Source organism: Lissotriton vulgaris, chromosome 10 (assembly GCF_964263255.1).
Source record: "Lissotriton vulgaris chromosome 10, aLisVul1.2, whole genome shotgun sequence".
NCBI lineage: Eukaryota > Metazoa > Chordata > Amphibia > Caudata > Salamandridae > Lissotriton > Lissotriton vulgaris.
Genome location: NC_141698.1, coordinates 22289951 through 23443383, shown reverse-complemented (window position 1 = coordinate 23443383; position 1153433 = coordinate 22289951). Strand labels below are relative to the sequence as shown.

Below are 1153433 nucleotides of genomic sequence, written 5' to 3'. Positions count from 1 at the left end.
CAGGCCCCCTACACCACTAGAGTTACAATAGTAGGTAGCCCTAGGATGGGATGGGCACACAGGTCGCCTTCGCCCCTGGGTGTCATGCTAACAGAGAGGGAGGCCTGGGATGGAATAGCATACAAGCCCCCTTCGCCACACCGAGTCACGCTATTAGAGAGGCCTAGGATTGAATGGGCACACATTCACCTCTAGGGGTGACGCTAACAGAGAGGGAGGCCTGGGATTGAATGGGCACACATTCACCTCTAGGGGTGACGCTAACAGAGAGGGAGGCCTGGGATTGAATTGGCACACATTCACCTCTAGGGGTGACGCTAACAGAGAGGGAGGCCTGGGATTGAATTGGCACCCATAATCATCTCCCCTCCCCTGCTGGCCTCGATGCCTTCAGAGCACCGGAGGACACGGCGGCGATGCTGGCTCCCAGCACCAGCTCAGTGGGCGAGGCACATGTCTTTCCGGCTGCCACACATGCACCTTCCAATGAGATCCTTTGCACAACAAAACGTGCACTTGAGGAGGTTTGCAGAAGAAAACGTGTCCTTTGTGTTGTGAGAGGTGCCCAGGCTGGAGTTTGCCCCCCCTGCCCCCCCTTCCCGTTGGCATGAATGGACAGCATCTTCCTCCTGGAGGTGCCAAGCACACAGTGTGCCACGTCTAGGCGGAAGTGCCACCGGGCTCCATCCGGGAGCAGGAGGAAGCCTGACGCAGGGGCCCGGCCGCCACCTGCTCCCTGCTGGGCTCTGACGTCAGCACGGTGTTTGCCCAGGAGGGTGCCCTGGCTGCCAGGCCTGGGCCAGGGCTGCCCGGGCACTTTGGACCAGGTCTCCGTGGCTGGTGCAGTCACGGAGCGCAGATTTCTGCCCTTCACTCCCTTTCCTGAGCTTTCCACGCATCACAGGTAAATATAGAAACAAACACAGCACGTTCATGAAGGGAGGAAAGGGGCGGGCTCGCGCGCAGGTGACGTCCGGCCATAAATGTAAGGGCACGGCGAGACGGAACATCAATACCCATGCCCAGCTGCGTCATTTCCGCAAGAATGGCCACCAAGGGCAGCTGCCACTCACTGATAAGAATAAGTTACTTACCGGTAACGATGGTTCCCCAGTAGGGCTACTGTCAGTAATCTGTCATACGTCAACAGGAATAAGTTACTTACCTGTAACAATGGTTCCCCAGCGCGGCTACCTTCAGTAATCTGTCATACGTCAACAGGAATAAGTTACTTACCTGTAACAATGGTTCCCCAGCAGGGCTACTGTCAGTAATCTGTCAAACGTCAACAGGAATAAGTTACTTACCTGTAACAATGGTTCCCCAGCAGGGCTACTGTCAGTAATCTGTCAAACGTCAACAGGAATAAGTTACTTACCTGTAACAATGGTTCTCCAGCAGGGCTACTGTCAGTAATCTGTCATACGTCAACAGGAATAAGTTACTTACCTGTAACAATGGTTCCCCAGCAGGGCTACTGTCAGTAATCTGTCATACGTCAACAGGAATAAGTTACTTACCTGTAACGATAGTTCCCCAGCAGGGCTACTGTCAGTAATCTGTCATACGTCAACAGGAATAAGTTACTTACCTGTAACAATGGTTGCCCAGCAGGGCTACTGTCAGTAATCTGTCATACGTCAACAGGAATAAGTTACTTACCTGTAACAATGGTTCTCCAGCAGGGCTACTGTCAGTAATCTGTCATACGTCAACAGGAATAAGTTACTTACCTGTAACAATGGTTGCCCAGCAGGGCTACTGTCAGTAATCTGTCATACGTCAACAGGAATAAGTTACTTACCTGTAACAATGGTTCCCCAGCAGGGCTACTGTCAGTAATCTGTCATACGTCAACAGGAATAAGTTACTTACCTGTAACAATGGTTCCCCAGCAGGGCTACTGTCAATAATCTGTCATACGTCAACAGGAATAAGTTACTTACCTGTAACAATGGTTCCCCAGCAGGGCTACTGTCAGTAATCTGTCATACGTCAACAGGAATAAGTTACTTACCTGTAACGATAGTTCCCCAGCAGGGCTACTGTCAGTAATCTGTCATACGTCAACAGGAATAAGTTACTTACCTGTAACAATGGTTGCCCAGCAGGGCTACTGTCAGTAATCTGTCATACGTCAACAGGAATAAGTTACTTACCTGTAACAATGGTTCTCCAGCAGGGCTACTGTCAGTAATCTGTCATACGTCAACAGGAATAAGTTACTTACCTGTAACAATGGTTGCCCAGCAGGGCTACTGTCAGTAATCTGTCATACGTCAACAGGAATAAGTTACTTACCTGTAACAATGGTTCCCCAGCAGGGCTACTGTCAGTAATCTGTCATACGTCAACAGGAATAAGTTACTTACCTGTAACAATGGTTCCCCAGCAGGGCTACTGTCAATAATCTGTCATCCGTCAACAGGAATAAGTTACTTACCTGTAACAATGGTTCTCCAGCAGGGCTACTGTCAGTAATCTGTCATACGTCAACAGGAATAAGTTACTTACCTGTAACAATGGTTCTCCAGCACAGCTACTGCCAGTAATCTGTCATACGTCAACAGGAATAAATTACTTACCTGTAACGATGGTTCCCCAGCAGGGCTACTGTCAGTAATCTGTCATACGTCAACAGGAATAAGTTACTTACCTGTAACAATGGTTCCCCAGCAGGGCTACTGTCAGTAATCTGTCATCCGTCAACAGGAATAAGTTACTTACCTGTAACAATGGTTCCCCAGCAGGGCTACTGTAAGTATTCTGTCATACCTCAACAGGAATAAGTTACTTACCTGTAACGATTGTTCTCCAGCAGGGCTACTGTCAGTAATCTGTCATACGTCAACAGGAATAAGTTACTGACCTGTAACAATGGTTCCCCAGCAGGGCTACTGTAAGTATTCTGTCATACGTCAACAGGAATAAGTTACTTACCTGTAACGATTGTTCTCCAGCAGGGCTACTGTCAGTAATCTGTCATTCGTCAACAGGAATAAATTACTTACCTGTAACAATGGTTCTCCAGCAGGGCTACTGTCAGTGATCTGTCATCCGTCAACAGGAATAAGTTACTTACCTCTAACAATGGTTCCCCAGCAGGGCTACTGTCAGTAATCTATCATACGTCAACAGGAATAAGTTACTTACCTGTAACAATGGTTCTCCAGCGTGGCTACTGTCAGTAATCTGTCATACGTCAACAGGAATAAGTTACTTACCTGTAACGATGGTTCCCCAGCAAGGCTACTGTCAGTAATCTGTCATACGTCAACAGGAATAAGTTACTTACCTGTAACAATGGTTCCCCAGCAGGGCTACTGTCAGTAATCTGTCATACGTCAACAGGAATAAGTTACTTACCTGTAACGATAGTTCCCCAGCAGGGCTACTGTCAGTAATCTGTCATACGTCAACAGGAATAAGTTACTTACCTGTAACAATGGTTGCCCAGCAGGGCTACTGTCAGTAATCTGTCATACGTCAACAGGAATAAGTTACTTACCTGTAACAATGGTTCCCCAGCAGGGCTACTGTCAGTAATCTGTCATACGTCAACAGGAATAAGTTACTTACCTGTAACAATGGTTGCCCAGCAGGGCTACTGTCAGTAATCTATCATACGTCAACAGGAATAAGTTACTTACCTGTAACAATGGTTCTCCAGCGCGGCTACTGTCAGTAATCTGTCATACGTCAACAGGAATAAGTTACTTACCTGTAACGATGGTTCCCCAGCAAGGCTACTGTCAGTAATCTGTCATACGTCAACAGGAATAAGTTACTTACCTGTAACGATGGTTCCCCAGCAGGGCTACTGTCAGTAATCTGTCATCCGTCAACAGGAATACATTACTTACCTGTAACAATGGTTCCCAGGCAGGGCTACTGTCAGTAATCTGTCATCCGTCAACAGAAATACATTACTTACCTGTAACGATGGTTCCCCAGCAGGGCTACTGTCAGTAATCTGTCATCCGTCAACAGAAATACATTACTTACCTGTAACAATGGTTCCCCAGCGCGGCTACCTTCAGTAATCTGTCATACGTCAACAGGAATAAATTACTTACCTGTAACAATGGTTCCCCAGCGCGGCTACCTTCAGTAATCTGTCATACATCAACAGGAATAAGTTACTTACCTGTAACAATGGCTCCCCAGCAGGGCTACTGTCAGTAATCTGTCATATGTCAACAGGAATAAGTTACTTACCTGTAACAATGGTTCTCCAGCGCGGTTACTTCAGTAATCTGTCATACGTCAACAGGAATAAGTTACTTACCTGTAACGATGGTTCCTCAGCAGGGCTACTTTCAGTAATCTGTCATCCATCAACAGGAATACGTTACTTACCTGTAACAATGGTTCCCCAGCAGGGCTACTGTCAGTAATCTGTCATACGTCAACAGGAATAAGTTACTTACCTGTAACAATGGTTCCCCAGCAGGGCTACTGTCAGTAATCTGTCATACGTCAACAGGAATAAGTTACTTACCAGTAACAATGGTTCCCCAGCAGGGCTACTGTCAGTAATCTGTCATACAGCAACAGGAATAAGTTATTTACCTGTAATAATGGTTCTCCAGCAGGGCTACTGTCAGTAATCTGTCATACGTCAACAGGAATAAGTTACTTACCTGTAATAATGGTTCCCCAGCAGGGCTACTGTCAGTAATCTGTCATACGTCAACAGGAATAAATTGCTTACCTGTAACAATGGTTCCCCAGCAGGGCTACTGTCAGTAATCTGTCATACGTCAACAGGAATACGTTATTTACCTGTAACAATGGTTCCCCAGCAGGGCTACTGTCAGTAATCTGTCATACGTCAACAGGAATAAGTTACTTACCTGTAACAATGGTTCCCCAGCAGGGCTACTGTCAGTAATCTGTCATACGTCAACAGGAATAAGTTACTTACCTGTAACAATGGTTCCCCAGCAGGGCTACTGTCAGTAATCTGTCATACGTCAACAGGAATAAGTTACTTACCTGTAACAATGGTTCCCCAGCAGGGCTACTGTCAGTAATCTGTCATACGTCAACAGGAATAAGTTACTTACCTGTAACAATGGTTCCCCAGCAGGGCTACTGTCAGTAATCTGTCATACGTCAACAGGAATAAGTTACTTACCTGTAACAATGTTTCCCCAGCAGGGCTACTGTCAGTAATCTGTCATTGGTCAACAGGAATAAGCTACTTACCTGTAACAATGGGTCCCCAGCAGGGCTACTGTCAGTAATCTGTCATACGTCAACAGGAATAAGTTACTTACCTGTAACGATGGTTCCCCAGCAGGGCTACTGTCAGTAATCTGTCATACGTCAACAGGAATAAGCTACTTACCTGTAACAATGGTTCCCCAGCGCGGCTACCTTCAGTAATCTGTCATACGTCAACAGGAATAAGTTACTTACTTGTAACAATGGTTCTCCAGCGCGGCTACCTTCAGTAATCTGTCATCCGTCAACAGGAATACATTACTTACCTATAACAATGGTTCCCCAGCAGGGCTACTGTCAGTAATCTGTCATACGTCAACAGGAATACATTACTTACCTGTAACAATGGTTCCCCAGCAGGGCTACTGTCCTACTGTCAATATTCTGTCATCCGTCAATAGAAATACATTACTTACCTGTAACAATGTTTGTCTAGCACGGCTACTGTAGGAAGCTGGCTGTCTATGTAGCGCTAGGAATAAGGCTTATCATAGGGTAGTGCTAAGCATTTGTAATACTGACAGAGGCAAGGAATGAGACACACACTCAAGAATAAATACGAGACCAATTTGCAAAAATAACTACATTTCGTATAATTTTTCAGACCTAGAACTTTGTTCTGCAGTAAGTACTTTTCAAGATATTAATTTTTCAAGTTTGGGAAAAGAAATCACTTTTGTACGCAATTATGCACTATTGAAGTCAATGGGAGAAAATAGAAAAATGCAAATAAAATCATACAGTTAGATTTTGAGGTTCTCCTACTGGATTTAGGTAAATAGCAAGGCCAGGTCAAATGTCCCACCAGTGGATTCTCGGGAGCGTCCTCAATTCAGGCAGGAGCACGGGGCTGAGGTTGTTGGAAGCTGGTGTGCTATGAAGAAGGGGGCCACCTGAAAACACACCGCATAAGGGGACTTAAAGGTAAGTTAGGGCAATCCTACTCAAGGGAGCAGGTCGTAAGGGTTTCAGGACCACAGGAGAACAGCTGAGTTGTTGGTACCCAGGCCGGGAGGGCTGGGTGCAGAGCAGATAGGTCAAGATATACAGGTTGTTGAGGCGATTGCGGGACAGCTGGGCCACTTAAGAAGTGGGTCTCAGGGGTCTCGACATGGGTGCTTGCTTTCTGGGCAGTTGGAGTCCAGAGTGGACTCTTCATGTCATTGTAGGTTGCAAGGGGTCGTGGTGTCTTCAAACTCAGTGGGAAGACAGATCTGACCCTCCCAAGTAGATGTACCGCTTTGTGCTTGGATGCTGCGTCGGAGTTTCCGGGGAGCAGCAAGTTGGTAAACCGGACTCGGGGTACTGCAGGGGCGTAGTTCCTCTACCCCAAGGGAGTTCTCTGGTGATTAGACAAGGACTGGTGGCGCTCTACGGTTCTTGGAGTCCTCACTAAGCATGGGCGAATTTTGCGAATCTGGCGTTCGCAAATTTTGCGAATTTGCGAACTCGCAATCCGCAAAATCCACGAATTCTCGCGAATTTGTGTTTTTTTTTGTGTTCGCAAGGATTTCTGCCAGTTCGCAAGGATTTCTGACAGTTCGTGAGGGTTTTGTAACAGTTCGCAATTGCGAACTTACATGTCGGCTCGCAACGGTCACGATTATGTTGTTTCTACGTCTGGTTCATCATCATAGGTTCCCAGCACCCTCTGTTTCACCCCTGCCACCCTCTGTTTCACCCATGCCACCCTCTGGTACATCAATGCCACCCTCTGGTTCATCATCACTGTAGAATATGGGGGGAAAAAGCAAGCACACCTGCTTGCTTCAACTGACATGAATTAATTTGGGGTTGATTTATTAATGTGTCACTGTTTTAAAATTCCAGTCTGGCACCTGCTTCCTTATCTGTAATTTGCTTTCTGTTGCAGTGCAATTTTTTTTTCCAGGACCTTTGTGGCCTACTTGTAGCTATTCTATGAGCCTGCTGTGAGGGTCAGAGCAGGGTCATACAATTGTTGCAACTAGCAACTGAACTCTGGAGGGGCCCTTGTCAGGAAGCACTACAGGGAACGGTTACTAATGATGAGTTTGAACTTTTGAACCTGCTTTCACTTTTGCAAAACTCGTTTTTCTGCAGAACAGCATTACAGCAACTGTAATGCCCCACCAAGCTTATATGAGAAAGTTGATTTCTAATCCAAAAGTTATCCAAAGAAAATCAAAAGGCCTCAAATCCAAAAAAGTGCAGGCAAATGTCAACCTGAGGATTTATTCTGATAAAAATCATCATTTTCAGAAGGTCTATGCTGCTTGCTAGTAGATTTCTTGTGCAGAATTGCAATTTTTGTAATTTCGCGAGTGCGAGATTGTTGCTGCCCGCCGCACCTACATGTTCGCAATTGCGAACTTACACCCCAAAGAAAAAAAAATCCGCTGCGTGCGAATTTGCGGATTTTCAGTAAATTCGCGAGCGTTCGCGGATTGCGAATTTACCGAAAATCCGCAAAATCCGCGAGCGTAATGGATTTTCCGCCCATGCTTAGTCCTCACAGCAGCAGGACGAGCCAGCACTCCCAGATTGTCGAGTTGGATGAAAAATCAGGAAGGGTTTTGTGTCAAAATTCTGCAGCAGGTCTTCTGTTCTCAGGTAAGCAGCTCTTCTTTGTCCGAATCTTCTTTGTGTCTGTCGAATCTGAAGTTCAGTGTCCAGGAAAGCCACCTAATACTACATTTAGGGGCGTTAAAGGGGGTGATAGGTAGTAGCCAATGAGCTACCTACCTTTTGGGTTGCTACAAACTCTTAGTGACCACTTCCTGTGGGAAGGGGCACTACCCTAGTCCTGATCGGTTAATTCCTGCCATCTTAAGACGGAGGAATTGGATAAAACATGCCCACTTCACCTGCCCCACCTTAGGGGTGGTGCTGGATGAATGTGGGCACACCTCCTAACTGAACACATGTTCCCGTCTGTCCTCCTGCCTAACGTGGAGAAGGACAGGGGGTTGGCATCCTCTACTAGCTGGAGCTGCCTGGGTTGCATTTCAAAGGTGGCATCGCCTTTGAAGGTTCCTGGCCTGGGGAGGGGTGAAGCTCCTTGCTCAAAGCAGGCTTTGTTCCTGGCCTCTGAGCGTGCAGGCTCTCACCCCATGAGCTCAGAAACATGTCTGGTGGTGGCAGTCTGGCTGGGACTAGTCAGAGACCACATCAGTGTTTGGTAGGTTTTCAGGGGAACCTCTAAGGTGACCCCTGTGTGTATTTATTAATCTAACACTGGCTTCAGTGAGGATTTATTAAGACAAGATGTTTGACACCAAGCATCTTAGGGTTCAGTGAAGCATCATGGAGCTAGGAAACTCGTGATGACAAGCATCCAGCCCGTATACGGTCTATGGCTTCCCTGTGCACTTACAATATCCACGAATGCACTAAGATATTGTAGGGTCGTATCTGTTCATGCAGCCATGTCCACACATGGGATATAATGCACACTGCCTTAGGGCTGTGAGGCCCGCAGTAGGGGCGACCTACGCATACCTCATGCAGTGTCTGCGGGCATGACACACAGGGCTGTGTGCCATGCGGATTCTTCAGTTTTCGAATCACCAAGACATGCAGCCTGCAATGGCAGTTTGCATGGTCGTGGTGAGGGGACCCTGGGGTGGTACAAGTGATGGTGCAGCCCTAGTTTACCCCCTTCTGTCCCAATGCCCTAGGTACCCGGGTGCCAATTGCTAGGGTCTTATAGGGGCTGCTGAAATTGTGCCAATTGTGGTACAGTTTTAGGGAAAGATCGCTGGTACTGGGAACCTGGTCAGCAAAGTTGAAACAAAAGCCGGGCAAAAATTGTGTGGGGGGGGGGCACTGCAACAAGAACCCAGTTTCTCACAGCTATGGTCAAATATCTGCCATCCGTCAACAAGAAAATGTTTCTAAAAAAAAAATAAGGCCAGGGCCTTTGCCAGGAGGCCACTGCAGCTGGCACTACCCATTGTCCCTGCCAGCGGTGCTGATGACATTATCAACACAACATCTAACCATCACGCTCCTACAAGTGTGACAGTTCAGAGTTTTACAGGCCCCCAAAGCTATAAAAATACCTTTGGTGGCAGGTATTGGTAGTTTTTAATGGACATTGAATTAGTGAACAACTGTTGTGTTTATTTATAAATCAGACAAACAGCTCCATTATGTGGCAGGCTGTCATAAGTGCTAGTGTTGACAATTAAGTGCCGGTGCTAAGCACCAGAAGCCACTGGCTTAAATTAAGCACTCGTTTCTTACCTGCAACAAGGGTTTTCCAGCATGGCTACAGTCAAAAATCTGTCAACCGTCAAAAGGAATAAGTAACTCACTTATAACAATAGTTCTCCAGCGCAGCTACTTTCAATAATCTGCCACCCAATGACATTTCCAGAGAATTGTCCTTCAAAGACCTGAATCAAACCAGGATTCTAAAAGGGGACTATAAATGAGTCCCGTTTATGACCTCCCAACACCCAAAATTGATTGTGTACATATCTATATGTATATATAATGTTTACGCAACAAGCACTCTCTGCACTTTGCACTATCTACACTAGACTGTTTCATATATTGTATAGCCGCGGCTTGTGGAGGTAAGAGCCGTGGGGTAGAGGGATTTCGACAGACGAGGATGAGGGAAAATTAAATAAAGAACTTGTTTTACCTCCTCGGAAAATTAAATAAAGAACTTGTTTTACCTCCTCGTCATTTGTCGACCCCCCCCCCCCAACCTGGCTCTATCGCTCTTACCTGCATGAGCCGCGGCTGGTATTGTAGCGTGATATGTTGAATAAAACACTGCATTTCAATTTGATCAGCGGCCCTTCGATTCATTGATTTGCATACTACTGCACCCTAATGTGATTGGCAGACTTGGGGGGAAGACATGCGGAGGCTTTTGACCCACAGGACCACTGTATTTACTGTTAGGTAACAACACAGACACCACTTGGACCTGTAAATACAAAAAAAAGTATCTGAGCGAAAACGTTTTTTCTCACAGCGGAGCAAGTGGCAACTACCAAACCCCCTGAGAAACATAAAAATAAAGCGCTTTTATGAAAGACAGCAAGGAAAGTGGAGGAACGCTGGAAGAAGGTGTTGGAAGGAACAACAGGAAGTGTGCAGAGCAACAGACAAGTTTTAGGTCAGGAGAGAGAATAAAAAAAGAATAACAAAAATCCGGAGTGGCAATGAAGTATGGCCGGTGGGGTGGGCATTGCATGGGAGCCGCAACACACAAGGCAAAGGGCATGTGGTAAGAGCAGGAAGGAACATGGATTGTGCTGTGGGCAAGAATATGAGAGGAGAAGCATCACACAGCGAGCACAAAACCACACTATTCTTATGGAGTGGTTAAAGCAAAAGAAAAAATAGTTCCTTGAATGTAAGCAGTGGAAGGATACATCCAGCCACTCAAAAGAATGGAAAGAGGCTTTTCTCCAGGGGAGGGGCAAACACAAGAATAGGAAGCAGCGCCATCAAATGAGAAGCAAGCAAATGAGAGATACTTTAAAGCCAACCAATCATAAGCAATGGGCGGGCTATAAGTCCACTGTAGCCTCATCTGAGCAGGACAAGAGGTCTTTCCTTTCACAGACAGACAGCTAAAAGCAGTCCAGAGGACAGACGTACACACGAATACCACAGCACCCAGAATCACCGTAAATGATTCTTGCTCTTTTAGCGCTGTAGGTTTCACCCTTTCCTTCCCATAAGTCATCCTAATCAGCCCCACAAAACACTTTATGTCTAGGTGGTGTAACCCCTCGCTAAAGTGTTGTCGGTAAGGCAGTTAGCGGGCCGTCAGTCTTTCATACTGGCCCACTGTACTTAAGATTTGGTGGTAATTACTGTGACAACTCTATTACTGGTAGCTGAACGCTGATGCAAAACAGCTTTGTAAAGAATCAAAAGTTGCAGCCGATATATAGCATTCTTACTACTGGTTATTCCACATTGTCACCTCCAATCCCCTGAGGAGAGCAGTAGCGGCTTGGGGCAGTGGCGTTGTACTAATATGTTAGTCTAACAGTGCTTTCGTCAAGGTGCTCTAAGTTAAATGTTGTTATTTACAATCGTTACTGACCAATTACATTTGCTGCTCATTTTACCAACCTTGAAAGAATGAAAGGTGGAGTCAGAGGTGCTGAGGTCTGAACCTTCAACCTGCAGGCAGCTCTCTGGTTAATCCCCATTTCCGAGACCTATATTTGCCTTTTGGTCTTTTCAGACATAAAAGCCATTTTAACATTTTCACTTATATATGATTTCTCTATCTACTTCCTGTATGAGAGCCTCCTGGGAGCACCCTTTCAACTCCCAGGGCTACCCCTGGGCCTCTTCCTCCCCAATACCACCTGAGAAGATCCCTCCGACATATAGGACCATCCAGGAGTGCCCCCCACAATTTACAGGACTACCTACGTGGGTCCCTTCTACTTACAGGACCCCAAATCACCATATCTGCCCCAGTTCACAGGCCTTTGAAAGGGTTCCATGCACAGAGACTCACCAGAGGACCTCCCCTATGTGCAGGACCAGCCATGAGTGTCCTGCATATGTACAGAAGCCCCTAAGACATCCTTCTATATAAAAACCCTAGAGAGCTCGGTTTAGCACAAGGTCACCCGAAAGGGTCCAGTCTGCATGCAGGGCTACCCAAGAGTATCTGACCTATGCACAGGACCACCCAGGAGGCTGTGTCCTTGTCAGCCTGCTTTGACATTCATTTTGCAGTGACAGAAAGAATTATGCTCTTAAAATTTTATGAATGAGCTTCCTACATGCATGTTTCTCTTCTGTGCCTTTGCACTTCGGAAAATAGGTGACGTAGAATTTACTTCATGGTACTGTTATTAGTCGAGTTGAAATGTGTTCATTTGTGTTCCTTGAGAAGGAAGCCATATGCAGAATGCTCATGTATGTGCAACAAATCCAAGGCTCTTTACTAAAGTCTACTCAAGCAGTTGTACTGTTTATCATTCTTATTTGTTGCACACATGTTGTGTTATTTTCTTCATCTTCAATGTATGCCTTAATAAGTTTATGCATGAAGGTAGATATTACAAAAAATTTCTTATATGATGTATCATATTTTCTTAAAAAACGGTTGGCTTATGAGTAAGTTACTTTATTATACATCCCTATGATGTCACATTTCACCATATGGAGAGTGTAGTTTTCACTTCTTAAAACCTATAAAATGTGTCCCTTCTGGGATGTGTGCCAGACCTTTTTGCCTTTCAAGCTGAGCAGTCTCCATGTCCTTATGCTTGTTTATTTATTCTTAGGCTTTTCTCACCCTTTTAATTGTGCTGCCTCTAAGCTCGTCTGTCTATTGATTTATGCTTAGACATTTATTGACTTATGCTAGTCCTCTTGCTGAACTATACTTTCGTTCTGGCTATTTACCTGCTTTAGAGTTATGTTTATGTTGATTTCTCCTGCATTTACATTCTTTGGAGCATTGTTGATGCTGGTTTGAAATTGCCTTCTGTAATGATTCTTACATTTGAAAAAGCATTCATAGCTTTGACTTAAAATTTTGCCCCGTGTAGGTTTTTTAGGTCTCGCCTGTCGATGCGCATGCGCATCGAGCTTGCGAGACTATGGGGGCTTAAACACTCTTTAACCAACTTGCAAGGAATCGTGGCGATTCCTTGCAGTGCCCGTGAAATTCAAGCTCAATGTGCATGCGCATTGAGCTTAAAAGCGCGTGCACATGCCCCCAGCCGCCTGCCTTGCATTTTTTTTCCCTCAGGCGCACTCCTCCCACACCCCCGCTCCGCCCCCTCCCCTGCCTGCCGTGTCGCATTTCGAATCGCCGTCTGTTCCCTCAGCCGCACTCCAGGCCCCTGCTGCTTTCACACCCTCTCCCCGCTCCGCCCCCTCCCCTGCCCGCCGTGTCGCATTTCTCCTCCCCCCTCCCCTTCTCTGCCTTCCCTCCGTCTTTACTGTTAATCAAAAACTCTGCTTTAGGCCTACGACTTTTACCTCGCTTCACCTAACCTCTTCTTTACTCCGTACATTAGAGTTCTACGTGTCCTCACCCTCAATTGACACAACACTAACTTTGCCCCTAGCCCTACACATTCTTGGCAAATGGATTCTCATTCCATAACTCCTACACCTTTAAGGTAACCGTTTTTTTCCAGTCTGAGCTATGAAAAGTACTACAACACTGGTTTGAAAATTTGCATGAATCAAATCCTTTACTTGATCACTCACTATAGTTGCTCGACCTTCTATTTTCCGTTGAGATTTGTTTGTACACAACTACTACCTCATCATCCAACTACTCACTCAGAGCAGCTTCAGCAGTTTAACTCCATTCCTTGGCCCCCAGCCGCCTGCCTTGCATTTTTTTTCCCTCAGGCGCACTCCTCCCACACCCCTGCTCCGCCCCCTCCCCTGCCTGCCGTGTCGCATTTCGAATCACCGTCTGTTCCCTCAGCCGCACTCCAGGCCCCTGCTGCTTTCACACCCTCTCCCCGCTCCGCCCCCTCCCCTTACATAAACAGCACTCTACTTGCACCTAGTCCTGCTACAAATGGCTACCCATTGAATATGCTCGGAAGTCCATATTCTGGAGTCATGTTTTTTTCAGTCGTTGTCTTGACGTGTAACACTGTGGCATGTGCGGGGTTTGGCGTCATCATATTGGCGTCTTGCAGACCCTGCTCCTAGGACTATGACTTACACTCCACTATCAGAGCCAGATATTGAATACAACCGTGCGCCAGATTTATTGCCACTCATCAGTGGCCTCTACTACAAACAAGTGAGATTTTTAGCACAGGAGAATTTTCTCTGCAAACTCCCACAACAAACAAAGAAACACAGCCATAATCACGCCAAAAAGTTATTTTTGGTTGTAAAAATGACTCCCATGATGTTACATTGAAACCTTTACTAGGGTTTTATACACCAAACACCTGCCTCTAGACACAGCATTAAGGGTCTGCTCACAAGTTGCACATACTGGGCAAACGGTAAAGTTGCATTAGAGTTTACGGTTGGCTTACGGTAAATCTGTAAATTATGAGTAAAATGCCATTGAATTACAGCATGGGATCAATTATTCAGATTCTAAAACCACACGGAATTAACAGTTCCCTGTGGTTTTAATACATGCATTTACCATCTTTTTTGCAGGTGGTAATGTATGGGGACCTGTGGGATGGATGTGGGACGGGAGCATGGGGCGCATGGGCATAGTAGGGGCGGAAAGAGTAGACTTTTTTCTGCCAGGGCGGCCCTGTATGCCCCCGCACACCCTCCCCACCGTAAAAAAACCAAATAAGAACGGGTAATGCGGCCAAAGCCTCATGCAATTACCAGCAATTACTCAGAGCAGCTTCAGCAGTTTAACTCCATTCCTTGGCCCCCAGCCGCCTGCCTTGCATTTTTTTCCCTCAGGCGCACTCCTCCCACACCCCCGCTCCGCCCCCTCCCCTGCCTGCCGTGCCGCATTTCGAATCGCCGTCTGTTCCCTCAGCCGCACTCCAGGCCCCTGCTGCTTTCACACCCTCTCCCCGCTCCGCCCCCTCCCCTGCCCGCCGTGTTAAGGTTAAGGTATTGGTTGAGTGTATGATTATTATCTATCAGCAGTATGTGTTATGAAGCATTGTATATTGTGGACCTGTATTAAGGCACATCCAGAACATGCGCTATTGCAGAGTTAAATGTACCGTCTTGATAGCTGGGTGCCCTCTCATTGCTTCCTCCCCTTTTCCTATCCTTTGATTCCTGGATTGCAAAAATAGGTGTGATACATGGCAGTTGTATTTGTATTACGAATGCAGAAAATAGACTCTTAGGAGGTGGGAACTATATGAGCTACTCCCAGCATATCAGTGTCGCTTATGTGGTCAGCTTTGTTGTATCAAAAGATGAAATTATAAATATCTAGTAAATCTTCTTTCCGGTTTCTCATTAGTAACCATTATTGTAAGTGCAACTACAAAAGTACAATTGGACTTTCATTTCTTACCATTTCTATTCCTTTGCTCAAATGTCCTTTTGTTACATAAAATCAATAATAGACACTAGACATAAAAAAGAACAACTTGTGTCAAAAAATTCCAAAAACAGTGGCAGCTTCATTTGATTCAGGCTGAACCAGGCCCCCCTCAGAGGTCTTCTCTCGTCTGATGGCAGTGCTTAGAGGTAGAGGTGGACAAGCCACTGACAGCTGAAGACAGGCTCAAGCCTGAAGCCTGGCTCCGGCTCAGCGTGAGGGGAAACATCCATTACAACGCATTGCTTTTACAACACAGCTGTTACAACGCAACTGCCTTTACATCGCATGCCATTACAATGCATGCCATTACAATGCATGTCACAGCAACGCATACCATTACAACGCATGCCATTACAACACATTATAAGGTAAGTAATGGAGATTTTTTAGTTTTAGGGTTGGTATGGGATTTGGGATGGATGGGAATAATAATTTTTACCCCACATTTTCCCTACTGTTGCACTCACTGGAGTGGGAATAGTACTTTTTACCCCTACACTATCCAACACTTGCCCTAATGTTGCCCTAAAAGTATTATGCATTGTAATGGAATGCGTTTTATTGGTAGGTTTTAAAAATGCATTATAAAATCATCCGATGTAATGGTAGTTGCATTGTAAAGGCATGCGTTGTAATTGTTTGCATTGTTACGTCATATATTCCAGCTTGAGGTTCTGTTGGAACCTCGAACCCATAACAAGCCAAGCTTTCAAGTGGCGTCTACCTGCCACCCTCTCTCTACCAAGGATGTTGAGGTAACGCTAGAGTTGCAGACTTTGGACTGGGTAACCAGGTTCGATTTTCAGCGTCGGCTCAACATCCTGCGATTCTGGAAAAAATCCCTCAATCTGCCCGTGCCTATAAAAATGAATGTGACCTTGTATAAATGCAACTGGTGCTCAGGGAAAGCACTCTAATACTTCTGGGTTGGGTTCACACTATTAAAAACTGTACAAAGAGGTACAAAAAAGCAGTAACATAAAAAGGAAGGACAAATAGGTATCCGTTTAGTGACTGATTTATATAAAGTGATACCAGAACCTAGATCAATCTAGGCTTTCCTTATTAAATTGTGTGATCTTAGGCAAGTATTTTGGTTCACCAAAACTCCTTTTTCATCATTATCGTGTATGAAAGCACTTTCAAATATGTGAGTTCAGAATACCATTTGCATAAAAACCTATTGTGTTTAAGACAATAATGTTTCTCTATCAAAAAGCTGATCCAGAAACAGGGTTTACTTGACAAGTGTCTTACCTATTAGTTCAATATTTAGAATCAGCATTACAAATATTAATTTGTTTATTTTAAAAACCTATCACTTTGGGAGACATGCGTGAGAGCGACGCAAGATGGACACCTACGGCACTTCTTTAAGCCCCTCAGAGGCTCTACATGAAGGAGGAGCGGACCTACCATGACTGGTCGCTGCTTGGAGGTCGGTGGTGGCTGCAGAGGTGATGGGGAGCTTCAGGTTCAGTTTTTAGACCTTTTCTATGTCTTTATGCATATTCACTGATGTCACCCACAGCTCCTTCGCAGCCGCATCCACCATTTTCTCTCTCCTGTTCTGTTCCCTCTCCACAGAGCCTCATCTCAAATTGTATCTGCATCCTGGAAAACACTTGCCTGATCACAGGAACTTTCCCTTGAAGGAACTTTTTTTTTTAATTTTTGGAAAACCTTTATTGACACAGTGCACACAGCTATTTAGCCGAACATCCCGGAGGCACGGCAGCAGACTAGAAACTCAAAACAGGTATGGCACCCACAGGATAATAACACCGGATAAGAGAGGTTTAATTTTTAAAAATAATACAGGATAATTACCGTAACGAATCAGTGAATTTCAGTATAATAAAAGGAGAAGGGAGGAAATAGAAACAGAAAATGGTAGGGAGCCAACGACAGGGACTACATCACATTTGACCAATGGGCAAAGTAGCAATACCATCCTCAGAAATGACAACAATTAACAAGCAATCAGTTGTGGGGGCCTTCTGGCACAAAATACACCCAGCTAACGCCCGCCCAATGCTTCCAGTGACAGGATAGGCTTAACAGCATGAGTCGTAGCATAACATTGAAATTCCAAACAATAACCTGTCGCCCAGAACCCAGAACCCGGAATGAGAGAAAGGAAAGACAGTCCATTTTAAACTAAAAGAAGAGAAAAGGGCCATAGTAACAGAAAAACGGTAAAACAATAATACCCCACCCCCCAACCCCACCCTGCACCCCTAAAGATGGCTACGGCCTACCTCCTAGCAGCGTGCCTATCGCCCAGCTTCCAAAACCCGAAATATAGAAGAAAAGGGAATAATAAGAAGAAGGAAAGAATAAAGAAGAAGAAAAAAGTGGAGGAGGAGGAGAAACACACATGCTCTCGGCCCCACTACCCCCGCCTGCAACGTACAGCCCCGGACATTGATCCAGCCGAAACACAAACAATTCTAAATACGACAGTACCCAGGGAGGACGCCTGGCTCCGCCTCACCACCCGATAACAAAAAATGGCGGATCCCCAGTCCTTCACACGCCCCAGAAATCCAAAACAATCCATAGCCTCACCCTTGACCCCTGCGAACGTGCACACAAAGTTCCGTAACCTGCACCAGCACATCTCCCGGACAGTGCAAAGTCTCAGCCAGCCCACGAATCCGTGTAGCCAGTCTGGCTAGACCCCTCAGTCCTCCACAACCAGCAGCCGCCATGACACTCGCCACCGTCAAACAAAGGTTCGAACTTTCCAAGTTCCCCAACAAGCCACAGCTCACACGATCGAAAAGTACTGGGCAAAACCGTCGGGTCTTGAAATCAATAGTTCCAGTTGAGGACAAGATGCGAACACAACCATCGACGGACACTTCAAAGATGGCGGGCGATGCTCCAAAACAATAAGGCCGGCCTCACCCAGCGATTCGGGTGATGGCATCAAGGCTACGACACAAGATGGGTCTAGATCACTTAGTTCCGGGAGTAGCTCAGGATAAGCAGCCAATTCAGGGGTACCAGACAGGCCAGGGTCCGCACACGATCGGTCCGTTACGATGGTATCCGCGATCGTCTCGTGGAACAGAGAAACCATACACGAGTGCAGGTCCCTAATGGCGGCCATCACGGTTCTCAAAGACAGCTCGTCTCCATCCCGCCGCACCTCCATTTGAGCAGCTCCAAACATCTGCGTGCCCTTCGCGGAACCCGATGCACTCGAGGACCGAAGTTCGAGTAGGGTGGGCGGGGACAGGAGGTGCAACGTAGAGCAACGATGGGGCCTCTCGAGCGGGGGCTCCGACCTGGCGGATCGGGCAGTCGCTGGGAAGGGAGCCCCCACCTCGCAGCCGCTTTCAGGATTAATGCACCTCCGTAGTACGTTTAGAACCGCGGGCAATCCACCAATTCAGGGACAGGTTACTCTCCACATCAATCGTCCGGACCGCGTCTGGGTCCCCCAGCCGCTGTTGTTATGCTGTAGCCCGGCAGGGCCAGCACTCGAGGTCCCGGCTCACTGACGGTGTCAGGCCAGGAACTTCCGCACGACGCAGCTCCGCCAATCCAGGTAGGAAAGTTTCCGGGAACACACCGCCGGTATCAGCAACAGTTAAGCCGCCCGGGGATGGGGCGTGAAAACAGGATTATCAACAGGATATTTAAGCAACAGGTGGAGGTCGACGGAGCCGAGAGCCATCGTTCATCGCTAGGCTCCTCCCTCCCCCTTCAAGGAACTTTAATAACTAAAGACACTTCATTGACTAACTGGTGGCATCTAATAAAACTGCTACTTTACTCACCTCGGTAGCCTGGAATTGTCGCAGTTAACAGTTTGTTTCCAGAAGTTCCTTCTTCAAAGCAACCCCTGGGGCCACATTATGAGACCATTCTCTTCCAAATTAATTAATTAGCTGCAGCTGCTCTGTTGCAAATCAGTATTCACAAACATACTGCTGGACTCTACTAGTGTCACTAGATATGGGATTGTTTGTTCTCCTCATAATGGATGCCCAACTTCCTACTTTTTCAAGGCCCTTTGCTCCCCTTATCTTCCTTACCAGTACCTGCAACCCACTGGTAACACCAACAAGTGAGTAAAACAAGACAGACATCTCCCAGAAAATCACTGTTACCCTTAACATTGGAGGGTATCATGGACAAACTTAAGAATATAAAGCCATTCGAAGTAGAGACAAATGCTGCTCTCCAAACATTAAAAAAGAAATGGTCTAATCTGGATTCCAGGCTTACAGAGGTTGAGTAGCTGGTTAGTGGTGTAATGGCCAAAGTAGAATTCCTGCCCAAAGAAGTTACTCCATCAAAAAAAGGACAGAAGACGTAGAAAACTGCAACTGATGCAACAATTTGAGAATCTATGGCATCTCTGAAAGTATGTTGGGTACCAACATCATCGTGTTCCCTAATGTCAACATCCCCAAGATAGTCTGCATGAAAGATTTGTTCTGAACTTAATATTCAAAGATCACATCATCTTGGCCCTTCACATATGTCATCTTCTCCTTCACCTGGATCATGAGGAATCATTGCCTCTTTTCTGCAATACTCTGATCTTCTGAAAGTCCTCCTAGCTGCATAACAACATAAACAATTAGTCAGAATGTAGCCAGATCAATGGCAGCCCACAGGAAAGAATGTTTTGATTTGCGTCCGGCTTTCCTCTACATTGACATGAGATATGGTGTTATTCACTGCTGTTTCTTTAAGGTTACATTTAAGGAAAAAACTACCACCTTTGATAACCTGGCGGATCTGAAACAATTCATCCATGCGCATAAGGGCGAAGAGATGGAACTTGTCATAACTTGGACGTTGACTTTTCTCTCTTGATTGGTTTCCATACCGGTACATAGGATTCTTCCTTCCTCTTCTCCGCAGGTTTACAGAATATCCATGATGCTTTGACCAACACGTTATGTAATCACATGGCCTTCTTCTTTCTATCTTATTGCTAAGTCATACTTCCCACATTTTGTATCCTATATACTTTTGGCCTCTGCTTTTAAACTTCACCCCTTCAACGTTTACTATACCGTTCATTTTCAATTCAATATTAACACCCATGGCTAAAGTCAATCAGCATTTTGCTACCTTTTCTCCACTAATATTAGGCCGTTTCTGTACCTCCCTACTATCTCATTTCCCTCTGAGTTTCCAATCTATCTCCATACTCTCCCCTTTCCTCTCTCTTTACTTTCATTCCCTACTGCAACATTTCCTTCCATACGTAGCCTTCTTTTACTGGAATGTTACCTGTTCATATGCTCTATATTATTTTGAGGTTATTGTATTACTCAATATTGGTATATTTAATGCTATAATAATTATCATTCTTTACCCGTCTCCTATGAGTAATATATGTGTTGTTTCTTGGAATGTTAAAGGCCTATGTAACCCCATTAAAAATAAAAAAAATAAAGAGTTGTCACCCATTTATCCAGATTAAAATGTCAAATTGCTTTGTTACAAGAATCTCACCTTAAAGGACATTGTTTCTCTGTGAAAATCTAGATTGGGCGTGCTTTTTGCTCCCCTGCCCTTAATACCAAAAATGGTGTGGTCATTCTCATTCATAAAAATGTGTATTTTCATATTGAGAATGAAGTTAAGGATGATGAAGGTAGACGGATTTTTACTCTTAGGATACACAACACCCATCTCTCTATTTGCAATGTCCATGGCCCCACAGGTGTTGAATAACAATTCTGGGAACACTTTTCAACTCAATTATTGTCTTGCCCATCTGATAATCTTATTGTGTGGGGGGCTGTAAATAGCTAATGGACCCCTTTCAGGGCCGGACTGGGAACCAAAACCGGCCCGGCAAAGTGCTTGGCTGGCCCCCCTCCCTACTCGGGGGGGGTTTGAGGTGCCGCAAAGCTCTTTGCCGCGGCCGGTTTTCAGCCAATTTTGGTACAGGGACGATTTTGCAGCTATGCTGCAAAAACGGTCCTGTAACAAAAACGGCCGCCAGTGGCCCAAAACCGGCCCCCACCTGTGCGGTGCACCGGGGGATTGCCCGGTGTCCGCTATGGCCAGTCCGGGCCTGACCCCTTTATTGATCAAAGTTCTCAGAATCGATATATAGCCACTAAAATGAAAAAAGCTTTAAAAAAACAATGGTCTTCAGAGGGTTGATTGATGCCTGGAGAGCTTCCCACCCTGATGTACAAGAATGTACTTTTTTCACCTTTGCACCATTCCATAGCTAGACTAGATTACATTTTCTTAACACAAAATGTTTTTCAATCCCTGGTACATGCTGATATTAGTCCTATCCTCATTTCAGACTATACCCCCATTTTAGTCAATTTAAATATATTAACAGAAACTCCTTGCTCCAATAGATGGAGATTTAATAAAGCTTTATTAGGTGATAAGAATTTTGTTGAACAATTTGATGTTTTTTAAATTAAATTTTTTATGTCAATCTCCCTTCCGACACAAATTAATTTTATTTGGGATGCCTTTAACCCCTTGCGTGCTGAAGACGGCTCCCGTCCGTCATGCGTCACAGTGCTCCTGTGCTGATGACGGCCGGGAGCCGTTATGACCACGCCCGCGATCGGAATGTCCAGCACAGGAGTGGAATTCCGGCCGCGGGCAAGGGGTTAAAGGGACAGCTGTATGCTTTACTATAGATTATGTTAAAACCAAATTGAAGAGAGCCCTTAAAGATAATTCAGAACTGCTTAAACAAATTAAAACTCTTCAACATGAATATTTTATATCCATGCAGGAAGAAACTTTAACAAGTATACTACGCAATCCCTAGAAAATGCATGTTGCACATTACTAAAATGTAATGCTAAATATTACATGGCTGGGATGAGGCTGGCAGTTTACGAGCCAATTACTTAAAAGTTAAGAAGCAAAAATCCAAGATTCAAATTATCACTGATAAGCATCAAACCAGACATTGCAGTGACTCAAAAAGTTTGGAATGTTTCCTAGAATACCACACTGAGTAATGCACTCCAGAGTCTTCCTTCACTGAGGATGCTGAGAATGTTTTTTTTTTTAATCTATCCCTAAAAACATAAGAATTTAACTAACCCTTCTTCCCTAGATAGGGAAACCTTGGTGGAGGAAATTATGAATGTGATTACTAAACTTTTAAAAGACAAAGCTCCTGGCCCAGATGGTTTTTCAGTCGAGTTCTATTCCCATTTTCCCATATTTTGTTACCAAAACTATTGCTCTTGATTCAATACTTTCTTTCCCAAGACAGGGCACATGGCACTTTTTCTGAAGCCATGTTATGTTTGCTTTCCAGAAAAGATAAAGATCCGTCCTAATGCTGGAGTTATAGACCCATCTTCCTTACAAGTACTGTTTTTAAGATTTTTGCTAAAGTACTTGCTCTGCATATCAACCGAGTCCTCCCATATCTAATTGGTAGAGAACAATCTGGTTTTGTTAAGGAAAGATTTTTATCAGACAACCTTTTAAATATTCTCCATAAGGCCTCCAAATCTACTTCCTCATCACAGTAAATAACACTGGATGCAGAGAAAGCATTTGACCGTGTTGACTGGGATTTCATGTTTGGAGCATTAAAATGGCGTGGTTTCATCCCTCACATCCTTAAGTATATTCAGCTATTATACTCAATACCTTCCACTCAATTTTCCGGTAATGTTAGGAAGTCACAGTATTTTCACCTGCATGGAGACCCTCATCATGGGTGCCACAGTTCCCTCTTGTATTTATTTTAGCTCTAGAACCCTTTTTGGAAATCCACAGATCTCTTACACTTTCTGTTTATGAATACAAAGACATTGAGGTTAAATTCACTTGTATATGCCGATGGCATTTTGCTTTTGCACCAGACCCTCAACATACCACTCCCCAATTTCCCTTTTTACTCAGTGACTACTCTGTTGTTTCAGGACATAGTCAAAATACACAAATCAGAAGTTCTCACTCTGAATAAATATTGTTATCAAGAGCTGTTTAAAGATACAGGATTTACATGGAGTCTAAAAGTATTAACCCCTTCCCTGCGGGGCATATTTCCCCGCTGTGCTGGGGGGAGGTGGGGGGCGCACGCAGCGCCTCGGTGCTCATGACAGGGGCAGCTCGTCATGAGCCACGGTGGTTGTGTGCTCATGAAGAGCTGAGCTCGTTATGACCACACCCGTTTCATTAGAACGCTCGCACAGCAGGGGAATTTGTCCAGCGTGCGAGCGTTCTAACGGTCATGACAAGCTCAGCTCGTCAGGAGCACATGAGCACCGTGGCTCATGACGAGCTGACCTCGTCAAGAGCATGCAAGTTGTTGAAAGCTTCAGCGTTTCATGTTCCAGCTTCATCAGAGATACTATATATCGGTTAACCTTAATGCAGCTAAATCAAAAATATTACCTCTATCTGACCTGATGTTCTCCCGTCTTTTTGTCTTGGGTGGAAAGGTTAGCTACCTTTAAAATGATGTTACCAATTATTCATTTCAACCTACCCCTGCTTCTTGTTATTCTCCCGCATATATTCTTAAAATCTCTTAATAGTTTAATGATACAGTTTCTATGGGATAAGCGGAAGCTATGAATTTCCTTAGCTAAGTTACAACAATCTGAAGATACTGGTAGGGTTAATCATCTGAACCTTAAAAAGTTTCATTCTGCCTTTCCTCTCAAACAGATCTAGACTTCTCTTTCAAAAGAACCACACTGCAAATTAACAATATAGTGAAAATTAGACCTTTCCTCAATTACTCCTTTTTCTGTTCAATACATGGTTTACATTTTACAAACTCCTAAATCGTTTCACACACCAATACCTACTCACTTTGTTTATTTAGCTACACGCTTGCTCACCTGTTCCAACTCTAGTTTGGAGAATTTCAAATGTTCCCCTGTCTGGTATGATGAACATGTCAATTGTTTTAAATAACATGGTCCTTTTTTCAAAACAACAGATTATAACAATAGGTTATCTTCTCTATGATGGGCTCCCTCTTAAATTTCATGAGATACAATACAAATTTGGAATTCCCTCCCATTATGCTGCCAGATCCGAACACCTCAAGGCAATTCTCCTACTTTTATCCTCACCCCACTTCTACAATTCTACAATTCAGCACTCAAACCTCATTCTCTCCCCTTAATTTCACCTCCCAAGTATACGTGTTCTACATCTAAAAAATCCTAACCAACTCCCCTGCTGACAAGCCCAAATCTGCTCTTGAATTCTAATGGGAAAATGATCTTCAACGGCCTTTCCCTCCACAATCTATGGAAAGAAATTGCTATAAAGTCCACTTCACGTTCAGCTAGTACAACACAAACATTATTATTTGTTCGTAACAGACTATATTATTTTACCCCGGTGTCTCTTTACAGGTTCAAACAATCCACTGAAAGGTGTTGGTCTTGTCTTAAGGACAATGGTGAAAGTCTACATATGTTTTTGGAACGTCCACCTGTACGAGTTTTCTGGGTTAAAGTTTGGGATAATATAAGTTAACTGAAATTTGTTCTCCTAACATACCTTTTGATAAATCACATATTTTTAGAAGGTTCTTCTTATATATGGCATTCTCAAGTTATGGTTGGAAAATGTGTTGACTTACTCATTGCTATTGCATCACAAATTATTACATCTAATTGGAGGGATACTACCAAAATGTTGTTTCTCGGATGGTGGAATTTGCTATGTCATGATCATAGATGGGACAGAGCTAATGCTATAACTACACACCAGATGATTAAACAAGACCTGCTATAGATGCCCCTCACATCCTTCTTAACTCTGTTACTTCATCGGTTACCACTACTATTTTTGATCCACCGTAAGATTACTAAGTGGATTTATGTATCATATTCATATTAACATTTTTTTAATTTCTTAACTTATATTGTGATGTATTTCTTTTGCATGTTTGTTCTCTCTCTTCTTTCTTTTCTTCATCTTTTAATCTCTTAAAATAGTAATATGCCAATTGATTGAATGAACTTATCATAGCAACATATTCGTACTTTGTATCCTTGTTATACACCTATTGGTTAATTCAGTTACATTTGTTTTGCTTCCTATAAGTGCTTTTACATGCTCCTTTCAACTGTAACACTTTATATCATGACTCTCTTCTATAAAGCCTTTTCTAACTTGAAAAAAATCTTTCACTTTTTAAAAAGTACTTCTCATTGCAATGCTATAGTGTGACATGTTAATGTTAAAACTTCCACATGTTAAATAAATACTTTTTGTAATGTTGAAGAGACTTTATCATATTTTATCTGATGTTTTTTGTTTGATTTACATAGCAAACATGTTCAGGGCTCGGCTCGTGCATGAACTCTAAGATCCGAGCCAGACCCTTGTCTCGGCTCTGCTTTTTAATTTGTTAGTTTGCCCATCTCTACTCACAGGTAAACGGTCCGGAACCCTGGCGCACTTAGTCGCCCCTCTGAGTCATAACTAGCAGATGCCCCTCTCCCGCTTGGCACGCACATGTGCACATATCAGTCTCCAGTCCTGCCAGCCGGCTGCATGGTCACCTGGAAAAAGGTGGCACCGCCTGGCACTGTAGATGAGAGCTGTCACTGCCAGCATCTGAGAAGCAAGGAGGCCATGGGTACAATGCCAGGTTTGCGGTAAAGAAGTCAGTTCTCGTCCCTACCGGATGTCTATGTGATCTTTGGCACATTCTTTCACTCCTAGGCATGTTTTGTAAATCAGCATCATTTTGCAGATTGGGGGCCCGATTCACAGAACTAACTTAAGACAAAATCATAAACTTACTACTTTTGGTATTCACAGAAGGCATTTAGTTTTCTTAAATTAGGATTTTGTCTTATTAGGATTTTGTCTTAAGTTACGATTTTGTCTTAAATTAAACTGAAGTTTTTAATTTAAGACAAAGTCCTAAATTAAGACAAAATCCTAATTTATGACAAAATCCAAATTTAAGACTACTAAATGCCTTCTGTGAATACCAAAAGTAGTAAGTTTATGATTTTGTCTTAAGTTAGTTCTGTGAATCGGCCCCAGGACGTGTAACCTCACACTTTTATTTGTAACTACAAGTCTGATGAATGAAGTCCAGAGGGTTGAGGTGCATCTGGAGGAGGGACCGCCTGCTCTGATTTCAAGGGCCACTGAGTGAAATCTTCATGGAAAGTCTAGCAGCGAAGAGCACGTGCGAGACACACAGTCCCTGAAGCACCAGTACTCAACACGAGAGGGTGTGTTCAGACGGATTATTGTGGGTTGGAAAATAACACAATTATGTAACGTTGAATGATATTGACATACATTCTGCCCGCCCTGACAGTGTTTTTAAATAGATGCACATTGGACGTGTAAACTCAAACTTTTAATTGTAACTACAACTCCTTGAATGCAACGTGAGGGTGGGGTGAGGCCAGAAGTCCCTGAACTGTCTCACACAAGTCACGTGGGGGATACACAGGAAGTAGAAGCCCTTTCACTGGATGGAACAAGCTTTGGCAATGCATCGGTTTCACCTATGTAATGAATGTTTTCATCAATCATCGTCCGGGAGCAGGATAGAGCTCCCTGACAGAGAACACAGGAGTGGAGGGGATGTGGCGCATTGGCCAGAGCTGCTGACTCGAGAGCTAGGGATCCCGGTTCGGTTCGAATCTCAGCGGCCGCACAACATCCTGTGATCTATGCAAATCCCTTACTGTCTTTGGGAGATACATTGTTATATAAATATGCTGCAATAGTAAAAGGAAAAACTTTACGAAAATATAGTTCCACCAAAGTGGATGCTAACAGTATTTCGGGGGCGGGAAACTGATATGGGAAGCAGATGAGGAAGAAGCATTGGTAAATGCAGGAAAATATGCTATAGCCAATAGAAATAGAGGAAAGGTAAGTGGCACGCTCAGGAACCAATTAGAAGCCAGGAAAGGGACGAAGCGTAATGTAAGTCCCTTTTAAGTTTATATTAAAAACAATAGATTTATCAAGCACAGAGCAAGCACTGTGCAGGCAAAACCCAACAACTAAGGAAAGGGATGAGAGGGATGGGGAGAAGTGCAAGAGAGAGAGCAAAAGTTGAGAAGAGAGAGAAGGCAAAACATAAAGAGGAGGGTGAGAGATGAAGGGAGCGGTGGGGTAAAGGTGAAGGCATGAGAGAGTTTAAAGGAAGGATTATGTCGAGAAGGAAGAGCAGCAAAGGAAGGAAAAAATCTCGAAAGAAATGGAGAGGGGTGACAGTGACAAAAGTTCAGGTTAGAAAGGAAGGAAAAGCAAAAGGAGAGGGATGAAATGGGAGGAGGGAGAGACAGAAGCAAGAGGGAGACAAGAGTGGGAAGGAAAGTGAGAGAAGTGATGAGGAAGAGAAGTTTGACGGGAGGAGAGAAGCACAAAAGGAGAAAGGAACAGGAAAGAGATCAAATGTGGGGTGTGAGAGGCCAGAGCAGGGAGACGCTGTAGGAGGGAGAGAAGAGAAGAGAAGAGAAGAGAAGAGAAGAGAAGAGAAGAGAAGAGAAGAGAAGAGAAGAGAAGAGAAGAGAAGAGAAGAGAAGGAAACACTGAGGGAGAAGGCAGGAACAAGGGAAAGGAGGGCAAAGGGAGAACAGCAAAAAGGAAGAATGTGAGTGAGTGCAGTGAAATGAAAGCCATTGGGAGAGGGAGAGAGTGAAGGGAGGAGGGAGGGAAGAGAAAGAGTAGAGGGAGGTAAGGACAAAGTGAGGGAATGAGAAGTGACTGACACAGGATGGGGAAGAGAGCGGGAGAGAAGGTGCTAGGGGTGTCCTGGGCTGTAAAGAGGGAAAGGGTAGCGGGTGCCCTATATACACTACCTTCGTTTGCTTGTGGGCCAGCAGTCTAGGTGCTGACGTAGAGGTGGGTTGTAGTTGAACATCCCAATTCCCGGGAGGAAGGGATAGATCTGGAGTTGATCCACCGGTGAACCCTCCTTTACCATAGAGGTATAATGGTAGAAGAAAACCTACATGTGGGCGGCCGGCGTGGGCTTGGGGTAGCCTGTATTCGTGGTGCCAGCAGCTCTACCTGCCTCTGTATCTGACCCTTGATACGTAGACATGCATCACGAAAGCACCACTTCCGGTTCATACATCCTCCATCTGCCGGTCTGTTGTCCAAGGGTCCCAAGTCATTGCACCCTGCAGCTCTGAGCGGCCACTGTTTCTCGTTGGGCCAACTGACCTCAGTTAACGTAGCCCACTCCAGGCCCTTCCCGACCATTACACTTGAGAAAACAATAATTCTAAGAATAACCTGTTTACGCAAACAAAATCGCCTTGTGTTCCACTCACGATAAAGTGTCACTCAAAGTGTCACGCATAAGGCATTGAAATGTCACTCAAAAACACACTGGAAATATGGAAATGTCACACATATGTCAACTGAAAACTTGGTAGCAATGTGTGAGGGACCTTCCTATGTACACCATCACCTGAAGGGGACCTGGCTATGCACATCATTGCCTGAGAGGAACCTGCCCAGAAACAGCATCACCTGAGAGGAACATGCCAATGCACAGAGGGACCTGCCTATGCACAGAGGCACCTGAAAGGGCTCTGCCCAGATTCAGCATCACCCGAACGGGCCCTACTAATGCACAAAGGCGCCTGAGAGGGACCGGCCTATGTACACCATAACCTGAGAGGCATCTACATAGGTAGAGAGGCACATCAATGGGACCCACCTATGCACAGAGGCACCTGAGCGGGCCCTGCCCAGATACAACATCACCCCAGAGGGACCTACCTATGCACAGAGGCACCTTAGAGGGATCTATCTATGCACAGAAGCACCTGAGAGACACCTGCCTGTGCAGCGCCACCTGAGAGGAACATGCCCATGTACCCATTCACCTGAGATGAACCTACCTATGCACAGAGACACCTGAGAGGGAGCTGCCTATGTACAGAGACACCTGAAAAGGACATGCCCAGATACAGCTTCACCTGAGAGGGACCTATCACTGTACAGAGGCACCTGGGAGGGACCTGCCTATGCACAGAGCCAGAGGGACCTACCTATGCCTATAGGCACATTTGAGGGACCTACCTATCCACCAATGCACCTGAGAGAGACTTACTAATGCACAGAGGTACCTGAGAGACACCTGCTTATGTGCAATGTCATCTGGGTGGGGCCTACATAGGCACATCAATGGCACCTGCCTATGTGTAGCACCACTTCAGAGGGACCTACCTATGCACAGAGGCACCTTAGAGGGACCTACCTATGCACAAAGGCACCTGAAAGACACCTGCCTATGTTTACCATCACCTCAGAGAGACCTACCTCTGCACAAAGGCACCTGAAAGACACCTGCCTATGTTTACCACTACCTCAGAGGGACCTCCCTATGCACAAAGGCACCTGAGAGACACCTGCCTATGTGTACCACTACCTCAGAGGGACCTACTAATGCACAGAGGCACCTGAAAGACACCTGCCTATGTGCAGTGTCATCTGGGAGGGACCTACATAGGCACAGAGGCACCTGAGAGGAACCTGCTCAGATACATCATCACCTGAGAGGGATCTACTACTGCACAGAGGGACATGAGAGGGACCTACTAATGCACAGAGACACCTGAGAGGGACCGGCCTATGTACACCATCACCGGAGAGGGACCTACATAGGCAGAGAGGTACCTCTAATTGGACCTACTTATGCACAGAGGTACCTGAGATGGGCCTTCCTAGGTGCAGCATCACTCCAGGGGGACCTGCCTATGCACAGAGGCACCTGAGAGGGACCTACCTATGCACAGAGACACCGCAGAGGAACCTACCTATGCACAGAGGCACTTGAGAGGGACCTACCTATGCACAGAGGCACTTGAGAGGGACCTACCTATGCACAGAGGCACCTTAGAGGAACCTACCTATGTACAGAGGCACTCAAGAGGGACCTACCTATGCACAGAGGCACCTTAGAGGAACCTATCTATGCACAGAGACACCTTAGAGGAACCTACCTATGTACAGAGGCACTTGAGAGGGACCTACCTATGCACAGACGCACCTTAGAGAAACCTACCTATGCATAGAGGCATGCGAGAGGGACCTACCTATGGACAGAGGCACGTTAGAGGGACCTACCTATGCACCGACGCACCTTAGAGAAACCAACCTATGCATAGAGGCACTCGAGAGGGACCTACCTATGCACAGAGGCACCTTAGAGGGACCTACCTATGCGCCGACGCACCTTAGAGAAACCAACCTATGTACAGAAGCACTCAAGAGGGACCTACCTATGCACATAGGCACCTTAGAGGAACCTGCCTATGCACAGAGGCACTCGAGAGGGACCTACCTATGCACAGAGGCACCTTAGAGGAACCTACCTATGCACAGACGCACTTGAGAGGGACCTACCGATGCACAGAGACACCTTAGAGGAACCTACCTATGCGCAGAGGCACCGTAGAGGAACCTACCTATGCACAGAGGCACCATAGAGGAACCTACCTATGCACAAAGGCCCCTGTTAGGGACCTGCCTAGGCACAGAGGTTAATGAGACGGACATGCCTTTGGGCAGCATCACCTGATCACGTGAAAAGGCCCTTTCCAAGATGGCTGAAGTGTCTGTGTACTTCCTGCCATGATGCTCTGTCAGCCAGAGCCATGAAAGACAGAAACCCATTAGCTGCCAACATGGGCTCTGAACTGGGAGGAGTAGGGGATGCTGCATGCGAATCTGGAGGAAAATAATGATCATGCGACAATTCATTGTCACGTGATTCTGACTTCATACATGTCCTTGGTAGAGTTCACATCAGAGAGTAGCTATGGGAGTGAGAGCATCAGAGAACAAGTTCCACCGGACACTCTCTGAATCCGATTGCTCAACTCAGGCACCTGCTCTGGAGTCTGTCTCGGAACAGGAATATTCGCCAAAGTTGTGAGAAGGTGGCCTAGTGTTTGCTTCGCAAACCTCAATAAAGTGCGCGTTGCGAAAGAGTGCGGCTCTTGGCAGCCTTGCCCTGTGTTGACGTGCTCTGTCGCCTTGCCCTTTGTAGGTCGGGACACATCGGGGGTGGAGAGGGTTTGTTTTCCGGTAGAACAATTTGGCACAGGCCTTCCTCTACCTGGAGGTATCAGGGACAGAAGCAGCTGTACCTTTGGCAGGACGCCCGGGGGCGGGAAGGAACCGCCTGGCCAGGTGAGCATCCTCAGTTCTGCTGCATGAATACCTGAACTCTCTCTTGGACCTCACTGTTTATCTACAACAGAAAGAATACAAGCAGAGAGGAAGAAGCCATGTCTTGGGTCAATTTGGGTCCAAGAGGTTCTCAAGTTGACCCTCATCAGGACCATGTTTACTGACCCTCATCTACCTCAAAACCTCAAAGCCTCCGTTGGTCGTCCAACTTCCGACATCTCGAAGTGGTCCTGGTAGATGAACATTCGCTGATCCAGATCCAAGCATCACCACCTCATTGAAAACCTCTAATCCCCCCCAAGACTTACAACTAAAGTAAAACCCAAGTGGTCCTGGTACCTGAGCTTCTTCTGCCAGAGAGCAAGCATTATTAAGAGTAAGGGCAATGCAGGAACGTCAAGAATTTAAGAGCTCCAGAATATATCAAATGGAAAAAATATTTCCATCCAGTAAGAATAATGCCAATTTTGCTGCCTCCACACTATCCTCAGAGGCGCTGCCTCACGCTCGATCCTCCACCTGAACTCCATCAACTTCTGCTTCAATCATTCCCTGCTCACTCTGGTCTTTCCACACATCACTCCTCTCTCCCGTCTCCTCCTCAATTCTGAAGCTCTCATCGGTTCACCCATGTTTTACCGCCATGGTCTTGAGAATTTCTTTGGCCAGGCAAGAGGAATGAACAATCCCATCGGTGCCGCCAAACCAACCAGAGGAGTCACCATAATCAGCCCATGAGCGACAAACTAACCTGAGAATATCCCACCCTCTGGGTGGACCAAGATTCACCTGTCTCTCATGCTAACCAGTGCCATATCCTTAACCAGAACCAGAATCTACCTTTACAAACTGTTATCTAATCTCAACCAGGACACCCTCTTCATCACCAAACCTGCTTAGGACCTGATGCTCCACATAAACTACCCGAGGTAATGCTTTGTATGCCTCAAGTTACCTACGTTTCTTTAGAAACAGTCCAAGTAAGTAGAGACCGGAGGCCTGGGGAGACACAAAAACACAGTAAAGAATCCCAGCAATGAAGTATCTTCAGGCTTGGAGTGCAAATCCTTACATGTTCGCTTCTCATCTGCCTTATCTTTTGTTGCCTCATTCCTCATCATCTATCGACTGCCTCACACAATCCGTCCTTCTCTGACGCTGGCCAAGATTCAATCTGGACTTTACTCTTCACCACCAAAATCTCTGTATCCTAAGAGATCGGAACAGGGCAACCTGGAGTTGTAGCCAACCTCATCGCTTCCCACTAACCATGAACCAGTAGACTCCCATCAACCAGTCACTGGGTCCCCACACTCCGGAGGCCACACTCTCAACGCTACCTAGGGGTCGAGAAGATTAATATCAGTCACAGGAAACAACGTCACCATCTGGAGTGGTCACAAAACCATCAATTCGATCTCCGCCGGTGCATGGTACCTCTTCTGCCAGAGGCTCTCTTACTAGACGCTGGAAGGAATCCAGTCTGAGATCCTTCCAAGCGGAAGTCACTGCTTTAGTACTCTGGGATCCAGTGAAGTGCCTAAAGCAGATCACTGCTGCATGACAAAGGTGCATGGCGCAGCGGATCCACTCAAAACAACTCCTGATCCGTCTCATTGGTGGAAAGCGTGATAGCTCCCTTCACATGTAAAGCTATGTCAATCAGAAGCCAGAGGACTCAAAGACAATATGTGCGATCGCGGAGAGTCATATCTGCGCCAAAGATAATGCAGATTCTGCAAAACTTCCATCAAGACAGCAGAGATTTCACTTCTCATCACATTTCAGAGGCTACGTGCCCACCTCAAGAGCTCCTCAGAATAGACCCAGATTTCCAAATCATCTTCACTTTATGCATCCTTTCTTGGGTCTGAGCTTGTTTCATACTGCTAGCTACAAGGAGGAGTTATGAGCCCGATTCATCATTGTGAAGTTTTGCGAGTCTGAAATAGCGATTATTAAGGAATCGCTATTCCAGACTCGCAAAACGGGATTCATGTAGGAATCGCAATATTTTTTCGGATTCCTACAGGTTCCTTATTTGCGATTAGCTAATTGCTAATCGCAAATAAGGAATAACTCCCCATTCATTCCTATGGGTTTAAAGGCCCATAGGAATGAATGGGGAGTTATTCCTTATTTGCGATTAGCAATTATCTAATCGCAAATGAGATTGCGATTTCAAGGGTGCAGGGGTGTCCAAAGGACACCCTGTAACACCCCTGAAATGTAAATTTACACAGATGTTACACACACACATGTCCAAAGGACATGTATGTGTGTAACATGCAACTTAGATAAATGCATTTAAATGCATTTTTCTAAGTTTTCGCTATTTACCACGAGGTTTGACTTCGTGGTAAATAGCGGTTCTAAATTGCGAATTCGCAATTTTCAAATGTTTCAAGAATAGCATTTAAGGAATCTCTAATAGAGATTCCTTAAATGCTATTCCTCGCAAATTTGCGAGTTCTTAAATAGCGAATTTTGCATTTGGGATGATGAATCCCAAATGCAATAATTGCACTCGCAAAGGGCCAGATTCTCAGAATCTGGCCCTTTGCGAGCGCAATTTCGCTTGATGAATCTGGCCGTTAGTCTTGACCTGGTTAGGTTTTAGCTAGTTCGTTGACATCCTGTTCAGTCTGAAGGTAAGGCACGTCTTCAGTCGCTTAATGTGATTGGTGGTGGTGACTTCCGATAGGGGTGCGTCTCTTAAACATATTCATTCTGATGATGGAGCATTGTACTTCTGGTGGTGCGGCCTCCAGGAGAGAAAACAGGGGCGTAGCGCAGGCCCCTGCAGCCCCTGTGGCACAGCCCCCCAACCCTTGAGATGTTCCTCATTCAATAAAAAGCCAATGAATATTTGTGAGCAATTGGAGAATCGGGGGCCCCTTATCACTTTCTAAAGGCAGCCCCAAACATAGTGCTATGATGAGCCCAGGGTTGGCCGTGTCATAGCGCTTTGGTTTATTTTGAGCCATGTTGCACAGCAGCCCACTGTGGTCAATGCAGGACGCACCATAGCGCTTTGGTTTTTATTTGCTTGGAGCCATGTTGCACAGCAGCCCACTGTGGTCAATGCAGGACGGACCGTAGCGCTTGGTTTTTATTTGCTTGGAGCCGTTTGTACAGCCGCCCACTCTGCTGTGCAACATCTTTAAAAAACACTGACAGCACTAATAGGTCTTGCTTAGGCGAATCTTATTGGCTTTGCCAATGTTTGTTACAGTTTGGGTGGTCTGGAATAGCCTGAATTGTCACACTTGTAGGAGTGTAATGGCTAGTAGTTGTGTTGGTACTGGCATTGGCAGCGCTGGCAGGCGCAACCCGTGGTGCAAGCTGCCGTGACCTCCTGAGAGGGGCCGTATGAGCTTCTCTCGACAGAGGACAACACCTGAACGTCTCCGCTGCGCGCCGCGGTGTGGCAAGGGTTGTCTGCACAAAGTGTTCTCACCAGGGTCTGACTGGGACGGAAAATATCCCCGGGCACCAAATTCAAAGTGGCCCCATTAGCCAATCAGATAGCTCAAAAAGTGTCTCACATTTGCAAATCTGGGCAGCTTTCAACTTGTAAAGACAAGATGTTAAGATGTTTAGCAAAGTGTGGGAGACTGTATGTGCTGGCTGTGGGCAATGTTTGAGGCAATAGTAGAGAAATCAAACATAAATCAATGTTGCGATACGGCCAGAGCTGCCGACTTTGGAACTGGGGAACCAGGTTTGAGTCTCGGCGTCGGCTCGAAAGCCTGTGATTCTGGGCAACTCGTGCAATATCCCTGTGATGAATGTGTCCTTGTGTAATGTAACTGGTGCTCACATAGGGCCCGATTCACAAAACTAACTTAAGACAAAATCCTAAACTTACTACTTTTGGTATTCACAGAAGTTAGGATTTTGCCTTAAGTTTGTCTTAAGACAGACTTGAGACAGCCTTAAGACAAAATCCTAACTTAAGTCTGTCTCAAGGCCCAGAAAGAGCTCCAGTACCTTTGGGTCAAGTTTGGTCTTTATATACAGCTGCAAAAAAAGGCCTACCAGCCCATAAATAAAAGCTCACAAACAACCAAAAACCAGTTCACACAGTGATCTTTCAGACCAGCCCCTCAGGCACTGCATGAGTGCCCTACAGGCCGGTCCAACCCTGCTTCTCACAGGATATTTTGAAATGAGACTCGAGAGCTGCAACGTCAGGTCATGTTGCCAAGTCAAAGATCTCGAGCTCCCTCAGCCTGGACTGAGAGTTCATAGTGACCACTGATTATTAATGTAAAAACATGATGAAAGATAAGTGTGTAGAGTTTGATTTAAAGGACCAGGGAAGTGCTATGAAGTGCTGCTGTGCCCTGGAGAACAGTCTGTACAAACTCACAGGCAGCTGCTCTGCAGCCATCTGTGCTTTATTTGTGCCGGTGCTTGCAGGTGGAGGGCACCGCCGCTCTTTTTTGGTGACCGGGACTTATTTGTCATCATTAAGCTTTGACCCAGAGCAAGACAGAGAAATGCAGAAAAGGGCTTAAAGAAGGAGGATGAGAAATGGAGGAGAATGGAGACAAACGGAGAAAGGAGGGATGAAAAAGAACATGTAAGAGTCAGATAAAGTTACATGGGGGGATACGTACAATGAAGTGGCGGAGCGCGGCGTTAGCCCCCTTGGCTTAACCACACGCTCCACCACTTCGGAAACGCAAAGCTGCACCATATTTACAAGAATGTGGTGCAGCCTTGCATCCCCAACGTACACCAACGCAGGCCCCCCTGCACCATAGTGCAAGGGTGTCTGCGTGAAGGGGAGGATTGGTTATGTGTGGGAAGGGGTCCCTGCCTGCACATAAACAATCCTAAAATGCCATTTTATAACTTTCATGTGCGCTGCTTCATGCAGCACACACGAAAGTGACACAATTGTATTTTTTTTAAAGGTTTGTTTATGTACATGAAGGGACACCTTCCTACACATAAACAATCAAAGGCATTTTGCTTTTACCATGTGTGCTGCTCAAGGCAGCACACATGGAAAAAGCAAAAACGAGGAGAAATAATTAATTTCTCCTCGTTTCGCCAACTTAAGACCAGAATTTTCCTGGTCTTAATTTTGGCGCTGCCTCCTATGTACGCCATCCTTGTACATAGGGGACTTGTCAAATACAATGGGTGTTGTGTTGGAACGCCCACCGCAACACCCACTGCACGCACCTTTCACGCTTAGTTAGCTTAAGTGGCTTAACACTGCCTTATACATAAGGCAAGGCCCCTATCGCCACGCTAATGTCACAAAAAGTGACGTTCCATAGCGATAGGGGCTTGTACATATGCCCCATGGTGTGTCTGGTGTTCTGAGAAAGAGGCCTGAGGTGGAACTAACATGAGCCCCAGCCTCAGTATCCACAACTCCGCATTGCACAGTGCTGGGGCAGGCTAACAAAAACCCTAGGCTACGGCACCTTTTGCTTTTGAGCAGTTGCACTTGACACGTCACCAGCTCTCCTGAACGCAAGGAGGCAGAAAAGAGAGCGGATGGGAGGAAACCATGGGACAAGAGGGCAGAGCAGGGAAAGAAGGCCGAGGGGAGTGAAACAGCGACAAGAGCCAGCAATGGCAGAAAAATAAAAAGGATTAAATGAAATTAAGAGATGGGGCAGTCAGATAACGAAGTCTGAAATGGGAAACAAAAGAAAAGAAAGAGGAAAATGACATGAAGAGAAAGTAAACATTATACAACACACAAAGGTTTGGAGATGAAAGGAACAGTAAGCAGAACGGGGGGGCAGAGCAGTACAAGTGGAACAGAAATAAAGAAATAAGAAAAAACATTTAAAAATTGAGGTAAGTGAAGAAGAGACTAGAATCAAGAGAAGCTTGAAAAGAGGTCGGGGAAGGAGAAGCAAAGGAAAGTAGAAAGACAACAGCAGACTAAGAAACGCGCTGCGAGTGACAGGTCAAAACGTAAGTGGGGTCGCTTCTCGGTCTGCCTATTGCAGAGTTCTGTTTGTAACCCCTGTTACCAGTGCTTGTGAGATAGCGCAGTGGGCTAAGGCACCTACTGCTTGAGTGACAGCTGCTAGTCCCGCACTGAACACCGCGACTTGATGCTCCTACAGCAGCAACTTGTCTGTAGCCTGCATGTCCGAGCGGTCAGTCCCGTGACATAGGGGCCGGTTCACAGAACTAATCTGGGATAAAATCCTAAGCGTACTACTCTTGGTATTCACAGAAGGCATTTAGTAGTAGTAAAGTTAGGACTCCTAACTTTACTCATACTAAATGCCTTTTGTGAATACCAAAAGTCGTAAAGTTAGGATTTTGTCTCAGTTTAGTAGTAGTAAAGTTAGGACTCCTAACTTTACTACTGCTAAATGCCTTCTGTGAATACCAAAAGTAGTAAGTTTAGGATTTTATCTCAGATTAGTTCTGTGAGCCGGGCCGTGGGAGCGAGCTCCCTAGTGTGAGATCAACATTTAAAAGGAAGAAATGTAACCAGCTCAGTGACTCATTTTACCAATGTCATGATCAAGGCTCCCTAAAACTCTGACGGACCACACGCCACTGCCTAGCACACACCTTCAACAAAGACCGAGGCTCCACCCTCTAACGGCTGTTGCTTATTTTCAAACTTAAAATACTGAAATTCAGGTTTTCAATCGGAATCCTGCAGGAGGCCAGCATTGCCTAGAAGGATGGGATTTCTGTCGTGTGGTAGCAGCGCCATCTAGAGTTATATAAAAGCATTACATCGTCATCAGACATCAACTGTCTGGTATTAGACATGCATTGCAAGCTGGTCAAGGTACAGTCCATTTGGGACCTAAATTAGCAATCGAAGTGCATTAAAAGAATATGGGAACTGTGACGCTGTGAGCATCCTCAACTTATAAAATTACACACAACTTAAATGAAAAATAAATGCAAGTTAAGCTAATCAGTTGGAAACGCACTGTCGAACATTATGAAACCTCTATTAGTTAATGCACTGCAGAGGTCTGTGCGTAACCAGAGAGCCACAGAATTTAATCTTGTTTGGTGCAGTGGAGAATAGTGACTTGTACTTGTTTAGTGCTACAAGGTCCATTCTGTGACAGAAAGCACTGTGAACGTGTGTGTTATTATTTTAAACTTGCAATACACAGATAAAGAAAATAGGCTGCTACAAAATAAACAAAAAGATTTAAGCTAACAAAAGTGTTTTCAAAATATAGTTTTAGTAATACCCAGACTGTATGCAGTGCATATTGTTTTTAGAACCGTCTTTTAAAGCACACACTTCACAGCTCAGCTGGTAACTCCCTTGCAGTACTACTTACAAAGATAAATATGTGTCATCAGGAAGCTTCAAGCGATGATTAAAGCCAATCCCGTCTTCAACGCACCCTTTGCATTTGCAGATTAACCAGTTGCATGCATTTAACTTTCTTGCAGGCAGCAGGCTCCCTGGCAGTAAGGATGTTTAGCTGTGTGCGGCTCCCTCGGCTTCACAGCAGAGGAGAGTCCCTGCCTTACGCTGCAGCTGAAGTGTTTTCAACCGTTGGAATTAACCAGGTAAAAGATCTTCAATTAGGAGGCAGCACACGGCGATACGTTGTGAAACAGGGTTTAATGAAAGCCCCTCATCCATCAAGTCGTTGTCAGAAGCTGCCACTTCTCCATCAGCCTGACCTTACATTCTGAGTTCCACATTCCATAGAATTTACTTTAGCAACATGTAATTGAGGAAGATACCACACATCTCCCTTCTTACATTAAAAAATAACCATGAAACATGTTGAGAGTAAATACAAAAAGACATTGAAATAGAAATGAATGTGTAAGATATTATATACAATATAAATAAAAACAAGAGAACAATTCATAAACACCAATAAGGCCTATATAACATAGTCCATAAGATAAGATGGGGGATTAGTCTTACACACACTTCGTCTAACATCCTGAATTAACAACCTGTCTGGGAAATTCAGATTGTTTTGAAAATAATTATCCGACTCCAGCTATGACTTGAGTACCACCACCCGACTCAGATTCCAAACCCTGCCATCTTCTACTTTAACAGCATTTTAAAGCATTTTATCACACATGTAGGTTTGGTGCATCTCGACCAAGACAGTGTACCTATAGTAGCTTTCACACGTACCCAATCACCTACACCTACAGCAACCTGTTTGCCGCTTTTTCTTTCATCAAAGTGTTTCTAGTTTCTTAACTGAACCCTTTCCTCCCTCTCTCTCCAAGCTCCTATACCATTATCCTTGATACCTTTACTCCAAGTCATCCAACCAGGACATAACATGGTGTACAGAATCCTGCTTTTGAATAACTCAAATGGTGATTTACGAGTCGTGGTATGAGGTGTCATATGATGAGCTGTGATACATTTTTGTCACTCCTCCTTCTAGTTTAAAACATTTGCCCTAGACAGTTGAATATTTTCCTTCATTACCCTATTATATCTCTCAACCGCTCCATTTGTCTCGGGATGATAAACTGAACACTTTTTGTGTGTTAATACCACACTTTGTCAAAAAATCATCCATCATCTTAGAACAAAATTGGGGACCATTGTCAGAAAAGAGTGTTTTTGGGAAACTTTCCCTTTTAAACACTTCCTGCAAAAACTTTATTACACATTCAGTAGACGGTAAAATACCATCACTCCGCATTTTTTACTCCTCATACTTTCACTCCTCATACCATTAGTCCGCAGGTACCTTTACTCCGCATTTTTTCATTCCGCATGCCTTCATATATTATATGCTTTTATCTCGCATGCTTTTATGACGAAAATCATTTTAAAAGCATGATTGGTAAAAGTATATGTTTTAAGGTAAGTTGTAAGGTAAGTATATGGGTTTAAGTTATGGGGTGCAGGGGTATTTAAGGGTTAAGGGGTACAGGGGTATTTTTAGGGTTCAGGGGTAGGTTTGCGTTTTGGGGTACAGTGGTATTTTTAGGGTTCAGGGGTAGGTTTGCGTTTTGGGGTACAGGGGTATTTTTAGGGTTCAGGGGTAGGTTTCCGTTTTGGGGTACAGGGGTATTTTTAGGGTTCAGGGGTTGTTTTGGGTTTTGGGGTACAGGGGTATTTTTAGTGTTCAGGGGTAGGTTTGCGTTTTGGGGTACAGGGGTATTTTTAGGGTTCAGGGGTTGTTTTGGGTTTTGGGGTACAGGGGTATTTTTAGTGTTCAGGGGTTGTTTCGGGTTTTGGGGTACAGGGGTATTTTTAGCGTTCAGGGGTTGTTTTGGGTTTTGGGGTACAAGTGTATTTTTAGGGTTCAGGGGTTGTTTTGGGTTTTGGAGCACAGGGGTATTTTTAGGGTTCAGAGGTTGTTTTGGGTTTTGGGGTACAGGGGTATTTTAGGGTAAAGGGGTTGTTTTGGGTTTTGGGGTACAGGGGTATTTTTAGGGTTCAGGGGTTGTTTTGGGTTTTGGGGTACAGGGGTATTTTTAGAGTTCAGGGGTTGTTTTGGGTTTTGGGGTACAGGGGTATTTTTAGGGTTCAGAGGTTGTTTTGGGTTTTGGGGTACAGGGGTAGTTTTAGGGTTCAGGGATTGTTTTGGGTTTTGGGGTACAGGGGTATTTTTAGGGTTCAGGGGTAGGTTTGGGTTTTGGGGTACAGGGGTAATTTTAGGGTTCAGGTGTTGTTTTGTGTTTTGGGGTACAGGGGTATTTTTAGGGTTCAGGGGTAGGTTTGGGTTTTGGGGTACAGGGGTATTTTTAGGGTTCAGGGATTGTTTTGGGTTTTGGGGTACAGGGGTATTTTTGGGGTTAAGGGGTTGTTTAGGGTTTTGGGGTACAGGGGTACTTTTAGGGTTCAGGTGTTGTTTTGTGTTTTGGGGTACAGGGGTATTTTTAGGGTTCAGGGGTATGTTTGGATTTTGGGGTACAGGGGTATTTTTAGGGTCAGGATGGGTTAGTGTTTAAGGGTGCTGGGGTATTTTAAGGGACTAGGGTGGAATTAGTTTTTAGGGTTTTAATATATATATATATATATATATATATATATATATATATATATATATATATATATATATATATATATATATATATAATATATATATATATATATATATATATATATATATATATATATATATATATATATATATGTGTGTATTATTAATATAGTTCTAAATATAATGTAAATTTAAAGACTAAATTCTTTTTATTTAAAATTATATATATATATGTGTGTATATATATATATATATATATATATATATATATATATATATATATATATATATATATATATATATATATATATATATATATATATTTAAAGATAAAGTACTTTTACAAAGTATATGACTTCACCAAACATGCATTTGCGTTATAATTGCATGCGGAGTGAAGTCATATGCTATGTGAAAATTGGCGGAATCATGGCATGAGGAGTAATGGTTTTTGCGGAGTTAAAAATGCGGAGTGATGGTATGCGGGATTTTTTTTTGCGGAGTGGAAAGACATATTCTCAGTAGACACTTCTCGTACACTTGAAACCTCCACCCATCTGGAGTATAGATCTAGCAAAAGATTTAAATCAAGTAGGGAGTAGCATGCTCACCTTTAAGTGGACCAACAATATCTATTGCCACATCTTACCAAGGAGCATCAGGTAACTTACAACAAACCATGGGCATGGTCCGAGGAGTTAACATTTTTCACTGATCTTACATTGCAAACAATCTCTAACCTCACGTTCAATTTCCAAATCTATATCCGCCCACCAAAAACTGTCTCTCAACCTTTCCTTAGTCTTAACTATACCTAAATGTCCTTGATGTGCTTCCTCCATTAATTTCTTCCTTAGCGACATGGGAGGAACCAACTTTGTACCCCTCAACAAAATGCCGCTATCTACAGCCAACTCATCAGAATTCAGCTGCCAATTCTTTGACAAAGTCCTATCTGCAGACAAACCAGCATGTATTTTATTTACAACCTCCATCAACTCATTGTCTTTTAACATCTCCTCCTTCCATTCTTTTTCTGTTACAACACCCAAAGTAACTTCGCATACCTTAACTTCTTCCTCTGGAATGTCTTCCACTAACATGTCTTCTTCATTATCAGATACTAACCTAGATAGGCAATCTGCTGTTATATTAACAACTCCTGGTAAAGGTTCAACAGAAAAATGAAAATCTTGTAGACCAATCACCCAACGCCTAATCCTAGAGGAAATAAAATCAAGACCTTTCTTTTGGAAAATCTCTTTGAGAGGTTTATGGTCTGAACACACCTTAAAACTGGTTTCTCCTATAAAATTCCAAAACTTATTTAACACCCAATAAATAGCTAAGGCATCTCTTTCTACTACAGAGTAATTTAGTTCTGCTCCTCGTAAACTTCTCGATGCACACGCAATGAGTTGTTCTTTGCCATCTCTGCTTTGTTTTAGAATTGCTCCCAAACCTTTTGAACTCACATCAGTTACCACTATAGTTTCACACCCTGGAACAAACGTTTGATGATTGAGAGCATCCTTCAAATTGCACAAATTCTTTTTCACATTCTTGGATCCACCTAAACTCCTTGGGGCATATTACCAAGCAATAGCGATAATTATCGCTATTGCTTGGTTAAAGATAAAAAATTATCGCCGAGCTGCGACGATTTTTATCGCAGATAAACCTTGGTATTACCAAGGGTTATCGCAAATGCGATAAAAATCGGCAATAATGCATGAATATCGCTGAAAAGTCAGCGATATTCATGCATTACTGAGCTAATGCTCTTAGCCATGTTATCCACCTCCCATTGGATAACATGGCTAAGAACTGCTCAGGGCAGGTGTTAGCTTTTGGAGATATTCGCGCTTAGCGCGAATATCTCCAAAAGTTGGTAATAGGAGATAGCGATGTTAGCGACTGTTTCCAGTCGCAAACATCTTGGCACGCCCACTTTGCATGTCATTAGTGATAAATATCACTGACATGCACAGCGGGGCCCAAATGGTTGCTCTCTCCTACTAGCTGTTGCTAACTGGTGTTAGCGACAGCTAGGTAATAGGGAGATCATTTTATCTCTGCTTTCTTGGCTTTTAAAGCCAAAAAAGCAGAGATAAATCCCCTTGATAATATGCCCCTTTGTTCTTTCCAAGTAGTTGTCTCATGTTACAGAATTTGCTCTCCAAATTTTCTATGAATTTTCCATAATATTGTATTGTATTGTATATAGCATTTATAAAGTGCAACAAACACCATACGGGTACCCTGGTGCTGTGGTACAAGATGCAACCCATCAGAACCTGAAGAGGGTAGAAACCGATTGGACAGCACTTAATGACAAGAGATCATTTTCTGGGGAACAATCACATTTGAATCCATTTCCTGAACAGAGACAAGGTGTTGCATTGTCTAATTTCAAGTGGTAGCTCATTCGATAGCCTCGCAGCAGCAAGGCTAAAAGCCCTCCCTCCCGTTCTAACCATATTGAATCCAGAGACCTTTGCCAAACAAGCTGAAGAGGAGCGGAGTCTCGGAGTAGGAGTGTACCAAACCAGTTTCTTCTGTAGAGGATTAGGGCCAGATCCATGCAAAGCCTTGAACACTATGCATAGGAACTTGAAGTGTATTCCTTGCAGCACTGGCAGCCAATGTAACTCGGCTAGACACAGTGATGCAGAAGAGTCTCGTGGTCTGGACAACACCAATTTTGCTGCCACATTTTGGACGTGTTGCAGTCGCTGAACCAGATACTTAGGTGACTCCAACAGTAGAGCATTGCAGTAATCAAGGCTGCTTAAAATAACGCCTCGTACTAGTAAGGCTCTGGTCGAGTTGGGAAGCAAAGGGAGGATCTTTCTCAGAGCCCTGATCAGACCAAAGCAACATCCCACCATTTTATTCACTTGTAACTCCAAGACAGGTTGGCGCTAAATGTGACTCCCAAATTTCGTGCCATTTTGGTCAGGGCCACAGGGGTAGAAGTTGCAAGGGGCCAGAAGTTATGAGGGAGGGCAGGGGGGCTGGAGGGACCTTCCCACCTGTACAATATAGGATTTTGGTCTTATCTGAATTAAATGGTAGAAACTTGTTCAGTAGCCACTTTACAGTATCAAGCATACAGGCATGAAAATTCTCCAGAGCGTTAGAATGGGTTCCATCCAAAGATAAGATAATCTGGGTGTCATCAGCATAGTTGACTAATTTCACATTGTGAGCCGGAATAATGTCAGTCAATGGGCTCAAATATATGTTAGGAAGAGCCACTACCTGACCCCTGCCAGAAAGATAGGATTGAAACCAATCCAGGGATATTCAGCCAATCCTGAACATGCTGCAACTTCCTCCTTAGAACTTGGTGACACTAGCTTTGTATTAGTATCTACCAGCTCTTTCTTTGGTGCAACACCTGTACCCGGGATAAGATATCCCAAATAGTTAATCTCTTGAACAGCAATTTTTCATTTTTCATTTTTTATTGTAAGACCGGCATTATGTAGTCTTCCTAGAACCACTCTCACTCTGGTGTCATGTTCTTTTTGAGTCATGCCAAAAATCAACAAATCATCTTGATAGCAATTGACACCTTTCAACCCCTTTAAAATAGAAGTTATCACTCTCTGAAAAACAGTGGTCGCTGACACCAGACCAAATGGCATTCTTCGGAACTTGAAAGCACCCACAGGTGTTATAAATGCAGTAAAGTCTTGAGAAATCTCAGTAAGTTCCACTTGATGATAAGCTTGTGTGAAATCAAGAGTTGTGAAAATGCTTGCCCCAGCCAGAGATGACACCAATTAATCTATATTCGGAAGTGAAAATGTATCCACCACCACCTCCTTATTTAATATCCTATGGTCCACACATAACCTGATATCACCATTTGCTTTGCTGGCAACGACAACTGGTGCCAACCATTCAGCAGTCTCCACTTGTGTTATAATTTGTAAATGTAGAGGTTTTTCCGATTCTTGTTCCACTTTTTCCTGCAGTGCAGCTGGAATTATTCATACTTTGGCTACAGCTGGAACTGCCCCTTTTTTAACTTTGTACAATGCTTATAACCTTTTAAACATCCTATGCCTTCTTTGAATAAGTAAGGAAATTCAGATACAAAATCATTAGACTTAGTTTCAATTTTCTGAATCTGCACCTGTGGCTCGGCATTAGGATTCAGTGTAACCCCCAATAAACGTTGATGAGACCATCCAAGCAAACCATCCCCTTTTTTAGATATAAATCTTACCAACCATTATTTCTTGCTCAACTCTATGCATGCATCAAAATAATCTAACATACTTATAGGTTGGCCCCCATACCACCCAGGACGTACTTCCATTTTATGCAATTTGTGTTTACTTTGAAACCACTAGCTATACGTTTCTTTTGAGATAACGGTAAGATGAGAGCATAAATCAAAATTAATCTCCAAATCTACCCCCTCAATTTTTACTGTACCAAGAGGATGATCCTGTCCCCCAGTATCGTTGACCTGATATACATTTCTTTCACATCTTTGTTCTGGTATTTTCTCTGTTTATTTCTACAAAATATTATAAAGTGTCCCCTTTTCCCACACCTATGACATATGGCACTCAATGCAGGACACGTCCTAGCATTAGCTTTGTGTCCACTTCTCCCATTGCAAACAAATTCAACTGAATTCTTAACTCCTTCTTCTTTCACCACCCCTTTATAATTAGACTTCTAATTTTTTATAACACATAAATTTTCCTCTAATTCTTCCACACTCAGTTGGCCCTTGTTTTTTCACTTTTCAACTCTGTAACACATTTTAGCAAATGTTCTACCCTTTTTGCTGTTAAAATCACCTCTTCCAAAGGAGGCTCATCTTTTAGCCATATTTCTTCACAAATTTTATCTTTTCTACACTTTAAAACAAACCGATCTCTATTACATTCTTCGTTATCTGCTTCAAACTTACAAGTTAACATAAGTTTCCTAAGACTGGTTAAATAATCTTCAACTGTCTCATCCTTTCCCTGTTCCATTAAACCAAAATTATATCTTTCCATTATCGTACTCACTCTAGGCAAATAATGCCTATCTAGCTGTGCAATACTGATTTCACACTCATTTAGCCCCCTTTGTTCTTCTGTACTTAACTCTGGGAGATTCTCTAGCACCGGTGTATGACATGACAACGCGTGGTATTACCACGCATGCCATTACAACGCAGGAATTACAACGGAAGTCGTTACAAAGACTTTCGCTGGAGGGCGCTGGATAGTGGAATAGTTTGATTTTCTATTCCAACTCCAGCCCACGTTGACAGTAGGGAAGGAGTTGGATAGAAAATTAACTATTCCCTATCCAAGAGTGCCCTCCAGCGAAAGTCGTTGTAACGACTTTCGTTGTAATTCCTGCGTTGTAATGGCAGTGCGGGGTAATCCCTGCATTGTCATGCTGTTCACCCCTCTTGTCCCTCACCACCTAGGCAATGTAGTACCAAAGAATGTTTCTTTTCTGTGCTTAAATTAGTACCACATACACGTGCTTAATGCCTAATTTTTTTCCATTTGCTCCATTTAATAACAGGTTCACCTGGACTATTCAGAAAAAACGGAGGAGCTGGTACATTTTGCATGTTGTTCCTAAATTGGAAATATAACCACACTGCAAGACTTGAATATGAGTTTAAAGAAGAATATTTTTTTTAAAGAATATGAAAGTGGTAAGAAAAAAAAACTGTTCATTATTATCCTTTTCTTCTTTCTAATCGAAACTGTTTATAATACGTTGTAGTCATCGCCATAAAATGATGTTCCAGTTATATATGTTCCTGTCGCCCATGCAGGCACCGATGTGCCTATCACAGCTTTTGTGCCTATCACCGATGAAGACACAGGTGTGCCTATCATCGCAGGACAATTCTTTCTTGAAGGTTCAAAAAGATCAAAGGTCAAATAAAGACTCCACAGTGTTCCATGCCACAATCAAAGATGCCACTATACATGAAACACTGACGTTGACAAAGTGACTTTTGGTGTGCTCATCACCAGGAGGACTTTGCTTTCAACCAATAAAAGTGCCTGGAAGAGTGTGCGCGTGGCTGCTCTTCACTTATTTTCTTCCGTCTTGCCCCCACGCAGTACTCCTCGCTGCCTCCACAAAGAAATTGAACTGGAGGTTCATGATAAATCCTGCTGTCCAACACCCAATGAAATAGGTAACTTGATTTATTCATTTAGTTAGTTTTTTAAGCATGTTGTCAGTTCCTTTTACTACGGAGCAGGCACCGTGACTCGTAGCACAAGCGCGCTGTGGTGCCGTTCCCTCGCTCCAACTGCTGCACCACTCAACAATGTGTGCGTTTGTGCTCCCTCCTCATGCTGCCTCCATTACACCTCACATGCTCATCGCCAGTAAAAGATTTTTAATTAGGAGGCAGGACACCATGATAAGTTGTGAAACAGGGTTTAATGAAAGCACCTCATCCATCAAGTCGTTGTCAGCAGCTGCAAGTTCTCCTTCAGCCTGACCTTACATTCTGAGTTTCACATTCCATAGAACTTACTTTAACAACATGTAATGGAGGAAGACACCACACCAGGACGGTTGACTTCTGGCAAAAAGTTGGGGAACTGTTTTCCTTAAGTTAAAACACGTATGGGCAGCCGTGACCCTCCGATCCCTCACACTTCAAAAACTGATCTAAATCATTAATTTATTTAAGATGCAATTTACATACGTGGGCTTACACCTCTGTTTGTGGACTATTTACTTGTTTCGGGAACTCCCCAAAAATTATACGCTTTGGTTCAGTTTGGAATTGGAGCACATACATTTCTTCTCCATGGATTGGTGGAGTGGGCGCCACTTTCCTATTTTCCCCCTGGAGTATCCCACTATAGATTTTAGATTTTTTTGTATCAGAGCACAGGACGTTCACATGTGTTCATTTGCGGCCCTCTTTGAAAGGACTTGAAAGATGAGGCAGCCAAGGAGGTGTTTTTGTGGTCCAGAGCAGCATGCCAGATGCACCACTTCTTTTCTGAGAACGTCTGCAGTCCTCCCTCCAGGCGGATGTGGGGGCAGACAATGGTTATTAAAACTAACCCTGGGCGTAGTTCGCATAGTAGCGCTACGCGTAGCTACGCGAAGTGCACTTCGCCCTACGCGAGCTACGCGTAGCTACATGAACTGCGTAGAGCACTGTGCAAAATGCTGTTCGCACTGATTGGACAATGCCGGAGGCTTGTCCGCACTGTGCAATCATTGCACACCGCATCTTGCACAGTGCAAGCGGTCGTTTTCTTCCGCTCGAGTAGATTTGTACTCGAGCAGCAGCTTTCTCAACGCGGACTGGTAGTTTCTCATCGCGAGCGGTCACGAGCCTACACGACCACTCGCAATGAGAAACCTGACCTCCCCGAGTTGAGAATCTCGCCGGGAGGTTTATTTTCCACTTTCACGATCGGCAACTTGATGTTGCTGATTGCGAACAAGGAAAAAGTCTTGCCAGGATGTTATTTTGCTCACTCGCGGTCACCAACTTGACGTTGAGGACCGCGAGCAAGAAAAAAATGCTGCTACACATTTTTGCACTGTGCTAAGTGCAATTCGTGTAGGGCGTAGTTGCGCAAACTATGCAAACTATGCAAGCGTAGCGTAGTCCTAGGCCCAGAGTTAATTGAGACAAGAGCAAGCCTTTTAGTTCCAATATCGGCAACTCACCCCACCAGCAAACACAGAAATAGTTTTGGGAGAAAATATTGCTGCAGGTTTATTTTGCATAAGAAATATGCCAATATTATGGGTCAACCTACTGGCATCAAAGGGCAGGCAACCCCTACTCGACCCTGCCACCTGATGAGCCAAACTGCACTGTGGCCTAACCAATCGGTGCTAACCATTTTGGGGGATTACCTCTTACATGCTGTGGACCACCAGTCCACCCATTTACTCACGCCCCTTGAGGGGGCGGAGCGTATCCAGGCAAGCCCCGGTTGATCAGGTTTACAACCGCCCGAAGGACTAACGGGGTGCCGTCATTCCTTCAGGGTTCTGCTGTAAGAACTTCCTGCGGTTGTTTGGCATTTGCACCCTTCATGTGCTCCTGAAGTGGGTACCATTCAGTCTCTGGATCGCCCTGTATCTCTGTCATTGGTCTGGGTGTGGCACCCTTCACATCCTGGGCCCCTCACCAAGGAAGGCATTCCTACCTACACCCGACTGACTCTAGGGCATCACCCCGGTCCAACAGAAACAGGTCCATGCCCACTCTACACTTCACTTCACTTTTTGCAGTAGCATCTATACGTTTTTCGGTCCTGATGAAAGCAATGGACTCGTTAGTCCCCAGAAGTTTGCTGAAACATGTCGACCAATTTAATATCAGGGTAGATATTTGTTGAAACTACCTATGCTGCTTTTTAATGTTGGCGGAGCGAGCATATGACCTAATAAAGTTTTCTTATTATTGCTCACTCACCCAATTTTATACATCTTCACTCACCCTATTCACACACCCCTTTTCACAGCACTGCAAATCAGTCACCCACCAAACGAATTGATGGGTAGTTTGTGACACTCACTTCACTTCACTTTTTGCAGTAGCATCTATACGTTTTTCGGTCCTGATGAAAGCAATGGACTCGTTAGTCCCCAGAAGTTTGCTGAAACATGTCGACCAATTTAATATCAGGGTAGATATTTGTTGAAACTACCTATGCTGCTTTTTAATGTTGGCGGAGCGAGCATATGACCTAATAAAGTTTTCTTATTATTGCTCACTCACCCAATTTTATACATCTTCACTCACCCTATTCACACACCCCTTTTCACAGCACTGCAAATCAGTCACCCACCAAACGAATTGATGGGTAGTTTGTGACACTCTACCACTATTTGGCCGCCACTTGGCTCTCAGGAGGTTATACCATCTGACCTCCCCTTGCCTGAGCCAGTGACGTACCAATGATTGTGAACAACAGGAATGCCAAATGATGAAGGGCGGTTCCGTGTGGTGACTGATGGATAACCTGTAAGTGATCACTGGTATCCAACAATTCTTCTTTCTGTTTTGGTTAGATGATCTGACACGGTTCTGTTAGTTTAATGACCCACACATAGATTAACTAGACCCTCTGACACTCTTTTGTTTTTCTACATGTAGCTAGGGAATGTGTCTTGGTCTTTAAAATCCCTCAGGCCCTCCTCCTACCTTTCTGTGTCCGTTGCCATGCCCACTCTAGACAAATGGACACCAGCCACATAAAACATTCCGTGGTCTTGGAGACTGTGTCTTATAAAACCAAAACCCTTCTGTTCTGTGAATTTGCACATGGCGCTGTTTATCCTCCTGCCAGAAATTTCAATGAACTCTCCAGACCTGACTCGTGCCAAACTAACCGTGGGGTGATCTTGGACCACCCTAACTCACATGTGCCTAATTGGTTGCTTAACTTACACATTGTGGAGTTCATTTTTTGCAGCAGAACCAATGAAAGTCAAGACCTTGCCTCTCCGGTGGATGACCAAGATGTTAGGAGGGGGTCCGCCTCCTGCTAGTCTGTGCCGCAGCGTCTACAGCCAGCTGTGGCATCGCATGCCTGGGAACCCAACCAGACTAACCCAGTCAGTCTCCTGCTTAGTTTATTCAAACTAAACTTCTGGTATCTACACCCTTTCCTTCTCAAAATGCACCATGAAAGGAGTTTGCAGTACTAGTCCCAGTGTTGAAATTAAATGACATCTGACGCAGTAATTGTCTGGGCATGTACTCACTCCCTTCGACCTCGTCCGCTGGGATACCTGATTTATTTATTTTTTTTGCTTAAATGCAGGATCCCGGTACCCATACTCATGTTTACAGAGTGCACCTCTTCTATAGAAATGGGCAAAAGGAAAACCTATTAAAACCCACTCTATATACAGGTTCCTGATAACTTACCCTTCTGCCCATATGTGGGCAAATGTAACACCTATAGCATTGCGGATCCCAACGCCCTACCATCTAATGCGATAATAGGGGGGCTGCACCCCTAGTATTCGGCTTCATTTCGTGTCCAGGGTGCATGCACCCCTCACCCTCTGACTGCGATATTTAAATGCTGTCGCCATGCTGATGTCCCCACCCTGGCGTGAGTTGCCCCGCGCCAACTTCTGCTAAGTATGCCAGAAGGCAGACACGTGGATAGATGCTCCTCTATGGTGAGAACCGGAGGAGAACAGTATGTACATCACCTGCCCTTTCTCAAATTAGGGGAAAGCCGAATGATTTCCAATAACTTGTAGCCTATGTGCTCCGCCCAGTGTTTCCCTGAACTTTGGATCCACAGCACACTTTCAGGACGACCAGCTCATGCAACCCGCCTAGCCGCAATGGCGATAAGGCGGACGGAATTTAGCTTAACTGAAGCAACCTGTAACACACACTTGTAACATAGCACATATGCTGTTGAAAAGTCCAAAACATTGGCACAGACAGTCTTATGATAAAACAATTGCAAACAAATTAATAATGTGTCAAACCCGGTTTCAGAAAATGTTTGTATTATGTGCCTTGGCCAATAAATACCTTGATTTGTTTTAGCTGTGTTAAAATAGTTGCTTCCGTCACATCTCAGGATTACACAAATCAGGGGCGGCTCTAGGCTCATGGCGGCCTTGGGCAGGGAGCGTAGGTAGGGGGCCCCAGCAACATAGTGAGTCTGAAGCCAATCAGGAACCAGGAGGAATGCAGTCGCGGAGGCCAGGGTGTTTGGAAGTGGAACAGTGCCGGAGGCCGCCAAATCCCTGCCAGGGGCCGCCACGCAAATATGTATCCATCCTCAGAGGATTATTATATTAAGGATGTATATTGGCGTGGAGGCCCCTGGGGTTTGGTGGCCCTGTGTGCAGGTGCACAGCTTGCACATGCCTAAGGCCGCCCCTGAACAAATGCTTAATCTATTGCTTTCTTGACTGCTGAGCGTGCCCAGTCCCTTCCCAGGTAACTTCTTACATTATCCACTTCTGACTGCAAAATAGAGGAGATAGTGTGATCTGGACTGCAATGACTATGCATCACTGAAGGCTGCGGCACCTAACACTGTCATAAATGATATGAACCATTTTTTTTTTTGTAAAAGATATGAACCATTTTACTCAGCATAAGACTGACAGTTGACCAAGCCGTCCCCGTCCTGTGCCCTTTGAAATCACCCTCTATCCTTCCTGTGCAGTGGCATTAGGCTAAAAATCTGGGGTCATATTATCAAGGGCTTAATCGCCGCTTTAGCGGCACAGTTTGCAGCTGAAGCGACGAAAATTCTATATCCAGAGATATCCCCCCAAAACGCTGCTATTGCTGGATTTTTTATCGCCCTGGTGATAAGCGTTGTTAATAATTCGCTAACCGGACGATAAAATCCAGCCGACGATAAATAAAACCACGCTAAATGCGCTTAGCGATATTCATTGGTATATGTATATAATAATATGCCCCGTGGTCGGTACATCCTTAGGCATGTTGGCGCTGAAACAGATGTTTGATACCCCCCACTCAATGATATTCATTTGAACGACCTCGGAAGGATGACAGGCTGAGAGCACCCACTCAGTGCGCCCAAAATGATGACAGGAAGTGCTGGATCCCGGAGGTGCAGGCACCAGACCCGTCGGGTTTGTGCCTATTGTGGCACTAAGGTGGCCACCCTCCTTTGGGGGCCCCCTGCGTGGGCCGCGGGCAGCCTCATTTACCTGGTTAACTTAACAGATTCTTTACACATAGGGTCCAAGGGATTAATATTTAAAGACCAGGCAGTATTCTGTCCCCATACTAAAACCTGAAAAAACACACAAAGAAATTACTGGTCTGGGAACAACGAGACAAGGACCGACAAAAAGGCCAATTCACTTCCGGCCGTGCTGCCACGTGCTATGAGTAACTCCTCGTGCTCAGTCAGCACCACTGTACCTCATTCAATCATTAGAAAGATGAACTTCAAACCTGTGCATGCTCTTGGCTAAGTATTCTCTGGAGCCCTCTGCCATCTTTACCGAGACTGCCTGGTCCTAATTTTATGTTAGTGTTCCTGAGCTCAGCACCGCGCGGGTTACCGACGGACAGAGCGGTGCCTCATTCCCTGAGGGTTGTATGTCATGACAACGCGTGGTATTACCACGTGTGCCATTACAACGCGGGGATTACAGTGAATGTTGTTACAACGACTTTCGCTGGAGGGCGCTGGGTAGTGGAATAGTTTAATTTTCTATTCCAACTCCAGCCCACGTTGACAGTAGGGAAGGTGTTGGATAGAAAATTAAACTATTCCCTATCCAACAGCGCCCTCCAGCGAAAGTCGTTGTAACGACTTTCGTTGTAATGCCTGCGTTGTAATGGCAGTGCGGGGTAATCCCCAGGTTGTCATGGCTGTTCCCCTTCCCTGAGCGGATCCCAGGCTAGGTGAGGATTACTCCAGTACAAAGACGGGAATCAACCCAAGAATCCTGTGATATTTGACCACATTTCGGGATACACAGGTCATGGAAGGGTGTATCGTACCAACCATTTATATTTTAATTTTCATTTTTATTTTGCACAGTTTGCATGCCAAATTTGCAGTAGTGTTGTAATGCAATGGTCCTGACGAAAACCTGGATTTAATCTGTCCTTTAGGCGGAAACATGTAGACCTGCCATTTCATCGCTCTTTGACGGTTATTTTTTCAAACCGTCCACACACTGATTTTATTTTTATTTTTGACACTAGGATAGCGTCTATTAAAAAAATGTTGTGTCCCAGTAGTCAATTTTAATATTTGCACGTTTTCTATTTGCACCTTTTTGCACTGCAAATCATCAGCACCACTCTCAAAAACAAAGTTTTGGCTCCACCAATCACTGGGATCTGAACCAAGCTTAGTTTGACATCCAGCCCTTTTGGTTGTACTAGCTTTGCAACCAAGAGACAATCCCAGAGGATGAGAGATGCCACTACGGTGGGCTGATGGGATTTCTTTTGTATTGTGAATAGGTATTTTCTTTGACCCAGACACATTGGCCTTGTTGTCGGTCCTTGTCTCGTTGTTCCCAGACCGGTAGTTTCTTTGTGTGTTTTTTCCTTTACCTGGTTCCCTCACCGTGAGAGGGCTCTCCTGCTCTTCCAGTGTGAGGGTTTACTGGTCCCTTTCACCTCCATCTCTTACCCTTTCCACGTGGGACGCGGATGGAGAAGGTATGTGCGCCCTGTGGGTAGGGGGCACAGTGAGGGTGAGGTATGGGGGGGCAAAAACCTCCTATGCAATGCTCTGCGCTTTTCAGTGCGTAACAACAACCCCCAGCCCCCCTCTCTTCACCCGGCCCACCTTCTCCTGCAGGCGCTGGGAGAGGTTTTTTGACATCAGGGGGCAGATGTATCATCCGTTTTTTTTGTCGCAAACGCTGCAAATCGCAAAAAAGCAGCGTTTGCGACAAAAAAATCAGCAAATACGATGTATCTAAAAATCGCACCGCAAAATTAAGGAATCGCAAAATTTGCAATTCCTTAATTTTGCACAAGCATTTAAGGAATCGCAAATTGCGATTCCTTAAATGCTATGTATGTAGCATTTAAGCTTTGCAAATTACCACCAACTTGTAGTTGGTGGTAATTTGTGAATTCTTTAAAAAAAGCACTTTTTGAAATTTGTAAAGTTGCCATGTGACGCGCCATATGCGCACACATGTCAATTTCAGGGGGTGCAGCAGGGTGTCCTTAAGACACCCTTGAAATTATTCTCAATTTGCGATTAGCAAATGCGAATCGCAAATTTAGAATAACTGTCCATTCATTCCTATGGGCCTCCTGGCCCATAGAAATGAATGGGAAATTATTCCTTAATTGCGATTAGCAATTTGCTAATCGCAATTAAGGAATTTTAAGAAATCACAAAAAAATAGCGAATTTCTAGATACATACCATTTTCAATTCTCAAATAGCGATTCCTTAAAAATCGCTATTTGAGAATCGCTAAAGGGTATCTTGATACATCTGGGCCAAAATGACTAGTGAAAAACATATTTTCTGCAACAAAATCCATTGTATTATTTTTTGTTATTTTATTTTGCAAATCTTTTTTCTTAGATCGGACGTGAGCTGTGAATTTTGCGACAAATTTGTAAATGTTTTTAGGGGCACCAACATAAAATTAGGACCAGCCAGTCTTGGTAAAGATGGCAGGGGGCGCCAGAGGGCGCCAGAGAACACTTAGCCGAGAGCATGCTCGGGTTTGAAGTTCATCCTTCTAATGATTGAATGAGGTGCAGTGGTGCTGACTGAGCACGAGGAGTTACTCATAGCCAGTGCTTGAAATGGAAAAATAGAAGTGCAGGTACTCTGGGGCAGACTGCCTGTTTCTGAAAAGTGCAGGTACTCTTCCATGAAAAGTATTACGTCACTCTTGAGAAGTGCCGGTACTCTCCCTCTCAAAATAAAAAAGTGCAGGCCCATTTAAAGCACTGCTCATAGCACGTGGCAGCACGGCCGGAAGTGAATGTGGCTTCATTTTTTCATTTCAACAGTGCTAAGAAAAGATACAGCGTTGATTGACTTTCCCAGTCCAAGGCCCCCGCCTTACTAGCCCCGGGGGCACAACAAACGAACACACCCTAGTCGATCTGACCCCCTGATGCCCCAAAGGAAGCCACTTGGAACAGCAGCAGCAGCTCTCACTCAAACACAATCCCTGACTACAGGGGGACATTGCGTGTCTGCCCTGAGCTCCACAGAGAGGTGTGGCGCAGTGGCCAGGGCAGCTGCCTTTAGAGCTCAGGGCTTCACGGTTCGATTCCCGGCTCCGGCGGCAGCTCAGCACCATGTGACTGGGCAATAGCTCACTTAATTTCCACAACAGCCCGAGTGCCTTAAGACCCGTAAAGGTGAGTAGTTTGCGCTTTACAAATACGGATTTACATTTACGGAGTGGCCTCAAGCAGATGCCAGCTCCACCAGCCTGATGCATCATCTGGTGTATGGCGATCATGCAGCTGTAGGGCACACACACATTATTAAAAGTGTAGGTCATGATACTTGGCACACCCGCGCGCTGCAGCTTCTGAATCGCTTCTTTACATTTTCTTGTTTTGCAGCTGCCCCCCCTCTGAAAGTTTATGTATTTCCCCCACCCCCGTCCGCACAACAAAGAGGGGCATTTCATATCGCCCTCGCTGCGCAATGAGAAGTACTGGAAGTGTCCTCTGCAGAACGCGCTCCCTGGTGGGCAGTGCTTAATTTATAGAAAAAAAGTACGTGCCAGGGCTCTTCTTGGAAGGCTACTGCCGCCTGCACCAAACATTGCCCTTGCCAGCGCTGCCAATGATAGTACTAACATAACACCTAACCATCACACCCCTGCAAGGGTGACAATTCAGACTACTCCAGGCCCCCAAAGCTATAAGAATGGCATGAGAGGCTGGTGTTATTCACGTTCAATACAATTTGCTGCTCATCTCAAAATTAAACAGACAGCACCACCATGTGGTGGACTGTCACTAGAGCTGGTGCTGACAATTGAGTACTGGTACCAAGAACCACAAACCACCAGCTCAAATTAAGCGCTGTGGTGGAGACACAAATCCCAGATGTTTAAAACAAGGAGTTGGTCAGATGTGAACATGGTAGACGCCTATCTTGGAACAATACTTAAAACTGATTAAAAAAGTTTGCCAATGCGCATTTTTTGTCAGAAAGAGCAGCCTTGCAGCAGATTTTAGCTGCCCAGCCCCCCTACAAAGAGAAAATATGAAAAGAAAGAACATGATGGAATGGAGTAGGGGAGCAGTAGTAGAGCATATGGGTGGTTAAAAGGTAAATACCGACAAGTTGCACAGCAAAGGGGCGTGAGGGGGTCCAGAGTGCATGGAAGCAAATGAGGAGTTAGGCGAGACCAGTGCTTAATTTGAGCCGGTGGCGTCCGGCGCTCGGCACTGGCACTCAATTGTCAACACCGGCACTTATGACAGTCTGCCACCTGGTGATGCTGCTTGTTAAGTTAAAGATGGGCACAACAACAGTTGTTGATTATTTCAGCAAACATTAAAATGACATATCTGCCGGCCACACGGTTCTTATAGCTTTTGGGGCACGGGACAGTCTGAATTGCTGCACTTGTAGGAGTCTGATGGTTAGTAGTTGTGTTGGTACTGTAATTGGAGGTATGGCGGGGGCAATCTGTGGTGCAAGCTGCCGTAGACTCCTGATAAGAGCCCCGCCCCTTATTTCTCTACAAATTAAGCTCTGGCGTGGGACGGAGTCTAAATTATAAATACAAGTTACTGGCTGTGCGGGACAGGGAGCGCGAACATTACCCGAAGGTGTCAGAGCGCTTTACATAAGAACCAGTTGTGATACATAAGGATTAAGGATTACATGAGTTACATAAAAGATGCAAACAGAAAAAAGTCACACAAGGAAGAGATAGAAACAAAAAAAATTGCAAATGTACAAGTGGTAAAGTCACACAAGGAAGAGATACAAGCAGAAAAAATTGCAAATGTACAAGTTGTAGAGTCACACAAGGAAGAGATACAAACAAAAAAATTGCAAATGTACAAGTTATAACGTCACTCAAGGAAGAGATAGAAATGGATAAACTCTAAAAGTCATACAGGGGAATCTACACGGGGAGACAGCAGGAAAACGCATGTACTCCCATGGAATGTTGAAAACAAAAGGTAAATAAAAAAACAGTTTTCTGAATGTGAAGAGCATAAGTCATCCAATAAAAAGGATGATAAAAAAAGGTAAGCTAAAGGGGAGGGACAAACTCAAGAACAGGCAAGGAATCATTAAATTAGACACAATCAAATGAAATTGAAAAGAGAGCCAAACAACTTTAAGTAATAGGCTGACTCCGAGCCCACTGTAAGTATTGAGGTTGTATACAATAAGCCATAGGTTAACAACAGCTACAAGCTGACTGAAACAAAACCTAAAAACTTACACCTCTGAAGGCTGAAATGTAATTTGTGTACAGTATTTATAGGTATGCAGTGCCCTCCAGTGTTAAGGAGTGGTACTTCAGCCTGCATTAAGGAAGCAAGGCCGGAAATATTAGAAGTGCATTAAAAGGAGGCGAACACCGTCAAGAGCCCGCACATTCCTGAACTGTTGAGAATTAATTCGTTTCAAATTTGGTATGAAATATGTAAAACAATGTTTTGGGTTTATGCAAACGACTGTGGCCTTATGAGTGGTTCGGAGTGGTATCTCCTCCTCAGACAATACCACCTCTACACTTTACCTAGTGTTATCCGGTGCAGGAACCATGAACGCCTGATTCACAAAGGCAAACTTACACTTTTGTGTAAGTTTACTATATTTTTGGCATTCACAAACTATGAGTTTACTTTGACTAACAGTAATTTTAGGACTGTAGCGCCTCTACAAATAAAAAGATAGGCCTGTCCTATTTATTTCTGTGTGCGGACTTCTCTGCCCCACACCGGAGACTCCGCAGTCATAAAATTACTTATAGTAAAATTAAACTCATAGTCTGTGAATACCAAAAATACAGTAAACTTAGATAAAAGTGTAAGTTTACCTTTGTCAATCAGGCCCCATATGCGGTAACAGCCCTCTAATTTAAGGTTTCGCTTGTATTTTCAGATTTTGGGCCAACAGACTATATTAGCCGGGAGCTGTTGAGGGGCTACCAGGATTATATGACGTCACAATGCAAACAATTACGACGCACATTCTTACAAGGCGGTTTTTACATCGCATCTACCATTACATCCCTTGATTTTACAACTCATTCCATTACAACGCATTTTTAAAAACTACCATTACAACGCATTCCATTACAACGCATAATACTTTTAGGTCAACAGTAGGGTTAGTGTTGGATAGTGTAGGGGTACAAATTACTATTCCCCCCTCGAGTGGGTTCAACAGTAGAGGGGGAATAGTAAGTATTGGATTAGGTAGGGGTAAAAATGACTATTCCCATCTACCCCAAAACCCATACCCACCCTAAAACGAAGAAATCTCCATTACTTAACTTGTTGTAATGGCATCCGTTGCAATGGTATGCGTTGTAATGGCATGCATTCTACTGACACGCGTTGTAATAGCATGCGATGTAAAGGCAGTTGCGTTGTAACATTTGAGTTGAAAAAGCAGTGCGAAGTAATGACTGCGTTCTAATGGATGTTTCCCGTCTACCAGCCTCATTGAGTAGCTCTGGGCGCTGAATTCACTCCTTCAGTAACAGCAGCCGGAGTCTCTGGGCAAAACACCTGGCTAAGCTGAGGAGTTACTGGGGGACTCAGACCTGGAATAACCATTGGCACCAGTAATTCTTCATTTTTCAACTGCCCCAAGAGTGCGACTTGCAATCTCCCTGGAGCTCCTCCGCTCCTTACCCCGGAGCTAAGGTTATCCTAGTGTCAGACAGTAAATGTGGTGGCAGTTACCAGAAGGACTGCTTGGCCGCTTGTAACGAGCGCCTACGAGTGTGGACATGGATGAATTACAACAGGAATTACAACATGGGTTGAGAGTGACAACACCCACACAATTATATATTACCAGACCTTGTGAAGAGCAGCATCCACGTCACAGAATGGAGAGCAGCCTGTTGCATCCCACCTGCACCTCCGGTAAGGCGATTAGTTCCACATATACACCTGAGTATTTCAAGCAGCGTCTGATGGGTTAGTGGGCGGGTCTGATGGCTTAATGGACTAATGTGTCTGCTGTAGGGGCCTGTGTTGGACCTCATGGTCACAGGTTCAAATCCCAGCAGGATTACTCAGCCTTTCATCTTTCTGAGGTCGATAAAATGAGTATCACTGAGTTGGGTAAAAATAAACATCTATTATTAGGCCCAAGGTGCCCTTCTGGGTGAACGTGTGCTTTACAAATACACGCTATGTTAGTCTATTTGTGTTGAGGACATTCTTCGCATCAGGTTAATTACAGCATCTCCACCCTCTTCATTATCCATCTTCAAACTTGGCGCACCTGCTGTTCGGCCTCCCACAGATCTGAGGAGGTAGATACCTTGTGCATAAATAATAGAGGAAGTTGTAACACCCTTATGAATTATGGAGCCTATTTTCTTTACATTACCTAAGAGGTAACAACAGAACTAGCACAATATAACAGAATGACGTCAAACCTTCCTTGTAATAGCTTGTAATGACTGGATTGTGATGTTGCAGTTTGTAATGCAGCACTGATGAACAGTGCAAGCCCAACTTCTCTCCTTGTGCAGAGAAAAAGAGAGGACAGGCCATGCAGACACCCACCTCATCTGAGGGTAAGGAGGCGTGCTTAATTTGAGCTGGTGGTTTCCGGTGCTCGGCACTGGCTCTTAATTGACAACACTGGCACCTATGACAGACTGCCACTTGGTGGAGCTGTTTGTGTAATTTAGAGATAAGCAGAACAACAGTTGTTTCCGAATTCAATATACATTAAAAACGACTACTACATGCAGCACCCAAGCCATTCTTATAGATTTGAGGGCTGGAACAGTCTGAATTGTCACACTTGTAGGAGTGCCATTATTAGCAGTTGTTTAGGTACTGTCGTTGGCATTGCTGGCAGGGGCAATGCACGGTGCAAGCTGCAGTGGCCCCCTGACAAGGGCCCTGGCCCTTATTTGTTTTCAAATTAAGCACTGGTAAGCAGTCGCGGCGACACGATTTGTGGGTGGGAGGCGCGGGGGGTCGCAAGGAGGGGGGTTAATTCAATAAAAAAATGGAGATATTTAAACTTACCTTTTCGACGGCCAGAACCTGCGTCTTCTCTGCTCTCCTGCTCTCCAGGAACAGGAAGCAGAAGCAGGCATCCAAGCTCCCTCCCTCCCCAAAGCCAATCACAATGCTGATCAAGCAGCGTTGTGATTGGTTGGGACGCCGACCAGCAAGGGGCTATGGGAGGGCATTTTCTCCATGTAGGCTGCCCAGGGGCACAACTGAATTTTCTTCCTCCAACTCGTCCTAATCTGCCCCCTCCCACTGGTGATCCTAGTGGGGGGCCCGCTCGTGCTCACAGGTGTCCCACTTGAATACGTCAGAGCAGTGACCAGACTGTGAACACACATTTGCACCTTGTCCTTGAACTAGAATCACCTATTCAGCGGCTAAACTGAAGGTGAAAGTTTATGGGATGGAGCGAGGGTGAGAGGGCGAAGGAAGGGAAAGTGCAAGAAAGTCAATCTGAGGGAGGCTAAGGAACGTAAAGAAAAGAAGATTGTATACCCAGCCTGAATGTATTGAACCAATGGAACCATTATTTAGGGCAACTCACAAGGTCAGCTGTGTGCGCCCCTCTAAGTCTTGGCACCCCAGGCATGGGCCCAGTTACCTCATGTCAAAAGTAGGCACCGCCCTTATCAGAGGGTCAGTGCCAAAGGCCTGGGTGGACCACATTCTTCTCCCTTAAATGAATCTCTGTATCAGTAGTGTGGCCACCAAGTCATTATTAGACTATTAAGAGTCCCCCAAATGAAGCTGGGGTGACAATAGAGCACCAGAAGGGAAACATGAATGATGCAGGCTTTGGGGGGGTGGGGGGCTCCACGCCCCTCCCCCTTGGATCACACTTTACACAAGTATTCACTGGCTGGTGTACACAATACCAGCACGTTGCTGCCAGTGGAGTCACAGTAAGAAGCCCCCAAAGGATTTCATTCCCAAAACACCTACCCTGTTGAAGTTATTCTGAAATGAACACTAATCTACCTTTCCCTCCACCTACGTTCTATTCTGTTTTCCCTCCACTTTTTACCTGATATCTGATGCACTTTGAGTGAATGTGCACTGGATTTCTGCCAATCAGATTCCCAGTGACTGTGTTCTGTCCCACAACTGTACCTTGGTTTCCACAATTGGCACACCTTTGGCACATATAGAAGTCACTTGTAAAAGATAGCATTGGTAACAAGGGCCTTGTGACCACAGAGGGTCCCTGAGGGCTGAGGCGTGTATTGTGCCACCCTCAGAGACCCCTCACCTAACACATGCACACTGCCATTGCAGACTGTGTGTTTTGGTGCAGATAAAACTTAAAAGTTGACATAGCACACATCCCTGTGTGCCTTGTCCACAAACACTGGGTTTGGCATTGGTAAGTCATTCCTCTAGCAGGCCTCACAGCCCTAAGGTAGGGTGCCCTATACCACAGGCGGGGCATATATGCATGAGCAATATGCCCCTAAGTGCATTCTTAGACACTGTAAGTGCAGTGAAGCCATTTTGAGTACATGGGCTGGGAGTTTGTCATTATGAACTCCACAGCTCCATGATGGCTTTACTGAATGCTTAGAAGTTTGGTATCAAACTTTTCAGGACAGTAAACCCACACTGATGCCAGTTCTGTATTTATTACAAAATGCACTCAGAGGGCATCTTAGAGATGCCCCCTGAACAAACGTCCAACTCCTTCATGCCTAGCTAACTGGTCTGCACTAGCCTGCCACAAACGGACATGTTTCTGACCCCCTGAGGTGGGAGCCCTTGTGCTCTCGTGGGTCAGGACAAAGGCTGCTTGGGTGGAGGTGCTTCTCACCTACCCCCAACCAGGAACAGCATTCAGGGCGGTGCCCTCCAAGACTGCCCGCCCTTTGTTATGCTAGCCAGGGCCTCTGCAGCCAGTGGAGATGCCCGCCCCTCTGACCAAGCCCCACTTTTGGCGGCAAAGGCGTTGGGAAAATTAGTAGCCAGGAGAGGTGTGTCCGCTCTCTGCCAGGACCACCCCTAAGGAGCACTGGACCAAGATAACACCTCCTTAGAAAATCCTCCACCTTGAATGGAAGGATTTTAGCCAATCAGGTTAGGGCATGCCCCCTCCCCAAAGGGAGGAGGCATACAAAGGGTGTAGTCACACTAAAAGCAAGTAGCCCATTGTCTACTATCTGCCAGTACCTGCAACACCCCTAAATTCAGTATTTAGAGGCACCCCTGAACTTTGAGCTTGAGATTCCTGCAACCTACGAAGAAGAAGGACGAAGAAGACGCCGTGCAGCAAGGCCTGAAGATGCCTACTTACTTGGCCCAAGTCCTACCAGCCTGTCTCCAGCCTAAAAAGCCTGCAAAGAAGACAACACATGTCATGTGGCCAGCGACTTCCAGAAACCTGAGGAAGTCTGCCCACTCTTCAACAAAGACCAGATCTCCCGAAGACAGCGGCCCAGTCCAGAAGAATCCAACTACAAGGACTCTGGATCCATCCAGATCGGAGTCTACTGCCCACTCTGCACCCGACGCCGTCGGCCTGAGTTTGAGTGGCTCACCTGCTCAGTGAAGTCTCCTCAGTGATCCTGACCTTGACTCCATCGGTGACTAATCTCTTTTGGACTCCACAAAGACGCCTGCAGCCTCATCACGAAGGGTCCCACTGAACACGACCGGCTCCGATAAAGAGAATCCAACACCTAAAGGCACCTCTGCATCCTCCGCCCCCAACTTTGGGGAGCCCTGCTGATGGTGCCCAGTGTCCTCTGACACCTCTACTTGCGTGCCCAGCTGTTGGTCACCTTCGTTCAGTCTCTTGGTCTGAGGCTGCAGCCTCTTTGTGCAACCGAGATTCCCATTTGCCTGCATTGGGGACCCACTGCAGATTTGCAACCTGTACCCGACCGTCCCTGTGCTGCTGGTGGTATATGACTGGTGCTGCCTTGTGGCCAACCCCGTGCTTGCTTGAACCCCCCAGGGACTTTGCTCTGAAACCGCTGGTACTTACCTACAACCAGCACCTCTTGTGGGTGCCCAGTCTCCAATGGCTAACATTGGGCCCAGGGACCTTGGCAGCCGGCCAACCCAGTGCCGCCGATGGTGTCTGACCCCTGCCATTGTTGGTCTAAACCCCCGAAGACTGGATGTGTAAGTCGAGTACTTACTGGTAAATGTACATAACTTTTTCCTTCCATAGGATTGCATTGCATTTCTGATTATTGCACTAAATATTACATTTGCTAAGTTTGCTGCTGTTTGATTGACATTGGCCAAGTATTTTTAATACTCCTGTAAAGCACTTCTAGGCCTTTACAACCCAATACCTTCTGTTTTTGAAAACTATTGTGATCCTTGAAACTGTTACTTACCTGCAACTGAGTTCATCTTGGATCTACAATCAAAATAAAAAAAGTCATAACTTTTTATACAAAACAATTGGTGTTGGATTCAGTCTTTGAGTGCGTCTAATCATTTCTTGCCTGTGTGTGTACAACAAATGCTTAACAAAGTCCTCTGATAAGCCCAACTACTCGACCACGCAACCACAAATAGAGCTTGTAGTATTATCTACTTGAGCCTCTGTAACCCTCTGGGGATTTACTAGACTCTGTGCACACTGCACACCATACCTTACTTTGTGATAGTATATACACAGCCATCTTCCTACACTATTGTTGTAGTGTAACTTTCTGTGGAAGGTGGAAACTGATTTTACCTCCTGAGAACTGAGGGCCATATGTATCATTCAAAATTGCGATCGCATACGCCGAAATTCGCAGAATTTCGGCATTTGCGATCTCAATTAGGCCTAATGGTATGTATAAAAGAAAAACTGCCTCCCAAAATAAGGAATGGCAAAATTTGCGATTTCTGATTTTGCGAATGCATTTAAGGAATCGCATTTTGCGATTCCTTAAATGGAATGTATGAGGCACACAAGTTGTGCGAATATGGCATAAGGAATCGCAAATTGCCACCAACTACAGGTTGGTGGTAATTTGTGATTTCCTTCAAAAATGCACATTTGTGCATTTTTCAAAGTGGCATACATGCCTTAAGGACATGTGTGTGCGCCACATGTGCACCCATGCTCATTTCAGGGGTGCAACAGGGTGTCCTTTTGACACCCTGGCACACTTGAAATTGCATTCTCAATTTGCGATTCTCTAATTGAGAATCGCAAATTGAGAATGTCTTCACATTCATTCCTATGGGCCTCTAGGCCAATAGGAATGAATGAGGAGGTATTCCTTAATGGTGAATTGCAATTTGCGGTTTTGCAATTAAGGAATATGTAGGATTCGCTAAATTTATTGTAAATCCTACATACCTAGCGTTTTGCGATTCTCAAATAGCGATTCCCAAAAATTCGCTATTTGAGAATCGCAAAACTATACTTGTTTTATTTTGTATTTCTAGAGATATATTTAAGTTTATTTATTTTATCCACATTTATTTAATTTTATTTAGGAGTGGGTATGGTAATCTTTCAAAGTACAACACTTCCCTATTGTGTATTACATTAGAGTGGGAATGGTAAACACCAAACTCCGGCACTTTCACTACTGGTACTTACGCTGGAGCGGCATTAGTATATCCAACCACACCAAACTCTGACACATTCAATATTTGTAGTTACGTTAGAGTGAGAATAGTAAATCCAACCACACCAAACTCGACACTTTAACTACTAGTACTTAAGCTGGCAGGGCAATAGTATATCCAACCACACCAAACTCCAACACTTTCACAACTGGGACTTACGCTGGAGCGGCATTAGTAAATCTAACCACTCAAAACTCCGACACTTTACCACTGGTACTTACGCTAGAGCGGCATTAGTATATCGGACCACACCAAACTCCGACACTTTCACTACTGGTACTTACGCTGGAGCAGGAATAGTAAATCTAACCACTCAAAACTCCGACACATTCACTACTGGTACTTACGCTGGAGCTGGAATAGTAAATCTAACCACTCAAAACTCCGACACTTTTACTACTGGTACTTACGCTAGAGCGGCATTAGTAAATCCAATCACACCAAACTCCGACACTTTCACTACTGGTACTTACGCTGGAGCAGGAATAGTAAATCTAACCACTCAAAACTCCGACACTTTCACTACTGGTACTTACGCTGGAGCTGGAATAGTAAATCCAACCACACCAAACTCCGACACTTTCACTACTGGTACTCACGCTGGAGTGGGAATAGTAAATCCAACCACACCAAACTCCGACACTTTCACTACTGGTACTCAGGCTAGAGCGGCATTAGTATATCCGACCACAACAACCTCCAACACTTTCACTACTGGTGCTTACACTGGAGCAGGAATAGTAAATCTAACCACTCAAAAATCCGACACTTTTACTACTGGTACTTACGCTGGAGCAGGAATAGTAAATCCAACCACTCAAAACTGCGACACATTCACTACTGGTACTTACGCTAGAGCGGCATTAGTATATCCGACCACACCAAACTCTGACACTTTCACTACTGGTGCTTACGCTGGAGCAGAAATAGTAAATCCAACCACACCAAACTCTGACACTTTCACTACTGGTACTTACACTGGAGCAGGAATAGTAAATCTAACCACTCAAAACTCCGACACATTCACTACTGGTACTTACGCTAGAGCGGCATTAGTATATCTAACCACACCAAACTCCGACACTTTCACTACTGGTACTTACGCTGGAGGGGTATTAGTATATCCGGCCACACTAAACTCTGACACTTTCACTACTGGTACTTACGCTGGAGCAGGAATAGTAAATCCAACCACTCAAAACTCTGACACTTTCACTACTGGTACTTACACTGGAGCAGGAATAGTAAATCCAACCACACCAAACTCCGACACTTTCATTACTGGTACTTACGCTGGAGTGGGAATAGTAAATCTAACCACTCAAAACTCCGACACTTTCACTACTGGTACTTACGCTAGAGCGGCATTAGTATATCCGACCACACCAAACTCTGACACTTTCACTACTGGTACTTACACTGGAGCAGGAATAGTAAATCTAACCACTCAAAACTCCGACACTTTCACTACTGGTACTTACGCTAGAGCGGCATTAGTATATCCGACCACACCAAACTCTGACACTTTCACTACTGGTACTTACACTGGAGCAGGAATAGTAAATCTAACCACTCAAAACGCCGACACATTCACTACTGGTACTTACGCTAGAGCGGCATTAGTATATCCGACCACACCAAACTCTGACACTTTCACTACTGGTACTTACACTGGAGCAGGAATAGTAAATCTAACCACTCAAAACTCCGACACATTCACTACTGGTACTTACGCTAGAGCGGCATTAGTATATCCGACCACAACAACCTCCAACACTTTCACTACTGGTACTTACGCTGGAGCAGGAATATTAAATCTAACCACTCAAAACTCCGACACATTCACTACTGGTACTTACTCTAGAGCGGCATTAGTATATCCAACCACACCAAACTCCGACACTTTCACTACTGGTACTTACGCTGGAGCTGGAATAGTAAATCCAACCACACCAAACTCCAACATTTTCACTACTGGTACTTACGCTGGAGTGGGAATAGTAAATCCAACCACACCAAACTCCGACACTTTCACTACTGGTACTTATGCTGGAGTGGGAATAGTAAATCTAACCACTCAAAACTCCGACACTTTCACTACTGGTACTTACGCTGGAGCTGGAATAGTAAATCCAACCACAACAAACTCCGACACTTTCACTACTGGTACTTACGCTGGAGTGGGAATAGTAAATCTAACCACTCAAAACTCCGACACTTTCACTACTGGTACTTACGCTGGAGCTGGAATAGTAAATCCAACCACACCAAACTCCGACACTTTCACTACTGGTACTTACGCTGGAGTGGGAATAGTAAATCCAACCACACCAAACTCCGACACTTTCACTACTGATACTTACGCTAGAGCGGCATTAGTATATCCGACCACACCAAACTGTGACACTTTCACTACTGGTACTTACACTGGAGCAGGAATAGTAAATCTAACCACTCAAAACTCCGACACTTTCACTACTGGTACTTACGCTGGAGCAGGAATAGTAAATCCAACCACACCAATTTACGACACTTTCACTACTGGGACTTACGCTGGAGAAGGAATAGTAAATCTAACCACTCAAAACGCTGACACATTCACTACTGGTACTTACGCTAGAGCGGCATTAGTATATCCGACCACACCAAACTCTGACACTTTCACTACTGGTACTTACACTGGAGCAGGAATAGTAAATCTAACCACTCAAAACTCCGACACTTTCACTACTGGTACTTACGCTGGAGCAGGAATAGTAAATCCAACCACACCAAACTCCGACACTTTCACTACTGGTACTTACGCTGGAGCAGGAATAGTAAATCCAACCACACCAAACTCCGACACTTTCACTACTGGTACTTACGCTGGAGCAGGAATAGTAAATCCAACCACACCAAACTCCGACACTTTCACTACTGGTGCTTACGCTGGAGCAGAAATAGTAAATCCAACCACACCAAACTCCGACACTTTCACTACTGGTACTTACGCTAGAGCGGCATTAGTATATCCAACCACACCAAACTCCGACACTTTCACTACTGGTACTTACGCTGGAGGGGTATTAGTATATCCGACCACACTAAACTCTGACACTTTCACTACTGGTACTTACGCTGGAGCAGGAATAGTAAATCTAACCACTCAAAACTCTGACACTTTCACTACTGGTACTTACACTGGAGCAGGAATAGTAAATCTAACCACTCAAAACTCCGACACTTTCACTACTGGTACTTACACTGGAGCAGGAATAGTAAATCCAACCACACCAAACTCCGACACTTTCACTACTGGTACTTACGCTAGAGCGGCATTAGTATATCTAACCACACCAAACTCCGACACTTTCACTACTGGTACTTACGCTGGAGTGGGAATAGTAAATCTAACCACTCCAAACTCCGACACATTCACTACTGGTACTTACGCTAGAGCGGCATTAGTATATCCGACCACACCAAACTCCGACACTTTCACTACTGGTACTTACGCTGGAGTGGGAATAGTAAATCTAACCACTCAAAACTCCGACACTTTCACTACTGGTACTTACGCTGGAGCTGGAATAGTAAATCCAACCACACAAAACTCCGACACTTTCACTACTGGTACTCACGCTGGAGTGGGAATAGTAAATCCAACCACACCAAACTCCGACACTTTCACTACTGGTACTCAGGCTAGAGCGGCATTAGTATATCCGACCACAACAATCTCCAACACTTTCACTACTGGTACTTACACTGGAGCAGGAATAGTAAATCTAACCACTCAAAAATCCGACACTTTCACTACTGGTACTTACGCTGGAGCAGGAATAGTAAATCCAACCACACCAAACTCCGACACTTTCACTACTGGTACTTACGCTGGAGTGGGAATAGTAAATCTAACCACTCAAAACTCCGACACTTTCACTACTGGTACTTACGCTGGAGCTGGAATAGTAAATCCAACCACACCAAACTCCGACACTTTCACTACTGGTACTTACGCTGGAGTGGGAATAGTAAATCTAACCACTCAAAACTCCGACACTTTCACTACTGGTACTTACGCTGGAGCTGGAATAGTAAATCCAACCACACCAAACTCCGACACTTTCACTACTGGTACTTACGCTGGAGTGGGAATAGTAAATCCAACCACACCAAACTCCGACACTTTCACTACTGGTACTTACGCTAGAGCGGCATTAGTATATCCGACTGCACCAAACTGTGACACTTTCACTACTGGTACTTACACTGGAGCAGGAATAGTAAATCTAACCACTCAAAACTCCGACACTTTCACTACTGGTACTTACGCTGGAGCAGGAATAGTAAATCCAACCACACCAATTTACGACACTTTCACTACTGGGACTTACGCTGGAGAAGGAATAGTAAATCTAACCACTCAAAACTCTGACACATTCACTACTGGTACTTACGCTAGAGCGGCATTAGTATATCCGACCACACCAAACTCTGACACTTTCACTACTGGTACTTACACTGGAGCAGGAATAGTAAATCTAACCACTCAAAACTCCGACACTTTCACTACTGGTACTTACGCTGGAGCAGGAATAGTAAATCCAACCACACCAAACTCCGACACTTTCACTACTGGTACTTACGCTGGAGCAGGAATAGTAAATCCAACCACACCAAACTCCGACACTTTCACTACTGGTACTTACGCTGGAGCAGAAATAGTAAATCCAACCACACCAAACTCCGACACTTTCACTACTGGTGCTTACGCTGGAGCAGAAATAGTAAATCCAACCACACCAAACTCCGACACTTTCACTACTGGTACTTACGCTAGAGCGGCATTAGTATATCCAACCACACCAAACTCCGACACTTTCACTACTGGTACTTATCTGGAGGGGTATTAGTATATCCGACCACACTAAACTCTGACACTTTCACTACTGGTACTTACGCTGGAGCAGGAATAGTAAATCCAACCACTCAAAACTCTGACACTTTCACTACTGGTACTTACACTGGAGCAGGAATAGTAAATCTAACCACTCAAAACTCCGACACTTTCACTACTGGTACTTACACTGGAGCAGGAATAGTAAATCTAACCACACCAAACTCCGACACTTTCACTACTGGTACTTACGCTGGAGCAGAAATAGTAAATCCAACCACACCAAACTCCGACACTTTCACTACTGGTACTTACGCTAGAGCGGCATTAGTATATCCAACCACACCAAACTCCGACACTTTCACTACTGGTACTTACGCTGGAGCTGGAATAGTAAATCCAACCACACCAAACTCCAACATTTTCACTACTGGTACTTACGCTGGAGTGGGAATAGTAAATCCAACCACACCAAACTCCGACACTTTCACTACTGGTACTTATGCTGGAGTGGGAATAGTAAATCTAACCACTCAAAACTCCGACACTTTCACTACTGGTACTTACGCTGGAGCTGGAATAGTAAATCCAACCACAACAAACTCCGACACTTTCACTACTGGTACTTACGCTGGAGTGGGAATAGTAAATCTAACCACTCAAAACTCCGACACTTTCACTACTGGTACTTACGCTGGAGCTGGAATAGTAAATCCAACCACACCAAACTCCGACACTTTCACTACTGGTACTTACGCTGGAGTGGGAATAGTAAATCCAACCACACCAAACTCTGACACTTTCACTACTGATACTTACGCTAGAGCGGCATTAGTATATCCGACCACACCAAACTGTGACACTTTCACTACTGGTACTTACACTGGAGCAGGAATAGTAAATCTAACCACTCAAAACTCCGACACTTTCACTACTGGTACTTACGCTGGAGCAGGAATAGTAAATCCAACCACACCAATTTACGACACTTTCACTACTGGGACTTACGCTGGAGAAGGAATAGTAAATCTAACCACTCAAAACGCTGACACATTCACTACTGGTACTTACGCTAGAGCGGCATTAGTATATCCGACCACACCAAACTCTGACACTTTCACTACTGGTACTTACACTGGAGCAGGAATAGTAAATCTAACCACTCAAAACTCCGACACTTTCACTACTGGTACTTACGCTGGAGCAGGAATAGTAAATCCAACCACACCAAACTCCGACACTTTCACTACTGGTACTTACGCTGGAGCAGGAATAGTAAATCCAACCACACCAAACTCCGACACTTTCACTACTGGTACTTACGCTGGAGCAGGAATAGTAAATCCAACCACACCAAACTCCGACACTTTCACTACTGGTGCTTACGCTGGAGCAGAAATAGTAAATCCAACCACACCAAACTCCGACACTTTCACTACTGGTACTTACGCTAGAGCGGCATTAGTATATCCAACCACACCAAACTCCGACACTTTCACTACTGGTACTTACGCTGGAGGGGTATTAGTATATCCGACCACACTAAACTCTGACACTTTCACTACTGGTACTTACGCTGGAGCAGGAATAGTAAATCTAACCACTCAAAACTCTGACACTTTCACTACTGGTACTTACACTGGAGCAGGAATAGTAAATCTAACCACTCAAAACTCCGACACTTTCACTACTGGTACTTACACTGGAGCAGGAATAGTAAATCCAACCACACCAAACTCCGACACTTTCACTACTGGTACTTACGCTAGAGCGGCATTAGTATATCTAACCACACCAAACTCCGACACTTTCACTACTGGTACTTACGCTGGAGTGGGAATAGTAAATCTAACCACTCCAAACTCCGACACATTCACTACTGGTACTTACGCTAGAGCGGCATTAGTATATCCGACCACACCAAACTCCGACACTTTCACTACTGGTACTTACGCTGGAGTGGGAATAGTAAATCTAACCACTCAAAACTCCGACACTTTCACTACTGGTACTTACGCTGGAGCTGGAATAGTAAATCCAACCACACAAAACTCCGACACTTTCACTACTGGTACTCACGCTGGAGTGGGAATAGTAAATCCAACCACACCAAACTCCGACACTTTCACTACTGGTACTCAGGCTAGAGCGGCATTAGTATATCCGACCACAACAATCTCCAACACTTTCACTACTGGTACTTACACTGGAGCAGGAATAGTAAATCTAACCACTCAAAAATCCGACACTTTCACTACTGGTACTTACGCTGGAGCAGGAATAGTAAATCCAACCACACCAAACTCCGACACTTTCACTACTGGTACTTACGCTGGAGTGGGAATAGTAAATCTAACCACTCAAAACTCCGACACTTTCACTACTGGTACTTACGCTGGAGCTGGAATAGTAAATCCAACCACACCAAACTCCAACACTTTCACTACTGGTACTTACGCTGGAGTGGGAATAGTAAATCTAACCACTCAAAACTCCGACACTTTCACTACTGGTACTTACGCTGGAGCTGGAATAGTAAATCCAACCACACCAAACTCCGACACTTTCACTACTGGTACTTACGCTGGAGTGGGAATAGTAAATCCAACCACACCAAACTCCGACACTTTCACTACTGGTACTTACGCTAGAGCGGCATTAGTATATCCGACTGCACCAAACTGTGACACTTTCACTACTGGTACTTACACTGGAGCAGGAATAGTAAATCTAACCACTCAAAACTCCGACACTTTCACTACTGGTACTTACGCTGGAGCAGGAATAGTAAATCCAACCACACCAATTTACGACACTTTCACTACTGGGACTTACGCTGGAGAAGGAATAGTAAATCTAACCACTCAAAACTCTGACACATTCACTACTGGTACTTACGCTAGAGCGGCATTAGTATATCCGACCACACCAAACTCTGACACTTTCACTACTGGTACTTACACTGGAGCAGGAATAGTAAATCTAACCACTCAAAACTCCGACACTTTCACTACTGGTACTTACGCTGGAGCAGGAATAGTAAATCCAACCACACCAAACTCCGACACTTTCACTACTGGTACTTACGCTGGAGCAGGAATAGTAAATCCAACCACACCAAACTCCGACACTTTCACTACTGGTACTTACGCTGGAGCAGAAATAGTAAATCCAACCACACCAAACTCCGACACTTTCACTACTGGTGCTTACGCTGGAGCAGAAATAGTAAATCCAACCACACCAAACTCCGACACTTTCACTACTGGTACTTACGCTAGAGCGGCATTAGTATATCCAACCACACCAAACTCCGACACTTTCACTACTGGTACTTATCTGGAGGGGTATTAGTATATCCGACCACACTAAACTCTGACACTTTCACTACTGGTACTTACGCTGGAGCAGGAATAGTAAATCCAACCACTCAAAACTCTGACACTTTCACTACTGGTACTTACACTGGAGCAGGAATAGTAAATCTAACCACTCAAAACTCCGACACTTTCACTACTGGTACTTACACTGGAGCAGGAATAGTAAATCTAACCACACCAAACTCCGACACTTTCACTACTGGTACTTACGCTGGAGCAGAAATAGTAAATCCAACCACACCAAACTCCGACACTTTCACTACTGGTACTTACGCTAGAGCGGCATTAGTATATCCAACCACACCAAACTCCGACACTTTCACTACTGGTACTTACTCTGGAGGGGTATTAGTATATCCGACCACACTAAACTCTGACACTTTCACTACTGGTACTTACGCTGGAGCAGGAATAGTAAATCCAACCACTCAAAACTCTGACACTTTCACTACTGGTACTTACACTGGAGCAGGAATAGTAAATCGAACCACTCAAAACTCCGACACTTTCACTACTGGTACTTACACTGGAGCAGGAATAGTAAATCTAACCACACCAAACTCCGACACTTTCACTACTGGTACTTACACTAGAGCGGCATTAGTATATCTAACCACACCAAACTCCGACACCTTCACTACTGGTACTTACGCTGGAGTGGGAATAGTAAATCTAACCACTCAAAACTCCGACACTTTCACTACTGGTACTTACGCTGGAGCTGGAATAGTAAATCCAACCACACCAAACTCCGACACTTTCACTACTGGTACTCAGGCTAGAGCGGCATTAGTATATCCGACCACAACAACCTCCAACACTTTCACTACTGGTACTTACACTGGAGCAGGAATAGTAAATCTAACCACTCAAAAATCCGACACTTTCACTACTGGTACTTACGCTGGAGTTGGAATAGTAAATCCAACCACACCAAACTCCGACACTTTCACTACTGGTACTTACGCTGGAGTGGGAATAGTAAATCCAACCACACCAAACTCCGACACTTTCACTACTGGTACTTACGCTGGAGCTGGAATAGTAAATCCAACCACACCAAACTCCGACACTTTCACTTCTGGTACTTACGCTGGAGTGGGAATAGTAAATCCAACCACACCAAACTCCGACACTTTTACTACTGGTACTTACGCTGGAGCTGGAATAGTAAATCCAACCACACCAAACTCCGACACTTTCACTACTGGTACTTACGCTGGAGTGGGAATAGTAAATCCACCACACCAAACTCCGACACTTTCACTACTGGTACTCAGGCTAGAGCGGCATTAGTATATCCGACCAACCCAACCTCCAACACTTTCACTACTGGTACTTACACTGGAGCAGGAATAGTAAATCTAACCACTCAAAAATCCGACACTTTCACTACTGGTACTTACGCTGGAGCTGGAATAGTAAATCCAACCACACCAAACTCCGACACTTTCACTACTGGTACTTACGCTGGAGTGGGAATAGTAAATCCAACCACACCAAACTCCGACACTTTCACTACTGGTACTTACGCTGGAGTGGGAATAGTAAATCCAACCACACCAAACTCCGACACTTTCACTACTGGTACTTACGCTGGAGCTGGAATAGTAAATCCAACCACACCAAACTCCGACACTTTCACTACTGGTACTTACGCTGGAGCAGGAATAGTAAATCCAACCACACCAAACTCCGACACTTTCACTACTGGTGCTTACGCTGGAGCAGAAATAGTACATCCAACCACACCAAACTCCGACACTTTCACTACTGGTACTTACGCTAGAGCGGCATTAGTATATCCAACCACACCCAACTCCGACACTTTCACTACTGGTACTTACGCTGGAGTGGGAATAGTAAATCCAACCACACCAAACTCCGACACTTTCACTACTGGTACTCAGGCTAGAGCGGCATTAGTATATCCGACCACAACAATCTCCAACACTTTCACTACTGGTACTTACACTGGAGCAGGAATAGTAAATCTAACCACTCAAAAATCCGACACTTTCACTACTGGTACTTACGCTGGAGCAGGAATAGTAAATCCAACCACACCAAACTCCGACACTTTCACTACTGGTACTTACGCTGGAGTGGGAATAGTAAATCTAACCACTCAAAACTCCGACACTTTCACTACTGGTACTTACGCTGGAGCTGGAATAGTAAATCCAACCACACCAAACTCCGACACTTTCACTACTGGTACTTACGCTGGAGTGGGAATAGTAAATCTAACCACTCAAAACTCCGACACTTTCACTACTGGTACTTACGCTGGAGCTGGAATAGTAAATCCAACCACACCAAACTCCGACACTTTCACTACTGGTACTTACGCTGGAGTGGGAATAGTAAATCCAACCACACCAAACTCCGACACTTTCACTACTGGTACTTACGCTAGAGCGGCATTAGTATATCCGACTGCACCAAACTGTGACACTTTCACTACTGGTACTTACACTGGAGCAGGAATAGTAAATCTAACCACTCAAAACTCCGACACTTTCACTACTGGTACTTACGCTGGAGCAGGAATAGTAAATCCAACCACACCAATTTACGACACTTTCACTACTGGGACTTACGCTGGAGAAGGAATAGTAAATCTAACCACTCAAAACTCTGACACATTCACTACTGGTACTTACGCTAGAGCGGCATTAGTATATCCGACCACACCAAACTCTGACACTTTCACTACTGGTACTTACACTGGAGCAGGAATAGTAAATCTAACCACTCAAAACTCCGACACTTTCACTACTGGTACTTACGCTGGAGCAGGAATAGTAAATCCAACCACACCAAACTCCGACACTTTCACTACTGGTACTTACGCTGGAGCAGGAATAGTAAATCCAACCACACCAAACTCCGACACTTTCACTACTGGTACTTACGCTGGAGCAGAAATAGTAAATCCAACCACACCAAACTCCGACACTTTCACTACTGGTGCTTACGCTGGAGCAGAAATAGTAAATCCAACCACACCAAACTCCGACACTTTCACTACTGGTACTTACGCTAGAGCGGCATTAGTATATCCAACCACACCAAACTCCGACACTTTCACTACTGGTACTTATCTGGAGGGGTATTAGTATATCCGACCACACTAAACTCTGACACTTTCACTACTGGTACTTACGCTGGAGCAGGAATAGTAAATCCAACCACTCAAAACTCTGACACTTTCACTACTGGTACTTACACTGGAGCAGGAATAGTAAATCTAACCACTCAAAACTCCGACACTTTCACTACTGGTACTTACACTGGAGCAGGAATAGTAAATCTAACCACACCAAACTCCGACACTTTCACTACTGGTACTTACGCTGGAGCAGAAATAGTAAATCCAACCACACCAAACTCCGACACTTTCACTACTGGTACTTACGCTAGAGCGGCATTAGTATATCCAACCACACCAAACTCCGACACTTTCACTACTGGTACTTACGCTGGAGGGGTATTAGTATATCCGACCACACTAAACTCTGACACTTTCACTACTGGTACTTACGCTGGAGCAGGAATAGTAAATCCAACCACTCAAAACTCTGACACTTTCACTACTGGTACTTACACTGGAGCAGGAATAGTAAATCGAACCACTCAAAACTCCGACACTTTCACTACTGGTACTTACACTGGAGCAGGAATAGTAAATCTAACCACACCAAACTCCGACACTTTCACTACTGGTACTTACACTAGAGCGGCATTAGTATATCTAACCACACCAAACTCCGACACCTTCACTACTGGTACTTACGCTGGAGTGGGAATAGTAAATCTAACCACTCAAAACTCCGACACTTTCACTACTGGTACTTACGCTGGAGCTGGAATAGTAAATCCAACCACACCAAACTCCGACACTTTCACTACTGGTACTCAGGCTAGAGCGGCATTAGTATATCCGACCACAACAACCTCCAACACTTTCACTACTGGTACTTACACTGGAGCAGGAATAGTAAATCTAACCACTCAAAAATCCGACACTTTCACTACTGGTACTTACGCTGGAGTTGGAATAGTAAATCCAACCACACCAAACTCCGACACTTTCACTACTGGTACTTACGCTGGAGTGGGAATAGTAAATCCAACCACACCAAACTCCGACACTTTCACTACTGGTACTTACGCTGGAGCTGGAATAGTAAATCCAACCACACCAAACTCCGACACTTTCACTACTGGTACTTACGCTGGAGTGGGAATAGTAAATCCAACCACACCAAACTCCGACACTTTTACTACTGGTACTTACGCTGGAGCTGGAATAGTAAATCCAACCACACCAAACTCCGACACTTTCACTACTGGTACTTACGCTGGAGTGGGAATAGTAAATCCACCACACCAAACTCCGACACTTTCACTACTGGTACTCAGGCTAGAGCGGCATTAGTATATCCGACCAACCCAACCTCCAACACTTTCACTACTGGTACTTACACTGGAGCAGGAATAGTAAATCTAACCACTCAAAAATCCGACACTTTCACTACTGGTACTTACGCTGGAGCTGGAATAGTAAATCCAACCACACCAAACTCCGACACTTTCACTACTGGTACTTACGCTGGAGTGGGAATAGTAAATCCAACCACACCAAACTCCGACACTTTCACTACTGGTACTTACGCTGGAGTGGGAATAGTAAATCCAACCACACCAAACTCCGACACTTTCACTACTGGTACTTACGCTGGAGCTGGAATAGTAAATCCAACCACACCAAACTCCGACACTTTCACTACTGGTACTTACGCTGGAGCAGGAATAGTAAATCCAACCACACCAAACTCCGACACTTTCACTACTGGTGCTTACGCTGGAGCAGAAATAGTACATCCAACCACACCAAACTCCGACACTTTCACTACTGGTACTTACGCTAGAGCGGCATTAGTATATCCAACCACACCCAACTCCGACACTTTCACTACTGGTACTTACGCTGGAGGGGTATTAGTATATCCGACCACACTAAACTCTGACACTTTCACTACTGGTACTTACGCTGGAGCAGGAATAGTAAATCCAACCACTCAAAACTCTGACACTTTCACTACTGGTACTTACACTGGAGCAGGAATAGTAAATCTAACCACTCAAAACTCCGACACTTTCACTACTGGTACTTACACTGGAGCAGGAATAGTAAATCCAACCACACCAAACTCCGACACTTTCACTACTGGTACTTACGCTAGAGCGGCATTAGTATATCTAACCACACCAAACTCCGACACTTTCACTACTGGTACTTACGCTGGAGTGGGAATAGTAAATCTAACCACTCAAAACTCCGACACTTTCACTACTGGTACTTACGCTGGAGCTGGAATAGTAAATCCAACCACACCAAACTCAGACACTTTCACTACTGGTACTCACGCTGGAGTGGGAATAGTAAATCCAACCACACCAAACTCCGACACTTTCACTACTGGTACTCAGGCTAGAGCGGCATTAGTATATCCGACCACAACAACCTCCAACACTTTCACTACTGGTACTTACACTGGAGCAGGAATAGTAAATCTAACCACTCAAAAATCCGACACTTTCACTACTGGTACTTACGCTGGAGTGGGAATAGTAAATCCAACCACACTAAACTCCGACACTTTCACTACTGGTACTTACGCTGGAGCTGGAATAGTAAATCCAACCACACCAAACTCCGACACTTTCACTACTGGTACTTACGCTGGAGTGGGAATAGTAAATCCAACCACACCAAACTCCGACACTTTCACTACTGGTACTTACGCTGGAGCTGGAATAGTAAATCCAACCACACCAAACTCCGACACTTTCACTACTGGTACTTACGCTGGAGTGGGAATAGTAAATCCACCACACCAAACTCCGACACTTTCACTACTGGTACTCAGGCTAGAGCGGCATTAGTATTTCCGACCACAACAACCTCCAACACTTTCACTACTGGTACTTACACTGGAGCAGGAATAGTAACTCTAACCACTCAAAAATCCGACACTTTCACTACTGGTACTTACGCTGGAGCTGGAATAGTAAATCCAACCACACCAAACTCCGACACTTTCACTACTGGTACTTACGCTGGAGTGGGAATAGTAAATCCAACCACACCAAACTCCGACACTTTCACTACTGGTACTTACGCTGGAGTGGGAATAGTAAATCCAACCACACCAAACTCCGACACTTTCACTACTGGTACTTACGCTGGAGCTGGAATAGTAAATCCAACCACACCAAACTCCGACACTTTCACTACTGGTACTTACGCTGGAGTGGGAATAGTAAATCCAACCACACCAAACTCCGACACTTTCACTACTGGTACTTACGCTGGAGCTGGAATAGTAAATCCAACCATACCAAACTCCGACACTTTCACTACTGGTACTTACGCTGGAGTGGGAATAGTAAATCCAACCACACCAAACTCCGACACTTTCACTACTGGTACTCAGGCTAGAGCGGCATTAGTATATCCAACCACACCAAACTCCGACACTTTCACTACTGGTACTTACGCTGGAGCTGGAATAGTAAATCCAACCACACCAAACTCCGACACTTTCACTACTGGTACTCAGGCTAGAGCGGCATTAGTATATCCAACCACACCAAACTCTGACACTTTCACTACTGGTACTTACGCTGGAGTGGGAATAGTAAATCCAACCACACCAAACTCCGACACTTTCACTACTGGTACTCAGGCTAGAGCGGCATTAGTATATCCAACCACACCAAACTCCGACACTTTCACTACTGGTACTTACGCTGGAGTGGGAATAGTAAATCCAACCACACCAAACTCCGACACTTTCACTACTGGTACTCAGGCTAGAGCGGCATTAGTATATCCGACCACACCAAACTCCGACACTTTCACTACTGGTACTTACGAGGGAGTGGGAATAGTAAATCCAACCACTCAAAACTCCGACACTTTCACTACTGGTACTCAGGCTAGAGCGGCATTAGTATATCCAACCACACCAAACTCCGACACTTTCACTACTGGTACTTACGCTGGAGCTGGAATAGTAAATCCAACCACACCAAACTCCGACACTTTCACTACTGGTACTCAGGCTAGAGCGGCATTAGTATATCCAACCACACCAAACTCTGACACTTTCACTACTGGTACTTACGCTGGAGTGGGAATAGTAAATCCAACCACACCAAACTCCGACACTTTCACTACTGGTACTCAGGCTAGAGCGGCATTAGTATATCCAACCACACCAAACTTCGACACTTTCACTACTGGTACTTACGCTGGAGTGGGAATAGTAAATCCAACCACACCAAACTCCGACACTTTCACTACTGGTACTCAGGCTAGAGCGGCATTAGTATATCCGACCACACCAAACTCCGACACTTTCACTACTGGTACTTACGCTGGAGTGGGAATAGTAAATCCAACCACTCAAAACTCCGACACTTTCACTACTGGTACTCAGGCTAGAGCGGCATTAGTATATCCAACCACACCAAACTCCGACACTTTCACTACTGGTACTTACGCTGGAGTGGGAATAGTAAATCCAACCACACCAAACTCCGACACTTTCACTACTGGTACTTACGCTGGAGAAGGAATAGTAAATCCAACCACACCAAACTCCGACACATTCACTACTGGTACTTACGCTGGAGTGGGAATAGTAAATCCAACCACACCAAACTCCGACACTTTCACTACTGGTACTTACGCTGGAGTGGGAATAGTAAATCCAACCACACCAAACTCCGACACTTTCACTACTGGTACTTACGCTGGAGCTGGAATAGTAAATCCAACCACACCAAACTCCGACACTTTCACTACTGGTACTTACGCTGGAGTGGGAATAGTAAATCCAACCACACCAAACTCCGACACTTTCACTACTGGTACTTACGCTGGAGCTGGAATAGTAAATCCAACCATACCAAACTCCGACACTTTCACTACTGGTACTTACGCTGGAGTGGGAATAGTAAATCCAACCACACCAAACTCCGACACTTTCACTACTGGTACTCAGGCTAGAGCGGCATTAGTATATCCAACCACACCAAACTCCGACACTTTCACTACTGGTACTTACGCTGGAGCTGGAATAGTAAATCCAACCACACCAAACTCCGACACTTTCACTACTGGTACTCAGGCTAGAGCGGCATTAGTATATCCAACCACACCAAACTCCGACACTTTCACTACTGGTACTTACGCTGGAGTGGGAATAGTAAATCCAACCACACCAAACTCCGACACTTTCACTACTGGTACTTACGCTGGAGAAGGAATAGTAAATCCAACCATACCAAACTCCGACACTTTCACTACTGGTACTTACGCTGGAGAAGGAATAGTAAATCCAACCACACCAAACTCCGACAATGTAACACACAGTTAGAGATTCCCAATGGGGTCGCAAATCGGCAGGCTCATGAATATTAAAGAGCCTCTCGCAATTTGTGCCCTCATTGGGAATCGCAGGCCCTCCCAGGTGTGGTGGCCTGCTGGGCTCAGCAGACCTCCATGTCTGGAATTGCTTTTAAATAAAGCAGTTTTTTTTTTATTTAAATGCAGCTTGTTTTCCTTAAAGGAATGAAACGTTTTTGTTTCATTTTTTAAGGACATGCAGTAGTCCAGGAGACCACTGCCTGGGTACACTGTCTGCCCTTAAAAAAAAAATGTCCTGGGCGTTTGTAAACGGGAAGGAGTTCCATGGGGACCCCTTCCCTTTTGGGACCCCCTTACCACCCCCTTGAAAAGGATGGTAATTTGCTAGTGTTTTGTGACCACAATTGCGGTTGCAAAACATTTGTTCATGGGGTTGCGCTCGCTATTAGGAAGGGAACGCCCCTTCCTAATAGCGACTCGCAATTCCAAAATAGTGAGTCGCAAATAAATTGCGATTCTCTATTTTTGTATGGTACATGCCGCTATTGGTTTTTGCATGCGCAAACGGGTTTGCAAACCTGTTTGCGTATGCAAAAACCGTCGTCTGTAGTTTTACCCCGTGTTGATCTTCTTCTTTTCCACAATTATTTGATTGAAAATAGTTCTGTCAATCGACCTAAAAAGTTATTCTATTGCTCGTAATTAATGGGGACATTGTCATCATGGACCACTACAGTTGGGGTTTCACACTGGGAACTCCTTGACAAATACAATAGGAAGGGATTTTACATTAAGAATGTAATATCAGACACTAGAGGAAGAGGCCTTATATTTTGAACTTTTTTACAAATTCAATAGGAATGGGTTTTAATTTGTCACCTTTTTAGGTCCGGCCACAGTACGTGCTTGGCGTCTCCAGAAAGAGAGTTAATGTTCATGTCCTTGAATACTTTGGGTCTGCTTAAATTGTTTGTTGGGCCTCTCGTTATTATGTCAACTCTTCGGCAAAAGCAATAGCAATACGTTTTTCATAGTGAGCCCTGGGTTTAATTCAATAGCAAGGGATTTTACATTGTGAGTTCTGGGCCAAACAAGGAGCTTAACCTGTTCAGCTATCTGACTAATCCAATAGGAAGGGGTATAAAGCGTATGTCCCTTTTCTTGCTCTGGCTTCGGAAAATGCGTGCTATCACGAGAGCCAGACTTAAGGTTCATGTCAATGTGTACAAGGAGTCAACCTAAAGTGCTTGATGGGACTCTCTAGGGTTAGACTGCACCATCACGCTTATTTATGTTCATATTAAAGCCAATAGGCTTGCTTTATTTATTATTAAATGTGGTGGCAACCACTCAAAACTGTGAAAGTTCTAGTTATACCTAGAGTGGAATATGGTGCTGTAACCTTATGTGGCCTCCCTAGGTCATCGACAGCCCCATTAACCACTTGGCTGCTAGGCGTTTTCCCCCCCCTGTGCTGGAAAATGCCATTTTAGTGGCACCATGACGAGCTCAGCTCGTCATCAGCACACGACACCCGTGGGTGATGACGAGCTGAGCTCGTCATCAGCATCGAAGGGGTTAAGAGCTACCATCAACTCTGCAGCAAGACTCATCACAGGCTCAAAGAGAAACTCACACATATCGCCTGACCTCAGAGCCTTCAACTGGCTACCATTGGAAGCCAGAATTCATCTTAAAATCGCTTGTATGACTCACAAAGCCCAGCAACAATTCCCCGCACTATCAAGCCCAGAAACTGGAGCTCTCTGCAGGCCGTAGATCCTCCAGGGGTGCCAAGACACTTCTTCTAAAACCACAACAATTTGCCAAGAAAAAAACCTATTCTCGCTCATTCTCTGGCATGGCTCCTAGGATTTGAAACACTTTGACCACGGAAACTAGAACAAACCTGTCCCCTGCCTCCTTCAAAAAAGAAGTGAAAGCGATCCTCATGGCTCAATTCACGTGATCTTGACCGTTCTGTTAGCTCTTGTATTATTGTACCTACCTCTTGTTTTTGCTACATTTTGGTTTCTGTCTTACATTGTACTTGTAAAGTGCTCTGATACTCGTAAGAGTCTTGTTCGCGCTATATAAAACCCTCAAAATAAATAAATAAAATAAAGGCAGTGGTCCTCTCATTTTACATTGTCTTGATTTGACAAAGATTATACGCTTAACCTTCTGATTGTGAAAAGCTTCCTGTTTTCTAATAGGTCCAAATAAGAGCATTGTTTTTTTTTAAGGATTACAGTCTGCTGCTACACAAAATAAAGGAGAGGGGAGAGTTGAAAGGGAAAGAAACTTTCTGGGAGAAGAGAGACTCCCAGACTTTCCAACTCACACAGTGGTACAGCGTGACGCACGATATAGGCTCTGTTCATGCAGTCACCAAGCGAGGGGCTGATATCACATGGTGGGAGACGTGAGCTGGAAACCCCTGCACAGAAGGGGTTTCCAGCCACTGTGTTGAGGCTGCACAGAGATGAAATCCATCTGGGGTTTTCCAACCTCCCTAAGACATCAGCAGCAGCCTCATAAAATGTTGTTGTTGGTTTGGGGTAAAGGGGAGGGTGTAGAGGCTCTCAGACATTGCTTGGGAAAATGCCCTGCTCCCTTTCCATGGCCCACCCCTCAGAAGGTCCCTATTGGCTGGTCAGAGTACTAGAGTAAGGTCCTGCTCCCTACCCAGACCCAGCCCTGCCCCTTCCTCTGACTGTGAGATTAGTGTTCAAAGTTGGAAGGTCGGAGACTGGAACAGAAAAGGAGGAGAACATTTCTGGGCTAGTTATAAAGGGGAGCTCAAACCAGAAGTGGGAGAGAGGGAGCTTCTGGGATAGGATAGTAGCCAAGGGAAGAGAAACTTTCTGGGAGAGGAAGTGCCAAGGGGAGCCCAGAAAGGTGCCCCAATGAGGGAAGACTAACCAGTTGAAGAAAAAAATTCTGGGAGAATACAGATGCAAAGGGGGGCCCAGACTGAGGAAAGGTGCCCTAATGAGGGAAGATTTACCAGTTGAAGAAACATTCTTGGAGAGGAGAATTGCAAAGGGGAGAGGACAAATGACAGAACAGCCCCCAAGTCAGAAGCTTTAAGAAGAGAAGAAAAACGTTCTTGGAAAGGAGATGTGTCAAGCGAAGCCTAGAAACGGGAGAGAGCCCTCGACAGACAAGATTTACTGGGGAAGACAATTTTTCTGGGGAGGATGGTTCTCAAAGATAGACAAGAAAAGGGAGAGCAGCTCCAGTCACAGGGGATTTACCAGGGGGAGGAAATATTTGTGGCAGAGCAGAGTTTCCAAGGTAAAGGCAGAAAGGGGAGAAAGGTCCTCAGGCAAGAAGATTTACGAGTGGGAGAGATAGTGTCTGGGAGGGGACAGTTCTCAAAGAGAGACCGGAAAGGGGAAAGTAGGTTTCCCTGGGGAAGGGACCCTATCTGAGAAAGGAAACATGCCAAGGCAGCCTAGGAAAATGAGAGTAGATCCTGTGAGAGGGATTTACCGGGGAGAGGGAACTTTTCTGGGAGGGGAGAGTTTCCAGTGGGAAGCCAGAAGGAGGACAGAAGCCCTCAGGAGAGAGGGTTTACAAGAGGAAGATGACATTTCAAGGACAGGAGATTTGTGAGTGTGCGCGAGTATGCATGTGAGTGCAGAGAAGAAGGCACTCAGTGGCTATGGATGGAATGCTGATGGAGCCGCTGTTGAGACAACAACAGCCCAAACCGTCTCCAAATGACAGCGAGTCAAGTAACCACAACAACAATGTCAACTGCAAAGTGACGAGAACTGATGGCTGCAAAAGGGCGGAAGGAACATGAACCGCTCCACTTACATTCCACAAAAAGAAGTGTTGCTTAGGCAAATAAGTGAACCTCATGATCTCAGAAGCAGTGTGGAAGATCAGCTTAGACCACGACACACACTCCAGATGAGAAACTAAAACAAATCTTCCTGAAGACCTGCCACTTGGCCTACTACCAACCACAAGAACATAAATGTACTTGAGGCAGGTGGCCACCATCTAGCCATTGCCATGTACACTACCCAACCGCTGCCAACAAAGCACTTAACCATGCTGTATAATAGGCTACAACCACATGGCAAGAGGAAAGAAAGCTAATCTGCAGATGCATTTATTTATTTATTTATGTGATTTGTAAAGCGCCTGAATCACCCCCATCGGGGTATCTCCGCGCTGTGACTGTTCGTGACCACTCAGGAGAGGATTCAGAATAGTGAAGTTTTGATCAGCCTTCTAAAGGCCATGAAGTTGGTATATAGGCACAACTGGATGGGGAGCTGGTTCCAGGAGCGTGGGGCAAGATTGGAGTAAGCTGTGCCCCCCATGCAGGATAATTTGAAGCGCGGGTGTGGAGGAGCGCTTGGGCCCATGTTGTTTAGGGCTTTCTAGACCATGCAACAGACTTTAAACATAATTCTCTTTTTTACAGGCAGCCAGTGTCGTTTTTGAAGTATCAGGACGGATGCAGTTCTGGGGGGGCATTAGTCACCAAATGGGTTGCGGTGTTTTGGACTACTTGTAGTTTTTTTAGGGAGATTTCCTTTGCAGAGATCAGTAAGGCATTGCAATAGTCCAGGCGGCTGATGATCAGTGCCTGGATCAGGGTTTTGCGTGTGGGTAGTGGCTGGAGAGGGAAGACCCTTCGGAGTGTGTGGTAGCATGCCCTGGCAGTAATGTTCACGTGCTCCTCTAATGTTCATTTCTGGTCTAATCGCACTCCTATAATTCTTCACTACTTGTTTAGGGGGGGGGGGGCTTATCCTAATTCCTCAGGCCACCAGCTGGGGGACCATCTTACTCTTGCATCTCCGAAAAACATGATTTCGGATTTTTCAGTGTTAAGTTGAAGGAAATTTTCTCGCATCCAATGCGCGATGCCTGTCATACCCTCTGAAAAGGTGAATTGAATGTCGGGGTCAGAGTATCGAAGGAGAGGAGGAGTTGCGTGTCATTGGCGTAAGGGATAGGGATAAAGCCTAATTTCCTCAGTAGGCCAGCCAAGGGGGTAACATAGATGTTGAATAAAGTGGGGTTCAAGCAGGAGCCCTGTGGAATCCCCCTGGTGACTTTGGTGGTCTGTGAGCGGAAAGAACCTAGATTGATGGTTTGGGTTTTATCGGTTAAGAAATTGGTCAACCATTTCAAGGCCTTGCCCGGGATGCCTATGGCCTTAAGACGTTTGAGCAGGATCTGGTGGGAGATGATATCAAAAGCTGCAGACAGGTCAAGCAGTACCAGAAACACTGCCCTACTATTGTCTACTAGCATTCGTATGTTGTCGGTGACTTCCACCAGCGCTGACTCAGTACTGTGCCTAGGTTGAAATCCGGATTGTGAGTGGTCAAGGTGGTTGGAGGATTCGACAAATTCGGATAGATTCTTGTTTAAGTGCTTCTTTAAGAGCTTACTCTGTAAGGGAAGCAGAGAGATGGGGCGATAATTAGTAACATCTTCTGGAGCAGCTTCAGGGTTCTTCCTGATAGGAATGATCTGGGCAGCGCTCCACTCTAAGAGGAGGATGTCTTCCTCCATGGATCTATTGAGGATAGTGCAGATGGGGGCAGCAAGTGTTTTGGATAGTGTGGCAGAGGTCTTAGCGGGTATAGGGTCAAGTGGAAACCCTGACTTGACTGTTCTTAGGAGAACATCCACTTTGATAGTCGTAAGAGCTGGAAAGTTTCCTAGCGTTAGAGCATCAGATGTGATTGAGGGAGGGTCTATGCTAGGTCCTGCCCGGGGAGGGTGGAAGTGGTGGTCTTTTGATATATGTTTTCTATTTTCTGAGAGAGATGGGTGGTAATGTTATTACATAATGTTTGAGAGGGGGAATCTTCAGTGTTACATGCCCTTGGATTAGTAAAGGTTTTTAGGACCTGGAACAATCTGCGCAGGGAATTATCCGCTTTTTCGATTAGTAGTGCAATGTGTGGTTTACGAGGAGAATTTAGGTTTTTATGGTAGTTACTACTGTGTGTTTATACAGTTTATTATCTAGTGGGTTGTAGGAGAGACGCCAGAGCCGTTCAAGTTTTTTGCAATGTCTTTTCTTGGTTCTGAGATTGGGGGAGTACCATGGGGTCTGTCGATGTTTGATGGAGGTCGGTAGTGGTTTCAGCGGGGCTAAGCGGTCGATGGTGGATAGCATATTGGCTGTTAAAGAGGTAAGGTATCCCTCTGCACTCTCAGATTCTGAATTTAGGGGAGGTATGTAACCTTCATGGTACTTTGTGAGTTTATGCCATGGTCTGTGTTTCCTAGCTGGGAGTATGTTAGGGGTTGAGTTATCTTTTTGGCCATTGATTTGTAAGTCTAAGCATTTACACAGTCTGGATGCCAAACTCCAACTAAAGGGGAAGTTGGCTTGTGTGATCCTCTGACAAGGTTGTGTAAATAGTTATGAGTAGGAAATGTCTCAAGAGAAAATCATATGCTGCAGAAACTGGAAAAAAGGCACAGTGACTCCATTCCAAGAGTATTAAAGAGAGACAATCTTTTAGGGGAACACTTACAAGTCCACAATCATCAGCATCAAGGGCGTGAAGGCAGAGGCACTGAACGCTAACGTCAATGCCCATAAAGCCCCAATGACACACATATATACTAAGGGAAACTGGGATTAGGACTGAACAGCAGTAACAGCAGCAGCCTGCCCCAAAGAGACCATTGGTGAAGTCGCAAGAACAGTCACAATGGGGCGTCATCCATTACCCAAGGGCTTTGAGATACTGAATGACAATGCTAATGGGGAGGGGGGCAGAAGACCTGAAAATTAAGGGGAGGGCGCGTCACAACACTTTCAGAACAAGCACGATAAAAGCTGGCAGAAGGAAAGTAAAAAAGGTAGCAAGTTATGCTAAAATCCTGCAAGTGGTCAGCACCCCCACCCCACATACTTGAGATTGTAAACGAAAGAGTAATATAACAAGTCTGGTTTACTTTTCAGATACTGGCGGTCTAAGCCTGGAATCAGCTTCCAATCATTCTTCGCAGGATCAAAAATGAATAGCATATTCGTAAGCTACTGAAAAGCTGACTCTTCGCATCAATATAATGGACCTTGATCTGCAATATCCATTGTCTTTTAGCACCACAACACTCTCTGGAGCAGCTGTGCACTTTATAAATATTTTCATTAATTTCATTCAGTCATTGATATGCGTGAAGAACGTTTTGTCCCACCTGCAAGTGGTGGCCTTTAAGAAATGTTATTAAAACTGTGCCTTATACCTCCAAAGGCAGTCTCCTGTCAAGTCAAGTCAAGTCAGTGAATTTATATAGCGCCCTACATACCCAGAGGGTCTCAAGGTGCTTGAAGAAGGATGGGGAGTTATTTGTCAAATAACCAAGTTTTAAGTTGCTTTCTGAATGCTAGGTGGTTCTGAGTCAGGCGAAGGTGAGTGGGAAGTGCGTTCCAGGCTTTAGCGGCAAGGTAGGAGAACGATCTACCTCCCATGGTGGTTTTGTTGATGCGAGGTACAGTGGCAAGGGCTTGGTTGGAGGATCTTAGCTGGCGAGGGGGGGAGTAGAAGGACAGTCGTGTGTTGAGGCATTCAGGTCCAATTTCGTAGAGTGCTTTGTGTGCGTGGGTAAGGAGCCGGAAAGTAATTCTCTTGTTGACGGGGAGCCAGTGGAGGTTTCTTAGGTGACCAGAGATGTGTTCTCTACGCGGGATGTCTAATACGAGCCTGGCTGAGGCGTTCTGGATGCGTTGGAGTTTTTTCTGGAGTTTTGCAGTGGTACCGGCGTAGAGGGTGTTTCCGTAGTCCAGTCGGCTCGTGACCAGTGCGTGGGTGACCGTCTTTCTAGATTCGGTGGGGATCCAGCGAAATGGTTTTTTGAGCATGCGAAGAATGTTGAAGCAAGATGAAGAGACGGCGTTGACTTGTCTGTTCATCGAGAGTGAGGAATCCAGGATGACGCCCAGGTTCCGTGCGTGGTCCGTCGGGATGGGTGCTTTTCCCAGGGCCTCTGGCCACCAAGAGTCATCCCAGGCGGAGGGGGAGGTGCCTAGGATGAGAACTTCTGTTTTGTCCGAGTTCAGTTTCAGACGGCTGTGCTTCATCCATTCTGCTACTTCTTTCATTCCTTCATGTAAGTTGGTTTTGGCAGTGTTAGGGTCTCTGGTGAGTGATAGGATCAGTTGGGTGTCGTCGGCGTAGGAGATGATGTTGAGGTTGTGTTGGCGTGCGATGGCCGCGAGGGGGCTCATGTATACGTTGAAGAGGGTGGGGCTGAGTGAAGATCCTTGTGGGACGCCGCAGATGACTTCAGTGGCTTCTGACTTGAATGGTGGAAGGCGGACTCTCTGGGTTCTTCCGGTGAGGAACGAGGTGATCCATTCCAGTGCTTTTCCTTGGATTCCGACGTTTTTGAGGCGTTGTAAAAGAGTGTTATGGCAGACCGTGTCGAAGGCAGCGAAGAGGTCGAGGAGGATGAGGGCGACAGTGTCTCCATTGTCCAATAGAGTTCGAATGTCGTCTGTTGCTGCGATGAGGGCAGTTTCAGTGCTGTGCTTGGCTCGGAAGCCGGATTGTGAGGAGTCGAGGGATTTGTTGCTTTCGAGGAATGCGGCGAGCTGGTTGTTGACCGCTTTCTCAATGACTTTGGCCGGGAAAGGCAGGAGTGAGATAGGGCGGTAGTTTTTGAGTTCGGTGGGGTCAGCTGTGGGTTTTTTCAGAAGGGCGCTGAGTTTGGCATGTTTCCAGCTTTCCGGGAAGATTGCGGAGTTGAGGGAGCAGTTGACGACGTCTCGGAGGTGCGGTGCTATGATGGAGTCTGCTTTGTTAAAGATGTGGTGAGGGCATGGGTCTGTGGGGGATCCTGAGTGGATGGAGTTCATCAGACGGATGGTGTCCTCAGTGGAGATTGTCTTCCAGTCATTGAGGGTGTTCAGGGGGGGAGGGGGTCCTGTGGGGGGTTGGGTGGGTTGGTCTTCGGGTCGGTTGTCGAAGCTGTTGTGGATGTCTGCAATTTTGCTGTGGAAGAATGAGGCAAGGGAGTCGCAGAGGGCTTGAGAGGGGGTGATGTCGTTGGAGTTGGCTGAGGGGTTGGTAAATTCCTTGACGATGTTGAATAATTCCTTGCTGTTGTGGGCGTTGTTGTCTAGACGGTCCTTGAAAGCGGCTTTCTTGGCCTTCCGGATCAGTTGGTGGTGTATGCGGGTGGCGTTTCTGAAGGCGTCCTTGGTGCTGGTGGTTGGGTCTTTTTTCCAGGTCTTCTCAAGAGAGCGGCAGAGTTTCTTGGATTTTTTAAGATCATCGTTGAACCAGGAGGCCTTCTTGCTGCCTAGTTTGATTTGTCGTTTTTTCAGTGGTGCTAGGATGTCGGCGCTGTTGGATAGCCATTGGGTGAGGTTGGTGGCTGCTTGGTCTGGATTTGAGGAGTGGGCTGGGGGATTTAGGAGAAGCGATGAGGAGATCTGGTCGATGGTGACTTTGTTCCAGTTTCTTTGCAGAGTCGGTTGGGGGTGGTTGTTGGATGTGGGTTTGTTGTAGGAGAAGTGAACGCAGCTGTGGTCAGTCCAAAGGAGGGCTGTGGTGTGGCTGAAGGAGACGTGTTTGCTGGAGGTGAAGATAGGGTCGAGTGTGTGACCTGCGATGTGGGTGGGGGCAGTGACGAGCTGCTTAAGTCCGAGGTTGGCGAGGTTGTCCAAAATGGTGGTGGTGTTGCGGTCGTTGTTCTTCTCCAGGTGAAAGTTGAGGTCTCCCAGAAGGATGTACTCCTCGGAGGGGAGCGCGTGTGGAGTGATGAAGTCTGTGATGTCTTCACTGAATTGTGCACGGGGTCCTGGTGGCCTGTAAAGGAGGGTGCCTCTGAGTGTGGTCTTAGGGTCGATGTGGATCTGGAAGTGCATGTGTTCGGAGTTGGCGAGATTGACGTCTGAGCTGGTAGAGATGCGAATGGAATTCTTATGGACGATAGCGATGCCTCCTCCTGTGTGGTCCGTGCGGTCCTTACGGATGATCTTATATTCTTCCGGGATGGCGATGGTGATGTCTGGGGCTGAGGAGGCGTTCATCCATGTTTCTGTTAGGAAGGCGACGTCCGGAGAGATGGTGTCTAGTAGATTCCAGAGGTCAATAGCGTGCCTGTGGACCGAGCGGGTGTTGAGCAGGATGCACTGTAGGTGATTGGGGTCGGACATCTGTTGTGTGTTCGTAGATGAGGGGTTGTTCTTGGTGTCGCTGAACTTGCAGGAGTAGCAGGAGATTGGAATAGTTGGAATAGTTGGCCACTGGTTACATGAACATTGGTAGGGTGGGTGGCTTGAGTGCGTAGTGTCCTCCCCAGCATCAACGCATGCAAATGAACAGGTCACACATGGATCTCTGTAAGAGCCGCCTTTATTCCTCCGCATACAATCACACTCTGCACTCTCATTACATCATCACAGTTAATAACCAACTCTTAACACCTCCCAGCAAGTTCCATACTTCCTCTGTTGAGTGCACCCAGAACCACAAGGGTCTTTGCGCTCATTGTCCCACGACACTACAGAGAGCACAGTTTATACCCAGAGACAGTTGTTCGCCACTTGGGTGGCCAGGTCTCTGGTCTACACACCAGTCTCTTTGCTTTGCTCTATTATTCTTCTGTCCTGCCTTCTCTTCCAGTGGTGGCTGCCACAAACAAAGGGTGATGGCACGGGTGGAGGGAACGCGGGACGAGTTGTGACGTGCCTGGCCTGACTCCCATCCAATCACAGTGTATGTGAGAAGTGCAGGGATTTGCCTGAGCGGGCTGAAAAGCCACTCCGCTCAGGTCAGGGAGTATGTGGGGTTTCTCCAGCCCAGCTACTCAATGCAGTCAGGCTGGAGAAACCTAAGTGCGCATGTGTGTTTTGGTCGGCCTGAGAACATCCTTTTATTTTTCATTTTCTGGCTCTGCGCGAGGCAGTAGGGTGACGCTCCTCCGCCATTGCGGCGGAGCCGCCGCTATTCTCTTCCTCACTTTCTCTAGTCATGTTTTGTTTTCCTCTTCCACTCGCCCCCTTTAATCCGGTTGCCCTCGCTTGAATCTGCTGCTCTCTTTTTATTCTACTTCCACATGCTCCCTATCTCCACCCTCTCCCTTTGCACACCTGCCCACTGTTCTTTCAGTTCTGTGACTATTCCCCTCTCTTTCCTAATTCTCACAACAGTACAATGGATGTAGTCTCTTTGTTTTACGCTTTGTGTGATGATGATGCTTAGTTTCTGTGAGGGAGGCTAGCACCCAGATATTGGAATTCCCTCCCCCTTGAAATCAGATGTTGCGCCAACCTCTTGAGCTTCAGGAATCTCCTCAAGACTTGGCTGTTTAGATAAGCATATGAGTAATTCACCATGGCTTCGTCACCTCTTCAGTGCCATGAAACCAATCTGGTGTACGTGCGCTTTACAAGAATTTGCTAACATAACATAACATGCTCCAGGTCTACCCTGCGTTGTTGACATGTGCTGCACGTTATATGAATGCACAACAAATGCATAAATGCACCCAGACAAGAGAGAGTGAACACAAAACGCCTCAGCGACAAGGCGAGGCCAGACAAGGAAGCCTGCCCCATCTGGCACAGGTTGGACAAGTTCTTCGACTCCATTCAGTATACCTTCACTGACTCCAGTGTTGCTAGGCAACAGGTTCATTCCTTTCAAAGGCGCTCAAAGAAGGCAAGCAAACAATGGTGTATGTAAATACACATGTCTTTGTTCAGTGCAGGAGTCACATCACAAACTGTTCTCTAGAAAGTTTCTAAGTATAACTTTCAGCCCCCCTTTCAGAGCCTGGACGTGCTCCCATCAGGATGTGGTAATGCCACCCATGCAAATAGCTCGTGCACCCTTCGAGGTGCACCAGCGTTAGCGCCAGCACATCTCGATCCAGCCGTTTTCGTGCCAGCAATGACGTTTAAACAAAAAAGAAGCACACATGCAGGAATATAGGGAGCTTTCAAGTTAATATAACCAACAATTCAATAGCATAACATAGGCCCCCTCAGTGCGGGGGGGGGGTCCCAAGCTCCAGTGACCCACTCAGCACAGTACCCTGACCTGAGAGCTCCATATTAAGATCAGAGGAGGCACTTCCATATACCTTGCAGGGGGACCCCCTCAAGTTTCATTACACCACTGCAACAATACCTGGGCGTCGATTACGGTTACGCCCATTCATGTAATTATGAGAAATTTGGCACAAAAATCCTACTTAAAGTAGCACAGGACCCACAAACTTAGCTGGGACAAGTGACTGCTGCTGTTCATGTTCTGTTGCATTTAACACTGAATTCAATGTAATTACGGTACAGTAAATTACGGGAGTTACACCCACCCCTAGCATAAAGCCACATCCTAATGCCATAGCAGAACAGGGTGGAGCAGGAGGACAGGTTGGAAGAGGCTGCGGTTACTAAGGTCGATTATACAACACCAGGGCAGAGGCTCTCCCATACAGGGTGAAACCGAAACAAGACGCACAACACACAGGAAATCAGCCCAGAAAGACTGAACATGGACTCCCCCAATGTCCTTAAAGAGAAAGAGGTAGCAATAAAAAAACGAAATAGGCATTCTGTCAGTGGCACTGCGTGGAGCACGTTGCCGCCCCTTGGACTGCTGTGTGTTGCCCCAAAGCCCACAGCCCACATTCTCAAAGTGGCTGTCGAAGACAGCTACCCCTCTGCCAATGGACCCTGCTCCATGTCAGGTATCAGCATCGGGTGTCTCTCAAACACAATATCCGTTGCAAACCAATGATGCATAGCATTGCGACTTGGACGAGGCGGAGGAACATGCCCCCGCGTCTGACAATCCGGTGCGTAGCAAATAGTATATTGCAAGCTGAAAGCTATTTCTGACTCACAGTGTGCCTTTAATACATATCAATTTGAATTGTTGTGGTTGTGAAGCCTGTGGTTTTGCAATTAGCAAAATTTGTGACTGCAAAATGGCTTCATAGAACAGGCTCACGAGTTGATTTTCTTCTTCTTGATCTGCAACGTGAAAATCTCATTTAGATCAGGTGAGTATTGTAAATTCATCTGTTGGAGGTGATGTAGCCTCGGGTTCTGGTCCACACAATTTCCTTCTGAAGTGGCAGCAACTGAAGGGAAACTATATGAGAAAAACCAGAGATTTCATCAACTCCAAGAGCAGATATTACCAATGAATGAACTGTTTTGGAAGCGTTGGCCAACTTTGAAAAGGAAACTGAGAAACTTTGCAGTCTTACTAGACTTCCACTCAGGCCTCTGACAAAGGCGGTGTTGTATGTCGAAAGAGGAAAGACCGTGCCATGTATCGCTAGAAGACCACAACTCTAGACATAGAAGCCTTGGAGACCTGGTTTATTTGGCAGCATTTGTAAGTCAAACTGAGCCATCTTTATGTCTTTGTGAGGAAGACCAGGAAAGCCCCACAGACTTGCATTAGGGGCAGTGTGCACAAGGGCATGTTTTTCTCACTGAGAGCACCACTCCCGCTCCCGCTTTTGATTCAGGCGGTCGAAATTGCAGCACAGCGACAAAACCACCCCCCTGTAACAAAACCAGCCCCCACCCTTCTGGCCCACTGGGAAAATGCCTGGTGCCCGCTACAGCCACTCCGTCCGGCCCTGAACTGCGAGCATCCCTTCACATGCCAAGGCTATTCCCATTCCCATGGGTGAACAGCTGTCACTACTGAGTTCCTGCATCTTGTTTTTAATGATGCACAGCTGAACCACATCCTATACACTTTGGGGATAGGTAGGTGATTGTTGAGAAGGAGAACAGGGAATAGTAGCACTGGAAACACCAAGAAGAAAATTTCCTTTGCTTGCGCAGATCCCTCTTACTTCTTACAAACTGGAAACACGATTTTAGCATTTGAACATACTTATGTTTTACACAGTGCTTCACACTGCACTTTTACTACTTCTAGGAACAATAAATAACAAGTGTTACTATTACCCAATTTAATGGTACTCAGTTTCAGACCCTCAGAAGGGTTGAAGTTTGACGTTCCCTGCTCGGATTCAGATTTGTGATCTACGGGTCACAGAAGTAACTCACTGAGCCACCTTGCTGAAGTGAAATTCACATAGTCAACTTCGAGCAAAGAATAAGTGTAAACATTTCCAGGCAAAAACAGCAAATATTTTAGAATATGACTTCTAAAGAGTAAAGTTTACAAAAAGTATGAGCGGCTCACGTTGCTGTCCTATGAACTGGGCAATGGATGCTGTAGGAACTTGCTAGAGCCCCAGGGCAGACAGTCACCACTGGACTCAGACTGGGCCAATCAGAGCCTTTTACCACTGATGTCCTGGGATCTTCCATTACTATTGTGCACAAACCTTAGCCAAAGAGACATCCCTTTAGCACTTAGCCCTAGGGCAGCAGAGTTGAGCTGTTCAAGTCCTATTTAGGGAAGTGGGCTGGTATCAAAGACTCTGAACAAATCAGTTATTGTTCAATGGCCAGCCAGCGATAACCCTTTGAAAGAAGAAGCACTTTACTCAACTCATAGACAACGCAATCTGTAACATTCCAGGAGGCATCAAATGATGCTGGTCATTACTGGTAAGTTTCAGCTGTTACTGGAGTGAGGGTCTGGGCTTTTCTGTGGCACAACCTATTTATGGTCAGCCTTGTGCACCCGTTCACAATTAGTCTCTGTGACAGTCCTCTGCTGGGGTGTGGAATACAATAAGTCTTTGGGGCGTCTGAACTGGTTGTGGGCACCTGTGATTCCTTCCTCCTGGTTGGTATGCACTTTGATCCTTGCTTCTGGATTCAGCCGAGTGCACAGTGCCTCTTGGTGTCCATTTGCACAGCAGGGACTGCAGACAACAGCTGCATTCTCTGGTGTTCAAGCAGGGCAGCGCAGGCCAGCAGGGTGTGCACTCAGGGCCTATGGAGAGCTGTGACCTCTCGAAGCCCTCCCAACTCGTGCAAAAGCAGCCTCTATGGCATAGACTCTCACAAACATTTCCCCAGGGGCCACAATGTATGGTCTGTGGTGGGCCTGAGGGCCGCATTGATGGATGGGAGTGATGCTTTGTTTTGTGGTTAAATGGTGTAGGATTCTTTATTTGCTTCTTTTACTTTCCTTTGGTTTGCTTTCAACTGAATTAGCATCTTTCTGAATGTTAGTGCTCTCCGAATTAAACAGCAGCCCCCCAGTGTTGCTGTTAACCCAAGGGCAGCATGTGAAGGTTGGGAGGGCCACAGGCGGCCCCCGGGCCGTACTTTGCGTATCACTGCTCTATGGCATGGTGTTACAGGTAAGATGTGGCAGCACCAGACACAGAGGCTCTGGTGGAGTTGAGGTGCTCACAGCTCAGTGGAACTTGTGCTTTGGGTTTGTTCCTCAGGACCAAGCAAAAACCTCACCTCCCAAACAAGTGAGAGGCCCCCCAGCAGATGTGGATTGCTGGTCTTCAGGACATTCCAGGGAACCTTCGTAGTAGGTCAGACTCCTGTGTGTGGAGGAGAGGAGGAAAAGGGCTATTTGAAGCGTAAGGAGTTTCTCCTGCCTTTTCCTGGCCCATTGTTCACGTCAAGGGCTACTCCCTCTCCCACAGGTGAGCAGGAAGGCACGTGAAGCAGCCTTCCTTTCTTTTGTACTATTTTGTTGAATAATTATGGAAAACCAATAAAGTTGTGATGTATTTTATTAGCAGCATGGCAATCCATCCACAGGTAACAGAGAACAGCTACAACTGATTTCTCCAACAGCAACATATCAGTTCCACTAGCATGTGGAATCCAGAACCCGCAGGTACAATCAATGTACATGTAATGAAACAAATTGTAAATAGTACATACCAGAATTTCAGCAAAAAATAAGCAAAACAGTGAGTTCAACACCACTGAAATCCATGCTGCTTAGTGGTGATTTCCCTCGTCGCCATATTTTGTTGAATAATTATGGAAAACCAATAAAGTTGTGATGTATTTTATTAGCAGCATGGCAATCCATCCACAGGTAACAGAGAACAGCTACAACTGATTTCTCCAACAGTAACATATCAGTTCCACTAGCATGTGGAATCCAGAACCCTGTTGAAAGAAAACATGTCGCATGCAGTGGCATGCGACAATGACCAAGCCACTTAAAGAAATACAACATGAAATGAGAATACAACACTTTGTTTTGGGTGTTTCCTTTCAGAAAGCTCCAGCAACAACCCATCTTCCTGCTGGCATCTTGTCATAAAGACCTTGGCTGGACCAGTCTGAGTGAAATAAACAAACGTGCCAACTGCCAAGAACCAGTCTCAGAGCTGCCTGTTGGAATACACAACGCCTGTCTCAACTTCAGCATAAAGGTAGAGCAGAAACTCCATCTTTAGCAGTTCTGTGTGTTTGCAACCGTGTCTTTCAACCTGACTGGCTGCAGTTCCTGGTCACTGCAGACTCTCAGGAATACACTAACCCTACACCTGGGTTTGTGCCAGATAAAACTTTATCAATTGAGGGACAACACATTCCTTTATTCTTTTGCCTAATGTCATGAATGCAGCTTATATTTCTTAAAGTCTTGCAGGCTATGCTGCCCATTGCCAAACATACCATAGATGTACATGAAGGTCCATCTTGGGGATACAGCAGGAGTCTAACTCAACCCAAATTGATCCGATCCTGTTTATGTTAGACAAGTCTGCACTTTTGCTCCATCTTTAGTTATGCTGATGATACTCAGCTGGTGGTGGGCCTCACTCAGCTGGCGGAACAACCTGAGGTGTTACACGACTGCCTTGCCAATGTTTATCGTTGGATGTCTATCTCCGCCCTAAAGCTTAATGGAGGAAAAACCGAGCTGATGCTCCTGGGCAATTCCAGCCCCTCCATTATTGCGAGCTGTTGGCCCCGGTCTCTTGGTGACCCACCATCCCCCAAGAAGGAGATCAAGTCCTTGGGAGTATGGTTGGAAGAAGACCTGTCCTTCAGGACTCATGCCAGGAAGACCGCAGGGGTTTGCTTTGGTTTACTGAGATCAGCCCGAAAGGTGCTTCCTCTGCTCCCTGATCCAGCAAGGAAGCTGTTGATACGTAGCCTAATTCTATCGAGGCTCGATTATGTGAATGCGCTGTTTCTCAGTGCTCCCGAAGCGACCTTCAAAACCCTCCAACAGGTGCAAAACGCAGCTGCGAGAGTCCTTATGGATGTTCCCAGAAGGCAGCCTGCTGCTCCGGCCCTCAAAGCGCTTCACTGGCTCCCCGTGAAGGAGCGGGTGAAATTTAAAGCGCTATGTACAGCCCACAAAATTTTACATGGCAAAGGCCCCCCCATCCTTGCTAACATGGCCCGTCCTTACAAACCCCCACGTCTGCTGCGCTCGGACCAAAAACACCTTTTGCAGTTAGCGAGAGTAAGAAGAGCTCGTTCTGGGGGCAGGCGTTTCTCTGTGCATGTGGCCTCTCTTTGGAACTCTCTGCCCCTCAAGATTCGCTCAGAGCCCAAGATCCTACCATTCAGGAAACTTCTTAAGACCCATGTGTTTCCATAGTAGTGATTAGCTGAGTCTCTCCTTCTGGTCTGTTGCGCCGGGATGCCCACCGGGTAAGCTGAGCGCATTACAAATTTCATATTATTATTATTATTATTTAGAGCCATTCAAGTAGTGAACAGGTCATCCAGTACACAAGGACCCCGAGCCTTGTGACTCAGCACTTTCCTGCAAGGATTCCAAGCCTGACTCAGCTCTTTTCTACAAAGAGGTACCATCAGATGCATGTGCCCAGATGACACCAGTCCTGGACAGTTAGCAGTGACCCTAGAACAGAGCAAGATGCCACCACACTTGTCCCCAGGCTAATAGTATCCCTGTCTTTACACAGCTTGGAAATGGCAGAAGTCTGGTTTGAAGACATACAAACACAACGTATTGTTGTTACTGGTTTTATCCTATATTCAGAGTCTCTCTTACTCAAGGATGAAAGGTTCCAGACCCTTCACAGTCATGAGTAGGAGAAGGTTTGCCAGGACCTTCTCCAAATTCAAATGCAGAAAACATAAGATCTCGCTCTATAGTACTCTGCTAGATGAACATAATTTAGATTAACTGGAGAGAACTTACCTTTGCACCCCATGCTTTGCTTATAGCCTTTCACCAAGATCACGTGGGGCACCTTCTTCCTAAGTTAATAAAAAGATAATCAAATTGAAACAATGCACATTCCAGGACAACGAGCCAGCAGAAAGCGAAAACTCAGTCCAAAAGGGTTAACATCAAGGGTGGGTGGCTAATCTTTGCTTCTTGATAGGTCGAAAACACACAAATTGGGTATGATCAGCTGGTAAAGCATAAACAATCAATGAATCCATGTGAGGAGGCAGAGCAGGATGCTAGAGAAAATCTTGTGTAACTCGGCTGGCCCATAAAAATACTGTTTGATGGAGGCTGGTATACCATTATTGGGCTAACAAAAAGAGAGTGAAGAGGTGGTAATAAGCATTAGGGGCAACATGGGCCAACTCAATGGATAACTTCAACTAACACCCATAAAAAGAACTTGTTTACTTCAAAAGGACAATATCCAATATAAAGCGCCGGGACACCCCTCGGGGTAGCCGTGCGCTCTAAAAGTACGGCTATAACATAACATAACAATGCCAACAGGGACTGCTGAAAGGGTTTGGGAGCGGTGAGAACATCCTTTGTAAAGTGCACATCAGTGGACCATGGACTTCAAGGGGTGGGCATGGGGGGCCCTAGGACACCCTTAATCAATGACAAAATAAGCCGGTGGGTCACAGGAACCCATCAGGGAAATGCAGGTCATGGGAGAGTATCAGGCCCTCTTGGGAATGGGCATGATAAGGTACCATCAACCCCTGGGGAATGGTACACCCGGAGACGGGCACTATGATGGGGCTGGACGTACTAGCATTGGGCATTGGAGGAGGAAAGACGAAGTCAGGGCCTTTTCTGTAGGGATCAGACTGGGGGAGTGTTTTTCCTGGTACCCCCTGCCCCTCCTTTGGCTTGTCACTTTATCTGTAGCACTTTCTTACTGATATCTCGCCCTGGGTATGTTCACCCTATTTGCCATAGTGGGCAGTTGCAATCCAATGCCGGGCGAATTAGCACTTGTATCCATGCGGTGTGTTATAGCTTGGCATACAGCTAAACTACAGTTTTTAGGGGTAGATATAATATGGCTTCTGACACGTCTTACCCATTGAATGAGCATGTGGAGCACCTTGAGACATCTGGCTCTTCCTACTACTTTCATGATGGCCTCCCTGACGCCACCGATTATATAGCGCAACAATCCATTCACCGGTAATGGCATTACCATTAAAACCATTCAGTCATTCCAGCCAAAGAGTGGAATGTCTTCCAAAGTTCCCTTCACCCCCAGCTTCAGAAGGATCTGGTCAGCCAGGTTAAAGGCAAAGTGACAATCTGACCCGCTCATTCACACGCCTTAGGAAGACTGAAGTCGGCCTTTCTCGCAGATCCAAGGGAACATCATACTGGAGCAGCCTACTGAGGTTGCGTACTCTGAGGCTAACTCCTGGAGTAAAAATGATGATGATTCAGACTCAGGCACCTTCAACCACTCACACTCTCAGCCATCTTCAGGTACCTTCTCTTCTGGAGCAAAAAGTGAGAGGGATCCTCTTAAAGAAGGCCAGAACCCTCTCCTACAACAGCTATCTTGCTGTCCCTCAGAACTGCTTCCATTCAACCGAAGGACATAGCACTGCACAGAATGGATGACTGGGTGCCTTTACTAGAAATGGCGGATCAAGCCCAGTTTTGCCATTTGACAAGGAGGTCTGTAATCAGCTCTATGCGGAATGCCCCAGATATTCATTCTACTCCTCAAAAGCTACTTCAACTCGCGCACAAGCTGTTCTACATTTCCCTCTTTGACTAGGTCCTTCAAGATGGACGCATGACTCTTTAAGTTTCCTATTCCATCCCGATACCAAACCTCAATGTTGTGTGTTATACTTGTGTGACTTTATAACCAATTAAAGCAGTATTGTTCAACTATTACTCTTACAAATCCCCTCATGTACCTCTTGGGAGCGTTATCACATAGCATGTAAAGCGCTCTGGATCTAGCTAGCGCTATATAAAACTCATAACAATAATAATAATATTAATTGAAGGGAAAGGTTGCAGTTACGCCAGATGCACATCCAAATAAGATATCCTATGTGAAGACTTTCACCCAAAATACTAAAAGGTTTACAGAGAGGTCGGGAAAGCTTTATAACACTCCTTTTCATCCGCTACCTCCAAGAACCCTCTCTTTCTCCCTACAAAATAAGTCCATCAACAACAAGGGAAAAACAAGATGTGTTAGCTAAGGATGCAATCTGTAAAATGCTTTTACACAGCAGCAACATGTTCAGCAACATCTTTAAGCCCAGACGAAAGGCAGGGGTTCAGGTAAGTTCTGAACCTTTGGGAACGCAATGGTTGCATTCTTTATCACCATTTCGAGATAGACAGTTTCCATCGTTTAAGAGACTTGCTAAGAGAAAGAGTTTGGAAGGTTCCCATGGAGCTCAAGGTGCATAGGTAGGGGTCCCTATATTCCATTTTTCCATAACCTTTCCTGGAGAGGACAAAAATTATGAGCTCACAGCCCTACCCCTGCTTATTCAAGGCAATGAACCGGTCATGGAATACTTAAGGTTCAAGGGGCGGTGGGGGTATGCATGTTAATTTATCTGGATGACATGATTCTTACATCACAGGATCAGCAGGAGGTGAAGACTTGGTTTCATCTAAAGGTCCAAGTGGCTTTCAGCCCAAATCAACAGATGGAGTTTCCTGGATTTCATATCGATTCTGTTTCAAATCATCTCTAACTTCACACATCAAAGCCAACATCTATCGAGAAGATGAAAGCAGTTCTGCTCCAGGATCAGATATTCCTACATCTCCTTGTTTGGTTTGCAGCCCTTTGGCATCATCGAGCTAAGTGTTCCTCCCTGTCCTCCAGATAAAGAAAACCTAAACTCTTCAAAAGGGTCTGTCTTATTTATTTGAAGGAACCCAGACAAGAACTTCATTGGTGGCTAGACCATACGGAGGCCTTGAATGGCAGGGCTAGTTTCTGGTCACTTTTAGATGTCATCATTGAATCGGATGCCAGCAGATGGGATTGAGGCAGCAGATACAACTCCCTCTCTACAGGTCGGTGGTCTTATGACGAGCTTGAGTTGCCCATTAACTATCTGGAATTGCTGGCAGCCACATTAACCATGAAAACCTTCTCCCCTCTCAACAAAATCTGCTATTTCTTCGAGAAGAGGTACAACCATTCCGCTATTTGACATATAAGCTGGGGCATAAGATTCTGACAGAGATCACAAAGGACTTTTAGCAATACCGCCTTTAACAATGGTTGTCAGTGACAGCAGACTAGGTGAGGTGAGGTAGTGTGGCTCACTGGTTAGAGGCGGCAGACCCGAGAGCAGAGGACGGCCCGGGACCAGGGTTTGATTCCCGGCGCGGCAGGTTTCTGGACCAGGGTCAGCGGACTCGATAATTCTCTCGCCTTGGTGCCCACTCTGATCAGCGATCACACTCGGCAACTCTGGGCATTAGCTTGCCTCATCCTCACTAACGGCCCCACCAGACCGCCGGGGATGCCTGGTCTCACCCTGGAGATACCCATTAAGGGACCATCTCTCAGGGAAGCCAGGAAGGGTTTCGCAGCGGTCGAAGCGCCTTGGGACCCTCCGGGTAAGTAGTGCGCTATATAAATGCCTATACATTTACATTTACATTTACAGACTACCTGAATGAATAAAACGTGTGTATAAAGTGCACACTTAGCACAGAACCAAGTGTCCATGCACTGCAATAAAGAATGGGAAATGCAGCTCCTAACAGAAGATATAGTTCCATTGAATTAAATTATGACATTGAACTGGTAGGTTTTTCATTGTTTTCTGAACTTTGCGAGAACAGGTTTGGTCCAAAGTGAGAGAAGTAAGGAGTTCCATGCCCAACAAGTAGTACTGGGTTAAACAAATGTGACTACAGACTGGGATGCCCAGAATCTGAAAGAACTAAGCGATTAGAGGCTGAAAGTGGACTTCTTCCAGGCGTTGATTTGGAGTTGGGGACATTGACCCATAGAGCTTTGTTACACCTTGCCTGAATCACAGGTTTCTATAATTTCAGGTTCATGCCAGATCCCCAGGCCCAAGCTACATGGTCCTCTGTGCAGCTTGGAGAAGGCTGAGAATGAGTCAGCAGGATGCATTCCCATCATTCCTGTTGAGCCCAAGAATGTCACAGCAAGTCAGATGGCAAAGGGTAGATCTAGCCTTACAGATACCAATCTAGAACGAACAGCTATAGTTTTCACACCTGCTAGAGATATCATGGAGTCCCCTGATTGACTTTCCAATTACACCAGACTGTATCTCTTTTAGTATTTCTAGGAGAATGAAATATAATGTTAAATATATTCCTTATCCAAATTTCCCACTTGACTCTAAGCTTTCTGTAGTGCATTGTCTCAAACTCTGTGAAGATTGTACCATTAAGTTCAGAACAAATTACAGGGGTCAACTCAGTGGCGGCCGCCACATACATAAAGTGATGGGCAGGTGGAGGGGGCGCAGTGAATGGGGCGAAGTGGGGGGGGGCACGGGCGGGAGTGCGTGGGTGAAGTTTAAAAATAATGTTTTTTAAACGTACCTGAAGCTGCCGGCCACCTCCCATGTCACGCCTCGGTGGTCTTCTTCCTTTATTCTTGTCCCGGCATGTACTGGGGCAACATCAAACTCCCTGTGCAATCCCCGCACTGCTCTCATGCTATTATTTTTCTTTGCGGGACTCCAGCCAGGTCGGGTGGGGTGGGGCTTGGCTCGCCGCCGTCGGAGGGAGCAGGAGTGGTTTGCACTCCCTCCCTAAGTGCATACGACGGCTTGGCTGGCCCTCTGGGGCCGGCCAAACAATCATGCGCACTTGGCATGTTCTATACAGGGCTGAGTTGCACAGCCCAGTGGAGAACATGCCCATCCTCCCAGGTACTGCCTGAGCAGCTAAACAGCCCGCTCAGACCAATCAAGATGCTGCTCCAGCATCGTCAGGATTTACTGGGAGAATCCAGGGGCCTGGGTGCTTACGGTGGCAGAGAATGAGGACGGAGAAGAGACGTGGGGCGGCCACCCCTCCGCCCCAACACCCCCGTACAGAGGCAGCCACCACTGGAATCCTTGACCCTGGGAACACATTTCCCCACTACTACGCTTACATTTAACATATCAATGCATTCTGGAACTTGTAGTCCTAGTTTGTTTCAGTTCAACCAAATGTACAACCACACTAAACAGCAATGATTTTTAAAATCCAAGACTGTAATTTTCTGTTGCTGTAACATGGAGCAATCTGATCATCATATGTACTTTCATCATCATCACATATGTGCTGCAATGTTACTGCATAGTTGCCAAGAGGTCCCATGCCATGTGTGAGACATTCAGCCAGTCCTGCTTTTCCCAACAACACTTTCAATACCCAAACCTGAAGTTTTGATTTCGTCATTCTACTGCCTGGATTAAAAAACACATGAATGGCTACTGCAGGTATGAAAAGAGGTCAGGACTCCCTAAAGGAGTGACATGGGCATCTATCAGAAGGCGTTTCCAAATAAAAACAAAGCATACCGAGACTATGCACTAGGTAGCTGGTGTCTGGTTAAGAAGCACACACTAAGGGCCCTATTATGTTGTGGGTCGGAAAGCCTCCAACCAGACATTTTTGAGTAGTACATCCAATTAAGTTTTGTTTTTCATTGCATTCTGGGATTTGTAGTCTTGTTTATCTAGTTATAAAATTGGATTAACCTATTTTCTGATAAAGTCTGAATAGATAGCATTTCCTTAGGCCATTAGAATGGCGCAGTGAGTTGCAAGCTCATTGGTGATCTACAGCAGATTACCAATAGATCAGTTCCATTTGTGAGTAGTACATCCAACTCAGTTTTGGTTTTTCAATGCATTCTGGGATTTGCAGTCCTGTTCATCCAGTTATAAAATTGGGTAAACCTGTCCGACAAATTAAAAATCAGAACCTTTGTCATTAAAGACTGACTATTTGTTTCCTCAGACACAAGCTAATTACCCAGCATTATATTCAAAATGGCAGCTTGTCAAGTGGTTACTGTGCCACCTACCACAGAATGGGAAAAATGGACAGAGATCTTTGAAAACTATTCAGAAGCACTAGGTGGAGCGAAACTGTCATTAAACAGGAAGAACGCGTTGCTTATGAGTGCGTTATGAAAATAAGAGCAGCATGATTGTACATATACCACCAGCTGCTGTGACTGTGCATGTGCATGAGATGTTGTAGTAGGTGTTTATAAAGAAGTCCAATTTAAACTTGAAACCAAGTTTGCAAAGGCAATCAATGTAAATGTAATGTAAATGTAATGGAGCCACAACACATCACAAAGTCTACACACAGCAAAAGAAACCAGACAGTGGAGGTGTTTGTGGGAAGGTTAAGAGAGCTTGCCATGGAGTGCCAGTTTGGCAACACAATGGCTGAATTGATTAAAGACCAGTTAAGTAAACAATGTTACTGGGAAAAGATGCAAGAAAGATGGTGGGCGGCAAGTAGTCCATCACTAAAAAAGGGGCCATTGCCATAGAGAAAGTTGCGGAAGAGTTGAACTTATTCATGAAAGGGATGGAATGCTAGGAAGGAAGAATACTAGAGGTAGGTGCAATGGAGACATGTCCAGAGACATATAATGGAAATATGACCAGGTGCTAGTGGCAAAGGGGCAGCAGGGAACAACAAAATGAACAACACACAATGATAGGTCCAAAGGTGTTCCAGGAGTGTGAGAGTAACTATCATAATCAGACTCTACAAATAGTTTTTCTGTGGGAAAAGAGAGTTGGAAGTAAGGGACGAGGGGTCACTTTGCCCGCATGTGCACGGTCGGGAGCAGGAACAGATTAGGTTTGGTGGGTGGAGAGAGTGAAGAGTCTGATAGGATGTTGTTTGTGGCTAATCAAGTAGAAAATGAAGAGCAGATCAAGGGCTGAGTTTAAGATTAAAGGATGCGAATAATCCTGATGGGGGATTAGGGGTTCATGTATACAATTATTTCTCAAGTCATGCTTTTGGGGAGGTGGCTTAAGGTTAAGTTTCAGACCAAAGATATAGACCTCAAAGAATATTAGGGGTGGGGGACATTGATGTGTTAGGATATATGTCGACCAACACTGTGCTCAGAGAACGTTGCACTGTGATAAAAAATACTTGTCCAGGACTGGATTGGTAATATTGGAATGGGTCTACCATTATGACCTGCATACATTAATCACAGGGCATCCGTTCAAGGGAGACTGGTAGAAAACACAAATCTCAATGATATCCTGTGTAATTCCAAATCTGTCTTCAGGGGATGGCTAAGATTCTAGAAGAGTGTGTTAAAAAATAATCTTGAAAGCGGGTGCAGAAACTATTAAGCACAAAGTTACGCGGGTGCCCGTCATTGCGTAGAAGGAGGTAATGTGAAAGTTGAAGGAGATAGATCAGGAGGCTATTATTGAGCCTGTGGAAGCCACAGAGTGGCTTTAACCAGTAGTCATCATTAAGAATGCTGGTGGCATATTAAGGTTTTACATGTATCTACAATCCCTGTCCTGGAATACAGTGCTGACAGTTTTCCCGAACTGAACTTCAATGAGACGATACTGTTATTAAAAGGTGGATGGTATTTCTAGAAGTCAGACTTGAGGAGTGCTTACTGCCACATCTAATTACATCAAGAACTAAGAGCCCTGACAACCTTTATTACAATGTCTCATTTCACAAGTCTACCTTTCTGCCTTTCTTCTGCAGCAAGAGACTTCCAAACGATGATATCTGAAATATTTTGGGACCTGGATAGTGTTATTTCTTTCCAGGATATCTTGGTGATTAGGTGGACCGCTGAAAAGTATTCCATGGATTTAAAGAGTGTATTAGGTGGGTTGGGGGAAACAGGTCTGACTCTATGCAAGTACAAGTATAAGTTCTTGGTGGAGGAGGTGTGTATCATAAATACACTATATTAGCTGAGGTCAAAGGAATGGTAAAACACTTGAGTTGGGGAGGTCCAAGATGATGTTTTCAAAAGAAATTAAGGAACCCATCATTAATGCCAATGTTCAGACAGGGACATCTTAATGATTTTGGGGGTTTGGGCCAAACGTATTTTGGAGTCCCCCTGTTTAGAACAGCTTTCAATTTATGATTCAATTTCAGCTCTTTCATGCCCTCTTTGACCATGAATGTGTTTACATCTGATATTTAGAGATAGTGACGTGTGCTTTCAATATTGCACTACAGCAGCAACTCAGTAATATTACTGCAAATAATATTTGTGACCGCCTTCCATTTCTCATATGTGAGGTCCTAACGTGTTCTAATATAAACTTTTTTATGGCTATTGCATGAAACATAAATACAACATTTCCCTGCAAAATGTCTGTAATTGACTCTCACACACCACCCACATTAAAAAATAAGTGAAAGGAAAATGGTATTTAAAACAATCTGTTTAATAATTATCGAAGGACTTTGGGCAAGACTCTCTGCAGAACAGAGCTGGCTTTATCAGAGGGCCCCCTGAAAGGCTGGGGCTCTGGGCCAAAGCCCACTTTGCCCATGCCTTAAAACGTCTCTGTGTTCAGATACCATTCGAGGTAAAGAAAGCCGCAGTTGTTACTGTAGATGCTAGTGGCATTGGAAAAGGTGTTTCCTTCCACAATATCAAAGTGAAACTGAGAAAACAGTAGCTTTTGCTTCTCAATCTTTGATCAAATCTTAAAGGAAACATTTGATTATCGTGAGAAGCATTGGTGGTTGCAAGGAGCATAGAATACTTTTGCACATGGAGTAGAGCCGCTTAGACTCCATACTTTACATGTTATCAATGCGCAATTATGCATTTGTATTTGACATTATATTTTCTGTATGCCTCAATAATATTACTGTGTGAGAACATTTAAACACAATAATGAAATCTAACCACTAAGAAATTGAAGCTTTATAAATGTATGCACTTATGTTCAGTTTAAACATGATTTATTCGGTATTCATATTTGCATTATTTATACTTTAAGTCACATTTGCATATATTCTGAAAATCCTATTTGAAAGTGTAATCATATATGCTTTCATTCACGTTTGGATTTGTTCTTGAGTTACATGTGCACCAATATAACGATGTATTTAAAGTGCACAATTAAAAATGTTTAGTGAAGGTTAGCATGACTGAAGACCTTAATTCTGAAATGTATTTTGCTTGGTTAGACTGTTCTTTCCTGTGCAGGTGTGTTCTCAATGTTTTATTAGCCATAGAAAAGAAGTATTGTTGTATGTATTCATTTACTGATAGTAAGGCCTGAAAAGAGGAATCTTGGCAAGAAATGTGAAGATCTAATGAGCAGCTAAAGCCTCCTATTCATTGTGTATGAGGAACGGGGAATTTTCAAGGTTGCAGAAACTGTACAAGTTCTGTTGGAAGGGAAATTCAAGTGATGTTGCAAATGCATACCACGAAAAGTGAAATGATTGGTTCGTGGTGAGCAGGAAGAGATATGGTTGCTGTTTTGTGGGTTTTAATTAGTGTTCACACTTAGAAGGCAGAGCAAATCCCCCTAGACTTTGAGAGGTAAGCACCTTTCTGCTTCTTTTATTCTTGCAAGTGTGAAGCTTCATGATAAACACTTATTCCAATTCTAAAAGACTTCAACTGGAGTCTTCACTATGCTGACACCTTCCCATATTTTAAATTTCATTGAGACCACACTCGAAAAACCTTTCTTCTTAGAACCTTGCTTAGATGAACTTTAGAACTTATTCATGTTTAGGGGAGATAATTGGTGTTTCTTTACAGAACACATATTTCCAATTCTCAGTTTCTGTATTGCAGTGGCTGTGATTATTTAGTCTCTAATCCTACTGAGACTGAACCGATTGCGATATTTGAGCTTGCCAACTGTTATTTTATATCTTTTTAATAATCTCCTGAAATGCATAAATATATTAGACTGATTATTAATTGGAAATAAAATTCCTTAACTTCAATAACCGATTCCAGGTTCTTATTGTGTGGCCAATGGGCTTCATAAAAGTTGAATTTTTATTATTGATAACTCCCTTGACATCTCAGTCCACTTCAAAAGATCCATCACACTTATATTTGGGGCATGTAAGTGATTTTTAAAACTGAACACAAGCCCCTTATGAGTGTTGCTTCCAGGAGGGGTAAGGAGCACCTTTAACGCCTTAACTGCAGCGTTTTTTCTGCTGCGGTGCGGGCATTCTAAAGGTGGGCGGGCTGCGTCGGCAGCACTTGGCCGACGGGAGCACGGAAAGGGTTAGAGGAGTGCCCTGAGGCAGCGGAATGTGACACTACGTCAACAGAGGTGGAAGTGTTTGTTACAATAGCCTGTCTGTGCTTTGTAAATGTAAATTGATACTTGTATAGCGCACTACTCACCCGCAAGGGTCTCAAGGCGCTTGTACGAATACCGCTGTGGAACCCATCCTGGCTTTCCCTGTGAGGCGTCCACTCCTGGGCACCCACAAGGTGGAGGCCAGGCATCCTTAGCGTTGTGGGGGCCCTTGTGGAGATTAAGCAAGCTATTGCCCAGAGTTGCAGATTGGGACTCCATGATTGGAATAAGCATCGAGGCGAGAACTATCAGGTCCGTGGAATTTTGGAGTACAAGACCCGCCGAGGCGGGGAATTGAACCCTGGTCCCGGGCTAGACCTCTGCATCAGGGGCTGCCGCTCTAATCATTGAGCCACACATTTAGTGCTCCCCTCCTCCAAAGTACAATATGGATAGGCAGGGCATGCAGGTCACCAACTATCCTGAAACCCCGCTATCATCAATGCCTAGTGCACACCTGAGTTACAACGTGCCAGACATGTAAACAAGAGCTATTGGCTTCCACTTCTTCAATGAATGCTTCCAAGTGAAGTGAATACTAATAAGCCGGGTTACACACATGCAAGATCCAGCTTATTTAATCAATCTGCACTTTCTGAAGCCATTTAAAACAGACCCTCTTCCTTTTACAAACATAAACATACTTCAAGTTGTGCTCCAAAAAGGTGCAGCACTTGAAAGGTGTCTCTTCATCAAATACAAAAGTAGTTTGCCTGCCTTTTGGAGCGGTATTCTCGTGTTTGTTTACTTTTCTTCAGGTTTTCCTGAAGCCGCTGTAAGCTATCCACTAACTTAGACTCGCTGGTCTTTTTCAGACGCTCTACCCCAAGCAGGACTCGTTTGCCTGCAATTCATTGACACAGGAGCCACTCTACACGTGCGTGGACTCGCTGGTGGGGTTCCTCGCCAGTGACGCGCGGATGACGTGGCACGCAAAAGCCGGAAGCAGGCGGTTGCCGAGGTGACGCCGCAGCAGGAGGAGGAGAGCCTCGGCTGGGGCTCTCAGTCGCCACCATGGCAGCGGCTGGAGCGGCCGGGAGAGGAGAGACGAAAGAGCCGGAGCGCAGGGAGACTGAGGGTGAGAGTCATGGGACCCGGGCACAAGCACAAGACGGAGGACCAGCAGCTGGGGGCGCCTGCACACTGACAGGGCGAGAGAAAGCGAGGAAGGACTGCACACACAGGGCAAGAGAAAGGAAAAAAGGACAAGAGTCACAGGGCAAGAGAAAAAGAGAAGAGACTAATAGAGTGGCAAGAAGGCAGTGCTGACATGACAAGAGTAAAAGGCAAGAAGGCAGTGCTGACATGACAGGAGAGGGCAAGAAGGCCATGCTGACATGACAAGAGGAGAGGGCAAGAAGGCTATGCTGACATGACAAGAGGAGAGGGCAAGAAGGCAGTGCTGACATGACAAGAGGAAAGGGCAAGAAGGCTATGCTGACATGACAGGAGAGGGCAAGAAGGCCATGCTGACATGACAGGCGAGGGCAAGAAGGCTATGCTGACATGACAAGAGGAGAGGGCAAGAAGGCTATGCTGACATGACAAGAGGAGAGGGCAAGAAGGCTATGCTGACATGAGGAGAGGGCAAGAAGGCAGTGCTGACAAGAGGAGAGGGCAAGAAGGCTATGCTGACATGACAGGAGAGGGCAAGAAGGCCATGCTGACATGACAGGAGAGGGCAAGAAGGCCATTAGTGGAGAAGTGTGGCTCAGGGGTTAGAGGCGGCAGACCCGGAAGCTGAGGTCGGCCCTGGACCAGGGTTCAATTCCCCGCCTCGGCGGGTCTTGGGCTCAAAAATTCCATGGACTCGATAATTCTCGCTCCGGTGCCTTCTTGACTCACGGGTTCACACTCTGCGACTCTGGGCAATAGCTTGCTTAATCTCCACAACGGCCCCTCGCGGCGGGATGCCTGGCTTTCACCTTGTGGATACCCTGCCGGGGTTATCTCACAGGGGAATACCAGGACGGGTTCCCTAAGCAAGCGCCGGGAAACCCTTTGTGGGTAGCTGTGCGCTATATAAGCTCAAATACATTTACATTTACATTTACATGCTGACATGACAGGCGAGGGCAAGAAGGCTATGCTGACATGACAGGAGAGGGCAAGAAGGCCATGCTGACATGACGGGAGAGGACAAGAAGGCCATGCTGACATGACAGGAGAGGGCAAGAAGGCCATGCTGACATGACAAGAGGAGAAGGCAAGAAGGCTATGCCGACATGACAAGAGGAAAGGGCAAGGAGGCTATGCTGACATGACAGGAGAGGGCAAGAAGGCCATGCTGACATGACAGGAGAGGGCAAGGAGGCTATGCTGACATGACAGGAGAGGGCAAGAAGGCTATGCTGACATGACAAGAGGAAAGGGCAAGAAGGCAGTGCTGACATGACAAGAGGAGAGGGCAATAAGGCTATGCTGACATGACAAGAGGAAAGGGCAAGAAGGCAGTGCTGACATGACAAGAGGAGAAGGCAAGAAGGCTATGCCGACATGACAAGAGGAGAAGGCAAGAAGGCTATGCCGACATGACCAGAGGAAAGGGCAAGAAGGCTGTCCTGACATGACAAGAGGAAAGGGCAAGGAGGCTATGCTGACATGACAGGAGAGGGCAAGAAGGCCATGCTGACATGACAGGAGAGGGCAAGAAAGCCATGCTGACATGACAATAGGAGAGGGCACGAAGGCTGTGCTGACAGAACAAGAGGAGAGGGTAAGAAGGCTGTGCTGACATGAGGAAAGGGCCAGAAGGCTGTGCTGACATGACACAAGGAGAGGGCAAGAAGGGTATGCTGACATGACAAGAGGAAAGGGCAAGAAGGCTATGCTGACATGACAATAGGAAAGGGCAAGAAGGCTGTGCTGACATGACAAGAGGAAAGGGCAAGAAGGCTGTGCTGACATGACAAGAGGAAAGGGGAAGAAGGCTATGCTGACATGACCAGAGGAAAAGGCTAGAAGGCTATGCTGACAGGACAAGAGGAGAGGGTTGCCCTGAAAGAGCAATTGAAGGAAAGGGGCAAATGGGGCAAAAAAATCCCAGAGCAAGAACAAACGAAACAAAGACAGGACAATGGGGGTGGGGGGGGGACTAGACTGGTTCGACCAATGAAAGATAACCATAGTTGCACTGATGGGAAGAAGAGAAAATGAGAATTGGCATAGCCAATAGATCATGCCTTTGGGACCTTGTGGCACCGCCAGTGGTTTTCAGTGATGCAGTATGCTAAGGGTGATCACAAACATTTTTCCCAGGAGCCAAAAACTATGACCTGATGCATGGTTTAAAGAAATTATGAGTCCAAACGTATCTTCGCTATTAAACTTTATAATGCCTATTGTCCATCCAGATGTCCTAGCTAATGTATCTACACTTTGCCTGATATACTGGGAACGTTTTGTTATGTACCGTATAACCATGCAGCTACGATATGATGTATATACAAAAGTTGATTTGTATTTAACCTGATGTGCAATTACCTGTACTTTGCAACTAAGAGACTTACCCTGTAAAGCGCTCTGATACCCGCAAGGGTCTTGTTCGCTCTGTATAAAACTTTCAAAATAAATAAAATGATCTGTGATGTAGCTGAGGGCTGCATTGATATCGTCAGGGTGGGGGTTTAGGGGAAAGGTGGATGTAAGTTGGGTGTATGTGAAGTGGAGGATGTACATGGTGTGGACTGTGAGTTGTAGAGTTATTTTGAGGGTTTCATTCCATACGTCTCTCTAAATTATGCCCCTACTCTATAGAAGAGACACAGATTTGACAATACTGTGCTATGCTGTTTGGAGCTGCTGTCCCTCTACCACATTCTGTGGTAAACTTGCTACCACTAAATTTAGCAATACAAATGTGCAAAGGAAGTAACTTGGTTAGCCTCTTATCTGTAAACATTAGGAATGCTTGGAAGCAGGCTCAGTTAAGGTAGCAAGTGCTATAAAAATCCACTGGTCTGTCAAGACTTACACTGTAAGTGTTTCTGGTGAAAAGAGAATTTTGGTTGATTCTTCTAATTGACATTTGAAATGCTCGTGCATGCACTTCCTTTATTGCTTTAAATTATAATAGTATAGCATTAGATTATTGTGAAAAGTCATCTGAATGTGACCCTGCGCTTATTTTCTGCAGATCCTAATTACATTTGTTTTGTTGTGATGTGAATTACAAATAATATAGTAATCTGTAAATATGCTTCACTGATGAAGACTTGTCTTTTTCAGAGCTGGCGTGATAACACTCAGCACTAAAGTAAAATCGCGCACCAGATATTTGAGTAAATGCTATTTAAATTATAGTACGCTACTTCCTTCAAGGTCTATGTAGAAACAGGATAGTTTAAAAGAAGTGTGCCAACAAAGGCTAACGTGTGAATGACCTTTCGCAATTTGCTATAATGAATTTCATTAGTGTTACATCACTTGTAGTCATAGGGATTGTGAAAAGTCCATGTCTTGCGCACAAAATCAAGAGTAGCCAATGTATTCATCAAGAGAGCGGTAATCATATACAAACATATTACTAAAGCAAGGTGGCTCATAAAACTAGACAAAAAAAGTGGGTTCCCTTTTCGTGTGGTCTGGAGGAGGAGACATTCGTCTCTGGGGGTTCTTTTTAGAAGGGGTTTGTGGTGAGCCAAAACACGTATTAAAGCTGTTCAGGGATCAACAAATTCACAATCAATTGCAAACTTCATTTACTAAACAACATTTTGCCTCTCTTTGGCCATAACATGAGGTAATGAGGATGTAAACACTATTTTTATTAAAAGAAATTCTTTATTGTTTTCTGTTCATACCATTTATTAAGGCAGGGTCATTAAAAAGATTCTTTAAAAACAGTTACTGTGGCGGTATACTCCACACACATGAGAAAAATCACAGTTTAAAATAATGGTTCTTTCAAAACAACAAATTTATCATAATAAAACAAAAACTTTGTCAAATTTATTACAAAAACACAAATTGTCGACGCGGCGTTTCAGTGATTCTATGTCTTCACCTTCTTCAGGACAGTGTGTAAGTTAAAAATTCTATAGAGTTAAAACACAAAGAAAACATTTTAGTGTATTTGGTCTGTGGTAGAACAGAAATTTCTTAAACTATACGGTATCTACAGTGTACATCCTATGTTTACACTAATACATAGTGTTTAAGCATTGAAGGCAGTAAGAGTGGTTACGATACTGCCTTGTTTTTGTAATAAATTTGACAAAGTTTTTGTTTTATTATGATAAATTTGTTGTTTTGAAAGAACCATTATTTTAAACTGTGATTTTTCTCATGTGTGTGGAGTATAACGCCACAGTAACTGTTTTTAAAGAATCTTTTTAATGACCCTGCCTTAATAAATGGTATGAACAGAAAACAATAAAGAATTTCTTTAAAAATAGTGTTTACATCCTCATTACCTCATGTTATGGCCAAAGAGAGGCAAAATGTTGTTTAGTAAATGAAGTTTGCAATTGATTGTGAATTTGTTGATCCCTGAACAGCTTTAATACGTGTTTTGGCTCACCACAAACCCCTTCTAAAAAGAACCCCCAGAGACGAATGTCTCCTCCTCCAGACCACACGAAAAGGGAACCCACTTTTTTTGTCTGTTTAAAAACCCCCTTCCCTTTTCAATAAAGGGTTTCTCCTTCTGAGATTTGAGGCTCATAAAACTATACAGCGCACAAACGGTACTTTGCGGAAATAAAGATGCTTTTTAATCTTGATTTTGTCTTGCCACATTTGCTTTGTGCTTCAAGATAGAGGTCTAATATTAGCTTATGTATTCTTAGAAATTGCTGCTGATTTTATCCTGGAGATTGTTGTTTAGTTTAGTCTGACTGCAAGTTTGAAAGATTTTGTAAAGTGAAAACTGGCTGAAAATCATGTTGGAGTACATGGAGCATAAAATGAAAGCCTGTAGGATGTCTGCATTTAAAAAAATGTTTTTAACACATTAACATTTAAATAACTTGAAAATATTCTGTATATATTTTCCAAAATATACTAGCTGCTATGAAAGCACATTTTATTGTAATTCTGATGTGTGTTGGAAGCAAAGATTGTAGTAGGATCAAAACAAAACACAACACTTTACTTTGTGATATGCAAATGATAAATATTTGCATAAACCCGATTTCCAAATATTATAGTTTTTACGCTACATAGTTTTATCTGTGAAGCTGCATTTTTCAGTGGGAAAGTTTTTGGTCATTTCAATGGAAAATTTGCTGTGTATAAATGACAGTGCTCTACCACATCATGCCTTAGTAATATATTGGTTAGAAGTGAGAAATGTTAAACATGAACTGAGAAATATTCCTGCTTCCGCCCAGAGGACAGTGCTAATAGTGACCTAAGAGGCAAGCCATGTGTACCCTATGTGGGCAAGATTCTTGTTGTACATGGAGCAACATTTAGGTCTATTAAATCAAACAAAAGAGTTGTGTGCACAGCATACATGCTAAACCTCATTTTTGAAGGTGCTTACATATGTGATAATAAAGAAAAATGGGACTCAGTAAAATAAAAGATTTGCCTAGAATCCTACCTATTTAGACCAGAAATATGGGCCAAGCGCATTACGGCTAGGTTGATTAGATTTGTTTCAAGTTAACAGACCTGAAAGTCTGGTTTCATATTTATGACTTCTCAAAGCCTGCATAAGCAATGGGCAGAATGCATTCCTAGGTTACTCTTTCAGCATGTCCCCAGTATGTCTTTGAAACCAGGCGGCTGCAACCTAAAAAGTGAACTATAAACTCCAGGAAATATAGACCCTCCCACCTCACAGGGTAAGAAAAAAGAAAGATCTGCACTGACAAGGCAAAAGAAGGAGAGGAAAAATTCCACTGAGGGCAATAGAAATTGAAAATATTTCAACTGTTTGTGCAAAAGGTAGTCAGTCACTCATGAAAAATATAGGAAGGGAATGCACTGACAGGGAAATGAGGAGATGAAAGATTGCACTGAGGATAAGAGAAGGGCAAATTATTATTTTGATAGGGCAAGAGAAAGAGAAGAGAGACCAACACTAGGGGCATGAAAGGGGGGGAAATATTCTGACATGGCAAGAGGAAAGAACTGCACTAATAGGGCAAAATAAAAGGAGAAAGGACCACACAGAAGGTGAGAGAAATTAACACAACTATACACTCGTATACGAACATGGAGAGACTACAGAGACAAGGCGGCCAGAAAATGGAAGGCTGCCATCCGACAAGAACACAGATCTACAGTGAGATAGTACTAAGGACAAGACTAACACTTACAGATAAAGAGGAAGAAAGAAAGGTATAGTGACGGGGCCAGAGGCGTTTTCAGACGTTGGTGAGATAAGAAACACTAGACACTATGATGGCTTGGCAAAAGGAAGAGAGAAAGGACTGGAAGTACAGTGCAAAAGAATAGAGGGCTTACACTGTGAAGGTGAGAAACTCGCTCAAGTGACAGAACAAGAGGAGAGAATGAACTGCAGTTACAGGGCAACCTAAAGGCAAGAAGTAGAGCAGCTACTCTGCATTGGGAATACAAGAGATGGTACCAAGGACTGAATTGACATAATAAGAAAAAGAGACCGGACTTAGCTGATAGGGCAATAAAGTATTTAAGAGAGGAGGGTCTCAGGGTGAAAGAGCAACTGGCAGGGTAAAAGGGGGACAGCTACTCAGATGATGATACAATACCAAACTACAATTAACAGGATCAGACAGAAAGGCAATTATAAAATGACAGCATTAGTAATGGAAGACAGACTAGAATGAGAGCAAGTCAGAAATGTATTTACACTGACAGTAGAGAGAATGAAAGATCAAGAACTAACTTGATAGAGCAAGAGAGCGTAACGTTTGGTGACACTGATCATAGAATAAACAAAAAGAAAGAAGGCACTACATTAGCTAGGCAAGAGAGTGTGTACTATACTGACCGGAGAGCTGAAAGTGAGTACAATATAACATACTTCAGTACTTCTTTAGAACAACGTAGCATACAAATATTACCCAACCTCATTTGTTACAAAATTCTTTTATATTTTAGATGCTTCATTTGTACATTTTATTTGAATAGGCATGGATCCAGTTCAGCAGTGTAGTATTTATTTACTATGACTGGTTTTCTCAGACCTTATACGGTTAAGCTTTTTTATACGAAGCCATGTTTTTTCGAATACCTCATGTTGTCACAAGCTGCTAAGTATGTGATGGGTTGTTGCTCATCTCATAGTTTTCACTTAGTAGCAGGAATCACATTGGAACCTGAACTACGACATCTATCACTTATTTCTGAAAGTCTGGGATTTCTCTGAAGCTGGAACTTCTTGATACTTCATATATGGTTCATAAAAGCCTAAGGGCCACCAAACATTTTACCTTCAATATAAGGTCTAGTAAAAGAAAAGCAACCAAAACGGAATTATAAAACACGTCTAATTTAGAGAGCACAGTATTTGAGCAATTGAAAACACTACACATTGAACTCTTACGTCAAGCTATTGTTAAGCAAAAGAAAAAAGAAGACCCTTCTGAAAACTCCTAAACAAAGGATGCCCTAAAAGTTGAACCGGAGATACTTGCAGTACTTTTGTTATCAACCTTGACTCTGAGAGAAGCCGCATTAGATGCACTTCTTCTCAAGGAAAGACCATCTCAGAGGCTTTTATGTAAGAAAACTTGCTAACTGCACAAACACGTCAAAAGAATGCCACAGTTTGGAAATAAGTCCAACCTCAAAACAAAATAAATAATCCTGTCAACAAATACCAACGGAACGTATCGGAGCATAGTGATGACAAGAATGTAGAAGAAAGTTAAGGTGAGGCCTGTGAGCTAACACCAGGCCCAGAGTAACCAAGCAATAAAGTACCCCTATAAGGAGCTGCAATCCACAGTTGCAGGAATCTTAAGCACCCAGCAACAGGCTCACTGAACACCTACTACCATGGCGTTCGAAGCAAAAACGTACGACCATTCTAAGACTTTAAGTGATTTTTTCGTGGCTCTTAAGGCGTTTACGAAAACATCTAACACGCATGAACATACCATTTGAAACTCCGGTGTGATAAGGGCAGAGGAGAGAGGCATCCCATACCATGGCACCAGCCTTACTGAACATATGAAAGAAAATAAAGCAATTGTTAACTTCACACTGTTCCGCCGACCCGGAGGTCACTATAACATCCCGAATAGAGGAAACATATTAAAAATGGATTAAATCACTTCCCAGGCTGAATGTTGGGATGATATCATTGTAAGGCTTCTTGACAAAAGAGCAGGAGAGGGTGGACAATCTAATGAAGCCCATTGTTCCACTCATAGTCTGGTTAAGGCCATATTATCACATGAGTGAACCTTGCTGAATTGGGGAGTAAAAATAGCCACCCCAGCCAAAGAACCCAATCTAGAAATATCTTCAAAGGAACAAAGAAACAGAGGATCTCAAAACTCGGTCACCTAGAGATCCACTCAAGGCTGAGCTTAAATCTTAGAACTATGAAAAAAGACGTAATCATTCTCAGAAAAGTGCTCTACAAACCCCAGGGCTCAAGTGGACTAAACCATGAAGAATAGGGGTGAATGGCTTTCTCTATGCTGTGTATACAGGACATCTCTGCACAGGATGCACCCTATCCTAGATATTCCCAGATACTGCATCAGGATCCGAGAGCATCATGGACCAACGATCCTAGAGACCTCAATAAACGTGCTAAGGTGGAATATTACTGGGTGCAACAAAAGCAGAAAGATAAGGATTGGAAAGCTTTATAAAAGTGTTTGATATAGTGTTGTTTTCAAGTTACATGGGCCCTGGAAGTCACCTTTATGGTTGGCTACACTTCTTATACTGTCCCAGCAATCAAGGGCAGGAAAGAAAGACCAAAAGATTGGCTTGTAATCTGAGTTGCTGTGGCCATTGTAGCCAAACTCTGTGAATACTCCGCTCTCAGAAATGATGGTGACAATAGGAAGCGGTGACTCGGTCCCTGATATCTGCAATGTATTTTATCTGCCAAGAAAACACACATGGCTCAACTTTCAAGACATTAGAAAATCAGACAATTAACTGGAAAGTAAAAAACAGCGGCTACGGACTTGGGACCATTTGTATCTGGGTTGACTTTTTAACACAAAAGTCTTGTTGGAACGGACCTCATGAAAAAAATTGAATATATGGAATTTACCTGAGCTCAAGATGAAGTGGTCCAGAGGATCCAAAAAGGGGAGTCGATTTGCTGCCCTCTTGACAAAACGCATCATAAGTATGTTAAATGGGTGCACTAATGGTGACACCCCAACAAGCAGTACCTTCAGGGGAAAAAACAGATCAGGCCTTTTTAACTATGTTAATTAGCATTGAGACCTGGGTAATGGTATTTGATATGAGTGTGCGGTAAAGAATAGAAAGTGACCATGACCCCCTCACTGTGCATCTAGATTTAGATGGGACTAGCAGCCCGCCCCGACCTTGTCCGGGAGCAATCAGGCTTCAGGGCCCCTGCCCGCCCGCCCCGACATTGTCCATGGGTCCCCCGGAGTAGCAGCCCGTCCCGACCTTGGCTTCAGTGCCCCCGCCCGCCCCGACATTTTCCGTGGGTCCCCCAGAGCCTTAACTCATCTGCCGCACCTCCCCGCGCTCCTGAGTTCACCGGTCCGCCGCTCCTCTCCACTCCTCCCAGCCTGTCCGCCGCTCCTCACCGCTCCTCCCTGCCTGTCCGCCGCTCCTCCCCGCGCTCATGTCCGCCGCTCCTCCTGGCGCTCCAGGACGCCGCTCCTCCCCGCGCTGCTGATGTCAGCATGCACGTCGCGGCCGGCGCTACTTCCATGGGACTACTTTTTTTTTCTCGTACGTTTTTTAAATAACTTATATTTTTATAATTTATATAGCCTATGTCCATCTGCACACCCTGACAATATCAACAATGTATCGGGTGTGTGGATTGGCGCTGTGGTTCCCGAGTTTACCCGCCTCAAAGGTTCAAAGTTCTTCTTTTATAATAGTAGTATAGATTAAGTAGTTGCCATCGCAGAAAAGTGTATCTGGCTGCACATGAGACGTACTAGTCGACTATAAAATTAAAACCGTAGACCTGTGATCACCTTAAACCATGCGTAGAGGGATCTTAGAAAGACAGTTAAGAGAAAATGTAGAGCGAGGAGAAAAGGTGAACCAGTTAGTAGCTGTTGTTTAAAAAAAATACTGTAACTTCTTCACTACTCTCACCAACTTGTAAGACAGCAACTACAAACAAAACCTATAATAGAATGGGAAACCTGGACTAGTTCGACAGAAATGCCTCCGGAAAAGCAGGATCTAACCCAGGCAATGAAATGGCGACTCACAACAAAGGCTTGCTTCAAACCATTCTTTTCTTCTTTATTAACGTTTTATACTCTTTCCTTCACAAAATTAACGTTGGTTTATCTGCCATTGTTTAATCAAGATCCGTTCCCCAAGAAGGACTTCCAGGGATCAATCCAAGCCTGTGGTATCCGGATTGGGAGACTCACGAAATAATAATGGACTTGTGGTAAAATCACCATTTTAGTCAACGTTTTGCGAGCCGTGATGGGCAGTTGCAGGGTCCCCCAGAAAGCCACACTGCTGCGCAGTCCACGCATCACTTCCCCTAGATTGCCCTCCCTGATGGGCATGATATACCTTGATTCCCAAATATTCAAGAGCTTGGGTTCCCATTGGTGTCTGAACCTAAGCAAGGTCGCATGCGACCCTCTCAAGCCCCATAAAGACTGGGAAGGGTCACTGCTTACTCCAGTTAACCCAGCTGCTGCACTGGCGTCTGTTCTGTGTGCGTGAGGAAACCTTCAGTACTGCTGCACATGCTGCGTCTGTTCTGTGTGCGCGAGGAAACCTTCAGTACTGCTGCACATGCTGCATCTGTTCTGTGTGCGCGAGGAAACCTTCAGTACTGCTGCACATGCTGCGTCTGTTCTGTGTGCGCGAGGAAACCTTCAGTACTGCTGCACATGCTGCGTCTGTTCTGTGTGCGCGAGGAAACCTTCAGTACTGCTGCACATGCTGCGTCTGTTCTGTGTGCGCGAGGAAACCTTCAGTACTGCTGCACATGCTGCGTCTGTTCTGTGTGCGCGTGGAAACGTTCAGTTCTGCAGCACAGGCTGTGTCCCGTGTGCGTGCGGAAACGTTCAGTGCTGCTGCACATTACATTCTGCTTGTGACGTAAGCATGTGCTGCTTCACGTTGTGTGTGATGTAAGCAGTTGCTGCTGCACATTGTGTGTGACGTAAGCATGTGCACCTGCTCATTCTGTGTATGATGTATGTGCTGCTGCACATCCAGTGTCTGTTCTTTGTGTGAAAGGAAACGTCAGTGCTGCTGCACATGCTGCATCTGTTCTGTGTGCATGTTGACACATTTAGTGCTGCTGCACATGCTGTGTCTGTTCTTTGTGCGTGCGGAAACGTTCAGTTCTGCAGCTGTTATTTATATGTGAGGGAAGCATGTGCTGCTGCCCACCCAGTGTCCTGTGTGTGTAAGGAAACGGTCAGTGCTACTGCACATGCTGTCTGTTCTGTGTGCTTGAGGAAACGTTCAGTGCTGCAGCTGTCCTTTGTATGTGAGGAAAGAATGTGTTGCTGCACACCCAGTGTCCTGTGCACTGCTGCACATGCTGTGTCTGTGTGCGTGCGGAAACGTTCAGTGCTGCTTTACATGCTGCGTCTGTTTTGTGTGTTTGCGGAAGCGTTCAGTGCTGCTTTACATGCTGCGTCTGTTTTGTGTGCGTGCGGAAACGTTCAGTGCTGCTGCACATCCTGCATCTGTACTGTTTGCGTGAGGAAACCTTCAATGCTGATGCACATGCTGCGTCTGTTCTGTGTGCGTGCAGAAACATTCAGTGCTGCTGCACATGCTGCGTCTGCTCTGTGTGCTTGTGGAAACGTTCAGTGCTGCTGCACATGCTGCATCTGTTCTTTGCGCGTGCGGAAACGTTCAGTGCTGCCGCACATGCTGCGTCTGTTCTATGTGCGTGAGGAAATGTTCAGGGCTGCTGCACATTCTGTGTATGATGTAAGCATGTGCTGCTGCACATACTGTGTCTCTTCTGTGTGCGTGCTGAAACATTCAGTGCTGCTGCACATGCTGTTTCTGTTGTGTGTGCGTGTGGAAATGTTCAGTGCTGCTGCACATGCTGTTTCTGTGCGGAAACGGTCAGTGCTGCTTTACATGCTGCATCTGTTTTGTGTGCGCGTGGAAACGTTCAGTGCTGCTGCACATGCTGTGTCTGTTCTGTGTGCGTGCAGAAACGTTCAGTGCTGCTGCACATGCTGTCTGTTTTGTGTGCCTGCGGAAACGTTCAGTGCTGCTGCACATGCTGCGTCTGTTTGCACGAGGAAAAATTTAATGCTGCTGCCCGTGATGCATCTGTTCTGTGTGCGTGCTGAAACGTTCAGTGCTGCTGCACATGCTGCATCTGCTCTGCGTGTGTGAGGAAAAGTTCAGTGCTGCTGCGTCTGTTCTGTGTGTGTGCAGAAACATTCAGTGCTGCTGCACATGCTGAGTCTGTTCGGTATGCGTGTGGAAACGTTCAGTGCTGCTGCACATGCTGCGTCTGTTTTGTGTGTGTGCCGAAAAGTTCAGTGCTGCTGCACATGTCGTGTCTGTTTTGTGTGTGTGCAGAAAAGTGTAGTGCTGCTGCACATGCTGTGTCTGTTCTGTGTGCGTGCAGAAACGTTCAGTGCTGCTGCACATTCTGTGTCTGGTCTGTGCATGCGGAAACGCTCAGTGCTGCTGCGCATGCTGTCTGTGTGCGTGCGGAAACGTTCAGTGCTGCTTTACATGCTGCGTCTGTTTTGTGTGCTGCGGAAACGTTCAGTGCTGCTGCACATGCTGCATCTGTTCTATGTGCGTGAGGAAATGGTTCAGGGCTGCTGCACATTCTGTGTGTGACGTAAGCATTTGCTGCTGCACTCCCAGTGTCTGTTTGTGTGAGCAGAAACGTTCAGTGCTGCTTCACATGCTGCATCTGTTCTGTGTGCGTGCAGAAACGTTCAGTGCTGCTGCACATGCTATGTCTGTGTGTGCATAAACGTTCAGTGCTGCTGCACATGCTGCGTCTGTTTTATGTGCGTGAGGAAATGTTCAGTGCTGCTGCACATGCAGTGTCTGTTCTGTGTGCGTGCGGAAACGTTCAGTGCTGCTGCACATGCTGTGTCTGGTCTGTGTGCGTGCGGAAACGTTCAGTGCTGCTGCACATGATGTGTCTGTGTGCATGCGAAAACATTTGGTGCTGCTTTACATGCTGTCTGTTTTGTGTGCGTGCGGAAATGTTCAGTGCTGCTGCACATGCTGTCTGTTCTATGTGCGTGAGGAAATGTTCAGGGCTGCTTCACATTCTGTGTGTGACGTAAGCATTTGCTGCTGCACTCCCAGTGTATGTTGTGTGTGAGCAGAAATGTTCAGTGCTGCTGCACATGCTGCATCTGTTCTGTGTGCGTGCGGAAACGTTCAGTGCTGCAGCTGTTCTTTGTATGTGAGGGAAGCATGCTGCTGCCTATTCTGTGTATGACGTAAGCATGTGCTGCTGCACATGCTGCGTCTGTTCTGTGTTGGTGTGGAAACCTTCAGTACTGCTGCACATGCTGTGTCTGTTCTGTGTGTGTGAGGAAACCTTCAGTACTGCTGCACATGCTGCGTCTGTTCTGTGTGCACGTTGAAACGTTCAGTTCTGCAGCACATGCTATGTCCCGTGTGCGTACGGAAACGTTCAGTGCTGCTGCACATTACATTCTGCTTGTGACGTAAGCATGTGCATCTGCACATTCTGTGTATGATGTAAGCATGTGCTGCTGCACATCCAGTGTCTGTTCTTTGTGTGAAAGGAAACGTCAGTGCTGCTGCACATGCTGCATCTGTTCTGTGTGCATGTTGAAACATTTAGTGCTGCTGCACATGCTGTGTCTGTTCTGTGTGCTTGCGGAAACGTTCAGTGCTGCAGCTGTTCTTTATATGTGAGGGAAGCATGTGCTGCTGCACACCCAGAGTCCTGTGTGTGTGAGGAAACGGGCAGTGCTGCTGCACATGCTGTGTCTGGTCTGTGTGCTTGAGGAAGCGTTCAGTGCTGCAGCTATCCATTGTATGTGAGGGAAGCATGTGCTGCTGCACACCCAGTGTCCTGTGTGTGTGAGGAAACGGTCAGTGCTGCTGCACTGGCGTCTGTTCTGTGTGCGTGAGGAAACCTTCAGTACTGCTGCACATGCTGCGTCTGTTCTGTGTGCTTGAGGAAGCGTTCAGTGCTTCATCTGTCCTTTGTATGTGAGGGAAGCATGTGCTGCTCCAGTGTCCTGTGTGTGTGAGGAAACGGTCAGTGCTGCTGCACATGCTGTGTCTGGTCTGTGTGCTTGAGGAAGCGTTCAGTGCTGCAGCTGTCCTTTGTATGTGAGTGAAGCATGTGCTGCTGCCCACCCAGTGTCCTGTGAGGAAACGTTCAGTGCTGCAGCTGTCCTTTGTATGTGAGGGAAGCATGTGCTGCTGCACACCCAGTGTTCTGTGTGTGCGAGGAAACAGTCAGTGCTGCTGCACATGCTGTGGTCTGTGTGCCTGAGGAAGCGTTCAGTGCTGTAGCTGTCCTTTGTATGTGAGGGAAGCATGTGCTGCTCCAGTGTCCTGTGTGTGAGGAAACGGTCAGTGCTGCTGCACATGCTGTGTCTGGTTTGTGTGCTTGAGGAAGCGTTCAGTGCTGCAGCTGTCCTTTGTATGTGAGTGAAGCATGTGCTGCTGCCCACCCAGTGTCCTGTGTGTGTGAGGAAACGTTCAGTGCTGCAGCTGTCTTTGTGAGGGAAGCATGTGCTGCTGCACACCCAGTGTCCTGTGTGTGTGAGGAAACGGTCAGTGCTGCAGCTGTCCTTTGTATGTGAGGGAAGCATGTGCAGCTGCACACCCAGTGTCCTGTGTGTGTGAGGAAACGGTCAGGGCTGCTGTACATGCTGTGTCCTGTGTGTGTGAGGAAACGGTCAGGGCTGCTGCACATGCTGTGTCTGGTCTGTGTGCTTGAGGAAGTGTTCAGTGCTGCAGCTGTCCTTTGTATGTGAGGGAAGCATGTGCTGCTGCACACCCAGTGTCCTGTGTGTGTGAGGAAACGGTCAGTGCTGCTGCACATGCTGTAGCCGTTCTGTGTGTGAGGAAATTGTGTAGTAGAATGTTTAGAACATGGCGGAGATTCTAACAAACCTTTCAAACATCCCAGAGTAAATGTAAATGTATGTAAATGTATAGGCATTTATATAGCGCACTACTTACCCGTAGGGTCCCAAGGCGCTTCGACCGCTGCGAAACCCTTCCTGGCTTCCCTGAGAGATGGTCCCTTAATGGGTATCTCCAGGGTGAGACCAGGCATCCCCGGCGGTCTGGTGGGGCCGTTAGTGAAGATGAGGCAAGCTAATGCCCAGAGTTGCCGAGTGTGATCGCTGATCAGAGTGGGCACCGAGGCGAGAGAATTATCGAGTCCGCTGACCCTGGTCCAGAAACCTGCCGCGCCGGGAATCGAACCCTGGTCCCGGGCCGTCCTCTGCTCTCGGGTCTGCCGCCTCTAACCAGTGAGCCACACTACCTCAGTGAGATTGCTGAATAGGTTTCCTTGTACTCGTGGGCCGCTATTTGAACTGATTCTTGTAGAGCGTGTGATTACCATCCTGCAACTCTTCGTTGATTCGTTTGTGCATTTTCTTGTTGACAAACTGACTGAAACTTGCAGAATAAGGTTTTGAATGTCCAGGGAATGGCAGTTTATTGCCTATTTTATGCAGCACCAACATGTCGTCTTCCAACTGGTTTTGAGTGCTTCGAGGCACTGTAAACCGACAGAGGCAGCAGCCAATAAGGGAATATATGACGAAACTAATCGTAGCTGTAGGATAGGGTTCCCAGTGGTCATTACTCACGACCAGCCAGTCATTTGTTTTCGAAGACAGTACCTCACAGTAACTGTTGTTATATTTTGTGAAATATCAAACAAAAATGACATATAGACAAACAAGATGTGTTAGCGTTGCTCCTCAGATACGATCAATAATGTAACGTCATCTATGTTAAAACTGATTCATTAACAAAAATATTTAAATACTTGATATAGCTTAATTTTTGTACACACGGGATGATGCACAATGTGCACATTTACTAGACAAAAGCAGCACTACAATTACATCACACTCCTAAACAAAGTCAAAGGACACATTGATTGAAGTGCGGTCTATTCACAGGTTTAGCTTCGAAACCTGCTCTCTCAGAACCAGAGAGCAGGGCCGTGTCCTTCACAAGGAACACACCTTTCGATGACGCGCCCGTCAATCAAAGCACAGCCTCCCAGGGAGTGGAACGATTGCACAGTAGCCACCTTTGTGCACTGTGTTCAGACTGGGGCTCGATTGAGAGCTCTGTGGCTGAGGCGGAAGGCTGTGTGAGTCAGTGGGCTGTATCGGTGCTCAGTTTTACAGGCTCATTCCTTCCTTGGCCTCTGCCCTGTGTGTACATAGTGATGGGTTGTAATCACCAATTCTGACTATTTACAACACATTCATTGTTGTCACTCATTTACATCAAACTGCGAACAAATACTCACAAAGCCAATATGTCTGGCTTGTTTTAGTCATGTTCATGGTTGTGCGATATTTATGGATGCAGTAGCCGAAAACTATCAAAAATGCACCTAAATACTAGCTAGGCAGCATGCTGTGTAACACACAGGGATGTTTAATGCAACATCCCTAATTACTTAGGCCGCACCTCTCACAGAGATCCACTTCAAGCACTGTAGTCCACAAAAGGCGTTTGCCTACAAGCAGCTAAAGCTGTTTCATAGGCGACGCTTTGAAATGATGGTGATGTAAACCTGTGGAGTCCTTGAAGACCAGTCTACCTCTGCGGCAGTCACTCTGCAGCGTCTGTAGGAGGGCAGCAGCTCAGCTAGTGTTAAGTGACAGAGGAGAAGTCGTGCACTTTGGTGAAAGAAAGCCGAGGGCCTGACCTCCTCCATAGTGAAAGCCGAGGGCCTGACCTCCTCCATAGTGACACCTGAGGCGTGATTCTAAGTCAAGGGCTCTTGGTGCCACTGCACCCTCTTGGAGCGGAGTTTTAGCATGTTTTCCCTTGTGAACATGATCCAGAAATTGATGCAAATGCTGTCACTCTGTGAGCTAGGCCAAAAGAAGGATACACAGGGGAGAGACAGCATCTTGGTGGGGGAGGCGGAATACCAGAGTATGGGGAAAAGGGCGGCGAAAGCAACAAGAGGGCAGGGCAAGCAGAATGGGGGCCCACAGGGGGTGGGGAGGGAAGAATACTAACAGGGAGAGAAAGGAACTTGGAATGGGGGAGGAAAAGTAAACTGGTGAGAGAGCAACAGAGTGGGCAAGGGAGAAGCACGCGTGCAAGAGGGAGGGAAAAACACTAGACAGACTGTTGGAAAACAAGCCCTCTTTTGGAGTACTTACACAAAGAGAAAAAAGTAAAATAAAAAAATATAAATTAAGCAAATTAAATCTTCAAAATCTGGGAACGGAACTGTTGCACAGGTATGAAATCCCATGTGAAAAAAGATAGGCCCCGATATTTTGTTTGTGAAACCTTGTTTATGAAAGAGCCACAGGACTCTTTAGCAGATAATGCAGTTCCAGTTAGGCATTCCTACGTAGACACATTTCAGAACTGGAGGCATTATCAGAGGCTCGCAGTAAAACAAATTCTGACATTAGATTATGATAAATGTATTAATAGAACTGCAAAAATGTAACATAGAAGTGTGATCGAGAAGATTTAAATGTTCATGAAGTTTAATCTTGCAAAGACAACAGCATCTATATTTGTCAACAAGCAACGGATAATAGGTCCAAAAAAGGGCATTATGGATCTGAGAAAGGTTTTGTACCAGTAGTTGCCGAGCGTACACAAGCTACACACAACAGGGTTGCAAAGATTGCTCCAGGAAGTTGGTTAAAAAAATACTTCAACTACTGTGTAATGTATTAGAAATGTGAATGTTGGAAGCGAAACGGAGTTAAAAGCGCTGTATTTACTGTACATGTTACAGTAAGCCTCGGGCGGGGCTGGTCCTGTTTTACCTGTATAGGTGTTCTCATTTAGAAGCCACATGTTGCCTTGGAAAGAAAACTAGGTTTTAGAAGTAAGAGTATTAAAAGTAACAACGTGACAGAAATTAATCTGGCCGAACAAATTGATGAACGGCAGATCAGGTAGTGAGCTGCTGGCCAGATATTGAAACTAGTATTAGCAAACATTTAGTTGTTTAAGACGATTTACCACTGCACCATCTCATGTGTATTTTGAACTGGAATTTGTAGTCCATTACATCGCCATCCATAAGCTTCAAAGCAGTGCTTGGCTCACTAACATGTGAGAAACCACGAGGCAAGGATAGTTTCTAAGCACCTAACCATAAGTGCTGGTCAAAGATTTCACAACCTCTGGATGGGACCCTTAAAAAGACTTTGATAATCCGCGACTACTGAAGAAGCTTCAGATTAAATCTCCCTTTCGACATATCAGACAAGTTGCAGATTCTCTTTCTTTGGCCGGACAAGATTCCTTAGAAATTCCTCTTCAGCGTCTCATTTTTCCCTCTGCATAGCCAACAAAGTCTGCAGAGAAACAGGTGGAACACTCACCAGTTGCTTTGCCACCTTTTGCTGCAACTAGGAGCACAGGAAGGACGATGTGTCCCAAAAGTGGACTTCATTTTGTTACTTGGGCAAAAGCTAGTCTTGAGCAAGTGGGTGCATTAAATTGTGGTTACACATGGTGGTATAAGCACGGATAGTTTGTAGGGCTCCAAACTCCTTAAACTTATTTTCTTGCAACAGCAGGCATTCCATAAACATGAAATTACACCTGCTTTCCTCTTATATTCGCAGTAATGTTTAGTTTTTGCACACCTGATTGTTAGATTAAATCAGAACACCATAGTCGCAAGCACCCATACATTCACCTTGTGGAGGAAAACATGCATGCTAATAGCAAAGAGACTGCAAGAACCTGCCAGGGAGCTTTGGAAGTTGTTAGACGGACCGGGAAGGTCGGCCGAGATTACGGGGAGAGGTCTCCGGGGAGAGCCGCCTCCAACGACTGTACAGACAAGTAACTTCCCCCCCACAGACGGACACCACACAAGACTGAAGGTTAACGAGACTTTATATGCAATTCTTAGGTTTACGATGGTATGATACAAGGAGGTCTGGACTCAGGGGTCCCCTCGACTCAAGTCTTTGGCTGAGGAAAGGGGTAGCGGGACAGTCTTAATTACCAATGAGTACGAAGTAGCTCTCAATCCTCGAGCTCGGCGTTGAGATGATCGGGCCGTGGAGGAGCCAAGCAGGTCCCGAGATGGATGAAGGAAAGATGACGGTCCGCGGCGGAGCCTGCAGGTCCCGGTGAAAGGTGACGGTTACAACGGTCCGCGGCCACGCCAGCAGGTCCCGACGACGATGAAGACTGTAGGTTACGACGGCTGTGGCAGCGCCAACAGGCAGGATGATGGTGCACAGGACAGAGCTACGGCAGCGCCAGTAGTCCGTCCAGGGTGAGTTCCTCTTTACGTCTCTCGACTCCAAGATACAACTGCCTTCCTGCTCTGGAGCTGCCCCAGTTATAGGGCTGGCGTGCTTTGATGTCCGGACCCTCGCACTTGGAGGTCGGGAGGTCCGGGATGAGGGAGTCCAGACACCCAGCAGGGGGGTGGAGCCAGCGCCCGGGGGGGTGATGGGCGAGCGGCACTTGGCGGGGGAGAGCCATCGGCACCTCTTTCTCCCATTGACTTGCCAAGTAGCCCGCTCACCTCCTGGGTGGAGGGTGGTGCCGGAATGTCTGAGGCCAGGCTAGGCCCAGGGTTGAGGTCAATCGGGGGCCAGGCGGCCTCGTGATGAGGTGTCCAAGATGGCGGCCCAGGCTGGGCGCGCGGGCCGGCAATGGATCGGGCCCACGAGGTCGATATGTTTGAAGGCAGGGGTCCCTGAGGGGACGGAGGACGTGCAATGGTGGTGTGTGGTACTTGCGTGACCGGGCTCGGGCCTGGTCGAGCCGGGGGAGAGCGGCCCTTCACGTGGCCTGTCCAACATGCGTCCCCCCCAGCTGAAGGCGGGGAGAGCTACCCATCCTCTTGGGGACTCTCCTCGTCGAGGCGGAAAAACCGGGACAGGCCATCTGCGTTGGCGTGATCTGGCCCGGGCCGGTGTTCGACTGTGAAGTCCATACCTTGCAGGGAGATGGACCAGCGTAGCAACTTTGGGTTTTCCCCCCGCATATGCATCAGCCACTGCAGGGGTCGGTGGTCGGTCTGCACCCGAAAGTGGGTGCCAAAAAGGTAGGGACGGAGCTTCTTGAGGGCCCATACCACCGCGAAGGCTTCCCTCTCTATGGTGCTCCAGCGTTGCTCCCGTGGTAGGAGTCTCCGGCTGATGAAGGCCACCGGTTGATCGAGGCCTTCGGTGTTCACTTGAGACAGGACCGCCCCAATGCCCTGGTCGGAGGCGTCCGTCTGGACGATGAACTCCCGGCTGTAGTCGGGGGCCTGGAGCACAGGGGCGGAACACATGGCGGCCTTCAACTGTTCGAATGCCGTTTGACACTCTGAGGTCCAGTTCACTTTCTTAGGCTGATTCTTTGACGTGAGTTCTGTGAGAGGCCCCACTATGGTACCATAGTCTTTCACGAACCTTCGGTAATAGCCCGTGAGGCCCAGGAAGGCTCGTACCTCGGTTTGGGTGATAGGGGGCTGCCAGTTCTGGATGGCGGCAATTTTCAGCTGTAGAGGGGCCACTAGGCCGCTTCCCACCTGGTGTCCGAGGTAGGTCACAGACCCTTGTCCAATTTGACACTTGCTGGCCTTGATCGTGAGGCCAGCTCGCTGAAGGGCTCGCAGCACTGCTCGGAGGTGGTGAAGGTGCTCGGTCCAATGGTGGCTGTACACAGCGATGTCGTCGAGGTAGGCGGCGCTGAACCCTTCGAGCCCCGCCAGGACCTGATTGACGAGCCGTTGGAAAGTCGCTGGGGCATTCTTCATGCCGAAGGGCATGACCGTAAAATGGTAGTGGCCATCGGGGGTGGAGAAGGCAGAACGTTCTTGTGCTCGGGGGGTGAGGCCGATCTGCCAATAACCTGCTGTCAGGTCGAAGATGCTGAGGAAGCGGGCAGCTCCCATTCGGTCGACCAGTTCATCTGCCCGGGGGATGGGGTGTGCGTCTGTTTTGGTGACTTCATTCAGGCCCCGGTAGTCGACGCAGAACCGGAGTTCTGGTGTGGCTCCGGGGGCGGCTGCTTTGGGGACCAGTACGACCGGGCTGGCCCATGGACTGTCTGAGGGCTCGATGACCCCGAGCGTGAGCATTTTGGCCACTTCTGCCTGGATGCAGGCCCGTACCCGATCAGGTACGCGGTAGGCCCGGTGGCGGATAGGAGAGCTGTCGCCGGTGTCCACATCGTGCACACACCAGGAAGTGACACCTGGGGTGAGGGAGAACAGACTGGCGAACTGTGACAGGAGGGCTTGGCACTCTTGGCGTTGTTCTCTGGTGAGGGTCTCCGAGAGTCGGACCCCATCCACGGAGCCGTCCTGCTCCTGGGTCCGCAGGAGGTCAGGGAGAGGCTCGGAGTCGTCTTCAACCCCATTGTCTGTGGCCATCAGTAGGCTGAGTTCTGTTCGTGCAAAGTGGGGTTTCAGTCTGTTGGTGTGGAGAACTCGGAGTGGGTTCCGGGAGGACTCCATATCGATCAGATAGGTGGCAGGGCCCTTGCGCTCGATTACCTTGAAGGGCCCCGCCCATTTGTCTTGGAGGGCGCATGGCTCCGTGGGGGACATTACCCATACCTGTTGTCCCGGTTCGAATTCAATGGATGAGGCGTTCCGGTCATACCATTTTTTCATGTCCTCTTGACTGGCCTCTAGGTTGGCTTTTGCTAGGTCTCTGAACCGCCGGGACTGGTTGCGGAGGGTGAGGAGGTACCGGAAGACATCTGGAGGGTTCTTGGCCGGAGGCATCTCCCAGCCTTCCTTGATCAGGCTGAGCGGCCCCCGCACTGGGTGCCCGTATAGCAATTCAAATGGGCTGAAGCCTAGGGATTTCTGTGGGACCTCTCGGTAGGCGAAGAGGAGGCACGGTAGCAGCACATCCCACTGGCGACGGAGGGGCTCTTCCAATCCCCCGATCATTCCTTTTAGCGTGCGGTTGAACCGCTCAACAAGTCCGTTCCCTTGGGGGTGATAGGGGGTCGTGAATCGGTAGGTGACCCCACACTGTTGCCAGAGGGATTTCATGTATTTAGAGATAAAGTTCGTGCCTCTGTCGCTGACGACTTCTCGGGGGAACCCTACACGGGAGAAGATCCCCATCAGGGCCCGGCCGACCACTGGGGCTGTCACGGTCCGGAGAGGAACAGCCTCAGGGTAGCGGGTGGCGTGGTCTACTAGCACCAGGATGAAGCGATGGCCTTGTTTTGTACGCGGGTCCAGGGGTCCCACAATGTCTATTCCGACCCTCTCAAATGGGGTCGTGACTACTGGAAAAGGTTGCAAGGGGGCCTTTAGTTTGCGGCCGCTCTTCCCACTGGCTTGGCACGTGGGGCAAGATCGGCAATGCTGGTGCACATCGTTTCTCATTTTGGGCCAGAAGAAGTGGGTCACTAGGCGACTGTAGGTCTTATCTTGTCCCAGGTGCCCTGCCAGGGGGACATCGTGGGCCAGGTTTAGCAGAAAGTCTCTAAAGCGGAGGGGCACTACTAGTACTCGGTTGGCCCCCAGCTCGGCGATTCTTTGCTCGCTGTACAACAGATCACTGTCCCAGTAGACCCAATGAGTTCCGGAGGTATCCCCTGCGCTTTGGGCGAGCGCTTGTTGGCGAAGTCCCTCTAGGGAGGGACAGGTCTTCTGTTCCTGGCGAAATTGCTCTTGGGTGGGCCCCCCCTCTTGGGCCCACTGGTCAAGGTTAGCGAGGTCGGAAGGTTGAGCAGGTTCGAGGGGGGTGTCATGGTCGGAGGTCTCGGCTGGGGCGACCGGAGGCGGTGGCGCCGGCCATTCTGGTTCTTCCGGGTGATGGTTGGCACGGGCGGCCATGGACCGGGTGGTGACGCACGCCCAGTCCGGGACGCCTAACATCCCCAAGTGTTCTTTTCGCTCCACGGCTGCCCACGGGGAGCTCTCTAGGTCATTTCCGAGGAGGCAGTCCACGGGGGCGTCGTCTCGGACCGTCACCTTCAACATGCCGGAGACCCCTCCCCACTCAAAGGGGACGCAGGCCATCCGACACAGACTTTCCGAGTTGTCGGCGGATCGCACAGGGCAGAGGATGTTCGGTAGATATTGTTCTGGGGTCACCAGGTGACAGCGGACGGCTGTCACACTGGCCCCGGTGTCCCGAAGGGCTTCGGCCCGTTGTCCATTGATGCTCACCCATTGGCTGTACTTCTGGGTGTTAGCTGGTAGGGGGACCCGCGGGACCATGTCTCTTCCCCCTAAGCACGCGAGAGTCATGGCGGCTGGCTCCCACTCCTGATACTCTTGCTCGCCTGTTTCTTGTTCCTCGGAGATCTGTTCTTCCCCGAGTGCCGCGGCGGCCACTTGGCGGGGTTTTGGACTCTGATACTGCGGGCAGCTTGGGTCGTTTGCGTAGTGGCCGACTCGTTGGCATCGGTGGCACGTGACATTGGCTCTGTACCCCGGTCGCGCCGGGGTGCTGCCCCGGTTGGCCGGGGGGGTGGTGCTGGTAGCGGGGGCGGCCGGAGTGTTGTCTCTTCCTCGTCCTTGGCCCCCTCCTCCTCCTCTGGGTCGGTAGTGACCATTGTTGTTCCTGCTCTGCTCGTAGGACCCATTCCGGCCCACTCTGGTGATCTCCCACCGGTCAGCTTCGGCTGCGAGCTGCCGGGGATCGGTTAACTTGCTGTCGAGGAGGTGTTGGCGTAGTTCAATGAAGCAATTGTTGGACAGATGCTCCCATACCATCAGATTGAACAGCTGCTCGTAGGTCGTGACGTTGTTTCCTTTGATCCAGCCTTCGAAAGCTCGGCTAAAGTACGTGACATAGTCCACCCAAGTTGTACCCGGGATGCGTGTGCAGTCTCGGAACCTCTGACGGTACATCTCGGGCGTGAGGCCATAGCGGGTGAGGAGGGCCGCTTTCATATGGTCGTAGGAGGACATCTGGTGGTCTGGGAGCTGTAACAGGGTATCGCGGCCCTCATTGAGGAATCTGCCCCATAGGCCGGCTCCCCAATCGTTTCTATCGATCCGGTGTGCAGTCATAGCGATTTCATAGGCCTTAAACCATTGCTGGATGTCGTCTTCTCGGAAATATTCTCGGACCACATCCTTGGGGATGTGTACCTTTTTCTCCGTGGTCCCTGGGGTGTGTGGTCTCTCGGGCACCCCTAACTCTTTATTCTGTTTGCGCAGGTTGATCTCGGCTAGGTTCCGTTCGTGCTCGTACGCCAGTTTCTTTTCCTCGAGCTCCCTTTGTCTCTGTTTCTCCTCTCTTTCTTCTCGGAGACGTAGGTGCTCTAAGTTGATTTTTTGTTCGGCCAATTTGAGTTCTACGTCCATCTTGAGTCGGGCCATTTCTAGCTCGTGTAGTCGGGTTTTTTCTCTTTCTTGGATTTCGTCTTGCGAGAGACCGGTTCTTTGCCCTTCCGGGGCCGTGCTGGTTTTGTTCGCGGTGCTTTGCTCAGGGGCTTCGGCATCCCTGGTCTCTGCCCAAGATTCTAGGGCATGCTTAAAATCGTCCTTGGTGCTTAGTCCGGTGGTAGCGATACCTAGTTCGATGCAGAACTGCTTTAGTTCACGATGACTGTATTCCTCTAGTTTTTCCCTTTGGAACTTCTCAGTTGATCCGCTTTCTTTAGTTGTCATTGTGGTTCGTTGTGGGGTGAGCTACTCTCTGTACGTTATGCGGTGATTCGGATCCCGTCGCTGGCCACCAATGTTAGACGGACCGGGAAGGTCGGCCGAGATTACGGGGAGAGGTCTCCGGGGAGAGCCGCCTCCAACGACTGTACAGACAAGTAACTTCCCCCCCACAGACGGACACCACACAAGACTGAAGGTTAACGAGACTTTATATGCAATTCTTAGGTTTACGATGGTATGATACAAGGAGGTCTGGACTCAGGGGTCCCCTCGACTCAAGTCTTTGGCTGAGGAAAGGGGTAGCGGGACAGTCTTAATTACCAATGAGTACGAAGTAGCTCTCAATCCTCGAGCTCGGCGTTGAGATGATCGGGCCGTGGAGGAGCCAAGCAGGTCCCGAGATGGATGAAGGAAAGATGACGGTCCGCGGCGGAGCCTGCAGGTCCCGGTGAAAGGTGACGGTTACAACGGTCCGCGGCCACGCCAGCAGGTCCCGACGACGATGAAGACTGTAGGTTACGACGGCTGTGGCAGCGCCAACAGGCAGGATGATGGTGCACAGGACAGAGCTACGGCAGCGCCAGTAGTCCGTCCAGGGTGAGTTCCTCTTTACGTCTCTCGACTCCAAGATACAACTGCCTTCCTGCTCTGGAGCTGCCCCAGTTATAGGGCTGGCGTGCTTTGATGTCCGGACCCTCGCACTTGGAGGTCGGGAGGTCCGGGATGAGGGAGTCCAGACACCCAGCAGGGGGGTGGAGCCAGCGCCCGGGGGGGTGATGGGCGAGCGGCACTTGGCGGGGGAGAGCCATCGGCACCTCTTTCTCCCATTGACTTGCCAAGTAGCCCGCTCACCTCCTGGGTGGAGGGTGGTGCCGGAATGTCTGAGGCCAGGCTAGGCCCAGGGTTGAGGTCAATCGGGGGCCAGGCGGCCTCGTGATGAGGTGTCCAAGATGGCGGCCCAGGCTGGGCGCGCGGGCCGGCAATGGATCGGGCCCACGAGGTCGATATGTTTGAAGGCAGGGGTCCCTGAGGGGACGGAGGACGTGCAATGGTGGTGTGTGGTACTTGCGTGACCGGGCTCGGGCCTGGTCGAGCCGGGGGAGAGCGGCCCTTCACGTGGCCTGTCCAACAGAAGTAAATAATGAATTTTGAGATTTAGTATAGAACACAGCTATCTTCCTAGTGTGTGCCCGAAGATTCAGCGATACGTCTATTGATTGGCCTGTCTACAGTATTTTGAGTTTGTATTCTGAAGTGAATTGTCCGACTATTGTTCAATATGACAATTTTGAAAGGGTGTGTTTGGTAGTCTGTGTCATTGCAGCATTCCAAATAGACCTTAACTCCCAGTCTTTAACTCTGAAACCAACCCCTGCTTATGTCTTCACATTTAAGCTAGAGAGATGGTAGTTTCAAGAAGTAACAAATAACAACTCAAGTAAGGGAATGGCACACAAGCTTATAAGGCTCTAGAGGTTCATCCTAGTAAATGCATGAAAACCTTGTAAGAAGTGGTGGAATGGAACAACCTGCACCCGGCAGGCTGACCGCAGAATGCGAACTTGTGGAGAAACCCTAAGGTGATGTACTATTTATCAACAAGCATTTGCAATGCAATAGGTCTCGCATTTGCAATAGTTGGAGCTATTGGCATTGTAAATCACAAAACCTACAAGCCATGCATAAACATGCACTTTGTACGTATAGTCCTTGCTTACGAGAAGCAAGGCTGTCAGTAAAAGAGACTGCCAGGTTTGCTTCTCATAAGCAAGGACTACAATTACAAAGTGCTTGTTTACGCACAGCTTGCAGGTTTTCAAACGCTTTTAATAAAAGGCATTGCCATTTACAATGCCAATAGCTCAAACTCTCGCAAATGCAAGACCTATTGCATTGCAAATGCTTGTTTTAATGAACTGTGCAGCTACAGATTTGACTCTAGTGAGTCACCCCCTGTGGTGGCGCGGAGTACTGTGAGCCACAGCATCCCAATGCTAGCCGTGCCAGGGGAAGGCCAGATTCCGACAGAGACTGGTATCCCTGAGACAACATAGAAGGAACAGTTCCACAGTGTCAGGAAGCCACCCGAGCCCTGTGAGCCACGGATTTCTCAAGTCACCAGAGCCTGTGGCCGGGCAGAGAAAAGCAGTGAGCCATGGTCGCACAGAGCTACCTTAGACCGTGGCAGGGCATCCTTTTAAGATGAAGTTTTGTGCAGCTCTGTCTTAAATGCACCAAAATGATTACAAACACAAAATTGTTTTTTTCCCCAAGGACTTGCGAGCCGAATAGGCACCAGAGAGGCACCAGTGCCACCGCATTCACACTTATAAACATTTGCATAGCTCCCACACGGTTGTCTCTTGAGAGGCGCTGTATCAGCTGTGCGTTTTCCTGCAGACCCCGGCCAGTATGCACTAGCTGTAGTGCAGTGTGAGGGCAGCAGCAGCCCAGACCCCTCTGCGGAGGACGCCCCCTGACCAGCTGTGCTGGGTTAACAGAATGCGGGTGGGATATTAAGCCGGCCTTTGATTAGTAATTACAGTTATATGGGAATCCCAGCATATGACATGATAATCCACGTTTGTAAAGCGGCACAATCACCCATAAGGGTCTCTCGGCACTGGGGGCCATCGGGAAGATTAAGCAAGCTATTGCCCGGAGTCATGATGGTAATTTGGAAACGTTACTATTGATGCCAAGCCCCTCCAGAGATCAGCCCCAGCCCGCTTTGAGAAGGTTGCAAAAGTCCCTCTGAAGCCCCCTCGAAGGGATTCCTCAGATCTTGCGGTTGTCGAAGTGCACATAAATCTGAAAGGCGCTGCTTCTGAGCGCTCCATAAAATCATAGCTTCCCGCACCTTCCTCCGGGAGAGCCCCCTCTCCTGACCATTCACCCACTCCCGCCTCGTGTTCATTTCTAGGCAGATGCATTCAGGGGCCGGTGGCGCTCAATGGGGCGGTGTGGCAGCCGCCCCTGATTGGCGTTAAAGCACTCAATACTTGGGAGCATATGCAGGGAGGGGGCTCCCAAGTCCCATCGAGCAGCGCACCCACCCGCAGGACCTCAACCCAGAGGGGAAAGGCAGAGCAGAAGCTGAAAGTCTCAGGATGTGAGGGAGCGGGAACTGGTACGGACCGAGGGACATTACTCCTTGTATTCCGCAGGTGTGGGAGCAGGAAGGGGGTTAATGGAGACCTGCCTTCCACAGGCAGAGAAATCTTGCTATAAGCCCCACAGGCCAGGCCACGAGGAAGGGCCAGTTGTTCTGCACTCTTGCTCTGCAGTACAAATGGGAAGGGGTTGGGGGGGATGCGCACCCCATGGGGGGCATCGATGGAAGGACATTACCCCTGCATTCCACAGACGGGGCCCAGTGAGGGGGGTTCATGCACAGGAACCCTCTACAGTGGGAGACATCGCGCTATAAGCCTCACAGGCCAGGCCAAGAGGAATGGGCAGTGGCTATGCACTCTGTAGTACAAATAGGAATGGGTGGATGCGCACCCCATGGGGGTCCTCGATGGAGGGACAGTGGTTTGGCTCCCCTCAGGCAAAGAGCCCGGAGGGGATCTTGGCGAGCTGCACTGTACAGGCAGGGCCTAGAATGAGGGCTGCGGGCATCGGACTGAGCGCCACACAGGCAAAGCCCCAGAGATGGTGCTTCAAGGCTTTGCGCCCACATGCAGGGGCCCAATGGGGTGTGAGGGGGCTCAATACCTCAGAGAAGAGGTCTGCTTGAATCTCACAGGAAGGGCCATGAGAGGCTGGGAGAGAGTTCCAGAGGATAAAGGCGGTGGTCTCACCCGGCATAAAGAGGCCACTAAACAGGGTGCATCCAGCTCAGAGAGCCTGCAGTGAAGTCTGCCCAACAGGTGGATCCAAGGAAGACAGGATCTCGCAGAGCTGAGGCAATCTTTTTTCCTCCTAAAACAGACTATAAATGGTAACGTTTGTCTAAGGCTATACGAGTAAAAAAATGTGCCATTCAGGTCAGAGTGAGCGTTGGAACTTCAGACTGAGGTGAGCTGGGGCAGAGCAGAAAGTGTGTCTCTCTCTTGAAGAAACCTAGGTTGGGATCCCGGCTCCCCACTTCATCAGCTTGTGTGATTCTTGGCCTATCGCGCCTCCTTGTATACAGCAACATTCGCAGCTATTTAAAATGTAAATATTCTTATCTAGCTAATTGAAAGCTTAGAGTGCATCAAACAAAGTTGGTAGACACTACTGAGAAACGCTGCAAGCAAATGCCGACCACAACAAGCAATGTACCTTTCTTGGATTGAGTGTTTCCGGTCCCTCTGCACGGGTGAGACACAGGAAGCCAGGCTGGACTGCCCGGGACTGTCAGCTTGAGGGCGGGGCCACCAGCACAGAGAGGAAGCGGACGGGAGCCTACCCCGCGCTCCTGTGAAGGGAAGGGAGCTAGCCGCCTACGAATCCCGTGCAGCGCCACTACCGCAGGACAGGACGAGAGGAGTATGAGAGACCCGGTGAGTGGGGGCGTCGGGGCACATTGACGGCTAGACTGATAGGCAGAAGTCATTAGGCGCGGTCATTAGGCACGTTCGGCACGTTCACAACACCAGAACTGCAGCGCCCAGGAGAGTCTGAACACGTGATGCGTGCCCGCAAGCTGAAGCGCGTCCTCGAGGTGAAATCGCTGAGGTTATGCGCGTAACCACCCCCTCTCAGCCATTCCCAGGAAACTCACTACAATAGGTCTTTGCTAACACCAGCGAGACCTAAAAAGAGGGAGTTAAAACTTACTACTACATTTATAGGTGTGAAGTTCAAACCTTTGAAACGAACGTAAGCATTTGAGATGGTAAGTACAGACCACTATTCAATAATACTTTGGATTATTCTCAGCTTCCAAAAGCAGTAGGTAGCCCTGCGGTGTTATTGTTAAAGTTGAACATATTTACATTTTTGGTAGGCTTTTAGGAGCATAAGCTCCTGAAAATGTCTAAAGTTTGCTCAGATGTTGTCATTGTTTTTGCCTCAAGAAGGGAGATGTGAGCCTCTATGTTCCATTTTAATTGAAGGAAATGCATTGAATTTATGGAAGTGCCAGAGATTGTCATTGGTGAGTAAGATAGCTATTGGATTGAATGCGTGTGCTGCCTGCTGAGAGTGGCGTTAAGGGGAGCCGGTCTGGAGAAAGAGGAGGTGAGATGTGTATGTGTGGTCTCTGTGAGAGACACAGTTCACCAGGAGTCAGTGTGGGGAATGAGGAGGTGAGATTTGTATGTGGTCTCCCTGTGAGACCCACAGCTCTTGTGTCCATTGTCAGGTGGACCAGCACAGTCTTTCATTGTTTTTGGGTAATGAAGAAAGGACTTTCGAATGCAGTAAGGCCGCCCCCCTGTTGCTGGTGGCAGTAGAGTATGTGGTGTGCACGCTGAACATGTCAATTATTAATATTAGAATCTCCTCTGTGGGAGGACAATTAAGCTTCTCTGTGTGTAGAGGGGTCGAGAGTACCTGCGCCTGTACAATGACAGAAGTGCTGGAGGAACTTGTTAAATGGAGGAAGTCGCCTGGTAAATGAGACCAGAACATGAACAGTATTCTCGTGTTTTTTTAAATTTTATTTTGTGAACGGGAAATAATGAAACTGATAGCCCGGTATTTTTTAAAGAATTTTCATCACTGTTCATTGCACTTGAATTACATCAGTTCGACATAGTCTTTGTAGAACATTGTATTTTGGGAACCTTCTCTATGGAATAGTCAGGGGTTCTCCAGTGTCTGTTACAGTACTTTCTGGTTGGTGGACCAAAGTAGGGCTGTGTAAAGGCTCTTTTGTAATTTATTCTGCGACTGGCAAACCTACTGAGGGACCTCTGTCTGCTAGTCTCCTGCTAGCTGCTGGCAGTCTCCAGCCTTGAGGAGTGGTAATGCTTATTCAAGCCCTCCTTTATTCTCAATGACGCCATCCTTATGCTACTTTTCAGAATGATGTTATAGGAAACCCAAGAGGTTGTGAATTTACTGTGAGAATAGCCCCTTCTTTTAAATAAATACCCAAGATATCCTGTTTTTGGAGTAGATGAGTATTAAGTAAGTGTGTTGGTTGAACAATACTAAAGAGAGGACAATTTCTTCAAGACGTGAATTTCAGAAGGTTCTCAAAGTTGTCCATCCAAATGAAATCTGTTGTTATGAGGACATCATCTGCTCTGAAGGTAGTTATTCAATTTAACTAGTTTTGCGGTGACTGCTCTGTCCTTTCTACTTAAAAGGCTCTTCTGCTCAGAATCGTTGTTCTTTTAAGGTGTTGAACCCCTATTTTGAGGTTCATAGAGATGTGAGTGAGACCTAAAGCATCAGGAGCACCTTTCTTTCAAAGCATCTTTAGTAATCACCAAGTCTGTTTTTTTTCAGGCTACTTAAGAGCTCAATTTCTAAGTGAAGAACTCTGGAATCGAACAAGTACAACTGTGAGATTTTCTCGGGAACAGGGAGATTTGCAGACTTGATAAGATAAGTGAAATTATTGTGCATTCTGAACGAAGAGCTCCGAGAAGTTGGCCGGCTCACTTAGGAGATTGTGATTGCTCATTTGCACCCAAATGCTTGCTCCTAGGAGCACTGGATTGTTCAATCAAAGTAAATCTTCCCAGAAGTATTTTGTGCACTTTTGGTGTCGTCCATTTGACTGTTGGCTGCTCTGCTAAGACTCAAATAAGTCTTTTCATATCTAGAAAAGAAGGAGAAATACTGCTAACGAATGTGAGACTCTGCAAGCACCTGCTCTGCCCTCCAGGTACCTCTTCTCTTCTTTGCAGTGACTCTTGTCTGTGGTGTGCAGTTCTCCCCAACAACCTCCGCTTGATTGTTGCATTACTGTACTCACCCAGCTGAATGCAGAGCGCTCTACTCCTTCTCTGACCGGGGTCCTTCGCTCAATAAATACCTCAAATGAAAACAATCGAATACATTTTATAAGTAATGATGTCAGAATGTGGCCACTCCTACTCAGACTGGTGAGCAGAAACGCTTTATTGTAAAATGTTAAACATTTAGCAAAGATGGATTTCTACGCCAAATGCAATCTGCCTGAAATGAGAAGCAGGAGATTGAGTCGAAAAAAGCCCAACATTCAATGTTTGGAGAGTTTTAATTAATATTTAGGTGCTAAGAGTATTTTTGTAGCATTCAATCAAGTCCTGTGAAGATCAACACAGTAATAATGAAAAATGCATTAAAATTGGCTAGCGACAGGACGGTATAGTTAAACATGCAAGTAAGCTGAGTGTTTGGTATACTGTATGACTAATGGGTTGTGAGAAATATTCAAACTTCAGTCTGGGGCCAAAGTGTGAGAGAGATCTGGTTACTATCTGGTGGAGCTTACCTTTTGAAGACCTTGTTCTCTCTTGGACTCTGCTGCACACACCGCTTTCTCTCTACTTCCTTAGTGTGAATGTTTTCGGTGGCTTACCCCTTGGAGATTTCTGTCTATTGTACTCCACTGTACATGTGGCTTTCTCTGTACTACGTTAGGTGTGGATGGTTTTAGTGACTTACCTTTTGAAGATGCTGTTCTCTCTTGGACTCAGCAGTGCACTCTGCTGTCTCTATATTGTCTTCGGTTTTGGTGGCTTACCTTTTGAAGCTCTCAAACTCTTTTGTGCTCCTACAGTACACGCTGCTTTCCTTCGTGTAAATGGTTTGGCGTTCAGTGGCTTACCTTTTGTAGATTTCGGTCCGTCTTGGACACGGCTGTACACGCTTCGGTCACGTTGACATAAGACTAGCCTAACAATGGAAAGGTTGGTTCGAAGAGAGCATGCAGTTATCCAGGGCATGATGCAAGGTACGAGCAAATGCCAGTCTGCTGCAAAGCTCTCCCTTGAAGCACCGTCGTTTGTCAACCCTTGTCGAAGTCTGCGTCCCCTTTCCTGAATGGGAGGAAATGACTGCCAAGCCCACAGTGAGGACTGCTGGCTTAGTTCAAACTTCCAGACTTCGCTCAACAGGTAAGGTCATGGCATTTACAAACACCTAATAAATATCCTTAGCGGCCTGTTCAGTAGAGCGATTGAGCATCCCGTGATTGTGTACGTGGCACCCATTCCTCCCTCGTTCTGCAATGCCCTTTATTGAACTCAGTGGCAAACCTATGAACCAAAGACCTTTGGTTCATAAGAGATGTCATTTGTGTTAATGTTGGTTACCTATTTCTCCAGATCTGGGTCCTCGGTTTGTGAATGGGGCTGATGTTGTACAGGGAGTCAAAAACGAATCGCAAACCTTTGTGTTTAAGAAGTGTGGTTTAAGAACCTGAAGTCGCTGATTCTCGAAACCAAGCATGATTGCAATCACTTTAGTTTCACAAAGCAGAAATCCTTAGAGTATAAGTACAGTGAAAGGTTCACAAACTGCTAGGTTAATTGTCCATACCTTTAAACTATTTGCAACAAAATATTATTATTGAAAAACCTATATCATCCAGTGGAAAAACCTTTAAGAGGCATAGGCTCTAAATACAAGTGACAGTATTCGGGTGGCTTTATGGCACAATAAATTTGTACTCAAATTTACAGTTGCCGGCAGCTCCAACCCTTTTTCTTGCAATTACAGGTTAACCCGATTGGAATGGGAAAGTAGTGTCTGCATCCAAATCCTCATGTAGTTTTCTCATACGGAATTACCACACTGTAAAATCTGGTTAGGTTCTACTATCCCTGGAAAAACCGGGTGTGGAAAAAACCCGACCTTTTCCGAATCGGGCAGAGTGGAATTCTGTGGGTCAGTTGTGCCTGGTCTGACTGTAATGAGGGCCTTTATGGTTTAAATCTAAGACACTTGGCTCACGGGTCAAACATGGATGTAATGAAGCTTGGAGTTGGGTTTCAGGAGAGTGGAGGTGGGCCAAACACCTTTAAAATTACTAGGCTGCTAAATTACAGGTTCCCAGCTGACTTCAGGGAACGTTATGGTGGTGTAAAATAATGGGATTCAGGTGCTGTTTGTGAAATAAAATAGGATTAATTCCAACCTAGATAGTCTTTTTATTTCTTGGCAGCCTTTCAAAGCTACCTTAGATTGTCAGTGTTTATCCAGGTGGCCAAGTAAATGGAGGCACTTGGATCACACACAGGTATTTAATTTCAGTATCTAACAGCACGTTTAATACAAGTAAAAGAAGCTGTGGTGGGTATGAAATGTGCCATAAACGTGTACTTTAAGGTTCTGTTCTAGGACACCACTCCCACTTTTTCACTGTGTGCCTACCTTGGAGTTCTGAATGAGTTGTCTGTGCCCTCTCCCCTCTGAATTAGTTGCCTGTGCCCTCTCCTCACCACACACCGTGTCAGTGTCCAGTACCCATGAATCCACATCTCTTCAGATTGTAGCTTGGCAGTCTACGCTCTGTCCCTTTGTTCTCTTGTGGTTTCTTGGAATCCCTCCTACTACCCAGGTTGATTTATGCGTGGGAAATTAATCGATGATCTTTTGAAATTGCAGCAGAGTACTTGCATTTTAATGGCATGGGCAGTTCAGATTTATCTTGAAACGTCACCTGTTTGCTAGTAAACAAAAGTGGTTAGCTCTGACTTTGGACTGGAACCTTTTATGCAAATGTCACTTGTGGGGGAGTAGATTCCCTAGAAGTTCCCTGTAAAGTGAATACCTGTGGTATTATTGCATAGAATGGAGTGTTTTCTGATGTGATGACTACAACTCCTGAAAAAGAGAAGAGGGCTTCCTGTCGAAGTGTCTCCTTGCCTTGCAACAATCTGTCATCACTCCGCCTGAACTGAGGGCTGAGCGGTGGATTATTATAAAAGGGGCATCAATAAATTCTCCTTCCTTGGGGCTTCCTGTGCACCTCATCTCCAGGGTCTCTTAGTGCACGTGTGCACCAGAACTACTGGGCAATAATGAGGCAACCCAGTGTGTGTTCCCTCTCAGGAAGACAGTGGACAAATGAAGCTACATTCTGACATTCCCCAGTCGTGCTATAAGAAGGCGTTATTAAAGATGTCTGAAGAACACCGTGCACCAAAGTGGTAATGAGAATGATCTTCCCACAATCACAATAGGGAACGCAATCTGAATTGAGCACGGCTAGCAAGGACAGATGCAGGTTTACCTCTGTGCCAGTTAAGCTCCTGAGGTGAGGAGATTTATGATTAATGTTAGGAGGGTGGATATAAATAAATATTCAATTAGGCTATTTGACTAGGGATTTGTAAGGAATCGTAGACAGGACGTGGTTTGAGTGAAATTAGCAACAAGATATAGTTTGCTTATTGTATTCTTGTTCAAACAATATTTGCATTCAATATTGTTCTCAAAAGAAAATATTTTATGGTGGTACACATGCATCTGTGGATGCTATGTAATTAAATACCAAGAATAAATACAAAAATCTCCCCTCAGTCTGTTTCTTTGTCCTCTGGTGTTTTGTGTCTGACTTTTCTACACTTTGTGTATCCTGTTGCCTCCTTTCCTGCAAGTCTGTTTTCTAAGACAGGAGGATAGAATGCAGGTTTGATCATTTTTATGTGTGTCCCATTTCCTACCTAATGTTACAGTGTTTGGCAAATTATGGATCATCTCCGCCTCTTATCAGTAACTTAAGGCCCTGCTCACATTTTTCTGGTCCCCCAGAGTGGGCTTTGGGATACAGGGACTGCTCCAGAATGGGCCAGAGATATTTCTGTATTTAACACTCCTATGCCCCCTTGCCCCCACTCATGCTTCTGGCCCTGACCCTGTGGCCTGCCCAATTTCTCTTTAGCACTTAATGCTTAGGAAAAATTGATCAGAGAAACGAAAGACTTCTTTTATTCATAATATTCTAAAAAGAAGCAACTCCTCTAAGGAGGTTTTATAATTTGTCAGAAGTATGTTGAACCTTCAACAATTAACTTTATTATAGCTCCATAGAACGAACACTGTAATTCCTCATGACTTTTTTTTCTATATCTGAATTTAAGACACCTGTGTCACATCAGTATTCTTAGTTTCACAACATTCTTGTGTTCTGCCTACTGGTGATGTCCCTTTCTAGAAACTCCTTCTCTCTCCTATCTACCTCTGGCACTACTGCCCTCGCCTGGTCCATCAAACCAGTATGCCCTCTCCATCTCTGTCCACCTCACATCATTAATCTAGTTCTTGATTCTGTTTTCCCTGTTCTGACTTCAGTGGTAAGGCATCATTTGCTACTGGTTAGGTTCCTTCTGTATTATACTTCTTTGGCAAAAACCTTCTGCAAACACAACTGTGCTAAGCAGCTACAAACCTACATTGCCTCTTTAGTTTTCCTGTTAATATCACAGAGAAAGAGGTCAACAAACAGCTTGCAGAATATATTGGAACTAGCCACCTACATGACATCTACCAGATGGGGTTCCACCCCACACATGCCACCGAAGCTGACATCTCATCGGATGACCTCAGATTATTGATAAGACGGCAGTGCTGTAGTGAGCCTACCAGATCTCCGTTCTGTTTTGATACTATTTCACACTGTTGTCCTTCAGCACCTCACTAAGTTGGGCATCGGAGACCAAGCCCTCCAATTGCTTACCCTGTCCTTGAAAAACAGATTCCAGTCTGTACACATAACTGCGTTTTACTGTTAACCAAAACCTATACCTTGCAGAGGTCTTCAGGGCTCCTCTCTGAGCCCCACTGTCTTCAGATTATATATGACCCTTCTAGCTCACCTCATCTCTCCCTTTGGGGTCTCACGTATGTCCTACATGAATGACACACTGATTAATGTCTCTTTCAAGGGCAGCCTGGGTGACCCGTTTTAAAGATTCAAGTAGTGTCTATCTGCAGTTGCATATCGATGAGCTACAATACTCTTAAACTCAGCAGTGATTAAACAGAAATTGATGATTCATAAATAATTCTTCAATCTGCTCCTCTCTCTGATGTCCTTCCCAATTCGGTTCTCCACTCTTGCCATCAGATTCAGTGAGAAATCTCTTTATTATATTGATTTTATGTAGTGCTTTCCACGCCCTGCCAAGGCCTAGAGGGCTTATGAAGACATTACTAATAGCAAGGCCAGTTTATCATTTGATCATAAGCCTTCATAGGCTCAATATCATAAAACACCAGTGTTACAAATACATTATGATTTGCAAATATAAACAATAGTGATATGCAAAATTATTGTTTGTTACATATTACAACTGTTAATAATTTTAGAACATTTATTGTAGAAATAGCTAATACATAAAAGTCAAAGTTAGTTTAGGAGAGCTAGCGTGATTGACTCCCTCGGCACTTGATCTGTCTGTGTCTGATCTTCAGGTTGTGCTGAAGGAGGAGGCTCGTCCCTCATTGTTCTTTCTCCATAGCATACATCTTACTTTGAAGGCCATTGCTATATAAACCACTACCCATCATCATATATATTTGAGGGTGTCCACCGGTAAGTTAACCCTATCTGGGAGGCCACTAAAGCACCACAAGGATGGGAAAGCTCTTTTTATTTAATTTATAAATGTTTAAACTATCCATAATTTTTGACATGTTGATCATTAACAAATTCACCAAATATGGGGCCGTAGTATATCATTTCTTTGTTAGAAGTTTTACATCCAGCATTCTAAATGTGTATTAAAGCCACTGTAATATTAAAGTCACTGTAGTAAGCCATGTTCTGAAACTTTTATTACGGCGAAAAGACCGAAGTAATTCCATTGCAACTAGGAAAATAGTTCAGAATAAATTCTACTTGTGTATAAAAAATCGTCATTCGAAAATCCGCAGGAACAAAAAATATCATAGCTACAGGATAACATAACTGGATATACAGTAATGTCCTTTACTTTTACTGCTCAAGATAACTCAGTGAATTGACTGGCTCCTACGGATATCACTGTGAGACCTGCAGATTAGATCCCAGCAGGCCAGGCACAGTATTTTAATCTACAATTTTACATGTTGTGGCATAAAGATACCTGTTGCTCAGGCGCTTAAGCCCAACTGTGTGCTTGGTAAATAGTAAGTGTTACGATGTTCTCATCAAGAAGCATGTGCTGATATTGCAAATAGCGTTTGCTCTTGCCCTGACATGTTCACTTTCACCGTGCTTCTAGTCGTATGATGATGAATGACTATCCTTCCAAGAAACAACTATGCAAACACCACCATTTAAAATAATGTAAAACTGTTGTTTAAACAAAACCTGTATGTCATGATCCTATGTTTCAATTAGTGAAAGATGATCCCTTTCGTGGGAATGTTCTTGGTGTCTTCATTTAGAAAGGAAATATAACAGAACTCAATTACGTTAAATCTGCAAAACACAGAGTTTGTTCTCATTAGGAGACTCACGACCAAGCACTTCTTGGCAAACTCAAACTAGAGGGTGTCCACACCTCTGTCAACACAGTATTATTTTTGGGTTCACAATTGATGATAATTAATTGCTAACACCTCATATCAACAAGTGAGCCAAATCCGAAAACCTAGCGGCTGTCTGACACCGTAAACATAAAGAAAAACAAGTGAGTGTCTGTTCTTGCTAGGCTGTGACTTCGCTGAGATGGATTTGATATTAGGCTGCGTACACACACGCCAGAAGCCTGAAGCACAAACTGTGCTTCTGCCTAAGAGCCACAAACTCAGTATCAAATAGCATCCTGAATAGGAATTTGTTTATATCCTGATTTTTAGGTCTCGCCTGTTGCCGATGCGCATGCGCATCGAGCAAAGCGAGACTATTGCGAGTTATCCACACTTTATCTGCACTGCAAGGAATCGTGGCGATTCCTTGCAGTGCCCGTGAGTTTTAAGGTCAATGCGCATGCGCATTAAGCTTATGCGCATGCGCATTGACCTTAAAAGTCACGGGCGCGTGCACGTCCGTCTTTGTTTACCCCTCCGCCCCCTCCCGCCGTGTCGCATTTCTCCTCCCCCTCCCCTCTCTTCCTTCCGTCGTGTCGCACCTCTCCCCTCTCCGCCCCCTCCCCTGCCCGCCCCCTCCCGCCGTGTCGCATTTCTCCTCCCCCTCCCCTCTCTTCCTTCCGTCCTGCCGTGTCGCACCTCGCCTGCACGTTTTCGGCAAGGAACTTTGCCAGCGCTTGTTGTCTGTGCAGTGACTCAAGATGCAAATGTGTGACGCTGTCTCACCATATGAAGGGTGCTGCTGATGGGCACCTAGTCTGAAGCGTTAGGATTTTAACAATTCACCCTTGCCGCATTAAACTACCTGCTGCCACCCGCTTTTCAGCGCCGCCTGACGGAATCGGCTGCCTCAGGGCGCGCATACACGAGAGATGCCAGTACAGCTGCTGCCTAGCGTGACCTATGTATTTGCACAACTACATAACTCTACGCTGTCTCACCATATGAAGGGTGCTGCTGATGGGCACCTAGTCTGAAGCGTTAGGATTTTAACAATTCACCCTTGCCGCATTAAACTACCTGCTGCCACCCGCTTTTCAGCGCCGCCTGACGGAATCGGCTGCCTCAGGGCGCGCATACACGAGAGATGCCAGTACAGCTGCTGCCTAGCGTGACCTATGTATTTGCACAACTACATAACTCTAAAATGTAAGATGCCTATGGGGGTGGCGCTCTACTTCATCAATTCTGCTATCCGCATTGCAAAGCGTATGTGTGCACATCACCTGCCCGTCTTTAGGGTAAAAAGGGTCAAGAGTGTTCGTACCTCAGTCCCTGTCAGCCACTGCGTCCTCGCCGACACTGTCACCCTTTCTCTCCACGCCGGCACTGTCACCCTTCCCCGTCCACGCCTGTCCGGTCAGCCTCCCCCTTCACGCCTGGTCCCAAGTCTGCTCCTGAATGTGGCACAGTGCATGCGCTCGCGCCCGGCCGGGACCAGGGGGCTGCGGCCACCTACCTGCCTCTGCGAAGGTGATGATCTCCGAGGTCTGCTCCAGCAGCTCGCTCCTCTCCGCCCGGCGCCCGACGTCGTCCTCTATCTCCACATAGCCGTCCTGGCCCACCTTGCCCACGTGCAGCTTCTTGATGGCGTTGAGCAGGGCCGCCTTGGGCACGGGCTGGGTGATGTTGGGCCGGCTCCGCATGTGCAGCATGCTCAGGATGTGCTTCTTGACAGCCTCCACCATGTCCGCCTGTGAGGAGGGAGCCGCCTTCTCCAGCCTGCCCAGGGCGCAGGACGGGCAGTCGGTGACCGAGCCCTGCCCCTCAGTCCCCGGGGTGGGGGAAGCCCTCGTCGCAATCCAGCAGAGCCCCAGCAGCAATCCTCTCAGCAGAAGCACGCGCAGCATCCTGGCAGCAGCCTGTGGTGAACCTCTGGCTAAAAAGTGCCTCGCTTTTTGGTGTAACTCCTCGCCCCACAAACACGCACAGGTTTCTCGTTTTCCTTCCTCACTCTCACTCACTCACCCTCACTCACCCTCAACCCCTCCCCCTCCCCCTCAACCCCTCACCCTCACCCTCACTCACCCTCACTCACCCTCAACCCCTCACTCACCCTCAACGCCTCACTCACCCTCAACCCCTCACTCACCCTCAACCCCTCACTCACCCTCACTCTCACTCACCGTCAACCCCTCACCCTCACTCACCCTCACTCACCCTCAACCCCTCACCCTCACTCACTCACCCTCAACCCCTCACCCTCAACCCCTCACTCACCCTCACTCTCACTCAGCCTCAACTACTCCCCCTCACCCTCACTCACCCAAAACCCCTCACTCACCCTCACCCCCACTCACCCTCAACACCTCACTCACCCTCACTCACCCTCAACACCTCACCCTCAACCCCTCACCCTCACTAACCCTCACTCACCCTCACTCACCCTCACCCTCACTCACCCTCACTCACACTCACCCTCACCCTCACACAGTGCTCACAGCCACCAGTCAGCCTCCGTCCTCGGTGCCTCCACACCATTGTTGCTGCGTAGCAGGATCGGTACAGCGCTGCCACCTCACCTCTCAATGCTGTAGGTCAGGGCGCAAGGTGCGTGTCCCAGCGGCCACTCCAGCATTCAGCACCTCCTCGCCTCACCGCCTCGGTCTGCCTCTCACCTTCGCCGGCATCAGGCCTCCGCCCGCATCCCATAACTGCCATCTTGGGAGCGTAGTGCACCACAGGAAGGTTAAGGCGATCTCGCCCTCCAGACTCCTCCCCCAGGACTGCCGCCTCCGCAGTTTTCCGCTGTGAGTCTGCACGCCGAATCGCCTCCCAGCCGCTCACAAACAGAGTGCACATCTCCCGTTGCCGCAGCCGGTGGAAGTCTCCCCCTCAGTGCGCTGCCGTCATTTTAGATGCGCAGCGCCCAGCGCTCAATCGGGTGATTTTGCTGCACTTACACCCTTGTAACAGCACCAATGCGCCCCAGCAGCAGTCCAGCTCATGCACCAGGATTTCCGCAACCAGTTTTGCAGTAAGGGGCCACCTTAGAATCGCCAACCCCTCACCCTCAACCCCTCACCCTCACTCACTCACCCTCAACCCCTCACCCTCAAACCCTCACTCACCCACCCTCAACCCCTCACCCTCACTCACTCACCCTCAACCCCTCACTCTCACTCACTCACCCTCACTCACCCTCAACCCCTCCCCCTCGACCCCTCCCCCTCAACCCCTCACCCTCACCCACCCTCACTCACCCTCAACCCCTCACTCACCCTCAACCCCTCACCCTCAACCCCTCACTCACCCTCACTCATCCTCACTCACCCTCAACCCCTCACCCTCACTCACCCTCACCCTCACTCACCCTCAACCCCTCACCCTCACTCACTCACCCTCAACCCCTCACTCACCCTCACTCTCACTCACCCTCACTCTCACTCAGCCTCAACTACTCCCCCTCACCCTCACTCACCCAAAACCCCTCACTCACCCTCACCCTCACTCACCCTCAACACCTCACTCACCCTCACTCACCCTCACTCACCCTCAACACCTCACCCCCTCACCCTCACTCACCCTCACTCACCCTCACCCTCACTCACACTCACCCTCACTCACACTCACCCTCACTCACACTCACCCTCACTCACACTCACCCTCACTCACCCTCACCCTCACACAGTGCAATAGTTCTCAGACCATTTCAGTTAGAGCTTTTAGAAATGTTTATGGCTTTTTTTATTTGTAATACTTTAGCATTGGCTACAGGAAACAAAAATGCTAAACATTTACAAAAAAAACCCATAAACAATTCTAAAAGCACTAACTCTAATGGTGCGAGACCTATTGCATTTCCAATGCTTGTTTAATACGTTGTTAGTCCGAGATAGAAGAGCTTGAGTCCTTTGGCAAGGGACTGGAGATCGGGAAAATAGACTGGAAATGTTTACAGTTTTAATTAGCAGGGTAGCGCCTTCTTGAATGTGTCACCAAGAGTCGTTTCACAGAAATACTGCAAGAATGTGAAAAAGTGTTCTGACTTACAAATTTTACATTTACAACATATGCAGGATAAAACGTTGCGAAGAGAAATGTATAAATGGCATTGGTAAAATACAGAACAATCTCAAGGCGGCTTATGACTTTTTGCTGTGAGACATATCAAACATTAAGCCAAATTGTAAATCAAGCGTGCTCAAACTAAATCGGAATCCGTCTGATCCGGCAGGTGTTTGGAATCTTTTATATAAAGTCTTCACATTGAATGAAATTATATTGTGAAGGTCTTCATGTTCTACCATCATGGCACTCACACTTCACAGATAGAGATGCAGTTATGGTTTAAAACCATAGTCGTCCACAAGGTCTTTCGTACAGCAAAAAGAAAACTGTCAAATAAACAATTTTTGAATTGGATTATAAGCATTATTTCTGATTAGGTGGGTGTAAAACTGCAGAGCCAGTTTGTACAAAAATAATATTAGAACGAGGTGCTATAAATAAGCACTCAACCAGGAACCTTCTCCTTTGGGAGGGAAACGAGGAAGGGTTGTCCCACTTCTCTTTACCTTGGCCGAGAGACGATAAAAAGGAACCCCTTCATAAGGGGATAGAGGTCATGCGATACCTTGGACGAGTGTATCTCGATTGCAGATGACATTCTACTCTATGATGCCAGGCCTATGTAAACTTTGGACCCAAAACGATATTTTCCTTGTAAGCTAAGTAATCCTGCTTTTGAATGAACCAGGAGAAATCATTGCTGTATTCCCTGAAGATGTGCTTCCCACCAAAATGTGTACCTAAACTCCCTCAAAATTAGGGGGATTTTTTTTAAAATTTTCGTCAGAATTTGAATAATAAATGATTCATATAATTTCTATGCAGATAATCTGACTCCACTATTGAATAGGCTGGCGACTGAAGTGGCACACTGGAGGAGGCCCTCTTTGTCTCTACTGGGTCAATCAGAACTGTTTAAGAAGATAGAGCTGCAGTGATCTTTATTTTGACAGAACATGTCCTATGAAATGGCAGATTCTTTAAAAAGCTAGATGAAATGTTCTGAACATCAATATATTTGGACAAACCCCACTCGCCGTTGCAATCAAGTGGCACTCATCACTCTACATAACAAATCTTTGCAGGCAGCATAGGGTTGCCAGATAATATATGGCATTATAAAGCAGCTCCGATATTGTTGGTGAATGAAAGGCCCTTTGAGCGACAAACTAAACTAGCTTAAATAAATGATGAACATGTCCTGGGTAAGAAAGGATATGGCTATTCATCATCTGAAGAAAGGCTACAGCACACCCTACCACCAGCCTCATTAGTGCTGATGACTCTGTGGCATTAATCCTGAACATAAAAAGCAAATAAGGTGGGAAGGGAGACTATGGCCCAAAATGTCATCATGGGTAGGATCCATCCTGCCGGGATTGAATGGCCTAAAGGGCCTTCAAGGGTGGGACACTACAGGACTCTTGACACTCTGAAATATATAAGCTGGACCTGCCCCAGTATGAGTCTTAAAACTAAATACAGATTACATATTGGTGAACTCACAGACATACCTTGATGGCCACAGAGGAAATAACTTTAAAATGTAGGCTCCTGGATTCACAAGTGACAAAAAAGACTGTATCTTCTACATGAATCCCCCTGAGGTCCAGTACCCAGGCAAACACAAAGATCTGCCAATACACTGTGAAAGATTCAGGGGAGAGTTAGAGGAGGCATGAGAAGAGGCCTTGATGAACCTCACAGGTTTCAACATGCTCAAATTTCAGACAGTCACAATCTAACACTTTACACAGGATCTATAATACAAGAGTCTAGATAATTACATCTGGCCGAGTTACAAGTAATGTCTGCCTAAGGTCTGTGGAGAACTGGGGACCTTCATTCTTATAATGGGAACCTCCCACTGATGGGGGGGAAATGCATAGCGGGCACCCAGAGTCCTGGGAGTGGTGGTGGGCATATGATTGAAAATGGAGGCTTACACAATATTACTCAAGATATGTAGAACACAGCAATTAACCAGACATAGCGCAGTTTGGTAATCAGAGCCTAGAAGTAGCAAAGGGGGACATTGAGAAAAAATGTGCATCAGAACTCTCAACGATCACAGACTGGAGGAGCAACATTGTCTGGTGACTAGCAAAAGAACATGTGCTACACAATGGAAGAAGTTGTCCAAAAACATCTGAAACGGTATACAGGTGAAGATGACGCAGTATGGGCTGACATGGGAAGGTTAGACTGTATTCCAGAGCCTATGGGTCTGTCAACATACATTAAATACCTCTAATTGAACCGTACGTGGTTTTAAAGGTAAACTTAAACATTCTCACTACCCTGGACACACTAGCCTGAGGACCCACGTCTTGCTTATTTGTAATATATTGCATACAATAAATGTGTGCACGTAAAATGTGGAATGTACATATGACAAATGTGCTGTGGTTGTCCTCATAACACTTGTTTCACTTCAAATTTTGTAGAAAATAACATTCTTAATATTTAATATTTTTTTTAAAAGATACTATCAAGGATGAGACAAGCTTTAAGCACATGGTGAATATATCTTGCCCATATCTTGGCAGGACACTTAAAAGCTGTTTATTTTCACCACATATTTCCTTTACAACAATTGCCACCGTCTATTCTAATGTATCTGCGGAGCCCTTGTACACATATACTTCTTGCTGCTTTAGGAAGACAAAACCTAACCGTGATTGGGGAAAAAAGGCATTTATTGAAAGCCAGGTGTTCAGCTGGCATCTAAAACAGGGTGCATTAGTTTCTGCCTTCATCTCAAAGAGAGAGAGTTCCACAGTTTGGCCACTGTATTGGAAAACAGACAGTCTCCACATGTGGAGATTGTTCTGTAAAGTGTAAGCAGTAGTTATTTCACAGATTGCTCTGTATGGTGTAAGCAGCCGTTATTTCACAGATTGTTCTGTAAGCTGCAGTTATTTCACAGATTGTTCTGTAAGCGGCAGTTATTTCACAGATTGTTCTGTAAGTGGCAGTTATTTCATAGATTGTTCTCTAAGCAGCAATTATTTGGCAGATTGTTCTCTAAACAGCAGTTATTTCACAGATTGTTCTGTAAGCAGCAATTATTTCACAGATTGTTCTGTAAGCAGCAGTTATTTCACAGATTGTTCTGTAAGCAGCAGTTATTTCACAGATTGTTCTCTAAACAGCAGTTATTTCACAGATTGTTCTGTAAGCAGCAGTTATTTCACAGATTGTTCTGTAAGCAGCAGTTATTTCACAGATTGTTCTATAAGCAGCAGTTATTTCACATATTGTTCTCTAAGCAGCAGTTATTTCACAGATTGTTCTGTAAGCAGCAGTTATTTCACAGATTGTTCTGTAAGCAGCAGTTATTTCACAGATTGTTCTGTAAGCAGAAGGTATTTCGCATATTGTTCTATAAGCAGCAGTTATTTCAGAGAGTTCTCTAAGCCGCCTTTATTTCATCGATTGTTCTGCAAGCAGCCGTTATTTCACAGATTGTTCTGTAAGGTGTAAGCAGCAGTTAGTTCTCAGATTGTACTGGAAGCTGCATTTTTTTATCCGATTGTTCTGTAAGCAGCAGTTATTTCCCAGTTCTGTAAGCAGCAGTCATTTCACAGATTGTTCTGTAAGCAGCAGTTATTTCACTGATGTTCTGTAAGCAATAGTTATTTCACAGATTGTTTTATAAGTGGCAATTATTTCGCAGATTGCTCTCTAAGCAGCAGTTATTTCATGTAAATGTAAATGTGTTTGTATTTATATAGCGCCTTCTACCCAGAGGTCTCTTAGCGCTGTATTCATACCACTGTGGAACCCTTCCTGGCTTTTCTGTGAGATGTCCACTCCTGGGCACCTCCAAGGTGAAGCCAGGCATCCAAGCGCTGCTGGGGCCGTTGTGGAGATTAAGCAAGCTATTGCCCAGAGTCACAGAGTGGGACCCATGATTAGACTAGGCACCAATGCGAGAATTATCAGGTCCGGGGAGATTGAGTCCAAGAGCTGCCGAGGCAGGAATTGAACCTCTGCATCAGAGTCTGCCGCTCTAACCACTGAGCCACGCTTCTCCATTTCACAGATTGTTCTGTAAGCAGTAGTTATTTCACAGTTCTGTAAGCGGCAGTTATTTCACAGATTGTTCTGCAAGGTGTAAGCAGCAGTTATTTCTCAGATTGTACTGGAAGCAGCAGTTATTTAACCGATTGTTCTGTAACCAATAGTTATTTCACAGATTGTTCTATAAGCAGCAGTTATTTCACAGATTGCTCTCTAAGCAGCAGTTATTTCACAGATCGTTCTTTAAGCAGTAGTTATTTCACAGTTCTGTAAGTGGCAGTTATTTCACAGATTGTTCTGTAAGCAGCAGTTATTCAACCGATTGTTCTGTAAGCAATAGTTATTTCACAGATTGTTCTATAAGTGGCAATTATTTCGCAGATTGCTCTCTAAGCGGCAGTTATTTCACAGATTGTTCTATAAGTGGCAATTATTTCGCAGATTGCTCTCTAAGCGGCAGTTATTTCACAGATTGTTCTATAAGTGGCAATTATTTCGCAGATTGCTCTCTAAGCGGCAGTTATTTCACAGATTGTTCTATAAGTGGCAATTATTTCGCAGATTGCTCTCTAAGCGGCAGTTATTTCACAGATTGTTCTGTAAGCAGCAGTTATTTCACTGATTGTTCTGTAAGCAATAGTTATTTCACAGATTGTTCTATAAGTGGCAATTATTTCGCAGATTGCTCTCTAAGCAGCAGTTATTTCACAGATTGTTCTATAAGCAGCAGTTATTTCACAGATTGCTCTCTAAGCAGCAGTTATTTCACAGATCGTTCTTTAAGCAGTAGTTATTTCACAGTTCTGTAAGTGGCAGTTATTTCACAGATTGTTCTGTAAGCAGCAGTTATTCAACCGATTGTTCTGTAAGCAATAGTTATTTCACAGATTGTTCTATAAGTGGCAATTATTTCGCAGATTGCTCTCTAAGCGGCAGTTATTTCACAGATTGTTCTATAAGTGGCAATTATTTCGCAGATTGCTCTCTAAGCGGCAGTTATTTCACAGATTGTTCTATAAGTGGCAATTATTTCGCAGATTGCTCTCTAAGCGGCAGTTATTTCACAGATTGTTCTATAAGTGGCAATTATTTCGCAGATTGCTCTCTAAGCGGCAGTTATTTCACAGATTGTTCTGTAAGCAGCAGTTATTTCACTGATTGTTCTGTAAGCAATAGTTATTTCACAGATTGTTCTATAAGTGGCAATTATTTCGCAGATTGCTCTCTAAGCGGCAGTTATTTCACTGATTGTTCTGTAAGCAGCAGTTATTTCACTGATTGTTCTGTAAGCAGCAGTTATTTCACAGATTGTACTGGAAGCAGCAGTTATTTAACCGATTGTTCTGTAAGCAATAGTTATTTCACAGATTGTTCTATAAGTGGCAATTATTTCGCAGATTGCTCTCTAAGCAGCAGATATTTTACAGATTGCTCTCTAAGCAGCAGTTATTTCATAGATTGTTCTGTAAGCAGCAGTTATTTCATAGATTGTTCTGTAAGCAGCAGTTATTTCACCGATTGTTCTGTAAGCAATATTTATTTCACAGATTGTTCTATAAGTGGCTATTATTTCACAGATTGCTCTCTAAGCAGCAGTTATTTCACAGATTGTTCTATAAGTGGCAATTATTTCGCAGATTGCTCTCTAAGCAGCAGTTATTTCACAGATTGTTCTGTGAGCAGTAGTTATTTCACAGTTCTGTAAGCGGCAGTTATTTCACAGATTGTTCTGTAAGCAGCAGTTATTTCACCGATTGTTCTGTAAGCAATAGTTATTTCACAGATTGTTCTATAAGTGGCAATTATTTCGCAGATTGCTCTCTAAGCAGCAGTTATTAAACAGATTGTTCTGTAAGCAGCAGTTATTTCACAGATTGTACTGGAAGCAGCAGTTATTTCACCGATTGTACTGGAAGCAGCAGTTATTCAACCGATTGTTCTGTAAGCAACAGTTATTTCTCAGATTGTTCTGTAAGCAGCAGTTATTTCAAAGATTGTTGTGTAAGCAATAGTTATTTCACAGATTGTTCTATAAGTGGCAATCATTTCGCAGATTGCTCTCTAAGCAGCAGTTATTTCACAGATTGTTCTAGAAGGGGCAATCATTTCGCAGATTGCTCTCTAAGCAGCAGTTATTTCACAGATTGTTCTGTAAGCAGTAGTTATTTCACAGTTCTGTAAGCGGCAGTTACTTCACAGATTGTCTGTAAGCAGCAGTTATTTCACAGATTGTTCTGTAAGGTGTAAGCAGCAGTTACTTCACAGATTGTTCTGTAAGGAATAGTTATTTCACAGATTGTTCTAGAAGTGGCAATTATTTCGCAGATTGCTCTCTAAGCAGCAGTTATTTCACAGATTGTACTGAAAGCAGCAGTTATTTCAGATTGTTCTGTAAGAAGCAGTTATTTCACAGATTGTACTGGAAGCAGCAGTTATTTCAGTTTGTTCTGTAAGCAGCAGTTATTTCACAGATTGTTCTGGAAGCAGCAGTTCTTTCACAGATTGTACTGGAAGCAGCAATTATTCAACCGATTGTTCTGTAAGCAGCAGTTATTTCACAGATTGTACTGGAAGCAGCAGTTATTTCACAGATTGTACTGGAAGCAGCAATTATTCAACCGATTGTTCTGTAAGCAGTAGCTATTTCACAGTTCTGTAAGCAGCAGTTATTTCACAGATTGTTCTGTAAGCAGCAGTTATTTCACAGATTGTTCTGTAAGCAGCAGTTATTTCGCAGATTTCTCTCAAAGTCCCGGGAAAAGAAACGTTTATTCATGGGCTACAATTCAAAACATATATTTATTACTTACTCTAAGCCCAAGAAAAAACTTTACGTTTTTTATGGTTAAAGTGGATGTTCTGTTTTAGTAAATATTTCTACAGTAGATCCAGCAATCTCTAGATGCCTCGTTCTGCAGCTGCATGCAAGGGCTAGAGTAGATAGAGGTGTGGGGGCCAGAAGTCAGCAGGTGACCAGTAAAAAGGAGAGGAAGTCAGCAAGGGGAAAGGGTTCAAGTATGGCAGCTGTGAGAAGGTTCTGGAATTTCATTCTTAGGATTGGAAGGCTCGAGATCACACATTGCGTCCGCAGCGTGAGCGAGTAGCTAACCCGAAATACACCTAATTTAAGGTCTCCACCCCATGGCCAAAGCGCAGGCCAGCAGCCTGTTAGTATGGCTTTAAAGCAGCCTGTGAGTGTAGCTTTAAAGCAGCCTGTGAGTGTAGCTTTAAAGCAGCCTGTGAGTGTAGCTTTAAAGCAGCCTGTTAGTATGGCTTTAAAGCAGCCTGTGAGTGTAGCTTTAAAGCAGCCTGTGAGTGTAGCTTTAAAGCAGCCTGTTAGTATGGCTTTAAAGCAGCCTGTGAGGGTGGCATTAAAGCAGCCTGTTAGTATGGCTTTAAAGCAGGTTGTGCTGCCAGAGTTGAAACATTCACATTTCCTGAGGGGACTCTGTAGCACAAGGGAAGCAATTCAGTTTTCTTGAGGTTTGTGTTTTTCATACGTGTTCACGGTTGCAGACAAGGGCTTCCTTGTAGTCTGTTAGTGAAAGGATGAAGTGAAGCCCAGGCACACCAGTGTATGCGGCCCTGGAGAGGGTAGACCAGCCTACTGAGTGAAGCTGTGGTGTGGGTAGGCCTCAGCCGTTATATGAGCACATCCAAGGGCTGTGTCCTCAAGCCATGAGGTGCAGGTATCCATATGAACTGATCAGAAGCGGTAGCCTGGCAGGCGGGTGTCCTCCTCAATGTGTCAGGGTCATCCGGTGTAATATCCAAACTATAGGTCGGTGCTCGAGGGTGACCAATGGGGTTTAAAATGTACAATAAATGTCCGTCCTGAAGATTCAAAGTAACATAAATGTCCTGACAGGAGTTGAGTCATTTCAGTTGTCTTTTATTGGACCCACAAGTGCTTCCTTGAGTCCATATCTCTTTACATCAGTCCATGCATAGAGGTAAAGCTTCTTAGTCACAACAGTGGGGGGAAAACAATCAAAAAAGACAACGCGGGTTTCGTCATAAGGGTAAAATCACCCCGAACTTCCTTAGGGCTTAAGCCTTAAACCTATAGAAGAAAACTCTGCCTCCTTTGTTCAGATGTTTTGAATCTAGATGCCTTCTGTGGTGAGAAGCTTTACCTCTGTCCATGAACTGATGTGAAGAAATATGGGCTCAGGGAAGAACTTGTGGATCCAGTAAAGGACAGCGGAAACAACACAACCCGTATTTGGACTTTGGATGTGTTACTTTCAATGCTCAGGACAATTTTTGTGCTTTCATCTAAACTGGCTTGGGCACTTTGCCCTCCCAGCCATCCACAGATCTTGCTCATGCATTGTACCCACCCAGCCATCCACAGATCTGGCTCATGCAATGAACCCCTTCCAGCCATCCACAGAACTGGCTCCTGCATTGTGCCATCTCGACCATCCACAGAACTGGCTTATGCACTGTGCCTCTCCCAGACATCCACAGAACTGTCTCATGCACAGAGCGCCTCCCGGCCATGCACACAACCAGCTAGTGCACTGTGCTCCTCCAGCCATCCGCAGAACTGGCTCGTGCACTGTGCCCCCTCCCAGCCATTCACAGAGTTGGCACATGCACTGTGCTCCTCCCAGCCATCCACAGATCTAGCTCAAGCACTGTGCCGCTCCGGCCATCCACAGAACTGGCTCATGCACTGGAATCAGTCCGCTTAAAAGAACAGGAAGGATGGTTCACATGGGAGAAGATGTTCCCTGACGATTTTAATTTACATCTGCTCTCTTCCTGTCCATCTGATTTTTATACGTGCATAGACGTGGAAGACTTCAGTGTCAACATTTTGGCTGCCTTTTCTAGTCTCACGAGATGTATTAAAGCCGCCCTTTCTCTGCCTATTACGGCGCACCCGGAAGTCCCATTTAAATGGTTTGACAAGATGTGATTGAAGGCTCAAAGAGTGATAATGGCTTCCCTGCCCAAGCAACCTTGGGTCTGTGAAGAAGCTAAAGAGTCTTGTCCTGAATATCACCTGGCACGTAACGAGCCAAAGAAAGCCCTAAAACAAGAGCTATGGGATCATCTTCTGGGAACTAGTGCCTTGCAGAATAGTGCAGCGACCCCCCCCCCCCCTTGTTGTATCTGCAGCAAACTTCGGCACAGACTCTCACCATTACCCCAGAGGCTTGGTTCTGTCATTGTGTGGCCATTTACAGCCTTGAGAAGCATTGGAGCTATAGGTTAGCAACTGTAGTCTCACCTTTCAGTGGGAGGAAGTAAGGAAAGTTGATTGTCCCTCCCTGATTGTAAGGACCCCAGGCCGGTGATGGACCTGATCTTTTCTAACTAATCCAAGTCCCATGTTATGGTTCTAGGACCTAGAAATACCAGCTCCAAAAAATGTGCCGTGAACCGTCACCCCCCTAGTAGGGTAGAGACCTTTTCTTATCTGGCCGTCCTACTGGACTCTCACTTTTCCTGGCAACCCTTACTTAAGAAAAATACCATGTTGTTTAAAAGGGTGGCGAATAGTATCAGTGCTTTTTCAAAAAGCCTAGGCCACACACAAATAGAGTGAATTCTTACGGTCTACGAGGCTAAATTAATTCCTGCCGCCAGCTTTGGGTGTGACATATGGGTTACATATCCCTGTTCCCTTGCAGGTGACAATTTTTCTGAGCGGTCTATTAAATGTCCCCCAAGGTATTGTCAAAGGAATAGTACATGAAGAATTAGGGGTGGGGGTACATCTCGAATCTCTGATCCCTTTTGCCTTTTTCCCCTGCCGTTATGGCTATCCCCTTGGCTGAAGGAAGAGTTCGATCTTAACAGATTCATAGTGCATGACTAAGAACCTCGATCACATGTCACGCACTCTTTGGCTATCATTCATCAAGATACACAAGATGATGGACGGAATGTTGCACAATGGCAAAACATTCACCCCCAGTCACAGAACGGGGTTAAATCCATCGTTATTTTGCTCACCAAGCCACCCCAGTTCAGACATGGCCATATGCATATCAGTCTTGAGCCTGTGCCTCATGGGAACAGTCCAGCTCAAACTGCCAAGCCATGTCTTCCCTGGACCGGAATCAAGCATCCTAGGACCGGTTTCTGGCTATCAGCCGTCATCAGCCAGGATAGCTTGACTCCAGCGGCCTAGTGAGCATCCCCTTTGGTAATGCTTTGTTCGCCCTAAGTTGGCAGGGTATGCCCAGACGTGGGTCCCTTGCTCACTATGCCACTGGATTCAAGTTAGCCTGGCTGATGACGTCTGATTAGCCTGAAAGCGGTCCCAGGTTGGTTGTTTCCGGGCCAGGGAAGACATGGCTTGGCAGTTCGGGCTGGACTGTTCCCATGAGGCACAGGGTCAGACTGATTTGCATATGGCCATGTTTGAACTGGGGTGGCGGAGTGAGCTAAAGAATGATGATGGATTAAACCCAGATCAGTTGACTGGGGTGAGTGCTTGCATTGTTCAACACTCCGTCCATCATCCCCTTTGGTATTGCTTTGTCATTCATCCAGAGACATTTTACTGAGTTGGGCTGACCGGAGATTTTTGTAAATCCTGACTATATTGTGAAAGGGGATATTGCGTGGCTGAAGCGGGCTTTTCACTCTAGGGTGGCAGCGGAAAAAGAGGCCATTGCTTTGACTAAGACCTCGATGCGCCATTTTATTATAGTCCAATCCTTGATTGGGATGCAACCATATTTGAATATGGGGTTATTCAGCTACCGCTGCAGGTTGTTGACCTATTTCAGGTTAAATTCGCTCAGCAGCTGATGTTTGCAAAGGAGGGTTGGATAAAGCTGCGCAGCCGCAAGCCTGTACTTGTGATAACTACTCACTCCCGACACTCTGCACATAGTAAGTACTGACATGTCCCACAGCTAATATTTTACGCCATCAGCGTGTCTGTCCGCTGCTTTCACCTTTGGATTTCAGTCGGGCGAGACCAGCTCTTCTGTTTTTAACACTATTACAATCGCCCGATATGTGCATTCTCTGTCACGTTTTTTTGTCTGCCATTTTACATTGCAATTGAGCTCCTTTAGCTTCCATTTCTATAGTTGAGCTGTTATTGAATGGATATTTTTGGGTGTTCTTCTGCTTGCCTCATAGTCATGTGAGCATGTGCATTATTTCTGATGACTGCGTTGTAACATTTGTTTGCTGTGGTGTGTTTTTTTTATCCGGAGGTGTATCTTCTCTGTATGAATGTATGTTTTTATTGTGTATACTTTAATGATGATAAGACAAAATCGAATAAAGTTAACATTGGTTGGTTGATTCGTGGATGTCAGGCGCGGGGTGGGGTGGGGTTCACTCTTGAGTATTAATGTGGTCGGTGCCACCCCCGTGCCTCGGGGGCCAGCGCTGCCCTCCTGGGCCTCCGTCGCAGGCCTCTCTGCACCGGTCCAGAGTCCATCGATGCCCCTCCGGGGGTGCTGACCCCGGGCACCTCCTGCAGATGCACGCACCGGAGCCCGGGCCCTGGAGGAGGCACGCCCCGACCAGGAAGCGACGGCGTGCCAGGTCCGGTTCGGCAGCTGCTGCCAGCTTCCTGCCTCCCTGTGAGCTGGCAGGTGCGGGGGCGGCCATTGTGCGGGGTCTCTGATAAGGAGACGGAGGCTTTAGCACAATCTCGGCCCAACCTTACTGTGATTGTGTGCTTGGGTGTGTGCGTGCCTGTGCGCTCGCTGCACGCCCAGCACGTGCCCAACATGCAGCTAGATACCTTAGGGGCTCTGTGGTCACTCCCACCACCTCAGTGCTGGCTGTGTACTCCAGTAACTTCAACTTCGTTTCCACATGTAAACAATAACAAGCATTGGAGCTGCAATAGGTCTCGCATTTGGTTGAGTTAGAGCCATTGGCGTTGTAAATGGCAATGGGGCTGATTACGAGTCTGGTGGTCTTCTGACCGCCAGACTTGCGGTGGCGCGGCAGTGCTGGTCCACCGTACTGCCGATTAAGACGTTCATCGTTCCATCGGCGGGTGGCCTGCCGGCTGCCCCAGGGAACAGTCGCTCCCTGGCGGTGGCGCAGCTGCGCCACAGCACGACGTCCATGCCGCGCTGGAACTTTTTTGCTGTTCCGTTGCGATGCCTGTTTTCCAAGCACCACCATGGAAAGGGCAAAGGACCACCCGCCGTGCTACCCGTTGAACTCATTTAACTCTTAATACAGAGGGCAGTCCTTGCGCGGGTGGAAAGCCGGCCCAACTGAGCCTAACTCTTAATCGCGCCCAGTGTATTTTACCCATGGGTTATGGAGTGTACGCATGTGGTGTGTTGTGGAATTATGTGTGTGGAATTGGAATTGTTAGTTGTGTAATTGTATTGGGGGGAATTGTTTGGTGTGGAGTGGATTTGTGTAGTGGAATTATGTGGCATGGTGTGCAGTGGAAATATATTGATAGTAAGTATGTGATATTGAATGTACTGGAATTATGTGGAGTGGGGTTGTGTTTTATGGAGTGTAATAATGTGGAATTGTTGTTTGTGTTGTGGAGTGGTATGTAGTGGAGTTTAATTACGTGGTGTGCTGTTGAATTTTGTGCAGAAAGAAAAATTGATGGACAGAATGCAGAACAATGTTATACATTAACCCCAATGCAGAGATCTGGGCCTAAATCCATAGTTTTTTTGCTCCCAACGCTATTCTAGTTTATGCCCAGCCATATGCAAATCAGTCTGACCCAGTTCTCCATGGGAACAGTCCAGCCGAACTCCCAGGCCAGGTCCTCCCTGGACTAGAAACAAGCATCCTAGGACCGGTTTCAGGGTATCACCCCATTTCAGCCAGGCTAACTTAACTCCAGAGTCATGGAGAGCACAGGACCCACGTTGGGCCATACCCGTCTCACTCGGGGTTACATGTGCAAAAAGAACAATTGATGGACAGAATGCAGAACATATCATACAATCACCAAGTACAGAGATCTGGGCCTAAATCCATACGTTTTTTTTTGCTCCCCATTTTGTGGCATGATGTGGATTGAATGTATGTAGTGTGTTGTGCAATTGTGGTGTTTTTTGTTTTTTTTTTAAATATATTTTTATTGCAGGAATTAGCAAATTGTTACATATTTGACCAGCATTATAGATCAAATAAAATCACTGAAATACAACCCTCTGTCCCCCAGTAATATGTACCCTTACACAGCCATTCAGCCCACAACCTAATGGTCGGGCGGCAAAATCCAATGGGGGTTCAACAGGAAGTCGAAGCTGGTCCGGATGATCCACTGTCCGTCATCTGCTTTTCTAAACAAGCCCACAAAACCAAAAGAAAACCCCTCCCTCAGAACACTGTAAACCGAATTAACCCCCGCCCCACCCCGCCATCAGTGCACGGCAACAACCGCAATAGGATCTGTGAGAGGACCCATGAGGAGAGTAACAGATCTGTAAGGTGTAATCGCCTATCGGGACTCGGGGCGAGCTGCTTCCTCACTTTCGGAGTCGCTGGGGGCGCACTAATCCCTTAGGGCCTGTACTAATGTCTCCCATTCCAGCGCTGCTTCCTGCGCCTTCTCGTTATGCTGTCTCCTAGCTAACTGATACCTCAGCGTGCTTTCTCCCGCTGCCCATTTCAAGAGTTCGCTGTGCCATCGGCCCCCCGTCGGACCAGCCCGTGCCTTCCAGTTCCTGGTCACCTCTCGTTTAGCAAGGAGAAGCCCCAAATCTATGAATTTGCTAGTAATTTTGTTTTTGGGGGTATGTGGAAACCAGTGGAGGAGTCCCACTGCCGCATCAACCAATAAGGACCTCCCTGTTACCTCCTCCAGGGTCTTCCCCACTTCCGTCCAGTATGAGGACAATCCCGGGCAGGACCACAACATGTGGAGGAGGTCTGCCTCCGGCGCCTGGCACCTGGGGCAGTCCGCAGAGCCCGTAGCAAAATACTGTTTGATTTTCGCCGGGGTCAGATATGCCCTATGAAGTACATAGTAGTGGACCAGTTGAAATCGGGCGTGACGCGTGCCCTTCCAGGCTCGCCGCACGAGTTGGGACCAGGTCGTCTCTGGGATCTCCTTACCTATGTCCTCCTCCCAACGGGTTCTCAAAGTGGTGAGGGGGGCCAGCCCCTCATTGATTAGTCTACCTTAGAGGCAAGTGACCGCCTTCACCGTACCCGCAGACATCATGACGTATTGGCACACCGGAGACGTAGGGGGTTCCTCTTGCCCGTGCTTTCAGTGTGCCTGGATCGCTCGGACCTGGGCCGAGTGCAACAGAAAGTCGCAGCGAGGAACCTCGAAGCGGTCAATGAGCTCCTGAAAGGGCAAAAGCGCCCCGTCCTCGTAGAGGTCCCCTACCAATTGTAGGCCCGCGTCCTCCCAGTCCGCTAACCGCGACCAATCACCGCCATGGGGCAGAGCTGTCAGCATGCCCAAAGGTATTTCGGGTGCATACGGTATTCGCAGTTGGCCCCGGGAGTGGACTCGGTTCCAACACAGGCGAATGGTCTTCTCCTCCATCGATAAGTCCTGTAAGGCCAAACGCTGTCGCAGCGCTATGAAGGAGAGAACATGTCTGGCCATCCCCGTGCCCCTCCTGTCCTCCGGGCCCCGGAATTCCCTGGCGATCTCCTGGGTGAGGGTCTGTAGTTGCGCCGCCAGGTAGTACTTTTCAAAGTCCGGCACCGCAAGCCCACCCTCGTCTTTCGACCTCATCAGGGTCTTGAGGGCCATTCTTCGGCGGCCCGAGCCCCAGAGGAATCCGACCATCATCGACCGTAAGAGTCTAAATGTGGCCGGCGGGACCCAGATCGGTAGCGCTCGGAAATAATACAGCAACCAGGGGAGCGCCACCATTTTGAGCAAAGCAATCCGCCCTGCCACCGAGAGCGGTAGCGTAGCCCAGAAATCCATACTACCCCATAGCGCTCGGGTGCTGCGAGCAATATTCCCATCCAGGAGGTCAGCTGGTTCATGGTAAACGTACACCCCCAGGTATTTAAAGCAGTCAGGTTCCCATCTAATCTCTCCACCGATAACCGGGCTAGGCGTGCCTCTGCGAACCGGGAAAAGACAGGTCTTAGCCCAGTTCACTCGAAGGCCCGAGACCTCCCCAAACGCCGTGAGCGCCGTCGCAGCCCCCTGCAGGGCAGCAACCGGGTCCTCAAGGAAGAGCAACAGGTCATCGGCGTAGAGCGAAATGTAGTGTGGGCCCGAAGGTGTCCGCAGGCCATTATAATGGGTTCCCGATCGGAGTAGCAGCGCCAGTGGCTCCACCGCCAACGCAAAGAGAAGCGGGGATAACGAACAACCCTGTCTCGTGCCTCTCTCCACCGGGTATTGTGAGGAAACCAGCGGGCCTGCCCGAACCCTGGCCGATGCCGAGGCGTATAGGACCGTTGTCCATCTGATGAAACCCTCGCCGAGGCCGAATCGCAGTAACACAGTGCGCAGGTAGTCCCATTCGAGGCTGTCAAAGGCCTTCTCTAAATCCACCGATAGGACCACCGGGCATGGGGCGTCCACGAGCGGTTCTCCCAGCAAGCGGAACAACCTACGGATGTTCATGGTCGTGTTTCGCTTGGGGATGAATCCAGCCTGGTCTTCGTGTACCAGGGAGCCCATGTGACCCAGCAACCTTGAAGCCAAGATGCTGCTCAGTATTTTATAGTCGACCGTCAGCATTGATAAAGGACGGTAGGACGCCGGATCGGACGAGTCCCTTCCCGGCTTGAGAAGGGGAACCACTAAGGCCTCGCACATCGAGCCGGGGAGCCGACCAAGCCTCTTCGCCTCTCTGTACACTATCAATAACCTTGGTGCTAGGAGGTCAGCATAAGCTGCATAAAATTCAACCGGAAGGCCGTCTAGGCCCGGGGTCTTATTCCTCGCCATCTTTTTAATGGTGCTGCGGATCTCCCCCAGTTCAATGTCTGACCCCAGGGCTTTCGCCACGTCAGGCTCCACTGTCGGGATCTCCAGGGGTCGTAGATAATCATCAAGCAGGTCAGGGTCTCTGGCAGAGTGACTGCGGTACAAGCGTTCCTAGTAGTGCAGGTAACAGCTCAGGATCTCAGGCTGAGTGTGCACTTCGGTCCCGTCCGCCATGCGCATGGACGTCGTCAGTGAGGCCTGGCGCGTAGGGTTAGCTAGCCATGCTAGCAGTGCGCTCGACCTATCCCCCTCCGCAAGGGACCTAACCGTATAGGCCTTGTAGTCGAAACAGCGCAGCCGTTTGACCTCCGCCGCCACCGCTTCCTTCGCCTCCACCGTGCGCTCCTGGAGTTCAGGGCGCCCGGGGCGGCGGAGCTCCAACTCACGGAGTTTCCGATCCGCAGTATCTAAGTCGTCAAGGATAACTCGCCTCCTGCCTACCTTCTTGGAGATGCAGTAACCCCTCACCACCACCTTAAAAGCATCCCATTCCAGCGCCCTCGAGCTCGCAGTGCCCCTGTTGAATGCGAAATATTCCGAGATCTTATCTCCTAGGTCCGCTTTGAATACACTGTCCTCAAGGATCTCGGGACGTAACTTCCAGGTGGGCACCGCAGGCACCCCAGGAAACCAGCGAAGGTCCAGCAGGAGGGGGTTATGATCTGAGGTGGTCCTGGTTAAATATTCAGACCGGACCGCCGCTGAAACCAGTCCAGTCGAGCCAAGAAATCCGTCTAGTCTAACGTGTAACTCGTGCAGTCCCGAGAAGTAGGAATAGTCTCTCGCGTCGGAGTGCTGCGCCCTCCAAATATCTGTCAGACCCCAGTGCGTCTGCCAGTCCCTACGACCTTTAGCCACACGGCGAACCGGAGAGTCAGGGAGGGGCGGATGCGAGCGGTCAGTCTCCACATCCACTACTGAATTGAAATCTCCACCGAGCAAGAGGGGCCCGGAGAAGAAGTGGGCCAACGAGCCCGATAACCTGGAAAAGAAGGCAACCTGGTCCACATTGGGTGCGTAAACACAGCAAACGTTTAGGTCCCTCCCCCCTAGAGTGCCCGAGATGGCCACATAGCACCCCTCCGGGTCCACCACCGATTTCGTGACCTGGAAGGGAACCCCAGCTCTAATCCAAATCAGCGCCCCCCTGGCATACGCGTAGTACGACGTGTAAAAGACCTGCCCTCTCCACCCACTCTGTAGCGCCGCCCCTTCCGCCTTGTTCAGATGGGTCTCCTGCAGCAGCGCCATTTGTACCCCTCTACGCACTAAATAAGCGTGTACTTTGTGACGTCTAGACATGGTGTGAAGCCCCCGCACATTCCAAGTAATACATTTCACATTAGCAACATCAGCCATTGTCCCATATTGTTCGTGCAAAGTCTCCCCATCTGGGTCCCAGCAAAGAAAGAACAACAAGCAACCCAGCACTGATGGCGGCCATTTTCCCCAACCAAAACTCAACAACCCCAATTCGACCCAAACCCCTACCCACCCTCCCCAGAACAGGACCCAAATAGCACCATCTAGTTCCCATCCAAACCATACCCTCAAAAAAACCCCTGTCCCCGACTAATCCTGCGGTCGCCACCGTAGGAAGGCCTTAAGGGCCAGGTGCGGGCTGGGCGTTGGCAGTGGGCCCTTGATGCTCTGGCTACCAGGACTAAAGCTAGCCCAAAACAGTACAGGAAACCCTCAGGGCACGAGCAAGGCACCCCACCCCCACCTCCCCGGGAATCATGATCAATCGTCGGTACCCGCCACCCCCACTTCGGGCCCCCACCCAAACGAATGCAGCTCACCCCGTCAACCCTGTCCATCCAGAAGGTCCTCAACCGATTTCGGTGTAACCACCGGCGTGTGGACGCTATCAGTCACCGACTCCTCCGAGTCCGTTGGTTCCCCCTCGTCACCAGGGTCCGCTTCCTCTTCAATGGTGCCGTCCCGTGAGCCAGACAACGCAGATAACACCTCCAACACTCCCTTCCGCTCCGTCAATGTCTCCGCAGTTGAGGGTCCTCCCGACCGGCCACGGCGACTCCGAATTCTCTTGGATCGCCGTCGCTGTCCCGGCTCCACCGCTAGCTGAGATGAGGAGCCAAAGCCATCTTTCCCGGCTCTATAAAGTTCAAGCCAGTTACAGACATCCTCCGGGGTATCAAAGAATTGAGTCTTGTCATCGACAATTATGCGGAGCCGTGCGGGAAATAGGAGCGAGTATTGGATGCCCTCGCTCCGGAGCTCGCGTTTGACCGCCAAGAATGAGAACCGCCTGCGTTGGGTCTCATAGGTGTAGTCCGGGAAGATGTTCACCTGGCTGTTCGCCACCTTGAATGGGCCATTATGTCTGGCGGCATTGAGGATGAGGTCTCTGTCCCGAAAGTGCAATAACCGTGCCACCACCGGTCGCGGGGCACGGCCCTGTTGCGGCGGCCTCGCTGGAACTCTATGCGCTCGCTCCAGGGTGTAGAAGGAGGATAGACCCTCCGGAGCCACCGTGTCTCGGAGCCAGGCTTCCAAGTAGGCCACCATGTCGCCATCCTCAATCTTCTCCGGCAGGCCCACCACTCGAATGTTGTTGCGCCTCTTACGGCCTTCCGCATCTTCCGCTCGTTGCTCCAGAGCAGTAATCCGGGATAGGGCATCCTTCATTGTCGCGGCCAGGGTGCGCTGCGCTGGCTCCAAGGTTTTCACCGAGCCCTCCACTTCCTTGACCCTATCCGAAAGCTTGCCGTGATCCGCTCTAAGGAGGCCCAGACTCGTCGCCACCTGGGCAATGTCCTGCTGGAGGGCCGAGCGTGTGGTCGCAATCGCCTCTAAGACACGGTCAAATTGTTGTTGCAATGGTGCGCCACCAGAACTCTCCGGATCTCTACGTTCCTCTTTGTCCGGGGCCTCTGAGTCTGATGCGGCTGGGGTAGTCCCCTTGGCTCCCCTTGGTTTCCCCATGTCGCAGGAATCACGCTGTGTGGATCCAGCTAGAGGCGCCACCGAGTGCGGGCTTCGGCTATGTCTCTCCCGGTTATTGGTCTTCGGGTCGAGGGTCGGCGATCCCCGTCTCCAGGGCCTGTTGGGCCTCCACAGCTTCGGCCCGCGCCACCACCACCACGTCGTCGGAGGGCACTGAGGAGGAGGCGGGGACAGTTGGCGCCAGGTCGGGCAGGCCCGCCTGGCTGATGAGTACCCGGAGCGAGGGTCACCAACACCACCGGAGACTTTGTGGCGCCTAGGGGCCGTGCCTCCCATGGGAGTGGGTCGATCGGGGAGATGCAGCCAAGTGTGGCCTAGGGGGGTCAGTGCCGCGGGCAGGGCCTCCAGGCGTCCGTGTGCCGAGGTCCACTATAGTGAGGGCATCCGATCCTCCAGGCGCGTTCCCTATTGCCTGAGTCCAATCAGATCTGTACCCAGACCCTCATATCGCAGGGAAACGAAAAGGTGGAGGGTGCACTGTAACTAGCGATGCTCCTCCAGTTCAATGGTCCCGTCCAAGGGGACAATGAGGTCCGGGCGCCATGTTGGGTCACACTCCGCGGATCCACAAACTTCGATTTTCCGTCGGATCACCTCATGTACGGGCTGCACCAAATGCCCCGGCAGGTCCCAGTCGATCCGAACAACAGTTTGCGGGGGTTAGGGTGCCCCACGGCCTCCGATTTACAGGATAATTCCGGGCTCAGTCCCGGAGCCGAGCTCTCAGGCGACCATCGCCATCGGCGCCCAAGCCACGCCTTCCTGCAATTGTGTTGTTGACTTGAGTTATGTAGTTTGGGGCTTAATTATGTGGTATGGATTAGAAATGTGTGGAGTTGGATCGTGTGGAACTGTGTGGATAGCGTTGCCTTTTTGGTGAAAAAATAATCGGTTGGAGTGAAGCCGGTTGGCTTTGGCCTGTTCAAAAATCAACCAGATTCCTGGGAAGAACCGAAATTGGTACCAGAGGCGGGCGTCCTGCTTTGACAAATGTGTGACTACAGGCTTTCGCCCCTTCCGGGATCTGCTTAAAGCTACTGCAACACATAGCTAGTGTTTTAAAAAAAATTCCAGTGGGTTCGTAATTACGTAGAAACCACCGCATGCACAGCACACCTTAGCTTAGCGTGTGTTCTGAAAAAATTCACACTTGGCATGTTTTTGCCACAATATCTCTTGTATTTCACGCAGTCTGGCCCTGAAGAAAGCCTCCAAATCCTTTTTGAAGAAGCAGAAACCTGTTGACCACATGGATAACTAAGAAGAATTAACCTTGATGTTGTCCTCATTCTGATTTTAACAGTGTCCTGGGCCGCTGGGAATAAAAAATCAATCAGTAAGGCTTCCCAGAGACATTTTTAATCTGCACCACTTTACCAGCAATTCCTTCACACACAACACCAATCCTGCTCCGCTGTAATTCAGGCGTTGATGCACAACCGGGTGGCATTGGGCTACCCGGTTGGGAACCCTATGATGAAGCATGGCAGCAACTAGGTTGGTTGGTTGAGGGTTCTTTTTACAAACCTAGTGGGTTTCTGGCACCTGGTGTCTATTTTGTTTAGTATTGTTTTACATTGCTGTATCTTTCCTTCTGCATCGCCTGTCCTGCTGTCTGTATTTTGTTTAGTATTGTTTTAAATTGCTGTATCTTTCCTTCTGTATCGCCTGTTTTTAGCCGCCCTCCGTCTTACCTCCCCGCTCCCCGCCACCACCGCTGACCCCGCCCCTTTTTTCTTTCTGTACCCTCCCCGCTCCCGCCTCCCAGCTGCTCCGCCCACCCGCGCACTTCGCCATATATGGCGACCGTGCGAATGCGCAGCGGTCACGCGCAGCGGGCGTGCCGATTGTGCGCCGAAAGCGCGCCAAAGGTAAGCCCGTCTACGCCCGTCCGCGCCTGGACCGCGCCCAGTGCCAGAACCCCTGGCCCACGAGGACCCCGACCTACCCGCCTGACGTACACCGCCGCCACCCTCATCGCACTCAACACCGGACGATCCCCAGGATGCTACCGAGCCACCCCACGTCGCTCCCACGGACCCTTCAGCTGTCACGCCTGCAAGTTCACCTGCATCCGGACCTGCCCTGCACCAGCACCTGCCAAGCCGAACACCAGCAGCAACCACCTCAAGTGCATCCTGCTCAACACCCGCTCCGTCCACAGACACGCCATCGAACTCTGGAACCTCCTCGATACCACAGCCCCTGACGTTGCCTTCCTCACGGAGACCTGGATGAACGCCTCCTCAGCACCCGACATCGCCATCGCCATCCCAGAGGGCTAAAAGATCACCCGGAGGGACCGCACCGCCAACCAGGTGGGAGGAGGCATCGCCATCATCCACAGGAACACCATCCGTATCACGACCAGCACCGACAACACCCTAACCACCGCCGAACACCTGCATTTCCAGATCCACACCAACCCGAAGACCATCCTCAGAGGCACCCTGATCTACCGACCGCCGGGGCCACGCACTCAATTCAGCGAGGACATCTCCGAATTCATCAGCCCGCACGCCCTCCCCTCCGCTGACTACATCCTCCTGGGGGACCTCAACTTCCACCTGGAGAACAACAACGACCGCAACACCAGCACCCTGCTCGACAACCTCGCCAACCTTGGACTCAAGCAACTGGTGAGCCCCCCCACCCACCTCGCCGGACACACACTCGACGCCATCTTCTCATCCAGCAAAGACATCGCTTTCAGCCACGCCACAGAACTCCACTGGACAGACCACAGCTGTGTCCACTTCACCTTCGAAAGAACGACGATCCACCATCACCAGCAACAGGTTGCCCGTAGAAGCTGGAACAAGATCACCGCCGACCAGCTCGCGACCGCCCTGAGCCAGCACCCTCCGGCCAGCTCAGCGAACCCCAGCCAGGCCGCCGACAACCTCACGAAGTGGATCAGCAACTGCGCAGACTAACTCGCCCCTATGAGGACCCCGCCCAGCAGACCCGGCAGCAAGAAAGCCCCATGGTTCACCGACGAACTCAAGAGCTCCAAGAAGAACTGCCGAGCCCTCGAGAAAGCCTGGAGAAAGGAACCCACACCGGACAACAGGACCACCCTCAAGCTCGCCACCCGGAAGCACCACCAACTGATCCGCGCTGCCAAGAAAACGGCTTTCAAGAACCGACTGGACAACAACGCACACAACTGCAAGGAACTCTTCAACATCGTCAAAGAGCTCTCCAACCCCAACGCCGGAAACAACTACATCACCCCATCGCAAGACCTCTGCAACTCCCTCGCCTCCTACTTCCACAACAAGATCGCGGACATACACAACAGCTTCAGCACCCAACCGACCCACGCCGCGACCACAGCAACGCCGCCCACCACCACCCTCCGAGCCTGGACTCCGATCAGCACCGAAGACACCGTCCGCATGATGAACTCCGTCCACTCCGGATCTCCGACGGACCCCTGCCCTCACCACGTCTTCAACAAAGCCGACGCTGTCATCGCACCCCACCTGCGGGACATTATCAACACTTCCTTCGACACCGCCACCTTCCCCGAGAGCTGGAAGCACGCCGAACTCAGCGCTCTACTCAAGAAACCCACAGCAGACCCCACCGAACTCAAGAATTACCGCCCCATCTCGCTACTCCCGTTTCCAGCCAAAGTCATCGAGAAGACCGTCAACAAACAGCTGGCCGCCTTCCTCGAGACGAACGGATCCCTCGACCCCTCACAGTCCGGCTTCCGAGCCAACCACAGCACCGAGACCGCCCTCATCGCCGCCACCGACGACATCCGAGCCCTGATGGACAACGGAGAAACAGCGGCCCTCATCCTCCTAGACCTCTCCGCAGCTTTCGACACGGTCTGCCACCGCACCCTAGTGCAGCGCCTCCGCAACGTCGGAATCCAGGAGAAGGCACTGGAATGGATCGTCTCCTTCCTCGACGGAAGAACGCAGAGAGTCCGCCTACCACCGTACAAGTCAGATGCCACCGAAGTCATCTGCGGCGTCCCTCAAGGATCCTCGCTGAGCCCTACCCTCTTCAACGTCTACATGAGCCCCCTCGCGGCCATCGCACGCCAACACAACCTCAACATAATCTCCTACGCCGACGACACCCAGCTGATCCTCTCCCTGACCAACGACCCCGCCGCCGCCAGAGCCAACCTGCACGAAGGGATGAAAGAGGTAGCCGAGTGGATGACGACCAGCCGCCTGAAACTGAACTCAGACAAGACGGAGGTCCTCATCCTGGGCTCCTCGCCCTCCGCCTGGGACGACTCCTGGTGGCCCCCCGCCCTGGGCACCGCACCCAAACCGACGAACCACGCACGCAACCTGGGCTTCATCCTGGACTCCTCCCTCTCCATGACCAGGCAAGTCAACGCCGTCTCCTCGTCGTGCTTCAACATCCTGCGCATGCTTCGGAAGATCTTCTGGTGGATCCCCACGGAGACCAGGAAGACCGTCACCCAGGCCCTCGTCACCAGCCGTCTGGACTACGGCAACGCCCTCTACGCCGGAACCACCGCCAAGCTCCAGAAGAGACTCCAGCGGATCCAGAACGCCTCGGCCAGACTCATCCTTGACATCCCACGAAACAGCCACATCTCCGGTCACCTGAGAGACCTGCACTGGCTCCCGGTCAACAAAAGAATCACCTTCCGGCTCCTCACCCACGCACACAAAGCCCTACACGATCAAGGCCCGAGCTACCTCAACAACCGAATCAACTTCTACGCTCCCAAACGCCACCTCCGATCAGCCAGCCACGCCCTCGCCGACGTCCCACGCGTCCGTAGAGCAACAACAGGAGGAAGGTCCTTCTCCTACCTGGCCGCCAAGACCTGGAACTCCCTCCCGGCCGACCTGCGCCTGACCCAAGACCACCTCTCCTTCAGGAAAAAGCTCAAGACCTGGCTGTTCGAGCAGTAACGCCCCCCCCCCCCCCCAAGCGCCTCGAGACCCTATGGGTAGGTAGTGCGCTCTACAAATGTCTTTGATTGATTGAATGCAAAACTGATTTGTATTTACTAGAAAGTTTGCCCACTTTGTTTATTAATGGTTAAAAAAAAAAAAGACAAGGATCGCAAACATTTAATTATTTTCACACCAATGACGTAATTAGGCCAACTCATGCATTTTCCAAGTTTCCACTGTCACCTTATGAAAACCTAGTTGTTTTTAAGAAAAGATTTGTTATGTGTATCTCTACATAGCTATGTTAAAGGTTAGGAAGGTGAATGAGTGAAAGGATGAATGTTAGGGCAGATGAGTGAAACAAAAAATAAATGAGTGAAAGAGAGGACAGATGGATAGCTGGATGAAAGGGTGGACTTATGGATGAGTGAAAGGGTGAATGGTTGGAAGGATGAGTGAGTAAAAAGGTGCATGAATGATTGAAAGGATACATGTATGGATAGATGCGAGTGAAATGGTGGATTACAGGTGAGCGAAAAGATGGATGGATACATGCATGGATGAATGAATAAAAGGATTGATGTAAGGATGGATAAATAAAAGGGGAAGGATGGATGGATGAATGAGTGAGTGAGAGGATGGGTGTATGAATGGATGGAGGTATGAGAGAAAGGCTGGAAGATAAGTGAGTGAAAGGATGGATTAGTGAGTGTAAGGGAAAATGGATGGATCGAGCGGATGGATGAATGGACTGAGTGGAAGGGTGGGTGGGTGGGTGGGTGGATGGATGGATGGATGAGTGAAGTAATGGATGGGTGAGTGAAAGAGGATGGTTGAAGTGCATGGTTGGATAAGGGAAAGGATGGATTTGTGTTGCGGATCGGTTTAAAGATAGATGGAGAGGTTTGGCTATGGATGGGCGGATGGGTAGATGGAATGGTGACAGACTAAATGTTGGATGAAAGACTGAATGGATGACAGAATGTAACGATTAAATGTGGATATCCGCATGTGGATGGAAGGATGAATAGTTGAATAGATAGATGCTTGGGTAAAAGACAAAAACAAGCTTTTCTAGGGAGAGTCACAATGACTTGCTTCGCCTGCTTTGTGCTATATAAGATCTTTGGTTGAAAGTGGGCGGGTGGGAGGGGAGGGGGTGTAGTTTTCTGGCTTATATCTTGATCTAAGGAATACTGGCTCCCCTTGCCGCAGTCTTCAGAGTCTGATAAATTCAAGTACTTCAATGAAATCTGGTCTTTAGTTTTGAATTGCTATAGGTTGGAAATGTGCGACTGCATTAATTATAGAGATTCTATCTCGTCTCCTTTGAAAAGTCATGTCCGTCAGAGTCCACTGTAAATGTTTTTATATAGCGCTTAGGACCCCTGATGAGGCAGTCTGGGCTGACTGGTGTCCTCTGTCTGTCCGCAGTCATTCAAACAACAAATGTCCTTCGTTGAAACTTGATAATACAGGGCAGTGAAAGGCAGTATGATCTCTCACTGGTCTGGCAGAAATACGATTACAATTTTTGCGTTTCTGCTCAGCGCTAGCAGAACATTACACAAATGTAGCATCACACTAGAAGGTGGTATAAACTCAAAATAACCATGAATTGCTTCAACAGCTCATTATTTTTGTAATGTTGGGAGGTCATGCGTAAAATCAGATCCCGCCCAGAATTTCTGTGCACTAAAGTAATGCACTGAGCACTAACTTTAAAAAGTCATTGCCCATCAAGCTTCAGACTGAGGCAGAATTTACAGAAGCAGTAGTAGTATGAGCTTTATTCGATATCATTTATCATAAAAGTATATACATCCAAAATTCATAAATTTAAAAAAAACATATAATACAATGTAATAAATAAGACCAATTGTACATCCTACATCTACGATTAAAAGTAAGTTGAAAATTTCCATTAAAATCATAAAAGCAATAATCAAGGCAGGTACGTCAAGTGACATGTGTGGGGGCTGCCGGGCTACTATTTCTCGCTAACAGCTTTGATCTTATTAGCCATGCCCAGCCCAAGTATTTTGCCACACCACAGACCATTGGTAAGGGAGGAGGTGTCAGTTTTTAAGATGAGTAGTGCCATCCGATAGTTCATGGAACCAAGATTTTTACAGACAGGTTTGAGCCATTTGGCTCTAGCCATCCTGTACGCTGGGCACGCGAAGAGGAAATGGTCAATAGACTCATTTGGAGCTATACAGCCTGGACAAGGGGTAGATGGTGAATTGCACCGGTTCCAGGCTGCTGTCACCTCATTTAGCGGGAGAGTTCCTATTCTCATCTTCAGATAGAGTGCCCTATCCCTAGGTATTTGGATAAAGTCGAGAAAGGATTCTAATTTACGAATGGGTTTATGCTCAAGGAACATCTCAGTGAGTTTCCTCATTTTAGGATTACGCATCTCTTCTGCCTGTACCCATTTGCCAATAGGCGCTTTTTAGGTCCTGCTTGGATGGCGGAGTCTGACTTGCCCAAGCCTCCCCAAACCCAATGTCAGTTAAAAGCTGTCTGAGATCGGTGATCCACTTGATCCTGTGTCAGCTGTTATTAATTCGCTAAGGGCGACAGCATAGTTGGACAGCTCAGGGGTCCTTCTTATGCGTGCCCAAAAGAGTAGGGGGCGCAGGCGTGCAATGTCCTTAATAGAACGTCTTCCCATATCCTGGTGTAAGGGCTTCAGCGGAGTGAAAGTTGGAAGAGAGACAAGATCTCTAAGAAACTTGTTTTCGGATCTTACAAGTTCGGTGGTATTCTCAAAGCCCCATAACTCGGCCCCGCATTGGGCTGAGGGTAGCGTTTCGCCATCGTAGACCGCAAGGGCCGGGGCGACTGGCCCACTTGCAGAAAGATGTTGCTCTCTTATGATAGCCCCAGACACCCGTTTATGGCTGAGGAGCATCTTGGCTCTATGAGAACTCCACTTCATGCCTTTAGAGACCCGGATTCCCAGATAGTCAAAAGACTCCACAGTGTTTACAGAAGCAAAAGCTATTGTTGAATTCGTCCATACGCGCAACTTTGTTAAAATGGATATTGGAATCCGTGAAAACACCCTTTCCACATACAGCATTTGTGAAAACAAAAAAGTCTCCCGATGTTATTCAGTACTACTATTTGTTATTAAACCTTGCAGGTATTGACCGTGAGGAATGAAATGGAGGCAGTGAGTGGTCGGAGGGTGCTTTAAGAGCTGTGTGTTTGTAGGAATGTTCCGGACTGGTGTGCTTGTGTAGGGTCTGTTTGCGCACAGCTGCATTTAGTGACTTGTAGTGCTGCCACTAAATAATTGTGGAGCACTGATTGAGGCTGTAAGGCAAAGCATCAGAGGAGCTAATAAGGTTTTCTAATACTGTATAGAGCTTCGCGCTGTCGGCTTTGCCACGGTGCTGGTTGCTTTCACTTCTACAGGTTTAGCTCTTCCTTAGGAGTGGATTTATGCTGGTTGTTTGCACTGTTACATTGTGTGCCCTAGTGTAGGGTTTGTATGTAGGCACATGGCCACTTTCGCCAAAAAAGGCATTTTGGTACATAATGTATATAATGTATTTAAGGAAGCAAGCACTATAAGAAAGTTATTAAAAGCAGCTGTGTGCATCAGTGTTTTGGTTTGATTGTAAACATGATTTTGATGCATACACGGGCACTTATTCTATTCTTAAATTCATGGGTATCAACTGTACCTCCTAGGAGGGATATGCTTATACTGTTTGTCGTACCCCACCCACATATGCGTATGATTATTCAAAACAATATGTAAAACAAACAATCGCAGCCCTGCCAAAGTATTCCCAAAGGTCACTTTCTGACCCACCTAAAAAATAAAAATGTCCATATTGTTTTCCACAGTATTATCTGTAATGTGTTTGGGAATACTTTTATTTTGAATAATCATGTGCATTCTCCATTAAGGATCGCTTTAAAATATATTGGTGGCCATGCATGTGCATATGAAATGACAAAGAGCAATGGTATTGGCCTTTTCTTTTGGCTGATGCTGCCCTGCATTGGCAAACAGAACTGGCAAAGTCAGTAGATCCAAGAGGTGAGGATTTGCCGGTGCCTGTTTCCAGAGCACCTTATTGGCTGGCTGGATGGCTCCGATTCCATGAGAGTGCACGGACACCCCAAAATCCCCGTTCTGCGGTGTATTATGAAATACTCAGGACATGAGGTACCATCTAAGTGGAGGCGCCCCACAGAGGAGAATTACAGAGAAATATATCCGATCACTCACTGGAATACAATGGATGCTCTTGTTCTTTCTGTCTTCAGCTGACCGCTGGTGCAGTTTGCCTTCCTGATACATAAAGTGAGTAGTTTAAATATTAGCAAGACTTTTTTTATGTGCTGAACATGAAGTGTAGTGCATGGTTATCTGTAGTCGCTACAGAGAGAACTACAAATGCGCGTGGTTTGTTCCACCCGCTCTCGCAACACCCATAGGGCTCAGAGGGCTTCGGCCCCCCTCCCCCGTCGTGTGAGTCATCCCGGCTGAGACAGCTTCCCGGGCACACACACAGACAGTTTTTCAGCTGCTGTGGGGCCAGCTGGTCTGGCGTCCGTCTTATTGCAGCCGTACATGAGTACTTCGCAGGTCTTTAAAAGACCATTTGCCTGCTAACGAGGCTTTGTTGCTTTTTCACCCCTTCTTAGAGCCCCCTGCATCTCCACTCTGCCTATTACTGAAAGAAGTAGCACCCCCCTGCGAAAGTTTTACTAGCCCCCCTAAATCTGGCTCTAGTGGCGCCTCTGCGTGTACCAAAGATGTCAGATCCCACAGCACACGCTGTGCCACCCTTTGGATTGCACCCTGGAAGGCAGCTAGGCGAGGGCATGTCCAGGCTATCTTTTTGTGCTGATTTATCCATAAAGAACATGTATTTTGTGTCACTCAGTGATGCAGGGGTCTGAGCCTGCACTGCACGAGCAGGTCCACAAAATCTCACTTTCGCCGCTTGTAAAGTGTTTGCATGTATAGAACATCTTATGAGCGTCATTCGAAGTTCCACGGAGGCAAGCATGGGCTAGGGCGAAACGTCCCTGCACCCAACAAATGTGTGGTTGGCTCAGAAATATCCTTTTCACTGTGGTGGTGACGTGTCCTTGTTCCTTGTCCACACCCTTATACGAGCAGGAACTGCTTCTAGTGTGTTATTTAAATACTTTAAGGAAGCAAAGTTGCTTCCTAAAGAATTTCAAGAAAATTTAATACCAGGGCCACCCTTTGTCCAGACTCCTCCATCAGCATTGCTTTCTCAGGCTTGCACGAACATCCTACTAACAGGCCTTCTCCGTTGCCCATCTCACCGCCTTCCTCAGGGTCCCTCTCACTTCTACCTTCCGCTCGTCTTACCTCTCCAGGACTCCATTCACCTCTCAGCTAGGCCTGTCAACCATCTGTCCCAGGACATCTCTCCTCTCCCTGCTCTGGCTGGACTCTTGTCTGACTGCCCTAGATCACCGCCTGCCAGTCTTCCCCAGGACATCTTTTGACCGTCTGCCCCATGATGCCGGCTACCAATCTGGCTTACCCACTTCAGCCCGTATTTTGCCTGCCTGCCCCAGGACACTCCTTGTCTACCTTCTATAGGACTGCTTGTCCACCCCCAAAAGAAACCCTCTTGATTGCCTCAGCCAGGGCCATCTGACATCTCTCCCAAGAAGCCTCTACTTCTCTCCCAAGAAGCCTTTACTGCTCTGCCCAAGATCACTGCTTGCCCCATGGCATTGCTTGCTCACCTGGCCATAGTCACCTCTTGCCTGTGTACCCCAAGATGCTCCTACCAAGCTGGCTTGCCCACTTCAGCTCGTACCTTGCCTGCCTGCCCCGGTACACGTCTGCCTTCTATAGTACCGCTTGTTCACCCCCCAATAGAATCCCTCTTGATTGCCTCAGCCACGGCCCTCTGATATCTCTCTCGGGAAACTGCTACTCCTCTGCCCAAGTACACCACCTGTCCCAGGGCACTTCTTGCTCACCAGCCCCAGGACATTTCTTGCTCACTTGCCCCTAGACACCTCCTCCTCACCGGCCACGGGACGCCTTTTGCCATCTGCCCAGGGCTCCTTTTGTTAATTTCCTTGAGGAGGCCTCTAAGGACCATCAGCCACCTCCTCCAGGACTTCATGGTCTATTTTGACTCTTGCAGGCGTGTTCATGAGGCCTCTTCCTAAATGCAAAAGGGTGTCTATGACCTGCCTGCACATGGTACATGTCGATTGCTTGGTTTGTCTCTTTTCCAGTACCTATTTAGCATTTCAGCAACCTTCCACAGGACTCTTTCTTGTCCACAACTCCAGTACCTCTCACACCTCTCAGCCTGCTGCTTAGGACCTTCTGACCTGCCTGCTTCAGGATCCCTCTTTCTTGCCTCAGGAGCCCTCGTGATTGCCGTCCTCAGGATCCCCCTTGCCTCCCCCAGGATTCCCCTGCCCCCTCCCCGTGACACCCCCTCTAGTGCTTCTTACTGAAGCCGCCTTGCCTGCCTCCCCAGTGCTGTCTTGTTCATCTCCATCATAAAGTGTGAATAGTTCCTGCCTGCTGCTCCTCACAGCACCCTCTGCCTGTGTTTGCTTTGGTGTGGCGCACTAGTGAACCATTGCCCGTGTGTACACTGCGGTTCACCAGCCAGGATTTAGTCGCCTCTGGTTCAACAAAGCACAGATTAGGTTTTGTGGAATGCGGTTTGTGCAGTTACATAGCCCGCCCCAGGTAGCAGTGTGTTCTGGGAAGCCTTTCTTTGCAAAGGTGGGCCATACATCATCTTTTCGTTTACCCCTGGCTCAGAGACTCTCTTTGAGTGTAAAACCTTTACATGGTGTACAGAAGGTCAGGATGAGCTTCCATCGTTTGTCACCCTTGGCACAAAGACCATTACATTGTTAACCGCTGGCATTGCGTTCACCGGCAGTCTCACCCGAGATGTCATCCACGCACCCCCTGGCACTTTAGGGGGTGCCGGGGGGAGAGGTTGGCACTGCTGTTTTCAGTGCCACTGAACGGAGGCCTTCTCAAGCCTCAGCAGTCCCCTGCTGGCCATTGACTGGCCAAGGGGCAGGCCCTCACTTCCTGCTGCTGCCCAGTATCCACCACACACTGGAGATATACCCCTCTGCCTCTCCATGCCCCATTTCATATAGGCGTCCTGAAGTCTGCCTCACTGACAGGCTCATGTCTCATAATCCCACTACCCCCCTTCTGAGTGGAGTGCAGTGACCTGTGCATGGAAGGCAGGTCCAGAAAGGGCGGGAGAACTACTTCTGGTGCTTCTGGACTCCTTTCTTGTGATGGCATACCTGACCATGTGAAACTGCACGTGGCCTATGCAGGCCACACCTGGCTTTGGGTAGGAGTCGTATAATGGTTGTACCTGGGCAGAGGCTAGCCATACCTTGGCCTAGGATCGTTTTACCTGGGCAAAGGATGGGTGCCCCTGGGTCTAGGATGGCTGTATCTGTGTACAAAATGGCTGTAATGATTGTTGTTCTTTGGCATAAAGGATAGCTTTGTTCTCTGTGCTTCAGTCGTGTAAGGGCTGCTAAGGCTGCTGGGTGAGGCTTAACCACGCATGGTATAGATACCCGTGGCATAGTTCTGCTGTCTGAGTCTGTGTCTGGTGCACAGCCCGAGGGATAGCTTTGTTCTCTGCGCTTCAGTCGGGTAAGGGATAGCTCTGCTGTGTGATGCTCGACCACTCATGGTATAGATACCCGTGGCATAGCTCTGCTGTCTATTTCTGGTGCACAGTCCGAGGGATAGCTTTGTTGTCGTGTAAGGGATAGCTCTGCGAAATGAGGTTTTACCATGCATAGTATAGATAACCGTGGCATAGCTCTGCTGTCTGAGTATGTGTCTGGTGTACAGTCCAAGGAATAGCTTTATTCTCTGTGCTTCAGTTGTGTAAGGGATAGCTCTGCTGGGTGAGGGTTGACCATGCATAGTATAGATAACCGTGGCATAGCTCTGCTGTCGGAGTCTGTCTCCGATGTACAGTCCGAGGGATAGCTTTGTTCTCTGAGCTTCAGTCGTGTAAGGGATAGCTCTGCTGTGTGAGGCTTGACCACGCATGGTATAGATACCCTTGGGCATAGGTCTGCTTTACGAATTTGTGTCTGGTGTACAGCCTGAGGGATAGCTTTGTTTTGCAGCCATAGCCTGCAATATCTGTGTAACTTTGTGGATCGCTTTGCTGTTTCACACCTGAACCTGTAAGGTATACATTCCATAAGGCAGTCAAGACCAGTGTCAGATATTTGTAGAGTCTGATAATTTGCTTTCCTCTCTGCAGCCCTCAAGGGATAGCTCTGTTGTATAAGGTATACCATACTGTACATTCCCTGAGGCAGCAGAGACCAGTGTCTGATATTGGTACAGTCTGATAATTTGCTTTCCCCTCTGCAGCCTCCAAGGGATAGTTCTGTTGTATAAGGTATACCATACTGCAAATTCCGTGAGGCAGCAAGACCAGTGTCGGAGTTTTGTACAGCCTGATAATTCGCTTTCCTCTCTGCAGCCCCCAAGGGATAGCTCTGTTTTATAAGGTATTTGCAAGTCGAGAAATAGCTCTGCCTTCGAAGGAGTGTGTAAGATTTACAACCTTGGTTCATAAATAGAAATCCCACGTCAGTCTAATACTTTAATCTTCTCAATTATGCACTGTAGGAAAGTGTCTCTTTTTGCCTGGTAAGCCCCCACTTTTGGCCTGATGTGATTTTGAACTGTAAGTGCACGGAGTCCCCGCTAACCAGATTCCCAGTGCCAGATCTCTTAGTCCAAACACTGTATCACGATTGGCACAACTTCTGCTCCCAGTGTAAGTCCCTAGTAAATGGTACCCCTGGTACCTAGTGCATGCATACTGATGAGAGTCCTCTGGCTGCAGCACTGGTTGTACCACTCCAGGGTCCCCTCACTAAGGCTATGCACTCTGCCGTTGCAGGCTGCGTGTCTTGGTGCTGAGAAATCCCAAGAGTCGACTTGGCACACAGCCCTGTGTGCCATGCCATCCATACACTGCATAAGATATAGGTAAATCAACCCTACTGCAGGCCTTGAGCCCTAAGGCAGGGTGTACTATATCCTATGTGAGGGGATATCAGCATGAGCAGATGTGCCCCTACAATGTCCAGTCAATTCTGAGATGTTGCAAGTGTGCAGGGAAGACATGCGGAGGACAAGGGCTGGATTCTTGTCCACACAAGTTTTCTAGCTTCATGATGCCTTCACTGATTTCGAAGATGTTTGGTACCAAACATCTTGTCTTAATACATCCTCACTGGTACCAGTGGTGAATTTATTAATAAATTCACACAGAAGACCCTTTTTACCATAACATAACATGTGTATTTGTAAAGCGCACGTTCACCCCAGCAACGGGGCATCTTGGCGCTGAAATAACAGATGATGTATTTTTTATTATTTATAAACATGGTCCCCTGAAAACCTACCAAGCACTGGTGTGGTACCGGACTTATTTTTGCCAGTCTGCCAACATCAGACATGTTTCTAGCCTTATGAGGTGAGAGCCAGCGCTCTCAGAGGACAGAGACAAAGTCTGTTTTGGGTAGAGGTGCTTCACACATCCTCCAAGACCGGATGGTCTTCCTGAGCGGGAAGCTTCAAATGCGATGCCACCTTTGAAATCCAACCTAGGAACCTCCAGATATTCGGGGAAGCCAAGCCCCCTTTCCTGTTCCACTTTTGGTGGGTGGAAAGGCAGCAAAATTAGTTAGATTAAGAGGAGGGTCCCCACTTAACCTGCACCAGTGCGGGGCAGGCAATGTGAACCCCTCTCCTGAAATTCCGCCATCTTGGGATGGTGAATAAACAACCTGTAAAGGCTAGGCTAGGGCCTCCCCTTGTAACACCCCTAAATTCAGTATTTAGGTGGCACCCCGAGACCTTACCATCAGATTTGTTGGACAAGAGAAGACCAGGACAAAGAAGATCCGCTGCATGAGAACTGCAGCTCTGCTGCGGAACAAAGAAAGGCGCCAACCCCCCCCCCCTGCTGCCTCAAGGAATTGGCAATCGCTACCTGTTGTGTCGTCCTGAACATAAAAGGACTTTAAGAAATCGAAGATAATCTCTCTTGGAGTAAAGGTATCACTCCCTGCAGACACCAATCCTGTGAAGTCCAATTTGTCAACTTGCTGCTCCCTGATGACCACCGAAGCAATAAAAGGTACAACCGCTCCGGAGGGTCAGATCTGACTCCACACCAAGTTTAGAGTGACCAGGACCTACCGGAGCAGTGGCAAAAACCAAGAGGAGTCCACCCTGGACTCCCAAAGATCCAGAAGAAAGCATACATTGAGGGACTTCATGACACCAGAGACCCATTTCCTGAGTGGCTCAGCTGTCCCGAGATCACCTTTTCAAGTTGCCCACACCTGACCGTGAATACCTCAAGATGCATGATGCCCGGCTGACCTGTATGTTCTGCACCTGGCCCCACCGGCCCTTGCACCAACCAACCAGCTGTACTCCTGTGGTGCCCAAGCGCTTGCGACCGCCTCCCTCAAGGAAACCCACCAACACTTACCTCTTAGTCCACCTGTGCAGCGTGTATTCAAGTGGCACCTTTCATCTTTGTCCACCCGCTTCCAAGACCCTCCGCACTCTGCTCTTGGCTGATCCATGATGATGCTCCCGAACTGCTCAATGCCTGTTTTTTTAAATGATTTTCTACTTTTTAACCCATTGTTTTCAATGGTGCGTAATTGCGCACAAAAGTGATGTATTTTCAGAAATTTGAAAAATCATAACTTCAAAAGTACTTACCTTAGGACTGTGTTCGTGGTCTTAAAAATTACATAAAAATCAACAGTATGTTTCTAAATTGGTCTCGGATTTATTCTGGAGTGTGTGTCTCATTTATTGCCTCTGTGAGAACAACAAATGCTTAGCACTACCCCTAATTAGCCTATTGCTCGTCCACACTACCACAAAAGGAGCATTAACATTATCTGCTTTTACCTCTTCTTACCTTTTGGGGATTCACTGGAGTCTCTGCACAGTGTACTACATTTTAGTAACTATATAGAGAGCTTGCTTCCTACACGCACAACCAGTGGTCTAATTCTGAGAGCCGAATTAGCTATTTCCTTTGTATATTTTTACCTTTTCCATCATATAGATCCATTTCATTCAGTACATTTTGTCTGACCACAAATGTCCCCTTGTGCTGCGAAACAAGACTGTTTGAGCCAAATGAGGGTGCACTTAATGAGTGCTGGTAGAGCATGCACCAAGCTGCACTGCTCACATAAAATATGCTATTCAACCAATAAATTAATCACCCAGACCCATTGGCTTTGTCTGGCGTTACTATTGTAGAGGCATCACCAACAGTGTCCAAGAGCTTCTTATCATATTCCAATACTTAGGTTGATTTGCTTTTTGGTTTCACACATTCTTATCTCTGGTTACTCGTAGTCCTGAGTCTTGGGCATAGGACTGACAGATGCATCTGGAACCTTCAAACAATGCAGATAGGAGACCAGGCTTGTGTACCCCATTTCAAGCTTTGAACTCAGTTAACTTTTCCAGGTAAACTGAAAGCATTGCAATGTATGTGGTGTTCCTAAAGTTGTCCTGTCCGCTCCTAAGTTAATTAATCCGACGTCCTTGTCTTATTAGTCAGGGGTAGGACATGTTTCAGATTTTTAAACTCCCTCTTTGTTGGACTCCAGTGTGCGTTTATTGGACTTGTGGGGTGCATGGTTTGTGCAAAGCAGTCTCCATTGGATGCTCTGTGGTACTCACTGTCTGTGTTTCCTTTCTCAACAGCCAACAGGAAGCTGAAGTACATCAGCCTGGCCGTGCTGGTGGTGCAGAATGCCTCCCTGATCCTCACCATCCGCTATGTCAGAACCCTGCCGGGGGAAAGGTTCTTTGCCACCACGGCGGTGGTGATGGCAGAGGTGCTCAAGGCCGTCACTTGCCTGCTGCTTATCTTCCTGCAGAAGCGAGGTAAGTGCCCTGCTGTGCATCCATTTTGCATCACCTGGCATCACACGCTTATCACTTCTATTGGTTTACACAGCCACTGGGTTTTGAGGTGTCGGCCTGAGCACGAGCCGTGTGGTAAAATCGCAAGGGAACTGTGTGATCACATTTCATCTTTCCCCGGCTCCCTAAGGGTATGTTTCAGCAGACACTGCTTCTTCAGGGAACCGGTATGTTTCAGCAGATGCTGTTTCTTCAGGGAACCAGTATGTTTCAGCAGACGCTGCTTCTTCAGAGAACCGGTATGTTTCAGCAGACGCTGCTTCTTCAGGGAACCGGTATGTTTCAGCAGACGCTGCTTCTTCAGGGAATTGGTATGTTTTAGCAAACACTGCTTCTTCAGGGAACGGGCATGTTTCAGCAGACACTGCTTCTTCAGGGAATGGGTATGTTTCAGCAGACACTGCTTCTTCAGGGAACTGGTATGTTTCAGCAGACACTGCTTCTTCAGGTAACGGGTATGTTTCAGCAGACACTGCTTCTTCAGGGAACGGGTATGTTTCAGCAGACACTGCTTCAGGGAACGGGTATGTTTCAGCAGACACTACTTCAGGGAACGGGTATGTTTCAGCAGACACTGCTTCTTCAGGAAACCGGTATGTTTCAGCAGACACTGCTTCTTCAGGGAACGAGTATGTTTCGGCAGACACTGCTTCTTCAGGGAACCGGTATGTTTCAGCAGACACTGCTTCTTCAGGGAACCGGTATGTTTCAGCAGACACTGCCTCTTCAGGGAACCGGTATGTTTCAGCAGACACTGCCTCTTCAGGGAACCAGTATGTTTCAGCAGACACTGCTTCTTCAGGGAGCCGGTATGTATCAGCAGGCACTGCTTCTTCAGGGAACGGGTATGTTTCAGCAGACACTGCTTCAGGGAACGGGTATGTTTCAGCAGACACTGCTTCAGGGAACAGGTATGTTTCAGCAGACACTGCTTCAGGGAACGGGTATGTTTCAGCAGACACTGCTTCAGGGTACAAGTATGTTTCGGTAGACACTGCTTCTTCAGGGAACCGGTATGTTTCAGCAGACACTGCTTCTTCAGGGAACCCAGACATGCTCATGCCCTGAATCCCTGTTTTCTTGTAGTTGCCAGTTTCCTACATCCCATCTGCTCTGTCCCCTTCTACCTCTGCAGTCAGTAACTGTGCTTTCCACAAGCAGTACTGCAGCCAGGTTGTGGTGTCCGGTGTTTCTTGCATAAGCCCAAGGTCGGTAGCTGGTGGGTGTGCTTCGCTTGCAGTGTGTGTGACAGGCTTGCAGTAGCACTCCCATTTTCTATCTATCTGACGGTGACTCAAAATGTGTTTTTGGGGCTGGGGAATAACTTAGTTCTGTAGTACTGCATAGGGTTGCACGGTTCCTCCTTGTGATTCCCTGAATACAGTAAATGTTTGTTCTTGTGAATGCCTGTCGATCAGGTTTCTGTGCCACTGGCTGTGACTTAATTGGTGTATGTTTGAGTCTGGCTAGAAGTCTTAACCTGGGGAGTCTGGTCACTCTGCCACAACCCCCTTCTTCTACCAACAAACAACTGCGGAGACGGCTGCAGGCTTTTATAAGACTGCATGCAGGTGGTAAATCTCCTGTATTTTCTTCACATTTCTGATATTTGTTACCTCTCCCTGGTGCAGACCAGAGCTTCACATTAGTCATCCTAGTCGATTCTTTAGCTCTGCAGCTTGGCTGTCATTGAGGTCTTTGTCTTGGGTCCTCTTATTGTAACCTGGTTTAACTTCATAGCAGTCAGATTGTCAGTGATTGCCTGCCTCTAACAAGGGCTGAGCTGCTAGTGCTGTCTCTGCTTTGGGAGGTCACCCTAGAGTCTGCTAAGGAGAGAGCGGCCCTCCCACGAGCCCTTTTCTGACCTGGGTGTCTTTAATCTGTACAGTCTGATTTATTTTTTTTCGCTATAAGATTTCTGCAACTTCCTTCTGTAGTTCATAGCCTGATATGTCCTTCTTTCATGAGTGGGTGGGTGGGACAAAGATTCTTTTCTCGCTAAGTGCACCCACTGATGCCTTCTGTTGGGGGTGTGGGACCATCTATACTCTCCCCTCTCGAGGAGTGATTGGCTCCCTTTGAGCAGAGCTGCACCTGCTGGCCCGCCCAGCTTGGCTACTTTTAGTGCCTGTCCTGGCTTAGTTCCCGTTGCCTCCTACTTCCCCACTTCCACCAGACACGCAACTCACATTCTTCTTACACATTACCTTCTCTTGTGTTCCACTTAATGCTCCTTCAGCTGGGGAGGGACACTGCCCCCATCCTGTGCATGAGTGTGGCCCATCCTCTGGGTTATGGCTCTGGCCCCTTGAGTTGTCCACTCCATGAATGCCTGGTCAAAGTCATCCTTATTTGTGCGTTTCACTGTGTCCTGGGAGCCCCTGGAGGGCCGCAGCGCCTAGTCAGGGGTCCGCGACTACTTGGAAAATGAAATAATATTAGCAGATTAATAAAGTGTATATAAATAGAGAAGCAAAATGTAAAACTTAAAACGTTAAAACATTCTGTAGACGTGATTGAGTTTGAAATTGGAGGCTTCAAATTAAGTTGGTATCCTCAGATTTGTTTGTGGGAAGAGTGAAAGTGCAACAAACACAATGTAGTATGGATGACGAGTGCCCACAATTTAATTTAGGAAAGCTCCACTTTTCCCTACTAAAATTAAAATGTTGATTTTCGATGTGTTTGTGAATTAAGTAAAATATTTAATGTTTCTTTAATAAATGCTTGTTTCTGAATTTTTGTGTACTGTTTTGCTGTTCAAATTATGGGAAATGCTTAGGCCGAGGCCCCGGGTTCCAGTACTGACTCTGTGGGGTTCCCCGGGTTCCAATAATAATTCAGTGAAGGACCCCAGATTCCAGTAATGATTAAGTGAGGTTAACACAGAAGTCAAAAGATCAAGAACCACTGCCTTATGGTATCCCCCTCCTATTGATGCTTGCCTCTGGCCTTCTCGGATAAAGCGGCGCATCTTTAAGGTTTAAGATTATATTTTCTTTTTCTTTCGGGCAGCTCGGTGTTCCACCATTTAATCAAGGACTTCTTTTTAGGACTCCTTTTCCTCACACAGCAGGGAGCCAGTAAGTCCATTGCCTTAGGTGTTGGGGCTCCTTCCCTCCATTACTCCGAGCACTTGGTAAATGTTTGCGGTAAAACCCAGTGGAATGGGGAAGTCCCTGTGGTTTTATAGTGGCAACATTTAGTTCCACTATGTTGTTCTCCGTTCTGTGGGGTTTTACTTGTAATTGCATGGTACTGGGGCAAATGTACCCATTGGTAACAGTAGACCATGTCCCTGGTACTGTAGAACATGGAATCTGGACCTTTGAAGCGTATCTTTCAAACCTGCTGGTAGGCCCAAAAAGAAACCACTACAGTAATCCAGTATTGATAGCTCACATGCAGCCACGACCAGGGCATGCATTGGTACAGGGAGAAAAGGGAATGCCCGCGTTTATCTATGGTAGGTTGTTAAAACTGGGACATTACATTGACTTGGATTGTGAACTAAATAAAAGCTTATTGTCAATCACCATTTATTCTAGTCTGTTTATGGAGGGTGACCATAATTTCAGCCCAGTTGCTATTGTTGCAGTGTTCATTGTGCTTTCACAATATGTGAATTTCTGTTTTATTTGCATTACATTTTTAAATGTTAAATGCCGTCCAACTCTGGACCTTATGAAGACAGTCATGTAATCAGTGCGCTGAATCTGATATCTTTTGATCTAACCAGATGATCATCTGCGTAGCCTCCACCTAGGATAAGGCAAGCAATTCATTTTGATAACGGTTGCATAGAGATATTAATAAGCAGGGCGGATGAGTGTGAGCTAGTGTGACCCTCACGGGCAAGTTCTAGCCTCGTAGTTAAAAGGCTCAGATCGGACTGCCTGTACCCTACCTTCCAAGAAGGACCGAACCCAGATCAGTCCACTGCCTGCAGTCATTCTCATTTACAAGACGATCTTGGGATAATTCGATGTCCGCGTCTATATCTTGAGTTTTAGAGTGAAAATGCTGAAAGCTTATCACAGAAAACTTGTGAACAGGGCAAAGAATATGCTGCACACTCGGGATTCACAAAGGCATTTGGGATCAAAATCCGCTTTTGTGTAAATTTATTTGCTTCCTCAATATATTTAGCTGGACAACCGGGCTGTGCTTTAATGGTGGTGTTTTTAGAAGTCAACGGCCTGGTAAATATACTACCATCCTCCTCCCTATGTGTTTCTGCCAACCTTTTTCTGCTGGTCTAGACCATAAACCCACTGTCAAAGACCTGGTTCTTCGAAATTAGCTCACATATTTCACCACCTAGTAGTTATTTTGTTCATAGATATGTAGATTAAAATCTCCCAGTCCATATATAAAATCTCCCAGTATATATGTAGATGCAAATGTAGATTAAAATCACCCAGTATATATGTATATACATATGTAGATTAAAATCACCCAGTGTATATGTATGCAGATCCATATGCAGATTAAAATCATTCGCCTATATGGCCATATTTATGAATGTGAGTGACTTTTATGGTATATCCATTTGTTGAAGGACGTGTTCTGGGTGTGAAGCCTATTACAATGATGTATAGAGAATTGCCCCTGGTGTTGGGCACAGAAGCACATTTGATTTACATTTGGGTTACTTCACTGGGTTTACTTGAAGTCCTGATGTTCAATGTTCAAATCTGGTCCTTTATGAATGTTTGTTTCTTCATCCGTCTGTCTGTAGGTAACGTAAAGCAGTTTGTCCTATTCCTGTATGACTCCATCATCCTACAGTATATGGATACCTTGAAGCTGGCTGTCCCATCCCTCATCTACACGCTACAGAACAACCTGCAGTATATCGCCATTTCCAACTTGCCCGCTGCCACCTTTCAGGTAAGCCGTGCCCTCGGTCTCTCACAGGGCCCCTGGGTCAAATGTGCTTCATTAGTAAATCTAGTCTGTTCCTAAAGTGGGAGAGACACGTTTGTAGATGTAGGAAGTAGCTTTCTAATTTCAAGTACCCTAGAATTTAAACATTGTATGATGTCCTGGAAATGTGTAGCCATCATGGAATAAGTATATTTTAGGGTACTAGAATATAAATAGCTAGTTACCACATTAACATTTCTACAACTTCTTGGGAGGGTGTACATTTCGTAAATGTTAGTATAGCCATCAACATTCACACTTCTCTTTCCAAGCAAATCTATAAATATTTTGCCTAAATAAGAAGGCTGTCATTAGTAATCAAACTAAGATTGAACAAATACTGCACAAAATGGCCACAGAAACAGTAGTTATCGACCAGAGTCCATGTAATCCTCTGCTTTATCCTTTATATCTGTGAAGCCACTCTGAGCTCTGCAATATGAAACATATTTGTCTGATAATCGCCCAGCTGTGTTGAGATGGTCTATCGCATATTTTTCTGATAATAGCCCAGCTGTTTTGAGATGGTCGATCACATATTTGTCTGATAATCGCCCAGCTGTGTTCAGATGGTCTGTCGCTTATTTGTCTGATAATCGCCCAGCTGTGTTCAGATGGTCTATCGCTTATTTGTCTGATAATCGCCCAGCTGTGTGGAGATGGTCTATCGCTTATTTGTCTGATAATCGCCCAGCTGTGTGGAGATGGTCTGTCACATATTTGTCTGATAATCGCCCAGCTGTGTTGAGATGGTCTGTCACATATTTGTCTGATAATCGCCCAGCTGTGTTGAGATGGTCTGTCACATATTTGTCTGATAATCGCCCAGCTGTGTTGAGATGGTCTATCACATATTTGTCTGATAATCGCCCAGCTGTGTTGAGATGGTCTGTCACATATTTGTCTGATAATCGCCCAGCTGTGTTGAGATGGTCTGTCACATATTTGTCTGATAATCGCCCAGCTGTGTTGAGATGGTCTGTCACATATTTGTCTGATAATCGCCCAGCTGTGTTGAGATGGTCTGTCACATATTTGTCTGATAATCGCCCAGCTGTGTTGAGATGGTCTGTCACATATTTGTCTGATAATCGCCCAGCTGTGTTGTGATGGTCTGTCACATATTTGTCTGATAATCGCCCAGCTGTGTTGAGATGGTCTATCCCATATTTGTCTGATAATCGCCCAGCTGTGTTGAGATGGTCTATCGCTTATTTGTCTGATAATCGCCCAGCTGTGTGGAGATGGTCTATCGCTTATTTGTCTGATAATCGCCCAGCTGTGTGGAGATGGTCTGTCACATATTTGTCTGATAATCGCCCAGCTGTGTTGTGATGGTCTGTCACATATTTGTCTGATAATCGCCCAGCTGTGTTGAGATGGTCTATCCCATATTTGTCTGATAATCGCCCAGCTGTGTTGAGATGGTCTATCGCTTATTTGTCTGATAATCGCCCAGCTGTGTGGAGATGGTCTATCGCTTATTTGTCTGATAATCGCCCAGCTGTGTGGAGATGGTCTGTCACATATTTGTCTGATAATCGCCCAGCTGTGTTGAGATGGTCTATCGCTTATTTGTCTGATAATCGCCCAGCTGTGTGGAGATGGTCTGTCACATATTTGTCTGATAATCGCCCAGCTGTGTGGAGATGGTCTGTCACATATTTGTCTGATAATCGCCCAGCTGTGTTCAGATGGTCTATCGCTTATTTGTCTGATAATCGCCCAGCTGTGTTCAGATGGTCTGTCACATATTTGTCTGATAATCGCCCAGCTGTGTTGAGATGGTCTGTCACATATTTGTCTGATAATCGCCCAGCTGTGTTGAGATGGTCTATCCCATATTTGTCTGATAATCGCCCAGCTGTGTGGAGATGGTCTATCGCTTATTTGTCTGATAATCGCCCAGCTGTGTTGAGATGGTCTGTCACATATTTGTCTGATAATCGCCCAGCTGTGTTCAGATGGTCTATCGCTTATTTGTCTGATAATCGCCCAGCTGTGTTGAGATGGTCTATCGCTTATTTGTCTGATAATCGCCCAGCTGTGTTGAGATGGTCTGTCACATATTTGTCTGATAATCGCCCAGCTGTTTTGAGATGGTCTATCGCATATTTGTCTGATAATCGTCCAGCTGTGTTCAGATGGTCTGTCACATACTTGTCTGATAATCGCCGATCTGTATCGAGATGGTCTATGACAGCAATGGAGCACTAATCGACAGGAGATCCAATAAAAACAAATAACATGGTGGGATATCCAATAAAAACACAGCGTGGTTGTCTATTTGAAGGGAGTCGATGAGCTGATCCCAGATTGCCCACAGAAGCTACAATAAATATGTTTCTTGTATTTTTTTATCCTCCTAGTTTGAGAAATGTTGTAATTAGCGATTAACTGCAACTCTTGGGGGAGCTAACAGGATCAATCTATTTTGACCCACAAACCACTAAAACAAAAGAATAACTCTTTCATTCCCCCCTCACAGTTTGAGTGAATCACTCCATACTTTGCAGTGTATTTCTTCCAGGCAGAAAAGCAGTTTGGGCCCCTTAGAACAGCATTTTCTGTTTTTAATGTTATCATTTTGTTTTTATTCATTTAATTACCTGTGGCAGTTGTTACCCAGCCTGTATGTTTTGAAGTGTTAATTCTCAAGTTTGTATGGTCTTTTTAGAATTTTTTGGGTGATTCTCTGTTTTTTCTTCAAGTCCTATTTCTTTTGTTTTCTCTGTCAAGTATGTCTGGACAAAAGTGCACGATGGATAATCGACAGCCACATCCTGCCCCCCTTTTGTGCATTTTGCATGGCCTCTGTTTTTGTTGCCCACTGGCCACATTTAGTGCCTACTCGAATACCTGCTATAGATGTAGTGTTGCTCCCTCAACAGTCTAGATACTGGTGGAATGGGTGTACACCCAAAGTGTACCTCATAAATTCCAGTTAGGACAGAAGATGTGGGGCAATTCATCAGCCTCTTACACACGAGATACCATCTCTTGGTTTCCACATGCAAGATGAATGTGGCTCCTACAGGTCTACTCGTGTAGATTTGTCAGATACTCTCCCACATCATCAAATATCCTCAGGAAAGACCACGTTGAACCCCTTCCTTATTTTCGCTTTTACTTAGAAATAATTGAGTCCCAACCGGAATCTCCATCTTCCAGGTCACCTCAACTGTGCAGTATGTTTTTTTCCATCGGGACCAGGCCACAGGCTCAAGGTAGTCATTGGAGAGCACCCCAAGTGTGTTGACACGGGCATTTACAGGTCTAGTGAGGACGCTGTTGTGTCAGTGGGTTTTGCAGGTCCGGCTGAGCATCACCAAAGTGAACATCCCTGGTCACCGTTTGTTCGACATGGGGCAGGTGATCACGTTTCAGCAGGTTATGTTAATTGTTTGGATGCCTGAGGATCGCGAGGGACGTCACATTTGGGCGACCATGGAGGAGAGGAAAGATATGAAACCTAGAAATAACTATATATGTGATCCTCAAAGGATCTTGAATAAATGATTGTATTCCCTCCTGCATTGTAGGTGTTAAGCTGAATAGTTACTGAATAACTGCCCTGTTTGTTTTTTAAGGTTTATCCGCATTTCATTAGCTTTTTATGACCTTCAAAGAATCCTACTCTGACGAGATGTTCTCCATTAGTGGATCTGGGGATTGTAAGTGATCTATCTAGCATTTGAATATTTTATTGTGATCTCCACATTGGATCCTTTCAGTTTATCGTGACGTTCTACTTTTCTTGCCTTAACTTTAGGCAAGTTTTTTTTCTGATTTCACTTCTTGCCATTTTTCAAATATATCATTCCAAGTGTGGGAGGAAGACGAGCAAAGACAACAAACACTACAGTGCCTTTTTTGGATATCAGATCACCATCAACGAGACGAAGTAACAGCAGTGAAGACATGAAATCAAAGCACCTTCAAGCAGGTTCAGACCACTTTGCCTCCTCAGACATCCTCTTCATCCACATTAAAAAAACAAAAGAAAGCAAGTCTTCAGCTCAGCCTCCTTATAAGGAAACCGGTTACATTTGTTGCAGTTATAAGTACACTTATGCTAAGCTTCTTGGCACTGAAAGGGTAACATAAAATAGCGGACGTCTTCGGAGTGGGAATGCTTGGTCTTCCGATTGAACAGCAGCACTTTAATTGCACTCTTGAACTTTGCTAAGTTGGGTTTTGCCCAAACAAGAACGCTGGAGTTCCATATTTTCATTTCAGCAAATGAGAAAGACATGCCATAGAATGGATTATAATCTGCCGTCTGCAGGGCTTTAGGCCCTTTCACATACCAATCACTGTCACTATAAGCTGGCATCATTTTTGTCCTCCATCATCCTTGATCCAGTTGTCATCGATGACTCTTGTTTGGAAAGAGTTTATGATCACAACACCGCCATCAAGGTGGTAATCTTCACTGATGGCCCAGTTGGCGTGGAGCAAGCTGTTGTCATCAAGAGAACATATCCTGAACAGATTTTGGTGGCCCTGGAGACACAAAGGAATCCTTGTTCAAAGACGCCCCACAAACATTCTGCTCTGCATACAAAACCAGGAGAACAAAAATCCTTACTAAGAAAAAAACCTGCTCATATGTAATCTCTGACTGTACAACACTTCCCAGGACCCTTAGCCCTTCCCATGTGAACACATGTTCAGATGGTTATGGGGAAGAACATATCATAAGGTCTCATCTTTATATTGGCAGTAGGCTGACTAAACTGTCAACTCCAAATAGCGTTACATCTCATACAGAGGTTAAAAGGAATGTGGCAGACTTGATACGTCCCTGGTAGAGCAACGGTCTTCAATTTTACAAATGTAGAATCCATCACCGAGCCTAAATATAATGGTCCTTTCCTCACAGTATGTTTGGCCAGCCGTGATGGATGAGTGATTATAAATCTCCTCTCAAGAATCCACTGTTTGAGATAACCTTCCTGCAGATTCGCTGTGGTTTTGGCAGCAAAAAAACAAAAAGAGCATTTTACTTGTCTAGAAACCTTTTGTTAACAGTGTGTGGATCCGCCTAATTGGAAACAACTGGGCACTGTCAGTACCTAAGCCCCAAAAGGGAATCGGGTTGCAAAGTTTTGGCAGATGGATATGAAAGGTTCCTCAGGGCTAAAACGGTGCAAATAATTCAACTTATTGTCAGTTATGTGGTTTCTGGCGCTTTAGGTGTTTGCTTATGGTCAAATGGTTCCAGCTGCATAATGAAAACGCAAGTAAACTCTGTGGATCCTCTAGTCGGGGACAGGGTGCAGAGTTGACACCCATTGGATAGTCTCGATGTCTGACTAAGAGGGTTCAAGCTGGTGGTTCAATAGAACTTCATCTGCCTGTTGCGCCCACGCAACACCCTTTTTTGGAACATGGGTAGGTATGCTTTGACTTGCGTAATTTAGTGTTAAAACTAGTCTGGTTGGAGACAAAGATGACTTTAGCAAAGATTTTCGTGTGAGAATGAAACACATTTTTTCTGAGGGTTCAAGCCCTCATTTATGCAGCAGCAGAGTCACCAAAGGCCTAGGTGCCCCTCTGGAAGAGTAAAGGTCCCACCAGTTCCTCCTCTGCTGAAACCTTTGTGAAAGCCTCAATCCAGCATCCTGGAGCCCAGTGACTACCATCTCCCAGCATTTAGCACCCTAGGGCGAGTGATGGCCTTCAAGGTATTCAAAGCGTACAGGCAGCTCATGAGACATTCGAGCGCTTGCTTTTACCCATATTATATAATGGGGACATTGCAGTTTAAGCCCATACCACTGAAGGTTGTCCGGTTTAGCACAGTTTCAGGTACTAATGACAGATTGTATCCTTTACATGTGCTAAGTGTCATAACTCAGGAGGCTGCCACTGTATGATAAGGTGGAATTAGAGAAAATTCACAGCTTCGATCAGAAAGCTGGAATGCACTCCGTTAGCACCCAAGTATACAAAGTTTTGACTGCATGCTTAAGATGTACTCTGAAACTAAGATGCATCGGGTTGATAAAAATAGAACAGTCCAGAATGAACTCCATGGAAAGCAAATAATTTGCTTTGTAGGGCGAACCACCGTCTCTCCTACACCTGCAGCAGGACGCCCTGAAATTTCAGGGGGACCTCGCAGCAGTCGCCGAGTGGATGACCTCCAACTGTCTCAGCTGAATGCCAACAAGTCGGAGGTGTTGTTGCTGGGCAGAGACCACGGTCTATGGAGTGAGCCCTGGTGGCCTAAGAGCCTAGGCACTGCCCCTGTCCCTAAGCAAGCGGTGAAGAACCTAGGGTCTGGATGGATGCCTCACTTAATTTTCAGACTCCGACAAAAAAAGTGGCGGGTTCCTGCTTCAGACTGCTGCGGGGACTCAAACCCATTCTGGGCTTCTTCGATGCCCCTACTAGGCAGAGCATCATCCAGGCCCTGATTATGTCACAACTGGACTATGCAAATTCACTGTATTTTTGGAGCTAATAAGTCTGACGTTCAGAGGCTACAGAGAGTCCAGAACGTGGCTGTAAGATCCCTCTTTGGTCTGCGCCTAGTCTCCTCAGTGACCATCGCCATTCGCCGTTTACACTGGCTACCTGCGGCTAGACGCATAGAGTTTAAGGCTCTTTGTATAGCCTTTAAAACTCTGAAACTGTCATCCCCTAAAATCTTAACTGACCTGCTTTTACCTTATGTCCCCTTTCGCCAGCTCTGTTCTGTGGGACAACATCTTGTGGTGGTTCCTAGAGTCAGGAGAGTTCGTGCTGGTGGTCGTTCCTTTCGGAACGGAGCAGCCATCCTCTGGAATTCTTTACCGGACCATATTCGGGGATTCACTAACTACCTCGAATTCAGGATATCTCTAAAAACCTTTCTCTCCCCCATTCCGTAGGTCCCTGGGCCTTTTATGTTCTGTCACCTCACTGCTGGTTAGCGCCGGGACGCCTTTTTGCTGGGGAAGCTGTTGCACTTAATAAACCCTGCTAACAACAATAACAATTTGAGTACCATCTTCAGACAAACTATCTGTGGTTTTGAGTCAAGGTAGATGTTCTCAATTTAGTGTGCCCACATTCAGCCTGCAGGCTTCCTGAGAAAGTTATCTTGTGCTGTGCTAGCTGCTCACCTCACTTAAGTTTCTGCTATACCCTACTTCCACTGCACTGCAGAGCGTATGCATTTCACTCTTTCATACTACACTCCGGATCAGGTACTTCCCCCCCACTATAATTGAGGGAGGTTCTCTGCCTCTGTGCTTCAGAATTGCCCTCTGTGGATGCACACCGAAGTGCTGGTCTACCTTGGCTATCCTAGGATTCACGTCATGTCAGAGTTTGTCAGGCAGGGTGTTTCATAAGCAAATCCTTGCATTGTGTAACCTGCACTACCCATGTTGGTGCGACAGACGTAAGCTTGACATAGCAAGGCATTATTAGAAAACCCTACGGTCTTGTTCTGTGTGTCATACAAAAGTTTGCTTTCAGGTAAGCAGGTGGAGACGCTTTCACACATTTATGCAATAGTCAAATCTATGTGAATTTGATGCAATTTTCCACTACGAGTGCAGGTCTCTCCTGGAATTTACTATGACATTAGCATTTGGGCAACTTGGAGCCTTTGCTTCCATATTCTGTCATCAATAACTGTCAAACGAAGGGGATTCCTGTAAGCAAGTCTCAAGCTACGAGGACCCCCACCACCAAGTGTCTGATGGGACTGATTAAGATGGGACTCTTCTTCCTTAGTTGACCTAGCTGGTAAAATAATGTTACTTGACATCCTGCACAATCTGTCCCCCTTAATAGATGTTCATCCAAAATGAATAATCCAGTAAGGATTGGTACGCTCACCGTGTGTGCCAGTTGTTTACATTAAAACGTTCATCAGTATGAACCATGGCAGCAATTGTCCCATCTGTAGCACACCTGGAGGAAAGATTGATATTGGAGTTGGGAAGATTCAGGCTATGATCCTGAACTTTGGAGAAGGGACTTTTGTGGCCCTGATGGCTCTGAGGCTTCTTGGTCTTCTGGACTCCTGCATCTTGGTGCGGCCTCATGCCCTTTGGCGCATGTGACCTCTGCAATGGAACCTTTCTTTTCAAGGGGCACAGCACTAGGGGCATCTCTCCGACTGCGTCCGTCATTTAGATGAGAGCCATTGACCTTCAGTAGTGAATGATGCCAACCGAACTGGAGGCAGAATATTTCCCCAGGCCTATTCAGAGCTCGCTGTGGTGACAGACATGTCACCTCCTGACTGGGCTGTCACTTGGATCCGAGGTCAAGGGAGCAGAGACATATCAGCCGCCTGGAGCTGCATGCAATCTCCCTGGGTCTCAAGACCGTTTAACTTTCCATCAAATGTAAACCTGCTCAGGTTATAAAGGAAACAGGGCAACCATGTGATAGTGCAGCAAGCAGGGCAGAGTGAGGTTGCAGGTGCTGTGCCAGCTGGCGCTGAGATTATGGTGATGGCTGGACCTTCATGGAATTTCCATGACACTGTGTCACCTGGCGTGCTCCCTGAATTCCCGGACCACCAGATGTCATCTCACCAGTGAGTGGCCTCGTTGTCAGAATGTGGTTCTCCGCCAGTGACAGTTCATCTCTGACTTCCCAGTACCTCCTAAGTTCTTCCTTGAGGTGTCTCTTTTCTGGCCACCCGTGGACCACGTACCCATTGACCAGGAAGTCACAGTAGCGGCAGGTCAGCGAGTGAAGGTGATTCATCCCGCACGCTCGTTCTAAGTGCCAGAGCTGCCTCTAATCGCAAAAAAAAACCCCAGCAACGAGGAAGGCTTTCACAACAATGGCGAGTTGGACGCCCGATTCCCAGCAGCCCGCGCACTTCTATTGGAAATACTAGTCTTTGACAATTCGGACCACGGGTCAAGATATCAAGCACTTGTTTTGGTCCTGAGGAGAACCCCACAACTGTCAGGGGTTCGAAACGCGTCGACCAGCTTGGTCCCGCATCTGGCTTAACTCTAACTTTCTACAACGGTCCCATAACAAGTTAGAGAAGTTAATTCTCTTGTTGATTGGCGTTTGAAAAGACTTTAAATATTGGCAAAACGCAAACGGATTTTCTTCAGTAGTTTTTAACAGACCAGATTTGGGGACCTACTCGTCTTTCTTATTCACCCATTTTTTGTTATTGTGTTTGAATGAGCTATGTATGATTGCTAGGCCAAGTATGTTTGTAGTGTGTATATCTTATTCGTTTTCATTATTGTAAATGTTGTATATATTGTGTACATAAAAAATACTTTGTATTTCCATGCACTAAAAAATAAGTGTCCTAAAAAGGTGAAGAAAACCAAAAAGAAGTATTAAAAATTTGTATGACGCTATGTTCTAAGCAAGTTGTTTTTGCTTTATTCAAAACAGCTATTTATTTGAATTATTCATTTGGCCAAGTGAAATTCTCAGTCATGGCGTTTGTTTTGTTATATTAGAATGTGGTTCAAGGCATGGTTTGCCTCGGATGGATCTTTTCACCACCGCAGAGAACGCTCACTGTTGTCTTTTGATTTTCTGCCATGGGGCTCTGTGGGAAATGTGTTCTGCCTTTTGTGGAACTCCAGTCTCCTTTATGCTTTTCTTCCTCTGCCACTGCTTTCCCTAGTTCTGTAGAAGGTCATTAAGGACCGGCTCGGCTCATTCTGATGGCCCAGACTGGGCTCAGAGAGTCTGGTACTCTGAACTGATGAACTCTGTTCCTCTGCACTTTACTCCACCCTCCTATTATGGAGGAACTGCTGTCCCAACACCAGAGCAGAGTTCTTTATCCAAACCTGCACCATTTACCTCTCCATGCATGGAAATTGAGCAAATCAGCAAAATGGTTTTGATCTGCCTGAAGAAATGGTAGAAGTGATTTGGCTGCTTGTCACCCGTCCTCCATCGATCTATTCTGGCCACTGAGCAAAATGTGTGGCTTTCTACAAGGGTTGTCTGGTTATTTCACTGTACATTTTCTGATGTACTTTTATTTGTTTTGTCCTTGGCTCAGCAAGGTTTTGCCATGGCCAGTGTTAAATGCTTACTTTCGATCATTCTGCACTTGCCTCACCACCAGTGATGCATGCTTTTTAAAATTATATATGTTTGCTTATGCGCCTTATCTTATTCCACAGTAAGACCTTAATTTGGCTCTTACATTCTTGACTTGCACACCTTTTGAACCATTGCACAGTTGTTCTTTAACATAGCTGATCTTAAGTCTGTTTATCTCATAGCAATCACTTTGGCACACAGCGTCAGTGAGCTGCAAATGCTCTGACTGCAACTGTGTGTACCATCTTCTGCCATGACTAGTTGGTGCTCAGGAATCTGGTATCCTTTCTTCCAAATGTTGTGACATCCTTGTATGTGTGGCAGTCCATCAGGTACCGCGCTTTCTTCTCTTGGACAAATTCAGAGAAGGAGAAGCTTCATCAGATAGATCTGAAGAGAGCCCTTAGTTTCTATATGGATTATACTAAGTGCACTGGTTGGAAGAACAGGCCTTTGTTGAATTCACACTTACAAAGAGATGGACCGTCCACTGTATCAAAATGTGCTCTACCTTGGCCAAGAAGGAGCCTCCTGTGGGCCTTCGGCTTCATTCCATCATAGCCAAGGCCGCCTCTACGTCTTTAGTATGTGATGTTCTAGTGCTAAACATCTGCCAGGCTGCTGCTACTTAGGAGTTAGTCCACACCTTCATCAGGCACTATTTTATGGACTTTTAGGTCCACAGACCGTGCCATTTTGCCCTTTCGGTCCTGCAGGACTTCTGGTGTAAAAAGTGTCTTCAAGTCAAAAGTGCATAAAGATTTCTAAACTGTTTCTTCAAGCGGTCCGTAGTTTTGCTCTCCCTGTACTGGCAGATAGTCCCAGTGCCTTTTTCTTGCTCATACTGTGAGGATCTCAGAATACTTTCTGGGTTTTGGTGCCCAATTTTTCTTATGATTTTTACTTCAGGATTGAATATTTTTTACTTTAATTCAATGTTTTTAAAGTCAAACATAATTCTTTCTGCACAGTGTGTCATCTGAGAGGAAATTTTTAATTCGAAATTCAAAAACGTCTGCTGACTCTCGCCCTGTTGGTGCTGTCTGTTTACCTGCCTGACACTCAATAAAGGAGTGTGAGTTTTGTCATAAAACAGAGTTCTTATGGTCAGGGAAGGAAGTCCCCTCAGAGGGAAGCTTGAGAAGCTGGGAGCAGAAGAAGCATGGGTAAACAAGCCAGAGAGGGGGTTCTCGCTACTGATACCAGACCTTCTTGTGAGAAAGAATCCCACAGAGGGGGAATGAGAGAGAGGAGGCGAAAAAGGAGTCACCACCATTCCAGACACTCGTGCCACACCTGGGAGCCCCAGTTGACGTTGAGACCGTAGTCAGCATGACTTATTCACCATCAAAGGGATTGACAACATTGCTACTGACATTGACCTTTGCCTTTTATACCCCACTCAACCAGTGTCTCCCCTACTGATGTCGAGGCCAGTGCTGACAACATAACCATCAACATCAAGACACTCCGCGGCAGAACATTCAAACCCTATTACATGTGTCAAGACTGTTGATTCCAGCAGACGACCCTGGGCAAGAAACTTTTGCACCTTTAGATCTTCCTCCAAGGCCTGCAACGTTTCTTGTCTTCCTGTTCCACCCAGGCCAGTCCAGCCTCACGGTTCAGTGCTAGCGCTAAGAGCTACTTCAATGTCACCTAATCCAGCATTGTCACCTCAACCGTCTTCTCTAAGACTGCCTCCACCTTGGAGGCACAAAGGAAGATCTCCTTTCATCTCACCTTCTTCTATGAGTCATTCAACTAACTCCTCTAAGTCTTATGCTCCAATATCTCTGGCAGCATCACCCATGAGATCATTGCCTGTGAATGACATTTTAGCTCTCTAGGATGAGTGGGGCAGAACATTGGCAATTCAATCGTAGGCTGTACAGACAGAGGTCTCTGTGATAAGAGACATTACAAAGTAGGGCTTCTCCAAGATCTACTATACCATTGGTCTTTGGCTTTTCAGAAATAGCTTTACACCAGCTACAATTAAGGTAGCAACTCTACTGCCCCTGAAAGATATAAAGCCTTTGAACAAGACCCGGTTTATTTGAGGGACGCTCCGAAGCTGGATTCAGTTATAGTATGGGCTGTCAGGAATAAAGGGGCCTCTGCACCGGAGACATAACTTATATCAGAAAAAGAAAGCTAAAGACTTGATGCAGGGTGACGAAATGTTTGTGGTACTGCAGCTGTGGCTGTTAAGACTACAAGTGCTCAGTACTTTTCAAGAGGTACGATCGAGCACTGTGGGAGTCTCCGATCTACTTTTGCAGATGACCTCCCTAAGGGGAGGAGACAAAGTTTAATGGAGATAGTTCAAAGAGGGGCAAGCTGTTTCCAACCAGCCCATCCATGTAGGATTGGTTCTACAGATCTTGAATTGCAGTGTTTTGTCCTGGCATTGTGTTCAGCAGTTCATCCTAGCTAGGAAGCCTTACTGGTGGAAAACCTGGGATTGGAGGAAAAGAAACCATTCACTGATCGTAATACAGACGAAGAATCGAGGCGCCAACCCAGACTAAAGGCTTTTTCCTCTCAGTATTCCTTCGATTCTTATGATCAGGGAGAGCAACAACATCATCAATCCCTGTACCATTGTAGAGGCAGTCAAGGAGTAGGCAAGCCACATTTGTTCATAATCCAAACACTGAAGATCCCACTCCCCTTCCTCTGTTTGCCATTGTGATGGGAATGAGTGTATCACACCATCTGGAGTGTGGAGGTTGATAACCACTGACCATTAGGTCTTGCAGATCATTCAGGGCGGCGACACCATCCAGTTCAAAGCTCCACCTCCACCAAAACCGGTGCCGAAGCATCATTTGCTGCAATTAAGAATGAGGTAACATATCCACTCTGGAAAAATACAATGGAACCAGTTCCTCCATCTCAAAGAGGAAACAAAATCTATTCCAGATATTGACTCCCAAGAAAGTCCCCAAAGGGTAATTCTGCCAATCCTTGACCTAAGACACGCTAACATGTGCATCAAGAAACAAAACTTTGGGATGTTAGCGTGCATTAGATCCCAGTTTATGAGGGGAGACTGGACAATGTCTGTGGATCCACAGGATGCTTACTTCCACATACCAATGGCAGTAAAGCACAGACCGTTTCTAAGATTCATAATAGGAAAGGCTCATTATTAGTAGAGAGTTCTTCCTTTCAGACTGAAATCTGTGCTGAGAGCATTTTCCAAATGCATGTTTACATTTATCCACAACTGGACGAATGGTTGATAAAGGCATGGTCTGCGCATCAGGCACATTTAAACTTCAACACCACGGCCAACTTATTACGATGCCTAGGCTTACGCTTCATCCTCAAATAAATCTCCAGTACAGCGTCTCGACTATCTGGTAGCTATTTATCACGCTCGAAAGGTAGAAGCGTGTCCTTCAGAGGAAAGAGTGAGTACCATTTTGCCAAAACTTCCCTGATTGCTGCAAACACCCCATCCAACGGCTCAACAGATTTCATCCCTGCTCTGATCAATGACCTCATGCATTTTTCCGGTCCCCAATTCCAGGCCTTAACATGTGACTATTGCCATAGTACCTGGAAGATTAGTGGTCCCTATCTAAAGACGATTGGGAAGACACGTTGGTTCTCATGACCGAAGTCAGACAGTCTCGAACATGGTGGTGTAAGAAGCGCAGTCTCTTAAAGGGAATTCCTTTCCATCAGGATCTACCATGTCAGACTATTGTGACTGATGATGAGATGCTCGCCTGCAAGATCTTGCTGTGCAAGGACTGTGGTCAGAAACTCAACAACTTTACCACATAGCTGTCCTTGAGCTGAGCAGCCCACCTAGCCTGGAAAGTATTTGATTCATCTCGGACTTCGAGCACGATCTTGATACAAACGTTCAATACAACTATCTAAAGCACTATTGAAACCAGCAGGGGATCTCTTTTTCCAGTCTTAGATCTGTATGTCTGTAAGAACTTGTACTTTGGCGAGTTCCCTGTCCTGTCCTGTACCACTTACCTTGAAAACCCACTGTCTCACCCAAGCCCCCAATATAACTGTCAATGCCATCCTTTGAAACAGGGTGGAGTAACAATACTTCCTAATGTGATAGTGAAAGCACTCCCTCCTCTTTCCCCAGGGGTCGAAAAAGATTATTAATACTATACAGCCGCCATGCAACAATTCTGAATAATCAATGTAGGGCAGTTCAGGTCGGGCTCTACGCTAGCAAGATTTGAGAGTTCTTTCCAGCCATCTTTTTCATACTCTTCGCCAGATGTCAACATGGGTCTTCATTTTCAGCTGTTTCCTTAGTCATCAGAATGGAGACTGAGTGAGACATTCTGATGTGAATTTCTCTTCACTCTTCAGTGTTTTAATCATGTGATTTGGAATCTTTTTGAAATAGTAGTACAAAGGGGTGGACCCGTCTGTGTTTCTCTCTCTGTTCGTCAATGAGCCTGTCATTTTCGCCTGAGAACCCAATTGTACAGTATGGTCTGGACATCCTAAGATAGTTGTAGCATCCAATTACTTTACCTGGTTGATTAACTGTCTCTGGAACATATCTTTCATTGTTGATGAGGCCACTTTTACTAGTATGTCTCTCAGGTGGGGTACTGGTGCCGTCCTTGGGGCTCCTTTTTTGTGGGCTCTCTTATGTGGATTGAGTAGTCCCTTTTCTCTTCTAGAATGTGTTGGAACAGTGGCTGACAACTATACTAGCATGTCTCCTGCATTTTTGCACATGTTCCTTACTCATAGGTTTTCTCGTCAAGACCCGTCTTCCAGATAGTTTCATTTGTCGCCGAGGTCTCTCATTTTGTCTTAGAGCTCTTCCATTTTCAGGCATGTCGTTTCTAGAGTTGTATCGGTTGCCTTGATGGAGTCTTCAAGGGCACTCACTCGTTCTCCAGTAGTTTGGACACCACAGAGATCCCAAATGTCATTTCTATTTTGTAATGCGGCGAGCCAGTCTGTGAAAGCCCTGCTCAGTTTCCCTTGGAGGTTGGATAGGCATGTTAAAAATTCTTCTTTCGTGTTGGTTCCCCTTTCTTCGTATTTCCTGATTGCGATCGAGTTTGACTCCACATCCTTTTTTGCTTATTTCCTTGTAGTGCCTACCTCCTAGTTAGATACCTGGTTGCGTTGGTTACCCTGATAACTGATTTCCTTGTGGGGTGTTTTGTTCCCACTTTTGTTCGCATTAGTAAGTGTCTATCTGCTCAGTGAGCACTTGCACAGGAGTTCGGAGTTCGATCTGCTTGATCCGAGCTAGGAGCGTCCCCCAAGAGATCTGGTAGAATCTAAACACTCTTAGAAGCCCACTGAAGTCTAATACATGTTTAATGCAAAAACAATTGCAAGCAGCAAAAAATTAAATGTGCACATTCATAATTTCATTGCACCAACTTTTCACTGTCTGAGTCACTTGAACATACAATGCGGGTTCACTTCCATTTTAATGTGGTGCACCATGAAACTCCCAATAGCCACTAACACGCAGAAGCCTATCCCTTCTTAGGGGAAGAATGCAAGAAGACCCTGGAACCTAGATACATGGATGTATGGTAGAATGCTGGCTTCACTAAATAAGTAGTCTATGCCAAGTTCAAAATGAGGCTACCCTTACTCGAGCAGTCTGGCTCAATGAGTAATGTACAATACTGAGAGACAAGATGGCGGAATGTGTGAATGAGCAATAAGGGAAAGGCCATCATAGCACTTCATGCAGGCTTAAGAATGATTTCACAGGGATTTTCGTTCTTAATGAATCCTGGTAAGTCTTTGAGGAATTCTTTGCTTCTCCATCACACCCGACCAGAACTATGTGGATTTCCTGGTTTCTTGCGTAAAGCCTGTGACGCAGGTGGGTGCCTTTAGAGTGATCGTTTCACTTTCTGTGTTTTTGTTTTTTTAATTCATGTGTTAGTTTAGGGTTGGAATCTTTTGTAGCTTTGGCCATCTTTGGCTGATGGCATTCGAAACTTAAGTGATTCCCTTTCTTTTTCTAGGGAGCACCTGGCCTGTTCGAATGTTCAGTGCGCACCCGCTCGCCTTCCCTTATCACTGCCCTGGAAAGAGTCTTTCCTCTAGACTAGTGCTTCTTGCTGCTGTTCCTTACTGCTGCTTCTGGCTGGGCAAGTCAAAGATGGCCACTGTCTGTCTACACCAGTACTTGTTACGTAGGGTGGACCCGCCAACTCATTCCCCGTGTGCACAACTCTTCTTTTATTGGTTCTGAGAAACCAGGGCCCTCATTTCTTGTTTCATTCCATTTACAGCAGCCTTTGCATCCTTGAAGCCCTCCAGAATAGGGCTTGGAGGGAGATCACTTTAAGGACTTCGTCCCCTAAGCTCCATGTAGGCAATCGGAATGAATGTATAACCTGGTGATCCTGGGGCGGTGTCACAAACACATTCTTTCTTTGGTATGCAGACGCGGAACAGGTCCATACACCCGTCTTTGTTCAAATGGTGCAGTCTGTAGCATAGACAACGAAACGCAGAGGAGCAGCTGTTACTTAGTGTGTCTCAGTTGTGCTGTCTGAAGTTCATACCCTTGCTTATAATGTTTCAAAGTTAATGTCTGCACTTTAGGCAGTGCAGTGTCATGCACCGATTCTGGGTCTATCATGGTTGATGTTCATGATATTGTCCATCTCCTTTTATATGATTCAGCTCCTATATACATGCTTTTCAGACATCCCAGTGAAAAACTGAGAACAGGAGCGTTGGGTACAGTGTCTATGGGAGGACATGGACTCTAGAGGCACCTATATGTACAATGATTTTTTGTTTTCACAATCTTGATACCCAAGTAAAATTTGGATGGAGAGTGAGCTGAAGCCATATGTGGGGAGCCATGCTTCCACAACTGGAGTGGGATTTGGGCCAATGGTCCACCTTGTGGATGGCCAAAGGGCCTATTAAGTGGCTTAACTTGGCTCTAGTGGGTCATAGCAGGGGCATCCATCACAGAAAAGTGCTTAGCTGTAGAGGCTGCACTTGTACTGCTTTGACACCAGAGATATCCGGAGCCGGAAACGTGTGGCAAAATCCAGCGTTTCCGGTTTCTACTGAAAAGCATATATTTCCTTCTGTGGTGTTTTATCAGTTCTAATCTGTTTTAATTGAAAACTGGAAACCCTAGTTATAGGTAAGTACTTCATTATCTGTCTAATAACCACCCTCTCCTATTGCCTCCACCTGTTGCTCGCCCAGCCTGTTCCCAGCACTTGTTTGCTGGCACCTTTTTGTGAGCAGGGAGGCGTCTGTTACAAATAGTGTTGGTTCAAAGAGAGTTTATCCAAAGTGTATTATTTTGGACTCTGCTGTTAGAAAATGCCTTTCAAGAAATTCATTGTGGCCTGGCATTGGGCCCCAACTCTGTATTTTTTTATTCAGATGGCATTTCTCTTGGGAAATCTCATCACCTCATGTTTCCACACTTCCTTTGTTGTTGTACTGCATATTGAGTAGCAACCAAATATGTACCTGAAATGAACCTCGTATGGCAGCACAGTGAGATGTCTCCAGCCCAGTTACAATACTTTTGCTTCTGAGGCCCTTCACACTCCCACACTGGAACTCTGGGATCATAGAGGATTTACTTTCACTGAATAAGCTGCGAGCTCTGCTTTTCAGGAAGTCACTTCATTTAAAATGCATAATCCTAGTGGGGTTGTTGACTGCATAGCGTGAATAGTACCTCCGCAGCTGATGATCATGTCTTTGCCTGTTACCATTGGCTGTTTTGTTTTCCAGGTCACATATCAGCTGAAGATCCTGACGACAGCCATCTTTTCTGTGCTCATGCTGAAGAAGGGCCTGTCCCGGCTGCAATGGGTGTCCCTGATGCTGCTCTTCACAGGCGTGGCCATCGTGCAACTTGAACAGACCGGCAGTAAGAAGGTACAGGCTGCAGACCAGAACTATCTTGTGGGCCTGTTTGCCGTTATTGTCTCGTGCCTCTCATCGGGCTTTGCAGGAGTCTACTTTGAAAAGATCCTGAAGGGAAGCTCGGCCTCAGTCTGGCTGCGCAATGTTCAGCTGGGCATTTTTGGCACCAGCCTGGGACTGCTGGGAATGTGGTACAATGATGGGCCCGAAGTGGCTGAACGTGGGTTCTTTTTTGGGTACACACCCTACGTGTGGACAGTGATCTTCAACCAGGCATTTGGCGGCTTGCTGGTGGCCGTGGTGGTGAAGTACGCAGACAACATCCTGAAAGGCTTTGCCACCTCTTTCTCCATCATCGTCTCCACCGTGGCCTCTGTTTACCTCTTCAACTTCCACATTAACTTGCTCTTCACTTGTGGCGCTGGACTGGTGATTGGAGCAGTTTACATGTACAGTCTGCCCAAGACTCCGGCACTGGCACTGCCGCTCTCCTCAGAGAAAGAAGGATTCCTGCCAAAGTCAGTGCTGGTGAAGTGACACTTCTCTCATTCTTCTTCTGAGCTGCTTCCTTCCTTCTTCTCTAGCCACCCTTAACCCTGGAGTCTGCCGCTCACTAACCTCCTTTCACACACCACTACATTCTCCTAACTGCATCAACAGATTAACCTTTCCAGCGTACTAAATCAGAAATCTGTTCTGGAAGGGAAGTATTTTCCAAGCCATAGGTGACCTGCTTTTAAAGGTCTCTGCGTTGAGAAGCAGTGGGGCTATGTGGCTGCAAAACTGAGCGAAGCAGGTTCAGGAAGAATCCTGTCTCTGAGAAACTGCTTTGTGCGGAGAAAAAGCCTGGTAATGGTTCTTCTCGAGGGTATAGACAAAAATCGGGAAAGGGGATGACAGATGTGGGTGTTTGAGTTTTCCTCCAGTTGTGGCAAATGCTGGCATTGGATACTGAGGCTTGTGCCCCCTCGACTGTTCTAAGAGCTGGAGCGTTACCAATGTATAGGGTTGGACCGAGGCAGAGCTGGGTGGCAACCACACTGGGACTTGGCGCCCTCCACTCAGGGCATGATCTCTGCCCCTCCCAATCATGGGAGGTGGTGCTTGAGTGACGGGTTTTACACACTCTGTTGAAGGTTTATCAAACGGATAGTTACATTGACTGCAATCTGGCTTTCAGCCATCCATTAGAAGCTGATCACAAGCCCCTCAAACAAACACTGGCTCTGATCACAAATGATACTGCTGCTGGGGAGGGCTGTGCAGGAGTGTACATGGTGCCACGCCCACCTCATGCAGCCCACAGAATCTGGCAGCAATGCATTGCAAGTGAGCGGCGTCTAAGACCTCTACGCTGGTTGCTGCTGGGTGAATCTCTTGCAGTGCTGCCTGGCCAACAAGTGGTGGCTGTGTCACCACGCCCCTCAGCACGTAACAGCCAATCGTACATAAGCATAGGAAGGAGTCCCATCTATTGACCCTCATGCCCTACCCACCAAACGGGCTCACGTGGGTCTGGAGCAGGCAACAATGTTGCTGTCCTTAAAAAGTGCAAGAGTTCCTTCCCACACAGGGGAACTGGGATTAGTATTTTTATGTTCGGCACATTTGCCCTCCCCACACTCCCACCCCATTGCCTCTTCCCTTGCAGGTCTGTATTGATTTCTGAGGCTGAGTGTGCTTTCTAAGAGGCAGGTCTCCTGTAGAGTGAGTGACTGCTGGGCTGTGCTATAAGTGACCAAGTTGGCACTGGCATTTGTATTAGATGAAATTACAAGAGTAGGTGGATAGGAGAGAAGGGGTTCGTAACACATTTAGAGTGCCAACACTCAGCAACGACACAAGCTGACCACCAGCAAGCACTACATGGAGGGAACATAAAAATAAAACTGCAAAATCACAACATATAGAGAGCAAGCCTCTTAGCAGACCATTGGCAAGACTAACAAAGCACACCCACCCCAAAAAGACTAAAACTAGGAGAAACTGGCACATGAAGACATTCTTGTGCACTCGTCCAGAAAATAATTACACCCACATCGCCTACCAAGGGTCCCCATAGAGTAGGACTGAGATGCATCCACATAATCAGACTAGAAGGGAAATATACTCTGAAGTAAGAATGCATGCGGCAGACTGGGAACCAGACAAAGAGCAGGGGCGATAAAACTGAAAGACAAGCCCTTCCAAGAGAAGTTAAAAACATGCTTGGACTGTGAAGCAAACATAGAGCTACATGATGACCAGAAAAAAAGGGGACTGATGGAAAACACACAACCATGGGGACAAGGGCCGTAGAACGATTGAGTGAGGAAGACACACTAAGCAAATAGCGGGAAGATCGTAAAATTTGAAAAAAAAACGCGCACAATCCTAAAAAAATAAATGTGGACATTTCACCTGACTATTTAAAGCCAAAAAGTGTTAGGACTGAGGAAATAATAGACTGTATGCAGAGGCCAGAAAGGTACAGGGCTGAAGGGACTACATGCATAACTGGCCTAGGACAAGAAAAGGGAAGGGCATATAAAACATGGAGTCACAAAGTCAGCTATGGTGTAAATAAAAAGAGGCTTGAAGAGAGAAGATACACATAGGACAGAATACAGCCCCTCTGCCCACCATAATCCACCTACCACTGACAACTCAAAAGGCGTAGAACTGAGGAACAACTGCACACACAGACACCCACACCACTGCCCTACAGCCCCTTCACTCCCCATCCAGATGTCACCGCTAGCGTGCACCCCTCTCCATGATAAGTCTCCAGTCAGTGCTACAGAACATCTCCATCCCCCCTGGGACCCTCCTCACATCACTCACTTCTAGTTGAGGCACCAATGCAGAAAATGCAGGAGCGGCTACACTGGGGTTGTTTGTTCTTTCTTTGGCCAGCAGCAGAGGTTGCGGGCACCTCCACTCTAATCAATCAACAATCAATGGGGTCTGTCTGTGGTTATTGTTGGCGGGGATGAATAATGTTCAGTGTTGGAATTGTTTCATTATGGATACTTGTGCCAACACCTTTCAGAAATAAATTTATTTCTATTTGTTAAAGAGTCAAGTGTTGCTGCTTTCACAAGGGACGGTATGTTTAGTTTTCAATCCAAGTGCCCAACAAGTACATTGGTGAGGTCTCTCCTAGGGTTTCTCTTGCCATTCATCAGCAGATGCTGTGGGAGGCTCAGTCACACCGCCTGTCAATATCTTGGATGTGTATGGGAACTACAGAGCACTACCACTGGGTTACAACACGTTGAATGTCTTTCACCATTTCAGACCATAACTCTTGCACCTTCAGGCCTTTCGCTATCAACTCTGACTGAGCTCTCTTCATTTATTACTGTTTCAGATCATAGCAGCTTGAAGGCTGTTCGCATCTAGGCTGTGCTCTCTTCATTCATTACTGTCTCAGATCATAGCAGCTTGAAGGCTGTTCACATCTAGGCTTTGCTGTCTTCATTCATTACTGGCTCAGCTCATAGCAGCTTGAGGCCTATTCACATCTAGGCAGTGCTGTCTTTATTCATTACAGTCCCAGATCATAGCAGCTTGAAGGTTGTTCACATCTAGGCTGTGCTCTCCATTACTAGCAAAGATCATAGCAGCTTGAAGGCTGTTGACATCTAGGCTGTGCTCTCCATTACTGGCTCTGATCATAGCAGCTTCAAGGCTGTTCACACCTAGGCTGTGCACTCCATTACTGGCTCAGATCATAGCAGCTTGAAGGCTGTTCACATCTAGGCTGTGCTTTCTCCATTACTGGCTCAGATCATAGCAGCTTGAAGGCTGTTCACATCTAGGCTTTGCTGTCTTCATTCATTACTGGCTCAGCTCATAGCAGCTTGAGGCCTATTCACATCTAGGCAGTGCTGTCTTTATTCATTACTGTCCCAGATCATAGCAGCTTGAAGGTTGTTCACATCTAGGCTGTGCTCTCCATTACTGGCTCTGATCATCGCAGCTTCAAGGCTGTTCACATCTAGGCTGTGCACTCCATTACTGGCTCAGATCATAGCAGCTTCAAGGCTGTTCACGTCTATGCTGTGCTCTCTCTTCATTCTTTACTGTCTCAGATCATAGCAGCTTGAAGGCTGTTCACATCTACCCTGTGCTCTTTTCATTCTTCACTGTCTCAGATCATAGCAGCTTGAATGCTGTTCACATCTAGGCTGTGCTGTCTTCATTCATTACTGTCTCAGATCATAGCAGCTTGAAGGCTGTTCACATCTAGGCAGTGCTGTCATTATTCATTACTGTCCCAGATCATAGCAGCTTGAAGGTTGTTCACATCTAGGCTGTGCTCTCCATTACTGGCTAAGATCATAGCAGCTTGAAGGCTGTTGACATCTAGGCTGTGCTCTCCATTACTGGCTCTGATCATAGCAGCTTGAAGGCTGTTCACATCTAGGCTGTGCACATCTAGGCTGTGCTGTCTTCATTCATTACTGGCTCAGATCATAGCAGCTTGAAGGCTGTATACATCCAGGCTGTGCACATCTAGGCTGTGCTGTCTTCATTCATTAGTGGCTCAGATCATAGCAGCTTGAAGGCTGTTCACATCTAGGCTGTGCTCTCTTCATTCTTTACTGTCTCAGATCATAGCAGATTGAAGGCTGTTCACATCCAGGCTGTGCACATCTAGGCTGTGCTGTCTTCATTCATTACTGGCTCAGATCATAGCAGCTTAAAGGCTGTTCACATCCAGGCTTGGCACTCTTCATTACTGGCTCAGATCATAGCAGATTGAAGGCTGTTCACATCTAGGCTGTGCTCTCTTCATTCTTTACTGTCTCAGTTCATAGCAGCTTGAAGGCTGTTCACATCTAGGCTGTGCTCTCTTCATTCTTTACTGTCTCAGATCATAGCAGATTGAAGGCTGTTCACATCCAGGCTGTGCACATCTAGGCTGTGCTGTCTTCATTCATTACTGGCTCAGATCATAGCAGCTTAAAGGCTGTTCACATCCAGGCTTGGCACTCTTCATTACTGGCTCAGATCATAGCAGATTGAAGGCTGTTCACATCTAGGCTGTGCTATCTTCATTCTTTACTGTCTCAGATCATAGCAGCTTGAAGGCTGTTCACATCTAGGCTGTGCTGTCTTCATTCATTACTGGCTCAGATCATAGCAGCTTGAAGGCTGTTCACATCTAGGATGTGCTGTCTTCATTCATTACTGGCTCCGATCATAGCAGCTTGAAGGCTGTTCACATCCAGACTGGATCCTCTTCATTACTGGCTCAGATCATAGCAGCTTGAAGGCTGTTCACATCTAGGCTGTGCTCTCTTCATTACTGGCTCAGATCATAGCAGATTGAAGGCTGTTCACATCTAGGCTGTGCTCTCTTCATTCTTTACTGTCTCAGTTCATAGCAGCTTGAAGGCTGTTCACAATAAGGCTGTGCTATCTTCATTCTTTACTGTCTCAGATCATAGCAGCTTGAAGGCTGTTCACATCTAGGCTGTGCACATCTAGGCTGTGCTGTCTTCATTCATTACTGGCTCAGATCATAGCAGCTTGAAGGCTGTTCACATCTAGGATGTGCTGTCTTCATTCATTACTGGCTCCGATCATAGCAGCTTGAAGGCTGTTCACATCCAGACTGGATCCTCTTCATTACTGGCTCAGATCATAGCAGCTTGAAGGCTGCTCACATCTAGGCTGTGCTCTCTTCATTCTTTACTGTCTCAGTTCATAGCAGCTTGAAGGCTGTTCACAAGTAGGCTGTGCTCTTTTCATTCTTTACTGTCTCAGATCATAGCAGCTTGAAGGCTATTCACATCTAGGCTGTGCACATCTAGGCTGTGCTGTCTTCATTCGTTACTGGCTCAGATCATAGCAGCTTGAAGGCTGTTCACATCTAGGATGTGCTGTCTTCATTCATTACTGGCTCAGATCATAGCAGCTTGAAGGCTGTTCACATTCAGGCTGGGCCCTCTTCATTACTGGCCCAGATCATAGCAGCTTGAAGGCTGTTCATATCTAGGCTGTGCTCCCATTATTCATTACTGTCTCCTATCTTAGCAGCTTGAAGGCTGTTCACATCAAGGCTGTGCTCTCTTCATTCATTACTGTCAAAGATCATAGCAGCTTGAAGGCTGTTCACTTCGTAGGCTCTGCTTCATTCATTTATTAATCACACGGTCTCCAATTATGAAAGCTTGAAGGTCGTCTTTTAGTATCAGATTATGACTCCATCTACCTACGGATTCTGCTGGGTCATGAAATGTTCAATTACGTTCAAACTGTTGTGCATTGAGAAGATTAGTTGTAGCCTGCTGGGTGTTGAAATGTTTAAATGCTCTCATTCTGTAGTGCAGTGTGAGGAGCCGTTCTGTGCCTGCTAGTGCTGCTGGGCCATGACATTTTTAATTATAGGCCTGGGGAAGTTTGTGGAGTTCTGGTGTATGGAACTCCCCGAAGTGCCGGAAAAACTCTGCTGCGCTCCAGAGTTCTGCAAGCGGCAGAGTGTGGTAAGTCACCCTGCTCGGGCTGATCTTTAGTACCAGGAGTATGTCCTGCGCTGGAAAATCAGCGCGAACTGCGCCATGCACCGCACAATAGGGCGCTGCTTCTTTTTGCCTCTCGAGTACATTTTCTACTCCAGCGGCAGCTTCCTCAGCGCTAGCGGCAGGATGCTCACCCGAGTGGTAGCGACCTGATGCAACTGCCCGCTTTGAGAAATCTCGCCGGGAGACGGTCTAGCTTATGGTGTTCGTTGGTGAGCCGCACAAGAGGATAAACTCAGTGTTCCAGAGTTTTTCGGAACTGTGGGCCAAACTGAGCGAATTCTGGTGGCGAAGCGGAGTTCACCGTCCACCCCTATTTAAATACTCTCATGCTGTAGTGCAGTGAGAAAAGCAGTTCAGTGCCTGCTGGTGCTGGTGATGAAATGTTTAGTTGCTCTCCTGTTGTATTGCAGTGTGTGGAGCAGATCTAAGCCTGCTGGTGCGGGTGTCATAAAAGGGCTAATTACTCTCACGTTGTAGTGATACGTGAAGAGCAGTTCTAAGCCTGCTTGTGCTGGGTGGGGAAATGTCTAATTGCTCTCATGTTGTAGTGCAGCGTGAAAATCAGTTCTGTGCCTGCTGGTGCTTGGTGGTGAATTCAAAATTTGCAAACATATGTGACAAGAATTTTCAATTCTATTAAGGACAAGGAGGCGAGGATTATGCTATCTCATTTCTTTAATGAAATGCTCAGCAGCCATAGAAACAAGTAGAAAACCACAATACCCATAAACACTTGGGTAACAACCATAGAGTCTTTGGTATAAAAGGCCATATAGAGAGTCACACTTCCTCTTTCTTTTGTGAAAACAGAGCCAGTAAACCTGAAAAATCCGACATGGAAAGTCGGGTAAGGCAAACTCCATCACCAATCCAGGAAGTCCAAGGAACAACAATCCTCAAAGGAGCAGGCAGGGAAATCCAGGCCTCCACGAAGAAACCTCACTTGGGTTCAGATCCTGAAAAGAAACAGAAAGCCGTAATACACAGTCTGTGCAAAATGACCATAAAAAGAAGGGTGGGTAGAAAAACAAGATCATTGCATTATATCAACAGCAAGGAAATATTGAACATGTGTACAGTAACAATAATGTATACAACAATGGGTGGGATAATCCTCGCCTCCTTGTCCTTAATAGAATTGAAAATTCTTGTCATGTATGTTTGCAAATTTTGAATTCTATTTCAGGACAGGAGGCTCCGATTATGCTTGTTTAACACCTTGGCTGCTAGGTGTTTTCCCCCCCTGTGCTGGAAATTGCTCTTAGGCTGTATTCATGACGAGCTCAGCTCGTCATCAGCACAGCTCAACTGTGCATCATGACGAGCTGAGCTCGTCATCAGCATCGAAAGGGTTAAAGCTGATCCACCACAACAGAAGCAACATGATCAATAGGCTTGAAGTAAAAAGTTTTAAAAAACAGAATCAGAGGACCAATCAGCAGCCTTCATAATATCAAACAAAGTGACACCCAACGAGAAGGCTTTAGAAGCCATAGCCCCTCATGCAGAATGAGCCCCAAACACAGATATATCAATTCCAGCTTCCGCCATGAGCCAACGTACCCACCGAGCCAAAGTAGCCGGGGTAACGGGGCGAAAGGGCTTCTGCAGAGCAATCAACAATTGACCTTGCATATCAGAACGTAAAGAAGAAGTACTTACTTTGTAATCTTTGAGACATTGAACGACACAAAGGTTAGGATGATCGGGGAAGGACGGATAAGAAATAAACGTAGTATTGGTCTTGGTACGCCTAGAAAGCCGAAACGTGACTCCCTCAGGAGTAAAACTACGTCCTGCAAGATCTAAAGCACAGACATCTGAAACCCGCTTGCAGGAAACTAGACACAACAACATAGTCAGTTTGGCTGACAGCTGTTTACGGGACAGTAAAGAAATGACTGGCCAGGCCTCCGGAAAACGTAAAATAATAGACACGTCCCATAAGGAAAACTTATTTAGAACGCGGAGGATTCGCAAGGCGAATACCTTTGAGCAATTTAGCAACTAAAGGATGGTCACCCGCCGTTTGCCATCCACCTGGAGGTGACCTGCAGAAATAGCAGAACGGAATTTGTTCACCATGCGATACACCAAACCAGACTAAGCAAGCGAAGCCAAAAAATTGACCATCACAGAGACATCAGCCGATGTGGGATCAACTTGCCGTTGAATACACCAGTCAGTCCAACGCTTCCAAGAGCCTCTGTAGCGTTTGTGGGTACCAGGAGACCAGGCGTCGCTGATGAATCTGGAAGCGTCCGCAGAAAGGCCTGGGAACGACCAGCGTTCCCCGAAATCCGCCACGCCAGAAGAAAGAGAGACCCTGACAGAATCAGGGGATGCGGAGTCTGAAGAGGATCTAGCAGGAGATTTTTCTTCTGAGGAAGAAGGAACGGTACTGCACAAGCCATTTCCAGGAGAACCGGGAACCACGCTTGAGCCCTCCACAGAGGAGAAATCAAGATCAACTCCGCTTGGTAGCGCTTCGTGTAAGCCAAGACCCTGGGGATCATCATGAACGGGGGAAATGCATAACACCGCGCTGACGGCCACGGTTGGAGAAAGGCATCCGTGGCTAGGACTTTCGGATCTGGCCTCCAACTGAAGAACAGTGGGAGCTGAGTGTTGAGGCGGGACGCAAATAGGTCTATCTGACATTGTCCCCAGGTCCGGAGAAGAAGACGGAACACGCGAGGATGAAGCCTCCAATCGCTGAAGTCCTTCAGGTGCCTCGAGTTCCAATCCGCAATGAGATTGTTGCAACCTGGGAGATACATTGCAATAACCGTGATCTTTTGTTGCAGACAAAAGTGCCAAAAATCTTTGGCAATCTCCGCCAATAATCGCGACGAGTCCCCCCCAGTTTGTTGATGTAGCGGACTGCCGATACATTGTCCATTCGGAGAAGTATGCAGCAGTTGGACCGAAGGGGAAAGAGGCAACGAATCGCAAAGGATCCCGCCAGGAGTTCCAGACAGTTGATGTGGAGGGAAAGCTCCTGGGGGGACCAACGACCCCCCCGTCGAGACCGGACCGCACCGGGCACCCCAGCCCCAACAACAGGCATCCGACTGGATCACCACTTCCGGCGTGGACCCGAACAGGGCTCGACCATTCCAAGCCTCCATATGATCCAGCCACCATGGCATCTCTGACCTCGTGTCCTCCGAGAGAGGAATTTGATCTGAATGAGGCCGTTCTGGAGATGACGAATCTTCAGGCGCTGCAAAGCCCTGTAATGTAGCGGGCCGGGAAGATCGCCTGAAGGGAAGAGGCCAAGAGACCGACAACTCCTGCTAACGACCTCAATGACACAGTCGGTTTCGTAATGATGGAAGTCCATTCCCTCTTGATATACCGAATCTTCTGATTGGGTAATAGAAGCTGACAGGTAAGTGAGTTGACTTTGAAACCCAAGAAATCTATCACCTGAGTCGGGTGCAACACAGACTTTTGAGAGTTCACCAGAAACCCGAGGGACTGCAAGAGCTCGATGGTCCACTCTAGATGAGACATCAGAGTGAGGGGACAATCCGCCAGAAGGAGGATGTTGTCTAAGTAAATGATCAACCGAACCCCTCGACTGCGAAGAGACTCCACGACCGGCCTCAACAGTTTTGTGAAGCACCAAGGTGCTGAGGAGAGGCCGAATGGGAGAACCTGATACTCGTACCAAGTCCCCTGCCTGTGGAACTGGAGAAAGGGGCGATGCGGGCGGAAGATAGGAATGGACAAGTATGCATCCTTGAGGTCCAGACGAACCATCCAATCCTTCTCGCAAAGAAGATCCCGCAACAGATGGATTCCCTCCATCTTGAAGTGTCTGTAGACCACACCCCCGTTGAACTCCTTTAGATTGAGCACCAATCTCGAGCCCCCTCCCTTCTTCTCCACAAGAAAGACCGTGCTGACGTACCCCTGTGGATGACGCACGGTCGGAACAATCGCCCCTAGTAAGAGAAGTGACTTGAGTTCCTCGGTGATGAACACCTGATCTTTTTGGGAAAAACAAAGAGGAGAAAGAGGATGGGTTTGACACAGGGGCTGATAAAACTCTATTTTGTACCCCTGGACCGTCTCCAGCACCCATGCATCGCTGGAGATCAAGCGCCAATTGTCTAGGAAAAAACGTATCCTGCCCCCCAGAACCACACTGCATGCAGGAATCAGGCTCACCTGAAGTTGTGGAATCTTGATATCCACCGGAGTGTCCACCGGAATGTCCTTTTTTGTATTGACCCTTCCTTGAGGGGTGTAAATTTGACCTTTGGGAATAGCCGGAATCTTGATTTCCTCCTCTGTGGGACTGATAACCCCTTTGATTGGGTTGTTGTTGACCACGGCCGAACGAGCGTCCCATGTTTCGTCCGGCCTTGCTGAAAACCGGACGAAAAGCTCGGCGGAGTGAAGCCTGTTGTTTGTCCAATCCAGTAAAGGTATTGACTGACTGAGTCAACTCTTTCAAGAATGGCTGACCAAAAAGTAAGCCCTGAGCAGCAGGACCCGATTCTGAGGTGGAAAGCTCTGCCAGTTTTGGGTCGAGCTTCAGAAGGATGGAACGACGCCTCTCCCTGGAGAGAGCGCAATTGGCGTTGCCTAGTTGGCAAATCGCCCTCTGAGCCCACTCGATAAGCTCATCTGGATCTACCATCGCAAATGACTCTTTGGCCATGAAGCCAAGATCCAAGATCTTAGTAAGGGGGCCCAGCATATCAAGGACCTTGTCCTGGCACGAACGCCATGAACGGTCTAGACCTTTCTTAGGGTCTTTGGCAAACTTACGAACATAAGTCACCATGGTGGGATCCACCTCTGATGTGTCTGCCAAGTTGTCCGCCATATCCGGTCTAGGGCACTCTGTACGGAGACGTGCACGGACCTCCTTTTCAAAAGGTTGACGGATGTGCTGCTGCACATACTCAGCCACCGCCGGGGACGGGAGCCAGGCTGTTGAATTGGGGTGGACAATGTCCGTGGGATCAAAGGTGAGGACTGGAGGATGAGTGGGGGCATCTACAAAATGTTCCTGGCACTTCTTCTTCTTTGGAGGTGGTGGAATGTGGTCCGAGGAAGAGAGCTGATCTTCGTCATCAGCGTCAGCTGCCACAGATGTGGACTTTGCAGCGGACAGAGACTTAGCCAACCGCTGAAAATCTGAAGCATGGGGATTCCCAGGGGAACTGGAAGACTTACGCGAAGCAGGAACCCAACCTTGTTGTTGAGCATTATGCGTCAAATGTCTCTTCAGAGGATGAATTGCACGAACCAGTGCCTTATTCATGGAATGTTGTACACCCTTATCAAGGGCTTCCACCAAATCCTGCTCAAGAGACTCAGAGGCCTCCTCGTCATAAGCAGCGTCAACTTCATAATAATATTCACTCATTGTACACTAATAGTGTAATTCTGCCCACAAGATGACGAAATAGAAATTTGCCCAAGGCAAAAGCTCTGGTTTAGTCAGACTCACGGAGCGCCGGAAATTCCCTACCGCGCATGCGCGGACACCGGATGCCTCAAAACGAGAGGAGCTCGTGCAGGCAGCGTGTGTCCTCTACAACCCCCAACTCCCACTCCACAGGCACAGGACACGGACACACAGCGCCCGGACCGTAAGGGAGGTGGACACACGCTCCCAGCCGCGCAATGCCGATGAAATAAATTGAAGGGAGAAACGGCACAAACGCGAGGGAACGCGGAATATCGCACGGCACCGAGTGCGCGCAAAGCGCTAATTAATATAGAAGCAAAAAACACAGCAAATGCAAGTAGGTAAGAATAAAGCACTAAACTGGCTGCGGAGCAGCAAAGAAAGAGGAAGTGTGACTCCCTATATGGCCTTTTATACCGAAGACTCTATGGTTGTTACCCAAGTGTTTATGGGTATTGTGGTTTTTTACTTGTTTCTATGGCTGCTGAGCATTTCATTAAAGAAATGAGATCGCATAATCGGAGCCCCCTGTCCTGAAATAGAAATGTTTCATGTTTCTCATGTTGTAGTGCAGCCAGGCGTGCAACACCCATTGGACTCACCGGGCTTCAGCGCCCCCCCTCCCCCCCCCCCCCCCCTCGTGGGATGAGACCGATCCCGGGCACACACAGAGCCGCACCCGAACGTTTCACAGGTCTTTAAAAGACCAATTGAATGTTAATTAGGCCTTGCTGTTGTTGTACCCCTTGTTGGAGGCCCTGCAGCTCCACTCTGCCCACTGATTAAAGGTTCAGCCCCCCATGCCCCCCCCCCCCCTCCCCGAGATTTTTTCCAGCAGCCGTCCGACGCATGGAAAAGGCTAATTGCTCTCATGTTGTTGTGCAGCGTGAAGAGCAGTTCTGTGCCTGCTTGGGGCTGGGTGGTGAAATGTTTAATTGCACTCACCTGTAGGAGCTGCTGGGCAGATGATAGGAGCTGTGGGCCTGGTGGTGGAGGGTGGTGAATATTGAATTGCTCTCATGTTGTAGTGCAGTGTGAGGAGCAGATCTAAGCCTGCTGGTGGTCGGGGGTCAGAAAAGGGTTAATTACTCTTATGTTGTAGAGCAGTGTGAAGAGCAGTTCGGATGAAGACGAGTTATGTCTCGCTTGGAGCCAATATGGCTCCTTGTATAGAGCAGTTCTATGCCTGCTGGTTCTGGGTGGTAGGAGTGAGGGCAGATGAAGAGGAGTATGGTTCTGCTGGTGGAGGGTGGTGACATTTAATTGCTGTGTGCGGTTGCAGGGTGGTGGAACATTTAATTACCTCTCATATTATAATGCAGCGTGAAGAGCAGTTTCTATGCCTGCTGCTGGTTGGAGGTGAAATGTTTTATTACTGCTTGTGGGTTTACACCCCTAGGAGGTTTTACTAGATAATTCCCATATGTGTGCTTGTGTGAATGAGGGGGCATGCTGCATCTAAATCTAGTACAAACACCGTTTCCACTCAGCTTTTGATTGAGGTAAAAATACTCACCACCACCATATAGGACTTCAAGGGTTCTCTTGGATCAGTCTCCCCTCAAGACTAGTCTTTTGTAAAAGAGAGATTACCAAAATAAGGCCAAACACTGCACCCAACCAGATCTGCCCAAGGCTGTGCGCAGCAGGGGATTTGTGCCCAAGGCTGTGCGCAGCAGGGGATTTGTGCCGCAGGGGATTTGTGCCCAAGGCTGTGCGCAGCAGGGGATTTGTGCCCAAGGCTGTGCTCAGCAGGGGATTTGTGCCCAAGGCTGTGCGCAGCTGGGGATTTGTGCCCAAGGCCGTGCGCAGCTGGGGATTTGTGCCCAAGGCCGTGCGCAGCTGGGGATTTGTGCCCAAGGCCGTGCGCAGCTGGGGATTTGTCGACAAGGCTGTGCGCAGCAGGGGATTTGTGCCCAGCAGGGGATTTGTGCCCAAGGCTGTGCGCAGCAGGGGATTTGTGCCCAAGGTAGTGCGCAGCAGGGGATTTGTGCCCAAGGTCGTGCGCAGCTGGGGATTTGTTCCCAAGGCCGTGCGCAGCTGGGGATTTGTTCCCAAGGCTGTGCGCAGCTGGGGATTTGTTCCCAAGGCCGTGCGCAGCTGGGGATTTGTGCCCAAGGCCGTGCGCAGCTGGGGATTTGTGCCCAAGGCCGTGCGCAGCTGGGGATTTGTGCCCAAGGCCGTGCGCAGCTGGGGATTTGTGCCCAAGGCTGTGCGCAGCAGGGGATTTGTGCCCAAGGTCGTGCGCAGCTGGGGATTTGTGCCCAAGGCCGTGCGCAGCTGGGGATTTGTGCCCAAGGCCGTGCGCAGCTGGGGATTTGTGCCCAAGGCCGTGCGCAGCTGGGGATTTGTGCCCAAGGCCGTGCGCAGCTGGGGATTTGTCGACAAGGCTGTGCGCAGCAGGGGATTTGTGCCCAGCAGGGGATTTGTGCCCAAGGCTGTGCGCAGCAGGGGATTTGTGCCCAAGGTAGTGCGCAGCAGGGGATTTGTGCCCAAGGTAGTGCGCAGCAGGGGATTTGTGCCCAAGGTCGTGCGCAGCTGGGGATTTGTTCCCAAGGCCGTGCGCAGCTGGGGATTTGTTCCCAAGGCCGTGCGCAGCTGGGGATTTGTGCCCAAGGCCGTGCGCAGCTGGGGATTTGTGCCCAAGGCCGTGCGCAGCAGGGGATTTGTGCCCAAGGCTGTGCGCAGCAGGGGATTTGTGCCCAAGGTCGTGCGCAGCTGGGGATTTGTGCCCAAGGCCGTGCGCAGCTGGGGATTTGTGCCCAAGGCCGTGCGCAGCTGGGGATTTGTGCCCAAGGCCGTGCGCAGCCAGGGATTTGTGCCCAAGGCCGTGCGCAGCTGGGGATTTGTGCCCAAGGCCGTGCGCAGCTGGGGATTTGTGCCCAAGGCCGTGCGCAGCTGGGGATTTGTCTCCAAGGCCGTGTGCAGCTGGGGATTTGTGCCCAAGGCCGTGCGCAGCCAGGGATTTGTGCCCATGGTTGTAAGCAGCTGGGGATTTGTGCCCAATGTTGATATTAACAGGGTTGAAAATTAAGTACATCATAAAGAACCACAGTTACAAACTGAGATCTGATTTAGCCTCAAATGTGTAAAACCATGACATTACCCTGTATGGTTATGAGCAAACCCACATGCATAACCCTTGCTGCCTGCCGTGCTCAAACACCAAATCTGCCAGTGGCCAAACAGAGAAAAGAGCGATCAAGACAACAACATGACTGGTGTCGCGAGGTATGGTGTCTCTTGCGTGCATTTTTAACCATAACGGGCGAATTTCGGTTGTTTTACTTGCTTGAGTCAGAACCATAACTCACTTTTTAACTGTGTTTTTTCTGGTGAATATACATATACGGAGAGCATACACAATGGGTAGCTGAGTTATATGGGCCTATATGGCAATCCTGTGGATTTTGTGACATGTACAAACCATAAGGCCGATGTGAGTGGTTTATACATGTCACCTGAACTCAGAGCTGACAATGCAGGGCCATATTACACGTTACTTGTTATTTGCTTTTTATATTACGTGATTTGTTAACTGATTTTAGTACTCTTTCGAAAGATTTATAGCACTTGAATGTCATAAGTTTAGTATTCATGGTTTTCCTGAGACTGCAGATATGTCCCTCAGGGTTTTAAGAAATTCATATTTCTGCTGGGGAAAACATGCTAATACTTAAAGGACCAGATGTATGACCAAGAAAATTGTGCATCGCAAATTGCGACTCGCAGTTTCTGATGTACAACAGTATTCCACACTGTTTGCGATTCCTTATGGGGTCGCAAATTGCGAGGCTCAATAATATTAATGAGCCTCTCTCAATTTGCGAGCCCATTGGGAATGACATCCCGCCCAGGGATGGTGGCCTGCTGGGCTCAGCAGACCACCATGTCTGGGACTGCTTTTTGATAAAGCACCTTTTTGTTTTTGTTTTTTAATGCAGCCCGTTTTCCTTAAAAGAAAATGGGATGCATTTAAAAAGGAAAAAGGAAACTTTTCAGTTTCATTTTTTTTAAGCAAAAGCAGTGGTCTCTGTGACCACAGCCCGCTCTTAAAAAATATTTTCCAACATACTCACAAAGGGGAAGGGGTTCCCTGGGACCCCTTCCCCTTTGCGAGTGGTTTACCACCTACTTGAAGTAGGTGGTAAACTGCGAGTGTTTTGCGGCCGCAAATACGGTTGCAAAACACTAGTACATAGCATGTTGACTCGCCGTCCCTTCCTAATAGTGAAAGTCGCAAATGCTATTTTGCGAGTCTGGGACTCGCAAACTAGCATTTGTACATGCTTTTACCCTTTTTTTGCGTCCGCAAAAGGGAGGTTCTCCCGTTTGCGGCCTCAAAAAAGGGTCCTACATCTGGTCCAAAATGTCTTTGTGCAACGATGTGTGTTTATATAAATCAAGTTCTAAATGTAAAGCCCATCGTAAGAAAATTAAACACTATTATTCTTTAAAATGTGCTATTCTTTTCAATACATTGATAGATCAGGTTTAACAAGACCTCTCAAGAGAGAAAATAAAGTGGCCTCTATTAACTGAATGCGCAGCATGGGGCGCTTGTAAACAACAAAAAATATTTGCAATGCAATAGGTCTCGCATTTGTAAGAATTTAAGCTATTGTCATTTACAATGCCAATACCTCAAACTCTTGTAAATGTGAGACCGATTGCGTTGCAAATGCTTGTTATAATGGTGGTACGATGGCTGTGGAGGGTGTGTCTTTGGCCTGTATGGTGTCGAGTCCTGTTACACCTGTAATGATGTCTCGACCCCTTATGCCTCTCCTCCCATGCCAGTCACTGACCAGCCCCTCTGCAAGGCTTGTTGTGTTTCTACAACCAGACCGATGAAGACACTAACTGGAGCCCAAGGTGCCAGGGTACCTGCTGTGCCGCCGTCCTTTAAGGAGACGCGGGTTCCAGTAATCACGAAGAGGCTGAAGGACGGCGCGTGCCTTGGTCCTCCGGTGTCCCCGGAGAACATCCTCACCTGAGTTATATCCTCTGGCGCCAGCCTTGCCGCATTAGGAATGTGCATCGGGCTCTTTTCATTAATTCATTTTAATGCCTTCCTTTTATAGCTAAATTCTTTGCATTAATGTGACCTTCCCAACTGATCATGTCTGCAGACGCGTATCAATTCCAAGCGACGTCTACTACCTGCCCCTTTCTTGAAAAACAACGTTTTCCCCGTTACTGCCGTTCAGTCCTTGCCGCAGAGTGGCTGCAGAGCCATTATTTTTTTAAAGTTTAACATTTTAGGGACTTTTGCTGACCGCTGTAAACAACTACTTCCGTTTTGACCAATACTCAACTTTTTTTTTTAATAGAGGCTCCCCTTTGCCTTTTTTGAGATATTCACATTTCTTTTATCTGTTGCTACTCTAGTCAGTCTTTCAGCATTCCCAGAAAGGAAAATGAAAGGGTAAGGGAGCTTATCACATTTCAATAGTATACGTTTTGCCTAATCGTTTTCTAAATGTTGAGAACTGAACAAGACTGATGTGATATGCGGAAGAAACTCACTCCCTGGACAGCGTCCTAGAATGATAGAAGCTCACTCCGTGATCAGTCTCTAGATTGTGAAAAGCACACTCCTTGAGCATCCTAGATTGCCAGAATATCACTACACGAGCAGCATCCTAGATTGCTTAGACACTCACTCCATGAGCAGCATCCTAGATTGCTTAGACACTCACTCCACGAGCAGCATCCTAGATTGCTTAGACACTCACTCCACGAGCAGACTCCTAGATTGCTTAGACACTCACTCCATGAGCAGCCTCCTAGATAGTAACAAGCTTCCTCCATGACCATCTTCCTGAATTGTGAAAAGCGGACTTTATGAGCAGTGTCCTAGATTGGCAGAAGCTCACTTCATGAGCAATATCCTAGTCGGTGAGAAGCTGTCTCTATGAGCCGTGACCCAGATCCGAGAAGCTAACTCCATGAGCAGCTTCCTAGATTACAAGAAGCTCACTCAACAAGCAGTGTTCTGGACTGCGAGAAGCTCACTCCATGAACAGTGTCCTAGACTACCACAACTTAACTTCACGAGTCTCCTCCTAGATTTTAAGAAGCTCACTCTGAGGAGTGTTCTAGACTGCGAGAAGCTCACTCCATGAGCAGCGTCCTAGACTACCACAACTTAACTTCACGAGTCTCCTCCTAGACTTTGAGAAGCTCACTCTGAGCAGTGTTCTAGACTGCGAGAAGCTCACTCCATGAGGAGCGTCCTAGACTACCACAACTTAACTTCACGAGTATCCTCCTAGATTTTAAGAAGCTCACTCTGAGCAGTGTTCTAGACTGCGAGAAGCTCACTTCATGAACAGTGTCCTAGACTACCACAACTTAACTTCACGAGTCTCCTCCTAGATTTTGAGAAGCTCACTCTGAGGAGTGTTCTAGACTGCGAGAAGCTCACTCCATGAACAGTGTCCTAGACTACCACAACTTAACTTCACGAGTCTCCTCCTAGATTTTAAGAAGCTCACTCTGAGGAGTGTTCTAGACTGCGAAAAGCTCACTTCATGAACAGCGTCCTAGACTACGACAACTTAACTTCACGAGTCTCCTCCTAGATTTTGAGAAGCTCACTCTGAGCAGTGTTCTAGACTGCGAGAAGCTCACTCCATGAGCAGCGTCCTAGACTACCACAACTTAACTTCACGAGTCTCCTCCTAGATTTTAAGAAGCTCACTCTGAGCAGTGTTCTAGACTGCGAGAAGCTCACTCCATGAGCAGCGTCCTAGACTACCACAACTTAACTTCACAAGTCTCCTCCTAGATTTTGAGAAGCTCACTCTGAGTAGTGTTCTAGACTGCGAGAAGCTCACTCCATGAGCAGCGTCCTAGACTACCACAACTTAACTTCACGAGTCTCCTCCTAGATTTTGAGAAGCTCACTCTGAGCAGTGTTCTAGACTGCGAGAAGCTCACTCCATGAGGAGCGTCCTAGACTACCACAACTTAACTTCACGAGTATCCTCCTAGATTTTAAGAAGCTCACTCTGAGCAGTGTTCTAGACTGCGAGAAGCTCACTTCATGAACAGTGTCCTAGACTACCACAACTTAACTTCACGAGTCTCCTCCTAGATTTTGAGAAGCTCACTCTGAGGAGTGTTCTAGACTGCGAGAAGCTCACTCCATGAACAGTGTCCTAGACTACCACAACTTAACTTCACGAGTCTCCTCCTAGATTTTAAGAAGCTCACTCTGAGGAGTGTTCTAGACTGCGAAAAGCTCACTTCATGAACAGCGTCCTAGACTACGACAACTTAACTTCACGAGTCTCCTCCTAGATTTTGAGAAGCTCACTCTGAGCAGTGTTCTAGACTGCGAAAAGCTCACTTCATGAACAGCGTCCTAGACTACCACAACTTAACTTCACGAGTCTCCTCCTAGATTTTAAGAAGCTCACAAGTCTCCTCCTAGATTTTGAGAAGCTCACTCTGAGTAGTGTTCTAGACTGCGAGAAGCTCACTCCATGAGCAGCGTCCTAGACTACCACAACTTAACTTCACGAGTATCCTCCTAGATTTTGAGAAGCTCACTCTGAGCAGTGTTCTAGACTGCGAGAAGCTCACTCCATGAACAGCGTCCTAGACTACCACAACTTAACTTCACGAGTATCCTCCTAGATTTTGAGAAGCTCACTCTGAGCAGTGTTCTAGACTGCGAGAAGCTCACTCCATGAACAGCGTCCTAGACTACCACAACTTAACTTTACAAGTCTCCTCCTAGATTTTGAGAAGCTCACTCTGAGCAGTGTTCTAGACTGCGAGAAGCTCACTCCATGAATAGCGTGGTCAAAAGACAACGTATTCTCGGGAGGTGTGGGGGGTGATAGTCGACTTGGAGTGGACCGCCAATCACCCACTCCCCTGGAATCTTGAGATGACCAATGACAATGTAAATGTGTTTTATTTAGATTATTTGTATGTAAAATGACCTTACTGTGATATCCTGAAAGTCTAGTATGGGTCTGCCCTCGTGGCCGCGCCACTCCTGCGCTCGACTGTCGCGCCTCTCTTCATTGCCAGTTCTTTCTATGAGGTGTGTCCTTAGATGGGGATTACAGAGCTGTTGCATGGCAGTAGTTCTAGATTGCATTCCAAGCAATGTGATTGGCTGTGCCACATATAGCAGACCAATGAATGCCATGATATGGACATTGGAGTGGTTCAATAAGGTTAGCGGTTGGCTCTCACCTCTCTTGTGACTCCAGACCTAACAATAGTACTAGCCAATAACTCAAACTCCTGCCTCGAGCAGTTCAACAAATGCATTGTGATTCACTTTGGAGTACTTGTAAGTTTAGCGATTGGCCCACACCTCATTGGTGACTCCAGACCTAAGGCTGGTGGCGTAAGAATAGTACAGTCAATAGCTCGAACTCCTGCCTTGAGCAGATCAACGAATGCACGGATGCAGCGTGATTCACCTTGGAGTACCTCAGTAAGTTTAGCGATTGGGATTGGCGCCCACCTCATTGGTGACTCTATACCCAAGGCTTGTCACATAATGATGACAACAGGCAATAAATAACATGAACCCCTGCCTCAAGCAATCTGCCTGGAACATTTCAGGACAAGCACGGTGCTTCTTTCGCTCTGTTAGCAGTTTGAGTAAGATTATATTAGCACTTAAAAATTGCAACTTGTAAATATTTTATATTGTTCTCGGTTCTACGATGAAACTAGAAAAGACTGTTTGAGTTGGGTGAAATAACATGCAGAATGCAGAGAAACCTGGTCACCTTTTGTACAAACATCAACGGCAATGAAACTGCAAAAAGTGCATTACCAGAGATCTATCAAAAGACTGGGCCAAGTACATTACGTGCAATCAAAATTGATACAACTTTAATTAATCAGTAAGTTTCATTCACTCATTAGAAGTTGTATTATAGTTTTGTTAGACTTCCCTTACAGCTATTGGCTTCATTCGAGGACTGGTTCCCTCTGGCCCAAATCCATGTTTCCAAACTGTGCTTGGAGTTCAGACGAATATAAAAAAGGATATTCCACTGCGCAGAGCTACAAAGGTCTTATTCGCGTGGACATACCCCCCAAAAGATTTAATTGAAATGCTATACCTGCAACAACAAACAATGTCCCAAGCCCCAGATGTCTGCAATTCCTGATTCAGAATGTGATCGAGACACCTCAGAATACTCTTTTTCACATTCTTTATCCAGTGAACTCGTTTTCCATCCAGTTTTATTGCACATTGCTTCTTTCTATGCACTCTTTTTCTACCAAAGGAGTTTACTCAAGTGTCAACAGTGTGCCTAACCACCGGGGGCAACAAAGTCCTTGACATAGTGTGAGACCTGGTTCGGTTGCATCCAGTGTAGTTCGAGTTTACCCTGCAACATGGGCTGGTCAGGATGAGTCATGCTCGTCCGCTGATGGACGGGGACGCCCTGTGCATTAAAACTGATGGAACCCTACAGAGTATTCCACAGAGCTCACTGCATCAGCAGGACTCGGGTCCTATGGCAGCTGGGCTGAAACCATGTTCTGTGGCAGCGGTTCTCAATTCTATTGAAACCATGGTTCTGTGGCAGCTGTTCTCATGGTTCTATTTAAACCATGGTTCTGTGGCAGCTGGGCTGGTGGTTGTATTGAAACCATGGTTCTATGGCAGCTGGGCTGGTGGTTGTATTGAAACCATGGTTCTGTGGCAGCTGGGCTGGTGGTTGTATTGAAGCCATGGTTCTGTGGCAGCGGAGCTGGTGGTTGTATTGAAACCATGGTTCTGTGGCAGCTGGGCTGGTGGTTGTATTGAAACCATGGTTCTGTGGCAGCTGGGCTGGTGGTTGTATTGAAACCATGGTTATATGGCAGCTGTTCTGATGGGTTAATTGAAACCATGGTTCTATGGCAGCTGGGCTGGTGGTTGTATTGAAACCATGGTTCTGTTGCAGCTGTTCTAATGGTTCTATTGAAACCATGGTTCTGTGGCAGCTGGTCTAAGGGTTCTATTGAAACCATGGTACTGTGGCAGCTGGGCTGGTGTTTGTATTGAAACCATGGTTCTGTTGCAGCTGTTCTGATGGTTCTATTGAAACTATGATTCTGTAGCAGCTGTGCTGATGGTTCTATTGAAACCATGGTTCTGTGACAGCTGGGCTGGTGGTTGTATTGAAACCATGGTTCTGTGGCAGCTGGTCTGATGGTTCTCTGACAGCTGGTCTGGTGGTTCAATTGAAACCATGGTTCTGTGGCAGCTGTTCTGATGGTTCTATTGAAGCCATGGTTCTGTGGCAGCTGGTCTGGTGGTTGTATTAAAACTATGGTTCTGTGGCAGCTGGTCTGATGGTTCTATTGAAACTATGATTCTGTAGCAGCTGTGCTGATGGTTCTATTGAAACCATGGTTCTGTGACAGCTGGGCTGGTGGTTGTATTGAAACCATGGTTCTGTGGCAGCTGGTCTGATGGTTCTCTGACAGCTGGTCTGGTGGTTCAATTGAAACCATGGTTCTGTGGCAGCTGTTCTGATGGTTCTATTGAAGCCATGGTTCTGTGGCAGCTGGTCTGGTGGTTCAATTGAAACCATGGTTCTGTGGCAGCTGTTCTGATGGTTCTATTGAAACCATGGTTCTGTGGCAGCTGGTCTGATGGTTCTCTGGCAGCTGGTCTGGTGGTTCAATTGAAACCATGGTTCTGTGGCAGCTGTTCTGATGGTTCTATTGAAGCCATGGTTCTGTGGCAGCTGGGCTGATGATTCTATTGAAACCATGGTTCTGTGGCAGCTGTTCTGATGGTTCTATTGAAGCCATGGTTCTGTGGCAGCTGGGCTGATGATTCTATGAAACCATGGTTCTGTGGCAGCTGTTCTGATGGTTCTATTGAAGCCATGGTTCTGTGGCAGCTGGGCTGATGATTCTATGAAACCATGGTTCTGTGGCAGCTGGTCTGATGGTTCTCTGGCAGCTGGTCTGGTGGTTCAATTGAAACCATGGTTCTGTGGCAGCTGTTCTGATGGTTCTATTGAAACCATGGTTCTGTGACAGCTGGGCCGGTGGTTGTATTGAAACCATGGTTCTGTGGCAGCTGGTCTGATGGTTCTCTGGCAGCTGGTCTGGTGGTTCAATTGAAACCATGGTTCTGTGGCAGCTGGGCTGGTGGTTGTATTTAAACCATGGTTCTGTGGCAGCTGGTCTGATGGTTCTATTGAAACCATGGTTCTGTGGCAGCTATTCTGATGGTTCTATTGAAACCATGGTTCTGTGGCAGCTGGTCTGATGGTTCTCTGACAGCTGGTCTGATGGTTCTATTGAAACCATGGTTCTGTGGCAGCTGGTCTGATGGTTCTATTGAAACCATGGTTCTGTGGCAGCTGGTCTGATGGTTCTATTGAAACTATGATTCTGTAGCAGCTGTGCTGATGGTTCTATTGAAACCATGGTTCTGTGGCAGCTGGGCTGATGATTCTATGAAACCATGGTTCTGTGGCAGCTGTGCTGATGGTTCTATTGAAACCATGGTTCTGTGGCAGCTGGTCTGATGGTTCTATTGAAACCATGGTTCTGTGGCAGCTGGTCTGATGGTTCTATTGAAACCATGGTTCTGTGGCAGCTGGTCTGATGGTTCTATTGAAACTATGATTCTGTAGCAGCTGTGCTGATGGTTCTATTGAAACCATGGTTCTGTGGCAGCTGGGCTGATGATTCTATGAAACCATGGTTCTGTGGCAGCTGTGCTGATGATTCTATGAAACCATGGTTCTGTGGCAGCTGGTCTGATGGTTCTATTGAAACCATGGTTCTGTGGCAGCTGGGCTGATGATTCTATGAAACCATGGTTCTCTGACAGCTGGTCTGATGGTTCTATTGAAACCATGGTTCTGTGGCAGCTGGTCTGATGGTTCTATTGAAACCATGGTTCTGTGGCAGCTATTCTGATGGTTCTATTGAAACCATGGTTCTGTGGCAGCTGTGCTGATGGTTCTATTGAAACTATGATTCTGTAGCAGCTGTGCTGATGGTTCTATTGAAACCATGGTTCTGTGGCAGCTGGTCTGATGGTTCTATTGAAACCATGGTTCTGTGGCAGCTGGGCTGATGATTCTATGAAACCATGGTTCTCTGACAGCTGGTCTGATGGTTCTATTGAAACCATGGTTCTGTGGCAGCTGGTCTGATGGTTCTATTGAAACCATGGTTCTGTGGCAGCTGGGCTGGTGGTTCTATTGAAACTATGATTCTGTAGCAGCTGTGCTGATGGTTCTATTGAAACCATGGTTCTGTGGCAGCTGGGCTGGTGGTTGTATTTAAACCATGGTTCTCTGGCAGCTGGTCTGGTGGTTCAATTGAAACCATGGTTCTGTGGCAGCTGTTCTGATGGTTCTATTGAAACCATGGTTCTGTGACAGCTGGGCCGGTGGTTGTATTGAAACCATGGTTCTGTGGCAGCTGGGCTGGTGGTTGTATTAAAACCATGGTTCTGTGGCAGCTGGTCTGATGGTTCTATTGAAACCATGGTTCTGTGGCAGCTGTTCTGATGGTTCTATTGAAGCCATGGTTCTGTGGCAGCTGGGCTGATGATTCTATGAAACCATGGTTCTGTGGCAGCTGGTCTGATGGTTCTCTGGCAGCTGGTCTGGTGGTTCAATTGAAACCATGGTTCTGTGGCAGCTGTTCTGATGGTTCTATTGAAACCATGGTTCTGTGACAGCTGGGCCGGTGGTTGTATTGAAACCATGGTTCTGTGGCAGCTGGTCTGATGGTTCTCTGGCAGCTGGTCTGGTGGTTCAATTGAAACAATGGTTCTGTGGCAGCTGGGCTGGTGGTTGTATTTAAACCATGGTTCTGTGGCAGCTGGTCTGATGGTTCTATTGAAACCATGGTTCTGTGGCAGCTATTCTGATGGTTCTATTGAAACCATGGTTCTGTGGCAGCTGGGCCGGTGGTTTTATTGAAACCATGGTTCTGTGGCAGCTGGGCTGGTGGTTGTATTAAAGCCATGGTTCTGTGACATCTGGTCTAATGGTTCTGGGGCAACTGGGCTGATGGTTCTATTGAAAGCATGGTCTGGGGCAGCTGGGCTGGTGGTTCTATTGAAACCATGGTTCTGTGGCAGCTGGGTTGGTGATTGCATTAAAACAATGGTTTTGTGGCCACTGGGCTAATGGTTCTATTGAAACCATGGGTCTGTGACAGCTTGTCTGATGGTTATATTGAAACCATGGTCTGGGGCAGCTGGGCTGGTGGTTCTATTGAAACCATGGGTCTGAGCTGATAGTTCTATGGCTCTGGTTCTATGTCGAGCAAGAACTCCTGACAAGGTGCATCACCAAGTCTTTTCTCTACAGACTGTTCTCTGCTTACTGCAGCAGCTCTTCTGTTATGGGTCTAAGTGTGGCCTTAGCGTGTTGTAAGAGGACAGGCACTGGCAAAGTGCTGCTCCTGGATCACAATTATTTATGCCAGACTGACCAGTTGGCGCTCTGGTACTTTTCGAATTTTACGGGGCCTCGCTAAAATCTGCATAGCCACTCCATTACACCTCAGCTTGGTGCCAAGCACAACAGGAGCCAGCCAGTCCAGCTAAGGCCAGAAAAAGGCCACATATCTTCTAGATGCAGATGAGGCTTGGCCTGAGAGGACTCTGACAGTGGCCCAGCAGCAAGCTTCACAGGGAGCACACGATCGCTGTATCTCCTCACTGGTGGAGCTAGGGTGGGAAAGTGAATCCACCAAGGGAGAGCTGCCAGGACAGTAGTAATCTGAGCAGACTGGCCCAAGGCCCCCACCGTTCTAGGTTGTCACCATGGGTTCCACCATGGACTCCGGCATGCACACTGCCCTTAACCTCTACCCACGACACAGACAACTTGTGTACACTCGTTCCATACATACCGGATGCATATGGAATCCTTTTATCCGGGGGGGAGTGCAGGGTTGGCTCCATCGGCGGCTTTCCTTTCTACATGGTCCTTGAAGGGAAGCTTGAATCCGCGTGGAAGGCCATGAACTTGCACCATTGGTGAGGCAAGGTGAGAAGTCCTCCAGGTGCACGATGTGGGGCAGAGGCTCGCTGGTGCATGCACAGCCCTGAAGAGACGGTTCTCAGAGCCACTTGGACCAGAAGCTGCAGATACATCCCTCTGGGCCCTTTTTAAATAAACCTAAACATCTGCAAGATACATCTACATCATTTTAATTTAATAAGATACTCCAAAGCCATCTGTTCTGTTTCCTCTCAACCTCTGTCTGCGCCTTCTTCCGCCCCCTTAGTGCTGACTGTTCATATTCCAGATGTTCTGACCCCATATTGTTGTTTCAGAGTAAAGCGCTCTGCTGTCCTTCTCAAAGAGGTTCACGGTATAAAACTGCACGTCGGAATGAATTGCGAATTACTTTTTTTTTAGTTATCTGACAGCAAGACTCACAGAGCAGTGTGCAGCAAGCATTAGCGAAGCCTATCGGTCTTGCCTTGGAGACCTCTTGGCTTTGCCAATCAATTTAGCAATGAGTTACTCTATTGCATTACATTCCTTCAGAAATGTCCTTGGTTTCCCACTGAGAAGCGCATAAGGTTTAAAATCTTACGTACAGTGCATAAGATCATGAATGCATTAGAAGCCCCCTTTCACTTTGGACTTGTGCAACCCCATTTACCCTCAAACCTATTGAACCCAATAAACCTGGAAGTGATTCCACGGTTCACAAGAAAGAGATTAGGAGGCCGCTCCTTTCAGGTTTTGGCATGGCCCTTTGGGATAGTTTGCACCTTAACTTGAGGGATACGCAGAATCCTCTACCTCTCTTTTGCTGCATATTTCTGTTGTGTGATCGCTTATTTCAATAGGAAGCCTCATTGCTGGTGCAGCCATGCGCTCTTTACATCTTGTTAATAGAACATAACATATTTCAATAAGTGAATACTTTGAATTTGTAAACTCAGCAATTTTGTATTGGAATTGGAGTTGACTTTACCAAGTGTTGGCAAAACCAAGAGGTTTGATTCTAAAAGGTTGAACAATCTGGTCTTCCAATGCTTGTTTGGGGCCGGTGACCGGAGTCTCTGGTGTCCGGGTGAGTTCTGGCTGAGTGAGCGTGTTCATAATGGGGCATGATTGCGAGATCTGGAGCTGGGCTGCAGGCCGTCTGAGTCAGTGGGGCCGTCACAGTGTTCAGATTATATTCTCATCAATCCTTGGCCTCTCTCCAGTGATGGCTACGTATGTACCATTTAGAATCAACAATTCTAATTATTTTCAACAAAATCATTGTTGTTACTCATTTATATCAAACTACTAGTAAGCACTCTCAAAACCAATAGTTCTGGCTTGTTTAATTGTTTGTAAGGATGCAATAGCAAAACACTTGCAACGAATCACCGACGTGCAGGTCAATCGCCGTACTATGTAAAGCCCTGGATTGTAGTTCACGTTTTAAGCCACACCCTTATGTACTTAGGCCACGCCTCTTTTGGAGATCCACTCCACTAATTTTTCATCCCAATAAAAACACTGTTTTCCACAATAGGCTTTTGGCTACAGACAGCTAGAAGCTGTCTTGTATGTGAGAACTAAAGATTGTGATGTAAAACTGTGGAATCCTTGGAGTCAAATCTAAAATTTGTGGAGGAGAAAGGAGGAGTGACTGCTTTACTCCTTTGCGGCAATTGATTCCTGCAGCAGCTCTGGGAGGGCAGAAGCTCATATGCTGTAGAGCAGGGGTCTCCAAACCGGTCCTGGAGGGCCGGATCCATGCCAGATTTTTAAAATTACTATATGTATCTCAAAAGGGATATCCAAAAAATCTGGCCTGGATCCGGCCCTCCAGGACCGGTTTGGAGACCCCTGCTGTAGAGCTTCAGAGGAGGTAAGGGGTTGTGCATTTCAATAAATGAAAACTGAGGGCCTGATCTCCACTGACGCACCCTAGGCCTTGGTTGTAGGTCCCAGGGCTCTTGATGCCACCATGCCCCTTTAAAAGTGGAGCTGTAGTATTTGACCTCAACAACATTGATCAAAGGGTTGTGCGAGGCAGGCAAGCGACTGCTGCGAGGAGCGTGTTTGGGGCAGGGGAGTAGTCCAGAGGGTAGAATCAAAGAAGATGGGGGTGGGGGGGCAACAGGAGGGGGGCGAAGCCACATGGGCTGTGGGTGGAGGAAATGCAACATGGTGGATGTGGGAAGGGAATCAAGCAAGTAAACCGAGAGAGCGAGCAACGCGGAGAAGGGAGGAAAAGTAAACTATCAAGAGAACAATGAGAACCTGGAGAGAGAACGCACACATGCCATGGAGTGAGCACAAAATAGAGCACTGAGAGGGGAATAAAAGCACACTACGGAGACTGCTGGTAAACATGCACTCTCCTAGAGTGTTTAAACAAAAGGAGTGCTGTAAAAATGAGCTGTGAAGACACAAGTAATGCGTCCATGCTCCAGGGGAAGAACAAATGCAGGAAGAGGAAGGAAAGCTCTAACAAGTGAGCAAATGAGTGACAGTTTAGCCAACCAATGGGCAGTCTCCAATCCCACTGTAAACTAACAACAGACATTGAATGCGCTGTTTAGAATGTGAGACTTAAGTAAGAGATGAAACAGAAAACTCCGGTTAATCCTGGGGCTTTCAATGCCTAACAGGGGGCAACAGTTTTAAAAAATGAAATGGAAAAGTGAAATTAATGAGTAAATTGAGTATTTATGCAGTAGATCAAATTGTTTTCCAAGCTGCAAAGAAAGCTGTTAGTGAAGGCCCAACTCATATAGTTATGGAGTGTGAGGAGGGAGGCTGGAGAAGTTGCGGTGTTCTCAGCCTCTGAGCAGACTGTACTGTACAAACCGCAAACAATTCTACGTAACAGACTAGACTGACCTGCTTGGAGGCCAGCAGCAAGTGGCCAATGCCACTAATGTTAACATATGGAGCCCAGATATGCCCATACCCAGAGTTGGATGGATGCCTACATGGCCAGACTCCTACTGCCAAAGGGGTAGCCCCCAGCTGATAGGAAACATGATCACCACATTACAGCTCTTTTTTGTCAGAAATCTAAAAAAAATAAACACAGGTTTCAAGGAGAAATTCAGCAATCCTAAGAAAGCCCCAACTGTTAACAAACTACACAATACCTTAAAGGTGACACAACACCCTCATCTGGGCTCAGTAACGCTATCAAAACGGGGGAAACTGTTCAGTAAGTGGTTCAACCTGGAAACTGGTCATTTTATGATAAGAAGGAATTTAGAGCACAAATAGTGAAGATTGCATTGAGAAAAGAACATGTAAGATCCTTGGTAATACCGTACAATAGCGAGAGGATGGAAATGCCACTCGTCGTGCGTATCTTGGAGGCCTGCAACCACACCATCAAACTCTTGGATAGACTAAAAAAATGTCCCAGTACATTGCAACAACTTGCTGAGATCTTACCAGTAGGGACCAAGCACGTGAAATTTGAGGGTTTTTGTTGAACTCCTACTTGTTGAGAATTCTTCCCTTCAGTCTGAAGTCGGCTTCTCTGGTCTCTTACCAAGTAGCCTTCCAGAGAAGCAAGTAACATCTAGCCGTGCCTGGAGGACCAGATAATTGGAGCACTCTCAAAAAGATTGGCACAACAAGCTAGAATGCCTGGATCTAAAATCTTTAGTAAGCACAGTGCTTCACTTAGGGCTCATTTAAGTATGAATGTCCTTTACTTGCTCAAAATGTTTTTGAATATCTTTGGATCACATTTTGTCCACTGACCATCACTATATTCAAGCATCTAAGTTTCTTTTATTCATATTAGGTAACCCTTGTGGGCTTACTATCGCTTTAATATCGGGCGTACATTGCAGCCTCGGTGATGTGTGAGGTCTAAAAGGAACTGGTCACTGGATCTCCTCTGTATGCTGCTTCTCTTGACTGATGGTCTTTTAGTTAAAACTCGTTGAAACGTTCCCATTTCAGATATGGGTTTGATCAGCATTTGGCCTGTGTGGCTCATACTGGAGAATCTGCTGTCGCAGCGCCAACTACTCAGGAGTTGAAAGTTCACTTTAATCCACTAGGACATGGAATAGTCAAATTTGTCTTCTCCTACCACTCCTGAGTAAAGAAATGTCGCCCACTTGCACATGGACGAAGATGATTCTTCTGCCCCCGGAATGTCCTGCTAGGAAATAACAAATAGGAATGTTCGTTAAGCAATGATTTGTCAAATCTACCAATCACGAGACCTGTAATAGGAGATAAGAAATTTGGACAACTTTTTTTGTTTCCTTAATTTTTGCAAAAAGATACTAGAATACATTTCACGTAGGTCCGATTATAAAAGTGCTGGAGGCTCAGCTCGGTGCTTTTCTATCTTTCCTGTAAGTAGTTGTAGCTTTAAAAAAACATAAACATGGTGTCATGGATAGCTAATGTTTAAAATAAATAAATAATGATCAGTAGAATAAGAAATCAATTCCTGTTTTCTCTGTTTACACTGCAGTTATAATTATTCTCTGGTACCTGCCTTGCGCGCTGGAGTCTGGCAGTACGCAATGTGATGTCAGAACTCAACTGTAGTAATATATTACATTTGAGTAGCACCACCTTTTCTTCATTTCATGTAACTATAGACGACATAACTTTGTTGTAATAAAGAAATTAAGACTGGCTTTTATGCAGGGATTGTGCACTGCCATGCAATATAAAATACTACATGTATGCAGTTAATTAAATGCTGAATCGGATTCTGTTGAACTCTGAACCCTCACCTATGGTGAAAATGTCTTGGAAACATCTCACTGCCTTCTTATCTTTTACCCGCACATCGTGGAGACCCTCGCCTGGGTCATACTGCACTGCTGTTCCACCTCACTTGTACACTACCTGATACTAGTGCCAAGTTCCATCTTTCTGTTCCTTAAAGCTTAACTCACGGCGGTGTCGCGTTCAATGGCTCGGAGACTTCCAGTCAGCGCAAGAAGGGAAACTCCACAGCGCTGTCCTCAAGCTGAGATTGCCCACCTCACTCCACACTCCTTTTTAAGTTTCCATAAATGTCAATGGCCAGGAAGGACAAAACGCCCACCATACACTGCATCGCTCATCCCGATGGTCAGGAAGAATGTTTCCATTCTTACGGAACATAGAGCCGTCCCTTCTCAGGAGGGCGGTCAGCATTCAAAGGCATCCCTATTCCAGGGACAGAATGATCCCCATTTTTCATGTTTTTTTCTGTTAGTGAAAGCTGTTGTACTGGTGACCAGTGAGTCTAAAAGGCTCAGATTAGAACAGGGTCCTGGTAAGCAGAAGAGGTTCTCCATGTGATGTTCGGTGAGACCCTTTCAATCTCATGTCGTAGACATCACATCACGCAGTATCCCCTACATGCCGCAACCACAAGGCTCTTCTTAAGCTGGTAGTGAGTAGTCTAAAAAAGGCATTTCAAAGAAACCAATGTTGCTTGCTTGTCATTGGCTGAAGACTTTGTGAGGAGCTTAAGAGACTTGTTCTGCCACTTGAACTCCCTTGAGAAATCTTACACCTCTCCTGCCTTTTTAGCTCAAAGAATCTTTGGGAAGGGCAGTCGCTCTCTTGAGGCTTGACTATACCGACTCTTTTTGTTTGTCCTCAGTAACAGCCACAAACCATTTAGGATGAACCATCCAGGCTAGTGAATCTACATGATCCCACTCATGGAGCACTGAAAGTAGAATCCGGTGAAAGCCGTATATAATTCACATATCTCTGGGTCACGTCCAGAGCCCTTAATGATCAATGCCTTTTATACCTCATGCCCAGGGCGACCAAACACCTGTCTGGATCACTCTGGTCTTCAGATACCCACCTCCGGGAAGTTCCAGGAGTCTGCTGGCAGAGACGGCATGGTCATAGCTTCTTGGTCTTGGGTCCAACATTATGGAAGCACAGAGCTGAGGCACGCGAGATTGACCTCATACTCAGGAAAAACCTTTCAAGGCCTCTCTGTTCAATTAACTCCCTGTTTCCCTACTTTGCATCAAATTCTTTTTGCATCACCAATTCCTTTCAGTAACTCCTGCATGCCTGGCGTTCCCTTCCACGCACTTTGTAGTAATTGTGTACGACTGCATGAGCATGCTACCAACAACTAATAAATAACATTGATGTTCCGTGTTGCCCTTCCTTCTTTGGAGAATGTGTGTGTTCTAAGCATGTTGTTTTATAGAACATGTGATTGATTCTCTCAAGAAGCTGCTTTGCCTCATTATCATCTACCTTTTGATATTGGTAATAGACTAGAAGCTTTAGATTGAGAATTTATGAGTATATTGTGTTGCGTGTTTGGACTTGAAATGAACCGATGGTTTATTTTATCATCTGCTCCCCACATATGAAATATTTGAATATATGTCCTCGGAAGAGTGATGTGAAGCAGGGAGTTGTGGGTGGAAGTTCATAGCCTCTGTCCTGTGAACGCCTCGTATCTGAATATGAAAGGCTTTCTCTGCAGCGTCTCGACGAGTGCCTCTCATGGTAGCCGAGGATCTGCTGAGATCTGTCGTATGGGAATGTTATTTGTGCCAGCCTTGATAGCCCACCACAAGGATGCCTTAGAGGTCCCTTTACAGCTAGATTAGCCAGCACCTACCATTAACCACTAAATGTCCCGGAAACGCCGCCCTAGTCAAGTGCATTGCCACAAGCATGCTTGAACCATGGTCATCCTTCTTTTAGTGGGTCTATTACAAGGTATCTGAGGTGGTGCTGCCGGACATTGAGAGGTTGATTAGAGCTGGTCCTTGGAAAAGGCAGTGCTTTCTTCCCCACCCTACTCTTCCATTGTCTTTATCTCACTCTTTGAGGGTGTTCTTAATCCTTACTTTCTTCCTTTGTCTCTGTTTTCCTTTCTTAGTCTTTCTCCTTTCATTCTTTTCAGCGCCTTCCTCTCCCTTGCTATGGTTGAGTACTGTGGGGTTGGGTCCTCCCAGTACCCAAAAGGGTGCTGGCCTCCTGCAGCCACTGGCATGAAGGAAGCTGGATAGCTCTTCCATGCCCCACCGGTAATCTGGGTGTTGTCTTCAGAGTGCTCAAGCAGCCTTTAATTTAATATGGGGTCATGCCATTCTTGTGCAGGCGTTGTTATGAGTTGTGCACACAAGTTTGCCAGTAAGTTGCAGTCAATAGAGCAACCCGTCATGTAATTCTGGCCTTATCCTGCAAGGCCTTCGTAATCTGGAAACGCAAATTGGGAATGGGCAGGGGAAGGGAACTGCACTGATTTCAAACCATTGCAAAATTATTTTCAGGGTAAGGATCATATACAATTCCACTACAAAATGAGCCTCTACTGTGCTAAGGGATCACTCTACATGGATGTTTAGCCCTTCACTTGTTGTAATCCCACTCTTGGTGCTGATTTTGTACTGTGACAAACTACGACTAGAACTATGGGTTATAGAAAGTGGAAAAGGGTAGGAAATGTCTAACATTCAGTGAATACTACGAAGAACAAAGAGGGGAGTGAAGAGGTAGTGCCCAAAAGGAACTCTGGAGGTGGGTACGTCCTCCTCTAGAAATGTTTCACAAACAAGATCCACCGATAGATACACTTACGGAATATAATGTACTCACAGGTCATGTGCGTTTCCTACAGTGGTTGGAAGCAGATGGGGTTTCTTTAAATACCCCTCACACACCAAAACTCTTTTTTCCCCTCCAGATTATGTTCCAAAACGTGGTTAGGCATCACTTTCTAAATCGCTGAGAGATAAAGGTGTGGTGCCTTGTGGCATCACAATCGAGAAAGGGCTTTAATCCAATACAGTATTCTCCAACCTAGACATAATCGGGATGACGTTGCTGACCGCAAAAGTTCCGTGGCCTAATAAAGGCAATTGGACTATTGTTCTGGGCCCTCGTTTAGCCACCGAACTTTGTAGAGACTTGCTAATATCCTGATTGTGTTAAGGTTGGGTGCTTCATCTGCTCTTAATCAGCCGATTATTGACAAATACTTTAATGTGTTTCAAATTCTTTGACCACTTGCAAGACATTTTTGCTTTTCACATGTGATTTGGCTTTCAGGGAAACATCTCGATGGCCAAAGACGCTCTGTCAGTCACATAGCCAGATGTGATACTTGCTACGCCGCAGCTTCACCTGCAATTTCAATGGCACCAGCCTCTTGTAACTTATTCTCATATGGAGGAAGCTACCTCTGTGGATGGGAAGTCTCTAAATCCCCTTTGGTTGAGCCCTGTACTTTGACAACTCTGATATGGCCTAAGAACCGCCATCCATTACCTTCAGCCTGTACGACTACATCGCAGTCACCGAGAGCACGACTAGGATGTCTTAGAATCCTACAGCTGAATAAAGTTCACAACTTTACTGAAACAAAGCAAGAAAATCCGATTAAGAACATGAAAAGGGGAAGAAACCAAGTAAAAAAATAGGCACTTTTGTTTTTCATTTAACCATTCCAATATGTCTTCCTCTTTGGAGAGTGATAGTAAGTTACATTGGGAAGGTCAACCCTTCGGAATATTGGATTTCATCCAGTCCGGCTTGAGACGCAGAGAAAGATGAATTCCCTGGGTAATATTGATAATGAAAATCTGGTATCCTAAGTCTCTTCTTCCTACTTATACCACCTAATCTGTGCCGACACTAACTAATGATGTAATGTGTTTTTTTGTGTTTTGTTTTTAGTAACATCTCCAAACAGAAAGGCTCCTAGTCCATGGACTCATGGTGCACTTCCAAGCAGTCTCTGTCAGCTCTCAGGATATCTCCGCTGTCTTCCTGATCACAGCTGGCCAAGAACCCAAACTTTTGCCGCTCTGCCTATTTTACAGTTCAGTGTTATGGCTTCTTCATTTCAGGGTGAAACATTCACAATGTTATGATCACAAGTACTGTTGAACCTCTGTAGCATGGTCAATCCCACAATGTGACCATGGGCATGGTGTGTCTCACACAAGTGATGCTGCATGTGTAGAATACTAGACGCGAAGGCTCACGTGTCTGTAACATGCTTGTACATCTATGATATCATGTTATGGGTTCACAGATTGTTACATTCCTGCAGCAGCCTACAGTCACGTGACATTTAGTGATAGTATTCATGGGTGCTAGGCCTGTCACTCCTCACATGCTCCATTCAGCAGATGATGTATTGCCTTATTACGTATAGAAGACCTGTCCTACCTCTGCAACGCACTCTGTTTATCTAACAGCGCAAACGTGAAGCCATTGTATACGTATGAGAATTAGCGCAAGACGAACACAGTCCACTCATTTGACGATGAAAGCCTGACTGGCATCTCTCGAACATTCACGGTTTTGATGATATTAAAGTGTCATCTTACTGAGTTGCCACATTTGTGAAGCGCACTGAATTCTCCTGGTGTCACGGGAGTGTCAAGTGATGGCCATTAAGACTGACACGCTCTGTTTTCCCATTCATGTAGAAGTATCTTTGGTACAAGGAGTGACACGTACGTGCAAACACTCTATTCTTCTGATTGTATGGAAGGGTTATGTTACGGGCATCATGACACCACATCTATGTAACACACGCTGCTGTCCTTCCAATGGCTTGAAACTACGAATGGTACGAGGAGTGACTGCTCTGTAGCACAGCCCATCCTTTGAATAGCTGGTAAATATCACCTACCAATTCCACAACCATGTTCTGCTGTGAGTACAAGTAGAGATAATCTCTGTAGCATACTCCATTCTTGTAGGGTACTTTAAGTGTCATCTTATGAGTAGTAGGACAGATACATCTCTCTAACACACTCCATCTCTGATGACATGGGAGGTCATGAGTACTAGGACAGATGCCTCTCTCTAGCACACTCCATCCTTCCGATGGCATGGAAGGCCATGAGTACTAGGACAGATCCAGCTCTGTAGGACACTCCATCCTTCCGATGGCATGGAAGGCCATGAGTACTAGGACAGATCCAGCTCTGTAGGACACTCCATCCTTCCGATGGCATGGAAGGTCATGAGTACTAGCACAGATGCATTTCTCTCGCACACTCCATTCTTCCGATGGCATGGAAGGTCATGAGCACTAGGACAGATACATTTCTCTAGCACACACTATCCTTCCGATGGCATGGAAGTGTCATCTAAGTACGGGGACAGATACATTTGTGTTGCACACTCCATCCTTCTGATGGCATGGAAGGTCACGAGTACTAGGACAGATACATTTCTCTCGCACACTCCATTCTTCAGATGGCATGGAAGGTCATGAGCACTAGGACAGATACATTTCTCTAGCACACACTATCCTTCCGATGGCATGGAAGTGTCATCTAAGTACGGGGACAGATACATTTGTGTTGCACACTCCATCCTTCTGGTGACATGGAAGGGTCATTTAACGAGTACGAGGACAGATGTCTCTGTAGCAACTCCATCCTTCCTATTCATTGGTGTTGTCAATCTGGAGACATGCGACTCACTTCCCTGTAACAGGTTATGCACTCCACATGGCTGAAGGAACTCAATATAAAAGCTGGATCTCCATGAGATTATCTTGCAGTGTAAACACACCTTTACAGGCCAACTGCATGCATAATATACCACAGGAGTATTCACTGAATAGGACTCAAAAATCAGTGTATTCTTGGTAAAGACGTAGCCAATTTCTACAATCTCGAATTATAGAATTTACGGTCTGCCTCCGATCAATCCTCTAAGTGCGAACAACAACTTTTTGTATTTTATCAAATGTTTTTTGTTAAAGTGTTTGAAATCTAAATAAGCAAAGGTGGGTTTCCAATTTGTAACCAATAGGTCTTCGCATACATTATCTTGGATTTGGTGTACAAGTGAAAAGTATGGGTGCCTTGCATACAATTTGACAAGTGTCTCAAAGCATCAGGACAGATTTTGCCAGACGAGAAATTGGCATAATCTGCCTTTTCTCCAAAAGCTTCATATTGAAGAGTTTTGCACGGTAGCCGTGTGGCATTTGCTCTACTCTTACTGCTGAGGCACCAGAACTCCAAATCTTTACCCATTCTTGAGTTCCAAGCACATATATTTCCTCATCTCATCATTGGCACTGCTTTTTTCTTTTTTTAGGGAGTATTTATAAAGCTCTGACCTACTCCAATAGGACAGCGGAGCACTTTACATAGGACAAGGAGATATGTTCTACCATGAACGTGGTCTTTGTAGTGCTTGGTACGGATAGAAGATCAATTTTCTTCTACAAACGTCCCACTCTCTTCCCGGACTTTGGTTTACGTTTTAAGCTGATTTGTCAGCTTTCGATGTACTTGATTTACCAACGCTTTCCAGAGTGAGAACTGAGCCCTTGTAAACCTCTCTAATCCTCATATATTCAATTGTTTTTCACTGAGCCATTCAAAAGGATGTGTTTGTACGACCCATAACAATGGCATTTCTAACTGCAAACCTCAATGAATATTTTGTGTTTTTATAAGTTGACATCAGCCTGTTTTATCTATATTTACTGCAGGGGAGATAGTGTTTTATGTTTCATGTGAAGTTTAATTTGAATTTGAAAGGAAGGTACACCATTTATTGTACTCCCAGCACAAGTGCCTTCTACCTCTCCTTCGTTTGTAAAAAGTGACCATCTCAGGCTAGCACCGCAAACTCCTAAAAATATGTCCGCTTCTGGTGGTGTCCCACAGCCTCTTATATCATTAGTCGCTCTTCTGAACTGCCACCTTATTCAACCCAACCATAAAAAGCTGGTTGGCAATTAACAGGAAACTAGTGAAGACTTTTCCCTTAGGTAAATGCAGTGGGTGCTGGGTCAGCAATGGAGCCCCAGAAGAAGCTCCCTTGGCACCACAGTAACCATCCAATTGTTCATTGCAGAATTCTCTAAGATGCTACAGCGCCGAACAGTTTAAGCCGACATACCCTTGATTCCACAATCCATCCAGTGCAAGTTTGATAGGGTGCCATCAATAACTCTAAAAAAAAAAAAAGAATTTGCTCTAAATCACACCTGGATGTAAAACCATCCGTACATCACTATTGATGCACCATACATGCTCCTGGTCTTTTTAACTAATGGCAATCTGTAATTCTTTCATCTATGACTTGTTCTACTCAACCAAAAATGTTTTTTTAAAGCATCCTTCGAAGACCGTACAGCTAATGATCGAAGAAGACCATTGCGTGTGGGTTCACGGCCCAATACCTAAATTGCACATACTCAAATCTATTGAATTCTTTTACCAAGTGTGACTTGCAAGTTTCAAAAGAATCGTGGCACCAGCATAAAACATGTTGCTTGGCTTAAGGCAGTGTTCCTTCCTCTAGCACCCAAATCTGCATCTCTTTAATCCAGAGTGAAGTTGGAATTGTCGAATAACAGCATAAAAGTGAAGCGGAACGAGGTAACTGTGGTTAATCTACTCACCCAGTCCTGAGATTCCAGAATCACTTTGACTTGTATCCTTTGGAAGCTGAAGGTATCATGGTTTCATTTCCCTCCAATAGCTGCACCAGAGCAGAGTATCGACCAGGGAGTGCCTTTCCTTATCTGTGCCTGCCTTACGCCACGCCGCCATATCCTTCACCGTGTGGCAAGGCCGTATCTTCTCACGCCAGGGACTATGTACACTCCTTCCTTCCACAAACACATTAGTAAGCTCAGAGAAACTAGGTCTAGGAAGCAGGTTGATTTGAAAGATGGCGATCCTCCCAAGCCACGAATGGGATTGGATAGCCCATGTTTCAACCAGTTCTCCGTAATACTAACCACGTACATAATAATCGAAAAGGGTGTTCTTGCTTATTTCCAGTATAACGCTTCTGTTTACATGGCAAGAGCTTCTTTTAAAATATTGTCGTTTATGACCATTAGGAGATTTTTTTATTGATTGTCTTTAATGACAGTCCTGTCCGTTTGAACTGAAAGCATTTTTTGTATCTATTGTTTATTGTTAACATATCTGTTATAAGAGAAGATTATCTGTTTACTGATGGGTTCTTATATTAAACATATGTGTATTAATTAAAGTGTTTTCTTTCACCATTACAAGTATGTGCTTTACTCAAAAAAGAATCTTCCAACCTGCACTTTTTATTAACCTCGTCCCTTTTGAGATGTGGTGGAGTGTGGGATGATTGCACATTATGATAACTTTCTTTATAAAGATGGAATAGGTATCTTTTTACTGAATGTCCTACATAAAGCTATTCAATTCCAGAGATGTGGCAAGTTTTAATAGATATTTGGTAATTTGTAGTGAGTCTGTTTTCAAGGCAGTACATTTTTACACATTCTCTTAAAACATGTTAGTTACTAAGAGAGTACCTTTTTACCGGATTCTCTGTTAGAAACATGTCCGTTGCGGAGAGTACCTTTTTACTGATTCGCTATTAAAAATGTTATTTTTTTAAGAGTCTTTTTACTGATTCTTCGTTACAAACATGTTAGTTGGCAAGAGAGTAGTTCTTCACCTATTCTCCGATAAAAACATGTTTGTGGCTAAGAGAAACCTTGCTTCTGCTTCTCTGCTAAAGCATGTTACTTGCTAAGAGAGTAGTGTTTCAATGATCCTCCATAAACACATGTTACTTGTTAAGGCAGTGTCTTTTCCAGATTCTTCACCAAAACCTGCTAGTTGGTATGTTAGTTGCAAGGGGCGAGTATTGTATTCACTGCCTATTGTAATTGTCCATTGCTATATCAGTATAGGCAGAAAATAGTCTCTGTACCCTCGGTTCCAGGTATGGTCCTGCCTTGATGCACTTTCTTACCTTACGCTCAATGTTTTAATGTAATTTGAGGTGGAACGCCTACTTATTTCTTCCTCACATTCCCTACTCTGAGAATCATGTGTAGTAATGTGGCCGTCCGGAAAACATTCATAGACTATTCAAAAAGTATGAGACCAATCAAGGTATTGTTTACCCCTCTTTTCGCAAGAGAAAGTGTATAGCGTACATTCGCTGTTGCTAGAACAGAATTCGCCCCAATTTCTAATGGTCAACTCCTTTGAGGGTTCGAGATTTCTAGGTTTTACCAGGGAAATATTTGTGAGTTACAAATATGTGTAAATCTACACCCATGTGAGGTCATAACCCTACAGGTATTGTTTCTCATTCAACAATAAACTCTACCGTCTAGTCCCACCTCCCTCCTTCACCAGAACAGTTGACTGGATATAGCCAGTGGCGTAGGAAGGGTGGGTGCGGCCCTCCCAGGGTGTTATCACCGAGTTTGCAGTTGAAAATATTGTACTCGAAAGCAAAACGCCATTTTTGTCATGGATACTACATTGATAGTCAAAGGTAAAATAGACTCTAGTAGTAGATGTAAAACGTATTCTAGTTCATAAAGAAATTATATCTATACGGGTGAATAGTTCTGCCTCAACTTCAAACCATGATTGAGTTGTAAGAATCCTAAGAATATCCAAAGCGGGAACTGGCATTTACTCAAAATCTCGACGCTGCAATGTGACCAAAGGCCTGATTTCGAGTTTGCAAGTGTGCGACAGCTGGCAAAAATTTACAGAAGCCCTGTCCGCCCTATTTAGAGCGTAATCATGCCTTTGACCTCTAAGGCCCTCCTTGCGAGCACTCTTGTTAATTGGGATGTATGATGTAGCTGCTATTACATATCGCAGTTATGAGTTTCGACATAAATATCGACAGGTCAAACTTGATATTTATTGGGGGGGAAATCGCCTTATTTACCAGAACATTGAGGTAAACACCAGAATCCGCATGCTAGTCACACAAAACTTGTAATTGGGTTGTTTTTATCAAACCTGATAAATGCCGACTTGGCGGAGTCCGATTTTATTTGTTGCGACAGATGTAATAACACGAGTTACCGGGCTGCTGGTAATGAGGGCTTAAGTAGGAGAGATGGGATATTTGCCAAGTTTATGGCAAACATCCTTCTGCGCAACTCAGAATTCTCTTGTATCAGTTATGGAGTTGAAAAAAGATGTGTAGAAATCAACAAAATGGAAGTTGCCTCAAAGGAAAAAAATATTTGGATGAGTCCAGAATCTTGAGGCACCTCCTAGGAGAATAGGGAGCAAGAAGAGACCACAGAAAAGATGGCCGCTCTGGGGAAGAGAGAGGTGCATTAGTGAGGGATGTCAAGAGTAGAGAGAGAAAGTTGAAGGTGGTGAGGTAGAGAAAGGCTTGAGAGAGAGGTATGGTAGCAGAAACATGGATAGTTAGTTGAGGGATAGTTAAAGATGATGTGCTGTGAGAAGTGAAGTAGATGGAGGAGAGATACAGGGAGATCAGATGGAAACAGAGCAGTAAGGTACAAAGAAGAATGAGGTACAGAGGTAGCCAGAGGGGGAGTCGAGGGTGATAGGTCTAGGCGAGGTAGAGAGAACTGAGGTAGCCAGAGGGGATCGATGTAGGTGAGGTGGAGAGAGTTGAGGTAGAGGGAGATCAAGGGGATAGATATAGGTGAGGTAGAGAGAGTTGAGGTAGAGAGAGCGGGGTCGAGGGGATAGATATAGGTGAGGTAGAGAGAGTTGAGGTAGAGAGAGGGGGATCGAGGGGGTAGATATAGGTGAGGTAGAGAGAGTTTAGGTAGAGAGAGTTGAGGTAGAGAGAGGGGTATCGAGGGGATAGATATAGGTGAGGTAGAGAGAGTTGAGGTAGAGAGAGGGGGGTCGAGGGGATAGATATAGGTGAGGTAGAGAGAGTTGAGGTAGAGAGAGTTGAGGTAGAGAGAGGGGGATCAAGGGGATAGATATAGTTGAGGTAGAGAGAGGGGGATCGAGGGGATAGATATAGGTGAGGTAGAGAGAGTTGAGATAGAGAGAGGGGGATCGAGGGGATAGATATAGGTGAGGTAGAGAGAGTTGAGGTAGCCAGAGGGGGATCGAGGGGATAGATATAGGTGAGGTAGAGAGAGTTGAGGTAGCCAGAGGGGATCGAGGGTGATAAATATATTTGCAGACACAGAGGGAGGAGAAGGTTCATGGGAGAGAAAGAGGTGAAGGTAAGTGAGATATAGTGGATATTTTGAGGGAGAGGAGAGGTAGACAATTGAGGTAGAGCGAAATGAAATAGAGGGAGAAGATGAAGGCACATAGAGAAGTAAGTAGAAAGAGAGGGGAGTTAAGAGAGAGGGTTAAGGTAGAAGAGGTGAGGTATGGCAAGGAAACGACAGAAACATTATTTTCCTACTGAATTGCCACCAGCTGCCTCAGAGTGTGAGGGTTAAGGCTGGCCAGGCCAGACATGCATACTGGGGGGGGAGGTGTATTTTAGCACAGCGCAGCGCTGCACTGCAGCCTAAGTTGCTGGGCTGCATTGCACTAGGGGCGGCAGCAGTGCAGAGGCAGATTTATTCGAAAACGGCCTGCGGCTGCTCACCACCCCTGCGCGGGCGCACAAACCGGCTGCCTAGTGCCGGCCACAAGCTTTGTGTGAAGTGTACCGTTCCAGTACAAAATCCTGCACCTGGAAAACCTTCTTAAACCTTCCATACATTGCACGTGTACTGCACTGTAGAGCACATATACAACATGTTGTATGTTATGAAGACATTTAACCATTTCTCGTGCGTCAAGGAGTCACTATTGTTTTACAGAAATCCCGCTTTTGGCAGATCAGGCTTTGCGTCAAAATATGATGTGCGTTTGGACTGATCCAACCGAGTTACAGCCATGGAATGGCCCTTGGTGCAAAGTGGAGCAAAGCGGTGCAAAACGCCGTTCGCACTGAGACAAGGGCACCTTTGGTGCTGGAAAGTGAATAACCTTGCCAGAGTTTTTGCTGCTGTGCATGCCCCAGCGCAAACCCTTAATAAGTCTGACCCCTACCTGTCTGTAAAGCCTGCTCAGTTGTCAAATTAGAACACGCTTTGAAAATGCAATAGGTCTCGCCTTTGATTAAGTTAAAGCCATTTGCTTTGCTAATGGTATTGTATAGCAAAGCAAATGGCTTTAACTTAATAAAAGGCGAGACATGTTGCATTTTTAATGCTTGTTGGTGATGAGGAGGTGAAGGGGTTCTTTGGCACAGGTACAGGTTACTTTTTGGGGCAACATCTGTTAGAGCGGACGGGGACTTTTACATTTTGTTTTCAATTAGTCTGCATAGTGCTGTACAGTGTTATGATGTGGTACTGTTACTTACATCTCCCACAACTTGCCAAAATATTAAAAGCGGCGAAAAAAAAATCCATAAAATGATGCATAGTGTGGATGCGGTGCTTATGCGAAGAACGGATCCGCTATGGACAAGTGGTTTCTGTTTATTTCTTTGACTTGCTTGAAGAACACTTTGCTGTATTTGTTTGGGGGCTGCATGTAGACAGTGAGCCTAGCGCTGTGTATACAGTTTACAACAATGTCTGAATAACTCTCTGCACTTGCTGGCCTCTTCACTGCGGACCGCGACCGGCCCACGCCACCAGAGCTTCCCCTGGTCACTGTGACCGGACACCCCTTGGCAGCTCTGCACTCTTAAAGTTTTCCAGGTAGCCTTCACGCTTACCTGGGTACGATTTGTGACTGGCACAGAGCTCAGTGCTGTGTTTGAAGTGTTTGTGCTTTCCCTGCTTGTCCACGAGCCTCAAGGAAAGACATTTGTTTAATTTTTAGCCTCTTGCATTTTTTTACAACCCTGAATTAAACAGAGTCCTGAAGCAGGAAGGCGATCTCAAGGGCAGTTTCCAAGAAAACAATATGTCATAAATCATGACCCTGGGTCATGACAAAGCTCTGAGATATCTATGTGCAGAGGAAAAGTGAGCCGCGACATCGAACAAATTAAATAAACATACACTTGCCTATGTGCATTAAAAATAAGCTAGAAAAGAAAGCGCCGTAAAAAGCATGGCATATCCAGTGAAATATTATAGCGGCACATCAAAGCTACGCACTAACCGGAGAACGAACAAGATATCACCGCACAGATGCCAGTCTACCTGTGTGTCCATAAGCGGAACGTAAACAATAAAAAAAAGTATAAGCTTGTGTGTGCACACCTGAGCAAAAAAATACCAGGAAACAAAGATCGACACTGTACAGCGGCACGATGAGATAAGCGGCACTGCGAAAAGCTATACCCAAAAATGTGCTTAGCTGCTAATTAAGAGACAATGGGGTCGATTCCGTTCGGAAAAAAACGCTCCGAATAGCCGTTCGGAGCGTTTTTCCCGTACAATTCGTTCCCTGCCACGTCCCCCACATGTACAATGAAGTACGATTCTTACCGGAGCAGGACTCCGTACGAATCGTACAAAGACCGTACCATTCAAATCTTCGCACGATTCTCCCTCTGAACCCGCTGTGCGCGACATCCGTACGGTTCGCGGCTGGTTTTTCCGACCTAGCAAGTACGATTCGTGTCGGGTACGCACCGTACGACCGATTTCCTACGTCAGCCGAAAACAGCCGTAAAAGCATAGTTCGCCTCGAAACAGGTACGGAACGGTCCCCCCGGGTACGGTGCCTACCCCCCATGATCGCAGGGGTACAGTGCATACCCCTGCGATCATGGGGGGTACGCACCGTACCCCGCGATCATGAGGCGTACGGACAGTAACCCATGTTCGCACAGTACGGTGCGTACACCCTGCGATCCCAGGGGTACGATGCATACACCCAATGATCGCAGGGGTACGCACCATACCCCGCAATCATGGGGCGTAGGGACCGTACGGTGTGTTTGTGATTGTGTGCTTTTCCGTACGGATCGCCCTTTCCTGACGTGGACCGTATGAATCGTGTCCTCATCCCCCGTTCTGGATCGTACTCGACGGGTCATACGGCATGTGTACGAGTCGTACGGTTCACGGTTTCACCCTTGCAATACGTACGGATCGCGACAATTCTGACGGATTCACGAAATACGGATCGTACTACGCGACTCGGACTGACAGGTACGATTCGTACAGATAGGGCTCCAGATACGATTCGTACGGACGTTTTTTCTCCCGAATCGGAATCGACCCAAATGTCTCACACCGCCAGTTAAAGATCCAATCCCGGTGTGCAATTTGGCCCCGGTGGTAATCAGGAGGGACTAAAAATCCTCCTGGACAATCATAACACCCGGTTTTGCATAATTGGTGATGCAAAATGACGCACACAAATGGAAAACACGGGCAGAGCAGAAAGTGAGCTTCTGAAATCTTATTGATTCCAAGAAGCCTTCGCATGGCGAGAGCATTGCATGCATGCTGCTAACGCCAGGCAAGACCTAAAAAGAAGAAGCTTTTGTGAGCAACATTATTATGGCTGGAATTTTGACTCTTACACTCACTTTATCAGGGGGCCTTTCGGAAGGTGGGGGCCCTGTGGCTTTATTCTAAAGTGTGAGACTCTCCTATTGTGTGAGCCCTCTTTGCCTATGAATAAAGGGTTTCTGGGTTCAAGGTAGGCCAGGAGTATTTTCAGATTGCTAGACTCCCCCTTTGGCCTCACCAGCGCCCCCTGATGTTTTTGAAAATGGTGGCAGTGGTCCCAGCCAATCTTCTGAGCCCAGGGGTCCCTGTATTCAATGACTGGCTGCTGAAAGCAGGCTAGCTGTAATCCGTTGTGGACCACCTTCCGTCAACAATGGAACTCAATGCATGAAGAAATGGTCATTGGTATGGGGGGCTTGGAATACCTACCGGAGGGAGATCTGTAACCCACCGCATGACTCTTCTATTGAAGACCTGTCATCGCTTTAATTTAAATATTCCAGATATTGTTACAACCCGGCTCAACCCTCACTGTGATCAATATTGTAACTGATTGTCGTTTCCTCCCATGTGTATAATGTCAATTTTATACATGCTAAATTGCTGTTATGTGTTGATTAATAAAAATAAATATTTTTATAAAAAAGAATGAATTTTTAAGACATTCTTGGGTTTCACTGTGAATAAGTTGAAGATACACCTGATTCAGTCTCTGTGGCTGCTGTTCAATCTGGTAAGCCTGCACATGGTGGAGCTCAGGAATGTTCCTCTGCAGCAGAGAATCCAGAACATTCAGGCTGTGTTTCTGATGTTTCAGGCTCGGTGGCTCTGAGTCTTGTGCGTCGTCCTCGTCAGCTATGTCGGCTGACGTGCACGCCCTGCACTGGAATGTCAAGTTTGCAACAAGGAAATAAGCACGGGTGTGGCAGGGGTGGGGTGGAGAAGAAAAATTAATTAAGAAATGACTTCCCTTGCTGCCAGACCGCCGCCTCGTCTCATGTCGTCCGCTTCTGTTCCTGCTTGAAGCAGGAAGCACACCCAGGCTCCCCATAGCCATTCAGAGATTGGTCTAAGCGTCGTGGCTGGCGCTCTGACAGGCAGTGGGAGCCTGTGCATGTTCCTCACCAGGCTGCGTAATAAAGCCTGGCGTGGAACATGCTAAATGCGCTTGACTGTTTGGCCGGCCAAGCCGTCATGCGCACTTAAGTGCCCACCATGCCTCCTCTTGCTGGCTGTGACGACAGCCAAGCCCCACCCCGCAAACCTGAAGGACAACGGAAAAATAAAATAAGTGTTATCATATTATTTTTCCTTTTTCCACTGCTCAAAATGCAGTGGGGTGGCGCTCCTTCGCCTCAGCAGAAGAGCCGCCGCTGCTTGGTACAGTATGTTTGCAAACATTCCCCCCACCCACCCTTTCCACACAAAACCACATATACCACTGTTCAACAACCAATGTACTTCATTTGATGTCAGCAAGATCCTAATTGTTCCACAGTTGGCACAGCAACCATCTATAGTCTAAAGATGGCGGCAATGAACCGGTGCATTGTGGGTCTACAGTTGACCTCATGAAGGCCAGGATGGCTCAGGCCATGTTGATGTCTAAAAGTAATACTTTTATTTCTTTGTAGAATATTTTACAGACCCAACCTCGAGAGAGCCGAATAATTCACAGAATGTGAATCTAGAAAGATTTCAGCTCCACAACTATCGTAACTGATATGTATGTTGTTTATAAGAGTATAACCATTGCTAGTGACCCTATTAAAGTCAAAGAGATCACCCACAAAAATGTGACTGTGTTCCAAAGTGTGAGACTCACTCCTAATGGGTGAGCCTCAGTGATGAGATAGAAGTCAGACAAGCCGGTAAAACCATTTTCTGTGATATTTGAAGGGTAAGTTTTCCATTTGGCATCAGCGAGCTGGCGTACGTCTGAAACCCCCCTTTCTTAGTTACACAAAATTAGGAGATTCATAGACACTTTCTCACAAGCCTGGAATTAGCCTGACACATTACCTCTGAATGCTGTGTGTGGTTTGGGAGAGTGGTAAAGTGTATGTGAAGCTGCTTTCTTTCCTCTTTACAATGGGGATGCAGGGGGGGGGGGGGGGGCTCAGGGGAGTTGCATCCTAGTGTGCAGTTATCCCGTAAGGCATGAGGAGATGTGTTCTTGCAGGCCTGGTGCCAATCTGACACCCTCTGTCCTTACCATGTTTTGGGATATTGCCCTGGGGGATCAAAGAAACATCACCACAGTCTTGGTAAAAGGATCACACATTTTCTCTTTGTTAGAGGAACACAGGGAGTCTGAGACATATCCTCAAAGTCCCAGTGTAAACTAACTCTTCTCTTTGCCCTACTAGGGGGAAAGAGAGGCGCAAAGAAGTCCCCACATCCCTGTTTTGAAACTGGCACCTTCGCTCTCCTTTTTAGGAGAAAATGGGAAATGAGACACACTTACTTGCAGCCATGATATGAAGCTAGAACCTCTCCTCTTTATTAAGGGAACCAGATCCAATTTATCAGAAAACCGGTGTGAAGAGACCTTATCTCTCTGGTTGAGGACTCAACGGGGACCGACAAGCCTTTCATCCCCTGTATTGAAGCGCTTAGACCACGCCTGCAAGCACCCATCTCTCAACTCCTGAACGGACACCTATTGACCGTGCTGTAGGGGCGGCACATGCAGACGTTTTCATGTTTTTATTTAGTATTGCTTTTAGAGCTCTTTAAACTTTTTTACATCATATGTGGTGGTGGTGACGCTGCTCCATCGTGTTACGACTCATGTGTCTGGTTTATTGGGCGTACGTCCAATCCTCATGAACTTGCTAAAGAGTGTGGCCTTCACATAAAGGTCGCTCTCCATCTCTTGGTATACCTCTTTCATTTCTTCATCCTCACCCTCTTCTCCCTCCTTCCAGCCATACACAGGGAATGCCACAGTGGCCTCCTCTTCCTGACCCACTGAGTAAGAAGCTCCCAGCAGGCTGGTCCCTGGATCTTGGTTACTTGGGCGTTTCCTCCTTCTATTACTGGTTTGTGTTGGTCCCTTTTCCCTTTGAAATGTCTCAATTTCATGTGCTGGCTCTTCTCTGCTGTAAGAAAAAAGTTGCTCTTCTACAACCGGCTGATTGGTCCTAGCGCTTGGATATTCTGGACTGTTGCTAGTTGACATTTGGACATTTTCCTCCTGTGTTTCCCTTGGTGATCTTCTTTTTTCCTGGACTTCCCTTGGTGATCTTCTTTTCCTTTCTGCTTCCCTTGGTGATCTTCCTTTCCTTTCTGCTTCCCTTGGTGATCTTCCTTTTGTCTCTGCTTCGCTTGGTGGGCTTCCTTTCCTACGGATGTCCCTTGGTGAGATTCCTTTCTTCTCTGCTTTCCTTGGTGAGTTTCCTTTCCTTTCTTCTTCACTTGGTGTGTTTCTTTTCCTCTCTGCTTTCTTTGGTGAGCTTTCTTTCCTTTGGACATCCCTTGGTGAGCTTCCTTTTCTCGCTGCTTCCTTTGGTGAGCTTCCTTTTCTCGCTGCTTCCTTTGGTGAGCTTCCTTTCGTCTCTGCTGCCTTTGGTGAGCTTCCTTTCCTATGGTCTTCCCTTGGAGAGCTTCCTTTCCTCTCCGCTTCCTTTGGTGAGCCTCCTTTCCTATGGACTTCCCTTGGAGAGCTTCCTTTCCTCTCTGCTTGCCTTGGTGAGCTTTCCTTCTTCTCTGCTTGACTTGGTGTGCGTCCTTTCTTCTCTGCTTCCTTTGGTGAGCTTCCTTTCCTCTCTACTTGCCTTGGTGGGCTTCCTTTCCTCTCTGCTTGCCTTGGTGAGCTTTCCTTCTTCTCTGCTTGACTTGGTGTGCATCCTTTCTTCTCTGCTTCCCTTGGTGAGCTTCCTTTCCTCTCTGCTTGCCATTGCGAGCTCCCTCTCTTCTCTGTTTCCCTTGGTGAGCTTCCTTTCCTCTCTGCTTGCCTTGGCAAGCTCCCTCTCTTCTCTGCTTCCCTTGGTGAGCTTCCTTTCCTCTCGGCTTCTCTCAGTGAGCTACTTTTCCCCTGCGCTTCACCTGATAAGCTTCCTTTCCTGTGGACTTCCCCTGGTGAGCTTCCTTTCCTCTTTGCTTGCCTTGGTGAGCTTCTCTTCCAATGGACTTTCCTTCGAGAGCTGCCTTTTTCCTGGGCTTCTCCTGACAAACCTTTTCGGAGACCTACTTGCCTCCCTTTCCCTGCGGTGATGGTTTCTATTGTTCCGCTGCAGGCAACGGGGGCTATTTTGTCCCCTGAAAATTGCAGACTAGCAGAGCTTGTGGAAGAAGTTCCTGGGGAACTGGAAATATGATTCCCTGAAGCAAAAGACAGGTTGGTCTGCTCTCCCGGGTCTGAAAGTCCTTCGCGGTCCTTACTCCAAGAGCTCAATTTGTTGCTAGAAGATGAAAAAAGGTTATCGTTCGGAGAGCTTGGGTGTGGGCTGATTGGCTCCTTCTGCAAGACCTCATCCTCTAGGATGGTAGGGAGGCCAGAAGCTATCCTGGATCCAGCCAGAAGGGTGTCAGGTGAGCTGGACAAAGAACTTTCCTGGAGATACTGAACTCCAACACTTTGTTGTCCTGGGTTTTTCTTGCACCATTCTTGAGCTGACTTCTGCTCTTCCAGAGGGCCTGGTGGAACAACTGAAGACACTGGATTGGATTGCTGCAGTGAGACAGAATCTAGAAATAGAGAAAATGTAGGTTGTTTTTACCCCAAAACTTACTGCTGGTTCACTTTTAACCAATCAAAGCTGTGTAAACTCCATGCATGCTCTGTGAGTACCCATTATACCTCTAACCTAGCACCCACCCACCTCCGCTGCATGGGGTGACCTCTTTCCCCACACTGGCTCTCTCAAGGTGTCTGTTACCCCATGAGGTATGCATGCATCCTATACTGTCTGGGAGGCCTTTCTTTACCATACTATTCTCATTGGGTACAAGTTAGTCCTATACCCTTCCATCCCCACACGTCTACTGTATGGGATGTCCTCTGGCAACATACTGCCCCTTTCTCGGTATCTATTGCCCCATGACCTAATATACATACTTCTCCTACGCTGAGCGCGGCGCCCTCCAGTGCCATAGCATGCTCCTTGGGTACCTGTTACTTCTGTACCATAATGTCTGCATGCCTAACTGCATGATATACCCCCCGGCACCATACTGCCTCAACGATGTTGGCTTATTCATATAATGTATGGACACCTATGCTATACAGTTTGCCTTCTGGAACCAGACAGCCCCTCCCTGCGTGCCTGTCACTCCGGTATCATAATGTCCACTTACCATGCCGGTGAGATGTCCTCTGACACCACACTTCCTGTGTGGGTACTGGATAGTCCTAATACATGTTGTTTGCACACCTATATGATGAAAAATGTCCTCTAGCAGCATACAATTGTGATTGGGTACATGTTATTCCCATACCATAATGTCAGCATACATGCTATGATGTCTGGACACGTCGTGGACTGTTCGGGATGCCATCTTGTGCCAAACAGCCTATCTTTGGGTACTTCATCGATTACAGGTTACCTACTCTAAAACATTATATTCCATCTGTGGGTTTTCACCATACACCAATCTCCTTTAATGCCACACTTAAAGTCCTTGGTAGCTGTCACAATACAGAGAATAACTATCCATGCCATACAGTCCATAGTTAGCTTATTACTTTCCCACATGTACAAAAGGTCCTCATTCAGAGTGCGTCAGACGTGCTCTGCCAAAAACATGCCTGAATTCTGTGCCTGCCAAACTCACCAGCTGACCGTGGTATTTAGCGTTGGGTGGGCTGTCATGTTTCAGCCTGATGTGCCCGTGCAGACTCTGCTGGCGGTAACTTTACACCTGTCGCCCTATTTAGCGCGCACCTTCTGATGTAAGTTTTTTAGGTTGAAGCCTACGAGACCTACGAGACAAAAAGACCTATTGGATCCATAGGAATGCTTTCCGCCCATTGCTTATGATCGGATTTGTGTTTCGTAAATCAAATTTGCTTGCTTTCTATTTGCAAGCTTTGTTTTAGCTGTCTTTGTCCCTCCTGTGAAGCATACCCTGTTTACCACCTCGGTGACTGACTCCTTGCATTCCACCACCAGTGTTTGCTTTCTGGAAACTCTTTTTTTCTTTTTCACTAGGCAATCCATGGAAGATGTTTCCTGGCTCCTCTCTTTCTGCTGGACTGATTCTAGTTATCTTAGCCACTAATCTTGTCTACCTGTGAGGAACAATATTCTGTGTGGGATCTTTTCAATTTCACGACCATTCTATAGGTGCTGAAAGTAGGGATGGGGGGGGGAGGTGCTGTAGCACCCCCAAATAACCATGCTTGTGTTCAGAAGTGAATAAGCAATAAGCAGGCCGTAACGCCTTTACATTTTAATTTTATCTTGTCACATTTGCTGTGCATTCAAAGACAGGGGTCTTCCAGGGAGCTTGTGTTTATTTTTCTTTCCCTAACTGCTAAGTGAGAGGATTTATTTGACAATCTTCTGGGGGAATGGAAATGTAAAAAGGCCGTAGGATGTTATTTTTTTCTAGCACACAACAAAATATAAATGCCTGTAAATGAACTGTACAAATATTCCAGAATTTATCAGAATTAGGAAAACACAAATGAAGTAATTTTTGGTGATTCTGAAGTGGAAACAAATATTTTAAAAGGATCAAAATAAATTAATACATTAGGTGAAGCTGATTTACACATTATTGTTTGTGTTCTGAAATGGTCATTTAAATTTAAAATGTGTTAGTGGTAATGGCAATACTCTACCACACCATTGATCACCCAACTCCACTCTATGACACTCTGTGACACTCCACTGTATGGCACTCTTCATCGCTCCACTCTGTGTAACTCCACCCTATGCCGCTCCACTCTGCGGTAATCTACTTTACTCTCTGCAAATCCACTATGCCACTCCACACCCGACCACACCCCATGACACTCTACACCACTCCACTCTACACCACTTCACTCTACTCCACTTCACTCTACTCCACTGTATGACACTCTACTCCACTTCACTCCACACCACTTCCCGACACTCTAAGTCATCTCCACTCAACAGCACTGTATGCCACTCCACTTTAAGCCACTCTACTTCACAACAGTCTATTTCACTCTATGGCACTCCACTTTACGACAATCTACTGCACTCTACACCACTGTACTCCACGACACTCTCCCCTACACCACTATCTTTTAGCTATCCTGAACAGCAGCCATTCGGATGTACTGAATGGCTAAAACACATTGGCAAATCTAATCGCTCTTGCTTAGGCAAAATCTATTTGCTTTGCCAATGCTTGTTTAATGAGTATGCTTGCAGGATTGTTGGCTAATTCAGTGAATTGTTCACATGCACTGGTCGAAAGAGAGTTTTTCTGTTAGGTGGTCAGTTTTTGCCTATGTACAGGCTTGAGGATGAAGCAAAGGGGCTTAAAATTGATGTTTAGGGGAGAGGGACATTGGGTCCAGTTCAGGTTCTGAGTGTGGGAGTGATGAGATTGCATTCTTGTTCTCCAGTGATAGTGGGAACAGCTGCACGAGAGGCAGGTTTGAAAGGGATGAACGTGGAATCAAAAGGGCAGGGAGCAGGTACTTTCATCCCCTCACCCCCAGCGATACTTGAGAGAATTGGGATTGGTACCATTGTGCGGAAAGTGGGTGCTGGAGGAAGTAGGTTTACCTTGTGATGGAAGCTGATCTAGTAAGTCTGTTTTGTTGACCAGGTCTCTGAAGGAGCGACGAATGTGGAGTAGAAACCCAGGGCTTTGGCATTAGTTGAGAGGTATACGGAGAATGTGTCTAGTTGCCTTTCCACCAGCCAATCCATGATCTGTGGTTGCAAGGTCACACAGTAAATGGACGTAGTGGTATCTCAACTTTTCATTGTAGCCAAAGGAAGACGAACCTCCGTAGTTGTAGTTAAATCCTGTGAAAAACTTGCTTTAAGGCAACTGTAACACTAACATGCATTGGATCATGGAAACTTGTGGATGGAGAATAAAAAATATTTCTCCTGTTGATGAGAATCAGTAAAACATTGGACATTTGTGGCCTTCCACCTTCTCTCATCATCTATCCCTGTTTTTTTGATTCCTGTTGCAGTTTGAGGCGTCGTAACCTGGCAGATGGACGGCCAGGCCGCGTGCCGTGAATCTCCATGGGGCTGGAAGGTCAGTGGAGGCACATTGTTATTAGGCCTTGAGATTTTCAACTCCTATTTGAGAGAGGTTGAGATGCAGAAATCAGGAGACCACATGAGCACTAAAAAGGAGAGGAGCTGAGGCAAGATTAATTCATCAGCATTGATGCCTCGCAATGGACTAGACCAGTGGCTGGAGGGTACGTTGGCAGCTGAAAGTGCCCACCCCCCCTGTCCTTTGGGTCATTGACCATTCTCAGGGATGTAGAGGAATGCAGAACTGGACCCGAGATCCTAGTGACTGCTAAAAGATGTGGTTTCAAACACCGGCTTCACATATTGAGCATCTGGCTGTGGTGCGAAACAAACCACAGGAGATGTTTGACCTGACCTCTTGGTGCACGGAGTGGGAAGCGTGACCTCTCTTATCGTTCTCTCTCTCTCTGCCAAGAGGCAGCAGGCAGCACTTGCAAAGACTTGATATCTCCCTGAGCTCACATGAACAATTGGATGAGATGGACACAGCGCTATATGAGACCATTAAAACTATGCTCACCATCTGAATGAAGTTCAACTGTGTGCAACAAGCTTCCTCTTTGCGACCTCCTTATCTGGCTGGAGGGGACTGAAGTAGGCACAATGACATATCACATAGATTGGGTGTTTAAGGATGCCTGCAAAACCTTGGCACTGTGATAGTAGTGAACAGGGTACACTGTGACTGTAGTAGATAGGGCACACTGCGACAGACTTGTTATGCGGAACAGGTGGTACTGGTACCAACTGCTCTGAAGTACAGGATTTAACTCTCCTATTTTCTCCCAACTTGCATTAGCCGTGAGCAAGATACAGGCTCCCTAAATCTATGCTGTATTAATTCACTATTCTAGGCATAAAGACACGATCCCTAAGCTTGTGTAGCAAAAGGCCGATTACTGTTAAGATATGGAGTTTGTCAATGCGTCAGTGGTAGAAAGCAAGTGATACCTGTTTAACTTATGCAATGTGAAGTCCTCCGGCCAATCCAGAGTTCGAAAACCATATTAAAAACCAAAGACAACTGGTGTTATCTTGACCTAAACTTGCTTAGAGCAAACATGACATAGGTCATGGAGTGTGTGCACATGACGGACGCTATGGTGTATCATGACACAAACAATCTAGGGACGCTATCGAACAACTAATGGATTTGACAAAACACCTTGAGTATGTTTGGAGGACACAGAAGGAAGATTGTGGCACAACAATGTATGACTCACTGGATTACCTGAACAAGTCAAAGTCATTGACCTTTTCCTTGAATTATGAATTAAGGACTCTGTCTCTCTGAACCAAAGGAACATTAGTCTCTTGACTGTTCCCAAGACCTGCAGCACATATGTTCGTGGGCTGGCTGGCCTCCCTATGAGTTCAACCCTCAAGCTGTGTTCTGTCTCTTTGGAGCACTCGCAAGGTTTGGTGGGCTCCAGTTGCTAACCGGCCACGCACGACCCTCAACCACTTCCTTCTTGTTGGGGTCTGTATTCAGGCCTTGTTTTGCATCCAACAGGTAGCGAGCTTCACTGCCTGAAAGGTGCCAGTGTAAATTTGGAACTTCTGTCGTAAAAGCCAGAAGATATAGCAAACCTAGCAAAGGTGTGTGTGTGGGGGGGTGTCTGTACTACTTTCTTCCGCCCAATCCACACCCACTCCTTAGTAGGAGTTTGCTGAGCTTTGCTATGCAGAACTCTATGAAGTGACCAAAAAACTCTGCCGCGCTACGCAGAGTTCCTCAAGTGGCAGAGTGCGTTAGGTTGCATCGTTTACACTGATTTTTAGTGCCGGTGTTTGTCGCGCGCTGGAAAGTTAGCGCAGACTGCATCATGTGCAGTGCAAGAGGGCACTGCTTCTTTCTGCCTATGGCCTAGGTTTTCAACTGGAGCGTCTGCTTCCTCGACGCGAATGGCTGGTTTCTCAAAACAAACAATCGTGACCACACGCATTCAGAAATCTCACTGGGAGGTGGTCTAACGCTGGATTTCCCTTACTCGTGCGCACCCACTTACCGCTGGCAATCAAGGAAAACGCTTTGCGGAGTGAAGTTTTTTTGGAACTCTCATGCTCCGCGGAGTGCGGGGAAACTCTGCAAACAGAGTTCTCCGCCCAGTCCTACTCCTTAGCTTCCTACAGGTTTCTCAGGTGAGGCTAAAATTCTAAAAAGTGAGTGGTCACTTCTAAACTTTCAAAATGCCACAACTGTTAACACCTCAACCATGGCGGCAATTCCACTGCGGTACGGGCGTTCTGATGAGTGGGCGGGGCCGCGTCGGCCAACGAACGTGCGCAGCCCTACGGAGGTAGTGCTCGCGACGGCAGTTGGCAGACAGGCGCAACAAAATGGTTAACAGTAGAAAGTGGAATGCACCTCACAAAGACCGTCTACGTTCATTTTCTGCCACGGAAAATGAATACTGGTCTGACCTAATGCAGTTTGAGGACCCATGATCCTATATGTGTATAGCTCTCCTTTCTGCCCTCCCGTCTCCCTTTGTCCTCCCTGTAGCAATAGGCCAGCCTCAGCACTAATGTCCAGGGTTGGGCAAGAGGCCCCTGTTGATTAGTACAAAGGGAATCTTCCTAGCTCTCCTGCACCTCCCTCATGCAAGGAAGATACTCCATGGCTGCAGCAGAGACGCTAAATAGAGTGCATTTCCCTGCAATTACAAGCACCCATACCATGCATGTTAACAGTTCCCTTAACTTTTTAAAGAGAACAAGTGCACTGAGAAAGCAGCTAGGGATTTCTCGATTCACGTACTCAAACTACCAGCAATATCTCTGAGACAAATGAGGGGAAGCGTGTGAAAAAGTGGATTTTTCCTCACCAGTGTTCGCAGCCAAGTTGAAGATGGTAAAAGACAGAATGCCCCACTTCAGAGAATATGAGACAGCCTGGGACTGCCTTGGGAGTTGGGCAAGCCATCATCTATATGAATGCAAACATCAAGAACTCATGGGAGTGCCAGGAAACCCCACCCATGACCTAGCACCACCCGAAGATACAGAAAGGAGGAAACTGAGCAAATGGCCCATTCAGAGAACTGCTCAAACACACCTACAAAGCCCTCCAAAACACCGGACCCCAATATTTCAATGAAAGAATCTCCTTTCACACCTCCAAGAGAAACTTCAGCTCTACCGACTTCACCCTAGCCACCGTCTCCTGCATCCACAGAGCCAGAACGCGTGGCAGATCCTTCTCCTACATCACGGCCAAGACCTGGAACAAACTCCCCCTCAGCCGAAGCACAACACTGCACCTATTCAGAAAGGACCTCAAGACCTGGCTCTTTGGTTGACCACAGAGCTGCCCGCACCGCCCCCCACCCCCCCTTCCACCTCATTGCCTTAAGACCCTCACGGGAAAGTAGTGCGCTCTATACATTTCTGATAGATTGATTGATTGAACTAAACATTGTGTCCACTCAGGGAGATGGCCAGCTTTCATCCCCTATTGGGGCAGACTGACGTTCTTGACAAGCAAACTGCAATGCAATGACTGAAATCCTGCTCAGCTGGGGCGGACTGGAGAACGGTGTCCCTGAGGAAATATCCGTGTTATGACTGCCACACACACATATATACAGATAGGTGTAGTGAGATAATATTCAATGATTGATTGTAAGTTGCAGTACAGTCTAAGCAAAGTAGACCAAAAATGGAATTCAGGATGAGGGGCAAGAGACTACTTGGGAACTCTCCTCTCCTCTGACTGATGGAGGTCAGGGACAAGACACTACGGGCCCAATTCACAGAACTAACTTAAGACAAAATCCTAAACTTACTACCATTTTGGTATTCACAGAAGGCACTTAGGAGTCCTAAAGTTAGGACTCCTAACTTCTGTGAATACCGAAATGAGTAAGTGCCTTCAGTGAATACCAAAATGGTAGTAAGTTTAGGATTTTATCTTAAGTTAGTTCTGTGAATCGGGCCTACTTGGGCACTCTCCTCCCCGCTGACTGATGGAGGTCAGGGACAAGAGGCTACTTGGCACTCTCCACCCAGCAAATTACACCCATTTTTCTGAGAGAGCATCCTTTGCTTCTGAAGTAAATCAGGCAAACTTATACACATATATGGCCGGCCTGGCTTCCCTGCTGATGTCAGATCAGCTACGGACGAAGGGTGTCGATTTTTACCCTTTTCTCCTTCCTTTCTACTGTTTGTAACTATCACCTACAATGCTTGAGCGTTGCAGGACACATTTTATTCCTTCCTTTCGCTACTCATTGCACATCTCCTTTGTCGGTGTACCCCATTTCCTCTATCTAAGTGTGTGCTGGAGGTATATGCAAATTTTGGGCATGCACCCAACACTCACATATGTATGAGGGGTTGGTCAGCACCACACTTGAAGTTTCTGGCCGGTCCCCTCTACACTAGGTGAACAACGTGCAAGTTACGATTGCGAATACGGGGGCATATTTACAAAAAACGTCATGCAGAGCAGCAAGTCGCCTTGCTGCTCTGCGTGACAGGGAAAGGGACAGGGAAAGGGCATCGTATTCCCTGTCCCTTTCCCTGAGTGACAGGGAAAGGGCATTGTATTCTTTTAAATATTTAAAAGAATACGATTCATTCCTGTCCTTGTCCTGGCACTTGCGCCATATTGTCGGCCTAGCCCCAATGCAGGCACCCTTGCACCAGTGCCTGTGTTGCAGACAGCATTGTTGTTGAGCCGGAAGGGATACCTTCCTGCACAAAGAAAATCCTGGCGTGCATACTCCTCTCTCTGTGTGTGCTGCTGAATGCAGCACACATAGAAAGGGAGTAACAAGGAGAAATAATAAAGATATTCCTTCAAATTAGGCCTCCCCTGGGAAGGCGTAAGATTTTGGTGCACTCTCAGGTTTACAAGTTCTTTTCAATCTAGCAATACTTCAAAATTCATGAGCGTTGCGTGGGAACACCCACGCAACGCCCATGGAATGCCTACCCAGGGCAGAGTGGCGCAGAGCAGAGATTTGCGCTGAGTTACGCTACTCCAGATTCATGAAGCCACTCAGACTACGCAAAGTGGCGTTGCATGGCTTCATAAATGTGTTGCGTTGCATTGCGCATGTACCACGTTGCGTGGTGCAAACGCCAAGCAAGCCCCACAGTGTTTGCACAGTCTGACGTCTGAGCTTAGGAACCAGGTCCTACAAGTTCCAAGGTTACTAGAGACACGTGCCATTTCCTCCTTGTGTTGAGTTTTGTGTTGTTTTGTTTCTGGGCAGTGGGTCTGTCAGAAACCGAAAGTACCCGAGACTGGACGTCCCACATAAAAATAAGGAGCGCTGAAGACTCACGGCTTCTTGGGCATGCCGGCTCCGGATCCTGTGAATCCTGTGGGTGCTGAAGTGGGCCCATCTGCGCCTCACAGGAAGTGTCCGCCTTCACCAGGAGGGACAGCAGTATATCAGACCTTGTGATGCCCACTGCTCCACTCTGGTCCACTCTGGTGGAGGGATACTCTTTAGCCGGCAGATGTTTCTCCTCCTCCGTCACCTCATGCGACAGAGAAGCTGGTTCTTGGGAAGATGCCTCGTGGGAGGTTTGATGGAATTGTAAAGGTTGGTGAGATGCCACCGTCTGTGTGTCCTTTCTATTCAATGCCTGTGTTGGAACTGGCCCAGGCGTAGGCTGCATCTCTGATTCTTTTCTGATCCCACTCTGAAGGATCCGCCAAGGTCCACCTGCAAATTGTGATTCAGAGAGTGTTGGAATATTGGGGTCTCTGGGCAAGGCGGGGACGTATGTCCCACCCGACCTGCCGCTACCTGTATCACTTATGACATGGTTGACTAGAGATCGCTGTGGGAAGCCTTCAGCAGGATCTGTTCCTCCATCCTGACCACATGAGGTCCACGGAGAAAGTGCACTCCATGTTCTTTCAAAAGCGTGCACCAGCTTCACTGTTGGTTGTTGGGCATGGCCTTGGGATGTGCTTGTACTCCTATCAAGGCTAAATGATTCTTCAAGGACGGTTGTGGGCATGTCCTGCGACCGGTGCACTGGTGTGTGGCTTGGCAAGGCGTCAGATGGTCCTGCAATTTCATCAAACCTTTGTGAAGGTCCTGGAGTCAGCATGCTGTTAGTTCTGTCGAGCACCTGTGGTTGGTTGAACACTCCATGTCTGGGGAACCATTGGGATGGGTTATCAGTTTCACCAAAAGACCCTTGCAGGTGAATACCCCCAGCACTAACCAAGGCCTGTGTGTAGTTCACTGGCCGCTGCCCTGGAAAAAACTGGACGGGGCCAGCAGTGCTGCCATGGGTTTGAGAATTCCCAGGGATCAGTTGATAACCTCTGGCCCAGGGATGCAGATGGAATTTCATGGGTTGTCCTGAGTAATCTTGTGATGGGCCAGCGGTTTCTTCATGGCTTTCTAAAGTTGCTTGAACAAGGCTACATCCGATTGTGTCCAAGAAGGGTGGTTGGGAGGTGGTTGGTTGTCTTGCAAAGGTTGGAGGTGGAACAGAGCTTTTGTGGAGACTTTGAGATGTTCTTGGGGTTGGAATATAACCAGATCTGTCCATATCTTCAGGTACAAGTCTGTTACGGTGTTGATCGAGATATCTTTCATCAATATTTCGTAAGATTCCCGGGAAGAGGGTGTGATAAGTGGCATGAGGCCGATACACTGATGCTTGGCCAGCATGTTCATCTGTGCTATGGAAAGGCTCTGGGCCCAAATCTGTCTCAGTTCTCTCCCTGTCATGAGACTGGTACACTTCTGGCTTCCCTGGAAAAGCTTGGGAGGGCATAGAAAAGGTTTGGAGTCTTTGAAAAGGCCCTGAGATTTGGCTCTGGAGACTTCTAGGCATGGTCCCTTGCTGGTAATCAGATGCATGATGTCTTGGAAAGTCTGGGACTGGGCGGACTGTTTCATTGATATTTGAAGAGCCTTCGGTGAGGTCATACCCAGGTGTATGATGGTCCTGCAAGTGTCTTAGGAACGCTTGTGATGGGTGAGTAGTTCTTTCAAGCCTTTGGTAAGTTCCTGCAGTCCCCCTGGTTCCATCCACATTCTGCTGATCGGACGCGGTCTGTTCTCTTCTTAAGTCTTCTACACCAGGTTCATCTGCGGAACAAGAATTGCATTATATCATGTTACCACCCGGGACATGTGTCTGGTGTGGATGTGCTTGTTTCTGGTAACCCGTGAGGTTCAGTCCCCACCCAGCGAAAGTCTATGACCACAGGCTACACGGCTCTGTGGTATGTCAATGGGGTAAACTGCTTAATAAATAATGTCAGATGTATGGGAGGGCTGCAGGTCTGGGCTGAGGTACACTGGCAGAGCTAAGCATAGGTTGCAGTAATAGCACTGGAACAAACTGGAGTATAATGTAAAGGGATGCTTCCTCCCTGCAAAACCTGGTGAGATGTCCCTAGAATTTCACTGATGATGGCCTCATAGATATCCAAACATCTTGGGTGTAGTGGGGGTGCAGCAGTTCAGGATTGAGGTACAATGGTAGAGCTGTGTCTTGCATCTGTGTGTGTGAGTACAAGGGGTGGAATTCCTAGATGATGGAGATGTGGGTGTTTGCCCATGGAAGCTTCTGGCTGGGGATATTCCTGGCCAGTGGGTTCACCTATCTTCCATCAGTGTCAGATCCCTTACCTCTACTTGCATCTCTCAGTAACCTCTGGATCCTGGTCAGCTCTGGGTGGCCATCTTTGGTTGGGTTGTTTGAAGACATTTGGATGGATCAGTACAACAAAGCCACGCACATGTAACGAGGGCGCTGGAGACTTTGAGGCTCTACTGGAAGGTAGAGCCCTCAGGAACCCAGGCCTGCGTGACATGCGTGTGACATCACAGAGTGCATTGTGGCATCACTTCCTCTGACAGCAGCCTGGTTCAGCAGCAGATCAGCACCCCCAGCAGTACTTGTTGTAATACAAGAATGTCCAGTAGTCCAGGTAAATTATGTAGGTTGATTTATTAAGATATATGCTAAGTTGAAGAGCCCCACCAGGAGCAGACTTCCTGCTGCTCAGCCCATCCCCCAACTGACACCACACCCATCCAACATTCCACAGCATCACCACACCAACATTCCACACACACAGTCACACTGGCTCAGCAGCAGGTATATCAATACTGCAGTGAAATGACATTGTGTAGGGTTGAGGAATGTAATACCAAGCTGGTGGTCGTCCTGCAATCACCGCATTCCTAACCGGTTTTGCATTAACCTTGGGCACAAGATCCAATGGAAGCGATGTCCTTTTCCGTCTTTCACCATCCCTAACAGTGGGATCACTGACACAATGTTGTGGTAAATAATATTGTTGACAACAATAGTCTGTCAAAAATATCGTTTACCACAATATTGTGATCCTATATTTATAATGGTAAGTACAAAAATATTGGGAACAAATTTCATTAGCATCAACATCATCCAAAAATAGTTTTTTTTTACAATAGAGTCTAAAGTAATATATGTAAAATATTTGAATAGATAAATTTAATATAATGTAAAATAAATAAATTCAGCTAATATTTAATACTATATATCTATACTAATATAATAAAGAGAGCCCAAACCTTTGAGGCGGGTAATCTCAGGAACCACAGCACCAATCACAACACCCAATACAGCGTTAGAAAGGGTAGTTGCAGCAGAAGGACATAGGCTATGCAGACGCCCACCATATACATTTAAAAGGTAAAAGAACCGTGCCAGCAAAGTAGTCCCTTGTGGGCGTGTCTGCATTGTGCTGTGTACATGTGCTGGGGGCGTGACAAACGCTGGGGGCGTGTGGTACGTTCTGCCCCTCATGCCATGTCTCATATTGTGTGCTGTGGGCGTGTGCTGGGGGCGTGGGCGTGTGCGGTGCGCGGGATTACGGAAAAAAAAGCGAGCTTTGTGCCCAATATTTCATTGTTTTTTCTTCCCAGGTTCTGTACATTCCAGCTCCGGGTGTGCTTGCCCCGCACTCCCAGTGACGTGCACCTGCTTTATTGTTTGGAGGTCAGGCATTCCCAAGGGCAGGAAGGAGCGCAAACAGGGGCCATTGTGCAGGAAATGTAATCTCGCCTTAACTTCTGGTGACGCCTGAAGCGTGCACTGGAGATTTTCCACTTCTGTTGCGCACAGGCCTCGCGCCACGCACATCCGGACACAAGGCCTGCCTCCACGGAAATAGCAAGAAAGGGACTATCCCTCCCCCGGGAATATGTGATGATATTCCACAAACCAACATCCCAAATAGCATCACTCCACAATTTTTATAACGCGGGACTATTACTCCGCAAAGACATCATTTCTAAAACTTTTACAATACATATGACTTTATCACGCATGGCATTATAACGCAAATGCATGTGTGGTAAAGTCATATTCATTGTAAAAGTACATTATTAAAACATCAAATATATGTTTGTATATATGTATATATATATATATATATATATATATATATATATATATATATATATATATATATTATTAATTGTGGAAAGTTTAGAAACATTGATAGTATTTTTTCTGTTTCTAACCCATGTGATGGCACATTGCACTTTAAAAGGGTGATCAGCCCTCGTGACGTTGTCATGTGATCAAGGCTATCTCTAGCCGAAACGCGTCATGGCGGACTGGTGCGGGCTAAAATACTAAAATAAAAAATATTGCACCAAACTACGGGTCTTGCTGGTTCCTGTGTCTTCAGATCGGCTGAATGCTGTGAGTTGTCTAAGGAGCGCCACGTACCTCGTATCTCAGCTGGGAAGCTTCCCTGGCTTGTTGCGAGACCCCTCCTCGTGCTGGGCGAAGTTGCAGCAAGAAGCAATCTTCCTTTCAGGAAATTTCGTAAGCTCCGTGTACGGAGAAGCTGCCACGCCCCAGGGTTCGCTGGATCTGAATGCTGCCGCGATCGTGAGGAAAACCCGGAAGTGGTTCGGAGGTTTTGAAACCAGCGTCGGTTGGTCCGGACTTTCTGAGCCTGCTGAGTGAGTACCAGGAGCGGTTGCTAATCGGACCATACGAGTGCCCTGTGAGGAGTTCCAGAAGCGCTACTTTCACGGACTACCGGTAGGACGTGCTTTTGAGTGTGCTTGTTGTTTCTATTGCCCGAGAACACCATGTCCGCAGACACGTTAAGGGGGCGCATGGAGGCGTCTAAGGGAATGTTTACGGACCCCCCGGCTGGGGAGTCCGTCGTGCGTCCGAGTTCCAGTGCTGCACCGGAGCATTGCCCCGGGCTAAAAGAACTGTTCAAAAAACTGGAGAAATGCAGCAAAAGTGAGCAGTCGAAGTGGTGGGAGCACACATCACTGTCGGGTTATCTAGAAGTGGGACGGGTGCCAAGGGGCCTGCGAATCCTATTAGCCCCATCGTATGAGAAACCGGACCCCCAAATGCTAACCGACTGGGCGCAGTGTAACTTAGAAAATTCGAAACGCTTGATGGGGATCCTGATACAATACGCTGAAAGTGATAGGGTCAAATTGTTGGAAGAAATCGACACCATTAACGCTGAAATCGATAAATTTCCCCCATCTGCCGAGATAACTAAGTATAGAGAAGAAATGGCAGTAAGGCTCAAACGCGAGGAGGAAATTATAAAGAAGAGGAAGGCATACAAGTTCCAGCGTGATCGGCTGGACTACGAAAATGGCCAAATCTTCACGTTTGCCAAACGATATGACAAAATCAAGCAGCGCCATGGTAAAGAACTTTCCAACACTGCCGCCACCACTAAGGCTGACAAGAACGCAACTTCAACAACTCGACAAGATGAAGTATCTTCTGTTTCTGGTGAGAGTTCACAGTATGAGAGTGAGTCTGAAACGGAAATCAGGCGTCAACAAATGTCGGGGTTTTGCAAATTTACCCCAGGGGAAGAAATGGAGATGGTAACCCAAGACCGAAAACTTACCCTCCGCTCTGGGACTCAATCGGCCGGCGCCAGCGCAAAAATAGGAAACGCGCAGAAAGGCGGGCCTGCAACAAACGCCGCAAATGCAACTGGCAAACCGCGAAAACAGCGCGCGAAAAAGCAGTGGAACAAACCACCGGTAGCCCAACAATAGTAGCTACCCTTGAACCTCCACATGTAAACTCGCAGGCGGTTATCAACCTTTCAGATGTGAACCTTTCACCTGAGGAAATTTCTATACTCTCGTTGGGATTATCGTATAGTCCTAAAGCCAATTTTGACTATGCAACCACAAAAATTGATGTTTTTAAGTTTGTCCGGAAGCTGAAGTTACGAAAACACTTCGCATCCCGGACTAGCTCCAGCGGGAATCTTGCAAATATCAGTGAGGTAACTGTACCTACCACCAATCTAACTGGTAGTGAGGCTGATACTACCGTGTTGGGTGCAGCATTAACGCAAGAACTCTTGGAACTGCATCAAGTTGAATTTGGTACCAATACCGAGAGTCAAGAGGCACTGGGGGGCGAACCATTGCCAATATCTTGTGCAACTAATTTCAAATTAAAATCGAAATTTTGCCCTCTGATGCTTAAGGATAATATAGATATTTTCCATGATCGTGTTGTTTCACAACTCAAGGAACTACAAATCAGAACTGCAAACCAAACCAAACGATATGACCACAGAGACAAGGAATACCATATGTTAATCAAAAAATTGAAAGCCAACAAGAACCTGGTGATTAGACAATCAGACAAAGGGGGTAACGTGGTCCTTTGGCCACGTAAAATGTACCTAGAGGAAGCCCACAAACAACTCAACGACAAGGAGTGTTATCGTCGTATCTCCATGCAAGAGGCATCTAATTCGAGGAATGATATTTACCTCAAATTATCCGCTTGGAGAAGCAAGGGCCTCATCACAATGGATGAATATAAGTTCCTGAAAAAAGACCATCCGGTGACCCCGGTGATATATTTCATCCCTAAGGTGCACAAAAGCATACATAAACCCCCTGGTAGGCCCATAATATCTGCTTGCAACAGTCTACTGGAGAATATGAGCAGGTATATTGACTTCTTCCTCCAGGAACATGTGAAGGGCCTACCGTCTTTTCTTCTTGATACCAGTGACTTGTTGAGTAAGATTCAAGACTTTATTTGGAGCCCCAATTATATCCTTGTATCAATGGATGTAACCTCGCTGTATACCAGCATATTTCACATTGATGGTTTGAGGGCTGTGCAACATTTCTTGGAAAAACGTAATCAGGGTTTTCATGATCACTCTAAAATGTTGCTAGATATGATCAATATATGTCTTGAGAACAACATCTTTCTTTTTGCTAACCAGTTGTTTATCCAGACCAGGGGAGTGGCAATGGGGGCCTGCTTCTCTCCCAGTTACGCCTGTCTTCACATGGGGTACTGGGAGGAGCAGGTCCTGAGGAAGCAATATGCCACCGTCATGAACACCAAAGTTAAACTTTGGTTAAGGTACATAGATGACCTGGTCTTCATATGGGATGGATCTGAGTCAGAGGTAACTTTGTTTATAGAGGAATTGAATAACAACAACCTGAACATACAATTCACTAATACTGTGAGCAAAGAATCCATTGTTTTCCTAGATGTGGAACTATATGTTTGTGATAAAAAATTGCATACTAGACTATTCCGCAAACCAACGGCAGGAAACACATTGCTACATGCTGGAAGTCACCACCCAGCACACCTGATACGCAGCATCCCTTATGGGGAGATGCTGCGTATCAGACGAATTTGTAGCAGTGAGGATGAATGCCGACTGGCACAATTAGCATGCAAGGCCAGATTTGTTGAGCGGGGATATAAAACAGATACGATAGATAAAGCCACTATTAGAGCTAATAGGATGGATAGAATTGCACTCCTGGGGTCAGGAAAGGCGCAAACTGATTCTGTAACTGACAACACCAACAGTGAGACTAGACTGATTATGGCTTACAATAAACAACATAAATGTATCCATAAAATAATCAAGGATAACTGGTCTTTAGTCTCCTGTGATCCTGTAATAGGACCACTTATCAGCAGAAATCCTAGCATCACCTATCGTAAAGCCCACTCCATGAAAGATAGTCTAGTATCAAGCAGTCCTGAAGTGGTCTCTGGCACATGGCTAAGTGACAATAAAGGCTTTAAAAGATGCTCAAGCTGCAAAGCTTGTAAGCATGGCATCAGTAAGACTGAGGTATCCACTCCTCTCTCACCCTTTCCAATAAAAATCCAACAACAATTAAATTGCAAGTCAGAATTTGTTGTATATGTCTTGGAGTGCCCATGCGGCTTAAGATATGTTGGCAGTACTAGGCCACAAGTACATAAGCGCATACTCCAACATCTGCGAGCGATTACTCACGCAGATCAGGCTTACCCAGTAGCCAGGCACTTCGAGAGTAACCATGGAAAGGATGCGTCTTTACTGAAATATTTTGCGATAGACTGTGTTCCTCCCCAAAGGAGAGGCGGTGATAGAGAGTCACTTTTAAGAAAACTGGAGACTCGCTATATAATCCTTTTAGATTCTAAGGTACCGTCTGGTCTAAACATAGGGGAGGATTGCCACACCTATCTATGATTCTGTTCTTTAATATACAAGACCTGTTAAATGTGCCATCTATGATAATGTTAGTTGAGTTGTTCAAGAAAAGTAACTGTATCTCCAGTTATTGCATTCATATTAGAAACTGTGGATTTTCCATTCTGCACTGATACACTTTATTCCCTTTTTCCCTCCATGACCTACTGAAAATATTCTTCAATGTTGATTTTTAATTGATTATCATGCACTTGGTAGCACTTTTTATGCCATCACCTATGTTGCACTTTAAGCCAATTTTGCACAATACCGAGTATATATCTCAGGCTATGGGACTTGCCCACTGGGGCATCATTGCACTTTAGGTTTGATCCGTGATAATGTATATAAGGATCAAATGTGTAGATATATGAATTAATATTTTAGTTATATTTTATATGTATATAACTATTTATGAGCTTTTAACTTTTATATCACATTTTAAAAGTTTATACTACCTGTGCCTGAGTGTGTAATTGTATTTAGACATGTATTTTTTGTACTCCAATAATGTGCAGAGTTTTACAGTGTATCCAATAATAACGCGAGATTATGCTGTTCTTTATTGTGTAACATATATAATATATAGGCATTCATGCCGTAATTATTAATTGTGGAAAGTTTAGAAACATTGATAGTATTTTTTCTGTTTCTAACCCATGTGATGGCACATTGCACTTTAAAAGGGTGATCAGCCCTCGTGACGTTGTCAGGTGATCAAGGCTATCTCTAGCCGAAACGCGTCATGGCGGACTGGTGCGGGCTAAAATACTAAAATAAAAAATATTGCACCAAACTACGGGTCTTGCTGGTTCCTGTGTCTTCAGATCGGCTGAATGCTGTGAGTTGTCTAAGGAGCGCCACGTACCTCATATATATATATATATATATATACATACACACATTTTTTAAATTTAATTAAAACATTTGGGGCCAGATTTAGGTCGGTCGGTAACGGCCGAAAATCGGTATTTTCGGCCGTTACCGACCGGTTTACAATATTTGGCATGTAGGGGGCAATATTTTACCGAATCGGTAAAATTACCGATTTGGTAATTTTACCGATTCGGTAAAATAAAAAATCGGTAAATTTACCGATTTGAAGCCACCCATATGTAGGTGGGATTCTTCAGAGTCCCAGGAGCCTTTACGAATCGGTATTTTACCATCAAAACCAATTTGATGGTAAAATACCGATTCCGGTGTGCATGCACATGTGTGCATGCTCACCTATGTCATGTGACAGGCAGACCTGCCCTTAGGGCAGGTGTGCCTGCCACATGGCACCTGTGCCTGTTTTGGGGGTGCCAGAGGGTGTCAAAGTGACACCCCCTGCACCCTTGTGAATTCTTTAATTACCGATTCGGTAAATACCGAATCAGTAATGCCTAATCATTCCTATGGGCTTCAAAGCCCATAGGAATGAATGGGCATTACCGATTCGGTATTTACCGAATTGGTAATTAAAGAAGTGTTAAGGATTCGGTAACGAATCCAGATGTTGACACCTACATACCATTTACCGATTTTGAAATACCGAATCGGTACAATTCGGTATTTCAAAATCGGTAAATGTTTTTTACCTACATCTGGCCCTTATTCTTTTAAATTGCATTATTTATATTATTTGTATTCATTATTTTATTTTATTACCCTTTACACCCTAAAAACGAATCCCACCCTGCTCCCTTTAAATACCCCTGCACCCCATAATCATAACCCACCCTTACTCCTTAAAATACCCCAACACCCTAAAACACTAACCCATCTTAACCCTATAAATATACCCTGTACCCCAAAACCCAAACCTATCCCTAAACCCTAAAAATACCCCTGTACCCCAAAACCCAAACCTAGCCCTAAACCCTATAAATACCCCTGTACCTCAAAACCCAAACCTACCGCATAACCCTAAAAACACACCTGTACCACAAAACCCAAACCTAGCCCTGAACCTTTAAAATACCCCTGTACCTCAAAACCCAAACCTACCCCTGAACACTAAAAATACCCCAGTACCCCAAAACCCAAACATAGCCCTGAACCCTAAAAACATCCCTGTACCCCAAAACCCAAACCTACCCCTGAACCCTAAAATACCCCTGTACCCCAAAACCCAAACCTAGCCCTGAACCCTAAAATACCCCAGTACCCCAAAACCCAAACATAGCCCTGAACCCTAAAAACATCCCTGTACCCCAAAACCCAAACCTAGCCCTGAACCCTAAAAATATCCCTGTACCCCATAACCCAAAACTATATCTGAAGCCTTAAAATACCCAAACACCCCAAAACATATACCTCAGTACCCCAAAACATATACCCCATACCCATACTTACCTTGTCCAAACATTTAAAAAAACATGCTTTTACCATTCATGCATTTACAACTAATTTCGTTGTAAATGTATGCATGGTAAAAGCATATAAAATGTAATGCCATGTGTTATAATGGCATTGCGGAGTCATGGTACTTTCGTCATGAAAGTATGCAGAGTGATGGTATGGGGAAAGAAAGTTGCGGAATAATGGGTGTTTACCCTCCCCCGGTAAGTACATTGGTGGCACGGCGGCCCACATCTCCAGCAACATACTCATATTTTTTCACCACCCATTTGAAAAATGCACAGGTCTCTCTCATTGATGGCCAGCACCGACATACACTTTTAGACACACCTCCCGCCACAAGTTCTAGATTTGCGAACTTTAGAGCTGGGGAGCTACGTTAGAATCTCGGCATCAGCTCACCATCCTGTGATTCCAGGCAAATCGCTTTGTCTCCCCGTGCCTACCACAAATGAATGTATTCTTCTGTAATGTAAATTGTGCTCATGCCATGTTGTCGAGTTCACACTATATAATATTGCAAGGAAAAATAAAGTAGGGAAACTCGAGTTCACACACTACTGAACGCACACTCTTAAGTGCATCAGCAGTGCACTGTGAATCGGAGCGTTTCACAGGCCTGTCACAGATAAGAAATGCTATCAAAACGAAATACTACAAAACAATATACTACTGGCCGGCAGCAATTCATACCCGGACAACGTCGGGACGGGCTGCTAGTAAATATATACTTATAGAAACACAAACACATGTTTGAATTTATATAAATAAATATATAGTGTAACATAATAAAAATATTTATTTTAAACATTGTATTAATTTATTACTATAAACACACACATGTATATATTATGTTTTCACTGAAAAAACAAAGGTTACAGGGACGTTATAGTTAGGCTGAGATTTCACTCGTACAAAACCAGTAAAATTCAGCAGTTATTTTTACCTGAGCTAACTTTAACTTACGCCCCACAAGGCACTGCTCATGACCTCACATAATACATCACTCATGACATGGTCAGTGACATCTCAAATGACATCACTGATGATATCAAATGAGTGTGTTTTCAAGAATTTATGGGTGTTAAACATATATACTAACCTACTACAAAAGTTAGATTAGTATACTATGTGCACTACTACTTAGTGATACTACTTCTATAATATTATGTGAGTGGTTGTGTGACTGTATGTATCCTCATGTGTATGTGTGTGTAAGTGGCAGTATGGGTGTATACGTTGGTGAGTGAGTAGCTGTGTGAGTGATATGCTGCGTGAAGTGTGGTATTGGTGAGTAAGTGGGTGTTTTATTGGCTGTATGAGTGAGCGAGTGGTGGTGTGAGTGGATCTAAGGGTAGGTAAGTGGATGTGTAGTGACTGTATGAGTGAGTGAATGGGTGTCAGAATGGCTGTATGAGTGAGTGACTCAGTCTGTAAGCGGCTGTGTGTGTGAGTGAGTCAGTGGCTATTTGAATGGGTGTTTGCTTAATTGTGAGAGGCTGTATTGAAGACTGTGTGAATGACTGTATTGGTGAGTGAGCGGATGTGTGAGTACTTGTATTGATGTGTGAATGGGTATGTAAGTGGTTGTGTGGATGGGTGTGTGAGTGAGTGAGTGTTTGTATGGGTGAGCGAGTGGCTGTGAAGAGAGGCTATATTGGTGAGTGAGTGGGTGTGTGAGTAACTGTATAGGTAAATAAGTGAATGTGTCTGCAGCTGTATGGGTGAGTGCGTGGATATGCGAGTGACTGGTTATAAGAATGGCTGTATGGGTGAGTGAATGATGGTGTGAGTGGCTGCGTGAGTGAGTGAGTGAGTGGGCATGTACCTGCCTCTATGGAGGAGTGAGTAGATATACGAGTACTGGTATGGGTCTGTGAATGGGTATGTGAGTGGTTGTGTGGGTATGCCAGTGGCATACAAGAGGTTCTATGGGGGTGTGAGTGGGTGCATGGGTGAATCTGTGGATGATGTCATCAGTGATGCTATTTGAGATGTCATGAGTGATGTAATATATGAGGTCATAAGCAGTGCATTACATGGGGCATAAGTTATAGTTAGCTCAGGCAACTATAACTGATTTTGTACAAGTGAAATCTCTGCCTAAATTTAACGTCCCAGTAACCTTTGTTTTTTTTCAGTGAATTTCTAAAAGATTTTTAAATTCTATTTCCTAACTATAACGTACCTGTAACCTTTATTTTACTTTTTTTCAGTTAATTTCTAAGGGTTATCACATTCTATTTCCTAACTATAACGATCATGTAATCTTTATTTTTTTAAGTGAATTTCTATGGTTATTCACTTAGTAGTTGCATCATGCTCTATGGGACTTACTGGAGGTAACAGGAGGGGTAGTTGGCCCCCAAGATCCCTCTGGAACCACGAGGGATTCATCCCCGAACCAGCAGTGCACGAAGAGGTGCGTTTGCAGAGTGGTGGAGAAAGGAGGCGTGACCTCCGATAACCTCTCAGCAAACCCACTGTGTGGGACTTACTGGAGGTACCAGGAGGTGGAGTTAGTCCACAAGGACCCTCTGGAGCCAAGGGGACTTCATCCACCTTACAGCAGTGTGCCATGAGGTATGTTTGCAGAGTGGTGGAGAAAGGGGGTTTGGCCTCTAAAGTCCTCTCAGCGGTCGGGTGGTGTGGGGCATACTGGAGGTAACAGGAGGGCTTATTGGCCCCAAGACCCTTTTGTACTCAAGGCGACGTCCTCACCAACCAGCAGTGCACCAGGAGGTACATTTGTAGAGTGGTGGAGAAAGGGGGTGTGGCCTCTGAAGTCTTCTCAGCGATCAGGCTGTGTGGGACTTACTGGAGGTGACAGGAGGGCTTGTTGGCCCCCAAGGACCCTCAGGACCCAAGGAGACTTAGGGGCATATTATCAAGCATGGCGTTAAAATTATCACAGTTTTAGTGGCAGAAAACTACCGCTAAAGCGGCGAAAATGGGCTTGATAATATGCCCTTGAGAATCCCCATAGAAGCTCATGTTCACACCAGAACATGAGTTTCTATTTGAATTCACAAGGCCATGTTATCAAGCCCATTATCGCTGCTTTAGCGGCAGTTTTCTGCAGCTAAAATGGTGATAATTTTAACGTCATGCTTGATAATATGCCCCTTAGTCCCCCAACCGGCAGTGTGGTAGGTGGCTAGTTTGAAAAGTGGTGGTTTAGGGTGCGTGACCTCCAGCGACTTGCCTGAGGGTTTTTTTCTTTATTTTTTTAAAGGGGGGGGGGTGGGGGGTGAGCAGCCCTCCTCCTAGGCCATTGTCCGCCCCAAGGACCCCATACCCTTTTTATCTTATTTTTTTTTTAAAGGGAGGGGGCCAAGCAGCCATCTTCCCGGGCCTATTTTGGCCCTGGGAACCCCATTCCCTGGAGCCGGGCCTCTAGTCTGGGTGCCCTGGTCTCACCCAGGGCACCCAGACACTTTATTGGGGACCACAGGGGAAGTCTGAAGGCCCTCACAGTCCCTGCCGGCTCCCCGCGCCCTGTGGTAGCCTTTTGGACTAACCCTGCAGCTCCCTCGGTCCAAAAGCAATTCTGCTCCGCTTCTGGTAGGTGATAGCATTTTCCTGCTTTTGCTTATTCGGAGCAGAGCAGAGTTTGCTAAGTCTTGGCGGGAGTGGAGAAGCTCCCGCCGAGCCATAGCAAACTGCAATGTCCCGGTGTTGGGCACCCTGGGACATTGCAGGACCTGGCCCCGGGGGGCTGCAGTCCCCAGACTCATCTTTGGTTCCAGGAGCGGGAGTGTGCCGCCTTCCTCCTTTGTTTGATGTAACCCCCAGGAAGCGGTGGTACCCAGGGCCAGGGATACGCAATGGACCCCTCCATTATGTCGGTTGAGCCCCAGGGAACAGGCGGTCACAAGGACTGTGGGGGGGCCGCACGGTCCCCACATTACTATGTTGATTGCCCCAGGGAGGTGCCAGTCCTTGGGGCTGGAGGGAGTCAGGGCAGCCCCTTCATTTTTTAAAGTTAAAGCCCCTGGGTGGTGATGGTACCTGGGGTCGCAGGGAGGCTGCATGGCCCCCCTGCATTTATTGTGAATGAAGCCCTGGAGGCGGTGGTCCCTGGAGCAGGGGGGTCCACGTGGCCCTCCCATTATTGAAATAAAGCGCCGGGAAGGTACTGGTACCCAGGGCTGCAGGGGGCATACGGGCCTCTCCTGCATCAGTTTACTGGTTTGCTCCGGGGAGTTGACAAACTCCGGGTTGTGGGGGTATGCCACATGGGCACCCCCTACATTATTATAAAACATGCCCGCAGGATTTTGCCCACCTCATTCAAGCTGAGTCCCAAGATGGCTGCCCACACTTCCTAGTTGAAGTGTTGGCAGCCAATCAAATTTTAGTAGGATCTGCTAATCCTCTGCTAGAACTCGCGTCTCAAGATATCTCTATATATTTTTAAAGGTAAATACCTCAAAAACCAATGAACGGATTTACATCAAATTACAAAAAGCACACTTTATGAACCAACACCTAGCTTTCTGCCAAATTTGGTGTAATTCTGTTCAGTGGTTTGGGCTGTAGACGTGTTCAAAAAAGGAAAAATCCCTATTGACATACCATGGGGAAAACTTGTTTTGGGACCCCCCTTTTTTCTCGGCTCCCGCTTAACCGAGCACCCCAAAACTGTCAACGCAGAGCTGAACCAAAAAAGAGGCCGTTTTTTGAAAATTTTGTGTAGATTTGTCAAGCTGCGTTAAAGTTATTGACAAAACAAAAATAGCTTTTCCTATTGAAGCTTTGGTCCTATCTATAACTATCTATAACTACCTACTGGCGACTGCCAACATACATATGAATTGTAAGGAAATCACCTGATGTATTTTACCCATAATTACAAGTCCATCTGTGTTCCTCTAGATATATAAATCTATCCCTAGGAACAGAGACGGAGTCATCGATCAAACACTTTTATTAATTATGGGTAAAACACATCCGGTGATTTCCTTACAATTAATTTCATAACTCGTTTTGGACCAACACAGTCCATGTTCACAGGTAATTGTTTGGTAAACCTACAAAACTGTTGCAGATTACTAAATTAACTTGCACAATACGAGTCTTGCCCTCTGGTGAGCCTCTAAGTGGATTACCAATGCATTCTGGAATTTGTAGTGACGCACAGTTCAATTCTTACCCTTCAGTGGGTTTGCGGTGCCAACAGTCCTTTGTTATTGAAGTTATCCGCGCCCTCCAGTGGGATTTCAAATCTTATTCAGCCAGTTCGTTGAAATACTTGTTTCTCTGCCCAGCTTAAACGCTCCATTTTGTGGCTGTAACAAGTTCCAAGCCAGTACAGACCCATTATAGTTCCTTACGGTGGTGCAGTCTCCATGGCAGGGCCGCCATATTACTTCCCCATGACAGTGCCCAAGGAACGGAGATCGCGATCAGATCATTCATAACGTAGTGCTTAATTTGAGCCAGTAGTTTCTGGTGCTCGGCACCGGCACTTAATTGTCAGCACCGGCTCTAGTAACAGTCCACCACATGGTGGCGCTGTCTGAGATAAGCACAACAGCCAACTTTATGAAATCAAATGGCATTGAAAATGAATAATAACAGCCTCTCACGCCATTATAATTGCTTTGTGTGGCATGAAATAGTCTGAAGTATCGCACTTGTAGGAGTGCGATGGTTAGGTGTTATGTTGGTACTATCGTTGGCAGCGCTGGCCAATGCGTGGTGCAGGCTGCAGTGGCATTCCGAGAAGGGCCCTGGCATTTACGTTTTTTACAAATTAAGCACTGTGATACAAAGTCCACTGGAGGAAGCAAATTGTTTAAATCATGATCAATGTCATCGAAGGACATTTGTGAAATCATGTATATCACAAATACCAGCATACACTACGAGGTTTTACGGAATGAGTGAAGGGAATACTTGGACTTCCACAAAAAGTGCTGTGTGTGGAATGATTAACATCAACGCGTTGCACGTTTTGAAACGTGGCGACGTAATGACGCGTTTTATCATTTTAAACAGACCTTTATGACGCAGCATGGTTTAATAATATCAAGTGGATACAAAGATAACTAATGATTCCTGTGTACAAGGTCCAGGTGGACCGAAGCACGTTAGGAACTTACCGGAAGTGTATTACTGGATTTACTTCAGCCTGAATCAAAAAATGGTACACCCTGAATGAGGAGTTTGTCTCAGTCTTTGGCCTATTGCATTTGAGATATATAAATATACTCTGTGCAGATGGGTAGGGTTAGCCCACTGAATAAAAAGAGTGTGCGGCTCCAATGTGTTGAAGGCTCCGAAACGCATTGTGTCCTCGTTGCTGAACTATATCAAATAAACCACACTTTGAATGCATTGAAGCCGCGGCACTGTTTTCATTCTGTGGGCTAACCCTACCCGTCTGTACAGAAAACAGCACTGGTGGATATTTATAGATCGCTGCCCCGCCACGAAGCTCGCCGCAACAAGTGGCCTGGGATTCAGCGATCTTTAGAAGTAGGAATATATATATATATATAGAGAGAGAGAGAGATAGATCTATGTAAAAGTAGGAAAAGCGTAGGACTGCAGAGGGGTTACATTTACTATTCCCACTTCAAACAAGACAACAGCAGGGAAAGTGTTAGATTTCAGAGGGGTGAAATTTACTATTCTCACTCCAGACATTGCAATAGTAGGGAAAGTGTTGAACTGTGAAGCGGTTAATTTTACGATTCCTACTGTAGTCTAATCAAGAGTGGGGAAAGTATTTCACTTCAAACACATTACATATATAAGCAACACCATGAATGTAGAAAAAAATTAAACTCAATATAAAAATTATTAATTACATGAAATATATTTGAATTTTTTTAAACTAAAAACATTACTCAATTTACATATTTTACTATTCAATTAAACATTATCCATTAATAAATAACTTCCCATCCTAAACCCCTACAAGCCTAGCAGCGCATACCTAAAATATAACACAAAAAAAGGTATTCCAAAATGTACATATTTAAAATCAATAATTAACAACTAAAAGGATAGGACACCCAGTACTTAATCACATGCTCAATGAACAAAAAATAAATAAATGTTCATTATTTCTTCATTACCTTCCCAGCTTAGAGCCCTACAAGCCTAGCAGCTAGCAACTAAAATATAATTACAATAAATATGTATTCCATAATGTACATATTTATATAATTAAATATTTCATTTCTATAATAATTTATAACTGTAATAAATAGAATAATAATTATTAGTTAATTCATTATTACTTAATTTCCCACCCTATACCCCTACAAACCTAGCATCCTGCAACTAAAATATAAATAAAATAAATCAGAATTCCACATTTTACATAATTAATTATTTAATTAACAATTAATATTTCATTTTTTATTCATTACTTAACTTCCCACCATAGACCCCTACCAGCCTTTCTGCCTCCAACTAACATAAAAGTGAAAATAAGATATATTTCATAAATTACATAATTAAAAATCAATTAAATAATTAAATTAATAATGAACACTTAAATAATTGTTACTTATTTACCTTCCCACCCTATACCACTACAAACCTAATAGCCTGCCAGTAAAATAGAACAAAAGGAAATCGGTATGACATAATAGACATAATAAATACAATCATGTAATTACATAAACTGTATTAAATAATTCATAAGTAATTATTACCTAATCAACTTCCCACCTTATCCCCCTACAAACCCAACAACCCGCTACAATGCTGTAAATTACTATTAAATACAAAATTATAAATCCCTTAACATTACAAGCTATATTTTAAAAGAATTATAACATTTGTATGAACAATAGTAATACATAATATTAATAAATCAAATAAAAAACATTTAAATAATTATAAAAGGATATTTATTTAAAACGATACTAAAAACATCGAAATTATTTTAAACTATATTACTTAACTCAAAAAACGATATTTTTGTGAACAATATTTCTGCATGACGATATTTATGTTTCACGATATTTAATTTTCTTCGTTCCCTCTCAAAATATTTTTACGTGGATATTTTGTCCATGCACACACCAGTGAACACATACTCAGAAACCTGAGGGCTAGTCGTCGAAGCTGAGGAAGGGCGAGTGGGATAAGAGAGAAAACAAACACAGAATCAACACACTGCCTCGTCAGTTCTGGGGTCAAGAAGGCTGTCGGGCTTAATGGATCTCTACAGGATAAGAGACGTCTGTAGAAACTTGTCATATGTATTGTCTATATATAATAAAATCTCTATGCTTTGACAGGGTCCTGAGAAATCCTGAATAAAGACAGACACACACACACCTTCCCCTCCTTCCCATTCTCCTTTCTTTGGAATAACTACCTCAAGCTGTGTCACTCACAAAAGGTAAACATGATTTTTAGTTGTCTCTGTAAACTGAAAACATTGATAACATGAACATCCTAAGATTCCCTACACTTAGCGATATATAAGCACACTGAAATTCTAATAGTTTACATACTGTATGCATTAACATTTGTATGCACATGAAATTCCCATTAAGATTCCTGTTCTTGTCGCAGAACTTGTAACCCCAGTCTTCAGAGTTGAAACAAGTGCGCAAAAATAGTTCAGAGTTTGTTTTCAGATCACACAACTTCAGGACATTTCTGTAAAGAACAAAATGTCTCTAATCCAAACCTTAGAGAATTAGAGGCCGTGCACTTGAAAACCGACATCTATATATTGAGGTCCGGTTGTAGCAACATTGTAGCTCAAATTGCTTAACAAGCATTCCACGGACCGCAGAGGAAGTCATACCTGTAGTTCCAAGATGACACCTGTCTGTCTAGTCGGTCGATAGTCCATGGTCCACCGGAGACATGTTACACGGGTGATGGGCTGTCACGTGGCATGTTGCCAGCACTTATGCGGCTTGAATCCAGGCAGCTCCCTCACTCCGACTTGACTGCAAGCCTTTTTAGGTCGAGACTAGCATCAGCACGCAAGCGCTGCTCTAGGGAAGATCTGTGGTAGGTCACTACTAAGAAAAGCCCTGCCCACTGCCCTGCCCATTTTTTCATTGACTTGTGTCTTTGTCCTTCTTAAATGCTGTCTTCTGATTGGATATGAGGCTTGTTAGTCCCTCCTTATTATGGCCATGTCCTCATTTGACCCCTCCAATGGCTACTAGCCCCTTTACTTCGAGTGTTACATGGTACAGTTCTTGTTATTTAGACTGTGAGCACTATTTTTTTCCGTGCCTGCTCACTCCCGGTGTCTGTGCCTTCTCAGCCCCTTCTCCTCCCTCCACTGCCCGCCCTCTCATTGCCCCTGCTCACCCCGCCCGCACTCTTGCGTAAATGCGAGTCCTATTGCATTGCAAATGTTTTTTGTGGAAAGACCCTCAGCACAGATATCCTCAAGGCACTGCTTCCTCGCACACGAACCAAACATGATGGCAATCAGCACTTCCAGCCCTAATCCCTGACAGTGACCCTCCCAGAGCGGCATATCGATGATAGCGCTCTTGTTTTATCTGAAATTTTAACACATATTTAGGCTGCAATTTTGTTTGAAACAAAAATTCTTGGTAACTAACCAGACTTTCTCACCAACAACAAACTGAGGTGCGTGGCTTCTCTTCGGATCAGCATAAAACCTTGTGTCTGTAGTTGTTTTCAAAGTCTCCTGGGCAGAGTTCTAGGTCGCAATTAATCTAGTGAAATGTTCTTCCCCAAAGGAACAGAGTAGACAGAGTGATCCAAGGGGAACTTATGAGGATGGTGTCCACACATACTGAAGGAAGAAGACCTTCCAATAGGGGACTGATGTTGTGTTGGGTGTTGACTCTAGCACACCAACACTTTGCCACAGTGCCTTGCGGCATTCATCCTCTTGTGTTCAATCTTGACATCTTAGACACTGTTCTACACCCTGATTCCAGCTTTCAGCCTGCCCATTGGTATGCCAGGGTCTAGGTAGAACAGGTAAAGGGCTGAACAATTGCACTGCTGCATACCTGCCAACTCACACAGTGTCACTATGTGTTACACAATTTTGGCTCCCTTAACACGGTCACCAGGCGAGGAGCCGAAATCACATGGTGGCAAGAAAAACAGCTAGAAACCACTGTAAACAGTGGATTTCCAGCTCGTTTTTGGAGGCTGAAAGCAGCCAATGTCCATTAAAAGGTGTAAAAACACCCCAGGACATCGGCGAAAGCCTCGCCGACCCTTTGTTTTTTTTATTTTTTGGGTGGGCGGCTTGGTGAGGGGAAGAGTGCCTCTTGATAGCTCTCTGCACCAGGCCCCTCCCCCTCTAAGGCCCTTGCCCTTCCTCACACAGTGAAGTTATTTTGTACGTTTTGGAAGGTATCCTGGTTTATTAAGTGAACTCTAGACTTGGGCACACATTGTAAATGATTGTACACGTCTCAACAGCAGCATACATACCCAGGAAGCACCAATGATATATTTTTACTGCAGACAATGTTTTTTTATTTCATGGTATTCGTAGAGCGCAACACTCATCTCAAGGGATATCAAGGCGCTTATACCAGTACTGAGACTACTGCGAGCTGTACTAAGATGAATATTAAAATTTGGGGAATAGGTGGGTTTTTAATTTCTTTCGAAACAAAAGGTAATTGGTGGTAAGCCTTAAATCAAGGGGGACTCATTCCATTTCTTTGCAGCCAGATAAGAGAATGAGCGTCCACCAGTCCTAGCTTTATGTATGCGCTTAGTTCTTGCTAGGGCAGACTGGAGGGAGCGTAGGTTCCTAGTAGGGACATAGAGTTCAATCTTTCCCTGGAGGATAATGGGGCTGGTTTTATAGAGGGCCCTGTGGGCATGGCAGAGCAGCTTAAAAACAGACCTTTGAAGCATGGGCAGCCAATTAAGTTTTTTAGGCATTCCGAGGCAGAATCGAACTTGCCTTTATTGCATATGAGTTTGGCTGCAAAGTTTTGTAGTACTTGCAGACGTGTAAACTGGTGCTCATTCATCCCCACGAAAAGCGCATTACCATAGTCTAGACGACTAACCAGCAAGGCCTGTGTAACAGCACGTCTGCACTCCAGGGGGATCCAGGGAAACAGTCTGGCTAGAAGTTTCAGGATTGCGAAACCTTGCCCACAGAGAACTCGCACATGCTCTTTCATGGATAGGGCGTCATCCATAATGACACCTAGGTTCCTAGCGTGTTGTTTCGGAGTTGGGGCTGATCCTAATGAGGGTGGCCACCACGTGATGTCCCACATACGTTTGGCGCCACCAAATAGTAGGATCTCGGATTTCCCGGCATTCAGCTTTAGACAGTGTGAATGCATCCACTGTGCCATTTCTGAGAGACAGTTGTGCAATTTAGGTTTAATAATCTCCGGTTTTTCATCCAGAGCCACCATCAGTTGCGTGGTGTCTGCGTAAGAGCAGATGCCAATGCCCCACTTTTTTCCAATATCGGCAAGAGATGACATATAGACATTGAAGAGAGTGGGGCTTAATGAGGCACCTTGGGGGACTCCGCAACCGATGGGGCTAGATTTGGAGTACGATTGCTCAGAAAAGAGTGTAGCCAATTTAGTGCGATGGATTTAACTCCCTTGCTGCGGAGAATGTTCAACAGGCAGTTATGGGAGGCCGTGTCAAATGCCGCTGACAGGTCAAGCAGTATCAGCGCCACTGCCCCACCTTGGTCGGTGGCAGATCTGATACTGTACGGTACTGCCAGCAGCGTTGCCTCCGTGCTATTATTAGCCCTAAAACCTGTCTGATGGGTCTAGGAGAAGGTTTGTTTCTAGGTATCTGGTCAGTTGTCCATTGACCAGCTTCTCTAGGACTTTGGAAAAGTAGGGGAGCTGGGAGATGGGTCGATAGTTTTCGGGGTTTGAGATGTCTGATCCAGCCTTCTTAAGGAGGCAGGGCCGGTCCTAGGCATGGGCAGTATGGGCAGCTGCCCAGGGCCTCGCGCTCAGGGGGCCCCGCCGCCAGCCCCACAGAGTAGACTAGACCGCAGAGCAGGGCCCAACTTGAAAATGCGGGAAAAGCGCTGTGCGCACTCACGCAGGCAGTTAAGTTAGACAGTAGAAATGCACAGTCACCGTGCGCGGGGGGCGTATCGGTTTGATGTGGGTCCCAGGGCCGTCAATCTGGTAGCGCACGAAAGCACTACCAATGACAGCCCTGGACATCATTTTGGCCAGCCCCCGCGCGCTGTGCGCTGTGCTGCTAAAATTCAGTGACGCAGCACGCACGCTGCACGCGCTCCCTTGCCTGTGCAGTCTCTTCTTCAGCAGTGGAGTCAGGAGTCGGTTCGGCCGGGCCGGGCCGCGTTGCCATAACGTCTTCTTCAGACAGATGGTAAGTCACGGCCCATGCCACTTTGTTAAGGAAACGGAAGGGCTGAGACCAGTTCGTTGCTCCTGATTTTGTCAGTTTCTCTGTTTCCCCGTCAACCCGCTCCTCGGCCCCTCTTATGGTGTTATCTTTCGATCCTCCTGCCGACGAACTCCATCAGTAAATGCGGGGTGTGCAGACGAGTGCGGCCACCGGTAGTCCCATGATGATGGGTTCTGTAATGCCTATGGCAAGTATATTTAAAGATTCCTTAATGTGAAAAGCGTCAGCATGGTTCTATCAGTAGGTGAAACATTTTGATCTTATCGTCTCACTTCCTCACTTCACATTGGGTTGAATTTAGGATTCTAGGGGTGAGTGCAGATATGATTTATGGACTTTCAAAGCTTTTTTGTCTCGATTTAAAGAATATCAGTAGGCCCCCACTGTTGTGGTGCTGTGTAAGTGGTGTTTTAAGACTTCAGGATAGTCAGCCGGTGGAATATATTGAATATTCCCATTGCTTCGTTTAGGATATTATCTCATTGCCCCAGGATCTTATTTACACATTTTACATAGTGTTCTGTCTGTCTCTGTTAAAACGATGCTATTGTTGTTCCAATTTAATCCCATCCTTTTTAGGTTGTTGAGTCCTATGTTGAACCACTTCACTTGTTGGCTGCTTTGTATTTTATGTTTTAATGCGCACCTTTTTCCTGTGACTTGATCATATTGCAATTGAACGTGCCACATCTGTACCCTGTGTCAGTTGTATCTCTTGGTTCTAAGTGTAAGACGGAAATGGTCTTCTAAAAACCATATTCATGTTTTTGTTTTGTTATGTAACCTAAGTGACTGGTGGAGGTATAGATTTGCATGGCTGTGTTGTACTTGTCATGTCTGACAAAATCCTAGTATGTGTTTTGACCATAGCTGGCGTTCTCATGAGGTTGTTGACTTTAGCACTGCATCTGAGGAGTAGAGCCTGCGTTTTACCTGCTGTATGAATAGGACTAACCACCATTTAGTTGACGCCCAGGCCTCCATATTTTCTAGGAAAAATGTATTGGAAGAAGCACACTGAAAGGTATAATTGTCAATTATAGTTTACTTAATATTGAAATATCAACACCAAATGTTCATGGTTTGTTCTTTTTGTGTAGATATTAATATGGTATTGATCTGACCTCTGGTGTTGCTGAAAGCCATCTTGATAAATATTTTTGGGGAGGTATGTCTGTAGTCATGGTCTTCCACTGCAGTGTATTTGAATATGGGATAAAGTACCCCCTGTCATATCTTTTTTAAGTTATTGCAATTCACTGAGGAGTTCCAAGACCATATAGAGGAATGAAGCCATAGGCTGTGTTCCTTTATAAGGATATGGAACTCTGAGGTTACTTGTAATATCCTTATGCTCGGCAGATGTACAAATCTATAGTCGCACCATCATGTTTCCCACAAACCATATATCCTTAGTATGTAACTTTTTCATAAGAAAGTCAGAGCATGTTTGCAAACCTGAAGAATAAGTAAAGAAATCTCAGGTGCATAATTAAACACATCAGAAAAGCTGGTAGATAGTTATTGCGAAATGATATTAGAATCAATGTAATCCAAGCCCATTAATAAAAAGGCATAGGCGGGTCAGAATTGATGGAAAGTTGCAGAGAGATTCTAACTTTTCTGTAAAAACGTAAGGATGTTACACTCATGGATATTTGCTCACCTGTTTTCCATCCCCTCTACTTTTTGTCCATGTTACTGATATCCACATTAGTTTGCTTCAGTGATGCCAAATAACTAAGATCAAAAGTCCAGCGAAGTCACTTTCTGTGATGTCACTTCTTGCGACGCAATATGCAATTAGTGGGGCCTCACATCTTCCCTTTCGCCCGGGGCCTCAGAAGGCCTGGGACCGGCTCTGTAAGGAGGGGTACCACTGATGCGTGTTTCCAAGTGTCCGGGAAAGTAGCAGTTTGTAGGGATTTATTAAATAGTTGTGTAACCAGGGGACAAAGTGTAGGGGCAATTTTTGAGAACACAAAATGGGGACATGGATCCAGTGGGGAGCCGTATTTAACTGTGCGCATAGTTTTTAGGACCTCATCTGTTGTAAATGACTCAAAACTGTTTAAGGTTGGTATAGGGTGTGAGTCTGGGGGATCTAGTGCAATTTTAGATGTGATCACTGTCTCAGGAGGCTTTCCATTGTTACTTTGGAGATGTTGGGGAGTGAAGGTCGAATAAAATTTCCCTATTTTTTCCGTGAAGAAGGTGTTTATTCGTTCGCACGCCTCTACTGAGGGGACAAGTATTTGAGAGGTGCTAGCGGGTTTACTGAGTTCCTTCACTATTTTAAAAAGCTCCTTAGCTGAGTTGCAGTTCTCATAAATGCGTTGTGAGAAGTGATTCCTTTTCATATTTTTTAAAGTAAGGTTGTAAAGTTTCCGCTTGAGCACGTAACTTAGCTTAGCTGCACTATCTTTGGACTGTCTCCATGAATGCTCAAGTTTTTGGCATTCTCTTTTAAGATTTTTTAATTGGGGAGTATACCATTTTTCCATGTGTGTTCGTGTCCTGGATTTCCTAATAGGGGCTAATTTGTTTAGCACTTGAAGTATTCCAGAATCTAGTGATGCTGCATCCGAGCATACTGATGAGTCATCACGGAGCTCGATGTTCGCCTCTTGGAAGTGCATATCAAAGCTAGCCTCATTAATCAATCTCCAAGCTCGTTTTGAAATCAATTGATCTGTCCTAGGTTTAAGTGATTTGGTCGGTAAGTTTAACATAAAAGTTATGAGAAAGTGATCAGACCAAAGTATTGGCAGGACCTCCACAACAGTAATGGTATCAATGTTGGTGAACAGCAGGTCTAGTGTATGACCCGCTATGTGAGTGGGGCCTATTACCTTTTGTTTGAGATTAAGAATTTCCATGTCGTATTCCAGTTGGGTCACCGCTGAAGTCTCCTTTTTCTCATGATGAATAATAAAATCCCCGATTATTACATAATTTTTATGTTTTAAACAGAGAGGTAGAAGTTGAGTAATCAATTTAGCACCAATATTGGCTTGTTGTCCTGGAGGGTTATAAATTACCGCTCCGGCTAGAATGGTATGGCCTTCAAGGAGTACTTGAAAGGAAAGGGTTTGATGTTCGTCATAAACTGTTACCGGCTCCGAAAGGCAGGTCAGATGATCTCTGAAAACAACAGCGAACCCCCCCCCTCCACGACTTCCAGATCTGTCCTGCCTAATGATTTTGTAGTTCATGGGGACCGCATTTGATATATCTGGAGCATTACTGTCAGATAGCCAGGTCTCAGTAATAAAGACCAGGTCAGGATTTTTCGAATTAAGTAGGTCCCAAATGTCCAGAGAGTGTCTGGGTAGGGATCTTGCATTAAGATATAGGCAAAGAGGTTAGTGTTGTTGTACTTGGACTGGTGGCCAAGTTGGGATTGCCCCATACTGGACAATCTGCAGGAGCGACATGAAATGGGTCCATGAGCCATGCCAGGGCCAATCTGAGTGCTAGACCCCTCGTTGTAGACCCCTTTATTCCCTTTATCCTAAAAAGAATAAGAGCTCACTACGGGAATAACGTACATGTGCGGGCAGGTTTTGAGCAACGCCAACAGGGGGTATGGCCCCTGGTCCCGGTCGGGCACGGACGGGCGCGGACGGGCGCAGACGGGCTTACCTTAGGCGCACCTTCGGCGCGCCATTAGCGCACCCGCTGCGCCCGTCCGCTGCGCCTCGGCCAACACATTGCTTTAAATGGAGGGGTAACAGGAGGCGCGGGCTCCTGGCTCCGCCCTCCGGCTTACAGGGATCACGCTGGTTGGTCCGCCTGCCTCCCAATGGCTCTCCACACAATCGGCACACAGCCGTGGTGGACCGGAGCCCGGTTTGGCAGTTTCAGGATGCCCGTCCCCTTTATGATCATGAAGGCAACTCCTGTCTGTATTCTGTATATACAGAGAACAAGGGAGGCTGAGAGGGACCCTAAGTAGCCATTTAATAATCCCATTCAATAGAGAATTTGGTTTCATGATCCTTACTTGCCCCAGTATTTTGGCGCCATACATTGCAGCTGTCTGGGCCCGTGGGTTAGACAAGTGACTCTTTCACTTTTTATTTGGTTAAACCTCTGTCCTTACACAATCCTGCAAATTTAGACAGTAAATAAGAAAGTCCCAATGGGGTCATCTGTGAATAAAAGAATACGCATCACCCTGCACCCTGAGGGCCTCATTTATGGGATTTTGGTGTAGGGCAGAGCATCATGGCCCCTTGCTGTGCTGCCCTACGCCAAAGTGCAGACGTGCGCCCTATTTAAACAATACGATGCATTCTTGTCCTTCATGCCTGCGCTGGCACTGTTTGGAAGCCTTGTGCCAAAGCAGGCACCCTTGCACCATGGTGCAGGCAGGATTGTGTTTGTGCCTTCCTGCACGAAAACAATCTTACGAGGCGCTTTTCTCTTTCTTTGTTTGCTGTAGAATGGAGCACACATGGGAAGAGGAAACAAACGAGGAGAAATAAACATATTTCTCCTCGTTACGGCTCACCTCAGGAGGCCTAAGATGTGACGCTTCTCCAGATTTCAATCACTTTGTAAATCTGAGGCAACGTCAAACTCCATGGGTTTTGCGTGGGAAACCCCATCGCAACGCCCATGGAACGCCTCTCGGGTGCAGAGTAAGGTGACGCAGTGATTTGCGCTGCGTCACCTTACTCGTGATTTCTGAGGCCACTCAGGGTGGCTCTGCGTGCCTTCATAAATCTTTGAGAGCCTTGCGTAATGCTTGCACCATTTTACGTGGTGCAAAAGGGACGCAGGGCTCTCATAAATAAGCCCCTGAGTCTCAAGACCAGGCACGAGTACCCATCATGGCAGTTGTGGAAGAAGGGAGATTGGCGCACTAGTGTTTGGCACTGGGCTGGTTCACAGGGAACTGGTGCTAATGACTTCCAGGTAACACATGGGAACATTTCTGGGGCACAAAGAGCAGAGACAGGCTAAGAAGTCCCACTTTCATAGTCTTACAGCTTGGCAATCGCCATTTGTGGGTTTTCTTGACACTTCACTGAGTTTGCGTTCGTTCTTGTGTACCTGCACATTTCTTTTGTTTTCTCATGGGGCAGTTTCCGCCTTTTTGGTCTTGACCCTTCTACCTTGCCTTACAGGTCTCAAGAAGACTCCTCCTGAGTGTGATGTTGAATATTCTGGATTTACCTCTTCTGTGGTAGCTCAGCAGCTGTGCTCCAGTCTTGGGGGCAGATTTCCAAGACCCTTGTGTCACTGGTGCATCACTTTTTGTGACACACCAGCAGAGCATTTTACTGCCACACATTTACAAGGACAGGAAAAGCCACCCTGCGTCAATTTTCCTGTCCTTGTAAATATGGCCCCTTTGCACTCAGCGCTTTGCGTGAAAGGGGCGTTCTATGGGTGTTGCTGTGGGTGTTCCAACGCATCACCCATGCAACCTGGCACATTTCCAGATGTACGAGAAATCGTAAATCTGGAAATACGTCTGAATGCTACGCCTCCCCAGGGGAGGCGTAGGAAGGCACAACGAGGAGAAATGTTTTCATTTGGCCTTGTTGTTTTCCTCTCTCTATGCGTGCTGCATTCTGCAGCACGCATAGAAAGAGGAAATCACCTCTGGTGATTGTTTATGTACAGGACGGGAACCCCTCCTGCACAAAAAGGGGCAGATTTACAAGAACTGACACATTTCTGCATTTTAGCAGAGAAGCGTTTGTTTAATTGCGTCATGCAAAAAAACAATTGTGCCACCATGGATACGTCGCATTTACATGGTGCAAGGGCGCCTGCACCGGCGCATGGCAGCAGTTCGTGCGCCAGTGAAAGGGGAAGCACAGAGATGCGACATATTGTTATAAATTTGACGCATCCCTGTGCTTTGACAGTGACTCAGTCCGGCGCAGCCAAAGGGCTTGCAGCACCCACTGAGTCACTTTCCTCGCAAATCTGCCCCTTAGTTTACAACTCCAGCCCACTGTCGCCCTGTTTATTTGCCTAATTCCAGGTGGGATGGGGACTAGTCGCAGCGTCACGCACTTCCTTTGATTGTAATTTGTAAGCCTGGTGATCAGTGCTTTAAATGGGCCGGTACTCACCGGTACGGAGTACCTGCACTTTTTATTTTTAACCTCCCGAGTACCTGCACTTTTTCATCGCCACGGAGCGTACCGGTACTCATTACAGGTAGGCTCAGTGGTACTTGTGCTGCTGTGGATGAGGCTGTCTGAAAGCCACTCTCAGCCAAAGCGCCTTAGTAGCCCTGTGCTGAGCCGCTGCTGAATCATTCAGTGTGGCTCATGTTAGTGTGGCAAGCTCGGTATCACGCTGGGAGTGACAGGGTCCGATAGGCCCCGCACTTTAGCTCACAGGTGTGAAATTTCGCAGCCACTCAAGGTCCAGCCAACTGGCTGACAGTGTGCAAGAAGAAAGCCGTGGGAGGTAGGAATTGCCAACAACGTTTGTAATTCTGTTTAATTCTGTGGTGAGCCTTTTGTGTCAGTGAATGTCTGCTTTTGTGTGAGAGAGCGTACGCGACAGAGAGAGCATCGTACGCGACAGAGAGAGCATCGGGACATTATGTGGAGGTATTTTCACCGAAAATGAGGGGAGTGTTTTGTGCGTGCATGTCTGCTTGTTCTTGGGCCTGTGTGTGAGTGCGTACTCATGGGCAAGAGAATATATGAATGCTGTCTGTAATACAACAAATAAGAACTGAACCTGAAAATATAAAAAAACGCAGAAGCTAAAGCATAACACATTGTTTGGCCTTGATGTAATTTTTTGTGAGGAAATACCCACTTTCTGTTCATACACTTATCATGTTTTTGGGTGTGTGATGAAACTGCTGTAACTAACACATTCCTTTAAATGCAATGAACAGCTTACTCAGTTGAAAGGGGCATATAAGGAGACAGGTTATCAATTGCCTACATATGCCATGCCCACATGTGCAGAGGTCATTTGCACACGCAGGCAATTTGAGACTGTTGATAGGGCGTAATTTAAGGGCAAAATAATGACTTGACAGATGGCAGTAGTGTCTTTGTATAATTATGCCCCACCCTCAGCTCCGCCCCGTGCCCCGCCCCCTAGCTCAATTTGATGAGTACCTGCACTTATTTTTCCCCATTTAAAGCACTGCTGGTGATTCTTATTCACTCTAAGTGCTGTTAAAGTGTTTCCTCTCCCACCCTGTTGCTCACCTCTCCTCCTGCTCGCTTTAGGCTGCCTGTAATCGCTGCTCTGAGAAGTGCTCGGTCCATTCCTCTGTTCTGAAGCTCCAGACGGGCTTCAGATGGATGAATGTTGTGTTGTTTCTCTCTCTTCCCATCTTGGCCTCGTCGCGTTGCATTAATTCTTGTAGACTGGACAAATTAAGGAAATACTGCTTTAAGAGTGGTAAGAGGTGCAAATGTTCGTGATCACAGTGTGGAGGTTAATACATCCCCTTTGATTGTTCTTCCATTATTGCAAACAGCTAAGTTACTACAAGGTTGATTAGTAATTAGTCTCCAGTAACAATTTGGCCCAGAACAGGCTGCATCGCTCAGAGATTGAGTAGAGAGTGAAGGCGGGTCGGTCATTAGACACTAGAAGGGCCTTGTCATCTGCGCCTCGGCCGCTGGAGGGCAGCGTTGCACCGCTGATGTCTCCTTGGGTACCAGGGCCGTCTCCAGACGCGATGATGATGGTGTGTGCGTCCAGGCCTGTCAGGGCAGACATCACATCACACCACTGATGTCTTCTGACAGGAAGACACGAATCCAGCCCGGGGCTGGGGGGGTCGGGGCTCACCGGGGCTCGAATGCGAGGAGCAAGAAGGGAGGGACCGAGGGGGAGAGGAGAGGAGACGGGAGCGGGGCCCTGGGCAAGATAAGGGATGGACAGGGAAAGGAAGGGTCACGGAGAGGGGGGGGGGGGGGGGGGGGGGGAGATACGATGAAGAGAGAGGAAGGCAGAAGAAAAGACAAGGGAAAGTACCAGGTGCGCAGCTGCAGGGGGGTGTTAGGGATGTTACACCCTCCAATAAATGTATTCTGTAGTAAATAGTTGGGCGCAGGTGCTTTAATTCTCCTGTGGTGAGGTGTTTGTCGGGTTTCACTTCGGATTGTTTATACAAATGAGGACAACAACACAGACACAGACACACTCTCGTGTCTGTTTCAAAGGTCTTAAAAATGGTTATTTTACAAAATATTGAGTCAAAGATACCCCTCGCAATCCGCACTCCTGTCCCCTCCTGCTTCTCATTTAGGCCCCTCCCGCCCTGCTTCTCACCTTACTGCCCAAGCCACGCCCCCGACAAATAAGCAGATGAAGAGTGTGAAAGGAAGACAAAGGAGGGGATAAAGAGTGGATAAAAGGAGGAGAGGCGGGGATGGAAAGAGGAGAGTGGATGAAAGGAGAAGAAAGGATGGGATGGAAAGAGGAGAGTGGATAAAAGGAGGAGAGGCGGGGATAGACAGAAAAGAGCGGATGAAAGGAGGAGAGGCGGGGATGGAAAGAAAAGAGCGGATGACAGGAGGAGAGACCGGGATAGAAAGAGGAGAGCAGATGAAAGGAGGAGAGGAGGGTGGATGAAAGGAGGTGACAGGGAAAGGAGCAGAGAGAAAAATGAAGATGAAGAGGGAAAGATAGGAAGAGGAGAGAGATGAGTATAGGAGAGATGAATGGGAGTGTAGGGGGGAGAGGAGGAGTGAAAAAGAAATGGAGAGGAAAGGAGGCGAGCCTGGACCCCAGTAACAGCAACAAAAGAGGGGCCCCCGGATGGAAGGGAAGGCGCTAAATGCGGCGCACCCCGCAGCATTTTAACATAAAATGCTATAATTGGGTGGACTTTACTGAGCACAAATACAATTTCTGTATTGTTTCATCCCGGCCCCGATCCTCCCCAGGGAATATTTGAGAACATTAGCAGGGTGCGGTTTTAGTGGGTCTTGACACAATGATTACAACTGAGTGTAACCACAGGAGGGCGCTGTGGGTCTCCCGGTCAATGGTTCTCGGCAGCCTGAGTAGCAACGGGTACAAAGAGCCGATAACTTCAGCCAAAAGTGGTCAGATAAAGGCAGATTTACACGGTAGTTTATGGGACACGTCGTCCTAAGCAACGGATATCTCAGCGCTAGGCCAGTGGAATGAGATATGCCAGCGCTAGGCCAGTACAATTAGATATCTCAGCGCTAGCTAGGCCAGGCAGTGGAATGAGATATCTCAGCGCTAGGCCAGTACAATTAGATTTCTCAGCGCTAGCTAGGCCAGGCAGTGGAATGAGATATCTCAGCGCTAGGCCAGTACAATTAGATTTCTCAGCGCTAGCTAGGCCAGGCAGTGGAATGAGATATCTCAGCGCCAGGCCAGTGCAGCATTAGGCGAGTGCAATGGAATATCGCAGCGCCTCCCAGTGCAATGAAATATCGCGGCGCTAGGCCAGTGCAATGGAATATAACAGCGCCTCCGAGTGCAATGAAATGTCGCAGCATTAGGCCAGTGCAATGGCACATCGCGGCACCAGGAAATATCTCGGCGCTAGGCCAGTGCAATGAAATATCTCGGCGCTAGGCCAGTACAATGCGACATCACAACCCTAGGCCTAAAACATGCACAGCGGGCACACTGCACAGCAGGGGCGCGGCTGCTATCATTAGTAACTCTAATTAGTCATTTTAGCATGAGTGAATGCAAGCACAATTATTTTGTTTAAAGCCCACTAAAAATAGGTGCGCACAATGGACAGTGATGCGTCCCAGTGAAACGAGAAACAGACAGAAACCACAGAAAGCCCCCCCCCCCCCCATCCCGTGCCCGGCAGAACACAGCGGTCTACAAGGGAAGGGGTAACGCACCGGCTGCAACACACGAGGGATCTGTGTGGGGCGCAGCAGAGAGACCGCCGGGCCTCACATTTATGGGGTACGGTACCAGAAGACGTGGCAAATGTACAAGTAGTAAAGTCACTCAAGGAAGAGATACAAATGGATATACTCTAAGAGTCACATAGGAATGGTAGAGAGTACAAAGGTCTACTGCATATACTAGTGATTAGAGTTATCTCTATATACATAGGGAAGGGCTACGAATGGATATACTCTAAGAGTCACATAGGAATGGTAGAGAGTACAAAGGTCTACTGCATATACTAGTGATTAGAGTTATCTCTATATACAGAGCAAAGGGATACAAATGGATATACTCTAAGAGTCACATAGGAATGGTAGAGAGTACAAAGGTCTACTGCATATACTAGTGATTAGAGTTATCTCTATATACATAGGGAAGGGATACGAATGGATGTACTCCAAGAGTCACAAAGGAATGGTAGAGAGTACAAAGGTCTACTGCATATACTAGTGATTAGAGTTATCTCTATATACATAGGGAAGGGATACGAATGGATATACTCTAAGAGTCACATAGGAACGGTAGAAAGTACAAAGGTCTACTGCATATACTAGTGATTAGAGTTATCTCTATATACAGAGCAAAGGGATACAAATGGATATACTCTAAGAGTCACATAGGAATGGTAGAGAGTACAAAGGTCTACTGCATATACTAGTGATTAGAGTTATCTCTATATACATAGGGAAGGGATACACATGGATATACTCTAAGAGTCACATAGGAATGGTAGAGAGTACAAAGGTCTACTGCATATACTAGTGATTAGAGTTATCTCTATATACATAGGGAAGGGATACACATGGATATACTCTAAGAGTCACATAGGAATGGTAGAGAGTACAAAGGTCTACTGCATACACTAGTGATTAGAGTTATCTCTATATACATAGGGAAGGGATACACATGGATATACTCTAAGAGTCACATAGGAACGGTAGAAAGTACAAAGGTCTACTGCATATACTAGTGATTAGAGTTATCTCTATATACAGAGCAAAGGGATACAAATGGATATACTCTAAGAGTCACATAGGAATGGTAGAGAGTACAAAGGTCTACTGCATATACTAGTGATTAGAGTTATCTCTATATACATAGGGAAGGGATACACATGGATATACTCTAAGAGTCACATAGGAATGGCAGAGAGTACAAAGGTCTACGCATATACTAGTGATTAGAGTTATCTCTGTATACATAGGGAAGGGATACGAATGGATATACTCTAAGAGTCACATAGGAATGGTAGAGAGTACAAAGGTCTACTGCATATACTAGTGATTAGAGTTATCTCTGTATACATAGGGAAGGGATACGAATGGATATACTCTAAGAGTCACATAGGAATGGTAGAGAGTACAAAGGTCTACTGCATATACTAGTGATTAGAGTTATCTCTATATACATAGGGAAGGGATACACATGGATATACTCTAAGAGTCACATAGGAATGGCAGAGAGTACAAAGGTCTACGCATATACTAGTGATTAGAGTTATCTCTGTATACATAGGGAAGGGATACGAATGGATATACTCTAAGAGTCACATAGGAATGGTAGAGAGTACAAAGGTCTACTGCATACACTAGTGATTAGAGTTATCTCTATATACATAGGGAAGGGATACGAATGGATATACTCTAAGAGTCACATAGGAATGGTAGAGAGTACAAAGGTCTACTGCATACACTAGTGATTAGAGTTATCTCTATATACATAGGGAAGGGATACGAATGGATATACTCTAAGAGTCACATAGGAACGGTAGAAAGTACAAAGGTCTACTGCATACACTAGTGATTAGAGTTATCTCTATATACATAGGGAAGGGATACAAATGGATATACTCTAAGAGTCACATAGGAACGGTAGAAAGTACAAAGGTCTACTGCATATACTAGTGATTAGAGTTATCTCTATATACAGAGCAAAGGGATACAAATGGATATACTCTAAGAGTCACATAGGAATGGTAGAGAGTACAAAGGTCTACTGCATATACTAGTGATTAGAGTTATCTCTATATACATAGGGAAGGGATACACATGGATATACTCTAAGAGTCACATAGGAATGGTAGAGAGTACAAAGGTCTACTGCATACACTAGTGATTAGAGTTATCTCTATATACATAGGGAAGGGATACACATGGATATACTCTAAGAGTCACATAGGAACGGTAGAAAGTACAAAGGTCTACTGCATATACTAGTGATTAGAGTTATCTCTATATACAGAGCAAAGGGATACAAATGGATATACTCTAAGAGTCACATAGGAATGGTAGAGAGTACAAAGGTCTACTGCATATACTAGTGATTAGAGTTATCTCTATATACATAGGGAAGGGATACACATGGATATACTCTAAGAGTCACATAGGAATGGCAGAGAGTACAAAGGTCTACGCATATACTAGTGATTAGAGTTATCTCTGTATACATAGGGAAGGGATACGAATGGATATACTCTAAGAGTCACATAGGAATGGTAGAGAGTACAAAGGTCTACTGCATATACTAGTGATTAGAGTTATCTCTGTATACATAGGGAAGGGATACGAATGGATATACTCTAAGAGTCACATAGGAATGGTAGAGAGTACAAAGGTCTACTGCATATACTAGTGATTAGAGTTATCTCTATATACATAGGGAAGGGATACACATGGATATACTCTAAGAGTCACATAGGAATGGCAGAGAGTACAAAGGTCTACGCATATACTAGTGATTAGAGTTATCTCTGTATACATAGGGAAGGGATACGAATGGATATACTCTAAGAGTCACATAGGAATGGTAGAGAGTACAAAGGTCTACTGCATACACTAGTGATTAGAGTTATCTCTATATACATAGGGAAGGGATACGAATGGATATACTCTAAGAGTCACATAGGAATGGTAGAGAGTACAAAGGTCTACTGCATACACTAGTGATTAGAGTTATCTCTATATACATAGGGAAGGGATACGAATGGATATACTCTAAGAGTCACATAGGAATGGTAGAGAGTACAGAGGTCTACTGCATATACTAGTGATTAGAGTTATATATATATATATACATAGGGAAGGCATTCAAATGAATATACTCTAAGAGTCACATAGGAATGGTAGAGAGTACAAAGGTCTACTGCATATACTAGTGATTAGAGTTATCTCTATATACATAGGGAAGGGATACGAATGGATATACTCTAAGAGTCACATGGGTCCATGGAGCACTTGCTGTGCCTCTTATCTCACTCTCCCAAGAGGGGGTTAATTTAGAGCTGAAATGCTTCAGATGCACTGGGCGAGGGGTCTCCTCTGCTAAAACCAAGTGTGTCTGTTTGTTTGCTTTTGGTTTTAGAAGAGGAGACTCCTTGCCTCCCACTGCAGCTGAAGCTGTCTACCCCATGAATTAACCCCCTCCTGGGAGAATTACCCAGACAAAAGCACTGGCAGGTAGTGCCCCGTCGATTTCACCTCCCTCCTCCCTTCAACCATACCAGAGTTCTCCAGGAAGAGTTACGATGAACGCAGAGAACAAAGGGATTAGGGAGGAGTGGCACCCCCCCTGGGATGGTGTCGCGCCCCCCCGGGGGGGCACGCCCCACAGTTTGAAGAACTCTGACCTGAAGTATGTCCTTGTGGTTGTTTGTGCCTTTTCCAGATGGATAGAGGCCTACCCCCTCAAGGATAATACTGCTTTATCTACAGCCAAGGTTTTGCTCAAGGAATATTTCCCTAGATATGGTTTGCAGAGAATGGTATGGAGTGACAACGGAAGTGAATTTGTGGGTCAGATTATAAAGAAAGTGTGTGCGGGTTTGGGAATCAGGCAGAAATTTCCTGCTGCGAATCACCCCCAGTCAGCTGGTTTGGTCGAGTGCTACAATGGCACTCTTAAACTTAAATTGGCCAAGATACAAGCAAGCACTGGACTTACATGGCCAGACGCTTTACCGTTGGCATTTTGTCCACAAGAACGACAGTACATTCTCGTGTGGGACTTAGCCCATACGAGATTGTTTTTGGACACCCGGCAAATGTTTGGGGTGTGCCGAGGCCGAATGAATATAGCTACATCGAGTACCCTATGTTGGTTGATTACTTACATGACTTGACTGCTAAATTGCGTGTTCTTCACCAACAGGTGCATGATACTTTACCTTCAGCCTCTGTGGATGCAGGTCACTCGATTCAACCTGGCGAGTGGACCCTGGTGAGATACTTTCAAAGGACAAAGAATCTGGAACCGAGGTGGACAGGTCCATACCAGGTGTTATTGGCGACTCTGACTGCTGTCAAGGTTTGCGGCAAGAAAAATTGGGTGCACGCCACCCATTGTAAAAGGGTACCCTTACCCTTACCATATGACCAGTGGTATTACCGATTCTGAGACTGAAAGAGTTCCGAGATTTGTGCCTTTTAGTGACGCACATTTGAAATGGACTCAGTCGGAACGTGCGGATGACGAAGTTCTACAAGAAGCTGTGCCATCACATTTGAGACTTGACACTACGCAACCAGAGACACTTTTCCGGGATCAGACGGTGCCTGGTAAAGAACGCTATGATCTGCGGTCTAAAAAGGACAAATAAAATTTGAATTTTTTGGAGAATTATACTCTTTCAGACAAGAAACTTTTTTGTTCTATTTTTCTTTTTTGAGGTACCATCCGAGCTCAGCTGCAGGGTCACGGTATAAGTTCTTAAGGGGTGACCCGCGTATTGACGAAAGGTCTGCGGTTCTAGGGACGTCTAGGACGCCTGGACGCACACTTTAGTGAAGAAGGAAAATTGCCGTGAGCAGCACGTTAGAGGATGGAGTTTTTTGTAACTGAGAGAGTTGTTGAGAAAATGGATTTTAAGACAAGATTTTGCACATGAATACGTAGCAAATGTTTTATCATATTGTGTTCTTTTATGTTTTTAAGTATCACATTAACTTGTGTGGGTTGGATTGTTTATGCTACACCACTGAAATCTGCACCCACCTCCCAACCTATGCTTTCCTCTACTACTGTTTCTTTGCATCAATTTTATACGTTGGCTGAACATGAACAGACAAGGCGGTCAGAATTTGTCAACAATTCGTTTATACAGATGTTGAATCAGCATCAGTTGGTAGTAAATACCACTAATTGCTGGGTTTGTGGTCTTATGCCTCATACGACAGATAGAGGTATGCCATATTTAGTTTTGCCTTTTTCTTACAATGGGTCTGTATGGGCTTTTCAGACTATGTTCATCTATGCGAATGAGGTATATCCCTTACGTTCCTTGAAAGACAATCCGAGTAATAGTGCCTTGATAAAGGGAATAGTGGATATGATCCGAGATATTGATGCATATAAGGCTATCCCTAAGGATGAGGTGCAGGCTTATGTTGGTTGGAACATGACTGGATATAGTGCCAGCTTGACAGAGAAGGAGAGACAAAAAAGGTCTCCCCCGATTTGGATTGTACCACATCGAGGCCACTTTTGTTTGCAAGGTAGTGGTCGAAATCCGAGAGCTCAGCTAGGTAAGAGTGTGTGTGCTCAAACCTATGTTTATTCATCCCAGACTTCTCCTCCATTCGTGCCAGCTAAAGGCACGTATTTTGTTTGTCACGACAGAGCCTACACATGGTTGCCGCCTGATTTTTCAGGAACTTGTTATGTGGCATTTTTGCTTTCCCCTACATACACTACTACTCCAGACTATCATAGGACAAGATATGGTAGAGGTGTCTTCGATCAGGAAGATACCGCAGCACAGGAGGTAGGAGACTTTTCCAAGGGTTTCCTACCGTTTTGGGGTCCTATGGCTAATAGCAGGAATATACGACAACTTACGAGAGTGGTTGAGGCCACTATGAGAGTGGTTGAGGCCACTATAAATGAAACTGCAGGTGCCCTTAGTAATATTACTGCTGAGCTTCAAGCGGATCGTCTTATGACGTTACAAAACCGTATGGTTTTAGACATCATACTTGCAGATCGAGGAGGGGTATGTAAATTGATCCAATCTAGTTGCTGTGTTTTCATACCAGATAATGCCCCTACAGTATACCAAGCCATCTCTAGACTGCATAAGACTTCTGAGTCTATTCATGTAGACAAAGGAGACTGGTCATTGACTGGATGGTTTTGGGGACTACTGTCTAAATGGGGATGGAAGATTCTGATATTCTTTGGTATGGTTTTAGCTATCCTTTTCTCTTGCTGTTTTTGCATCCAGTGTAGTCCCGCCATTTGTAGTCTTTGTGCTACCTTGTGTGTGCGGAGACCTGTTTTGAGAGAAGTGGAGAGCAGTAGGATGATGCTCCAGCAACACCTTGATGATCTGATGAATATTGATATAGACCTAGATTCAGATTAACATGAGTTTGGGTTATTGCTTTCGTAATGGCAAAAGGAGGGTCTGAGGTTCTGTAAATTCTGTCTTGTCCCGTGAGGTTATGGTTCCGTCATGATTTTGGTGATGTTGTACCGTATTTAGTAAGTGCGGCTAATATGGAGTGAATTTGTCACGTTAACTAGCGAGTTCATTACGTATTCAGAGACTTCGTCTCGAATATGGGTTCCATTTTGTCCGTGCCTCCATTTTGTGTTGCCATCACGTAGGCCTGTGGAGGTAACCAAACCAACAAAGTTGCATGGGCTTCGTTGTTCATGCACTTATTAACTAGGCCTCTTCTTGACTTGTGAGTGAACTGTAAGAAACTGACCCCTTCACCTGAAACTGACCTCGCTAAGCCAATTTCCTTGCTTGATCATTGTCTGAGATTGCCAATCAATGTTCAGGACATCGTTAACTTTTAGGTTTTTTACACATGCCTTATCTTTATTTATTTATTTTTATTTGGCACATTTGTAGAGCGCTCTGTTACCCGGAGGTGTCCTGGCGCTGGTATGATAGGGCTAACGTGAGTGAGCATGCTTACTGAGTGAAGAGCCAAGTTTTAAGTCCTCTTCTGAAGGCCATCAGACCCTGAGATTGTCTGAGCGCAAGTGGGAGTTTGTTCCAGGCCTCTGCCGCCCCAAGGGAAAAGCTCCTACCTCCCCAGCGAGCTCTTGATTCTGGGGACCGTAACCAGAGCCAATTGTCATGACCTCAGGGTTCTTGCTGGTTTGTGCCAGCGAAAAAGCGATTTCAAATGTCTAGGGCCCATATCCTGAAGGGCTTTGAAGACCATGCATAGTGCCTTAAAAGTAATTCTCTTACGAATTGGTAGCCAGTGTAGTGCCACCAGATCCTGAGATACCGAAGCAAATTTGGGCGTGTCGGTGATCAGGCGGGCGGCTGCATTTTGCAGCAGTTGAAGTTTATTAAGTACACTCTGTTGGGCGTTTAACATCAGGCTGTTACAGTAGTCTAGGCGTGAGAGCACTAGACCTGTAACAATCGTTTTCCTGTGTTTCTTCTCCAGATACGGAAGGATTTTTCTGATGGTTTTGAGGGTGTAATGGAGAGAGGAAGAGAGTGCGTTCACCTGGGGTTTGAAGGTCAGGGTGGTATCCACCAGTATACCAAGGTTTTTGACTTTGTCAACCGGCACGGGGAGTGGTCCCATTTCGTCTGGCCACCATCTCGGGGACCAGAAGTTATCCCTAGCTCCAAAGAGCAGGACCTCTGTCTTCGAGGAGTTTAGTTTAAGGCAGCTTTGTGCCATCCAGCAGCCCACTTCGTGCATACAGTTTTTGAATTTGTCTGCTGTATTATCAGTGTTGCCGGGAAGGAGGGACACCACAATCTGTGTGTCGTCGGCATAAGCCGTGAGTTGAAAGCCGAACGATCGAATCACCGGGGCGAGGGTCGACACATAAACATTAAAAAGGGTGGGACTTAGCGAAGATCCCTGGGGGACTCCACAAGGTAGTACAAAAGAATGCGATTCATGACTACCTAGTGCCACTGTCTGGGTTCTATCAGACAGGAAAGCCTGTAGGATTTTTAGTGCCTTTCCCTGGATTCCACAGGCCCTCAACCGGTCCACCAATAAATTGTGGTGGACTGCGTCGAAGGCCGCAGATAGATCCAGCAGGATCAGGGACGCTCTGCCTCCTGCATCCATCACCTGCCTAATGTCTTCCATAGATTTAATCAGGGCGGATTCCGTGCTATGTTCCGCACGAAAGCCGTGTTGGGAAGAATCAAGATGATCCCCTGATTTTAGAAAGGCGCTTAGTTGTGCATTCAGGCTACCTTCTATTATTTTGGCAGGGAGGGGGAGTCTAGCGATCGGGCGATAATTGTTCATCTCAGTGATGTCTAAGTTTTTTTTTTTAGCAGGGGTAGGATGGAGGCTCGCTTCCATCTTGAGGGATATTCCCCTTTCTCCAGCATCTGATTGAAAAGGGGGGTGAGACCCCTGGCAATGGCCTCTGGTGCTAGTTTGGCTACTGCAGTGGGACAGGGATCATGAGGGGAGCCTGATTTGATTTTTAGTATGCGTCCCATCACTTCCTTTTCCGTGATGGGCTGGAAGTGTTGAAGCGTTGTCACAGGTCTAAGGGGATCAGGGACCTCGCTCGGGGAGGAAGTCTTCACTTGACTGTCTAGGGAGAAAAAGATGTTCCCCACCTTTTCACGAAAGAAGGTGGCCAAACTTTCACAGAGTGAAAGACTACCGGGAATTTCTGTGGACTTAGGATTGGCTAGGGAAGAGATGGTTTGGAATAGTTCTTTGGGGGTATTGCTGGCATCTTCTATCTGTCTAGTGAGAAAGGCTTTTTTAGCTTGTAGGATTCTTTCTTTATAGCGTCTTTGCTCCGAGTTGAGAGTTTGTTTATCCGATTCGCTATAGTTCATTCGCCAGATTTTTTCGAGCTTTTTGCATCTTGTTTTATGTTCCCTTATTTGATCTGTGAACCACGGGGCGGTGGGCGTAGCCCGAGTGGAGTGGGTGGTTTTGGGGGGGGGGGGGGGGGGCAATAGTAAGCAAGCCTGGTCCAGCCAGGCTGTATAGGTCCTAGCTGCTTCCTCCACGTTGTTGGGAAGAGGGGTCAGGGAGTTATTTAATATGTTGTCTAGGGTGTCCCCTGTAATGTTTTTCCATTTTCTCAGTTGTCTCGGGACGTTTCTCATGCTAGATGGTTTTTCAGGAGAGGTAAGGGGAATAGCAAAGTAAATTGCTGAGTGATCAGACCAATAGACTGGTAGAACCGAGGTGACTTTCAGATTGGGCTGATTGGAGAAAATCCCGTCTAGGGTGTGTCCTGCTCTGTGTGTGGGATCAGATACCAGTTGCGCCATGTCGATCCCCAGCAATAAGTCAATTAATTCTCGGGTGTCTGTGGCTGCATTGCATTCCAGATGAAAATTAAAATCACCCAAAAGAGTGAACCTTTGGGTGCATGCTGCTGCTTCTAGCAGTTTACTCAAAGCTGCTAAAAATCTAGTTTTCTCACCTGGAGGCCTGTAACCAAGGCAGCCTGTAAAGGACAGGTGATTTGAGAGGGTGAAGTTAAAAAGCAGAGATTCATCAAGGTCAGCGGGACCGGGTTGAAAGGAGCCTCTGATGTTTTTATGGTGGATGATGGCTAGGCCACCCCCTCTCCTCTTGTCCCTGTTTTGGGTGTGGCAGACAAAGTCCTGGGGGGTGGCTTTAACTATATCTGGGCCTGATGCTGCATCAGTCCAAGATTCAGTAATGAATGCTATTTTTATGTCTTCATCCTGGATAAGCTCTGCAATTTCCGAACTGTGTTTAACTAGCGACCTCGTGTTGAGAAGGAGGCAATTCACCAGAGGGTCTTTAGTTCTAAAGCAGGTGTTTTGGTCTCTTTGGGGTGCTATAGGTAGCCAGAGGAATTTAGGCAACAATATAGAGCAGTTGGCGCAATGGGAAGATGTAAATGGGGATTTTGTCCCAGGTTCCCATGGTTTACATCCCTTGCTGGAAGATTTGTTGTTTATGGCTAAAAGCGTCTCTCTATTGTACGCCTGTTTGGGTGTAGGGTTTGGAGTGGGAGAGGCAGGGGGTATGGCCCTGGGCGCGGGTCCGGCGCGGACGGGCGCAGACGAGCTCGCCTTTGGCACGCCGCCGGCGCGCCCACTGCGCTTCCTCGTGAGGGGGGCCATTTAAAGAGGAAAGGGCGGGAGGGGCGGAGCACTGCACTGCTCTGCCGGCTCCCGACCCAAAATGGCGGGACCCACGGGAGCAAATAGCCTCCACTGAAGGGTTTGAGTCCACAGTACCACAGTGGCAGTAATTGTTAAAATAAGTCACACGCTAACACAAGTGTGCTTTAAGATTATTAAATACACAGTTAAAACAACGCAGCAATCGCAGAGTTTTTCAAAGTGTTATTGTCCCGGCTTCCGCCTCAGGACACTTACTTCACACGCTAGAACTTTCAATCAGTCGGAGGCGTGGAGCGACAGAGTTTTAAAGAGGAAAGGGCGGGAGGGGCGGAGCACTGCACTGCTCTGCCGGCTCCCGACCCACAACGGCGGGACCCACGGGACCAAATAGCCTCCACTGAAGGGTTCGAGTCCATAGTGCCACAGTGGCAGTAATTGTTAAAATAAGTCACACACTAACACAAGTGTGCTTTATCTTGCTCGCTATCTGTCATTGTTTCTATGTTTCTTCATTACATGCATTGTGCTTTCAATTATGGGTTTGTCCGGCTTGTGGAGATTGGATTTGGGACATTCCTAATAATTAACTTGTGGGTTGGGACAATGTAAATTGAGGTTTTTGCTATGTGATGCTGCGTGGGAAAATGTACCTTATTGGCTAGAATTTTGTGAAGTGTGTGTGTTTATAATGTGAATATTGGGTATAAAAAGGGATGTTTCGCCTTACAAAATTGAACAGTTTCCTGAGTTGTACACCATGTTGTATTTCTAGGATTTCTGTTACTAGCTGCAGCTAATAAATTTGGTCTTTGACGCCACCCAGAATTATTCTGTGTCTCTGTATACCAAGACAGGTGAATCCGAAGACTTTTGGCGTGCCCCTGGCACCGCTGGGTTTAAAACCCGGTTCTTCAATCCACTTCAAGTAAACCAGTTACCATCCACAGATTGATGGGCAGACCAAATGACTCAATCAAACTATTGATTAATACTTATGGTGCATCACATCCAACCATCAGTAGGATTGGGCGTGTTAGTCTCCCTACCTAACTGCACCTATACCAACTCCTTACACAGCTGCTTAGGACACTCCTATTTGATCTGTACTTATGAATTTCACCCCAAGATATTGCCTATATTTTTCTCCTTGCAATGTGCCCTCTGTAAAATAACTTGTTCAAACACTATCACAAGTCCAGAAGTCAGTGATCAGGAATGTATTTGCAGTCAATGTCTTTTATAAGAAATTTGCATACAAGCCTCAATACCAACACCTTCCTATAAATGTGGGGACTTGGGGCCCGATGTAGGTAAATCTACATTTACCACTTCATAAATACCGAATCATACCGAATCGGTATTTATGAAGTGGTAAATTAGAGGGGGGGGGAGATGTAGGTATTTCAGATCCGGTAAATACCGAATCTGTAAGATTCGGTATTTACCGATTCTGTAAATACCGATTCGGTATCCCCCATTGCTTCCTAGGGGCCTTGAAGCCCATAGAAATCAATGGGCATCACCGAATCGGTAATTACCGATTCGGTCATTACCGATTTGTGCAAGGGTGCAGGGGGTGTCACTTTGACACCCTCCAGCATCCCAAAAAAAGGCATGTGAGCCATGTGGCACACAGACATGCCCTAAGGGCATGTCTGTCTGTCACATGGCATAGATGTGCATGCACACATGTGCATGCACACCTGGATTCGGTATTTTAACACCCAATTGGATTGGGTGTTAAAATACCGAATCTGAAGGGCCTGTGGGACTGAAAGTAGTCCCACCTACATCCCAAATTTAAAAAGTCGGTAAAATTACTGATTCGGTATTTTTGCGATTCGGTAATTTTACCGAATCGGTAAAATACCGAATCGGACAAAAAAAGGTCCCCTACATCTCAGTAGGCCAAATACCGGTCGGAAACGGCCGAAATCGGCCGTTTCCGACCGGTATTTGGTACCTACATCGGGCCCCTAGTCTGGCTTTCCACTATATATTTTACAATCCCATGGTCATTGCTCAATTTGTAGGGCCATTCTTGATTGAGGAACTAGTGGGCTCTGCAGTGAATAGAATTGAGTTACCTCAGTTATGATAGATCTACTATGAAATTCATATTGTAGTTTTTAAGCATGAGCTTTGACAAAAAAGTACCAAAATACAAGGCTCACTCATAAACAACAAAGTAGCTAAAAGACCTGGACAGCATAGAATACTAGTTTATAGAGGCTGTGGCTGAGTAGAAGGGGGGCCTTAAGGGGCAGAAGGAGAAGCAGGAAAATTACAATAGCAAAATCACTAGGGGAATATATCCAAGGCAGCATAAGAAATGTCAGTATCTGAACCATGTTGTCTTGCAACTTTCTTGATTGTAGGGTTCCCGCTGCAGTTAGTTCATTCACTGTTTAGTTCCTGCATATTTGTTGTTGTCCCCTTCCTTTTCTGTGTCGTTTTGCTTCCCTTTACCTTTTCAGACTTCGCTTTCCCCCATCATGGTTACCTGTGTTAGCTAAGACATTTTCTTACCAGAATTCATCCAGTCCACATTCTTGTCAACTCCTCGGCTTTGGTATCCTGGTGCTGCCAAGCCCGTCTGGTTTTCCGGGTACCTCCTCGAATCAGCATGGCTGTCATCATTGGACCATGGGTATAAAGCTTTACGCATGGGAAAGGAGACTGAGGCATATATATGATCCAAGCCTCAATTCATATAGGTAACCATTGTGTATTTCTTATCGACAAACCACCACACACATCCATAATGACTGACTTGGTCTATAGCCGAAGGACGAAGCCTATGAGAAAAGAGCTGAGGCTCTTGTGTTTCTCTATCCTCCCCTGCACCCTGTTCCTCATGTTTCAACTGAGAATGTTACGTGACTGCGGTGGATCGCATTATCCTCCCTGTTGCTTTCTGTGTGAAAGATTGGAGGATTATCGTATGAGTATTTTCCCTTCACACCCAACATCCATCCCAGAATCACGGCAGTCGGTGATCTCGCTACTTTTTCGAACAGTTGATCATCACTACATTTACTTTTGATCCAAACAAAATTCCACTTCTAAATGTTCTATATTTGGTGTTAGTGGTGATGGCTAATAGAATGAACACATGTATTCACATCTGTCTGTGATTCCTATGGAGTTTGGCAGGTGATCCATTGGTCTGTACATGTGTCACAAGATCCTGGAAATCTATGTGTGTTGGAAATATGGTTTGGTAGGCAAATGTTAAAACATTTTCTGGATGTAGTTTTGCAATTTATCTTTGTGGGTTTGAAAGATCAAGAGGAGCAGGAGGTCACCTATGTGTCACCCCCAAAATATGTCATGTGCTGTGTTGCTCATGAAGACCACATGCCATAGCTATGTCTGTCAATATATCCATGGCCCCCATTTTGCACCCATTCTCCCGCCTTGTTACTGTAGGTAGATGGTATTATTGAGAGTGAAAAACCATTGGTAAGGCTAACATGGAGAATGTCAAGCATTAGGATAGTTGATGCTGTTAAAAGCATTGATCTGATATGAAGGGATTGTTGTATTTCTCTGATGCAAGCCTTGCCTAGCGTAAAGGCACACTATGCCAAAAGCTGCTAGTATGAACTTTCCCTACCAGTGCATGTTTTGAATTTTACAAAAGATAAATATTTTGAATGTTGGTCATATTAGGGTAGTTGTCCTACAAACAGGTGAAGCTGCTCTCTCATGCACCCAGAATTTCCCGGTTGCTAGGGTGCCTCTATCGTCCTCAGCTGCCAGTCATGGCCGTCCTCTTATGTTCTGCTTGGATACCGGTTGCTCTGGGTGGGCAGATGGTACAGCTGCCAGGCTCAGCGGAACTGGTACATCTGGTTGTGCGACCCTGGATGAGGGATTGGCACAGCTGGTTTTGCAGCCAGCGATGGGTACTTGACTCGTTGGAGTGCGGCAGGTGGCGGCAGGAGGCTGTGCTGCCAGGGTGGGGGAGTTGATGCAGCTATTTCTGTAGCCGAAGATGGGGAAGTTGGTGAAGGTAGATTTGCTGCCATGGATAAGAAGTAAGTACAGCTGTTTGTACTGCCAGGCTTGTGGGTATTGGTCAAAGGGCACTGCCAGTTACCTCAATGGGAAACATCCATTACAATGCAGTCATTACAGCGCACTGCTTTTACAATGCAACTGTTACAACGCAACTGATTTTACATCGCATGCGATTACAATGCATGTCACTACAACACATGCCATTACCACGCATACCATTACAACGCATGCCATTACAACGCATTATAAGTTAAGTAATGGAGATTTTTTCGGTTTAGAGTGGGTATGGGTTTTGGGGTGGATGGGAATAGTAATTTGTACCCCTACACTATCCAACACTTTCCCTACTGTTGCACTCACTGGAGTGGAAGTAGGATTTTTTACCCCTACACTATCTAACACTTACTACTGTTGCCCTAAAAGTATTATGTGTTGTAATGGAATGCGTTGTAATGGTAGTTTTTAAAAATGTGTTGTATAGGCATGCGTTGTAAAATCATGCCATGTAATGTTAGTTGCGATTTAAAAACCACTATGTAAAAGCATGCATTGTAAATGTTTGCGTTGTAACATCATATATTCACCTCACATGCATACGCTCTGCATTTCTGCTCGAACTTTTTTATCAGAAGTCAGCTTTCGGCACTGCTGAAGGTAGGAGTTCCCAGATGCCAAGGTTGTTTAGTCTGGATTCCTCCTCATACCTCTTTCATCCTCCATCCTCCATCCTACAGTCCCTGCCCCTTGATTTCACTCTTGCAGATTCTTTTTTATGCCCCTTTCTCCCTGTTTTTTGTCTTTCTCTCCTTCCTTTTCCCCGTTAGTGCTTTTATCTCTTTTGCTCTGGGCCGATATCAGCCGAGGAAAAGTGCCTGCTAATCCCCAAAGGGAGTGCTGGTGAGCCCCACTTGTAACCACCAGTTCAAGTTAAGCACTGTTCAAGAGCACTAAGGCCTTCAGCTTAACTTGTAACAGAATAAATGCAGAGGGGCCCAAATGTACAATGGTTCCACCTACATTGCCCACTGCCGGCATATACCAGTACAAATGTTGTTGCACCCCCGTACATATTGTTTCAGCCTTTCCACTTTCCTAGTTTCTATGTGTCCATGTTGCTTTGGCTGGTCTTCATTACTCCCCAGTTACAGAAATAACAAGCATTTGCAATGCAATAGATTTCGCATTCCCGCATTACGTGAGACCTATTGCATAGCAAACGGTAGTCATCACCGACAATGGTAGGGAGGGTGGGATTCGTAGAAGGCATGGACAATGGGCGGGCAGGGGCAGGAAGGCACAGACAATGGGAGTGCGGGCGGGGGAAGGGCGGAGAACACAGGACAACGTGCGGGCGGGAGTGAGAAGGCACTGACAACAGGAGTGCGGGCGGCGGAGGGAGGAGAAGGTAGGACAACGGGCATGTGGGGTGAGAAGGCACAGACAACGCGAGTGCCGGCGGGGGACGGGGGAGAAGGCATGGACAACGGGAGTGTAGGCGGGGGAGGAAGGAGAATGCAGGAAAAGGGGCATGTGGGGTGAGAAGGCACGGACAACGCGAGTGCCGGTGGGGGAGGGGGGAGAAGGCATGGACAACGGGAGGGGGGAGTAAAGAAGGCAGTAGGAGAACCTCATTAAAGAAAATAGTGCTCACAGTCTAAATAACACATACTGTGTAATACTCAAAGTAAAGGGCAAGTCGCCATGGGAGGTGACAAATGAAGAGGAGGCAGGACTAACCCAGCGCCTTGAGACCCGCACGGGTGAGTAGTGTGCTTTACAATCCCCCTGATTGATTGAACAAGCGTATTGACAAATCAGAAGTCAGCATTTAGGGCAGACAATGACACAAGCAAATGGCAAACATGGGCGGAAAGTGGGCAGGGCTTCTATTCGCTACTCGTCTACAATAAGTCTTGCAGAGCAGCGCATGCGTGCTGGCTCAGGCTCAACCTAAAAATAAATGCATTGTATTTTTTATTTCTTTTCATAAGTGGCGTTCCATATGCATGTAAAGATGGATTTATTCCAACTAAGCTTTTCCATGCCTGAAACGAGTGACTTTGTTCACGAATCTTCCGGGACGCAAACCCCGCCTGCTCCCAAACTTAGCCCTGCCTGCAACACCTGCAGCCTCAGCACTGGGAAACCTCTCCTCAGCCCCCAACCCCACATAGCTCTGACAATGCACTTTGGACTGGCATTAAGCACCCCGGAACCCTGTAAACAGAATCCCAAGGCATCTCAAACCTGACCTGTAGCTCCCCTGTTTCAAAGCTTATCCCAAATCAGCGATTCTTAACCCCTGGTCCGTGGAACCTTGGCGGGCCACAACGCCTACTCCGGGGGTCCGCGCCAGTTTAGAATAATAAATGGTATTAGCAGATTAACAAATGATTTATAAATAAAGTAGCAACATTTAAAAATTTAAAACGTTCAGTAAACGTGAAGGAATATGAACTTGTAGGCAAAAAAATAAGTTGGTGTCCTAAGGCTGATTGGTGGAAGCAGCCCAAGTACATCAAGCAGAAATTACTACGGAGCATGGGTGGTCTTAAAAGAAGCACCGGCAGAAAGAGAGCCCGCAGTAGGAGCAAAAAGAACAAAGTGACATCATGTATGCAACATCTTAGAACAGGAAAGTGGGAGATCTTGAAAAACAATATGGGGAATGTATTTTTCTCATTGACTTCTATTGAAGCAGAGACAATATTTATTGGGTGGAAGGCAGGTTAAAAAAAAGCTATTATTGCCTTCAAAAATGGGAGGGCCTCCTCCTGGATCAGGCCTGCTGGATTAAAAATCTAATTTAGAAAAGCTCCAACCTTCTCATTAAAATTGAAAAAATGGTGCATTGCGAACGAAGTAAAATAGTTAATCATTTATTTGTTTTATGTATACATGTTTTTATATTTTTGTGTATTGTTTTGAGGCTCAAATTGTAGCAATTGCTTAGGCCGGGGACGGTGTTCCCAGCCTCCACCGATTCCAAGGATGATTCAGTGGGGGGGGGGGGGGGGGGGGTCACCGAGGCTAAAAGGTTAAGGATGCTGCTTTAAGTAAGATGGGCTATAAACTCGCCCTCCGAAAGCTGCCATCTTTCAAGCCCTGTGACGCGTTCTGCAGTTTTAGAGCCGTCCACTTCATCACTGTGGCACGGTACAAACTTTTAATGTCTCTGTCAGCGGGAGCGTCAGTCTGGGAGAGACGTCTGTCCCCCCCTCCGCCCGCCCCCACTTTAACCTTCTTCCCAGCACCGGGCCTGCATACGGAATGAGCTCTGACGAGATGTAACAGATCGCCTTAAAAGCTCGGGATCATAATTAATCTTTATAGACCCGTTTTTAAGCTTTTCTCTCGGATTCCCATTAAAAATCCGCCACCAGGAAGTGTCAGCGCGCGCAGATTTATGGGCGCTAAAGTGGGTGCGGGTGGCGGGCGCCCCCCGCATGACGTGGCCGCGCGCCCATCAAAATATAAAAGGATTAGAATGTTTAAAAAGCCTCTTTAAAGAAGCTCCTTTCCAGAAACTGCTGCATTTCCAGAATGTTCCATCAGCCGTGTGACAGCCGCTTTAGCTGCAAGACTGGGGCGTGCCCGGCAGAAGGGCGCATGGCACGAACTGTGTGACCTTCAGCCTTTCCTGTGGTCTGGTGCCCCTGCAGGCAGAGGGAGCAGACACATTTCAGACCTGGCCTCGTCCCCTCCAGGGCCCACCATGGCCTCCCTCCAGGGCCTGGGCAGGTGCCAGCATCTTTGCCATCCTCCCAGGGCCAGACAGGCCTTTTATTCCAGCGGGCATTTCACCACCTGCTCCACCAAGGCAAAAGGGGCCATTTTTTTCAGGATGCCACAGTTACCAGATTGGGTACTCAGGGCCTCATTTATAAATTGATACTTGTATAGCGCACTACTCACCCGCAAGGGTCTCAAGGCGCTTGTACGAATACCGCTGTGGAACCCGTCCTGGCTTTCCCTGTGAGGCGTCCACTCCTGGGCACCCCCAAGGTGGAGGCCAGGTATCCTTAGCGTTGTCGGGGCCTTTGTGGAGATTAAGCAAGCTATTGCCCAGAGTTGCAGAGTGGGACTCCATGATTGGAATAGCACCGAGGCGAGCATTATCAGGTCCGTGGAATTTTGAACCCAAGACCCGCCGAGGCAGGGAATTGAACCCTGGTCCCGGGCTAGACCTCTGCATCAGGGTCTGCCGCTCTAACCACTGAGCCACACTTCTCCACCATTTATGAGGTTTTGTCATAGATCAGCGCCGCAGGCCTTGCCGCTGTGCTGCCTTACGGCAAAAGAAAAGGGCAGCAATGAGCCGTATCTATCAGATACGACGCATTCGGTCCTTTTTCGCCGGCGCACAACTGGCTGCCGTGCGCCAACGCGGGCACCTTTGAACCAAGGTGCAAGGCTGCCTGCGTTGCAGGGGTGATTATTTTTGTGCAGGAAGATAAACCTTCCTGCAAAAAAGCAATCACAAGAGGCTTTTCCCTCTTTATATGTGTGCTGCAGAATACACACATGCACACATAGAAAAAGAAACAAGCATTGGCATAGCCAATAGGTCTTGCCTTTGGGGCCTTAGAAGTGTTTAGCCATGCAGCAGTTGATGTTGTTGCACCAAGGATATTCTGCTGCATAACTAAATACTTGTAAGGTCCCAAAAGTGGTCACCTCTACATGCATTCTATCTTTATAAACTACTGAAGTGGCCTCTAGTTGGGTCTGCTGGGCTCCACCATTAACAAATGATAACATATTCAGACTTTGACAGGATTAAAAGAAGATGACCTTAGAAGATTTGATTATGTGCCAACTGAAAAAACAAACATCGCTGACTGCTTTTAACCCCTTGGCCACGGCGCGAATTCTCTGCGGCGCTGGGGGGTGAACGCGGCGCTGCCATGCTCATGACGGAACCACGCCGTCATCAGCCACGGGCGGTGTGTGCTCATGACAGCAGGGTTCCGTCACGGCCCCGCTCTCTCATTAATTCACCGGCACAGGTGGGGAATTAATGCCGCTGGGTGGAGCGGCCACAGCATGACGGAACCACGCCGTTATGAGCACACGCCACCCGTGGCTCATGACTGCGTGCTTCCGTCATAAGCAGGCAAGGGGTTAAAGTTGAGGGTATAATTTAAAACCCTCCACCTCAAGCAGAAGATCTACTATGGGCTAGATAATTAACATCTTAAGGAAAGATTTCTCAAGACCTCTGCCGCCTCCTCTCCGATTCTCATCCACTGATGAAGATTCCGAGGTTGCTTAAGCGGAAAAGCAGAAAATTACCGACCACTTATCTCAGGATAGTGTCCAATCACCTATCACTTAGGAAGGCCCTTAAGACCTTTATTGTATGTTTATCCCCTACATATCTGTTCTCTCAGTACTGAACAGACTTCCTTCCGCGCTACGATGATCTCTGGGTTACCAAGCGCTTTATAGGTAAATACTAGCCATAAGAGTACTAATCCAAAATAGGTGGAGGGGGCACTATTTACCTCAGCCCAGCAGGCGGGAGACTTTCATATGCAGCTGCCAGGGGGCGGAGATTCCCTCTCTCAGGTGAAGAGGCCTGTGGAGAAATCAGTGGCAGCAACAAGGGTTCCAGGGGTTCTAACGTGCCCCATGAAAACGGCCTTCAGCCCCAGTTTGGTAGTAAAAAGCAGACACATTTGGGTGCAGTGGCCCCCTCACAACCCTAGAACCCGGTGTGAATGCACCTGCTGCACTCTAGCTAGCTACACCCCTGGAAGAAATTCAGAGAGTTGAATGACTCTTCCTTGCACCAGGAGCCTCTTAAGAAATCTCCCAATCTAGTGCTTTGTCCAATCCACTCCTATCGAGGAGGTCAAAGAGTGCAGGGAGCTATTTACAAGTTATTATATGGCAACTATACATTATTTATCCCTTGTCTACATTGAAATTTAATGAATACCAGCCATTATCAAAGAACAGGATGATAACAGTCCAGGTTTCAGCTCTTTCTTGTAGGATTAACAAACAAAAAAAGCGCCATGTACGTTGATAAATAATAATAAATGCTGCGCCTCTCCAAGAAGTTTGTTTACTTGCCATTATAAACATTGTCAGAAACTGCTGGCGCTGCATCTGGGAGGAGCCTATTCCGTGCCGTGACTATTCTCACTGCCAAAATTATTTCATCTGACTGTGATTGGAGGTATTCCTTTTCGACCGATTATATGTCCAATGTATACAGATTTTCTCTTACCCCCAAAACCCTGCAAGATGTAACAAAGAGTTTAGCGATTGCTGCTGAAGTGAGTTATTTGCAAGTCACAACATCTAATCAGACAAGCCCAAATCAGCCTTCCATCCTTCAGTGGTTGCCAACATAAATGTCAATTTAAAAGAACAATACTAACTTGTTACTTACAGCGCTTGGAATCAGCAGGAAAGAGCTGTATAAACAATCAGTTATTATCTATACTACTATTATAAAGAGAGAACTTGCACCTTTTGGCCAGGTAAACTCGGGAACCACAGCGCCAATTTACACACCCGATACATCTATGAAAATGTCAGGGTGTGTAGATGGACATAGGCTATATAAATAAAAAAAAAGTAAATAAAAAAAATTAAGTTTGTAAACAAAGTAGTCCCCTGAAAGTAGCGCCGGCCGGGACCTAGTGCTGGCCACAACGCGACGTGCGTGATGACGACAAGGAGGAGGGCGGTGCAGTAATGCCTCGATTTCAGTCTCTCAGGGCCGTGTCTCTCTTCTATGTCTACGGCTCTGCAGCGAGCTGTGTGCGAGATGGCGACAACGGGGGAGCCGAGTGCCGGGCTGGAGAGTCCGAGCGATGAGTGCGGTGGAGCGGAGGGTCCGCACTTGAGCGCATTGCCCGGAGAGTTGCTGGAACGCATCCTCTGCTCCCCAGGACTTACTGCCACTGACATCTGCCGCGCGGCTCGGAGCTGCCGAAGGTTGCGGGATCTTTGCGGGGCCCAAGGAAAGGTGTGGAGGCAGCAGTTTCGGAGGAGGTAGGGGCGCGAGTGAGTCTGGCTGGGAGGGGGGCGCGAGTGAGTCTGGGAGGGAGGGGGGCGCGAGTGAGTGTGGGCAGGAGGGGGCGCGAGTGAGTCTGGGCGGGAGGGGGGCGCGAGTGAGTCGGGGCGGGAGGGAGTCGGTGTGGGAGGGGGTCGGGGCGGGAGCAGGTGTACTGCCCCCAGCCCCTTTCTGCCCCAGGCAACGCTGGGGCGGGCTGCTAGTTATTTATAAAGACAATATTAAATCTAGACAGCAGGGTTCATGTTTTAAGACCTACACTATTATTGTCTTGTTTCTTATTTTCAAGCCTATATTTCCTACTTTTTTAAAGCTCTGCGTGTCTACTTTTGGTTACCTCAAAACGCTAATGCATTTGTGGTTATGTAGGCCTCTTTTATTATCCGTTATCGAAGATGATCTTGGCTAGTAGCTAATTTGGACAAAGCACACAGATAATGTTTTCTAACAGGGACCAGACACGCACTGCGTTTCACTTGCGGTAGCAAGCAGCGGCGCCATCTGTTTTGAAAGCGCAATCAAGATAATTAAAAACAGATGGCGCTGTTGCTCGCTCCGGCAAGGGAAACACCAAATGTCAACGGGTTGCAATACAAACAATGCAAAACATGCATGCGTTTAACCAAAAGTCCTGAGCGATTGCAAAAGGTCCTTGCGCGCTGCGTAGTCGAGACCTAAAAACGAGGAGGAATAAAGATATTTCTCCTCGTTGTACTGCCCTTACAGCTTTTGCCGCTGCCTCAGACTTCCAATTTCTCGTAAAACTGGGGCAGTGTAAAAAAGAAACATGGATGTGGCTGGGAACGTCCACAGCAACACCCTTGGCACACCCCTTCTTTCTGCATGAAAGGGGCACATATTTATAAGGCCATGAAAAGCCACAAAATGAAGCTTTACGTGGCCATATAAATATGCCAGTGGTACATTGCGCCACCGGAATGTCAAAACAGTGACGTTCCGGCCACGCAATAGTGCCGGTAGGGACTCATAAATGAGGTCCTCAATGTCCAAAGACACCGTCAAATTTCAATATCTTGTTTCCGACAGACACATGTCCACAGGAGTACCCAGATTTTTAGAACTGGGAAGAGGAACGGCAGATGCCGGGGCCATCCAAATGCCCATTCTTAGGCACATAAACATCTCATACCAGACCCATCAATGCAAGAAGCTGGAGACACATTCAGGTGTTAATTACTACGCTGAACATCTCATACACGACTCACATATGCAAGAAGCTGGAGACGCAAAACGAATACATTGAGGAGTCAATCACTACGCTGAACGTCTCATACACAACTTGCAAACACAAGAAGCTGGAGACACAAAGTGACTGCATTCAGGGTTCAATCACTATGCTGGACGTCTCATACACAACACGCAAACACAAGAACCTGGAGAAGCAAAATGACTACATTCAAGGGTCAATTACTACGCTGAACATCTCATACACAAAGCTCAAACTCAAGAAGCTGGAGACGCAACATTACTGCATTCAGGAGTCAATCACTACACTCAATGTCTCATACACAACCCACATACACAAGAAGCTAGAGACACAAAATTAATGCATTCAGGAGTCAATCACTATGCTGACCGTCTCAAACATGACCAACATGCACAAGAAGCTAGAGACACAAAATTAATGCATTCAGGAGTCAATCACTGTGTTGAATTTCTCATAAACGATTCACAAACACAAGAAGCTGGAGAAACAAAATGACTGCATTCAGGAGTCAATCACTATGTTGAATGTCTCATACACGATTCACAAACACAAGAGGCTGGAGACACAAAATGACGCATTCATGAGTCAATCACTATGTTGAATGTCTCATACACAATTCACAAACACAAGAAGCTGGAGAAACAAAATGACTGCATTCAGGAGTCAAACACTATGTTGAATGTCTCATACACGATTCACAAACACAAGAAGCTGGAGACACAAAATGACTGCATTCAGGAGTCAATCACTATGCTGAATGTCTCATACACGATTCACAAACACAAGAAGCTGGAGACACAAAATGACTGCATTCAGGAGTCAATCACTACGCTGAACGTCTCATACACGATTCACAAACACAAGAAGCTGGAGACACAAAATGACTGCATTCAGGAGTCAATCACTATGTTGAATGCCTCATACACGATTCACAAACACCAGAAGCTGGAGACACAAAATGACTGCATTCAGGAGTCAATCACTATGTTGAGGGTCTCATACACGATTCACAAACACAAGAAGCTGGAGACAAAAAATTACTGCATTCAGGAGTCAATCACTACGCTGAACGTCTCATACATGACCGACATGCACAAGAAGCTGGAGACACAAAATGACTGCATTCAGGAGTCAATCACTATGTTGAATGTCTCATACACGATTCACAAACACAAGAAGCTGGAGACAAAAAATTACTGCATTCAGGAGTCAATCACTGCGCTGAACGTCTCATACATGACCGACATGCACAAGAAGCTGGAGACACAAAATTAATGGATTCAGGAGTCAATCACTATGTTGAATGTCTCATACACGATTCACAAACACAAGAAGGTGGAGAAACAAAATTACTGCATTCAGGAGTCAATCACTATGTTGAATGTCTCATACACGATTCACAAACACAAGAAGCTGGAGACAAAAAATTACTGCATTCAGGAGTCAATCACTGCGCTGAACGTCTCATACATGACCGACATGCACAAGAAGCTGGAGACACAAAATTAATGCATTCAGGAGTCAATCACTATGTTGAATGTCTCATACACGATTCCCAAACACAAGAAGGTGGAGAAACAAAATTACTGCATTCAGGAGTCAATCACTATGTTGAATGTCTCATACACGATTCACAAACACAAGAAGCTGGAGACACAAAATGACTGCATTCAGGAGTCAATCACTAAGTTGAATGTCTCATACCTGATTCACAAACACAAGAAGCTGGAGACACAAAATGACTGCATTCAGGAGTCAATCACTAAGTTGAATGTCTCATACCTGATTCACAAACACAAGAAGCTGGAGACACAAAATGACTGCATTCAGGAGTCAATCACTACGCTGAACGTCTCATACATGACCGACATGCACAAGAAGCTAGAGATTCAAAATGACTGCATTGAGGAGTCAATCACTGCGCTACAACTTTCGGTTGCTGTTAAAAGCAGAGACTTTTTAAGACATGGGCAGAGTGGGTAATGTTATGAACCGCTGTTTTAAGTTATGTCGACTATAAACTTGCACTCAAAAAGCTCCGAAGTGGTCTCCTGGGGAAATTAAATGTCTCTCTATTTGACCGCTCCACGGAAGATTTTTCTATCTAAACCTCTCTCCCTCTCTGCTTAGCTCCACCTCGGACTTTGTCTCTCTATCCTGTGTCATTTCAAGGATTTTCGCAGTTCGGAGCGAGACATATTTCAATTGTTTTTGTGTGACCCTGTTAAAGTTTAGCACAAATTGTGTTTGGCATCATGCAGCTTCAATTAGCAGGAAAGGATCGCTGTCAGAGTATCAGAAACTGAAATATCGTGTGAGCAGAATATCGCGTCAAAAATATCGAGAACCGAAATATCGAGAAGGTAAGTGCAAATAGCTAGATTTACTATTCTTTTTAAAAAAAAATCTTTTTATTATAAAATCGGCTCCAAACAATACACATCAATCAGCATCAGCAAATCATTGGCGACTGTAAATAAATTGGACCATTAGCATCCCTCCCAGTACCCCGATCGGCCTAAATTTACTATTCCTAACTCCACATATATGTACCTTGACATTGGGAAATCATCCCAATATAACCTACAGAAGAGTAGAGAACCTGAAGGACAAATTAGTACACAGCCTCCATCAAACCCTCAAAAATCAAAGGGAATGGAATGGTTGAAAACAAAGGAGTTCAGAAAATGCCATAATTGCGAGGTGTGCCAGATTGCTAAAAACATGAATCAAGTAGCATTACCAAACAACAAAACATGGCAAATCAGGGATCTGATAACTTGCAAGAGTCAATTTGTGGTTTACATGATCGAGTGCCCGTGCTCCCTCAAATATATTGGTAGTACTATATGTGAACTGAAAAAGAGAATTTTGGAGCATGTGCGGGCAACGGTTAACAAGGACCGCAGCAACGCGATTGCTAAACATATGAGGATGGAACACGAAGGGGACTGGAAGCTTTTGACTTTCTGGGTACTTGAAATGGTTCCCCCGAGTGAGAGAGGGGGAAACAGAGAGAAGAAATTGAGACAAAGAGAGTCAAGGCAAATTCTCAATTTCAGGACGTTTACTCCGTTTGGTCTGAACCAGAGTGAAGAACTGTATATTCATTTATAAACTGAGAATTGTTTGTTAGAGTACAAAGAATATTCTTCTGTAGTACCTTTAAACAAAGTGTGAAATGGTGGGGGTGATAAAATTCCTTTACACACATTGCGCAAAGTTTACATACACTTATACACAAAAAATCATAATAAAAAGATTAAAACAAACACCCATAAGTTGCTAAATTTACTAGAAATTGGTTAAATTGACCCCTATTTACTTAAATCGTACTGCAACATTTAAAACGTAATAGTAGCCAAAGATATAATTAATAAGGTTTTAAAATGCTGGTTGAATAAACGATGGACAGTTATGCCCACCGGGGGGCTTCATTCCATTATATCACTGCGCACAAGTTAATGATTACAGTGATAACAAACATCTTATAAAATGAATAAGCTTAGGCTTCATAATATAAACATGTATCAGGGGATACATGGAAAATGCGCAGCGATATAGTTTATCTATTTAAATAAACCGAGGCTAATAAACAACTGCACTCATAACAGAGTGCCGGTAGTGACGCACTCTGTGTAAAAAATTGAAACTAACATAATATATCGCAGTACTAGAAGTAACAAATATGTCGACACTAAGGAGTTGTACAGATTTGGCCAACAATGGGTAATGTAGTAATAAAACGTAAAAATGCAAAAAAATAGCAACAAATATGGGTGAAAAAAGGTATTCATACATGTTATAATAATTGTCACACAAATATGCACCGGCGGATTAATTATAAAACCCCAATCAACTGAGCACATTAGTCAATGTGACATTTGAGCAGACTACATTTCCCACAAAACACTATGTAAATGTAATGACCACCACTAGTCACATGATGTTTTGAAAATGTTTTTATTGGTCGAAATTATTGTTTCAAACTTGAACCGTGAACAAGCTATCAGGGATAGCAAAACGCGTCGGTTGTCTCCGTAACCTTTGGATGTGTTTGAAATAAAACAATTGGGTACTAAAAAGCCTGCAAGTGCGTTATTGAAAAGGAATTCGCAAGGATTCGATGTGGAAATGTTTGTCGGCGTGGCTCTGCCAGGAATTCCGGACCCGACATAGAAGCGCCCGGGGTCCGGGAAAAGTGAGCCATAACTTGGTGAATGAAAAAAATATATATATATAGTGTGAAGGTACATATATGTGGAGTTATATATAGTAAAACTTTGCTTACCCATTGAAACTTACCCTCACAATATTTTTGTCCTCTGTATTCTTGACACAATATTTAGTCCACAAAATATTTTTTTCTGATATTTTTTCTAAATACCAGCAGAAAATGAACAATAAATTACTTTTTTTCCTTAGAGGGGCCCCCAAAACATGCCTTTCCCAGGGACTCCCAAATTCCTTGGGATGGCACTGTTTAAAAGTGGTCACCCCTACATTTGAAAATGTCACTAATAAATATGGGGGAAACCCCCTGAACAGACACCTGAAGACAGCTGACCTGGTCTCTGGCAAAAAGTTGGCCTGGACAGTTTTCTCCCAGGTTGGCGGCTCTGCCACTATAATTTGGTGACCAGATCTTCACAACTGCAAGAAGAGACATTCCACAAACATAGAAGTAGATCCAGCTGAGGTTCCTCCGTGGGTGCGGAGGAGCGCCCCCCCCCCCCCACACACACACTGCTGGGCAGAAAGTAAAAATGAAGCCATTCATCGAGAACCCAGACCTCAAAACTTCAGTTTAGTCCTTAGTCATATCAGGCTGGAGTACGGATGTTCTACCCTCTCAAGGCTTCCCAAAATCTCTACCGCCCCTTAAAAGCCTGTCTTAACGCCGCAGAAAGACTCATAACAGGATCTAGGGAATTTGACCACATATCACCACACCTGAAGGCACTCAACTGGCTACCCTATGAAGCTCATATTCACTTAAAGATGGGTTGCATCACTCACAAGGCGCTACACCACAACACCCCGCAGTACCTAGCCCAAAAATGTACACTATCTGGAGAAAATAGACCTTTTAGGAGCACAGATAATCTATTCCTGAAACCCTCACGGTTCAACTAGGCTAAAACCTCCAACAGAACATTTTCTAGAGCGGCGCCAAGAATTTGGAACTCCCTTCCGTCATTCATCAGAAAAATCACCTCAACACCTCTCTTCAAAAAGGAAACAAAATCATTCTTGATGAGCAAATTCCTCCCTTAAAATCCACACAAACACCACGCCAGCTTACAACTTCAAACTCGTCTATACTCTCCGTCCACTGATATTTCGAAGCTGAGACGTGCACAATCTCGAATTGACTCCTTTTGCTCAGAACAGTTCTCTACTCTGCCTTTATCCCCCGAACTCTGTTATGCTTTGTTGTTACTTTGTACGTGTTGTTTTTGTATGCTTTGTTGGTACCAAATGTGCTATTGATACCTTGCTCACTATGTAAAGCGCTCTGTTACCCTACCTTGGGTTTGGTTCGCGCTATAGAAAAGTCTAAAAATAAATAAATAAATAAATAAATAAATAAATAAATAAAGTGTCAAAAACGAAATGGTAATAAAATGATTTTATTACTATTTTATTTTTGATACTTTCTGCCAACAAACTGAGTGTGCGGGCAGGGCGGGCATGTGCATCACTGCTGCCCGTGATTGGCAGCAGTGAGGAGTGGCCACCTGAGTGTGCATTGCGCATGTTGGTTTGGCCGGCTACCTTGCAACGGCCAAACCGACATGCTCCATTCAAACCTCTCCAACCCAGCTGTCTTGGACAGCTGGGTTGGAGAGCAGGTACAGACCAACAGTGGCTTTTGGAGTGTGGAGCCAGCCCACTCCAGCCAATCAAGACGCTTTAGAACAGCGTCTTGATTGGATGGGAGTTGGCTGTGGGCTTTGCGCTCAGAGGACATGCTGCCTGCAGAACAACCAGGAAGTGCTGCAGAACGAGCAGCAGTCTAAGGTAAGTGACTGATTTTTTAAATGTGTATATTTGTGTTAATGTGTATATTATTGTGTATTTATTATGTGTATTATGAGTATGTGTATATGTATGTGTATATGTATATCTTTGCGCCCACCAGTGTGATTTGCCACCCACCACCACTGAATAGAACTACAAATTGTAATCGAATAAAAGGCACAGAAGGATTTGATTGGCGGCTCTTACCAACATAGGAAACACAGACCATGAGAAAGTAGCAAGACTTTTGAATGCAGTTTCTGCACACGGTATAATCTGGGTTAGTGAAATTGCTGTCTGCTTGCAGTTGCTATCTAATCTGCACCTCAACATATGAACATTTGCCTCCCTCTGTGTTCAGTCGACCCTCTCTGTACACCTGGAACATGTGTTAACTTTACTGTAATTTGCAAGGACAGAAAATGAAAAGCCAGGGCGGTGCTGACAAGTCCAGGACGCCTGGTCACCCTACCATATCACTGGGTCAGAAAGTACCCCCACTGCGACTATGTGCTATCAGGACTGGACTGGAAACTGCAAGCAGCCGTGAAATAAAACTCAAACCAGCCCACACTGCAGGGGGCCCAGACTAGAAGGGGGCAGCCGGGGCAGGGCCGGCTCATGCCAGCCAATCATGCTCTGAACCCGACACGTTAGCCTTCAGCCTTCCTGGGAAATACCAGAGTGGCAGAGCGGCCAGTTCCATCCTACCTTCTATAGACTGACCTGATGCCAATGGCGGTGGAGGGCACCTCTTTAGGGACCTGCAGCCCTTTCCTCCATGTGCTGACGCAGTGACGTCATCAGACCAACGCTGGCCTCAGGTAGTCATTCACCAGGAGGGTGGAGCGGATCTCTGGACCGCCCCCGCCACACCGCCCCCACTAACAAAGACCTCAGGTCTCAGTGTCACACAACAATAATTCAAATTAGTCAGAGAATCAGCTGTTGCCCTGGGCTGTATCTCACACGTAATCAGCATTGTGTACTCATGAAAGCAGCAACCCTGTTTCTAAGCACCCTGGAGCACTGGGAGTGTTTCCGGATGCACTTTAGTCCTTTTTAGGTCGAGCCTGGGCAGCGCTTGCACTGCTCTGCAAGACACGCTGCGTATGAGTATGGACTTGAAGCTCCGCCCACTCTCTGCCCATATTTTTCATTGGCTTGTGTCATTGTCCTTTGTAAATGCTGGCTTCTGATTCATTAATAGGCTTGTTAGTCCCTCCTTACTATCGCCTTGTCTTCATTTGTAACCTCTCAGGAGGACTGGCCCGTTTACACGGAATGTCTTATTTAGTCTGTAGGCACTATTTCCTTTAATGAGTTTCTCGTACTGCAAGCATGACATGCTTTGCTGCAACATTCAGCGCGCCATGGACGCTTTCATTTTCCAAGCACCACGGGACAATGGCGCCCGCTTCTTTGAAGTGAAATAGATCTAGCATTTACAAAAGTTTGAGCTATTGGCATTGTAAATGGAAATGCCTTTTAATTATGTGTTAATTATCAAAACGGATAAATATACAGCATTGTCATTTAAAATGCCAATAGCTTAAACTCTTGCAAGTGCGAGACCTATTACATTGCAAATGCTTGTTTTCAATCATGAGGGCAGTGCTTGTAAGCAACCTGGAATGACTGGCCAGGGTTGGCTGAGCAGTTTTTAGCGCAGGAGCCTGAACCCGCCCCACAGCCCCCTCCCCTACAGGTACTTCAGAGGATTGGGTTCAAGGGTTGGGACCCAAGGGAGACATTCACCTGCTTCCTCAGTTTACGTCACAGCTGGCACTCTGTGGGTGAGGGACAAATTAAGTGTGTTGGTTGCAGGAGACGGTAGGTGTCAAGCGGGTGCAGGGCGTTGCGGGCGGTGTGCCATTGTCACCCCACCCACCTCCTGAGACCTATGGGGCGTGGATCGGTTTTTGTACAAACTATACAGGTTCCTCTAAAGTAGAGGTAATTCCCACAACTTGATGGTTTGTTTTTCTGCACAATTTTTACACAGTCATTTTTAACTTTCACGTCCTCTGGTAGGGTGGACCTTACCGCCCACACCGCCGAGGTACACAAAAACATGGTCCTGAAGAAAGCCCAGTAACTGTACACATAAGGGCTGAAACATGTTGACCCCACCTTAAGTGGAAATAACCAATACATTAATTGGCACATTTCCCTACACATATTTTAACCTTGTCAGGCTGACCACTGAATAAATTTTTCTTTCTGGTACAGCTCTTTGACAATTTTAATATCACGTTTTTTTCATATCACTGTCACAAAAATCCTGCTCCGCAGTAATCTGGCGTTGTAGCACACCAGGGAGGCACTCGGCTTCTCCTGGTGGGCCCGATGATGAAGCATGTCACCACCCAGGGTGGTGAGTGAGGGCTTCTAATAAATCCTAAATGATTTCCAATGTGAATCCGACAGGAAGATCTTCATCTCTGATTTTGTGCTATTTTTCTTTATAATTTTTGACACTCTCTTGTTGTTTAACTGGACAAATGAAGTTACCACTTGGAAGTTTTTTTCACTGAATGACCAGTATTTTCATGCCCCAGGTAATATGAAAAGTTGGAAAATAAGTGTAAGCTGGTATGTTTCCCCTTTTCTGTATATTCTTGAAATAGCAAATAAAAGCTGAAAGACTTTAAATGTGTTCTAGAGCTGCCTTGATGATCCCTGACTCATAGTTAAAGTAAACAAAGGCAACATGTTTAAAATGAATACAGACACATTTGTATAAAGTCCTAATAACCTTCATGTCCATGAATGTGTAAAATCTTAAAACATGAACAAATGGTCACTATTTTTCTCTGGGAAAGGCGGTACCATCCTGCTGCTGCCAGGTCCTGATCCGTAAGATTTACTACCGTTAGGCCTCAAACTGGAGGTGGCTGGGTCCAGGCCTGTCCTACTGCACACCACAGCATGCCCACACTGGAGGCAGCAGTGGCCTGTCCTTATGGCGAAGGGTCCAGCCCCACCACGATTTGGCAGACATGAAGAGTGTCTGTCAGCAGACACTCTATGTTCAGGTCAGGCAGCCAGGCGCTAGACATGCGCTAAATGCATAGGTTCTTGGCTGCCTGAAGTGAGCTTTGCTGGGCGGAAGTGGTCACAGCCTTGTGGGCGTGACCTTCTCTGCCCAACAAAGCCCTTGGAGGAACTCCCCTTCATGATGAGGGGGAGCGTAACAGATAGCCTCAGACCTGGTCACTTCAGATCTGTGACTGGGGGTGAATGTCTAGCCATTGTGCAACATTTCGTCCATCACCTTGTGTGTTTTGCTGTTCACCCTATGTGGGAAGGGTATGTCCAGACGTTGGGCCCGTGCTCACTAGGCCACTGGAGTCAAGCTATCCTGGCTGATGACGGCTGATAGCCAGAAACCGGTCCTAGGATGCTTGATTCCGGTCCAGGGAAGACATGGCTTGGGAGTTCGGCCTGGACTGTTCCCATGAGGCACAGGGTCAAGATTGATTTGCATATGGCCATGTCTGAACTGGGGTGGTGTGTTGAGCAAAATAACGATGGATTAAACCCAGATCTGTGAGTGGGGGTGAATGTTTTGCCAATGTGCAACATTCCGTCCATCACCTTGTGTTTTTTGCGCTTCAGTTTTAAGCCCCGAAGTGCCCAGGTCAGAGTGACAATCAGTGACACTAAGTCACTGAATGGGGTGCTGTCAGCAGGTCTCATTAACCTCATCCCACTCCATGACGAATACGGTACTGTTGCCTCCTCTCATTGGCTGAACTAGGGTAATGTAAAATGTAATGTAAAATAATATATATTGCGCAAAACTGTCACCCCGCGGGTATCCTGGCGCTTAGACTTCTCCTGTTATCAGTGTGCATGTAGAAAGACCTACCTAAAGAGTGACAGAACAGTTTATATAACTCCTCCCTCGGGCAGAGCCGGGTCTTCAGCCTCTTCCTGAATGGGAGTAGAGTTTAGATTTGTCTAATATTTACGGGGAGATCATTCCATAACCATGAGGCTGCGACGCCAAAGGCTCTCCCACCAGTCCTAGTCTTCTTAAATCTCATGGTGATCACCAAATTTGAACTTGATGAGAGGAGATTTCTCCTGGGAGCGGACCACATGATTTTTTTCTGCAAGGATTTCGGGCCCAACCCCTGTACCGCTCTAAACACCATACAAAGGGATCTGAGTTGTAATCTTTGACAGATTGGCAGCCAATGAAGGTCCTTTAAAGCCTGCGATGTTGAGGATCAACACTGCCTGTTCAGAGCCAGTTTGGCTGCTATAGTTTGAATCCTTTGCAACTTCAGTATGACTGAGTTGGGTGCACCCAGGTATAATGAATTGCGTAGTCCAACCTGCGCATTATTACACTCCTCACTACTTGTGGACTGGTAGTAGTGGGAAGCAACGGAAGGATTGTTCATAAACCTCTGATCAGGGAGAAACAAGTGGCCACTGCCTTATTAACCCCTTGGCTGTGGGGCATATTCTCCTGCCGTGCTGGGAGAGGGGAGGTGTGCGCACAGCGCCCCGGTGCTCATGACGAGCTCAGCTCGTCATGAGCTACGGTGGTTGTGTGCTCATGACGAGCTGAGCTCGTCATGACCACACCCGTTTCATTAGAACGCTCGCACAGAAGGGGAATTTGCCCAGCGTGCGAGCGTTCTAACGGTCATGACGGGCTCAGCTCGTCATGAGCACACGCGAACTGTGGCTCATGACGAGCTCAGCTCGTCATGAGCGTGGGAGGGGTTAACTTGTGACTCCAACTGGAGGTTATCATCCAGCATAACCCCCAAATAGCGTACTGTTTTAGCTGGAGTCAATAGTTTATCCGTGGGGGTGAGCCTAAATTCCAAAGGAAAGGGACGGACAATTTTGGTCATGGCGCAGTAGACGATCTCTATTTTGTCTCCATTGAATTGCAAAGCGTTATCTCTGAGCCAATCTGTGGTACTTTTCATACACTCCTGGAATTTGTCCAGAGAGACTAACTGGTCTCCTTCTAGAGAAAACACCAATTGTGTATCATCTGCATAGTTGACTACATCAATGTCACAGGACTTGATAATAGGGATAAGTGGGCGCTAATAGATATTGAATACAATTGGGCTGATTGCTGATGCCTCTGGTACCCCATGGCACACAGGAGTCTTTGGGAATGTAAAAGACAATGAGAGGAGGCGGCCGGCGAGGTGTTATTTTGTAATGTTTGGTGTACGTGATGTGAATGGGTTTGTGTGTGTGTGCATGTGTGCTTGTGAATGATGGGTGCATGTGTGCACGCTTGTGAATGCATGGGGTGTGAGTGAGAGTAACAGGGAGTTTGACTCTATAATCCTTTGGCAGCCCCCTGTGGAGCTGGCCGCCCCCATCACAAGGAGAAGTGAGAAACGCTTCTTGGTAAACACAGGAAAGAACATTCATTGAAAGAAAACCAAGTCTACAATGACTCTTAATGACTAATGGCAAATGTCTGCCTCTAATTGTATTAAAACATAATTGTGAGGGTAAATCAATACAGCAGTCTGCTGCCAGATATGAGCCACTTGGACCTGGCATGTGAAATGCCAACACAATCCCACAACAAACTAAAAAGAGAACAAGTATGCAACACCCAATCTGTAATCGGTTTCTGAATGCCCAGCGGCTCTCATATTACTAGAAAATAATGTATCACATTGGAGGGGTGAAAACAAGGCCATTAATGCACAGAGACAACTGGCCCTTTCTCTGGAAGAGGCTAATGGATTCCTTCTTTTGTCCTGCAACTGTGGGTAATGGACTAGAATTAAGCGACAGAGGAGCACCAGATTATGCGGCAGAGTTGACTAAATTATGCGGCAAGAAAAGGCACATTATGCGACATAATGCGGCACATTTCTTTATAGTATCATTTCTTTTTTCTGTAATCTTTACACGTGGTAATACTGTCTATGCAAAGATTTCACCTCATTAGTTCCAGACTAACAGCCAAATACAGAAATAAGCAACTGAAAGATGACCAGTCAACCTTCGCAAAGGGCCTTCCACTTCGCATGAACATGTTGCTACATTTTTTATTTACATCTGTAGATTATGCAGCAGATGATGGATTATGTGGAGAATGCGGCAAATCCGTAATTATGAGACAAAAGCAGCAGCATCGCGAGAGAGAGGGGAACAGGGTGTCTTCAGTTCTGAACCCACCTTATTGCAAGGCCCAGGAAATAGTACAGCATCACTGCAAACCTGAGGTCTCTTCGGTGGCTTCGCCTCAACATTAGGTTCCAAATTAAGCTGGGCTGCTTCATTTTAACATACGATTCTGAAGTGCTTGTCTAGTTGGCCTTAAAATGTGTGCTTTAAGCAACTACTGCACTAGCCAAAGGGAGGAGCTTTTATGTCTTCCGACCTAAGCGCAAGTTGTGTAGCATGGGGTTATAGGGTACGGTGCAGGGCCGGACGGGCCGTAACGAGCACCAGGCCTTTCCCCAGTGGGCCGTCAGGGTGGGGGCCTGTTTTGGGCCCCTGGGGGCTGTTTTTGTTACCTTGGTCCTGCAATATCGGCCCCCGGTAAAAAAAAATCGGCAATTGCAAAGAGCTCGGCCGCACCCCCTCAGCTCCCCCAGGGGGGCCTGCCCAGCAGTTTGCCAGGGCTGGTTCTGGTTCCCATGGAGAATTGGCTTTTAATGCACCTAATATCGCCTGGTTTGCCATTTTTATCACTTTTCCTCCAATACAATTCAGCAGGTTCGACCTGCCGCGGTATGATATTTATCACACAACTTGTAAATTCAATCCCTGTGCAAGCTCCTGTTCAGAATTTAGCGCTGGACTTGGAAGCAGGGTCTCAGTGTCCCATGAGTTTCTAATGCCAGAGTTTGATGGGGAGATCCTTTGGGCGTCAAGATAGATCAACACCTTCTGGGCAGGATCTGGAGGGGCTCCTCTCACGGGGCTGCTGTTTGAGATCAATCAATCAAGAATTTATAAAGCACAGCAAATCACCCGTGAGGGTCTCAAGGCGCTAGTGTGGCGGGGAATTGCACTGGAGGTTCTGACAATCAGGTGGAGCCCTTCTAATGAGCCACGCCCTTATTCACACTGGAGCACAGCATCCCCCAGGCCTGCAAGATGCTAACAGGTCCCCATCTCTAAGGTTGGAGCTGCATGCCATGGTGGCGGAGCGGTGGCTTGGGAGGATCAAACTGACCGCTGTGGACCTCCACTTTGGGGGTCCCCCTGGAACTTTAGGGGGAGAAGGAGACCACTAGGTCCCTGCATCACGGGTGAGTGGCAGAGGATTGTTGTTCCACATCAGATGGCATTCCGTTCAGATGTTGGTAGAGTGCATAATTCTGTTTTGCCATAACCTGTGACCTGGGGTACCCTAAGATATAACCCTGATAGTGATTTGTGGGGAGACGAGGAGACCCTTAAGTCTCTGATAAGGGTGACTGTGCGAGACCTTCAGTGTGCAATATGTTTATGAGATTTTTATTGCGCGCAAATACCCGAGGGTGTCTCGGCGCAGATCGGACTCCTGAGATGAAACTACCTTAAAATCATTGATCAAATAACCACGTTTTCAGGAGTTTTCGGAAGATAGTGAGGGTTGGACTGGTGTTTATGGGCAAAGGAAGGGAATTCCACAGCCTGGGGGTGGCTACCAAGAAACGCCTGTCTCCCCAGCTGGTGGTTCTGGTACGCGGGAAAGCAAGAAGATAGGTGCTAGCAGAACGAAGTTATCTTTGTGGGGCATAAATTTGAAAAGCATCTTTAAGGAACCTTGGTCCAGAGTCATGAATGGCTTTGTAGGCAATACAAAGTGCTTTAAATTTTATACGACTCTTAACTCTTAACCAATGCAGATGGCGTATGGCCGTGGAGGTGGAGCGGCGACTGGGGATATCAAGCAGAATTCTGGCCGCTGCATTTTGCGCAGACTGCAGTTTAGATAGAATCTGTTCCTGTGTGCCAAGGAAAATGGCATTGCCATAGTCCAATTTTGAGAAAACAAGAGTGGTAATCAAGGTTTTCCCTGCTCCTGACGGGAAATATGGCAGCAGTTTTCTGATTTTCCTTAGCATGAAGAAAGATGAAGAGACCACCTTATTCACATGATGTTTAAACACCAGCTTATCATTGAACAGAACGCAGAGGTTTCTGACCTTGGCAACCGGGGTCGGGGGTGGTCCCATTTCACTGGGCCACCAGCTGGAAGACCATTCTGGTGCAATATTGCCAAAGGTCATAACCTCGGTCATGGCCTATCGAAACGAAGATATCAGTGTTGGTCAATGCAATGGAGGCCTTAGGGAGCGGTGTGACATTGACGTCAATGCACAACTTCCATGAGGTGCCAATGCACAGCGAGGATTGTGAACAAAGTACATGTGCGTCAATACTCCACCTAAAACCAAAGCGGAAACCCCTGAAGATCAAGCCAGCACTTATAAAGTCAGAGTCTTGGGGATGCTTGACGGGACCGTAGAGGGCGATTTGACAGCTGAGGTAGAATGCGCTCTTGATTCAGTGGTCCTTGAGCAGCCAGTTGATGCCCAAGGTAGAGAGCTGAAGCCACTCACCTGCAGTGAGAGACTCGGGCAGAGGGGCAGAAGGTAAGAGGTGCAAGGACAGTGGTGGCTGATTTAGGGAACCCTAACCTGAGGGAGTTAGTCACCGGGTGACATTACCGTGGAATGAAGGGTATAAACGGCTCAAAAACCGATGTGTTTCCAAAAGATGGGGTATTTCTTTCTCTAGTAATGACTGGACCCAAAGAGAGAGAAAAATAATTGATCACTAAGGGACTGGATATCTCCCTGTTGCTTCAGAACTGGCTACGGGTCCATGATGAGGAGAAGATTCATTTATTTTTAGGTCCGGGTTTAAAAGCGCATCTTTCAAGCTGACCTAATGCAAATAATACACATACAGTGGGCTTTGGATCCAGCCCTTTCAACCATCCACTTCCTTCCACAAGCCTCTTTTAGCCATTGGCTTGAAACTTTGTCAATCAGGCCTTGACTCAACCCAGGAAAGTACTCATCTCTCGTCTAATGCTTTTGATTGTTTGGGTGTATCCTTCCACCTCCACTTGAGTGCACGCATTGAACTGAAAGAGGGACTTCTTTACAGCTATAGCCCTCTCTTTCTGCTCTTGCTGGGTCCTTTATCTGTGTTTCGCTGTATTGCGCTAATGCTTGTTTAAAGCCAGAAGCTGCTGTATCCACTGAGAATTTGTTAACAAGCATTTACAATGCAATGGTTTTGCCTTTGTTAAAGTTAGAGCTATTGGCATTGCTCTTGACATTATTTTAATTTATGTTTTTTTTAACATAAATAAATGGCATTGTCATTTACAATGCCACTAGCTTTATCTCGCAAATGACACACACAAACACCCACAGAGAGCCCCCCCAAACACACACAGAGCCCCCCACACACACACCCACACAGAGCCCCCCACACACACAGCCACACAGAGCCCCCCACACACACAGCCACACAGAGCCCCCCACACACACACAGCCACACAGAGCCCCCCACACACACAGCCACACAAAGCCCCCCACACACACAGCCACACAAAGCCCCCCACACACACAGCCACACAAAGCCCACCACACACACAGCCACACAAAGCCCCCCCCCCAAGTATAAGGTACTTAAAATGAGTAATTTTGTCAAAATGACACGTCATGTGTAAGATTATAATGTGTTATTACGCATGCTCCGTGTGTGCGCCTGGTATTGTTTGGCATTAAGATGTGATACAAAGTGACGCTTGGTTAGTACGTCTTACTTTGTTTCAAGTCCATGGGATTTTTGCTGTCCTCCCCGATGGCCCTTCACTGCATTTTGGCCTCTTTGTATACATTAACCTGAGTTTGGTGCTTTGTGATGCAAGGCCTTTTTGGGGCTACACTTGCCTCAGCTTTGGAGACACAAAGACTTTTAGAGCGAGTAGGCCATTGGCATCTAAAAGAAAAAAACACACAGATACATGTAAACCCATTCTTAAAGCAAGATGGGAGAACAGGTTCAAACAGGCTGAAGAACTCCCTCAGTAGCCTTGGATCAGTCGAACAGTCCACGTAGCTCCCCCTAGCAAATTAGGAGGCGAAGCACTATCCATTGTGCACCTTTACAGCTCCCCGCGTGGGATCTTTGGTGTGTGGCTTAACAACATTGATGGATGTGCTCGTCGGCACTCTCCAACAGATCGCACGCATTTCACGAGATCTTGAGCTCTAGCAAGTATACACTTTCGGACCAATGAACCTTAACATTCCGGAAGAGTGGTAAACAGTGCTGAGAGACCGAAAAGTTTCACAGGCAGTTATGGCTTGAACTACCCTAGCAGAATCCCACAATAGAACACATTTTAAAGCGCAACTGTGGGAAAACGTGCACAATCAGTCATGCCGATAATGTTTAAATGAGCCAATACAACCTCCACTGCCTGCAGAATATTTTCCCTTCAAGTATCGGACGTCTGTGTGCCACCCTGCCTCGCGCATGCAATTAAACCGTGTTTGCTAACAGATCCTGAAAGTCCCACTAAGCAACTCCATGCATCAGCAAGCGAGTGTGCAACACCACTAAAGCACGGACATTCTTACCTGGTGCGGTCCATGATAGGAGGCTCGTGGGTGCCTTGTCAATCACCGGTGCGGCTCTGCACGGAGCTGCCCCGAGCCGTGATCCCCCGCATGGCTTTAAGGGGCTCCCGAAAAAAACACACAGATACATGTAAACCCATTCTTAAAGCAAGATGGGAGAACAGGTTCAAACAGGCTGAAGAACTCCCTCAGTAGCCTTGGATCAGTCGAACACTCCAGGTAGCTCCCCCTAGCAAATTAGGAGGCGAAGCACTATCCATTGTGCACCTTTACAGCTCCCCGCGTGGGATCTTTGGTGTGTGGCTTAACAACATTGATGGATGTGCTCGTCGGCACTCTCCAACAGATCGCACGCATTTCACGAGATCTTGAACTCTAGCAAGTATACACTTTCGGACCAAAGAACCTTAACATTCCGGAAGAGTGGTAAACAGTGCTGAGAGACCGAAAAGTTTCACAGGCAGTTATGGCTTGAACTACCCTAGCAGAATCCCACAATAGAACACATTTTAAAGCGCAACTGTGGGAAAACGTGCACAATCAGTCATGCCGATAATGTTTTGAAGGAGGAGGCGCACGGGACAGAGGCGCAGGGGACATGGTGACTTCTACTACGGGGGGAGGGGCGGACACTGACAATGTGTCCCGACGCCCCTCTCCCCTTGCAGGCACTCACCGGGTCCGGCGGCTGCTGGACGAGAGCTCCCGCTCCTCGGGACTCTCCGGGGCCACGGAGGGACGTTCTCTTTCCCCGGGGCTCCTCCTGTGCAAGCAGATCGACTCACCTGCACCTTGCGACGGCGGCACTTCTCCGGTCTCCCTTTTCGGCATGGGAGACCGGCAACGTCGACGGCGGCAATCTCTCTGGCACTTCTCCGGTCTCCCTCTTTGGCATGGGAGACCGGCAACGTCCTCAGCATCTCCCGGGGCGCCGCCATACTTCTTGCCGTCTTCCTTCTTCCCCCGGCCCCGGGCCGCGGGGGGGCGGGCACTTGCGGCCGGCCGCGCTAGGATTGGCCGGCCGGCGGGTCACTTCCGGGTCGCCGCGGGCAGCGCGGCGGCCGGAGGGAAATAAGTTCTGTTCAGAACTGCTAACGAAGGCGGGCATCAGGAAACAAGCGGGAGGGGGCGGGAAAGGGGGAGGAGAGGCCGGAGCACGAAGGCGGGCACCAGGAAACAAGCGGGAGGGGGCGGGAAAGGGGGAGGAGAGACGCTGACGACGGCCGGGAAGGCGGGCACCAAGAAACAAGCGGGAGGGGGCGGGAAAGGGGGAGGAGAGGCCGGAGCACGAAGGCGGGCACTAGGAAACAAGCGGGAGGGGGCGGGAAAGGGGAGGAGAGACGCTGACGACGGAAGGCGGGTGCCGGCAATGTCGGAACAGATTCCGGGGCGTTCCCGGCTTTCAGCGTGACGTCGGCAAAAGCCAAAGAATCTCGGGAACGCCCCCGTGTCTCCTCCGGCATTGACGGACAGGCCCCTCGTCCAATGGCTAGGCTCCATTTATGGAGCCAGCCAATGAATGACGAGGGCCGACCCAAAGCCACACTACAGTTCTCATTAGGTTTTCGCCTGCGCGAAAAAGCTGCGCAGAGCGCAGCTTTCGCCAGGCAAAACCTAAAAAGGGATAGCGTGCAATCCATGGCAGCTGGGGAGAGACTCCTGAGCGGTGCACACATTTAAAATTGTATATAGCTATTGAATTATTGTGAACTGTCTTGATGACCGACTCGCTGTTAGGCAATAGGGACTTGCCACAACTTGCTTCATCCATATCTGCTAATATCTAGATATTATAGCATGTGCTGTACAGTTGAGATTCATACTGGTTGAATAATTGTCAGGGCCACTTGAATTATGTGGTAGGGGAGCACCAAATTATGCGGCAGGGTTGAAAAAATTATGAGGCAAGAAAAGACAATTTATGCAACATAGGTGGCACATTTTGTGATGGTATTTTGTCGTTTTTATATTTGTTAACACTGCCTAGACATTGGTTGCATCACCTGAGTACCAGTTTAATACCCAAATATAGCAATAAGCAGTCGAAAGATGACCAGTCAACCTTTTGCAAAGGGCCTTCCACTGTGCGGCAAAACGTCTCACTGCATTTTTAGTAACTTTTGAACCGTTTCAACTAGAAACAATTTATTTTGTTAAAATCTAAAGACTATGTAGCAAGTGAGGGATTATGTGGCAAATGCGGCAAACCTATAATTATGTCAAAAATGTTGCAGCCGCACAATCGCATAATTCCTGAGGCCCTGGTAATTGTTCATATACACTCCCACACATCCTACCAGATTGGGGGAGGATCTATGACAAGATTGACAGAGTGACGTTCCTATCAGAGAATTTGTCTGGTAAAAGGTGGCCCTGCGGTGTTTTTGTTGTGGTGATGGCCTCTAGATGGTTAGAAAGAAAGCGCTGGTGTGGTGGTTGTTCCTCATTCTTGTAATCACGGCACCTTGAGTTTCGATCTCGTTCCCCTCCACTCCATGTCTATGTCTGGAATTAAATTAAAATGGAGCTGCCGCCCATTGATTAAACTGTGCGATGAATGGTCATTGATTTTTGATTTTTTTTGAGTGCTGTAATTCTGTTGTCAATTTTACAGCGCAGCGCTCAACGGGCCATTTTGGCGCGGTTCACACTCAATAAACGGATGAAGAAAGCACGCCCTCTTGTGTGGTGTGTCCGTCGCTGTGTGAAACACGTTGTGCTCTCGCGTTGCGTGCTCTCTTCTGCTCCTGTAGCGCTTCGCCCCACAGCCTCGTTTTCATAGCACACTCTGTGTTTTTATCTGTGCCTGACACTCCGTTATGCTTTCCTGTACCCCTTAAGTCCCATCCAGGGCACAAGTCCTAAACAAGCATTAGAAATGCAATAGGTCTCGCAGCATTAGAGTTAGTGCTTTTAGAATTGTTTATGGGTTTTTTTGTAAATCTTTAGCATGAGGTTGAGGGTGAGTGAGGGTGAGTGAGGGTGAGGGGTTGAGGGTGAGTGAGGGTGAGGCTGAGGGGTTGAGGGTGAGGGTGAGTGAGGGTGAGGCAGAGAGGTTGAGGGTGAGGGTGAGTGAGGGTGAGTGAGGGGTTGAGGGTGAGGGGTTGAGGGTGAGTGAGGGTGAGGGGTTGAGGGTGGGTGAGGGGTTGAGGGTGAGTGAGGGGTTGAGGGTGAGTGAGGGGTTGAGGGTGAGTGAGGGTGAGTGAGCGAGTGAGGGGTTGAGGGTGAGGGGTTGAGGGTGAGTGAGAGTGAGGGGTTGAGGGTGAGTGAGGTTGAGTGAGGGTGAGGGGTTGAGAGTGAGGGGTTGAGGGTGAGTGAGGGTGAGTGAGGGTGAGGGGTTGAGGTTGAGTGAGGGTGAGGGGTTGAGGGTGAGTGAGGGTGAGTGAGGGTGAGGGGTTGAGGGTGAGTGAGGGTGAGTGAGGGGTTGAGGGTGAGGGGTTGAGGGTGAGGGGTTGAGGGTGAGGGGTTGAGTGTGAGTGAGGGTGAGGGGTTGAGGGTGAGTGAGGTTGAGGGTGAGTGAGGGTGAGGGGTTGAGGGTGAGTGAGGGTGAGGGTGAGTGAGTGAGGGTGAGGGTGAGGGTGAGTGAGGGTGAGGGGTTGAGGGTGAGTGAGGGTGAGGGGTTGAGGGTGAGTGAGGTTGAGGGTGAGTGAGGGTGAGGGGTTGAGGGTGAGTGAGGGTGAGTGAGGGTGAGGGTTGAGGGTGAGTGAGTGAGGGTGAGGGGTTGAGGGTGAGGGTGAGTGAGGGTGAGGGTGAGTGAGGGTGAGGGGTTGAGGGTGAGTGAGGGTGAGGGGTTGAGGGTGAGTGAGGGTGAGTGAGGGTGAGGGGTTGAGGGTGAGTGAGGGGTTGAGGGTGAGTGAGGGTGAGGTTGGGTGAGGGGTTGAGGGTGAGTGAGGGTGAGTGAGGGTGAGGGGTTGAGGGTGAGTGAGGCTGAGGGGTTGAGGGTGAGTAAGGGTGAGTGAGGGTGAGGGTGAGCGAGGGTGAGGGGTTGAGGGTGAGTGAGGGTGAGAGAGTGAGGGTGAGTGAGGGTGAGGCTGAGGGGTTGAGGGTGAGTGAGGGTGAGTGAGGGGTTGAGGGTGAGGGGTTGAGGGTGAGTGAGGGTGAGGGGTTGAGGGTGAGTGAGGGTGAGGGGTTGAGGGTGAGTGAGGGTGAGGGGTTGAGGGTGAGTGAGGGTGAGGGGTTGAGGGTGAGTGAGGGTGAGTGAGGGTGGGTGAGGGGGTGAGGGATTGAGGGTGAGTGAGGGTGAGGGGTTGAGGGTGAGTGAGGGTTAGTGAGGGTGAGGGTGAGTGAGGGTGAGGGTGAGTGAGGGGTTGAGGGTGAGTCAGAGTGAGGGTGAGTGAGGGTGAGGGTGAGTGAGGGTGAGTGAGGGTGAGTGTGATTTAGGGTGAGTGTGAGTTAGGGTGAGTGAGTTAGGGTGAGGGGTTGAGGGTGGGTGAGGGTGAGGGGTTGAGGGTGAGTGAGAGTGAGTGAGGGTGGGTGAGGGTGAGTGAGGGTGAGGGGTTGAGGTTGAGGTGTTGAGGGTGAGTGAGGGTGAGGGCGAGTGAGGTGTTGAGGGTGAGTGAGGGTGAGGGGTTGAGGGTGAGGGTAGGTGAGGGGTTGAGGGTGCAATCGATAGAGTGAGGGCGATAAATAGATACATATAGTGAGGGCGATAGATAGAGTGAGGGCCAAAGAGTGAGTGCGATAGATAGATACATAGAGTGAGGGCGGTACCATCGGACGCTTGTTCAATGTATGCTGCCTGAAAAAAAAAAAAAAAAGAATACCTTGCACAAAATTCTGGAAATATCGAACACTATTGGGGAATGTGAGAGTAAGAGAAGCAAGTGAAATATATACATGAATGACAGATAATTTAAACTTTTTTACACTCATTGTTCAACATTCGGTGGGTCTTTCTGCCTATAAAATAAGGACCTAAATACAGGGCCCCAAAAGGGACCCGTTTCAAAGTCCTGAGAAGAGAGCACTGTCCTTGATTTTCGCCCTGTATTTCAAAACAGTATTTTAACTCTAAAAATGCACCACTTAAAAAGCACTAAGGACCTTCATCTCTATAATGGTCGCTGCTCTCATGCTTTGCACTTGTCCTAGATTTCATCATAAGCAGCAGTGCACTACATTTTTGAAAATTTGATTTTATAAACCAGCACTTGCATCTTACATTTTCATAATGCACTGTCCTAGATCGTTCAATGAGTATCTGCACATCCATCTCTATAATAGTCTCCGTTTCCTCAGATTTTACCTTTCTTTTGATCATATAATAAGCACTCGCATTTTAAGCTGAGTAGGGTGCAGATCTCATAAGGGTGTATTCAATCTGCCCCCACCAGCCCTGTACTCGAAACAGAGCATCCGCACTTTAACTCTTAGCACGCCGATGCACAGTCTGATGATGAAGAGGCTGCCGAGGCTGGAGGGAAGGCTTTAATTGAGTTTATTGCTATGAATTTAAGTTGACGGTTCCATTGTATATATTATGGGTTTAAGTTGCTCATCGTGTATTACACTGAAATGGTTTTTATTAATCAAGCATCAAAGAATTATATAATAGTCAAGTCTGTTTTTAATGACTACCGGGTCTGACAATCGGACTACTTAAAGCCCTGGCTGTCTGAATGCACACAAAGAACCAGTACCAAGTCAGGCGATGCAACAGTGCCGACATGGTAAAGGTTCGCTCCTGGAATTTACAAAGCAAACGATGCACTGAGACGTGCCGATAAAATGGAGTGATTTGGCACTTCGAGAAAGAGCGCATTTCCATCTTCTGTCCCGAGTTCTGCCAGAGGAGTGGATATGTCGTCTTCTACACTGCCAGTGTCCTACACCACGAGGGTATGCCATGCACCCTGTCACCGTCAGAACACACTATCCATTAGCCACTGCAAGAACACTGGCCACCTTCGTTAACCTGCACAAAACTACATTTCAGCGAGTGGCTCTAAGCAAGGCGCAGTGTCAGTGTGACTCGCACCCTGTCTGATGCACTATATAAAAATAAAAGAAGGTTTGTAAGCTATAACTCCACTGACCTTGGCAATCGATCGTAAGTTAAAGCGGCCAGCAGCCATAGTAGTGCTTGGGGTGGGGGTTGAGGGTGGGAGGGGGGGTCACCGAGGAACTTCCTGTGTATTGGCAGGGCACAAGAACGTTCGTCACCGTCTGGTATGATAAGTGATTGAAAACAACTTCAGCTTTAAAACAAGCGCTGGCAAAGTTCCTTGCCGAAAACGTGCAGGCGAGGTGCGACACGGCAGGACGGAAGGAAGAGAGGGGAGGGGGAGGAGAAATGCGACACGGCGGGAGGGGGCGGGCAGGGGAGGGGGCGGAGAGGGGAGAGGTGCGACACGACGGAAGGAAGAGAGGGGAGGGGGAGGAGAAATGCGACACGGCGGGAGGGGGCGGAGGGGTAAACAAAGACGGACGTGCACGCGCCCGTGAGTTTTAAGGTCAATGCGCATGCGCATAAGCTTAATGCGCATGCGCATTGACCTTAAAACTCACGGGCACTGCAAGGAATCGCCACGATTCCTTGCAGTGTGTCTAAAGAGTGGATAACTCGTAATAGTCTCGCTTTGCTCGATGCGCATGCGCATCGGCAACAGGCGAGACCTAAAAAGAAGTGGGGGACGCTCCATGTTAGGTGGTGTCACCGGAAGTGACGTCATGACAGGAAGTGGCATCACGAAAGGCGGCTTGCACCATCAGACTCATTGCCTCCCCTCGCTCACCCCTTATCGCATCAGAGAAGCCAGCGTGTGAGCAGCGTTCTGAATGAGCTCCGATCTCGCCCCAGAGAGGCCAAAGAGTGAATGTGTGGCTCCATTTGCTCCAGTTATCGAGCTCTCACGTTTTCCACTGTCATGTAGGCGATGTCAGCCAGTCCTGGTTTTACAACTCTCCTTGCTTTGCGTTATGCATAATATTATAATAGTAATAATGCAGGTAAAATTCCAATCGCAGGGATCTCTGGAGTCATTGGGTAAAGGGAAATCGACGGGGGGGGGCCTACGGGCAAGTAATGCCATAATTGAAAGTCCAGCTTTTGGGCAGGGGGGACGGCGTCCACCTGGTAAAAACCCGGTAAAATAAGTTGGGGGACGCCGTCCACTCGCGTGGTACCCAGACTCGAGCCCTGGTCCCATCCAATGACAGGCCAGGGCGGAGCAGCCTTTTCACTCCACAGGCCCTCGACACACCCTTGAGAGGCAGCGAAGGGTCCCCACTGTGGCCCTTCCTGCCAGGGTCGGCTTTGTTCACCAGCTACTCAACGATGGAAAATGTCCAGTGCTGAGAATGTGGTTCAATGGACTGACCGCGCCCCAGCCCTGCATGCCTGTCATAAGCTATGCCCTGCAACGACCCCATGCGAGTTACCTGCGGGCCAGGCTACCTCTGGGGAGAGAGAGTGGAAACATTATACAGTGCTGCTGGCAAATGGGACATGTGAGGACGGGTGAGTTCACTGCTGCTAAGTGGACAGGACAAGAAGGGATGCGCCTTCTGTGGCCCTGGGTTTAGCATTGCTTAATGTGGGGGTCTGGCCCACTCACTGGCATGATGCCAACTCACCAGACCAACAGGGGTCTGTTTTCGGCCCGAGCGAGGCACACCGACCTTACACAAGGTGACCACTCACAGCCCAGATGGTGCCCTCTCACGGCCCAGAGGGTGCCCACTCACACCACAGAGGGTGCCAACCTACAGCCCAGAGGGTTCACTCTCACAGCCCTGAGGATGCCACCTTACAGCCTAGCGAGTGCCCCCAGCTGACCCAGAGGATGCCCCCAGCCGGCCCAGAGGGTGCCCAACTACAGTCCAGATGGTGCCCCTTTGCAGCCCAGAGGGTGACCACTCACACCCCAGAGGCTGCCCACCAGTTCCTGCAGGATGCCCATTCACAGCCCAAAGGGTGCCCCCTCACAGCCCAGAAGTTGCCCACTTACAGTCCAGAAGGTGCACTCTCACAGCCCTAATGGTGCACCCTCACATCCCTGAGGGTCCCTCCTCACAGCCCAGAGGTTGCCCGCTCACAGCCCAGAGGTTGCCCCCTCACAGCCCAGGGGGTGCCCCCCACAGCCCAGAGGGTGCCAACCTGCATGTGAAGTGTTGGTGAGGTAGAGTGTGTGGTGCGGGCTGCACGTGACAGAATTCTTTCTCAAAACCTACTGCTGTTCATCGCCCCAGGTACTGCGTGTGCCCCTGTGCCAGTGGTCTCCAAACTGTTACGTGCCACACCGACCCTCGTGCACAAAATCTTCATCAGACCCAACAACAGGGCATTATGTTACAGCCTCAACCGAAATGTAAATCTGGCCTCAACGCCCTTGGAGCACCTGTAGGCCCAAACCATGAGGGGCCACAATTCAGCCGAAGGGCAATGACTGTCTCAAAGATATGGGGGATCCTTCTCCCACCATTTTGTGTTACCCTCTCCTGTCCTCTCTGTTCTTCTATCCCCACCTTTCATTCTGCCCGCTCTCCTCTCCTACATCTTGGCATCGGTCCCTCTCCTTCTCCTCGTGCACATCTCTGATCCAGTGCTTAATTTGAACCTGTGGTTTCCCGTGCTGAGCACTGGCATTTCATTGTGAACTCAGGCACTTTGACAGGCTGCCACATGGTGGCGCTGTCTCTGTAATTTAAAGATGAGCAGAACAACAGTTGTTTATTATTTCAATATACATTAAAAGATCTTGTTAGCTGCCAACCACACAATTCTGATAGCTCTGGGGCCCTGGAATAGTCTGAATTGCCACATTTGTAGGAGTGCGATGGTTAGTAGTTGTGTAGGCACAGTCACTGGCATCGCTGGCAGGGGCAGCGGGTGATTCAAGCTGCAGTGGCCACCCGACAAGGGCCCTGGCACTCATTTCATTACAAATTAATCACTGCGTCTCTCTCCTGTTCGTCCTCTCTTTTAATGTCTCCCCCTCATTACCTAGCACCCCTCCATTCTCTCCTGGAGGCGCACGTGCACCCCACGAGAAGAGCCATCCATCACCCTCTGCGGTCCTTTTAAGACAGAAATAATAAAAATTCATTTACGAGTCCATTAGTGCTGTCTTAAAAATTAAATCACCAAAAACGAGGCAAGAGCTAAAAATATGAGGCTGTGTCTCCGCAAAGACTTCTGGAAAAGTGCTGCTTCTTGGCATGTCTGCAGTGCGCGTGAGTGTGTTATTGGATCAATGTGGCCCGCGCGCCTCATTCAAGGTCCTAGTGTCAGGGGGAGGAGGGTGTGGCAATGGGGGGTGGACGGGGCGTCAATGCGGAGGAGGGGGTAACAGGGGTTAACTGGAAACCTCTGTACACGGCTGACATAAGAGTGAACGGGCCTGCCGGTTCTACCAACACGCGTTTCGTCCCATAGGGACCTTCTTCAGGGCTGTACTTCGTGCGTGATGGTCCCTCCAGTTTCGCTCTGCGGGTGATAATTCCGACCCGGCTGGTCTAAAGGAGTACGTCAAAATTGTGCGTTTTTTAGTAGCTGAGTATGTAGAAAATAAGGAAGGTACGTAAAATCTGGTACATTCATGGGCCGGTAGCATGCGGTAAAATCTCTGCAGCACCTAGCATCTGTGTCAACGAGTAGACCGTTGTCGTGCCAAATCCGATATGTGGTCAGGTGTCTTATATAACAATCCTGATCAGCAGCGAGTGCGCTGATGTCCGTGGCAACAACGGGGGTGTTCCCTGAAGAAGCCGCGGGATACTTCCCTATGTGACGAAACACGTGTTGGCTGGTTTCTATGAATTAAAAGACAAAGAACAGATCCGATCGAACTTTTTGTTGATTTGGTCATTTACACGACCACACTATCTTTCATGAATTACTCTCATACGTGTGCATAGGCCCTTGTTCTAAAGCACCAAATGCTGGTTTTGTATTTTGTGCAATTATGTGTATTTTCGCTTAATTTTTCTGGAATTTTGCGTAATTACACATTAGCAAATTAGGCGAACTCCGCACACCCTTGCTTAGAGTCCTCTAGAAGAGGGGAGTCCGATGTGACGAAGGGCGTGGCCTAATACATATGAAATAGAATCTTCTGCTTTACAAAGAATAAGAGAAATGTAACAAGTGATATAGGAGCCCCGTCCGGCACGTGACCAGGTACATATATAAGTTCAGGAATACTTATTAATGCAAGTGTACAAAGGGGATAACTTGGTTATTCAACTGGAATGAAATAGCATTGTAGGCCTGGACACCAATAGGAAACAAGCATTGGCAAAACCAATAGGTCTCGCCTATGCAAGAGCTATTGGCTTTGCCAATATTTTTAAGCCATGTTGTACCCCAGCGTGGCTGCTGTTCAGCATGACAAAGTTAGTGGGATTAAGGAGAGTGGCGTGCAGTGGAGTGGCGTAAAATGCCGTTGAGGGTGCTGCGTAGAGTAGAGTGGCGTAGAGCGGAGTAGATTGTCGTGGAGAGGAATAGAGTAGTGTTGTAGAGTGGCATGGCAGAGTGGAATAGAGCTGTGGAGTGGCGTAGAGGGTCGTAGGGTGGAGTGCGGTAGAGTGGCGTGGAGTGTAGCGGGGTGGTGAGAGTTTCACTTTACGCTTCATACTCCTGTGTACCTTGCCTCTGCCTGGACATCGAGTCTTTTTATCAAATGTTGTATTTATTCTCACTCTACTTCTGTCCCCTCACACTTCTGATGGACGAGTTCAAGGCGCCCGCTCGTGCATCTCTTCCAAAGTAGTGTAGTGTGTAGGGTGGGTTCGAAGGACTTTCTGCCCATCCGAGTTTATTCTAAACTTTTTATTCAATGGCAGATTGATTTGATCGAACTTGTATGTCCGCCCTTTATTTACAATCCCAAAAATTGACGATATTCTGACAACTACACATTGACCGCCTCCTCATACCTGCAGCTGCTCGGTGACTCGCTTCAGGGGAAACAGAACACTTTGCTCCGTTGCCGCATGGGCCAATTGCATTCCGCTTACCTGCCCAGGAGATAGGAGCATCGCTGCCTGTACCAGGGACCCCACGCTGTCTGTCACCCCTGCCGCCGCTGCCTGCTTCACAGTGCGGCCGCCGAGGGGGAGAGACTACAGCTCCCAGGTAGCAGGGCAGTAGCAACGCCCACTTCCGCCCACCATCGCGCCCGGAGGCGCTCAAAAGGAAGGGGCAATTCCCGCGTCGCGGGACGCGCGCGGGCGGAGCCCGGGCAGAGGGCGGGCCGTCTTAGGCCGTCAGTGGCCGGAGGAGGCCGGGCTGGGCCACCCCCCCTTGGCTGCAGGAACGAGTAAGTGACCCGACGTCCGTAAAATATGTACTGCGGCTACCGAGGAGGTATTTGTGTGTTGTGTGGTTCCTAATTCTCCACACTTCTTTTGTTGTTACCCTGGCCCATTACTGTGGAATAACAACTTATAACAGTCTATAATGTCGATACAAACCACCTTAACGGATAATTATTTGCTCAAAGTTGTTAGCAGGATCAACAGTGAGAGAAGAAAATCTCTGGGGCAAAGTAATTTACCTGAGCCACAACTTGACTTAAACCTGGAATCCGCCAACGAAATTAACAACTCCCCCACTGTGACAGTTGAGTCTAAGGACACTAGTTGTAACATTGGAACTACTTCTGTAGAAATGTTAGATGACTCTATCTCTGTGGAAAACCTACCGGAAAGTACTGACGGTACCCCGCAACCATGCACAAGGGCTACACGTTCTATGAGAGCATGCAAGAAACTAATTACCAAGCGGGGAGGCCACATGTCCAGGAAAAAAAAGGAACCTACACCCAAGAAAACTATCTGCGACAAAGGGACATTAACCAAGGACAATTGCGTTACTTTAAATACTGAGCAATTCGATCTGTTGGTGGGTTGCATCGACAGTAAATTGAGGCTGATTGTTGATCCACTATTTGTTAAAATTGATGCCTTAACAGCAGAAGTATTAAGATTGGGATCCCAGCTAGATGTGTACGCAGCCAAGTTATCTAATATTGGACCGGCTAGTAAGGATGCCCTTAGCATTAATTCTGCCCCTAAGCCAGTTAATGGGAGGTCCTGCTCTACGAAAAATGCAACTTCTGGCCCCAATATGACTAGTCTGACCCCGCAGGTCCCATCTGCCTTACCAAGTACGAGTATGTCACCAGCATGTCATCCAGGGAGGGTAATGCAGGCACCACCCGTGACGGCTACGGTTGGTGGATCTGCTGTGGGACCTTCTAGCAATATACCAGTTCCTAAGGCAGGCGGGGCAGCTCAGTTACCTGCAATGCCAGCCACGGCCGCAGTTACTGAGTCTGTAGGGGCCTCTGCTGCCTATAATCGCCCGGTGGACCTCCCACCCGAGTGTGTGCCTTACGTTGTGGTTCTAACGAACGTCCCATCCTTACCACCCAGCCAGGCCTCACCTCCCCATGAGCCGCGGGACTCGTTAAAGAACAAAACGGTCGCCTGGCTACATAGACACTGTGGGTTCCCCATCAATTTCTCGGACCAAATTCTTTCTACTAGAAGGGTTACATGGGTTGGTAACATTAGAAAGAATTGTGGGGGAGACTGCGTGATTGTTAATTTCAAACCCCCCCAGCATGTGGCGACGGTCCTATTGAGAGCTGCTGCAATAACCCAGTATGAGACCGACGTAACCGCACGTCCTTTGGGCTATTTTTACAATAATCTTAATAAGTTACCGCCTTCCATTAGTAGAGATAGGACTTTTACCCCCAACATTGTATCCAATAGCGAGAGATCCTTTCAACCTAACCCTAATTTTGCTCCAACTGGTAATAGATTTTTCCTGCCTACACCAAACCCTATACCTACTGTGGATAGTTTTTTTTCATCCAACCCCTTTTTTCCATCTAATGATGTTAGATCTTTTCCACAAACCCAGGGGATGGGGATGGTTTACGAAGTCCCTGTCCAGAACAGGTATCAACTCCTGAGTTCCCTGGATCAGAATGATTGACTCCCTAGGAGACTTGGCCTTGAAGGGGATGCCAATAGGGGTGCCATTCTGATTAATTCCAGTGAGGTAAATGTGGACATTGAGAGTCAACAGTCTAATGATATCTTGGGCAATAATTGTAGTAGGGCAAACGTGTCTTATGCTGCTGTGATCTCTGAAGACCCCGTGAAGGATGCTGATACCAATAATGGGAGGTCCACAAATGAACATTGTAGCAAAGGCAAGAATCCTAATAATGCAGGGGATAGTTCTAATAATGACCTTACCATGGGGATTTCAATTGTTAGTTGGAATATTGCCGGCTGGGCTTCTAAGGCACATAAAATGGAGTGGGAGGGCATTATAAGGTCTTATGACATTTTATGCCTACAGGAGACATGGTGTGTTGCCAAACCAAGTTTTGAAGGGTATACATGCTATAGTCTAGAAGCTACTGAATCAAGGCATGGGAGGGCAAAGGGAGGTTTACTTTTTCTAATTTCAGTGGATCTAAAATTGACAATTATTAAACATCTGTTAGTCGAACCCCACTCGCAAATTCTTTGGGTCCGTACAAAGGACGGCACTGACGTGCTTTTAATAAATTTTTATAACAATAATTTTAACAATTTACGGCACAAAGTAATTGAGGAGTTAGATTGTGCCCTCATGAAGCTGATATCTGAGGCAAAATGCACTTTTACTTATATTTGGCTAGGGGATTTTAACTTAACAGTTTGCAGTCTGTCCTCGTCGAGGGCATGTGGGATTCAAACCAATAGTGGGGATTGCATGGCACACTTCCCACACCACGCCTATGGGGAAGCTATTAATAATGTGATGGCTTCCTACGACCTTGAGCTAGTAAGTGCTGACCTAGGGGGTAGTGATAGTCCCATCCCAACCTTTATTGGGCGGAATAGTGGATCCATAATTGACCATATTATGGTTTCATCTAATCTGGTACCTCACTGCCTGACCATGGTAAGGGATGCTTCTTCCCTGAGTGATCACAACTATATCACTATGCAAATTACTATATGGGAATGCAGAGTAGAACTGCCAACAAAGACTTTGGGGGGTGTTGAGCCACACAGGGCTAATGGGACCAGGCTAAGGTGGAAAGGGGAAAAAGCATCTATAGTGGAACCCATTATTGTAAATAAATGCCGTGCGGATATAGATATTATCCTGACTCCAGGATGTCCGCCTGCCTCTGTTATGACTCATTTTCTTAACATTAACAACATCATCAATAACATCTTCACGGGGACCAGTTCGGATAGAAGCGAAAAAGGGATAGGCTGGTTTGACCATACATGTACTGCCCTCCTTTCGCAACTTAAACACGCTCTAGCCCCTACACCGAGAGATAAGAATAGAGTCAGACTTTTAAGAATTGAATACAAAAAGGCGTTATCTAAAAGGAAGAAGGAACTACAGCAGGAGGCCTGGGATCTTCTAACCAAGTCTGCAGAAACTGCTGACAGCCGCTTATTTTGGTCCACCATTAACTCCCCTTTCCTCCAAGATGATAATAACCCACAGCTCTCCTCCAATGTTGGGAGTGAGGAATGGGTGAAACACTTTTCCGCAATCTTTCAGGAAGATACCAACACGTCCGAGGACCAAAGGCTTTGGCCTGTGGTGCCTCTAGATATCGCCCTGAAGGAAGTGGAATGTAGTATTAAATCTAGCAAGGGTGGTAAGGCCCAGGGGCCAGATGGAGTCCCAATTGATGTGTTCCGGGCTCAGCCGCAGCTCTGGGCACCAATACTTACTTTGGCACTCAATGCTGCGGTTACCACTCTGATCCCGCCTTCTTGGGGTGATTCCATCATTGTCCCCATTTACAAAAAGGGAGATAAGGCATCAGCTTGCAATTATCGGCCTATTAGCCTGCTTGACTCTTCGGTTAAAATTATGAGTTGAGTGTTGTTATATAGATTAGAAGAGTGTGCTGATGAGAATGGGATTCTTGCCGATTCACAATATGGATTCAGGAGGGGGCGGGGGACGTTAGACCAGTGCCTGAATCTTGAATTGTTGATTGGCAAGTATACTAGAGCAAAGCCCGGAAATTTATATCTCTGCTTTGCTGACCTAAGCAGTGCTTTCGATTTGGTAAATCATTCTCTCCTGTGGTCAGTTCTGCTAGATATGGGTGCCCCCAAAGAGATTATTTTTTCCTTGCTAGATTGTACAGTAAGATGCAAACATGTGTTCGCTATGGGGTTGGTGGGGAGTGTACCCCAAATTTTAACGTTAAACGAGGGATTAGACAGGGATGTGTCCTTGCCCCCTTGCTGTTTAGTCTTTTTATTAATGGGGTTGACTCTGCTTTGAAAACTGTTAAGGCTGATGCCCCACAGGTTGCTGGTAATAGTGTCCCTGTTCTGCTTTATGCAGATGACGCGGTACTTCTGTCCCGAACACCTGTTGGCTTGCAGCGCCTGATGGACAGGTTTACACTCTTTATTGGGAGTAGGAGGATGCTGATTAATAAAAACAAAACTCACACTATGACCTGTGGGACAAAGACGGGAAAAAATTGCGCCTTTTTTATAGAAGGGGTAAAGGTTCAGCATGTTAACAGCTTTTGCTACCTGGGGGTTACCTTTTCTAGCGATGGTAGCTGTGGGCAAGAATTAACCAATGTTAGGACGAAAATGAGAAAAAGCTCCTTTGGTATCTTCAAATTTGCCTCTAAACTGGGAGATAGGCGAATTAAGGATATGATGGAGATCTACAAGGCGCGCAGTGTATCTATCGCCCTTTATGGGGCGGGACTATGGGGTTATTGCAACGTTGAGCATCTGCAGAGGGAAGAGAATGACTTTATAAAGAAATTACTATGTCTCCCTAAATCTGCCCCAACTGAGCTGATACACAAAGAGGTAGGGGTCGCATACTTGGGGGACCTAGCTTTACTTAGGCCTCTACTACTCTATCGAGCGACCTGGCTCAAGGAAGAGACAGAGTTTAATCAACTTGTCATTAGGGATTGCCTTGGTTTAGACAACTGGTCGATGATACCATGGCTTAAATACGTTGTGGACAGCTATTTGAGCATTTTTGATATTAATTTGCTGTTAGACCACTGTCCCCCACAAGGTCTTGTCAAACAGGACATGAAAAACACCCTTAAGTCCTATAGAACTCTGAAACGCTCAGCTGTGACCAATACCCTTGTTACTGTTAATCTCTACAATAAATATATTGCTACCGAGGGATTTCAGAATTACCTGAATGTGGTAACTAGGTCGGCGCATCGATTTGTGCTAACTAGACTGAGAGCTGGAATCGCCCATGTTTTGGTGGCCTTTCCACACCAAAAAAAGCACCCGGTTGGCCCTTGTCCCTGCGACGGGCATTCTAAACAAAGCACCATGCACTTTATGCTTATCTGTACGTTGTTTCAAAATGCAAGGATTGCATATTTGAAACCAATATTTCTTAGGTATGGTATTCGTACTGTGGAGGATGCAATGTGTATTTTATACAATATGGACTGCCCTTTTATATGTTTTTATGCTGCGAGTTTTATTTGTAAATCTATGACTTTCAGGAAAAGTATGATTTTTTAACATTACTGTCACTTACTGTATTTTATCTTGTTGCATTTTGCTATGTGCTTTTATGGTCATCGATTGTTATGATCCGAATAAAGCTTCATGAAATGAAATGACGATATTCTGACAACTACACATTTGTAGTGCCAAGAAGTGCGGCTCCTCCTGCGCTTTAGAGAACATCTGGCAAAATGTGTGCTAATTAATTGCATGAGACTGACTGTGCTCCATTTCTTATGGCCCAAACGCATCCGTGTTCGGTTATATTGCGCTTGCACCCCCGCTTCGAGGCGCTCTGCCGGGTCTCGTCTCTGAAGAGCGGATTTCTTTATATATGAACTCGCCACTCCGCCCAGCCTCCGCGCTGCAGCCAAGCAGAGCATTGATTTTATTGCACGTTTCACCCGTGCGAGCCCTGGGCAGCGGCCTGTGCCAGCCAGATTTACTGCTCAGGTCACACGTGGCGACGAGTATAAATCCGGGACATCAAAGGCGCCAATTACAGCCGCTGTGAATGAATTAACCGCTCAGACCCGCCAGGATTGGATATATGTGGCGGCCGGGGACCCTGCGGGTGCAAGGTTCGACTCTGGGCCGATTTAATACCGGCTCCTGGAAGGCAGCGCCTGGAGGCGACGTCATCAGAGGTGGTGACGCGCTATAAACCTATAATCTCAAGCGAAACATGCGCGTGAACAGGAGCGGGCAGGTCTACATTCTAAAGACCCACACGGGTCCTTGAAGGCAGTAGCGGCTCACACAGGTGAGAGCGGTGGGTCGGGGGACGTGTGCTGGTCATGTCCCCTCTGTCTCTCAGGACTGGACCACCGCAGGAAGACAACAGTAGCGGCTCACACAGGTGAGAGCGGTGAGGCGGGGGGACATGTGCTGGTCATGTCCCCTCTGTCTCTCAGGACTGGACCACCGCAGGAAGACAACAGTAGCGGCTCACACAGGTGAGAGCGGTGAGGCGGGGGGACGTGTGCTGGTCATGTCCCCTCTGTCTCTCAGGACTGGACCACCGCAGGAAGACAACAGTAGCGGCTCACACAGGTGAGAGCGGTGAGGCGGGGGGACGTGTGCTGGTCATGTCCCCTCTGTCTCTCAGGACTGGACCACCGCAGGAAGACAACAGTAGCGGCTCACACAGGTGAGAGCGGTGAGGCGGGGGGACGTGTGCTGGTCATGTCCCCTCTGTCTCTCAGGACTGGACCACCGCAGGAAGACAACAGTAGCGGCTCACACAGGTGAGAGCGGTGGGGCGGGGGACGTGTGCTGGTCATGTCCCCGCTGTCTCTCAGGACTGGGTCACCACAGGAAGACAACAGTAGCGGCTCACACAGGTGAGAGCGGTGGGGCGGGGGACGTGTGCTGGTCATGTCCCCTCTGTCTCTCAGGACTGGATCACTACAAAAAGACAACAGTAGCGGCTCACACAGGTGAAAGCGGTGTGGCGGGGGACATGCGCTGGTCATGTCCCCGCTGTCTCTCAGGACTGGGTCACCTCTTCCTGCGGTGACCCAGTCCTGAGAGACAGAGGGGACATGACCAGCACACGTCCCCCGCCCCACCGCTCTCACCTGTGTGAGCCGCTACTGTTGTCTTCCTGCGGTGGTCCAGTTCTGAGAGACAGAGGGGACATGACCAGCACACGTCCCCCGCCCCACCGCTCTAACCTGTGTGAGCCGCTACTGTTGTCTTCCTGCGGTGGTCCAGTCCTGAGAGACAGAGGGGACATGACCAGCACATGTCCCCCCGCCCCACCGCTCTCACCTGTGTGAGCCGCTACTGTTGTCTTCCTGCGGTGGTCCAGTCCTGAGAGACAGAGGGGACATGACCAGCACACGTCCCCCGCCCCACCGCTCTAACCTGTGTGAGCCGCTACTGTTGTCTTCCTGCGGTGGTCCAGTCCTGAGAGACAGAGGGGACATGACCAGCACATGTCCCCCCGCCCCACCGCTCTCACCTGTGTGAGCCGCTACTGTTGTCTTCCTGCGGTGGTCCAGTCCTGAGAGACAGAGGGGACATGACCAGCACATGTCCCCCGTCCCCCGTCCCCCGCCCCACCGCTCTCACCTGTGTGAGCCGCTACTGTTGTCTTCCTGCGGTGGTCCAGTCCTGAGAGACAGAGGGGACATGACCAGCACACGTCCCATGGCCCGCTGCCAGAAACCAGCCCAGGGTCCTTCAGTACTGGTAAAGAGAGGTAAGCAGCTCACGGGAACCAGTAACACAGACCGGCCTAGTGGTGTGACTATGGCAACAAAGCCCATCCTTTCCTTGCTTTTGACTGGCCAGCACCTCCTCCTCCTTCCTGCTTCCTCTAACACTTCCCGTCCCTGCCGTGGAGCATGGACCTAGTACCGCTTCTTATCTGCAGCCAGCGTCGTTCTACTGGCTGCACACTCTTGCAGGCACTTTTTTTGTTTTTTTACTTTTCAGCATGTATTGTCGAAGGGTGCTTGTCTGCAGTCCATCTCACAGCCCTCCCTTGCGTTGCTTGTCCACCGCCGCCCTCCTCCCTCTGTCCATTGTGTTGCTGCCCCCCCTCCTCCCTCACATTTCCCTCGTGTTGCTTTTGTTTATTTTTATTTTTTGCATTTTAAATATAGTGTAAGCGTGGGCGGTAAACTCCGCTCCGCCCTTGGACTTTGCAGAGTTTTCCTCAGTCCACGTTTCGTGGAGCTTGTGGAGTTCTGAAAAACTCCACAGAGCAGAGTTTTTTCCACACTCGTGCTCGTCAACGTCAAGTTGGCAAGCGTGGAAAATCCACCTCCCAGTGGGATTTTACGTCGTTTGTGATGGTCAACGTCAAGTTGGCGAACGTGAGCATGGAAAATCAACCTCCCGTGAGATTTCTGAACATAGGAGTTCGGATTTCTCATTGCGAGTGGTCGCGTAGGCTTGCGGCCGCTCGCGCTGTGAAAGCTGCTGCTCGAGTAAAAAATCTACTCAAGCGGCAGAAAGGAAGCAGCGCCCGCTTGTGCTGTGCATGGGGCCGTTTGCAATGATTGCACAGTGCAGACAAAAGCACATTTCACAGGAAAAACATCAGAGTGGCATGGTGGGGGGTTTCACAGGTTTAAATGGACCTTTCTTTCAAATGAGGAGAGGCCGTTCAATGCACCGTTTTGTATTCCTATTGCACTCACCCTGAGCATCAGAGTCACATTGGCCACTGCGTTGAACGCTGCGCTCAGGTCAAGACGGATAATGGCCATAAAGCTTCCTCTGTCCAGCAATAATTTCAATTTTTCCGTTATTGCTAGTAGCGCGGTCTCCATGCTGTGCTGTGGGATGAAACCAGAGTGGAGAAGAGAGCTTCCCTCCAGGAATAAGGAGAGGTTTTGATTAATATGTTTTTCTAGTTCCTTCCCCATGACTGGAAGCAGGGCCATAGGTCCATAGTTCCCGGGACATGTAGGGTCAAGATTATTTTATTTTTTTTGGCAGAGGCTAGACCAGGCATGTCTCCAGGCCCTGGGAACGACTGCAGTGGAAAGGGATAAATTAAGGAGATCTACAATTATGGGGAAAATGCCTTGGGTTCCTTGTAGCAGAGTGCAGGGTGGCACTTGATCCAGAGTGCAGGGTGGCACTTGATCCAGAGTGCAGGGTGACACTTGATCCAGAGTGCAGGGTGGCACTTGATCCAGAGTGCAGGGTGGCACTTGATCCAGAGTGCAGGGTGGCACTTGATCCAGAGTGCAGGGTGGCACTTGATCCAGAGTGCATGGTGGCACTTGGTCCAGAGTGCAGGGTGGCATTTGGTCCAGAGTGCAGGGTGGCACTTGGTCCAGAGTGCAGGGTGGGTGGCACTTGGTCCAGAGTGCAGGGTGGCACTTGATCCAGAGTGCAGGGTGGCACTTGATCCAGAGTGCAGGGTGGCACTTGATCAAGAGTGCAGGGTGGCACTTGATCCAGAGTGCAGGGTGGCACTTGATCCAGAGTGCATGGTGGCACTTGATCCAGAGTGCATGGTGGCACTTGATCCAGAGTGCAGGGTGGCATTTGGTCCAGAGTGCAGGGTGGGTGGCACTTGGTCCAGAGTGCAGGGTGGGTGGCACTTGGTCCAGAGTGCAGGGTGGCACTTGATCTAGAGTGCAGGGTGGCACTTGATCCAGAGTGCAGGGTGGCACTTGATCCAGAGTGCAGGGTGGCACTTGATCCAGAGTGCAGGGTGGCACTTGATCCAGAGTGCAGGGTGGCACTTGGTCCAGAGTGCAGGGTGGCACTTGATCCAGAGTGAAATGAATGAAATGAAATGAAATGAAATGAAAAATTCCACTTATATAGCGCATAACTGCCCGGAGGCCTCACAGCGCTGTGCAGGGTGGCACTTGATCCAGAGTGCAGGGTGGCACTTGATCCAGAGTGCAGGGTGGCACTTGATCCAGAGTGCAGGGTGGCACTTGGTCCAGAGTGCAGGGTGGCACTTGGTCCAGAGTGAAATGAATGAAATGAAATGAAATGAAATGAAAAATTCCACTTATATAGCGCATAACTGCCCGGAGGCCTCACAGCGCTGTGCAGGGTGGCACTTGGTCCAGAGTGCAGGGTGGCACTTGATCCAGAGTGCAGGGTGGCACTTGATCCAGAGTGCAGGGCGGCACTTGGTCCAAAAAGGATCCAGATTTAACTTTGCCAAATAACACTGGAAGTGACTCGATTGTGTGTCAAGGGTGAGTTCTGAGACTCATGCTCTCTCCTCGTGCAAGACATGTCTCTCCGGCAGGCTAGACAAAGCTTATTTTGTCTGATGTAGATTACTATAAATAACAGAGACTTTATCTTGAAAATACGCAGCCAGTTCATTGCAGCGTGCGACGGTGGCGGCAGGCAGCGTGGTTTCAGCGTTGGGAGTGGTAAGGGATTTGACAGCGCGGAAGAGTTCCCTCGGGGCATTGGCGGCATTCATCATTACAGCTTCATAATTTGATGCCTGTGCCTTTTTAATTTTTTGATGGAAATGTCTAATGGCTACCCTATAGGAGAGTTTTTTTATTTTTCTTCATAAATTTTTCTCTATTTTCTTTCTCAGATTTTACATTCTTTCTTTAAAGAGGCCAGATGAGCCGTGAACCAAGGTGCCAATTTCTCTTTATTTGCCTTCTTTATGGTAGTAATAGGGATCATGTCATCAAGTGAGTTCTTGATTCACACGTCTACTATGGAGTTTGCTGCCCCAGAATGTTTCCCAATGGCCAGTTTAGTAGATACTAATGAATTCATCCATATTTCTTTACTCAGTTTTGACCATCTTTGGCCTAAACTGATAGTGCAATTGTTGTCCGGAGGATATGGGATGCCCTTCAGTGCGAATGAGATCAAGGCTTCGTCTGTCCATGCCATCGGACGTGGTTTTGCAATTTTTTAAATAAGGGTCATTACTGAAAACTGGGTCTAAAAGATGCCCTTTGTTATGAGTGCAACCTTCTACTCTTTGGGTAACTGAAGACTGACAAAATCATGGGAAATACTAGTCACTGTGAAATTGTTGATCTCATTAAAATGCACGTTGAATCCCCTAATTTCGTAAAATTTGCTTTTTCGATAGCAAGGCTCCATACTATCTCAGGTAGGGCTTCCACAAACTTTGTACGGGGGTCAGGGGCTCCTGAAAAGGAGGCCGTGGGTGACCAGTTTATAGTAAAAGAGAGATTTTCACAATCTGGAACGGGCCGGGGATTATACGTCCATCTACATGTATCTTTAAGGATGACCGCAATACTCCCACCCCTTCTATGAACATGGGCTCTCCTGCATTAATAATATCCCAGGGGGAGCACTTGATTAATGTCTGGTGTAGAAATATTGTGTAGCTACACTTCTGATAGAAACAGGACATCCAGCTGTTCGTCCTCCATTAGTGTACGTCGCTCAGACTTATGGCGTGACAGGGATCTTGATACAATTGAAGGAGACCCTTCAGAAAACGGTGTCTCCGTCCTCATTCTGCCCAGGCTGGGCTACTGCAACGTCCTTTTCGTCGGTCTTCAGAAGGGGCTGTTGGCCAGGCGTCAGGTTCTTCTTGAAAACATGGCTGCCCGACTATTGTTAAAATTCCCAGGCGGCAGTCCGCTCGACCAGCGCTTGCTAACCTTCTCTGGCTTCCTATGCAAGCTAGGATCAACTTCAAAGCCCTCTGTGCTGCTTCAGGAGTCTTCATGGGGCTGGTCCCGAGTATTTTAGGCATGTGTTCTCCTGGTACACTCCTCAAAGAGAGCTCGATCCTCCTCTGGCAACCTAGCTGAAGTCCCAAAGGGCCGGCTCGAGAGCTGGGGTGGGAGCTTCGTCTCCGCCAAGTCCGAATTTATGGTGCTCCCTGCCTCCTCACCTGAAGTTAGCTTCTGATCTGCTAGCTTTTAGGAAAGCACTCGAAACCTGGCTCTTTATTCAGTAACATGGGTCAGTTCTTATCCCAATGCCTTTTTTGTGGTTATCTTTTGCTCCTCTGCGGGTTTCCTTTTACTTTCTCAGTGTGGATAGCGCCTAGATGTCTCCGGGTATCAGTTGCACTCTACAAATACAATCTCTTATCATATCAGGTTCTATGTTTTGGGCCCAGGTATTTTAACTCTGACTTCCTCTGGGCTGCAAAACTAAAAAGCATTTGCAATTCAATCGGTCTCGCCTTTGGGACCTTACATGTATTTAGCTATGCCGCACATTAGCCTGGGTGCTGAAACATCTACTGGTCTTTAACATGGAGGGAAAGTAAGCACCAAACTGCGCGACACACCAGGTATGGGAACACATGGAGAGAAATATTGCCTTTCAGCAGGAAACAGTATAGTCCAAAGCTGTTTTTAATATACAATCAGGGCCTTCGGTGGAGATGTCACTGAAAATACAAGATTTGAAAAAAATATTGTCTACGGATGCTTGTGGAAGAATTTCTATGGACTGGAATCTAGAGAATGCTAAAGTGATTCAGGTATTTTATTGACCTCTGCTGGTCGTTTTCGATCAAGAAAGTTAAATAGAGGCAGTAGAACAGAAAAATAGTCCCTAAGTGGAAGCAAAGAAGTCCTAGGGCTGATCTCCAGAGTCCACAAAGAACATACACGTATAAGTATATACTAAAGTATATACAAGATGTCTCGAATGCTCGACCTAAAAACTGCAGAAAGGGCACTGCTGATCCCCGTTCCCTGGTCATAATGAGTGGCAGGTGTGCAGGGAGAGTTCAGGCCAAAGTAAATATAAGGATTGAGCTTCATAGCTTATTTTCTTTGAGGGGATTCGGGCAGGGTTCCTGGCCACGGGTCCTGTCCGGCCGCAGACAGGAGCAGACAGCCTTTTCTTTGGCGCACCTTACCTCCTGCCAGTTAATGCAGTGCAAAGGAACACTAGAGCGCCAACCTCACTGGTGACTCTATGGTCAAAATCCTAAAATGCAAGTGTAACTCTATGATCAGCGACCAAGTTCACAGTCTTCAAATATTATCTGCTTCCCCCTTTCAATACAATTCTCCTTCACAGTTCACATTCAATATTTCAATTCCCGCTTTTAAAATGGTCATTCAATTGGTCTTCAAGTCTAAAGGAAAAACCACTTTGTTGCTCGGTTCAAAACTCCAAATCCTCCTGGCGAAAGTTCCTTGCTTCCTCCCACCCCCTCCATCTTCATATGCTCCTGTCCCTGATCCTACCTCACTCTCAATTTACCATCTCTCCCTCCCCACTGGCCTCACTGCAGCTTCTCCAACTCATTCCCATTCCTGCATTTGTCTCTTCTGACTCCTGCCACCTCCACATCAAAGCTATGCACCTGCACTCACCGTCCCTGTGCACTCAACCCCACAAGGGCGGACCTCTGCTCCCAAACCTTCGTGCGCTGTACTCTTAACTCTCTACTACCACACCTACCCTACTTACCCAACTACTACATCCCACAAGGGCTGATCTCTGCGTATAAACCTTCAGGGTCTTTACTTTTAACTCTCTCCTACAACCCTTACCCTACGCACCCTACTACTCAACCCCACAAGGGCGGACCTCTGCTCCTAAAGCTTTGTGCGCTTTACTTTTAACTCTCTCCTACAACCCTTACCCTACGCACCCTACTACTCCATCCCCCAAGCCCTGATCTCCACGGCTAAACCTTTATGTGCTTTACTTTTAACTCTCTCCTACAACACTTACCCTACTTCTCCATCCCACAAGACATGATCGTCACTCCTAAACCTTCATGTTCCTTACTTTCAACTTTAACTCACCCACAACACTTAGCCCACTTACCCTGCTACTCCATCCCACTAGGGCTGATCTCCGCTCCTATACCTTGGTGCACTTTACTTTTAACTCTCTCCCACAACACTTACCCTACTTACGAACACTAACTCCTTCCACTCAGCAGCAGTCTCACTCACAGCCCTATTCAGCGACCCCCCCAAAGTGCACTACCTGACTCCCCCATACCACCCCACCCCAACTCGCTGCCCCATCCTGCCCACCCCCTTCATCCCTCAACCAACTTTATTCTCCATACAGGGTGCTCTGTAGCCAATGGGAAGACTGGCAGGACCTGGCACCCCCAAAATAATGCTTACCCCCCTCAATGTTACAGGCAGCAGGCCAGAGAATGCTTCCACAAGAGCGGCTCAGCCCATGTTAACCCCTCCCCCCCCCCCATCCCCCCCAGACTATGTCCAGCGCTGGACTGTGAAACAATCTTCAAACATTTCATTGTGAAACAAACTTCAAATCACATCTTTAAATTTCAAAAGATCCGTAAAACTGCTCCTCAGGGTCACCTACAAAAATGAGCCTGACGTGGGGCGATCATAGCGCGCATGAGTCACTTTTAATGCACGCATTAGTGCATTTCATGATTTACTTGTCAACTCTCATTAGACGTGTCTGGCTCTCTGTGGAGAGAATCTTATTTTACATCTTCATTTCCAAGATATTCTTTCTAAACCCTCATCCACTCCATCCGGTTTTATTTCACCAGATTTCTTGTTCTACTTGATCTCATCCCTTCGGGCTCCTCCGTCATCTAGCGCTTTGAGGTAGAGCTAAGAAGGTGTAAGCGCTTTAGCGCTTTACAAGTAAATAATGACATCAGGTAGTACACTACGGTGAACACAATGACCCAAGCACGGGGCACCAACAATGGCACAGTGGCATCGACAGAGGGGGCACGCGGTCACTGGCACACTGCCCCCCCTGACAAGGGGACACTACGAGGGCGATGTAACCAAGTGGCGCATTGCTGGGATGTGTCTGAAAACAGACGCAACTGCAGCAATGTGTCCTTTCACGTGGGACAAGCAGCATGTGAAAGGGCCTGCGTCACCCCTACGCCTGCCATGGCGCAGGCGTAAGGTTTTGATGCAATGGTGTCCTAGAAGTGGCGCACTGAAATCTTATAGCTTGGATGCGGGGGAACGCCCACCCTGCACACATTATACCTGGCGCAAGTAGCACAGGGGTTTACGAGGTGACGCATCTGACGGTAATATCATGTTAACATTCCCATGTCAGTGTTGGTGCACATGTATCAGCGCCCAGGTGCCAATCCTTGTGACCCGTGTCAATGTTCCAGTGTGAGTATGTCTATGTTAACATCCCCATGTCAGTGTTGACGCATCTTTTTCCGTGTTCTGGTGTCTGGGTGCCGGTGGCAACATGCCAGGCTCAGTGTGTCCGTGTCACTGGCCTTGTGCCCCCTCATGGTAGACACATATCTGTACACCAGTGTCAGTGTACCTATGTTGCGTCACTATTCTGAGATTGTGTTTGTATTGTGTTTGTTCTGTCATGGTTTTTGCAAACTTTTATTGTTGGAAACCTGCCTTTCCATCAACAATCCATCAGCATTTGCAAAGCGCACTCTGTCACCACTAGGGCTATCTGGGCGCTGTGTCTCCGCCCAAGAGCCAGGTCCTGAGTCTTTCTGATGTCTGCCAGCGAGGGGGCCATACGAAGGTGGAGGAGGGGCGTTCCAGGTCTTGGCTGCGATGTAGGAAAAGAAGTGGCCACCGCTGCGGCAGATGCGGGCGTGTGCGAGGGCAAGTGAAGAGGAGAGTAGGTGTCCTGCGGGTTGGTGGAAGTTCAGTCGATGGTTGAGACAGGCAGGACGTGGGTCATGCAGGGCTTGAGTCGGGGTACCACGCGGGTGGACGGCGTCCCCCCACTTATTTTACCAGAAGCTCGATTACTGGAGTAAATGGAGCCACACATTCACTTTTTGGCCTCTCTGTGGTGAGATCGGAGCTCATTGCAATCGCATCTAAGGGGTGAGCGAGGGGAGGCAATGAGTCTGATGGTGCTAACCACCTTTCGTGACATCACTTCCTGTCTTGACGTCAGCGTCCCCCCAACTTCTTTTTTTAGGACTTGTGCCCTGGGGTCATGGATGGTTTTGTAGGCGTGTGTGACGACCATAAATAGAAATAAAATATTGATGCATGAAAAAATATTTTGGGTCTCTAAAAGCACAGATTGTCATGGTAGCCCATGGCACCCAAGGGAACCGCTTTGCGTTCAGAAGTGCTTCTTGTGACATGGCGGAAGGCTGTCACTCACAGTGAGGCTAGCCAATGGCTGGCCAGGTTCCCCATGCTGCCTGCTATGGTGGGTATAGAACAAATGCGAAAGACTCAATAACCGACCAATGGGTGAAGAGGGCTGGCAGAAAGCAAGCCCCTTACCTGTAATGACATTACAAATATCATTTTAGTAAATTCAAAAGGTCTTGGCAAATGCCAAACCTTCAGAGAGAGCATTAGAGTAGAAAAGTGAAGCATGCGTTCAGTAATGCATAGCTCACAGTGACTCATGCGGCGCTATAATTATCCCCGCATCGTGCTATTTTTGTAGCTGACCACGCAGGAGCGGTGTCTCTGATCACAGGAAACTTAAAGAAACGGTTTGAAGTTTGTTTCACAATATAATGGCTGCTGCTAGTGGGAACAAGACATAACATGAGCGGAGGTTTTGTTTTGAAAGCAGTTCCTGGCCTGCTAGTGCTACCAGTTGCTTTTAAGGGGGGCGGGGCAACCATTATTGTGGGGGTGTCCAGTCCTGCCAGACACCCCCCAACCCCGCCCCATCCCCGCGGACTCTCCTCAGTGCCTGGAAGCCCCTGGCGCTGTCTCTGAGCTGCATCCCTCCGTCAAACATTGCTAATTCAGACCTCAGACAGCTCGTCTTTATAGGAGGCCACTTTGGGAGATTAAAGTCCCCTTCCCCCTCCCTCTACAAGCCATCAGCCCCCCCCCCCCCCACGCCGCAAGCGGCGCTCTGCGGATCCGTCAGTGTCTCCTCTAATCGCGTTAACCTCATCCCCTAAAATAAAACATCTCTCTTCCAACTACGGAGGCCGAGAGAGACGAGACAGCGAGCTTTCATCGACTGCAGCCCGGCCGGGAGGAGAGGGGGCAGCTTGGGGGCTGGGGAGGAGGGAGGGGGACACGGGACATGGCATGGGGTGGATGGAGGCAGTGCTTAATTTGTAAACAACATGGTGCCGGGGCTCTCGACAAGAGGACACTGGAGCTTGCACCATCAGTTGCTCCTGGCAGCGCTGCCAGTGACAGCACCAACACACCACTAATCATCACACTCTTAAAAGTGTGACAATTCGTACTATTACAGCCCCCCAAAGCGATAAGAATGGGTTTGGAAGCACATACTAATAACTGACATTGAAATTGAAATAATAAACAGAAGTTGTTGTTGTGCTCCTACATTGGCAGACGCCACTACCATGTGGCAGACAGTCATAAGCCCCGGTGCTGGCAATTAAGTGCCAGTGCTGAGCATCGGAAAGCACCGGCACAAATTAAGCAATGGCGGGGGAGAGGTGAGAGAGGGCCATCACAGGAGCTGTGGATCACAGGGGGGCAGCTCAGGGGTTGTGGAAGAGGGAGACATGGGACAGAGAAGTATGGTGGAGGGGAGAGGGCCAGCACAGGAGCTGTGGGGGAGGGAGGGGGACACGGGACATGGCAGGGGGAGGAGGAGAAGAGGTCCAGCACAGCACAGGAGCTGTGGAGGAGGGGGGGCAGAGAGCCTGTCTCTCATGAGCAGGGCCGTGCATGCATGGGAAGCGTGCAGGGTCACAACAGAGAAGGGTTACATACATCAATCCATGGCAAGGCCTGCCTGTGGGGGCGGGGCGCTGCAGAGTGATGCATGGGGCTGCATGGATGGTTTGAGGGTCACAGGAGAGAAGGGTTACATGCATTCCTCCACTGGGGGTCCCCAGAGAGCCTGTCACTCATGAGCAGGGCCATGCATGCATGCATGGGAGGTGCAGGGAATCTTAGCCGCGAGGAGTATGGAAGGCTACACTAATTGGCCTGAGAAGAGGCGAGGGCTGCAGGTCCATGCCTGGGAGCCTGGGCATAGCCCCCCCTCCCCGATCAATAGCCTGAGGCAGGAGCCAGATGGGCTGCAGACTGGATTAACACTGAGGAGAGGGGGCTCTGGCTGTCTCTGTGGGACCAACTCATCTGCTTCTTTGCACTGCTCCCCCCCCCCCCATGAGGACGGAGCAGTGGGAGAGAGCCTCCAATGTGAATCTCCGCCAGTCCAATTTACCCCCCTCCATTCCAATCTGCTCCACTTGAAACTCCACTGCAATCTATCAAACTCTTCACTCCAATCTACCTTACTCCAATTTTATCCACCACAATCTACCCCACTCCACTCATATCTACCACAATCTACCCCACTCCACTCATATCCACCACAATCTACCCCACTCCACTCATATCTACCCCATTCCACTTCACTCCTGTGTACCCAACTCCACTGCAATCTATCAAACTCTTCACTCTAATCTACCCCACTCCAATCTAATCCACCACAATCTACCCCACTCCACTCAAATCTATCTCATTCCACTTCACTCCTCTGTACCCAAATCCACTCGACCCTTATCTACCCCACCACACTCCAGTGTGCTCCTCTCCACTCTACCCGCTTGACTCCAACCTACCCCAATCCACTGAATCCTCTCTCCCTAATCTACCCCAATGTATACCCACTCCAATCTACTCCACTCAATCCCAATCTACTCCACATCACTCCATCCTACCCCCAATCTACCCCACTCCTTCACATTCCACTGCACCTAATTCTACCCCATTCCAATCTACGACACTCCACTCAAATCTACCCCATCCAATCTAACCCTCTCCATCTCAATCCACCCACTCCACTCCATCTCATCCCAATCTTCCCTGCCCCAATGTACCCCTCCCCAATCTACCCCTATCTCTTCCACTCCAATCGATCCCACTCTACCACACTCTTCCTCAGTCTACCTCACTTCACCTCACTCAACCCCACCCTACTGCAATCTACCCCGCCACACCCAAATCCACTTGCCTCCACACCAATCTACACCTGTCTACTCCACTCCAATCCTCACTACTCCACTCCAATCCTCACTACTCCACTCTGATCTCCACCACTCCAGTCTATCCCACTCCACTCCACCCCAATCTACCCTACTCCACTGCACCCCAACCTACCACACTCCATTCTACTCAACCCAATCGACCCCACTCCACTTCACTCCATACTACCACATGGCACTCAAATTTACCCCACTCCAGTCCAATCAAACCCACTGCAGTTCATTCCACTCCACTCAATCTACCCCACTCCACTCTACCCCAAACTACCGTCCCCCAATCTACCCCAATCCAAACAACCCCAATCCAATGTACCTCAATCAAGTCTACTCCACTCCAATCTACACCACCCTAACCCAGTCTACCCCACCCCTTCCCAATCTACCACACACCACTCTAACCAACTCCACTCCAACCTACTTCACTCCAATCTACCCCACTCCTGTCTATCTCAGACCAATATAACCCACCCCATTCCCATCTGCCCCACTTCACTCTAATCTAGAGTACAATAATCCATCCAATTTATCTCACTCCAATCTACCCCAGCTCACTCCACCCCACGCTAATCTACCCCAATCTGCTCCTGTTCACTCTAATCTACCCCAATCCACTCCAATCTACTCCACTCTACCCCGATTTAACCTACCCTACTCACTGACCCCAAACTAACCTTCTCCAAACTACCCTATATATCCCCACCCAATTCCATTCTACCCTGCTATAATCCACTCAATCTACCCCACTCCAATCTACTCCACTCACCTCCAATCTACCCGATTCCACTCCAGTCTATCCCACTCTAATCTACCCTAATCCACCCCACTTTTCACCAATCTACCCCACTCCACTTCAGTCTATCCCACTCCAATATACTCCACTCAACTCCAGCCTACCCAAATCAACTCCAGTCAACTCCAATCCACCCACTCCACTCCACTCTTCCCCAATATACCCCACTCCAATCTGCCTCAATATCTCTCCAACTCTACCCAAATATACCCTACTTCTATCTACCCAAGTCCAATATACCCCACTCTAATCTACCCCAATCTAGGATACTTCAATCTAACTCACTCTTCCCCAATCTACCCCACTCCACCCCAATGTTCCCCAATTCAATTTACCACACTAATCTACTCAACACCCCCATTGCAATGTACCCCACTCCAATGTACCACACCCAACGTCAATCTACCCCATTCCACTCAACCTCACTACACTCTACCCCACCGGACTCTAAACCACTAACTTTTAGCCATGCTGAACAGCAGCCACACTGGAATACAACATGGCTAAAACAAATTGCCAATAGCTCTTGAAGGTGAGATCTATTGGCTTTGCCAATGCTTGTTCATTCTATGGACATTTGGAGAAAAACAATGCTCCACCCCAGTGACATCTCCAAAAATGATAGTACAGGTCATAATCTCCTCACCCTATTGATCAAGAAGGGGGGGACTCTAGGAGCAAGTTAAGGGTTCCAGTGACTCGTGCTCCCCAAATTAAACTCATACCAAAAGGGAGTCACTGTTCCTTAGTAGAGAACGAAAGAAATAGAAGTAAGATGTACTCTCGTCGTGTGCTACTCTAGCTGTGGGGGACAGTGTGTCCTCTTGTTGCCCTTACACACCCCAAAGGATGTCTTGCTTCATCAGTGGGCTTTGCTCCTCGTCGGGCCGGCGTTGCAATTCCCTACGGGTCCCCTGAAGGGTCTCTTTATCGGAGATCTTTTGATGAAGCCGTATGGGTGCGTGTGTGTAAGTGACAGTGAAGTCCTAAAGGGTGCATTAAAAAATGGCTTGAGGGAGAGTGATTAATTTTATTAAGGTTATCCCTCTGTCATTAATAAAACAAAGTGTGTGGTGCGGCTCTAAGGGGTATTATGTCCCTTGGTAGGTGGGTCAACCATATGTTCCTAATGGGCATATGTTCTGGTCAACATGTTTCGCGCTTTTTTGTTCTCGAGAGGAGATCCAGAGCGATTCGTCAGGACCAAGTAAGAAAGTTAAATCTACAGTGACCCGACGGTTTCAGTGCCGCTGGATAAATGAAGGGAGTAAAACTTCCCTTAGTAAGTAGGGTAAGACCCCATGAGATCAGTGAGGGTCACTTGAGAGGGTTCACCTGTGTGCCGCTCGCTATCTCCGCCGGCCATATGCCCATTAGGGACATATGGTTGATCCAGCTACCAAGGGACATAATACCCCTTAGAGCAGCACCCTAATGGGCGTTAACAAATGGAGACGAGGCGGTACCAAAGAGGGACTAACAAGCCTCATAATGAATCAGAAGCCAGCGTTTACGAAAGACAGTGACACAAGTCAATTAAAAATATGGGCAGAGAGTGGGCGGACCTTCCACTGCATTCTCTATTACAGCATGCCTCGCAGAGCGAGCAGCTCATACGCGCTGCCACTAGGTGCAACCTAAAAAGTGGCAATTCCAACATTAGTGGTCTATTTCTGGCCCCATTAGGCAGTTAGCGCCAAGACACCTTAGTGTATAAGTGCACTTTATGAATCTCATTTCATTAACCACAAGAACACTGCAAAGAATAAGGAAACATGACACACTAACAAGCAAAGTTTACTAAGCATTGAAATTGCACTCCTGGGGGCGTTGAGTCAAGAAGCTTGACATCACCAGCCAAGAATACATAAGAACAAATGCTTACGGCACAATTAAACAGTCGACCTGGAGAGGCAAATCCAACTGAGCACGCTTACCTGATACAAGAGGAGACTGTGTTCCTTGAGGATGAATCAGAGTCCTGATGAGTACCTCGGAGATAATTCCACTCTGTGTAGTATAGAGGCCGAAACGTGTCGACAATACCTTGGAGAATATACAGCTCAACAAGAAGGAACTTGAGTTGTGGGACTCTGTTTGAAGAGGACATACATATGATCAAATAAAACATAAGGGTTTCTTTTATGCACCTCTGCGGGGTGCAATTAAAATACTAACAAATGCGTTACACTGATCACTATTTTTAAAAAAGGTCTGTTTTCCACTGATCCTCTGAACATGGAAAGATGAGAAATACTTTTTGCCTTTGATCTCAGACATCTCAATTTGTTTTGTTTTATTTGGGCACAGACAACTTGTTGGGTGAAGCATTAGCCTCACTTGAACACAAAATGCACGCTTTTTCACTCATAATTGAGGTGGTCAGGAAATAGGGTCAAACCGCATAGTGAAGTAACAGGGCACATGGATCTTCTGGACTATATAGACCATCATCCCCTGCTGTCCATATACCATATGCACAAGTTACATACCTTCGGTAACGATATATCTGTAAGAAACAGTAGTTAGTATTAGATTTCTTACCTTAGAATATCCCCAGGCGTCAGACTGGATCCGGAAACTTTTGCGTAGCAGTACCCCTGCGCATCGGTAGGCGTCGTCTGCGGCTCCGCATCTGTCGTCTGCGTCGTTGGCGCCGGGATGACGTCGCCGGAGTACTTACACGCCGCCCTTCTTTTTTCCGCGCCGGCTAGCACAGATCCGGAGAAGTAGTACCCTTTAGTCAATTTTTGAGTAAACTTTTTGGATCTTTTTGATCTGTTTTTTCGAGTTGTTTGACTCTGACGGTGTCGGTAGGGATGCCCGGGTTCAAACCCTGCGTCGAGCACACCCGAGAACCACAACAGACTTAAGGGTCATTGTTAAAGAGTGTACAAGAGTTTTGGAAGGAGGGTCCGCTGTGTGGGTTCTCTTGGGTCCGAGCAATTGCTTAGTAAAACTGTTTACTTGTGAACCATGTTTATCCTCCCCCTTATACCCAGGTTCTGCGGGACACAGGGATTCCCCATTATCTCTAATAGTCACCCAAGAACCGCCTCAGACCCGATGGTCATTGTCGAAGAGTATGCAAGAGTTTTGGAAGTAGGGTCCGCTGTGTGCACACCCGAGAACCACATCAGACCTGAGGTAATTGTCAAAGAGTGTAGGAGTGTCCTGTGTGTGCACACCCAACAACCACATCAGACAAACAGTCATTGTCAAATATTAAACAAGAGTTTTCGAAGGCGTGTCTGATGTGTGCACACCCAAGTACCGCCTCAGGTCATTGTCAAAAAGTGTAGGAGGGTCCGCTGTGTGCACACCCAAGAACTACATCAGACCTGATGGTCATTGTCGAAGAGTATGCAAGAGTTTTGGAAGGAGGGTCCGCTGTGTGCACACCCAAGAACCACATCAGACCTGAGGGTCATTGTTAAAGAGTGTATAAGAGTTTTCAAATGAGTGTCCGCTGTTTGTACACTGGTGCAGAGGTAGAATATTGAGTAAGAAATATTGAATTGCACAAATATCGCGGTTCAGGAATATCGGCAGACAAATTGTTGTGGTGAAGAATATCGATTTTAGGTAAGTAATACCGATTCATAAAATATGGAAGCGTTTAATATTGTTAGCAAAAATATAGGGGCCCATTAGGATGTAGGGTGGATCACCACCGCCATGCGGGCGATGGTGATCCGCCCTACATCCTACCCTACATCCTAGCCCGCCCGCCACCCATTTCCCCCCGCCATATTAGTATGACTGTGAACAAAGGCTTTAGGGAGCCAGAGGGGATTTCAAACCCCTCGCGCTCCCTGAAGCCTTTGTTTCATTTGTTAGAACATTCTGCCCTCTCGTAACAGAATGTTCTAATAGCCTTATAGCCCTTCGTAGCTGCCCTATACCGGCTATTACAGTCCCGCTCCCTTGTTAAAGGCCCTCGCCTGCGGCTCGGGCCTTTAACGCTGGAGCAGACCTTTATTAGCCAGTACAGCACGCTACGGCAGGCTATAAGGCTATATTATTTTGCTATTCAACATTTTCCCTACTGTTGCATGTATTGTACTGCTAAATGTACGTTTTAATTTTTTTTAATAGTTTAATGTTTTAATTAATTATAGAATGTTTGAAGATGTTTGAAGATGAAGAAGCATGGTGCATTTGCAGTCTGCGGCCTTCTCGAAAGCCTCGAAACAGTTCTCCAAATCTTCCACCCATGTCTTCCATTGCGCAGCTTGGGAGGACGGGGGATCTGAGACTGTGAAGGGCTCCAAAGCAGGGATGGAGGCCATTGAGCCATCAGAAGAAGATTCTGAAAGAAGTGTCCACTGAATGGGCCGAGGCCTGGCGCGACAGCAGAAGCGGCAGCTGGAGAGCAGGGAACCCAGGCCAGGGGCGTGTGTGTGTGGAGGGCCACAAGGGACCAGGAGGCAGCTCGGGCTGCAGTAGCCTCCTGGCAGCCAAGTCTTGGACCTTAGGCAGGGGAGAACCACTGGGTTACCGCAGGGGGTGGACCTGAGGCAATGAGGTACGTGCTGGGGTTGCCACAGGGCGAGCATCAGCCACTGACTTGGAAACAAGTTACTCAGTGCAGGACTTGAGCATGCAGAGGCCACGTGCTCCGATGGTCCCAGAGTAGTGCACAGGCAGCTGATTGACAGGCCAGGCAGGCAGGACAGGATCAATGCTCCGAGCCCTGATGGGAGGAGGTGGAAGCGGCATGCAGACACAGGCTGAAACAGGCAGTGGCCGCCGATGGCAGCGAGGGCCACTGTGCGAGGCAGATGAAGGCACTGTAAGGCAGGAGACAGCTGGCTGCCACAGGTAGAGCAGGCAGCTGAATGAGGCAGGCATCAAACGCCAGTGAAGGGGTGTAGCAGACCTCTGATGGCGGTTCAGTTGAGGGAGGCACAAGCGGGGTGAAGCGGGCCTACTCGTCGCCAATGTAGTGTACACATGGTGGGTCTTGTACGCTTAATAATGACACATACACATGGGTGTTTAGAGGGTAATCTTTTCTCTAACCACGCCAGAGTCGCACAGGCACTTTATTTTCTTTCTGACGTGCACGTCAGACAGGACCAACTTATCTACCCCTGCGGGAATATGCACCTGTTTTCCCCTAGCTCTGCAGGTTACGTGTTGCCCCTAAATATCACAATGCTACACTTTCTGACAATAAAGTTTTGCCCGCCCATGACAAAAAAAAACATTGACAAAGTCCAAGGGCTGGCAGCTAAAGTCAGACCTAGGGCTCTCCAATGCTTGTTTTAATATGAGACGTGCAATACCGTCTTGGGTGACATATTAGCTTACTTGAGGGTTCCACGTTGTATTGGGGACACAAGGAGGCGTGTATTGTCTTCCAAGCTCCGTGGTCCTGACTCGCAGCACCTCATTTTCACGTCACTCAGCTTAGCCGATGCTGTTTGGTTGGACTCACAGCAGGGGTATGACACCGAGCAGGGTGGCACTCACCCTTCAAGCCCCTGAAAGTGTTGGGCCCATAAGCTCTGGACCTATTCTAGAGTGACAATCCAATGGTTCTGTTTAGCAGCATGGAAGCGTAGAGGGGAGCAAGTCATTAATACTGCCAATCAATTCAACAGGAATTTCTCTGGACACTTAGTAACCACAGACAACTACGTAAGGTTACTTAATTTATTACAAAGGCAAAAATAACCAGACATAAAGAAACCTCAAGCTGAGAGTGTATAAATACTTCGGAATCCGCACGAAGCCAGCCCTACGCGTCCAGTTTGGACGATGCAGCATAAACAAAACAATTCATTCAAGAAGCAGGATGCAGAGGATCAGAAAGCATGAATCCAAGTTTCCCTGCTCCGAGGGTTGATGAATATAAAGCAGTAATCTATCCCTCCACTAATGCAAAAGTGACATCCATATTTAAGCATCTTCGGGAAAAAGAAATAAAAGGTGTCAGCATGTGGAGTCGTCCCGAAGAAGTCTGTCCACCATCGATGGGTCGGATGGCATAAAGCTTTTGAGACAGTGCTTGTTCTAAGGTTCTCTCTATGCGAAGGCAGAAGGAGAAGTTGTGTTTTCCCTCCTCCCAGCAGTGCAATATTGAAGAGAACGTTCCCAAGATCCTTTGCAGGTCCCGCCATCCGCTCTGGGTACCGTCCTAAAGGTGGTTTTCCACGGGACGAAGTTGTTCTTTTTCTCACCACATTTGTCCTTGGTTCCCAACTTCCCAAGCCTTCTCCTGTGCGGAGGACCACCGCCTTTTTTTATCGATTCAGACCCCACGATGTAACTTTTTCTCTCCTTGCGTGACTAATAAAACAAAAACATTATTCTAGCTAACAAGAGCGCTTCTTTCCCCTGTAACATAAAACCTGAGAAAGCCTTAATACCCCAGCACACCCGATATACAGCGATTAATTATAATGCGAGAGTTTCCAAGGAAATGCATTTCAGGCCTACAAGGTTCGGGACGGGTAACGTTAGAAAATGGCATGTGAGCTTCACGAAATTGCATAGGAAAATAAGGCACATTCGATTAATGCATTTATCTACATGGAGACAACAAATTAAAAACACATCTAATAAATAAATGATTGTCAGTTACACAACACAAACTCTTCATGTTAATGTTTTCTGCCACTTACAATCACGTTCCAAGTTAATTCTCCAAGTTACTATGCAATGGCCTAGACACGTCACACGTTATTACGTTTCGAAATTCTAACACTTCACGTTAAAACGACAAAGGAATATATGCAGGTGCGCTCTACACGTGTGATTATAATGCACCCCTACAAATAAAATGTGTTTCCCACTACATCACCCCCACCCCAATTCAAGGGCCACCCTTGAGCCCAAGACTTATTGGGGGGGCATTTTGCGTCACTGACCCACAGCGCCCCCTTTAGGACATGCAGAAACCTACATAGCCTGTCTGGCGCCCCTCCTGTTTACATTCTAAGCCTTACACACAGCTCTGCCAATGCTCTCTCCCCCCCCCCCCCCCTAAAATCCCTGGATCCCTCTGCAGCCTCGCAGCAGGGGCGGGGGCTCCTGGCGCTGCCGAGAGCCACCGATTCACCGGATTGACACCCCCTGCGCCTGAAGTCACGTCTGAAATGTCACAGATGGCACGGTGCGCTGCAGGGAGCGCTGGGATTCAAGAGACCCTGGGAAGCCGGGGAAGGGAGGCTGTAACTAAAGAGAGGCATCAGCAGGCTGCGCTCTAATGAGGGCGGAGTAAACAGCTCTCTAATCCCTGCACCGTTAATTAATAATGGAGGATGGTGTCGAGCTGGGGGCGGGGCGGGGCTGCTGCTCCAAGAGCGCTCGGAGGAGACAACGGGGTCTGTTTCACGCGGTGCCTTGGTCCAAGATGAAGTGGGGGGAGGGAGGGCAGAATCCACTGGACACACCTCCACTGTGCAAAAGAATTTGTGTAAAGGTTCGGGATCCACGTCCCTTGATTCCATGCTTGATTGGGAACCAATCCCGGTTGAGCTCTGCATTCTGGGAATTGTAGTCCCAATGTATAATGGCACAAACGGGACTACATATACCAGCATGCAAAGGAGAAACCTGGCCTAGGTGAGCTACTGACCCAGAGAATTCGGATGATTTGTCGCGGAAACCCCCGGAGGGAACCAGGGCCAATTCGTCCCATGACCTTCAAGACACACAGTAACGTAATTGTATTTATATAGCGCTTGCTAGGCGTCGAAGCGCTTTTCGGCGAGAAGTAAGCTTCTGGGTGGGAATCTAAAAAGAATTAGTGGTGGATTAGTATAGGGAAATATGAGTTAATTTGAGCGCTGGGTACGCAAAGTCTGTCAGTTGTATAGAATAGGATAACAGGGGGAGAGTGTGTATCCTTATGGCGAGAGCGGTGGACCTCGAAGCTGGGGTACCGGGTTCGAGTCTCGGCAACGCTCAACTACCTGTGTTTTTTTTTTTTGTTCCATATTTTATATAGCGCGAACTCGACCCGAAGGTATTGGAGCGTTTTACATGAGCACCGTATTTACATTACACATTCAGGCACGGGGAGATTACGTGATGTGCCCAGAATCACTTATTCTCCCGGTGCCTGACAAAAATGAATGTGTCCGTCTGTAACGAACCTGGTGCTCGTGTAAAGCGCTCTGATACCCGATGTCGCGGCGCTGTATAAAACTCTAAAAAAGAAAGGAAAGCACTGAACTCCCCACACCACCCGACCACTAGAACAACGTTCCAAGCTGAGGCGCAAAGATGCTCACGGTTGCTAGGCAACTCGACCTGATCACGTGTTCCCCTCCTGGGCTTTCGGTTCACACACCTGTGCATCTGGCGTGTTACCCATGGAGGTGACGTCAGACCGCAACTCCCAGTGGTGCACGGCGGCTGGTGCCCCTGGTGACAGACACGTCTCCTCGGCTGCGGATGGAATGGACCAGTTTGTGATATTGACTGGTCTGACTGGAGCGAAGAGGAAGAGGTTCAGAACACGCAGCATCAGTGCAAACTTCACTTGCACCCAGGGGGCAGCAGTGTTTGTGACACAAGTACAACCTGGAGAGCAGCACACAGCCACACGCACTCTGCAGGGTGCAGCAGTGGTGCAAGGCTGTGTGTCACACCTGGAGAGCAGCACACAGCCACACACACTCTGCAGGGAGCAGCAGTGGTGCAAGGCTCTCTGTCACACCTGGAGAGCAGCACACAGCCACACACAGGCTGCAGGGAGCAGCAGTGGTGCAAGGCTCTCTGTCACACCTGGAGAGCAGCACACAGCCACACACACTCTACAGGGAGCAGCAGTGGTGCAAGGCTCTCTGTCACACCTGGAGGCAGCACACAGCCACACACACTCATCAGGGAGCTGCAAGGCTCTCTGTCACACCTGGAGAGCAGCACACAGCCACACACACTCTGCAGGGAGCTGCAAGGCTCTCTGTCACACCTGGAGAGCAGCACACAGCCACACACACTCTGCAGGGAGCAGCAGTGGTGCAAGGCTCTCTGTCACACCTGGAGGCAGCACACAGCCACACACACTCATCAGGGAGCTGCAAGGCTCTCTGTCACACCTGGAGAGCAGCACACAGCCACACACACTCTGCAGGGAGCAGCAGTGGTGCAAGGCTCTCTGTCACACCATGTTAGACGGACCGGGAGGGTCGGCCGAGATTACGGGGAGAGGTCTCCGGGGAGAGCCGTCTCCAACGACTGTACAGATAAGTAACTTCCCCCCCACAGACGGACACCACACAAGATTGAAGGTTAACGAGACTTTATATGCAATTCTTAGGTTACGATGATATGATACAAGGAGGTCTGGACTCAGGGGTCCCCTCGGTTCTAGTCTCTGGCTTAGGAAAAGGGGTAGCGGGACAGTCTTTGTTACCAATGAGTGGAAATTAGCTCTCAATCCTCGAGCTCGGCGTTCTAGATGATCGGGCCGCGGCGGAGCCAGGCAGGTCCCGAGATGGACGAATGAAAGACGACGGTCCGCGGCGGAGCCTGCAGGTCCCGGTGAAGATGACGGTTACAACGGTCCGCGGCCACGCCAGCAGGTCCCGACGACGATGAAGGATTTGAAGGTTGCGAAGGCTGTGGCAGCGCCAACAGGCAGGACGATGGTGCACAAGACAGAGCTACGGCAGCGCCAGTAGTCCGTCCAGGATGAGTTCCTCTTTACGTCTCTCGACTCCAAGATACAACTGCCTTCCTGCTCTGGAGCGGCCCCAGTTATAGGGCTGGCGTGCTTTGATGTCCGGACCCTCGCACTTGGAGGTCGGGAGGTCCGGGATGAGGGAGTCCAGACACCCAGCAGGGGGGTGGAGCCAGCGCCCGGGGAGGCGATGGGCGAGCGGCACTTGGCGGGGGAGAGCCATCGGCACCTCTTTCTCCCATTGACTTGCCAAGTAGCCTGCTCACCTCCTGGGTGGAGGGTGGTGCCGGAATGTCTGAGGCCGGGCCAGGCCCAGGGTTGAGGTCGATCGGGGGCCAGGCGGCCTCGTGGCGAAGTGTCCAAGATGGCGCCCCAGGCTGGGCGCGTGGGCCGGCAGTGGATCGGACCCACGAGGTCAATATGCTCGAGGGCAGGGGTCCCTGAGGGGACGGAGGACGTGCAATGGTGGTGTGTGGTACTTGCGTGACTGGACTCAGGCCTGGTTGGGCCGGGGGAGAGCGGCCCTTCATGTGGCCTGTCCAACATGCGTCCCCCCCAGCTGAAGGCGGGGAGAGTTACCCATCCTCTTGGGGACTCTCCTCGTCGAGGCGAAAAAACCGGGACAGGCCATCCGCGTTGGCGTGATCTGGCCCAGGCCGGTGTTCGACTGTGAAGTCCATACCTTGTAGGGAGATGGACCAGCGTAGCAACTTTGGGTTTTCCCCCCGCATATGCATCAGCCACTGCAGGGGTCGGTGGTCGGTCTGCACCCGAAAGTGGGTGCCAAAAAGGTAGGGCCGGAGCTTCTTGAGGGCCCATACCACAGCGAAGGCTTCCCTCTCTATAGTGCTCCAGCGTTGCTCCCGTGGTAGGAGTCTCCGGCTGATGAAGGCCACCGGTTGATCAAGGCCTTCGGTGTTCACTTGAGACAGGACTGCCCCAATGCCCTGGTCGGAGGCGTCCGTCTGGACGACGAACTCCCGGCTGTAGTCTGGGGCCTGGAGCACAGGAGCGGAACACATGGCGGCCTTCAATTGTTCAAATGCAGTTTGGCACTCTGGGGTCCAGTTGACTTTCTTGGGCTGATTCTTTGATGTGAGTTCTGTGAGGGGCCCCACTATGGTACCATAGTCTTTCACGAACCTTCGGTAATAGCCCGTGAGGCCCAGGAAGGCTCGTACCTCAGTTTGGGTGATGGGGGGCTGCCAGTCCTGGATGGCGGCAATTTTCAGCTGTAGAGGGGCCACTAGGCCGCTTCCCACCTGGTGTCCGAGGTAGGTTACAGACCCTTGCCCAATTTGACACTTGCTGGCCTTGATCGTGAGGCCAGCTCGCTGAAGGGCTTGCAGCACTGCTCGGAGGTGGTGGAGGTGCTCGGTCCACTGGTGGCTGTATACGGCGATGTCGTCTAGGTAGGCGGCGCTGAATCCTTCGAGCCCCGCCAGGACCTGATTGACGAGCCGTTGGAATGTTGCTGGGGCATTCTTCATGCCGAAGGGCATGACCGTGAAATGGTAATGGCCATCGGGAGTGGAGAAGGCAGAACGTTCTTGCGCTCGGGGTGTGAGGCCGATCTGCCAATAGCCTGCTGTCAGGTCGAAGATGCTGAGGTAGCGGGCAGCTCCCATTCGGTCGACTAGTTCATCTGCCCGGGGGATGGGATGTGCGTCTGTTCGGGTGACCGCATTCAAGCCCCGGTAGTCGACGCAGAACCGGAGTTCTGGTGTGGTGCCGGGGGCAGCTGCTTTGGGGACCAGTACGACAGGGCTGGCCCAGGGACTGTCTGAGGGCTCGATGACCCCGAGCGTGAGCATCTTGGTTACTTCTTCCTGGATGCAGGCCCGTACCCGATCTGGCACGCGGTAGGCCCGGTGGCGGACAGGGGGGCTGGCCCCGGTGTCCACATCGTGCACACACCAGGAAGTGACACCTGGGGTGAGGGAGAACAGGCTGGCGAACTGTGACAGGAGGGCTTGACACTCTTGGCGTTGTTCTCTGGTGAGGGTCTCTGAGAGCCGGACCCCATCCACGGAGCCGTCTTGCTCCTGAGTCCGTAGGAGGTCAGGGAGAGGCTCGGAGTCTTCTTCAACCCCATTGTCCGTGGCCATCAGGAGGCTGAGCTCTGTTCGCACAAAGTGGGGCTTTAGTCTGTTAGCGTGGAGGACCCGGAGAGGGTTCCGGGAGGATTCCATGTCGATGAGATAGGTGGCAGGGCCCTTGCGCTCGATTACTTTGAAGGGCCCCGTCCATTTGTCTTGTAGGGCGCATGGCTCAGTGGGGGACATCACCCATACCTGTTGGCCAGGTTCGAATTCAATGGATGAGGCATTCTGGTCATACCATTTTTTCATGTCCTCTTGACTGGCCTCTAGGTTGGCTTTCGCTAGTTCTCTGAACCGCCGGGTCTGGTTGCGGAGGGTGAGGAGGTACCGGAAGACATCTGGAGGGTTCTTTAACGGAGGCATCTCCCAGCCCTCTTTGACTAGGCTGAGCGGCCCCCGCACTGGGTGTCCATATAGCAGTTCAAATGGGCTGAAGCCTAGGGATTTCTGAGGGACCTCTCGGTAGGCGAAGAGGAGGCACGGCAGCAGCACATCCCACTGGCGACGGAGGGGCTCTTCCAACCCCCCGATCATCCCCTTTAGCGTGCGGTTGAACCGCTCAACAAGTCCGTTCCCTTGGGGGTGATAGGGGGTCGTGAATCGGTAGGTGACCCCGCACTGTTGCCAGAGGGATTTCATGTATTTAGAGATAAAGTTCGTGCCTCTGTCGCTGACGACTTCTCGGGGGAAGCCCACACGGGAGAAGATCCCCATCAGAGCCCGGCCGACTACCGGGGCTGTCACAGTCCGCAGCGGGACAGCCTCAGGGTAGCGGGTGGCGTGGTCCACTAGCACCAAGATGAATCGATGGCCTTGTTTTGTGCGCGGGTCCAGGGGCCCCACAATGTCTATTCCGACCCTCTCAAATGGGGTAGTGACCACAGGGAAAGGTTGCAGGGGGGCCTTTAGTTTGCGGCCGCTCTTTCCACTGGCTTGGCACGTGGGGCAAGATCGGCAATGCTGGTGCACATCGTTCCTCATTTTGGGCCAGAAGAAGTGGGTCACTAGGCGACTGTAGGTTTTATCCTGTCCCAGGTGCCCTGCCAGGGGGACATCGTGGGCCAGGTTTAGCAGAAAGTCTCTAAAACGGAGGGGCACCACTAATACTCTGTTGGCCCCCAGCTCGGCGATTCTTTGCTCGCTGTACAGCAGATCATTGTCCCAGTAGACCCAATGAGTTCCGGAGGTATCCCCTGCGCTTTGGGCGAGCGCTTGCTGGCGGAGTCCCTCGAGGGAGGGACAGGTCTTCTGTTCTTGGCGAAATTGTTCTTGCGTGGGCCCTCCCTCTTAAGGCCACTGGTCGAGGTTAGCGAGGTCGGAGGGTTGAGCTGGTTCGGGGGGGATGTCATGGTCGGTGGTTTCGGCTGGGGCGACCGGAGGCGGTGGCGCCGGCCATTCGGGTTCTTCTGGGCGGTGGTTGGCACGGGCGGCCATGGACCGGGTGGTGACGCACGCCCAGTCTGGGACGCCTAACATCCCCAGGTGTTCCCTTCGCTCCACGGCTGCCCACGGAGAGCTTTCAAGGTCATTTCCAAGGAGGCAGTCTACGGGGGCGTCGTCTCGGACTGTTACTTTCAACATGCCGGAGACCCCTCCCCATTCGAAAGGGACGCAGGCCATCCGACACAAACTTTCCGAGTTATCGGCTGATCGTACAGGGCAGAGAATGTTCGGTAGATACTGTTCTGGGGCCACCAGGTGACAGCGGACGGCTGTTACACTGGCCCCGGTGTCACGAAGGGCTTCGGCCCGGCGTCCATTGATGCTCACCCATTGGCTGTACTTCTGGGTGTTAGCGGGTAGGGGGACCCGCGGGACCATGTCTTTCCCCCCTAAGCAGGCTAGAGCCATGGCGGCTGGCTCCCATTCTTGATGCTCCTGTTCATATTCCTCTTGTTCCTCTGAGATCTGTTCCTCCCCCAGAGCAGCAGCGGCTACTTGGCGGGGTCTTGGGCTCTGGTACTGGGGGCAGTTTGGGTCGTTTGCATAATGGCCGACTCGTTGGCATCGATGGCACGTAACGTTGGCTCGGTATCCCGGTCGCGCCGGGGTGCTGCCCCGGTTGGCCGGGGGGGTGGTGCTGGTAGCGGGGGTGTTGCTGGTTGCGGGGGCGGCCGGAGCGTTGTCTCTTCCTCGTCCTTGGCCCCCTCCTCCGCCTCTGGGTCGGTGCTGACCATTGTTGTTCCGGTTCTGTTCGTAGAACCCATTCCGGCCGACTCTGGTGATCTCCCACCGGTCAGCTTCCGCTGCGAGCTGCCGGGGATCTGTTAACTTGCTGTCGAGGAGGTGCTGGCGGAGTTCAATGAAGCAATTGTTCGACAGATGCTCCCATACCATCAGATTGAATAGTTGTTCGTAGGTTGTGACGTTGCTTCCTCTGATCCAGCCCTCGAAGGCTCGGCTAAAGTAGGTTACGTAGTCCACCCAAGTTGTACCCGGGATGCGGGTGCAGTCTCGGAACCTGACGGTACATCTCGGGTGTGAGGCCATAGCGGGTGAGGAGGGCCGCTTTCATATGGTCATATGAGGTCATCTGGTGGTCCGGGAGTTGTAGCAGGGTATCGCGGCCCTCATTGAGGAATCTCCCCCATAGACCGGCTCCCCAATCGCTTCTATCGATCCGGTGTGCAGTCATAGCGATTTCATAGGCCTTAAACCATTGCTGGATGTCGTCCTCTCGGAAATATTCTCGGACAACATCCTTGGGGATGTGTACCTTTTTCTCTGTGGCCCCTGAGGTGTGGGGTCGCTCGGGCACCCCTGCTTCTTTATTCTGCTTGCGCAGGTTGATCTCGGCTAGGTTTCGTTCGTGTTCGTACGCCAGTTTCTTTTCCTCGAGCTCCCTTTGTCTCTGTTTCTCCTCTCTTTCTTCTCGGAGACGCAGGTGCTCTAAGTTGATTTTTTGTTCGGCCAGCTTGAGTTCAATGTCCATCTTGAGTCGGGCCATTTCTAGCTCGTGTAGTCGGGTTCTTTCTCTCTCCTGGATCTCGTCTTGCGAGAGACCCGTTCTTTGCCCTTCAGGGGCCGTGGTGGTTTTTTCTGCGGTGCTTTGATCGGGGGTTCCGGCAGCCCCGGTCTCTGCCCAAGATTCTAGGGCATGCTTGAAATCGTCTTTGGTGCTTAGTCCGGTGGTAGCGATACCCAGTTCGATGCAGAATTGTTTTAGTTCACGATGGCTGTACTCCTCTAGTTTCTCCATTTGGAATTTCTCGGTTGATCCGCTTTCTTTAGTTGTCATTGTGATTTCGTCGTGGGGTGAGCTACTCTCTGTACGTTATGCGGTGATTCGAATCGCGCCGCTGGCCACCAATGTTAGACGGACCGGGAGGGTCGGCCGAGATTACGGGGAGAGGTCTCCGGGGAGAGCCGTCTCCAACGACTGTACAGATAAGTAACTTCCCCCCCACAGACGGACACCACACAAGATTGAAGGTTAACGAGACTTTATATGCAATTCTTAGGTTACGATGATATGATACAAGGAGGTCTGGACTCAGGGGTCCCCTCGGTTCTAGTCTCTGGCTTAGGAAAAGGGGTAGCGGGACAGTCTTTGTTACCAATGAGTGGAAATTAGCTCTCAATCCTCGAGCTCGGCGTTCTAGATGATCGGGCCGCGGCGGAGCCAGGCAGGTCCCGAGATGGACGAATGAAAGACGACGGTCCGCGGCGGAGCCTGCAGGTCCCGGTGAAGATGACGGTTACAACGGTCCGCGGCCACGCCAGCAGGTCCCGACGACGATGAAGGATTTGAAGGTTGCGAAGGCTGTGGCAGCGCCAACAGGCAGGACGATGGTGCACAAGACAGAGCTACGGCAGCGCCAGTAGTCCGTCCAGGATGAGTTCCTCTTTACGTCTCTCGACTCCAAGATACAACTGCCTTCCTGCTCTGGAGCGGCCCCAGTTATAGGGCTGGCGTGCTTTGATGTCCGGACCCTCGCACTTGGAGGTCGGGAGGTCCGGGATGAGGGAGTCCAGACACCCAGCAGGGGGGTGGAGCCAGCGCCCGGGGAGGCGATGGGCGAGCGGCACTTGGCGGGGGAGAGCCATCGGCACCTCTTTCTCCCATTGACTTGCCAAGTAGCCTGCTCACCTCCTGGGTGGAGGGTGGTGCCGGAATGTCTGAGGCCGGGCCAGGCCCAGGGTTGAGGTCGATCGGGGGCCAGGCGGCCTCGTGGCGAAGTGTCCAAGATGGCGCCCCAGGCTGGGCGCGTGGGCCGGCAGTGGATCGGACCCACGAGGTCAATATGCTCGAGGGCAGGGGTCCCTGAGGGGACGGAGGACGTGCAATGGTGGTGTGTGGTACTTGCGTGACTGGACTCAGGCCTGGTTGGGCCGGGGGAGAGCGGCCCTTCATGTGGCCTGTCCAACACACCTGGAGAGCAGCACACAGCCACACACAGGCTGCAGGGAGCAGCAGTGGTGCAAGGCTCTCTGTCACACCTGGAGAGCAGCACACAGCCACACACACTCTACAGGGAGCAGCAGTGGTGCAAGGCTGTGTGTCACACCTGGAGAGCAGCACACAGCCACACACACTCTGCAGGGAGCAGCAGTGGTGCAAGGCTGTGTGTCACACCTGGAGAGCAGCACACAGCCACACACACTCTGCAGGGAGCAGCAGTGGTGCAAGGCTCTCTGTCACACCTGGAGAGCAGCACACAGCCACACACAGGCTGCAGGGAGCAGCAGTGGTGCAAGGCTGTCTGTCACACCTGGAGAGCAGCACACAGCCACACACACTCTGCAGGGAGCAGCAGTGGTGCAAGGCTCTCTGTCACACCTGGAGAGCAGCACACAGCCACACACAGGCTGCAGGGAGCAGCAGTGGTGCAAGGCTGTCTGTCACACCTGGAGAGCAGCACACAGCCACACACACTCTGCAGGGAGCAGCAGTGGTGCAAGGCTCTCTGTCACACCTGGAGAGCAGCACACAGCCACACACACTCTGCAGGGAGCAGCAGTGGTGCAAGGCTCTCTGTCACACCTGGAGAGCAGCACACAGCCACACACAGGCTGCAGGGAGCAGCAGTGGTGCAAGGCTGTGTGTCACACCTGGAGAGCAGCACACAGCCACACACACTCTGCAGGGAGCAGCAGTGGTGCAAGGCTGTGTGTCACACCTGGAGAGCAGCACACAGCCACACACACTCTGCAGGGAGCAGCAGTGGTGCAAGGCTCTCTGTCACACCTGGAGAGCAGCACACAGCCACACACAGGCTGCAGGGAGCAGCAGTGGTGCAAGGCTCTCTGTCACACCTGGAGAGCAGCACACAGCCACACACACTCTACAGGGAGCAGCAGTGGTGCAAGGCTCTCTGTCACACCTGGAGAGCAGCACACAGCCACACACAGGCTGCAGGGAGCAGCAGTGGTGCAAGGCTGTCTGTCACACCTGGAGAGCAGCACACAGCCACACACACTCTGCAGGGAGCAGCAGTGGTGCAAGGCTCTCTGTCACACCTGGAGAGCAGCACACAGCCACACACACTCTGCAGGGAGCAGCAGTGGTGCAAGGCTCTCTGTCACACCTGGAGAGCAGCACACAGCCACACACAGGCTGCAGGGAGCAGCAGTGGTGCAAGGCTGTGTGTCACACCTGGAGAGCAGCACACACCCACACACACTCTGCAGGGAGCAGCAGTGGTGCAAGGCTGTGTGTCACACCTGGAGAGCAGCACACAGCCACACACACTCTGCAGGGATCAGCAGTGGTGCAAGGCTCTCTGTCACACCTGGAGAGCAGCACACAGCCACACACAGGCTGCAGGGAGCAGCAGTGGTGCAAGGCTGTCTGTCACACCTGGAGAGCAGCACACAGCCACACACACTCTGCAGGGAGCAGCGGTGGTGCAAGGCTCTCTGTCACACCTGGAGAGCAGCACACAGCCACACACACTCTGCAGGGAGCAGCAGTGGTGCAAGGCTCTCTGTCACACCTGGAGAGCAGCACACAGCCACACACACTCTGCAGGGAGCAGCAATGGTGCAAGGCTCTCTGTCACACCTGGAGAGCAGCACACAGCCACACACACTCTGCAGGGAGCAGCAGTGGTGCAAGGCTCTCTGTCACACCTGGAGAGCAGCACACAGCCACACACAGGCTGCAGGGAGCAGCAGTGGTGCAAGGCTGTGTGTCACACCTGGAGAGCAGCACACAGCCACACACACTCTGCAGGGAGCAGCAGTGGTGCAAGGCTCTCTGTCACACCTGGAGAGCAGCACACAGCCACACACAGGCTGCAGGGAGCAGCAGTGGTGCAAGGCTGTGTGTCACACCTGGAGAGCAGCACACAGCCACACACACTCTGCAGGGAGTAGCAGTGGTGCAAGGCTCTCTGTCACACCTGGAGAGCAGCACACAGCCACACACAGGCTGCAGGGAGCAGCAGTGGTGCAAGGCTGTGTGTCACACCTGGAGAGCAGCACACAGCCACAAACACTCTGCAGGGAGCAGCAGTGGTGCAAGGCTGTGTGTCACACCTGGAGAGCAGCACACAGCCACACACACTCTGCAGGGAGCAGCAGTGGTGCAAGGCTCTCTGTCACACCTGGAGAGCAGCACACAGCCACACACAGGCTGCAGGGAGCAGCAGTGGTGCAAGGCTGTCTGTCACACCTGGAGAGCAGCACACAGCCACACACACTCTGCAGGGAGCAGCAGTGGTGCAAGGCTCTCTGTCACACCTGGAGAGCAGCACACAGCCACACACACTCTGCAGGGAGCAGCAGTGGTGCAAGGCTCTCTGTCACACCTGGAGAGCAGCACACAGCCACACACACTCTACAGGGAGCAGCAGTGGTGCAAGGCTCTCTGTCACACCTGGAGAGCAGCACACAGCCACACACAGGCTGCAGGGAGCAGCAGTGGTGCAAGGCTGTCTGTCACACCTGGAGAGCAGCACACAGCCACACACACTCTGCAGGGAGCAGCAGTGGTGCAAGGCTCTCTGTCACACCTGGAGAGCAGCACACAGCCACACACACTCTGCAGGGAGCAGCAGTGGTGCAAGGCTCTCTGTCACACCTGGAGAGCAGCACACAGCCACACACAGGCTGCAGGGAGCAGCAGTGGTGCAAGGCTGTGTGTCACACCTGGAGAGCAGCACACAGCCACACACACTCTGCAGGGAGCAGCAGTGGTGCAAGGCTGTGTGTCACACCTGGAGAACAGCACACAGCCACACACACTCTGCAGGGAGCAGCAGTGGTGCAAGGCTCTCTGTCACACCTGGAGAGCAGCACACAGCCACACACAGGCTGCAGGGAGCAGCAGTGGTGCAAGGCTGTCTGTCACACCTGGAGAGCAGCACACAGCCACACACACTCTGCAGGGAGCAGCAGTGGTGCAAGGCTCTCTGTCACACCTGGAGAGCAGCACACAGCCACACACACTCTGCAGAGAGCAGCAGTGGTGCAAGGCTCTCTGTCACACCTGGAGAGCAGCACACAGCCACACACACTCTGCAGGGAGCAGCAGTGGTGCAAGGCTCTCTGTCACACCTGGAGAGCAGCACACAGCCACACACACTCTGCAGGGAGCAGCAGTGGTGCAAGGCTCTCTGTCACACCTGGAGAGCAGCACACAGCCACACACAGGCTGCAGGGAGCAGCAGTGGTGCAAGGCTGTGTGTCACACCTGGAGAGCAGCACACAGCCACACACACTCTGCAGGGAGCAGCAGTGGTGCAAGGCTCTCTGTCACACCTGGAGAGAAGCACACAGCCACACACAGGCTGCAGGGAGCAGCAGTGGTGCAAGGCTGTCTGTCACACCTGGAGAGCAGCACACAGCCACACACACTCTGCAGGGAGCAGCAGTGGTGCAAGGCTCGCTGTCACACCTGGAGAGCAGCACACAGCCACACACACTCTACAGGGAGCAGCAGTGGTGCAAGGCTGTGTGTCACACCTGGAGAGCAGCACACAGCCACACACACTCTGCAGGGAGCAGCAGTGGTGCAAGGCTCTCTGTCACACCTGGAGAGCAGCACACAGCCACACACACTCTGCAGGGAGCAGCAGTGGTGCAAGGCTGTGTGTCACACCTGGAGAGCAGCACACAGCCACACACACTCTGCAGGGAGCAGCAGTGGTGCAAGGCTGTGTGTCACACCTGGAGAGCAGCACACAGCCACACACAGGCTGCAGGGAGCAGCAGTGGTGCAAGGCTCTCTGTCACACCTGGAGAGCAGCACACAGCCACACACACTCTGCAGGGAGCAGCAGTGGTGCAAGGCTCTCTGTCACACCTGGAGAGCAGCTGTTAGACGGACCGGGAGGGTCGGCCGAGGATAAGGGGAGCGGTCTCCAGGGAGAGCCGACTCCAGTGACCGTACAGACAAGTAACTTCCCCCCCACAGACGGACACCACACAAGGGTAAGGTTCAACGAGATTTTATAGGCGATTCTTAAAGTACGATCAAATGGTACAAGGAGGTCTGGACTCAGGGGTCCCCTCGATTCTGGTCTCTGGTTTGGGGAAAGGGTAGCGGGACAGTCTTGGTTACCAAAAGATGGAAATAGCTCTCAATCCTCGAGCTCGGCGTTCTAGATGATCGGGCCGCGGCGGAGCCAGCAGGTCCCGAGATGGACGAAGGAAGCGACGGTCCGCGGCGGAGCCAGCAGGTCCCAATGAAGATGATGGTTGCAAACGGTCCGCGGCCACGCCAGCAGGTCCCGACGACGATGAAGGATTCCGAAGGTTACGAAGGTTGCGGCAGCACCAGCAGGCAGGGCGATGGTGCACAAGGCAGAGCTACGGCAGCGCCAGTAGTCCGTCAAGGATGAATTCTTCTTTACGTCTCTCGACTCCAAGATACAACTGCCTTCCTGCTCTGGAGCTGCCCCAGTTATAGGGCTGGTGTTCTTTGATGTCCGGACCCTCGCACTTGGAGGTCGGGAGGTCCGGGATGGGGGAGTCCAGACACCCAGCAGGGGGGTGGGGCCAGCACCCGGGGAGGCGATGGGCGAGCGGCACTTGGCGGGGAGAGCCATCGACACCTCTTTCTCCCATTGACTTGCCAAGTAGCCTGCTCACCTCCTGGGTGGATGGTGGTGCCGGGATGTCTGAGGCCTGGCCAGGCCCAGGGTTGAGGTCGATCGGGGGCCAGGCGGCCTCGTGGTGGAGTGTCCAAGATGGCGCCCAGGATGGGCGCGCGGGCCAGCAGTGGATCGGGTCCACGAGGTTGATATGTTCGAAGGCAGGGGTCCCTGCGGGGACGGAGGACGTGCAATGGTGGTGTGTGGTACCTGTGTGACCGGGCTCGGACCGGGTTGGGCCGGGGGAGAGCGGCCCTTCATGTGGCCTGTCCAACATGCATCCCCCCCAGCTGAAGGCGGGGAGAGTTACCCATCCTCTTGGGGACTCTCCTCGTCGAGGCGGAAGAACCGGGACAGGCCATCTGCGTTGGCGTGATCCGGCCCAGGCCGGTGTTCAACTGTGAAGTCCATCCCTTGTAGGGAGATGGACCAACGTAGTAACTTCGGGTTTTCCCCCCGCATCTGCATCAGCCACTGCAGGGGTCGGTGATCGGTCTGCACCCGAAAGTGTGTGCCAAAAAGGTAGGGCCGGAGCTTCTTGAGGGCCCATACCACAGCGAAGGCCTCCCTCTCTATGGTGCTCCAGCGTTGTTCCCGTGGTAGGAGGCGCCTGCTGATGAAGGCCACTGGCTGATCAAGGCCTTCGGTGTTCACTTGAGACAGGACTGCCCCAATGCCGTGGTCGGAGGCATCCGTCTGGACGACGAACTCCCGGCTGTAGTCAGGGGCCTGGAGCACAGGGGCGGAACACATGGCGGCTTTCAATTGTTCGAATGCTGTTTGACACTCTGGGGTCCAGTTGACTTTCTGGGGTTGATTTTTTGACGTGAGTTCTGTGAGGGGCCCCACGATAGTACCATAGTCTTTCACGAACCTTCGGTAATAGCCCGTGAGGCCCAGGAAGGCTCGTACCTCGGTCTGGGTGATGGGTGGCTGCCAGGACTGGATGGCGGCAATTTTGAGCTGCAGAGGGGCCACCAGGCTGCTTCCCACCTGGTGCCCGAGGTAGGTCACAGATCCTTGCCCAATTTGACATTTGCTGGCCTTGATCGTGAGGCCAGCTCGCTGAAGGGCTTGTAGCACTGCTTGGAGGTGGTGGAGGTGCTCGGACCAATGGTGGCTGTATACAGCGATGTCGTCTAGGTAGGCGGCACTGAACCCTTCGAGCCCCGCCAGGACCTGATTGACGAGCCGCTGAAATGTTGCTGGGGCATTTTTCATGCCGAAGGGCATGACCTTGAAATGGTAATGCCCATCGGGGGTGGAAAAGGCAGAACGTTCTTGGGCCCGGGGTGTGAGGCCGATTTGCCAGTAGCCCGCCGTCAGGTCGAAAATGCTGAGGTAGCGGGCAGCTCCCATGCGGTCGATTAGTTCATCCGCCCGGGGGATGGGATGTGCGTCTGTTCTGGTGACCGCATTCAAGCCCCGGTAGTCGACGCAGAACCGGAGTTCCGGTGGGGTGCCAGGGGCGGCCGCTTTGGGGACCAGTACTACAGGGCTGGCCCAGGGGCTGTCTGAGGGCTCGATGACCCCGAGTGTGAGCATTTTGGCTACCTCTTCCTGGATGCAGGCCCGTACCCGATCTGGCACGCGGTAGGCCCGGTGGCGGATAGGGGGGCTGTCCCCCGTGTCCACATCGTGCACACACCAGGAAGTGACCCCTGGGGTGAGGGAGAACAGGTGGGCGAACTGTGACAGGAGGACACGACACTCCTGGTGTTGCTCTCGGGTGAGGGCCTCCGAGAGTCGGACCCCATCCACGGAGCCGTCTTTCTCCTGAGTCCGTAGGTCAGGGAGGGGCTCGGAGTCCTCTTCAACCCCATTGTCGGTGGCCATCAGGAGGCCGAGTTCGGAGCGCACAAAGTGGGGTTTTAGTATGTTAGCGTGGAGGACCCGGAGGGGGTTCCGGGAAGATTCCATGTCGATGAGATAGGTGGCAGGACCCTTGCGCTCGACTACTTTGAAGGGCCCCGTCCACTTGTCTTGCAGGGCGCAGGGTTCGGTGGGGGACATCACCCATACCTGTTGCCCAGGTTCAAATTCGATGGAGGAGGCATTCCGGTCATACCACTTTTTCATGTCCTCTTGACTGGCCTCTAGGTTGGCTTTTGCCAGCTCTCTGAACCGCCGGGTCTGGTTGCGGAGTGTTAGGAGGTACCGGAAGACATCTGGTGGGTTCTTTAGAGGGGGCATCTCCCAGCCCTCTTTGACTAGGCTGAGCGGCCCCCGCACTGGATGTCCATATAGCAGTTCAAACGGGCTGAAGCCCAGGGACTTCTGGGGAACCTCTCGATATGCGAAGAGGAGGCACGGCAGCAGTACATCCCACTGGCGACGGAGGGGTTCTTCCAACCCCCCGATCATCCCTTTGAGCGTGCGGTTGAATCGCTCAACGAGTCCGTTTCCTTGAGGGTGATAGGGGGTCGTGAATCGGTAGGTAACCCCGCACTGTTGCCAGAGGGACTTCATATATTTGGAAATAAAGTTCGTGCCTCTGTCGCTGACGACTTCTCGGGGGAAGCCCACACGGGAGAAGATCCCCATTAGAGCCCGGCCGACTACCGGGGCTGTCACAGTTCGCAGGGGAACAGCCTCGGGGTAGCGGGTGGCGTGGTCCACTAGCACCAGGATGAACCGATGACCTTGTTTTGTGCGCGGGTCCAGGGGCCCCACGATGTCTATCCCGACCCTCTCGAACGGGGTGGTGACCACGGGAAAAGGTTGCAGGGGGGCTTTTAGTTTGCGGCCGCTCTTCCACTGGCTTGGCACGTGGGGCAAGATCGGCAATGCTGGTGTACATCGTTCCTCATTTTGGGCCAGAAGAAGTGGGTCACCAGACGACTGTAGGTTTTATCTTGACCCAGGTGTCCCGCCAGGGGGACATCGTGGGCCAGGTTTAGCAGAAAGTCTCTAAAACGGAGGGGCACCACCAGTACTCGGCTGGCCCCCAGCTCCGCGATTCTTTGCTCACTGTACAGCAGGTCATTGTCCCAGTAGACCCAGTGAGTGCCGGAGGTATCCCCTGCGCCTTGGGCAAGCGCTTGCTGGCGGAGTCCCTCGAGGGAGGGACAGGTCTTCTGTTCTTGGCGAAATTGTTCTTGCGTGGGCCCCCCCTCTTGAGGCCACTGGTCGAGGTTAGTGAGGTCTGGAGGTTGAGCTTGTTCTGGGGGGACGTCACGGTCGGTGGTTTCGGCTGGGGCGACCGGAGGCGGTGGCGCCGGCCATTCGGGTTCCTCTGGGCGGGGGCTGGCACGGGCGGCCATGGACCGGGTGGTGACGCACGCCCAGTCCGGGACGCCTAACATCCCCAGGTGTTCTCTTCGTTCCACGGCGGCCCACGGGGAGCTTTCAAGGTCATTCCCCAGGAGGCAGTCTACGGGGGCATCGTCTCGGACCGTGACTTTCAACATGCCGGAGACCCCCCCCCATTCGAAAGGGACGCAGGCCATCCGACACAGACTTTCCGAGTTATCGGCTGAACGTACAGGGCAGAGAATGTTCGGTAGATACTGTTCTGGGGTCACCAGGTGACAGCGGACGGCTGTTACACTGGCCCCAGTGTCACGAAGGGCTTCAGCCCGGCGTCCATTGATGCTCACCCATTGGCTGTACTTCTGGGTGTTAGCGGGTAGGGGGACCCGCGGGACCATGTCTTTCCCCCCTAAGCAGGCTAGAGCCATGGCGGCTGGCTCCCATTCCTGATGCTCTTGCTCATATTCTTCTTGCTCCTCGGAGATCTGTTCTTCCCCCAGGGCAGCAGCAGCCACCTGGCGGGGTCTTGGGCTCTGGTACTGTGGGCAATTTGGATCGTTGGCATAGTGGCCGACTCGTTGGCATCGATGGCACGTAACATTGGCTCGGTATCCCGGTCGCGCCGGGGAGCTGCCCCGGTTGGCCGGGGGGGTGGTGCTGACCGCGGGGGCGACCGGAGCGTTGTCTCTTCCGCGTCCTTGGCCTCCTCCTCCTCCTCGGGGACGGTGCTGACCATTGTTGTTCCGGTTCTGTTCGTAGGACCCATTCCGGCCCACTCTGGTGATTTCCCATCGGTCAGCTTCGGCTGCGAGCTGCCGGGGATCGGTTAACTTGCTGTCGAGGAGGTGCTGGCGGAGTTCAATAAAGCAATTGTTCGATAGGTGCTCCCATACCATGAGATTGAATAGTTGTTCGTAGGTTGTAACCTTGCTTCCTTTGATCCAGCCCTCGAAGGCTCGGCTAAAGTAAGTTACATAGTCCACCCAAGTTGTACCCGGGATGCGGGTGCAGTCTCGGAACCTCTGACGGTACATTTCGGGTGTGAGGCCATAGCGGGTGAGGAGGGCAGCTTTCATATGGTCATAGGAGGTCATCTGGTGGTCTGGGAGCTGTAGCAGGGTGTCGCGGCCCTCATTGAGGAATCTCCCCCATAGGCCGGCTCCCCAGTCGTTTCTATCGATCCGGTGTGCCGTCATAGCGATTTCATAGGCTTTAAACCATTGCTGGATGTCGTCCTCTCGGAAGTATTCTCGAACGACATCCTTGGGGATGTGTACCTTTTTCTCCGTTGTCCCTGGGGTGTGGGGTTGCTCGGACACCCCTATTTCTTTATTCTGCTTGCGTAAATCAATCTCAGCTAGTCGTCGCTCGTGTTCATATGCCAGTTTCTTTTCCTCGAGCTCCCTTTGTCTCTGTTTCTCCTCTCTTTCTTCTCGGAGACGCAGGTGCTCTAAGTTTATTTTCTGTTCGGCCAACTTAAGTTCAACGTCCATTTTGAGCCGAGCCATTTCTAGCTCGTGTAGTCGGGTTTTTTCTCGTTCCTGGATCTCGTCTTGCGAGAGACCCGTTCTTTGCTCTTCAGGAGCCATGGTGGTTTTTGCTGCGATGCTTCGATCGGGGGTTCCGGCGACCCCGGTTTCTGCCCTAGACTCTAGGGCATGCTTGAAATCGTCTTTGGTACTTAGTCCGGTGGTAGCGATACCTAGTTCGATGCAGAATTGTTTTAGTTCACGATGGTTGTACTCGTCCAATTTCTCCATCTGGAATTTCTCGGTGGATCCGCTTTCTTTAGTTGACATCTTGATTTCGTCGTGGGGTGAGCTACTGTCTGTACGATTATGCGGTGATTCGGATCGCGCCGCTGGCCACCAATGTTAGACGGACCGGGAGGGTCGGCCGAGGATAAGGGGAGCGGTCTCCAGGGAGAGCCGACTCCAGTGACCGTACAGACAAGTAACTTCCCCCCACAGACGGACACCACACAAGGGTAAGGTTCAACGAGATTTTATAGGCGATTCTTAAAGTACGATCAAATGGTACAAGGAGGTCTGGACTCAGGGGTCCCCTCGATTCTGGTCTCTGGTTTGGGGAAAGGGTAGCGGGACAGTCTTGGTTACCAAAAGATGGAAATAGCTCTCAATCCTCGAGCTCGGCGTTCTAGATGATCGGGCCGCGGCGGAGCCAGCAGGTCCCGAGATGGACGAAGGAAGCGACGGTCCGCGGCGGAGCCAGCAGGTCCCGATGAAGATGATGGTTGCAAACGGTCCGCGGCCACGCCAGCAGGTCCCGACGACGATGAAGGATTCCGAAGGTTACGAAGGTTGCGGCAGCACCAGCAGGCAGGGCGATGGTGCACAAGGCAGAGCTACGGCAGCGCCAGTAGTCCGTCAAGGATGAGTTCTTCTTTACGTCTCTCGACTCCAAGATACAACTGCCTTCCTGCTCTGGAGCTGCCCCAGTTATAGGGCTGGTGTTCTTTGATGTCCGGACCCTCGCACTTGGAGGTCGGGAGGTCCGGGATGGGGGAGTCCAGACACCCAGCAGGGGGGTGGGGCCAGCGCCCGGGGAGGCGATGGGCGAGCGGCACTTGGCGGGGAGAGCCATCGACACCTCTTTCTCCCATTGACTTGCCAAGTAGCCTGCTCACCTCCTGGGTGGATGGTGGTGCCGGGATGTCTGAGGCCTGGCCAGGCCCAGGGTTGAGGTCGATCGGGGGCCAGGCGGCCTCGTGGTGGAGTGTCCAAGATGGCGCCCAGGATGGGCGCGCGGGCCAACAGTGGATCGGGTCCACGAGGTCGATATGTTCGAAGGCAGGGGTCCCTGCGGGGACGGAGGACGTGCAATGGTGGTGTGTGGTACCTGTGTGACCGGGCTCGGACCGGGTTGGGCCGGGGGAGAGCGGCCCTTCATGTGGCCTGTCCAACAGCAGCACACAGCCACACACAGGCTGCAGGGAGCAGCAGTGGTGCAAGGCTCTCTGTCACACCTGGAGAGCAGCACACAGCCACACACACTCTACAGGGAGCAGCAGTGGTGCAAGGCTGTGTGTCACACCTGGAGAGCAGCACACAGCCACACACACTCTGCAGGGAGCAGCAGTGGTGCAAGGCTGTGTGTCACACCTGGAGAGCAGCACACAGCCACACACACTCTGCAGGGAGCAGCAGTGGTGCAAGGCTCTCTGTCACACCTGGAGAGCAGCACACAGCCACACACAGGCTGCAGGGAGCAGCAGTGGTGCAAGGCTGTCTGTCACACCTGGAGAGCAGCACACAGCCACACACACTCTGCAGGGAGCAGCAGTGGTGCAAGGCTCTCTGTCACACCTGGAGAGCAGCACACAGCCACACACAGGCTGCAGGGAGCAGCAGTGGTGCAAGGCTGTCTGTCACACCTGGAGAGCAGCACACAGCCACACACACTCTGCAGGGAGCAGCAGTGGTGCAAGGCTCTCTGTCACACCTGGAGAGCAGCACACAGCCACACACACTCTGCAGGGAGCAGCAGTGGTGCAAGGCTCTCTGTCACACCTGGAGAGCAGCACACAGCCACACACAGGCTGCAGGGAGCAGCAGTGGTGCAAGGCTGTGTGTCACACCTGGAGAGCAGCACACAGCCACACACACTCTGCAGGGAGCAGCAGTGGTGCAAGGCTGTGTGTCACACCTGGAGAGCAGCACACAGCCACACACACTCTGCAGGGAGCAGCAGTGGTGCAAGGCTCTCTGTCACACCTGGAGAGCAGCACACAGCCACACACAGGCTGCAGGGAGCAGCAGTGGTGCAAGGCTGTCTGTCACACCTGGAGAGCAGCACACAGCCACACACACTCTGCAGGGAGCAGCAGTGGTGCAAGGCTCTCTGTCACACCTGGAGAGCAGCACACAGCCACACACACTCTGCAGGGAGCAGCAGTGGTGCAAGGCTCTCTGTCACACCTGGAGAGCAGCACACAGCCACACACACTCTACAGGGAGCAGCAGTGGTGCAAGGCTCTCTGTCACACCTGGAGAGCAGCACACAGCCACACACAGGCTGCAGGGAGCAGCAGTGGTGCAAGGCTGTCTGTCACACCTGGAGAGCAGCACACAGCCACACACACTCTGCAGGGAGCAGCAGTGGTGCAAGGCTCTCTGTCACACCTGGAGAGCAGCACACAGCCACACACACTCTGCAGGGAGCAGCAGTGGTGCAAGGCTCTCTGTCACACCTGGAGAGCAACACACAGCCACACACAGGCTGCAGGGAGCAGCAGTGGTGTAAGGCTGTGTGTCACACCTGGAGAGCAGCACACAGCCACACACACTCTGCAGGGAGCAGCAGTGGTGCAAGGCTGTGTGTCACACCTGGAGAGCAGCACACAGCCACACACACTCTGCAGGGAGCAGCAGTGGTGCAAGGCTCTCTGTCACACCTGGAGAGCAGCACACAGCCACACACACTCTGCAGGGAGCAGCAGTGGTGCAAGGCTGTGTGTCACACCTGGGGAGCAGCACACAGCCACACACACTCTGCAGGGAGCAGCAGTGGTGCAAGGCTCTCTGTCACACCTGGAGAGCAGCACACAGCCACACACACTCTGCAGGGAGCAGCAGTGGTGCAAGGCTCTCTGTCACACCTGGAGAGCAGCACACAGCCACACACACTCTGCAGGGAGCAGCAGTGGTGCAAGGCTCTCTGTCACACCTGGAGAGCAGCACACAGCCACACACACTCTGCAGGGAGCAGCAGTGGTGCAAGGCTCTCTGTCATACCTGGAGAGCAGCACACAGCCACACACAGGCTGCAGGGAGCAGCAGTGGTGCAAGGCTGTGTGTCACACCTGGAGAGCAGCACACAGCCACACACACTCTGCAGGGAGCAGCAGTGGTGCAAGGCTCTCTGTCACACCTGGAGAGCAGCACACAGCCACACACAGGCTGCAGGGAGCAGCAGTGGTGCAAGGCTGTCTGTCACACCTGGAGAGCAGCACACAGCCACACACACTCTGCAGGGAGCAGCAGTGGTGCAAGGCTCTCTGTCACACCTGGAGAGCAGCACACAGCCACACACACTCTGCAGGGAGCAGCAGTGGTGCAAGGCTGTGTGTCACACCTGGAGAGCAGCACACAGCCACACACACTCTGCAGGGAGCAGCAGTGGTGCAAGGCTCTCTGTCACACCTGGAGGGCAGCAGACAGCCACACACACTCTGCAGGGAGCAGCAGTGGTGCAAGGCTCTCTGTCACACCTGGAGAGCAGCACACAGCCACACACACTCTGCAGGGAGCAGCAGTGGTGCAAGGCTCTCTGTCACACCTGGAGAGCAGCACACAGCCACACACACTCTGCAGGGAGCAGCAGTGGTGCAAGGCTCTCTGTCACACCTGGAGAGCAGCACACAGCCACGCACACTCGCAGGGAGCAGCAGTGGTGCAAGGCTCTCTGTCACACCTGGAGAGCAGCACACAGCCACACACACTCATCAGGGAGCAGCAGTGGTGCAAGGCTCTCTGTCACACCTGGAGGGCAGCACACAGCCACACACACTCTACAGGGAGCAGCAGTGGTGCAAGGCTGTGTGTCACACCTGGAGAGCAGCACACAGCCACACACACTCTGCAGGGAGCAGCAGTGGTGCAAGGCTCTCTGTCACACCTGGAGGGCAGCAGACAGCCACACACACTCTGCAGGGAGCAGCAGTGGTGCAAGGCTCTCTGTCACACCTGGAGAGCAGCACACAGCCACACACACTCTGCAGGGAGCAGCAGTGGTGCAAGGCTCTCTGTCACACCTGGAGAGCAGCACACAGCCACACACACTCTGCAGGGAGCAGCAGTGGTGCAAGGCTCTCTGTCACACCTGGAGAGCAGCACACAGCCACACACACTCGCAGGGAGCAGCAGTGGTGCAAGGCTCTCTATCACACCTGGAGAGCAGCACACAGCGACACACACTCTGCAGGGAGCAGCAGTGGTGCAAGGCTCTCTGTCACACCTGGAGAGCAGCACACAGCCACACACACTCATCAGGGAGCAGCAGTGGTGAAAGGCTCTCTGTCACACCTGGAGAGCAGCACACAGCCACACACACTCTTCAGGGAGCAGCAGTGGTGCAAGGCTCTCTGTCACACCTGGAGAGCAGCGCACAGCCACACACACACTCGCAGGGAGCAGCAGTGGTGCAAGGCTCTCTGTCACACCTGGAGAGCAGCACACAGCCACACCCACTCAAAAGGGAGCACCAGTGGTGCAAGGCTCTCTGCCACACCTGGAGAGCAGCACATAGCGACACACACTCACAGGGAGCAGCAGTGGCGCAAGGCTATCTGTCACACCTGGAGAGCAGCACACAGCGACACACACTCGCAGGGAGCAGCAGTGGTGCAAGGCTCTCTGTCACACCTGGAGAGCAGCACACAGCCACACACACTCTGCAGGGAGCAGCAGTGGTGCAAGGCTCTCTGTCACACCTGGAGAGCAGCACACAGCCACACACAGTCTGCAGGGAGCAGCAGTGGTGCAAGGCTCTCTGTCACACCTGGAGAGCAGCACACAGCCACACACACTCTACAGGGAGCAGCAGTGGTGCAAGGCTGTGTGTCACACCTGGAGAGCAGCACACAGCCACACACACTCGCAGGGAGCAGCAGTGGTGCAAGGCTCTCTGTCACACCTGGAGAGCAGCACACAGCCACACACACTCGCAGGGAGCAGCAGTGGTGCAAGGCTCTCTGTCACACCTGGAGAGCAGCACACAGCCACACACAGTCTGCAGGGAGCAGCAGTGATGCAAGGCTGTCTGTCACACCTGGAGAGCAGCACACAGCCACACACAGTCTGCAGGGAGCAGCAGTGATGCAAGGCTGTCTGTCACACCTGGAGAGCAGCACACAGCCACACACACTCGCAGGGAGCAGCAGTGGTGCAAGGCTCTCTGTCACACCTGGAGAGCAGCACACAACCACACACACTCTACAGGGAGCAGCAGTGGTGCAAGGCTGTCTGTCACACCTGGAGAGCAGCACACAGCCACACACACTCGCAGGGAGCAGCAGTGGTGCAAGGCTCTCTGTCACACCTGGAGAGCAGCACACAGCCACACACACTCGCAGGGAGCAGCAGTGGTGCAAGGCTCTCTGTCACACCTGGAGATCAGCACACAGCCACACACAGTCTGCAGGGAGCAGCAGTGATGCAAGGCTCTCTGTCACACCTGGAGGGCAGCACACAGCCACACACACTCTGCAGGGAGCAGCAGTGGTGCAAGGCTCTCTGTCACACCTGGAGAGCAGCACACAGCCACACACACTCTGCAGGGAGCAGCAGTGGTGCAAGGCTCTCTGTCACACCTGGAGGCAGCACACAGCCACACACACTCATCAGGGAGCTGCAAGGCTCTCTGTCACACCTGGAGAGCAGCCCACTGCCACACACACTCATCAGGGAGCAGCAGTGGTGAAAGGCTCTCTGTCACACCTGGAGAGCAGCACACAGCCACACACACTCACAGGGAGCAGCAGTGGTGCAAGGCTCTCTGTCACACCTGGAGAGCAGCACACAGCCACACACAGTCTGCAGGGAGCAGCAGTGGTGCAAGGCTCTCTGTCACACCTGGAGGCAGCACACAGCCACACACACTCATCAGGGAGCTGCAAGGCTCTCTGTCACACCTGGAGAGCAGCACACAGCCACACACACTCACAGGGAGCAGCAGTGGTGCAAGGCTCTCTGTCACACCTGGAGAGCAGCACACAGCCACACACAGTCTGCAGGGAGCAGCAGTGGTGCAAGGCTCTCTGTCACACCTGGAGAGCAGCACACAGCCACACACAGTCTGCAGGGAGCAGCAGTGGTGCAAGGCTCCCTGTCACACCTGGAGAGCAGCACACAGCCACACACACTCATCAGGGAGCAGCAGTGGTGCAAGGCTCTCTGTCACACCTGGAGAGCAGCACACAGCCACACACCCTCGCAGGGAGCAGCAGTGGTGCAAGGCTCTCTGTCACACCTGGAGAGCAGCACACAGCCACGCACACTCGCAGGGAGCAGCAGTGGTGCAAGGCTCTCTGTCACACCTGGAGAGCAGCACACAGCCACACACAGTCTGCAGGGAGCAGCAGTGGTGCAAGGCTCTCTGTCACACCTGGAGAGCAGCACACAGCCACACACACTCATCAGGGAGCTGCAAGGCTCTCTGTCACACCTGGAGAGCAGCACACAGCCACACACAGTCTGCAGGGAGCAGCAGTGGTGCAAGGCTCTCTGTCACACCTGGAGAGCAGCACACAGCCACACACACTCATCAGGGAGCAGCAGTGGTGAAAGGCTCTCTGTCACATCTGGAGAGCAGCACACAGCCACACACACTCATCAGGGAGCAGCAGTGGTGAAAGGCTCTCTGTCACACCTGGAGAGCAGCACACAGCCACGCACACTCGCAGGGAGCAGCAGTGGTGCAAGGCTCTCTGTCACACCTGGACAGCAGCACACAGCCAAGCACACTCACAGGGAGCAGCAGTGGTGCAAGGCTCTCTGTCACACATGGAGAGCAGCACACAGCCACACACACTCGCAGGGAGCAGCAGTGGTGTAAGGCTCTCTGTCACACCTGGAGAGCAGCACACAGCGACACACACTCGCAGGGAGCAGCAGTGGTGCAAGGCTCTCTGTCACACCTGGAGAGCAGCACATAGCGACACACACTCGCAGGGAGCAGCAGTGGTGCAAGGCTCTCTGTCACACCTGGAGAGCAGCACACAGCGACATACACTCGCAGGGAGCAGCAGTGGTGCAAGGCTCTCTGTCACAACTGGAGAGCAGCACACAGTGACACACACTCGCAGGGAGCAGCAGTGGTGCAAGGCTGTCTGTCACACAGGTAGAACCCGGAGAGCAGCACACAGCCACACACACTCACAGGGAGCAGCAGTGGTGCAAGGCTCTCTGTCACACCTGGAGAGCAGCACACAGCCACACACACTCGCAGGGAGCAGCAGTGGTGCAAGGCTCTCTGTCACACCTGGAGAGCAGCACACAGCCACGCACACTCTTCAGGTAGCAGCAGTGGTGCAAGGCTCTCTGTCACACCTGGAGAGCAGCACACAGTAACACACACTCGCAGGGAGCAGCAGTGGTGCAAGGCTCTCTGTGACACCTGGAGAGCAGCACACAGCCACACACACTCGCAGGGAGCAGCAGTGGTGCAAGGCTCTCTGTCACACCTGGAGAGCAGCACACAGCCACACACAGTCTGCAGGGAGCAGCAGTGGTGCAAGGCTCTCTGTCACACATGGAGAGCAGCACACAGCCACACACAGTCTGCAGGGAGCAGCAGTGGTGCAAGGCTCTCTGTCACACCTGGAGAGCAGCACACAGCCACACACAGTCTGCAGGGAGCAGCAGTGGTGCAAGGCTCTCTGTCACACCTGGGGCGCAGCACACAGCCACACACACTCATCAGGGAGCAGCAGTGGTGCAAGGCTCTCTGTCACACCTGGAGAGCAGCACACAGCCACATACAGGCTGCAGGGAGCAGCAGTGGTGCAAGGCTCTCTGTCACACCTGGAGAGCAGCACACAGCCACACACAGTCTGCAGGGAGCAGCAGTGGTGCAAGGCTCTCTGTCACACATGGAGAGCAGCACACAGCCACACACACTCGCAGGGAGCAGCAGTGGTGCAAGGCTCTCTGTCACACCTGGAGAGCAGCACACAGCCACACACACTCGCAGGGAGCAGCAGTGGTGAAGGCTCTCTGTCACACATGGAGAGCAGCACACAGCCACACACAGTCTGCAGGGAGCAGCAGTGGTGCAAGGCTCTCTGTCACACCTGGAGAGCAGCACTCAACCACACACACTCGCAGGGAGCAGCAGTGGTGCAAGGCTCTCTGTCACACCTGGAGGGCAGCACACAGCCACACACGCTATGCAAGGAGCAGCAGTGGTGCAAGGCTCTCTGTCACACCTGGAGAGCCGCACACAGCCACACACACTCGTCTGGGAGCAGCAGCGGTGCAAGGCTCTCTGTCACACCTGGAGAGCAGCACACAGCCACACACACTTGCAGGGAGCAGCAGTGGTGCAAGGCTCTCTGTCACACCTGGAGAGCAGCACACAGCCACACACGCTCTGCAAGGAGCAGCAGTTATGCAAGGCTCTCTGTCACACCTGGAGAGCAGCACACAGCCACATACAGGCTGCAGGGAGCAGCAGTGGTGCAAGGCTCTCTGTCACACCTGGAGAGCAGCACACAGCCACACACACTCGCAGGGAGCAGCAGTGGTGCAAGGCTGTCTGTCACACCTGGAGAGCAGCACACAGCCACACACACTCGCAGGGAGCAGCAGTGGTGCAAGGCTCTCTGTCACACCTGGAGAGCAGCACACAGCCACACACACTCGCAGGGAGCAGCAGTGGTGCAAGGCTGTCTGTCACACCTGGAGAGCAGCACACAGCCGCACACACTCATCTGGGAGCAACAGTGGTGCAAGGCTCTCTGTCACACCTGGAGAGCAGCACACAGCCACAGACACTCGTCAGGGAGCAGCAGTGGTGCAAGGCTCTCTGTCACACCTGGAGAGCAGCACACAGCCACACACACTCATCTGGGAGCAGCAGTGGTGCAAGGCTCTCTGTCACACCTGGAGAGCAGCACACAGCCACATACAGGCTGCAGGGAGCAGCAGTGGTGCAAGGCTGTCTGTCACACAAGTAGAATCTGGAGAACAGCACACAGCCACACACACTTGTCAGGGAGCAGCAGTGGTGCAATGCTCTCTGTCACACCTGGAGAGCAGCACACAGCCACACACACTCATCTGGGAGCAGCAGTGGTGCAAGGCTCTCTGTCACACCTGGAGAGCAGCACACAGCCACATACAGGCTGCAGGGAGCAGCAGTGATGCAAGGCTCTCTGTCACACCTGGAGAGCAGCACACAGCCACACACACTCATAAGGGAGCAGCAGTGGTGCAAGGCTCTCTGTCACACATGGAGAGCAGCACACAGCCACACACACTCGCAGGGAGCAGCAGTGGTACAAGGCTCTCTGTCACACCTGGAGAGCAGCACACAGCCACACACAGTCTGCAGGGAGCAGCAGTGGTGCAAGGCTCTCTGTCACACCTGGAGAGCAGCACACAGCCACACACACTCGCAGGGAGCAGCAGTGGTGCAAGGCTCTCTGTCACACCTGGAGAGCAGCATACAGCCTGTTAGACGGACCGGGAGGGTCGGCCGAGTAGAAGGGGAGAGGTCTCCAGGGAGAGCCGTCTCCAGCGATCGTACAGACAAGTAACTTCCCCCCCACAGACGGACACCACACAAGGATAAGGTTAAACGATATTTTATCAGCAATTCTTCGAGTACGGTCAAATGATACAAGGAGGTCTGGACTCAGGGGTCCCCTCGGTTCGGGTCTCTGGTGGGGAAAAGGGGTAGCGGGACAGTCTTGTTACCAATTGGGTGGATGGATAGCTCTCAATCCTCGAGCTCGGCGTTCTAGATGATCGGGCCGCGGCGGAGCCAGCAGGTCCCGAGATGGTGGAAGGTAGCGACGGTCCGCGGCGGAGCCAGCAGGTCCCGATGAAGATGGTGGTACAAACGGTCCGCGGCCACGCCAGCAGGTCCCGACGACGATAGTTCACAAGGTTGGGCTACGGCAGCGCCAGTAGTCCGTCAAGGATGAGTTCTTCTCTGCGTCTCTCGACTCCAGGATACAACTGCCTTCCTGCTCTGGGGCTGCCTCAGTTATAGGGCTGTTGCCCTTTGATGTCCGGACCCTCGCACTTGGAGGTCGGGGGGTCCAGGATGAGGGAGTCCAGACACCCAGCAGGGGAGTGGAGCCAGCGCCCGGGGAGGCTGGGGGCGAGCGGTACCTGGCGGGGGAGAGCCATCGACACCTCTCTCTCCCATTGACCTGCCAAGTAGTCCGCTCACCTCCTGGGTGGATGGTGGTGCCGGGATGTCTGAGGCCTGGCCAGGCCCAGGGTTAGGGTCGATCGGAGGCCACGCGGCCTCGTGGTGCAGTGTCCAAGATGGCGCCCAGGTCGAGCGCGCGGGCCAGTAGTGGATCGGGCCCAAGAGGTCGAGATGTTCAGAGGCAGGGGTCCCGGAGGGAACGGACAACGTGAAGTGGTGGTGTGTAACACTCGGGGGACCGGGCTCGGGCCTGGTCGGGCGGAGGGGGAGCGGGCCCTTCATGTGGTCTGTCCAACATGCGTCCCCCCCAGCTGAAGGCGGGGAGAGTCACCCATCCTCTTGGGGACTCTCCTCGTCGAGGCGGAAAAAGCGTGACAGGCCATCCGCGTTGGCGTGGTCTTGTCCAGGTCGATGTTCCACAGTGAAGTCCATCCCCTGTAGGGAGATGGACCAACGTAGTAGTTTTGGGTTCTCCCCCCGCATCTGCATCAGCCATTGCAGGGGTCGATGGTCGGTCTGTACCCGAAAGTGTGTGCCAAAGAGATAGGGCCGGAGCTTTTTGAGGGCCCATACCACGGCGAAGGCCTCCCTCTCGATGGTGCTCCAGCGTTGTTCTCGAGGCAGGAGTCGCCTGCTGATGAAGGCCACTGGCTGATCAAGGCCTTCGGTGTTCAATTGAGACAGGACCGCCCCGATGCCGTGGTCGGAGGCATCCGTCTGGACGACGAATTCCCGGCTGTAGTCGGGGGCCTGGAGCACAGGGGCGGAGCACATGGCGGCCTTCAGTTGTTCGAAGGCGGTTTGACAATCTGGGGTCCAGTTGACCTTCTTGGGTTGATTTTTGGACGTGAGTTCTGTGAGGGGCCCCACTATGCTACCATAGTCCTTCACGAACCGTCGGTAATAGCCCGTGAGTCCCAGAAAGGCGCGTACCTCGGTCTGGGTGATGGGGGGCTGCCAGGACTGGATGGCAGCGATCTTGAGCTGCAGAGGGGCCACCAGGCCGCTTCCCACCTGGTGTCCGAGGTAGGTCACGGACCCCTGACCAATCTGGCATTTGCTGGCCTTGATCGTGAGGCCAGCCCGCTGAAGGGCCTGTAGCACCTCTCGGAGGTGGTGGAGGTGGTCGGACCAGTGGTGGCTGTATACAGCGATGTCGTCAAGGTAGGCGGCACTGAATCCTTCGAGTCCGGTCAAGACCTGATTAACGAGTCGCTGAAACGTTGCTGGGGCATTCTTCATGCCGAAGGGCATGACCTTGAAATGATAATGGCCGTCAGGAGTAGAAAACGCAGATCGTTCTTGGGCCCGGGGTGTGAGGCCGATCTGCCAGTAGCCCGCCGTCAGGTCGAAAATGCTGAGGTAGCGGGCAGCTCCCATGCGGTCGATTAGTTCATCTGCCCGGGGGATGGGATGTGCGTCTGTTCTGGTGACCGCATTCAAGCCCCGGTAGTCGACGCAGAACCGGAGTTCCGGTGTGGTGCCGGGGGTGGCTGCTTTGGGGACCAGTACTACTGGGCTGGCCCAGGGGCTGTCTGAGGGCTCAATGACCCCGAGCGTGAGCATCTTGGTTACTTCTTCTTGGATGCAGGCCCGTACCCGATCTGGTACGCGGTAGGCCCGGTGGTGGATAGGGGGGCTGTCCCCCGTGTCCACGTCGTGCACACACCAGGAGGTGACACCTGGGGTGAGGGAGAACAGGCTGGCGAACTGCAGCAGAAGGTCTCGACATTCTTGGCGTTGTTCCAGGGTGAGGGCCTCCGAGAGTCGGACCCCGTCCACGGAGCCGTCTTTCTCCCGAGTCCGTAGGAGGTCAGGGAGGGGTTCGGAGTCTTCTTCGGCTCCATTGTCTGTGGCCATCAGGAAGCTGAGTTCTGAACGCACGAAATGGGGTTTCAGTCTATTAGCGTGGAGGACCCGGAGGGGGTTCCGTGAGGATTCCATGTCGATGAGATAGGTGACAGGGCCCTTGCGCTCGACTACTTTGAAGGGCCCTGTCCACTTGTCTTGCAGGGCGCATGGTTCGGTGGGGGACATCACCCATACTTGTTGGCCGGGTTCAAATTCGATGGAGGAGGCATTTTGGTCATACCACTTTTTCATGTCCTCTTGACTGGCCTCCAAGTTTGCTTTTGCCAGCTCTCTGAACCGTCGGGTCTGGTTGCGGAGGGTTAGGAGGTATTTGAAGACATCTGGAGGGTTCTTTAGAGGGGGCATTTCCCAGCCTTCCTTGACTAGGCTGAGCGGCCCCCGTACGGGGTGTCCATACAACAGTTCAAACGGGCTGAAGCCGAGGGACTTTTGGGGGACTTCTCGATATGCGAAGAGGAGGCACGGCAGTAGCACATCCCACTGGCGACGGAGGGGCTCTTCCAACCCCCCAATCATCCCTTTGAGCGTGCGGTTGAACCGCTCAACGAGTCCGTTTCCTTGAGGGTGATAGGGGGTCGTGAATCGGTAGGTGACCCCACACTGTTGCCAGAGGGACTTCATATATTTTGAAATAAAGTTCGTGCCTCTGTCGCTGACGACTTCTCGGGGGAAGCCGACGCGGGAGAAGATGCCCATCAGGGCCCGGCCGACTACCGGGGCTGTCACAGTTCGCAGGGGAACAGCCTCGGGGTAGCGGGTGGCGTGGTCCACCAGTACCAGGATGAACCGATGCCCTTGTGCTGTACGGGGGTCCAGGGGCCCCACAATGTCTATCCCGACCCTCTCGAACGGGGTGGTGACCACTGGAAATGGTTGCAGGGGGGCTTTTAGTTTGCGGCCGCTCTTCCCACTGGCTTGGCACGTGGGGCAAGATCGGCAATGCTGGAGTATATCATTCCTCATTTTAGGCCAGAAGAAGTGGGTCACTAGGCGGCTGTAAGTTTTATCCTGACCCAGGTGTCCAGCCAGGGGGACATCGTGGGCCAGATTGAGCAAGAAGTCTCTAAAACGGAGGGGCACCACTAGCACTCGACTGGCCCCCAACTCCGCGATCTTTTGTTCACTGTATAGCAGATCATTGTCCCAATAGACCCAATGTGTTCCGGAGGTATCCCCGGCGCTCTGGGCGAGGGCTTGTTGGCGGAGTCCCTCGAGGGAGGGACAGGTCTTCTGCTCTTGGCGAAACTGCTCCTGTGTGGGTCCCCCCTCTTGATGCCACTGGTCGAGGCCAGAGAGGTCCGGAGGTTGAGCTGGTTCTGGGGGGACGGCACGGTCGGCGTCTTCGACTGGCGCGACCGGGGGAGGAGGTGCCGGCCATTCAGGCTCCTCGGGTCGGAGATTGGCACGGGCGGCCATGGACCGGGTGGTGACGCACGCCCAGTCCGGGATGCCTAACATCCCCAGGTGTTCTCTTCGTTCTACGGCTGCCCACGGAGAGCTTTCAAGGTCATTCCCCAGGAGGCAGTCTACGGGGGCATCGTCTCGGACCGTCACCTTCAACATGCCGGAGACTCCTCCCCATTCGAAAGGGACGCAGGCCATCCGACACAGAGTCTCCGAGTTATCGGCTGAACAGACAGGGCAGAGAATATTTGGTAGGAACTGTTCTGGAGTCACCAGGTGACAGCGGACGGCTGTTACACTGGCCCCGGTGTCACGGAGGGCTTCGGCCCGGCGTCCATTGATGCTCACCCATTGGCTGTACTTCCGGGTGTTAGCGGGTAGGGGGACCCGCGGGACCATGTCTTTCCCCCCTAAGCAGGCTAGAGCCATGGCGGCTGGCTCCCATTCTTGATGTTCTTGCTCATATTCTTCTTGTTCCTCGGAGATCTGTTCTTCCCCCAGGGCGGCGGCAGCCACCTGGCGGGGTCTCGGGCTCTGGTTCTGTGGGCAATTTGGGTCGTTTGCGTAGTGGCCGACTCGCTGGCATCGGTGACACGTGACATTGGCCCTATATCCCGGTCGTGCCGGGGTGCTGCCCCGGTTGGCCGGGGTAGTGGTGCTGGCAGCGGGGGCGGCCGGAGTGCTGTCTCTTCCTCTTCCTTGGCCCCCTCCTCCTCGGGGACGGTGCTGACCGTGGTGGTTTCGGTTCTGTTCATAGGACCCATTTCGGCCGACTCTGGTGATTTCCCACCGGTCAGCTTCGGCTGCGAGCTGCCGCGGATCAGACAATTTGCTGTCGAGGAGGTGCTGCCGGAGCTCGATGAAGCAATTGTTTGACAGATGCTCCCACACCATGAGATTGAAGAGCTGTTCGTAAGTTGTGACATTGCTTCCTTTGATCCAACCCTCGAAGGCTCTGCTGAAATAGTTAACGTACTCCACCCAAGTTGTACCCGGGAGGCGGGTGCAGTCTCTGAACCTCTGGCGGTACATCTCGGGTGTGAGCCCATATCGGGTGAGGAGGGCCGCTTTCATGTGGTCATAGGAGGTCATCAGATGGTCCGGGAGCTGTAGCAGGGCATCGCGGCCCTCATTGAGGAATCTCCCCCATAGACCGGCTCCCCAGTCGCTTCGATCGATCCGGTGGGAGGTCATAGCTATTTCGTAGGCCTTGAACCATTGTTGGATGTCGTCCTCTCGGAAGTATTCTCGAACGACATCCTTGGGGATGTGTACCTTCTTATCTGTTGCTCCCGGGGTACGGGGTGTCTCGGTCGCCCCTGATTCCTTGTTCTGCTTGCGTAAGTCTATCTCAGCTAATTTGCGCTCATGTTCATATGCCAGTCTTTTTTCCTCGAGCTCTCTTTGTCTCTGTTTTTCCTCTCTTTCCTCTCGGAGCCTCAGATGTTCTAAGTTCAGTTTCTGTTCGGCCAACTTGAGTTCACCATCCATTTTGAGCCGGGCCATTTCTAGTTCATGTAGTCTTGTCCTTTCTCGTTCCTGGATCTCGTCTTGCGAGAGGCCCGTTCTTCGCTCCTCGGGAGCCGCGGTGTCTTTTTCTACTGCTGCGATATTTTGGTCCGGGGGTCTGGCGGCCCCGGTTTCTGCCCAGGACTCCAGAGCCTGTTTGAAATCATCTTTGATACTTAGACCGGTGGTAGCGATACCTAGTTCGATGCAGAATTGTTTTAATTCACGATGGCTGTATTCTTCCAATTTCTCCATCTGAAATTTCTCGGTGGATCCGCTCTCTTTGGTTGTCATCGTGATTTCGTCGTGGGATGAGCTACTCTCTGTACGATTATGCGGTGATTCGGATCGCGCCGCTGGCCACCAATGTTAGACGGACCGGGAGGGTCGGCCGAGTAGAAGGGGAGAGGTCTCCAGGGAGAGCCGTCTCCAGCGATCGTACAGACAAGTAACTTCCCCCCCACAGACGGACACCACACAAGGATAAGGTTAAACGATATTTTATCAGCAATTCTTCGAGTACGGTCAAATGATACAAGGAGGTCTGGACTCAGGGGTCCCCTCGGTTCGGGTCTCTGGTGGGGAAAAGGGGTAGCGGGACAGTCTTGTTACCAATTGGGTGGATGGATAGCTCTCAATCCTCGAGCTCGGCGTTCTAGATGATCGGGCCGCGGCGGAGCCAGCAGGTCCCGAGATGGTGGAAGGTAGCGACGGTCCGCGGCGGAGCCAGCAGGTCCCGATGAAGATGGTGGTACAAACGGTCCGCGGCCACGCCAGCAGGTCCCGACGACGATAGTTCACAAGGTTGGGCTACGGCAGCGCCAGTAGTCCGTCAAGGATGAGTTCTTCTCTGCGTCTCTCGACTCCAGGATACAACTGCCTTCCTGCTCTGGGGCTGCCTCAGTTATAGGGCTGTTGCCCTTTGATGTCCGGACCCTCGCACTTGGAGGTCGGGGGGTCCAGGATGAGGGAGTCCAGACACCCAGCAGGGGAGTGGAGCCAGCGCCCGGGGAGGCTGGGGGCGAGCGGTACCTGGCGGGGGAGAGCCATCGACACCTCTCTCTCCCATTGACCTGCCAAGTAGTCCGCTCACCTCCTGGGTGGATGGTGGTGCCGGGATGTCTGAGGCCTGGCCAGGCCCAGGGTTAGGGTCGATCGGAGGCCACGCGGCCTCGTGGTGCAGTGTCCAAGATGGCGCCCAGGTCGGGCGCGCGGGCCAGTAGTGGATCGGGCCCAAGAGGTCGAGATGTTCAGAGGCAGGGGTCCCGGAGGGGACGGACAACGTGAAGTGGTGGTGTGTAACACTCGGGGGACCGGGCTCGGTCCTGGTCGGGCAGAGGGGGAGCGGGCCCTTCATGTGGCCTGTCCAACACAGCCACACACAGTCTGCAGGGAGCAGCAGTGGTGCAAGGCTCTCTGTCACACCTGGAGAGCGGCATAGAGCCACACACACTCATCAGGGAGCAGCAGTGGTGCAAGGCTCTCTGTCACACCTGGAGAGCAGCACACAGTAACACACACTCGCAGGGAGCAGCAGTGGTGCAAGGCTCTCTGTCACACCTGGAGAGCAGCACACAGCCACACACACTCGCAGGGAGCAGCAGTGGTACAAGGCTCTCTGTCACACCTGGAGAGCAGCACACAGCCACACACACTCGCAGGGAGCAGCAGTGGTGCAAGGCTCTCTGTCACACCTGGAGAGCAGCACACAGCCACACACACTCGCAGGGAGCAGCAGTGGTGCAAGGCTCTCTGTCACACCTGGAGAGCAGCACACAGCCACACACACTCGTAGGGAGCAGCAGTGGTGCAAGGCTGTCTGTCACACAGGTAGAACCCGGAGAGCAGCACACAGCCACACACACTCGCAGGGAGCAGCAGTGGTGCAAGGCTCTCTGTCACACCTGGAGAGCAGCACACGGCCACACACACTCGCAGGGAGCAGCAGTGGTGCAAGGCTTTCTGTCACACCTGGAGAGCAGCACACAGCCACACACACTCGCAGGGAGCAGCAGTGGTGCAAGGCTCTCTGTCACACCTGGAGGGCAGCACACAGCCACACACACTCTGCAGGGAGCAGCAGTGGTGCAAGGCTCTCTGTCACACCTGGAGAGCAGCACACAGCCACACACACTCGCAGGGAGCAGCAGTGGTGCAAGGCTCTCTGTCACACCTGGAGGGCAGCACACAGCCACACATGCTATGCAAGGAGCAGCAGTGGTCCAAGGCTCTCTGTCACACCTGGAGAGCAGCACACAGCCACACACACTCATCTGGGAGCAGCAGTGGTGCAAGGCTCTCTGTCACACCTGGAGAGCAGCACACAGCCACATACAGGCTGCAGGGAGCAGCAGTGGTGCAAGGCTCTCTGTCACACCTGGAGAGCAGCACACAGCCACACACAGTCTGCAGGGAGCAGCAGTGATGCAAGGCTCTCTGTCACACCTGGAGAGCAGCACACAGCCACACACACTCGCAGGGAGCAGCAGTGGTGCAAGGCTGTCTGTCACACCTGGAGAGCAGCACACAGCCACACACACTCTGCAGGGAGCAGCAGTGGTGCAAGGCTCTCTGTCACACCTGGAGAGCAGCACACTGCCACACACACTCGCAGGGAGCAGCAGTGGTGCAAGGCTGTCTGTCACACCTGGAGAGCAGCACACAGCCACACACGCTCTGCAAGGAGCAGCAGTGGTACAAGGCTCTCTGTCACACCTGGAGAGCAGCACACAGCCACACACACTCGCAGGGAGCAGCAGTGGTGCAAGGCTCTCTGTCACACCTGGAGGGCAGCACACAGCCACACACACTCTGCAGGGAGCAGCAGTGGTGCAAGGCTCTCTGTCACACCTGGAGAGCAGCACACAGCCACACACCCTCGCAGGGAGCAGCAGTGGTGCAAGGCTCTCTGTCACACCTGGAGAGCAGCACACAGCCACACACACTCGCAGGGAGCAGCAGTGGTGCAAGGCTGTGTGTCACACCTGGAGAGCAGCACACAGCCACACACAGGCTGCAGGGAGCAGCAGTGGTGCAAGGCTCTCTGTCACACCTGGAGGGCAGCGCACAGCCACACACACTCTGCAGGGAGCAGCAGTGGTGCAAGGCTCTCTGTCACACCTGGAGAGCAGCACACAGCCACACACAGGCTGCAGGGAGCAGCAGTGGTGCAAGGCTCTCTGTCACACCTGGAGAGCAGCACACAGCCACACACACTCGCAGGGAGCAGCAGTGGTGCAAGGCTCTCTGTCACACCTGGAGGGCAGCACACAGCCACACACACTCTGCAGGGAGCAGCAGTGGTGCAAGGCTCTCTGTCACACCTGGAGAGCAGCACACAGCCACACACCCTCGCAGGGAGCAGCAGTGGTGCAAGGCTCTCTGTCACACCTGGAGAGCAGCACACAGCCACACACACTCGCAGGGAGCAGCAGTGGTGCAAGGCTGTGTGTCACACCTGGAGAGCAGCACACAGCCACACACAGGCTGCAGGGAGCAGCAGTGGTGCAAGGCTCTCTGTCACACCTGGAGGGCAGCACACAGCCACACACACTCTGCAGGGAGCAGCAGTGGTGCAAGGCTCTCTGTCACACCTGGAGAGCAGCACACAGCCACACACAGGCTGCAGGGAGCAGCAGTGGTGCAAGGCTCTCTGTCACACCTGGAGAGCAGCACACAGCCACACACACTCGCAGGGAGCAGCAGTGGTGCAAGGCTCTCTGTCACACCTGGAGGGCAGCACACAGCCACACACACTCTGCAGGGAGCAGCAGTGGTGCAAGGCTCTCTGTCACACCTGGAGAGCAGCACACAGCCACACACCCTCGCAGGGAGCAGCAGTGGTGCAAGGCTCTCTGTCACACCTGGAGAGCAGCACACAGCCACACACACTCGCAGGGAGCAGCAGTGGTGCAAGGCTGTGTGTCACACCTGGAGAGCAGCACACAGCCACACACAGGCTGCAGGGAGCAGCAGTGGTGCAAGGCTCTCTGTCACACCTGGAGGGCAGCACACAGCCACACACACTCTGCAGGGAGCAGCAGTGGTGCAAGGCTATCTGTCACACCTGGAGAGCAGCACACAGCCACACACAGGCTGCAGGGAGCAGCAGTGGTGCAAGGCTCTCTGTCACACCTGGAGAGCAGCACACAGCCACACACACTCGCAGGGAGCAGCAGTGGTGCAAGGCTCTCTGTCACACCTGGAGAGCGGGGTATGGAAATGGGGTTTACCCAAACATAGTCACTGGGACCTGGGTTCGATAGGTACTGAGAGGAAGGGTCCCAGTGTGAGTATAAATTAATGGAACAAATGCAAAAAAATTATTAGCAACACAGTAGATGAGTCCACATTGTTTTATTCACAATGGGACTTGAGTATAATTAATATACACACGAACAAATCAATGAGTACAATTGGTTGTACAGTGCCCCAGGAAGGATAGGGAAAGTGTAGTGGCATGTGATCAGGTGAGGATGAGGTAGTGGATAGGAATAGGTGACAGTAAAATCAATGAATCAGAGACGCTGTATTTATGAATCATATACAGTATGATTGACTGATGGTTCATGGCACTTTAGTTAAAGGATCATACTTCACATTGAAAAGTGAATGATACAATTGATGGCGTGAAGTTGATACATAGATGGGCAGTTGTCGATGTTTCGACCCTCTGAGTAATGCAGGGATTAGTTGGGCCCTTGCTGTGGGGTCTTCATCAGGACATGAAAAGGGGCAGGCAACCTTTATACGCGGTGTACGAGAGCAAGGTCTCAAGCCACAAATCGGTTATGTCACGTCATGCAAGAAGTGTCATGCGGTAATTATCAAAGTTGTAACTGGTATGCAGTGAAGTGAAGTTAATGCGGAAGATGTGATACCCGAGATGGGGAAGACGCGTCAGGGACCGGCTGTAATTCCTGAATCCGGAGGTTTGGTACACTGCCGAATGGATCGGACAACGGGCGCTGCTCTCACTTGCTCTGCAGGGAGCAGCAGTGGTGCAAGGCTGTCTGTCACACAAGTAGAATCTGGAGAACAGCACACAGCCACACACACTGATCAGGGAGCAGCAGTGGTGCAAGGCTCTCTGTCACACCTGGAGAGCAGCACACAGCCACACACACTCATCAGGGAGCAGCAGTGGTGCAAGGCTCTCTGTCACACCTGGAGAGCAGCACACAGCGACATACACTCGCAGGGAGCAGCAGTGGTGCAAGGCTCTCTGTCACACCTGGAGAGCAGCACACAGCCACACACACTCGCAGGGAGCAGCAGTGGTGCAAGGCTCTCTGTCACACCTGGAGAGCAGCACACAGCCACACACACTCGTCAGGGAGCAGCAGTGGTGCAAGGCTCTCTGTCACACCTGGAGAGCAGCACACAGCCACACACACTCGCAGGGAGCAGCAGTGGTGCAAGGCTCTCTGTCACACCTGGAGAGCAGCACACAGCCACACACACTCGTCAGGGAGCAGCAGTGGTGCAAGGCTCTCTGTCACACCTGGAGAGTAGCCACACACGCTCTGCAAGGAGCAGCAGTGGTGCAAGGCTCTCTGTCACACCTGGAGAGTAGCACACAGCCACACACACTCGCAGGGAGCAGCAGTGGTGCAAGGCTCTCTGTCACACCTGGAGAGCAGCACACAACCACACACGCTCTGCAAGGAGCAGCAGTGGTGCAAGGCTCTCTGTCACACCTGGAGAGCAGCACACAGCCACACACACTCACAGGGAACAGCAGTGGCTCAAGGCTCTCTGTCACACCTGGAGAGCAGCACACAGCCACACACACTCGTCAGGGAGCAGCAGTGGTGCAAGGCTCTCTGTCACACCTGGAGAGCAGCACACAGCCACGCACACTCGCAGGGAGCAGCAGTGGTGCAAAGCTCTCTGTCACACCTGGAGAGCAGCACACAGCCACACACACTCTGCAGGGAGCAGCAGTGGTGCAAGGCTCTCTGTCACACCTGGACAGCAGCACACAGCCACACACACTCGCAGGGAGCAGCAGTGGTGCAAGGCTCTCTGTCACACCTGGAGGGCAGCACACATCCACACACACTCGCAGGGAGCAGCAGTGGTGCAAGGCTCTCTGTCACACCTGGAGAGCAGCACATAGCGACACACACTCACAGGGAGCAGCAGTGGCGCAAGGCTATCTGTCACACCTGGAGAGCAGCACACAGCGACACACACTCGCAGGGAGCAGCAGTGGTGCAAGGCTCTCTATCACACCTGGAGAGCAGCACACAGCCACACACACTCTGCAGGGAGCAGCAGTGGTGCAAGGCTCTCTGTCACACCTGGAGAGCAGCACACAGCCACACACACTCTGCAGGGAGCAGCAGTGGTGCAAGGCTCTCTGTCACACCTGGAGAGTAGCACACAGCCACACACACTCATCAGGGAGCAGCAGTGGTGCAAGGCTCTCTGTCACACCTGGAGAGCAGCACACAGCCACGCACACTCGCAGGGAGCAGAAGTGGTGCAAGGCTCTCTGTCACACCTGGAGAGCAGCACACATCCACACACACTCTGCAGGGAGCAGCAGTGGTGCAAGGCTCTCGGTCACACCTGGACAGCAGCACACAGCCACACACACTCGCAGGGAGCAGCAGTGGTGCAAGGCTGTGTGTCACACAAGTAGAGACCTTGGAACAAGTATTCACTGGATCTCATTTGAAGAAAAGATTCCTAACATCACAGACTGTAGAAAGGCGCTATATTTTAGCGATTTCTTAAAATTCCTTAATTGCGATTAGCAAATTGCTAATCGCAATTAAGGAATATTTCCCATCATTTCTATGGGCCAGGAGGCCCTTAGGAATGAATGGGAAGTTATTCTCAATTTGAGATTCGCAATTTGCTAATTGCAAATTGAGAATAATTTCAAGGGTGCAGGGGTGTCCAAAGGACACCCTGTTGCACCCCTGAAATATGCATGGGTGCACGTGGCGCATATACATGCCCTAAGGGCATGTATGTGCGTCACATGGCACTTTGAAAAATGCAAAAATGTGCATTTTTCAAGGAATTTTCAACTTACCACCAACTAGAAGTTGGTGGTAATTTGCGATTCCTTAAGGGCATTTTGCTAATTTTTTTTGCTACATACATTGCATTTAAGGAATCGCAAAATTTGCGATTCCTTAAATGCAATTGCAAAATAAGGAATCACAAATTTAGCGATTCCTTATTTTGCACCAGATTTTGCTCCATACATTCCATTTAGCAAATTCGCATTCGCAAATTTCGGCCTTTGCAAATGCGAATTTGCTTGATACATCTGGCCCTTAATCTGCGTGTATTTGGCCTGGTTAAGAACCAGGACACCAGTACGCACTACTCAATATGAATTTGAACACTAGTACATTTATTTTGAATTTTCACGAAAAGTCAACTTAGATCAACATACACGTTTCATTTGTTGCAAAGCAAATTTTTTATCATCTACATGTATATTGCTGTCTTTGTACATATACCATGCATTTCAATATCAATACATTTTATCTACACCCAATGCATTTCGGGGCGCGAGCCCCTTCGTCAGGGGTCTGTATGTGGAGAAGAGAAAGAAAAAGAAAAGGAATCTCATTACTATTGATGCACTGCTATATATAAGTATAGACTTCTACGCTATGCATGTTTCTTACCGCAGGTGAGGTAGAGTCAATTATGGGTTGCAGTAACCAAAATGGATATTGGAATGGCCTAAACGTAGAAAAAGAGGGGAAGTTGTGTATAAGCATCATAAGTTGAATTGATTTTATTTGAAAACCTTTAAGTGAAATTTCACATTACCTGTGCGCTTTGCTATATCTGGTCTGAAAAATAGGAATAGGGGGGGTTAGGAGTAAGAATGGTGAAGGGAGTGCATGTTGTTCTCACTCAATAAACATGGGACTGATTTGACTTTGTCTTACGTGATATATATTAGTCCTCACCTTATTTAAGTAGACTTTAAAACTGGAGCCTATGAGGGAACGTAAAAAATCTCCATCATTAATGCCCTCAGCAAATGTGTCATTAATTCTAACTCCATTAGAAGTGGAGTTTACCTGTGAGTCCTGCATGATGAAAGTCGGGCTCAGCAGATGCTCAAAAGTGAGGGTGGATCTGCCAAATAAAACATAGTATTTCTTGTAATGCTGGCTAATATCCGATCTGTTTAAATGCCGTATGAACGAATGTTGAAGAATCCTTACCGGAGCGAGGTGCTCTGTAGACCCGTCACAACGGTTTCCGAGAGTCAGCGTGAGGACGAGTAGTCCTGCTTTTAATATAGTAAACACTAGCTGTGTAGCTATCGACGACGGACTTCCGAGTTTCGGTGTAAGGACGCGTAGTCCTACTTTTGATATGGGGATCGCTAGTTGTGTGGTTATTCACAGTAGACTCTCGCTGATTTTTGATGTTACTGTGATAGTACTCTCGCAGATAAAAACTATTGGCGTTCAGGAAAATGCATTAAGAGATTTTTAGAATTACGAGGACGCATGTGTAATGAAAAGTCGGCTATTTTATGATAACGGCCGCCATATTGAAGTGGTGGATTAGCGGCAATGGTTTGCTATGTTAACAAATATGTAGATCGAGTCGAGTCGAGTCGAGGCTGCGTGAGCATTTCAATTCAAGATATTTTCAAGACAGAATTGGTCTTGTTTTGATTAAATCAATGTAGACATTATTTCGAAAAGAGAGAAGCCAGTGTTCTGTATTGTATTTCAATTCAGCAGAATCAACTTTTTTTGTCTTAGAAAAACAGCTGTGCCATCTCAGACATTTGTGAAATATGTGAGTGAGAAAAGATGTTGCTTGAAAAGAAAAAATATGAATAAATAAGAAACAATAACCCCCAAGTGAATGAAAATGAAAACAGAACTAAGAGGAAACACAATTGTGAATGATGTGAACACATGCAGTATTTCGGTTATTCACTTACAAGACAGCGAATTGGAGTTAATACACGACAGAACACAGAGCATTTTATCACTGTGCCACCTTTACAAATACAAAAAACACAAAAAACAATTTGATGGACAGAATGTAGATCAATGTCTTACATTCACCCCAGTACAAGGATCTGGGCCTAAATCCATCGTTTTTTGCACTCCACACCACCCTGGGTTAGATAATGGCTTTATGCAAATCAGCTCTGACCCTGTGCCCCATGGGAACAGTCCAGTCCGAACTACACAGCCATATCTTTCCCAGACCGGAGTCAAGCATCCGAGGACCGGACCGGTTTCGAGGTAACACCTCTCATCAGCCCGGCTAGCTTGACTCCAGTGGTGTGGAGGCTCTGGGACCCACGTCTGAGCTACCCCAGTACACTCAGGGAGAAAATTACAAAAAACAATTTGATGGACAGAATGTAGATCAATGTCTTACATTCACCCCAGTACAAGGATCTGGGCCTAAATCCATCGTTTTTTGCACTCCACACCACCCTGGGTTAGATAATGGCTTTATGCAAATCAGCTCTGACCCTGTGCCCCATGGGAACAGTCCAGTCCGAACTACACAGCCATATCTTTCCCAGACCGGAATCAAGCATCCGAGGACCGGACCGGTTTCGAGGTAACACCTCTCATCAGCCCGGCTAGCTTGACTCCAGTGGTGTGGAGGCTCTGGGACCCACGTCTGAGCTACCCCAGTACACTCAGGGAGAAAATTACAAAAAACAATTTGATGGACAGAATGTAGATCAATGTCTTACATTCACCCCAGTACAAGGATCTGGGCCTAAATCCATCGTTTTTTGCACTCCACACCACCCTGGGTTAGATAATGGCTTTATGCAAATCAGCTCTGACCCTGTGCCCCATGGGAACAGTCCAGTCCGAACTACACAGCCATATCTTTCCCAGACCGGAGTCAAGCATCCGAGGACCGGACCGGTTTCGAGGTAACACCTCTCATCAGCCCGGCTAGCTTGACTCCAGTGGTGTGGAGGCTCTGGGACCCACGTCTGAGCTACCCCAGTACACTCAGGGAGAAAATTACAAAAAACAATTTGATGGACAGAATGTAGATCAATGTCTTACATTCACCCCAGTACAAGGATCTGGGCCTAAATCCATCGTTTTTTGCACTCCACACCACCCTGGGTTAGATAATGGCTTTATGCAAATCAGCTCTGACCCTGTGCCCCATGGGAACAGTCCAGTCCGAACTACACAGCCATATCTTTCCCAGACCGGAATCAAGCATCCGAGGACCGGACCGGTTTCGAGGTAACACCTCTCATCAGCCCGGCTAGCTTGACTCCAGTGGTGTGGAGGCTCTGGGACCCACGTCTGAGCTACCCCAGTACACTCAGGGAGAAAATTACAAAAAACAATTTGATGGACAGAATGTAGATCAATGTCTTACATTCACCCCAGTACAAGGATCTGGGCCTAAATCCATCGTTTTTTGCACTCCACACCACCCTGGGTTAGATAATGGCTTTATGCAAATCAGCTCTGACCCTGTGCCCCATGGGAACAGTCCAGTCCGAACTACACAGCCATATCTTTCCCAGACCGGAGTCAAGCATCCGAGGACCGGACCGGTTTCGAGGTAACACCTCTCATCAGCCCGGCTAGCTTGACTCCAGTGGTGTGGAGGCTCTGGGACCCACGTCTGAGCTACCCCAGTACACTCAGGGAGAAAATTACAAAAAACAATTTGATGGACAGAATGTAGATCAATGTCTTACATTCACCCCAGTACAAGGATCTGGGCCTAAATCCATCGTTTTTTGCACTCCACACCACCCTGGGTTAGATAATGGCTTTATGCAAATCAGCTCTGACCCTGTGCCCCATGGGAACAGTCCAGTCCGAACTACACAGCCATATCTTTCCCAGACCGGAATCAAGCATCCGAGGACCGGACCGGTTTCGAGGTAACACCTCTCATCAGCCCAGCTAGCTTGACTCCAGTGGTGTGGAGGCTCTGGGACCCACGTCTGAGCTACCCCAGTACACTCAGGGAGAAAATTACAAAAAACAATTTGATGGACAGAATGTAGATCAATGTCTTACATTCACCCCAGTACAAGGCTCTGGGCCTAAATCCATCGTTTTTTGCACTCCACACCACCCTGGGTTAGATAATGGCTTTATGCAAATCAGCTCTGACCCTGTGCCCCATGGGAACAGTCCAGTCCGAACTACACAGCCATATCTTTCCCAGACCGGAATCAAGCATCCGAGGGCCGGACCGGTTTTGAGGTAACACCTCTCATATTCCGCCCTAAGTGCGCTGGGGATGCTCAGACGTGGGTCCCAGGCACTACACACCACTGGAGTCAAGCTAGCCGGGCTGATGAGAGGTGTTACCTCGAAACCGGTCCGGTCCTCGGATGCTTGATTCCGTTCTGGGAAGGACATGGCTTTTGTAGTTCGGACTGGACTGTTCCCATGGGGCACAGGGTCAGAGCTGATTTGCATATCGCCATTGTCTAACCCAGGGTGGTGTGGAGTGCAAAAAAAACGATGGATTTGGGCCCAGATCTTTGGACTGGGGTGAATGTGTGACATTGATCCACATTCGGTCCATCAATTGTTTTGTTTGCACCTTTACAAATACAGCCTGTCTTGAGGTGTCTGTCCAACGTGTTTCGGCCCTGAATCCAATATTAGGGTCTCATCAGGACTGAATAAGCTGGCATGGCTGGCTGTAGTGGTCCTGTCCACTCAGTTGGGGACCCCTATGGGTTTGGTAACAGAGTAATGGGCAGGCCCAGATATGAGGTGCACTGGTGGGCTCAGAAAAGTCGGGGCAGGAGGTGCCAACTTAGAGGGGCATAGGGTCCCTTGTTGCTTCCACAGAAGTTTCACAATTTTCACCCACAATTGGCATTTCCTTGATGGTTTTCACGATCTGCAGATGAAAGTGTAAGCGCACACCCTGGTCCCAGCACTGCTCACTGTGAGGTCCGCTCTGCGCGTCCTGCGTGAGGTCAGAGGTCAAAAGTATCTATGTTGGGCACTGTCGTGTACCCTACTCCAGTGAAGGCAGGGTGTAGTGTAGGGCTATCCTGTGGGGAGGGGCTGTGACGTCTTCAGTTCACCCTGGGCACCTGTCGATCCTGTAGGGTTACAATAGGGTTCGGTTCTGAAGTTACAGAGGGGAGGTGTCAGAGGGGGGCTGCAGTGCACCCCATAAGACCCACTCTCTTAGTCTGGGGATTATGAAGGTTAGCTCGGTGGGTCTGGGCTAACACTGCGGTGCCTGGCCCAAACCTAAATACCTCCCACCCTAAACTGAAGTGGGAACACAAACACCACTAGAAGGGGTACTGGATGAAAGAGGGAAACTGGACTGCCGCCCCAGTGACACAGGGGCCCGGTAACAAAACGGGGACAACTAACCACGGGATGCAAGGGATATTTTGAAACAGGATGGCACCCCTCTGTTCCAGAGCACGTGGGACCTCTCTCGCCTGACTGACTGCGGGAATGATTGTGAATGTAGTGGCACCACATTAAAGATGGCACCCGTCGAAAACAGGAGTACCCTAGGTAGGGCCACAGCGACACTGGCCCTTGAAACTGCAGGAGTAGTAGTAGTTTCTAGTCTCTAAGTCCCAGAATGATGGTTCTAATGGCTCCAGGTCAGAGGGGTGAAGCCCCAGCAGTAGGGCGACCACCTCACTCCATGTCATCACGGACACTACTTCCAGTCAGACCTGAGTTTTAACCTACACATCATTGCAGTCAGTTGCGCCAATCTAATTAGTTCAACTGGAGCAGATCAGGGCTACAACACTCAGAATGCACCTGGCGGACACAGAAAAGCCCAGGACTGGAAATGTGTCCGTGAGGGCGCGGAGTGGAGAGGACACCTACAACTCTGTGAACCATATTATATTAATATGGGATGCCTAATGAAGGGGTGGCGATCCTTTTGTCGTCTTGAATCCCAAATCAGGAGAAAAACACCCCACAAAGTGAAAAGCTTGTAGCTAGACACACTACCTGCTCTCTGAGCCACCATGTTGGGTGCGGATAGCCTCACGGGTGACTAGCCACACGTTGCAAATCCACATAACACAACATACAACATAACACAACACAACACACTAGCAGGCACCACTGGACAAGGGGGCATAGCCGAATTATTGTATTCCAATGTTTTCCCTGGATAAAAGGTTACTATCGGACCTCCATTATGGGACCGCCTTTAGGGTTGCCAGGGCGCAGTGTAACAACACTGGAGAAGTGGAGAAGTGTGGCTCAATGGTTAGAGGAGGCATACCCGGAAGCTGAGGTCAGACCCGGGACCAGGGTTCAATTCCCGACGCGGCAGGGTCTGAGCCCAAGTGTCCACGGACTCGATAATTCTCACTTCGGTGCCTACTCGAATCACGGGTTCACACTCTGCAACTCTGGGCAATAGCTTGCTTAATCTCCACTACGGCCCCCCGCGGCGGGATGCCTGGCTTTCACCTTGGGGATGCCCGGTACGGGTTATCTCACAGGGAAAAGCCAGGACGGGTTCCCAATGCAAGCGCCGGGACACCCCGTTGGGGTAGCTGTGCGCTATATAAGATACACACAAAAAAAAAAAACCACCCAGAACACAGAGGCCAGCACAGACCTCCCGGCCTCCCTTCTGAGGGCCAAACATGCCCAGTTCTGTTTCAGAAAAGACGCAGCGATGCGCGGCTTGATGTGAGGCAACGTGCAGACAGCACAGCATCAAAAACCTGTAAAAGTAAAGACCTGAAAGCTTGGGGCATTGCACAGATGATCTCCAGAGCTTTGCCTTCTGGTGAAATGCACTTTAAAGCTCACAGCGCGAAGCTTCTTCCGTATTGCACGGATCTGGGCAAGAACGGCGCAGCAGCGCCAGAGCTGATGAGCCCTGTAATCGCGGCAGCTTTGTTTCTTGCCGCACTCAAGCTTTTAGCTTTCATTTCTTCTGGGAATCTCATCGACCTGTTGTGCTTGTTTGTGCTTGGTTAGTGAATATTGGTTTGTAAATCGGATTAGTTAATAGTAGTTCTATTGGTAAATGTCAAAAATAAAATCTGTGTGATCCCGTGAGGGGTCTGTGGAGAGTGTGTGTGTGTGTGTGTGTGTGTGAGTGGAAGTGTGTGCTGAAGGGCTTGGACATCCCTTTTTAGGTCGAGCATTCGAGACCTCTTGTATATACTTTAATATATACTTATATGTGTATGTACTTTGTGGGCTTTGGAGATCTGCCCTAGGACTTGTCTGCTTCCGCTTAGGGACTTTTTTTTCTGTTCAAGTGCCTCTATTTCACTGTCTTGATGAAAAATGACCAGCAGAGGTCAGTAAAATACCAGAATTGCTTTCTACGGAGGGACTTTCTTTTTAAAAAAAAAAAAAAAAATATATATATATATATATATATATTTTATTTTTTTCTGGCAACTGCCTCTATTTAACTTTCTTGATAGAAAACGACCAGCAGAGGTCAGTAAAATATTAGAATCACTTTAGCATTCTCTAGATTCCACTCCATAGAAATCGTCTGCCACGAGCACCTGTAGACAATCATATTTTTTTTAAAACTTGAATTTTCAGTGATATGACCACTGAAGGCCCTGATTTTATACTAAAAACAGAGCTTTGGACTATACCATTTTCCGCTGAAAGGCAATATTTCTCTCCATGTTTTCCCATACCAGGCATTTCACGCAGTTTGGTGCTTACTTTCCGTCCATGTTAAAGAACAGTAGATGTTTCAGCACCTAGGCTAATGTGCGGCATAGCTCAATACATATAAGGTGCCAAAGGCGAGACCAATTGCATTGCAAATGCTTGTCTTCCACTGAGGTGACTGGCTGTCTCTTGTTTGTCCCAGGTGAACTGTTATCAGGAACTGCTGGACAGTCAGTCATCTGTGCCTTCGTGCAAGGGTTGCAAATGAGGAGACGGATGTTAGCGCTAATTTCTTCCAGTGGTTCCAAGGTGTGCGCTGGTCTCACCACAGGGAGATGCTGTCGAGGTGGCAACACTTTGTCACATGTGTGGCCCTGGAGCTGTGGTGTGTACACATGGTGTCAGGTGATCTGTTTCACCTGTTGTGTTGAGTTGGAGTGGACTGTAAGTATTTCTGGGCAGGACTGACAGATGCATTCTTGGGTACCAAGTGATGTTGGGATTTTGGGGACAGCTGCAAGGCCTACCTGGCCTGTGTTGGGTGCAGGTGACTAGCTGGGTCCAGGGTGGACTGTTGGGGATTGTCGGTATTTCTTCGGTTTGGCTGCTGTTGGGAGGAGTCTGGTAGCCGACTATACGGCATATCTGTGTTGGAAGCACATGATGTGATCTGTCTGTGCTATTCTGTGGGAGTTTGGCGGTCCTGTGGGAATTAATAAGAAATACTGGAAGATTTACAAATATACCTGCAGAGGATCCCAGTGCAGTCATTCAGTTCATATAAAACACTAAATTAGGAATTGGTACGTCAGCAGTCTTCCATACTGTGCTCCTATAACTGGGCTTTGAGATGTGTTGTTGACGTGTGGGAGATGCTCTGCTGGTGTGTTGTGTTGTACGTCCGTGTCTGGCGATTCTTGGTGGCAGTGCTACGGCCTTGAGGTGGCAGTCTCCTGATCGCGAGAGGATGCGCTGGGTGTCGTCCGAGTTGGATATGATGTTCAGTCCATGGGCTCTGACGATGTTTGCCAGGGGAGTCATGTAGGTGTTGAACAGTGTAGGGCTGAGGGACGAGGTGTTTAGGAATGCCACAGGTGATGTTTTAAGGTTCAAAGGTGAACAGAGGCAGGCGGATTCTCTTGGTTCTTCCTGTGGGGAAGGAGGCGATCCATCTTAAGGCAGGCGTCTCCTTGGATTCCAATGTGGTGAGGTCTCTGGGTAAGGGTAGGGTGGAGTACGGTGTTGAACGCTGCTGAGAGGTCAAGTAGGATCACAGCCGCTGTTTCTCCCCGGTCTAGGAGGGTTCTGATGTCGTCGGTGGCACCAAGGAGGGCAGATTCAGTGCTGTGGCTGGAGCGGAATCCAGATTTGGAGCAGTCCAGAAGGTTGTTATTCAGGCCCGGACTGGCCATAGCGGGCATCGGGTAATCGCCGGTGTGCCGCAAGGGTGGGGGCCGGTTTTGAGCCCCTGGGGGCCGATTTTGTTACAGGGCTGCAAAATCAGCCCTGCAACAAAATCGTCCGAAAACCAGCCCTAGTAAAGCGCTCGGCTGCACCTCCAACCCCCGCCCCCCCCCCCCCCCCGAGTGGGGAGGGGGGGGGGGGGCGGTTGAACACTTTGCCAGGGCCGGTTTTGGCTCCCAGTCCGGCCCTGCTGTTATTCCGCCGGTGTTCCGTGAGTTGATGGCTGATGGCTTTTTCAATGGCTTTGGTGGGGAGAGGGGAGCAGAGAGATGGGATGTTACCAGTCTTCAGGGAAGGTGGCCGAGGTGATGGATGCGTTGCAGATGGTGGTGAGCTCATCGCTGATTATCTTGCTCCCTGGGTTGAATAAGTGGTAGGGACAGGGGTCTGTGGGATCTCCGGAGTTGATGCATTTCATGATGGCAGTGGTATCTTGTGTGGTGAGCTGGTCCCAGGTGGTCAGGGGTTGCCTCAGTGGATACGAGGTAACTGAGAGTGTCAGCAGCGGTGGGATGGAGTTCAACATTTTACCTAGACAATTTATTTTTTGTAGGACAATCTGCAAGTTCCTCAGACTTTCAGCAAATGGTGGACAGTTTTAAGTAGCTCACGGGTAGTGTGTGGGTTACTTGTCAGAAAAAAAACTGTGGGGAATAGCACAGGACTGACATTTCTGGGCAATGAGATTGCTGCAGGAAAGATGGAGGGAAGGATGCCGGCTGATGAGAAAGGGGCTATGGTGGACGGGGATCATCGTTTACGATGCAGTTTTTACACCGCAGTGCCTTTACCCTGCAGCTATTACAACGCAAGTCGTTACTACGACTTGCGCTGGATGGCACTGTGGGATAAGGAATCTTGCAATTTTATATTCCAACACCTTCCCTACTGTTACGGGGACTGGTGTTGGAATATAAAATTATAAGATTCCTAAATCCACGCCCTCCAACGCAAGTCGTTGTAACGACTTGCATTGTAAGACTTGCGTGGTAATGGCATGCGTTGTTACAACATGCGTTGTAACAACGTACATCCATGATGGACTTAATTGATATGATGCTGGTGAAGAAGAAAATGTTGTTGCGAGAAATTCCAGTGTTATTACGACATTTGAAGTTCGCTTGTAGAGTAGTTTGGGTGGCGAGGACGTTTTGTGGGCGGTTGGGCTTGGTATTGTCGGCCTGTCTTTACCATAGAGTGAGGTGGAAGTGAAAGAGTACTTAAGAATGGGGTGTTCCTTTTTGGAGCATTTCAATGGCATATTCCTGACAAGTTTTGACGAAGAAACGTTCTGGAGGGTCCACATTTTTCAGGTGCAGCAGGAGGGTTGGGGTTTGGACTATATTGGCAAGGACATTGGTGTGCAGAACAGTGGTCCAAGGAGCGGCGGCATGGGGTAGGATTTTTGCATTTTTGGAGTTCATTCCACTGGCAATGGACGTATTAATGTGGGGCGAGCAATTTTCAACAAGAAGGTGCTGTTTCGTGTAGATTACATAGCTGTGGTACACATTGTGAACAAGCAATCAGCAAGAAATACCTAGCTGCTGACATTATTGAGGGGTTTTGCATTTATGGGAACATAGGACATATAACAAAGTGTTTAGAGCCCACCACATACCCGGGATCATAGCAGACACCGTCGCGTTCTTAGTGGTCGAGGTTCCCTGGTCCTGCTTTGGGAGCAAATAGAGGCAAACAGAGACAAGACACAAATGCCGGAAGATCTGTGGTAGATCAGCATAAAGGGTGTTGCACTTGGTAGCTGTGTCCTGGCAAAGTCTACTAGGGGTGCATATGGGCAAGTCTGGAAGAGAACTTCGAGTCAGGAGCAGAGGAGAGAAACTGAGAAGAGGAACAGTGGTTGGGAAGGGAGAACGTGATACCCTTCATCATGGGTACGATTGAGAAAGTTGACCAACTTTTTGCCAGGTGTTAATATGTTGACCAGAGTTGGCAGCAACGAAGAAGAATATGTGCTCTTTTCATGTGTATAGAGTTGTACATTTTTTGGGGCTTTCGAGAGTCAGAATTGCTGGGAAAGAGGCAGGTAGGAGGTTTGTGTGGGCCCGAGGTGTGGATGACCAGTGATGGTTTGAAGTTACACATGGGAAGGACAATAACAGATACAAGAGGAGGAGGAAGTATTGTGCAGCTCTGGTGTGCTTAGAAAGTAGATGCTGTCCTGTGTCCTGGTTCCAGTGGTTGTTGGAGAAAGTTTAGGAAAGAGAAGGAGAGGTTTTCAGGCATCAGATGGGGTACAAGGCGACTGCGTTCGAGTTGTCTGTGTTGTGCAAGCCTTTAAACAGTTTGAACCTGCCTTCAAAGGATTATGAGACACACTCATTTCAGACAGAGGAAGTGTTGGACATGGCACTTCGTAGGGGAAATTAACCCCAACCTTTTAGCTTTTTCTGCCTTGTATTTGCCGAGCTTAGGAATCTGGGCACCTTCCCCCTCTACTGCAGAGGGAAGGTGTGCACGCGCCGGGCAGGAAGTGCGTACGTGATGGGTTTAGGTGTCGTACCTCAGTGCACCCCATAAACAGGTACACCACATACCCGGGTCGGGTACGGCACTGGCTAGTAGTAGGATGTCACACATGGGGGCCGATTAGGATGTCATCAGGAAAGGCTCTGAATGGCATTCGGATTCTGCTAATCCGATTCGGGACCTATGTTCCTGACCTAATCGGTCACCCTTTCCGGTGTCCGAGTACGATGTAAGGAAGCCGTCCGGGCTGTCCGAATCGGTTCCAAACAGGATTCAGGCAGCCTGCGTCATTCAGAGCCGAATCGTACAGCCCAATAGGGACGGTTTCGAACAAGAGAGTACGATGACCGATTCGGTCAGCCGTTCGAATACGTTTGGCTAAGATGACACAGCTGTGGAAATTGGACTTTGGGGGCCTGTAGCAGTTCCCCCGTTACTCGTGGGCCTCCGGATGGGGTCTATGGGGGTACCAAAGGGACCTTCCTTCCTAACCATGCACAGTGTGGCAGGCAAAATGGGGTACCCGCCACAGGGTGCAAGATTTTCCCCACCCACCCATTTTTTTCAATGGGAGCCTGTATTATTTTACATACAAAAAACATATAGCATGTAATTTTTAAATATAACAAAATACATATAAAAAAGTATCTTAAAAATATTTATTAATACATTTAATTGATAAAATTAGTTAAGTTATACTTTCCTCCCACTATATACCCCTATAAATCCCACAACACAAACCTAAAATAAAAAATACTAAACTTAATTTATCAATTAAATAATTCATATTATTAACAATTAATTACAATTAAATATCTTACAACCCTGTACACCCACAAATCCCACAGCCCACTCATAATTTTTTTAACTTACACTAACGTGATTAATGATCAATTAAATAATGAACATGAATTAACAACTAATTAACTATTAAAATTAAATGAAATAACTTTCCAACCTCTAACCCTATAACTCCTCAACCCACATATACAAATTAAATTAAAAAACATTTACAATATTAACATGATTACCAATTAAATAATAAATATTAATTAACCATTTTGAAAAATGAAGTACACAATTACCAACATTAATTGTCATTTATTCTTTAAACAAATAAAATGAATTAAAAACATAAACATTAATTTATTTTAATTAAATTATTTCCCACCTGTACCCTATAAAACCCACAACCTGACACGGTGCCAAAAATAATAAAAATTACTTCAATATACATTTAATAACTACTAAAAAATTTACAAATATTAAAAAACATAAACCATATTTAAACCAAAAAAACGACATCATATACACATAAAATATATAACAAAATAAACAACAAAAAAATTAAATTGATATTACTTAACTTAAAATCGATATTCTTGACAACGATAGTCTTGCACTTGATATTTCCATTCCATTATATTTTTCACTCAATATTAATGTCAGTAAATATTTCTCACTTAATATTCCCTCTCAACACCAAAGTGTGCTTTCCAAGGACCCATCAGTGGGTCTCCTGTTCTCTTGGGGTTCTCAGGGTCAGCAAAGATCTCCCAAGATGGACCAACACCATGTACCTGCCATCTGGAGAGCGGGGCCCTCTCAAGTACCCACATCGGCTACTAAATCCCAACGAGTAGCGAGGTCTGAGCCTGGAACTAACAACCTATCAAAGGTGTGTGGTTCCTGTATTGCAGGAACCCTAACACTCATAAGCATCTAGTTGGTGGTGGGCGGATTCACTGGTTGCCGGATCCAAGGTGACCCAATTCTTCGATTGTGCCGCAGGTCTCTTGTGGACACGCTAATTGCATGCTCATTGCGTGCAATGTGCAATTCACAGGGTGCAACCCTTGAAGGTGGGGTGTACCCATAGTGGTGCCTCATTCTATCTCAAGTGGCTCTGCTGAACTTGTGCCTGTGTGAGTGACCGGATTGGTCTGGTGCAACCTGGTCATCATTCACCAGACGTGGTGCCTCCTTTCCAGGGAGGTACAGATTATGCAACTCTTTGTTGTGTGTGACCGGAAATTGCCTGGTGCAACCCATATCAATATGCACAGGTTTTAGTGCCTCATTTCCACGGAGGTAAGGAATTTGCAACTCATCGTGTTTGAGATCTAAAGTGGCTGGTGCGCCTCATACCAATGAGCACCAGACACTGTACTCGGATTGCTTGGGCACAACCCTGATCATTGTGTACCTTTCGGGTGATTCATCCAATCAAGAGGCGCCTCTGTGTTACTCCCTATTCATTGGTTGTTCACTTTGTGATCCTCATCGTTGCAAACCAACAGCCCTCTTCACACCTGGCCCCTCCTGAAGACATCTTGGCGCCAGGTAGCAGCAAGAGAGATTGACTAGGGTGAAGGAACGCATCTGAGACAGTTGACCAAGAGACTGCGTGACTCCATTGTGTTTTGAGACCTGTGGGTAAACTTCCTGCGTGGCTGCTGAACTCCCCATTTTTACATCTACCCCCTAATTAAAACTTACTACATATTCCCACCTGCTTCCTGAGGACCAAGACTAAGGGGGTAACTAGCAGTGCTGGGACCGGCCGCCAGACGTGCAGCGGTCCCTCACCGCTAATTAGGATGTAAACGCTACCCTGGCGGTCGCATTCCGGAATTTTTACATTGCAGCGGGCGGTGCTGTAAGCAGCACCCGCCACAATGCCAAAGTGCCATGTTGTGCATTGCCATGCACAACATGGCAGGCCCCGTGTAGAGCCTGCCACCTTGTGCATGGCAATGTAGGGGCGTACCATAGGTACCCCCAAATGCAGCCCCCACCCCCCTGGGAGTCCGCAACAGGCTCCCAAAGCAATTCCCCGCCAGCCTTTCCATGGCAGCATCGCCGCCATGGAAAGGCCATTAAGGCCATTAAGAACACACATACTAATATGGATGGCAGTGCCTGCTAGGCACCACCACCATATTAAGGCCCAAGTCCGGTCGACCGACAATCGGAATGATTGCCGACAGGCGGAAAAGCGGCGGACGCACTTTGCGTTTGCAGCAATAGCCCCCGCTATTATAATATTGCAGGGAGTAAATCGGATTGGGATGGCAAGCGGTTCGCCACTGCCGGGCCGGCGGTAGCGATCTGCTTGCCATCCTAATCACCCCCTTAGTGACTTTGGCTGCGCACGGCCTAGTGTGAGGGAGGCGGAGCTGGTTATCTTCCACCCGGGGTGTAGGACAATCAGGGTGAACTAGAGAGAGGAGTGAGGCTGGGGCCACGGAGTCTGCAGAGTGTTATCCATTAACCTGCTGGGTACCAGTGGCGCCGCATTACGGTGCTGAGTGCACATGTGCAAGAGCTTTCTATACGGACTGAGCCGAATACCTGTCGCACCATGTAGCAGTGCGGAGGGAGTGTGTGCGAGTGAAAATGATAGTTTGAGGACCGACTGTGATTCATGACACTGGTCAGCAATGCTGATTTACACGTTGATTTCCTCCCAAAAGCGCAATACATTTGACGTTGGGTTTACCCGCATGACTCCGGCCCGCTGTGGTGCTAAACCTTTTTCTTGTTTTGTGTATATGTATTTTTTTTATATTGTTGTGACCGGTGGTGTACAATATAACTATGTTGGACTGTGTTATCAGGATTGCCAGGGTGGGCCTGAGGTGGACAGCGTGTCGCACTGCAAAGAGTGCTCTCTCTGTGGGGGGAGGGGTTAGATTAGGAATTGCCCACAATGTGCATACTATTTATCTCATAACAATACGAGTGGGCCTAGTACTGCTAGTAATGTTTCCAGATGAGTTTTATGCCCAAAAGTACCTGATGTTCATGTTATAAGGATTGCCTATGTGTGTGTTGAATGCAAACATTTTTACATTCATCCTGTGTGAAGTCTCCTTTGTGACACTCAGTGTAATTATCGTGACAGACTGCTGTGCCATTGCCTCTGAATTAAGCCTGGCTGCTCAGTGCCAAGCTACCCAAGAGTGAGCACAGGTTGTACAGCGCGTGTAATCACCCACCCTTGACGGGAGTGGTAGGTTCTGCCTGGCTGAGGGCATCCCTTCAGCCAACCAGACAGTGCTGGGGGCAACAGAGAGGAATAGGTTGGGTTTGGGCAAAGACAAAATAATGCAATTGGGGAGGTGGTCATTGGACGTCTATAGGCGATATATGCAGTAGGTGGAAATGCAAAGTGTGTATCGTCTGATTGTTATGTTGTTTTATCTTAGGTCTGTTCGGGGTCCGACGAGATGACCATCTGGATTGTGGGACACTCGTTTGTGAAATGGCCGCCGAGACAAGTGAGAGTGAGAAGACGTGGGATGGGTTTGGGTCTGGGGGAGTAGGTGCTGTAGGTGCGTTCCCAGGGAAAAGAGTGTATGTCATGGCTGGCCTTGTTGCCTCAGGTCGCCACGATGCTGAGGGTGATTGTTGTCCTAATATTTTAGCTGTTCACTTAGGGGAGAATCACCTTGTGCAAGACAAAGGGTTGGCATTGATGGGAGCCAGGAAGGAAGACTTGAGACAGGTACAGTGATTCTGGGCCTGGACGCATGCGCTGTGGACCGAGTTGATTCCCAGGAGAGAGTAGAGAGGGGTGGAGAGGTCTGCTGACATAGTCAAGGGTAGAAAGAAATTGAGTAGAGAGCTGCGTAAAGTTTGTAGGGGGGATGGAGAGGCTGGCATTGCTCACTCAGAGTTAACGTTTGAGGCGTTGACGTTTTTTCAGCGCGATGGAGGACACCTGTCAATCTTAGGGATGGACCTTTATTTGATGCAGTTATGAGAGACGTTGTCAGTAGCCTCAGGCGTCAAGTTATGATAGGCAGAAGGAGTCAGGATGGTAGGCAGAAGGAGTCGGGATGGAAGGCAGAAGGAGTCAGGATGGTAGGCAGAAGGAGTCGGGATGGAAGGCAGAAGGAGTCGGGATGGAAGGCAGAAGGAGTCGGGATGGAAGGCAGAAGGAGTCGGGATGGAAGGCAGAAGGAGTCGGGATGGAAGGCAGAAGGAGTCGGGATGGAAGGCAGAAGGAGTCGGGATGGAAGGCAGAAGGAGTCGGGATGGAAGGCAGAAGGAGTCGGGATGGAAGGCAGAAGGAGTCGGGATGGAAGGCAGAAGGAGTCGGGATGGAAGGCAGAAGGAGTCAGGATGGTAGGCAGAAGGAGTCAGGATGGAAGGCAGAAGGAGTCAGGATGGCAGAAGGAGTCAGGATGGAAGGCAGAAGGAGTCGGGATGGAAGGCAGAAGGAGTCAGGATGGTAGGCAGAAGGAGTCAGGATGGAAGGCAGAAGGAGTCAGGATGGTAGGCAGAAGGAGTCGGGATGGAAGGCAGAAGGAGTCGGGATGGAAGGCAGAAGGAGTCGGGATGGAAGGCAGAAGGAGTCAGGATGGTAGGCAGAAGGAGTCAGGATGGTAGGCAGAAGGAGTCAGGATGGAAGGCAGAAGGAGTCAGGATGGCAGAAGGAGTCAGGATGGAAGGCAGAAGGAGTCGGGATGGAAGGCAGAAGGAGTCAGGATGGTAGGCAGAAGGAGTCAGGATGGAAGGCAGAAGGAGTCAGGATGGAAGGCAGAAGGAATCGGGATGGTAGGCAGAAGGAGTCGGGATGGAAGGCAGAAGGAGTCAGGATGGAAGGCAGAAAGAGTCAGGATGGAAGGCAGAAGGAGTCAGGATGGTAGGCAGAAGGAGTCAGGATGGAAGGCAGAAGGAGTCAGGATGGAAGGCAGAAGGAGTCAGGAAGGAGTCAGGATAGAAGGCAGAAGGAGTCAGGATGGAAGGCAGAAGGAGTCAGGATGGAAGGCAGAAGGAGTCAGGATGGAAGGCAGAAGGAGTCAGGATGGTAGGCAGAAGGAGTCGGGATGGGAGGCAGAAGGAGTCGGGATGGAAGGCAGAAGGAGTCGGGATGGGAGGCAGAAGGAGTCAGGCTGGTAGGCAGAAGGAGTCAGGATGGTAGGCAGAAGGAGTCGGGATGGAAGGCAGAAGGAGTCGGGATGGAAGGCAGAAGGAGTCGGGATGGAAGGCAGAAGGAGTCGGGATGGAAGGCAGAAGGAGTCGGGATGGAAGGCAGAAGGAGTCGGGATGGAAGGCAGAAGGAGTCGGGATGGAAGGCAGAAGGAGTCGGTGTCATGTGCTTATCTAGGTTCCTGATCGATACTGTGACCTTATGCCCCTATTCGGCTATAAAGCCCTTTGTTCCCTATATTGGCATAACCGTTCAAGTACGATTTTCTGTAAAGTCATCTCTGGCCTCACACGAGCAGAGCCACAGAGCCACATTCCAGCATGACTCTCTGCTACTTCCTTTGCGACCAATTAGTGCAATGACAGAGCAGCAGTCACTATCTGATATTCCTAGATAACACTCCGAGTTCTTCAACAAGATAAAAACTTAGCAAACCTGGAAATCCCCGCTTGCTATGTTTTGATTAGTAATAGAACTCTAATGAGCAACTGATAGCTGCCACTTCCTAGTGACATCTTTAATTGACGTCTTATGTCCAGCAAACTTGCGTCAAACCCGGCACCTGTCAGGTATAAATATTACCAACGTTGCCTTAAGCAATGCGAAGCTAGCTGCTGTTGAGCGAGCGAACATGTTGCTGATGCCAGCTGCCTGCATGACCCCGTGTTGGTAAAAACTAGCACTCTGTCGCTGCAGCCTGCTATCCTGTGGTGGTGAAGCTACTGATTACCATTATCGCCGCTACAGCGCGACCTATGGTGCAGTACGCTTGAGGAGCCGTGCAGCCGTCCTCTGCGAAGACATCCAGCCCAGCTGCCCGCGGACGCTGTCACCCCTCCTTCCTCCAGACGCGCTGAGAGAAGCCGCTGCCTTTCTCGTGCAGAGAAATCCAGTCCCGGCGCTTCCGGTTTACCCTCGCGGGTGACTGGGATATCGAGAGAGACCCCTGAAGGAGATACCAATCCTCCATCATTCTATTCAGAGGTATGGTGTTGACTAAACCCTTAGAAGAGAATTCTTGAAACAAACCTTGGCAAAACCAACTTAACTTAAGCTACTTACTTACTCCCCTTCTCACGTGTTAGGCCTAGGTCAGGCACACTGGGGTAGGCTTAGTTAGAAGCACCAGTTGAGTATGTTAGCCTAATGTATATATGACTGTATATATGTTTTATTACTTTTAAACCATTGTATGGCTAAGAAACCATATCAATGCTTTTACAGTTCTATTTCGCTATTCTTATCTTACTGTACGTACTTTTCATAATAACAGTTATTGCAATTGTGGCAATACATTTCTCTTGTACGAGAAGAAAGACTGTTCAATAAATGTTACCCTTTATTGATACACGCCCGTCTCTCTATTCTCTACATACTGTGAAAGTAAACTGCACTAGACTGACTGAGTGAAATCTATGTCTATTGTTTCACACGACCCTAGAGATCGACTCTTGATCTGAGGAGCAAAGTTGTCATGTTGCACGGTTGTTGGAAAGCTGAATCCCTTCTTGTCTGTGCCAAGGAAGCTGATCACTTCCTATGCAGAGAAGAAAGTTTCCAGTGACCTCTGAGCTAGTTGGTAACACAACCCAATTAAGTTTAGCATAGTCAGTGGAGGCCTGGAATATAGCCAGTTCCACGTCGATACTACTGTTTATGTTATTCCAATGCGCAGGGCCTAGTGGGAAACTAGGAACTACACTACATGGCGCCCTAACGTTTGGTAAGGCGATAAACTAACGCAAGACTTGTAGAGTAACTCAGTCGTGCATATTTCACACCCCTTTCTCCCTTAAATACTCCAATAGACGTCTGGAGTGGGTGAAAGGTTAAAATCCGCCCGACCTTAGTAGGAAGAGATTCCTATGTAAAGCTCTGGTTTATTCAACGTTGAAGGATACAGTGTTCCAAAATATTGTGCATCTAATCTTTGTCTCCTTGGAGACCTACTCTGCAAAAACTGCATTTTTAGAATGTCAGTACAAAACAACGGCACCACTGGGGCCGCAGCAGATGCGACTCAGCAAGGTCCCGAATACACAGACCCGGGTGCAATTATCATCCCGGTCCAGTTAACTAGATCTATAACTTTAAAACTTATAGAAAACGGACTGACACCTCAAGGTGGTACAGTAATTTTCGTGATAGAGGCTCACGAGTATCGGCAGACAGAGGTATTCTATTCATGGATAAACTTTCCAGCGGTAAACGCTATAACACAAGAGTTTCACTATTACAAAATAGAGGAACCTCCGGATGAGTACGCCCCTTTCGAGGAGGTTGAAATTCCACTTAAATTTCAAGAGCACCTGCTCTGGTTTAATGGCGCCCTAAAACACAATGATCACATAACCAGGCTCGGTCCACTAGGTAGACCAGGAGCCACGTGGCCGGTTCTAGCCAGCTACACACCACATCCTGACATTATAAAAATGTCTAGAGAAGAGCTGTTAGCACAGCTAAACACATTAATAAAAATACATAGGCAATTAGTCCAATATGTAATACGGACTGCAACAGTCCAGCCAGCTGTTAATTCACACCAGCTGACCCCTCATCAGGGGAACACAAATAAAATTACACCACAGAACATACAGTCATGTCTTGGTAAAACACCCGTAAAACGGGAACAAATTCCTTTCTGGTTAGCCCAGAAAATTACTCAAATAGAGGCAGTATTTCCTGATACTTCCCCTATTGAGAAACACAGAATCTTGACCATCTGCCTTCCTATGGGAATCGCACCACACGTGGAGGACTGTGACACTTGGGGTACAGTCTTTGCTTCCATTTACACAAAAACACACGGTGTTCCGTCTATGGCGGTAATACCAGATGTGCTAAAACAGATTCAAAATGAATTCGGTCCAGAACCAGCTTTAAATCTAGGTATGAAATTACTGAAAGACTTCAAGCAGGTCACGGCTATATTATTAGCCAATGTAAAGGGAGAAGCAGCATCTGTGGCGATTCGCCAGAAGTTGAGGGAAACAGATATAAAAGATCCTGTTGAGCTTGCAAAAATCATAGAAAAATGCTATGAAGAATTAGGTAGAGACAGCTTGGGTGGAAAACCAGTAAAGCCCCAACTGCTCGAAAATCCAGAAAAATTATTCATTAAAAATAATTTAAACACTCCTAAAAAGAGCTGGGATGGAAATAAACAATCCACTCCCAAGGAAAAAGTTTTCCAGTCCAGAGGAAGGTCTCCTCGACGGAGGGAAAGAACTCCGACTCGAGAACGCCAGTCTCCCCAACGGGAGCCCTCTGAGAAAAGATATAACCTTAGAAATAGGGATAATATAAAAAAACCTGATAGATATCAAAGTATTGATACACGTCCCTCTCGATCTTTTCCACAGAATTCGGAAAGAAGAGGACGGTCAGACCCAGGAGAGCACACCAAGTCCAAAGACAAGGAACCTGCTCAAATTAAGAAATCTCAATTTCAGAAAAAGAAGGTAGCCAGTATTAGAGTAATCAACCATGCCGAGAATACTGAGGACACAGTTGAAAAACGGGGAGTGGGCATTGACAATGTTGGACAGTGCAGCAGAAATCAGTATAGCGCGCAAGATCTTGATGAGTCATCTGGAGACAGTGGACACGAATGAATACATTCAGGTTGAAACTGCCGACGCCAGGCTTAGCGAGCCCCATAAAATATACGAAATAACATTGCGTATAGAGGGTGATAAGACTAGGAAAATTAAGGGTCTGTTTTGGGATAAGCTCTCGAAAGGCTATGATATTCTGTTAGCTGAAAAAGATTGGCCCCCAGAGTTTGTCAGGGAGTGCCCTCGTGGCGAAGAGGTAATTATGCCTGCCTTCTCGAATCACATACCGATTCACAAAAAATACACATATGCAAGGAAATGGGCTGTAGCCCAGGCACCTGCATTGTATAAAAATCATGTAGGATGGGATGAGGATTCTCCGCCTCACAAAATCCAACTAAAAAGTGAACCAACTGCCCAACGGCAGTATCCCATAAAGCAAGAAGCTAAAAAACAGGTCAGGGAGATCTTAGATCAACTTGAGTACCAGGGGGTGATTGAAACATGCACCTCTCAAATGAACAATCCTTTGTTTCCTGTCTCCAAGCCAGACAATTCATATCGTCTAGTTTTGGACTACAGACATCTTAATACATGTTGCAAAACTTTTGCAGTACAAAACTCGCATAGTGCAGCCCTAATGAATAATATAGTTAGGAAAAAATATAAAACGACATTAGACATTTCTAATGGTTTCTTTTGTCAAAACATTGCACCAGAAAGCAGATACTTGACCGCTTTCTCCGCATTTGGGTCACAGAAAAAATTCTGTCGACTCCCACAGGGGTTCAAGAACAGCCCAGGACTATTCTCAGCTAGGGTAACAGAGTTACTACAAATCTATGATGATGAAGCATTATCTTACGTAGATGATATTTATCTCACAGACGACGACTTGGATACTCACTTGAAAAGAGTGAACACCATTATACTTGGGTTCGCAGCAGAGGGTTACAAATTCAACTTTAAAAAGTCCCGAATTGCCCATCTGACAGTACTGTTTTTAGGGTACGAATTATCAAGTGAAGGGAAAAGCCTAGCGGACAACTTCTTAGAGAAGTGCGCTGTACTCCAAGCTCCAAAAACGCTGAAGAATTTACAATCAATACTAGGTTTTCTGAATTTCGGAAGAACTTACATCCTAAATTACGCAGAGAGGGTTAAACCTCTCTACGAACTAATAAAACCTGATTTAAAACAAATCAATTGGACTCAAAAACACACAGAAATTTTGAGATCACTGCAAACAGACATGTTAGCAAAAACAAAATTAGATACACGTGACAACACGATCGATCTTGTAATCCGAGTCATCCCAGGAAGATGCGGATTCACATACCTAACCTCTAATGAGGGAGAAAAGGTACCAATTTCAATTAAATCTCACTTGTACACACAAGCAGAAAAAACATTCAGTCGCACAGAAAGAACTGTGAACGCAGTGCAAATCGCATTAGCAAATGAAAGAGAACTAGCACACGGCAAACGGATTAATATCCTTACAGCGGAATCCGCCTTCGAGGCGCTATTCAGCCCAGTAAACCTGCCTACAGTGTCACTGGATCCAAAATGGATACAGTGCATAGATTCTCTAGCAGCGGAAGATGTGAAATACTATTTCGCCCCGCAATACGAAGAACTGAATGATTTAGAATATGAAGAAGAATATCCTCTGCCAATCGAAATCCTGCCTCTCCCACAATACGCATGTATAATCTATACAGATAGCTTTGTACAGCATTTTAATGTAGAGAGAAAATCCTACGATGCAGCATGTGCGATTATTAAAGGTCGTTGGCTGTGCGGTAAATTCAGACCGAAAGTAACAAAAACTGAATCTGTAAGAAACTGTTCGGTTCAGAGAACTGAAATCAGATCTTTAAAGATGGCGCTCGAAAATGCAGAACGCGAATTCCCCACACTTATCGTGTGCGATTCTCATTTTTGCGTCAATTCTTACAACAACAAACTGCAGAGTTGGATCGAAAACGACTACAAAGATGACACAGGTGCCACAATAAAGCATAAATTGCTTTGGGAACAAGTAGCTCTTTTACACAAAGAACTACAAAAGACTCACGTGATTCACGCACAGAGTCTTCAGCGTGATGGCGTTCACGTTGCAGGGAATTCATTGGCTAATACAGCCACCACGGAAGCAACTAAACCGGCTTCCGTAGCCACAAAAAAGCGTACAGATAAGTATATAGACGGGGAAACCATGCTAGCAGTAAAAACGACCGTAAAAGGCGACTGTGCAGCACTACCCGTTAACTATCCACTCAATTATGCATACATAATCGATGCAAACTCCGTTCCTTTTGCTCGAATCCCTGGAGTGGGGGATAGAGTAATTCCAAACAGGAGCAGGAGGGGCTTCCTATTAGTGGAAGCACACATGGGGTTGGGTCTGAAACACCAAACAATCAAAGCCTCTCTGGAAGAATTGCAATCAGAGTACTGGTGGCCAGGAATGAGTATAGATATTCAATGTTTTGCTCAAAATTGTGAAGACTGCAACAGAGATCGCAGTAATGAACAGGCCAGTGTAGTTTCAGGATCCCTTCTAGACAGCATAAGGCGGTCTATCTGCGCAATCAAAGAAGAGAAGCGCGTCCCAGTGTACAACGTTTAAGACGAAATGCACTTAAAAAAATGAGGCCACCAGCACTCGGCTGACGCCTAGAACGGTTATAAAAGATTAGCGAGTCCATGTCGGCACATACGCAATTACCACGTTCCATTCTGACCAGGGTCCTGCTTTCAGCTCTCGAGCCTATAAGGAGGCCATGGCCAGCATGGGAATTGGGTTGCGGTATTCTTGTCCGTCGCACAAGTGTGATAGAAAGAAAAAACCGGGATATAAAGCAATCTATAACAGCGAAGGTATTAGGTTCAGGCGCTGGGTGGGTCAAACATTTAATAAGTGTCCAGACTAGTCTTAACAACATGCCAAGAAATTCTCTAAAAGGTTTCAGCCCATACGAACTATTGTTCGGAATAAGAATGCGCGTTCAGGACCTCGATAGTCAGATGTCAGTGGTACAAAAAGAAACAAAGCAGTTTGAAGTAAAAGACCGTTTGGCTGTTTTACAGGAACTGAATGAAACAAGAAAATCATTAAGCAACATAAAGTTAAAGCAACAGCCAAGTACCACTGACGAGGCACCACCCGCAACAGCCCCAGCAAGGCCTGTCTGGATTCCAAAGATTGGGGATCTAGTCAGAGAAAAGATCGCGGTTAAGAAGGAATTTGGGCCTTCTTACAGAAAAGCAGTACCTGTCTTAGCAGTCACCGGAACAAGATCAGTTGTGCTACCGCCCCTTGCTGGTAAAAAGGAGAACAGAGTCGTGTCCATCGACCTGGTAAAACCACAAGCATGTGGCCTATAATCAACAGTAGGCCCAGTGGACTCCCAAGAAACAACAGAATACCCAAACTTGCAACAATCCAAGAGGTTCAAACTGAAAGACTAATCACATTCGATCAGCCTGCAGTGCACAATGAAGGACTATGCAATAATGCCATGGAACTCGTGCCTCTTGAAACACAGATTGAAACAGTTCGTCAAGAAACAACACCAGTCTACAATAATGTGGCATCAGAAAGTGCTACCGAGAGACAGATTGAAAGAACAATCCCATCAATTGACAGAACTGCCTCTGGTTATTTCATCAACTTCGACAACTTCTCTGAAGATTTAAATGACCCGGAAGTGATGCCAGAAACAAAAAAGTATTCTAAAGAAAATACAGCAGGACTCCTTCAACAAATCAAAGAACTTTATCTGGATTCGCCGTTGATTGAGCATTGGATTATCACAGGGGTATTCATACTCCTACTCTGCCTAATTTTAGTTTTAATTTTAGGGAAGTTCATTACAATTGAATGGACACAGCAAGTCAGAACATCAACCTAGTCCTGAAACCACACAGATCATCCCACGTGAAGAAAAGAGAACTGTCAACAGTAAATGTCACAGCAATTCCAATACCTGGTGGGGTAGTATGGGAGAAAACAGACTATGAGATCTATGGTCCGGTCGAAATCCTGAAGTATCCTCATCAACTAAAGGTTTCCTTAAGTGACTTTTTGACACCAAGTACCTTCTCTGATGATTGGGACTTTAACAGTATTAATGACATGATGTCTGATTTAGTAATGTCAGCTAGATTCACAGATCATGATTATTTACAAGGTTCATCTAGTTATGAGCAGTTATTCTGTTACACCCACTATGGGGATCATTACTTGCATAAATCTGCACAGCCTAGAAATGTTTTTATGTATAACCAATGGGAACATTGTTCTACACCACCTAAAAGCAGTTCTAAAGCATTTTTTGAGAAATTCAAATATTTTTCAGGGTTTAACACCAGTGATGCAGAAACGTTTTATTATAAACTGTTAGATAAAACAGGAATGAAAACAATGCTGACAAATTCAAAATTGATATATTCAGAAGCATTTTATGACAAAATGATGACATTTGGTTTTGATTATTGGAAAAATAATATTGAAACGAAAACAATTTGGGGTACAAAAGATTGGCAGGTGCAAGGCATAGAAGCACTATTTAGAACCTGCATGATACCAGAACAAATGTTATTTTTAAATGACACTGTACACCAAACATCTTGTCTTGGCCTAGCCAAAAACAAAGAAATGAAAACACCGTCTATACCAAAGCCAATAGCTGAGAATGCAACTGCAGATAATGAGTTAGACGTGTCACACATTTTACATTTCAACAGAACACATCCTGATTGGAAAAAGTGGTTAATCTGGCCTACAGACACAAATAACTGTCAAGATAGATTCCTGAACAAAACACAGGGTTTAAAAATGACCAGATTAGACTCAAGATATTCCCAGAGACAACATCCAGGAATTATAACTACATACAGTGTAGGCAAACTCTGCCTTGAATGGCTAACTACATCCACACTGGCTGAAATTAAGCAACACTTGTCTTTATTAAAAGATGGTGCTGATTTGCGCGATTTCATTCTTGGACCACGCAAACAGCGTCAAAAGCGTTTCATAGCGACCAGCATCTATGCAGCTTACAACGAGGCTTGGAAAGTAAAGCAAATTGAAACTGCTGAAAAGATACGAGAAATTGATCGTATTAATTTGGAAAAATCACTTTCTGTGGTAGACAATGGGTTAATGACTCTGTCTTCCAGAATATATTCTTTGGACAATATTGTATCATCTGCCTTTGATGTGATAGACAGAGATTTGCTAATGTTACAACATGGCCAGTCTCAATTACGCTCTATTATAGAATTAGGCTGGACGCTGCAAAATCTTCGTTCAGGCTATGTGCCTTGGCGTCTGATAAACACAACGTCATTATTTTCCATTTTTAACCTTACTGATAAACAGATCAGTTTGGCACAGAAAGGAGCAGACTATACAATCTTGAGCATCGAAAAACTCGAGAGATTATCATTGACAATGTCAGAGAGCCCTGTCATTGAATGGATAATACACGGAATTATCACAATTCCGATAACAACTTTCCGCTTTAAAAAGTGCCTTGAATACATACCTGCTGGCCAATATGAACAATTGGGTAAGGGATATGTTAAATCCGAATGGAAATTACCATACACTCATTCTTGCTATAGTGACAGCGACAAAAATGTATTTCTCAGTGGTGACAACTGTAAACACTCACTAAGCGGTATACTTTTGTGTCAGGGTATTAATTTACACGGAGCATGTGATGGCAATTCAAACAACCTTTCATGCCACCAGCTAGTCACACCTGCAACTCAGATAGAGCCCTTCTTTATGCAACTCGCAAACGGGAGTTACATTCTAAGAACGGATCACAGGTGCTGTGGCCTCGCGCCCGGACTAAGTTATCTAGTAGAAGTAACGTCCATGGTCAAATGTTGTATGCAAGCATTGTTTCCGAGCGGGCCTCCAGACACAGTGACTCCCCTCTGGCCTCGTCTGAATCTCTATTCTATACGAATTGATACATTAAGCAAAATGAAATCTGTGCTTTTACAGACAACAGTGCCTATAACGTCATCTAAAGAGACGTATGATCTTCTAGTCGCAAGGACGGCTACAGAAGTCCATGACCTTTTATCAACAAATTGCCCCGTGCATTTCGTACAAATGCTCGACCAACTCCTTAACATGTCTAGTGCCACGAGCATCCCAGGCATATTTAAGACAGTCTTTACGGGACTGCTAACACCCTTCCAGGCGATTTTGGGAATCTTTCCTAATTTTGTGCACTCCATCTTTGGTGGTATTCCACTATTTTTTGGACTCATTGCAGGGATTCTATTTTTGACCCTCCTGCTACGTTATGGCAAACCTCGGCTCAGACATAGCTCCCATGGGAATGGAAGAGACAATCCTAGCAATGCGCTACAGGGACAGGATAACTAACGTCCTCGGATTGGCCAGGCTGAGAGATCTAAACATGACCTGGTTCCTTTCATTCAGACCAATATGGCAAAATTGCATTTTACCTGTGCTACGGTGTATGCTTTGCGGCGATGAATGCGTGTTGGACATCTGTCTTTCACTTCCATCAGCAGTACCAATGGACGTCGATACTTTGCTAAGTCCAATAACGGCTCACGCATTGTGTTGTCCCCAGCGGCTACCAATCCTGATGACGGCATTCGTGGAGACTCCTGTACTACAGCCAAGTGGTAACAGTGGAGCGAGTGACAAAAGCAACATCATCCAGGTACAACGTTCTGTGAGCATTGCTGATCCTGCCTTCGATGACAGCAATCATTCTCACACCTGCCAAGTTACAGCGCTATCTAATTTGGTTGAACTATCACCTGATTTTGTAGACCAATTCTTTGCGAGCCTGTCTGATACGATGTTCTCACCCATAGAGAAACAATAACTTTTGAGAAGCTTTCCGACACACGGCGTTCCCATGAACTCTGAATTCGGCCTTCAGTTTTGATCAACAAAAAAACTGCCAGGAGCTTTGGTAAACTGATTTTTCTTTGAATTGGACAATTTTTCAAATATTGAACCTTTTTCCTTTTGGCACGAACAATTCTTTGCTTAGCGTAAAAACTATTCTTAGAGAACAGAAGCTTCACACTTCTATTTCTAAAACACATCTAGAGACATAACAACATAACACCAGCCTCTAGCACACATATTATTACAATGCATTTTTATGTGATGATTTATCTCGCATTTCTTCTGTCAGAGATACTTCATGTGTAATTCTTTATGCATAATCGTTCATTGATTTCATATGCAATAATTTTTGAATGATTACTATGCTTTTAAAAAAACGTACAGTACCTAAATTCCATGTATTACAAGTACGCCTATTTCGAATGCATTTATGTATTTTGGGGTGGGCTATGTTACACAATGTTACACATACATCTAATTGCTTAGTTTTAGTAATTTTGATGGACATGAATTCGTGGAGTGGGTGTCATGTGCTTATCTAGGTTCCTGATCGATACTGTGACCTTATGCCCCTATTCGGCTATAAAGCCCTTTGTTCCCTATATTGGCATAACCGTTCAAGTACGATTTTCTGTAAAGTCATCTCTGGCCTCACACGAGCAGAGCCACAGAGCCACATTCCAGCATGACTCTCTGCTACTTCCTTTGCGACCAATTAGTGCAATGACAGAGCAGCAGTCACTATCTGATATTCCTAGATAACACTCCGAGTTCTTCAACAAGATAAAAACTTAGCAAACCTGGAAATCCCCGCTTGCTATGTTTTGATTAGTAATAGAACTCTAATGAGCAACTGATAGCTGCCACTTCCTAGTGACATCTTTAATTGACGTCTTATGTCCAGCAAACTTGCGTCAAACCCGGCACCTGTCAGGTATAAATATTACCAACGTTGCCTTAAGCAATGCGAAGCTAGCTGCTGTTGAGCGAGCGAACATGTTGCTGATGCCAGCTGCCTGCATGACCCCGTGTTGGTAAAAACTAGCACTCTGTCGCTGCAGCCTGCTATCCTGTGGTGGTGAAGCTACTGATTACCATTATCGCCGCTACAGCGCGACCTATGGTGCAGTACGCTTGAGGAGCCGTGCAGCCGTCCTCTGCGAAGACATCCAGCCCAGCTGCCCGCGGACGCTGTCACCCCTCCTTCCTCCAGACGCGCTGAGAGAAGCCGCTGCCTTTCTCGTGCAGAGAAATCCAGTCCCGGCGCTTCCGGTTTACCCTCGCGGGTGACTGGGATATCGAGAGAGACCCCTGAAGGAGATACCAATCCTCCATCATTCTATTCAGAGGTATGGTGTTGACTAAACCCTTAGAAGAGAATTCTTGAAACAAACCTTGGCAAAACCAACTTAACTTAAGCTACTTACTTACTCCCCTTCTCACGTGTTAGGCCTAGGTCAGGCACACTGGGGTAGGCTTAGTTAGAAGCACCAGTTGAGTATGTTAGCCTAATGTATATATGACTGTATATATGTTTTATTACTTTTAAACCATTGTATGGCTAAGAAACCATATCAATGCTTTTACAGTTCTATTTCGCTATTCTTATCTTACTGTACGTACTTTTCATAATAACAGTTATTGCAATTGTGGCAATACATTTCTCTTGTACGAGAAGAAAGACTGTTCAATAAATGTTACCCTTTATTGATACACGCCCGTCTCTCTATTCTCTACATACTGTGAAAGTAAACTGCACTAGACTGACTGAGTGAAATCTATGTCTATTGTTTCACACGACCCTAGAGATCGACTCTTGATCTGAGGAGCAAAGTTGTCATGTTGCACGGTTGTTGGAAAGCTGAATCCCTTCTTGTCTGTGCCAAGGAAGCTGATCACTTCCTATGCAGAGAAGAAAGTTTCCAGTGACCTCTGAGCTAGTTGGTAACACAACCCAATTAAGTTTAGCATAGTCAGTGGAGGCCTGGAATATAGCCAGTTCCACGTCGATACTACTGTTTATGTTATTCCAATGCGCAGGGCCTAGTGGGAAACTAGGAACTACACTACATCGGGATGGAAGGCAGAAGGAGTCGGGATGGAAGGCAGAAGGAGTCGGGATGGAAGGCAGAAGGAGTCGGGATGGAAGGCAGAAGGAGTCGGGATGGAAGGCAGAAGGAGTCGGGATGGAAGGCAGAAGGAGTCGGGATGGAAGGCAGAAGGAGTCAGGATGGTAGGCAGAAGGAGTCAGGATGGAAGGCAGAAGGAGTCAGGATGGCAGAAGGAGTCAGGATGGAAGGCAGAAGGAGTCGGGATGGAAGGCAGAAGGAGTCAGGATGGTAGGCAGAAGGAGTCAGGATGGAAGGCAGAAGGAGTCAGGATGGTAGGCAGAAGGAGTCGGGATGGAAGGCAGAAGGAGTCGGGATGGAAGGCAGAAGGAGTCGGGATGGAAGGCAGAAGGAGTCAGGATGGTAGGCAGAAGGAGTCAGGATGGTAGGCAGAAGGAGTCAGGATGGAAGGCAGAAGGAGTCAGGATGGCAGAAGGAGTCAGGATGGAAGGCAGAAGGAGTCGGGATGGAAGGCAGAAGGAGTCAGGATGGTAGGCAGAAGGAGTCAGGATGGAAGGCAGAAGGAGTCAGGATGGAAGGCAGAAGGAATCGGGATGGTAGGCAGAAGGAGTCGGGATGGAAGGCAGAAGGAGTCAGGATGGAAGGCAGAAGGAGTCAGGATGGAAGGCAGAAGGAGTCAGGATGGTAGGCAGAAGGAGTCAGGATGGAAGGCAGAAGGAGTCAGGATGGAAGGCAGAAGGAGTCAGGAAGGAGTCAGGATAGAAGGCAGAAGGAGTCAGGATGGAAGGCAGAAGGAGTCAGGATGGAAGGCAGAAGGAGTCAGGATGGAAGGCAGAAGGAGTCAGGATGGTAGGCAGAAGGAGTCGGGATGGGAGGCAGAAGGAGTCGGGATGGGAGGCAGAAGGAGTCGGGATGGGAGGCAGAAGGAGTCAGGCTGGTAGGCAGAAGGAGTCGGGATGGAAGGCAGAAGGAGTCAGGATGGAAGGCAGAAGGAGTCAGGATGGAAGGCAGGAGGAGTCAGGATGGTAGGCAGAAGGAGTCAGGATGGTAGGCAGAAGGAGTCAGGATGGTAGGCAGAAGGAGTCAGGATGGATGGTAGAAGGAGTCAGGATGGTAGGCAGAAGGAGTCAGGATGGTAGGCAGAAGGAGTCAGGATGGTAGGCAGAAGGAGTCAGGATGGTAAAAGGAGTCAGGATGGTAGGCAGAAGGAGTCAGGGTGGAAGGCAGAAGGAGTCAGGATGGTAGGCAGAAGGAGTCAGGATAGAAGGCAGAAGGAGTCAGGATGGAAGGCAGAAGGAGTCAGGATGGAAGGCAGAAGGAGTCAGGATGGAAGGCAGAAGGAGTCAGGATGGTAGGCAGAAGGAGTCAGGATGGTAGGCAGAAGGAGTCAGGATGGAAGGCAGAAGGAGTCGGGATGGAAGGCAAAAGGAGTCAGGATGGTAGGCAGAAGGAGTCAGGATGGTAGGCAGAAGAGGTCAGGATGGAAGGCAGAAGGAGTCAGGATGGAAGGCAGAAGGAGTCGGGATGGGAGGCAGAAGGAGTCAGTATGGTAGGCAGAAGAGGTCAGGATGGAAGGCAGAAGAGGTCAGGATGGTAGGCAGAAGGAGTCAGGATGGTAGGCAGAAGGAGTCAGGATGGTAGGCAGAAGGAGTCAGGATGGAAGGCAGAAGGAGTCAGGATGGAAGGCAGAAGGAGTCGGGATGGAAGGCAGAAGGAGTCATGATGGAAGGCAGGAGGAGTCAGGATGGAAGGCAGAAGGAGTCAGGATGGAAGGCAGAAGGAGTCGGGATGGTAGGCAGAAGGAGTCAGGATGGAAGGCAGAAGGAGTCAGGATGGTAGGCAGAAGGAGTCAGGATAGAAGGCAGAAGGAGTCGGGATGGAAGGCAAAAGGAGTCGGGATGGAAGGCAGAAGGAGTCAGGATGGTAGGCAGAAGGAGTCAGGATGGAAGGCAGAAGGAGTCAGGATGGAAGGCAGAAGGAGTCAGGATGGAAGGCAGAAGGAGTCGGGATGAGAGGCAGAAGGAGTCAGTATGGTAGGCAGAAGAGGTCAGGATGGAAGGCAGAAGAGGTCAGGATGGTAGGCAGAAGGAGTCAGGATGGTAGGCAGAAGGAGTCAGGATGGTAGGCAGAAGGAGTCAGGATGGTAGGCAGAAGAGGTCAGAATGGAAGGCAGAAGGAGTCAGGATGGTAGGCAGAAGGAGTCAGGATGGTAGGCAGAAGGAGTCGGGATGGGAGGCAGAAGGAGTCAGTATGGTAGGCAGAAGAGGTCAGGATGGAAGGCAGAAGAGGTCAGGATGGTAGGCAGAAGGAGTCAGGATGGTAGGCAGAAGGAGTCAGGATGGTAGGCAGAAGAGGTCAGGATGGAAGGCAGAAGGAGTCGGGATGGAAGGCAGAAGGAGTCGGGATGGGAGGCAGAAGGAGTCGGGATGGGAGGCAGAAGGAGTCAGTATGGTAGGCAGAAGAGGTCAGGATGTAAGGCAGAAGAGGTCAGAATGGAAGGCAGAAGGAGTCAGGATGGTAGGCAGAAGGAGTCAGGATGGGAGGCAGAAGGAGTCGGGATGGGAGGCAGAAGGAGTCAGTATGGTAGGCAGAAGAGGTCAGGATGGAAGGCAGAAGAGGTCAGGATGGTAGGCAGAAGGAGTCAGGATGGTAGGCAGAAGGAGTCAGGATGGTAGGCAGAAGAGGTCAGGATGGAAGGCAGAAGGAGTCGGGATGGGAGGCAGAAGGAGTCAGTATGGTAGGCAGAAGAGGTCAGGATGGAAGGCAGAAGAGGTCAGGATGGTAGGCAGAAGAGGTCAGGATGGTAGGCAGAAGGAGTCGGGATGGTAGGCAGTACTCAGTTACAGTGGATTATCTTTGCAGGGAAGGGGGCAGAAAAACTCTAGAGGGGAGTTTTTCTGCGTGGGGGTTTGCTGAGATGTTTCCATAGGTTGGGGTCGATTTTATTGTTGTTGGGGAAGGTCAAACCGTTTGAAAGGGAGGATGAGAGTGAGTGGACGCTTGCAGAAGGCAAGAAGTTAAAGGTTTACAGTTTTAGGAACTACGTCAGTTCAGGAAGTGGAGTAGAATAACAGTGACAGGCAGTTGAGGTGTGGTTATTGGGGGTGGGAGACAATTGGGTGGGGGGGATAGGCCAATGTGGTAGGCAGCGAATGATGTATAGCGAGGGTCATGGTTTTGTAAGGCATGTTGCCTACGGATATATAAGTATTTGTGATGTGCACCTGTTTCATTAAAGTGGCCTTTTCCACACCTACATCGCGCCAGTGTTCCCTTCAGCCCAACACGTGTCGGCATCAGTAGGATCTTCGTAGGGTGCGGAAGGGGTGACTGCATGCCCACAAGCGTTTCAGAGTCTAGAGACTGCTCAAAATATGCCCGCGAGGACAACCGGGGCGAGAGGAGGTAGAGGAACAACGCCCTGCGCAGTATTGATCGGAGCAGCGCAGAGCGAAAGCTTCTTTCCCGCCGCTTCCAGGGCTGCCCAGGGGCGCGCGTCCCCGCGGAGCGAGGCAGCCATTAGAAGAACATTTGACAAAGTCTGTGGGAATTCATCAATCACCGCGCGGGCTGGACTTGCGGCAGCACATTTTTATGCACCTTAATTATAACAGCGCATCTGCCAAGAGAACGAAGAGGAACAACGGGTTCCTCGGCGTGTAAATGCGCTGCTCCGACGACGCTGCCAGCCGGGCCTCAGCAGACACTGAAACTGACACAAAATGGCGGCACTTCCGGGGCGTGGCCTGACCCCGGATCTTACGCTTGGCTTAGTCTTGTCTCAACCATGCAGGAGGACCCTCAATCGTCAGGGTTCAGTCTCTTGCCAGCTACCCCGCAGGGCAAAAAAAATACATCAGATAATTCAGAGCGCAGCAGTGAAAAGGGATTCTTGTCACTGGTAGAGTGTGGCATTGACAACCATCATAAAACCACTGCAAAGCCGGCAGAAATAACCCGAGGCCTTGCTGGACACTTCTGAATCACTTAAGATTCTTCCCATAGAAGTTGCAACATTCTGAAATGAAAACAGCGAATTATTTAACAGGGCTGAAGATGAATTAGATTGTGATGTGCTAACATTTTTGTTAATATCGAGGTTGAACTCATAAAAACTGCTAGAACTGTTTGCTTGCAGGAAGGTGGGGAGTACTCTTCTGTACTATCAGGGCCCCTGGAGTTAAAGCTGCTAGAACTGTTTGTGTGCAGGAAGGTGGTGAGTACTCTTCAGTACTATCAAGACCCCCGGAGTTAACGCTGCTAGAATTGTTTGCTTGCAGGAAGGTGGTGAGTACTCTTCTGTACTATCAGGGCTCCTGGAGTTAAAGCTGCTAGAACTGTTTGTGTGCAGGAAGGTGGTGAGTACTCTTCGGTACTATCAGGGCCCCTGGAGTTAAAGCTGCTAGAACTGTTTGTGTGCAGGAAGGTGGTGAGTACTCTTCTGTACTATCAAGACCCCCGGAGTTAAATCTGCTAGAACTGTTTGTGTGCAGGAAGGTGGTGAGTACTCTTCTGTACTATCAGGGCCCCTGGAGTTAACGCTGCTAGAATTGTTTGCTTGCAGGAAGGTGGTGAGTACTCTTCGGTACTATCAGGGATGCTGGAGTTAACGCTGCTAGAATTGTTTGCTTGCAGGAAGGTGGTGAGTACTCTTCGGTACTATCAGGGATGCTGGAGTTAACGCTGCTAGAACTGTTTGTGTGCAGGAAGGTGGTGAGTACTCTTCTGTACTATCAGGGCCCCTGGAGTTAACGCTGCTAGAATTGTTTGCTTGCAGGAAGGTGGTGAGTACTCTTCGGTACTATCAGGGATGCTGGAGTTAACGCTGCTAGAATTGTTTGCTTGCAGGAAGGTGGTGAGTACTCTTCGGTACTATCAGGGATGCTGGAGTTAACGCTGCTAGAACTGTTTGTGTGCAGGAAGGTGGTGAGTACTCTTCTGTACTATCAGGGCCCCTGGAGTTAACGCTGCTAGAATTGTTTGCTTGCAGGAAGGTGGTGAGTACTCTTCGGTACTATCAGGGATGCTGGAGTTAACGCTGCTAGAATTGTTTGCTTGCAGGAAGGTGGTGAGTACTCTTCGGTACTATCAGGGATGCTGGAGTTAACGCTGCTAGAACTGTTTGTGTGCAGGAAGGTGGTGAGTACTCTTCTGTACTATCAAGACCCCTGGAATTAAAGCTGCTAGAACTGTTTGTGTGCAGGAAGGTGGGGAGTACTCTTCTGTACTATCAAGACCCCTGGAGTTAAAGCTGCTAGAACTGTTTGTGTGCAGGAAGGTGGCGAGTACTCTTCTGTACTATCAGGGCCCCTGGAGTTAAAGCTGCTAGAACTGTTTGTGTGCAGGAAGGTGGTGAGTACTCTTCTGTACTATCAAGACCCCCGGAGTTAAATCTGCTAGAACTGTTTGTGTGCAGGAAGGTGGTGAGTACTCTTCTGTACTATCAGGGCCCCTGGAGTTAACGCTGCTACAATTGTTTGCTTGCAGGAAGGTGGTGAGTACTCTTCGGTACTATCAGGGATGCTGGAGTTAACGCTGCTAGAATTGTTTGCTTGCAGGAAGGTGGTGAGTACTCTTCGGTACTATCAGGGATGCTGGAGTTAACGCTGCTAGAACTGTTTGTATGCAGGAAGGTGGTGAGTACTCTTCTGTACTATCAAGACCCCCGGAGTTAAATCTGCTAGAACTGTTTGTGTGCAGGAAGGTGGTGAGTACTCTTCTGTACTATCAAGACCCCCGGAGTTAAATCTGCTAGAACTGTTTGTGTGCAGGAAGGTGGTGAGTACTCTTCTGTACTATCAGGGCCCCTGGAGTTAACGCTGCTAGAACTGTTTGTGTGCAGGAAGGTGGTGAGTACTCTTCTGTACTATCAAGACCCCCGGAGTTAAATCTGCTAGAACTGTTTGTGTGCAGGAAGGTGGTGAGTACTCTTCTGTACTATCAGGGCCCCTGGAGTTAACGCTGCTAGAATTGTTTGCTTGCAGGAAGGTGGTGAGTACTCTTCGGTACTATCAGGGATGCTGGAGTTAACGCTGCTAGAACTGTTTGTGTGCAGGAAGGTGGTGAGTACTCTTCTGTACTATCAAGACCCCCGGAGTTAAATTTGCTAGAACTGTTTGTGTGCAGGAAGGTGGTGAGTACTCTTCTGTACTATCAAGACCCCCGGAGTTAAATCTGCTAGAACTGTTTGTGTGCAGGAAGGTGGCGAGTACTCTTCTGTACTATCAGGGCCCCTGGAGTTAAAGCTGCTAGAACTGTTTGTGTGCAGAAAGGTGGTGAGTACTCTTCTGTACTATCAAGACCCCCGGAGTTAAATCTGCTAGAACTGTTTGTGTGCAGGAAGGTGGTGAGTACTCTTCTGTACTATCAGGGCCCCTGGAGTTAACGCTGCTAGAATTGTTTGCTTGCAGGAAGGTGGTGAGTACTCTTCGGTACAATCAGGGATGCTGGAGTTAACGCTGCTAGAATTGTTTGCTTGCAGGAAGGTGGTGAGTACTCTTCGGTACTATCAGGGATGCTGGAGTTAACGCTGCTAGAATTGTTTGCTTGCAGGAAGGTGGTGAGTACTCTTCGGTACTATCAGGGATGCTGGAGTTAACGCTGCTAGAACTGTTTGTGTGCAGGAAGGTGGTAAGTACTCTTCGGTACTGTCAGGGATGCTGGGTTACGCGGCGGTGCACCTGCTGCACTTTCTGCCTCTTTTGTACTTGATGCACCTTCCACACATTTCACCACGAGCTGTATGTACAGTTTGTTGATTTTAATAACACCATTTTGTTTCTACCTCACACGATCAGAAAGTTACAAAAACAGCAACGCAGGTGGGACAACGTGGCCAAAGTCGGGTTACAGAAAGGAATTGGTCGCCTTTCGGCAGAGAATTTCTGCTTTCAGGTATTACTTGGGTACTAATGGGGTGGGGCCTTTGCCCAAATAATACTAATGTCCCTAGTTGATGGACTGGGGAAGCACTTGTGTCCTCGGTGTGAAAGGAATCCTTTTAGCACCAGCAGGATTGTCAGAAGGACTGTAGTCCACCTCCTTCCAGGTCCCTACTGACACTGTCTCCAGGGACTGTTGTATCGATAGACAACAAAAGTACAGATAATTGAATGTTGATTTTATTTGATAGATATCATTTAAATAAGAAAACAATAAGTAGGTAAAAGAGGAAAGCTTTAGATGAGTTGCTGGTCAGTCCATGTCCAGAAGAAGAATGCCAGAACAGCAACGCATCCAAGGAGAACACAGAATGCACAACATAGAACATGTGCAATAACAAAGACTCTACAGAATTAAAGGCATAGGATATAACATCTTCCTTTCATAACCAAAACAAGATTAATATAAATAAAAGTCTTTAAATTTAGAAGGAACTACAATATTTCTTTTAGTATGAATCAAATCAGAACTATGACCAGAATTGCAATCACCATTTTCTTGAATACTGTTTGAACCAGAATTAAATTAATCACATTCCATTTGTTGATTAGAAGAATCAGATACTTGTTCCAAACTTTCATTGACATTGTTAAATTAATTATGAATTACATTAGAGTCTATAGATGGATTATTTTCTACTTCTGAAGGATAATTTCCAAAACATAAAAATGAGGAATTCATCAACTTTTCAATCTCACTTGTTTTCTTTTCAGTTATGTCCTTTTGAAAAGGCTCAATTTGAATGACAGCACTCTTATTCCACCAACCTTTGTTATTGACCATGACTGATGAATGCGAAACTCTAACCACTTGTTATGGTTTACTATATTTGGACTCTCCCTTATACACCGTATAAGGTTTTTACCACTGTTGCCATCTTACTGGTGGTTTTCCAGGATTTTGCAAAAAAGGATTTATTTGGTATGGTTGTATTTGATATGCCATGTTAATTTTTTTAATTTTTTTTATTTTAATATATATATATATATATATATTCACTTTCCTCATTAAATGACTCTGGTTGTTTTAAACTTGTTACATTATTTTGAATCCTTTAAATTCTTACTTTTTCTTTAAAACTGTAAAAAGTAGTACCAGTAAGTATCGTTTTATTTCATCTGCACTGTCCTCCATGCTCCGTTGCAGTTGCTATGCACGGTTGCTATGATGATAATATTGTAAGATGGCCGCCAGTATAGGTTATACATATAGTTTGAATGTATCCCTCTCCACCTTCTAACGCCATCTTGAATGTACCCCTCTCCACCTTCTAACGCCATCTTGAATGTACCCCTCTCCACCTTCTGACGCCATCTTGAATGTACCACTCGCCACCTTCTAACGCCATCTTGAATGTACCACTCTCCACCTTCTAACGCCATCTTGAATGTACCACTCTCCACCTTCTAACGCCATCTTGAGTGTAGCCCTCTCCACCTTCTAACGCCATCTTGAATGTACCACTCTCCACCTTCTAACGCCTTCTTGAATGTACCACTCCCCACCTTCTAACGCCATCTTGAATGTACCACTCTCCACCTTCTAACGCCATCTTGAATGTAGCCCTCTCCACCTTCTAACGCCATCTTGAATGTACCCCTCTCCACCTTCTAACGCCATCTTTAATGTACCCCTCCTCACATTTTAACGCCATCTTGAATGTACCCCTCTCCACCTTCTAACGCCATCTTGAATGTACCCCTCTCCACCTTCTAAAGCCATCTTGAATGTTCGCCTCCTCACCTTCTAACGCCACCTTGAATGTACCACTCTCCACCTTCTAATGCCATCTTGAATGTACCACTCTCCACCTTCTAACGCCATCTTGAATGCAGCCCTCTCCACCTTCTAACGCCATCTTGAATGTACCCCTCTCCACCTTCTAACGCCATCTTGAATGTACCCCTCCTCACCTTCTAACGCCATCTTGAATGTACCCCTCTCCACCTTCTAATGCCATCTTGAATGTAACCCTCTCCACCTTCTAACGCCATCTTGAATGTACCCCTCCTCACCTAACGCCATCTTGAATGTACCCCTCTCCACTTTCTAAAGCCATCTTGAATGTACCACTCCCCACCTTCTAACGCCATCTTGAATGTACCCCGCCTCACCTTCAAATGCCATTTTGAATGTTCCCCTCTCCACCTTCTAACGCCACCTTGAATGTACCACTCTCCACCTTCTAATGCCATCTTGAATGTACCACTCTCCACCTTCTAACGCCATCTTGAATGCAGCCCTCTCCACCTTCTAACGCCATCTTGAATGTACCCCTCTCCACCTTCTAACGCCATCTTGAATGTACCCCTCTCCACCTTCTAATGCCATCTTGAATGTAACCCTCTCCACCTTCTAATGCCATCTTGAATGTACCCCTCCTCACCTAACCCCATCTTGAATGTACCCCTCTCCACTTTCTAAAGCCATCTTGAATGTACCACTCCCCACCTTCTAACGCCATCTTGAATGTTCCCCTCTTCACCTTCTAACGCCATCTTGAATGTACCCCTCTCCACTTTCTAAAGCCATCTTGAATGTACCACTCCCCACCTTCTAACGCCATCTTGAATGTTCCCCTCTTCACCTTCTAACGCCATCTTGAATGTACCACTCCCCACCTTCTAACGCCATCTTGAATGTACCCCTCCTCACCTTCTAACGCCATCTTGAATGTCCCCCTCTCCACCTTCTAACGCCATCTTGAATGTAACCCTCTCCACCTTCTAACGCCATCTTGAATGTTCCCCTCCCCACCTTCTAACGCCATCTTGAATGTACCCCGCCTCACCTTCAAATGCCATTTTGAATGTTCCCCTCTCCACCTTCTAACACCATCTTGAATGTTCCCCTCTCCACCTTCTAACGCCATCTTGGATGTACCCCTCTCCACCTTTGTGAGAAGTTGGCCTGATATGTAGTGTTTCCAATTCTGGAACCACTGGGTATCAGTCCAAACAAACCCCAAAGATGTCAGGTTGTAAGTCAACCTTGTAGACAAGCTATCCTAGTGGTAGCATGGACTAAGCAGCCTTAAAGGCTTAACTTAAGAGGTCGTGTTAAGCGAGCTTGTTTTACCACATACAATCCTGTAATCAAATGAAAGGACACCACACAAGTATATATTGGTAAAAATATATGTATTTATTTCTAAATTACTCCCCAGTACTCTTTATGAGGAAAGGGGCACAAGCGTTAAATCAAAAGCACTGTTAAACATATAAAGTTGGCACAATTATGGCTGAGGGCGGGGGGCCACTCAGACCATATACTAAAAAACTGGTATAAGTAACACTTATCGAGCAATGGTTAGGCCTAGGGCCTAGAGATTCGCTGGGAGCAGTCAGGACAAGCAATGAAGAAGTCGGGAGTAGCCCACAGGATACGGGTGCAGCACGGAAAGTGCGGCGCGCACCAATGTAAAGTCAATGGTGCGTAAAAGTTAGTTAAAGTGAATTAAATGATACTTCCGCTGAACCTAGAAACACAAAACTTCAGACACAGACCCTAGAGGTGTGTGCCAGTGTAAGGACACCGGCGTTGCAAAGTTACCTCACCCACAGGCCGTGGGTGCACAGGGTCGAAGTGGCGTCGGGTTCTGTCACGCAGGTTCTTGGTGCTTGGAGCTGTTGCAGCTGCAGGCGCTGTGAAGCAGAAGTGTCCGGTGCGATCCAAGGGTGGATCGAAGTAGAAAAGTACCTGAAAGCAGAGGGGACAGAGTCTGGGTCACTCAGCAGTGACCAGGGTGGAACCAGGACGGAACCAGGCAATGTCGGGCGCAATCAGGCGGTTGTCGATAGGCTTCTCTCCGCTGTCACGTGGGCTCTGGGGCATCTGCGACGTCCAGGAGCAGGTCACGATCTGTCCCACGTAGGCTCTCGCCGTCAGCACCGTCGGCTTGAAGATTGTAGCAAACAGCACTTGGCAAAAGCAATCCACGCGGAACCGGGAGATTGCTTATCACTCGAACCAGGAGGGTCAGAGTGGGTGCTCCTTTTCACAGGAGCTGGTGCAGATCTGGAGCAACCAGAAAAGCAAGTCGGTTTTCAAGTTTCGTCGGCACAGGGGCCACAAGCCAGCTGGCAAGTGACCGGGCCAACGCGTCGAGCACACACAGGCAGAAGGGCCCCACGCAGCACTCGTCGAGTGTGGAGGGGTGAGCTTTGGTGCAAGTGGAGCTCGGGGCTGGGGCTTCTCAAACCCCGGTGTACAGCTTCGAGGGTCACTCGTGGGCTGCACGGTCAGCGTCTCGTGGCCTTTTCAAGATGGCGTGCCCCACGCTTCCGGTCGCCTCCACGGGTCTCAGCTCTGCAGGGACTGTGGATCGGGCAGGTAGAAGGCAGGCAAGCTTGATCTCGTCGATCTCTGTCGCTCGAGTTCCGGCGGGAACTGCAACAAAGCAAGGGTCGAGGGCTGGATGGTGCCTGTTTGCACAGGGTGGTCACTCCTTGACCACAAGGGAGATTCTTCAGTCTTCTCACGTCGTGTAGAAAGTCGAAGGGTCCAGATTTCGTTTCTTATGTTTCTTCAGGATGATCTGAGGTCCGTTGGGACTGCTCCCCCTCTTATTCGAATCTAGGGGGTTGGACATCCTGCTAGGTCCCCTCCTATGGGTGGGACCCAGGAAGGGGGTGGTTACACCCCTCTCCTTTGATCCTGGCCGCGCTGGGACAGGGGCTGGGAGGCCCCAGAACCGGTTTGGCCGGATCCTGCCAGGGGCAGCCTTGTGCTCCCCAGGCAGTGTCTGGTTTCTTTGAAACCTCCCTATTCCAATCCACTATCTCCTGTCTGGGGTGGTTTGACACCGCCCTGTGACAGGAAACTCTTTGTCCAGGCCTCCTCTGCCGGGTTTCGGTCAGCAGCAGGAGGCCAGACCCGTGTCTGTGGCAGGGGCATCCATTTTGTGGATCTGAGGCTCATTTTAAATCAACCGCGTTTCAGTAAAGTAACATGTCTTCTCCCTCTAGAAGGGTGGAATGCTATCCCCGTCGCCAGAACTGGCGAGGGGATAGTATTCCAATTCGTATGACACCTTACACGACATGTTTTGATAAAGCCAAACCAAAGTTGCTATATAACCGCGAGGATTATAATGCGCTTAAGAGTATATGGTATGGCATTATCCCGGATCAGCTTAGGGAGTTGTTCCCGACAGCTGCAGACAGGCTCAGCTCATGCCAGAGCACCATCTCACATAAAACCACGCACTCTGCCTCCAGGATTGATGAGGCCTTCCATAGGAGTGGCTCACAGGTTATATATGTGTCCAGATATAGGTTTAGATATAGGTATACTATATCTAAGCAAGGGGTGATTACACCCACTTGCCCCAGCTGAGTGATCAGCCAGTTGTGTCAATTTAAGAACCAGCCAGGGGTGGCAAAAGCTATGCTTCAGCCCCTGGTAGGCCTTGGTGGCACCTATGCCCTGAGCACCTATAGTGCATGGTACAGGGGCTGACAAGGAGTCCATTTCCAATTGTGGTATGTACCTATAGCACATGTATCATAAATTTAGAGAGAGAACAGCAGGCTGGGGGTCTGATTAGCAGGCCCACAGCCTCAGTAAGTCGAAAACCAGTGAAGCAAAAAGCAAAAATTGGGGTGACCATAGGATAGCAGCCCCTACTCTCCTACATAACCCCCCCCCAAACGCAGGGACATTAAACTTAACCTTGACCAGATAAGTCTTCATGTTCTAAGTGGAAGTACCTGGAGAGACCATCTGCATTACCATGGTCAGTCCCTGGGCGGTGCTCCACTGTAAAGTCCATCCCCTGTAGGGAAATGGACCACCTGAGTAGTTTGGGATTTTCACCCTTCATCTGATTTAGCCACAAGAGGGGCTTATGGTCTGTCTGAATTAGGAAGTGAGTACCAAACAAGTATGGCCTCAACTTCTTCAGGGCCCAAACCACAGCAAAGGCCTCCCTCTCAATAGCTGACCAACGTTTCTCCCTGGGGGTCAGCCTTCTGCTAATAAAAGCAATGGGCTGGTCTTGACCATCTTGATTAAGTTGTGAAAGCACAGCTCCCACCCCCAACTCAGAAGCATCTGTCTGTACAATGAACTGTTTGGAGTAGTCAGGACTCTTCAGGATAGGTGCAGAGCACATGGCCTTCTTCAGGTCATCAAATGCCTTTTGACAGCTAACTGTCCACTGAACCTTTTTGGGCATCTTCTTGGATGTCAAGTCATTCAATGGTGTCACAATGGACCCATAGTTCTTTACAAATTTTCTGTAATACCCAGTCAGGCCCAAGAAGGCTCTGACTTGTGTCTGGGTAGTTGGAGGAGCCCAGTCCTGTATGGTCTGGATCTTGCTCTCCAGTGGTTGAACTTGACCCCCACCTACTAGGTGGCCCAAGTACACAACCTTGCTCTGCCCTATCTGGCACTTAGTAGCCTTGATAGTCAGGCCTGCCTTTTGCAGGGCCTCCAGAACTTTCTTCAGGTGGATCAGGTGATCCTCCCAGGTGGAGCTAAAGACAGCAATATCATCTAGATATGCTGCACAAAAGTCATCCAACCCAGCAAGGACTTGGTTCACCAACCTTTGGAAAGTGGCAGGTGCATTCTTCAAGCCAAAGGGCATTACCACAAATTGATAATGTCCACTAGGGGTCGAAAATGCTGTTTTGGCTTTTGACTCCTCCGCTAGTCTGATTTGCCAGTAGCCAGCTGTCAAATCAAATGTGCTCAGAAATTTGGCAGAAGCCAATTTATCAATGAGCTCATCTGCTCTTGGAATGGGATGAGCATCTGTCCTAGTGACAGCATTGAGACCTCTGTAGTCCACACAAAACCTCATTTCTCTCTTCCCATCTTTGGTATGAGGTTTTGGCACAAGGACCACTGGGCTAGCCCATGGGCTCTCTGATGGCTCAATCACTCCAAGCTCCAACATCTTTTGCACCTCAGCCTTTATACAATCCCTGACATGGTCAGGTTGCCTGTAGATCTTATTCTTCACAGGCAGATTGTCACCAGTGTCCACCTCATGGGTGCACCAGTTAGTCTGACTGGGTGTGAGTGAAAACAATTGTCTGTGGGCCTGCAACACCTGTCTGCAGTCCACCTGTTGCTGCTCAGTGAGGCTGCCTGCCAAGGCTACTCCATCAACTGAACCATCATCAGGGTTCTGGGAAAGCAGGTCTGGGAGAGGGTCACTCTCTTCCTCCTGTTCCCCATCTGTGGCCATGAGGAGACTCATGTCCTCCCTGTCAACAAATGCTTTCAATCTGTTCACATGGAGCACCCTGTGGGGGCTCCTAGGGGTACCAAAGTCAACCAAGTAGGTGACTTCTCCCTTCTTTTCAATGATAGGGTAGGGTCCAGTCCATTTGTCCTGGAGAGCTGCTGGCCCCACTGGGTCCAACACCCACACCTTCTGTCCTGGCTGGAACTCAACCATGACAGCCTTTTGGTCATGCCAGGCTTTCTGTAATTCCTGACTTGCCTCAAGGTTTTTGGATGCTCTCTCCATGTATTCAGCCATCCTGGAGCGGAGACCAAGTACATAGTCCACAATGTCTAGTTTAGGCTTTTTGAGAGGTAACTCCCATCCTTCCTTCACCAAACTCAATGGACCTCTTACAGGGTGGCCAAACAAAAGTTCAAAAGGGCTGTAGCCAACCCCCTTCTGTGGGACCTCTCTGTAAGCAAAGAGCAAGCAGGGTAAAAGGATGTCCCATTTCCGCCTAAGCTTCTCTGGTAAACCTTTTATCATTCCCTTTAGGGTCTTGTTGAACCTTTCCACAAGCCCATTGCACTGTGGATGGTAGGGTGTGGTAAACTTATAGTTTACTCCACACTCTTTCCACATTGCTTTTAAGTATCCAGACATAAAGTTGGTACCTCTGTCTGAAAGAACCTCCTTTGGAAAGCCCACTCTTGAGAAAACTGCAATGAGGGCTTTTGCCACCACAGGAGCTGTGGTGGTCCTCAGGGGAATTGCCTCTGGGTACCTGGTGGCATGATCCACTACCACCAGTATAAATCTGTGCCCAGATGCTGTTTGAGGATCCATGGGACCCACAATGTCTATTCCAACTCTTTCAAAGGGTACCCCCACCACAGGTAGTGGTATCAGGGGGGCCTTTGTTGTGCCACCTGACTTACCACTGGCTTGGCAAGTGACACAGGAGCGACAAAACTCCTTGACATTTTCTGACATGTGAGGCCAGTGAAAGTGTGGAACAAGCCTGTCCCAAGTCTTATTCTGGCCTAAGTGTCCTGCAAGGGGAATATCATGGGCCAAGGTAAGAAGGAAGCCCCTAAACTTCAAAGGTATAACCAACCTCCTGGTGGTGCCAGGCTTGGGGTCTCTAGCCTCTGAATAAAGGAGCCCTTCATCCCAATACACCTTATGGGTACCTTGAGCATTCCCTGCAGCCTCAGCAGCAGCTTGCTGTCTGAGGGGTTCAAGTGAAGGGCAATCTAATTGGGCCTGCCCCAGGTCTGCCCTTGAGGGTCCCCCTGTCCCCAGAAACTCAACCTGTTCAGGTTCAAGCTCATCTGAGACAGTCTCCTCTTGGACTGCAGAATCAGTTTCCTGTGAAACTTGATCCTCAACCTGGGGCAAGTGGGAAGGCACAGCCTTAACCCTCTTGCTCCTCCTCTTGGGTTGTGGTTGGTCTATTGTTTCAAGATCCACCACTGGTTCAGGAAGGCACTTCTTAGCCTGAGACCTTGTCACTGCAAGGACATGAGCTGAAATCCCTAGCATTTCTGCATGAGTCCTGTACTCCACTTCTGACCAAACTGAGCTTTCAAGATCATTGCCTAACAGACAGTCTACTGGGAGGTCTGCACTCACAACAACTTTCTTTAGGCCATCTACCCCTCCCCAGGAGAAGTTCACAACAGCCACACTATGGGAAGTAGTGGAGTTGCTTGCATTGGTCACTAGGTAACTTTCACCTAGTACAATCTGTCCAGGGTCCACAAAGCCAGGTGCCACCATTGTGACACTGGCACAAGTGTCCCTGTAGGCCTGAGCCAGTTTCTCATTAATTAAGGGAGTCTGCCTATATTTGCCCAGGTTACTGGGGCTTACTGCAGTGGGCAAAGATATGTCCACATCATATAGGAGAACTGCCTGTGTGGGGATTCTGACTAGGCCAGATTCCACCTCAGTACCCAGGGTCAACCCTACTAAACCCTTTGGCTGTGTACCACCACTGCTGACTGTACTAGGGGGTGCAGTTGCTTTAGGAGCTGCAGTGGTGGGGACTGGATTTTTCTTAGTGCATTCACTGCCCCAGTGTGAAACTGATTTGCAGGTATTACACCAAGGTTTCTTTGGGCCATCATTCTTCTTTTTCTTGTTTCCATTTTGGGAACCCCCCTCCTTATTGCTAGTTTGGGGGCCTGAAGACTTCTGGTCCTTTTCTTTATCTTTCTGATTCCCACCCTTCTGGTCTGTTTTCTTCTGGTCACCTTGGTTCTGGTTTTTCTGCTTAATCCTTGTTCTGACCCATTTGTCTGCCTTCTTTCCCAATTCTTGGGGAGAGGTCAAATCAGAGTCAACAAGGTATTGATGCAACAGCTGGTTCTGACAGTTATTAAGGATCTGTTCTCTCATCATAAGATTGTACAATCCTGTATAGTCTGAAACTTTACTTCCCTGCAGCCAACCCTCCAGAGCCTTAGTGGCACAATCTACAAAATCAGTCCAGTCCTGAGTCTGTGCTTTTTGGGTGTCTCTGAACAACAACCTGTATTGCTCAGTGGTTAGGCCAAACCCTTCAATAAGAGCACTCTTCAGAACAGAGTAGTTTTTGGCATCCTCAGGTCTAACAGTGAGGAGCCTGTCCCTCCCTTTCTCAGAAAAGGAGTACCATAAAATTGCTGCCCACTGATCCTCAGGGACCTGCTGTACCATGCAGGCCCTCTCAAGAGCAGTCATCCATTTGTGGATATCATCCCCTTCCTTGTAGGGGGGCACAATTTTTGTCAGGTTTCTATTGTCATAGGCCCTGTCTTTTTCTTTAGGAATTTTGCTGCCACCAGTGGCATCTAAGCCACTTATTTTTTTCTCCCTTGCCAAGGTAAGTTTAGCTTGTTCCAAAGTAAGCTTAGCTTGAGCCAGGGCTACCTCTTCCCTCTCTATCTGGAGTTGGACAGCCCTCATTCTGGCCCTATGCTCTTTTCTCTGGGAGGAAGTCATCCCTCTTTGAGATTCTCTTGAGGCACTAGAAAGGTGAGAGTCCTCTGATGGAGATCTCTCCCTTCTATTGCCTGGGAGAATTTGGTTATGAGATCTGGGGTGGTGCTGGCCCCCCCCATTCCCATGTAGGTCCAAGTTGGCCTGGTTAAGGCTGGCAACCTGTACCTGGTTTCCCTGCTGATCCTGATCTTCAGGCTCTTCTACATCAGAGCCTTCCTCTTCCTCTTCCTCCTCCACTACATCATCATCTGGAAGATCCTCATTCTCAGGGGAGTTTATCCCTTCCTCTGTTTCTAAGGGAGTCTGACTCACCTTATCTAGGTCATCCTTTTCTAGGAGAGCTATTAGGGAAGGAATGGTAGGGCCTCTGCCCTTTTTTAGCCCCCTGGCTGTGCACAAGGCACTCAGGTCTTTGTGGCTAAGGTTGTCATATCTGGATGTTGTCCCTATAGGATCAACTTCTACAGGAGCAGAACCTGAGGGTCTACCTGTATCAGACATGACTGCTAGTGAGGTGTAAGTGGTGCACTTACCTACACTAAGTGGTTTCCTACTGTACCTTGCTAGTGAGTTGTAGTCAGGGTGTGCTACTCCCTTTTATCTACAACTACTAAGTTCAGTAGAACTTAATATGCTAAGCTTTTGATTTATATGTACCTAGAGGTACTTGATGTGATCTTTCAATTTGATAAAGATTGCAATGGTAAAACAAACAGCAAGCTCAAATCCGCACCGCTGCACACCAATGTGAGAAGTTGGCCTGATATGTAGTGTTTCCAATTCTGGAACCACTGGGTATCAGTCCAAACAAACCCCAAAGATGTCAGGTTGTAAGTCAACCTTGTAGACAAGCTATCCTAGTGGTAGCATGGACTAAGCAGCCTTAAAGGCTTAACTTAAGAGGTCGTGTTAAGCGAGCTTGTTTTACCACATACAATCCTGTAATCAAATGAAAGGACACCACACAAGTATATATTGGTAAAAATATATGTATTTATTTCTAAATTACTCCCCAGTACTCTTTATGAGGAAAGGGGCACAAGCGTTAAATCAAAAGCACTGTTAAACATATAAAGTTGGCACAATTATGGCTGAGGGCGGGGGGCCACTCAGACCATATACTAAAAAACTGGTATAAGTAACACTTATCGAGCAATGGTTAGGCCTAGGGCCTAGAGATTCGCTGGGAGCAGTCAGGACAAGCAATGAAGAAGTCGGGAGTAGCCCACAGGATACGGGTGCAGCACGGAAAGTGCGGCGCGCACCAATGTAAAGTCAATGGTGCGTAAAAGTTAGTTAAAGTGAATTAAATGATACTTCCGCTGAACCTAGAAACACAAAACTTCAGACACAGACCCTAGAGGTGTGTGCCAGTGTAAGGACACCGGCGTTGCAAAGTTACCTCACCCACAGGCCGTGGGTGCACAGGGTCGAAGTGGCGTCGGGTTCTGTCACGCAGGTTCTTGGTGCTTGGAGCTGTTGCAGCTGCAGGCGCTGTGAAGCAGAAGTGTCCGGTGCGATCCAAGGGTGGATCGAAGTAGAAAAGTACCTGAAAGCAGAGGGGACAGAGTCTGGGTCACTCAGCAGTGACCAGGGTGGAACCAGGACGGAACCAGGCAATGTCGGGCGCAATCAGGCGGTTGTCGATAGGCTTCTCTCCGCTGTCACGTGGGCTCTGGGGCATCTGCGACGTCCAGGAGCAGGTCACGATCTGTCCCACGTAGGCTCTCGCCGTCAGCACCGTCGGCTTGAAGATTGTAGCAAACAGCACTTGGCAAAAGCAATCCACGCGGAACCGGGAGATTGCTTATCACTCGAACCAGGAGGGTCAGAGTGGGTGCTCCTTTTCACAGGAGCTGGTGCAGATCTGGAGCAACCAGAAAAGCAAGTCGGTTTTCAAGTTTCGTCGGCACAGGGGCCACAAGCCAGCTGGCAAGTGACCGGGCCAACGCGTCGAGCACACACAGGCAGAAGGGCCCCACGCAGCACTCGTCGAGTGTGGAGGGGTGAGCTTTGGTGCAAGTGGAGCTCGGGGCTGGGGCTTCTCAAACCCCGGTGTACAGCTTCGAGGGTCACTCGTGGGCTGCACGGTCAGCGTCTCGTGGCCTTTTCAAGATGGCGTGCCCCACGCTTCCGGTCGCCTCCACGGGTCTCAGCTCTGCAGGGACTGTGGATCGGGCAGGTAGAAGGCAGGCAAGCTTGATCTCGTCGATCTCTGTCGCTCGAGTTCCGGCGGGAACTGCAACAAAGCAAGGGTCGAGGGCTGGATGGTGCCTGTTTGCACAGGGTGGTCACTCCTTGACCACAAGGGAGATTCTTCAGTCTTCTCACGTCGTGTAGAAAGTCGAAGGGTCCAGATTTCGTTTCTTATGTTTCTTCAGGATGATCTGAGGTCCGTTGGGACTGCTCCCCCTCTTATTCGAATCTAGGGGGTTGGACATCCTGCTAGGTCCCCTCCTATGGGTGGGACCCAGGAAGGGGGTGGTTACACCCCTCTCCTTTGATCCTGGCCGCGCTGGGACAGGGGCTGGGAGGCCCCAGAACCGGTTTGGCCGGATCCTGCCAGGGGCAGCCTTGTGCTCCCCAGGCAGTGTCTGGTTTCTTTGAAACCTCCCTATTCCAATCCACTATCTCCTGTCTGGGGTGGTTTGACACCGCCCTGTGACAGGAAACTCTTTGTCCAGGCCTCCTCTGCCGGGTTTCGGTCAGCAGCAGGAGGCCAGACCCGTGTCTGTGGCAGGGGCATCCATTTTGTGGATCTGAGGCTCATTTTAAATCAACCGCGTTTCAGTAAAGTAACATGTCTTCTCCCTCTAGAAGGGTGGAATGCTATCCCCGTCGCCAGAACTGGCGAGGGGATAGTATTCCAATTCGTATGACACCTTACACGACATGTTTTGATAAAGCCAAACCAAAGTTGCTATATAACCGCGAGGATTATAATGCGCTTAAGAGTATATGGTATGGCATTATCCCGGATCAGCTTAGGGAGTTGTTCCCGACAGCTGCAGACAGGCTCAGCTCATGCCAGAGCACCATCTCACATAAAACCACGCACTCTGCCTCCAGGATTGATGAGGCCTTCCATAGGAGTGGCTCACAGGTTATATATGTGTCCAGATATAGGTTTAGATATAGGTATACTATATCTAAGCAAGGGGTGATTACACCCACTTGCCCCAGCTGAGTGATCAGCCAGTTGTGTCAATTTAAGAACCAGCCAGGGGTGGCAAAAGCTATGCTTCAGCCCCTGGTAGGCCTTGGTGGCACCTATGCCCTGAGCACCTATAGTGCATGGTACAGGGGCTGACAAGGAGTCCATTTCCAATTGTGGTATGTACCTATAGCACATGTATCATAAATTTAGAGAGAGAACAGCAGGCTGGGGGTCTGATTAGCAGGCCCACAGCCTCAGTAAGTCGAAAACCAGTGAAGCAAAAAGCAAAAATTGGGGTGACCATAGGATAGCAGCCCCTACTCTCCTACAACCTTCTAACGCCATCTTGAATGTACCCCTCCTCACCTTCTAACGCCATCTTGAATGTACCACTCTCCACCTTCTAACGCCATCTTGAATGTACCACTCTCCACCTTCTAACACCATCTTGAATGTACCCCTCCTCACCTTCTAACGCCATCTTGAATGTACCACTCTCCACCTTCTAACGCCATCTTGAATGTACCCCTTCTCACCTTCTAACGCCATCTTGAATGTTCCCCTCTCCACCTTCTAACGCCATCTTGAATGTACCCCTCCCCACCTTCTAACACCATCTTGAATGTACCCCTCCTCACCTTCTAACGCCATTTTGAATGTACCACTCTCCACCTTCTAACGCCATCTTGAATGTACCACTCTCCACCTTCTAACGCCATCTTCAATGTACCACTCTCCACCTTCCAACGCCATCTTGAATGTACCCCTCCTCACCTTCTAACGCCATCTTGAATGTACCACTCTCCACCTTCTAACGCCATCTTGAATGTACCCCTCTCCACCTTCTAACGCCATCTTGAATGTTCCCCTCTCCACCTTCTACCTCCATCTTGAATGCACCCCTCCTCACCTTCTAACGCCACCTTGAATATACCCTTCAAGAGAAGAGAAGGGGTCAGCAGCAAGGAGAGAGCCGCCGATCTAAGCATCCTGTGTAGGGGTCCAGGCGCTCCTACATTTTGAGGACACTACAAGGCAGTCGTTCTGCAGTGCTCTGTCAAGTTCAGCTGTGAGACTTCAAGGGTGTTCCACGTGGTCATCCACATGGTTTCCAAAGGGTCCCATAGGGTTTGGCAAAGATAAACCACCTTGTTTGTCCAGAGAAAATGGACCAAGATGGGACAGGCCTTGGGCTGCATCCCTCCAGCGGTGTGGCCGTTACTAGTTGCTTAATTGCCTTCGTTTTCCAAATTAGGAAGCGCTTAGAAACGGCCTCCACGTCGGGGTACAGCACTACCTATGCTCATACCTGCGCGTGCACGTGAAGATGCACCTGGGGTTCTCTGCAGCCCTGAAGGCGCCTCCTGCAGGCGGAGCTGTTCTTGGGCAGCGGCCTGTCTTCGGAGAGCCCGCGGGGCACGGGCCAGACCTTTGGAAGAACGAGAAGCCTCGGGGATCTTAAAGAGCAGACATCACAGGGGGGCTCCTGAGGGCAGAGACAGCTCCCACTGCAGAGCTTCAAAGGGAGTCTGCGATGGACTTGAAATGCCACTCTGTCTGGGCACCGTGGCGCTGCCGGGCACAGCAGCAGCGCGAGAGACCGCGCGTGCGGCCCCCATGAGGGCATGGCGAGTGATGGGCAGTACTTCTGCTGCCTGGACAGAGAGCTAGAGAGGGTGCTGCAGAGACAGAGTCAGAGAGGAAGCGACAGAGACAGAGAGTAAGTGACAGAGACAGAGCCAGAGAGGAAGCGACAGAGACAGAGAGGAAGAGACAGAGACAGAGTCAGAGAGGAAGCGACAGAGACAGAGCCAGAGAGGGTGCTGCAGAGCCAGAGAGGAAGCGACAGAGACAGAGCCAGAGAGGAAGCGACAGACACAGAGCCCGGAGGGTGCTGCAGAGACAGAGCCAGAGAGGGTGCTGCAGAGACAGAGCCAGAGAGGAAGCAACAGAGCCAGGGAGGGTGCTGCAGAGACAGAGCCAGAGAGGAAGAGACAGAGACAGAGCCAGAGAGGGTGCTGCAGAGACAGAGCCAAAGAGGAAGCGACAGAGACAGAGCCAGAGAGTGTGATGCAGAGGCAGAGCCAGAGAGGGAGCGACAGAGACAGAGAGGGTGCTGCAGAGACAGAGAGGAAGCGACAGAGACAGAGACAGAGAGGGTGCTGCAGAGACAGAGCCAAAGAGGAAGCGACAGAGACAGAGCCAGAGAGTGTGATGCAGAGGCAGAGCCAGAGAGGGAGCGACAGAGACAGAGAGGGTGCTGCAGAGACAGAGAGGAAGCGACAGAGACAGAGCCAGAGAGGGTGCTGCAGAGACAGACCCAGAGAGGGTGCAGCAGAGACAGAGCCAGAGAGGGAGCGACTGAGACAGAGAGGGTGCTGCAGAGACAGAGATGAAGCGACAGAGCCAGAGAGGGTGCTGCAGAGACAGAGACAGAGAGGGTGCTGCAGAGACAGAGCCAGAGAGGGAGCGACTGAGACAGAGAGGGTGCTGCAGAGACAGAGAGGAAGCGACAGAGACAGAGTCAGAGAGGGTGCTGCAGAGACAGAGAGGGTGCTGCAGAGACAGAGCCAGAGAGGGAGCGACAGAGACAGACAGGGTGCTACAGAGCCAGAGAGGGTGCTGCAGAGACAGAGCCAGAGAGGGTGCTGCAGAGACAGAGCCAGAGAGGGTGCTGCAGAGACAGAGCCAGAGAGGATGCTGCAGAGACAGAGCCAGAGAGGATGCTGCAGAGACAGAGCCAGAGAGGGTGCTGCAGAGCCAGAGAGGGTGCTGCAGAAACAGAGACAGAGAGGGTGCTGCAGAGCCAGAGAGGGTGCTGCAGAAACAGAGACAGAGAGGGTGGCTGTAGCGACAGAGAAAGAGACTGTGCTGCAGAGCCAGAGCCAGAGAGGGTGCTGCGGAGACAGTGACAGAGACAGTGCTTCCTAACAGAGAGGGTGCTCCAAAGACAGAGAAAGAGACTGTGCTGCAGAGACAGGGCCAGAAAGTGTGCTGCAGAGACAGAGACAGAGAGGGTGCTGCAGAGACAGAGACAGAGAGGGTGCTGCAGAGACAGAGTCAGAGAGGGTCCTGCATAGACAGCGATGGCTTGGGAGAGCCAGACAGGGTGCTGCAGAGGTAGAGATAGAGACAGTACTGTATAAACAGAGGAAGAGAGGGTGATGTCTAAACAGAGGAAGAGAGGGTGATGTCTAAACAGAGCCAGAGAGGGTGATGTGTAGACAGAGCCAGAGAGGGTGATGTGTAGACAGAGCCGGGGTGCTGCTGAGACAGCGCTTTCAAGACAGAGCTAGAGAGAGTGCTGCATAGACAGCAATAGAGACAGCGCTGTCTAGACAGAGTCAGAAAGGGTGTTGTATAGACAGAGATGGAGACGGTGCTGCATAGACAGAGATAGCACTCTCTAGACAGAGCCAGAGAGGGTGCTGCAGAGACAGAAACAGTACTTCCTGGACAGAGTTAGAGAGAGTGCTGCATAGATAAGACAGCGCTGTCTAGACAGACCAGAGACGGTGCTGCACAAACAGCGATAGAGACGAGGATGTCTAGACAGACCACAGAGGGTGCTGCATCGATAAAGATGGAGTCGGTGGGGTCTAGACATGGAGGGCGCTGTCTAGACAGAGATAAAGAAGGTGATGTATAGACAGAGCAAACACAAGGAGATGATGGACGGAGCGCTGAATCTTTTCAGACACTCATCCCAGTTACCGATCTGTGTTGAATCCATCATCGTTCTTTATCTCACTTCGCCACCCCAGTTCAGACCCAGCCATATGGAAATCAGTCTTGACCCTGTGCCCCATGGGAACATTCCAGCTCGAACTGGCCAGACGTGCTCACTTTGCACTGGATTCAAGCTAGCCTGGCTGATGAGGGGTGATGCCCCAACGCCGGATCCAGGATGCTTGTTTCCAGTCCAGGGAAGAACTGGCTGGACTGCTCCCATGGGGAGCAGGGTCAAGTCTGGATTGCCGTTGGCTGGGTTTAAACTGGAATGCCATGGGGAGCAAACAAAGGATGGATTTAGGTCCAGATCTCTGCACTGGGGTGAATGTTGGAATTTGTTCAGGATTCTGTCCATCAACGTTTCTTTTGCATTTGTCACCCGAGTGGGACAGATTGGGACAGGTACGCCCAGACCTAGGTCCCTTGCTCACTTTCCCACCCCAGTTCAGACCCAGCCATATGCAAATCAGTCTTGACCCTCTACCTCATAGGACCAGCTTGAACTGCCCACACATGTGCTCACTCTGCCACTGGATTCAAGCTATCCTGGCTGATGAAGGCTGTTAGCCCAAAACCGGTCCCAGGATGCTTGTTTCCGGTCCAGGAAAGACCTGGCCTGGCAGTTCGAGCTGGACTGTTCCCACGAGGCACAGGGTCAAGACTGATTTGCATATAGCTGTGTCTGAACTGGAGTGGCGAAGTGAGCTAAAGAAGGATGATGGAACAACCCAGATCTGTGACTGGGGTGAGTGTCTGAAAAGTTTCAGCGCTCCGTCCATCATCTCCTTGTGTTGGCTTTGTTCGCCCTAAGTTGGCAGGGTATGTCCAGACGTGGGTCCCTTGCTCACTGTGCCACTGGATTCAAGCTAACCTGGCTGATGAGGGCTGTTAGCCCGAAACCGGTCCCAGGATGCTTGTTTCCGGTCCAGGGAAGACATGGCTTGGCAGTTCGCACTCCGTCCTGTGTTTGCGATGTCTAGATTGAGCCAGAGAGGGTGATACATCCACAGATAGTCACAGTAATGTCTAGACAAAGCCAGAGAGAGTGCTGCATAGACAGAGATAGAGATGGCGCTGTCTAGACAGAGCCAGAGAGGGTGCTGTCTAGAACAGAGATACGGATGGTGAAGTCTAGTCAGACCAGAGAGGGAGCTCCATTGACAGAGATAGAGACGGTGCTGGAGAGACAGCGAAAGAGGCTGTGCTGTCCAGACAGAGCCAGAGAGAGTGCAGATGGTGCTGCATTGACAGAGATAGAAATGGTGCTGTCCAGACAGAACCAGACAGGGTGCTGTCTAGACAGAGATAGAGACAGTGCCATCTAGAAAGTCAGAGGTGGTGCTGCATAGACAGTGATAGAGATGGTTCTGTCTAGACAAAGCCAGCGAGTGTGATGCCTAGACAGAGACTGTGCTGTCTAGGCTGGACTGTTCCCATGAGGCACAGGATCAAGATTGATTTGCATATGGCCATGTCTGAACTGGGGTGGCGTGGTGAGCAAAATAACGATGGATTAAACCCCGACCTGTGACTGGGGGTGAATATTTTGCCAATGTGCAACATTCCGTCCATCATCTTGTGTGTTTTGCTGTTCACCCTATGTGGGAAGGGTATGCCCAGATGTGGGTCCCGTGCTCACTACGCCACTGGAGTCAAGCTATCCTGGCTGATGAAGGCTGATAGCCAGAAACCGGTCCTAGGATGCTTGATTCCGGTCCAGGGAAGACATGGCTTGGCAGTTCGGGGTGGACTGTTCCCATGAGGCACAGGGTCAAGACTGATTTGCATATGGCCATGTCTGCACTGGGATGGCATGGTGAGAAAAATAACGATGGATTAAACCCAGATCTGTGTCTGGGGGTGAATGTTTTGCCAATGTGCAACATTCCGTCCATCCAGAGAGGGTGCTGTATGGACAGCGATAGAGACGGCACTGTCTAGACCGAGCCAGAGAGGGTGCTTTAGAGACAGAAATAGAGGCAGCGCTGTCTAGACAGAGCAAGAGTGGGTGCTGCATAAACAGAGATAGAGATGGTGCTGTCTAGACAGACCAAAGAGGGTGCTTTCTAGATGGAGAGAAAGAAACAGTGATGTATAGACGGAGCCAGAAAGAATGATGCACACATAGAGATAAAGGAGGTGATATCTAGACAAAGAGGTGCTGCGTAGACAGAGATAGAGATAGAGACAGTGCTGTCTAGACAGACCAGAGATGGTGCTGCACAGACAGAGACTGAAATGGTGCTGTCTAGACAGACCAGGGAGGGTGCTGCTTGGACACTGATGGAGATAGGATTGCATCGACAGAGATGGAGACAACGCTGTCTAGACAGAGCAAGTGAAAGTGCTGCATAGAAAGCGATAAAGATGCGCTCTAGAGAGAGCTAGAGAGGTTGCTGCATAGACAGAGATAAGGTTGGGGTGGTCTAGAGAGAGACAGAGAGGGTGCTGTCTAGACAGAGCCAGAGAAGGTGATGCATAGACAGACCTAGAGATTGAGACCGTGCTGTGTAGACAGAGCCACAAAGGGTACTGCAGAGGCAAATATAGAAATTGCGCTGTTTAGACAAAGCCTGTGAGGGTGCTACATGGCACAGATGGAGACAGGTCTAGACAGACCAGAAAGGGTACTGCATAGACAGAGATAGAGAAGGTGTTGTATAGACCGAGCCAAAGACGGTGCTAAATAGACAGAAATAGAGTCGGTGTGGTCTAGATAGAGCCAGACCGGGTGCTTAATAGACAGAGATAGAAATGGTTCTGTCTAGACAGACCAGAGGGTTTGCTGCATAGACCAGATAGAGCTAGAGACAGCTCTGTCTAGACAGAGTCAGGCAGGGTGCTGTGGAGACAGGATTTCTAGTCTCAAGACGCTGACTTGAGACACAGCGAGAGATGGACAGAGATTGGGTACCTAGAGACAGTAGTATGCGGTGATGCACCTAGAGACAGTCACACGCGGTGCCGCACATAGAGACAGTCACACACGGTGCCGCACCTAGAGACAGTCATATGCCGTGCCGCACCTAGAGACAGTCGTACACAATGCCGCACCTAGAGTCAGTCGTACACAGTGCTGCACCTAGAGAGTGTCATACGCTGTGCCACACCCAGAGACACTCATACGCGGTTCCACACTTGGAGAGAGTCGCACGCGGTGCTGCACCTAGAGACAGTCGCACGTGGTGCCGCGCCTAGAGGGAGTCGCACGGGGTGCTGCAAAGAGAGAGTTGTACATGGTGCTGCACCTAGAGACAGTGATACCCGGTGCCACATCTAGAAACAGTCACACACGGTGCCGTACCGAAATACAGTCACACAGGGTGCCGCACCCAGAGACAGTCACACAGGGTGCTGCACCCAGAGACAGTCATACTCTGTGCCGCACCTAGAGACAGTCACACACAGTGCCGCACCTAGAGGGAGTCACAGAGGGTGCCGCACCCAGAGACAGTCACACGCTGTGCCGCACCCAGAGACAGTCACACAGGGTGTCGCACCTAGAGGGAGTCACACAGGGTGCCGCACACAGAGACAGTCACACAGGGTGCTGCACCTAGAGACAGTCACACATGACGCTGCACAAGAGAGACTCACACACGGTGCTGCACCTAGAGACAATCACACACGGCGCTGCGCCTAGAGACAGTCACACACGGTGCTGCACCTACAGACAGTCACACACGGTGCCACACCCAGAGACAGTCACACACGGTGCTGCACCTAGAGACAGTCACACATGGCGCTGCGCCTAGAGACAGTCACACACGGTGCTGAGCCTAGAGAGTCACACACGGTCCTGCGCCTAGAGACAGTCACACATGGCGCTGCACCTAGAGACAGTCACACACGGTGCTGCAATTACAGACAGTCACACACGGTGCTGCGCCTAGAGACAGTCACACATGGTGCTGTGCCTAGAGACAGTCACACACGGTGCTGTACCTAGAGACAGTCACACACGGCGCTGCGCCTAGAGACAATCACACACGGCGCTGCGCCTAGAGACAGTCACACACGGTGCTGCGCCTAGAGAGTCACACACGGTCCTGCGCCTAGAGACAGTCACACACGGTGCTGCGCCGAGAGAGTCACACACGGCGCTGCGCCTAGAGACAGTCACACACGGCGCTGCGCCTAGAGACAGTCACACAAGGTGCTGCACCTAAAGACAGTCACACACAGTGCTGCGCCTAGAGAGTCACACACGGTCCTGCGCCTAGAGACAGTCACACACGGTCCTGCACCTACAGACAGTCACACACGGTGCTGCGCCTAGAGACAGTCATACACGGTCCTGCGCCTAGAGACAGTCACATACGGTCCTGCGCCTAGAGACAGTCACACTTGGTGCTGCACCTAGAGACAGTCACACTCGGCACTGCACCTAGAGACAGTCACACATGGCGCTGCGCCTAGAGACAGTCACACACGGTGCTGCACCTAGAGACAGTCACACACAGTGCTGCGCCTAGAGACAGTCACACTCGGCGCTGCGCCTAGAGACAGTCACACACGATGCTGCACCTAGAGACAGTCACACACAGCGCTGCACCTAGAGACAGTCACACACGGTGCTGCGCCTAGAGACTAGGCGTGGGCGGAAAATCCGTTCCGCTCGCGGATTTTGCGGATTTTCGGGAAATCCGCAATCCGCGAGATTTGCGAATTTCCTGCAAAATCCGCAAATCCGCGAGCAGCGGATTTTGCTCGCACTGCTCGCACTGTTCGCGTGAGTTCGCGCCTCGCGAATAAGTGCGAAATTGCAGAAATACGATCTAAGCAAAACTGAAAGTAACTACTTACCAGGTTCAAAAGTTCAGGCACATCATTAGTAGCCATTTCCTGTAGTGCTTCCTGAGGGGCCCCTCCAGAGTTCAGTTGCCAGTTGAAACTATTATGTGACCCTGCTCTGAACCTCAGAATAGTTACACATATGCCACAAAGGTCATGAATTACAGCTAAGGGAGACAAGCAGGAGCCAGGCTGGAAGTTAAAATCCATTAATCAGCCCCTAATTCATTATTGTCAGTTGGGGCAGGGCAGGTGTTGTAACTAATTTTGCAACAATGAAAGCACTTAGCAAGTGCAAAAGATCACTAATCAGGGCGCACTAAGGAAGCAGGTGCCAGCTAAAAAAATATTCTGTGACACATTAATCAGCCCCAAATTAATTCAGGTCACTTGAGGCAGGGAAGGTGTGCTTTGCTTTGCCGAAAATAATGTACACTGGACAACCAGAGGGTGTGGTGATGAAACAGAGGGTGGCATGGGTGGGCCAGAGGGTGGCATGAGTAGTCAGAGAGTGGCAGTGGTGACAGAGAGTGGCAGTGATGAAGAAGAGTGTCCCAAACAGGTTGGACACGTAGAAACAACAAGTTCGCAAAACTTGCGACCCGACAGGTAAGTTCGCAAATTGCGAAATTGTAAAAACCCTCGCGAACTGGCAGAAACACGGGCGAACACAAAAAAAAAAAAAATCAGCAAATTCGCGGGAATTCGCGGATTTTGCGGATTGCGAATCCGCAAATCCGCAAAATTCGCGAACGCGAGATCCGCAAAATTCGCTCATGCTTACTAGAGACAGTCACACTTGGCGCTGCCTGACACTTTGTTGAGATGTTTACATTCTGCGATGTTCTCAAGGTTAAAACAACCTGATATATTATTTCGGTTTTAAATTTATCCTGTTGTCATTTAGAATTAACACAGCTGCAACCCTAAAATGACAATTATTGGATCTGACAGGCAAATCCAATGCGTTATTGACTTACAATTCCATTTACCTTTCATCATACCCGCTGGCAGTTACTTAGGCTGCTGCACAGTAATAGGGTGTGCAGGGCTGGTGCTCGGGGGTGCACGGAGTGCAAGGCTGGTGCTCGGGGGTGCACTGAGTGTGCAGGGCTGGTGCCCGGGGGTGCACTGAGTGTGCAGGGCTGGGGCTCCGGGGTGCACTGAGTGTGCAGTGCTGGTGCCCAGGGGTGCACTGAGTGTGCAGGGCTGGGGCTCCGGGGTGCACTGAGTGTGCAGGGCTGGCGCTCAGGGGTGCACTGAGTGTGCAGTGCTGGTGCTTGGGGGTGCACTGAGTGTGCAGTGCTGGTGCTTGGGGGTGCACTGAGTGTGCAGTGCTGGTGCTTGGGGGTGCACTGAGTGTGCAGGGCTGGTGCCCGGGGGTGCACTGAGTGTGCAGGGCTGGCGCTCGGGGGTGCACTGAGTGTGCAGGGCTGGGGCTCCGGGGTGCACCGAGTGTGCAGTGCTGGTGCTTGGGGGTGCACTGAGTGTGCAGGGCTGGTGCTCGGGGGTGCACGGAGTGTGCAGGGCTGGGGCTCCGGGGTGCACCGAGTGTGCAGTGCTGGTGCTTGGGGGTGCACTGAGTGTGCAGGGCTGGTGCCCGCGCATGCACTGAGTGCGCAGGGCTGGTGCTCGGGGTGCACTGAGTGTGCAGGGCTGGTGCTCGGGGGTGCACTGAGTGTGCAGGGCTGGTGCCCAGGGGTGCACTGAGTGTGCAGGGCTGGTGCCCGGGGGTGCACTGAGTGTGCAGGGCTGGCGCTCGGGGGTGCACTGAGTGTGCAGTGCTGGTGCTCGGGGGTGCACCGAGTGTGCAGGGCTGGTGCTCGGGGTGCACTGAGTGTGCAGGGCTGGTGCCCGGGGGTGCACTGAGTGTGCAGTGCTGGTGCTCGGGGTGCACTGAGTGTGCAGAGCTGGTGCCCGGGGGTGCACTGAGTGTGCAGGGCTGGTGCCCGGGGGTGCACTGAGTGTGCAGGGCTGGTGCTCGGGGTGCACCAAGTGTGCAGGGCTGGTGCTCGGGGGTGCACCGAGTGTGCAGGGCTGGTGCTCGGGGGTGCACCGAGTGTGCAGGGCTGGGGCTCCGGGGTGCACTGAGTGTGCAGGGCTGGTGCTCGGGGGTGCACTGAGTGTGCAGGGCTGGTGCCCGTGGGTGCACTGAGTGTGCAGGGCTGGTGCCCGGGGGTGCACTGAGTGTGCAGGGCTGGTGCCCGGGGGTGCACTGAGTGCAGGGCTGGTGCTCGGGGGTGCACTGAGTGTGCAGGGCTGGTGCCCGGGGTTGCACTGAGTGCAGGGCTGGTGCCTGGGGGTGCACTGAGTGTGCAGGGCTGGTGCTCAGGGTGCAGGGGCTGGTGCTCGGGGGTGCTCTGAGTGTGCAGGGCTGGTGCTCGGGGTGCACTGAGTGTGCAGTGCTGGTGCTCGGGGTGCACTGAGTGTACAGTGCTGGTGCTTGGGGTGCACCGAGTGTGCAGTGCTGGTGCTCGGGGGTGCACGGAGTGTACAGGGCTGGTGCTCTGTGGTGCATTGAACGGGGTGCTCTGAGGGTGCAGTGCTGGTGCTCGCGGGTGCACCGGGCATGCAGGGGTGGTGCATTGAACGGGGTTGCACTGAGTGTGCAGGGCTGGTGCCCCAGGGTGCACCGGGTGTGCAGGGGTGGTGCATTGAACGGGGTGCACTGAGTGTGCAGTGCTGGTGCTCGCTGGTGCATTGAGTGTGCAGGGCTGGTGCTCGCGGGTGCATGGACCTGGCTGGTAGTTGCAGCTTGTGGGGTTTCAGTGGTTGGTGCTTGGGAGTGCATTGAACGGGGGTGCACCGGCTGTGTAGGGCTGGTGCTCGGGGGTGAAGGGCTGGTGCCCGAGGGTGCAGTGCTGGTGCTCGGGGGTGCACCGGGGGTGCAGGGCTGGTGCCCGAGGGTGCAGTGCTGGTGCTCGGGGGTGCAGGGCTGGTGCCAGAGTGTGCAGTGCTGGTGCTCGGGCGTGCAGGGGTGGTGCATTGAACGGGGGTGCACTGCGTGTGCAGTGCTGGTGCTCGCGGGTGCATTGAGGGTCCAGGGCTGGTGCCCGGGTGGTGCAGGGAGCTGGCAGCCGCGGTGGGCAGAGGCGTGCTAAGGAGCTGGCACCCGCAGGACGCCAGCGCCGCCGCCAAGCCTCGCACCGACTTCTAACTCCACTGAGTGAAAAAAGCCATTAGAGCGGATTTGTTTGTTTTTTCCAAGTGACAGATCAGACAGCCTTTGGGGACTGTAGAAAAACCACTTAGCCCGTGCGTGTGGGGGTCCCAACCCCCCCACACTGCAACCCAGCATGCCTACCGGGAGCCACCTGGAAACCAGGGCAGGGGGCTGGGAGGAGGTGAGAGAGGGTTAGGGGCCTGGGTGTGTGACACAGCCAACCACCACCAGCATGCCAAGCACCAGCACGCCAACCAGCAGCATGCCAACCATCACCAGCACGCCAACCATCACCAGCACGCCAACCACCACCAGCACCCCAACCAGCAGCATGCCAACCACCAGCACGCCAACCAGCAGCATGCCAACCATCACCAGCACGCCAACCAGCAGCACGCCAACCAGCAGCACGCCAACCAGCAGCACGCCAACCAGCAGCATGCCAACCAGCAGCATGCCAACAAGCAGCGTGCCAACCAGCAGCATGTCAACCACCACCAGCACGCCAACCACCAGCACGCCAACCACCAGCACGCCAACCAGCAGCACGCCAACCACCAGCATGCCAACCACCAGCACGCCAACCACCAGCATGTCAACCACCAACACGCCAACCACCATGAGCTTGCCAACCACCAGCATGCCAACCACCAGCACGCCAAGCAGCAGCATGCCAACCATCACCAGCACGGCAACCACCACCAGCACGCCAACCAGCAGCACGCCAACCAACAGCACGCCAACCACCAGCATGCCAACCATCAGCATGCCAACTACCAGCATGCCAACCACCAGCACGCCAACCACCAGCATGCCAACCACCAGCATGCCAACCACCACCAGCATGCCAAGCACCAGCACGCCAACCAGCAGCATGCCAACCATCACCAGCACGCCAACCACCACCAGCACCCCAACCAGCAGCATGCCAACCACCAGCACGCCAACCAGCAGCATGCCAACCATCACCAGCACGCCAACCACCACCAGCACGCCAACCACCACCAGCACGCCAACCACCAGCACGCCAACCAGCAGCACGCCAACCAGCAGCATGCCAACCAGCAGCATGCCAACAAGCAGCGTGCCAACCAGCAGCATGTCAACCACCACCAGCACGCCAACCACCAGCACGCCAACCACGAGCACGCCAACCACCAGCATGTCAACCACCAACACGCCAACCACCATGAGCTTGCCAACCACCAGCATGCCAACCACCAGCACGCCAAGCAGCAGCATGCCAACCATCACCAGCACGGCAACCACCACCAGCACGCCAACCAGCAGCACGCCAACCAGCAGCACGCCAACCATCAGCATGCCAAACATCAGCATGCCAACCACCAGCACGCCAACCAGCAGCATGCCAACCAGCAGCATGTCAACCACCATGAGCTTGCCAACCAGCAGCATGCCAACCACCAGCACGCCAACCAGCAGCATGTCAACCACCATCAGCACGCCAACCAGCAGCACGCCAACCAGCAGCATGTCAACCACCAGCACGCCAACCAGCAGCACGCCAACCAGCAGCACGCCAACCACCAGCACGCTAAGCAGCAGCATGCCAACCATCACCAGCACGACAACCACCACCAGCACGCCAACCAGCAGCACGCCAACTACCAGCACGCCAACCACCAGCAAGCCAACCACCAGCACGCCAACCACCAGCATGCCAACCACCAGGACGCCAACCACCAGCACGCCAACCACCAGCACGCCAAGCAGCAGCATGCCAACCATCACCAGCACGACAACCACCACCAGCACGCCAACCAGCAGCACGCCAACCACCAGCACGCCAACCATCAGCATGCCAACCACCAGCACGCCAACCAGCAGCATGCCAACCACCAGCATGTCAACCACCATGAGCTTGCCAACCACCAGCATGCCAACCACCAGCACGCCAAACACCAGCATGCCAACCACCAGCACGCCAACCACCAGCATGCCAACCACCAGCACGCCAACCAGCAGCATGCCAACCACCAGCATGCCAACCACCATGACTATGCCAACCACCAGCACGCCAACCACCATTACCATGCCAACCACCAGCATGCCAACCACCACCAGCATGCCAAGCAGCAGCATGCCAACCACCAGCACGCCAACCACCAGCACGCCAACCACCAGCACACCAACCACCAGCATGCCAACCACCAGCAGGCCAACCAGCAGCATGCCAACCACCACCAGCACGCCAAGCACCAGCATGCCAACCACCAGCACGTCAACCACCAGCACGCCAACCAGCCGCATGCCAACCACCAGCATGTCAACCATTAGTACGCCAACCACCATGTGCATGCCAACCACCAGCATGCTAACCACCAGCATGCCAACCACCCCGTGGGTAGGGAGAAGTCAGCGCCTACTACACCGAGAACACCCCCTTCCTCTTGGGGAGGGCAAGAGGGTTGAGAGCAGAGATGAAGCTGTCAGCGCAGCTGGGCCAGAATGCCCTGGCTGACCTGGGCCCCCCTTGAACCAGTACTACATGGGCCAGTGGTGTCTCTGGCAGTGAATTTGAGGGGGTGCCCACATGGGGCCACAGATAAAACTGGTGGGGCCGTGCACCCACTCTAAATGACCACACATATGTATGTATATACACAAATATTTATGTGTTCGGTTTAAAAAAATGACATCTGACTTTTTATACGTATATTATTAGATTTAGATACTTACACATCGATACAGAGTCAGATGTAAACATTTTAAGCAAACAGCACAGCTTTGGACTCTAAACCCTAGAAAGGAATACTTTACATTCTGTGGCCCTTACAGCCGCAGTGCCACCGACCTCTCAACCCTTGGACTGTAAACCTCCCTTCCTCAAGCGCCTTGAGACCCTCTGAGTGAGTAGTGTGCTATACAAATTTTGGAACTTGAACCCTGGAAAGGAATACTTTACAGTCTGTGGCCCCTACAGCCGCAGTGACACAGACCTCACAGCCCTTGGACTGTAAACTGAAGAAGTGAGTACTTTACAGTCTGTGGCCCTTACAGCCGCAGTGACACAGACCTCTCAGCCCTTGAACTGTAAACTGAAGAAGTGAGTACTTTACAGTCTGTGGCCCTTACAGCCGCAGTGACACAGACCTCTCAGCCCTTGGACTGTAAACTGAAGAAGTGAGTACTTTACAGTCTGTGGCCCTTACAGCCACAGTGACACAGACCTCTCAACCCTTGGACTGTAAACTGAAGAAGTGAGTACTTTACATTCTGTGGCCCCTACAGTCGTAGAGACACAGACCTCTCAACCCTTGGACTGTAAACTGAAGAAGTGAGTACTTCACAGTTTGTGGCCCCTACAGCCGTAGAGACACAGACCTCTCAACCCTTGGACTGTAACTGAAGTGAGTACTTTACAGTCTGTGGCCCTTACAGCCGCAGTGACACAGACCTCTCAACCCTTGGACTGTAAACTGAAGAAGTGAGTACTTTACAGTCTGTGGCCCCTACAGCCGTAGAGACACAGACCTCTCAACCCTTGGACTGTAACTGAAGTGAGTACTTTACAGACTGTGGCCCTTACAGCCGCAGTGACACAGACCTCTCAACCCTTGGACTGTAACTGAAGTGAGTACTTTACAGTCTGTGGCCCCTACAGCCGCAATGACGCAGACCTCTCAACCCTTGGACTGTAAACTGAAGAAGTGATTACTTTACAGTCTGTGGCCCCTACAGCCGTAGAGACACAGACCTCTCAACCCTTGGACTGTAAACTGAAGAAGTGAGTACTTTACAGTCTGTGGCCCCTACAGCCGTAGAGACACAGACCTCTCAACCCTTGGACTGTAACTGAAGTGAGTACTTTACAGTCTGTGGCCCCTACAGCCGTAGAGACACAGACCTCTCAACCCTTGGACTGTAAACTGAAGAAGTGATTACTTTACAGTCTGTGGCCCCAACAGCCATAGAGACACAGACCTCTCAGCCCTTGGACTGTAACTGAAGTGAGTACTTTACAGTCTGTGGCCCTTACAGCCGCAGTGACACAGACCTCTCAACCCTTGGACTGTAAACTGAAGAAGTGAGCACTTTGCAGTCTGTGGCCCCTACAGCCGTAGAGACACAGACCTCTCAACCCTTGGACTATAACTGAAGTGAGTACTTTACAGTCTGTGGCCCTTACAGCCGCAGTGACACAGACCTCTCAACCCTTGGACTGTAAACTGAAGAAGTGTGTACTTTACAGTCTGTGGCCCCTACAGCCGTAGATACACAGACCTCTCAGCCCTTGGACTGTAACTGAAGTGAGTACTTTACAGTCTGTGGCCCCTACAGCCGTAGAGACACAGACCTCTCAGCCCTTGGACTGTAACTGAAGTGAGTACTTTACAGTCTGTGGCCCCTACAGCCGCAGTGACACAGACCTCTCAACCCTTGGACTGTAAACTGAAGAAGTGAGTACTTTACAGTCTGTGACCCCTACAGCGGTAGAGACACAGACCTCTCAACCCTTGGACTGTAAACTGAAGAAGTGAGTACTTTACAGTCTGTGGCCCCTACAGCCGTAGAGACACAGACCTCTCAGCCCTTGGACTGTAACTGAAGTGAGTACTTTACAGTCTGTGGCCCCTACAGCCGCAGTGACACAGACCTCTCAACCCTTGGACTGTAAACTGAAGAAGTGAGTACTTTACAGTCTGTGGCCCCTACAGCCGTAGAGACACAGACCTCTCAACCCTTGGACTGTAACTGAAGTGAGTACTTTACAGTCTGTGGCCCTTACAGCCGCAGTGACACAGACCTCTGAACCCTTGGACTGTAAACCGAAGAAGTGAGTACTTTACAGTCTGTGGCCCTTACAGCCGCAGTGACACAGACCTCTCAACCCTTGGACTGTAAACTGAAGAAGTGAGAACTTTACAGTCTGTGGCCCCTACAGCCGCAGTGACACAGACCTGGTTACCCTTGGACTGTAAACTGAAGAAGTGAGTACTTTACAGTCTGTGGCCCCTACAGCCGTAGAGACACAGACCTCTCAACCCTTGGACTGTAAACTGAAGAAGTGAGTACTTTACAGTCTGTGGCCCCTACAGCTGTAGAGACACAGACCTCTCAACCCTTGGACTGTAAACTGAAGAAGTGAGTACTTTGCAGTCTGTGGCCCCTACAGCCGTAGAGACACAGACCTCTCAACCCTTGGACTGTAAACTGAAGAAGTGAGTACTTTACAGTCTGTGGCCCCTACAGCCGTAGAGACACAGACCTCTCAACCCTTGGACTGTAACTGAAGTGAGTACTTTACAGTCTGTGGCCCTTACAGCCGCAGTGACACAGACCTCTCAACCCTTGGACTGTAAACTGAAGAAGTGAGTACTTAACAGTCTGTGGCCCCTACAGCCGTAGAGAAACAGACCTCTCAACCCTTGGACTGTAACTGAAGTGAGTATTTTACAGTCTGTGGCCCTTACAGCCGCAGTGACACAGACCTCTCAACCCTTGGACTGTAAACTGAAGAAGTGAGTACTTTACAGTCTGTGGCCCCTACAGCCGTAGAGACACAGACCTCTCAGCCCTTGGACTGTAACTGAAGTGAGTACTTTACAGTCTGTGGCCCCTACAGCCGTAGTGACACAGACCTCTCAACCCTTGGACTGTAAACTGAAGAAGTGAGTACTTTACAGTCTGTGGCCCGTACAGCCGTAGTGACACAGACCTCTCAACCCTTGGACTGTAAACTGAAGAAGTGAGTACTTTACAGTCTGTGGCCCCTACAGCCATAGAGACACAGACCTCTCAGCCCTTGGACTGTAACTGAAGTGAGTACTTTACAGTCTGTGGCCCTTACAGCCTCAGTGACACAGACCTCTCAACCCTTGGACTGTAAACTGAAGAAGTGAGTACTTTACAGTCTGTGGCCCCTACAGCCGTAGAGACACAGACCTCTCAACCCTTGGACTGTAACTGAAGTGAGTACTTTACAGTCTGTGGCCCTTACAGCCGCAGTGACACAGACCTCTCAACCCTTGGACTGTAAACTGAAGAAGTGAGTGCTTTACAGTCTGTGGCCCCTACAGCCGTAGAGACACAGACCTCTCAACCCTTGGACTGTAACTGAAGTGAGTACTTTACAGACTGTGGCCCTTACAGCCGCAGTGACACAGACCTCTCAACCCTTGGACTGTAAACTGAAGAAGTGAGTACTTTACAGTCTGTGGCCCCTACAGCCGCAGTGACACAGACCTGGTTACTCTTGGACTGTAAACTGAAGAAGTGAGTACTTTACAGTCTGTGGCCCCTACAGCTGTAGAGACACAGACCTCTCAACCCTTGGACTGTAAACTGAAGAAGTGAGTACTTTGCAGTCTGTGGCCCCTACAGCCGTAGAGACACAGACCTCTCAACCCTTGGACTGTAAACTGAAGAAGTGAGTACTTTACAGTCTGTGGCCCCTACAGCCGTAGAGACACAGACCTCTCAACCCTTGGACTGTAACTGAAGTGAGTACTTTACAGTCTGTGGCCCTTACAGCCGCAGTGACACAGACCTCTCAACCCTTGGACTGTAAACTGAAGAAGTGAGTACTTAACAGTCTGTGGCCCCTACAGCCGTAGAGAAACAGACCTCTCAACCCTTGGACTGTAACTGAAGTGAGTACTTTACAGTCTGTGGCCCTTACAGCCGCAGTGACACAGACCTCTCAACCCTTGGACTGTAAACTGAAGAAGTGAGTACTTTACAGTCTGTGGCCCCTACAGCCGTAGAGACACAGACCTCTCAGCCCTTGGACTGTAACTGAAGTGAGTACTTTACAGTCTGTGGCCCCTACAGCCGCAGTGACACAGACCTCTCAACCCTTGGACTGTAAACTGAAGAAGTGAGTACTTTACAGTCTGTGGCCCGTACAGCCGTAGTGACACAGACCTCTCAACCCTTGGACTGTAAACTGAAGAAGTGAGTACTTTACAGTCTGTGGCCCCTACAGCCATAGAGACACAGACCTCTCAGCCCTTGGACTGTAACTGAAGTGAGTACTTTACAGTCTGTGGCCCTTACAGCCTCAGTGACACAGACCTCTCAACCCTTGGACTGTAAACTGAAGAAGTGAGTACTTTACAGTCTGTGGCCCCTACAGCCGTAGAGACACAGACCTCTCAACCCTTGGACTGTAACTGAAGTGAGTACTTTACAGTCTGTGGCCTTTACAGCCGCAGTGACACAGACCTCTCAACCCTTGGACTGTAAACTGAAGAAGTGAGTGCTTTACAGTCTGTGGCCCCTACAGCCGTAGAGACACAGACCTCTCAACCCTTGGACTGTAACTGAAGTGAGTACTTTACAGACTGTGGCCCTTACAGCCGCAGTGACACAGACCTCTCAACCCTTGGACTGTAAACTGAAGAAGTGAGTACTTTACAGTCTGTGGCCCCTACAGCCGCAGTGACACAGACCTGGTTACTCTTGGACTGTAAACTGAAGAAGTGAGTACTTTACAGTCTGTGGCCCCTACAGCCGTAGAGACACAGACCTCTCAACCCTTGGACTGTAAACTGAAGAAGTGATTACTTTACAGTCTGTGGCCCCAACAGCCATAGAGACACAGACCTCTCAACCCTTGGACTGTAAACTGAAGAAGTGAGTACTTTACAGTCTGTGGCCCCTACAGCTGTAGAGACACAGACCTCTCAACCCTTGGACTGTAAACTGAAGAAGTGAGAACTTTGCAGTCTGTGGCCCCTACAGCCGTAGAGACACAGACCTCTCAACCCTTGGACTGTAAACTGAAGAAGTGAGTACTTTACAGTCTGTGGCCCCTACAGCCGTAGAGACACAGACCTCTCAACCCTTGGACTGTAACTGAAGTGAGTACTTTACAGTCTGTGGCCCTTACAGCCGCAGTGACACAGACCTCTCAACCCTTGGACTGTAAACTGAAGAAGTGAGTACTTAACAGTCTGTGGCCCCTACAGCCGTAGAGAAACAGACCTCTCAACCCTTGGACTGTAACTGAAGTGAGTACTTTACAGACTGTGGCCCTTACAGCCGCAGTGACACAGACCTCTCAACCCTTGGACTGTAAACTGAAGAAGTGAGTACTTTACAGTCTGTGGCCCCTACAGCCGTAGAGACACAGACCTCTCAGCCCTTGGACTGTAACTGAAGTGAGTACTTTACAGTCTGTGGCCCCTACAGCCGCAGTGACACAGACCTCTCAACCCTTGGACTGTAAACTGAAGAAGTGAGTACTTTACAGTCTGTGGCCCCTACAGCCATAGAGACACAGACCTCTCAGCCCTTGGACTGTAACTGAAGTGAGTACTTTACAGTCTGTGGCCCTTACAGCCTCAGTGACACAGACCTCTCAACCCTTGGACTGTAAACTGAAGAAGTGAGTACTTTACAGTCTGTGGCCCCTACAGCCGTAGAGACACAGACCTCTCAACCCTTGGACTGTAACTGAAGTGAGTACTTTACAGTCTGTGGCCCTTACAGCCGCAGTGACACAGACCTCTCAACCCTTGGACTGTAAACTGAAGAAGTGAGTGCTTTACAGTCTGTGGCCCCTACAGCCGTAGAGACACAGACCTCTCAACCCTTGGACTGTAACTGAAGTGAGTACTTTACAGACTGTGGCCCTTACAGCCGCAGTGACACAGACCTCTCAACCCTTGGACTGTAAACTGAAGAAGTGAGTACTTTACAGTCTGTGGCCCCTACAGCCGCAGTGACACAGACCTGGTTACTCTTGGACTGTAAACTGAAGAAGTGAGTACTTTACAGTCTGTGGCCCCTACAGCCGTAGAGACACAGACCTCTCAACCCTTGGACTGTAAACTGAAGAAGTGATTACTTTACAGTCTGTGGCCCCAACAGCCATAGAGACACAGACCTCTCAACCCTTGGACTGTAAACTGAAGAAGTGAGTACTTTACAGTCTGTGGCCCCTACAGCCGTAGAGACACAGACCTCTCAACCCTTGGACTGTAAACTGAAGAAGTGAGTACTTTACAGTCTGTGGCCCCTACAGCCGTAGAGACACAGACCTCTCAACCCTTGGACTGTAACTGAAGTGAGTACTTTACAGTCTGTGGCCCTTACAGCCGCAGTGACACAGACCTCTCAACCCTTGGACTGTAAACTGAAGAAGTGAGTACTTTACAGTCTGTGGCCCCTACAGCCGTAGAGACACAGACCTCTCAGCCCTTGGACTGTAACTGAAGTGAGTACTTTACAGTCTTTGGCCCCTACAGCCGTAGAGACACAGACCTCTCAGCCCTTGGACTGTAACTGAAGTGAGTACTTTACAGTCTGTGGCCCCTACAGCCGCAGGGACACAGACCTCTCAACCCTTGGACTGTAAACTGAAGAAGTGAGTACTTAACAGTCTGTGGCCCCTACAGCCGTAGAGACACAGACCTCTCAGCCCTTGGACTGTAACTGAAGTGAGTACTTTACAGTCTGTGGCCCCTACAGCCGCAGTGACACAGACCTCTCAACCCTTGGACTGTAAACTGAAGAAGTGAGTACTTTACAGTCTGTGGCCCGTACAGCCGTAGTGACACAGACCTCTCAACCCTTGGACTGTAAACTGAAGAAGTGAGTACTTTACAGTCTGTGGCCCCTACAGCCATAGAGACACAGACCTCTCAGCCCTTGGACTGTAACTGAAGTGAGTACTTTACAGTCTGTGGCCCTTACAGCCTCAGTGACACAGACCTCTCAACCCTTGGACTGTAAACTGAAGAAGTGAGTACTTTACAGTCTGTGGCCCCTACAGCCGTAGAGACACAGACCTCTCAACCCTTGGACTGTAACTGAAGTGAGTACTTTACAGTCTGTGGCCCTTACAGCCGCAGTGACACAGACCTCTCAACCCTTGGACTGTAAACTGAAGAAGTGAGTGCTTTACAGTCTGTGGCCCCTACAGCCGTAGAGACACAGACCTCTCAACCCTTGGACTGTAACTGAAGTGAGTACTTTACAGACTGTGGCCCTTACAGCCGCAGTGACACAGACCTCTCAACCCTTGGACTGTAAACAGAAGAAGTGAGTACTTTACAGTCTGTGGCCCCTACAGCCGCAGTGACACAGACCTGGTTACTCTTGGACTGTAAACTGAAGAAGTGAGTACTTTACAGTCTGTGGCCCCTACAGCTGTAGAGACACAGACCTCTCAACCCTTGGACTGTAAACTGAAGAAGTGAGTACTTTGCAGTCTGTGGCCCCTACAGCCGTAGAGACACAGACCTCTCAACCCTTGGACTGTAAACTGAAGAAGTGAGTACTTTACAGTCTGTGGCCCTTACAGCCGTAGAGACACAGACCTCTCAACCCTTGGACTGTAACTGAAGTGAGTACTTTACAGTCTGTGGCCCTTACAGCCGCAGTGACACAGACCTCTCAACCCTTGGACTGTAAACTGAAGAAGTGAGTACTTAACAGTCTGTGGCCCCTACAGCCGTAGAGAAACAGACCTCTCAACCCTTGGACTGTAACTGAAGTGAGTACTTTACAGTCTGTGGCCCTTACAGCCGCAGTGACACAGACCTCTCAACCCTTGGACTGTAAACTGAAGAAGTGAGTACTTTACAGTCTGTGGCCCCTACAGCCGTAGAGACACAGACCTCTCAGCCCTTGGACTGTAACTGAAGTGAGTACTTTACAGTCTGTGGCCCCTACAGCCGCAGTGACACAGACCTCTCAACCCTTGGACTGTAAACTGAAGAAGTGAGTACTTTACAGTCTGTGGCCCGTACAGCCGTAGTGACACAGACCTCTCAACCCTTGGACTGTAAACTGAAGAAGTGAGTACTTTACAGTCTGTGGCCCCTACAGCCATAGAGACACAGACCTCTCAGCCCTTGGACTGTAACTGAAGTGAGTACTTTACAGTCTGTGGCCCTTACAGCCTCAGTGACACAGACCTCTCAACCCTTGGACTGTAAACTGAAGAAGTGAGTACTTTACAGTCTGTGGCCCCTACAGCCGTAGAGACACAGACCTCTCAATCCTTGGACTGTAACTGAAGTGAGTACTTTACAGTCTGTGGCCCTTACAGCCGCAGTGACACAGACCTCTCAACCCTTGGACTGTAAACTGAAGAAGTGAGTGCTTTACAGTCTGTGGCCCCTACAGCCGTAGAGACACAGACCTCTCAACCCTTGGACTGTAACTGAAGTGAGTACTTTACAGACTGTGGCCCTTACAGCCGCAGTGACACAGACCTCTCAACCCTTGGACTGTAAACTGAAGAAGTGAGTACTTTACAGTCTGTGGCCCCTACAGCCGCAGTGACACAGACCTGGTTACTCTTGGACTGTAAACTGAAGAAGTGAGTACTTTACAGTCTGTGGCCCCTACAGCCGTAGAGACACAGACCTCTCAACCCTTGGACTGTAAACTGAAGAAGTGATTACTTTACAGTCTGTGGCCCCAACAGCCATAGAGACACAGACCTCTCAACCCTTGGACTGTAAACTGAAGAAGTGAGTACTTTACAGTCTGTGGCCCCTACAGCTGTAGAGACACAGACCTCTCAACCCTTGGACTGTAAACTGAAGAAGTGAGTACTTTGCAGTCTGTGGCCCCTACAGCCGTAGAGACACAGACCTCTCAACCCTTGGACTGTAAACTGAAGAAGTGAGTACTTTACAGTCTGTGGCCCCTACAGCCGTAGAGACACAGACCTCTCAACCCTTGGACTGTAACTGAAGTGAGTACTTTACAGTCTGTGGCCCTTACAGCCGCAGTGACACAGACCTCTCAACCCTTGGACTGTAAACTGAAGAAGTGAGTACTTAACAGTCTGTGGCCCCTACAGCCGTAGAGAAACAGACCTCTCAACCCTTGGACTGTAACTGAAGTGAGTACTTTACAGTCTGTGGCCCTTACAGCCGCAGTGACACAGACCTCTCAACCCTTGGACTGTAAACTGAAGAAGTGAGTACTTTACAGTCTGTGGCCCCTACAGCCGTAGAGACACAGACCTCTCAGCCCTTGGACTGTAACTGAAGTGAGTACTTTACAGTCTGTGGCCCCTACAGCCGCAGTGACACAGACCTCTCAACCCTTGGACTGTAAACTGAAGAAGTGAGTACTTTACAGTCTGTGGCCCGTACAGCCGTAGTGACACAGACCTCTCAACCCTTGGACTGTAAACTGAAGAAGTGAGTACTTTACAGTCTGTGGCCCCTACAGCCATAGAGACACAGACCTCTCAGCCCTTGGACTGTAACTGAAGTGAGTACTTTACAGTCTGTGGCCCTTACAGCCTCAGTGACACAGACCTCTCAACCCTTGGACTGTAAACTGAAGAAGTGAGTACTTTACAGTCTGTGGCCCCTACAGCCGTAGAGACACAGACCTCTCAACCCTTGGACTGTAACTGAAGTGAGTACTTTACAGTCTGTGGCCCTTACAGCCGCAGTGACACAGACCTCTCAACCCTTGGACTGTAAACTGAAGAAGTGAGTGCTTTACAGTCTGTGGCCCCTACAGCCGTAGAGACACAGACCTCTCAACCCTTGGACTGTAACTGAAGTGAGTACTTTACAGACTGTGGCCCTTACAGCCGCAGTGACAGACCTCTCAACCCTTGGACTGTAAACTGAAGAAGTGAGTACTTTACAGTCTGTGGCCCCTACAGCCGCAGTGACACAGACCTGGTTACTCTTGGACTGTAAACTGAAGAAGTGAGTACTTTACAGTCTGTGGCCCCTACAGCCGTAGAGACACAGACCTCTCAACCCTTGGACTGTAAACTGAAGAAGTGATTACTTTACAGTCTGTGGCCCCAACAGCCATAGAGACACAGACCTCTCAACCCTTGGACTGTAAACTGAAGAAGTGAGTACTTTACAGTCTGTGGCCCCTACAGCCGTAGAGACACAGACCTCTCAACCCTTGGACTGTAAACTGAAGAAGTGAGTACTTTACAGTCTGTGGCCCCTACAGCCGTAGAGACACAGACCTCTCAACCCTTGGACTGTAACTGAAGTGAGTACTTTACAGTCTGTGGCCCTTACAGCCGCAGTGACACAGACCTCTCAACCCTTGGACTGTAAACTGAAGAAGTGAGTACTTTACAGTCTGTGGCCCCTACAGCCGTAGAGACACAGACCTCTCAGCCCTTGGACTGTAACTGAAGTGAGTACTTTACAGTCTTTGGCCCCTACAGCCGTAGAGACACAGACCTCTCAGCCCTTGGACTGTAACTGAAGTGAGTACTTTACAGTCTGTGGCCCCTACAGCCGCAGGGACACAGACCTCTCAACCCTTGGACTGTAAACTGAAGAAGTGAGTACTTTACAGTCTGTGAACCCTACAGCCGCAGTGACACAGACCTCTCAACCCTTGGACTGTAAACTGAAGAAGTGAGTACTTTACAGTCTGTGGCCCCTACAGCCGTAGAGACACAGACCTCTCAACCCTTGGACTGTAACTGAAGTGAGTACTTTACAGTCTGTGGCACTTACAGCCGCAGTGACACAGACCTCTCAACCCTTGGACTGTAAACTGAAGAAGTGAGTACTTTACAGTCTGTGGCCCCTACAGCCGCAGTGACACAGACCTGGTTACCCTTGGACTGTAAACTGAAGAAGTGAGTACTTTACAGTCTGTGGCCCCTACAGCCATAGAGACACAGACCTCTCAACCCTTGGACTGTAAACTGAAGAAGTGAGTACTTTACAGTCTGTGGCCCCTACAGCCGTAGAGACACAGACCTCTCAACCCTTGGACTGTAAACTGAAGAAGTGAGTACTTTACAGTCTGTGGCCCCTACAGCCGTAGAGACACAGACCTCTCAACCCTTGGACTGTAACTGAAGTGAGTACTTTACAGTCTGTGCCCCCTACAGCCGCAGTGACACAGACCTCTCAACCCTTGGACTGTAAACTGAAGAAGTGAGTACTTTACAGTCTGTGGCCCCTACAGCCGTAGAGACACAGACCTCTCAACCCTTGGACTGTAACTGAAGTGAGTACTTTACAGTCTGTGGCCCTTACAGCCGCAGTGACACAGACCTCTCAACCCTTGGACTGTAAACTGAAGAGGTGAGTACTTTACAGTCTGTGGCCCCTACAGCCGTAGAGACACAGACCTCTCAGCCCTTGGACTGTAACTGAAGTGAGTACTTTACAGTCTGTGGCCCTTACAGCCGCAGTGACACAGACCTCTCAACCCTTGGACTGTAAACTGAAGAAGTGAGTACTTTACAGTCTGTGGCCCCTACAGCCGTAGAGACACAGACCTCTCGACCCTTGGACTGTAACTGAAGTGAGTACTTTACAGTCTGTGGCCCTTACAGCCGCAGTGACACAGACCTCTCAACCCTTGGACTGTAAACTGAAGAGGTGAGTACTTTACAGTCTGTGGCCCCTACAGCCGTAGAGACACAGACCTCTCGACCCTTGGACTGTAACTGAAGTGAGTACTTTACAGTCTGTGGCCCTTACAGCCGCAGTGACACAGACCTCTCAACCCTTGGACTGTAAACTGAAGAAGTGAGTACTTTACAGTCTGTGGCCCCTACAGCCGTAGAGACACAGACCTCTCAGCCCTTGGACTGTAACTGAAGTGAGTACTTTACAGTCTGTGGCCCCTACAGCCGCAGTGACACAGACCTGATTACCCTTTCACTGTAACTGTAGAAGTGAATTATTTACAGTTTTCGGCCTCTTCAAGCCTCAGTGCTATTGACTGGGATGTCTTTGAAATCTAAACTATATAAGTGAACACTCTATGACTGCAGTCTCCCCAAACCTGTTGCCTGTATTCTTCTCAGACCGTACGCTGCTGGCTGCCTACTTTGGTTTTATGCTCTGCTGATGGATTAGTAGTGGACGGCAGATGACCGGACATTTGTTTCTGGCCCGTATTATATTTACCAAGCCGGTTTCTTGGGGCCCCTTACAAACACGGTTGGGCGTCAGAATACTGTACCCCAAAACACAACGGGCAGACGCTCTTAAGATCAACCCATCAGGAGTAGGGATGGAGGACACGATATATCGATCAGGATAAACTATCCGGGCACCACAAACGCAGGATCCTGCGGAGCGGGTTTATATTTATTTACCATCTTCCTTTTATCGCTGCAAGCTTTTCAAACATCTTGTATTGGCTTTGATACATCTCAGGGCGCTGGAGGTGGTTTGTTGTAGCCTGAGAGTGTAGGGTCCACCCTACAAATCACTTTCCACAGACCCAGCGCTCTGTCTGACGGCCGCCCATCCCATCAGGATTAATGTCCTCATCACTTCTGGAAAGGACCTTCTCCTCCCAAGGACACTCTGCTCTTTAATAGTCCTCCGTAAACTCAAGTTGGGTTTGTGTTGTCCTCTTGGACATACTCTGGGGTGCAGCGGCGGATCTGGGCGAGGAGAGTGCGGTGTGTCCCTGTACATTACCATCCAAGCACCTACATCTTCTATGTTAGGTATTGACCTCTTGAAGCGTCTCTTAATTCCTCCTTCCCTTGAAATGGATTAAATCCAGACTCTTAATTGCTGAAACTAAAGCTCTGTTTATTTATTTATTTATTTAGAAAGTTTTATATAGCGCAAACAAGATCTTTGTAGATATCAGAGCGCTGTTGAAGTGCATCTGAATTTTTTCAGACTTTCACTTTGTTTTGTGATGTCTGTAAATGTCTACATGCTCACATGCTTTCTACCAACTGGCTCAAAGGAGTTGGAAATTGATTCTTTTTGGCCAGGAGGCTAGGGAGGTTGAGAATTCAGATGTCTCAGGGTTTCTTTTAGTAACATACTCTGAGAGCCGAGTGTATCGAAGAAGGCGTCTTCTCTGGTCCTGGTCTTATTCCCAGCTTGGATGTTGATAATCAAAGGCGCCATAAACATTCTAGGATCTTTGCACTTGATCATGGACCGCCTTGTCTGAATCCAAAAAAGGAATTGTTTCATAACTTTACATACATTAGTAACATTGTCAACATGCTTCCTTTACTCTTGATAGGAATGTTGGGAATCCCAGCTAGAAATCTTAAACGTGCCTTGGAACAAATAGATTCAAGCGAGCACAGGAATTACAACCTCTATAGGTTGCCATTAACCCCTTCCGTGCTCGTGTCGGACGTTGGACGGCGCGATCACTACCTGCTGGTGCTGCGCACGACCGTTGGCCGACGCAGCCCCGCCCACTCCGTCGAACGCCCGCACCGCGGCAAAATGTTTGGTGTGGTAAACAGGTTAAGTAAATGTGAAAACAGCGTCTGCGCCCTTAAAGGCCCAGAGACCACCAGTATCCCATAATGCCCAGCAGGCAGCAGTTGCATCAGTTCTTTTTGCAGAGATGTGACAGTCTTAGGCAGGTTCAATAATCGTATTGGTCATCTCCACCAGGGAGGCGGGAGCATGGTTTATGACTTCAAAGGAGAGTCCCCTGAGAGAAATGGGATTACAGGGAAGAAACCCTTCCTTCTCTCTCAGGGGAGCTCATTGATCGTCATGAGCACTGAGTAGAGTAGCAGGCCCATTTCCACCAAAGAGCGGTGGAAAAGAGAAAAAACTATCAACCGACAAGATTACGCAAACCTATTTCTCAGGGAAGGGAGTCCTGTCCTACTGGAGTATCTGTTCTAGCATCTGAATCCAAACAGTAATGTTTGGTAAAAGTGTGAACAGATCTCCATGTGGCTGCTTTACAGATCTCAGCAACTGGTATATTTCAAAGCAGCCGTAGCCACTTTCTCTGGTGGAATGAGCTTTTGGTCTACCAGACAGAGCCTTATTTGCCTTCTGATGGCATAACAGAATGCAGGACGCTATCCACCGGGATATGGCCTGTTTGGATGTGGCTAAACCTGCATGGACTGGCCCTTAGTTTACAAACAATTGGCCCGACCTAGGACTATCTTTTGTTTTGTCCAGATAAAACTTTGACTCACTTGATGTCTAAAGAACGGAGATACCTTTCAGCTGGTGTAGAAAGGTGCTGAAAGGAGGTAAGTAAAGAAATGATCTGATTAACATGAAAGTCCTCTCACCACCTTACTCGAATGAAAAACTTGTATGGTTCGTGAGAACATAACGCCTGAATTTCTCTAACCCTACGTGCTAATGTGATCGCCATGAGGAAAGCAGCTTTCCAAGAGAGATGTTGCAACGAGAATTAATGAATGGGCTTTAAAGGGACCTGCATTGGTGTAAAAAGACTATTCAGCTCGCTGCGAGGAGGTGGAAGGTGTACGGGAGGGAAAACCGTTTTCAAACCCTCTAAAAAAAATCCCCGATAACGAGAATTTTGAAAAAAGGTTTGTGAAGGACATTTTCTGTAGGCAGTAATTGCAGCCAAATGAACTTTCATGGAAGAGAATTGTGAGACTTATTTGGCCAGATGAAGAAAATCTGGAAGAATCGCATCTTCTTGACAGGTCATTGGGTCTATGTTCTTGTCAGAACCCCAAATACAGAATCTCTTCCATTTAAATGTATAAGCTGAACGTGTTACAGGTTGTTTAGAATGTTCAAATGTCCATATTGCACTAGCTCAGGAGCCATGCTGCCAACTCAAAGAGGAGAGGTTGGGTCGAGCCATCTGGCCTCCAAACTTCATGAGAAGATCCGGTCTGCTTGGCAGCTTCACATGTGGACGCTCTGACATGTGCAGAAGGCCTGTGAGGCACCAATGTCGGGGCCACTCTGGAGCAATCAAGAACCTTCAGGCCCTCAAATAAGACAGTGATGAGAACTGATGGAATTAGGAGGATCAGAGGCAAGGCGTAGCCATAAAGAAATTTGCTGAACCAGTCAATCCATAGGGCATTCCCTACTGTATCCTGGTTGGAAGTACCTCAAGGCAAAGCCAGGGCATTTTTTGTTTTCTGCAGTGGCGACTATATCTATGTGAGGAGTGTCCACATGCTGAAAATGGTGTGCACAATGCCGTCGTGAAAGATCCATTCATGGTTTTCCTGAGGGACTCTACTTAGGGATTCTGCTTGAACATTTTTAACACATTTTGAACACGAGTTGCAGTGATCCGTGGGTCTCTGGTTATCAACCAAATCCAAATTGTCTGGGTTTTTTAAGACAATGGTCTGGGACCTTAATCCCCCTTGCTTGATGAGGTTGTACATGGTTGTCATGTTGTCTGTCTGAACAAGCAGGGATTGCATCTTGAAAGATGGGCGAAAAGCCTTCAATGCTGAACCATTCGTAGCTTGAGGAGATCGATGCGATAAGTCATCTCTTTCAGGGACCATGTGGATTTGAAGGTGACCCATATGCGCTCCCCAACCGAACAGAGTGAGAGGGAATGTCCCGATGAACTGGCATCCCTTGAAGTAGGTTTGTCGGAGGGTACCACTATTCCAGGGACTGCTTTGCTTTGGGAGAGAGTGTGAACTTGTCCTCCCAATCATCCGAGTATTGACCCCAGTGATCCTACAGGCATTCTTGTAGAGGTCTCATGTAGAGACGGGTGTTTGGAGTCAGAAAAATACAAGAAGCCATCAAGCCGAGAAGAGATGACACTTCTCATTGTGGAGTGAGAGATTTTCACGAGAGAGTAACTTCAGACGGATCAATAACAGTCTCTCCTTCGAAGGATACACTCTTGCTTGTATGTGGTCAATGGTGGCCCCCAAGTAAGGCAGGAATTGGACTGGAGTAGAGGTTGAATTGTTGTTGACATGCAGTCCTAGTCAGTCAAGAAGACTGCTTGTCAACTGGTAATGCCGTTGGGCTTATTGAGGTGTTGACGCCTTGATGAGCTAGTCGTCTACATACGAGTAGATGAATATTCAGAGTTTTCTGAGGTGTACATCTACCACTGCCATACACTTTGAAAAAGTTCTGGGGGCTGATCTGAGGCCAAACAGAAGCCCGTTGTACTGGTAATGATCGAGACCTATGACAAACTTCAAGATTTTGCGGCACGTTTCGGCTATTGGAACATGAAAGTATGCACCCAGGAGGTCTATAGAATACTGCCAGTCTCCCTGGTGTGTTTGGGGATAGATCTGATGCAGGGCAAGCATTCAAAACTTCTCTTCAAACCCATTTGTTGGCTAGTTTTAGATCAAGGATGAGTCTAAATTCGTTTTTGCAGCATTTCTTTTTCACCAGAACAGAACGTGAATCCCCGTGCCTCCTTGTTTGGTAGGAACAGTCTCCACTGCATGCTTCTGCAGAAGAAAATGTACTTCAGAGCGCAACATCTGCAGATATTGATTTGACGGTTTTGGTGGGATATTTGGCAGAAGACTAGTAAACCTGAGACAATACAGATTCTGTACAACATTTAAAAACCAAGGTGTCTATCGTGATGGACTGCACCTCTGTCGGGAAATGAGAGATTCTTTCCCCTACCGGATCGGGTAACAGAAGAGGAGGAAGTAGAGATTCATTGTTTAGAGACTGCTGTAGGTTTTCCCATTTGAGCAGGCTGTTGGCTAGCTCTTCCTCTGGGTTAGCGATGTTGTTGGTAAGGTCTTCTTTGTTGCTGTTGTTGGCGACCTTAGTACCATTGAGGGGTTTGAACCCTCTGCGGGTAAAAACTTTGATAAGGCTTGTATGTGCGCTTTCGTTGTTTTGTTTCTAGACCACGGCCTTCAGGGTCTCCATCTCAGACTTCATTGGAGCCATTTCATCATCGGTACGACTGCCGACTAAGGTGGATCCTGAGAAGGGAAGATTAAGAATTCGCAAATTTCTTCACAGATAAGACTAGTAAGATTGAAATTGAACTATGAACGGCCTGTAACCACCTGTCGATCAGTCCACCAACCCACCTATGCCCACCTGGTAGGGATTTCATGGTCCCGGCGCAACCACACCTCCCCAAAAACAATGCCTCCTGGAGTCTCTTCTAAACCTTGGATGAATACGCTATAAGAAAACGTTATAGACTCTGAAACCTTCCAACCACTACAATGACCCGCTGCCATCAAACCTTTTCCCAGAAGTTCGAACCTCCCTACTAACATTTATGGACTGCGGCATCACTGCGGCAAGGTGCTATACCAGATTGCCTAAAAATGGGTCAAGTCACTCAGATTTTAAAGAAACTGAGTGAGAACGGCTCCCCTTAAGGCATCGGTCTTCAAACTGGGGGCGCAACCCCCTGGGGGGGAGGGGGGCGGCGCAGCATCCCCTCAGGGGAGGGGGCGCGCATTCCACCCTACCACTTCACCTTTCATTGTTGCTTCCAGGCGCCAACTCCTATTAGGCTGGAAGGGCTTCAGCCGCTCCTTTGTGTGTCTCAGCTGCTGCAGCTGGAGCTGCTGGGGGCTCGGCTGGGCAGTGTCTGGAGTCTTATCTCGGTACGCCCGAGTTTCACAGGTCTTTAAAGACCATGTGCATATTTTTACATAGTATTGTAAACTGGTTACAGTGGCAGTTTGTTTCCAAGTTTCAGTTCCCCCTGGGCCCCCATTCTGCTATTCCTTACGTTTGACAGCAAGGCGGACTTCGGATGCAGTGCCATTGTGCGCATCAGTTTTTACACGGAAACGGCAAATGCGAGTCTTGGAAATCCACTGCTCTCCTTATTTAATACGGACATCGGATCAGGTATATTTATTCACAGGGGCGGCGAAGGTGTCAGACTTCTATTGGGTGCCTACGGCTGGGGTATTTGTTTGTCAACTGCCTAGCTGGCTATCATCTTTGTGTGCCTCTCCTACCCTAAAACGTCTTTCATAGGGTAGGATAGAAACTAGATACAAGGGTCTCATGTACACTGTGCACCATATGTCTCAGGAACAGATCAATGCATGTGCGCATACTTTAAGAACCCCTTATGGGCTACTCAAGTTGTGAAGACAAGCGCTTCAATGCCTCAGTAGTAAGCGCTATATAAATGCAATTACAATACTACAAATTAAATAATTCTAAAGCTGCTAGATTCATTACAGCTGTCAAAAACGCTTGGTGCACCGAGTCGCCAACTGTGGCGGACAAACTCATCCTTGCTGCCCTTTGGCAGGAGTCCAGGGGGGCAGAGCTCTGCACCATCAACCCCTGTATGACATCTGGACTAGGTTGGGGGAACCACTGGAGACAGCTGGAGATCCAGCATATTAGTTTCTCCATAGAGGTCAGCGTTAAATAAAAACACTGAAACGGACCATGTTTATTTTTTTAGCTTCAGTGACTATCCAAATGCCTAAAGCAAAGAGGGACACAAGGGACAGGTGCACAAAGAAGGGGAATTCTGGGAATGTTTGTTTTAACGGAATTCCCACCAGCCATCAGGGTCAAAGTTCCTGCAAATGCCTAGTATGCCGACACCGAGTAGCATGGTGTTTACATGCAGGCCTGGGTTCGCACGCGGAAGTTCACACTGACGGAGATCATTTGCTGTTTCTGAAAAAGGCCTTTGTTTCAGAAGCGAGTTGAGTGCACAGACACAATAGCCTTCAGTTTAGACGTACATTCTAAACTGATGTAACTACATCCTAACATGGTCAAGCCAGCCCATCTCGTCTCCCTGATACACCACTCACACACCAATGAGGTTGTAAAATCCATCTTTCAACGTCAACTGCAAAAATATGTCTACCGTTTAGCCTGCCGTTTATTTCCTCAGTCTTGAATTCCTTCCAAATTCCTGTCCAGCCAGCCCACGCTAGGCCCACACTGGGCCCACAATGCATCCTCTTGCTCTTTTGGTAGGATCTCTCCTTCACTTTTCTGTTTCTAACCTGTTCCCCTCGTAAATTGTAAATTGTGTCTTGTAAAGCGCACTGCTACCCGCACCGCAGGCCTCGTAGCGCTATAGACCGCTGGGGAACCCGTCCTGGCTTTCCCTGTGAGATAGTCCCTCCTGGGGGTCTCCAAGGTGAAACCAGGCATCCCCGGCGTTTGTGTGGGGCCGTTGTGGAGATGAGGCAAGCTAATGCCCAGAGTTGCCGAGTGTGATCCCTGGTCGGAGTAGGCACCGATGCGAGAATTATCAGTCCGCTGATCCTGGTCCAAGACCCTGCCGCGTCGGGAATCGAACCCTGGTCCCGGGCCGTTCTCTGCTCTCGGGTCTGCCGCCTCTAACCAGTGAGCCACACCTCTCCTCGCTCAGTCGGGGCTCTCTCGTCTCATTTGCCTCTTGTGACAAAATGTAATATGCCAATAACCCCCCTGCCCAACCAGTTTGTAACATAGCCTGTCACTCTGTGCCAGAGCGAGAGTTTGCCTTGGCTCCTTCGAGGGATTGTGAGCATCCCTCTATGTAGGCAAGAGAAGTTCGGTATGCCGAGGGATTGTAATAATCATTCTGTGCATGTGTGGGCTTCACACACATGCACAGATGTGCATGTGTGAGGCTCAAAGACACAGATACCTGTGTCTTTGAGCCCTCACATCTCCAAGCTGAAAGGAAAATGCTACTTACCAGTATGTATCTGTTCTTGGCATGTAGAGCTGCAGAGTCGTACACTTAGCAATAGATCGCCACCTGGTGTTGGGCTCAGATGATTGCAGGTTGTTGTCTTCTTGGAGAAGTCTTTGTAGTCCCGATAGGTGACTCCTCCCTTGGACAATACTGCGCATGGGCATCGGCTCCATCCTTAGATTGCTTTTCTCCATGATGGGAAATGATGGAGTTAGTAGAGATACAGTAAGAAAAAAAAAAGTATGCGTGTGCATCTAAGTAAGATGATAACTGGAATGGATACAAGTCTGGGGAGGAGGGAGGGCGCGTACAACTGCAGCTCTACATGCCAAGAACAGATGCATACTGGTAAGTAGCATTTTCCGTTCGAGGCATATGAGCTGCAGATCGTACACTATGCATCGATTGTGCAGCAGTGTCTCCCCTAGCGGTGGTCACTTGTATCCGTTGCAGTAGTCTGAAATAGTGTTCTAAGGACAGCCTGGCCTACTGCAGCTTGCTGCTTTGCTTGCACATCAACACAATAGTGTTTAGTGAAGGTGTGTGGTGTAGACCATGTTGCTGCCTTGCATATATCCTTTAATGGTATATTTCCTAAGAAAGCCAGAGAGGCTCCTAGCTTGCGAGTGGAGTGTGCTCTAGGAGGAACTGTTAGTGTGCGTTTAGCTTTTTGATAGCATATCTGTATGCACTTAACAATCCACCTGGCAATCCCACCCTTAGAGATAGGGTTGCCTTTGTGTGGAGGAGAGAAAGATACAAACAATTGTTTTGTCTTTCTAAAGGATTTAGTTCTATCTATGTAGTATAGCAGAGCTCTTATAACATCTAACGTGTGTAAGGCCCTTTCTGCTACCTGTCTGGGTTTTGGAAAAACACAGGTAGCTCTACAGATTGGTTTAGATGAAAAGGTGAGATAACCTTTGGAAGAAATTTTGGATTAGACCTGAGAACCACTTTATTAGGATGTATTTGAAAGAATGGTTCTTGTATAGTGAACGCTTGTATTTCACTTACTCTTCTGAGAGAGGTGATGGCAACAAGGAAAGCAGTTTTCCATGTGAGAAATTGCAGTTCACATTTATGCAGAGGCTCAAAAGGGGGTCCCATGAGTCTCGTAAGGACAAGATTTAGGTTCCATACTGGGGAAGGTGGCCGCCTGGGAGGGATTATTCTTTTTAATCCTTCCATAAATGCTTTGATTGCATGTACCCTAAAAAGAGACAGGTGTTGTCTATTCTGTAAATAGGCTGTAATTGCTGCAAGATGTAGACGTATGGAAGAGTATGCCAAATTAGACCTTTGTAGATGTAACAGGTAACAAATGAGTTTTTGGATGGAAGCATCCAGTGGATCAATGTGATTATTTTTGCAATATATTGCAAATCTTTTCCATTTAGCAGCATAAAACGCTCTTGTAGTAGGTCTCCTGGCCTCTTTAATGATATTCATGCAGTCTGGTGGTAGGTTAAGATAACCAAACTCCAAGACTTCAGGAGCCAGATCGCCAAATTCAGTTGGTTCGGGTCTGGGTGTCTGATTTCTCCATGGTTCTGTGTTAACAGCGAGGGTGTGAGCTGTAACTTTTGATGTGGAACCAGAGAGAGATCTAGTAGTGTGGTGAACCACGGCTGGCGTGCCCAGGTGGGAGCTACTAGAATGAGCTGAGAGACTATTGTTTGAGCTTGCGCACCACTAGTGGAATGATGGGGAGAGGCGGAAAAGCGTACGCAAGTCTGCCTGACCAGTTCATCCATATTGCATTGCCCTCTGACCGTGGGTGTGGGAACCTGGAGGCAAAGGTTGGGCATTTTGCATTTTCGTGGGTGGCAAAGAGGTCTATGTGTGGGTGCCACCACTGTAGGAAGAATGGTTGAAGAACTTGTGGATGTAGTTCCCATTCGTGAATCTGTTGTGACTGCCGACTTAACAGATACGCTATCTGATTGTGAACCCCTGCAAGGTGTTCCGCTAACAGATATATGTTTTGAGGAATGGCCCATCTCCAAATGTTCTGTGCGAGCTGGGACAGTTGCAGAGAGTGTGTCCCCCCTGTTTTTGTATATTGTATATAGTACATTGCTGTCATATTGTCCATTCGGATTAAGACAACTTTGTTCTGTAATTGAAGTTGAAACGTTTTGAGTGCTAAGAATATCGCTAGCAGCTCTAGATGGTTCAGGTTGATATGTAACAGCTTTTGTGGGTTGTTCCATCGACCATGAGTAGTATGGTGTAAGAGATGGGCTCCCCATCCTGTGAGGGATGCGTCTGTTGTGAGCACTATTTGTGGAACAGGCGCGAGGAACGGCCGTCCTCTTGTCAAGTTTTTGGTGTTCCCCATTGCAGAGAGCGATGCGTACGGCTGTCTACCAACACCAGGTCTGTGAACTGACCTTGAGCCTGATTCCACTGTTGCGCCATACATTCTTGTAATGGATGCATTTGCAGTCTTGCATGTGCACTATGAATATGCAAGACGCCATCATGACTTTTAATCTCATGAACAGTCTTGCTTGGAGAGACTGTTGGTGTTGAAAAGTTGAGACTAAGGCTTGAATGCTGTACTGGGATACGCTAGAGCTGTAGACGTGTTTATGGTAGCTCCTAGATACTGATGCACGTGCGAAGGCTCTAGGTGCGACTTTGTGTAGTTGATCGTAAACCCTAAGTTGTGCAACAGTTGAATTGTCTGCTGAGTGTGTACACATTGGTGGAATGATTTGGCTTTTATGAACCTATCGTCCAGGTAAGGGAAGAGGTGTATCTGTTGTCTTCTGAGATGAGCTGCCACTACTGCTAAGCACTTTGTAAACACCCGTGGAGCTGTTGTGACACCAAATGGAAGGACTTTGAACTGATAGTGCTGTCCTTGTATGACAAACTGTTGGTACTTCCTGTGAGCAGGATGTATAGGAATGTGAAAATAGGCGTCCTTTAGGTCTAGTGTTTAATGAAAGTCCCCCTGTTGCAATAGTGGGAGCACTTGTTGCAGAGTGATCATATGAAAATGATCTGATTGTATGTAATGGTTGAAAGGCCTGAGGTCGGGAATTGGTCTCAGTGTCCCGTCCTTTTTGGGAAAGTGCTAGGACTTCTTGTTGAAGCAGAGTCAGGTGATCTGTAGACATAGGACGCTGCCTGGGTGGTATGTTTGGGGGGGTTGCTGTGAGTTCTAGGCAGTAGCCATGTTGGATAATCTGTCTCACCCACCTGTCCGTTGTGATGGAGTTCCAGACGGGCAGGAAGTGTGTTAAACTGCTCCCCACAGGAGTGGAATGCTGTTGGGGGATCAGAGGGAAGTCACTGTTTAGTTGTGGAGGAGGAGTGATTGCTGTTGTTACCGCGACCTCTTCCCTTGTTATTATTGCCTTTGTATCCAACTCTAAAATAGCCTTCGTTAGAGGAGGTTTGTGTTTGCGTCTTGAAAGATGATGTTGTGTCTGCCCCAGTTTGCTTGGAGCCTCCTCTATAAAAGGAGCGACGAAAAGAACCTCTAGTCTATGTGGACTGTAGAGCCCCTGAGCCATACACAAATGCACTTACATTGCCATGGCCTATAGCTATCTGATTGCTGAGACCTATTGCTTGTTCTGATATCTTGTCTAGAGCACGGATGTGGTACAACAGCCATAGCTGATGACTGTGGAGCTGGGGAACCAAGTTCAAGTCTTGGTGTCTGCTCAACATCCTGTGATTCTGGGAAAATCACTTTATCGCCCTGTGCTTACAAAAAATGAATGTGTGCTTGTGTAATGTAAAAGATGCTCTTTTAAAGTGCTCCAATACCTTTGGGTCATGTTTGCGCTACATAAAACTGCAAAAAAAATATTACAACATTTTGTGGCCACTCCAGTTTCCAGGTACTGCTCAAGACTGGAAGTGGAGCTCTTTATTTAATATTATTTGACCTTGCAACCTGGGCTCCGCAGGAGGGAATGGCCATCAAGGATGCAGAGTACCAGCTTCCAGAACTTTTTTTGTCAGGTGTAAAAAGGTTTAGATGAGGGGGCTCAACCGACAAAAGTTTGAAGACCTCTGCCTTAGGGTGACCTTCAATGCTGCGGCCAGGCTCGTAACAGGCACAAAAAAATTCAACCACATCTCTCTGGACCTGCTAGTTCTGAAATGGCTCCCTTATGAAGCTCGGATAGAGCTGAAAATTGCACACATGACACACAAAGCCATCCACCTCAAGACCCCGATGTACCTCGCTCAGAAACTGGAGCTCTCATGTGGTTCAAGAGCCTCCAGAAGTGCCAGCACCCTCTTACTCAAACCACAAAAATTCAAGAAAAAAAAAAAAACTATAAACGAACATTTTCAGGTATGGCGCCAAGGATCTGGAACTCTCTTACCCCCGAAGTCAGGGTGATCCCTTCCTCTGTCCTCTTCAAATCAGGAGTTAAAGAGCTCTTGATGAAAACATATCTCCCTCAGTCTTCCTTCCCCACTTGACTCCCGGGCCATTCGACTCGGTTTTGTGTCCTAGATGCTAGGCTCTTGAGAATATTGGACATTCTAAGTCTATGTACTTGTCAATATGTTGATTTTTTGTGTTTGCATGTACTCGTCCTACTGCACAATCTGTAAAGCGCTCGGATACCCTCGGTGGTCATGTTCGCGCTATATAAAACTTTCAAAATAAATAAAATAAGAATATGTTGTTGGGCTCTTGTTTAAGGGCTGTAAGACAAAGCCAAGCGTGCCTTCTCAGGGCCACACCATGACAGTTTTTGTGGGCTGTCAATAATGAGGAGGTGGCAGCAGCAGCACAAATGATTTGGTTGGAGACCATCACGCCCTCATTTACCATCTCAATGAAGTCCTCTTGTCAATATCTGGGGACGTTTTCTGCAAAATTTTGTAGAGTCCCACGAGGCTCTGTCATACCTGCCCAGTAGGGCCGATGACCACTTGCCGCTTTTATGGTCCCCCAAACCTTGCGCCCCACTGAATCTAACTTCTTATTCTCTGTCTGGTAGCACTGTAGATGGAGTAATGAAATGCAGTTTCTTTACGGCAAGAATAACCACAGAATCAGGGCGAGGGTTCAAGCAGAGAAACAGCTGGTTCTTCGCTGGAGGTCTATATTTCTTTTGTAGCCTCAGATTTGGCTGCAGCTGGTGTAAGGAATAGCTCCATGCATAGTTACAATAGTACCGGAACCAATGCTAGGAGAGGTCTGGACGCCGTTCGGTGGCGAAGCGTCTCGAAAAATCACCAATGTGATGGAGTGGGAGCCGGCATTGGAATGTTCAATGTTGATGCGTCTCTCACAAGTACCTCCTGAAAGGTGTTCATGTCATCCACAGGAGAGACTTTTGGTTGGGGAGAGTCAGACAATGTGGTGAATATTTGCCAGTGCTTGATTAGGAAGATGAATAGTAGGTCAAACGCCGTCTTGATCGTGTTCTGGACCTGGACACATGTTGATGAAGTGTGCCTCAAGAGAATGGCCACGATGAGGAACGGCGGGACCTGTGATGCCTGAAATGTTGTAAACTATGTTGACATCATGTACGTGATCGCCAAGGAGAAGGTAGAGGCCTCGAAAAAGGGGCTTCCACAGGTTGTAGTTGTGGAAGCGGTTTATGCCAGAGGTGGATGAGGTGGTATACACCCGTTACAACGCATCTTTTACTCCACACTACCATTACAACGCGACTTTTACTCCGCATACCATTACAACGCATTGCGCTGGGGGGCGCTCTAGGATAGGGAATAAGTATAATTTACTATCCAACACCTTCCCTAGGGTCCACGGGGACTGGAGTTAGAATAGTAAATTATACTTACCACTATCCAGCACCCCAAAGCGCTATGCGTTGTAATGGTATGCGTTGTAAAAGTCGCGTTGTAACGGTATGCGGAGTAATAGTATGCGGAGTAATGCAAATGCTACTTACCAGTATGCATCTGTTCTTGGCATGTAGGGCTGCTGACATTCATATCTGTGCATAGATCGCCGCCTAGTGTTGGGTCCGGATGATTGCACATTGTTGTCCTGGAAGAGTCTTCGAAGTATCACAAGATAGGTGGCTCCTCCCCTGGACTACAGTGCGCATGGGCATCGCCTCCATCCCCAGATTGTTTTTAGCCATTGGCAGAGATGGAGTGAAGTATGTGAGTGATGACCATGCTATGAGCATAAATATATATGAATACTGCAGCTGCTACAGGCGCCGGGGAGGAGGGTGGGCGATATGAATGTCAGCAGCCCTACATGCCAAGAACAGATGCATACTGGTAAGTAGCATTTGCAGTTCGAGGCATGTGGGCTGCTGAATTCATATCTGTGCATAGAATACATAGCAGTCCCTCCATTAGCGGTGGCCGCCCGTGCCAGCTGCAGCAGTCTGAAAAAGTGTTTTGAGAACAGCCTGACCAACAGCTGCCTGCTGTTTGGAGTGCACGTCTACACAGTAATGTTTAGTGAAAGTATGTGTGGTAGACCATGTGGCTGCTCTGCAAATATCTTCTAAGGGAATGTTACCTAGGAAAGCCATAGAGGCCCCCAACTTCCTGGTTGAGTGGGCTCTTGGTGGGATAGTGAGAGTGCGTTTAGCTTTAGCGTAACAGATTTGAATGCATTTCACAATCCACCTAGCGATCCCAGCTTTGGAGATAGCGTTTCCCTTGTGGTGTGTGGCAAAAGCAACAAAAAGCTGCTTGGTTTTGCGAAAATCTTTTGTCCTGTCCACGTAGTACATTAAGGCTCTCTTAACGTCAAGGGTGTGGAGCATCCGCTCCGCCAGCGTCTCTGGGTTTTGGAAAAACACCGGCAACTCAATTGTTTGGTTTATATGGAATTGAGATACAACCTTGGGTAAGAATTTAGGGTTAGTGCGGAGCACAACCCTGTTAGCATGCACTTGGAAGAAAGGTTCTTGGATGGTGAGCGCCTGCAGCTCGCTAACCCTCCGTAGCGATGTAATTGCTACCAAGAACGCAACCTTCCAAGTCAGAAACTGAAGCTCACAAGAGTGCAGTGGCTCGAAGGGAGGACACATCAGTCTTGTAAGAACCACATTGAGGTTCCATTCTGGAGCTGGTGGGGTCCTTGGTGGAATGACTCTTGAGTCCTTCCAGAAAAGCCTTGATAGCAGGGACCTTAAAAAGTGACAGGTGTTGCCTATTCTGGAGGTATGCTGCCATAGCAGACAGGTGAATGCGGATGGAAGAGTACGCCAAATTGCATTGATACAGGTGAAACAGGTAACAAATGATGTTTTGAATGGAAGCATCTAGCGGGTCAATATTGTGGTTAACACAGTAAATGACAAACCTTTTCCATTTAGCCGCATAACAGGCTCTAGTAGTGGGCTTCCTTGCCTCCCGAATGATGTTCATGCAATCGGGAGGAAGATTGAGGTAGCCAAACTCTAGGACTTCAGGAGCCAGATCGCCAGGTTGAGCTGTTGCGGATCTGGGTGCTGAATGTCGCCATGGCTCTGCGTCTGAAGGCTGGGAGTGAGATGAAGCCTTTGATGCGGTACCACGGAGAGTTCCAGAAACGTGGTGTACCACGGTTGGCGAGCCCACGTTGGAGCAACCAGGATGAGAGTCATCGAGTGCTGCCTGAGCTTGCGTGCCACCAGCGGTATCAGAGGTGCTGGGGGAAAAGCGTACGCAAATCTGCCTGACCAGTTCATCCACATCGCATTGCCCTGTGATTGCGGGTGTGGGAACCTGGCGGCGAAGCTTCGGCATTTTGCGTTCTCCTTTGTGGCGAACAGGTCTATCTCTGGATGACCCCACCTTTGGAAGTACGGTTGGAGTACTGATGGATGTATCTCCCACTCGTGCATCTGATGGCTGTGCCTGCTGAGCAGGTCCGTCATCTGGTTGTCCTTGCCCGGGAGATGCTCTGCCATGAGGAAGATGTTCCTCTGAATGGCCCACTTCCACATGCTCTGAGCCAGATGAGACAGCTGCGGAGAGTGTGTGCCTCCCTGCTTCTGAATGTAGTACATGGCCGTCATGTTGTCCGTCCGGATCAACAAAACTTTGTTGCACAGATGTACTTTGAACGCCTTTAAGGCCATGAAGATTGCCATCAGTTCCAACACATTGATGTGCATCTTCCTTTGCTGTAGTGTCCATAGTCCCTGCACTGTGTAGTGGAGTACATGCGCTCCCCATCCCTGGAGAGAAGCGTCTGTCGTCAGGATAATCTGTGGCACAGGCTCTTGGAATGGTCGGCCCTGGCAAAGGTTTTGTGGATTTCACCAATGCAGAGAGTTGTATGCCCGACCGCTCACCAACACTAGGTCTGTCAGTTGCCCATGAGCCTGAGTCCACTGACGTGCTAGGCACTCCTGAAGCGGACGCATATGTAGCCTCGCGTGCGGGACAATGGAGATGCAGGAGGCCATCATGCCTATCAACTGCATGAACACTTTCGCTGGAAGCGAGTGTTGGGGTCTGAATCGTTGGATCAGCGTTTGGATACTGGCGATTCTCACTGAATTTGGCTGCGCAGTGGCTGCCAGAGTTTATTGTCGCGCCCAGATATTGTCGCACATGGGCGGGCTGGAGATGGGATTTCGGGTAGTTCAGAGAGAATCCCAGATCGTGCAGGAGATGAATGGTGCGGGACACATGGTCGACGCACTGCTGTTCTGTTCTTGCTTGGATGAGCCAGTCGTCCAGGTAAGGGTAGACGTGGACATTTTGGCGTCGGAGATGCGCCGCCACAGTCGCCAGGCACTTTGTAAATACCCTTGGCGCCGTGGTGACCCCGAACGGCAGAACCCTGAACTGGTAATGCTGGTCTTGAATCGTAAATCTGAGATACTTCCTGTGGGAAGGATGCAGGGGGATATGAAAATATGCATCTTTCAGATCCAGCGTAGCCAGGAAGTCCCCCTGTTGAAGCAGAGGGAGTACTTGCTGTAACGTGAGCATATGGAAGTGCTCCGAGAGAATGTACCAGTTGAGGGGCCTGAGGTCCAGGATGGGCCTGAGGGATCCGTCCTTTTTGGGGATTAGAAAATACAGGGAGTAAACCCCTGTTCCCCTTTCTTGCAATGGAACGAGCTCTATTGCCCCTTTTTGCAGCATGACTTGAACTTCCTGCTGCAACAAGTGCAAGTGCTCGCCGGACATAGGACGGCTCCTTGGGGGTATGTTTGGTGGAGTGGAAGTAAGTTCCAGACAGTAACCGTACTGGATAAGTGACTTGACCCACCTGTCCGTGGTGATGGATTTCCACGCGGGCAGGAACTGCTGGAGTCTCCCCCCGACCGGTGTTGTATGGTCGGGGGGCAGTGACAAGACGTCACTGCTTGTTGGCGGTGGTGGACCTGGAGCTGTTGTTTCCACGTCCCCTGCCCTTGACGTTGTTGCCTCTGTAGCCACCTCTACCTTTGTTGGTGTATGAGGTTTGGGTGTTACTTTTATAATACTGTGTGGACTGCGATGCCTGACCCCTTGAGGTGCCTCTGGAATTGGAGCGGCGAAAGGAACCACTCCGAAACTGCTGAGACTGGAGGGCCCCCATAGACTTGGCAGTGTCTGTATCTTTTTTCATTTTTTCCAGTGTCGCATCCACCTCTGGGCCGAACAGGTGGTCAGGATTAACTGTTTGGTTCAGGATTGTCGTTTGTATATCCGGTTTGAACCCTGAGATCCTAAGCCAAGCATGCCTTCTAAGCAACACGCTAGTGTTGATGGCCCTGGAGGCCGTATCAGCCACGTCCAGCGCACATTTGATGGAAGCGTTTGTGATGAGCTTTCCCTCCTGAATTAACATTTCACCTGCCTCCTTGTACTGGTCAGGCAAGTGTTGCAGTAGTGATTCTAAGGTGTCATAATGAGCCCTATCGTAGCGTGCAAGTAGGGCCTGTGTGTTTGAGATTCGCCAAATATTAGCTGCCTGTGCAGCAATCCGTTTCCCTGAGGCCTCAAATATTTTAGACTCTTTGTCTGGGGGAGGAGCGTCACCAGTGGTCTGCGAGTTCGCCCTCTTCCGAGCGTTGGATACAACCAACGAGTCCAGTGGCAAGTGTCCCTTGATGTATGTTGGATCCGAGGGCGCTGCCTTATATTTCTTATCAATGCGAGGGTTAATGACACGCGCCCGGGTGGGCTCTTTGAAGACCTCCGTTGCGTGCTTCAGCACTCCCTTAAGCATTGGCAGTGTTTTGACTGACTTTTCAGCCACTGAGAAAGTGTCAAATAAAAAGTCCACATCCACAGGGTCTGAGTGCAGCTCGACATCATGGTTAGCTGCAGCTCTCTCAATCAAAGCGTTGAAGGCTGCCGAGTCCTCCGTCGGTGAAGTCTTGGCCGCAAAAAGCTGCGGTTCCTGGCCCGACTGCGGGTCCTCTGGGTCGCCTTCGGCAGACCAAGGTTCATGCTCCTCCTCCGGATCCGAGCGCCGGATAGTTGTACTCGACGTCCTCATTGTCAGCATCCCCTGCATTGGAACGCGTTGGCGAGTGTTCTAAGGCTTGTGGAGACATAGGCTCTATCGGGGCCGAAGTCCCCGCAGAGTCCCTCTTATTCTTGAGAGGAATCCGAAAATGTTCCAACACCGGCTCCGTGGTGATTTTCCTTTTGAGGAGAGACAGTTTCCCAGTATTGGTGTCGATGATGACCTCTCGATGCTCTTCTTCTGCAAGTGGCTGGAGCCAGGGCTTCGACACCACTAATGCCGCTTTGGGCGTTGATACCTCCTTCGAGGGCCCGCCTGCCCCATGCTTCGGAGCGAAAGCCTTTGGCGTCGACTTCGGCGGCAGGGTAAAGCGGATAGGCGTTTGCGCCTTCGCAGGCTTAGGCGTGTGCTTCGGCGCCACGTTTCGTGGTTCGGGAACCATAGCGTCCTTCCGAATCCGCTGCAGGGATTCTGCGACCTTTTTGGTTAAGGCTGGAGAGGGCTTGACTGGCTCGAGCGATCTTCCTGAGTCGGGAGTCGGTTCGACGAAAGGCACCCTTTTCGGAGCCGACACCTCACGTTCTTTGTCCCCGAGGGCCGGCGCCGGCTGAGGCTGGGCCGCGGCGTCGCCCTGACGCTTCTTCGGAGCCGTCTTCGGGTCATCGACCACGACCATCTTCGGCGCCGACGCAGCCGCGTCGGTCGACTTCGCCTTCGGCGTCGACCCCGAGGGCTTCGGGTCGGCCATTTTGGCGTGGCTCTTCAAGTCGGCCATTTTGAATTGTTTGGCAGTTGACGCCTCCAGAGCCTTCTGCACCAGCGCAACTTTCACTTTCGGTTTCGAAACCGGGGGAGTGGATCCCGATGGCTTCACTTTCGTTTTCTTTAACGGGAGTGGCGCCTCAGAAATGTCAGTGACCGGGCCCGGAGGCGGGGCTGTTGGACTAGTAACGAGGTCTTGGGTAAGGCCCGAAGGCGATCCCTCGACCTGGGCCGCATGAAGGGGGTTGACCCCTGAGTCTGTTTGGGGATGCTCTTCCTCCGAGCTATCCCCCACGGTGGCAATGGCCCCATCGTCGTCCCCTACCTCGTCGCCGGCTTCGTCAAAGTCCTCATCACCCGCGTCGTAGGCATCCCCCTCGGACGCGGGACTAGAGTCCGAAACTTGTATGGCGTCGTCGTCTTCAACAAATTCTTCGAAGATGTTGTCTGGTGGGGGCGCCGGGGTAGCCGATAACTGGGCCTGGAGTCTAGCGGCCCGACGAATCTTGAGAGTTTTCTTACACCGGAACTTCGAACATGCCATGCATCTGTCTTCGTCATGGTCCGGTGACAGACATTTGTTGCACACAGGGTGCACGTCGAGGTGTGAATACTTGGAGGTACACACCGGACACCTCTTGAACGGAGTTCGTTCCATAGCTGGAGCGTAGAGTAGGCCCGTCCGCGCCGAGAGCACGCGGATGGGTAGCAAGAGTTCGGAGCTGAGAGACAGACAAGAAACCCGAACGAAACGATACCGACGCTCAGCCTAAAGACCTTTTGGTCTCGAGTAGAAAAGTTTAACAACTATCGATTCCGACAGAGGGAACCGAGACACATCCGAACCCAATGGCGGAAAAAAACAATCTGGGGATGGAGGCGATGCCCATGCGCACTGTAGTCCAGGGGAGGAGCCACCTATCTCGTGATACTTCGAAGACTCTTCCAGGACAACAATGTGCAATCATCCGGACCAAACACTAGGCGGCGATCTATGCACAGATATGAATTCAGCAGCCCACATGCCTCGAACCATGGTACATCCGGATGAGGTGCCAGAGGAGGTCGAGTAAGCGGAGTCAAAAGTGGACGAGGAGCAGGAGAGTCTGGAAGCAGCATAGGTGACCATGGAAAATATACCGTGGAGTATTCAGAGTCAGGAGAGGATGGTAGATGTATAGGTCTTAATTTTCTGACTTTCTCAACAGGTCTGGATTGTCTAGACGTGGACAGACTCCGACATCGAACTTCTCCTGTGCCTCGATGTTGCAGTCTCTTTCAACATTGACCTCCTATGTCTCAATGTTGAAAGTAATTTCCTCTTTGAAGTCGACCCAACCCTTAACTGTGAACATGTAGGGATTTACATCTATGCTCTCGATGTTGACTTGGAATTACGTTTTTGATGTGGGCTTCGCTTTTGCGATCTCCCATGCCTGGAGTCCCCAAAAGAAGGTGGAAGAGACCTGGTAGAGGACTGGCCCTCTTCTCGCTCTTTTGAAGTCCCACCTTCAGACTGCGCCTGCTGCCTCCGTCGCTCTGCTGTGTCATGGAGGCAAATCTTCTCCCTTTCCCTCGGGATACGTCTCAACAACTTCCTGCAGTGTTGGTATTTGTCAAGACCATGGCTCTCAGGAAGGCAGATGATGCAGGCATCATGAGGGTCTGACTTGGCCTTCTTTCTCTCCACAGGCAGGACACTTTACATATAAAGATAGCATTATATTTGACTACATACCAAAAATTAGTCTGAAAAAACAGAAAACGAAAGGGACAGTAGAACACAGTTAAATGAAACAGTTGTCACAAAAATCTATGTGAGATTTTTTAAGAGAAAAATCCAAAAAAGGCTGAGCTCAGTGCTCCAAGGTCCTATCACCAGGAGCTGTAAAAAAAAGGATGAAACTGCCACCCCCTCAGCATGATGGGATACTTGTTGACTCTGGGCCCTAAAAGGCACAGACGTTGTTTTTACACTCACATAGTGACAGCCTATAGGGCTACCCTATCCTGCTATGCTTCATCTCACTACTTTTATTTTTTTTTAAAGAGTTTGTGAAAGAGATTTAAGCTGCCTACAAATGTATTTGGCTATAAATACTCATATATATGCCCCCCCCCTTTTTAAGTACAATATGAAGAATTTAGCCACTGTAGCCTTCTTTATATGCTGCACAATGTTCTTAAGTGTTTCTACAGGCCTTCCTGAAGAAAGGCCAACATCTGCAATTAAGACATGCTAAGGAAAGGTGCTCCGTGATCCCCGTACGTAGGCGGGACTATTCAGTGGTTATGATTATCAATGGAGAGCCCCTGAGAGAGAAGCAGGATTAGCAAAATATTCAGGCCACCGGAGAGGGTTGATGCCTCGATCACACAGTAGATCACTCGAACTACTGTGAAGCACATGCAAGCGGGCACAACGAGCCAGTCGACCGTATGGGGCATACGGAAACCTGTGAATGAAATGGAGCAGGCTGAAGTGGATCCAGTCTCAATGATCAGTGATACACCCCAATCTTCTCTTAAAGAAACAACATGAGCATTTTAAGATTTATGCACCTTTTACTAAATATTACATCTCAAAAGAAAAAAAGAACAGAAGGCCTTGTAAAAAATATTATGTACAATATATATTTCTAAAAAAAGAAAAAGTGAGACATGGCTTTTTGGAAACAGTGACGCGTACACAATACAATTTCATTTCTCTGTGAGCGTGTAGGTTTCTGTCTTCTCTTCTTAAAGACGTGATAGGGGCAATAATTTAAATACAATAAATAATGAGAGGGAGTCATAAATAAATGGTGGCGCGTGTCATTCCTGTACCCGGTGCAGTCTTGAAATGCATCCACGCAGCCGCTGGACCCCGGTTGCTGCCTGCTCCGGCCTCTGAGGGCAGCCTGGCCATCGCCTGAATGTGCCTGTCCTTGGTTCATTAGTGGGAATGTGAAAAGTGTGCCTGTGTGTGTCCGCATTCACATCGATACAGGTATGTGGGTTTGTGTTGTGGGATTGTTCAAGAGGCTTTAATGCCAGCACAGCTTGGTTTACATGCAAGACATAAAACTAATTATGTGTCAATTCCTGGGACATGTGAGGTTCTCATGTAGCGTATGATGTGAACCCTCTCTTAAGACGCCCAGCCACGAGTGGCGATTACTGAGTTTGCACATTAGCAAGAGTTCAAGATCACACTACACGAGCTCGCACTGGAGAGGTCCCTTGCGTACAAACATGTCTCTCGCCAGCAGCATGTTGCAAGTGAGGACACCCACTGCATGAACAAGAGGAGACAGGAATTTCATATACACAATGGGAGGCAGTGCAGGCCTCACACTAGGGATTGGTCACTTATCAAGAGTGCTGTAGTAGAGTTCAATGCATCCTCGCGAAGGGTTTGGTCCAATGTGACAGGTGATGCTGGAGAGGAACAAGATTAGTTATTTGAGAAAAGTGACCATGCAAGTCTGGCACAACAGAACTGATCAACTACGGAAAAGTGGTGAGGACCTACGCCGTGCGCGAGCACACAACACATACAGAGAGCTGCAGAGCTAGTCACGCCACTGGGTGTGCGGTGAAGCTTGGCTAACAAACTCCCGATCAGCCCGATCACTATATCAGGGGATAGATACTCTGGGGGATGGAAGAGAAGTCCTGGTTACTTTCACAATGCATTTGTTCTACCTTGTGACTTCTGTCGGCTAGCTCTCATTTTCAGGTATGACCAAATGTGGCATCAGTGCGGTGTACACCGCTAAACTAGTGGTCAATAACTGGATTAATGCACAGTCTCTTTTGAGGGAGGGCACGTTCTACTTTTTCATGGAAAAAAGGGAAATCAACTTATACTCCTAACACATACCCTCCCCCAACGCACGCCTGTGTATTCGTGCAAATGACAAAGTTGCTGTCCCTGACCCATTGAATGGGTGGGCCATTTGGAAAGTCTACACCACCACCCCTACCTAGCAGGGATGCTGAGCAAACTGGGGTTCCGGAGCCCTGGCAAGAGGGTAAGTGTGAAGGGGAAGGTTTGCGAACTGGCAGGCTCGCTTGTATGGCTGCGGATAGGAGACGGCAGCACGGGCGTACCACACTCCTGTGAAATGTGTGAAGTGCTTCCTGGGGGCAGCCCTTTAGTGGAAGGCTGGTCATCCGAAGAAGCCAAGGATGAGTGCTCGACATGTGAGCAGCCGAAGGTGCATTATGGGAGAAGCAGCGGCCATCTGAGTTCAAGAAGCAGGGCAAATTTCAGAGTTGGGTTGAGGCACCGGGATGGTGCTAACAGGACTCGTTCAAGCAGAGGGCCTTGGCTCTTGCTGCCTTCAGGGCCTGGCCTTACTCCGTGTGCGCGCTAGATCCTACTAGGGAACTACATGTCAGTGGCACGTACTACCGTCACTCAAGACAGAACGCAACAAAAGGCACTAGAAATACAGACACTGATCCTCTATAAATACATCCCAGCTCCCTTCCTCCCCCCCCACCCTCCCAGGAATGAGACAAGAGGATCACCAGGGTTAGAGCTCGTCTCCCCCTATCCACCCACCAAAGACCTTAGAACAGGCAGTGAGGGAAGCCGAGATTGCTCAAGTTGTTGCATCGTTCCAAGGACCACCAAAGGATAGAAGAATCCATTCCACATCCAGCCCCCAGGAGACACGAAGAACTCAGAACACAGCCCTACACTCGCACATCAACCCGATCCGGTGCTGGTGGCAAATGGTTCATCTTATATCCTGGTGGCCGGCAAAGTCCATTGGATGGCCAACCATGGGGGATAGACGACTATGAACAGTCTTGTGCCGCTGTCTCGCATCCTGCCTTCAAAGTGCTTACACGAGCAGCTACCTGCACCAAGGGAACAAAAGTCTTCCTCCAGGGAGATGCTGCGCACGTCTTAGGCAAAGAGGAGGCTGGCGAAAGATAGCACAATTCGCCATCAGGACTATGATCCTCAACCAGTCAAGTGATATGTTCATGGGGTAAAAGTAAAAAAGACAATAAAAGGAAATGTGATCTTCCTTCCTCTGCAGGAGGATAAAGGAACCCTCCATCCTGATTTGATCAGACAAGCAGCCAGCAATGCACCCTAAGACACTGATTGATACGCTATTGGGCGGCCAGTGCCGCAGACAATTGTGGGGTGTCTCACCGACACGCCTTCCAAGAACCCCCTGAATTGCCCCCTCGGCATGGGCTGGAAGGGGCTTTAGCAGGATCTCGACTCCGTTTTCGGCGAGCGGAGGTGAAAGTTCACGATTGCAGCTTTCGCCCGGTCTCCGATTGTTGAACTTATAGCTAGAGTTTCATTAATATTGTCTTTTTGTTCCAATGAAATGCGTTCTCCCGTTTGAAGCTGCAGTCCACGCGTGCGCTGGCTTCTGGGACCTGCCATGGTGCCGGATGCCCGTCCGCTCAGCTGTTGCTTGAAATCAAGCTGATGACTTGTTCCAGCTTCTGGCGCAGCTTATGCTTCCGACAGTAGGCGTCCCGGTCCAGTGCAGTGAGAATCTGGAAGAGGAGGGAAGATCAACAGGAGAGTTATGGAGCAGCCAATCAGGAAAGGCCTGCTTCTTGGACAATCTAGGCAGTACCACTTATGCACAAAGTTACGCTTCCTCCACCCCTTGGAGGAATCAAGGGCGTGCAGTGCAGATCTGAACACCAAGAAAAAAGTAAAGGATACAATGAAACACTCAGGAATAGCCAGAAGCCGACTACAGTAGGCGCGCATGCGCACACTAACTTTTGGTATATTGCAGTGTTACAGCAGAGAGGGCACGCACCTACTAACTCCCCCCAGAAGCTGTGAGACACACTCCCAGGACACATGCAAGCACAAGGAGAGACAGCATGCAGGGGAAAGCAGGTACAAGCAACACCGCAGGGAACAGGAAGTGAAATGCAACTAAGGAATCTGTAGCGCTGAATCCACAGTAAGACGCAGACCCAGTCCTGGAGGAGTAGGACTCGGGACCACCCAACGGGTCAGGGTGTTGTCTGAAGTTCACATGACCCTAATTCCTGTGCTGCTAGGGGGAGTTTTGTTGTCAGGTTTCTACTTCAAGACTCTTTATGAATTAACAAAAGTTGGTTGGGCAGTGAGCTCCTTGAAGGACATGATTTTCTGAGCCCACTTGGTACCAGCTTGAAGGGATTGTGGGCTTATTATACAAATGTCTCTCCATCTCCTTGATAAACAAATGGGGGTCCTCGGTGGCTTACAAAAGGTCCACCTCACAGTATGAGCCTTTTATTCAGTCAGGACAATCCCGACAAGTCCTTCGGTGAAGCTGGGAAGCTCTACTGTCCTCTGATGGGACTCTCATTCGCTTTTGGTCACGCACTGTCTTTTGCTCTTTTGGAAGCCTAGGATTGTCTCTGGGCATCCTTTCAAAAGGTTACTGGTTCCCTGGGCATTACAACGGATGCTACAAGCATTCTTGGCACCCTCTGTGAAGGATGGGTGACTATGCTGCGAATGGAAGGAAAGGTTATTAACTAGTTATGAAACACACAAAAGGTGATGGGAGGAAAGCTTGCAATTTGTCTAACCACTGGCAATCTCTCAGGGTAACGTCCCAACCCATCGTTCTTTTGCCCACAATGCCACCTCAGTTTCCTATCAACAAGTAATCCCATCAAGGGTTTCAGAAGAGGTCTCTGTGCACATTCAGTATCCTCAAACACAAGGAACTTTACCCAGAAAATGTAGTCAACATTTTAGCACAATCAGCCAAATGAGACGTGTAATGGTGCAACTGACTGAAAGCGCAACTCGGGGCACGTGTTTTTCATTTTAAGGAGAATGGAGCTCACACTTATGATATACAACAGAGATGATGTTTTGCCACTTTGGAAAGCTGTGTGTCCAGTAGAGTGACCGTGGCAGCTTATTCCATTCAAGCAGGGATTCTGGGCATTTCTGGCTTCTATATAGAGCTGTTTGACTGAAAACTAAGTTTTGTTCCAGGGGCTGTGTTTACTTGTCATCTAATGGTCAGGCCTGGGCGTAGTTTGTGCAGTTTTGCTACGTGGAAATCCGCAAAATTACAAAAAAACTCTGCAAAGTTCAGCGAGTGGCGGAGTGCAGTGCGAACTGCAGTTTGTGCTGGTATTCCAGCCGCTCGGGTAGAAATTCTACCCGAGCGGCAGCTCACGCTCGTAAACTTACAGTTCTTGATCGCGAGCGAGGAAAAAACACTGCTGCATACCGTACAGCGGAGTTTCCTGCACTCAGCAAGCTCCGCGGAGTGCATAAAACTCCGCGAATGGAGGAAAGTTCACCGCCCAGGCCTACTAATGGTGCCTACTAGGTTTTCAACCTTTCTTACACAGCTACAAAAGAATCTTCTATATTTCTGCTAAGGGGTTTTCTTCCATCATTTCCTCTTTCTGTCTGTGTGCTTGATTTTTTTGTCAGCGGGTGCCCTCTTTGTAACGAAATGTGAAAGAAAGAGGGCACATCGTGTAGTCATTGGTTCATCATGACCAGACGTGCAATGGCGTGCAGACACCATGGGAAGGCGGGATTGCAAAGCATGCAGCTGTGAGGAGCCACTCACCTCTTCCCTGTATTTATTGATGTAGAAGTAGAGCTCGCTGAGTGCACTCAGAGACTGGAACTCGCTGGCGTGGATGCGGGACTGCTCCACCAGGTACGCATCCATATCCTGGTCGCTGATGGCGGCCATCTTCCCGATGTCCCTGTAGTACCTACCAGAGGAGAACAAGCAAGGACAAATGAATGCATGAAACAAAGACTGAGGGCTTTTGTTTACTCTGCCAGAGTCTGGCAGCACAGTAGGAGAAGGGACTGGGGAAGAGAAAAGGAGAATATTTCAAACCAGTCTCAAAGCTTGAACCCCTCGGGTCACGGAGGGCAGCGCAGCAAGCTCTCGTTTCAGAGAGCAGAGGGAACCCTAAGGCCATACAGAATACACTGGCTCAGCAGCTGTGTCAGCATTCAGGCCACACAGATCACACAGGCTCAGCATTCAGAAAGCAACTTGTAGGAACAGGTGTCAGAATGAGCTATCTCACAGGTTAAACAGACTTTACAGGCTCAGGCACCACAGCACACACCTGTCTCTTAGGCCATACAGATGCAGCCGTCTCTTAGGTCATACAGATGCAGCCGTCTCTTAGGTCATACAGATGCAGCCGTCTCTTAGGTCATACAGATGCAGCAGTCTCTTAGGTCATACAGATGCAGCCGTCTCTAAGGTCATACAGATGCAGCCATCTCTAAGGTCGTACAGATGCAGCTATCTCTTAGGTCATACAGATGCAGCCGTCTCTAAGGTCATACAGATGCAGCCGTCTCCAAGGTCATACAGATGCAGCCATCTCTAAGGTCGTACAGATGCAGCCGTCTCTTAGGTCATACAGATGCAGCCGTCTCTAAGGTCATACAGATGCAGCCGTCTCTAAGATCATACAGATGCAGCCATCTCTAAGGTCGTACAGATGCAGCCGTCTCTTAGGTCATACAGATGCAGCCGTCTCTTAGGTCACACAGATGGAGCCGTCTCTTAGGTCACACAGATGGAGCCGTCTCTTAGGTCACACAGATGGAGCCGTCTCTTAGGTCACACAGATGCAGCCGTCTCTTAGGTCACACAGATGCAGCCGTCTCGTAGGTCACACAGATGCAGCCGTCTCGTAGGTCATACAGATGCAGCCGTCTCGTAGGTCATACAGATGCAGCCGTCTCGTAGGTCATACAGATGCAGCCGTCTCGTAGGTCATACAGATGCAGCCGTCTCGTAGGTCATACAGATGCAGCCGTCTCTTAGGTCATACAGATGCAGCCATCTCTTAGGTCATACAGATGCAGCCATCTCTTAGGTCATACAGATGCAGCCGTCTCTTAGGTCATACAGATGCAGCCGTCTCTTAGGTCATACAGATGCAGCCGTCTCTTAGGTCATACAGATGCAGCCGTCTCTTAGGTCATACAGATGCAGCCGTCTCTTAGGTCATACAGATGCAGCCGTCTCTAAGGTCATACAGATGCAGCCATCTCTAAGGTCTACAGATACAGGTCTTTAAGAACAGAGCTGTCCCCTCAGGCTACACATCTCAAGGCCAAGACACAAAACTGTCCGACATGTTTCGGCTTCTTACCGTTCCACCCAGGTCTTGTAGTTCGGGATGTCCTTGGCATAGAGCAGCTTGTTGCTGGGCGAGTCCTTGCCCAGGCGGTGCTCAGAGGTGGAGCAGGAGTCCATGAAGGTCTGCGCCACCACCGAGAGGCAGGCATCCGTGATGCTGTTCTTATGGATGTCAAAGACGAACTGTGGGTTCTTGATGACGTTCACCCAGAAGCGCAGGGGCAGACTGGATAAGAGACAGAACAGGTAATGACATGCATGCTACCTTCTCCAAGCATTGGAAATGTCACAGAAAAAAACCCACTGAGAAATGCCTTTGTTGCAGCTATGGGTAAGGCTCAATAAGTCTGAATAAAATCTAGGCTCGCTGCTCGTCTGCATGGCACTCTTAAAGCAGCTTCTCCTGGTAATCATGGCGGGCCAGGCCCTAACCTTTCTATTCACACCCAGCAGCTCAGTAATGCCAACTTACCAGTTGCTTTTCCAGGTGTGACGCACGTCAGGGTCGGTGATTTGACGACGGTCGGCCTGTTCGTCCAGAAAATCGAACATGTATTTGATGGCCAGGGGGAGGGCACTGCCCCGATGTGCAGTGCTGAAGACCGTCTCGAAAAGGTCGTCCACAAACTTCTGCAACGTGCCCTGGAGGAAGAAAGGGGTGCATGGCTTAGTGGCAGTGAATGCATTCTCCCAATGCAAATACTGTGCAGAGGCCACCAGTCTTGTAGGAGAGATCAGGTTCTTTTACGAGATAGGCCAGGTAACTGGCAAGAACTCAATTCTGCTAATGGAACACATAGTGGGCTGCAATTCCAGGATGTGGATAAACACATTTGACCGCCGACACCCGAACGCTCTGCCAATGCGCCTCAGTCCTTCTCTGTAACACTTCAACTATGCCTGCATTGAGACTAACACAGAAATATTCCAATGCATCTCATTCCTGATATACAACATTACACCTGCGTAGCCAGCATGGAAACCCACACACAGCCCCGTCAATGCACATCACGCCTACCACGTAGCTCCCTTTGTGACTGCAAGACTTATTACCACAAACCACATGCGCCAAAGCACGTATCACCTGCCATGCAGCACCGGGTCACACAATCTACTTTAGTATACAGAATAGAACACCTCCATACTAAGGCTTCCAAATGGTTGGGTATTAGTGGCCTTTTATAGAGCCCACTTTTAATTGAAAGAACGCAATGGGTATTTTCATCAAACCTAATGTAATCACCATCTGTCACCGCTGTAAGGAACGTAACAGATTACAAACATCAAAGGTGTAATTCCATGTCTCAGTGCGGTATACAGGTGTGTTCCGCTGACTTTAGTCTTCAATTGCGTGTGAATCTTTCAGATTTTTTATTCTGGTCCTGGCATCATGCTAATCTAGGGAATGTGCACAGGTCTAGGCCTATCCCCAATTATGCAAAGTCAAGGACCTATACTACTTTTAAAGTGGACAGAATACTCTTGCTGCCATGGATGTTGTATTTATATACAACGTCCAGGGCAGAAAGAGTGCGTAGAGGTGTACTGTGGGTTGCAATTTTGTAGTCGACCGTCCTTTTTAGGTCGAGACTGGGTAGCGCATGCGCTGCTCTGCGAGGCATGCTGTAGTCGTATGTACTTGAAGCCCCGCCCTCTCTCCGCCCATATTTGTCATTGGCTTGTGCCATTGTCCTTTGTGAATGCTGGCTTCAGATACAAACACCAGCTTGTTAGTACCGCCTTGTCTTCATTTGTACCCTCCCATAAGGACTGGCCCTTTTACTTTGGCTGTTACACAGTAGGTCTTATTTAGTCTGTTAGGATAATTACTTACCTGTAATCCTCGTTCTCTTCCAGGGGTATCCTCATATTCCCGTCCGTGCACGGGGACCGTCACCGTGCAGGAATATTCAGTGCTTATGACTATTGATGAGGATCCCCTGGAAGAGAAGCACTATTTTCTTTAATGAGTTTCTCCTACTGCGGGCATGACATGCTTCCCTGCAACATTCAGCGTGCCATGCTTGCTTTCACCTTCCAAGCAGTGGCAACCGCTTCTTTGAAATGCAGTAGGTCTCGCATTTACAAGAGTTTGTGACAATGTAAATGGCAATGCCTTTTATTTGTGTGTTAATTATCAAAAAAGATAAATAAAAGGCATTGTCATTTACAATGCCAATAGCTTAAACTCTCGCAAATGCGAGACCTATGTTCATTGAGTGTGGTCCGCCGGCCCCCTCTTTTTGTTGTTGTACATTTCTACTTTTCTCACCCAGGACATTGGCCTGACATCACATATGCAAGTCAGGTGTGTGCTTGTGTAGAGTGATCCTGTGATGTAAGCATGCTAGTACGGCAGCTGTGCACTGAATCCGCTAGGATCCATTCTGGATGCCACTGGTTTGGAAAGGTGACCAGTGGATGATGGGTGCAGCTTCCCCAAGCAGTGGTAATGTATTACCTGCATTCACGTGGCTATAGGGAGGTGATCCGGATACTGAGATGGACATGCAAGACAGGGCTTTCTTCAGAAATTCCATGAAGTGGATTAAAGCACCAAGAAATTGCTTAGGTCGGTGAGAACTTTAGTGCGGGAGGAAGGACGAGTTACTTACCTGTAATCCTAGTTCTCTTCCCGGGGATCCTCATCAATAGTCATAAGCACATGAATATTCCCGCCCATGCACAGGAATATTCATGTGCTTATGACTTTGATGAGGATACCCCTGGAAGAGAACTAGGATTACAGGTAAGTAACTCGTCCTTCCTCCCGCACTAAAGTTCTCTCCGATATAAGCAATTTCTTGGTACGTTAATCATCTGTACTGATGGCAGAGGAGCGAATCGAACACAGGGGCTTTTAACAATTTTCTCCCAGTTGGGGGAACCCCTAACATCAGTCTCTTTTAATCCTGTGCAACAGCCATCTCAAAATGAGGTGCTGCATGTTTTATGTGCCCCAGTTCCAGCCACCTGCTAGATAGAACTGTAAACTGTGGACGGTTACTCACCGCAGGCCGCGTGAAACCCACGCATCCCTCTCAGTGCCACTTGGCAAAGGCAGCTCATGAGCCCTGCCACTCTGGATATGCAGCTTAAAATAGCAACCGGAGCATCCAGGAAACACCCCACAAAATTCAGACTGATGCAGAGCGGCGCTGCCAGCGTCACCGGTCACTTGCCTCTGCTCTATTACCAAATGCATTTGTTCCTCCCTTACTAAAAACACATAAAACTGGGAAACAAGTAACATGGGGAGTATTAAACACATGGCACATTCTCCTTGATTGCGCTGGGTGCTCCTTTTAAAACGTGCGCCAGGCGCAATCAAGTAAAAATGCGCTGTATTAGGGGGAATGCGCTGCATCAAGGGCTGCCGCAAACCCGCGCTGCCCCCAGGGCAGTGCATTCACGTGATGAACAGAGCAGCTGTGTTTTCAAATTGCAGGTGGCACCCGCCTGCACTTTTAAAGGGGATTCGAGATCCCCATGCAGGCAGGTGCTGTAGTGACTGTACCCACCTGTAAGGGGATGTCTAGGGGTTCCATGGGACCCTCTTTAACCCCGCCAGAGGGCTGCAATCAGGGGGCACACTATCAGTGTGCCTTCTGAGAGCTTCTTTGACTCTGCACCCGCTTCTGTAATACAGTGCAGGCACAGAGGCAAAATAATTCCCTCATTTGCATGGGGCCACGCCCCCATGAAAATGAGGAAACGCACTCTGAGGAAGCGCTGGTGATGTATGTGCACCAGCGCCCCGTGTGTAATATCCTCGGGGGCACACAAAGCGGGCGCAAACAGCTGTTGCACTCCTAGGGCACTTCTACAATATGGCCCCAGTGCCTGTATTGCACAAAAAGCGCCTTTTCATTGTTTGCACCGGGCGCAAATTTTAAAAGGTGTGCCCAGCGCAAACAATGGAAATGAACTGTATTTTGGTGTATGCACTGCCCCCAGGGCAGCAGTGAACTCATGCTGCCCTGGGGGCAGCGCATTCAGGTGAAAAACAGAGTGGCTGCTTTAAAGTCGCTCTGTGCTTTCACAGTGCAGGCAGCAACCTGCCTGCACTTTGAAGGGCGATGAGAGCTCCCGGTGCAGGTGGGTGGGTGAGTGAGTGATTGCACCTGCCTGCAAAGGGATGTCTGGGGGATCCATACGGCCCCTTTTACCCTCTGCAGAGGGCTGCCATCATGGGGCTCATTGACAGCATGCCAGGTTTTAGATGGCGCACTGTCAGTACGCCGCCTGAGAGCTTCTTTGCCTCTATGCCTGGACTATGGTACGGGCGCGGAGGCAAAAGGAACCCCCCATTAGCATGGGGCACTCCCCATGCAAATGAGGAAACGCCCCCTGAAGATAGTGCTGGCGCTTTATGTACGCCAGTGCTCTTGGTATTACAGAAGGGGCCTGTAGCCCCTCTTTTATACCAAAGTGCCCCGAGGAGCACAAAGCAGGTGCAAATGCCCGTTGCGCCCCCGGGGCACTTCTATAATACAGCCCCAGATGTTCAATCACAGCAGCAGGATGCTCCCACGAACCGTTCAGTCAGTTGACAACAATCTATGTCTAACCAGACATCAGAGCTTCGAACATTGAAGGGCCGATTCAGTCTTTTATCCTTAAGGGGTGGGTTAAGTAAAAATCATGGATAGCAACACTTGCTCTTTACATCCTCTGACGAAGATGTTTTTACGATTCTACACACACTTTTGCAGCCATGGAGATGTGTCCCCCCCCCCAATGGGGCTGCAAAAGAGACATTAAAAATCCTGCCAGAGTTGTACTCAACTTACTCAACTTAGTAAATGAAAGGCTCTGAAAGGGAAGCATCCAAGTCATTCAGCGAGGATTGGGGTGCGCAAAACAAAATCACAGAGCCTGTCAGCTGGGAGCTCTGCTTGAAACCTCCAGTAATGTTCCCAAGGCAGGTCTTACTTTGGTAGCCAGCAACCTGGTGAGGTAGATCTCGGACACCATCTTGCTGCCTCGGTCGCCTTCCTTGTGGTCACTGTGGTCATGGTTCTTCACCAGGTGCCAGAGCTTGGTACCCGTCTCCTGGTCTGGAGTGATCATAGGTGCCCGTGAGCGCAGACTGTCTGGGCTGCTTGAGGTCCGCAGAAGGCTCTCTACAAGAATCAGAGGGTGAGCACAAAATCAGTGGACATATCACAGCACCAGGGAACAAGCCACCCGTCAGAAGTATGTGTTCAGGTGCACACCTGGAGAGACAGTCTATGCTGGGAAACAGCCAGCTCAAACCAAGCTGTGCCGTAACAACGCCATCCAAACCACGAATGTGTCTGACAATGCATTCCTTTACCACGCAAGTCATTACGACTTGATTCGGACCTTGGTGTGAAGGCATGCGTGGTTCCAAAATACCCTGTGTGGTTCCAACATACATTGCCACTGTTGTGATACCGTCCGCCTATCCGATCCACTGTTACACAGAGATCCAGTCCCTGCCAAATAACCAGCCCTTCCTTCCGTGCGGACTTACCATATCGGCTGAGCGACCGGGTAAAGGTGAAGGAATTGGCAATGTTGTAGGCAGACACCTGTTTAGGAATAAGAGCGACGCAGGAGCCATCTGTAACCTGCAGTGAATAAAAGACATTATTTACAATTTAGCATTTCACTTGGTCACAAGGATGATGCTGGAACCCCGGCAACTACCCACAAAATCACCATAAATGCCAATGTAACTAGTCGTAACCCCCGCAAGCCATTGTTATGAGTATCCTGGAGCTGGCAGGTAAACCCACCTGGTAATGTGCAAGGGTGTTCAGTCGCTTCCAGTCACACTCTATCTTTGTGGTAACGTCTTCATCCTGCAGGATAATGCGAGTGATGCGGCCCTGGCGCCACTCTGATGAGAGAAAGCAGAGGAAAAAAATCAGGATTAGAGACCCATAGTCTATGCGCGATACAGCATCATCTGAAACTGCACTTCTGGGCACAAGAAACAGTGATGGGCTCTTACAAAGATTCTTCAATGCGCTTGTCCTCGGTGACACATGCTTGCTTGGAATACTAATAAAAATCCAGGGTGGTTCCCAAACCACATTTGTGTGCACTGGCAGCCTTTAAGTAGCCTAACCTAGAGATTAAAAATGAAGGGCTAGATGTACACAGACTTCAGTGTGTGATTTCCCAATAGCACATTTTTGCGATTCGCTATTAGGAAATCACAAACAGCTATGTACAACAGTGTGTTTTACACTACTTGCAATTACCAGTGGGTAGCAATTAAACTACCTCATTAATACTCATGGGGTAGGTCGCTATTTGCAACGCATTGGGAATTGCTAACACAGGGATGGTGGCCTGCTGGGGACAGCAGACCACCAGGTCTAATTTTGCTTTTAAATAAAGCAATGTTTTTTTTTGTAAAAAACATGCAGCCTGATTTCTACTCTACTGATGGGGTTTGTAAATCTTTTGATGATTTGGTTTTACAGTATGGTATCCCTAGAACACAATTTTTTTTAATATTTGCAGATTAGGGATTTTTTTGTTTCGGATTAAGCTTAATATGAAACCCCATTCTCTTACAGAAATGGTTAGACGACAATCTAGAATCGGAGCAGTATATCAATTATTATTAGCCGACAGACCTGATGATTTGGATAAATATAACATAAAATGGTTAAGGAGCTGGGAGTGGCAGACATTAGGGTTGAGAAACTTATTGCAGCTTCTAGGGAGATATTAATGTCCGCAAATCTGAAGGCCTAATTTTTTAAGTCCTTTTTTGATTTATATTATACCCCAGCACGGATGGCTACATGGGGGGCCTGAGTTTGATGGCAAGTATTTTCGCTGTGGGCAGGATAGTGTGGATAGCGTACACAAGTGCGATAAATTGTTTAGATTTATAACTGATATAGAAAAGTTTTTGTCTTTGGTTATGAATGTACACTTGACTATCACACCCGCTATTATGTTAATTGGGAAGGGGCCTGAAAGCAATATGGTGAACCCACTCTATGTTCATCGACAGCTAAAAAAAAATTCCATGACTGTTGCACGTTTATGTATTGCTGCTGAATGGCTTCAGGTAGATCCACCTGCATTTGAATTGAGGCGGCGAAAATGTATAATTTTTGTAAGCTATAATGGGGTTTGTTTTCTGTCAGAGGATCATAGAAACGTAAGATTGGTTTAAGTATCTGGGGTGCCTTTAGGGATTATTTTGAAGGGTGATCTATTGATTGACTTAATTATCAATGTATTCATTGTTCAGTATTAATTGCCATTAACTGATATTCTGAGTCAATTTCACATTGCTTTTTTGTAATCTCGCTGCTGTGAATTTATAAATAAAAAAAAACTTTAAAAAAACAACAACTGCATAAAATACACCCACTTTGTGCAGTCCACTCCACCTAACATACTATGTAATCCGGAATAAGTATCAGAAAAAAACATCATTAATCAGTTGAATCAGCGCTGCTAAGTCCTATATTATGAACTCTTCAAAATTGCATTATTTATTGCATCCGATAAATAATGGCAACGCCAAGTTTTGACCCTCAAAATGGGGCATAATATGCAGATTTTGCTTGTTACTGCACCAAAATCCGCATGTCTGTTTTTTTTTTTATAAATCTTATTCACCAAATGCATTTCACCAGATTTGACCCGATGAAATTTATCTGGTGAACAAACCGACTGTCGTATTGTTCTGACATACTCATAATTCCGACACGTGCAAATAACACACTGGTGTGGGAATTTTAAAAGGCACTCGTAACAAAGTGTGTGGACACTGACAGTTTGAGAATTACAAAGCAGAGATAAGGCCCTACAGCCTTTATGGATTCCCTGTTTAGAGGTAAGACACTTTCTGCGAGGTGCCTGAAGTGTCTGTATATACATACTACTCACTAGGCCTGGGTGGTGAACTTCGCTCCGTTCACGGAGTATGCAGAGTTTTTGGCACTTCACACTCTGCGGAATTTGCGGAGTGCAGAAAACTCTGCTTCGCGATGTGCAGCCGAGTCTTTTCTCAGCTCACGAACGGTAAGTTCAAGAGCGCGAGCTGCCGCTCGGGTATAATTTCTACCCGAGCGGCAGGAACACCAGCACAAACTGCAGTTCGCACTGCACTCCGTCACTTGCGGAACTTCGCAGAGTTTTTTTATGTAACTTCGTGGAGATTTTCGCGTAGCAAACTACGCCCTGGCCTGCTACTTACACAAACACACTTAATTTGGGTTTGGAGAACCCATGGGAGCAAAGGAAGCATACTAATAGTTACAGCGACCAAGTGGTATAGATGCTGATGTGTCCAAGCAACATGAGATGAAGCTATGCCTCCTGCAAGGTGAATAGCGGAATCTTGGAGCACAAATCTATTATCAGATGTGCAAGGCTAACAATTGTGCTAGTCAGATTCTTCCCTGAAGCACAACATCCTGCCAATGACCTACACTGGACCTTTATAGAAACAATTATTAACTCACGGAAAGAGCAGGCTGCAAAGCACCAACACCGCTTTAAAGAACACCAATGGATTTTTGAACTGCCCACTGGTGCTATAGGCTTTAATGAGGGGGTGGAGCGGCACTCTTTCGAAATACCTCGGAACATGCAATACAAGTGCAACTTTACTGGAACAGCAGGGCTTCGGATATGGTTTCACACACCCATGAATATCTTAGCAGGGATTACAGGACAGTACGGACATCGTAGCTCCAAGAAGGCTATAATTAATCCAAATATCTGTTTGGCACCCACTCCTGTAAAAGCAACACCATATTTCCCGGAGAGTATGGGTTCCGGTTAGCCAAATACTCAAGGACGGGTAGAACAAGTTACTTACCTTCGGTAACGATATATCTGTAAGAAACATTAGTTAGTGTTAGATTCCTTACCTTAGAATATCCCCAGGCGTCAGTCTGGATCCGGAAACTTTTGCGTAGCAGTACCCCTGCGGCTCCGCGTCCGTCGTCGGCATCGTGCGCCGTGATGATGTCGCTGGAGTATATAGACGCCGCCTCCGCGCGCTGACGTCAGTTCTTTGTACACAGCTTTTCTGCGCCAGGAGACGCAGAGCCATGAGAGAACCAACACTGGTGCCATGTAAAACTAGGGCCCTGAAAGGGATGTCCTTAACCCTAGGTATCAGTTTGCAGAACGGGGAGGATGGGCGGGTTCGGTAAGGAATCTAACACTAACTAATGTTTCTTACAGATATATCGTTAAGGAAGGTAAGTAACTTGTTCATCTGAAAGAAACACGTTAGTGTTAGATTCCTTACCTTAGAATAGATACCCCAGCAATACCAACCCCGGTGGTGGGTCTGCGAACCAATACATTCCTACACCAGAAAGTCCTGGAGGACAGAACGGCCAAAGAAGCCATCCCTCCGGACTTGACTGTCCAGGCAGTAGTGCCTCGCGAAAGTGTGCAGCGAGGCCCACGTAGCCGCCTGGCAAATGTCCTGCAAAGGGACTCCCCGGCCCAAGGCAGTAGTAGCCGCCGTGGCCCGAGTGGAATGGGCCCTCAGCCCAACAGGAGGCTCCTTCCGAGCCAAAGAGTAGCACGCTTTGATGCAGAGAACGACCCATCGAGAGATGGTCCGTTTATGGACCTCCCGTCCCTTCTTCGCACCCACGTAGCCAACAAACAGTTGGTCATCCACCCGGAACTGGCGTGTGTGATCCATATAAAATGAAAGCTCACGTTTTGGGTCCAGACGATGGAGCCGCTCTTCATCCTTCGAAGGATGCGGAGGCGGGAAGAAGGAAGGGAGGGTGATGGACTGCCCGATGTGAAAGGCCGAAACAACCTTGGGCAGGAAAGAAGGTCTAGTCCTCAGAACCACCTTGTCAGGATGAATGGACAAGAAAGGAGGTTTGACAGAAAGAGCCTGGAGCTCACTCACCCTCCTGGCAGAGGTGATGGCAACCAGGAAAGCCGTCTTTAAAGTCAGGAGACGGAGAGGGCAAGAATGAAGGGGCTCAAAGGGAGCACACATCAGAAAGGTCAGAACCAGGTTCAAATCCCACTGAGGCATCACAAACGGAACAGGTGGAAACATGTGATTGATGCCCTTTAAGAATCGAGTGATAATCGGGGATTTGAACAAAGAAGGCTGATCAGGAAGCCTTAAAAAGGCTGAAAGGGCAGAAAGGTAGCCCTTGATAGTTCCCAGAGCAGAGCCCTGCTGGGCAAGAGAGAGAAGAAACAGAAGAACCTCGGAAAGAGGGGCAGAGAGTGGATCCACAGCCTTTGCTGTGCACCATGCCACAAATCTGTTCCACCGACAGGCGTATACCGACTTAGTGGAGGAACGCCTGGCTGCCAGAATCACATCACAGACTTCAGGAGGCAAGTCAAATGGCCTCAACTGCCGCCGCTCAATCTCCAAGCATGGAGGTGGAGACTGGACAGGTTCGGGTGGAGAACCGTCCCCTGCTGCTGCGACAGAAGGTCCTCCTGAAGGGGCAGGCGGATCGGGGGACCGACTGACATGCTGAGTAGCTCGGGATACCAGTACCTTCGAGCCCAGTCCGGGGCCACAAGAATGACTTGGGCCCGGTCGCGCCTGATCTTCTTCAGCACTCTGGGCAGAAGTGGTATAGGCGGAAAGGCGTATAACAGACCGCAACTCCACTCTCGCCGAAAGGCGTCGCCGTGCGAGTGCCGTCTTGGAAACTCCAACGCGCAGAACTGATGACATTGCGCGTTCTCTTCTGTGGCGAATAGATCTAATCAAGGCTCTCCCCATCGCAGAAAGATGCCTAGTGCCACGTCCGAGTTCAGACGCCATTTGTGATCCATCGAGCACCGACGGCTGAGTTCGTCCGCCCTGGCGTTCAGAGAGCCTGCCAGGTGTTGAACCGTCAAGGTCACGCCCTGACGTTCCAGCCACTGTCAGAGGCGCAGGGCCTCCTGGCAAAGGGTCCACGACCCCACTCCGCCTTGTTTGTTGCAGTACCACATGGCGGTGGTGTTGTCGGTGAACACCTGCACTACACTCCCGTTGACAAAGGGGAGGAATGCCTTCAGTGCTAGACGAATCGCCCGCAGCTCCAACAGGTTGATATGGAGCCGGGACTCCGCCGGAGACCAGATGCCTCTGATCTCTGCCTCTCCCAAGTGGCCACCCCAGCCCTGGAGGGACGCGTCCGTCACGACAACGTGCTCCGGTTGGGGAAGGGAGAGGGATCTGCCTCTGACCCAATCGCGGTCCGTAAGCCACCACTGCAGTTGTCTCGCAGTGCCCTCCGAGATCAAGACGTGGTCGGACAAGTTGCCCTGATGCTGGGCCCACTGAAACTTCAGGTCCCACTGCAGAGCCCGCATCCGCCACCGGGCGTGATGCACCAGAAGGATGCAGGAAGCCATCAGTCCCAGCAGCCGCAGCGTCAACCTGGCCGAAACCCAAGATAGCGGCTGAAAGATTGGAATCAAAGCCTGTATATCCCGGACCCGCCGTTCCGGAGGATAAACCCGAAACTGCGCCAAGTCCAGAACCGCTCCGATGAAAAGGAGCTTTTGGGAGGGACACAGGTGTGATTTCGGCACATTGATGGAGAACCCCAGGTTGTGCAAGAGGTCTGCCGTGATCTGAAGGTGGTGGACGACTGTCTGGGGCGAGCCCGCCTTCAACAACCAGTCGTCTAGGTAGGGGAAGACTGACACCCCCAACCTGCGCAGATGGGCTGCGACCACCGCCATCACCTTTGTGAACACCCGTGGGGCGCTGGTAAGGCCGAAGGGAAGCACGATAAACTGAAAGTGCTCCTGGCCTACCGTGAACCGCAGGTAACGCCGGTGGGCCGGCAGGACGGGGATGTGAAAATAGGCATCCTGCAAGTCCAACGCTACCATCCAGTCTTGTGGGTCTAGAGCAGCCAAGACCTGAGCTAACGTCAACATCTTGAACTTCTCCTTCCGGAGGAAGCCGTTGACGTTCCTTAGATCCAAGATAGGACGTAGGCCCCCCTTGTCCTTCTTGGGTACCAGAAAGTAGTTGGAATAGCAACCACGCCCTACTTCTGGCCCAGGAACGCGCTCGATGGCCCCCTTGGCCAAGAGGGCCGTAACTTCCTCCTGCAGAAGTGCCAAGTGGTCCCCCGACACACGGTGGTTCTGCGGTGGCATGGCTGTAGGAGCGGTCTCGAAGGGGAGGGAGTAGCCCCTTCGGACGATTTGCAGCACCCACCTGTCCGAAGTGATCGTGCGCCAGTGAGCGTGGTGATGGCGAACCCTGCCACCCACTGGCGTCACATGGGGCCGAAAGCACGGACTAGGAGGATTTTGAGGCAGATGCTGCGGGGGGAGGTGTGGTCTGACCCCGCCGTTGTCCCCGACCGCCACCACGGCGGTTTCCACGGCCGCCACCGCGTTGAAAGGATTGTTGTGGCGCGTGGCTGGCAGCACGTGTGGGGGCGCCCCTTCCTTGGCCACGAAAGGGACGAAACGAACCCGGTTGCTGACGCTGGGTCGAGAGACCCAAGGACTTGGCCGTGACCCTGGAGTCCTTGAAGCGTTCCAGCGCGTGGTCCGCCTTGTCACCGAACAGGTGACAGCCATCGAACGGCATGTCCATCAATGTATTCTGGACATCTGCCGAAAAGTTGGCGGATCTCAGCCAGGCGTGGCAACGAATCGCCACCGTCGTTGACATAGCTCTGCCCAGCGAGTCGGTCGTATCAAGACCACACCGTATCGAATATTTAGCTGCATCTCGGCCCTCAGCCACAGCCTGACCGAGTTTAGCCCGCACCTCCATGGGGCACTCTGGCAGTAGTTCCGCGACCGTATCCCACACAGAGTGGGTGTAGCGGCCCAAGAGGCAAGCGGTGTTGCAAGACCGCAGGCCCAAACTAATGGACGAGAAGACCTTCTTGCCAAACTGGTCATACCTCTTGGATTCCCGGTCGGGCGGGGCCGACGAGAATGCGGACTGGGAGGTCGAGGCCTGGATCACCAGACTCTCAGGAGTGGGGTGGGTAGACAGGAACTTGGGGTCGTCCGGACAAGGACGGTGGCGCCTGGCCACGTTCCGATCAACAGGCGCACCTGAAGCGGGCCTGGACCACGTGCCCAACAGAACGTCTGACAAGGCTTCATTAAACGGCAGCAGTGGCTCCTGTGGGCATGACTGCGGTTTGAAGACCTCGGTGAGGATGTTAGGCCTCACGGCCGCGACGGGGAGCTCAAGGTTTAAGGCCTTGGCAGCCCTCATCAGCACCACTGAATATGCAGCTCCCTCCACCGATGCCACGGAAGGAGGAGAGATCAAACCAGGGTTAGGAGAGTCGTCCGAGCCACTGGCATCCCCCAAGTCACCTGTCCAGTCCGGGTCATACTGGCACTCGCGTGACAGAGGGTCCTCGGACCCCTCCCAACCTTCACCAAACTCTTCATCCTCTCTGTATTCGGAGTCAACGATGTAGACCGGCTCCTCGGGGTTCATGGGCCCCACCGGCGCCGAGCCCGGCGTCGAGCGACGCCGGTCCGACTCCGCGTCCGGCGTCGGTGAAGGTAAGGGGACGGCGCCGCCCGGAGCCGGCGTCGGAGCCCCGTTGCCGGCCGGAGCCGGCACCGGAGAACCGGCGCCGCGCGGGGACGGCGTCGGGGGTAACCCCGATGGTAACGGCGCCGGAGAGGCCGGAAGACCAGCCGGCGCCGATCCCGAAGGCCCTTGCGGCGCCGGGGTCGGAGCCGTCGGTGGCGCCGGAGCACCCGACGGCGCCGAGGCAGGGACACCCGAACCGCTAGGGCCCCCAGACGGTGGCACTGGGCCCGAAGGCGCCGTAGGCCCCGTCGGAGAACCGAGCGCTCTCATGGCCATGAGGAACGCCTCGATCTCCTCAGGCGTCGCGCCGTGCCCAGGGACCGGAGGGTATGAGGCAGGCCGCGCCGGCGACTCTCGCGGAGCCGCGGGGTTGGGGTCACCCGAGCCCCCGGCCGCATCGCGCGAGCGTCGGGGGGGGGAGTCGGGGGTACGATGACGATGCCCCGACTTCTTGTGCTTCCTACCTGATGAGCCCGATGAGTGGTGTCGACTTACGGAACGCTCGGCGCGGCTCCGCGACCGCTCCCTCGAACGCTCTCTCGACCTCCGGCCGGACCGGGACCGCTCCCGGTCCGACGTGGGGCCGACACCCGGAGCTCCAGCAGCTTGCGGGACCGCTCCCGCCTAGCCTTGTTGGTGAGGGCCCGGCAGTCGACGCAGGAGTCCACGTCGTGGTCGGGGCCCAGACACCGGAGACAGAGGCGGTGATGATCCGTGACCGACATCGTGCGCTCGCAGTCATCACAGTGCTTGAACCCAGGCATCCTATCAGGCACAAGGAGTGAAATAACAATTCGAAAAACTTGGTCAAAGACCGGAGTACTGCTCTTCAGATCTGCGTCCACTGGCGCGGAAAAAAGAAGAACTGACGTCAGCGCGCGGAGGCGGCGTCTATATACTCCAGCGACGTCATCACGGCGCACGACGCCGACGACGGACGCGGAGCCGCAGGGGACGCCTGCAGACGACGCCTACCGACGCGCAGGGGTACTGCTACGCAAAAGTTTCCGGATCCAGACTGACGCCTGGGGATATTCTAAGGTAAGGAATCTAACACTAACGTGTTTCTTTCAGATAATAAGTGCACCTTGTGCTTCCACTTTTTGACATTAAATGGCTTTTACCACTGAACAGTCCAACGATTCTCCAAGGATTCAATATTGCTTTGTATGGTGCCATATGAACAAAATATGCCGCTTTGAAAAATAAACATTCTATGTTTCCCAGCCGGCTGAAAGCATCTCAACCGGTACCATTCTGCTTCTCATACGTGCATCCTGATGAAATGACGTTTTGACATGTGCGCTGCTGCTTCTATTGATCTGCACCCTTCCCGCAGTATGAGGTACGGACGGGAAAAGCACCAGGAAAACACTGAAAGCGGCCTTGATTGGGTAGGAGGCTACTAAAATTGGACACCGACACAAATTTTATGCCATATAATGTAATGGCAATTTTATATACCCAATTACCAAAAATGGTGTCCTAAGGCTAACTGGAACACAATGGTATTGAATGTGGTAGTATTGACATCCTGTTTCGCTATGGTCTGAAATAACATTGTAGAGAAAGGGCACAAGTGTCTTCCTGAAGGTTAAAAATTGCGGCGCAGCCCATAGCTGAAGCAGCATTGCATTCCAGGCCTTCACTGCGACTAGCCAAAAGCTTGCCCAGCTAGTCTGGCTTTGTTACCTCCAGGAACACTTACGAACAAAGCTTCAGAAGATCCCAACTGCTGGGCAAGCATATATTTCTGGAACTTAGCCTAAAAATATCATGGACCTAGGCTGTAACCTCAGAAAAACAGACCCAGCGCATTAAAGCTGACCATGCGAGTCATGGGAAGCTAGTACAGCTTCCCTGGTGCTGCAGCGGAGGTCAACTCCTGAAGACGTTGGCGAGCCAGTTTGGCTGCCATATTCAGATTTCTGGCGAATACAAAGGCAGATGAATCCAGAAATTGCAAATTACACCAGTCCAGTCTGCTTAAAATTGTGGCTTGAACTATTAAAAGGAGAGTGTGTGCTGGTAAACCAGGCACAATCTTGTGTTGAAGCCCCGTCAGAGGAAAACAAGAGGAAGAAAGACAAACAGACAGTTCACAAGACTGGTGAGAGTAGTTTTATCATCAAGAAAAACACATTGGCTATGAACTGTGGTAGCTGGAGTCGGTCTTGGGCCAAGTTACTCTGGCCAAAAGCTGAAAATAGGTAAGCAACTGTGGGCTAATAAAAGAAGAATCACCATCTTATCTGGATGACATGTAAGGCCAGTTCATCACTGCCCCAAGCAATTTTGAAAATTGAACAGGGCACTAGGATCCGAGCCGGACTGCTCCAACAAAAGGATCGTCTGCATAGCTCTGAAGACTAAAGTCAAATCAAAGTAGGGCAAATCGGCAGACATATGGCGTTAACAGCTCGAGTTTTAAAGAAGAGCCTTGCGGTACTCCCTATTTTAAAACCTTAGACTGAGAAACAAACGGCTGTGGACAGACTGCTTGCTGGTGTTGTGAAATATACGATTTACTCTGCTCCAGAGCTCCAGCTTGTACTCCAGTCCCTCTCAGTCGAAGTAGCAAACACTCATGGGAGACGGTATCAAATGCTGCGGACAGAACAAGCAGTGCTCGGGTAGGCTACCATCCACAGATCATCAGGCAGAGGCCAGCTCGGCTCCATACTGTGACCTGGTCTGAAGCCAGACTGTGCCTCATTAACCCTTTCCTTGCTGCCGTCGGCCAACGGCCATCGCAAGCACTACCTTGGTAGGGCTGCGCACATTTGTTGGCCGGCGCGGCCCCGCCCACATAACAGAACACCCCGCACCGCGGCGAAATTATCGCAGCGGTAAATGGGTTAAAGAAGGTTGGTGCTCTTCGAGTACCATGACGATTCCTTCTTCGCCCATTTCTCCAAGATTTAACGGGATAAGTGAGTTATTAAATTGGGTCGTAATTGCTCAGTATAGCAGGGTTTGCGGTCTATTTATTTTTAGTAGTGGTACCACCATGGCTTTTTACCAGGCCTGATAAACATCTGCTTGAGGCATAGATATACTGCCCATCCAATGTACTTCGTCTGCCACCATTAGGACAGATTACAAATGTTAGGAGTGATGGGATCAAAAGAAGAGCCGGGGAGATGGGTTTAGAGATGTGTACAGCCTCCCCAATTGCCACAGGAGTAAATTCAACCAGTTTAGGAGAGTCACAGCCAAGCTCCACTGCCCTCTCCTCCAGCATAGTCCCAACAGCCGCGTTAGACAAACGGGTGAAGAAATCTGCGATTATAGAGATTTTTTTACTTTAAAATAAGTTGTCAACTTATTGAAGAGCAACTGCGAGTGCTCTATAGTTTGTGATATGCAGTCAGGTAAGCGAAGGATTTAACTCCTCAAAAAGCTCTTTATTAGCATCGCGGGCTTTTAGTATTTGCTCTACAAAATAGTTGCTATAGCAGCTAAAATCTGCGGTTTATAAGATTTTAATCTGTTTCCAAGTTTGAAGGATCACGGGCTTTACGCGAGCTCTGTTCTATATGTTTGCAGTACAGCACAGCTACTTTCAGGAAGTTATGTCAAAAGAGCGGAGGACATGGCTGCGATGAGTTGCAGGGGAACCAGTGGTAGCAGAACCTGTGAGTAGCCCTCTCTGACCAAGAGGTCAAGTCTTGTAATCCTGATCCAAAGTGAAGTCAGCCCCAGGAGGACCAGGAGATTCCAGCAAGCTGCTAAACTTCTCCAAGTTGGTTCTGGACGAGACTTGTGTCACTGTCTTAGTCCTTTGGGATTTAATTTGCACATACCCATCTTTTAGCAGGATCTGAAGTTTAATTCAATCATGGTCAACCCGGACCATTGACAGGATCCACCCACAACTGATACAACCGAGTCATTTCTCTGTTACCCAATCCTGCCTTACAACTCTTCCCTCAGAGCACAAGTAGTGTCTGACAATCCCACTACTTGTCCAGGGAAGAGATCAGTAATGACAGCCTAGGTGAACCTCTCCACGCCTTGGCATGTTCCACAACTTCTGCTTGTGTGTGACTGCGGTGCACGTGATGGATGACACAGCTCAGCGTTGACGCACTTGCAGGGTACTTACAATAGGAGTATTTACTCCTCCTGTGTTTGGATGGTACAACATCTACCATAGTACTGTAATAAGTTTAGCTTTGATCATTTAATATTCTATTTTGATTATTTCCCATAGGACACTATCCTAATGACATGACGATCCATGTAGTTGCCTGACAAACAGGTAAAATTCTGCTTTAATCCTCATTGCACAACGCACAGTACACAATTAGTTGGTTATTGAGGCACAGCCAGGTATAGGTTTCCCACTTGGTCCTGGTGAAGCCCTCAGACTGTCGAACACCTCTGTTTAGGGCAGAAACATGATGACCTTTTCATGTGGGAAGTGTACTAATTAACCAAAATATCCCATCCACATTCGATTTTAATCTTGTGGAGGTGTCGGAGACAAATAAATTTAACTATTTCAACTTACGAAATGGTAGTTCTAAATCCCCTCCCCCCACCTTGTGACACAGGGGATACACACAATAGCGAATGGACTGAGGTGGGCAAGGAATTGACGTAAAGATGAAGCATACCGTCGAGTGTGAGTGAGGATACACGGCCTATTTAGGTACTACGGGTTGGTTTTCATTTCGACGCCTTGGCAATCGAGGACAACCTCACCTTCACAAGAGTGGCACAGCCTTATGTGGTGTGTTTTGATCGTCCAAGGACATACAACAATGTGCTTTCAATAAAGAATTGCAGCACTTGAAATATCTTAGTTGAGAACAGCACTCTGAACACCGAATGAGCTTCTGTTTTGGTGGCAAATACTCTAGGGGTGCCTCAACTGAGGACGACTACATCTACACCTGTTGATGTAGTGTCCGTTCAGCAGAGCGTAGGGGAAAATCCTGATAATGCCCAACAGAGGGAATCAAATACATCTGCAAAGGACAAGAGTGTTCCGCTGCCCTTCTCGATGATGGGGAAAACGATCTATGGGCGGTCCATGACCTCTATGACATCACGGGAAAAGGGACACACGCAGTGTTCTCCTCAATGACGAGAAGAAACTCCAAATAGTATTCTTCCTAAAGTTCTTGGGGATACAATTCCAAAGATGTAAAATAATACAATCACTACCAAATAATATGCACTATACAGCACTTTACTACGCGTACTTCTGGCCTCAGTAACGTTTTAAGCGACAGCACTGTATTTTAATCTGTGAACTAATGATTCTAGTTAACGCTCACACCGTCAACTTTAACCACCGTAGAGCATTTTTTAGCACTCGTTTTATTGATGTTAATGGTGTACAATATCAATTCTATGCCTTTTTTTAAAAGTTGCAATGGTTTTTAGTAACTATGCAAATAAAATAAACTTTAAACAATCAAACATGTGAGCTGTGGCTGAGACTACAGACTTGGCTGGTACCTGGGTCATTTTCTTGGGCCTCGGTTGGGCGGTGCCCAAGGGTGGTGGAAAGCATTATGCTGTCAGCGGGCATGTGCCTCTCTGTGAACCAAGGACACGGTTTCACCTCGCCTTCGTCGCCTGCGCTTACAGGCAGACCGGACTCTAAGTGACTTACACCTGGACTCTTTGCATGTCCTTGGCCCCTAGGTGAGGAGGGCTTGCCTTTGCTCTGCCCTGCTGGTAGGGCTAGAAGGTCTGAGACAATCCCTAGACCAGGGAAGATCAGTAGTCCTGCTCTTGCTGGATTTGAGCGCCGCATTTGATACGGTGGACCATCAAATACTATGCAGAAGGCTTTCAAATATTGGGGTTCAGTGCACGGCACTCAAATGGCTGTCTTCATTCTTGAATAAAAGAACATTCAAAGTACAGGAAAATTCCACTCTCTCCAAAACCATGCTGCTGAAGTGCGGCGTTCCACAGGGATCCGCATTGAGCCCAACCCTTTCTAATGTGTACACGGAGCCCCTTGCCAAGATTGTGCAGGAATTTGACATATCCATGACCTCGTATGCCAACGACACGCAGCTGGTTATCTCTCCGGATCCAAAAAATAGTAGAGACGGGGAGAAACTGTCAGAGTGGATGACTAGAAGCCGTCTAAAGTTCAATGGGGAGAAAACCGATATATTAGGTCTCGGAAACAAATCAATACCCAGGCCCATCATAGATTGGCCCGCCTAGGTAATCCACCTACATCCACAGAAATATTAAAAAGCCTAAGATTTTGGCTAGAAACAGACCTCTGCGTGGCAAAACAGGCCAAGAAGGTTGTCGCAACCTGTTATGGCCTATTGAGAAGCATATGGAAAATGCTGGATAGGGTGCCAATACAGCTCCGGAAGACTGTGGACCACTCTCTGGTCACATCTCGACTAGACTATGGAAACTCACTGTTCTTGAGGGCCCCAAAATATGTCACGCACAGATTGCAGATAACACAGAATGCAGCCGGGAGGCTGCTTTGTAACGTTCCCACACGGGAATCAGTAAAAAAGCACCTGGTGGGTCTCCATTGGCTTCCGATAGAAGCAAGAATAACATTTAAAGTCTTGATCATCACTCACAGAGCACGCCATGATAAAGGTACGGAAAAAATGAGGAAGTTAATACTCCTTATATCCCAAATAGGCGGCTACGCTCCATCACAGAGGAACGCCTAATACAAAGGCCAGGAGGGAGAGATGGGAGGAAGGTCCTTCTCCCATCTGGCTCCCAAACTCTGGAATTCTCTGCTGTTGGAATACAGACTGATAGACAGGGAATTACAGTTTCGAAAAGAGATCAAGACCTGGCTGTTCAAGCAATATCTCTAAGTCACGGTTATCCTGCTCAGTTTCCGATCATGCAGCGCTGGGAAGCCTCAGGGCAGCCGCGCGCTCGACAAATCCCCTAATAATAATAATAAAGTCAGCCAGAGAGTTGGAAATATATATTAAAACATCCTGTGGCACTGGGTTATGAGTTTCCCAAGATGTGAGCCTGCGCCATAGCGAGGTCAGGCAAACCACCGTGTCCCCCTGGTTCCCACTCACCCAGGTCCATGTCTTCCGCCTTGGGCCGCTGGGAGTAGGGGATGCCCTTGTAGGCCGCGTCCAGCAGCTTGTCCTTGGCCTGGGTCACCGTGTCGCAGTTCAGCACCTTGACGGGGATCTCGGTGCTGCTGTCCGTGTTCTCCGGGCACACACAGTTCAGGGTCTGGAGAAAGAGCAGAAGGAACAGCACAGTGAGACGGTGGGGGTGAACCATCTTTGAATACCGCAATCATATCACAAGCAGGAAGAGGGAATGAAACAAGCCCCCCCCTTACTTTTCCCCTATGGCATGTTTACTTTGATCAACTTTTTTAATTCTTTTTTCAAAAAGAGTTTTATATAGAACAAACTAGACCTGAGACATCGGGTGTCAGAGTGCTTTACATGAGCAACAGTTTCATTACAGAAGGAAACATTCATTTTTGTTAGGCATGGGGAGATTAAGTGATATTTGCCCAGGATCACAGGATGTTGAGCGTTGTTGCCGGGACTCGAACCCGGTTCCCCAGCTCAGAGGTCGGCAGCTCTAGCCGTTAGGGTACATCCTCTCCCCCTCTATCTGAAGTGCAGATTCTGCTACCCTGTCCTTCCTAGACCGCCTGACCCCCCTGAAACAGAAAGCTCACCCTCCCGAGAGAGCATAGATCTTTCTTCCCCTTCTATCCCTCCGCTATCCTTCTCACTCCAAATAACGGACTAATATCCACCACTCAAATTACTTTCATATTCAACCATACTAATTCACCACTAATCCTTTATGGGTTTCCGGAGTAGCGTGCTACTCGCCAAAAAAAGCGCTTCAACACCCCATCAGTGGTTAGAAGCGCTATATAAATACAAACCTTTGTCCTCCTCTATCCTTCTGCTATCCTTACAAATCCAAATAACTGACTCACCTATCCACCACTTAAAATGTACTTGCATGTTTCACTATACTAATTCAACACTAATCCTCCATGGGTCCCGGAGTAGCGTGCGACTCGCCGAAAAAGCGCTTTGACGCCTCGTTAGGGGTAGTAAGCGCTATACAAATGCAATTACAATACAATACAATAGAGAAGTGCCTTAAAACACCTCTGATTTTAAACAAGAGGGCGTGCTTAGAACCTCCATGTGACTCCCTCTTGACGAGCGCCCTGAGGTCAGTCCAAGGCGCTGCCCTGCCCACAGCAGCCGGGCTGGGGAAGGAGCGGCCACAAATGGCTGAGGCTGCCCCCACGCTGCAGCAACGACCCCCCCTTCCCCCGGGGTAGGGGTTACTGCTATCTGCGTGGTCCTTTGAGCCCCAAAGCGCTAGCCAATGTGGCAATGAGACGCCCCTCTGTGCCCCAGGAAAGTGGTTTACAGGCGTTCCTGCAAGGATGGGCTAGCAGTGGTACGTGAGACGCACGCACAGGTGGGTGCACCCCGCAGCTCGGACCGTGGGGCTTTGAATCAAAAACTGGACGATGCCGGAAGTTCCACAGTGAGCCGCGAGGCAGGGTGGGGGTACAGCGTTGGGAGCGCGTGAAGCTGAGGTCAAGGCGGGGCCCCCTGCACGGCGGGGTCTGGGGGGTGGGGGGGGGGGGGGTCTAAGGTGGGCCATGGAAGGGACCCCCACCGTCTCCTTTGTTTGCTCACAAGTGTCACAATTACCTTGTCTACCTCATGTATTTTTGGTTTCTCACAATTTTTACTACCTCATGTATTCTTGTTTGCTCACAATTATCACTTTACCGTATGTAACGTAACGTATGCCTCTGCAATCTGTTGCTCGTGTAATGTTCTCAGTTTGTATCATTTCTGTGAAGCGCTCTGACACCTTCGGGTAAAGTCCGCGCTATATAAAATTGCATAAATAAATAAATAAATAAACTGAAAGGGTCCAGATATGTAAACTCGGAGCAGTGGGGGAGGGGTGCAGTGCAGTGTGCCTGAAGGGCTCCCAGCTCAGGGCTCATCGTTGAGCGGGGTGGTACCCTAGTCGGGACACCGACCAAGCTACATTCTTCACTCCCCTGCGTCCGCCTAGTTATACCATACAATTCTGCAGCTGACAAAATGTCATCAAATGTGGCTTTTCCATGTCTTCCGAGCAGGATGAAAGGCGGCGCCGTCTGCCCAGGAGAGGGCGCCCACGGGCCGTCGCTGCCCCGGGCCCGCAGCCCTATAGATGCTGCGCGGGGAGGAGACGGGGCGGGCCCGGGGCGGCAATCAAAGGCCCATTCGGCCTCTCTCCTCAGCATCCTCCTCTCTCTCCTCAGCATCCTCCTCCGCCGCGCCCCAGCCCCCACGCACGAGTGCCACAGGTCTGTGCCCGAGGCTGTGCACGTGCACGCACGAGGTGCCAGGACCCACGCCCGGGGCTCTGTGATGAGCGCACACGAGGACCCACCTCAAGGGTCTGATGTGCACACAGGACGAACCAGGACCCACCTCAAGGGCTTTGTGATGTGCACACACGAGGAACCAGGACCCACCTCAAGGGCTCGGTGATGTGCACACACGAGGAACCAGGACCCACCTCAAGGGCTCTGTGATGTGCACACACGAGGAACCAGGACCCACCTCAAGGGCTCTGTGATGTGCACACACGAGGAACCAGGACCCACCTCAAGGGCTCTGTGATGTGCACACACGAGGAACCAGGACCCACGTCAAGGGCTCTGATGAGCACACACGAGGAACCAGGACCCACCTCAAGGGCTCTGATGAGCACACACAAGGAACCAGGACCCACAGCAAGGGCTCTGTGATGTGCACACACAAGGAACCAGGACCCACGGCAAGGACTCTGATGTGCACACACGAGGAACCAGGATCCACCACAAGGGCTCTTATGTGCACACACGAACCAGGACCCACGTCCAGGGCTCTCATGTGCACACATGAGGAACCAGGATCCACCACAAGGGCTCTGATGAGCACACACGAGGAACCAGGACCCACCTCAAGGGCTCTGATGAGCACACACGAGGAACCAGGACCCACGTAAAGTGTCTGATGCGCACACACGAGGAACCAGGACCCACCACAAGGGCTCTGATGCGCACACACGAGGAACCAGGACCCACCTCAAGGGCTCTGATGAGCACACACGAGGAACCAGGACCCACGTCCAGGGCTGTGATGAGCACACACGAGGAACCAGGACCCACGTCCAGGGCTCTGATGAGCACACACGAGGAACCAGGTCCCACGTCCAGGGCTCTGATGTGCACACACGAGGAACCAGGACCCACCTCAAGGGCTCTGATGCGCACACATGAGGAACCAGGACCCATGTAAAGTGTCTGATGTGCACACACGAGGAACCAGGACCCACGTCCAGGGCTCTGATGTGCACACACGAGGAACCAGGACCCACCACAAGGGTCTGTTGTGCACACACGAGGAACCAGGACCCACCTCAAGGGCTCTGATGAGCACACATGAGGAACCAGGACCCACGTCCAGGGCTCTGATGAGCACACACGAGGAACCAGGACCCACGTCCAGGGCTCTGATGTGCACACACGAGGAACCAGGACCCACCTCAAGGGCTCTGATGAGCACACACAAGGAACCAGGACCCGCATCAAGGGATCTGATGCGCACACACGAGGAACCAGGACCCACCTCAAGGGCTCTGATGCGTACACACGAGGAACCAGGACCCACCTCAAGGGCTCTGATGAGCACACACGAGGAACCAGGAGCCACCTCAAGGGCTCTGATGTGCACACACGAGGAACCAGGACCCACCTCAAGGGCTCTGATGCGCACAAACGAGGAACCAGGACCCACGTAAAGTGGCTGATGTGCACACACGAGGAACCAGGACCCACCTCAAGGGCTCTGATGAGCACACACGAGGAACCAGGACCCACGTAAAGTGTCTGATGTGCACACACGAGGAACCAGGACCCCTCTCAAGGGCTCTCATGTGCACACGCGAGGAACCAGGACCCACCTCAAGGGCTCTGATGAGCACACACGCGGAACCAGGACCCACGTAAAGTGTCTGATGTGCACACACGAGGAACCAGGACCCACCACAAGGGCTCTGTGATGTGCACACACTAGGAACCAGGACCCACATCCAGGGCTCTGATGTGCACACATGAGGAACCAGAACCCACCTCAAGGGCTCTGTGATGGGCGCACACCAGGACCCGCATCAAGGGCTCTGTGATGTGCACACACGAGGAACCAGCACCCACCTCAAGGGTCTGATGTGCACACACGAGGAACCAGCACCGACCTCAAGGATCTGATGTGCACACACGAGGAACCAGGACCCACCTCAAGGGCTCTCATGTGCACACACGAGGAACCAGGACCCACCCCAAGGGCTCTGATGAGCACACACGAGGAACCAGGACCCACGTAAAGTGTCAGATGTGCACACACGAGGAACCAGGACCCACCTCAAGGGCTCTGTGATGTGCACACACGAGGAACCAGGACCCACCTCAAGGGCTCTGATGTGCACACACGAGGAACCAGGACCCACCTCAAGGGCTCTGTGATGAGCACACGTGAAGAACCAGGACCCGCATCAAGGGTCTGTGATGGGCACACACAAGAAACCAGGACCTACGTCCAGGGCTCTGTGATGAGCACACGTGAAGAACCGGGACCTGCATCAAGGGTCTGTGCTGGGCACACACGAGGAACCAGGACCCACCTCAAGTGCTCTGATATGCACACACGAGGAACCAGGACCCACCTCAAGTGCTCTGATATGCACACACGAGGAACCAGGACCCACCTCAAGGGCTCTGTGATGAGCACACACGAGTAAATAGGACCCAAAACAAAAGTCTCTGTGATGTGCACACACAAGGAACCAGGACCCATCTCAAGGGCTATGTGCACACACAAGGAACCAGGATCCACATCTAGGGCTCTTTGATGTGCACACAAGAGGAACCAGGACCCACCTCAAGGGTCTGTGATGTGCACACACGAGGAACCAGGACCCACCTCAAGGGTCTGTGATGTGCACACACGAGGAAACAGGACCCACCTCAAGGGCTGTGATGTTCACACACAAGGACCCAGGACCCGCGTCAAGGGTCTGTGAAGTGCACGGACGAGGTGCAAGGACCCACGTCCAGGGTTCTGATGTTCACACACAAGGAACCAGGACCGAGGTCCATGGTTCTGTGATGTGCACACACGAGGAACCAGGACCCACCTCAAGGGTTCGATGTTCACACAAAAAGGACCCAGGACCTGCGTCAAGGACCGGTGATGAGCACACACAAGGAAGCAGGACCCACTTCAAGGGTCTGTGATGTGCACACACGAAGTACCAGGACTCACCTCAAGGGCCTATGATGTGCATGCACGAGGTACCAGCACTCAACTCAAGAGTTCTGTAATTTTTCATTTTTTTTTATACGTTTTATATAGCGCTAGCTAGTGTGTGCACACACACAATAGACCAGGACCCACGTCAAGGGTCTGATGTGTACGCACAAGGAACCAGGACCCGTGACAAGGGTCTGTGATGTGCACACACACACAACGGACCAGGACCCATGTCAAGGGTGTGTGATGTGCACTTCCGAGGAACCAGGATCCACGTGAAGTGTCTGTGATGTGCACACACGAGGAACCAAGACCCACGTCAAGGGTCTGATGTGCACACACAAGGAACCAGGACCCACGTCAAGGGTCTGATGTGCACACACGAGGAACCAGGACCCACGTCAAGGGTCTGATGTGCACACACGAGGAACCAGGACCCACGTCAAGGGTCTGATGTGTACACACGAGGAACCAGGACCCACCACAAGGGCTCTGATGCGCACACACGAGAAACCAGGACCCACCTCAAGGGTTCTGATGCGCACACACGAGGAACCAGGACCCACCTCAAGGGTCTGATGTGCACACAGGACGAACCAGGACCCACCTCAAGGGCTTTGTGATGTGCACACACGAGGAACCAGGACCCACCTCAAGGGCTCGGTGATGTGCACACACGAGGAACCAGGACCCACCTCAAGGGCTCTGTGATGTGCACACACGAGGAACCAGGACCCACCTCAAGGGCTCTGTGATGTGCACACACGAGGAACCAGGACCCACGTCAAGGGCTCTGATGAGCACACACGAGGAACCAGGACCCACCTCAAGGGCTCTGATGAGCACACACAAGGAACCAGGACCCACAGCAAGGGCTCTGTGATGTGCACACACAAGGAACCAGGACCCACGGCAAGGGCTCTGATGTGCACACACGAGGAACCAGGATCCACCACAAGGGCTCTTATGTGCACACACGAACCAGGACCCACGTCCAGGGCTCTCATGTGCACACATGAGGAACCAGGATCCACCACAAGGGCTCTGATGAGCACACACGAGGAACCAGGACCCACCTCAAGGGCTCTGATGAGCACACACGAGGAACCAGGACCCACGTAAAGTGTCTGATGCGCACACACGAGGAACCAGGACCCACCACAAGGGCTCTGATGCGCACACACGAGGAACCAGGACCCACCTCAAGGGCTCTGATGAGCACACACGAGGAACCAGGACCCACGTCCAGGGCTGTGATGAGCACACACGAGGAACCAGGACCCACGTCCAGGGCTCTGATGAGCACACACGAGGAACCAGGTCCCACGTCCAGGGCTCTGATGTGCACACACGAGGAACCAGGACCCACCTCAAGGGCTCTGATGCGCACACATGAGGAACCAGGACCCATGTAAAGTGTCTGATGTGCACACACGAGGAACCAGGACCCACGTCCAGGGCTCTGATGTGCACACACGAGGAACCAGGACCCACCACAAGGGTCTGTTGTGCACACACGAGGAACCAGGACCCACCTCAAGGGCTCTGATGAGCACACACGAGGAACCAGGACCCACGTCCAGGGCTCTGATGAGCACACACGAGGAACCAGGACCCACGTCCAGGGCTCTGATGTGCACACACGAGGAACCAGGACCCACCTCAAGGGCTCTGATGAGCACACACAAGGAACCAGGACCCGCATCAAGGGATCTGATGCGCACACACGAGGAACCAGGACCCACCTCAAGGGCTCTGATGCGTACACACGAGGAACCAGGACCCACCTCAAGGGCTCTGATGAGCACACACGAGGAACCAGGAGCCACCTCAAGGGCTCTGATGTGCACACACGAGGAACCAGGACCCACCTCAAGGGCTCTGATGCGCACAAACGAGGAACCAGGACCCACGTAAAGTGGCTGATGTGCACACACGAGGAACCAGGACCCACCTCAAGGGCTCTGATGAGCACACACGAGGAACCAGGACCCACGTAAAGTGTCTGATGTGCACACACGAGGAACCAGGACCCACCTCAAGTGCTCTGATGAGCACACACGCGGAACCAGGACCCACGTAAAGTGTCTGATGTGCACACACGAGGAACCAGGACCCCTCTCAAGGGCTCTCATGTGCACACGCGAGGAACCAGGACCCACCTCAAGGGCTCTGATGAGCACACACGCGGAACCAGGACCCACGTAAAGTGTCTGATGTGCACACACGAGGAACCAGGACCCACCACAAGGGCTCTGTGATGTGCACACACTAGGAACCAGGACCCACATCCAGGGCTCTGATGTGCACACATGAGGAACCAGAACCCACCTCAAGGGCTCTGTGATGGGCGCACACCAGGACCCGCATCAAGGGCTCTGTGATGTGCACACACGAGGAACCAGCACCCACCTCAAGGGTCTGATGTGCACACACGAGGAACCAGCACCGACCTCAAGGATCTGATGTGCACACACGAGGAACCAGGACCCACCTCAAGGGCTCTCATGTGCACACACGAGGAACCAGGACCCACCCCAAGGGCTCTGATGAGCACACACGAGGAACCAGGACCCACGTAAAGTGTCAGATGTGCACACACGAGGAACCAGGACCCACCTCAAGGGCTCTGTGATGTGCACACACGAGGAACCAGGACCCACCTCAAGGGCTCTGATGTGCACACACGAGGAACCAGGACCCACCTCAAGGGCTCTGTGATGAGCACACGTGAAGAACCAGGACCCGCATCAAGGGTCTGTGATGGGCACACACAAGAAACCAGGACCTACGTCCAGGGCTCTGTGATGAGCACACGTGAAGAACCGGGACCTGCATCAAGGGTCTGTGCTGGGCACACACGAGGAACCAGGACCCACGTCCAGGGCTCTGATGAGCACACACGAGGAACCAGGTCCCACGTCCAGGGCTCTGATGTGCACACACGAGGAACCAGGACCCACCTCAAGGGCTCTGATGCGCACACATGAGGAACCAGGACCCATGTAAAGTGTCTGATGTGCACACACGAGGAACCAGGACCCACGTCCAGGGCTCTGATGTGCACACACGAGGAACCAGGACCCACCACAAGGGTCTGTTGTGCACACACGAGGAACCAGGACCCACCTCAAGGGCTCTGATGAGCACACATGAGGAACCAGGACCCACGTCCAGGGCTCTGATGAGCACACACGAGGAACCAGGACCCACGTCCAGGGCTCTGATGTGCACACACGAGGAACCAGGACCCACCTCAAGGGCTCTGATGAGCACACACAAGGAACCAGGACCCGCATCAAGGGATCTGATGCGCACACACGAGGAACCAGGACCCACCTCAAGGGCTCTGATGCGTACACACGAGGAACCAGGACCCACCTCAAGGGCTCTGATGAGCACACACGAGGAACCAGGAGCCACCTCAAGGGCTCTGATGTGCACACACGAGGAACCAGGACCCACCTCAAGGGCTCTGATGCGCACAAACGAGGAACCAGGACCCACGTAAAGTGGCTGATGTGCACACACGAGGAACCAGGACCCACCTCAAGGGCTCTGATGAGCACACACGAGGAACCAGGACCCACGTAAAGTGTCTGATGTGCACACACGAGGAACCAGGACCCCTCTCAAGGGCTCTCATGTGCACACGCGAGGAACCAGGACCCACCTCAAGGGCTCTGATGAGCACACACGCGGAACCAGGACCCACGTAAAGTGTCTGATGTGCACACACGAGGAACCAGGACCCACCACAAGGGCTCTGTGATGTGCACACACTAGGAACCAGGACCCACATCCAGGGCTCTGATGTGCACACATGAGGAACCAGAACCCACCTCAAGGGCTCTGTGATGGGCGCACACCAGGACCCGCATCAAGGGCTCTGTGATGTGCACACACGAGGAACCAGCACCCACCTCAAGGGTCTGATGTGCACACACGAGGAACCAGCACCGACCTCAAGGATCTGATGTGCACACACGAGGAACCAGGACCCACCTCAAGGGCTCTCATGTGCACACACGAGGAACCAGGACCCACCCCAAGGGCTCTGATGAGCACACACGAGGAACCAGGACCCACGTAAAGTGTCAGATGTGCACACACGAGGAACCAGGACCCACCTCAAGGGCTCTGTGATGTGCACACACGAGGAACCAGGACCCACCTCAAGGGCTCTGATGTGCACACACGAGGAACCAGGACCCACCTCAAGGGCTCTGTGATGAGCACACGTGAAGAACCAGGACCCGCATCAAGGGTCTGTGATGGGCACACACAAGAAACCAGGACCTACGTCCAGGGCTCTGTGATGAGCACACGTGAAGAACCGGGACCTGCATCAAGGGTCTGTGCTGGGCACACACGAGGAACCAGGACCCACCTCAAGTGCTCTGATATGCACACACGAGGAACCAGGACCCACCTCAAGTGCTCTGATATGCACACACGAGGAACCAGGACCCACCTCAAGGGCTCTGTGATGAGCACACACGAGTAAATAGGACCCAAAACAAAAGTCTCTGTGATGTGCACACACAAGGAACCAGGACCCATCTCAAGGGCTATGTGCACACACAAGGAACCAGGATCCACATCTAGGGCTCTTTGATGTGCACACAAGAGGAACCAGGACCCACCTCAAGGGTCTGTGATGTGCACACACGAGGAACCAGGACCCACCTCAAGGGTCTGTGATGTGCACACACGAGGAAACAGGACCCACCTCAAGGGCTGTGATGTTCACACACAAGGACCCAGGACCCGCGTCAAGGGTCTGTGAAGTGCACGGACGAGGTGCAAGGACCCACGTCCAGGGTTCTGATGTTCACACACAAGGAACCAGGACCGAGGTCCATGGTTCTGTGATGTGCACACACGAGGAACCAGGACCCACCTCAAGGGTTCGATGTTCACACAAAAAGGACCCAGGACCTGCGTCAAGGACCGGTGATGAGCACACACAAGGAAGCAGGACCCACTTCAAGGGTCTGTGATGTGCACACACGAAGTACCAGGACTCACCTCAAGGGCCTATGATGTGCATGCACGAGGTACCAGCACTCAACTCAAGAGTTCTGTAATTTTTCATTTTTTTTTATACGTTTTATATAGCGCTAGCTAGTGTGTGCACACACACAATAGACCAGGACCCACGTCAAGGGTCTGATGTGTACGCACAAGGAACCAGGACCCGTGACAAGGGTCTGTGATGTGCACACACACACAACGGACCAGGACCCATGTCAAGGGTGTGTGATGTGCACTTCCGAGGAACCAGGATCCACGTGAAGTGTCTGTGATGTGCACACACGAGGAACCAAGACCCACGTCAAGGGTCTGATGTGCACACACAAGGAACCAGGACCCACGTCAAGGGTCTGATGTGCACACACGAGGAACCAGGACCCACGTCAAGGGTCTGATGTGCACACACGAGGAACCAGGACCCACGTCAAGGGTCTGATGTGTACACACGAGGAACCAGGACCCACCACAAGGGCTCTGATGCGCACACACGAGAAACCAGGACCCACCTCAAGGGTTCTGATGCGCACACACGAGGAACCAGGACCCACCTCAAGGGTCTGATGTGCACACAGGACGAACCAGGACCCACCTCAAGGGCTTTGTGATGTGCACACACGAGGAACCAGGACCCACCTCAAGGGCTCGGTGATGTGCACACACGAGGAACCAGGACCCACCTCAAGGGCTCTGTGATGTGCACACACGAGGAACCAGGACCCACCTCAAGGGCTCTGTGATGTGCACACACGAGGAACCAGGACCCACGTCAAGGGCTCTGATGAGCACACACGAGGAACCAGGACCCACCTCAAGGGCTCTGATGAGCACACACAAGGAACCAGGACCCACAGCAAGGGCTCTGTGATGTGCACACACAAGGAACCAGGACCCACGGCAAGGGCTCTGATGTGCACACACGAGGAACCAGGATCCACCACAAGGGCTCTTATGTGCACACACGAACCAGGACCCACGTCCAGGGCTCTCATGTGCACACATGAGGAACCAGGATCCACCACAAGGGCTCTGATGAGCACACACGAGGAACCAGGACCCACCTCAAGGGCTCTGATGAGCACACACGAGGAACCAGGACCCACGTAAAGTGTCTGATGCGCACACACGAGGAACCAGGACCCACCACAAGGGCTCTGATGCGCACACACGAGGAACCAGGACCCACCTCAAGGGCTCTGATGAGCACACACGAGGAACCAGGACCCACGTCCAGGGCTGTGATGAGCACACACGAGGAACCAGGACCCACGTCCAGGGCTCTGATGAGCACACACGAGGAACCAGGTCCCACGTCCAGGGCTCTGATGTGCACACACGAGGAACCAGGACCCACCTCAAGGGCTCTGATGCGCACACATGAGGAACCAGGACCCATGTAAAGTGTCTGATGTGCACACACGAGGAACCAGGACCCACGTCCAGGGCTCTGATGTGCACACACGAGGAACCAGGACCCACCACAAGGGTCTGTTGTGCACACACGAGGAACCAGGACCCACCTCAAGGGCTCTGATGAGCACACACGAGGAACCAGGACCCACGTCCAGGGCTCTGATGAGCACACACGAGGAACCAGGACCCACGTCCAGGGCTCTGATGTGCACACACGAGGAACCAGGACCCACCTCAAGGGCTCTGATGAGCACACACAAGGAACCAGGACCCGCATCAAGGGATCTGATGCGCACACACGAGGAACCAGGACCCACCTCAAGGGCTCTGATGCGTACACACGAGGAACCAGGACCCACCTCAAGGGCTCTGATGAGCACACACGAGGAACCAGGAGCCACCTCAAGGGCTCTGATGTGCACACACGAGGAACCAGGACCCACCTCAAGGGCTCTGATGCGCACAAACGAGGAACCAGGACCCACGTAAAGTGGCTGATGTGCACACACGAGGAACCAGGACCCACCTCAAGGGCTCTGATGAGCACACACGAGGAACCAGGACCCACGTAAAGTGTCTGATGTGCACACACGAGGAACCAGGACCCACCTCAAGTGCTCTGATGAGCACACACGCGGAACCAGGACCCACGTAAAGTGTCTGATGTGCACACACGAGGAACCAGGACCCCTCTCAAGGGCTCTCATGTGCACACGCGAGGAACCAGGACCCACCTCAAGGGCTCTGATGAGCACACACGCGGAACCAGGACCCACGTAAAGTGTCTGATGTGCACACACGAGGAACCAGGACCCACCACAAGGGCTCTGTGATGTGCACACACTAGGAACCAGGACCCACATCCAGGGCTCTGATGTGCACACATGAGGAACCAGAACCCACCTCAAGGGCTCTGTGATGGGCGCACACCAGGACCCGCATCAAGGGCTCTGTGATGTGCACACACGAGGAACCAGCACCCACCTCAAGGGTCTGATGTGCACACACGAGGAACCAGCACCGACCTCAAGGATCTGATGTGCACACACGAGGAACCAGGACCCACCTCAAGGGCTCTCATGTGCACACACGAGGAACCAGGACCCACCCCAAGGGCTCTGATGAGCACACACGAGGAACCAGGACCCACGTAAAGTGTCAGATGTGCACACACGAGGAACCAGGACCCACCTCAAGGGCTCTGTGATGTGCACACACGAGGAACCAGGACCCACCTCAAGGGCTCTGATGTGCACACACGAGGAACCAGGACCCACCTCAAGGGCTCTGTGATGAGCACACGTGAAGAACCAGGACCCGCATCAAGGGTCTGTGATGGGCACACACAAGAAACCAGGACCTACGTCCAGGGCTCTGTGATGAGCACACGTGAAGAACCGGGACCTGCATCAAGGGTCTGTGCTGGGCACACACGAGGAACCAGGACCCACCTCAAGTGCTCTGATATGCACACACGAGGAACCAGGACCCACCTCAAGTGCTCTGATATGCACACACGAGGAACCAGGACCCACCTCAAGGGCTCTGTGATGAGCACACACGAGTAAATAGGACCCAAAACAAAAGTCTCTGTGATGTGCACACACAAGGAACCAGGACCCATCTCAAGGGCTATGTGCACACACAAGGAACCAGGATCCACATCTAGGGCTCTTTGATGTGCACACAAGAGGAACCAGGACCCACCTCAAGGGTCTGTGATGTGCACACACGAGGAACCAGGACCCACCTCAAGGGTCTGTGATGTGCACACACGAGGAAACAGGACCCACCTCAAGGGCTGTGATGTTCACACACAAGGACCCAGGACCCGCGTCAAGGGTCTGTGAAGTGCACGGACGAGGTGCAAGGACCCACGTCCAGGGTTCTGATGTGCACACACAAGGAACCAGGACCGAGGTCCATGGTTCTGTGATGTGCACACACGAGGAACCAGGACCCACCTCAAGGGTTCGATGTTCACACAAAAAGGACCCAGGACCTGCGTCAAGGACCGGTGATGAGCACACACAAGGAAGCAGGACCCACTTCAAGGGTCTGTGATGTGCACACACGAAGTACCAGGACTCACCTCAAGGGCCTGTGATGTGCATGCACGAGGTACCAGCACTCAACTCAAGAGTTCTGTAATTTTTTATTTTTTTTTATACGTTTTATATAGCGCTAGCTAGTGTGTGCACACACACAATAGACCAGGACCCACGTCAAGGGTCTGATGTGTACGCACAAGGAACCAGGACCCGTGACAAGGGTCTGTGATGTGCACACACACACAACGGACCAGGACCCATGTCAAGGGTGTGTGATGTGCACTTCCGAGGAACCAGGATCCACGTGAAGTGTCTGTGATGTGCACACACGAGGAACCAAGACCCACGTCAAGGGTCTGATGTGCACACACAAGGAACCAGGACCCACGTCAAGGGTCTGATGTGCACACACGAGGAACCAGGACCCACGTCAAGGGTCTGATGTGCACACACGAGGAACCAGGACCCACGTCAAGGGTCTGATGTGTACACACGAGGAACCAGGACCCACCACAAGGGCTCTGATGCGCACACACGAGAAACCAGGACCCACCTCAAGGGTTCTGATGCGCACACACGAGGAACCAGGACCCACCTCAAGGGCTCTGATGCGCACACACGAGGAACCAGGACCCACCTCAAGGGCTCTGATGCGCACACACGAGGAACCAGGACCCACCTCAAGGGCTCTGATGCTTACACACGAGGAACCAGGACCCAACTCAAGGGTCTGATGTGCACACACGAGGAACCAGGACCCACGTCAAGGGTCTGATGTGTACACACGAGGAACCAGGACCCACCACAAGGGCTCTGATGCGCACACACGAGAAACCAGGACCCACCTCAAGGGTTCTGATGCGCACACACGAGGAACCAGGACCCACCTCAAGGGCTCTGATGCGCACACACGAGGAACCAGGACCCACCTCAAGGGCTCTGATGCGCACACACGAGGAACCAGGACCCACCTCAAGGGCTCTGATGCGCACACACGAGGAACCAGGACCCACCTCAAGGGCTCTGATGAGCACACACAAGGAACCAGGACCCGCATCAAGGGATCTGATGCGCACACACGAGGAACCAGGACCCACCTCAAGGGCTCTGATGTGCACACACGAGGAACCAGGACCCACCTCAAGGGCTCTGATGTGCACACACGAGGAACCAGGACCCACGTCAAGGGTCTGATGCGAAGTCTCTCTAAAACATCTGATAGTGCAGGCGAGGTAGGGGTGAAGGCTGCCCCAGACGTGGGCGAGGGGCTCTCAGTCAGCAGGGTCACTGGGTGGTGATGCTCAGGCTGGACAGCTGCTGAGCTGAGAAGGCTCGTGTGACCCTGGCTGAACCAGCACAACCGACGTCTGCAGACTGCAGGTGACCACGAGGTCAAGTTAGGGCACACGTCCAAAGGAAGATAGGGTTGAATGCATTCACGATGACGTCAAAGGAGTCCCTTAAAATAACCCTCACTTAAAAAGTAAGGGGCCTATTTTCCAAAGCAAATTAACATTATTTTCAAGCAGACCTTTGGAGCCAAAATACGAAGTAATTCCATTTGAACTGCTTTCCGTGAGTCAACAAAGTGTGCTGGCCGCGTGCTGTAAACAGGAAGCCCGCTGTGCATGCTGCTGGCGACCTTGACCAGCTTCAAAGCACACAGGTGCTTCACACTGGCTGTGTGTCTGCAGCAGGTAAGAGATGATACTATAACCCCCTCCTGGGCCATCCCCAGACCTGGGATGCTGCTGGCGTGAGGGTGATTCACAAGAATCCTGAGCCCAGGGGCAGGCACACCGGTTTGCAAAGGCGAGGGGCTGCACTGCTGGGCCAGAAGGGGGCGCCTCTGAGCATAGGACGAAGGGAAAGGGAAAGGGAAAGGGAGTCCTCATTCTTAATAGGTGGGGGACTCCGTCCACCCGACTTGAGCCCACGTCAAGTGAATGATAAGGATGTGGGCTGTGGTGAGGGCTTTCTGTGGGAACTTAATTTCCAACGGGGTTTCAATGTTTTTTTTTTTTTTTACAGAGTTTTATATAGTGCGAACTTGACCCGGTATCGGGTATCAGAGCGCTTTACATAGCACCAGTTGCATTACATGAGGACACATTCATTTTTGTTAGGCACGGGGAGATTAAGTGATTTGCCCAGAATCACAGGATGTTCAGCGTCGTTGCCGAGACTCGAACCCAGTTCCCCAGATTCGAGGTCTACCGTCCAAGACATTAGGCCAACTCCTCTCCCAATGCTCTTTGAAGTCTGTTTGGAGGCATCATCACCCCGAGTTTTACCCCCACCCCCCCTGGCAAGGCTATATCCCCTTTGCAGTATGTGACTGCCAGGAGGCATGAGGACTTGTATGTATGCATGTAAAGGATTTATAAAGCGCAGGAACCACCTCTGGAGGGGTATCTCCGCGCTATCTTAACGGGAAAGTCAGACGAGCACGCGCAGATAGAAATTACACTCTGGATAATGCAATTTTCAGGAGTTTCCTAAAGCGTAAAAGATTGAAGCATTTACACAGGTCCACAGGTAGGCGGTTTCAAAATTTCGAGGCCAGATGGACAACAGTTTTGTTGCCTGTCCTAAGCTTCTTAAACCGGGGAACCACTAACAGCCTTTTCCCTTCCGATCTAAGATGGCGGGCAGGCGTGTCCGAAGGAGGTAGCTCGTACCACTCGCGAGACAGACAGTTCACCTTGGCCAGAGACGACCCTTGCCCCCAAAGGGAAGTGCTATATGAGGGCATGGACGAGTCTTTTTTCGGCCCAGGAGCACGGGTCTGCTGGAAAAGTAATATAGCACTGCTGGGGATTGGTTTGAACAAAAGTTGCCAATCTCACCTGATGATGGAACACAACAGCTTTGCAACGTAAAAGTGAAACTTTAGCCACAAGAAGCTTAATTAAAGCCATGCCATATTGTGGTCTACACATGGAGAGTGAGCGTGCGCACAGCTCGCGCGCACTCCTGATACTCCATGATGTGCTGCGCCTCTCCCAGAATGACTGTACGGCGGGGCTCCCCGAGGCCTTCAGGTACTCCATGATGTGCTGCGCCTCCCAGAACGACTGTACGGCAGGGTTCACCGAGGCCTTCGGTTACTCCATTATGTGCTGCGCCTCTCTCAGAACGACTGTACGGCAGGGTTTACTGAGGCCTTCGGTTAATCCATTATGTGCTGCGCCTCTCCCAGAGCGACTGTACGGCAGGGCTCGCTGAGGCCTTCAGGTACTCCACGATGTGCTGCGCCTCTCCCAGAACGACTGTACGGCAGGGCTCGATGAGGCCTTCAGGTACTCCACGATGTGCTGCGCCTCTCCCAGAACGACTGTACGGCGGGGCTCCCCGAGGCCTTCAGGTACTCCACGATGTGCTGCGCCTCTCCCAGAACGACTGTACGGCGGGGCTCCCCGAGGCCTTTAGGTACTCCGCGATGTGCTGCGCCTCTCCCAGAACGACTGTACGGCGGGGCTCGCTGAGGCCTTCAGGTACTCCATGATGTGCTGCGCCTCTCCCAGAACGACTGTACGGCGGGCTCCCCGAGGCCTTCAGGTACTCCATGATGTGCTGCACCTCTCCCAGAGCGACTGTACAACAGGGCTCCCCGAGGCCTTCAGGTACTCCATGATGTGCTGCGCCTCTCCCAGGATGACTGTACGGCAGGGCTCCCTGGGGTCTTCAGGTACCCCATGAAATGCTGCGCCTCCCCCAGAATAACTGTGCAGTAGGCTTGCCGAGGCCTTCAGATACTCCATGAAGTGCTGCGCTTCTCCGACACTGACTGTACGTCGGGAGAGCTGGGCTCTAGGCTGGCACGGGCTCTCACAGACTTGGTACAAGCTATTTGAAACGATGACAAACATTGTGCTGTTTATTCAGAGTGAAACGCAGTGCGCTGGAGCACCTCTCTAAAATATTTACAGGCTCTCCGCTTCCAATTCTCGGTCAGGTATGAATATTACTCGCGCGGATGCCTGGAGGGGAATCATAGTTCTTGGCAGTTAATAGACCTGGTGACATTTTATGGTTTCTGGGTTTGTTCCACCCGAATCTGAAAGGCTTGAAGAGTTAGTAAGTGGAAAAAACACTTCCCCCAGTCAGTAATGCACCACAGATCAGCCAGACTGCAGGGAGGCGCACGGCAGGTATGTACCACAGAGTCACACAGGCTCCAAGGGAGGCTGGGGCATGATTTCAGTGGGTTCACCTGCCACCTATGTATCCATCCCAGAGGCACCCTGGCTACAGGCAATGTTCATGGCACGCAGATCATGGTATATTGTAGACATCGACATACCACTGAAGGGCCTTGGCTAAAGTGGAGCACAGAGGTACGAAGAGCATGTGATACTGGAGTCACTTGCGTATGTGCCACAGGGACGTTTGCAGCACCAGTGGAGCCCAGGGTGGCATGAACAGCATGGCACAATGTAGTCAGCCACGTACCACAGAGGTGGAGTGGCACAAACAGTTTATGATGCTGAATTCACCCGAGCACTATCCTTGGGCAGAGTGGCACGGAGATCAGTGACAACCTCTTGGTGCTTGTACTGCCAACACTGACTGGCCATGAGCCAGAGCCATACGGCCATGCCACTGGCAGCCCGGGCAAACAATATATGCTGTGCCTGGCTGCCCAGAAACAAGGCACAAACAAGACTTGATAACGTAAAGTTCACATAAAGGAAAGGCAAGCAAAAAATAAACTCTAGAGGAGAAAAGAAGAAACATTATGGCTTGCAAGCAAAGCAGAGCAGAGTCCTGCTACCAAGAAACGTGGCTTTTGGGTTAAAATAGCCAAAACCACTGTAGAAAACAGAATACAAAAGAGTACTAGAATGGGACAAAATCACGTGACGGGAAGATCTAGAGTTCTGTCTGAAGGCTGGAGGGCAAGTGTATTAATCTAAAGGCAAGGGGTATGAAAAGGATGGCATTGAAAAATCCACAGTGTCGGAGTTTAACCACGTAAACTGATATTTGAGGATACCTTGACCATCACCTACCCAGCTGGACATTAGGCATAGTTCTCATCTCCCCTTTTTGTCTCCCTCCAGCCCCTCGCTCCGATGAACTACTGTTAACTGTTCTTTTTCCTGTGTTCTTATAATGCTCTTGTAACAGATGTAATTTGTAACTTGTAACGCAACGATCCTCATGTAAAGTGCTCCGATACCACCGGGTCTAGTTAGCGCTATATAAAACTCAAACGAAGAAATAAATAAAATACCAAGGCATAGCGCCTGCTCACCGAGTCTCGGCACTCTGCATCGGAGCACTACACATCAGAGCTGCTGGATAGAGCTATCTGTGTGCACCGAGCTCCGCAGCAGGCCACAGCACATCTGTCACCTGGAGAGTGACCTGGGGGGCAGGTGTCCCAGGGGCACCTTCTGATCTTTGGAAAGAGCAGCTTCTGTACGTACCAATGACGTAAATCATCTTCCATTATTCTGCGCACAGCCCATGTCTCACTGGCACATACATGACCCCAGGGCAGCGCGTTCGTTTTTTTAACACAACAGTGGTGACGTAAGCTGTTCTGCGTCATTAAATTCCTCTTCTTTACTCACTACCCTCCTTCGTATAGTAATAGTCCTAAGGTCTGAGTATCTTAGGTTCTCTATGTACGAACCTTAAGAAACCCGAAGTAACGCGCATTAAGAGACTTCAAACCCTGCGTTATGTTATGTTAATGAGATTTATGAGCGCGCGAATACCCGAGGGTGTTTTGGCACTTAACAGTAAGAAGACGGCAAAGCCTGTGACACCACATGGGTGATATCAAAGGCCATGCCAGCTCCATCCCAAAGCCATCTCGCCTCCTCTGCAGGGACTCACCAGCGTCTTGTAGTCGATCTGCTGCCGGATGAGCTTGTCCTCGCTGAGCGAGTAGCGGGCCTCGCCGGTGATGGAGTCGATGGGCCCTTTCTCCATCTGCTGCTTGATGGCACAGTACAGCATGAAGAGAGGCTCGCCGGCACACTCCTACAACGGGGACATGGGAGAACAATGGGTAAAAGAAGCAGCAGCGAGTCCTATGATCCGAACCCTGAGCTGAGGGACAGGGCCCGAGCGCCCTGAACCCATCATGAACCAGGGACAGGAGGAACTCAGAACTGAGGGGTAAGCACTGTCTTACCAAACCCACCATCATAACCCACAAACAAGACACGCTTTAAAGGTGGAGAGCAGGACCTGACATCAGTGAAGACTACCATCAAACCTAGAGAGAAGGCAACCCCTAGAAATGAAAGTGACATCTGGCCCTTCTAGACTCTACCATCATAACCCAGAAACAAGACAAGCCTTAGAGGTGTGAAACCGAGTCTGACCTTGGTGAACCCCACCATCATAACCCAGAGAGAAGACAACCCCTAGAGCTGAAAAGAGAAATCTGGTCCATCTGAACTCCACCCATCCTAACCCAGAAACAAGACACGCCTTAAAGGAGAGGAGCAGAGTTTGAACCTGTAGAGATAAACGGATCCTAGACCTGAAGAGCAGGCTCAGGCACCGGACCTCCTCTGCCCCATCGCACCAAAACAGAAGCTAAATCCTAGTGGTAAAGATGTGAGTCTGAACCCTGCTGAGCCCTATCACCATAGCCCAAAGAGACATCCCAAATGGCTAAAGGAATAGGAGTGTGACCGTGCTCAGCTCCAGGTAGCTCAAGAGAAGCTCAAACAGATAGTTTATGTGGTGGAAGTCTGATTATACCGAGCGACCATCATAATCCCAAGAAGACAACCCCCAGAGCAAAGAGCGGAGAGACTGGCCACTGCGCTTTTTATAGACCCCTACACTCCTGACATGCACTGAACTCCATTCCCATTTCACTCTCATTTGGGATTTTGTTAGCCACTGGATTTTTCTTCTTCTTCTCCTGCAAAACTGCCTTCCCCTTTGTCTCTCCTTCACTCTTAGAATCAAAATCTCACCTTGAGGAATCGGTACAGCAGGAAGGTAAACCAGTTTGTCAGCATCTTCTCCGCCACGGACTCCGTTCTGCAAAGAAGATGAATTTGGTGAAGACGTTCCCTTTGAACTTCAAAGCAAAGAGCCTTATATATCCATATTCAAGACAGACTAATGATTCTTTGAGGGAATGGTTCAGGAATCCTTGGGGTATTTCTTACCTGCGGAGGAGCAGCTTGGGATGGTTTTTGTTCTCCAGGTTCTTCTCAATCAGGTCTGAAAGCAGCTGCTTTAGCACCACGGTGGCATACTCCATCCTGCCTTGCAGTGTCACCATGGTGAGCGATGCCACGTTTCCACGGTCCCGCATGGAGAAGCTTCGCTGCGCCTCTAAGGTGTGGATGAAGGTCAGCAGGAAAACCTTATTGTTGAGCAGCTGCCCGAAGAGCCGGAGCGCCTTTTCTACGTTCGGAGGAGTCTAAACAGAAGCAGGAAGAAGGAGTACGTGATCGTTATGGGCACTTTCATGGATCACATTTGGTTGGACATTTGTAGATACTCGCTCACTCTCACTTGAACATAGATGGATGCCCGCTTCAACAATCCTAAAGAATGAGCATCTTCAGGGGCCAGAAGCTGCTCCGAACACATCTAATGACTTGGCGCGAAACCCCCCAAAACACAAACAAACGTCCTACTTCATCATTAGAAGAAGTAACTTGGTTTCCTACAGAAGGGCACATTTTCTCCAGCCTCCAAGTACCGTGTTCATTTCCCTTCTGTAGTAAAAGGAGGATAACGCCAACCTGGAGCACTCCAAAAAGGCGAGGTCGGGAGGGCGGTTTGATTCTCTGAAGACAACACTCATGGGTCCCCCCTCACGACTCAGAAGAGGGGGATTCTTTATCTAGTTCTGCTACTTTATGCAAAGGACTATCTCCTCCAACAGCACCCCGAAGGCTACAAAGCTTCTCTCGCCAGTTTATTTATCGGTTCATCAAATACAGTATAGGCGCACAAGTTGAGCCCACAGAGGCATCTAGGCACTGTACAGGGAGGCATGCACGATGGACAGAATCAACAAGAAAGAAGGCAGAGTCAGTACCAATGAAAGGACATCCAGCACCAGAGCCGAAACAAAGGGCACAGTTGTCGAGCATTTATTGGTGAAAAGAGGGCAGAGTGACTCTGCCTTCCGGATGGGGAGGCCTCGATTCAGGGAAGAACTCTTTCTCTGGAGAACTTAGACTACCTGTAATGATCATGGGGTGTTGGAGAGTCTGACAAGTAAAACATGAAACCTGAAAAGGCAGCATTGCTAATCAAGAGGTGATCAATGCAGACTGGGAGGTACAACTGTAACTTTTACCGCAGACACAAGCTCGACGGCACGCCGCGGCACCTGGGCGAGAGGAAGTGGTGGTGCAGACTTGGGGAAGCCATCTACTACTGCGTTTCCACACTGCGGTGCTATGCGACAAGCGCTTGGACCACAGCGTCCTAACCAGTGCTACAATCACATGAGGCCCTTTTATGAGCAGAGAAGTTTGTGATCAGTCGACTCCCAAATGACCAGGGTTTGATATCTCAAGTTCAATGCTTAGTCGAACACCAAACCTAAAAATCACACTCGGACAACCAAGACCAGAGGGGCACTTTCCTCTGCAAGCTTCTCTCACTCATACCAGAGAGTACATTTGGCAGGATGGATTTGCAGAGAGCGCGGTGCTGCTTTAGATGTGTTGGTGAAATGGACTTAGTTGGAGTTGTGGGTGTAAATGTCCTCAGGAATTTTTGTAAGAGACCCAGGATAGGTCCCAAGATAAACTTTACTGCTATAAAAAAAAAAAACGTCAAAAAAATTATGATAATCCACTGAGGTTGTCTGCGCGCTGGTTTCTCAACTGTGAGTCAACGCCTTGGTATCAAAACCGTGGTGGGAATAGAAATTGAAAATCTAATTGAGAGTTGTCGATGGTTGGATTTCAGATTTGCAGTACTCCCTACTGAAGCTCTGTCTGTCTCCAGATGTGTCAAATTGTTTGTCGTCCCTCTGGAGGAAGAAGACAGAACACAGGAGGAGGAAGGAGGGTTGTCTTTCAAGGTAGAGTAGTTCTTTGCTTCCGCTTAGACACAGTTGCTTACTTTGTTTCCGTTGAAGTGAACAGCACAAACAAAATGCACCCAAGTGGAGTTGTATTTCCAGATGACGCAGAAGGGGCCTAGACGTTTCTATGAGAAATTTGAAAGGGGTAAGGTTCCAGGCAAGAGAACAGAGATAAAATATTTTCTACTTTAATTCATAATATGTTTTGCTGCAAATCCTGTTCTGACTTTGTTGATGTTTTCCATAAAGGCAGGCTGAAGTTTAAGGATGCACCGCCTCTGTCCCAGGGTCTCGGAACGGAGACTTCTAATCCCTGGATGCAAACTTGTGAAGGAACACATTGGTTCTAAGACAGATGTGCCTGCTTGTTGCATAGTTCACTGTGAAACGCCTGCAATGGCAGATGTGTACAAAGAACTATACCAGTGGAGCAAGGGTTGTCTCTAGAAGGAACAAGGCCATAGTTAAGAGTGCCACCCATGGAACGGGCAGAGGAAAGGCATGGCTTGACGTGCTGCTGGAAATCATCAGACAAGATTCCTTAGTCGCTTGGGTGCTGTATTTTGGAGACAAATCTATGGAATTTTATTCTGTAGCTAAATAATTGAAGGAGTTTCCAGAGGATTCACCCAGCCACTCATAACTAAGCCTGGACGGTGAACTTCGCTCCGCTCGTGGAGTTTTATGCACTCCGCAGAGCTCGCGGAGTGCAGAAAACTCTGCTTCGCGATGTGCAGCGGAGTTTTTTTCCTCGCGATCGAGCTGCCGCTCGGGTAGAATTTCTACCCGAGCAGCAGAAATACAAACACAAACTGCAGTACGCACTGCACTCCGCCACTTGCGGAACTTCGCAGAGTTTTTTTGTAACTTCGCAGAGTTCGGCGAAGCAAGACTCCACGAACTACGCCCAGGCCGACTAGTGACTACATTCATTTAGAAGGATCCTTACACACGACTGACCCTTTCTGGGAGGACTACATTTTAGGGACACATTTTAGTTCCTCTGCATTTTTTGCAAAGAAGAAAAATGAAAGCTTTATTGCTACTCTGGTACTGAAAATGCTTCTCGAAAAAGGTTAAAAAATATAGTCACCAGCTTAGCGGGTCGTTAAGATCTTTTCACTCTCACGCAGTTACTGAGCATGAAGAGGTAGGTTACAGAAGAACTAGATATAGTGCTTATCAAACACTTGAGGAAAAAGTAGGCCATGTCTATACCTACCAGTGGCCACTGGTTGTGGGATTCACAATTAAAACTTGGACAAACCCCCTTAAATCTGAATAAGCGATGCTGTGTGGATCTGTCGGTCTCCAGGAGAACCCCCATCCATGTGGATTCTGGGGGCGTGGGGTGCTGTCTCTGCAGTAGGTGCCTCTTGACATGAAGTCTTTGCTGTAAACAGCCATTTGCCTTCTTGTTGATGAAACACAGAGAATTTGTAGCCAGCTGCCAGTGACAGCTCGTACACAGGAATAGGGCTTCTTAGAAGACACTATTTATGCCAGGAAATTGAGTGAGCTCAAGGCCTATCTGAACCACACAAGTTCTGTCAACATCTGCCACTTTGAGGACACCTTACTGGCATTCTTGGGCTTGCCAAATACCCATGGATAGAATAACATGAAATTGTTGCGATGGATTTTTGTATCTTATCAGACTGAATATTCTTTAAGCGCTCAGCCTTCGACCAACAAATCCTCCTCCGAGTGGCCTCAAACTAGCAAAACCCACGAAGACCCTCAAAAATCACACGTTAACCCGAGAGAAGTAAGGTTTGAGATTTTCTTCTCACCCTGTTGCCAATGGTGGGTGCTCCACCGTGGAACTGAATACTGAAGGCATATAATCACCAGAATCATAAAATATTACATAGTACTTTGCTAGAGAAATCCAAGGGTCTTCTGCTGCTGAATGAGAGGTTCAAGGGCTTGAGGGAGAATGCTGCAAGGGGTTAACATACTGGTGGCTTCTCAAGGGAACATTTATGCTACTGGTATCTCGGTGCACACAATACATAACAATCAACATATAACCACCCTCATTTCTATCATGCACTGCTCTGCACCAGAGGTACAAGCACATCCACCATCAAATCCCTGTAGGTACATCTTATGTCCTACATCAAAGGGATACCAGCTCCAACCTTCTGCCCACGGGTGTAGAAACTGTATCACAGCGTCCTCCGTCCCAGAGGGACAAGCACATCCACAATTCAACCCACACAGGTATCAAAGGGATACCAGCACTTACCTTCTGTCCACGAGTCCAGAAACTGTCACAGCGCGTTCTGCCCCAGAAAGACAAGATTATCACCCCCTGCCCCCCCACCCTTAAAAAACCTGCTGTGCAGTTTTCTGCCCAAAAGGACAGCGAATCGATAGAAAAACAGACTTCGCCCCATCTCTAGAACCAGTCAAGTACTGGTAAGGATAAACAGGGCAAGAACATAGCCCTCAACATCCACGGTCACCTTCTTGCACCTCAAGACCACAAGCGTGATCTGCCCTAGAAAGACCTGGACATCAGCCAACCTCGCCCCACAATAAGAACCGATCACCAGTGCTCGGCTCCAGAACGACGCGAACTTTGAGCAGCAGGAGTGCGGTGACCGGGCAGCCAAAGCCACCATGTTGGGAACAACCCTGGTTTGCCCAAGACTGTATGGCTGTAAGTCTTCCACTCTGGTCAAAGACCCCACTGGGCAGTGGTTGTCTTTTGGGGAGTTATCGCCCTTCACCCCCAAATATAAGGTAGTGACTTGTAGGGGACCAAGAATAGGCTTTGTATAGGCCATTGTTTTTATCCCAGAAATAAACAGGAACATTAAACGCAGTAGAGGAAATGAAGCTAAGAAAGAGGGGCTCACATCCAGCTCTTTAAGGACGGGGTGCTCCTCGATGCCGGGGAACAGCACCCTCATGGCGTACGTCTTGTAGTCCAGGAAAGGGATCTTCACGCCGTCCATGTTGTTCGTCAGCTCGTTGATGTCGGTCTGAAGCTCGGCAAAAGCTGGAATAGAAATACAACAAATCCTTAAGGCAAGCACCCTGATCCAACAGCTTAACACCGAAGAGGCAGTCTGGGCTCGCGAGAGGCGCAGCACATGGCAGCGTTGGCACGGGCCATCATTTCGATTAATTAACACAAATAAACAAGAGAAGGCCAGGCATGGGAAGGAAAAAAACAATTTTTACAAAAGGATACGAAGGACGTACAATGACAGAACTGAACTCGCACAACCGTAGGTTTTGGATCCTTTGCTCAGCCCTCTGCTCCATTTCCCACGTGTACCTCACAAGGGCCTGAACACAACCTGAAGTCTGCTCCGAGCTGCAAAAATAGTTTCTATGACCATCTCGGTCTGCTCGCCCCGTCCTGATACGACTCGCGCTCTTCTCCCTCCTAGGTTTTCACGGGTTACAGCACATCCCATGTTTTTTTTACTTCTGGGATATACAAACCGGTTCTTGGGTTCCATCTCTACTCCTACCCATGACACCCACTCCGACACCGCTCTAACCGGCCTCCTAATTAACTGCCGCTCAGCAGTAAAGCATGCATCCGATGTCGCCAATCTCATCCAGAGCCAAAAATCGGACCGCTCGATCCTGACTGAATCTTGGCTCAAGGAATCCTCATCACCCTACCTGGACCTCTTAGTCCCGCCCAATCACAACACTGTTAGGCTGGACAGGCATTCAAAGAAAAAAGGAGGAGGCATTGCCTACATCTACTGCTCTGGCCTCCTTGTTACTGAACTTCTGGCGGACCCTATAGACTCCTGTGAATACCTCGCACTCTCCATTTCCAACAACTCCTCCCCAACTGTGCAGACTTCACATCTTTTACCACCCCCCAGGCAAGAATGACACCTTTATTGACCACCGCTTGAAAATCATCACAGCCAAGGTTGTCTAATGACATCTTCCTTGGCGACTTCAACTTGCATTGGAACGATCTTAAGGACCCGCAGGTCAACGCCATCCGAGACTTCCTGGCCGAACCAAGCCCTTACCCAATCATGCTCTTTCCTCACTCATGAGAAAGGTGCCACCCTAGACTGGATCATCGCTAAGGAGCCAGGGGTCAAACTTATCTCTATTGACCCATGTGATTGGTCTGACCACCACGCTATGACCTTCCTCCTGCCCAGCACCCACAAGACACGGACAACCCAGCCCGTGATTCCCAAACGATGGGTTAGAGACACCAAGAACCTTGATCTCGGGAATCTGGCTGCCTGCTGTGAGACTGCCCCCCCTCAGTGCAATTCAGTTAACAACCCCGCGGATCATTATTCCTCAACTATATCCGTTATTCTCGATGATCTCGCTCTGCTAAAACTAAAAAGAACACAGATCAAAGACCGGAGTGCGTGGTTCAACTGGTCCCTCAACAAGGAGAGGAGATCCCTTCGGCAGACTGAACGAAACTGGAAACAGCACCCTTCAGCAACCCACCTAAAGCTTCTCCGACAGGCCAGAAATGCCTACAATAGGAAAACCCTCAACTCTAAAAAAGAATTCTTCAGAGCAGAACTAGAAAAAGCCAAGAACAGACCTCGCAATTTATTTGATTTGGTCAAACACCAATCCAACAAACTAGCAAAAACCTCCAAGGAAACGCCTAAACCCCTAACATCATCCTTCTTCTGCAACAAAATCTCTGCCCTAGGAAACAAACTTATGTCCGCAACTCGCCACCAAAATACATTGGGTCTATCTCTTCTCTCCGTGCTGCCCTCCCAAACTGCACCCAAAAAATAAGCGCACTGGTCCAACTTCAAAGTCTATGATGAACACTATCTCAAACATTATAGCCTCCTTTAACCTGAACAATCACTTCATTGATCCTCTCCCCTCTAACTGCCTAGCTGCCGCCTCAAGCGATCATCCCTTCCTGGACTGCAATAATCAATGCCTCTCTCCTACAGGGCTCGATACATGACTCTCTTAAAGTTGTACATATATTTAAAAAACCTGCGTTGGATCCTGCCTCAGTCGACAACTATAGACCCATATCAAACATCCCACTCATTGCCAAAGTTCTGGAGAAATGTGTGCAACTTAAGTCTGAGAAAGATTCCCTTTGGGGTATTCTCTAGTCATACAATATGTCCAATCATACCTCAGTATTCAACAACTCTACAACACACTTATTGGGTCAGTACCAACAACACCAGAAAATTAATAATTAAACAGAAATTATTTTCCATGAGGAAAAAACATTTTTATTATTATTACACTTGTTCATATAAAATTATATATTAAAAAATCTTGCTAAAAATAGCACAACAATATACACATTAAAAACATCGGTAAATACCAAATCACAAAATACACAAATATTAATAGCAATCTTCACAATAGTATAGCACTTATGTAGGAAGATAATGTACAGATACATTCAATAGTTTGTGAGCAAAAAAGACAGCAACGCGTTTCGGAGGATTGTGTTGATCCACCTGTGTGCAACAGCAGCTGAGCCTACACATCACAAACTTCCACCTTCTAGATGACTTCCAATCCGGGTTCAGACCTGGACACAGCACGGAAACCACCCTCCTCCACATCATGGCTGACACTCTCCAAGCCCTCGACCAAGGCAAAACCTGTCTCCTAATCCTCCTAGACCTATCCTCGGCATTCAATTCAGCTAACCACGAAATACTCATTGAACGACTCAAACTCAGGATGGGTTTGGATGGCACCGTCCTTGAATGGTTTATATCATTCCTCGAAAATCGCTCACAGAGAGTCCTCATCAACTGTAACCTATCCGCTCCCTCTCCGATCACGTTTGGAGTCCCCCAAGGATCAACCCTTTCCCCCACCCTCTTCAATCTTTACCTTGAGCCGCTCACCGAGATGCTACGCACCGCCAATATCTCCAGTCTCATGTATGCTGACGACACACAGATCTACATTAAAATCTCTTCCCATGAAGACATTCTCTCCCTGCATGAGGCCGTGAAGCTGACCACTGGTTCACCGCCAACCAGCTCAAACTGAACGCAAATAAAACTGAGTTTCTTCTAATCTCCCCACCCAAAACAAATCCAGACATCAAAGAATGGATCAAGGCTATCACTGCGCTGAACTGCCCTCCTACCATTGTGGACTCCGCGAAATGCCTTGGAATAACCCTTGGCGGCAGCTTGAAAGTGCGGGGCCATATCAACTCGATGACCAAAACTACCAGAGTTCACCTGAGTTACCTAAGAGACCTGAAACCCTTCCTCGACGCCTCCGACCTAAAAACGGCAAACCAGGCACTAGTCATTTCCAGACTAGAATATGGATGCTCAACCCTCGCAGGTCTTCCCAAGAACTCTCTGGCCCCATTGAATGCCGGCCTCAACGTCGCAGCCAGACTCCTAACTGGTTCAAAGGAACCCAACCACATCTCTCCCCACCTCGAAGCTCTGAACTGGCTTCCCCTTAAGGCCAGAATCCAACTTAAACTGGCCTGCATCACTCACAAGGCGCTTTACTCCAACTCCCCCGCATTTCCCGCCCAGAAACTTGTGATATCCGGAGGAGCCATTAACTCCCGATCTGCCAGAGACCTGTTGCTCCAACCAGCACGCTTCAGGAGAAAAAAAAACCTACATTCGGGCCTTCTCTGGGGCCGCTCCAAGCATTTGGAACCCTCTCCCGCCCGCTATCAGAAGACTTCAGTCTTTGGCTCGCTTTAAAAAGGAGACCAAAATGTTCCTAATGGGCAAATGCCTCGCATAACGATCATATTACAATTACGACAGCGACCTGTTCCACCCTCCACCTCGGCATTATCAATGGCTTTTATGGATACTGTCCCTGCACTCCTGGGTATCCCACTCAAGAGTTCAGACTGCGTGCCTTCCTGTATAATGTATCTACCTGTTGTTTTTATCCCAAAGGTATCAGGGACTTTGCACTGCTTGTTTTCCTTGTATATTGTATCTACCTATTTTTACCCCACTGTTACCCTTCCCTCCTAAATCTTTGTATACCACCCTTCAATCTGGTAAAGCCCTTTGATACCCTCACAGGTCTGGTTCGCGCTCTATAAAACTTTCAAATACATTTCATTTCCAGGCTCCTTATACTAGTCAAGCGTACCACCCTCTCTTCAACCCTACTCTGGCTGCTGCTCACCCTCCAGCCTCCGCCGGCTGCTGCCCACCTTCTGCGCCCTCTGCCAGCTGCTGCCCACACTCCACCCCGTCCGCCAGGCTGCTGCCCACACTCCACCCCGTCCGCCAGGCTGCTGCCCACACTCCACCCCGTCCGCCAGGCTGCTGCCCACACTCCACCCCGTCCGCCAGGCTGCTGCCCACACTCCACCCCGTCCGCCAGGCTGCTGCCCACACTCCACCCCGTCCCCCAGGCTGCTGCCCACACTCCACCCAGTCCGCCAGGCTGCTGCCCACACTCCACCCAGTCCGCCAGGCTGCTGCCCACACTCCACCCAGTCCGCCAGGCTGCTGCCCACACTCCACCCAGTCCGCCAGGCTGCTGCCCACACTCCACCCCGTCCGCCAGGCTGCTGCCCACACTCCACCCCGTCCGCCAGGCTGCTGCCCACACTCCACCCCGTCCGCCGGCTGCTGCCCACACTCCACCCCGTCCGCCGGCTGCTGCCCACACTCCAGCCTCCTCCGGCTGCTCGCTCTGTCTTACTTCCTTACTGCTCTTCACCTTCCTGTTTTCTACCAGCACCCACTTGCTTCTCTATGCCCACTCTCCAGCCTCCTCTCTCCCCTCTAGATGAGTGGGTCGGGCCTCCACCCTGTGTCTGCCTCCTGCTGGCCCATCGGGCGGGGCCCCTGCCGGGTCTGCCAGGTTAGCTGCACATGAAAGCTGCCCGGCCGGTGCAGCGCCTCCCCGAGGGCTCTTCAGCCCAGTTCAGAGGACTAATGGACTCTCTGTAGTTTCTGCTCTGGGGGCTCCAGAGTGCTCCTCATTCCTCTGCTCCCTCCTTTCATTCCGGCCTCAGGAGGGTTGAGACGCCTGTGAGAGAATCACCAACTCAACTGAGGCGCACTTAATGGAGAAAGAAAACAAACAGGGACGAGCTCGAGTGACTGCATCTCTCTCAGGCATGATACACGCTGCCATCTTTACCCCCTATCCACCTACAAGCTGCTGCATGGTGCGGTCTGTGCCTCCAGGCTCCACCAACCAATGTCCCTGCATGTATGGAGGAAGCCTCTCACTGCACACCCAGGTCCTGCCACCCTCTCACTCCACCTACAAGCTGCCACCACAGTGGCTCCCTGTGCCTTGGCCCACTCCGACTCTACGTACATGTGAAAGCGTCTTTCACGGGGGCTCCCTGTGGGCCTCCCAGGTGTCTTCTCTCTACTCTCACTTCATCTCTATGCGAGAGCTGCCTTCACGGTGGTCCCCGTGGCCCCCCCTCCCCCTTTGCCATCGCACACATGGAGAAGTGTGGCTCAATGATTAGAGCGGCAGACCCTGATTCAGAGGCCTAGCCCGGGACCAGGGTTCAATTCCTCGCCTCGGCGGGTCTTGGGCTCAAAATTCCACAGACCTGATAATTCTCGCCTCGGTGCCTATTCCAATCATGGAGTCCCACTCTGCAACTCTGGGCAATAGCTTGCTTAATCTCCACAACGGCCCCTACAACGCTAAGGATGCCTGGCCTCCACCTTAGGGGTGCCCAGGAGTGGACGCCTCACAGGGAAAAGCCAGGATGGGTTCCACAGCGGTATTCGTACAAGCGCCTTGAGACCCTTGTGGGTGAGTAGTGCGCTATACAAGTGTCAATTTACATAACAATTTACATTTACACATGGGAAAGCTCCCTCCTTGGAGTCACAGTAACAGAGCAGCTCCTCTCCCGGGCTCTGTATGGTGTGTACAGAAGGACAGCAGTGATCACCGAGCCATTCCTCTGACTGTAGCATCACAAAGAGGTGATCTGTACTGTCACACACCCATAAGAGTGCACGCTTCTCACACCCCAGGCCCCACAGCTCACATTCTTTGCACTCCACAGCTCACCTTCTTTGCACTCCACAGCTCACCTTCTTTGCACTCCACAGCTCACCGTTCTTGCACTCCACAGCTCACCTTTCTTGCACTCCACAGCTCACCTTTCTTGCACTCCCAGGCACCACAGCTCACCTTCTTTGCACTCCCAGGCCCCACAGCTCACCTTCTTTCCACTCCTAGGCCCCACAGCTCACCTTCGTTCTACTCCCAGGCCCCACAGCTCACCTTCATTGCACTCCCAGGCCCCACATCACCTTCTGTGCACTCCCAGGCCCCAGATCACCTTCTGTGCACTCCCAGGCCCCACAGCTGACCTTCTTTGCACTCCCAGACCCCACAGCTCACCTTCTTTGTACTCCCAAGCCCCACAGCTCACCTTCTTTGCACTCCCAGACCCCACAGCTCACCTTCTTTGCACTCCCAGGCCCCACAGCTCACCTTCTTTGCACTCCCAGACCCCACAGCTCACCTTCTTTGCACTCCCAGGCCCCACGGCTCACCTTCTTTGCACTCCCAGGCCCCACGGCTCACCTTCTTTGCACTCCCAAGCCCCACAGCTCACCTTCTTTGCACTCCCAAGCCCCACAGCTCACCTTCTTTGCACTCCCAGACCCCACAGCTCACCTTCTTTGCACTCCCAAGCCCCACAGCTCACCTTCTTTGCACTCCCAGACCCCACAGCTCACCTTCTTTGCACTCCCAGGCCCCACAGCTCACCTTCTTTGCACTCCCAGGCCCCACAGCTCACCTTCTTTGTACTCCCAGACCCCACAGCTCACCTTCTTTGCACTCCCAGGCCCCACGGCTCACCTTCTTTGCACTCCCAGGCCCCACGGCTCACCTTCTTTGCACTCCAGGGCCCCTTAGCCCCCCTTCTTTGCACTCCATAAGCTCACCTTCGTTGCACTCCCAGGCCCCACAGCTCACCTTCTTTGCACTCCCAGGGCCCACAGCTCAACTTCTGTGCACTCCCAGGGCCCACAGCTCACCTTCTTTGAACTCCCAGGGCCCACAGCTCAACTTCTGTGCACTCCCAGGGCCCACAGCTCACCTTCGTTGAACTCCCAGGCCCCACAGCTCACCTTCTTTACACTCCCAGGGCCCACAGCTCAACTTCTGTGCACTCCCAGGGCCCACAGCTCACCTTCTTTGCACTCCCAGGGCCCACAGCTCACCTTCTTTCCACTCCCAGACCCCAGAGCTCACCTTCTTTGCACTCCCAGGGCCCACAGCTCAACTTCTTTGCACTCCCAGGCCCCACAGCTCACCTTCTGTGCACTCCCAGGCCCCACAGCTCACCTTCTTTGCACTCCCAGGCCCCACAGCTCACCTTCTGTGCACTCCCAGGCCCCACAGCTCACCTTCTTTCCACTCCTAGGCCCCACAGCTCACCTTCGTTCTACTCCCAGGCCCCACAGCTCACCTTCATTGCACTCCCAGGCCCCACATCACCTTCTGTGCACTCCCAGGCCCCAGATCACCTTCTGTGCACTCCCAGGCCCCACAGCTCACCTTCTTTGCACTCCCAAGCCCCACAGCTCACCTTCTTTGCACTCCCAAGCCCCACAGCTCACCTTCTTTGCACTCCCAGACCCCACAGCTCACCTTCTTTGCACTCTCAGACCCCACGGCTCACCTTCTTTGCACTCCCAGACCCCTCAGCTCACCTTCTTTGCACTCCCAGGCCCCACGACTCACCTTCTTTGCACTCCCAGGCCCCACGGCTCACCTTCTTTCCACTCCCAGGCCCCACGGCTCACCTTCTTTGCACTCCCAGACCCCACGGCTCACCTTCTTTGCACTCCCAGACCCCTCAGCTCACCTTCTTTGCACTCCCAGGCCCCACGGCTCACCTTCTTTCCACTCCCAGGCCCCACGGCTCACCTTCTTTGCACTCCCAGGCCCCACGGCTCACCTTCTTTGCACTCCCAGGCCCCATGGCTCACCTTCTTTGCACTCCCAGGCCCCACAGCTCACCTTTCTTTGCACTCCCATGCCCCATGGCTCACCACCTTTGCACTCCCAGGCCCCACGGCTCACCTTCTTTCCACTCCCAGGCCCCACAGCTCACCTTCTTTGCACTCCCAAGCCCCACAGCTCACCTTCTTTGCACTCCCAAGCCCCACAGCTCACCTTCTTTGCACTCCCAGACCCCACAGCTCACCTTCTTTGCACTCCCAGGCCCCACGGCTCACCTTCTTTGCACTCCCAGGCCCCACGGCTCACCTTCTTTGCACTCCAGGGCCCCTTAGCCCCCCCTTCTTTGCACTCCATAAGCTCACCTTCGTTGAACTCCCAGGCCCCACAGCTCACCTTCTTTGCACTCCCAGGCCCCACAGCTCACCTTCTTTGCACTCCCAGGGCCCACAGCTCACCTTCTTTGCACTCCCAGGCCCCACAGCTCACCTTCTGTGCACTCCCAGGCCCCACAGCTCACCTTCTTTGCACTCCCAGGCCCCACAGCTCACCTTCTTTGCACTCCCAGGGCCCACAGCTCACCTTCTTTGCACTCCCAGGCCCCACAGCTCACCTTCTTTCCACTCCTAGGCCCCACAGCTCACCTTCGTTCTACTCCCAGGCCCCACAGCTCACCTTCATTGCACTCCCAGGCCCCACATCACCTTCTGTGCACTCCCAGGCCCCAGATCACCTTCTGTGCACTCCCAGGCCCCACAGCTCACCTTCTGTGCACTCCCAGGCCCCACAGCTGACCTTCTTTGCACTCCAAAAACCCCACAGCTCACCTTCTTTGCACTCTAGGGCCCCACAGCTCACCTTCTTTGCACTCCCAGGCCCCACAGCTCACCTTCTTTGCACTCCCAGGCCCCACAGCTCACCTTCTTTGCACTCCCAGGCCCCACAGCTCACCTTCTTTGCACTCCCAGGCCCCACAGCTCACCTTCTGTGCACTCCCAGGCCCCACGGCTCACCTTCTTTGCACTCCAGGGCACCATAGCTCCCCTTCTTTGCACTCCCAAGCCCCATAGCTCCCCTTCTTTGCACTCCCAGGCCCCACAGCTCACCTTCTTTGCACTCCCAGGCCCCACAGCTCACCTTCTTTGCACTCCAGGGCACCATAGCTCCCCTTCTTTGCACTCCAGGGCCCCACAGCTCACCTTCTGTGCACTCCCAGGCCCCACGGCTCACCTTCTTTGCACTCTAGGGCCCCACAGCTCACCTTCTGTGCACTCCCAAGCCCCATAGCTCCCCTTCTTTGCACTCCCAGGCCCCACAGCTCACCTTCTTTGCACTCCAGGGCACCATAGCTCCCCTTCTTTGCACTCCAGGGCACCATAGCTCACCTTCGTTGCACTCCCAGCCCCCAAGGCTCACCTTCTGTGCATTCCCAGGGCCCACAGCTCACCTTCTGTGCACTCACAGGGCCCACAGCTCACCTTCTTTGCACTCCCAGGCCCCACAGCTCACCCTCTTTGCACTCCTAGGCCCCACAGCTCACATTCATTGCACTCCCAGGCCCCACAGCTCACCTTAGTTGCACTCCCAGGCCCCACATCCCCTTCTGTGCACTACCAGGCCCCACAGCTCACCTTCTTTGCACTCCCAGGCCCCACAGCTCACCTTCTTTGCACTCCCAGGCCCCACAGCTCACCTTTGTTGCACTCTCAGGCCCCACATCACCTTCTGTGCACTCCCAGGCCCCACAGCTCACCTTCTGTGCACTCCCAGGCCCCACAGCTCACCTTCTTTGCACTCCCAGGCCCCACAGCTCACCTTTGTTGCACTCTCAGGCCCCACATCACCTTCTGTGCACTCCCAGGCCCCACAGCTCACCTTCTTTCCACTCCAGGGCCCCACAGCTCACCTTCGTTGCACTCCCAGGCCCCACAGCTCACCTTCTGTGCACTCCCAGGACCCACAGCTCATCTTCTGTGCACTCCCAGGCCCCACAGCTCACCTTCTTTGCACTCCCAGGCCCCACAGCTCACCTTCGTTCCACTCCCAGGCCCCACAGCTCACCTTCTTTGCACTCCAAGGCCACACGAGACTCCAAGTTGTCCATCTGCATCTGCAGCCGCTTGAGTGTGCGGTCAGCGTCCCTCGTCTTGCGCTTGTAGGCAATAAGCACGGCGATGATAGCGAAGAGCAGCAGGCCGCCGCCAGCTCCAATGCCAATGATGGCGGGCAGCGTCAGGGCGCTGTCGGCGTAGATGTGCAGCGTGCCCGGCGAGTACTCCAGCCCTCCAACCAAGATCTGAGGAGAGTGGTGCAGAGAAGGTTAATGAGGCTCCATGCAGGCGGATTATATGAGCGAGCGACCATTACCAGCCTATGACCTTTGAAGAGCTCTCAACGCTGCTGGGACAGACTGATCAACCAATGAGGGGCGGGCAAAGAGTCTGGGATGGAGGGGAGCCTGAAAAGAGCTCACACAGAACGACCCCCACCCTTCCAAGAGGTCACTGAGCCAATGACCCCCACCCTTCCAAGAGGTCACTGAGCCAATGACCCCCACCCTTCCAGGAGGCCACTGAGCCAATGACCCCCACCCTTCCAGGAGGTCACTGAGCCAATGACCCCCACCCTTCCAAGAGGTCACTGAGCCAATGACCCCCCACCCTTCCAGGAGGTCACTGAGCGAACGACCCCCACCCTTCCAGAAGGTCACTGAGCGAACGACCCCCACAGTTCCAGGAGGCCACTGAACAAATGACCCCCACCCTTCTAGAAAGTAAATGAGCAAACGACCACCTCCCTCTAATACTAAGGAGGACACTGCTCCTGTCCTCAACTAAATGAGAGGAAGCCGCCACCGCTGCACTTTGTAGAGCACAAGCCCTCCGGCCCTCAACCAGAAGGAGCTCAGCACAGTGTACTAAGGACAACCCAAGTGTATATGATGGAAGGGCTCACTACTGCACCCTGGTCATAAGAGGAGACCTCACTCATCTCAGACAAGCACTGCCGCCCCTATATTTCCTTACCCCCTTCCCCCCGCCCCGGGAGGAGGGCGGCCCACCAGGAGGAAGCAAGGTCTGCATCTTTCAGGAGCACGCCGGGGCTTGGGCATCTGACGGACGCCTCTAACTAGGAGCAGGAGTCTAGTGTTCGACAAGGAAGGAACCGTAGGTAGAGCCGGCCCATGAATAGTACTACTGAAGACTAAGATGTGACAAGTATCGCGCCCTCTCCTGGCACAGGCCCAGCCTTCGGCGGGCAGTTACTGACAGGGAACGGCTGGGCACGCTGAAAAGTGCGCATGTGCAAAAACCACTATTTTGTCGAGGAGATGGTTTGCATATGTTGAGAATCGCACATACTGGGGTGCTTTTCTAACGACCAGTAAATGGCCACCAGCTGCTGCTGCAGAGAAGGGGATGAAAAGCTCTGTGCTCCTGCCAGCACCGAGCAAGTCTGAGGTTCCTGGTGAGGGGTGGGTAGGGCGCGGCCGGGTGTTTGGGGGGGCTGCAAGGCTGGAAGCCTTTGAAGACTTGTGCATGGAGCAATAGGAAGACCCTCAAGTGTAAGACAGCGGTAAGGCAGTCAGTGGGAGAAGAACCTACAACTGGAACAAGAACACAAAGGAGATGAGAACAAGGGGGCGGTGCAGAGGGGGAAATGGAGCACTCCCTGGGCATAACCTAGGGGAGCAGGCAGTGGAAGGGTAAGAGGGAGGCCACCAGAAGAGCAAGGAGGAGCTGGAGGCGCCACGCCTAGAGTCAAAGCACTGCCAGCAGGGCTCAGGGCCCAACAGGCCGAAGGCAGCGGAGAGATAAGGCTGATAGGATATAGATCAGTCAGAGGCTGATGGAGCCTAGAGGTTGGAAGAATGGAGAAAGGTGCAAGGGTTGCGTCAGTCGAGAGAAGCTATCGAAAGCAGAGCGGTCTGAATTCAGTAGGCTGAAAGAGGGGGTGCTGGGGAGCGCCAGTGTGAGGGGGGGGGCAATCACACAGTCCAGAGGGCTCTGCAGTCTGGTTTTGTAGTACAAGTACAACCGGTGCTGCGAAGGGTCAGAGGATGAGTGCTGAGCATGGAGATACCCCTTCGGGGGCGATTCCTGCGATCAATAAATTCTGTACATACATACATACATGAGCCAGAGACAAGGGAAGAGTGACCGAAGAGAGTGGAAGGGAAGTTCAAGACCTTGGACGTGGCGTCTGGAGGTTTTATTAGATGATGGGTGAGAGGACTGAAATATGAAAGTGACAACTTAAACGATTATCGTACAAAATCTGCTTTTTCTCGTGGTTCCCATCCATCCCTGCCAAATACTACAGGCATTATGACACTCTATACACTGATAAACAACTCACTGGTGTTTCTCAGTCCACCTGTTTTTTTCATAACATCAAGAGACATTATAAAACTGGTTATGGGTGCTTGTCAAGGAGTGTGAAAGGCTGTCTTTAATTATTCAGAGCTGCAGTTTGGCATTTAGAGGACTTCATGGCGGCCTGCAGAAAGCATCAGAGCGATCTCTACCGAAGAGTAAGACCAGAGGACCAGGACGTAGCTTGGTCAGTACGACGGGAGGGGGGGGGGGGGGGGGGAGCAAGCTTCATATTTCCCAACAATCACGCCGGCATATCTTGTTAAAATACATTATGAGAAGTAGGACACGAGGGGGCTTGCAAGGCAGGGGAAAGAGAGAGGAGTGCGGATTGTTAGGGGCATTTAAAACACAATAGTTTTCAAACTAACCAAGTTTTAAGGCAGAGATGAGAAGGGGAGTGTGTGCATGTAAACATCCTGGGTGAAATCCAACAGACACCTCACCATACCCGACTGAAAGCAACTGTACCCAACTATTTAATATAGCCGGTATAGCCCGCCGCTGCGGGCTATACCGGCTATTAAAGGCCCTCTCCAGTGTTAAAGGCCCGCATCGAAGGCAAGGGCCTTTAACAAGGGAGAGGGACTTTAATAGCCGGTATAGCCCAGCTACGAAGGGCTATAAGGCTATTAGAACATTCTGCCACTAAAGGGCAGAATGTTCTAAAATAAAACAAAGCCTTCAGGGGTGGTGAGGGGATTGGAATCCCCTCGGGCTCTCTGAAGCCTTTGTTCACAGCCAGAGCTGTGAACAAAAACATTGGAATGTTGGAGCTCCGGGCTTTTACCGGTCATTATAAGCCCGGAGCACTCCATTGTTTTCAATGGAGCTCCCAACATTCCAATGTTCTAACACAGAATACATTTTTTTGGGGGGGTGTAACACCCCTTAATCTACGCCCCTGCAGAAGACACCTGACCAGTTAAGGTGAGACCAGCGCTGGTATTGCATGGGAGGGAATCACTGTGAATGGGATAAACACAGGCAGCCTAATGTTGTAGATGACCAATGCCATCTTCTGAAAGCTTTCAACTCGCCACTCATTGAGCCTCGTCGCCATGCAGTAAGCTGGGGAGTAACTCAAGGTGAAGAATCAGAATAAGGGTGCACCTCCCCCACCACCCAGCCTCTGCTAGCTATCCAATGGAGTCCAGATGGAAGCTTGCATTTGCCCAAACATACGTCTGCTACCTGTGGCTTGTGAGACTAGGGCACCGACCCCCCCGAAGTGCTGGAGGGTGTGCAAGTGGGCGCTGCTGTTCACCACCGGAGCGAAGACGAGAGAGGCTCCCAAGAGACAGACCCCAGCAGGATGTCTGACCACAGGGGATGGACTACCAGCCTTGCACACCTGTAAGCTGCAGGACTTGGCGGTGGACGAGAGACGTGTAACCCACCCCAACCAGGCCTGGCACGTCATGCTTTGCTCTATGAAGGGTTCTTTGTATTAAACAGTGGACCTTGTTAAAGCAAAAAATAGAGAATGAATATAGAACGCAATTTATTCTATATAGTCTACCCAGTCGGGTAGATAGTTTAATATAAATGAATAAGGTTTCTGTCCGAGGACAGTTGCAATATCCAGTAGGATACAGTACTGTATCCAGAGCAATACATATACAGTGTGACAAGGTGAAAAGGGTGACAATTTAAAGACATGAAATTAAAAAGGAAAACAAACCAAAATGCAAAACAGTCAGGCGAAACAGGAGGACAGCTTGTTCATAAATATACATAATGTGACAAGCTTAATATGAAAACACAGACGTAACACATTGAAATACAGTTATTTGTTTGTACGCTGTTTTGTATGGTCGACAACGTTTCGACCCCTATCATGGGTAACTGGGATCATCATCAGGACAATAAAGGATTACAGTAAGCCTGAGATAACACTATTACATGAAAATCAACAAGGATGAAGAAATGGGAGAAACAAGGGGGGGGGGGAGAAAAAGACAAAAAAGGATTAACAGTTATAACCGTTTGGTTGTTGAGGTTGTCAGTCATAAAATTACGTAAACCCATAACTGATGTGAACACCATGAAGCTTTGACGAAGTGCTAGTAAGAATTAAGGCCAAATGTAGCGTGGATAGTGGTTGAGATAACAAGGTGGGCGCCTGGTGTGACTTAGAGCTTCCAAACCGGTTGAAGGGAGACCTGGAACACGGGGGTGGGAGTATGCACGTTCTGTCGGCGCAGGCAGGATATTAATTACAGTTACTGCATATCGCAATAAGTAACCTGGTCGAAAGTAAAAAGCGGTGCCAGGCGGTGAGCTAGTAAGAATAACTGTAGTGTGCATAGTGGTTGAGATAACAAGGTGGGTGCCTAGTGTGACCTAGGGCGTCCTCGCCGGTTGATGGGAGACATGGAACGCGGAGGTGGGAGCATGCACAATGTGTGGTACAGGTACAATATTAATTAAAGATACTACGCATGGAAATGACCTGGTCGAAAAATATATGCGGTGCACGGCGACGATCATACATTGAGCGCGATTAATGATTTACGATGGGCTCGGGAAACCTAGTGAGTACAATCCATGCGGTAACGTAGCAAAGAAGATAGGCGGGTAATATTTAAATTACCTATGAATGCGAAGTAACCGGACTCTGCGGTCCGAAATTGGAATTAAATTGTTCCGGTCCCTGAGTTGACAGGGTGCTAGGGTGGATTGAAAGAAAAATTTGATTAAAATTAAGGCTGGAAACCAGCGTGCTAAAATGAGGGGTTATTTGAAGGTCGAAAAGCAATACCTGATAAGGAAAACAAAGGAAGGTCTGAGCGGGATGCCGGTGACCTGTTGGGTGAAAAAACAAGGTATCGGATTGTAGAAATTATATACTAAGGGGGAGGAGAAACTGGGCGGCATGTAAACCCAAGGACATACCTTATGGAAGCTGTTGCCGCAAGGCGCCCGTTGGCGGGGGGTCAGTGGACACTCGAATGGTGTCGCGGAGTAAGGGAATCGGTGCAGTGGATTGGTAGATTCTGTTATCCGGCCGTTTCGTGGGTCAAAATTGCGAGAGCACGCTAGCTCAGTGGTGACTGACAAACGTGAGAAAGGGAATGCCTATAAGCCAGAGTTACTGAAAAGGAATGCAAGGGTAGCAAACACCGGAAGTTAAGGGGTGGCAAGTCGGCGGCCATCTTGGGTGTGGGTCACGAGTTGGGACAAGGCAAACAAATTAATAAGCACTCATTGAGGGAAATGACGCTAATGATGAACCTGGAATTAAAATACAGTATAAATGAAAATTGAACATGAACCTAGGTACATAAACCATAAGCGAGCAAATTGCATATGAATATGAACACAGGTTGCTAAAAACCAGAAGTGATAATAGTGGCAAGTCAGCGGCCATCTTGGGTGTGGGTCGCAAATAGGGATATGGGGATAGAGATTGCTAAGCACACAAAGGGACATGAAGCTAATGGTAAGTGTGGAAATATATTAAAATAAAGATGCAACCTAAACAAGAAGTTAGGTACATGAATAACCAAGCCAAATGCATTTGAGTGAAACCAGATTACGGTGGGAATTAAAATGCCACAGAGAGAACTGTTGTTGGGAAGGGAAAGACAGCATTTGATTGTAGTTCGTGGAAACATAATGCTTTAAAATTCCATGCTGTAACTAGAGCTAAGTAGTTGAACAATTATTTGAAAAAGGAAACATTAGATAGAAGCTTAAGTAATAAAGGCATTAGAGTGGACACAAAAAGTCCTGTTAATGTCACTGAGCATCCGTCCTGTGGATTGGTCATGATTGGGGAGTTGTGTAGAATTCTTCATTGGATGGCATGACAACAACGAAAAATAGAAAATTAGGAGAAAGTGCAAAGAAATTACAGTGAAAAGCACAAATTTCAAAACAAACAAACTTCATAATGTGGTGTTGACATGTAGTTCAATTATGGTTCTGTTAAGGAAGCCATCGGTATGGTTTTACAGAAGAGTAGTCCAACCCTCGGTCCTGTTGAGGCCATTTTTCATACTTTGAGTGCGCAAGATCCATTTTAGCTCCTCTTTGTTAATAGGCTTCCAATATCTGCTCCCCTGGGTGGTGGTTTGATCTGATTGATGATTGTCCATTTGATGTCATTTTCATCATGTCCATGATTTGAGAAATGAACAACCAAGGGTGTGTTCGGCCTCCTGCACAGGACACGGCTGCGGTGTTGGCATATCCTGCTCCGTTCTTTCTGAGTTGTTTGACCTATATAGATTTTCTTGCATGGACACTGCATCACATAAAGGACATTGCAGGAATTACAATTTGTATAGCTGTTTGATTTAATGTGTACATCATTAAAAGTGAAATCTTGGCCTTCGATAACTGAAACACACGCTGCAGTCGCCACACTTTATGTCCCATCAAGGGTGTGAGACCCCAGAGTTCAGTCAGTGTGGAAGGTGAGTTGGTAATGGGGAGAGCAGCCCTGACCAGATGGTGTTTTATATTGCGTCTTTTTCTGAAAGCAAAAAGAGGGCGATCAATGGTCATAGTTCTTGCATTCAGTATAGTCCAATGTTTCAGGATAGATTTGCGTATGGCGTGAGATACTGGCGAAAAGGTGGTAACACATATTATGCGTTCTTGGTCTATCTTTGGTTTAGGAGTGAGTAGTACTTCCCGTGGACAGTACCACGCTCTTTTTCGAGCATTTCTTACCAGTCGTTTGGGGTAGCCACGAGCATGTAGCTTCGTCCAAAGTATGGATGCTCCTTGGAAGTAGTCTTTCTTTTGATAACAATTCCTCCTAAGTCGTAAGAATCGTGAATAAGGGAGTGAGTCACGGAGTGCTCGGGGGTGATTGCTGTCGTATTTTAGTAATGTATTTCTTTCCGTGGGTTTGCAGTATAATTTAGTGAAAATTTCGCCATTATCATGGTAGATGGTAAGATCAAGGAATGCTATGGACGATCTGTTGTATGTGAGTGTGAAAGTGAGGCCCTGGCAGTTGTTGGTAAGCCAATGGAGGAACTGGGAGAGATTTTTTTCAGTGGAATGCCAAATTAAAAAAATATCATCAGTGTATCATCCACTTTAAAATGCTTTCAAAAAATGGATTACTCTCGGTGAGAATTCTAGATGTTTCCAGATGGTCCATATACAGAATTGCTAAGTTTGGAGCAAAAACTGCACCCATTGAGGTGCCCTTTACCTGCTGATAGAATTCAGTCTCAAAAGAAGAAATTTCTGGTAAGACATTTCCAGTAGTTGTAATATAAAAATAGTGGGGACGTTTTGTGGGCGTGGTCTACTATCCAGTACTTTTTCAATGATCAACATCGCTTCTATCTTTGGTATATTGGTGTAGAGCGATTCTACGTCTAATGTACACAAAAAATCAGATCTTATGTCAAAGGGATGGTGTTCCATCGGGTTGATCATGGACATACTAACCTTTACGAAACATTCCGTGAGTGGAGCAAAGTCTTTTATGAAGTAGTCAACAAATTGACCAAGGGGCTCCAAAATTGAGCCACAACCGGAGACTATGGGGCGTCCAGGAGGTGTGGTTTCATTTTTGTGGATTTTAGGTAAGCAATAAATTACTGGAGTGTGGGGGGGACTTGGTGATGAGAAATAGGAATTCCTTTTGGCTTAGAAAACCTTGGTCTTTACTGTCCAAAGGTTACTTGGAGGATCAATTTCTGGAGTTCAGTCGTAGGGTTGGTGGGGAGCCTACAGTAATGATCTGTGTTGGTGAGCTGGCGTAGGATTTCACCTTTGTATGCATCTATTTCCTGTAGGACAATTCCTCCGCCTTTGCCGGCAGACATGATTACCAGTGAGTGATTGTTTTTTAATGTATGAATGGCTTTTTTCTCCTCGAGTGAGATGTTATATGGAACGAAACATCTGGTGTTTTCAAGGGAGGATAAATCCTCCAGAATCATTTTTTCAAATGTGACCACCTCACTGGGGATCATGCTGGCACTTGGGAAGAAGGTAGAGAGTGGACGGAATGGAGTATTGCCGGAGACAGTAGGGGATGGGTTTTGTAAAAAGAAAGCATGTAGATGTATGCGTCTAAAAAACCGAAGTAGTTTGTTTTGGAGCTCGAGATAATTAGGTTTGATGGTGGGTACAAATGAAATCCCCTTGCTTAATAAGGATAGTCCAGAAGAGGCAAGAATATGTTTTGAAAGATTGTAAATGGGTATAGTTTGCGGTATATTGGAATCCATTACCACTGGTAGAATCGCCGGCATGTTTGACGTTCTCCTGGGGGATTGCACCATTGCACCTTGCCTCTGCCTCTAATGTGGCTCTCTCCTCGGCCTCTGCCTAAAAAAGTTTGATTCAGAGGGCGGGTCGATGGGCCAGGGGCTTCCCCTTGGTCGGAACTATCTGAGCATTCAGCAGAAGTATCGGAAAAGCCCACTAAGTTGTTGTGCCTGTTAAATCTACCCCAAGGTCTGGTGTTTTGAGGATTAGAGTAGGAGCGGTTGTTGTAGTAATCTTTCTGTAAGTAGGGGTACGTTCTTTCTACCACGTATGAGTTGATATCCTTCTTGACTGTGACTGATTGATTGTTTTGTTCTAGCCTATAGAAATCCTCAATAGTTTTTTCTACCTGCTCAATTAGTTTCTTACCCTCAGTAACTGACTTTGTGTCTTTTATTTGCCTCTCAATGTCAAGTATTTCTAACTCTAGAATTTTCGAAGCTTCTGTGGCTGTATCGATTCTTAACACCGTCCAGTGTCTGGAGCAGGTTGAACCTATGTAGCTGAAGCTGTTAATATATTTTGGGTTATCAGTGAAAACTCCAGGGGTGTTGCGCACCTGTAGGCCCACAGGTATCACGTTTGCTTTTAAATTGTCAGTGTGCATACGTATCATAAGTTGTAATCTCACAATCTTTTTCCTAGTTTTTTCCAATTGTTCAGTCAGGGGTATAGTGGCTACACCACCAGCTTCTGTTGAGTCTGTAAAAAGGGAGGGACCTTCAAGTATTTTTTTGATGTAATCATCAGTATAGAGGGGTGCACGATCTGACATAATATTTAGGAAGGGAGATAAAGGGGACCAGGAAGTACCCACTAGAGACCAGGGGAAATGAGTTAGCCAACCCTTGCAATCCTGCGATTGCGCTCAATATGTTTGTTAGAAGACAAGGGAACCCTAAAGGTAGCCAAGGACCTAGGGTAACAATTCTTTGTATTAAACAGTGGTCCTTGTTAAAGCAAAAAATAGAGAATGAATATAGAACGCAATTGATTCTATATAGTCTACCCAGCCGGGTAGATCGTTTAATATAAATGAATAAGGTTTCTGTCCGAGGACAGTTGCAATATCCAGTAGGATACAGTCCTGTATCCAGAGCAATACATATACAGTGTGACAAGGTGAAAAGGGTGACAATTTAAACACATGCAATAAAAAAGGAAAACAAACCAAAATGCAAAACAGTCAGGCGAAACAGAAGGACAGCTTGGTCATAAATATACATAATGTGACAAGCTTAATATGAAACCACAGACGTAACACATTGAAATACAGTTATTTGTGTGTACGCTGTTTTGTATGGTCGACGACGTTTCGATCCCTATCATGGGGTAACTGGGATCATCATCAGGACAAGAAATTTTTACTGTAAGCCTGAGATAACTGTTACATGAAAATCAACAAGGATGAAGAAATGGGAGAAACAAGGGGGGGGGGAGAAAAAGAAACTAAAGGATCAACAGTTACAATTGTTTGGTTGTTTAGGTTTTCAGTCATAAAATTACGTAAACGAAACCCATAATGGATGTGAACACCATGAAGCTTTGACGAAGTACTAGTAAGAATTAAGGCCAAATGTAGCGTGCATAGTGGTTGAGATAACAAGGTGGGTGCCTGGTGTGACTTAGAGCATCCAAACCGGTTGAAGGGAGACATGGAACATGGGGTGGGAGCATGCACGTTCTGTCGGCGCCGGCAGGATATTAATTACAGTTACTGCACATGGCAATAACCTGATCGAAAGTAAAAAGCGGTGCCAGGCGGTGAGCTAGTAATACAGACCCCAGCAGGATGTCTGATGACAGGAGATGGACTACCAGGATTGCACACCTGTAAGCTGTAGGACTTGGCGGTGGACGAGAGACGTGTAACCCACCCCAACCAAGCCTGGCATGGCATGGCCTGCTTTGCTCTATGAAGGGGTCAGTACCCCACCTTGACCAAGCCTGGCCTGCTTTGCTCTATGAGGGGTCAGTAACCCACCTTGACCAAGCCTGGCCTGCTTTGCTCTATGAAGGGGTCAGTACCCCACCTTGACCAAGCCTGGCCTGCTTTGCTCTATGAGGGGTCAGTAACCCACCTTGACCAAGCCTGGCCTGCTTTGCTCTATGAAGGGGTCAGTACCCCACCTTGACCAAGCCTGGCCTGCTTTGCTCTATGAGGGGTCAGTACCCCACCTTGACCAAGCCTAGCGTGCTTTGCTCTATGAAGGGGTCACTAACCCACCTTGACCAAGCCTGGCGTGCTTTGCTCTATGAAGGGGTCACTAACCCACCTTGACCAAGCCTGGCGTGCTTTGCTCTATGAAGGGGTCAGTAACCCACCTTGACCAAGCCTGGCCTGCTTGGCTCTATGAGGGGTCACTAACCCACCTTGACCAAGCCTGGCCTGCTTTGCTCTATGAGGGGTCAGTGTCGACTGATCTGAGGGTAGTTCACCGGGGCATAACAGAGCGCCCAGAAGAAGAGCCTCTCTCGTGCAGCTGACCAGTTGTGTAACCAGTCTGGCACTGGAGTTACTGGAACCTGTTGGATTTTAGGTTGTAACTGGAAAGTGAGTGACCAGTGGGTGCTCGTGTGGCCGGCGCGATCCAGGGTTACAGCGAAGGGTACAAGGGAAAAGAAGGAATTGAAGGATGCATGGTCACTGGCCAGTGGAGTCGTCACACGACACCCGCCAGGAAGTGCAGTCGGCCAGCCTCCATCTTGTTTCGTTTTGGGAAGGTCTGTCGGGAGGAGGCCGACATCAGGAGGCAAGGACTTTGGGGGTGTGGCGGTGAGGCGTTGGCAAGCATGTAAACGAGAGAGGAAGTGGTTCCTAACCCGTGGTCCGGGTACCCCTGGGGGTCCGCGAAGCCTACTCAGGGCGTCCGCGACTGCTAAGAAAATTAAATAATATTAACATATTAGTCGAGTGTGCATAAATATAAAAGCGTGATGTTTAAAAGTGAATTTTACAACGTTCTGTAAATGCGAACGAGTTCAAACTGGGGGCTAAAAATGAAGTCCGTCTCCTCAGATTGATTCGCGGGAGCAGTGCGGGTGCATGGACGGCGAGTGGCCTCAACCAAACTTAGAAAAGCTGCAACCTTCCCATTAAAATTTACATTTTCTTTATATTGGTTTGTAAAATAAACAAAACATTTCATAATTTCTGTATTTTTTGTGTATTGCTTTGCAGTTCAAATCTTCAACAATGCTTAGGCCAGGTCCCTGGCTTCCATAAGGACTCTTTGGGGTCCCCTAGTTCGAATAATGATTCTGGGGGGTCCCCGGCTTCCATAAGGACTCTTTGGGGTCCCCTAGTTCGAATAATGATTCTGGGGGGTCCCTGGGTTCCAGTAATGATAAGTGGGGGCTCTCAGAAGTGAATCGGTTAAGAACCGCTGGTCTAAGGGCAGAGTCTCTGGTGTGGGAGGCAGAGAAGAAGGCATCGTCGGGTGAGTGGGGAGTCGGGGGGGGGGAGGTAAGTCGTCGTACACTCTTCCTTCTTGTTACACCCTCTGAGGGGGGGGGGGCAGGGATCTGGCCCCTCTCTGCCGAATAACGTTGGGGGGCGCTCTCGCCTCTCTCCGCTGCCGATCGGACATGGATGGAGTGAGGGGGGGGGCTCCTGTCCCTCCCCCAGCCCCCGTTTCCAGGGCTGTTTCTTGCCTCCGCGGCTGCGGACATGTTTTTGCCGGATGCTGCTGGGTGAACACATCAACAAGAGCCAGGCTGGAGGACACGGGTCTCCATGGCAACACATCACCTGGGGTGTGGGGGGTGCACAGAGCCTGGCGCTGAACTCTCCTCCTCGGCTGCAAACATGGGGGGCTGGGAGAGGGCTGCGTGCGCGCTCCCGCGGACGGGCATGTATGTACACACATGAGACAGGTACCAGTCGGGCGTGTGTACTGTCGTGAGGTGTGCGTGTGTGCACCCTGAGAGCACGTCCTGCGACGCTGCATGGAGGTGACATGCAGGGCTGGCGGCTGTGTGCGCGCTCCCGCGGCTGAGAGATGTATGTACACATATGAAACAGGTGCCAGTCGTATGTGTGTACTGTCGTGAGGTGTGCGTGTGTGCACCCTGAGAGCACGCCCTGCGACGCTGCATGGAGGTGGCATGCAGGGCTGGCGGCTGTGTGCGCGCGGCAGGGACATGTATGTACACATATATGACAGGCACCAGTGGGATCATCAGACGTGTGTACTGTCGAGAGAGGTGCGTGTGTATTGTGCGTGTACCCTGAGAGCACGCCCTGTGAGACGCTGGATGGAGGTGGCATGTAGGGCTGGTGGGATGTGTGCGCGCGGCAGGGACATGTATGTACACATATGAGACCGGTACCAGTCGGAGGTGTGTTCTGTCGTGAGAGGTGCGTGTGTGTTGTGCGTGTACCCAGGGAGCACGCCGTGTAGGACTGGCGGCCGCCGCCTCTCAAGGCACACACATACGGGTCATTTGTTCGTGTTCCGACAGTCTGGGAAGGCCACGAAATGGGACTTAAATTAAAAATCATGTCAAATCCCCAGATCAATCTCAATGCGGCAACTCTGACGTCATCCATCACGAAATATTCAGACAGCCATAGAATAGTTTTAGGTGATTTATTTCATCTGCTGTTTAAACTATAATAAAAGGGAGAACATGCCGGCTTTATATGGTTTTTCCGAATCGTTTTATCGGTGTTGATGTAAAAATACTGGACATACCAGTAAAATAATGGCCAGGTGGCAACTGTTTCTAACTGGGCTTAATTTATAAAAGACATAAGTGCCAGGGCCCCCCGCCAGGCCTGCCCCACCCACGGACACTGCCAGCAGACACTAACCACCACACTCCCGCAGGAGTGACAATTCAGACTATTTTATTCCATTCCCCTAAAGTTATGAGAATAGCCCGGGCGCCAGGGATCCGCTATTGCATATTAAATTAATTATAAGCTGTTGCTGTGGTCATCTAAAATTAGACACACAGCGCCACCTTGTGGCAGACTGCCATAAATGTGGATGTTGACAAGTTCAAGTGCCGAGGACCAGAAACCACCGGCTCAAATTAATCTCTACTGCCATGCAAGGGCTGTGTGAGTGAACTGAGAAGAGAGGGGTCTGGAATGTGCTTGTGCGCGAGTTGGTTGCCCAAAGAGTGTCTGCAAACGCAATGGTAACAAGCATTGGCAACTCTTACAGGTCTCTCTTTGCCAATGCTTTCTGGCCTCCGCAGTTGGCTTTCATGACAGATGTCAGGATTCTTACTCCACCTGGTAGCCTTTGCAAATAGCAACCAGGGGAGAGGAGTTGTCCTAATGGCTACAGTGGTCGACCTCGAATCTGGGGAGCCGGGTTAGAGTCTCGTCAATGACGCTGAACATCCTGTGATCCTGGGCAAATCACTTAATCTCCCCGTGCTATGTAAAGCGCTCTGATACCAGATACAGGGTCAAGTTTGCGCAGTATAAAACTGTTAAAAAAAAAAATCTCATGCTACGTCACGCAACATCGGCCATTTTGAAAATCTAGAAAACATGATTGGCAATCATGTTTTCTAGATTTTCAAAATGGCTGGCATGTTGCTTGACGCAGCATGAGATGTTTCTCTCCTCGCTCCACCCCTTTACATATCCACCCTCTTTACTCTGACTCTACCCCCTTTCGCCTCCACCCCCTGCTCTCCCACCATTCCCCCTATCACTACCTTTATGTTCGCTGTTGATACTCTCTTCTATGCCCTGAATTCTCATCCATTTATATTATTTAGTAGTTCATATACTGCTAATCCGCCCAGAATTTTTGCCCCAACTGAACTTAAATGTTGAGCTCTACCTGCGTGTTTTTGTAACATTTGTCCAGTTTCTCCTCTTGATTGCCCCTTCTCATGTAAATTGCTTTTTACCCCCTTTTTTAACTCAATCGTGGTGTTGTTCTCGCCTGTTTATTTTTACCCTGAACAATAGTTTTTTTCTTGGACTGTTTCAGCTCTTGTGAAGCGCTCCGATACCCACGGGTCTAGCCAGCGCTATATAAAACCTATCAGTTCAGTGCATGACAGCCCCGGGCGCAGAGTGTATGCATGCTGTATGTGAGGCTTTTACAGGCTGTACTGAGGTGAGTAAGTCTAGGACAGGCCCTTCGTGACCAGAGGCAAACCATTATAAAATGTAACGAGGAAGATATTTCCATATTTGGCAGTGAGACCTACCGTGACCCGTTGCCGCCCGGTCTGTGTGGGCGAATCGCAGAGCAGTTGGATGTCGGAGACGGTCAGCGAGCAGGGCTTGTCCCCGATCAGCACGGTGTAGTTGAGCTTTGCGTTACCAGGTGCAGCCGGGATTAGGTTCTTTCCCTGGAGGAGAAGCAGAAACGGTCAGTATGGTCTGGTGCTGCCCAAGACCCCCTCCCATTAACAGGCGATATACTCCTGGGAAATGGGGGCCCTCCCAGCTCCCGTGGAGGCTCGCTGCCCCCTTCCCCCCCCCAAGGCAAACAATGCAAACACCACAACTGTTTGGATTAGGGGTCGTAGTAACCTCGGGTGTATTTTATTACATAAAACCATCAAGAAACATTAATATTATTTACATTATGTACAATACGCAGAAAGTCCAATACATTGATAGGTGCAAGGTGTCCATTGGCTAACCTTAACATGTTTTTAGTACATAGCCATTCCTATCGTAATATAAGCGATGAAGATATTCTCTTTCTGCGTATCCCTGTTCGAGCCTACGGCAGGGTCAATGGCTGGCAGCCCCAGATCCCAGTCAAGCTAGGTCCCAAACTCCTACCGGAGTGACCTTGCGTATGGGGGTCCAGCTTACCGGATGGATACCCGGGTGCGGGGGCCCGGCGCAACCACCATATTGGCGGCCTGCCCGACTGGCCCGCCTTGCAATTCAGTGAGTGTGCCTGCTAATGCCCGCCACTCCATTGCCACGAAGGAGATGGAACTACGCTAGGGACAGCTCACTACGTTACCAGACGCCCAGACATGAAAGCACACTCTGGCCGTCACAAGACGAGCTTCCGTCTCTTATTTGGTTATTTATTTCCAGCAGTACATCTCTCATATCTATTTTCTTTTAATCAAATCTATTTGGGGCGCATCAGGCTGTCACTGTGATGCAGCCCCGCCTCCTCGCGCCTTCGTCTGCAGGCTGATGGGCAGCTCCAGAGGCAGACGCTGATGACAAATGATTAGTCTGGGGCACTTTATCATTCATCTCCTGCACTAGCAGCATCTGTCACACAGCCATCACGGCTGCAAGGCAGAAAGCTAGGCTGAGAGTGGGAATCAGCAGCCGGCATCAGGCCCCAGGCATGGGAGCACTTCTTGCCATGTGCATAGAGCTGGTACTTACTAACATGTGCGGACAGGCCTAGGATGTCTGCGGTGAGCAAGCATTGCATTTAAGCATGGGCGAATTTTGCGAATCTCGCGTTCGCGAATTTTGCGGATTTGCAAACTCGCAATCCGCAAAATCCGCGAATTCTCGCGATTTTTCTTTTGTGTTCGCACGGGTTTCTGCCAGTTCGCGAGGGTTTTGTACAATTTCGCAAACGCGAACTTACCTGTCGGGTCGCAAGTTTTGCGAACTTGTTGTTTCTACGTGTCCAGCCTGTTTGGGACACTCTTCTTCATCACTGCCACTCTCTGTCACCACTGCCACTCTCTGACTACTCATGCCACCCTCTGGCCCACCCATGCCACCCTCTGTTTCATCACAGCACCCTCTGGTTGTCCAGTGTACATTATTGTGGCAAAGCAAAGCACACCTTCCCTGCCTCAAGTGACCTGAATTATTTTGGGGCTGATTAATGTGTCACAGAATATTTTTTTAGCTGGCACCTGCTTCCTTAGTGCTTCCTGATTAGTGATCTTTTGCACTTGCTAAGTGCTTTCATTGTTGCGAAATTAGTTACAACACCTGCCCTGCCCCAACTGACGATAATGAATTAGGGGCTGATTAATGGATTTGAACTTCCAGCCTGGCTCCTGCTTGTCTCCCTTAGCTGTAATTCAGGACCTTTGTGGCATATGTGTAACTATTCTGAGGTTCAGAGCAGGGTCACATAATAGTTGCAAGTAGGCAACTGAACTCTGGAGGGGCCCCTCAGGAAGCACTACAGGAAATGGCTACTAATGATGAGCTTGAACTTTTGAACCTGGTAAGTAGTTTCAGTTTTGCTAAAATCGTATTTCTGCAATTTAGCGCTTATTCGCGGGGCGTGAAGTTGAACTGGGAAGCCGCGAACTCACGCGAACAGTGCAAGCAAGCCATAAAATCCGCTGCTCGCGGATTTGCGGATTTTGCGGGAAATTCGCGAATCTCGCGGATTGCGAATTTACCGAAAATCCGCAAAATCCGCGAGCGTAACGGATTTTCCGCCCATGCTTAATTGCATTGAGGCGGATTTATATCTTTGCGGTATGAATACTCTGTCGCAAAACGTTACGATTTTGATGTGGGCAGACCTTAAGTTTGGCTACGGCAGTGACTACTCCATCACCTCCTTATCCAAACTTGACTGACAGAGTAACAGCCGTCAGAGTCAAAGAAATGGCTATACGTCTGCCCACCCAATTATGATGGGCGGACATATAGCCATTTTTTCACTGTCCGTCACTGCCAGGCAAACCCTTGCGGTAATTGCCAGGAAAAAAAGGAATAATGACCCGCTCGCTATGGGAGTCATCCCGTTTCAGGATTTTCTTTTTGAAAATAAAAAGGAAAACTGTTTGATGCGATGCTCCATCATGCAGGCGGAGCCCTGCCTGCTTTGTCAGCTGAAGCAAGACCTCTGGTAAAGAGCATCCGTCGCAGGGCCTGGTTTGAGGGTGGGAATGCCTATCTCTTCGAATCATTTCAGAGGTCCTACAGCGAAACAAAAGCAGGATACTGCCAGCTTCTCTAAGAAGGACGGGCAAACTTTCACAGAAGGCAGTGTGAACATGGCGGAGCCCTTGGCTAGCAACTCAACACTCCCCACAGACAGCACTGTAGACTAGGTTCCTAGAGTGTGGACCACTCCCTGCCCCCCAAGAACAGAGAAGCCTCTTTGACAGACACATGTTTCTACCTTTAAGATGATGTGGGAGCCTGGCTTCAGTTCCATCACCCCAGACGGGCCGAAGGACTCGAAGGACGGATCAGGGTAGTAGGTGAACGTTGTCCCGTTGAGCACCAGGAGAGCACGCACGTTGTCCAGGATGAAGCCGAACTCGTTGGGTAGCACCCCGTCCTCCGGGACGATGCTCTTCTTGCCGTACACAATGCCCGGAGCCTTGCACAGCATGGTCGTGTCGTTCAGGATCTCGCAGGTCTGTGGAGAAGGAAGAGCAAGGATTGAAGAATAAGAACAAAGTATGCTTACAGGGATAGAACAGTATAATAATAATAATAACGGTATTTGTAAAAACACAAACAGCTACCTCAATCAATCAATCAATCATAACACTTGTATAGCGCGCTACTCACCCGGAAGGGTCTCAAGGCGCTTGGGGGAAGGGGTCCGCTACTGCTCGAACAGCCTCAAGTAGAGGTGTCCCGGCGCTAAAGCAAGACAGAAGTGTGTGCAGCAGGAGCTCCTTACGCTGGCTCAGCCCTTCGATTCAAGGCCAAAAAGCCAGGTTTTTAGGGCTTTCCTGAGAAGTGGCTCAGATTCTATCTGTCGCAAAAAGTTAGGCAAGGCATTCCAAAGCTTAGTAGCCACAGCCGTGAAGGATCTCCCTCCTATCCGCACTTTCTTGAACCTCGGGCCGCAAAGTAGGTTCAAGGAATTGGATCTCGGGAGCCTATTCTGTTTATAGCTACATAAGCGCCGCTTCAGATAGCTCGGACATTTACCATGAAAGGAGCGGAAAGCAAGTGTTCGGCTACAGGAGTCGATCTTCCGTCGACAAGCACCACTGCTGTCAGTCTGAGCGGACAAGGAGATCCAGAGCGTCCATCCACCTTGTGCTCTAGACACACACAACTCAATTTCCCAAACTCTCTCTCTCACACACATCCTACTCACACACGGGCAGACATCCACGGAGCCTCGCAGAGAGAAGTGAATGTGGTTGGGGGAATGACCACACTTAAGGCCGACTTACTGCTGAGGGGTAATGGCAAACCCGCCACCGTCCAGGGGATGTGCTTTTCTGGTGAGAAAAAGTCTAGCTAGAATTTCCTCCATCATGGGGGATAGGAAGGTGGAGAAAGTTCCGCTTGAGGAATCTCCTGCCGATTTAGCATATCCTATAGAAATTAGACTATGTACTATGTCCATTGCTACAGGGCTCCGAATTGGGCCGGTACGTCTTACAATAGGAAATAAAAACATTCATTCTTTTAAAGAGGCTCTTTCAAGGTAGTGGTTCTGGACGCCTTCAAAAAAGAAAATAAGGGTAGGGTATCGTGGTAAAGCGCAATAGAAGTGGCGTAAAGAAGACTCACGTTGATGTTTTCAACCCCGGCAAACTTGGCTCTCACCCTTGGCTCCTGGATGGTGAGCAGGTTCGTCCCAGAGACAGTGATCAGGGTGCTGCCGCTGAGGAGGGAGAAGACAAACAGGGTTGGTAGGATGGTCCTACGGCTATGAAATCTAAGGACAGCAAGACCACACTCTTTAAACTAGCTTGGAAACCATCAGACACTAGGGCACAATTCTCCTTAAATCAAGAGCTGGTTCTTCTGCCCATGAACAGACTAAACTGAGAGACAACAGCTGGAAGGGGCTGTGCACACTGGAGAGGGTCACTCAAGCAGGACTCCTCTGTGGAGGGCTGATCTTCTACAAGGGGGCTCCAAGGTTGGGTCCCACCCTCAGGCACCCACGCACTGCCGGGGCCTGAAAGCTCTTACTTGAAGATGCTCCACTCCGGCTCGATCCTGGAGATGGAAGGGTCCTCAGAGTAGGTGTACGCGACGTCCGGGTTGGAGATGTTGGCTTGGTCTATGCTGAGGGTGATGGTGGCCTGGCTGGGACCTAGCGACGATGGTGGTGTGATGCAGACAATCTCTCGGAGGCTTCGTCTACAGGGAGGAAGCAGAATAAAGCCATCACAGATGCACTCACTGACATTTCTACAGTAATCAAAAGAGAGCGAGCCAGGTCGCTGCTGCAAACAAAGACAAGCCTAAGGCAGAGAATGGATGGAACAGAAACCCACCAATGACGCCCATAAATAGAGGTTGAAGGCTCAGGGACACGTCGGACAGGTATACACCACTGATTATACACTGAGACCTCTCTAAGAGGTAAGGTGAACCAACAGACCCAAGTCACTGAAGAACACGCTGAGACTTCTCTTAGAGGCAGGGTGCACCTGACTGAGGCATGCATTACTGTTGAATGCACACACACACCTGGGGGTAGAAGACAACCTAAAATGCACATTGTTGTTACCCAGAGACGTCTAGAGGGGTAGGAACATCTAGTTTACAGCTGCACACACTGGCTTGGAAGAACATACAGCCACATGCCACTGTTTCCTACCCAGACTTGTCCTGGAGGTGGGCTCAGGGCAGAACAGACAGTGTACAATCACTGACATACAAAACGAGACTTTGCCCAGAGGGGCAGGGCAGAACATACATACGTACATCACAGAAACACAGACAGACTTGTCCCGGAGGAGGGGGCAGAACTAACAGTCACATCACTGACACACACCTCAAGATTGTGCCTAGACTGGGGAAGAGCAGGCCAGGATGAAGTCCTATCCCTTATGCACACACTGACTTGCCCCGAGTGGGGGCAGAATGGACTGGGAGTCATATCGCTGGTGCACACAAAGACTTAATCCATAAAGAGAAAGGACACAGGAGCAACAAATGTCTCAGAAGAATAACCACGTGTTACAACTGTGCCCTTTCGTCAGTGATAATCAGTACATTCTTCTAAAGTAGGAGTACATGCCCGGGGTCACCAAATAATTGTCTGGCTGCTGATTCTGAAGTCCTTGTTGAGGCAGAATGTGAAATGGTGCTTTTTAACACTCATTCCAGGGGATAGCCAACGCTTGCCCTGTGATCTGCAAGGACGCAGAGGGAGCAGTGGTTCCAGATTTCTAAGTGTAGTGTTCTCAGTGGGGCACACATGTAGAAGGGTGGCCTCTCCATAGAGGACCCGTTTAAATCCATGAGCACTGACCATGTTGGAAGGCCTTATTTCAGTGGTTCTCAAAGTACGGCCCTTGGGCCACTGGCGGTCCGACACACTTTCCCTTGATGCCCTCAGGTCTTCCTCCGAAGTGTTGTAGCAGAAAAAGCTGCTGCTTGAGTACCGTTTTGTTTGTTGCTGGTGTTAGCCAAGCAACATTGTTTTGTACTTCTGGGCTGCTTTCTTCAGTTAGTGAAGCTTGTTTTATGAGCAGGGCTCACCTGTTCATAAAACAAGCTGAAAAGGCTGTAGAAACAAAAGCCCAGAAACAAAAAATGATGTTGTAAGGGTATATTTTGTGATATTTTAATAATACAGGCACCTTGACTGAACAAGCATTGACAAAGTCAATAGATCTCACTTAAGACATATTGGCGTTGCCAATTATTTTTATGTAACTTACAACAATGTCTCTAAGGGTGTAAGTTAAAGGTCAATTTCAAGCAGCACAAATAATCGCTGGAAGTGGAAGGAGAAACCAGGGAGGCAAGAAATGTTTTGACATCATAGAATAGAGTTTAGTAAATGCATATATTTGTCATATTTAACTTCATATATTCAAATATATGTAAGGGTAGCACTGCGTTACATTGAATAACATGTAACTTGTGGGATACTGTGCACAAGTGCTCGTCTAAATGGTGACGTCGCAATGGACACGTGAGGAAGTATGCACAGCGACAGGAAGGGGCGCAACAAACACAAATGATGGTGAGATTTACATAGTTGGGATACCCAAACAATAAAATCAAGCTGGGTATCCATGAGGAAATAGCGTCGACATTTCGCTGTAAAAGTCGACGGCGTTTCAGCCTGTTGAAGTGTTTAGGCCATCATCAGGACCAGTCACTTTTTTTCTATAGCAGTGGCCCACGCATCGCAACTGAATTCCCAATTGTCGTGGAGGAGTGTCCCGGAACAGTCCAGGTACAACGTGGGACACCTCTGCTAGTCAAGGGGTTCAGAGGAAGGGATGGAGGGAGGTCCCTGGAGGGTGGTCCAGAGAAGGTCCAAGATTTATCGCATTGGAGAGTGAGTTGGGGATGGGGCGTGCCACTGTATAGATGCGGCCCTCGGGAACAGCCCACAGTGTACCTTATGGCCCCAAGAACATTTTTGTGAGTACCCATGCCTTATTCTATCTAACGCTGCACAGGGGCAGAGCTTCATGGCCAGGACTGCGCAAGGAGACAGCAAGAGTTTAAGAAGACCCCATCGAGTACCCCAACTCACCTGACGAACTGACACTCCTCTTCTCGGACCAGGATGGAGACGGCGCTGCCGGAGTCCAGGTTCCTTCCAGTGATGGTAATTCTAGTTCCGCCTGATGCCGGACCCCGTGATGGACTCACTTTGTTGAAACTAGGCGTCTAGAAGAGGACAGAAGCTTATGAGGAGCTACAGCATTGACTCTGGACCTCCATATTTCCGCTGCCTCCCAAACACCAGCCCGTGTACATCATCTAAAGAACGGCCTTTCTGGATAAAGGGAACGTCAAAGCTACATATCTCTGACAGAGGCCATCTCTAGGGCGCTCTCACCTGACACCGCCTTCAAGTGTCACTTGCATCTAGTGACAAGCACAATGGGGTCTTAAGGGCAGGACAAACCTGATCCCTGCATTCGTGCACCACAACAGCCACCTACAACTTCATTCCTAGTGCTAGGCACCCACCGAAAACCCCCAGACGAGTCCTGATACAGAAGACTCTGTCAGAGACTGGAGCTATTGAAGGGGAGAAGGGAGTATGAAGGAAATGAACAATACAGTAAAGAGGGGGTGGTGAGCGAAGAGACGAAATGAGAATAAGTAGGAATAAGTAGAGAGTCCAGAACTAAATGGCAGAGCCCTAGAAGGGGGATGAGGGAATAGAAGTGACAGGAAAAGGGAATGGCAGTAAGGGAGGAGAGAGAAAGAAGAGGAGGAAAACAGAGGTGAAGTGGCAAGGAGTAGAAACACAGGAGGAAGATCGGATACACAGTAGGGGGTTTAAGAAGCATCACCTGCTCTGGCCAGGCATCTGCCACCTTTAATATTCAGCCTGGCTGCCCGCCAGACAGGCCAGGCACAGCCTCGCTGCCCGCCAGACAGGCCAGGCACAGCCTCGCTGCCCTGCAGACACACAGCCTCGCTGCCCTGCAGACAGGCCAGGCACAGCCTCGCTGCCCGCCAGACATGCCAGGCACAGCCTCGCTGCCCGCCAGACAGGTCAGACACAGCCTCGCTGCCCGCCAGACAGGTCAGACACAGCCTCGCTGCCCGCCAGACAGGTCAGGCACAGCCTCGCTGCCCTCCAGACAGGCCAGGCACAGCCTCGCTGCCCGCCAGACAGGCCAGGCACAGCCTCGCTGCCCACCAGCCAGGCCAGGCACAGCCTCGCTGCCCTCCAGCCAGGCCAGGCACAGCCTCGCTGCCCTTTAGCCAGGCCAGGCACCGCCTCGCTGCCCTGCAGACAGGCCAGGCACAGCCTCGCTGCCCTGCAGACAGGCCAGGCACAGCCTCGCTGCCCGCCAGACAGGCAAGGCACAGCCTCGCTGTCCGCCAGACAGGCCAGGCACAGCCTCGCTGCCCGCCAGACAGGCCAGGCACAGCCTCGCTGCCCTCCAGCCAGGCCAGGCACAGCCTCGCTGCCCTTTAGCCAGGCCAGGCACCGCCTTGCTGCCCGCCAAACAGGCCAGGCACAGCCTCGCTGCCCTCCAGACAGGCCAGGCACAGCCTCGCTGCCCTGCAGACAGGCCAGGCACAGCCTCGCTGCCCGCCAGACAGGCCAGGCACAGCCTCGCTGCCCGCCAGACAGGCCAGGCACAGCCTCGCTGCCCTCCAGACAGGCCAGGCACAGCCTCGCTGCCCTGCAGACAGGCCTGCCAGACAGGCCAGGCACAGCCTCGCTGTCCGCCAGACAGCCCAGGCACAGCCTCGCTGCCCGCCAGACAGGCCAGGCACAGCCTCGCTGCCCGCCAGACAGGCCAGGCACAGCCTCGCTGCCCGCCAGACAGGCACAGCCTCGCTGCCCTCCAGACATGCCAGGAACAGCCTCGCTGCTCGCCAGACATGCCAGGAACAGCCTTGCTGCTCGCCAGACATGCCAGGCACAGCCTCGCTGCCTGCCAGACAGGCCAGGCACAGCCTCGCTGCCCACCAGACAGGCCAGGCACAGCCTCGCTGCTCGCCAGACAGGCCAGGCACAGCCTCGCTGCCCGCCAGACAGGCCAGGCACAGCTTTGCTGCCCGCCAGACAGGCCAAGCACCTCCGCACTGCCCGCCAGACAGGCCAGGCACAGCCTCGCTGCCCTCTAGACAAGCCAGGCACAGCCTCGCTGCCCTGCAGACAGCCAAGCCAGGCACAGCCTCAATTGTCGCTGCCCCTCCAGACAGCCAGGCCAGGCACAGCCTCAATTGCTGCCCTCCAGCCAAGTCGGGCACGAGCTGCCATCGAGGACTTACCACAAAGGTGTAGATCTGCTCGGACTGCGTGCGGTAGTCGGCGCTGCAGTCTGCCACGCACAGCTCCACCGGGCCCGGAGCAGGGTTCGGGACCAGCGACTCATCCATCCGGCACACAATCCTGGAGGGCGACAGAGAGAAGAGACCTGGTGAGCACTGAGGGTGCTAGACTGAGCTGGAGAGGGCGCACACAACTGTCAGCAACACAAACTCCCTCGCATACTAATTAGCAAACTGTGTGAAGTCAGGCTGAGGGCAGCAGAACATGTCTGAAAGATTGACTTCTAAAGACGACATTAACACCCCCTGGTCCTGCTCAACTCAGATTCCATGCGCAGCAGGTTGGTGAGTTGAGCACTGAGGTATTCTGTAGAGGAGACGAGGGTGGGCTAAAGTGACTATAAAAATAACTACTACAGGTACCGCACCAGTGCTTAATTTATAATATAAGAGCCAGGGCCCTGACCAGGAGGCCACTGCAGCCTGCACCATAAAGTGCCCATGTCATCGCCGCCAATGAGAGTACCAAGACAACTACTAACCATCTCTGTCCTGCAAGGGTGACAGTTCAGACTATTCCAGGACCCCAAAGCTATAGGAACGGCTGGGGAGGCAGGGAGTGATATTTTTTAATGTACAATGTATTCATAAAAAACCTTTGCTGTGCTCACCTGTAAATTAAATGAGCAGCGCCACCACCGGTTCAACTTAAGCACTGCTGACGCCCTAAGGGTAAACAACGTTTACAACCCATCGTTTACAATGTATGCCATTACAACGCGAGTCGTTACGACGCATTGTTACACCGCATGCCATTACAGCACAAGTCGTTACAAGCACTTGCTGAAGGGGCAGAAGATGTTGGATTTTCAATCCAACACCTTCCCCACTGTTGCACACACTGGAGTTGGAATAGTAAATTATACTATTCCAAACTTCAGCGCCCCCTACAGCAAGTCGTTGTAACCACTTGCGTTGTAATGGCATGCGATGTAACAACACGTTTTGTGGCGGGTCAGGCCCCATGCACACAGACCTATATGGAACACATGTGACGGGTCAGGCTTCATGCATACTGTCCTTTATGGAACACTTATCAGGTAAGGCCCCATGCGCACTGTCTTATTTGGAACACATGTGGGAGGTCAGGCCCCATGCACAATGTCCTTCATGGAGCACATTTGGCGAGTCAGGCCCCATGTGAACTGTCCTTTATGGAACACATGCTGCAGGTCAGGCCCCATACACACTGTCCTTTACGGAACACATGTGGCGAGTTGGGAACCATGCACACTGTCCTTTATGGAGCATATGTGGAGAGTCAGGCCCCATGCGCACTGTCCTTTAGGGGAACACATGCGGCGAGTCAGGCCCCATGCACACTGTCCTTTATGGAATAAATGCTGCAAGTGAGGCCCCATGCACACTGTCCTTTACGGAACACATGCAGCGAGTCAGCACTATGCACACTATCCTTTATGGAGCATATGTGGAGAGTCAGGCCCCATGTGCACTGTCCTTTTTGGAGCAAATGCTGCAAGTGAGGCCTCATGCACACTGTCCTTTATGGAAAGCATGCGATGAGTCCGGCCCCATGTGCACTGTCCTGTCTGGAACACGTGACGGGTCAGACCCCATGTGCACTGTCCTTTATGGAACACATGGGGCGGGTCACTGTCCTTTATGGAACAAATTCTGCGAGTGAGGCCTCATGAGCACTGCCCTTTATGGAACACACAACAAGTGAGTCGCATGCACACTGTCCTTTATGGCACACGCGACGAGTGAGTCTCGTGCGCACTGTCCTTTATGGAACAGGCAACGAGTGAGTCTTATGCGCACTGTCCTTTATGGAACACGCGACGAGTGAGTCTCGTGCGCACTGTCCTTTATGGAACACGCGACGAGTGAGTCTCGTGCGCACTGTTCTTTATGGAACACGCGACGAGTGAGTCCCGGAACACGCGACGAGTGAGTCTCGTGCGCACTGTCCTTTATGGAACACTTTCATTATGGAACACATGCGGCGGGTCAGGCTGATCCAGTTCGAGCCTACTGAAGGAAATACGCTTTATAGCATTTTAATTAGCAAGAACGAAAGGGGATTTTTGGCGTTCATCATAAAGCTGCCCTCTGATTAATGGTTTATTTACCCTCTCCTAATTAGCGCTGTAGCTTGGAGGCCAAGCCGAGCGTTTACCTCGTCAGATTTGATTCATGCTCCATGCATTATCTGTGCATTTACATTTTTTTATGTACTACGTCAAAGTGGCTGCCTGTATTTCTGCCTCTGAAATTGGCCAGATATTATCTCTGCCGCCAGATGGTCCCGTGGAAGGCCTGCTCATGGCCTGCGAATCAGACGCAGCATAAAGACCTGCCGGGGGAGGACACAGGACCGTCCAAGCGGTTACGAGCCGCGGCACAACCATGGCAGGTGCCGTGCTTAGCCGTGCTGCCTCAGGGGGTGCTGCCGCGCCTATCTGTGCTGGTGATGAAGCTGTGCTGAGCTGTATTCTCTCTGGTGGTGATGCTATGCTGAGGCGTACTATCTCTTGATGGTGCCATGCTTAGCAGAGCTATCTCTGGTGATGGTACCGTGCTAAGCAGTACTATCTCTGGTGATGGTACCGTGCTTAGCAGTGCTACCTCTGGTGATGGAGGTACAAAAGGGGGTGGTGATGGACGGAGCATCTGAATCAATCAAACACTCACACCGAGTCAAAAGATCCGGGTTTAATCCATCACCGTTATTTAGCCCACTCTGCCACCCCAGTTCAGACATGGCTATATGCAAATCAGTCTGACCCTGTGCCTCATGGGAACAGTCCAGCCCGAACTGCCAAGCCATGTCTTCCCTGGACCGGAAACAAGCTTCCGAGGACCGGTTTCTGGCATTCCAGCCGTCTTCAGCCCGGCTTGCTTGATTCCAGTGGCCACATATGTATGCTGGTAATTGTAGTCTGAGTAGGTGAGTATTAGTGTCCAACCTATCGTAGGCTCCATGCTTCTGTGTATTCTTTGTAGCTTTTGACCTCCTTTAGTAGGAAAAAGACTTCTGGCTTTGTATGTTTATTTGGCTACAAAAAATACACAGAAGCATGGAGCCTACGATAGGTTGGACACTAATACTCACCTACTCAGACTACAACTACCAACATGCATATGTGGCTGCTTATGTAAGCCACGCCCACTGTGGGAGCGTGTAGCCAATAAAAACGAGTGAAATTATAGGTGAGCCTTTCAACGCTTCTGAGAGCAGTCCATGATTAAGAGTCGGATCCTCGAAACGCGTCGGACGGACATGTTTTAAATTGAAGACATTGGCGATGTATGCTGCCTCGAGGTAATCACTGTTGAAGGCGTCGTGAGTGCACGCCTGAGCGCCTGCCATTAAATTCTACATGGACCAGCAAATGTGGAGTGTCGAGTACATTCCTTTCTTTACAATGGGAATTTGGATTGAATTTATAGGGTGACCGGGAGCCTTACCTCGACCCACCCGTGAGCGGAACTGGCAAGTTTACCGGAACGGTTTGAAAAAATATATATATTGAGCAAGCCTTATCGGCGAAACGCGTCGCACTTTTTCACTCTGCTAATAAATTTTGCAAACGAACTCCGTGTGTCCTGGTCTACTTCGGAACAAAGGAGGTAATTGGGAGTACATATATATATATATATATATATATATATATATATATATATATATATATATATATATATATATAGTGATCCAGACCACAGCTGTGGTCGAAACTTGTTGTTTTTCTACCTAAATAAACATCCTACAATCGACCAGTGGGCTCGAGAAACATCTTTCCGAGTGATTTACCGTATGCAACATATACACACAAATATATATATATATATATACACACACACATATATATATATATATATAGGCACATATATACATATATATACACACATACACAAACATATATATATACACACACTTGTTTTGTTTTATTTTTTATATATATATATTTATTTTTTGCACTGGCTAAACATGCTTTCCTTCTCATATATTACAAGGAATAAACTGCGTCAAATTTAATTTGATGCCTTTAAGTGCCTGGTTTGACAGTTTACACACGACAAAATGCACACTTGAGCACTCCCTGTTTTTAATCCCTTAAACCCAAGAGATACTTGGAACCCCAGGCTGGCTGAGCAGCCAACGGTGCCAGAGGAGGTCTAAAGCTATGCACACACGTCACACCCAGAAGATCCATCACCCTGGAAGGGACTTTTTATAATCCGCGAACAGCGCAGCCATACCTCTCGGCACTGATGTACTCGGACGGCAGTGAGGTGCACTGGACGCCAGCCACCTGCACCCACACCTCATTGTAACGAAGGCCCAGGTTCTCGCCAGTGATGGTCACTCGAGTACCTCCCTCCTTCGGTCCAGTCAGAGGACGGATCTGTTTGGAGAAGCACAGTATATCCCACATCAGCTAAAAAGGCACAACAGCAGTGTTTCACTCTAGCATACTGCTGATTTAGCACATTTCATGCACACCACATCACAAGGCACTTTACAACCACACGGACTGACAACGGTTAGTTTTTTTTTTTCAATTCAAGAATTCTTTATTTCAGCCAATATGACCATAAAAGCACAAGTAAGAAAAACAAATTCATACATATAAATTCCAAAAAGTAACGTGCATGTGCAATACAGTATCAAATAATTCCTATTAAAAGTTATAAAATGTACTAAATACATTAAAATAGGCATTGAGGGTATTTAAAATTTTAAAAAGGGTGAGGTTGATAACCGTATAAAATCACAAAAAAGTAATGGAGTGATCAAATTAAGCAGAGCCTGATTTTAAAATAGCTCGGCCGCACACACCACATGGCGAATAGGTATCGGGAAACAGAAAACACAATGGGCATGCTAGTATCATATTTTAAAATCCTACAGGCCTCCGCACAATATTAGTTCCAAGGTTTCTGCATGTCTGTACTAGTTAGTACAACTAGAACTCAAAGCACACCATGAACATATTAACCAGCACCTCCCACAAAAAACGTAATCCCAAACTGAGCCCCAAGGCACTACCCGGACTGTGCCACCACACTTTACAGACACAAGGCAGACTATAAGGCCTTACCTGGGCCACACGCGGGTTGCTGCAGCGGGTGTTCCGCTTGCTCAGGTGCATCCAGTTGGCTTTGGGTGTGGGGCAGTCCTGTCGAAGCAGACACCTGCCCTCCGAGACGCACCAGCCACACTCGAAGCGGGGGTCAGCCTTCAGGCACAGGCCGCAGCTCTTCCGCTGGGCAGGGCACTTGTACAGCAGGGCTGGGGTGAGAGAGATGACAGATTCAAAGTTAGGGTGGTGGTGTCATCCACAAACTGATGCCCCCTCCGTTATCCTCTCTTAGAACCAGCATATGGTATAGTGAGGACAGGTGGGCATCAGCGCCGAAGGCAGGGGTTTGAATCTCATGCAAACAAATTAGTCAAGACTCCAGAAATTATTGATATTACAGACTTTAGGAAATCCACCTTTTTTGTCTGGTCACCCGGATATGTTCTTTTGCTGGACCCTATATTTGTGTTTGCTTCAGAACTCTGTGCACTTTACCTCTGCTAACCAGGAGTAACGAGCTTGTGCTCCCCGTTTGAACATGGTTGAACTTGCATATTCCTAACTGGTATGTTTAACTTGGCTACAAGTCCCCAGTATATGGTACAAAATGTACCAGGGCCTGGATGTTAGATGCCACTAGAGCTAGAAAATAACTAAACAACTATTTTTAATAGTTATTATAAATACAATTGAATGGTGAAGTGAGATTATTAATAAATATTAAGGAAAATTAACATTTAGAAAGTTACCTTTTCTCTATCTGAAACTCCCGGAGGCTAATTTTAATTTGCTCTCCAAAAAAGTCTGCATGACAGGTCTGCTGGGTTGACAGAACACTTTGGGGTGCATTTGAAAGGAAAGAAACACAGTGTCAAGACAATTCTTGTGTATCCAGTCTCTGGCGGCTGGAAATCCCTGCTTTTGTCCTACCAGATTTATGACTCTGGGTTTATTGTGGGTACAATGACTAATTCAAGCTGGATTTTGACGTTAGATGTGGGAGGACAATAGTGATACCAAAAGTACACTCCCAGATACACTCCCAGTGCCAATGTTTAGTGTGGCCCAAGACTTTTGTAATCCTGAAATACCAGAAGAGGGTAGGGTTAAAACCAGGAACTTTTACCCTATTGGTTAGGACATACCCAGGAGTCACTCCCACCTACTAGCTTGTGCCAGACATAAATCTAGCACCCCCAGCACCCATTTCAGAACACTGGTGGAACCGAGGAAGAAATGAAGGGAACTGAACCTGCTGTCTGTGACCTGAGAGGAGCCCTGAAGGACTGGGCCTGCTCCCTCTTGTATCCAGGACAAAGAAGTGGGCTTCAGGGGTCATAAGGCTGACCACCTGTTCAAGTTACATTGATGCAACAGGATACAAGAGGCCTGTATTGCCACTGGCCTGGTGACCAGAGGCAACTGTCTTTCTCCACTTGTAAAGTAGGTAGATTTAAAGATGATCGGACCCTTTTGGCTTGATATGTTTGGTTTTGTGCAAGGAGGTAAACTAAGATAGTCCATTTCCTCGGATGCCTGTTAAGGGTCTCAAACTTACAAAGTAAAATGTTGATCACCAAAAATTTGCAACACAAAGATCGACATATGATAACGTCAGCTTTGGTAAAGTTCCAAGATTTTTACAAATAATAAGGAAATTGAGCCACTTGTGATACCAAAGCATTGGGCACCACACTATCCTTTTTCAGATGTTTCTGCAAGCCGACAATAAGAACACAGAGCGCCCTCTTGCACGATATTCACAGATCGGGCCTGGTGTACAGTGCCAAAAGTGATTATATATGGTTTATGAAGTGTCGGCGAGAAACCAAGCATAGCTTTAACACTGGGTGTAAAATGTGTTGAAGGACACGAGCAGAGCTTTAAAATGGAGCTTAAATTGTTTGAAGGAGCCAATCAGAGCTTTTAAACTGGATTTAAAATGTATTGACTGAGCAGAGCTTTAAAACTTGGATTAAAATGTGGTGGAGGAATAGAGCTTTAAAACTGAGCCAACAATGTTTTGAAGGATCCAAGCAGAGCTTTTAAACTGGATTCAACATGTACTGGTGATGGAAGCCTCCCTTGAAGTAAACACACACGCTTTGTTAGGAACACTGTTTTGTTAATCATGCGGATAGTCTCTGTTGATCTTGGTAAAACGCTGGTTGGGATGAAGAAGCATGTATGTGGTACTGTGAGAAGTTGGCCTGATAGGTAGTGTTTCCAATTCTGGAACCACTGGTTATCAGTCCAAACAAACCCCAAAGATGTCAGGTTGTAAGTCAACCTTGTAGACAAGCTATCCTAGTGGTAGCATGGACTAAGCAGCCTTAAAGGCTTAACTTAAGAGGTCGTGTTAAGCGAGCTGTTTTACCACATACAATCCTGTAATCAAATGAAAGGACACCACACAAGTATATATTATAAAAATATATGTATTTATTACTAAATTACTCCCCAGTACTCTTTATGAGGAAAGGGGCACAAGCGTTAAATCAAAAGCACTGTTACACATAGAAAGTTGCACGTTTATGGATGAGGGCGGGTGGCCACTCAGACCATATATCAAAAAAGTGGTATAAGGAACACTTTACGAACAATGGTTAGGCCTAGGGCCTAGAGATTCGCTGGGAGCAGTCAGGACAAGCAATGAAGAAGTCGGGAGTAGCCCACAGGAGACGGGTGCAGCACGGAAAGTGCAGCGCGCACCAATGCACTGTCAATGGTGCGTAAAAGTCAGTTAAAGTGAATAAAAAGATACTTCCGCTGAACCTAGGAACACAAAACTTTAGACACAGACCCTAGAGGTGTGTACCAGTGTAAAGACACCGGCGTTGCAAAGTTACCTCACCCACAGGCCGTGGGTGCACAGGGTCGAAGTGGCGTCGGGTTCTGTCACGCAGGTTCTGGGTGCTTGGAGCTGTTGCAGCTGCAGGCGCTGTGAAGCAGAAGTGTCCGGTGCGATCCAAGGGTGGATCGATGTAGAAAAGTACCTGAAAGCAGAGGGGACAGAGTCTGGGTCACTCAGCAGTGACCAGGGTGGAACCAGGACGGAACCAGGCAATGTCGGGCGCAATCAGGCGGTTGTCGATAGGCTTCTCTCCGCTGTCACGTGGGCTCTGGGGCATCTGCGACGTCCAGGAGCAGGTCACGATCTGTCCCACGTAGGCTCTCGCCGTCAGCACCGTCGGCTTGAAGATTGTAGCAAACAGCACTTGGCAAAAGCAATCCACGCGGAACCGGGAGATTGCTTATCACTCGAACCAGGAGGGTCAGAGTGGGTGCTCCTTTTCACAGGAGCTGGTGCAGATCTGGAGCAACCAGAAAAGCAAGTCGGATTTCAAAGTTCATCGGCACAGGGGCCACAAGCCAGCTGGCAAGTGACCGGGCCAACGCGTCGAGCGCACACAAGCAGAAGGGCCCCACGCAGCACTCAGCGAGTGTGGAGGGGTGAGCTTTGGTGCAAGTGGAGCTCGGGGCTGGGGCTTCTCAAACCCCGGTGTACAGCTTCGAGGGTCACTCGTGGGCCGCACGGTCAGCGTCTCGTGGCCTTTTCAAGATGGCGTGCCCCACGCTTCCGGTCGCCTCCACGGGTCTCAGCTCTGCAGGGACTGTGGATCGGGCAGGTAGAAGGCAGGCAAGCTTGATCTCGTCGATCTCTGTCGCTCGAGTTCCGGCGGGAACTGCAACAAAGCAAGGGTCGAGGGCTGGATGGTGCCTGTTTGCACAGGGTGGTCACTCCTTGACCACAAGGGAGATTCTTCAGTCTTCTCACGTCGTGTAGAAAGTCGAAGGGTCCAGATTTCGTTTCTTATGTTTCTTCAGGATGATCTGAGGTCCGTTGGGACTGCTCCCCCTCTTATTCGAATCTAGGGGGTTGGACATCCTGCTAGGTCCCCTCCTATGGGTGGGACCCAGGAAGGGGGTGGTTACACCCCTCTCCTTTGATCCTGGCCGCGCTGGGACAGGGGCTGGGAGGCCCCAGAACCGGTTTGGCCGGATCCTGCAAGGGGCAGCCTTGTGCTCCCCAGGCAGTGTCTGGTTTCATTGAAACCTCCCTACTCCAATCCACTATCTCCTGTCTGGGGTGGTTTGACACCGCCCTGTGACAGGAAACTCTTTGTCCAGGCCTCCTCTGCCGGGTTTCGGTCAGCAGCAGGAGGTCAGACCCGTGTCTGTGGCAGGGGCATCCATTTTGTGGATCTGAGGCTCATTTTAAATCAACCGCGTTTCAGTAAAGTAACATGTCTTCTCCCTCTAGAAGGGTGGAATGCTATCCCCGTCGCCAGAACTGGCGAGGGGATAGTATTCCAATTCGTATGACACCTTACACGACATGTTTTGATAAAGCCAAACCAAAGTTGCTATATAACCGCGAGGATTATAATGCGCTTAAGAGTATATGGTATAGCATTATCCCGGATCAGCTTAGGGAGTTGTTCCCGACAGCTGCAGACAGGCTCAGCTCATGCCAGAGCACCATCTCACATAAAACCACGCACTCTGCCTCCAGGATTGATGAGGCCTTCCATAGGAGTGGCTTACAGGCTATATATGTGTCCAGATATAGGTTTAGATATAGGTATACTATATCTAAGCAAGGGGTGATTACACCCACTTGCCCCAGCTGAGTGATCAGCCAGTTGTGTCAATTTAGATAGCCAGCCAGGGGTGGCAAAAGATATGCTGCAGCCCCTGGTAGGCCTTGGATGCACCTATGCCCTGGGCACCTATAGTGCTCTGTACAGGGGCTGATAAGGTGACCCAAGCCAATCTAGTTATGCACCTAGGGTACATGGAATCCATTTTACAGAGAGAGCAGATAGCCTGGGGCCCTGATTAGCAGGGAACCAGGCCAACTAAGTCGAAAACCAGCTAAACACAGGGCAAAAAATCTGGGGTAACCATAGTCAGGTAGCCACCTTCCTACATAACCCCCCCCCCCAAACGAAAGGAGATAAGGCTATCCTTGGCCAGGTAAGCCTATATTGCCTGAGTGGCCATATAAGGAAGTACCTGCACTAGCATGGGTACCCCCTGTCTCATGGTCCACTAAGCAGTCCCTCACCCTAGGGGTATTAGAGGGTCTCCACCATAGGGAATCACTACCTTGGGTGTGTTTATGCAAAGTTAAAGGCTGGTTTGGATATGGAGTATTGAAGTGAGGCTCCACTATTTTTGGGCTCAACTTCCTCCAATTATCTTCCACCATATGTGCCTTTCTTTCTTCAACTGAGTTGCACTGAGCTCTCAGGGTCAACCTCTGGCTACCTAAAGCTGGAGGCTGGGTCCCTCTGTTTGGCTTGCTGGAGGGACAGTTCAGGTTTGGGCCCTTTGGGTCCCAGGTTTGGCTGTGCCCAACAGAATCCATCTGTGGGAGGTCCCTAACTGTTTTTAAGGGGGCTCCCTCAGGAGTTTTTAAAGTTTTCACCTTACTAGGCCTACTAGTTTTGGTGCCCCTAATCTGTTGATGGGGGTGCTTTATTTGACAGGGGGCCCTCTGGGTCTCACTGTCCTTCTTGTCCTCTGCAGCCCTGGGCTGACTGAGGCAAGGTTGAGAGGGGCAGGTTACCTGCTCCAGACTGGATCCCACCTGAGAAGGGTCCACTGCCATCAGAGGCTCTGTCAGGCCAGGCCTAACAACCTCTGGGGCAGTTCCTTCATCAGGGGTAAGATCAGTTCCCTGAGGAGGCTGATCCTGTCCTACTGTCTGGTGAGGGGGAGATTTCTCTTCCTCCTCCATGCTCTCAGTTTGGGTGGAGTGATCCATCATTTCAGGCTTCACAACACACATATCTGTTTGAGTTTGGGCTGTGGCCATCACAGCCCCACCAACCTTTTCAGGAGGAGACTCAGTTTGGGTTTCTGCTGTTATCATAACAGCTTTGCTATTCTGTCTTGGAAGAACTTCTGGTAAAGATGGGGCAGAGAGTTGCTCAGCCCTACCAACCTTTTCAGGAAGGACATCTTGAATTGGGGCTATAGCCAGTACAGCCCCACTAACCTTTCCATTGGAATTTACCATTCTAGAATGGATTTCCTGTTCAACCTCAGCCCAGGCTGAGATTTCCAAATCATTACCCAGTAGACAGTCTACAGGCAAGTTTGGTGACACTGCCACTCTCTTTGGGCCAATGACACCTCCCCAGCTGAGACTTACTACTGCCATGGGATGATTTGTTTGGATGCCATCAATGTTTGTTACCTGGTATGTGGCACCTGGTAAAAGTTGCTTAGAGGGGACTATACAGTCAGCCACCATGGTGATGCTAGCCCCTGTGTCTCTAAAAGCTTCAACTTTCAAACCATTGATGATGGGTTCTTGTCTATATTTGCTCAAGGTATTTGGGCAAACAGAGAAGTTGGCAAACCCCATGCCAGTCTCATAGACAAGATCATTTGGGGATGGGGACCTGGATAGGCCAGGGTCCTCCTGGGCTCCAAAAGTAAACCCACCCAGATTCCTGGGTGTGCTCCCACTTCCTGGGGTATTACTGCTGACAGTAACAGGAGGTGTTGGAGCTGGCTTTGGAGGTATGTTTTCTTTATTGCCATTCTTGGGACAACAGCTGTCTGTTTTGTAATGCCCAACCTGTTTACAGGCATGGCAATAAGGCTTTTTCTCTGTTGAAGAAGTGTCTTGGGACCCACCCCCCTTCTTGGAGTTTTGGGGCCCTGGGGAAGTGTTTTCTTTACTTTTATCCCCACCCTTATCTTGAGGCTTGGTAGACTCCTTCTTCTGGTTATTGTCCTGATTCTTAGGCCTAATCCTGGTTCTGACCCATTTATCTGCCCTCTTTCCCAATTCTTGGGGAGAGGTCAAATCTGAGTCCACCAGGTGCTGGTGTAAGAGCTGGTTCTGACAATTACTAAGGATCTGCTCCCTCATAATCAAATTATACAATCCTGTAAAGTCATGTACTTTGCTGCCATTCAGCCAACCCTCCAGAGCCTTAGTTGCACAATCAACAAAATCAGTCCAGTCCTGAGTCTGTGTCTTCTGGGTATCTCTGAACTTTAACCTGTACTGTTCAGTGGTTAAGCCAAACCCATCTATCAGAACACTCTTCAGGACTTTGTAATTGCTGGCATCCTCATGTCTGACAGTGAGGAGCCTATCCCTCCCTTTCTCTGAAAAGGAGTACCATAAGATTGCTGCCCACTGTTCTTCAGGAACCTGCTGTACCATGCAGGCTCTCTCCAGAGCAGTCATCCATTTGTGGATGTCATCCCCTTCCTGATAGGGGGGCACAATCTTTGTCAGGTTTCTACTATCATAGGACCTGGCTTTTTCTTTAGGAACTTTGCTGCCACCAGTGGCATCTAAGCCACACAATTTTCTCTCTCTTGCTAAAGCAAGTTTAGCTTGAGCCAAGGCTACCTCTTCCCTTTCTATTTGGAGTTGGACAGCCCTCATCCTGGCCCTATGCTCTTTTCTCTGGGAGGAAGTCATTCCTCTTTGAGATTCTCTTGAGGCACTAGAAAGGTGAGAATCCCTTGACAGAGATCTCTCCCTTCTATTACCTGGGAGAATTTGGTTATGAGATCTGGAGTGGTGCTGGCCCCCTCCATTCCCATGTAGGTCCAAGTTGGCCTGGTTAAGCCAGGCAACCTGTACCTGGTTTCCCACCTGATCCTGATCTTCAGGCTCTTCTACATCAGAGCCTTCCTCTTCTTCTTCCTCCTCCACTACATCATCTTGAAGATCCTCATTCTCAGGGGAGTTTATCCCTTCCTCTGTTTCTAAGGGAGTCTGACTCACCTTGTCTAGGTCATCCTTTTCTAGGAGAGCTACTAGGGAAGGAATGGTAGGGCCTCTGCCCTTTTTTAGCCCCCTGGCTGTGCACAAGGCACTCAGGTCTTTGTGGCTAAGGTTGTCATATCTGGATGTTGTCCCTATAGGATCAACTATTACAGGAGCAGAGCCTGAAGCTCTATCTGTATCAGACATGACTGCTAGTGAGGTGTAAGTGGTGCACTTACCTACACTAAGTGGTTTCCTACTGTACCTTGCTAGTGAGTTGTAGTCAGGGTGTGCTAATCCCTTTAATCTACAACTACTAAGTTCAGTAGAACTTAATATGCTAAGCTTTTGATTTATATGTACCTAGAGGTACTTGATGTGATCTTTCAATTTGATAAAGATTGCAATGGTAAAACAAACAGCAAGCTCAAATCCGCACCGCTGCACACCAATGTGAGAAGTTGGCCTGATAGGTAGTGTTTCCAATTCTGGAACCACTGGTTATCAGTCCAAACAAACCCCAAAGATGTCAGGTTGTAAGTCAACCTTGTAGACAAGCTATCCTAGTGGTAGCATGGACTAAGCAGCCTTAAAGGCTTAACTTAAGAGGTCGTGTTAAGCGAGCTGTTTTACCACATACAATCCTGTAATCAAATGAAAGGACACCACACAAGTATATATTATAAAAATATATGTATTTATTACTAAATTACTCCCCAGTACTCTTTATGAGGAAAGGGGCACAAGCGTTAAATCAAAAGCACTGTTACACATAGAAAGTTGCACGTTTATGGATGAGGGCGGGTGGCCACTCAGACCATATATCAAAAAAGTGGTATAAGGAACACTTTACGAACAATGGTTAGGCCTAGGGCCTAGAGATTCGCTGGGAGCAGTCAGGACAAGCAATGAAGAAGTCGGGAGTAGCCCACAGGAGACGGGTGCAGCACGGAAAGTGCAGCGCGCACCAATGCACTGTCAATGGTGCGTAAAAGTCAGTTAAAGTGAATAAAAAGATACTTCCGCTGAACCTAGGAACACAAAACTTTAGACACAGACCCTAGAGGTGTGTACCAGTGTAAAGACACCGGCGTTGCAAAGTTACCTCACCCACAGGCCGTGGGTGCACAGGGTCGAAGTGGCGTCGGGTTCTGTCACGCAGGTTCTGGGTGCTTGGAGCTGTTGCAGCTGCAGGCGCTGTGAAGCAGAAGTGTCCGGTGCGATCCAAGAGTGGATCGATGTAGAAAAGTACCTGAAAGCAGAGGGGACAGAGTCTGGGTCACTCAGCAGTGACCAGGGTGGAACCAGGACGGAACCAGGCAATGTCGGGCGCAATCAGGCGGTTGTCGATAGGCTTCTCTCCGCTGTCACGTGGGCTCTGGGGCATCTGCGACGTCCAGGAGCAGGTCACGATCTGTCCCACGTAGGCTCTCGCCGTCAGCACCGTCGGCTTGAAGATTGTAGCAAACAGCACTTGGCAAAAGCAATCCACGCGGAACCGGGAGATTGCTTATCACTCGAACCAGGAGGGTCAGAGTGGGTGCTCCTTTTCACAGGAGCTGGTGCAGATCTGGAGCAACCAGAAAAGCAAGTCGGATTTCAAAGTTCGTCGGCACAGGGGCCACAAGCCAGCTGGCAAGTGACCGGGCCAACGCGTCGAGCGCACACAAGCAGAAGGGCCCCACGCAGCACTCAGCGAGTGTGGAGGGGTGAGCTTTGGTGCAAGTGGAGCTCGGGGCTGGGGCTTCTCAAACCCCGGTGTACAGCTTCGAGGGTCACTCGTGGGCCGCACGGTCAGCGTCTCGTGGCCTTTTCAAGATGGCGTGCCCCACGCTTCCGGTCGCCTCCACGGGTCTCAGCTCTGCAGGGACTGTGGATCGGGCAGGTAGAAGGCAGGCAAGCTTGATCTCGTCGATCTCTGTCGCTCGAGTTCCGGCGGGAACTGCAACAAAGCAAGGGTCGAGGGCTGGATGGTGCCTGTTTGCACAGGGTGGTCACTCCTTGACCACAAGGGAGATTCTTCAGTCTTCTCACGTCGTGTAGAAAGTCGAAGGGTCCAGATTTCGTTTCTTATGTTTCTTCAGGATGATCTGAGGTCCGTTGGGACTGCTCCCCCTCTTATTCGAATCTAGGGGGTTGGACATCCTGCTAGGTCCCCTCCTATGGGTGGGACCCAGGAAGGGGGTGGTTACACCCCTCTCCTTTGATCCTGGCCGCGCTGGGACAGGGGCTGGGAGGCCCCAGAACCGGTTTGGCCGGATCCTGCAAGGGGCAGCCTTGTGCTCCCCAGGCAGTGTCTGGTTTCATTGAAACCTCCCTACTCCAATCCACTATCTCCTGTCTGGGGTGGTTTGACACCGCCCTGTGACAGGAAACTCTTTGTCCAGGCCTCCTCTGCCGGGTTTCGGTCAGCAGCAGGAGGTCAGACCCGTGTCTGTGGCAGGGGCATCCATTTTGTGGATCTGAGGCTCATTTTAAATCAACCGCGTTTCAGTAAAGTAACATGTCTTCTCCCTCTAGAAGGGTGGAATGCTATCCCCGTCGCCAGAACTGGCGAGGGGATAGTATTCCAATTCGTATGACACCTTACACGACATGTTTTGATAAAGCCAAACCAAAGTTGCTATATAACCGCGAGGATTATAATGCGCTTAAGAGTATATGGTATGGCATTATCCCGGATCAGCTTAGGGAGTTGTTCCCGACAGCTGCAGACAGGCTCAGCTCATGCCAGAGCACCATCTCACATAAAACCACGCACTCTGCCTCCAGGATTGATGAGGCCTTCCATAGGAGTGGCTTACAGGCTATATATGTGTCCAGATATAGGTTTAGATATAGGTATACTATATCTAAGCAAGGGGTGATTACACCCACTTGCCCCAGCTGAGTGATCAGCCAGTTGTGTCAATTTAGATAGCCAGCCAGGGGTGGCAAAAGATATGCTGCAGCCCCTGGTAGGCCTTGGATGCACCTATGCCCTGGGCACCTATAGTGCTCTGTACAGGGGCTGATAAGGTGACCCAAGCCAATCTAGTTATGCACCTAGGGTACATGGAATCCATTTTACAGAGAGAGCAGATAGCCTGGGGCCCTGATTAGCAGGGAACCAGGCCAACTAAGTCGAAAACCAGCTAAACACAGGGCAAAAAATCTGGGGTAACCATAGTCAGGTAGCCACCTTCCTACAGGTACAAAACACAGGAGGCTACTATGCATACAAATTGCAGGAGATGGCGACCGTGAAATCGAGCAGTAAGGTGTGGAGCGATGGAGGCTTGCAATGGCCAGCTGCAGGCTAAGGTGGGGAGTATTCTGGTTTTGGCTGACAAGGGTACCTGTCCTCAGTTTGGTGGTGAAGGGAAGCAAGACGGTGGCCGGAGAGCATTCAACTCCATCGTCTTTCATCCACCGTCCCCTCTAACTGGAGCAGAGACGACTAAGCAGGAGATCCGGGAGACAAGTGTGGTGACAGAGGGAAGCAATCATGTGGTCATTCACGAAGCACAACAGAGGAGCAGAATCCAGCTAGGAGGAAGCTGGTGGAGAAGATGAACCGCCACTCGCAAGGCCTGAAGGCGAAGTGCTTCGCAGTATGAGTGCTTTACATACAAACGTTTAAAGCTAGGACCTCTGTTGCATTGGAACGTCCGACCCAACAAGGAAATGCAGATCAGCAAAGTCCAAGGAAGGTAAACCTACCTAAACTACTGGAGGTTGAATGCGACAGCCCTTGTTCGAGGGCTACCTCAATCCTACGTTGAAAACCCGTGAAGTCTGGTTGACTTGTGAATAAGGCTAAGAAAGCCTCCAGAAGCAATTAAATGCCTAAACCCAACCAAAACTGTTTTACTTAGTTTTGCGCCAGATGTGGGGACACAAACAACTGTGCCAAGGAGCACACTAATAGCTGGGGCCTGAAGCTCAGAGCCGTGATTTACATACAAACTCTGATGTTGTGGCCTGCTACAACCATCTCAGCATCTTAAGTTGAAGCTAGGGCCATCTGCCAGACAAACTTCATAACTTTCTGTGGAAGCCGATATCTGCAAGGCGTGAAGAGTCGAGCACCCTTACATCACATGAATATTCAGACTCAATTTCTGAACACCAGGAGAATGCATAACAGTAAAAGATATGTACATTTCGGATTTTATCTTCAACTGAGAGGTTCTGTACTTCTGTGTTTCCCCAGGCGCTTCATCTGGTTGAAAGATATTGGTTTCCTGGTAGGGCGCCAACCACCTGAAATGTAAACCTGCACTAGGAAGCGATTCAGTGACTGTAGCCAGGCAAAGGAAAGCATGCGCTGCCCTCACTGAAGACATCTCTTCTGGAGCTTAGGTTTTGTTCACTTTCTCAACTCACTGGCTGAGAAAGATTGTGGGGAACTCTCATTCGAATACTACATATCGGTGCAGAAATTCTCTAAAGATCAAAATACAAATAAGGACATTTACCGCACAAAAAGGGACCAGAACTGTCGCCTCGAAATGAGCCCCACTTGCTGCCCAAGAATTTGGTCGTTTTGCTGGAGAAATTCATATAAGTAGCAGTTTTTTACTCAATCTTTTGATGGCAAGGCAGTGTAGGGCATGTAAACATAGAACCCATTCATGCAGTTAACCCTTTCGATGCTCATGACGGAACGGTTCAGTCATGAGCGTCGGTTGGCCTGTGCTCATGGCGGAACGGTTCCGTTCAGCACAGCGCAGGAATCTGCGCCGCGCGGATGTGGTTAAACCCAGGCTTACTGCCCAGTGTTTTGCATGCACCATTACTACTCTGGTAAGCCAGCTGGTTACTGGGAAGACGAGTGCGGAATCCTCGGGTTCGAGTCCGGCATGAGTAGCTGTGGTTGGTGGACGAGAGGGACTTACGCAAGCTTCTCTGTGTAACCGCCCGCGCTGCCTGTTTACGGTGCATACGGTAGGATCTGTAGACAAGAGTCAGAGCACGAGTTGTCAACTTAAAAAAAGGTGCTCAGTTGAGGCCCACTCTTAGTGGTTATGCAAGGTCTAGTCTATATGTCTGAGCCGTATAGGTTTATCGCAGCCGCCTTGATCGGTTCCGGCTGCTCGTGGTCAAACACCCCCTGACGGATATGAATCATAGAACTGCCCGAGCTGAACCTCACCATCCATACTACTTAGTGAATTATTTAATATCATCCGACCACTCTATAATTCAGAAAGAATAGGGCTCTAAGAGGGTTGCATTGATCCCAGGATACTGGTCATTAGACCTTTTGTACAAATACCGATGCTGTGCAGAATGCTTTGCCAATTTCACGATCACAAGTAATTCATGAGCTGTCGGGATGCAATGAAGTTTACAAAGCAAAGTTCTGGAAGACCTTTGAACGGACAGTGGTGTTGAGCTAGGTGAAACGGCGCCACTCAGGAAAAATTGCACATATATTAGTTTCAATAGATCCTAAATTCTGAACGGTGCTGTAGGGTCAGGTGAACCACCAACCTCCCCCAAAATTGCGGCCAAGGCCACTGAATACACAAAGGAAATCCTCAGCACACGTCTGTGGTGTATCTAAACATTTATCTGCACATTGCATGCATAAATATTAACTAGGCCTGGGTGGTAAATTCCGTTCCGCTCGCGGAATTTGGGTAATTTTGCGTTCCGCAGAAAATCCGAAATTTCCCAAAATTCTGCATTCCGCTACTTCGCGAAATTTTTTGCCCGCAACTTTCTCAAGGCTCTACAATCTTTGTATATTCTTTTCTTATGTGGTGATAACTCCAACCCACAAACGGTAACATATCGGTCTTCTGCTTTAAAATTGGTTTTTCATTCAGGAAAAGTCTCCGTCTGACCAATCCACGAGCTCGAACGGACAGCTTCCTCACCAACGTAGTCCAGAAGCCGTGACTCAAGTGGTTTGGAATTATCACCACATACGAAAAGAATATAACAAAGATTCTAGAGCCTTGAGAAAGTTGCGGGACGGTTTACCAGTGTATGCAACGAAACACGTGTCAGCTGAAGAGATACATAATAAAGAAAGAAAAACAAGAAACTCAAAATACTGTGTTCATATTTATGCATGCAATGAGCAGATACATGTTTAGATACACTACAGACGTGAGCTAAGGATTTCCTCAAAGTTCTAGAAGAGTCCACAGCAGATTCAATGATCATAGTTTACTTCACCACTGCTCAGGAACACACTACACTGTCTAATTAGTGACTATTCGCACTACACGTAATGCTGACCAACATTAGAGTAGTGCTAGTCTTTGATAATGGAGGTTTCCATTGGCAAGACTCGGAATCTAGTCAAGCCTCTCGCAACGATAGAGCGGCCGGTCCAATCAAAGCCCGGAGCCCTTTCGGGAATGATCCAGACGCAACCGCGGAAAAAGAATCTGAAGATGGCGCCAAAGAGTGGGAGCTTCCGCAGGAAGCGTGCCGACGTCACCGGAAATACACCAAAAGGTGGGACGTCGACACCGACCTGGGCTACGAAAAAAAACAACAACAAAAAAAAAAAAAGAAAAGACTACAATTCCGGAACCAACCACCAGACCGCAGAATAATGCACAGCATAGCGAATCCAGAAAGATTCACGCTGCAAAACCCCCAAACACCGACCAGACACCCCCGCGAGTAAATGCAGGACCTCGTGCAAGGGTTTAAGGCTGGCGGACAATTGTTTCGAGCAGAAGAAAACAGTCTGAAGAAGCATTGTCAAAGCTAAAAGGTCTGCCCTTGGCCAGCATGCACTTCCTTTACACACATATACAACATAATAATTTTTTTTTTTTTTAAATCAAATTAAGTCAAAGTGCTGGTGTGTAAATGTGGAGGGCATAATCTTGCGCAGAAAAGATGTAAGACATTGATCCTCACAGTGGGATGCCCTTCTTCAATTATAGTGCCTACTCTACACTTCTCTCTTCATGCAGTGACAGACACAAGGTCCTCCCTACAGAAAAACTGTTCCAGTGAACATATGGCCTGAATGCTGAATTCACCCTGGATGCAATCAACTCCACCCTTTTCAACAGCGACCAAGGGTGAGACGGTGGCGCTTCGAGGCTCCAGCTCACAAAATGCTGCCAGGAATGGTCTCTTAATGGCTGCTTCAAGATATCATGGGAGTAATTTTTGAAGATTTATCCGCCTTTGTGTTTTTTCAATAGAAAAGCAAAACTCTACTGGTGGTGGATGAGCTCAGCTCCTTAAAGCGGTCAGATCCCAGACCAGTCTGCAAAGGCGTGAATCCCAGTAAGAATGACTCCGCCTTTCATCCTTCTCTTGTCAATAAAAAAGACTACCGTGGACGGCAATAATAGTGTAAGATGTAAGCCTCTCTTATTATCGATCCTTGTATGTATCCACGCGAAAGGACGGCTCCATCCATCAGGCCCACCCGAGAGGCACACGCGTGTGTGTGGGCAGTAGATGCGGGCATACTGCAGCCAGCTGAATCCTGGGTGAGGGCGCAGGAAAGATTGTTCGTAGTGTCCTATTAAGCAATGTGAACACTGAATTATTTTTTTACTGAAAACTGGTATAAACAAGATCATTCATAATATGACTGTGAAAAAACAAGCTTTTAGTAAAATTAATAAAGACAGTCCAAATGAAAGGGACCTACAAGAATTTTGGGAACGTTTGCAAATACACGACGTTCAAGTGCCACTTATTTAACCAGAATTAGTTAGTACACTGCTTTCTTAAACGACATCCAGAACGACTGAACAAAGTGCAAAAGGTAAACAAAATATAATATCATTAGTGTATAGAAACATAAGAGGGAGGACTCACAGCAACCAGTGAAAATGTAAATGTGTCATTTGTAAAGCACTATATAGTGAGCGAGCATAGTTTTTATTGTGTACGAAACCAGCACTTCTACCGGGCTTCGGGCCACCCATTGTCGCCATCGGCTTTCTCGGCAATTTCGTTGCTTGCCTCTTATTGGATGGCTTCCCTACCTCTGGTTGTATTTCGCTCTCCCCTGGAGGGCAGCTTTCTTTCCATCCCTTTACCTGGACAACTTGCATCCTTTCACTGCTTAGATTACAGCAAATATGTTGTCTTTCCTTTCCACGTTCCGTGGGGGTGCATGTGTTTTCCTGCTCTCCCTTGTGTGACACTTCTCTCTGCAAATCCTCACCCCTTTCTCTGTTGCTCTTTCAGTCACCCCAACTCATCAGTTGGTTCCCCAGCCCTTTCCCGTCTGGCTTGTTTTGCTATTTTTCCACTGCTCTGACAACTTTGCTCTCCCATCCTCTCGCCCGCTCCTCTGTTGTATTTTTTTGTGTTTTTTGTTTTGATGGGCACAGTAGCTACACTTTGCTACGAAGCTGCGGTTTTGTTTTTGAAGAACTACTGTGCATATTTTTTTATTTCAAAAGATTTTATTAGAAGAAGTATGGTATATACAGACAGGTGAAGGCATAACATGTTTTTATTTTACTACTCAATGGTTTGTGTCTGCCATCTTGAACGTGTAAATTACAAATAAAAAAATACCACCAACCAAGATCCGCCTAAAGCCCAAGGCTGAGGACCTCACACCGCGCCATAGCTGCTTGAAGGGCAGACTGGCTTGTGGCCTGGTCCACCTAACTTTAGCCCTTGTGACAGAAGCATCTCCCAGGCCTGCCTCAAACAGGGGATCTACCAATCCATAACCAGCAGAAGAGATGCTCTACATGGTCTAATGCTCGGAGATAAAAGCATATTGATTAGGAAATCTCCCAGCCCAGTGCCCACGGCCAGGCACAGAACTCTTCGCGGCCGAGCAGAAGTGACCCAATTGTTAACACAGGGTGAAGCTCCATGCCTGCGGTCGGGTCAGACCCCGATGCCATAAGGCCTTGGGGCAGAAGAAATCCCTCCCCTGGTGTCTACGAGGGACAGTTCTCAGTGGGCGGTCAGGGGCCATGATGTAGGTTCGACTCTACAGGGATCTCTCTACAGGAAGGTCACTGGTCACAGTAAGGTGGAGAGTACAGCCCTGGAGGAGACAGATCAGCAGGTCTGTAAACAGTAGAGGTCAGTCTACTGGGGGCAGGGACAGTCAAGGGAACTAGTACAGAGGGGGCAGGTGTGAGGTCGGGGAGCTGGGTCTTCTGGGGCAATACAGGAGTCAGGAAAGGGGAGAACTGCAGCTTGGGCAGATCTATAGAGGCCCGGGCCTCCTACAGACAGCAGGAAGGGCTCAAGTACAGAAGCGGGGCCTTCTGGGGCAGAGTGGTGAGAGGAGGGCCAAACCTACTAGGGAGGGCTGCTCTTCATGCTATAAATAAGGAAGCAGAGAGGGAGAAGGGGTAAAGGAAAAAAGAGAGAAACCTACTGCATTCAACAGGCGGTGTCTTTAGTTGAGAGGTCAAATGAGATGCGACTAGGTCAGTGTAAGGAGAGGGACCATCGACTGGGCATGGCTTCGAAGCCTGCTCCCTCTTGCAGGATGTGGCATAAACACCCAGTGCCTGGGCTTCATCATGATACCCAAGTCTGCCATTGTTGGTGCTACTTTTACAGGAGTGACAACAAGTCCCATTTTAAGGTGAGGGAGAGAGATTCATCTTTCAGTACGGTGTACCTGTTGCCCGTCTTGCCAGGTGTCTGCAGCATTTATCTTTCTTACTAATTGGGGCTTTTTAGCTGCCCTTGAAGCGTCTTGGCATTAAAATCAGAACACTGATGTCTGAAGCTTTGGAAAGTGAGCATGTGGCTTAGATTTCCACTTTGGCAACCCACACCGGTCAAGATCTCTGTTCCAGTCACATCCATGCAAGTCTGCGAAGAGTCAGGCGTCTAATGGCGAGGAGAGACCAAACGTACCTCTGAAATTGGCTGGTTTGTCGATGTAGAAGTCTCCGTCCCACACGATGGAGAAGTCCACGGAGATATCGCCCGATTCATCCCCTTCATAAACGTACTGCAAGAGAGCACGAGACAAGAAACTGGTATTAATAGTCAGTTTTGAGACACTCCACCTCACCTCTTTCACCTTCATATGCACACGAACACAGCATGTTGAGGCACAAAGTAGCAAGCATTGGCAAATCCAACAGGACCGACTTGTATTTGCTAACTAGGCCACAAGTAGACCGGTGTTGTCTTCATGAAAGCTTAAAAGCACAAAAAAAACAGACTGAATGGCTTGCCAATTCGGACAATCGAATGAGCAAACAATATTGCTTTAGATACAGAATGCACATAGGAGATAAAGAACAGTATGTGACTAACAGCGCAATGATTGAATGCACTTTCAGATGTAAAACAGTCATTCGGGATTTCCAATGGAAGCACTTCCTAGAAGGTGGACTGATGCACAAAGCAGAGAACAGCATGAAGTGAACAAAAATGATGGATCCAAAGGCCGCGTTATGTATATTTTCAATGCGTCCCAGGTGCGCCTTCAAGCTGAACCGGAACACTTAGGAGACACAGACCCACTGCCAGACCATGCACTAGATTGCAGAATAATGCTCAGCATGTGGCCCCAGAGCAGTAATTGTTCTTCTCTTTGCAGCTCGGCTTAGGCCTGGAAGTCACACGTCGTCATCGAATGGGTGATTTTGCAGCTGGAGTGTATGCTGAGCAGGTTGGGTGTTGCTGTTGGCGCGGAGTCATTCTCAGCAACCACAACATGTCTTTCTAATAAAGTCAGTACTCCTCTTTGTACCGGAAGTAGCCCAGATTCCTGCTTAACCAATGGCCTTGAGAGATTGGGAGCCTGTTCATCTCGACCCGATTGGGAAGTTGAGTAACACCTGTTCCTTGGGAGCATTCACTTTGAGATGTTGACAGAGTGCAGCCTTAGTTTAAGGTGAGATGAGGACTTTTTTACGTGAACACAATAAACAAGAGAAGGGATACACTGAAATGGGAGTGAAGAGGAGAAAAGGGTTCATAGGTTGGATCAATGAAAGGAGACCGTGAATGATCACTCCATTTATAAACACAAAAACAATGAGCAGAGAGGCGCTTATGGCAGTAAGACGTATGCTTGTGGGTGATTCCGAAACAAAGATTGAGAAAAGAAGTGCGGTAAAAAGGCGAGGAAAGGTGCAATCTTGCTAGGATTAAAAGGAAGGCGTTCCAGTCGTAGTCGCTGCTCCTGTAAGGGGCAGCTTTCTGGCTAGAGAGGTCTTGATTTTGAGGGTCTCAAGGAGCAGAGTCCTTGCATCTTAAGCCACTGGATGTGTCTGAGATTGTCCTGCGTTTGACCAAGAAAGGATGGACTGTGGTTGTTTAGAGCCTTGTTGGTGAGATGCAGAGTTTGAAGCAAATCCGAGCTGGATGAGAGGGCCGAGTGAAGGTCACAGGACCGGAATGATGCGGCTGGGATACTACTGAATTGGGAAATACCGCCTGTGATTTAAGATTCAAGAAACAATGTGCTTTGTGTGGTGTTACATCATTCGAGCGCCACTTCACCTAATGCCTTAAAAGGCCGTGTTCAGTGCAGGCTCTGCGGGCCATGCCAGTCTTGCGTATGTGTGGGGTTATTGTCCTGGCGGTCAGTGCCTCAAATGCACATCTCAAGATACGCAGGTGGAAGCAGGACAAGGCTTGCCTCTTGCTTCACCACTGGGAGCCTCGAGGGACCCCACTCCCTGAGTTCTGAAAGTGTGCAGTCCTGCCACCCTCTAGAAGGGGCTGGGCTGGATAAGACGAGTCTCAGCCCCGAAGATGAAGCAAAGCTAAAGAGACCTTCTTTAGAAGCACCACAGACTCATCACAAGGGACCAGAGAGGTTCACCCCATGCGCATTACTCGCAGATGGCTTGCTGGAATGCTTGGAGAGAGAAGGCAAGACTCCAGGCGATGTGGAAAGCATCGAGGGGTTTCAGCCGACATACCTGCAAGAGATCGGTGGACACGGGTGGGAGCCATTGTACACAGGGGTGTAATGAAAAATGCTGCCTCCCGGGCAGAATATACTGTGGCCCTTGAGGTTCCCATATCTCACATAAATTCATTGACCGTAAGCTGGAGGGAGGGCCCTAAAATGGTAAGGGCTCCCCTGGGCCTCAGAGGTCTGTATGAAGCCCTTGTGCATACACGGACTTCCTTAGGTTTCACCTCGAGGAACGGAGCCTGCTCGACACAGGATCTATTTCTTCTTCGTCCGAGTCCATCATCTTCACCTCGTTGCCCGTCTGTGCTCCAGCAGCTAGTTCTAGGCAACCAACATTCAATGCTTTGAAATGACGTCCATACTGATACTGCAGCCAGAGTCACTGGAGCCAGTCTGATGCGTAAACGACCTGTTCCTGTGAGAATAGACAACATTCCGAGCAGGTAAGACGGCCATCTTGATGCAGGGTTGCGTAAGCCTGCCCCAGTGGGCTCAGGGTTCGTTCTGACAACAAGCGGTCTTCGATCAAACTCCGAGCGACTAAAAAGATACAGTTAAACGTCTGCTGAAGGGTTTCATGACTCCAGTTGTCCTTCAGGGTCAGTCTTATATTTTAAAACTCTGCTTATGGGCTTTTCAACTTTACATAATCCAAACGAAAACCAAATAAAGCCACAACAGTAATTGTGTGTACATGCATCCAGACAATAAAAACCGACCACAACCTTCAGTCTGGTTGAAGTACAACCGATACAGGCAGAATGATCTTCGGGTGCGCACCATGCACCCCTCAAGTTTAGTATTTGCCTGGTGTGCCTAGTCTCCTGATATGAAAGTGATCCCACGCATTTCGGACCGTTAGGCTCGTTAGCCGACACGCTGCCTGCGGCGCTTTATATCAGAGTATCTTCACATCGTTAGGAGCATACCGCTGGCCTTTCATGCGTTGAACTCATCGTCCTTCATGATGCTTCACTCCGGTTAAAACCGCAAACAGTTTTTGAAACGTCCCATTATTATGTTCGAGCTTCATCCTATCTAGAACGGTAACGCCAGCCTGTTGAATTGAGTAACAAGAAACTTTGAAGCGTCCGTCTACAGCATTTTTCAAATATATAGTACAATCGGTCCGGTATAGTGACTGTTGTCTCCAAAACCAAGTCAAGACGCTTGTGCCTATCTGCTTTTCGACATGTTTGTTATACCTTTTATGAAGGACATTTGAAGCCGTAATACATCCTGACTCTTCTCTCGAATTGGGCTTCTTTGTGCAATAGACGGCTACCTGATGAAGGCATGTATGCCGAAACGCGCATTGTGAACATCTGCCGCACTGCCTGAATCAATGCTCCGTCCGTTATTGGATTTGTATATATTGACTGTTAATATCTGCTTTATAAAACGATTGTATATGAATCATAAATTGTACATTTGATGATAAACAACATAAAATATAAAATGTTATACTTCTAAATTAATAAATATATCACTATATCCTCTGTCCGTGTCCATATTGTGTTAATAGGGTGTCCCTTGTTTTATATGATAATTACTTAGCTCACTAGCAAGTTGGTACAGATATGTAGATAGATATCATTTTCTAGCTATTACCTTTCTTACTTTAGTTAATTTACCCCTATGGTATAGCTAGCTATTCATGTAGGGGTCCCTTGTTTTCCTTAATATGAAAGTGATCCCTCGCCGGGGTCCCCAAATCTCAGTGCGTTTCTGTGGGAAGCCTCTTGCACACCGACTCCTTCATGATCGAGCAGCAGCCCATCCCCCGAAGCCGTTCGGAAAAGTAGGGGTCCCCTATAGAGCAGCAGTGGGGGGCTAGGTCTTGCTTAACAATCGTGCATCCAGTACCTATCAATTGGTTCTGACCATGGTGACCATTCCAATTTGGGCGACACCCTTAGACCAGTCATCTTCGGGTCGGTTTGAAATAGCACACTATTGATTCTAGTGTATCCAGAATTATGACCTTATATATTTGGATAAACGGGCAATCCCAAATCACGTGCAACAAGTTGCCCATGTCCAATTTACATCAAAGGCAGTGTGGGTCCTCCCCTTCTCCGTCTTCCACAATTTGTGCAGGGTGACGTAAAGCCTATAGAAATACTTGCATTGGAGGAGTGGTAGTGGGCAGGGGTCACCAACTTTCTAGCGGCTGTCTTAGTTTCTGCCCAGACTTCATCGCCCAACTCCCCAAGTCGGCTTCCCATTTTTCGTTTAGTGACACCATTGGGTCAGGGACATTTACTACCGGGTGTTCGGTACAGATGGGAAAGACCCTTTTCCCCAGTAGTCCCCACAGTGGGCTTGGGCTCCAACAGGTGAAATTCCGGAACTGAGACCAGCGACTGTTATAAGTTTCCAATGCATGTCGTAGTTGCAGATAGACGAAGAACTGGAACCTGGGAACCCAAATTCTGCCGTCAATTGGTGAAAAGACAACATGTAGCTATGAGTCCAAACCTCGTCCATCTTCGAGAGCCCCAACCGGTCCTAAGTCTTAAATCCAAGCATTTTGGATAGTTCACCCTGCCAGGACCCGTTCCATAGTGTTGTCAAACTCTTCTTGCCTTCCCTCCATTTTACGGCCCTGTGCCGACACTCCATGGGGACTGCCGTTCTAGGAGGCGTTGTCGCCAGAATGTTGTTCCTCTAGAACCATGCCCAAGGGGCGGGCCAGTCAGAAGAGGCTCCCTCGAGCCTTGCTGCTGTGTGAACATCCGTGGGGCGAGAAAGCAAAAGACACTCAATTGATGGACAGATTGCAGAACAAATCAAAACATTCACCACCAGTCAAGAGATCTGGGTTAAATCCATCATTCTTTTGCTCGCCATGCCAACTCAGTTCAGACCCAGCCATATGCAAATCAGCCTTGACCCTGTGCCTCATGGGAACAGTCCAGTCCGAACTGCAGAGCCAGGTCCTCCCTGGACCGGAAGCACTGAGGAAATTCTTCGATCTCCTCCCGCTGCCAGCCAGAAAAACGGTGGCTGTGGCTTTAATTAACTCCAGGTTGGACTACTGCAACGGCCTGTATGCTGGAGCTAACAAATCAGTCCTGCACCGATTGCAGATGGTCCAACACGCCGCTGCGCGCCTAGTACTACGCTGGCCACGTAGATCCTCAGCCTCAGCGGCCCTGAAGGCGCTACATTGGCTGCCTATTAGTAAAAGGGTCTTATTTAAGATACTTGTCATCACGTTCAGGGCGTTCCAACAGCAAGGACCTAAATACCTCTGCAACGGGTTTAAGAAATATCACCCCACCCGCTGTCTGAGATCTGCTAGCCAGAACTTGCTTACTATCCCTCGCTTCAAGCTGACTACAAGAGGTGGCAGATCCCTCTTCTTTCTGGGCGCTAAGGCCTGGAATCAGTTACCACCCTCCCTAAGAGCATTATCCCAGGAGACCCACTTCAGGAAAGCATTAAAAACTTGGGTCTTTTCTTTAACCGATGTCGCCTGCAGAGCCTTGATCTAGTAGTGTGATGCAATAGGTCACTCATCATCTTGCCCCCTACCCGTCCATCTGGGTTGGTTAAGCGCCAAGATACTCCCTGGAGTGATAGGAGCGCTATAGAAATGTGCTTTACATTACATTACAAGCATCCTGGGACCGGTTTGGGGGTTTCACCCCTCATCAGCCAGGATAGCTTGACTCCAGTGGTGCGGAGAGCACGAGACCCACGTCTGGGCATACCCGTCACACTTAGGGCGAGAAAGCAAAAGACACATCTGTGTCCGTCTCATTAACCTATCCTTGTGCTCACACCTGCACACGTCCTCAACATGAACGTGCATGGAGTTGCATAGACATCTTTTAGCTTCGCTGCGTCCCAGCTCGGAGGCAGCTTTTTTTTAGTCGTTTCATCCATTTGTAGATTATAAAATGCTGCTACAACCCGTGACCTGCTGAGCATAGATTTCGCAACCTCCGGCGGGTATGTATTTTTGGAAAAGGCTAAGATCTCGTGGACTCATTTAGATATCTGGCCCCGGCGGCCTGGACGTGGCCGTGGAGTGGGGGCGGTGCGGGGTGAGGTCAGGGGTTCAAGTGCTGGGGGAGGGGTTGGAGCCTGTTTGTCGTTCGCCTCCTCTTCGACTTGGAGACGTTGAAGACTCTATTAGGGGTTAAAAAGAACAGAGATGAACTGCGGAGGTCTCCGAGGTTACTCTGCAAAAGCTGCCCCCTCGTCGCCATGGAAACAGACGAGGTCTGTAACATCCCTTCGTCGCTTAGCAACCGCCTCCTCTCCCCCCGCCGCGAGGGGACTCTTCCAGGCTCTCTCCCGCCAGGGATGCCAGCATCACGTCTGGACTCAAATGGAGGCACCGGGGGCCGGAGGGTCCGTCTCTGGGGGCGGCCATTGTGCCGCCCTGGCGCGGCTCCTGCCCTCCCGGCGGCGAGGCCATTGAAGGGAAAGGGCAGACGTTTCATCCTCGGGGGACCGCAATAAAAGAGCGCTTATCTGCGCTCCACAGGGACGTCGGAGCGCTGAGCGTCGGTAAAGAGCAGCATCGCTCACCGGGCGGGGGGCACCGGCACTGTACTGTGTGCACCCCACCCCCTCGGCACTGGCCGGGGCTCCAGCCCTGCCAGCGGATTGGCGCGCTCAACAGCCAGAGGCTGGAAGGGGAGAGAGGCTGTGTTGGACAGAGCAGAGGGGACAGAGCAGAAGGGACAAAGCAGAGGGGAGAGAGGAGGCAGAGGGGAGTCGGGGAGAGAGGGAAGAGAGGGGGGACAGGGCAGAGGGGACAGAGCAGAGGGGACAGGGCAGTGGGGACAAGACAGAGGAGACACAACAGAGGGGACAGGGCAGAGGGGACAGGGCAGAGGGGACAAGACAGAGGGGACACAGGGGAGAGAGGGGACAGGGCAGAGGGGTCAGGGCAGAGGGGTCAGGGCAGAGGGGACAGGGCAGAGGGGACAGGGCAGAGGGGACAGGGCAGAGGGGACAGGGCAGAGGGGAGAGCGGGGACATGGCAGAGGGGACAGGGCAGAGGGGAGAGAGGAGACAGAGGGGAGAGAGAGGGCAGAGGGGATAGAGCAGAGGGGTATGAGCAGAGAAGACAGAGCAGAGGGGACAAGACAGAGGGGACAGGGCCGAGGGGACAGGGCCGAGGGGACAGGGCCGAGGGGACAGGGCCGAGGGGACAGGGCCGAGGGGACAGGGCCGAGGGGACAGAGCAGAGGGGACAGAGCAGAGGGGAGAGAGCAGAGGGGAGAGAGGGGACAGGGGAGAGAGGAGAGAGGGGACAGGGCGGAGGGGACAGGGCAGAGGGGACAGGGCAGAGGAGACAGGGCAGAGGAGACAGGGCAGAGGAGACAGGGCAGAGGAGACAGGGCAGAGGGGACAGGGCAGAGGGGACAGGGCAGAGGGGACAGAGCAGAGGAGACAGGGCAGAGGGGACAGGGCAGGCAGAGGGGACAGGGCAGAGGGGACAGGGCAGAGGGGAGAGGGGACAGGGCAGAGGGGACAGGGCAGAAGGGGCAGAGGGGACAGAGCAGAGGGGACAGAGCAGAGGGGACAAGACAGAGCAGAGGGGACAAGACAGAGGGGACAGGGCAGAGGGCTGCCGCTCACATGAGGGTTACTGGGTGGAGGGCCGTGTGGCCCCCATGCCCCTCACCCGGGGAGGGGGCACTAGAGCCCATGGTGCTGCCACCAACCACTGACTCATGCAAACAGTTTAGGGAGCACCATGTCCCTGACTCACTCTCCCCGGTCCAGGGAGTCCGCGAGGGCTGGCCGGCCATTAGATGGAGTCACTGAAAGGCTGCTGTGGCCTGGGAGGACAATCACTGACTCCCCCAACCCAACCGGCCTTCCAGGGGCGCGGCATGAAGAGAAAGGATCCCATTGGCGGCAGCCTCGACGGTCTCTGGTCCTATGGTAACCACGTGCATGCGCCAGGCGTGCACGAGCCCAGGGGTTTTATTCGTACCCCCGATCCTTTATACCCCATTCCCCGCTCCCGGGGGTCTGCTGTGAGCCCCAAGCACCAGCCTGGCAGAAGGCAACATAGCGCCGCCCGGGAGTCCAGAAGGTTTCCCCCCCTGGGCTGAAGGTGCCCCCCCCCTATCTCTACTGCCCCCCGGGGACCAGGGAGGGGGCACAGGCCGCACTTGTGACGTAAGAGGGGGCTACAGTCGGCTGCGCATACAGACACAACCCATAGGAGCCGGCTGCCCCCTCGTATGGCTCGGGCCTCGCGAGTGTATTGCTTTACAAGCCCCCGAAGGACGGGGAGGGGGCCGCTCATTGAATTAAATCTGTCCAGCAGCAAGGGTCATGGGGTAATGGACGACCTTTGACCCCTGAGGGCTCCTTGGAGTGCGCCGCTCCATTAGCGCACCTCGCAGGGGGCCATTATCCGGATGACAGCAGGGCCGACCCCGCTCCAGGGCCGCGGGCCAGGGATGGACAGAGCCCCTGTGCCCCGCGGGGGCTGCGGGGCACCCCACAGGGCCAGGACACTACCCACAGGACCGGGACACTACCCACAGGGCAGGGACACTACCCACAGGGCCGGGACACTACCCACACGCCCCCCACTCCCACCTGCGGCGGCAACATCCACAGGCGGACGGGCCTGCAGGGCCATCACCAAACCCAGCGACAGGCCACGGAGTGAGGTGCACCAGGCTGGGGCGGGGTCAGTCTCCACAAGAGCTCCCTCCAGCCGAGCCGACACTGCGAAACTAAACCACCTCAGGGTCGGACTGGGAACACAATGAAGCCGGCACCGAAACAAAAAGTGGCCCACAGTTCCTTTTTATGAAACGTTGATTAGTGTCGGGAGACATTTTGGGAAAAATCTGTGATACGGTAAGTTTTCTAAACTTGCAGGGTATTGGCCAAGACTAGACCCCAAGAGAAAGACCACGATTCCACTGCAATTCACCCCAGGTTTCCCCGGATCTTCAGGCCTGCACATTTCTGTATTTCTGAATGTTAGACACCTATAGGGTCCCTTAGTCTGTGTCCCCCCATCCCATAGACTCCTGAATATCCTGTATTATACCAGGCTAGGAGTCAGAGACCCATGCGTGCCCTTCCTGCCTGTTCACCCCCACGGAACCAGGGGTCTCTCTCTTGTGGGTGTCACTCAGGCGCCTCTCTGTAAGACACGTCTTTGAGGGTTGTGTGGGAAGCTGGCTCGGTCTATACTATACCAAAGTGAGGTATAGTGTGCACAGAGTCCAGGGAGTACCCAGGGGTTTAGCAGAGGCTAAATCAGATGTGTACTGACCGCTCTCTTCGAGGTAGTGTGGGCGAGCAGTTACACTTATCAGGAGGGCGCATTAAGCATTTATTATATTCACTCAATCAAGGAATGATTACACGCACTCAGAGACAGAATCCAGACCGATTGCTCAAGAATAAAAAAAAGTATACTTATGCTTTATCTCTAGAACCAGGCACAACTTGCTACAGGTAGGTAAAATGTACTTTCAATTGCAAAACATTACAAGGAAATGCAGTTGGGAATGGAATTGTAATCGTTACAGGTTTGTATTTGCTCTTAAAACAGGTTAAATTACATAGAAATTACTTTTGATTACTTTTGCGCTACTTTTGGATTATATCGACTACTCGGGTGATATCCCACCGTGGAACCTACAATACAAAGGTAAATAAGACACTTTTTGGTTTAAAGCATGGTTACTTTTCTTTCATACAAAAACAGTTCAACACTTTTTAGGAACAAACACTCGTAACATTGGTGCAGGGAAGTAAACGACCTGCAAGAACGGGTGCACAGTGCAAGGGCCCGATGTTAGGCACTGGGGCTAAGAGGGCCTTCGGTCAGGGAGTGCTTACGAGCAGGCCACTCGGGTGTGAGAGCAAAGCTCCTGGAATCAGGATCAGCACTGCAGTGGTCAACAATCAGCACAGGCGATGCACCACCAGCGGCACAGAGGCGACCAGATGCAGAGTGCCAAGAAAACATTGGGAGCCCTGTGGTTTGCAATGGAGATCTACGGGTTGAAGAAAAGGCAGCAGAACCCGGATTCAGGTGGCTCAGCGGTAAAGCACCACTCTGCACAAAACACCCACAGCCCGAGTTTGAGTGGCCCAACACCACAAGGAGGTCTCCCCAGCGAATCGGACCTGGAATCTGGTGATCCCTAACCTACCTAGAGCTCCAGACTGACACCTCCAGCCTCAACCTGAAGGGTCCCCCCGACCGCGATCGGAGCTGGTGAGAAGATCCGGTGCCTAAAAACACCCTTGCACCCGACACCCTACAGCCTTGGGTGGCCCAACCAATGGTGTCCAGGCATCCTCCAAGAATCCAACTTGCCTCTTCTGCCAGTTGTCACCTTCAGGAAACCTCTTTCACTGAGCCTGCAGACCTCTGAAGCTTCCCCTTTGTGGACCGAGCCCACAACATAACTTATCGTAGAGGATAGCTACGAAGCAGAACATGTCCTTGTGAGCGCCACTCTGGAGAGCTTCGAAGTTCAGGGCCTGGCTAACTGGGTCTGCTAACAAGAGATGGTTTGCTCGCTAATGGAAATCCGCTCTCTGAAAGCCCATTTCCAGGGTCTTGGGCTGTCCTGTGCCAGAGAGGTACTGGCGCCCTTACTGGGCCTGCTGACCATCCAGCAGCCAGGTGCCGACTCAGCTGGTCCTGTGAGTTATCCTGGAGTATGTTAGTACCACAGGCCCAAGTACTGACCATGAAGCGCTATGAAGACATTGTTCTGACTTTTAGCTTTGGCTGAATTTTCCACATCTTTGGATACAAGACCAAAATGAAAAGTTGCGAATGCGGAGATAATAACTAGTAAAATATAAAAGTTGATGTTTCTCTCAGAAATAAATGGCAGGTTAAAGGTAGAAGTGTTCTGTGGGAGCCGCGTCTTGTAAAACAGAAAAGGCCCTGAAAGGTGGCAGCCTGGCGGCGACCCAGCAACCCAGACTCCCCAGACGTTTTAAAGATGGAGGCCTGTAATTAGACGTGGGGTTCCGAGGTCCTCGTGCGGTTTACCCTTCATCCCCCTGGGGCTGACTTACTAAGTATCCCTCTAAAGGGTGGGTCGTTCTAGCGCCGGCCGAGCAGCCTCGGATGATGGTGAACAAACTCAACGAGACAGGTCATCAATAAGGCGAGGTGAAAGCTTTCAAAGGCCCATCAAAGCCCGGTGCTAAAAGGGACAGTTTATCAGTGAGCGCTGGCGGCCCAGCACTTAAAAGGCCAGGATGCTCAATCCTAGCACTGGCGGACCAGCACTTAAAAGGCCAGGATGCTCAATCCTAGCACTGGCGGACCAGCACTTAAAAGGCCAGGATGCTCAATCCTAGTACTGGCGGACCAGCACTTAAAAGGCCAGGATGCTCAATCCTAGCACTGCCGGACCAGCACTTAAAAGGCCAGGATGCTCAATCCTAGCACTGGCAGACCTGCACCTAAAAGGCCAGGATGCTCAATCCTAGCACTGGCGGACCTGCACTTAAAAGGCCAGGATGCTCAATCCTAGCACTGGCAGACCTGCACTTAAAAGGCCAGGATGCTCAATCCTAGCACTGGCAGACCTGCACCTAAAAGGCCAGGATGCTCAATCCTAGCACTGGCGGACCTGCACTTAAAAGGCCAGGATGCTCAATCCTAGCACTGGCAGACCTGCACCTAAAAGGCCAGGATGCTCAATCCTAGCACTGGCGGACCTGCACTTAAAAGGCCAAGATGCTCAATCCTAGCACTGGCAGACCTGCACCTAAAAGGCCAGGATGCTCAATCCTAGCACTGGCGGACCAGCACTTAAAAGGCCAGGATGCTCAATCCCAGCATTGCCGGACCAGCACTTAAAAGTCCAGGATGCTCAATCCTAGCACTGGCGGCCCAGCACTTAAAAGGCCAGGATGCACAATCCTAGCACTGGCAGACCAGCACTTAAAAGGCCAGGATGCTCAATCCTAGCACTGCCGGACCTGCATGTAAAAGGCCAGGATGCTCAATCCAAGGAGGGAGCTGGAAACCCACTTTGCGACACACTGGCACTTTTAATGCTCTCAGAGGTGACATGGACATGAGCCAGTACTGGAAGTGGCGATGTCCCACACTAAACACACTTCTGTACATTTAGATCTCCTCTACCTGTGTCCAGTTGGACTCGGTCCACTCCCAAACCATAACAACTTGCTCGCATGCACGGTGTAAGTCTCACAGGGCAGCGCGTGGCACAATGTTTTTGGAGTTCTAGCCGCTCCTTTCCTGCTGTGGAACTTGAAAACCTAGCTTTAAACCCACCCCTCTGCAGATGATCAAACTTGAGCTATTACGAAAAAACACTTCAGCTTCACGTGCAGAACTTTGCAAAAATGGGTCTAATTTAAAAGAAGTCCCAGGTACCTGCACTCCCTCTCCTGTTCCTGCATCCGATCCTGACTTCTCGATTGGTCTCAGGAGTCTCCGATGTTCTACGTACGCATGTCTGGGGTGCTCTTGCCTGGACACGAGCCTCTGTAAAGAGCCCGGTGGCCCCAGGAGCCACGGCCGCCATATTACAAATGCAAGAAAGCATCGGCACTGGTAAAAAGCATGTGGGCATTCCTGATTTGACAGGACTGCTGGTTCTTCAGGGATCCTTGTTGGGTAAAGCGGTGACTATCTTGAATATACCACTGCTCCAGGCCTGTCCATGAATCCATCATCTAACAGATGGTCAAAGAAGGGGATGGGAGGAGCCCAAATAAGGTAAACCGAATCGCCCCAAAAGCTTCCCATGAAGAACCCAAATAGACCCTGTGCAGCTATAAAGGATGAGAAGCGTCCCCCGAGGAGCCCACGACAGACCTCGTGGTGCTAAGGACGAGACGAGCATTCACTGAGGAGTCAGGGGTACACCATGTGGAGCTAAGCTGGGTGGGAAGCGCACAGCTTCTAGTCAGAGTTAGAGCTTTGAAGCCAAGCATGGTACAAGCATCCGCCCCAGGGTCTGGGATAGACCGGGCGGGGCTACTCGTGGTAGGGAGCCTCTGCCTAGGGGTATGACACACAAACCCCGTGTAGCCACACATAGTAGAAACATCTGCAAAGTGTTCGAGAGACCCTGTAGGACCACCCATGGCAAGAAGCATCCACCAAAGGGTACAAGATGAGCCCTCTGGGAGACAAAGCAGAGAAGCTTGCCTCCATTAAGGGGTCCAAGATAGAGCGGGCAGGGAGCAGAGCAAAGGCATAAGGCACGCAATCTTCTAACGAGAGAGGCTCTTCACCAGTGAAGATCCAAGAAGATCACACCGGCACCGTGGCAACTTTAGACATTACCCGTCCCAAGGCACCATCACTCCCATACGCTTGATCTCCTACCAATGGCTTGCGGCGGGCACTTACCGACGTGTTCTGGCACTGCACACTACTGCTGTTGAAGCGCACGGCGGGCACGCGCTGCAGCTTGCCCTGGATGCGGAAGACGCACTCGTAGTTCTTCTGACCAGACTGAGGCTGCGGCAGGTTCTTGGCACGCAGGGTGATGGGCTGGACCACCCCCTCTGGGATCAGGATCTCACCCGTCGGGATGATTTCTGGGCACCCCTGAAGGAAGAGAAGACATTGCAACATTAGCACATGCTTGAGCCGTGCGAAAACCACACAAGGCATTCAAATCACAGGCCTGGAAAGGAAGGGAAGGACCTGTAGGGTCTGGTGTACACATGGAGTGAAGTGTCCACTCACACTCAGGGACCAGAGAGGCCAGAGCACCATCCACACATGAGGCGTGAGAGGCACACACCTGTGTGACCCTCAGTCAGAGCATCTTGGGACGGCCACCATTGTGGAAAGATTGGTATTTACTATGTACTCAAATTATCAATAGGGTCCCGGTTTTATGGTATTTATTATTTTGTCATTTCCGTCTGTATTTACACATACTTATTTGTTGTCAACTTTATCTGTATTTATCCCTATTTATTATGGGTTTTGTGAAAAAATGTCAAGCTAAAACTGGTATATTTCCACTTTTTGTTTAAACAATAAATATGCGCTCATGCTTGAATGCCTGCCAGGTTTCAGTGCTGTGAACACCATCAGAAGATAAATCAATGGACTTGTATGAAACTATGCACATTTCAGTATCAGCCTTGTGCATAGCAACTGCTGTTTAAGGCTTTTTACTAAAATGCTTTTCTTTTTTAACCCCCTTACCTATCAATCCACACAGTTATTGGCCTGGCAGTCAGGGCAAAGTGTATTTAAATCACTCAAAAAGCACCCAATTTCCATTTTTCTCCACATTGAAAAATAAATACAGACAAGAATATAAATGGCTTTCTGTAAAAATCAGTAAAAACGGAAAACAGGGAGCCTTATTTATCAAGCACTGAGAACTACTGCCACCAAGAGAAGGGATAAGAAACTGCTTCTCAAATAGGTTAGGAGAAAAACCATGTGTGGCTACTACCATGTATTCCCAGCCCTTGGAGCCCTCCTCCTGAGCCACCCAGCCGATGGTGAGGGGGAACCGGAGATATTTGTAGGAGAGAGTCGATGGAATACTTCAATCCAGGCTGGTCTCGATGTCACAGAGCGCCAGGAGAGGACAGAGGCTTGGCATCAAGACCATGAGTAGCTATGTAAATGTAAATCCGTATTTGTAAGGCACAAACCACTCACCCTTATGGGTCTCAAGGCGCTGGGGGCTATCATGGAAATTAAGGGAGCTATTGCCCAGAGTCACATGGCGCTGAGCTGTCGCCGGAGCCGGGGGGGGTGGAACCGTAAATCCTGTGTTCCGAAGTCAGCTGCCCTGGCCGCTGCGCCACACCACTCCATAAGTCAAAATGTTTGTCTCCGAATGAAGCAGTGTGCCGGGTGGCAGACCAGCTGATGTGAGTGCTTTGAAGGGCAGTAGAAGTCTGTTCTGAATTCATGGATTGCCCCTTGAAAAGCCTCCACCCCCACCCATATGGCACTGTGTGTGATGCAAGATGATAGCCATCTGAAGATGGCACCCCCTTGGACCACAGTCTGTTCTGAGGCATACCCTCGTCACAAAGACCCAGAACCTCTCCACTCCCAGTTCTGTCGTGATAATACTTAAACACGTATGATACTGTGGCTTTGGACAACCTTTGCAGTTCTTGCTCAGTGTCACATGTGAAACAGACTCTGAGGCGAAGGTTACTCAGGAAAAACTCGGACACCCACAGGAATAAACACAAGGTGTCAACAACAGACAACCTCATACGAAAACCATAAGGTGAGGATTGAAAGGTGGAGTGAGCCTAGGGCGCACGGACCCTCCTGGTCCATGTGATAGCCACTGAGAAGGTTGTCTACATGTAAGCAGCTTTGCAGTGGTGGCTGGTGACATTTGAAAGTGGTGAGGCGTAAAAGTTGGGTGTGACATGTAGCGAGCGAAGCGAGCAAACTCAAGAGAAACATGATTTGGGTGGGGTGGGGGAAGAGTTATCCTCCCGAGAAAAAAAATTGAAAAGAAAGATTGGGAAATGGTGCATTTTAAAGCAAATGAATTTAGTGAGAAAGCAGGGTTTATAAAGCAGTGGGAACATATAGTTTTGAAATATAAACACATTAGCCCCATAGCATACTGCATTAATACGTTCAACAGTTACTGCACTGTGCAATTGTACAATGCACCAACGTCAAGCTCTTTAAAGAGTGTTCTTGTCCAATGCCTTGCACTGCAAGCGGCATCGACCTTGGAAGAAAATGCTCTAACCAGGCTTTGGGAAGCACACACAGCTGCTGCCTGCAATCAGCCATACAGAAATATATGCAGACAGGTCCTTAAGTGGAATGAAAAAAGTGGGAGGCTCTCTAAAAGTGAACATGTAAAATACATTTCTGTGATCCCCACAGTGTGTCATTCAACCAGTATTTTCTTTTCTCTCTGAGGTGTTATTGCACCATATACATCTCTATATATATAGAACACAACAACTGACATACACCTGGAGCCTGCCAGTACTGTTGGTTTTGTCAATGGTTATTAGCCATTTAAGATAAATGAGTGACAATGATTTGTTGTATATAATAAATATTGGGATTGTTTCAATTCTTAAGAGACTGTGAATTAATATTGCAGACTATTTAAGGAGTATGGGCCTTCAGCTATGTGTGCTTTATGGGAGTATGGGCCTTCAGTTGTGTGCTTTATGTTACACGTTAGGTTAAGGAATTTATTGAGCGTCCGTACACCAAACTGTTTCATGGCGCTACACGTGTGCCCCTTTTCTCTGCACATCTCGTCCATCCGCATGTCTTCAACCTCATCCGTTTCCTCTTCAGCCCCCTCTTTTCACTCTCCCCTGAATGCCCTGCTTCTCATCTTCCTCACTTCACCACCCCCAACCATACACTGCACTCACTCGATTACTTTAATTTATTTTTCCTTGTAAATATTTTGACATCGGTGTACTCCCTTCACACACCCATTTACACAGAATTCCAACTGCAACTGGAAACATGACCATTGCTGTGTGTGCTCTGCAGAGAGGCCAGCCCACTGGCGGGCACTTTGTTTTGCCTTCAGCTTCAGTGCCAGAGCTCTCAGTCAAAACCCCTCCAACACTTGGGACAACTGAAAATATGCACTATACAAGAGTATCAAGATGCAAGAAAAAAATACAGAGACACAACAGGATATCCGCTGTTCCCAAATCAATCCATTAATGTTAAGGACACGAAGATCCGGCCAGCAGTAACGCCGGACAGCATGTAAGTGTCTTAACCATAAACACGTCTTTCTCCCTTTGCGCTGGACTCGGATATTTGGATGGATTTTGCAGGCCAGCAAAATACCTACTCCTCTTTTGGGTCAATTTTCAGGGGGGAACAATACAGCAGCTCCACTTTTAAAAGGGCCAGCGACGTGCAGACAGGGCCGGGTTGTCACAGTGGGGAGGTTAAGGGACCAGGGGTCTCAGCACAATATACACAACACAAGATTAGAATTATACCACTCACCATTACCAACGACAAGGTGCTGAGTCACATGTTTGCATCCAGTCCTACCCCCAGGGGTGGGATCTACGCCTGTGAATGAGAGTCGCCTGGCATCACGCAGGGAGGCAGCCTCCGATGCCCGAAACCCCGACGCGGACAGCATCACTGCCCCGCAGTGCATACCACCATAGACCACAATGACAATGAACGGCTTTAGAAGGTTAAGCTGCATTGCCTGACTTCCGTCTCCTGCTTCAGAGCGAGGCGGGGCAGGCAGCCTGGGACAGGCAGCCCAGTCTTAAATACATCGATTTCATAATAGAGAAAATGTATCTCTAAATAAATCGACCTATTTAATATTTTTTTGGGGTAAACCTGTATGAATCTTGAGGGGTGCAGCCCAAAGTCCTATTGGAGAAACCGCCCCTACAGCTTCAGTTCAAAAGTGGTCGAGGGTTCAAACTATCTGCTCCCGTCCATGGCTAAAACTAGACTGTGGTGCAGGGAAAGGGGCCATCGTACTAAAACAAACTATGCGCCTTGATGCCCTTGGGCTAAGTTAGCGCTTTATAAATCTAATATTCATTCATTCATTATGATCGCAGGAAAGGGACTTAAGGCCTATCCTGGATTCAGTGCTTAATTTGTAAAAGACTACATGTCGGGGTTCAGAGTTTCATCCATAAGGGGAGAGGAGATGGCCTAACGACTGGGGTGGTCGTCCTCGAGTCTGGGGAACTGGGTTCGAGTCTCGGCAACGACGCTGAACATCCTGTGATTCTGGGCAAATCACTTAATCTCCCTGTGACTAACAAAAAAAATGAACGTGTCCTCATGTAACGCAACTGGTGCTATGTAAAGCGCTCTGATACCAGATTCGGGTCAAGTTTGCGCTATATAAAACTCTGTAAAATAAAGAAATAAAAAATGGACGCCTGTGGCTGGTGCCATCAAAGGTCTAGGTGGCGAATACCAAGGTGGCCTGGTATCGATCCCATCTCATGCCTCTTTAATAAGGCGCCATACACCGCCTGCCTCTTAATTTCACTTCTCAAGGTTCTTTTTCAATCCTGCTTTCTCTTTATTGCTAGTCTTCCATCTTTCTCATCCGCTGCCTTTACGGTTAGTTTTGTCTCCCTCTCTTGCTCTGGATTCAAATTGATTGAGGAAAAATAAGTGCCAGTCCCCAAAAATAAGTGCCTGTGGCCCGCACCCGCAACCACTGGGTCAAATTAAGCACTGCCGGAAGTAGGTCTGTGACGTCACTGAGAGTAAACAAGACGCCTACCATCAGACAGCAGCACACAGTGGACCTGCCCTCTACATTTTGATGTGGTGGACCACTTTATTGATGCCAAGCTGAGCTATCAATGTGCCCTTTAAGAAAGCCTCGAATCTCTTCTTGGAGGGCAGCGGGTGGGAATGTTGTTCAGGCAGACAGGAGCTTGGTAGGTAATGTGCTGGCTCCAGAGGGCCTCTGCTTAAGAGCACCGCACACCAGAACAAAAGCGCCCTCAGAGCTAGGGCTATCTGACAAACAAATCATGAATTCTGCATGCAGCCGGGCACTGCGTTAGGTGCAGACTGAACTTGAGGCTTGCATGCTGAAGCATTATAGGACCAATGTCTTTCGGCGACCACCTGGCCTGCTTCCAGATAGGGCATAGAGACCAGCTATCTATGTCCTGTCACAGTGGAGAAGTGTGTCCACGGACTCGATAATTCTCTCTTCGGTGCCCACTCTAATCACAGGTTCACACTCTGCAACTCTGGGCATTAGTTTGCTTAATCTCCACAACGCCCCCCCCCCCGCGGTGGGATGCCTTGCTTTCACCTTGGGGATGCCCAGTATGGGTTATCTCACAGGGAAAAAGCCAGGACGGGTTCCCAAGGCAAGCGCCGAGATGCCCTAGGGTAAGTCGAGCGCTATATAAGAACATACATACATACATAACGCACAACCTGCTCCCAGAAGGGCAAACGCCCGCTTCTTGTGACCACAAGACCTGCTTCAGCTGGGAAGGCCTGGTAAGCATCCTTTGACCGCATGTCCTGCTCCCAGATAGGACACGTGACCCCTTCTTGAGACCACTAGAACTGTTCAAGCTGTCAAGGTCTGGTGTCCATGTCCCGTGCCCACAGGACCTACTCTCAGGTGGGCAAGTGACCTCTTCTTGTGACAGGTGGCTGCTTCAGGAGCAGGTCTGACATCCTTGTTGTGCGACGACAAAAAACAGGATTAGGGAGTGAAGAGGTGATGCTGCTCACGGGCACTGGGGTGGATACCTCGTCCTCAACAGGGTTAATTCAAACAAAAGGATCCACCTCAAAGGGGTTCAAAGGAAAGTGACCGAAGCTTGGCACGGCATGCACCGTGTTTGCTTATATACCCCTCACACACCAAAAGGGCCCTTGGTGTCATGCTTCATCATAGGGGTCATCCCGCCCGCTGCGGGACGCGGGAGCACTGATCTTACAGTACTATGATGGGAGTGAGAGAAAGGGTCAGGGGTGGATGAGGTGAGTGGGTGAAAAGGTACCCACCTTACAGACTTAAAGAATGCAATAGGTCATAGGCTGGCACGGTTAAAATGGTAATTCGAGATATCCCGCGTTTTAGTGTGCGGATACTCCTGGGCAAGTCAACATGTTTCGAAGCATCAAGGCTTCTTCATCAGGACTAAAGATGGTCCCTTCAGTGCTCACTATGCTGCTATCAAATGGTGCAGAATAAAAAAGTGCTACGGGAGGAATTGGCCACTGTGATTTAGTGGTTAAGAAGTCCTCGCCTCGCGCCCTCCCGCGGCTCCGTGGGATGCCGCCGACGAGGAGGCACCGGGTGTGTGTGTGTGTGTGCGCGTGTCACATATATGTCTCTATTAGGTGACAGCAGCTCCTGGTTGGAGACCCACGTGACAGACAGGGCTATTCTCCCAACATTCTGTGAGGAGGCGCCTCGCAGTGGGAGTCTGGGCGCATCACGAACCCGCTCAATACCTTTCCCCGCCGCGTCATTTGCTGCTCCCCCCTCCCCCACCTCCCTGGCGTGATCTTACAAACCAGCCTCCCCAATTACAGCAAACCTTATTAAAAGCACTTTCATTACAGCCTGAACCCTCATTAGGAGTACAAGGCCCTCGGCCTCTCCAGGGAGCGCCCTCGACCTTACTCTGTGGGTTTACACGCGCACGGCTGACACAGGTGGTGGGCCAGGTATTGTACGACAAGAAGGGGTCAGCCCTAATTGTTCTCCCCACGTGGAGCACCCCTGCCCTGCCCCATCACTTCTCGGGCCCACCACGGGTTGTTCATCGGCAGATGTCTCTCTCTTCTAGCTCACAAAAGCCCTGTTGGAGACCTGCAAGCAGCCAGGCGACCCAGACGCAATTGTACGGAGTAACGTGAGGGAACGTGCGGAGGGGGTCGCGGAGTGGGGGTCTCGAAGGCGCTCGAAGGCGCTCGAAGGCCCACTCAGCTGCAAGCAGCGCTACGGGAGCAGACCGAGACCTCCTATAATTCCTCGGAGGCTGGGCTTAATTTCTCAAATAAGTGCCGGAGCCCGAGTTTTTGTCAGAAGCCTGCGGTGGCCTTAGCGAGGTCGGGCAGGCGAACAACAAAGCGGCACCGTCTTCAATGCGCTTCTAACCCCGCAGCTGACACTCCGGCATCGCCCTCACCCTCGGAGGGTCCTCTCCATTTTTATTTATTTGTTTTTCTTTTAAAAGTTTTATATAGCGCTAGCTTGACCCGTAGGTATCAGAGCGCTTTTCATTCACACTGTAAAAAATAGAAGGCCCTCCGGTCTCCCTTTGTCGCCCCTTTTGTTTCAGCCTTCTCTGCTTCCCCCCTTTGTATGTCTGGCTCTCCTGCCCTGCATCAAAGTTTGTGAAGGAAAAACAAGTCTCGGTGTTTGGTTTCCAAAGCCCGGCCAATCTAACTTATTGGTAAATAAAAAATCAGCGACATTCCAAAGACGCAGAAGCAGGGCCGACATTTTGTACGACTGGAGGCCACAGAACGACTGAAATGACACAGAAAATGCCTGTTTCAACTATGCTTTTCAGTTCTGTTCTTCTACAGCGCCAATAGGGGCGAGTTAAAGATCTACGTACCCAACTAAGAAGGGCCCCACTACCACGGTCACTCTGAACACAGGCCTGACCGAGAGTGGACAGAATTCACTGTGAGAAACTGGATTATTTGTGAGAGCGGATGACCACTCACAACAGGGAATAATCACAACTCTTGTTGGGGGACCCTCAAAGACACTAAATTAACCTGGCTCCACCCTCTGGTATCCATGTCACAGAGCAGGCCGGCTTAACTTGGGGCAGTGTGTAAATTATGTATGCAGTACCAAAACCGTAATAAAATCTGAATAAAAATCCCAAACCCAATCAATAAGATGAAATAAACAAGACAAAAATCCTGTAAAAGGAACCAGAGAGATGAATTTTTAAAGCGTTGGGTAGGAATAGCGCCAAGAAACGCATAGTGGCAATGCTAGTCCACGGTTGTGGTAGACCGGGACTAAGACAACTCGACATTGACCACGATAGAGCGCAATCCAGATCACCAACCAGGTTTGTCCAGGGCAAAGATTGTACCCTCTGACTTCGAGTCCTTTAAGTCCCAATCAACACCAGTGGTACACTCCTAAAGCCCCCAGGACCTCGGACGAGGCACTTCGAGACTCACAGGGTGTTAGGCCAACAGCAGGACCAGTCTTAGTCCAGTTGCCACTTGTCAGCTGGGCCATTGCAGAAAAAGGCCTATTGTAACATACTGTGTCCCTGTAGCTTTCACAGGAGGGCCGCCTTATGATGGATGGAGTCCCCTTCTTTGTCCTAGGTGCAAGACGGAGCAGGTCCACTCCTCAGGGGTTCCTCTCGCGTCACAGACAGGAGGTCCAGGCAAATTCTGACCTTGCTCAGGTGGAGTGTTTTGAAGTGGGTGCCTGGAGATGCCACATTATACCCAGCGTGAGCTAATGAGCGGGAATGACTCTGGGCACGCCCTATTCAATGGGGTCAAAGTTTCCTGGGCATTTTCAAGATGGCGAAAGTCTTTTACCTCTCTCACTTGGGCTGGGTGCGTATCTAGGGAGTGAACTAGGATACACCGTTCGCCCTCCCACATCTAACAATAACAGTGTTTGGGGCAGCCACTGAACCCACAATAAACCCAGAGACAGAGGTCTGGCAACACAAAGTAGTGTTTTCCAGGAACCATGCAGTGGATACACAAAAACTGTTTAGGAGCAGTTTCCTTTCAAGTGTGCCCTCTGTGTTATATGAAAAAAAAAAAAACAGAGAGACGTCTGGTAGGGCAATGAAGGGTTTCCCAGCAATCAGATAGTAGGTATCCAAGAACTGTCTTGCCTTCCTGTTCTCTGCTTTTCAAGTGTACCCCAAGTGTTATATGTAAACCCAGATGACCTGTCAAAGGATTTGACACTCTGATGTAAAAAGGATGCACACAGTCCTCGCCCAACATTTTAGTTGAGGGTTAGAGGAGTAGTTTTTGCTTTTTAAGTCAGTCTATCTTTTTCTCCTGGGAAGCATTTCACACCAATTCAAATGCTATTACCCGGCTGCAAGAAGTTTGAGAGCAAATGCAAATTAGCCTCCAGGAACTTCAGGCAGGGATAAGGTAACTTTCTAAAAGTAAATTTTCCTGAATATTTATTAAAATTTCAAGTTCACAAATCAATAGGATTTTTATTAACATTAAAAATAGTTGTTTCATTATTTTTCCAGCTCGTCCCAATCTTGAGATACAGTATCTATATTTTAATCTGTACTCTGTTTTTTTACGTAGGACACTTGGGCCTCCCACAGATAAAAACAGCTTTTGGGTGCCTGTCACTGTAAGGACATGTTAAAAATAAACTTTTACGCGTCCTACTTTTAAATACCATGCATTCTACCTTTAGTCTACAAGGCCTACAATGAGGTGCCTATTTAAAATTTAAAAGGGAGGTTTCAACCTGCCAAATGGGTTCATTTAGACAGATCGAACTGCAGTTTTAACACTACTACAGCTAAGCTACCCAAAGTCATGTTGGCACTACCACTGAAGTGGATTGCACAATAGGTGCTGCGGTCACCAGGGACATTTACTAAACAGTCTTTAAGTTTTGTACCATACACTAGGGACTTATAGGCAACTTAAATATACCAATTAGAAATATTTGCAATCCAACCATGTTTAACGGGGGAGCACAGGCACTTTACCACTGGTCAGCAGGGTTAAAGTGCAGAGTTCTAATAGCAGCAAAAATATGGAGTTCAGCAAAAGGCGAAAAATAAGTGGCCGCGCAGAAAAGGCCGATTTCCTACAATCCCCCTCACAAAATGGGGGTGCACTTTGGATGTTCCCCTCAAAATCGAAGCTGAGCTTTGAAGTCTCTTAGTAAATAAAGAGTAGGATTCACATGGAGCTCGCCTGATTGTTGAGCTTGCAGAAGGAATAATGCACAGGGGTGTTCAAAAGCATGCAAGTGCAGAAGATTAGCAAGCCTTGCAGATTAATTTGCCCCCAAAACACGTCCTGTTCTGGAACAATTGGCACATTTTCTTTTCTCATAACAATTCTAGTCTGAAAATGTACCAAAATTAGCTTACACTCATCTTAAGCCATTATTTATACTTTGAGTAGAACAAGAGTCCCGTTTACTAGACCCATGCTTGAAAGGGATAAGGTTTGTGAAAGTGCTTTATAAACAAACGTTTATATTTTGCGCTTGAGCTTTCTGCGCTCATGTTTGCCCACTAGGGCCAGGATTCTGCCAGGGCTCCTCGGCTCGAGCTCTTGGCTAATGCCAGGCAGGACAGGCTCTAGGGCACCAAGGAAGCAGGAAACCAAGGTCCCACAAGCAAGGGGGGTGAGACGAGAGGGCCGTGCTGTTTCAGAAAGCAATCAAGGCCCAGTTGGCAAAGGATGGCATGGTAACAAGCATTGGCAAGAGCATTTGGCTTTGTCAAGGTTGTTTAACCACAATCTTTAGCAGCATAGCTAAAAGTTTGAAAACATATCTAACACTTTGGCACGGCTAGCACTGGCCACGCCATAGCACATTTACTTTTTAGTGCGACAGGAGGGGCAAGTACAAACTAGGGAAGGAGAAGGAGGCAGAGGGGGCAAACAACAGGGGCAGACGGGGTAGTCAACAGGGGAGGGGGCAGGGGGATAGTCCAGCAGGAGTGCTGGAGTGGAGGGGGGGGACAGAGCGAGGTACAATGCAAGAGGGAAGCTGAGACTAGGGCAAGCAACATTATGGGAGGGGGTAGGAGGGCAAAGCAAGCAACAACACAGGAATGGGTGGGGGGGCAAGTGACAATGCAGGAAGGGGTGGGTAGGACAGGGCAAGCAACGACACAGGAATGGGTGGGGGGGGCAAGTGACAATGCAGGAAGGGGTGGGTAGGACAGGGCAAGCAACGACACAGGAATGGGTGGGGGGGCAAGTGACAATGCAGGAAGCGGTGGGGGGGCAGAGCAAGCAACAATGCAGGAAGGGGTGGGTAGGACAGGGAAAGCAGCAACACAGGAATGGGTGGGGGGGGGGGGGGCAGGGCAAGTGACAATGAAGGAAGGGGTGGGGCTGGGCAAGCAGCAATGCGGGAGGAACTGAGCAAGCAGCAGCCAGGGAAGGAAGGTATGGGCAAGCAAGAATGCAGGAGGGGGACGGGAGAAATTGGGGAGCAAGTAAGATAAATAAAAGCACCTCTAAAAGCAGGAGAAGTGGTAGGACACTAGGCAAGGAAACCGTACTAGGGCAAAGTTCCAGGGGAGGAACAAACACATGAATAGGAAGTGAAGCTGGCACAGACTGACCAAAGAGAAGCAACGAAATATGAGTGACAATGAAGCCAACCAATGGTAATGTCTACCAAAGCTAGCTGACCAGTAAGAGTCAGATTGTGCTAAGGATGATTTCCTGCCATTTTTTGCATATTGTCACTGCTGAATCGCCGCAAAAGGCCAGATGATGACCAGTCTAGACCACCCTGGCAGGGATCGCCAGTAATACTCCGACTCTCTCTGGCAGGGCTCAGATTAATATCATGATTGTCGCTCTCTGGCAGCGATCAGGAGGTGGCATGTCTTTCTCTCTTTGGCACTCCTCTGCTCCCACATCGGTCTCTTTGGCGGGGCTCGGATATTATGGCTGTCTCTCTCTGTCAAGGCTCAGATAATCACATGGACGTGTCAAGGCCCCGATATCATGGCTTCCTTTCTCTGGCAGGAATCACCCGATGCCGCGACTGGGTCTCCGGAGGGCCGGATCCTCTTTCTTCCATGGCTCACTCTGGTACAGCTCTTGCAATGCCATAGCTGGCAGTTTGGCAGCCAAAGCTCTGATATTATGGTTGACACACTGGCACGAATGACGCCAGGGCTGGCTCTTTAGAATAATTCTGAAGTAACTGGCAACTAGAAATCAATGCCAGTGCGGTCTTTGGCAGGGTTAGCCCACTGGCAGGGCTTTGGTGTCATGACAGCTTCTCTCTCACACCACCATCACCTCTCGGCTTGCCTTTTTGGCACAGTAGGTATTATACCAGAGCGGACTCTCTGGCAAAGCTTGTATAATGCCATGGCTGGCTCTTCGGCAGGGATCTGATGTCATGGCTGGCTCTCTTTGGCAGGGATCTGATGTCGAGGCTGGCTCCGTGGCAGGGATCTGAAGCCCTGGCTGGCTCTCCAGCAGGGGTCTGATGCCATGGCTGGCTCTCCGGCAGGGGTCTGATGCCGTGGCTGGCTCTCTTTGGCAGGGATCTGATGTCGAGGCTGGCTCCGTGGCAGGGATCTGAAGCCCTGGCTGGCTCTCTTTGGCAGGGATCTGAAGCCCTGGCTGGCTCTCTTTGGCAGGGATCTGATGCCGTGGCTGGCTCTCCGGCAGGGATCTGATGTCATGGCTGGCTCTCTTTGGCAGGGATGTGATGTCGAGGCTGGCTCCGTGGCAGGGATCTGAAGCCCTGGCTGGCTCTCTTTGGCAGGGATCTGAAGCCCTGGCTGGCTCTCTTTGGCAGGGATCTGATGCCGTGGCTGGCTCTCCGGCAGGGATCTGAAGCCCTGGCTGGCTCTCTTTGGCAGGGATCTGAAGCCCTGGCTGGCTCTCCGGCAGGGATCTGAAGCCCTGGCTGGCTCTCTTTGGCAGGGATCTGAAGCCCTGGCTGGCTCTCTTTGGCAGGGATCGGATGTCGAGGCAGTCTCTCCAGCAGGGATCTGAAGCCCTGGCTGGCTCTCTTTGGCAGGGATCTGAAGCCCTGGCTGGCTCTTTGGCAGGGATCTGAAGCCCTGGCTGGCTCTCTTTGGCAGGGATCTGAAGCCCTGGCTGGCTCTCTTTGGCAGGGATCTGAAGCCCTGGCTGGCTCTCCGGCAGGGATCTGAAGCCCTGGCTGGCTCTCCGGCAGGGATCTGATGTCGAGGCTGGCTCTCCGGCAGGGATCTGATGTCGAGGCTGGCTCCGTGGCAGGGATCTGAAGCCCTGGCTGGCTCTCTTCGGCAGAGATCTAATGTCGTGGCTGGCTCTCCGGCAGGGATCTGATGTCATGGCTGGCTCTCCGGCAGAGATTTGATGCCATCTTGTTCTCTTCTGTCTGTTTTTCTTCTCACATAATCAGTACCCGGCTGGGTGTCCTTGTGAGTATCTCGTTTTCCTTTTCCTCTTTCACCCACTGTTGGCACGTACAGCTCACGCGGCTGCGCATTCTACCTGCCAGGTACTTTTTGATTTTATGACCTTTTATCTAAGTGGTTGCATTTGTGCCGGTACATGGGCCATATGCTCATTTTATTCTTATTTTCTAGATGTCCCTAAATCCATAGGTCTTGAGACTCTAGATCACACATAGGGTTGAAATGTCGTCAACAAAAGAAAGCAACCCATTAACAGCGCGTATTATTGTATATAGCTGCTGTATATTATGCATTAGTTGCTAAATGGTCGACTTTTTAAAAATACTTTGGAAACCTTGTAAAATACGGTCACAAATATGTCACCAATATTTTAGGTTCCAGTTTTTCACTGGGGACAGGACGCATATTTCTTTTTCATTGTATATAGAGTTTTGTTTGTCAAATATAAAATATGACTGTATCAAACTAAAACCATAGGTGTATGTGGTTTCTTCGCCCTCTGACACCATTTTAACCCTTCCATTGCGATTGTGCACCTGATTATCTATATTGATTCTATTATTCCACAGGAACCACTGTTTCTGACAATAATGGCTGGCTCTCCGGCAGGGATCTGATGTCGAGGCAGTCTCTCCGGAAGGAATCTGATGTCGAGGCAGTCTCTCCGGAAGGAATCTGATGTCGAGGCAGTCTCTCCGGCAGGAATCTGATGTCGAGACAGTCTCTCCGGCAGGAATCTGATGTCGTGGCCGCCTCTCCGGCAGCGATCTGATGTCGTGGCCGTCTCTCCGGCAGCGATCTGATGTTGTGGCAGTCTCTCCGGCAGCGATCTGATGTCGTGGCCGTCTCTCCGGCAGCGATCTGATGCCGAGGCAGTCTCTCCTCCAGGAATCTGATGTCGAGGCAGTCTCTCCTCCAGGAATCTGATGTCGAGGCAGTCTCTCCGGCAGGAATCTGATGTCGAGGCAGTCTCTCCGGCAGGAATCTGATGTCGAGGCAGCCTCTCCGGCAGGAATCTGATGTCGAGGCAGTCTCTCCGGCAGGAATCTGATGTCGAGGCAGTCTCTCCGGCAGGGATCTAATGTCGTGGCTGGCTCTCCGACAGGGATCTGATGTCGTGGCCGTCTCTCCGACAGGGATCTGATGTCGTGGCCGTCTCTCCGACAGGGATCTGATGTCGTGGCCGTCTCTCCGACAGGGATCTGATGTCGTGGCCGTCTCTCCGACAGGGATCTGATGTCGTGGCCGTCTCTCCGACAGGGATCTGATGTCGTGGGCGTCTCTCCGACAGGGATCTGATGTCGTAGCCGTTTCTCCGGCAGCGATCTGATGATGTGGCTGGCTCTCCGGCAGCGATCTAATGTCGTGGCTGGCTCTCTTTGGCAGCGATCTGATGTTGTGGCTGGCTCTCCGGCAGCGATCTAATGTCGTGGCTGGCTCTCCAGCAGCAATCTAATGTCGTGGCTGGCTCTCCGGCAGCAATCTAATGTCGTGGCTGGCTCTCCGGCAGCGATCTGATGTCGTGGCCGTCTCTCCGGCAGCGATCTGATGTCGTGGCCATCTCTCCGGCAGCGATCTGATGTCTGGCCGTCTCTCCGACAGGGATCTGATGTCGTGGCCGTCTCTCCGACAGGGATCTGATGTCGTGGCCGTCTCTCCGACAGGGATCTGATGTCGTGGCCGTCTCTCCGACAGGGATCTGATGTCGTGGCCGTCTCTCCGACAGGGATCTGATGTCGTGGCCGTCTCTCCAACAGGGATCTGATGTCATGGCCGTCTCTCCAACAGGGATCTGATGTCGTGGCCGTCTCTCCGACAGGGATCTGATGCCGTGGCCGTCTCTCCGACAGGGATCTGATGTCGTGGCCGTCTCTCCGACAGGGATCTGATGTCGTGGCCGTCTCTCCGACAGGGATCTGATGTCGTGGCCGTCTCTCCGGCAGCGATCTGATGTTGTGGCTGGCTCTCCGGCAGCGATCTAATGTCGTGGCTGGCTCTCCGGCAGCAATCTAATGTCGTGGCTGGCTCTCCGGCAACGATCTGATGTCATGGCCGTCTCTCCGGCAGCGATCTGATGTCGTGGCCGTCTCTCCGGCAGCGATCTGATGTTGTGGCCATCTCTCCGGCAGCGATCTGATGTCTGGCCGTCTCTCCGGCAGCGATTTGATGTAGTGGCCGTCTCTCCGGCAGCGATCTGATGTCGTGGCCGTCTCTCCGGCAGCGATCTGATGTCATGGCCGTCTCTCCGGCAGCGATCTGATGTCGTGGCCGTCTCTCCGGCAGCGATCTGATGTTGTGGCCATCTCTCCGGCAGCGATCTGATGTCTGGCCGTCTCTCCGGCAGCGATTTGATGTAGTGGCCGTCTCTCCGGCAGCGATCTGATGTCGTGGCCGTCTCTCCGGCAGCGATCTGATGTCGTGGCCGTCTCTCCGGAAGCGATCTGATGTTGTGGCCATCTCTCCGGCAGCGATCTGATGTCTGGCCGTCTCTCCGGCAGCGATTTGATGTAGTGGCCGTCTCTCCGGCAGCGATCTGATGTCGTGGCCGTCTCTCCGGCAGCGATCTGATGTCGTGGCAGTCTCTCCGGCAGCGATCTGATGTTGTGGCCGTCTCTCCGGCAGCGATCTGATGTCTGGCCGTCTCTCCGGCAGCGATCTGATGTCATGGCCGTCTCTCCGGCAGCGATCGGATGTAGTGGCCGTCTCTCCGGCAGCGATCTGATGTCGTGGCCGTCTCTCCGGCAGCGATCTGATGTCGTGGCCGTCTCTCCGGCAGCGATCTGATGTCATGGCCGTCTCTCCGGCAGCGATCGGATGTAGTGGCCGTCTCTCCGGCAGCGATCTGATGTCATGGCCGTCTCTCCGGCAGCGATCTGATGTCATGGCTGGCTCTCTCTGGCAGGGATCTGATGTCATGGCCGTCTCTCCGGCAGCGATCTGATGTCGTGGCCGTCTCTCCGGCAGCGATCTGATGTCATGGCCGTCTCTCCGGCAGCGATCTGATGTCATGGCCGTCTCTCCGGCAGCGATCTGATGTCATGGCTGGCTCTCTCCGGCAGGGATCTGATGTCATGGCTGGCTCTCTCCGGCAGGGATCTGATGTCATGGCCGTCTCTCCGGCAGCGATCTGATGTCATGGCTGGCTCTCTCTGGCAGGGATCTGATGTCATGGCCGTCTCTCCGGCAGCGATCTGATGTCGTGGCCGTCTCTCCGGCAGCGATCTGATGTCATGGCCGTCTCTCCGGCAGCGATCTGATGTCATGGCCGTCTCTCCGGCAGCGATCTGATGTCATGGCTGGCTCTCTCCGGCAGGGATCTGATGTCATGGCTGGCTCTCTCCGGCAGGGATCTGATGTCATGGCCGTCTCTCCGGCAGCGATCTGATGTCATGGCTGGCTCTCTCCGGCAGGGATCTGATGTCATGGCCGTCTCTCCGGCAGCGATCTGATGTCATGGCTGGCTCTCTCCGGCAGGGATCTGATGTCATGGCCGTCTCTCCGGCAGCGATCTGATGTCATGGCTGGCTCTCTCTGGCAGGGATCTGATGTCATGGCCGTCTCTCCGGCAGCGATCTGATGTCATGGCCGTCTCTCCGGCAGCGATCTGATGTCGTGGCCATCTCTCCGGCATGGATCTGATGTCGTGGCTGGCTCTCTCTGGCAGCGATCTGATGTCATGGCTGGCTCTCTCCGGCATGGATCTGATGTCGTGGCCGTCTCTCCGGCAGCGATCTGATGTCGTGGCCGTCTCTCCGGCAGCGATCTGATGTCATGGCCGTCTCTCCGGCAGCGATCTGATGTCATGGCCGTCTCTCCGGCAGCGATCTGATGTCATGGCTGGCTCTCTCCGGCAGGGATCTGATGTCATGGCTGGCTCTCTCCGGCAGGGATCTGATGTCATGGCCGTCTCTCCGGCAGCGATTTGATGTCATGGCTGGCTCTCTCCGGCAGGGATCTGATGTCATGGCCGTCTCTCCGGCAGCGATCTGATGTCATGGCTGGCTCTCTCTGGCAGGGATCTGATGTCATGGCCGTCTCTCCGGCAGCGATCTGATGTCATGGCCGTCTCTCCGGCAGCGATCTGATGTCATGGCCGTCTCTCCGGCAGCGATCGGATGTAGTGGCCGTCTCTCCGGCAGCGATCTGATGTCGTGGCCGTCTCTCCGGCAGGGATCTGATGTCATGGCTGGCTCTCTCTGGCAGGGATCTGATGTCGTGGCCGTCTCTCCGGCAGGGATCTGATGTCATGGCTGGCTCTCTCTGGCAGGGATCTGATGTCGTGGCTGGCTCTCTCTGGCAGCGATCTGATGTCATGGCTGGCTCTCTCTGGCAGGGATCTGATGTCATGGCTGGCTCTCTCTGGCAGGGATCTGATGTCGTGGCCGTCTCTCCGGCAGGGATCTGATGTCATGGCTGGCTCTCTCTGGCAGGGATCTGATGTCATGGCTGGCTCTCTCTGGCAGGGATCTGATGTCATGGCTGGCTCTCTCTGGCAGGGATCTGATGTCATGGCTGGCTCTCTCTGGCAGGGATCTGATGTCGTGGCCGTCTCTCCGGCAGCGATCTGATGTCATGGCTGGCTCTCTCCGGCAGCGATCTGATGTCATGGCTGGCTCTCTCTGGCAGGGATCTGATGTCATGGCTGGCTCTCTCTGGCAGGGATCTGATGTCATGGCTGGCTCTCTCTGGCAGGGGTCTGATGTCATGGCTGGCTCTGGCAGGGATCTGATGTCATGGCTGGCTCTCTCTGGCAGGGATCTGATGTCATGGCTGGCTCTCTCTGGCAGGGATCTGATGTCGTGGCCGTCTCTCCGGCAGCGATCTGATGTCGTGGCAGTCTCTCCGGCAGCGATCTGATGTCGTGGCCGTCTCTCCGGCAGGGATCTGATGTCATGGCTGGCTCTCTCTGGCAGGGATCTGATGTCATGGCTGGCTCTCTCTGGCAGAGCTCAGATAATACGGACTAACTCGATTGTTAATAAATTATCAAAGGTGCTCATCTGCGTCTGCCCTCGCAGCCTGCACAGCTTGCCAGGAAATGAGAGGCCGGCAGGCCTTCCAGCTCCGTCGCCATGGCGACAAGAGATTGTTTAATTGCTACTTGGTACCAAAGGGAGGAGGGGGATGATGCTGTAAATAGAGCGGCTTTCTTTAGCAAAGGGTGTGCGGGGTGATGCCCGGGCAGGGAAGCATGTGTGTGCCAGCGCGTGTAAGCAGCCGCGCATGTGCCTGCACGTGTACCTGGGTGCAAGAAATGCGTGTCTACATGTGACTGCAAGCTGCACGACATCTCCATGCGTGCAACCAGTACATACCTACATGTCTACCCGCATGTGTGAGCAAGTAGCTCATGATTATGGGCTCGATTGTAGTGCATATGCGAGTCCAGGAAATCTGTACGATTCCATGCGTCTACACCATGTTTAAGCAAGTGTGTGTACAGCAAGCGAGTGCAGGTGAGCGCAAGCAGCGAGTGCGTACATGATAACTACTGTGCAAACGATTGCAGAACGATCCACATCTGTAAGCACAAGCAGTGTGCAACAACTACGTTTGTTTTGTTTTTTACAGGTTTTTTTTATATAGCGCTAACTTGACCCGAAGGTATCGGGTATCAGAGCGCTTTACATGAGCACCAGTTGCGTTACATGAGGACACATTCGTTTTTGTTGGGCACGGGGAGATTACGTGATTTGCCCAGAATCACAGGATGTTGAGCGTCGTTGCCGAGACTCGAACCCGGTTCCCCAGATTCAAGGTCGACCGCCCTAGCCGTCAGGCCAACTCCTCTCTCCTCCATATGGATGCATGTTCTGTAACCGCTTGATCCACATGTGAAACCAAATACAAGCCCGGTATGGCTATTTTAAGGAAGTGCACTTTTCATTCAAATTATACTTGCAACAAACATTGACATGGCAATATATTATTATTTTTGAATGGCGTATAGAGAATATGTTTTATTAAACTTCACTAAAAGGTAAGGCAGGTGTAGCAGAAGTAGCGGGGCGAGCTTTTCTAGCACAGTAAAAGCAGATTGACTAATGGAAGTGTGAGTGGCAGGGTGTCTGTGTGTGAGTGTGACAGAGTGCAAAGATACAAAAGAGTGTCATCGATATAGTGAGAATGTGTATGTGTTTGTGTGTGTGTATGTGCATTATGCGTGCGTGTATGTGCGTTATGCGTGCAAGTGTGCTGCTGGTCTGGCATACTGGAGGTTGTTCTTGCCTTCTGGACAAGTGCATTAATAACGTATGGATGGGAGGTGTTACGTATGGAAACTGCAGGCCCGGACATGCTTCTATGAAGACACATCATTGGCTGTGGGGACTTGAACCGTCTAACTAAGCAAGACACTAGCCCGGCCACACCCAGCAGCAGGAACACAGAACACGCGCTGATACACCTGGCCGAAGGCCAACATTATGCACGTAATTCTTAGCATAAGGGGTGGTGGATCCATAGCAAAATGATAGAACTGATATTTGAGGTAACTCTTGTCATAAGATTTCCTGTACTCATTTTATAGGGGGTGTCCATAGGAAAATGGTGACCCTTGTGTACCAGAGGTCATTGTTTGAGGTACCCATGGCTGTGGCTGAAGTACCCATTGGTAAATGTCATGCACTGTCATACTGAATGTACTCCTTGGCATAAGGGGCTCACCCATGAAAAAATGATCACCTTGGTATAGTGAAAGTAATTTCTGACTTAAGACACTTGAAAAATGGTGATCTACTCATAGGAAAGGCCAGGGTTCCCCGATGCACCATGACAGTACTGGAATATTTCATGAATGCCCACAAGGGTCTACGGCGTTTTAGACATTTTTTCCCCAAATCGTCAAAACATTCTCAAGGGAGGAGTCTACTTTCCCTTAAATCATCTACAAGAAATCGGTTACATTATTTTGCTTGTTGGAATTGGGGGGGGGGGGGGCGTGGGCAGGGGGGGGTATCACACCTCACCTCCTACATAGATCTTTTTCCTCATATAATGCCTATGAGGTTAGCCCTGAGACCATTTCTGGAAATGCTTGTCCTGCCCCATTGCTGAAGGCGGGACTGGCTTTGGGGCGGCGTGACTCATGCAGACTTTGGTGGGGCGCACAGTGATTAAAAGTCCTTTTTCGTTTCAAAGCGCACAGACTTGCTTGTGAATCAGGTCGTTTTCAGGCAAAAATAAAAATGTCAAGATAACTCTGGTGATTAATGTTCCTACTACTGAGAGTTCAGAATTTTGTCTAGTGGTAGTTTCGGCTCACCGTAAAGTAGCGCGGAGGGTTAATGCGCCTGCTGCAAAGAATGTGTACCAAGCAGATCACAGAACTGAGTCAACTATGAGTAGCGCTATAAAAAAATGAAAGGTTTGTCAAAGAGAGGATACCGAGAGAGATGGGGCACTGTTGGAGAGTTGCAATGAGGGAATTCAAGGAGAAGGAGGTTATTGAGGAGGAGAGCACCAAAAATGACTGCCATAGCTGCCGCCACCAGCGCTGGAGCTGGCCCTGGCTGGGAGGTATAGCCCCCCTGCCCTTTAAGTTCCGGTCAAGTTACCCCCCGCTTACACATGCACACAGTCACATGAACAAGCAGCCACACCTCGGCCACTAGCCGCTTAACCGCAGCGGAATTGCGGCTGCTTTGATGAGGGCGGGGCCGCGTCGGCCAACAGACGTGCGCTGCACTACGGAGGTAGTCCTTGCCGACGGGCGCATGGAAGGGGCTAGAAGGCCCAAGTCAGGCAGGAACAACCCGGCCCCAGCCTGGCGTGTTTCGAGACCATAACAAGCATCTAGGAGCTCAACATATCAATATCTCGTTGTAAAGATTGTCTCCCTGTTGTTCTCCTAACTGGATAATGAAACCCTTCGTCCAGCCACTTAACTCCATTAATGGTCGGCCATATTAGATTGTGAGAAAGGAAATGCGCCTGCTACAGGGCTGCGGGATTATTGGCGGTTTGTCTTCTGAAATTGATTTAAATCAAACTACTCCTCTGTGAGCCTGGGATCACACTGCGCTCTGTCTGCTCTTGTATTGCGCTGCTGCCTGCACCTGTTCTTTGACAGCAGCTTGCACTGCATGTGTTTCTCTGTAAGGAGCTTGCACCGCTGCTGCCTGCACTGTACCTGTCTTTGACAGCAGCTTGCACTGCACGTGTTTCTCTGTAAGGAGCTTGCGCTGCCGCCTGCACTGCACCTGTCTTTGACAGAAGCTTGCACTGCACGTATTTCTCTGTAAGGAGCTTGCGCTGCCGCCCGCACTGCACCTGTCTTTGACAGAAGCTTGCACTGCATGTGTTTCTCTGTAAGGAGCTTGCGCTGCTGCCTGCACATGTTCTTTGACAGCAGCTTGCACTGCACGTGTTTCTCTTTAAGAAGCTTGCGCTGCCGCCCGCACTGCGCCTGTCTTTGAAAGAAGCTTGCACTGCACGTGTTTCTCTGTAAGGAGCTTCCACCCGCACTGCACCTGTCTGACAGAATCTTGCACTGCACGTGTTTCTCTGTAAGGAGCTTGCACCACTGCCGCTCGCACTGCACCTGTCTTTGACAGAAGCTTGCACTGCATGTGTTTCTCTGTAAGGAGCATCCGCTGCTGCCTGCACTGCACCTGTCTTTGACAGAAGCTTGCACTGCATGTATTTCTCTGTTAGGAGCTTGCACCGCTGCCGCCTGCACTGCACCTGTCTTTGACAGAAGCTTGCACTGCACGTGTTTCTCTGTAAGGAGCTTGCGCTGCCGCCCGCACTGCACCTGTCTTTGACAGAAGCTTGCACTGCACGTGTTTCTCTGTAAGGAGCTTCCACCCGCACTGCACCTGTCTGACAGAATCTTGCACTGCACGTGTTTCTCTGTAAGGAGCATCCGCTGCTGCCTGCACTGCACCTGTCTTTGACAGAAGCTTGCACTGCATGTATTTCTCTGTTAGGAGCTTGCACCGCTGCCGCCTGCACTGCACCTGTCTTTGACAGAAGCTTGCACTGCACGTGTTTCTCTGTAAGGAGCTTGCGCTGCCGCCCGCACTGCACCTGTCTTTGACAGAAGCTTGCACTGCACGTGTTTCTCTGTAAGGAGTTTGCGCTGCCGCCCGCACTGCACCTGTCTTTGACAGAAGCTTGCACTGCATGTGTTTCTCTGTAAGGAGCTTGCGCTGCTGCCTGCACATGTTCTTTGACAGCAGCTTGCACTGCACGTGTTTCTCTTTAAGAAGCTTGCGCTGCCGCCCGCACTGCGCCTGTCTTTGAAAGAAGCTTGCACTGCACGTGTTTCTCTGTAAGGAGATACCGCTGCTGCCTGCACTGCACCGGTCTTTGACAGAAGCTTGCACTGCACGTGTTTCTCTGTAAGGAGCTTCCACCCGCACTGCACCTGTCTGACAATCTTGCACTGCACGTGTTTCTCTGTAAGGAGCATCCGCTGCTGCCTGCACCTGTCTTTGACAGAAGCTTGCACTGCATGTATTTCTCTGTAAGGAGCTTCCGCTGCTGCCTGCACTGCACCTGTTCTCCTTTGACAGAAGCTTGCACTGCACGTGTTTCTCTGTAAGGAGTTTCCGCTGCTGCCTGCACTGCACCTGTTCTCCTTGACAGAAGCTTGCACTGCATGTGTTTCTATGTAAGGAGCTTACACTGCTGCCGCCTGCACTGCACCTGTCCTTGACAGAAGCTTGCACTGCATGCGTTTCTCTGTAAGGAGCTTGCGCTGCCGCCCGCACTGCACCTGTCTTTGACAGAAGCTTGCACTGCATGTGTTTCTCTGTAAGGAGCTTGCGCTGCCACCCACACTGCACCTGTCTTTGACAGAAGCTTGCACTGCATGTGTTTCTCTGTAAGGAGTTTCCGCTGCTGCCTGCACTGCACCTGTTCTTTGACAGAAGCTTGCACTGCACGTGTTTCTCTGTAAGGAGCTTGCGCTGCCGCCCGCACTGCACCTGTCTTTGACAGAAGCTTGCACTGCATGTGTTTCTCTGTAAGGAGCTTACACTGCTGCCGCCTGCACTGCACCTGTCCTTGACAGAAGCTTGCACTGCATGTGTTTCTCTGTAAGGAGCTTGCGCTGCTGCTCGCACTGCACCTGTCTTTGACAGAAGCTTGCACTGCATGTGTTTCTCTGTAAGGAGCTTCCGCTGCTGCCTGCACTGCACCTGTCTTTGACAGAAGCTTGCACTGCACGTGTTTCTCTGTAAGGAGCTTCCGCTGCCGCCTGCACTGCACCTGTCTTTGACAGAAGCTTGCACTGCACGTGTTTCTCTGTAAGGAGCTTCCGCTGCCGCCTGCACTGCACATGTCTGACAGCAGCTTGCACTGCACGTGTTTCTCTGTAAGGAGCTTCCGCTGCTGCCTGCACTGCACCTGTTCTCCTTTGACAGAAGCTTGCACTGCAGCTGTTCTTTGATATAAAAAGGTTGCACTGTATGCGTTTGTGTAAGGAGCTTACACTGCACTGCCTGCACTTGTTCTTTCGTAGAAGATTGCACTGCAACAATCTGTGTGTGAGTGCAAGACATCAGCACTGCTGCAGCCTGCACTGCACCTGTTCTTTGACAGAAGCCTGCAGTGCACATGTTCTTCGACAGTAGTGTGCACTGCATGTGTTTGTGTAAGGAGCTTACACTGCGCTGCCTGCGCTTGTTCTTTCATAGAAGCTTGCACTGCAAATGTTTGTGTGTAAGAAGCTTCCACTGCAGCAGTCTGTATGAGTGCAAGATGTCTGCAATGCACCTGTGCATTGATAGAAGTGTGCACTGCAGGTGGTTTGGTATAAGGAGGTTGCATTGCTGCTGTCCGAACTGCACCTGTGCATTGATAGAAGTGTACACTGCACGGGTTTTGGTGTATGGAGGTTGCATTGCTGCTGTCCGGACTGCTTTGATATGAACACTGCAGGTCTCTGACAGAAGCAGGCCACGCCGTGGGATTGGTGCTTCCTGGACACTGCAGCCTCACTGCACACAGGAAGGATGCTCACAGAACACTGCAGGTCTCCGACAGAAGCAGGCCATGCTGGAAGGAGGGTGCTTCCTGGACACTGCAGCCACACTTCACACTGGAAGGATGCTTATAGAACTGCAGGTCTCAGACAGAAGCAGCCCACGCAGCGAGGATGGTACTTTCTGGACACTGCAGCCACACTGCACACAGGAAGGATGCTCACAGAACACTGCAGATCTCTGACAGAAGCGGGCTAGGCCGCGAGGGTGGTACTTTCTGGCCACTGCAGCGACACTGCAGCCGCACTGCACACAGGAAGGATGCTCACAGACCACTGCAGGTCTCTGATAGAAGCGGGCCACGCAGGAGGGATGGTGAGACATGGACACAAACTCCACCCCTGGCGTGGCATTAGCACAAGAGGCAGGCCTCCCACAGATTGCGCTACAGAACACGGCAGGCAGGGGGCAGTGAATGAGGCAGCAGAGCTGGGAGGAGCCGGGTCACGAGGAGGGGGGGGGGGGCGTTCAGAGGGAGCTTTCAGGGAGCTTTCTGCTACGATCTAGATTTCTTCTGTCATGTAGAACTACTGCGTGCAGGAAATCCTATGTGACACAATATTCATGTCGCGAGTACCACTAAGATTAGATCAAAATAATCAGGGTCCTCCGAACCGCCAGTTCTAGGTTCACTGTGGGCATGAAGAGGGCCAACAATCCGCCAATGCAAAGGGCTCTATTTATAGAACAATCAAACGTGACCTTCTTCTGATCTCCCTGGAGTGGATCCGTTATTGTTGGAGACGTTTCTGGAGCTGTGGTTTACTGCGCATGGACAGGAAGCTCCACGCACGTGCAATTAAGAGCTGCGCCTTTTATTGGTGAGTAAATACAATTAATAATAACCAGCGGAATAAAATATGGGAGCGCCCCGGATCCTACTGGCGTCCGTCGCCGGCGCGTCTATGCGAGGCGGGCTCTGTAACGAGCCTTTGGACCCCTCGAGCTACGCAGCCCTACCCCCCCCCCCCCCCCCCCCCCACCCCAAGAAGATGCGCTCAGGGTCCCAGCGCACCTGACAAACTTGAAGCGAGTGAGCAGGTTAAAAATGCCTCTAGCATCCTCCTCCGGACGTGAAGTATTGTAATACTAAGGTCCCGATACAAGGTAAAAAGGTATAGGGCAGATAGCTTTCAGATTAATTTGGTCTTTAATATCCTGATGATGCTCTACATGTTTCAGCCTTTGTACCATACATGTATAGGCTTTCTTCAGGACCAAGAGTGAGTTTGAGGACAACAAGCCTCGTGCAATGCTAGTACACACAAAGGTGTACTATCCAAATGGGGGTGAACCCCTTACAGTTTTTCACCTTGAAATATGGTTATCTTCGTTGCTGCTAGATCGTAGCAGGGATCCTGGCAGGGGGCGGTGCCTGAAGTCAAACTCACATCAAGATTGGCCGTCCTCCTGGAAACCTACTGCGGTCCAGCGGCCACGTGCGCATGAAAGGGAGCCCTTCTCAGAAGAGGTGCTCAGGGTCACAGCGCCCCTGAACCCTGCAGTCATGGAAGGGAAGAGCGCTGCGCTAGAAGGAGATGGCACCAGGCCTACAAGGCGGCGGCCATTGGTGTTCATCAAACCACGCCACAAGCGCATGAAAGGCAGTCCTTCTCAAGAAAGTGGTGCTCGGGGTCACAGCGCACCTGAACCCTGCAGTCCTGGAAGAGGAGAGCTCCGTGCTGTCATTGGAAGGTAAGGTGTGGCTGGCAAAGGGTGATAGAGGTCATCCACACGCTGCATTGCTCCCTCCCAGAACCCAGGTTATCTTCAACATATCTCAGGAAGGTTTGGGTGGATAGGACAGCCCCATTCCGAAACGGTGCGCGAGTGTGAGGTTGAGCAGGAGGCGCTAGCTATGCTGAAGAGAGGGTGAGCAGGAGGCGCTAGCTATGCTGAAGAGAGGGTGAGCAGGAGGCGCTAGCTATGCTGAAGAGAGGGTGAGCAGGAGGCGCTAGCTATGCTGCAGGGTGAGCAGAAGCTTGTTTCCTTCCCAGTATAAGAATTGGCTTGGTAGTTTAGTCTGCCCTGTTCCCATCATGCACTGGGACAGGAACAGACTAATTTGCAAGTAGCCAGGTTCTGAGCTGGGATGGTGCAGTGAGCTATAAAACGGTGATGGATCAAGCCCTGATCTTTGGACTGGGTAAGAGTGGTCTGCTTAATTCAGACACTCTGTTCATCACCACCCCCTTTTCTGAAGCAGGATGAGATTAAAGCACTCTCGAAACTGGGAAAGAAATGCAAGAGTGAGCTAGAGAGAGAGTGACAATGAGCCGAAGTACTGGCGCGAGCTAAGCTAGAGGCACCAGCTGTGCTGGAGGGAAAGAGTAAGGATGAGCTGGAAGCACTACCTATGCTGAAGAGATTGCGAGGAGAAGCTGGAGGCGCTAGCTATGCTGAAGAGAGGGTGAGCTGGAGGCGCTAGCTGTACAGGACATGGAGAGGGTGAAAGGTTGAGCCGGAGAGGGTGAAGGGATGAGTCGGAGAGGGTGAAGGGATGAGTCAGAGAGGGTGAAAGGATGAGTCCGAGAGGGTGAAATGATGAGCCTGAAAGGGGGGGGAGGAGGATGAGCCGGAGCGGGTGAAAGGATGAGCCGGAGAGGGTGAAAGGTTGAGCCGGAGAGGTTGAAAGGATGAGCCGGAGAAGGTGAAAGGTTGAGCCGGAGAGGGTGAAAGGTTGAGCTGGAGAGGGTGAAAGGATGAGCCGGAGAGGTTGAAAGGATGAGCCGGAGTGGGCGCCCCTCCGCTATAAGGATGAGCCGGAGCGGGCGCCCCTCCGCGATCCCCCAGGCTGCGCCCGCGGGCGGCGGAGGGAGGCGCCCGGATACAGATGGCTCCCGAAGGCCCCGGGCCGTGTCGCACTCGGTGGTTCCCGCCTGCAGCTCTCAATAGGTTTATAATAGAGCCATTTGTGGCCCGAAGCCAGGCGAGGCTTGAACTGCAAGGTGACCGTCTTTCGGGTCTTCGGAAGCGCAGAGAACGGGTTGTATTAACATATATCATTTTAATTACAAACCGGACTGATTAACCCGTCAAAGCAAAGCAGGGAGAGCGCGGGAAGGGCGGGAGGCTGGCAGCGCTGCCCCGACGCCGGCGGCAGCGGGGACTCCGTGCAGGCTCAGGCATGTGTCCCAAGAGCAGATACCGTGGACCAGCCTGGCTCTAGCGCCCAGAGGGCCTCCGTGAGGCGCATGAAACCAGAGACCTCGTCACTCGTAGAACAAGCATTAGAAATGCAATAGGTCTCGCAGCATTAGAGTTAGTGCTTTTAGAATTGTTTATGGGTTTTTTTGTAAATCTTTAGCATGAGGTTGAGGGTGAGTGAGGGTGAGTGAGGGTGAGGGGTTGAGGGTGAGTGAGGGTGAGGCTGAGGTGGTGAGGGTGAGTGAGGGTGAGTGAGGGGTTGAGGGTGAGGGGTTGAGGGTGAGTGAGGGTGAGGCTGAGGTGGTGAGGGTGAGTGAGGGTGAGTGAGGGGTTGAGGGTGAGGGGTTGAGGGTGAGTGAGGGTGAGTGAGGGTGAATGAGGGTGAGTGAGGGTGAGTGAGGGTGAGTGAGGGTGAGGGGGTGAGTGAGGGTGAGTGAGGGTGAGGTTTGAGGGGGAGTGTTCGAGGTTGAGGGTGAGGGGGTGAGGGGTTGAGGGTGAGTGAGGGTGAGGTGTTGAGGGTGAGTTTTTGAGGGTGGGTGAGGGTGAGGCTGAGGGGTTGAGGGTGAGTGAGGGTGATTGAGGGGCTGGGGTTGAGGGTGAGTGAGGGTGAGTGAGGGTGAGTGAGGGTGAGTGAGGGTGAGTGAGTGAGGGTGAGTGAGTGAGGGTGAGTGAGTGAGGGTGAGTGAGTGAGGGTGAGTGAGTGAGGGTGAGTGAGTGAGTGAGGGTGAGTGAGGGTGAGTGAGGGTGAGTGAGGGTGAGTGAGGGTGAGTGAGGGTGAGTGAGGGTGAGTGAGGGTGAGTGAGGGTGAGTGAGGGTGAGTGAGGGTGAGTGAGGGTGAGTGAGGGTGAGTGAGTGAGTGAGGGTGAGGGGGTGAGGGGTTGGGGGTGGGTGAGGGTGAGGGGTTGAGGGTGAGTGAGGGTGAGGTGTGCAGTTGTTTTCAGCACTTTAACAGACACCGCATCAAAAAAGGGTAGACTTTTAACAGAGAGGCTAACTGGTACCAAATTTACCTCATTTTGATGTAAACGATACGTAGATAAAACCAAGCATTCCTGTTCAAATGATTCCAAATAGTTGCCCTCCGACGCAGAAGCATGTAAGGCAGTAGATGAATGACAGGTGGGATGAACCAGAGGAGGACTCTTGAGCTGGGGTGGGGGAGAGGGTGGAACATGGGACAATGACTGTCAGAGGCTAAGCCTGAAATCTCGAGAGGAGTTGGGAAAACGTGTTTTGTGAACAAAGTGCATGGATTAGCATTTATGGCCAGAAGTAGTGATCACATAATGCTCCACTTGAACGAAAGGCTGCCCTGGTAATCGGCAGCAGCTATGGCTTATAATACACTGGCAACTCTACCTTTAAGAGCACAAGATACAAAGCATTCGCTAAGCTAATAGGTCTAACCTTGGAGACCAATTGGCTTTGTCAATGGATTTTAGCCAGGCTGAACGGCACCATGAAATGTGCAGCATGGCTAAATAAAAAAAAATACCTTGATGTGACCAGTTGCATCATTTAGTTGCTGTGCCCGCACACTTGCATGCCTACAAAATGACGCAGATAGTTTCAGGTTTTTTTTCCGTTGTTCTTTTTATTACTGATCCGAGCTGGATCAACAAGTTAAAAGAAAATACGTATGCAAGTGTTTTGTGATTTTTTGAAGTGCAGGTGGCGGGAGCTGGTGTGGCAACACAGAGTGCAGGTGAGGGGAAGCAATGGGGGGTGGGCAAGAGAAGCAACAAGTGACAACAAAGGAGGGCAAGGTGGGGAAGCAACATGAAGGGCCGGGTGACAAACACAGAAAGCCGTGGTGGGAAAGAGAAGCAGGGGGCAAGTAAGCAATGTGGAGTAGATGGGGGAGAAGCACACGAGCAAAAGCTCAACGGGGAGGACACAAGAGTGTGTGCAAAAACATGGAGGCGGGGCAGGGAGAAGCACACAGGTAACAGATAACTACAAAGACTGCAGAGGGATAGAGGTACATGACGGAGACAGGTGGAAAACACGTACACTCTCATGGAGTGCTCAACCAAAAAGAAAAAAATAGTGCTTGAAAAGCAATTGGGGTGGGGGCAAAAAATCCAATCAAAAGAGATGGTAAAGAGACTTGGCTTCATGAGAGGGACAAAGACACAAATGACAAGCTGGGACACAAAGACGCTGAAAAATGAGGGTGACAGGAATGCCAACAAGTGGTAACCAACGGGCAGGCTTCAATCCGATATGTATTTTCATAGCAAACCAACAATAAGTCTTTTGCAACCAGAAAGCTACGATGTCTGGCAGGCACGACCAAAAACCGGAATATGATTGGAAAAAAAAAAAAAATAAATAAGTCTGTAACAAATGCAATACCGGTTGCTCATTTGCAACGGGCCATGGGGAAACTGGTCGGGTTTCGACATTCAAGGTGCTTAGGAAAAGAGCAGCCAGGGAACATAGAACCATCTCAATTCTTTCGCGCTCACAAACAGGCAGAGAAACACACGCAGAACCGGAGCTTGGCCCGTCTCAGCATTTATCACACAACTGCAGCAAACGGTATCAACTTCTTGTCATAGACGGAATAACAGAGAGTTACCAGAAGCCAGAAGGTACACATGATTGGTGGAAATGTTGGAGCCCGTTTCGGCCGCCGTCCTCGGATGGAGTACCGCGAGCTAGTGGGATCTCCGTCTGTCCTTCTCCAAATAGACACGGAAGCGGAGAAGGACACAGAGAGAAGGCAGGTGGTGACGGAGGAAAGCGCCAGGGTGGACAAGAGGAATGGAACGAGATGGGGCACACGGAAGAGGAGAGGGAGAAGATTAGCGGGAAAAAGAAAGGGGCAGAGTATTAAACACTGAAAGTAGCAAGAGAAAGAGGAAGGAAGGGCAAAGAAAACAAGTAGTGAGGGGGCGGAGCTGGGGGAGGGTGCGAGAGAGTAGGCAAGGCTAGCGGCAGGCAGGGGAGGAGAGGAGGAGGGGGGAGGTGGGGGAGGGCGGGTTTGGAATGACGAGCTCGCGAGGCGGTGTTGGCGGGGAGGGTGTGTGTGAAACGAGATGGAGGGGAGAGAGGGGAGGGGGAGGAGAAAGAGAAATGCGACACAGCGGGAGGGGGCGGAGCGGGGGAGAGGGTGTGTGTGTGTTGTTAGGAGACGGACGTGCACGCGCACGCGCTTTTAAGGTCAATGCGCATGCGCATAAGCTCAATGCGCATGCGCATTGACCTTAAAAGTCACGGGCACTGCAAGGAATCGCCACGATTCCTTGGAAGTTAGATAAAGAGTCGATGAGCCCCTATAGTCTCGCTTGCTCGATGCGCATGCGCATCGACAGGCGAGACCTAAAAACTCTCAAAGAGCGGCTAGCCTCCCACTACACGTCTCGAGAGCAGACATCGGACCACCCCGGCTCTGGCGCCCACAAGGAGGAGACGAGAGACCTGGTCTGTGCAGGGAGGCGGGGAGGAGTCCCGGGCCCTGGTCTGTGCAGGGAGGTGGAGTCTCGGGCCCTGGTCTGTGCAGGGAGGCGGGGTGGAGGAGTCTCGGGCCCTGGTCTGTGCAGGGAGGTGGGTGGAGCAGTCTCGATCCCTGGTCTGTGCAGGGAGGTGGGGGAGGAGTCCCAGGCCCTGGTCTGTGCAGGGAGGTGGAGTCTCGGGCCCTGGTCTGTGCAGGGAGGTGGGGAGGAGTCCCAGGCCCTGGTCTGTGCAGGGAGGTGGGGGAGGAGTCCCAGGCCTTGGTCTGTGCAGGGAGGCGGGGGAGGAGTCCCAGGCCCTGGTCTGTGCAGGGAGGCGGGGGAGGAGTCCCAGGCCCTGGTCTGTGCAGGGAGGTGGGTGGAGGAGTCTCGAGCCCTGGTCTGTGCAGGGAGGTGGGGGAGGAGTCCCAGGCCCTGGTCTGTGCAGTAAGACGGGGAGGAGTCCCAGTCCCTGGTCTGTGCAGGGAGGTGGGGAAGGAGTCCCAGGCCCTGGTCTGTGCAGGGAGGTGGGGAAGGAGTCCCAGTCCCTGGTCTGTGCAGGGAGGTGGAGTCTCGGGCCCTGGTCTGTGCAGGAAGGTGGGGGAGGAGTCCCGGGCCCTGGTCTGTGCAGGGAGGTGGGGGAGGAGTCCCAGGCCTTGGTCTGTGCAGGAAGGCGGGGAGGAGTCCCAGGCCCTGGTCTGTGCAGGGAGGTGGGGGAGGAGTCCCAGGCCCTGGGCTGTGCAGGGAGGTGAGGGAGGAGGCCCAGGCCCTGGTCTGTGCAGGGAGGCAGGGGAGGAGTCCCAGGCCCTGGTCTGTGCAGGGAGGCGGGAGGAGTCCCAGGCCCTGGTCTGTGCAGGGAGGTGGGTGAAGGAGTCTCGAGCCCTGGTCTGTGCAGGGAGGTGGGGGAGGAGTCCCAGGTCCTCGTCTGGATTGCACCCGCGCCACTACAAACCCTACAAACTAATTACTGCAATATCAGACTTTGTTCCATCACAACTACGAAGGCTGGTGGAGGAGACTAAGCAAACACAAGGAGATGATGGACGGAGCCATTGGAGTCAAGCTATCCTGGCTGATGAGGGGTGAAAGCCCGAAACCGGTCCTAGGATGCTTGATTCCGGTCCAGGGAGGATCTGGCCTGGCAGTTTGGTCTGGACTGTTCCCATGAGGCACGGGGTCAAGGCTGATTTGCATATAGCCATTGTCTGACCTAGGGTGGTGTGGAGTGCAAAAAACGATGGATTTAGGCCCAGATCTCTGTACTGGGGTGAATGTGACATTGTTCTGCATCCTGTCCATCAATTGTTCTTTTTGGAGGAGACGAAGAGCCGCCCGTGTATACTCGGAGGTTAAATACAATAGTTTATAAAACCCTGGAGAACGATGCCCTGAAATGTGTCAAGAGGACACGTCCTAGCTCCAAGAAGCCAAAACCAATATCTGCCGGGGTGCAGAAGCTGTGGACCCGAATTATGAAAGAAGTATTGGCAAAGTCAATAGGTCTTGCCCTGCCTGTCAATGTTTTGGCTATGCCAATGCTTGTTTTGTGTTTATTATTTTGTTGGGAAAACTTTATTGCAAAAACGATTACAAAAAAAGCCACCTGTGTGTGTAAGTGCATGAGCATGCGTAGATGGCCCTCGTTTAAATGTTATCAATGTAATGGCTGCCGACGCAGGCACGCGCATGGCCGGACAACTTTGAAAGGTCTTAGTTTAAGAAGACTTTGAAAGATTGTCACTTATGTGTGCACACGCGGAGGCAGCTTTCCTTGAATAGGTTTTAAAAAACATTAAAAGATGGTTCCTCACAAGGTCTTGACTAATGCAAGTCTTAAAAATACAGCTTAGGTGCTCAAAGTGCTTTCGAGAGGTATGGACAACTGTTCAGCTTCTCTGCAGAAGGACAACTGGATGAGGCTAAGGGACCTAGGCGCTCCGAAGTTAGGATTATCTTGCAGTTCGCCTGACGATGCGCTATCTGGTCTCTCAAAGATCCCATCAAGCCACTGGTCAAATTCATTAGCACCAGCGTTCTAGGGTGTTCCAATGAATGCAAGTGACAAAGTGTACGACTGCTGCCCGTAGACTCATAACTGGATATGGCCAAGGAGCTGAGCCTCAGGTACAGATCTGAGATCTTTCGAGGTCTGCCTGCTGTCGTAGCGTCTCGCGGTATGCGAGCCTCCAACATCGGACACCCAAGCCGCAAAATACCAGAAATGCGACTATTCTTTGATGGCACATGTCCCTTCCTTCCCCATATCAAACAAGTCGCTACGGAAGCGTAGAACAGCTCTGCGGCTGAACTTTCCTACTCTACCCACAAAGGTTTGATCACATCCCAGCGAAAACCCAACGCCGCCTCTAGAAACATCACAGATGCAGGGCAGCATAGCGCCTTTAACTGCAGCAAACCCTTCATGGAACTGAATACCTCCTTTCATTTTAAACCCATCGAAGCGGTCATATACAGACTGGGTCTACTTTAATATTTGTACATTTTTAGCCTTCAAAGTATGAGGCGGGACGCGTACGGGGCCTACTAGAAGCGAACGGAGCTGGTATTTGAACCTATTGCAGCTGCCATGTTCAGACGAGCCCAAGTCCCTTCGTTTACCTCCTTCAATGCATGAGGCGTTGAAGGAGACGGGTCTGACAGTAAGAGACAGAAGAGCCACAATAGGACCCTATTGAACCTGCCTTCCATGGACGGTCCACGCTCTATGTTGATGGTGTCGCCTCCTTCAATGAACGGTGCCGAGCTGGAATGTGGCTGCAGAAAAGCAGCTTTTTTACCGGGTTCTCTTCCCTTTTCCTGTGCTATGTACTGCTGGCATTTTAACTCTGTGCAGTAAGAGACCATTAACTGGCTTCGCTGTGCCTGGCCAGGTCTAAACTGGGGTGGCATGGTGAGCAACAGAAGGATGGATTTAACCCAGATCTCTTAGCTGGGGGTGAATATTTTGATTTGTTCTGCATTCCGTCCATCAATTGTGTGTCTTTTGCTTTCTCGCCCTAAGTGCGCCACGTATGCTCAGACATGGGTCCTGAGCTCACTGTGCCACTGGACTCAAGCTATCCTGGCTTAAGAGGGGTGAAACCCCAAAACCGGTCCCAGGATGCTTGTTTCCGGGCCAGGGAGAACCTGGCTGTGCAGTTCAGTCTGGACTGTTCCCATGAGGCACAGGGTCAAGCCTGATTTGCATATGGCCAGGTCTAAACTGGGGTGGCATGGTGAGCAAAAGAACAATGGATTTAACCCATATCTCTTGGCTGGGGGTGAATGTTTTGATTGGTTCTGCATTCCGTCCATCAATTGTGTGTCTTTTGTTTTTCTTTATGGTGCATACATTCAATATATTCAGGGTCGTAGTCCAGGCGCACAACCTGTCCGCTCTTTGCATGAGTGGGTGGGCTGCAGAAGGGCTGTTGCAGGACCGCACAGGGATTTGCATTCTTAAGAAAGAGTTGGTGATAGGAACTTCCTATGAAGCGCCGGAGCAGATATCGGATGGAAGCGCGGGCAGGGCTAGGCCCGGCTCAGGGAAGCTTCAAAGAACTAGTGAAGTTGAGGTCCTAGGATTGGGACAGAGGTTTTCAGCCTGCTCACCACTGATGCCTGAGATCAGAGGTCACCAAACCACTGAAGGTCAAACAACCGTAGTATCCTCCGGGAGGGGGGTCCTTGTACGCGGCCATGCTGGGACAGGGCAGTTTTTGAATGTTCCTAGTTTACACTTATGAAAGCTTCAAACTGACCACTCAGCAGAGTTTCCACCACAACGAGGAGACTGTGGTAAATTACGGGTGTGGGTATTCTCATTCAACTTGCGAGGTGGTGGCACCAGGGTGGCATTTCGGATTGAAGGGTGGGGTTTTCCACAGGCACACTTCTGTTGCATGCCAGGGCGGGACCCAGACCCCCTGGTCTAGCTGGAAGGATGCTTTGGACCGGCTCAGGCCTCTGAGGGTTTCCCGAGACAGAACACAGCTGGGTGTCTGACGGAGGACCGAGGAAGAACACATCAACATGAGGTGCAGGACTGCCTAGTGGACAAGTCACAACTGGACTACCTGGATGCTCGGTTTCTAAAACACTGCACTCGCTTCACTGGCTTCCTGTAAGCCAGAGGATTAAATTCAAGGTGCTCTGCCTGGCATTTAAAATCCTCAAAGGTACGTCTCCACAAATTTTGGCAAACCTTTTAACTCCTTATGCCCCTTCGCGATCCTGGAGATCCATGGGTCAGAACTTGACGGTGGTTCCACGCTTCAGGCTGAGTAGAACTGGCGGCCGCTCCTTTCGAGTGCTGGCCGCGAAGTGGTGGAACTCCCTTCCTGCTCAGATCAGGGCAATAGATGATCTATTTCAGTTTAGGCGGGCCATTAAAACTTTTCTGTTTGTTCAATTCCCGACTGTTTCTTTGCTGTTATTTGATGTAGTGTTGTGTTTACCTTCTCAGAGCGCCAGGACGCCCCTTCGCTGGGGCAGCTGTGCGCTGTACAAAAAGTAATAACATAACATAACTGAGGTGGGGAGTGTCGCCGAAGCCAAGGCTTGCGTTTCATTCCACGCACGGACCGGGGTCGGCTGATCACTGTGTACCTCTCCAAGTCCTAACGGAGCCCCCAGAAAACTCTACTTGGAAAGCAGAATAGAAGCCCTGATGGAACTGGTCCCCCATTGGGCTTGGGGAGGATTCTTGGAACTGGGACGCGAGGGAGGAAGCTAAGATGCACTCACTGTGGACTGCCATCCAGAAAGAGGATGCGCCAGAGGAAGGCAAGGACTTGGAAGCAAACACGAAGGACTGACCAGGCAAGAGGGAAGGAGGGGTGTATGCACTGACCCAGGCAGACTTGGAAGGGACAAGAGACCCTATGTGCCAAGGCGAAACAGGCCAGGCACCTGAATTTGGAGTCTGAACTGTGCTTTCCTGCACAAGGCGACTGACTCTCACCCAGCCCCTCTGCCAGCCTCGAGCTGGGAGTGGTGCTGTGTGTCTGCAGTGGGGAGAGGCCTCCAGAGCCCACCTGAGAGTCCTGCTCAGGAACCTTCCTTGGCTGTCCATGCAGAGAGGGAGCCATGCGGAACGGACAGTATCTCTGCAGCGACCGGTCCCTGCTTCTCATGTTGGCCTTGATCTAAACATAAAATTCTTTTTGATTTCACTAATTGGTCTGTGGGCTTTACTGAGTGGTTTATTGATCCAAGGAGTGTGCGCATCCTCCGAAGCAGCAATCTGTCTCTGTCCGGCCTTATTAAGGGGTGCATGAGGCTGCCTTGGAGACACTGTTCACCGGAATGGGGGCAGATTTTACAGAGTGGTGCTAGGATGCTCTCCACTGGGCAACAGGGCTTGTTAACAGGTGCTTAAAGATGGCAGATAGCAGAGCCAATACCTGGGCCTATCACATCTGTCTTGTATACACTGGCCAATGATACTCAAGGATGGACCGGGGGGGGGGGGGGGTGGGGGGTGGGGCGCATGCAGCCGTTCTGACCTTTACATGCCCCCCTCCCCCCCAGCTGCACTGGGCTGCTGTTCACTCGACTCAGCACTAACATTAAAAAAAGTTACATGTACATCAAGCACTTATTTAAAGGTTAATTGCAGTTAAACAAAGGGAAGTAACTAGGCCCTTAACTGTAGGAACACCTTTTTTAAAGACAGCAAACATGCAAAATACTATTGTCTTTTCAAAATTCAAAGAGTGTATTTCATTGACCTGCAGAACCATTTCACCGTAGTAAATCAAATTATAACAGTGCATTCAGAAGTATTTTTTTAAAGAGATGGTTTTCAAACATGAATGTAGACATGGTCATGCTTCCTAACCCCCTGACAACAATGCCATTAGTGAATATATCCAAGCAGAGGAGATGGTTTTGTATAGCATGCATCCTGACGTCATGTATTTCGAGGTCCTTGTATAGTGATGATGAAGAAAAAGGTGGGAAACTGAAATAGAATAATTGCCCAGGATGACACAATTTAGTCAAGCGTAGACGCTGGGATTCATTCCAGGTTCTCTGGTTTCACATTGCGCAATGGAATTCAGCCAGTAGTTATACAACCTTCACTTCCCCTACACACACTTTACACCCCCCACACTCCCCAGCGGGCATCAGTGTTGCCCTCGCTCACATCAAACACCAAACTTTGCGGGCCGTGAAAATGCTTGCGAGTACCCATGCGTGACTGGCCCGTTTATACAGTCATACGCACTTCAAAGCAAATAGCTAGTAGGGGCCTAAAGGTGAGTCGATATTTGAACCTATCGGAGCTGCCTTGCATAAACTGACCAGTGTCTGCGCTGTAGCCTTCACAGCATGGGACTGGGCCGGTGCGGCCCAGAGACAGTGGGCAGTAGAGCGGAGATCTGTACCCATCATAGGTCTGTTGTACCGACGGCACCACGCCCTGTGTTCACCCTCATCTCATTTAGTGATGAAGCAAAAATGATGGACGCAATGCTTAATGAATGAAACATTCACCCCCAGCCAAGAGATCTGGGTTAAACCAATCGTTCTTTAGCTCACTTCGCCACCTTAGCTTAAACCCAGCCATATGCAAATCAGTCTTGACCCTGTGCCTCATGGGATCAGTCCACCCCGAACTGCAAGCCAGGTTCTCCCTGGACCGGAAACCAGTATCCTGGTACTGTTTTAGGGCATCACCCCTCATCAGCCAGGCTAGCTCGAATCCAGTGGCAGGGAGAGCACGGGACCCACATCTGGGCACACATCCCACCTTACGGCAGACAGTGGAGGGTGTAACAAGATCTGTCCCGATCATAGCTGTGTTGTACAGACTGGGCCAGGCTCTGTGTTCACGCTCTCACCTCATATAAAGCATGGAGTCGAGCTGGTAGAGGGAAGACAGGATACCGATCGAACACCTGTAGTCTGAATCTACACGTGCTGCCAGGCATGGACTCGGAGAAGTTCTGCATTTATAGGGTCATCTTCAAAGCATGCGGTTTAGCTGTTAATGGGCCTAGCTAAAGGCAGAGGATGTAGAGAAAATATCTAAATCTATAGTATCGCTCTTGCATGGACGGTCATCTTGTTCTAAGCATGTAGTTGAGTTGGCGGGCCTAAAGATAGAAGGCGATAGAGTTGATATCTTAATCTATCGTACTGCTCTTGTATAGACTGGTCTGAGCCTACATTCATCCAGTCATCTTGTACTAAGCATGGAGTTGAGTTGGCGGGGCCGAAAGATAGAAGGCGATAGAGTCGATATCTTAATCTATCGTACTGCTCTTGTATAGACTGGTCTGAGCCTACATTCATCCAGTCATCTTGTACTAAGCATGGAGTCGAGTTGGCGGGGCCGAAAGATAGAAGGCGATAGAGTCGATATCTTAATCTATCGTACTGCTCTTGTATAGACTGGTCTGAGCCTACATTCATCCAGTCATCTTGTACTAAGCATGGAGTTGAGTTGGCGGGGCCGAAAGATAGTAGATGGTAGAGTTGATATCTATACTATCGGTCTTGTATAGAATGGTCTACGCCTACATTTATAAGGTCATCTTGTTCTAAGGATTTAGTTAAGCTGCGGGGGGGTGGGGGGTGAAGTTAAAGGACGGTAGAGTCAATATCTTAATTTATAGTATCGCTCTTTTATAGACTGGTCTAAGCCTACATTCATACGGTCATCTTGTACTAAGCATGGAGTCGAGTTGGCGGGGCCGAAAGATAGAAGGCGATAGAGTCGATATCTTAATCTATCGTACTGCTCTTGTATAGACTGGTCTGAGCCTACATTCATCCAGTCATCTTGTACTAAGCATGGAGTTGAGTTGGCGGGGCCGAAAGATAGTAGATGGTAGAGTTGATATCTATACTATCGGTCTTGTATAGAATGGTCTACGCCTACATTTATAAGGTCATCTTGTTCTAAGGATTTAGTTAAGCTGCGGGGGGGTGGGGGGTGAAGTTAAAGGACGGTAGAGTCAATATCTTAATTTATAGTATCGCTCTTTTATAGACTGGTCTGAGCCTACATTCATACGGTCATCTTGTTCTAAGCATGGAGTTGAGGTGGTGGGGCCTAAAGACAGAAGACGGTAGAGACATGTCTGCCTACTCTAGACTGTGTGTGAGAAAAAGAGGGTATCCCCGACTAGAGTTCCTAATTCGGGATAGGTATAGTATGTGGAAGAAGGGTAATTAGGAACTGGTTTGAAAAGGAGGGCAAAGGCGGACAATTGACAGCAAGGACTAGTAGAAAGATATGATGCAGAATTATGACTTTTATTTTATTCAATTATGGTAAAAAACATGAAAAAAATTTTTTGTTTGGATGAATTTATAAAGATTATTTGTCATGCGCCTATCTCCACTATACATGTGACTTGTCAATCTACATATATATACACATATTTTTACAATTTATACATATCTTAAAGTGGTTCATTTATACTCAAAAGGTGGAGAAAAACATTTGTTTCAGCACATTATATATAAAAACATGGCTAAGTATGACATCTACGCGCGTTTCGGCTTGGGGCCTTCATCAGGGAGCCATGTGAGTATCCAAATGGACCTGAATAGATGGATGAGGACGATTTTCACATCGGGAGGAATGGCAGAGAAGGGGTGGAATCACGGGATGCTTTATGTTTAGACCTTGATGACTTATTTGTTGGTTCTGTTCCGTGGGTCTTTTATTAAACTCAGAGGGCGCTTCACTGATTTTAAACTTATCGAAACGGTCGCTTGACTTCACAGAATACGCTAATTCCAATCGTGGAATAAAGGTACAGGAGGTTGCATCGGTGACCTGTAAGGATTGTTCACAGGCTTCTTAGGTCGTAGTCTTTTGGGCCATTCTTGTTATGGAGTAATCTTTGAGCTACGTTTGCTGTAATGTGTAAATCAGGGTCTCGCTGCTTCTAATGATGCTGACCGTCTTTAAGTCTCGCCCATGGTGTTTTCAGTGGGGGTCTGCAAAGCTCCTTATGCTTGATGTGTCGTTATCTAGACGACGGTGTGTAGCCAATCTAAGCTGGAATTCCAGCGTACCGAATGCCGGCAGACCCCACGATCGGAATACAGACAACAAACAACGCTTAGATTGGCTACTACCACCTAAGAAGCTACGACCTAAGAAGCCTGTGAACAATCCTTACAGGTCACCGATGCAACCTCCTGTACCTTTATTCCACGATTGGAATTAGCGTATTCTGTGAAGTCAAGCGACCGTTTCGATAAGTTTAAAATCAGTGAAGCGCCCTCTGAGTTTAATAAAAGACCCACGGAACAGAACCAACAAATAAGTCATCAAGGTCTAAACATAAAGCATCCCGTGATTCCACCCCTTCTCTGCCATTCCTCCCGATGTGAAAATCGTCCTCATCCATCTATTCAGGTCCATTTGGATACTCACATGGCTCCCTGATGAAGGCCCCAAGCCGAAACGCGCGTAGATGTCATACTTAGCCATGTTTTTATATATAATGTGCTGAAACAAATGTTTTTCTCCACCTTTTGAGTATAAATGAACCACTTTAAGATATGTATAAATTGTAAAAATATGTGTATATATATGTAGATTGACAAGTCACATGTATAGTGGAGATAGGCGCATGACAAATAATCTTTATAAATTCATCCAAACAAAAAAATTTTTTCATGTTTTTTACCATAATTGAATAAAATAAAAGTCATAATTCTGCATCATATCTTTCTACTAGTCCTTGCTGTCAATTGTCCGCCTTTGCCCTCCTTTTCAAACCAGTGCCTACTCTAGACTGCTCTGGCTTGGTTACCTCCTTCAAAGCATGGAGCAGAGCAGACACGAGACCTGACGGAAGCTTGATGGTCCTGCTCTCTGCACCTAGTCTGGGCAGAGTTCAGACTCATGTGTGTTCAATATTGTGTCGCTCCCTCTACAAGCATTTGGAACTCCAAAGTGAAACACAGACACAAATCCAGCAAGGCTAAGTTGGGAAGTGATCTCTGCGGTGCATCTGGTGAAGGTGGGGGTGTGTGAGACCTTTTTCCAATGAAGCAGAGGGTTGTGGTGTAAACCGAGCGTGCCTGGTGGCTTGGGTGAGATGCCAGCGGATGGAGGTGTGAGGCTAGACATGGGAAGTGCCACACAACACCTCAAGCACTTCTCCCTGCCCAGCCTCTTGGATTCTTTTTTTGTTTTTACCAATCACAGAGCTGGGGGAATAAGTGAGATCCAGCTCAGACCCCGCCCACCCCGACAGAGCCATCACTCAGGCTGCTCCTGGAAGTGGCCATGGACGGGCCTCCGAGCTTCAGAGGCCGGGTGGGGGTCTGCTTCCGGCACTTCACAGCAATGAATTAGTTGTATAAACATCCTGGGCCGAGATAAGAGCCCCCCAACGCCCATTGTTTGTTTCCTTGGGCCTGCGAGGTGTGTTTGTTATGGTGCCGGCGGCGTGGACTACACGGCGGGCGAGGCGGGCGCGGCCGAGCCCGCGACGAGGGATGGGGCAAACAACCCTTTAACAAGCCTGGTGTTGGTGGGAATTGGCAAATTCCTTTAAAAATGCCCCTTTTAGCATTTTTCTAAGTGGCACATGCACGTTTTGAGGGGTGCAACAGGGTGTCCTTTTGGCACCCTTGAAACTGCGCATGCAATTCTTTCTATTCATTCCTATTGGCCTCTAGGGCCATAGACACGAATGGGAAGGCATTCCTTAATAGCAAATCACAATTTGCGATTCGCTATTAAGGAATATGTAGGATTCGCAAATGTTTTTGCAAATCCTACATACATTGCATTTTGCGATTCTTAAATAGCGAATCGGTAAAATTCGCTATTTAAGAATCGCAAAAGCAATTCTTGATACATCTGGCCCAAAGTCCTCCTGCAAAGCAGAAAGGAAACAGTGTCTCTTTTCCAGGGAGGCTTCCAACGTGGTTTACTGTAGTTTCTGCACCTTTGGGGCAGTACAGGAGGAGGTCAGCTGCAGAGGGAAGGAAGAAAGTGGCCAGGGGGGCTGGGGGCACATTGTGGGGGTCCGGCCACAGCTAGTGTTATATAACGTAGCCTTGCAAAGCCGTGTCAATACATACAAGCACACAGGGGCGAACTAGACCCGAACTTTGAGGGGGCTAACACTCCCAACCAGGGCTGGCCCTAGGACTGGTCGCACACAATGCAACAGTCTTTTTTGGCGCCCCCCCCCTCCCCCGTTTCCACCTTCATGAATTCCCTCACTGCCACTCACCAACAATGCACCTCATCTCTCTATAGCACCTTTCTGACCAACATTTAATTTTTTTTATAGCGCTACTCATAATTTACTCTCACTCAGTTCTGTGATCTGCATGGTACGCGTTCTTTGTAGCAGGCGCATTAACCCTCTGCGCTGTGTGGGTGGCAGGAGTGCCCATGTGAGTACACAGTGAGTGATGCAACAGTGTGAGAGTGGGGTAAGAGGAGTGACTGCAGGGTGAGTGAGGTGACCATATGAATGTGGGTGGAGATGTAAGTGCAGAGTGGGACGAATGAATGCATGGTTAGTGATGGGCTTGTTTGAGGGAGATTGCAGATTCATCAGTGAGGGGGACAGGTGAGTGAGTGAGTGTAGTGTTCCAATAGTGCAAGGGGAGTAGTGTGCTTGTGTGACTGCAGGGTGAGGTATAGGGCGAACAGCACAAGTGCATTGAGTGATCACTGAGTGCAGGGTGAGCGGGTGAATGGTGCGAGTGCATTATGCTCGCTGTGAGTGCAGGGTGAGCATGAAAGTGAATGAGGAGTGAGTTGTCTGAATGCAGGGTGTATTCCCAGACACTTGAAGTAACTCAGCATGTTATTGACGGCGGCGTAGGGTTTCAGATACAAGTTACACTATTGCTATTAAGGCATTAATCAGGGATCGAGGGTGGAGGAAATAAATAATGTGCTGATCCGGCAACAAACTTCGAGACTTTTTATGAGTTGCCAGCTCATTATTTTTGATGTCCCAGACAAAAATAGGCAGTCACCTAAAGCTGTATTTTCAGCACTTTTCTGTGCATACTTCGAACAGCAAATATGATTAGAAAGCACTTTTAATTGTGTTCTAGGGCTGCATGAATGATCCATGACTGATCATTAAAAAGGACAAAGACAGAGAAGTTACATTACAAATGAATACATACTTTTATATTTCTATGGGGAGAGGAGTGGCCTAACGGCTAGGGAGGTCGACCTCGAGTCTGGGGAACTGGGTTCGAGTCTCGGCAATGACGCTGAACATCCTGCGATTCTGGGCAAACCACTTAATCTCCCCGTGCCTAACAAAAATGAATGCGTGTCCTCATGCAACGTAACGGATGCTATGTAATCAAAGGTGAGATTTCTTACTGCAGTGAAACAGTCTGAGGGAAGAAAACAATCATATGGAGATTGTGAAGGAGTGCAACGACAGCACGTACACAACTGATAACCACTGCACTGCTACAAGAGTGACAAATCATACTAGGCCCCCAAAGCTGTAAGCATGGCTCAGACAGCGGGTATTGGTCGGTTTAATATATGGAATTATTAAACAGCTCTTATTGTACTCCTCTCTAAATTAGATAAACAGCGCCACCATGAGGCAGACTATTAGAAGTGCCAGTGTTGACAATTAGGTGCTGGTGTATAACACCGGCTCAAATTAAGCACTTCTTAATTTGTTGCTTCTAAACATGCATGAGCACCAGCAATTGGCAGATTCTGCTCCAGAAACTCAGTATTTATGTGTAATGCCTTGTATGGTTAACAGTCAGGTGTATAAATGCATCCTGTCTCGACTGGGAGCCATTTTAAGGAGAGGACAGGTGTGATATTGTCGCGTTATGCGAGCTGGAGACCAGCATTGCTGCAGCATGAAGGCAGCCTAGAAAGTAGCAGGGATATCTCAGAAGTCCAGTGAGAGTGGGAACTGACATAGCCAGGCGAAGAGGACGGGGTGCTGAACTCTGGATTTTAGGCTTTTGATATCAGGAAAGGTTTGCAATTACAAAGTAATTTGTGTTGGAAAAATGCAGCTCTAGCAAGATTTGTGAGGGGGATTTCAAGGTTTAGTTTCCCGTCTAATATGTCTGAGGATTTGGCCGATTCCATAATTTAAGGCTGCAAGCCTGCAGACCGGATTGCTTTAATCCAATTTTCATGCACATGGAAGTGGGGAGTAGTGAGAGAAGACATTCTGCTTTTAGTTCCTTCGGTTCAGGTGCCTACTTTACACTTATTTCTGAGAGAACCAGATTGAGTGAACAGAGGGTGTTGACACCATCCGCAAAGAGAGAATACTGAATTCTTCATCGGTTCGCCTGGACCCAAGGGACTCCATAAAGAGATTGAACAGGAAAGGTGATAATACTGAGCTCTGAGGGACATGAAAAGTAACAGGAATTAGATAGGAGTCCGTTTTAGGTCTCGGCTGGCGTTAGCAGCGCGCATGCGCTGCTCTCGCAATGCAAGGCCTTTTGGAATCGTTACGGATTCCAAAGCGTGCACGCAGACAGTCAGAAGATGTGCACGCGTACGAGTCGCGGCATCCTGTCTAGTTTTACCCTCGCCCACCTGGACTGGAGGCTTCACTGTCGGCGTGACACTCTTGGCACTTTTTGGGGGGGCGGGGAGAAAGCAGGAATACATAAAACCACCATACAGACTTTTTAAACTGGTCTTCCACTGATCTTCATACAGGGCAAGGGTTGGACAAAAAGAGGTCAAAAAGATGCTACCTATTTTGGAATCTGACTTTAACTTCCCTAGACTCTGCTTCAAATCGAACTTTAACTTCCCTAGACTCTGCTTACGCAATGCGTTTGTACAAATCACCACAAGATGGTGCGCAGCACTCTATAAACTAACTCAATGAATACAGTGCCCACTTTTTACTTTATATATATATATATATATATATATACACGCTGTTTCTATTATAACCGTGCCAACTAGCATAGCTTCATACATGTTCCATCATCCAGCAATATCTATGCATTTAAAACTCCGTGTACATTAAAAACTACATACTAGACAGAGTTAGCTTTGTCTGTTCTCCTTGTTTTAGTCCAGCGACACAAGCACAGCTAGTCCGAAATGTACAGCAAGTGATGCATAACGAAATTTGTGTTTTTCATGTAAAATAATGTTCAACTGTACTTAGATTACAACATTCCATGTTGCTTATAAGTGCTAGGAGGACGTGCCGATATTTTCAATGCAGGGTGATGTTGACTCCCTATGATTGGCTGGTAGCTCGTGGGAAAGAAATTGCTCTATTCACAAATGGTGTCTTTTCTTAAGGACTGTATCGGCCGCCGTTGACTTACAAGAACAAGCATTGAAAATGCAATAAGTCTTGCCTTTGATTACGTTAAAGCCATTTGCTTTTCTAATGGTATTGTATAGCAAAGCAAATGGCTTTAACTTCATAAAAGGCGAGGCCTATTGCATTTTCAATGCTTATTTACTTATTGACTTGCTGGCAAGATAGTATTCAAAACAGTGAAGTACTGTCCGATTGATGTCATGCCTTTGTTTGAGGGTATCAAATGCTGAGAAGTGTTCAAGAATTAGGATGCACCTACCAATGTTGTGGAAGATTCTTATGGTTCCACCTGCCACTGCCACCGAGGACGTTTCCGTGCCGTGTCCGCAGTGAAAGCCGGATTTAAAGTCACCAGTAAGGGTCTTTTATTGCAACTAATCTCTAAGCCAAGGTGCAGCACAAATTCCCATGATCTTCATAAGAAATTGTAGCTCTGGAATAGGTGAAGTTCTCAAGGATGTTTGGCCTGCTCTTGTATTTTTCAGGTGACTTCTAACATGTCCAGTATTCCAGAGGTCAGGAACAGAACCATGTCCCCAGTAGTAGGATGGTCATTTTACACAACTTGGCATTAGAGCTTGAGAGGTTTCTTTGAGCCTGGTTTGGAAGTATTGGCTCTGCCTCGTAGCCGGAGGGTTTCGTGCAATACCCCACGTCTTTGGGTGGATCTTCGGTTGCTAAAATGAGTTGCAAAGTATTTGTTTTTTAAGTGACGCAAGTAAGAGGTATTAGGAGTGAAGGACAAGAATTTCTTTCTAACTTGACTCATTTTATTGTGGAAGAACACTGCAAATGCATCGTACATGTCTGCATTCATTTCATGATTATTTGCTGGCGTGCGTTTCTCTTTCATCATTTGGAACAGTTGACTAGGTCTCCTTTAGCCGCATTCAGCAGGTGGATAAAGTAGTTCATTTTGGTCAATAGAACCTTCTTCCGAGCAGTTCTTTTAGATTTTAAAGGATGCATATTTAAGGCAGATTTCTCAATTTTCTTTCAACGTCTGAGAGTTTTTCATCTCTTAGCTGAGCAGAGTACCCAACAGGGGACCTTTAACCTTTTTCAGAGTATGTGGGAAACCTTGTCGAGTGAGGATACTACAAGGTCCCTATGGTGAGAAAAGTGAGGTGTGATTGGACACCCGATTGGCCACCTTCGTTTCAGAGCAAGCAATTGCACTTAGAGCTCAAATCCCCAATTGTAACTCATCGGGGCCCAGAGGTCTTTTGGCCAGAGACAGAGTATGAAGGATTGACGTGTATATTTAAGAGCCGGAAAGGAAAAGGGATCACAGAATGGTCTGGCCTCCAACCCTTAGAAACCTAGGTCTGCAATGAGCAGGTCAAGAGATCCTCCTCTGATCTGCAGGGGAGTCCCAATAAATTGTGTAGATTGAGATAAGGACTGCATCTGTGCCCTCCACTGACTCGAGGCTCTTGTCACCTGCCTCGTCACCGCCCTCCAATAAAGGCCCTGGATGCAATCACAGAGGCAGGGTGAACAGCAGCTCCTCTGATCACCGCAGTGTTTGAGAACGGCGTACACGCATGCACTTACAACGCAGTTTTCACATCGCAACATCCTACAACGCATAACACTACATCGCATGTCACTACAACGCAGGCATTACAACGCATACCATTACAACACATAGTACCCCTACACTATCCAACACTTACCCTACTGTTGCACCCCCTAGAGTTAGAATAGTAATTTTTACCACTACACTATCCAACACTTACCCTACTGTTGCACCCCCTGGAGTTAGAATAGTAATTTTTACCCCTACACTATCCAACACTTACCCTACTGTTGCACCCCCTGGAGTTATAATAGTAATTTTTACCCCTACACTATCCAACACTTACCCTACTGTTGCACCCCCTGGAGTTATAATAGTAATTTTTACCCCTACACTATCCAACACTTACCCTACTGTTGCACCCCCTGGAGTTAGAATAGTAATTTTTACCCCTACACTATCCAACACTTACCCTACTGTTGCACCCCCTGGAGTTAGAATAGTAATTTTTACCCCTACACTATCCATTACTCACCTTCAATGCAATGTAATGGTATGCGTTGTAATGGTATGAGTTGTAAAGGTAGTATGCATTGTAAAGGTAGTTTTTTCAAATGGAATGTAGTGTTATGCGATGTAATGGAATGCGTTGTAGAGGATGTTGCGCTGTAAAAACTGCTTTGTAAGTGCATGCGTTGTAAATGTATGCGTTGTAACATCATACATTTGTCTCTGAGGCGCGTCCTGTCGGACAGCTCAAGAGAGGAAGGACTCACGGTCATACATGGACAGACTTCTGCCTCCAAGTCCAGTAACTGCACAAGAAGTCCAGACAAGGGAACCTGATCGACTTCAAAGCCTGGAACCCAAAATGTTCAATCAAGAACACACACACTCCATCTGCATGGGGCCGCGTACCCAAGGCCATGCTGGAGAAATGCAAGACTTGGACTCAAGAGAGCGAGCATTCTGCCTCACCAGACAGAGCGCAGCTCCACTCTTCGCACAGCAAGTGTCTTCTCCAGAGCCGGAGCGGCTTTTCGTTTTATCGAGAGCTGCTCAGGTGTGCAGGGCCGCATGCATCTTGGGTATCCTCCAAATGGTAAACGACAGCCCCTTAGGGCACCATCTCCTGAGACCACAATGAAGATATTACAAACTCTGCTACAGTCGAAGGAAGTCAACACACCGCCCCCTCATCCTGCAGCGAATGCTGCTGTCAGATGCCGGAACATCTCTTTTGTGGAAGTAGGACCGAGGAGAAGCAGGCCTGGGAGTCCACAGGAAACAAATGGCTGCTTCTGAGCCCTGCCTTCAGCACAGTCTTGGAACTAATAAAGGTGCACTCCTCTGCTAAGGTAGAGCGCACATAGCGCAGGCTGCCCGAGCGACCCCCGACGAGGAACAGGGGCACCTCTGGATAGCTTCCAGGATTACCACAGAGCTGGTAGTAGGTGTGCAGAGATCTGGGCCCTACGTTTTGAGGCGGAATCACCTCACTACACCTGCTATGAGAACGGTTGTGCCGTCCCTATGGTTCTGGAGGGATTGTGAGCGCCAGGATGATGCGTATTCTTTTCAAGCCGGCATAGCATGTGCAAGGAGGGGGCTTTTATCAAATGAGCAACATTCCCGACTCTGGGGCATGCAGCAGACGTGGCTGGTTATTCATAACGTGTGTACTACCACCAGGGTTTACTGTGGTGCACTGACGCTAATGCCATACTGTGGAATGCCCAACTTGATTTAGGCCTAGGTGCCTGTACCAGTAGTTCCTGGTTGTTGCATAATGTGGAATGCCCAACTTGATGAAGGCCTAGGTGCCTGTACCAGTAGTTCCTGGTTGTTTTATTACTTACCTATTCTACTGGTGATGCCAGGGGCCTGGTTGGCCCTGTAATGTATATAATCCCCTGTAAAGTAATACCTGGTACAGGTGGCACAGTGCATATATATGTGATTGTGTTCTAATGTGTTTTATGAGTAATACAAAGGCTAGTTTTATATAACCTTGTGTGAGTTTCTTTTGTGGTGTGCCTAGTGTGTCACTGCTGTGTGAGTGTGCTGCGCAAACGCTTTACACATTGCCTCTGGGATAAGCCTGACTGCTCGTGCCAAGCTACCAAGGAGGTGACGGGGGTTATCTTTGGTGTGTAACTCCCTTGCCCTCACTGGAGTGGTGGTTTCTGCCAGGCCTAGGTGTTTGCTCTAGCCAACCAGAAATCCCATTTCTAACAACCAAAATACATACAATACTAAAAAGTGTAACTGCCAATTAATATTTGCCCATCAGCTCACACCTACATATGCAAATCCTTAATATCAGGACTGCAGCCTTTTGTGCAAGCGGGGATAATGGGTGAGAGTTGCCAGCCGAGAACGTGCAGACTCAGACAATGCCTGTGCTATTTAAATAGAAGTTCAGATTACACAAAATCATACGGTGTGAAGAGAACAGAAAGGCCATGCGTGGACCAGGAGCCACGGGGAAACCTTTGCGGCTACATTCAAGATGGAGTGTGTCGGCCCTAGGGTGCGCTGGTTCCACCTAGCCCTCAATCTAGGGTGCGCAGACTCCTTTTAGCCCTCGACCGACAGACTGTAGGTCGAGGGCTAGAAGTAGCCAGCACAGACTGCACTGGCCCCTAGCACTCGACCTACAGAGTGTTCTAGCTACTCTAGCCTTCGATCAATGCAGTGCGTTGGCTCCTTCTAGCCCTCGACCAACAGACTGCGCTGGCTCCTCCCAGCCCTCAATCTAGGGTGCGAGGACTCCTGCTAGCCCTCGATCTACAGACTGCGCTGACACCACCTAGCCCTCAATCTAGGGTGCGAGGACTCCTAGCCCTTGACTGTCGACTGTAGGTCGAGGGCTAGAACGAGCCAGTGCAGACTGCACTGGCTCCTTCTAGCCCTTGACCTAAAGTGTGTGCTGGCTTCTTCTAGCCCTCGATTGACAGATTGCGCTTGCTCCTTTCAGCCTTCAACCTACATAGTGCGCTGGCTCCTTCTAGCCCTCTACTTATATAGTACAGTGCTTCCTTCTAGGCCGTGACCTACAGATTGTGCTTGCTCCTTTTAGCCTTCGATCTACATAGTGCGCTGGCTCCTTCTAACCCTCGACTTAAATAGTGCACTGCTTCCTTCTAGCCCTCGACCTACAGACTGTGCTGGCTCCTAGCGCTCGACCTACGGAGTGCACTGCTTCGTCCTAGCCCTCTACCTACAGACTGCGCTGACTTCTTCTAGCCTTTTGAACTAGGGTGCACTGGCTCCTTCTCGCCCTTGACCTACAGACTGCGCTGGTTCTCCTAGTCCTCAATCTAGGGTGCACTTGACTCTTTCTAGCCTTCAACCTACAGACTGCAGGTCGAGTGCTAGAAGGAGCCAGCGCAGACTGCACTGGCTCCTTCTAGTCCTCGATCGATTCTGTGCACTAGCTCCTTCTAGCCCTCGACCTACGCAGTGCACTGCTTCCTCCAACCCATCTACCCGTAGTCTGCACGGCGTCCTCCTTGCCCTCGACCCTCATACAGACTAAGCTGGCTCCTTCTAGCCCTCGACCCACAGACTGCGCCGACTCCTTCTAGCCCTCGACCCACAGACTGCGCCGACTCCTTCTAGCCCTCGACCCACAGACTGCGCCGACTACTTCTAGCCCTCGACCCACAGACTGCGCCGACTCCTTCTAGCCCTCGACCCACAGACTGCGCCGACTCCTTCTAGCCCTCGACCCACAGATTCCTTCTAGCCTTGGACTTAGGGTGCGCTGGCTCCTCCTAGCCTTCGACCTACAGACTGAGCTGGCGCATTGTAGCCCTCGACCTACAGAGGGCGCTGGCTCCTTCTAGCCCTCGGCCGACAGAGGGCGCTGGCTCCTTCTAGCCCTCGACCGACAGAGGGCGCTGGCTCCTTCTAGCCCTCGACCGACAGAGGGCGCTGGCTCCTTCTAGCCCTCGACCGACAGAGGGCGCTGGCTCCTTCTAGCCCTCAACGGACAGAGGGCGCTGGCTCCTCCTAGCCTTCGACCTACAGACTGAGCTGGCGCATTGTGGCCCTCGACCTACAGAGGGCGCTGGCTTCTTCTAGCCCTCAACGGACAGAGGGCGCTGGCTCCTTCTAGCCCTCGACCTACAGACTGTGCCGACTCCTTCTAGCCCTCCACCTACAGACTGCGCCGACTCCTTCTAGCCCTCCACCTACAGACTGCGCCGACTCCTCCTAGCCCTCGACCCACAGACTGCGCCGACTCCTTCTAGCCTTCGACTTAGGGTGCGCTGGCTCCTCCTAGCCTTCGACCTACAGACTGAGCTGGCGCATTGTAGCCCTTGGCCTACAGAGGGCGCTGGCTCCTTCTAGCCCTTGACCAACAGAGGGCGCTGGCTCCTTCTAGCCCTCGACCGACAGAGGGCGCTGGCTCCTTCTGGCCCTCGACTTAGGGTGCGCTGACTCCTTCTAGCCCTCGACCTACAGAGGGTGCTGGCTCCTTCTAGCCCTCGACCTACAGACTGCGCCGACTCCTTCTAGCCTTCGACTTAGGGTGCGCTGGCTCCTCCTAGCCTTCGACCTACAGACTGAGCTGGCGCATTGTAGCCCTCGGCCTACAGAGGGCGCTGGCTCCTTCTAGCCCTTGACCAACAGAGGGCGCTGGCTCCTTCTAGCCCTCGACCGACAGAGGGCGCTGGCTCCTTCTGGCCCTCGACTTAGGGTGCGCTGACTCCTTCTAGCCCTCAACCTACAGACTGCGCCGACTACTTCTAGCCCTCGACCCACAGACTGCGCCGACTCCTTCTAGCCCTCGACCCACAGACTGCGCCGACTCCTTCCAGCCCTCGACCCACAGACTCCTTCTAGCCTTGGACTTAGGGTGCGCTGGCTCCTCCTAGCCTTCGACCTACAGACTGAGGTGGCGCATTGTAGCCCTCGACCTACAGAGGGCGCTGGCTCCTTCTAGCCCTCGGCCGACAGAGGGCGCTGGCTCCTTCTAGCCCTCGACCGACAGAGGGCGCTGGCTCCTTCTAGCCCTCAACGGACAGAGGGCGCTGGCTCCTTCTAGCCCTCAACGGACAGAGGGCGCTGGCTCCTCCTAGCCTTCGACCTACAGACTGAGCTGGCGCATTGTAGCCCTCGACCTACAGAGGGCGCTGGCTCCTTCTAGCCCTCAACGGACAGAGGGCGCTGGCTCCTTCTAGCCCTCGACCTACAGACTGTGCCGACTCCTTCTAGCCCTCCACCTACAGACTGCGCCGACTCCTTCTAGCCCTCCACCTACAGACTGCGCCGACTCCTCCTAGCCCTCGACCCACAGACTGCGCCGACTCCTTCTAGCCTTCGACTTAGGGTGCGCTGGCTCCTCCTAGCCTTCGACCTACAGACTGAGCTGGCGCATTGTAGCCCTCGGCCTACAGAGGGCGCTAGCTCCTTCTAGCCCTTGACCAACAGAGGGCGCTGGCTCCTTCTAGCCCTCGACCGACAGAGGGCGCTGGCTCCTTCTAGCCCTCGACCGACAGAGGGCGCTGGCTCCTTCTAGCCCTCGACCGACAGAGGGCGCTGGCTCCTTCTAGCCCTCGACTTAGGGTGCGCTGACTCCTTCTAGCCCTCGACCTACAGAGGGTGCTGGCTCCTTCTAGCCCTCGACCTACAGAGGGTGCTAGCTCCTTCTAGCCCTCGACCGACAGAGGGCGCTGGCTCCTTATAGCCCTCGACCGACAGAGGGTGCTGGTTCCTTCTAGCCCTCGACTGATATAGTACGGTTGCTCTGCAGTCGCACAGGGGTCCTTCCAGATGTGCACAGTCCTGGATTTTATAGCTCTGTTGATCCACATGGTGTTACTATCACAGAGGGATTTAAAGGGAGCCCTACCTTTATGGATTCTGGTAGCCGACTATGCGGACCCAAACGTCGCTGATTCCAGGCATGGTGCTGGCTCAGATTCCACATGAGCCTGCATCCAGAGATGCCGCTACTTGGTGGATCCTGATGGCTGCCTCGGAGGATGCGCAGGGCCCTGGAGCCAGACAGGGTTGCTGGATCCCTAGACTTCCATGGCCTGTGATATACACAGGGTAATGGTCTGTGGATCCTCAGGGCTCTGGATCCACCCAGCGCTGGAACCACAAAGGGGCTGTTCTGTGTTGCAGCACAGCAAGGGATCCATCTCAGGGGCCCCCTTTGCAGATCCACGTGGTCCTTGGTCCACATGATCCGGCTGCATGTTTACTTTCTGATTCTTGGCAGCGTCTCACCCTTCATGAGGATGGGTGAATCAGCTCTCACCTAGCACCGTCGGTTCATGGTGGAGCTCAACATGAGGCCGGGATATCCTCCTCTGTCGACACTGCTTCCCCTACACAGGAGGTTTACGTCCTTTACGTGGGGTCCAGGCTGCCGTACACAAGGGTCAGGGCATGAGACACGTCACCTTCCTCGGTCTTCTTCATGAAGTGTCTGAATACAGACCCACAATCCTCCGGAAATCCCCCCACTGACCTCATTGGAGGACTGAGCTGTCCCTTCAGTGACCTCTGGAATCCTGAGAGTGGGTCCCTCTGTACTTCACAGGAAGGGTCCTGCCCCCCCCCCCCCCCTTCACCCCACAAGGTCCAAGACCCCCACAACACACGTACTGTCCCTTTATTCACCTTACAGAGCTCAAGGACCCGCAGTACACACCGTACTTATTTATTTTATTATTTTAAACGTTTTATATAGCGCTAGCTAGACCCGTAGGTATCAGGGCGCTTTACATACACACTGTAAAAAAAGAAGGAAATTGCGTTACATAGTAGGAAGGCGGTAAGGAAGCAAAACAGAGATAAAAAATACAACATGAAAAATGGGTAAACAGTGCAGCGGAGGGAGAGAAAACAAACTAAGGTGGTTAACACAGCCCGGTCACCAACTATCCTTGAATGTCAAGAGAGAGAGGAGTCAACTCGGATATTGAAGTCTAGGTTAGTTGACGTTGGTCAGGAAAGTATTTAAGGAGATGGTGTTTCAGGTCCCTTTTGAAACAAGAGAAGGAGGGGTTGCATCCGAGGACTCTAGGGGGAGCGTTCAACATCCTGGGAGCGTTGCCAGAAAACGATCGGTATTGGGTGGTTTTCTTATTCAGTTTCAGAGGGATAAGAAGGAGTGAGTTGGAACATCTCAGCCTTCTGGATTGACCTGCTCTTACCAGTTTGTTGTTCAGGTAGTTGGGGGCCAGAGAGTGGAGGGTTTTGTATGTGATGCAGGCCAGCTTGTAAATACACCTCCCTTTCATGGGAAGCCAGTTGAGGGAGTTGAGAGCTGGAGTGATGTGTTCAAAATCTTTTCACTCCAGATAGGAGTCGAGCGGCCATGTTCAGCACTGCCCTTAGTGGGGCTAGGGGAGCTTTTGGAGTCCCTGTTAATATGGCGTTCCCGTACTCTATTTTGGAGAGAACTAGGGATTGAACTACTGTCTTGAGGTCATCATGGGGAAGAAAAGGTTTCAATTTCTTGAGGTTTTTTAGTGAGAAAAGAGCACGTTTTGCAGAGTTTTTGATGTGGGCTTCCATTGATAAGTTATTGTCAAGGGTGATGCCTAGAGATTTAACTGAGTCGGATAGGACAAGGGGGTAGTTTAGGGCAACCAGATTCTTGAGCCACTCTTGGATTGGTCGATGGTTGCTTTTTGGAAAGAATAGGATTAGTTCCGTTTTATCTGGGTTGAGCTTTAAGTGGTTAGCGTTGAACCAAGATTGGATCTCGGTTAGAGTGACATTGAGGTGTCGGATGTTGCTGGGGGACTGGATTTTGAAATAGATTTGGGTGTCATCAGCGTAAAGGTGGTAATTCACTCCCGCTTTCTTCAATATGATTGTGAGGGGCTCCATGAAGAGATTGAGGAGGGACGGGGAGAGGATCGAGCCTTGCTGGACCCCAAGTGTGACTTTAGTAGGCTTCGAGAGACAGGAGTTGATTTAAATTTGTTGCAAGCGATATTAAAGGAAGGAGGTGAACCATTTTAGTACTGTGCCATTAATGCCGGAGCGTGTCGACAAGGTCTCCAGAAGAGCTGGATGATTAACTGTGTCGAATGCCGCAGATAGGCCAATAAGGATGAGAAGGCAGGCATCGCCTTCATCTAAAGCCTTGTGAATATTGTCAGATGTTGAGCATAGCTGTTTCCGTGCTACAGCCTTTCCTGAATCCCGATTGAAAGGTGTCGAGGAGGTTGAACTCATCAATGTGTTTGTTGAGTTGGTGGAGAACACATTTCTCCATTGTTTTTGCAAGGAACGAGAGGCTGGAGATAGGTCTGAGGTTATTAAGATCATTAGGCTCGGCCCCAGGTTTCTTGAGAATGGGCGTGATTTGTCCTAGTTGAAGGGAGTCTGGGACACAGCCTGAGGTGAGAGGCGTTGATAATTTTTGTCCAGAAAGGGGAAATGGTGTGGTTGAGTTCTTTTATAATTGGGGAAGGGAGGGGGCCCATGGTGTGGGAGGAAGGTTTTAGGTTAGAAATTACACTGAAGACCTCGTTTTCCGACATTAGCCCAAAGTCAGACCAATGTGCATTGATTTTTAGCTGGAGGCAGACCCGATTGTCCTTGGTAAGAACTTTTTCTGATTGGTCAAGGGTGTTTAAAGGGAGGCAGGTTAAGAGGGGAGGAGGGTTAGCGGTTTGGAGGAAGGATTGATCAATTTTTGTGATTTTATTAGTGAAGAAGGTGGCAATTTCTTCATCTCTCTTTGGTGGCTGTGATTTCGTGAGAGGGTGTGCAGTTTGGCTTTTTGACAATGTTGAAGAGTTCCCTCCGTCTATTTTTCACCAGATCTAGTTGGCTGTGGAAGAAAGACGCCTTTTCACTGAAAATGTGTTTTTTGTAAGCCCGCCACGCAGATCTAAGTTGCGCTAGGTGCAAGGTCAAGGGGTTTAGTCTCCAAGACCTTTCCGTTTGTACTGTCCCTTCATTCACCCTACAGAGATCAAGGACCCCCAGTGCATACCGTGCTGTCCCTCCCTTAACCCCACAGATCTTCAGGACCCCTAGTACAGAGTGCACTATCCCTCAAAAGTCTGTCCCCTTCAGCTGAATGATGTGCACGGACGCCTTTAATTGGTGGCTGTGTTAACGAGGTGCGTGGCGCGCCTGCTCGTTAGTTTATATGCAAATCTACTTATTAACAGCTCGGCGAGGTATGTGCTGCTCGCCTGTGTTGTGTTCCTGATCTGCATATTCATGCCCTTGCAGCTTAGCGCCACATTATCCCGTGAACCTTCATTACTGTGCAAGCGCCCCGTGCACGAGACGTCGGCAGCAGCCCAGTCCAGCCCCTCCAGCCTCATGAGATGCAGTGAGTGTGCTCTGCCTGCAGGGGGTGTAGCTGAGGATATATAACACAAACTACTCTGGTCTGTGCTAGCATGAGGCCAGTCTTGAAAAAGAAAGAGTGAATCAGTGTCTCACAAGAAGCCCCAAAGGGGAGTCATCCCTCCCTCACCCACCATAGGTGGCATGCTTCCTCATATGGGCTTCTCCTCCCAGTGGGAAAACCTAGTCCCACTGAGGGCTACAACTCCCTCACTGAGGCAGCGGAGGAGGCCAGGGCGGTCTGTCCTGAACCCTCTCTTCTCAGAGCTGAGAAGCCTCCACAGATGGGATGCACTGTGGTCGAATCTGTACACCTAGTGGCAGCATCTTCAAGGGCAGGGTGGGGGCTCAGTACAACTAGTAGGAGCATCTTCAAGGGCAGAGTGTGGGCTCTGTACACCTAGTGGCAGCATCTTCGAGGGCAGAGTGGGGGCTCAGTACACCTAGCGGCAGCATCTTCGAGGGCAGAGTGAGGGCTCAGTACACCTAGTGGCAGCATCTTCAAGGCAGAGTGAGGGCTCAGTACACCTAGTGGCAGCATCTTCAAGGCAGAGTGGGGGCTCAGTACACCTAGTAGCAGGATCTTCAAGGCAGAGTGGGGGCTCAGTACACCTAGTAGCAGCATCTTCAAGGCAGAGTGAGGGCTCAGTACACCTAGTAGCAGCATCTTCAAGGCAGAGTGGGGGCTCAGTACACCTAGTAGCAGCATCTTCATGGCAGAGTGAGGGCTCAGTACACCTAGTGGCATCATCTTCAAGGCAGAGTGAGGGCTCAGTACACCTAGTGGCAGCATCTTTGGGGGCAGAGTGGGGGTCAGTACACCTAGTGGCATCATCTTCAAGGCAGAGTGAGGGCTCAGTACACCTAGTGGCAGCATCTTTGGGGGCAGAGTGGGGGTCAGTACACCTAGTGGCATCATCTTCAAGGGCAGAGTGAGGGCTCAGTACACCTAGTGGCAGCATCTTCAAGGGCAGAGTGTGGGCTCTGTACACCTAGTGGCAGCATCTTCAAAGCAGAGTGGGGGCTCAGTACACCTAGTGGCATCATCTTCGAGGGCAGAGTGGGGGCTCAGTACACCTAGTGGCAGCATCTTCGAGGGCAGAGTGGGGGCTCAGTACACCTAGTGGCAGCATCTTCGAGGGCAGAATGCAGGCTCAGTACACCTAGTGGCGCATCTTCAAAGCAGAGTGGGGGCTCAGTACACCTAGTGGCAGCATCTTCAAGGCAGAGTGCGGGCTCCGTACACCTAGTGGCATCATCTTCAAGGGCAAAGTGAGGGCTCAGTACACCTAGTGGCAGCATCTTCGAGGGCAGAGTGGGGGCTCAGTACACCTAGTAGCAGCATCTTCGAGGGCAGAATGCAGGCTCAGTACACCTAGTGGCAGCATCTTCAAAGCAGAGTGGGGGCTCAGTACACCTAGTGGCATCATCTTCAAGGCAGAGTGCGGGCTCAGTACACCTAGTGGCATCATCTTCAAGGGCAGAGTGAGGGCTCAGTACACCTAGTGGCAGCATCTTCGAGGGCAGAGTGGGAGCTCAGTACACCTAGTGGCAGCATCTTCAAGGGCAGAGTGAGGGCTCAGTACACCTAGAGGCAGCATCTTCAAGGGCAGAGTGGGGGCTCAGTACACCTAGTAGGAGCATCTTCAAGGGCAGAGTGAGGGCTCAGTACACCTAGTGGCAGCATCTTCAAGGGCAGAGTGGGAGCTCAGTACACCTAGTGGCAGCATCTTCAAGGGCAGAATGAGGGCTCAGTACATCTAGAGGCCATCTACAAGGGCATAATGGGGGCTCAGTACACCTAGTAGGAGCATCTTCAAGGGCAGAGTGCGGGCTCAGTACACCTAGTAGGAGCATCTTCAAGGCAGAGTGGGGGCTCAGTATACCTAGTGGCAGCATCTTCAAGGCAGAGTGAGGGCTCAGTACGCCTAGTGGCATCATCTTGAAGGCAGAGTGCGGGCTCAGTACACCTAGTGGCATCATCTACGAGGGCAGAATGCAGGCTCAGTACACCTAGTGGCAGCATCTTCAAGGGCAGAGTGAGGGCTCCGTACATCTAGAGGCCATCTACAAGGGCATAATGGGGGCTCAGTACACCTAGTAGGAGCATCTTCAAGGGCAGAGTGCGGGCTCAGTACACCTAGTGGCATCATCTTCAAGGCAGAGTGAGGGCTCAGTACACCTAGTGGCAGCATCTTCAAAGCAGAGTGGGGGCTCAGTATACCTAGTGGCAGCATCTTCAAGGCAGAGTGAGGGCTCAGTACACCTAGTGGCATCATCTTGAAGGCAGAGTGCGGGCTCAGTACACCTAGTGGCATCATCTACGAGGGCAGAATGTAGGCTCAGTACACCTAGTGGCAGCATCTTCAAGGGCAGAGTGAGGGCTCCGTACATCTAGAGGCCATCTACAAGGGCATAATGGGGGCTCAGTACACCTAGTAGGAGCATCTTCAAGGGCAGAGTGCGGGCTCAGTACACCTAGTGGCATCATCTTCAAGGCAGAGTGAGGGCTCAGTACACCTAGTGGCAGCATCTTCAAAGCAGAGTGGGGGCTCAGTATACCTAGTGGCAGCATCTTCAAGGCAGAGTGAGGGCTCAGTACGCCTAGTGGCATCATCTTGAAGGCAGAGTGCGGGCTCAGTACACCTAGTGGCATCATCTATGAGGGCAGAATGCAGGCTCAGTGCACCTAGTGGCAGCATCTTCAAGGGCAGTGAGGGCTCAGTACACCTAGAGGCAGCATCTTCAAGGGCAGAGTGGGGGCTCAGTACACCTAGTAGGAGCATCTTCAAGGGCAGAGTGAGGGCTCATTACAACTAGTGGCAGCATCTTCAAGGGCAGAGTGAGGGCTCAGTACACCTAGTATCATCTTCAAGTGCAGAATGAGGGCTCAGTACACCTAGTGGCATCATCTTCAAGGGAAGAGTGGGGGCTTAGTACACATTCTTGTGTGGCCAAGGCCCGCGGCAATCTATACCTTGGGTGCAGAGCCCGATGGACCAGCTCGTAGGCCAGACGCGTTTGCCACATTTTTACTCATACTTGTTATTTACACCCGGGGCCAGGGCCAGAGGTCCTGAAGCCCCAATAGCGAGGCTTCTTGCAAGAGTCCAGACCTGGTCTGTGGAGAGCATCAGCACAGCAGAAGCACAGTTCCTGGTAATGGGTTTGCTTGAGTCGTGAGCCCAGACAATTCAAGGATACCCAAAGGATTGAGACTCACTGGGCCCATATGGGCCTCCTGTAACGCTTTCGGGTGGATACCCGGTCTAACCGCAGAGTCCTCACTTTTTTTTTTTAACTTTAATTTGCCCAGGTGCCAGGCAGGATCTGGCAATTCTCCCTAGTAATGGCTCCTGCATTGACTTGGCGGCAAACTAATTAATCTCCAAAAGCGACGGCGCAGAACAGTATATAGGCGCAGTTTACTTTTGAACTCTTATGCACCCTCAAATGCAAATTGCCTGTGACAATAGGTGGAATAACAATGTGCAAAATCTCTGGTGGGATTGTTGTAGAACTCTAAAAGTTCACTCCACAGAACAGGGACAAACGCAGGATGGTGAGGAATCGGAGGTTAGGTAGAGTATCCACTAGAGAGAGCTTTACCGAAGGTAAGCAACTTGTTCTTCTGATAGATTCTTCCAATCGCAGATTCCTCACCTTTTGATTAGATACCAAAGAAGTACCTTCCAAAATGTTGAGGGACCGAGGAGTGGACTTGCACCGGGAAGTCCTGCTGGACCAAGTGGGCAAAACGGCCATTCGTTTGGACCAGGCTTTCCAGACAGCAATGCTTGGTGAAGGTGTGCATGGTCACCCATTTTGCAGCCCAGTAGATATCCTTAAAGGCAACATCTATTGCCAATGCCGCTGTAGGGGTATTGGTCAAGTAAATGGGTTTGAAATAGGCCTGGGCGGTGAACTTCGCTCTGTTTGCGGAGTTTTCTGCACTCTGCGGAGCTCGTTAAGTGCAGAAAATTCTGCTTCACGTTGTGCAGCGGAACAGTAAGTTCGCGAGCGCGAGCTGCTGCTCGGGTAGAATTTCTACCCCAGTGGCACGAAAACTAGCACAAACTGCAGTTCAGACTTAGCCACTCGCAGAAGAAGTTTTTTATTTATTTTGTTTAACTTCGCGGAGTACCGCATAGCAAGACTTTGCGAACTACGCCCAGGCCTAGTTTGAAGGCCATGAGGACGCTACTTTTTCGGCCTGGGCACAGCATATCATGCACAGGCCAGTGCACGTGGACAAGGTTCCCTTTTGGACTGTGCATCCTTTCCTAGCAAAAGGAAAGGAGACAATAAGCTGTGCCTCTGCCTGATGCACCTTTGTGAGCTAAGGGTAAAGCTAAGAGATATTTTCAGATCCGCACGATGAAGCCTCTCCTCTTCCTCAGAGGGGAATGACAGAGTAAAAAACGCAGGGAGACTGATGGGCTGTCCCACATGGAAGGACAATGCCACTTTCAGGAACTAGGAAGTGCGAGTTCCCAGCACCAATTTATCTGGGGGGAAGGTGGTGAACCGGCACCTGCAGCTCACGGGCAGTGTGCAGGTGTAGTTGCAATAAGAACTACTGTCTTGATAGCTTGTAATCTCAGAGAAGCACCGGATATTGACTCAAAGGGAGTTTACGTTAAGAACATAAGGACCAATGTAAGGTCCCATTGAGGCATGAAGGGGGGCACAGGTGGGAAACACGTAAGTGGCACCCTTCGAAAAGGCAACACAACTGGTGACTCGAATAATGATGGTTGGTCAGGCAAAGGCGGAAAGGGCCAACAACTAGTCTACGGCAGTGCTCACCACAAGACCTTGCTGGCCGGAGACAGGCCAACTAAACATCTGACAGTTGGGCCTGAAGGGGGTTAACTTGACTTCTCGCACTGGGCCACACACACATCACACAACAGCCTCAAATACATTTGCAAGATGGGGCCTAGATGGAAGGACAAAATCTACTACATCAACAAGTAAATCAGATCCGCTCAGTTAGAGCTTCTCAGTCTCCACAGAGGAGGGTGAAGGTTTTTGAGTTTCGGGTGCGGGACCCCGCTCTATCGCGGAGAGGAGAGGTCCTCTTGAAGAGCTAACCAGATCAGGAGGAAATTGCTCTGGCTCAACCAATCAGGGACAACCATATTGATCCATGACCCCACATTGCCCCATTTGTTGCAGTAGCAGACACCAGTAAGACCTGAACCCGCTTCTCTCCGCTTGTACCCAAATGTGCCCTTAATAACCACCAAGGGCAAAGTCCAGACCCTCCTCTGCTTTTCAGCAACAATGGGTGTCACGGCTGAATTGTTTTGGTCGGCCAAGTCATTTCTGTCTAATGCCCCCCCCCCCCCATGCCTCTCCCATCCTCTCAATCAATCAAGGACTTCTAAAGCACGTCACATCACCAGTAAAGGTCTCAAGGCGCTGTGAAGGGCTAGACCCATTACCTCTTATACCGGTGCCCAGGTCAGCGGGCACAGCCTTCCCTGCTTCCTATCCTTGGGCTGCGCCACCTATGAGGAGCCTGCTGAGGTGTGGCGCAGCGTCCAGGGCAGCTGACTTCAGAGCACAAGGTTCACGGTTCGATCCCCGGCTCCAGTGCAGCTCAGTTCAGCTCAGCACCATGTGACTCTGGGCAATAGCTCACTTAATTTCCGCGACGGCCCCCACCGCCTTGAGACCCGTAAGGGTGAGCAGTTTGCGCTTTACATTTTTATTGACATTTTACTGATGCTGACAAAGGGATGTAGGTTAGTCAGCGGTGAAAAGGACATAGGCCTTCTGCTCTGTCATCAGGCCGCCCCATGAGCAGGTCACTAGTGTCCGGTCCAGGGACACCAGGACAGGTACAAAGTGCTGCTGGCGGAGGAGACCCTGACTCAGCCTCAGAAGCATCCTGTTCCCAGGGCTGACCACCGCTCCCAGTCAGTGCTATAATTACGCCAACTCTGGACAAAGAGTTGACTGGAAGACAAAACACAACACATCAACAGGAAGCAGAGGAAGAGGAAGGCCAAACCGATGAAGCCAGGGCTCACTGAGCAGGTGCAAGACGCAAACACCATTGAAATGGCTTTGCTGAGAGAGAAGGACGCAGACCGAAGCGGGAAGAGCGCAACTTCCAGTGATTTCCAAACAGACTGTGGTTCCACCAGGGCCTGTCGCCGGCATGCATTGGGACACCGACAGTGTTATGGTATGTGATGCTTAATGCACAAATCACCACTCCAAATAGTCTATTGATGCTAAAAGTGGTACAAGAACAAAATATAAATATTCCTTGAGGAATCATTTAACTATGACTTGATATTTTAAATCGTCACACAAGTAAAAAAAATATTCAACAATCAGTGAATTTCTCATACATTAGTGTTTTTTATATTTGATTCAATCAATTTTATCAAAAAATAGCAAAGAATACTTTTATCATATCATGTACGTCAACACATTTACTACTGACTCAGTATATATTTGGAGACACTTTTTGTTAAAGATTCATGGTGCAACGTTAACGCCCTGAAGATGGTCTTGTGGATCTTATAGACCATTAATGAGACCGAAACGTCGAAGCTACTACATCTTTGTTTTCATTTATGTTTGCTGATGCATAATTAAATTAATGTAAACAATCTATTGATTCCAATGTATGGTTGATTCTATGTACTGCCCATACGTTTGTTCAAAACAAAAGGTGTTTGCTACTACTGTGTTTTATAGATATACTGAGTCAGTAGTAAATGTGTTGTCGTACATGATGTGATAAATGTATTATTTGCTGTTTTTTGATAAAATTGATTGAATCAAATATAAAAAAAACACTAATGTATGGGAAATTCCCTGATTTTTGAATATTTTGTTGATTTGTGTGACGATTTGAAATATCAAGCCATAGTTAAATGATTCCTCAAGCAACATTTGTATTTTGTTATTATTACCAGTTCCTTGGGGACTAGTTGGTTGCCCTATTTATGTTCTAAAAGTGGTACAACGTCACCTCAAGAGGATCCGAGGAACGCACTCACCACCATCCCAAATGTACAGCGTGACGCTCGCCCAATGCGCCCAATAGTCCTTTTCAACCGCTGCAGCTCTTGAGCCGCGGTTAGGCGGGAAGCTGGGCAGTGCCACGTTCAAAGCTGTGGTGGCACAACAGCCCTTATCCTGGCAGGTATTGTCCCTGAAGGGGAGGGACCATCCCCTAGCTCCCAGACACCGCCGAATGCAGTGTACAGGAGACAGACCCCACCAAGAGACATCCCTCCACCACCTGGAGGCTGGTACGAACCAAGTCACAGTTGCGCCAGGACCCCACTGCAAGCATGGAAGACAGATTTCAAGATCTAGAGCAACTATCTGATAGGAGGTCTGTCATGCCAGTGAACTACGACCCCAAAAAATGCACACCCCCTTAAGTGTGAATCGGGTTCCACGTCAGACAAGCAATGACTTCTCTATTTTATGCATCATTTTTATTAAGGTTGAACCATCAACCGTTTTAGTGCCGGAGGGCTTTTTGGCAAGAAGAGAGAGCAAAGACTAAATCAAACATCAAAAGCTGAACCCAGCAACCTGCAAACAATTGGGCCCTGCTGTAAAGCCTAGACCCGATCCAGGAAAAATCAAAGTGATGTCAGATAGCCCCAGAAAAGGTGCTTTTCATTCCTAAGGGGATAGAAAGAAAGAGCTAGAGAGACCGTGAATTCTACACAATCCCAATGTCTTCGGACACATCTAGCACAAGCTCCTCTTGTCAGATGCCTAGAGGTGTTTTCCGTACAGGATACAAAGAACTACAGAGACAGTTGCTTTCTACACAACATTTCTATAGTTACTATTGAAACAAGCATTTGCAATGCAATAGGTCTCGCATTTGCAATAGTGGAATAGTGTGGCTCAGTGGTCAGAGACGGCAGACCCGGAAGCTGAGATCGGCCGGGACCAGGGTTCAATTCCCAACGCGGCAGGGTCTTGGGTCAATGTCCGCGGGCTCGATAATGCTCAACTCGGCGCCTACTCGAACCTTGGGCTCCACTCTGCAACTCTGGGCAATAGCTTGCTTAATCTTCACAACGGCCCCTTCAACGCCGGGGATGCCTGGCTTCACCTAAGGGTGCCCAGAAGGGACCATCTCAAAGGGAAAGCCAGGACGGGTTCCCCAGCGGTATACAGCGCCGGGACGCCCCGGTGTGGGCAGCTGTGCGCTTTACAAGTATACCACATTTACATTTACGAGGGTTAGAGCTATTGGCATTTACAATGCCGAAAGCTTAAACTCTTGCAAACGCGAGACCTAATGCATTCAAATATTTTTCGTGTGATATCGCCCCATGCCGCACTTTCACATTAATGACGGCTGCACACCTTTTTTTAGACACGCCGTGCCTAAAGAAAGGGGCGTGGCTGACATTAAAGTGAAACCGTGGTATAGGGGCTTTGACAGAAAAAAAGCATCTGCTTGTCAAGTTGACAAACCAATGCTTTTTTATGTAAAAACGCCCCATGCCGCGCTTTCACTTGAATAGCGGCTGCGCACATTCCTTTAGACGCGGCTAGTTAACAAAAATAATAAATAAGCACTGCTGCTATACTTAAAGCGGACCACACTGCTAAAATAGAGAAAGAAACACGGCTGCTATAGGTAAAGCGGACTGCCATTAGTAATTAAAATAGAAGCTGGCGGCGTGCTGTGACGTAGTGGGTGGAATGGGGGCAAATCATTTAAGAAAACAGTGCTCACCGACGACATAAAGCAGACTGCGTAACAAGATAAGTAAAAAGTCCAGTCTTGATGGGAGGTTACAAATGCAGACAAGGCGGTGCCAAGGAGGGACTAGCAAGCCTATTCAGGAATGAAATGCAATGAATTCGAAAAAACAGTAACAGGAGCCAATTGAAAAGATGGGCGGGACATGGGCGGACCTTCACGCCCCTCCCTGAATACAGCAGGCCTCGCAGAGCAGCGCCTGGGCTGACCAGGAAAATTGTAATCACAGTTACGCCGTTGTTTTTTCTTTTTAATACTGGGACCAAGTAAATCTATTCATCTCAACATTTGAAGCGTTGAAGGGATTTTTATATTGTTTAATGAGCCTTAAGCATGTGGAAGTCTCATGCTCACTGTCCCAAGTCTACCCATGAGGACCTCTCACATCCACAGCACTGGTGGGCTACAGACAAGCTTTACACACATGGAGAATCCACAAAAACAAAGACTTCACAGTACACCCACCAGGGTCTCACGCCACCATGAATCGGCGTCTCGATCAGAGCTTTGTAAATGCGGTGAATCTCACACCGCCCTTGCCAGCGCCCAGCACATGCAAGGAGGACCGCTGCACGGATCATGCTCCTCCCAGCCCAACTCAGCACATGTAAGGAGGACCGCTGCACGGATCATGCCACCCTAGCCCAACTCAGCACATGTAAGGAGGACCGCTGCACAAATCATGCCACCAGAGCCCAGCACATGTAAGGAGGACCGCTGCATGGATCATGCCAGCAGAGCCCAGAACATGTAAGGAGGACCGCTGCATGGATCATGCCCCCCAGCCAAACTCAGCACATGAAAGGAGGACCGCTGCACGGATCATGCCACCAGAGCCCAGCACATGTAAGGAGGACCGCTGCACGGATCATGCCACCAGAGCCCAGCACATGTTAGGAGGATCGCTGCATGTATCATGCCGCCAGGGCCCGCAACATGTAAGGAGGACCGCAGCAGGGATCATGTCCCCACCTCAACTCAACACATATGGGTATCTCACGCAGGTGCAGGAATCACGAGTGCTGGGAGTTCTGTGCGTGCTGACGCGGGAACCACTGTTCTCCTCAAAGCACTACACACGAGGGTTTCACACATGCATGGTCATGGCTGACCCCCTAGCAGGGAGGTCAGTGCTGCTGGGGCGCGTCATCCTGGTACACATCCAATATGCCAAAGTCCATAGGCTAAAGGGAGGCTGCTTAAGTACCCCATGAACCCGCATAACCTTTAACTTCCGGGTGGTAAGACTTGAACAGTGGCCTGGGCTCTGGTATTATAAGTAGGGCTCCCGGTTTTATGGTATTTATTTTTTTCAAATTTCCGTCTGTATTTATCCATATTTATTTTTTTGCCCATCTTATTTGTATTTATCCATATTTATTTTGTGGTTTGTGAACAGATGATATGATAATATGTATATTTCCACATTTATTTAAAGGATAAACGTGCAAATTACACAGCCAAAAATAATACACACATCAAACAATTGACACAATAGCACAAATACATGTTGATATATGCAATAATTAATTTGAGCTAATCTCAGTGAGCTTTATAACTTCCTATGCCAATATGCACAGCTATTGCCCATGCTGCCAATATGTACAGCAACTGCCCTGAAAGTCAATTATTTCAGCATTGAGAATCACTGAAAAGAAGCCAATTGTCTGTATTTTTCCACTTTTAAAAATAAATACAGACAGGAAACACAAGGTTTTCTGTCTGTATTTATCTGTAAAAATCCGTAAAACTGGAAAACAGGGAGCCCTAATTATAAGGTACTTAGGAGCAACAGCTTTCTAGGGTCTTCAACAAACGCAGCACCTCTGCTCAGCCTAGAAAAAACACCAGGAGACACAACAACAGCATTTAGGGAAAGTGATGCCTCCAGGGAATGCATGCACCGCGGACCTGATGTTGAAGCTTAGCGGGTGACACACAGTTTTATCTGGTTACTATATTCGTTTTTTTAATGCATGGCATTATTGTACGAGTGAATGGTATATTTTAATACATATACATACTATTCACACAAGCCCACAGTGAACGCTTAACTCATGGAGCAACCTAAAAGGAGGAGGCAACACAAGGCAGCACGAGGGAAATGAAGTGTGAGGTGCACAGAGAGCTGGAGGTAGAGAGAAAAGTATAAAACAGGAAGTGGCTATACAGGAGAAGAAGCTACTCGAAGAGGAGGTACAAGAGCAGAGCGAGGAGAAACACAGGTAGGGAGGATAAAAGAGAAGAAAGCAACAAACAGGGGAGGCTTGAAAGCAAACAGGCACATTCTATAAGGAAACACAGGGTCTCTTCACACCCCAACATTCCGTACACCGGATAAGGACTCCGTTTTCACAATATTAGGAGGGCAACCTAATTCCCTTATTCCCATTGACCTTTCCAATTCGAATTGCATGCATCTGTTATCACTCTTGTTTTCAATTAATTTCCATATGTCATGTGTCAATGAATTTCCAGACGTTGGTGTCTTTTTCCATAAAGTTCTTTTTGTTAAGTATCCAATTCCATCGCACTTAAAACAGACCCAGCCAACGCATTTCATCCCTTATAGGGACTTCATCAGGGCCTAAACAATTCTCTCTTTTTTTTAAACATGTAATCAATACCAACAATAATTTAAAAAATATATATGTTTTTTATTGTTTTATGTTTGGGCCCTGATGAAGTCCCTTTAAGGGTTGAAACATGTTGGCTGTGTCTGTTTTAAGTGTGATGGAATTAGATACTCTGTTACACCCCCACATGGTGCATGAACCTACAGTACAACATTCCATACACCAGATACGTACTCCGTCACACCCTACGGTGTGCATGAACCCACAGTACAACATTCTCTACACCAGACACAGAGTTTGTAACACCCCACATGGTGCATTTACCCACAGTGCAACATTCCATACACCGGATATGGAGATTGTCACAACATACACGGTATGAACCCACAGTACAAGATTGCATAAGCTGAATACGGCCTCTGTCATACCCTACATGGTGCATCAAACCCACAGTACAACATTCCATACACCCGATACGGACTACGTCAAACCCCACAAGGTGCATGAACCCACAGGGCAAAATTGCACACCCGATACTGAGTTTGTCACACTTTACATGGTGGATGAACCCAGAGTGCAACGTTGTATACACTGGATTAAGACTCACACCCTAAATGGTGCATGAACCCACAGTACACCATTCCATACACCGGAAATGAAGATAATCACCCCCTACATGGTGCATGAACTCACAGTACAACATTCTGTACACCGGATACGGACTCGGCAACATCATACATATTGCATGAATCCACAGTACAGCATTCTGTAAACAAGATACAGAGTTCCCTACACCACAAATGCTGCATGAACCCACAGTACAACATTCCGTACACAGGATATGAAGTTGTCAAGCCCCCATGCTGCATGAACCCACAGAACAACGTTCCGTACACAGGATATGAAGTCGTCAAGCCCCCATGCAGCATGAACCCACAGTACAACATTCCGTACACATGATATGAAGTCGTCAAGCACCCATGCTGCATGAACCCACAGTACAACATTCCGTACACAGGATATGAAGTCGTCAAGCCCTCATGCAGCATGAACCCACAGTACAACATTCCGTACACAGGATATGAAGTCGTCAAGCCCCCATGCAGCATGAACCCACAGTACAACATTCCGTACACAGGATATGAAGTCGACAAGCCCCCATGCTGCATGAACCCACAGTACAACATTCCGTACACAGGATATGAAGTCGTCAAGCCCCCATGCAGCATGAACCCACAGTACAACATTCCATACACAGGATATAAAGTCGTCAAGCCCCCATGGTGCATGAACTTACAGTACAAGATTCCGTACACAAGATATGAAGTCGTCAAGCCCCCATGGTGCATGAACTTACAGTACAAGATTCCGTACACAGGATATGAAGTCGTCAAGCCCCCATGCAGCATGAACCCACAGTACAACATTCCGTACACAGGATATGAAGTCGTCAAGCCCCCATGCAGCATGAATCCACAGTACAACATTCCGTACACAGGATATGAAGTCGTCAAGCCCCCATGCAGCATGAACCCACAGTACAACATTCCGTACACAGGATATGAAGTCGTCAAGCCCCCATGGTGCATGAACTTACAGTACAAGATTCCGTACACAAGATATGAAGTCGTCAAGCCCCCATGCAGCATGAACCCACAGTACAACATTCCATACACAGGATATAAAGTCGACAAGCTCCCATGGTGCATGAACCTTCATTAACTGAATACAGAGCCCCCCCCCCCCCGGTCCCTGCGGTGCCTGAACCAACAGCAGAACAATATTAAGACTGAATAGAGCCTGCACAACCCACACAGCTTATGAGCCCAGAACACCCTATTCCATAAACCAAATAATGATCCCCTCACAGCCCCCATGAGCGCACAGTCTAACATTTGATGAACCAAATCCAGAGCCAGTCACAACCCACACAGCGCACCACCACCCAACATACCCCCCCCCCCCCCACACGGACCACCTACCTCTGTGGTGTTGACTCGTCCCTCCTGGAAGGAGCACTCGGCGGCATTGTTGGTGCAGACATGTCGATACTTGCACCAGTGGCAGGAGTACTGGCTGCTCACACAAGAGAGGCACCTGGGCAGAAGGGAGAGACGGCAAGTCACCAGGTCAGTCTGGATAGATCACAACGGGACAATGTTTGCGTGTCAGGGTGTCACTGCAGGGTCATGGCCAGCACTAGTCTTGTCCACCCTAAACACCTGTTTCTTTAACGCCAACTTCCCGAGCACCATGTCCAAATCCTCACCCCTTGAGACCTCAGTTCAGTAGGTGCCGGCCCAAGCTGCAAGGCTTTGACATGTCTTGTACTCATCCGTGAAGGCCTGTCCCTGACCCGCACGAAGCACCAAACGAGGAGACAAGAGCTGGCCCACAGGCATGCCTGCTGTACCTCTGCTCTTTGAACACATTACCACTTCTCTACCCGGGTGTTGATTACCTACCTGTAACGACTACTGTCATTTCTTCGGCAGAGGGCCCTTGGACTTGGGCAGGTGATGGTGCAAAACAAATGTTATGAAACAAATCTAAGGCTCCTTTGGGAAGAAAGCATGTGCACCGAGGGCAGACTCTCCATCTATGTCCTGCTCCCCACTCGTGTTCAGACACTACAATGGCGGCAAGGCATCGGCAAATTAGTCCCTGGCTTCCCTTGTGGCAAGAGCTGCAATTTGTGGACCATGCAAGGATTCAGCAATAGCAGGTTTTATGGAACGCAGGGTACTTGCATGAGCCAGAAGGCAGGAGAGCTTGCTGTAGCCCCTTCCACCACCCCGTGAAGAAAAGAGTGAAAGGGCACTGGGGCATGTGGATGAAAGGCAGCAAGGCAGAGGATGGGGAAGCAACTAGGCTTACACTGCAGGGGTCAACCACCAGATCAGTGTTTTGTATCCCACCCAAAAAGCTTTGCAACTGGGACTCAGCAGGCATCTAGTGGCAGGACAACTAGACAGGTCAAGAATCGAAGGAAGAGAGTGTGATCCCCTGTCTTCCCTAAGTGCTGATGGCGCAAGGGCTGAATAGCAAGAGTCCGGGTGATGGAGAGGTCATGGACTGAAAGCACGTGTAGACCAGGCTCCCTTTCCATGGAATAAGCCCAGGCTCTATGTATAATAAGCGCGCAGTCGGAGACGCCATGCGTGTGCACATCGCCTGTCCGGCGGCGGGCGCGCACATAGTTTGTCTCCCTTCGCAAACGAAAGCGACAATAATAGAGGCTCGCCAAGGTGACGCAGCACATGCGCTGCCTTCGCTAGGCAAGACCTAAAAACACTATGTGTGCATGGAATCACTTCAAATGACACTCAAAGTAAGCAGGGAAGGGAGCCGGATGATGGTCAATGGAGCCTGTGATTGAATGTTGGGTCTATTGCTTCATGTGATCTTCATGATTAAGATACTCTAGCCTGGTTCCAGGGGGAGGAGGAAACACACCCATCTCGGACATAGACTTATGCTGAAGTGACTGGCCCAGTCTCAAACGTCTAGCAGGTCAGCAGGGGGAGGAGTGGCTTGAGATAGTTGGAGACTATTGGGTGGTTGCCATGAAGGAAATCACATTAGTTTAGAAGGCAGCAAGGACAAGGGAGTCTTCAGATCTCTTCAGAAATCCAGGAGGTTTAATCCTCAGGGTCAGTAGGAGCAATTTCAGAAACAGGACTCTGGCACCAGCAGTGACTTCCTCCCAAAGGTCTTGTATATGAGCATAGCGAGGCTTGAAGAAGTGCGGTGGCCCAAAGCCAGAGCAGATCTTGGATTGTGCCCTTTCCTCAATCAGAATAATAATAATAATAATAAGGCATTTATTAAGCGCGCAGCTACCCCAACGAGGTGTCCCGGCGCTATCACAGACAAAAAGAGGGCCACTGACCAAGCTTAGACTAGTCCTGACGACTGAATAGCCAAGTTTTAAGGGATTTGTGGAACAAGGGTCCCGAATGAATGAGGCGCAGGTACAGGGGAAGTGTGTTCCAACATTGAGTGGCGCCCACCTGAAATGATTTACCTCCAGATCTAGCTTTTTGGAATTTAGGGGTGGCCAGCCGGCATCGAGTGTTGGACCGTAGAGTTCTGGTCTGAGCACATGGACGAAGTCTCCTTCTGAGATAGACCGGCCCTAGCCCTTTGCGAGCACGAAAGGCTAGAGTCAGAGCCTTGAAGCTAGTTGGGCGTCTTTAGTGCGTGCCTGCTGCACTCAATGGAGTGGAGGAGGAGCGGAAGCAGGGCTAAGTGGTTATGGGTCCCTAGTGTGTGCAGATTGTTGTGGTGGGGAGTTTGATGCTGATGGTATTACACTTCTTCAGATGGGATATCACCTCTGAGGAGCAAGGCATATATGTTTCAATAGTCCACGAGTGGAAAGACACTTTGTAAATGGCAGATGTGATGAAAGACATTTATGAATGATTTGTTAACTTGGTTTTTGAAAGGTAGGTCCTCCTAAAATAATACCCCTAAGTTTGATGCCTTTTAGAAAGGACCTAGTGACGACGCAAGGTGACAGACCAGTTGAAAAGGGGCCCCGGACAAGGCCCTCTAACAGGGTTTCTGTTTGTGCACCACTCTGCAAAGTCATTTTGAGTCATCCCTAGAGATGGGTTCTATTCAGAGAGGTCATGGATAGAAACATGAGGACTAGGCCTTCTTTCAATATCTGCGAGGAGAATCTTTCAGAGGAGAATCTTTCAGAGGCTAAGGAACGTATGCAAACTTAGACCAGGCCCCAAGATCTGCCCTCGAGGTGATGGTCCTGGACTGAAACATGAGGACTAGGCCTTCTTTCAATCTCTCGAGGACATTCTTTCAGAGAAGCTAAGGAAGGCATGCAAACTTGGACCAGACCCCAAGATCTGCCCTCAAGGTGATGGCCATGGCCGCCTTTCAATCTCGAGGAGATTCTTTCAGAGAAGCTAAGGAATTAATGCAAATTTAGACCAGGCCCCACAATCTGCCCTCGAGGTGAGCCGTTCAGAGCGGCTGCAGGCTGGATGGGCCCCAATTCTTTTCCCCGGGCTCACTACCTCTGGCTGGCTTTGTCCTTCTACCAGTTTCCTGCGTCTTTGTGCCTAACCCCGTGTCCTCATACCAGCTACCTAGGTCTGTCTCTGGATGACTTGGCTGCTTCTCCCAGCTTCCCTGGTTTTGCCATTGACTGGACTCTTCTCTAAACTCCCCTGGCCTGGCCCCTTCTCCCATCTCCACTGGATTGGATCTCTCTCTCTCATCTACTTAAGCATCTACTGAGAGCAGGACTTGCTCCCTGTACTTCCATCACTATCTAGACGTGCTTCCCCTTCCAGGGCCCAGTCTCGCAGACTCTGGCTGGCTTGAGCATCTCCCAGTTCCCAGTGCTGCTACCTCCGGCTGACCTGGCTGCTTCCGCCAGTCCCCTGTGCCTCTCCACGAGCTGGTCTGGCTCCCTCCCCCAGCTCCTTGGGTCTCTGGATGGTCTAGTCAGTCTCTCAATTCCTTGTCTCTGCCTGGAATCATATCCCACCTCCCAGGATCTTTACCACTGTCCAGCTTGGCAGAATCTGCCATCTCCCTTTCCAGCTGGCAGTCCCAGCCCTATCTCCCATCTCCATGGTTCCCTAGATCTGGTCGGCCGGGCACCCTCACCCTCGGCCCCTACCTCTGATCTGGCTCCATTTTTCACTTTCTTCGTTCTCTACCTCTGGCCAGCTGTGTCCACCTCTCTGGTTCTCTGCCTCTGGACAACTACCCTGTGTTGTTTTTATTGGATAAAAACAACAGGGCTGTTTGTAGTGGGATTGGTGCTCAGTCGGTGAACAGACCGAGGACTAGGCTGTGGGATACCCTTTATATGGTAATTCATGTCCCACCTCCCTGGTTCTTTAACTCTTGCTGCTCTGGCTCCATCTCCCGGTTCCCTGGTTCTTGACGTCTGACTGGCCCGGCTCCTGCTCACATGTCCCTAGTTCTCCGACTGCGGCTTGTAAACTCCGTTGCTCGTCCTTCTTGGTTCTCTGACCCTGGATGTCCTGGCTCCATCTTCACGGTCCTGGTTTTCCATTGTTTGCTGTCCTGACTATCTCCCAAGTCCATGGTTCCCTACATCGGGGTGGTTTAGATCCTTGTCCGACTTACCTTGTTTTATCCATATGGCTGGCCTGGCTCCCACTCCCGCCTCCCCATGGATGGCCCGGCTCCCTCTCCCGCCTCCCCATGGATGGCCCGGCTCCCTCTCCCGCCTCCCCATGGCTGGCCCAGCTCCCACTCCCGCCTCCCCATGGCTGGCCCGACTCCCACTCCCGCCTCCCCATGGCTGGCCCGGCTCCCTCTCCCGCCTCCCCATGGCTGGCCCGGCTCCCACTCCTGCCTCCCCATGGATGGCCTGGCTCCTACTCCCGCCTCCCCATGGATGGCCCGGCTCCCACTCCCGCCTCCCCATGGATGGCCCGGCTCCCACTCCCGCCTCCCCATGGATGGCCCGGCTCCCACTCCCGCCTCCCCATGGATGGCCCAGCTCCCACTCCCGCCTCCCCATGGCTGGCCCAGCTCCCACTCCCGCCTCCCCATGGCTGGCCCGGCTCCCACTCCCGCCTCCCCAAGGAGGGCCCAGCTCCCACTCCCGCCTCCCCATGGCTGGCCCGGCTCCCACTCCCGCCTCCCCATGGCTGGCCCAGCTCCCACTCCCGCCTCCCCATGGCTGGCCCGGCTCCCACTCCCGCCTCCCCATGGCTGGCCCGGCTCCCACTCCCGCCTCCCCATGGATGGCCCGGCTCCTACTCCCGCCTCCCCATGGATGGCCCGGCTCCCACTCCCGCCTCCCCATGGATGGCCCGGCTCCCACTCCCGCCTCCCCATGGCTGGCCCAGCTCCCACTCCCGCCTCCCCATGGCTGGCCCAGCTCCCACTCCCGCCTCCCCATGGCTGGCCCGGCTCCCACTCCCGCCTCCCCAAGGAGGGCCCGGCTCCCACTCCCGCCTCCCCAAGGAGGGCCCAGCTCCCACTCCCGCCTCCCCAAGGAGGGCCCAGCTCCCACTCCCGCCTCCCCATGGCTGGCCCGGCTCCCACTCCCGCCTCCCCAAGGAGGGCCCAGCTCCCACTCCCGCCTCCCCATGGCTGGCCCGGCTCCCACTCCCGCCTCCCCATGGATGGCCCAGCTCCCACTCCCGCCTCCCCATGGCTGGCCCGGCTCCCACTCCCGCCTCCCCATGGATGGCCTCCGTTCATCTGACATCTCCCTGGTCCTCAACTCTGGTTGGCTGGGTCCATCTCGTCTCTCTAGTTCTCTACTCGACGCTGGCCTTGCTCCAATCTCCCAGATTAGGAGACTCTGGCTGGTTCTGCTCCATTTCCACACTCACTGGTTCTTGGAGGGGCTCCACCGCTCACCTCACTGCTTCTCCGGCTGGACTTGCTCCACCTCCCTGCTCTCTGACCCTGGCTGGCCGGCTCCCCCTGCTTCTCTGACCCTGGCTGGCCCGGCTCCACCTCGGACGCCTCCACCTCTGGCCCGGCTCCACCTCTCCCCGGCTCCACCTCTGGCCCGGCTCCACCTCAGACGCCTCCACCTCTGGCCCGCCTCCACCTCGGACGCCTCTACCTCTCCCCCGGCTCCAACTCGGAGGCCTCCACCTCTCCCCCGGCTCAACTTCGGACGCCTCCACCTCTCCCCGGCTCCACCTCGGACGCCTCCACCTCGGACGCCTCCACCTTGGACGCCTCCACCTCGTGCGCCTCCACCTCGTGCGCCTCCACCTCTGGCCTGGCGACGCCTCCGCCTCTGGCCCGCCTCCACCTCGGACGCCTCCACCTCTCCCCGGCTCCACCTCGGAGGCCTCCACCTCTCCCCGCCTCCACTCTCTGGCCCAGCTCCACCTCGGAGGCCTCCACCTCTCCCCGGCTCCACCTCGGACGCCTCCACCTCTGGCCCGGCTCCACCTCTGGCCCGGCTCCACCTCGGAGGCCTCCTCCTCTCCCCGGCTCCTTCGCCTCTTTCTTCCACGCTCGGCGCTTCCTGCCCCGGTTCCGAGAGACCTCCAGGGCCCCGGTTCGCAGCGCAGGTTCACAGTATTGTTTCCCAGTGAAGTGCCTCTTTCTGACCTCGCTTCCGGCCATCAAGCGCCGGGCATTATTTACTACTTGTTTACAAAGGACGGAAGCCGCAAGTCTTTGAGCGGAGACCTTTGTCCAGGAGGGCGGTCGGTCTCCCACGAACCCTTCACAGAAGGACCCGGCCGAGCCTTCAATGAGGCGCTGAGGGCTGGACTGGGGGCCGCAGGGGCGGGGGCACTTCCAGCCCTTAAGTAATAAGACGCCATTTCCTACTATTTGCCTCTGAAAAGCGTCTTTTATTTGGGTTAGACCTCCGGAGCAGCGCCCCTGGTCCAAAGCTGCGCTCCGCCTCGGCGGCGGGGCTGGGGGCCATGTCCAGGCCCTGCTTGAACCTTTCTGTGGCAAAAGGAACCCAAAGGCGAGAAGCAGCCGGGCTCTGCGAGGCCACGTGATGGTCCAGGGGCCACGACTGCTAGGACGAGGCCTGAACATCCACCTTTGGCCAGGCTGAGCTGGGAGCTTTAAACTTCCAGTCCCAGCCAGGACTAGCCTGGGATGATGTATAACCACCACTTTTGGATGGGGGGGGGGGGGGCAGGTATGAGGGGAACACGCGTGTAGAACTAGGGTCAGACCTCAGGATGGCGTTGCCTGTAACTGGCTGCGCATCCAGAAAGACACATCCCGGGGTAGCACCGCCTGTGGGAGTAGGGACAGGTGCGAGGGTAGCACCGGCTGCGCATCCAGAAAGACACATCCCGGGGTAGCACCGCCTGTGGGAGTAGGGACAGGTGTGAGGGTAGCACCGGCTGCACATCCAGGAAGACACATCCCAGGGTAGCACCGCCTGTGGGTGTAGGGACAGGAGTGAGGGTAGCACCGGCTACACATCCAGGAAGACGCATCTCAGGGTAGCACCGCCTGTGGGAGTAGGGACAGGTGTGAGGGTAGCACCGGCTGCACATCCAGGAAGACACATCCCAGGGTAGCACCGCCTGTGGGAGTAGGGACAGGTGCGAGGGTAGCACCGGCTACACATCCAGGAAGACACATCCCAGGGTAGCACCGCCTGTGGGTGTAGGGACAGGAGTGAGGGTAGCACCGGCTACACATCCAGGAAGACGCATCTCAGGGTAGCACCGCCTGTGGGTGTAGGGACAGGTGTGAAGGGTAGCACCAGCTGCACATACAGGAAGACACATCCCAGGGTAGCACCGCCTGTGGGTGTAGGAACAGGTTGGAGGGTAGCACCGGCTACGCATCCAGAAAGACACATCCCGCGGTAGCACCGCCTGTGGGAGTAGGGACAGGTGCGAGGGTAGCACCGGCTGCACATCCAGGAAGACACATCCCAGGGTAGCACCACCTGTGGGTGTAGGAACAGGTACGAGGGTAGCACCGGCTGCACATCCAGGAAGACGCATCTCAGGGTAGCACCGCCTGTGGGTGTAGGGACAGGTGTGAAGGGTAGCACTGGCTGCACATACAGGAAGACACATCTCAGGGTAGCACCGCCTGTGGGAGTAGGGACAGGTGCGAGGGTAGCACCGGCTGCACATCCAGGAAGACACATCCCAGGGTAGCACCGCCTGTGGGAGTAGGGACAGGTGCGAGGGTAGCACCGGCTGCACATCCTGGAAGACACATCCCAGGGTAGCACCGCCTGTGGGAGTAGGGACAGGTGAGAGGGTAGCACCGGCTGCACATCCAGGAAGACACATCCCAGGGTAGCACCGCCTGTGGGAGTAGGGACAGGTGCGAGGGTAGCACCGGCTGCACATCCTGGAAGACACATCCCAGGGTAGCACCGCCTGTGGGAGTAGGGACAGGTGTGAGGGTAGCACCGGCTGCACATCCAGGAAGACACATCCCAGGGTAGCACCGCCTGTGGGAGTAGGGACAGGTGCGAGGGTAGCACCGGCTGCACATCCTGGAAGACACATCCCAGGGTAGCACCGCCTGTGGGTGTAGGAACAGGTTGGAGGGTAGCACCGGCTACACATCCAGGAAGACGCATCTCAGGGTAGCACCGCCTGTGGGTGTAGGGACAGGTGTGAAGGGTAGCACCGGCTGCACATACAGGAAGACACATCCCAGGGTAGCACCACCTGTGGGTGTAGGAACAGGTACGAGGGTAGCACCGACTGCACATCCAGGAAGACACATCCCAGGGTAGCACCGCCTGTGGGAGTAGGGACAGGTGTGAGGGTAGCACCGGCTGCACATCCTGGAAGACACATCCCAGGGTAGCACCGCCTGTGGGTCTAGGAACAGGTGCGAGGGTAGCACCGGCTGCGCATCCAGGAAGACACATCCCAGGGTAGCACCGCCTGTGGGTGTAGGGACAGGTGCGAGGGTAGCACCGGCTGCACATCCAGGAAGACACATCCCAGGGTAGCACCACCTGTGGGTGTAGGGACAGGTGCGAGGGTAGCACTGGCTGCACATCCAGGAAGACATCCCAGGGTAGCACCGCCTGTGAGAGTAGGGACAGGTGCGAGGGTAGCACCGGCTGCACATCCTGGAAGACACATCCCAGGGTAGCACCGCCTGTGGGTGTAGGAACAGGTTGGAGGGTAGCACCGGCTACACATCCAGGAAGACGCATCTCAGGGTAGCACCGCCTGTGGGTGTAGGGACAGGTGTGAAGGGTAGCATCGGCTGCACATCCAGGAAGACACGTCCCAGGGTAGCACCGCCTGTGGGTGTAGGGACAGGTGTGAAGGGTAGCACCGGCTGCACATCCAGGAAGACACGTCCCAGGGTAGCACCGCCTGTGGGTGTAGGGACAGGTGTGAAGGGTAGCACCGGCTGCACATCCAGGAAGACACGTCCCAGGGTAGCACCGCCTGTGGGTGTAGGGACAGGTGTGAAGGGTAGCACCGGCTGCACATACAGGGAGACACATCCCAGGGTAGCACCACCTGTGGGTGTAGGGACAGGTACGAGGGTAGCACCAACTGCACATCCAGGAAGACACATCCCAGGGTAGCACCGCCTGTGGGAGTAGGGACAGGTGTGAGGGTAGCACCGGCTGCACATCCAGGAAGACACAACCCAGGGTAGCACCGCCTGTGGGTGTAGGGACAGGTGCAAGGGTAGCACCGGCTACACATCCAGGAAGACGCATCTCAGGGTAGCACCGCCTGTGGGTGTAGGGACAGGTGTGAGGGTAGCACCGGCTGCACATCCAGGAAGACACATCTCAGGGTAGCACCACCTGTGGGAGTAGGGACAGGTGTGAGGGTAGCACCGGCTGCACATCCAGGAAGACACATCCCAGGGTAGCACCGCCTGTGGGTGTAGGGACAGGTGCGAGAGTATCACCGGCTACACATCCAGGAAGACACATCCCAGGGTAGCACCGCCTGTGGGTGTAGGGACCGGTACGAGGATCGCACCGGCTGCACATCCAGGAAGACACATCCCAGGGTAGCACCGCCTGTGGGTGTAGGGACAGGTACGAGGGTAGCACCGGCTGCACATCCAGGAAACACATTCCAGGGTAGCACCGCCTTTGGGTGTAGGGACAGGTGTGAGGGTAGCACCGGCTGCACATCCTGGAAGACACATCCCAGGGTAGCACCGCCTGTGGGAGTAGGGACAGGTGCGAGGGTAGCACCGGCTGCACATCCAGGAAGGCACATCCCAGGGTAGCACCGCCTGTGGGAATAGGGACAGGTGCGAGGGTAGCACCGGCTGCACATCCAGGAAGACACATCCCAGGGTAGCACCACCTGTGGGTGTAGGGACAGGAGTGAGGGTAGCACCGGCTACACATCCAGGAAGACACATCCCAGGGTAGCACCGCCTGTGGGTGTAGGGACAGGAGTGAGGGTAGCACCGGCTACACATCCAGGAAGACACATCCCAGGGTAGCACCGCCTGTGGGTGTAGGGACAGGTGTGAAGGTAGCACTGGCTGCACATCCTGGAAGACACATCCCAGGGTAGCACCGCCTGTGGGTGTAGGGACAGGTGTGAAGGTAGCACTGGCTGCACATCCTGGAAGACACATCCCAGGGTAGCACCACCTGTGGGAGTAGGGACAGGTGTGAGGGTAGCACCGGCTGCACATCCAGGAAGACACATCCCAGGGTAGCACCGCCTGTGGGTGTAGGGACAGGTGCGAGAGTATCACCGGCTACACATCCAGGAAGACACATCCCAGGGTAGCACCGCCTGTGGGTGTAGGGACCGGTACGAGGATCGCACCGGCTGCACATCCAGGAAGACACATCCCAGGGTAGCACCGCCTGTGGGTGTAGGGACAGGTACGAGGGTAGCACCGGCTGCACATCCAGGAAACACATTCCAGGGTAGCACCGCCTTTGGGTGTAGGGACAGGTGTGAGGGTAGCACCGGCTGCACATCCTGGAAGACACATCCCAGGGTAGCACCGCCTGTGGGAGTAGGGACAGGTGCGAGGGTAGCACCGGCTGCACATCCAGGAAGGCACATCCCAGGGTAGCACCGCCTGTGGGAATAGGGACAGGTGCGAGGGTAGCACCGGCTGCACATCCAGGAAGACACATCCCAGGGTAGCACCACCTGTGGGTGTAGGGACAGGAGTGAGGGTAGCACCGGCTGCACATCCAGGAAGACACATCCCAGGGTAGCACCGCCTGTGGGTGTAGGGACAGGAGTGAGGGTAGCACCGGCTACACATCCAGGAAGACACATCCCAGGGTAGCACCGCCTGTGGGTGTAGGGACAGGAGTGAGGGTAGCACCGGCTGCACATCCTGGAAGACACATCCCAGGGTAGCACCGCCTGTGGGAGTAGGAACAGGTTGGAGGGTAGCACCGGCTGCACATCCAGGAAGAGCCATCCCGTGACACCCCTGCATGTGGGTTAAGACCTATCCTATGGTAGCCCTGCGTCTGGGTGTAGGGACAGGTTTGAAGGTTGCACATCTATGAAGAACCTATAGTAGCCCCGCTGTTGCAGGTAGGGACAGGTAGGAGGGTAGGACCACCTGCACATCCAGGAAGACGCATCGCATGGTAGCACTGGTTCTAGGTGCATGGAGAGGTACTAGGCTATAGTAAAACTGATGATTTCACTCAACCACGAATAAGCATTAGCAAATTCAACTAATTTGCCACTTAGAAACTTTTTCACCAATATGTTTGGCTAGTTGGAATGCGGTCACTTAGAATCCCTTCATGCAACCAACTCCAATAGGGAGCCCGTCAGGGGGACCAGCAAGGTCCTCGGACACAGTTACCTCAGCAGGTGAATCCGTCCACAGACATTGGCAGGCACTTCTATCCGTTGCGGGGCTTTCCTAGGGAAGTGGTCCTGATGCAAGGGATGAAGGATGCTCACAGGACGCTGTAGATGGGATGCTACTACTTCTCGGTCCATGGAGGGGGTGAGGTGGTACCGGTAAAAGGGTTTAGGTCCCTCTAAGCCCTCTCAGTGCTGGCAGAAGTCCAGTCACCACTGGACTACTGGCCGTCCAGTATCATGGTCACAGGCCAACCCTTTCTGGGTTGATAACTCGTCCTCTGCGGGTCCCCAGCTACACCTTGACGATACTCCCATGCTCAGCGAACTCTGGTGCAACTCTGTGTCGAACCCTGGTCCTCGGGGCGGCACAGCAGTGGTCGGTGTTGGGTTGAACACTTTGAGCCACCAACCTGCCCCAGCAGGCTTCCCAGCTGCTGTGTACAGTGGGCCATCTCACTGCCCCTCGGAGTCTCTTGGCTTTGGCTGGGCTCTGAAGATGGCTTCTCCTCCAGTAGGACACAGCAGGCTCAGCCCCTCTCCTTTTCTAGCCATCAGGTTCAGCGGGTGCAGCTCGCGCCGTCCAGCCTCTCTTTGCTGGTGGCTGCTGCGTTAGGCAACATGAAGGAGCAGGGGAGGGGTGGCAGGTTTAAATCGTGCTGCCCAGTACATCAGCATGAAGGGGCTGTGGCCGTTCTCGGTCAGGCTAGAGTGTAACCTGTGTAAGCATTAACGCAGGAGGAGATCGGAATCTTGCAGGGACACCTGGGGGAGGTGGAACCTCCGGTTTGCGAAGTACAGCAGGAAGCCACGAACGGTAGCCCATCGCTGTAGCTGCGTAGTCACAGACCGTAGCCACCAACAATAGGCCTAACAGCTTCTGGTAATAGTAGCTGCCAGATGGGAAGTGTTGCTGGTTTGCCTCAGACGGTAGCTGTTGACAGTATCCACTAACACTGGCTCCTGATGGCAGTCCCCGATCGTATCCATCGAAGGTAGCCCCCGACGGTATCGGTCATCTGTAGCCAGTGACTGACTCCTGATGAGTCGCTGACAGCAGCCAACTGACTATAGCCTGTGACGCTGGCTTCTGATGGTAGCCACTGACTGCAGCTCCGGGCCGCTGCGGGTGAAAGCCTCTGGCTGTAGCCACTGTGGACAAGTCTCTGGCTTTAGCCCCTGATGGCTGCAGGTGGTAAACGATGGTAGCTGAAGGCTGTACCTACAGATGTTGGCTCCTGACCTTGGCTGCCGACGGTAGCCACTGACTTACAGATGGTAGCCATTGATTGTAGACCCGGACATTTACTGATGGGAGTCACTGACTGTAGCCCCTGAAGGTAGCCACTGACTGCAACCCATGACCTTGGCTGATGAAGGAAGCCACTGACTGCAACCCATGACCTTGGCTGATGATGGAAGCCACCGACTGCAACCCATGACCTTGGCTGATGACAGTAGCCACGGACTGTAGACCCTGACCTGGGCTGTTGAAGGTGGCCACTGTCTAACTACAGATTTGCCTCCTCGCTGTAGCCAATGACTATAGACCCTGATGTTAAGTTTCTAACCATAGCCACTGACTGTAGCCCGTTACCTTGGCAGCTGACAGCTGCAACTGACTGTTCCCCATGATTTTAGCCTGTCCAACAGTAGCCCGTGACTAACCACAGATGCTGAATCCTGCCTGTATCCACCGACACAGCCCCTGACAGCCGCCGACTGTAGCCACTGACTGCAGCCCCTGATGTTGTCCCAGAAGGTAGCAACCGACTGCAGCCCCTGATGTTGTCCCAGAAGGTAGCCACCGACTGCAGCCCCTGATGTTGTACTGGAAGGTAGCCACTGACCGCAGCTCCTGACAACTGCTGGCGGTAGCCACTGATCTTGGCCTCCGACAGTAGCCACCGACTAACCACAGATGCTGGCTCCTGAGGGTGAACAAAGAAAAACCAAAGGGGATGATGGACGGAGCGTTGACAATACAAACACTCACCCCCAGTCAACTGATCTGGGTTTAATCCATCACCGTTCTTTAGCTCACTCCACCACCGCAGTTCAGACATGGCCATATGCAAATCAGTCTGACCCTGTGCCTCATGGGAACAGTCCAGCCTGAACTGCCAAGCCATGTCTTCACTGGACCGGAATCAAGCATCCTAGGACCGGTTTCTGGCATTCCAGCAGTCTTCAGCCCGGCTAGCTTGAATCCAGTGGCAAAGTGAGCAAGGGACTCACGTCTGAGCATACCCTGCCAACTTAGGGCGAACAAAGAAAAACCTAAGGCCCCAGATCTCTGTACTGGGGTGAATGTATGACATTGTTCTGCATTCTGTCCATCAACTGTGGTTTTGTATTTGGCTCCTGAGGGAAGCCACTGACTGCATCCTCTGGTGTTGACTAGACAGTAGCCAGTGACTGTAGCTACAGACAGCTGCTGACAGTAGCCACCGACTAACCACAGATACGCACTCCTAACAGTAGTCACAGATTGCAGCCTCTGATGTTAGCTTCGACGGAAGCCAATAACAGCAGCCCCTGAAAGTAGCCCCTGAAAGTAGCCCCTGAAAGTAGCCACGGACCTTGGCTGCTCGGCAGTAGCCACCGACTAACCACAGATGCTTGTCAGGAGCATGTAGGGACAGACTGTAGCCCCTGACAGCTGCTGACAGTAGCCACCGACTAACCACAGATGCTGGCTCCTGACGGTAGCCACTGACTGTATACTCAGATGGTGGCCCCGATAGTGGCCACTGACTGTAGCCCTTGATAGCTGCTGACGGTAGCCCTGGACTAACCACAGTTGATGGCTCCTGACTGCAGCAGAGTGTAGCAGCTGATGTTGGCCCGACGTAGCCACTTGAGAGCAGCCCCCGACAGCCGCTGATGGTAGCCACTGACTAACCACAGATGCTGTTTTCTGACGATAGCCACTCACTGCAGCCCCTGGTGTTGGCCAGACGGTAGCCACTGACTGTAGCTCTCGATAGCTCCTGATGGTAGCCACTGACTGCAGCCCCCGACAGCTGCACATGGCACCCACCGACCAACCATAGATGCTGGTTTCTGACAGTAGCCGCTAAACTGAAGCCCCAGATAGCTGCTGACGGTAGCCACTGGCTAGTCATTACCCCTGGTGTTGTCCCGACGGTAGCCACTGACTGCAGCTCTCGATAGCTGCTGATGGTGGTGGCCATCAACTAATCACAGAGGCTGCCTCCTAACTGTAGTCCATGGTGTTAGCCCCGACGGTAGCCACTTGACTGCAGCCCTGGCGGCTGCGGATGGTAGCCACCGACTAACCACAGATGCAGGCTCCTGGCGGCAGCCACTGACTGTAGCATCCTCCGCCGGATCCGACGTCTGTCAGCCCCTCTGGGCTCTCGTGGGAAGGGTGCAGCGACGACGCCGACGGCCTCCAATCAGGCCGTGCACAGCGCCGCACAGAGGGGAGGAGCCCCCGAAAAGCAGCGCATCCTCCAAACAGGAAGCCGGGGCCGCCGAGCCTGCCCGGCAGGTAGCCCGCCTCCCGTTGCCATGGTAACGGATGAGTGGAGGATGCCGCACTTGTCTGGAGGCACAGGCCTGGGATGTGTTGGCAGGAGGGCGCAGGTGAGCAGACACCCTGTGTGATCTGCGCCTCTCCTGCAACATACACCGCGCTCATTCATGGCTCTGGGGTAAGACGGGGCCCCTGCTTCTCGCCCCCTCCCCGGCCTGGTATGTCTCCTCGTGACGTGGTACCCGCAGCGTGACCCTCCATGCCTGGCCTGGCACTCCTCGAGTGGCTCGGGCCGCCATTTCCGGAGCTTTGTCCGCCCTTGCATTGTGCAGAGCGCTCCCAGGCTCGGGGGACCATTGTGTGGGGCCCCATCTGCATCCTGCGGGGAGGGGTCAGGCTGGTGGGGCTGCTGTTGGCAGAGGCGCCGTGCCCATGGGTGCTGACAGGGCCCAGTCCAGAGCCACCCATGTGTAGGGAGGGCCCTCTGAAACCATTACTGGGTGGCACGCGCGGAGCCCATGGGTGCTGCCAGCCGGAGGGCTGGCAGAAGAGAGGTGCTCAGCCCCCATCCCAGGGCACCCACGTGCAGGGAGATTCTGAATAAACCTCAGGGACCCCGGCCCTGCTTTCGATAGGAGAGAACAGCGCATGCGCGTGAAGGCGGCGCCCTTCCCCCGAGGGCCACTGGCATAGGGCGACCAGGAGAGGCGCTGTGCAGGTGACAGGGGGATGGAGAGGCCCCGAGTGCAGGGAGCAAGGCTACCGGGTGCTGGAGGGGCGGGGGAGAGCCCCACCAGCGGCTGTGGATACCGTCTGGAAGAGGCACCCCTCAGCAGTAAGCTTTAAGGAACCCACAGGGGTGCTGGCACAGCTCTGCAGCGCCATGGCTATAAGAGGACTCCAGCCCTCCCTCCTCTAGACCCACAGCTCCCTCCATCCTGACAGGCCTGTCAGCAGCAGTAATATCCCTACTGGACTTCGGTTCTTCAGGCCCCTTCACAGGCAGGTGTCCATGAGGACGCTCTTCGGACCCCAGGCGGTCAGTGGCGACTGGGCACAGCAAGACTGCGACCACTAGAGCCGGTGCACTCCAATCCAAGCATCAAGTTATTCCCTTCCGGTTCTTGACTGCCGGGGTTGTGAAGCCGAGCAGTCGAGGATCAGTCCAGGAAGTGAGGTCAGGTAGGAGCGGCCTTTCAGACTGCCAGGTATTTCTCTGGTGGGCTTCAGTAACTTCTTCAGTGCCTATCTGTGACTTGCATCTGCTGGAGGTGTCTGAATACCTTCTTCCTATCTGTGACTTGCATCTGCTGGAGGTGTGTGACTACCTTGATGTTATCCGTGTCTTCACAACAGCACAATACAGCAGTAAGGCCCTTAGGACTGTGGTTGGGGGTAAGCGTGGGGGGTGGAGGGGGCAGAGTGAAGGAAAAGGTCTAGTCTAGCAAAGCTGGCACACTGGCTCAAGGGGGTAGAGCTGCCCAGCTCCAGCAAACAGCTCTTCTGTTCACTTCACTCCAGATGGCCAAGGAGCTTCCCTAGCTCCGCTGCCAGCGCCAACCACTTCTAGCAGCTAGGTGTGCACTGGACTCCGTCTCGGACGGAGCAGCCTTCCTCGCTTCATCTGCAGGAGCCCAGAGGTGGCCAACAAGAGCACGGGTGCTGCTCGGCCCCAGTCAGTGGTCCCTAGGCCTCCTCCGGCCCCTCGGACATGCTTTTCAGAGGTGGCGGCAGCACAGAGCACGAGGGGGAGACATCAAAGAGCCAGCGACTAACAGCATTAGCAGCTCCGGGGATTAGAGAGATTCCAGCGAATGCTCATCTGGAGGCCGCTGCTCACCCCGAGGAGGCTGGGGCAGCTTGCGATGGGAAGAAAGTGGAGCAGAAGGAAGAGCTTATCCCTCTCGCCCTCCCTCGGATCACAGGAAGGAGGATGAGAAAAGAAGCGAAGTTGAGGTGGAGGATGGGCGACAGCATGAACCCGGGAAGGACAAATTATTTCCCTGTAATCCTAGTTCTCTTCCAGGGGTATCCTCATCAAAGTCATAAGCACTGAATATTCCCGCCCCTGGAAGAGATTCTTGATTCCACGATCTCCCCTTGGTCACCACTCGCCTCCTGGCACGCTTTCTCGAAAGAGTGCCAGGGCAGGCAGCAATGCCCATGGGAGCCGCTGGGAGCATGGAACCGAAGCAGTCCTTTCCAGAAGTGGGTCAGGAGGCCGCATGCATGGGTAGGGAGTGGGGTGCGGATAGAGCCACTGTTTATGGAGCCATCCAAAGGCCACCATCTCTTGACTCCAGCTATAAAAAGATGCTCCGTGGTACCAATCCTCCCCCAGCCCCTGCACCCAGGGACATATACCCCACAGCACCGTACCCCAGAACGGACTCTATTGTGAGCACAAAGACGCAATCCAACAGGAGTCACAGATACCCTCCCAGAATGCACCGTTCATTCATTGGATGATGACTGGAACCCAAGGGCTGATGCAACAAAAGTGTACCTGCATTCATTTTCTCTCTCTCTCCTGTATTTTTAAGTCTTACCTACCAGACCGCTCCAGCCAGGCTGTCTGGTTGCTAAATACCTATTGTGATCTTGGAGTGGGCTCATTGCTTATCATTGGTTGTCTTTATTGTCACTCTTGTTTGTTTACTTTTTATCCAATGGCATGCATTCCTGGTTTATGTTTGTCCCTCCCCTGGAGCATTGCCACTTTATGTTCCTTTTAATTGACTGACTTGTAAGCCTTCCACTGCTCACATTAAGAGAACTATTTTTTTCCTTTTTCAATCAGCCCTCCATGGGAATACATGTTTTTTCTAGCATTCTCCCTTGTTTGTCCCAAATACCACCCGATGTCCCCACTCCGCACCTGCACTGTGTTGCTCCCCAGCCCTCCCAGCTGGTCTGCAAGAGCACGACAACAAGGCTATTTTGGTAAAAGAGCAGATTTTAAAGGCTGTATTTGTTTTTTTCTCATGCATTCCACATATTGCATTAAAGCTCACGCTTTGTCATAAAACAGTTGTGGTGCTGGGGCAGGACATCTGCGGCATCACTCAGCGTCTGAGGCAGAAGGTGTACTTAGCATGACACTTCTCCTAGAGACCCAATAATCTGCTCACTCTGCTACCACAGAGGAACAAATGGATGGACCCTGTGGGAAAAAACGAGGCGCTGGCAAGCCTTTCCTTTTACATTCGGACACTTCCTTATTCTTTTTCAATTCTGTTCAGAGTGAAACGTGTTTGAAAAGTGTTTAAAAAGATTGAAACTATTTAATTCAACAGAGTTTTGAGATACCTTAAGATGAGTTTGCTTTTTCTCAAGAACGATGATTTTTAAAAACTTTTTTAAACAATACTTTATAGACAACCATTGACAAAGCCAAAAGCTCAGTACACACATTATAGGCGGGACTTATTGGCTTTGCCAGTGGTTATTACTTAAAGTGAGCGAACATCACGCAGACCTCAATAAGCGGCTGAGCTCAAGGTCTGCACGTGCTGCTCCTAGGGCTAATGCAGAGTCTGCAGACTGAGGGGGCCAGTGGGGGGCTAGGGGGGGTCACAATCTCTTCTGGCTTTCCTGGCCTTTGAGTACCAATGGGAAAAATGAAAGATTCTGCAATCAGTGCACTGGTGCTGGGAAGGTGCACAGCAGCTGACACGGGGCAGAAACAGAGCTTATGGGACCGCAAGACCAGTCTGGCCCAAGACACAATGTCATGATAACATTCATTCACAAGTAATAACCCACTTTCACGTGCACAAGAGCCGTAAAGACTCGCCCTTCATGAGCCAAGTCCTGCAGGGGACTAACTCCAGAAGCAGCAAGCAGTCCTTCTTCAATGGGGTAAAACTCCTCAACTCCCACGCATGAGTAACAGCAGAAGTGTGCCCACCCCCTTACATGCATGAACAGCACTACAGTCCATTCTGCACCCAATGTTGTCGTCGAAGCGGCGTCTGGCAGTACTTACGACTGGAGGACGCTGCAGTTGTAGAACACAAAGTCGGTGCTGGCAAAGGTCCTGCCCGTCTCCTTGGACTTCAGATGAAGCTTCACAGCCCGGGTGTCCCCTGTAGAGATGGAAGGGCCGAGTTAGAAGCAAGCATAGGAGTAGCACTCGAGCCACTCACACTTACACGGGTCTCACACTTACATGGGTCTCAAACCTCAACACCGGTCTCACACCACATTACGGGTCTCGCACAACACGGGTCTCGCACAACACGGGTCTCGCACAACACGGGTCTCGCACAACACGGGTTTCACTCTTGGACTTCATGCACGCCAAATCTAGCATTTCAGCTTATAATTAGAAACAAGTTTTAGTTTCAGTTCTGAATGTTGGTAAGTTTGGGACTGTATTTTCATGTTCATGTTCTTACTCTTGCTAATGTGGTTACCCTTCAGTCTGGGTCTGATCTCGCAGCAGTGGCTGGGATGGGCCTTCATGACAATGTTTTGTTTCAGTTTAGGATTCTGATCAGCTGAAGATTTCACTTTTAGTTTCAGTCTTATACTTAAGTTCCTGTTGGGTGGATACATATTAGGTAGGGGGTTTCCAGTCCAGTTTGGGAATTTAGTTTTAGCTTTAGTCACAGATTGTGATTTTTAGTTTTTAGTAAGATTTTACAATTTGATTATGCTGGTAGTTTTAGACTAGATTTATGTGGTAGACATTTAGTTAGCTGGAGTGGCAGGTGATTCAGTCTTGTATACAGTTTGTTCAAAATTAAATTCACTTTTGGATGAAAGTTTAATTATGTTTCATATTTAAATTTCAGATTCCAGGGTTAGCGGGCCAAAGGGCTTGGTTTTTCGTTTGTGCTTTTAGTTTGTTTTTCCTTGCATTGGCACCAGTTGCATTTTCAGCCTGGCACTGAAGTCTACATTTATAGCCTTGATTTTTAGATGCAGCTGTTGGCTGGAGTGGGTGGGGAGGGCGAGGTCTGATGCTGCCCTACATGGCGGCGTTTGGGCAGTCCCACGATTTTAAGGCACTTTTAGTGTGAATATGATAGTGTATACCACATCCGACTGGCTGTTCTCTGGTGGAGCACTGGAACAGGCGGCGACCATCTTTCTTCACTAAGAGTCTCTCCTCAATGGCACCCTATGTGACCTCATTCAGTTTTCCTATACACTTTTGAAACGGAAAACGACCTGTACAACGCGGTCGTTACACCACTGTATGTTTACATCGCAGGCGTTACAACGCAAGTCGTTACACCGCAGTATGTTTACATCGCGGGCGTTACAAGGCAAGTCATTACAACGATTTGCGCTGGATGGCCCTCCAAGCTAAGGAATAGTATGCTATACTATTCCAACCTTCCCTACTGTTACGTAAGCTGGAGTTGGAATAGTAAATCATACTATTCCCAAGTCCAGCGCAAGTCGTCGTAACAACTTGCGTTGTAACTAACGCGATGTAAAATACCACTTTGTGAAAGAGCTGTCGCCCTCTGATGGAGGGCCAGAGAGGTTGTCTTCTCTGTGAAAAGTCACGTGTCAGTCGGGGCCCTCGGAACAACAACTGGACGTTGCATCAGTGGTTTGTGGGGTCTAAAGGGCCCAAGTCTAACATGAATGTCTCAGATGTGCGTTCTGTTGTCCCTATGAATAAACAGATTGGTTGACTATCGATGGGTCTATAAACCAAAGAAGGATTCTCAGATTGTCCTGTGTACACTGTATAGGATGAAGCTTCGTCTCTCGTATAAGGTGGATGGAAGTTCACTCTTGTAGGACTGACGCCCTTTCACTCTGGTAGGACATATGCCCCTTAGCAGGCCGGCAGCACTGCACCCCAAGGAAGCGCTCACCATAGCCCCGGGTGACGGAGGGCACGTCCCGCAGGGAGGGCGAGAAGCAGTGCACCTCTCCGTGCTTGATCACGGCCTCTCGCTCAGCGATGTCTTCGAAGGAGCAGGTGACGCCAGCTGAAAGATCTGGAACATTCTTCACAGAGAGAGTGAGCTGGAAAAGAAATGTCAGAGTGTCAGGTGGCACAGGCTGGCAGCACAGAAACCTGGCAAGGACAAGCGAGAAAAGTGGCCAACTGAACACATTCAACCACCCCGGGGCAGTGCATCTGCCACATTCCCAGGCCTAACAGATGGTGCCAGGGTGGGCAGGGCAGTTCCGACCGTCCACAGACCACAGCGGAACCTGGACTGCTGTATATTCTGGAGACAAACTATTACATGAGTCTTAATGTAGTGTTGACACGGAGTGCTATTCAGGCAGGGGTAGATTTCGATGCCCTGGGACTCCGCACTGTGTAACACAACAAAACCAGGTCTCTTGGCAATGCAAGGTCCATTGTGAGCCAGTGGACCCAAAGAGCTACAAAAACAGAACGAATGGACAGAACGGACACAAAGAGAGTGACAGCTGCACACCTCAAAATCAGCAAGAGGGAAGCTACGGTGCTGTGCTCCTAGTCTTCAATGGTGGGTGGGTATGTGAAGATAGCTTCAGACACTTTAACTCTCAGTGGAGGCCTTAGCTCTACAGGAACTTTACAAAGAGACTGAACAGCGGGATTGGGTATCACTTTTAGGAAGGTGTGATGGGCGTGTGATTAGGTCCCCGGCCCAATCCCACTCAATATGGCCGACACATTGGCTGAAGTGGGCACGTGTAGTCACCACTGGGACTGCAACCCTGTGGATGGCATGAAGACGGCAGCACTGGATGGGCCTGCGAAGCAGACAGTACCACATGGCACTTTGAGGGAGGTTCCTCATTGGGTGGTAGTTTCTATCTTTCTAGGAGTGACCTTAGCATCAAACAAGATAGGACGGGATGCCTCTCCCTCACTCTGTGGATCTGGGCTACAGCAGTAAAGATCACTTCTGATCGCAGTGAAGACTCCCTGGACCTTCCGCCACATGGGCCTGCCCATTTACAAGTTCTGTATCCTTCAGCCCCCGTTGCACCCCGAGATAACTTACCCATAGTTCGGGGATAGTAACAGACACGTTGTTGGGGTGCACCTCGAGCTGCACACAATGGTTGAGCTCAGCAGTGAAGCGGTGAGGCTCGTCAGCACGTGGGCAATCACTCAGACGACTGCACCTGAGGAGAACAAGAGAAACCTTGAGAACGAGGGTCCCCGCAGGTGCCATAAAGTACCTTTACAAAAAATGTAGCATCCCTCCCCATAGCCTCAGCTTGCCCCTCCTTATGGAAGAAATGTTTGGAACAAGAATATACCAATATCAATCCATGAGTCGGCACACACCTCCTTATAGAATTAGTTCTAGTTAAAAGAAAAACACCGGAAAATAACATTTATCATAAGAGTACCATTTCTTCCGAATATCAAAATTCCTCTGATAACTTTTTCTTTTCCCCATGACCCACTCCCACGTTAGCTTCGGCTAAAAAAATATTTTGTATCACTTTTCCACTAAATGACGTTCACCCAATCAACCCAAGTCTAGTCATAGGAATGTTCTTATTGAGAAAACCAAAAACAGAACTTTGACGTCACGCAGTGAAAGCCGTGCCCAGACATTCTGGACTCCCAGTGATCAAGGTCCAAGTTTTAGCGACCACCCACCCCAGGGCTTTGGTGCCCACTGTTCTGCCGGAAGCACTTCCATGAATCAGCGCCCGCCGGCAGACATTGTTCATGAAGCAAGCCCTAGTCTTGTGTCAGCGCTGGGGGTTAAACTAACCCCCATGTCGGTACCTCAACCTGTCGTCATACTTTTGGAGATGCAACCCTTTGGACTGACCACAGTACTCCAGATGAGGTGTTCCCACTGATGTGTTCAGGTTGGTAACTCAACCGCCCATTTCTACATCCCTGGGGCTGTTTATGCACTGTAGTTGTGCCGCCACCCTCCCTGCAAACTGGGCACATCGTTCCACCTCTGGCATTATCCAGTATGATCATTCACAGGCCCCATCATTCTTGTTTCAGAACATGGCATGCTTTGCAAGGGATTAGTAACGTGCATGGCTACACGATGAGCCTCCCGTCGCCTCGCTTCTTGGGGTTTTGCATCTGGCTGCTTGGAAACCAGGCTGCTATCTCCCAGAGGAGGCTCCATCAATTTTGGAAGGTGCTTTATTTTTCCACGTGGTCTTCGGTATCACGCCAGTGACCCGTATTATCCACGTCCAGACATGCATTTCCTATCCTCTCTTCTGCTTTGTTAATTATGAAGAGTGAAGAACACATATCCTTAAAGTTTCCCACTTTTGAAGTCTGTGACACCCATCACTCACACAATGGCTTTGCCATTTGACCATTGGGGCCGCCATCCCAGGGATGCCCCATTTACTCTTTAGTCTGTGTGGAACTGTAGCAAAGGTTTTCTGAAATCAGAGTACACAGATACCACCCATTGGTCTGCCTCAATCCTTATGGCATGTCACTCAACAGAAGCCGCGTAGCCACACCTGCCCCCGTGGGCCACAAGGCTATGGATCCTGGAGCCGCGCCAGCTCAAGGAATCTAAGGTTTCTTCTTTCAGATTCGAGCCTGTGAATCCCGTGCTCTCGGGGTAATCTGGCAGCTTGCTTCTAAGATCACTCACTCCTAGCACCACTCTTCCACACACTCCTGGTCTCCAGGGACCAAATGAAGAGAGTGGGTGGCAAACCGCTCACAACTTCTTGAACACCCCGAGCTCCGGCCAACCTGGAAAGGTTGCGCTCTGCACCTCTAGTGTTCACAGACTTCTGTTAAGGTGCTACACCCCCCCCCCCACCCACCACCCCCCCACTTTCAGCCGTCTTATGCATCTCATCCTGAGCCCTTGCTGCTTTCACTGATGGAGGGCTCCAGAAATGTGCATTTCCTGCTCCCCTTCTGTTCGGTCTTATGAACAGCGCTGTCGATCTTCCCTTCAATAACACGCAGCCAGCACATATGTGTAGCATTTTCTCACTATATGCCTTTGCCCTGTACACGGTTGCTGAATGTACTCATTCTATGCCTCTGCCCTGTGCATGGGTGTTGTGTATGCTCGCTCTTTGCCTCTGCCCTGTACATGGGTGCTGTGTGTTCTCGCTCGATGCCTCTGCCCTGTACATGGGTGTTGTGTGTTCTCGCTCGATGCCTCTGCCCTGTACATGGGTCCTGCATGCCCTCGCTCTATGCCTCTGCCCTGTACATGGGTGTTGTGTGTTCTCGCTCGATGCCTCTGCCCTGTACATGGGTGTAGTGTGTTCTCGCTCGATGCCTCTGCCCTGTACATGGGTGTTGTGTGTTCTCGCTCGATGCCTCTGCCCTGTACATGGGTCCTGCATGCCCTCGCTCTATGCCTCTGCCCTGTACATGGGTGTAGTGTGTTCTCGCTCTAGGCCTCTGCCCTGTACATGGGTGTAGTGTGTTCTCGCTCTAGGCCTCTGCCCTGTACATGGGTCCTGCATGCCCTCGCTCTATGCCTCTGCCCTGTACATGGGTGTAGTGTGTTCTCGCTCTAGGCCTCTGCCCTGTACATGGGTGTTGTGTGTTCTCGCTCGATGCCTCTGCCCTGTACATGGGTCCTGCATGCCCTCGCTCTATGCCTCTGCCCTGTACATGGGTGTAGTGTGTTCTCGCTCGATGCCTCTGCCCTGTACATGGGTCCTGCATGCCCTCGCTCTATGCCTCTGCCCTGTACATGGGTGTAGTGTGTTCTCGCTCTAGGCCTCTGCCCTGTACATGGGTGTAGTGTGTTCTCGCTCTAGGCCTCTGCCCTGTACATGGGTGTAGTGTGTTCTCGCTCTAGGCCTCTGCCCTGTATATAGCTGTTGTGTGTTCTCGCTCTATGCCTCTACCCTGTAAAAGGGTGTTGTGTGTTCTCGCTCTATGCCTCTGCCCTGTACATGGGTGTAGTGTGTTCTCGCTCTAGGCCTCTGCCCTGTACATGGGTGTAGTGTGTTCTCGCTCTAGGCCTCTGCCCTGTATATAGCTGTTGTGTGTTCTCGCTCTATGCCTCTACCCTGTAAAAGGGTGTTGTGTGTTCTCGCTCTATGCCTCTGCCCTGTACATGGGTGTTGTGTGTTCTCACTCTATGCCTCTGCCCTGTACATGGGTGCTGTGTGTTCCCGCTCGATGCCTCTGCCCTGTACATGGGTGTTGTGTGTTCTCACTCTAAGCCTCTGCCTTGTACATATGTCACATTTTCTCACTATATATCTCTGCCTTGTACATGGGTCCTGCATGTTCTTGCTCTATGCCTCTGCCCTGCACATGGGTGTTGCATGTGCTAGCTCTATACCTCTGCCCTGTAAATGGATGTTGTGTGTTCTTGCTTGATGCCTCTGCCCTGTACATGCATGTCACATGTTCTTGCTCTAATCCACTGCCCTGTAAACGGGTGTCACGTGTTCTCACTATGCCTCTGCTCTCTACATGTTTTTTTTCTTTATTTATGTCGATGCTGTACACTCCAATGAATATATAAATATTCAGTAATGGCGTTCGGAGTTAAAAAAGAAAGTAAATAAATATATAAAGCATTTCATGTATAAATGAAACGAGGCAACATGTTCCTCAGAGTCCATACACCCCCCCCCCCATACACCCCCCCTTTCAACTCTCATTCCTCGTATACATATAATATTGGTGCCTACCACTTTTTCCTAATTTTGACTGGTTTTTATAGCGTCCCTGTACGATTTCCGTATAGGACTTCATAGATATATACTTTATGCCTCTTATTCATCCACTGTGAAAATGTAGGGGCTTTATCCGATTTCCAATTAGCTGGGATCACCGATCTAGCCACCAGCGTGGAGATAAAAAATAACTGTTGCTGTCTAATTGATAAGTCTCCTTCGTGGACCACTAGCCCAGAAAGAGCTCCATATGCATCCGGTGGGATATGAACTAATTTATAATTAGATATCTTGCCAAAATTCCCTTACATGGCTAATGGTAAATCTAACATGGAGCCCGTCCCCGTTCCGAATATTGCATCTAAAGCCATTCGGCGCCACCTCAGGATACAATGTATACAAGTTAGCTGGAGTGTGATACAGAAGCCATTTGCTATAGAATTACATTCCACTGTGCAATATCCACTTTACATCTGATAGAGGATTAAATTCGATGTTCACTGAATAATCCGAGCAATAGTAAAACCATTCATCCATGTCCAAACAAGGTAGATAAGTAGTAAATCCACTTTAATCCATGTATGAGTCAATAGGTAAACAATCCAGCAGACCTTCGCATCAGATGTAGATATCCATACAATGAAAAGGCTTCCGATGATAATGGAATTGTGTATCCGTCAAGGAAAGTCAGACAACACGTAAAAATTTTGTTTGTACATGTATACAGGAGTACTCTCCGATCAAAACTATTGTGTTGTGATGAAAGTTTCCGGGTCTTGGAATTCATTTTAGACTACAAGTATGCCGTTTTGACCATGAACTTCAACGCTGTGTAGACATATAATCTATTTTCATTTATTAGATGCAAGTCGCTATTCAGTAGAGCCCTGATGAAGTCACGGAACTACTTACCTAATGACGAAACACGTGTTGGCTGACTTTTCCTTGACGGATACACAATTCCATTATCATCGGGAGCGTTTTCGTTGTTTGTATGGAAATCTACATCTGATGTGAAGGTCTGCTGGATTGTTTGCCGACTGACTCTTACATGGATTAAAGTGGACTTACAACTTATCTACCTTGTTTGGACATGGATGAATGATTTTACTATTGCTCGGATTATTCAGTGAACATTTTTTGCCCCGTGTTTGAGGAGCTGTTTTGGGTTGTTTGGTACCCGGCCCTTGTCATTGAGCACCAATTATAATATGTATTCAATACACAGTACAGAAACTGCTATGACGCACATAATTGACGACGCACTTCAAATGCTAGACCAAAACGACACCTGCCTCCTCATCCTTCTTGATCTCTCTTCAGCATTCGACACCGTTAAACATGAGAATTTACTAGAACTATTAAACACAAGAATGGGTTTATCTGGAACTGTTCTCAAGTGGTTCACTTCCTTTCTTCACAACAGGTCGCAGAAATTCAAGAGCAACAACCTGATGTCCTCGCCAATACCTGTATCGCTAGGCGTCCCCCAAGGATCCTCTCTATCCCCAACTCTGTTCAACCTAGTTATGGAACCTCTCACCACCTTGCTACAAGCATCCAATGTACACTTTCACATGTACGCCAATGACACCCAACTTTATCTCAAATTACAATCCCCCAAAGACATTTTGCTCCTGAACTCAACGATCAGAAGCACCCAATCATGGCTGGCCGACAATCATCTCAAACTCAATGCCCTGAAAACAGAGTTCCTTCTGATCTCACCTCCAGCGAAGATCTCCACCACTCAAATTTGGCTTAAACACCTAACCGCACTCAATGTCCAACCCACCATCGTGGAATCAGCAAAATCTTTAGGCATAACACTCGACACCAATCTCAACATGCAGCAACATATCAGCAAGGCAACAAGGGAACGAACTTCCAAATCAATACTCTGAGGAAACTTAAACCCTTCCTCCCAGCCAAAGACTTCCAAACCGCAGTACAAGCACTAGTCATCCCTCGAATAGAATATGGCAGCATCGCCCTCTGCGGACTCCCCCTAACTACTACCGCACCCCTAAGAGCTTCTCTTAACGCTGCAGCGAGACTCATCACTGGGTCAAAAAAGCACTCCCACATTACCCCTGACTTGAAATCCCTGAACTGGCTGCAATTTGAAGCCAGAATACACCTGAAAATCGCCTGCATGACACACAAGGCGGTACACCTGAACTCACCCGGCTACCTCGCTCAGAAGCGGACTATCTCTGGCGGAGCTAGAAACACTAGAGGCACAAACAATCTTCTGCTGAAACCTCGAAGATTCCGGAAGGAAAAAACCTATAAGCGCTTCTTCTCAGGAATGGCGCCTAGGATCTGGAACGCACTCCCTCCAGAAACCAGGCTCATCTCTTCCACCACACTCTTTAAGAAAGAAGTAAAAGCTATCCTCATTGCTAAATACACTTGAACTATTATCTCGAACTCTTTAAAGACTCTGCACCGATCTGTACTACATGTTCGACCCCTTTGCTTATTTGTATTAGTTGTCTTAATGATTCACATGATTGGCTTTGCATCCACCTATTTGTACTGTTAGATCTATTGATTTATCTGCTTGACTATGCTCCCTCATGTACCCCTTCTACGTAAAGCGCTCTGATATCTGCAAAGATCTTGTCCGCGCTATATAAAACTTTCAAATTAAATAAAAATAAAAACCTTCCCTATAATGATTGAAGAGCACCTAGTGCTGTAGACCTAGTTACCACAATATTTAATTTGATATAGTATCTCTACTACCATAGTATTCTTGTCTTTGGAATGCAACAGTTTATACCAATTTCCTCTACCCATTAATTTATACAAAAAATACTCTTAAGGAATTCTGTAGAACCCCCACCTCCATTGTAAAACCGTCACAGTACATGTCTCATGTTCTAGCTCTATGCCTCTGCCTTGTACATGGGTGTTGTGTATTCTCGCTCTATTCCTCTGCCCTGGACATGGGTGCTGCGTATGCTTGCTTTATACCTCTGCCCTGGACATGGATGTCTCATGTTCTCGCTCTATGCCTCTGCCCTGTACATGGGTGATGTGTGTTCTCGCTCGAGGGTTTAGATACAACTTTAAACTGTTTTAAGAACAAAGTAAAGCTTCACAAAATAGGATTTATAGAGTGGACGCACCCCCCTTGAACCACACACGGGCAGAGACAGGAGCACGCACGGGCAGAGACAGGAGCACGCACGGGCAGAGACAGGAGCACGCACGGGGCAGAGACAGGAGCACGCACGGGCAGAGACAGGAGCACGCACGGGCAGAGACAGGAGCACGCACAGGAGCACGCACGGGCAGAGACAGGAGCACGCATGGGCAGAGACAGGAGCACGCATGGGCAGAGACAGGAGCACGCACGGGCAGAGACAGGACCACGCACGGGCAGAGACAGGACCACGCACGGGCAGAGACAGGAGCACGCACGGGCAGAGACAGGAGCACGCATGGGCAGACAGGAGCACGCATGGGCAGACAGGAGCACGCATGGGCAGAGACAGGAGCACACACGGGCAGAGACAGGAGCACACACGGGAAGAGACAGGAGCACACACTGGCAGAGACAGGAGCACACACGGGCAGAGACAGAACGACACCGTGCCATAGCTAGACTCCATCAAGGATCCCCGGTTGAACCCTGAAGTCCTGTCTGAGGCTCTGACAGGAAGATGAGGGAAAGAAAGGACGGGAGGCCGAGGCCTTACTCCGCTTCGCTGCTGGCTCGCGTCAAGGGTGGAGGGGAGGTCAGACATCTTGGATGAAAAGCGCCTGTAGGGGTGTAGTGCCGGGTCAGCAGCGAGTCACTGCCGCTGACAGAAAGCAGCAACGGTGGCATCTGCTGTCAGACTGGACCACGGCCCTACCCCACCCCCTCTCAGCCCACCCTCTCACCTCGACCTGCCCACCCCCTTCCACTCACGCGGGACAGATGCCTGCAGATGGACAAGGCATCTTCATGCTTTAAAAGCCCCTAGAGCAGCCTCATTGCCATCAGGGGCTCCAGAGTGCCCTCCGGATGTCCCGCGTAACATGGTCCTGCCATCGCTGAGGTATGCCCAGGCGTGGGTCCTGTGCCCGCCATGCCACTGGAGTCAAGCTATCCTGGCTGAAGAGGGGTGAAACCCCTAAGATGGTCCCAGGAGGCTCATTTTCAGTCCAGGGAGATCCTGGCCTGGCAGTTCGGGCTGGACTGTTCCCATGAGGCGCAGGGTCAAGGCTGATTTGCATATGGCTGGGACCAAACTGGGTGAGGTAGTGAGCAATAAAGGGTGGATTGTTCCCCAGATCTGTGACTGAGGGTGAATGTTTGATTTGTTCTGCATTCCGTCCATCATTTGTGTTTTTTGTTGTTGCTTTTTTGCCCTACATGGGAAGGGAATGACCAGATGTGGGTTCCTTGCTCACTATACCACTAGATTCAAGCTTGCCTGGCCTGGCAGTTCGGTCTGAACTGTTCCCAGGGGGAGCAGGGTCAAGACTGATTTGCATTTTGCTGGGTCTAAACTGGGGTGGCGTGGCGAACGAAAGATTAATGGATTCAACCCAGAACTGTGACTGGGGGTGAATGTTTGATTTCTTCTGCATTCCGTCCATCATTTGTGTGTTTTTTTTGCATGGCTGAGGTAGCCGTAAATACCACTAAGAGTTGGAGAAGTTAGGAGACTTGCCTCTACGTGTCCCAGGCCTGGTCCAACCACAGTGGAGGTAGCCGTGAATACCACCAACGGCAAGAGACGTTAGGAGAATTCGCTCTATGTGCTCAAGGCCTTGGCCAACCATGGTTGAGGTAGCCATGAGTACCACGAAGGCCAGGAGAAGTTATGAGAATTCTCTTTCTGTGCCCCAGGCCTGGTCCAGCCACCGATGAGGTAGCCGTGAATACCGCCAAGAGCAGGAGATGCCCCTCTTTTTCCCTCAGGCCTGGTCCAGCCACAGCGATTCCACAAATGTCAGATAAAATTAAAAGAGTTCATTGTAGGTGGGGGACTTCTCAGAGGCCCCCACAACTGGTACAGTGAGTTTCTTCTTACATGCATGTCCTTGACATGTCTCAGACCCTTCCTTAGTCTTACCAATGTTTAAAAGGCCCTGACTTCAAGGATTTCTCCTTAATTCTGTGTTAGTCCACCTCCCCATCTGATCCTCTGCTCAAGCTCTACAATATACCACAACAAAAAATGTTTGCAAGTTCTAGACTCCTGCCCCAACCCGCCTGCACCTCGCGCAGGCTTTCTCACCTTCTTTAACACCAGGGTTTGTGAGATCTTCGCAGATGCGCGCGGTTATATATAAACACACAGCAGGAAAAGGTGGCATCCCTTGCGGCAGCTAATTCCGCTGCGACTTCTCTCACTCAAATGCGTGAATGCAGCAGTAGGAGCCCACCTCTCCAATCTTCTCCCTGTACCCCACCTTCCACCCCACATGCACTGGCGAGAGCCCAGAGTGCACCACTCCCGCTTCCTGCCTTCCCTGCCCTCCTGTATCCCATGGGGCGAGGTCCAATTATGGTCCTCTGTTTAAGGAGGCGAGTCCGCGGGATGAAGGGAGTACCACCTTCAATCAATCAATCGGGTGTTTGTTAAGCGTGACTACTCACCCGCAAGGGTCTCAAGGCGCTGGGGGAGGGAGGGGTTAGCAGGCTCCATTCCATCAAGGAGGGGGTCTGTCGAAGAGCCAGGTTTTAAGGTTTCTTGCGAAGATGGGGAGCGATGTTGTTTATCTGAGGTGGAGCGGAAGGGCGTTCCAGGCCCAGACTCAAGATGCAGTGAGTTGGGAAAACCTACTCAAGGCCAGAGAGTAGTAATAGCAATGAGCTCTGAGAGGTGCAACGCAGTGTGGAGGGCCATCAGATAGGTGGTCCGAGAGATGCAGTGAGTTGGGCCACCAAACACGAGCTCAGCACGATTCAACAGCTTGGGTTATATTGCCATGGTACGTGAGGTCCAATGAGAGTAGCCGTCAGACGTGAGGTCTAAGAGATGCGATGCAGGTTGAAGGACTATCAGACAGGAGGTCCAAGCGGTGTAGTGCAGTGTGAAGGACCAATGGCCAGGAGGCCCGAGAGATGCAGTGAGTTGGGCCATCACACACGAGGTCAGCAAGATTCAATGGCTTGAGCCGTCACCATTGAACGTGAAGGTCAGAGATGTATCTACAGACAGGAGAACGAAGAGAAGAGGTGAAAGGGGCCATTCGAGGGGAGGTCTGGGAGATGCACCGAAAGGGCCATCGGAAGTGAGGTCCGAGAAATTCAGTGAGCTAGGTCATTTGGAGATGGGTCTCAAGAGATTAAATGAATAGAGCTGCATTGGGTTCAGGACCAAGAGATTCAGTGAAATGGACCCTAGAGTGACAGGTCAGCGCAATGGACCTTAGAGTGACAGGTCAGCACGATGGACCGTAGAGTGACAGGTCAGCACGATGGACCGTAGAGTGACAGGTCAGCGCAATGGACCGTAGAGTGACAGGTCAGCGCAATGGACCATAGAGTGACAGGTCAGCGCGATGGACCGTAGAGTGGCAGGTCAGCGCGATGGAACTGTAGAGTGACCAGTCAGAGTGACTCAGTGAGCTGGGCCACTGTGTGCCAAATCACAGAGATACAGTAAGTTGGATGATTTAGAGGCAAGGGCTTGGGTAGATGAGTTGGCCTAATGGCTTGGGCGGTTGACCTCGAATCTGGGGAACCGGGTTCGAGTTTCTTCAATGACACTGAACATACTGTGATTCTGGGAAAATCACTTAATCTCCCCGTGCCTAACAAAAATGAATGTATCCTCATGTAATGCAACTGGTGCTATCTAAAGCGCTCTGATACCAGATTCGGGTCAAGTTTGCGCTATATAAAACTCTGTAAAAAAAAAAAACATAAGGGCCAGAGATGCACTGAATAGGGCAAGGGGACACAACTTCAAAGAGAAGCAGTGAGTTGAACCTCAGATACAAGGTCCAAAAACGGCTGGGAAAACAGTCACTGGTCGCAAATTCAATGAAATGCGTTGAGCTGAGAGAATGGAGGGTGAGGTCTGACAGAATCAGTGACTAAGCCCCTCAGGGCATGATGCAGCAACAGGGGCCATCGCGAGACAGGTCTGAGGGATGGAGTGAGTATTGTAACTGCATTTATATAGCACTTACTACCCCTGACGAGGCATCGAAGTGCTTTTTCGGCGAGTAGCACGCTACTCCGGGACCCATTAAGGATTAGTGTTGAATTAGTATAGTGAAACATGCATTTACACAGTTGAAGCACACTACTCCGGAAACCCATAAAGGATTAGTGGTGAATTAGTATGGGGAAATATGAAAGTAATTTGAGCTGTGGATAGTAGTCAGTTATTTAGAGTGAGAAGGATTGCGGAGGGATAAAAGGGGAAGAAAGGTTTGCATTCCTATAGCACCTGTTACCCCTGATGGGTGTTGAAGCGCTTTTCTGGCGAGTAGCACACCACTCTGGAACCCATAAAAAATTTGTGTTGAATTAGCATAGTGAAATAGTGATTCAATCTAAACACAGGAGACGGGTTTGTACAGCTCGCATCCTCAAGCCATGTTTTCCAAGGTCCTCTCATATGTGATAATGAAGAATAAGGGGTTAAAAATTAAAAGAAACCTGCCCAGGATCACATCATTTGCTCAAGTGGGGAAGTCTGGATTCACCCCAGATTTTCTGGTTCCACATTGTGCGATTCAGTTCAGCCACTGGATGTCCATGCTTCGCTTCCCCACACTTACTTTACGCCCACACACCGACCACCAGCCTGTTTGTGCTTTACCCCAGACAAGGTCACCGGGGGGGAGGCTTCTGGTGACTCAGAGTGGGATGTAGGCCCCTGCAATCCCTCAAAAACACTCTTGTATGGCCTGCTCCAGCTAATCTAGTCCCTGGCTCACCATTGGCCGGCGTAGCCCCGCCCACTCTGTAGAACGCCCGCACCGCAGCGGAATGTCTGTCAAGGTAAACGGGCAAAGCCAATAGATTTGGCCTACGTGAGATTTATAGGCATTGGAATCTTTCCTTTTTTTACGCATGTTGCACAGCAGCGCATGCTGCGGTCTATTGAAACCCAATCAAATTTCCTCTAGCTCTTATGACCTTATTAGGGAAAAATGTGAATGTGTGTCTTGTTATGGTATGCTCGCCCTTGGGGGGTACGTCACTCCTTCCAAACCCACTACAACGCATTTAAAAATGAGTTGGAACTCAAGACAAATACACACCATAAAAAGTTTCCCTGCAGGACGCAACCGAGCCAGTTTTATCTTTGTGTGATAGTTTGCATAAAATCTGATTCATCAATTCAAACTCCCCCCATTCAGTGACTCCTGCGATTTTTAGTCACCACATATTACAGCAATCCAGGACACGAGCATTCACCGGTGCTTGTGATCAACAGACTTTAGTTATTAAAAACATTAGTGCTTTGGCCACAATAGAAGGCTACTGACCGACAAAACCTGTACAGAGGCCGAGCGTCGCGCAATGTTCACCAATGAGGTTGGCGACGAATTCCTCTGAAACATCTGAAAACCACCCACCCCCCTCGGTCTAGGGGCCGCGGTTGAAACCCAATCAATTCTCTCCACGTTTGATGAAATGGGGTGCATTATATGATGCAGTTGTGCGACCTCATGATGTAATATACTTACCAACCCCTTTAGGACCCTTCGGTTTTGTTTGTCAACCCTTTAGCTCAACCCTGGGGAGCTGCGGCTCTGAGCAGCGAGGCTCACACAAAGGAAGGAGTGTAAACCACTCCAACAGCATCAAAAGAATCCAAGAAATCAACAAAGAAATCCTACACTAATGTATAAAATAGAGCGCATTGTTAGACACCAAAACGAAAAAGATCCACCGGAGGGTTCCAGAGTTATAGAATTTACAAGGTATAATACATCAAAGCATTTCACCCAACCATGAACAAGCGTTGGCAAATTCAACTAATTTGACACTTGGAAACTTTCACAAAAAAGTTTTGGCCTGGTTGTCATGTGGTCAGTTTAGAAAGTCCAGTAGGGAGGCAGACAGGGGAACATGGCAATGCCATGCACACTGGGTAGCCTCTGTGTAGATGGCACACGGATGAGAACACAGTACCGTAGCAGTGTGCATGGATGGTGCATGCAGAGCCCACGTGGATGGCACACTGGTGAGAACACTGTTCCAGCCCCGTGTGGGCGTGGAGGGGGCATGCACGCCTCTGTGCATGGCACAGTGTGTTAGGAACATGGGACCTTATATGTATGGTTGGATGGTGCATGCAGTGTGCGCGCGGATGGCACACTGACGAGAACACGGTTCCACACTGTGTGGGTGGTCGATGTATGCCACTCGGCAGCCTGTGTGTGTATGGTGCAATTTGACAAGAAGACGGTGCCATGTTTGTGTGGATGGTTGGTGCATGCAGTGCCCTGCACACTGTGCAGTGCCCGCGTAGATGACACTAATGAGAGCACGGCCCCACCCCGGGGTGAGCGGGTGGTGCACGGACGGCTCTGCGGAATGTGTGCAGTGGACAGAGCAGCGAGCTCATGCTGCATGGTATCAGGGGCAAAGGTTGGCACGGGCAGGCCAGAAGGGGATACCATGCCAACGCCGGGGGCACAGTAGGCACCAAGAGCGCATTACATGTACCCCCCCCCCCCCCCGTCCGTTTAGCGGAGCGAGGTGAAGTGCAGTGGGAAAGAAAGCAGGGGGCGGCTACTGGGGGTAGGAAGGTGTGTGAAGTGGCGGATTTCAAACGAAAGAACAGGATCCAAGGTAAGTGCGAGCACAGAGGACGGTGCCCAGGGCACCCCTGCATCGGAGCAGACGGCACAGGAAGAGCCAAACCACAGAGCAATGGGTGATTGGGGAGCATTTAAGAAGGACTCTTACCTCAGAGAGTGGGAAGAGATGCACGGGCCCGGAGCATCGCACAATACAGAGGGGCGCAACCATGAGAGAGGATTCAAGGGGCCCCCTACAGAAGGGCCAGAAACACACCACGGGGGGGCACAACCATGAGAGAGGATTCAAGGGGCCCCCTACAGAAGGGCCAGAAACACACCACGGGGGGGCACAACCATGAGAGAGGATTCAAGGGGCCCCCTACAGAAGAGCCAGAAACACACCACGGGGGGGCACAACCATGAGAGAGGATTCAAGGGGCACCCTACAGAAGAGCCAGAAACACACCACGGGGGGGCACAACCATGAGAGAGGATTCAAGGGGCACCCTACAGAAGAGCCAGAAACACACCACGGGGGGGCACAACCATGAGAGAGGATTCAAGGGGCACCCTACAGAAGAGCCAGAAACACACCACGGGGGGGCACAACCATGAGAGAGGATTCAAGGGGCCCCCTACAGAAGGGCCAGAAACACACCACGGGGGGGCACAACCATGAGAGAGGATTCAAGGGGCACCCTACAGAAGAGCCAGAAACACACCACGGGGGGGCACAACCATGAGAGAGGATTCAAGGGGCACCCTACAGAAGAGCCAGAAACACACCACGGGGGGGCACAACCATGAGAGAGGATTCAAGGGGCACCCTACAGAAGAGCCAGAAACACACCACGGGGGGGCACAACCATGAGGGAGGATTCAAGGGGCCCCCTACAGAAGGGCCAGAAACACACCACGGGGGGGCACAACCATGAGAGAGGATTCAAGGGGCACCCTACAGAAGAGCCAGAAACACACCACGGGGGGGCACAACCATGAGAGAGGATTCAAGGGGCCCCCTACAGAAGAGCCAGAAACACACCACGGGGGGGCACAACCATGAGGGAGGATTCAAGGGGCACCCTACAGAAGAGCCAGAAACACACCACGGGGGGGCACAACCATGAGGGAGGATTCAAGGGGCACCCTACAGAAGGGCCAGAAACACACCACGGGGGGGCACAACCATGAGAGAGGATTCAAGGGGCACCCTACAGAAGAGCCAGAAACACACCACGGGGGGGCACAACCATGAGGGAGGATTCAAGGGGCCCCCTACAGAAGGGCCAGAAACACACCACGGGGGGGCACAACCATGAGAGAGGATTCAAGGGGCACCCTACAGAAGAGCCAGAAACACACCACGGGGGGGCACAACCATGAGAGAGGATTCAAGGGGCACCCTACAGAAGAGCCAGAAACACACCACGGGGGGGCACAACCATGAGAGAGGATTCAAGGGGCACCCTACAGAAGAGCCAGAAACACACCACGGGGGGGCACAACCATGAGGGAGGATTCAAGGGGCACCCTACAGAAGAGCCAGAAACACACCACGGGGGGGCACAACCATGAGGGAGGATTCAAGGGGCACCCTACAGAAGGGCCAGAAACACACCACGGGGGGGCACAACCATGAGAGAGGATTCAAGGGGCACCCTACAGAAGGGCCAGAAACACACCACGGGGGGGCACAACCATGAGAGAGGATTCAAGGGGCACCCTACAGAAGAGCCAGAAACACACCACGGGGGGGCACAACCATGAGAGAGGATTCAAGGGGCACCCTACAGAAGGGCCAGAAACACACCACGGGGGGGCACAACCATGAGAGAGGATTCAAGGGGCACCCTACAGAAGAGCCAGAAACACACCACGGGGGGGCACAACCATGAGGGAGGATTCAAGGGGCCCCCTACAGAAGAGCCAGAAACACACCACGGGGGGGCACAACCATGAGAGAGGATTCAAGGGGCACCCTACAGAAGAGCCAGAAACACACCACGGGGGGGCACAACCATGAGAGAGGATTCAAGGGGCACCCTACAGAAGGGCCAGAAACACACCACGGGGGGGCACAACCATGAGAGAGGATTCAAGGGGCACCCTACAGAAGAGCCAGAAACACACCACGGGGGGGCACAACCATGAGGGAGGATTCAAGGGGCCCCCTACAGAAGAGCCAGAAACACACCACGGGGGGGCACAACCATGAGAGAGGATTCAAGGGGCACCCTACAGAAGAGCCAGAAACACACCACGGGGGGGCACAACCATGAGAGAGGATTCAAGGGGCCCCCTACAGAAGGGCCAGAAACACACCACGGGGGGGCACAACCATGAGAGAGGATTCAAGGGGCACCCTACAGAAGAGCCAGAAACACACCACGGGGGGGCACAACCATGAGAGAGGATTCAAGGGGCACCCTACAGAAGGGCCAGAAACACACCACGGGGGGGCACAACCATGAGAGAGGATTCAAGGGGCACCCTACAGAAGAGCCAGAAACACACCACGGGGGGGCACAACCATGAGGGAGGATTCAAGGGGCCCCCTACAGAAGGGCCAGAAACACACCACGGGGGGGCACAACCATGAGAGAGGATTCAAGGGGCACCCTACAGAAGAGCCAGAAACACACCACGGGGGGGCACAACCATGAGAGAGGATTCAAGGGGCCCCCTACAGAAGGGCCAGAAACACACCACGGGGGGGCACAACCATGAGAGAGGATTCAAGGGGCACCCTACAGAAGAGCCAGAAACACACCACGGGGGGGCACAACCATGAGAGAGGATTCAAGGGGCACCCTACAGAAGAGCCAGAAACACACCACGGGGGGGCACAACCATGAGAGAGGATTCAAGGGGCACCCTACAGAAGAGCCAGAAACACACCACGGGGGGGCACAACCATGAGAGAGGATTCAAGGGGCACCCTACAGAAGAGCCAGAAACACACCACGGGGGGGCACAACCATGAGAGAGGATTCAAGGGGCACCCTACAGAAGAGCCAGAAACACACCACGGGGGGGCACAACCATGAGAGAGGATTCAAGGGGCCCCCTACAGAAGGGCCAGAAACACACCACGGGGGGGCACAACCATGAGAGAGGATTCAAGGGGCACCCTACAGAAGAGCCAGAAACACACCACGGGGGGGCACAACCATGAGAGAGGATTCAAGGGGCCCCCTACAGAAGAGCCAGAAACACACCACGGGGGGGCACAACCATGAGAGAGGATTCAAGGGGCACCCTACAGAAGAGCCAGAAACACACCACGGGGGGGCACAACCATGAGGGAGGATTCAAGGGGCACCCTACAGAAGAGCCAGAAACACACCACGGGGGGGCACAACCATGAGAGAGGATTCAAGGGGCACCCTACAGAAGAGCCAGAAACACACCACGGGGGGGCACAACCATGAGAGAGGATTCAAGGGGCCCCCTACAGAAGGGCCAGAAACACACCACGGGGGGGCACAACCATGAGAGAGGATTCAAGGGGCCCCCTACAGAAGAGCCAGAAACACACCACGGGGGGGCACAACCATGAGAGAGGATTCAAGGGGCCCCCTACAGAAGGGCCAGAAACACACCACGGGGGGGCACATACACGAGAGAGGATTCAAGGGGCCCCCTACAGAAGGGCCAGAAACACACCACGGGGGGGCACAACCATGAGAGAGGATTCAAGGGGCCCCCTACAGAAGGGCCAGAAACACACCACGGGGGGGCACAACCATGAGAGAGGATTCAAGGGGCCCCCTACAGAAGAGCCAGAAACACACCACGGGGGGGCACAACCATGAGAGAGGATTCAAGGGGCCCCCTACAGAAGGGCCAGAAACACACCACGGGGGGGCACATACACGAGAGAGGATTCAAGGGGCCCCCTACAGAAGGGCCAGAAACACACCACGGGGGGGCACAACCATGAGAGAGGATTCAAGGGGCCCCCTACAGAAGGGCCAGAAACACACCACGGGGGGGCACAACCATGAGAGAGGATTCAAGGGGCCCCCTACAGAAGGGCCAGAAACACACCACGGGGGGGCACATACACGAGAGATGGGATTCTGGGGGGGCACCCTACAAAAGGGACAAACACAGCACGATACAGAGGAGCACATCCACTAGATAGGGGATTCAAGGGGACCCTGCTGTCTACTGGCCTCGTCCCCAGCCCCATCAATGCACCCGACACTGCCCTGCAGACTGTCCGTGACCTGGGCTTCGTACCCTGCCCTGCCAATGACCCAAAGCGGTACAAAAGGGGGTGGTGATGGATGGAGCGTCTGAACCAATCAAACACTCACACCCAGTCAAAAGATCTGGGTTTAATCCATCACCGTTCTTTAGCCCACTCTGCCACCCCAGTTCAGACATGGCTATATGCAAATCAGCCTGACCCTGTGCCTCATGGGAACAGTCCAGCCCGAACTGCCAAGCCATGTCTTCCCTGGACCGGAAACAAGCTTCCGAGGACCGGTTTCTGGCATTCCAGCCGTCTTCAGCCCGGCTTGCTTGAATCCAGTGGCAAAGTGAGCAAGGGACTCACGTCTGAGCATACCCTGCCACACTTAGAGCGAACAAAGCGATACCGCTACGAATGTACGCGACACTGCCCTGCAGACTGTCCCTGTCCTGGGCCTCGTACCGAGACCCGCCACTGCTCCTCAATCTTGCCCACAGCAGCTCCTCTGCCCGGCTGTGCACCCCCTGCCCTCGGTACCTGCGCCCACGTCGCTGTGGTGCTGCTAATGAGCCGAACCCCTCATTCATCTCTCAGGGACGACGGTACAGAAATCTGGCTATAATTAAAAGGGGGCGGGAGAGTGGCTGCTGCATGAAATAAAACCCACATTTCACCGCGTGGCGCTGCCCCCGCCCAGAGGGGTCTGACAGGCGTAAAGTAAAGGTTGGCCCGTGTGAGCGATGGGTCTCCGGAGCATCCCGGGGAGATCCGTCTTCCCGCCGCCCCTCACCACGGCAGAGTGCATCCCACACTCCTGGCTCCCGGCGCCACAGCAGGGAACAGTCTGCCCTGGGAGCGGCGCATCAGGGCAACGAGACAGACCGCTCCATCATACGGCCCACCAAGACCACCATGAGGAGGGACCGGGGAAGGAGGGACCGAGGCAGGAGAGACCGGGGTGGGAGGGACCGGGCGGGAGGGACCAGGGCAGGAGGGACTGGGACAGGGGCAGGCCGCGACTCCTAGCCGAGACAGGCCATTGTGTCTCACAGCGAGACAGGCTAGAAACACCCTGGTGTCTCACAAGCCAGGGCTACACAAGAGTCCCTGATGCCCCAGGATGGCAGGACCACGCCTTGAGACTGCCCCACCAAAGGCGCGGGCACCTCTCCCAGTGAGAGATGCTCCTGTGATGCCCATGCATCCTGTGGAAGTCGACTGTGGTGGTACTAATACCAGCCTGGAAGGGGCAGAGCTCAACCCCTCTGCAGGTGGCCTTGGCCTAAGGGTCTGAGGGCCCCACTGCACCTCAATTACAGCAGGTCTCTCACATCCCCAATTGTGCGTCTCTTGCCTTCTCGCCCTGAGTGCGCCAGGTATGCCCAGACGTGAGTCCCGTGCCCTCCATGCCACTGTAGTCAAGCTATCCTGGCTGAAGAGGGGTGAAACCCCGAAATCGGACCCAGGATGCTTGTTTTCGGTCCAGGGAGGACCTGGCCTGGCTGTTCGGGCTGGACTGTTTCCAGGAGGTACAGGGTCAAGACTGATTTGCATATGGCCTGGTCTAAACTGGGGTGGCAGGGTGAGCAAAAGAATGATGGATTTAACCCATATGTCTTGACTGGGGGTGAAAGTTTTGATTTGTTCTGCATTCCGTCCATCAATTGTGTGTCTTTTACCTAAATGTCACATGCAGACTTGCAATAAATATAAAATTAAACACAGCAGCAAGCAGCTGCCATGCAATTGCAATGAACTTAGTGACTTTTTTCTATGTTCAAATGGCACCCATGTTTAGAAGCAAGTTGTTGGCCATCTTGGAGTGGTAAAATAACACTATGGACAATTTCATTTCAAAATGGCTTTCACTGAGCGGTGATCATGGAATGGTAGAGTACATAGTGTACTGTTGCACCGATCCAAGATGGCCGAAATGATGCTTTAAAACATGGTGGCCATCTTGGAAAAGGAACAAAATGATGTACTCTGGGCAATATCACTCCAAGATGGCCGCTCGGTTTAGAAGCACCAGCTGCATGTGATGCAGTGGACTGCACTCGAGCGGTGTCAGGAGAAATGAGGGGGCAGAAGGGAGCAACAAACGAGAACAGGGTAATGCATTATGAATAGACACTGCAAAGCTGAGAATCTTTATAGTAGGTTTCATGTTGCTATGTGGCAGCTATTCACACTACAGATGCTAAATTAGTCGGTTAATGCATGTTGGCTCCATAAAGGCATCTTCATACTCTGTAGGGTGCCCTTTTTCATGTACAGGATCTTTTTGCCAGTGATGTGTCTTGTGTCCCTAGTTTCACCCCATGAATCCCCCTGTGACTCATAGCTCAGCGTGATGAACAGGTGCACTTCCCTTTTTCGAGTTGGAAATCCAAATCAGATGTTTAAAAAAAAAATGAAATGGAGACAGAATAAACTTAAAAGCATTCGAGTCCAGGACACGTCATCTCTGGACATGTGAGGCTGCAAGCATCCACCACAAGAAAAACAAGGTCCAAAAGCCACGAGGTCGCCAGGGTGGCTGGCGTCCAAGGCACCCGTGGAAGACTGAATCCGATATGAATTTCAAGCAGGGGCGCCGCCGCCAGCAGCAAATGTTTTCATCTAGAGGGAATAAAACGTGCACACTGACTCTGCAGTGAAAATCAAAGGCCTGATGACAACCCCCGGCAGCACAGACTGCCAGGAAGGAATGGGAAAGCCCTGCTCGATGCATTTCACTTTACTACAGAAATGTGTGGCAGCGTCACACGGCCTTCTCATTACTATGGGAAGACGAAGAGGGAAGGCAGGTGATGGAGGGCGCCTGGGGACAGGTATCCCCCAGGTCTGTGCATGATGCCGGGACACCTGGACCGCGGGGGCTGTCGAGTGTGCTCTAGGAAGACATCCGGCTCTGGAGGGATGATTGTGTGACATGTTCTCTTTAGGAGGGCTCATGTGGGTGAACCTCCCTCAGACTGTGTCAATCAATCGGGGGTTATTAAGCGTGCTACTCACTCGTGAGGGTCTCAAGGTGCTGAAGGGGGGGGGGGGGGGGGGGTACGGATCAGTTAGCCGAAGAGCCAGGTCTTGAGGGTCTTCAGGGAGGGGGCGCGTCTGATGTCTGCCAGGAGCTCGTTCCAACTTTTGGCCGCAATGTGAGAGAAGGATCTTCCACCTGCTCTGGCTCTGTGGCTGAGCGGGGTTCAGCCAGTCCGAGGTTGGAAGATCGGAGCTTTCTTTTGGGTATGTGGAAGTTGATTCTGTCGTTGAGGTATTTAGGTCCGGTGTTGTGCAGGCGTGAGTGAGGATTTTGAAGGGGACTCTTTTCTCCACGGGGAGCCGGTGGAGTCTTCGTAGGTGTTGGCTGATGTGTTCTTGCCGGGAGATGCCGAGGACGAGTCTGGCAGCGGTGTTCTTTATCGTCTGGAGTTTTCGGAATAGGGACTGGTTTATGCTGGCGTAGAGAGCGTTTCCACAGTCCAGTCTGCTGGTGAGTGCGTGGGCGACAGTCTTCGTGGACTCCGGTGGGATCCATTTGAAGGTCTTGCAAAGGATGCAGAGGGTGCTGAAGCAGCTGGAGGTGACGGCGTTGATCTGTCGGTTCATGTTGAGGGATGAGTCGACAGATCAACGCCGTCACCTCCAGCAGCTGTAAGATGCTCTGTTCAGGAGGGCTCAGTGAGGACAGATATCAGTCTAGGGCAGTACTGCAGTGAGAGGTCTGGGTCAGACCTCCGGGTTGAGCTGTTTGAGCCATCTACGTCAGCAGGAGTCCTGTGGGGATGATCGATCGGGGCTCCCTCCCCTTGGGAGCTCCATCGATAGGGGAAGAGGCTCAGTGAGATGTTGAGTTCCTCCGTGGGGAAGCATCGTAGTCAAAAGATACTGCTATGTTGGATTGAGCAGTGCTTCTGAGAATAGGTCCACAAGCCCAGGCAGTCCTCTGGGAAACGTTGGACTGAAAGGGCTGAACCCGGGTCGAAGCTGTGTGACATGTCTAGTTTAGCATGGCTCGTGTGGAGATGGCACGAGGTCTAGTCTGCTTGAGATGTTGGAATCAGCCTTGGGGCTGAACCCCATTCTAAGCAGACCGGAGTAAGGTGTCCGATTTAGCAGTGCTCCCGCCGGGATGGACTTTGTTCTACGCCTGTGTGCGGTACCCAGTTTGGGGGTGCTAGACCTCTCGAACTAGGTTGGGCGGTAAGATAGGTCCAGCCGGAGAAATGTGGTAGGACATTTCTCCGGTATATAGACACACACATACACGCCACCTAAATGTCACATGCAGACTTGCAATAAATATAAAATTAAACAGCAGCAGGCAGCTGCCCGTCAATGGCATTAAACTTGGTGCCTCCTTTTTTCTAAGTTCAAATGGCACCCATGTTTAGAAGCGCACGGTGTTGGCCATCTTGGAGTGGTAAAATAATAACACTATGGACAATATTTCAAAATGGCTTTCACTGAGCAGTGATCATGGAATGGTAGAGTGCATAGTGTACTGTTGCACCGATCCAAGATGGCCGAAATGATGCTTTAAGTTAAAAACACGGTGGCCATCTTGGAAAAGGAACAAAGTGATGCACTATGGGCAATTTCACTCCAAGATGGCCGCTCGGTTTAGAAGCACCAGCTGCTTGTGATGCAGTGGACTGCACTCGAGCGGTGTCAGGAGAAATGAGGGGCAGAAGGGAGAAACAGACAAGAAAAGGGTAATGCATAATGAATAGACACTACAAAGCTGAGAATCTTTATAGTAGGTTTCATCTTACTATGTGGCAGATAGTCACACTACAGATGCTAAATTAGTCGGTTAATGCATGTTGGCTCCATAAAGGCATCTTCATACTCTGTAGGGTGCCCTTTTTCATGTACAGGATCTTTTTGCCAGTGATGTGTCTTGTGTCCCTAGTTTCACCCCGTGAATCCCCCTTGACTCATAGCTCAGCGTGATGAACAGGTGCACTTCCCTTTTTCGAGTTGGAAATCCAAATCAGATGTTAAAAAAAAATGAAATGGAGGCAGAATAAACTTAAAAGCGTTCGAGTCCAGGACACGTCATCTCTGGACATGTGAGGCTGCAAGCATCCACCACAAGAAAAACAAGGTCCAAAAGCCACGAGGTCGCCAGGGTGGCTGGAGTCCAAGGCACCCGTGGAAGACTGAATCCGCGATGAATTTCAAGCAGGGCGCCGCCGCCAGCAGCAAATGTTTTCATCTAGAGGGAAAAAAACGTGAACACTGACTCTGCAGTGAAAATCAAAGGCCTGGCGACAACCCCCGGTAGCACAGACTGCCAGGAAGGAATGGGAGAGTCCTGCTCGATGCATTTCACTTCACTACAGAAATGTGTGGCAGCGTCACACGGCCTTCTCATTACGATGGGAAGACGAAGAGGGAAGGCAGGTGATGGAGGGCGTCTGGGGACAGGTATCCCCCAGGTCTGTGCAGGATGTCGGGACACCTGGACCGCGGGGGCTGTCGACTGTACTCTAGGAAGACATCCCACTCTGGAGGGATGATTGTGTGGCATGTTCTCTTTAGGAGGGCTCATGTGGGGTGAACCTCCCTCTGAGACTGTGTCAATCAAATGTGGGAGAAGGATCTTCCGCCTGCTCTGGATATGCGGATGTACTGCGTTTCGGCCAGTACGGGGTTGGAAGATAGGAGGTTTCTTTTAGGTACGTGGAAGTTGATTCGGTCGTTGAGGTATTTGGATCTGGGGTTGTGTAGGCATTTGTAGGCGTGAGTGAGGATTTTGAAGGGGACTCTTTTCTCCACGGGGAGCTGGTGGAGTCTTCGTAGGTGTTGGGGGATGCAGAGGACGAGTCTGGCGGCGGTGTTCTGTATAGTCTGGAGTTTTCAGAGTAGGGACTTGTTAATGCCAGCGTAGAGAGCGTTTCCACGGTCCAGTCTGCTGGTGAGTGCGTGGGCGACAGTCTTCCTTGACTCCGAGGGCATCCATTTGAAGGTCTTGCGAAGGATGCGGAGGGTGCTGAGGCAGCTGGAGGTGACGGTGTTGATCTGTCGGTTCACTGTGAGGGATGAGTCGACAGATCAACGCCGTCACCTCCAGCAGCTGTAAGATGCTCTGTTCAGAAGGGCTCGGTGAGGACGGATTTCAGTCTAGGGCAGTACTGCAGTGAGAGGACTGGGTCAGACCTCCGGGTTGGGCTGTTTGAGCCATCTACGTCAGCAGGGCTCCAGGAGAGACAGACCTTATTCTGCGAGTGAGAGAGAAAGATCTAGTCCAAGCAGACATTCAGTGGCGTGGGTCTCAGCGTAGACCCGTATGGGACAGACCACTGGTGCCCAAAGCATGGTGGGCACCTATGCACCGCCGCCACGCGCTGTCAGCCTGCTCGAGGCAGGTCAGGTGAGAGACGGGTGTCGTGGCTCTGAGCGGCACAGACCCCCGCCTGATGAGATTAAGAGGTGTGTGTCAGAGCTCGATACACCAAAGCCTCTGATCCATTAGCGCCTTGACCAGGCGGGAAGAGAGGCAGCCTGGAGGCGCTTGAGCTGCCAGCCTGAGCCCAGCTATCAGTTCCACTGGTTTATCCCAAGCTCCTATTAACACTCCCTGTCAAACCCCTCAATGTGTCTCCAGCATCCCCACCTTCGAGCGCGAGCCACGGCAGGCCACACGTCACACTGCACCCCTGTGGCATCAGCCCCGAACAGGGCTGGAGCTGTCTGTGCTTGTTTAACATCTTCAGGGGATGTCTTACTCCGGCTAACAGACCTAAGATCTAGATACTAGTTTAAGGTTGCTTCGAATCCTCGGAGAAGATAAAACGCGGGTGTTTCCCCGCAGGAATATGCCTGCCTGGACTCTGGATAAAGTCTCCGGTGCGGGCCTGCTGGAGCCGGCGGGGAGGGCCACGAGGGATGCCGCGGGGGTCACGGCCCCGGCCGGGCCTGCAGCAGGGGAAGACGTGTGTCGGGAAGAGCAGCAATAAAAGTGTCAGGTGCCTCCCGGAGACGATGCACAGACACCCCCCGGCGCCCCCCTGCACTTCCGCCTGCTTCATCACAAGCAGACAGGGGCCTGGCCCGCATCTCTGGGGGGACAGCAGTGAGCGCAGGAGGGGGGCCAGGTGCCCCCCCCCCTCTCGTCAGGACTTAATATTCATGTCAAACTCTGGCCCTCATGACGAGCCCCCATGATTCCGGAGTTACAGATTGTCTGCAGGTGAGTTGGGGGGGCAGTGTATGGTAAGCACTGAAGGTGACTGAGGTCACAAACAGGGCTTTAAGTGGGATGAGAAAACTGGGGGGAGGGGTCTCAAAGGGGCGTGGCCAGTGTAATTAGGAGCGTGGCTTTAAAACACTAAAGAAATCTGTGCCACCCGACTTGTATTTTGCGGTTTCTGTCAGTGCATCCAGATATGTTATACAGGTAACAACATACCTACAACACGTAAGAACTATTGGCTTTGTCAATGGTTATTAGTTGCATAAGATAAATAAGCTGCAACTATGGCTTGTTGTATATAATATTAAAAAAGCTTCCACTTGAAGCCCTCGTGCCCCTACCACAATGTTGCTGCTCCTGAGTTTCAGAAAGAGAAGGGAAATCCGGAAAGAAAATGACTCTTGAAAGGATTTCCCTTCCCCCACAACGCGTCATGCCAGCTCTTCTTCACTTGTGAGCAGTGAGCAGCGCACATCGATGTACTGCTCATGTCTCGAAATGGGTTTCTATGGGTCTCTATCCGGCTGTTTTGCGCCCTGGCACTTTTTGTCTGGACCGCCTTTGCCAGGGATCAAAATAGAGCCCGATAGAGACCTGCTTCAAGGCCCCCTTTAAAAAACTGCTGGAGCTCAGACTCCTTGAGACCCGGCCCACTTAAAGCCCTGGTCACAGGTCTGCACATACCGCTCTCCCTGAAGCCCTGGCAGTGTATGGTAAGCACTGAAGGCCTACATGCATTGGAGTGCTATCTAGAACTGTATGTGGGATAACAATGTTTGAGGGGGTTCTCTAAAAAAGGCATGGGTAAAGAAGTGTAACTTGGAATATTTTATTTTGTTGCCTTGGTAATACAAAACACCATGAGTATATGCTTATAATGCCTTCATCAGCTTCATCCCAATTATTTTCAGGAAGAAAAATGCAATTACTCCAGAGGCCGGTCTTACATCCCCCGCCCACCACCCTCCCAAAAAAATTAACAGTGAGGAGCTACGGCCAACAGCCAATGGGTCAAGGGAGCCGTGAGTCGAAAAAGTTTGGGAATCACTGACCTAAAGACACAAAAGACGTGTTCCTGGGTGACCTCAGTTTCCACTGGAACGACCCAGAAGACGCCACTGTCCTGAACCTATCCAACCTACTGGAAATATATGGCCTCAAACAACTCTGCAATAAACCAACTCACATCAAAGGTGCAACACTGGATGCGATCATAACCAACAACGAACTGGTCTCTCTGAGAGCGATCTCTCCCATTGACTGGTCCGACCACCACCTCATTCTGATCCAGATTGACGCACTGGTCAGCCACTAACCTATTTGTGATGACAAACCTAAGCACTGGACCAGAAACATCAAAGAAGTCCCTTTACCCAAACTTGAATCCAGGATTCATGCCCATCTTCAACTCCATCCCTCATCATGGATGGCCGATGACCTCACGTCACCCTTTAACTAAAAAATGACAGAGGTTTTAGACCAAGTAGCTCCCCTCAAACTCAAACAATTGAGGCGAATCAAATCGAAACCCTGGTTCAACGTGGATCTGAATAACGAAAGGCGTCAACTCAGACAAACAAATGTCTTGGAGACTAAACCCCTTGACCTTGAACCTAGCGCAACTTAGATCTGCTTGGCAGGCTTACAAAAAACACATTTTCAGTGAAAAGGCATGGTACTTCCGCAGCCAACTAGATCTGGCGAAAAACAGACAGAGAGAACTCTTCAACATTGTCAAAAGCCAAACAAACTGCACTCTCTCTCAAGAAATCACAGCCACCAATGAGCGATGTGAAGAAATTGCCACCTTCTTCACTAATAAAGTCTCAAAAATTGATCAATCCTTCCTCCAAACCGCTAACCCTCCTTTCCTCTTAAACTGCCCCCCTTTAACCACCCTTGACCAATCAGAAAGAGTTCTTACCAAGGACAATCAGGTCTGCCTCCAGCTAAAAACAATGCTCATTTGTCCGACTTTGAGCTAATGTCGGAAAACAAGGTCTTCAGTATAATTACTAACCCTTCCTTCCACACCATGGACCCCTCCCTTCCACAATTATAAAAGAACTCAACCACACTATTTCCCCTTTCTGGACATATATATATAATACAAACATAAACATAATAATAATCTCACCTCAGGCTGTGTCCCAGACTCCCTTCAACTAGGACAAATCACGCCCATCCTCAAGAAAGCAGGGGCCGACCCTAATGATCTGAACAACCTCAGACCTATCTCCAACCTCCCGTTCCTTGCAAAAACATTGGAGAAATGCGTTCTCCACCAACTCAACAAACACATTGATGAGTTCAACCTCCTCGACGCCTTTCAATCGGGATTCAGGAAAGACTGTAGCACTGAAACAGCTATGCTCAACGTCTCAGACGACATTCACAAGGCTTTAGATGAAGGTGATGCCTGCCTACTCATCCTTATTGACCTATCTGCGGCATTTGACACAGTAAATCTTCCAGCTCTTCTGGAGACCTTGTCGAAGCGCTCTGGCATCAATAGCACAGTACTAAAATGGTTCACCTCCTTCCTTCAACACCGCTCGCAACAAATTAAAATCAACTCCTGTCTCTCGAAGCCAACAAAAGTCACACTTGGGGTCCCAATGGCTCGTTCCTCTCCCCGTCCCTCTTCAATCTCTTCATGGAGCCACTCACAATCATCTTGAAAAAAGCCGGAGTGAATTACCACCTTTACGCGGATGACACCCAAATCTGTTTGAAAATAAAGTCTCCCAGCGATATCCGACACCTTAATACCACCCTAACCGAGATACAAACTTGGTTCTACCTTAACCACTTAAAGCTCAACCCAGACAAACTAATCCTATTCTCTCCAAAAAGCAACCATCGTCCTATCCAAGAGTGGCTCAAGGATCTGGTTGCCCTCAACTGCCCACTCGACCTATCAAACTCAGTTAAATCTCTAGGCATCACCCTTGACAAGAACCTGTCAATGGAGGCTCACATCAAAAACTCTGCAAAAGTGCTCTTTTCTCACTAAAACACCTCAAGAAATTGAAACCTTTTCTTCCCCAGGATGACCTCAAGACAGTCGTTCAATCCCTAGTTCTCTCTAAAATCGTCTACGGGAACGCCATCCTAACAGGGACTCCAAAAGCTCACCTAGCCCCTCTAAAGGGCAGTGCTGAACATGTCCGCTCGACTCGTATCTAGAGTAAAAAGATTAGAACACATCACTCCCGCTCTCAAATCCCTAAAATGGCTTCCCATTGAAGGGAGGTGTATTTACAAGCTGGCCTGTATCACATACAAAACCCTTCACTCTCCGGCCCCCAAGTACCTGAACAACAAACTGGTAAGAGCAGGTCAATCCAGAAGACTTAGAAGCTCCAACTCACTCCTTATCCGTCCAAAACTGAAAAAGAAAACCACCCAACACTGATCGTTCTCTGGCAACGCGCCCAGGATATGGAACGCTCTCCCTGGAGTCCTCAGGTGTAACCCCTCCTTCTCCCGTTTCAAAAGGGACTTGAAACTCCATCTCCTAAACAAATACTTTCCTGACCAATGATATTCAAGGATAGTTGGTGACAGGACTGTGCTAACCACCTTTGTTTGCTTTTCTCTCCCTCCGCTGCACTGTTTACTTATTTTTCATGTTATATTTTTTTATCTCCGTTTTGTTTCCTTACCGCCTCCCTACTATGTAATGCAATTTCCTTCTGTTTTTTACAGGGTGTATGTAAAGCGCTCAGATACCTACGGGTCAAGCTAGCGCTATATAAAACTTTTAAAATAAATAAAATACAATTTTCTTAAACTCATCGGCCATCATATGGGAGTGATTAGGAAGCAGTACATGTCACATGGGTCCTTCAACAGAGGGTCCCGAGCCCTGACCACAGCTCCGCGCACGCCTCCTCCAACGGTCGGCTTGCGACCACAAACCACAAGGGCATGCTCTCCCAGCATGGGGGGAGGCGGGGGGGGGGGAATCTCAGCTAGTGCTGCTTATGGCTGTGTGGGGGGGGGGGGGGGAGACAAATATATGCATCGCACGTGAGCCCCCCTTGAAGGGGTGGGCTCAGTTAGGGGGGGCAGCCTTCCTCTCCTCCACTAAAGGGGCGGTCTCTACCGCGGAGGGGTGAGGCACAACCACAAACACTAGATGGGAGGAGGTCATTGGTGCTTTACTGCAACCTCAAGTCCTGGCTATTCTTCCAGTGTGGCGGGGTGCAGGGGGTACAACCACAAATCTCACCGGCGCACTTGTGGTGGGCAGGAAGTAGCAGCCGCCAGGCTCCTGTGACTAGACCTCCACCAGGGAGCAGGAAGCAACCCTCACGGTGCCACTGCACATGCCCACGCCACCAGAGAGCCTTGGCTACCCTCGGCCCACCGAGGCACCAGGTCCTAAGTGAGGCGGTGGGAGAGGGCTCGATGCCCAGCAGTGAACCGCTTCTTGGCAGCAAGACTGTCCCGGGGATGTGGGGACGAAGAGCGACGTTTGGACCTGTGTCTACTAAGCGCAGCTTTCTTCAGAATAAAGTCAGGTTCCCGGGGAGAGAGGGCTTCTGGGAAAGGGGTCAACCCCCTAAAAGCAGGACCCCAGTGCGGAGGTCTGAGAGGGGACACGGGTGGGGGAGGAGATGGGCCAGATTAAGACCTTTAGAGGCCCTGAGCGCTTTGGTGAACCCGAGTGGATCTAACTCAAAATATAAACAATAATAAACTGTAAAATAAAATGTTATTTTTCTAAACAAAACAAAACTTACAGTAAGATGGGAAATAATGTTCCTTGTTGTATACTTCCAGTTTATTTAGAGGTTCAGCTGCACCAGTTGCACTTTTGCACCATATGGTCCAAGGTAAATCCGGCAATGGCAAATTCCGTTGGTGCCCCCCCCCCCCCCCCTTGATGCCTCAAGCAGGTGATTAATTTGCTTAATGATTAATCCAGCCCTGGGGTGCGGGTCTCGCTCATGTGGGCCCTGGGGTGGGGGGTCTCACGTCAACTCTGGGGTAGGGGGGTCTCACTCATTTTCCCACCTCCCCCCCGCCTTGACGCTGTACCATGGGGGCAGGGGGCGGTGGAGATAAGGCAAACCCTCTTTCTCCATGGGCCAGTGGCTGTGGTGAGAAGCGTATGGGGGCAACTAGCACAAGCGGGTCTCAGGGGCGGGCATGGCCCGCCTCCCCAGGCTGCCCAGTCCGGCTCCCCCCGCGCCATGTAGGGCCAGCGGCCATGAGACGCGTCTGTACCCGGATCCCAGGCCGAGCAAACTGCCAAGCCCTGGCAGCAGAGGGCCCTGGCAGCAGAGGGCCCTGGCAGCAGAGAGCCCTGGCAGCAGAGAGCCCTGGCAGCAGAGAGCCCTGGCAGCGGAGGGCCCTGGCAGCAGAGGGCCCTGGCAGCAGAGGGCCCTGGCTGGCAGCAGAGGGCCCTGGCTGGCAGCAGAGGGCCCCGGCGGCAGAGGGCCCCGGCGGCAGAGGGCCCCGGCGGCAGAGGGCCCTGGCTGGCAGCAGGGGGCCGGCAGCAGAGGGCCCTGGCAGCAGAGGGCCTTGGCAGCAGAGGGCCCTGGCTGGCAGCAGAGGGCCCTGGCTGGCAGCAGAGGGCCCTGGCAGCAGAGGGCCCCGGCAGCAGAGGGCCGGCGGCAGAGGGCCCCGGCAGCAGAGGGCCCCGGCAGCAGAGGGCGAGGGCCCCGGCAGCAGAGGGCCCCGGCAGCAGAGGGCCCCGGCGGCAGAGGGCCCTGGCGGCAGAGGGCCCCGGCAGCAGAGGGCCCCGGCGGCAGAGGGCCCTGGCGGCAGAGGGCCCTGGCTGGCAGCAGGGGGCCGGCAGCAGAGGGCCCTGGCAGCAGAGGGCCTTGGCAGCAGAGGGCCTTGGCAGCAGAGGGCCTTGGCAGCAGAGGGCCCTGGCAGCAGTGAGCCCTTGCTGGCAGCAGAGGGCCCTGGCAGCAGGGGGCCGGCGGCATCTGCACATGATTACTGGGGGTGAGAAGTGCTGAGGGCTGACGGAGAGCCGATCCCTGGCCCGGACACCCCTGGCCCGGCCAGCCTTGGTCCGGAGGCGCGGGGCACTTTGCCTGCGCGGTGCTACCGAGTGAGGTCTGGCCAGCGGCGCCCTGCTTTGCTTTGCTTTCTCGCACCAGCTCCGCTACTTGAGCCGGATACACCCCCTCAGTCCATCGTGTTCACAGCTCAGCGGGGAGAAGTGCCAGGAGCAACACGGGCGCCCTGGGAGTGCGCCTGCCCAGGAGCACACCGGCCAGACGCCGCGCCAGGAGCAACACGCGTGCCCTCTGCCCTCCGAGGGCTCCTGCCCCGGAGATCACCTGTCGCACGCTTGAACTCGAAGGGGAGAGGATGTGGTTATCGGAGGAGATAGAGCCCCCCCCCCATATGGGACTATCTTTGCAGCACTGACCTAACAGGAGACTGGGGCAACTAACAGGTGACATACCCAGAAACCGGTCCTAGGATGCTTGTTTCCGGTCCAAGGAAGGCATGGCTTGGCAGTTCGGGCTGGACTGTTCCCATGAGGCACAGGGTCAGACTGATTTGCATATGGCCAGGTCTGAACTGGGTGGGGGAGTGAGCTAAAGAATGATGGATTGAACCCAGATCTGTGACTGGGGGTGAGTGTTTGCATTGCCGGCAGTCCGTACATCATTTGTTGGCTGTAACATGTTCGGTGGCGGAGCAGTGACCGTTATAAGTCCTTGTCTACGGCTGTTGCCTCAAAGGTGACGCTCAAACACACACCCACAAATTCCACTTCGGGGCCTGTGGTGAGGAAGGGCCTACAATAAGGAATGGATCTAGGGTGAGTGTGTTTGCTTCTCTGTGACCCAGGCTGGGCGGATCCCCCAGGTCATCACCACCTGTGCAGGTGAGGGTGTCAGTGGTAGCCACACTTAGATGTAAATCCATCCGCCTCGAAGTCGACACAGGAAAAACGAAGGGGTGATCTTTGGAAGGAGAGCATCTGCTTGGGACTCCACCTGGTGGGCAGCTGACCTGGGCCCACACCTACCCCCACCACCCACGCCAGAAACCTGGGAGTCACCCTAGACAACAAGCTGTACACAACAGCAAAGTAGACACACTGACCTCCGCCAGCTTCCACACCCTGGAGGCCATGAAACACCTTCCAACGACGATCGGACAACAGCAGCAAAATGGTCACCTAGGCCCAGATTACCAGCCAGCTTGACTACACCACCAAGAAGCCCCGGAACAGGTTCCAAATCATCACATATGAGGCAGCATCTCATCCTCAACCTGCCGCGCCGCTCCCACATCAGCCCCTGGAAGGCAGGTCGGGTCCGCGATATAGAGATGCCCATAACGTAGATGACGCAACACGTATACACACCATAGTGAGTAGGAGCAACGCAGAGCGGGCAGGGAAGAAAGATCACAATAAACTTTCCAAGGACAGAGAGAGGCTCTGGACTGAGAAACCTCATTAATCAGCACAAATAATCATTGATTAAGACAAGCTATCGATTGCCCGCTCATTTCAGGCTGAAAGGACAGCAGCATCCATCTGCCACTTCCCTCTGATCTACGCTATCACTGGGAGCACACAGGCTTTCGTCGGTCAGGGGCCGAGTGCCCCAAGCAGGAGCATCACTTTAATATCCACATTGGGCCCTTATTTCGAAGCAAACCATGACTCCAAGGCCCAAGGACCACTGCGGGCCCAGTTGGGCCTAGGACCCAGCTACTCTGATCCGCCTCTGCGCCTAGACTGCACTCCTGAGAAGACTTTAATTTGCTGACCATGTGTTTTATAAAAGCAGTTTAAATGTTTAGCCAAATTCTTCTCAGCAAAATCATGTATTTTGCACACATACAACATAAGTGGAATATGCAAATAAACCAAATAGCTGATGGGAAACCTAAACCTGCAGCTTCCAAGGAAATGAGCTTCCTGTGATCTGTGCTGCTTAGAGCTGGCGACTGCTGTTTTAACGCGTCACAGTTCTGTGATATCGAGTGGCGGTAGTACCTAAGTGCACCGGCTTCTTTATCCCAAGTATGAAAAGCTGAGTTGGCCCTGCGCGGATTCAATCACACATCCAGCAGAGGTTGCACACAGCTGTCAGCAGCGAGTGTTCAACTCACTAAGATATCCTACCTCATTTTCTTCACTGCATGCTGAAGTGGAACAGTTTGATGCTGCATATGGCAGGAGCCGGCAGATTGTGAGGAGACTGGTTATTAAACGTGTGTGGAGGCAGAAAGAGTGTGGAACGCCGTATATGCCCCGAAGTGGATATTGGTAAAGGAATTAGCGTACCACGAGTGACAATAGGACTTGAAGCAAGCAGTGGAGTGATAAATCCTGTGCATTTTATGTATGGGTTGAATTTGTTTCCGATTGCGGGTTACCGCGACTTTAAGGTGATGTAATTATCGGCTGGTTCATTTGAAATTACCACAGGTGCAATTGGGTTGCTCAGAGGCTTATAAGTCCGTTATATTCGCCTTCGTCAAGTTTGTTTCCTTACCCTTGTCCTGAGGAAGCCAAGATGTAAATGAAGGCCGAAACGCGCCTGCGTCGACAGTTCTTTTGACAAGAGGAGTCCAACTGAAATTGACAAAACTTTCTACGACTGAATGCACATTTGAACTAAGGTCCTTAGAGGGGTGGTAACCTTGTCTGCAGGTAAGACAACCTCACAGTGTATTGCTTTTATTTAATATGCAAACACTGATTAATTTTTCAATGAAGTGGTCAGAAGGAACTTATAAATTCCGTTGCCTTTTTTTGTATTTGTGATGTGTATTTATATATGTTGTTTGCATATATGTTTGTATGTTTTAAAAGAAAAACAAAATAACGATGACTGAAGTCCCAAAAATGTGTCTGTGCTATGTGATTTGTTGTTTGGAATAAGGTATATGAATTAATGACAGAACTATGTACTGTTAATAGGGTAATATGAAGTCCCCTGTGTTTAAGTAGATATAGATATTTTTTCCTCCTTGCCATTTCTTCTCTTTCTACCTGCTGCATAGGGCATGGCATAGGACCCAAAGGCATAGGGAGGCTTGACTGGCACCGAGGCAGGGGGTACTGGGTCCTATGGGATGGCATGCGCTGTGGCGCCTCTGCTGTGGAAAGGACACGCGACTGAATGAGCCTCTTCCCACGGAGGCCTCCCCACTGGACTAATAGAAATGTGTTTTTTGTTTAGGCCTAAGCTCTAGTTGGCAGGACAAGTGCCTTGAGGTGGTGACTGGTCACAACTCCTGCCTGTTCCAGTCTCCTCATACCACGTCATATGAACACTTTAGTAGGCTTAGGGTCCCCGAGGGGGTAAAAATCCCCCATGACCAGGGGTCCCCCTCTCTTGTCACGAGAGGTGTCCGGCCCACTTGGTGACCCAAGGATGGGTGAACACCTGTCAGGGCAAAACGTAAAAAAGAGAAGTGCGCAAAAACTCTGCATTGTGTTTCTGTACCATGTACATAGGGTGACCAGGCAACCTGGATTTGCCAGCACAGTCCGGTTCTTGGCTCATGTCCAGGTTTTTAGAGGAGGTCGACTGAAACCAGTGAGAGGCACTTATTGGATGTTCTAAAACTGCTAGTTAGCAGTTGTTATAAGTAAGCAATTTAATTAACAGGTAGGATGCTGGTTTTATAAATAAAATTTTCTTAGCGCTTCTTCTCTCTTCCTATGATAAGAGCGGTCCTTCTGCGCTGCTCCGTTGATGTAAAATTGCAAACCTTCTCTTTTTGCAAAATGTCCTGGTTTTTAGTTCTCAAGGCCTAGTCACCCTACATGTATACCCTCACTTCTTCCAGGCGTGAGGGCAGCGAACGATGGCTGCATTGCACCGCAGGAGGAGCCAGGAACTCAGTGCTATCCTGGAGTGAACTCCACCTTACTAGCATAGGCCTGGTGGTGCCCATGGTGCTTGAAGGAGGTGGTTCCCCGGGGGGCTGAGCAGGGATGTAAGGCTTGAGGCCAAAGTAGGGCATGCAGAAGCCTTAAGCAGGAGGCACGGAGGGGTCAGAGATGCACAGGTGGGCCAATGGTGACCAAGGAGGGACGTAAGACTGAAGTCTGAGTCACCCAGGTATAAAGAGGCGTCTAAAGAGCAGTCTCACGAGAATCCTGCTCTCGGTGAAGCTCAGCAGTGTCCGGAGACCGCTCCCTGAGCTGACTGAGTTTCCTCTCCCAACCTCAGGGCCGGACTGGGAACAGACACCGGCCCTGGCAAACTGCTCAGCCGGTACCCCCTGGAGTGAGGGGGAATGCAGCCGAGCAGTTTGCGAGGGCCGGTTTCGGCTGATTTTGATAAAGGGGGACGATATTGCCGACCCCCGGTAACAAAAAACTGCCCCACAGCGGCCCAAAACCAGCCCCCACCCTAGCGGCCTACCAGGGAAACGCTCGCTATGGCCAGTCCGGCCCTGCCCAACCTTCAGACGGTAGGTTAGCCCCCTGGCGGCCTCGTAGACCCTCTAAAGGGTCAACCGCTCAAGCTCTCTGGCGTTATCTACTCACTCGGGCTGTGTGCCTGTGTGATGGGCGAGCCGAGACCATGGGGTGTGATGGGATGCGGTTAGTGATGGAAGCGGGCGGGATCTGAGGGGCAAGACCTGCCCATACTTTTTAATTCAGGAAAAACAGGTTCTGAACTGTTGGGAAACAGAACTGTTCCAGTTAATTCCGAGAGCTGAAATGTTTCAGCTGCAGTGTAAGGCGGGCAGTCTCCTGTGCTGTGCAACCGAGGGAGGGGCAGAGAGCTAAACAAGCCTTCCTGCCAGGGTGCCTGCTTGTCTGAAAGAAATGTAAACATGGGTAGCTGGTCAGTCTGCAAATGTAAAGGGTGCTTGGAAGCGGGTATTGGCTTTAATTGATGGAACCTTTTGAAGCTTCCTGACGACACACATTTATTCTTTTTGAGTGGTATTGTACGGGAGCTACCAGCCAAGCCGTGAATCTGCCTTTTAATGGGCAGTTATAAAAGAAAATTGCACTATGTACAGTCTGGGAATTACTAAAATCTATATTTTGAAAGCACTTTGCCCTGAACATTTTTGTGCGATTTGTAGCAGCCTTTCTTATACTGTGTGCAATGCAAGTTTAAAATGATGACTATCATATTCACAGTGCTTTCTGCCACAGACTGGGACCTCGTAGCACTAAACATACATAAGCCACCATTCTTCAGTGGTCCAAGCAGGATTCAAATCTGTGGCTCTCTGGTAGAGACCCATGCAGTGCCATAACTAATAGAGGGTTCTTAATGTACCATAGTGCATTTCCCAATTACTAATTTAACCTGCATTTATTTTTGATTTAAGCTGTGTCTTATTTCATAAGTAGTTACTTGATGGTAAAAGATGGCACAAAGTTACAGAATATTTTGCTTCTCTAGCCACGCCTTTGGTCCCGCCCCCTTTGCGTGCAGGATCACAGTTCCCATGGACTTCGACCGCTGGCAGCCGGGTGCCGCTGCGTGCTAATGCTATATTTACCAACCTATGTTAGTAGTGTTGCCCTCAATCTTGAGCCGGTCCACGTTCCTGCATATGTGCCCGGTTCCTCTCTAGTCGCACAGTGTGCAGACTGGCTGCATTAAGACATGCTAATTTAGGCTCAGGCGCCTCATGGCCACAGGTAGTCGCAGGCTTTGCAGGTAAGCCTGGTGGGGTGGTGGGGCACAGCGGCAGAAGGGGGTGGACAGAATAGGAAAAATTAAATAAATTAAACCGTCTGTCCATGCTCCCCCGCCCCACCGTGCTTACCTGCACCGGCCGCGACTGGTCACATGTTCAAATCCAGGAGGGTCCACTCAGCCTCTGATCCTTTTGAGGTCGATAAAAGGAGTACCATTGAGCTGGGTAGCAATAAACATCTGTTATTCAGCGCCAAGATACACTTCAGGGTGAACGTGCGCTTTACAAATACACCTTATGTTATTCACATCAAACACTAAACCCTGCGCAGAGGGGGTTCTATCTGCGAACCAGGATAAACATCTCGATGCACCGTGCCTGCAGGCATTATGAAACAGGTCATTCTTGAAACGGTAGAGCCACGACCAGTGCATGTCGAATGCGCCCTGCTCTTCAGCGGCAAGGCCCAGAGTTCCACAAGAGCACAACACATAATGAGCTTCATATCTAAAGCAGTGAAGAAGAGACAAGCACTGGACGGTGCAAAGAAGTGGAAATAACAGTGTCCTGGGTGCAGAATCCGGACTGTGTGACCCCAGCTCCAATCATCCCCTCTCCGACCAGCTTTTGTACTGCCTTCGAGACGAGCCTTCCCGTCATGCAATCAGCTGGAGAACATGTAGCGCAAACTTGAGCCGAATCGGGTATCAGAGCGCTTTACATAGCACCAGTTGCATTACATGAGGACACATTCATTTTTGTTAGGCACGGGGAGATGAAGTGATTTGCCCAGAATCACAGGATGTTCAGCGTCATTGCGGAGACTCGAAACCAGTTCCCCAGATTCGAGGTCGACCGCCCGAGCCGTTAGGCCAACTCCTCTCCCTTTCAATAGGCTTCTTTTCCACCCAGGCCAGTAATTCTCTCAGACCTCACGCTATTGGCCGTGTGGTGGATCAGTCCTCCTCCTCCTGTAGGGTGGACGCTTTGCATAGCGTCTGGCGGCCCAGTTTACATTTCTAAAGCACACTAAATCATCACAAAAGTTATTTATCTCATAAATGCGTTGTACACGGAAAACAATTGTTGTATTGTATTGTAGATTTATATAGCGCACTATCACCCATTGGGTATCCTGCGAATTGTTTGTTTTGTTTCTCTGTATCCAGCTTTTTTTTTTAATGGTAGTCCGGATTGAAATTCCTGGCTAAACGGTTTGGCTTTGCCAAGGTTTGTTTTGCTCAGTGTCTTAACTAAGAACAGAACATTAGTCAACGAAGAAATACTTTTGTTCTGGGGAAGAGCTGATTGGGTGGACCCAGTGGACCATCAGCATATTTCCTTTGTGTCTCCCATCATTGGAGCATCGTCTCTCATGCTCGGCCGCCATTGGGCAATCTCCTTCGAAGGTGACGTCCACAGCGTCCTCGGTGCAGACACCATTCCATCACATGTGCTATGGACCGTCCGCTTGCAGTCCAGGCTCAGAGAGCCATCACACACCACCATCACCGGGGACCATAGCACCTTTAACCCCTTCCATGCTGATGACGGCCCCCAGCCGTCATGCACTACGGGGCTTGTGTGCTGATGACGGCTGGGGGCCGTCATGAACCCGCCCACTCACGATTCTGCCGCACAGGCGCAGAATCGCGGCCGCATGGAAGGGGTTAATACATTCACCCACAGGCAAAAGCACGCTGTCTTCCAGCCTTGCACCTCCGACCCCAGGCCAAGGTCCCTTCACCGTCGCCACTTGTGCCTTGAGCACCACTGCACCCACCGCAGAAAGACTTACTTGGAGTAGGTCTTGCTGCCCAGAAGGGACTTGTCATGGCTGAGTTTTCATTGCTCAGGGCCCATCTTAAGCCCAAGGGGCAGCCTGACGTGGGAAGCATGCGCACGTACTGGTGCACAAGTACCCCCCCCCCCTTATAGGACACCAATAAAAGTGCAAGCCTTACTCCAATGGGGCCATGAGACACGGAATGAGAGGCCTCGAACCCTGACAGACCCTGATGGGAACTGATCTCACAGACTTAGACTGTGAAATTCCTACTCGCCGCCTGCAGCTTCGGGGCCACTGCACACCACTGGTCTGTGCCTTGCCGGGACCCCAGATGTCATACTTGTCAGTGGCCTTGTGGATGCTACGAGGGTGTCATGAGTGGGTAGGCCTGGGCAAACAATTCTGCTCCGCTTGCGGAGTTTTCCCTATTCTACATAGAGCACTTAGTTCCAAAAAACTCCACGCAGCAGAGTTGTTCCTCTCTCGCGGCTCCCCAGCGTTAAGTTGGCAAGCCCGACAGAGGAAAAACGCACGCTAGGCCACCTCCCGGCGAGATTTCTCAACGCGAACAGTCGCGGCAGGTCGCTACTGCTCGCGTTGAGAAGCCTGCTGCATGCGTTGAGGAAGCTGCCGCTCGAGTGGGTCACCTGCTCAAGTGGCAGAAAGAAGTTGCGCCGTCTTGCGTTGCGCATGGTCCATTCGTACCGATTTTGCAGCGCGGGACAAACTCCTGGCACTAAAAATCAACGCAACTTACCTCACTGCTGCTTGCGGAACTCCGCGGAGCGCTGCAGTGTGGGGTCTTTTGGGGGGGTTTTGGGCACTTCGTGGAGTTTTGCATAACAGAACTCCACGAACTCTGGCCAGGCCGAGCCACTGGTCCTTGAATCGCCTCTGTGACGGGGAGGCAGCAGCAGGAGAGGCCCCTCCCTCGAGTTTATCCTTCACTCTGAATAACCATCCGCACTTGGTCTACAGCTAGAGGGCAGCGTCGGAAGAGGCTGGGCACACTGCCCCAGGAGGAGGGCAGCGTTGCTTCTGTGCTACAGCTAGAGGGCAGGCTTGGCAGGGGCTGGGCACACTGCCCCAGGAGGAGGGCAGCGTTGCATTGGGTCCTGAGTGCAATTTACGCCGGCACTGGCTGGAGAGGGCGGGCGTTACCCTGACTCGGGAGCACGGTGTGCGGTGCAGGTGGAAAGAGCAGCGTTGGGCCGACGAGCCCGCAGTAGGGCTGGGTCTTGGGGGGCACTAGAGGCACCCGGCTAGCACCGAGCCGTGGGGAGGCCGGGAGGGGGGCCCGAAGGCCACCCCATCAGACCCCACCGTCACACTCGGCCAGCGCCAAGCCGGGGTAGGGGGGGGGGGAAGGGGTCCCCGGAACGCACCCCATTGGATCCCGGGGGTCTTACGAGAACCGGTTCGGAAGCACAGACCCCCTCCCATTGCTGAGGGCAGCTGGGTAACCCGCAGGCCGGATTCCGGAGCGGTCAGAAACCCTCAAGGCCTGCACCGGGGCTTCATCAATTGCAGTGAGTGCAGCCGGCTGGGGGGGGGGGGGGGGGGTGCGGGCCGGGGCAGGCACCTTCACACGGCAGCCGGAGATGCAGATGATGCAGGCCGCTCCGGCGGGGCAGGAGGACAGTACAGGGAGGGGGGGGGGCAGAAGGACCAGGGACAGGCAGGAGGGCAGTACTGGGGGCAGAAGGACCAGGGACAGTCAGGAGGACAGTAGGGGGGGGGGGGTGGCAGAAGGACCAGGGACAGGCAGGAGGGCAGTACAGGGGGGGGGGCGAAGGGGCAAGGCGGGCAGGATGAGAGGGGTAGGTAGAGCCCGGAGAGGGGTAGAGGGGGGTAGAGGGGTAGGGCGCGGAGGGTGGAGAGTACAAGGAGGAGGAGGGGGAAGGCCCAGGCATAGGCAGCATGGGAAGACCCGGGGAGAGCGAGGGCAGAGGGCACCAGAGGGGCGACGGAAGCAGATGGCAGGGGGCCCATGGGAGGGGGCACGGGGTGAGCAGGGCCGGGGTGGGTACACCCCCCAGAGTGCTCCAGACTCGGCAGAAGGGGAGGCGCGTCTCATTTTCCCAGACCCCGCACGCGCCCTCCTCACAGAAGCCTCCGTCTGGCCGCTTTGACCCGGCACGACCGCCGGAAGTCGCTGCGACTGATGGGTGTGGAGCACCGAATCACACCTCGTGTCCGGTGAGCAGATCTTGAGAACCGAAACCGGGACGTTTTGGAAAAAGATTGGAAGCACTACATTTTTCATCCAGGGAAAAGCGCAGAATGACAGCTCTCATCGACATAGGAGCACAGACGAGGCATTAAGAAAATAAAATATAATTTAAAGGAAGCATCGAAAGGGTTAATTGCTTACTTATAACAAGCTGCGAGGGAGCACAGCTTTAGAACACCCAAAACAGTGCCTCTCGCTGTTTTCAGTCAAGAACGCTGCAAAAGGTGCGCTCTACTCTCTAAAACACCTCAAGAAAATTAAACCTTTCATTCCCCAGGATGATCTTAAGACAATTGTACAATCCCTAGTCCTTTCTAAACAGGACTATGGGAACGCCATCCTAACGGAGACACCAAAAGCTCACCTTGCACCACTAAGGTCAGTCCTTAACATGGCAGCTCGACTCATAACTGATGTAAAAAGATTTGAACACATTTCACCAACCCGCAACGCAACGCTCTCAACTGGCTTCCCATGGAAGGGAGATGCATTTACAAACTGGTCTGCATCACACACAAGGCCCTTCACACCCAATCCCCCAAACTACCTATAGTGTAAACTAGTAAAGGCAGGAAAATCAAGAGCTCTGAGTGTTAAAGATTAGACTGCAAATGTCAACATTATCGGCGCCATCTTGCCCCCTTTTCAAGCCCATTCGTGCGCGTAAGCGGCAGCCATTTTGAACACCATGGCCTCCCTGCCCCTCGCTGATAGCCAGCGCGTCTCTCTCTCTCTTAACCTCGCAAGCATTCCCCCCACACATTGGCAACCCCCGCTCTCTCATGCCTTGGGTCATAAACCCCCCTTCAGCGCAGCTTCAACACAGAATCCCATCCTGTTCCCAGCGCGACACCTCCCCTCATTCCTTTCATGGCCACAGATCCTTTTGATGCAAACCCCCTTTTCCTGTGTCCCCGTTTGTCTTCCTTGTTCCCAGGCCACCACCTGGCCCTGCGGATACTGTTTATTACCCCGTACAGTAGGAAGCTTCCCCTCCCCATCAAAAGACCCTCGAGCCGATCAAAGCCCCCACCCTATGAGATCCGATCAACCCCATGCATTCCGTGAATCGGCGGAATGCCCTGCTGTGCGGCAACCATCACCTGTTGTGACCGGGGTGGGGAATCCAACTGTAAATGTATGTGGGAACGGGCCTGAAGGGGAGATTCCGAGGATGTTCTTTCAACTATCAACGTGTTGCGAGAATGTGTTATGTGCAATAAAGGTCATAAACCCTAGTATAAGAGGCCAGGCCTCAGAGATGTGGTTAGAGCACCTCGTGACGATACTTGCTGTCTGAATTGATGTGTTCTCCTCCGGAGAGAATAAAATCCTCGTTTTCTGCCTTCCAGTCTCCAGCGCCTGCTTCTTCATTGATTAACATTGGTGGGTCATAGAGGCGATACCGCCGGGCAACAAAAAAGGGTCTTTGGTTACTGGTTGTCTTTGGAACCCCTTTTTTAACAATTGGCGTCCCAAACGTGGGGCCCATCAGCGACTCGTGGATCCAGTGGGAGAGGTCCTGACGACAGAGTGAACGACTGCAACGATCGGAAGGTACCCTGTCCGATAGACCCTCGTCTGACAGCCGATCATCCGAACTTCACTGGTTCCGAACAGACCTCTCTCGAGTGATCTGCGGTCCTGACTGGGAACCATCAGGAGTGCCACGAGAAGTACGAAGAGAAGAGGACGATCGGGCGCTGGATTCGGAAGACAAGAAACTGTCCATGCGGTCCGGGTAAGGTCGTGTAAACACGACGAATTGCGAAAGTGATAGATAATTGAAAGTGATTGATAATTGTTGAGAAAATACTAGTATTACTTTTTGTTAATTTATTTGGAGATTCACTGTCTGCAAACGGAGAAACAACAGGCTCTCCCTTTATAAACAGCGAAGGATAGGTACGCACCCGTCGGACCTATCTTTCTCCCCCATTGAACAATTGCCCCCCACCCCCCATTGATTAACTGTTATAGATTGTTTTCTGGAGATTCTCTGTCTGCAAACAGGGAAGAATAGGTCCCCACTTTGCAGATAGTGAAAGGGTAGGTGACGCGAACCTTTGCGAGCCTACTTATTCTCCCCATTGACCATATTGATTTTTTATTTTTGACCTAACATTGATTGCTCAAGATTGGTTCATGAGGTATTCACTACGTGCAAACAACGTAGAATAGAAATATTCTGTCTAGTCTTTGCACGCAGCGATAAGATAGGTAGTGCTGACTATTATCCCATTGTGATCCGTCATGCCTGTCTTCTCCCCACTGGTTAGTAGCCTGTTTAGCCCGGACCGCTTATTAGAGATGAACCATCCGGCTCCGCTGGAGGGCACCCCTAATAAGGACATGTTCATGAAGCATGGATTAATCGCTATAGCCTATAGCCAGCTGTGGCATAAATATACGAAAAAGGATCGAGAAAGTCAGTGGCCACTGGTAGGATCCTTTGAAGACGATAAAATAAACACACTAGAAACAGCCCTTGGTAAAAACAAGACGACGCCCACTATGCTTGATAGCTTCGGCATGTGGCGAAAAGAAGCCGAACAACGTAAAAAGAGAACTGAGAGTAGGTTGGGAAAAGAGCTGCGGAAAGCAGCCCACCTAGCGGCTCAGAAACTAGAGAAAGAGATAAAAGAAAGAGAGGATACCAAACAGAAGCTAGAAATAGAAACATCAAGCCAGTGTCTGGTTAGAACACCCTCCACGCTCTACCCTGAATTACACTCGAAACAGCGAACCAACGATGATCTGCTGCTAGGTCCTCCGATCATCCACATGCCCCCTCCATATGCCCCTTCCCAACCCTTAGCACAGCACCCACTACCCCCAGGTACAAGCGAGAGTAGCACCACGGCTTCAGCCCCCATGGCCTCTGTGCCGGCTGAACTCCTTGTATTAGATGCTACGCAAACGACAACGTTGGGCGACCCAGAGGCCCGAAGGGTTGGTCCTGCAAGAACATATAGACTAAGCAAACATGAGCGAGCAGGGGTCGACAAGATAGCAAAGATACTGGTAGAGAAGAGGGAAGATGAGGAGTCCGTCACAGATGTGTTTAATTCTTATACTGGGAGTCACAGACGACACTTTACTGTACAACTGTGTTACCACGTCTTAAATGCGTACGAGGACCGATATCAAGAAAAAGGTCCCCAGAGCCTAACGACTCTGTACCGGAAGGTTGATATCGGGGACGAGAGTGAGAGTGATGTGACGGACCTCCTTACGCGTACGCTTGAGGTTTTCCGCCACCTCACTGAACAAAAGCCGAAAATCGAATCCACAACATCCGTAGCAACCGAACCACAAACTGAACGATCTAACACCATGATGCCGATACGAGAGGCTGCCCCTTACTGGGTTCCTCCACGAGGTGAAGGGACTCACGATGACGCAAACAACAAAGATGCAAAGGGAAGGGTAGTGTACAATTGGGTCTACCAACCATGGGACCGGCAAGAGATTCTGACCTTCCGGAAATCTCTGCCTGACCTACGTAAAAACCCCACTGCCTTCTATACTGAGTTGGGTACAGCTCTCGGATCGACGATTATGACTCTGGCTGGCATCGACTTGTTTTTCGGGTTATGTCTACCAGCTGATGTGTGGAAGCAAATCCGGAAAGTCGACCACTCTGAGCTGTTTGGACATAACTGGTCACAACTCGATGGCATTGACAGACAACGAGAAACCGGACAAAAGCCTTTGAAAGCCATTTTAGACCTCCCGGATAAAATCGTACAGAAATTAAAAACCCTGATCCCAGAAAAGAAAGTGGACTGGTCGATAGTAACGGCTTGTCGCCAGAAACCTCAGGAGGATGTATCGGAATACTTCTCCCGGTTTGAAACGGTGTTCTCCGATTACAGCGGCCAGGATCTGACCACTGCAACCGGACACCATCTGTTTGTCCAGAATTACGTTAAGGGCTTATCACCGGAGGTCTCGCAGAAACTACAGGCCAGCGAAAGTAGTTGGGCAGCCTCCAAACCCACGGCTATCCTCCAGATGGCCCAATATTATGAACATCAGAAAAACGAAAACGATAGAACAACAGAGAGAAAGAAGAAAGAATTAAAGGAGAGGGTGATGATGGCTCAACTGCAAGGGGTGACTCTGGGACGAGACCAATACCGGGGAAACCATCAGATGAACGTCCCTAAAACGGCACCTCCCAAAGACTGTACTTCAACTCCCCACATTGGACGTACAGACATTAGAGAGGACCAGTGTGCCTTCTGTAAAGGATCGGGCCACTGGAAATCTCAGTGCCCAGTTCTTTTGGAACTCACCAGAAATAGAGATCCTAGAGATTCAGCAAACGAACCAAGAAATAGGGGACCACAGCGAGGACCCCCAAACAACGCAACTAATGATAGATCAAGTAGGCCAAACACATTTGATCGACCCCGACAGAACCAATGCCAGCAATCTGACTACGACGATGTTCATGACTTTGCATAGGACTGCCTAGGGCAAGGGAGGGATCCAGTCGAGCTCCATGTTGACCAGCAAGGCCCTTATGTCACTGCTAAGGTCTTGGGTACAAAGTCACCATTCCTGGTAGACACTGGCGCAACACGTAGTGCATTATCTAAATGACTGATTCCAAGGGCACCTTTGTCTGGCTCACTAATAACATCGACAGGTTTCGATGGGACGCCCTCCACTAACCCTTTGTCCGCCCCAATCCTCTTTGACTTAGAAAACAACACCACTGACACTACGTTTTTGCTTTCCTCCAATAGCCCTGACGCAATTATGGGACTCGACTTATTGAAACACTTCCGAGCAACGATTAGATGTTCCCAAGATGGAGTCCGAGTTTTCCTTTACGACAATCCTGTTCTGCTTAGACATTGCCCCCCCAGACACATGTTTTCCATCACCGACGCTGACACTTCCCTGCTTGACACTCTGCCTCCGTATCTGTGGGCCAAAACGGATTCGGATGTAGGGCGCATGATGATCGACCCAGTGCACATTACTGTTCGACCAGATGCAGCACTCCCAAAACTTCCACAATATCGGATATCGCCCGAGGGCGAGAAGGCATTGGTAGAAATCATCCAATCACTGATAGACGCAGGAGTGGTAGAGGAAGTAGTTAGCAACGTTTGCAACAGCCCAATCTTGCCCATCATTAAGAAACAGGGAGAAGGAGACGAGAAAGCATACCGCTTCATCATTGACCTTCGAGAGATCAACAAAGTGGTGGTACCCCAGTACCCTGTGGTCTCGGACATTACCACCATCCTGACTTTGATTCCCTCCACTGCCACCACCTTCACTGTCATTGACCTCAAAAACGCATTCTTTTCCATCCCCATCCACCCAGACAGCCGATATCTCTTCGGTTTCACCCTAAAAGCCCGCTCATATAGGTTCTGCCGAGCACCCCAGGGCTACACAGAAAGCCCTAGCATCTACAGCCAGGCCCTCAAGAGACAACTGGATCAAGTCCAGTTACCCGATGGAGTGGTGTTAGTACAATATGTCGATGACATCCTCTTGGCAGCCGACACCACTCCACTAGCTGTCACAGCCACCATTCAACTCCTGCATTTCCTTGCAGAAAATGGCCACAAGGTCTCTAAGAAGAAGTTGCAATTCTGCCAACCCCAGGTCACTTACCTAGGCCACCTTTTGTCCAAAGACGGGAGGAAATTGACTCCTGACCGAATCCAAACCATTCTCGACACCCCCGTCCCTAAGACCCAGAAACAGGTCCGCTCTCTAATAGGCCTCACCTCCTTCTGCCGACAGTGGTTACCCAACTTTAGCCTTGTAGTAAAACCACTGCTTTCCTTGTTAGCAAAGGACATCCCTCTCCCACTCCCTTGGACCCCTGAGTGTCAGGCTTCTTTCATGCAACTACGAGATGCCCTCTGCTCGGCCCCTGTGTTGGGTACCCCCGATTACACAAAGCCCTTCTCCCTTTACACCCATGAAAGGGAGGGGTGTGCTTTATCTGTCCTGACCCAGTCCATCGGCTCAAAGCAACGACCATGCGCTTACTTCTCAGCCACTCTCGACCCTGTAGCCAGAGCCCTGCCTGCTTGCCTTCGAGCCGTAGCTGCTGCCGCGATCTCTATCCGACAGAGTGAGAGGATCGTGCTCTCGAATTCCCTCACAGTACTGGTACCCCATGCAGTTGACACCCTCCTAAACCAAACCAAAACACAACACCTGACAAGTGCACGACTGACAGGGTACGAACTGACTCTGCTCGCACCCCACATCACTCTGAAGAGATGCACCACACTGAACCCAGCAACCCTGCTGCCCTTACCAGAAAACGATCCCAATGCACACCCTGTACACGACTGTGTGACCCTCACAGACGAACAGACCAGAAGTAGGGTTGACCTCAGAGACACGGCCTTTCCCAACCCCGACGGAGAGCTGTGGGTGGACGGTTCTTGCATCAAACTCCCCGATGGCACCACTTCAGCTGCCTATGCAGTCACCACGGCTCGAACTGTAGTCGAGACAGCCCGCATAACACAACGATCTGCCCAGGCGGCGGAACTGATTGCCCTGACACGAGCCTGTATTCTAGCAGCAGGAACCACAGCAAACATTTACACCGACAGTCAGTATGCCTTTGGGGTGGTTCACCATTTTGGGCTCCTTTGGAGGGAGAGGGGATTCTTGACCTCACACGGCACCCCCATTTTGCACGGGGATCTAGTCTCCGCCTTGATCGAAGCCGTCCTTCTCCCCAAAAAGCTAGCAGTCATCAAATGTCAGGCACACAAAAAGGTGACAGACATTATTGGACAGGGGAATGCACTAGCCGACATCACTGCCCGAACGACAGCTGAAAATAGGACGACAACACGCATGTACGTGACCAGGTCACAAGCAGAAAAATGGTCTGACGCTAGGGACACTATTAGGGACATTCAAATGGCTAGCACACAACACGAACTGACTGAATGGACACGGGTGGGATTGAAAGATGACGAAGGCTGCTGGCGGACAAAAGACACAAACAAATGGTTGTTACCTGACTCATATCTGATTCCCATACTGACTATGGCACATTCCCCTGCCCACATAGGATCAGCCCCCATGATTGAACTTGTCTCCAGAGTTTGGCACAATGATAAGATCACAGAGTCCGCCAAACGCCTGGTCCAACAATGTTTGATATGCCTGCAACACAATCCTGGGAAAGGAACTGGAGTACCCCGGGGAGGGTTTGGGGTCCCGAATCACCCGTTTGAAGTCCTGCAAATGGACTACATCCAACTAGACAGATGTCAAGGCCTGAAATATGTACTTGTGGTGGTATGCGCATTTAGCAAATGGGTGGAAGCATACCCAACCCGTGACAACACTGCTATGGCCACGGCAAAAGTATTAAAGGAGTTTTTCCCCCGTTACGGCCTTTGTAGAATTTTGTGGAGCGACAATGGCCCCCACTTCGTAGCCGAAGTTATCCAACTCATTTTGAAGGGGTTGGGTGTAAAACAAAAGTTCCATGCAGTCTTCCACCCCCAATCTGCTGGACTAGTTGAACGACATAACGCCACACTGAAACTAAAATTGGCCAAAATAGTAGCTACCACAGGACTGAAATGGCCAGACGCGCTCCCCCTGGCATTGCTCTCAATGCGTTCCACCCCTACCAAACACCACTTGACACCATACGAGGTTGTCTTCGGCCGGCCTATGAATGTCTGGTCTGCACCGAAACCAACTTCCATTCATGACGTCCCGGACGTCCTAATGTCTGATTACTTATGCCAGTTGACTAAAACTCTGTCTGTTATCCATCAACAGGTGCTGCATGCCATCCCTGACACTTCCAGGGGTCCCGGGCACACCATCCAGCCTGGGGACTTCGTCCTGATCCGGAACTTCCAGCGTGCCAAGAGTCTGGAACCCCGGTGGACGGGCCCCTGGCAAGTCCTCATCACCACCCGAACAGCACTACGGGTGGAGGGAAAACGCAACTGGCTGCATGCACACCACTGTAAGAAGATCTCTTCGACCCTGACCTCGACCGAAAACATCGACAACCAAGAAGAGCTCCTGAACAAAGACCGACCGTCACTAACCTGTTATCCTGATACCGAAACACTTGAACTTTCAAAATTCTCTGATCCCACAGTGCCATCGAAAGAAGGGTATTTCCTGCGTCGAAAGGAGGGAGCCTCGGCTAAGTAGACCACGGACTGAGTTAAATCTCAGAACGGTGACCTAAACACTACCAAGGGTTACCCGGAGAGAAGCAAAACAAAGTCTGTGGTTCTGCCCGCTACCGAGCACCTTGAAGATGATGGAAGCGCCAGATAAGAAGATGATGGAAGCGCCAAATAAGAAGATGATGAAGGCAACAGGAAATACCCACCGCAGAAACCCAAAAGCAGACAGACTCCATAGCCCAAAGACTATTGCACTCTTCATCACGATCCTTTTCTGCTTTCTCCTCATGACCACACTCTGGATTGTGGAAGAAAATGCACCTGCTCACGAAACATTCCTGACCACTGTCCAGCCTACCACCATGAAGGAACATTATCTGATTTCGCTCTCTCCCCAACTCAGAGAGAGACGAAAGGAATTTTGGAATAACTCCTTCGTACAACTACTTCACCAGCACAACCTTGCCACAAATGCCACCAACTGTTGGATCTGTGGGTTGCTACCCCACGCCACTGGACACTCGATACCATTCATCCCTTCACCTTTCTCAGTTCACGGCTCCTGTCTTGCTTGGCTGATGCTTCTGCAAGAAAGCTTTAAGGACAATGTCACCTCCAGCAAAACCGTAACGCATTTCTACCACGGGGTCTGGCGGAACAGAACAAAGACGCACTTCTGCCCGCAGACCACCAACAACACAATCCACTTGGACATCCCTGCTAAAGAACAAGTTGAAATGCAAGTGTTCAATAATCCAACCAGAACCACCTTCTCTTACCTGCGAAAACGAACGGCTGCCACTCTGACTGTGGCCCTGTCAGTCATCAACGTCACCGGCCACATGTGCATGGAAGGGCTTGGGACTCAGCTGGTAGGCCACAGTGCTTGCCGGTTTTCCAGAACTCTGGACTCCGCCGACCCACCTTCCTTTGTGGCATCTCCAAACACGTATTTCGTCTGTGGCACGAAGGCTTACACCTGGCTCCCCAAAGGCTGGGGGGGCACTTGTTTCATTTCCTTCATCCTTCCTCCGACTTATGTGGCACCAGCAAATCATCACAGACAAAAACGAGCCAAGGACATTGAACAAGCCGACTCAACAGGAGCGCAGTTCATCGATGCTATGAAAGGACTTGTCCCCCTCTGGGGCCCGATGGCAAACAGCCGTGCCATCCGACATCTGACTCAAGCAGTTGAGACAACAATGAACATCACGGCTGGTATCCTTGCTAACAACACCGCTGAACTTCAAGCGGTCCGCTTGGTGGCCCTCCAGAACCGCCTTGTCCTAGATGTGGTTCTTGCGGATCGTGGTGGGGCATGCCGCATTATTGGGTCCAGCTGCTGTACGTACATACCGGACAACTCACCCTCAGTGTACAAAGCCATTGAACATCTTCATAGACTCTCTTCAGAAGTCCACCAAGAACAAGAAGAATGGTCGCTTGGTGGGTGGTTCTGGAGCACCGTTAAGAACTGGGGCTGGAGACTATTCACCATTATCCTGATTCCTGTGGTTGTAATATGCGGTTTATGCTTAGGAATTCAATGTCTACCACCCCTGTGTACATTATGTATAAATTGTATTTGCCCTAAGACTGTGGACTTTGGAAACGAACATATGAGAGCAATATATGATGCCGAGGTTAGGAATTTGATGAAGATTGACATTGAGTAAGCAAGTTGGCTAAGATATGTTGAAAAGGGAGGACTGTTAAAGATTAGACTGCAAATGTCAACATTATCGGCGCCATCTTGCCCCCTTTTCAAGCCCATTCGTGCGCGTAAGCGGCAGCCATTTTGAACACCATGGCCTCCCTGCCCCTCGCTGATAGCCAGCGCGTCTCTCTCTCTCTTAACCTCGCAAGCATTCCCCCCACACATTGGCAACCCCCGCTCTCTCATGCCTTGGGTCATAAACCCCCCTTCAGCGCAGCTTCAACACAGAATCCCATCCTGTTCCCAGCGCGACACCTCCCCTCATTCCTTTCATGGCCACAGATCCTTTTGATGCAAACCCCCTTTTCCTGTGTCCCCGTTTGTCTTCCTTGTTCCCAGGCCACCACCTGGCCCTGCGGATACTGTTTATTACCCCGTACAGTAGGAAGCTTCCCCTCCCCATCAAAAGACCCTCGAGCCGATCAAAGCCCCCACCCTATGAGATCCGATCAACCCCATGCATTCCGTGAATCGGCGGAATGCCCTGCTGTGCGGCAACCATCACCTGTTGTGACCGGGGTGGTGAATCCAACTGTAAATGTATGTGGGAACGGGCCTGAAGGGGAGATTCCGAGGATGTTCTTTCAACTATCAACGTGTTGCGAGAATGTGTTATGTGCAATAAAGGTCATAAACCCTAGTATAAGAGGCCAGGCCTCAGATGTGGTTAGAGCACCTCGTGACGATACTTGCTGTCTGAATTGATGTGTTCTCCTCCGGAGAGAATAAAATCCTCGTTTCCTGCCGTCCAGTCTCCAGCGCCTGCTTCTTCATTGATTAACATTGGTGGGTCATAGAGGCGATACCGCCGGGCAACAAAAAAGGGTCTTTGGTTACTGGTTGTCTTTGGAACCCCTTTTTTAACATGAGCAGCACCAACTCGCTGCTTCTCATCCCTCCGAAATTAAAAAGGAACGCGACCCAGTGCCGTTCTTTCTCTGGTAATGTTCCCAGGATATGGAACACACTCCCTACTGACCTCAGATGCAACCCCTCCTTCCCTGCTTCAAAAAGAGGACCTGAAACTCCTGCTCCTAAACCAATACTTTACCGACCACTTCAACCAACCAACCTAGACATCAATAGGCTACTGGACTCCCCTCTTACACGAGCTTTCAACAATGGGGTTATCGGACTGTTCCAACCACCTGCGTTTTTCACTCCTTCACTGTATACTTAAGTGTGCTGTCTTTGCTTATATATTCATGCATCCTCATGTACTGCGATGTAGTGCAACTTATTCTTTTCCTTTGCGTATATAAAGCGCTCTGATACCCACAGGTCGAGCTAGCGCTATATAAAACTTTATAAATAAATAAAAAATAAGTAGCTCCGAGGCATATATTTAACATTTTGCCACTGTGTAATCTCAAGGCAGTGCGTGAAAAACTGCAAACAAACGCGTTGTCAGGTGGAAAGATGAAAGAGGTGTCCACGGGGTGTTACACTGGTCCTCTTCATAAGCCACCCACTCCACGGGGAGCCCATCTCATACCCACAGAGGCCTCATCACCCCGACGACGAGCAGCCCCAACCGCTGGTGCCACACTGGAAAACGTGCAGAAAAGGAGGGGGGTGGGGACCCAATAGACCCTTGGGTAATTAACGTATCAACAGGTAAAGGTGTCTACAAGGGATTTATTTTTATACTTGATTTAGTGTTTTTCTACAGATCGTCAATGTAAGCTCTAAATAGCAGATTACATCCAATTATTCACGTAAATTAATTACTCATTTTGACAGATCAAAAGAAAAACTGTGAAGGAACAAAATACAAGCACATGCGTATACTATTTTGAGATACAAATTTATATTGAGAAAGAATATTTTGGGGGGCTGGGGGTACATAAAATGGTATACATATAAACACAGTGACCGAGATCTACAGATGTTTTGTTGCCACTAATCTGTGTCACTAATGTGGTCACCATTCCATACAACATCTGTAACAAGAAATGATAGTGTATCATACAACAAATAAGATGGTCTAGCAGATATATTCACCACGTACACCGACACGTCTACAACTTCACCCATTTTCTTAGTGATTTTCACCATAGGAATTATTTGTTGTACGATACAGAAATTGGGACGACATTGACCCCTTGGATGTATTGAGACCAGAGAAGCAGCAAAAATAAACCAGATTAACCCAAACAAACTTTGGCCTCGTGAGCTGTGGTGTCGGATGACGCTCGTAGCCCAATCACGATTCGACTCGGATGCCCTTCAGAGGGACATACCGAGGCCAGGGCTCGCGACGGGGTACCACGCGGGTGGACGGCGTCCACCCACTCATTTTACCGGGTGGACGCCGTCCCCCCGCCAAACAGCTGAACTTCACTCGTTGGCCTCTCTGGGACGAGATCGAGCGCACCTTTCGTGATGCCACTTCCTGTTGTGACGTCACTTCCTGTCGTGACGTCACTTCCGGTGACGGCGTCCCCCCACTTCTCTTTTTAAGACTCGTGCCCTGACCGAGGCCATGAACAGTTCAATGATTCAATGAAGACTCAGTAAGGACCAGGGAAGAGGAGCCCGTCCCCAGAATGCTTTAAATGGTGCATATGTTATTGGTCTCACATCATATTTGTTTCCAGAAGACTATAGAAATGCTTAGTCCTATAGAAGGCGGCGGAGGTCGCATCCGAGTCACCTTGTAAAACCATATACTGTCCGCTGTGCTCCTGGACACTGTTGACCCCCGGTAAAGAGTGAATACCAGCTGTCTGCTTAAAACATGTGAAACCTGCTATTACATCATAGGACGTGACATCACCACCGTCCAATGAAAGAAAGTCAGACCCCTTCTATTACATTACGGCAAGTGACATGTGCTTCTGCCTTTGTATCCTAGCAAATAAAGGTCCAAGTTATCTACAAAAAAGGATTACACCCTACACTCCCAATAGAAGCCTACGATCTGAAGGAAAGTCATTGGTACTAGTACCCAGATTTAGGAAGGCCAGGCTGGGAGGCTGCTCTTTCAAATACCTGGCAGCACAACATTGGAATTCATTACCAATGGATTTGAGGAAAGAGCCATGTGAAGCAGCCTTTAGGAAAAGGCTGAAAACTTGGTTTTTTCCCCCCACCTATAAACCTTAATAGACCTTGAAACATTACAGCTAGGGCTCTCCTACTTATCTCGTGTCATTTCTGAGTTTCTGATCAGCGCGGGGACACACCGTTGGTGTAACCGGGCGCTCTACAATTGATGATGATATCACTACAATCTGATTACACATCGTAAGGTCGCTCCTATGGGACCATGGATGTGACAACCGGAGGCGGCCTCAACTTGGAGTAAGGAAGCCACAAAACGACTGTCGAGCTGCAGGAAGCACCGTACCGAGCTGCGTCGTGCACGTAGGTCGCCGAACTGCACCGAACCACACCGTGCTTTGCCCTAGCAAGTGAAGGTATATTTATACCTTGATGGTGTTTAGGAATGCTAGCTTTGAGGTAAAGTCGGACATATGAACGTCAAGAATGAACCCCTAAGGAATAGATGTTCATGTATAATAACTGAGTTCTTGGAGAAATCAATATCCAAGCAAGGGGAAGTCCCTACCAGCCTTAGAGTCTGGTTTTTCAAGAAATCGTTGTGACGTAGATGAACGGATGGAAGTAGCCATGCCTGTATTTGGGTATCATGGGCTATGCCTCAATAAGGACTGGAATTCTATGCCTATATAAGGGCAACGCGAATTGTACCTATATAAGAGCATGAATAAGGAAAATCCATACGGAATCTAAAACGCCATACAACAGGTGGATGCTTGTGAACTAGTTCTCAGTAGAAGCTATTTCCAGTTGTGTTCCTCACGAGAGCAGCTATGCCCCCACTTGTTCTCTTGGACATAATCCATACCAAGCGCTATTTGTGTTGTAAGGTACACATTTGGGTTCTGCGTCTTCTCGGGAAAGTCTTAGGGGTTCAGACAATTCCATTTTGGAATTAACACTTTCAGACGCAAGCGAAACGCGAGATGGACTTTTCTTCCATCACACAATATGACGTCACCTCTCTCAGCTATTCAAAACTGAAATCACAACTTTCAGATTACAGGATATTGCATCACAACTATAAGATTTCAGACTGCGGCAAGGAGGGGTCACTAAATCACAGGAGGCAAGATTTACGTCATCAGGTGATAAACACGACAAAACAATCACTTAATAGCAGTGTTTGCCAGGTCTGTTATGAAAGGAAGTCGTACCACACTTATCAGGCTACAGGAAGACATAGCCCTGATATCGGATTACATTTGTATTTTATGGTTTTCGGTTCTTTATCGTGTATACTTACACAACCACTGTGGAACCCGAAACATACATTTGAAGTAAATCAACTATTCGGAGGCCAGGCGGTGTTATCAAGGTTATTATCTACCGCAGGATGTTACGTAATGGCTGTCCAGGCTGAGGCCATGGGTGGCTACTGTCCACCTACAGGAGGCAACATCATTGGTTTCAGCTCTCCGCAGTGGATGGGGCCTCTATAAATGACAAGAATTGTGTAACCACCAGGTTACCGGAAGTGACATCACTGCTAGCAGATGGTCATTAATAAACAATGACATTGCTACTATTGGACTGCAGTAGAGGGGTGACGTCACGGCGATGAGATACCAGGAATAGACAGCACTTTTGCCCAATCACAGGCTGGGACAGGCCCGATTTCGGGCCCTAGAAGTGACGTCACTGGTGTGACGTCCCCACTAGGTCACCATGGAATAGTCCAATGGAAGCACCGAGCCGCCACCCGCGCACCTGCAGAGGACACGTCACGGCTGCATGTTTCATGAGGGCCTCGGCTGCCCCTTTCACCCCATGATGCAAATAACAGACTCCGTCTGAATGAACCGTGGGAAATGCCCACAAGGAAAACACGCGGCTGCCAAGGAGCAGGAACCGCAGAGGGCCCGCCAGAGAGGCCTGCCCGGGCACCCGCGGCTATTTATACCGGGACAGAGGGGCCCGGAGCCGGAGAGCCCAGACCAGGGGAAGAAGGAGGGGAGAGCCCAGACCAGGAGCAGGAGGAGGGGAGAGCCGAGACCAGGGGAAGGAGGAGGAGGGCAGCGCCCAGACCAGGGGCAGGAGGAGGAGGGCAGAGCCCAGACCAGGGGCAGGAGGAGGGCAGAGCCCAGACCAGGGGAAGAAGGAGGGGAGAGCCCAGACCAGGAGCAGGAGGAGGGCAGAGCCCAGACCAGGAGCAGGAGGAGGAGGAGGGGAGAGCCCAGACCAGGGGCCGGAGGAGGGCAGAGCCCAGACCAGGGGCAGGAGGAGGAGGGCAGAGTCCAGACCAGGGGCAGGAGGAGAGCCCAGACCAGGGGCAGGAGGAGGAGGGCAGAGCCCAGACCAGGGGCAGGAGGAGAGCCCAGACCAGGGGCAGGAGGAGGGCAGAGCCCAGACCAGGGGCAGGAGGAAGGGGGCGACCAGGGGCAGGAGGAGGAGGGCCGAGCCCAGACCAGGGTCAGGAGGAGGAGGGGAGAGCCCAGACCAGGGGCAGGAGGAGGAGGGCAGAGCCCAGACCAGGGGCAGAAGGAGGGCAGAGCCCAGACCAGGGGCAGAAGGAGGGCAGAGCCCAGACCAGGGGCAGAAGGAGGAGGACAGAGCCCAGACCAGGGGCAGGAGGAGGGCAGAGCCCAGACCAGGGGCAGGAGGAGGGCAGAGCCACCAGGGGCAGGAGGAGGACAGAGCCCAGACCAGGGGCAGGATGAGGAGGGGAGAGCCCAGACCAGGGGAAGGAGGAGGGGGGCAGAGCCCAGACCAGGGGAAGGAGGAGGGGGGCAGAGCCCAGACCAGGGGCAGGAGGAGGAGGGGAGAGCCCAGACCAGGGGAAGGAGGAGGAGGGGAGAGCCCAGACCAGGGGCAGGAGGAGGAGGGGAGAGCCCAGACCAGGGGCAGGAGGAGGAGGGCAGAGCCCAGACCTGGGGCAGGAGGAGGAGGGGAGAGCCCAGACCAGGGAAAGGAGGAGGGCAGAGCCCAGACCAGGGGCAGGAGGAGGAGGAGAGAGCCCAGACCAGGGGCAGGAGGAGGGTAGAGCCCAGACCAGGGGCAGGAGGAGGAGGGGAGAGCCCAGACCAGGGGCAGGAGGAGGGCAGAGCCCAGACCAGGGGCAGGAGGAGGGGGGCAGAGCCCAGACCCGGGGAAGGAGGAGGGCAGGGACAGGAGGAGGGGAGAGCCCAGACCAGGGGCAGGAGGGAGCAGGGACAGGAGGAGGGGAGAGCCCAGACCAGGGGCAGGAGGAGGGCAGAGCCCAGACCAGGGGCAGGAGGAGGGCAGAGCCCAGACCAGGGGAAGGAGGAGGAGGGGGGAGCCCAGACCAGGGGAAGGAGGAGGGCAGAGCCCAGACCAGGGGCAGGAGGAGGGCAGAGCACAGACCAGGGGCAGGAGGAGGAGGGCAGTCACACACCAGAAACAGACAGGAGGAGGGCCGGGGCAGGAGGAGGGCAGAGCCAGGAGTAGGGCAGAGCCAGGGGGAGTGCAAAGCCCAGGTCTGCCAGGGGGAAGACCGAGCCCAGACCAGGGGCAGGAGCAGGGCCGAGCCCAGGGCAGCCAGGGGAGGGCCGAGCCTAGATCAGAGGCAGAGGGAAGAGCCAAGCCCAGACCAGAGGCAGGAGGAGGGTTTGCTCCAGACCACAGGCAGGAGTAGGGCCGAGCCCAGAAACCCCAAAACCGGTCCCTAAGCCACCAGATTCAAGCTAGCCTGGCTGATGAGGGGTGAAACCCCGAAACCAGCCACCAGGGCCAGACTGGGAACCAAAACTGGCCTTGGCAAAGAACTCGGCCAGCCCCCCTGGGAGCGGCTGAGCTGTTTTCCAGGGCCGGTTTCGGCCAATTTTGTAATAAGTGCCGATAATGCAGCTATGCTGCAAAAACGGCCCTGAACAAAAACGGCCCCACAGGGGCCCAAATTTGGATCCCACCCTAGCGGCCCACCGGGGAAATGCCTAGTGCCCGCTACGGCCAGTCCGGCCCTGCCGGCCCCATGATGCTTGTATCTGGTCCAGGGAGAACCTGGGCTGGACTGTTCCCATGGGGAGCAGGGTCAAGACTGATTTGCATATGGCTGGGTCCAAACTGGACTACAAAGGATGGATTTAACCCAGATCTGGAACTGGGGGTGAATGTTTGATTGGTTCAGCAGTCAGTCCAGCATCTGTTCTTGTTGCAAGAGGCCAGGTCAGGGGCAGGAGGGCCGAGCCTAGACCAAAGCAGAGTGATCACACACCAGACGCAGGTCGGGCCCAGATCAGAAGTATGGCAATCCCAGGCTCAGAGACAGGAGGAGGGCTCGTCTCAGACCAGAGGCAGGAGGAGGGCTCGTCTCAGACCAGAGGCAGGAGGAGGGCTCGTCTCAGACCAGAGGCAGGAGGAGGGCCGAGCCCAGAGGCAGGAGGAGGGCTCGTCTCAGACCAGAGGAAGGAGGAGGGCCGAGCCCAGAGGCAGGAGGAGGGCTCGTCTCAGACCAGAGGAAGGAGGAGGGCCGAGCCCAGAGGCAGGAGTAGGGGAGTCCTAGATCAAATGTAGACCAGTCCAAGACCAATAAAGACATCAGCCCCACATCAGATGCTGCCAAACAGTGGCAGGTGGCCAGCCGGTACCAGACCAGTGTTAGAGGCCGTTCTATACCAGACTAGAGGTAAGTGGCGGGCCGGGCCCAGATTAGAGGCAGGGGCAGAGTGATCCTAGACCAGAGGTGGGCACAGATCAGATAAAGGTCACAGATCAGTCTGAAACAAGAGGCAGCGCATCCCAGACCAGTGGTCGTTCCCAGATATCTCAGACTCGCTTAGACACACCTTTCTTTTACCCCACAACTTTCTGAAATCCTCCATGCGCATATTTCACACGTCATCGCCTTCCTTGTCATCCTCAACTTTCCCCTTCCGCATGTACTGCCTCCCCTCGCCTCCTGTTCATCATTGTTTCAAACACATATCTACACAGACACAAACATCCTCTCACCTGTAAATACAGCACTTTATTTTGGTTTGGTACGGTCAAAATGTTAATAGCTGTGTATCCCTGTCAAGCACTTTCACATAAAATGGTAACTACAATCAGCATGTGTGTGACCATCACAAGCACTTTTCATATAAAATGGTAACTACAATCAGCATGTATGTGACCATCACAAGCACTTTCAAATAAAATGGTAACTACAATCAGCATGTGTGTGACCATCGCAAGCACTTTTCATATAAAATGGTAACTACAATCAGCATGTGTGTGACCATCACAAGCACTTTCATATAAAATGGTAACTACAATCAGCATGTGTGTGACCATCACAAGCACTTTCATATAAAATGGTAACTACAATCAGCATGTGTGTGACCATCGCAAGCACTTTCATATAAAATGGTAACTACAATCAGCATGCGTGTGACCATCGCAAGCACTTTCAAATAAAATGGTAACTACAATCAGCATGTGTGACCATCGCAAGCACTTTCATATAAAATGGTAACTACAATCAGCATGTGTGACCATCGCAAGCACTTTTAATATAAAATGGTAACTACAATCAGCATGAGTGACCATCGCAAGCACTTTTAATATAAAATGGTAACTACAATCAGCATGTGTGTGACCATCGCAAGCACTTTTAATATAAAATGGTAACTACAATCAGCATGTATGTGACCGTCTCTCTGCAGAGAGGCCAAAGATTGGATAAGCATGTAATCTGCCCCTCTTTGTGACCCACTAACAGAGTGAGACACTCACACAGCCTTTCGAAACACCAGAGCTCTCATCTGTGCCCATCACAAACATCAACCTACAATCTGAACTCACCCAGACACCTAGGGCAATTCAGTTCCCAGAATGCACTATACAGGAGTCATGACAAAAACCACTTTAAGAACATATGTAACAAGTAAATACTCTCGGGGAATGCACGTGAAATGTAAACAGGAACTGCAAAGGTGACGCGGATAACTTTAAAGGTTTTCACAATGCTTTTTGAGAAACTGATCAGTGTCTTTGCTTCTGAAGTTAAGGACATGAGGATAGAGCTCGAAAGGGACCAGTTTACAGTTAGTTTTATTTACTGCCAAGTCTAAGCATTAGCAGGACTTGTCCCACTTCAAACTCTGGGCCTAGTTCGGGATTCTGTGGTTTCACTAGGTACCTTGCAGTTAATGTCAGCAGGCCTTTGGTGTAAATTTGCTTCTGTGATAAATCTTCAAGGGAGGCGATGCATCCTAGTTTTTGAGAGGCCATCTTTACGAAGGGCGTTCAATGGCTTCCGCGAATAACTAGTGAACTATTTGTATATTGATCTGTCAACTGAATATTGTGCATATAGAGTTGCCGATGTGAACCTTTACTGGTGGTAGCCCGCACACCCACTGCCACAAGTCCATAAAAATAATATGAAAACCGTGCTTAATAGTCAAGTTTAAGCATCTGTGCCCCCGAAAATGTGCTTTAGTGATGCTAGGTGTGAAGCACGCGCATGCATTGGATCGAGGTGAAAGGCGACCATAGCAAGGTACGAAGCGCTATACAAATACAAAACAGCTACTTCCTTGTGGTGCTGCTTCTGCATGGTAGCAATCCTCATTAAAGCCATACACATTTGAATTCCCAGCTGTGTGCAGGGACCCCAGAGGACTTCAGATCAATAAAGACATTCATTTATCAATAGAACGGGGGAAGAGTCCAGCATGTGCAGAAGTTGCACACAGCCCCCCAAAGCCTAATACAGCAAAGATTTCTCAAATTTTAGGTGGCAAATATTAAAAAAACATTCTCAAAATCCACATCGTAGCATCCCCTCACAGAAACGGCTATCTACATTTCCTTGGTCTGGCCAATGCCTTCAGTTCTTTTTCAAGCAAATCCTGCAGACTAGGGATACATTTCAGACGTTTTTATTTTGGAACCCCCACAAATAAACCGCAGGGAAGGGAGGGCCGTTTAGGACTTCAATGAAGATTCCTATGATGCAAAAACAGGACAAATAATCTTTTCTTCTGCAACGTAGAATCCTCATTAATAGTCCCAAATGTCAAACTAGAGTAGCAAGGTAAAGGCATTATAATTAGAAGTGGGCGGAATTTGCGAAGTCACGCTATGCAATGCTCAGCGAAACAGTGAAAAATCTCCACGAGCACGCAGAGTTTCGCGAACACGTGGAATTGCTTGTTCCGCCCGTTCGTGGTGCTTTTTTCCTGTTCGCGAACGCTGTTTGCGTGCTCATGGGGAAATATCTCACGAACACGCAATTTGAAAGCGCGAACAAGCAAAAAATTCTACGAAGACGCGGATCGCAGAATTTTTGGCAATTCCGCGTTATCTGCAGAACACGAAATTACCCAAATTCCGCGAGCGGAACGGAATTTACCGCCCAGGCCTAGTTATAATCCTCATTGCCCTATGAGCTATGATTTATGACAGAGTTAGCCAAAGGTTCCTCATAGCAGCTTGACCAATACTATAGTCCTCCATTAAAACTGAATCTAGATGTCTTTTTGTGAAAAGTGTGGACTGATTTCCAAGTAGCTGCCATACATACGCCTGATAAAGGAATGTCTCGCAGGCTGTAGTGGCAAACTTCCCTCTGATGGAAGGAGCTCTATGTTCTCCCTGGAAAGGGTTATAAGAAAACTGACCGCGCAGAGCGATGCCGGCTACAATCTAACACGAGATGAGCAATTGTGAAGTGGCCAGACCTTGCCAAATGTAACCGTAGTTTATTTGGTTCGATGTGTGTACAGTCTTGTTTAAACTAGGTAAAAACTGAGAATTCCCCTCCAATTTAGTGTGTAAAGAATGCTCCTCTGAAGGCGATGGGTTGCAGAACTAAACAGGAGGGATAATCGTGTTTTTAATGTATAAGTTTGAAACTATCTTGTGTAGAAAGAAAGGCTGAAACATTTACAAGGTTCAACAGCTGAACGGCTTGAATCTCACCAACCCTTGGAGCTGAGGTGACGGCCAATAGAAAAGCAAACATCCCAGTAAGATGCAGCAATGAAGCCCTGTTAATCAAAGGGTTGACCCATTCATTTTAATAAAATCAAACTGATCTCCAAAAGGGACAAAAGTTGCCCTTACAAGGCAAAATACTTTTTTCCAGGCCTTCTAAAAAGTCTTTAATAACAGGAAATTTACAAAAGGATTTTGAGTTGGTATTTCCCAGAATCGGTAATAGCAGCACGACTGACGTAAAATGCAATATTAATGAAGCTAGATGTAGTAGTTCCAGAAGAATCACTTCCTCTTGTCAGGTGATGTGGTTGTAGCCTCCTGGTTGACACCATAAACAAAACCTCTTCCATTTGAGGGAATAGCAAAATTGAAAGACGTATAGCTTTCTACAGAATAGCCATGCATCACTGACGGAGATTTAGATCCATCTTTTGATAGCCCCAATGAGGAAGGTTTTCTGAAGAATGCAGTAATCCAATTTTTTAAAAATATTCTTACTAACATCCGCTTTAAAAACCTGCCTGATGGTTTGTGGTTCCTGGTAAGTGAAATGTTTTTATTGATGCTACCTGGCCAGTGCTCTCAACCAGATTTTCTGCGTGTTCCGTGATAGAGGTCTTCATCTCGTGCGGCCTTCTTTGTGCAGGTAGTCCAAGGTCATTACGATGTCGGTTCGTATAAGAATCTTGCTCGTATTCAGAGATGGTGGGAATGCTTTGACAGCTATGTGGATTTCCACGACTTGCCAGTAAATGATGTGGTGAGAACTCTCCTTCTCTGATCGACAACCTCGTCCAAATAGCTCCTGGCGAGGTCCCCATCCATGCACACTATTGTCCAAAGGAGTCACCTATCTTTTGACTTCCAAAGACTTATTCCAAGACAACAACAAAGTGCAAACATCCGGGCCCAACACCAGATGGCGATCTATGCACAGTGTGTGATCTGCAGCTCATACGCCTTGAACAGAGGCATATCTCTTACAATAATTTGGGTTGGAGTGCCTTTGATAATGGGACACCTTAAAGTAGAGTGGCTCTTTTGCACCACCACCAATGAGACTGCTTCACTGTTATTGAGAGAGACCGCTATCCAGTTGTTGTCTTTCCGAGACCACTAATTCTCCACACATTTTTAGAGTGGGCTCATATGTAATCACACATTCTGCACATCAGAAATGCAGCCCATTGCATGGAAGAAATGTTATGGGTCAACGGATTGGAGGTCTTCCGAAGCTAACATTTCTTTCAGATCGACACTCTTGCTTCGAAAGTGTCCTTCCACTGTGCCAAAAGTTGCCCCAAGATAAGATAGACGTGTATGAGACTTAATTGTTTTAGAGTTCTCCACTTTTGGGAGGCTGTTCACTTTTATCAACCAATCATCTAGGTAAAGGATAGATAAAAATTCGATGAAATTGACAGATACGTCTTGCAATGGGAATTAAGCCATAGGTACAGCTCCAGTGCACATCAAACATCCTTGCCTGAGGTGGGGAACATTTGATAAAGGGCAAGTATTCAACGTTTTCCCCTTTTTACCCAATTACTGCCTTTTTCGATGATTCAGGATTGGTTTGTATTCCTTCTTCTGGCCTTTTTTCACAACCAGAACTCATCCTGAATAGATGCTTCCTCCCCGGAGAGGGACACAGACTGCTTCTGGTGCATGTCAACAAGGAAATCTTATACACGATTGTTAGTTGGAATTCTGAAGCAGTAGCAGGTGATAGAGAAGCTTGCCAATAGTCTGTACCCTTTTGTCATCTGTGACCTTTCCTCACTCTTCCAGATGTTGTGATATCACCCACTGGAGAGGTAAATGGAGAGTGGGTGACGTGATTGGTCCTAGAGAGCTTTCCTAAAGAGTTTCTGGCTGCGTTTGAGCTTATTTCTCCTTAGATCCTCTTCTTTGACAAGGGTGTCCCTGGATTCGCAGAGGATGCTGCTGCTGTTGGGACTGGCCGGGTTAAAGAGGGGATTGAACCCTTCAAGAATGATTGCAGACTCTGGGCCTGCACCGAGACCCATTGCGTTTAAGGTCTCAGCTTCAATCTTCATCCTCATCATTCGTGAGCTGACGGAACAACGAAGGCCCTGAAAATGGGAGGATACGAGTTTATTTGTGTCAGGCTTCCAAGTGATCCAGCACAAGCAGGAAGAGCAGAGTGATGTCACGGCAAAAGGCACAGAATAAACCATCCAGAATCAATAGTGGCCTGTATGACTTTATTTGAGATAAGAGGAGCTTCAGGCACCATCTCCTCAAAATCCTTCTGACAATGTTACGGAGGATCATCTGTGAGGGATTTAAGGCCCACCACAGCCATCAAACTAGCTACCTTTTGTGTAGTGACTACAGTACCACATTTTCTTTCCAGCCAGATCCATCCTCTTACTTTCTTTATCAGGTGGAACCGATGTCTCAGATGCCAACGCATCCCTCCTTGTCATAACCAAGACTACAACTGAGTCCACTTTGGCGAAAGACCTCAAGAAATCTGGACCCACCTCACAAGGCTGATCTTTTTTGAGGAGACCTGGAGTTTACTCTTCTCTGGCCGGTGTTGTGGAAAATTAACTCAAACTTGGTGAACATTATCGGCGTCATCTTGCCCCTTTTCAAGCCCATTCGTGCGCGTAAGCGGCAGCCATTTTGAACACCATGGCCTCCCTGCCCCTCGCTGATAGCCAGCGCGTCTCTCTCTCTCCCTTAACCTCGCAAGCATTCCCCCCCGCACACTGACAACCCCCGCTCTCTCATGCCTTGGGTCATAAACCCCTCTTCAGCGCAGCTTCACCACTGAATCCCATCCTGTTCCCAGCGCGACACCTCCCCTCATTCCTTTCATGGCCTCAGATCCTTCTGATGCAAACCCCTTTTCCTGTGTCCCCGTTTGTCTTCCCTGTTCCCAGGCCGCCACCTGGCTCTGCGGATACTGTTTATTACCCCGTACAGTAGGAAGCTTCCCCTCCCCATCAAAAGACCCCCGAACCGATCAAAGCCCCCACCCCATGAGATCCGACCAACCCCATGCATTCCGTGAATCGGCGGAATGCCCTGCTGTGCGACAACCATCACCTGTTGTGACCGGGGTGGGGAATCCAACTGTAAATGTATGTGGGAACGGGCCTGAAGGGGAGATTCCGAGGATGTTCTTTCTAATACTAAAATGTTGCGAGAATGTGTTATGTGCAATAAAGGTCATAAACCCTAGTATAAGAGGCCAGGCCTCAGAGATGTGGCTAGAGCACCTCGTGACGATACTTGCTGTCTGAATTGATGTGTTCTCCTCCGGAGAGAATAAAATCCTCGTTTCCTGCCTTCCAGTCTCCAGCGCCTGCTTCTTCATTGATTAATATTGGTGGGTCATAGAGGCGATACCGCCGGGCAACATAAAAAGGGTTTTTGGTTACCGGTTGTCTTTGGAACCCCTTTTTAACAATTGGCGCCCAACGTGGGGCCCATCAGCGACTCGTGGATCCAGTGGGAGAGGTCCTGACGACAGAGTGAACGACTGCAACGATCGGAAGGTACCCTGTCCGATAGACCCTCGTCTGACAGCCGATCATCCGAACTTCACTGGTTCCGAACAGACCTCTCTCGAGTGATCTGCGGTCCTGACTGGGAACCATCAGGAGTGCCACGAGAAGTACGAAGAGAAGAGGACGATCGGGCGCTGGATTCGGAAGACAAGAAACTGTCCATGCGGTCCGGGTAAGGTCGTGTAAACACGACGAATTGCGAAAGTGATAGATAATTGAAAGTGATTGATAATTGTTGAGAAAATACTAGTATTACTTTTTGTTAATTTATTGGAGATTCGCTGCCTGCAAACGGAGAAACAACAGGCTCTCCCTTTATAAACAGCGAAGGATAGGTACGCACCCGTCGGACCTATCTTTCTCCCCCACTGAACAATTGCCCCTTCCCCCCATTGATTAACTGTTATAGATTGTTTTCTGGAGATTCTCTGTCTGCAAACAGGGAAAAATAGGTCCCCTCTTTGCAGATAGTGAAAGGGTAGGTGACGCGAACCTTTGCGAGCCTACTTATTCTTCCCATTGACCATATTGATTTTTTATTTTTTGACCTAACATTGATTGATTGCTCAAGATTGGTTCATGAGGTATTCACTGCGTGGAAACAACGTAGAATAGAAATATTCTGTCTAGTCTTTGCGCGCAGTGATAAGATAGGTAGTGCTGACTATTATCCCATTGTGATCCGTCATGCCTGTCTTCTCCCCACTGGTTAGTAGCCTGTTTAACCCGGACCGCTTATTAGAGATGAACCATCCGGCTCCGCTGGAAGGCACCCCTAATAAGGACATGTTCATGAAGCATGGATTAATCGCTATAGCCTATAGTGAGCTGTGGCATAAATATACGAAAAAGGATCGAGAAAGACAGTGGCCACTGAGAGGATCCTTTGATCTTGACAAAATAGAAACGGTAGAAATAGCCCTTCGTAGGAATGAAACAACACCTATTATGCTCGATAGTCTCGGCATGTGGCGCAAAGAAGCCACACGACGAAGGGAAGGCGACGAATTTAGAAAAGATGAGGGGACACGACGGATAACCCTCCAAACGTCTAGTAGGCAAAGGGGAGGGCCAGCGATGGCACAGTCCCGAGGAGTAGACATGAAAAGAGAACGGTGTAAAGGGGTGTGCCGACAAGTCAACCCTGGAACACAACGACCCGAAGGTAATCCCCCGGCACTATGCACAGGACGAACAGATGTAAAACAAAACCAATGTGCTTTCTGTAAATGTCTTGGACACTGGAAAGCCCAATGCCCGACTCTGCAGAGCATAGGTAAGAACGGAGGGTCGGCAGAAAGAACAGGCCGACAGAAAGGGAAAAGGCACGAGATAAAAACCAATCAGACTAGTGCAGACAGGACCACCCCGTTTGATTATGCTCGATGGCACAGATTTCGTCAGACCAATTTTAACGACATGTAAGAGTTCTGGGACTGATTGCTCTCTGTTGCTCCCCCACTCTGAAAAACAAACACAACTGCAGGTCAGTGTAAACAACCCCCTGTTAGAGAAAAGACTCAAGAAAGCCAAGCGTCTATTATATAACTTAGGATTTAATTACGGTAAAACACACAACCAACAGTAAATAGAATAACTAGTAGAACTCTCTCTAAAACAAACTTTACTAATAGGAAAAATACAAAACATATTATGCTCACTCCGGAAGTCCTCCAATGTAACAGTTCGATGGTCCCGCCCATCCGAAACACATAGCACGTGTGGGGCGGGGCCTGCCAGCAGCCATGGGCCAAAAGAGATCGCTGGCGAGAAGGTACTGGAGACTCCACAAAGCAGGCAATGAAATGGTCTTTCCATACTACCCTTCCAGGGATGGCGTCCCCCGGGCCGCGAGTAGGGAGGGGGCGGCTGCAAATGACCCCCTCCCTCTTATCTCCTGGTCCGGCCATCACGAATTCCTCCATCGAACGGATGCAGGGTGGGCAGGGAGGGAGAGGCGACGCGGACGAGCCTCTCCCACCTCCACAGGTAGGAGGCTTCCCTGCCCTGGCCCGGCGCCGATGTCCTCCAGCCGGGCGGCGGCCATATACCTACGCTGCACAGGAAATATAATACCCGACTGGTATATTTCCGCAACACAGGACATACAATGCCCGACTGGTATATTTGCGGAGCACCGGATGTACAATGGTCCCCCAAGAGTCGGAATCAGGGGTGTAGGGTGGTCATCATGTGCACCCCTGATTCAAAAGGGACGGCGTGGGATGCACCGGGAGAGGGAGACGGCACAGACAAGCCTCCCTCACCTCCCCAAATGAAGGCTCCACTGCTGCACCCTGGCGCCCCGAACCAAAAATGTCCTGCTCCAGCAACATGATGCTCCGTCTTTCGCCATCACAAGAAGTTTCTTCCTCTCCTGATAGATACGACGAAGGGCGGTTGCTGCAGGGTCTCAAAATGGCGTCTGGGCCCTCGAAAGGCGGGTCTAGGCCGCTGGAGTAACTTTGTCCGAAATTGCAACTCGGGCACTTGCCCACCTGGGCGCAAGCCCCCACCATCGACAAACATCCCCTCGACTTTGAAGATTCTACCAAAGTCCCAAGAGCCCTCAGCCCCTTCAGGCTTCCGGTGAGGAACAGTTGCATTGATCTCAAATGAAATAACCACGGCACAGCAACAAGATGGCGGTGCTCTCGTGTCTGCATCAGCTTCCGTCTGAACCACCCAGGAACATTATGGGCTAACGAACTCGAGCAAGTTCCGGCTGAACATCAACATGACCCGGTAAGAAAGACTCTACCCCCTCCCTCTCTTGATTGACGGTCCACACCACCAGCCCCTCTGTTAGCACAGTTTTTTGGACTACCGAAAGGGACCCTGGTCCAACCGCCAATCGTCGGGGACATTTTTTTTTTCCTCTGATGCTACTTCCGGATTAAGCCGGCCTCGCCCAAAATGGCGCCGGTATCAATGGAAACTAACGGATGCCTCGTGGTGTTCCTTAACTAATGAAACTTGATGTACTAAGATATATATACAAACCATTGTGCGCTCGATGGGAAAGGGAGGAGGGTTCACTTGGCGAACGTTTGAGAAGGGGTTCCGTAAAAATGTTGATTTCAATGAACGATTTATTTTTTTGATATTTATTGTAACTGGTACATAACGTCGCTTATGATGCACACTCACAGTTTACATCTAGGAAATGTGATTCCGATGAGGTTGACTGTGTTTCCATTTATGAACTGAAATGCCCCTGATTCCCTTGTCACGCAATGAAATGTTTTCAGTTACTTGCAAATAATAGATTAGGCCTTTTTACATGTTCTTGTGTTACAAAATAACCCCCTACTGTATGTGCTTCCATCGACGACATGTCAGGCCAAAATATGAATTGCGCTCTCACATTTTACGTACTGAATAATTCTACAAATAAAGGTCTTAAAAAGCTATGAATAGGCATCGCATACTTTTGTAAATGCGGGTATCGGTGGGAGGGTTTTTCTGTGCGCAACCGTTCTGCTCTTTTTTTAAGGTTATCCGAGAAATGGTTGTTCGGCCCCGGATTGATGATCGGATCCCAGGTATGATACGTTGCCTCCAAAATATGCGACTAAGCTCAGGGACTAACATATGAAGAAGGACCTCGACTTCTGAGAATGGGTAAAGTAAAGCGGGGTGATTGATAAAATGTTATTAAGATATGGTGGTCGAAGGTACTAAGGTACCGGGTTAAAACGAAGAACTGATATGCCTTAGAACCTCACAGCTTTGGGAATGATTTAAGGATCCCGAAGGCCGGATACATCTACAAAACCGGGTACCTCACGCTAGGCACCTCTGATTCCTTTTTAAGCGTTTCTCTACACACAATCCTTAAATGCCATCCTCGAACCTCCCCATAAAACCACCTATCACATTGCCCGCCCCCCTTGACTTTCGGAAACCAAAACCCTAAGGGATTATATCCCGAAGAGATAAGTACGAGTATGCGGTAAGTAAAGGACTTTCGTGCCCGTACATTTGATGTGTTCGAATGTTGTCCCCCCACCTCCCCCTTTCCCTCCTTTTTCCCTCTGCAGGTTACATTAGAATCCCGATTAGAGTATCGTAAGGGATCTGGAACCACGTCACGCCCGATGCATGAAAACGGACTTGCGCTGCAAAACGGCACAACAAGGACGCTCTACCTAATGCACGACCTTTCTGTACCTAATCTAATGCTCTTCTGTCCCAAAACTGCATGCTTCCTACATCCTAACACAGACCCGAAACGTCTAACGTTGGGTAACGCACTGAATAGCCCAAACAGTACACAGTCATTCTCCATGTCCCATGTGTACTGTTTTGGCCTATTGTCTCTCTCTCTCTCTCTCTCTCTCTTTCTCTCTCTCTCTCTCTCTCTCTCTCACTCTTTCGCCCCTCCACACTTTCCCTCTTCCTAGCGACTGGCACCTAATTGACGAACCTGGTGCACCTCCTGATTGGCCCCAAATACCACAAGTATTTGCACAAATTTGTCCTAAAATAAAGTTGTATCGGTACCACGTCACTACCTCTCCCTTTCTGCTAAATATGGATGAAATTTAAATTGGCCAATAGGAAAGGGACAGGTAAGACGACTGAGGTTCCCTAAATTTGACCCACAGCCAGGGAACTATTTGTCAGTGGCTTCTATGATAAAATATGTCTGTGGTAATGCGACCATCCCCATTCCAAATTGTCCCCATACCCCAAACAGTAAGATATGATCAAGACACCCCCGTCTTCCCAAAATGCCCCCAGTTTGGTGTCAGCTGCCCTGAACGAGAGCTTGAAAAACGCCCCCTGCTCTAATTCACTATGTTCCTAATCGTTTTCCATAAGATCCCACCTTTCCCGAGGATAAGTTTAATAATTATCGCAAACCACCCCCCCCCGAGTTTTTATAGCAACCAGGTTGCGAGGACTTATATAGAAAGTTAGAAAGATGTGTGCAAAGTTGAAAATTAGATCGAAAGTCGAAAGAATTTGTTGCAGTAAGCCTTGTCGAAAATAAGATGTTTTTAGGTAATGCAGACTTGTTTAGCCTATGTTCACCCCTCAGAAGGATGCCTATCAGACTATGGTGAATAGCACGTTGCACTTTTTCGTAAAATACAAGGTCCTGAAGACCAGCCTAGCCTTGCAAGACTCGTACTAGGGAAATAGGTCTCTACCAGAAGAACTGACATCTACTATAATAGACGTATGCAATAAATGAGTACCAGACCTCGTACCTATTACAAATGAACGTAATAACCATCAAAGCGCCAAAGAATTAGCCAGCGAAAGGAAGTTGTAAGGAATCCAGCAAACCCATCATCAATTGTTTATACGTTAGCCGCAAGAATCTCCAATGTAGCGAGTGCTTACCCCAGTTGCTTGGTGTTGGGAGAGAAATAGATTTATGTACTTACCTTCTTCTGCAATATCTCTAAAAGACTGTCTTTTCAAAACTCATTTAAGGGTATCGCTGTCGGAGGAGAAAGAGACCGGATGTGGGAGCACGCGGCCTGACTGCGGATTGTGGAACATCAGCGACGGAGGCCGAGGCGAGACCACAGCAGTAAGGAGACGCCGGACGGGGCACTGTTTCAGACAAAGCTAAGGAAAGGGCTGACCTGAAGCCCCTGCTCTATGATCAACGTGTGCCAAAAAGCCCCCGCTCTCTGAACATGGTTACGGACTCGCCTGTCGCAAACTCTCCGCCTCCCCCTGATCTGTTCCCGACTTGGCCTTGCTCCATCCCCTCCTCCTCCGACCTACCATAAGGACTGTTCACACCCGCACCTTTCCACACGAACTCCCAAGTTCCTCCAAATCCTACTGAGCTACCCAGAGAAGAGTACTCCCTGCGTCAGAAGGGAGGGAGCTCCGACTAAGTAGACCACGAACTATGTTAATCTTAGAACGGTGACCTAGAACTCCACCAAGGGTCGCCTCTAAAGAAAAGATGAACGAAGTATGTGGTTCTACCCGCTGCTGAACGCCTCGAAGATGATGGAAGCGACTGGAAATGCTCACCACACAGACCCAAGAAACAAACAGATCTCACAATTCAGGAACAATCGCATTTTTTATTGCAAATCTATGCTCTGCGTTACAAAAGAAAGTGCACCTGCTCCAAACCCGTAACGCATTGCTCCTATGAGGTCTGACGAAACAAGACAAAATGTACCCCTGCCCGCAGACCTCCAACGACTCAATCCACATGAACATTCCTGTTGACAGACCGAATTGTAATCCAGGTGCTTAACAGTGCCAACAGAAGACGACAAAAGACAACGAGAACTCTGATATTTTTACTATCTCTCCTTTCTCTCCCAATCACCATTGGACTAACTATGCACCCGCCGAATGCAAAGAGGACTTACTTATATGATAACTTACCAGCTCCTATTTCGAATGACTATAAGCATCTATGATCTATACCCAACGCCCTCGCTACGTAATTCTAGTCTGATATTGCATTACGATGACTTTTTCTACAACCAACTTAACGATGAACCCGCCTACTAGATGATGAGATTTTTCAATATAATGTTTATAATGTGATGTTTATGTACAGCTCTTTTGCCTAAGTCCCCTCTCCCTTACTTATGATCGCTGCATATAGGTATAGATAGGAAATAGGCCAGCAAGATGTCTTGGAAATGTTAAAGGGAGGACTGTGGAAAATTAACTCAAACTTGGTGAACATTATCGGCGTCATCTTGCCCCTTTTCAAGCCCATTCGTGCGCGTAAGCGGCAGCCATTTTGAACACCATGGCCTCCCTGCCCCTCGCTGATAGCCAGCGCGTCTCTCTCTCTCCCTTAACCTCGCAAGCATTCCCCCCCGCACACTGACAACCCCCGCTCTCTCATGCCTTGGGTCATAAACCCCTCTTCAGCGCAGCTTCACCACTGAATCCCATCCTGTTCCCAGCGCGACACCTCCCCTCATTCCTTTCATGGCCTCAGATCCTTCTGATGCAAACCCCTTTTCCTGTGTCCCCGTTTGTCTTCCCTGTTCCCAGGCCGCCACCTGGCTCTGCGGATACTGTTTATTACCCCGTACAGTAGGAAGCTTCCCCTCCCCATCAAAAGACCCCCGAACCGATCAAAGCCCCCACCCCATGAGATCCGACCAACCCCATGCATTCCGTGAATCGGCGGAATGCCCTGCTGTGCGACAACCATCACCTGTTGTGACCGGGGTGGGGAATCCAACTGTAAATGTATGTGGGAACGGGCCTGAAGGGGAGATTCCGAGGATGTTCTTTCTAATACTAAAATGTTGCGAGAATGTGTTATGTGCAATAAAGGTCATAAACCCTAGTATAAGAGGCCAGGCCTCAGAGATGTGGCTAGAGCACCTCGTGACGATACTTGCTGTCTGAATTGATGTGTTCTCCTCCGGAGAGAATAAAATCCTCGTTTCCTGCCTTCCAGTCTCCAGCGCCTGCTTCTTCATTGATTAATATTGGTGGGTCATAGAGGCGATACCGCCGGGCAACATAAAAAGGGTTTTTGGTTACCGGTTGTCTTTGGAACCCCTTTTTAGGTTTCGCCTAGCGGAAGCTGCGCTCTGCGCAGCTTTTCCGCGCAGGCGAAATCCTGTTGAGAACTGTAGTGTGGCTTTTGTTCGGCCCTCGTCCTTGATTGGCTGGCTCCGTAAACGGAGCCTTGCCATTGGACGAGGGGCCTGTCCGTCAATGCCGGACCAGACACGGGGGCGTTCCCGACATTCTTTGGCTTTTGCCGACGTCACGCGACGCCGGGAACGCCCCCGTGTCTGGTCCGGCATTGCCGGCACTTCTGCGTCTCTCCTGCCCCGTGTCGCATCTGTCCCTGGAGAAAAGCCGCCACCGAGACTATCATCGGGCTCGGGGCCCGCAACGTTTGTTTCCCCCCTTGGTTTTGGGGTTGCCAGCCTGCCTGCAAGTGCCAAGGTATTGTTGATATCCCCCGCGGTGCGAGCCGCCCCTTCCCGCTGACTCGCACCGCTCTGTGTCTCTCTGCCTGCCTGCAGCTCCGCGCTGCGAGAGCGCTCCAGCCCCTCCCGCTGGAATCCTTTAGCGGTCGGGTCCAGCAGGCTGCAAACGAAGCCCCCGCCCGCGTGACTGAGGCGGCGCTGGGTCCTTGGGCCTTCCCTCCCCCTGGATAGCCCTGAGGTCGGTGGTTCCCCCCCGAGTGGGTCCTGTAGACCAGGGGGGCCATCCGCTCTACAAGACCCGACCGGGCCGATCGCGTCTCACGCGGGAAGCGTGAGACTTGGCAGGGAGTCGGGATTTCACCCGTCCAAGGCACCGCGAAGCGCGGCAAAGTCCCTCATCCGCACCGGGTTCTTGGCTGCCGCTCCGCTGCCCACCTCCTGCCCCTCGAAAAATTAAAAGGAGAAATAAACGCGCGGAGAGTGGTGTGTGATCAGACTAGTTTGAAGCGGCAGGACAAGCTGCCGCCAGCAATCCACTTGCGGCACAAGGCCACGTATTCACACTGGCCAACCAGGGACTTTTGAACGCTGTTGGAAATACTATTAACTGGTGTCTATTCTACACACTCAATTGGACCACGAGAGAGTGCGTGTACATATAACTAGATAAAAAGGCAGGGAAAGTCTAGTGGTAAAATACGAAATAAAAACGGCACAAAACTTCCGTCTGCTTGTAGTGCGACATCACAAGTTGGTGGCGAGCAATTCCTCGTGTCCTTTGGTAGGTGTGGTCCATTGGCCGCCCTCCGTCTCCTGCTTTGCTTGTTTTTCGTTCTGCCTCGAAAGGGCGTATGTCCATAAACTCGCACCATGTCTCTTTAATATTTTTTGTATCGAAAATATATGTTTCTGGACCCCACCCATTTCACCATAACACACGTCAGACTTTAAAGCACAGACAACCCTTACGGTAGCACCAGAACAAACGAACAAAGTGTCTGGTAATTTTTCAGAATTTTAGCAGGTGCCATAATCGCCTAGAGTAGACGGGCAGGTACTTACGAGTACCAACAAGGCGTCCTTAATAGACGCGGATTTGTTTTTTCCCCGTTAGAACACATAACGGCGCATGCACATTGTGGGACTTAAAATGTCCTCTTTTGCTACACGGGGTGCACATTTCCTGTTCACACAAACGTTAGTAGGTTTTTTCCCCCTCACTAAAAACGTCGTTCTGTACAAAGCATCGAACAGCTTTTAAAACGAAAGCACTTACAGGGAGCACCGAAAATGTTGCATTTATCTTTGCAGGATTAAAAATCAGAACATGAAAGGTTTTTTAGATAATTTACCGTACCTCAGTGAGCCCTACTCTCCGATTTGCTTTTTGATTGTTTGCGGATTTTACAGCCGCACACATGCCTTCTTTAAACCCAGTTCTGGGCAAACACTTCTTTTGGGCTCTCTCCCCCTTCGAATTTTGTTTGCACTTTGCAGTTTATTGTTCGTGATGTTTTTCCCTCCTTCACTTACAGATTAACGCGGACACTTCCACTACTTCGAGAGAAAGCCCCAGGCTGCTGAAAGGCCGGTGTATGTTGGAAAAAAAACAAATAGGGCTTAGAAAAACAAACGCCTCTCTGCGTGGCTTCCCGCCGGTGAGGGGCGAGGGCGCGTTTCGCCAGGGACCCCCATTGTCATGCGGGAATGTGCGAGGGACTTTCTTCTCATTAGGAGGTGGGGGGTGGAGCGGCCGCCGGGGCAGGGCGTGGTGCTCGGCAGGAGATGCAGAGATAGAAAGAGAAAGGGGGCTCTGTGCCCTTTTCCGAGCCGGGCTAGCCTTCTCTTGTCACTCACCTGGGAATATTTTAAGTGCGCAGTATGGAAATTAGCGAAGACGCTCGTTTTATACTCGAGTTTTATGTTCATAAAGCGCCTCTTTGACCCATACGATCGGCATGCTTTATTTGTATTCCTTAATACGTGTATGGCGCAAGAGGTGGGGTCGGAGAACTATTGCGAAATATTTTAATGACAGTATGATTATCATTATTATTATTATGACTACTGTTATATTTATTTTTACTTTTATATATATTTATCGTTATTCCCACCTACCTTCTGCCTAATATTTATCCGATCAATATATAATTATAGCACCTGATGCTATTTATTCCCAGTATTTATCACCGGTCTGTTCGATATGTGCGATGACCAAACATCTCGCGTATACGAATTTTCAACAAATCACAAATACATTCATATTTGGCCGAAGCAACATTCCCGTGTTTACAATCAAAATGTTCATCATAATTAAAAATAGCCGCTTGGCGACCATAGCACCAGTAGCCATTTTGACAGATACATGAAATGTTTGACTATCTTTGAGATTTTGTCACCACTTCCTAAGAATCCATATAGTAGCTCATATGGACACATTTGTGAGAGAAGACATGTTTTATAGCGCCACTGAATTTTAGTGCAGAGTAGTAATCTATCTACATGTTATTGCACAACTTGTACCAGAAGGTTGGCTTTGAAATTGACTTAATTTGATGTGATTACAATATTGTTTTGCAGCAATTACAAGCTACATACCTTTGTGTTTATTTCCTCAGAACCCTCTTTTGCATGTTAAATGCATTCTACATATTATTCTGCATATTTGCAAATGGAAAATATTTAGCATCTTTCAGCCTAGTACTGAAGGTGGATATTCAGTTATGCCTCCTATTGCAATTTTGTTGGTCTGTTCAATGTGGGGAAAATAGTATACCCACAGGCCTCTATAAGAATATAGCAGAACGTACACAACATCCCATAAGTTTCCTTAGTAATATTTTTTATGGCGTCCTTTTTCTATTTCTATAAAGAGAAACAAACAAGGCAAAAGTCAACTAATAGCCTCATTCCAAGTAGGATAGAAGACTAAGCAAGGCAGGAGAGGCTTAGAAACCAATGGATGCAAACTCAGTGGCAGCTTTGCACTGTTTGTGAGCGAGCACAAAACAAGCCAATGTGATTTTAAAGAACACACTTGCACGTTTCTACCCCTTTTTAGGTTTCGCCTAGCGGAAGCTGCGCTCTGCGCAGCTTTTCCGCGCAGGCGAAATCCTGTTGAGAACTGTAGTGTGGCTTTTGTTCGGCCCTCGTCCTTGATTGGCTGGCTCCGTAAACGGAGCCTTGCCATTGGACGAGGGGCCTGTCCGTCAATGCCGGACCAGACACGGGGGCGTTCCCGACATTCTTTGGCTTTTGCCGACGTCACGCGACGCCGGGAACGCCCCCGTGTCTGGTCCGGCATTGCCGGCACTTCTACGTCTCTCCTGCCCCGTGTCGCATCTGTCCCCGGAGAAAAGCCGCCACCGAGACTATCATCGGGCTCGGGGCCCGCAACGTTTGTTTCCCCCCTTGGTTTTGGGGTTGCCAGCCTGCCTGCAAGTGCCAAGGTATTGTTGATATCCCCCGCGGTGCGAGCCGCCCCTTCCCGCTGACTCGCACCGCTCTGTGTCTCTCTGCCTGCCTGCAGCTCCGCGCTGCGAGAGCGCTCCAGCCCCTCCCGCTGGAATCCTTTAGCGGTCGGGTCCAGCAGGCTGCAAACGAAGCCCCCGCCCGCGTGACTGAGGCGGCGCTGGGTCCTTGGGCCTTCCCTCCCCCTGGATAGCCCTGAGGTCGGTGGTTCCCCCCCGAGTGGGTCCTGTAGACCAGGGGGGCCATCCGCTCTACAAGACCCGACCGGGCCGATCGCGTCTCACGCGGGAAGCGTGAGACTTGGCAGGGAGTCGGGATTTCACCCGTCCAAGGCACCGCGAAGCGCGGCAAAGTCCCTCATCCGCACCGGGTTCTTGGCTGCCGCTCCGCTGCCCACCTCCTGCCCCTCGAAGTCCTGGGATGTGTGGCCGCTGACTTTCTTGCACCTCTCCGGACACCTTCAAGCTTCCCTGGGACTTACTGCACCTTGCCAGCAGACCTTTACAACCTTAGGCATTTTATCTTTTTTTTTAATTCATGCAATCTGGGACCTGGAGTTTTTGGCTGGTATAGGATGGGTTCTCATTTAGGTAAGGAGTCATGGGGGGGGGGGGGAGGTTGTTAATGCTTAATTCGTGCAGCACTTGTGTCTCACAATAAAATATTGTCCAAGCAGAGTTATTCATTTTATGAAAAGATACGACTTTATGTTCGTATATCCTTAGTAACTTCAAGAAGCGTTCTAGCATAAATCAATATTTCCAGTTACTATCGCAGTTTATGTATAATTAGTTCTGAGGGATGGTAGAGCTGTACTATGGGAAATAGTCACGGGTCCGTGAATGTGCGATGTCACAATCTAGTATGTGTCTCGGTCTTGAGGCGGAAGCACATTTAGAGCACACCCAGGATCAACACCAGGAGTCCCCGCTGCGGGGCCTCTCTTCCGGGTTCCTGTGCAGCTCTGGAGGCCGCAGCACTGAGGTGGCGCGCGCAGGTTTCGTGAAGGACAAACGGGTGCACGTGGCAGGCGGGGGTTCTGAGACCTATCGCCAGCTGATGCCCTTGGTGATTAAAAACACTGAGGTGGCTGCAGCCAGGTGGGGCTGTCGGGCCGTGCCAGAGGGGCCGTTGGCGCCAGTTATATCTGAGGCAAAACAGCGCTGCCACGTTGAATCTTGGACGTTCGCGTCAGACTTTCATTGCAAAGGCTGAAGGCAGAGGAGCATTGTCCTCTTTCATAGAGCAGCAGTTGGGGGCAGCGCCCAGGGGCACTGGACTCGGGCTATGTTTTAAGACCAGGCTAATTTTTTATGTTTTAAGACAAGGTTAATATCCCCGCCATGGTCTTTTATTTACTCTGTTCCCCAAAGAAGACTCCTCCAAGGAAGACAGCCAAAAATTCTGCCTGTTGTTTGAGCCTTCCTGTGCACAGCTGTGCAAAGCATCTTTAGGAAAGAGGTGATCCGTGGTCCTGATGGGGCTCAATTTTTGAGGTTGACGGAAGGCACCTGGGGGCTGAGTAGGAGCCAGCATGAAATATTATTTACAGCGCTTAATGTTGCACTTTTTGCCACCAATAGGCGCTGTACATAACAGGTGTTACTATCACCCGTTTGCATGATGGTTGGGGTATCGACCTCGGAAGGATGAAACGGGGAGTTCGCCTTTCCTTGATTCTAACTGCTACAGGTTAATCAGAGAGCGAGTAAAGAGATCACATATTGTACACAAGATACACACCTGAAGTAAAGAGGTTTAACGCAGCCCGTTTGTAGTATGGGAAAATCAACTGGAAACCAAAGTAGAGAGATAAAACTTTGACGGGAGTTTTAGAAACACGTTTCTGAAGCAGACGGTTCTGTGTATGTATGCAGGAGAGAGATGCGTTAATGTAATTTAGCACATTGAACCCGCACAGACATTATGGTAATGCAGGTGTTTTTTGGCAGACATTGGTGTAGGGCCACGCTGTAACAAAGGCTGGGTGGGGGGTTCCAAATGCCAACCTTCCTTGGGGGGGATGTTTTGTGTGCCTTAGGTCACCCCTTGGTGATCCGGGTTCAGAGAGTGCGGCCTGGCTTTGTGCGTGCTGGCCGGGGTGTCGCGTAAATGGCGGCAGGTGCTGGTGGGCTGCCATGGTTGGCTGACCTCCTGAGTCACTGCCAGCCCATTGGCCACACGGAGAGCCATTTATTTCCTCACAAGTGACAGATGTGCTTGGTGCACGCCAGGCCTGCTAGTTGTGACACGCCCCCCGCAGGGGGCAGGGGGCATGGAGGGGCGAATGCCTCTCTTTGTTGAGGTCTTGAAACCGTCCCTCTGCGTGAAAGAGATCGCCACGCTGTGCCCCTGTGCCACCCTCCAAAGTAACCTGGATGGCATGTGCCATTTATGGAGCATGACAGGGGACCACCATGGCAAAGGACGCAGCTGCCATCAGCAAGTGGTCTTTAAAAACGCATTACATATTTTTTCTGGAATTTAATTAAATAGTGGCAGGATTAGCAAACTGTTTCGATGAGTGAGTCGTTAAAGCTTTGGCCCATATTTACTAAGGTACAAACAGGTCTCCTACATACAAGGTCCCTACAAAAATACAGTAAATGCTAAACCAGCTTCGTCTTAAGTGCACTTTGTAAAACGACTACTATACCCAAGCTCTGTCACACAGTGTGACCTTTAGCACACAACCTTCTTTTTGAACCCAAAGCTACTCTTTTTGTTTCTGAAGGAGGGATTTAATTAAGCTATTTGTATTCCAATAAAACACATTTTAATACATTTATAGTACAGATCCAGTAAAAAAAGGTAGCATTCTTCATATATTTGATTAGGCAGGAACACACCCAAAAAGTTCACACTAGTAGTTTAAACTCACTATTTCTAATCATGCATCTTTACTGCTGTTCATCTGTAAAGCTGTAATCATACATATTTTTTGTATTTTGCTGCTTTCACGCTGAGACTATATTATACATAGGGGCCCATACGTGCTCTTGAATATACATTGCGCCACCTGGCAGCTCTGCGACACGAGCTCAGAGGATACTGCCACTACAGTAGCTCGGAGTGTAGTCTGTAAACAGAAAGGTGGGAATAAAGCAAGTGTCAATTGCAGAATAATTGGTACCACTTGGTACCACTGCACCAGCCACACTACTTCCCTACTGACCGTTCTCCACTTCAGCCCCGTCTAAATTACAATTCCTGCTTGTGACCCTTTTGCCTGCTTGTGCTTGTTTTCCTGACCCTGTTGCCTGCTTGTGCCTCCGTGTGCCCCTGTTGCCTGCTTGTGCCTCCGTGTGCCCCTGTCGCCTGTTTGTGCCTCAGTTTTCGTGCCCCTGTTGCCTGCTTGTGCGCCCCTGTTGCCTGCTTGTGCCTCCGTGTGCCCCTGTTGCCTGCTTGTGCCTCCGTGTGCCCCTGTCGCCTGCTTGTGCCTCAGTTTTCGTGCCCCTGTTGCCTGCTTGTGCGCCCCTGTTGCCTGCTTGTGCCTCCGTGTGCCCCTGTTGCCTGCTTGTGCCTCCGTGTGCCCTTGTTGCCTGCTTGTGCCCCTGTTGCCTGCTTGTGCCTCCGTGTGCCCCTGTTGCCTGCTTGTGCCTCCGTGTGCCCCTGTTGCCTGCTTGTGCCTCAGTGTGCCCCTGTTGCCTGCTTGTGCGTCCGTGTGCCCCTGTTGCCTGCTTGTGCCTCAGTGTGCCCCTGTTGCCTGCTTGTGCCATGTGGGTGTGTGTGGAGGGCTCTGTGTGGCTGTGTGTGTGGGGAGGTTTGTGTGGCTGTGTGTGTGGGGAGCTTTGTGTGGCTGTGTGTGTGGGGAGCTTTGTGTGGCTGTGTGTGTGGGGAGCTTTGTGCGGCTGTGTGTGTGGGGAGCTTTGTGCGGCTGTGTGTGTGGGGAGCTTTGTGTGGCTGTGTGTGTGGGGGGGGCTCTGTGTGTGTCATTTGCGAGAGATAAAGCTAGTGGCATTGTAAATGACAATGCCATTTATTTATGTTAAAAAATACATAAATAAAAATAATGTCAAGAGCAATGCCAATAGCTCTAACTTTAACAAAGGCGAAACCATTGCATTGTAAATGCTTGTTAACAGTGTTAGGAATGGGACTTCCACTGCTGCCAATAAGCCTGACTCCAGTGGGAGAGAGGATTTTGGAGATTCTCAAGGTTGGAGCGTCTCCATTATAAATCCCTCCAATGGAATGTCCAATTTAGATGCTCCCCTCCTCCTAGCGTAAAATGAGGCGATGTCATCCATGGGAGGGATGCTAGATGCTGAACCTGCGCGAGAGGAGGGTGTTTACGAGCCTCTTGAGACCAAGAGTGTGTGCAAGAATGAGGAATGGGAGGAGATGGTGACCGGATTCTTCTGCACTTCTTTGATGTGCATAGATACTCTGCATCCCGTAAGAGATGGAGGTGACCTACGAAGGATCATGCCTCCAGGAGATCTAGGTATCAAAAGCAAAATTCGAAGTAAAAATATCAAAGTCTGCCTTGATACCATCCTCAGGGGAGGTGGAAGATTTAGAAGTTTGAGGAGTTTACTGAGAATCGTCTGCCGGTATTACAAACCCTGGGGGGTCCTAAAAGTGGTGGGGTACCGACTCAGCAGCGACAAACTCAATATTTTCTTTGATGTATGCTCCACCTCTGGTGTAAAGATCAATATTTTCAACGCTGATTTGGGTGACATCAAACGGTGTCCTACCTGCTTCAGTGCCGCAAGTGATTGATGTATTGACATCAACCAGAGGGACACAATCTACATCAAAGGAGACGCATGTGTGTGCCTGGAGTACCTTCAATGGTGAATACTTACTGATTCGCTTGGAGAAGTTTCGACGTCAAGCTAGCTCTCGAAGGAGAACATGTTTGGTCAATGTCTTCCGTCGACACTTGGGGGATGACATTGATGCAATGGGAATATGAAGTACAGTTTTGTCCTTTTTTCCCCTTTTTCTGAAATCCTTTCCCTGGATCGCCATCTGTGAGCATCCTTAGGGGTTGTAGACACCATCGCAGTGGTAGCAAAGCATTCCCTGTAGAGCTTTTTTAGCCTTTATTCTCTTTTTCAGCTTTTCAAATTTGCCATGCAGCCTTACGCCCTTATGGTCCTACAGGGTACTTTTTGACATGTGTGGGTAAAATTCACATTCCTCGACAAAATGTGAAGATGGCAGGCACAAGGACACTTTACAAACAAAGGAATTCTGACCAGAACATTTTGAGGAATAGGCGAAAAAGGTTTTAATTTGCCGGCTAGATGTTAAAAATGTAGAGACAAGAAAATAGAATGAATTCGGAAAGGTATTAAAAAAAAATGTGTTCCAGGATCTCAGGCAGAAAAAAGAACTGGCTGTGAGGTAACTTCCAGAACAAAGCTTCATTGCAGTGGTACTTTAACAAGGTAAGCCTATCATACTACGCGTTTCCTCATTACTTAGGCATGTAGGTAGCTGCTTCTGTGCGGGGTACTGCAGTGTACATTTGGGAATGGGATTTTGGTGGTACATACAATCCAAAATTCAGAAAATCGTGCATGTAATAGGATTTTCGAGGGCGCTATTCAACATCTGGGCATGCTGGACTTTTCACCCTTTGCATTCATATTTGGATAATTATATTGATATGAAGAGTTCCGGGGTCCCCTCAAGCATTTTAACATTTAGCGCCATCAATGTAGATCCTATGATGCATGAGAGCCTACTGGAAGGGAACTAACCTCCAACACCACAAACCTATGCAGACCTGGAGCTGAGCACTCCAAGATAAACCTTGGTCCAATAAACCTTTCCTTCTTGCAAGAGGGCTTTCTCATAACAAAGTACCCTGGATCATCAAGTGATCAATCCACAAAGACAAGCCACGGAGAAATGCTGTGCCAGCTTAAAACAGCAAAAGAGGTCTCCTCGAGAGGATGTTGACCTTAAAGAATGCAAAAAAATGACAAAGAGTGCAAAAAAATGACAAAGAGTGCAAAAAAATGACCAAGAGTGTTGGAGAAAATAAGATAAAATGACGACACATTATTAAATAGTAATACTATTATTAATATGATTTTGAAAAACGCTTAAACAATTACACCACAATGAAATCTCCCAAAATCTCCGAATTCAAAGTAACTTTAAAAACCTCCTGTAAATATTTTAAACATGAAACAGAAACTAGAATGGAAGAGTAGCTCTCTCCTCCCACAGTCCCCTACCTGAAACAACTTCACCCCTGGACTCAGGAGGGTCTCTACGTGCTAGTGCCTTTTACTAGTACAAAACAGCTTCAATATACATTTTTTGGAATTCCATTTGGTCGCCATTTTGTAGTCTTTGCGTTCCAGGTTGACGTGTCTGCCGGATACTGAAATGGTATGCCGAGATGTAGGCGGCCTCTGGATGGGCTAGTAGTCAGTGTTTTACAAATAAGGGGTGCAAGCTTGCACTTGGGGGTGCCTGGTAATGCACGTAGCGCAGCAGCCCTAAGCACTTACTTGTTATGGAGGACACACCAGCCGCAGTGGGGGTCCCCGGACCCCAGGCAGTCCGAGCAGGTCTGATACTGTTCACACTGTTCCACAGGAACCCGGCTCACCTGAGGAGTGAGAGAGGGGGCGTGAGTTAAACTGTCCCTCATTATCCTCACCTCACACAACATTTCAGCCAGCCGGTCACGACAGGAGTCCAGGGTCCCAGCACATGCATCAATGGGCCGAGCTCCCCTGACCTCCGACTGTCCCAACACGAGCATTAATCCACCCATACCATAACACCTCCACTTGGCTGCGAGAGCCCTGGCACAGGTGTTAGTTTATACATTCCAAATGTACCCAACTTCTGAGCATCGTGGCGCAGGTGTTAATTCACACACACCACCCTCGGCTGGCCTGAGGGCACTAGCACAAATGTTAAATAACACACACATCACCCTTAACTCACCTTAGAGCACCAGCACAGTTGTTTAATCACACATACCACCCTTAGCTCACCTTAGTGCACCAGCACAGTTGTTTAATCACACATACCACCCTTCGCTCACCTGAGTGCACCAGCACAGTTGTTAAATCACACATACCACCCGTAGCTCACCTTAGTGCACCAGCACAGTTGTTTAATCACACACACCACCCGTAGCTCACCTTGGTGCACCAGCACAGTTGTTTAATCACACATACCACCCTTCGCTCACCTGAGTGCACCAGCACAGTTGTTAAATCACACATACTACCCTTAGCTCACCTGAGTGCACCAGCACAGTTGTTTAATCACACATACCACCCTTAGCTCACCTTAGTGCACCAGCACAGTTGTTAAATCACACACACCACCCGTAGCTCACCTTAGTGCACCAGCACAGTTGTTAAATCACACATCCCACCCTTAGCTCACCTGAGTGCACCAGCACAGTTGTTTAATCACACACACCACCCGTAGCTCACCTTAGTGCTCCAGCACAGTTGTTTAATCACACATCCCACCCTTAGCTCCCCTGAGTGCACCAGCACAGTTGTTTAATCACACACACCACCCGTAGCGCACCAGCACAGTTGTTTAATCACACATCCCACCCTTAGCTCACCTGAGTGCACCAGCAAAGTTGTTTAATCACACACACCACCCGTAGCTCACCTGAGTGCACCAGCACAGTTGTTTAATCACACATACCACCCTTAGCTCACCTGAGTGCACCAGCACAGTTGTTTAATCACACATACCACCCTTAGCTCACCTTAGTGCACCAGCACAGTTGTTTAATCACACATACCACCCTTCGCTCACCTGAGTGCACCAGCACAGTTGTTTAATCACACACACCACCCGTAGCTCACCTTAGTGCTCCAGCACAGTTGTTTAATCACACATACCACCCTTAGCTCACCTGAGTGCACCAGCACAGTTGTTTAATCACACACACCACCCGTAGCTCACCTTAGTGCTCCAGCACAGTTAATAAATCACACATCCCACCCTTAGCTCACCTGAGTGCACCAGCACAGTTGTTTAATCACACATACCACCCGTAGCTCACCTTAGTGCTCCAGCACAGTTGTTTAATCACACATCCCACCCTTAGCTCCCCTGAGTGCACCAGCACAGTTGTTTAATCACACACACCACCCGTAGCTCACCTTAGTGCTCCAGCATAGTTGTTTAATCACACATCCCACCCTTAGCTCACCTGAGTGCACCAGCACAGTTGTTTAATCACACACACCACCCGTAGCTCACCTTAGTGCTCCAGCACAGTTAATAAATCACACATCCCACCCTTAGCTCACCTGAGTGCACCAGCACAGTTGTTTAATCACACACACCACCCGTAGCTCACCTTAGTGCTCCAGCACAGTTGTTTAATCACACATACCACCCTTAGCTCACCTGAGTGCACCAGCACAGTTGTTTAATCACACACACCACCCGTAGCTCACCTTAGTGCTCCAGCACAGTTAATAAATCACACATCCCACCCTTAGCTCACCTGAGTGCACCAGCACAGTTGTTTAATCACACATACCACCCGTAGCTCACCTTAGTGCTCCAGCACAGTTGTTTAATCACACATCCCACCCTTAGCTCCCCTGAGTGCACCAGCACGGTTGTTTAATCACACATCCCACCCTTAGCTCACCTGAGTGCACCAGCAAAGTTGTTTAATCACACACACCACCCGTAGCTCACCTGAGTGCACCAGCACAGTTGTTAAATCACACATACCACCCTTAGCTCACCTGAGTGCACCAGCACAGTTGTTTAATCACACACACCACCCGTAGCTCACCTGAGTGCACCAGCACAGTTGTTTAATCACACATACCACCCTTAGCTCACCTTAGTGCACCAGCACAGTTGTTTAATCACACATACCACCCTTCGCTCACCTGAGTGCACCAGCACAGTTGTTAAATCACACATACCACCCTTAGCTCACCTGAGTGCACCAGCACAGTTGTTTAATCACACATATCACCCGTAGCTCACCTTAGTGCACCAGCACAGTTGTTTAATCACACATACCACCCTTCGCTCACCTGAGTGCACCAGCACAGTTGTTAAATCACACATACCACCCTTAGCTCACCTGAGTGCACCAGCACAGTTGTTCTAATCACACACACCACCCATAGCTCACCTGAGTGCACCAGCACAGTTGTTCTAATCACACACACCACCCGTAGCTCACCTGAGTGCACCAGCACAGTTGTTCTAATATCACACACCACCCGTAGCTCACCTGAGTGCACCAGCACAGTTGTTCATTCACACCAATCCTCCTGAACTGACCTCGAGTGCCCCAGCAGTTAGTAACAGATACACAGCATCTGACGTGTAACTGCCAGACTCCGAGTCCCAGACACAGGTATTAATAACCGATAACCTTTGCCCTCCTCGACCACCCCTCACCCCACTGAACCCTCCGGGGGGGGGGCTGTATACCACCAGTGATGCAAATGTCGCTTAAGGAGGCAGCGGCAGAGTTAAAGGGAGCCCAGGTATTACTTCACAAGGCTGGAGATAACCCCTGCGCCCTCTGACCTTTGATCTCGGCGCACTGCAGCTGAAGTACTAACTCACATTAGCGATAATCTAGGATAAATCGAGGCCCTGCAAGAGGCCACCGATTCAATCCCACGCTGGCGACCCCTCCTGCTAACCCTACATACGAGTCCACGCCTACTCCACCCCACAGGCCCTGGACAAACAACTCCCAGGGCAGGAACAGTACGGATTTCAGGGGAAATCTATTTATTTAGTTATCTTAAAATTCCTACTGAGTGCTTCCATCAAAAGCAGTGCATACAGCTTCAGGGCTCGTTAGCAACAAGCAGTCCAGACAGGGAGTGGCCAGAGAACAAAGCCCAGGGAATTACACTGCGCCTTATGGCGGGGGTGGAGCGAGTCTTTCTTCCATTTCCATGGAACCCTTCATTTGAGACCAGGCCGTCCTCGCGCCCCCACAGAACCCGCTCAGCCCGCTGTGCACTCCATGGCACTTAAAAGGCCTTGAGCTGTGGGGCGGCTTCATTCAGATGGTATGCGTATTTGTATAGCGCATAGCTCACCCGTGAGGGTATCCTGAAGCAGCAGCTGTACAGGCCGAGCCAGGGTTGGGGCTAGGGGAAGAACCAGGCCTTCAGCTTCCTGCAGAATTCAAGAACCGAGGAGAAGGTAGTGAAGGGCAAGTCACTCCGGGCTCTGGCTGTGACGTAGGAGAAGGCACCATCGCTGGATCTGGGTATGCAGGTGGTGTGTGTGTGTGGGTAGGAGTTTGGTTGAGTGGAGGGGTCTGGTAGGTTTGTGGAAGCTTATGCAGTTGTTGAGGTACGTGGGGCCAGGGTTGTGTAAGGCTTTGTATGTGTGTGTGGGTGCTCGTTTGAGGGCGGAGAGCCTCCGGAGCTCCTTGAGGTGTTGGGTGATGCGAGTTCAGGGTGGGCGGTTGGAGGCGAGCCTAGCTGCAGAGTTTTGCATGGGCCGGACTCTTCTGGTCAGTTAAGCGCCAATTCCAGCATAAACTTTGCGGCTGTAGTCCACCTTGCTGGAGACGAGGGCTTAGGTAACGGTTCTGCGAGTGTTGGTTGGGAGCCATTTGGACATTTTTGAAGCATCTTGAGTGGTTTGAATCAGGAGTCTGAGCCTGCATTCACTTGGTTGGTCATGGTAAACGGGTTGTCGATCACCATTCCAAGGTTCTCTGCTTTGGTGGTTGAGAAGGATGTACGCCCGAGTTTGGTAGGCCACGAGGCGGAGTCCCAGAGCGGGATGTTTTTCCTGAAGATTTCCACTTCATCCTGTCTGTGTTGAGGTAGTTGGCTTCCATCCACCGGGTGACTTTAGTCAAGCAAATAAAGAATTTGGTTGTGGTGTTTGGCATCTTGTCGGAGGCAGAATATGGGGTTGATTCCGTAGGGTGCGGCTGATGATGGCGAGTGAGGCTCCACAGCTGAGGTTGGCGGCATCTGAGGTGAAGGGAGCCAGGCTGGCAAACTGGGTGCGGCCTGTCAGGAAGGAGCAAACCCAGCAAAGTGCCGGACCTTGGATGCCGGCTTCAAGCAGTTGTTGGATAAGGATGGGGTGGGAGATATGGTCGAAGGCTGTGGAAAAACCCAGTAGGATGAGGGCTGCCGCGCCACCTCTGCCCGTGATCAAAAATGGATTTAGGCCCAGATCTCTGTACTGGGGTGAACGTATGACATTGTTCTGCATTCTTTCCATCAATTGCTCTTTTTGCATTTGTCACCCCAAGTGCGCCGGGTATGCCCAGACGTGGGTCCCTTGCTCTCCATGCCACTGGAGTCAAGCTATCCTGGCTGATGAGGGCTGAAAGCCCAAAACCGGTCCTAGGATGTTTGTTTCCAGTCCAGGGTGGACCTGCCCTGGCATTTCGGACTGGACTGTTCCCATGGGGCACAGGGTCAAGACTGATTTGCATATGGCTGGGTCAAAACAGGAATGCCATGGGGAGCAAAAAACGATGGATTTAGGCCCAGATCTCTGTACTGTGGTGAATGTATGACATTGTTCTGCATTCTGTCCATCAATTGTTCTTTTTGCGTGTTCATCGGGATGTCAACCATGGTGGTGGACGCATGGTCTCTGTGCTGTGGTTGGGTCTGAATCGTGACGTGGGCATTTGTTTACCATCTTTACCATGACTTTTGCTGGGTAGGGTAGCAGTGAGGGTTACAAGGGTGCTCCAGAGTGTATCCACTGCACGGCTGTCGCGGTTTCTTAAGTAGTGCCGGTGGGCCAGAGGTCAGGGTGGTTCTCTTATGTTGGTAGAGATGGACAGGAGCGCTGCAAGGGTATGGTTCGCTAGTCCTACGTATTACATGCTTCTTATAAGAAATGTGCAAAGAAAGCTTTACAAAGAGGGTGTGAACCCAGCCCTTCTGGCTCACCAGATACACAGACCGTCGTAAGTAGTGGTAATCGTCAGCGGAGAGGGCTCATGTTCTGCATGGACAGACTCTGATCCTAGAACAGGCTAATGATGTCAGTAACCACTGGTCGTAGGGAACATTTGAGGCATCGTTCGAGGTCCAGGATTCGCACTTGGAGTAGAGCGAGACGAAAGGTGAGCCGTGAGCAGGTCAGCAAACAAGACGGGATCCACTGTCCGGAGATTTCACAATAAATGTAAATCCGTATTTGTAAAGCGCGAAGTACTCACCCTTACGGGTCTCAAGGCGCTATGGGCCGTCGTGGAAATTAAGTGAGCTATTGCCCAGAGTCACATGGTGCTGGGCTGAGCTGCCACCAGAGCCGGGGAATCGAACCGTGAACCCTGTGCTCCGAAGTCAGCTGCCCTGGCCGCTACACCACACCTCTCCACTTGTAATACTTTATTACACATCTGACCAGTTGAGATTGGGGTCACTGTGCAATAGCAGGACGGTGACATTACAGAATGCATCTCACACTCTGTCCTAAGACGCCGGTGGCACTTCGCTTCTGAGGACATTTGGACAAAATATGCTGGGCTGAGCGAGCACACAGAGGGGTCCTTCGCGGCAGGGTCCCCTTCAGAGACTGGCTCTAGGCCAGTGCATCCCGGTCAGGAAAGAAACCTGAACAGTCACCGAACAGAGGGGTGCACAGATAGCCAGTTTCCAAAACTCCTCCCAGGCTTTTTAAAAACGCATTTGTGTGAGTCACGTGGTCGGTGGCTCAGGGGTTTTGCCCCCTTGTTCCTTTATTGATCGGGGTGTTTGTAAACTCCCTCTTGCTATCTGTGCCACAGAGGCCTCCGAGACACATCTATATGAATTTACTTTGTGTCACACTGTGAAGCCCTGAAGCAGTCTCTTTGGGAGACGAAACGCTTGGGCTCTGAATCTTTGCCTTTGAGAAAATAAAGAAAAATCATTTAAAGAAAAATAAAGAAAATCCTTCTCAGGAAGCACGTCTTGGATTTGGATGTCTTTCCGTGTGCTCACGGTCGTGAACTTTGATGTGGAAACTGAACAATATGCTGTATAGTGCTGGACCTCTATGCATTTAACTACACTTTAATTTGGTTTAGAAGAACTGTCTCTGCTCCTGCCAGGGCCTGCTGGCGCAAAAGTCTCTTCAGGACACAAAACCACCACAAAGGACTGAGCAGTTCATCTGATAATCAATCAGCCTAAAGCTTGAAACTCTAGCCTTGGCTTAACTGATCAATACAGTGGTTAATGATATCCCCCAGGCTCTGTGCCCCCCTCCCCCTGCGGGCTCACCTGCTTGTCACTCAGGAGATAGATGGACAGATGGTCCGGGCTGAACACCATGTCTCTCAGGATGGGTCTTCCCTCCACCACCGGCACCGTCTCGTACAGCAGGGCGTCCTGGGGCCCGTCCACGCGCACCTGCGAGAGAGAAAGGATGCGTGAGATGGGGAGAGGCGCGTGACACGGCCAGGGCACGCGCTACAGGAGGGGGTATCAGAGGGGTCACGGCCTGCTGAGGGCAGGAGGAGGTATGTGCAAGAGAGGGCACACAAGGGTGAGAGGGCAGAGTATGGACAGAGAGGGTGAGAGAGGACAGAGAAGGATGAGAGAGAGGGCAGAGAAGGATGAGAGAGAGGGGGCAGAGAAGGATGAGAGAGAGGGCAGACAAGGGTGAGAGAGGGCAGAGAAGGATGAGAGAGAGGACAGAGAAGGATGAGAGAGGCCAGAGAGGGATGAGAGAGAGGGCAGAGAAGGATGAGAGAGAGGGCAGAGAAGGATGAGAGAGAGGGCAGAGAAGGATGAGAGAGAGGGCAGAGAAGGATGAGAGAGAGGGCAGAGAAGGATGAGAGGCTAAAGAGGGATGAGAGAGAAAGAAGAGAGGGGTGAGAGAGAGGACAGAGAGGGGTGAGGGAGGGCAGAGAAGGGTGAGAGAGAGGGCAGAGAAGGGTGAGAGAGGGCAGAGAAGGATGAGAGAGAGGGCAGAGAATGGTGAAAGAGAGGCCAGAGAGGGGTGAGAGGACAGGCAAGGGTGAGAGAGAGGGCAGAGAAGGGTGAGAGAGAGGGCAGAGAATGGTGAAAGAGAGGCCAGAGAGGGGTGAGAGGACAGGCAAGGGTGAGAGAGAGGGCAGAGAAGGATAAGAGAGAAGGATGAGAGAGAGGGCCGAGAAGGATGAGAGAGGCCAGAGAGGGGTGAGAGAGGCCAGAGAGGGGTGAGAGGCCAGAGAGGGGTGAGAGGACAGGCAAGGGTGAGAGAGAGGGCAGAGAAGGATGAGAGAGGGCAGAGAAGGATGAGAGAGAGGGCAGAGAAGGATGAGAGAGAGGGCAGAGAAGGATGAGAGAGAGGGCAGACAAGGGTGAGAGAGGGCAGAGAAGGATGAGAGAGAGGACAGAGAAGGATGAGAGAGGCCAGAGAGGGATGAGAGAGAGGGCAGAGAAGGATGAGAGAGAGGGCAGAGAAGGATGAGAGAGAGGGCAGAGAAGGATGAGAGAGAGGGCAGAGAAGGATGAGAGAGAGGGCAGAGAAGGATGAGAGAGAGGGCAGAGAAGGATGAGAGTGAGGGCAGAGAAGGATGAGAGAGAGGGTAGAGAATGGTGAAAGAGAGACCAGAGAGGGGTGAGAGGACAGGCAAGGGTGAGAGAGAGGGCAGAGAAGGGTGAGAGAGGGCAGAGAAGGGTGAGAGAGGGCAGAGAAGAATGAGAGAAGGCAGAGAAGAATGAGAGAAGGCAGAGAAGGATGAAAGTGAGAGGGCAGAGAAGGATTAAAGTGAGAGGGCAGAGAAGAATGAAAGTGTGAGGGCAGACAAGGGTGAGAGAGAGGGCAGACAATGGTGAGAGAGAGGGCAGACAATGGTGAGAGAGAGGGCAGACAATGGTGAGAGAGAGGGCAGACAATGGTGAGAGAGAGGGCAGACAATGGTGAGAGAGAGGGCAGACAAGGGTGAGAGAGGGCAGACAAGGGTGAGAGAGGGCAGACAAGGGTGAGAGAGGGCAGACAAGGGTGAGAGAGGGCAGACAAGGGTGAGAGAGGGCAGACAAGGGTGAGAGAGGGCAGACAAGGGTGAGAGAGAGGGCAGAGAAAGGTGAGAGAGGGCAGAGAAGGGTGAGAGAGGGCAGAGAAGAATGAGAGAAGGCAGAGAAGAATGAGAGAAGGCAGAGAAGAATGAGAGAAGGCAGAGAAGAATGAGAGAGAAGGCAGAGAAGGATGAAAGTGAGAGGGCAGAGAAGGATTAAAGTGAGAGGGCAGAGAAGAATGAAAGTGTGAGGGCAGACAAGGGTGAGAGAGAGGGCAGACAATGGTGAGAGAGAGGGCAGACAATGGTGAGAGAGAGGGCAGACAATGGTGAGAGAGAGGGCAGACAAGGGTGAGAGAGGGCAGACAAGGGTGAGAGAGGGCAGACAAGGGTGAGAGAGGGCAGACAAGGGTGAGAGAGGGCAGACAAGGGTGAGAGAGGGCAGACAAGGGTGAGAGAGGGCAGACAAGGGTGAGAGAGAGGGCAGACAAGGGTGAGAGACAGGCCAGAGAGGGGTGAGGGAGAGGCCAGAGAGGGGTGAGAGGCCAGAGAGGGGTGACAGAGAGGGCAGAGAGGGGTGACAGAGAGGGCAGAGAGGGGTGACAGAGAGGGCAGAGAGGGGTGACAGAGAGAGAGGGCAGAGAGGGGAGAGAGAGAGGGCATAGAGGGTGAGAGAGAGGGCAGAGAGGGGTGAGAGAGAGGGCAGAGAGGGGTGAGAGGGAGGGCAGAGAGGGGTGAGAGGGAGGGCAGAGAGGTGTGAGAGAGAGAGGGCAGAGAGGGGTGAGAGAGAGGGCAGAGAGGGGTGAGAGAGAGGGCAGAGAGAGGGCAGAGAGGGGTGAGAGAGAGGGCAGAGAGGGGTGAGAGAGAGGGCAGAGAGGGGTGAGAGAGAGGGCAGAGAGGGGTGAGAGAGAGGGCAGAGAGGGGTGAGAGAGGGCAGAGAGGGGTGAGAGAGAGGGCAGAGAGGGGTGAGAGAGAGGGCAGAGAGGGGCGAGAGAGAGGGCAGAGAGGGGCGAGAGAGAGGGCAGAGAGGGGCGAGAGAGAGGGCAGAGAGGGGCGAGAGAGGGCAGAGAGGGGCGAGAGAGGGCAGAGAGGGGCGAGAGAGGGCAGAGAGGGGTGAGAGAGAGTTCATTCATTGCTCCCAATACTGCTGAGTGATAATGTGGTGGTGCTGAGTGGTGTTGTAGTGGTGCTGAGTGGTGCTGTGGTGGTGCTGTGGCGGTGCTGAGTGGTGCTGTGGCGGTGCTGAGTGGTGCTGTGGCGGTGCTGAGTGGTGCTGTGGTGGTGCGGAGTGGTGCTGCTGAGTGATGCTGTGGTGGTGTTGAGTGGTGCTGTGGTAGTGGTGCTGTGGTAGTGGTGCTGTGGTAGTGGTGCTGAGTGGTGCTGAGTGATAATGTGGTGGTGCTGAATGATAATGTGGTGGTGCTGAATGATAATGTGGTGGTGCTGAGTGGTGCTGTGGTGGTGCTGAGTGGTGCTGTGTGGTGCTGAGTGATGCTGTGTGGTGCTGAGTGATGCTGTGTGGTGCTGAGTGATAATGTGGTGGTGCTGAGTGATAATATGGTGGTGCTGAGTGATGCTGGGGTAGCGCTGAGTGATGATGTGGTGATGCTGAGGGGTGCTGTGGTGGTGCTGAGTGATGCTGGGGTAGCGCCGAGTGATGATGTGGTGATGCTGAGTGGTGCTGAGTGATGCTGGGGTGGCGCTGAGTGATGCTGGGGTGATGCTGGGGTGGCTCTGAGTGATGCTGGGGTGGCTCTGAGTGATGCTGTGGTGATGCTGAGTGATGCTGTGGTGGTGCTGAGTGATGATGTGGTGATGCTGAGTGGTGCTGTGGTGGTGCTGGGGTAGCGCTGAGTGATGATGTGGTGATGCTGGGGTGGCGCTGAGTGATGCTGGGGTGGCGGTGAGTGATGCTGGGGTGGTGCTGTGGTGGTGCTGAGTGGTGCAGAGTGATGCTGGGGTGGCTCTGAGTGATGCTGGTGCTGTGGTGGTGCTGTGGTGGTGCTGCATGATGCTGTGGTGGTGCTGAGTGGTGCTGTGGTGGCGCTGAGTGATGCTGTGGTGGTGCTGAGTGATGCTGTGGTGGTGCTGTGGTGCTGCTGAGTGATAATGTGGTTCGAGACACAAAGAAAGACAGCTGGATGTTGTCAAGGCACAGGGACGGGTGACATGAAGGACATCAAACTATAGAGACACACTGGGGCAATTGTACTACACTGTAGGCAGCAGGCACTTGCATTGTTGCAACTTTAGCTCCAACGCACTCAATCTGTTGTCTTTCAGAAGGTGATCACACTGAGTAAGCACTTCTGCAAACACATGCCACGCTGCAAAGTACTGTATGTGTGCCTTTTTATCTTAAGGGTAGGGACACCTCAAGATAGCTAAAATCTACAGTGGTCAATACAAGAACTTTCTAAGCTGCTATGGTCTGATACAAGCACTGTCAATCTCAATATTATGGTCAAAATAGATCAGGGTCAATAATTTCCTTCCTGAACATCACCAATTAAATCTGTTTATTATCCAGACTTAGTTTACTATATAGCGTATCTGCATTACTCACAGCCAAAATAGGCCTTCTACACTTTTTGTTCCATACCGTTGGCACCCCCGCCCATACAAGTCAATCACTCATTTCTGGAATATCATTTCACTACCTCTCACAACAAGGGCAACACATTAACTGCTTAAATCAATGCAAATATTCTCACATCCACATACTGCCAACAAATCCTTCTACTTTTCACAGCCAGTCGAACCAGGGGCTTCCTGAGATTACGCCAGAGAAGGCAAAGGATCAGGGAAACTGCAACTTTTTCTGAAAAGTGTTCGAATTTAGAGGTGAATTTGAAATGGTGGGAGAGGTGTGACACATCCGCCAGAACAGCTGAATCCAGAGCGCAGAGCTCTGGATTCAAGCCTCGGCACCGGCAGCAGCTCAGCATCATGTGACTCTGGGCAATAGCTCTCTTAATCTCCCCGACGACCCCCAGCACCCTGAAACCTTAAGGGTTGAATATCCTGCAACACCTACCGCCAAAAAAAGTTATGCCGGCAGGCACTCCTGTTCAGAGGCAGACTGCACTAAAGACTGCAGTCTAGGAATTAGTTAAAAGACATGATTTGTTCCTGAGCTTGTACACTCCAGGCTCCACCCACTCCGTATTCTTCACACAAAACCTAATTGATTTGAACCAAGAATTCAACTACGAACTACAATGCTCCCTTTCTCTCGGGGATGCCAGGATGTAAGAGTTAAATGGATGCTCAGATTGGCTATGTGTATACTTTCAGCAAAAGATGTAAGCTACCCGCCGTTTAAACATTTGCAAGAGGAAAAAAATGTAATACTGAATAGTCCAACTGTAACGTCAGAAGTGAAACCCAGTCTCCCTCGTCATCAGCTCCGAAAGCAATGTAATACAAGATGTGCGTGTGCACTGGCAAAAACAAAACCTGTGGTGGGGCGGGACTTCAGTCTTCTGAAACCCGCACCCACGTAGTGCCTGGCCAGAGAAGCAGTGGAGACGCGGGCTCCCATGCCCGAGGGAGAGCCCCGCAGAGGCTGAAGAAGTCCGGAGTGGGGTTGAGTGGGGCTTAGTTGTAGGGGGAGGGGGTCGGCGGGGGGGGTCTCTGTGCGCTTGTGTATGCGCGTGCGCGTGTTTGTATGTGTGCGGCGGGGGGATGTCTCTGTATGTGTGCGTGCGTGTATGTGCGCTCGTGTGTGTGTCTCTGTGTGTGTGTGTGTGCCCGCATGCGTGTGGGAAAGCAGGGGGAGGCTTGGCTGTGTGTGTTGTAGCTTCCCAGGAGACAGGAGATGTGCACACGCACGCGCGCGGCCCGCTCCGATCCGATTATGCGTGTGGCCATCTCTTGACTTCTGGGAAGCTGAGCCGGTGACTATAGGTCTCTGGCGAGACCACGCTTGCGCTTTCGTGTGGTAATCGCCACGAGACCTAAGAAAGAGAAGAAATACTCCAATGCCGGACCCAACCACTAGATGGCGGAATAATGCACAGCATTATGAATCCAGAAAGATTAACGCTGCAAAACCACTGTTTATGACTCGGGAACATATAAGTATTGATAAGGCTTAGTGTAGATTCAAGGCGGTAAGGTACAAGGTGAATCAGATAAACTAGGAGATCTCACCAGTCTTTCACTAGTTTACCCTAAACAGGAACCCTAACTGCTAACTCCTAAGGTAAAGGGCATCTCCACTTCGAGAAATTACAAGGAAGCCTCTAATACCTGCAACAGTCCTGAACCCCAACCTCTCCTTAAATGGCTAGCAATGCTGAGCTGTGGACCTGTTGGGCTCTTAATCACATCCGTGCTGCCCAGATTTATCCCCGGTGCTGAGCACTAATGTTAATGGGCGTGGTCATGATGGAACGGTTCCGTCATGAGCACAGCTCAACCGATACTCATGACGGAACCGTTCCGTCATGAGCATCGAAGGGGTTAAGATAGTTTCCGAGGAAGTTGTTTACTTTGGAGTTGAAATGTGTTCTCGGGCTGATTTCTGCAGACTAAGCAGGTGGGTTGTGGACAAAGCCCATGGGATTCTCTTTCGAAAATTGACCAGCTTCCCCATAACTAGCTCCGGAAACATATGGCATCCCATACTGACTGGGCGGGAGCTCTCCCTTTCAGGACTAAGGGCCAGATGTACAAAATTCCATTTTTAAATAGCGAACCCTAAGAAACCGCTATTTATGAAATGTAAAACAGAATGTACAAATAGCGATTTCCTAATAGCGATTACTACAGAGTAGGCATCACTTATCAGGAAACCGCTATTTAGGAAACCCATTCGTTCCAGTGGGTCTAAGGTCGAAAGGTACGAATGGTTTTGCATTTCCTAATTATTGATTTACTAATAGGAATTAAAAATTTTGGGAATGCAAAAGTTTTTCTACTGATGGGCCTAAGGCCCCCCTAAATCAAAGAGGGAAAATAGAATGGTGCTCACGTAGAGCGCTCAAATGCCCTTGGGGCAAGTGGTCACTCTATGGCACAAAATAAAAAGCATTTAAGTGAATTGTCAAAATTGCACATAGTTACTATCAACTTGGAGTCGATGGTAATAGCATTTCCTAAATGCCCATTTCGCATTTAGGAAATGCTCTATACAGGTGATTAAAAAAAACTGCAAACAGGTATTCCCTATTTGCGATTTCCTATTTAGAGAATCGCACAATGCGACCACCTTTAGGCCTTTGTAGACGCCAAAAGGCTTACGTCCCGAAATAGCGATTCGTTCCGATAAGAAATGCTAAATAGCTTCGAACATCTGGCCCTAAGAGCCGATATACATTTGTCTCCTGTGTTCCATCTGCAGACAAGGCTGCCACAAGCAAGACTTGGGGGAGCACTGGAGCTCAGCCACATGGAGCCAGCTCCAGTGGCCCCTTCTCCATGCACTCCAGCGACGGGACCCAAAGTGGGATCATTTATGGGGGCACTCGCTCCAGTGCATCCTTGCCCAGACTCATCGTTCTGCACCAGCCAGCTGCTCTCGCTTTACCTCCACTCCAAACTTTTACTTACCCAAGTGAGGTTTGGGGTTATTGAACACATACTAGCTCAACCACAAGGTTTTCCTATACCTTTCAGGTCCACCTGCGCAGCCACCAGGCCCCTTCACAGGCAGAGAGAGGGTTCACAGACACCGGGCCCCCTCAGAAGGGAAGAGCGAGGGTCCACAGACACCGGGCCCCCTAACAAGTGGAGAGCGAGGGTCCACAGACACCGGGCCCCATAACAAGTGGAGAGCGAGGGTCCACAGACACCGGGCCCCCTCACAAGCGGAAAGCAAGGGTCCACAGACACCGGGCCCCCTCAGAAGGGAAGAGCGAGGGTCCACAGACACCGGGCCCCCTAACAAGCGGAGAGTGAGGGTCCACAGACACCGGGCCCCCTCACAAGCAGATTGCGAGGGTCCAGAGACACCAGGCTCCCTCACAAGCGGAGAGCGAGGGTCCACAGACACCGGGCCCCCTCACAAGCGGAGAGCGAGGGTCCACAGACACCGGGCCCCCTCAGAAGCGGAGAGCAAGGGTCCACAGACACCGGGCCCCCTCACAAGCAGAGAGCGAGGGTCCACAGACACCGGGCCCCCTCACAAGCGGAGATCGAGGGTCCACAGACACCAGGCTCCCTCACAAGCAGAGAGCGAGGGTCCACAGACACCGGGCCCCCTCACAAGCGGAGAGCGAGGGTCCACAGACACCGGGCCCCCTCACAAGCGGAGATCGAGGGTCCACAGACACCAGGCTCCCTCACAAACGGAGAGCGAGGGTCCACAGACACCGGGCCCCCTCACAAGCGGAGAGCGAGGGTCCACAGACACAGGGCCCCCTCACAAGCGGAGAGCGAGGGTCCACAGACACAGGGCCCCCTCACAAGCGAAGAGCGAGGGTCCACAGACACAGGGCCCCCTCAGAAGCGGAGATCAGGGGTCCACAGACACCGGGCCCCCTCACAAGCGGAGCGCAAGGGTTCACCTGCGCAGCCACCGGGCCCCATCGTGTGTAGGACTAATTTGCCCAGAGCCCTCGTGTGGTGCGGCCCTACCCTGAACCAACCCTCCAGTTGACTGAAGCTCGTGAAAAACACACAGCAGGCCTTCCACTCCGCCTTCGCAACGCACAGGAATCCACACTCCACCTTCCACCCGAGCAGTGAGCGCATCACACAGTGAAGCCCGGCAGCAGACAACCTGCCGAGCCGAGATCTCACACCTTCAAGATAAAAATAAGACCCAGACACACCCGCGCGCCAAGTGCAAATGAGCTCGTCACGTGCAGGAACGGACTAAATCAGACACGACGGATGCTCGTGAGCGCAGGACGTGTGCAAGAATGAATGAATATTAGATTTCTAAAGCGCAAACTTAGCCCAAGGGCGTCAAGGCGCTGTGCATCAAAGTGCCTGTGTTCGGCATCATGTGTTGTCACTTGTCTTCATGAAACAGGCGAGTCCATTAGGATTGGCTCTGTTGACACTCGTCTCAGCAAGCCAGACGAGATGGCAGGAGCAGCTCACCAGGCCACAGGCGCCCACACTCATTGTGTGGTACTAGAGACACAAGCACAGCTGAAGCACTGTACACACGATGGAAGTACATGGTAACAAGTGTCCGACGTCACGGGTGGCGTGTGCGTAGGACGACTGGGAGCCGTCCAATTTGTGCATGCGTGAAATTTTCCCGCACTGCAGGAAAATTTAGACCGCATCCAAAGGGTTAACAAAATAGTTTGCAAGTATTGCTTGAAGGACACTGACTTCACAGATTTCCAATCAGACTCAGGGAGTGTGGTAGAGAGTACTGGAAACAAGTCACCTTAGTGGTTCCTGCACCTGGGAGAATGTACATGTGTGCCACCCTGGGCTAGCCGCTCCTGACCCTGCAATCGAGGCCACTCGCCTTAAAGCAAAGGTGGCCTTCCAGGGACAGCCTGGGCAATGGGACCGTCAGAGATGGTACGGTGGGTTTCTTAAGAAGGTGAGGAAATGCTAGCTGCAGGCACACCAGGGGCTGGAGCCAGGGCCAAGGCTCACTGGTGACAAATGCAAAAACATCAATTGATCGAATGCTGCACAATGTCATACATTCACCCCAGTACAGAAATCTGGGTCTAAATCCATCGTTTCTTTGCTCACCATGCCATTCCAGTTTGGACCCAGCCATATGCAAATCAGTCTGGTTCCTTTTCTCTATAAGAACAGCCCAGCCCGAACAGCCAGACCAGGTTCTCCCTGGACCATAAAGAAGCATCCTGGGACCAGTTTTGGGGTATCACCCCTCATCAGCCAGGTTAGTTTGACTCCAGGGGTGCAATGATCACAGGACCCTGAGCATACCTGTCCCACTCAGGGTGACAAATGCAAAAAGAAAAATTGATGGACAGAATGCAGAACAATGTCATACATTCACCCCAGTACAGAGATCTGGGCCTAAATCTATCGTTTTTTGCTCACCATGCCATTCCAGTTTGGACCCAGATATATGAAAATCAGTCTTGACCCTGGGCCCAATGGGAACAGTCCAGCCCGAACAGCCCGGCCAGGTCCTCTCTGTACTAGAAACAAGCATCCTAGGACCGGTTTTAAGCTTACAGCCCTCATCATCCAGTGGCATGGAGAGCACGGGCCCTCGTCTATGCATACCCGCCCATCATTTGTTCGCGTAGCACTTTTTGCCCTAAGTGGGATGGGTATGCCTTAACATAGGTTCCTTGCTCGCTGTGCCACTGCATTTAAGCTAGCCTGGCTGATGAGGGATAATACTCCAAAACCCGTCCCAGGATGCTTGTTTCCGGTCCAGGGAAGGCCTGGCCTGGCAGTTCGGGCTGGACTGTTCCCATAAGGAACAGGGTCAAGACTGATTTTCGTATGGCTGGGTCTAAACTGGGGTGGCATTGTGAGCAAAAGCACGATGGATTTAACTGGGCTGAATGCATGATTTATTAAGCTTTCTGTCCATCATTTGTTTGCATAGCACACAAAGCTCACTGGTGCAGCAGGACGCCATCTTGAGTAAGTGTGCTTCCAGGGGTAGTAGTTCACGTGACATCACCGTGGAAGGTGCCAGGATGCACTGGACAGGCTCAGTTAGTTATGCATTTCCATCAGCTAGTTCACTGGCCTCCAAGGCCACCTCTTCTGTTCCCAAATCAAAGGCTGGAATGAAGCTTTGGACTTTTCTCCAGAGTTGGTAAATGGACAATGTCTGAACTATGCACGCCTGTTGCGATGCCAACCTACAGGTGATTCCAGAAAAGAGATCACACTGTGCTGGGAACCATGTGGCCAGTTCAGCCGCCCACCAATCAAAGGGGATTTGGTAATGAAGAGAACTCCAGACAGAGGACGTTTTATCACAGGCTAGACATTCACCTGCCTGTGACGAGCAATCAGTATGGAATAATGGGGTCGCCCAGTTGCGTGCAGAACCTGGGGACTTGTACATTACAGGAACAGTGGTTCTGCCACATATTCGCTTCAAAACAGCGTACAACCTTATTTCAATTTTGTCCCTCTATGAAGATGAGACTGGCACTTAATGAGAAATATATATCTCCAAATTGTGTCCAAACAAAAAAGAAAGGGGTCGAAACGTCGACGCTTAATATCGATTGTAAATGGTCACCCAGAATAATTGAAACTAAGTAGATAGATTGCCAGTTGGGTTGAATCATAAAAAAATACCTCCCTCTGTTTAAATGTTTCTCCTGAATATATGTTCATTTGTTATGTATATAATGTGTTGTGATATGTAAATATATTTGTGTATTCACTTCACGTCACCAATTTAAGTGTAAATGTACAGTGTATATTTGATATTTGTGTGTGCTTATATTTGTTCCAATTCATATATATATATATATATATATATATATATATATATATATATATATAAATATATATATATATATATATATATATATATATATATATATATATATATTTATATATTATTTTTTTTTACACAATTCATTCTAATTTACTATAAAACCAGATATTAATTCAGAAGTAATTGAGTTTTCTTTTTTGTTTGGACACAATTTGGAGAGATATATTTATCATTAAATGTCAGTCTCATCTTATTAGAGGGACACAATTAAAATAAGGTTTTACGCAGTTTTGAAGCGAATAAGTGGCAGAACCGCTGTTCCTTTAATGTGATAAGCACTCAGCAGCTTTTGAGTGGTGCCTCGCGGTGCACAAGAGAGGCACTCACACTGCTGCACCGCAACAGCACAGCGTGTGCCCACAACCACCCCTTGCGGCGTCATGGAGATGGGAAAGCCATGGCAAGTCAACAGGGGAGACTCCAGAGCAGCCATCTTGGTAATGTAGGAAAGGGAACAAGCAAGCCCCTTAGTGATGACGCCTGGTGCTCTCAGAGTCCACCAGGGAGGCTGTTGCGCACTAAACTGGCCGCTTTCTATTTGTTGCAGCGTTACTGGGCATACGAGTTCCATCAAGAAAATTGGCGAAGTCAATGTATTCGTTAAACACTTAACTCCACAACTAAAATTCGGTAGGACCTGTAAAATTCTTCATGAAAACAAGCACACTTCTCAGCTTGTGCATGAAAATAAGCACCCCTCCCCACAGTGACGTCAGAAGAATAAGCAACTGTCCCGGACTTCTGTCTGAAGTCTTCAGTCCACTGCTGAAACTCTCCAGGACTGGGCGGAATTTGCGTAGTCGCGGAACGCAAAGCTCTGCGAAACAGTAAAAAATCTCCACGAGCACGGAAAAGTTCAGCAAACATGCGGAATTGCTTGTTCCGCCATTTCGCAATGCTTTTTTCTGTTCGCGAAAGCTGTTTGCGTGCTCGGGGAGAAATATCTTGCGAACACGCATTTTGAAATCGTTAACAAGCAAAAAAATTCTGAGACGCTGCGGATCGCTGAATTTTTGGCAATTCCGCGTTCTCCGAGGAATGCAAAATTACCCAAATTCCGCAAATTCCACGAGAAGAACGTAATTTACCACCCAGGCCTAGTATATTGAACCATCAATAATGGTGCTCCAAAGCTGCTCTTGAAATAACTAAAAAAGCATTCAGCACTCACGTCCTCTCCAGGAAGACACCACTCCCGCTAAAAAGACATCCATAAACAGCCGCTCCGCAGCCACAAGAGCTTTCCTGACAGCCACCAGAGGCACTGCTGAACATCTTAATCAGGATTTCTCACTTCCAAAAATACCTCGGATGTGTCACTTCGAACAGCAGGAAGAACAGCGAAGTATGGGCTTTGGAGGGGGTACGAGCACTGTCCCAATGCATAGGGCTGCATACACTGTCCCAATGTACAGGGCTGCGGAGGGGATGCATACACTGTCCCAATGTACAGGGCTGCGGAGGGGATGCATACACTGTCCCAATGCACAGGGCTGCGGAGAGGGGGCACGAGCACTGTCCCAATGCATAGGGCTGCGGAGGGGATGCATACACTGTCCCAGTGAATATGGGTGAGGACGACATGCCAACATGAGGCAGACACCACCCTCTGACCCTTCCCGAGGGGCCTGGTGACATGAGGCAGACACCACCCTCTGACCCCTCCTGAGGGCCCTGGTGACATGAGGCAGACACCACCCTCTGACCCTTCCTGAGGGGCCTGGTGACATGAGGCAGACACCACCCTCTGACCCTTCCCGAGGGGCCTGGAGACATGAGGCAGACACCACCCTCTGACCCCTCCTGAGGGCCCTGGTGACATGAGGCAGACACCACCCTCTGACCCTTCCCGAGGGGCCTGGTGACATGAGGCAGACACCACCCTCTGACCCCTCCTGAGGGCCCTGGTGACATGAGGCAGACACCACCCTCTGACCCTTCCTGAGGGGCCTGGTGACATGAGGCAGACACCACCCTCTGACCCTTCCCGAGGGGCCTGGAGACATGAGGCAGACACCACCCTCTGACCCCTCCTGAGGGCCCTGGTGACATGAGGCAGACACCACCCTCTGACCCTTCCTGAGGGGCCTGGTGACATGAGGCAGACACCACCCTCTGACCCCTCCTCAGGGGCCTGGAGACATGAGGCAGACACCACCATCTGACCCCTCCTGAGGGCCCTGGTGACCTGAGGCAGACACCACCCTCTGACCCTTCCTGAGGGGCCTGGTGACATGAGGCAGACACCACCCTCAGACCCCTCCTCAGGGGCCTGGTGACATGAGGCAGACACCCCCCTCCGGCCCATCCTGCTCAGGGGCCTGGTGACAGGAGGCAGACACCACCCTCTGACCCTTCCTTTACAGGGGCCTGGTGACATGAGGCAGACACCACCCTCTGACCCTTCCTGAGGGGCCTGGTGACATGAGGCAGACACCACCCTCTGATCCCTCCTCAGGGGCCCTTTACAGGGGCCTGGTGACATGAGGCAGACACCACCCTCTGACCCTTCCTGAGGGGCCTGGTGACATGAGGCAGACACCACCCTCTGATCCCTCCTCAGGGGCCTGGTGACATGAGGCAGACACCACCCTCTGACCCCTCCTGAGGGGCCTGGTGACATGAGGCAGACACCACCTTCTGACCCCTCCTCAGGGGCCTGGTGACAGGAGGCAGACACCACCCTCTGACCCTTCCTGCTCAGGGGCCTGGTGACATGAAGCAGACACCACCCTCTGACCCTTCCTGAGGGGCCTGGTGACGGGAGGCAGACACCACCCTCTGACCCCTCCAGAGGGGCCTGGTGACATGAGGCAGACACCACCCTCTGACCCCTCCTCAGGGGCCTGGTGACAGGAGGCAGACACCACCCTCTGACCCTTCCTGAGGGGCCTGGTGACATGAGGCAGACACCACCCTCTGACCCTTCCTGAGGGGCCTGGTGACAGGAGGCAGACACCACCCTCTGACCCTTCCTGAGGGGCCTGGTGACAGGAGGCAGACACCACCCTCTGACCCTTCCTGAGGGGCCTGGTGACAGGAGGCAGACACCACCCTCTGATCCTTCCTCAGGGGCCTGGTGACAGGAGGCAGACACCACCCTCTGACCCTTCCTGAGGGGCCTGGTGACAGGAGGCAGACACCACCCTCTGACCCTTCCTGAGGGGCCTGGTGACAGGAGGCAGACACCACCCTCTGACCCTTCCTGAGGGGCCTGGTGACATGAGGCAGACACCACCCTCTGACCCTTCCTGAGGGGCCTGGTGACAGGAGGCAGACACCACCCTCTGATCCTTCCTCAGGGGCCTGGTGACAGGAGGCAGACACCACCCTCTGACCCCTCCTGAGGGGCCTGGTGACAGGAGGCAGACACCACCCTCTGACCCCTCCAGAGGGGCCTGGTGACATGAGGCAGACACCACCCTCTGACCCCTCCTCAGGGGCCTGGTGACAGGAGGCAGACACCACCCTCTGACCCTTCCTGAGGGGCCTGGTGACATGAGGCAGACACCACCCTCTGACCCCTCCTGCTCAGGGGCCTGGTGACATGAGGCAGACACCACCCTCTGACCCCTCCTGCTCAGGGGCCTGGTGACAGGAGGCAGACACCACCCTCTGACCCCTCCTGCTCAGGGGCCTGGTGACAGGAGGCAGACACCACCCTCTGACCCCTCCTCAGGGGCCTGGTGACATGAGGCAGATACCACCCTCTGATCCTTCCTGAGGGGCCTGGTGACAGGAGGCAGACACCACCCTCTGACCCCTCCTCAGGGGCCTGGTGACATGAGGCAGACACCACCCTCTGACCCTTCCCGAGGGGCCTGGTGACATGAGGCAGACACCACCCTCTGACCCTTCCTGAGGGGCCTGGTGACAGGAGGCAGACACCACCCTCTGACCCCTCCTCAGGGGCCTGGTGACATGAGGCAGACACCACCCTCCGACCCCTCCCGAGGGCCTGGTGACATGAGGCAGACACCACCCTCTGACCCTTCCTGAGGGGCCTGGTGACATGAGGCAGACACCACCCTCTGACCCCTCCTCAGGGGCCTGGTGACATGAGGCAGACACCACCCTCTGATCCTTCCTCAGGGGCCTGGTGACATGAGGCAGACACCACCCTCTGACCCCTCCTGCTCAGGGGCCTGGTGACATGAGGCAGACACCACCCTCTGACCCTTCCTGAGGGGCCAGGTGACATGAGGCAGACACCACCCTCTGACCCCTCCTGCTCAGGGGCCTGGTGACATGAGGCAGACACCACCCTCTGACCCTTCCTGAGGGGCCTGGTGACATGAGGCAGACACCACCCTCTGACCCCTCCTGCTCAGGGGCCTGGTGACATGAGGCAGACACCACGCTCTGACCCCTCCTGCTCAGGGGCCTGGTGACAGGAGGCAGACACCACCCTCTGACCCCTCCTGCTCAGGGGCCTGGTGACATGAGGCAGACACCACCCTCTGACCCTTCCTGAGGGGCCTGGTGACATGAGGCAGACACCACCCTCTGACCCTTCCTGAGGGGCCTGGTGACATGAGGCAGACACCACCCTCTGACCCCTCCTGATCAGGGGCCTGGTGACAGGAGGCAGACACCACCCTCTGACCCCTCCTGCTCAGGGGCCTGGTGACAGGAGGCAGGCACCACCCTCTGACCCTTCCTGAGGGGCCTGGTGACATGAGGCAGACACCAACCTCTGACCCCTCCTTTACAGGGGCCTGGTGACATGAGGCAGACACCACCCTCTGATCCTTCCTCAGGGGCCCGGTGACATGAGGCAGACACCACCCTCTGACCCCTCCTGCTCAGGGGCCTGGTGACATGAGGCAGACACCACCCTCTGACCCCTCCTGCTCAGGGGCCTGGTGACAGGAGGCAGACACCACCCTCTGACCCTTCCTGAGGGGCCTAGTGACATGAGGCAGACACCAACCTCTGAGCCCTCCTTTACAGGGGCCTGGTGACATGAGGCAGACACCACCCTCTGACCCCTCCTTTACAGGGGCCTGGTGACATGAGGCAGACACCACCCTCTGATCCCTCCTCAGGGGCCTGGTGACATGAGGCAGACACCACCCTCTGACCCTTCCTGCTCGGGGGCCTGGTGACATGAGGCAGACACCACCCTCTGACCCCTCCTCAGGGGCCTGGTGACATGAGGCAGACACCACCCTCTGATCCTTCCTCAGGGGCCTGGTGACAGGAGGCAGACACCACCCTCTGACCCTTCCTGAGGGGCCTGGTGACATGAGGCAGACACCACCCTCTGACCCCTCCTCAGGGGCCTGGTGACATGAGGCAGACACCCCCCTCTGACCCTTCCTGCTCGGGGGCCTGGTGACATGAGGCAGACACCACCCTCTGACCCCTCCTCAGGGGCCTGGTGACATGAGGCAGACACCACCCTCTGACCCCTCCTCAGGGGCCTGGTGACATGAGGCAGACACCACCCTCTGATCCTTCCTCAGGGGCCTGGTGACATGAGGCAGACACCACCCTCTGACCCATCCTCAGGGGCCTGGTGACATGAGGCAGACACCACCCTCTGACCCCTCCTCAGGAGCCTGGTGACATGAGGCAGACACCACCCTCCGACCCCTCCTCAGGGGCCTGGTTACATGAGGCAGACACCACCCTCTGACCCCTCCTGCTCAGGGGCCTGGTGACATGAGGTAGACACCACCCTCTGACCCCTCCTCAGGGGCCTGGTGACATGAGGCAGACACCACCCTCTGACCCTTCCTGAGGGGCCTGGTGACATGAGGCAGACACCACCCTCTGACCCATCCTGAGGGGTCTGGTGACATGAGGCAGACACCACCCTCTGACCCTTCCTGAGGGGCCTGGTGACATGGGCCAGACACCACCCTCTGACCCCTCCTCAGGGGCCTGGTGACATGAGGCAGACACCACCCTCTGACCCCTCCTCAGGGGCCTGGTGACATGAGGCAGACACCACCCTCTGACCCCTCCTGAGGGGCCTGGTGACATGAGGCAGACACCACCCTCTGACCCCTCCTGAGGGTCCTGGTGACAGGAGGCAGATCTCACCCTCATACCTCCGATCCTTCGTGCTCGGGGGCCCCTGGGGCCCTGCAGTGAGACGGGGTCCAGGGAGAGGCACTCGAGCTGCCTGGGGCCTTCCTCCCAGTAACAGCTCCTGGCGATTACACAATTTATGACTTGGCTGCTGGGGCGAGGCAGCTTTTTAACGCTCGTGTTATCATTACTGTTTTCTGTCAGGAAAGGGAATTTAGACAAAAAACTGCAGTGGAAAAAAGCGGGCCAGTGTCAAGTCTTTTCTGGCAGTAAAAGTATTTTCCAGCAATTTATTACAAAGCCCTGGTTTTCTCTGCGCTCCTTTGTTAAAAGCACGGGCGAGGCTGCCAAGAGAAATGAACCAAAAACTGAAACAAAAGGGAGGGCGGCTCCAAGCGATGACATGAAAGACTCGTCTGCTATTTATACCGAGAGCCATAGAGACAGATCCCCTCTCTACTCCGAGCGGAGGTACAGGGAGGCACGAGGAGGGACAGGGGGCACGAGGAGGTACAGGGAGGCATGAGGAGGGACAGGGAGGAATGAGGAGGTACAGGGAGGCATGAGGAGGTACAGGGAGGCATGAGGAGGTACAGGGAGGCATGAGGAGGGACAGGGGGCACGAGGAGGTACAGGGAGGCACGAGGAGGTACAGGGAGGCACGAGGAGGTACAGGGAGGTATGAGGAAGGACAGGGGGCATGAGGAGGTACAGGGGGCACGAGGAGGTACAGGGAGGCACGAGGAGGTACAGGGAGGCACGAGGAGGTACAGGGAGGTACGAGGAAGGACAGGGGACATGAGGAGGTACAGGGGGCATGAGGAGGTACAGGGAGGCATGAGGAGGTACAGGGAGGCACGAGGAGGGATAGGGAGGAATGAGGAGGTACAGGGAGGAATGAGGAGGTACAGGGAGGCATGAGGAGGTACAGGGAGGCATGAGGAGGTACAGGGAGGCATGAGGAGGTACAGGGAGGCACGAGGAGGTACAGGGAGGCACGAGGAGGTACAGGGAGGCACGAGGAGGTACAGGGAGGTATGAGGAAGGACAGGGGGCATGAGGAGGTACAGGGTGCCACGAGGAGGGACAGGGGGCATGAGGAGGTACAGGGAGGCATGAGGAGGTACAGGGAGGCACGAGGAGGGACAGGGAGGCATGAGGAGGGACAGGGAGGCATGAGGAGGTACAGGGAGGCATGAGGAGGTACAGGGAGGCACGAGGAGGTACAGGGAGGCATGAGGAGGTACAGGGAGGCATGAGGGGGTACAGGGAGGCATGAGGAGGTACAGGGAGGCATGTGGAGGTACAGGGATGCATGAGGAGGCACAGGGAGGCATGTGGAGGTACAGGGAGGCATGTGGAGGTACAGGGATTCATGAGGAGGCACAGGGAGGCATGAGGAGGCACAGTGAGGCATGAGGAGGCACAGTGAGGCATGAGGAGGTACCGTGAGGAATGAGGAGGCACAGTGAGGCATGAGGAGGTACAGGGAGGCATGAGGAGGGATAGGGAGGCATGAGGAGGGACAGGGAGGCATGAGGAGGTACAGGGAGGCATGAGGAGGTACACTACATTCACTCCAAAGATACGAGGGATAAGGAGGTACCCTACCTTTACTCCAAAGATACGAGCGATAAGGAGGTACTCTACATTCACTCCAAAGATGCTAAGGATAAGGAGGCACGCTACATTCACTCCAAAGATACGAGCGAAAGAGGTTCGCTACCTATACTCCAAAGATACGAGAGAAGGAGTTACGCTACCTTTAATCCAAAGATACGAGAGATAAGGAGGTACGCTACATTCACTCCAAAGATACGAGGGACAAGGAGGTACGCTACATTCACTCCAAAGATACAAGAGATAAGGAGGTACACTCGATTTACTCCAAGGATACGAGATACAAGAAGGTACGCTACATTTACTCCAAGGATACGAGATAAAGGGAGGTACGCTACATTTACTCCAAGGATACGAGATACAGGGAGGTACGCTACATTTACTCCAAGGATACGAGATACAGGGAGGTACGCTACATTTACTCCAAGGATACGAGATACAGGGAGGTACGCTACATTTACTTCAAAGATACAAGCGATAAGGAGGTACACTACATTTAATCCAAAGATACGTGGGATAAGGAGGTATGCTACCTTTACTCAAAAAATACGTAAAATAAGGAGGTATGCTACATTTAATCCAAAAATACGAAAGATAAGGAGGCATGCTACATTTACTCCAAAGATACGAGGGATAAGGAGGTACGCTACATTCACTCCAAAGATACGAGGGATAAGGAGGTATGCTACATTTAATCCAAAAATACTAAAGATAAGGAGGTATGCTACATTTACTCCAAAGATACAAGAGATAAGGAGGTACGCTACCTTTACTTCAAAGATACGAGGGATAAGGAGGTACGCTACATTCACTCCAAAGATACGAGGGATAAGGAGGTATGCTACATTTAATCCAAAAATACTAAAGATAAGGAGGTATGCTACATTTACTCCAAAGATACGAGCGATAAGGAGGTACTCTACATTCACTCCAAAGATGCTAAGGATAAGGAGGCACGCTACATTCACTCCAAAGATACGAGCGAAAGAGGTTCGCTACCTATACTCCAAAGATACGAGAGAAGGAGTTACGCTACCTTTAATCCAAAGATACGAGAGATAAGGAGGTACGCTACATTCACTCCAAAGATACGAGGGACAAGGAGGTACGCTACATTCACTCCAAAGATACAAGAGATAAGGAGGTACACTCGATTTACTCCAAGGATACGAGATACAAGAAGGTACGCTACATTTACTCCAAGGATACGAGATACAGAAAAGTACGCTACATTTACTCCAAGGATACGAGATACAGGGGGGTACGCTACATTTACTCCAAGGATACGAGATACAGGGAGGTACGCTACATTTACTCCAAGGATACGAGATACAGGGAGGTACGCTACATTTACTTCAGAGGTACACTACATTTAATCCAAAGATACGTGGGATAAGGAGGTATGATACCTTTACTCCAAAAATACGTAAAATAAGGAGGTATGCTACATTTAATCCAAAAATACGAAAGATAAGGAGGCATGCTACATTTACTCCAAAGATACGAGGGATAAGGAGGTACGCTACATTCACTCCAAAGATACGAGGGATAGGGAGGTATGCTACATTTAATCCAAAAATACTAAAGATAAGGAGGTATGCTACATTTACTCCAAAGATACAAGAGATAAGGAGGTACGCTACCTTTACTTCAAAGATACGAGGGATAAGGAGGTACGCTACCTTTACTCTAAAGATACGAGAGATAAGGAGGTACGCTACATTCACTCCAAAGAAACAAAAGATAAGGAGGTATGCTACAGTTACTCCAAAGATACAAGAGAAGGAGGTACGCTAGATTTACTCCAAGGATACGAGATACAAGAAGGTACGCTACATTTACTCCAAGGATACGAGATACAGGGAGGTACGCTACATTTACTCCAAGGATACGAGATACAGGGAGGTACGCTACATTTACTCCAAGGATACGAGATACAGGGAGGTACGCTACATTTACTCGAGAGATAAGGAGGTACGCTACATTCACTCCAAAGATACGAGGGATAAGGAGGTACGCTACATTCACTCCAAAGATACGAGGGATAAGGAGGTACGCTACATTCACTCCAAAGATACGAGGGATAAGGAGGTACGCTACATTCACTCCAAAGATACGAGAGATAAGGAGGTACGCTACATTCACTCCAAAGATACAACGAGAGATAAGGAGGTATGCTACCTTTACTCCAAGCCATCGATGCCATGAGTGTAAGGACTATGCAGTTTTTACTCCAAGTAGCGATACAATGAGAGATAATGTCTTACGCGATCTTTACTTCAAGCAGCATCTTTACTGCACGAAGTGAAACAATGAGTTTAAGGACCATGCAGTGTTTACTCCAAACAGCAATACCAAAGAGATAAGGATGTATGCTATCTTTACTCCAAGCCATCAACACAATGCGAGATAAGTATGTACAATATCATTACTTCAAGCATCTATACAATGAGTGTAAGGACCATACAGTCTTTACTGCAAGCAGTGATACACAGAGATAAGGAAGTACGCTACATTCACTCCAAAGATAAGAGATCAGGACGTACGCTACTTCTACTCCAAAGATATCGAGAGATAAGGACATACGCTTCCTTTCCTCCAAGCCATCGATGCAATGAGTGTAAGGTCTATGCAGTGTTTACTCCAAGCAGCGATACAATGTGAGATAAAGGCGTACACTATATTTCAAGCCGTCGATACAATGAGAGATGAAGGCGTACACTACCTTTACTTCAAGCAGCGATACAATGAGCGATTATGTCTTACACTCTCTTTACTCCAAGCAATCAATACAATCAGTGCAAGGTCTATGCAGTGTTTACTCCAAATAGCGATACAATGAGAGATAAGGACGTATGCTATCGTTGTTTCAAGCACTAATACAACGAGCATAAGGACCATGCAGTGTTTACTATAAGGAGTAATACAATGAGAGATAAGGACAAATGCAAGCAGCGATACAGTGAGAAAGAACCACGGAGCCGGAAACTGCCAGGACGACCACTTCGGCATAAAGGACAAAGGGTGGCTGTGTATATTGCTGAGGGATGCCCAAATTAAAGGCAAGTGGACCCACAGGGCCAGACAGCGCACCGGTAGGGTAGGCTGCCCTAGCATACAAGCCGTATATCGCATTATGAAAATGCAACGGATCCAACCCTGGCCCAGTAAAGGGCGTCAAGGAACGGAGTCTGAATCCGCTGGAGGCCGCACTGAAGGCTGAGGAGTTGGGGACGACAGATCCGGTACAGACAAAGGCATAGGGACCAGAGAAGACTCCCTGGGCTCCGGAGAATCCCTTAGCGCTGGAGAAACCCTGGGCACCGAGAACCCCTCGGCGTCGGAGAGTGGGCTGGAGTCGCTTGAGGAGAAAGAGAAGGCGACGGGGAGACGACATCCTTAGAAGGATGTTGTGGAGCCAGAGAAGGCGACCTCGAAGCCCTGTATTTGTAGACAGACTTCGAGATCCATGCCTCCTCTTCTTATGTTTCTTCAACTTCAGGAAGTATGCAAGGTCGACGACTTTGATCTTGACCTCTTACGACCCCTCTTCTTTCTCGCTCGCCCAATGCAGAGCTTAGCCGCATGCTCCTTCAGTGCCTTCGGAGTCCTCTTACGACAACTGGAACAACCTCCAACGTCGTGGACCTACGAGACACCAGAAACAGTCGTGGGAATCTGTGATGGATATATGTCCCCCACACTCCCTACAACGCTTGAATCCAGTCTTCTTCAAAGTAGCCATTGCACTGCAACTCCAAGAGAGAAGAAACGAAGTATTTACGAAACCAACTGGAGTCCCCAAAAAACGTTACGTGTCAACGGCGTGGAAAAAAGGGAACGGACGTCAGCACGCCGACAAGGTCTTCTTATGGCTCTGGTGAAGTCTTACGGAGTCGCAAGCGGAGCCGTGCCATTATGTCATCCTCATCGAGATAGGAGACCTAAGAAAAAGTTTCTGTGGAATGCTGGTGCAGGGGTAATTCAATAGGTGAGGAATCCACGAGCAGATGTATCCATCGAAGCTGCCTTTACTCCAGACAGCGGTACAGAGAGGGAGAGGGCGAATGCTGCCTTTACTCCAAGTAGTGAGACAGTGATAAAGTGAGAGATGGATGTAGCTATCTTTACTCCAAGCAGTGATGTAGTGAGAGAGCAGGACATGTGCTGCCTTTACTCCAAGCAGTGATATGACGAGAAGCAAGGACTATGCTGCCGTGAACAAAAGCAGTAATACTTTGAGAGATCACCTTACAAAGGGAATTGCAGAACAAATTTTGCTAAGAACACTGACAGAGTGCATGATGGAAAGCAGAGAAGGTAGTAACCATTACGCACGAGCCAATCTCTAATAGGCCTGGGCGGGGAATTCCGTTCCGCTCGCGGAATTTGGGTAATTTCGCATTTCGCAGAGAACGCAAAATTGGCCAAAATTCTGCGTTCCGCGACTTCACAAAATATTTTGCTTGTTCGTGTTCTCAAATGTGTGTTTGTGAGATATTTCCCCCCGAGCACCCAAACAGCGATTGCGAACAGTAAAAAAGCATCGTGAACAAGCATTTCCGCGTGTTCGCGGAATTTCTGCATGTTCGAGGAGATTTTTTACCGTTTCGCAGAGATTTGCATAACGCGATTACGCAAATTCTGCCCACCCCTAATCTCTTAAGCTTTGTGCAGTGGGGTAGCTTGCCATCTAACCTTCCTACTAGTCCCTACTAGTCCCAAGTGGAATTGGCTGTGCCTCACTTCCGGTAGGTGGCGCCTCCCTCCAAACAAACGGAACAATCTGCGTTGGACCGGGGAGGGGCGCTGTTACTGAGTGCAGCAGGTGAGTTTGATATGGCTATACAGTGCAAGTTAGCCCCGGACTCTGGAGTCAGCCGCCCTGGCCGTTTTATATCAGTTTGGCTATTCACTTTTTAATACACCTTATTAACCTTATTTTCCGATTCATAGTCTTTCTTTTTCTTGTGTAGCCAAATGGGTTACACAAATGGTAAATTGTTTGCTTAATTCTAATTTCCCATTACCTCTCAGTCAACTATAAAGATTCATGGCAGGAATTTTTAAGAGTTCCCCTGCGCTCTTTTACTATGTTGCAGCTTTAACTTTGTATCTGTTATTTAGGCCTAATATCGGACATACTATAGTATTGGTTATTATTCTTGTCCACTTGCCTCAAATTGTAAAGCGCTCTGATATCCTTCGGGATCAAGTTTGCGCTATATAAAACTTTATAAATAAATAAATTAATAAATCCATCAGTAAAGCGCTTCACTCCTCACCAGGAGTATAAACGCTATATAAACACCTATATACCAGATCTGGTGAATGAGTGATCCTGGCCACTGGTAATCATTCCGCCTTCCAAAAAGTGCCTTCATGCAGCTCTGTTACTCCCTCGCCGACCCCCCCCCCCCCCCCCCCACACCTATTGCTTTCCTTGACCCGTTGCTCCCTCCACAGTCCTATAATAACTATTTTAATTTTTGTAGAAGGTCCGCTGGCTGCATTTTTAAAATGTACAGGTCCAAACGGCATCCACCCTCTTGGCCAGGTAAATTTAAAAATAAATTGCACCTTCTGTAGGTGTGTGCATGCATGGTGGCGCATGCGTGTGCATTAAGTCATCACGCATGAACTTGCCTATGAAATGACGTGACCGCCAGCAGCTGTCAGGTCACCGCGCTTTTTCTTGTTCTCTGGTTTTTAGTCTTGCCAAAGCTGCACAGCATCAGTCAAAAGCACTGGCAAAGCCAATTGGTCCTGAAAGCAACAGCGGTTGGCTTTGCCAATGCTGGTTTTTATTGCTCCGAACTGTCCAATATACTGCTGCCAGGAAAGCCCATGTTCCATTCCACCACAGGCATTGCGAAAAGTGTCACACCAGGTATATATATAATGGTCAACACGTGAGAGGACATGAAATACAGACGTGATGACATCCGTGACAACCTTTAATAATTTAGAGAAGCCCTGAACTGGACGCGTTTACTAAATGGATAAAACTTGCCACTTAGTCAGATTACTGCATTCGAGACCTCGAAAGCAATGGTCAGTTTGTCTGGTCTGCGCGGTCCACCGCAGAAAATGGTATTTAATCAAGAAACGTACTTTATTTTATCAGGTAAAGTATTCCATTTCTTGGTTTGAAGAGAAAGTTCAAAACCTTATTTTTATTTTACACCAATATTAAAGTGTCAAATGTCAGACAGTACAAGTCCTTATTTAAAGTTCATGCCCCTTAAAAAACTGTTTTCATTGGCATGGCATACTCAAACAGAAGTACAAGCTCATTTCAGGATACACGAAAAAACATTACGGTTTGATTTAGAAATTTCACCACCAGCCGATGTTTATGTAAAAAATAACATTCAATCGTTCGTTCCTAAACTAATTCAGTTCTAACAAACTTTAATCACATAATGGAAAACGATGAAAAAAAATAACAAAAAAACCCACGCATATTTATGACTCATTTTCAGCAGAACTTGGCACACTGGTGGTAAGAGGAGTACACGCTGTCTGCCTCTTCCAAAAGGGATGCTGAGCAACGCTGCACTGCAACCGTAGAGACAGTTCACATGAAACTAAGACTCACCCGGCAGAAGTAAATATGAAATTGCTTTTTTAAATTAAGATAGTTTGTTTTGGGCCAGACACTTAATTCCTCAAAATGTTTCACGCTTTGTATGCAAATTTTAAGACCCAGAAACCCATAAAAGGGAATTGTGTGGATTTGCAGACATAATGTATGTTGGGGCTCTTTAAAATTAAACTTTATAAATAACAATTATAACCAAAGTGTTCACTAACACTTGTCTAGGCCTGGGCAGTAAATTCCCTTCCGCTCGCAGAATTTGCGGAATTTGGGTAATTTTGCGTTCCGTGGAGAACGCTGAATTGCCAAAAATTCTGCAAATATTTTGCTAGTTCCCGTTTTCAGAATGCGTGTTCGCAAGATATTTCCCCACCCCCGAGCATGCAAACAACGTTCGCAAACGGGAAAAAAGCATTGCGAACGGGCGGAACAAGCAATTTCACGTGTTCACAAAACTCTGCGTGCTCACTGAGATTTTTTTGCGTTTCGCGGAGCTTTGCGTAGCGAGACTCCGCAAACTCCGCTCATCCCTACTCGTTTACAGGGCAGCGGAACCAGAAGCGATCAAGGGCCTCTTTCAGACAGGTTAGAATGGCCCCCCTTTCCAGTCTCCTCTTCATGTCCTTTCCAAGTATTTTGATGATGGCGGTGGGCGTATAAACAAGTTAATTTTTCATAGATTGGGTGCATTAATCCCTCCAAGATTCATTTTGGGGTATTAATCTTTGGTTAACTAATAGCGGAAACATATCTTTATGATTGGTTTTCATTACCCTCATTATATCGAGTTCTTTTCTGAAATCCTAATGGCTTCATATATTGTAATGTGCTTCTGATGTAATGAAAATTGGAAACAGGTTTGTCACTTAGTGCGCAAATAAATTCTTCTCAGATACCTCAGCTGGTGTCAACTGTTTTCCGAAATTCTTATACATAAAATCAATGGTCCAAGTTTCGGTTCTTCGTTAATTCTCTTTAAGGTCATTTAAAGTACAGCAATGGCGGCGGCGTTCCGCCAAAAACAAGAAGTAGCTTCTAAGACATCCCATGTGACTGAAGCTGCCACAGAGCATGCAACCAATCCACTGAGGCAACCAAATAAAGAGCTGGCTTGGGTGAACTCAAGACTGCCATGGATGAAACTGCACAACTTCCAAATAGCTTGCTAACTCTTAGTATAGTCGCAGATTTATTTAAGAGACACTTCACCGCTCGTCATCTGGTCACCCATTTATTTTTTGGGGGAAACAATGCTCCAGACAGTCAAGGGAAGTGAGTTTTTTTCTATCTCTGATTTCCTCAATAATTATTTGTTCAAAAGGACGACATTCTTCATTCTAACCCGATTAATCAAACATGTTTTTCTGGAATACTCCTCGCATTGATTCAATTTTTCAAATGTTCATGCGGGTACGTTCAGCTGCCTTTCACTAGAACCACACAGTGAAGTTCAATTTTTCTACTGTCTGAAAATCCGCTTTTTTAAACTCGGTCATTGAAAAGTGAATCAATTCAGAAGCTGTGTCATACTGAGAGCCTTTCCCAAAAGTTACCTGGTGAATGAGTGATCCTGGCCACTGGTGATCATTCCGCCTTCCAAAAAGTGCCTTCATGCAGCTCTGACACGCTCTCGCCTGCCCCCCCCCCCCACCCGCACTCCTATTGCTTTCCTTGACCCGTTGCTCCCTCCACCACTGCAGTCCTATAATAACTTTTTTAATTTTAATTTTTGCAGAAGGTCCGCTGGCTGCATTTTTTAATTTACAGGTCCAAATGGCAGCCACCCTCTTGGCCTGGTAAATTTAAAAATAAATTGCACCTTCTGTAGGTGTGTGCATGCATGGTGGCGCATGCGTGTGCATTAAGTCATCACACATGAACTTGCCTATGAAATGACGTGACCGCCAGCAGCTGTCAGGTCACCGCGCTTTTTCTTTTTCTCTGGTTTTTAGTCTTGCCAAAGCTGCACAGCATCAGCCAAAAGCACTGGCAAAGCCAATTGGTCCTGAAAGCAACAGCGGTTGGCTTTGCCAATGCTGGTTTGTATTGCTCCGAACTGTCCAATATACTGCTGCCAGGAAAGCCCATGTTCCATTCCACCACAGGCATTGCGAAAAGTGTCACACCAGGTATATATATAATGGTCAACACGTGGGAGGACATGAAATACAGATGTGATGACATCCGTGCCAACCTTTAATAAGTTCGAGAAGCCCTGAACTGGACGTGTTTACTAAATGGATAAAACTTGCCACTTAGTCAGATTACTGCATTCGAGACCTCGAAAGCTATGGTCAGTTTGTCTGGTCTGCGCGGTCCACCGCAGAAAATGGTATTTGATCAAGAAAATTACTTTATTTTATCAGGTAAAGTATACCCTTTCTTGGTTTGAAGAGAAAGTTCAAAACCTTATTTTTATTTTACACCAATATTAAAGTGTCAAATGTCAGACAGTACAAGTCCTTATTTAAAGTTCATGCCCCTTAAAAAACTGTTTTCATTGGCATGGCATACTCAAACAGAAGTACAAGCTCATTTCAGGATACACGAAAAAACATTACGGTTTGATTTAGAAATTTCACCACCAGCCGATGTTTATGTAAAAAATAACATTCAATCGTTCGTTCCTAAACTAATTCAGTTCTAACAAACTTTAATCACATAATGGAAAACGATGAAAAAAAATAACAAAAAAACCCACGCATGTTTATGACTCATTTTCAGCAGAACTTGGCACACTGGTGGTAAGAGGAGTACACGCTGTCTGCCTCTTCCAAAAGGGATGCTGAGCAACGCTGCACTGCAACCGTGGAGACAGTTCACATGAAACTAAGACTCACCCTGCAGAAATAAATATGAAATTGCTTTTTTAAACTAAGATAGTTTGTTTTGGGCCACAGACACTTAATTCCTAAAAATGTTTCACGCTTTGTATGCAAATTTTAAGACCCAGAAACCCATAAAAGTGAATTGTGTGGATTTGCAGACATAATGTATGGTGGGGCTCTTTAAAATGAAATTTAAAAAACAACAATTGTAACCAAAGTTTTCACCGGCTCTTGTCTAGGCCTGGGCGGTAAATTCCGTTCCGTTTGTAGAATTTGGTTAATTTGCGTTCCGTGGAGAACGCGGAATTGCCAAAAATTCTGCGATCCGCGGAATTTTTTGCTTGTTCGTGCTTTCAAAAATGCGTGTTTTCGTGAGATATTTCCCCCATCCCTGAGCATGTAAACAGCGTTCGTGAACAGGAAAAAAGCATAGCGAACGGGCGGAACAAGCAATTCCGCGTGTTCACCGAACTCTGCATGCTCGTGGAGATTTTTACTGTTTCGCAGAGCTTTGCATAGTGTGACAACACCAATTCCGCCCACCCCTACTCTTGTTTACAGGGCAGCGGAACCAGAAGCGATGGAGGGCCTCTTTCAGACAGGTAGAATGGCCCCCCTTTCCAGTCTCCTGTTCATGTCCTTTCCAAGTATTTTGATGATGGTGGTGGGCGTAAAAACAAGTTAATTTTTCATACATTGGGTGCATTAATCCCTCTGAGATTCATTTTGGGGTATTAATCTTCGGTTAACTAATAGCGGAAACATATCTTTATGATTAGTTTTCATTACCCTCATTATATGGAGTCCTTTTCTGAAATCCTAATGGCTTCATATATTGTAATGTGCTTCTGAAGTTATGAAAATTGGAAACAGGTTTGTCACTTAGTGCGCAAATAAATTCTTCTCAGATACCTCAGCTGGTGTCAACTGTTTTCCGAAATTCTTATACATAAAATCAATGGTCCAAGTTTCGGTTCTTCGTTAATTCTCTTTAAGGTCATTTAAAGTACAGCAATGGCGGCGGCGTTCCGCCAAAAACAAGAAGTAGCTTCTAAGACATCCCATGTGACTGAAGCTGCCACAGAGCAGGCAACCAATCCACTGAGGCAACCAAATAAAGAGCTGGCTTGGGTGAACTCAAGACTGCCATGGATGAAACTGCACAACTTCCAAATAGCTTGCTAACTCTTAGTATAGTCGCAGATTTATTTAAGAGACACTTCACCGCTCGTCATCTGGTCACCCATTTATTTTTTGGGGGAAACAATGCTCTAGACAGTCAAGGGAAGTGAGTTTTTTTCTATCTCTGATTTCCTCAATAATTATTTGTTCAAAAGGACGACATTCTTCATTCTAACCCGATTAATCAAACATGTTTTTCTGGAATACTCCTCGCATTGATTCAATTTTTCAAATGTTCATGCGGGTACGTTCAGCTGCCTTTCACTAGAACCACACAGTGAAGTTCAATTTTTCTACTGTCTGAAAATCCGCTTTTTTAAACTCGGTCATTGAAAAGTGAATCAATTCAGAAGCTGTGTCATACTGAGAGCCTTTCCCAAAAGTTACCTGGTGAATGAGTGATCCTGGCCACTGGTGATCATTCCGCCTTCCAAAAAGTGCCTTCATGCAGCTCTGACACGCTCTCGCCTGCCCCCCCCCCCCACCCGCACTCCTATTGCTTTCCTTGACCCGTTGCTCCCTCCACCACTGCAGTCCTATAATAACTTTTTTAATTTTAATTTTTGCAGAAGGTCCGCTGGCTGCATTTTTTAATTTACAGGTCCAAATGGCAGCCACCCTCTTGGCCTGGTAAATTTAAAAATAAATTGCACCTTCTGTAGGTGTGTGCATGCATGGTGGCGCATGCGTGTGCATTAAGTCATCACACATGAACTTGCCTATGAAATGACGTGACCGCCAGCAGCTGTCAGGTCACCGCGCTTTTTCTTTTTCTCTGGTTTTTAGTCTTGCCAAAGCTGCACAGCATCAGCCAAAAGCACTGGCAAAGCCAATTGGTCCTGAAAGCAACAGCGGTTGGCTTTGCCAATGCTGGTTTGTATTGCTCCGAACTGTCCAATATACTGCTGCCAGGAAAGCCCATGTTCCATTCCACCACAGGCATTGCGAAAAGTGTCACACCAGGTATATATATAATGGTCAACACGTGGGAGGACATGAAATACAGATGTGATGACATCCGTGCCAACCTTTAATAAGTTCGAGAAGCCCTGAACTGGACGCGTTAACTAAATGGATAAAACTTGCCACTTAGTCAGATTACTGCATTCGAGACCTCGAAAGCAATGGTCAGTTTGTCTGGTCTGCGCGGTCCACCGCAGAAAATGGTATTTAATCAAGAAACGTACTTTATTTTATTAGGTAAAGTATACCATTTCTTGGTTTGAAGAGAAAGTTCAAAACCTTATTTTTATTTTACACTAATATTAAAGTGTCAAATGTGAGACAGTACAAGTCCTTATTTAAAGTTCATGCCCCTTAAAAAACTGTTTTCATTGGCATGGCATACTCAAACAGAAGTACAAGCTCATTTCAGGATACACGAAAAAACATTACGGTTTGATTTAGAAATTTCACCACCAGCCGATGTTTATGTAAAAAATGCCAGTAAAAAATAACATTCAATCGTTCGTTCCTAAACTAATTCAGTTCTAACAAACTTTAATCACATAATGGAAAACGATGAAAAAAATAACAAAAAAACCCACGCATATTTATGACTCATTTTCAGCAGAACTTGGCACACTGGTGGTAAGAGGAGTACACGCTGTCTGCCTCTTCCAAAAGGGATGCTGAGCAACGCTGCACTGCAACCGTGGAGACAGTTCACATGAAAGTAAGATTCACCCTGCAGAAGTAAATATGAAATTGCTTTTTTAAATTAAGATAGTTTGTTTTGGGCCACAGACACTTAATTCCTAAAAATGTTTCACGCTTTGTATGCAAATTTTAAGACCCAGAAACCCATAAAAGGGAATTGTGTGGATTTGCAGACATAATGTATGGTGGGGCTCTTTAAAATGAAATTTAAAAAACAACAATTGTAACCAAAGTTTTCACCGACTCTTGTCTAGGCCTGGGCGGTAAATTCCGTTCCGTTTGTAGAATTTGGTTAATTTGCGTTCCGTGGAGAACGCGGAATTGCCAAAAATTCTGCGATCCGCGGAATTTTTTGCTTGTTCGTGCTTTCAAAAATGCGTGTTTTCGTGAGATATTTCCCCCATCCCTGAGCATGTAAACAGCGTTCGTGAACAGGAAAAAAGCATAGCGAACGGGCGGAACAAGCAATTCCGCGTGTTCACCGAACTCTGCATGCTCGTGGAGATTTTTACTGTTTCGCAGAGCTTTGCATAGTGTGACAACACCAATTCCGCCCACCCCTACTCTTGTTTACAGGGCAGCGGAACCAGAAGCGATGGAGGGCCTCTTTCAGACAGGTAGAATGGCCCCCCTTTCCAGTCTCCTGTTCATGTCCTTTCCAAGTATTTTGATGATGGTGGTGGGCGTAAAAACAAGTTAATTTTTCATACATTGGGTGCATTAATCCCTCTGAGATTCATTTTGGGGTATTAATCTTCGGTTAACTAATAGCGGAAACATATCTTTATGATTAGTTTTCATTACCCTCATTATATGGAGTCCTTTTCTGAAATCCTAATGGCTTCATATATTGTAATGTGCTTCTGAAGTTATGAAAATTGGAAACAGGTTTGTCACTTAGTGCGCAAATAAATTCTTCTCAGATACCTCAGCTGGTGTCAACTGTTTTCCGAAATTCTTATACATAAAATCAATGGTCCAAGTTTCGGTTCTTCGTTAATTCTCTTTAAGGTCATTTAAAGTACAGCAATGGCGGCGGCGTTCCGCCAAAAACAAGAAGTAGCTTCTAAGACATCCCATGTGACTGAAGCTGCCACAGAGCAGGCAACCAATCCACTGAGGCAACCAAATAAAGAGCTGGCTTGGGTGAACTCAAGACTGCCATGGATGAAACTGCACAACTTCCAAATAGCTTGCTAACTCTTAGTATAGTCGCAGATTTATTTAAGAGACACTTCACCGCTCGTCATCTGGTCACCCATTTATTTTTTGGGGGAAACAATGCTCCAGACAGTCAAGGGAAGTGAGTTTTTTTCTATCTCTGATTTCCTCAATAATTATTTGTTCAAAAGGACGACATTCTTCATTCTAACCCGATTAATCAAACATGTTTTTCTGGAATACTCCTCGCATTGATTCAATTTTTCAAATGTTCATGCGGGTACGTTCAGCTGCCTTTCACTAGAACCACACAGTGAAGTTCAATTTTTCTACTGTCTGAAAATCCGCTTTTTTAAACTCGGTCATTGAAAAGTGAATCAATTCAGAAGCTGTGTCATACTGAGAGCCTTTCCCAAAAGTTACCTGGTGAATGAGTGATCCTGGCCACTGGTGATCATTCCGCCTTCCAAAAAGTGCCTTCATGCAGCTCTGACACGCTCTCGCCTGCCCCCCCCCCCCCCCCCACCCGCACTCCTATTGCTTTCCTTGGCCCGTTGCTCCCTCCACCACTGCAGTCCTATAATAACTTTTTTAATTTTAATTTTTGCAGAAGGTCCGCTGGCTGCATTTTTTAATTTACAGGTCCAAATGGCAGCCACCCTCTTGGCCTGGTAAATTTAAAAATAAATTGCACCTTCTGTAGGTGTGTGCATGCATGGTGGCGCATGCGTGTGCATTAAGTCATCACACATGAACTTGCCTATGAAATGACGTGACCGCCAGCAGCTGTCAGGTCACCGCGCTTTTTCTTTTTCTCTGGTTTTTAGTCTTGCCAAAGCTGCACAGCATCAGCCAAAAGCACTGGCAAAGCCAATTGGTCCTGAAAGCAACAGCGGTTGGCTTTGCCAATGCTGGTTTGTATTGCTCCGAACTGTCCAATATACTGCTGCCAGGAAAGCCCATGTTCCATTCCACCACAGGCATTGCGAAAAGTGTCACACCAGGTATATATATAATGGTCAACACGTGGGAGGACATGAAATACAGATGTGATGACATCCGTGCCAACCTTTAATAAGTTCGAGAAGCCCTGAACTGGACGCGTTTACTAAATGGATAAAACTTGCCACTTAGTCAGATTACTGCATTCGAGACCTCGAAAGCAATGGTCAGTTTGTCTGGTCTGCGCGGTCCACCGCAGAAAATGGTATTTAATCAAGAAACGTACTTTATTTTATTAGGTAAAGTATACCATTTCTTGGTTTGAAGAGAAAGTTCAAAACCTTATTTTTATTTTACACTAATATTAAAGTGTCAAATGTGAGACAGTACAAGTCCTTATTTAAAGTTCATGCCCCTTAAAAAACTGTTTTCATTGGCATGGCATACTCAAACAGAAGTACAAGCTCATTTCAGGATACACGAAAAAACATTACGGTTTGATTTAGAAATTTCACCACCAGCCGATGTTTATGTAAAAAATGCCAGTAAAAAATAACATTCAATCGTTCGTTCCTAAACTAATTCAGTTCTAACAAACTTTAATCACATAATGGAAAACGATGAAAAAAAATAACAAAAAAACCCACGCATATTTATGACTCATTTTCAGCAGAACTTGGCACACTGGTGGTAAGAGGAGTACACGCTGTCTGCCTCTTCCAAAAGGGATGCTGAGCAACGCTGCACTGCAACCGTGGAGACAGTTCACATGAAACTAAGACTCACCCTGCAGAAGTAAATATGAAATTGCTTTTTTAAATTAAGATAGTTTGTTTTGGGCCACAGACACTTAATTCCTCAAAATGTTTCACGCTTTGTATGCAAATTTTAAGACCCAGAAACCCATAAAAGGGAATTGTGTGGATTTGCAGACATAATGTATGTTGGGGCTCTTTAAAATTAAACTTTATAAATAACAATTATAACCAAAGTGTTCACTGACACTTGTCTAGGCCTGGGCAGTAAATTCCCTTCCGCTCGCAGAATTTGCGGAATTTGGGTAATTTTGCGTTCCGTGGAGAACGCTGAATTGCCAAAAATTCTGCAAATATTTTGCTAGTTCCCGTTTTCAGAATGCGTGTTCGCAAGATATTTCCCCACCCCCGAGCATGCAAACAACGTTCGCAAACGGGAAAAAAGCATTGCGAACGAGCGGAACAAGCAATTTCACGTGTTCACAAAACTCTGCGTGCTCACTGAGATTTTTTATCATTTTGCGGAGCTTTGCGTAGCGAGACTACGCAAACTCCGCTCATCCCTACTCGTTACAGGGCAGCGGAACCAGAAGCGATCGAGGGCCTCTTTCAGACAGGTTAGAATGGCCCCCCTTTCCAGTCTCCTCTTCATGTCCTTTCCAAGTATTTTGATGATGGTGGTGGGCGTAAAAACAAGTTACATTTTCATACATTGGGTGCATTAATCTCTCTGAGATTCATTATGGGGTATTAATCTTCGGTTAACTAATAGCGGAAACATATCTTTATGATTAGTTTTCATTACCCTCATTATATTGAGTTCTTTTCTGAAATCCTAATGGCTTCGTATATTGTAATGTGCTTCTGATGTTATGAAAATTGGAAACAGGTTTGTCACTTGGTGCGCAAATAATTTCTTCCCAGATACCTCAGCTGGTGTCAACTGTTTTCCGAATTCTTATACATAAAATCAATGGTCCAAGTTTCGGTTCTTCGTTAATTCTCTTTAAGGTCATTTAAAGTACAGCAATGGCGGCGGCGTTCGGCCAAAAACAAGAAGTAGCTTCTAAGACATCCCATGTGACTGAAGCTTCCACAGAGCATGCAGCCAATCCACTGATGCAACCAAATAAAGAGCTGGCTTGGGTTAACTCAAGACTGCCATGGATGAAACTGCACAACTTTCAAATAGCTTGCTAACTCTTAGTATAATCGCAGATTTATTTAAGAGACATTTCACTGCTCACCATCTGGTCACCCATTTATATTTGAGGGGAAACAATGCTCCAGACAGTCAAGGGTAGTGAGTTTTTTTCTATTTCTGATTTCCTTAATAAATATTTGTTCAAAAGGACGACATTCTTCAATCTAACCCGATTAATCAAACATGTTTTTCTGGAATACGCCTCGCATTGATTCAATTTTTCAAATGATCCTGCGGGTTCTGTTCAGCTGCCTTTCACTAGAACCACACAGTAAAGTTGAATTATTCTACTGTCTGAAAATCCGCTTTTTTTAAACTCGGTCATTGAAAAGTGAATCAAGAGATTCAGAAGCTGTGTCATACTGAGAGCCTCTGACAAAAGTTACACAAAAACCCACTGGGTCCCTTCCTCGAAAGCCAATCCCTGCCTCTGGTTCTGCTGTGCGGGGTCCCCAATACAACACATTAACTAGAGGGCCACCCCTTGGAGAAACAGATTGCCAATCGTTGCAAGTCTGTAATACATATGACCGCTGGATTAATCGGGGGGGGGGGGGGGAGCATTTAAGCTCACTTCATATGGGAACGTGACGTGTATGCCGGTTTAACAATCTGCTTGAGCCACAGAATAGTTTATAAATGGTGAGTCAGTCCAGGGGGCGCCCTGATTTCATGACTGTGGAGAGGCGGGGCTGGTTCTTTTATTTTGAATTCAATTCTCTTGCAAGAGCAAATGTCTCAACTTAACTTACCCCAGTGTCTAAACCCCTGAGTAAAACACTTACTAGCCTTGCAAAGTTAGTCTTTTAGGCCTTCAACTCGGAGGCTAACCCAGAGCATTTGGGAACCAATCCTGCTGCCGCTGTGGCTTGGCTGGTGCTGGGTCATGAAAACACCTCTGATAGGCTCAAAACAAAAATAAACACCCCCATGACCACCCAGCCGCATGGTGAAGCTTGCTATGCTGTGAGTAAGCGCCTCAGTGCCCCACATGGGGGCAGTGAGCGCTATACAAACTCCCCTGCTCAGTGCACACAGCAGCTGTAATGGCCATGCTGTTTGCTAACCAGCAGTCCCACCCATCTGTGAAGAGTCCCCCTCTAATCCACTGGATCAAGAGTAGTCCCAGTCACCTGCCCTTTGCATTGCGGTCATAATCCTTTCAGCTGCATAGTTGTCATGTTATTGGTTATAAAAAATAAATCAGCTCCTCTCTTGCGCCGTAAAGCACGGCTCCACCATACAGAAGCAGTCGGCCCAAACGCAGGATACTCTACTCTGTCCCCAGTCAGCACAACCCCGGGCGACTAAAACGGGCAAATGTAAGGGACAGCCATAGTCCGCACGAATGCAGGCCATTACAGACATATAGATACAGGCAGCCGCAGTGAGCTTCACAGAAGTAGCCGCAGTGAGCTTCACAGAAGTAGCTACAGTTCACACAAACGCAGGCCACCTCCATAGTGCACGCAAACGCTGACCACCGCCACAGTCAGCACAAACGCAGGCTGCCGCCACAGTCAGCACAAACGCAGGCTGCCACCACAGTCCGCACAAACACAGGCCGCCGCCACAGTCAGCACAAACGCAGGCCGCCGCCATAAGTAGCATAAACACTGGCAACCGCCTCAGACAGAACAAACGCAGACCGCCGCCAGACACAACAAACGCAGACCGCCGCCAGACACAACAAACGCAGGTCGCCGCCATAGACAGAACAAACGCAGGTCGCCGCCATAGACAGAACAAACGCAGGTCACCGCCATAGACAGAACAAACGCAGGTCACCGCCATAGACAGAACAAACGCAGGTCGCCGCCATAGACAGAACAAACGCAGGTCGCCGCCATAGACAGAACAAACGCAGGTCGCCGCCATAGACAGAACAAACGCAGGTCGCCGCATTAGACAGAACAAACGCAGGCCACGCCATAGTCAGCATAAACACAGGCCACCGCCATAGTGAGCACAAATGCAGGCAACTGCCATAGTAGGGACAAACGAATATGGCCAGGTACTGCCAAGTCCCCCTCCCCCAGACAGACAGTCCCCCTTTACCTCATCATTTGTTGACCTAGGGCAACCACGGATCCTCCTACATTTTCCCCCCGAGGCACCAATAAAACAACACACCATGGCTTGGGTTAAGGGTTGTAAATCCCGGAAGTATTTTATTCATAAAAATAACAAAAACATTAATTTTTAATATTTGCAAAATATGCAAAAAGTCCGGTCCATGACATTAACCCATTACGTGCTGCGAACGTTCGGCGGACGTCGCATGCAGTACCTCGCTAGTGCTGCACACGTCCGCTGAACGTTCCGATTCCGCCCGCGCAATAGAACGTCCGCACTGGGGCGGAATTTGCGGCGCGCTTAACGGGTTAATATGTACAGTATTCCATTTGGCTAACCTTAACATGCTTCTAATACAGAGCCATTCCTGTCTCAATCTACATGATCCACAGCCTTCTTTTCCTGCGTGTCCCAGTTTGAGCCTACGGCAAGGTCAATGACTGGTCCAAAATCATGCTAGGTCCCACCCTCCTACCGGAGTGACCTTGTGCAGGAGGGCCAGGTCGCCAGAAGGTCATCTCCCCCGGGCACCCCCTACCCCCTCAATATTATCTCCATAAAGGGCTGTGCTGTTATGCCCAGTTTTCTTGCGCCACTGCGCGTGTGCGGGGGTTGGCCCAAAAGCCTACCGGAAGCAGGTTTACTCATCCCCCGTACCCTTCCAGCCTACCGGCTGTAACTGCTCTTAGCGTTCCATGAGACCATCTGTGTCCCCCCCCCCCCCCCCCCATATCAGGCATCCTCTATTTGAGAATGGTAATGCCTAGTTGCACAAACGGAGTCACATGGCCCAGTCTGCACAAACGGAGTCACATGGCCCAATCTGCACAAACGGAGTCACATGGCCCAATCTGCACAAACCAACGTCACATGACCCGATCTGCACAAACGGAGTCACATGGCCCGATCTGCACAAACGGAGTCACATGGCCCAGTCTGCACAAACCGAAGTCACGTGACCCAGTCTGCACAAACCGAAGTCACGTGATCCAGTCTGCACAAACCGAAGTCACGTGATCCAGTCTGCACAAACCGAAGTCACGTGGCCCAGCCTGCAGAAACAGTGTTACGTAGCCCAGTCTGCATAGAGTCACATGGCCCAGTCTGAACAGAGTTACATGGCCCAGTCTGCACAGAGTCACATGGCCCAGTCTGCACAGAGTCACATGGCCCAGTCTGCACAGAGTCACATGGCCCAGTCTGCACAAACAGAGTCACATGGCCCAGTCTGCACAAACGGAGTCACATGGCCCAGCCTGCACAAACCGAGTCACATGGCCCAGCCTGCACAAACTGAGTCACATGGCCCAGCCTGCACAAACCGAGTCACATGGCCCAGCCTGCACAAACCGAGTCACATGGCCCAGCATGCACAAACCGAGTCACATGGCCCAGCCTGCACAAACCGAGTCGCATGGCCCAGTCTGCAGAAACGGTGTTACGTAGCCCAGTCTGCATAGAGTCACATGGCCCAGTCTGAACAGAGTCACATGGCCCAGTCTGAACAGAGTCACATGGCCCAGTCTGAACAGAGTCACATGGCCCAGTCTGAACAGAGTCACATGGCCCAGTCTGAACAGAGTCACATGGCCCAGTCTGCACAGAGTCACATGGCCCAGTCTGCACAGAGTCACATGGCCCAGTCTGCACAGAGTCACATGGCCCAGTCTGCACAAACGGAGTCACATGGCCCAGCCTGCACAAACGGAGTCGCATGGCCCAGCATGCACAAACCGAGTCGCGTGGCCCAGTCTGCACAAACCGAGTCACGTGGCCCAGCCTGCACAAACCGAGTCACGTGGCCCAGCATGCACAAACCGAGTCACATGGCCCAGCATGCACAAACCGAGTCACATGGCCCAGCATGCACAAACCGAGTCACATGGCCCAGCATGCACAAACCGAGTCACATGGCCCAGCATGCACAAACCGAGTCACATGGCCCAGTTTGCACAAACGGAGTCACATGGCCCAGCCCTGCACATGCAGAGTCAAATCGCTCAGCCTGCACAATTGCAGGTCACCACCACAGTCTGTGCACACACACGTCACTGCATGCAGCACCAACGCGAGTAGCAGTAGTCACCTGTGATACAGGTTGTTGCAGCCCAGATGTACTCGAGCAGCCACAGTCCGCACAAACACAGGGACCTATGGCCAGCACGAATGCAGGCTATTACAGTGAGACCGATACAGGCAGCCACCGTGAGACCGATACAGGCAGCCACCGTGAGACCGATACAGGCAGCCACAGTGAGACCGATACAGGCAGCCACCGTGAGCTTCACCAGGCAGCCCTGGGCATCAAATGCTCGTGATTCGCTGCCTGTACTGCTCATCATGCATTTGTCATGCAGTGTTTTTATGCTATTCCTGATATAAGCGGATTATTCGTTATTGCCATGTATTCGGGTTATGGTCAGGAGTCAGACTCTAGCTGGCTTCATCATACATGCTGCACCTACAATTGTCGTGCTGTTGCTTAGCTAGTAATAAAGTCCTCTCAGCTGTAGTAAACATTGTTATATAGTGAGTTGTGCTTGGGGGTGCTGTTATGATCATTTTAGATGCATAGTGGTCATGTTACTGGTTACCAAAATAAGTTCAACTCATGTCTTGCAGCACAGCACAGCACCACCATAAACCAGCAGTAAGGTCATAAGCAGTCCTCCCCAACTGCAGGCCACAGCAGACAACCTGAAGTGCAGGCCCCTGCAGACAACCTGAAGTGCAGGCCGCCGCAGACAACCTGAAGTGCAGGCCGCCGCAGACAACCTGAAGTGCAGGCCGCTGCAGACAACCTGAAGTGCAGGCCGCTGCAGACAACCTGAAGTGCAGGCCGCTGCAGACAACCTGAAGTGCAGGCAGCTGCAGACAACCTGAAGTGCAGGCCGCCGCAGACAACCTGAAGTGCAGGCCGCCGCAGACAACCTGAAGTGCAGGCCGCCGCAGACAACCTGAAGTGCAGGCCGCTGCAGACAACCTGAAGTGCAGGCCGCCGCAGACAACCTGAAGTGCAGGCCGCCGCAGACAACCTGAAGTGCAGGCCGCCGCAGACAACCTGAAGTGCAGGCAGCCGCAGACAACCTGAAGTGCAGGCAGCTGCAGACAACCTGAAGTGCAGGCCGCTGCAGACAACCTGAAGTGCAGGCCGCTGCAGACAACCTGAAGTGCAGGCCGCTGCAGACAACCTGAAGTGCAGGCCGCGGCAGACAACCTGAAGTGCAGGCCGCGGCAGACAACCTGAAGTGCAGGCCGCTGCAGACAACCTGAAGTGCAGGCCCCTGCAGACAACCTGAAGTGCAGGCCCCTGCAGACAACCTGAAGTGCAGGCCCCTGCAGACAACCTGAAGTGCAGGCCCCTGCAGACAACCTGAAGTGCAGGCCCCTGCAGACAACCTGAAGTGCAGGCCGCGGCAGACAACCTGAAGTGCAGGCCGCGGCAGACAACCTGAAGTGCAGGCCGCGGCAGACAACCTGAAGTGCAGGCCGCGGCAGACAACCTGAAGTGCAGGCCGCGGCAGACAACCTGAAGTGCAGGCCGCGGCAGACAACCTGAAGTGCAGGCCGCGGCAGACAACCTGAAGTGCAGGCCGCGGCAGACAACCTGAAGTGCAGGCCGCGGCAGACAACCTGAAGTGCAGGCCGCGGCAGACAACCTGAAGTGCAGGCCGCGGCAGACAACCTGAAGTGCAGGCCCCTGCAGACAACCTGAAGTGCAGGCCCCTGCAGACAACCTGAAGTGCAGGCCGCTGCAGACAACCTGAAGTGCAGGCCCCTGCAGACAACCTGAAGTGCAGGCCCCTGCAGACAACCTGAAGTGCAGGCCCCTGCAGACAACCTGAAGTGCAGGCCCCTGCAGACAACCTGAAGTGCAGGCCCCTGCAGACAACCTGAAGTGCAGGCCCCTGCAGACAACCTGAAGTGCAGGCCCCTGCAGACAACCTGAAGTGCAGGCCGCTGCAGACAACCTGAAGTGCAGGCCGCGGCAGACAACCTGAAGTGCAGGCTGCTGCAGCCAGCACTCAAACACAGGCCACTTTGGTCACAAGCCCATACAGTCACCCCAAATGCGCAGGCAGTCAATGAGTCTGACTCCGGTAGTAATAGTCAAGCTGAACATAGGTCACTGCAGTTACCTCCACATGGGCAGCCGCAACACCTCACCTAAAATGGCGACCAAAGGGGGGAGATCCTTTTCAGTCCAAGCCCCCAAAATGTGGAATAAGCCACCTGAGGCCCTTCGTTAAGAACCTAATCTCCTCCTTTTTAGGAAATCTTTGAAGACATTTCTATTCAGAGACGCCTTTGCATCTCTGTGAGTTAGGCCGATAATCTGCATCCCTGTTCATTCTACTTCTTGTTGCTGTATCTGTCAGACGCGCCTTGAGACCTGAAGGGGATTTGGCGCGATATAAAACCCAGGTAACAATAACAATAACAACACCAACACAGGCCACACACTCCTTAGTGTCAGGCAAATGCAATCAAATGGACACTGGTAGTTTATGCAAGTTATAAACTTAGGCTGCTGCCGTAAGCACGTGCCCAGGCTGCCGCCGTAAGCATGAGCGCGGGTCACTGCAGGAGCACAGGCCACTGGAGTCGGCACGTGCCCGGGCCACCGCCGTAGGCACGCGGGCCAATGCAGTCAGCACGCATACAGGAATCCACAGTGAGCTTGACTCCCATAGCTGCAATGCAAGCCATTTAAGCCCGCAAGAACGCAGGCCACTGCAGCCCGCAGGAACGAAGCCCACTGCAGCCCGCAGGAACGCAGGCCACCGCAACCCGCAGGAACGCAGGCCACCGCAACCTGCAGGAACGCAGGCCACCGCAACCTGCAGGAACGCAGGCCATAGCAACCCGCAGGAACGCAGGCCACAGCAACCCGCAGGCCACCGCAGCCCGCAGGAATGCAGGCCACCGCAACCCGCAGGAACGAAGGCCACCGCAACCCGCAGGAACGAAGGCCACCGCAACCCGCAGGAACGCAGGCCACCGCAACCCGCAGGAACGCAGGCCACCGCAACCCGCAGGAACGCAGGCCACCGCAACCCACAGGAACGCAGGCCACCGCAACCCACAGGAACGCAGGCCACCGCAACCCACAGGAACGCAGGCCACTGCAACCCACAGGAACGCAGGCCACTGCAACCCACAGGAACGCAGGCCACTGCAACCCACAGGAACGCAGGCCACTGCAACCCACAGGAACGCAGGCAACTGCAACCCACAGGAACGCAGGCAACTGCAAACTACAGGAACGCAGGCCACTGCACCCGCCAGGAACGCAGGCCACTGCACCCGCCAGGAACGCAGGCCACTGCAGCCCGCAGGAACGCAGGCCACTGCAGCCCGCAGGAACGCAGGCCACTGCAGCCCGCAGGAACGCAGGCCACTGCAGCCCGCAGGAACGCAGGCCACTGCAGCCCGCAGGAACGCAGGCCACTGCAGCCCGCAGGAACGCAGGCCACTGCAGCTAGCAGGAACGCAGGCCACTGCAGCCAGCAGGAACGCAGGGCACCGCAGCCCAATATTCAGCTGCAGGGAGCTTGAGACCGGAAGATTTACAGTCAGAAGCAGCTGCCCGGGAGGTCAACAGCCAGGTAAAGAGAATCTCCACCCGATCCTGGCCTGGACAGACAGAAAGCACCCGGAGGCGCCCGCAAGGCACTGGAGGTGAAGCCAAGGAGAGGGGCTGCGGCGGCGGCCCGCCCTCCCCAGCGGCACCAAGGGTCAGGTCTGGGGGCCATCAATATGAAGCGTTCACAGCGGCCCCGCCAAGACGACCTCATTACTGCCGCCGTCAGCACCCCCGGCGGGGCGAAGACCGATGCCAGCGCCGGCGACGGCTCCCCGGACAGCAGAGGCATACTTCACCCCACGAGCCTCCCTTCGGAAGCAGGGGCCGGATCTACGGCTGAGGAGGGAAAAGGACAGAGAGAGGACAGGAGAAACACTGCTGAAGGAGCCGGGGATGGAAAGGGACAGAGAGGGGGCAGGAGAAACACTGCTGAAGGAGCCGGGGATGGAAAGGGACAGAGAGAGGGCAGGAGAAACACTGCTGAAGGAGCCGAGGATGGAAAGGGACAGAGGCAGAGCGCAGAGACTAAGCCTGGCTGGGGGCTAGATGTAACCTTACAGCATGGAGAGCCTAAGATCCCACCGTCTCTAACTTACCAGCCTGGTTCTTGCTGCCGCCAATCGGTTCCCTCCCCCCCCTTTCCATTTTACGTCCTGATGAAGACCCCAGGCTAAGGAACAAATAACCTTTATCTGACATAGGGATCGAAACATGGACGGTCCTTCACAACCGCTCAATCACAGACGACAGAAATGTACTATCTGTGATTGCAGAATGCTATGTCTGTTTTGCATTCATTTGCCTTCCCTCGGCTGGATAGGTTTCAGCGATCTTTGATGTATATATTGCAGATTGCCTTTCCTTCAACCCTCACAAGCACACTCTCCTGAGCACTCTATCCCCCCCTTTTTTCGAGCACCGTTTTTAACAAAATGTACCACCGTGCTGTCCTCCAAAACAATGAGATTAGAGAATAAATTGCTTTTATTTGATTCGTCACGGAGATGTTTGGATGATTTAATTTCTTTTCATGCAAAATTTACCTCCACTGTGGCTATCTTTTTTGTACTGTACTTTACCCGGGTCCAGTGGTATTTCGGGTTACCGCATTGTTAGAGAACCCCTCAAGTACAGCAACCCTTCCCTCCTCCACCAGCATCCCGCCACTGCAGGCCGAGAGACACACAATCCCTTGCACCCGCTCCCACCTGCAGCCCTGGGGCTCACACAACTCACCGCAGGAGAGAGTCCCGGGCGCAGCACCCGTGCTGTGGTTGGACTAAGACTTGTCTCTCCCAGGGCACCTCCTTCCTGACAGGCAGGAGCCCCCCAACCCCCGATATGTGCACCAGTGACGTAGACTGTTGTGAGCGCAGCCTACACTGCGCCACACGTGCTCCAGCCCGGCGGACGTGGCTGGACAGAGCGACAGAAACAGAACCCACAGCCGAAGGCGCAGGAGAGGCGGCCGCCACCTTCACACAGGCGCCATTCATACACCCCAAGTTCAAGCACCACAAAGGCCTGTCAGTCACGGCTCCTCTGCCCCTGGGGCCCCCGGAGTGCGGGCTCCCACTCCCTGCAAGGCCCCGCAGCAGTGACCTCTCAGGCGCTCCAGGGAAGCACCACAAGCGAGCAGTGTTTGTGGGAGAGGAGTGGGAGAGGGGCAAGAACTGACCTCTGAGAGGGGGAGGGCACGAGCTGGCATGGAGGGGAAGAACAAGAACAGACCTCCGAGAGGGGGGAGGACCAGAGCTGGCATGGAGGGGAAGAAGGGACCTCTGAGAGGGAGGGCAAGAGCTGGCATGGAGGGGAAGAAGGGACCTCTGAGAGGGAGGGAGGGCAAGAGCTGGCCTGTGGAGGAAGAACAAGAAATGAGCTCTGAAGAGGGCAGTCTCTGGGCCTCCTGAGGCATCCCAAAACAACTGGCGCATTTTAATCTTCCAGCCTACTAACCCTACTGTGTAGGCGTGAAGCCTGGGTCCACGCCGCACGGGTGGGATGACGCAGACACTGTGCATCCAGGGTGATGTGAAGGTAGAGTGTGTATAAAGAACAACTGATGGACAGAATGTTGAACAATGTCAAACTTTTACACCTGGCTGATGAGGGGTGAAACCCTGAAAGCAGTCTCAGGATGCTTGTTTGCGGTCCAGGAAAGACCTGGCCTGGCAGATCGGGCTGGACTGTTCCCATGAGGAACAGGGTCAAGACTGATTTGCATATGGCTGGGTCCAAACTGAGAGGTCATAGCGAGCAAAAGAACAATGGATTAAACCCAGATCTGTGACGGGGGTGAGTTGTTCAAAAGTTTCACCAATCCATCCATCATTTTGTTGTGTTTGCTAAGTGCGCTCTAAATAGCCAAGGGTATGCCCAGACGTGGGCGACGTGGGTCCCTTGCTCGCTGTACCACTGAATTCAAGCTACCCTGGCTGATGAGGGGTGAAAACCCGAAACCGGTCCTCGGAAGCTTGTTTCAAGTCCAGTGAAGACCCGGCTTGGCAGTTCGGGTTGCACTGTTCTCATGAGGGACTGGTTCAAGACTGATTTGCATATGGCTAGGATTGAACAGGGTTGCTTTTGTTCGCCAAGTTGGCAGGGTATGCCCAGACGTGGGTCCCTTGCACACTTTGCCACTGGATTCGAGCTAGCCTGGCTGATGAGGGATGTTACCCAGGATGCTTGTTTCCGGTCCAGGTAAGACCTGGCCTGGCAGTTCGGTCTGGACTGCTCCCTGAGGTACAGGGTCGGACTTATTTGCACATGGCTGGGTCCAAACGGAGGAGTCCTAGTGAGCAAAAGAACAATGGATTAAACTCAGATCTGTGACGAGGGGTGAGTGGTTGAAAAAATGCAGCACTATGTCCATCATCTTGTTGGGTTTTCAAGGCACCGAGTGTGCACAGAACCAGCTCGAGCCATAGCTTCAACACAGGGCTAGCTTTTCTGGATTATCTGGCAATCAGTCTATCATGCCACAGGTAAAAAGAAACATAGAAAGCAGGGGGGGTGCTGTGGAGATCAGGCACCGCAGGTGGGCAGAGGCCCAATGCCCTACATCTAAGCAAAGCCCAGCCGAGAGAAGGCCATAGCGAAACAGCCTGGAGTATTCGCCAGTGCGTTTATGGATGGAGCACTGGAACTGGGCGCTATGCAATAACGAATAGCCCGCTTATGATGTAAATGTGCGCTATAAGTCTAAATGACGAGTGTGTACCTCGTCACGAACACAGGAGGATTGTATTTGATATTTAGATTGTTACTGAAGTTTTGGACTTGTATATCCTGCCTAATATTTTGTTCTATGTTGCAATAAACAAGACCTGCGAGCAAACACACATTAGTTGGTAAAAACTCATGGACTCCGTGGAGCGGGAGGTGAGCTGGGACCGAACCGGCCGATGCGGCAAGCGTCAAGCTTGCAAAGTATCTGCTTAAAAAACACCACAGACATTATGGGTCCGCCACGACCGTCTGGCAGATGTACTGATGAATTCATGGCCTGAATATGTATTTATGGTAAACAATGCTACTTCCATTGCTGTCACACGTGACGCACATGAAGTGCCGTCTGAATGTTTGTCTCCCTGCAGCTCGCTGCATCTGTTTCTGTACCTCGGACTTTTAGATGCTATTTCCTTGTCATTATTTTTGCATCTTTTTTTGGATTTATTAAAAATGTCCATACCACAGTTGAAATGGAAACACAAAGTAAAGCCCTTCCTGGTGCTAACAGAAGCAACACCGAGGCGTGAAGACCTCCTGTCAGCAGAAGACAGCAGATACAGAAAATAAATGTATCAAGTAGGGGTGGGCGGAATTTGCGTAGCCGTGCTACGCAAAGCTCCGCAAAACGGTATAAAATCTCTGCGTGCACGCAAAAGTCCCGCAAACACACAGAATTGCGTGTTCCGCCCGTTTGTGATGCTTTTTTCCTTTTCACGAACGCTGTTAGCGTGCTCGGGGAAAAATATCTCGCGAACACACATTTCAAAAGCGCGAACAAGCGAAAAAATGTGCACAGCCACGGAATTTTTGGCAATTCCGCGTTCTCCGCGGAATGCAAATTCCACGAGCGGAAAGGAATTTACCGCTCAGGCCTAGTATCAAGCAGTTTGTACTAGCCAGCCGACTGCTTGGGAGCCCCAGGAAAGGTACCCTTAACACCTTCCCATCCACACTTTAAGGACCCAACGAGACAGGTCTCACCGGGCTAGTGTCGCAGAGGCAGGCCCTTCTGGGCAGAAGCAGCTATACATCTGACTACCCCAGCACCACGTGCCTTCCTGTCTGCCTCTCTCAGACAGAATTTTTAACATTTAATGCACGGTTACTTTTTGGCAGAAACAAACACCAGCTGCCATTGTCATAAACATGAATGTACACCATGCCCACATGATATATGCTAATTTAGGACGATCAGCTGGTTACCGGCAATGCTCGGTTTAAGATGTTTCTCCTTAAGGAATCTAAATGCATCTCCCTGCGTCTCATGACGCTCACACTGTGAAGGGCCTCCACCTCAGGCTGGCTACTTCCCTAAATACCAACCGTGTGTCATGTTGCTTTCTTGGCAGACACATGGTAATAGTTTAGAGAAAGTGCCCATCAGTCAATCATCTTTGATTGATAATTTGCTCTTAAGTAAGTCAAATAAATAAAAAGTGAACGTGCCAAAGGGAGCTCAGATCAGGTCCTCTGCTCTGAAGGCCATGATGTAGGATTAATCCGCGATTGTTTACGTACGATGGCTTGTAGAGCGATCTTGTGCACGGTACCAAGAGAGGTGCAGGGAGACGGGCTAGGCGCGAGGGGAACTGGCAGGGTCTAGCTAGCCATAACGGGGTGGGCGAGGTGCCCAAGGATGGACTTGGCATCCGCGGGATGAAAAGTCATCTGGAACTAGTCCAGCACTAGGGCTGCAGGTAGGGCACCAGCAGTGTGGGCTAGGACCTTCTCACTGAGATACGTCATTGGGGCTGGCAAGACTATATGAGGCCAGGCTAGGTGATAGAGGTATGGGCTTGGTGTTTTGGAAAGACACCATGCTTTTGTAGAGCTGGCTAGGCACTTGGAACTGGCTTGGGAGTCGGCCAGCTGGGCCCTTGAGAGTTGACGGGTAGGAAGCTTGACGCCGGCCATCTATAATGCACAAACTGAACATTGAGACCGTCTACTCAATCCAAGCTTTTGGAGTTCAACCACCAGCACCATGAATGTGGCACTGCCCGCCTATAAAGCATGTTATATATGTGGTACCCGTATGTCTGAGGGCACTGGCCGGTTGCACATAACTGAGGCTCTAAATGGACATGACAATCTCCGCTGTATCCCATGGAACGCCCGTGCCACCTTTCTTTGCGAGACCTCTGTGCTGACCTCAAATGCACATATACACAGTGAATTGCATTTAGGATAGTTAACAGCAGATCAGACTTCCACACACAACTTCTATTTTAACAATCATTGGCAAAGCCAAGGGGTCTTGTTTTTGGTCCGATTGACTTTACCACTGCCTATTAGTGATGCTGAACTCCCTACTTCAAAGCTTCCACCCGCAGACTCTGGTTCCTAAAGCCCACGACAGTGCTGTCTGGGAGTACATTTCTCTCTGGCTGCCCACTAGTGGGATAACCAATGTATCTCTCCCTTTATTTTATTTGTAAAATAATTTAAGAAATGGTTTATTTTATGGCACTGAAGCATTTAAAAGGAAAAAAATCCTTATCCATAACAATAGGTTTGTGCTGGAGACCTCTCTAGTTTCACAAAGCCTGCATTGTTCGACAATGAAGTGGTCTAGACGAGGAAAAAAGATTCTGGCCGCTGACTGCAAGCGGAGTCTGTGACTCATGAAGACGTCAACCGTAAGCCGACAAACACCAAGTGTGGATAAGTGATTCGATCTTACAAAAAGAGGAGGCAGGGTTAATAACAATGCACAGAATCATGCATTTCAGAGTTTCCAATCCCTTACTTGCCAGGGGTGCTCCAAAGATTAGAAGCGGCCACTAAAGCCATCAAGTAATGAAGACAAAATGCCTACAATAGACAGTCAATGATATCCTGTGCACCAAATCAATGTCTAAAATGTAAATGTCCACTAGTCATTGATATATTATTCATTTTCAGTCTTCACATGTATCCAAAATAGTTGCAGTAAAATTCGTAACCAACACGTTTCGTCTTATGGTGACTACCACCAGCTTCATCAGGGCTCTAAGCATCAGAGGAAAATCACAGTCCTCACATCTAGTGCATAGGGTTTATACCTTCATAAAGCCAGATATTATTGTGTGGCTGCAAAACTGTGTATATGGCAAGTCTCCAACTTCAAATCCAAAATCTGTGTTCGTACAGAGAGTACTCCAATCGGACAGTGTAAATAACCGCACGCCAGTCTAGATTACGAAAAAGAATTCTGGAGGCTGACTGCAAGCGTAAGTAGATAAGTGATCGTATGGCAAACATTCCCTCTACAGACTAAGTGACGCAACTATCCTTACTCCATTTAATAACATTGGGCTCTCGATTTTTCTGTGTATGCCGCAAACACTGGTTTGTATGAAAGTTTTCGTGGGTTAGAACTCGAAAACGAGGTAAAGAATACTGCAGTTTTCTTGATAATGCTTCTTGTGTGTTTTATTAGATCTGACGGAAACCTTCCCAACACCTCCCTTGAGTTCAGACTGTGTGCGACCAAAGCTGCACTGGAGAGCGGATGAGACTACCGAGTCCTCGAACCACTGCTGGCTTGGTAGCCCCAATCCTTGACCAGTTGGGAGAACTAAGTATCATCTGAAACGTCTCACTACTTCTAACTCTGCATTCAAAATACTTATTTTGCACTAATACCTCGTGAAATCACTGCTTTGAGTAAAAGGCGTAGTTTATGCACGAGTTAAGATTCTTAATTTTTTTCAGTAGCCAACGGTGCAGGCCAGAGGAAAAGGGCATTACTGGAAGTACTGAGCCAACACAGGGAGAGAAAAGGAGTAGAAATAGAAGATCAAAGACAGATAGGCAGAGTGAGAGAGAGAGACCCAAGCAGAAGCAGCATCCGACAGGTCAACATGCCTACCCAGACTCACTGGGTGCCAACTCCTATTACTCCAACTCCTATGACTGTAAGGCCACACTGAAACGCAAGCGCACTGCATCATCGGAGTATGAAGACATGCAGTCCTATTGCCTACCCCCGGCCACCAGGAGCTATGTCCTGAGTCCAGTCTAGGTCAGAAAGCTCTCCCCAGGAAGAGTCTTGTGAGCTCAGTGGCTGTCCTGATGTTTCCCAGAGACCTGCAGAGCACATAACCGCCCACTGACCGAGCACGGCCATTATTTGCTCCAAGGGTGTTACCGTGCGGAGTGCGGTGCAAAGGCCGCCTTCACTCAGCCCGGCCTCATTGAGCTGTCCGCATGCCTCCTTGGGCAGACACACAAGACCAAACGCCAGGAGGTGAGGTGCTTCTTTTAGTAGAAGACACCCCACAAATCAGCCTGGAGAAAGGTACTCCCAGTCTAATCAGGGCACCTTGGCCTACCTGTCCAAAAATGATGGATTTAGGCCCAGATCTCCGTACTGGGGTGAATGAAAGACCTTGTTCTGCATTTGGTCCATCAATTGTTCTTTTTGCATTTGTCACCCCAAGTGGGCCGGGTATGCTCAGACGTGAGTCCCGTGCTCTCCATGCCACTGGAGTCAAACTATCCTGGCTGATGAGGACTGAAAGTCTGAAACCGGTCCTAGGATGCTTGATTCCAGTCCAGGGAGGACCTGGCCTGGTAGTTCGGGCTGGACTGTTCCCATGAGGCACAGGGTCAAGGCTGATTTGCATATGGCTGGGTCCAAACTGGAATGGCATGGGGAGCAAAAATCGATGGATTTAGGCCCAGATCTCTGTACTGGGATGAATGAATGACATTGTTCTGCGTTCTGTTCATCAATTGTTCTTTTTGCAAAGGCAGCTGGCCTTTGTTACTAGGAGGGCAAAGTCTCATGTCAATGTAAACAGAGTGCACGGTGTGAGACTCCATTTAGGAGACTCGCCCCACAGCAAAGGGCCAGTTACCAGAAGTCAGAATGGTGAACCCATTTTCCTACCACCCTGTTCATGAGGTGTAAGGATCACCAGCTGATCAGAGAACTCTGGGTAGAAACTTCAAGCATACGTGAAGGCGCCTGCCCACCAGAAGGAGGGCGAGGGGGGCCTGTGGCCATGCTATCGGGCGTCAGAGCACTCCATGCACACAAAACACACATCCATTTGCACATCCCCTGCTCCGGCGCTGCGCCTGACGCCTTCACCAGCCGGGTGCCCGGACAGCGCAGCGAAGGGAGGTTTCTGAGGCTGAGAAGTCTTGTTGGATGTGGGTGGAGCGGAGATTGTACTGTCCTGAATGCTCCTGCCCGCCTCCCCGAGGGGTAGAGAAGGAAACCAGGAGAAGCAATGGACGCGGTCTGAATCAGAGGGTCGTTTTGTAAAAAAAGCAGGGGCACCTTGAAATCTAACAGCACTTGGTAAGCTGAACATACCCACGGGCAGTGCTAAGCACAGGGACATCAGAGCACATGGACAGGGCTGACCGGCAACAGGGCCTCGCGTCCTGCCTGGGCACCTGCGAAACGCAGTAAGCGCTGTGGGCTTAGCGCCCGCCTGCCCAGGGACACTCCTGGCCACCTCATCTCTCCATCCTTGGGTCTCCGTGGTCACTGCAGTTTGAGGCAGACTCTGGCCTCCACTTTCTTAACACCTGGGACAGGCCTCCTCCTCCAAGAAAGCAACACTTAGGAGGGGAAGTGGATGGTAAACCCTCGGCTGGAAAGCAAGCAGGTCCAAGAAGGGGTGGAGGGGCCAGCTGGGCGGCCTGGCATCTCACCCAGGGCCACACTTCACTTCCACGCAGCGCTGGCCACGGATGGAGACAGAGTGGGAGGCACTGGAGAGGGCCAGGCGGACAAAGGCCTGATTCCACGAACACCGGGGTCCACGGAGAGACACCGGGGGTCCACGGACAGATACCGGGGGTCCACGGACAGATACCGGGGGTCCACGGACAGATACCGGGGGTCCACGGACAGATACCGGGGGTCCACGGACAGATACCGGGGGTCCACGGACAGACACCAGGGTCCACGGACAGACACCAGGGTCCACGGACAGACACTTGGGGTGCACGGACAGACATCTGCATGAACAGTACTGTGAAATTCCTAGGGCAACTTCAAAAAATATTTAAATAAACAGGTTATTGAAAACATTTATTTAAGGGAGAAACAAGCTGACACTAGATTGGAAAAATACAAAAATGTTTTTTATTTATTCTTTTCATTGAATTGAGTTCAATATATACATGTCATAACAGAGAAGTAGTAAATGTAAAGAGGGGTCCCCGTGGGAGGTAATTATTTATGCACAAACAATAAAAATTCAAAGGAAACTAAGATGGTACTCAAAGAACAAAGATGTTGTCATTTATTCAACAACACAGGATAACAATTTAAAGCAATGTTTGCAATCATTTTAAAGTGAAACGAGAAATCGGAGAAATGAAAAGGCCCCAAGAGGGGGAGGAGGGAAAGGAGTGTGCTCAAAGGCTGTGTGAAAGATTATAAAGATAGTACACAGACTTAAACATAATGTACATATATCCCAAAATCAACAAGGAATTACGAGTTATTCCAAAAAACCAAAACGGCCTACATCAATTAAGGCAAGTATTGGGCAAGTATTTCAAAAGTAGTGGGGCATTCTACGGTCACATGTATAAATCAATCAAATACAGGGAATGTGCCGGATGTCCCAAAATGAAGAGGTGTCGACGTTTCGACCCCTGATTGTAGGATCAATTCAGTCCTTTGCCGGGGTCTTCATCAGGACCGGTGTAGTGGGGAAAGGGACGAAGAGGGGCCGTCCTATCTGAAGTGGAATAAAACACACTCCGAAAAGTTCAACTGAAAGGGCTGCCGGTTTTGAATAATTATACTGCTGAGCAGAGCGTCTTGCTACAGTCGTGACTCCAAAAACGACTGTAGCAAGACGCTCTGCTGCCTCGCGCCCAGATCTCTAAGACCCGATGGTGACGACACGGAGTCGACCGGTCCCTCTGCACTCAGTTATCTAGTCCGTAAAGTATTGAACGGAACCCCATAAAGCCAATTGAATCAGCACAGCGCTTATGTTGCCTGCCTGGAATATCACAGCAAGCTGGGTAAAATAGATTGAGACTTGCCCAGCAGTATAATTATTCAAAACCGGCAGCCCTTTCAGTTGAACTTTTCCGATTTCTCGTTTCACTTTAAAATGATTGCAAACATTGCTTTAAATTGTTATCCTGTGTTGTTGAATAAATGACAACATCTTTGTTCTTTGAGTACCATCTTAGTTTCCTTTGAATTTTTATTGTTTGTGCATAAATAATTACCTCCCACGGGGACCCCTCTTTACATTTACTACTTGACGCCCAGGTCCCCGCGATTGCATGGGTTTTACCCCCCTTTATAATATAACAGAGAAGTAAGCACAAGGAATCACGTACATGCTGCATCCATCCCTCTATTCAAGCATACATCGGTCTGAATGGTTCACATTAATCACTTATCACTGGTTAGAGGCGGCAGACCCGAGAGCAGAGGACGGCCCGGGACCAGGGTTCGATTCCCGGCGTGGCAGGTTTCTGGACCAGGCTCAGCGGACTCGATAATTCTCTCGCCTCGGTGCCCACTCTGATCAGCGATCACACTCGGCAACTCTGGGCATTAGCTTGCCTCATCTTCACTAACGGCCCCACCAGACCGCCGGGGATGCCTGGTCTCACCCTGGAGATACCCATTAAGGGACCATCTCTCAGGGAAGCCAGGAAGGGTTTCGCAGCGGTCGAAGCGCCTTGGGACCCTACGGGTAAGTAGTGCGCTATATAAATGCCAATACATTTACATTACATTTACATTTACATTGGTGTATTTCTGATACATAGTGATTTCAACTATGAGAGAACATTCCACATTAGGGGCAACTGACGCAACAGGTTCGTTGATTCTAGAAAAATCGATAAAACAAACAGGTTAATAATGTGGCAACTGCTCTATGGAATAATGTGATTGTCAGGTGGGTTTGTTATCATTTCTTCAAACGCGTGAACAGGGCCAGGCGCAATGGCGCTGGAAGGCCACATCAATTAGCAAGAAGTGAGAACTTTTAAAGAGAGCGGATTCCTGGAGCCCAGCGCCCCCTGTAGGCCAGCGCGCGCGTGGCTCCAGATTCAGGCATCCCAAGGCCGCACTGGAGGCGGCTCGCCTTTTAATATATTGCCATAAACCGTGACACGCTGACAGACAACATGCAATCTCGGGCTCCCATCACTGGAGGACAAGTGTCTAGGCCTCCCCACGCGAGCACGAGCCTCGGGGGCGCGCACCCAGCCAATGACCTTGTGCAATAAAAAGCAAGCCGCCCCTGCTATCAGCTGAGAGAGGTTTTTAACAAGGAAAAGGGAGTTTTAACAAGGGGGAAAAGGTTTTTAACAAGGGGACGAGCCTATCCAGGCCCCCCACCCAGCCCCAGAGTCTGGCTTTAAGATATCTCACTGGTCCATTAGCCAAATTGCCGGTCACGAGCGGAGGCCGAGGGGTTGGCGTCATAGGTTTCCACACCCACTCGGGCCTTCGGAGACCTTTCTGGTGATGCAAGGGCTGATAAAAAGACACTCTGATTAACTCAGGAGCTGGTCCCAGGCTGGATCCAGGCGGGCTGCATGTGGCCCCATCTCGGTGATCGATGTGGGCGAGCCAGGCAGGGGGCCATTAGCACCCTCTGGACGGGGGGGGGGGGGGGGGGGGGGGGGTCAACTCTACAAATACATCACTGGACACCAGGGACAGAGACGTGCTTCTAAGCCCTTCCCGCGCCCTGCAACCTTTGACCCTGTCTGGGGATGCTCGTTGCTGTCACACAGCTGGGGTCCCAGATACATTTATGGGCGGGGACCACCGACCGGTCTTACTAGGTACAGATCCAGAGACCAGCACCTTCAGGACCCCTTGAAGCTTACCACATGCCCTTCCGCACTCTGCGGACGCACACGGGGTGATGCCCTTTCAAGTGCCCACTGGAACAATCCAACTGGAAGAGGGTGAGGCGCAGAGGTTATCCGCTCCACCTCCGCTCTGCTGGCCGGGACGGACTCTCCAGGGTCGACCCTGCACCGTCGGATGGCTAACACGAGAGGTGTGAGGAGTTGAGGGCAGTAGGACAGCACTTGGCACTGGAAAGGGCATGGCACCGCGGCAGGCTAGGACTCCCCTTGCCCAGGGCTGGCACGGCCCAAAGGATGACGAGTGCTGTGAACCAGACACAGATAGGGACAGGAGCTCACAGGTATGAATGAATGAATTTATAAAGCACAACGTTCACTCCAAGGAGTATCTTGGCTCTGCTACCATCATGCACCGCGGCAGGCTAGGCCTCACGGTGCCCAGGGCTGGCAGTGCCCAAAGGATGAAGCGTGCCATGCTGTGCGCCAGACACAGACCTCGCCTCTTGAAACCAATGCCGACCGCTCTGCCCTGCATGAATCTCAATCTCATGGCCTCCTCTGTGAAATGAATGAGATCCCGCATTTGCATCACAAAAAGGAGTCAGACAGAGGCTGCGATTGGAAAAAAAAGACCCTGTCCCCCTGGCTCAGCAGGCAGAGGGGCAGGGACGCAGGAGAGACCAGCAGAGAGACGAGGCGAGCTCGGAGCAGTCACAGAAGGCTCACAGGGGTACACAGATATCTATCTATCAATCTATCTATCTATCTATATATATATATCATCTCACATTCCCCGTGTCAGCGGAGGTGTGCTCACAGGCCCATCGCTCGTAGCCCCCGCGATGTGCCACTAGGGCATGCTCCATTGGTATAGGTTTCCAAAGAGATGGCACGCCAAGCTACATTAACAAATATATATTAGGTCGCAGTCGTGAGCGAGCCAAGACCACTCTTGCAGGATGGATCGGGGGATTCTGGGAAATGCGAGAGGTCAGCACAGTCGGATCTCGGCCCATGCCCACTGGCTCCCAGGAGTTAGGGATGCCGGATGAATTGTTTCTGGAGCCTGACAGGGGTAGAAGTCCAGCGCCCGCCGAGGCCCGGCGCGCTCCACTCTCTGCCCTACATTAGCAGTCGAGGCCCATCCGCGGTGCTTTGCTGTTTCCTACTTGGGAAGCAGGCCCCAAGGAGCGCAGATGAACTGCTGCGCAATGCATGCTGGGATACTGCAACAGACTCGGTGACCTGTGCTTGTCAGCTGAAGGAGCAGCTATGCCTGCTCAGTACCATCATTCAACAGACATCTGCAGAACACGTTCGTTTGTTAGTTATTTGGAGAAACCACTTTATCGAGAATACACAGAAAACAAAATTGTACATATTCCAATCTAGGTTAGGTATGGCTTTGTATTAGACTCTTGTTAAGGTCAGCCAATCAAGTGTATCAAATTTTGTATTTGAAATGTAACTGGATGTGTTTTAGGTTTTCTGCGTATATTGAAATGTTTCCATTTTTGATTATGCTTCATTAATAATGTGTTTTATTAATTTGTAATAAATACGGCCGGGGTTACCGAACCCTAATCCAAAGAAATGAAATTAAACGGAATACCAGTATTTGTAAAGCGCACAGCTACCTCCGAAGCGGTGTCCCGGCGCTGGGGGCCCTCGGGAAGATTAAGCAAGCTATTGCCCAGAGTCACATGGTGCTGAGTTAACCTGCCGTCGGCACCGGGGATCGAACCGTGAACCCCGTAGCACAGAGCCAGGCACTCTGGCCGCTGCGCCACACCTCTTCCAAAGAAATGGTGTTGGATCGGATTATTGATGTTCTCTGGGGGAGGGGACAGTGTTCTATTGGTCACGTCCAAGGGAGGGGACTCGGCAATACCAGGCCATGCAAGCTTCGAAACCCTGATAAAGGGAACGTCGAGGCCTGATTCGGTACTCACACTTGGCGGAGTGTTGTTCACCTGCTCCACGGCTGGGTCCATGCCTGGGACGACCACTGGGAGCCTGCAGCTGTGCCGCTGCGAAGAAAACCTTCTCCCCCCTCTTCTCCTTTCAACTGCAGTCAGGAAGTGCTGTGCCTGCTGCAGAAGCAGCCACACTGCCTCTGGTGTGAAGGATGAGAGCTTGGTCTTCAGGTGTGCATCTGGCACTGGGAGGCAAGCCTGCACTGTCCTTCACTGTCAGCTGCCTGCTGCTACCTGAGGGAATTACTGCCCACCTCAGGAAGCACGCCTGCCAGGGCCCGGCGCATTCATGAGGAGGCGAGCACGCCAGCCAAGCAAGCATCAACCACCCTGCACCAGCCTAACAGAAAATATACACCTAGCAGCAAACGTCTTATGTATATAACTTATCAGCAACCATAACACTTAGAGCAGTGAAGTGAGTAGAAGCCTGCTCCCTCACTGACTCCACTGCCTCTGGGAGTCACAGCGGCACCGCCTGCCCCCTCGCCAAAGCCACTGCCTCTGGGAGTCACAGCGGCACCGCCTGCTCCCTCACTGACTCCACTGCCTCTGGGAGTCACAGCTGCACCGCCTGCTCCCTCACTGGCTCCACTTACATGTCCTGATAGTGAAATACTGTGCATTTCATTTCTCACTAGTGCAGGTCCATCTGTCTCATTTGTTAACTTGGGAGCTGCTTTGTGACTTCTCACAAGCATAACTTTCCACTGGACCTGCAGCTGCTGCTCGGTCTCGGGCAGGGAAAGGACAGAACGGTTCTTTCTGCATACTAAGTATCGCCAAGGCCTTGATGTAGAGCTTGCCTCCTGTTGGAAGCTTCAGGGAGATCAAAGACTTCAACATCTTCTGGGTACCGTCTTCTGGAACTGGATGTTTCAGCTGCCACAGAGGAGAAAAGGTAACCCGATGCCATCAACGCCGCCGCTGCTGGCTCAGTGACTTGAAGGCACCATCGCACTTCGCACCGCTACCTTGGTCTCACTGACGATGCCTGATGCCGCTACAGAACGGCTGCTTGCACCATGACGTGTGGACACCGCTTGTGGAGAACATGGAGCACACTTACTTCGCACTGCAGCTCTACGCTCACCGAGGGCGGCGCTGCGGTTGACATCGACAACACTGCCTGCACAGTGGTTTGGTGCCCGTAAGTTACACAAAGCACCACCCCATCCCACACTGCAGCCTTGGCCCACCGACTATGCTGAGTGCACCGCGACCTGTGGGCACCGCACACCACATTGCCCTGTCTCGCACTGCAGCCTTGGGTCTACCGACGAATGAGCTTCAGGAACGACACTGTCGCTACCTGCACCGTGACCTGTCCGCATCGCAAGGAGCACCACTTCACACCAACACCGCTGGACATCACAGACCTGCTGCCTGCACCACGACCCGGTGGCACCGCATGACACTGCTCCGCTTCACACCACAGTCCCAGACGCCTGCCAAAGCCGGTGATCCTGACTTCAAAACTCACGGAATTAGACCTGCAATGCGTGTGACTTCAAGGGCTCAGCAACTACTGCAACGACTTCTGGAAACAACGCCTGCCGATGCCACTCCTCCGGAGCTCACCTCAAGATCGGACGCCCTGCATCTCCAAAGGTACTGTTTTATGGATCTCCCAATCACCGTTGCTGGCCCGTGGCGCTGCGACTGGCCGGAATGGTTGGATTTGTTTGGTCACAATGCTGTGATAGTCCCGGACTGAGCAAACTACTTCAAGGAACTGTATATAAACCCTATTTTTGCATTATTCGTATTTTGATCACTGTATGTTGGATTTTCGTCGTTTTTGTCTTGTTTTTTATAGAATATTGGATATTTTTCTAAAACGGGTGTGGTGTCATTGTAGTATTTTCAGTGTATTACTGTTTGTTATGTGCAAATGATTTAGACATAGCATCTGAGATAAGCCTGACTACTCGTGCCAAACTACCAAGGGGGTGAGCTGGTTTAATTTTAGATGTGTAATCCCCCTTATCCTGACTAGATTGGTGGATTCTGCCTGGCTTAGGTGCGCACCCTCCCTACCCAATCAAAAAACCTATTTCTAACAGGCACCGTCTCCTATATAAACTCAATGCACTGCCGCGTGCATGTCCATCCCTGTACTGAGCTCGGTGCCAACAGCTCCACAGGAGGGCACCTTCTTTCTGTATAGGCAATGCACCGCCACGTGCCAGTCCACCTCTGCACGGAGCCCGTGCCCATAGCTCCCCGGGAGAGCATCTTCTCCTGTATGGACTCAATGCACCGCCGCGTGCCTGTACACCTCTACAATGAGCTAGGTGCCCAACCCTTCCACCGCAAGGGCACCTTTCTACCCCCAGAAGGAAGTGGTGAGTCCGAGGTGGAGTGCTAACAGGAGGGGGCACCCCCGCCACCTTACCGTCATTCTTCATTTCCCTTTCTGCACTTTCCTTACTTTCAGCCGCCATTAGACGTCATTATCAAGGTAATTTGTGGGGGACATTAAGGAAGGAACAGGCAATACAAGCCCGCGGATGCCCGTCGCCCCCACCTTTAGCACAGATAACTGCCATGCAGAGAGGAAGTCGCGCTGTAATAGTCCTAATAATTCAGAACATACACCAGGAAGCACTTTTTCACTCAGAGCAATAACTGTCTGCCAGAATGTAATTGGCAAGGTTTGCAGGCAAAGACAGCTTCAGGAAGGAGTGCATGGGCTGGGGTCTGAGACCGCTGGACCAGGGACAGGGTGGGCTTCTGAGGGCTGCATGTCCCTCCCCCCCCACTGGGCATAATGTGGACGTGGGTCTGAGACCGCTGGACCAGACGTAGGGCCTGCTTCAGAGGGCGGCAGACCACCCGCGGGGTGTAACCTGGACGGGTGTCTGAGACCGCTGGACCAGAGGTTGGGCCTGCTTCAGAGGGCGGCAGACCACCCGCGGGGTGTAACCTGGACGGGGGTCTGAGACCGCTGGACCAGACGTAGGGCCTGCTTCAGAGGGCGGCAGACCACCCGCGGGGTGTAACCTGGACGGGTGTCTGAGACCGCTGGACCAAACGTAGGGCCTGCTTCAGAGGGCGGCAGACCACCCGCGGGGTGTAACCTGGACGGGGGTCTGAGACCGCTGGACCAGACGTAGGGCCTGCTTCAGAGGGCGGCAGACCACCCGCGGGGTGTAACCTGGACGGGTGTCTGAGACCGCTGGACCTGAGCCAGGGCGCGACCAGGACAGGGGTCTGAGACCGCTGGACCATGGGCATGGTCCAGCAGCTCGCCTGGCACACAGGGCCTCAAGCGCCTCGCCTGGCACACAGTGCCTCGCCTGGCACACAGGGCCGCAAGCGCCTCGCCTGGCACACAGGGGCCTCAAGCGGCTCGACTGGCACACAGGGGCCTCAAGCGGCTCACCTGGCACACAGGGGGCGCAAGCGGCTCGACTGGCACATAGGGGCCTCAAGCGGCTCGCCAGGCACACAGGGGGCGCAAGCGGCTCGCCAGGCACACAGGGGGCGCAAGCAGCTCGCCTGGCACACAGGGCCGCAAGCAGCTTGCCTGGCACACAGGGGGCGAACGCGGCTCGCCTGGCACACAGGGGCGAAAGCGGCTCGCCTGGCACACAGGGGCGAAAGCGGCTCGCCTGGCACACAGGGGCGAAAGTGGCTCGCCTGGCACACAGGGGCGAAAGCGGCTCGCCTGGCACACAGGGCCTCAAGCGGCTCGCCTGGCACACAGGGGCGAAAGTGGCTCGCCTGGCACACAGGGGCGAAAGCGGCTCGCCTGGCACACAGGGATGCAAGTTGATCTGGTACACGTGGTGCAAGCGGCTCGCCTGGCACACAGGGATGCAAGTTGATCTGGTACACGTGGTGCAAGCGGATATCCTGGCACACTGGGATGCAAATGGATATCCTGGCACACACAGGTGCAAGTGGATCCCTTTGCACACAGGGGCCCGAGCAGATCTCCAGGCACAGAGGATCCCAAGTGGATCTCCTAGCCGGAAGCTGCTGCGACCATCCTTCATACAAGAAACATTCAACGGACAAGCACAGCCTGACAGTCGAGCCTGCCAGCCAGCTGCACACGGCGTAGGCCTACCATGCCTCATTGTATTTCCCATCTGCCCCCTGCGGAGAGACGCTGACAGTCAAGACATGAAATAAACGTGTTTTCACCACCTCCCTAGGTAACCGTGGAGGGAGCCAGGCAGCCTTCCATCCGCTCGCGCAAGCAGGGAACAGATTGCAGGAGGACGCCTTGTTTACTGCACGGCCCGATCATCTGGCTCGTAAAGAACACTTCGTGTAAATATGATGCAAAAAAGGCTGTTTTGGGTTGTTTTTCCATCCCTTTAAAGTGTTGTTCTCGCTCGGTCTTCTGGGGGGTTGGATGCGAGTTATAACGACATTGTTCGGTTACTTCTCCAGCCACCAGAGCGCCCTCACATGGCCAGGTATCGCCGAGCTCCAGCCTTTCCCCTGGAGTGACCTGGATCCCCCCCACCGTACTTATTTATTTATTTATAGAGTTGTATATAGCGCCGCGGACTTGACCCTTGGGTACCGGAGCCCTTCACAGTTACACGAGGTACATTTGGAATACAGTTGGAATAGCAGCATTAATATATATAATATTACGGTTTCAGCAAAAGACAATTTTTACAAGGTGTAACAGTATTTCTATACAAATGGTTCTGACGTGCTTTCCGAGATTTCTACATCAGATCGTTCACAGTCGAAGTTTGGGTATTAGTCACGATGCTGAAGTGAACAGTCTAGCCTAAGGAAGGAGCTTGCTCATAAGGAAGGTCTTCGCTTCCTTCTTGAATGTTGCTGTGCTTGGAATTTTTCTAAGCATTCCCTACTGCGGCAGATCGCACAAAACATCACTTTGAGCTTTTTGGGTTAGGGGTCGTAAACCCCCGGCAATATTTATTATGATAACAAAACATTAAAAATGCACTATCATTCCAAAGAATTATTCGCAGAAACACCATAAACCAGATACATGATTATTTACAATTTTGCTAGATGGCTAACCTTAGCGCAGACTCTAATGCATCGCCATTCCTAACCGTACCGCAACATTGTCCCTGTACATCCAAAATTGAGCCGACAAGTGAGATCATGACTGGTCCACCTGTGATTGGCACTCGTTAAGGAGAGAGGCCCCACCCCCTGGGATTTCTTCCCCAGAGTAATTTGTCTGGCCACCAGGTTACCTACCTCGGGCACCCCCATACACCCTCTTTATCCCTCCATGGACATGTGGCAGATTGGCGCCCACGCAGGGATTGGCTGTAAAGGCCTGTTGGCAGCGAGCAACCCCACACCTTCTAGCAGACTTGCGGCAAGCAACGCCTGGTGGTTGTACGAGCCCACTGTCCCACCTATCCCATGTAAAAAGAGGCCCTCTAGGGACCCGAGGGGCCCCACCAATCAGGATCTCACCCGCCGTCTCCTACACCAGATTCACAGCCAATGCCACACTACGCCTGGCCACAGGGTGCCACCGCTGTACCCATGCTTGTCTCCAACACCAGATTCACAGCCAATGCCACACTACGCCTGGCCACAGGGTGCCACCGCTGTACCCGTGCTCGTCTCCTACACCAGATTCACAGCCAATGCCACACTACGCCTGGCCACAGGGTGCCACCGCTGTACCCATGCTCGTCTCCTACACCAGATTCACAGCCAATGCCACACTACGCCTGGCCACAGGGTGCCACCGCTGTACCCATGCGTGTCTCCTACACCAGATTCACAGCCAATGCCACACTACGCCTGGCCACAGGGTGCCACCGCTGTACCCATGCTCATCTCCTACACCAGATTCACAGCCAATGCCACACTACGCCTGGCCACGGGGTTCCACCGCTGTACCCATGCGTGTCTCCTACACCAGATTCAAAGCCAATGCCACACTACGCCTGGCCACAGGGTGCCACCGCTGTACCCATGCGTGTCTCCTACACCAGATTCACAGCCAATGCCACACTGGGCCTGGCCACGGGGTTCCACCGCTGTACCCATGCGTGTCTCCTACACCAGATTCACAGCCAATGCCACACTACGCCTGGCCACAGGGTGCCACCGCTGTACCCATGCTTCTCTCCTACACCAGATTCACAGCCAATGCCACACTACGCCTGGCCACAGGGTGCCACCGCTGTACCCATGCTTCTCTCCTACACCAGATTCACAGCCAATGCCACACTACGCCTGGCCACAGGGTGCCACCGCTGTACCTGTGCTTCTCTCCTACACCAGATTCACAGCCAATGCCACACTACGCCTGGCCATAGGGTGCCACCTCTGTACCCATGCTTGTCTCCTACACCAGATTCAAAGCCAATGCCACCCTGGGCCTGGCCACGGGGTTCCACCGCTGTACATGTGCTTGCCTGCTCTTACCATGATACAAGCCTGTGCAATACTATGTCAGGTCACTGAGCAGCATGGTCTAGTCCGCTTGAATCAAACCAATGTCCAGCTATGCCTGGCACCTCATGCGTGTACCAGTGCATGTGGGTGCCCTCTCCCACCTCGACCCATGCCAGTGCTCACTGGGCACCCCTCTGGAGTCTTGCAGTTATCTGCTTCCTCCAGCTATCCCTCTGGGACTCCATTTCCCATATTTAGCTAGCCGCCAGAGTTGAATCTATTTCTGTACGTACTTTGCACAAAGATGTTTAATTGATAAGAACTGTAATTATTTGCCCTTCTTTCCCTTATGTATCCGGCACCCCTCCCCCTCACTACTCGAGCTGTTACTGGTTGATTCTAAGTCTGTCTTTATATTGCTTTGCTCTCATGTGAAGCAATCGGATACCCTAACGGGTCAAGTTTGCGCTCTATAAAACACATAAATAAATAAAAAATACACTGAGGAGGTGAACAAGATGCAACAAATAATGGTACAAATTAAAAACTAATAGCTTAACCCCTTCGCTGCGGGGCTAATTTACCCGCGGTGCGGGGGGGAGGGGGGCCGCGCACGGCGCCGCTGTGCTGATGACGAGCCCAGGCTCGTCATGCAGCACGGTGCTCGTGTGCTCACGACGGGCCTGGGCTCGTCATGAACCCGCCCGCACAATGGAACGCTCAGCACAGCGGGGGAATTAGCCCCGCGTGTGAGCGTGCCACGGCTCATGACGAGCCCAGGCTCGTCATGAGCACACGAGCACCGTGCTGCATGACGAGCCTGGGCTCGTCATCAGCACTGAAGGGGTTAAATACGTAGCCAGCAAAGCGCAAACCACCCCCTCATAGCACAAGATCTGTCACAAACGGTATATTCTAGACTATTACACAGCACGTAGATCATATGACAACAGATATGGCTTCTGTAATTCTTTGAATCTGTTACTGTCATTAGGTGAGAAGAAGGCGCAGACCGTGTGAGGGTTGTCGGGGATTTTAAGGCTGCTGATGGGATAAACACATGGACAGGTCCCCCCTTTTGAAGGCCAGGTGTACTTCCAGTGGTGTTGTAAACGAGGGATTGTGTGTCAGTTGATGCACTGGGCATGAAAGGGACCTCAACCCCACTATTCATCTGTGGAGTCTGAAACGGCAGGCATGATTTTAGTATCCACTGTATCCATGAGTGTCTGAAGGGCTCTCCTTACACCCTGGCCCTTCGTGGTGGTACTTTCTCCGTCACAATAGGGAGACTTACAAAGCTCTAACATCCGGGAAGTCTAACAGGGTACACTAGTCATCTGTCCTACAATAGTTTTGCTTTTTTAATTTACAAGTATTTTTATATTCTTATTACTGCTTGTTATCTCAATTTATATTAATCAATGTGTTTCGCAGGAGAGAGCTTCATCAGGGCACCGTGTGGATTCAGCCTCATTGATCCATTCAGGGTGGTTATGACCTCCTCAACAGGAGATTAAGTGTGGTACAGGCTAGGGCAAGTGACCCGGTGCCAGCGGATTCAACCCGTAGTAATAATTCCCAATCACATACGACTAGAAACAATGACTCTTTATATATAGTATAGGCTAAGAAAAAGTCACCAGGTCCCAGAAGATTGAACTAGTTCCAGCTGCGTAAGACTGGTGAGAGAGGTCCTTCACAACTCAATAAAAGTTGGTAGGAAGGTCTGAAGCTCGACTGATTAAATGGGACCGCGCACTACCCGTTACCAGCCTTTCGAGGAAGGGTACAAAGTGAGCGGTCCCAGCTACATGCATCTTTTTCTAGGACAGGCAGGGCTCGAGTCGGGGGTACACGCAGGTACACAGCGTCCACCCCACTCTTCACAGGGTGGACGCCGTCCCCCCTGCCAAGAAGTTGGGCCCCACAGAAAAATGCTGAACTTGTCCGGTGTCATTTTCAGACACCGGGACACGTTCAGCAGCACCTGCACGTTGCCTGCTTTCCATTCCCAGCAGCAGCGTGCTGGCAGCGAGGGAGCCTTTTTTCACCTCCAGCTGGGGCGAAGTTAAGGGGCCATCCGGCCTCCTTTTGTTTGTATATGCTGACTGGGGGACGCCTGGAACCTTGCATTTAAATGTAAATGCCACAGAGGGAAACAAAGGCCCCCAGCTTGCCTTCTCTTCACAGGTACTTAAGAGAGGCAGCTTTTGCCTTTGTTCTGTCCCTGTATATAAATGCAGACACTGTAAGACTGCCAGATGAGTTAGTCTGTCCCAGTATTTAACCCCTTGCGTGCGGTCGTCCGCCAACGGCCGTTGCGAGCACTACCTCGGAAGGGCTGCGGACGTCTGTTGGCCGACGCAGTCCCGCCCGCGCACTGGAATGCTCGCACCGCGGCCGAATTGCCGCATCGGTAAACTGGTTAAACAAATAATTTAAATAGCACTATTTTATTTCTTTTATAGCACTACGTCGTGACGTCATGAGGTAATTTGCATATAGTCTTACTTGGTCAGCCCCCCCACTTTTTTCATAGGACTTGTGCCCCGAGGACAGGTGTCTGTGCAGCTTGGAGGGCAGCGGGAATGGGCTGAGAAGAGGTGATGGTTTCCAAGGCAGGTGAGGCAGGCCTGTGCCAGTCATACATGAACAGCTGTCACACACAAGGGCCACTGCCCTTCCTGTGACACCGTGCACAGACCCAGCCCCACAAATCAAAGCCTGAAGCCAGGCTGGGTGCCAGCTCTGCCAGTGACGGGACTGGGGTCTCCTGACTAGCCCACTGCTGCTGCAAGGGAGGCCTTTGGTCTGCACATCTGTCCGCTCCTCACATCACAGCCAAACCAGCAGCACAGGAGTGTGTGCTGGGAGGAGGGGGGGGGGGGGGGGGGGGGGGGGCTGGCGTCAGTTGCATCCCGGCTCCACCTAGAAAGGGAGAGGAGGAAGGAGGGAGAGACACATTCCATGCTCACGGAGGCGCTGCCCCCCAGGGACCCCCTAATGCGAGGAGTCTCCCAAACTCCAGGCGTGAAGAGCGCGGCGTCCGTCTCCCTGGTGCGGGGGTCCTGCCCCCCCAGACGGGGTCCGTTTCCTGCCCTCGCCTCCCTTCAGAGGGAGCCCCGCTCATCTGTCTCAGGGCCTTGTCTGCCTCGCCCCCGCCTCGCCACCTGTTGGTACCCGAGGGAACGGCGGCGAACTCCAGAAACAAGACACGGAGTCTGTTTCACTCCATCAGGCTCAAAACCAGGCAGGAGAGCTCGAGTCTCCAGGCCTGGGGGGGGAGGACACAGGAGGCTGCGAGTCCAAACCCAGGACGGTAACTTTGCACGAACCAGCAGGAGGACTGCTCTGCTCCGAGTGGGACCGGCTCACAACACAACAGCAAGGATAGTGAGAGTGACAGCAACATGTACCCCTATCCAATCAATCCTGGCTGATGAGGGCTGGAAGCCCGAAACCGGTCCTCGGAAGCTTGTTTCCAGTCAAGGGAGGACCTGGCCTGGCAGTTCGGGCTGGACTGTTCCCATGAGGCACAGGGCCAAGACTGATTTGCATATGGCTGGGTTCGATCTGCAATGGCATGGTGAGCAAAAAAACGATGGATTGAGGCCCAGATCTCTGTACTAAAGTGAATGTATGACCTTGTTCTGCATTATATTCTTTTTGCCCCTATCCTGCACTCCAGTGCAGCCCCCTCAGGGGTCCCTGCCCTACAGACCATGGTCGGTTGTGCGTCACTGATACCAGCCTCTAATCCGCCCTCCAGTGCAGCCCCCCCTCAGAGCGGTCCATGCTCTATGTTCCAATGGCCACATCTGCGTCGCTGCTCCCAGTCTATCCTCCTCTGTCGTGCAGCCCCCCCCCCCCCCAGAGCGGCCCTGTATACTACAGATACTGGAAGCATATGGGCGACCGATGTACTTCGCCTTACCCTGCCCTCTCTTGAAGGTACCACTCCGAGCATCATTGTGCTCTAAAGATACTGGCTGCAGGTGGGCGCCATCGAAAGGAGAGTATAGCTATCAAGTGCTCCAGTGCCACGTCTGTCAGCCAATCCCGGCTTTTTAGCCACCCATAAGTGGCACTCCGGCACTAGGACCTTAACTCAAAAGCCAAACTGGTGGCATGTTCACACATGACTTGGGGCAAGAGTGTATCTGCATGGGAAAGCCAATGGACTCATCCGTGTATGAGGGCTCCACCCAGGCATGTCTCTCAACTCTGATAAACGTCAGACGTAAAGTGGTTGTAACCTCGGAGCCAGGTGGCACTACTATAGGTAGGCGCTGCAGTGCACGACTTCTCGGAATCAGTGTCCTTCCGAGGTATAAGTGACAGCCGTGGCTCCCCTCAGGCGTATGGTAGCTTCCTTCAGGTGACGGCTGCAGGAGCTGGTTCGTATGAAAAAGGCGGAGCTCTTGCATAGGCAGAAGCTGAAGTTGTTGGTCTCCAAGGATGCTGTGCTCTCAAACAGGCAAGGACTAAAGCCCGGGAGGGTCACTAGGCCTTAGTCATAGACCGAAGGGCCTCCTGGCAAGAGAAGCATCTACAACATGTATTCATTTATATTAACCCCTTCCCCATGGCGCGATTTCTGCTGCGGTGTGGGGAATCAATTAGGGGGTGTAACCCCTTGCGGGCCCTGGAAGTCCTACGTCACGCTGGGCGTGTGCTCAGGATGGCCGGGGGCCGTCCGAACTCCACCCACTAATGAATTCCTCCGCACAGGCGGGGAATTCGAGCTGCGCTGGGGAAGCGGCGGCATTCGGCTGGCCCCCACCCGTCCGGAGCACACGCCCAGTGTGACGTAGGACGGGCAGGGGCCGACCTGAGCACACAAGGGGTTAAACCGCACATTGGTGCAGCAAGTGACGCATACCAAGGCTTCATAGCTGTGCTAAGACGCAAGGAAAACGGCAAACTACCGGAACAACTACAATCTCAACCAAGGTAAGATGATGGTACTTATTGCAAGAACAGACCGGTCTCCAACTTTTGATGACCAAAAGGATGTCGCTTTGACAGGAATCAGGGTCTATTGGATCGATCCCCAAACCTCAAAGGCATGCATCCCATCTGCACCGCCCTGAACTCATGAATTTTGGGAAAGCCTCCAAGAATTTAACGCAGGTTAAGAGCCCACAAGAGTCCTCTCACCTGAGGAAGGCAGGGCTGATGCAGACCTGGAGTCCATATGATACATAATGCTTTGAATTTTGTTTACTAGTGACCTGGCATTCGTGCTTGATGCTGCTTCCAGTGGGCACTTGTGGGCAGCCGTGCTGCTCTGTTCTGCAGATTAAGCATGTACGGTGGGAGCCGGAGTAGTTTGCTGCAGTAGTCGAGACTGGATGTCTACTACAGAGCTGCATGGACCTTCCAGGAGTGAGGAGGTGCCTGACCACCCAGGTCTTTGTAAGGTGTCCCTCTGGGCACCAAGTGAGATACTGTGCGTCTTGAAGATCCCCTTGTTCTACGTGGGGGTAGGCACCTGTGCCTCTGTACTTAAAGGTTAAGATGCAGGAACTTCTTACCAGAGAACTCTCGAATGGACCCAGTGCACGGCTACACAAGGACGATGCTCCTCAGACTTATCAGGCCCAGAAAGGGACCACTGAAGACTTTCAAAACAAACACTTCCTCAACAAGCAGATGGTATTACCACCAAACCCACCACCACCCCAGGCCATACTACTGCCGTGCGGCCACCTCCGGGAGAACCCAAGAAAGGAGGCAGGGATGAGGCTTACTGCCACGGACCTCAGTCATCAGGGGACTCTTTAGCAGAAGATACATTCTGCTGGTTCTCTCAGGGACACAGGAGACCAGACCATGCATCGATGCTAGGTCCGTAAGATACATTCAGCTGGTTCTCTCAAGGACAGAGGAGACCAGACCATGCATTGATGCTAGGTCCGTAAGATACATTCAGCTGGTTCTCAAGGACGGAGGAGACCAGACCATGCAGGCGTCAATGCTAGGTCCGTCAGATACCTTCTGCTGGTTTTCTAAAGAACAGAGGAGACCAGACCATGCATCAATGCTAGGTCTGTAAGATACATTCTGCTGGTTCTCTCAAGGACAGAGGAGACCAGACCATGCATTGATGCTAGGTCCGTAAGATACATTCTGCTGGTTCTCTCAGGGACAGAGGAGACCAGACCATGCATCAATGCTAGGTCCGTAAGATACATTCTGCTGGTTCTCTCAAGGACAGAGGAGACCAGACCATGCATTTATGCTAGGTCCGTAAGATACATTCTGCTCGTTCTATAAAGGACAGAGGAGACCAGACCATGCAGGCGTCAATGCTAGGTCCATAAGATACATTCTGCTGGTTCTCTCAGGGACAGAGGAGACCAGACCATGCAGCCGTCAATGCTAGGTCCGTAAGATACAGTCTGCAGGTTCTCTCAAGGACAGAGGAGACCAGACCATGCATCGATGCTAGGTCCGTAAGATACATTCTGCAAGTTCTCTCAAGGACAGAGGAGACCAGACCATGCATCGATGCTAGGTCCGTAAGATACATTCTGCTGGTTCTCTCAGGGACAGAGGAGACCAGACCATGCAGCCGTCAATGCTAGGTCTGTAAGATACATTCTGCAGGTTCTCTCAAGGACAGAGGAGACCAGACCATGCATCGATGCTAGGTCCGTAAGATACATTCTGCTGGTTCTCTCAGGGACAGAGGAGACCAGACCATGCATCAATGCTAGGTCCGTAAGATACATTCTGCTGGTTCTCTCAAGGACAGAGGAGACCAGACCATGTAGGTATCAATGCTAGGTCCGTTAGATACATTCTGCAGGTTCTCTCAGGGACAGAGGAGACCAGACCATGCAGGCGTCAATGCTAGGTCCATAAGATACATTCTGCTGGTTCTCTCAAGGACAGAGGAGACCAGACCATGCAGGCGTCAATGCTAGGTCCGTAAGATACATTCTGCTGGTTCTCTCAGGGACAGAGGAGACCAGATGATGCTAGGTCGTAAGATACATTCTGCTGGTTCTCTCAGGGACAGAGGAGACCAGATGATGCTAGGTCCGTAAGATACATTCTGCAGGTTCTCTCAAGGACAGAGGAGACCAGACCATGCATCGATGCTAGGTCCGTAAGATACATTCTGCTGGTTCTCTCAGGGACAGAGGAGACCAGACCATGCATCAATGCTAGGTCCGTAAGATACATTCTGCTGGTTCTCTCAGGGACAGAGGAGACCAGACCATGCAGCCGTCAATGCTAGGTCCGTAAGATACATTCTGCTGGTTCTCTCAAGGACAGAGGAGACCAGACAATGCATCAATGCTAGGTCCGTATGATACATTCTGCTGGTTCTCTCAAGGATAGAGGAGACCAGACCATGCATCAATGCTAGGTCCATAAGATACATTCTGCTGGTTCTCTCATGGACAGAGGAGACCAGACCATGCAGGCGTCAATGCTAGGTCCTAAGATACATTCTGCTGGTTCTCTCAAGGACAGAGGAGACCAGACCATGCATCGATGCTAGGTCCGTAAGATACATTCTGCAGGTTCTCTCAGGGACAGAGGAGACCAGACCATGCAGGCGTCCATGCTAGGTCCGTAAGATACATTCTGCTGGTTCTCTCAAGGACAGAGGAGACCAGACCATGCAGGCATCAATGCTAGGTCCGTAAGATACATTCTGCAGGTTCTCTCAGGGACAGAGGAGACCAGACCATGCCTCAATGCTAGGTCCGTAAGATACATTCTGCTGGTTCTCTCAAGGACAGAGGAGACCAGACCATGCAGGTATCAATGCTAGGTCCGTAAGATACATTCTGCTGGTTCTCTCAGGGACAGAGGAGACCAGACGATGCAGGCGTCAATGCTAGGTCCGTAAGATACATTCTGCTGGTTCTCTCAAGGACAGAGGAGACCAGACCATGCAGGCATCAATGCTAGGTCCGCAAGATACATTCTGCAGGTTCTCTCAGGGACAGAGGAGACCAGACCATGCATCAATGCTAGGTCCGTAAGATACATTGTGCTGGTTCTCTCAAGGACAGAGGAGACCAGACCATGCAGGCATCAATGCTAGGTCCGTAAGATACATTCTGCTGGTTCTCTCAGGGACAGAGGAGACCAGGCCATGCATCAATGCTAGGTCCGTAAGATACATTCTGCTGGTTCTCTCAAGGACAGAGGAGACCAGACCATGCAGGCATCAATGCTAGGTCCGTAAGATACATTCTGCTGGTTCTCTCAAGGACAGAGGAGACCAGACCATGCAGGCATCAATGCTAGGTCCGTAAGATACATTCTGCTGGTTCTCTCAAGGACAGAGGAGACCAGACCATGCAGGTATCAATGCTAGGTCGGTAAGATACATTCTGCAGGTTCTCTCAGGGACAGAGGAGACCAGACCATGCAGGCGTCAATGCTAGGTCCGTAAGATACATTCTGCTGGTTCTCTCAAGGACAGAGGAGACCAGACCATGCAGGCGTCAATGCTAGGTCGTAAGATACATTCTGCTGGTTCTCTCTAGGACAGAGGAGACCAGACCATGCAGCCGTCAATGCTAGGTCCGTAAGATACATTCTGCAGGTTCTCTCAAGGACAGAGGAGACCAGACCATGCATCGATGCTAGGTCCGTAAGATACATTCTTCTGGTTCTCTCAGGGACAGAGGAGACCAGACCATGCATCAATGCTAGGTCCGTAAGATACATTCTGCTGGTTCTCTCAAGGACAGAGGAGACCAGACCATGCATCAATGCTAGGTCCGTAAGATACATTCAGCTGGTTCTCTCAAGGACAGAGGAGACCAGATCATGCATCAATGCTAGGTCCGTAAGATACATTCTGCTGGTTCTCTCAAGGACAGAGCAGACCAGACCATGCAGGTATCAATGCTAGGTCCGTAAGATACATTTTGCTGGTTCTCTCTAGGACAGAGGAGACCAGAGCATGCAGGCATCAATGCTAGGTCCGTAAGATACATTCTGCTGGTTCTCTCAAGGACAGAGGAGACCAGACCATGCAGGTATCAATGCTAGGTCGGTAAGATGCATTCTGCAGGTTCTCTCAGGGACAGAGGAGACCAGACCATGCAGGCGTCAATGCTAGGTCGTAAGATACATTCTGCTGGTTCTCCCAAGGACAGAGGAGACCAGACCATGCAGGCGTCAATGCTAGGTCGTAAGATACATTCTGCTGGTTCTCTCAGGGACAGAGGAGACCAGATGATGCTAGGTCCGTAAGATACATTCTGCTGGTTCTCTCAGGGACAGAGGAGACCAGACCATGCATCGATGCTAGGTCCGTAAGATACATTCTGCTGGTTCTCTCAGGGACAGAGGAGACCAGACCATGCATCAATGCTAGGTCCGTAAGATACATTCTGCTGGTTCTCTCAAGGACAGAGGAGACCAGACCATGCATCGATGCTAGGTCCGTAAGATACATTCAGCTGGTTCTCTCAAGGACAGAGGAGACCAGACCATGCATCGATGCTAGGTCCGTAAGATACATTCTGCTGGTTCTCTCAGGGACAGAGGAGACCAGACCATGCATCGATGCTAGGTCCGTAAGATACATTCTACTGGTTCTCTCAAGGACAGAGGAGACCAGACCATGCATCGATGCTAGGTCCGTAAGATACATTCTGCTGGTTCTCTCAGGGACAGAGGAGACCAGACCATGCATCGATGCTAGGTCCGTAAGATACATTCTACTGGTTCTCTCAGGGACAGAGGAGACCAGACCATGCAGGCGTCAATGCTAGGTCCGTAAGATACATTCTGCTGGTTCTCTCAAGGACAGAGGAGCCCAGACCATGCATCAATGCTAGGTCCGTAAGATACATTCTGCAGGTTCTGTCAAGAACAGAGGAGACCAGACCATGCATCAATGCTAGGTCCGTAAGATACATTCTGCAGGTTCTCTCAGGGACAGAGGAGACCAGACCATGCATCAATGCTAGCTCCGTAAGATACATTCTGCAGGTTCTCTCAGGGACAGAGGAGACCAGACCATGCATCGATGCTAGGTCCGTATGATACCTTCTGCTGGTTCTCTCAAGAACAGAGGAGACCAGACCATGCATCAATGCTAGCTCCGTAAGATACATTCTGCAGGTTCTCTCAGGGACAGAGGAGACCAGACCATGCATCGATGCTAGGTCCGTAAGATACATTCTGCTGGTTCTCTCAAGGACAGAGGAGACCAGACCATGCATCAATGCTAGGTCCGTAAGATAGATTCTGCAGGTTCTCTCAGGGACAGAGGAGACCAGACCATGCATCGATGCTAGGTCCGTATGATACATTCTGCTGGTTCTCTCAAGAACAGAGGAGACCAGACCATGCATCAATGCTAGGTCCGTAAGATACATTCTGCTGGTTCTCTCAGGGACAGAGGAGACCAGGCCATGCATCAATGCTAGGTCCGTAAGATACATTCTGCTGGTTCTCTCAGGGACAGAGGAGGCCAGACCATGCAGGCATCAATGCTAGGTCCGTAAGATACATTCTGCTGGTTTTCTAAAGAACAGAGGAGACCAGACCATGCATCGATGCTAGGTCCGTATGATACATTCTGCTGGTTCTCTCAGGGACAGAGGAGACCAGACCATGCAGGCGTCAATGCTAGGTCCATAAGATACATTCTGCTGGTTCTCTCAGGGACAGAGGAGACCAGACCTTGCATCGATGCTAGGTCCGTATGATACATTCTGTTGGTTCTCTCAGGGACAGAGGAGACCAGACCATGCATCGATGCTAGGTCCGGAAGATACATTCTGCTGGTTCTCTCAAGGACAGAGGAGACCAGACCATGCATCGATGCTAGGTCCGGAAGATACATTCTGCTGGTTCTCTCAAGGACAGAGGAGACCAGACCATGCAGGCGTCAATGCTAGGTCCGTAAGATATATTCTGCTGGTTCTCTCAGGGACAGAGGAGACCAGAACATGCAGGCGTCAATGCTAGGTCCGTAAGATACATTCAGCTGGTTCTCTCAGGGACCGAGGAGACCAGACCATGCAGGCATCAATGCTAGGTCCATAAGATACACTCTGCTGGTTCTCTCAGGGACAGAGGAGACCAGACCATGCAGGCGTCAATGCTAGGTCCGTAAGATACAGTCTGCTGGTTATTTCAGGGACAGAGGAGACCAGACCAAGCATCAATGCTAGGTCCGTAAGATACACTCTGCTGGTTCTCTCAAGGACAGAATTGAGCAAACCATGCAGGCGTCAATGCTAGGTCCATAAGATACATTCAGCTGGTTCTCTCAGGGACAGAGGAGACCAGACCATGCATCGATGCTAGGTCCGTAAGATACATTCAGCTGGTTCTCTCAAGGACAGAGGAGACCAGACCATGCATCAATGCTAGGTCCGTAAGATACATTCTGCTGGTTCTCTCAGGGACAGAGGAGACCAGACCATGCAGGCATCAATGCTAGGTCCGTAAGATACATTCTGCTAGTTCTCTCAAGGACAGAGGAGACCAGACCATGCATCGATGCTAGGTCCGTAAGATACATTCAGCTGGTTCTCTCATAGGACAGAGGAGAGCAGACAATGCATCGATGCTAGGTCCGTAAGATACATTCAGCTGGTTCTCTCAAGGACAGAGGAGACCAGACCATGCAGGCGTCAATGCTAGGTCCGTAAGATACATTCTGCAGGTTCTCTCAAGGACAGAGGAGACCAGACCATGCATCGATGCTAGGTACGTAAGATACATTCAGCTGGTTCTCTCAAGGACAGAGGAGACCAGACCATGCAGGCGTCAATACTAGGTCCTTAAGATACATTCTGCAGGTTCTCTCAGGGACAGAGGAGACCAGACCATGCAGGCGTCAATGCTAGGTCCGTAAGATACATTCTGCTGGTTCTCTCAAGGACAGAGGAGACCAGACCATGCAGGCGTCAATGCTAGGTCCGTAAGATACATTCTGCAGGTTCTCTCAGGGACAGAGGAGACCAGACCATGCAGGCGTCAATGCTAGTTCCGAAAGATACATTCTGCTGGTTCTCTCAAGGACAGAGGAGACCAGACCATGCATCGATGCTAGCTCCGTAAGATACATTCTGTTGGTTCTCTCAAGGACAGAGGAGACCAGACCATGCATCAATGCTAGGTCCGTAAGATACATTCTGCTAGTTCTCTCAAGGACAGAGGAGACCAGACCATACATCGATGCTAGCTCCGTAAGATACATTCTGCTGGTTCTCTCAAGGACAGAGGAGACCAGACCATGCAGGCGTCAATGCTAGGTCCGAAAGATACATTCTGCTGGTTCTCTCAAGGACAGAGGAGACCAGACCATGCATCGATGCTTGCTCCGTAAGATACATTCTGTTGGTTCTCTCAAGGACAGAGGAGACCAGACCATGCATCAATGCTAGGTCCGTAAGATACATTCTGCTGGTTCTCTCAAGGACAGAGGAGACCAGACAATGCATCGATGCTAGGTCCGTAAGATACATTCTGCTGGTTCTATAAAGGACAGGGGAGACCAGACCATGCATTGATGCTAGGTCCGTAAGATGCATTCTACTGGTTCTCTCAGGGACAGAGGAGACCAGACAATGCATCAATGCTAGCTCCGTAAGATACATTCTGCAGGTTCTCTCAGGGACAGAGGAGACCAGACCATGGATGCATCAATGCTAGGTCCGTAAGATACATTCTGCTGATTCTCTCAAGTACAGAGGAGACCAGACCATGCATCGATGCTAGGTCCGTAAGATACATTCTGCTCTTGCTCTCAGGGACAGAGGAGACCAGACCATGCATCGATGCTAGGTCCGTAAGATACATTCTGCTGGTACTCTCAAGGACAGAGGAGACCAGACGATGCAGGCGTCAATGCTAGGTCCGTAAGATACATTCTGCAGGTACTCTCAAGGACAGAGGAGACCAGACAATGCAGGCATCAATGCTAGGTCCATAAGATACATTATGCAGGTTCTCTCAGGTACAGAGGAGACCAGACCATGCATCGATGCTAGGTCCGTAAGATACATTCTGCAGGTTCTCTCAGGGACAGAGGAGACCAGACCATGCAGGCGTCAATGCTAGGTCTGAAAGATACATTCTGCTGGTTCACTCAAGGACAGAGGAGACCAGACCATGCATCGATGCTAGGTCCGTAAGATACATTCTGCTGGTTCTCTCAGGGACAGAGGAGACCAGACCATGCATCAATGCTAGGTCCGTAAGATACATTCTGCTGGTTCTCTCAAGGACAGAGGAGACCAGACCATGCAGGCGTCAATGCTAGGTCCGTAAGATACATTCTGCTGGTTCTCTCAAGGACAGAGGAGACCAGACCATGCATCAATGCTAGGTCCGTAAGATACATTCTGCTGGTTCTCTCAAGGACAGAGGAGACCAGACAATGCATCTATGCTAGGTCCGTAATATACATTCTGCAGGTTCTCTCAAGCACAGAGGAGACCAGACCATGCAGGCATCAATGCGAGGTCCGTAAGATACATTCTGCTGGTTCTCTCAGGGACAGAGAAGACCAGACCATGCAGGCGTCAATGCGAGGTCCGTAAGATACATTTTGCTGGTTCTCTCAGGGACAGAGGAGACCAGACCATGCATCAATGCTAGGTCCGTAAGATACATTCTGCTGGTTCTCTCAAGGACAGAGGAGACCAGACCATGCAGGCGTCCATGCTAGGTCCGTAATTTACATTCTGCTGGTTCTCTCAAGGACAGAGGAGACCAGACCATGCATCGATGCTAGGTCCGCAAGATACATTCTGGTGGTTCTCACAGGGACAGAGGAGACCAGACCATGCATCGATGCTAGGTCCGTAAGATACATTCTGCTGGTTCGCTCAAGGACAGAGGAGACCAGACCATACATCGATGCTAGCTCCGTAAGATACATTCTGCTGGTTCTCTCAAGGACAGAGGAGACCAGACCATGCATTGATGCTAGCTCCGTAAGATACATTCTGCTGGTTCTCTCAAGGACAGAGGAGACCAGACCATGCAGGCGTCAATGCTAGGTCCGTAAGATATATTCTGCTGGTTCTCTCAAGGACAGAGGAGACCAGACCATGCATCGATGCTAGGTCCGTAATATACATTCTGCTGGTTCTCGCAAGGACAGAGGAGACCAGACAATGCATCGATGCTAGGTCCGTAAGATACATTCTGCAGGTTCTCTCAGGGACAGAGCAGACCAGACAATGCATCGATGCTAGGTCCGTAAGATACATTCTGCTGGTTCTATAAAGGACAGGGGAGACCAGACCATGCATCGATTCTAGGTCCCGAACTAGGCACAGCAGCAGTGTGGTCTTGTGACCACAAGGGGGGCCCGTGAAGCTCCTTAATCTAGTGCTACAGAGGTCTGCCTGCTGCCTGACTCAGGCACTCCAAGCAGAGAGCGGGAGAGTCACAGTTGTGCCCCGTCCTCCCACACACCCACCCTAGCCTCGCAGGCCTCGTCTGCCAACGCCAGGCTCCAGCACTTCTGGGGAACAGCTTAACTTTGTAGTCAGTCAATAAAGAGACTTCCCAGCAGCCGAAGCCCCTCCACTGCCCCGCCGGCCCGGGAGACTCGTCATGTGCGCCAGGAGCAGAGATATGCACTCCTGCTCTCACAGTAATGACTAAAACAGGTCAGTGGAGAAGCCAACCGAACTCTAACAAGCAGCGACAAAGCAAATCATTCCAGCTTTTGGCTAGTGAAGAGGTTTACACCAAACGTAACCATACAGAACATGGCGTACTCAACACACACAGGACAGCAGCAGCATGCTAGCCTTTCACACACATGGCAGCCGCAGCATGTGCAGCCGCATTGCAAGCTTCCCTGGTATACTCGGAGAATCGCAGAGACAGACTACTGACCCATCGCAAGGCCAGCAGCAGGGCATGCTTCCCCAACAAAAAGAACAGACAAAGGTCACAATACAGAAACACACACAACCACCCACCCAGGCACTGCATGTGCAGCCGCAGTGCAAGCCACCGTAGTATATGTAGAAAAGTACCCGCAGACAACCGCAGAGGCAGACTACAGACCCATTGCAAGGCCCAGCAGCAGGACATGCTTCCTTGACAAAAAGAACAGGCAATGGTCACAAGGCAGCAACATACAACGGCACACCCAGGTACCACATGAGCAGCTACCGTGCAAGCTTCCCTGGTATGCATAGGCAAGTGCCAGAAACAAAGACAGAGGCAGACTACTGACCCGTCGCAAGGCCCAGCAGCAGGGCATGCTTACTCAACAAAAACAACAAGCAAAAGCCATAGGGCGGCAACACGCACAACCACCCACCCAGGTACCACATGTACTGCTGCAGTGCAAGCTTCCCTGGCTCTTTTCTCAGGCACATCATTGAGCTGCTTCTTTCTATCTTACGACTGACGCGCCTTGTTCCTTCCTACAGCGCCATAAAGCCTCCGGGCGTACGAGCGCTCAACAAATGACAGTTAACATTAACATTAACATTAACATATGAAGGACAGTGCCGGCAATGCTTAGATTTTTGAGAGAGACCCCTTATGTACCAGGGGATTGGAGTACTTTAAACAGTAAAACAATGGTTTTCCCTTGGCTGACACACTAATATTTTCATGCCCATTCGCATGTATTTCTACTGGGCCACATGCATTGCAATCTATCCACACATTTGTTGTATAGTTTAAAACATTTATTCTTAAAAGTCTTTTACTTTGGTACAAAATTGTTATACAGTTTAAAAAAGATTTTTCGTAATCACAAAACACATTCACAATATAGCATTTGAAAATTCCTTAACACAGTATCATACACCTAAATGATTAAAAAGCGCAATAGTAAATATTTTGGTCGGCAGACAACCGCAGAGGCAGCCTACACACGTCACAAGGGCCAGCAGCAGAGCAGGCTTCCTTAACAAAAAGAACATGCAATGGTCACAAGGTGGCAACATACAACTGCCTACCCAGGTACCGCATGTGCACCCACGGTGCAAGCTCAAACAAGCCTGGTATTTGTAAAGCGCAAACTAATCACCCATTTGAGGGTCTCAAGGCGATGGGGACCGTCGGGGAGATTAAGTGAGCTATTGCCCAGAGTCACACCATGCTGAGTTGATCTGCCTCCGGCGCTGGGAATCGAACCGTGAGCCCCACACTCTGGAGTAAGCCGCCCTGGCTGCTGCGCCACACCTCTTCCCTAGTATACATATAGCAGACTCTAGCATCGCCAGCCTAAACACAAAGCCTACCCACCTACCGCTGGATTCGAGATAGCCTGGCGGATGAGGGTTATGAACCCGAAACCGGTCCCAGGATGCTTGTTTTTGGTCCAGGGAAGACATGGCTTGGCAGTTCGGGCTGGGCTGTTCCCATGAGGCACAGGGTCGGACTGATTTACATGTGGCCATGTCTGAACTAGGGTGGCGAAGTGAGCTAAAGAATGATGATGGATTTAACCCAGATCTGTGACTGGGGGTGAGTGTTTGATTTGCTCTAACGCTCCGTCCATCATCCCCTTTGGTATCACCCACCTACCCAAGGCTGTGCATCAGTGCGAGCTGTCACAGCCCTTTGTATCAGATCCAGGTACGTGGATGGGCAGCTCCAGGCCTCCAGTGCCCTCGGCAGATCAGTGTGTGATTCTCCAATCTTGGCCCGCAGCACCCACTCTATTCTGGCCCAGAGCCCCACGGCAGAGCTATCATTCTACAGAGAAGCAGGCCACAGCTTTGCCACCTCCACCCCAGGGTAGCCCCTGGCGCCTCCACCCAGGGTAGCCCCTGGCACCTCCACCCCGGGGTAGCCCCTGGCACCTCCACCCAGGGTAGCCCCTGGCACCTCCACCCCAGGGTAGCCCCTGGCGCCTCCACCCAGGGTAGCCCCTGGCACCTCTACCCAGGGTAGCCCCTGGCGCCTCCACCCCAGGGTAGCCCCTGGCGCCTCCACCCTGGGCTAGCCCCTGGCGCCTCCACCCCAGGGTAGCCCCTGGCGCCTCCACCCCAGGGTAGCCCCTGGCGCCTCCACCCCAGGGTAGCCCCTGGCGCCTCCACCCCAGGGTAGCCCCTGGCGCCTCCGCCCCAGGGCAGCCCCCGGCGCCTCCACCCTGGGCTAGCCCCTGGCACCTCCACCACGGGGTAGCCCCTGGCACCTCCACCCCTGGGTAGCCCCTGGCACCTCCACCCCAGGGTAGCCCCTGGCACCTCCACCCCAGGGTAGCCCCCGGCTCCTCCACCCCAGGGTAGCCCCTGGCGCCTCCACCCCAGGGTAGCCCCTGGCGCCTCCACCCCAGGGTAGCCCCTGGCGCCTCCACCCCAGGGTAGCCCCTGGCGCCTCCACCCCAGGGTAGCCCCTGGCGCCTCCACCCCAGGGTAGCCCCTGGCACCTCCACCCTGGGCTAGCCCCTGGCGCCTCCGCCCCAGGGTAGCCCCTGGCACCTCCACCCCAGGGCAGCCCCTGGCACCTCCACCCCAGGGTAGCCCCTGGCGCCTCCACCCCAGGGTAGCCCCTGGCGCCTCCGCCCCAGGGCAGCCCCTGGTGCCTCCACCCCAGGGTAGCCCCTGGCACCTCCACCCCAGGGTAGCCCCTGGCACCTCCACCCTGGGCTAGCCCCTGGCGCCTCCGCCCCAGGGTAGCCCCTGGCACCTCCACCCCAGGGCAGCCCCTGGCACCTCCACCCCAGGGCAGCCCCTGGCACCTCCACCACGGGGTAGCCCCTGGCACCTCCACCCCGGGGTAGCCCCTGGCACCTCCACCCCAGGGTAGCCCTTGGCACCTCCACCCCAGGGCAGCCCCTGGCGCCTCCACCCCAGGGTAGCCCCTGGCACCTCCACCCCAGGGTAGCCCCTGGCACCTCCACCCAGGGCAGCCCCTGGCACCTCCACCCCAGGGTAGCCCCTGGCACCTCCACCCCAGGGTAGCCCCTGGCACCTCCGCCCCAGGGTAGCCCCTGGCACCTCCGCCCCAGGGTAGCCCCTGGCACCTCCGCCCCAGGGTAGCCCCTGGCACCTCCGCCCCAGGGTAGCCCCTGGCACCTCCACCCCAGGGTAGCCCCTGGCACCTCCACCCCAGGGTAGCCCCTGGCACCTCCACCCCAGGGCAGCCCCTGGCGCCTCCACCCCAGGGCAGCCCCTGGCGCCTCCACCCCAGGGTAGCCCCTGGCACCTCCATCCCAGGGCAGCCCCTGGCACCTCCATCCCAGGGCAGCCCCTGGCGCCTCCACCCAGGGTAGCCCCTGGCACCTCCACCCCAGGGCAGCCCCTGGCGCCTCCACCCAGGGTAGCCCCTGGCACCTCCGCCCCAGGGTAGCCCCTGGCACCTCCGCCCCAGGGTAGCCCCTGGCACCTCCACCCCAGGGTAGCCCCTGGCACCTCCACCCCAGGGTAGCCCCTGGCACCTCCACCCCAGGGTAGCCCCTGGCACCTCCACCCCAGGGCAGCCCCTGGCGCCTCCACCCCAGGGCAGCCCCTGGCGCCTCCACCCCAGGGTAGCCCCTGGCACCTCCATCCCAGGGCAGCCCCTGGCACCTCCACCCCAGGGTAGCCCCTGGCACCTCCACCCCAGGGTAGCCCCTGGCACCTCCACCCCAGGGTAGCCCCTGGCACCTCCACCCCAGGGTAGCCCCTGGCACCTCCACCCCAGGGCAGCCCCTGGCGCCTCCACCCCAGGGCAGCCCCTGGCGCCTCCACCCCAGGGTAGCCCCTGGCACCTCCATCCCAGGGCAGCCCCTGGCACCTCCATCCCAGGGCAGCCCCTGGCGCCTCCACCCAGGGTAGCCCCTGGCACCTCCACCCCAGGGCAGCCCCTGGCGCCTCCACCCAGGGTAGCCCCTGGCACCTCCGCCCCAGGGTAGCCCCTGGCGCCTCCATCCCAGGGCAGCCCCTGGCGCCTCCACCCCAGGGTAGCCCCTGGCACCTCCACCCCAGGGTAGCCCCTGGCACCTCTACCCAGGGTAGCCCCTGGCGCCTCCACCCCAGGGTAGCCCCTGGCGCCTCCACCCCAGGGCAGCCCCTGGCACCTCCACCCAGGGTAGCCCCTGGCACCTCCACCCCAGGGCAGCCCCTGGCGCCTCCACCCCAGGGCAGCCCCTGGCACCTCCACCCCAGGGTAGCCCCTGGCACCTCCGCCCCAGGGTAGCCCCTGGCACCTCCGCCCCAGGGTAGCCCCTGGCACCTCCGCCCCAGGGTAGCCCCTGGCACCTCCACCCCAGGGTAGCCCCTGGCACCTCCACCCCAGGGTAGCCCCTGGCACCTCCACCCCAGGGCAGCCCCTGGCGCCTCCACCCCAGGGCAGCCCCTGGCGCCTCCACCCCAGGGTAGCCCCTGGCACCTCCATCCCAGGGCAGCCCCTGGCACCTCCACCCCAGGGTAGCCCCTGGCACCTCCACCCCAGGGTAGCCCCTGGCACCTCCACCCCAGGGTAGCCCCTGGCACCTCCACCCCAGGGTAGCCCCTGGCACCTCCACCCCAGGGTAGCCCCTGGCACCTCCACCCCAGGGCAGCCCCTGGCGCCTCCACCCCAGGGCAGCCCCTGGCGCCTCCACCCCAGGGTAGCCCCTGGCACCTCCATACCAGGGCAGCCCCTGGCACCTCCATCCCAGGGCAGCCCCTGGCGCCTCCACCCAGGGTAGCCCCTGGCACCTCCACCCCAGGGCAGCCCCTGGCGCCTCCACCCAGGGTAGCCCCTGGCACCTCCGCCCCAGGGTAGCCCCTGGCGCCTCCATCCCAGGGCAGCCCCTGGCGCCTCCACCCCAGGGTAGCCCCTGGCACCTCCACCCCAGGGTAGCCCCTGGCACCTCCACCCCAGGGTAGCCCCTGGCACCTCCACCCCAGGGTAGCCCCTGGCGCCTCCACCCAGGGTAGCCCCTGGCACCTCCACCCAGGGTAGCCCCTGGCGCCTCCACCCAGGGTAGCCCCTGGCACCTCCACCCCAGGGTAGCCCCTGGCACCTCCACCCCAGGGCAGCCCCTGGCGCCTCCACCCAGGGTAGCCCCTGGCACCTCCACCCCAGGGTAGCCCCTGGCACCTCCACCCCAGGGTAGCCCCTGGCGCCTCCACCCAGGGTAGCCCCTGGCACCTCTACCCAGGGTAGCCCCTGGCGCCTCCACCCCAGGGTAGCCCCTGGCGCCTCCACCCCAGGGCAGCCCCTGGCACCTCCACCCCAGGGCAGCCCCTGGCGCCTCCACCCCAGGGCAGCCCCTGGCGCCTCCACCCCAGGGCAGCCCCTGGCGCCTCCACCCCGGGGTAGCCCCTGGCACCTCCACCCCAGGGTAGCCCCTGGCACCTCCACCCAGGGCAGCCCCTGGCACCTCCACCCCAGGGCAGCCCCTGGCACCTCCACCCCAGGGCAGCCCCTGGCACCTCCACCCCGGGGTAGCCCCTGGCACCTCCACCCAGGGCTAGCCCCTGGCACACTCATAGTTCCCTCTTCCTCATTCGCCACCCTTGGCCCCACTTCAAGCTCACGTTCCATCCGGCTCCCTCCTGGCCAATGCCATCAATGCTGCTGTTGACGTCTTCCGATGCGTCTTCCCTGTGACCCCGCCCCGCCTGTAGTATCTGTCCAGTGCTTTTCAAAGGCGGGAGCCGGCAGACACATTCCTGCGGCCTGCGGCCGGATGAAAGCAGGAGCCCGGGCAGTTGTTAAAGTCCCTCTCGCCTCAGACTCCGGGGCGAGGCTGGCTGTCAGCGCGCGGCCGGCCCCGGGCCGCATCTGCTTCTCATTGCCACGAGGACGGGCCCCCGGCTGCGAGACGACAGGCTGCAACTTTCTGGTGAATTAGTGAGCGATGGTGTGCGCCTCGATTACCACCACGCGGCGATCTGTGCTGAGCGCGGCGTGTCTGCTTTCGAGGGGTTGGAAGTGGGCATTTAGTGGGCACACTGGAGGAGGAGTGAAGTGCGGCGACAGACAGGGGGCTCTCTTGCTTCAGACACAACCGCAGGGGCTTGGGTTATCACCACTGGCTCTTGGTCTTTGGGGAATGTAAACACCTATTTCTTCTCAGTTCAATGTGACTTTTTTGGAAAAGTCTTTCCAGCTCCCAGAAGTCCATCACTGTGTGAACGCCCCGCACCAAAGCTGGGGGCCCGCGCTCAACAGTGGATGCCTCAGCCACAGCAGAGAGCCTCTCTTCTCAGCTTCCTATCAAGGCTGATATTCTCAAGCTCCCCCTGTCTCCGACAACTGATTTTCCCTACATTGCACCCTCTTACTCTCATCCAGTTGACTCCACAAAGACTCAATGGCACTTGGCCCTCGACAAACCACAAACCGGCCCAAGACTGCAGTGCCGGCATAGATTCGCTGCAGGCAGAGACGGGCGGGCCTCCTTTCTTGCTGGTGGAAGGAGGCACTTTTTTGCAGACATACAAAGTGGTGCAAAATGTGCCAGGATTTCAGCCTAACAAGGGATGGGACTAACCCTCGGCGGAGTTCACGGAGTTGCACTACGCGGAACTCCGTGAAGTGCAAAAGAAAAAGTCTGCCGCACTACGTGGAACTCCGCAAGCAGCAGAGTCAATAGATAAATAACGTTTGCATTGTTTGCACAGTCCGGATACTTGTCCGCACTGTGCAATCATTGCAAACAGCACCTTGCACAGCGCAAGCGGTCCCTGCTTTCCTTTTCTGCCGCTCAAGTAGATTTTTACTCTAGGGGCAGCTTTTTCAACGCGAACGGACAGTTTCTATATGCGAGCATTCGCGACCACTCGCAATGAGAAACCTGACCCCCCTGCGTTGAGAAATCTCGCCAGGAGGTGGATTTTCCTTGTTCGCGCTCGGCAACTTGACATTGACGAACGTGAGCGAGGAAAAATAACCCGCTACACGGGCGGGGGGGTTCGGAGCTCCGTGTAACGCGGAGTGAGGAAAGCTCTGCAGAGTTATCTGCCCAGTTTTAGATGGGACACGAGGGTGGGAGAATGCCAGTGCCTTTCTGGTTCACTGATTTATTTATTATTTATTTATTTAGAAGTTTTCTATAGCGCTAACAAGACCCGAAGGTAGCAGAGCGCTTTACAGTAAAGGCATGAAAAGGTGGACAAAAAGACAAGTAACAAATAAAGGTGATCATCAAATGACAGTTCGTACAGTAGGACTTCTTGGCAATAGGATACAGAGTTCTCACATAGTTCTGGGGATGGATGTTGATCCTAGTTACCCAGGACCTAGGGAACGGATGAGGAACAAGGATTTGAGTTGGCTCTTGAATTCCGCATAGGACGGTATGGTTCTGATATGCGGGGGGATAGAGTTCCATATTTTGGGGGCATTTCCTGAGAAGGAGCAGTCCGCAGTTTTCTTCTTTCTGGTTTTTGGTAGGATGAGCAGCAGGGAGTTAGAGCTTCTCAAGATTCTACTTTGGCCAGCTTTTGTGAGTTTGTTTGCCAGGTATTCTGGTTTTCCGGTGTGGAGGGCCTTGTGGGTTAGACAGGCCGTTCTGAAGGTGCTACGCATATCCACCGGGAGCCATTCAAGTTCTTTGAGTGCAGGGGAGATGTGGTCGGATTTTTTGCATCCTGTGATCATTCTTGCTGCCGCATGCAATGTTGTTTTTAATGGGGCCAGGTGTGATTTGGGGATGCCTGTTAGGATTGAGTTCCCATAGTCCAGTCTAGATAAAACTAGTGATTGCGTGGCTAGTTTGAGGTCCTTGTTGGGAATGAAAGGTTTGATTTTGTTCAGCAGTCTGAGGTTAAAGAATGCGCTTTTTGCCGAGTTCTTAATGTGGTTTGTCAAGGTTAGTTTGGGGTCTAAGGTGAAGCCCAGAGATTTTACGGAATCAGCTAGCGTGAGAGAACCTTTAAGAGCATCGATCGACTTCAGCCACTCGATGATTTGAGGGTTGTCTTCTTTGTTTGAGATGAGAAGAGTTTCGGTCTTGTCGGGATTGAGTTTCAGGTGATTCTTTGTCAGCCAATCTTGAACATCATTTAAGACGGCATTTACTCGGTGGATGTCGTTAATAGAAGAGGTTTCCAGGTAGATCTGTGTGTCATCCGCGTAGAGGTGGAAGTGGATATTGGCATTCCTGAGTAGTTTGGCGAGCGGTTCCATATAGATGTTGAAGAGCTGAGGAGAAAGTACTGATCCTTGGGGGACACCCCTGTTGACTTGCTGGGATTCAGAGGTGAAGTTCTTCATTTTTATTATTTGCGAGCGGTTGTGTAGAAAGGAGGAAAACCAATCGAGAACTACCTCGCCTGGGCCAGCTCTTACTTGCAGAGTCTTGATGAGGAGCCTATGGTCCACCGTGTCGAAAGCTGCGGATAAATCAAGGAGTATGAGGAGGCAGCATGGGGCCTGACCGGTGTGTGGGGGTACCCCATTGAGAACCTTCTGCTCAGGTCGGAAAGGCACCATGCCCATGCTCGTGGGGCACGTGCCCAAGACGCTACTGCACATTAGCAACTGCCTTGTTTCTTTCATATGAGCCACAAGTCAAATGAGATGCATATTTCACGGCCTTTGGAAAGCACGTCAAACAAAGCACTGTATTTACTTGATAAAAGCGGCACAAAGTCAAATTTTCAGAACCTTGGAAATTGGCTTGGGAACCTTCTAGAAATTAAGTTTAAAGTGGTGCAAAATGTGTCCAGAAGGCATAAGCTATGATGGAGGAGGTGGGGAAGAGGGAACAACAAGTCAAAATCGAAAGCCCTAAAGTGGAGGACACACAAAGGAACACAGTGTGACAAAGGAAGGCCCAAGGGGGCACGACCATAAATACACCTAAAGCCAGACATACTAACCTACATAAAGCTGTAAACTGAAGGCATCCAGCCAATTAAAAACATGATTGTCACTGAAGGAATTGTTTGGAACTTACATGCAGTGGGAGATCCAGGTAAAATAGGGGAGGAGGTCCCATCACAGGAGGGATGAGAGAAGAGAAGACAAGATTTGCCAATCGGAGAGAAACAAATTGTCTTACAGGAAGACCCCAGGTTTACGTGGAGGCAGCACAACAGTGGGGTATGATCGGATTTGCTGTGGGCCACTGGAAGATATATACAAGTCCAATTACGAGAAAACCTACACAAAGCGCATCTCCTCATTTTGGCACGCGTACAGACAGCAGGAAGATGACGTGTCGGTTGGTATGCCAGGTTCTTACCGGGTCTGCACCAGGGCAAGAAGTGAGACAACAATGGCAGCATGCCATGCTTAAACATAGTAGGCACACTGGGTGCGGAGAGAAGCCCATCCTTACATGGTATGATCAGCTACCAACCCTTGCACGAGACAGGAACCATGTCCTCCATTGCTATGACTGACTGCTGGAATGAAGACCGTGACATGTTCACAGCTGGCCAGTAAAGGATGAATTATTTCTCCGCAGGCGCAGCGTGAAGAACATCTCCGTGACAGTCGCGTGCGGGCAAGAGATCCTGGCACGAAGAATGAAGCTGCGAGTCCTCACCTTCCCCTCGACAATGGACCTTTCACCAACAATCCCTCAGAACCAAGTCCAAGATGGTGGTGTCTGCTTAGCCAGCGCCAAGAGCCAACGGGACGTCTGCGCCACTCCGCCTTGAGACCGCTTCGATGTCTATATCTGGCAACAGCCCCAGCTCAACGGGAGAAGGACCTTGTGACACTTTCTGAAGAACAAAGTGGAACCATCACCACAAGGGCGGGAACGAAACCATGGGAGGAAAGAGGGTGCAGATAAAGATAGAGTGACCTGGCAAAGGCAAGGAGGACCTAGTGGAGAAGAGATCATCAGGAGGTTTAGAGATTAGAGAGTAGGCTTAGAGCCCACCCATCATAGCGTTGTCACTCTCTGATCAGCTTTGTCACTGTCACTAGCTTGCTTCTTATAAACTTGTGTGGGCTTTAATTCCTCTTCTTGTATTTGTCCCTCCTCTGGAACATGAATGCAATACAAGGGTTCTTTCATTGCTCAATTTTTAGGATGCTACTTTCTTTCTTTTTGGTTTGGCACTCCATGGGAGTGTATGTGTTTTCCAGCTGTCTCCCTCATGTACTTCTTCCCCTTAACCATGCCAGAGTCGCTCTTTCTCCGCCGTTGTGCTTCTTCCTGCACCCTTCATGATGTGTTTGCCCTTGTATGGTTCTTTTTCCCCTACATTGTTTTTTTGTCTCTCCTCCCCTCCAAGATCCATAATGCTCTCTCATCGGTTTGCTTTCCCTCTCCACCTCTGAACGTTGCTCTCTCCTTCTGCTTACCTCACCTGCGTCCTGTGTTGCATCCCCCCACCCGTGCCTGTGTTGCTTCCTCCCACCTGCTCGCACTTTTTTTCTTCTTGTTTACCAATCACACTTAGATCTGTAAGCAAAAAGAAAAACAGACACTTACGTCATTTTGTAGGTGTCCACATGCTCGTTCTGCACGCCTACAACATGTCAGGCCGGCCATGCCCTGGGATTTTTTCTTTTTTAGCCATGCTGCGCAGCATCAGTGACGCTGTACTGCACGGCTAAAACCAAAGGAGAAGCCAATAGGTCCCACAGAAGAGAATGCTTAAAAATGTAATATACTACCATACCAGACAGTATTCCCCTCACTACATGAGCTCATAGAACAGCTCATTGATGATGATCTCATGGAACGCCGTCTCAAAGCCAATGACCTCATGGAACACCCCAGCTCAATATTAATGGGCTTATAAAACATCTTGCCTCACTTCTGAGGGCTAAGTGAGATAGCGGATGACATCACTGACCGGCCAGTTCACTGCTGAGGGCATTCTAAAACACCTTGGTTCATTCGTGATGGCCACATAGAACGCCACGTACCACAGTTGATGACATCACGGAACACTATCTCGCCCAGACTCCTATCCAACTACAGCGGGCCCTAGACAATTACTGTTTCTTCATGACTAGCCTAAATCTGAAAATTAACATCAAAAAAACTTACGTGATGCATGCGGGTACCAAGGGGAAAAAAGTAAAGACTATCTTTGTGGACAACCTACCCCTTGAAAGGACTAATACCTACCCCTACTTAGGCATCACCATGGACGACGATCTCAACTGGAAAGAAGCAGTAAATTCACGGAAACTGTCTTTAATAAGATCAACTGGCGCACTAAAAGCCTTTTCCCTTCGTCTGGGAAAAAGACCTCCCACTGAACTGATCAAGATATATAATGCTAAATGCATAAGCGCCGCTACTTATGGAGCGGGGGTCTGGGGGACAACAAACGTCGAGCAACTGCAAATACTCGAAAATTCATTCTTAAGATTTTTGTTGGCCGTCCCGAGTAGTACAACAACTTACGGATGTCATCTTGAACTCGGGATCGAATTTATCTCTGACATTATAAAAATCCAGCCCATCATGTTATGGCGTAGAATATGGGCGACGGATGAGTGCCATCTTACAAGAACAATAATCCAGGATTGTCTGAAACTAGATAAAGCAAGAAAGATAAAATGGCTGGCCTACGTGGAATCCTTTTTCACAGACATTGGTCATTCAGGGTTTTTTGACGACCCACCATCGGTCACAGATATATCAAAGAAGGAACTCAAATCAATTTGTATGTCACACTTATCCCAAATCCGGCTGATGACAGAAATAGGGAAGCCTTCAGTCCAGCATTGCTTAATGATCCAGCTGGTCCCTACCATCCAACCTTATTTGCAATATGATTTGACACAATTTGAAAAATTTCTTCTCACCCGTTTTAGGTTTAATTTATTTCATTATCTGGTCTTGTTTCCCAAACAAAATGATTGGACACATAATATCTCACTGTGTCCCTGTGACCAAACATCATCACAGTCTACTATTCATGTTTTATTATTTTGCAAATTTTACATCCCACTTCGCAGACGATGGATAATACCAGTACTAAAAGCACTAAAAATCCGTAGATGCCGCCCTGCGTTTCTGGCATTACAATTCCTGGAAAACAATTTGATGACTAAATCGATTGCCCAATATCTTAAACTTTGTATTAAGCATCGATTGAATTTATGAACTTGTTAGATGCCCAACATTAAGCTTTATGAATTACCAGAGTTAAATTGAATGTATTTTTAAATATTTATTATGTTTTTATGTACTTTTATGGTCTTCTATCTCACTGCTGATGGCGCCTTGTCTCAATCGTCATGGCCGTATGGAATGTTAAGAGCCCCAGCTGATGACCCCAAGGTGTTCCTGGTCCCACTGCACCATGTCTCACTGCCGAGGGCTCATTACAACACCTGGTCTCATTTGCGCCTGCTGCACGGAATGCCATAGTGCCACCGCTGATGGAATCACGAAGCACCTTGCATCACCGCTGAGGGTATCATAAAATCACTTTGTATCTTTAGTGATGGTCAAACGGAACATCAAAGAACCACTGCTGATGGCATCACAGAGCCCCTTCTCACTGCTGATGGCCACTTAGAACGCACCGCCACCGCTCAGGACGCCATGGAACGCCCGTTTCACTGACTCAAGTACAGGTTTATGTCAGGGTTTTTATACAGCGCAGACTATTACCCCACAAGGGGTATCAGAGCAACTTACAAGTCAAATAGAGATTCAAAAAAATTGTATTGGGTATATCGAGGCAAATGTATCAGTCAGTGTTGGACCCGACATCCTTAGCGTGGTTTTCCCCAACTTTTTGCCTTCCAGCCTTCTGTTTTTGCGGACTTCATTTTGTTGGCTTTAGGCCTCTGCACACTTCATCACTGCTAACCAGTGCTAAAGTGCTTGCGCTTTCTTATTTAAAGACAGTAAAATTGGCTCACACCCATTTTACGCATTTAATTTACTGTAAGGTCCTAGTAAAGTGGTACTACCTGTACCCAGGCCGATAAATTAAATGCTAATAGTGGGCCTGAAGCACTGATTTTGCCATTCACCTAAGTAGCCTTTTAAGCATGCCTCAGGCCTGACATTACAGCCTGTGTGCGGTTTAAACTGCCATTTTGACCTGGAAAAATAAACATTTTGCTGGGCCTAATCCTCTCTTTTTAATACATGCACGTCATGCCTAGGGTGGGCTCTAAATAGCGGCTGGGACAGGGTGCACTGTAATTGAAAAGTTGTACATGTACTTTTAACTTTTACATGTCCTGGTAGTGAAAACCTTTAAATTTGTTGTTCACTAGTGCAAGGCCTGTCTCTTCCATAGGATAACATTGGGTTAACTTATTATATTTAATAAGTGCTTACTTTCAGTTGGGGTAAAGTAGAAATATTGAGTTTAGTGTCTAAAGGATTGTATTTCTAAACCCTCTTAAACGGTAAAGTCGGATTTTAAATCACAATTCTGAAAGTGCCACTTTTAGAAAGTTGCCATTTTCTTGTCCTAACTATTTGGTGGCTGCAGCCTGTATTCTTGGTCACATGACTAGGTGTAACTGGCAGTTGGTCCTTGTATATTGCTCCCGGACATTGAGACAAAAGGGAATAGGTGTTGGCAGGATGGCCCATCTCTGAGTTGATGATGTGGGAGTAGCTGTTACCTACCACGCTTGCAAATTACAGAGGCTCTGCCTGAGCACACTTACAAAGGGTTAGACATCAGTCTTTAGTGACTACAGAAAAGCTGGAGCCAGGGCAGGGAGGCAGGAATTAAATGGCACAATCTAGGCTGTTTTTCTTCCTCGAGGAAGCAGCTGCCCGTCATCTGCACGGCAGGCGGAGAGGGTGCTGGGTAGGAGCAGAGACCCTCGGATCTCGATGGAGTGGACAGGCAGTGCACCAGCACCCAGAGCCGCGGATCCAGGCCCAGCCAGAAGCAGCCCGGGCGCACGCGCACACTTCATTAGGGCAGTACACGGTTCCCGCCAAGGAACCTACAATTTCAATTTGTCTCGGTCAGCAGAGGTGGCGGCAGATCTATAATTTTCTTGCCAGGTTGTCTGCATGAGCACGTGGCAGGTTAATAACTCGCAGCCGGGACCCCGCCTCCCGGGGAGGGGAGGGCAGGGCGCCCCGGGCGCGCGCATCGCCGCCAGAGGAAGCCAGAGGGCTGCCATTAAGCAGTCATTAACTACATTAATGACCGCCTGTGAGGGGAAGGGGCTGCTATGAAACGAATTGATGGGTTTTAGGGAACAGCCTCAGCATGCAGAGAAAGAAAGGCCGCTCAGAACCAATCGGACCCAGTCACCGCGAGGAGTACCTTCACCTGTCGGCTTCTTGGCGCTGTACCGACAGCAAACCATGAGAGAGTGAAACAAGCATTGGCAAAGCCAATATTTCTGGCTTGTATTTTCACTCTAGGCTAGTAGGTTACGAGAACCCTGCTGCACTGACCAGACCAAAAATAAATAAAAATAGAAAATAAAGGATTGGTTCCTGCATTTAATGCATCTGAGATAAATAATTTAATGTATCATGACGCAGTGTACTTTGAACAGCTAAAATATCCCTGTGTACTGTAAAGCAAGCGGACCACAAGAGGCGGAATTAGGACACATACGCCAAAGAGCCAGAGGAATGAGGACAGAGAAATCCTCCTGTGGCAGAGCCAAGCCCACTCTATGCATTTTATAAAGCATTGGTAACGACAGCACTTGCAGGATGAGCCGAATGAAGTAAAGATGCCTTATAAAACAGGGTGCATCAGAAGGTGCCCACAGGAAAGGGCCCTGTTTTCACTGCAGCCCCTGAAGAAGGCGAGTGTGGCGGAAAGTAGCCCTACGGCAAGAGAAGGTTTTTATTCACAGCATGGGATACAAACCCAACGACGCGAGGCAAATCAAAGCCTTTTATGGCATTCAGTGGTCCAAAGGGATCCGGGGAGTAGTCAGATTAAATATGTCCAGATTTACAGGTCCTACAACGCCGCGTGCAGCACGGTTTTATACCTACCCGCAAACACTCCACTGCCACCCAGTCAGAGTAGTCATAGGTCTGCATGTAACAGCTGTAACATCAGCATTTGAAATGAACAACAGCAAAGTCTCAGAGGATATCTGGGCGGCTCTGCCAATGTCTTCTATGCGCCCTTCCTACCACAGGTCTTCACTACATAGGGGCTGTAAATAAGGGAAGACGAACAGCGACTGGATTTATCTCTGTGTAAGTGGGTCTCCCTAAACGGGAACGCATGTCCAGTCATGGGTCCTAAACTGGCTGGGCCATCAGTTGCACCGCAGTGATGCGGTCCAACATGACAACCTGGTCTGGGGGGCTACTCATGGTACATTTTAAAAGGGGTCCTGGCATGACGGATCAAGGTGGACCAGTCTCTTGGGATTTCTATATGGTCGCTGCTTCCTGTGTATTATGTCGAAGATGAGCTAAAGAGTGACAGATAGGAACGCAACCCACAGCGGGCACTAATTCAAGCTCTCCACCCATCAGGGTTTGTGAAGTTGAAATGAAATCCTTGCCCTCTATCATGGGAAACTATATTGACAATAAACCGAATAGTCCAGATCTGAACCAGGTCTTGGAGCCCTTCTAGAATACTACATTTCATGTTAGTTCAAATAAGAAGATATATACATATATATATATATATAAATATATACACATATTTACACACACACACATATATAGATTTATAGATATATACACATACACTATAAAACACTGTGTAATCCTGCACACATTAGGAATACGGTCAGTTGTCACAGAGTCATGGCTGTGCTCGCGGACACCGCTGCTGAGGCCTGCAACAAATACCACAGTCCATCTACCCCCTCCACGCTGACACAGAGATCATCATAATTATGAAGACAAGTAGAGGGTAGCGTTTACCGCGCATGCAACGCATGCCATAACACGGTCGTTACAACAACTGCATTGTTATTTCACATACCGTTACAACACCTTCCCTAGTGTCCGCACAGACTGGAGTTGGACTAGTAATGTATACTACTACAACATCCAGCGCCCCCAAACGCAAGTCGTTGTTACGACTTGCGTTGTAACGGTATGCGAGATAACGCGGTTGTTGTAATGACCGCGTTGTTATGGCATGCGTGGTAAACGCATGCAAAAAAGAACACATTCCAAGAAGAGTAATCCAGGAAACATATCTTTCAGTAGACAAGAGGCAGAAGAATTATAAGCATTGGAGATGGTCAACAGAAACCCCTACAGGAACCCCGACACGATAAATCTGTGGAACAGAGGTCCATTATCAATAACAAATCACCCCCACCGACGAACTCCAATAGCTGCACCCGGTCACCTTGGCTTCACACAGAACGAGTTTCAAAAGAGAAATTCATCAACAAACTCTGCCTCTACTGTATTTACCTTGCCACCGGCAGAGCAGGAAGGAAAAGAATACAGACACACCAAACCGCCTCCTACCAAAATGAGCGGACACCATCACCCCACAATAGACAAAGTGGCAGAATACATTCAAGTGGAGAGGTGTGGCGCAGCGGCCAGGGCAGCTGACTTCGGAGCACAGGGTTCGCGGTTCGACCCCCGGCTCCAGCGGCAGCTCAGCTCAGCACCATGTGACTCTGGGCAATAGCTCACTTCATTTCCATGATGGCCCCCAGCGCCTTGAGCCCCGTAAGGGGGAGTAGTTTGCGCTTTACAAATACAGATTTACAAATACGGATTTTTTCAACCAAAATCTCAATGACCAACACAGAGTTTTCCAATTGAAAGTTTTATTTGATTGTTCGTATGAAGTATAAGTTGATTGGACCATATTGTACTCAGAAAAACTGCGAGACACACTTCATGATACAATATATTCGAATCAACCAGCTAGAATATGATTTGCCTACCATTGGGCAAAATATACACTCAACATCTATTATACAAAATGCTGCGGCCATTTAAAGTCAAGGCTGTCGCGGTAGGACTAACAGCGAGCGAGTTCGCTCCCTGAAGTGATCAACAAAGAGCGTTTTGTGAGGCGCTGCACAACTAAAATCTGAAATAATTTGGTTGGCCACCACTGACATAGGTTGCGGACCTAGGAATACGGCTCTCAATGTTGCGTCTCCTTGCTCAGTACATTGTGGTAGTATCATGTTTACGCAGCAATACACATTTCCATTGAATTGACAGTAGGAAAAAATGTGGGTCAATTGAACTGTCCAAGAATCCTGCAGATTAATATTAGGGAGAAATTTCCTCTGGGTCCGAACCACTAGAAGAAATAACGTAAAGATGAGTACCACAGGATTAAACTGGAGGTAAAAAAACTTGAAATAATTCAAGAGATATAACCCCGTAAGACATTACTGTAGAAAAACAACCCTTAAGCAGAGCAACAGGAAGCTGACACCCTACAGAGCAAAGGAAGAGAAGAATCCAAGGTTAGGCAAGCCAAGAGCACTGTGAAAACCCTACTGTACAAAAAAATCACCAGAAACAGTACGTACCCCAAAAGAGACACCCCTCGACGGGAGTTACCCTGCAAGACGCATGTCTCAAGAATAAAAAAAAACATAAAATACAAGTTGTAAAAATTGACATCCCTGGAGAATCAAACACTGGAGGAAAAAAAACAGAAAGAGGACTACCCCAAAGAAGTCCCTGCGGAGAATGAACCTCAGAAGAGTACAGTAACGAACCACCGTCCTATCCCTCCCCACAAGCCCCGAGTTATTTGCATCATAGGGTTGCAATCGTTGGGGGAGGGGGCGTTGGATTAGTATGGCGCCCCAGTTGTCCCCAGCCTTAGCTGGAGGCCCTGGAATGGCATTATTTCTTTAAGACACTGACACCTTTTGTGCAGCAGCACCCACCCGAACAAAAGCTCCCCCCCCCCCGCGCTGCAGAAGCATGGGGGGGGGGGGGGGGAGGGGGCAGAGAGCTGCATCCTTTTAGTCTTACACAGAACGCTTGGCTGGGCCAGGTCTGGAATCACCGCCTCAGCACAGCCCTTCTCAACACATTTCTCACCCGAGAGCTAATCAATTTTAATCAGTTTTGTCTCGAAATGAATTGAAAATGCTGCCACAGTGTTTAAGGACGAACAAAAAAAAATAGAAGGGGGCAAAGCCAACCCTAATCCGTTTGAAGAATCTTAATCAACCCCTGCTGATGCCAAGTGCGAGAAAACATTCCAGCTGCAAACACGAGGCCTAGCGGTAAATCACTACTAATAAAAGCCACGGACGGAGGTGCAATCCGGGCCGCGACAGACAGAACAACACTTGCATCTCACTCAGAGGGCAGGAGATCTGCGAATGTAAAGCACGAGGCTGCTGAAGGCCTGGAATCTGTAAGAAACGCCCAAAAAACACCCAAGACACAAAGACAGAAGGCACTTCGTATAGACCATGCATAATAAACATTATATTGCAGGAAAATTGTCAGTCTGGAACAGAAGAGAGCGAGATTGTATTAAGTCGAGAGTTTAGAGCCCGACTTAGTTTGTATGGGGGTGCCCAGAATTTTAAAGCCAAAAACCGGGCCATTTCAAGGAAATAGAAGAAGGACTACAATTTAACTCCAAGAATGACACCGCTCCTCAGCAGAGAATTACAGATTAGGCAGTTAGAACATACATAAAGAGCAGTTTTTTAAACCCAGTAGCTTGCCTGATAATTAGACTGTTTCCCTGAAACAAATGATAACTTTCCTTGCTTTGTAAACATTAAAAAGCCCCTCCTGCCGTTTTCACTCGACCCTCTCTAAAAACCAGGACAGGAGCTACATTCCATGAAATCTGCAGGGACAGACTGTAATTTATCTCTTACTGTAACCTGCTTTATCATGTAAAGCGCTCTGATACCTCTGGGTCCAGCCAGCGCTATACAAAACCTCTAAAATAAATAAATAAACAGCTGGTGAAAAACCGGGTCCGTCAGGGCAAATCGGGGACGCCTGGTCACCCTAAGTTTGCAGGAGAGAGTATTCCGTCGCAAATATGACGGAGTCCCCTGTCCACCAAACCTGCAATCCGCCGGTCTTATTTCGAGGCGGGTGGACCGCAAGTATTCCATGGTCGGTTGGTCAGTCGACGGAATACTTCACCCAACGGCACAAAAAAATAGGGGCATTCAGGAGGCCCTTTGTGCCATCCACCCTCTGTGTGAAGTCTTTTTTCTGGCCCATCAGCACCAGCAAAAGCCTTGCGCTTAGAAACAGGAAAAAACACAATAACCCCCAAGCCCTGGAAGGAAGCTGCCAGGGTCTGGTTGTTAGTTTTTTGTTACTCAAAAACAAACTCCAGCTTTGGAAATTCATTTTATGAAAACTAAAAAACTTTTGTTAAGTTTGACGGCTAACCATCATGGCCGACGGTAGATTCTGTCAAACATTTCCTACATTTACAGGAACTCCGATAACACATGTTGTCGAAGTATAGTGTTACCCACAGGAACGGCCGACAAATCTGAAAATCGGCAGACGCAAGTTTCTCTGCTTGGATTAGTATTGTCCTTTGCCATCCCGACGAAGTATACGCCGTCCGCCAAACTCTTTAATTCAGGCCCTTTATCCTTATATGAAGAGTGAATTTCTGTTCATTTACAGAACTCTTCTGTATCAAAAAGAGTGGGAGGATCTAGTGTCCGTGGGGGCTAGTTCACGTCCCCCGGTAGATATAAGAAAAATCAAGAAGAACTAGCACTCACTAAGGAAGCTAAATGTTCATGTTCTGGAAAAACCATTCGTTTTTATGAAAACCCTCACCCCCCCCAACCTAGTTGGTGGCATGCTTCATCATCGGTTCCCACCCACGATCCCGAGTGCACCCCGGGTGTGCTAAAACGCCTGTATTACAGCAGAGCTGGTTTTTCAGTGTGGCGATTGTGCAGTGAAGTGAACTGGAGTGTGTTAAAAAACTATCCACAGGGTCTCTTAAAGTTAAGTTTATTTATTTAATACTGGGCCCTCTGGCAGTGGTTAAAGATCAGTGGATATGTGTAGAGGTAAATTAGGTCTCTCATATCCATGAGTATAAAATCAGGTCTACATGTTTCAGCCAGGCTACACCGTATGCTGGCTTTCGTCAGGACCTATGTGTGTGTAATATGGTGGTGAATGTAAAGGTCAGGAGAGATTATGGTGACCTTTGGTGAAGTCACACTCACTAAGGTGCGCGTTAAGGAGGGAGATATTCTCCTGTTGTTGCTAAAACTATCTGTTTTTATCGGTGGCAACATGAATCCCGCAGGTGCTGTTCTTATGAGACTGATCAGGTGGTAAAGACGAAGACACAAATACTAAAATGTAGCAACAAATCAATGAATTTTTAAAAGTGAAGCTTTAATACAAGGGGCAAAGCTATGGTGATACTATAAAAACAGCAGTGAGTGTGCAAAAAAGGGGCAGAAAAGGAGACGCTAACAGGCTGATTACTGCAAAACGCAATGTTGAAGCCTTACCTTCTTCAGGGTGCCAGCTCGCGTCCCGATGAAGACCACAGAGTGCTCGTTGTAGTTGTAGGCCGCCACGCTGGCCATGCCCTCGGACTTCTCTTCTAAGAGTGGGACCCCTTCGATTACCTTCAAGCCACCCAGGGGTTGGTTGAGAAGCAATCCACAGAAGTCGTCCGTGATGACAATTGGCTGCAGAGAAGAGAAAAAGAGAGACGATTGAGCATCAAGAGGTTCAGACCAGGTAGAGAAGTTGGAGGTCAGCAAGGTTATGGTGGAATATGCAAGCAAGGGGGCTTTACACTCCCCCACGAGCACCACACCTGCAAAGAAGAGAAAAATGCATCATCCTAGATCACGTAAGGAAGGCGAAACCAACATGCTTTCAAACAGAGGGCAAATGGCACAGCATAATCAAAGCAACTAAATAGATTTACAGCCACAGAAGCAAGAGAAATCAAACTAGCAAGGCAAGTCAAGAACTTCAATCGCAACAGCAAGGACACTAACCCTCCAATACCCAAATGTAAACAAACTAACTAACTTCTCAAGCTGGTGACAACGAACCACTCCATCAACCACAAGAGCAGGGTGGACCGAACCCTACTTTATCCACATTACTCAGACACATAAGCAAGACAAACGGACTCAGTCAGAGAAGCAAAGCACATTACTGAATGAATAAAACAGTGAATTGAGGGGACTCAGCCAGGTATTCCAGCTGTGACTTTTTCCAATCACACAAGTGAGCAAGGGAACTAAAATGTCTTATATTATATATAATATAGCTCAGAATGTCTTTCTTCAAAACACCTACTGCTGCCTCTTGGATCACACCAGTAAGGGAGGGCCTACCACTGCCTCCTGGATCAAATACGTAAGGGAAGGCCTACTAGCACCTCTTAGTTAACACAAGTAAGGGAGGGCAAATACCACTGCCTCTTGGATAATGTGAGTAAGGGAGGGCCTAATAATGTCTCTCTTTAAGACTTTCAAATGGATCCCCCTGACAGTCACCCACGCACTCATTACCAGCAGACTGGACTACGGAAACGCCGTCTACACCAGCATAAACAAGTGTCTACTCCGCAAGCTCCAGATGATACAGAACACCGCCGCTAGACTCGTCCTCGGTATCCCTCGACACAAGCACATCAGCCAACACCTACGGAATCTCCTCTGGTTCCCCATCGAAAAGAGAGTCACTTTCAAGATACTCACCCATGCCTACAAATGCCTACACAACACCGGACCCCAATACCTCAACACCAGATTTACCTTTCACGCACCCAAAAGGAACCTCCAATCCGCCAACCTCGTCATCGCCGAAACACCACGCATCTGCAGATTCAAAACAGAGGGAAGAGCCTTCTCCTACATCGTGGAGAAGACCTGGAACAAGCTCCCGATCGACATCCGACGTGCTACCTCCCTGAACACCTTCAGGAAGGCTCTCAAGACCTGGCTCTTCGGCTGAACGGAATTGCTGACCCCCCACCTCCCTCCCCCCCCAGCGCCTTGAGACCCGATTGATTGATACTCTCAGGAGAAGTGAAGCCTGTCTGGTTAGGGGAGTTGATACAATACTCAGGAGACGAGAAGCATTTCTGGTTAGGGGGGTTGATACAATACCCTCAGGATACAGGAAGCATGTCTGGTTAGGGGGGTTGATACAATACTCTCAGGAGATGGGAGCATGTCTAGTTAGGGGGGGGTTGATACAATACTCAGGAGATGGGAAGCATGTCTGGTTAGGGGAGTGGATAGCTACTTTCTATGGTTCCTATGCGCTCCAAGGCCAAAAAGCAACTTTGCGAATGGACAGGAAGCCATATTGGGGTCAAATGGCAACATATACTACACCATTTTTAGGATCCTAATGGCCAGCTCCAAGACGCTTGGCTGCAGACAGGAACACCCTGCTACAGCGCCAAGGATGGGTTCCCACAGAATGATAATATAGCAAATGGTGACAGAACACAGTGCCCTTCACTTAATGCCTCCCATGGCAAGTCCCAAGGCTCGCGTATTACAGGGCGGTGCCAGACACGAGGGGTTCCCAGTCTGTCTGCAGTGCTGCCAACAGAGACTGACTCAGAAAACAAAGGTTGGCAGGAGTGATGTGTCGTTTTGGTGCTATTTTAAACTGAGAAGCTCGGCTTTGCTCACAACAAGGCCTTTAACCAGCAGCTTGTTTCTCGTGCCGCGTCAGGAGTAATAAGCACTATACAATTGCAATTTAAACACAGGTTACTAAGGCTCTGGGCTGTGCAGGAATGTTAATTTTGAGATTACCTCATTATGTAGTTTAGGCTATTTAAATACCTTGTGCACTCGCGACTGTTGTGGCATCAAGACACTCATCCACCTAAGGCTCGAGATGAGGCAGTGTTACTTTGGAAAGAGCCAGCACTCATCCTCTCCAGGTGCCTGTTGTAACTACCCTACACTCGTACATCGAGGGCTCGAGATGAGGCAGTGTTACTTTGGAAAGAGCGAGCACTCACCTACTCCAGGTGCCTGTTGTAACTACGCTACACTCGTACATCGAAGGCTCGAGATGAGGCAGTGTTACTTTGGAAAGAGCGAGCGCTCACCTACTCCAGGTGTGTAACTTCGCTACACTCATCCATCGAGGGCTCGAGATGAGGCAGCATTTCTTTGGAAAGAGCGAGCTCTCACCTACTCCAGGTGCCTGTTGTAACTACGCTACACTCGTACATCGAGGGCTCGAGATGAGGCAGTGTTACTTTGGAAAGAGCGAGCACTCACCTACTCCAGGTGCCTGTAGTAACTACGCTACACTCGTACATCGAAGGCTCGAGATGAGGCAGTGTTACTTTGGAAAGAGCGAGCGCTCACCTACTCCAGGTGTGTAACTTCGCTACACTCATCCATCGAGGGCTCGAGATGAGGCAGCATTTCTTTGGAAAGAGCGAGCTCTCACCTACTCCAGGTGCCTGTTGTAACTACGCTACACTCGTACATCGAGGGCTCGAGATGAGGCAGTGTTACTTTGGAAAGAGCGAGCACTCACCTACTCCAGGTGCCTGTAGTAACTACGCTACACTCGTACATCGAAGGCTCGAGATGAGGCAGTGTTACTTTGGAAAGAGCGAGCGCTCACCTACTCCAGGTGTGTAACTTCGCTACACTCATCCATCGAGGGCTCGAGATGAGGCAGCGTTTCTTTGGAAAGAGCGAGCACTCACCTACTCCAGGTGCCTGTTGTAACTACGCTACACTCATCCATCGAGGGCTTGAGATGAGGCAGCGTTACTTTGGAAAGAGGGAGCACTCATCTACTCCAGGTGCCTGTTGTAACTACGCTACACTCGTCCATCGAGGGCTTGAGATGAGGCAGCGTTACTTTGGAAAGAGCGAGCACTCACCTACTCCAGGTGCCTGTTGTAACTACGCTACACTCATCCATCGAGGGCTTGAGATGAGGCAGCGTTACTTTGGAAAGAGCGAGCACTCATCCTCTCCAGGTGCCTGTTGTAACTCCGCTACACTCGTACATCGAGGGCTCGAGATGAGGCAGTGTTACTTTGGAAAGAGCGAGCACTCATCCTCTCCAGGTGCCTGTTGTAACTACGCTACACTCGTACATCGAGGGCTCGAGATGAGGCAGCGTTTCTTTGGAAAGAGCGAGCGCTCACCCTCTCCAGGTGCCTGTTGTAACTACGCTACACTCGTACATCGAGGGCTCGAGATGAGGCAGTGTTACTTTGGAAAGAGCGAGCGCTCACCTTCTCCAGGTGCCTGTTGTAACTTTGCTACACTCGTACATCGAGGGCTCGAGATGAGGCAGTGTTACTTTGGAAAGAGCGAGCGCTCACCTACTTTAGGGGCCTGTTGTAACTACGCTACACTCGTACATCGAGGGCTCGAGATGAGGCAGTGTTACTTTGGAAAGAGCGAGCGCTCACCCTCTCCAGGTGCCTGTTGTAACTTTGCTACACTCGTACATCAAGGGCTCGAGATGAGGCAGTGTTACTTTGGAAAGAGCGAGCGCTCACCTTCTCCAGGTGCCTGTTGTAACTACGCTACACTCGTACATTGAGGGCTCGAGATGAGGCAGTGTTACTTTGGAAAGAGCGAGCGCTCACCCTCTACAGGTGCCTGTTGTAACTTTGCTACACTCGTACATCGAGGGCTCGAGATGAGGCAGTGTTACTTTGGAAAGAGCGAGCGCTCACCTACTTTAGGGGCCTGTTGTAACTACGCTACACTCGTACATCGAGGGCTCGAGATGAGGCAGTGTTACTTTGGAAAGAGCGAGCGCTCACCCTCTCCAGGTGCCTGTTGTAACTTTGCTACACTCGTACATCGAGGGCTCGAGATGAGGCAGTGTTACTTTGGAAAGAGCGAGCGCTCACCTTCTCCAGGTGCCTGTTGTAACTACGCTACACTCGTACATTGAGGGCTCGAGAGGAGGCAGTGTTACTTTGGAAAGAGCGAGCGCTCACCCTCTCCAGGTGCCTGTTGTAACTTTGCTACACTCGTACATCGAGGGCTCGAGATGAGGCAGTGTTACTTTGGAAAGAGCGAGCGCTCACCTTCTCCAGGTGCCTGTTGTAACTACGCTACACTCGTACATTGAGGGCTCGAGATGAGGCAGTGTTACTTTGGAAAGAGCGAGCGCTCACCTTCTCCAGGTGCCTGTTGTAACTACGCTACACTCGTACATTGAGGGCTCGAGATGAGGCAGTGTTACTTTGGAAAGAGCGAGCGCTCACCCTCTGCAGGTGCCTGTTGTAACTTTGCTACACTCGTACATCGAGGGCTCGAGATGAGGCAGTGTTACTTTGGAAAGAGCGAGCGCTCACCCTCTGCAGGTGGCTGTTGTAACTTTGCTACACTCGTACATCGAGGGCTAGAGATGAGGCAGCGTTACTTTGGAAAGAGCGAGCGCTCACCCTCTGCAGGTGCCTGTTGTAACTACGCTACACTCGTACATCGAGGGCTCGAGATGAGGCAGCGTTTCTTTGGAAAGAGCGAGCGCTCACCCTCTCCAGGTGCCTGTTGTAACTACGCTACACTCGTACATCGAGGGCTCGAGATGAGGCAGCGTTTCTTTGGAAAGAGCGAGCGCTCACCCTCTCCAGGTGCCTGTTGTAACTACGCTACACTCGTACATTGAGGGCTCGAGATGAGGCAGTGTTACTTTGGAAAGAGCGAGCGCTCACCTTCTCCAGGTGCCTGTTGTAACTACGCTACACTCGTACATTGAGGGCTCGAGATGAGGCAGTGTTACTTTGGAAAGAGCGAGCGCTCACCTTCTCCAGGTGCCTGTTGTAACTACGCTACACTCGTACATTGAGGGCTCGAGATGAGGCAGTGTTACTTTGGAAAGAGCGAGCGCTCACCCTCTGCAGGTGCCTGTTGTAACTTTGCTACACTCGTACATCGAGGGCTCGAGATGAGGCAGTGTTACTTTGGAAAGAGCGAGCGCTCACCCTCTCCAGGTGCCTGTTGTAACTACGCTACACTCGTACATTGAGGGTTCGAGATGAGGCAGTGTTACTTTGGAAAGAGCGAGCGCTCACCCTCTGCAGGTGCCTGTTGTAACTTTGCTACACTCGTACATCGAGGGCTCGAGATGAGGCAGTGTTACTTTGGAAAGAGCGAGCGCTCACCCTCTGCAGGTGCCTGTTGTAACTTTGCTACACTCGTACATTGAGGGCTCGAGATGAGGCAGTGTTACTTTGGAAAGAGCGAGGGCTCACCCTCTGCAGGTGCCTGTTGTAACTTTGCTACACTCGTACATCGAGGGCTCGAGATGAGGCAGTGTTACTTTGGAAAGAGCGAGCGCTCACCCTCTGCAGGTGCCTGTTGTAACTTTGCTACACTCGTACATCGAGGGCTCGAGATGAGGCAGCGTTACTTTGGAAAGAGCGAGCGCTCACCCTCTGCAGGTGCCTGTTGTAACTACGCTACACTCGTACATCGAGGGCTCGAGATGAGGCAGCGTTTCTTTGGAAAGAGCGAGCGCTCACCCTCTCCAGGTGTGTAACTTTGCTGCACTCATCCATCGAGGGCTCGAGATGAGGCAGCGTTACTTTGGAAAGAGCGAGCGCTCACCCTCTGCAGGTGCCTGTTGTAACTACGCTACACTCGTACATCGAGGGCTCGAGATGAGGCAGTGTTACTTTGGAAAGTGCGAGCGCTCACCTACTTTAGGGGCCTGTTGTAACTACGCTACACTCGTACATCGAGGGCTCGAGATGAGGCAGTGTTACTTTGGAAAGAGCGAGCGCTCACCCTCTGCAGGTGCCTGTTGTAACTTTGCCACACTCGTACATCGAGGGCTCGAGATGAGGCAGCGTTACTTTGGAAAGAGCGAGCGCTCACCCTCTGCAGGTGCCTGTTGTAACTACGCTACACTCGTACATCGAGGGCTCGAGATGAGGCAGCGTTACTTTGGAAAGAGCGAGCGCTCACCCTCTCCAGGTGCCTGTTGTAACTACACTACACTCGTACATTGAAGGCTCGAGATGAGGCAGTGTTACTTTGGAAAGAGCGAGCGCTCACCCTCTCCAGGTGCCTGTTGTAACTACACTACACTCGTACATTGAAGGCTCGAGATGAGGCAGCGTTACTTTGGAAAGAGCGAGCGCTCACCCTCTCCAGGTGCCTGTTGTAACTACACTACACTCGTACATTGAAGGCTCGAGATGAGGCAGCGTTACTTTGGAAAGAGCGAGCACTCACCCTCTCCAGGTGCCTGTTGTAACTACACTACACTCGTACATTGAAGGCTCGAGATGAGGCAGCGTTACTTTGGAAAGAACGAGCGCTCACCCTCTGCAGGTGCCTGCTGTAACTACGCTACACTCGTACATCGAGGGCTCGAGATGAGGCAGTGTTACTTTGGAAAGAGCGAGCGCTCACCCTCTCCAGGTGCCTGTTGTAACTTTGCTACACTCCTACATCGAGGGCTCGAGATGAGGCAGCGTTTCTTTGGAAAGAGCGAGCGCTCACCCTCTCCAGTTGCTTGCTGTAACTAGCTCTGATGGCAGAGCTCAGTCCAGAGTCTGGACATCAGCAGTATGCGTCTACCCACCAAATGTGGCACACAGCAAGCAGATATCAAAGGGCTCAAGAAAGGGGTTACAAGAATGCTGAATGAGGTAGGGTACGTACAGTGAACAGGGGGCTGTTTGCTCCATGCGGAGCAGGGCCTCGACATCGACTTGTGCCCACTGCAGCCTGGGTACCAACTTTCGAACCAGGGAGAAAGGATCTCAAGGCCACATTTAGAAGAATTTGGGATACTGTATTTTGGACCCGGTGGATCTGCCAGACCAGGATTCCCTAAGCGCCCAGAAATAAGCTCTTGCTGACGCAGCCACTTTGTAAATATTTTTTTAATGTATTTATTTATGTAATAATTCCGAGCCATGTTGCGCTGTGGTGCATGACTAGAAATCATTGGCAAATTCAATAGGTCCCAAACGCGAGAGCTAGGAGCTTTGCCAATGCCTGTTTAGTTAATACTTCTTTTGAAGTTTTGACGGCACAAATGACCGTGTCAATAATATTTCTCCAGGCTCAGTTAGAGAGTAGAGCTGGAGAAGCACAGTTGGTTCCAGCCTGCAAGGTGGATGTCTTCCAACTTTCTTCAATGTAACGTTGGAAAGAAGGAGGTGATGCTTTTTGGTGAAGCCAGGATCCAATGGTCCCCCGATTGGTGGCCTCCTGATTTTGGCCCAGTTCCTGAACCTAAAACAATAATCAAGAACCTAGGAGTTCGACTGGAACCGGAGCGGACCATGAAACAACATGTTATGACTACCGTCGGATCTTGTTTCCACGTGATAGGTCTCCTCCGTAGGATATTTCCTTTCCTCCCTGACTCCTATAGGAGAACTTTAGTTCAGGCTCTAGTTATCAGCCGTCTTGATTATTGCAACGGTCTCTTGGCAGGTGCAAATGAAGAGGTTTTGGATCGTCTGCAGGTGGTGCAGAATACAGCAGCTAGGTTGGTGCTTAATGCACCACCCAGATCCCCTTCTAAACCGTTACTACACAAACTTCACTGGTTGCCTATCCGTCAACGAGTGAAGTTTAAGACCTGCTGTATCATTCATAAGGGCCTCAATGAACTGGGACCAGAGTATTTGGCTAGCAAATTTGTTCCATACGTCCCAACCCGTACCCTTAGGTCTAGTGAACAGCTGTTATTGAGCGTTCCTAAGATAATTAAAACAAGGTTAGGCGGCAGGGTTCTGTCCGTGGTAGGTCCTAACCTCTGGAACACACTCCCACTTTCGCTTCATTTCAGAAAATACCTGAAAACTTTTCTGTTTAGTTCATTCTAGCTAAGCTCCCTTGTTGGGATCTAAAGAGCTCTTCTGGTTCAATTTTAACAGCATCACTACCTTTCTCAGTTCCTCTACCGGTTGTCACAAGCGCGTAGACACTCCTACGGGAGTCTATTCACAGCGCTATACAAACCTGCAAATAAAGGGTGGGAGATGTCGCGTGATGCGTTACACAGAGGTGGAGTGTAACCTTGACTTAAAGATGTTTCACCGCCACAGAGCCAACCATCTCATACAGCATGGCGGCCTTCCTCAGCTGTATGACAATGAAGAAGCCACATCACAAGCCCTGCAGGGCACCTCCTGATGGTCACTCTACTTTGGTGGTCCATCCTTCTCTGCCTTCTGTTTATTACCCTCCCCTGGATATATTTAGGGTAGCGCGAGAGTGAGCTAAAGCTATCATCAGCTCCTTCTCTGGTGTGTTTGTACTCCCACCCCTCCACCTCCTTCTTTACCTCTATCCTCTAGTGGAGACAATGCTCTCCCACTACTCGACTCTGTTACTGTAGCCTATGTATCTATTCAAAATTTTTTTTCCCTAACGTTGAGACCTGAGCAACATGGCTGATGCCCGGTGGAGCTGCTAGACAGCTAATGAGGAGATTGGCCTTGGTTTCCCCCTCGACCGTCAGCTACCCAGCCGGACATTAGACAAGTTCTTCCTCGTCCTGTAGAGAAGTGTGGCTCAATGGTTAGAGCGGCAAACCCTGATGCAGTAGTCTGGACGGGACCAGGGTTCAATTCCCGCCTCGGCGGGTCTCGGGCTCAATTTCCTCTGACCTGATAATTCTCGCCTCAGTGCCTATTTTAATCATGGGTCCCACTCTGCAACTCTGGGCAATAGCTTGCTTAATCTCCACAACGGCCCCAGCAACGCTGAGGATGCCTGACTTCACCTTGGGGGTGCCCAGGAGTGGGCTCCTCACAGGGAAAGGCCAGGAAGGGTTCCTCGGCGGTATTCGTACAAGCGCCGAGATGCCTACGGGTAGTCGTGCGCTATACAAGTGCGTAATCATTTCATTTTCATTTCATTTTCATTTCATCTCCCTGCTATGGCTCCTTCCTCCCCTCCTTTCCCACAAATTCTCTCAACCTCGTTGTTTGTTTACTGTACCTTACTACGCTATTGTAACTGATGTAACTTGTAATGCAACGATCCTCTGGTTTAGCGCTCTGATACCGCCGGGTCTAGCCAGCGCTATATAAACTTCTTAAGTCAAATGCATTCAAAACTGGTTTTCCTGACCGCTGAGACCTGAGCAACATGGCTGCTGCCCGGTGGAGCTGCTAGACAGCTAATGAGGAGATTGGCACTGCTTTACCCCTTGACCGTCACCTACCCAGCCGGACATTGGGCACAGTTCCTCCTGGTCTCCCCATTATTACTCCTTCCTCCCCTCCCTCCTACGAATTCTTGTAACATTGTTTAGGTATACCGTACCTTACTATGCTCTTGTAACTGATTTAACTTCTAACGCAACGTTCCTAAATGTAAAGCGCTCCGATACCCTCTTGGATCAAGTTTGCGCTATATAAAACTTTATAAATAAATAAATAGCCAAGTATGCCCCCCCCCATTGCACTCTGAGTGGGCAGAATAGTGGCATACTTTGGGGGACCATGAGTTATACATCTTGAGTCAATGAGGTGGGGTGACCTGCACAGAGACACGCCTGTACTGGCGCAGAACCCTTCGCCGCGCCACGTGGGCTCTGGGGCATCCGTGAACGTGGTGCCTGCACCCTCCACCCACCGCTGACGACTGCTCCCAAATTACCCCAGCAGCACCTCTCATTTTGTGGTCGTGGCCTGTAGCTGCACATCTGTGCTGCAGATGTTCTGTGGGCACCTCTGCCCACTCCCTGCCAAGGGTGCAGACCGCCTTCACGTGTAAACACTCCCGAGCCTCGCCCTCCACGCTCTCGAGTGTAATTAGAAAGGGTAGAGCTGGGATGAGGGGTCCGGGCGAAGGGTTGCTGCCGGTTACGTGCATGCGCACACGCGTTACACCACTTAGCTCAGGGAAGCTATCCTGTACGGAGGATCCCTGCCTGCCCTCTGGGTCGGGAAGTTAGCCCTTACTTGTCAAGTAAGTTACAATGGATGGACGGATTTCTACCTGTTCCCTGGTCTGAGAAGTTAGGCCAGATCCAAGGATTTCTATCTGTTTCCTGGTCTGGGCAGTTTGCCTGGACAAAAAGATTTCTACCTTCTCTGGTCTGAGAAGTTAGCCCAAACAGAAGGGTTTCTGCCTGCCTGGAAAGTGAGTGCAGAGGCAAGCTGTTACAATTAATCTTAATTATTCTTTTGTATGTACTTATATGAGAAAACCTTCAAGACAAACATATATTTATATAAAATGGTTTATCCCTCCCCTCATGTCCTTACCTCCCCGTTTTGGAACGCTCCAGGTACCACTGACGGCCGGAATGGTACTCCGTGGAGCGTGGTGAGGTGGGGTTGCATCTTTTGACAAATAAAGCGACTTTACTTCTGGGTCCTGCGCCGGTCTTCATTACAACACAAGGCCTGCTCTGGAACGACCGCCTCCCCAGAGCTTAGACCATCCTACCCCTGTTTAGAAGAAGTATAAACTACACCTAGTCACTAATGCTTTGGAAGTGGGCCTGGAAATCAATCCGCCCAGATGAGAAGCACTCACTCTGGGTCTCTATTTCGGATGCCCTCTCAAACCTCCCTTGCCCCCAGCTGATGCTTCTCGCGACACCCCCTGGAAGAGACATGTCCTGAACTGCAGCTCGTCTGTGCTCCTCTTGGGCGAGGGTGGATTGTCAGGTCACAGGAGGAGTTATCCCGCTAAGACCCCTCCATACATCTCTGGGGTTTTGAGGGTCATGGCCATGTACACAAAAGCTAATCCAGGAGATTTTAATTTGCCCTCGAACACTCGAATTTGTAAATTATTTAATCTAAAGATCCCGCATTTGCCTGTAGATGTTCCTCGATTTGCCAAACTCTCGCGGGGGTCTGACATTTATGGTATCGCTCTGAGCCGTCTAAAAACTAAAAAAAAAACAAGCATTAGAAATGCAATAGGTCTCGCAGCATTAGAGTTAGTGCATTTAGAATTGTTTATGGGTTTTTTTGTAAATCTTTAGCATGAGGTTGAGGGTGAGTGAGGGTGAGTGAGGGTGAGGGGTTGAGGGTGAGTGAGGGTGAGGCTGAGGGGTTGAGGGTGAGGGTGAGTGAGGGTGAGTGAGGCGTTGAGGGTGAGGGGTTGAGGGTGAGTGAGGGTGAGGGGTTGAGGGTGGGTGAGGGGTTGAGTGAGGGTGAGGGGTTGAGGGTGAGTGAGGGTGAGGGAGGGTGAGTGAGGGTGAGGGTGAGTGAGGGTGAGGGTGAGTGAGGGTGAGTGAGGGTGAGGGTGAGTGAGGGTGTGTGAGTGAGGGTGAGTGGGGGTGAGAGGGTGAGGGATTGAGGGTGAGGGGTTGAGGGTGAGTGAGGGTGAGGGGTTGAGGGTGAGTGAGGGTGAGGGGTTGAGGGTGAGGGGTTGAGGGTGAGTGGGGGTGAGGGGTTGAGGGTGAGTGAGGGTGAAGGTGAGTGAGGGTGAGGGTGAGTGAGGGTGGGTGAGTGTGAGTGAGGGTGGGTGAGTGTGAGTGAGGGTGAGTGAGAGTGAGGGTGAGTGAGAGTGAGAGTGAGGGTGAGTGAGAGTGAGGGTGAGTGAGGGTGAGTGAGGGTGAGTGAGAGTGAGTGAGAGTGAGTGAGGGTGAGGGTGAGGGTGTGGGTGCTCCATTGGGCTCCCTCCCAAATAAAGTCTGTCTTGAATGCAGGTAGCATGGGCTCATTACCGGCGGGTTCAGACAACTCAACAAAACTGTTCATTAAATAACAGTGTACAAGCTTAGTGGCTACTAAGCTTTATTGCATTCTCACAACCCTTGGCATCGGGCTGGTACAACCGACTGTAATCCAACCGTCATCACAACTGCTCAACATTCCAATAAGAATACAAACACTTTTTACTGCATCTAAACCACCTTCAAACAAGGATTCTGTTATGTGCACCAGGATAACCAATGCACTCTAATAGCAGAGAAGTAAGGCAGGAAACGAAATTTACATCAAGTGAAACACAACCCCAACCTTCTGTCCCATTGTAAAGGTTTTGTTGTCACCAAGTCAGTCGAGGCTATTATTGGTATTTGAAACCAGTGGTTCGTAATGAAGCAACCTTGTGATAAATTTGAGTCAATCGTGCTGTGGTGTTAGAGCAAGATTTAGTGAATGGGTTGACTTCACTGCATTTGAAGCCTTGCAAGTGGAATGCATACTACTGCCACAGACAAACATTTTAAACGACGAGAGTTGATTCATGTTCTTGCTGTTTTGGTGCATGAAATGCTCACGTGTTTAATTCATTGCTGGGGACGTAGTCTCTGAATGTTCATGGAGCACACGTGTATGTAGTGAGAAGGAAACATCGTATGGGTCGGAAAATCCTACTTAACTTTATTTTGTAGTACTAGTAACAGGCGCACCAGTTTTGTTGTAGTGGCAGAACACAAATTTACAGGCCGTGTTTAAATCTGCAGTACATAGCCTGCAAAACGTAATTGCGGATTTGCATAACATTGATTAAGTTGCTAAGTGACTCTGGGTATTGCCTTCGGATGTGGGCACAGTCCGTTTAGTACTAGAACTGTTTGCCTTTATTGGAGCATTTGGTCAGTGATTGAACACATTTTAGATTTTAATCCATCTGCAGCACCTTGCAAGCCCTTGTATCCTGCTCTATTTTTAAAGGGCGCCATTACATAGGATGAGCAATGCGCTTCTTGTCAAATCTGAATGTTGCAGCACAAAATAATTCCATAGTTGCCACTACTTACATGGCCGAAACGCGCATGGCACTGCAGCATTTGGCTGGTACGGCTTTATTTTAATTGAATGTATGTTCAGACCATACATTTGTTCCTTGCATAGTCTGCATGTCCAAGATGAGGCGTGCGTAGTTTCTACTAGGCCTCGCAGGTTAGAGCTCAATCTTGTTCTAGAATGTCTCAGACTCTTTGGAACGCTGAGGGAGGGGCGGAAGAGCCACGTCACGCGCTTGCCTGCACAAGGACCGCCACGTGCCCACACTCGAGACATTCACTTGCTAACGCGCGCAGCTGTGATCTTGTCCCGTGCCTGTAGACTGCGCACGCGCCGAGACGAAAAGATGAGCGCATGGGCGTCTCAGCGGCGCGAGGCCCGAAGGCCCTCTGCGGGGAACAGTGACGGAGGGTATCAGGAGTGGAAGGGGCTATGTGGCCTGCTGCAGTGCTGGCAGCGGAAGCAGGTAGGGATTGGTTGCGGTAATGTACCGTGACTAGAAATGCGACACGGCCCAATTGACACCAGAGTAACTGGATTTATATTGCTGAATACGGAAGACTCCCAGGGTTCAAAAAAGTGGTTGGCTTTCCGTCAGTTGTTAGACTAAATGTGCAAAACGGATCCTTAATTAGCAAGAACCTTGGTCTCCGACCTGATGGCCAATGCCTTATTGTTAACTGTTTCCGACTGATGTAAATAGACTGACTCGCTACACCCTGCCTTCGACGAACACTGCCTCCAGACTAGGCAAGTTTTTAGGGTCTACGTACTAACGAGACGTTTGCCAAGAAAAAAAATTAAACTCGTGAAAGGTTAAAACAGGAGGGAAGAGAGGGGAGGGGGGAGGAGAGCGAAAGGATCGGAGACACAGCGGGTAAAATAAACAAAAAAAAAGCCGGAGGGAAGAGAGGGGAAAAGATTCAGCCATTGAAGGCGAGACAATATCACCACAACTCCCTTCTATTCTAGCGCCTATAAATTAGATATATCCATCACCGCTATAGTACTTTTTATACCGTGCTCTTAGAGTTCGGGGGGGGGGTTCTGTTGGTTGTTTACCATAAAAGGGAAAGATGTCCCCAAGCAGCCCGGAAAGGCGCTATGCAGATAACACAAACAAGGGCCCATAAAGTCGGGAAATGGCTTTCCAGTGAGAGCAAATGGCGTTTGCAGAGCCAAAGGTTTACAACGCGGGATAGGTGAACACAACACGCCATGTGTAGAAGTTCCTTTTATTGTCCAAATCAGTTTAAATCTGACATTTACGAAGAAACGATAAATAGGAAAGCGAAGGTTTATTAAAGACATTTTATGAAGTAGTGGGGTTCCGCTCCAGACATTGCGGGATACTTCTTGAAAATGCGAGTTATTCAAGTATGTAAAAAGAAAGTTTTAAGTTTTTTATTTTTTTTAAGTGTCTACAGTGATCTAGGGATTTTGACTGGAGCGCTCTCTTGAGACAGAGTTTCCCTTGCTCACTTTTCAGGACAACAAGGTTTGTCACCTTGGCTTTGATGGGATTAACGTGGAATTGATCCTGAGCTGCTTGTATTCGTGTTTTGTTTTCTTGATTGTTTCGCTGTAAGGCATCGTGCTTTCCCTCAAGGCTGCCATTCCTAGTAACAGCGTGCTTCTGTCTTTTTGGCCTCGAGAGTTTATCTTCGGTGCTTTGAAACAAAAGTGTGCTTTCAGTGGGACAAACAAAACAGTGCTTTTTTAATGCAAACATATCACGGGATATAACGAGAAAAATCGTAAGACGCGTAGTTATAAAATATATTATTTCTCACACGAGTTCTTAAAGGAAAACTTGTACTTGTAAAGGTGACATTGACAGCGAACTAAAATAATCATTCTAGTTACTGAAAATAGCAGTTTTTTAAATGTTTTTTTAAAATAAAACTTAAGAACAGAAAACAAACTATACATAAAAGCGGATAATGTTTTAGTAAATGTGAGAACAAATTGACCACAACATTCGATTTTAGCGCGAGGACTTCGCTCCAAAGGCAAGAGTAAATGAAGTTAAAAGACCCCACAAAAGCCTGTAACCTCCAGGCTGTTACCGCTTTGTGCTGCACATCTGGGCTCCGTTTTCCACTGACATAGAAGCAACTAAACAGATTTTGCATGTAACGGGGATCATACTCCAATGCGAGTACAATAAAGTTGAAGGGGATATTGAGTAAACCCCAGCACATTTTCAATAATTACATATGAAAACAAGCCTAACTTGCGGGACAATAAATGTAAATACGACGAACAGTGATCTTTAAGTGAAACGATCGTTCTCTCCAAATGACTTTATTCGCTATCTGGGAAATAGTTTCATATTCTTTCTCTTTCTCGTAAAGTAATCCTCGACGTAGATTACAGCACAGCGAGGAAGGAAACGTTAGAGGGACCACTCAAATCAGCCCAATCCATTATTTTGTATAGTGCTATGCACATGTTAGACTCGGAAAGTGTCGACCGTGAGCCCTGCTAAAACCAGCAGCCACTTGCTTTTAAGGGAGAGCGAGTCAAAAAATATCGACGCCAAGAAATGAAGATATTTTACCAAAAGTGCGGGGCTTCGTCTTACAATAGAACACAACTCCACAACATTAGCGAAACAAGTTAATTAAGGGTGGAGGGAAGAGAGGGGAGGGGGGAGGAGAAATGCGACACAGCGGGAAGGGGAGGGGGCGGAACGGGGGCGGAGAGGGGAGAGGTGCGAGTAAAATAAACAAAAAAAAAAGAAGCCGGAGGGAAGAGAGGGGAGGGGGGAGGAGAAATGCGACACGGCGGGAAGGGGAGGGGGCGGAACGGGTCAAATAAACAACAAGCTGGAGGGAAGAGAGGGGAGGAGAAGTGCGACAGGGGAAATGCGAGACGGCGGGAAGACGGACATGCACGCGCCCGTGACTTTTAAGGTCAATGCGCATGCGCATAAGCTTAATGCGCATGCGCATTGACCTTAAAAGTCACGGGCACTGCAAGGAATCGCCACGATTCCTTGCAGTGCAGATAAAGAGTGGATAACTCGCAATACTCTCGCCTTGCTCGATGCGCATGCGCATCGACAGGCGAGACCTAAAAATACATTCTGTAGAGCCCACTCACGTGGCGTTGGCAAAATTAGGTCAGCCCCCTCCCCCATGCGCCCCCTGTAGCCCCCATGTCTCAGATATTCATCTGCCTTAAAGGGGCTCCCCCCCCCCCCCCCCCCGCCTGTGTGGCAATCTCTAATTGTACCATTGTGCATAAAGTCACCAACAGTCTGTTCCATCCTGTGGGGTCAAAGCCAGGGGTTTAAGCGGGATGGAAAAACTTTGGGGGGGGGGGGGGGGGGGGCTCTCAAAGGGGCGTGATTGATGTAATTAAGGTGGTGGTTTAAAATCACGTACACTAAAAATCTGTGCTCAGCAGGTAAAAGATCCTCTGTACTGTATTTCTGCTGATGTATATTTGGTTTCAATAAAAAGAACTGTTTTTAAAAAAAAAATCTGTGCTCAGCATAGAGTGCCGCCCGACTGGCATGATGCTGCTTCTGTCATTGCAACCAGATATATAATACAACAAGTAACATTACACCTGCAACAAGCCAGGACAATTAGTTAGTTGCATAAGATAAATCAGAAACAACTATGGCTTCGTTGTTTATAATACTGAAAATGCCTCGGTTCGGAATGGCGAGACTGTGAAAGAACTAGAAAGAGTCACTTTGAAGTTACATCAAAGGCAGTGAAGGGCGGTGCTGCTGCAGAGGTAAGATGTTCTTTTTTTCCCTGAGGGAATGGCAGCCGATAGGGACCCGTCTCAGCACCTGCTTTTTAGAATTGGCAGTGCTGAGCACCAGCAGGACCCGGCCCACTTAAAGCCCCAGTCAAAACAAAGTGTGCTTGTACAGGTCGCCCTGTTGGGGCCAGCACTTTCAATTACTTCCTCACCGCAGTGGCGGCTGGCCTCTACGGGTGAGGGGCGCAGGTGTGGAAAATAACAAAAATAAAAAAGCGTACCTGAATGCGACGCAACGTCCTCTGCTCTGGCCCTCTTCTCACCACCGGAACTGGAAGCAGCAACTCCCTTGACCAATCAGGGGGCTGCTCTCATGCATGAGAGCAGCGGCTTGATTGGAGGGAGCGACCTCACTCGGCGCTCCTCAGCGCTCTGGAGGCTTTGGCTTGCTCTATACCAGCGGTCTTAAAACAGCTGGGTTAGAGCCGTTTAAAAGTGCACGTGTGGATGGCCCTCTCAAGACAGCCGGCCAAAAAGACACGCGCACTTTAAACCGTGCCATACCAGCCCACCCTCCTCCCCCCTGAGTGACACGCTGCTGTCACTCAGCAGCGGCCCGCCCCGTCCTGACACTCTGTTTGGGACCATGATGAAAAATGAAATGGTAATAATTTACCATTTTATTTTTCAGGAGCTTGGGGGAGATTTTAGGTGGGGCAACGCTCTTCCACTCCAACGGAGGAGCCGGCGCTGCCTCGCCGTCTACGCAGGAGTCATCCGTCTCCTCACTGTATTCTCCTGTGACTGAACAGTACCGTCCGGTTGCTTATCAATCACCTGCTACAACAGGATGTACTTGCAATCTGTTCCTTGGCGGGGCAGGGCTGCTACAGGTGGGGGTGCATCCCGCTGCGCATGGTGTACCGAGAGCAGTGTCTTTGTCCCGGCCCTTCTAACTTGTGTGAGGTCGGCGACTACAGCCCTGGAGCAATCTACCAGGTAAGCAGGGCCAGCAGCAGCGGAGGAGGCTGTGCTGGAATAGTGTTTGCAGCTCAGGTCTTGCAGCTTTGCTGTTTCCGTGGCCCAATCACAAACCCCACCATTCAAAACACTCGGTGCCGCCCCTGGTCATGGTGGTGAGGCGTGGTCCAGTCTTGGCACAGGCCTCTGTCCATACCACTGGCGGCTTTACAATAGTAGGGCGTAGACTTCTGTTAATGCCGTGAAACACAGGGGTAATCCTCGGACTCACCCACGCTGAGTGGTACAAGATGTTCCCCTTTGTTGCAGTGTATGCCTTCAATTCAACAAGCCTAAGCTCCTCCACCGCCCCCTAGGGTACAACTTCACCCTCGCACACTGAAAAGTCCCTCCGAAGCAGTTGGTCAGCCCTCTCCCGCGAAGCAAATGAAATGAAATGAAGTAGATTTATAAAGCGCACAAATCCTACAGGTCATCAAGGTGCTAAAGAGGGGAGAGCGTCAGAGTCCAGGCATCCTATCAGTCACTCATGGTTGAAGCTCCCAGGTTTCTGATCTCGATGCCAACTATGGTAGTTGGCCGTGTTTACCCCAACTCTGGAGCAAAGGGTTTCTAGTTCGGGATGGTGTGGAGACCCCAGATTCTGGTAGAGAAATCTTGGCACACTAGCTGGAAGTTTCTGCTACTTCGATAGGAAAGTTGCAGTGTAGTTGTGTATTGCAACAGTCCGCTCTGATACTTGTTCGGTACAGTTCCGGCCCTCTTGTTTATTCCACTCAACTGCTCCAGCAGATGCTGGAGGTCGGAGTCTCCGATCACGAAGACCCAAAACAAATGGATGCTGCCCCACTTAACTCACGGTTGAGTCAGAAAGAGGCAGGGGAAAACTACCCAAGTTCCAAAGGGGCCCTGTGTCTCCTCTGCTCCACACAAAGAAGTCTAATCCACCACAAAGGACCCTTCAATGTCCTGGAGAAGCCCAGGGATTCACTTTGCTGTTTGAAACCTTCCAACCCTCCATGTTCGTTAATAAGACAAACCTGATTCCAATGTGGCAACAGTAACATGTGTCTCACACATCCCACACACAACCGCAATGTATAAACATGCAACATCCATATTGTGCCAAAGGGTAGACAAAGGACCCAGTTGCTGGGGGCTGCCATGGCATGCCAATTTATAAAGTGCAAGCAAGGTTGGCAAGGGACCGTCCCAGGCAGAAACTATGATAAAATCCTGCCCTACCACCATCATCTTACTGCTGCCACCACTCTGGGTCCTCTGTAACGCGGGGATCTGACGGGGGTCACGCTCAGTATGGTGGGTGCACACGAGGGCACCACTCCACAGCGCAGAGCTCGACTGAGTTGCAATTCTGGTCACAAAAAGGTTTCAGCCGACATACAACTGTTGAATCTGCTATGATGGGGAATTTGCTAAGGTGGTGGAATCAGCTAAGGTGGTGGACTACAAATCTAAAGAACTTGCGGGGTTGAACTTGAGGCAGAGGCGCAGGCGCTACAGAGCAATGCTGGGGACCTTTCTCCGACCCCAGAGAGGGATAAAAGTCGTCTTAGAACTAGGCCTGGGCGGTCAATACAGTTCGGCTCGCGGAAATGGTGTAATTTCGCGTTCAGCAGAGAACGCAGAATTGCCAAAAATTCCGCAGCTTTGCAGAATTTTTTTGCTTGTTTGCTCTTTCAAAGTGCGTGTGCGTGAGATTTCCCCCCGAGCAGGCAAACAGCGTTCGCGAACAGGAAAAAAGCATTGCGAACGGCGGAACAAGCAATTCTGCATGTTCGCGGAACTCTGCATGCTCGCTGAGATTTTTAACCGTCTGGCTGAGCTTTGCGTAGCGCGACTACGCAATTTCCGCCCACCCCTACTTAGAGAACATGGTAGTGAGGCTGTGTAATACAGTCAAAGCAGCCCCCTCACCCTCTCTGAAGACAGAGGGGTAAAAGGCTGCAGATGGTGTCTAGGCCATAGCAGGAGAGTGGGTTGCAAGACTGGCCCTACCAGCTGAGGCAACAACGCCAACACTAGCACTCAGAAAGAAGGCTGGCAGACCACGGGTTGGCATCACATGCATAACCAAAGCTAGCAGCAGGTGGGGGTAAAGAAGTCTCTTGGTGCATGGGTGTTTATAGGCTGGGGTGCTCCTGAAGTTTAGTGCCAGCTTCTGCGTACCCTCAGCTGTGCATTCATAGACAAATTAGTGCTTCAAAGTCAGCTGTGGGCGCTTTGGCAACCCTTATCTCCCAGTGATCCCCTTGCTGTTCTGGGATCAGGCGTCATCTAAATGCACTGCCGGGGCTGGGCTGTGTCCTCTTATTATTTATAGTATTTGTAAAGCGCTACCATCATCCCCTAGGGGATATCCCGGCGCTAGGATCTGAGAACACCTGTTGTCTTCTTAAACCATCATTGGTTTGAGCAACCTTGGATTATACCGTGGGCGCGGAAACATAGCAATGCTGCACGGGCCCTAGAGCAAGCAATGACAATAGGCCTCCAGACTGCTGTTTGGGTAGAAAAATGCAGTCAAATCAGTGGGCGCCACTGGACCTGCCACACCATGGTACCTCTGTGGGAGGATGTTTGGGGTACAAAGCCCTGCACACAGGGAAACCCGCCTACCTGGCCTCCAAACCTAAGAAGGCCGGTAAGACAAGGACCTTCAGGAGCTCCAATACGCTTCTCCTCATCCTGCCGAAAACCCGCAAACAAAAAACCACAGCCCGCTCTTTTTCTGGAAGTGTGCCCAAAATCTGGAATTCCATCCCAGTCCACATCAGAACTACCCCATCCTTCCCAAAATTAAAAATGCAGCTTAAAGACCTCTTTCTCAATCGTCCGCTCCCGTATCGATAGCTGCCGCCGGAGCACACTAGCTGGAACCTGGCAGCAGCCCGATTCTCTGCCATCAAAACATCTACCTCCACCAAGCCACCGGACACCTCCCTCGCCCCCCATCCCTAAAGGAGGTTGGCTTGAGCCAAGGTGCACACTGCTAGTACTCCATCAGACTTCCTTGCCTTAATGTGATACAGCGCACCCAGACCTCCGAAGCGCCATGAACCACTATGTATACTACCCCGTTACTGTGCGATTTCCTTGATACTACTGTGTTACTGTGTGATTTCCTTGATACTACTGCGTTTCCTTGACACGTATGTTGTAAAGCGCTCCGATACCCTCGGGTCTGGCCAGCGGTATATAAAACTCTTTAAATAAATAAATTGGGGTCCCTGCAGTCTCAGGACGAGGGGGTTCAGCCCTCACATCACCCAAGCCAGACAGCCATCTCCATCCTAAACCATCCTCACATCACCAAGACTGCTCTCTCAGATGGTGGGTCCCCGTCCCTTCACTGTAGCCCAGCCGGTCTGATGGAGGCTGCTGTCCGAGTGGGTGTGCCCCTTCCACACACCACCAGGGCTTGGAGAGACCCCCCCCCCATCCAGAGGCCAATGCCGCCTGCTGGGTACAGGCAGCTTCTTTCCAAGTGGAACAAGTGTGCTCCCGCCTCAGAGTGCTCTGACTTGTGTCAGCTCCCACCTCCTGGCAGCTGGAGACACATTTAATGTAAGCCCGGCCGCTTCTGGAGCCAGGGGCAGCAGGCACCGAGAGACGGGCTGCTGGGGATGGAGCACAGAGGAGCACAGGGAGAGGGGCTGCTAGGGACCAAGACAGGGGAGGGCTCAGCCGGAGACACCTCAGGAGAGGATGTAGGGACCAAGGCAGGGAAGGGCTGAGCCTGAGACACCTCAGGAGAGGATGTAGGGACCAAGGCAGGGAAGGGCTGAGCCTGAGACACCTCAGGAGAGGACTGCTGAGGAACAAGGCAGGGAAGGGCAGGGCTGAGCCTGAGAAACCAGGGCTGCTGGGGAACAAATCCGAGAAAGCCGGGTCAGATCCTGAGAAATATCAGGATGAACAGCAGAGGACTACAGGTGAACCAGTCAAACACGGGCAGACGAGTCTGAACCTTAGGAATCTCAGGATAAACAGAAGGGAGCACTGTTGAGGAGCATGCCAAAGAGGTTGGATTTATTTCATTTATTTTAAAAGTTTTATATAGCGCTAGCTTAACCCGTAGGTATCAGAGCGCTTTACATACACCCTGTAAAAAAACAGACGGAAATTGCATTACATAGTAGGCAGTAAGGAAGCAAACCAGGGATACACAAAGACAGCATGAAAAACAACCTAGGAAATATCAGGATAAATAGTAGAGAAGAGGGCGGGGCTGGTAAGAGAGTGAGAAAACATGTCTGAGCCCCATGTAACTTTAGGATAACCAGGAGACGGTGCTACTAAAGCAATTCAAAGAAGGACGGGCATTCATACTTTAAATCCCCGAGTGTAAGCAAGAGTCGGCGCTGATGGGGACGATTCAAAGAGAGGGCCACGACCCCAACCAACCTCAAGAGAAGCGAGAGACATCAGTGCTGGGCAGCAACTTAAAGAAAGGAACAGTCGAAGCCTCGCACAACCTCAGAATAAAAACCCAAAGACAGAGCCTCGCCTGCAAACAGTAAGCGTAGACCAGGTACTTAGGAAAAGCTAGGAATAAAAACTAGACAGAATTGCTGGTGACCAATTCAAGGATGTGTTTTGTGAGCCTCAGACCACCTCAGGATAAAGAGGAGACCAAGCTTGGGATGGGCCTAGGAGCCGTAGAAGCCTTTTAGAGAAAATACACCAGACGACAGCCCGCGTTAGCTATAGAGGGACCACAAACCCAGCAGAATTCCACACAAATGCAGCCTGGCCCGTCAGAACTTGCACGAACGTCCGGTCAGAAGCGCCAGGGCACTTATCTACTTCTAGTCAAAAGCAAAAACAATGAAGCGGACAATGGGAACCTCCCAAAATCCTAGGATTAATAAATGGGGCACCAATGCTCCAGGGCAAAAGCAGCCGGCCATCTACGGTGACAAAATCACAGGGTGCCATAGTCAGGAGTGATCGACCAGAGCTAGTTAATATTATTTGTTATAACAAGATCCACACTTGAGAAAATACTTCTGGAATACACTAAATCTTGGTCACAGTAATCACTGTTGACCTATTCTGTGCAAAAATCAGTGGAGTAGTAGAACCCATTCCGGGTCGGAAATACAACCGGAACTGAGGATCCATACTAAGATCAGAGCCCTGAAGAAGTCGCTGCGCACAACAATTAAGCGCGACGAAACGTGTTGGCTAAGGATCTCAAGATTAAACTGAAGTGACTGTTTCAACGGAGGAACAAGAGTGTTTTTTTATTATTGTCAATGATACACAATATATACTGTTGGCGTGTGCAAGGGGCTGTTTTGATCCGTGCAGAGGTCCTTTCTAGTAGCTCTTTCCTCAGGTTCAGCATCTCCCTGCAGCCCCAGCCCACCCTGCATAGGACACTCACGATACAAGACCATCCCTGTGCTCGCCTCCCCCCTTGTGCTCGCCTCCCCCCCCCCTCCCCTCCCCCACGCCCCCAGATGACATCCCTTGCACAAGACCATCCTTTCTCTGGTACAAATCCTTTAATCTGGTAATCTGTGCTGAGAACTTGTTAAGAAGGGAGAGGCCATTCCGAGTCAAGCTCCCCTTTCAAGTGCCTTTCATCGTCCAGTGATGCAGAGCCGCCCGGGGGCCACGGCCCACCCTCCCCACCTCACCCGGGGCCCTTCCCTGGAGAAGGGTCCCATGCCATGACGAGGCAGGTCACGCAGGGGTGCCACGGAGGGATTTCTAACCCACAACATGAAGCGCCGCCCTGGACAAGGAAGAAAGGGGTCCCGGGGCGGTCAAAGGCTGGCCTGAAGTTTAAAGGCAGAGCGAGGGGCCCGGGGCACGTGCCCTGTCAGAGAGGCAGGGTCATCCATCATTCCTGGGGGCATGAGTCAAGGGTCATGACTTTCATAGGGGGGAGCCATTAGGTGGAAGTGACAGGACACATGGCAAGCTGTGCCTAACAGATGGGGCAGGGCAGACCCCGTCACTGGACCGCTGGGGGCGGGGGAGGGGGGGTCAAGAATGCGCTAGTGAGACATAACCCCCAACACCCAGGGGGGCCCATCTAGTGTGCACAGGGCAGGCTGGCCGCCACCTTATCAAAGGGAGGGGCGACCTTGCACTCAGAGGGGCTAGTAGCTGATTGATTGTGGACGCTGTTCTTGAACCGGTATCCAGGTCACAAACTCTAAGAATTTGTGATTTATTTATTTATTTATTGAATTGTTAGCCCTCTGAAGTAAATGTTAGGCGACAAGTAGCACTGTATAAAACCCACATGCAAAAGTGAGTTTTATCCCTTCGATGAGCCCAAAAGGTTGGGGCCGATTGAGGATTTGGGAAACCGAGGGGTAGAGATGTCTCTGGGGTTGCGAGGGATCCCGTCTTATTGATCCCAAATGTAAATCCTTTTTGGTGACCACGTCAAAACAATCCTTGGCCAGCCAATGGGTCTCACCGTTTATAATGCGAGGTCAAGCCATTTGCTTTGCCAATGCTGGTTTCTTATTTCAAAATAAAAACAACAAAACATCAAAAGGCCAAAGGAAAAGCAAGCAGATGTCATAAGGTATTTCAAAGCTTTGCATTGAATTAAATGTTTTCAATTTTACCACTGTGCAAATGCAATGGTTTATTTTTCCAAAAATGTTCATTCAAGGAACTGAGCACATTTTAGAACGCATAAGGAGGTGACAAAGTAAAAGAAATGTACTTTCCAAAGGACTCAGAACTGAAACAAATGCTCAGCCCTGGTACTCTGGGGTAGCACCGGGAGCGGATTTATGGGCTTCTTGGAGAAAAGCCGCCTCCTTTTCAGCCATGCTAAGTACACCTTCCGCCTCAGGCACCAGCAGCGTAAGTGCACATATGTCCTCGGCATCATAAGAGCACCTGTGTGCCAAGGCCTGCGCTTTCATACAATATGTGGAATGCAGGAGCTAAAACCAAGACAAGCTTCAAGTCTGGTCTTTTACCATGCACCCCCACCAAACATATACATATCGCTGTGCTTTTACAGACAAGCTGGGACAGGTGAGTGGCAACGCGAAGGACGTAGGAGGCAGGTACTCAAGGGAGTAAGCAGCACACAGTGAACAGCATAAAAAAGGTGCACTTTCATAGTGCCAACTAAAAAAAAAAAGTAGTTCCCTGAATGTGAGCAATGGAAGGATACAAGTCAGCCAATCAAAAGAATGGTTAATAAGCTATCATTCAGGGGAGGGATAAACAAAAAGGGAAGGGAAAGCCTGACAATAAGATGCATGTAAATGAGGGGGACAAAAAAGAACCAATGAGCTGACACCATACCCAGTGTAAGGTTATTATATATTCAACAAGAGGCTTCCGACAACCTCTAAAAGCGGTCTATGGGAGGGCCCTAAAAGAACCTGCTGCTAAAACATTTAGTGGTGCTGCTGGAATGTTCCAGGGTCTCATCCAGCGGCGAGTAATGTTGCGACCGCAGAGATCCGTGCGCAACTCACGAGCTTGAACCGTGATAAAACCACAGACTTTTATCCCACTGAGGCCGATTGAACATCTACAAAGGAGTGGGAAATCGTAAAATAATAAATTCCCATCACTCATCTGCTCGCCTCTTGATTTTAAGGTGTCCCTTTCTCTTCTTGTCTTTGCCCCTGCCCTGAGCATAGCTTTTTTGATCATCAGATTTAATTGCTGGATTGTATCTTTTTACTGCTCACAATCAGGGGACTGTTTTCTTCTTTTCATTTCAGTGTATTCCATGCGAGTGCGTGTGTTTTCTTGCACTTTTAATCTTCTACCAAGACGCTCCTATTTTATATTATATATGTATATTATATACGTGAGCAAGGAGCCCAGTGCTCCGAAACACGTAGAGTTGTCCTTGCCAAAATAAATCACGCGTGGGAAGCAATTTGCGATGCGAGATATATATATATATATATATATATTTTTTTTTCCCACTCATGCCTATGAGACTTTAACCTTTCTGGTAGAAGTTTAAAACAAGACATACGGCAGAGTGATATAAAATAATGAGCATTTGATCGTGCACATATTATGCAAGTGTCTCAAATGAAAATGTAGTAATTGGTCTCCTTGTAGAACTGCCAATACCATGTAGCAATGGACAATGTTTTAATTTTGGCCACTTGCCCCAGGTTGTGCGACAGCCTGAGGACTGGTAATAACCAAAATGTGGGTGTTGATTTTGGCACTTGTCTTAAATTGTTGTGTAACATCAATATGGGAACAGCAATATTCAGACACTTGTCTATATTTCTATTGCAGTATAAATATGTTTAAGTAATAATTTCCCTTTCTGTAGAAATACGGTCATTTTGCCTTATCTGCAAAATGCGAGCACCATGAGGATGTGTACCTGTAATAATGTTTGAAGGTTTGTTCTAGTAACATTGAAATAGGGGCTGGGCACACCTACTGATTAAGTTTTTTTTAAAAAACTACAACTTATTCTGTTTAAATCAATGCGTGCTACTTAGGTAAGGACAAAGTCCAAATTGTGCTATTCAAATGACAGTAATACTACAAGCGAAACCGCTTGTCCTAATGTGCACTGTTGCACTTCCAGCTGGAGTGCTTTTGCTTAATTCATACAATGTGATCTTTAACCTATAATACATAACATTTCATTGTTGGGTCAACATAAACTCTGAACACAACTTTTGTTCTTGGTTTTTTTACTTGGTTCAAAAAAATCATAAGATGTAAATATTTCCAATTTTCATTAAATGATTGTTTTACATTCACAATTCATAAACTTTTCTTTGTACATTTCTTTGTAATGCCCGATGCATTTCGGGCCCCACGGCCCTTCTTCAGGGGCAGTATCTGTGGAAATCAAGAAATACATTCTGTTTGTTTTAGTTCTAGTATGGTGAGGGAAACACAGTCAATTGGATTTAAACAAATCTATTTCAATATACAATGTTTGAAATCATGCCATTATATTAGTAAGGAGAAGCATAGAAAATCCATAATGAACGAATGACACGAAAAAGAATGACAAGAAAAAGAATGAAATTTAAAGTGACTAGGAGAAATACGTGTGCTGGGAGTGGAGTCTGCTCTTAATAGTGAAGCTTAAAAACAGGGGGGTGCTACCATGATACCACACCTCGTGATGAAAATATCTCACTACGCGTTTAACTGACCTTAACATGGTTGCTTGAAGTTTTAAAAGTGGATCACTGGCACGTTCAATCAAACTGAACATATGACTGAAAAAATGCGGAGAGAGCTAATTAGACGCCGAAATCATAGTGAGACCAGATTTAAGAAAAAACTGATGGATAATGCTCGTACCTGCTTTGGTCCACGAGGATCTATCCAATAGTGATGTACGGCTACGCTGGTCAATGGGTCGAGTCCTCAATCTAAAAAAATATATGTAACGGGCAGAATTCACTAACTAACCATCATCCGAAAAGCGGTGGAAAATATGCTTACGGATAGGAAGCTCACCTTATTTAGAGTTTGTAAGGCTCCAAATTACATTCAGGGGTACCGGAGTCGTTGCGATCCCGGTCGCTGTGCTACCGCGCATGCGTATGCTAGACCATTCATAGTGATTTTAAAAAAAGGACTACAGCTAATCTACAGGGCTTCGAAAAAGAGTGGCGGCCATTACTAAATGGCTAAAGATGTTAAAAGAAGAAACAGAAAACATGTGTCACATGGATAGTAATAAGTAAGAGTAAGAGATTAAGACATATAATCAAATAAGTGGAACAAACTAATAAATGCGTTTCATTTTGTACACGTGCATGTAGTTATACATTTATAAAAAGACTGAACTCGAGTCACACACAGGCGACGTTAGGTGCTATATCATAAATAACATCCTAGATCTACTCTGTCATTGATCCCTCTGGGATCTTGTGAATCTAACCTTTTAATCCAAAAGATTTCTCTCTGGAGTAATTTTTGGGTGATGTCTTTACCTGGGGTGGGTTTGACTACCTCGAGCAGCTGGAACTTCAGTTGTGCTATTGTGTGCCTGTTTAAGGTCCAATGTACTGCCAGACTGCTGTTGGGATTGTTGTTACGGATCGTACTTTTATGTTCTGATATTCTATTAGTTTGTTCCACTTATTTGATTATATGTCTTAATCTCTTACTCTTACTTATTACTATCCATGTGACACATGTTTTCTGTTTCTTCTTTTAACATCTTTAGCCATTTAGTAATGGCCGCCACTCTTTTTCGAAGCCCTGTAGATTAGCTGTAGTCCTTTTTTTAAAATCACTATGAATGGTCTAGCATACGCATGCGCGGTAGCACAGCGACCGGGATCGCAACAACTCCGGTACCCCTGAATGTAATTTGGAGCCTTACAAACTCTAAATAAGGTGAGCTTCCTATCCGTAAGCATATTTTCCACCGCTTTTCGGATGATGGTTAGTTAGTGAATTCTGCCCGTTACATATATTTTTTTAGATTGAGGACTCGACCCATTGACCAGCGTAGCCGTACATCACTATTGGATAGATCCTCGTGGACCAAAGCAGGTACGAGCATTATCCATCAGTTTTTTCTTAAATCTGGTCTCACTATGATTTCGGCGTCTAATTAGCTCTCTCCGCATTTTTTCAGTCATATGTTCAGTTTGATTGAACGTGCCAGTGATCCACTTTTAAAACTTCAAGCAACCATGTTAAGGTCAGTTAAACGCGTAGTGAGATATTTTCATCACGAGGTGTGGTATCATGGTAGCACCCCCCTGTTTTTAAGCTTCACTATTAAGAGCAGACTCCACTCCCAGCACACGTATTTCTCCTAGTCACTTTAAATTTCATTCTTTTTCTTGTCATTCTTTTTCGTGTCATTCGTTCATTATGGATTTTCTATGCTTCTCCTTACTAATATAATGGCATGATTTCAAACATTGTATATTGAAATAGATTTGTTTAAATCCAATTGACTGTGTTTCCCTCACCATACTAGAACTAAAACAAACAGAATGTATTTCTTGATTTCCACAGATACTGCCCCTGAAGAAGGGCCGTGGGGCCCGAAATGCATCGGGCATTACAAAGAAATGTACAAAGAAAAGTTTATGAATTGTGAATGTAAAACAATCATTTAATGAAAATTGGAAATATTTACATCTTATGATTTTTTTGAACCAAGTAAAAAAACCAAGAACAAAAGTTGTGTTCACAGAGTTTATGTTGACCCAACAATGAAATGTTATGTATTATAGGTTAAAGATCACATTGTATGAATTAAGCAAAAGCACTCCAGCTGGAAGTGCAACAGTGCACATTAGGACAAGCGGTTTCGCTTGTAGTATTATTGTTCTAGTAACATAACATCTTTACAGTTAATTTATTTACCAATAACTTTGCACTTCGACACACACGAGCAAATTGTAAAATTACCAGAAGTATTGGTCTAAACAATTTCGATATGTAAAGCAGCATTGCGCAAGTCTGTTTTCTTGGCTAGTCAAGCACATGGTATGTTAAGGCCACTGACATTCACGCCATAACACTTTGTGAACAAGGCTGCTGCGCCGGCTGAAACGTGTCAATGGCTGACGTGCGTTAGCATTAAAGAAGAAAAATCGCAATTGTTGTTGGATCCGTTTGTCACTTGAAATTCGCCAAGCGTTCTTAATATATATACACATATATATACATATATACACACACAACAGCCACGTATTTGAGCATATGCATTATTACACCTCTTTTTTGCCACAGCGCTAGCAAAAGGCAATTTTTTCTATTTTTGCTGATGCTGATCATCAGCCAGTGGCAATGCCTAAACCAATAGGTGCCCTAAAAGCCAAAAGAAGAGGCCTGTTGGGCTTGCCAATGCATCTTGCTATTTCTTGCCATCAATATCAGAGTGCGACTTGGCAGTGTGTCCAAGTGGTACCCGCTATGCTCGTGAGCAGCCTCAAAGCCCGCAGAGCTGAGCAATATGCGCAGAATGGCAGCGGTGTAAGTAAATGCGCTCCTATAGCGATACAGAACGACGCCAAGGTGTGGAAAAGATTTGCACAAATAGAAAATGTTTGCACCACCAGAAATCGAACGAGACAAGACCACCTTGAATAACTTCACCAATTGTATCACTCAATTTGCAGTTACAACAACAAAATGTACCAATACACGCTTTGGGGTACAACTACTTTTTCAAGGCAACATCAATATTTCAAAAACGTATATAGGATAACAACTAAACAAGGAGTTAAAAGAAAAATGTTGAAAATGCAGCACAGCCCCAGAAAACACCATTCTACTGGGAAAGGGGGAACCAGTTTGTGAGCACAGGTCCCGCGTCACACGCAAACCAGTCCCAAGAGAAGCGCAGAACAAACGTAATTTAAGAGAGCCTCCTTGCTTGGTACTTACATTAAAAACTAGAGTGCGGCTGGGGAGAGTCTGGTTCACATTTGAGATGCACACAACAATGGTGCGACGTCCACTTTAGAGAATGCGCCGTGGACTTGTGGTGTGGGAGACAAGGCGCCGACACAAAGTGGTCCCTGTTCAAAGGCCACATCTTGTTCCCCTTCAGTTATTTCCTACTTGGACCCACTGCCTCTGTTCCGTTTGTGTTTTGGGGACCTTACTGTAGCACAAACACTTCAGTGGTAAGCAACACATCATGACACTTCAATCCGCAGCTAAGCGCTTCCTTTAAAAAATGGGCCGAGTGCGCACCCTGTAAAGAGTTCAGAGCACTAGGACCTCAGTGGAGCTACATGGGAGGATGGGCAGTCAGTGCTTGGTGATGTGACATTTCAGGGAATGCCTCTTTATAAATGTATTCTTATGCTTCTAGCTGATTGTATACTGTATTGTGCTACCTTTCCTTCTAAAACCCAATAAAAGGTTTGTGGAAAAAGTTCTCCCAGATGTGCAGGGTTGCTTTATAGCAGGACACACTATTGTTGTGACAACTTGTGCTGGGAATGCGAAGCACTTCTAAGATGTGTGTGCTGGTCAGTCTCATAATGCAAAAGAAACAATTGATGGACAGAGTGCTGGACAATGCAAGCATTCACCCCCAGTCACAAGGATCTGGGTTAAATCCATCATTCTTTTGCTCACCACACCAGCCCAGTTTGGACCCAGCCATATGCAAATCAGTCTTGACCCTGCGCCCAATGGGAACAGTCCAGCCCGAACTGTCAGGCCAGGTCCTCCCTGGACCGGAAACAAGTGTTCTGTCCATCAATTGTTGTTTTTGCATTGGTCAGTCTCATAATGGCACAAGCAGAGGGGATAAGCCTCCAACCTGCAGTCAGAGCAAGCGCAAAGGATCCTCCTGACTGGAGCATCACCCCGGGCCAACAGAGCCACAGTACATAGGACGCACGGCTGTACTGGCTGTACCGGGCATCATTTGATACCTCCGCTGGCTGGAAGGGTGGGGGGACACTTTTGTTAAAGGGGGCCAGTTTTGTAGCATTGCAGCAGTTTTGAGAGCACTGCAGAGTTCCTTGTATATCCAACAGTTTTTAGGCAACAATAAAAGTGTCAGGATAACTCTGGTGATTAATGCACCTGCTGGAGAGAGAGAAGAGTTGTGTCCAGTGGCAGTTTTAATGAACTCATCTCAGGTAGCGCAGAGGGTTAATGTGCCTGCTGCAAAGAGCGTGCACTATGCAGATCACATTGCAGTATTTTATGTGCATATCTCAGTGGGTTACTGCTTCCGTCACAGAGATCCTTTTGTTACTGTGCAGTTTTTAAGTTACAATCGCCGTCTTTAATTAAATTAATTTTGCTAAAAAGAGTTTGTTTGGTAGAAATAAAGACTTATTAGTAAAGTCAACCCTAACCACTTACGTTCTGAATCCTGAGTGTGTGCTTCTCCAGACCAAGCACTCTTGAAAAGCGCCTACCAGCATAGATGGCGTGTGAAGCTTATTTTATTTGACCCGAATCAGGTATCAGAGCACTTTACACACCTTGTAGTTCTCTGTCTTATGGAACATTTTATATTCACTGACTTACACACATACGATTCATTGTCTCTGTATGTGTGTGTGGTGTAAAGTGCTGCGACAACCTACACTGGTATGAGAGGCGCTATAAAAAAATTAAATTCATGTGAGAGAGGGGCTATGGAGAGATGAGAGGCCCTGTTGGAGGGTGATAGTTTAGGGATTTATTCAAGAGCCCCAACAAAGATTGTCGCATCCTGGGTGCACAGTAAATTCATCATTTACTGAACTTTAAAAACGAATACAATTGTGACAGAACCGATTCGGTGTTTGGGAAGGTGGGGCACAAAGGATTATCCGAGAGGAGCACGACTTCGGAGTAATGCAGACCCCAGAAGTCGATTTTAGGCGCCTGGCCTCACCCAGAGTGGGGTTTTTATAGAGCCAGTGGAGAGGTGTGGCGCTGCGGCCAGAGTGACTGACTCCGGAATCTGTGGATCACGGTTCCATCCCCGGCTCTGGTGGCAGGTTAGCCCAGCACCATGTGACTCTGGGCAATAGCTTGCTAAATCTTCCCGACGGCCCCCGGTGCCTGGAGACCCTAACAGGTGATGGTTCACACTTTACAAATGTGGATTTTTATTATAATTATTATATAGAGCAGTCCCAGCTGAGCGCTTGCATGTGGGCACTAGCTCCTCGCGCCCACATGCCCACAGAGGCGCTAGGTGGAAACCCGAGGGGAAGAACTGCTGCCAAGCACAGCGCCTCGCCCCCTCAGCCCTGCAGCCAGGAGCTTCGCTCAACAGGTATTACTTTAAGTGGGTTTCAGTAGAGCCGACAATACCAATGAGCCTTTTAATCACGGGTAAGTGGATCAGAGGCCAGCGCCTCGCGCGGATCCGAACACCGTGTCAATGGCAGGCACTTATTGAGGAAGAGAATTTAATTAGCACAGCTAAGCACCTCCAGAAGCCGGCCCGCTCGGAAATCAATCTTTAATAACATTATCCCTTAAAACTCTCACGTTTACCTTTCACACGCGCGGGCCTCTCTCCGCCCTGCGTGTCATGGGCCTTTCCTTAAGCCATCTCCAGTGTCATTAATGCTGCCCAAGTTATACCCGGAGGGCCAGTGGATGGCAAAAGATCGCCTGCGCCTGGCACCAAAGCATCTTCCCGCCTGCTGCCACCTTTTCTAGCTGATTTTTTTTTTTCACAACCACTTTTATTGAAAGTTTAGGCAAAGCATAAGTACAGTTCTCCACAATCAGGAGGATACTGTCCACAGTAAACACATAGTAGAATGACTAGAAGGCCTAAACTTGGAATCACCCCCCTCCCCATCCCATGTCCCATCAGCCCCCAAGAAACATACCCCAACTCCCTTCCCCGGCTACCCACCCCTTATCCCACCCTAACCCAGTGCACGTGTTCACAGTTCACCAAATACATGGGTAAGGCAAATTAGGTGTCAGATATCGTCTTAGGTCCCAAGGTCCCCATCCAGAGGTGGCACATCATCTATATCAACTGGGGGTTCCAAAGTGAGCCCCCTGTAGTCCGCCCACTGCTTCCAGATCTTATGTTTCCGGGGGCACATCCTGGCCTCAAACACAGGTAATTCCAGCCCCATAAGAAAATCTAATCCCGCCTTCCAGGCGCTAAGTGGGGGGGCACGGTCGCTCTTCCAGGCTCTCGCCAGATCCCGTTTAGCTACAACCAACCCCAGTAACAGGAGGTGGCGTTTGTAGATGTTGCCTCCCACATTCTCCAGGACATGGAGGAGGCCCAGTCTGGGCGTACGAGGGAGGTCCCACCCCAGCACCTCCGACAAACAGTTCCACACCCCATTCCAAAATCGGGTCAGACCCACACAGGACCATACCGTATGCAGTAGCGTTCCTCTTTCAGTTCCACAACGCAAGCATTCCGGAGCGGCAATGAGGCCCGCTCTCCACAGTCTCTCCCTAGTGTAGTATGCCCTATGTAGGTATTTAAACTGTATAAACCTGAGGCGTACAGCTATGGCAGCCCCGCGGGGGGACTCAAGGGCCTCCCTCCAGTCATCCTCATCCAACGGGCCAATATCTGTCTCCCAGGAGGCCTTCAGTGACAGGAGAGAAGAAGAGCAATGAGTAACCAGCGTTCGATATATTTTGGAAACTTTCTTATCTCCCAGGTCCCCCATGAAGAGCTTGGCCTCCACTGGGCTGAATTCGGGAAGCTGGTCCATCCCCACCAGGCTCGGCGCGAGTGCATGGCGGAATTGTAGATATTTGAAAAATTGGGTCTTGGGCATATTGAATTCGGAGCGGAGGTTCTGAAAGGATTTGAGTGTAGTCCCCGTGAGGACATGGCCGAGTGAGGAAATCCCGATGGCGTCCCAACCTCCAAAGCCCGATAGGGAGGCCAGTGCGGGAAGTTGTCCGTTATTCCACAGCGGAGTTTCGGCTGTCAGCCTGCCCCACCAACCCATACGGCGCAGTGCCTGTCTCCATATCACGAAGACCCCCTGGGTGACCCGCGGCAGCACCTTCCGCCGCCTGGCCGAGTACAGCAGCGTATGTAGCGTGGCATCCCCCATCAAAAAGTGTTCCAACGCATATGCCGGGTCGCTGTGGTCACCATACCACCACTCATTGAGCACCAGTAGATGAGAGGCCTGGTAGTAGGACAGGAGGTCAGAGGTAGCCAGACCTCCACAGTACGTGGATAGAAAGCAAGTCTGCAGTGCCACTCTAGAGGCACCCCCGGCCCACAGAAATCGGCCAAGTACTGAATTCACACGACGGAACCACTGCGGGTCGATCCTGTACGGGTGGTTCTGTAGTTGGTAGAGGAGCCGTGGCAGGGCGACCATCTTAAAGATGGCAGATCTGCCATAAATATTAAGGGGCATGCGTGGCCAGGTCTTGACGTCGGATTGGACTTTGCCCCATACCGGCAGCACGTTGCGTTCCCATGCCACAGCAGCAGAGTCCGACAGGAAGACACCCAGGTATTTTAGACCACCGACTGCCACCTGTAGAGCCGAGGCCCAGGGGTATGTCTCCGGCTCGTCGCCCAGCACCCACAGGGTCGATTTGCGCGGATTGAGGAAGAGTCCTGAAACCTCGCCGAACATTTGCATTATGTCCAGCATGCGAGGGCCAGAGCGATGAAGGTCGGTCATAAAGAAAAGGACATCGTCCGCATACAATGCGATGCGGTCTGAGAGTTCCGCCCCCCACACAAAGCCCCGATACTGTGCATCTAGACGTACCCGTGCGGCCAATGGCTCCATGGCCAGTGCGAAGAGGTAGGGGGAGAGGGGGCATCCCTGGCGGGTACCCCTAGCAATTGGGAACTTCTCAGAGATCGCTCCAGAGATACGCACCGAGGCGGTGATGTCTGTGTACAGCAGCCTCACATAGGAGATGAACACCGGTCCCAAGTTGAGGAGCGGCAGGAGGGCAAAGAGGTAGGTCCAGCTGACCGAGTCAAACGCCCTGTCGATATCTGCGAGCAACAAAGCTGCCCGATCCCCGGTCGCCCCCACAGCATCTACCGCCGCCTGTGCACGCCGAATGTTATGTCTCGTCGCCCGGTGCGGCATAAAGCCTGCCTGATCCGGGTGGACTAGGTCTGCAATATGTGGGAGCAGGCGGTTCGTCAGTGCCTTGGCCAGGAGTTTGGCCTTGAAATTGATCAAGGATATGGGGCGATAAGACTCATGACGGTCGGGAGGCCTATCTGGTTTCTTCTAGCTGAGTTTTGGGTGAATTTTGTACCAAGTGCACAATCGGTGCAAGGGACCTCACGAAATGGCCGGCGGTGGGCACGTGAGGCAGAAGGGTCACAAGTTCTTCACGTGCATCAGCAATCCAGAAAACGAGGTGGCCCCTATGCCCACCCAGTCACTGCTGCCACTGAGGGGCCACTGGCACAACGGGGCCTAGGCTACAAGGGAATGATGTTTTATTTATTTTATTTTAAAAGTTTTATATAGCGCTAGCTTGACCCGTAGGTATCTGAGCGCTTTACATACACACTGTAAAAACAGAAGGAAATTGCATTACAAAGTAGTAAGGTGGTAAGGAAGCAAAACTGAGATAAAAAAAATACAACATGAAAAATAAGTAAACAGTGCAGCGGAGGGAGAGAAAAACAAACATAGGTGGTTAACACAGACAGGTCACCACTATCCTTGAATGTCAAGAGAGAGAGGAGTCAACTCGGATATTGAAGTCTAGGTTAGTGGAGGTTGGTCAGGAAAGTATTTGATGTGGCCCAACCCCGCCATGCCCACGAAGGCCGCCCCCCCCCCCCCCCCCACCCGGCTTTCAAGGTGCCACCCTCTGCCATCCAGGTGTTGTGGGTGAGTTTTAAGGCGCCCGGACCATCACCTCCTTCCAAGCCTTCAAAGGGGACCTCAAAGTTCTCCTCCAAAGACACCTTCAAATGTAATTCACGCCCTCACTATTATCTGAAGGAAGACCTCCCATTATTGAAAATTCTATTCTCCATGACTATGGAAATGCCTTCCCAGTGTGTTCTGCCACTTATTGCAGTATTATCAGTGGCGGCTGGTGACATTTGAAAGTGGTGAGGCGTAAAAGTTTGGGTTGAGTGTCCCATGTGAGTGAGAGTAGCGAGTGAGGCCAACTGCCCAAAAGGTGTTCCACAGAGTCTCCCCCGAGAAAAGTATGAACAAAGAGTGGGCAATTGGTGCATTTTCAAACAAACTTGACATAAGCAAGAAGGTCAAAAAAAGCAATTGTGAAATTGGAATTGCGAATACTCCACGTGGTTGCAGCAACATAAATAGCATTAGTGCAGCAGATACTGTGGCACAAGGGCCTTCTCCACCCCAAAGGTGTTTTTGAACTAAGAAGACAGATGATGGGGGTCTATTTTCCTTGCTTGTTTTTTGCACCGCAGAGCTGGGGCAGCTACCATAGACTTTTTAAAACGTAAGCACCCTTACCTCAAGGGCAGGCCCAAACTGAAGGCGTCTTCTCAGTACCATGCACATATGCCAGTCTGCATTGCCAAGATGTGTTAAAAAAATTTCAGCTGACTTCCACATGGTTTTAGACAGTTTTGCTTGTGAAAGTTTAGGCCGATGTATAAAAACTAAACTAGGGAAGGATATAAGTGGGAAATCCTGCTCCGAAGTTAACCGTGGGAAAGCGTATTGTCCAGGCCTCTGACCCCTCACCTTCCTCCAGAAGGGTATAGCTCAGACCGATGAGAGCAGGGCAAATATGAGATAATAGAGAGAGTTGCAGCTGTGAAAACTAGAAAACGAGGTGTAAGTCTCAGCATCAGTTCAACAGCATCATAGGATTAATTCTGGGAAGATCACAATCTCCTCGTGCCTAAAAAACACAAATACGTTCTTGTGTAATGTAACTGGTAAAGTACTCCAATACGTTCTGGTCAAGTTTGCGCTACAATTTAAACCTGCAATTCTGCAAATAAGAAAAGAGCTTTTATAAAGAAGATCACTAACGGCTACAAGAGAAACATGATGCTCTCAGGGTGAGAGCAGAGCAGGGTTGTGGGTTGCATACAACGCAGCTACAGACCGGATCCAGGTGGGAGACGCTTGAATTTCGAAAGCCAAACATGGCTTTCATTCATCTTTCTCCCGCGGTCTGAATTTGCTCCCAAGTCAGTACAAGCCAAAAGGAGAAATATGTTCTCTCGATTCTCATTTTTTAAATCTTAATCTATCTCCATCTTCATGAGCGGCTGTGAGGAAAACTAGGAGTATGGGAGATGCACTGAAGGGTTCAGACACCATCCGATCCTCCTGTTTCATGTGCGCGCCAAAGCAGTGTGTTTTGTCAACAGGGAAAGAGGGGAGAACTCTGTGCTTTGATTTAAAAAAAATCGAATTATTTCCCCAGTGATAAAAGGAGACGCGTTTCCGATTTTGCCCGCACCAGCTCATTTAATTTATAAGCATTTCCAATGACATAGACCAGAAACGGAAGCGAAATGCAAAAGCCTGCACATAAAGAATAAATATATCAATTGCTCTGCTGCGCCATGGAAAACAGAACAGGTGTCATTAAATTTAAAGTGCCTCTGTAGAGTTGAAGCAACAGTAAACAGAACTTATGCAAAAACTTCTAACAGACCAGGCCTGAGCGAGTTGCTTACTTGTTTCCCCACGGAGGCGGGCTGCTATGTGGGTTTTTTTTTTACATTTCTGCTCGTTGTGAGATTGCGGGGCATCGTCGGAAATGGGGAAAAGCTTCAAGCCTTCAAGTTGGTGACTAGTCCTTCAATCTTCACACGCAGCTTCTCATAAAACCACGAGTCTGACTGGTGCAGAAATGGCGTCCTGCATAACTGCAGCGTGGGAAGCAGGAATAAGACTGAATCCAGCTGCACAGGTGATTGGCCAAGCAGTGCGGGCCACAGCAGAGCAGCCATCACCCACGCGTGGCACCATCCTGCTGCTGTAGCAGCCAATCCTGGCGCAGCGTTAACAGCGCCACTGCGCCAGGATTGGCTTACGAGCAGACTGCTATTTGCCCCTAATGAGACCGGGGCCGGGACTGCATGCCTGTCTAGTTTCTTAGTGCTAAGGGTGGGGGGGGGGGGGGGGGGGGGTGGACGGACCACAGTACGCATGCGCAGGCCAGTCAAAATATCGAGGCCTCCTGGATTTCCCATGCGCAGGTGTACAGTTACTGTAGTACACACTGCGCATGTGAAACCCACGAGTCCTCAATATTTTGACAGCCCCGCGCCGCGCGCAGTTACTGGCCAACGCTATTCTGCTTGCACCGCCCCCGCACGGCCCACTGCCTTATGCGCTGCCAGATTCTGTCGGGCTTCTCCCGGCCGGGGACGATAGCGCGCTGCAATTATAATCCCGGCCGTACCGTTCTGACGTTTTTTAAAATAAATTAAGCATGCCATGTCTTGTTGGCAGGTGCGTCCATGGCTAGTGGGGCAACGCCCCAACGCCCCCAATGGACGCACCGCCACTGAGTATTATCCTTGTACCTGTGTTTGGTTCTCTTTTGTAACATGCACACGCCACTTTTCTCTTGTAACACACTGTTTGCTACCTCTCACATTTTGTTTGTGTTAGATAATTGCACAAGCGCCACCATTGCCTACGTAACGTTTGTTCTTGTTTTTGCGAGTTCTCTATTTATTGCAGCATTATACCTCTACTTGTACTTTGTACGCCTTTGTAACCTGCACACTTGTCACTCTCTCCTCCTGTAATGCACTGTTTGCTCCTCGTGTATTTTGTTTGCTCACAATTGTCACTTTTGCCTCATGTAACTTAACGTCTGCTTTTGTAATTTGTTTACTTGTAATGTTCTCATTTCAGTTCTGTTCCTAATGTGAAGCGCTCTGACACCTTCGGGTAAAGTCCGCGCTATATTAAAACGCATAAAATAAATAAATAAATAAAATAAAAATGCCATCGCTGAGGTAGCCGCGAAAACCTCCCAGGGGCGTATTTAAGAGGGTCTGAGCGGGAGGGGGGGGGCGGGTCTGTTTAAAGGACAGCAGCCACATTCCTGCCTCATGGCCGACAGCAAGTGACTCATCCCTCGGAAAGTGCGGGAAGGTTAAATGCCCCAAGACAGAGCGTCTATTATGAACAGAGCGTGTTCGCGCTGCCCGGCCTGGCACAGATGTGGTTCCTGGGGCAACGGGTTTAGGATACAAATGGTATTTTTTCCATTTTTGACCCATAGTTTAAAGCCATAGGCAACTGTCCAGAGAGGGTGTGCCGTTTCCAGAAAGACCTGCCTCACTTTTCTGCTTAAGCAAAAATAGTTTCATCGTAAAGCATATGTTGACGCCAACACATTTTTAGAAAGATGGGAAGTGATGGAAACAAGGCCCCTGCCACCAAAGCAGAGGGCACTCCTGTAGACATACTGCTGCCCAGTGCGGATTAAAAGTAACAAAGTATACAATGTCTTCATATTTTCTTCAATATTGATTAAAAATGCAGCTCTCACCCACCATCAGCAGGAAGAGCCGCACCTACCTCAAAGGTTAAAAATAAAAATACCACCAGGGCAGCACTGCTGCCCCTCCAAAGACCCGGCCTGGATCACAAGAGCACACTGGAAGGGGAAGGAGAGGGAGTGGAAAGTTTATGGAGCAGCTATGGTTTGAAACATCCTCAGAACCCCCATAAACATAAGATATGCTCCCACCCTCATTTCCTCCCCAGTCCTTCGCACTCATGCCCTCTTCCCTCACAGTGCTTTGAAGCTGCTCAAAAGGGCCAGAACCTAAAAAGGAAGGAGTATAAATGCCTTCTGGGGAAGTTCCTGGATCCATTAACACACAAAGGCCTCTATCCTCCCTGCTTTGCTAAACACCAACAAAATGGAAGTACTCATCATGGGCCCAAACCCCGCGCCTGGAACAACACCAGGTGGCCCCCCGCCCTCGGAAGCCCGCCCACCCCCAGGGACCATGCACGCAAGCTGGGAATCCTCCTGGACTCGGAGCTCAAATTGGACCGCCAGATCAACTCTGTCTCGCCCTCCTGCTTTCACACCCTCCGCCTTCTACGTAAGACCTTCAAATGGATCCCCCTCGAACACAGAAAGACTGCCACTCACACCCTGGTCACCGGCAGACTCGACTACGGCAACTCACTATGCCTGAATAAACAAAAACCTCACCGCAAGCTACAGAACATACAAAACGCCGCCGCAAGACTGGTCCTCAATCTGCCAAGACACTGCCGCATCTCCCAGCACCTGCGCACACTCCACTGGCTCCCCACCGAAGCTAGGGTCACCTTCAAGATGCCTCCACGACACTGGACCAGCATACCTGAACAGCGACTCAAATTCCACGCACCCCAAAGGACCCTACGATCAGCCCAGCTCTCCTACACTGTGGTCCCCCGCACCAGAAAGACCAGATCGGGAGGCCACCCCTTCACCTTCCTCGCGGCCAGTGCCTGGAACGACCTTCCGCTCAACCTCAGACAGATAACATCGCTCCCCATCGTCGCAAGAAACCTCAAAACCTGGTTCTTCGACAGAGCCCCTCCCTTGATGGACTGGAACCTGCATGCCCCACCACACCCCCCAGCGCCTTGAGACCCTTACGGTTGAGTATTCACGCTTAACAAACACCTTGCTATCTTGCACCTTCTTTCGAACAGTATCTTCTGGATATCTTTGCATCTTCGACACCATAACACCTCATCTTTCCAGCCTGCAGATCCTCCATCATTAAAACTAAGTAGCTGCATAGCGCCTAGACGCAGTTTACTTTGACACTTCTCCCATAATAAGTGACTAGTCTGACTCCTGATGCCTGCTTTGCATGGTATTTCAACAGAAGCAGAGCGACGTGAAAGGCAAATCTGTTATCAAAACGACCAAAGCTCCCATGATTCTAAAAGAATGGTCTTCAAAAGACTGAAATATTTCCTGCATCAAGAGGTAATCTGGCAAGGATTGTCACAGGATGTTCAGCATCATTGCTGAGACTCAAACCCGGTTCCCCAGATAAGAGATCGGCCGCCCTAGCCATTAAGCCACAGTTTCCAACTCTCTTGTTAAGTGTTGCTTAGCCGCCTCCTTGGTTCCCAGCATTATGAAGCAGCATTTCCCTTCTCTGTGTTTATATTGTTTTCTTGTCCTGAACATTCAAATTCTAGTCTTTCCATTCCCTCTGATGCCCAGGACATATTTAAGCGTCCAGGACAATAGGCTTTCAGGTTTAGTTTCCTGAACAACTAAGGCCAACCCATTGGACCACAAACCCTTCGGCTCTAGTGCACAGTACCACAGTGTGCATCTGTGAAAGAGGACTGTTTGCCTCCAACACAAGATCTGTTTCTACCTATGCAAGGTGTCACAACTTGTGTATATAACTTAGTGCTCAATTTGAGCTGGTGGTTGCCAGTGGGGGGCCCGGCACTTATTTTTGTTGACCGGCACTTAATTCACCACATTAGACTTTTCCCGAGGCCAACAGAGGGAAAACAAACAGAACAAAAAGACAGAGGAAAAGAAACAGAAAATGTGTCACCAAGGGAGAAAGCAGACATGTTTAAGAGTGAGATTGTGTGGCAAGGAGTGACTGGCAGTGAATTAAGGAGGCCTGAGGTGGATTCGAGACTGTGCACCCTTGCTATTCATGCTCTGACATTTTATAGCACCAGCCGCGGGTGTCTGAGCAGCACTTTGAGCACCAGGGCCTGTTATTTCAAAAATAAAGTACTGATATAATTTATTAACGCAAAGCTATTACTGTAAGGGTGAGTGCTCTAAGAAAATGCTCTGAAGCTCAGCTTGCATTACTGACTGTGGTTCCACTACATAACGTTTAAATATGTTTGCAAACTTTTATAAGTTGAGGCTCCTGATAATGCTCCCAGAAGGCACCCTGATCATATGCAAATAAATACAGAAGCATGAAAGAAATACAGGGGATAGTTTGATTTCAAAATGAAATGTGTACAAAAAAAATTGCAACAGGAAAAATAGATTTGATGAACTATTTTGCAGTTTTAAATACCATTTTTAGGTCTAGGTCCGTAGGCTGCGCTTGCGTAGTTCGGTCCGAAGATTTAATGATTTTTAGTTAGGGGGCTTGAACCCGCCCCTCTTCTCTATTGGCTGGCCTCGTAAATGCTGGCCAGCCATTGGAAGAGAGGGGCGTCACTCCCTTTAAGCCCCGTCTTTTTCAGATTCGGGGGTGTGTTTTTTAGGTTTTTTCCATCTGTGACGTCTTCAGTCACTCAAACCTAAAAAACACGCCCCCCAGTCTGAAAAGGACGAGGCTCTTTCACGATCCACCCCTGGTTTCCTCCTCCTTCCCAGTCTCTTCCCACCTCTTCTTTATTAGTAATGCAGTGCTAAAAAATAATGTGCTACAGTGAAACGTGTTTCAGGTAAGCTAATGTCTCTTTCTCTTTGTTTTGCAGGTCTGCCCCGGCCCGTCTCGTCTCCGTGCACCGTCGTGCACGGAGTGCCCTGCCCGGTATGAATGCTGCTGTTTGCACATCTCAGGTAAGCCCCCTTTGCTTTGCTTGCTCATCTAATGCCTCTTTCTTTGTTTTGCAGGTCTGCCCCGGCCCGTCTCGTCTCCTAGCACCGTCGTGCATGGAGTGCTCTGCCCGGTATGAATGCTGCTGTTTGCGGGTCTCTGGTAGGCCCCCTTTACTTTCTACTCTCTACTCACTGTAATACTCAATATCAAAAACTCACTGCTACTCACTGTACTGAATAGCATCTAATGTATAGTACTTACTGTAATACTGTACTACACACTCTGCTACACTCTACTACTCAACATTACTCACTCATAATTAGTCACTATACTACTCACTCTTTACTACTGAAAGTAAAAATACACTTTGTATATGTAAGGCTGTGGCTGTGTGTGGCTCTAGGACTCTTTACTACTCACTCTCTCACTATAAACTATTCACTCTTTCACTTTGTACTACTCGCTCTCTAATACTCTTTACTAATAACTCTCTCCTACTCACCATCAACTACTCCCTCTACTACTTTACTACTTACTCTGTGTGTGGGTGCTAATGCAATAGGTCTCACATATGCAAGTGATTAAGCTATTGGCAATGTAATTGACAATGCCATTTATTTATGATTAAAAAAAAATAATAATGTCATGAGCAATGCCAATAGCTCTAACTTTAATATTGCCGAGACCATTGCATTGTAAATGCTTGTTTCTTATGGCATCATTTAATAAAACAGGCTTGGTGCCATGAAATATTAATAAACAAATGATGCAGAATCCGTGCAAAGCACTATCAGCAACAAGAAAATAAATCAAGGGCACAATTCTCCCAAAAGGCCACAAAAATGCACCTTGCATCCACGGAGATTTACGAAATTCAGTAATTCACAATAGTTTACAGAAGTAGGCCTGCAATACGTACCCCTAGCAAACTTTAATTACATTTTTGCATAAGCAAATATACAATAATATGTTTGCTCATGTGAAAATCTGCTGAGCGACTGCAAATTAACTTCACCTACTTTTTTATCCAGACAGAAAAAAAGTTTTACTCCTGCCCTTGCCACGAGACATTTTCCACCCTGTGCCAGTGTGGGAACAGACAGGAGAGGAGTTTGTGCAATCCCCTTAAGTTTGTGGGCATGCAGACACTCACAGGGTTATTTGGAGAAAGGGAGCAATATGAGACCATGACTGAATATGATCCTCAACACATTCAGAAAAGTTGTTATAAAGCTTTGATAAAATGAGAATGATTAAATAATTTGTCACAAAGAGACACCGATTTTTTTTTTTTTTTCAACAGGACAAGTACATTTCTGAATCATCCCGTCCCTTGGACAAATAGATATTTTATAGAAATCCACATCCCTATACTAGGATGCTTTTAGCCTTGCCCAAAACAGATCAAATGACAAATTGCCCTGATAGGTTTCCTGTCACTGAAACATGTTAACAGTGCAGAGAAATCTGTGCTAGAGACATCTTCCATCTCCAGGTTGATGTTATGGGCTACTGGTTCTGAATGGGGTCTCAGAGTAAAATCACAAGGTGCAAATTGGACTTTATAATACCTGCAGCCAGCGCTTGAATTGGAAAAATAAAAGTGCAGGTGCTCTGTTGCAGAAAACCTGCTTGTTTCTGAGAAGTGCCGGTACTCTCCAACTAAAGGTGTTGCATTTCTCTTGAGAAGTGCTGGTACTCTCCAATTAAAGGTATTGCATTTCTCTTGAGAAGTGCTGGTACTCTCCAATTAAAGGTATTGCAATTGTCTTGAGAAGTGCTGGTACTCTCCTCTTCAAAATAAAAAAAAGTGCAGGTACTCCGTACCGGACAGTACCAGCTCATTTAAAGCACTGCCTGCAGATATGCTGCATCACGTGAGGTAGAGAGGTCTTACAGCTAGCCTCAACTAGATGCCTCCATCACAAGGAACACGAAGGGAGTGCAAAGCAGCACTTCAAATGGAGCATAAACAGCAAAGGAAGCAGTTTGCCTGGCTTTGCTTTCACTTCAAATTTCTAACGACAAGGGAAGAGTCTGGTTCAAAGATTTGGTTTCTAACCGCGTCCGAACTCCTTCCATAATCTCCTAGGGAGTGCACGTTATTACCCGTCGGTGCGTCATCACGTTTGATCTCCTTCAGATGCTGTCTCAGTTATTTACCGGAACTAATTTTCACTTTAATGCATTAGAAGAGCTGTTGCATAAAGCTCGTGGTCCTCGCCTCACTGTCAGCTAGTTTAGACATTAGCAGAGTTTGTGACCTCTTGTGCACTTGTCGCTTCTGTTTGAGGGCTTCTACTTTTTCCTGGCTCCCCCAGCTCTATTCGATATTAGATTCTTTTCTCTGTGCCGGTCACTGCTCCTATTCTGTCACCGCCTTTCCCATGTCAGCAGTATGGCCCAAGATTCATGAACAATGAATTATTTTACTTGGGTGCACCTCTCTTCTACTTGCATGTTAATAGTTATGGGAGCGGAATGCACACCTTTTTACAACATATTTTAATCTGATTTATCCAAATATCCTCTAATGTGCGTGCAGCTAGGGGAAAGTGCCTTGCCCAATTGACACCTGGAGATTAACATCACTGAAAAATGGGGTGTGTCTGCACCCCAAACCAAACGCACTGCAAAGTGCCACATTGGCGAAAACAAATGTTCTATTTGAACCGTTTTAAACTAATTTCCTTCATCCTTTTGCTCCGCTTCTTTGGTTTACTCTTAGTTAAGTGTCCCCACTCGACATCATGAGCCTTTCTCCCAAGTTTCTACTGTTCTGACTGTGCCCATCCGGACCTCCTATAAGAACATGACTGATGCGAAGTTCGTCAAAAGGCAGTGTTTATTAAATAAAACCCAATGCATTTCGGGCTGAGAAATGCCCTTCATCAGGGGTCACTGTGAACAACATTAAAAACAACAACCAATCAGTATTGATCGTACTGCTACAGCATGTTAAATTACTCTTTTTGCAATATAATGTTTGATTTTATCCGAACTTCTGTTTCTTTACAGGCCCAAATTTGTATTACCCTGAAATACTCCCCTTATCATTTCACTGTACACCTCCCATTGTTATCAGTAAAATACTTTTCAAAATTATATCTCTCCCTCCCTCTCTTAGTCCAACAACCGTTAATCTATCACAGCGGTAGAGCTGCGCGTGCCACTGCCAGTTATCATCCCAATGTTACTACTTTTGATGGTCATCTTCTCGCTCAGTATAAGGGCCTTTGGCATACGTCAATTCTGCTTACGATCCAAACTCACATAAATGGGTGTTGGGATGGTCTCTAAAAACAGTTTTTTTACTGGTGGTTTTCCGGTACGGACATCTTTCATAGATTCACATGCTTGAATCTTCCCAGTCATCACGGTAGGAGTACCATGGTAATAATTATAGGGGGTGCGTAGAAAAGCATTGGAAAAAATACAAACCAAGTGACATGTTAATCAGTTCACATTGTTTAGATTAACCAAAGTTCAACCAGTCTGAGAGCATCTCCCTTCAAAAGAGAGTAGAAGAGATATTCAGAGTGATGAGTCCCAATGGGAAGGAGGGAGGGTCGCACGTGAATCTATGAAAGATGTCAATATTGGGGAACCAGTGTATAGGAAAGTAACTCATTTTTTTTCCAGGATTGCATCTTTCATAGATTCACATGCTTGAATTAGAGTAGCGAGCAGTCGTACCTCAAGATGTGGTCGTGGGTATTGCAAAGCATGCAGAAGAAGCAAAGGCCATGATACAACATCACTAAAGCTGTGTTAACACAAATACGTATTAATATAAATCAAAAAGTTCTGTTGACATAAGAATAGAAACCTCACCTCATTGAAAAAGATGAAGCAGAACGGTTTGCCCTCCTGGTGCATCTGCTTTTTGGTGCTGAATACGGACAGTAGTGCTTGTTAAACATATGAATGTTAGACCAAGTTGCCGCCACGCAACTGTCCAGTAACCTCACCCCTGCAAACCGGGACTGGTGTTCTATGTTGTGCATTCAAACTTGTATAATTTATGTATTTTGTACCACTTGTTGATGTTTTATGTACACTTGTAAAATGTTTATGTCCGCAAATTGTCTGAATTTTTCGTTGTCCTTCATGATGAAAATGTATTCAACATTTTTCTAAAAAAGTTAAAAGAAAAGTGGAATAAATCACGCGAGCTTGTGGATTTAGGACATCGGCTCGTCATGTGTGTAATTCCTTAGAGTTCATCAACTAGATACCTTCTTGTATACAAACCTATGTCTGGAGGGCATGCACTACCCTACCCAAGCCTTTCACTTTCGTGTTTTCAGGCGTGGCACCAGGCCGCGCGGCTGGCGTGACGGGGACCCAGCCTCTGCCCCTCCACAGGATGATGTGCGAGTGTCAGGATGAGGGCAGTGTCAACGAAAGGCCTGTAGCAAGTTCATTTTTAGCCCAGTCATTTAAGCTTGTGAACAGTGGCACCTTTGCATCTAAAAGTGAAAGGGTACTTTAATCTATTTTATAGTATGGTTCAACTCTGTTCCTCTTTCGCTTTTCACAGCACATTCCCAAAGAGGACGAGGGAGAGACCTCCCTTCGACGCAGAGAAGTAGCGGCACCTGGGGTGGTCCGTGGTCTTAGTCCAACCAATGGGTCCAACTCCGGTGGTTCCGGAATCACACAGCGAGGCAGCAGAGAACAAGACCAGCCTAATTTTGCCTTTTCCTCCTCAGCCATTACAAGTATGGGGGATTTTGGGGTTTTAACACAGGCCGCAGGGTTATCTTTATGCATGTGGTCCGCTGCCCAAGGAAACTTGTCATTTTTCTCTCCCACGCAGGTGCCATTTCGCCTCTGCGTGCTGAGCTGATCAGGGCTCTTTACAGAGGGGACGCATTGGGTAAAGAAGTGTAGTCAGCAGAAATGCTGAGAGGCCTCTCACAAAAGAGACTTTTGAAAAAGCTGGCGCCTTTGAATCTCTCCAGCCCCTCCGAACCTTTCAAACCGAGGCCCCTTAAGCCAGCCGAGCCGCTTATATCATTTTTTAGGTCGAGCCTGGGCAGCGCATGCGCTGCTCTGCGGCATGCTGTATTGGAGTATGGAATAGAAGCTCCGCCCATATTTTTAATTGGCTTGTGCCATTGCCCTTTGAAAATGCTGGCTTCTGATTCGTTAATAGGCTTGTTTGTCCCTCCTTAGTACCGCCTTGTCTTCATTTGTAGCCTCCCATGAGACTGGCCCTTTAACTTCAGTTGTTACACAGTATGTCTTTTTAAGTCTATAGGCACTATTTTCTTTATGAGTTTCTCCTACTGCAGGCATGACATGTTTTCCTGAAACAGTCAGCGCGCCATGCGTGCTTTCAATTTTGGAGCAGCCCGGGACAATGTCGGCCACTTCTTTGAATAGGTCTGACATTTACAAGAGAGTTGGAGCTATTGGTATTGTAAATAACAATGTCTTTCATTTGTGTGTAAATTATCATAACAGATCAATAAAAGGCATTGTCATTTACAATGCCAATAGCATAACCGCTTCTATGCTACGCACATTTCACTGCTGTGCGGGTGAACTCAATGTGTGCGATAATCAATCGTCCCCCAGCCGTCCGACGCACACGTCCTCCATGACGACAGATGACCGGGGGCCGTCCGATGCACGGAAGAGGTTAAACCCTCAAATATGTGCGATCTATTGCATTGCAAATGCTTGTTCCTTTATGGGAGAGGGGTCTCGTATGTGCCTGCAGCAGCTTAAACTCAGATGCAACTGTGGGGGTGCCAGGTCTTATGCCAGGTTGGAAGAGAGTCTCTGTCCTCTGCACTGGACACACAAGGGGGGGGGGTCGCACTGTCACGTTCAAAAGATGTGAAAGGGGCCACAGGAGAACCAATCCTCAAACCTAAAGAGATGTGAAAACACAAATTGGCAACACAACACACTCTCCACCATGTACATACATTCAGAATGATGAAGTAGCTGCGATCCGCGCCGGAGGGGCAGAAGCGCATTGCGTGAGATGGGCAGACGGCCCAGCCTGGCCACCAGGGACAGACAAAGTAGGAAGCCTAGGGTGATGGACACCTCTTCATAGAGCCCGCACAGCTGCAACCAGGGGCAGATTCCAAGCTCAGACATGAAGGGGCATGCAGGGAGGCGGATGGGGGAACAACAGCCATTGCGACAAGCACTTTAGCACTATTATTATAAACAAATTCCTTTAGAGCGCACAGCTACCCAAAGCAGGCTTCCTAGCGCTGACAGAACAAATGAGGACAAACGGGACATGCACTGCTTAGATTAAGAGATGAGTTTTCAACTGTTTCCTAAAACGAAGTAAATGTTTTTCGTTGATCGAAGATGGATAGGAAGGGATTTCCAAAGTTGAAAACGAGCTAGGCGAATGAGCGACACCCGCATCTTGCTCTCTTGACTCTAGGAACTGTACACCAGAGATGGTTGTCCCGGAAGGAGGCACAGAACTTAATTTGAGCCCATGGTTTCCGGTACTCAGCATCAGTACTTGATTGTCAACACCAGCTCTTATGAAAGCCTGCCACATAGTGGCGCTGTTTGTCATCATTTGAATAGAGCACAATAACAGTTTATTAATTCAACATACATTTAAAATGACGCCTAAGCCATTCTTCTAGCTTTGGGGACCTGGAATGGGTTGAATTGTCACACTTGTAGGAGTGCGAGGCTTAGTTGTGGTTTTGTTTCAGTGATTAGCAGCGCTGCCAGGGGCAATGGGTGGTGGAAGCAGTAGTGGCCTCCTTACAAGGGCCCTGCCACTGTTTTTATTTTTTACAAATTAAGCACTGAAGACCTGAACCAACTCTGTGGAAGTGGTTTTCCTTCACTCACACTCACCAGGAATGGCTTCAGTGACGTTATGGTGAAGCCCGCGACAACACTAAAGGTGCCAATGTGATCGGATAATAAATGACGTATTTCGAGGCCCCTGAAAGAGACTCATCAACAACCAAAGACTCTTTTAAGATGCCATGAAGCCAGGGCAGAGAAGCCCCTTATGATGACCCCATGCAGACACTACCCGAGCTCAGCCCTCAAGAGGGCCACACGTCTAGACGAAGGAGCACACGGAGGCTCATCTATGCAGAAGCCATGGCCTTCATGAGGGTACAGGTGCAATCCCTTCAAGAACACCCTGGATTTACATCTATGGGACGGGCGAGCCTGGCGCTGCCAGTGTGCTCTGTAATGACCAGATGTGGCAAGACCAGAGCTCTGCTGGCTACAGCCATCAGACAAGGTTTGGCGTATACATGTTCGCAGGTATGAAGTCCGAGACCCCCTGGGGAGCGGATATGAAGCAGGAACCGAATAGGAATGGTGGAAAGACTTAAATGTGTAAGTCTGACAGAGAGCTGCCACTGAGCATTTATTTCAACCAGAGATGTCCCATCCCCATGGAGGGTGGTTGGCTCTGTTCCTTGTCTTGGGCATCAGAGTTACCCCATTTTCATGCAAACTCATCACCACTACTAAATGGTTCCCGCAGGAGTCGAACACCAAAAATCCAAGATAAAGCAAAGAGTCTCAAAGGTGGTTTAGGACTTGCAAAGGGTTTCACCGCCATATCTTTGTCATGCAGAAGTGGGGAAAAAAATGACTTCCACATCTTGGTTCCAGACTCCTGTATGATAAAGCTTTCGATGGAAGAGTAGCCTTTAATGTAAAGCGTGTCCACTGTCTAGAACAGAAGTGATCCACACCCGATTTTCTGGATATTCACAAAAGGTAAAATTCCATAGAATTAATATAAATGGAACTTATTCACACCAAGTGTTAATTCGGAAAATCTAGCACGGATCCAGCCTCTGGAACCTATGGCTAAAGACACTTCTCTAGAACCTCGGCAGTAAAAATGGTTCTTGCCAACTGGAAGGATACAAGCGAGACGTGGTACAAGAGCTGGTTAAACTGGATCATCCATCTCAGAGGGGCCGACAACACAGCTTTACAAAGCTCCCCATGGAAACCATCAACCAGGTCACTATGGAACGCTTTAGACACATTTCTAGACTTTTATGAACCCCGTGAATAAGAGTCCGGGAAGGAACCAAATCCGGGGACTTTACTACCATACGAAGACACGAAAGAACTTTGTAGAGACTTTACTTTCGTACCAGCTGGATAAGTGTACCGCAGCGATATGCTTCAGGGGCGCACTCAATGGTCTATGTGATGTAAAATTTTCAATGTTGGTCACCCTTGTGCATGCAAACGTATATATATATATGCAAATATGTTACTATAGCTCGCCTAACGGTGGATCCTCCCTCTCCTCTCTTTTCTTTCCTTTACCTGTCCTGTTCAGCACCAATGGGCGCCGGGTTAGGCCTGTGGTAACGTTTAAGAGTACCACCCTCACGTGATTCACGTGCATGTGAAATCTTGCCTGGGATAAAGTGGCGTACACTGCTGTACGCTTTTTGTATACCGTGTCAAAATCCAATAAAATAATTTTTAAAGACCCTTCTCTTGGAATGGAAGCGGACCATGGGAATGATCACACGGGCTTCAAATGGTCTTCCTCGTCACCAGTGCTCAATGGGCTGACACGAACGAGCCCGGGAGCGCCAGTCTTCTAGGCGCTGACGGACATGAAGCTTCTATTTATGTCCTCCACCCTAATTATAATACATACAGGAGCAGCTGGATTTCAACTGCCCAGGGACTATTTGTCAAACCTTCTCCAAACATCCGCGGCTCAAGGTTATGATCGAGGCCGAATCATGCCAATAGGAGGTGCAGCAAGCGCCTGGAAGCTGACCCGCTCATTAATCTGATCATTTAAAATGCAATCCAATAAATGATTCTGCTTCTTACTTGATTGCCCAAAACTCTAAAAGACTATTGGTAAAAAAGACAAACATTTCAAATGAAAAAAATATATTTTAAAAAACAGCTAAAAGCGATAACCAAATAAATGCCAAGTGTTTCAGAGAAAAAGTGTTGAAGGCAAGAGTAAGAGTAAAATTCCTGAACACGACTAAACAATGAGCAGCAAAACCTAGAACGCCCTCTGGCAACAGATTAAAGGAGCAAGATATTTTCAAGCCTGGTGCTTGTACGGCTGACAGAACTTTAGGGAACCTTGAGGTAGAGGTGTCCACTGTAAAAGAAATATGGAATGAAATGAAAAAAGACAGATTTCTTTTTCCAGTGACCTCCTCTGATTAAGAGAAATGAGAATTCAAGAGGTGGGATCTTCAGCAATGCATTGATAGCAATCCACCAACACAAGACCGCAAAGGAGCCTTCGGACCACTAAAATATTAGAACATTTAACTGTGGCAAGACTTACCCCCAGATTCATCATGCTCCTCTTTTGCGAGTCCTTAATAGCGATTATTAAGGAATCGCTATTAAAGACAAGCAAAACGGGATGCATGTCGAAATCGCAAAATTTATAGCGATTTTTACATCTTCTTTATTTGCGATTCGCTAATTGCGAATCGCAAAAAAGGAATGACTCCCCATTCCTTCCTATGGGGTGAATGGGGAGTCAATCAATTGCGATTAGCAATTAGCGAATCGCAAATAAGGAAGCGATTTCAAGCGTGCCAGGGTGTCCAAAGGACACCCTGTAGCACCCCTGAAATGGTAATGTACACTGGTGTTGCGCACACACATGTCCAAAGAACATGTGTGTGTGTAACATCCAACTTAGAAAAATGCAATAAAGTGCATTTTTCTAAGTTTTCGCTATTTACCACGAAGTCAGACTTTGCGGTAAATAGCGGCCCCAGATTACGAATTCGCAATTCTAAAATGGTCCATGAATTGCATTTAAGGAATCTCAAATAGTGATTCCTTAAATGCAATTCTTCACAATTTAGCGATTTCAGATTTTGCGAATATTGCATTTGGGATGATGAATCCCAAATGCAATAAAAGCGCTCGCAAAGGGCCAGATTCGCAGAATCTGGCCCTTTGCGAGCCGATTTTACCTTCATGAATCTGCCTGTATATCCAAAGTTCAACAAAGTCCCCTCCAGGGTTTGTACCATTACACTGTCCCGTGCAGTGGTAGCTAACATCACTCGGGTGAGACAACAGCAAGAAGTACATTTCATACGTTGTTGGAGCATGGCCGCCCACTCCTAACCGGTCTTCCACCCCACCCCCCCTGTGTGTTCCTGTAACTTACTTCCATCTCTGGATCACTGAGATCTTTGCACAATACACAACTTCAACACTCAACTAAAAACACTTTTCCTCTCTTTAGTTCATCTCCTTTATCTAGCTTAAAACTAGTATTAGGACAACTACTTTACACCACCACAGCACAGCTGAAAGAGGACAGAATATTTGAGAAAAGGCAGTGGCCACGACAAAAGACCGCGCTTTTTGGGCCGATTACTTTTGCCAGTTGTTTTTAGCGATGCTGTACGGCACCTCCAGTGCGGTCGAGCATGGCTAAGGGGGCACTATGATGTTATGGCTGCAGCATCCGTATTTTGTAGGCATGCGCCTACAAAATGACACAGGCGCCTCTGTCTTTATTCACGATCAGAGTAGGATTAGAACTTTTTTTTTATTGTACTCAAAAAGTGTATGTTTTTCAAAGCGGTTGGGGGTAGCAACACCGAGGGCGTTGGTGGTGGAGGCAATATGGGCAGCAGAGAAGCAGAAGCAATACAGAGGGCGAGGGAGAAGCACCGGACACTGGCGAAAGAGCAACATGAAGGGCGAGTGGGGGAAGAAAAGAACGCAGAGGAGAGCGACAGAGGAAGAGAAGGACACAGGCGATAAAGAGCAGCGGGAATGGGGGAGAGAAGCAAACAAGGGAGTCTGCTCGAAAATGTGTGAACTCTCATGGCATACTTTTAAAAAAACAAAAAAATTAAAGTATTTTCCCAAAAGTGAGTAGTGGAAGGACACAAGTAAGAGGTGATGCTCCAGGGAAGGGACAACCACAAGAAGAATAATGCAAGCCATCCAATAAGATGCAAGCAGAAGATAGTATCCCAGCGAAGCCAACCAACAGTGTGTGATGGGCACTGCTGTGAAAACAACTGGAATCTAACAATGGGTCTTTCACAAACAAGCAGGCGTGCAGTGCATGATCGACAATACCAAAAAAGCAATAAAAGGAGCAGGGCACGGCTGGTAAAGTAAAAGGAGGCCTATAGTATTGGATCAAATTAGGTAAATTTGATAAGTTCAACATCTTTGAACAGACAACACTGCAGGTGTCAACAGTGATAACAACTGTACATCCAAGGTTCTACCGCTGATGCAGCCCTAAAACTTGCTACTCAACGAAAAGGCGCTTCAACGCCTCATCAGGGGTAGTAAGCTCTATGTGCAATTCCAATACAATACAATCATGAGTGCTCATTTGAGAGTTTGCAGGATTACATTTCCCCACAGATTCACAGCTTAGCATGCATTCTGAAAAAAAATAGTTACAAAATGTTGAGAGTCTCCAACAGAAAAACACATGTATTTGAAGCCAGTGATATTCTGAAAGATGGAATGGACCATGATCTCACCGTGGTGATGCAGGACATCTCCTTGTTGAGCAGCCAGGGGAGGGAAAGCTGGCCCTCTCCGCGGTAGCAGGTCTGGATCCGCTCCCTGATCCGGGTGTTGATCTCACTGAGTGTGAAAAGGCAGAGCACTGACTCGCGGGGTGGGTTGGAGCGGTTCTTTTGACCCTGAGAGAAAATGGTGAAGAGCACATCCTCGTCCTCGGAGATGCCGAGCGACTCTGCGAGGTGCTTCCCGGGCTTGCTGAGGTAGGCGCTCTGAATGAGCCGATACTCCACACCATCCTTCGTGCAGCCAATGGGGAACTCCACATACGAATAGAACTCCTTGTCTCCCGAGCACATGCGCACAATCTTGGAAGTGAAGAACTTCTCGCCGGTGGAGTCCAGCAGCGTCTGTTGCGTATCCAGTTGCAAGGTGAGGAAATAGACAAACTGCCTACTGACGAAACCGTACACATAGTAGATGTCGAAGGCTGGGTAGAGGGAAAGTGTATCGGAGGGGATCCTGATCTGGGAGGAGACAAACTCATCCTGGTACACCAGGCTGAACATCTCCACGCTCTCCTCGTCCTTGATCAGCTTGCGGCTGGACAGGGTGGGGAAGTACTCCGACTTGCCGTCGGTGGAAGTGCCGATGAAGAGCTTGCTGAGATCTTCCCCTTGCTCCACTATGACCCCGGCCATGGTGTCGGGCTCCTTGACACCGGACAGGTAATGCTCCTTTCGATGGTGGGGCTCCCCTAGCTTGAAGAGGTTATCCAGCTGGAGAAACTGGCAGATCCCTTGCCAGATGCTGCCGCAGGCCACAAGTCGCTTCCCGGTGTAGTCGATCAGAAGCAGCTTGTTCACATTATCAGCTGGTGAGAGTTTGTGGGCACAAACGCGCACGCTGGGGGGTGGGTAGCAGCCAGCATTGTCCTCGATGGGACCCGTCACGTGAGCCCTCATCTCCGTCAGGTTGGAGGACAGCTGGTAAATCCAGTTCACCGCTCCCACGTACACTTCGCCTGTTTCCCTGTGCACTGCCAAGTGGGTGAGTGTGGTCTCTGCCACGACAAATGTCCGGAAGCCAGGGTTGCCATTGGCTGTGACATCATTCAAGAGAAGGAGCGCGGCAGTCATGAGGATCCCAACTTGAAATTTGGTCTCCATGTTTTAGCAAGCAAGCGCCTACTCCGGTACTCAGCTGCCAACGACAGCACTTGGAGTCCGCAGGGAACAGGCAGGTCCAGTTCCAGTGCCCTCCACATTCAGATTGTTAGCACCTACAAGGAAGAAAGAAGATAAACATTAGCCTTTGGTTCTCAATGGTGCAAACAAACAGCGAATAGACAGTGGAGTTAAGGGGAAAGGTGATGCATGATGGATTCAAAAGGTACAGCAAATTGAAGGCGCATAGAGCAACATGCATATATGGACAAACACTCATTAGACACAACAATATCAGAAACAACATGTGGGCTTGCCACCCTCGCATTGCATGGTCAACCAGAGCGTCCTTAACCGCAGCGCGAATTCCGCCTGCGGTGCGGCGGTTTGAAAGATTGGGCGGGGCCGCGTAGGCCAACGGACCTGCGCTGCACTAGAGGTAGTGCTCACGTCGGCCAACAAAGGGGTTAATCCACATCCAAGGCATTCCCTCATTTTTACTGCAAGGTTCTCTGTGCAGAAATCTCTAAAAAAACTCTTTAACCAAAAACTAAATCCTCACACATAGCTTGATAGAGCAGTGAGGCCTCATACTCAAGCTACAGTATTGCCTAGTACTTCCGTATCATTGAACATTTCAACTTCAGTTACATTTCACACGGATGCACTTCATTGCATGTGAAGAAGTTGATATTCTACTACTTGATTCCCGGCGCCCGGTCCATGAACCAAGAAAGATCACATGGACGAAAGATCATTCTTCACTTTAGCCTCTAGGGAATGAAACAAACTATGACAGCCCCAGCACAGAGAAAAACCATCTCTTTATCAGTAAAGACAAGTCTACACTGTGAACGCTGGACTCTGCAATCCCTCATCGACTCACTGACACCTCCAAAAACTAAGCATGAACCATCCAGTAAACACGGTTGCTTCGCACACCTCCTATGATGAGGGTGTGTCTGTGTGTACCACCTTTTATCAGTCTGCTACCTGCATCACTGATCATATAATATATGTTACCCAGTGGCGTTTGCAACTGGGTAATTCTGGTTATGATCGTGTTTCCACAGGAAAAGCATTTTTGTGTTGCTAATAACTTTGGCGCCGTTTGACGAATCTGTACTAAAATTTACAAAAAGTGGTCTTTTTTGCCTAGTTTGCTAATTGAAAATTTGAGGGTGATCCATCAAGCAAGGGTCAAAAAAAGAGGGGAGGACCCAAAACACGTTTCCCCCCTTCATTTTCTCATAGGAACTTTAGACACAGATGCAACCTAAACCGCTGAACAGATTTACACCAAATTTAGCAGAAAGCTGGATCTAGATCAAGAAAGAGTGCTTTTCGTGATTTGATGTAAATCCGTTCAGTGGTTTTTGAGCAATTAATTCTCAAAAATGTTGTATGTCTAGGGATGCGGTGCACCGCGGATGCTGACAGATCTCAAACCTAGTTTGGATTGGCATCTACCTCCTCAAACAGGAAGTGGTGGCAGCCATTTTGGGAAACCGGACTTGGTCCAGAGTCCTAAAAAAAAGACAAGTGGACAGGTTAGGAACACCCTGACCCTCCTAAGCCTGGTGGTGGGGTCTCAGAGGCAACCCGCTTAGGGCCAAAAACGTTTTGGTAAGTATAAATCGCGCCCTCGCTGTGCATGTAGGGACTCAGTCGCCATTCCACCTCAGTATCCATGAGCCGGAGTTTGACTACCTATAGTACCTCACTTGCCCTTCTAACCTTACCAGAGAAACAAGTGAATTGGCACCCCAGAACACAACACTCTCTGCCCTCTCGGGGATCGCAGTAACAGAACACACCCTTTCGCTCGCTCACTCGTACTCGTCCACAATAATATATAGCTAGAGACACGAAGGAAGTTTAGAATATTTATTCAAATGATCGTGTCCTTAAATGCAGTATTCTTGCCACAATTGGAAAACAAATGCTTACTATAAACGCTGTTAGCACGGTCAATAAACCATACATCATAAAAAGCCCTGCCATATTATAAGATAGAATATCCTAACCCCGCTCCCTTTTACTGAAGCTAAAGGATAATATCTCAAATATCCCTGGGATTCGTGGCGGACCTCGTACCTTAGCGTGCACAGATGACATTCTACATCTCGGCTGACATAGCAATCTCGTCTCAGCACCCTCACTCTGTGCGTTTTTTCTTAAACTCTTCCGCTCAGTTATGACAAAAAGTGTGTTCTCAGAAACCGCGAGCTGCGTTCTCGTGTTATGTCTAGATGCTAGAGTCTGACCAGAGAGAACAACAAGGGCCATTGCTGTATGACCTTGTCTAGCGTGTTCAGAAAACATATGCAGGTTCCGTGTGAAAGTACAATGTGGCACAAAGCAAATGAGTACATAAAAACGCGTGCATAAGAAAATGCGGCCAAAATGTGCACACTTAGGCTAACATAGGGAAAATCACAACGGGCCATACGGGAAACACATGACAGTATATCTACATATAAATCTACTTAGATGTGCGAGTATGCCTGTATACATGTATGTATGTATATATATATATATATATATATATATTTCTCAGTTATTAAAATAAAGGGGAAAAAACACCTTCCGCCTCTGCCTACAATGACGTATTCTGAACCTTTCCCACTACCATGGACTCCCAACCATCCTTCTAAACTCTTTCCTCCTCCTATCCAATTCATCCAGTTAACAGGCGCACATGTCCACCACTCCCAATAACTATTCACATCTTCCCTTTACTAATCCACCTCAGTTAATCAAGCACTTTTCAAAATACTAGAAAGCACATGGGATCGCAAGAGCACAAACCCAACAAACTTACTATAACAAATCCTAAAAGACAAACTGAAGCATATGTTACTAATCTACTTCTTGCTTGCATCTAACCTTTGGTTCTAGAGTGCTGCGTTACTCGCCACAATGCGATCCAACACCTCACCAGGGGTAGTAAGTTAAGTGAGTAAGGGCTCCTGATGAAGAAGTTTCTGCCTTCGCCTGGCACCTTCCTCTGATTCTGGGTCCATACCCGTTGACTCTTGCCCAGCCACCTTGTCATGAGTCTGTCGGACAATTCTAGACTGTGGTCTTGTATTCTCCCTCTGTTCATGATGTGTTTTGCGGTGCCTTCACGAGAATGCTGGACAATTTTGACTTTGAATTTGTCGTTTTGGTTATTCTGTTTTGTGTGCTTATTACCTAGTGATGCATAATCTGTAAAGCGCTCTGATACCCTCGGTGGTCATGTTTGCGCTATATAAAACTTTAAAAATAAATAAATATATGAATGCAATTTACAAATTCTATTGAGTAGGCATTTGCACATTGGGAGCAGTTCTTGCACACATTCTGTACGACACTCCACTTGCAACTGGGCCGCTCCAGACAAAGCGTACTGCGCCTCGTATCACAGATCAAACAATTAGAGAACACATCTGGGTAACAAGATTGCTTGGTCCTTACTCTTACTCACTGTGTGTGATTCATAAGCACGTTTAGTCCCAAACAAGGACATGGTGTGTACATCAGACTCATGGTGGCCTATGACGCCGAAAGAGCATTAATTGAAAACATGCTGGATTCAGACACTCGCATACACTGGTCTGTGCATGGCTGGCCCTTAAGAACACTGCGTGTTCAGGTGTGAATTGTATACAAATGTTCACAACACAGAAGATGCCATTTCATTAGGCACTCTCAAAGGACAGTGTTGGCTGATGGCTGCCATCTTGGTGACAAAGCTTGGAAGGACCTTCCCCTGCACCTCAGGATCGCCTCATTGACCGGGAATCCAGGACAGGGCTCCAGACCTGGCTGTTCTAATGATGGAGCACCTCGAAGCAGCTAGCAGCTCTAGCGCCTTGAAACCCTCCAGGGATGCATCAGTGGGGAATCTGACCAGCAGAGGGTGTTCTGAAGACCAGAGAACCTCAGGCTAAATCTTGTAAGTATTACAGGCTGTAGAGGTCTGCTGAAGGCGCAAGAGCTTTCCAGTCACTAATGTGTGGACGAACACACCCAGCAGCCAGGCCCATGCAGCCTCACGCCTAGAGGCGTGTCCCCGCGAAGCCTCACGCCTAAAGGGAAGTCCCCGCGAAGTGAATGAGGCAGCAGGAGGTGCGCCCATCAACATCCTTAACATCTGCATGAACCCAAAACATCCAGCGCCGTTTCAGGGGACGAACCCTGGTGTTCAGCGGTGCGTTTACCCAGTTTGAGGGGTACAGTAGGCAATATGTAGATTACTCCTCATATAGCACTATCCGGTTGTAATTAGCTTGGGGCTGGGCAGGGCTTTAAGTGGGCCGGGTCTCACCGGCGCTGAGCACCGACAGTTTTTTAAAGGGGGCTCCAGACGGGTCTCCATCGGGCTCTGTTTCGTGCCCTGGTACAGGTGGACTGCAGTGACAGCAGGCACATGATGTGCGCGTGCGCACACTACTCCCTTCTCACTAGTGGAGAAGTTATGGCATGACGTCAGCCAGGTGAGCCTGGGAGGGGAAGGGAAATCTCTGAACCGCATCGCTGCGGCGGCTTTTCCCGCTGTGCGCGGCAGATTCGAAATTACCGCGTTACGTGACGAGCTGGCCTTGTCATCCGCGCAGGACAGGTAAGCGCGATGACGAGCCCAGCTCGTCAATAGCCTCGAAGGGGTTAAAGAGTCATATTTTCTCTGGATTTCCCTGCTCTTTTTGAAACTCAGGAGCAGCAACACTGTCCTGGTGTCACCAGGGCTTTAAGTGGAAGCTTTTCCAATATTATATACAAGCCATAGTTGCTGCTTATTTATCTTATGCAACTAACAACCACTGACAAAGTCAATAGTCCTGACTTCTTGTACGTATGATATTACTTGTCGTATCGTTTAGCTGGATGCAATGACAAACAGTAAATAAAATACAAGTCGGGTGACACACGATGCTAAGCACAGATGTTTAGCTTACTGGTTTTAAGCCACGCCCTTAATAACATCAGCCACGCCCCTTTGAGAGACCCCCCCCCCCCTAATTTTTTCATCCCACTTAAAGCCCTGGGCCTGGCACCAGGAGAGGTTGATAGTCTCATCTGAAGAAGGTGGCCTTGGCTGTTCATTCTCAGCTGCCCTTGCGGTGCGGTGGCGGCTGAGACGGCCACGGGTGAGGAGGGAGATAAAGGTACCAAATAACTGACTAATATTCACCACTGAGATTACTTTCATATTTCACCAAACTCATTCACCACTAATCCTTTATGGGCTTCCGGAGTAGCGTGCTTCAACACTCCAACAGGGGTAACAAGCGCTATATAAATACAAACCTTTGTCCTCCTCTATCCTTCTGCTATCCTTCCAAATCCAAGTAGCTGACTGACCTATCCACCACTTAAAATGTACTTGCATTGCATGTTTCACTATACTAATTCAACACTAATCCTCTATGGGTCCTGGAGTTGCGTGCTACTCGCCTAAAAAGCGCTTTGACGCCTCGTCAGGGGTAGTAAGCACTATACAATTGCAATTACAATACAATTACAATACAATACCCCCACATACCTCCGTCTACGCTGTGGACTTTGCCCATGAATCGGCCATCTCTGGCCCCTACCAGCTCCCGGTTTTCTATAGCGAGCGCGAACTCGACCCGAAGGTATCAGAGCGCTTTACATGAGCACCAGTTATGTTACACAAGGACACTCATTTGGTAGGCAGGGGGCGATTAATCAATGTGGCGAGAATCACAGGATGTTGAGCCGACAGCGAGACTCGAACCTGGTTCCCAGCTCCAAAGTCAGCAGCTCTGGCCGTTATTCCCCCTCTCCCCGTCTGATGCAGCTGTACTGACAACCTGCTCACGGGCTCGACGGCAAGACGGAGGAACAAAACAGAAGGAAAAGAAAAAAAAAAAAGAAAAAAAAGTCAGTAGCAGAACCAACCCGACCTTCTGTTTCCAATTACTCTGGGAGGAGACAGAGCGTGTCACTGCAAAGTTCACGCACCCAGCTGAAGTCAGCCAGAAAATACAGGCGAAAATTCACCCGCAGCCCGGGGCAGCGTTGATTCGGCTAAATCGGTTCAACTTTTAACCCCCAAGAGAAGCGGCGCTCCGAGGGGGCAAGGGGAGGGGAGGAGAGCAGCTTCTGTACCGTGAAGTGCGGGGTAAGAAGTGTTAGGGCTGGAAGCCTCGAACTGGCACTTCGGGGCAGTCCCTGATGTTGGGGGTGTGGAGGGGGGTGTAGGGGTGCAGACTAGAAGCAGCCAGGGAGAAGTGATCAAGAACAAACGTTGGGCATCGGCAGTGCTTTAAATGAGCCGGTACTGTCCGGTGCCGAGTACCAGCACTTCTATATTTTGAGATGGGGAGTGCCGGCACTTCTCAAGAGAAATGCAATAGTTTAACTGGAGAGTACCGGCGCTACTCAGAAACTAGCAGCTACTCTGGTACAGAGTGCCTGCACTTCTATTTTTTCATTGAAAGCACTGGGCATCGGAGCCCTTCAAAGTCGTCTCTCGGAGAGGACCTTCTTGCTTTGGAAGGATTTGCTCGGAGAAGATTGTGAAGAAGAAAAAATATGAACCTGCTTACACATAACGAGCGCCTGCGCGCGCTTATTCTTTTCTAGAGGCGCTTCCAAAACCGCCCAACAACGTGAAAGCTTTCCGGGCACGAGCTTAAAACATACAGCATAACTAACAATAAATGGCTAAAAGATGAACACCACATGACGTCACCCGCAGTAAAACGTGCGAAAAATGAGGTCTCGCTCACTCGTTCTAGATCGGCTTAAAAGTTTAGGAGCTAGACAGACTGCTGACAGACAGAAGGATGGACGCTCCTCGCCTTGAGGCACGGGAATTTGGAGGTACCCCCCCCCTGCCTGTTATTACATATTGGGGTCTGGTGGTTTAGTGGACTAGGTTTGACCTCATAGACACAGGTTCAAATCCCAGCGGGTTCACTCAGCCTTTCATCTTTCTGAGGTCGATAAAATGAGTACCATTGAGCTGAATAACAATACTCACCCATTATTCAGCACTAAGAGCCCCTTCTGGGTGATCCTGCGCTTTAGGAATACTCCGGTTATGTTATGATCACATGGTAAGAGTGCCAGTCCAAAGGGCGCCTCCTCCTCAGGCTTCTAGCCGCTGTCGCTCAAGGGTGAAACAGAACGGGCCCTTAGCTTTTGAGTAAAGTGCTTGTGTCAAGTGCAAAGAACCTGGATACTGCATGAAAATCGGTACATGTACTCTATGCCTGGGCGGCAAATTCCATTCTGCTCGCGGAACTTGGTTAATTACGTGTTCCGTGGAGAACGTGGGATTGCCAAAAATTTCACGATACGCTTCGTCACGGAATTTTTTGCTTGTTTGCGCTTTCAAAATGCATGTTCGCAAAATAATTGCCCCCGAGCACGCAAACCACTTTAGCGAACAGGAAAAAAGCATCACGAACAGGGGGAACAAGCAATTCCGCTTCAGAATTTTTGCGTGCTCGCAGAGATTTTTGACCGTTTCACGAGTGGTGCACGGTTTCATCCAGGGAGCCCGCGGGTCTGTGGGCTCCTTCACAGTCTGGGGAACTGATGCACGTATGATAAAAGTTTAAATCCCCACCCCAAGGCCTGCTCCCTTCTCTTCACAGCTGTGCACCAGTTCAGAAACCATGTGGGAGCAGAACTGACCTAGGCAAGGGTGAGAGCAGCATAAAACGCTGGCCGCAGTGGGCTCCGGTCTGGCCGCAGTGGGCTCCGGTCTGGCCGCAGTGGGCTCCGGTCTGGCCGCAGTGGGCTCCGGTCTGGCCGCTGTCCTCGGGCAAGTCACGGCTCTGATGGATGGACGGACTGGCCACTCTAGCTGGGCCTCATTCTGAGAGCAGCCGGAGGGGCTTGGACTAGTAATGGTGGAATTATCAGGCCTGTGCGTGAGTTGCAGTGCGCACAAAGCAGGGTGGTGCGGGCCAGGCCGTGGTGCAATAGAAGACCTGGATGTGAGTACAGGTTGGGGGAACACTGCTAGGATTGGATTGTAATTGCATTTATATAGCCACTTATTACCCCTGGCGAGGCATCAAAGCGCTTTTTCAGCGAGTAGCACGCTACTCCGGAACCCACAAAGGATTAATGGTGAATCAGTGTAGTGAAATATGCAAACTAATTTGAGTGGTGGATATTATGTTAGTTATTTGGATTTAGAGGGAAAGGTCTAGATGTCTTATTTTTTGGGGGGAGTTTATGGACGTATGGGATGAGTAAAGGGCAGGAGTATAGGGAAATATGAAATTAATTTGAGTGGTGGACACGGTATTCAGTTTTTTTGGGATAGAAAATGAATAGTGGAAGGATAGAAGAGGAAAGGAGGGATAAAGGAGGGATAAAAGAGGGAATAACGTACGGGTCTCCGCATGGACTGAGTCGAGCTGCGTCTGAGGACTGAAATACCAGGGCGCACAAAATGTCCGGGCCGGGCACAGAGACGGTGCAGGCCAGGCCTGAGGCCATTGGCAGAAGCATGGGAAGGGGTACTTTAGGGAAGGCATTGATATAGATAGGGCAGGCCGGGCAGAAGCATGGGTAGGGGTGCTTGAGGGAAGGCACAGATATAGATAGGGCAGGCCGGGCAGAAGCATGGGTAGGGGTGCTTGAGGGAAGGCACAGATATAGATAGGGCAGGCCGGACAGAAGCAGGGGTAGGGGTGCTTGAGGGAAGGCACAGATATAGATAGGGCAGGCCGGGCAGAAGCATGGGTAGGGGTGCTTGAGGGAAGGCACTGATATAGATAGGGCAGGCCGGGCAGAAGCATGGGTAGGGGTGCTTGAGGGAAGGCACAGATATAGATAGGGCAGGCCGGACAGAAGCAGGGGTAGGGGTGCTTGAGGGAAGGCACAGATATAGATAGGGCAGGCCGGACAGAAGCAGGGGTAGGGGTGCTTGAGGGAAGGCACAGATATAGATAGGGCAGGCCGGACAGAAGCAGGGGTAGGGGTGCTTGAGGGAAGGCACAGATATAGATAGGGCAGGCCGGGCAGAAGCAGGGGTAGGGGTGCTTGAGGGAAGGCACAGATATAGATAGGGCAGGCCGGGCAGAAGCGTGGGAAGGGGTGCTTGAGGGAAGGCACAGATATAGATAGGGCAGGCCGGACAGAAGCAGGGGTAGGGGTGCTTGAGGGAAGGCACAGATATAGATAGGGCAGGCCGGGCAGAAGCAGGGGTAGGGGTGCTTGAGGGAAGGCACAGATATAGATAGGGCAGGCCGGACAGAAGCGTGGGAAGGGGTGCTTGAGGGAAGGCACAGATATAGATAGGGCAGGCCGGACAGAAGCATGGGTAGGGGTGCTTGAGGGAAGGCACTGATATAGATAGGGCAGGCCGGGCAGAAGCGTGAGAAGGGGTGCTTGAGGGAAGGCACAGATATAGATAGGGCAGGCCGGACAGAAGCATGGGTAGGGGTGCTTGAGGGAAGGCACTGATATAGATAGGGCAGGCCGGGCAGAAGCGTGAGAAGGGGTGCTTGAGGGAAGGCACAGATATAGATAGGGCAGGCCGGACAGAAGCATGGGTAGGGGTGCTTGAGGGAAGGCACTGATATAGATAGGGCAGGCCGGGCAGAAGCATGGGAAGGGGTACTTTAGGGAAGGCAGAGGACACAGATGGAGCAGGCCAGGCCTGAGGCCACTCTCAGAAGCGTGGGACGGGGTACTTTAGGGGAGGCAGAAGGGGGTTACAGAGATGGTAGAGGCCAGGACTGAGGCTACTTGGAGAAGTACTTATGGGAAGGCAGGGGGTATACACAGACTGCAGGGGGTACACGCAGACTGCAGGGGGTACACGCAGACTGCAGGGGGTACACGCAGACTGCAGGGTGTACACGCAGACTGCAGGGGGTACACGCAGACTGCAGGGGGTACACGCAGACTGCAGGGTGTACACGCAGACTGCAGGGGGTACACGCAGACTGCAGGGGGTACACGCAGACTGCAGGGGGTACACGCAGACTGCAGGGGGTTGCGGACAGGGGCTAAGGGTCTATTTGGCACAGGTCAGTGTCCCTCACCGGCCCTCCACAACCGATCAGATGCTCGCCCCGCACACAGGAGCCCGGCCTTGCACTGCAGGGTGGGGCTCACCCCCCCGCGGTGATTAATGACGTACAGAAAGGGTCTGAGGTTTGACAGATCTGCCCACGGAGCCTTTCATCTCGTTGCCACATTATGGCCTCACCGGCTTCCTCTTTGGAGCTATATTTCACCGCCGTCCCACTCTCCTGACCCGCGTCTCCTTAATGAACAAGGGAAAGCGGAGCCCATTCCACATTTGCAGCCTCCCCCCCCCCCACCCCCCCATTCATAAGTTCTACAGCAATCCAACAAACCTGGGCTTTCAGGGTGACAGGTATGGATTTCTGCAGCAGCCGAGGCTGGAACTGAAGGGAGCGAGCTGGAGGGAAGTGCAGCACTGCCACGCTCACTGCCCTGCTGGGGCTCCCTCTCACTGCCCGGCTCGGGCTCCCCCTCACTGCCCCGCTGGGGCTCCCCCTCACTGCCCGGCTCGGGCTCCCCCTCACTGCCCGGCTGGGGCTCCCCCTCACTGCCCGGCTGGGGCTCCAGCTCACTGCCCGGCTGGGGCTCCCCCTCACTGCCCGGCTGGGGCTCCCCCTCACTGTCCTGCTGGGGCTCCAGCTCACTGCCCGGCTGGGGCTCCCCCTCACTGTCCTGCTGGGGCTCCAGCTCACTGCCCGGCTGTGGCCCAGCTCACTGCCCGGCTGGGGCTCCCCCTCACTGCCCGGCTGGGGCTCCCCCTCACTGCCCGGCTCGGGCTCCCCCTCACTGCCCTGCTGGGGCCCAGCTCACTGCCCGGCTGGGGCTCCCCCTCACTGCCCGGCTGGGGCCCCCCCTCACTGCCCGGCTGGGGCTCCCCCTCACTGCCCGGCTGGGGCTCCCCCTCACTGCCCGGCTGGGGCTCCCCCTCACTGCCCGGCTCGGGCTCCCCCTCACTGCCCTGCTGGGGCCCAGCTCACTGCCCGGCTGGGGCTCCCCCTCACTGCCCAGGTGTGAGCTGCAGGAAGGCCCTCTCGTTGGGCTTCAGTAGCAAGTGGGAGCCCCACGGAGGAGAAGCACACGAGTGAGAAAGCAACAGGGCCCATCACGGAGAAGGGAGAGGGAAGCACTCAAGAAACATGGAGTGCAGGGGGAGAGAAGTACAAGAGGGTGATAGCTGGAAAACACATGCACTCTGATGGAGTGCTTCACCCAAAGGAAAAAGTTGAAAACCAAGCAGAGAGGCACAGAAGGCAGCCAATCACAAGAGATGGTAACGAGGCAACGCTCCATGGGAGGGATAAATAGGAATCTGACAAGCCGGGACACACATAAGAAGAAGGAAAAAGAGTCACAGAAAAGCCAAACAAAGGTACGCAGTGGATTCCAAGCCCCTGTATGTTCTTGGTTATCTCACAATATGATTTCACAGACAGACAGCACTGCTACCTGGCAGGCGAGACCAAATTAATCCCCTCTTCAGAAGCCAGAACTTAAAAGTTTCTCGAGAGCTGAAATCATCCTGTGAGAAATAAATTCCCTTCTGCCCCCCTTGATAGCTCACCCTGACTTTCACCCATCCCCCATATTTATTTATTTATTTATTTATTTTTACGGTTTTATATAACGCGAACAAGATCCTTGCAGATATCAAGAGCGCTTTACAGAAACATATCTAATTAAAGTATCCTGTTTTGAAATCTGCTCCCTTTGTACCCCCCCCCCCCCACCCGCTTGGCCATTTCAAAGCCCATCAGTGAAGAAGAAACACCGAGGGGCAGCCTGGGACAATGGAGGCAAGGGAGAGGCAGGCAACACCCACTGATCCCTGCAGTTCAAGAGTCTCCATCTGTAGTAATTGATGACAAATAAAACAAGAAATAACTTCTAGTGCTCAGAAAAGCTGGGGGCATCCAAAAACCCTGAAATATGCTAGAAACGGAGGCAGAGGCTGAATGCACTACCGAAGCGAAATCAGGAGATGTACTGAGAGCTAAGATACTTATTGATATTGTCTTATCCCAACTACTTAGTCAATCATGGGTTTGGGAGGCTAGTAAACAGCATCTAGCTCTTGTGTTTATTTTTACGATAATGCCAAAACCTTTTTGGTATTCACTAGGAGCATGAGCCTTTTCCCTTTTGCTGACTCCTGGGGAGCTGAGACCATGGGATGATGGGATAGCGTCCACAACAGATTGTTAGGGTTTAGATGTAAAGCGATTTGCTGGGGCATATAAGACAGTGCTTGTTAATTATGCCCTATGGTTTCTCTTACACACTAGAGCGGGGCCTCATATTCCCGAGCGGTTGCCGGGTGAGGTGAGGTCGTCTCCCACAAAAAGCTGGGTGAGTATTACGGAGAGGCAATTCCTTTCTGTGATAGAGCTACTATGCTCATGATAAAGCGGAGTATACATTACTTATGCAGCTGTGTTGTCTGTACAGTTTCTTTGTAACTATGTGGATATACATGTAAATATGTTCTTGTTTTTGTATGTTTTTCCAACAGGAGAAAGACAATTTACTTCTTCCAGTGTACATTGGGGCTCCAAGTTCCTGGTAGACATAAGTATTGTAAAGTATATTATTTAATCTTTATTTGCACATTATTATCACATTAGATTTTTCATATGCTGCAGTAGCTTACCATCACTAAGGTCCTGAAGAAAGCCGGATAGAGTTTCCATTTGGCTGAAACATGTTGACCATTCTGCACAGCGCCACAGTGTAGCTATAGATTTAGACTACCAGGCGTGGTTTTAACTTTGACACTTGGACAATCCTCATTAAACACATTTTTTGTCCAAGTAGTTAATTTTAATTATCACTTCACTAGAACACTGCACTGCACGCCTTTAACATCACCTTCTGAGCAACATTCTGGACAGAGTTTCTTTCCAATATCCATATCCGCACCGTCAATTGATGGTTTGGGCAGTGTTTGAATTGATTAACAAATCCCACATGAAGAGATTCCGCCAGAAGGGTGGGCTGATGGGAATTTCTCAGCCAGATGTAACTCATTTTTTCTTTGCATGAATCCTGTTGGTTCTTAGTTACTAGTAAGGAAATATACACAGTTGACCGGTCATCTTTGTCTTGTATTTTGAGATGTACTGAGAGCAACAAAGATTTGAAGATGTTTCAGAAGTAAATAGAAATCAGATAATAGCTCACTTTAAAAGGATGAAACTTGAAAAGCTGCAGCAAAACTGTAACCTTGATTGCTCCAGGGAAGTCTGAATATTGACAGCAATAGAAACATCTGAAAATATCGGCAGTTAGACACAAAGGAATTCCCGAATATTTTGATAACTTTAGAGAGATAAAAAGTACAACAAAATGAAATGTATAGGCTTCAAGAGCCATAGAAACATCAACAGATTTTATGAGGCATAGATACATCAGAAGATTTCAAGACCTAAAGAGAAACTGACAGATTTCAAAAGCCACAGAAAAAAAATCTGAATAAGAAAATAAAGTCAAACTAATTCAATGCCACAGAGAAATCAGCAAATTTTAAGAGTGATAGAGAAGCCTGCCGCGTTATCAAAAACTATAGAGAAATGGAGGTATGTCAAGAGCCATAAAACAAATGGACAGATTCCAAGAGCCATAGAGAAATTAATACATTTCAAGATGGCGAGATAAGGAGATTTAAAAGTTTCTACAGAAATTGACAGATTAAGACCATAAGAAAAACATGATTTCAAGAGCTATACACAAATAGATTTCAAGAACCAAATGGAAATCTGGAGCTTTCCAAGGAGATTGACGAATCAGATTTCACAAGTTACGGAACACTAGGGCTAGAACAATATTAAGGGTGCTCGAGGGAGGAGAAAATGGCCTCAATTGAATATCTACAAGAGGATGCCAGATTGGAAGAAATTGTATTTTTGCAAGGTGGAAGAGAACCTTTAAGTGGCACATTACAACTTTGGCTAGAGCTCCAAAAGTCCTCGTACCGAAACTCTAATTCAGAAAATGTAACGAACTATGGACAAATTCGAAGATTTTAAGGGCTCTATTGAAATCGGATGATTTCACGACCATAAAGTAGTCAGAATGTTTTAAAATCTATGGAGAATCGGTCTACTTCAATAGTAAGACAGAAATCAGAAGGTCAAGACCTAAAAGGAAAAAGAAAGATAGACCGCTACAAGAAATGAGCACGGGCAAAGCCAATAGGTCTGGCTTGCATGTTTTAACAAGCAAGCACATGCACGCACAAATGTGCATTAGTGCATTTCTGGGTTTCCATGTATTAGCACGTGAAAGCCAGACCTTTTGAGTTTGCCAGTGCTTGTTATACATAGTAAAGATAAAAAGTTGGCCACCATGTTATTAAATCTAAACATGTTGGCCATCCTGGAATGGTAAAAAAAGGATAGTCAGACAATACCATTCCAAGGTGTTTGCCACATGGACTCTAAACATGGAGCCAATCTAGGAATGGTATTGCACACAGTGAATCATTGTTTTTCCATTTCAAGATGGATGCAACATTGTTTCTATAAGTGGCTGCCATCTTGAAATGGTAAAACAATACACTTTTTATAACAGTTTTAAGATGGCCACCATGTTCAGACTCAGTCTTAGTCTGAAACCTTCACAAAAGCATCTCAACAATGAGTGACGGCGTAAAACACAACAAAATAGCCACAGTTTTACTAACGACTGGCCGTAAATTATTTCAGATGTAAAATAGTAACTCTTGTATCCCAAAGGAGCTGGAAGGATAAACACAAATACTCAAGAGCGAGCGAGGCAGTGAGACGAAAATACTCCTCAATGGCTGAAGTGCTCAGAGCCGTAGAACCACAGACAGAGGCTGACCCAAAATCCACTATATGTATAGAACTTTTTTTTTTTTAAACAAAAGGTTTTGGCTTATTTCAGATCTAATTATGATGGAATTTCCCAGGTGACGTAGCAAAAGAGAGATATTTCAAGAGTTATGGGAAAACAGCATCAACTTCTAGAAATGTTTGATAGATGTGAAATCAGAAGTTGTTGACATTTAAAGGGAAACCAGAATATTTCAACGGATGAAAGGAAACTAGACAACTTTTGATAGCTAACAAAACGAGCCTTGGCAAAACCAGGAAGCATCAACGTTTAAAGCAATGCAGACCCACTTATTTAAAAGGCTTTTTTGCCAATATAAAACATCTGCAAAAATAATAATACAATGTACTAATACATTCATCATGATACTATGGTGGTGTGCGTCATGACATATAGCGTGCTTTCATCGCCAAGCATGTGCACACATGACGCAACCTACTTTTTTTAATGATTACATTTATTGTTACAAGATGGCGGGCGGGTGGTTCTCTGGAATAGGTAAATAAAACAAATGAAATGTTCACAAAATGACTGTCCTAAGAAAGAAGCAGTCAATGGGATGTCCCAAAAAAAATTTAAAATATATTTAAAAAAAAAAAAAAAAAAAAAAACAATGCAACAGGCTGGTGGAAAAGCAACGAGGCGCCAGAAAAAAAAGAATGGTAAGGGCCAAGAAAACAATGGAATAGCTGGGTAGGTAATAACATAAAAAGTGGGAGACTGAGGAAAAGAAGCAGCAAAGGAGGGAGAGAGCAAGAACACATTTATTTATTTACTGTGTTTTTCTATAGCTTCGCATCTGCTCCAAAATTCTAGAGAAAAACGTAAATGTTCACTTCGCTTCAACTTATCAGTCACACGTGGGATTAGACTGCAGGATAAATGGTGTGGTCAGATATTTGGCACTCGTTTCTCAAACAGGAACAATGGGAAGAAATAGTTATAGGAATATGTTCAACTCATTTTCAGATTTGTTACCTTTGCCTCTAATTGTGAAGCGCTCTGATATCCTTCAGGATCAAGTTCGCGCTATATAAAACTTTATAAATAAAAAAATTAAAAAATACAATAAACATATTACAGAAGGGGGTAGAGGAACATGGGAAGGGGGTGAATACTATCCACTATGCGAAAGTAATTTCCCAAATGCAAGTAGTGGAAGGGCACAAGTCATCCAATCAGAAGATATTAGAAAAGAGATGGTGCAGAGGCAGGACGGGTAAGAATAGGGCGGAAAGCCGTTGAATAAGAAGTAAGCACATGATGGAGATAAACAAGTCATCCCGTCAGGAGCAAGGGCCTGGCCCAATCCAATTAGATGTCTACATCTAAATGTTATACAAGTAATAAATAGGGCTTCAACAACACATAGCTAAAGCTGTATATAGGGGAAACCTAAAAAGGTAGATTTCGAAATCCGGAGTCTTCCCAGAAGTTCTATGGGGACTGAGAACCATCGGAAATACTGAAATATTTATATGCCTCTTAATCTATTTATTGTAGTATGGATGTTTTTATTGTAACTAATTCTGCAAATTGTAATGACCTATGAATTGTGGTCCTTTTTTATTTTTTTTTATCTTGTGTATGTGCTTTTATGATATCACGTGTTTATCGAAATAAAGCTTTGAATGAATGAAATATTTATTTATCAAGAGCTATAGAGAAATAACTAGATGGTCCGGCAGCTCCTGTAGCTACCGCCAGTCTCACAGACGCCAGTCTCACTTACCTCCTATGTGAGACTGGCGGCTGTACGCAAAATTTTAGCATTTTTAGAGCATTTTAAGAACGTGGTGTACGACTACCAAGAACATACAAGGTTTTAAGAAATACATATTGTGATTTTTTTTCACTAAGCAATAGTGGAAGCAAGAAAGCAGTAACAGGAAAACCTGTTAAAAATGCAGGCAGGAGTCACGGTTCCACCTCTCTGGTTGCTGACGATTACATATGTAATCAAAAAACAAGATGTAACCCGTTTAAAAAACATAACAGCCTCACAGCGGGGAAATTATATAATGTTGCGAGGGTTCTGAGGTGCTCCTAAAATAGTTAATAAATTGCACCCAAAAAATTACAGAGTAGTTCAATTTATATGCAGTTGAGAGAATGACAAGTTCACCAATGAGTTGAAAAGTTCAAAATATGAAGAACAAGGAACTGGTGGCGCGTGACTTCATGCATGCGGCTGAATCCTGTAAGGCACACAGTTACTCCAAGCATGGACGCGCAGTATTCAACGACATGTGTGTTGATGTCTGCTCGTACAGACTGCAAAATACAAACATACGTTTCAGTCGAGCAATGCGCAGAGCTGCACCCTGGGCCTTCTTCAGGGTAAATGCGTTTTCAAACCATGCTGTACACTCTTTGTATGATTCACACGCAGCTGTCATCGTAAACAGTGCAGCGTCACTTCCTGGAAGAGCCCTATTTCCTTGTAACCAAGAGACCCTTGAAGTGGCGCCACAGACAGCGCTGCAGACAGGCGCTATAAGGCGCTCGTGAACACACACAGAACCCGGTACAGGCTGGCGGTGCGCGTCAGGATGTGCCACTTGCCAGCCATGCAGAAGATGCCTGGTGGTTGTTGGCATTATAAGTAAGGCTGCTTTCCTGCGTGAAGACAACAGATGAAAAGTGGCCGCCACGGGGGTCAGGGGTATTTCTGGGAGGAGGGCTGTGTCTGGGGTGGGGCTAGGAGCCAATTCAGGAGGCTGATGGCATGCCATAAAAGGCACCTGCTCCTTCCCAGGAGCACTACAGGTCGTCATGATGTCACCACAATAAAAGAGGACGATTTATGGGGCTGCAAATAGGTTCCTGACAAGATGTTTTCGTTTTTTTTTCTCCTTCCCGCGTGGCAGCAAATAATTAAAGGTGAAAGTGCTTGTCAGGGGAAAAGCAGCCCGTGTTCGCAGCCCACTGAATGCAGCTGTTGTACGGGAGGCGGGGGGGGGGAGGGGGGGGGGAGGGGGGGGGGGTGACTGTCAGAGCACGGCAGTGATGGATGGGCCTGAGTGCCGAGGGGCGGGGGGCCCAAACTGCAGGAGCTGCTCAGCCAAAGCCCCTCAGCCTAACCAGCTGAAGTGTACTGGGAGCCCCCGAGAGCTCTGCCAGAGCCCCTCAGGCCTGTACATTGCCATCAGTAAAATCCCACACCTGCAAGATTACTATTGCAAAAAGAACAATTGATGGACAGAATGCAGAACAAGGTCACACATTCACCCCTGGACAGAGATCTGGGCCCAAATCCATCGTTTCTTTGCTCCCCATGCCATTCCAGTTTTGACCCAGCCATATGCAAATCAGTCTGACCCTGTGCCTCATGGGAACAGTCCCACCGAAGTGCCAAGCCAGGTCCTCCCTGGACCGGAAACAAGCATCCTGGGACCGGATTTGGGCTTTCAGCCCTCATCAGCCTGGATAGCTTGATTCCAGTGGCATGGAGAGCACGGGACTCACGTCTGAGCTTACTTGTTTTGCTCACCATGCCATTCCAGTCAGGGTCAGACTGATTTGCATACGGCCATGTCTGAACTGGGGTGGCAGAGTGAGCTAAAGAACGATGATGGATTAAACCCAGTTGTCTCGGGTGAGTGCTGGCAATGTTCACCAGTCCGTCCATAATCCCCTTTAGTTTTGCTTTGCAAGATTACTAAACACAACAGACAAATGTTGAAGTAGTAGTTCTGGCGTGCCACTGCCGGTATTTTACTGAAGGGTGACCATTATGCCAATAATTACCGCCAGCGTGCTAGTTTCAGTGTTTCACCAAGAATTACCATCAGTAAGCCAAGGCCAATGGTAGACAGTGCATTCTTACCCACGCTCACTTACACGCACTCACACCCCCTCATCCATTCCTACTCGCACCCATTCCCTCCTACTCAGTATCTTGCACTTGCTCTCACTCACTGACTCAACCATCCTCACTCACCATCTGCCACTAACTCTCTCTCACTGGTTCTCATCCACTCACGCATGCTCACACACAGACATATGCTAGCAAGCACACAAGCACACTCACCCTAGTTCGCTATAAGTATAATGAAACGTGCAGAAACCCAGGCTAGAGAGCCAAGGGCCATAACAACACGCTGCCTCAGTCTTTTTGACACAGACTTTGCTACCTCTGAGGACAGGGGTCCCAGAGGCAGTGCCAGGGGTAACAAAGGGCAAGCTAGGGGTCACAACTGACCCCTAAATGGTGGGTGACCAGATAGTGAGACGAAAAAGGGAAACATTAAACATAAAAGTAGGACTAATGCCTTTCATGTTACTTTTATGCTTGACTTGTTTCAGTTTTTGCATACCCATGTAAATGCATGCGTGTGAGAAAATACACACATATAGATACACACACAGATAAACACACATATATATACACACATACATATACACACATATATATATTCACTGAAAAAACCATAGGTTATAGACCATATATAGTTAGGAATTCGCATTTACAAAACCTTATTTTACTCACACAAAACCATTGAAATTCCATCTATAGTTAGTTGCACTAACTATATATCGCGCACCCGCAATCCACTGCTGATGATGTCACATATTACATCATTCATGACATGGTCAGTGACATCACTGATGACATCACTGATGACATCTCAAATGACATCACTGATGACATCTCAAATGACATCACTGATGACATCTCATTTGACATTACTGATCACATCACTGATGATATCATTCATGTGATAATACGATGAACCTCTTCAGACTCTAATATAACCTTAGATACAATCAGTGTAAACAGACACTCACAGACTGTCACTCATCCATGGAGTTACTCACACACCTAGTCAGTCATGCAAAGAATCAATCACACCTCCATTTCCTCAACTATACAGTTATACAAACTTTACTTATTCAAACATATACTAACACATATTTACTCTCTTATACAGTCCCTGATACAAGTTCACAATGATCCATACAGCCACTCACACATTCACTGGCTCTTATGCACAGTTATTTATATATGTCAACTCTCACATGTACTGTGTTTTACATATGTACTTACTTTGACATGTAGCACTGAGATATCCATTCACTCACCAATACACTCATGCACACAGTCAACCGCCCATACAGCTGTTTCCACATGCACTTTTGAAACCATACATCTAGTGAATCAACTGCTCACACATCTATGCACAGAGTCATACACCTCCCAGCCACCCACACACACACTCAGTCTCCCATACAAATACTTGGGCAACCAATCAATAACCCATATAGTTACTCATATAGCTACTTAGCAACACATGCAACAGTTTACAGAACAACAGACATAATGATGCACAAATTAAGACAGTTTAGTCACTAACCCATGCACTCAGTGACACACATTTAATCACTCACTCATACAGTCAGTCATGCACCTACAAAATCCTTCATCCAGACACTTATACATCCACTCATTCTTCAATATGTAAGACATATTTTAACTTTACAGAAACATACAGTCACTGGATGTTGTCATCAGTGATGTCATCAGTGATGTCATTTGAGATGTCATCGGTGATGTCATCAGTGATGTCACTGACCATGTCATGAATGATGTAATATGTGACATCATCAGCAGTGGATTGCGGGTGCGCGATATATAGTTAGTGCAACTAACTATATATGGAATTTCAATGGTTTTGTGTGAGTAAAATAAGGTTTTGTAAATGCGAATTCCTAACTATATATGGTCTATAACCTATGGTTTTTTCAGTGAATTTTCAAGGTTTTGTAAATGCTAATTCCTAACTATATATGGTCTATAACCTATGGTTTTTTCAGTGAATTTTCAAGGTTTTGTAAATGCTAATTCCTAACTATATATGGTCTATAGCCTATGGTTTTTTCAGTGAATATATATATATATACATACATATATAAACATATATCATCTGTATATCTATATAAATACAAACATAAATGCATGCATACATATACTTATATGCATACAGATGCATGTTATTTACATGAAAGTTGAAAAAACACTAATAAAATCAAAGCTAAAAAGCCACCTCATTACAAACAGAATGGCTTTAACTTAAACGAGGGCGAGATCTATTGCATTTTCAATGCTTGTTTACTTTGGTTCCATCAAGAAGGCATTCAGATGTGTCACACATTTGCCATAAATTCTGAATGTTAGCACTCTAGTTGCACATTAGATCACTGTAGTAAAGCTACTGCTCACCAGGGACGTCTGCTGCTGGTATTCAAAGTGCATGTTTCAGTCTGCATGTCAGACTTTTTTTAATGAAATAGAAGAGGATTTGAGAAGTCTCTCAAAATGATCCCTAATTTTTCTTTCTGAAGCACTAATCATACTTTCTATGGCAAAATTAACCCCCTCATGTTGTTCCTTTTTAAATTGAGTGTTTTCAGACTTACCACTTCATTCCAATCAAGATGGCTTCTGGTGTGCCATACTTTTGTCATAAGTAAGACTGTTAGCGCTCTAGTTGTTCTTTAGAACACTCTGGGACATTCTGTCATTGGGCTATACTTGGGGTACATCTGGGTGATATTTGGGCTACATTTAGGCTCTTTTGTCTCTGGTGGCCATCTTGGGAGACTGTATGTCAGAATTTTTTAATGAAATTGAAGAGGGTTTGAGAAGTCACTCAAAATGTGCCCTAATTTTTCTTTCTGCAGCACTAATCATAATTCATATGGCAAAATATACCCCCTCATTTTGTTCCTTTTTAAATTAAATGTTTTAAGATTTACCACTTTATTCCAGTCAAGATGGCTTCAGGTGTGCCATACCTTTGTAATAAGTAGGACTGTTAGCGCTCTAGTTGTTCTTTAGAACACTCTGGGACATTCTGTCATTGGGCTATACTTGGGCTACATCTGGGTGATATTTGGGCTACATTTGGGCTCTTTTGTCTCTGGTGGCCATTTTGGGAGACTGCATGTCAGAATTTTTTAATGAAATAGAAGAGGATTTGAAAAGTCACTCAAAATGTGCCCTAATTTTTCTTTCTGCAGCACTAATAATACCTTCTATTGCATAATATACCCCCTCATTTTGTTCCTTTTTAAATTAAATGTTTTAAGAGTTACTACTTTATTCCCATCACAATGGCTCCAGGTGTGCTATACCTTTGTAATAAGTAGGACTGTTAGCGCTCTAGTTGTTCTTTAGAACACTCTGGGACATTCTGTCATTGGGCTATACTTGGGCTACATCTGGGTGATATTTGGGCTACATTTGGGCTCTTTTGTCTCTGGTGGCCATTTTGGGAGACTGCATGTCAGAATGTTTTAATGAAATAGAAAAGGATTTGAGAAGTCACTCAAAATGTGCCCTAATTTTTCATTCTGCAGCACTAAACATACTTTCTATGGCAAAATATACCCCTCATGTTGTTTCTTTTTAAATTAAATGTTTTAAGAGTTACCACTTTATTCCAATCAAGATGGCTTCAGGTGTGCCATACCTTTGTAATAAGTAGGACTGTTAGCGCTCTAGTTGTTCTTTAGAACACTCTGGGACATTCTGTCATTGGGCTATACTTGGGCTACATCTGGGTGATATTTGGGCTACATTTGGGCTCTTTTGTCTCTGGTGGCCATTTTGGGAGACTGCATGTCAGAATGTTTTAATGAAATAGAAAAGGATTTGAGAAGTCACTCAAAATGTGCCCTAATTTTTCATTCTGCAGCACTAATCATACTTTCTATGGCAAAATATACCCCCTCATGTTGTTTCTTTTTAAATTAAATGTTTTAAGAGTTACCACTTTATTCCAATCAAGATGGCTTCAGGTGTTTCATACCTTTGTAATAAGTAGGACTGTTAGCGCTCTAGTTGTTCTTTAGAACACTCTAGGAGGCTGCAGTAGAACACAAAGGAATCAACTGACAGTCTCTGTCCTTGTTGGATGTACATGTTTTACTGAGAATGTCAGACTTCATTTTCACATGACTGAGAAAGATAATGTGAATTTACAGAAAATATGCTTTCAGTTTAGCTTATAGATCCCCTTCCAAACCACTGTGGGAAAATCATGAGATATTAGTTTTCTTTCAAACAATATTCATGATATCACAGCAGAAGGTTTTTTCACATGGTAAAATCACCTTAGAACCCACCACAATTCCTAAAACGAGTATGGTACCATCAACAAATGATTTATAATGTAACTAAAGTCCTAAAACCCTCTATTAACTTCAATGCTTTTTAATGAGGTGCTATCGTGTATATTGGTCCCAAGATGGCTGCCAACACTTCTTGGATGAAGTGCTGACAGCCAATCAGATCAGATGTGTGGTTAGGCTCCGCCCAGATATATATCTTTTTTTGAACCTAAATTACTCAAAATCCACTGGAGCACATATATTGAGACCTAGCAAAGGCACATCGGGCTAACAGTCCCTACAATTTTGCCAAGTTTCGTGCAAATCCATTCAGCCGTTCGAGCTAAAAGTGAGGCCAACCGCCCTATGGAAATTAACATGGGAAAAACGCGTTTTGGGACCCCCCTTTTTTCTCAGCCCCCCCTTGATGAAACCCCCCCAAATTGTCAGGGGCTGCTCAGAAACAAAATGTTCCATTTTCCTGAAAATTTCAGCCAATTCCGTCCACAAACGCCAAAGTTATTAGACATAGAATTTTCAAAAATCCCATAGAGAAAAAATCCTAACTATATATACCTACTGGCGACCGCCAGTAGGTAATATATATATATATATATATTATATATATATATATATTCACACACATTTACAAGGCTACTTATATAAACGTGGCAGGACCTCTACCCTGAGCCCCTCCCCACTTCCTACTGTCTTTCCTCTGCTGCGAGCAGAGCAGGCAGCAGACCTCCTCCCATGATGCCTGAAAGACGCAGATAATAAATTAAATCACTTTAGAGATCCGGTCACCCTAAGCTAGGACAACTGCCCACTGATCTTTCGAGGAGGGCAGGCGGGGGGGGGCGATCACTCGAGTACTCCCGCCTGACCTGCCTCATTAGCTAAGGGGGATGCCGAGGGGAAGTGACCCGGGCCACCCACTCTCATCAGCACCCGCCGGCTGGGCGGGGTAGAGGCTTCTCCGAGGCAAGGTTCCCCATCCAGAGGCGCCTCTCAAGGCCCTGTCCTGTCTGCCTCCTGCAAAACCCTTCCAGAACCTGGGAACAAGCTTTGGCAAAGCCAAGAGCCCTTTGACAGCTTACGAGTTGCAATAGTTGGGGCACTATTTCGGGAGCCCCCAGCGGTCCTTGAGAGAAAATACAATACTAAAGTAGCATCTCGGGCTACAAAATGGAAGCACTTTTGCTGAACCGTTTACATTAACAGAGTTAAACTGTATCTCATTGCAAAGAACATCATATTGAAAAGTCACTAGAAAACAAAAGGTGTTACCCAGAAACCGGTCCCAGGATGCTTGTTTCCGGTCCAGGGTCAGGCATGGCTTGGCAGTTCGGTCTGGACTGTTCCCATGAGGCACAGGGTCAGACTGATTTGCATATGGCTGAGTCTGAACTGAGGTGGCGAAGTGAGCTAAAGAATGATGATGGATTCAACCCAGATCTGTGACTGGGGGTGAGTGTTTGAAAAGTTTCAGCGCTCCGTCCATCATCTCTGTGTTTCCTAAAAGAGATATTCTGCATAGAATATGCTTTTGTAAAAGAACGAGTTATGGCTGCTCCTTTATGAAAGGTTAAACGCCACAGGTCTTTACTATGCGATTGAAAAAAGCTGTAAATTCAACATGTTATAGGAGCAAAGTAAAAACAAAAGAACAGGTGGGAGTGATTAGTGAATGTCTTTATAACAGGCTAAAGCATCCAGACAGTATCACTTCCTAAACAGAAAAGTCATTTCTGTCAGCGAAATAAGTACACTCAAAAGCATGCACTGGCTCTAAATTAAAATTGTGACCAAAACTTACTAGAACAACACATTGAACAAAGTAACCATCCACAAAACACCATGACCCTGATAGACAGCACAGCCAACCAATGGCAAACATCTAAAACATACGAAAAGCAATGGCTCTAGGGGGATTGACCCAAAGCGCACTTTGTACTCCTCCCCAGTTTTGAATTTTTATGAAGAATTGAGGACTTGTAGACTTTGAGAAGCTAAGACAGTCTGTAGCCACACCTAAACGCAGACCCTTCCTGCAGCAAAGGCAAGTCCGCTGCAGCGGGGACACACCTTAACTCACAGCGCTTCATCAGGTGTGAGTGCACTTCGTCCAGTTTAGTTTTTTCCTTTACACTCTGGACTGTGGAGTGGAGTGGGGGAGGAAGGCCTTTGGATACCGGAAGAAAGTGCAGTGGAGCAGATGAGCCTTGGATAACTGAAGGAGGAGGGGAGGCCTGTGGCACTTTAAGGAGGTGGATTGGATGATGCATTAGAAGAGGCAAGTGGGGGATTCACTGGATGAAGAGGAGCAGACGTAGCCGGTACTGAAGGAACAGGAGGATTGTGGGCACTCCTGTGGGTTACTGAAGGAAGTTGAGGTGTGGTGGTGGGCCTGGGCCGAGAGTCTGTAGAGCACAAGAGGTGGAAGTAGGCGTAAGTCACTGATTACAGGTGAACTTGCACCTTTCCATAGGCCGGGGCCTAGAGTTGGGGTGGGCGGACTTTGCGTAGTCGCGCTACTTAAAGCTCTGCGAAACGGTAAAAAATCTCTGCGAGCACGCAGAGTTCCACGAACGCGCAGAATTGCTTGTTCCGCCTGTTCACGATGCTTTTTTCCTGTTTGCGAATGCTGTTTGCATGCTCGGGGGGGGGGGGGAATATCTTGCGAACACGCATTTTGAAAGAGCGAACAAGCAAAAAATTTCCGCGAAGCCGCGGATCGCAGAATTTTTGCCAATTCCGCATTCTCCGCAGAACGCGAAATTACCCAAATTCCGCGAACGGAACGGAATTTACCGCCCAGGTCTAGCCTAGAGTTACTGAAGGTGCTGCTACGAGAGCAAATTAATTTAGCCAGGCGTGCAGTCACACAATGAATAATGCAGGAGCAGATGCGGAGGCCAGACTTCCAAAGACTGGCAGAACGAATGCCATCAGCCCTTCGGCTTTCCATAAAGGGCCCACTGCTGAAGCAGCTTCGGGGAGGGTCGGCCCCCAAGATTACAGTCACCACGGGGACTTGGGGCAAATCAGAAAGCCTTTGGCGATTAGCCCTCATTCCTCACTGCCAGGGAAAGTGGTTCCTTTTTCAAACAAATGTTAGCATATTCAGCCACTTGTGGGCTTCGTGATTCTCTCACACACCACTCGCCCCCAATCACTCAAATCAATGGATCGGTGGAAGGACGGAATGAAGCAGAACTAGTGCGAAAGAGAATTCAACCTTCTAATGAGACTTTTAGGCAAAGACCACTTTAATCAAAGTGTCCTTGTTAAAGGCTCGCTTGGCGGTCTTTGGATCAGGCAGTGGGTTAAGAGCTCAAGGGGTCAGAGGTATTGACCGCCCATCAAACTCAGGAACCAAGGAGGTGTTTGATTTATGGGAGCTCCAAGTACCTTGGACAGATCAGTTTTGTTCTGCCTTCCACGTCATAAGTGGCATTCATCTTGCTGGAATCAGTTTTTCTTTCCTGTTCCTTTACCCCCTGCTCTCCTGCCTCGGATTATCACCCGCTTATCCACACGAAGCTATTCATTGTGGGGGACATCAATTCTTCCTTTCCTTCTCCAATGAAAACTCGAATTTGACTAAAAAGAAAATTTTAATGACCCAACCGCATTAAAATAACAACAAAGTGGGAACTGCTGAGGAACCAAGCTTTGTGGCAGAGGTTGATTCTGAATGGTGGCGGGTGAAAAGGATTTATGAAGGTTTGGGGAATAAAATGATTACAAAAAGAAGCTATTCTGACTCCCAGCGGACACCAACCCAAAAACCGCTTACCTGGGCGCTCCACGGCGTCATGGTATGCCCAGACTTGGGTCCCTTGCTCACTTTGCCACTGGATTGAAGTTAGCCTGGCTGATGACGGGATGTGAGCCCGAAACCGGTCCCTGGATGCTTGTTTCCAGTCCAGGAAAGGCAGGGCTTGGCAGTTCGGGCTGGACTGTTCCCATGAGGCACAGGGTCAGACTGATTAGCATGGGGCCATGTCTGAACTGGGGTGGCGGAGTGAGCTAAAGAATGATGATGGATTAAACCCAGATCAGTTGACTGGGGGTGAGTGTTTGATTTGCTCAAACGCTCCGTCCATCATCCCCTTTGGTTTTGCGGTCCACGTCTCCCAAGTCAGCAGCCATGCAGTCCCAAAGCCCTTGGGAGGGGAGAAGGTATGGGGGGCAGTGGCTGTCACCTCCTTCCACTGTGGCTGCTGGAAGCCTAGGCTCGACCACTCCCGTGACCCACAGAGCCGCCTGCTCTCTTGTGCTCCAGCAGTCCAGACCCAGGACAAAGCGCCTAGAGTGGAGGGAGCACCGTTCAGGAACGAAGGTCGGCCCAGCCAACCACTCCGAGAACCTTCTGCTCCCGACCGCCAGGAAACTTGCAAAATGTGCAACCAACTCAACTATGGGCAGAACACTTTGGGATTTATTAACCACCGCCTGCCCGGCCTGAAGTTAGACTCTGCCTAAATTCAGGCCCCTGGTCAACCGTAGAGGTAAATCAATGCTCTAGGGCTTTAGTAGAGTGGATAGAATTTTAAATATTGCCTAAACCATCTGGGGGAATGTTTTCCATAAGCCCAAGGGTTAACAAACTACTGGGACAGGATTGGGTAAATCTAAGCCGCTGACCACTAACATCCGAGGGCTCAATCCTGCCCACAAAGTGCCCCCCTTGAGCATCTGACCAGCAGGGCCGCAGCGCCCACGTCTTTCAGAGTGAAGTGTCGCGAGCTTGGAGACTCGACCCTCAAGAACATAGAAAATACAAGTCAACAATTCAATGTTCAACCAACGGCTGTCCTTACAATAATTTTTTTTTTTTTTTTAAACATACAGTACACAATATTGTAGCAGTAACAAATTATACTCTGTAGTTCTACTATAGCTCAGCTACTAAGAGGAAGGCAGGCAGCGAAGCGGGCGTGGGTCTTCCTAGGGCATTAATGTGTGATAATCCTTGGTGAAGTCACGGGACCCCTCGTCGGTGGTTTGATAGAAGGAGATTCTCCAAGGGGAACACTGCCCAAGGCCCAGAAACACAGACCTCAAGAGTCCCTCCCTGTGGTTTTCGCCCCCACTGCCATCAAGTCAGGATTTCTGGGTCTTAACCTTGCGTGGCAGGTCCTTTTCAGAGGAAGCAGTCACCATCTTTGGTTCATCAAGCCTTGGCTCCTTCACAGCTCCCTTCTACTGGAGAGTATTCTCCCTGGTGGAAGAACGCCTCCAGTTCCAGCTCAGTGGGTTGAATCTCCACATCAAGCAGGGTCCGGGCAGCCCCTCCTCGCAGCCTTCGGCTGAGTCTCTGGTCTTAAACCCAGCAACAGAAGTCAGCAGTGAGGGCCCAACCCTGTAGCAGAGTTTTCCTGTGGCCCCTAGACTGGAGACCTTGGACCCCTGAGAGAGAGAGCCTGGCACACTGTCTGGAAGTCTCTACCACATCTGTATTCCAAAGTGGGGGCAGGCGCATTCCTCTCCCAAAGTTCACTTTGGAGAGCCGTCCAGGGCTGTTCTGCCCTTTCCTCATTCAACTCAGACTGGTCCATGCAAAGCCCTTGTTACCAGGTGTGAGGAGGAGGGTGGGTCAGGACAGGGGTCTCCAGGCAGGAAAAACCCTGAAACAAGGACATAAAGGCAAGAGAGACTGCCCCAACCACCTGCTATCCTGAGGGGGAGCCCTTCAGAAAGAAATGAACCAGGAAAGCAAAGGGGTAAACTGCCTGGCTTCAAAGAGGGCTGTATGTGCGCTCCCCCCCACAGTGGAATATGCTGGGGGGCCTGTAAATCACTTTTGGTGCCCGAGCTCTGTCTTCAACCCTACAACCTGGGTACCACTTGAATGCAGCAAATACAACATGCATGCACCCAGGGGTGGCTCCGGCCACATGCTCCATACAGACAACCTCCAGGCAAGACAAATGGGGCAGACATGGGATATCCGCCTCCCACACGCTTAGTCAAAATGCCTAGTTTAGGGGTGGGGGGGGGGGCTGGCAGCCGGATTTGAAAAAGTGTATTAGAGGCCAGAGTAGTCTCGCCGGCACGGACAGGTCAAAGGCCAGCCATGCCACTTAGAGAGGGCATCGTTGACTCTCCTGTATCCCGCAGCAGCCAGGCTCTGTAACGACCGTGCTCATTGGTGCCCCGTCGCCTCTTTTGTGAGGCGCCGCCACCTGGCATATGAAAGACGGACGCAGCATTAAGGCCTCGGGGGTCTTTCTTCGAGTACTCCCGAGAGATGTATACGTCCTCGCCGTTTTATAGGCCCTTATACTTGTTGCTGGCTTTATGGTCCGCGGGGCCGGTTTCCTCTCACAGGGGTCCCCGGATTATTCTTTCAACTCCGCCACAATGGCAGGGGTCCCCATGGTTATTCTCTCTGCTCCTCCCACGCTGCCAGGGGTCCCCAGGATTAGTCTCAGCTCCCCCACGCTGCCAGGGGTCCCCCAGATTATTCTCTCTGCTCCTCCTACGCTGCCAGGGGTCCACCAGATTATTCTCAGCTCCCCCACGCTGCCAGGGGTCCCCCAGATTATTCTCAGCTCCCCCACGCTGCCAGGGGTCCCCCAGATTATTCTCAGCTCCCCCACGCTGTCAGGGGGCCCCCAGATTATTCTCAGCTCCCCCAAACTGCCAGGGGTCCCCTGGATTATTCTCTCTGCTCCTAACACACTGCCAGGGGTCCCCCAGATTAGTATCAGCTCCCCCACACTGCCAGGGGTCCCCCGGATTAGTCTCAACTCCCCCACGCTGCCAGGGGTCCCCAGGATTAGTCTCCGCTCCCCCACGCTGCCAGGGGTCCCCAGGATTAGTCTCAGCTCCCCCACGCTGCCAGGGGTCCCCAGGATTATTCTCTCTGCTCCTAACACACTGCCAGGGGTCCCCCAGATTAGTATCAGCTCCCCCACGCTGCCAGGGGTCCCCAGGATTAGTCTCAACTCCCCCACGCTGCCAGGGGTCCCCAGGATTATTCTCTCTGCTCCCCCCACGGTACCAGGGGTCCAGCGGGTTACCCCCCCCCCCCCTACTCCCCGTGTTTGGCATCCTGTGGCAGGCCCCGGAGGGCACAGAATCCCCCCGGAAGTGGCAGTGTTGGGTTACAGCAGTCATAAGGGCTGCCATGTGGCTGACGGTCGCATGGGTTGGGTGGGGAGGGGCTGCCGGGGGCCTGTGCGTCCATAGAGGGCAAAATCGATAGGAGCGCACAGACCGACCCGGGGGCTGCAGGTGGCCAGAGGCTGGGGGCATCGATCTTCGGGGGGGGGGGGGGGGGGGCAGAGAGCGAGAGGTGTCTGCTGGAGCGGAGTGCTTTGCAGTGTGTGTGTGTGTCCTGTGTACACAGTCACACTGCGCTGCCTGTGATGTGGGGTGCGTGTGGACACTGCTGCAGGGCGGGCCGGGGGGCTGCAGGTGGCTAAGGCTGGGGGGCATCTATCTTCCGGAGGGGGGGGGGGGCAGAGAGCGAGAGGTATCCGCTGGAGGAGGGGGGCGCCTTGCTTTACACTGTGTACAGACCGCTCCTGTGATGTGGGGTGAGCGTGAACACCGCTGCAGGGCGGGCTGCGGGGGCTCGAAGTGGACACCCGACCCCCCCACCCAGAAGACAAGCCTCAGTGTAATCCCGACATTCCTCTCGGTAATGAGCTCTGGAGCCGGGGGGTCTCGGGAGGGAAATGAAACAAACACGAGGATTGTGATGGGATTGGATTCCCAGCAGGAAGCAGGGGCTCGCACCTCCACCCCCCCCCCCATACGTCACGTCCTCCGCCACAGACACACACAGCCCGGGTGCAATACCCGGGACCCCCAGGGTACACCCCCTCCCCCCACACCCCACCCAGCTGCAGTCTCTCCCTCTTCCAGCCCGCAAGGGACCGCGAGCAATGTGGTTAAAGGGGTCAGGACCCTCCAGACGCACCCCCCAGGTACACACGCACACACACAGACCCACACACACACACAGACCCACAGACCCACTCAGAGCCACACACACACCCAGAGACCCCTAACAAAGCCAGCATCCACATTACACCGGCAGACACGGAAACACGCTGCGGCGGCGGGGTCTGTTTACAGGGAGTGAATGAAGCCGCCGGCTCCGGTTACAAGGCAGCCCCGGGCAGGAGGCGACCACAGGCCGCAGCGAGGCCGGGGCGAGGGCCCGAGGGTGCAGGGAGACACCCTCGGGCCCCGCCGAGGCATCCCGGGGGGCCAGGGGCACCAGGAGGTGCTGCGGTTAGAGGGGCCTGTGGTTCTCCCGCCCACCATCCACCCTATGCCACGGAGGCATCCCGGGTGCCAGGGTCCCCAGAAATCACTGCGCCGAGTGGGTTTTGCATCAGCACCCACCTGCCTTTATCACCCCATCCCATTGAGGCACCTGGGGTGCTCGGGGCACCCGGAAGCAGGATGTTGCAGCGAGAGGGGCTGCATCAGCTAACACCCGCCTCTATCATCATATCCCACTGGGGCGCTGTTTATTTATTTTAAAGTTTTATATAGTGCTAGCCTAACCCGTAGGTATCAGAGCGCTTTACAAACACACAGTAAACAGCAGAAGGATATTACATTACATACTAGGAAGTAAGGAAGCAAACCACGGAACCACAATACAGCATGGAAGGTAAATCTGCAGCGGGGGGGGGGGGGGGGAGAGCAATAAAAGAAATAGGCGAGAGCGACATAGTCCGGTCACCACTATTCTTGAATGACCAGAGAGAGAGGAGACAACTCGCATAAGGAGGTCTAGGTTAGTTGCCGTTGGTCATGAAAGTATGTGTTAAGGAGATGGAGTCTCAGGTCCCTTTTGAAACAGGAGAAGGAGGGGTTGCACCTGAGGACTTCAGGGAGAGCGTTCCATATCCTGGGCGCGTTGCCAGAGAACGAACAGTATTGGGTGGTTTTCTATTTCACTTTCGGAGGAATAAGAAGGAGTGAGTTGGAGCTTCTCAGTGTTCTGGATTGACCTGCTCTACTCAGTTATTTAAGTAGTTGGGGGCCGGAGAGTGGAGGGTTTTGTGTGTGATGCAGGCCAGCTTCTAGATACATCTCCCTTCCATGGGAAGCCAGTTGAGGGAGTTGAGAGCTGGAGTGATGTGTTCAAATCTTTTGACTCCAGATACGAGTCGAGGGGACATGTTCAGCACTGCCCTTTACAGGGGCTAGGTGAGCTTTTTGAGTCCCAGTAAGGATGGCGTTTCCGTAGTGGATTTTAGAGAGAACTAGGGATTGGACTACTATCTTGAGGTCATCGTGGGGTAGGAAATGTTTCAGTTTCTTGGTGTTTTAGAGAGAATAGTGCACTTTTTGCTGAGTTTTTGATGTGGGTCTCCATTGACAGGTTCTTGTCAAGGGTGATACCTAGAGACTTAACTGAGTCGGATAGGTTAAGGGGGCTGTTTAGGGCAACTAGATTCTTGAGCCACTCTTGGATTGGACGATGGTTACTTTTTGGAGAGAAAATAATTAGTTCAGGTTTGTCTGGGTTGAGCTTTAAGTAGTTAACGTAGAACCAAGTTTATATCTCGGTTAGGGTGGTTTTGAGGAGTTGGACGTCGCTGGGAGACTTGATCCTGAAATAGATTTGGGTGTCATCCGCGTAAAGGTAGTAATTCACTCCGGCTTCTTTCAATATGATTGTGAGGGGCTCCATGAAGAGATTGAAGAGGGACGGGGAGAGGTTCGAGCCTTGCGGGACCCCAAAAGTGACTTTAGTTGGCTTTGAGAGACAGGAGTTAATTTTAATTTGTTGCGAGCGGTGTTGAAGGAAGGAGGTGAACCATTTAAGAACTGTTCCATTAATGCCGGACCGTTTTGACAGGGTCTCCAGAAGGGCTGGATGGTTTACTGTGTCAAATGACGCCAAGAGGTCAATAAGATTGAGAAGGCAGGCATCCCCTTCGTCTAGGGCCTTGCGAATGTCGTCCGCGACGTTGAGCATAGCTGTTTCCGTGCTACAGCCTTTCCTGAATCCTGAATGAAAGGCGTCCAGGAGGTTGAACTTATCAATATGATTGAGTTGGAGGAGAAAACATTTCTCCAAAGTTTTTGCAAGGAATGGTAGGTTAGAGGTAGGTCTGAGGTTGTTCAGATCATTATGGTCGGCCCCAGGTTTCTTGAGAATGGGTGTGATTTGTCCTAGTTGAAGCGAGTCTGGGACACAGCCTGAGGTGAGAGGCGTTGATGATTTTTGTCCAGAAGGGGGAAGATGGTGTGGTTGAGTTCTTTTATGATTGAGGAAGGGAGGGGGTCCATGGTGTGGGCGGAAGGTTTTAGATTCCAAATTATCTTGAAGACCTCGTTTACCGACATTAACTCAAAGTCAGACCAATGCGCATTGTTTTTTAGCTGGAGGTGGGTCTGATTGTCTTTGTTGAGGGCTATTTTCGAGTGGCCACGGAGGTTGAAGGGGGCAGGTTGAGGGGGAAGGGGGCTTAGCAGTTTATAAGAAGGATTGATAAATTTTAGCGACTTTGCTGGTGAAGAAGGTGGCAATTTCTTCACAGCACTCATTGGTGGCTTCGATTTCTTGAGAGGGAGTGCAGTTAGTTTGGCTTTTAACAATGCTGAAGAGTTCTCGTGGTCTGTTTTTCGCCCGATCGAGTTGGTTGCGGAAAAAAGATGCCTTTTCACTGAAGGTGTGTTTTTTGTAAGACCGTCGGGCAGATCTAAGATGTGTGAGGTGCAAGGACGAGGGGTTTTGTCTCCAAGACCTTTCCGTTTGTCTGAGTTGGCGCCGTTAGTCATTCAGCGCCACGGTAAACCAGGGTTTTGATTTGACTCTCCTCAGTTGTTTGAGTTTGAGAGGAGCAACTAGGTTTAAGACCTCAGTCATTCTTGAGTTGAAGTGAGAAGTGAGGTCATCTGCCGTCAATGATGCGGGATGGAGTTGAAGATGGGGATGAATCTTGGCTTCAAGTTCGGAAAGAGGTATTTCTTTGATGTTTCTGGTTAAGAGTTTAGGTTTGATAGCACAAGTGGGTTGGAGACTGGCCTGTGAGTCAATCTTGAACAGAATGAGGTGGTGGTCGGACCAGTCAATGGCAGGTAGCGTTTCCATAAACGTTTTTTCCTCTTACGTTTTGCTGGTTCTTGTGTGGTGCTACGCAAACAAATGATGGACGGAATGCTGAATGAATCATACATTCACCCCCAGTCAAGAGACCTGGGTTAAATCCATTGTTCACCATGCCACCCCAGTTAAGACCCAACCATATGCAAATCAGTCTTGACCCTGTGCCTCATGGGAACAGTCCAGACCAAACTGCCAAGCCAGGTCCTCCCTGGACCGGAAACAAGCATCCTAGGACCGGTTTCTGGTTATTACCCTTCATCAGCCAGGCTAGCTTGAATCCAGTGGCACAGTGAGCAAGGGACTCACGTCTGGGCATACCAATCCCACTTAGGGTGAAAAGTGCTACGCAAACAAATGGACAGTTCTTGTGTGGAGCTGCGGGGCTCTGGGCCTTTTCCCCCACTGTACTGCAGTGTGAAAGTGCGTGCTCCCTTCACGACATGTTAGGAAGTGGTGCGGACACAATGTTTGTTAACATGGGTCAGGCCTGCCTTTGCGGTCTGGGTGTGCACTTGCATAGCTGGTGTGGTTTACCTGCTTGTCCGACTTGCGATTGCAAGCCAGTGTGCGCATTCGCATGGACTGTGCGTATAAACATATGTCCGTCCTGCCATATCAAGTCTGTGAGAACACCCTTGCGCACAGACTCCGGCTGGCCTGCAACTAACCTAGTCCAACTGCAGGGGGGCCTTCCACCTCCACGCGGATGGAAGGTGAAGGGCTGAGCAGGCACCCACGGGTGACCCATGTGAGTTCCCCTACCGAGGAGGCTTACCCTTCCTTTTAGTTAGCATTGGGAAGAGGTTGGCTGTATTTCAAGCTTCAATAATGGATTGTAGTACGAAGCCTCGTGATGTTTCCGATCAATGGATTCGGTAGGCCAAACCCGTTCCAATGGTAACGGTAGGCTTGGCATGCGTGAAAATGCCACGTATGAAACCTGGACATTTCTATACATCGAACTCTGTGTGCCACGGTGTTTGGAGCCGGTCAACACTGCAGCGACAGCCATAACCCACTGGGCATGCAATTGAGAGATAGTCGACCTCTGCCATTTGTGGTTCTGAATATATGGGGGGGCAGAGATTATGACACCTGGCCTCCGAGGCCAGATCACAGCCCCCATAAAGATAGATATCTGCATTCCAGCCTTAAGGCAGACAGGACAAATTTAGTGGACACTTCGGTGGTTCAAATGAATGCTCTTTGAAAAGTCCCAACTTCAAAGGCCCAATACCTACCCAGTGTCATCCCACCGAGCAGAGAGAACCACTTGTAGAGACGCTGGACCGGAGAACCTGGACTGCCTAGTGAACATTGCCAGAGGACTCTGTCGGGCACTTGGAGGATAACTGCCCAGGCAAAGGTCTGTGTGCCTTCCTGAATAGTGGCTGGCCTGGGCCGACGACCTGCTGACATTTGGCACCCTGAAGTGGGCTCCCCAATGACCAGTTAGGTGGTTTTCCTGTTTTCTCTGAGGTCTCAGGGACATCAAAGATCTCCTATGAGGTACCCAAACCATCCACCAGTGACAATTGAAGAGCGGTGCCCTCCAAGTGCCCACATTGCCTGCAGAAAGCTGGACAGCGCTGTGTGAACTTGTAACTACAGAATCGTGTCTCAACTTTGTGTACCTGAAGTGTCTGGTGTGACTCCTCTTGTGGTGCACCAGACCCTGTGCCCGGATTGTCAGGGCACCGAATGGATCAACGAGTACCAGACGGGGTACCTCCTCAGGCCAAGAAGCTCACCCCTGTGTTGTTCCTCATTCACTGCTTGATCCTTACTGGCCCAATCACGGTGGACCTACTGCGTGTTATCTATTGACCTGCTTGGTATCAGTGGCAACGCATTAGGGTGTCGGGTGCGTAAGAGTGTGAAAGTGCCCATACGGACCGGGCTGGTACCTGTCGCGCTGCGTAGAGGTGCAAAGTGAGTGTGCAGGAGTGACTGTCTGTGGACTGCCTGTGCTTAATGACACTGATTGGCGGTGTTGGTTTACATCTTGTTCTTTTGCCAAAAGCACTTTACCTCTCAACAGTGGGTTTTTATCAGCGTGGCCTCATCCTGCAGCGCTGCTAAAAGTGTTATAATTCTGTGTATGCACATATTACTGACATCGTTGCAGCCTAGGGTGCACCCTATAGCCGTGTGAAATTGCATGATTAGGATTGTGAGGGAGGGCTGGGGGGCTGACAATGTGTTGCACTGCATAATGATGCTGTGTGGGGTTCAGAGTAAGACTTTTCCCCTGTGTGCATCTTATCGAGATTTGATAACATCAATTGGCCCTAGTACTGGAAGTAATATTACCAAGTGTGATTCATGCCCAGAACTCTGATATTCATGTGAAACTGTTTAATGTGAGTGTTGAATATGAACGCCATTTCTCGACACCAAGTGTGAAGTCTCATTTGTGTTGTGCGGAGTATGTATTGTGTTTGCGTACTGTGTTCTTGCATTACACATTGCTTTTGAAGGACCCCTGAATGCGCAGTGCCAAGCTACCCAAGGGTGCGCATGGGTTGTACAGTGTGTGTAATCACCTGCCCTTGACGGGAGCGGTGCGCTCTGCCTGGCTTGGGCACCCCTCAGCCAACCAGACCGTGCCTGTTCTAACAGGCACCATGGAGTGCTAGGGTCACCCGGAAGCAGGACGTAACAGTGAGGGTTCTGTATCCGCTACCACTCGCCTCTATCACTATATCCCACTGAAGCGCCTGGGGTGCTACGGTCACCCGAAAGCAGGACGATGCAGTTAGAGGGTTATGAATGTACGACAGACCCAGGACCTACTGACCTACAGGATACTTCTCAAGACCTGGCTGTTCGAGCAGTAGCAAGTCCCCCCCTCCCCTTTAGCGCCTTGAGACTCTCGCAGGGGAGTAGTGCGCTACAAATGTACTGATTGATTGGATCAGCCACCACCTACCTCCATCACCACATTCCACTGAGGCGTTTGGGGGTGCTAGGGTCACCTGAAAGCAGGACCCTGCGGTGAGAGGGTTCAGCATAAGCTACCACCTCCCTCAACCACTATACCCCACAGAGGCGCCCCGGAGTGCTAAGGTCACCCGGAAGCAGGACGCTACATGCGCTGTTACAGGGGCTCAAAGACCTCCACTGCTCACAGGGCTTGAAACCATCACACTGCACAGGCTCAAGTACTCTCCACAATGGGAACTCTTCTTCATCGTAGCAGACCAGCTGCCGAGTATCTGAAATGGGGGACCAGGTCATTGTACCCACAATACATCTGCCTGGTATTTGAGCTGTACTTACACTTGAAGGAGATTGCTATTCATGTGTAAGGCCACGGGTATTCCAGCCCCTGAGAGGGACCAGAGGTTCCAGAGCCAAGAGCAGCAAGGCCCATCTTCCCCAAAGAAATCTTGAGCAAGCGCTCACACAGAGGGCACATCCTGGGCAGTGCAAGCGTCTGCCACAGGCAGTAATCAGTCAGATGGAGAAGCAGTAGTGCAGGGCTTCACAGAACAGGCGCAGCACAGGTAGAAGCACTGTAACCTTCCCTCACACAGAGAACAGGTAACAGAGACAGCAACCGCTCACAATACATTCATAGCACTGGGAGGAGCACTGTAACCTTCCCTCACAACAAGTAGTCTCCATGACGTAATTTCAGCACATACGGCGCCAGCGACTGACGCGGAGCCGCAAGTCGCCCCCTTCTGACGCGCAGGGGTACTGCTGACGAAAAACTTTCCGGATCCAGTCTTTCGCCTGAGGATATTCTAAGGTAAGGAATCTATCACTAACGTGTCTCTTTCAGATCAGTGGGTACATCACTGGCACCGGCCATGAATGATCCTTACACATGCATCAGATGCAGGGTACATTTCAATGTAGTAAGAGCCGTGTCCCATGTAGTTCTTTCAAGGCCCGCATTGAGAGGGGACGTACCCTGCCTGGCACAGGTGGTTGCAGAGGAGGTCAGCTGCTCGGGCTGACAATGCAGACGCGAGGGGGGGTTGTGTGCACTGGTGATTTGCAGCAGCGCGGCGGGATGGATGGAAAAGGCCACTTTATGCTCTTGAAAGCAGGGCAGCGGGATTGGCCGCCGCGGCTCCATTAGCCGCGAGCCCCCGCAGGGGCGCAAGTCCTGCTCTGCACAGCAGGACGGGCTGAGTCCACATGCATTAGCTTGTTTAGAGGCTATTCTGGTACCTGTAGGACCTCTGACTGCGACTGGCAGCTGTTTCTCCACCGCTCAACCCTTCAAAAGCTGCCTTGGAGAGAGGTGTGTGCTCCCGAGCAGGCATGCGTGTGCTGCAGCCGCTTCCACTCCTCGCCGGTGCCTCGCGATGGACGAGGGTGCCAGCCTGGAAGACCCAGACTGAAGAGGGCACGGAGATTCGCAGGAGGAGGAGGGCAAGGGGATGCAGGAGGAGGAGGGCACGGGGATGCAGGTGGAGGGCACAGAGGTGCCCAGGTGGAGGGCACAGAGGTGCCCAGGTGGAGGGCACAGAGGTGCCCAAGAGGAGGGCACAGAGGTGCCCAAGAGGAGGGCATGCAGATGCGCAAGAAGAGGGCACCGCAGATGCGCAAGAAGAGGGCACGCAGATGCGCAAGAGGAGGGCACGCAGATGCGCAAGAGGAGGGCACGGAGATGCGCAAGAGGAAGGAATGCAGATGCGCAAGAGGAAGGCACGGAGATGCGGGAAGAGGGCACGGAGATGCGGGAAGAGGGCACGGAGATGCAGGAAGAGGGCACGGAGATGCGCAGGAGGAGGGCACGGAGATGCAGGAAGAGGGCACGGAGATGCAGGAAGAGGGCACGGAGATGCAGGAAGAGGGCACGGAGATGCAGGAAGAGGGCACGGAGATACAGGAAGAGGGCACGGAGATACAGGAAGAGGGCACGGAGATACAGGAAGAGGGCACGGAGATACAGGAAGAGGGCACGGAGATGAAGGAAGAGGGCACGGAGATGAAGGAAGAGGGCACGGAGATGAAGGAAGAGGGCACGGAGATGAAGGAAGAGGGCACGGAGATGCAGGAGGAGGGCACGGAGATGCAGAAAGAGGGCAGGGAGATGCAGGAAGAGGGCACGGAGATGCAGGAAGAGGGCACGGAGATGCAGGAAGAGGGCACGGAGATGCAGGAAGAGGGCACGGAGATGCAGGAAGAGGGCACGGAGATGCAGGAAGAGGGCACGGAGATGCAGGAAGAGGGCACGGAGATGAAGGAAGAGGGCACGGAGATGAAGGAAGAGGGCACGGAGATGAAGGAAGAGGGCACGGAGATGAAGGAAGAGGGCACGGAGATGCAGGAGGAGGGCACGGAGATGCAGGAGGAGGGCACGGAAATGCAGGGAGATGCAGGAAGAGGGCACGGAGATGCAGGAGGAGGGCACGGAGATGCAGGAAGAGGGCACGGAGATGCAGGAAGAGCGCTTCTTTTGACTCCGAGAGACCTGGGCCTCAGAGTTCATCAGGCCTTTCTGTGAGGTTCACAAACCCCTGAGAGCCACTTCCCTAAAGTAAAGGCGCCATGCACAATAGGAGAACTATGATTCTAAGAATAAATTTAAAAAACTCCCCCTTTCTAAAACCTGAAGCCCATCTTTAATCAAGTGCCTCATCGTGTGTAGAAACGGCGGAGTGTCAAACGCCTAGCACTAGAGTAGCAGACCTACAGACAACCAAGACCCCCTCAGAGTCCGGCTACAATGAAAGGCAGATTATGGCCTCCCCCCCCCCAAAACTTCTGGCCACAGCAGCAGGTTCGGTTCGTAAGCGAGGAAGGGTTAGGATGTCGTTGTTTATCTGTGAAATAGGGAACCAAAGAGCGAGGAGCGAGGCTCCAGGCGTCACATGTCTTTACTAGCAACGAGATTGCAAAGCCAGCCAAACAAACCACAGCAGACCCCGCAAAGAGCAGCATCGCAGGCACTCGAGAAGCACTCTAGATAGGGAGCCCGCAGACACCTGGACAAACAGAGCGACCGACGGACCCGCAAACACAGAACCCGGCTTCAACCAGTCATCAAGGCCCGCTCCTACACAGACTGACGACACCGAACAAGAGCAGAGACAGAAAGGGATATTTAAAAGCCGCACTACCTCGTTATACACAAATTGTAAGCCAACTAATAGGTCTGAGTTGCCCACCTCACTGATCTTCTGCCAATAGACCACACAATTACAAGACACTTAAAAAAGCACAGAGAGGCAACATGAACATTTCAAGTGCACAAATGCACAATAGATGAATCAATCTTGACTCTTCAAATGGTGTTAGATATGATCCTTTAATGCAGGGGTCTCCAAACCAGTCCTGGAGGGCCGGATCCATGCCAGATTTTTTGGATATCCCCATTGAGATACATGCAGTTATTTTAAAAATCTGGCATGGATCCGGCCCTCCAGGACCGGTTTGGAGACCCCTGCTTTAATGGAATCTTGGACCATATATGATGGAATAGTACACCCAGAGTGCAGCCAACGCGTTTCGCCCCAAATAGCGCTTCCTCAGGGCAATCGTCAAATGCTCCAATCTTATGTTGGTCTCGGAAGTACCTGGATCAAGACTTCTAAACTTTCAAATTGGTGCATATTTTATTCCAAAAAGATAAGTAATCTTAACGGAGACCTTTCAGTTCGTCCCCCAACTCAGATAAGAAGTCCGTAGTAACTAAAAAATGCGACGTGTTAGTTCTCCAATGTCAGTAGAGCAATCCAAGTTCTGAATTCTTGTGATCACTATGATAGGAGATGCACATAGGGTTATTCATTCTCCGTAGTCGTTACTTCGTTTCTCTCCCATTAGTAACGCCGCGCATCTCGACCCACCGTCACTTTCCAAACACAACGGACTTCTGACATGCAGTGATCAAGGCACGCCCCTACACAGACCCACGACAAACAGCGCTAAAGGCATACTCCTACACAAGCACACCGACACCAGGGAGACACTTATTTACAAAGAACACACAAACCGGTGACAGACCGAAAAGAACAAGACGCGTCGCAGTAGTCTTGGCTAGACAGGAGGCCTCACCACCCACACTCCGCACACCCCGGGCACCCTATTATTGGCCTGCAGCCCGGGCCGCCCTCCCCTGCCCTGCTGCCAACCGAGGAGAGATGGCATTCAGGAAAGAAATTAAGACATGGCTCCTTACCCAACTAAAATGTATGTGTGGTTATGTCTCAGCTTATTTTTACCCCAGCGCCAAGACGCCTCGGCAGTAGTGCGCTTTACAAATACCGTCAGTCAGTCATGATGGAACCCCAGATCTCAGTGACAGCCTCCTCTGTCACAGCCTCCTCGCAGCACTTCAAGGTGAGTGGGGTCAGTGCGAGGGTGATGCACTTAGAGTGGCCCTACAAAAGAAAGCCACCACAGACTACATATTCTTGAATCATTCCATGGTCGAGCTCTGGTGTGAGACTGGGATGCAAGCATGTAAGTGCGTGCAGGCCGCTCTCCAGCGCCTTACTGCCAGACGAGAGGCGCTATCCGACTCCCACTTTTACTGTGTGCATCCTCCTTTGCTGCAGGTGATAACTGAAGGGCTGCCTCTCCCAGAATTCAGACACACACGGGCCTGGGTGACCTCCTGGCCAATCCCGCTGCAGCCAGACGTTCTCACACGTGCCCCTTACGGCAGGGGCAGAGCTGCACCAGAGGAAGCAGCAGCCAGGGGCGCTGCTGGGGAGATGGTAGCAGCCGCTCAATGGTGTGAGGAGGGGGCAACAGCTCAAGGGTGCTGGGGAGGGCACGAGCGGCTCAGGAGTGTAGGGAGAGGCAGGTCAGGAGTGGGGGGGGGGGGGCACCAGCAGCAGAGGAGTATGGGGGGAGAGCGGTGGCCCAGCAGCTCAGGAGTGTGGGGAGTGGCAGCAGCGACCCCCCATCTGAAGAAGAAAGGACAGACAAGTGTGACAAATGATATTCTTAACTTAGTCAGTGGAGAGTATCCAAGGGTCCCAAAGTAGGCCTGCCCTGCTCAATTCTCCACACCAAACCGCTAATCCTCCCCCATACCTCCCTGCATCAACTAGCGCAGGCATCTGGGGCAGCTGGTGGCAGAGGTGGTCACAGATGACAGGCACGCCAACCTCCTAAATTTTGAGCGCTGGATACCTCAACTGATTGCCCAAGCATGCAAGAATTCCAGACCCCTGTGCACCCCAGGTTGACCGCAGCATGTCTAACGGGCGCCAAGAAGCAGCCTAACTTGTGTCCAGTGCTTAATTTGTAAAAAACATAGTGCCGGGCCTTCAACAGGAGGACACCAGAGCTTGCACCATCCGTTGCCCCTGGCAGCGCTGCTAATGACAGCACCAACACACCACTAATCATCACACTCTTAAAAGTGCGACAGTTCACACTATTACAGGCCCCCAAAGCTATTAGAATGGCTTCGGAGGCAAATACTTATAATCGGAAATGGAAATAATAAACAAATTGTTGTGCTCGTGCCTAAACTGGCAGACAGTCATAAACCCTGGTGCTGGCAATTAAGTTCAGGTGCCGAGCACCGGAAAGCACCGGCATAAATTAAGCACTGCTTGTGTCAGTCATCGGAGACTGAAGCAGACCTAATTCACGGCTGGACCAGCCGACTGGACTACGGCAATGCCCTCTACGCCGGAACCACCGCCAAGCTCCAGAAGAGACTCCAGCGGATCCAGAACACCTCAGCCAGACTCATCCTCGACATCCCACGACACAGCCACATCTCCGGACATCTGAGAGACCTGCATTGGCTCCCCGTCAACAAAAGAATCACCTTCAGTCTCCTCACCCACGCACACAAAGCCCTACACGATCAAGGCCCGAGCTACCTCAACAACCGCATCAACTTCTACGCGCCCAAACGCCACCTCCGATCAGCCAGCCACGCCTCGCCGCCGTCCCCCGCATCCGAAGAACGACTACAGGAGGAAGGTCCTTCTCCAACCTGGCCGCCAAGACCTGGAACTCCCTCCCGACCGACCTGCGCCTGACCCAAGACCACCTCTCCTTCAGGAAGAAGCTCAAGACCTGGCTGTTCGAGCTGTAGCAGCATCTCCCCCCTCACCCAAGCGCCTTGAGACCCTCCGGGTAAGCAGTGCGCTCTATAAATGTCTTGATTGATTGATTGATTGACGGTAGTCTAAAGCAGGTCCACCTTCCCTGAGGAGTTAAGGATGAAACAAGCTCCTCAGAATCGTCCACAATGCCCTGTGGAAGAAAGGTTTTGGTTAGCTGCAAACTTTGCCCCAGTCATAATCCTGCCAGGAGCCTACGATAATCCAGCCTGCACTGTATCAAACACAAAGCGTCATGAGGCTAAAGCGTGGATTAAGTGCCAAGGTGCAGGAAGCTTGCAAAATAAACAATTGATGGACGGAATGCTGGACAATGCAAACATTCGCCCCAAATCACAAGGATCTGGGTTAGATCCATAATTCTTTTGCTCACCAAACCACCCCAGTTTGGACCCAGCCATATGCAAATCAGTCATGACCCTGTGCCTCATGGGAACAGTCCAGCCGAACTGCCAAGTCATGCCTTCCCTGGAACGGAAACAAGCATCCTGGGACCGGTTTCAGGGCATCACCCTTCATCAGCCAGGTAGCAATGACATTAATGTAGCAAGGGCTTAAGATGATCTGACGGAAGGCAGGGTAAAATCAAATTCTTCAAGAAGACAGCTAGAACCTGCCCAAAGGAAGATTACATTAAAGATAAAAAAATATAACGGAGTCCAGAAAATAGGAATAATAGAGCATGTTCTCCAAGAGTAAAGCGAACAAAACGGAAAAGCTATGTTAAAGCATTCTTGCCACAGTACATGGTGCCCTACCCGTCAACAAAAACAAACTGATTAAATGGATCCTACCATAGTAGCAGTGAGATATAAAAATAATGTTAATTTTGTGATGTGTGTTCTCATGATAATAGATGAGAAAAGAAGCTTAAATTATTTGTCCTGCTGCAGACTCAGTTTAGTGCCCTATCAATCGAAACATGTTGTTATGAAGGGCACAACTATCAGCACAAGAGTCTGCACCACTTTTTACCAATGCATATACTTTATTCTATTAGAAATGTAAAGCTTGTCAGTGGGAAATTTTCTTTTGGAAAAATGTCACCATTATCGCCCCTTGCCCTGTAATAAACGTTAAATCATTTATTTTACTGACCACTAAAAACAGCATACGAGCGCAAACAATCAGAAACAGCAGTCACATTCTGCAAGGAACCCTTTTCAATCAAAACCAGAGGCCAGAAAACAAAGCTCTGCTGTAATGTATCTTTAGCGGCAATTACACTGAGTGTGGTTCAAGAATATGTTCCAGAGCTGAGGTGGCACCAGGGAAACGCCTGAGAGACCACAAAGCAGAAGTCTGAGATGCCACCAGGGGCAACAGGCCAGGGTGCTACCACAGGAATCCTGTTTCCAAGCTGAAGATTACAAAGGAAGAACCGCTGGCCTCAGAGCCCTGGGTCACAGTGCTGCGGATAGCAATTTAAAACTTACTTTCGGTGTAAGGGCGGGGAACATACATTATGAGTAAGGCTCCCTGTTTTCCGTTTTTACTGATTTTTACAGATAAAAAACAGCCAGAAAACATTTATTTTCTTGCCTGTATTTATTTTTAAATGTGGATAAAAACGGAAATTGGGTTGCTTTTTGAGTGATTCTAAATATTGTCTGTTATGATTGCCAGGCCAATAGCTGTGTGGATTGACAGGTAAGAGGGCTAAAAAAGAAAGGAATTTTAGTATGGAGGCTTTAACAGCAGTAGATTTGCGCAAGGTTGACACTGAAATTTGCATATTTTCATACAAAAATGCATTGATTTATCTTCTGCGGGTGTTCACAGCATTGACACCTGGAAGGCACTCGAGCATAAGTGCATATTTATTGGTTAAATGAATGTGGAAATATACTAATCTCAGCTACATTTTTCCACAAAACCCCAAAAAATATGGATAAATACAGATAAAATTAGCAAAAAAATAAATATGGATAAATACAGACGGGAATGTCAAAAAAATAAATACCATAAAACCGGGAGCCCCAATTATGAGATGCTCATTGTTTGCTACAGCGCGGATGGCTATGCTAAAGGAAGAACGGTCAGAAGAGACTGACCCAGAAGTTCAAAACCTGCCTCTGGTCCTCGGCTACAAACATAGTATCATCCGCAATGATGAGCCTGGGATTCGGTACAGAAATAGGCGGAGCTAATTTGTAGTAAGGTACAAGAAACAAAGTTGTCCAACTACTATGCGTCCTAGTTGGTGAGGACTGCGGCGAGGTAGACCTGTCTACCTCGCCGCAGATTGACACCACCCCGGGAGATTCAGTTCCTCGCAGCAGCTTAGATTAACCCAGACGCTGCTGAGACGTCCTCACCAACGAGGACCCCATTCGTCCACAAACACAGATACATCGACCTTGAGATGGGATCAAACCGACTGAGACCCGTTTTTGACTAAATTCAATATTTTCGTGATTCTATCTCGCTCTGATGATCTGAGGGCCACCTGTACCAGCATCCGCCCCCTCCAAGGTTCTTCAGCACCATATCAACTTGACAACCCTGTCCTGAAGAAGATCCCAAACCATTGTGGATGGAAACGCCGTTGACACCACAGCGCAATTATTTGGCGCACTTTAACGTTGGGCTCATAACTGTGATTGAATATGTTACAATTGACTAAAAATCTTCTGACTATTGAGCCACCTTGTATATAATTTTGTCACCTTGCGCGGTTCACGCTGTTCACTCCATCACTTGCGTCGTCACCCTTCACTTGTATATATCACCTTGTCACCAAGTGTTTTTGGGTTGTCACATGAATTTTCTTGGACAGTGCTGCCTTTAACTGTATTTCCATGTGTAAATATTCCTACAAACTGGTGAATTACAAACCATGCACTAACCATTCGAGCCTCCTTGTTTCCTTCTTATGTAATGCTCTGCATACATACTTAAACTGTCTATTGATCGCTACCTGTTGGGACATTGTTTTTTATAAATACTTTATACCCAGTCCCACCGTGGTCTATGGGTCTTACTCCTGTTCTATATCACCAGCCTCGGAGTAAGGCACAACACACTCTCAGACCAGTGTGCAGCCTCGGAGTAAGGTACAACGCACTCAAACCAGTGCGCAGCCTCGGAGTAAGGCACAACACACACTCAGACCAGTGCGCAGTATCGGAGTAAGGCACAACACACTCAGACCAGTGCGCAGTATCGGAGTAAGGTACAACACACTCAGACCAGTGCGCAGCCTCGGAGTAAGGCACAACACACACTCAGACCAGTGCGCAGCCTCGGAGTAAGGCACAACACACACTCAGACCAGTGCGCAGCCTCGGAGTAAGGCACAACACACACTCAGACCAGTGCGCAGCCTCGGAAGGAAGCAGAGCCCTTTCAAGGCATGGGTGAAGTGGTCTGTGGCCCCGGGCCCCAGCCTTTCAGGGGTCCACCGATAGAGCCAGCTCTGTTCTGCAGAGACTTGACCTGTCGACCTTGAATAATTCTTAAACAGTTCATTTTCCCTTCATTTATTTTTAATGTGGGTGATGTGTGAGAGACTATTACAGACAATTTGCAGAGAAATTATTTGCTTATGCTCAAGGTAATATCCATTAAAAAAACTTTATGATCACAACTGGACCTCAGATATGAGAAATGCGAGGGGGTCACAGAGATTATTTGCAGTCATAGTATTCAGCTGCTGCTGCATTACAATATTGAAAACACGTCACTATATCAGAATATTACATGTAAACACATTTAGAATTTGGACGTGTGTACTGTCAGTGACCTGGGCAAAGAGGGCATGAAAGAGCTGAAATTGAGTCATACATTCAAAGATGTTCAGAACAGGGGCCCCCCAAAATAATTTTGGCCCAGGGCCCCAAAAAAAGCTTTAAGATGTCCCTGCACAGTGGTAGAATATGTAAGGACACAAGTATCTCTCGTTTTTAAGCCAATACAATCAAGGCAGGAGCGAGAGGAGTGCCTGGAGGTCACAGAGGCGCAAGGTCAGGTTTAAAAGACACAAGCACACACAAAAGGGTAACCAGATCGTGGGATTTTGCACAAAAGGGATAGGAAAAGCAGACTACACCGGCAGGACATACACCAAGCATCAAAGACAACACAAGGTAGGCCTCTACAGGTAGACAACAAACATCCTTCAGAGCAAGAAGCATCCAGATGTGAACAGAAACTCTCAGCGCACAGAAGCTGCCCCGCGTCCATGACCCAAGGGCATCAGAGCACACAACACAAGTCTGGAAACAGAAGCAAACCCTGAAACAAAAACACTTCACGTAAAACCTAGAACATAACTTGAACAAGATGGGATATGCTGCTTCAGAACTATAATTAAACAACCACCACTCGGTTATAAGCACTGAACAATTCTTCAGGATGGCTTTCTGGGGCCTGAGATGATTTGCTTGCAGGTACCCATGTGCACAGTGTCTGTGTGCACTTCTATTGGGATTGAAGCGCCTCTGCCCTGGTGTTGCAGCCTCCTTGGTGTGAGGAATCTGTTCATTAGAACCTTTTTCAACTTGTATGAATATGTGCAGTGCTTTAAATGAGCCGGTATGGAGTACCGGCACTTTTTTCATTTTAAGAGGGACAGTACCGGCACTTTTCAAGAGTCGCACTGCCATATTCTACTGAAAGGCCAGCAGCAGGAGTAAAAAATAGTAAAAGTATTTGAGAGCAGCCTAACGTACGCTAGGAACAGTAGAAAGAGAAAAGGAAGAATGGCGGTGAGTATATAGACATGTGTGCAAAAAGAAAAAAATAGAGTGAAGGCCAGCAATACTCTAAAAGACTGACAATTATAAACTAATTTGAAGTAAAATCCGGACCTGTAGGTATAAAAAAAAAAAAAATCATATAGACTGCGGAGCTGGAAATACTCTATTAAATGATTTTTTTTTACTAAATGGTAATAATGGTTCCACAAAAGGAAATTACTGCACAATCAAAAACAAAATATACCCTATCTTATGCAAAAATGAATGTGTGAGATTATTAATGAAGGTTGAGGTGCTAAACTAGTTAAAACACCCTACTGCCAGAAGGTGATATTAGTATATCTTTAAAAAATATATATGCTCAAACCATGAAATAATAGAACCTTATAAATTTGAACTGCCTTGAAAAAGTCTTTGGGATAAGACGAAACACGTGTCGGCTGATTGTTGTGAAAAGAAAAAGAAATAAAACAGTGGATTTACGATCTTCCATGAACCTTTTTTTTTGTGCCTCGACATTGAGAGAAGAGATGCTTCCCTACTCTGAATAGTTGTAATTTCTGGTCCAATTGCTCAGATGATCTTGATGCTATTCGAGGACCTAATAGTCTTTTCGTTTTGCTCATGAGAGCGCCGGCCTAAGGTTGCATTATTTCACTCTATTAAACGGAGCCTGGGGAAGCGAGGGCCAGCTATCCTCAGCAGAGCACGGGCCGCAATGCGAGGGTCTGCATCTTAAGGGTCCCACGGCACTGGAAGTATGCCTGCGCCCCACAGCGACCCCACTGCCCAGGCACAGCTGGACTGAAGCCAGGGCCACCACAGGAGCCAGGCTGCGGAGGCCAAGACTCGGAGACCCTAGCAACAAGCTGCGGGGGCAGCAAAGGGCAGGGTGGCACGGGGAGCTCAGTGATGGCTGTTAAATGTGAACAGGGGCCGCTTTCTAAGTCGGCTCGCCAGACGAGCTCGGGCCTTGCCAAGAGAGCTGGGGCGCGCCAGAAGCGGGGGTCGGAGACATCAGGGACAATAGTGACCCCTGAAACAAAAGCTCGGCAGCACAAAGCATAGACAAGCCGGAGGCGGGAGTAAACCAGGCATGCTGCGCGCCTGGGGTCGGGTGCCCCACGGGCTCTGGCAATCAGGATCGTTTGCTGTGGCATTTAGATACTAGCTCCTGTCACTCCATTCTTTCATTTTGCCTCTTAAGATACTTCAGCCGCAGTCCGAAATGAGCCTACAGTCTGTCTGGGCCCGGATTCCTGTGCCTGAGGCCAGGGGGGTGGCAGAACCAAGACCCCAGAATCAAGGCAGATTATATTGAAGGGTATCCACAGGCCCACCCGATGGTTCTTCATGGTCGGCGACCATGGAGGCTGCTTCTCGTCTGTCTGCATGTCCACCTGATGGTACCTCGCGGGCGGCGAGCATGGAGGCGGCTTCTCATCCGTCTAAAGGTTGAACTGCTTTAGTTACAGAATACATCTTGGGCGCCCTTGACAACTATTACCCCAGCAGGACAGGAGCCGATTGAGATTAAGATAGTCCGCCCCTACGTTATCAATCTGTGGAGACAAATACTGCAAGCACTAGCCTTTAGCGAAACACAGCTCTGATTTGTGACCAGTGCGTTAGCCCCCGCCTACAGGGTCCAACACAGCACCCCAAAACAAAAACCACTAAACTGCTCAGATCGCATCGTAGCCAAGCACCCTGACCCACTAGACACCCTGCTGGGGGGACACAGAAGACTAAACAAACCAGTCTGCCCATGCCCCGCCCTTCTGCAGCATCAAAAGGTCACTGGGATACAGCTGGACTCCAGCCACCCCAACCTCTGGCTGCAGCTTCCCTCCAGCCACCTCCACCTCTGGCTGCAGCTTCCCTCCAGCCACCTCCACCTCTGGCCGCAGCTTCACTCCAGCCACCTCCACCTCTGGCCACAGCTTCCCTCTTCACCTCAACCTCTAGCTACAGCTTCCCTCCAGCCACCTCCACCTCTGGCTGCAGCTTCCCTCCAGCCACCTCCACCTCTGGCTGCAGCTTCCCTCCAGCCACCTCCACCTCTGGCTGCAGCTTCACTCCAGCCACCTCCACCTCTGGCCGCAGCTTCCCTCTTCACCTCAACCTCTAGCTACAGCTTCCCTCCAGCCACCTCCACCTCTGGCTGCAGCTTCCCTCCAGCCACCTCCACCTCTGGCTGCAGCTTCCCTCCAGCCACCTCCACCTCTGGCCGCAGCTTCACTCCAGCCACCTCCACCTCTGGCCACAGCTTCCCTCTTCACCTCAACCTCTAGCTACAGCTTCCCTCCAGCCACCTCCACCTCTGGCTGCAGCTTCCCTCCAGCCACCTCCACCTCTGGCTGCAGCTTCCCTCCAGCCACCTCCACCTCTGGCTGCAGCTTCACTCCAGCCACCTCCACCTCTGGCCGCAGCTTCCCTCTTCACCTCAACCTCTAGCTACAGCTTCCCTCCAGCCACCTCCACCTCTGGCTGCAGCTTCCCTCCAGCCACCTCCACCTCTGGCTGCAGCTTCCCTCCAGCCACCTCCACCTCTGGCTGCAGCTTCCCTCCAGCCACCTCCACCTCTGGCTGCAGCTTCCCTCCAGCCACCTCCACCTCTGGCTGCAGCTTCCCTCCAGCCACCTCCACCTCTGGCTGCAGCTTCCCTCCAGCCACCTCCACCTCTGGCTTATGAGCTGCAGACCTTTAAGAGGTATTCTGCAGTCCTCACATAGGGGCAATGCCAACCTCTTGCAGCCCCTCCTTGCCAGGGGAGGCCAGTCTTGAGAAGTGGTTGGCGCTTCAGTGGTGCACACAGCACCCGCAAGCCCCTCCAGCGTGCCTCTGGTCTAGTCATTCATGGCCAAAGCTTCTTCCAAGGGTCACTAGAGGTTAGAGACCCGTTATCAATGGTCGTCTCATCACACTGACGGGTACAATTCAGGCGACAGAACACAGGGAGGGTGCAATCAAGTCTGTCTATATCACAACACAATACTAGGTGGTGGAGAAGTGTGGCTCAATGGTTAGAGCGGCAGACCCTGATGCAGAGGTCTAGCCCGGGACCAGGGTTCAATTTCCCGCCTTGGTGGGTCTTGGGCTCAAAAATTCCACAGACCTGATAATTCTGGCCTCGGTGCCTATTCCAATCATGGAGTCCCACTCTGCAACTCTGGGCAATAGCTTGCTTAATCTCCACAACGGCCCCCACAACGCTAAGGACGCCTGGCCTCCACCTTGGGGGTGCCCAGGAGTGGACGCCTCGCAGGGAAAGCCAGGATGGGTTCCACAGCGGTATTCGTACAAGCGCCTTGAGACCCTTGCGGGTGAGTAGTGCGCTATACAAGTATCAATTTACAATTTACAATTTAGGTCTCACTTTCAAAATAAAAACAGAAAAACAACATTCAATGATAAAACAACTAAACTTAGAAAATCAAAAGGGATATAAAAACCAGCCAAATTTCAGAAAATGTAAAATGCATTTAAAATGAGTAGAAGAAAGGTTACAAATGGCTTTAGCACAAGCAGTAGTGCAACACCTAGAGATAAGGTTAGGTTTATGTGCCCTGTTGGTGCTGGGTTACACTCCGTTTACGGCTAGTTATAGGATTACAGTCAGATGAGGAAAATAAAAAAAATGGCTAGGATTGTGGGCAGTGCCAGGGTTCAGACGACAGAGTGGGTTAGGGTTAGTTACAGGATTGCAGTGAGATGAGGTAAGGGTATGAGATAGGGTTAGGATGATGGGCCATAGGGTTCAGGTGATGGTAGGTTAGGGTTAGTTACAGGATTACGGAGAAATGAGTTAAGGGTATAAGATAGGGTTAGGAAAATGCACAGTGCTAAGGTTCAGGTGACGGATTGATTTATACACAGAGCGTATTAGAGGCACAGATGGATAAACGAATAGGTCAGGGATGGGGTTTGTTGATTTCATTTCGAAAGTTTTATAAAGTACGAAGATGATTGCGGGTACCAGAGGGAAGAGGCAAAGTAAAACAGATATTGCGCCCAGATAAAAATTGATACAAAAGCAAGTGTATAAGAACAGAAAAATAAAACAAACATCAAAAACAGAGACGGGGTTGCGATTTAGGGTTGATTATAGTAAAGGGATAAGTAATGAAGTTGGGATTGGAGGACCAAAAAAGGGCACTTTATGGCAAGAGTTCGATCATGCAAAATAACTGAATTAAATGGACAACATTTCACACTTCCGGCTCCCAAACAAACTGCCAAAAACATGCGCTGCTTTTAAATTCAAAATGAGGCGTTCTCACATTTGGCTTCGATATTTTGGAATTCTCACTTTTTAATTTCGACATTTCAGCCCAGAGTCCTTGGGCAGCGCCGGGGCTGAGGCCTGCCCTCTGACCCCAGCAGCCACCGGCCCTGCTCTCCGCCCCCCACCCCCCCTTGCTCAGGCATTAACATGCAAGCAGGGGCTTCAACAAGCAGAGGCAGCAAACACCGCGCATTAACATAAACCGAGCAGCAGATGAAGGGAGCGGCGGAAGCGTCGTACCGGGCAGACCCGGCCATCGGAGCAGCAATCCATCTCTCTTTCCAGGCGAATCAATGCGAGCCCAGAATAGATCGAACGCCGAGGCTGCTGCCACCATCAAATAAATAAATAACGCGGCCAATCAATGGTGCAAATGTAATAAAAAGAAGATGAAGGCTTGTCCGAGCTCTCTTATTACACAAGGTCTGACACCTGATGGCAGGCGGCCTGCAGCGCTCCGCCGAGGAGTGGACGCCATCAACTGCCCAGAGGCGGTGGGTACAGCGCCAGTGTGCACTGTTCCACAACTAGGCCTGGGCGGTAAATTCCGTTCCGCTCGCAGAATTTGCGGAATTTGGGTAATTTCACATTCTGCGGAGAGCGCGAAATTGGCCAAAATTCTGCATTCCGCGACTTCGCAAAATGTTTTGCTTGTTCGCGTTTTCAAATGCGTGTTCGCGAGATATTTCTCCCCGAGCACGCAAACAGCGATTGCAGACAGTAAGAAAGCTTCGCGAAGAAGCAATTCCGCGTGTTCGCGGAATTTCTGCGTGTTCGCAAAGATTTTTACTGTTTCGCAAAAACTTGCGTAACGAGATTACGCAAATTCCGCCCACCCCTATCCACAACTCCTTTACTAAAGCTCAGCTGCACGCAGCAACTACACCTCTGGTGTAACCAGCCCCTTTACTAGAGCTCAGCTGCACACAGCAACTACACCTCTGGTGTAACCAGCCCCTTTACTAGAGCTCAGCTGCACGCAGCAACTACACCTCTGGTGTAACCAGCCCCTTTACTAGAGCTCAGCTGCACACAGCAACTACACCTCTGGTGTAACCAGCCCCTTTACTACAGCTCAGCTGCACACAGCAACCACACCTCTGGTGTAACCAGCTCCTTTACTAGAGCTCAGCTGCACACAGCAACTACACCTCTGGTGTAACCAGCCCCTTTACTACAGCTCAGCTGCACACAGCAACCACACCTCTGGTGTAACCAGCTCCTTTACTACAGCTCAGCTGCACACAGCAACTACACCTCTGGTGTAACCAGCCCCTTTACTACAGCTCAGATGCACGCAGCAACCACACCTCTGGTGTAACCAGCCCCTTTACTACAGCTCAGCTGCACGCAGCAACTACACCTCTGGTGTAACCAGCCCCTTTACTACAGCTCAGCTGCACGCAGCAACCACACCTCTGGTGTAACCAGCTCCACTACTGAACACAGAACCATGAACATATCATAAACAGCACCAAGGAGGGAGAGGCACTAACCCCAGGACACCACCACGAAAAGAGAAAGAAAGAACAAGAAAGAAAAAGAAAAAGAGAAAGAAAGAAAGAGAGAGACCACAAACATAGCATAAACACCAGGCGGAGAGAACACACCATAAACTTAGTAAAACATCAGGGCGGGAGAAACACACCTTAAACCATAAACCAGCACCAGGGAGAGAGAAAAGCACATCATAAACCTAGTACAGCACCAGGAAGGGAGAAACATTCACTGTAAACCGTAGAATAGCACCAAGGAGAGAGAAACATACCATGAACCTAGCAGAGAGCACCAGGGAGGAGAAGCACACACCATCATCCATAGACTACTACAAAGGAGAGAGAAAAACACACCTTAAACCTAGCACAGCATCAGGGAGAGAGAAAAACACACCTTAAACCTAGCACAGCATCAGGGAGAGAGAAAAACACACCTTAAACCTAGCACACTTAAACCTAGCACAGCATCAGGGAGAGAGAAAAACACACCTTAAACCTAGCACACTTAAACCTAGCACAGCATCAGGGAGAGAGAAAAACACCTTAAACCTAGCACAGCATCAGGAAGAGAGAAAAACACACCTTAAACCTAGCACAGCATCAGGGAGAGAGAAAAACACACCTTAAACCTAGCACAGCATCAGGGAGAGAGAAAAACACACCTTAAACCTAGCACAGCATCAGGCGCCCTTAGGGAGGAAAAAACATACCATAAACCTAGTACAGCTCTAGCGACACATGGAGGGAGAGAAAAATAGCACCCACAAGCCAACACCAGCACCCACCGAGGGAAAAATATACACCATGAACTTTGTATAGCACCATGCACATCAGAAAGGCAAAAACAAACCTTGCAACTTCAGGTCAGCACCCACAGAGGGAGAAACATACACCATAAACTCAGTACAGACCCCGCTGCACCAGGAGAGAGAAGAACGACCCACTGCAACCTCAAGACTGCACCAGAGCGGAAAACATACACCATAAAAACATACAAACACCCTAACCTCAGGACATCGGCAGGTATGCCAACAGGTAAAACATACAAACTCCCTAACCTCAGGACATCGCCAGGCATGCCAAGAGAGGTATAACCTACGCAATAAGCTCAGTACAGCCCCACTGGCAGCCAGAGAGGGTAAACTAGAACCAAGTGGGATCAAGAAATAGAAGCACTTTATGGTTCAAAGTTGTGATGCCTAAGCACTCAGTGGGATAAGGAAAGGAGAAGGGGGAGAGGCGGAGCGCTCTGGGGAGGCTGGACTTTTGAAGACTCAAGTTATATTTGTAGCCCTACACCTCGGTTTGTCAAAGCTTTTAAACAGCTGTGGCGACACTAAACCATCCTTGGGCACCTCAACTATTGACAAAAGTGCTAGCTGAGCCTTTCAGATGTTGCAGTACTGCACACTGCAACCTAAAGCATCTCCCTAACAGCTTCATCCTCCCCAGGCAGGATGCCCTCACCCCCACCTGCCAAGAACCCCTCTCCCCTTCTTAGGACAGGTTCTGGGGGGCCTGCCCGGCACACCAGGGAAGCCGCCACCGCCTTCACCAGCCGCTTCCTGTGGGTCCAAATGAACATAACGAAGTGGATTCCGCTGTATTCAGTCCCCGACTATTACGCTGACAAATGTTTAGTCAGAAGTCACCCCAAATATTTGTCTCTTGCAGCTTTTTCTGAGATGCGGGAGGCTGTTCGTACAATATAACAGAGTAGGTGTCCAAACCTGCAGCCCCTCGTGCCACACTTACACAAACAAGATGACACAACATGCCACCCGGACCAGGCGCGTCAGGGCCACGTACCTGCAATCCAGAGCATTCATTTCAAGCATCTCTCCCGGGGCCCCTGGAGGACGGCTGGCCAGCTCCAGCTCCAGGACGCACAGAGCAGGCTGGGTTTTGAAAGATTGGCCCCTACACACGACACGAGCATCTCTCCGGGGCCCCTGGAGGACGGCTGGCCAGCTCCAGGGCCCGGACGCACACAGCAGGCTGGGCCTTGAAAGCGTGGCCCCTTCACACGAGCATCTCTCCGGGGCCCCTGGAGGACGGCTGGCCAGCTCCAGGGCCAGGACGCACAGAGCAGGCTGGGTTTTGAAAGCGTGGCCCCTTGACACGAGCATCTCTCGCGGGGCCCCTGGAGGACGGTTGGCCAGCTCCAGGACGCACAGAGCAGGCCGGGCCTTGAAAGCGTGGCCCCTTCACACGAGCATCTCTCCGGGGCCCCAGGAGGACGGCTGGCCAGCTCCAGGGCCAGGACGCACAGAGCAGGCTGGGTTTTGAAAGCGTGGCCCCTTGACACGAGCATCTCTCGCGGTGCCCCTGGAGGACGGTTGGCCAGCTCCAGGACGCACAGAGCAGGCCGGGTCTTGAAAGCGTGGCCCCTTGACACGAGCATCTCTCCCGGGGCCCCTGGAGGACGGCTGGCCAGCTCCAGGGCCCGGACGCACACAGCAGGCCGGGCCTTGAAAGCGTGGCCCCTTCACACGAGCATCTCTCGCGGGGCCCCTGGAGGACGGTTGGCCAGCTCCAGGACACACAGAGCAGGCCGGGTCTTGAAAGCGTGGCCCCTTGACACGAGCATCTCTCCCGGGGCCCCTGGAGGACGGCTGGCCAGCTCCAGGGCCCGGACGCACACAGCAGGCCGGGCCTTGAAAGCGTGGCCCCTTGACACGAGCCAGGGGATAATTTTGGGCACGGCGTTGTGCGCCGAGAGCAATTATCCGCTGCCTAATGCAATCAGAGGCCCTTTCTGCAGCATCCGAGCAGGCAGGGCGGAGAGGCGCGCTCGGCGCGGAGCCCTGTAATTAGCGTGGAGTGGGGCTGTCTCCCAGCACTTTACGCACACACGCACATCAAAGACACCGTCCTCATTAAGAGATCGTCGTGTCGAGCACGGAGACCTGAGGTGGGGGGCGTCCAGGACGAGCGAGCAGCGGCCGCGTGTGGAAGGGCTGAACCCGGCGCCCCGACACCGAGCCGCGACACTCCAGCAGGGCTCAGGGAGGGCCCGGTCATTTAACCGGGGGGGGGGGGGGGGGGGCTGCACCTGCACACTCGTGCCTGTGGGGTCTGTACGGCAGACAAGCGAGGGGTTGAACCGGGGGTCCGCCCGACCCCTGCCAGCGCATTAGACCCGGGGCCCTGCGACCCACAGGGGGGCTAAGTCTGCAGCTCGCGGGGAGCGGTGGGAACGGAGCCTCGAGTCCAGGGGCCACAGGGGGCCTGAAAGCAAGAGGCTGGGCGGGGGCTGAACATAGATGAACCAGCCAGACAAGGGATTAAAACAGGGGCCCTGCAAGCAACGTGGGGGAATCGAACCTGGGGCCAGGCGGGGGTTAAAGTGGAACCAGGTGGGGGGCACTGAACCTGGAACCAAGAAGAGATTAAAAACAGAACCAGGTGGGGCAACCCAACCTAGAACCAAGCGGGGTTAAACACGGAACCAGGTGGGGGAACTGAACATGGAACCAAGCAGGGGTTAAAGATGGAACCAGGTGAGGAACTGAACCTGAAGCGGGGCGATTGCGCAAGAATTTCACTGGGAACCCCTCAAACTATCTCCAGAGCCCAGCAGCTGGTGGGAGTTCACCTGGAGTACAGTGTCCTGAGGGGGGGGGGAGGGGGGGAGGGGGGGGGGTTTAAATCAGCGACCCTGGAAAGAAGTCCCAGTAACTTTACCTGGGGCCCAGTGACTAAGCCGCAGGGTTTAACCTTCCAGAGGTGAGACCCCGGAGGTAAACAACCTTTACAACAAAACTTTTACAACGCACTACCATTACGACGCAACTTTTACAACGCAAACCATTACAACGCATTGCGCTGGGGGGCGCTCTAGGATAGGGAAAAGGTTTAATGTACTATCCAACACCTTCCCTAATATCCACGGGGACTAGAGTTGGAATAGTAAATTAAACTATTCACTATCCAGCACCCCTCAACACTATGCGTTGTAAAGGCATGTGTTGTAAAAACCGCGTTGTAAAGGCATGCGTTGTAAAAGCTGCGTTGTAACGTCATACATCCGACCCCGGAGCATGCAGCCTGCAGAGCGAGAACCATAGGACCCGGATCGCCCAGCATGCCCCACGCCCGCACACCCACCATAGAATCAACACCTTAAGAGAAGTGGTGGGTGTAAAAAGGCCATGTTTAATAGCATCTCATAAACATGACATATGATTATTACAACATTAAAATTATGAGCACATTTATCAATTACTATTATTCAAAACATCTTCAACAGTTTGTATTGCGTATTATTCAAATTCTATTAGCTCATAATTTCTTCTTCCTTCCCCCAGCACCAAGGGGCCCTCTGGCACGCATCCCCCCAGGTAAGATGCCCACGCAAGGTGCAACGCACCTGCGCCCCTGAGTGATGGGCCCCTCCGGCAACCACGTCGACAAAGGGCAGTGACTACGGGAGAGGGGAAACTATCGGGGCTGGGCCAAGAATTTAATCTAGTTATTCGCAAGGCAAAGGGCAGCAATAAATCGAGGGGGTGTGGGCAGGTCCGGTGCTGGCGGGGGGGAAAGAGTCCGAGCGCCGCGTGATCTTGACCTAAATAGGTCATGGCCTCTGCCCCCATGCCCCCACCGGACGTGCGTCTCCCCCGCTTGACCCGGAAGTACTTCCCCCGGCCGGCCGCCTATAGGGCCGCCGGCCGAGAGATCCAGCCAATGAGAGCGCGGCGTGGGCCGGGGGCCGGGCCCTAAAGGCGGGCTCATCTAGCCTCGCCCTTTGTATAACACAAAGCCTTTCAACAGGGCCTCATCCCACGCCCAAAAGAGTGGGCGGGTGGCACAGAGGAGCTTCATATGTACCCTGAAGACTCAAGGGGGGTGGTGAATAGTGCCTGCTCGAGGCTGTGTGAATGCCTGGCCGCCACCATCCACATAGAAGGAAGAATGCAACCATCTTTTATCGCCCAACTACTGCGATTGGATGTGGGGTTGGCCTCCTTCCCAGAAGCCACATTTTTCGGAGCCGCCCCCTCAGCTGGACTCCTGAAGTAGTGACAAGCCTCCTCTCAAATATTTACTTTCAGAGATGTTTAGCTTTCACAGCCTACAAAGTCCTGGAAAAACTTTGATGATCAGCACACGTAAACTCTGCATGCACTGCAACAACATGGGCAGGACAATTAAAACAAAAACGAAGTTCAGAAGGGAACCTCGAAGCCTTCCTTTCCCTGGAGCGCAAGGGGAAGAAGAAAGAGGTCCCTGGCAGCGGTGCTTCGGCCAGGATTACCAGACCCAGGGCCCTGGCTGCAGTTCTACTGGGCCCTCCTTGGGACGGGTGAAAGCTAGGCCTGGGGAGAAAATTCTGTTCCGCTCACGGTATTTGGGTAATTTAGTGTTCCGCAGAGAACGCGGAAATGCCAAAAATTCCGCGATCCGCGGCTTCGCAGAATTTTTTGCTTGTAAGCACTTTCAAAATGCATGTTCGCAAGATATTTCTCCCTGAGCCTGCGAACAGGAAAAAAGCATTGCGAAGGGGCAGAACAAGCAATTCCGCGTGTTCCCAGAACTTTTGCGTGCTCGCAGAGATTTTTTTTACAGTTTTGCGAGCTTTGCATAGCGCGACTACAGAAATTCTGCCCACCCCTAGTGAAAACAATACACGCCAGGCTTCAGATCACGGAAATAAAAGCAGCTTGGGCTAAACCGGTACAAATCTGCCTGGAATCAGGGAGAACGAGGAGGCAGAGTTTCCTAAAGGCACCTTGTGGTTTTCTGCGCTGCAACAACCCCAACACTGAACACATACAGAAAAAGAGGAAACGCAGAGGGATTTCTAGATCACACGATACACAGCACTCGGATTTAAATGCCTTTTGTTAGATGCGTTCAAAGCTTCAAAGAGCTGCAGTTACAGCAAATTAGAAACTTTAGCCCCCGCACCAACCCCCCCCGCAAGAGCTGCTTCTGAACCCCTTAAAAATAAACAGCGCTATGGATAAAGCAGGATCTGGTAAACAGCGAAAAGAGAGGCTCAAGTCTAAAGAGAGGAACTTAAAAAACGCAGGAATGCTGCGGAAAAATATTTTGATTTCTATCCCAAAATAAAAAAAATCCAAGAGATTATGCCTTCAGATTCTGGGATCCAATAAAAAAATATACCTTCCTTATCCATTAGAAGATGAAAAAGAGAGAAAGTGTAGCCGTTTGGGAGAGAAGTTAAAAAAAAAATACCTAGAGTGCATCGCTTGGCAACAGCCATGGCTGACACCTTTGTGTCTTTCTGCCCCTTAACATCCATCCCCTGCATGTGGGCTCTTTAGCGAGAATTAGCAAGGGGTGGTCTGGGTAAATGAAGCTTCCCATCACGGTTGAGCCTTTGCTAACTTACCCTCCCAGTGGACCCCGGGGCACCCTGGTCCCAAGGCACAGAAGACACTCCGTGGCACCGAATGCACGGCAGAAGATTTAGAATGCTGGGTCGTTTCCATAAGAACGACTCCCTGTCACGCCAGGAGGCACTAGGCCCCTGACAGATCGCATTAGCCGAGTGGGCAAATAAATAAAGCATGCAAGACCCGGGAGGCAACGGCAGTGCCTGCGGAGGGGGGAGGGGCCAGGGTGGCCCAGCTCGACTCCCTTCCATCAAGCCTACTATCCTTCCTCATCACTGTCACATTGCGGCTGATAAATAAAAAGCAAGGTAAACTCGCAATAAATAACAATCATTATTATTCAAATGCACAGCGGGGATGAAAGGGAGCTGCACCAAGCCGCGGCCCTCCAATGAAACAGGAAGGAAGAGCGAGGAATCGACCAGCAATGGCGAAACCGCCTTCTCTCCCTCTGTGGTTTTCAGAGGGTTTGTATGGGGGGAGATAGACCCTTCCTGTTGGGAGTTTAAACTGAAAATAAACCGCTACCTAAAAACACAGCATTGGATAATGTGCGTTACCCTGGGTGCTATGTCGCTGTAATGAGACATAATAACAAATTGTTCAGGATGGCCGAGCGGCCCAAGGCACCGCGCTCAGCAACAACACGGCGTCTCCTGAGCCATGGAGAGGCGGCCAGGGACCGTAAGAGGCAGACACCCGTCCCTGCTTTGATGGAAAACAACGTACGATATGCAAGGATGTTGGAGCAGGGGCGGCTCGCAGAGCCCCACCGCACAGGCTCCGTGCCCAGCACGATGCACCGGAGCAGCGGCTTTGCCTTAAAAGGGAAGGAGAAGGTTCTTGCGTCTCCAGCCTCGAGCTGAGCCCGGGCAGAGGCTTCCAAGAAACACAAAGAACAGGTCGGTGGGGTTTCCTCCGATGAGCCTCGGATCCAGCAGCAGGGCCACCTGAGCCCCGGCAGCCTGGCACACCGCTACCAACACGAGGGAGGGGCAGAGCAATCTGGAGAGGCTGGGGCTGGCAAGGGGGAGACTTGGAAAGCCATCAGACACTGCCCGGTGACAGCCACGAGCACTGACAGAGAGCTATGGGGCAATGCGTGCCAATAAATAATTAATAAATAATACCAGCATTTGTAAGCGCACAGCTACCTCCGGAGAGGTGCCTCAGCGCTGGGGGCCCTCGGGAAGATTGCGCAAACTATTGCCCAAAGTCATGACCATTAATCCTCTGAACAATGCGCACCCGACCAGTGAGAGTAAGTCTTTAAAGCAGTGACATAACACAGAGGTCTCACTCAGCAGTGTCGGCCAAAGCCCGCTGACAACTACTTAACAGCGCCCCACTCAAAGCCTGAAGACAGTCACCATCCAAGCAACGCCACCCAACATTCAGAGGCACGGCTGGCAGCAGCTATGTCTGCTCAACACTTTGAGAGTACCCCTCTCTGCAAAATCCCCCGACACCCAGGGCCAGCAATGCATTGGCTAATGTCCACCCCAAACCACGAGCAGTGAGTGAAGGCCACAGTACAATGTCCCAGTCACACTGAAAGCAGCAAGAAATGTCCACTGTACACGCTCACCCATGACACTGAGCAGAGAGAAGCCCAGTGTGCAATGTCCCCGTGACACACTGAGGAGCATCATGCAATGTCCCCGTGACACACTGAGGAGCATCATGCAATGTCACCATGACACACATGAGGAGCATCATGCAATGTCCCCATGACACACTGAGGAGCATCATGCAATGTCCCCGTGACACACTGACCCCGTGACACACTGACGAGCATCATGCAATGTCCCTGTGACACACTGAGGAGCATCATGCAATGTCCCCGTGACACACTGAGGAGCATCATGCAATGTCCCCGTGACACACTGAGGAGCATCATGCAATGTCCCCGTGACACACTGACCCCGTGACACACTGACGAGCATCATGCAATGTCCCTGTGACACACTGAGGAGCATCATGCAATGTCCCCGTGACACACTGAGGAGCATCATGCAATGTCCCCGTGACACACTGAGGAGCATCATGCAATGTCCCTGTGACACACTGAGGAGCATCATGCAATGTCCCTGTGACACACTGAGGAGCATCATGCAATGTCCCCATGACACACTGAGGAGCATCATGCAATGTCCCCATGACACACTGAGGAGCATCATGCAATGTCCCCATGACACACTGAGGAGCATCATGCAATGTCCCCGTGACACACTGACCCCGTGACACACTGACGAGCATCATGCAATGTCCCTGTGACACACTGAGGAGCATCATGCAATGTCCCCGTGACACACTGAGGAGCATCATGCAATGTCCCCGTGACACACTGAGGAGCATCATGCAATGTCCCCGTGACACACTGAGGAGCATCATGCAATGTCCCTGTGACACACTGAGGAGCATCATGCAATGTCCCCATGACACACTGAGGAGCATCATGCAATGTCCCCGTGACACACTGAGGAGCATCACGCAATGTCCCCGTGACACACTGAGGAGCATCATGCAATGTCCCCATGACACACTGAGGAGCATCATGCAATGTCCCCGTGACACACTGAGGAGCATCATGCAATGTCCCCATGACACTGAGGAGCATCATGCAATGTTCCCATGACAAACTGAGCAGTACCACGTAATGTCCCCATGACACTGAGCAGTGAAAGCCGTCCACTGTGCAATGTCCCCATGACACACTGAGCAGTATCATGTAATGTCCCCATGACACTTAAGTCCAGTGTGCAATGTCCCTGTGAGCCGTGAAAGCCGTCCACTGTACAATGTCCCCATGTCAACGTGAGCAGTGAAGTCCAGTGTGCAATGTCCCCATGACACACTGAGCAGTATCATGCGATGTCCCCATGACACACTGAGCAGTATCATGCAATGTCCCCATGACACTTAAGTCCAATGTGCAATGTTCCCCATGTCACCGTGAGCAGTGAAGTCCAGTGTGCAATGTTCCCATGTCACCGTGAGCAGTGAAGTCCAGTGTGCACTGTTCCTGCGACTCTAAAGCGGTGAAGACACCCTTGCACTGCCTGTCCCCATGTTACCCTGCGCAGCAGCAGGAGATGACTGTGCAATGTGTCCATGACAGACTCCTATCAATGTCCAGCCGACATCCGGGCATCAGCAACACACCATGAGCTCATGCCCCCAGAAGAGTGCGCAGTGGAAGTCGCCCACTGAGTAAGCAATGCTGGTGCCGAGCAAAAAGCAGAAATACTTAAATATGGAGTGTGACCACACACAGAGCAGACACAGCAACGCAAAGCCTTGTCCAGCTAATCACTGCACCCGAAGGCGACCTGCTGATGTAGAAAACACCCACACAATATGATGAAATGTATGGAGGAGGCACACACCTAAAAACATGGGCCCTACGAGGCACTGTAGTGAACACTTCTATAAACCCGGAGCAGGCAGCAGGTGTTGTGGTATGTATGCATACTACTGACAAGTACTGTTAGCAGCAGTGGTAAGTAATCTATTAAAAAAAAACTCCAGTACATAGAAAAGGGCCTGAAACCTTGAATATATACAATAACCCAAGGCCCAGTGACGAACGAGCAACATACAAGTAGAGTAACGAAGTGCAATGAACACCTTCAGACTTTACAAACCACTTCATCTTTACCACCGATGGAACCACCGCTGTCTCAAGCCAAGGATATATATGTAGGACTTACAAACCAGTGCAAATGGAAAACACTGGACGCCCAGAGCAACGTAGGGACAAATCTAAGAAATCGACAGGGATTATTTCCACACCAAAGGCAGAGTACAGCTTTGGTGCCCTGCAAAGACAGCGAAGGAAGGCCTTTAAAATGTCTATAGTCATTACAGAGAGAAAACTGTGGACATTGACAGACAAGAGTGACAGTGTTGATTAATCCCCAGTGACCCGCAGTTATCACCTTAGGAAAGTCCAGCTCACTAAATGAACAAGCATAGGCAAAGGAAAGAGCAATGAACATTACTTCTTAGCTCAAAAAGCTAATCTTGATAACCCAGGCGCTGCGGCGCATACAAGCATTTTAGCAAACATAGCCATGCACATTTTTGGGGTGCAATTATCAAGACAGCGCTTCCATCGAGGGGCAGCCGAACCTCTTGAATGGCGACAGGCGGCCAGCGCACTAATACTCTTTCGAAATGTTTGCACCGTGGGATGCTTTGAATGCAAGTAACAGACAATTGGCTTATTAATTTTTTACCCCAATGAAAGAATCTAGCACCGAAAAATGAGGAGCACGTTGTCACCTGGGCATGGAGGGAGTACAAATTAAGAATATGGATTTAAAGAAAATGGTTATTTTGTGAGGGACAACTAGGGGTAATATGAGGGTGACTTGGCAGGAAGAGGACCTGTGGCTCCCCCGAAGGAGTATTTGGGAGGTCCACGGGAAGCTGTCGGTTTATTATTTATTTATTTTATATTTTTATAGACCCATTAGGGTATCAGAGCGCTTTACAGGATTAAGGGGTGGTATGCAAAGCGTAAGAACGGGAGGGATCACATTGGAAAGATAGGGGATACATTATACAGGAAAAGCACGCAGTCCAAGCTACATGTGGGATACCAATGACAACAGGTAGATATATTGTACAAGAAGGCGCGCAGCCTCAGCTCTTGGGGGGAAGCCCGGGAGTGCAGAATAGGTCTCATCTATAGAGGCCGTGGATAATGCCGAGGTGGAGGGTGGAACATGTCGATGAGGTGATTGTAAAGTATTCATTAGACGAGGTATTTTCCCATTAAGATCACTAGGGCACCCGGCGTTCACCCCAAAAGGGCTCTGTGTCTCCTTCAAGGGAGGGCACCGGTGATGCGCCGAGAGGGGCGGCGGAGTCTGCCAGGCGGGGTGCCCAGTATTAAGGTGCCACAAATAGACTGCTTATTGGGGTAGACAACTGGCCAATATTTTATGTAAAGGGTGAAAAGCAAATGTTACCAATCAACCATTTTGGGGGGCTTTCAAGTATATAGTACAAAATATATATATATATAAATATATATATATATATATCACATCAAAGATGTTTACTGGGTGGTCACAAATGGTTATTAAAGCAAAGGGCAGCAGCACCGAGGGCTGCACACAGGGTCGCACCTCAGCATCTCCGGACCCCCGCGCGTGCACCAATGCCCGGGGTGCTCCTCCGGGGAAGGGGTCCCCCCTGCGCTCCCTGGCTCTCTCCGGGCTGCCAGAGCCTTCCTTCATCCACTGGTCTGGGGGGACTCAAGGGGGAGGGTCCCGCCGGCGCTGCCCCCTCCCTCGCCGTCCGCTCAGCACGCGCACCTGCCGCGCTCCCGCTCAAAGTACCTGGGCCAGCAGGCAGAGGTGATGGTGACGTCACGGCTCGCGGCCCCTGCCGCCGCCGCGGCTCGAGCGCTCCCCCTCGCGGACGTCTCGCGCCGGGCAGCGCCGCGCGCGCGAAATCCTCCTCCTTCTCCAGTGGCTGTGGGCGTGGCCGGGAGGCCTGACGTCACGAGCATCCGAACGTCCACCAGGGCACAGATACGCGCGCTGCCGCCTCCTCCACGGCCACTAAGGCGCGCGCGGCTGGGATAACGGCTTTTAAAGGCGGACCGTACCATCGCCCTAGCTGACGGCGGGGGAGAGAGCCAACAGAGGCACAATTAATACCCATTGAGTCGCACAACCTTGAACGGCTTGGCATCCGTGCTCCGATCTACGCAAACAGAGATGGGTTTCAGTGGTGTGAGGGTACACAGCTTTTCTGTTTTGCTGCTTTTATTATTTACCCCTTCTGGGTGTCAGAATGGTGCGCTCCTAGTTAGCCTCTTAAAGGGCCAGTATCCGTGGAAAAACACAGAGGAGGGGAGTGCTGTGATTTAAAGCCCCTGCCCGGGCGTGTAACCACAGGGATGTGGCACCACGGGGGTGCACCATTGCAGCTTGATGGTGCTTTCAGAACACCTGACAATAAGGATGCTGGGAGCTCACAAACTCTCAGGGGCTTATTTACAAGGCCCTAGCCCCACTTTTGCGTCATTTTTAACATGGGAAAAGTGACGTACGGTTGGCGCAAGGGGCTTGTAAGTAAGCCCCTCAGTGTACTCGGTGCAGTGTGCCTGATACTTCCCCAGCCCCTTGGAGACCCCTCCCCAGCCCCTTGCAGAACCCTCCCCAGCCCCCTGGAGACCCCTCCCCAGCCCCTTGGTGAGCGTGGCCAGTAGAAGCGTCCAAAGGCAGAGAGAGCTGATTGTAAACCCCAGCGGACGCAGTGCAGACGGGGGAATGCCATACGTGCCAAGTTTCCCATGTCCATGCATGATGTATGTGCCAGTCCAATCCAGGATTTTTTCCCTTTGAATTCTGGGACTTGTAGTCATGGATTTCCACAAGAAGTTGGTGGCTGCCTATAGCCTTCACTGCGCAGATGAGGTTGATAGCAGAGTATGAAAGTGTTAGGACACAGGACACTCCTGCTGCATTGGGCCAACAGCCTCGTGGTTTACCCTGGCACTAGTGTACAGAAATGCCATGCGAGGCTACCAGACGATGCACTGGGCCAATAGCTGATCATAAATCAAATTGCAGAGTGAAATGTGGTGCCCTCTCTGAGGCAGATGAGCAAAATGAGGCAGTAGGGAATATTTTTTGACTTCACAGGTCATTCCCTGGCTGACATGCCATTCCCCACCAGACGCTCAGTGGACTAATGCATCCACTGCAGGGGTCTGTGTTCTGCCTCATGGTCACAGGTTCAAATCCCAGCGGGTCCACTCAGCCTTTCATCCATCTGAGGTCAATAAAATTGAGTACCACTGAGTTGGGTAACAATAAACATCTGTTATTCACTGCCAAGATGCCTCGTCAGGGGTGAATGTGCGCTTTACAAATACACATGTTATGTTATAATTACATAGAAATGAGGCACTCTGGTTTCAATGAAGCAGGTGGTAAGTTAATTGGTACAAATAAGAAACAGACATTGATTACTGCCAACAGTGGAGGTTTCTCTTCTGTTAAAGCGCCTTCCCTAGAACTCTACCAACCTTCTCTCCCACACCATTCAGCCCACATGCTGCCCCCATGTCCCACGATGCGGAACAACTTCTTAATACGTCTTCAACACCGCTTGGTGGCTGGCATCCCAACATGTCCTGCATGTTCCATAAAAAAAAAAAACCTTCATTAAACCTAACCTATTTAAGCCTGCTAAGCACAACACTTTTGAGCATTTTATTAGGCCAGTCCTGGTCGAGAGGCTTGAACTACCACGCAAGAAATGGAAAGTGGGCTGCTGCGCGCAGACTGCCTGTGTTGCGCTTAGCAGGCTTAAACAGGTAATAAGGCGAGTGAACCGAGAGTCAGTGCTTGAAGCTCACTGTAGAGCATAATTTGGTGCAATATCGATGTTATTAAGGCAGAATCCACTGGAGGATGATGAATTATGATATGGAAAAATCTACGAGTTATGTTATGTTAAAAAGTACTTATCAAGCGCACATTCACCAACGGTTTCTTGGCGCTGGAGTGGAAGTAATGCAGCATCGGAGGGGAAGCCTAATTGTCATATGCCTGAGAAAACAGCCATGTCTGCAGCTATTTCCTGAAAGGTGCATGGAAGGTGACCGACCTCAGCTCCACGGGGAGTGAGTTCCAAAACTGAGGAGCTAAGACTGCAAAACCGGAGCCACCATGTTTTTTGCGTTTAAAAGTAGAAGTGACTGATAGGTCCAGATGGGAAGATTGTAGCTTACGAGTGGGGACATAGCGTAGAATCTTGGATGAGATAAAGGCTGGGCTGTTGGCATGAAGAGCCTTGAAAATCGTGCAACCCATCTTAAACAAGCCATGCATAGCCACAGGGAGCCAATGGAGGCTTTTCATCAGTGGTCTAACACTGTGCCATTTAGGTTGGTAAAAGATCAGTCAACGGCCTGGTTCTGGACTAGCTGGAGGCGTCTAAGTTGGAAAGCCGTGATGCCTACATAGAGTGAATTGGCAGAGTCCCAGAAATCTCTAATCAAGTAACCCACCAGAGGTCGTAACCAACCAGAAGGATGTTAAATAGAACTAATGATTGGACTCTTTTGCCACACCTTTCTGCCTGCAGACATCACAGCCTTCGTCAGTGTAACTGACATTGTTTTCAAATTGCATGCAATTTGAAAACAATGTCAGTTACACTGACGAAGGCGGCAACGCCGAAACGCGTTTGTACACTGACTATCGAGGAGGTCTTTGATTAATAAAAGACTTGGCTAACCTACGCCGTATTGGCTTTGAGTGCTCTCATTTCTGAAACCCGAGAGTCTGGGGTTTTTGCGTTTTGCAAATACATCTCGCATTCCACCGTGCGAGAGAGGCACCCGTGTTCGAGTGGAGCGGAGGCTGGTGGAACCTGAGTGCCGCAAAAAAAAATAATATATATATATATACAAACATGTGATCAAGGTCCAAGGCGGAACCGAAATGCGTTGTGACGTTCAAGCACTGAAATAAAGAAGAAGCACGATATTTGTGGTCCGTGTCCGTATCTTTTTGACTACTTGGATTGTGGTTTTGTGTTCTACGATACGGAAACTGCGTGATGTATATATATATATATATATATATATATATATATATATATATATATCTGGAAACCCTCAAACCACTTCCTGAGTTCTCCCAATGGCAGTCAGGCGAGGAAAGAGACACAGACCTCCGAGGATTTCAAGTGGGCAGTATTTTATTCAGTGACCCAACACAACGCGTTTCAAGCCCGTAAGCCCTTGATCACGTGTCACAGATTGAAAACACCATTACTCAAATTTAAAGTGCAAGAGTGCCCCTCCCACTGTTTGCATCACAGATCACATGTGTAGAAAACATAGAAAAAATCCTGTTAGAATAGTTTTCTTCTATATTATCCTTGCCGCTGTTTACAATAGGCATATTTACTATTGGCACATGTAAAAAGAAATGTAATATATTTCTATTACCATAATACATGACTTTGAATTAGCAAGCTCACAATGTGCCACTGAACATATTTAAAATAATAAATATAATTCATGTCAATTAAAACTATTTCTTACGAAAGGCTAAATCCCTTTCCAGTCGCCATATTTGAAACAGTAATGTGTGTGTGTGTGTGTTTGTGTGTGTGTGTGTGTGTGTGTGTGTAGGGTAACAAATGAATGTCCCTCAAAGCACCTTTTCACTCCTCAAACAATGCATGACACAGCGTACAGTATGGCTGTAAATAATCAATATTCTGATCTGTTTCCTCCTTTCTGCAACTACTTTACACACTGTGTACACTTCTGTGCCTCCAGCCAAGTCAATTGTCCAGCCACCCTCTGATACACCACATGTCGAACAACAATCAAGACCCGTAGCCTCTACTATTCACTCTTCTTCGTCGTCACAATCCATGTTTGTACCCTTGCATTAGATGGTCGCTCCCGACAAGATGCTCTGTCGATTTACACCAGTAAGTGGAGTGGTGTGGCTCACTGGTTAGAGGCAGCAGAACCGGAAGCAGAAGTCGGCCCGGGACCAGGGTTCAATTCCCGACGCGGCAGGGTCGTGAACCAGGGTGAGCGGACTCGATAATTCTCGCCTAGGTGCCTACTATAACCAGGGGTCCCACTGGCAACTCTGGGAATTAGCTTGCCTAATCTCCACAACGGCCCCATCAACGCTGGGGATGCCTGGCTCCCCCTTGGGGACTCCCAGTAGGGACTATCCCACAGGGAAAGCCAGGACAGTGTCCCCAGCGGTATACAGCGCCAGGATGCTGGCTGGCAACAGTGCGCTTTACAAGTAAAACATTACATTACATTACATTACCAGTAGACCCCAGTTTGAGGTCACCTGTGGGGATAGCTACTTCCAATGCATGGAGCTTTATTACATCTTCACACATTAGCTTGCCTCTTTTAATGACAGAATGTGAGCACTCAGACAGACATGATGCTCGCAAAGCAAACTCCAAAGCTGAGTGTGTCACCCTCAAATAATGAAAAGGCTGTCCTCAGCCCATCGCCTCCATCCATAGCACTCCAACCACCTCACATGCTGAAGAGCACCACAAACCTGGTGATTTCCAATCAAAGGATGTGAGGAGACAGACAGCTGCTAATGAAAAGGGTAATTATTGTATTGCAGCATGTGTATAGTGCTTCATTCATTGATGAGGACGCGGAGTACTCCAGCTTGCATCTGGTTCTTGGGCTCCCGTTCTGAGTGTTTGGGTGAAAGGATGTCTGATATAGAATGTCCTATGGGAATTGGGTGAGGTGCTTTCAACGAAGCACAGAAACTTATAGAAAAGGGCTCAGCTCAATATGCGGCCACGAAAACAAATTAACACTAGGGGGCCGATTTCGATGTCGGGCGTAAGCCACCGACTCGTAAACGGAACCTACAGACAGCCGGTTGCTAGTCCCGCACGCCTCATTAGGATGCAACCGAACACTGATCGGTCGCATTCCAACATTTCCCTATAGGAGCATGCATTAAGGACTCAAACCGTCCATAATACAAGCTCCCATAGGGAAACGGGAGGTATGGTTCATCCCTGCACCCTGTGGCAGGCACTTAAACCAGATGATTGTTACAAAGAGATCAAAGTCATCACAAACTGGTTCAACAAGCAAGGGTACGAGAGAGAGAATATAAACAAGCAAAGAGTTAGCAGGTCTTGCGTTTGGAACCTTTTGTCTTTGCCAATAGTTTTTAGCCATGGTGCACTGAATCCCGATGCTGCGCAGCATGGCTGAAGTAAAAGAAAATGACTTTAACAAGGCTGCCTGCGCCGTTCTGTAGGCGCGCGCACCACTCATTCACCCACCTGCAAAATAACACAGGTGCTTTTTTGTTTAGTTACTGATCATTAAAAAAAGTGTGTTTTAAAAGAAAAGGGGGGAGAGAGGCATGTGGCTTGCAATCCAGGTAGTTGGGGGTGAAATCAATCTAGGTGGTGGCAGAAGCACCCCAGGAGGAGCAGAAGCAAGCCAGGGGGGTAGGAAGGAAGCAACCCTGGCAGCATGGGTGAGGTGAGGAGAAGCAGCAGGCAAGAGAGCAGTGTAGAGTGGGCACACAAAAAGCACATGTGAGCCAAGTACACAAGGGCAAGCACCATATGGAGATGGGTAGGGCGAAGCACAGGTACGCAAGGGAGACATCTGGAAAAAAGAGGTACTCTCATGGAGTGCTTAACCGAAAAGAAAAAAGGAGTGCTTGAAAAGCAAACAGTGTAAGTGTAGAAGACAACAAATCAAAAGCGATGGTGAAGTGGCAGTGCTCCATGGGAGGGACAAGCATAAGATTGACAAGCTGGGACACTAATAAGAAGTAAGCAGATAAAAGAGACAGGAAATCCAACCATTGGTGAGCAACGGGTGGGCGCACCAGAGCTACTGGATGCTCTTGGTAAGCCCTTAATATGTGTCGGCAACAGACAGCTTGTGCACTTTCTAATAGGTGAGACCTTAAAATGCAAAGAACAAAGCTAACACATATGAGTGGACGTGACCTCTTGAAAGGAGCATTAATAAAAACACCAAGTTTCAAATAGATGTAAAATGTATCACTAAATAATACTGAGCAAGTGACCAAGTATATCGCTTCCTTTGAAAAAATGGGCACATTTATGGAGTTGACAAGGATCCCAGACAACGTATTGGAGAGACTCCTAAAGTAACATACACTAAAGCGCAACCATTAGAAATATAACAGGCAGTCGTACTTCTAACTCTTACGCAACAAAACAACAACTTCCTCTTGGCTGGCCAGCCTGCCAAGTGCATGCTACAGATGTGTATTCTGTGCTTGCGGCTTTCAGGTACCTGATAACATTATTACATTTGAAGATTATAAAGGCAAGAAATATGAAATTTTTAAAAAAATGAACTTCAAAACAAATTGTATATATATATATATATATATGGTAAACAGACAAAATATCGACTACAAAATATCGAATGGACATAATATCGAGTACAAAATATAGGCTGGACAAAATATCGAATGGACAGAATATAGACATCAAAAATATTGTTTTGAAGGTAAGTAATGTAATATCGAATTTTAAAATATAGATAGTCAAAATATCGAAGTACATAATATAGGTTAATAAAAATATCGAACATTTAATAATATTGACTTTTTTATAGTGTATTTTATGTGTTAAAAGTGTTTATTTATGTTATAATGTAATTTAATTAATACATTTAATGTTAAATTTTGCGTAATTTAATTCTGTAGCGGGTTGTGGGATTATAGAGGAATAGGGTGGGAAGTAATTTAATTATAATTAATTAAATAAGTAAATTTATTGGTATTTGTTTATAATCAATTGTTAATTAATTTTTATTTTGTAATTAATTAAAATTTTAATTGCCAATTAATTTTATTTAATTTATTAATTGATAATTATGTTAATTTAACTAATTTAATTTCTGTAGCGGGTTGTGGGTTTATAGGAGAATAGGGTGGGAAGTAATTTAATTATAATTCATTAAATATCTTAATTTATGAACTTTTTTTTATTTATAATTATTTGTTAAATAATTGTTATTTGTAAATTAATTACATTTTAATTGAGAATTAATTGTATTAAATTGATTAATTGATAATTATGTTAATTTTACTAATTTATATTCTGTAGTGGGTTGTGAGTTTAAAGGCGAATAGGGTGGGAAGTAATTTAATTATAACTAATTACATATGTTAATTTTTTTGTTATTTATTAGATTTTAATTGTTAAGTAACTTTTTAATTACAAATTCATTAATTGTTAATTTGTAATTAATTAGTATTAATAGATAACTAATTGTAATGATTAATTTAAATTAGTATTTGTAATTAATTAATTATGATATTATATTAAATTGGTAATTACTTTAAATTATTTTCTTATAGATATTAATATATATATATATTTTTAAATAATATATGAAGTATCTACTTTCCCTACTGTTGCACTCACTGGAGTGGGAATAGTAATTTTTACCCCTGCGCTATCCAACGCTTTCCCTACTGTTGCACTCTTTGGAGTGGGAATAGTAATTTTTACCCCTACGCTATCCAACGCTTTCCCTACTGTTGCACTCTCTGGAATGGGAATAGTAATTTTTACCCCTACGCTATCCAACCCTTTCTCTACTGTTGCACTCTCTGGAGTGGGAATAGTCATTTTTACCCCTACGCTATCCAACCCTTTCTCTACTGTTGCACTCTCTGTAGTGGAAATAGTTATTTGTACCCCTACGCTATCCAACGCTTTCCCTACTGTTGCACTCTCTGGTGTGGGAATAGTAATGTACCCCTACGCTATCCAACGCTTTCCCTACTTGCATTCTCTGGAGTGGGAATAGTAATTTGTACCCCTACGCTATCCAACGCTTTCCCTACTGTTGCACTCTCTGGAGTGGGAATAGTAATTTTTACCTCTACGCTATCCAACGCCTTACCTACTGTTGCACTTTCTGGAGTGGGAATAGTAATTTTTACCCCTACGCTATCCAATGCTTTCTCTACTGTTGCACTCTCTGGAGTCGGAATAGTAATTTTTACCCCTACGCCATCCAACGCTTTCCCTACTGTTGCACTCTCTGGAGTGGGAATAGTAATTTTTACCCCTACGCTATCCAACGCTTTCCCTACTGTTGGACTCTCTGGAGTGGGAATAGTAATTTTTACCCCTACGCTATCCAACCCTTTCTCTACTGTTCCACTCTCTGGATTGGGAATAGTAATTTTTACCCCTACGCTATCCAACCCTTTCTCTACTGTTGCAGTCTCTGGAGTGGGAATATTAATTTGTACCCCTACGCTATCCAACGCTTTCCCTACTGTTGCATTCTCTGGAGTGGGAATAGTAATTTTTACCTCTACGCTATACAACGCCTTATCTACTGTTGCACTCTATGGAGTGGCAATAGTAATTTTTACACTTCCGCTATCCTACGGTAATAATATTGGATATTTTTTAATTATATTATGTTACTATATATATATGTTTTAACAAATATGATTGTAAACATTTTTTTTATAACTTTAATTAATTATTTAATCATTATAAGGTAATTTCAGTATTTTAAAGTATATTTTAGTAATTAATTTTTAAAATAATTTAATTTAATATTGTTTTTAATAAAGTCGATATTTTTATAAACTATATTTTTGTAAACGATATTTTTTACTCGATATTTTTGTACTTACCTGTTTGTAGATACAAAGTCGGTATTCTGTCTGTCGATATTTTTTCGCCGATATTTTTGCTAGTCGATATTATGTCCCTCGATATTATGTCAGTGATCCATATATATATATATATATATATATATATATATAGAGAGAGAGAGAGAGAGAGAGAGAGAGAGAGCGAGAGAGAGAAGTACATGTATAAATATATATGTATATATATATATATATATCCCCTCTCTCTCTCTATTAACCATGGGCGTAGTTCGCGTAATAACTCTACGCGTAGCTACACGAAGTGCACTCCGGCTACGCAAGCTACATGAACTGCTTAGTGCGGTAGGGAAAAAACTGTTCGCACTGATTGCACAGTGCCGGATGCTTGTCCGCACTGTGCAATCATTGCAAACGGCATCTTGCACAGTGCAAACAGTTGTATTCTGCCGCTCGAGTAGATTTGAAGGCGAGCAGCAGCTTCCTCAACGCAAACTGGTAGTTTCTCATCGCGAGCATGAGCGACCACTCACAATGAGAAACCTGACCTCCCGCGTTGAGAATCTCGCCGAGAGGTTTATTTTCCATGCCCACGATCGGCAAATTGATGTTGCTGAATGCGAACGAGAAAAAAGTCTTGCTGAGATGTTGATTTTGCACGCTCGCGGTCGCCAACTTGAAGCTGAGGAACGCGAGCAAGCAAAAAATGCCCACTACGCGTTTTTGCACTGTGCTATGTGCAATTCGCGTAGTGCGTAGTAGCGCAAACTATGCACGCTCCGCGAGTGTTGCATAGTACTACGCCCAGGGTTAATATATATATATATACATTTGCTAAAATGTAGCCCTGTAAGTTGACGCCGGCGCTCCCTTTGTAAGCGGTGCGTCTTTTCCGGCAGAACCACGCCGGTTCCAATTTCACCAACAAACAATTCTGCTACCATGCAGCAGCAGAAATTGGGGTCGATTCCGATTCGGAAAAAACCGCTACGAATAGCCGTTCGGAGCGTTTTTCCCATAAAAATCGTACCCTGCAACGTCCCCCGTACGTACGACGAAGTACGATTCGTACCAGGAGCCGTACTCCGTACGAGTCGTACAAGACACCGTACGACTCTAATCTCCGTACGATTCTCCCTCGGAACCTGCTGTACGCGACATCTGTACGGTTTGCGGCTGGTTTTTACGACCCAGCAAGTACGATACGTGTCGGATACGCACCGTACGACACTTTTTCTACGGGAGGTGAAAACAGCCGTAAAAGCAGAGTTCGTGCCGAAACAGGTACGGAACGGCCTCCCCCCAGGTACGGTGCGTACCCCCCATGATCGCAGGGGTACGCACCGTACCCCTGCGATCATGGAGTGTACGAGCTGTACCCCCATTGTACCATTGGTGTACAATCGGTGAACGAGCAGTACCCCATGTACGATGTGGGTACGGCTCGTACACAGATCGTACATGGGGTACGGCTCGTACACCGATCGTACAATGGGGGTACGGCTCGTACACCGATCGTACAATGGGGGTACGGCTCGTACACCGATCGTACAATGGGGTACGGCTCGTACACCCCATGATCGCAGGGGTACGTGCCGTACCCCTGCAATCATGGGGGGGGTATGCGCTGTACGGGGTGTATGTAATCGTGCGCTTTTCCGTACGAATCGCCCTTACCTGACGTGGACCGTACGAATCGCGTCCTGATTCCCCGGTCCGGATCGTACTCGTCGGGTCGTACGGCGTGTGTACGAGTCATACGGTTCACAGTCTCAGCCTTGCAATACGTACGGATCGTGACGATTCAGACGGATTCACGGAATGCGGATCGTACTACGCGACTCGGACGGACGGGTACGATTCGTACGGAAAGGGCTACGAATACGAATCGTACGGTGGATTTTTTTACCGGATCGGAATAAGTGCGTCTTTATTTTACAATTTCTGCTGTTGCATGGTAGCAGAGTTGTTTGTTGGTGAAATATATATATATATATATAATGTGTGAACAAGACCGCAGGCTTGTGGTCAAAATGCGTCTTCTTGCCATGCTTGCTAAAGAAGCCAACATCTTGAGCACTACTACTGGAGTCTGTGTCCTTTTGTTTGACCAAGCGAGGTCTTGCTCTGGGATTTTGCTTCTTGATATATAGATAGATAGATAGATAGATAGATAGATAGATAGATAGATAGATAGATAGATAGATAGATAGATAGATAGATAGATAGATAGATAGATAGATAGATAGATGGATAGATAGATAGATAGATAGATAGATAGATAGATAGATTTGGTTTTTTTTTTAAATCTCCAGAAGATTCACAGTGGGGGCAAAGAAGTAAAAATTCAGTATGAAAAAGAACCTTTCTGGCTATTTAAATGGGACATTGCAAGCCATGACTTGAGCACTGATTTCTTTTTTGTTTGATCTGTTTATTAGATTGTTGATATAGGTTGTGCATGTTACAAGCATACACAATACTTGCAGAACCAGAAGACATTTACAAGAGTCAGATTATGTGAGGCAGTACACCAGTATGTAAGCCGATAGCATATTTACAATCCAGACCCATACATCATGATATCTTACACGTACATGATACCGCACATGGATAATGTTGATCATGGCATGATACCATTTAAATCTATAAACGTATTACAGGTGTCTTATTTGCCCATATATTTGTTCCATACATACATTTCTAATGTCTTCTTTCGCCCAAGCTATTTATGGTGATCAAACGACCGTATATGTAACAGCAGAACTTATAACAACAAATTGTGAAGAAGGAGGGGAAAGCAAGGTGGGCTGGGGTGGGGAGAGGTGGTCGTGTCTGCACCAATATTGCCATTTTCACAAGTTTACATTTTCCAACCATGTTATTGTAATACTACATGCAAGTCTAAAGTGTGTGATGTGTGCTACATGTTCTAGACCACACCGTTTTCAGGTCTCGTTATGACCTACATGTAGGCTAAGTCAATTGCAATCTGGAATGTCAGGGGGGTCGCCTGGAGTTGTTGCTACTTGGAGCGCCATCAGGATTGTGCTCCAGGCTGTTGAATTGGAATATTTGCCAACCCTAGTGTATCTTCTCTTAACAACGATGAAGCCACAGCCTTGGCCCAGTTCAGCATGGAATGAAATCAGGCTTTCGGCGATGAGGGGTCTTCAGCTTTCCAACGTCGTTTGACAAGCCTTTTGGCCACCACCAACCCCAGGTCTAAGAATCTAGGGGTGGCTTTGTGCTTCTTACTTCTGGCAACAATCCCTGGCCTCCCACGTGTTCGGTAATGCCCTATCCGTGCTTGTGGACAATTATTGAATCGCTCCATGCTAGTAGCCCTGCAGTTTTCGGCATAACCATAACATATGTAGTAGATCGGCATCCGCCAGTTTGCGGCTTCGACAACAAGCATTCACTCTATTAAAATACCTGTTCATTTTATCTGGGGATAGATATGCTCCGTGGACTACATAAATATGGATCTGCTTAAATCTAGCATTTATGGGATTCTGTCTGGGGCTCTCCAGCAACATGGCCCATTATTTAGGTGTGCACGGTCGTGTCAAATCAGCCTCCAATCTATTTTGCAAGGGCGCTAAGCCTGTCATAGTGTGTTCGCGGATTGATTCTGCAAACCATTTTATGAGGTGTCGTCCCGTACCCATCACATGCATATACTGCATCAGGAGGTGTGTCGGAGTTTCTTGCGAGATATTGCCCCAGTGGCGCCCCAGTGTGGCTATCCAGGAGGCATGGTTTAGGGAGTGTCCAGAACGCCCTCTTCTTCAATCTTTAAGTTTCATATGTCAAGTGCACAATATTAGCCATGTAATTTATTGTTGATTTCTATTCATTTGTTATACTCTACAAGTTAAGACTTTGTCAAAATCTATTAATAGTTAATGAACATCAGCTACCCACCATGCCAGGAGATAGTGAAAGTATATATATATGGGGTCGTGACTACTGGAAAGGGTTGCAGGGGGGCCTTTAATTTGCGGCCGCTCTTCCCACTGGCTTGGCACGTGGGGCAAGATCGGCAATGCTGGTGCACATCGTTTCTCATTTTTGGCCAGAAGAAGTGGGTCACTAGGCGGCTGTAAGTTTTATCTTGTCCCAGGTGCCCTGCCAGGGGGACATCGTGGGCCAAATTTAGCAGGAAGTCTCTGAAGCGGAGGGGCACCACTAGTACTCGGTTGGCCCCCAGCTCGGCGATTCGTTGCTCGCTGTACAATAGGTCATTGTCCCAGTAGACCCAATGAGTTCCGGAGGTATCCCCTGCGCTCTGGGCGAGCGCTTGTTGTCGGAGTCCCTCAAGGGAGGGACAGGTCTTCTGCTCCTGACGAAATTGTTCTTGTGTGGGTCCCCCTTCTTGAGCCCACTGGTCAAGACTAGCAAGGTCGGAAGGTTGAGCAAGTTCGAGGGGGATGCCATGGTCGGGGGTCTCGGCGGGGGCGACCGGAGGCGGAGGCGCCGGCCATTCTGGTTCTTCCGGGTGATGGCTGGCACGGGCGGCCATGGACCGGGTGGTGACGCACGCCCAGTCTGGGACGCCCAACATCCCCAAGTGTTCTTTTCGCTCCACGGCTGCCCACGGGGAGCTTTCCAGGTCATTTCCGAGGAGGCAGTCCACGGGGGCGTCGTCTCGGACCGTTACTTTCAACATGCCGGAGACCCCTCCCCACTCAAAGGGGACGCAGGCCATCCGGCACAGACTCTCCGAGTTGTCGGCTGATCGCACAGGGCAGAGAATGTTCGGAAGATATTGTTCCGGGGTCACCAGATGACAGCGGACGGCGGTCACACTGGCCCCGGTGTCTCGAAGGGCTTCGGCCCGTTGTCCATTGATGCTCACCCATTGGCTGTACTTCTGGGTGTTAGCGGGTAGGGGGACCCGCGGGACCATGTCTCTTCCCCCTAAGCACGCGAGAGTCATGGCGGCTGGCTCCCACTCTTGATACTCCTGCTCGCCTGTTTCTTGTTCCTCGGAAATCTGTTCTTCCCCTAGTGCCGCGGCGGCCACCTGGCGGGGTCTTGGACTCTGATACTGCGGGCAGCTTGGGTCGTTTGCATAGTGGCCGACTCGTTGGCATCGGTGACATGTAACATTGGCTCTGTATCCCGGTCGCGCCGGGGTGCTGCCCCGGTTGGCCGGGGGGGTGGTGCTGGTAATGGGGGCGGCCGGAGTATTGTCTCTTCCTCGTCCTTGGCCCCCTCCTCCTCCTCTGGGTCGGTGGTGACCATTGTTGTTCCTGTTCTGCTCGTAGGACCCATTCCGGCCCACTCTGGTGATCTCCCACCGGTCAGCTTCGGCTGCGAGCTGCCGGGGATCGGTTAACTTGCTGTCGAGGAGGTGTTGGCGTAGTTCAATGAAGCAATTGTTGGACAGATGCTCCCATACCATCAGATTGAACAGCTGCTCGTAGGTCGTGACGTTGTTCCCTCTGATCCAGCCTTCGAAGGCTCGGCTAAAGTACGTTACATAGTCCACCCAAGTTGTACCTGGAATGCGTGTGCAGTCTCGGAACCTCTGACGGTACATCTCGGGCGTGAGGCCATAGCGGGTGAGGAGGGCCGCTTTCATATGGTCGTAGGAGGTCATCTGGTGGTCTGGGAGCTGTAACAGAGTATCGCGGCCCTCATTGAGGAATTTGCCCCATAGGCCGGCTCCCCAGTCGGCTCTATCGATCCGGTGCGCAGTCATCGCGATTTCATAGGCCTTAAACCATTGCTGGATGTCGTCTTCTCGAAAATATTCTCGGACCACATCCTTGGGGATGTGCACTTTTTTCTCCGTGGTCCCTGGGGTGGACGGTCTGTCGGGCACCCCTAACTCTTTATTCTGTTTGCGCAGGTTGATCTCGGCTAGGTTCCGTTCGTGCTCGTACGTTAGTCTTTTTTCTTCGAGCTCCCTTTGCCTCTGTTTCTCCTCTCTTTCTTCTCGGAGGCGAAGGTGCTCTAAGTTAATTTTTTTCTCGGCCAATTTGAGTTCTATGTCCATCTTGAGTCGGGCCATTTCGAGTTCGTGTAGTCGGGCTTTTTCTCTTTCTTGGATCTCGTCTTGCGAGAGACTGGTTCTTTGCCCCTCAGGGGCCGTGTTGGTATTTTTCGCGGTGCTTTGCTCAGGGGCTTCGACATCCCCGGTCTCTGCCCAAGATTCTAGGGCCTGCTTAAAATCGTCCTTGGTACTTAGTCCGGTGGTAGCGATACCTAGTTCGATGCAGAACTGCTTTAGTTCACGATGGCTGTATTCCTCTAGTTTTTCCATTTGGAACTTCTCAGTTGATCCGCTCTCTTTAGTCGACATTGTTGTTCGTTGTGGGGTGAGCTACTCTCTGTACGTTATGCGGTGATTCGGATCGCGCCGCTGGCCACCAATGTTAGACGGACCGGGAGGGTCGGCCGAGATTACGGGGAGAGGTCTCCAGGGAGAGCCGTCTCCAACGACTGTACAGATAAGTAACTTCCCCCCCACAGACGGACACCACACAAGATTGAAGGTTAACGAGACTTTATATGCAATTCTTAGGTTACGTTGATATGATACAAGGAGGTCTGGACTCAGGGGTCCCCTCGGTTCTGATCTCTGGTTGAGGAAAAGGGTAGCGGGACAGTCTTAGTTACCAATGCGTAAAATAGCTCTCAATCCTCGAGCTCGGCGTGTTTGCTGATCGGGCCGTGGAGGAGCCAAGCAGGTCCCGAGATGGATGAAGGATGGTCGACGGGCCGTGGAGAAGCCAAGCAGGTCCCGATGAAGATGACGGTTACAACGGTCCGCGGCCTCGCCAGCAGATCCGGACGACGGTGAAGGATGAAGGTTACGACGGCTGTGGCAGCGCCAACAGGCAGGACGATGGTGCACAGGACAGAGCTACGGCAGCGCCAGTAGTCCGTCCAGGATGAGTTCCTCTTACGTCTCTCGACTCCAAGATACAACTGCCTTCCTGCTCTGGAGCTGCCCCAGTTATAGGGCTGGCGTGCTTTGATGTCCGGACCCTCGCACTTGGAGGTCGGGAGGTCCGGGATGAGGGAGTCCAGACACCCAGCAGGGGGGTGGAGCCAGCGCCCGGGGAGGCGATGGGCGAGCGGCACTGGGCGGGGGAGAGCCATCGGCACCTCTTGCTCCCATTGACTTGCCAAGTAGCCCGCTCACCTCCTGGGTGGAGGGTGGTGCCGGAGTGTCTGAGGCTGGGCTAGGCCCAGGGTTGAGGTCGATCGGGGGCCAGGCGGCCTCGTGGCGAAGTGTCCAAGATGGCGGCCCGGGCTGGGCGCATGGGCCGGCAGTGGATCGGACCCACGAGGTTATCATGTTCGAGGGCAGGGGTCCCTGAGGGGACGTAGGGCGTGCAATGGTGGTGTGTGGTGCTTGCGTGACTGGGCTCGGGCCTGGTCGAGCCGGGGGAGAGCGGCCCGTCATGTGGCCTGTCCAACATGCGTCCCCCCCAGCTGAAGGCGGGGAGAGTTACCCATCCTCTTGGGGACTCTCTTCGTCGAGGCGGAAAAACCGGGACAGGCCATCGGCGTTAGCGTGGTCGGACCCAGGCCGGTGTTCGACTGTGAAGTCCATACCCTGTAAGGAGATGGACCAGCGTAGCAATTTTGGGTTTTCCCCCCGCATATGCATCAACCACTGCAGGGGTCGGTGGTCAGTCTGCACCCGAAAGTGGGTGCCAAAAAGGTAGGGCCGGAGCTTCTTGAGGGCCCATACCACAGCGAAGGCTTCCCTCTCTATGGTGCTCCAGCGTTGTTCCCGGGGTAGGAGTCTCCGGCTGATGAAGGCCACCGGTTGATCAAGGCCTTCGGTGTTCACTTGGGACAGGACCGCCCCAATGCCCTGGTCGGAGGCGTCCGTCTGGACGACGAACTCCCGGCTGTAGTCTGGGGCCTGGAGCACAGGAGCGGAACACATGGCGGCCTTTAACTGTTCGAATGCCGCTTGACACTCTGGGGTCCAGTTCACCTTCTTGGGCTGATTTTTTGACGTGAGTTCGGTGAGAGGCCCCACGATGGTACCATAGTCTTTCACGAACCTTCGGTAGTAGCCCGTGAGGCCCAGGAAGGCTCGCACCTCAGTTTGAGTGATAGGGGGTTGCCAGTTCTGGATGGCGGCAATTTTCAGCTGTAGAGGGGCCACTAGGCCGCTTCCCACCTGGTGTCCGAGGTAGGTCACCGACCCTTGTCCAATTTGGCATTTGCTGGCCTTGATCGTGAGGCCAGCTCGCTGAAGGGCTTGCAGCACTGCTTGGAGGTGGTGGAGGTGCTCGGTCCAATGGTGGCTGTACACAGCGATGTCGTCCAGGTAGGCGGCGCTGAACTCTTCGAGCCCCGCCAGGACCTGATTGACGAGCCGTTGGAAAGTCGCTGGGGCATTCTTCATGCCGAAGGGCATGACCGTAAAGTGATAGTGGCCATCGGGGGTGGAGAAGGCAGAGCGTTCTTGTGCTCGGGGTGTGAGGCCGATCTGCCAATAACCTGCCGTCAGGTCGAAGATGCTGAGGTAGCGGGCAGCGCCCATTCGGTCGACCAGTTCATCTGCCCGGGGGATGGGGTGTGCGTCCGTTCTGGTGACTTCATTCAGGCCCCGGTAGTCGACACAGAACCGGAGTTCTGGTGTGGTTCCGGGGGCGGCTGCTTCGGGGACCAGTACGACCGGGCTGGCCCATGGACTGTCTGAGGACTCGATGACCCCGAGCGTGAGCATCTTAGCTACTTCCGCCTGGATGCAGGCCCGTACCCGATCAGGTACGCGGTAGGCCCGGTGGCGAATAGGAGGGCTGTCTCCGGTGTCCACATCGTGCACACACCAGGAAGTGACACCTGGGGTGAGGGAGAACAGACTGGCGAACCGTGATAGGAGGGCTTGGCACTCTTGGCGTTGTTCTCTGGTGAGGGTCTCCGAGAGTCGGACCCCATCCACGGAGCCGTCTTGCTCCTGGGTCCGCAAGAGGTCAGGGAGAGGCTCGGAGTCGTCTTCAACCCCATTGTCTGTGGCCATCAAGAGGCTGAGTTCTGTTCGTGCAAAGTGGGGTTTCAGTCTGTTGGTGTGGAGGACTCGGAGCGGATTCCGGGCGGACTCCATATCGATCAGATAGGTGGCAGGACCCTTGCGCTCGATTACCTTGAAGGGTCCCGTCCATTTGTCTTGGAGAGCGCACGGTTCTGTGGGGGACATTACCCAGACCTGTTGCCCCGGCTCGAATTCAATGGATGAGGCGTTCTGGTCATACCATTTCTTCATGTCCTCTTGACTGGCCTCTAGGTTGGCTTTTGCTAGGTCTCTGAACCGCCGGGACTGGTTGCGGAGGGTGAGGAGGTACCGGAAGACATCTGGAGGACTCTTGGCCGGAGGCATCTCCCAGCCTTCTTTGATCAGGCTGAGTGGCCCCCGTACTGGGTGCCCATAGAGCAGCTCGAATGGGCTGAAGCCTAGGGACTTCTGTGGGACCTCCCGGTAGGCGAAGAGGAGGCACGGCAGCAGCACGTCCCACTGGCGACGGAGGGGCTCTTCCAATCCCCCGATCATCCCTTTTAGCGTGCGATTGAACCGCTCAACAAGTCCGTTTCCTTGGGGGTGATAGGGGGTCGTGAAGCGGTAGGTGACCCCACACTGTTGCCAGAGGGACTTCATATATTTAGAAATAAAGTTCGTGCCTCTGTCACTGACGACTTCTCGGGGGAACCCCACACGGGAGAAGATCCCCATCAGGGCCCGGCCGACCACTGGGGCTGTCACGGTCCGGAGAGGAATAGCCTCAGGGTAGCGGGTGGCGTGGTCCACTAGTACCAGGATGAAGCGATGGCCTTGTCTTGTACGCGGGTCCAGGGGTCCCACAATGTCTATCCCGACCCTCTCAAATGGGGTCGTGACTACTGGAAAGGGTTGCAGGGGGGCCTTTAATTTGCGGCCGCTCTTCCCACTGGCTTGGCACGTGGGGCAAGATCGGCAATGCTGGTGCACATCGTTTCTCATTTTGGGCCAGAAGAAGTGGGTCACTAGGCGGCTGTAGGTTTTATCTTGTCCCAGGTGCCCTGCCAGGGGGACATCGTGGGCCAGATTTAGCAGGAAGTCTCTAAAGCGGAGGGGCACCACTAGTACTCGGTTGGCCCCCAGCTCGGCGATTCGTTGCTCGCTGTACAATAGATCATTGTCCCAGTAGACCCAATGAGTTCCGGAGGTATCCCCTGCGCTTTGGGCGAGCGCTTGTTGTCGGAGTCCCTCAAGGGAGGGACAGGTCTTCTGTTCCTGACGAAATTGTTCTTGTGTGGGTCCCCCTTCTTGAGCCCACTGATCAAGATTAGCGAGGTCGGAAGGTTGAGCAAGTTCGAGGGGGATGCCATGGTCGGGGGTCTCGGCGGGGGCGACCGGAGGCGGTGGCGCCGGCCATTCTGGTTCTTCCGGGTGATGGTTGGCACGGGCGGCCATGGACCGGGTGGTGACGCACGCCCAGTCTGGGACGCCCAACATCCCCAAGTGTTCTTTTCGCTCCACGGCTGCCCACGGGGAGCTTTCCAGGTCATTTCCGAGGAGGCAGTCCACGGGGGCGTCGTCTCGGACCGTTACCTTCAACATGCCGGAGACCCCTCCCCACTCAAAGGGGACGCAGGCCATCCGACACAGACTTTCCGAGTTGTCGGCTGATCGCACAGGGCAGAGAACGTTCGGTAGATATTGTTCTGGGGTCACCAGATGACAGCGGACGGCTGTCACACTGGCCCCGGTGTCTCGAAGGGCTTCGGCCCGTTGTCCATTGATGCTCACCCATTGGCTGTACTTCTGGGTGTTAGCGGGTAGGGGGACCCGCGGGACCATGTCTCTTCCCCCTAAGCACGCGAGAGTCATGGCGGCTGGCTCCCACTCTTGATACTCCTGCTCGCCTGTTTCTTGTTCCTCGGAAATCTGTTCTTCCCCTAGTGCCGCGGCGGCCACCTGGCGGGGTCTTGGACTCTGATACTGCGGGCAGCTTGGGTCGTTTGCATAGTGGCCGACTCGTTGGCATCGGTGACATGTAACATTGGCTCTGTATCCCGGTCGCGCCGGGGTGCTGCCCCGGTTGGCCGGGGGGGTGGTGCTGGTAATGGGGGCGGCCGGAGTATTGTCTCTTCCTCGTCCTTGGCCCCCTCCTCCTCCTCTGGGTCGGTGGTGACCATTGTTGTTCCTGTTCTGCTCGTAGGACCCATTCCGGCCCACTCTGGTGATCTCCCACCGGTCAGCTTCGGCTGCGAGCTGCCGGGGATCGGTTAACTTGCTGTCGAGGAGGTGTTGGCGTAGTTCAATGAAGCAATTGTTGGACAGATGCTCCCATACCATCAGATTGAACAGCTGCTCGTAGGTCGTGACGTTGTTCCCTCTGATCCAGCCTTCGAAGGCTCGGCTAAAGTACGTTACATAGTCCACCCAAGTTGTACCTGGAATGCGTGTGCAGTCTCGGAACCTCTGACGGTACATCTCGGGCGTGAGGCCATAGCGGGTGAGGAGGGCCGCTTTCATATGGTCGTAGGAGGTCATCTGGTGGTCTGGGAGCTGTAACAGAGTATCGCGGCCCTCATTGAGGAATTTGCCCCATAGGCCGGCTCCCCAGTCGGCTCTATCGATCCGGTGCGCAGTCATCGCGATTTCATAGGCCTTAAACCATTGCTGGATGTCGTCTTCTCGAAAATATTCTCGGACCACATCCTTGGGGATGTGCACTTTTTTCTCCGTGGTCCCTGGGGTGGACGGTCTGTCGGGCACCCCTAACTCTTTATTCTGTTTGCGCAGGTTGATCTCGGCTAGGTTCCGTTCGTGCTCGTACGTTAGTCTTTTTTCTTCGAGCTCCCTTTGCCTCTGTTTCTCCTCTCTTTCTTCTCGGAGGCGAAGGTGCTCTAAGTTTATTTTTTTCTCGGCCAATTTGAGTTCTATGTCCATCTTGAGTCGGGCCATTTCGAGTTCGTGTAGTCGGGCTTTTTCTCTTTCTTGGATCTCGTCTTGCGAGAGACTGGTTCTTTGCCCCTCAGGGGCCGTGTTGGTATTTTTCGCGGTGCTTTGCTCAGGGGCTTCGACATCCCCGGTCTCTGCCCAAGATTCTAGGGCCTGCTTAAAATCGTCCTTGGTACTTAGTCCGGTGGTAGCGATACCTAGTTCGATGCAGAACTGCTTTAGTTCACGATGGCTGTATTCCTCTAGTTTTTCCATTTGGAACTTCTCAGTTGATCCGCTCTCTTTAGTCGACATTGTTGTTCGTTGTGGGGTGAGCTACTCTCTGTACGTTATGCGGTGATTCGGATCGCGCCGCTGGCCACCAATGTTAGACGGACCGGGAGGGTCGGCCGAGATTACGGGGAGAGGTCTCCAGGGAGAGCCGTCTCCAACGACTGTACAGATAAGTAACTTCCCCCCCACAGACGGACACCACACAAGATTGAAGGTTAACGAGACTTTATATGCAATTCTTAGGTTACGTTGATATGATACAAGGAGGTCTGGACTCAGGGGTCCCCTCGGTTCTGATCTCTGGTTGAGGAAAAGGGTAGCGGGACAGTCTTAGTTACCAATGCGTAAAATAGCTCTCAATCCTCGAGCTCGGCGTGTTTGCTGATCGGGCCGTGGAGGAGCCAAGCAGGTCCCGAGATGGATGAAGGATGGTCGACGGGCCGTGGAGAAGCCAAGCAGGTCCCGATGAAGATGACGGTTACAACGGTCCGCGGCCTCGCCAGCAGATCCGGACGACGGTGAAGGATGAAGGTTACGACGGCTGTGGCAGCGCCAACAGGCAGGACGATGGTGCACAGGACAGAGCTACGGCAGCGCCAGTAGTCCGTCCAGGATGAGTTCCTCTTACGTCTCTCGACTCCAAGATACAACTGCCTTCCTGCTCTGGAGCTGCCCCAGTTATAGGGCTGGCGTGCTTTGATGTCCGGACCCTCGCACTTGGAGGTCGGGAGGTCCGGGATGAGGGAGTCCAGACACCCAGCAGGGGGGTGGAGCCAGCGCCCGGGGAGGCGATGGGCGAGCGGCACTGGGCGGGGGAGAGCCATCGGCACCTCTTGCTCCCATTGACTTGCCAAGTAGCCCGCTCACCTCCTGGGTGGAGGGTGGTGCCGGAGTGTCTGAGGCTGGGCTAGGCCCAGGGTTGAGGTCGATCGGGGGCCAGGCGGCCTCGTGGCGAAGTGTCCAAGATGGCGGCCCGGGCTGGGCGCATGGGCCGGCAGTGGATCGGACCCACGAGGTTATCATGTTCGAGGGCAGGGGTCCCTGAGGGGACGTAGGGCGTGCAATGGTGGTGTGTGGTGCTTGCGTGACTGGGCTCGGGCCTGGTCGAGCCGGGGGAGAGCGGCCCGTCATGTGGCCTGTCCAACAGATAGATAGATAGATAGATAGATAGATAGAGTGAAGGCGATAGATAGAGTGAGGGCAATAGATAGATAGAGTGAGGGAGATAGATAGATAGATAGATAGATAGATAGATAGATAGATAGATAGATAGATAGATAGATAGATAGATAGATAGATAGATAGATAGATAGATAGATAGATAGATAGATAGATAAAGGGCGATAGATAGATAGAGTGAGGGCGATTGTTGGACAGGCCACATGAAGGGCTTGCTCCTTCCCCGCATGACAGGGTCCGAGCCCCGGCCCTCCAGGTGTTACCCACAGAAGCAACCCGCACCCCGTCCCCTACGGGACTCCTGCCCCCGGACATCTCCGTATCATGGGGCCGAGTCACTACCAGCTCCATCGCCCGGCCCGGCCGCCATCTTGGACCCTGCACCACGAGGCCGCGTGGCCTCGACCCGACCCTAACCCTGGGCCTGGCCAGGCCCCGACATCCCGGCACCACCATCCTCCCAGGAGGTGAACGGACCACTTGGCAGGTCAATGGGAGAAAGAAGTGTCGATGGCTCTCCCCCGCCAGGTGCCGATCGCCCCCAGCCCCCCCGGGCGCTGGCTCCACCCCCCTGCTGGGTGTCTGGACTCCCTCATCCCGGACCTCCCAACCTCCAAGTGCGAGGGTCCGGACATCAAAGGGCGCCAGACCTATAACTGGGGCAGCTCCAGAGTAGGAAGGCAGTTGTATCCTGGAGTCGAGAGACCCCGTGAAGAACTCATCCTTGACGGACTACTGGCGCTGCCGTAGCCCTGCCTTGTGAACTATCGTCCTGCCTGCTGGTGCTGCCGCAACCTTCTGCATCCTTCATCCTCGTCGGGACCTGCTGGCGCTGCCGCGGACCGTTGTAACTACCACCTTCACCGGGACCTGCTGGCGCTGCCGTGGACAGTCGCTACCTACGATCATCTCGGGACCTGCCTGCGCTGCCGCGGCCCGTCCACCTAGAACGCCGAGCTCGAGGATTGTGAGCTATCCATCATATCATCGCATCTACCAGATTGGTAACAAGACTGTCCCGCTACCCCCTTTCCCATCCAAGAGACTAGAATCGAGGGGACCCCTGAGTCCTGACCTCCTTGTACCATTCTATCGTACCTAAAGATTGCTTATAAAGAACGTTAAACCTTATCTTTGTGTGGTGTACATCTGTGGGGGGGAAGTTACTCGTCTGTACGATCGCTGGAGACGGCTCTCCCCGGAGACCTCTCCCCTTGTCCTCGGCCGACCCTCCAGGTCCGTCTAACATTGGTGGCCAGCGGCGCGATCCGAATCAACGCGTAATCGTACAGAGAGTAGCTCACCCCACGACTAAACCACAATGACAACCAAAGAGAGTGGATCCACCGAGAAATTCCAGATGGAGAAATTGGAAGAGTACAGCCATCGTGAGTTGAAACAATTTTGCATTGAACTAGGCATTGCTACCACCGGTCTGAGCACTAAAGACGATTTCAAGCACGCCATTGAGTCTTGGGCAGAAACCGGGGCCGTCAGACCCCCGGACCAAAACATTGCAGCATCAGAAAGGAACACCGCGGCTCCCGAGGAGCGAAGAACGGGTCTCTCGTAGGAAGAGATCCAAGAGAGAGAAAGAAGCAGACTACATGAGTTAGAAATGGCACGGCTCAAAATGGACGGTGAACTAAAATTAGCCGAACAAAAACTGAACCTAGAACATCTGCGGCTCCGAGAAGAATGGGAAGAAAAACAGAGGCAAAGAGAACTCGAAGAAAAGAGACTAGCGTACGAACACGAGCGCAAACTGGCAGAATTAGACCTACGGAAGCAAAACAAAGATCTGGGGGTGCCCGAGCAACCGCGCACCCCAGGAGTGACAGAAAAAAAGGTCCACATCCCCAAGGATGTCGTCCGAGAATATTTCCGAGACGACGACATACAACAGTGGTTCAAGGCCTACGAGATCGCCATGACCTCCCACCGGATCGACCGAAGTGACTGGGGAGCCGGTCTATGGGGGAGGTTCGTCAATGAAGGCCGCGATGCCCTGTTACAGCTCCCCGACCATCTGATGACATCCTATGACCACATGAAGGCTGCCCTCCTCACTCGATATGGGCTCACACCCGAAATGTACCGCCAGAGGTTCCGAGACTGCACCCGGATCCCGGGTACAACTTGGGTGGAATATGTAAACTATTTCAGCCGAGCCTTCGAGGGTTGGATCAAGGGGAGCCACGTAACGACCTACGAGCAACTTTTTACTCTCATGGTGTGGGAGCACCTCTCCAACAACTGCTTCGTCGAGCTCAGGCAGCACCTCCCCGACAGTAAATTGACTGATCCACGGCAGCTCGCCGCCGAGGCTGACCGATGGGAGAGCACCCGAGTAGGCCGGAGTGGGCCGCACTAACAGAACAGGAACAACCAAGGTCAGCACCGTCCCCGAGGAGGAGGAGGAGGCCAGGGACGGGGAAGAGACACCGCCCCGGCCGCTCCCGCTACCAGCACCCCGCCCCCGGCCAGCCGGGGCAACCCCCCAATGCGCCCGGGGTTCCGAGCCAATGTCACGTGTCACCGATGCCAGCGAGTCGACACTACGCCAATGACCCGAACTGTCCACAGAACCAGACTCCGAGGCCCCGCCAGGTAGCTGCCGCCGCCCTAGGGGGAGAGCAAATCTCCGAAGAACAGGAAGAATGCGAACAAGAACAACAAGAGTGGGAACCGGCCGCCATGGTTCTAGCGTGCCTAGGGGGAAGAGACATGGTCCCGCGGGCTCCCCTACCCGCCAACACCAGAAAATACAGTCAGTGGGTGAACATTAATGGGCGCAGGGCCGAAGCACTACGTGACACGGGGGCCAGTGTGACGGCCGTCCGCTGTCACCTGGTGACCCCGGAACAGATCCTGCCGAACGTCCTCTGCCCCGTCCGTTCAGCCGACAATTCCGAGAGTCTGTGTCGGATGGCCTGCGTCCCCTTCGAATGGGGAGGAGTCTCCGGCATGTTGAAGGTGACGGTCCGAGATGATGCCCCCGTGGACTGTCTCCTGGGGAATGATCTTGAGAGTTCCCCGTGGGCCGCCGTGGAAAGAAGAGAGCACCTGGGGATGTTGGGCCTCCCGGACTGGGCATGCGTAACCACCCGGTCCATGGCCGCCCGGGCCATCTCCCGACCTGAAGAACCAGAATGGCCAGCACCTCCTCCCCCGGTCGCTCCAGTGAAGGACACCGACCACACCAACCCCCCTGAGCAAACCCCCGAAGGGCTCGCTCAGCTCCAGGACCTTCCCGACCTGGCTCAGTGGCGTCAAGAAGGGGGGCCCACCCAGGAGCAGTTCCGTCAAGAGCAGAAGACCTGTCCCTCCCTCGAGGGACTGCGACAGCAAGCCCTCGCCCAGAGCGCGGGAGACACCGCCGGAGCCCATTGGATCTATTGGGACAACGACCCGTTGTATAGTGAACAAAGAATCGCGGAGTTAGGGGCCAGTCGAGTGTTGGTGGTGCCCCTCCGTTTTAGAGACTTCTTGTTGAATTTGGCCCACGATGTCCCTCTGGCTGGACACCTGGGACAGGACAAAACCTACAGTCGCCTGGTGACCCACTTTTTCTGGCCAAAGATGAGAAACGACGTCCTCAACCACTGCCGGTCCTGCCCCACGTGCCAGGCCAGCGGGAAGAGCGGCCACAAACTCAAAGCACCTCTGCAACCGTTCCCAGTTGTCACCACCCCGTTCGAGAGGGTGGGAATAGACATTGTGGGGCCCCTGGACCCCCGAACAGCACAAGGACATCGGTTTATCCTGGTACTGGTGGACCACGCCACCCGCTACCCCGAGGCTGTTCCCCTGCGAACTGTAACAGCCCCGGTGGTCGGCCGGGCCTTAATGGGGATCTTCTCCCGGGTGGGCTTCCCCCGAGAAGTCGTCAGCGACAGAGGCACAAACTTTATTTCAAAATATATGAAATCCCTCTGGCAACAGTGCGGGGTCACCTACCGATTCACGACCCCCTATCACCCTCAAGGAAACGGACTAGTCGAGCGGTTCAACCGCACGCTCAAGGGAATGATCGGGGGGTTGGAAGGGCCCCTCCGTCGCCAGTGGGATGTGCTACTCCCGTGCCTCCTCTTCGCCTATCGAGAAGTCCCCCAGAAGTCCCTCGGCTTCAGTCCTTTCGAACTCTTGTACGGACACCCTGTTCGAGGGCCCCTCAGCCTAGTCAAAGAAGGTTGGGAGATGGCCCCCCTGAAGACCCCTCCAGACGTCTTCAAGTACCTCCTGACCCTACGCAATCAGACCAGACGATTCAGAGAAATGGCAAAAGCGAATCTTGAGGCCAGTCAGGAGGACATGAAGAAATGGTACGATCAAAATGCCTCCTCCATCGAATTCGAACCTGGCCAACAAGTGTGGGTGATGTCCCCCACCGAACCGTGTGCCTTGCAGGACAAGTGGACGGGGCCCTTCAAAGTGGTCGAGCGCAAGAGCCCCGTCACCTATCTCATCGATATGGAATCTACCCGGAACCCCCTCCGGGTCCTCCACGCCAACAGACTCAAACTCCACTTTGTGCGCTCGGAGCTCAGCCTCCTGATGGCTACGGACAGTGGAGCGGAAGAAGACTCCGAGCCTCTCCCTGATCTCCTAAAGACCCGTGAGAAAGATGGATCCGTAGACGGGGTCCGACTCTCAGATGCCCTCACCCCGGAACAGCGCCAAGACTGCCGGGACCTCCTGCTGCAATTTGCGACCCTGTTTTCCCTCACCCCAGGGGTCACCCCCTGGTGCTTGCACGACGTGGACACTGGGGACAGTCCCCCTATCAGACATCGGGCGTACCGCGTACCAGATCGGGTACGTGCCTGCATCCAAGAAGAAGTGTCAAAGATGCTCACGCTCGGGGTCATCGAGCCCTCCGACAGCCCCTGGGCCAGCCCGGTCGTGCTGGTCCCCAAAGCTGCTGCCCCCGGTACCACTCCTGAGCTCCGATTCTGCGTCGACTATCGGGGCCTGAACGCTGTCACCAGAACCAACGCTCATCCCATCCCCCGAGCAGATGAACTGGTCGACCGCATGGGGGCTGCCCGCTACCTCAGCATCTTCGACCTGACAGCGGGCTACTGGCAGATCGGTCTCACACCCCGGGCTCAAGAACGATCCGCCTTTTCCACCCCCGATGGCCACTACCACTTCAAAGTCATGCCATTCGGCATGAAGAACGCTCCAGCTACTTTTCAGCGACTGGTAAACCAGGTATTGGCGGGACTCGAGGAGTTCAGCGCCGCCTACCTGGACGATATCGCTGTGTACAGCCGCCACTGGTCAGACCACCTCCGCCACCTCCGAGAGGTCCTGCAGGCCCTCCAACAGGCCGGCCTCACAATCAAGGCCAGCAAGTGCCAAATTGGTCAGGGGTCCGTGACCTATCTCGGACACCAAGTGGGAAGCGGTCTGGTGGCCCCTCTTCAACTCAAGATCGCTGCCATCCAGTCCTGGCAGCCTCCAGTCACGCAAACCGAGGTCCGAGCCTTCTTGGGGCTTACCGGCTACTACCGGCGGTTTGTGAGGGACTATGGCAGCATTGTGGGGCCCCTCGCAGAACTCACATCCAAAAACCACCCGAAGAAGGTCAACTGGACCCCAGACTGTCAAGCGGCCTTCGAGAAGCTGAAGGCCGCCATGTGCACTGCCCCTGTGCTCCAGGCCCCCGACTACAGCCGGGAATTCATCGTACAAACAGATGCCTCTGACCATGGCATCGGAGCGGTCCTCTCCCAGTTGAACCCCGAAGGACTTGACCAACCGGTGGCCTTCATCAGCAGACGCCTACTGGCCCGAGAACAGCGCTGGAGCACCATCGAGAGGGAGGCCTTCGCAGTAGTGTGGGCCCTCAAGAAGCTCCGGCCCTATCTCTTCGGTACCCACTTCCGGGTGCAAACAGATCATCGGCCCCTGCAGTGGCTAATGCAGATGCGGGGGGAAAATCCCAAACTATTGCGTTGGTCCATCTCCCTGCAGGGGATGGACTTCACTGTGGAACACCGACCTGGCCAAGACCACGCCAACGCGGATGGCCTGTCACGCTTTTTCCGCCTCGACGAGGAGAGTCCCCAAGAGGATGGGTGACTCTCCCCGCCTTCAGCTGGGGGGGACGCATGTTGGACAGGCCACATGAAGGGCTTGCTCCCTCCCCGCATGACAGGGTCCGAGCCCCGGCCCTCCAGGTGTTACCCACAGAAGCAACCCGCACCCCGTCCCCTACGGGACTCCTGCCCCCGGACATCTCTGTATCATGGGGCCGAGCCACTACCAGCTCCATCGCCCGGCCCGGCCGCCATCTTGGACCCTGCACCACGAGGCCCTCGTGGCCTCGACCCGACCCTAACCCTGGGCCTGGCCAGTGTAGGGGCAGGAGAGAGTGAGACGGAAACAAAGGAAACAAAGGAAGAGTGGAGAGGCCAAGACAGTGAAGGGGCATGAGAGAGTGAGACGGAAACAGAAGAAGAGTGGAGAGGCCAAGACAGTGAAGGGGCATGAGAGAGTGAGACAGAAATAGAGGAAGAGTGGAGAGGCCAAGACAGTGAAGGGGCATGAGAGAGTGAGACGGAAACAGAAGAAGAGTGGAGAGGCCAAGACAGGGAAGGGGCAGGAGAGAGTGAGACAGAAATAGAGGAAGAGTGGAGAGGCCAAGACAGTGAAGGGGCAGGAGAGAGTGAAACAGAAATAGAGGATGAGTGGAGAGGCCAAGACAGTGAAGGGGCAGGAGAGAGTGAGACGAAGAGTGGAGAGGCCAAGACAGTGAAGGGGCAGGAGAGAGTGAGACGGAAACAGAAGAAGAGTGGAGAGGCCAAGACAGGGAAGGGGCAGGAGAGAGTGAAACAGAAATAGAGGAAGAGTGGAGAGGCCAAGACAGTGAAGGGGCAGGAGAGAGTGAGACGAAGAGTGGAGAGGCCAAGACAGTGAAGGGGCAGGAGAGAGTGAGACGGAAACAGAAGAAGAGTGGAGAGGCCAAGACAGGGAAGGGGCAGGAGAGAGTGAGACGAAGAGTGGAGAGGCCAAGACAGTGAAGGGGCAGGAGAGAGTGAGACGGAAACAGAGGAAGAGTGGAGAGGCCAAGACATGGAAGGGGCAGGAGAGAGTGAGACAGAAATAGAGGAAGAGTGGAGAGGCCAAGACAGTAAAGGGGCAGGAGAGAGTGAGACGGAAACAGAGGAAGAGTGGAGAGGCCAAGACATGGAAGGGGCAGGAGAGAGTGAGACAGAAATAGAGGAAGAGTGGAGAGGCAAAGACATTGAAGGGGCAGGAGAGAGTGAGACAGAAATAGAGGAAGAGTGGAGAGGCAAAGACATTGAAGGGGCAGGAGAGAGTGAGACAGAAATAGAGGAAGAGTGGAGAGGCCAAGACAGTGAAGGGGCAGGAGAGACTGAGACAGAAATAGAGGAAGAGTGGAGAGGCCAAGACAGTGTAGGGGCAGGAGAGAGTGAGACGGAAACAAAGGAAGAGTGGAGAGGCCAAGACAGGGAAGGGGCAGGAGAGAGTGAGACAGAAATAGAGGAAGAGTGGAGAGGCCAAGACAGTGAAGGGGTAGGAGGGAGTGAGACGAAGAGTGGAGAGGCCAAGACAGTGAAGGGGCAGGAGAGAGTGAAACAGAAATAGAGGAAGAGTGGAGAGGCCAAGACAGTGAAGGGGCATGAGAGAGTGAGACGGAAACAGAAGAAGAGTGGAGAGGCCAAGACAGGGAAGGGGCAGGAGAGAGTGATACAGAAATAGAGGAAGAGTGGAGAGGCCAAGACAGTGAAGGGGCAGGAGAGAGTGAGACAGAAATAGAGGAAGAGTGGAGAGGCCAAGACAGTGAAGGGGCAGGAGAGAGTGAGACAGAAATAGAGGATGAGTGGAGAGGCCAAGACAGTGAAGGGGTAGGAGAGAGTGAGACAAAGAGTGGAGAGGCCAAGACAGTGAAGGGGCAGGAGAGAGTAAAACAGAAATAGAGGAAGAGTGGAGAGGCCCAGATTGTGAAGGGGCAGGAGAGAGTGAGACAGAAATAGAGGAAGAGTGGAGAGGCCAAGACAGTGAAGGGGCAGGAGAGAGTGAGACAGAAATAGAGGAAGAGTGGAGAGGCCAAGACAGTGAAGGGGCAGGAGAGAGTGAGACAGAAATAGAGGAAGAGTGGAGAGGCCAAGACAGTGAAGGGGCAGGAGAGAGTCAGACAGAAATAGAGGAAGAGTGGATAGGCCAAGACAGTGAAGGGGTAGGAGAGAGTGAGACAGAAACGAAAGAGACATGGCGAATTGCGAACAAATGTGAACATTAACAATGCAAAAATATAACAAAGCAAGGCGAAGTTGTGGTGTGCATGGACCTACACTGCATGCAGCTCTGCCACACCCAGGAATACCCTCTCCCAAAGAACAAACTGCAGGAAGAAGCTGCCTCAGCTATGTCTGGAGGATGTAAGAAGGGGTCGACAGAAGGCCATTCCTGGCGAGGCAGCCATTGTTCCAGTGTCGTCCCCTTTACATGGTCAGTAGGAGCAAGTGGGAGGAGGGAGTGGGAGAGGGGTGTGAGATAGATCAAAGCCTTTAGCGTGAACAGTGGCCGCAGGCTGCCAGTGGGATGGAAGGGGAGTCTGGTGTGAGGCGTGGCGGGCGGGGCAGGGGGGAGCAGGCATATGGTGGAAAAGAGAATGAATTAAAACTGTTCAGGTGCAAGATATCCAATGTAAGTTTTAGAAATCATTGGATATACGCAAAATAAGATGATATGGGTGTTCGCATTTCAGGTTATGGATTAAAAAATTGTGGCAGACTCACTTTTTTGCTTCTGTGTCTTTTTTTTTTATCCGTCTGCAGCTGGCGCTGACTGTGGTTTCTGGCCATACTCCATTTCTGAAATGCGCGAGTAAGGCTTTGATTGCAACGTATTGAAAAACTGCTCGCTCTACCAATAGCAGAGCAGTGGGAGGGCAGGGGTGCTCGCTCTACCAATAGCAGAGCAGTGGGAGGGCAGGGGTGCTCGCTCTACCAATAGCAGAGCAGTGGGAGGGCAGGGGTTTCAATCAGCTACAAACGTGAGCGGAGAAAACTCATGCACACAGCATAGCCATATGCCCGTACTCGCTGGACAGTTAATTCTAATTCATCAAGCGAGTCTTTAATTGTTAAAGTAGTAATGTAACAGGGTGGGTGAAAAAAGGCCATTAATACAGATGCAGTATGAAAATGACTGATGATATATTGCGTACATTAATGAATATGGTTAAATATAAAGTTGAGCTAACACAATATAAATGCCCCACCCTATTAAAAATAGAACGGTGAAATATAGTGGAAGAAGTTTTTTTTAAAGAATTAAATTGTATCAACTTATGACGTAAAATGGCACCATCTAAAAACAAGGACCTGGCATTACTTTTCAACCAATCGTTATCCATCCTGCCCATGTCACAGGCACACTTATTCGCCTAAAATAACAAAATGCAGAAATCAACCGCTCACTGCTACACAAATAGTCCTTCCACTGAAGCGACATCTTCGTCCCGATGGTCACGGGTTCCCATCACCCTTCATTCTCCAGAGGTCGCTAAAGTGACTACCACTGATTTGGGTAACAACAAACATCTATTCTATAGAGCCGTGAAGACCCTCCAAGCAGATGTGCGCTTTACAAAAGACACATTACGTTCACAAGATTTAAATGGACCGAGATCGCTGTCCTTTGTCACACAGACAACATTGCCCTTCACATACCCTGGACTCGCCAGGCTGACAGTTTTATATGCCTTCTTTCTCGCCCTGGATGCGCCAAGGAAAGACCAACAAAACACTGGGGAGCGCCAACAACGTCACTTTGCGCTTTTGTTTCTATGTCCCTTCTGAGCCCGACAGAGCAGTGGCACTTTGATGTCCCAACTGCTGGTTATTTTAAACAAGTTCAAACATGCACAGTTTGTTCATAAATAAAACAAGTCCTAAACAAGGCAGCGCTGGGAGGGGGCTGGGCACGAAGGAAGGAGAAATGTGAGTCACGGCGGCCGTGGAGTGTGAAGCAGATCCCTTTGAAGCTCTCCGAGGCAGGAGCAAATGGTAAGGGGAGGAGAAATGCTGCTGGGGTGAATGCCTGAGGCCAAATCCGAATCGTAAAAGTCAGCTTTGTGGATGGACGGCATTAGGTCTCTCTACGAGACCTAAAAAGGGCGCTACCGGAGATAGAGAAGGAGGCAACATGTTTTGGAGCAATCTCAGGATACCCGATTAACAAAGAGAAAACGCAAATAGTTCAGAACAGCTTCATGACTTATCAAGACTCCAGAGTGGTCGAGGAAGCAACATACTTGGGGATAAAAGTTACTGCTGATTTAGACAGACTGGTAGAGCTTAATATGAGACCCCTATTGAGTAAAGTAAAAGAAAATACCGAAAGGATACGTAATCTGCATCTGACTTTGATGGGTCGTATAAAGGTGATCAAGATGATTACATTCCCAAAGTTCTTGTATTTGTTCAGAGTCATTCCACTGATTTTTGACCACTTATGGTTTAATAAAATAGAAGCAATAATAAATACATTTATTTGGGCACAGGGTAAGACCAGGAGAGCCTATCGACACCTTACACTACCAAGGGAAAAGGGGGGATGGGGGGCACCGGATTTTAGGCTCTATAACTGGGCTGTAGCTGTGCAGTATTTCCAGGGGCTGATTGGGAGCGGGGGAACCGAGCAAGGGGACGTCACACCTGGCTTCACTAATGTATATACTGCACTGTTGGGTGACGGGGCTGAGAATGGGTTTCTGAATACAATTGATTTTAGCTACTTCAAACACACTAGGTTCAAGACTTTACGAGCTGCTTATAACATCTGGAAGGCGATCTCAAAACAAATGGGCCTAGGCAGATATAATAGCTACACACGCCTGTATACGAATCATTCTTTACCTGGGGATATTTTTAGGGACATGGTTATGAAGGATTGGGACAACAAAGGGATTAAGAAGATCGGGAACCTCATGGATCAACAGGGGGGCATCCTGCAATTTCACGATCTCCAAATAAAATTCAAGTTAGCAGGCAGCAGCTTCTTTAAATATTTACAGGTAAGAAGCTACCTCCTAAATAAACAGGGGGGGGGCACTGGGCTTCGGCACATGCCGCATAATGGACTACATAGAGTGCTGCACTCACTGTACAATCTGACAGTTATACGCAGAATTGTATGTTTATAAAAGCGATGACAGGGCTAAATATGCCACGAAATGGGCAGAAAAAGTGGGATCACAGCCAGAGGGATTTCAGCTCTCCCTAGATCTGGGTCGTACAGTGTTATGCTCAGCAACTTTGCAGTCGCAGCATTATAAGACCCTATACTCGCTCTACCATACCCCTGCTAGAATTGCACAATGGGGAGGCAACTCGGGAATAACTTGCCCGCGTTGCGTTTCAACGAATGCAGACATTGTTCACATGTTCTCACAATGCCCACAACTGTATTCTTTAAAAAGTGATATTGAGAATTTCATTGAGGAATCACTGGGCCTAAAGATTAAGCTTTCAGATGAATTAATATTGCTGTGGGTGCTGGCAGCGGCAGTGGGTATTCCCACGGAGTTCATGTTTATGGTAACTGCAGTTTTCCGAATATGCTTAGCAAGAGCATGGCTCGATAGGGTACCACCATCCTTCCAAAATTGGATCGCCAGGTTACTCTCAACTTATAACCTGGAAAAAGCAATGTCTGACAGAAAGGGATGAAGAGCTAGAATTCTGGGCGGGAAGATATGGCAACCTATAGCAAATTGGAAAATGCGATGATTAACCGAGACATGCCCGCTGTTGCTATTGGCAATACACCTGCCACCATGGTTTGAAAAAAAGTGCAATCTTCTGGATTCTATTTGAAGTATTTATTGTGTAATGAATCAATTGGTAAATATTTGTGTCATGTTTGAAATTATAACATTCCTTGGATTTTTTGGGACAAAAAAGAATTTAAAAAAAAGGGTGGTGTGGAGTGCAAAAAAATGATGGATTTAGGCCCACATCTGTGTCCTGGGTTGAATGTAAGACATTGTTCTGCATCCTGTCCATCAACTGTGTTTTTTGCAAAGATTGAAATGATAACATTAATTGGATTTTTTGGGAAAAAAAGAATAAAAAAATAAAATAAAGACAACCTGCTTGATTGACTGCTTAGAAAGCAGAGATATATCTGGTCAAAGAACCAACCACTCCTGTGGCTCCATCATAAAGATCTTGCATTTGTTTTTTACCCTTTCTTGGCAGACCTGCCAGCTCTTCTGGCCACAGATCCTGTTTAGCACCACGGGTAGCCGAGGGCACCTCTACATCCGAGCCCCTGAGTGAGGTATATTGATCCAGGACCAGCTCCTTGCTTTAATTCTAAAGGGTTTTTCTCAACTCACCCATGCAAGTACCATTTTGCTAAAGTAACTATTTCAACACCGCAATTCTGATTTACAGCTCCGTTTGGCAGCTGAAAGTGCACCTTTGCAGCTGTGTTGTATCCTGCTTCTCCCTGCTCTTCTTTCTGTCTTGTCCTTTCTTAGTCTCTTGTACTCTGCTGCTCAGCCTGTCTCTATGATGTCATCCTTAGCTCTATCTGTGTATCTTGAAGTGTACTGTCCGTTACCTTGGAGGCTGAGCAGCAGGGCAGCCGCGCCCGGTGGGGCATTTACCTTAACCTTTACTGGAACCTTGATTACTACTGTATCTAAATACTGTACTTGATTATGTGATTACCAAGAATAAACATATCTCCTGATACAGCAAATAAGGATTCATCTTTCAATTATTGGATTTTACACTGGCGACGATTTAAGGAAAGAAACCACGCGTGATCAAAAAGATATTGCAACAGAAGAAACTATCTGAACCTCATGCCCAACCTCTTGAGTGCCCCACCGGTGTTTACAACAACTGACGGCCAGAAGTAAGTTGGGTTTAGGATATGTTAAAGTACACCCAAACGCTGGATGTTTATGTTGTCACCTGTTTCTTTAAATCTGCTATTACATGGAATTTGCAACTTGATGTTGAGACTCTCCGCCTTACACTCATCATAAAAAGGAGGTGATTTGATTTGATCAACTTGGAATCTGCCTGCTACTTGTCTAAAAATGTATGTGGATATCTGAATTTTGCGCAATCTACTTGTGTTTGAAAGTGCTGTCATCAGATCTGTGAAATAATCCTGCGTTGGTGGGCTGTGAACAGTTGCCTCGAGCACCTGAGGGGAGCGGGAGAGTCTGCATCGTTGGAGTCCATGCCACGAGGATGTCAGCCCATAAACATATGGTGGAGTTTTATGATTTCATACTTTAATCGGGGTGAAGGATTGGGTCCCGGTTTGATATGATGTGAATGTTCTGCATTCGAATGAAAGTTAAGCATAAATCTGTGTTTTGAGGGACTGCTTCTCCCGATGCCATTGCGGACAGTCTAAGTGTTATATCGCCATTTAAAAACTGCGCTCGAGATGGAAAATACACGTAAGGCTTACCTGGTATTGTCTGATGTCCCCAAAAGCTTCCGTGCTGAAATGCATCACAATGGATTATCCAGCACCTACCTGCCGTGAGCCACCCGGTGCAGCGTGCGTTGCATACCGCCATTTTAGGGTTGGCATTTCGTCCTATCTAAAGTCAGTTCACCTTGTACTGCTCCTGCCTGTTTACGCCTGTGTCATCTGTTGCATCACAGCCTTTCTATTCAAAAGTGTTCTTACCTTCTTGTGCCCGGCGTGCATTGCTGTGTTTAGACATCTTTGTTTGGTGCAAGGAATAACGCTTACACGTTTGCAATTTGATAATGTGTGCCATGTCATCTTAATACAACTACAGCTTCAGAAGGACATCATTTTATTTGGCAGTACGACCGGCTCATCCTTCAAGTAGTTCTGATGTTCGGAGAGACCCCTTATTGAGCTTCTCCATGACGTCCTCCGGCATTCCAATTTATTTGCTTGTGGTGACTGTAAAGGAAAAGTGTTGGTGTTTTCATTCTCACTTCAGTTTCCAAGTCAGGAAGGTCCAAACATCTGACAACGGTGACTACATTTATTATTTTAATTTGTTTTGTTTAAAATGTTGTCAGCCGCACCTTGCATTTTAATTAATTTACGAACTGTGCTGTTGATTTGATGATTTAAAGTTCATTGTTATTAATTACCTATTATGTGATATTTTACGCAAGTCATTTCATATATTTACAATTTTTTCTTCGAAGTGGGGAGCCATTTTTGATTCTCATTATGTACATATTGGGGTCCCCCATTCTGTTTTTTTATTAGTTAACTGGATTCTGGATCTTTGGGGGTTTATTTGTTGAGGGGTTTAATGTTTCAAATGAAAGAACGAACAAAAGGAAGAAACTGTGCATGCGGATGAATTCTTCAAGTGTTGCTGTGCGGAGCCATATCTGTGCTCATCTTCGTTGAGGAGCTCCATTCCCGTCAAGTTTAAAGTTGAAGAGCCGTGGTGTGCTCGCTTATTTGTGCTAACATTTTTATGAACCACGTTAGTGCTCTAATTATTTAGAGGTGTTCTTTTTCATGTTCATTTCCATTCCTATCTTCTAGAGGTTAGTTGTAGGGATTTTAATTTTGCTACGTTTGTTTGTGCCATTTAATATCTATTGCGGTGATCGATTCTTGTTATGCTTATTGGTGATGGGCCACAGAGGGCTCAGTGTTTTTGATGAGCCATAACGGTGCTCAGTTTTATTCGTATTGCTACTGAGCCATTAATTTGCTCGACTTATGTTGAGGTGCTCAGTGTTATCTAATCTTACCTCTATTTTGTTAAAAGTGTTCATATTGCATTTTCATGCTCAGTGTTTATGAGGAGCCGTAGAGGTGCTCAGTTATATTCATGCTTACATGTTGTGAACCTCTTAGGTGCTCTACTTCACTAGAGGTGTTCTATTCATATTGAGATTCTCAGTTCTATTTATTTTTTACTGGTGATGAGCCGAGGGCTCAATTCTATTGGCGCTTATGTATGCTGAACCACTTCGGTGCTCTCTATTGTTAGAGGTGTTCAGAGTTCATTTATGATTGACGGTACTGAAACTTTATTGCTCAATTTTCATTGAGGTGTTCAGTTCCAATTGTCTGGGGCAGAATGGCTTTCCTCCCATTTTCATTCTAATGTTGATTTTGTCAAGTGGTGTACCATAACCACTTTTAGTAATTCTTCTATTGTTTTGTGAGCTCATGGTGTTGGTACACCTTTAGTACCCTCGCCCTCACCTCTTCTCTCCACCATTGTGAAGAGGGTGTTTATTGTTGTGCATTTTATGTTGTTTCTTTATTGTACTCTTCTGCTCTGTTTTATCTTCTTCAACTTTTCGTTTAAAGGGGGAAGGTGTGTTGTATCCTGCTTCTCCCTGCTCTTTTCTCTTTCTTGTCCTTTCTTAGTCTCTTGTACTCTGCGGCTCAGCCACAGCCACTCTATGATGTCATCCTTAGTTCCATCTGTGTGTGTTTAAGTGTACTTTCAGCTACCATGAAGGCTGAGCAGCAGGGCAGCTACTCCCGGTGCGGCCTTTACTGAAGCTTTTATTGAAACTTACCATCTATATTATAAGCTGTACCTGTCCACCTTGTAACTTCATTTAATCAATACATCTACCCCTTGGACACAGCAATTAAGGATCTAACTTTCATTTATTGGGTTTTACAACCTCATTCACTTTAAAGAGGTAAAATTGTGCTGGGTGTTATGAATATACTGAAGCAACATTTTCAACTTATGGCTATGTGAGTTTCTAGGATTTAAAATATATGTTTCGTACAATTGGTCGATGTAAAGTTCTCTGATAAGGTGATGGGAGGAATGCTTGAAAGTAATCTAACTACTGGCACTCATGCGGGTAGCGTCCCCATTATGGTTGAAAACTGATAGCTCTGGTCATACTGTATGTTTTAATTTCATTTTTGTATTTAAAAATATATCAAAATCAGAGCAATTCTTCTTTAGTGGTGTTGGAATCTTATCAATGTGTGTCAATAACTTATTGTCCGTGTTGCTGATTTGAAAAGCTTCACAATTGTTCCTCTAAGTAGCCTGTATGCTCTGTGTCACTCCACCAGGACTGATAAAAGATATACTTGTAGAGTATACTGAGAGAAGGTCTACTGAGAGAGTACCCGGGGTTCCATCTTTGCATGTTTTATCGGTATTGCAATGTAAGGCACCCCTGCAAGACCACATACTTCTACCATACAGAACCACACTTTATCACACAGGAATCTCAATCCAAGACGTCACTCATGATTAATCACATCCACCAAACCAGAGAAGCAGAACGAGGACAAGTTACCTCTCACCGCCCTGGAATGAAAGCTACCATATTGCGATTGAGTTTTACTTGGCAGGTTTGCAAAAGACAGTATTAAAACTTTGTTTTTGGTCCTGATCTTCAGATACTTTTTCTCATACAATTGTCTTTTTATTTCTGCATTCAAGTGCGATCTGTAAGTCAGGATTGCAGTTTTGCGATAAAACAAATGCCAAAAGGATTTCCTCAGTTCCCAGCCAAATATCAAAATCATTATGAATATACTGAAGCCAACATTTTCAACTTATGGCTATATGGGTTCCTAGGATTGAAAATGTATGTTTCGTACAATTGGTCCATGTAAAGTTCTCTGAAAAGGTGATGGGAGGAATGCTTGAAAGTAATCTAACCACTGGCACTCATGCGGGTAGCGTCCCCATTAATGGTTCTTTTGCTCACCATGCCAACTCGGTTTATACCTTGCCTTTGGCAAATCAGTCTTGACCCTGCTCCTCATGGGAACCATCCAGTTTAACTGCCAGACTATGTCCTCTCTGAAGGCAAACACAAACAAACCAGATTTGAACCGAGGTGGAAGACAAGAAAACAGAACTAAGAAACTGGTGAGACTAAGAAAAAAAAACACTCCCTACTATAAAACAAAAATAAGAAAACAAAATAAGAATTGGCAAAATCAAAAGACTGCCAGCTAGTGTCAGACCGAATGGCTTTACCAGTGCTTTTTTCCTTGGTACTGTATCAGGGTTTAATCCCGACTTGCTTTACAGAGGTTCCAACACTTGTACCCATTTCTTATTACAACAATAAGACTCTACACATGGTCTAAAAATCAAAGCAGGCTATACAATAAAAAAGTGTAAGTGGCCATCTTCACCGCAGACTCAGAATAGCTCAAGGTTTACTGTCCAGTCCTCTTTATACCTCACAGTTCTTGCAGTGCCGAGAAGCTCCTCTCAGATATTGTCCCCTCTAAGGACAGGTGCAGGGGTTTCAACATTTTATTTTTGGTCTCATCTTTCAGTGTCTTTCTACTTCTGTTGAACACAAGGTCTTAAGTAGGTTCTTTTGTCCAGTTTCGTCTTCTTGATTCATGTTCCTCAAACAGCTGCTCTGGTAAGATGCAGAACAGATGTAATATACAGCTCAATGGTGCCAGGATAGGGTTCACTGCTTACAAGGTAGTGGCTACATCTAAAATGGCTAAGACATCTTCTAGGTGCCCCATTCTATTGGTGATTCAAAAGCCATCCCCAAACAAATTAAAATCTCATCGTCCCATTTGTAAAAAGAAACACCTAAAATGAAACAAATTGGGAAGTATTGATGCTAGAAGGTAATGAAGTGAAGAGGGGTAAAAGGAACAATATGAAAACGAATACAATGTCAGAAAGGACAAAATAAAAACAAAGAACCAGGAAATAAAGAGAAAGTATGGAAGTTGGAATAAGAGAAAGGATACAGTAAGAATGAGAAAAGAAAATATTCTGGACAAGAGAAAGTCCAAGATACAAAATAGAAAAAAAGCAATGAGGAAAGTTGGAAGCCTATACAGGATGAAATAAAATATAAGACTAAACAAATTAGATGAAAAAACTCATAGAATTGAACAATGAAGGAATAAAAGAATGTATGAAGAGAATGAAGTGAGATTTAGAAAGCAAAAGTGAGAAAGGAAACATGAAAGGACAAGAAACCCGTTAGGAGAAAAACACAGAACAGAAAGACAGAGAAATCAAAGCCAATGCACGATCCACTTTCATCCAAAATAGGTCAAATTAGCACAAGTTCGGGCGACTTGTACATAGATGGGGCTTTGGCGCCGTTCGAAGTGCTCCGGGACCAGTTCGGGCTGCCCGCTGGGGGCTTTCTCCTACACGCGGCAGTAGTTGCTGCCATACAAAAGCATTGGAAAGAGGGGCTCCTGGAACCCACGACGACTATGGCGTGCCAATATGTGGTGATGGCGGCTGGCACGTTTAAAGCTGTGACGTGCCTCCATAATAGGATGCTGAACGAGGGGTTGGAACCACTCCAAGGGCTCAAGGCTAAATGGGAGGTGAGCATCGGCCGGCCCATACCGGATACGGCATGGGGTCACATCCTGCGACGCACGTGGAAGGGCACTAGAAACACGCGTTTTCAGCAGGTGCATTTCTATGTGCTCCATAGGGCCTATTTAACTCCTGAGAAACTACAGCGGTACTTTCAGGTGCCGGATGCCTGTTGCCCGCGGTGTTCGTCCCAGGGAGCGGACATGGACCACTTGTTTTGGGGGTGCCCACAACTGGGGACCTATTGGGCGGAGGTAGGGGAACTTCTGAATGAAGTGACTGACAGGGAGGTGGAATTCGACATGGCGGCGTGCCTATTGCTCTGGTTCCCGCATACTAAACATACCAAGGTGACAAGCAAATTCATAGACCTGGGCCTGATATTGGCACAGAGGGAAATATCGTGGCATTGGAAGTCCAGGGGGGGACCCTCACTGCGTAGATGGAAGAATGAGCTGCTGCGGTGGTCTGACTGCGAGAGTGTGCTCCGGATGAAGCAGGCTGTAAAGTTGGGGAATGAGAAGGCACTGGATGCGGCGCGTGCATGGGAGTTAGTGGTACAAGTGTTGCGTGATTCTTTGGTAGAGGATGAGGATGGCGAGACCTAAGCCGCTGGACACCGCGGGGCGAACACAGAAGTATAGCATCACGCACTGTAGTGGACCCATCCAATTCGACAGGACGAGGCACACACCTTAGCAGTTGCGAGGGGGGGGGGGCTTTGGGGGGGGTTGGTTGTTGGGTGTTTGGGGAGGGCCGGAAGCCATTAGATGGTCACCTGTTAGGGCCTTGGATCTACTGGGACGGTGGTTACTATGTGGAGGGTAGAATGGCTGGGTAGTGTGGCCAGGTGCGACGACCCATGGCGCCTAGGGCAGGTCCCGACAAGGGCGACATCACTGACTATCACTGGGATGGCTGACGGGAATGTTGTTGTGGGTGGGGGGGTAAAAGCAGATACGCAAAACGATCTTTCAACCAGGGTCCTTATGGGACGTGCACTGTGATGTGTTCCTCTTGAGCGATATAATATGCCGCCCGGCCTCCGGGATGCGGGCTGAATGGCTGTGTACGACTGGGAATTCTTATTGGACGGGGGGATCTCACAAGTGTACTGGCTGCTTAATTGTATCCTGTGGTTTATAACTCTGCAATAAAAATATATTAAAAAAAAAAAAAATTAGCACAAGTTCCTGGGTAAACTTGTGAGCAGTAGCACCACGCCAAGGTTTTGACCTTTGCTACTGGACATTCAACCAGCCGCGGGGCAGTGGGAGTACCGGCCGGGCGGTGACGTGGGGAGGGGGAGGGGCAGGGTGGGGGGTAGTAATGTATGGATTACGGAGTTTAACAGGTATGTAAACATATAAATAAATTAAACTAATTTTGTTACGCGCACTGCATCGCATTTGGTGATACAGTGCACGCAACAAAATTCACTTTATTTATGTATATGTTTACGTACCTGTTAAACTCCGTAATCCATAAATTACTACCCCCCACCCGGCCCCTCACCCTCCCTTCACCGCCCGGCCGGTACTCCCACTACCGGCCGCGGCTGCATTCATACCATTCACACCGTCATTCAGGGGTTACCTTGCTGCTGCTCATCAAGCTCAGAGATCCGGTGTCCAGCTCCAGAAAGGGGCGGTGCTACGGGTTCGTCGAGCTCAGGGCAAAATTCAATTTGCCTACTGGGGAACCCGGGAAAGAGCTTATTTTTTAGCCATACCACACCGACTGGTCCTTGCACCCCCAACTCACAGCACATATGACTGCCTCCTCTCGGTCTGCGTGCACAAGGTGCTTCCTGATTTCTCCCCCTGAAGTAACCAGGCAAGCTCCTGCCAGGCCTTCAGAGAAGTAGAGCTGTTGTGGCCATCCCCCCTGGATGATGGCAGTCTAAGGGCCCCAAAGTCCGTCGTCATTCACACCACATTCACACCATTCATATGCTAGCCCACACACTGCACTCACACTGCAGGTATCACTGACTATGGCTCTATATATAGCTAAGTGGTGAATGATGTCATAATATCTGCCAGGGGTGTGATGAGGTACATGATGTCACAAGCCTGCCAGGACCCAGGATGTGATGCAGTCCCTGATGTCTCGAGGGATCGATTAAAATGCTGATAACACTCAAGGCTGCGTGGAGAGACCAGTGTTAGATTATGTTGATAGGTGTAAGCCCATCTGTAACATGACATCACAGAACCAAAAGATTGAGGGCAGGAAGTCAGTTACAATGAACTAATTATTAAGGTTTCCTGTGTTCTCTTATTTGCGTACAGACTTTTAATTTGAACCTGCCTAGACAGACAGAAGCTGTCAGAGGATTTGTTTCAGAATTTCTCTTTGTCTTAATTATTCTGCAGATGTTGTAGCCACTGGGGTCAATAATTAACAATAGTCATCTTTTAATGTCGCTGCCAAAAAGAATGTCCTTCAAACCCATCATCAGAGAATCTGTAAAGGCGCTGGTGAGACGGGCCTAGTGCACTGCACAGGAATGTACAGCATTTCATTCTGTTTCCTCCTATCTGCTCTGCCCATTTCACAGGTGTGATTCAGGTATTCAAATGGCAGGGTGGGATCTAAGAATTAGAAGACACCCTGCATCTTTCTTCTGCACTGACTGGCAGAGCCTGGCAGTGGCCTTATGGCTAGGCTGTGAGTCTTCATCTGTGTGAAAGCCTCTGTGCTGGCCTGGCTTGCCATAGACTCCTTGGGTGACTCTCCACAGCTTCAAGGGCATCGCACCCATTCAGTCAATAGAAGGTAGTTCTGGGTACCCAGGGGAGACGAGGTGCCCAACAAAACTGTAGCCTTAGAATCTGCTCATTCTACTTACAAAATGAACCTTAGACATCATACACAGCTGCAGCTTGAACCTGAAAAAACAATTTTGTGCAAGAGGCATTCCAAGGGTAGAATTTGCATTCCAAACTCAGTTCTGACTATCCAAATTAGAAGTGAAATTAAAAATTAAATGAAATAACACAAGGGTGCGACAAACCAACCGCACCAGGAGAAAAGTATTCTTCCTTAATGGCCCTTAAAAACTATAAGACTGTTGGGCGAAAGAATTGATCACATCAGGAGAACAGAGATCTCTGCAACAGCCTTACAGCCATAAGAACTATAAGTATTAATAGCTGAGACCAACAGGAAGACTTACTAATTCACTATAGACTCCTTGAGAATTTACCAATGTGCAATATCTTCTTGTTTGTAAAAGTTTTTTATATAGTCAAAGACTTTTTATCTTTTGTGTAATATTGTGAGTTTTTATTAACTGTACAATAAACAAATTCTAAATTCTAAAGCTGCAGCTTGAACCTGAAAAAACATTTTATACTTTGCACAAGAGGCATTCCAAGGGTAGAATTTGCGTTCCAAACTCAGTTCTGACTATCCAAATTAGAAGTGAAATTAAAAATTAAATGAAATAACACAAGGGTGTGAAAAACCAACTACACCAGGAGAAAAGTAGCCTTCCTTAATGGCCCTTAAAAACTATAAGACTGTTGGGCGAAAGAATTGATCACATCAGGGGAACAGAGATCTCTGCAACAGCCTTACAGCCATAAGAACTATAAGTATTAATAGCTGAGACCAACAGGAAGACTTACTAATTCACTATAGACTCCTTGAGAATTTACCAATGTGCAATATCTTCTTGTTTGTAAAAGTTTTGATATAGTCAAAGACTTTTTATCTTTTGTGTAATATTGAGAGTTTTTATTAACTGTACAATAAACAAATTCTAAATTCTAAAGTTGCAGCTTGAACCTGAAAAAACATTTTATATTTTGCACAAGAGGCATTCCAAGGGTAGAATTTGCATTCCAAACTCAGTTCTGACTATCCAAATTAGAAGTGTCGTTCCAATCTGCATTCTAATGGAATTCTTTTATTTCCTAATTAGAACTCTCATTCCAAACATAGAATGTCATTTACAAAGTAGAACTCATTCTAAATTAGAGCACAAATTTCATATTAGCAAGGCCTGAACATCACATAGTGGCTTCATTGTGACTCCACAGACACCTTCATTGCACGTCTTGTTGTACATTTGATTTTGCACAAAAACAAAAATTTCTGATCTAACGGGTATTGCAAAAAAAGTAACACTACTGCACTCAGGGTTTATCATGGATACATTTGGTCAGGTTAAAGCTTTTGGAACGTGTCCATGGAAAACTGCAGGGAACTAGGAATAAGTCTGTCAAAATCAGGGCATAAAGGTGGACGTCAGCTATAATTCTCCAGATCGAGAGCACAGCTGTCACATAACTGTCCCTGCACAGCATAGCATTTGCCAGTCAAGGAGCCGCCACACATTCACACATTCACAATGTTCTCTCAGTCAAAGTCTTCACCACAGAAGAGGCTGGACAGGTACAGGACCATTCAACTGATCACACAAAAGGGAAAGGGGAATGGGATGGTAAATGGGAGATGGAATGATATGGACTTAATGTTACCTCTACATGGAACACACAACACCACCTCATTCATATGAATTAGCTCTCTCCATCGCCAGTAGGAACAGATGTTATATTTCATATTGGTACCCTGATATAGGTCCAAGGAACATCGCACACTTTCTCTGCATCAGCTCCTGTTGTTTCATATGAACAAGCCTTATAAGGACATAACTCAAAATAAGGACAGAATGCCTTATAAGTGCATCACGCCTTATAAGGACTGCAGCCTTTTATGGACTAAACCTATCACCTAATGGCTAATATATTCTGTGGGGGTGTACAGAGTCAGTCTGCCACCTGACCCACGGTATATGTTATCTGTCAACAGCCTAGGTCCTGCAAGACAGGGTACTATTGGAAATTGGAACTACACTACTCAGGCTAGGTGATTCATATAGATATATATATATATATATACTATTGTAAAGAGAGAACTTGCACCTTTTGGCCAGGTAAACTCGGGAACCACAGCGCCAATCTACACACCCGATACATCGTAGAAAACGTCAGGGTGTGTAGATGGTTATAGGCTATTAACATTTTCAAAATAAACGTTATTTAAAAAGATATATTTTTTTAAAAAGTAGTCCCCCAAAGTAGCGCCGACCACGACGTGCGTGGTCACGTCAAGAGCAGGGGAGGAGCGGCTAGGAGCGTTGGACTGAGGAGCGGAGGCAAAGGTAAGGCAGCAGGGGTCGGGGGCAGGGGGCAGGGGTCGGGGCAGGCGGGGGCCAGGGCAGGCGGGGGCCGGGACAGGCGGGGAACGGGCCGGGCGATAGCTGCACTTATCATTTCTCTCGATGTGTGGATGGCGAGTCAGTGCAGCTATCGGCACCAATTGTAGCGCTATTGCAGAACATAACTATTACTAGAAACACCCAGGGTGGGTGGATGAAGGAACCCGTGGAGAAGTGAACGGATGGAGCAACGAGTGTGTGTAGGAATGTTTTAATGAACATCTGAATGAATACATATGAATGAATGAAGCAACATGCGAGTGTCTGCATGTATCAATCTGTGCGCTAATGATTGAAATAATTGCCTGCGTGAATGAATGTGTTAATGGACACACATGAACATGTAAATGAACCAGTGTGTGCACCACGCTAACGAGAGGTTCCAGCATTCTTAAGGGGTTTCATTGCACAACCATAGTGCAAGAGATGCCCACCCTCCTGAAGCCGAGGGGTGGCCCGTCTCCGAGGTCATGACCTTGAGGATGAAGGCTCGCTGAGGAGGACTGAAGTGGAGGACGTGGGGTGACCTTCTGTAATGTGACTGGTGCTCACGTAAAGCGCTGCATGCCCTTCGGGTGGAGTTAGCGCTATGTAAAGCTGCAACAAACATATAAAGTACCTGATTTAAACCTGATACATGCCCCCCTCGCCAGTAGCAAGGCCAGGGGGCATGTGGCTCGGATGGCATCAGGCGGGCACCTCGTAAATAAATAAATGGAGGCGAGGGGCTCCCCCGTGGCCCCCCTTCCCTCCCCGCGCCCGGCACCCCCTCCTCTCATGCACCTGCTGGAGCTCGGTGGTTCGGGGCTCGGATACACAGCCTGCTGGCAGGATGAATGCCCAGTCAGTCAGACTGGCTCGGGTGACAACCGAGGGAGGGAAACTCATGACCAATACCCGGAGACCTCCCCTTGGGGCGAGTGCCAGGGCGGCCCTAAGAAAGTACACACAACCAGAGGTACATGCTACAGGCCAGCCAGGCAGACGCACACAGCCAGAGAAGAGGTACACACTGCAGACAACCAGACAGCAGGCACACACGGCCAGAGGTACACACTGCAGACAACCAGACAGGCAGGCACACACAGCCAGAGGTACACACTGCAGACAACCAGGCAGCAGGCACACACAGCCATAGGTACACACTGCAGACAACCAGGCAGGCACACACAGCCAGAGGTACACACTGCAGACAACCAGACAGGCAGGCACACACAGCCAGAGGTACACACTGCAGGCCAGACAGGCTCACACAGCCAGAGGTACACACTGCAGAGAACCAGACAGGCAGGCACACACAGCCAGAGGTATACACTGCAGACAACCAGACAGGCAGGCACACACAGCCAGAGGTACACACTGCAGACAACCAGGCAGGCACACACAGCCAGAGGTACACACTGCAGACAACCAGGCAGGCAGGCACACACAGCCAGAGGTACACACTGCAGACAACCAGACAGGCAGGCACACACAGCCAGAGGTACATGCTACAGGCCAGCCAGGCAGACGCACACAGCCAGAGAAGAGGTACACACTGCAGACAACCAGACAGGCAGGAACACACAGCCAGAGGTACACACTGCAGACAACCAGACAGCAGGCACCCACAGCCAGAGGTACACACTGCAGACAACCAGACAGCAGGCACACACAGCCAGAGGTACACACTGCAGACAACCAGGCAGGCACACACAGCCAGAGGTACACACTGCAGACAACCAGACAGGCAGGCACACACAGCCAGAGGTACACACTGCAGGCCAGACAGGCACACACAGCCAGAGGTACACACTGCAGACAACCAGACAGGCAGGCACACACAGCCAGAGGTACACACTGCAGACAACCAGGCAGGCACACACAGCCAGAGGTACTCACTGCAGACAGGCAGGCAGGCAGGCACACACAGCCAGAGGTACACACTGCAGACAGGCAGGCAGGCAGGCACACACAGCCAGAGGTACACACTGCAGACAGGCAGGCAGGCACACACAGCCAGAGGTACACACTGCAGACAACCAGACAGACACACACAGCCAGAGGTACACACTGCAGACAACCAGGCAGGCAGGCACACACAGCCAGAGGTACACACTGCAGACAACCAGGCAGGCAGGCACACACAGCCAGAGGTACTCACTGCAGAGAACCAGGCAGGCACACACAGCCAGAGGTACACACTGCAGACAGGCAGGCAGGCAGGCACACACAGCCAGAGGTACACACTGCAGACAGGCAGGCAGGCACACACAGCCAGAGGTACACACTGCAGACAGGCAGGCAGGCACACACAGCCAGAGGTACACACTGCAGACAACCAGGCAGACACACACAGCCAGAGGTACACACTGCAGACAACCAGGCAGGCAGGCACACACAGCCAGAGGTACACACTGCAGAGAACCAGGCAGGCACACACAGCCAGAGGTACACACTGCAGACAACCAGACAGGCAGGCACACACAGCCAGAGGTACACACTGCAGACAACCAGGCAGGCACACACAACCAGAGGCACACACTGCAGACAACCAGGCAGGCACACACAGCCAGAGGTACACACTGCAGACAACCAGGCAGGCAGGCACACACAGCCAGAGGTACACACTGCAGAGAACCAGGCAGGCACACACAGCCAGAGGTACTCACTGCAGAGAACCAGGCAGGCACACACAGCCAGAGGTACACACTGCAGACAGGCAGGCAGGCACACACCGCCAGAGGTACACACTGCAGACAGGCAGGCAGGCACACACAGCCAGAGGTACACACTGCAGACAACCAGGCAGACACACACAGCCAGAGGTACACACTGCAGGCAACCAGGCAGGCAGGCACGCACAGCCAGAGGTACACACTGCAGACAACCAGACAGGCAGGCACACACAGCCAGAGGTACACACTGCAGACAACCAGGCAGGCACACACAGCCAGAGGGACTCACTGCAGAGAACCAGGCAGGCACACACAGCCAGAGGTACACACTGCAGACAGGCAGGCAGGCACACACAGCCAGAGGTACACACTGCAGGCAGGCACACACAGCCAGAGGTACACACTGCAGACAACTAGGCAGACACACACAGCCAGAGGTACACACTGCAGACAACCAGGCAGGCAGGCACACACAGCCAGGGGTACACATTGCAGAGAACCAGGCAGGCACACACAGCCAGAGGTACACACAGCGGACAACCAGACAGGCAGGCACACACAGCCAGAGGTACACACTGCAGACGACCAGGCAGGCACACACAACCAGAGGTACACACTGCAGACAACCAGGCAGGCACACACAGCCACAGGTACACACTGCAGACAACCAGGCAGGCACACACAGCCAGTGGTACACACTGCAGAGAACCAGGCAGGCACACACAGCCAGAGGTACACACTGCAGACAGGCAAACACAGCCAGAGGTACACACTGCAGACAACCAGGCAGACGCACACAGCCAAAGGTACACACTGCAGACAACCAGGCAGGCAGGCACACACAGCCAGAGGTACACACTGCAGACAACTAGACAGGCAGGCACACACAGCCAGAGGTACACACTGCAGACAACCAGGCAGGCAGGCACACACAGCTAGAGGTACACTCTGCAGACAACCAGGAGGAGGAGCGACAGGAGGAGCGGCTTACAGGCGGGGAGGAGCAGCGGAGGATAGGCGGTGAGGAGCAGCGGACAGGCGGTGAAGAGCAGCGGACAGGCGGTGAAGAGCAGCGGACAGGCGGTGAGGAGCGGTGGACAGGCGGTGAGGAGCAGTGGACAGGTGGTGAGGAGCAGCGGACAGGCGGTGAGGAGCGGCGGACAGGAGTGGTGAGGAGCAGCGGAGGACAGGCGGTGAGGAGCAGAAGACAGGCGGTGAGGAGCAGCAGACAGGCAGTGAGGAGCAGCGGACAGGCGGTGAGGAGCGGCGGACAGGCGGGGAGGAGCGGTGAGGAGCAGCAGAGTACAGGCGGTGAGGACCGGCGGACAGGCGGAGGTAAGTGAAGCAGCCACGGGTGCGCTCACGGGGCGGGCGGGGGCCCTGAAGCCTGATTGCTCCCGGACAAGGTCGGGACGGGCTGCTAGTATATATATAACATTCGAAAAGGTTGCCCCTGTGAGAGAATCCACTACGCAAATGTTCTTGCTTCCTTTTTAATGGACTCTGCCTGCTTGTAAATTGCAGCGTGTTTCCCACTTAAAAAGAAAGCAAGAAAACTTTTCGAATTTAATATATATATATATATATATATATTTATATCAACAGGAACCTCCCTCCACAGTAGAAGCAGAAGCCCAGAGGAGAGCAAGTTGAAAAGGCTTTATTTTCTCGAAACAAATCCAGTGGCGGCGAATGCATTTTGGCTCTCGCCTTCCTCAGCGCCCTTGACCAGAAGGATGATCACAGTGAGTGTTTAGTTCCGCTTCCTTTAATGCTGTCGGCATGGGTCCGCTCCTCCCCCTGTGTACTGTCCTCGGGTGTGCCGCTGGAGTTCTTGGTGGGATTTCCTGCTTTTTTCCTGCTTTCTGCAATATATATATATATATATATATATATATCTATCTATACCTGCTACCCCTAACTAAACATAACTGACGTCCACGAAAGAAAGAGTGAAGAAAAGGTGAACGAGGAAAGATGCACCCCTCCTCCAGCGCCTCGAGTCGCTCATGCGCTAGACAGTTGCGCACCGCTCTCAGCTACCGAGTGTTGTGACTGAGGTGGGTCTTTGATTTGAAACTGCAGGCACGGTCTGTGATTGCTTTATCCAGATGACTTTTCTGGAGGAGCACTCTCGGCTGGAAACGAGCCAATATGCACAAAACGTCGACCAAAATGGTTTTCCATCCCAGAATATGTATGTGTTGCCTCAAATCCCGTTTGTCATGATGGTGCACTTGTGCCGCAGGCCTCGACGTGCTGATGTAGCATCAGTGGTGCGCTCTTCTGGTCTTTCTTGGTGTGCCTGTGTAGCATGTATAGGGGCTGTCTGCCACAAACCATGGTACATTCTGTGGTAGCCTTGAGCTCTGCCCGGGTGCCCTTTGGTGTGCATTTAAGAAATGCCTTGTTGGGCTTGCGCGGCATGTTTTATTGAACTTTTGTAGCAACCCTCACAGGCTGCGGTCTATTCCTGTGTTATCTCGTCCTCTCTTCTAACCCGACTTCGTGTACTTGTATAGCATGCTTTGGGGAATATATGGCATGCCCTGCACCACTTATGTAACAAGCCACAATGTTTTGTGGTGGTCATATGTGCCTTTCCGCAATGCATTGGTGTGTTTGTCAAGCATGCAAACTAATATGCATGTGGTATCCTCATGCGGCATGTACACATGTGATGCCTTTGGTGTTATTATGGTGCATGTCTAGCTTTCTCACAAGGCAGTGATACTTTAAATCTTGGCACTATCATGTTGTGCATTATTTCCGGCACGCTTCATGCATTCTACAATATCCTCATAGACTCCATTCTGTTCACTCGATGCATGCTCTGGCTTCATTGCTCTGCACCCGGTATGCCTCGGAATGTTCGAGCTGCATGTACCCTGGTGTTCTCGAGCCCCTTACGTCATACTTCCTATCCTATGCTGCAGGGCCCCCGTGCTGCACTGCGCGAGCCCCTGCAGAACGTGGCGGCATCCTGCAATGCTCTTTTACATCCTCGCACACACAGAGCAAACCAGACCCGTAGACAACAGACATGATGTCTTTATACTCCATGCCTTGGAATGTCTGTGTGCTCCTATGCTGCAGAATCCTCGTGCTGCACTATGCGTGCACTCTGGGATCTCCTAGCAGCACGTGGCGGCATCCCGCAGAGCTCTTTTACATCTTTGCTCCCGCAGAGCAAACCAGACCCGCAGACCTGATGTCTTAATACTCCATGCCTTGTTATCTCCGTGCCCTATAGTGCAGCATCCCCGAGCTGCATTCCGTCTGTGCGCTCTGGTATCCCCTAGCAGCGCGTGGCGGCATCCCGTGGTGCTCTTTTACATTTTCACTCACACAGACCAGGTTAATAACAGTATACACATGGCCCTTGTACACATTCAGTATTACTTAAACACATAAAGCACAGTTTAAAACCAGATATACAGCTGCGGTGCATATGTTCCACTTATACAGAGCCAGTGCAGCACAAGTGCCACGCAGGATTTAAAGTTTAATCACAAGCACAGCAAGTTTAACCTGTACCCAATTTACAGAGCTGCGCCACAGCACTTGCTCAACCTGGAGAGGTTTGCCAAGCTAGTGTAGCACACGTGCCACACAAGTTCAAAGTGTAATGACAAGCAGGGCTATAGTACAGCACTCATCCAACCTGTGACTACGTGCAGGGAAACAGCACACATCATGCAAGTTTACCGTATAATTCTATAGGGGAAGGGGGTAAACGCCTGGAAAGCTACAGTACAGAGCACAGTATACACACCACAAGCTAGCACATGCAGCGATACAATATACAAGTGTCTACGTGTAACCAAGTACACATACTCAACCTGTAACCATTTAATCTTCACACAGATCCTTTTTAAAAATAAAACGTATTTCCCGTTTACAGACAGCTACTAAAAGATATTAAAAACTCACCGCCGCAGCCCGGCTTGAACAGGAAGCCAGGCAACCTGTGTTGGGACGGGGGCGGGGCCGCAAAAAGACAGGAAGCAGACGGGAGCCTACCCCGCGCTTCTGTGCTGAAGCGCTCCTGTGCCCGTCAGCCGGAAGATTTGCGTGTCAGCTAGCGGGGCTCCCGTGCTCGTGGAGAGCCCCGCTTGCTGCTGAGAATGACCCGCTGCCTGCCGAGGGAGAGAGGGAAACACGAAAAGAACTCGGTGAGTGGGGTGTGAGGTAGGGGATGTGGGTGCGCGCGCGCGTGTGTGTGTGCGAGTGTGTCTGTGTGTGTGTGTGTGTGTTTGTGCGCGTGTGTGCGCATCTGTGTGTGCGCGTGTGTCTGTGTGTGTGTATGTATGCATGCATGCGTGTGTGTGTAAAAAGAGCCCGATGACTGGTGGGGGGATGGAAAGTGAAAGTAACCAGCGCGCGTGTGTTTCAGTCTGTGTGGTGTGGAGGCTGGCTGTGTGCGCATGGGAACATGGGCACGGCGCCGTGCGCGCCCACGAGGAGGAATCTGAGACAGCGAGGCGCGTGGGCGATCGCTGTCTCACATTCCCCCTAACAGGCCAACAAAAGGTCCATCGCTACGCTATCGCTACGCTCGACCTAAAAACCTTTTTGTCATGGGCCTAGGAGTGTATTACACCAGAGTAGTTGTAATTGGCATTGATTTTATCTATCACTGGGGAATCCTAGATAGAAAACTGGACCTGACTGTCACTGGAGATCTACATGTAACTAATGGAGGGCCACCGGAAGTATGTGATTCTGCCGCCATGCCATTTTTTGCATAGTTATGGGTTTGGCGCATTTGGTACGTTATCCATCAACTGCTGCATAATTTTCAGATTTTACCCCAAAAATTGTTTCTAGCTCAAATGGATCAAAAGTTACTAAAAGTGCTGCAACACATGTCTCTGCGTAGAAGAAAGCTCTCCACAAAAGGTTGACTGGTCATCTTTCAACTGCTTATTGCTGTATTCAGGTCTTAAACTGGTACTAATAAGGTGAACTATTTACCCAGACAGTGTTACAATGTGTAAAAATGGCAAGATAATGAAGTAATACTATGGCAAAATGTGCTGTATTATGCCGTATAATTTGGCTTTTCTTGCTGCATTCATTTGTCGAACCTTCAACATAAGTTTGCCCTCCTCGCCGCATAATTCCATTGCCCCTGAACTAATGATTGTAACGTTGCTATGTAAAATTGCACAATAGTTAATTGTTTTATGTTTATAAGACAAAAAAAAATGTTTTTAAAGCTTTGTTTCCCCACTGCACAGCTATTTACAGGTAATAGTCCTTCTATTGACACCAGTGAGTGTCAGAATAGTGAAGGAGTGAGTCACGATGGCTCTGATAAACACTTTTATACTGCTACAAGATCAGGGTTTCAAACATGCAGCATAGGCACAGGTTGTCTTTTCACAAAAATGTTTTTAACAACATTGAAAGTTCTTCTCAGTGGCGGCTGCTACTTAACGGGGGTGGCGGGCGGCATGGGGTAAATTAATTTTTTTCTTAAAGAAACACTTATCTGCAGGCTGGCCAGCCATTGCCCCTCAGTTCTCTTCGGCTCCTCCGTCGACAACACGAACCAGGAAGCACACAGGATCCCCTAACTAATCATGTCACTGCCTTACAACAGCGTCGTGATTGGTCTGAGCACCGTGGTTCGGGGCTCAGAGAGGTGTGGGAGGCTGTACATGTTCTCCACCCAGGGTGTGTATTACAGCCGGTGGAGAAAATGCAAAGTGTGCATGACTGTGTGGCCGGCCCAAGATGGCTGGCCAAACCATGATGCGCACTTTAGATTGTGCTCAGCACTCCTCCCCCTGGCCTCTCCTCTGGCCAGCCCAGCCCTACCTGCACCTAAGCAGGAACGGAAAACTAAAATATTAATATCATTGCTTATTATCCTTATATTTTTAGTTTTTAAACTGCTCACAGAGCAGTGGGGCGACGCTCCTCCGCCTTAGCAGAGGAGCCGCCACTGGCTCTTCTATGCCGTTGTAAGGTAGAATCGTTTGTTAACTTTAAATAGAACCTGCTCGGCTATGCCTCATACGAAGTACTGTGGATTCCAAATTAAATGAAATGCTTACTAAAGAACAAAGGATCTACAGAGATGAGAGATGATGCTTAAAAGTGGAGGGATCCAATAAACATTCAGTATTTTCAAGTATTGGACACGCGAATGAGGTTCAAGGCATGCGTGAAACGTGGTGTGACGTGCATGACTGCAGATAAACACGAGGTGTTGTGGAGAGTGTGAATATACACACTGACACATACGTACCTCCCCACCTACATACTTTGTCATCCGTATCTTGTGAATTATATGAACGAGAAGAGACAGGGTTGAGTGCTCTCTGGAGCGGCAGGTGTTTTTGTTCACTCAGGAATTAAGTTCCGAATGTTGGCTGTTTGGTACTGAGAGGGTATGTTATGTTGTGTTATGTTATGTTATTGAGTTCAGTGTGATAGTTGGAGTATTAGCCTTGCGGATTCTTTCTGTATAACTTGGAGGTTTTTGGTGAGCCAGGCAGCAATGCCAACATAGAGGGTGTTGCTGTAGTCGTGCTTTCTGGTGACGAGGCCTTGCGAGATCTGCGGGTGTCCACATGAGCCATTTGAAGCCTTTCCTGAGCTTCTCAAGGGTGTGAAGCTGGTGGTGGCGACCATGTTGACTTGATTGGTCATGGAGATTCTGCTGTCAATCATGATGTCTGGATTCCTGGCAGTATGGGTTGGCGGGGGGGTTGGGCCCACCTTAGTTGGCCACCAGCCCAGGCACCAGATAGAGGTGTCTTTGCAGATAAGGACCATTTCTATTTTGTCGCTGCTGCATTTGAGGCAGTTCTTTTACATCCCGTGTGCTACAGAGACATCCAACCGGCGATGTTTGCTTTGCTAGTGGAAATATCTTCTGACAGGGAGAGAATGAAATGAGAGTCGCCTTTGTAGGAGATAATGTTGAATCGATGGGGTTGAAAGTTCTTGCTAGGGGGATCATATAGACATTGAACAGTGTGGGACGCGGAGAGGAGCCGTGTGGGATGCTACAAGTCAGATTGGAGGCCTCATACGAGTAGGGGGCTACACTGCCCTGTGTCCTGAGAGGAAGGAGTTGACCCATCATAGTGTCAGGCCACACATTTCAGCCCTGTGGAGGTGTTGGATCAGGATAGGGTGAGAGACGGTGTCCAATTCTGTAGAGATGTCTCGTAGAATGAGTGCAACAGTGTCCATGATGTGGCCGATGTTGTAGGTGGCAGCGATGAGTGCCGACTCTGTGCTGTGATTGGGTCTGAATCCTGATTGGAAAGGGTCCAGGAGATGGTTATCTTTGAGGTAGATGGTCAGCCAGGCGTTGATGAGCTTCGCCAGGAATCTGACCACAAAGGGGAGGAGAGAGATGGGGCTTTAGACAGTCATGGTCAGTAGGTCCATCAAAGTTTTCTTGGGGAGCATCACAATGGTGGTATGTTTCCAGGAGTCGAGGAAGGTGGTGGTGGAGAGTGATAAGTAGAGAATGGGTGTAAGGGCTGTGCAGATGAGGACATGCCCTTGGATGAAGATCTGGAGTGGGCAAGCATACGATGGGGCTACTGAGAGGATGGACTGCATGGTGTTAACAGTTTCCATGGTGGTGATAGCTGGCCAGTAGGTCAGCGCAGTTTGTGAGGTATTATTGTCATTGGAATGAAGGACTTATCCGGTGGAGAGGTCCAGTGTACGGGGTAAAGTTGTTGTAGATGGTGTTGGTTTTGTTTGTGAAGTAGTGGGAGAGGTAAGTACTGAGTTCCTGGGGCAGGTGGATGGTCGTCGGTCTGCAGATGGGCATATGAATTCCTTCACAATGGTGGAGATTTCTTTGTTGGTGTTGGGGCTGTTTTGAGTTTGTTCGGTGAGGATTAGGTGCCTGGTGGTTTTGAGGTGCTTGTGGTAGACCCGGAGGGGTGATTTGTAGGCGTCTGTCCGTCTTGCCATGGGGCTGGTCCCACCGTTACTTTGCTTGCAGTGATGCTTTGTGGGCCGGAGGTCCTCAATGTACCAGCTCGCTTGTGGTTTGGATCAAGGTGTGTGGGTGGTTCTCAGAGGATCCAGGCAGTCCACGCAATAATTAGGTGACCCACGTGTTGAGGTTCTTTATGGAACGTTCTTGGTCTTCGTGGTGGCGGGTGTCGAGTCATTTTGTTCCATTGGCGACAGGCAGTCTGGCTGTAGGCGATTGTGAGCTGGTTGCGAAAGTGCAAGCTGAACTGAGTGCGGGAGTTGTCGATCCAGGCGAGCTGGGTGAGGTTGTCTACCATGTTGAGGAAATTGATGAAGGTGGGGTAGAGTAGGTGTCTGGTCGCGTTTGTGCGGGCGTTCACATTTGGGCGAGTCCTGCGATGGTGAGGACTTGCAGAAGAGTGGTGAAGTTGGGTCCGATCTGAGGCTATGGGTGAAAGTTATGGTTGACCATCAGAATTAGGAGTTGGATGCGAGGATCTGGAGGACGATGAGGTATGAGAGAGTGGAGCTGAGACTGGGTGAGGGTGTATGGGCAGGGCGATGGGGCAGAACTCCTCCAAGAGGTGTGGGGCTTGAGGTGCTGATTTTGAAAGCAATGTTTTCCAGCCACTTCCTTTAGTGTGGTTGGTTTGTCGGGTCAACCTCATGTGCTTGCATGCAGGACCACGTCCAGTTTGAAGTCTGATGGTTGGAGTTTGTCTCCGATCCTCAAGCATTGCACCTGCCCGCTTCGATCGAAAGCCACACTACCACCCACGCCCTTTGAGCTAGACACACCCTCCCACAGCCCTGGGAGAATCAGAGCAGTTTGTGCATCAACAGGGGGGGGGGGCATAAGCCCTATACAAAGATCTACAGAGCTCTGTTGTGGTAGTGTGAAGCTCACTTGCCCCAAGAGAAGGTCCCAACCTCTCGGTGCACGGTGCAGTGAGACCGTGGATTGAAAGAGCGCGGCCTGCCGTGGCTACCAGAGCTCTACATTATTCTTACACCCCCTCTGTGCACGGTGCAGTGAGACCGTGGAATGAAAGGGCGCGGCCTGCCGTGGCTACCAGAGCTCTACACTAGTCTTACAACCCCTCGGTGCACAGTGCAGTGAGACCGTGGAATGGAAGGGCGTGGCTTGCCGTGGCTACCAGAGCTCTACACTAGTCTTACACCCCCTCGGTGCACAGTGCAGTGAGACCGTGGAATGGAAGGGCGTGGCTTGCCGTGGCTACCAGAGCTCTACACTAGTCTTACAGCCCCTCGGTGCACAGTGCAGTGAGACCGTGGAATGGAAGGGCGTGGCTTGCCGTGGCTACCAGAGCTCTACACTAGTCTTACACCCCCTCGGTGCACAGTGCAGTGAGACCGTGGAATGGAAGGGCACGGCCTGCCGTGGCTACCAGAGCTCTACACTAGTCTTACACATCCTCGGTGCACAGTGCAGTGAGACCGTGGAATGGAAGGGCGCGGCCTGCTGTGGCTACCAGAGCTCTACACTAGTCTTACACCCCCTCGGTGCATGTTGCAGTGAGACCGTGGAATGGAAGGACACGGCCTGCCGTGGCTACCAGAGCTCTACACTAGTCTTACACCCCCTCGGTGCACAGTGCAGTGAGACCGTGGAATGAAAGGGCGCGGCCTGTCGTGGCTACCAGAGCTCTACACTAGTCTTACACCCCCTCAGTGCACAGTGCAGTGAGACCGTGGAATGGAAGGACGCGGCCTGCCGTGGCTACCAGAGCTCTACACTAGTCTTACACCCCCTCGGTGCATGTTGCAGTGAGACCGTGGAATGGAAGGACACGGCCTGCCGTGGCTACCAGAGCTCTACACTAGTCTTACACCCCCTCAGTGCACAGTGCAGTGAGACCGTGGAATGGAAGGACGTGGCCTGCCGTGGCTACCAGAGCTCTACACTACTCTTACACCCCCTCGGTGCACAGTGCAGCAAGACAGTGGAATGAAAGGGCGCGGCCTCCCGTGGCTACCAGAGCTCTACACTAGTCTTACAACCCCTCGGAGCACGGCAAAGCGAGGCCATGGAATGAAAGGGCGCGGCCTGCCGTGGCTACCAGAGTTCTACACTAGTCTTACACCCCCTCAGTGCACGGTGCAGTGAGACCGTGGATTGAAAGGTCACAGCCTGCTGTGGCTACCAGAGCTCTACACTAGTCTTACACCCCCTCGGTGCACAGTGCAGTGAGACCGTGGAATGAAAGGGCGCGGACTGCGTGGCTACCAGAGCTCTACACTAGTCTTACACCCCCTTGGTGCACAGTGCAGTGAGACCGTGGAATGAAAGGGCGTGGCTTGCTGTGGCTACCAGAGTTCTACACTAGTCTTACACCCCCTCGGTGCACAGTGTAGTGAGACCGTGGAATGGAAGGGCACGGCCTGCCGTGGCTACCAGAGTTCTACACTAGTCTTACACCCCCTCAGTGCACGGTGCAGTGAGACCGTGGAATGGAAGGGCGGGGCCTGCTGTGGCTACCAGAGCTCTACACTAGTCTTACACCCCCTCAGTGCAGGGTGCAGTGAGACCGTGGAATGGAAGGGCGGGGCCTGCTGTGGCTACCAGAGCTCTACACTAGTCTTACACCCCCTCAGTGCACGGTGCAGTGAGACCGTGGATTGAAAGGTCACAGCCTGCTGTGGCTACCAGAGTTCTACACTAGTCTTACACCCCCTCGGTGCACAGTGCAGTGAGACCGTGGAATGAAAGGGCGCGGACTGCGTGGCTACCAGAGCTCTACACTAGTCTTACACCCCCTTGGTGCACAGTGCAGTGAGACCGTGGAATGAAAGGGCGTGGCTTGCTGTGGCTACCAGAGTTCTACACTAGTCTTACACCCCCTTGGTGCACAGTGTAGTGAGACTGTGGAATGGAAGGGCGTGGCTTGCCGTGGCTACCAGAGCTCTACACTAGTCTTACACCCTCTCGGTCCACAGTGCAGCAAGACCGGGGAATGAAAGGGCGCGGCCTGCGTGGCTACCAGAGCTCTACACTAGTCTTACACCCTCTCGGTCCACAGTGCATCAAGACCGGGGAATGAAAGGGCGCGGCCTGCGTGGCTACCAGAGTTCTACACTAGTCTTACACCCCCTTGGTGCACAGTGCAGTGAGACCGTGGAATGGAAGGACACGGCCTGCCGTGGCTACCAGAGCTCTACACTAGTCTTACACCCCCTCGGTGCACGGTGCAGTGAGACCGTGGAATGAAAGGGCGCGGCTTGCCAGGGCTACCAGAGCTCTACACTAGTCTTACACCCCCTCGGTGCACAGTGCAGTGAGACCGTGGAATGGAAGGGCGCGGCCTGCAGGGGCTACCAGAGCTCTACACTAGTCTTACAACCCCTCGGTGCATGATGCAGTGAGACCGTGGAATGAAAGGGCGCGGCCTGCGTGGCTACCAGAGCTCTATACTAGTCTTACAACCCCTCGGTGCATGGTGCAGTGAGACCGTGGAATGGAAGGACGTGGCCTGCCGTGGCTACCAGAGCTCTACACTACTCTTACACCCCCTCGGTGCACAGTGCAGCAAGACAGTGGAATGAAAGGGCGCGGCCTCCCGTGGCTACCAGAGCTCTACACTAGTCTTACAACCCCTCGGAGCACGGCAAAGCGAGGCCATGGAATGAAAGGGCGCGGCCTGCCGTGGCTACCAGAGTTCTACACTAGTCTTACACCCCCTCAGTGCACGGTGCAGTGAGACCGTGGATTGAAAGGTCACAGCCTGCTGTGGCTACCAGAGCTCTACACTAGTCTTACACCCCCTCGGTGCACAGTGCAGTGAGACCGTGGAATGAAAGGGCGCGGACTGCGTGGCTACCAGAGCTCTACACTAGTCTTACACCCCCTTGGTGCACAGTGCAGTGAGACCGTGGAATGAAAGGGCGTGGCTTGCTGTGGCTACCAGAGTTCTACACTAGTCTTACACCCCCTCGGTGCACAGTGTAGTGAGACCGTGGAATGGAAGGGCACGGCCTGCCGTGGCTACCAGAGTTCTACACTAGTCTTACACCCCCTCAGTGCACGGTGCAGTGAGACCGTGGAATGGAAGGGCGGGGCCTGCTGTGGCTACCAGAGCTCTACACTAGTCTTACACCCCCTCAGTGCAGGGTGCAGTGAGACCGTGGAATGGAAGGGCGGGGCCTGCTGTGGCTACCAGAGCTCTACACTAGTCTTACACCCCCTCAGTGCACGGTGCAGTGAGACCGTGGATTGAAAGGTCACAGCCTGCTGTGGCTACCAGAGTTCTACACTAGTCTTACACCCCCTCGGTGCACAGTGCGGTGAGACCGTGGAATGAAAGGGCGCGGACTGCGTGGCTACCAGAGCTCTACACTAGTCTTACACCCCCTTGGTGCACAGTGCAGTGAGACCGTGGAATGAAAGGGCGTGGCTTGCTGTGGCTACCAGAGTTCTACACTAGTCTTACACCCCCTCGGTGCACAGTGTAGTGAGACTGTGGAATGGAAGGGCGTGGCTTGCCGTGGCTACCAGAGCTCTACACTAGTCTTACACCCTCTCGGTCCACAGTGCAGCAAGACCGGGGAATGAAAGGGCGCGGCCTGCGTGGCTACCAGAGCTCTACACTAGTCTTACACCCTCTCGGTCCACAGTGCAGCAAGACCGGGGAATGAAAGGGCGCGGCCTGCGTGGCTACCAGAGTTCTACACTAGTCTTACACCCCCTTGGTGCACAGTGCAGTGAGACCGTGGAATGGAAGGACACGGCCTGCCGTGGCTACCAGAGCTCTACACTAGTCTTACACCCCCTCGGTGCACGGTGCAGTGAGACCGTGGAATGAAAGGGCGCGGCTTGCCAGGGCTACCAGAGCTCTACACTAGTCTTACACCCCCTCGGTGCACAGTGCAGTGAGACCGTGGAATGGAAGGGCGCGGCCTGCAGGGGCTACCAGAGCTCTACACTAGTCTTACAACCCCTCGGTGCATGATGCAGTGAGACCGTGGAATGAAAGGGCGCGGCCTGCGTGGCTACCAGAGCTCTACACTAGTCTTACAACCCCTCGGTGCATGGTGCAGTGAGACCGTGGAATGGAAGGGCGCGGCCTGCCGTGGCTACCAGAGCTCTACACTAGTCTTACACCCCCTCGGTGCATGGTGCAGTGAGACCGTGGAATGGAAGGGCGCGGCCTGCCGTGGCTACCAGAGCTCTACGCTAGTCTTACAACCCCTCTGTGCACAGTGCAGTGAGACCGTGGAATGGAAGGGCGCGGCCTGCAGGGGCTACCAGAGCTCTACACTAGTCTTACAACCCCTCTGTGCACAGTGCAGTGAGACCGTGGAATGGAAGGGCGTGGCCTGCCAGGGCTACCAGAGCTCTACACTAGTCTTACACCCCCTCAGTGCATGGTGAAGTGAGACCGTGGAATGGAAGGGCGCAGCCTGCCGTGGCTACCAGAGCTCTACACTAGTCTTACACCCCCTCGGTGCATGGTGAAGTGAGACCGTGGAATGGAAGGGCGCGGCCTGCCGTGGCTACCAGAGCTCTACACTAGTCTTACAACCCCTCTGTGCACAGTGCAGTGAGACCGTGGAATGGAAGGGCGCGGCCTGCTGTGGCTACCAGAGCTCTACACTAGTCTTACAACCCCTCGGTGCATGGTGCAGTGAGACCGTGGAATGAAAGGGCGCGGCCTCCGTGGCTACCAGAGCTCTACACTAGTCTTACAACCCCTCGGTGCATGATGCAGTGAGACCGTGGAATGAAAGGGCGCGGCCTGCGTGGCTACCAGAGCTCTACACTAGTCTTACAACCCCTCGGTGCATGGTGCAGTGAGACCGTGGAATGGAAGGGCGCGGCCTGCCGTGGCTACCAGAGCTCTACACTAGTCTTACACCCCCTCGGTGCATGGTGCAGTGAGACCGTGGAATGGAAGGGCGCGGCCTGCCGTGGCTACCAGAGCTCTACACTAGTCTTACAACCCCTCTGTGCACAGTGCAGTGAGACCGTGGAATGGAAGGGCGCGGCCTGCAGGGGCTACCAGAGCTCTACACTAGTCTTACAACCCCTCTGTGCACAGTGCAGTGAGACCGTGGAATGGAAGGGCGCGGCCTGCCGTGGCTACCAGAGCTCTACACTAGTCTTACACCCCCTCGGTGCACAGTGCAGTGAGACCGTGGAATGGAAGGGCACGGCCTGCCAGGGCTACCAGAGCTCTACACTAGTCTTACACATCCTCTGTGCACAGTGCAGTGAGACCGTGGAATGGAAGGGCGCGGGCTGCCGTGGCTACCAGAGCTCTACACTAGTCTTACAACCCCTCGGTGCATGATGCAGTGAGACCGTGGAATGAAAGGGCGCGGCCTGCGTGGCTACCAGAGCTCTACACTAGTCTTACAACCCCTCGGTGCATGGTGCAGTGAGACCGTGGAATGAAAGGGCGCGGCCTGCGTGGCTACCAGAGCTCTACACTAGTCTTACAACCCCTCGGTGCATGGTGCAGTGAGACCGTGGAATGAAAGGGCGCGGCCTGTCGTGGCTACCAGAGCTCTACACTAGTCTTACACCCCCTCAGTGCACAGTGCAGTGAGACCGTGGAATGGAAGGACGCGGCCTGCCGTGGCTACCAGAGCTCTACACTAGTCTTACACCCCCTCGGTGCATGGTGCAGTGAGACCGTGGAATGGAAGGGCGCAGCCTGCCGTGGCTACCAGAGCTCTACACTAGTCTTACACCCCCTCGGTGCATGGTGCAGTGAGACCGTGGAATGGAAGGGCGCGGCCTGCCGTGGCTACCAGAGCTCTACACTAGTCTTACACCCCCTCGGTGCACAGTGCAGTGAGACCGTGGAATGAAAGGGCGCGGCCTGTCGTGGCTACCAGAGCTCTACACTAGTCTTACAACCCCTCTGTGCACAGTGCAGTGAGACCGTGGAATGAAAGGGCGCGACCTGCGGGGCTACCAGAGCTCTACACTAGTCTTACAACCCCTCTGTGCACAGTGCAGTGAGACCGTGGAATGGAAGGGCGCGGCCTGCAGGGGCTACCAGAGCTCTACACTAGTCTTACAACCCCTCTGTGCACAGTGCAGTGAGACCGTGGAATGGAAGGGCGCGGCCTGCCGTGGCTACCAGAGCTCTACACTAGTCTTACACCCCCTCGGTGCACAGTGCAGTGAGACCGTGGAATGGAAGGGCGCGGCCTGCAGGGGCTACCAGAGCTCTACACTAGTCTTACACCCCCTCGGTGCACAGTGCAGTGAGACCGTGGAATGAAAGGGCGCGGCCTGCCGTGGCTACCAGAGCTCTACACTAGTCTTACAACCCCTCGGTGCACAGTGCAGTGAGACCGTGGAATGGAAGGGCACGGCCTGCCAGGGCTACCAGAGCTCTACACTAGTCTTACACATCCTCTGTGCACAGTGCAGTGAGACCGTGGAATGGAAGGGCGTGGCCTGCCAGGGCTACCAGAGCTCTACACTAGTCTTACAACCCCTCTGTGCACAGTGCAGTGAGACCGTGGAATGGAAGGGCGCGGCCTGCTGTGGCTACCAGAGCTCTACACTAGTCTTACAACCCCTCGGTGCACAGTGCAGTGAGACCGTGGAATGGAAGGGCGCGGCCTGCTGTGGCTACCAGAGCTCTACACTAGTCTTACAACCCCTCGGTGCACAGTGCAGTGAGACCGTGGAATGGAAGAGCGCGGCCTGCCGTGGCTACCAGAGCTCTACACTAGTCTTACACCCCCTCGGTGCACGGTGCAGTGAGACTGTGGAATGAAAGGGCGCGGCCTGCCGTGGCTACCAGAGCTCTACACTAGTCTTACACCCCCTCGGTGCACGGTGCAGTGAGACCGTGGAATGGAAGGGCGCAGCCTGCCGTGGCTACCAGAGCTCTACACTAGTCTTACACCCCCTCGGTGCACGGTGCAGCAAGACCGTGGAATGAAAGGGCGCGGCCTGCGTGGCTACCAGAGCTCTACACTAGTCTTACAGCCCCTCGGTCCACAGTGCAGCGAGGCGATGGAATGGAAGAGCGCGGCCTGCCGTGGCTACCAGAGCTCTACACTAGTCTTACAACCGCTCTGTGCACGGGGCAGCGAGGCCAAGGAAGGAAAGGGCGCGGCATTTTCCGGCTACGATGCTTCGTTCAGGGATATCAAACTCTCAGTCCAGAGTGCAGCGTGTAGCCAGGAAAGGGCAGAACCAGCTGAGGCTCTGAAAACTGTGCCCGGGGCTAGCAACAGCTCATGGAAGATGCCAACTGGGGCTGCCAGGGCTGCCGCCCCCGCCCCCAAATCCCCCCCCCCCCCACCCCCCCCCCCATACTGCAGTTGTAACAACCGCTAGAAGCTGAGCAGAGCCGGCTGGGGCGTTGGGGAGCTCAGTCAAGTGAGGGCGACCAGATCCCTCCAGAGGGCAACCAAGCCCACCCGGCGAGTGCATCCCCGGCCGAGGGCTCGAGAGAGCACGGCCAGCTGTGGCCACCAAAGGCTTGCTCTTGGCTAGCTCATCTTCAGTGCACAGCACAGAGCCAGCTGGGGGCTGTCTTGGCTAGCAGATTGAATCATCCAGTTGCCTGGGCCCCATTTGCATGTTTTTCTTTGTGACATTTTATTGCAGGGATAAACATCTCGGTCTGCCATGCACAATCCCATTAGTAGTGACAGGGGAAGGCAGGATAACCGCATTACCCCTCGGAAAAATACATATCATTTCTTGTAAGCTGAAATGCACACTCCCTGAGCCGGGGATAGGTTACCAGCAGCCGGCCGAGGACGAGGGAGACAGGCCCCGGGGAGACGGATGGGCTCCGAGCCCCTCCCGCCCCACCCTGGCCCCCTAATGCACCAAGGTGCGTCTTCCGCCCCATTCGTCTCCGGGGAGAGCCGGGCCAGTGATGTCAGAATATTCAGGGATGAGCTCAGGGCCCATCATTCACAAGAGCAGCAGCTGAGGGGGGGGGGGGGGGGGGGGCATGTCTGGGGGGCTCTGAGCCTTGCAGGCGGCGCGCAGTGCTCTACTGACGCGTTACAGCGCCTGCCCTCCCTCCGGCCCCTCTGACTCTTAGCGGTGAGTAATAGGGACTGATAACCAGCTCATAGTACTTGTCTTAGCAGCTTCTGGAAGATGAAAGGCTGAGTCAGCCGCACTGGGATTCAAGCTTGCAGCCTGACATGTATAGAAAGCTCTCTGCACCAGGTGCGTGGACCTGCTGAGGTACATTCCAAAAGACACACAAATGATGGACGGAATGCAGAACAAATCAAAACATTCTCCCCAGCGAAGAGATCTGGGATAAATCCGTCGTTTTTTGCTCCCTATGCCACTCCAGTTTGGGTCCAGCCATATGCAAATCAGCCTTGACCCTGTGCCTCATGGGAAAAGTCCAGTCCGAACTGCCAAGCCAGGTCCTCCCTGGACCGGAAACAAGCATCCTAGGACCGGTTTCGTGGTTTCATCCCTCATCAGCCAGGATAGCTGGACTCCAGTGGCACAGTGAGCCCAGGACCCACGCCTGGGCATACCAGGCGCACGTGGGCCAGAAAGCAAGACACATAATTGATGGACGGAATGCAGAACAAATCGAAACATTCCCCCCAGTCACAAAGATCTGGGTTAAATCCATGGTTCAGGCAGAGGCCTTGAAAAGATGTTATGGACCCGATGCAGACAAGCAAAATGTTCCAGTTGTAAAAAAAAAACAAGCATGATTGCAGAGCAGGAGGCTCCTCGTCCCATTGGCCCACTGCACCTGCTGCACCCATAGTCCTGGGATTGGAACACGTGCCATGCATGCTGGGCACAGATATGTACAGCAAGTGCATTAACCCACTGGGCTATCTTACTAGAGTTTGTGCTTGTGTTCTGCCCTGCCAAGCTTTGAAGCATCTCCAGCCTTCAGTGGCCAGCACCAATAATCTTGTTTCAAGTCCAACATCCATCCAACCATCCACCCTCCATCATCCAAGCATCCTTCATCCACCCATCCACCCATTCATCCATCCACCCCTCACCCAAGCCAACCCACCCATACATCTACCTACCCACCCACGCCCCACTCACCCATCTATCAATTCATCCACCCCCACCCATCCATCATTCATCCACCCACCCCTCACCCAACCCACCCATACATCCACCTACCCACCCATCCATCTATCCATTCATCCACTCCTACCCATCTATTATCCACCCACCCATCCAAGTGCATCCACCCACACCCAACCCACCCACTCATTCATCCATCCATCCACCCCTCACCCAACCAACTGACACATACATCCACCTACCTACCCACCCATCCATCCTTCCCCAACCACCCATTCACCCCCCCCCCCCCTACCCCCACCCACCACGGATCTCTGCATATTCCCGCCCACACGCCACTACTTCCCTCCTGGGCCTCGCGTCCACCGCTCTCCCAGCTTCACTCCAGAGCATACAATGTGATGGACAGCTCATTCACCGGCCTAGGACAGGCAGTCTGTCTGTCACCCACACCTCCGCTGTCCGGAGCCTGCGCACTGGAAGTAAATATAACAACGGCCTTTCTTCATCCCGGCGGAAGCATCTTATTTGCAGACATATTATCGCCCTGCAGTTTTACAAGAAGATCTCTGCAGCAGGCACATTTACCTGTGACTGGACTGGAACTTGTGACCACCCGCCTGAAAATAAACTAAAGGGTACAGAGAGATGCCTGCAGCAGTTACAGTAACCAACCGAGCTGCATCCGCTGGCTTGCCACTTGTCGGATGCAGTGTACGAGCAGATCTCTGCAGCAAGGACGCAACACACTGAGCTATCTTACCTCGTCAGCCCCATTTGAAGCTCAAGGGTGCACATCATACATGCGGGGCATGGGTTTCTTTCTTGCGAAGCGCACACACTTCTGTTGATGCTGCAGTGCTCGCCTCTCCCCGCTGTTTCCAGTAATGCATGGAGAGCTTTAGATATATCTATGGATTTGGCCTCAAGGGGCTTGGCTGATCGGTATCCCTTTCTGCCGTCTGTCTTCCTGATTGCTGTTTGTCTTGTTTGTGTATTTGTGGCGCCACAGTACACCCTTCTCTTTTCACTTTTTGCTTTCCTCTTTTTCTTCTTCTTCTGGTTCTTTTCTTTCTTCTTCTCTCTCCTTCTTGATTTCTTTCTTACCTTGCTGACAATTATATTTTTGAGGGGCTGTACCATTCATTACTGTGACTCTGTTATTTTTCCTCCGTACTTGATATGAATATTAATTGAAATGTTTTCCTTATTCTCTGATCAATTCCTATGATGAACTGCTGTATTTCTTTTCTTTCCCTACCTCAATTGTATCATTATATATTGTATTTTAATTATTCTTATTATTTTCAAAAATTCTAATAAACTTATTGAGCTAAAAAGGTTGCAGACATACCACTATAGCAGGCGAAGATGGTAAACTTTGTGCAGCGAGCACATTAACCCGCTGAGCTACCTTCCTGGCTTCAAGCTTGACATTTGTAGTTTACAGAAAGATTGCCGCAGCAGCTCCTTGACTGGGTCCGAATGGTTTCACACAAGGACTGCAACAGCAGGCACTGAACCCACGGGCCTATCTCTCCAGAGGAGTCTTCCGGTGCTGGCCGGGGTGTTATTTCTAACACGTGTGTGCTCTGGGCTGTCCCGCGGGGCTCTGTCTGATAACCTGTTGCTTCTCTCAGGTTCAGCCGTGTGCCTCGTGGGACCAGCGGTCTGTTGTTTGTAACATGTATATGTTTCTGATATGTGCATCTCCGGCCTGTACCCCAGGGGTCCATCCCGTCGTCTGTTGTTTCTAACACGTGTATCCTCCGCCATGTGCCACGTCACCCGTCATTTCTTACCTGTATAGGTTTCTAATATTTAAATCCCCTGCCGTGTTCTCCAGGAGTCCACCCCGTCATCTGTTTATTCTAACATATCCATATGTGTCTAACATGTTGTGCATGTTTCTAACATGTGCACTCTCTGCCGTGTTCCCCAGAAGGCCACCCCGCCATCTGTTGATTCTAACGTGTATGTTTTTAACATGTATATCCTCTGCCATGCGCCACAGGGCTGTATCCTGTCACCTGTTGATTCTAACATGTATATTTCTCATATATATATTCTCTGCTGTGTTCTCCAGAGGTCTATCCCGTCATTTGTTGATTCTAACATGTATGTGTGCCTAGCATGTGTATGTTTCTTACATGTACATCCTCTGCCGTGTTCCCCAGGGTCCATCCCGTCATCTGTTGATTCTAACATGTGTATTTTTTAACATGTAGATCCTCTGCCCTGTACCCAGGTGGCCATCCCGTCATCTGTTGATTCTTACATGTACACGTTTCCACCGTGTCCGTCCTTGTCATCCATGTTTCTAACATGTATCCGGTGGCTCTGGGGGATCCGCTGGAGCCTGCAGTGTCGATTTACCAGCACGCCGGTGCCCCCGCCTTACCTCCGGGTGTCACCCTGCCTTACCTCCGGCTGTCACCCTGCCTTACCTCCGGGTGTCCCCCTATCTTACCTCCAGGTGTCACCCTGCCTTACCTCCGGGTGTCCCCCTATCTTACCTCCGGGTGTCACACTGCCTTACCTCCGGGTGTCACCCTGCCTTACCTCCGGGTGTCACCCTGTCTTACCTCCGGGTGTCACCCTGCCTTACCTCCGGGTGTCACCCTGCCTTACCTCCGGGTGTCCCCCTATCTTACCTCCGGGTGTCACACTGCCTTACCTCCGGGTGTCACCCTGTCTTACCTCCGGGTGTCACCCTGCCTTACCTCCGGGTGTCCCCCTATCTTACCTCCGGGTGTCACCCTGCCTTACCTCCGGGTGTCACCCTGCCTTACCTCCGGGTGTCCCCCTATCTTACCTCCGGGTGTCACCCTGCCTTACCTCCGGGTGTCCCCCTATCTTACCTCCGGGTGTCACCCTGCCTTACCTCCGGGTGTCCCCCTATCTTACCTCCGGGTGTCACCCTGCCTTACCTCCGGGTGTCACCCTGCCTTACCTCCGGGTGTCACCCTGTCTTACCTCCGGGTGTCACCCTGCCTTACCTCCGGGTGTCCCCCTATCTTACCTCCGGGTGTCACACTGCCTTACCTCCGGGTGTCACCCTGTCTTACCTCCGGGTGTCACCCTGTCTTTCCTCCGGGTGTCACCCTGCCTTACCTCCAGCTGTCACCCTGTCTTACCTCCGGGTGTCACCCTGTCTTACCTCCGGGTGTCACCCTGCCTTACCTCCGGGTTGTTATTGTTAGTTTAGATTTATAGCGCGCCCAATCACCTGCAGGCCTCTAAGCGCTTGGAAATCGATGTCATTACAATAACTTGGTTCACTCCTGAGAGAGATGCAGCTACAGGACTACACTGCAATCAAGGCTCTTCTAAACAGCAGGGTTTTCAGTGATTTCCTGAACCGTAGGAGATTCATCTCCCTGCGTAGCCCCTCAGGCAGCTTGTTCCATGATTGGGGGGCCAGGACAGAGAAGGCTCTCCCTCCCTTAGTCACTAATTTGTAGCGGGGGCAGACCAATAACTGAGAGTCTGATGATCTGAGTGTTCTCGTCGGGTTGTAAACTTCCAGGCGAGCTTTGATGTAGGCCGGCGCATGGCCGTAGATCGCCTTATGCGCTATACAGAGGCTCTTGAACTCAACCCTCTCCTTAACAGGGAGCCAATGAAGGTTTTGGAGAAGAGGGGAGGCCTTTGTTCGTCTGGGCACTCCGAAGATTAGCCGTGCGGCGTCGTTCATTACGACCTGGAGTCTGTTTGTCAACATTTTTGGGAGGCCAAGATACAGGGCATTCCCATAATCGATCCGTGAGATGACAGTTGCTGCTACAATTGAACGTATCATAGAATGAGAAAGGAAGGGAGCTAACTTTCTCAATTGTCTGATGATGTTCGTGCAGGTTCCAACAACAGCGGAGATTTGACTGCACATTGATAGGTCACAATCTAATTTAATCCCCAGACTCTTTACGTTGGCACTAGGTTTTGGGGCTGATCCAAGCTCTGCAGGCCAATACAGATCACTCCACGGTGAGGTGGTAGATGGAATTACCAGTACCTCGGTCTTATCCGGGTTGATCTTTAGTAGGTTTTTCGTCATCCACCCTACGGTGTACCTCAGGATATTTTGAGCTTGGGTTTGTGCTGTCCCTGTGTTATCGATACTCAGCACTAGCTGAGTATCGTCAGCATAGTTGTAGACTCTGCAGCCCAACTCGGCCAGGGATGCAATCAGAGGCTGCAGGTAAAGATTGAACAGAAGTGGGGACAGTGCGGAGCCCTGTGGAACTCCGCACTCCAAGAGGCCCACTTCAGATATTGACTCCCCAAGTTGTATCCTCTCAGGGTGTCACCCTGTCTTACCCCCGGGCGTCACCCTGTCTTACCTCCGGGTGTCACCCTGCCTTACCTCCGGGTGTCACCCTGCCTTACCTCCGGGTGTCCCCCTATCTTACCTCCGGGTGTCACACTGCCTTACCTCCGGGTGTCCGCCTATTTTACCTCCTGGCGTCATCCTGTCTTACCTCCGGGTGTCACCCAGCCTTACCTCCGGGTGTCACCCTATCTTACCTCCGGGTGTCACCCTGTCTTACCTCCGGGTGTCACCCTGTCTTACCTCCGGGTATCAATCTGCCCTACCTCTGGGTGTCACCCTGCCTTACCTACGGGTGTCACCCTGCGTTACCTCCGGGTGTCACCCTGTTTCACCTCCGGGTGTCACCCTGTCTTACCTCCGGGTGTCACCCGGGTGAAGCTCGGGTGAAGGCGGGCTCTTCTCACAGGAAAATGTGTCACCAGCCAATCAGGGAGCGTATTCTGTCTCCAGTGCTGGAACGTTCTCGGTCTTTCTTCTAGAGTTTGTAAAGTTTGTGCTCAGACTCCAGATAACCCCCCCCCCACCTAAACCAGTTCAAACACCTTCACCACAGCGCGTGGGGGAAACAAACGTCTTTCTTTGCAGAGTTTCTGGGGCTCGGTGCATTCTGATGTGGAGAGGGGCAGGGACATTTAAAGGATGTTGGGGGCCGGGGCCAAACGTATTTTGGGGGCCTCTGTTCAGAACAATTTTGAATTTATGATTCAATTTCAGCTCTTTAATGCCCTCTTCGGCCAGGTCAATGAGTGCACAGGAACCCTTATTCAAATTATAAATGTGTAAAATTATTTACAGTAATATTACTGTAAATAATCTCTGTGACCCCTCCCATTTCTCACATGTGAGGTCCTGTGTGGATCTAAAAGATAATTTTTTAATGAATGTTGCATGAAGAATAAAAATATTTCTCTGCAAAATGTCTGTACTAGACTCTCACACATCACCCACATTAAAAATAAATGAAAGAAAACGGTATTTAAAACAATCTTTTGAAGAATTTTTCACGATCACGAGGGCAAAACTCTGTAGAACGGACCTGGATCTATCAGGGGGCCCCTGAAAGGGTGGGGCCCTGGGCCACAGCCCACTTTGCCCATGCATTAAAACATCTCTGGAGAGGGGACCAACCCCTGCCCCCTAAGCGGGCCATGTCCCTTGAAATCGGCGTTTCAATCCACAGCGGGTCTGTTGTTTGTCTTTGTCTATATTCAGATTTATTTTTTTCTTTTTATTGGTATTGACCGGTCCATATTTTTAGGCAGTGAAACCTGATATTTCAGACGGTATATTTCCACTTGCATTTAAATGATAAATGCCCCTCTGGCTTCAATGTGTGCATGCTCTGTGTGGCAGTTATGTACAGTGTAAGAATGCCCTCAGCAGAAAGTTTTTCATATCTTTTTTTATATAACCACTGACACGGCAACATATTTCTATCTGTGTGTAAAATTTAACAATAACGCGAAAGTAGGAAACATCAGGCAAAACGGTATCTCAGTTTCAAAGAGGGCCGCCGCTGACGGCCCCAGTCCTTAATTTGTAAATAAATAAGTGCCGGGGCTCTGGTCAGGAGGCCGCTGCAGCTTGCACCATATATTAGCCCTGCCAGAGCTGCCAATGATGGTAGCAACACAACTGCCAACCACCACACTCATACAAGTCTTGTATTGTAATTGCATTTATATATGCTTACTACCCCTGACGAGGTATCACAGCGCTTTTGCGCCGAGTAGTACGCTACTCTAGAATGCAGAAAGGATTAGTGGTGGATTAGTATAGTGAAATATGAAGTAATTTGAGTGGTGGATATGTTATTCAGTTATTTGTATTGAGAAGGATATTGGAGGGATAGAGAAGGGAAAAGGTTTGCATTTATATAGCGCTTGCTACCTCTGATGAGGGGTTGAAGCAATTTTTCGGCGAGTAACAAGCTACTATGGAACCCAAACAGGATTAGTGGTGAATTAGTATTGTGAAATATGAAATTAATTTGAGTGGTGGACATGTTAGCCTGTTATTTGGATTGAAACGGATAGTGGGGGGATAGAAAAGGGAAGTTTTTAGAATTTTTTTGTGTGGAAATGTGACAATTCAGACTGTGTTGTATTTGACTTGATTTGTTCTTTCTGTTTTTATATTTTGTTCCCCTACCTCTAGGTCGCCTAAATAGAGCAGGACCCCTTGGCCCTCTTGTCCTCCGACCCAGCGAGGTTGTATTTGCTTTCTTCATAGAGATTGAGCATTGAGTCCACATTTGTTTTTGTGTAGTACTTTTTTTGAGGTCCTGACGAATCGCCTTTTGGCGAGAAACATGTTGACCACACTAGGGGGTAGAGTTATTGTTCTGTATACCTTTACGGTCTCTAAACTCCCCTCCCACCCCTTTTAACTAAGGAATCAGCCACGTTATTAAAGTTGGAAGAGGACTGATTACCTTTTTTATTACTTTCACTCACTATTGCACTGACTACACCTTTCTGCATCCTCACCCACACCCACCATCGGCAAGGAACTAAAGAACCCCGTCAAAAGAGTACCTTTGGGGACTCCGTCAGACATTGCAGCGCCGGTCTGACGAGGGGCAGTGAGCCGATGATGACACCGGACACCCTCTAGTAAGGGTGTGTTTCACGCCTATTACTTTGGGTGTGTGAGGCTCTCTAAGTTCCGACTAGGGAACCCTTCCTTCGCAGCCACGGTATTTACAATACCAACTTCTTGCTCCACACTGTTACACGCTCCCTGGGGAACTTTGTACTCTGCTGTTAGCTCTACTTTAGGACATGTACACTGGACCCCATTAAATATCGTCCTCTTCTGTTCCCCCGTTGCTAAAAATCTTTGCGTGGGCCAACCCACGGAACTATGTAGGTTACCTCCAGCGACAGATCGCTGTGAGGCCCATTGGGTACCTCGAATTACTGGTTGCATTTGAGCGTATCGCACATACCCCTTGCCTTACCCATCACTTCCAACTACTCTATCCCCCGGGTGACCGTCCCACCATGGAGGACGTCCCGGGTCTTAGTTTCGATGAGGAAACTATAGCCGAAGCCTTGAGAGGTACACCCTCACTCCTGGGAACGTCAGAGGCTGCCGCCACTGGCTCCTCTACTGACGACTGGACAACACTCACCACCTTGAAAAAGGAGTGGTTACGTATCACCATACATGGACTTATGATGGCTGAATACCTGAGGGCTAATATCGCCCCCCAGGGACTCATAGTCAACCTCTTCCCTAGGATCTTCCTAGAAGACAACCAGTTCAAAGGGGACTGGTGCCAGGTCTCCTGGAAATGTACGAAAGACCTACTTTTCTTGATTGTCAAAACAGCCAAAAGACTGGCAGACGCTCTGCTGGACAAAATTACAGCTATAGAAACAACGATGAAGACAGCCGTTAATAAAAATTCTAAAACGGCCTTCTCAGCTAAACTCGCAGAAATTAATCAGGAGATTGCCGATAATCAAGAATATCTCCTTAAACAGAAATTGTCCAAACTTGAAAAAGATGTAGCAAGGTTTGAGAAAGAAAAAGTCTACCCTTACCTCAAGGAAGGATACACCAATAAGAAAACCGGGTACTCCTCCGATGAGAATTCTGGCATTGAAAGTCGAAGGGAGTCCTCAAGTAGTGACTCCAGTACTAGCACCACCCCTAACAACAACCGCCAGCAACGGCGCCCAAACTGGAACCGGGGCTTCCATCAAGGACCCATGTTCCATGGACCCCCACAAATGCTGCCTCCATGGCAATACCCCTTTTACCCGCAAGGCCCCCCACAATTCTACCCCCAGAACCCTTTTCACGACAGAGGTTGGGGCAGAGGAAAAGGGCGCAAACGGAGCGGCACAAGAGGGGTGCAGTGGCAAGACCAGCCATCGACATCCGCCCCGATGGAAACCAGGAGTACAGCGAGGGGGAGAAGAGTTTAGTGGTCAACCTCTCAAACAGAGTTCTCACTCCGATAGAAACGACTACTCTTGAAAAGGGCTTAGGGTTTGTTCCCACGCCCATCCCGGATAGTTTTACAGAAATATGCGAGATTAAACAATTTTTCCGCAAAGTGCGCCTTAGGGCCTACTTCCAGGATCAGCCATCCAGTGAAAAAACTGATACGGGTCTGCATAACCCCTCCACCTTTACCCCAACGGATGGGATGGTCCCTCCGGAGGTATTGACCTTTGAGAAGGCTGTACTCAAGTCCTTGGAGAATAAACCAAACTCCAGTAGTTACAATAATCTGAGCAAAGCTGAAAGACAAGCAGTCCTATCCCTTGGCAATGACACCGCCATCGTTATAAAACAAGCTGACAAAGGGGGAGCAACTGTCATACAAGACGCCATCGATTACGATACGGAGTGTAAGCGCCAACTGGCCAACACTACCCACTACAGACCCCTCCCAGCAGATCCAACCAACAGACTAATTACAGACATCTCCAGTCTGATCATTGAAGGTGAAGCCAATGGCTGGATCTCAAAACAAGAGGCAGAGTTTCTTCTGACGAAGCACCCTGTGGTCCCGTATTTCTATACTCTGCCCAAAATTCATAAAGGGACCAGTCCAGTCCCAGGGAGACCCATTGTCTCTGGTATTGGCTCATTACTAGAACCTTTATCAAAGTTTTGTGATGTATTTCTTCAACCCATTGTAAAGGAAATACCCTCCTACCTACAAGACACAAGAGATGTCTTACGTCTCATTGAGTCAATCGAAGGGAGAGAAGATGTGGATCTACTTCTCACGCTTGATGTAGAAGCGTTATATACTAACATTCCCCAAGCAGCCACACTAGAAGCTGTGGAATCCGCCCTTATGCAGCAGGAATGGTCCTCGCCTACCCCTACATCTTTCATCATGGCCTGTGCAAGTATCGCGTTGACGGAAAACTTCTTCCAATATGGTTCACAGCTGTACCACCAGATCAGAGGTACCTCTATGGGTTCGACTTTTGCCCCTAGCATTGCTTGCATTTACATGGCGGCTTTTGAGAACCAGATCATCTATCCCGACTCTAACCCCTTCCGACAACATCTTACACTATGGCGTCGGTACATCGACGACATTCTGATACTATGGAAGGGTGACCGAGAGAGCTGTAATCAGTTTTGCACCTGGATTAACTTACAGAATCCCTACCTGAAATTCACTGGGACCATGTCAGAGACAGCTTTGCCCTTTCTTGACCTCACGATACGGCTGGGACCAGCCGGTCTGAGCACCACTCTATTCCGTAAAGAGACGGACAGAAACAGCCTCCTTCTGTTTAACAGCCATCACCCCAGAGCACTACGTGAAAATCTCCCCTTCGGTCAATTCTTGAGGATACGTAGGAATTGCTCCTCAAGGGATGACTACAGACAGGAAGCTAATACCCTACAATGTAAGCTCCTTGACAGAGGGTACCCCACCAAATTGATACGAGACTCTAGTAAGAGAGCCCTCAACAACCATAGGGAGGCCCTCCTGGAAGTACACCAAAAAGAACGCGACAACCTTATAACATGTGTCACTAGTTTCACCAGGAATTCTAACTTCATCAAGAAAACAGTGAATAAACACTGGGGCATCCTCAACTCAGGGGGTACTGATTTACCCAAGCCTAGGTTTGCATTTAAACGGACAACGAACCTAAAAGACTCCCTGATACACACACGGCCTAAGAAATCACCTGGTGCTGGACAACGTACATTATGGGACCTCCCACCCGTTGTCGGACACTACCCCTGTGGAGGCTGTGCCGTCTGTCCCCAATCTATACAGTGCAAAGAAATTACGTTAACAGACTCTTTCACTTGGAAACTGAATAGACATACCAACTGTAATAGCTCTAAGTGTGTCTATCTCCTCATCTGCCCTTGTGGCAAATTCTATGCCGGGATGACCATGAGACAGGTCAAATTGAGAATAATGGAGCATAAAAGCAACATACGATGCTCCAAGACTCACACGAGACTTTATGAACACTACCAACAATATAATCACCCTGCCGACAGCATCCAATGGCTAGTGCTTGAGTCCCAACCAGCCATGACCAGACAAGCTTTGTTCAGGCTTGAACAAAGATGGGTGCATCGTCTCCAGCTAGACACAATAGGGCTAAATGACGCTATTCCCTGGGCGAGTGTCTCGAGATAAATACCCTCTACTTTATCACCTGTGTACCCCTCCCGCCCTGGTAACACATCCAGGGTACACCTCTCCTGCCATATACCCCTGACTAGCGGTGCAGCACAACCTACAACCCAACCTCTTACTGTCACTATTATCCCGTTCCACCTTGATTCCTCTTAACAGAGGACCTCCAGTACAATACTCCACGGACCGACTGGGTTGAGTCGCGTAGTCCCGACAGCACACAGTCAATGCAGGCACAGACTGACATAATGTGTAGACTATTACGCAATATGCGCGAACATCCGCACCACAACACACCTTATGGCCATCTTATGAGTAACTATTCACGCCCTTCTTGTTGAGTCTCCTGCTCGGGTCTAATCACACCCGCCTTTCTGAGATATTGATCTCGAAGCAAATCTCCAACTTTTTACATTTTTGCCACTCCCAATATGGCCCCCTTACTGAGCCACTCGATTACCTAGCTCTGCCCATTGGACCAGACAGGGTGCTGCGCATGCGCATGACGCATTACAGATGCGCCATCACCGGACCGGCACCTACGTCAGAGGCCCACTCCCTTCAAAACGGCGGACACCAGCGGAAACCTCTACCAGCTGCTCCGCACCCTGACCAGGTGCCGCGAGCGTGAGGGGTAGGTGTTCCGCCGTTCCAGTGTCTCCGTTAAGGTAAGCCCCCTTCGAGACTACCAAAGCCCCGGGTTTCTATGTCAGGAGCGTGGATGACGGGACAATATCGGGCCAAGTTGTTTGATTACCTCATGTGTCCAGCAAAGATCACCTTGCTGATCGGAAGCCTTCCCGGAGGCCCCGCCATTCAGATTCTATATGAGAATTTATACCCCGCCTGGCCACTCACTCAACCCGCTCCCAGCTCGCCCGGTCTTTAACTGCATAGAAACAGGGCAGCTTTTTGCTACACATAAGCCTCCCTGGGGCTCCGCTGATCGTATTTCAAGCATAATATTCTGGCCCACTTGGCCATTTACCCGCCCCGCTCCCATCCCGCCCGATCTATTACTGAAGGGGATCAGGGCAGTACCTCGGTTACCTCGCTGTCCCGTATGTCAATGGATTGGAGTGGTGTGAGTGGTACGTGTTTAACATCACATTACTGTACTGATACCCAGGGAGCCATATTAAGTGGGGATTATCCCGCCCAGTCTCTCTCCCTTCTTGCCCCGATTATGAATTGCTGCCGGGAGAATGTTTTACGCTCTATCTGGGGCCGCCATTGCAGCTGTGAAGTGCACCACCATTCACATTTACCCTACATGTCTAGGTTACCAGCTACCAATTTTTACATCTTATAGGTGCATCCAACCTTATAACGCTGGCCTCACGGGAGCAAGCTGCGGGGCCCATTCTTAATCCCTTTAGGGTAAGAACATGACTAATGTTGCACGCCTGTTGTTGTTTCCAAGGGACGGGTTGTTATCTTGAAAGCATCGGCTATATACCACAGTTTTTTCTTTAACACACAATGGAAACTCTCCAATTGTGATATTTGGGTGGTGTATGACATAGAAGGGACGTTGCACCCTAATTCCTGGTTCAATTGCTTTTCCCTTCCGCACTACCCCCTTCACTTCTCACAGTGTGGAGCTTGTGTCACAAGAGTCACGCTGCACGATTTGAGCATTGAGTCACTATGTTGTATTTGACTTGATTTGTTCTTTCTGTTTTTATATTTTGTTCCCCTACCTCTAGGTCGCCTAAATAGAGCAGGACCCCTTGGCCCTCTTGTCCTCCGACCCAGCGAGGTTGTATTTGCTTTCTTCATAGAGATTGAGCATTGAGCCCACATTTGTTTTTGTGTAGTACTTTTTTTGAGGTCCTGACGAATCGCCTTTTGGCGAGAAACATGTTGACCACACTAGGGGGTAGAGTTATTGTTCTGTATACCTTTACGGTCCCTAAACTCCCCTCCCACCCCTTTTAACTAAGGAATCAGCCACGTTATTAAAGTTGGAAGTGGACTGATTACCTTTTTTATTACTTTCACTCACTATTGCACTGACTACACCTTTCTGCATCCTCACCCACACCCACCATCGGCAAGGAACTAAAGAACCCCGTCAAAAGAGTACCTTTGGGGACTCCGTCAGACATTGCAGCGCCGGTCTGACGAGGGGCAGTGAGCCGATGATGACACCGGACACCCTCTAGTAAGGGTGTGTTTCACGCCTATTACTTTGGGTGTGTGAGGCTCTCTAAGTTCCGACTAGGGAACCCTTCCTTCGCAGCCACGGTATTTACAATACCAACTTCTTGCTCCACACTGTTACACGCTCCCTGGGGAACTTTGTACTCTGCTGTTAGCACAATTCAGACTGTTCCAGGCCCCCAGCTACAGGAATGGCTTGGGCAGCAGGTATTACTCATTTTAATGTATATTGAATTAATAAACAACTGTGGTTGAGCTCATCTCTTAATTAGTTGATCAGCACCACCAGGTGGCAGATTGTCATATGTGCCGGTGTTGAGAATTACGTGCTGGGGTGGAACACCGGAAACCACCAGCACAAATTAAGCACTGCGGTTCCCACCTTGCGAGAGACAAAGACTTGTTGAGCCTCCAGCCCAAGTGCTGTCCTGATCTGTCTCGTGTGCTCGGGGCCCTCTTCCTCTTTCACTTTGGTGACTACTCTCTTCGTGTACGTCAAGAGCGAAGCGAGGACTAGCGCCACGAGGCCGGACTTCAAATAATCAAGACATTCCTCCCTCCTGCCCTTCTGCAGGCAGCACCAAGGCAGGGGGCAGGGGCAGTGCACCGCCTGAGCAGGGCAGGGTACTGTCCAACAAGTGTCCCAGGCCAGGAAATAAACACACAGTAAAAGGTTAGTTATCGTTCAGTGAAGACAAAATCTAAAAACACCTGAAGTCCACCCGCTATGATGCGTAACACACAATGCATGCTATACCTCATGCCACCTGCCAGGCTCACTAGACCACTTTAAAGGGTGAACCTTGGGTGCTTCACTTCAGCGACCGCCACAGTGTGCAGGAAACTGAGGAGTTCAGAGAACTGTTGCATGATTAGTGCTTAGAAGTCCTGGTCAGTAGGAAGAAGAGGTGTCATCACTTTTGGTACTGTCTACAGCCAGCATTATCTAGGGCATTAAAATGACAATGGAATGGCTCTGCAGCCTGGGAATTCATGGGGTTTCTTCACTCACCACACGGTGACCTGGTGAAGAGCCACTATCACACGGTGTGGTTGAAACACTTTCACAAAATAGGTTTCCATCTCAGGCGTGCACGCTCTGCATAGCAGGGCTCCAACTAAAACAGGTGTTCCAACTCACATGGTGTCACAGTGTGACACATGCTTTCTTTACTCACCACACGGTGACCCGGTGAAGAGTCACTATAACACGGTGTGGTGAAAACCCTGGCAGAGAATAGGTTTCTAGCTCAGGCGTGAGCTCTCTGCCCAGCTGGGCTCCGAAAAAACAGGCCTTCCAGCTCACAAGGTGCCTCCATGCGACACACGGTTTCTTCAATCACCACAGGGTGACCTGGTGAAGAGCCTTCACTCACACATTGTGCCGAAACCCTTGCACAGAATATGTTTCCAACGGAGGTGTGAACGCTCTGCACAGCAGGGCCCCAGCTGAAACCTCCACATGACATCCGAGGTGTCTCCAGGTGACGTTGTGGCTTGCTGTGATGGGGGTAAGGAAGGGGGTGTGACTGTTCAGAGGTTATGGGGTTCCAACGCCGCACCCTCCAAGGCCCATTCACCTTCTCCCTGTACTATCACACAATGAAAATGATTCCAAGGGTGACAGGTCTGGCACCGAGATGCCATCCTCACCAGCCTTCACTGCACTGCAAGGCTGGCAGGAAAGAGTGGGCCCAAGAGCACACAGCGCGCGAACAGCAGCTCAGAAGCTGTCATCCTAGAAACCGCAAGCAGCCAACGTGTCACCAGGAAGTGACGCGTGTCCACCAGCACATCACAATGGGCCACTAGTCCTCCATGTATTAAGGAACATTGTGAGTGGAAAGATACACCTGGCAACTAGGGGGGATATACGACAGTACAACGCGATCATTTTGTTCGCGGTACTTTACATTGTGGTTTTCACAACGCAAGTCGTTGCAACGACTTGCGTTGGAGGGCGCTGGATTGAGGATTAATATGATTTTCAATTCCAACTCCAGCCCACGTAACAGTAGAGAAGGTGTTGGAATAGAAAATCAAACTATTCCTTAACCAAGAGCGCCCTCCAGCGCAAGTCGTAGTAATGACTTGCGTTGTAATAGCTGCGTGGTAAAGGTTGTGCGGTGTAAAAACCGTTTATGTAAACAATGTTTCCCAACTAGGGGTGGGTGGAACGCAGACTTCCCACCCAAGGATGGCAGCTGCAGGTTCTCCAGTGGTTCGAATGAATATTCTTTCGTTCTGGGGCCCAGTAGTGTGACATAAAATGATGGGGCCCCCTGCAGAATGTGGTGAGGTGCTCCTGGGACTCCCAAATCTAGAGATATTCATAGGCCCTTGCCTTACTAGGGAGCCCCCTGCATCGCAGTAACGGCCCCCCATCCTTGAACAGGATAATGGGTCAAGGGAACCTCACATTCTTGGCAGCCTGATATATTTCCCAGTGGCGGCTCCTCCACTCACAGTGCCACTGGACTCAAGCTAGCCTGGCTGAAGAAGGGTGACATACCCTGAAACCGGTCCCAGGGTCCTTGTTTCCGATCCAGGAAGGGGCCTGGCTTGGCAGTTTGGTCTGGGCTGTTCCCATGAGTCACAGGGTCAAGTCTGATTTGCATATGGCTGGGTCTGAACTGGGGTGGCGCAGTGGGCAAAAGAATGATGGATTTAACCCAGATCTTTTGACTGGCGGAGAATGTTTGGGTTGTCAGCATTCTATCCATCATTTGTTTGCTGTAATGGCTCATCAGCTAAGGCGGAGGATCACCGCCCCACTGCTCGCTGAGCGAGCTATCAAAAAACAGAACGAAAAAAATGATAACTTAACGTTATTATAATTTTATTTAAATTACAGCCTCAGTTGGTTGGGGGCGGCGCTGTCTGACCTGTTTACAGGCTGGGGGAGTGGTAGGCACTTTGCAAGTGTGCATGGCATTTTGTCCGGCCGTCTCTGGCCGGCCAAAATATCATGCGCACTTTGCATGTTCGCCACCAAGGCCGCATCAAGTTAAGTGTTTTTTTTAAATGTAATTTTAATTCCCCCCACCTCCACTCCCCATGCCCATTCGGTAGCAGCCGCGACTGTCTGAGACTACTGCCATTAACAAACAATGTGCCTTGAAGCAACTTTTCTTTGTTCGCCGAATTTTGCAGTTCCATTCTTTACTCCTTCCAGAGTATTCCGTCCTTCACATAGAAGTGAAACTGCTTGTCAGCTGCCACCTCTCTTCTTTCCTTCCCGCCCAACCCCCCCCCCCCCCCCCCCCCCCCCCAGCACCAGCCTTGAGTCCCTCACCTGCAGAAGGGGTAGTTGGTGGCTCCCATGGGCCCCCTATCTACACAGCGCCTTAAAGCTCTTGGGCGCGCTGTCTCACATGACTTTAAGAGTACACTCGTCACTTGGGTTTTTTAAGGTGGAAGGTTAACTACGTCACCTGGCTCAGCTCATTGCATGTTAAGTACAGGGCGCCATTTTGTTTGGGGTTTGGCGCTTTAATGCTTCTAATATTACACATTTCCATGTTCTGTGTACCCATGGTTGGTTACTGAATTACCAGACGGTATTCCTTGTTTCGCTCCACCTTTCTATCTCCAGCCTTGTAGAACTTGTGTAATACTCTTACTCTTTCTTAACAGCCTTGAAGTGTCCCAAGTCTGTACCCTTCCATGTTTTGTACATGCATGTATTTCTGTACATCTCATTATGCTGGATTTCCGTATCCGTTTAATTGCCCCTATGTACTTGTGAAAAGTTGTCATTCTATATAAAGCGCTTTGAAGCTCTTGGCCTCGCACGAACTATTCAAATCTACTAAATAAATAAACACTACAGTCTATAAATAAAGTCTATTCCCTAGCTGCATTTTGGTATACGGTTTGTGATAGTACAATACAACGACTAATGTACTTCAAAATGCTGTTCACAAACGTACACGTGACGGTCTCCACCTCAATGACGGAGTCTGCGCACACGTCAGTACGCCTGTTAGTAGTAAATGTGGGAGAGACAGAGGGGAGTGGCTGGAAAATGTGGAATACTTACTACTCTATAGGAGGTTTTTTCAAAATGGAGATGGTGCACTATAAATCAGTCCAAAGCGCTTCAATTTTCAAAAATAGTCCTTTTTATTGTATTTCAAAATTCTTAAAAGGCCTCAGCCGACGCGTTTCGTTCCAAGTTGGAACTTCTTCACGGCTCAATAGATGGTAAGTAAGCGAATAATTGCAGGCGTAAAGGGAATCTTAATTGAAATGTGGGTCCACCCCTTGTATCACACAACGCAACGTTTGCTCTTCGCGGAGCGATCTTCGAAAGAGTGCATTTGGTATGCGGAGTCCCAAACAATGTATTGGCAACCCTCTTAAAGTCGTTATATGAGAAAAGCAAAACCCCTTCCACAAACACCAATTTAAATTTGAGCGAAGTGTAGAGTGGAAAAGAGGTCTGGGTCGCCCTAAATGGAGGATCATCCCGCTAGCTTTAAAAACAATAAGGGCATGTATAACCCCCAAACAGATGTAAGCTGCACCACCTCCTTCCCTTGTGTGACGGGAGAGGTGTCCAGGAGTTGTAGGGAGGGGATTATGGAGGAGTAAGGTGGGGTTAAGGGATGCATTTATGAGGGGATATGCACCCACACATAAAATGGTAAGGCCGTTGCTAGCCACAAACTGCACTTCTAAAATTACTGCAGCCAAAACATCTCCCAAACCAGTAGTCAATCACTCCAGCTCAGAGCTGGGGTAAACCAGGACCACACAAGGCCAACCATTGATACAGGAACACCTTTCCATAGAAAATAACGGAGGTGGGGACATAAAATAAAGTCCCATAGGAAATAGTGTTATATTAAATTATTTTAAATCAATATAAATTTAAATAAATATGTTTCATAATAAAAATAAAACAATTATTTAATTATAAAATATTTTAACAACCCTGTTTGACTAAAAATTAATAAAAGATTGCACTTTAATAAAATGTAATTACATTAATTTTAATTAATTCTACATATCACGTTTAATAATTATTAATGCATGAAAAAACATGTTTTACTTTAGATGTGAATTTATTTTTTAATTTAATCTACAGAAAACATATTTTAATTTAATATATTAAATACATTAAAGATTCAATTCATAATGTGGCTAATAGTGCCGTCACATGTTTTATTCTACATTTAAAATACAAACATAAAATTAACTTTCAATAATATTTGACATAAGCATATTTTTACTACTGTTTTTTGGGTTAAGTGAACTTTTTTACTTTTCTCTATAATCTAATATAGGGGTACTCCACAGCTGGGAAAGAATGGTTGTTTCATATTTTACAATTAAATAATAAATATATTAAATATGTTCTATTTGTTTTATCATTAAATTATATTTATTTATATTTCGAACTATTTTCAATTAATTTAACATTATTTCCAACAGGGTTTTATTTGAAGCCCTTACCTTTATTATTTTCTGTGGGTCGGTGTGGCAGTACCACTTGTTGTTCATGTGTGGTGCTGGACGTATTACCATTTCTTTTGTGGCAGGAGTAACTTGGACTCATACCTTTTGTTCCACACCCTTTTTTCAGGCTGTGGAGATTTGCAATTTCAGCACTTTTGCGTAGCTTTATACTTGGATTTTGTGAACAGCCAAAAGTGGTAAAGTTACTCAAAAGTGTAAGAGTAAATTGCACATGTAAATTACTCTGAAGCATAAGTTACTTTTGGCATTCGCCCCTTGTATGAGGCAAAACTTTATAAATAAATAAAGAAAGAAATAAATTGATGTACAGGGAGATCTATTTCTAATTACCCAATCAGAGACTGCCTGAAACAGACAGGGTCTTGGGTGTGGGGTGACCACAGCTGGGAGCTGTAGGGGTCGCCCTGAGGGTGGGCTCGCGGACAGGGTGCGCCCAGTGGTCGGTGTATTTACACCGGTTTTATCAGAGGAGACAGGCTGCGACCTTTCACAGGGGCGGGGTAGCTACCTTCCACAGGGGCGGGGCTGCGACCTTTCACAGGGGCGGGGCTGCGACCTTTCACAGGGGCGGGGTAGCTACCTTCCACAGGGGCGGGGCTGCGACCTTTCACAGGGGCGGGGCTGCGACCTTTCACAGGGGCGGGGTAGCTACCTTCCACAGGGGCGGGGCTGCGACCTTTCACAGGGGCGGGGTAGCTACCTTCCACAGGGGCGGGGCTGCGACCTTTCACAGGGGCGGGGCTGCGACCTTTCACAGGGGCGGGGCTGCGACCTTTCACAGGGGCGGGGCTGCGCTCTGATGTCTATAGTGGGCGCGCCGCGGGGCTTTCATGTCCCCTCTCTCCCGGACATTTTTCCCACAACCCCGCAGACTCGTCCCGCTCCGCACATACCATACAGGTCCCCCTCTCGCCCCGCCCCCTCCGTCCTTTTCATGGTATTTTCCACTTTGAACGTACATGGAAACTCCCCTCCCTCTGTCCGCGCGCAGCTATTTATTTTACTTTGCAGTTTCTGCGGGTCTATTTTTATCTTTCACGCAGAGGTTCCAATAAATAAATCGTAAAATTCTCAGTATGACCTGGAGCGAGCAGGAAGCAGGCTCAGCGTGTAGCGGGGATAAAGTACACCGCTCAGTTTGGGGGAAGAACAGAGGGCGGCGGTGGAAATGTCCTTCTCGCCTACAAAGTTTTGCAAAGATCTGGCTTCCCCTCGTGTCAAGTTTCCAAACTTTTCTGAAGCTAAGAGTTTGGGCCAATGACGCCTCTCGTGAGCCAGGCCCGGGTTTGATCTTACATAAGGCACGTGTTTACTAACCTCCCTTCTGAAACAATTACAAGTCTTTTCAGAGGGTGAACCTCACTTAAAAAACATTGGGCACTATGTAGGTGGCCCAATACCGGTCGGTAATGGTGAAATATGTTAAATGTCACCGCTACCAACCGGTATTTAGGCATTCGTGATGTAGGGAGGATTCGGTATTAAGGAATCGGTAAATAGCAATTTCTAAAATGAAATGTAGAAAGCACATAAAAGAGTGCTTTGGGGCCTTAAGGAATCTGTAATTACCACCAATTTCAAGTTGGTGGTAATTATCGAATTCCTTTAAAAAAACACTTTCTTGCTTTTTTTTATGTGCCATGTGGCACACACCCATTCCCTTAGGGCATGCATGTGTGCCGCATGTGCACACATGCACATTTCAGGGGTGCAACAGGGTGTCCTCTGGACACGCTGGCACCCTTGAAATACCGCCTGGTATTACCGAATCTGTATTACCGAATCGGTAATACAGAATGTCTTCACATTCATTCCTATGGGCCTCCAAGCCCATAGGAATGAATAGGTAGGTATTAGTTATTACCGAATCTCAATTACCGATTCGGTAATAACGAATATTAAGAATTCAGTATTTTTTACCGAATTCTTACCTACATCTGGAATACAGATTCCTAAATACCGCATCGGTAAAATTCGGTATTTAGGAATCGGTAATTCTCTGTTACCTACATATGGCCCTAAGTCTCTTGCGTTAACATAGTTTGTGAATATATCTACCACTTTAGGACAATTACAGATGTTTAGATGAACTTTCGAAATATACATTTCTTAATATTTCCCTGACACCTGACCCCCCCCCCCCCCCCCCCCCCCCCACACCTGGGAATGATAAAATCGGGGCTTCTTCCGAGCTGAGACGGGACCTCCTGAAACTTAAGTGTGCTGAGGGAGGGACTCACTTAAACAAGTGAAACTTCGATGAGACGTAAGAGCTCTTAAACTGCACGTGTGTTTAGCACTCACGCTTAGTCACTGAGTCTACAACTTTTCCTTTTTAGCGGTACATGCACATAATCAATCAATCAATCAAAGACATTTATAGAGCGCACTACTTACCCGTAGGGTCTCAAGGCGCTTGGGGGGGGGGGGGGGTGCCGTTACTGCTCGAACAGCCAGGTCTTCAGCTTCTTCCTGAAGGAGAGGTGGTCTTGGGTCAGGCGCAGGTCGATCGGGAGGGAGTTCCAGGTCTTGGCGGCCAGGTAGGAGAAGGACCTTCCTCCTGTTGTCGCTCTTCGGATGCGGGGGACGGCGGCGAGGGCGTGGCTGGCTGATTGGAGGTGGCGTTTGGGAGCGTAGAAGTTGATTCGGTTGTTGAGGTAGCTCGGGCCTTGATCGTGTAGGGCTTTGTGTGCGTGGATGAGGAGACGGAAGGTGATTCTTTTGTTGATGGGGAGCCAGTGCAGGTCTCTCAGATGTCCGGAGATGTGGCTGTTGCGTGGGATGTCGAGGATGAGTCTGGCTGAGGCATTCTGGATCCGCTGGAGTCTCTTCTGGAGCTTGGCGGTGGTACCGGCGTAGAGGGCGTTGCCGTAGTCCAGTCGGCTGGTGACGAGGGCCTGGGTGACGGTCTTCCTGGTCTCGTTGGGGATCCACCAGAAGATCTTCCGTAGCATGCGCAGGATGTTGAAGCACGACGAGGAGACGGCGTTGACTTGTCTGGTCATGGAGAGGGAGGAGTCCAGGATGAAGCCCAGGTTGCGTGCGTGGTCTGTCCCAGGCGGAGGGCGAGGAGCCCAGAATGAGGACCTCCGTCTTGTCTGAGTTCAGTTTCAGGCGGCTGGTCGTCATCCACTCAGCTACATCTTTCATCCCTTCGTGCAGATTGGCTCTGGCGGCGGCGGGGTCGTTGGTCAGGGAGAGGATCAGCTGGGTGTCGTCGGCGTAGGAGATTATGTTGAGGTTGTGTTGGCGTGCGATGGCCGCGAGGGGGCTCATGTAGACGTTGAAGAGGGTGGGGCTCAGAGAGGATCCTTGGGGGACGCCGCAGATGACTTCGGTGGCCTCTGACTTGTACGGTGGTAGGCGGACTCTCTGTGTTCTTCCGTCGAGGAAGGAGATGATCCATTCCAGTGCCTTCTCCTGGATTCCGACGTTGCTGAGGCGCTGCACTAGGGTGCGGTGGCAGACCGTGTCGAATGCCGCGGAGAGGTCTAGGAGGATGAGGGCCGCTGTGTCTCCGTTGTCCATCAGGGCTCGGATGTCGTCGGTGGCAGCGATGAGGGCGGTCTCGGTGCTGTGGTTGGCTCGGAAGCCAGACTGTGAGGGGTCGAGGGATCCATTCGTCTCGAGGAAGGCGGCCAGCTGTTTGTTGACGGTCTTCTCGATGACTTTGGCTGGAAACGGGAGGAGCGAGATGGGGCGGTAATTCTTGAGTTCGGTGGGGTCCGCTGTGGGTTTCTTGAGTAGAGCGCTGAGTTCGGCGTGCTTCCAGCTCTCAGGGAAGGTGGCGGTGTCGAAGGAGGTGTTGATAATGTCCCGTAGGTGGGGTGCAATGATAGCGTCGGCTTTGTTGAAGACGTGGTGAGGGCAGGGGTCGGTCGGAGATCCGGAGTGGACGGAGTTCATCATGCGGACCGTGTCTTCGGTGCTGATCGGAGTCCAGGCACGGAGGGTGGTGGTGGGTGGCGTTGCTGCGGTCGTGGCGTGCGTCGGTTGACTGCTGAAGCTGTTGTGTATGTCCGCGATCTTGTTGTGGAAGTAGGAGGCGAGGGAGTTGCAGAGGTCTTGCGATGGGGTGATGTCGTTGTTTCCTGCGCTGGGGTTGGAGAGCTCTTTCACGATGTTAAAGAGTTCCTTGCAGTTGTGTGCGTTGTTGTCCAGCCGGTCCTTGAATGCAGTTTTCTTGGCGGTGCGGATCAGTTGGTGGTGCTTCCGGGTGGCGAGCTTGAGGGTGGTCATGTTGTTCGGTGTAGGTTCCCTTCTCCAGACTTTCTCGAGGGCTCGGCAGTTCTTCTTGGAGCTCTTGAGTTCGTCGGTGAACCATGGTGCTTTCTTGCTGCCGGGTCTGCTGGACGGGGTCCTCAGAGGGGCGAGTTCGTCCGCGCAGTTGCTGATCCACTTCGTGAGGTTGTCGGCGGCCTGGCTGGGGTTCGCTGAGCTGGCAGGTGGGTGCTGGCTCAGGGAGGCGGCGAGTTGGTCGGCTGTGATCTTGTTCCAGCTTCTACGGGCAACCTGTTGCTGGTGGTGGTGGATCGTCGTTCTTTTGAAGGTGAAGTGGACGCAGCTGTGGTCCGTCCAGTGGAGTCCTGTGGCGTGGCTGAAGGCGATGTCTGTGCTGGATGAGAAGACGGCGTCGAGTGTGTGTCCGGCGAGGTGGGTGGGGGTGGACACCAGCTGCTTGAGTCCAAGGTTGGCGAGGTTGTCGCGCAGGGTGCTGGTGTTGCGGTCGTTGTTGTTCTCCAGGTGGAAGTTGAGGTCCCCCAGGAGGATGTAGTCAGCGGAGCGGAGGGCGTGCGGGCTGATGAAATCGGCGATGTCCTCGCTGAATTGAGTGCGTGGTCCCGGGGGTCGGTAGATCAGGGTGCCTCTGAGGGTGGTCTTCGGGTCGGTGTGGATCTGGAAATGCAGGTGTTCGGCGGTGGTTAGGGTGTCGTCGGTGCTAGTCGTGATGCGGACGGTGTTCCTGTGGATGATGGCGATGCCTCCTCCCATCTGGTTGGCGGTGCGGTCCCTCCGGATGATCTTGTAGCCCTCTGGGATGGCGATGGCGATGTCGGGCGCTGAAGAGGGGTTCATCCAGGTCTCCGTGAGGAAGGCAACGTCCGGGGCTGTGGTGTCTAGGAGGTTCCAGAGTTCGATGGCGTGTCTGTGGACGGAGCGGGTGTTGAATGTGCTGAATACACAGTGGCTAAAGGTGCGGGTCTGTGACGTCCTCTGCAAACATTCCAGAAGGCGCTGGAAGGTTTATGCTTCGAGGCACCTTGGTCTGGGCTGATATCTGGGTCACTGCTCTGGGTTCAAGGGCTACAAAGCGAAGAATAAACCCATGTTTGTCTGCACCCCTCTGTGCTGCGACATGTTTATTATTATATATTTTTTCTAGCGCTCAGCCTTATGCCGGCCGGGTTTCAGGGCGCTGTAGAATGAGGGGCGAGGCGAGGAGTAAAAGAAGTATGTTTAAGTCACAGGGAGCATTCACTGCTTGCATGGGGCGGACATGGACACTATTTTCACAGGGTGGACGCCGGAAGTTGGGTCCCACTGAAAATTATGCTGAATTCGTCCTGGTGTAATTTGCAACATTGTTGTCTGCTTTAGATTTACAACAACATGCGGGGCTTTCTTATTTAAGACTCCTGTTGGGCCCATAACAAAGGCTGAGTCTGAGGGGTCATCAGGCCTCCTTTGGGGAGTAGTCAGGAGCCTCACACCTGATGCAAATGCAGCAGAGGGGAAACAAAGGCTCATACTTCACACATCCCAAACCAGGGAGAGGGGCTCTATTTGAACCAAAAGGGAATGGAGCGCCCAGTTACTATGAAGCATAACAAGCATTTGCAATGCAATAGGTCTCGCATTAGGAAAGTTTGAGCTATTGGTCTTGTAAATGACAATTTTTTTATTCATGTGTTGGTTTTGAAAATAGCTAAATTAATAGCTTTGTCATTTACAATGCCAATAGTTATAACTTTCGCAAATGTGACACCTATAACCTGGGGTTGCGCTGGGTGATTCTGTGGTGGTGCTGAGTGGTGCTGTGGTGGTGCTGAGTGAGGCTGGGTTAGCGCTGACTGATGATGTGGTGATGGTGAGTGGTGCTGTGGTGGTGCTGAGTGGTACTGTGGTGGTGCTGAGTGGTGCTGAGTGATGTTGTGGTGGTGCTGAGTGATAATGTGGTGGTGCTGAGTCATAATGTGGTGGAGCTGAGTGGTGCTGTGGTGGTGCTGAGTGGTACTGTGGTGGTGCTGAGTGATGCTGGGGTGGCGCTGAGTGATGCTGTTGTGGTGCTGAGTGGTGCTGAGTGGTGCTGTGGTGGTGCTGAGTGATGCTGTGGTGGCGCTGAGTGATGCTGTGGTGGTGCTGAGTGGTGCTGTGGTGCTGCTGAGTGGTGCTGTGGTGGTGCTGAGTGGTGCTGAGTGGTGCTGTGGTGGTGCTGAGTGGTGCTGTGGTGGTGCTGAGTGGTGCTGTGGTGGCGCTGAGTGATGCTGGGGTGGCGCTGAGTGATGCTGTAGTGGTGCTGAGTGGTGCTGTGGTGGTGCTGAGTGATGCTGGGGTAGCGCTGAGTGATGATGTGGTGGTGCTGAGTGATGCTGGAGTGGCGCTGAGTGATGCTGGGGTGGCTCTGAGTGATGCTGTGGTGGTGCTGAGTGGTGCTGAGTGATGCTGTGGTGGTGCTGAGTGATAATGTGGAAGGGAAGAAAGAAAGAAAGAACGAAAGAAAGAAGGAAGGAAAGAAAGAAAGGAATGAAAGGGAGGGAGGGAGGAAAGGAAGGAAGGAATGGAAGAAAGAAAAGGAAGGCAAGAAAGGTTGGAAAGGAAGGAAGATAAGGAAGGAAGGAAAGGAAGGAAATAAAAGAAGGAAAGAAAGGATGAAAGGAAAGAAAGAAAGGATTCTAATTGCAAGTGTCAACATGAACAGGCTTGTTTTGAAGATGTAATCCCCAAATTTGAGATTCCATGACAGAGAGGGGCTGTGAAGGACAGAGAGGCGACAGGCAGAGGACAGGCAGAGGCCACGCGGGGCGGACATGAAAGGAAGGGTGGGAGGGGAAAAAAACGCAGGTCGAATAGGGAGAGAGGAGTGAAATATTAGAAGAGGGAGCAACGGAGAGCACGTCTCCAGATAGTTTCAAACAGTACAGCTGTAAACTGTGACTGCTCAGCCGTCCATATTTTGCTTGAAAGTACATCGGAATAGACAAATGTTCTGTTGATTCAAGATATAAAACACAAAAAGTTATGTTTTTATAAGAACGAAGTCCACTCTTCCAGGTCAGAGGCATGTCATTTGCGGATTCACCGCGAGTGGTGGGGGGCCTGGATGAACATTTGTTGGAGAGCTGTCCTGCGTGGTACCAGCATTTGGTCTACAGAAAATACGGGCAACCCTTTTCAAGCTGTGCATGCATGCATGCAATGGCAGGGTGTAATGTAAACAAGCAGCACCATGCTCAAACATAGCACGGACCCCGTGCATAAAACAGTTATGCGCGGCGGCCGCAAAAGATTTAAAAACAAACTAACGAAGCACGGACCCCACACTATCAACTCTCTGAAGCACGGTATGGCATGCTGGAAGTGCTTGGCAGCCTATAATAATGAGCATGACTGGAAAAAAAGAAAGTTTACCGACTAGAATGCTCTGAATTTCCAGCGGCTCACAAAGCCAGGTAGGTGATCGTCATCACAGCACGGTCCTGCAAAGCTGGCAACTGATCCCTTGTTGTCTTCCGCGTAAAAAACGGGCAAGCCTTTTCAAGGTGTACATGCATGCATGCAATGGCAGGGTGTAATGTAAATAAGCGGCGCCATGCTCAAACACAGCACGGACCCCGTGTATTAAAAGGTTACGCGCATGGCGGCCGCAAAAGGATTTAAATTCAAATAAGCTCTTGGCATTGCTGTCGGGGGGCGGGGCGGGAGCGCATTGGCATTGGCGGGGAAGCAGCAGCCTTTGATGTGCAAATGAGTGGGAGGGAACACCATATGGGGTGTGAGGAAGTGAGGCCAAGAGCGCACTGGGGAAGCATCGCGGTTGAGTACCTCACATGCATTGGGGACAATCCTCGCTGGTTTCAAGAGTTTGTTTTGCCTACAATACTCTCGAATAACAACGCATGCGCTTTGGTTCTATGAGACCTAAAAAGGATTTCCCTTTAGGTAATTTTTATAACGTAAGAATCAGGCACATTCCATCTATTCACAATTTCACAAATGAGCAACAGGTGGTATGTGATGGTTTGAAATGAGTGAATAGATGGAATGTGCCTGATTCTTACGTTATAAAAATTACCTAAAGGGAAATCCTTTTTTTACTTCACCCTTAAGAGAGGCAGCTTTTCACTGTCTTCAGTCCATGTTTACTAGAGGTGCATGCACTGTAAGAATGTCAGGTGTGTTGGCCTTTCCCTGTATTTACACAAAATAAATGTAATTTATATAGTGCTTACTACCCCTGAGGAGGGTTGAAATAATGTAAGTACCACTATTTATTCTTTTAAAGCACTATGGGTAAAGGAAGTTTAAGTTGACAAAAGGCAACACTGTTTTATGTGTAACTTGCAAAAGTCTGAATTTTCTGCCTAAATCAGGAGGGTTTCCCTATATGCTCGAAATATGCTCCAATGTACACATGATAGACATGTTAAACATATGTGAGGGCTTAAGATCTGATGTCACTTCTTATGATGCCACTTCCTGTGATGTCACATGCTGTGATGTCACACGCCGTGATGCCACTTGCATTCATATTAACTAGGTTAGCCCTCCCACTTCTTTTTGAGTAATTGTGCCATGAGTCACAGGGTAGGGTCCGACGCAGACACAGGGAAGGGCCCGACGCAGACACAGGGAAGGGTCCGACGCAGACACAGGGAAGGGTCCGATGCTCTCACAGGGAAGGCCCGACGCAGACACAGGGAAGGGCCCGACGCAGACACAGGGAAGGGTCTGATGCTCTCATAGGGAAGGGCTCGATGCAGACACAGGGAAGGGCCCGACGCAGACACAGGGAAGGGTCCGATGCTCTCACAGGGAAGGGACCGACGCAGACACAGGGAAGGGCCCGACGCAGACACAGGGAAGGGCCCGCCGCAGACACAGGGAAGGGTCCGATGCTCTCACAGGGAAGGGTCCGACGCAGACACAGGGAAGGGTCAGATGCTCTCACAAGGGAAGGGTCCGGCGCAGACACAGGGAAGGGCCCGATGCTCTCACAGGAAAGGGCCCGATGCAAACACAGGGAAGGGCCCGACGCAGACACAGGGAAGGGCTCGACGCAGACACAGGGAAGGGTCCGATGCAGACACAGGGAAGGGTCCAATGCTCTCACAGGGAAGGGCCCGCCGCAGACACAGGGAAGGGTCCGATGCTCTCACAGGGAAGGGTCCGATGCAGACACAGGGAAGGGTCCGATGCTCTCACTGAGAAGGGTCTGACTCAGACACAGGGAAGGGTCCGATGCTCTCACAGGGAAGGGCCCGACGCAGACACAGGGAAGGGTCCGACGCAGACACAGGGAAGGGTCTGATGCTCTCACAGGGAAGGGACTGACGCAGACACAGGGAAGGGCCCGACGCAGACACAGGGAAGGGTCCGATGCTCTCACAGGGAAGGGACTGACGCAGACACAGGGAAGGGCCCGACGCAGACACAGGGAAGGGCCCGCCGCAGACACAGGGAAGGGTCCGATGCTCTCACAGGGAAGGGTCCGACGCAGACACAGGGAAGGGTCAGATGCTCTCACAGGGAAGGGCCCGACGCAGACACAGGGAAGGGTCCGACGCAGACACAGGGAAGGGTCCGATGCTCTCACAGGGAAGGGCCCGATGCAAACACAGGGAAGGGCCCGACGCAGACACAGGGAAGGGCTCGACGCAGACACAGGGAAGGGTCCGATGCAGACACAGGAAAGGGTCCAATGCTCTCACAGGGAAGGGCCCGCCGCAGACACAGGGAAGGGTCCGATGCTCTCACAGGGAAGGACCCGACGCAGACACAGGGAAGGGTCTAATGCTCTCACAGAGAAGGGTCTGACGCAGACACAGGGAAGGGTCCGATGCTCTCACAGGGAAGGGCCCGACGCAGACACAGGGAAGGGTCCGATGCTCTCACAGGGAAGGACCCGACGCAGACACAGGGAAGGGTCTAATGCTCTCACAGGGAAGGCCCGACGCAGACACAGGGAAGGGTCCGATGCTCTCACAGGGAAGGGCCCGACGCAGACACAGGGAAGGGTCCGATGCTCTCACAGGGAAGGGCCCGACGCAGACACAGGGAAGGGTCCGACGCAGACACAGGGAAGGGTCCGATGCTCTCACAGGGAAGGGTCCGATGCTGACACAAGGAAGGGCCCGACGCAGACACAGGGAAGGGCCCTATGCAAACACAGGGAAGGCCCCAAAGCAGACACAGAGAAAGGTCCAATGCTCCCACAGGGAAGGGACCGATGCAGACACAGGGAAGGGTCCAATGCAGACACAGGGAAGGGACAGGCGCAGACACAGGGAAGGGTCTGACGCAGACACAGGGAAGGGCCCGATGCAAACACAGGGAAGGGCCCGACGCAGACACAGGGAAGGGTCCAATGCAGACACAGGGAAGGGTCGGATGCAGACACAGGGAAGGGCCCGATGCAAACACAGGGAAGGGCCCGATGCAAACACAGGGAAGGGCCCGACGCAGACACAGGGAAGGGCCTGACGCAGACACAGGGAAGGGCCCGATTCAGACACAGGGAAGGGTCCGATGCTCTCACAGAGAAGGGCCTGACGCAGACACAAGGAAGGGTCCGATGCTCTCACAGGGAAGGGTCCGATGCAGACACAGGGAAGGGCCTGACGCAGACACAGGGAAGGGTCCGATGCAGACACAGGGAAGGGCCCAACGCAGACACAGGGAAGGGCCCGCCGCAGACACAGGGAAGGGCCCGACGCAGACACAGGGAAGGGTCTGATGCTCTCACAGGGAAGGGCCTGACGCAGACACAGGGAAGGGTCTGATGCTCTCACAGGGAAGGGCCCGACGCAGACACAGGGAAGGGTCTGATGCTCCCACAGGGAAGGGCCCGACGCAGACACAGGGAAGGGTCCGACGCAGACACAGGGAAGGGCCCGACGCAGACACAGGAAGGGTCTGATGCTCTCACAGGGAAGGGCCCGACGCAGACACAGGGAAGGGTCCGATGCTCTCACAGAGAAGGGCCCGATGCAGACACAGGGAAGGGTCTGATGCTCTCACAGGGAAGGGTCCGACGCAGACACAAGGAAGGGTCCGATTCTCTCACAGGGAAGGGTCCGATGCTCTCACAGGGGAGGGTCTGATGCTCTCACAGGGAAGGGTCCGATGCTCTCACAAGGAAGGGTCCGATGCTCTCACAGGGGAGGGTCCGATGCTCTCACAGGGAAGGGTCCGTTGCTCTCACAGGGAAGGGTCCGATGCTCTCACAAGGAAGGGTCTGATGCTCTAACAGGGAAGGGCTCGACGCAGACACAGGGAAGGGCCCGACGCAGACACAGGGAAGGGTCCGATGCTCTCACAGGGAAGGGACCGACGCAGACACAGGGAAGGGCCCGACGCAGACACAGGGAAGGGCCAGCCGCAGACACAGGGAAGGGTCCGATGCTCTCACAGGGAAGGGTCCGACGCAGACACAGGGAAGGGTCAGATGCTCTCACAAGGGAAGGGCCCGACGCAGACACAGGGAAGGGTCCGGCGCAGACACAGGGAAGGGTCCGATGCTCTCACAGGGAAGGGCCCGATGCAAACACAGGGAAGGGCCCGACGCAGACACAGGGAAGGGCTCGACGCAGACACAGGGAAGGGTCCGATGCAGACACAGGGAAGGGTCCAATGCTCTCACAGGGAAGGGCCCGCCGCAGACACAGGGAAGGGTCCGATGCTCTCACAGGGAAGGGTCCGATGCAGACACAGGGAAGGGTCCGATGCTCTCACTGAGAAGGGTCTGACGCAGACACAGGGAAGGGTCCGATGCTCTCACAGGGAAGGGCCCGACGCAGACACAGGGAAGGGCCCGACGCAGACACAGGGAAGGGTCCGACGCAGACACAGGGAAGGGTCTGATGCTCTCACAGGGAAGGCCCGACGCAGACACAGGGAAGGGCCCGACGCAGACACAGGGAAGGGTCCGATGCTCTCACAGGGAAGGGACTGACGCAGACACAGGGAAGGGCCCGACGCAGACACAGGGAAGGGTCCGATGCTCTCACAGGGAAGGGACTGACGCAGACACAGGGAAGGGCCCGACGCAGACACAGGGAAGGGCCCGCCGCAGACACAGGGAAGGGTCCGATGCTCTCACAGGGAAGGGTCCGACGCAGACACAGGGAAGGGTCAGATGCTCTCACAGGGAAGGGCCCGACGCAGACACAGGGAAGGGTCCGACGCAGACACAGGGAAGGGTCCGATGCTCTCACAGGGAAGGGCCCGATGCAAACACAGGGAAGGGCCCGACGCAGACACAGGGAAGGGCTCGACGCAGACACAGGGAAGGGTCCGATGCAGACACAGGAAAGGGTCCAATGCTCTCACAGGGAAGGGCCCGCCGCAGACACAGGGAAGGGTCCGATGCTCTCACAGGGAAGGACCCGACGCAGACACAGGGAAGGGTCTAATGCTCTCACAGAGAAGGGTCTGACGCAGACACAGGGAAGGGTCCGATGCTCTCACAGGGAAGGGCCCGACGCAGACACAGGGAAGGGTCCGATGCTCTCACAGGGAAGGACCCGACGCAGACACAGGGAAGGGTCTAATGCTCTCACAGGGAAGGCCCGACGCAGACACAGGGAAGGGTCCGATGCTCTCACAGGGAAGGGCCCGACGCAGACACAGGGAAGGGTCCGATGCTCTCACAGGGAAGGGCCCGACGCAGACACAGGGAAGGGTCCGACGCAGACACAGGGAAGGGTCCGATGCTCTCACAGGGAAGGGTCCGATGCTGACACAAGGAAGGGCCCGACGCAGACACAGGGAAGGGCCCTATGCAAACACAGGGAAGGCCCCAAAGCAGACACAGAGAAGGGTCCAATGCTCCCACAGGGAAGGGACCGATGCAGACACAGGGAAGGGTCCAATGCAGACACAGGGAAGGGACAGGCGCAGACACAGGGAAGGGCTTGACGCAGACACAGGGAAGGGCCCGATGCAAACACAGGGAAGGGCCCGACGCAGACACAGGGAAGGGTCCAATGCAGACACAGGGAAGGGTCGGATGCAGACACAGGGAAGGGCCCGATGCAAACACAGGGAAGGGCCCGATGCAAACACAGGGAAGGGCCCGACGCAGACACAGGGAAGGGCCCGACGCAGACACAGGGAAGGGCCCGATTCAGACACAGGGAAGGGTCCGATGCTCTCACAGAGAAGGGCCTGACGCAGACACAAGGAAGGGTCCGATGCTCTCACAGGGAAGGGTCCGATGCAGACACAGGGAAGGGCCTGACGCAGACACAGGGAAGGGTCCGATGCAGACACAGGGAAGGGCCCGACGCAGACACAGGGAAAGGCCCGCCGCAGACACAGGGAAGGGCCCGACGCAGACACAGGGAAGGGTCTGATGCTCTCACAGGGAAGGGCCCGACGCAGACACAGGGAAGGGTCTGATGCTCTCACAGGGAAGGGCCCGACGCAGACACAGGGAAGGGTCCGACGCAGACACAGGGAAGGGCCCGACGCAGACACAGGGAAGGGTCTGATGCTCTCACAGGGAAGGGCCCGACGCAGACACAGGGAAGGGTCCGATGCTCTCACAGAGAAGGGCGCGATGCAGACACAGGGAAGGGTCTGATGCTCTCACAGGGAAGGGTCCGACGCAGACACAAGGAAGGGTCCGATTCTCTCACAGGGAAGGGTCCGATGCTCTCACAGGGGAGGGTCTGATGCTCTCACAGGGAAGGGTCCGATGCTCTCACAAGGAAGGGTCCGATGCTCTCACAGGGGAGGGTCCGATGCTCTCACAGGGAAGGGTCCGTTGCTCTCACAGGGAAGGGTCCGATGCTCTCACAAGGAAGGGACAGGCGCTGACACAGCGAAGGGCCCGATGCAGGGTGTACAGATCTAAGAGAGAGGCAGGATCTGAGAGAGGTGATGGGCCCCGTGATGGTGCACACCGAGGGTGCACAGATCTCTGAGAGATGAGCAGGGTCTGAGAGAGGTGATGGGCCTGGGATGGTGCACACTGAGGGTGCACAGATCTCAGAGACAGAAGCAGTGTCAGAGAGAGGTGATGGGCCTGTGATGGTGCAGGGTCTGAGAGAGGTGATGGGCCTGTGATGGTGCAGGGTCTGAGAGAGGCGATGGGCCTGTGATGGTGCAGGGTCTGAGGGAGGCGATGGGCCTGTGATGGTGCAGGGTCTGAGAGAGGTGATGGGCCCTGTGATGGTGCAGGGTCTAAGAGAGGTGATGGCTGGGCCCGTGATGGTGCCGGGTCTGAGAGAGGCGATAGGCCCTGTTATGGTGCAGGGTCTGAGAGAGGCGACGGGCCTGTGATGGTGCAGGGTCTGAGAGAGGCGACGGGCCTGTGATGGTGCAGGGTCTGAGAGAGGCGATGGGCCTGTGATGGTGCAGTGTCTGAGAGAGGCGATGGGCCTGTGATGGTGCAGTGTCTGAGAGAGGCAATGGGCCAGTGATGGTGCAGGGTCTGAGGGAGGCGACGGCCTGTGATGGTGTAGGGTCTGAGGGAGGCGACGGGCCTGTGATGGTGTAGGGTCTGAGAGGTGGTGGGGCCTGTGATGGTGCAGGGTCTGAGGGAGGCGATGGGCCTGTGATGGTGCAGGGTCTGAGAGAGGTGATGGGCCCTGTGATGGTGCAGGGTCTGAGAGAGGCTATGGGCCCTGTGATGGTGCAGGGTCTGAGAGAGGCGATGGGCCTGTGATGGTGCCGGGTCTGAGAGAGGCGACGGGCCTGTGATGGTGCAGGGTCTGAGAGAGGTGATGGGCCTTGTGATGGTACACACTGTGGGTGTACAGATCTCAGAGAGAGAAGCAGGGTCTGAGAGAGGTGATGGGCCCTGTGATGGTGCAGGGTCTGAGAGAGGCGATGGGCCTGTGATGGTGCAGGGTCTGAGAGAGGCGATGGGCCTGTGATGGTGCAGGGTCTGAGAGAGGCGATGGGCCCTGTGATGGTGCAGGGTCTGAGAGAGGTGATGGGCCTGAGGCGATGGGCCTGTGATGGTGCAGGGTCTGAGAGAGGTGATGGGCCCTGTGATGGTGCAGGGTCTGAGGTAGGCGATGGGCCTGTGATGGTGCAGGGTCTGAGAGAGGTGATGGGCCCTGTGATGGTGCAGGGTCTGAGAGAGGCTATGGGCCCTGTGATGGTGCAGGGTCTAAGAGAGGTGATGGCTGGGCCTGTGATGGTGCCGGGTCTGAGAGAGGCGACGGGCCTGTGATGGTGCAGGGTCTGAGAGAGGCGACGGGCCTGTGATGGTGCAGGGTCTGAGAGAGGCGATGGGCCTGTGATGGTGCAGGGTCTGAGAGAGGCGATGGGCCCTGTGATGGTGCAGGGTCTGAGAGAGGTGATGGGCCTGAGGCGATGGGCCTGTGATGGTGCAGGGTCTGAGAGAGGTGATGGGCCCTGTGATGGTGCAGGGTCTGAGGTAGGCGATGGGCCTGTGATGGTGCAGGGTCTGAGAGAGGTGATGGGCCCTGTGATGGTGCAGGGTCTGAGAGAGGCTATGGGCCCTGTGATGGTACAGGGTCTAAGAGAGGTGATGGCTGGGCCTGTGATGGTGCAGGGTCTGAGAGAGGCGACGGGCCTGTGATGGTGCAGGGTCTGAGAGAGGCGATGGGCCTGTGATGGTGCAGGGTCTGAGAGAGGCGATGGGCCCTGTGATGGTGCAGGGTCTGAGAGAGGTGATGGGCCTGAGGCGATGGGCCTGTGATGGTGCAGGGTCTGAGAGAGGTGATGGGCCCTGTGATGGTGCAGGGTCTGAGGTAGGCGATGGGCCTGTGATGGTGCAGGGTCTGAGAGAGGTGATGGGCCCTGTGATGGTGCAGGGTCTGAGAGAGGCTATGGGCCCTGTGATGGTGCAGGGTCTAAGAGAGGTGATGGCTGGGCCTGTGATGGTGCCGGGTCTGAGAGAGGCGACGGGCCTGTGATGGTGCAGGGTCTGAGAGAGGCGACGGGCCTGTGATGGTGCAGGGTCTGAGAGAGGCGACGGGCCTGTGATGGTGCAGGGTCTGAGGGAGGTGATGGGCCTGTGATGGTGCAGGGTCTGAGAGAGGCGATGGGCCTGTGATGGTGCTCTGGTCACACTCCTGTGGGGGAGGGCCCCAGCCCTCCCTCCTGAGCATGTCTTCGGCGTGACTCATCCGGGGCTGGTGCTGATGGGGGGCAGCTGCTGCTGTGTGTCTGGAGGAGCCTGGCATGTGCTATGACATCACACACCACGAGCCCCCTCACCTCGCTCCCAGCCTCCTCGCGCTGACCTCACTGGTGAAAGGTGAGCTGGGAAAGAGACATCAACACCCTGAGCAGAGGGAGGAGGGGCGGGGAAAGGAGGAAGATGACAGGAGGAGGGGGGAAGCACGGAAGAGGGGGGAGGAGCACAGAGGTAAGAAAGCCCAGAAACAGGGTACAGAGGCTGACATGGAGGTAGGAGGCAGAAAAGCAGAGAGAGAGGCACAGAGACAGAAACAGAGGCAAGTAGATAGAAGAGCAGAGAGGGTACAGAGGCAGACAGGGAGGTACAGAGGCAGAACAGCAGACAGAGGAAGACAGGGAGGTACAGCGAGAGAAACAGAGGCCAGTGTACAGAAGAACAGACAGGGTGCAGAGACAGAAACAGAGGCAAGTAGATAGAAGAGCAGACCGTGTACAGAGGCAAACAGTACCAATGCAAGTGGGAGGAAAAACTATGGAATGAGCACCGGTGGCCCACAACCCTGGGTGTTGCCCCTACCCCCAAGCAGCTGGTAAATAATCTAGGCGTCTGTGTGGATTCGGCTCTCGGCTTTCAGGCCCAAACCAAGAAAGTGGCAGGGACTTGTATCGGTATTTTGGGGGGCTTAAACCATTGTTAGGATACTTTGACCTGTCCACTCGGCAGACTTTTTATTTATTTATTTATAAAGTTTTATATAGCGCTACATGATCCCGAAGGATATCAGAGCGCTTTACAATTTTAGGGAAAGGAGGTAAAAGTTGCAGTACAGGCATCAAAAGGAATACCAACCCAAACAAATCAAATATGCATACCAAACAAAAAGGTAACAATCGAAAGAGGACAACAACATTCGGGCCCCTACTTTGTCGAGATTGGATTACCCCAGCTCTCTCTACTTGGGGTCCAACAAGTCAGAGATTTCGAGACTACAGAGGGTCCAGAATGCGGCAGCCAGAACCCTTCTTGACCTCCCTAGAACCTGCCCCACCTTTGCTGTCATCCGCAACTACACTGGTTGCCAGTGGCCAGACCTGTGGGGTTCAAGCCCCTGTGCCTCTCGTTTAAAATCTCTCGCCCTACATTCCCTCCCAAAAAACTCAGTTCTTCGGACCAACATTTGGCGGTGGTTCCGAGGGTGAAGAAAGCATGAGCCGACGGGCACGCTTTCCGCACTCGGGCAGCCAAATTATGGAATTCCCTCCCTGTGCCCATTCGCAGATTGAAAAACGACTTGGTGTTCCATAAGGCAATAAAGACTTATCTTTTCCTGCCACCTTAGGTCCTTTCGCCCTCTTTAGTGGTCTCCCCATGCGACTGTGATTAGCGACGGGACGCCCCCTTAGCTGGGGTAGCTGCGCGCTCTACAAGCTTTATAACATAAGATAACAGGGGGTTTAGAGACAGAAGATGACAGTGAGGCACAAACAGAGAGCATACGGTGACAGACAGGGAGGTTTAGAGACAGACAGGTTACAGAGAGAGGCAGGGGAGGTAGAGGCAAGCAGAACCGCACACCGATACTTGCAGGGGAGTCGCACACTGGGGGGTACCGTAGCAGAAGTGCTCCCAGAGAGACATGCATGACCCTTCGGAGACAAACAGGGTACAAGGCAGACAAGGATGTATGAAGGCATAGAATCAGAGGGTACACAGGTAAACAGGGCACAGAGACAGGCCAGGAGGTAGATAGGCAGAGAGTCACACAGAGATGTTACATAGAATTTTGAATTTGAATTGAAAAACATTTGTATAGCGCACTTATACCACGCGGTTTCATGGCGCTTTTTAGATTGCGAGGAGACAGCAGGAGCAGAGGAAGTTAAACAGCAAAGGCTCAGGAGAAGAGTAGGGTTTTGAGGCTTTTCCGAAACTCTGTGTAGGAAGGTGTCATGCGGAGTTCCACAGGGAGGGAGTTCCAAAACACAGGGGCAAGAACCGCAAATTTTGTTCCGCCAGCCTTTTTCTTTTTAAATCGGGGGACAGTTAGAAGTGCCAAGTGGGTAGAGTACATAGATAAACAGGCCACAGAGACTGACAGGGATGTACAGATACATGGAGGGATGTGCAGATGCACACAGAGATGTTACATAGAGACACAGGGTACATAGATAAACAGGGCACAGAGACAGACCGGGAGGTAGGGAGGCAGAGGGGCACACAGAGATGTTACATAGAGACACAGGGTACATAGATAAACAGGCCACAGAGACTGACAGGGATGTACGGATACATGGAGGGATGTGCAGATGCACACAGAGATGGTATAGAGTCAGAGGGTGCATAGACAGACAGGGCACAGAGACAGACAGGGAGGTAGAGGAGCAGAGGAGCACACAGAGACGGTGTAGAGTCAGAGGGTACGTAGACAAACAGGGCCCTGAGACAAAGACAAAAAAGCTACAGATAAGAACATGGAACGGGACAGAACACACACAGGGAAAGTGTACAGCGACAGGCAGGGATGTAAGGCCGTTTGTCATTGCTTTTTTTGAGTTTGACACATGGCTCAGTCAACATATAGGTGCCATCTGTTAAAAGTATTTAGTTTTTTATCTTGAAAAAGAAAATCACGAAATGGGATTTTCTTTTTGAAAATAAAAAAATTGCCCCCCTCGCCATGGCAGATCTCTCCCATGGCGAGGGGGGTATTGAGCAGTTCTCACTGCCAGGGATTTCCTGGTGGTGACTAGCAGTGGAAACTGACCTGTAGTTCCGCCCATCTGAATCAGGTGGGCGGAGACAGAGGTCAGACTCCGACGGCCCTTACTATGTCAGGCCGTCAGAGGGGCGTAACTATGGCGGGGACGGAGTAGTCTCCGCCTTCCGTTTGGGCCATCCGTCGCGGTTGCGATAGAGTATCCATACCACCAAGATATAAATCAGGCCCCGTGTGACAGCCTGCAGACAGGAACAGTCATTTCTCAAGATTGGAAGCCAAAAGTGTTGCAGAGATTGTGACCTCAGGGCGTCAGATCGACAGCAAAGTTTTGCCATTGTTAACTTATGCAGCTGCCATGTTATGACCTGTTACATTCTACGTAAATATAAAAAAATGAATTGAAATTTTGGTGCAGAAACTGCAAGGGCTAGGAATGACTTTGGACATTAACCTTTATTTTTTTCTTACTTTCAGTTGTATTACCCTAAGCGTTATATTGTGTGGCTCACTGGTTAGAGGAGGCAGACCTGGAAGCAGAGGTCGGCCTGGGACCAGGGTTCAATTCCCGGCTCAGCAGGTCTTGAGTCCTAAAAAATGTCCACGGACTCGACAATTCTCGCTCCGGTGCCTACTCGATTCACGGGTTCACACTCTGTGACTCTGGGCATTAAGCTTGCTTAATCTCCACAACGGCCCCTCGCGGCGGGATGCCTGGCTTCCACCTTGTGGATACCCTGCCGGGGTATCTCACAGGGGAATACCAGGACGGGTTCCCTAAGCAAGCGCTTAGATACCGGGTCGGTGATTTCCGCTATATAAATACATGTACATTTACATTTACATATTGTTTGTAACTTCTCTCTTCACCGGATCTAAGTTCAGCCTTGAGTGCTTGGCCACAGCTACCAAAGGAGAGTCAAGAAGCAAGGCGACTCTTTGCTAATCTCTGAGGTCCCAGGCAAACGGGGATAATGTGCCAGGTTAGCCCCTAAACTCGCTACTCTTTTGCTAGCCAGCTACCCAGTCCACCCCCTTCCTCTCCTAATGTCTCTTGAAGGCTGTTGGGAAGGTCACAGGAGGATGGAACCAATATTAGGATGTTATTCCTTATCCTTTAAGGAATTCATCCTGTATCTATTATAATTCCGCTTCCCAGAAGTACCGATACCCATGAATTGGTAATACCATTTAGAGTATTAATGAACTTCCATGTTAGACAGAATTTAGGCCTTAAAGGTGCGAGATCCATCTTGGTCACGTGTCCTGTAATGATGTGTCACCCTCTGCTTAATTTGAGCCGCTGATTTCCGTTGCTCAGCACCGGCGCTTAATTGTCCACACCAGGGCTTGTGACAGTCTGCCACAAGGTGGTGCTATCTGACTAATATAGAGATGACCACAGCAGTAGTCCATTATTAATTCAATATACATAAAATATGACTATTACCTGCCGCCCAAGCCATTCTTACAGCTTCGGGGCCTGGAATAGGCCGAATTGTCACACTTGTAGGAATGTGATGGTCAGTAGTTGTGTTGTTGCTAATACTGGCAGCGCTGGCAGGGGCGATGTGTGGTGCAAGCTACAGTGGCCTCCTGACAAGAGCTCTGGTGCTTGTTTCTTTACAAATTAGCTGAGCTCGTCATGAGCACGCAAGGAGTTAATCGTTAAATAATCATGTGTATCCATTGGTTGAATTACATAACATAATAAGCTGCAACTGGTCAATGGAATGCCACACAAATACTAAAGGTTAGGATGTTTTGCGCATCCTGGCCACACCTCTAAGTCGGCCCACTGATCCAAGCCTCAGGTTATTCCCGCCCTCTGATTCTCCGCCCACAGTTCCCCTACTTTTCTTTCCCCACTTCGACCACTGGATGTAATTAGTGCAATATCGGACAACAGATCCCAGCATGCAATAGGAGCAACGGATCATCAAGTGGCACACCTGAGGCTATTTAAAGACATTAGCATGTGTGGAGGCTGTTTTTGACACACAAATCGCAGCTCTTGTCGGCCTCTGAGGAAAGGGACTGATTCCCTGAAACTCGTCAGGCCAGGGGGCTCCAATGGGGGTGAGAAGCAGCCCGTTTTCGTTAATAAAGTGGTGACACCTCTGCGAAGGAGTGCGGCCTCATCTCTGGGGGAAACTTTTGAAAGTATATACATATATATATATATATATATATATATATATACATATACAAACGGAGTAGTGTGCAGCGTGTTTCTTGATAGAAACGTTTTTGCTGAAAGATATACATATATATATATACACACACACACACACATACATACATATTGACTTGTATGTCTCACTATACTAATTCAACAGTAATCCTCTATGGGTCCCAAAGTAGCGTACTACTCCCCGAAAAAGCGCTTTGACGCCTCGTCAGGGGTAGTAAGCGCTATGTAAATGCATTAACAACACAATACAATACAATACATATATACATACGTATATACATATATCACAAAGTCTAATAGGGCAGTTTATATATAATGATAAGATCACATGCGCTCGAATAGCTATGTTCCACCTATTAAAAAAAGAGAGATATTTACACAAAATTCTCCTGAAGTTTAAAATAAATTCCGTGTTGATCCATCCAGGACACAAATAGCTTTCATGGGCTCCGCGCATGAAGATGTATTTCAAATTGCAATATGTCGCTGCTCTTCTCATATTTATTGAATTCCCCAGCAACATTATCACTTCATCCCATAGCAATAATATATTTAATTTCTTTTCGGAAGCACCAAAAAATGTAATTCCAAAAATGATCTAGCATAGGACAATGGCGTAATATGTGAGACCAGTTAAAATGTCATCAGAAGACCATCTAAAGTAACTAGGGAAATACCTTGAATTTACCTTGCTTAAAACCTACGGAGTATGGCACAACAACCATTTTGTTAAAAATTGCATCTTACGATATTTTACCCCGCATATCAGTGAAAAATGCATCTTCTTGTTGATTTTATTTCCAGCTATCTAATGTCAATGTACTGTTTTTCTTTCTCCCACTTAGGTGAGATTTTCATACAAACCTCTGTTTCATTTAGATCTGAACGATGGCTTTTCCACACCCCAACAATCACACACTCTTACTCTCTATTAAAACCTATTCCAAATCTATACTGACGCTTTTATTCACTGGATCAATTTCTAGTGAAAAATGGGGACTATTTTTCATATGATCACATTGGCCAAGATCTGTGCTCTCTTAGAAATGGCTCTACACTTGCCCAATTCTCCATTATTTGTTAGTTATGGAATCCAGCAGATTTGAAAAGCCATTAGCTTTCCATTAATGGTTCATCCAAAAAAGGCTGGTCAGTGATCCTTATATCTTCTAAACCTGCAGCAGCATTCAAACATAGGATCAAAATATTATTTAAAAAGTGCTCTTTCACTTTATAAAACCTTTGCAGCACCGCATAGCGTGCTTTTTGGCAATTAAGATGTTTTTAAAATAATTCATCTATTTTCATTCAAAATAATAACCATCAAGTCACTGTCAAAGTGCTTATATGTAAAGAGGATATTATTGAATCTAGAACAAATATGTGCAAATTTCACAAAATAAAGAGCTTTCTGCTGGGTAGAGCAAGAACTCCTTCCAATAATGACCTATATAAATTGCAAAGAGGTAATATCAATGTTTTGTTTGCCAGATAATCACAGAAAATATATTTTCAATTTCTTTGAAAAACTGTTCATATAAAATAGAAGGAAAGATAAGTAGATGAGTATGACTGACATTTTAAGTAAAGCATCTCGACCCATAATTGTTAAAGGCGTGGAATTCCATCTTGAGAATAGAGATTTTACTTTGGACAATAGAGGGTTATCATTTAAATCCTTCAGGTCAACTACCTTTAATGTAAAATATACTCCTAAATAATGGTTTGCCTTATCTTTATATGATTCCTGCATTTCAGGGTATATATTTATCTAAAGACCAATATCAAATTAACATCTCTAATTTTGATCTATCTATTCTATATTTTCTCAATGCCTGAAACAAGGAATTATCTCAAGAACCCTTTCTCGCATTTGCGTATCTGATTCCAGGACTAGCATGATGTCATTGGTAAAAAGTTTTTTTTTCTTTTCAAAGTTGTCTTTTTATTAAGTATCAAATAAGACCAAATACAAAAAAACTACAATGTTAATAGTACAAGGGGCGGACAACGACCCAGGTAGCAACACAATTAGCCATGGTGAGTTCATCTTCGCAAAGTCCCCGAACCAGTCAACGTCTCACACAAAGCAAAAAATGCTAATGCCCCAAACAAATAACCCCCCAAAACCAACAGTATCCCCCACCCTCTCTCCCGCCCCATCCGGTGGTGACAAAATAAAGGTAAAATAAGTAAAGCGATAAATAACAAAGATTGGAGTTGGCAGTGATACAGACAACAGAGGCGATGTGCAGGATGAATAATAATACAATCAAGATATCGGCAGAGGTCCCGCATCTCCAGAAGGAGGCCGCTAAAGCTGAAAGAGATGCAAAGCTCGCACTGTTGGCGGACAAACCGCAGACGGCAAACCCGTGGATAAGTAGGCCACCAGCGGACCCCAGCGGAGTGCAAAGTCTTCAGAGTCAGTTTGGAAAATGTCCGCTAGGCGCTCCATGGATAAGATCCTCCAGAGGCGAGTGTGTCAAAATGAATGCGCCGGGGCCTCAGACTTTTTCCATGCCGCCGCCACAGTGAGTTTGGCCGCCCCCAAACAAGTTTACATGATCGCTTTGTCCGCCTCAGTTTGTCTTATCAGGAGGGGGTCGCGCAGACCCAGAAGGGTGAATTCTATGGATAGGGGAATGGGATAGCCCAAGATATCCTTGATGTGAGAGAGAATTTCATCCCAAAAAGGCCGAATTTTAGGACAGGGTACGACTCTCACCACTTGGGACAGGGTCACAAAGAGGATGGGTTGGACATCTTTTCCTTCCCCGTACACGCCTATTCATTTTAATCCAGATTTCCCCCCGGCACTAAGGGAAGGACCTTTTTGTAGCTGGAGAAAGGGGGATTGTCTCAAGATAGCGGATATGTCTCGGGATGGGGATGTTTTGTCTTTTGATGAATGTAGGAAGGAATTCACACTCCCTCAGAGTGAGCAGTACCACTACTAACAGCTTGAACATTGGGTGCTGAGGTCTCCTTTCCGAGAGGCGGCTGTTAGGGAGCGCACGGAAATAGAGAAATTTGTGGCCCTGCGGGCGGGATCCATGAAGGGAGCTATTTCAGCTATCTATGGGATGCTTCTTTCCACTACACTCTCCCCCCGGGCGAGGTTCATGCAGTTTTGGGAACGGGTCCTAGGGAGGGATATTGAATAAGGGGAGTGGTTGCATGTCTGGAGGGACGTTTTTAAGCATAATCGATCCTTAGCCTTAAGAGAAGCCCACTATAAACCCCTCTACGACTGGTACCTTTACCCTACTAAACTTCAGCGTATCTTCCCAGGCACTTCCGATTTATGTTGGCGGGGTGTGGCCTGCAGGGGGACTTCAGACATATTTGTTGGTACTGTCCTAAAATTTTTTATTTTTTACCATACTATATATTGAAGGAATTCTACTAATATCTTTTTGTCTTGTAATAGAAAGAAACCCAATAAGTTGTTTGTTTTCCTTTCATCACTTTGTTATTTGTGCAGTCAATATGCTAAGTGCGTTGGGTAAGCCCAGACGTGGACTCGTGCTCGCTGCGCCCCTAGGACTCAAGATGTACCTCACTGACCCAAGTAGGCAAACCTGGTCAGAGGTTCCCTTCCAGAGGAGGACCAGGCCTGGCAGCTTCAGCTGGACTCTTCGGATTGAACCAGGACAAAGACTGATTTGCATATGGCTGGTCTCTGTCTAGAATGGCACAGTGGACGAAAAACGATGGACCGAAATGTGTTCCTAGCAGATTAACCATTTTGTTCTTTGCTTTAGTCAAGCTGGCATGAATGCAGCTGCTTGGCACCAAAGAAAACAAATAAAAATATGAAAAAATAGCTCTCACCAATTATACAAGAATGAAAGCTTTAACTATGGGTTATTTTTGTATTCTGGTCCGAAAGATGAAGCCGATTTACCATCCATTTCCGCAGCTGGAAACATCCCCACAACATTGAATCTGAAGGACGGCCTCCACCCCGCTGGACTCTGAGTCACACATGATGCGATTGTCTCAGAATCTACCAGGTGGTCAGTGATCATTTCAAAGAGATGCCCCGCGTCCACCAAGTGCTGCTGCTACTGACTCCAAGGGTCCATAATTGCCAGCGATTCTTTATCAAAAAAAGTATAATTGCATTCAGCTGTATTTATTCTTCTGGGGAGAATGCCACTGAGTGCATACTGCCGTCATTCTGCATCTGAGATAGCACCGCTCCGACGGCAACCTTTGAAGCGTCGCTCTGCAGATTGCCCAGCGTGCATCAGCGAAGGACTTCTTTTAATCAGCGAAATGCAATTTGTTCTGCATCTCCTCGCTGAGATGCTACATTATCTTTGGTGAGATGATACATTATTTTTGGTGGGATGAGTCAACTGTTATGATACAGTCAATTTTCTGGATCTTCTTTAAAAAGTATCAAAACGTCAAAAAACTTGAAAACTCTAACGCGTTGTTGATTAGCACAGATATCGCAGATTTATAATCAGTAGTTTCACTAGCGGAAACCACACATACTGCTTACACATTGGAACTATCCCCCTTAGCCTTTTGACGATGGCTTTGTTGATTTTTCCAGGAGTAAAGGGAGTCCTCTCGGGGTAGCTTTGATGTGATCCCACTTACACCGGCAAAGGCACATTCCAGCTGTCTTCTTATGAAGTCTGCGAAGCTGGTAGGGAGGTGTTTTCAGAAGCCAGAATAGACCACAACACATTGGTCGAGACGTGCCAGGAGAAAGGCGATGGTCAGCTTGACTCTATGCTCAGCATGTAGAAGATCAAGAATTTTTGGCCCAAGGGAGAGCTGTTGGGTCACACCCTTTGACACTATGTTGACTTGAGGGCTGGGAGTGAGATCAGCCTCAGAGAGGATGTCCAGGTTAGTTAATCCAGGTGCGGAGGATGACGGCGTGCCAAAGCCTGAGCGCCAATCTATTTCAAGTAACTCACGACTCTTGTGATCTTGGCACCATCATACTCTAGAAACGCTCCTTCATTCAGTGGAACACCAGGTCCAGGCACCAAGTAATCATGGTTGAGTCCTCTGGAATGTCCTTCCAAGAGGAAGTGAATTTCTGCATCATCAGCACATATGGAATGTCCAGGACCGGTTCCAGGTCAGGTACATGGGCGCTGAAAAGAAGACAGAGACGTTCTTCGAGGAGCACCACAGAACGATTGGCTGTGGAAGACCTAAATGACCAAGCCCTGAGATTACAGACCCTACTATGATGGTAGGGTTAGCATTGTCCCAGTAGGTGAAACACCACTGCCATGCAAGAAAACACATTGTAGGGTTATGAGACACACTCGTTATTCAAGGAACCACTCTGTTGAGTCACACACTACCATGTCTAGAAATGCGTAGCACCATTGTCATGTCAGACACCAAAATACATCAACCATTCACAATGTGCAGTGTCATTTGAAATCACGCCAGAATCTACGCTGTCCAGCCACTATGGCTGAAACGCGGCATGCCCTGCCCAGAGCTGTAGCTA

General features: G+C 49.5%; 3 protein-coding genes across 4 annotated transcripts; 1 reads left to right on the top strand and 2 right to left on the bottom strand.

Annotated features, from left to right (window-relative positions):
- The first annotated feature begins 111638 nt into the window (after positions 1 to 111638).
- SLC35A2 (solute carrier family 35 member A2) lies at positions 111639 to 251593 on the top strand. Of its 2 annotated transcripts, none has more exons than XM_086940299.1 (5): positions 111639 to 111792; positions 189584 to 189766; positions 194547 to 194698; positions 212540 to 213192; positions 247261 to 251593. In XM_086940299.1, exons 1-5 carry the CDS (start codon positions 111729 to 111731, stop codon positions 247286 to 247288), a joined length of 1080 nt encoding a protein of 359 aa, XP_086796425.1. In that variant the 5' UTR covers positions 111639 to 111728; the 3' UTR covers positions 247289 to 251593. The 2 variants fall into 2 exon arrangements, with proteins under 2 accessions (XP_086796425.1, XP_086796424.1); XM_086940298.1 differs by lacking the exon at positions 247261 to 251593 and adding an exon at positions 246634 to 246700.
- LOC147684374 (uncharacterized) lies at positions 223365 to 224578 on the bottom strand. The gene is made up of 2 exons (XM_086940297.1): positions 223471 to 224578; positions 223365 to 223432 (listed from the first exon to the last, which is right to left on the bottom strand). The coding sequence occupies exons 1-2, from the start codon at positions 224576 to 224578 to the stop codon at positions 223365 to 223367; spliced, it is 1176 nt and encodes a 391-aa protein (XP_086796423.1).
- Positions 251594 to 519452: 267859 nt separating the features above from the next.
- Positions 519453 to 1042369, bottom strand: PLXNA3 (plexin A3). Its single transcript, XM_086940293.1, has 32 exons — positions 1042143 to 1042369; positions 975666 to 976930; positions 921385 to 921567; positions 822988 to 823116; positions 816265 to 816365; positions 733667 to 733790; positions 732533 to 732686; positions 730681 to 730780; positions 711899 to 712013; positions 642609 to 642809; positions 629218 to 629314; positions 611670 to 611860; positions 610828 to 610973; positions 606544 to 606664; positions 604331 to 604467; positions 601798 to 601968; positions 601390 to 601483; positions 600029 to 600271; positions 597150 to 597293; positions 582406 to 582640; positions 572292 to 572434; positions 567539 to 567795; positions 567341 to 567407; positions 566241 to 566387; positions 546616 to 546778; positions 531795 to 531898; positions 531530 to 531626; positions 530965 to 531155; positions 526502 to 526671; positions 526043 to 526255; positions 524479 to 524629; positions 519453 to 522424 (listed from the first exon to the last, which is right to left on the bottom strand). The coding sequence occupies exons 2-32, from the start codon at positions 976815 to 976817 to the stop codon at positions 522329 to 522331; spliced, it is 5637 nt and encodes a 1878-aa protein (XP_086796419.1). The 5' UTR covers positions 976818 to 976930; positions 1042143 to 1042369; the 3' UTR covers positions 519453 to 522328.
- Positions 1042370 to 1153433: the final 111064 nt, after the last annotated feature.

Excerpts from the sequence above, each read along its gene's own strand:
- PLXNA3 (XM_086940293.1), bottom strand. The coding sequence starts at position 976,817 with ATGGAGACCAAATTTCAAGTTGGGATCCTCATGACTGCCGCGCTCCTT. Across the intron at positions 921,568-975,665 it reads AGATGTCCTGCATCACCACG|CCAATTGTCATCACGGACGA; the intron begins GTGAGATCATGG and ends TCTTCTCTGCAG. Across the intron at positions 604,468-606,543 it reads AGCAGATCTACACCTTTGTG|ACGCCTAGTTTCAACAAAGT; the intron begins GTAAGTCCTCGA and ends GTCCTCTTCTAG.
- SLC35A2 (XM_086940298.1), top strand. The coding sequence starts at position 111,729 with ATGGCAGCGGCTGGAGCGGCCGGGAGAGGAGAGACGAAAGAGCCGGAG. Across the intron at positions 111,793-189,583 it reads GGAGCGCAGGGAGACTGAGG|CCAACAGGAAGCTGAAGTAC; the intron begins GTGAGAGTCATG and ends CTTTCTCAACAG. Across the intron at positions 194,699-212,539 it reads TGCCCGCTGCCACCTTTCAG|GTCACATATCAGCTGAAGAT; the intron begins GTAAGCCGTGCC and ends TTTGTTTTCCAG.
- LOC147684374 (XM_086940297.1), bottom strand. The coding sequence starts at position 224,578 with ATGAGTGAATATTATTATGAAGTTGACGCTGCTTATGACGAGGAGGCC. Across the intron at positions 223,433-223,470 it reads AGGAGGAAATCAAGATTCCG|GGTCAATACAAAAAAGGACA; the intron begins GCTATTCCCAAA and ends CCCTCAAGGAAG.